The sequence below is a fragment of the Callospermophilus lateralis genome, chromosome 9, assembly GCF_048772815.1.
Source record: "Callospermophilus lateralis isolate mCalLat2 chromosome 9, mCalLat2.hap1, whole genome shotgun sequence".
In the NCBI taxonomy this organism is placed as follows: domain Eukaryota; kingdom Metazoa; phylum Chordata; class Mammalia; order Rodentia; family Sciuridae; genus Callospermophilus; species Callospermophilus lateralis.
The window spans coordinates 79,349,640-80,503,072 of record NC_135313.1 but is presented as its reverse complement, the minus strand read 5'-3'; the positions used below and the strand labels follow the sequence as shown (position 1 = coordinate 80,503,072).

At 35.6% G+C, this 1,153,433-nt stretch overlaps 4 protein-coding genes and 5 pseudogenes across 13 annotated transcripts; 6 read left to right on the top strand and 3 right to left on the bottom strand.

Moving 5' to 3' along the window:
- Positions 1-112,706: 112,706 nt before the first annotated feature.
- On the top strand, positions 112,707-118,817 carry LOC143407555 (small ribosomal subunit protein uS8 pseudogene; annotated as a pseudogene).
- A 166,347-nt stretch (positions 118,818-285,164) lies between these two features.
- Positions 285,165-362,127, top strand: Acvr2a (activin A receptor type 2A). Its single transcript, XM_076865938.2, has 11 exons — positions 285,165-285,887; positions 330,593-330,800; positions 333,323-333,432; positions 333,617-333,771; positions 348,456-348,599; positions 350,513-350,656; positions 351,588-351,733; positions 353,582-353,696; positions 356,936-357,074; positions 360,066-360,196; positions 361,256-362,127. The coding sequence occupies exons 1-11, from the start codon at positions 285,833-285,835 to the stop codon at positions 361,448-361,450; spliced, it is 1,542 nt and encodes a 513-aa protein (XP_076722053.1). The 5' UTR covers positions 285,165-285,832; the 3' UTR covers positions 361,451-362,127.
- LOC143407199 (small ribosomal subunit protein eS7 pseudogene) lies at positions 300,876-301,573 on the bottom strand (annotated as a pseudogene).
- LOC143407198 (small ribosomal subunit protein uS12 pseudogene) lies at positions 307,147-307,700 on the top strand (annotated as a pseudogene).
- A 5,158-nt stretch (positions 362,128-367,285) lies between the features above and the next one.
- Positions 367,286-433,760, bottom strand: Orc4 (origin recognition complex subunit 4). Of its 4 annotated transcripts, none has more exons than XM_076866541.2 (14): positions 433,653-433,760; positions 400,570-400,644; positions 397,588-397,664; positions 396,760-396,850; positions 393,112-393,187; positions 392,702-392,787; positions 383,807-383,855; positions 382,104-382,255; positions 380,062-380,235; positions 375,379-375,465; positions 370,893-371,001; positions 370,277-370,372; positions 370,124-370,191; positions 367,286-367,722 (listed from the first exon to the last, which is right to left on the bottom strand). In XM_076866541.2, the coding sequence occupies exons 2-14, from the start codon at positions 400,624-400,626 to the stop codon at positions 367,534-367,536; spliced, it is 1,311 nt and encodes a 436-aa protein (XP_076722656.1). In that variant the 5' UTR covers positions 400,627-400,644; positions 433,653-433,760; the 3' UTR covers positions 367,286-367,533. The 4 variants fall into 4 exon arrangements, with proteins under 4 accessions (XP_076722656.1, XP_076722654.1, XP_076722658.1 ...); XM_076866539.2 differs by lacking the exon at positions 433,653-433,760 and adding an exon at positions 432,799-432,981; XM_076866543.2 differs by lacking the exon at positions 433,653-433,760 and adding an exon at positions 432,563-432,757.
- Mbd5 (methyl-CpG binding domain protein 5) lies at positions 433,208-839,518 on the top strand. 6 transcript variants are annotated; one of them, XM_076866536.2, is made up of 16 exons: positions 433,208-433,240; positions 577,389-577,482; positions 604,273-604,418; positions 686,244-686,367; positions 734,482-734,541; positions 772,585-772,758; positions 783,229-783,895; positions 787,457-787,559; positions 788,594-788,774; positions 793,340-795,475; positions 807,562-808,587; positions 810,172-810,380; positions 814,118-815,326; positions 828,179-828,291; positions 835,824-835,899; positions 838,959-839,518. In XM_076866536.2, exons 7-16 carry the CDS (start codon positions 783,744-783,746, stop codon positions 839,028-839,030), a joined length of 5,277 nt encoding a protein of 1,758 aa, XP_076722651.1. In that variant the 5' UTR covers positions 433,208-433,240; positions 577,389-577,482; positions 604,273-604,418; positions 686,244-686,367; positions 734,482-734,541; positions 772,585-772,758; positions 783,229-783,743; the 3' UTR covers positions 839,031-839,518. The 6 variants fall into 6 exon arrangements, with proteins under 6 accessions (XP_076722651.1, XP_076722650.1, XP_076722652.1 ...); XM_076866535.2 differs by lacking the exons at positions 433,208-433,240; positions 734,482-734,541 and adding exons at positions 433,248-433,874; positions 766,251-766,340; XM_076866537.2 differs by lacking the exon at positions 433,208-433,240 and adding an exon at positions 433,248-433,874 and having other exon boundaries at positions 828,218-828,291.
- An 82,292-nt stretch (positions 839,519-921,810) lies between these two features.
- LOC143407157 (tubulin alpha-4A chain pseudogene) lies at positions 921,811-923,146 on the top strand (annotated as a pseudogene).
- A 35,496-nt stretch (positions 923,147-958,642) lies between these two features.
- On the top strand, positions 958,643-1,098,604 carry Epc2 (enhancer of polycomb 2). 2 transcript variants are annotated; one of them, XM_076865568.1, is made up of 14 exons: positions 958,643-959,069; positions 1,010,183-1,010,342; positions 1,059,197-1,059,342; positions 1,069,144-1,069,350; positions 1,073,644-1,073,792; positions 1,074,504-1,074,636; positions 1,076,754-1,076,945; positions 1,080,386-1,080,475; positions 1,081,287-1,081,432; positions 1,081,538-1,081,881; positions 1,092,467-1,092,597; positions 1,093,957-1,094,116; positions 1,094,949-1,095,282; positions 1,096,218-1,098,604. In XM_076865568.1, the coding sequence occupies exons 1-14, from the start codon at positions 958,917-958,919 to the stop codon at positions 1,096,288-1,096,290; spliced, it is 2,418 nt and encodes an 805-aa protein (XP_076721683.1). In that variant the 5' UTR covers positions 958,643-958,916; the 3' UTR covers positions 1,096,291-1,098,604. The 2 variants fall into 2 exon arrangements, with proteins under 2 accessions (XP_076721683.1, XP_076721682.1); XM_076865567.1 differs by having other exon boundaries at positions 1,092,461-1,092,597.
- LOC143407197 (translationally-controlled tumor protein-like) lies at positions 992,185-996,109 on the bottom strand (annotated as a pseudogene).
- Positions 1,098,605-1,153,433: the final 54,829 nt, after the last annotated feature.

Genomic DNA, 1,153,433 nt, shown 5'->3' with positions numbered 1-1,153,433 from the left:
ACAGCAGAAAGTAAGCCCCACAGAAACATGTCACATGAAAAGTCAACTTAATTTCATAAATAACACTTTTGTGTAAAACAGTGTCCAAATTAAATTAAAAGTCTACTCTCTTTTTAATTTTTTTTTTTTTTTTTAATTTTTAGGGCCTGGAAGACTGCCAGTTCCAAACCAAAGTAATTATCTTTCAAAAGAAGTAGGGAACTGAATTCACCTTTGGAGTAGACTTTCCTTTGATTTGGGATAATTGCTTCAAGTGGGCCCCTTTCGTGACACAAATGGAAAGGCAGGCCCCACCCATTATTGTTACTGGAAAAAAACTGTGAAGTAAACTGAGTGCAGGTGTTTTCAACTGAGAAAATGAGTGTTCTGTTTGGTAATGGAAACCAACAGAAACCCATGGGGTATGGGTTCTAGCCAGATAGCCAGATTCTTCAACTTTATTTCTTTCAGGGAAGTGTTGTGTTTCCTATTCTGTCTGACAGAGAACCTGAACTTGCTCTTATGGAGGTGTGTGTGTGTGTGTGTACCTCAGATCTGAACCAAGTTGAGGAGGAGGAGAGAAACGTCAGCCATTGGCCTGGCCTGACCTTGACCTCACAGTGGATGAGAGACCATAGAAAAGAATGGGACTGGAAAAATCTAAGAGAAAACTAGACTGAACCATTGAATTCTTATTATGTAGAACTCATGACTAAAATCTCAGAAGAATTGATATTCAGCCAACGTATAGTAATTTTTCTGCTGGTAATGGAGGACCCAGCCACACTTCTTTAAAAGCAGGGGTTTAGGGTTTTTGCCAAGGGAGCAGATATTTTCTTTGTCAGTTGTCCTGGGAAGGTTCCATTAGAGACTAGAAATGAGGCCACAGGAAGGGAATCTCAGTCTGGAAGGAAGAAGCACTATTTCCTTAGAGATGCCTATGCATGTGAACTCCAAGGCTAGAGAACACCAGGATTCCTGTGTTCTAGGAATGATGGGTGGGGGAAGAAGCTTCTGAGGGTAGTCCTGGAGCTGTGGGCTTTGAATGGCCATGCTATATAGTCATATTGTTGTATTAGAAGGTAACATCTAGAAATATTTCCATTCATTGCTTCATGGCTTTAGTAAAGTCTTCTGAAATTTCCTATTCCATTAGCCTCAGCTGTGCTTTTAGGAAATTTGAGGGATGATCCTAGGACATACTGAGGGAAGCAGTAACATCTTTTCCTTGAATCAGCGATCAGACAGCTCAGGGACACCACCCAAGAGAAATCAGTGGCACTAGTGCATTGTGGTATAACAAGATCAGAAGGGAAGGTGGCTGTGCACAGGAAGAAAATATCAGAAGACTCAGAAACGCTCAGAAAACTTTCCTCATAAGCAGGTGGGGGCAAAGTCATGTTAATTTTCATGTTAATAAAATGTGACCTAGTTTTGGCCATTCAGACCAATGAGGGCTGGGCATACAAGTGGATTAGAGGTTTTATTGTTATTTTGTCTAATAATAAGACTAATGCATGCTCATTGCTGAAAAATTAGAAAATAAAAGTACCAAAAAGAAAATTAAAACAACCCACAACTCCAACACTAAAAGAAAACCATGGTTACTGCTGAGAAATTTCATAATTTGCTTCTTTGATCATTTACCTCTGGGTTAAAAGAAGTCCCAAACTATTTTCCAAAGAGATTCTTGGCCCCACATATACACACTTTTGATACAACTCTAAGTCAAGCTAAGAGGGTCTTTTATTTAAGCATGTATCCAAGTAAGGCCCCTTAATTTTCCAATGAGAATGTCAACCAATCCTGCCTTGGCTCTAACTTGGAAAATAACACTTGACATCTAATCAGCACCATAGAAAAACTGCATTCCAGGTGTTGGTGGAAAAAGGTGTGAGCTTGGAATCCCTACCACCCAATATTTTTCAAAAATTCCACATAAAGAAAACATATTAACCCAGAAAGTTTGGAAGTATGCTCAGCCTGTGACTCCTCTTCATGCTCCAAGGCCTACTCTGACCTGCCCATAGACCACACACACAAGCTACTTCATAGTTTCTTATTTGACTTGATGACATTAACAACTTCATAGATTATTAAAAATTTTTTTTTAAATATCATCTACAACAGCTGCCTGATATCCTTTTTGGGAATATCTCATTTTCCTTGGATATGTACTTTTAATTCCAGTTTTTTATTATTATATCTAAAGCAGCAGTGAGCAGTTTGGGATGTAAGTCTGATACAAGGCAATTAGAGAGTGGACAGCAGAGATAAGTTGCTATAGTAAAGAACCTCTGTCACCCCAGGGCTATATGAAAAGTAAAATCCTCACCAAAACAGAGCTGCAGAAGGAGAAATAAGATTAATAAGAGATTTTGCAAACCACATATCTGATTATCGGTTAGTACCCAAAATGCGTGAGACACTCAAATAACTACTAACAAAAACACAAATAACCCAAAGCATGGGCAAAAAACAGGAAAAGAAGTTTCTCAAAAGAAAATACACAAATGTCCAACCCACACACAAAAAAATGTTTGGCATCACTAATCATTAGGGAAATGCAAATTGAAACCACAATGGGGTACCACCTTGTACCCATTAGAATGGACTTCAAAAAAAAAAAAAAGATGAAAGATAACAAGTGTTTTCAAGGATGGAAAGAAAAGACAATTTATGTCTACTGTTGGTGTGGATGAAAATTGATATAGTTATTATGAAATATGGTAAGAAGTTTTCTCAAAAAACTATCATCTGATCCAGTATTACCACTTCTGAGCATGTGTTCAAAGTCATTGAAATCAACACATTAAGGGACATCTGCTCTCCTGTGTTCAACACAGTTTTCATAATAGCCAATATAGGGAATTGACTGAAATGATCCCCAATGAACAAGTAGGCAACAAACTATTACTCATCCAAAATGGGGAAATCCCGTCTTTGAAAAAAAAATGAGTAAATATGAAGGGCTTTACACTAAGTGGAATAAGCCAGGCACAGTTAGACAAGTACTGCGTGATCTCACTTATGTGTGGAATCTTTCACAGGAGTAGAATAATGGCTGCTAGAAGCTGGAGAGGGTGAGGAGGAAAGAATGGGGTGTTGTTGGCCAAAAGGTACAAAGTTTCCAATATACAGGAGGAATAGATTTTAAGCTTTATTGCACCGCAGGGTGATCAATATATGATCAATAATCATGTGTTGTATTATTATAATTAATAAAGAGTAAATATCTCACCATAAAAAATGAAAGGTGAGTAAGCTGACGATATGTTAAATCATCCTATGTTGCATACATACATCCAAACATCTCATAATACCACACAAATGTATATAAGTATAATTTGTCTATCACAAATAATAATAATAATTCTTAAAAGAGGAAAATAAAGCTTTATTTCTCCATTCAATTTCATGTAAAGGCAATGCTGCCTTTACCTTATGAGGTATTGAGACACCTACAAACAATGTCACCTAATTCTACAAATTTTCTGCTACTCGGTGTGGTCAGGAAATGGAATATTTATTTTGATTAACCACATATTCTGCTAATGAAGAATTGACATATATTCCATACACTAACAACTAATCTTCTAAGGATGAGAATACAACATAGTTTACTAACACTTTTAAAGCAAAAGAGAATAAAATTTACATTTCTGTCTGTAATTCTAAATATTTGTCAGAACTTATTCCTGAATCCATTCATTCACAAATATTTCTTGAAGACATATAATGATTCAGGATGTTATATTAGATGTTATTATATCCATGATCCATGTCTGTTTGCTCACATCAACATGCATGTTATTCTAACTTCACACATGATTTGAAAAGGCCATGCCAGCTAAGAGGGTAAAAGTCATAAATTTATAGAGAGTCAAGGTGTCTTAGTCATATCAGGCTGCAATGAAAATACCATATCCTGGATGGGTTAAGTAGCAGAAATTCATTTCTCACAGTTATGGAGACTAGAAATCCAGGCAGGTCTGGTTCCTGGTGGGGCCCTCTTTCAATTTACAGAACTGTTATCCGCAGATGGTTCAGAGAGAGATCATCTCCCTCATTTCTCTTCTTACAACTGCACTGATATCACTCACGAAGGCTCCACCCTCATGACCTTATCTAAACTTAGTCACCTCCCATAGGCCTCACCTCCTAGTACCAATACATTAGGATTAGGACTTCAACATATGGGTTTTAGGGAAACACATTCAGTCCCTAGTACCTGGATATTAAAAATTTTTGTAAAAAAAAAAATTGAAGAAGGTACTTTATAAACTTTCCAAATCTGTAATCAGAAAGGATTTAACAATATATTATTTTTAAAAATTCACTCTTCCTCGAAGTCCTCAAATATTGTGAAATAAAGTCAACACCTCAGTGAAATTCTGTGGCAGACTTAATATTTTTAATGGTATAAATAGTAAGTATGTGAGAAATATCACATATCTTTATTTTCTGTAAAACAACTTAATTTTCACACCCCCAATCCTGGCTGGGTGGTAAGAAATAAAATTCAGCATTCTGAGGGCCCCCATGTTGAGCTGAAATCTGGGGTCTTTCAGAACTCCAAGGCACTCTGAGCCCTTAGGGTCAGTATCCAGTTAGGGCTGAGATGGTCTCTTTTCTACCCCCAAAAGTCTCTCCGGATTACCACTCTGGGTATCCTGAGATGCACTTGAGGTCTGGGAAAATTGGTCAAGGCCAGTATCCCAGGCCCATAATCTACCCCTCTAGCAACCATTGTCCATTTCCACTGAGATTGTGCTTTCCCCTGTGGATACAGACAGGGAACAAGATCTGTAGCCTCTTCTCCCAAGACCCAGATATCTGTTCCCCTCTCCACACCAGAGGATGTTTGTGTCTTGTTTGTTAAGTTTCAGTTCTCTACATGTTTTCTCAAAAGCAAGTCAATCCTCTTCAATGGAGTTTATTGGACACTATAAGCATAGTTTCAAAATCTATGTATGTTGAATGTCATCTATCTTCACTGCAACTCTGAAAATTAAGCCCTACCCCTAACTTACAGAGAAGGAAATTGATGCTCAGAGAGGTCAGGTAACTTGCCTAAAGTGAGTCAACACTATGTTAGAAAACAAAAGAACACTATATTAGTCATTCTCTATCATTCTCAATGGTTTGTTTTTATACCTCAGAATAACCCTTGCCCCTTTTAAAAGATAGAAAAATTGAAACACCAAAGTTTAAGTGATTTATTCAAGGGCATAAAATCCAATATTCCTCTGGTTGAATTATTTTTAAAAAAAAAATAGGATTTAGGCTTATAAGCACATAAAATTTAAGTGAGATGTCACATAGTAGTGACTAGAGTATAAATTTAGCCAGACTTGTCAAGAGAATAGAAACTTATCAAAAGGACGAAAATGTACTACCTTTAAAAAATTATTTAGCAAGTATCTATCTAGTGTTTTCTGTGTGCAAAATTCTGCGTTCAGTGCTCTGAGAAATAAAAGAACCTCTGTGCCTATTTTCCTAGAGTTTACCAGCCAGTGGAGGACTCACAGGTATACAAATAGATCAAGAAGGGCATAAAAACTGGGGAAGAGGAATACTGACAGTGCTGACGGTGGCAGATCGTAGGCTGCGCGTGGACACAGCCAACCTCGAGTTTCCAAACCAGAGCACTGGAGCGTGGGTTTCAAGGCAAACAGTGTGGGTGACCCTGCCTCCCTCCTTCTCCCAGGAGACCAGCATGCTAGAAGCTCAGCTGTTGCAGAATGTAAACCATAAGGATTGCCCAGAGTTACTGACTTGCCTAAAGCCTTAAGAAAAAAAAAAAAAAATTATGAGTTATTTTTCACTTCTTTTTCTGCCAGGATCAAGTATCAGCATTGTTATATTCAGAAACATGCCACTTTTAACATACTAAAGAAGAGCTGGCCCAACCCGGGTAAGGCATAAAACAGTTGTCAGAGGCAGGAAGTCTCCCAGACTCCAGCCTCGAGCTACAGCAGAGTAAATTTGAGACATTCAACAGATTTCTAATGCACTGAGATGCCTGAACTAGCCTTCATATTTACTAGTAAAGACACAAAGAATGTTGTTTTGACAGAGCCAAAAGGAGAATGCAGGCAGATTTTGAATACTCACATTGAGTTTTTAAAGTTACATATAAAAATTTGCAAAATCACTGCTCAGAACCTTTAAACTACTGCAAAGATCTCCTCTCCCCTCTGGCTTCCTGTGCTCCTTTAGGGTACAACTAACAGTACCAGGGGCTTTGTATTACTGTAACAAATAATTATGTTCCACATGTGCCCCCACGGTTTGTGGAATTCTTTACCAAAGAGAAAAATATCAGGAGACTCCAGTTGCTCCGGTTTTAGGTTTTGACTGACTCTTACCCCAAGAGGGGCCAGCATCTCCATTTTCTTTGTCTTTGAATTTTCAGGAGACCCAGAGACTGAAATCCAATACTTTTGTCTGCATCTGCTGCTAAAAGCCTTTTTTCCCTGGCCATGCCACAGCTCCCTTGAGGCTCATTAAGCACATTTACATTTGGCTCTTAAAATCCTAAATAGCCCATTTCACGCCTAGCAATGGTGTATTGATGAAAGAAGCACTCAGCGATGGCCGATGGCCGGTAGGATGAGAGCGAGGACTCCTCTGACTCCAGATATCTCCCACAAAGGTTTGTACCTGCTGCACAGGGCTTAAACAAAACCACGCAGCAGCAGACTATTGTTAGGAAGACGCATGCATGCAAACACCATCAGTATGCACATCAAATGCACCTGATTGTGCGCAGGAAAAAATGGCAATGGCAAGGGTCTGAAATTCAATGGAAATGCACAGAGATGCTGAGAGAGAGATTGAGAAAGAATACAGGGAGGAGCATGAGAAGAAAGGAGAGTTTGTACTGGATTTTAGTGTAAATCTTTCCCTTGAAGTTATATGGGGAAGTAAGGTTAGGAAGATCGATAAAAGTGTATAAATTATATTTAGTCTGGATAGTAATAACTGAGCTATACCTGGGTCATGGAAGTCTAATAAGAGGACCCAAGGGCAAAATCTCTATAATATTCAGGGGCAGACACTTGGAAAAGAAATAGGAGACCCGATGGTTAAGGTTTTCTTTTTGACTATCTCTCTTTCCACCTACACCCAACACTTTATGCATAGTATAAAGTGATACTGACAGTCCTCAGTTTACCATGTTTCAACTTCAGATTTTTCAACTCTACCATGGTACAAAAACAATACATATTCAATAGAAACTCTACTTCAAAATATGAATTTTGATCACTCTCTGACAATAACATGGTAGGATCCTGTCTTGTGATGCTGGGCCGTGGAAGTAAGCTGCTGCTCTCTGTCAGTCACTGTGTCAGCGGGAGGCGGGGCGGAATAATTCATATCCCACAATGTTCTTAAACTGTGATATAGGTCAGGTGCACGTGTTAGTCAGCTTACTGTCACTATAACAAATACCTAAGACAATGAATTTATAAAAAGAAAAGGTTTACAATTTCAGAAGTTCCAGTTTGTAGTTGATTGGCTCCATAGCTTTGGGTCTATGGTGAGACCACATATTATGGTGGAATAGGTAGTGAGTATACTTCTTACCTTGGCCTAGAAATGAAAGAGAGGAAGGGGCTGGGGTCCCACAATTCCCTTCAAAGGTATACCCCCAGTGACCTGAAGACCACCCACTAGATCCCATCTCTTAAAGATTCCACTGTCTCCCAATAGCCCAAGCTGGGACCAAGCCTTTAACACATGGTGCACATTCCAGATCCAAAGTAGAGCAGTGTACTAAATGCATTTTCAACTTAAGATATTTTCAACATAGGATGCGTTTATCAGGACATACCCCTTAAGTCAAGGTGCATCTGTACTATTTCTGTGACTCATACCCTCTGGGGGGGAGGCTCACCACATACTAGAGTGTCTTTGCATTCCTTCTAGCCTCTTCAAAAGACACCCAATTCCACATTGATTTACTCAAGGATACTCAAGATACTCTTACCAAAATTAAGGGGTGAGGTAGAAAATAGGCCCCTTATCTTTCATATTGTGCTGTTCTATATTTTTTAAAAGTAAAATAATAGATGCATATAATTTAAGTTCATAGTAATTATATGGGAAGATACTTTACATATTGGTAAAGAACAATTTCTTTATATTTTTCTATACTTTAAAAATGTATATTTTAAAATAAAATGTTTTCATGGACAGAGTATCACTCTTACTAAATGTAAGCTACTGAAAACTGTAAAGCCACCTAACCAGGGTATTTCTCATTACAAAGTAGACTTGTTTCTGTAGACAGAAGCATAAATCAACCTTTTGCCAATGGAGCCTTCCTTTGAATTCGTCAAGAGCATTTGTTTTTACAGAACCATTTCATGATATCCTCCATAAAAGTGAATAATGTAGCTTTATGTATATAAAGCTTCAATTGGTGATACTTCAGAATGAAGTTCCTGTACAGCTCAGGATTTTTTTTTGGGGGGGGTGGGGAATGTCAGGGGGTAGACCCCCTGGGGTGGGAGCAGAGTGCAGCCACTTCCTATTATATCCACAGACAAGTTATTTAACCTGGGTGCCTCTGTTTTCTCACCTATAAAGTGGATACAGCATTAGCACATCTTTTATCAGGTTCGTGTGAAGATTAAATAACATAAACTATTTAGAATGCTTAAGAGCTTGCACAAATAAAAACAATCGATTTTAGTTTTTATTATTATCACAGTTATGATCCGTGTTCGGATTACTAGTATCACAGCATTTGTGAAGGGTGTGAACCAGCCTCTCTATCCTTCTACTAGCTGACAAGCCCTTGGAGGGCAAGACTTGTCCCAGTCCACGCTCCATGTCAGCTCCAGTGCTAGGATCAATGCTGGCAATGGAATGAGACATAGCCACAATTAAACATGACCTCTGAAAATCTTAATCACTCACGGCTGCTCTGGAACTAACAACCCTGGGACTTGGCAGTGGGCCTGGGAAAAGAATAGGACCCAATGAAATTGTTGAGTCCGCGAATGAATCCACATAAATGCATGGCGTGTCCTAAAAGATAATATATGGAGTATATTCCTAATTTTATTTTTCTCAGCAAGGCCTTTAGGAAATTCAGGGCCCGTCAAAGCTTCAGCTAAGTGAGGAAAGGCAAAAGCGTAATTAGCAAGCCCAAACAGATGATGTTGTCGGAGGTTTCCATCTTGTTAAAAGGAAACAATTTGTACAGTCCTCACTATACACACCTCATGTATCACTCTCACAGCCCTGCCCTCCCCAGAGCTCCCAGCCCCGCTTTCCCTCCTCAGTTCTGCCTGTTGAGCCAACAGACTGTAAGTGTTTATCAACCTAGAGTGAAGCTAGACCTTTGAACTTGGCCTCCCTATGACAGCTGATTCTAGGGGACCTCTTCAATTCTTAGGCTGCCTAAATTTCTGCCTAAATTGGGATTGCCAAGGGTAGACCTAACCCTGAAGTCAGTTTGATGGAGGAGGATTGCTTTGCACACTTGCTAGAAGCTGTGTGTGTGTGTGTGTGTGCGCGCGTGCACACTAGCATGCATCAGGAAGGTTGTTAGTTGTAACACTTCTTAAAGTATATTCTTCATAATATACTTATATATTAGAATATATATTACACATATATATTCTTCATAATATACATAATATTCAATTTTTAACTGAAAATGATGCTACTACTTAGTGTCCAGGACTCAACAAAGGAGCAGAACTGGACAGGAACCAGGCCCAGTCAGCCCTTTCCACTGAGCATAGCGCTATAGAAGGCAAACTAAGGTTAGTGCATGTTTTAGTCAGTTTTTCGCTGCTGTGACTAAAAGATCTGACCAGAACAATTTTAGGGGAGGAAAAGTTTATTTGGGGGCTCACAGTTTCAGAGGTCCAGCCCATGGACAGCAGGCTTCATTACTCAGGGCTGGAGTTGAAGCTGAACATCATGTGCCAGAAGGAAGCAGGTCACATGATGATCAGGAAGCAGAGAGAGACTCCGCTCACCAGATATAAAACCCAAAGCCACACCCTAAGGCTGGACCTCCTCCAGCCAAGCCCCACCTGCCTCCAGTTACCACTTGGTTAATCTCATCAGGTATTAATTCACTGATTAGTTTAAGGCTCTCACAACCTAGTCATTTCCCTAGTTACCCTCTCACATTGTCACACATGAGGATTTGGGGGACACCTTATATACAAACCATATCAGTTCATTAGCCCTGCCTCCATTGCCATCTCCATTTTATAAAGAAGGAAACTGAAGCCCAGAGGGTGAAATAATCTCTCCAGGGACACACAAGCAGGAAGAGACAACCAGAGTTTCACCCTACCCCATGCTCTCTCTTACCTTCCACATTACAATGTACCACATCACAATGTACAACTTCTATGGAAAACACCTGAGGCTGGGCGAGATGGTATGAAACATGGCCCCTGTCTTTGAAGGCATTAAAGGGCAGCCTCTGGGTTAAGATGTAAAAACAGGTGATGATCCATCACAGTTAACACTTATCCCAATATCATGCTATCCCCTTTGATCTCATTTAGTCTTTACAACATTACTATGAGGTAGGAATAATTCTATTTCCATTTTACAGGAGAAGTCGTTGAGGTACAGAGAGCTTAAGCGACTTGCCCCCACACAGCTGGTAAGTCAAAAGACAAAAGACAGGGTTTTAACTCAAGGTCACTGACTTGGGAGCCTATTCTTTACCTGTGTTAGTTTTCCAGAGTACCACCGTCTAGTTGGCTTACAGCAACTAAAACTTTACTGTCTCATGGTTCTGGAGGTTAGAAGTTTGAAATCAAGGTATTGGCCCTCAAAGAGTTTGGAGGACAATCTTTTCATGCTTGTCTCCTAGCTTTTGGTGACAGTAGGCAACTCTTGGTGGGTTTTGGTTTGTCAATACGTCACTTCAGCCTGGGCTTCCATCTTCATGTGGCATTCTCCAGTGTGTCTGTGTCCCAATTTCCCTCCTCTTAATAGGATACCAGTCATCTTGAATTAAGGCCCACTTTAATGACTTCATCTAAATTGCTCAAAGCTGGCAAAGACCCCATTTCCATAAGGAAACATTCACAGGAGCTGGGGATTAACGACGACATCATTCTGCCTCCCATAATCCCAGTTCTGGAAACTATCCCCCAGAAACTCTCACAAAGAGATAATTTGCACTGTTTGCATATTCTTTTATGTTTCAACAAGCATGAGAGCACATCCAGAATCCATACCAGCAACTGAACAACTTCAGGCTGGAAAAAAAAAAAAAAACATACACACACAAAACAAATAAAAGCCTAAGGATCCTCTCTGACCCAGGCCACTAGGAACCAAAATCCTAACTCTGGTATGATTATTTGAAAATAAGTGTCTAAAGAACTCAGTCTCCTGACCCATAGCCCAAATCTGTTTGCAGAACCCATGGCTGCTGTTCTGTCTGTCTAGACCAGATATACAAATGTTTGTGGTGCTTTGCACTATCTTGAACCCCCAAGGGACACATGCATGCTCTAAGACAAGCGCTCCTAACTTACATGCTTCCCGAAATATCTCCTTTGATTGCAAAGCTGAGCTATATCAGTCTGGGTAGTTAGCTGGAAAGTTCCAAGTACCTGTGTTTTATCCTGGGTCCCAAGGGCTAAATTTTGCTCTAGAATCCTCAGCTATAAATGCTACCATAACAGCTCGTCCTTTCTTCATTCCTTTCAGTTTGACAAATCAGATATGAAAACATTTTCTAAAGATGTATGTAAAGTAAAAGACTCCAAAGAGAAAAAATGCCTAGGTCCACCTGAGAGAACAGACCTCTTTGGCACTATGTGATCCGGAGACTGAGTAGAAGATACACTCCATAGAGGTCACATGTGACATTCCTGGGCAGGGCAGCAGAAAGCAGAAGCCCTCTCAGTGATCATCCACACAAAGCAGGGTGCAGTTTATAGCAATTTCAGTGTCCGCCTTCACAAATAATTCTCTTACCCAAGTGGCTTTTCCATCAAGAATTGAGTCTGTTGAAATAAATCAATAATGGAAAGCCCTCGTGTGGCTCACAATGGAACTCTACTTAATAGTATTCAATAGGTTCATTTACATAAAAATGTTTATTCAGTTGACTTTTTAAATAAAATACTAAAATCATAATCTCCTCTCCGCCGCCCCCCCCCTTTTTTTCCCGAATTCTGTCCACCTGGGGCCAGGACAACAGGTTTATTTATACTCAGGTACTAAACTGGAGCATGGGCTATGGGAAGGGACAGGAAGCTGGGGACAGCACAAGTCTTGATTTTCTGATATTAAAATTTTTAAAACATTTTCCACTTTGCCCCTTGGGAGTGAGCAATTCATTCCTGGGTGGCCAGGATGGGTTACAATGTTCTCCCTGCCTAAAATGCCCTCTGAGTGAGTCCTGCTCAGCTCCCTGGGCAGTCTGCAGCTCCCAAGATCTCAAACCACTCTTCCAGCACTTTTCCCTTCCCAGTGAGGTGCTACTGGGGAACAGACCTAAGGGGAATCCCAGAACCCTTTGGGTTGGAGCAGTAACTGGGAGTAAATGAAGGAGGATGAATTGTGCCCAGAGACAGTTCCTAGATGTCCTAGAATGAAAAGCCAATCCTGCATCAGTTCACGGTGCTGACACAAGATTAAGAATGAAGTGGCAATCCAAGGTGGAGGGCCAGATCAATGGAGAGCAATATAAAGAGACAGAGCAAGTGGAAAGTGTGGTGGTGGTGGGGGGGGGGAAGCTGGGAGCTGGCCCCAGTGTCCACAACCAGCCGTGCAGGTGAAGCCTATTCTCACTGCAGCTGGGAGCGAGGGCTTCTTTGATGGATTGGGGTTGGATGGGGCTAAGAGTTTGTCTTAACTTCAAAGCACAGTAAGTGAGAGAACACTTTGCCCATTGGATCCTGTTTTCTCTGCCACTTGAAGTGAAGGAGTGCCTTTGTTCACCTCACCTTCAGGTGTTGCTGGCACCTGAACAAACAATACCTACCACAGAGTGGTGCTCCATAAATGGGGATTATTGTATACTGAACAACTTCCTAAATTCAAGTGCTCACGTCTGACAAGATAACCTTGAGCCATGTCCAGGGTCCTCCTCTTGACTCTTTCCCCTGAATTCAGATAAGGCACCTCCCTTCTCCACAGCAGGTCTTCCCAGCTCTGGACAGCCCTAGCTGTAGAAAGAACTCAAATACACCCTCACCCCTGTAACACATATGTGTCAGTCCCCACTTGGGTCCTGGAGCCACTCAAAATAAGTCAAATAATTCTCACCTCACCCCTTTTCCACATGCCACCCCAAGGATCCAGGCTTACAAAATGCCCCTAAAGACAAGCTCTGAAACTTATCTGGTCTTACAACCTCTTTTTTTCAGAGAGGTCAATTTGGAATAATATAAACTTGGAAACCCGTGATGGCGCCCTACTCTTTACCCAGACCCCGCTTTCCCATCGTGTCCCATCTCAGGTCCTCTGGCCAAGTAAATGTCTTCCAACAGCAGCACAAATGTCGTTTCCCCCGGAAAGTCTTCCCTGAACACCCCCCCAATACAATTGGTCACCCCAGTTTGTGTAGCATCACCCTACACTTCTGGTTTGTGACATGTCTCATAATTGCAATGTCAGTCATCAGTAGTGGAATCCGGTATTTGACATCTGTATCCTCTGCTAGAAGGTAAACTTCATGTTTGCCTTATTCTTCTTTGTTTACCCTTCTGATGCCTGGCTCAATTTATTAGCTACTTATTTTTTTTCAATTGATGTTTCTCCAATTTTTTTTTTCCAAGAGATGAGCATCAAGTCCATGGTTCTATAGTTTATGGCTTCTAATAAATGATATTGTTCCTGAGGCATGTATCAAACGCTCCACTTTCAGCAGAAGGAAAGGTCAAGCTGATCTCTGGGTGGTGGAATCCCCCGCAATGGGCCATTCCAGTTATCACATCAGCATTTGCATTTTTCACCTGACCAGTTAACATAGGATGCCTTTACTTCCTAACCCCATCCCGTTGTGTTTTCTCTCCTTTTATGTTCAGTAATGTTCTCCAGCGTGCATTCACGCTTCAATTATGTGAATGTCCATAAATAGCTGATGCTTTGGGGCATGCCCATTATTTCTATTTCATTGGTTTATTTCCTTTGAACAAGCCAAACTTTACGTCGTTCTAAATTCTAGCCCACAAAGTCCCAGTGTTTTCTATCTCGTTGAATTTAAGTTCCTAGTGGTAAAACTCCAGGTTGTTTTATTTATTACTTATAATCTGTACATAATCTGAGATCATAAATACAGTTCTCAAACATCTCCCCTGTTATTTTCCTCAGTAAATTACTGGGCACCTCGCTCATCACTGTTCTTTCTGTGCTGTACTGACTGTCTTCCGTAAGATCTAGTTTATAGATCTTTTTTTTTTTCCTCCTCCCCCTCAGATTTCTGTTTAAAGCGTTCTTAATTAGATTGGTGAGTCTTCTTGCTTTTTAACTTATTCTTTATTCTTCCCAGTGTTTTGCTGGGTATACTTTGCCTCTTGTCACTTTGCTTTCATGAACCATATTTTAAGAAAACTCAATCTTTGACTATCTCTGGAGCTAGATGACTCCTTTTCAAATCGCCCTTTCTCTTTCAGAATCCTGGATCATTATTATGAAAATAGGAAATTGAATATGGTATCTATATCTGGAATTCCTGAAATTCCTAGCTCTAATTCTCATAGGTAATAGAAAAACTTCTGCATGGAAAAGTGAAAGGATGTAGAAGTTCACCAGCGATCTGATAGTAGATTTGTTGACTCTGTCATGTTCTGCCTCACATCCTAGATGTCTGTGAAGAAAGAGTGAAAATTATGAAAATAGTAGACGTTTATCTAAGGTCTGTTATGTGCCAGATAGAGCTTTAAATACTGTCATTCATAACTTGTTCAACGCAAGTCATGGAAGATGGTGTGGCTCTTTATTAGCCCCTTTGGATCCTCTGTACAGCACATCCCACATCCATTTTGAGCCAGTATTGGCAGTGAGAAAACCTTCCCCTTACTGTTAATCCTCTCCATTAATATGTGAAGCATAGAGTGCTGTTTTTTAGAGGGTGTCCAGCTTTGCCCCCAAGGAGATAAGCCAATCTTTTCTTAGAACTTCAGGCATGGAGAGCTAATGTTTTTCTCTCTTTCCTTTTCATGTTATATTCTTCTAACTATCAATATGCTGTCTGTTTTTAATTTCCTCCTCTATCGTGCACTACAATTTTTTATGATGTCCTCCTTGGATAAAATTTCCTGCCTATCCAGAAAGTCTTCTTGAACCTTCCCAGAAGCCAGGTTTCTAAGCAGCTTTCTTCATATCATTTCATTTTACATCGAGGCAGGAGGTCAGCCTCCACTGTCAGCACAAGGATGTCCATCCCCTAAACCCGAAAAGATGCAAACAGTTGATATGAGTTATCATATTCAAGAGTGAGGTATATCATTCTTCAGTTTGACACTCTGGGAAAAGCTACATAGATGTTAAGACACATCTAAAAGACGGAAGGAGAGAAAGAGAAAAAGAAGGGATTCAAGATACCACATTTCTTCTACAAGAAAAATGTCTCAACTTAGGTCTCCTTCCAACAGTGTCATCAGTCTGAATACACGTACATTTCATTACTTCTTTCCTAAGCCACTCTTTAATTACTATTTAATTGCTAATGGTTGCCTCTTTTAAGCTTTATAATAACTTTACACACCTATATTCAAAGGTGTCCTAGAGCCCTGTTGACTTCCTCCTGCCATTCCTGTTGTCAAGGTTACTAGTTAAAGGGAGGAAGAGGCCACGTACATGCTTCCAAGAGAGGAAGTGGTGACAAGTTGCATGGGGGGCCCTGGTCTTTCCCAGTGCAGAGCAGGGCTATCTCTGTTCAATAGCCAATGCACCCTGCCAACATCTGTTATAATTCTCCTCCATGTGGGACTATACCTAGGTCCTGAATGCAGGAATGAGTATCACAGGGGAATAGGGTATCAGAAAATAGGCCATGAGTTTAAATAATTTAACTGAAAGAATAATACTATAAAATACAACATTTGTTTCAAGCATTGAAGGACCTGTTATGGCGCTTACCACATTGTAATTCCTCAATGAGTGTTTACTAAGTGAATAAATTAATAAATTGCTACTGTAGATGTTGAGGAATGTCTTTCTTCAACTTCTGGGAAAACATCGCAAACCTGATCATACAGTGGCAACATTACCCTAGGAGGGTTCAACCCGCTCTCACACTGAGGTGTTTCCAGATGTGCATTGCATTTTCAGATCTTCATCTCTGTCTGGGAAACATCTTTTCAAAACCATTAACATTTTTCCTATTTCAACCTGTACCATCATGACTTGGCCCTGATCCACACTCTGCTCACATCTGGTTATGTCATTTCCTATTCGAAATCCTTATTAATCTGCCTTACATCCCACCATTACCATCACACCAACCCCATAATGTTCAGGGTTGAGTCCAGGGCTTTAAAAAGCTCATAGAATACATTTTTGAGAGGGCTACTGGATATCTCTGGAGCCACTTTTCATACTATACTTTTTATCAATTAGTCCTGAAAGGGAGTGGGGGTGGGGGAAGCCTCTCACATTCTCTCACTTCTCTCAGTGTCTTTGCACAGGCTATTTCCTTTATTTCTTGAATAACACCCACTGGTCCTTGAAGATTCAACTCAAGCATCCTCCCACTCAGGCAGCTTTTCTAGAAAAACTCAGACTGACTTGGATTCCTCTTCTAAGGCTCCCAAAGCATTCTGCACACAAAGTGTGCTGAAATTGGCAGCTTTTTAAAATATATTTCTCATCAATTACACCAGCTGCCTGAGGGCGGGCACTGTGCCTTTATCCCTCACCATACCTCTAGTACCCATCCTTGCAGCTGGAACATAGCCGAAGTGTGTGTGTGTGTGCATGTGAGTGCATACCTGTGTGCGTCCACACACACTTATAGGGCAGAGAAAGATTCTGGAAAAGAAACATAAAAGAAAACCTAAAGAGCACCTGGCTCTGGAATCTTTGCCTCCCAGAGGTAGTTGGCAGGCAGGCAGGAAATTGCCAATGTTGACTGAGTTCTCTCTCTAAAGACTGGAGAGAAGCCAAAGGAACAGAATATTCTAGCACTTAGACATTGCATCCTAAGAAAGAAAAAAAAAATCAGGCATTTTAAAAAGGCATAATCCTTGGGAGAGTAATAGGGATGGTGATGTAAGAATTAACAGTGTGCAAAATTGCATTGTTATTATGTTACTGAGTTTTTAGAGGGTATTTGGTGATACCACCTTTTGGCATTGTTTCCAGGTTTGGGAAATGAAGATCTGTAAGAAAAAATGACAATCACTGGAATCCACCTGAAGCATCATTAAAAGATAAGCAAAGCCTCCTACATCCTCCTGGCTATATCTTTTCCCAGCACCCTACAGCTTGATTTGGGGTAACAGTTCAGAAACAACCAGATCATCTGCCCTGGTCACACACCATGGCCAAGGGTGCTCCACCTGGTGCTCCACTGGTAAAGAAGACTTCTTTGTGTCACTAGCTTCCTGATCCCCTGATTCTCTGCACCTATAAAATAACATACACCCCAAGGCTTACTCCTCATGAAACCTGCTTTTTGAAGAGAAAGAGAACATTTGCTAAGCACTTTCCATGTGTCATACATACCTAACTTAGTCTCTAAATACCTACAGATATGAAAGAATATGGCTATTTTATCATCATGAAATCAAGGCTCTGAATGACGAATAAACTGTTCACCATCCTAAAGTTAGTAAGTGGTAGAGCCAGGATTCAAACTCCAGACAGTTTGGTTCTGTGGACCAAGCTCTTTTCCTTATGATATTCTATATGTATTCCTGATATCTCTTTTTACCCCATCAAAATCTACACTTACACACCTTGGGGCTGCAAATGTAGCTCAGTGGTAGAGCACTTGTTTAGTATGCATGAGGCCCTGGGTTCCATACCCAGCACTGGGGGAAAAAAAAAGTTTGGATACCATGCACTCCTCCAGAAATGTACTAACAAACAGTGTACTTGGAAATTGCTCAGTATGTGTAATCAAAAGCAAAATTATATGGAAATTCAAAGTGAGGCAAAATAGAACATCTCATCCATCCACAAAACTGCCTTTGTATTTATAATTTCATCAGGAAGGGCAAACTTATAGAAAGATAATGGCACCATTTATTCTCAAAAGCAGGTTTATACCTGTGACTACATATGAGTTAAGGTTAGTTTAAACACTGTAATCTCTTTTCATGCATTTTTAAAATTTTAATTTGTGTTTAAAATATTTAGATGGCTTCTTTGTGCCCATGAATAAATAATTCTATATACGCTTTTTTTTTTTTTTTTGCCCACTTAGCAGAGATCTATATTTTAATTCTTTCCCATAGTATTGCTGAAATCACAGCTTTCGAAGGATCTCAGGAGGGGAAATGTGAGCTCTGCCCTCTGCACCCACTTCTCCCCTGCCCCATCTCCAGCCCTGAAAGAGGAAGGCAACTTGGCATTGTCAGCCTCCAGAAGCATCCCAAAGAATGATGTCATGTAGGGAGGAGTTGCTTTTAGGTCTCCCATCCACAATTGTCAGTTGCCATGGGTGGGGGGATCATCATGGGGCTCCCAAAGGAGTATTACATCACCTCTTTCTCCTAGGACTGGGGTCTACACTTCCATAAAAATTCTTCCAAGCTGTGCCTGTAGGAAACGTGCGGAGGGCCAACGTGACTCATTATGACTGAGTCCTCAGAATGAACATGAAAGACGAGTGAGATACAGAGAGAGGTGTTAATTTGAGGCCTGATGCTGGCATAGAATTATTGAGAAAAGCAGTCAGAGTTCAGTGTTCAAGCCAGATTTATTTTTGCACAGGATTATCTTAGTTACCAACACAGATATCCTGAAGCCAGCCTTCCCTAGCCTCATTACCCCATCTAAAACACAGAGTTTTGAGAATTAACAGTAGATTGCCTTGTGCACATGTTATCTGGACTTTCCCTTTCTTTGAGGTTCTCTAAATGTCCCATCAAAATGAATCTAATAGCCATTTGTATAGACTAAAGTGTACATTCAGAAAAACTGAGTTTATCAGAAGTATTCATGAGTGTAGACCCAATTATGTTCCCAATTTTCACTTCATACACAGATTCTCTAGCACTCTAGAGATGACTTAGGGTGGGTGGGGTGCATTGTTGGCACTAGGCAAATATCCTTCCATCAGAGGTAGTGCCTTTAAAAGAAGTTTATGGTCCAATAACAAAGCCTGAGATTCAGAAAATCAACTCTCCACTAGATACTTTTTATCAAAATAGATCTCTTTATTGAAAAAGGTAAGTCTAATGATAACAAAGAACACTTTACTTAAGAAAACAATACATAATTAGAGTAGGATAGAAAGAAGTATTTTAAACATTATAATAGCATATTACTTTTCTCACTAATGTGTCACTTTGTTAAACAGAAAGCTACAGAAATTTATGTAGAGATATAAAGTGGTTTCAATAAAGGCCTGTGACAAAGAAAACAAGTTAGAAAAGGTCCTGAGGGAACATGTTCTACCCAAGGAGGAATTAAAATTAAAATTGACAATAGGCTTGATGGCATTGATCTTAGGCTAATAGTGGCTGGTATTTAAATGAAATAAATATGTGAAAGCACACTGGCTTTGATGCACATATTTTTGTCTGTTATTTCTTTTTATCTTTACAGAATTTTTCACATGCTGTATTAGGAAAACATTATTTTTCTCAATTTTACAAATATGAGTTGAAAACTTGAAGTAATATTGCTAAAATGAAAATGACTGCATGATATTATATAGATAGAGATTACAGGAGCTGGGACAAGATTCCAGCTCTCCACATCCTTATTCTCTGCCCCTTCTACCTGACCAGTTCATCCAGTTCAGCTACTAATATCTCTGAAACCACCATCAGGAATTCTGGGGAAACACATGTAAGATGAGACTGAATAGTGTTAAAGTAGTGTTTGAAAATGTGTATAGATACTTGCACATTAAAATTGCATTTGACATGAGGCAAGCAGGGATAATTGAAAAATGGATAATAGAATCATGTTCAAAAAGATCTCCATAGGCCAGGAGGTGGACCAAGTTGAAAACACATGCCCTTTTGAAGGGGATCAGCTATCTTTGAAGAGTTTTGATTTTCCAGTTAGTGAGCCAAGGTCATAATTTTATATAAGACTTTATTAAAAATATATATAGTAGGTTTATTCTGTGACAAGTAGGTGTTTTTGCTAGGTCAGAATTTTGATGTGACATCAGTTAGCTATTGCTGTGTAATAAGCCACCACAGTGAATTAAAACAATAAGAATTTATTACTGATCACAAGTCCATAGGTCAGCTCATTTGATCTTCTGATCTGAGGCAGGTTCACTTACCGAGAGTCTGGTCAGCTAGTGATTTGGTTGGAGTCCTAATTCAAATGTCTGGCTTTTGGTGTACTGTTGCAAAGGGTGATTGGATCACATGTTTTTCCCTTCAGCAAGAAATTGCAGGGGACCTAGAGAGCAAGTCACCCCCACTGCATTCTATTAGCCAAAGCAAGGGTAAGACCAGCTCAGAAATAAGAGATGAGATAGTAGAATTTATGTCTCAATGGAGAAGCTGAAAAGCCACCTTGCAGGGCACGAGTACAGGAAGCCATGAACCACTGAAGCATTTTCGTAACCAATCTTTCACAAATGATGGGTCAGACATCACATTGACCCTACCCTCTCAGATCTTAAGAAGTCAGTTGCTCTAACTCCCATCTGTGAATTCTGGTTCACAGGAAAAATCTAAGTGCTTTCCACATGACCAGTTCTTCAAACATTAGAAGCCCTCTTTCATAGCTCATGTGAGTTGTCTTTTAACAACTGTTTTTTAACAGTGATTAAGTTTCTTCTACACTTCACGATGTACTGTGTAAGATGGAACTCTGCTATGCAAGAACGCTTCTCTCATATGGCTTTTGAAAGCAAAGAGGGAGAAATTATGGCAAGGATGTGTTGCAACTTGTTTCAGCTTCGAGTTATACTCTCAAAGTGACAGCTGCCTGGCAGAATAGCTCTGGTGCATGCACTTGCATGACTGTGCATTTTAAACTGAAAACTATTAATGTCAAATATGGGATAAAATTGAATAAACTGGAAACTAAGCCAGGGGAAATTATTTTTAAAAGTTGACATGATGATAAAGTAATAGCAAGAAAAAAAGATTTTTGTAGGCACAAAAGCAGGCAAGGTATGTATGATATTGATCTAAGTGATTCTCTATCAACAGAATTTATGAAAAATAACTAGAAGGTAAGAGGTTTGGTGCCATTCAAATAGAGGATTAGACATGAGAATTGGAGCCAAATAGCTAAAAGTAAATAAATAAATAGGGTCATTATGGAGGAAAACTGAGTCGAATTTCAGTAAAGATTATACCACTTCATAATAGGAATTGTCAGAAATAATTCCACTTGTTTTTATCAATTAGGAAATTAATATTACATATATGTCTATACATATAGTGAGAGATAGATAGATAGATAGACAGATAGATAGATACTGGGGATTGAACCCCCAGGGGTGCTCTACCACTAGGCTATATATTCAACCCTTCTTATTTTTTAACTTTGAGACAGAGTCTCACAAAGTCTCTGAGGCTGTCCTTGAACTTGCAATCCTCCAGCCTCAGCCTCTGAAGTTACTGGGATTACAGGCAGGCTCCACTACATAAAGCTAACACCATCCTATTTTTAAGCAATGGACAGTGATGAAATATTGAGTTTCCAGCATCACCAGAAAACAAATCACAAAAATCTTCAGTACAAAGCCCTAAGATCACCTCTAAATAAAATAAACAATAATAACAAAAAATCTATGTTCACATAACAAGTATGGATGGTATTAAGTTTGTTTATCCAATATCAGTGGCATTATTTGGAGGAAAATCCATCCCTAAAGCCAGATTGACTATCAGATTGAGCATGAAAATATTTGAAGGATTTACAAGTGTCTGTTGCATGGAGGGAAGTGAACGGTAGCCTATTCTGGGACTCTGGTTTACAATGAGCTCTCCCTGAGAATGTCTGATTAAAAACATCATCTCCCAATTTAATCATCCATTTTATTCATCAGCTTTTGGCTCTGAAAGACTAGCACCAGTATTTCCAAGACTCAAATTCAACTTAAAAAGGCACAGACCTGCTACCAGTGCCACCTCATCTCTGAAGGCAATTAAAAAAAAATATTTTCAAGGCAATCTGAATAATAAAGCAGACTTAGAATAAGTGGGTGGCCTCCTGTAGTAATTACTTTAAGGAAGTTTTGGAGATAGGCTGGGCTGCTTTTCATCCAGCACACCCTAGAAGACATGTCAGGCAGCTTTTCTGATTTGAAAATTTAGATGAGGGGTCAGAAAGCAGGACCCTTAGGTCAAATCCACTCCCCAGCTTGTTTTATAAATTGAGGTTGGAACACAGCCCTGCCCGTTTGTTTGTGTATTATCTATGGCTGCTTTGCCTACAATGGCTGAGTTGAGCAGTTGAGACAGAGCCCACACAGCCCACAAAGCCTGAAATGTGCATCATCTGGTGCTTTACAGAGAAAGTTTACCCCTCCTGATTCAGACTGTTACCCACATATTAACTTGCTGAAACCACCTCTTCTATTTTGCATTATAACTTTGTATTGTTGTGAATTGAATTATTTACTCATTTATTTTAAAATCATTTCATTGAAAAATAAAAGAAACACAAATGTATAGTGTAATGATTTTTCTTTTTTTGTATGGGGGATCAAATCCAGGGGCGCTTAACCACTGAGATTAAAGACTTAACCACTAAGTCCTTCTTAGTTTTTATTTTGAGATAGGTTCTCATTAAATTGCTTAGGACCTCACTAAATTTTCAAGGCTGGCTTTGAATTTACCATCTTCTTGCCTCAGCCTCTGAGTCTCTGGGATTATAGGCAAATATCATGCACCCAACTTGGAAAGAAATCTTATGAGATAAAAACTCTCACACCACCAGCCAGGCCAAGAAATAGAATGTTATCCGCCACCCCAAACACCTTTCCATGTGTCTCATCTCAATCATTGAGAATCCTCCTTCTCCCCCAAAGCATAACCAGTATTGCATGTCTAGAGGTTTGTCACCCAAGTGTATACTCCTGGATGCTAATCTTACCTTAGTCATTAAAAAAAATTTTTGATATGTCTTTTAAGTCACTGTTTCAGTCTGCCATGACCAAAAAACCAGACAAGAACAATTCTAAGGAGAGAAAGTTTATTTTGGGTCTCATGATTTCAGAGGTGTCAGTCCAAAGACAGCCAGATCCATTCCTTGGGGCTTGAGGTGAGGCAGAACATCATGCAAAAAGAGTGTGGTGGAGGAAATGGCTCAGGATTGATCAGGAAGCAGAGAGAGAGCTCCAATCATCAAAGACAAAATATATACCCCAAAAGTATGCCCCCAAGGACCCTCCTTCTTCAGCCACACACTACTAGTCTATAGTTCCCAGTTAATCTCTATCAGGGGATTAATTCATCAATTGGGTTAAGGGTCTCATAATCCAATCATTTTACCTCTAAATCTTCTTGTATTATCTTACACATGGGTGAAAGACCTAAGCAACCTCATTTTACTTGGGACCTCATTTTGTCTGAAACTTAACCCCTGACCTACTGCAGTCCTAAAGTCAGGAAATACCACAGAAAGCTCTGCGCAATGCAGAAGGTGATTGCCTAAGATGGGCCAAGATATCGAAATATCTGAAATTCCAGATGGCCCCCACCTAGGTGTGGTGACCAATATCTAAACCAGAAGCCCTGCAGCTTGGCACGTACCCCCCTTGCGACACCCTCACGGTTTAAACCGATCATTTTTAAGTACATCAACCCTTTGAACTAACCAATAATCCTTTCCAGACTCTTTCCCGCCACTTGAAACGCTAATCATGTTTTAGAGTTGTTTTATGATTTTCCTGTGGTGTGTGATGATTTGCTAAGAGATGCTATGATGTATGTGAAGTCCCTGCCTTCCCCAAAGAGTGTATAAAACTGCTGCAAACCCGGGGCTCAGGGCCTCTCAGCGTCACCAGTTGCTGTGTGTGTGGAGAACAGAGCTAGCTCCCAATAAACGCCTCTTTGCTGCTTACGTCGATCTTGACCTCTGGTGGTCTTTTGGGGGTCCTGAACTTGAGCACATCATGGGCTTTTTGGGAACACCTAATATCCAAGCCATAAATTACTTTAATCGATAGTCCCCCTATCCCACACCCACCACTTTTTTTTCCCTTATAATTTGTTGAACACTTCATGTCACTTCAGCCAGAGACTTGCCTACAGTCTAGATCTCTAGATCTTTCTCACTGGGTACTCATGGTAAGTTTCAACATGTTCCTTTGTCCTAGGTATTTCCTGAAAACTGGAAACTGGATCCAAAGATCTGCTCAAACATTTTTTTGTTGTTGTTTTGTTTTTGTTTTTGTTTTTATGTAAGTTTCATATGAAAAGACTTCAGCAAACAAATGGAGCTAAGCATGCCATTTTCATAAATGAGAAAAAAAATCATGACAGCCAATAAAGGGATAGGTCAGAATGGTAGTGCACCCCCATTCATCTGATACAAACAAATACCTTTTAGAATGGATGTGTAGCTGTTTGGGACCCCACTTTACAAATGAGGAGCCCACTATTGCTGAGCTGGTCAGGGAAGGAGGTGGGTCAAGCAGTGGGGCCTTCTGCCTTCCAGGCATCTGCATTCATCCCACTACTCCAGAGTCTCCCCATGTACCTGTTCCTAGTCTGACAGTTTGTTTAGCTTCTTGTGTGCAATATACATTAATTTAGCAGGGCATGTTGGGTGTTGTTCCAGGCACAGAGGACACAGATAGTCATGGTTCCTACCCTCAAGTCATATAACAATGTAATGGAAATGGAAAATATCTTTTGTTCAACTAATTCCTATTTACTGATATGTTATATGTGATAAGGAAAAACAATAAACAAGATGCCTTAGGAGTGAGTCATCTGGTCACTCTGAGGGAGATAGAGGAAATTCTTGTTCTTTTAAGCTGAATGCTAAAGGATGATGTAAGAAATAGGCGAATCAGGGAGAAAAAGGTAGAAGTAGAGGCAGATTGGGCTGGGCCTTGAATCCAGGCAGAAGGAATATACTTGTGAATTCCCTGAAATGAGTAAGGGGCTCTCAAAGTCCTGAAAGAAACAGTGTTCTTCAGAGGCTGAGCACTGACTCTAAAGCTAGACCAACTCAGAATCCAGGTTCTGCCTCCTACCAACTACCCGGCCTTGGACAAGTTATGTTAGCCATGTCACAGTTTCCCCATCTACAAAAAAGGAATGAAAGCAAACACTTAGCCCATTGGGGCTGCTATAACAAAATAATTTTGACTAGATGACCTGTAAGTAAGAAATATTTATTTCTCACAGTTCTGGAGATGGGGAATCCAAGATCAAGGTAGGTTCAGTGCCCAGCAAGAGCCTCATTTCTCATTCATGGGGATGCCTTCTCCCTGTGTCCTCACATGAATAAAAGGACTAGCCAACCCTTTGTATCTCTTCCATAAGGGACTAGTGTCCATTCTCAGGACCCTATTACCTACAAAATGCCCCACCTTGTAACACCATCGCATTGGTGATTAGGTTTCCACAAATGAATTTTAGGGACACACAAACATTCAAACCATACCAACAAAAGATTATTATGGGGTTTAAAGGAGTTAAGTGATATCAAACACTTAGAACAGGACCTGTCACATATTTCGCTAAATAAAAGAATGGGAACATACTGAGCAAACAGAGGAGTTGGTCATGGCTACATTGTCAATTTTGAACTTTATCCTGAAAATCATGGGAGATCTTGAAGGTGTTAGAAGAAGAGTGAAGGATCAAAAAAAAAAAAAAAAAAAAACTCAGGGAAACAAATGTCCAAATAGCAACAATGGATGATCAAGTGGGAAGACACTTGATCATCCAGCAACACTAATATTTCTACCTGCTACAAACTTCTCAGGAAAAGAACCACCGTCAATTAAATAAACAAATGACTGGGTTAAAATGAAAGTACTCACAAAAGCATCCTCTCTCCACAACTAATGAATCACCAGCTATGAATTTAACATTTAGAGAAAGATGATTTAGAGGTTGAACAAGCCCGATCACTGGAATGTGATATTTTTGTCCTCACAAAGCAGTTATTTGTACATGTATCCCAAGCCCAGACTAGATCATAACCTCCTTCCAGAGCAAGGATTAAGTCTTACTCCTCTTCGCATCCCCTGCCCTGCATCTTTGCTCTGAGTAGGCGCTGAGGAAATTCTTGTTGCAGTGGGTTGAACAATTCTGTGACATTTGATATCAGAACTGTCTCCATTCATGCTGCTCCAAGCTGGGAGAATAACCAACACAACACCCAGCTGGGAAATTCAACCACAGTACAGGGATATAATCAGGCTGGAAGCCTTGGTTATTAATTCTTGAATGATTACTCCAAATAACATGAATTTCCAATGGGGCTTGAGGAGGTACTAGGCTTGTCACATGCTGTCAGACCACCTCACTGACTTTACATTCTACCCAAGAGATAGAGAATCAGTCTTCCATTTGATCATGCCTTTATGTCCAGCATAACTGTAAAACAAACACATTCTCAATGAGTCTCCCCCAAAAAGTTAGTTTTAGTAACTACATTTGTTCTCAGCCACCCTAAGTCCTTAGAGGAGAGATCTATCCCTGCCTTTCTGTTATCTGGTAATCTCCCAAAGAGCTGTCATAAGAGACCGTGAAGATGATCTCTCTTGTGGGCCTCAAAACACAGAGACCACTTCCTTACCCAGGCTTTAGTCTTCCTAGGATCCAAGTTGACCTCCACCATTACTATCTGATGCATGACCTTGTCCCCAGGGGTCACCTTGCCTCTATCCACCTCAAGCTTATCATCTCTGACATACCAAGACCTATCATCTCTGACATAACAAGATCATGCAAGACCTACTCTGTAGGACTGAGGAGGAAATGTACTAAATCTCTTTGCTCAGTGCCAAACATTCAGGTAAGAATGCCATCAACGTAAACTGAAGTTACCTTCAGAATCTTTGGAGCAACAAATTCCAACCTCAGTTTTACACTGTCCCAAATTCTGAAAACAAGCAGTGTTAATTCACTTTAATTTTAAAAGTGCCACACAGCACTTTCAAGAGGAGTGGGAGGGTGCTGTGAAGTCTTTAAAAGATCTGGTGTTTGCAATTCCAAAAGAGGTCAGAATCATAGCCTAGGAGTAGATTATTTTGGTCTGACCCTGCTGCCCCAGCCAGACACTGTAGAAATTGTCCTGTTCCTCCTGGGTCACAGCAAACTTTGAGGGAAACCCAGAAAAAAGAGGCTCTCATGAGATACACAGCATAGGCTTTATAGGAAATGCAATTCAGAAAAGGACTAGAAGCTCTGCACCAGATTTTGCTCAACAAACTCCAAACTTGGTCTTTAGCCTGGTTTCTAGCATAAACTTAATATTCTGCGCATAGGAAGACAAACTTAACAAGTACATGTACTAGTGATGTAGTTCACTCCCCACTCCTAACAGTTCATATTTAAGAATAAAAGATCAATTATTACTGTGCATTGCAAAGAAATGTTAAGGCATTCAGCTTTGGGGGCCATGGGCAGCAGACAAGCCCTATAATGTACTTGATGTATTTGTACTGATTCTTTAATAAATTCAGTCTTCCTGTTTCTTGTTCCTAAAGTACACATGTGGCCACTAACATGGCACAATTATTGCCTTTCTATTACAGGTAAATTATCACCTTTGATGAGGCAAAGAACTCAGCCTAGAAACCCAGGATGTTTTATTTTTAATATTTTGCAGAAGCCTGCACAGATCCATTCTTAACGTTAAAACAGGCTGACCTGCTACATCAACCATCAGTGACTGTTCACATGGTCATATTGTTTTAAATCTCAAAACAGAAAGTCACCAGCCATCCTTTCTGTTAGTGCTTAGCAATCAGATGGGAGAAGAGTTAAATATAGAGGAGAAATTTGGGCATGGAATCTTCTTCCTTTGTCCCATTTATTTTCAAATTTCCTGAATATGCAAATATTGGCCCTGAGATTTCTGAAACATCCCTTAGGATTTTATACCATTTTACATCAACAAATCAGTATGTGCAAGTCCTCAAAACTCTTATCTGTATTTATCAAAGAGAGTTGAAAATAAACAAATGACGTTGAAGATTGAAACATGATTAGTGAAGGGGAAGGGCTAAATACTATTACAATTGTGTAGTGCTAAGCACAGTTTAATCCCTTTTCTAGATAGATGATGATAATGACAGATGACAGACAAAAGAATCATTATTGTTACTTAGCCAATGCAAAACATTGAGCCTGAAAATCCCTTTCCTATTCAAGGAAATAGGTTGTCTTAGCCAGGTCTTCAGTAAGACAAAGGCATCACTGTCCATGCAGGACCCAGAACAACCCTGAATCTAGCAGGAATCTGGTGAGTCTAGCAAACGTATTGGGTAGCAAGTCAGCACAAAGACCTCAGCCCCAGGAAGAAAAATGTGTTCCCAACATTCCAGTCACTGCCCTTTTGTGGCGCTCTCTTTCCAAGTGTGAGGAGTCACCTACTGGACAGGGCTGCCATTTTGCACACCTCCAAAGGTATCCCACATGTCATAGTATCTGTGCTGTGTCATGCTCCCGTAGTAGAACACAACGGCCCTGGCCAGCAGTTCTGTCCTCTGTCCAGGTAACATAGTGACCACAGTGAACCTTTACAAGGAGGAGAGAGACTCAAGAAAAAAGCAACATCTACTGCAAGGAAAGGGACAAGGGGTAGGGGAAACCAGAAAATGCTCACCACCATCCCCTCAAGGACAGTATTACCCTAAGCACATTTCTAGATTGAGTAGGAGCTGAGACAAGAAACTGCCAGGCAGGACTCTGATGACTTGGATGGTTAACATTCATATTATATGAGTAACATAAGAACTGAAGGACAATTCCCCCAAATATTCCCAAGGCCCTCAAGCCCTGGTTCTGATGGTGACCTCAACTATCTGTGTGCTTTTAAGCAAATGACTTGACTTCTCCATGTCCCATTTATTGCTATCTTGTTTAGGTGAGGAAATAAACATTAAGAGTTTTGAGTGTTGAAAGTGATAAGCATTTATTAACTATCATTTTGATTACAATGATATTATAATGGTGCAACGTTAGTGAGGACATAGAATTCAGATGATTTGCTTCAATTCAAATCTTCCCATTTGCTTCCTGGACAGTTTTAGTTAATTGCCCTTTGATTTAATCTCCCGATTATGTAAAATATGGATAAAAGGAAGCCTACCTCTATCTTATCCCATTCAATCATGTGCATACTAAATCCATAAGACATTAAATAGGTTCTTAACGAAGAAGAAGTTCACTCTCTTCCTATTGCCAGCAGTGTCCCAGTAAGGTCCTCTATCTAACAAGAGTGTTCATTCACCCTCCAGGATTCCTGTTCCAGGGAGCCCAGAGAAATCTCCATAAAGAGCTGGGTCCAGTTGCATGGGGAGGAATTTCCCAGATCTTGGCCTTTCTTCCACAGACTCCTAATTTGGTTGTGTTTTCCATCCTAGACATATTTCATGCAAGCTACTCAAGGGAATTGAATGATAACTCTAGCCTGGTCTGAGACCCGAAGCCATCTGGAGAACACAACTTCTAATACTTGCCCCTGGTTGCATCACACCTAACCACAAACCCCATTCAAGCTGAGTCTTTCTACCACTCTCCTTTCTCCATGGATTTAAATTCACAAGCCTGCAATGACCTTTTAAAGCCTACAAAAGGCAATCCATTCTCCCTTCACCTCCTCTGGGCTGTTTCCTTAATGAGGGAACAGAAATATGTAGAAGGCAACTCAGGAGTAAAGCCAAACCATCCAAAGTAAATCATTTCTGCATTGTTCTGGAATGTATGGCACATGTTTTCCTGGGAGCAAATTTATCTTCTTAATTGAGTTTTATTTAGGCAACTATTGAAATTAATTTCCATTCCCTGAGCACATTCCATTTGATAGCAATGGCAGGCAGCCTAAGATTAAATTTTCACTATGAATAAGCTACAGAAGAAATCGTTCGTGTGGCTAATCAATAACAACACATCTTTGGTAAAGACCTAAAGATCTCAAAGCTTTATCTCAGAAGTGGCACTCAGTGTCCTGCCAAACAATCAACAATCGATTAAACTTTGCCTTCCTGCTGCACATTTGGTCTTAATTCTCATCCTGGTACCATTCCCAAACTTTCCAACCCCATCGGGGGCTACAGTTGCTCTAGAAATCCTTCCATGGGAGATGCAGCCATTAGACTGCTCTCTGCCACCTTTACTCAAGCCAAGCCTCAAATGCCTCAAGGTGACTTATTATTACTAAGACACGTTTTCCAGCATAAAGAATGACTGAGTTTCCCGCAGGCCTTAGATTTGGCTCTATTTGGTGGATTGACTCTGTCTGTGACCAAGAAAACAGCAGAATCACAGAGCAGTGAGTGTTCTGAATCAACATAAGGCAACTAGACACTTAGAAAAAGGCAGCTATGAAATATATTCAATAAATATTCTCATCCAGTTGTGATCTTTCTTTAGCTTTGACAGAGGGAACCCAGACTAATCATCAGTACACAACTAGCTGTCTATCCAGGAGATGGGATTTTTCAAAATTTCCACTTGGGACCGAACTAAGACAGCCATGCAAACTAAGACACTGTAAGAATACTGCCTGAAACATAAAAAAGTTGCTTCTTTGGCTACAGACCCATTGTCTGTGATCAGAGTCTGAGTGAGCAGTCTCAAACTCTGAATCTGGTGAACCTCAGGAGTCCTGGTAGTTGACAAAGGCCAGATATGGGATTGGTCAGCTATTTTTTGAAATGAGTCTATCAGACTATCAGGGATGTTCTCCAAAAGCAGGAAGAAAGAATAAGCCCCAACTGTAATAGCATTTATCAAGAGATTCCCCCCACCCCCGAAAGCACATAATGATGAAGACCTAACGAGATAATGAATTCAGCAGTATAATTATCACCAAGACCCAATGTGAGCCAAGTGATTTTATTTGAGGAGTAAAAGTTGGCAATAACAAAAATATTAGGATTGCAGTGTGGGCAGAGATTAAGACATGGCGGTGGGGGTCAGACCTGAATTCAAGTGGTAGCTGTACTGTTTATCAGCTGTGTTGCACTGAGCAAGTAAATTAACCCCTAGCCTCAGTCTCCCCTTATTATGTGCTTGGTGAAATGTGACATAATATTAAGAACCAACAAAAGTGAAGAATGATAAAGCCCTAAATACAAAAATGTTGTGCAACTATTTTAGTTTTCACTTTAACTGAGTCCAAAAGTGTGGTGCCAATTGTTCCCAAATTTCAAAATAGGATACCAAAAAACCTGAGCAGAGTTTTTAAAGCAGGTGCTCTTAACCTGTTTTATACCAGTTTCCTCGCCTACTCATGGGTATCAAAGAATAATTTGGTAAAACTAGGAAAATTGGAGAGAATTCTTTTGGAAATGTCTATTTCTCCTTGGTACCAATGAGAGACTAAGGAGATCACTTAGTGACTTGTTACAGGGCTCCTGGGTGTTGAGTACCACAGCAGCTGGAAACTGTCATATCTGAGAAATATGAGGGGCAGGAGTGAGAGCTGGCTAAAGTGACATGTGGAAGTAGAATAGACAAGGGGTAGGAAGGTACATAGATCGGTGGGCAACCATTGCCACCCACCCCTGCATCACCTCCACCCCCTGCATTATCACCTCCATCAGGCAAGACCCGTGAGTAAGACAGGGCAACATTCCCATCACTAATCACTTGATTCTGAGTTGGCAAAGGGGAACTTTACTGAGCAGGCTTCACTTAATTAGATGAGTCTTTAAAAGAAGGCAAAGTGTCAGAGAGACGGTGTCCTGCTGTCCTGGAAACTGCAGCCTTCTCGACTTTCTGGAACAACAAGCAAATACATTTTGCCAAAAACTATGTGTGGTTGGAAGAAGACCCCAAACCACAGATGAAGTCCCAGCTCTGGCCAACACCTGAATTTCATCCAGATAAGAACCCTAAGCAGAGGTCCTGTTATCACTGACCTACAGAAACTGAGAGATTTACATGATTTTAAAGCTAGTGAGTTTATAGTAATTTATTTCACAGCAATAGAAAACTAACATGAGAACACTCTAGAGGAACAAGAAAACCTCAGCAGAAACATGCTAGAGATAAATCAGCAGATGGCCAGTGCGGAGGCAGTGACATAGGCAGCCGGCAGAGAATATTTCATTTGTGACAGCACCCAGCAGGTAATAGATCCTCAGACATAAGGTGTTGGAAGAAGAGCATCAAAACCTCAAAAGTGCTCCATAGGACAATCAGCTTCAGTCAGTCTGTCTGGCCTGCAGTGCTCCATCCAGCACCAACTCACAGTATGACCAGCCATGTTAGAACTTTTCTGTCTTCCTTCCTTCCTCTCCTACTTATCTCCCAGCTTGAACCCATCAATGGGGCTGAGAATTCATAGTCAGGAAGATGAGGGAAGATGGGTAGAAGTATAACACTGAAGAAGGTGGAAGTCCTTTAGCCCCACACCCACCTCACTGGGCAGTTTTAACTTTCAGTGGGATACCTAGTTTTGACCATTAAACTAAATTACACTTCATAAAGGAGCTGTCTAATTTTCATCTTTGCAGTTACAATGACTATAGAACATTTCATTATCTGAAAACCAGAAGATACATCCCAAACTTAGCCAAAATGTTTTCCAAAGATAGGGAAAGAATAGACTGGGTTGCCAAATACATCATCCAGAGGGAGAAAAAAAAGATATTGTTGCTTTAAAATGGCATTGGATTAGTCTATTCTATGAACAGAGCGTTACTAGGATTTTCATGAATGTTTCAATAAACCAAGAAAAATATTTCTTTTCTGCTTCTAGATAAAAATCATCAGTCTGAGAGAATAAGGTGTAGGTTAACTGAGGAGAGCCATGAAATTGAGATGGTGTAAAGACTGGTAACACTGATCAGGCCGTGAACAAAAATTTTGCCATCGCAGTATATTGAATTCAGATCCAGTGAGGATCTCAGATTCTTGCTTCCATCTTAAAGGGAAGGGAAAAAGGTTGGGACTTTCAATATAGTTTTCAGACTCAAGTTTAAAATGATGGTGACAGCCCTTCAGCAGCCCTGCTGCCCTACTGAAATGGAAAGGATTTCTTACACACTAGAAACTAAAAATTTGTCCAAGATAATTTATTTATTCAATGCAGATACATTTGAGAACTATCCTAGGCAAGATCTATAATTTACCTGAAAGTCATAAAAACCATGGTACTCATTCCTGAAAAGATTTCTGTCTAGTAGTGTTTTTAAGATAAATCCCTTCCTACAATAAAGGTAAGCAGGAATGGGAACTACATATAAACTACATATAAACACAGTGTCTCTTTAAAGTGGGAGAAACCAACAAAACTGCATTCTTATTTCTACTCCTGTAAAGGAGATTAAAGGAAAAAAAAATGTGCTATAGAGAGAGGGGGGAATCTCAAAGGGCAAGCAAAGGGAATGAAGATGAGACACATGGGGTAAAACAAAGGACAGAGGTGGGACAAGAAAGGGTGCAGAAAGAAAATGCACCAAGCCAGAAACAAAAGCACAGTGCAGGGTCTCCAGCATCCTTGCAATTTCTGTGGCTTACTCCTGGTGAGAGCTAAGCCTAGAGAAGGAGGCCCTGAAGGGAAGATCCACGTCACTACATTACAGTCAGCATAAAGGAGGTGGCCACTTTGGAATTCTCCTCCTTCTGAGCAGTTTTATCTGCTATTTCAAAGGGTCAGGGCTGACCACTGCATATTTTAATACTGAGTCATCTAAAGGCTCTCTCTAGGTCTCTGGCTATGACTATCCTGACTCCCCGTCTACATTCCCTGGCTGGAATGTCTTTCTTTGATACACTTTCATCTCCCTGTTGAAATCCTAGGCTACATTTAAGAGCTAGCTCAAAACATAACTACTCCATAAACTCTACAAACACATCTCTTGTCCTTGGTGGCCTATTAAGTCTAGAAGGGAAGGGGAAGGGGACTGGTATGCTGAGATCACATACTCTATACAAAGGACTGGGTTGGTAGGTTTCCATTCCAGTTGTCTCTCCACAAGTAACAAACCATCTCCCAAGCACAAGGACTTGAAACAGCCATTTTATTATGCTCATGAATTCCACACGTCAGGGATTTGGAAAGGGTATATGCAGATAATTCTCTGTTCAACCTATTGGGGGCCTGGACTGAGACAACTTTTCAGGCTGGAAGTGACTCAAATAATGGAGGCAGGTACACCTCTGTTTGAAAGATCCACATCAAATATGTCTTCTTCACTCATACGTCTGTTGCCCAAGTTGGGATGACTGTTCTTTAGCAGCTCAACCAGAGTGCTCAACTAGGACTCAACCAAAGGGCCTACATGTAGCCATTCCAATGTGATGGTTAAGGGTAAACCCTGACTGGCCATTTTTGACCTATCTTTGGAGGCCTCACAATATCACTCTACTATTTTCTCTAGGTCCAAGCAAACACAATCTGTCCAGATTAAAGGGCCAATGGAAAGAGTGGCAAAGATCTTGCAGTTGTGTTTTAAGCTCATCATGAATACAATCACATTTAATTCTCAAAAACAACAACAAAAATGCTTAGAGATATTGGCATTTCTCCTTCAGAGAGGAGGGGAATAAAAGGTTTACAGAAGTTAAGCAAGTTGATTAGTAGATCTTATATCTAGAGAAAGAAGTCCAAATTTGTCTCATTTTGTTGTCACCAATATTTTCATTGAAACTTTCTGTCACCCTTGACATCACACTGACGTTTTTCTGTAACCCAAACTCTTCGATAGCACAGATTGTATCTTTTGTTTTCTTATACATGCACATGACCTAAGTACCTAAACCAATAGTGGGGCTTCTCAGTATAGCAGAAAGTCAAATGCACAAAAACAGAAGCTGTGCTTCCCTGGTAGGGGAAAAAGATGTAAAAATCACCATTTATCAATTCAACCAATATTTATAGAGCACCTACTAAGAGTCCAACACCATTCTAAGCAATGGATATAAGTAATATCCCTATTCTAATGGATTCACTCTCTAGGGACTGAGATGGACTAATCAATAGATAAAAAATAATACAAAACAAAGCCTGGTAATGATAACTACTATAAAGAAAAATAACACAGAGCAAGGGTATAGAAAGTAACACTGCACTGCTTTAGACAGGGTATCAGAGAATATAATTGAAAGGGTGAGGAAGAAAATGAGGTTAGAAAACCAACGAAGGGTCTAATGTGTGGGATTTCACAGACTACAAAAGAGAGTCTCAACTTTATCCTAAGTGTGATGGGAGAGAGAGAGAGAGAGAGAGAGAGAGAGAGAGAGAGAGAGAGAGAGAGATTGATTTGATTTACATTTTCTAAAGTTAGTTTGTGATACTGTGAAAATAATTTACTATAGTGGAACACAGCAGATTAAAGACAGTTTCAGATTTTTTGACACTCATCTCATTGAGAAGTGGGTCTATTTTTATTCCTCTTGAATTTTGGCAGGATCTGTGATTGTTTTGACCAATAAAATATAGTAAAGTGATGTTTGCCAATTTTTCTGACCTTACCTTAAGAACTTGGCAGATTCTACTTCTGGTGTCTTGGAGCACTCATCTGTATACTGGACAGCAGGCTGTGGGGAACCCAGGTGGCCTCAAGAAAAGTCTCCTATGGAGAGGAATTGAGACTCCCAGATGACAGACTCAGCTACACTCATAGCCAAGAGCCAGCACCAACATGCCAGTCATGTGAGTGGACCGTCTCAGAAGTGAATCTTCCAGACTTAGGCAGTTCTATGTGATAAAACAAGGAGGAGAGACCAAAAAAAAAATCTTTCTGGGTTCTTTGAAATTCCTGGTCCACAGAATTGTGAGATTAAGTTTCCATATAGTTTATTTTGCAACAAGCAAAAACTAGATGAAACAGGAAGACACATGAGGAGGCCAATGTAGTAATCCAAGTGAGAGAGAACGAGATTTGAGGTGATTTCATCGAAAAAGATGAAAATTATTAAAATTCATGAAATGTGTTTTTATATAGAATTGGTGGCCATATGTAGTTGCCTAATATCTTATGCAGAAAAAAAAACAATGGTCTAGAATTAATGGCAAAAAACAATTATTGTTAAGTAGTCTTTTAAATATTAAGCATTATTTTAAGATCTCAAATGTTTTTCCTCATTTAAACCTCATAGCAATCTATGAAGTAGGTACTGTTGATACCCGTGGGTTGTATATTTGATAACTGAGGCACAGAGGAATTGAGTAATTTTCCTTAAGACTCTTGTTTGGGGGAAGTGCTTTTACAGGCTGTCTAACTCTAGAATCCATTTCCTAGCCAATCTTACCTAGTGTGTTATACAATGTACACTAGGATTTCAGTTATTCTAGTAATTAGTGATACAACCTTTGACAAGTTACTAGACTTTTCTGGGACTCAGTTTTGTAATGAGTAAACTGCAGAAGTTGGAGAAGATAACCCTTAAGGTCTCTGCAAACTATAACATCCTGAGAATCTGCATGCCAGAATCCCTAGAATTTGGTATGTTTATTTCTAGAATCCAGAATGGGTAACATCAAGTGAAGTTATGAGAAATAAGAGACAGAAAGTTTATTAGGCTCTAGAGAAACTCCAGGCCTGTGTAATACATCAAAGATTAGGTACTTTAAAAACAACTCTCTTAAGACAAGTTTCCATATCTGAGTCAGCCACAGCTTGTCTTCCTCTCTTCACCCCTCAAGTTCTGTGGCCCAATGTGACCAGAAACAGCACCCAGAAGTCTAGCCCCAGGTTCTCATCATGCTGAAAAACCTGAAACTGAAAATTTACTCCTGCACCTAAATACCCAACAATATCATCACATAGCACAGAAACAGAAGCACTTCTGGGTTCCAACCCTAGGTCTCCTAGACTATAACTCTTCTCATGACACACAAGCTTGTTTCCAAAGTAGCAAATTTTTGAGAACATGTACTAGGCTTAGTTTTGAGTTTCAATGTCTCCATTTATCTCAAATCATTTCAGATTCCCAAGATGCCATGAAGACCACTCTGTTAGCAACTGTGAAAACACTTTGATTTTCTTAGAGGAAAGTGGATGACACATACTTGAAGAAAGTGAAGAATCATTTTTTTATGAATATGATAGATTATCATACACTGGAGCACAGTTAACCCCCACACCATACTGTTCCTCTCCTGATCTCTATTGTGAATGTTACATGTTAATATAACATAAGAATGAAGTTTTCCCGACACCAAAGATCATAACCAGCATCCCGAATGTCAACTTTTCTGAATCTCTAAGGTGCTAAGAGTCCTTTTGGAAATTACCCCATGCCATTTAGCATGAATATTTTAGTATGAGATGGAGAGATTTCACGTTCTCCTTATACACCCACCCCTTCTCACACACCAAGAGGAAGGATTGCTAATACTGCATAGATTTCAGGATGCTGATAGGACCACAGTGGGCAGGGCCATTGTGCCTTAAGAGATCACACTCTGAGGGACTTACTTTTTTCTATTTCCAGCTTCCATACCTTTGGTTGGTTAAGACCTGAACTGATCTAGTCATCTTGCCTTGGCCTCTGCCATTATCGTGTTATATGGTCAGGCTGATGAGCTGCATCAGACTTCCCTAGGAACCTGGCTGTCTTTCTTTCTGAACTGCTTCGGTATGGCTAAGTGACCAGTTAAGCAAGCTAGGATCAGGCCTACCGAGTCTTTCTTTTTTGCCACACCCCTTTTGCAGTGGGTTTTGCTGGATGAGACTAAACCTGCTTGGGAACTGGTTACCTCAATGCTTTTTGTCCCTGTTCACTGAGTTGCAGCACTGTCACTTTTCTAGACAAGGCTGGCAATGGTGGGGCCATATTGGAAGGCCATATGGCCTTCCAATGGGAAGGATACTGGTGTGTTTAAAGGTTGCCTGTTTGCATGACTTCTTTCCTGTCTCTCAGTCTCTGTCCTCTTGGAAGAATCATGATTCCTCACCTAAGAAAGCCCTTCACCTTGATTTCCTGTGTGGATTTCTTTTTCTTCCCCATGGGTCACAGTGTAAGTTGCCCCAGGATCCCCAGGATCTAGATTGTCTCTTCTCAAACATGACCATAAGTGCCTGTAAAATTGCTTGTGTCTTTATATCTAGTTTGCTCCAAGGAGTTCAGATAAAGAATTCGAGAGCTCATGGAAGAACAAACCCCAGAGCTACATAAATTTGGGCCTTCTGTGCCAACGCACCTTTCACTGGAGAGTCACATTAGTAAAATGAACACTGATCTAGCCAGCAGTAAAGTATAACCTGATTTTGCCTTTGTCAATTTTGCTCACAGATTTCTATTTCCTGGGAAACTTTCTATAGTTTAGGTAACTGGAACAGAGCAAAATGTATGCATTCTTAGGTCCCTGACCATATCACCTCTTAATATCTAACCCCAAATTCCTACCAAAGTAACTCAGTTTTCATCAGAGAGCTCTACATTGATTTATCAGGCTTTGGCACCTAATTTCATCTGCTATTGTTCTTTGTGTGTATATCAGAAACTTTATTGAAGGCAAATGCTTAGACCAAAATGGTATCCAGAAATGCCTTTCTCTGTATAATACCATCAAATGTTTATCTGATTCTGAATAATTCTCTTGTCCCTCTTAGGAATGGAAACCAGGAAGAACACTCTCCCTCTGCTCCTGGGGAGGGGAAGCAAAGTGAAGATAACATTGCCCAGTTTCACTCAAGGGCTACCTACCAAATTCAGATGGGGAAAGATAGAGTTCTGTTTTAAGAAAGCCACTGTCTTTATAAGTTTGCCCTCATAAGCAGCATGTAAATTTAGTTTTAATAGCACTGTTTACATCAGATAGTTGAAAACACAGATGCCTATGGACCCCAAATGACCTGGCATATTTTCCATAGTATCAGCAGGAATAAAAGTGCCACAAAGCATCCTGTTAAGTCACCTAGCCACCAAACCCAATCATAGTCCCTTAACCCAATCACAGAATTGCTAAGTAAAGACCTTACAGGTCGTGTAATTTAGCTACCTCTTGGAAAAATATTGCTGACAACCACTTCAGGATCTGGTCACTAGTCTCTGCTCTTCCCGCAATTGAACATTTCTGAACATAGTAGCATCATTCACTCCAGTCTGTTTCCTAACAATGTCATCATCCTGCTCCCTAAGTCATTAAATAAATCTAAGTCTTCTTAAAATTTTTATCTCCTCTAGTATATTAAATTAATCATCATACTGCGATGGTGGGTCAAGAGATCCATCACCCTGGACTACCACCAAGTCTCTTCAGATACTTTAACTTCCCTCAGCAACTTAGCAAGGCCTTAAGCAATTTAGTGAGACCCTGTCTCAAAAATAAAAGAAAAGAAAAAGGTATATGGATGTGGTCTACTGTTAAAGTACCTCTGGGTTAAATTCCTGGTACCACAAACAACTTTTTTTTTTAACTTCCCAATTTGATAGAATGTTTCCCAATGGGACCCAGTTTCTAGACCATATTTCATTATGTCCACTTACCTTTGGATTGTCAAAGCTCTAGTTTAAGTGGGGTACCACAAAGGAGTAGTTATACCATGGCCACCATGGAGTAGAAGAGGACCTTCTCCTTTGTTGAGATAAATAGTAATATCTTTAGTAACATTCATGATTGTTATAGTGTTACAAGCTATATCACCCTAGTGCCTCCCTATGTGCAGGTAGTCAAGGTATTGGCTTTAAAAGGGAAAAGGTAAGAAAATGATTAGGATCCTTATTCCTTTCTTCACTGGGCCTAACTCTTTCTGATACTAAAAGCCAGTGATGGCAGTGATGGCATTGTCCTTTCCTAAGAAACACAATGCAGCTGGTGGTATAAGACTAATGAAGGTGGAGAGAAAGACATCCAGAAGAATAACTTCAATAGCATTTTATTGGCACTCATCCAGAGTTTAAAAATTGGCCAATGCAGAGTTATTAGGTTGTAGAGAGTAATAAATTTGTTCAAGCAGTGTTCTTATTCACCTCTTGATACTCTCTAACTGGCTAGGTAAGTATTTCTGAAATTGTAACCCACACCATGACATCAGAACCCTAGCAACATTCATTCTTGGATACCACATCAGTCTTACTGAATCAGATTCTCTGATGGGTCCCTGAAATTATCTTTCCCACAAACCCCAAAGGACTCCTTAAATACCTCAATGTTTAAAAACCAGTATTTTAGGTAGCTCAAGTTAAACCATTCTTCATCTTGGAGGATAAAGACCAGAGAATCCTTCAGGAAAGTAACAAATTCTCCCAGGTATATAAGTATAAATGAAGAAATGCCTTCTTGCCTAGTTTTTAAGCATTGCTATAATAGAAAAAAGAAAAATCCCACAGAACATCAAACAATGGTGAAGCAATAGTACTCACCATACCTGTCTTTTTTATTTGGTGGGAAAAGTGTTGATAAAAAGTGGTTGGTTTCATGAAACTGAAGATAAGAAGATCAAAAGATTTGAATAATTGCTACTCACTGTTCCACTGGCAAACAATATTATTACATGATCTCTCAACACCTTGGTCGCAGATTTCTCTATGATTTAGTGACCTGAAATGTAATAGAGGTCAAGAAAAAAGGTGAGGCTCTAGAGGTAAACAGAAGTCAATCATAAAGAACCTTGCAGTCCTTGATAAAGAGTGGGATTTCACCTCCCTTAAGATAAGGAATTGTGATAGACTGGTTAATTGTTTCTTAGCTCTCTTTCCTTTCTTGCTGGCTAAGAGAACGAAGCTGGACTACATTTCCCAGACTCCTGTTGGTTAGGTGTGGTCATGTGACCAAGGACTGATCCATGTGCTATGTGTGGAAGTTTGGTGCTCCACTTCCAGGCTTGGGCCATTAAAAACCTCTCACACCAGCCTCCAACTTCTTTCTCCCCATGCACCCAGCTAGAAATTAAATGTTACAGGAATCTAAAACTTGATAGAGTGAAAGAAGAAAGGGGCTTGGGTCCCTGACTCATCCCATGGAAAGCTGCCATTACACCCTCATATTTTATACTAGGATATAAGCAGAAATATAAATGGATATTCTGTCAAGACAGTGGAATTTTGGACTTATCCATTGGATATCTAGCATTACTTAACTACTATAGGAATTATTACAGAACTTAAGGCACACAAGTTTTTTGTATATCTATCTTGATATTACATTATCTGGTGAAAATTAGATATAAAAGGTAAGCAAGCACGTGAGTTGCTTACAAAGACTTTCTCTATGTAACATGAAAAGAACAAAGACCAAGGACACTAATTGTTTTTAGTTTTTCACCACTCTGATTAAAAGATCAGACCAGAACAATTGTAGAGGAGGAAAAGTTTATTTATTTAGGGGCTCATAGTTTCTCAATCCAAAGACAGCAGACTCCATTCCTCAGGGTTCAAGGTGAGGCTGAACATCATGGCAGAAGAGTGTGGCAGAGGGAAGTGGCTCACATGATGAGAGAAAGACTCCACTCTCCAGATACAAAATATATACCCCAAAGCCATGCCCCCAATGAACCACTTCCTCCAGCCACACCCCACCTGCCTCTAGTTACCACTCAATTAATCCCACCAGAGATTAATTCACTGATTAGGTTAAGGCTATGCTCCAATAATTTCTCTTCCAAACCTTCTTGCATTATCTCACATGTGAGTTTTCATGGGATACCACATCAAAACCATAACAGTAATGAACACATAGCTTAAAATGACTTCTGTGGGTCATTTGATACCATAACCTGCTTATAAACCATTGAACCTCCCATCAACTATTCAAATCAAAAGGCTATTTCTATATTTTTAAGGAACACCAATAACTTGTACTTCTTTCCATGGTAATTCAGACTTGTCCATTGATTCTAGACATTTTTCTTTAAGTATAAATATCATTTTGCTGCATTTGAAAAATATTCAAATATCCAGAAAGATATTCTGTCAACAGCTAGTATTAGTTTCCCCCTAAATCCACTCTTCCCTTCTTCCAAACTTTCATAGATTTTGCCGAATACATCCTCAACCGCTTAGAAACCATGTTTTTAGTCTCACTTGCAGCTAGGTATGACTAGATGACCAAGTTCTCTCGTATGGAATGTGAATGGAAGTGTTAAAGATAACCACCTCCAGCCAGATAGAACATTTGTTAATGTAATTGATAGCGCAATATTTTTCGGAGTTCCTGGAAGCCAGGTACACTCAATAAGTGTTAAATTTCTTTCTACCCACTTTTAATCTCAGTTGTGAACTCAAAACAATATGTTTAATATAGTACTATTTTTTTCTGAGCATAAGATAATGGAAGTAAAGGACAAGGGATTGACTTTTCTGGCCCACTGTGTCATAGTTCAAGATTCCCATTGAATGCTCACTTCTCAGGCCCACACTGTCCCCTTTAAGAAAAAGAGAAACTGTTTAACATATGTTTTAAACTGCTATCATTTAGTCCTCTCTTTCTTAAATTTAAAAATGACATTCATGTTCAAAGTCTTGCAAAATAAACCAGTATAATTTTTGTACTTAGAAAAAAAATGCAGATAAGCACAGAGAAGAAGATGCAAAATTCTCTTATTCCATCCATGGTAACTGTGTCATTCTAGTCCTTTTTTATTAACATATGCCTATACCTGTCTTGTTTTTATAAAAATAGTCATCATTAGCACATGATGTTAGATAAAGTTGCCTTTTTAAAATATTTCCTTTATATAAAAAGACTAAGGGAACTAAAAGGGAAGTAAAGTTAACTGACTTATACATAAATATATATATGTATATTTTACACATGTGGGTATATATACATTCATACAGCTTTATTGAGATTTAATTCATCTGATGTAAAACTTACCTTTTCAAAGTGCACAGTACAGTGGTTGCTATGGCTTGGACCTGGGATGTTCTCCAAATCTCACGAGTTAGGCAAGGCAGCAGTGTTCAGAGGTGAAATGATTGAGTCATGAGGGCTCTGACCCTCATGGTCAGATGAATCCATTGATTAATCTCTTTGATGGATTAATAATTTAAATGGACTTACTAGGAAGTGGTGAAAACTGTAGGCAGGTGGGGTATGGCTGGAGGGAGTAGGTCACTGAGGGTATGACTTAGGGACTGCATTTGCCCCTGGCCCCTTCCTGCCTCTCTGTGGGCTTTCTATCTGCCCTCCATGAATTGAGCAGTTTTCTTCCACCACACCCTTCTGCCATAGTCTTTCTGTTTTTGAGCCAGCTGACCATGGACTGAATTCTCTGAAACCAGGAGCCAAAATAAATCTTTCCTCCTTTAAGTTGTTCTTGTCAAGTATTTTGGTCACAGTGACGAAAAGCTGACTAACACAGTGGTTTTAATATATTCAGAGTTTGTAGCCATCTGATTCCAGAAAGTTTCTCCAGCTCAAGAGAAACTCAATATCCACTAGCAGTAACTCCTCATTCCCTTCTCTGCCCAGATCCAGCAGCCACTCATTTACTTTGTATTGCTCCAGTTGCCTACTCTAGACATTTCATACAGGTAGAATAATACAATATGTGGCCTTTTGTCTCTGTCTTCTTTTATTTAACATAATGATTCAAGATCATTCATACTAGGATATGTATCAGTACTTTATTTCTTTTAAGGCTGCATAATATTCCATTATATGTCTGTGTGTGTGTCTAATATATTCATGAGTTAAGTTGGCAACTTATTCTTTACTTATCAATTTTTTATTTCCAAAGAAGTGACCTTCCTTAAAACCTATTAATGCCTGAAAAGTATTGCATTGTATAAGTAGGATCATTCCCTTAAATGAGATACACCACTTCACTTAATCCAACCCTTTAATTACAAATGATCTTGTAATAAATACCCCATAGAAACACTTTAGCATATTTATCTCACTTTAAGCTAGAGTTGGGTACACAGAATGGGGTCAACCCTTTCCTAAATTGCATTCTGGGAGAGACAGAAGGAAGGAATTGCAAATATGGTATAGGAACAGAGTAGTTAGGTAAGAGGCAGAGTCCATTTTCTTAAACTATCTACTATCAAGTGAACCATGTTCAGGAATATATCTCTAAAAAGGTCTGTTATCCTTCAAATAAAATGATTTGCTTGACCAAGGGCAGATATAGGTCAAGACTGCCAAGATGTGATTTTTGTCTCTTTCAGACCTGAAGCAGCCTGAGGCAGTACCCTCCTAGCCCTAAAAGACTGAATGCATATGATGGTTGCTGGCAATTCCTGTTGACGTGCTGCCTGACACATGGCTAAAAGCCTGTCTCAGAGCTGAGAATAAATTCCAAGACAGCAATGACAGCTATAACAATGATGCCACATGTTAAAGCGTTTAAAAGCCCTCAACAGGAGTAGTTATTCAACACGACATCCTTTACTTAGATAGGTCCTGCACATTGCAACACAATGGGGATGGGGGTGTGCTATGCTAAAGAAGAACTGGAGAATAAAGATTGTTTTGCAAAAGACGACAGGGGTGAGGTTTATAAGCAATATTCAGATGAAGTGGCCCCTATTCCACCCTCACCTCTTCTAACCCAAAGGGATCAAGTTCTTCTAAGGCATTTCAGTCATGAGCAGATGTCTACCGTGCAACAAGAAAATGAGACAAAGGGGGATAGAGCATCGCTTGAAAGAGCATAATAAACACAAATTATGCTGCCTCCAATAGACTGAACAGCTTTCATTTGCAATCTGGCTTATTCCACGTGATTTGTTTCTAAAGGACTGAGGGTTGGTTTTTTTTTTTTTTTTTCTGGGATGGGGTGGTCAGGCCCACATTGGGTCCTGGGGGTCAGCTTCTGTGGAGTGTCCACTCAGGAACATGTGCTCCAATGGCATTTCTGAAGCTCAAGGGTTTTGCTCCAAAAGCAAAGTCACAAAAGGGAGAAGTCCTGCCAGCCTCTTGGAAGGGATTAAAACTATCCCTTTTTAGCAATTTGCCTTTGCAGAAATTTGCCAGAGACTGATTCTTTTAACCAAACAAACAAACAAACAAAAAATGTGTGTGTGTGTGTGTGTGTGTGCACATGTGTGCAAGTGCATGTTTCCAGAGAGAGCTGTTTGCAAAGAGAACATGCCTTGAGGTTTACCAGAAGACTTGGCAACATAAGAAAATCAAAGGACCTTCTTGAGTCAAAAGAAAAAATGAAATTCCCTGGTGATTGCTGGCTCTGCAAAATGTCCTGGGATGGGGACCATCTGGACAAAGACATTCCCACCCCACCAAACAAGATGTGACTTAGAAAACAGGAAAAGCACACCCCCCCACACACAAAGCCAGGCCAAGGGGCCAAATGGTGCAGGGCGGCAACTCACACAATGCCAGGAGGAAGAGAAGCTCCTGGAACCTCAGTTCGGGGCCCTCGGAGTTGGGGGAGGTCCCTGAGAATGTCCTGGGAGATGGAAAGAACACAGGGCCTGCGGGTCCATAGAAGACTGACCAAAGGAGAAGATGACAGGGAGAAAACAGAAATTTCCATTTTCATAACCGTTTTCCATGCTGTCTCCAAGTACTCAGAAGCTGTCCAAAGTAAAGGCTATTTTCTGTTTGGCTTTGAATGATAGAATGGCCATTTCCTTCCTGGGATTCATTTGTGTTTAAAACTTTATGAGGATGCAAGGGGTGGAAGATTTCATCTGTTGAATCAGATGGGCCTTTAATTTATCAAACATGTAAATGAGCATGATCGTCACAAACTGGCCAGGAATGTTTCACTGACATGACAGGCTATCAGCAAATTTAACTAATTTTTTTTAGTTGAGTATTGGTTCCTCTAACACTTTAAAAATTCCCCTATGGGGCTAGATTCTCTACATTTCTAGGTAAGCTTTTAACATCTTTCACTGGTGTCACTACTGAACCAGAGGAATAGAGCAAATATGTGTATTATGGTATCATTGTTGTTTTCATGGTCTTTTTTTTTTTTCCCCAAGTAAAGTAAGAGCTCTGTTTTAGTTAGCTTTTTCACTGCTGCAACCAAAAGACCTGACAAGAACAATTTTAGAGAGGGGGAAAGTTTATTTGGTGCTCACAGTTTCAAGAAGTCTCAGTCCAGGGATGGCCTACTCCATTGCTACTCCATGGTCTTAAGGACCAGTGTCCAAGGTAAAGCAGTACATCATGGCAAAGAGAGCGGAGGAGAAAAACAGATCAGGACATGGCCACCAAGAAGCAGAGAGAGAGAGAGCAAGTTCCCTTACCACAGACAAAAATGTAAACCTCAAAGGTACGCCTCCAGCAACCCACCTCCTCCAGCCACACCCTGCCTGCCCACAGTTACTTTCCAGTTAATCCCTATCAGAGGATTAACACACTGATTAAGTTAAGACTCTCCTAACTCCATCATTTTACCTCTAAGCTTTCTTGCATTGCCTCACACATGAACGTAGGGGGGAGGGGACACCTAATGTCTAACCTATAACAATGTCAGATTTTCTTTCTTTACCTAAAAAAGTTAGCAATGATTTCATTTGGGCTGGAGCCTGAAAACATTGTTTTCCCACCAGAGATGCCTTCCCCTTTCTCTCAGCACCAAATACCTCACTTCTCATAAATCACTTCAACATCTATTTTACTTCACTTTATCTTTGAACTATGTAATCAGAGCATCTTCTGCCAATCAACAGCTCATCCATCTCCATTTTAGAAGCCTATTGGTTTGGGCTTTTTTTTTTTTTTTTTCCCCTTCCAGAACAGCTGTCTACATCTTGTGGTCCACAGTTCTATGCTGGTCCAAGAAGACACTCAGAAAGTGGTCCAAAGTGCCCTCCTTAGATGAGGCAATGTAAAAGGAAAGTTGACTGCTGCCTGTCAAACAAATAACTACACAAAGACACATTGGGATCACTAACTCAGACCACAGGAGAGTCTTCAGCTATTATCAGAGCTTTAAAAAAATAAAATCAATCCATGTGGCCAGGCCAAAAACACTGTGGTCCTGGTTGCTAAGCATTCACTTCTACTCTGGAGTTTTTTTGGTTTTTTTTCCACCATCTAAACCTGGTGTGTGTGTGTGTGTGTGTGTGTGTCTGTAACAGTCTTCATCTAGAAATAAGAGATTAAAAAATACAGAGGCTTTATTTTTATGTCTATTTAGGACAAAGAAAATGGAGTAAAGAAAGAACTGTGATAGTAATTAATTCTTCCTTTGCTTTTTCTTTTCATTTCCTTCCTTTTTTCCTTTCTCCTTCTTCCCTTCCTTCCTTCCTTTTCCCCTCCTTCTCTTCCTTCCATCTCTTTTCCTTTTTGTCTGGTCAAAGATGGAGTAAAGGACCATCATGCTTGCTCCCATCTCCCTCTTCAATTGCTGCTTTCCTCTGATAACTATTGATGTGACAGAAAAACCATCAGCTGGGGGTATCAGAAGTCTCTGTCCCATTTAGAAATGGAGTTCAGGCCCTATTGTGACATCCAGGGAACCAGAAGGATCAAGATGGGCTAGGTGCTCAGGCAGTGTCTTGTAAAAATTAAGTCAACCTGGTAGGCACTGGGGGAACTTGCAATTATTTTGTAAATAATATTTTATAAATATTTTGAAAGCTTCTTTTAGTCTTTCATTCAAACTGGCAAAGGCTGCATAATATTTCACTATGTTGATACATCATAGTTGTTAATCGTTCTCTGTTAGTATGTTGATGACAGATCAAACAGCAAGAAAAACTCAGAATTGTGATGCCAGAGGTCACAGCCCTGCTTGGTAGAGGACTGTATCTGAACCGCCATAATACTCTTCTTGTATGTTACCCTGGGGTTAAGGACCAGCATATGATAGGGCCTCACCTGATGTACTCAAGGTTGGAAAATACATATGACAAGCGAGGTGCAAAATTTGTAGTATATAAATATAGTTATAGAAAAACCTTTCAGCTTACCCTGGCCTCCAAATATGGAGAAAATTGGATGTGCTCACCCACACAGTTCGATTGTTTGATTATTATATGATGGAGGCTCCTAGGTCTTAGCCATTGATGTATCCAAGTCATTCTTGGTTATCTCTAGGTCTTCTTTCTAGGAAAATCTAAGTCAGAAATTCCTCAATTAGAAAGTAATTTCTTCTCTTAAAAAGAATATAAATTGGAAATAAACTCTCAAGCTTTAGAACTGGAAATTTTTAAGGATCTAGAAAATATGTCCTCACCTGAAATAATACACCTCTTCTGCTTGGCGTTCTGAGAGCATTTGGATATTTACAACAAAGCTTTTTTTTTTTTTTTTTTTTTTTTAACCTTCCAAAACACCACAATACTGGGCCTTTGGTTGTATAATTTAGGTCACCTAGACTTTGACTATTTTTTCTTCAACCAGAATTTGGTTTTCAGATTCAGTGGTGGTTATTTTGATTTTGGTCCACATACATTCAGGAAGGTTTTGTCAACAGGAATCCAAAATATTCAATTCTTAGAAGCATTTCTTTTAGCACCCCCTCTTATTCCTTGTCATTCTTGCTCTAAAACATGCAAAATAATTCCAACTTTCCAAAGCCTTTTGCACCTTTCCAATGCTTGTAGCGGGTACATGGGTTGTATAAATACTAACAAGGAAATCAGTCTCTGAAAAGTGCTAAATAATCACATTGTTGGAGCTATAATAGCAATACAAAGCACTTTCATTTTCACAAGTACATTTTGAATGTAATAAAATAAAGAGTGTTAGTTAAACAGAGACATTTGCACCATAGGAGGTTGTAGAACTATTCAAAGGTAACATTGACAGAGGTTAATATATGAAAGGGGCTGTTGGGAACAGATTATTATTATTATTTTAAGTGGAAATATACTTATAGGGTTTTAAAGGAATAGGACTGCAATATTATTATGATAGGTTCTCAAGTTCCTGATTTTTTTAAAAATACAAATTTGCATCTGATTAGTATATATCATTCAGTGAAACCTGAAATACTTACAGCATTTCCCCCGCCGCCTTCTTTTTCCTCTTAAACCTTTCACACTCAGTACATCAAGTTGATATAATCCAACTGGGATAAACGACTGGCTTGAAATGACCCTCAATTCTCAGCCACACAATCATGCAAAGAATAATGACCACTTTCCTTGGCTGTCACCAGAGCTCATGTGTCATTAAGAAAATGGAATCTTAGCCTTTGCCTCTACATATGAAACCTTATTCTTGGAACTTTGAAGTTGGGAACTCCATTGCAATCTTCAACACCAACCACCAGGAAGCATTTTGTGCCCCAAATAAGTGCCCTATAGGCCTTCTCCCACACTCCTTCTGGCAAAATTCCACCATTATACTTTGACAATCACTAATTTTTTTGAAGAATTTTATTGATTCATGCAGTCACAGCAATACAGATACATGTTATCAAAGCATTACTTAACTTTGCACATCCTTTTTGTCTTCTCCTGACCTCCAATCTCATTTCTTATACAAAGAAAATTTGAAGGTACACTAGATCTCTTTGATACCTAGGACCATGATGCCCCATGAACCTTCAACAGTATTACACTCAGTATCTTTAAAAGTATTCTACTTGCCAAAGTCATTGCAGGAAATGTCTCTACCATTGTCTCTGCTCCTCCTTGCAGCCTTATAGCACCTCAGTCCATCAGTGATAACACTATTTGAGGACTCGAAGTTCTAAGCTACTAAAGAAAAAAAAAAAAAAAAAAGACCTTAAAAAATAGCCAGAGTTCTGGGCCTTATGGAACTTAGCAAACATCTATTTCTCTAACTCACAGGGTGGCACTGATGGGCAAGAATCCCTAATTTTCCTTCACTCTAATTGTAAAAATTCTGTCAAGCAAACATCTCACCAGACCTTAGGGAAACAGCAGAGTATACTGGTGTAAAATAGAATCAAATCAAATTATACCTCTGCAATGTGTTAGCTGTCTGATATGTCATGACTCCTTAATTTCTCTAAACCTCAGTGTCCACATCTATAAAATAGGATAATGGTGTGTATGAGATTACTGTATTGTAAAAATGTAATCAGATCCTTCTGGAGTAGCCAGATCAGAATTTAACACAAAATAAGTCCCGAAAAAAATATTGATTGTTTTTTCATTATCTTTGTTTTCACTTTGTGCCTTCTCATTTTGTTCAATAAATAGCCACTCACCCATGACCAAATGAATATACAATGTTCTGTAAGTTGAATGCTTCTGATGGTCTGCGGGTTTATAATTTAATCTTAAATTACATCTTGTTTGAACTTTTCACCTGGATTATAAATGATCTTAAGTAAAGGATTATATCATATGCTCTCCTTGTGCTTTGAGGAGGAAATCACTTATTGAACATCTATTAGGTGTAAAATGTTCCACACACTGTCAATCAACCAGCAAGCTTTATTGAGTACCTAATCTCTACATATAAATATCATCAAAGTGTTTATCTGAGTGGAATTATCCTTTCACAATTTGGTCCTTATTTTGGAGAAGGCTCATAAAACAATTTAAAGCACTCTGCTTGGCTCAGGTTTACAAATCCTTCTGTTTGAGTAAGTGTAAACATTTCAATGTGAACAGGAAGTTCAAGCTCTGCTAGGAAATGCTCATGCACAATAAACACAAAGCAATAAAGATATCACAATTTCAGTGCAAGTCTGCAGGGAGCCTGAGAATCCCACAATTGTATAATGTTACAATTTCAAAGTACGTTTAATGAGCATCTGTAGGAATTGAGTTATAATGCCTTTTTTCTAAAGATTTGTAACATGACATGAATTTCCCATCAAAGTGAACCTTGTGTTACATCCAATTTAAAATGTTACAAAAATGACATTATTGTCCAACATCTGTTTTATCAGCTGATGATTCTGTTGTAAGATTATGATGAGGAAGTTATTTCAACAGAAGTCAAGAACCCTTATGCTATCATTATCTTGAGATTACTTTCCTATTGCTTCCATATCAGGCTCATGGCAGGGAAGACAGAGTCTTCAGAGGAGATCATGGAACTTCACCTTGGCCCATTCTCAGATTCTATGTAGGGTCCTACCTTATCTACTATCCAAAGAAATGATTGTGTGGTTATCAAGCAATATAGTTTTCAATTCACAAATGCAATTTCTAGGAAACATTTTCTCATTTCACTTTCTATTTTAATTATTTCTTTCTTTGATCCCAACATGCAGCAAGTTGACAAACCCACAATGAAGGTAAAAATTTGCCTAGTGGTAGGATGTATTATAACTCATTTTATATTTATATTTTATATTTATAATCATAGGATATATTATAACTCAATTCCTATTATTTCAATATTATTTCATGGATAGATATTACCAATAAAATTCCTCATATTGCTCTTGACAAATGTAACCTATTATACATATGGTTAATTGAAAGGTTTTTTGTTTTTTGTTTGTGTGTGTGTGTATTTGTGTGTATGCCAGGTGCAGTGGAACATGCCTATAATCCCAATGGCTCTAGAGGTTGAGACAGGAGGATCACAAGTTCAAGACCAGCCTCAGTAGTTTAGTGAGGTCCTAAGCAAATTAGTGAGACTCTCTCTCAAAATAAAACAATAATAGATTAAAATTTTTCTTAAAAAGGCTGGAGATATGGCTCAGTGGTTAAGCGTCCCTGAGTTCAATTTCTGGCACACACACACACACACACACACACACACACAAAGAGTTATTTTTGCACTTTTTAGTTGCTAAAACAATCAACAATCTGCTCAAACTAAACTTATTATCAAAAGCCTCCAGTCCACATCCCACACACAGTAGACATTCTATTACATGCTAAAAAGTAAAATAAAGTCATTTACGCATATATATAAAATGTTACCATAACCTTGCTTTTGTCCAGAACCCAAAAAACTTTTTTAAGAAATAGAGTTTTAATTTTATATGAATGTTCCACAAAATGTATTCCTTGAGAAAAAGTAGAGCCCTTGAAATAGAGGGACCAATTTTTCACAACAGTTGTGTGTTTGTGTTTGCGTGTGCATACACACACACACACATACACACTATTGGGTACTAGCTCCAAGGTCTTTACATTTCTGGCAGCACAGTTGTAATTTTTAAAAGTTGAATGTATTGTAAGCTTCTTGCACAATTCATGACACAATAGGTATACAATGATGGTAATGATCATCTCCCCTCACTATTCAAAAGTTAAATAAGAACAGGAGCACCAAAATCTTTATGCTATTGACCTCCTACATTTTCCTCCCATTTCTGTGGTTAAGAAGAGCAGAATTCAGTTGCTTGGAGTCAGGGATTGTCTCTTTTATTCGCTGTTAAATCTCTAGGACTTAGAAGAGTACCTGACAAATAACAGGAAGTCAATTAATAATTGTTGGCCAACTGACTAGCTCTTCCCCTTTCTCCTTCACTCAATCCTGTCTCTACCTCTCCTCCTCTTATATCATATCCTAAACTCAAGAGCAGGGAAAGGAACAGAGAGGAAGATAGGCAGGGCCTGGGTATCCAGATAAAGGAGGCCTCCAGGCTTGGGACCATGCACTCAGGCTTGGATCATGTGGTCTTCTCCTCCTCCTCCTCCTTCTCCTCCTCCTCCTCCTCCTCCTCCTCCTCCTCCTCCTCCTCCTCCTCCTCCTCCTCCTCCTCCTTCTTCTTCTCTGACTAAATCATCTATAAAAGCATTAAAGATTAATGCACTAATGCACTATTAGGACTTGACTGTTCATTATGGTAAATGATGCTTTGTTTGAAATTTGTAAATAAAAAATAATTTCTTCAAACTTCACAGAGGTTTCCATCCAAATCAATAAGACCCTTGGAATCATTCAGAGTGGCAGGAGATTGAGATGGGAAAAACATTTTAAAATGCAAATCATTATAGGAATCCCATAAAAAGACTGAAAAACAGAATTGGTTAAAATGAACAACTAGGTTCTCACTTTATTTTCTGAAACAAAAATTGAACAAGGCATGGTGTATTGAATCCTTTTGAAGGGTCATCCATCTCCAGATTAGAAAAATATTGTATTCTGGGATGTCATGATATTGGAAGGTTTATAAATCAGTCTTGTTTTGCTCAATCATTTCAGAAAATATAAGATTTGATCCACTGATCTTCATAGGGAGAGGTGAGCTACACCAGAATAAAAAATAATATGTACCTACAGTGCTATTTATACAAACTTACAGAGTCATCTACACAATATGATAAAAAAGTTTAAATTTGATTCATATTTTTAAAGAAACCAGAAAACACAAGAAAAGACCAATGTGGAATTCTAGATTCTATCAAGTAGGGCTTTATCTTTCATTTTTCATTTTGGTCCCTAAATGAAGCATTGGTTTCCCCATAAATAATGCAGCAAAAATATTCTGTTGGCAGTGTGGGAATATGCTAAATATATTGTAAAGGGGTGTTAGGACTCTCTTAAAACACACACACACATACACACTTAAGTTTAAGCAACACACAGGCTAGAGATTTTTCTTTACTGATTGAATCAAGAATTTAACTTACTAGTTAAATATAGTGGCACAGCTATAATGCTAGCTACTTGGGAGGCTGAGACAGGAGGATGTCATATTCACAGCAAACCTTGACAACTTAGGGAGATCCTGTCCAAAAGAAAGGTAAAAAGGGCTGAGGATGTAGTTCAGTGATAGAGAACTTGCCTAGCATATGTGAGGCCCTGGGTTTAATTCCAGTAACACACACACACACACACATACACACACACACACACACACACACACACAGATAATTTAATTTTTTAAATTTATGTTAAATACAGGTAGGAGACCGTATACAAGAAATATACAAATTCTAGCCAGAAGAAAGTTTATATTTTAATAGTTATTGTTATGTTTTTAAAAAGTAACTTGAATAAGAAAGACATTTCTGGAAGCATTAGGTCCTTAACAGCCTAATGTTTGAGGAGGGGAAATGAGGAGAAGGGATAGGATGCTAGACTACTATAAATGTAGTGAACTCTAGGATTCTCCCTTGAATTGAAATTTCACTGCTATTAGCAAAATAGGATATAATTCTGAAAGAATATTAGGATACTATTGACTATATGGGCCAAATTTTAAATACAATATGAGGTGCCCTGTCATTATGTAGAAAGAATTTACTCACTTCAAGAAGTTTAATGCTCAAATTGAAGGCCAGAATCATTCTTCCCATATGTAAGCATGCTGACATGTTAGCTTAGGAATAAAGACAGAATGAATGGAATGAATGAATGAATGAATGAATCTCTACCTACTGAGAAACTGTGATTCATAAAACTTAAATATCCTAGTGAGATCACACTTTTAGAAAATCTAGCCTGAACCTAAGATCTGAATTCCCATGATCACTAGCACAGGTCCAAGAAATATAGACAGCTCAGGTCCATACCCAATTCTGTGATGAGAAGAGAAGAATGTTGTACAGAATGAGGAGAAGAAGGGAAAGACTGGTGGAATTCTGTAGTCAGAGAGGGGAGCAGTCAAAGTCCAAAACCACAGTTGACAGTATGAGATCCAGATTCAAGCCCATTTCAAGATGGGGTTGATTCCAGGCCAAAGACAGGCAGGAGAGAAGTGATGGAGGGCAGAGGGCAGTTAGGTGGGGGTGGGACAGGAAGACTGATACTATGTAGTTCTCTAGAATTTCTTCCCCACATTACATGATATCCAACATCTCCAATTCACAAAAACTGGCATAGCTGGGCCTGGTGGCTTGCTTCTGTAATACCATAGACTTGGAGGCTGAGGCAGGAGGATCACAAGTTCAAAGTCAGCCTCAGCAACTTAGGCTCTAAGCAATTTAGCAAGAACCTGCTCAAAAACTAAAAATAAAATGGGCTCGGAATGTAGCTCAGTATTTAAAGACTCCTGGGTTCAATTCCTGGAATAAAATTAAAAAAAGAAACTGGCATAAATGCAGGTTTGGTGATTTCAAGGTCATGTAAAAATTGGTGAGAATATACTGACACCAAAAAGAATGTCATAAAATTTTAGTCACATTAAAAAAACAACTAAAGGGGGCAAAATGATGGGCATGAAGCATGACATGAGAATAAAAATATTTAAAATGTTTATGCTTAGTCTGAATGATGTCAAATATCAAGATATCATTTTTATCAAAAATTGGTGAGGGACTTTTAATAATATTATATGCAGTGTGCAGTACTTTTATATATTGGTAATAAGTGTATAAATTGAGAACTGTAAGTTAGATATGAGTATAAAGTAAAAATGTACTCATACTCAGTAATTTTTACTTCTAAGTATCCATCCTGTGTAAAAAATTTGAAATTCAGATAAAGACTTTTAAGTCACAGTAGTACTCACCATAGTATTATCAACAATACAAAAAAATTGAATTTGCTAAATATTAAAAATAAGCAAATTACAGTATATATGTCTCATGGAACATTAAATAATAATTAAGCATATTGATTTTGAGGAACTTTTAATATCATGTTGTTAAATTAGATCATAAAATCATTATGTGCCCTGATTCTGATATATCCCTACAAATTTGGTTATATGTATATGTTCATGCATATCTAAATAGATGAGACTATAGGTAAAGATGAAAAACATACAGAGATAAGAATGAAAATATTAGAAGACTAAAAGAAATTGGGATAGAACATCAAAATGTATAGTATTAAGGTGATCTTTATTCTATCATTTACTGTGAACTTGGTACAAGACAATGATCTGGAGTCTCAATAAATGATAGCTACTGTAATACTATTTCCAGGAACTTTTGCCGCACCCCCAATTCATAACCCTGACCACATACACACCCCCACCCAATGCACACATCTAGTCTTTAGAGACTATGTTTATAATAATGTTAAATTAGCACCCTCTGCCAGGTGGTGCACTACCTCCAGGGTTAGAAGAGACTAAACTCTGGGATTAGAAGAGACAGCTATTTAGAATGACTCAGTTCATACAATTAAGTCCCAGCAGCTTCCCTGTCACTTCATTCCAGACCCACAATTTCTTCCTCCCAAAGGTTTAAAGCCACTGCTATTTATAAACCTAACTATTTTGTTGAATTGCACATTGCCTATGATTCCATGCTTTATAAGATTAATTTTATGTGTCATAATTTGGCCTCCATGCTAAAAATATTTTCCTCCTATTTATTTATTTATTTGGGGGGGGAATTCTGTTTATTTTTTCACACAATCCTGGGCATATAGTGAGTCAAACAATTTGCTGAATTTAGAGTACAATTGTACACTTTCCAAAGTAATATATTCAACCAATAATTCATGCAAAAAAAAACAGAATGTGTGTATACAGACAACTCAATAGCTTTCAATTAATATTCAGGCGAAAAGACTGAAGCAACACATAGTCTTTACTTTTTACTTGAGAAAGTAAAGACTAAGGCCTGTTAGTCCAAGAGATTTTGATAAACAGAGCTATTATTTACCCTGGTAACCACATGAAAGAAAGACATGAGAAACAGGACCCAGAATGGGGATGGGGAAGTTCTTAAAATAAAGTAAGATAAAACATTTCCATCAAAAAAAAAAAAAGAACAACAAAAAAAATATTTTTCAGGTGATAAGCCTCTTTAAATATTGACGTATATACTAGGGGAAAATGTAGATTCTTCTTGATTTAGGGTAGAAGAAGGAAATAGAAAGGAAATTTGGAAATAAATTTTCATCTGCCTAAATTGGTGGCTAAACGTGGGATCCATTTGATTTCACAGATGGCAATTATTTAATTATTCTACCTTAATTCTCTTCTTTGAAGACTGCACAAAATATAGCCCACGTGGTCGAGATATTTTCAGATTTATGTGATGCTTCTATGTGAGGTCAATATGGGAGAAAGAAAAGTGAAATTCTAGGCAATAAGTGCCACTTGCAAATCACTTATTGGATCATTCAATAAATATTTATTGAGAACATACTCAGCAGCATGCTCTGCACTAGAGGTGGGAATATAAGAGTGAACAAGACCTTCTAGTCCTTGATCTCATGACTGAATACTTTTACACAGACAGTCTGAAAACTGGAAGGATAACATGTTATATTCACAATGTAGGAATGTAGGTTACTTCAAATAAAGTAATCAGAAATTCTTGGTATGCTTCATGCCCTAAAAACAAACAGATGAATAGAAGAATGGGTGGGTAAGCAACAGAATGGACAGATGAATGGATTGATGGATAGATGGATGGATCGGTACAAATCAACCCTCATTATTTGTGAATTCTTTACTTCCAAATTCACCTGAGCACTAAAATTTATTTGTCAGCCCCAAATCAATACTGTGGTGCTCTCACAGTTACTCATGAATGTGCAGAAAGCAGAGAAGAACTTGAGTCACCAATTGGGATCTCTGCTAAAGTCAGACAAGATGACATTCTACCTTCTTATTCAACTTTCATATTATAAATAAGTGTCCTTTTTGCTGTCTACTCAGTGCCACATTTTTCACATTTTTGTGGTTTTGCTGTTGATTTTGTGCTGTTTAAGATGGTGCACTGGTATAGGACAGATGCACCGTCTAGGGTACCTGAGTGCTGGAAGGCCCCCATGTGCCTTATACAAAAGACACATGTCTGATAAGCTGCTCAGGCATGAGTTATGGGGTCATTAGTCCTGAGTTTGATTGTTAATGAATCAATAATATATATCAGTTTTTTTAAAATAGAAACTCACAGGAAACAAAGTTATATTGCTCAGATAATAAAAATGTTGTGGCCAGTGTGTTTTGAATGAACTTCTTCAAGTTTCTCTATTAACTTTGATGGTAAATACTCTGCCCAGCCACCCCTGGAGACCCAGACAGATCACATGAGGGCATCCCGTTTGGGTGTCCTAAAGTGAGGGAGACTCACCATTAGGGGTCAGCTTGCAGGTGTTACAGCTTCAATGACACAAGCATGCTGTGAAAGTTTAAGAGCATTAGTACTTCTAGACCTGGAGGCCACACACAGGGAGCACAGACAGGGAGAGGGAGAAGGCCAGTGGGCCAGGGCCTTTATTGGATCCACGGTGTTAACCCAACAGGTTTTGCCCAGGAGTGTTTTGATTGGTGCATTTAAAGTAAGCAGGGATGTGTTCCAGGAGGTCACACTGTGACTGAGAAGTAGTCATTTAATTTCTCCAGCACAATCCACTTCAAGGAAGTGGTGGGAAAACCAAGAGCCCAATCTGTTAGGTGGGAGCTATTTCTTTAAGATCTTATCTCTGGCTTGAGCCCTGTGGGTGTGGTGTAGAATTGTAAACTGGGTCGAAGGCAGCTGGGCCCTGCTTCTGCTTATGAGAACATTCAACCTACATTGAAATAAGCAGGTTGAGGCAACATAATATCATAAGCACTCACCACTTAGGGGCTCACAGGTATTCTCCATAAGATCAATGCTTCAGTGTTCCCTAATTCAGTGTTTACGACAACTTTGTAGAATATAATTACCACTAATAGTGAGAATTAATGATAGAGATGGCTCTGAGAGGGGTGGTAGAAGTCATCCTAAGCAGAGTAATGATGTGGCTTTTGTCTTGAGATGAAATGTCTTGCTTCTGGATATAGACAATTCATCACCTTGAATTGTTCTTGAGGGTTCTGCTTCAGGGATGAGGCTGAACTTCCTGAAGAAGCAAGTCCAAAAAAACAGGCGAAGCCTGAGAGGTCTCAATGTGTGCCAGCTGGTGGCCTTTCCTGCCAGTCCCATCAGAAAGGAACATTTTCCCAGGCTCGTATTTGATTTCAACACTCAATTATTTTCTTCAACCTCACCCACATGCTAGTACATGTCCAATAAAGTGTTGAATTTTTTTTTTCTCTTTAGCTGTAAACACAGAACAAATCCAACTCCCACATAAAGAGTATCTGCTGCAAAATCATGTAGCACCCACATATTTGTTTAATGAAACAAGGCCTAAGTGGAAAAGTTACAATCTCATTTAAAGTTGAGATGCCTGGAGACAATTCTGATAATGTTTAGAGGTAGATAATTGTGGGAAGCAGAAGAAATGAAAGATAAATATTGGCAGAGGCTGAAAGAAAACGAAAAGGCTATATTCAGATCCGTGAGCAACACCAATAAATGGTATGCCATAAAAGAGGAGCGATTTCATGGGTATTTGATGTCTAGGTATATTCTCCTCAAGTGCCAGGAGGCTTCTGACTTCCACAAGCACAACTGCTTATGAAAAGAAATAAGAAGCATTTATTATTACAAAGCATTCAACCATGCTTTTGCACTTACAATTTTTAACTAGAAGTCCTACTGTTTTCAGAGACCATGGACTTCTAGGTAGATAAATAATGCTCTAATAAATGTTGATCTTGGTAGCTGGATAATGCCACCAGATAAAAACAAGGGAAGAAAGAAAAGCTTTGGAAGACTGTGCATTCTCAGAGGGACAGGCACTATGTTCTACAAACATTCAAAGAACGACACCAAGGAGCCAACATTTTGGATAAAAATGGATGACCTACAACAAGTACTCACATGGATCTTTTTTTTTTTTTTTTTTTTGCTCTCTTTTGTTTTTTAAGAATAAAAACTTTGGAAATTATACAATTGGGCCTCAATGTTTGTGTAGCTTGTCTTATTGCAACATTTTGACTGGCGTTTACAAGAAATCTTCCAAGCTATTTATTTTCACTGAAGGAATCTGATGACCTCTTAGAAGGATCTGATCACTGGATCTGGCTTTAGCGAAGATTATTCACTTTCATGATTCTCACATCTGCATCTGGTGTGTGTGTGTATGTGACTGACATTGGTGTTCATCTCTCATTGGAAAAGGCCCTCTCAACATCTTCTCAGTTCCCCTTCTCAGTGGTCGGAAAGAACATCATAGGAAAAACCATCAGTGATAGGGGAGTGGGGAGTTGGGGGTCCAGAGGTGAGGCTGGAAAGGACAAATACTTGAGAGCAAATATTTCAACAGAGATTATGGGGGGCCAGGAAGTCGAGTTTCAGGGACATTGCCACCAGTGCTAACGTAAAGCTGGCATTGAACGGAGCAAGCATGTCCTGGTCTGTTCCTGACCATGGCTACATCAATGATCTCAACTCCTGTACCAGATCATTACTTCCACTCTGTTTCACAGCCAACGCCACTCTCTCTAGTATACCCCTGTCACTTACACACACACACACTCTTCATCATCAAAATACTTATCACCCTATAGTCTATTTATAAGATGTAGTGGCTGTGCATATGAGTTCCAGAGTCAGACTTCCTGGTTTCAGGTTCTTTACACCACTGTGGCCCTGGACGGGTGACTCTACCTCTCTGAGCTCCAATCTCTTCTTTCATAAAAGGTGATCTGGTGAGCATTTTGTTGTTGTTGTTGTTTATAGCTGACTGTTATTTTCATGTGTAGAGAATCTCTCACTCTATGAATCTCGGTGCAAGGCAGAACCAGCCTCCTGTTACGGAAACTGAAAAGGTGGTGGGGGGGGGTCATTCAGCATCCCAGGTTCCCTTGCAACTAGGGCATACCTCCTGCCCATCAGATTCACCTAGTTGGGATTCTGCCTCAAAGAAGAAGAAATGGTGGAGAATCATTTCAGGGTCAGCTGGCATGACCCTAGCAAAAAATCTGTTTTCCGGACAGCAGAAGAAGGAGGACCAGTGGGGATCACAGGGTTGGCAGCCTCTGCAGCGTCAGCTGAGGCATCTGCAGCTTAGTGGTGTCAACTTGGAGGAATAATTTTGGTTTATGGAGAAAACTAATTACTTAACAGAAACACACTAGGACCAGAAGGAGAACTGAAATGGGGCAAGAAAAATAGACCTGATCAAATCGGTCCCTTTCATATAAAACTTTTAATAGCTTTCTATCCAACAGAATAACATGCAGATCATAACTCTGGCCCATAAATCTCTTCAGAACTGAGCCAAGCTAAATTTTCCAAACTGAAACCTTGCCACAAGATCCACACAACTTAGTTTCCTAAACCACGCAAGATTTCTTTCAGGTGGCAAACATTATCATGTTCATTCATGCCTTTACAACCCACTCTATTCACCCGGAAGGGTTCTTCTCAAAAGTCCCTCCTTGAGTACAGCACTTTCTAATTCTTTTACTGAAGTAAAATGGATTAGTCTCTTCCCCTAGTCCACTCACCAAGAACTAGGGGAACTTTTGTTAGCATTCTCTATATGAAATTTGGAGTTGTATGCCTGCCTGGGAAAGATTAGTTTCCTCATTTCCTGATTTCTAATATCTAACACAGTGCCAGTCTATTGATGGGTACTCAACACATAATTAAGTGTAAGCATGGAGGTCAAGAACCTAGTTCCGACAGGAACCAACAACAATGAAAAAAAAAAAAAAAACAAAACAAAAAACCTTTAATAATTAAGGTACAGTTTGGTCCCAGTCAGGAAATACATTTGGGTCTAGCAGGTCTGTGTGGTGGAAGTATACAAATGTGATTTGCATACAGAGTTTGTTGGTGGGTAAACCATATAAATTCAAGTGCCTAACTAGAAGAGAAATGAAATGAACAAATCCTGACATTCCAAGAGACATTTTTGTCCAACGTCTTTTCACGTTGGTTTTGGATTGTTTGCAAAGCCTTCCATTAATGGAGACCCAACACGTTAATTCTGTAAATGACAAGGAACTTAGAGTACTTCTCTTGCTTCTCAAAGGACCTCAGTTCAGGTTTCTGGATCATAAAATCTAATGTTGACTTGGTCGGATCCCATCAAGCACTTGGTAAAGAAGCCATGTCAGTGCTCCTCAGGACAATGAGAAGCATAGTAAGAACACCAGGCAGCAAGAATCAGGGAATCTAAGAGAGGCTGCCTTGTTTCAGTCTTCTAGGTTACTTAGCTAGCATGAGCATTTTTATGGAGGAGTTCTATCTAGTTCTATCATTTTGTATCTATCTATACAAAATGCAGAAATAAATAAATAAGGAGATGGGGCATTTGGGGAAAAGCATCGTCCCCCATACCTGGCCCACGACTCTACCAGAGACTACTTTGCCCTCTGTTTTCCTTCACAGCCAATCTTTCCCTACACTGTTGTCTACACAGTCTGTCTCCACTTTCTCATTGCCATGTACAGTTCAGCCTATTAAAATTCTAATTTCTGCCTCTACCTCAAATGATGAGGTCCTCATCTTATTAAACTATCTCAGCACAAAGTCATGGGTGGAAGCTGACCTACCATAAGGGGGTTAGAGGCTTACAGAAGCAGAGAGGGGGAGGAATGTAAAGGTGTTTGTCGCCTGAATGTCTTCTTATCTTTCTTACTTGATTCTTAGACTCATTAACAGAACCACCTCTATGTGGTGTTTAAATTTTAGTTTTTACAGCTCAGTCTCTGGGTTTCTTCTTTTTCTACCAAATGCTATTTCTTAGTAAAATCTTTTTTTCCCTCATTAACCTCTTTTTTTCCAGTTTTTTTTTATTGGTTCTTTTTATTAAATATGACAGCAGAATCCATTCTGATATAATTATCCAAGCAAGGAATACATCTTATTCTAGTTAGAGTCCCATTCTTAGGGATGTCCATTGTGGTGGGATTCACTGTACTGTTTTCCTATATGCGCATAGGAAAACTATGTCAGATTTATTCCCCTGTCCTTCCTTTGCTTATCCCCTCTCCCTTCCCTCCATTCCCCATTGTCTGATTTACTGCACTTCTATTCTTCCTCTAACCCCACCCCCTTATGGTAGGTTAGCTTCCACCCATCAGAGATAACATTCAACCTTTGCTTTTGGGGGGCTGGTTTACTTGATTTAGCATGACAGTCTCCAGATCTATCCATTTGCTGGAAAATGTCATAAAGTTATTCTTCTTTATGGCTGAGTAATATTCCATTGTGTATGTATACATTTTCTTTATCCATTCTTCTATTGAAGGGCACCTAGGTTGGTTCCATAGTTTAGCTATTATGAATTAAGCTAGTATAAACATTGAGGTGGCTGCATCACTGTAGTATGCTGATTTTAACTCCTTTGGGTAAATAACTCAATAAACAGGCAAATGAACTGAACAGATGCTTCACAGAAGAAGAAATATAATCGGTCAATAAATATATGTAAATATGTTCAACATCTTTATCAATCACAGAAATGCAAATTAAAACTACACTGAGATTCTATCTCATTTGTCAGAATGGCAATTATCAAGAATATAAGTAACAACTAATGTTGCCAAATATGTGAGGAAAAAGATACATTCATACATTGCTGGTGGGACTACAAATTGATGGCAACCACTCTGAAAAGCAGTGTGGAGATTCCTCAGAAAATTTGGAATGGAACCACCATTTGACCCAGTTATCCCTCTTTTCAGTATATACCCTCACTGATACCTTGTACACTCACATGGCTTTATGTGGCATCTATGAACCAATAAATTTTCAACTCATATCAATAATCAGAGACCATTACATGTAAATAACCCTTTAACATCTCCACTCTAGTGCTTCAAAAACATTCAATCATAATATATACAAAATTAAATCTTGATTTTCCTCTCTAATTTGCTCCAACTCCAGCTCTCCCTATCTAAGTTAATGATATCTTCTTCATTCCACCAATTGTACTAGCCAAAAATCTAGTAATCAAACTCATTACTTCTTTCTCCCTCATCTTCTCATCCAAGCTATTTCCAAGTTTCATTCATTTTACCAACAAAATATATCTGCAACCTACTAACATCTGCTCTTCTTTGATCCTATGCCTGGAGTCCAAGCTACTGTGATCTTGTCCTGAACTAAAATAGTATTACTCCATCATCCATTTTTGCCTCCTTCTCCAATTGATTTTTCTCACAGATAAAGGTGGTCTTTGGCTACTTAAATCCAATTATGTTATTCTCTGCCTTAAAAGCTTTCAGTGGCTGTGGTTCAGCAGTGGAGTGCTTATCTAATATGCAGAATACCCTGGTACCACAAGAAAAGAATAAGAAGAAAAGAAAAAAGCATTCAGTGTCATGATGTATTGGTCAGGATTGTCTAGAAAAAAAGGACCAATCAGTTATGTGTGTTATGTGGTGTGTGTGTGTGTGTGTGCATGTAGAGTAGGATAAAACCTATAATTCTTCAAGTAAAGCATAGGTCTGGCACCCTGTTGACCCCTGCCCATACCTCCGAACTTGTCCCAATACACTTTCCTCCCAGACGACACAATGCTCCAACCATCACCACCTTTCCATTCCCTCAACTCTTGCAGGTCTTTCCCTCCTCAGAGACTTCCCGCTCTGTGGCTACATGCCTGGAACAACCACCTCTCCATTTCACTTTCCAACTCTTACTTATCCTTCAAGTCATTTTAGACCTTCTCAAAAAGATCTGTCCAAGACCAATATTAATTTTAAGCTTTGATATCTTTTGCTTTTCACCATTGCTCTTGAAACAATTTTAAATTTTATAAGTTTTCGTTGAGTTAGCATCTGCTTCCAAAGTAGAACATAAGTCCAACACAGACAGGAATTACACCCATTTTGTTCGCTACTACATCCCCAGGATGAAGATAAGCATTTGGCCCATTGGTAGGCATTTGGTAAATGAATGGGAAGTCAACTTTTTTATAAAACTTCATTTGGTTTTCTTCATTTGTTCATTGGATTTAAAGAGGGTAGGAAATCGTTGATTTCCAAAGGAGGCAAAAAGATGAGTAAGAACTTTAAGACACAGAAGGACAACCTAAAGAGCAAGGACATAGCCAGGATACTATGGAATAAAATCCTAGCTCAGTTTTCTGGATGACTGATGTAGAAAGCATAAGTCAGAATGTGTGATCAGATCTAATTGGAGTTCTAAAGTTTCAAGTGCAGTTGCAACAATTCATGTAATTTTTTACATCTTGTGCCTCTCTTCATATTGTTCATAAACTTCAAGTCTCTATTAAATCACCAAACTTAATGTTTCAAGGATGGTGTACATACTTTTGCAAGCATTTACAAATAAGCCCTTTTAGATATTTTGCAGAAAGGAATGAGGCTTATTACCTTCTATCACTGAGCTGCATACTGGTTTCTCTGTCTAGAGGTATAAACAAGAACATTTTGCATTTAATTTTATGATTCATCTTGTCACAGACATAAAATAATAAGTCTGAAATAGATGTTACATGGATGGAAAAAAGAAAGTCCAGAACTGTGAATAATATTCCTTCAGCCTCTCAAGTAAAATGAAATGATAAGTAAATCTCTTACCATTCCTGGTCCAGATTCAGTGATTAAAGTCCTATGTTCCAAAAATCCTACAATGTTCATTGGAATTACAGGTACTAACAGCCAAAAAAAGAAAGAAAGAGAAAAAAGAAAATCTCCCCTCATTGCTGCCTACCCTCCCCCCACACACACACTTCCAATAAAGGTCAGATCCTTAAAATCATATAACATTTGCTTCACTTTCAAGTTTCCTCTTCATAAACTTTTTCATTCTGAAGAAAAAAGAACTATGATAAAATTTCTTCCTTTTGCCAATTGGATATTACCTAAGTATAATTTTCTTGTCTTCTACAGAGTATTTAAATAAAATGCACTTAGAATAAGGTTGCCATCAATTCCTTAGCTACACTGGTAAATAAATCTAAATTTATTTTACAACCTGAAGAATATAATAAGGCTTAAACATAGTGTCTTAGTTGCTAAATAGGAGGTCAATGCCATTCCCCTCGAGTAGCTAACTCAGCAAAATTTGGCTCTCTTTCTAAGGGAGAGTAAAACTTCAATTACTCAACATGTTCAATATGATATTTGATAATGAGGGGTAAGCAAAAAAAAAAAAAAAAAAAAATGAGATCCAAACTTTGTTCTTCTCAAATTTTTTTGTTTCTTTTGTGATTTGAGGTTTTGTATGTCTTAGATCATTTCTGGATATTAATCATAGTCATAAACTGATAGCAGATATAGGAGAGTAGACAGATTTTCTACTAATCTCAAACCATTTCATGAAAGTTTGTTTCTTGAACAAATTCCCAATAGCTACCTCATTAGCATTTATCTTTTCCTTCTAAAAATATATTATACAAAACTTTCAACCAACAAAACATTCTGTTAAATGAAAGCCTTTGTACTGTAAGAACAAACATCTCTAGGTAGAGTCCCATGCAACTGGGGAAGTTTTAATAGAGTAAATTTGATTACACTTTTATTGGCACATGAGTTCACAAGCATTTCTCTCTCTTGGAATTCCAAATAATTCCAAGTTGTGGGAGAGAGGGTGGGCTTCAGATTCTGGAGAGCACTTAAGCCATTCACTCAAATCACTACAATTTATGCTGTATCAAGGGGTCTCTGTGAAGTAGGTTACTATAAGACAACTTGGAAAAAACTGATAAGCAGTTTGAGAAGCCACACATTTTCACAATTATTCCCAATAAACCAGGCACTTACACTTGAAATGCACATTTTTCCTTTGCACCTTTTCTACTTTCCCAACTTAGGCCACAAAAATCTTATCCATGAGCCTTATTTTCATTCTCAGAGCTCAGCGCATGGGAACAAGCAATGTTTTTAAAGTAAGCAAAAGTAATGTGAAAGATAAAAGTAAATAAAAAAGGATAAGGGCTATAGAAAGTGAAGTCAGCCTTTATGGAAGACAATGACCATTTGAACCAGACTTATTCTTGAGCCCAAATAACCTACTCCTACACTCTGACAGTTACAGTAACTACCCAAGAATGTGACCCTGAAAAGCTGGCTTCCAAAGCTCTCTGTGTAGCAGCATCTGCACTTCCTCACTGATGACACTGTTCAACTTCCACTTTTGATGATCCAAGAAAGCCAGTGCCCAAGAGAACCTCCTCTACTCTCCTTATGGCAGACACAGCCACACCGCAAATCTGCCTTCGAGAAGCCCCCAAGATGCTATATTCTACCCATTCTCTTCATTCCTCTTCTCACAGTCCTGGACTGTCAGAGCCACTAGAATAAAACTTGAACCCTCAGGAACTGCTCCACCTTTACTAACCTCAGGACATAATCAGGATCAGAACTGGCCTCATTTGAAAACTTGGGAACCCATAGTCAAGAGAGGATATATTACCCAAGATCACACTATCAAGCAGGGCTCAGGTTTGGAGGCGAAATGACCATTAGGAGTGACCGTGTTTTTTTTTTCCTTTTCTGTTCTGCTACCATCCCCTCCACCAAGCCAAATAATTGGAAGAAAAGCAGACTCATGCATCTCTGAGTTTTGTCAGTTTACTTTTTTTAATGTTGTTAATATTATGTAAGTGTCCAGGGGCAGCCTAACCAAGGACGCAGAGCAGCAGCCTACAGCAGAATACCACTTTGCAGAAGTCACCTCTCCTTATAGGGTGGTCCAGCCAGAGCTCACCACTTCTCCATGTTTCCCAATCATTCTGGCGGCGTGTCATCTCTCCAGCCTCGAGAGTTACATATGGTGAAGATCTCACTGTGTAAACTGACAGCAGAACCAGTCCAAGTTCTCCCCCATAGAAAGGGACTAGTGGGATCCCCTGTGTGAGAAAAAAAAATAGGAAGAATTTGTATTGCAAATAGCAACATTTCCATGGGGTGGGGAAGGCTCCAACTTCCTTATGCTAAGCAAGGGTCCCTAACCTTTTCATAAGCAGGTCCTTTTACAGTCAGGCAAAGTCTATGATGCTTTCTCATGGTCATATTTTCTAAAGTATAAAATTAAGATATATACAAAAGGAACAAATTATATTTAAATGCTAATACAAAAATATTTTTAAAACAATTTAATGATATAGTAATATAATTTTTCTTTTTTACTGCATCAAGTAACAAGATGTAGGCCTGATAAACACAAAAACATCTGTAATAGAAATTACAAAGAGAATACTGACCAAAGAGAATACTGCAAATGCTACTATAATTAGTGGCCTATATTCATAATGAGAAACTGCTAAATTTCATTAGAGATTGGTAAAAATAAAGGTGTACTGTCTTTTTAATTCAACTCCACAGAATTCCTAAACTCTATCATGGAACCCAAGTGAAAAGGCTCTTCTCTCAAGAATCACTATGACTTTATGATAATTGTCTATCCCGACTAGTGAGTACATACCATGTACACTTGAGTATATTTGGTTTAACATTTTGTAATGTCATTATATTTAAATTGAAGGTTATCCAGGAGCCAGTAGGAATTAGATTACTTTGCTATCACTTTCACTGAACCAATAGTTAATATATTCTCATTAGCTCAATTAACTCATAAACATTATTTCCCAGAGTAAGGTCATCATACCAGAAAATATTGATTATTCGCATGTATTACAGCAGGTCTGCCTGTCTCTGAGGTGGTCTATGCAGGTCAGAGCTCAGCTGAGAATATGGCGGGGAAGCACTGGTTAAATGAATTTAGGGATCTCCATTTATCATAGGAAAGTAAAAAAAAGATCCACTACACAGCAAGGGGGGACCAGCTGTTGCCTGCCTCCATTTTGCAGAGTTAAACAAAATCACAACTGTCAGAAATTCAATTTAGTTCATAAAATCGGCTTTGCCTTCTAGTGTGTTCACTAATGTTTCTCTCCTTTTTTCTTATTCCTTTTCCCTGAGCTTCAGTAGGTAGTAAATGCATTCTCGAATAAACATAACTCTATCATATTCTTTTTACTATTGGGTATCATTTTTTATTTCTCAACTAAAGTTTAAAATTTACTTGCCTGAGGCAGAATCTACAACTTAGTTGCCCCAGCAGCAAGCACAGAGCTGAGCATATTATAAGACATTTTGCAAATGGCTACAACATGGGCCAGAATAAATAAGAAACTTTATTTAAAAGATGAAACTAAATATATTAAGTCCTAAATATATTACCTTCTTTGCTGACCACTCTTTGTTTTCACGGGTGTTCTGCTTATGAAGAGAATGAACAAATCCATCAGACACATCAGAGGGAATTGGCGCATTGAGACTGGACAGTATTCTTCAGGGAGATTATATGAGCCAGGATGTTTGGAGTGGATGTGGTGTGGTGGTCTTTGGCAACAACAACAGTAGCAAAGCCTCATGTTCAATTACTCATTGTTTCATTAAACAAACACAGGTTGAGGGCTCCATAGGTGAGGAAGAGGAGGAAAACCTGGTGTAACTTTAAGAAAATCAAACCTTGGGAAAATAACAATAACCCAATGGATCTCCTTACCTTTTCTTCACCATTGTCCAGTTAGACCTTGAATCAGTACAGTTTCTTCCTGTCTTGGACTCTCACTTCCAACCATTTGCTATTTGTGCAACATAACCTCCTTCTCCAAATCATATTGTTGCCAAATGAATCTTAATAAAATAATTATAACACTACTTAATAATAGATAAATGGATAATAACCCAAATGTTCAGCAATAGAAAAATGATTCAGGAAATAATACTATTTCCATAATATTTTACAACAAATTGAAACTATGTTTATAAAGTGATTTTTAATGATATGAGATACTAATATTGTCATATTAAGTATAAAAACTGGCAAATTATATATACAGTGTAATCTCTACTATATAAACACATACACACACACAAAGAAATAGAAATTCATGGAAACAGACCAAAATACTAACCATAATAATGACCTATGAGTGATTATACAAATTTTTAAAAACGTAGAAATGTACAAAGAAAAATCATGCTGAAAGTGTCTAACCTTTATACATTTTTAAATCCACTATTTCTCTTTATTAACCAAAAAGGAATTTCAAAAATATAAATCTGATTATATAAATCATAATCCTGGCTCATAATCCCTAAGTGCCTTACTATGACTCACTAAACCGATGCCAGTTCTCTTAGATTAGCCTGCCGAGGCTCTCCAAGCGGATGCCTCTTCCTCTGCACCATTTCTCACACTTCTCTGCTGCAGATGGTGCTTCACATTCTGGGATGTCATCTTCAAGCTCTCCAGCCTCCAAACCTTTGCTCAGGATATTGCTATTTCCCAGAGCTAGATTAAGGAGAGGGCCAGATGGCAACTACCCTAGCTAGGCTCAAAAATATAATGAAATGGAGCAAACTGTGTTTACTAGGCCTCCATTCAGAAACCGCACTGTAGGTGTTAGGGAGGAATAATTTAATAAAGCCACTTAGGAGTGGGGAGGATTGGCAGAGGTAAGTGTGAATAACCACAGATGGTAGGTAGCTAGACTGCCTTCCAAGGAGAGTGGGTTCAGGTAAACTCAAGAGTTTTTACCTGCTAAATAGGGTATATAAGCCTGAGGCCAGAACCCAATGACATGGCCAATAAAGAGGAATATGTGGGGGTTATATTCTCTCCACCCAACAAATATTGAGCAATATTTAAAAACATCAATCTAAAGGAACACCAAACCATAAATCTGGTCAGAGTGCTCTACCTTTGTCCTGTGAGTATGGCTTCTGCTACAAAGTTTCCATACATCTCTCTTCCATGTCCTCCTTCTTCCCTCTTTCACATACTACTACCTGAGCATCACCCTTCAACCCACTCTTTGCTCTTGGCTAATGTGGCCTGTGTCATTTCATTCCATGTTAAGACAATTTAAGGGTGTGCGTTTTCTCCTTCACTAGATGTAAAGTTTTCTGAGGACAAGTTTTATTTTTAACCCCTCGTCTGCTACCCAGTACATATGAAACTGAATGAATGAACTAATTAGAGAACAAGTAAACCATGCTAATGCCAAGCCAAGAAGACAGAGATTAATCATGAATGAGAAAAGGTTCAACGGGGGCCTTACAGAAGCCAGTTCATTGAGGCCAGTTTGACCTGGGTCAGCGTGAGAAAAAGGCAGAGACCTACTAAAGAATCTACTTTGATCTGACCTAGAGAAATAAAACCCCAAAGCACCCGAGGCCTCCTCGGGCACATTTTAATGTCACTGTCTGTCTGACAGCTGGCTATAAGCAGTCCTACATTTTTCATGAGAAAATGTCATTGAATGTGAATAATTTGAACTTCCATTGGAATTCCCTAGTAATTTCACCTAGACAAGCAGCTCTTCAGCCTGATGTCACGTTGAGTTCTTTTGGTGGAGGTGGGAGTTTAGCAGAGGCTCAGCACGGCAGGCTATAAATAGAAGAAGACTGCCTCACACATTCTAATAACAATAACTATCCCTGAACTATTTAGCCACCGCCTGCTATATTTCACACTCCTCATATTTCCCGACTCATTTGCAAGAGTCAAGCCAGGGCCATGAATCACCCTCTGTTGCTAGCTCAATCCATTCTTCCAGAATTAACCTCCAGACTCAGCAGAAAATCACAAGTCCCAGAGGAAGCCATCCTTCACATGGGTAAATTGGATCATCTCCCTTTTCAGGCCTCTGGGGGACATGCCTCTCGGGAGAAGCCCTTCCCTGCCAAGTGCCTTGTACAATCTCTCCACGATGACTTTAGAGCTCTCTCCAGTCATCACTGTCAAGGCCCAAGTTTGTTGCTTCTGTGTTTTTTTTTTTTTTGGTGGGAGTTTCATGTGCTTGAGCTCTAACCACATAGATGAGATTTTTTTCAAGCATGTACAAATCATCTCTTCTTCCCTACACAACAGACCTCTGCAAATAATATCTGCTTACAAGACTAAAATGTTTACAGATAGTACCCTTCATTTTCTACCTTGTGAGGTTCCCACTAAAAATTCTACTTTGAAAGCAATTTAAAGCAGACAAAAACATGAATACAATTTAAAGATGATGCTTGTTATACATGAGGTTACGTGCTACCTTTTAACTACAATCCGTATATTTGAAGTTCATTCTATGTATGTTTAGTTGACCTTGCTAACTTTCACAGTGATTGGGAAAAATATCCAAAGGGATTCTATTGAGAGTAGCTGGATGGAGGTCAGTATTTTCAGCTCTGCTCAAAAAATTCTGTTTAAAAAAAAAAAAATCTTCCTTTACCAAGTACTAGAAGTCAGTCTATAATGGATCTGATTATGTACTGAGATTTATAGGGCTCTAAAAAAAATCCATGGTCCCCATGCCTTTTCTCCACCACAACAGGTTGCCACAAGATCTAAAGCTGCTGAAAGCACATTTACTCTTTTGGGTAAAGTCACTGGGTTCATGGAAGTCCCCCCATGGGAAATTTGAATGTCCCCTCCAACACCCTGGACATTGAAGTAATGGGAAGCATGCTGTCTTTGAGTCATTTCATCTTCTTTGGACAATTCCAAGTTTTATTCTTTTTTTTTAAGTCTTTAGTACATAATAATAGACATCCAAGTACCCACCATCAAGTATCCACCATTTAGAACTTACAACTTTGATATGTTTTCTTGTTCTTTCTTTTTTATTAAAAAAAGTTCATTATTGCAGATGAAGTTGAACCTTTCATCGGCTAGGCCCATCTCCTTCCCAAAAGGAATTCAGTGCAATCACTTCAAGGCTAATTCTTAAACTCCTTTGTATTTAGTTTGAATAATATGGATTTGCTGATATTTGACTGTTTTTTACCTAAATAATGCAATTTCGTGTGGTTCAACCTAACACATGTTTTTCATGTAAATAATATTGTGCCAAACATATAACTCTGTAATTTTCTGTTTTCACCAATATGATGCTTTAAAGGTCCATATCCATTTAGAGCTCTGGTGCATTTATTTTAACAGTTATACAGGGTCTCAATGTACATGAAGGTGCCACGTTGAATTTAGCCATCACTGAGGGCTTGATTGGTTGGTTTTCCTATCACAAAGAAGATAATAATAGACATCCTTGCCCATTTATCCATAAACACATGAGTGACAGATTCTCAAGAATATTAGGAGTAGATTTTTCTGGGCTATTGAATACATTTTCAATTAAACAAGAGATTGCCAATTGGCTGTTACCAGTGATCACACTCAAACTTCTACTAATGATTAATAAGAGTACTTAATTTTATTTACTGTCATCATTCTTGAAACTATCAGATTTTAAAATTTTTGCCAATATGAGCGGCAAGAAATTGTTTTTATCTGGTATTTTAACATTCATTTTTTCTAATTACTAGTGAGGTCATGACAGCTGCAATCTTCAAATAGTACTTTCCTGCCATAAGCCCAGGTCTGCAACTTCTGCCCATTTATCGCCTATGTCAACAGTTCTCAACCTTTTGTCCTCAGGAGATCTTTATAATCTTTAAAAATCATTGAATACCCCAAAGAGTTTTATGCATGTGAGTTTTATCTATTAATATTTTCTATATTCGAAATTTTAATTGATAATCATTTAAATATTTATTAATATAAAATTGATTGTATTTTAACCTATATAAAATACTTTTATTCAAAATAACAATGGTTTCACAAATAATTTAATAAGAAGATTGGTATTATTTTCTCTTTGCAATTTGCTTTAATGTCTGACTTCATGGAAGACAGCTGGATTCCCATACCTGTTTCTGCACTCAAGCTGTTGTGACATGTTGGCTGAAGTACATGAAGAAAATCCATCCTCACATAGGTAAGTCCTTGGAAAAAGAAAGAGATTAATAGCTCTTGCAAATAAGAGTAGAAATTCTTTGATACTACACAAAACTTCAGAAGTGGTAGTGCCTTAAAGGTTATCTGCAGTATGGAATCAGAAGTCATATCAATGAACATTAGGTCTTCTATTGCATTAAAATCTATTGGTCTATCTCATAGTCTAAATAGATCTTTGACCTGGGAATGATTTGGGACAGCTTACATTGGTCATTTAGAAAACATTAATTCACAGGGTTATCAGTTCTTCTAAATGCTGCCACATTTCATACAATATCAAAAAGTCATATTTGTAATACCACCATCAATTTCATTAGAAAAGTCTTTAAGGATAGGGAAGCTGTCAAGCTCAAAGTTTTCCAAAATTCTAATCTCTTCTTGAAAGCTTGAATTTTATCACTGGTAACAAATGTTCACTTTTTTCTCAGAGTGACAGGCTCATTTTGTTCTTAATTTTTAAGAAAATGTCTACCAAATACCTAAGTCTGCATAACCATAGTCTGTCAGTCATTCATACAATTTAAAATGCCATTCTATGAAAAAAGCAGCTACATCATCTTGCAATTCAAACAATTGCACACTTGCTTTTCCTCAGAACTATCATATTTGGATATGTGGCAGAATTAGTCTTTGCATTCCTCCCATTTTGTCCCTAGGGATTAATGAAGAGATATGTATTCAAGGCTTGAAATTTTATAAAATTAATAATGTCTACAACTTCATCAAATTCTTTGTTCTTGTTTATTGGGATGTGGAACTAAAGAATGTTATGATTAAGGTTAATAATTCTGTATGTTTGACTTTCTTGTTTGAATAACTGTGTTTTCTGTCTTCTGATTGGATCATGAATGATGCACATCATAAAAGTTAATTCTCTTCATTGAATAAAAGACTTTTTATCAGAGGTTTTTCCATCTGTAAGAAGAAGCCCTAAACAAGGAGACAAGGTAGTTTTGGAGAGGAAAATAGAAGATAGGAGAAATGAGAAGTCCATGGCATGGACTTAAAATGGTAGGGATATAAATGAGGACTTGGAATGAACAGAGTCTCAGTAAACTCAGAAAGACTATTTGAGGGGTCTGATCCACCAGAAAGGGAATTAATTGAGTAATCTATTAGGGTGATCTGTTCTGAGCTCCATTTGCATATTAGCTTCCTATTACTACTATAACATATTACCACAAACAGTGATTTAAAACAAAAAATATATGATCTTAAAATTCTGGAAGTCAGAAGTCCAAGATGAGTCTCAATGGGCTAAACCAAATGTTGGAAGCTGTAGGGGAGAATCCATTTCCTTGACCTTTTTACCTTCTAGATAGCTAAGCCTTTCTTGACTTGTGGTCCCTGCTTCCATATTCAAAGCCAGCAATGGAGTTAGATCTTTATGTCACATTCCTCCAGTCTCCTCTTCTTGCTTCTCTCTTCTGCTTTTGTGATTGCACTAGATGCTTGTGACTACATTGTGCCCATCCAGACAAAGCAGGATAATCTTCTATTATAAGGTCAGTCGATCAGCAACCTAAATTCCATCTGCAGCCTTCATATCCCTTTACCATATAAGGTAACACATTTATAGATTCCAAGGATTAGAATGTGGACATCTTTAAGGGATTATTATATTATTTACCACATCTTGGTATGATTTGTTTTGTGAATCTCACTCAGTTGGGCATAAAGGAAGAAATGCTAAAGGGAGATAATTAGTAATGCCAAAGAAAGTCATCAGTTTTCAAGACTAACAAGTTTTTTTTTTATGACATGTGTTATGTTTTGCTTTTCAGTATATGTATGCATTTAATACTATTTTTTACCCTTAAAAATGTTTAAACCTAATATAGACAAATAAAACAAACCAAATATTTAAGGGAAAAAAAGGATATTTAGTAAGTAGAGAATATTTTATTCTTTGTTCTTCTAAGCCCAAGCACAGTGCTTACAAATAGGAACAAATGTTTGTTTAATGGAGAGGAAGTAGAGAGAGAAAGAGAGAGAGAGAGAAAGAGAGAGAGATAATATAAAAGATAATCTGTTACACACACACACAACTGGAAGGCAAAGAAGAGGATGTAGGTGAAGACAATACTTTAAAATAAAAGAGAACTATGGAAACAGAAAAAGATTTAACTCCAAGCCCATATTATTTTATCTTATTTCAAAGGTCTCTCAAAAATAACCAAGTGAAGTAGGCTTTCTATGTTTGTCTTCTAATTTTAACACAGGAAGAAAATGCATCCTTTCCTCTCTTCAAAAAATGTAAAACATCAGCAAAGCAAATTGCAAGATGATAACTTTAAATTCAGAGGGTAAATTTTTATAGTTACATTAAATTACAGCCCCCTGAGGTTTCAGTAATGGAAATGCTAACAGACCCTGAAATACAGCAGCCATGCCCAGGGACTCCCACCCTTCCTTTCTCTCTCTCTCTCTTTCTTTCTCTCTCTTTCTCTCTCTCTCTCTCTCTCTCTCTCTCTCTCTCTCTCTCTCTCTCTCTCTCTCTTCCCCCCACCCCCACCTGCCCCATTGCTTCTCCTATGTCTACCACCACCCTTCCCTCCCCCACCTCTCCCAGCCCCCTCCTGCCCCATTGCCTCTCCTATGTCTACCACCAAAAGAAAACTGAACTATTTTTTGATCAGCTTTAGATTTCAGTACTCAAAGAAAATCCTGCCTTATATCAGAAAAGTTCATAAAATATTGTTATATATTTGCCAAAAGCCACGTTGTTCTTGACGTATCTGTCCTGAAACATGTTGTTGTCTAATAATACCTACTTTGTATGATTCTGGACACTTTAATTAAGATATTTTGAAGGATAAAAACAGAAGCAATAAATGTCAGTTCTTTATATCTGAGCCCCTTGCTAGCTTCGTAAGGGACTCTAAAAAAAATTGGCAGAGGGGATACAGTGGAAAGGTATCTTGGGTCACGTTGCCTCTGAGTGTATTGCCAGAGCTTCCTTCCTCTTTGGAGAGCCCTATGTTTGTTATGGTCCCTTGGGATCACCCTCCAAGTTGACATCCTGCCGAAGTCTTTTAGAGCATTTTAAGGGAAGTGAATGTTTTTGGAAATTCCTTGTATGTACAGAATGAAGAGCTGATGCTGACATAGAAGAGCATGAATACCCTCACAGGTTACCTCTCACCTGGCAAGACCACAGTTGTCTACAGCATAGCTGAGCCCAGGCATTGAGGTTGTGTACAGAAGTAGGTGAGCACTTAGGGGTCTAATTAGGTTTTGGCAGTTCTCAATATTTGCCTTAGATTGAACTGAAAAAACTGAACAGGCAAGATTTTCTAGTTGCCTGATGTTTTTAAAATCTCCATAGCTCATCTTGGGAACCTTAAAAAAGATGCAAAATAGACCTCTTTTGATAGTATCTTACTGCCTTTTGACAGCATCTTCCCCCAGGTACCCTCAGGGTAGGACTGTCCCTGCCAGCAGCATCCCAACTCCATATTCTTCCCACCAGCCTTCCCCATTCAAAATGCATCTGTCTGTGTCCCATGCCCTCCAGGCTCAATTCCCAGGTAAAACTTGGTTTTAGCAGATGCTTTCTGAATGTAAAAAAAAAAAAAAAAAAAAAAAAACTCTAAAATGATGAAGATGAAATGAAGAAATTTCAACTCAGAAAATATTTGAGGACAATGAGTTTGGTAGTCCTCAAATCAAACCACATAGGTAGCTCATTAGCAAAGTAGACATACATAATTATTCCTTTCCATGTGTTGAATTTATTAAAGAAACCTAATCACTGCTGGTAGCAAGGCATAGCTGGAGATGTTGAAAAAACAAAGAGCTAGAGCCATTGCCTTTAAGGAGTTTACAATATGGTTGATAAAAAATAGACATAAATAAATACAACATGAGGTGCAAATATGTAAACAAAGTATTACAGGATTTCCAAGAAGCAAACACCATTTCCTTCTAAGAAATAGGGTGTCTGCATACATGTGAGGTCAATTTCTGATACAAAATACATGCAGTTGTGATTATACTTTTTTCAACTATGCATACTAATCTTACTGAAACTCCAACTAGATTTAACCCCTTTCTTTAAATGGCATTAATAGCAAATGCAAGGGGAAAATAACTAATCTGATGAGGGAAGAAAAGCAATTACACAGCTTATAAAAATATCCAAGATGATTTTTTTCCCTCCTAGCTGTCACTGGTTTCAAAAACAAAAGAAAATCTGCAACCTGAAAGAAAAAGCATAGAACTGGGTGCTGATTCAATTTTGAAGATTAAGAATGCCGTTAAGTGCCTAGCAGACCCTTATCCTTCATGTACATGGGCACCTGAACAGGAAAGGGCATCAGATCACTTCCCTCATTCTGCTTATCTACATGTTGCTAGGATAAAATTTAAAATATTCATCAAAAGTGCATTTGGAATATTTACTGGCAGAGGAATAGCATCCCATGCTTTTGGATATTTCATTGTCACCATTTCAGAAATCTCACCTGCCTGGCAGATTGCTTTGCTTAAAGCGAAAAAAAAAAAATAGTGGTATCTATTTTAAGCATCATGATCCTTAATTTCTTAATCTTCTGTTCTTGAGTTCTATAATAAATCCATTCAAAGCTGTACATATGCAGTAAGAAGCACACAAAAGTCACCTTTTCTTTTCTCCCCCAAAACATGAAAGTCTTTTTATTTCTGTATTAAAAGACTCTTAAACAAGTTCTCTAAGTCAGCTTTCAGAAGCACATGTCATGGAAGAATATTGGATGAGTTATTGTATACAATAACTATCCTCATATCAAGCATAATTATTTTATCCCTCATCATCTCAGGAAGAGGTAGTGGTTCGATCTGAATGTTTGTGTCCCTCTAGAATTCACAGGTGGAAATCCTACCCACTTCAAGGTGATGAATCAGGAGAGGTACTTTTAGGTGGTAACTAGAGCCTTCTTGAATAGCATTAGTGCCCTTGTAGAAGAGGACCCAGAGAGACATCTTGTTGCTTCTACCTTGTGAGGACACAGTGAGATGGCACTATGAACCTTCTATGAACAAGAAAGCAGCCCTTCACCAGACACCAAATCATTGGGCACCTTGATCTTAGACTTCTCAGCCTCCAAAAGTATGATAAATAAAATAAATCTCTATTGTTTATAAGCCACCCAGTATATGGTATTTTGTTGTAAAAGTTGGGCTAGGCTAAGACAAGCGGTTTCTGAGCAGAACAGGGCCAACTCTAGGAACAGGCAGCAGCAGTGTGGCATTCAGGGGCTGGCTCTTTCTCATTTAACAGAGCTGGGCTGTCACCAAATCTCCAAAACAGTAGTTAACAGTAGCTGCTAAGGACTCATTAGGACATGCTTTAAGACTGACAAAAATTTCAAGATATACTCCAGGAAGACATCCCTAACCCTTATGCTGTTTCATATGCAAAAACCCAAGATCATGTCAACAATGGCTTCAAGTAGGTTCTTAGATGGCAGTGTTTGCCCACGATTATTGGTTAGGGCAGAAAAGCTAACCCTCTGGGTTACTAAACTTCAAAAAACATATTCCTTTTCCCTCTCTGAAAACAATAATAAATAATAAATATTTTGTTTAATATGATATAGAGAGAGACAAGAACGCATAAATGTATTTCTGTGTTTTCATACATTTGTCTATTTCAGAAATTCAGAGATGGGTTCCCCCCCAAATTGGTCTCTTCCTGTAAGTACAGTGTGTGTGCTAACATAACTCCTTCAAGAGTTCTTGGGGTCAAAGCCTGCATGCCATCAAAACAAGCCCCTAATGCCATGGATATTAATAATTACCATTCACATTCGCACAGTGGATCATCACAAAGAGCAGAACTTAGGTGGTGAGAGAAGTTCCCAGCAACCCTCTGTAGCTTGTCTGTGATTCTCCTTCCCTCTTTGTAGCCCCAGCCATCAAACAGGTCTCCTCCTTTCAGGCTCAGATCAAGTACCAAGCCAATAAATTCTTCCCTAACAGTGGGGGGCCTCTTTTGTCCATTGATCACAGCCTGCTCTGTGGGAGGTCTGGCGGATTTAGAACACCTCAGAGCACACTGCCCTCCAGCCACCAAGGCAACTCCTGGGAGGCATCACCCCAGGTTTCTCCACCTGCTCATATATGACATCCTCCATTACCTCCACATTGTCTTCTCACAGTTCCTCACTGATGAACTCCACCCATTTTCCTGGGCGACATTCAGTTATCCCCAACTCCCACTGTAGCCAGCACCACTCAGCTTCCAAACTCACCATTCTTACACCAACCCTGTCTGTTTCCCTGTCCCCTGGTTTATTAGTTTCATTGTTCTTCATATCTAGTCTTAAGGTCAGGCATTGCAACTTTATTGTTGCTGGCCCTCTGGGATTCCTCAAAATGTTTCCCTTTTCCACCTACATAATTCATATTGCCAGCCCTGGATCTTGAGTCAAGAGGGCCATTGCTGTCTCCTCCTGCCCTGAACTGCTGGCACTAGAGAGCAAACCTAACAGGGTGGGTGGGGGGTTGTTTATCTGGCCCTCATGCAAATGCATACCTGTGTCCCACCAAGAAAACAAAGGTTGCCTCTTGCCCCAGACAGAGATAAAATGCCCCAAGTTGTTCCACTGCCTCATTTTCCAGGAAGTTCCACAGCTCCTTTAGACTTTGTCTCACTTGCCTTTCTATGCTGGACTTCCTGAGGGTTATGGCTCTCACTTTCCCTCCTCCAAAGATCCCTCCAAAAGGATCCCTAAGCCAAACAGCAGAACTGCACAGAGCAAAAGTCCCAGAGGTTCAAATTCTGGGCCTACTGCTTATTTCCCACGTGACATTGGGTAGTTGACTTAGCTTTTCTTTTTTTCTTATTCTCTTGTCTGGAAAAAGAGAAAACTAACCTATCTGGTGGCTATGGGTATGATTGGATATAATACCTGGAAAATGTTAGACTGCAATGTGATCAATAATTATTAATTATTTTTAACTAATGAAGAGGACCATTCATTTCATTGCATGACAGTAAAAAAAAGTCATGTCCCTATCAGTAAGGATCTCCCTCCACTCACCTTCCTTTCTCTTCCAGGATTCTCAGTTGCACATTTTAACACCTCTGCATGTAAGATGGTGTTCCCCACACTCCCACTTCCCCAGGGGCAGACACTCTCTAAGGTTTACTTGCTCTATCCTTCATTCGGTAGGTTACATCAGTGAGTCTCACATCCTAAATGGAGGGCAAGAACTGGCCTTAGACTTCTCCTTCATGCCCCAAAAGGCCATGGATATCCTAGATGCTCAATAAATGTTTCTTAATCGGACTCAGACTTGATTTTGGTATTCAAATTTTTTAAATATCCCTAAGTGGCCTGAGGTGTTCATCCATTTCACCTAAAGGAGTTTAGTCAACCACTTATAAGCACCAGCATTCTAAAGTCAGAGTCTGTCCCTCTAGGTAGGTATCAAGAACCCATCAGCATTTGTTTACAGGCCAGAACACACAAGTGTCCCTCCACTTCCAATCAGAGCCACCCAAAGTTCACTCATTTGCCTTCCCTCAAGTGAGTGAAGGAGATTAATCCAGGAAATTTGCTTCAGTAGCAGATCCTTGACTCAACAGGTTGAAAGTTCAGCTCAGGTGTGACATCTCCCGATGATGCTGATGGTGTCTTTGGAAGACAAAGCAACGGGTCTTATCCTTAATTGTCTTTTCCAGGACCAAGCATAATGTCTGGTACATGTTTGCTGATCTGACTCTAAAGCAGCCAGTGCTATGTAGGGAAAAAAAAAAAAAAACAGTATGGAATTAAAGTGGGGGCGTAAGAGATAGGATGGAGATTCCACTGGTCCTGTGCTGTGTCTGCGCAGTTCATTTCCCTGCTCAGATCCTTTTACCGTCTCACTTCACACTTTGTTTACAAGTAGTTCTGGAAGTATCCAGCTCTCTTACGTCACCATCTTGGCCCCTGCAGTTCCACATGGCACTTGGTTCTGTGTTCCACCACCCTTACCAGCATCAAAAATAAGCTCAGGTTACTGCAGACTACAAGCAATCTGGAGGAAAGAGAGGAAGCTTGGGTCAGATTCCAAGAAGAAACTGTGCTGGGCCCTCCTTTCTGCTTCCCTTTGGCTGTACGGGAACTGGTGGCTTCGGGAAGATTGAGGCTATGGCTGCCCGCATTTGTAATGTTGTCTGATGGGGAATAAGATGATTACACGGGCAGGGAGTGAAGCCAATGCAAATGTTGTGGGATGAAAAAGATGCTTAAGGAGTTTTGAAATCTTTTACAAGGCTGACTCCCATTGTGTCCTGACTTCTGCTCACCCCTACTCAACCTCTATCCAGAAGGCAAAGCAAAGCAGGGAGAACAGCTTCCCAGATACTGCAGCCCTTGGGGTGGCTCAGTCTGAGGCACATTGGGGTTGAATGAAATTGAGCTTCAAGAAACAGACTGGCCAGGTCCTAGCCTCTGCTAATTCACCCACCACTGTTCTTTTAGACTCAATTTTCTCCTTCAAAAAATGAGGTGGTAGGAAGCAATGAACTAAGGGGGCTTTTATGTATTTGACACCAGAAATAAACCAAAGGTCCACTCCATCCTCAAAGTTTAACCTCACCCAAAACTCATCTCTGTGCACTGCAGAGTTCCCAAATTCATAAAATGAGAACAATTTTGGTAGTCTCCATTTAAAAAATATTGACGCATAAGAAAACTAATAAATGAGAGTAAGCACCTAGAAGTGATAAATTATTATAAATTGTACAATCATCTCAAGAATGATGGTGTTCTGCTGTCGTTTTCATTATTAATGAACAAGACAACCTTATTTAAAGTAGACAATGGTGAGCAGTGAGAAGATAAATATTTCACATTTGCATTCAAGACCTTCTCCCTATGAAGAGAAATTTCAACTTATAAATATCTCATGCTATTTATTCAATTACTTCATTGTATATTGTTCTTTTCCACTTGAATTTATATGGGAAGAAGAGCCCAGATAATTTTTTTCCCTTTGTACTTGAAACTCAGGGTCATTTTTGCATTTTTCACTAAATAATCATCCTAACACATTTTTCTTTGTCTCTCTTGGATTTTAATATTTGAAAATGGGCAACTGCTTATCTTCTAGAAAGGTGATGATTTACTACTCATACAGCTCAACTCCAAAAGTGCAGAGAGCACAGAACTCACACAGATAATGATACCTTTTTTGCCTTGCCAATTTCAGCAGCTCTTACACTCATTATGCTCCAATTCCCAAGAAATAACACAAGGGCACTAGGTAGAAATCCCATCATCATCTCAATTCGGCAAACATTCAGTCTTAGTGGAATGAACTGAACACAACCAGCACTCACCACATGTGCATTGGCTAATATAAACATTTGTCTTAGTCTATTTAGGATGCTATAACAAAATACCTTAGACTGTTGACTTAGAAACAACAGAAATTTCTTGCTCACAGTTCTGGTGGCTGGGTAGTCCAAGATTGAGGTGCCAGCACATACAGGGTCTCGTGAGGAATCGTTCTCTGTCTCATACTTGGTGCCTATTTGCTGCATGCTCGCATGGTAGAACGGGTAAAGAAGCTCCCTCTGCCTTCTTTATAAGGACACCAATCTCATCATAAAGACAGGGCCATAGCAAACATTCAGATCATAAAATCCCCTAGAAGCAAGTTCTAGCTGAGGCAAGAGCGTAATGCCTTGTATTTAAACTGCACATTCAGGTTAAAAAATGCTTTAACATTTCTCATTTGATCCCCACATTAATCCAGCCATCAAATCATTTTATAGATTAAGATGCTGAGCAAAGGCAAGAGGTCATTTTACTGCTTTTCAAAAAAGTACAAAACCATTCCAAATGAGAATTGGGAAACTTCTATAACAATCCTGCTGCAAGCAAGAGTTCCAGAGTAGATTAGACAGAGCACTAAAAGCTGGCCAACCCAAGTCCCCACTCTGGTTCTGCCAATTATTAGCTACGTGACCTTGGGAAATGTACCTAAGCCCCAAAACTCAAAATTTTCACCTGTAAAGACAGAGCTACGTCTCCAGATCACTATGATGGTTTAATGAAAGAATGGGAACAACAGGCTTTGATGTTTGTCATTCAAAACCACTCAGAAGAGAATGCTTTATAGCAGAAATGCACAGTGCCACCTGCGTTTCCTAATTATTGTCCCTCATAAACACACCCCAATAAAATAACAAACCAAGAAAATTCCGCCCATGTCCCTCAGAAGATGTAAAAACATGTCACTTTATCATTAGTGATACTCTTCCTATATGTCTTATAATAATTTGGGCTTTATTTCAAGGGGTTACAGAAGTAAATATTCCTTGGACAAGAAACAGAGTTTAGAAAATGACCCTCTTCCTGTGGCAATGTCCTCTACCATCTTTGACCTACACATAGCAGCTCTCTTCTCTTACCATTCATTAACTGCATTTTTCACAGGTACTTTACAAGTCTTTAATGCATAATGTCCTGAGAAGCCTGACAGAACCATGATCCTTGGTTTATTCATTGTCCCATTTCAGTAACCTCCCAGCCTGGGAAACAGACATCATTCTCTGCCAAAGGAGCTGCTTTGTGCACTTGGGCAGTACATGTCCCCGGCTTCCTTTCTCCCTTACTGTCCCTGCCCAGACGCTAAGCAAATGGGATTCCTTCAGGGAGAGTTTGCATGGAATCCAATTCAAAGACATATAATTGGCAGTTTTTTCATCTTTCAAAGGCCTTTTCAATAGTCATGATGCTGCTGTCAGACTTGCTTTGATTCTCCCAAAGCGTTGCCTCACCTCCAAGACTGTTGCTAGGATATGAGGGATATCACAACTCCTGAATACATAGGCGGAAGGAAAAGATTTTCCTCTTCCTTGCAAATGTCACTGCAATTCTTGCTCTGTTTTCTTCAGGGCAAACCTGAGGACAAAGAATGGGATAATCAAAATAAAAGTCAGAAACCAGAGGGACCAGTGCCTGACTGGGAATGGAGGTGGGGAAGGCTCTGTGGCAAGCTTTGTTTGTGACAGTGGTTAGGTGACTGCTTTATGGATCAGATCTAGAACCAGGAGATTGCACATGTGTGTGTGTGTGTGTGTGTGTGTGTGTGTGTGTGTGTGTGTTTATGCACACACAGGCATGTGCATCTCAGACAGGAGAGGGTATTCAAAACCAACCAGATACTGAAGTGTCTCTATTCTTTCCTGTCTAAAGTCAGTAAGTCAGAAAAGAGAGCTCTAGAATCTATTAAGCACTGAACATTAAACATTGAGGCTCTATTATATATAAATGTAGTACTGGAAAAGTACTATCCATAGTCCTTGATGCTCCTCCCTTCAAAGGTGAAGCCCAATTCCTGGACTTCCCTTAAGGTTGGAGTGTATCTAGTGATTCACTTACGACTAAAAAAAAATATGAGAGTGATTGCAACAATGTCATGAGAGTGGGACACACTCTCCTGGGTGGCCCTCTTCTACATTCTCTATAATATCACCCATTCTGGGGAAAGCCATGCCCTGAGGACACACAAGCAGTCCTGTGGGGAATCTTACAAGGAAAGAAACTGAGGGCCCCTGAGAACAACAGCACAGGGAGTCTGAGCCTCCAGCCAGCAGCCATGTGAACGAGCCACTTTATAACCTGACTTTACAGCTGCAGTGGAGCCTGTAGAATGATCAAAGCCCCAGCTGATATCATGAGAGCAATCTCATGAAAGACCCCAGCACAACCATCTGGCTACCCTCCTCCCAAACTCCTGACTGAATTAAACTATAGGGTAATAAATGTTTCTTGTTTTAAACCAGTAAGTATTAGGTTTTATTTATTTCGCAGTAAAAGATATCTAATATATGAACTTTCCTCTAGGAACATATTAGGTCAATTTGCTACCAAAGAAATTAGACATAGGACTAAAGCATTTTAGAGAGGGGAGGAGTCAGATATTACTGTTGTTTCATTGCTAATTCACATTGACAGAAGACAGAAAACCCAGTATGTATGCATGTGTGTGTGTGTGTGTGTGTGTGTATATATATATGTATATATGTATATATACGTGTATATACAACTATATATATTATATATATATACATGAATATATATATAATATATATAGTTTTATATACGTATATATACACATATATGTGCATATATATATATATATATATATATGTCATAGATGGACACAATACCTTTAATCTATTTATTTACTTATTCATTGGTACTGGGGATTGAACTTAGGGGCACTCAACCTCTCAGCCATATCCCCAGCCCAATTTTGTATTTTATTTAGAGACAGGGTCTCACTGAGTAGCTTAGCACCTCGCTTTTGCTGAGGCTGGCTTTGAACTGAGGATCAAACCAGTGCCTCACACATGCTAGAGAAGGGATCTACCATTGAGCTACAACCCCAGCCCCAATGATTCTTAAAACACTAGAGCCAGTGGTGCCCAACAGGGATAGGAGGGACTCAGGAACTTCCATCATTTTCCACTGTCATCTGCTACTTGTTTCTTGGTCATCACAGGTCTGGGCCACCTTCCACTTTCAAAACATGAGACTAGCCTGCACCCAGTGGGGCAGGTAACAAGCACAGAAAACCATGTATACAGACTATCTAAATCAGGAAGAAGAGCAATCATGGTCAAGAAAAGTCTAAATATCCCCAATTTGGGATACTCTGAGATTGAAGAACTAATAGTTCAAAGAATCCTAAAATGTCATGAAGATCAGCATATTGTGTGCACAAGTGTGCACACAATATGATTCCTCAGTGTGACTATAACTCGGCTCCTACAATAGCCTTTCAATAAACCTGGCTATATTCCTACACAGGAAGAGCTTTGGTAAAATGTAAATTACTGGTCCCATCCCAGAACCTATGGAATGAGAATCTCTGAACTTCCAAAAGGTATTGGATCACTGGTTTTGATCACATGGTTACCTTGATGGCCCCATCTATAAAGATGGGAATGAAAATAATTCCCCAAATCCTTACAAGGATGAATAAAAAATGAGTTAGTGCCAGAATACATTGATCTTATCAAAAGAAAGTGCCACATAAAAACAGGGTTTGCTATTACTGTTATTTTGCTTGAGGAATGTATTTGAAGGCCTCCTTGAGTTGCTTCAGAAGATTATTTCCCTTTTGGAGAGAAAAACCCTTTGAAGCTGGTCATTGTTTGCCTGTAGCAGACAATATGCAAAAAGATGCTTCTTCCAAAGCCATGTGCTCTGGAGGTGACCTTCATGTGTTAAGGGCTGAGCATGTTTGGTAGAAGGTGAAAAGCTTGTACCCATGGTTTGCTGTATCTTGACTTTGTGCTCTTTGTAGAAACTGGATGATATTGTAGTATGTGTTCTTTTATTACAGAAGCTCATGCACAAATTACAGCTCTGAGAAGCCACTAACGGCAACTAGTAGAAGTTCCCCCAAAGCATTCCCAGTTTATAATTATTTAGAGCAGAAACACAAAAAGGAAATATACTAATACATTGATTATGGTCATTGCTGTATAGTAGGATTTCACCACTTTCCTTTTGGCAGTTTTTTTTACAATGGTCTTCTGATATGCATAATCAGAAAATAATGTGTTAGAGTTTTTTTCTTTTTTATGACAAAATGGAGGGAGACTTTGGGAGTGGTGGCAGGGCATGCTTGGGAGCCAGAGGTGCTGCTAGAGATGTGATCTGAAGCAGAGAGACAGCATTAGCCAGGTCTCTCTCTTCTTTCCTGCCCCCAATTTCCTGCCCATGCATCTCTTTGACTGACCCTGACTATGCAGGGCAGACCCCAAGAAAGGCAAGAAATCAGTCTAAGAGCAAACAGGGAATTGACAATCATCCGCACATTTCAGAATTGTTTTCCATTTTATCTTTTGATATTTGGGGACACAGGGAGAGAGAGGAGCCCATACTCTCCAACAGAGCTCCTGGTACCACCACACCAAAAAAAAGTACATTTTCAAAGCAGTGTGCAAACAACCTAGCTAGATTGCCTAAGTTCATTTTTTTTTTTGGAAAGAACTTAAGGATTCAAACCCAGAAGTGGGAGGAAGGAATATAATTCACCAAATGAACAACATTGATCATTGGGAAAGTTTCACACACAGGTTCAATTTTTGTCAATTCATAAAATCTATAAACTGATAGTTCTTAATGAATAAGGTTTCATCACTCATTTGCAAGAAGCAGAAAGCAATTCATGAGGTTAGGTTTTCCAGGTTAGTTACTATTTTCTCCATTCCCTTTGCTCTTTGTATAATCAGGCAGAGCTCAGAAACATGGCGACTCCACTACAACAACAACAATAATCCACTTGAAAGAAGGAGACAATCAAATACTCACCAAACCAACTATGAATTTGCAGAGCTTTTGGAGTTGTGGCAGTTCTGAAAAAGAACCATTACCCCTTCACCTTCAAAAACAACATCAGACTCTATTGTGTTCTGTAAAATCATCTGTAAGTGTGAGCTAGCTAAGTTCCATTTTTAATTCTCTTTATACACATCTCCCATTCATTTATTAGAATGTTTAAAACTGCAGCCTTTGCTAAAAGCCAGTCCACAAACACAATAAAATTTTTCATTAAAATATTTAAAACCCAGAACGGCAGTAATAACATCAAAACTAAATGCTAGCAGCCTGCAGCAGCAAATCTCAAGTGGCCCTTCCACCATGCAGCCCTGTTCAAAGAGACAGCATTTCACACTTTGTCCAAAAAAGCAGAGCTAGCCAAAATCTTGAATTGTCCAAAGAAATGTATGAAAGCCTTCCAATCCTTACCCTCTAGTCCTTTCATAATGTAGAGCTGGATAGACAATAGATAGATAGATAGAATGAATTACCATATGGAGCTGAGCCTGCTGTGAGTGTGTTTTGCAAACTAGCACACCCTGCCATGGAGGCCTGGAGAGAATGGGGAGCAGATGCTAACCCCAGGAAGGATAGAGGGTTAGCTTAGCACCAACAGGTAGAGCCATTTGTGTGTACTGCCATCTATCAGATCTATTAAGATAAGAATGAAGTGCCCAATGCTCACCAGACATAATTGTGCTTCTCAAACCAAATACAGGAAGCAAAAAAAAAAAAAAAAAAAAGTGTGATACACAGAACAGAACATTGGAAATGAGAACTGCTGTCCAAGAAGTATCAGACTTGAGATCTGAAGACAGGCAGAGAGATCCTGTGGGGCCTAAGCATAGAGCTCACTTATTCTACAGTTTTCTGAAATACCTTTAACAGGGGCAGGGTTCCCCAACTGGCAATAAGAACCTCAAACTGCAAACACACCTGGGAAAAGTAGTAACACTAACTTGATTTAGCACAAGTTCTGCAGAGCTGCCTTTCTTGAGAAAGATTTCAATTTGAGGGTGAGGACTGAGCAATCATAGGGAGGAGATATAACATAAGGAAGAATTGTCCTGTGGAGAGAGCAAATAACTGCAAGAAGGCAGCTTAATCCAGCAAGAACTTACAACTCCAGGTCACTTTTTATCCCCCCACAAAAAAACAAATACATCACAGCAGCTGTTTAGGGAACCCCCTTCCAGCGTGACCTAGACCCATAGTCAACCTCAGGATGGTGAACAGAAGTAGATTCCAAATCCTGGTACCATGAGCTCATGCAGCAGCAGGCTTATGTTCTACAATCAAGGAGAAAGCATCAGCAATGTGAAATGCAGAGGGCTGCAGGGGAAAGTGGTCATGTTCCAAGGAAAGGAGTAGAGGAACCCATATTCCTTAAGAATGTATGTTGTTTTTTGTTTTTTTGTTTTGTTGTTTTTTTTTTAAGAGACCACTTCTCCTATTTTGTGTTGGGAATTCATAATCCCAGTTCTTCGATACTTATCAGTTTTATGCAATAGAGTTCCTATTTTTTCATAATAACCAAATATCATTTAATCTGAATGTTCTCAAAGCAGAGGTAAATTAAGCTAATTGAATTGACTTGACAAAAACAACTTCAGAAACCTTTTCGCAGTCAGGTTTCCTCATCTCAATCCAGAATAAAAGACTATTTTCCCAATCCTTCCAATAATGGTACACACAAATTAGATTAATCCAAACATGTAAGTGAAAAGTTAATTCATTATATAATGAACCTTTAACTCCACTGAAGAACCCTTATTGAGAAAATGTTTGTATTGGAAAGTCAGTAAGAAATTAGAAGAATAATGGTTTTTGCCATTCATAAATGACTTCTGATCCCTGGGAAGTGAGAAGACAAACTTATATGAAATAGGCAGTAGGCAACTTTTATCTATTAAAAATATAAGGAAGAGATAACAATAGCTAGATTTAGGAAGAAACCAGATAGTAAGAGAATTCAATCATTTTTACACATTCACACTGATATATTCAGTGCACTCTGATATTCTTCATTTTTTCCTATGAATATTTTCGTATTTTCCTATCCAAGTGTGTTTCAAAACAACCTCATATCCTTACCTAAGAACAGACAACCAGTATATTTACACCAAATACTAACCAGAAAAATGGCAAGTGAATTGGAAAAAGAATAAGATTCTATGTAATTCAGTTATCTGAACCATAGGGTTCCAATCCCTTCTAAAAGCATCTTGACCAACACCAAAGCTACTTTTCTCACTGTGGGACATCCTATATTTAAAAAAATCAATCAATCAATCAACCAACCAACATATGCTCAGTGAGCCCAGTTATTTTCATTGCATACATTTGGAATGACAAAGTATCTTTGAATGAAGAGGTGATATTCTAATTTTGGAAGGCTCACTCCACCACAGTGTGGCAGGTGCTCAAAGTCAACTCCATGTGCCTCTCTAGAGGATACATAGAACCTCGCTACACATAACACATTTCAAGTCCCTAAGACCCCAGAAAAAGAAAGTGGTTGCCTCCACAAAATTCCAGTTCCACAATAGCCAGCACTCTGCCAACCAAGTGTTAGAAAGAAGTTCTAAGCAAATGTAAAAATAACCAATAGTCACAGATTTGAAGATAATGTTCACAGGACTAATCAGTCTTTGATGGTATGAATTATTTGCATGATTCTCATTATTAACCCAATTTCTAAAATTCCATCACAGGGTGCATTTCTTGCTCATGTTTGAAGGCTCTTATTGTAAGAGCTCCTCTATGAAGTGATATCCTAATTGCTATGAAAATAATCAAGGTACCACTTAACACTCTTGTCTCAAGATATTTATTTTTAGCCTCTTACTCTTACCCTACTGTAGAACCCTTTACCTTCCCAGTCCCTTTTTATTACTCAAAGATTATACACATTCGAATAAAGAGAAGGAAGAAAATGTCAATAAACAAAACAAAGAAAAATTTACGATCCCTCTTTACAATTACTCTTATAATAATTAGAAGCACAAACATGGGGATCATTATATTTCAAATATTGTCATGGTGACAAAGTAATGCCAGGCAGCTGTGTACGATTTTTTTATACTGTTTTCATTTGTTAAAATACTTCCAACATTGTTTGGATCTTTTCACCAGCTGGCCAGAAATGGGTTTAAGTCCACTTTATGTTACAACGTCTCTAAGGCCAAAGAGCTTCAGACATTTTGAAGTCCCAGATTAACAGGGTGCACATGTGTAAATAAGGAAAGCCGGCTTTACAGCTTGGAGGTGTGTAGCCCTGGATCTCACTCCCACAATGCTTGAAAAATTCCCAACTTGATTAACTTTCAGAGCCTATAAAATGCTTTGAGCTCCTCCAAGAAAGACGCTATATAAATACAAAGTATTATTATTAGGTGGCACTGGAATTTATGAACAGTTTAGTTACTTCATCAGTTTCTTAGGATGTAATTTTTGTTCTGGCTCGCACAAATCCACCTGTAGGGCTAAAACAAAATTTGGTCCAATGATCCAAAAAACCACCCTCTCTCAAACAATAAAGCAAAGTTATTCTCATTAGCTAGAAATAGCTAATTAACTTTTCATGCTGTTGGAACCTCACATTACACCTGTAAGGAGTCACACTAAGCCACCCCTAGGGTCAGCCAAACCATGTAATTCTGTTCCTTTGGGGTGGCATCTCTGGAAAACCATCACAATTATCTTTCATAATATCTACTGCAAAAATAAATGCATTCAAAATTATATTTTTCTTAACTCAATAATTTAGCTAAATTTCCATGCACCCTCTTAATGCACATTTCTGGATATAATGATTTTCATAAGTTTAGTATCAACTACCAAAATCCACAATTTATTTGCCAATGAAGTAAGAAATATTTATTGATTTCTGATAATTATTTTTTAAAAAAACTCACACATGCACAAATATATGGTAAAGCAATATAGTGTATATCAGGGAGGAAGGAATACAGAATATAAAACAACCAAAGGATTTAGGATTCAACTGAAAAAGAAAATTGGAAATATGCACTTCTAAAGGTGATTAATAACATACAGCTGATGGTTGTTTTCCATTGACTGAATTAAATCAGATGTCGTATTAATTACAAGTGAATATTCCAGCAGGAGGTCAGAGGAGCAACTGAAAATTGAGAAGTGCATCACCAAAGTCGAGTTGGGACTAAACTGGTGGTCCAGGTTCATTAAAATCATCTGGAGAGCTTTAAAATAATACTGATACCTGGGTCCCACACCAGACCAATTAAATCAGAAGCTCGGGAAGTGGAGCCCAGGCATAGTATTTTAAAAGCTCCCGAGGTAATTCTAATATGCGCCAGGGTTGAAAAACACTAGTCGAGACTTAGAAGGAATCAGTCGGACAGAAAAGCAGTGGGGACAAGCATAAAAGTGAGGGAAAGATGCCTAGGTGAATATTAGGTGCACCTGGGGACCAGTGAGCCAGCCCAGAGTGGACAGGCAGGAGATTCTGAAAAGAGCAGAAGGGCTGGTTGCACATATAGAAGGCCTTGAAATCCAGAACCACAATTTGGCTGATCATCTCCTCCTCAGACCCAGCCATTCTGAGCCCCAATTCCTCCTCAAGATGTTAAGTTTTTTTTTTTAATATTTTAAGTTGTTAATATAAAATATTTTAAAACAACCATCAATTTTCCAGAATATTTAGTCTTCTAGGATAAACCTCTCACAGTTTAATCATTCCTCATAAGAGCCTGATACTTTCTCAAAAACTGGAACCCAGAAAATTTCAGTTCTTGGGATATGGTCTCCCCAGGCAGAAGAGCCCTACTGAGCCCTGGCACAGGACATTCACCAGGAGGAAGCACAGGAGCCTGAACACTTTGCCTTCAGGTCACATAACTGCATGCATGTTAAATTTTCAGTCCACAACAGCTTCTAAATTGGGGTGGATGCTGGTTTGTCTTGCTTTATTTTGATTTGTTTTGCTTTAATAAACTACATAGCTATTCTATGAGTGTGCAGTTGAATTTTTTTTTTTCCTTAACGGCAGGACTTCGCATTCATCCCTGTTCTATTTCAGCATATTTGTTTTGGCCCGCTCTCCCAGCCTCCTTCCTTGAAAGTTAATTATGTTTGATTAACATGATCTGAATGTGTCTGTTTCCAAGTGCCAAAGTGAAGTATTCATTAGCCCTTCGGTGTGATGCACAAATTACTCCACCAAACAGTAAGGAACCAATTTGGACCCTTGGGAACAATTTAACTCAATTCCAAGATACTTCAATGCCACTTCCCTGGTATTCTTCCCACCTAAACAATTTATATGAAGAAAAGGCAGCAAGGAATTGATGAGCTAAACAAAGAAGTAAGGAATCCTGAGCTGAGAGTTTCCTGTCTGACTTTCTGTGAGTTTGGATCCCTAAAACATCATCTGAACTTTCTTTGTAGAAGGCCATCAACAGATAGCAAAGCAGCCCCTCAGCTCTTTTTCTGCCCCTTTGTCTCTCCACCACCATAAACTGATTTATTTCATTCCAAGATTACAAAATTTAGCCTATTATTCATTATTAGCATCTTCAATCTAGAGGGATGTAATTTCTATTTGGAAGATGAGTGGGAGAAGACACTGATTTCAGTTAGCATTCTTTTCCAAAGAGCAACTTCACCCTCACATGGACTTAGCTCTGGCCAGGGCCCCCTTTCCTTCCCTATAAATCAGAAATTATACTGACCTACTTTTCTGAGCATAGCTAATAAAAAGTTGTGTGAAGCACCATCCAGATATAACGTGGCCTATAAATGCTTTATGTTCTGCAAGTGGCATGGGACAGCCATGCATTTCTAAAGCTAGGGGCCATATGCCTAAAGTTTGCGTCTTAATTACAACTAAGAGAATTCCACACGTGTTGGCAAGTAAGACATTCTATTTGTACTTGGCAGGTTCATTTTCTTTAATAAATTAGATAATCCAATTTGGGTTCTTTTCGCTGTGGTTAATTTTCTCCCCTTTTCTTCTGGACAGAAAAGATGAAAGAAAATATGAAGAGTAGGAGCCTGTGGAACATCTCAGAATTCAGAAAGAACCATGAATGTGACCTCATATCAAGGCTGATCTATCTGTGTGAACATATATACATGTGAATATGTGTTCTCTAATATGTGTATTGAGGGAGTATTTAAACTGAGATTCATGGGCTCACCTCTCTGAGCAGTGACAGCATCTGACAGGAAAGGAGGAAGGGAGCTCTGGACACCCAAACAATGAACACAAAAGGCTGTTTCACATTCTGTCAGGAAGAGTTGAGGTGGTGGAACTGATGAGTCACGTGGCACCAAGCACTGCATGTTCAAATTCTGCAGTTTCTAAAAGTATTCAGTATGCTTAATTTTCTCCCATTGCTGATATTAATGATAGCACTTAGCATTTCTAAAACATTTTTCATCTTCAAAGCACTATATGAACATTACCTAATTAACTAACATTAACTAATTATAATTAAACTTGCCCTGGGCTTACAAATCAGGAGAACTTGAGGAAGGGAGGGGAGAGGAAGGAGAGAAAAGAAGAAAAGCTTTCTAGACAGACAGGTTCCCCGAGTTTTCTCAGACTGAATTTCGACTCAAATTATCAAAGATTTTTTAAACAGTCCTTGAGATAACCTAATAGGCCTTCCCTGCTTCCCAGTGGTTAAATATTGATGAGAATGATGGTAAATGGTCTCCAGAAAAGAAAAATTATCATTCTTATACCAACTTATATTAATAGAAGAATTTAAATGCCACTTAAAGGTGTTTCTCTGAAGCAACATGTTCTAAAATATTGAGCCAAAGAAATCTCTTTTCCTAGAGCAACTTCCCTTCACACACACACACACACACACACACACACACACACACTCACTGCTCAGTGGCGTCAGAATTCCGACTTCCAGGCTTTAAGTGCAGTGAGCTCAGTGTTCTAACTCATAAGCCTATTTCAGACATTTTAATGTATCTATTGAATTTCCTTTTTATTAACCTTAGCAAAAACTTTCAGTAATATTATATCCCAAGATCAAATAAAACATCCTGTTTCCATAATTCCTAGACAGAAAAGCCATATAATCAAATGAGTCTATTTGGATGCTTACGTTCTGTACATTACACTTATCTAAATTTATATGCCAAGGAGCGAGTGGGGAGATAGGGTTTAAGGCCTCTTAAAAGTTCCCTCGCTTTCATTCTTGAAATGTCTAGATGAAATATGTTGCTATGCTTGACTGGAAACCGTTGCTAAGACTTTGTTCGAGTCAGAACTTGCTGAGACTCTGTCCTAAAGCATGCACTTTAGTAACCTGCAAATTCTGTATTGTATCAAAAAATAATGTTCCTCCTTTACGGTTCTTCAAAGGTCAGTGTTTAATAGGGCAGCTGTGCAAAACATGGCAAAAATAGTATAATTCATCTTGGCTTTTGTTTTTGTTTTATTTCACATACTTGCATTGGTAACATCATCCTATTTCTATCAATAAAGCAGACTTTTGTAATGTTATAGAAAAATCATTGCAACATGCCTGTATCCCTATAGGTTTGTGTACTTTAAAGGCCTCCAAGCTTGAAAGGGATATAATCTTCACTTCTCAGTAAGTCTCAGATAGGAACTGATACAGCTCAGTTAACAGTGGTTACACTCAGAAGCCGGTTATCGATCACCTATGATCACCTATGTGTGTGTCGTTTATCTCTGCTGAATTTGATCTTTTCATTGCACCCTTCTAACCTCCATGTAATGGGAGCCTACAGGCCCTGTTCTCCACGAAGTCACCTCCATCTTCTGAGTGCCCACCTACCTCCCTCTGAAGATACCCCTCATCTTTCTCCTCAAAAGCCTGAATCTCAGAGGTAATAGAGGTTTGAGCATAAATAAATGGATGGCTGCAAGCACCATCAAAACATCCAGTAGAGGCCAGAGTCTCTAATCTCCCACTATTTTTTTAGTTTTTCAAAGATGATCCTCAGCCTTTTGCTTTGCAAAGACACACAACTATATTTTAATTCTTAGCTCTCTTAAGAAAAGTTCTTTTTGATTTGGGATTTTTGTTTTATTTGTGCTCTGTGTGTGTGTGTGTGTGTGTGTTAACAGTGAAATTAATTCAACATTTGGAAAGTATCCAATGTCAAAGAAAAAGTGGATTATACAGAAATCAACATGTCACATTCTGGGAGGGATGATCCCTGGGGCACCCCATCACGGGACTCTTTCAGAAATAGACAAATAAAGGGACTACAAAATAAATCAAAAGAGAACATAATTTTTAAGATATTTAAAATCCTCTTGCTGTAAGGCTAATGGCATATGCCATTTTCATTTGATGGCCTGAGGCAAAGTCCCCTAACTACACATAATGCTCACAGAATCACATCTTTTATTTTTTGTCTTCTGCCAGGGAAGTTATATGACTCCTTATGGTGTCTTAGGAAAACTCAGTATACAATGTGTAAGCTTGCTCTGCTACCTGAATCCTTTAGAGAGATACATTTGCTAAAGGATGAAACCTAATTTCTGAGCTCCACCTAATTGTCGAATCCAAAATCTCTTACATTCTTGATAATTGTTCTATATAATTCCAATTTCAAGTGGCATCAAGTCTGCTCTAGCAACAGAGAATTTTATATGGAGACTTTTCTCAAACATTTTTCTAAGTTAGAAAAAAAGGGAAATATTTTATATGCCATGTGTTCTGAGCTTGACGATTCATAATAAATGACAAAATGTGTTGTATGAAGGTAACACAACCCCAATATTAATACTTGGAAGTCAAACCTTGCTGTGCATAGGTTCACTACACAGCCTATTACACAATGTTTTTACATTATTTAAATCCATTTGCTTAACACTCTGTGATTCCTGCTGTAAACTCATGAGGCTGTGATATGCAGAATCTCCACCCTCACGTCTTTGATCTGTTGTGCTTGAGAGAGGGTGAGGACTTTAATTAGAAGTTGAGTCTTGAATAACTTTTTCTGAATAAAGGTAAAAGAGTTTCAAAAGATGAAACCGTCATCTTCAAGATCAAGCTTGTTTGTTTGAGGATTTTGAAGTAAAGAAGGGTCCCACATGTGAGGGCTGGGAATAAAGGAAGGACCAATTTAGAAATGTGCTTTTTCAGAGATGCAGAATATGTGATTAACATACCCATGCCAGGACTGCACTCTCCCCTGAATAGAGGACTCATGCTGTGAGCCTTCTTCTCCCTGCAGTTTACATCAAGACAGGAAAAGAAACCAAGCTTCTGAGCAGAGAAACTGAGAACCTGGATTATGCCTAGTAAATGAACTAAAGCAATCTCTGTAATGGCTGTTACATGTTACATTTCTTTTATGTACCCCAAGCAAAATCTGTTTAAAATAAATTTTAGGTTTAAACTGGAAGAGCTTCTAGCATAATGGTATAAGGTACCCAGGACAAAATTGAAATGATCATTCTAGAGCTACAAAAATCTCAGGAACATAAATTTTAATTTCATGGTATGCCTTGAAGTGGTGGTTTTGCAATAAATTTAAAATATATGTAGTCTCAGTGTTTGCCTGGCAAATGCAAATACATGAAACAAACATGGTTAGTAAATGAATCGACAATTTGCTACACTTGAAGAAATCCGTTTTTATACTGAATATTTCAATTGGCAAAGATTTTTTAAAAAATTGTCTTTCTAAAGGAATTACCATGAGTACAATTCACATGATGGTCCCAAAGTGATCAGGGGTAGTAAAACCATGGGTTTGCTGGTCAAAAAACTAATAATAATAATTAAAAATTAAAAACCTTAAACAACTGAGGAAATGTTCTTGCTACAATAATTTTCTTTGTTATATGTACATAGACTCCAAAAACAAACAAATACAAACCAGTTCAAGTTCCCTTGCTGAAGGATCAAGAAGCAAAAAAAAAAAAAAAAAAACTAGTAGAAATAAAAAACAAAACAAAACCACCCATCAAAGGATATAACTGGGCATGGTGGCACACACTTGTGATCCTGGCAACTCAGGAGGCCAAGACAGGGTCACAAGTTGAAGGCCAACCTCAGCTACATAGGAAGACCCTGAGCAACTTAGTAAAACCCTATTTCAAAATTAAAAAATAATAATAATAACAACTGGGGGTGTAACTTGGTAATAATATGCCTGTGGGTTCAATCCCCAGTGAAAAATAAAGAAGAAGAAGGACACATTCCAGATGGACTTTAGTAGGTTCTTACCTGTGCAGTTTTCAAGTATAAAACAGCTCCGAGGCTAAGAAACCTTAAAGTGGAGCTGATAACATTTCAGCAGCTCACCCACTCAACAAACCTGTCACCAAAAGAGCTTATTGAATGAGGATTCTCATCAATTCTTGCCCACCCCCCCACCATATACACCCTTTTTAAAATGTAAATGATCATTCTTGATTTATCAATTTTTCAGACTAATGACACAAATTTCGCATTCCCCTTCAGTGGTACATTTGCTTATAAGTTGTTTCTTCCTTCTCTTTTTTTCAGAAGTGCGTTTTATAGCACCAGTCACTTTTCTGAAAAGAAATTCTTGCATTTTTTTTGTTTGTTTGTTTTGGTTTGGTTTTTGGTTTTTTGTCAAGCTGTACCATCTATCTCACTCCATCAATTCTTTTTATTTTTTTAAAGAGTTTGTTTGAAAGATGCCAGTTAGTCTTCAGTGTTGACATTGACTTCCTTACTACTTTCACCAACCAGCTACAGGAGCTGGAATCCAGGGACTCTAGAAATTTATACTATGGGATCACATTGTTCTCTATATTCACAAGAACAAAAAAAAGTTCCAAATTACCATCCCTATTTCATCCTTTCCTGAATCATCTTAAAAGTGTGTGATTAAAGCTCTTCAATTCTATCCACTGAAGCTCCATTGCCAGAGGCAATAATGCAGTGAAGATACCAGGAAGCTGCTAACTCCGAGTCCAGTGTTGTCCTGGGCCCACACTCCTGCTCCTCCCTAGTGGAGCTTTGGCCAAGAAGCATCCACCTTTTGGCCTCAGCACCCTCCTGTATAAAATGAGTAGGTTGGATAGTTATGAATACAGAAGACAATACCAGCATGTGATCACACAGTAAAGAAAGGCAAGCGACTCAATTGGTTCTTTTTTTTTAATATATATATTTTTTTTAGTTGTAGACAGACACAATACCTTTATTTTATTTGTTTATTTTTATGTGGTACTAAGGATCGAACCCAGTATTCTACATGTGCTGGGCGAGCACTCTACCACTGAGCCACAACCCCAGCCCCTCAATTGGTTCTTGATGTTGTGTAAACCTATTTGAGAAGGTTTGTTCATTCTTTCCAGAGGTCATTAAATATGAGAAGCACTGACGTAGGGATCTATGAAATTTCTTCCCCGATACAAACTTCCTTGTCTAGTACAGATGTCTAGTAGCCATAGGATAGTAGAAGATGATTCCTGATGATTTGCTTTTAGATCCCTTAGCACTAGAATGGTATCAGAAGGCCTTTTTACCTAGTTCCAGAAAGACTCCCTGCTTATTGATGCTTGAAATTCCTTCAACAAGGAAGTGGAACCTTTTACTTTTACAACCAGAAAAAAACAAACAACAAAAAAAAAGCCTAAAGTGCAAATACTCAGAAAAGGTAAAACCAAGAAATTTAATCATACCAAGGTGAAACTGAACACCAAGAATAAAAGGCAAAGATCGGATTTCTACAAGTTTTGCTAGGGAAGAAGGAGTAGAGAGAGGAAAAGGGTATTCAATGCTTATAGGTTATTCACTAGTGAAATAATATGATAGAAGGAGGGGAACAGGAACCAGAATATAAAATTTAAGGTCATGACAATTTTTGTTCAGCAAACCCTATCTGTTTTGAATTGAAAGAAAATAATCTATGAAGATTTTCAAATTCTAACTTTATTATCAAAGTATTTTGTTCCTGATTTAAATAATGCAAGTATTATCAAATAACCCCAAATAATTTATTGCCTAGTAAACTACATGTTCCCTTTAGCAATTCTGCAGCACACCAGAGGAAGTGATGGCCCCAGGATCTGTGCTGATGAGGAGCACCCCAGTACGTTAACCATTTGGAGAAATCAGGACAATGAAAGCACACTTTTTCTGGGAACTCAACCTGTTACCAGCTGATAGCCATCTTAAGAGGCACTTTTCTATAAATCACTGCAATTTAAAAACCAAATGCTTTGAAACTCCTTTTGCTAGATCAAATCAAAGTGACTCTCAGTTGGTGGAAGGCCCAGATGTGAGTTTCATAACACACATCAATTACTATCTAATCCATCACTTGTAATGACTGAATGTGCTCACTCTCATTCCCAGAACCAGTGTCATGGAAACAAATAACAGCATCAAGGTAGGAATGGAATGAAAAAAACCACTCTAGTCACTATCTGCAGAGCAAGAGTTGAACATGTGTCAGCATACACTCAGTTTGGCCTTTTAATCTCAAACCATATCATCTCTTGAACTATTTAAAGCCCAAACTGTAAGCAGCAAAAGATGTTGCTATGGCAAAGTGTCAATTTCTCTAATAGCTCCTAGGACACTTTCTCTGGTAACAGCTAAACGTTTCCAGATAATGGTATGTTCATCAAAATGTTCATTAACCTCAGTGATGGGCACATGAGAAGTGTTGGTTTATTTGTGTCCTTCACATTGTCACAGGCCACTTTCAACCAAAAATAACACTGCAAATTAACACAATGTGAATAAGATGACATAAACATGGACTAGTACATAGGCCATTGGAATAGCTAAACTATTCTCACAGCTGAATTTCTAGTCCATTGCCACACGAAAGGGGTGTGTCAGCTATCATCACTTCATTTCCTACTCGAACTGGTTGCTCAATTATTCTGGTGAGAGGTCATCATCACCATCACTAAAATTTATTTAGTGTTCACTATGTGCAGGGACTGCTCTGTATGTGTTATATGTATTCATTAATTTCTTCCTTATAAAATTCATAATGTGGTAAGTACTATTATTATTGTTTTATAAGTGAAGAACTAAAGCCGGAGTGGTTAAGGATTTGTGCAAGGTCACACAAGTAACTGTGTTCAATTCTTAACAGAGTATAGGCCTTGTCCTTCCTTGTCACATTTCTAACAGCTCCACAAACACATTACCTCCCATTCTCCCTGACCAGCTAGAATGTTATCTAAAAGAAAGTTGGATGAGTAAAGAGATGCAGGCAATGCACTAAGAAGACTTCTTTGCAACAATCACTTTAGCAATCAAAGACAGAGTCCACAAGGTTTGCATTTTACCTATACAGGTCTGTGGCCTTGGAGATGAAATGTGTAACTTCCTTGAATATATGTTGCTTATGGGGACAGCCCAGACAGCACAATCACCTGGAAACCATCCCAGCAAGAGCATCATCCCACCTCAGGTGTTATTTTTCTTGTGTGTTCACTCTAGGAACCAGAATCTTAACTGTGCCACTGAGAAGTTAAACATTTCATGGAGACTGCAGATGATTAACTACAGTGACAGATTCCTCTCTATGGAATAAGGACCATAAACAGTTTTTTATAATTTAACTTAAGCAAAAGACATATGTGTCTTTATGTGTGTGTATATACAAAATATAAATGTATACAAATATATTATCATTTATTTATATAATATACCTATATTCATTTATGTATATATATATTATATTGAGATATATGCTTATATACATTTATATATATCTCAAGCATTCATATTACCTTGGACTATACAACATACAATGTGGCCAATAGTACTAATCTGCCTAGGTCTCTCCTTACACTGTCCATCATATTCTGTACTCCACACTATCCTTGTCATACCTGTGTCCTATGTTTTGGCAAGTCATTTCCTTGGGTAAATTCCTGCATTGCTAAATCCAGGCAATTTTTAATCTCTATTTTATCCTTACATGGAACATGGTTTAAGTATAGAGTTTAAACAGTAGTATTTCTTTTTTTTCCATGATAATCACTTTATTTTTTAATGATATACATTTTATAATGTTAAATTATCTTTTTACATTTCTGGAATAAGCTCTACTCAGTCATCTTATACCATTTTTATTTTGAATAAGCAATTTCTCAAAATATGCATAAACATGCATAAATCACAAGTGTGTACTTTGAGGAATATGACAAAGTGAACCTGTCTTGTAACCACATCCAGATTTTAAAATACAACTTCTGAAACACCCCCAAGAATCACTTTTCCAATTCTTTTTCCCTCCCTCTTCTTCAAAAATAATCAATCCCTAACTCCTAATAGCAGTGAGAAGTTTGACCTAATTGTGAACTTGACATAAATGGACTTGGACAGAATGTATTACACTGTATGTGATTTCTTTAGGTCATAAACATATTCACATGTTTCATCTTGTTATGATGTAAATATTTAGCTTGTTTATTTTCATTGTTGTATAGTATTTTATTGTATAAATATATCAAAGTGGGATGGGGTGGAGGCTCAGGGCTGGGGTTGAGGCTCAGCAGTAGAGCGCTTGCCTAGCACATGCAAGGCCCTGGGTTCAATCCTCAGCACCACATAAAATAAATAAGTAAAATAAAGGTATTGTGTCCAACTACAATTGAAAAATAAATATTTTTTAAAAATTATATATATCAAAGTGTATCAGTAGTATTTTTAACAATGTTTGCTTTCTCCGGCACATTTTTTAGTTCTTAGGCTAGAAGAGGCTCTTCTTTCAAGGTGCATGATCCTCCTGTGCTATTCTTGTCTGTATGACCCTGCTTCACATGACTCCCATTCTTGTCCCATGAGTGGCTACCCTGAGGCCACTGGAGAAATACTTGTTTTTACTTTGCTTTGCTCCTTTTGTTCAAAAAAATAAATAAGTAACATTTTTCAGATAGTGATCTAAACAGAGGATGACGAACCCTCTCCCAACTCTGAGGGAAAATAGGCTGTCTTCCCCTATCCATCCTTATACTTAGTTTCTGAAACAAATAAACATTCTTACTGAGTCTTCTAAGAGAGTTAAAACATGATCTAACTCAGCTCAGAGGAATAAAATTAATTTTCAAAGTCCATGTTGGTTGCCTGGCCCAGGACAAAATAACAGTCAAGCTAAGAAATTATTTGTGAGTCACACAAATAGTTCCCCAAAGAAGGAACCTGGTTTTAGTGCTATTCGTAGTTTTTGCCTTATTCTTAGTCTCCAAAATAATATTAAATGTGCTGGGGTAATAAGCATTCATGTGCCATTATCTAAATAATCAAAAACATTTAGAAATCTCATAAGGTTGATAATGGTCACCAAGGAAGAAGGAAGCTCAAACACACACATTTGACCTAACAACATACCAAACAAACACTAGGAGAACTGTCAAACAGGAGCTGATTCCTCAGCTCTTATGGCTCTTCTTCATCTTCTTTTTAACCTAATCAATACTTTGCTTTAGAAATAGCCTTAAAATAACATTGGTTTATTCAGTGTAACACTTAAGTCATCCAGATAACAATGCAATAGAAAAATAAAAACAATTTTAAAACCTAAACTAGTTAGGATTCATTTGCAAGTAAAAGAGACACTATTCTGAGTTGGCGATGTTAAAAATCAGGAGAGGGAGGGAAATCAGTGGCTCAAAACACAGTTAAAATCCAGGACAGTCTGTACCAGAGGTGGAACTCCTGGACTCAGTTTCTCTCTACCTCTGGGTTGACTTCACTCTTGAGTTTGCTTATGGAGACCTTGTAGCTCAGGTTTACCCATAACCTAGAGCTAGTACTCATGGCAGAAAGGTATTATCTCTTCTCCATAATTCTAACAAATGTCCATGAATTGAGTGTCATTGTCCTAAACTAGGTTACATGACCATCCCTGAACCAACCGTATGTCAAGGAAATATGATACACTGGAAATGAGAGTAGAGGGAGATTCTATAATCTCCATCTAAACCTCATAGCCTGAAGAAGCTAGGGAGGGGCAGTTCCCCAAAATGAAATCAAGCAAATCAACTTCCCAAACTGAGTTAGTAAATTAATGACAAACATTTTTACAAAGAGAAATTAAGCCCAATGACACAATGTCACAATTCCAACATCTTAACTAAATGGCAAATTCAGGCATACACTGAAAATATATCAGCACAGAATCCTTCCATTTCTGACAAGAAAATATGTGGATCACTCAGCTAGAAATTAAAATCTGAATCCATTTAGAAACGATCAGGAACTCAGTTCTAAAGTCATGAGCATTCACATACATGATAATATACTCTCATGTCAAAGAGGTCTGTTTCCTTTTCACTTTCATTTTCATCTTGTCCTGACATTATACCATATGGCGTGGGCCAAGTGCTCTTGTATACAAAATGGGTTCAGAGTAAATGAGCTAAAAATGTCTGACATACATAATGGCTCTTGTTTCAACTTAGCTATGAATACTAGATTACTGCAAACACCAAAATAATAGTGCTGCTAATGAGGATATTTGTTCATAACTTACGATACTGTCAACTCTAATCCTGAACAACAATGGCTATTATTTATTGATATGTTGTGTGTATACAAAGCAGGGGCTGAGGCCAAAAGCAGCCTCTGAATAGAGCCCACGTCTATTAGATGGTGAAGAATCTCTTACAGGAACTATTTTAAGAGATTTTGCCCCAAATCTCTGTTGTTGGAGATACCTTGATTGAGAGGCCTAGATTTACAATTAGAATACTAGGATTCACTCTATAAGAGACTAAAACAAATGTACAAAAGACAACTTCCAGGGCTGGTGAGGAGGGAGACAAAAAGGTACTTTTAGATGTCATCAATGGGAATGCCTTTGATCCAGTCTTTTGGAAAGGAATCTGACATGATATATTAAAATTTTAAAAGCACATATCCTTTGACTCAGCAAATTTACTTCTGGGAATCAATCCTGTAAAAATTAAAGTACCAGTATATAAGGCATACATAACAAGAATGTTTATTGCAGTTGCATTTGTAATGGCAAAAACTTGAAACAACTTACATGTTTACAAAGGATGGAAAGGTTAAATAGCAGCACATACTGTGGTTCAGGTTATCATCTAGCTATTAAAAGAATGAGTCACATTTATACCCTGACTTTGGATGTATGTGACATAGCATTCAGTGGGGAAAGCAAGTTACAGGAGAGAAAGGTAGGTAAGGAGAAAAGCAACAGCTACATACATATACATAATTCTATCCATCTTTGAAAGAATAGAGCAGTGGGGCTTGAATTCTGCTTTTGCAATTTAAGAAATCTTTGAACTTCAATTTGTGCATCTGCAAAATAAACATAATCATTTAGTGAGGATCAAATGAGGGTGATAATAAAAATTATTTGTGAACTATAGATAGCAAACAAATTGTCATTCAGTTAATATATTATAAGATAGCTTCATGAAGTCTGAAGCATAGGCTCCACAAAGTCCTCCAAGGGGAATAGCAACTTGCAAAGTTTTCTGTCACTGCCAATATTTGGCATCTCTTCTGGTCTCCAACTGTGTGTATCCAGATTTACAAGAAAGAAACCAAATGGTGAAATATAGTTAATACCACTGCAGATTACCCATACTGTGCCAGGAAAACAACTACATGTATTCCCTAAAGGAGCCACACAATCCATTTGGTACTTTCAGGCATAACAAGACCAAGTTTATTTTGGTGGCTAGTTAAGTAGCTAGAACACAGAAGATAATAGCCTTGTAGAAATAGCGTTACACATAGGAAGAATCTTCAATTTTTGAAATCAATGTGTTCTCTTAATATATGCTTAATAGAGAGTTTTAATCGTACAGTTAATACAATTTTATATCTTACCTCAGATGGCCATTTCAACCCTAAGCTTTACTTCTTTGTGGATGTGTAACCTTGGAAAATGACTGTTCCATGTCTCAGTTCTTTCATTTGCAAAATTGGGTAGATAATGCCACTTACTATTATAACAACTAAATGAGTTAAAACATTTGAAGAAAATTATCTAATAGATAGTAAATAAAAGTTATTATCATCTTAATCTTTCCATTTAACATATGTTCATGTTTTTCATTATAAGACTGATCAATATGGAAATTGATTAATGATGCTTAATAGTATATGTCTATCAAATAAGTATACTTTAATTTATTTGGACATTATTCTAAGAAATAGAAAAATGCTTGCTTATGTTTCCAATTTTTCCTGATATTTCACAATTATGAATAATATCAATATGGTGATCTTTTTCTATTCATGATTATTCTCATAAAATAAACCCCTAGAAAGAGCTTAAAGGAAGAAAAGGTATACCAGTCTTTAGCTATTTTGATACATCTCGAAAGTAGGAGTTTAGGTTATGACTATATCGTTTCTTATTCCTTTGTGAACCTCCCTTAGAACTCGACAAAATGTTCTTCACCCAGCCATTCAACACCTGCTGATGTTTGTTCTCAAGGTTCATTCAAGAAAGGTCATTATAAGAAATTATCATGTTAAAATTCATCTAATAAAACTGTTAGAATTTCAAGAGCTTTGTTGCTAATAAGGCAATTTTGAACTCCTAAAAAACCAGGAAAACCTACTTACTCAATTGACATTTTTAGCACATAAAATTCCCCCTATGAATCATATGCTCACAAACCATGCACCACTGAACATTCAGCTCCTCTGACTCATTCTGAAACATTCTGACAACTTCTCCATTGATATTCAAAATTTCCCAATACTGTAAGATCCTCCTTTCCTCTAATTAATTAGTTCCCTTTCCCATTGGCAAAATGCAAGTGATCACCTCTTTGTTTACAGATTGCAGAATTCGACACACATCTGCAATCTTCCACCCGGTCAAAGTTTTCCCATCTACAGGTGTGCCTCTCTAGCCAAACACGGGACTTTCATTCTCCTCTTTTCTTGCCACTGCCTACCTCTGTCCAAAGGTGACATTTTATTCTTCAAATTTCTGGATGTTTAATAAAATTCTATTTCCATCTACATTAAACTTCTCTGGAGAAACAAAATCAGGGGTGAGTGGGAAGAAATTCACTATAAAAAATTAATTCAAGTGGTCACAAAGGCTGAGAAGTACAAGATGTGCAGTTGACCATCAGGAAACTGAAGAATCGGAAGAACCCATGGTGTAAATTCTAGTCCAGATGGTGGCAGGCTTTGAAACCCAGAAAGAGGCTGAAGGCAGGAAAAGGCCCATATTCCAGCTTAGTCGGGTGAAAAGCATTTCTTGTGACATGAGGGAGTGTCAGCCTTTTGGGTCTATTCAGGCCTTCAACTGATTGGATGAGGGCCACCCACATCAGGGACAGTAATCTACTTTACTCAAGACTGCCAATTCCAACTGCTAATCTCATCCAGAAACACCTTCAGAGATGCACCTGGAAATAATGTTTGAACAAACACATGGGTACTCCTTGACCTAGCCACATTGAAACAAAATTAACTATCAAGCCATCTGCAGACCTTTGTCTTCTGTGCCTTCTCTGCATAGTTCATTTAAGGAATTGCATGCCTCTCTTTGATTTCTGTGGATTGACTCAGTCTTCCAAAGCATAGCTAGCTCTCCCATTACTTTCTTTCTCTACCCTAACACCCCCAGGTCCATCAGGATCTAGGGATCACTCCACACAGAGTTCTTATCATGCAAAAGAAAAACTGAATCCATAATGTCTTCTTTCAATGTCCCTTTCCCTTCCTACCAATTACTACGGCAACCCCACCCCACTCCACCCAAAAAAAATCATGAAAGTCATTCCTCAGGTATTTGTCTATTCTGTTGCTACAAATCACACTTGGCTGTTGGTCTGGCAAGTTTTCAAGTTCCTTTGCCACCAATTATTGAATTAATTAATTTTCCAGCAAGCTTGCTCTTTGTGCTATATAGCACGTAAGTGGCACTCAGGGATGGGAAGTTTATATTAAAAAAAGCAAGACAAGTGCTAATTTAAGTCATCATAAGAAGCACTTAAAATTTCCATATCTTCCATGTGAATCCTTATTGACCATTATCTACCTCCCAGACAGGACGAGGCGAGTGACTTCAGAGAACTGGAAATGTCACCACTGTGGTCTTGCATGAACCCAGACCGAATTTGAAATGAAAGTCATTCTTTGAAACTTCACTGAAAATGCTAGCAATATGGCTGGGGCGATACTTCTGATTGGCAAAATGGCAAGTCATTTATCCTTTCTGCCCTTGTTTCCTCATATGTGAAATGAGGAACACTGACTCACTTCACAGGACGGCTGCATGTGTTTTCATTAATTAAAATATAAGCTGCACTTATATTTTGCTTTGCTCATTCCTCTAAGCTTAGTGAATCTGCCAGTGATATTCACTGCTTTGTCAATTCATGTATCTATCCTAGGTCTTTCCTAGAGTTGCGGCTCTTGTCTGGTCCATAAATGTATTTTTGTCTGCATATACAGATCCTTACAGACACATGTGTATATTTTAGTTTCCTATTTTAATGTTTTCTTTTCAATACTGCAATTGTTGGGGTCTCATATTTTCTTCATCAAATGCTCACTGAGATCCCTATTTACTACAGAAAACTTCAGACATCCATGCCAAAAAATTTCATGTCCGACTAGTACATATCTAGCCAAATGAGCCCACATCAAACTCAGTTTTACTTTTCTTACTCCAAAGCACCTTCTGTGATTAGACAAAAGATGATGGAAACTTCATCCTAGAACATCAAACCCTGCCAGGCACATTTCCATCTGTCCTATTGAAGATTGCCAAAACCTCTTTTACTTTTTTCCCCATAAAGTTAGTCAATCAAAAATTATTTCAAGCAGAAGTTATTTGAGGACTGAGAATGTGATGGTTCCTACCCTGACTGACCTCTTGGATGTGATGGGAGACATACCTGACCAGAATAGGAAGAAAACAATTGTATCTTCAGAATCTGTTTACTTCCTTTCTTTACACACACACACACACACACACACACACACAAAGACACACAAACTAAATGATAAAGAACCATGTCCTTAAGGAGAGAAAATCAGCCATCTTAATCCCTAAATGGAGCAGAAAACCTCACAGCTAATGTTGAGGCAAGATTAGAAAAGAAATCAAACTGATACCAAGGAGGGAAGGTCAGGACCGAGATCTTGGGCTTGAAAGGAACAGATCAAGTCAAAAAGCAGGCTGCCCTTATTGACAACAGCAAGAGCAGCAAATCTTGTGGATAAACAGGAAAGAATGGAAAGCATTTGCTTTAAATGTACTTGTTCTCTTCTATGGCCAAGAGCTTACAGTTAAGGAGAAAAGCTTCTTCAGATTTTTCTTTTTGAACTAAAACTGTGTTAATTCCCTAACCATTGCCAAATTAGCAATCATCCCACCATTTATCTCTTGTCGGTCTTACTTTTTAATGTTCCTCAAAGCTTCTAAGCACCATGAAAGAGTCCCATACCCAGTCCACACCCTTGTTTAGGCCCCAATTGCTCCAGTTTTTATTCCTGTCTTTCCTAAATAGCCATAGCAGGATCATGCCCGCATGTTACAGTCTAGAGGCATCAATATGTTAATGAGCCTTTACATAAAGAAACTGTGGAATGCTGATCACTACTATGTTAGGTACCATGAGAGTGCTTTTTTTAAAAAATGAAGTTCTTCCTTCTACTAATAAAATATGCTTTCTAATTAGAGAGTTAATATCGCCACCAATACAACAGCACTGAACAAATAATGCAGTAGCAAAATAATATATGGGTAAATGGAAAGCAAAATATTACTAAATTTTTAAAGAGAAATTTTAAAATCTATTACTAAATAAGCAGAATCCAGAGATCCTAAAGGAGTGTCCTCCAGCCACAACCCCAGGAAATGAGGTCAGAGCTATCTAGGGAAAGTGATCACTCCAGCTGCCTTTGTGTTTTACTTCCCATTCAGTCCTTAACCCTCTGGCATCTGGCTTCCTTCCCGAATAGGCTCTCTTTCTGGCAACTGGTGATTCTCAAATTTAGTGTGCATCAGATTCTCCTGGAAGCCTTGTTGGACAACAGGTTACCCGGGGCCCAGCCCCAGTGTGACTGATTGGGTTCTGAGATGGAGCCTAGGTATTAGCCAGCTCCCAGGTGCTGCTGGTCATGGAACCTCACTTAGAGATCTACCATTCTGTGGACCTGAAGCAAGTGTGACATTGAGCAATTCTCTTCTCTGAAAGTGAGAGTCCATAACCTGGCTACCTCAGAATTATGAAGTAGAACTAAAACGTAAATGAAGTGAAATCTGATGAAAGCCCTTTGTAAACTAAGCACATGTAGCTTTTCTGGTTATCTCAGCCTAATTGCCTCTCTTTGCCACATGTGACACCAAAGACCAAGTTTTGGGAACTCTGTTCTCTGATCCACTGCTCTCCTGTGTCTCCCTCACTCAACCATTTCTCTTCTGTGTCCAGCTTTTCTCTTTCCACATTTTCCTTTTATAGATTAATCTAGTATCCTGGCTCCAGAATCACTCATATGAAACATACTCCCAAAGTTCAAGTTCCTTAGCCCTCACTTACCCTATTCTGTTCACAGCTTCTCTGGTTTTGTTCAAACCACCATTGTCCTCCTAGGCTCAAAAATACGTCGTCACATTTTGTGTTCACCCTTCTTAAATCTCCTTCTGTTCAACATACTTCCTCGTGTGGCCTTTAATATCTCCTGCCACATTACCTCCCTCCCTCTCCAATCCCAATGGTGCCATCCTTATTGGCCTCTGTCCCACTAGCTTCCAGCCTGGCTTCTTGGCTTCCAGGACCTCCCTGCTCCAGTCTTCAATGTTACCTCCTGTGAAGCTGCTTAAAGTACTCTTTTATGAAGTTTCATTCTACTCTAAAATTTATCCTGATTTTCATGGCCTAATTTATGAATTCAATAGCCGATTCAGATACCAGGATCTCTGCAATCCACCATCCCCTTTGAATAGAGCCTAGATGGGCATCTATTGATCAGTGGTAGGAGGCACTTCTGCATGGAGCAAACTTCCCTTTCAACTCTCCAATTTCATCAAGTATTTTCACTCTTGAGTTCTAATATTTCTTTAATAAATCATGGCTTCAGTCCATTCTACTTTTTGCACCAAGACACCATCTTAACTATCATACGTACCTTTACTAATAATGTCCTTTCTGCCCTCACAACTTCTAACCATCCATCAAGATCAAAGCCAATGCCTTCTTTTCTGCTGATGCTCTTAATTCCATGGTTTCAAGTACTTTGCACTTAAAGATCTTCCCTTTCTCCCTCCTCCTCTTTTTCTCCTCCTCATTTTCTTCCTTCTCCCTCCCTTCCTCCCACTTCATTCTCTTTTCCCTGAATCATCCTTATGACCATATGACATACTTTAGAAACTTTTATCCTTACAAAGGACCCATCCGCCTACCATCTATCCATCAGTCTATTGCTTGTCTTTGCTTTTGCAACTTCTATACACATAGCTTCTGATATTTTTCCACTTCTCATTCATTCCTTCTTCTACCTTTTGCAATTTAGCTTCTAGATCCACTAATTTGTTCTTTTCAGTTCAACAATCTCCTCTGTGCCAAGTCAATGAAAACATTCATCTTCTAATCCCATCCTGCTTTCCATACTGTTCAGCATGTCTAACCATTCCTCCCTTCTCAATGCTCCTTCTCTTGATTCCAACACTGCACTCTTCTGCTGTTTTTCTTATCTCATTAGTCACTCATTCCCAGTCCTCTGTCATAACTTCTCTTCTCCTCAGCCTCCAAATTTTGGAGTTCCCAGGGGCTGAGTCCTGGACTCTCCTTCTATCTGCACACATTCCCCAGATATCAGCCACTTTCATGGCTTCAAGTGTCACCTATTTGCCGATGACTCCTTGTTTTATTTCAGCTTAACATCTATTTAGAGTCTCAGACAGTCTTGTTATCTTTGATATCTACTGTGAATATTAAATTTATCTAAACAGAATTCTTCATTTACCTACCAATCTCCCTCCTAATTCTACTTCTGTCCTCTTTCTCAGTGAATGACACTGCCCACTTAACTCAGGCCAAAAAATCCAGACATATTCAATCCATCAGCAAAATATGTCTCAAATATGTCCCATTTTCTCCATTTCTACTGCTTCTACACTAAACCAAGCCACCAAAATTTCTTTGCAGAAGGTTGTAGTTGTCTCTTAAGTGGTCTTTCTCAATTCACTCTTGACCTTCTCCTGTGAAGATCACACAGTGATCTTTTTAAAATATAAATAACATCATATGACTCCCCTGCTTAAAACATTTAAAAAAGGGGCTGGGGATGTGGCTCACGTGGTAGCGCGCTCGCCTAGCAGGCGTGGGGCACTGGGTTCAATTCTCGGCACCACATAAAACTAAAGTGAAGATTAAAAAAAACTAAATATTTAAATAAAATAAAATTCAAATTTTGTACTGTAGGCTTGAACATCAGTCTCTACCTCTCTGATACCTCAATTGATACCACATTCATCTCCTAAGAGGAATCTTATTTGGGCCACGTTGTTCTCTTTTTATTCCTCACACAAGTCAAGCTTTCTTGACCTCAGGGATTTTACTATTTCCTGTCTCAGTAACACTCTGCTGGGTTTTGATCTGGTTGATCCATAATCACTCACAAGGTTTCAGCTACAAATATCATCTTCTCAGAGAGGCCATTTGACCACCCTCTCTAAGTAGTCCCTATTAAAAAGGTACTCTCTTATCTCAATACCTGGATCAGAGTTATCATAATCTAAATTAATTATGTTTTTATTTGCTCTGTGTCTAGTTTCATCTCCTAACTTCCCCACAACTAAATCAGAAGCTCTAAAATAATAAGACTCTTACCTGTAGCTTTCTATGAATTTGTTCTTAGCCCTTAAAAATAAATTAAGTGGATTCATGAGTCAGAATGGGCTTTAAAAGCACAAAGTCTCCAAAATATCAGTGAGTCAAAAGCACAACAACGTAAATCTTCTAAATGCTAGGAAGTCAGTTCATTCTCATCCTCTGGGAACAATGACTGGCAAAGACTTCCTCTCAACATATGTGTCCACGAGGATCAGCCCAACAGTGGAAAGCCAAGGTATGGTTACTCTAATGTGCCTCAAGGTTTCTAGCAAGAAGAGATGCATATCAATGTTATTTGTGTTTTTCAAAACAAGTTATAGGGTCAAGCTTGAGTTCAAAGGGTGGGAACATATGATCCAACAGGAACCAGAAGGACAAAAGACTAAAATATTTGGTCAATAGAACTTAGGACTTCCACACTTGCCTTCTAGAACATTCCTTCCACCCAGAAGGAAGAACATGCTCACTCTTGACTTCCACATTCACATTGTACTTAGCACTTTCTTTCACCAAGCCAACCTAATGTAGCCTAAATTATCTCCAGCACTTACTCTCACGTAGTGTTAACTGTTTGATAGCCTGTCGCCACCATCTACATGTAAATAAGAAAAGCAAGGACCAGATCTCTTTTCTTTTTCATTGTAGTCTGAAAATCTAGCTCAGTGCCTTTCACAAAACAGTCTGAACAAATATCTGTTGGAGGCATTTCTCGTAACTTTTCATGTGTCTGTGTTTTTATCTGCCCAAAGAGACTGGCAACGCCTCGGTATGCAGTACATAAAGACAGGAATTTACATCCCATGTATCTTCCAGTGACTCATCATGGAGATATTCACAGACTGGCAAGAACATAGTAAGTAATTGTTGTAACCAAGCCAATTAGTTGTATCAGAGCTGTTCATCAGGGGCAGTGTGCAATATATCCCTATTAAGAAGGTACTTTCAGGGCTGATGTTATGGCTCAGTGGTAGAGCACTCGCCTAGTGCGTGCAAGGCCCTAGGTTCAATCCTCAGCACCACATAAAAATAAATAAATAAAACAAAGGTATTGGGTCCGACTACAGTTAAAAAATATTTTTAAAAAATTAAAAAAAGAAGGTACTTTCAGAGTCAGCACCATCTTCTGAACTCAAGTCCATAAGAGATACACAGTGCCATCCCTGGCTTTCTGTAAAAGTACATGACAGTTTGGGGGTTTTTTTGGGGGGGAGAGGGGAAGACCAACAGATGACTGCATAGGTCTTCTTGAACTGTTGGTGGTCAATCTGTGTCTGGAAGTGAAACTCCCCTTTCCACAGGATTTCAACATAGCAGTAACCACAGGGCATGAATTTTGGCCACTGTTAGTGTCTCAGCTTACCTTGAATCTTAATGTGAAAATAGTGTGTCCCACTCCCTTATGTTCCCTTTCCTCAGGTAGCCAAATCTTAAAATAATGCCGAGATTAAAATCCACTCCTTCTTAAGCAGGTCATCATCTGTGACGACATAACTGTCTCTATGACCTTCCCCGTGTCGGAGAGAGCTGCAAAATTGTTGAGGTTTTCACAGCAGAAAACATCCCTTGGTTACCAGGTGATTTGTGTTTCTACTGACAAGCTCAAATATAGATATTCAGACATTTTTCATGCTGTAATACCGCTGGACTTATAACCTTCTTCCTCAGAAAAATGCAGTTTCAGTTGACTGAGGACTTCCTTAATCTTCCAAATCACACAGGCAACATAGGAAGCCAATGTGGCATAGAGGAAAGAGCTCCAGAGGCCTTCTTTGATTTCATGGTATATCTTGGGCAAGTTACTTAACATGAATTTCAGTTTCCTCATCAAAAAAAAAATAGAGGAAAATAATGCTTACTTCCTAGGATTAACTGATACAGCATAGTAAGTGTTTATCTCTGTTTCTGACCTGCAGGAGATATTCAATAAATGTTTGTTCTTTTTTAATAGCTACATTAACTATTAAACAAGGTGCCAATTTAAAGTCCTTTCAATAAAATCACACAGAAATCTCAGAATTGTTTTGAGATGATGAATACAAGAGCTCACAACAGGGCCAAACACATGGTTAACTCTATGGGTGAACCTTGGCCATCAGCCACTACACTGGGACATGCTACTGTGCTGCAATCTAATTCATACACCTTCCCCCATGCTTTCATCTCATACATATAGCTTTCCTAAAATGTATCATGTTCTAGCTACACTGGAGATGTAGTTCAGGGGTAGAGTATTTGCCAAACATACATGAGGCCCTGGGCTTAATCTCCAGCACCACAAAAAAATTAATAAAATATCACTCTCTCTTACATTGTGATTGGGAATGTGCATTGGGACAACTTGTTTATATGGATAGCAATGTAGCAATGTCCATGAAAATTTTAAATGCAAAAATTATTTGAGCCAATAATTCTCCTAGGAATTTATTCTATAGATATCCTACCACATATGAAATGTGATATAAGTAGAAAATCATTCATCAGAACATTGCTTGAAACAACAAAATACTCTTCTCCATTAGTAGGAAGGTAAACAATGATATGTCCATACAGGACTTCTGTAAATGCGTCAGTCATAAATACAGACCTGGAACAATCCCCATTATGTCATTAAAAAAATAAAAAGAGTACAGAGAGGGGCTGGGGATGTGGCTCAAGCCGTAATGTGCTCGCCTGGCATGCGCGGGGTGCTGGGTTTGATCCTCAGCACCACATAAAAATAAAAATAAAATAAAGATGCTGTGTCCACCGAAAACTGAAAAATAAATATTAAAAAATTCTCTCTCTCTTCTCTCTCTCTCTCTCTCTTTTAAAAAAAAGAGTACAGAGAAATCTCTATAATATACTACTATTTAGAATAAAAATAATATGCACATGTATACTCATGGAAACATAGGACATATCTAAAAGGACACACAGGGGACTGTGAATGGCAATCACCTCTGCAGAGTTAAACCAGGTGGCCCTGGGGAAAAGCATAGTGATAAATTATTTTTCACAGAATATATTTCAAAACACCTTTTGAGTTTGTCACTATATACATGTAGTATTTGTAAAAATATATCATTAGCCAGATGTGGTGATATGTGACTATTGCCCCAGTCATTAGAAGACCAAGGCAGGAGGATGGGAAAGAAAATATATGACTATAATACTAAAAGCTCTCCCTAATCTGTTCATAAAGCAGTGATTAAGTCTAGGAGGAGAGTGATAGACAAAAGAAAGTCTACAATGATTTATTTATTTACAAAAGTACAGCATTCATATTACTTATAATTTTTTACAAACATAGTATAAAAAGAGAAAAATAACTAAAGAAAAAAAATTAAAGGACTGGAAGGGGAAATAAAGCTAGTTCGACCATTGTCATTTCCACACAACATTCACTGCCCATCAACGAATAATTATTTATTGAATATTTATTAAGTCCTAATTTCTGTTGAAAGGCTGCAGTGAGAGAAAGAGAAGTCAAGGAGATAGAGGGCCCAGGCTCTACCCTCAGGAAACTCTCATCTGATTGGCTGGATGAGACTGACAGGTGAAATGGTGAGCAGCATCTAGCAGCAAAGAAGAATCATGAAGCAGGAGGCTGGCTGGGGAGAGGCGACTTTCTAAAGGAGGGCTTTGCAGGTCCTTTGCAACAGAGATAATGATGACTTTAGGAACAAGTTATGTCTCCGCCTTTCTCCATTTCCTCTTCTTTAAAATGGAAAACCTTCCTTGGCTCTCTTCTCACAAGGATGCTGTTAGGATTAATGAGGTAAAGTTTGTGCTTATGTAGCGTCTTTCTTCTGAGAACTCAGAGTGCTTTGCCAAGTATTCTTATTAATATTCATAGGATAGTTTATATATTTTTCACCTTTTACTTTGGAAGTTGCACATCTATACATAAACACTCCGATTCTTCTCACACTCTTCCTCAACATCGTTTTCTCTTTTGCCTCAAAATAGTGCAGATCCAAACTTTAAAATCTTGGTGGTTTTATATAGCTCAAGGCTAATAACATCACACAGCTTGCCTGCAGGAGAACCCACCTGTACATTCTAAAATTTCCACAGTATCCATTGTATCCATATGCATGATACACCTGAGCACATGGTAAGATATCAAATATGCAGCAAAGGGAGAGAAAACTATCTATATCCAAACCTGTTTTCTAAGAAGAGTGAATTGCATTAGCAATAAAGGGCTTGTGGGTGGGCTTGCAAGTTTAGAGATAGTGGCTGAGCCCCACCTGCCTCCACTGCCCCCAGGAGCCAATTCATTCTGCATAATAGGGTGATCTGGGGTTAGGGAAGGTAGGGAGTATGAAAAGACAGAGAAGGAGGGAGCACACAGGGAGGAAGAAAACTGGAGCCAGGAAGTTGCAAGAGGCCATAGAACTTAGGGTGTGATTCTTCCCTGCAATCTTCCTTCCCAGATTTGAAAAACTTCCACTTAAGCTTATAAACTGTTGGAGTTTGTGGATTTTTATAATAACTAGGCTGAGTTTTCACCCAGAGAGATGGGAGTGGTGAAACGGATAAGGTGATAATCCTGGGAAATTACAGAAATCATGGAGAACTCTGGACTTCCTATGCCTTGAGACTGAATAGGATCCAAATTAATCAGACTGAACCTATAAAGGAGAAAGGGCACCATCAACTTTAGAATATAGATATGTAATGTCTACTGATGCATGTTATTTATACATACTTGCCAATATTAGGGTCTTTACGAAGTAAAATCTTATGTTTGAAACAGAAGATCCAGTTCAGCTCTCCTCTTGGACCAAGAGGCAGAATGGAGAATAGACATCACCTCCCCTAAGCCATAGCCAAAACTGAAGCTTAGCTCTTCCACCTTCTAGTCAGGCTCTGGCTGAACTTAACAAAACCATGCTACCTTCCAAACATGTCTTTCTTCAGGCTTGCTTCTGCCCTGTTTGCACATTTGAGAACAGCACTGGCGGAAGCCTTCCACTTGAGAAGGAGTAGGAGGGCTGCCTACTCATATCACGCTACCTGTTTGGCCCCACGCCAGTATCACCAAACAAAGCTTCTTGCAGCAACTGAGAAGAAGCCATTTGCATAACTTAAAGCTATGTTGGAATGTTGTGCTTCATGTCTGAGCAGCATAAGTCTTGAGCTTTAAATAGCCCAACCCTAACATATATTTAAGAGCAATGTTCTGAAGCCTGTGTTACATAAAGTGGAACACTTAGTGACACCACAGCAAGTGCAAGGTCCCCTTTCTTGAAAATTGACAGGAACCAACCTCAGCAAGACAGCTGGAAGGAAAACTTTCCTATGACCTGAAATTCAAAAGTGGTCATCCCTGCATAATTGGAAGAGTCCTACAATATTCTAGCAAGCCCAGATATTTCCTAACTTGGTCTGCCAGTGCCTTACGAGCCCTCTGACAGAGCCACAATGAGGTCACTCTTCTGGATTAGACAATGAAAAAGGAGTCAATTCCTGGATGGATACTTAGGAATGGGGAAAAATGCCTAGGTACAAAGAGAGAGCCTTAACTGGTGAACAAAAGTGGTAGAAAATTCTTTTTCTCCTTTTGGTCTTCTCCCACTTAACATATAGACCCATATAAATTTCCACTACTCTCTTTCATTTCCTAATAGTTGCTTCACATACTTAGAAAGAATGAAAAGTCAAATTGTGCTCCAGAATCATCTAGGGAATTTTAATAGAATATGCATGCCTAAGGTCTGCCCCAAACTTACTGAGTGACAATCTGGAAAGGGGTAGAGGCTTGAACAGGTGTGTTCAATGCAACAGATAATGGCAGGTTGAAATAGGGTGTTGACAGAGGGGACAGAAAGAGATGGAGGGATGAATAAATATTAAAAAAGGAGGAATCAAACTCTTTCCACATCTTTCCATGCCTCCATAATAGTGTGAGTGAATGTCTTGGTTGATGTTCTCAAGAGCAACAACAATGCCGAGAAGACAAGCAAATGTCAAGTCTTTATTAGGTTGTGCTCCAAAATCATCATCTGGTTTCTAACTGTGGGGATGAAGCATGGTTACATTGGCAAATTTGAAATCATTGATGATCACAGAGCTGGGAAAATTGTTGTGAACCTCACAGGCAGGTTGAACAAGTGTGGAGTGATCAGCCCCAGATTTGATGTACAGCTCAAAAACCTAGAAAAATGGCAGAATAATCTGCTCCCATCCCATCTGTTTGGTTTCATTATATTGACAATTTAAACTGGCATCATGGACTGTGAAGAAGCAAGGCGAAAACACCCAGGAGGAAAAATCCTGGGATTCTTTTTCTAGGAATGTAAAACATACATGCAAATAAAATCCCTTAATGGGCAGGAGGGGCATGGTGATTGATTGGATATGAGAGATGAGAGAGAATAAAGAGTCAAGGATGATTTCCAGATTTGCCCTTGAGCAACTAGATTGATTGCAATTTTATTTACCAAAATAGGGATCCATATTCCTTCAAAGACTACTCTCCTCTGGAGAGAGTGCACCTAAACTATCCCAAGCAGATGAGTATTCCAGTTGGATTTCACGAGATCCTAAGGAGGTCTTCCCTCTAAACACTTCCAAGCCAGCTCTAAATTAAGAAGGTCTGAGAATTAACAGATCATGTAACCAGGAAGCCAGATAGATAGAAGACAAGTGTACTTGGATTGGAGGGAAATTGATTCTAAATCTTTGTCTTTGGAAACACAAATTGCCTTTTTGTTTCTGATCATAGAACTGGGGATCTACATGGACCAAGCGGAAGAAATCTCAAACCACAGCCAGGTGTTAGTGACTATTGGATGCTTTCACCTAGAAGTGCTACTCTGGGAGATGCAGCCAGATGATTTACCTTCATATCACATCATCTAACATGGAGGTGTCAATCAGATGTCCCCCAAGCCCTCTGATCTACAGAATAACTCTCCTTAGATTCTCTACATCCCCTCCACCTTGACACAGAGTATGGAAGTATGGCAGCATGGAGATCAAAACCATACCCATTAGTTCCATGGTTCTTCTTCATTGGGACTGGTGAAGAGATCAGGACTGACACAGAGGAACTGGAGAACTGCACCATTGGGGAACATGGTGGATCCCATCTTAGCCATGGAAAACCCAGAAGCACCTGGCTCCCCCTTCCAAAACCCCTTTTATAGAAAGTTTTTATAAATCTCATTTCAATAGTGGTTTGAATGTCTAAGGTCAGTAAAATAATTGTGTTCGGCATGGTAAAGCACCTAAAGCTATGGTTATTAACTATTAGAATGAAATTGTTAAGCAACAACATTCCTTTCTAGAGCTGCCATAACAAAATACTACAAACTTGGTGGCTTAAGATAACATAAATTTATTTTCTCACAGTTCTGGAGGCCAGCAGTCCAAAATCATAATGTGATCCCATGACTGGTATAGATTCTTTCTGGAGACTCTAAGGGAAAATCTGGCCCCAGTCCTCTCCTAACTCCTGGCAGTTACCACAATCTTTCACCTTCCTTGGTTTGTAGACAGGCCTCACAATCTCTGTCTGTGTCTTCTGATAGCATTCTTCTCTGTGCCTCTGGGTCCTTTCCTCTTCTTAAAAGGGTTTTAATAATTGGACTTTGGGCCCATCCAACATATCACCTTGATCCTCAACTAATTACATCCAATTTCCAAACAAGGACACATTTTGAGACTCAGGTGGACATGAATTTTGAGAGAATGCTGTTTAATTCACTATGGCAACATATCAAATTTTGATGTTATTGAATACATGGCTAAAATCAGCTTCATATGCAAGGAAAACATTTTTGCAAATGCATGTCATTCCTTCTCATACTAGGAAACAAAGAGGGAATTTGCCCATAGTATTTATCTCTGGGACTAGGACAACATGCCCCCACCCTTAAATCACTACCCTTTAGCCAGTTAGTGCTTTTTTATGAACTAGAAACTGAACTCTTCTCTTCCCATCCATCAGCACCTTTTTTTCTCCTGCTAAATTCCAACCTCAAAGAAACAAAACACTGCTGAGATTAGGACCTCTTCTTTTCTGAACTCATCAAATGAAATGAATAGATCATCATAGTTTCCCATTTCTTGTTTTATTTAAAGTATCTTAATATCTTACTCTTTCTTAGAGCAAAAGAATTTGAAGATGGGTGGGGGTGGGGATGGTGGTCACATGACCTATTGGATGAAAGGAGTATTAATGGTAAAAATGAATCTGTCTTAAAAATTGTGACCCTCCTGTGGTAATAACTTCAAATGCAGACAGCAATATTATCTGAAACGATTCTGGTTTAAGATATTTAAATAACCTAATGTATCACAGTCTGTTTTAAATGTAATACATTAAAACACACCTCAACACAAGCCCATAAATGAAACAAAGATGTCTTAGAGGAATAGTTTAGCTATGCCTCTTGCAGTCTAAATGTAAACTCCTCTTTAGTCTAAAAGCATTAAGATCATAATAATGAAATTTGCCATTAAGAGTCAGAAAGCACTTTTCTCTTTAAAAAGACAGATGCATTAAAATTTAATTATTGTCTCCCCTACCTGATTATCAGACAAGGGAAAAAAGAAGGAAAAAAAAAAGCACATTTGGGGAGGAAAATACACATATGTTCACCCAGCACAGGAATATTTTTAAAGACTCTTCACAGAGATGTTCCCCAACACCCACCCCAAGTAGAAACAGCATAATTGACTAGATATGTATGTGTTGAAACAGAAGAGCCAATGTACCAACTGCACAAGCAAACAGATACAAATCAGGCGCCTAGGAAATGACTTGGTTCCTTAATCCTGTACATACTGCACTCTCTGAAGAGTGTTTGTGTTCTTGACTCTGTGTGGCACCCCATGGCTCCTAGCTCCACACTGCCTTCTCCAGGGTAGGTAAGTGGAGATTCCTTTCTGGAGTGTGGAAGCTCGCAGCAGCAGGAACACTGCATATCTCATCTCTAATTTATGACTGACTAACTGAAACTCCTCACTGTCAGCAAACTCTGCCGTGTTTACTGGTTTGACAGCATACACACATATGGCAGAAGCCAGATGGACCTTCTCCCCCAGCTTAGAGCTAAGGGTGCTTCATTAGGAAAGAGATGCAGCCAGGCTTTGAGATCTTTGAACAAGGCTTTCCAGCATCACAGGAAAGGAAGTCAGTCAGCAATCTGGAAAGAAAAGACCCTCCCCTAGGCGAGAGATCAGGTCAGAAGAGAATCTTTAGTTGCCCCGTTGAAGCCCATCAAGTTTGAAAAGAACAAATGCCCTGTCCTCCCATCCACAGAAGTTGGGCAACTGCTTCCAGAGAAATAAGTTGATGCAAAATTTGCATTTCATGTACCTAGGCAGGGGTAAATAGGACAATAAATCCTAAGCTCTGATTCATAGTTAACAGTGGCAAAAAGATCTGGGAAACTAAAAAAAAAAAAAAAAAGTGTCTTTGGCACTTGAAAAGATCGCAACAGAGAACCTTCTCACTACAATGAAATATTGTTCATAAGTTACAAAATAAAACACAACCCTCTGCACCCAACCATTTCACTCTAAAATTTCAAGGGAAACAAACATTTTCTTTAGTTTATCAAACATTACTGTGTTTTGCTTTTGTTTTCTTTCTTTCTTTCTTTCTTTTTTTTTTTTTTTTTCAGGCATGTTATATCCTCTCTATCTTTTCTGACTCCTTAGCTTGAGTCCTGATTTCCTTTATTTTCTGGCTTCCAAGTATGGAAATGTGTGTCTCAAGAGTAATGGGCTTAGTTTGTCTCAGAGTCCTTTTTATCCACATTTGAACCATCTAAAGTAGAGATCTCTGCAAAGTGTTCTGAGCTCTGCCCTCTCCCTAAACCCAGAAAGAAGAGTTTCTCAAGTGGTAAAGGGTGACAATAATTAGGGGAGAATGAATACATAGCAAGGGGAAAAAATGCCCTAGTCTCTGAACTGTCAAACCAACCCTCTGATTGAGTTAAATCCATTAAAAATTCCATATCTCAGGGCCTAGTTCCAAATCTAGAAAGGTCTCTTTTCATTGAGGAGGGAGAAGGAAGCTCATGGTTTAAGGGACTGGCCTTGTCTCTCAGACCCAATAGATTTTACTGGAAATCTCCAAGCCTCAGTACTGCCTCGAAAGCCCCTCTGGAGATAGAGCTCTAATGAATGGAAACCAAGAGGAGGCCATTGGACTTTGTTGAGAGCTATCCTACAGTTAGTTCACACTGACTTGAAATACTCCTCCCTCTCAGAGAGGCTAAAAATTACATATTGCTACAGAATGAGGATGGAAACAACTAACAATTTTCTCAACATTCTACAATGCAGTTTTAAAAAATCTATTTCTCAAGAACAGCTTTGTAATTGAATGTTAGAATATATAGGGCCACTTCTAGTTTCTACCATTCTAGGAAGAGTAATTAGATCTAATGCTTTTCATAGGAACATCAGGACTCTAGGTTCAGTGTAAGGCATTAACCTTCTGTTTAAATGTTATTTCACAGCACTAAAGAGAAGCCCCTAGTGGGAGGCTGTGGGTGGATATTAGCCTGGCCTTTTTTTGCCTTGCTAATGGGAAACTTTGATATGATTTGAAACACAGTGGTCATTGTTGGTGAAACTCCATGGAACCAAATCTCCACCAACAGCCAAGGAGAAGGTGAACAGAGTGCTTGCTACAGGACAGTACTGCCAGGCTCTTTAGTGCACTGAATTTTATATTGGTGCAGAATGAATCCACCCCCATCCTACTGTCTGTACCTCAGAAGGACAGTGAAATAGCCAGAAAAGTTATTTACAGATAAAGAAGCTGAGGACCCGAGCGTTATATGATATGCGCCCAAGTGGTTGGTGGCAGGCAAAAAATAAATCCTAAGCTTTCTATACCCCAGAATCTAACAATAGCTTCTTATATGGGGCTTCTTTGGATAAGTGAACATAACTGCTAAAGATCTAATATTCGGTTAATGGGAATACAGAACCAATGGATTGGAAAGTATAGACTGTGTTTGATTCTAGTTTAGAGCATCTGAATATAATAAGACAACCAGAGTAATGGGAGGAGAAAATAAAATCAAGCTAGTGCAGCCAAGTTTACGGCTCAGCAAACATACTCCTGAATCTCTCCATAGTTTACACCTCAGACAGCCCCAGTCCATGAGAATGGAAGTGAAAAGAAAATGCAAATTCAGCTGCATGTTACATCCACAGTAAATGCAAAGACAAATTAAGAATTAAAGACAAATGCAAATTACTGTGCTCATAAAAGAAACCTATACAAAAGACAGGGAATGAAAAGGCTCTGACAGTTATGGATGAATCTCTGAAGAGGCTCACAGCGACTGTATTTCCGAATTCAAGCCTTTTAAAAACCGGTTAGAAGAATGAGAACAGCTGCTGCAGAGAAGGGAGGGAAACTGCTGTGAACAGTAAACCAAGCCACAGAGTAAAACTGAGAATGGTGTCCTTATTGTCAAGGTGAGGATGAAAAGCAGCAAAGGGACGAAGCCAGAATACTCTCGCCAGAAACAGCTGACTTTAAAAGCCAAGCCCCTGGCAAGCCTTAGGCTGGGGGAGATGGAGGCAGAAGGAGAACAAAAGAAAGAAACAAGGTAGAGAAAGAGGCAAGTGTTAGAAGAGAGGGAAAACCCACAGGATATTAGAGCAGGAGAGAGCTGCAGAGGTGTAGAACCATTGGTGAACTTCCATGACTGACAGGTCAGGCAGGTAATGGAGACTGTGATTGATTAGGAGAGGCAGACACTATGGGAAACCATCTAAAGGCCTTCAAATTCACTCTTCCTACAAAAGATGTGGAACATCAACCGAGGACATGTCTACAGATTGGTTTGTGTCATTTTTAAATTGAGTCCTTTGGTGCATATTCAAATCTGTGGAATAGGGTAAGTGTGTCTTGAATCTTAGTTGAATGAATCAATGAATCAGTGAACCCCTCATAAAAAGATAAAGAAGAAGATACAGATAAAGAAGAAGACTCTGAAAGATTAACGACTCTGAATTCATTCCGTTAGATAAAAGAAGTTATCACTAGGCACTAGTCCCCGACCCTTAATTCAGGGCTCCTTCATCTAAGCTGCAATGCTTACACAAGAAGAAAAAGATAAATAATGTCTCCACCAAAGAATTAAAGGGAGAGATTTACAATGTCTTAGGGGATACCTATAGGCTACCATGCCACAAGGTGCTACAGGAGCCAATACCCTACAGGGATCAGGGAGGCAACAGAGATGAGCAAAGTGGTCCTCAGCCACTAGCAAACTGGAGAGAAAATATAGACCTACCCAGTCCCAACGCATCAAGACCAAATGGGAATATGAACCAAACCCTTTTAGAACCTACCCATTTTCTGAGAGAGTACAGGAATCTTTATCTTTATTTGAAACACATCATTTTAAAATATGGCAACCAATTCACTTTTAACCATAGTGAGAGCCAAACAAAACACTTCTGGGTCAAGGTACCCAAGACACTGCCAGCAGACAACCTCTGACTTTAGTTGTGGCACCCATTTTAAAACAAAATGGAGTGTGTTCATTCTAAAACACTCAAACACTTAAGTGTTTAGAAGCTCATGACCCCAAAATCTCTATTGAAGGATCAAATATATGAAAACTGCGTTACAGTTGAAACATGTGCTTTCAATGAGAGCACAACAGTTATATACTTGTCTGTCACATTTCCTGGAGGTACATGTTCCCTTTATCCTTCAGTGGCATTAACTTGTGTTTGCTTTTTTTTTTTTAATCTACCTGCAGTTAGGATGGTTGTCAAAATGAAACTCCATGGCTTCCTCCTAGCATTTATGAAATATTTAGCCTTCATATGACAACTCATTCAGTCAGGTTTAGGCCTCAAGTGATTACACAAGCAAAACAGAAGAAACCCTAGATTGAGTCCAGTCTTTGAAAAAGAATAATATTATGTAATAAGATTGGATTTGAAAATGAAAATTCGGTGCATTTTTTTTTTTTTTTTTTATGACCAGACGAAAAGAATTCCAAAGCTTCCAACCAACAGATAGTGACTTGTCTTTTAGGACAGTTGATTCATTTAATTTTGAGGGAAAATGTTTGTCTCCTGAAGCTATTAGAAAACCAGTTTTGTCAATTATTCAAGAAACAGAATTCAAGTTGTTGATGAGACAATCAGCCCCTGAGGAATGATGTCCATACAATGAGCTTAGGCAGAAAGGAGAGTGTGTAATTTAAAACCTGTAGGAATGTGGTTTAGTTGAAGGTGTCTGCCCCTTTCTCCTCACAAAATCCTGGGCTGTGAAAAATAAAAGTGGTAAATGTTATATAAATAGTGCGTGACATTTGCAAAGGTTAAGAAGAGTCTCTTTACTCCTTTTCTTCTTTTCCCAAGTATTATATTTGAGCAGTGAACCCCAAGGTTTCAGGATTCAGGTACAAGCCTGCAGGTCAGGTTACTGGTGACACAAAGGAAGATCAGGAATTTTACCCTGTTTGTTCCTTGGAATAAAGCAAGGCCTCACCAATAAGATTGTGCCCAAACATGGCCCAAGCAAGGGGTGATGTGGCATTCTGCCACAGGGTCCTAGTGGTACTGGATTTGAATGAAGCAAACGCAGCTTTGACCTCAGTTTTCATGAGGAATACAGCCAAAACGAGAGGCTCTGCTTCACAAAACAAGTTCCATTCCATCTAGTTGTAGCTAGTCTCTGATTTTTTTTTCTTTAATCCTTCTTTTCAAGTGGTTAAACAAAGAGGTTGGGTGTTCCTGCTACCAAATCTGTGAAAAACAGTCAGTGTCTAGGATACCCAAGCAGTGAAGGTGGTGGGTTTTCCAAATCATAAACACAGAACCAAATTTGGAAGATGATTCCAGGAGGTCATCCAAGTCCTTCCCTGCCTCCATACTAAGCAAGTTTAGACCCAAAAGAAAACTTTGAAATTTACAAAAAATCAGCTTTTAAAGTTCCATTCTAAGTCAACACACCAGTGGCTCCTCAAATTTGGGGAAAGAAAATTCTCCCTAAGGTTTAGTTTACTTAGATTTTCTCTGTGTGTTTCCTCGTAAAGGGGCAAATCTTCCTCTCATTGGTAATATGAATACCAAACATTCTATGTACTATATCCATATTCATGTAGCAGAGCAGATATGGAGTCCCAGTAGATTGTTCAACCAAAGCATCACAGTTGTCAGTCTATAAATTGCTCAAATGTCTTTGATGTGATGTGGTGCTGGGAGGTTTTCTGGGAACTGGATCTGATGGCAGTAGAACCTTTGCAAACAAGGTTTCTCATCTGATTCACAAACATTTACAGAACTCATTCATCCCTCACACACAACACAATAACAACCCAGGATTTGTAGGTAGGAGAGACAGTGAATAACTGCATATCTATTGGTTGATGATTGTTGACAACTTGACCTCATGGAAAGCCATTGTGGCTCATCCTAAGCCTCTGACTCAATTTTATTTAACAGTTTCCTCATCCATTGCCTCACCTGCATTTACCCCCATAACCCACCCCTTACTGACCTAGCCTGTAGATTCAACCAGCCAGGCACTTGAGCACTGAACAAAAACCAGAGTTCCCACACTTTCCATTGGGGTCCACTTTGGATTCCTGAGTGTTTAGGTTGGTATTACCTGCTTCCCTGATTGCCTGCCTAAGATCCTTTTCCAACTGTGCTCCTAGTTGAGTCTTCTACCTTGCTTCCTAACCTCTGAGAATTTATCAGAAGAACTGTAACTGCTAGGCACTCCTAACAATAAAGATGATGATGACTAGGGCCACCTGGGGCCAAAGACTACAGGTTCATAGAGACTGAATCAAAAAATCAAGGGAAGCAGAATTTGTGTAAGGAGAGGAGGTGATGTATCAATAAATACTTTGTTTAAGTAATTTAGATCTGATCATTCAGGCTACCGTCTGCTCCTCTCAAGACTGGACACTCCAAGAACAGTGTGAAGACTACCAGTGGCACCCCCACCTGAAAGCCTGTTAGCAATGCAGTATCTAGAGCCCCACTGCAAATCTACTGAATTGGAATCTTCGTTTAATGAGGTCTTTAGATGAGTTAAAAATGCATGTTAAGGTTTGAGAAATAGTGAGTTAAAGCATTGCTTCTTAATTCTGGCTGCACATTAGGATCCCCTGGAGATTTAAAAATATATATTAATGTCCAAGTACCACCCTACACAAATGATAGTAGAATATCTTGGCTTGGGAACTGCCCATGAGTATTTTATAAAGGTTTGGCAAGTGACACTAATGTGCAACCAGGGTGTGAGAACTACTTCCTTAGAGTTTAGTTTGCTACATAGATGGGAAACCTGACCTTAATTGGCTAAATTAACTGCTTTAGGTCACAAAGCTCATTAACAGCACACAAAGGTTGAGATTCACACGGTTTCTATCATTAAAGGAGCACAGGCTTATCGCCAGGTTCAAATCCTAGTTCTGCTACTTTCAGAAAGCATGGCTTTGAGCAAGATTTTTAGCTCTCTGAGTTACAGTTCCTCACATGGAAAATGAATGGATAATAAAAATCTCATGGAGCTATTGAGATTAAAGGAGATAATGTCTATAAGCCTCTATTATCATTTATCTTCTTCTTTCCCCTTTGACTTTATAATCCCCTGTACCTTCCAATACACAATATTTGCAGGAGTCCAAGTTGGAATTATTTATGTATTAAATATTTAAGAAATATTTACTGAGCATCTGTGAGCTGACAAAATCGAGAATCCAGAAACAGCAAAACGATTTCTTGCCCCCAAGAAGATAGTTCTTGTACTGTGGTCCTTGCCTCTTCTCTAGCAGAATAGATGGGCATAAACAAATTATTATGCAACTTTGTAAAGGAAGCAAAGCCAGGCATGTTATAAGGCACAAAGGTACACCAGAAGAAAGTTTTCTTTAAGATTTCAAGGAAATTTCCCCCAAACACGTGACATGTGAGCAGAAGAAAGGCTTCCAAGGGGACAAAGAAGGAGAAGAACATTCCCAAAGGAAGGAACAGCTAGTACCAATGCAAGGAGGTGTGAAATGCCATGTGTATTAAGAGAGCTACTGGCGATTTAGTGTGACTATAGTGCAAATGAAAAGGGGAGGGTGGAAAGGAATGAGATGGGGAGTAGATGTCAGCCAGGCATTAGGGCTTTCTCTGCTGTGCCAAGCCATGTGAACTTGGTCAGGGTAATGATAGGAGTCCGGGAAAGGCTCTAAGAACCAGCTTGTTCAGGTGGTGTCTTGTACAGGGAGAGGAACTGACAGGCTCCACTCTGATGTCTTCCAAATAGGCAAGTCAGGGAATAGATGTAATGCAGAGTTTCAACTTTAACACTTGGCTCTCACTGTGCCGTCAACCCTACAATACACAGGATATTCTAGGACTGATAGAGTCTGAGACAACGTATTTCACGGTTGCATGAGTAAACCAAGAAGGAAAAAAAGAGAGAAGATCCAGAGGTCTGGTAAGTGTGGTATCAGTGTTTACAAATTCTGTTCCTACCATGGTACTGACAACGATCGGAGGGTGATTTCTTGAAAACAATTGAATAAGCTTAGAAAGAAAGAGCCAGCCCGTCTGCCTGTGCAGTATTTCCTGCTCTCTTTCCCAGTATCCTTGGTCATCTCTTTCTTTACACCCTCCCTCCTGAACCTTTGATCTGGCACATAACTAATGGCTACATTCTTAGGTATAACTCGGGACCACTTGGATATCCTATATCTGTTTCATCTTAACTTTTTATCCAATAACTTTTTCACAGTTAAAAAAAAGTAGCAATTTCCATGCTAATTTAGAAAAGTATAAACACAAAAATAAATAAATAAATTTACCCATAATCCCACCATTCAGAGATAACTACAAAAAAAAAAACCACTTCAGTGCATTTCTTAGAGCTAAGCATACATACACATATGAAATTTGTTTATAGAATAGAATTACACTATGGATGTCTATTTATAACCTGCTTTTTACACATATTTATTCATTAGGTAGGGTTAGTTCTATTGAGTCTCTTTTTAAGAATGAACAAGAAAGTAGAGCAGCTGTATACTCAAAGAAACCTAGAAACACCTCCTTCAGAGAGACACAAAAGAGCAGATGAGCAACAAAGGCAAAGACAAGATGTCACAAGACTGCAGAAAGTTAGAGAAAGGACTCCCCTTTCTTCTGAGTTTCTAAAGTTCCAATATACTATGAGCCAAACTGGCTTCCTTCCCTTGGGTTCTAGGCTATTGCTTGTGTCTTCTTAAAAAATTTCTCCAGATTTTCTTAAGAATATTTGAATGGGTTGTTTCTTATAAACAAATGATTTCTAACAAGGCAAAAGTCCTAAATAGACTAAAGATTTGGGCATACAAAGGCAGATGGATAATGGCTTGCTTAAGTAAACAAGTGATTTTTGTCTTGAAGGTAAAACTTCCCCAAATAACCAGTTTTCTTCTTGCTGAAGTTTGTATGCCATGTTATTTCTCACCCTCAGATATTAGATTAGAAATTTTATTTAACACACCATGACAACCTGTCAAAAAGAATGACTACTGTGCATTGTATAGTCCAAGCATCTCGATTTGTCTTTGCCTAGAGTTGGATAATTGCCTTGCTTGTTTCTATTGTCATTGGGAAGAAACCAGGTAAAATGATAAACTAAGTCAGCATCCAAACTGGGGGTGTTCATTGGTCCTTACCGTCACAGATTCCTATTTTTAGCAGGGCTATAGAACGCTGCATTTTCAAGCCCAGGATGTGGGAACTTTCTGGCAATAATATCTGTGGGACCTAAGGTCCTTTCCTAAATATTAATTCAATAGTACAGCAAAGACATTATGGATTTCAAAAGGAATTCTGGTGATCTTTCTCTCTTAATCTCCCTGTGATATAGACTTACAAGTCCATTGTACTAGCTATTTTTTACTCCACTGAGTTTTAGTACAGACCAATTCTTTGTTCAAATACAGCAGAATGATCTCAGAGAGTCCTCCTAATCACTCTGAATAAGAGAACATCTCTTCCCTAGAAATATATCTCCCTTTATCCTGCTTCTTTTTAAATTGTACTTAGCATAAACTTACATAATACCACACTTATTTCTTCCCACCTTTTTCTATTGGTGCATTATGGTGGTACATATTAATGGGATTTGTTGTTACATATTTGTAGACACACAAAATATAACAATATAATTTGGTCAGTATCCCTCCCCAGCACTTCCCTCTCTCTCTCCCTCTCCCTCCTCCTGGTTCTTTTTCTTTACCGATCTTCCCTTTGATTTTCATGAGATCCCTCCTCCTCACCTTTCTTCTCCTTTTTCCTCTCTAGCTTATCCATATAAGAGAAAACATACCGCCCTTGCCATTTTGAGTTTGACTTATTTCTCTTAACATATAGTTTCTAGTTCCATCCATTGTCCTGCAGATGACATAATTTCATTTCTCAGATGACTGAATAAAACTCCATTGTGTAATATATAACATTTTCTTTATCCAGTCATTCATTGATGGACACCTAGGTTGGTTCCAGAGTTTGACTATCATGGACTTTGCTGCTACAAACATGGGTGTGTGTGCATCATTCTATTATGATGACTTTAATTTTTTGGATAAATACCAAGGAGCGGTATAGCTGGGTCATATGGTGGTTCCATGTCTGGTCTTTTGAGAACCCTCCATACTGATTTCCAACGTGGTTGTACTAATTTACAGTCCCATCAATAGTGTAAAATTGTTCCTTTTTCCCCACATCCTCTCCAACATTAATTATTATTTGTATTCTTGATTACTGTCATTCTGACTGGAGTGCCACACTTATTTCTTGATTGTCAGTCTAGCCCACAAGAAAATGTGACAATGGCCCAACTGGCTTCACTACTGAATACCCATGGTATGGCACAGAACCTGGCACATGATAGAGCCTTACTAAATATTTGTTGGATAAATAAACTTCTAGACATAAGATCCTAAGACTTGGGCGGTATATCCTTACAGAATATCTTTTCCTTTCCTGAAATGACGGGATTAGATTTAGGCAAGAAGGTCAAAGGTGGCTGGTCACCACTCTTTCACCTCTCCTTTCAGTCCAGGCTATTAGAACACTGAATTTCCTGTCTTTTTTGCCTTAGCTCTGAAACACTATATCCAGCTGTTCCTTCTAAATTACAAATGAAATAAGGTAGCATGTGGGTTTCATTTCTATAATACCATAATTCCCAGCCCTGGGACACTTACCACCAAAGTGCCTCTTACCACCTCAAGGGAACATCATTAAAACTTCAGCAAAAGAATAATTTTAATTCACTTGAAGTTTTAAATAAACATAGACCACATATGACAAAATCAAGCAAATAATGCAAGTAAAAATGTGAGGAAGTCGTACTTTAATGGATTTCATGGGTGGGATCCACAATTCTGAGATGCAGTTAGTGTGATATATGTCTACTATACATTTCAAAAATGACTCACCTTTGAATTTTCTCTAATTTACACACTTCACCTACTCTCCCTTCCAAATTACCAGGTCAAGAAATGCTTCTAGTTTTCCTCCCTTAATATGCTGCTTCGCCCATTAAGCTTCACATATTAAGTTTTAACTTATTGGCTTCAGTGACACTCAATGATCCCAAGGGGGGGTGCAATGAAAAATGTGTTTTTCCAAGGTGCCTTCATGCCTGGATTGCAATTTCTAATCTCTGAACTATTGCTTGCTCTGTATCTGTCCTGTGGAAAAGCTATTGATCTGTAATCTCACCAGTACATTTTCCTCTTCTCATAAAATCCCAGGGACATTCTAATTAAAGATAGACTCTGGCTACAAATTATAGAAAAAGAGGCACTCGGGCATTCAAATAGAATTCAGACCTTTGGCATTCACACCCTGGGCAATTGGGAAGCAGTCTGAAATTCTTAATCAGTCAGCTAGGTTCTGCTGTGTCCCAAAAGCAATAGTAGTAAATAAATAATAAACAACTAAATAAATGCAAATTAGACTCATGCTATTGCAGATAAAGCTATTGATCCCGTGGTTTACAATGTGTGCATTATTAGAGGCAGCGTGAGGTAGTAGAAAAGCACAGGCTCTGGTGTCCAAATGCCCTGGGAATCCAGGTTTCTCCTTTACCAGCTATATGTTAATTTTCTCTGTACACCTCAGTTTCCTAATCTGTATAATAAGACCAGAATCATATATCTCATAGATTGTAAAGTACCACGATGTGGGCTCAATAGATGATAATTACCACTCCCATTTCAGATTCCCATAGTCTAGACCATGAGTCAGAGGCTGTAGAGGTATTTATGCTTTTATCATTCAAAGGAATAGGAAAGAAAAATTCAACCAGTCAAGGTGCCTGAAATTGGCCATAGGAATGAGCTACTGTAAACACAGGCTGGAGATGAGGGCAGGAGTCTGTCCCTGGCCCCTCAGAGAGAGTGAGTAGATTATTGGAGAACAGGCTTAACAAAGGGTAAGAGGCTCTTCCTCCAGGACCACATTATCTGGGCAGCAGGGAAAGCCCTTCAGTAAATGAATAATCACAGCTCTCCAATGCCAAGCAATGAGGACTGATCCACTGGCTGTGGTCATCCCAGGCCACTGATGACCTGGACCAAGGTGGAGGTTGCAGGTCAGGCCACCTTAAGCTAAAAGAATAGGAGAGAAGAAAGTGAAGACCAGAAGTAGAGACTACCTTTTCCAATAGCTTAATTGTGAAAGGAAAGTAATTCTCACCTTCCTCGTTTTAAGGACTAGAAAATTCAATGCCAAAAATAGTGCAAATGGGAGCACTGAGCCACATAGAAGTCTCAATTATTAAGACAATTCTCTCCCCCCACCCTCCAGCAGATGTTCAGTTGTTCTTTGGATGCCATAAGTGTCTGCTTGAGTTGTCCCTCCCTGTCTAGAAATTTCTAGGCTTCTCTTGCCTGCCATTGGCTTCCACCTTGAGTCTTCCCAGGATGTAGTGAGGAAGCAGGATGCTTAGAGCTGGGAGGGAGACAAATCTGGCTGGCATCCTGGCTCATCACTTGTGAGTTGTGTGACCGTGGGCAAAGGGCTAACATCTCTTTGTGCCTCAGTTTCCCTGAGTATAAAACAGAAATAAGAATAATGCTGTGGGGTATTATGAGAATTGAATGAGTTAATACCTGAAAAGCAATTAGACTAGTGCTTATAAGTGCTCAATAAATGTTGACTATTACTGTTAGGACTAAAAGATGTGCTAACCTGTGTTCCTATAGCTACAAGAAGAGCCCCTAGACCATCTGACCTGAACCCTGTCTTGCCCTACTCCACTGTCTGATCCTAGGATAACTTCTATTTGCCAACCTGAACCAACCTCTTTCTTGCCCAGGCTTCCATTCTTGATCCTGGTCCAGACCCAATGCCACAACAACATCCTTTAATAACTTTAACAACTGCCTTTTACTACTGCTTAACCACATGCCAGGTACTGTACTAGGAGATTTACATACATATAATACTCCCAAGCCCATGAGATAGCCATTATAAATAAGGAATCTAGCCAAGCAACAACACAGTCAGGGCTTATCTCACTGCCACACTCCTAAGCCCTGGGTTATGTTTCCTACTGAGGGTATTCAGATATCTTACTTAAGCTAGGCCCTAGATTCTCCCATTTCTCCTTTGAAATTAGATATTTAGGTATTGGGGTAGTGGATTGCAAAAACAGTTACCAAAACTCCCACATTTTCTTTTCATCAAGAAATAAAATTTATTTTTTTCACCTCTTTAGTCTGAGCTGGGCTTCTGACTTCTTCTGGTCCATAGATGGATGCAGATGCACTTTTGTTTCTAGAAGCTGTGCACTCTTGCTCTCATATTGGGGGGACACTTACCCCTATCACCATGTGAATGAGTCCTAGAGAGTAAGAGGCTACCTAGAGGAAAAGCAACGCACTCAATCAAAGGTCAGTCAGCACAGCTGACCTGGTTCCCAATTACAGGTGCAAAGTTGAGCTCCAGCCAAGAGCAGGAAGCCTGGCCTGGATCAACAGAGCAGTCCAGCTGAACCCAGCCCAAATTATCAATCTGCAAAAGCATCATTTAAATAAATAGTTTGTGTTCCAAGTCACTGTTTTAGCTCAGGCAGCTAAAATCAAAAATTAAAATTAAATAAATGGATTGAGTGGCTAAAACAACAAACATTTATTTTCTCACAGTTCTGGAGGCTGGAAGTCCAAAACCAAGATTCTGGCAAATGCACGGTCTGATGAGGACCCCTTTCCTGATTTGCAGACAGTTGCCTGTTTGCTGTGTTCTCACGTGGCAGAGAGAAAGCTTCTTATATAGGGTATGAATCTCATCATGGGCGCTCCACCTCATAAATTTAACCTAATTACCACCCAAAGACCCCACCTCCAAATACTATCACATTAGGGATTAGAGCTTCAACATGAATTTGGGGGAGATGCAAATATTCATTCCATTGTTGTCACTAAGTGTTGGTTGGTTTGCTGTGGAACAAAAGCTTACTGATGCAACCATTAACTAATTCATTTCTTGTCCACTGGAGTTCCTATTTACTTTAATTCCACTTGCTCATCTTCCAGATCCCTTCTTTTACTCTGCTTTTGGTCAGACCTTGGGCAACAGTGTTAAACAAGATTCCACTAGCACTTTAGATGAGATCCAAACTTATTCTATTTATACCAAATTTCATGCCATAATAAGTCACATTATGATAAAGTATGCAGGTAATTGTCATGCATGGAGTAAAAGAATTCAATCAGTATCGATGGAGATCTAAACAAGTCTTAAATTCCCTTAGTTTCCTTTCCAGTCTACAGGTTAAAAAAAAAAAACAAAAAGACACTTTAATCAACATAAGTCTAATATTGGGACTCAATAAAGTCATCAAGAACCCAATGTTCCTTGTATATTTCTTTTCTGCCACACATGACTTCTATAGTCCAAAATTACAGCTTGTTTTCCAGCCATTACATCTGATCTCCAAGCAACAGAAAGGACATGAGCTTCTCCCCACCCCTGCCTCCTACCTGTTAATGATTCTCCCCATACAAAGCTACTCTTCACATCTTAGTGGCAGTCACTTCAGATACAGGGCAACAGGTCACTTTATAAAAGAGGCCAAGAAATGCAGTCCATGTTCTATTGCTAAGGAGGAAGAGCGAGTGAATACTGGGAGGTAATAAGTAATATCTGCAACAGACAATAATTCATTATTTTTAACTGTAACTAGACATCAGGCAGTTTGATTGACAGTATATACCAACATAGCATCCTGCATCTAAAAAGCCTGGGATGTAATATGGAGACATTGCCAAAGCCTAACAGTATTTCAAGTGGCAATGAAAATAATATTAATTAGAAGTTCCATTTCAGGGAGAAGACTGATAAGCTACTTTTGCCATCAGTATAGATATGAGGTTTTGGTTCCAGAACCTGAGTATTTACTCAACCATGAGTAAAACCGCTACTAGCAGCAATTCACAGCCTAAACCTTGCCTCTCACCTCCAAAGTTTATATGTAACTATCTGCTTAAAATATCTTCTTAGATATTTGTAAGGCAGTGCAAATCTAATGTGTTCAAAATTAAAATCATTTTGCCCAGAAAACATCTCCTCTGCCATTGTCTCCTCTCAGTGAACAATACCACTATACCCAGATGCTCAAGCTAGAATCCTGAATGCCAACTGCAAGGCTATGTGCTTCTGCAGCTCATCCTGTTCCCTAATTCCACTCACTCACTCACTCAGTTCCAGTCATACAGTCTTCAGTTCCTCCAATCCTCCAATGTACCAAGTTCTCTTTTGCCTTAGTACTTTTACACACACTGTTCCTCTGCCTAGAGTGTTCTGCTTCCTTCCCTTACCTGGTCGACACCACCCATGCTCTAAAACTCAGTTTGAATGTCACTTCCTCAAGGAGATAAGCTAATCAGGCTAGTCCAGCACCCTATGAGATACTCTGATAGTATCCCACACTTTTTCTCTGCTGTCCTCTTCATAATTATAATTGAGTGCTTAATTGGACCACTGCCTTCCCTGCAAGAAGAGGTGCTTCATGAAGACATCATTTTCTATCTCGTGAGGAGATAGTGTAAAATACAGTGCCTAGCATGGTACTCTCAGTAAATATTAGTTGAAGGAATGAGTGAATGAAAAATATTTATGAATGAATAAAGGAAAATCATGCAAGCAGAATGACTCCTATTCCCAGAAGTTTGACAGTAGGTTTGTCACTAGAGAAGACAGTATGAAGAGAGAACACCCATAAATAAAATGAATATGGAATACGTTTGCTCTTTGTAAGGTCATAGCTGGACAACAGCAGTTGTGACCAGCAAGCAATTCAAACAGGTTTTCATGCTCATCCACCTAGGACCAGCTGGAGATCTGTGTCTTTAGGCAGAACTGATGGATACTAATGAGTTCAAGCATAACCAGAAGATTAACTACTATGTCAGCTTGGGCTCCTTAAACTATAAACTGAATGAGGACAGAGGCCTTGTTCATACTTTGGTGCCTAGTACAGAGTTGGTGCCCAGTGCGTATTTACTGAATGCATCTCAACATGCATGGCCACAAATAAGAAAAAAGTGAATACTGGGAACCACAAATTCAGAACAAGCTCAAGAGGCAGGCAACAGTTTAATGTCATACAAGAGAACATTTAAAAACAAAACAAAACATGGTAAGAGGACACTGTGCAGTCTTTAGTTTTTGATCCAATCACAAAAGCTACAGAGCACTTCACTTCAATCACACTTGTGACATCTTTCATTTTTCCTTAAGAACTTTGCCAGCTTAGATTGCTTTAAATGTGGATTTTCAGTGCCAGTTAGTTCCTTTCATTTTAGAGCACATTTTTATGCCATTTGAACCACACTAGAAACCAATGAGTTCAGGTGTTTTCGGTCCCATTTGGCACATTAAAAAAAAAAAAAAAAGTATCACAAATAGTAAGACAATTGCCCAAGGCAGTACAGATCATTAAATGGTTTGGGGAGAGGATTTAAAAGAATAATGAATTTTTTTTCTCTCTATTCACTCAATTCAGAACACTTCTGTGATCAGAGGTGTAGAGGGTTTTTTTTTTTTTTTTTTTTTTTTTTTTTCCACAAACCAAGCAATGGAGTCAACAACTGGGTATCCTATAATTCCATTCAATTCTGATACTATCCAAATGCAGGTTGCTTCAGATTACACAGATTCAGGGTTCAGTCCCACAAGATTATCCCACTGACTTCAGAGGCCAATTAGAATAGGTAGCACCTTCAAATTCATTGGGTGTAAATCAGTATTCCTTTTGAAATTTGATTATAAATTATTAATAAACACCAATCAAAACAAAAAGCTTTTCTTAGAGAATTAAATCTTTTAAAAATATACAACTGTCTGTAATCTACAGGGAACTCTATATCTAAGCACATAAGTATACTGAAAGCAAAAGGACATAAAAATGTTATATACAAAGTGACCAAAAGAAAGCTGGAGTGGCAAAATTATAGTAGGCAAAACATAGTTTAAAACAAAAAGTTATATGAGATAAAATATATTTAAAATTTAAAAGAAATTTAAATGAAGCAAACTAGAATATCTAATAAAAATAAAAGGGACTTTCCCTAGGATACTGCAATAAGAATAGATACACTCACAACTCACATTGTACTTCCCAAATACAATAAGGTAAGATGGAGAGAATTAGAAATAGAAAGCATGACTATAGGACTAGGAGATATCAACCCCCACTTAGTAAAAAGGAAAAGAAAGTCAAATAAAATGATAATCACAAAACAGAAGACTTTGAAACATATTTTAAACCAATTATACTCATATATTTCATGTTCTCAATACCAAATGGAATATTAAACTGGATAGACCAACTCTTCAAGAATAAAAAAGTTAGTAGATATGAAAATATTAAAATTATTTTGTATATATTATAGGATAAATTTAGAAATCAAAAGTGGAAGGGATGTTCAAAAATCCATAAATATATGGCAATTAATTGAATACTCTTGAACATAGTCTTGTTCAAGAATTGAAAGATAAAACTAAAAGATGTTTGAACTATTCAAAATTATCTGGAGATGCTATGTAATAACTATCAAATTTCCAATGTTATTTTTTTGAGAAACAGAAAAAGCTACTTTAGAAATTGTATGGAATCTCAAACTTGTATGAATACCTCAAAACTATTCAGAATACAAATAACTTTGGAAGAATGCTGTTTCCTGACTTAAAAACATATTAAAAGCTATAGTATTCACTTGGTTTTCTTTTTTCTTTTTCATTGTTCTTTTTAGATATACATGACAGTAGAGTGTATTTTGACATATTATATATACATGGAATATAACTTATTCTAATTAGGTTTCTATTCTTGTGATTGTACATGAGTGGAGTTTCACTGGTTATGTATTCATATGTGGGGCTGGGGATGTGGCTCAAGTGGTAACGCGCTTGCCTGGCATGCGTGCGGCCCGGGTTCGATTCTCAGCACCACGTACAAACAAAAGATGTTGTGTCCGGCGATAACTAAAAAATAAATATCAAAAATTTCTCTCTCTCTCTCTCTCTCTCTCTCTCTCCTCTCTCACTCTCTCTTTAAAAAAAAAAATGTATTCATATGTGAACATAGGAAAGTTATGTCCGATTCATTCTACTGTCTTTCCTATTTCTATCCCACATTCCTTCCCTTCATTCCCTTTTGTCTAACCCACTGAACTTTTATTCTTCTCTACATGCCCCTCTTATTGTGTTCTAGCATCAGAATATCAGTGAGAGCATTTGGCCTTTGGTTTTGGGGTTGGCTTATTTCACTTAGCATGATATAGTCTCCAGATCCATCCAAAAGTCATAAAGTCATTCTTTTTATGGCTGAGTAATATTCCATTGTATATATATATGCCACACTTTCTTTATCCATTCATCTGTTGAAGGGCACCTCAGTTGGTTCTATAGCTCTGTGTGTGTATGTGTGTGTATTAGTGTGTGTGTGTGTGTGTGTGTGTGTGTATAATTATAGCTTAGTTTATATATATGTATACATATATTATAGCTTAGTTTATATATAATATATATTATTTGTTTTAATTAGTTATACATGATAGTAGAATGCATTTATGCACTTTGACATACATAGATGGGATATAATTTCTCATTTTTCTGAGTGTACATGTTGCAGATTCATACTGGTCATCCAGTCAATATATATACATACAGTAATAATGTCTGCTTCATTCTACTATCTTTTCTATCCGCATATCCCCTCCGCTCCCCTTCCATCACTTCCCTCTACCTAATCTAAGGTAACATTATTCTTCCCTAGTACCCCCTGCCTTATTGTGAATTAGCATCTGCATATTAGAGAAAACATTCAGCCTTTTGTTTTGTTGGATTGACTTATTTTGCTTAGCATGATATTCTCCAACTCCAACCATCTACTGGCAAATTCCATAATTTTACTCTTATTTAAAGCTGAGTAGCATTCCATTGAGTGTATATACCACATTTTCTTTATCCATTCATCTATTGAGGGACACCTAGGTTGGTTCCATAGTCTAGTTGTTGTGAATTGAGCTGCTATAAACATTGATGTGGCTGCATCACTATAGTATGCTGATTTTAAGTCCTTTGGGTATAAACCAAGGAATGGGATAGCTGGGTCAAATGCGGTTCCATTCCCAGTTTTCTGAGGAATCTCCATACTGCTTTCCATAGTGGTTGCACCAATTTGCAGTCCCACCAGGAATGCATGAGTGTGCCTTTTCCCCCACATCCTTACCAACACCATAGCTTAGTTTTAATGAACTGAGCTGCACTCACTACTCCTACTTGATAAGTTGTTTTCTATATTTCTATGATTTTTTCCTACTTTTCTTAATAGTTTAATTTGTGGTTTGCTGATTTAGTGACATGCTTTGTTTCCTCTCCTACTTCTCTTTATATATTCTATAGTTAGTTTGTCATTTACATTGAAATTTTATACAGATCACTTAAAGTTTACACTGCATTTTAAAATGGTAACAAATTAACTTAAATACATTGTAAACATTCAGTATATTTATATATCTTTTCAAAGTTATGTTATTGATGTTTCAGTTATTTTATACCACATACCCACTAACAGGTTTATAGTGATTTGTATGCATTTTTCTTTCAAATTCTATTACAAAATTAAGTGGTTTTGACCCATCATTAGCATAAAATAGAATTGTTTGTATGTGACTTTTCTTTGCCAAGCAAACTTTAAATTTTCATTTAAGAAATCAGTATTCCTACCACCCTTTCCTTTGGTTTGATTAATTTGCTAGAATGGTTCACAGAATTCAGGGAAACACTGATGTTTACTGGTTTATCATAAAGGATGTGGCTGAACACTCAGATGAAGGAAGACATGTCCTCAAAGTACGGGGGAAGGATGTGAAGAACACTCCTGTCACTCAAGAAATTCAAAGGTTTTAGGAGCTCTGTGACAGAAACTGGGGACAAAGACCAACTGCATTACATGCCCAGGGAACTTGACATGGATTTTTACTTTCAGATTCTATTTTTCTACTATACTCACTTCTCAGTGATGGACAAAGAAAAAGGAAGTGATCATTGAAAAATCAATGATTAGGTCTGGGGGTAAGGGATAGGGGGAAGTTTCAAACAGTTTAAAAAGATCATCACTAAAAACCTTCTTCTAACTTCTGCCTTGTCTTAGCTTCAAATGCCCATGTCTGTCTCCCTGATAGCTTCTTCCACTGTGGTTCACAACACAAAGTGTGTAAATTTACTGCTGTGGAAAGGATATGGAGCTGCAATGTGCTACATTGTGATACAAGATATGGTCACTTTGGGGAAAATATGTGCTTTCCCACAACATGCTTCAATGCATTTCAAAGACTCAGTCTTCTAGAGCTTGGCTTCCAGCTACCCCAAATAGCCATCAGAGAAGCAATTTTCTGGCGTTTTTAAGGGAATTATCCCAACAGTCACCCTAATCTCCTCTCTGACTTGTGTTAGCCAGAATCTGTCCTGCAGTGTTTGCTCAGGCAGGATCAAGAAGCAAGCTTTCCTCATTTGGATGGCGCTATGATTCAGGGATGCCACTGACTCTGTACAATCCCAATATGAGAGCTGGGAAGATTGCGCCATAGTAATCAAGCTGAAAGTAGATGCTATGTCATAGGATTGCTCCTCTGAGCTGAGGAGCTTGCTAAAATGCAAATTATGAATCCATTGTCACTGGGATCTGAGTTTTCCATTTTTAGCAAACTCCAGGGGTGGCAATGCTGTAGGTGAGTAGGTTTTCCTTGGATTAGCAAGACCTAGACTCCGGGTTATTTGCTTACATTGGACCTGAACTTCATAGTATATGAAGTCATTATAATAGTAGTCATTACATGTTTGTGGATCTATTTGAATGATGTCTGTTTCACACACATACACACACACCAAAAAAACTGTAATGTAAAGTTTTGAAATTGTATCACTCAAAGTCTAGAACAGGTAAAGAGACAATAACAGGTAGTTGAACAGAAGGAATTTAACTTAGGAAACTAGTTACAAAAGTTTTGGAGAAATTGAGAGTGAAATAACCTAGACAAAAGCAAATTAGACAAAAAACAAAATGCTGCTATCATCCCTTGAGCTATAAGAACAAAGAACTGTTACATGATCACAAGATCTGAATTATCTTGTGGGGGCTGGATTCATAGCAGAAGCTATGCCAAGAGATGGGACACAAAGAAGATAGTATAACTTCTCAAAGTGGGAAGTGGGGGTACAGTGAGAAATACTATTGCTTCTCATCTTCCTGCTCTACTATTTCTTTATAATGTATCCCACTGATCAAACCTCACAAGAAGCCACCTGGGAAAGGAAACTGGAAATAGTTTGCAGGAGAGATCAATAAATGAATCTGCTTGCAAACAGCTTGACAGTAAAGAAATGTCTAATTTACTTACACTGAGACCGTAACACCTAGCATATAATAAATATTTATGGAAAGATTCAATCACCAAAGAAGTAAAACCAGCTATCCTTTTTTATGAGTGTACACACACACGCACACACACAAACAAACACTATATAGACACATACTTTGCACTTACTAAAACCATAAAAGACATCTGTGGCCACAGGATTGTGGCAATGCTCTGTATCATCCAAAGTTACTGTCATGCCCAGACTCTAGCCAATTGGAGTGAATAGTTATCCCTGAGCTGTGAAAGTGACAAGTAGCTTCTATAGTTGAACAATGTCCTTTTACAGTAGACTACAGTCCATCCTGGAGAGAGTAAGAGTAGGTGAGCATAAAAGACCCTCAGGACAATTTGGTTTTGCTACAGCATTATCTATAGTCAGTGCAAGCATGATAGGGGAACAAGCAATACACTGTTCAGCTGAAGATTCACTTCCCCCTAAGATCCATCTCTTGCCAATAAAGCATTCAGCCAGCCAGCCCCTTATAGAAGATGCTGGATTATTATTCTTACTACCTGGTTCTTAAGAGTCAACACAGACTAAAGAAATCATTAATAAAAACGGCTACCTTTTTCTGGGAACTCATTCACTTTCATTCACTTTGTGAAGTACTTTCCATGCCCTTTTTGATTTAGTCCTCACCACAACTCAGCACAGGCACTACTATGACTATTTCCATCTTATGAGAGAGGAAAAAGTGAGCTCAGAGAATAATTTTTCCTGCTTGAGATAACATGATGTTAACAGAGCTGGATTCAACACCAGGCCATGTGGCCCCAAAGCCACTTTATATCTCTGACATACAAATGGAAGATTCCTATCATAAGGGTAGAAATTCCTTGATGTGGACTTTGGTACATGATTTCATGTGAATCCATTCTTCAGAGCAGAGGATTATACTGATCCATAAAGTGGACTGATTATCTTTATATATCTTCCTGGGCATGCCCATCTCAGTATCTGTTTATCAACCTGGCTTATTGTCTTTAGAAAGGACTTCAGATGTTCAATAAGTCCTGATAATCTCAGCAAGTTTTCCAAGACATCTGAAACAGAGACTAACAGCATTCTTAGGTTTTCGGTGTCATTCTGAAGTACAGCTACGTAAAACAGAGTGAAGTTGGAGCCTGAGAACAGCCCTTACTCCTTTGATGATGAAAAATGACTATGACACAATGCCATCAACTTTGACCCACCTGAGCAAGGTCCACAAAGCTCAGCGAACTTCTCGTCTTGTCTATTTAGCATCTGTCAGAGCCAAGCTTTCCTTGGAAGGGCAGGTGTTCTTGAAATACTGTCAATTTAGATTCCAGACGTTGTACTGGGTATTGCTCCTGTCAGCCTCTTTAAAAAATGTATGTGTACCAGGTAACGTATCCTAAAGTCCAAAGTTCCTCTGGTGGACGTAGGGGGTGATTGTCTTTGGTGCAGAAAACCCACAGAACCATCCACTCATCCTTCTCATCTTTGCCCTTCAGAGTCACCTATGGGGCCTTTTAAAAGAGTAAAGGGAGAGGGATAGGTGCTTTCTTCCCCCTTGCTGGAAAGGATTAGAAAAGTCATCAACATTTGCTCAAGAAAATTCCCATTTTTCATGACTACAACTATTTTCATTAAAATCTTTGACAATTCAAATCCATATCTGTCAATTACTAGTTATATATTGAGCATTGTTAAAAATTCAGAAAATATATCATCCCTCAAGGAGCATACAATTTACTGGCTAATAAGTTACATGGGTGTTGGTTATATATTCCCACCATAATGCTGCATGACAAATAACTACATGCAAAATAAGCACTTTGTGCTTGTGTATCTGGGGTTGTTAGGCAGATCTGCTGATCTTGGCTGGGTTCTCTCATGTCTGGGGCTTAGCTGGGCTATAGTCTGGCCTTGGTTAGATTGATCAGGATTACTGGGCTCCCTTCACATATCTTTCATTCTCTTTCAGGGACCAGCTTGGGCATGTCCCTCTCAGACAGCAGCAAAGTGCAAAATTATAGCCAAACTTCACAAATGTTCTTTAATAAGATCTGCTAGGATTTTTTATTCTTTTTTTTTTCTCCTTTTGGGGAGGGAAGCAGGATGTTGGGATGGTGATGGGACCTCATACATTCTAAGCACAAACTGTACCAATGAACTAAGCCCAAAGCCCAAGATCTGCTGACTTCTTAACCAAAACAAGTCACATAGCCAAATCCAGATTCAAGAGCGGAGAATAAAACACCCATCTATTTAATGAGAAAAACTTTATTGGCAAAGGACAAGCATATACAAAGGGGTAAGAAATGGATCTATGAATAGAATCAATCTACAGCATGTGGGTAAGAGAAAAAAAAATACAGCAAAGAATATATGGCCAAGCTCCTTAGGCATGACCTTCATGATCTGGACAGTTCTGACCTACAGCTTGAGCTTCCTGTCTCCTTCCCACTAGTATTACACTCTTCATCTCACTAGTTGACATAGGTGTTCTCTCACTTCCTGGCTTAGGTTCACATCTACCTTCCTAGAAGGCCCTTCCCTCGCCCATCTCACCTGACATTTTCCCAGTAAGTTCCTTAGGCCTCAACTTAGGTCTTCAACTCCTTTTTTCAAAATTAAAACCGGAGAGATGGGCCCAGCTGCATTCTTCCAGCACAGCCTCTTGCTCAGAACCCAAAAACAATAACTGTTTCATGGATGAAACTGCTCAGGGCCTTGGCACAGATGGGGCTGGGAAAAGGGTCCAGGGAAAGGCAGGAAATGATACCCTGAAGAAGAGAAGGGGCAGTTTCCTCCTAAAACGCTTACATAGAAATGATACAGATGGAAGGCCTTGAAAGCTAAAAAGAACCTGTAGGTCACATGGATGGGACGAGAGCACCACTGAAATTCTTGAGAAAGAGAACATAGGAAAGATTCATTTCCAGCAGATACTCAGGAACAGCATCACCCAACAGAAATACAATGGGAGCCACACATGGACCCACTTATGCAATTTTACATTTTCTGGAAGCCACGTTTTTAAAAAGTAACAATAAACAGGTGAAAATCATCAAAATAACATTTACTTATTCCAACTTATCCAAAATATTATCATTATAACATGTAATCAACATAAAAGTTAGTAATACGATATTTTACATTCCTTCTCTTCATGATATTTGCTCAGTAAGTTCCTTAGGTCTGAACTTGGCCTTCAACTCCTCTTTTCAAAACTGAAAGCAAGTGTATTTTACACTTGAAGCACATTTCATTTGAATTACCCACATTTCCAGGGCTCAATAATCCACAGTGGCTAGTGACTACCATACTGAACATTTTAGCTCTGGGAGCAAAGGAATCATCTGGGACTAATCTAGGATGATAATAGTGATGAAAATGATGACAGTATTGAGGATGGTGAGAAAGGCAAGTGCATGACACTCCACTGGCAGAATTAGTGTGTCAGCTTATCTGAGAGAGCCTCAGCACTGGAAATGTATATTTACACATTTGGCCTTCAGTCTGCATTGGAAAGGAGAATCGATTCACATACAAGCTGTGATTTTGTTCATATTTCTGTTCTCAAAGATAACTATTTGTTAGTGAAATCTACCACCTTTATCCAAGCCATGAAAATAGTGAAAGTACTTCTGAGGCTGATTCCCAGTGTTGAGTGCAAGATTTGTGAAATTTAAGCATACTTGGTAGAATTCAAACCCATTTTTATGTACTATGGGTCACAGTGAATTCAACAACCATTGAGTGAGTTCCTACTAATTGGAAGCTTGAGCCACTGAGAAATTATTCTTGGGAGAAGAATAAGCAAAAGCAAAATGTATTAATTTTCTAGTTATTCTCCTGGTTATATAATTAGCTGGTTCTTACAGATATATTTTGGCATGTCTATGTGTCATAAAAGTATGCAGATATATTTTATTACACTTTATGTTAAGTCACAGAGATTATCTAGTCTAAGGGTCCTTTCAGCTCCAACTTCTTCATTTTACAAGTGAATAACTGAATAAGAATAAAGACTTTCCTGAATATAGTCAATGAAAGATCTGAGAGAATCCTCATTTCATCCCCTTTGCAGGCAAATATTTCTTCTGGGGCTTGTTTATTTACACAATGTGCTGAGTTTTGCAGGATTTGCTTAATTCCATCCATTTGACATGAAAAAACAAACAAATGTTCACACACATTAAGTTATTTTTAAAGTTTTTTTTCTATGGCTGTGTGTGTGTGTAATAAATGACTAAAATATGTAAATATATTAAACGATTTCCTGTTTATCAGAATATTCTAAGTGTATATGTTTGTACTAAAATGGATTTCAAGCAAAGACCTTAAGGCTTTCTATCACCAAATTTGATTTATCCCAAACTGTATCTTCATATTAGCAGCTAACTCTCTTACTCTTATGAGCATCTTTAACATATCTTTTTAAATGATCTGGATTGACTGTCTAGACTGCTTCAAGTTCCCTGGATAATTTTGCAACTCCCTCTTTACTCTAACAATGTGCATGTGACCTTGAGTTAAATTAGAGAGCTTTCCTTTCTTCTAAATGCTTCATATGCACTACATACAGCACTTAATGTTAGAGATTTTTGCTCTAAATGTATATAGAAAAAAAAATTCCTGTTGAGAAATATTAAATACCACTTATCTGAGATTATCAGGTTACAGGACTGCACATTTCCAGCCTTTTCTTTCTGAAAATGAATCCAGTGTTACTGAAATTTAAAGAAATTAATGGATTTTAATCGAATCAATATACATTTACTATAATAAGTACACAATCCATTTTGAATTGTACACTATGTTTTTTGAGACTAATAAAATCACTACAGGTCAAGAAACAAGTATTGGAACATAACTAAAGATATATACACACATATAATCTTTGTCGCGAAGAATAAGGTGATCTCATCGGGAGCATCAGATAAATTCAAGGATTTGATAAAATCAGGAACACCTTGGAATGGGAGGCAGATATTCAGACAATCTCTTGCTCTGCTTTTTCACATGACAATATGGGCAATTAAGAATTCATAAATTCATTTAAAGGGGACTCACTTTCCCCTGGGATAAACTCATCTCATGAGAACTGAGGACCTTGAAGTTAAAACCCTTTGGATCCAATAGGCAGTCTCCAAATTTGACACTAGGGACTTTTTTTTTTCTCTTACAATATGTCAATCTCTGAAAAGTTGGGATATACCCCCAATAGCCCATAACTTTCCCTAATAATATACAGAGCCACAGAGCATCAAAGGCTCTTGGATATATTCTAATGCAAGTCTTTAATTCCAGATTCAATGAGGAATGTCAATCGCATGTCCAGCTGTGTATATCTCTTGAGGTAAATTTCTATGAATTTGTTGATCCGTCTCTTAGAGTGCTACAATATGCCCTTTATATCACTGAAAACTCATATTCATTAAGCTGCCCATAAGTGCAATGAGTTTAGTCCTTTAAACTTTAAGGCATTGACCATGGCTGTACAGCCTTCAGAGATTTGGTGATCAAGTCTGTATTCACTCTTCTCAGACCCTTCGTGACTTTGTAGACTTCAATCACACTCCCGCCAGCCTTCATCTCTCATATTATTCCATCCAAACTAAAGACATCTGAGGATTTGAAACATTTGGAAGCATTCCCTTTCATTTTCAGCCAAGACAAAAATAGAGGGCTCCATTGTGCTCTCAAGGAAAAAAAAAAAATCTATGTATTTGGTACTTGGGACTGTCTCAAAAAAAATGGGACCTTACAAAATACATCTCTGTGGAAGGCATACCAATGGGAGCCAGTAAAACCTAGGAGAGACGCACATACAGATATCTACATCCACTCTCACTGTGAAAAAAAAAAAACAAAAAAACACTCCTGCTGGCAGCCACCTTTCACAAGTGAGGATGCTGACTCATTTCCTTCTTGGTATGCACTGAGGGAAATGTGTTGCCAAAGGAGGAAAGGTACACTGTCCCAAAATATTTCTCCTACAAAATATTTCTTCATTATCTTCCACACAGATGTCACTGACTTCTTTAACAGACTCTGTGGGTACGAATATTTCTCTTAGCATGGATTGTAAAATGCAACAGCCTCCAAGTTGATATATCAATTATCTAGATCTCATTATGAATTGCTTTAATCCGATTGCTTTCCTTACTGATACCCAGAGAAGATGAACATGGAAAGAACCATGAGTTTTGACTGGGAGAATAAAACCTAGAGGCACAGGGCACTGACAAGAAAGTGAGGTTTGAATTGGTGAACCACTAAGAAGCATTGGATCTCCAGTGTAATATGAGGTGCATGATCTCTGAGTAGGGGTTGGGAAAAGAGAGGAATGTAGGGAAAAGGAGAAGGGGACAATGCATCCAGACAGATGTATTTCCAAAAGAAATGTTAATGAGAATTTTACATTCATTATCTCATTTAATTCTCAAAACTGTCTTTCACGTTACATATTATTATGCCAACTTATAAATATGAAAACTAAGGTTCAGAGAGTCTAATGAAGTTTTCAAAGGCCACACAGCTCATCTGCCATTAAGTATTAAATCCTCTATATAAATTTGTTTTTATTTGGTACTGAACAATAACTCTACAAGGTAGATATTACCTGTACTTTAAAGTTAAGGAAACAGAGATTTCAGGAGTTTAAGGTTTTCCAAGTGTTCAGAGCTCATAAGTGACAGAACTGAGATTAGAACTTCATAGTAAAGGCTTCAAACCACTAAAGCAATACTGTCCCTTTAACTCAAAGCCAAAGCTTTCCTGCTACCCCAACAGCAGCCCAGGGCCTTGATTACCAGTATCTTATTTTGTTGCTTGGGATCTTGAATCTATGTTCAGCTTGGTGTATAACCCCATTTACTTTTCTTTACTGATTAAGATTACCCAGCAAATTTTTACTCTTTCCTCAGTTATGCATGTTTGTTCAAACAAGCCTTTGCCAGAAAGTCATGTATCCTGGTAGTTATTTCAGACTTTCCTATGATTGGTTGAATGTCTCTTGATCAACAACAGAGCCACTAGGGACAAAGACACATCTATGAAATGAGAGATTGACGCCCTCCTAACAACAAATTCCACAATCCTATTAGAGTCTTGTATCAACCTGATAGTACCACAAATATTTTCTCAAATATTAAAACTTAGTAATGCCCAGGAGGTCCTGGAAGAGAGTAGAGATCTAAAGTAAAAGATATGCTGTTTAACTTCCATTGTTAACCCTGCCACATGCAAGGTAATATGGTTGGGGATAATATGTACCTGTTGTGGTCTTGGTGTGAATACTTGGTGTGTTTGTTTAGTTTGTTTTGAAACAATCCCACACTGTCACCAAAGCAAAGCATTTACTTATTCAATATCTATTGAGCACCAAATATATGCCAAGAAAGGAACAGACATGAACACTGACCTATCAATGGGATCTTGTAGGCTTCACACAAGGAGCCAAAAAATTAATTTTTGTAGCTAGCTGACTTTTAATGAGAAGCCAATATATGCCAGGCAGTACTTCAAGCACCTTATAATTATCATCTCATTGAATGTTCATGCTAGCTCAGTAAGTACTAGTGATGTCCTCATTTGACAAATTAAGAAACTGAGTCTAAGGGAGTTAATTCATTCTCTAAAGGCAATGCAGATGGTAAATGAAGGAATTGGGATTGGACTTCAGGCTCTCGGTTTCTAAATACTTGCTGTGCCACTTTCTCCTAATACTCACAGAGTTGTAAAACAGGTCTCTATGAGACATGGTAGGAGCAAAGAAAGGGAGCACAAGACCCAGTTAGGCTTCAGAAATTTCTGGGGGAAAAAAAAATGTAGTCTAAATTTGAGGTCACTGACTCTTCTTTGAAGAAAAAGAATAAAAAAGAGTTTTTCCCCTAGTATTGATTTATCTAATACATTTCAATTAAATACTATTATTTTTATATCATCAATATGAGCATTGAGAAAATTTTATTTCATTAAAGGCAAAAGGATTTGGGGAAACACATTCACTTCGGAAATTATTTATTCAAGTCATTTGTTTTAATTCAACAAACTCTAAAACTCTTAGGACAAGTTATCACAAGGATAAATTCTGAGTAAGTACCGAGCTATGAAGCTAAGGATAAACTTAATGACTTCACACATAAGTGTTTAACAAACCAGCAAAAAGGTGTTTCTTTTTAGGGCTCTCTTAATTGTGCTTCAATAATAAAAAAAAAAAATGTTTTCAGAGGAATGTGATTTTGCTTCATTAAAAGAGAGAGAGAGAAAAGACAGACAGAGAGAGAGAACAAGAAAGTGGTAAATGTTTTCTGAAAACACCAACCCAAGACTCTATCAACACTGATGTTTACTTCTGACATCCTGGGACAACCTTGCTGGAGTCTGTTATTTTTCCTGATCAGAGCTCCTAATTCCAACTCCAGACCAGACAGTTAAAACAGACTTACCCATGGGATAGGTTTTTGGAGGTCAGAAGGGCTGAAGAGAGAGAACCAAAACTGCATTCCCCCTGGCCATTGTGGACAGGACAGCCATTGTGGAAACTCTGGGAGAAGGTAAGATTCAGGAGAACATTCCCACTGAAAGATAGGTGGTCAGGAAGCCAGAATAAACAACACATCTTCTGGGGTCCTGCCCATGTAAACTTAGGACAAAAGGTATTGAGGAGCTCCACCAATACCTCACCCACCCCCACCACACCTAAGGCAAAGTTGTGAGCCACACCTGACCTTCAAAACAACTCTCAGTGCAATCTGTAGGCTGAAAGTCTAGACATAGACTAACTGGAGCCTTCAGTCAAGCACTGGGAGTTAAGAACTTTTATACTCATTTCCCACCCCTTCCCAACCCCACATAACCTGGGCCCCTGTCCACACCTGCACAAATCCCTAGGAGAGAGGTTACTTGCCCACCTTTTTGCCTACCTACTTGAAGTATTCCTCAAAGTGAATCCAGGGACCATCTCTTCAGAATTACTCAAGGTATTCCTAAACAGTAAGATTGCTGGGCCACATCTCAGAAGGCAAATTTTCAACAAGTTGACATTTATACATCCTAAAATGTAAGAACAACCTCTGGAACAGCTTCTGGAGAGACAATAATATATGTCCTCATTCACTTGTAGAAACTAAAAAGTCAATCTCTTAGAAGAACAAAATTATATAGTGGTCACTAGAGACTGAGAAGAGCCAAAAGTAGAAAGGATACAAAGAAGTTCAATAAGGGACACCAAAACCAAGGGGAAGAAAGAGTGCTGGCTTTTCACCAGCATAGTATGGTAGCTATTGACTAAAACAATCTATAACATATTTCAAGTGAATAGAGAAGAAGACTACTGAATTTTCAACATAAAAGTGATTAATGTTTGAAGAGGTAGAAGTGTTTATTACCCCACTAGATACTTATGAATTATATACCTGCATTGAATTACCATAACATTTTCCATAAAGGTGTACAAATATTATATCCCACTTAAGAGACCTCCAAACAACATTGCTAGGTCTTGCTAACAAGATGCAAATTAGATTTATATGTAAGAATTTTAGCTCCCACAGATTAGCCTCTTGTGTTAAAATCAAAATACAACACTGAAGACTCTGTAAAAAGAAAGTGATCTAATAAAATATTCTTTAATTTTTTAGTTCACTAAAGTACTAAGTTGATTTAAAAAAAAAAAACTTATCACAGAATTTTTAAACTAAAGAGCCTTAGAAATCAGTAGAAAAACAGAAAAGGGACCAAGGAGTGAAAGGTAGGGAAAGAGGGGGGAAAAGCTGGGAGTGATAGTGGCCAAATTATATTGTTATATCGTGTGCAAGTATGAATATATAATAAATAATCCCATCAATATGTATGGCTGTAATACGCCTATAAAAATGTGGGAAAAAAGATAAAGAGCCTCAGAGATTGCTCTGATCCTACCCTCTCACTTTACAGAAGAAAAAAGTGAGGGTAGAAGGGCTATATCTTTCCCAAGGTCAATCAACTTGAAGGTTCAACAGGGGGCTTGGAATGGCTCCCATTCTAGTGCTCTTTCTACCTCACATACTGAATTTCTATGTAGACCATTTCTAAAATATATGTGTTTAACAACTGCTCTTGAATTTATTCATTTCAATGACTGATCTAAATTTTATTTTAAACCCAAAGATGAGCAACTACAAAACAGACCACTCAGTATTATAACTCAAATACTTAAATATTTACAAAGGTCAGCCTTTAATACTCAGCTTGGGTGTAACTGTAAGTATTTATGAAAGTGGAAGGATACCTATATACATATGATAGCCAGGGAAATCCTCAAAGGCATTTTAGCAAAGCCATTGAATATTCTAGAAACAGGGTTCCCTACCACTCTGTTCAAATATTCACATATTCACTTATTTAACCAATATTTGTCTAGTGCCAACCATGGGCTGGGTATTCCAGTGAAGTTACGTCTTTTGTGGAAATTGAGTTCCAGGGTCAGCACTGGAGGCAAAAATCATACAAAGGCAAAATTACTCTTGGGGAAAAAAATCCATTAGGAAGGCTTATAATTCCATTTCCCCCAGTTCTTTTTCTGATTGAGCATCAGATGAAGTTGTCAGCTTGCTTTTAGTGGCCATGTCGTATGAAAATTGTCTCATTAAACATCTGAATCACCCATGCTGCAGAGAGATGCTCAGTATGGGAAGCACATAAGAACTGAGACCACCAGAGGATACCTGGGGTTTCCATCTCTCATCTCTTGCTCATTCAGCAGGTGCAAAGGCAAGTGGAATCATCTACCCCATTTACATTATGTTCTTCTCTCTCCTTTGCCCCCTAAGACATAGAATTGAGTCCAAGTCTTCATTTTGTCTTTTTGTTTTGTTTTTGTTTAAGAGACTGGGTCTCACTCTGTTGCCCAGGCTTGTCCCGAACTCCAGAACTCAAGAGCTCTCCTGCCTCAATTTCCCAAGTAGCTAGGATCACAGGTGTGCATCACCATGCCCTTCTTGAATCCAAGTCATGGAAATCCAAACACTTTGGCACCTCTTGTCATTTGTCGTAATCTGTCTTCAGTTTGCATTATCCTGCTTAATCTACATGGTATTTTTCTCAAATTCACTCACTTTGACCAACTAAAGAGAAAAATATAAGGGTCTTAATGACAAGAGGAGGACTTCCATTTCAAACTGTTACTATTATTTTAAGTTTGCTATTCAATCATATGTCCATTGTTTTTCCATCCTCCTGTCTTTGACCACCCCCTGGTCTTACTTCTGGTGGCTCAAACAGCTGCCAGTCTCTGGAATGAGTAGTGTGGTCCATAGTGTGGTGGCTACTGACTCTCATAGTTGTTGTTTCCCATTATGTTCTGTTCTCCATGTAGGCCCGCAATTCTGGAATGATTCCAAATAACATATTTCGATCAGCAATAAAGTTTGGTGACACTTCTTTCTTCAGCTTATCCTATCAAATTGCCTAAGCTCTTAGAAAGGAGGGAAAATTGGTATAAACTGTTTCCAGAAACCATTCCATTTACAGCCCATTCATCAACTATGTGGCATAGAGTTATCCCCATAACTTGTATATTAAAGGTAGGATTGACAGCAACAGCTTATTTCACAGCATCCTCTAACTGGAGGTCATTAGACTCAGTGACTTTTTGATTGACTCTGAATTGGGAACCAAAAAATAACAGACTCCACATTTCCCATCTATAATCTCATAAGTCACTCATCTAAGCCCAGGGCTCTATTGTCAAGGTTCGTAGTACATGCAGCTGCATAATGAACCTCCAACCAGATCAAGCTTACCCCAGTATAATAGCATCAGGATGGGTAACTTCCAGGCTGGTGACCACAAGCCATGAAGAGCTAACATTTTTCTAGCTTTGGGAAATCTGAAAACATCATGCCATCAAGGAAAATAGTAATGGGACAGCTGGCAAGCACTGAAATTTGGGACTCAGTTGTATTTTATTGGCTTTTATTTCCCAGTTCTTATTATGCATCCTGTCCCACTCCTTTTCAATAAATTTACATTAATGAAAGACCTTCAGAAAAAAAAAGTTACTAGAAACATTAAAGAAATATTCTTTAATACATAATTGGTAATTAAAATGTGAGCATGTCCCCAGGGCAGAAAATGGATACTTCTGTTAGGAATTTCAAAGCTAATAAATACAGCAATATAAACACACCATTAAATTGCATTGTAACCAACAAAAAGATATATGAATTATTGAGCCATACATAAGCTTTGGAACCTGACTGTAGAAAAGACCAAAAAGCAAATGAAAAAAAAAATTCCAAATTAATAGAACAAGTAATAGCATCCAGAGGGTAAAAGGTTTCAAAATGGAACAGCTGAAGCATTGAAGCATAGCTTCTCAAAAGAAGAATCCCAAGTGGAGAAGGACAGCAGAAGAGAATCAACATAGAAAGTTCAAAGGTTATTTTGGTAAATGCACACCTTGTGGTTTAGATGTCAGCACTAATGCCAATTTCATTCTGAAGACAGAACATGTTGCTAGAAGCACAGCTGTGGAAACAAAATGTGATTCCATTTTGAATCTCTGGCACTATGTACCTTTTTCTTAAAAGTCTATTATGGCCATGGTGGAATTTCAGGCTCCAGATTCACCCTCCCTCCTTAAACAACTTTAAAAACTAGACTGAAGATATGAAACAGCAGTATTCAGACATCAAGTCACAGGGATTCCAGGACAGTAATTCCCTAAATAAAGAGAAACAAACCAGGAGAGTTCTACTTTAATCACCCCTTTTACTGCTTGGAGAGTGTTTCTGGGCTGTACCAAAGGAAGGAAATTCAAACAGAGCCTGATGTCTCCCTGAACTGAGGAGAAGAGTTGAACATTCAGGGAGGGAGGCCACAGTGGCTAGAATTCAGAGCACACAGAAGCAGAGAGGAGAGAGCTGCCAACAGGACCTGCACATCTCAGAGAACTCCTCCATGTCCTCATCTGGGGTACTGCCCAGCACACACATGTGGGAAACTTCTCAACACTGAGGAGGACCCCTGAAATGGAACAATCCATGGAGCTCACACAGATCTGAAAATAATTCGTGTTCCCTGTCCACAGTGGGGAAGCCTCAACACCCAGAGGGCCATCCAGTGGTGAGCTGGGGAGCCTATTGCCTCAGTAGCGGACAACCCCCCAGGCTAAAAGTTGCTGCAGTTCTACCTAACAAAGTTTAAAAACAAGACTACAGATCACACTGTTTCCAAGTAATTTAAATATATCCAGAACAAAACTCAAGAATATCTAAAAGAAAACAAAAATATCCAGGATGCAACAAGATTCACAGTAACTGGCAGGCAGCAAAAAGGTACTAAGATGAAAAGAAGCATAATGAGGAGAAAAACCAATTAATAGAAACCAAATTAGAAATTATACAGATTTAGATGTGAGATAGCCCCCAAAAGATCATGAGTAAGACAATGCAAAAAGGTTTAGAAGAGAAATGATTGAGTTATAAGAATCTTAACACAATCAGTGGATTAATCCCCTGATGGGATTGACTGAGTGGTAACTGAGTGGTGTGTCTGGAGGAGGTGGGCATTGAGGGTGTGGCTTTGGGGTATATATTTTGTATCTAGCAAGTGGAGTTTCTCTCTGTGCTTTCTGATCATCATGTGAGCTGCTTCCCTCTGCCACACTCCTCTACCATGATGTTTTGCCTTACCTGGAGCCCCAAGAAATGGAGCCAGCTGTCTATGACTGAGACCTCTGAAACTGTGAGTCCCCAAATAATCTTTTCCTCCTCTAAATTATTCAGGTCAGGTCTTTCAGCCAGAGCAGCAAAAAAAAAAAAAAAAAAAAAAGCTGACTGAAACATAGGGCAAGTGGACATACACATTGAAACATTTACTCTTAACTTTATTCCATGGTTAGAAGGGTTTCTTGATCTTAGTAACATTGCTGATGTTTGGGGCCAGATACTTCTTTGGTACAGAAGTTATCCTATGCATTATAGGATGTTTAATAGCACCCCTGACTTCTGTTGGCTAGATGTCTGTACCATCTTCCCAACCCCTATTGTGACAATCCAAAATATCCCCAGACATTGCTTAACATCTCCTAAGGTGCAAAATCACCTGTGGATGAGAACTGCTAAGGTAGAGGCCAGCATAAGCAAGTTAAGGAGAGAGACATAGACAGTAGGAAAAACGCAATTCAAATCCTATAGATGAAAAATAGAATGTTTGAGGTGAAAAAAAATACACAGAATGAAGTAAATAGCATATTAGACACTGCAGAAGAAAAAAACAGTTAACCTGAATATATAGCAATAGAAACCATCTAAAATGAGTCACAGTCTATCATGCACTATAGTTACTAACTATATCAGATGATCAGAGAATAGTTAGTAATATCAGCTCTAGGGTCATCCTAGAAACCCAGGCTAATGAAAGCCAATGGCATCATGGTAGTTATGATAGTAAAATAATATGATGACCACTAATAATAGTAATATATAAGTAGAAGAACTATTGATATTAAGGGTTTTGTACCAGATACTTTTCCAAACATTTTATATGTATTTATCATACAATATTCACAACAATCCTGAGAGGTAGTTTCTCCTTTTTACAGATAAGAAACTGAATTTTAGACAGTTTAAATGTGAAATAAAGATTTCCCAGATGCTAATGGCAAGTGAACCCATATCTATTCTCCCCTCTGGCCTGTGCTTCCATCACTGTGTTTGCAGACACAAAACAACTAGTTGAAAGGAAGTGATTTGAGGGATATTTTGAAGAAAAATTAGAGTGGAATTTGATGACTGACTTGAATGTGGAAGAAAGAAAATACCGTTCAGCAAATGGAAAAATATATGATCCAAGACATAACAGAAGGATCAAAAATATAAATAAAACTGTATACACATACAGCCCATAGAACTTACACACACACACACACACACACACACACACACTGACACACACACACACTTTTAAACAGTAAAATAAACACAGCATTTGCTTTCCTTCTCTACATTTGTTGAGTGCTTTAAATGACTTGCTTAGGTCCCCCATTGCTAGTTAAGATACAATGTTAAGACTGAAGCTCTACTTGTTGCCCCTCTCTGCTCAACACCCTGCTTCTCCTGAGTAAATATGTAAACATTCCTACCCCATGCCTAGCACATGGCAGATTCTTAATAAATATTAGACAACCAATTAAGCCATTCGAAATGACTTACGCATATAGACACAGCATTACTGCATAGGCCAGACCCACACTAAAATTGACTCAGCCTTTTCTTCATGGAATAATCTTATTTACTATCAAATGATGTAGCCAAGTCACAGTGACTGGGGAAAAGAACAGATGTTCTTAGGATTATTTCCCCTCGTAGTGTATGTTCTTGAAACCCTCTCATGCTAAAGTGCCTAACACCCGAGCAGAACAGGACTACAGAGTAAACATTTCCCCACAAACAGGATTGCCTGCGTTTAGTCATTTTCACAGGAGGGATGAGCTAACGAAGGCAGCCAGTTTAAATGTACAATCTTATGAGCATGTCAGAAGCCAGGTGAGCCGTCTTCCACAGGGCTCTGTAACATTCAGGTTCCACTTGGGCCCCACACAAAGCCTGGCCTTAATCGCTTGATCCCCATATTCTGCTCACACAATTGACAAACCCACTTAGAGATGGCTTTCTCAGTATGATATTGCTGTCCTGAGCAACGTGTGAATCAGTTTGCCTTTAAAGAGCCTCTCCATCGCCCTTGGCACCAACGTTTCCTAATGTTTATGTTTTTGAGAGAAGAGTGTTGGTGATAAAGCTCTCTGTCACACAGAGGTGGCTTTTTGCTCCAGCAGTTCACAAGATCTCCAGTTTTATTTAATGGCTTAACTGCTTCATAATTGCTCATATTCAGCTGCTCCTAAGCCTGAATGATCTCAGCTTTTAATATGCCTTGTCTAATTTTTAGCCACATCAATCTATACAAGTAGCTCATCACTACTCTGAAATGCTAATGCTTGTCACATATTTCAGTCGCCTTTATAAGACCTTGTTCTTGTGTTCATAAATCTTGTTAACATCCTAGGACCTTTATTTTCTTGCCCAATGATTCAAATATATATATATATATATATATATATATATATATATATATATATATATATATATATATATATTTGAATATGTATATATACATACATACACATATCTCCTAATTTTCTCCAAGGACAGAATTCTTTTAAAATATGAACTAAATAGACAGGTAACATCTTTTTCCTATAACACTATGTGTTAAACGTTTATAGCATTTTATACCCTTTGCCTTCTTTCTATGTTTCTTTCCATATTTTTTTTCTCCTCTTGTTTATAAATACCTTAGGATAAGCCAAGAAGATAAATAAAAGAATAATAGGGTACTAGGGGAGACTGGGTAGTCAGAGACCCCTTCAAGACATGGTATCTAGACTAAGACCTAAAAAATAGGAAAGATGAGCTGCAGTGAAACTGCCTCAACGTTCTCTTCTCCTGGGAGAGAACAGCAAGCTGTTCAATCAATCACTATATGATGGAGATTTGTTTCTCAAAATGCTAATTTCTACAGTGAGGCAAGTGATGACATCATCAGAAATGGGTGAGATAACACGAAATTGTTGCCAGACACTCACAAGCCAACTTGAAGTCTAAGGACTCATTGCAAAATATCCCATAACAGAGCAAACAGTACCCCAAGTAGAGACTCATAAATGTGCCTTAAATTGATGATGCTCTATTTCTATGGTAAGTATAGTCAGCAATATTAGTCTCTTCAACTACATTGACAGGTTTCTATTCCAAGATAGAAACCATTTTTCAAATGCCACCTCTCCATCTTTGTTATTATTTATTATGTATCACCTCCACTAAAAGATAAACTCCAAGAGTGCAGACTATTGGTCTGGTTCACAACTAAGTTCCCAACCCTGAAAGAGAACATATAGTAGGTACTCAGTGTGCTAAAAAATGAATGGTGCCAATCTGGCATCAGAGCGATATGAGTTTTAATTGGTTGCAAATAAGACTGAATGGCCCTTGGACTTAGAGAGGAGCCTTTATAACTAACTAACTAATTAACTTTTACTATTAGGACATTAGAGTGTCCATAGTAGCTGGGTTCATTTTAACAAAATCATACATGCATGGAATTTTACTTACTTAATTTCAGTTCCCATTCCCTCCCCTTTCCCTCCTCATTTCCCTCCAGTTATTCTCCTTCCTCTACTCTACTGATCTTTATAACTAAATTTATAGTTAGTATCTTATTTTTTTTTTTTTTGAGACAGCGTCTCACTACATTGCTATGTTGCCCAGGCTGATCTCAGGTTTTACAATTCTCCTGCTTCTGCCTCCTGACTAGCTAGGACTACAGGCATATGCCAGCACATTCATTTTTAAAATGTTTTATTTCATTTTTATTTTTATAATAGGGGATCAAGCTAGGACCTTGCACGTGTTTGCAAATCCTCTACTACTAAGCTGCACCACCAGCAGTATTTTTAAAACCAAAGAAAGTCCCTACAGGAAATAACTATTACAATGGTCCTGGATTCTTTAAGTTACAAATTCTTTTTTTTTCTTTTTTTGTTGTTGATTTATTTAAAAAAATAAATGACAGCGGAATGCATTACAATTCTTATTACATGTATATAGCACAATTTTTCATATATCTGGTTGTATATAAAGTATGTTGACACCAATTCATGTCTTCATACACGTACTTTGGATGATGATGTCTATAACATTCTACTATCCTGGCTAATCCCCTGCCCCCTCCATTTCCCTCCCACATCTCTGCCCTATTAAGTTAAAAATTCCGACATGACAGATCCAGTCAGCACACTGTACCTTGCCCTCTTCCAATGCCATACATCCCATAGGCTGAGGGAGAAATCAAACAACAGTGGCCACAGAGACTGTTTATCTGGAACTGGTTCTCATCTGGGAGCACTGTCAGAATACCACCAGGGGTGTCAGGAGTGTGGCCATCTGGCCTCCCATGCCCAGTTTTCCTCCTTGTTATACCCTATGCTAAGCAAAGAACACACAGCCCTTCTCTTTCTCAATTGCCTACAGCACCATAGGTTAAATAAACATTCAGTGTTTGTTTCAATTCCTACACATAAATGTCCATTTTCCTTAAACCCAGTGAGAGCATAATCATTTAGTGGACTGTTTCCATTGTACCTACCTGCATCCATCATGACCAGGCACCATACAGTCATTTACAGATCATGGTCTTCACCCAAAACCAAAACATAAGGCACTCAACATAATTCTAAATTCCATGGACCAGACCTTCCAAAAATGTTCCAATAAAAGAATTTTTCTCTTTCTCCTCCAGTACTTATTACCTTTAATAACACCTGTTATGAATGAGGCCTTGAGCAAAAAGAATGTTAGCTTAAAATTGTATGTTGTTAGTTATAATTTGCCTGCTGGGAAAAATGTTGCTTAAGTAATAAATACATTTTATTAATAGCAATCTTGGTAAGAATTTTAAAGTGTCCACTTTCCACTTTCCAACTACCTTTCTCCTCTTTCCCTAATTTGTGCTACTTTCCAAAAGCTGCAGGTGCTCCTAGGAGTGATTATAGCAGCTAGGGCAGGTTCTCCTGACAAGGCCAATTCTAGAAAAAACACCTGCATCAGTCAAATTGGTCTCCTGGGTTCTGGTCTCCCTTACTGCAACAATTTACCTCCACTTAGCATCTCTCCCTTTTCATGAACGTCTTATGGCATCATTTATCTGATAAACACACTTACACTAAAGCATCAGAGGTGTTGCAAGCTTAGTGTGTCACCTCATTCAGGAGTACTTGTGTTTCAATGGGAAGTAAAAGAAGAAAAAGGCAGTGTTTAAAATGGAGAAATGAATTTCTAATTGTGTAATTTCAAATTACAGTAAAAGAGCTACAACTATCTTTTCCTTCTATCAACAAAAACCAACAATGTGCAATCTTAAAAATCATTCCGTTTATCATTCATTTATCCAGTAAGTCAGCAAATATTTATTGAAAGCTCGTTTATACCAGTCACTGAAATAGTTGCTTAAAATAGATTACATCACAGGCAGAGTTCTTGAGTTCACAGAACTTGCAACACGCAACTCCCTGGATCTTGATTCACAAAAACTAATATCAAAATCACTGAACACTAATTTAACATTTGGACCAACACACTTCAAATACTCTTTACTTATTAGTGTTCTCAAAACTCCCAGAAGTTTCTAACACTAATTTCAGCTAAAAAGCATTACCTAGCTCTGATTTCTTTTGCCTTTTCTTTCTCTTCAGTCTCTATGGGAGGGGAAAAAAAAAAAAAAAAGTATCTGCCAGAAGACTTCCAAAGCTTTTCTCTAAAAGGCTTTAGCTTCAGTTTCAAACTTACAACCCAGAGACCCCTTGAACAGTTTCTACATAAAGTGATCCTCAAGGGAGAAATAGCAGTTTTCTTCAAACAGCAAACTCACTCAGTACTCTAGAAAGCAGGACACTTCTCTTCCTGGCAGCCCATCACAGAAAAGAGCAGCAGACCAGCTGAGCCAGAGATTGAGAGAGTTCAGGCAACAGGAACAATCTAGAAACAGCAATTGGCAACAGCAAGCACTCAGACAGTTGCACCTGGAGTTTAAACATACCAGCCTCTGTTCTGATGGTCAGTGCCCAGGCCTTGCCCCCTAACATGCCCTTTCCCATCATTCTTCTGTAACTTTCATATAGATTCTTTTGGTTTTTACTCAGATATTTTCTACTTTGCTCAGTTTTGTTGATTTAAAGTGAATAGTATGTCTGATTCCATCCTGCAGAAGATTGGGACAAAAGACAATTTTGCTAATGAAACTCAAAAGTTTTCCACCAAAATTTGATAAAGGGTATTAAAGAAGCCGGTCATAGGCAGGAGGCTTGTCCCTATACGATCTGGAAGAACCAGGTAAAATTTTCTTTGTCTCTCAACAGGACCATTGTGGATGACAAAACAGTGGTCAAAAGCACACTGAACCAAAGTTGCAGTCACAGTGAAGCAAAAGGATGTCATTTTAGAGCAAACCACTTTCGCAAATTTGGGGACGGCTGACTTAAATTAGTAGGCTGAATAGAAACTTAATTATTTCTGGAGCCAATTTTCAGAGCTGCTCTAGCAGACTTTGAAGACCAGGAATTAGAGATACTTTTAGAAACTGTTTGATCTATATATAGGAGGAGAAAGCTATATAGAGGAAAAGGAAGTACTGGGCTGCTTCTATATGAGGCAGAGCAAAGTCTTCTCTAGCAATTTTTTGCACGTGGAGTCATGCTGCAGTTACTTTTAAATGATTAAAGTTAATAACTAGAGCATCCAAACAGTTACAGATATTCTGAATGCCATGAATCAGTAATTATTAGGATATCTGGGGAACAATTTAAGCAGGGTAAAATCTTAATGGTAACGAAAAGAAATGTTAGCAAACACAAACAAAACAAAATAAAAACCCCTAGATGATAATGATTGAGAACTTCATTCTTCTGTATTTGAACAACAAAAATCTGCATCTTAATTTGACCTATAACTTTGGTCTTCAAACACCTATTTTAAGTGAACATCATCAATCTATCTTATGTTTTTACAATTAAAACACTTAATCCTCTTACACTATCCCCACATCTTTCTTGAAAGAAGATAGACAGGCCATAATCCATGCATAAAGGAAGTTCCTCAGTGTCCCACCTCCCCCCGACACACACCAATGGATCTTTCTATACAGTCATCCTTCCCAGCCATGTTGAGAAGTCTGGGCTTTGGGAACAGTACCCTTGCACTACCTTGATCTCACATGTCCTCAGGAATCATAGTCCAAGCAAGTAAGGGGTCAAGTCATTAATTTTTTCCAAGCAGAACTATTGATTTGTAGTCTTTGCTCGTGAATTTCTCCCATTGCCATGATTGATCCAAACCATTCTACTTTATCCCCTCTGTCAAACCAAATCCTGCACACCTCATTCAAATTCCACTTCATCCACACACATTCCCCAATCCATCTAGACAACATGAACTTTTTCTTCTCTTTGAGCTATCTGATTCCCACAATAATGACAACATTGTACAATTTGGGGGCCATTCCAACCAGAATAAGTGCCCCTCAACCAGAGACTAAGCAGGATTGAATAAGGTTCACCCCAAAATTCACATCCATCTGGAACCTCAGAATATGCACTTATTTGGAAGTTGGGTTTTCCAGATATATTCAGTTAAAATGAGATCACATTGGATCAGGGTGGGCTCTATTCCCACGATTCCTCATAAGAAAGAGACACAGAGGAAAGACAACCATGTGACGACAGAGGCTGGATTATGTACAGTGCCACAAGCCAAGGACCACCATGGATTGCTAGTGACAATCAGAATCTAGTAAAGGTTGGGAACCATTTTTCCCTACAGCCTATGGAGTGAGTGTGGCCCTGCCCAGACCTTGATTTCTGACTTTCCCCTCCACAATTGTGAGAGATTTCTCTTGTTTTAAGCCACTCAGTTTGTGGGGATTTAGTACAGCAGCTCTAGGAAAATGTTATAAAAGTAATGTTTCATACAGGTTAAGCATTCCTAATCTAAAAATCTGAAATCCAAAATGCTCTAAAATCTGAAACTTTTTGAACACTGACATAATGTGACAAGTAGAAAATCAACTTCTGTTCTCCTGTTACGGGTCATAGTCAAAACCTGCACTAAAATATTGTATAAAACTGCCTTCAGGCTACATGTGTTAGGTATATGAAATTAAGTGATTTTTGTGTCAAAATTGTGTCCAATCCCTGAGATCTCATTATGTAAATGCAAATATTCCAAAATCCCCAAAGATATGAAATCCAACATATTTTTTATCATAAGCATTTCAGATAAGAGATACTCAACCTGTCCTTGAATTTCTTGTGATTTCACGTGAGCTCTGGTTCTTGATCAATAATCAATACTTGTTTACTAACAGGATGCTACTTTAGGATGTTTGTGAAAGTTAAGGCAGCTGGCCTATGCAGCCATAAATGAGAGCTGGTCTTTAAATAGAGCCATTGGGCCATTCTCAAGATATCTGGGAAGCAAGAGAGCCCTGCTAAGATATTTTCCAGTGTCAAGGATAGATTCAAGAAGTGGACAAAAATCTTAATTTTTAATGGATGTTTTTATTTGGGGTGGTGATTACTGCCTCAAATATCTTTTCTGTTCGAAAGCATATTCTCTCACCTGTATGTTATGTTTTTACACTCCTGACTTTAACAGGAGCTGTAGAATTATGAGCAGAGGCAAAAATCTGTTTTAAGAATCATTTTGCTCTGAGCCTTTGATATGCTAATTTGATCATTAACTTCCATGGCCATATATAGTTTTTAAATTTCCCATATTTATTTGATCATGGATTACTTTGGGTTGTGGAACATATTCAGGGAATACATTTTGGAAAGCCTACTTATTAGTATCCCTTGCCTCTTTCCATGAGAATCTTTATCAGAGTATAATAGGGAAAAAAAAAGTGATTCTGAACGGTCTAGATGGTAAGAATTATTTTCTCATCTACTAAGTTCTTTGTTAGATGTCTCCAAGGATGGTTAACTCAGCCAATCAGTGATGTCATGAAGCCCTATGGGTCTTGTCTCTCCTCTGCCTTTCTTGAGAACATTGTGAGTCCCTCCTCATGATTGCAACAGCACCAGCCATCACAACTGCACATGCCAATCTCTGCCAGAAAAATACTTTGTTTCCTCTCTTCTGCTTCCTTTAGTCGGAGGCAATCTTTCCCAAAAAGTTTCCTATCTGATTCCCCATATATCTCATTGGCCAAAATTGTGCCATGCTTCTAATGCTTAACCGAACCATTTGCAAGAAAAATTGGGCCACCATGATTGGCTTAGATCTTTCATCTTCATGATTTTTTTTTTTCCAGGACTGGGAAGGGAGCCCCTCATTGTGAATGAGTCACACTCCTTGACAGTGTGGAGGAAAAACCTACTCAATCCGTGCTTGGTCAGTGCACACACAGGCATGTGGCCTCAACTGTTATCCACTCCTTCTATACCAACAGAAGCACAGCTTTGTGCAGAACAGCCATGTACTGGTACCCCATGTGTTTGAATCAATGATTACCTAAGCCATTCCTAAAAATCCTGATCATGTTTTCCAGATAATGGATTGAGCATCTCTAATCTAAAAATCCAAAATCCAAAATGTTTCCAAAATTTGAAACTTTCGAAGTCCTGACAACACTACAAGTAAAAGAAAAAAAAAAAAAGAAAGAAAAAAAAAAAACTCCACATTGTGAAACTTTGTTTCATGCACAAAACTACCAAAATTATTGTATAAAATTAACTCCAAGCTATGTGTATGAGAGGTACATGAAATATAAATGAATTTTGTATTTAGACTTGGGTCTCATCCCCAAGAAAGCTCATTATGTATATGCAAATATTCTAAAATCAAAAAAAAAAAAATCTGCAATCCAAAACACTTCTTGTTCCAACATTTTGGATAAGGGTATTCAACTTTCAGTGGCTTTCCCAGACCCTGTATTGTGGGTGATCATAAAATATACTTCTAGTCAATGAAATAGGAATAAAAGTCTTCTGGGGCCTTCTATATATCCTGTGTCTGTCTGTGTGTCTATCAGTCTTTCTACACATATAAGAATGACAAAGAATTAATTCAAGGTACTTTATCTCCCATTTATCTGCACCCTCCTCCTTTCCACCTTTGAATTTGGCCATGCTGCCAGGAGCTATGACAGTCATCTTGTTACCCTGAAGTAACCAGCCAAGAGTCAAATACCAATACAATGAAAATGACTGACAGAAGATAATGCCTCGTTCATTGATGCAATCACTGAGTCACAGAATCCACCCTAGATGTTCACCCTCTGAACATTCTTTGCATTATATCTGTTCATATCAGGCAGAACACTCACAGAACACAGAGAGCAAGACTTAGGAACACCTAAATTCTGGAATGGAAATACTATTGTAGCTGAATAAGCCCTGTCCACCATTCCATCAAAAAAGAAAAAGAAAGAAAGAAAAGAAGAAGAAAACAAAATATTTCTTTGGGGAATAGTATGTCAAAGACAGTAAGAAAAGCACTTACAGTTGGCTGCAGTGGTGCACTCCCATAATCCCAGCAGCTCAGGAGGCTGAGCCAGGAGGATTGCAAGTTCAGAGCCAGCCTCAGGAAAAGTGAGGTCCCTAAACAACTCAGTGAGACCCTGAAACACAAAATAGAGGTGTGAATGTGGCTCAGTGGCCAAGTGCCCCTGAGTTCAATCCTCAGTCACCCTCCACCTCCACCCCCACCAAAAAAAAAAAAAAAAGCACTTACAAAGGCAGGTTTGCTGAGGAAAGCAGAGGTGCCAGGAACCTATGTTGTGAGGGAGGGGTGTGCACAGGATTTCACTGCTGTGAAGCAGCAGTTGGGGCCCCAAAAGGATAGGGATGGGGAGAAGGGGCAAGTGTTTTACTGCAAGGATTCTAGGATCATTTTAACCACATTTTATCTTCACAAAACTGGGGTGGAAAGAAATGGCCCACTCAGGGTCATCAGCACTGGTGCTGTCTGATCCACCTACTCAACAACAGGATGATCCGGGTAGAAAACCACTTTATTGGGATCTCCTTTCACTTCTCCCCAAGTTCCATCTCAATCTCCGGCTCATCTGTGACCTGTTTTATAATGTGCAGGCAAAGCGCTGAACTTTGCTTAGAAAAGGGGAACTGAAAAATATCAGTAATAAAATGAGATGAGTTGGCAGAGCAAGCACATGCTTAGCACATTACCACCAGCAAAGAGGAGCTTAGAGCACTGGATCAACTTGTTCACTTCCCTCAAATCATCACCACACCTTTATTGTAACCAGTTGTACATTGTAACAGTAAGCCTCTATCCAGCACTTTCAGCCTGTGTCCAGGAAGTTGAAAAGACTCTTTCATTTATTTGCGTATTATCTTGATCTAATAAATACACAAATTTATTCATGTTTCTGAAGTTTTAAACTCAAGAGTTCAGGTTAATTGAAGCAGGAAGAAGAGAAAAAAATTCAGAATAGAAGCTAAGGAGAAGAATGGCATGAATTTTCTAACTAGAGGTCTCCATAGAGGTTTTCTCATTCCACAACCTTCCCTATTTAGCCAAAGAACAGAGAAATCCGTTTTGTGCCAACGCTAAAATCTGTATTTCTACAATTCTTCTCCAGTGCTTTTCTCAAGGGACCCATCGTTTTAATTTCAACACAAATTTGTCAGGCTGGAGGGTGGGAGAATTTAAATCATACATTATTCACATAGAAGCACATTAAGAACTTGCCACAAAAATATACATGCCTTGAAATATACCTAAAGTATTGCTTTTCATACCTTCTAGCTCTTTTATTTGTAACATCAGTGATATGTATCAGCCTATCAGTTAGGTTCATAATAGATGTATGAACTCAAAAAGGTTTAAGAATGCTTCTCAAGCTTAACCAAGTCATCCCTCTTTGGGCTTTCCAACCAGGGAATTATCAAGACTGACAAATATTCACCAAAATACCATCCATAATTGCTGGGGGGTTTTTTTTGTTTGTTTGTTTGTTTTTTGATAGTTTCTGTTCCGTGTAATCACTGACGGTCTTACGGGTCCAAATCAATCCCCTCAACAATGGGCAGGGGCCAGGGTTGCAGGAAGAAAGGCCCTAAGGCTGCTTCAGAGGCACTTCCTCTGGCTCCGCCTTCCAGACTCCCCCCCACCAGGACCCCCGGCTCTCTCCGGTTTTCATCTTGCATCCCCATGGCCATCACATGGTTTCCATCTCTACAGAGCTCACAGACATAGATTTCAGTTTGTTCTGAACACTGGATTCTCGTCTGGACAGGCTTTCAGAGTTCCCATGGCTCTACTTTTCAGTCAGTCGTACTCACATCCCTTGACTCCTGGCGAGGTCAAGTCAAACCTTCTAACCTTGGGGGGGGGGGCGGGTTGAACATTGGCAAAAATGAGTTCTATCAGCTCTGTCTTAAAGGCAAGCAAAGGGAAATAAGTAGCAAATGAGCATGGGTTTGAATTTGATATATGCTCAAAAAAAAAAAAAAAAAAAAACCTAATTTAGAAAAGCACTGTCCCAGGAATTGGAAGATCTCTAAGCAGCTGGATGGACCCTCATCTAACTAGCTCAGTTTTCTAAAGTCTGTGATCAAAAGATCTGGATCACTCAAAGCTTGAAGTCCCTTCTAAATCTAAGATTCCATGGTTTGATGAAATGAGTGGATCAAAAAGAACTGGTACATAAACTTTCTAGTAATAAACATTTCTTAAATAACACAAAAAGCCTAAAAGTACTGACCCAGAAGACAGTACTAAGGAAATGAAAGTCAGGGTAACTGAATTTTCTTCTGTTCTCCCATCCCTCTTCAAGAGAAAGCAACCGAGATGCAGTTCCTGGTAGACTGGCAAACGATCCACAAGAAAGCAGAAGATATATTTCTAGAATTCCTAAACTCCAACCACCACCCCAGATCAGTGAAAGTTAAATCATGATAAGAAAGGTAGATCTACAGTATTGCTATCTGATTAAAATTTCAGAAGCTTTAGTTAAAAAAAAAAAGTGATCGTTAATGTCACTCCTCATTTTGACTGAGCCACAGGATACACAGATAGCTGGCAAACATCATTTGTAGGTGTGTCTTGAAAGCATATCTGGAGAAGATTAGCACTTTAATCGGTAGAATGAGTAAAGAAGATTGCCGTCACCAACATGAACAAGCATCATCCAATCTGGTGAAGGCCCAAACAAAACAAGAAAGTGGAGCAATGGTGAATTTGTCCACTCTGTTTTTGCCAGGATATCCACTTTGGCCGTGGGACATCAGTGTCCCTATTCCCAAGCCTTCAGACTCAGAATGAATTATGCAATCAGCAGGTCTGATTCTCCAGCCTGAGGTGGCTGATCATGGGACTCCTTTCTTGACCTTCATAATTTCATGAATCAAATCCCATTATGAATATCACCTCCCATATATTTATATATATGCTATCAGTTCTATTTTTAAGGAGAACACTAACATAGCGTATTACCAATTTGCATTCCATTTGAAATATGTGTGAATATTAAGTTTTTAAAGATTCTGGTTTATAGCAAATACAATAAAATAAATATTGTAAATGAAATAAATACAGCACAGTGTATATATGCTTTCCTCAATTTAATCCTGTCCTCGATAGGAACAATAAAAGTACAATAAACACACAAATATCCAGATTTATCCAGCTAAAGTAAGTGGGACTTCTAGAAAGCAAGACACCATTGAAAAAAAATCTTCCCACCATTTCCATGGTGATTGGTCCTTTTCAGTTGTTAAACCAAAGTACCTGAACCTGGGTACTTTGTGAGGTTTATTTAGCTCACCATTTTAGAAGTTGAAAGTCCAAGATCAGGTGATCCCATCTGTTTAGTCTCTGGTGAGGACTTTGTAGCAAATGGTACCACATGGCTGGACTATGCAGAAGAGATGGTACCATGAACAGGAACTAGGTTTGCTCTTTTTATAACAGCTGGCTGTCACAGAATCTAGCTGAGGTCCTATGAGGACTGTTAATCTCTTTCAAGGGAAGCACCATCTGCACTGACCTCATCACCTTCTACTTGCCCCACCTCTTAAAGGTTCCACAACACTCAACATCACCACCCTGAGGACCAAGCTTCCAACACATGAACCTTTGGAGGATGCACGTCATATTCGAATCTAGTTTACATCTCCAATTTATGCTGCTCATCAACCAGTTTTCACTTTCCAGAAGTCTTATTCTTAGCTTACTCTCAGCTGGTCTCTCTCAAATAAATGCTTTTATCTGATAGTGGTTTAAGGTATTTCTTTTTCCAGGTATATTTGCATGTACATATGTGAGAGTTTTAAACCATCAACCTTACATTTAAGGAATAATGATGTGAGGGGAGGGAGCAATATGGAAAATAGGAAAGTGTTGAGTGGAAATTTTTCAATTGGCCAGCTTACTTTGCCAAAGCCCAAGGGAAAGAGAGAGAGTTGCAAACAGATATCAAGAAATTTAAACCCAAAACTGCCAACTGCTGAACTTTTATATTTCTTTTAGGTGCAAGTGACAAAAACATAATTCAAATCAACTTGGGCAAATGTGAAATTTTACTGGCTCATAATATTCGAGAAAGAAAAGAACAATAAAGTATGGGAAGAGGAGGGACATTTCTAAACCTCAGAAATTACTAGAATGGGAACTAACATGCACCCTGGAGTTTCACAGTATTTTTCCTTCCTGCTTCACTGCCTATCAGTTTTATTTTCTCTCTCTGATGCTTGGCATTCTTCAAATGAGAAGACACACCATGCTTGACAGTTGCTCAATTAAGTTTATAAGATATCCTGCAGATTTAACCCCAAGAAAGATGTTGTCCTCCATCTCTCTCTGGCCTCCAGTCCACCCAAGGAGAGTAACATTATCTGAGTTTAAATCAGTCCTTGGACAAGTCAAATGGGCCCAAAGGGAGGGTTGCTGGGATCAGTCACTTCCAGGGAAACCTATCAGGTTGGGTCCAGGAACTGACACAGGAAAGGATCCACTCTGAGGGGAGGAGCTGGGAGAGGGAGTTCTTAGCAAAGGGTCCAAGTGACAGGTGTTAACATCTGGGCACCGCATGGTACTGCTTAGGCCTCAATGTCTCACATTAGCACAACATCCTCACTCCTTCAATATGGAGTGCCATGTGGCTTCACGCCATGGAGATTCCAAAGAACACAGCCTTCTTGGATAGAACTGCTATAATATAGGGGTAGCAGCAGGATAATATTGAGGAGACACACCGGGCAAAAGGATTTAGTAGATCCTACTAGATCCGTGGGTCCATACCTAGCTGATATTCTCTGGGAACTCCCAGAATTACTTAGAAAATGGGGACAGACGGGGTATTGCTAGAGTATGGAGTTTCTGTTAATACTATTTAGGTGCTGTGGCCAACAAAATAAAAATTATTGCTGTTAGTGTAGAATATAAGGAGCTAAGAGTTGGAGCTCTGGATCTGGACAAATCGGTTCAAATTTTTGACCTACTAATTCTGAGGTATGGGACCTTGGACTCTGACTAATGCCTCTGTCTCTCAGCTTTCTCTAAAATGGGAACAATAGTAGTATTTACCTCACTGGGTTGTTTTCAGGGGTTAAAGTATTTCCCAGACACATATAGATGGAAACCTGATGAAAACTAAAATGTCTCCAGATCCAAAGGAATGAATTTCTGGTAGTTAAACTGTAGACATAAATAAGATACTTCAGGGTAGAGAATTATGTCTATTACCCCTCAGTCTACACATCACAGATACCTGCCTCCCTGGCTTTGTGTTCACAGTGCCAAACAGGAAAGGACAATTTCCAATGTTTTTTCCTCCTTTCACCACATCTCTAAGGGTCAGGTGACACATATCTTTTTGATGGCTTAAAAATTATTTGATCTAGACCTTGAATCAGACCCCAACTTTGTGCCCCACCTCATTGTTCTAAATAATAAAACATGGAACCCATGTAGACTCTAAGAATTAGAGGATGAGTGAGGAAGATTGGAAGACAAATCCTGAAAGAACTGAAGAATACCTCACAATGGCCCATTGAAGGAGATAGGAAACAAATAGGAAGAGTGTGCATCTGGCAGACTAGTGAATCCTCTAGGCTATCTCAGAGAAAAGTGATAACATTCAGCTGCCCTCCAGACAAGGTAAAGGCCAACAAAGTAATCCTTGGGCACCTGCCATGGCTCTGAATTAAGAGGGAGGCAGAAGACGGTCAGATCACTCCAGGGCATCTTCAACCAAGGTGACAATATGTGGGTGGTTGCACTACCCCTACCCAACCCCAGAAAAATGTAGGCTCAATACAGAATGTAAAAGTGGACTCCTTTGAACTGCTGACTGATGATAACCCTTGTTTTGAATGGTTGTAAAAGCCGTGAGGGTCCTTTTTTTTATTCTTCTCTCTTTCCCCTGCCCCCTCCTTTAAAGGAAGTTGCTAAACTTGTTACTGGAAAGAGTCTGATTCCTTAGATTGTTCCATATGCCCAAATCTGACAGTTACACTGGCACACTTTGGTTCCCCATTTCAAAAACGTGTGTGGAGACGCAACTGAGCGACTTCCATGTCACATCCTGTTCTCTCAACCCAGCTTTGACATTTGCAGAGGACTCTTCCAAAGGAATAAACTAAGCGCAGATAGAACTCAGTCTTTTCCCTTTAAGCCATCTCTTGCTTTAACATATTCTTCATCAAAGATGCACTAGAAAACACTGTCTAGTGCGTAGAGAAGGTGTAATTTTTCAGTTTCTCACTGAGACGCAGGTTGGCAAATAGGTTAATTTTAACTTCACAGATTGCAAGGTGTGTGAACAGAACAGCTATATCAAGAACAAAATAGAGCTGAGAAGAAAGAGCTGCTCTGAACCACCAAGCTGTTTCATTCTAAGGTCATAGAGGGCATTGGGGGCTGCCACATTAACTACTGAGGAACCTCTACAATATATGTCCCTTTAATTCTTACCAGGAATAAAGAAGTGCACAGAACAGAGAAGGGAGATCAGGATATCCAAATTTTTCATAGATAATACTTTTAGCTAACATTTATTGAGTACTTACTATATGCCAGGCAATTGACTAAGAGTATGACATGCATGATCTCATTTAATCTTTACAGAAACTCTATGGGGGAGAAAAAAGACAGTTTCAGTCCCTTACAGATAGAGAATCTAGGGATCATAGAAATTAAATAGTTGTCTGAAACCACAAAACTGGTAGGTGACTTCAGAACCTATACGTCATTTCTCTATCCTGCCTTCTGCCAAAAAAAACCCAATGACAAGAAAAGATAGTCTACTGCTGACCCCCAGTTCCCAGCCTCTTTCTGCAGTTCACGAAGGATCCAGCATTCTCTACCAGAAAAGTAAGCAAGCAGGGGCTGAGAGCAAATGAAAGAAGAGAAAGCAATTGACTTGTCGCACACTACTGTAAACACAAGGAAGTAACTGAAACCAATTGACAGAGTGAGATTTAGGTATTAACTGTATGTTCAGTTATCAAAACTGTTCGCTGTTCCTCATGAACCTACATAATCAAGTTGACTCCAAAGCAGTTTTGTTTGCTTTGCCTTTTACCCACCTAATTAGCCTAGACAAAGAATTCACTTCTGATTTCAGATGAACAAAGTCATTCTATATGAAACATAACTGGTTCTACAAGTAATACTGCAGCAAGGTCCCACCCTTAGATTAAATATAATTTAAGGCCAGTAATGAACAAGAACATTAAGTCATTATAAGGCCTCTTATTACTCCTACTGACTACTAAACCAAGGTGTGTTTATTCATTCACAAATGCCAGAAAAGTCCAAAGAAGGATATGCTTACCTTAATAAAGAAAGGATACTAAAGAGGTTAACTTATGAGTGACTTAGATTCATAGTTACGTAATTCTCTGGATATTGACCCTAGTTCCAAGGTTAGAAAACACAAACAAATATACTCAAACAAATGTTTTCAATGATAATATATTGAATTAAGTAAAGTTATGTTAAACAGTTTAAAAACTGAGTAATAGTCTTGAGATGTTAATAATGCTTTGGGGAATGAAAACTGAATGCAATTCCTGTTTGATTTGGGGACAAAGCAGACAGACCTAGGGCAGCATGGTGTGCTGAAGTTTTACAACCTTGTACATTAAAATAAATATTTCTCCTTGGATAAAGTCAGAGTTATCCAAGTGCCTTGGAAAAAAAAGAGTTCCCTTTTAAATCTTTTTGACAAAATTCATCTCTTGAATGAAGTATGTCTATTTCTAAAGGTCACAACAGCCACTGATTGATAAATGGACACTGTGGCAGAAAGTGTTGACTAAAACCCATATTTTCCTCTTCTTCTGAGAAGCACAGGTAAACTGCATCTCCTACCTTCTCCACAGTTAGATGTAACCCTGTGGCCATTGGAATGGGAGCAAAAATGATGGGCACCATTTCTGGCTCATCAGACCTTTCCACATATGCCCCTCTATACCCTTTTCCTCAATCATGTATCCCTGGATTCCACATGTTGAAAACCGCACAGTCTCCATCAGTCTGAGCCCTTACATGGCTTCATAGGAGACAGCCACTCTGCTGACCTATTCGCTTGTTCCTATCATCCATCAAGTGAACAATAAATAAAACTTTGTGTGTGTTAGCCATAATGTATTTTGGGGTCTATTCTCATGATAGTTAGCCTGCCCTAACAAACACAGATGCATTTTTCAGCCAAAAATCAGCTACAAATTTATTAAAATCATTTTATCTTGACTGACCTCCTGGGCATTTCTCAGGAAAATCACCTATGATCCATAAACAAATCCTTGCTATTATTTATCTAGAAGCACAGTCACATAGAAATGCCCATGGAGAAGTAGCTTGACTGCAAATCAACATCTATAAAAACTGAGACTATTCGCTTCAGACTCATTTTGAAACAACTGTTGGTTTTCGCTAAGGAGCCTTGAAACATGCAGAGAATGCTTCCCAATTTACAGGCCATGAGTCCCTCCCTAACAATGTCTCCATTTCTGTCTCTAAAGAATGAGCACGTATCTCTTGGAAGTGACTCCCAAGAACCTCATGAGTGAATCTCTGATATGCCAGACCATCATTATTTAAGTAAGACTACATGAATCAGGCATCAATTCCTATCTCAACCCTAGCCCTAACCCTAACAGAAGAAATCTTCAGTGTCTTCAAAATGAGAGGAACAAACCAAAAAAAAAAGTACACAAAACCAGTGTGAGTAAATGCCATTTTCCTCAATATTTCCTATAATTATTCTGAAGCACTTTTTAAAAAAAAATGCTTCAAAACTATTTTAAAATTATTTTCAAATTTACCTAAATAACATTATAATTACCTGTTGATGATCCAAATTATTTTTAACCTACAAGAATACCAGCACCACGGTCGCTTCCCTCCTCATTATTGAAAAGCCAACATTTTAAGGAAGTTATTTAGTTCCTTAGCTTCTGATTCACAGATATCTAGAACAGGAAATCAGAACAGAGGCCACAGAAAAGTCCAGTCCTAGGAAGTGGGGAGCGAGATGAGGAGGAGAGTGGAAGAGAAGCTGAGAGGAAGCAGCTGATGTGAGCTTAGAAACAGGGAGATGTCTTTGAGAGGAGGAAAACAAGACCGGCCCAAGTGGAGTAGTTACTTATGCAGTGGTTGATGAGATGGTGAGTGTACAGTCACCTCCCAGACTGCTTGGAGCAGCTCAGTGATGTGATCAATGTATTAAAATTTCATTGTCCTATACATGATAAATTCAAAGTACCTTTACTTTTTATGCTCAAAGCACAAGGACACTTTCTACAAATCAAGATCTCAGTGTCCCTGTCCAGTACCCTACCCACAAAATCCTCCCCTCCACATTATTTGTAGGAGCCTCCAAAAGAGTCCTCAGTGCTTACAAAGAACTGCCCACTAATCATCAGATGCTGTCTTCTGTGGTCAGGGACCATTCTCCTACTGCAGGAGCCTCTTGGTTGCCACTGTTAGCCCACCCCCAACAAAATATGTGACTCCCTGGCTCACATGTGGAAGCTAGGATGCTGATGGCTGTAGTAACATGAAAAACCAAAATGGATGACCTGGATGTGGACCCCCACCTGTCCTCTCATTCAAATTCTGCTCATGTTAGACAATGAGCAAATTAAATAACTCTCTGGTGATAAGTTCTTTCCACACTTCAATTCTTCCTCTGTTTCCTCTAATCTTGATTTCTTCATAAACTTGTCTTGAAAGCAAAAGAAATCTGATCTCGAAATGGATTCCTGTTCTGGTTTTTGAGGTCTGCCAATAATTTGTACCATCTAAGGGCATCAGAAGCAGCTATTTTGACCATAACCAGATGGCTGCAGCTTCCCAAATTATCTGTATCTTCAGTGTAACATTTTTTTTTTCATTTGTTTTATGGAACTTTTTGTGAGTCTATTGGTATCTTTTATTTCAGCAACAAAAATTCCCCCAAGGAACATCTTTTCAGCCTCCCCCTCAGCTTTTTCCTAATAGTTAAAATTGTGAGGTTAAAATATGAATTGAATAATCTGTCCAACTTTATAATGCTGCAAAGAAACATCAGTAACTTTCCGGTAAGACATTTTAATTTATACAGATGAATTTAGTCTGGATCCAGTATCTACTTAGCTCAACATTTGCACTTACCCCCTCAAACACACACACACAAACAAGCAAATAAATTTTAATAATATATGCTTTGTGTGCATATATATACACATAATAACTTATGTAAGATTTTTGTCATTATTGTTTTTGTTTGTTTAGGCTTGGTTTCATTATTTTGTTGTTGAGTTTGTTTCTTTGTTTGTTTGTTTTGGTACCAGAGATTGAACTCAGGAGCATTTGACCACTGAGCCACATCCCCAGCCCTATTTTGTATTTTATTTAAAAACAGGGTCTCACTGAGTTGCTTAGCACCTCGCTTTTGCTGAGGCTGGCTTTGAAATCGAGTTCCTCCTGCCTCAGCCTCCTAAGCTGCTGGGATTACAGGCATGCACCACAGTTTGGTTATTTTTGAGACAGGATCTTGCTAAATTGCCCAGGCTAGCCTCAAACCCATGATCCTACTCTTGTCTTAACCTCTAGAAAACCTGAGATTACAGATGTGTGCTGCTGACTTGTAAGTTTTATATATGGCTAGAGAGAAGATTGATATAGATATATAGAAAGGTATAGATAGATACAGAACATTAGAGAAATAAGGTTATACTGATGCCTGAATTTCACCTAAAATTGAGAAGACAATCAACTTTGGGCTTATTACAATACACAAGTTAAAACTGCAGTTTTTTGTAAGAATTTGTGTGATTGGGAGGGGATTTAAGTGGGAATACCATAATTACTGCTTTTGGAATAAAATTCATGAGATTATTGTGTTTTCTCCCTCTCCCTCCCCCTCCCCCTCCTCCTCCCTTCTTACCCCCCCCTCACATGCCCTTCTTTAGAAATGACAACAACCTCTATATTCATCTCTTCTTCACCAAGGGCAGGGATAGAAGATGGTGACAGAAGTTTACACAAGACCAGTAGAACTATCTTTTGTGTCCGTGTCCGTCCCACCCCTTCAGCCAGATCTTTGTGCAGGCTGGTGTTTCTTTGGCAACACAGTGATAAATAATGGAGCCTGCCCTGGGAAAGGCTGTAACTGGCAGTTAGGGAGGAGGAAACTAGACAGAAAAGGGAAGATCACTGGCTGTCAGATGGGGTGGAGAACTTAGGGTGGAGAATGTTATTGTAGAAGCAAAGAGGTTAAATTATTAGTCTGCATTTTTCTACACCTGATATCACTTCTTATGTATGTATGTATGTATTATGTATTATGTATGTATCATGTATGCTTAAGTATGTGTGGGAAAGATCGCCCAACATAGAGGAGAGACTGATCTGGGGAGTAGCTCAAGATCATTCACTAAACTTCTTTGGGCCCTTATTTGCTCCAACTGTGAAATCAAGAACAATTCCTTATTATTTCTCTAAGGCAACTCTGAGAGTTTGAGATGCTAATGTGCTGGTCTTTAAACATTTCAATTTTGTATTGTCAAGACAGACTGGATTATGCTGAGGTTTAAAAAAAAAAAAAAAAAAAAAACTAAACTAAGATCTCTGTAACTGAACATGACACACATTGATTTTTCTCACAAGTCCATGCAGACAGGGCAACTCTCCAGAGCAGCTCTCTTCCAAGACTCAGAGTAGCAATACCTGCCCCTTAGATCTTGGGACCACCAGCTCAGTATCAGTACTCCTCCACAGCTTCAGTGTCAGGAGAAAAGAACTCAGAGAGACAGTCACCATCCTTCACAACCTTGGCCAAGATTGGCATGTGATGTCTCCCAAATGTGAGGAGAGCAAAGAAGGTACAGTTTTCACAGGCAACCTGGAGAACTGAGAACTAAAATTCTCTTCCGCACAGTTATGTCAGGAAGTACAGGACATACACTTTAAATGATATAAAATATTTAAAAGCATAAATAATAGTTGAGGAAATTACCAATATTCCTATAAGTCCCTAAGAAGTAAAATCTTTGTGTCCAAGACTCAACTACATGCTAAGGGGACTGAAGAGAACTCTTAAGTGATAGTTTCATCTCTCAAGGAGCTTTCAGTGTTGTCACAGAGACAAAAATCTGCCTCAAAGAGTAGAGGCAGCTAGAAATAGTGAAAAGAGCTCTGTCACTTAGCATAAGCAAGTGCCTTAGCCATTCTCGGGTTCCTCCTGTGAAAGCCAAGCATCTACTCCATCCACCCTACAGGCCTGTGATGAGGGTCAGGGGGGATGACACACTTGTCTGAGTATCATGGATGAGAAAGTGTTCTCCACACATGAGCTATAATCGCAGAACATTACAAGGCAGAACCATAATGGCACTAATGGGTCTATATAACCATTCATTTAGAAACTCTATGCTTTACGTTATATTACTCCTGGAGTATAGCTGTGGACTTAAACAGGAAGAGAGAAGGAAGAGACATTCAATTACATGTGTTGGGAGCAGTATGAAATGGAGGAACTGGATTCTTAAGCATGACAGATAAAAGGAAGGCAGGTCTGAGTAGCACAAATGGTTTCTGAGAAATAGTGTCAGAGAAATCTGAGTAGTTGTAAGGAAGGGTCCACTAATGGAGAAGTTTTGAAGGCAGGTTGACAAGAGTGGCCTAGATCTAGTTGTTAATAGGACACAGTAGGGTCTTTGATTGGAAAGTGACATGACAAAAAATGCTGTTTAATGAGATTAGACAAGATATTAAGGATGGTTTGGAGTAGAGAGGGGCTGGGAGCACATAACATCCTGTCTTGAATGGAGCCAGAGAATGGAAAGAAAACTTAGCTGTGAAGACAAAATCAACACATTTGTCACTGATTAGATAAGAAGGATAATGGAAAGAAGAGGGTCAAAGATGCCCCCAAGTTTGCTTCTAGAAGATAACAAAAACTACTTTGCACCTTTTATCATCAGATAAGGAAGCCCATCTTAAATATTTGACACGTGGAAATCCAGTAATTACTTAATAAAATGAGAGCTAAAGACAAATTGTTTGTTTTTATCTATTTAAAGTGACCACATGAATTCTCATTAGAAAAATGGAATGTAATTAAGATTTGAGAAGTATAGATTGCACCTCTGCTCCAGCACCTCCCCCTCAATGGCCAGTTACCTCTGTGCAAATCCAGTCGGGCATATCACTAAGGCCTTGGAGAGTCTGGCCATATCACATCTTTTTGAACCTGGAACTCACTGCATTTCCTCATAGACTTTCATGTTTCCCATACCCAACTGCATCAGGCTTTCACAAGCAGGCCTAATACTTTCTCACCTCCATATCTCTTGTTTCTCCAGACCCCCTACATGGAATGTTCCTTCCCTCTTTTCTGTGAAGAAATGTGGCCGCGTCTGGTCTTATGCCTCAATGTAATTTTATGCCTCTAGCATGCAGCTTGATTCACTTGGTCTGAGATTATGACTAACTGAATATAGTTTCCACTATCTCTAGGGGTAACGAACTCATCCAGATTTGACATGCACCATCCCCATTAACCAAAGAACCACATCCCAGAAAAAAACTATCCATCTCAGACAAATTGGGACAGATGGTTACCCAATATCTTGCTGCATCACAAGCCAAATGACCCACACACTGCTGAGCACAGTGAACTGCACACGATAGTAAGTGTATACTCACCCTGTGTTTAAGTGGTCTTTCTCTAGGCACTTTATTTGTATTTTTTATTTATCACAGCTGCCAACAAGAAAGATGTTACTATTACTCCATTTTGCAGATGAGGAAACTGAGAAATAATGAACTTAGTAGTACGCATATTTGGGAAATAACAAGGCTAAGATTGGAACCCAGGAAATCTGATTTTTGGCCCCATTTCAGTGTAGACTCAGATATCAGAGAAGTTGGAGCCAGGCTAATGTTTCTCCATGTTTGTCCTTAAGCCAAATCTTACTTTTCTTAATAAGAACCATATATTCATCATTCTAGAAATGGCAAGGACTAGTTCCTATGTGTTCAGTAATGTTCCTTGAATTGAGGTTAACTGGTTGATAACTACCTAATGTGAAAAAATAAGAGAAATACATCAAGGGTAAGGGAGCCATGAAAGAGAAATATTAACTAATTTTCAACACTACAAAGGAGAAAGGATGGCAATGATGCTTTTAGTTAGAGGTTAAGATAAAATTGCACCCAGTCTGACTCTCTCCTAAGTCTCACCTCCTTTCAGTCAGATGGAAACCAGGCCCTTTTTGCAACATTTTCTCAGAACATTTCCAAGTATTACTTCTCATTATTCTTATATTATTCCATTTGCATTTTAAGCATGCAGTGTAAAGACTTGAAAACAATGAAACATGCAAATAAGGAAGCTGAAAGTGTTCTTTGAAAAGTTAAGTGATGAAAAGTAATGGCATTCAAGTTCTTTAAATGCAATACATTATCTCTTAAATCGACTTTTCTACCTTCCCCCTGCTTTTGTTACGCTCTGTCTTCAAATAAAATATTCCACAATAGGTTTTTGTAGGGAAAATTAACTTTTAAAGTTTGAATTATTTATTTTTAATCTTATAAACATAATGTCTTTCTTGAAAGAAAAAAAGTTTAACCTGAGCAGACAATTGTATGACAATTCTCTATCATTGCTTTCTGAGGGATTACATAATTAAGAGATGCATATAATAGTGGATATTCTTAAGCTTTGGGCTATTATGAGGGTCAAAGTCTTTCTCACTTTCCAGGCCAGTGATAGTGTCTTGAATTCCACTAAGGTCATTTTTAACCAATTAGGTCATCACATAGCCATTCGGGTTTCATTGTGAAGAGGTACCATGTATATTTTCTGTTTACATAAAATTAGCTTTCAAATTATTATCTTTCATAATCTGCAAACTCTGAGAAGAAACCATTTCTGCTGTATTTGCCCGCTTTTTAAAAAGTGACTTCAATGGCCCTCCACAGGGATCAGTTCAGTATAAGTGTATCTTCATGACGACAATAGGGAAAGACTCAACAAAACATTCTTCAAGGGTGCTGAATGGTCAATAAAGTCTGGGTATCTACTGTTAGGTAAGTGAGCAGAACTGTGCAACCAGGGCATGTCTTATGTGAGCTGTGCCATAGTATTCTCTTAGCCTGGAGCTCCCTTCCTTGATCCTCACTTCTGAACCACAGCCAGACTCTTTCTAGATTCTGCTCATGAGTAGATTATTTTGGAGAGCATTAGTCCTCAGGTAACATGTTTTCTTGAGGAAGATGATATACCTCAGTTAGAAAATTCATAAATACAGACCTCATGTGAAACATGACATAGATTAAGCTTTTCTTCCCCTCTATCTTTGAGATTTTATAATCTCTCCATTCTGCAATTTTGCTTGCCCCTGGCCTTTCTCCCTGAAGGGTTTCTCTCCTTCTACTTTTCCTCCCCTGACAAACTAGTCTCACAGGTTTGTTCAATCTTTTCCTCCCAGAAGTATTTGAATTTTAAATACTGGAAAACAGGGCTCCCCCATGGAAACTTGATTATTTTTAATGATAAAATTAACATATACTTATTTCATAAAATTTAGAAAATTATAAGGAAGAAACATAAATTACTCATCATTCCACTACCCAAAAATGGGATATATCCTTCCAGATTATTCTGAAAGCTAACATGCATTTTATGAATGAGACCCTCCATATAGTACATTATAACCTGCTTTCCCACTGTACGATGGAGTGAACAAAAGCGTGCAAAGCTCTTTTTTAAAGTGCCTTAATAAATGCTAGCAGAATGTGAATCTAACATTTTGTTTTTTTCCTGATAGAAAAAGACCTGCTGCACATTCTCTCTTTGCACCTCGCCACCACCAACAACATTTGGTTAAGAAAGATGTGGAGAAAATTCTTTATTCATTTAGTAAATCAGTTCACTCCCCACATAAAAGTCAGAACAATTCCTCAGACATGAAAGGTCCAGTTTCCTTCACACCCTGGGCTTCCCCAGGGCAGATAGCAGACTTTTTGTTTTCTTCAGTGCTGGGAGAATGGTCATTATGGATTCACACAGTGGGCCCTGGCAAACTGATCACTCCTGTGTTTTGTCTCTAGAAAACTGTTCTTATTTCTTTGATTAGTTCCTCCCCTTTATTTTTGTTGTTTCTTTATTCAGAAGATGTTGGAACTTCCTGCTTGGTGCTCTTATCTCGGGTGTTGTTGTATATTTCCACTTCTTCTTCTTATGGCTTTACGTGCTGAGCAAGTTCTTCTACTTCCTTTTCCAATTCTTGCACTAAATTATCTGTATACAAGCAATAATATTTTCATTCTTTAGGAACTTTTAGTTTTTATGATTGCTCTTATTTTATGTAATATTTTCTGGACTTTCTCTGAGTCGTATGTTGTTGTTTGTTTTATTCTGTTTCCTAAATGATCTTGGTTTCCTTTGGGCTTAGTTTAGTTTAGGTTTGTTTTTGTTTTAGTTTTGTTGTTTGTTTTGTTTTTTTTTTTTTTTCTTTTCTGTTTCTCTTGATCCTTATTTTCATGGGATTAATTTCCTTCCTGCTTCTTGGCTGTGATATCATGGTTAAGAAAAGGGGAGTAAGTAGCTGCTGAGGGTTCTGCTGCTGCTACATAAATCAATCTGTTTCTTGAAAGATCTCTTACTTGAGTAGGAAACCTAATGGAGAAGAATGTATCCATGGGTAAAACATCAACTAGCAGGCCCTGTTTATGGGTGAGGGTTGGAAGGCAACTCAAGGCTAAGACCGTATTCATGACCCAGTCTCTAAACAAAGAAGGACTTCCACACCAAAAACCCTAGCTTTCTTTCAGTGGTGAGGTCAATCATTTAAGACATGAAGTCTCAGAATAATTTCTGGGAATAAATGACTCTTTAAGTATCTAGTAATAAAAACCACTGTGCCAGGTTTTTGGGGGAAGGCATACATTATTAGTACAGGTACACATCTCTTAGTTAAACTCTGAAATCCCAAAATCTAAAAACCAAATGTCATTCCTAAATTTGGACCTAACTGACTCTTCAGGTGGCAAACCTAAACTGAACTGAATGCAGCTATTTATTTATCTTCTTAGTGTGAATGGCTTAGTGTAAATCATGTAAAGAATAGGTCTTTATTTATCTACTTAGTGTAAATAGCCACAGGCATCACTAGAGAAATAGAAAAGGGTTTCATCAGGAGGTGCTGCCCCAGACCTTTCCCAAGTGTTATTTTAATATATGAAATATATATTCCTCTAAAACATCTTTCTTTCAAAGGGTCTTCTCAAAAGACTGTCACTCAAAAGGTAATCTGAAGATAAAACTGATTTCTACTTTTAAAACTGTTGTGTTTTAATATTTTCTCTGTTACCTTTGTTAGTTGGTTTTGATTTTTTTCAATTTATAGCTATGAAGTTTTCAAGACGGAGTTTTAGCCAGGATACTCCATTTGTATACAAATAGAAAAATTATTAACAATCAATTAAGTTTTTTGTTTTTTATCACTTAAAATTGATTACATTGAGTTTTTTGTTCCCTTCTTTGTTTCTTCTATGCCTATACCAGCTTTCCCCTTTTGTTTTTGTTTTATGTGCTGAGGATCAAACACAGGGCCTCATACTAGGAAAGTACATGCCACCCATGAGCTACATCTCCAGTCTGCCTGAACCAATGTTTTTTAAGGAACTAAATCTATTCCTCTTGTCATAATGTGTAATAGTAAGGCAACATGACTTAAAATCTGTAGCAAAATACCATGGTTGAAAAAAAAATGTGAAAATGAAACTTGCACTTAGAAATCGTTCCTCACCCAGAAATAGTCACATTAGCCACATATAATTCACCAGTTATCTCAGCTGGGCAGAATCATTTTTCCAGTTGCATGTGGAGACATAAGGAGGAACCCAATTAGCCTCCCTGTTAATAGAGCCCAAAGCTATTAATAATAAATCCAACAGACACGGTTTAATTTTTTAAAAAAATGAGAAACTATTGTCAGACAGAAATCACCTAATATAAAAGTAATTTATAATGCACACCCTAATTAATAATTTACCTTCTAAGAAAAATATTATCAAAAGTAATTATAATTAGAACATAGTATTTCTTTTTTAAGGATAATAAGATAATACTCAAAGCTAGGGTAATATTGAGTAACAATTCAACTAATATTATCATTTCTTTCTGTCAAAAATTATGATGAATGTTTAATGCTATTTTTTTTTCAAATATAGAGGTTCCTTTGCCTTAGCTGACAGTCAATTAAACTGGTAATTGTGACTTTGCAAATGGCAAAAACTTCTAAAAATGGTCTGATATAATTCTACCTAAGAAGGATATCCAAATGCTTAAAGCTTGGATGAGAGATGAAAATTGGTTTAAGTTTGGGCATATTGAGTTACTGACCTAGAACCAATTCTGCACTAAACAAGGGACTTCAAGAAAGGAGATTAAACACAAACAGCCTCCCAGAGGAAAGAGCATTATAAGAACAGGGACTCTGCACACTTTCATTATCATATCCCCAGTTTCTTGCACAGTACCAGGCAAAATTTCACACTTAAAGATTATATTTTGCTTGAGAAAATGAAAGAATAAAGAATTATAGAAAAATGTATGAATATAGACAGTTGTAGAAGGGGCCCACTACCTTAAGGAACCGGAAAGACTAAGTCTCCCCAACTGCAGCAAGTGCTGCAGGCTGTCAGCTCTCAGTGGGTGGCCTCCTCAGGGCTTGCAGAAGGTAGAAAGACCAACCTCACCCAAGATCACACCCTTTGCCCAGGGTGGCCCTTCTCCACAGATAGATCTGTGTGAGTATGAAGGGCACAGCCTCCTGTGTCCCAGGTCTGAAAAGGTTATCCATGATTTGCAAATTCTCTATAAGATTGTCTGAGAACTCAGCTGAAATTGATTCATAGTTCAATCTTCTCTCTGCCCAATCCTGCCTCCTTCCAGAGATATTAATCACAAAAGAACTCCCTAACAAATACCTTATTTGCTAATCCTCATTCAGAGTCATGTCCCAGGGAACCCAACCTGTGACCAGATGTACACTTTAGTTGAGAAAATTGAAAATTTGGAAAAATAAAATGTTTTTAAAGCACAATTTCCTGAATCCTCTATTCTATTATCCAATTTACAACTAAATTCAGTAAGTCAGTAAAGAAGGCTGGAGAAGGAAGAAGTCAGTTGACAGACAAGCATCACCAGGAGCAGATCATCAGGAAAGGCCATATTGCTAAAAGCCAGTCTTTCAAAGCAACTGTGGACTTAATTTGCTTGATGTCTGGGAGATAAGATGCCCCAAAAGAATATAATACGGTCCCTGACCACAGGGATTTAGGTATCCAACAGGCCTGGATTGGAATCTTCTCTCTACAATTTACTGGTTGAGTGAGTTTAGGCAAGTTTTTTGATTTCTCTAAGCTTTAATGTCAAAGATAATAGCCAGTGAAGTTATTGTGAAATATTTAAGAAAGTCCCTGGCACATAGTAGGCACTCACTAAATGGTAGACATACTTAATTTACCAAAAAAAAAAAAAAAAATGATTACTAAGAAAGCAGAAAGATAATGACCTTTGACAACCTGAAAACAATGACCATTATTGTTGCAAAGGAGAAAATAATCATCTGCACCTTGGTTTTCAGTGCTCAGAAATAAGAACCCTGTGTGTTCATAAGGAAACAGAGGAAGAAATATGAGAGAACCCCAAACCTGTTTGCTTCTGGAAAGATGATGAATGGATGGGGTATTCCCATTTCCAGAATGTTGTCAAGTATATGCATGACTTTTGGAATGTAAACTGAACTTTTATACCCACATGCAGAGAGCATGGACAGCTCATCTCCAGGGAAGATTATGTCCTTAAAACTAAGCATGGGTAACTTGCAACTTCCACCATGACAGAATAAGGAGATGGGAGAAATTTCTTTTTCCCAAAATCAATTATAAAGTTGGACAAAGCAGTCAAAAGCAGCCATTTCAACAGTCTGGAATTTTACTGAAGTCATACAACAAAATGCGAAGAATTTATTCACAAAATTTACCTAGCACTGGGTAAGAACAGCACATGTCTGGCATTTTGCCCAGAGCTGCTACCTCCCTCCTCCAATTCCCACTCCAGTAGTCCAACTAGAGTGGAGAAAGCCATGAAAATAATAAGCCTTGCTGTTGCTGCTGCTGCTGCTGCTGCTGCTGCTGCTGAGGGCTTCCCTGATTTCAAGCATTTTTAGTTGGAAAGAAGACCTTGGTGACAAGGGAGGGTTAGGGCTCCCTTGGCCTGAGGTTGCTAGCCCTTTGGAGGTAAGCTGTGAACTGGCAAACTAACCCAGAGTTTTAACAAGGGAGTTAGAAAAAATGAGACCTTCAGAGAGGGCAAAACAAACTCTTCAAATGCCCTAGTTAACTAGAGGTTATGTGCATGCACAGTCACCCATACATTCTTGGTTGACAAGACCTGCATGTTGGCACACAGAAAAGACTCAAAAGAACTGATGCAGTCTTGAAAATAACCTGAAATTTGAATGCACTCCCCATCCCACACCCAATCCATCAGCAGAGAATTTAAGGTACACTGGTTCAAGGTGTTCAAGCCTCTAAACAATAGTTGGCTAAACACTAAACCATTTAGACACAGAGATGATTCTAGAAAGTCAAGCTTCAAAATAAAAATGATAAAAACAAACTGAGTAGAGGCATCTGGAGCCATATATTGCAGGGGTGACAGACTTCCCAGACTTAATCTAGGCAAGTTATTATACAAACAAGTAAACAAATGAAAACAAATTCTTCGCATGAAAGAATCAGAATCCAGAGTTGCTATAAGAGATTACCTACAATGTCCAATATTCATCAATAATAACAAACAAAAACATTAAGACAAGCAAAGAAACAAGAAATTATTACCTATACTCAGGGGAGAAAACCACTTAATAGAAAATGTCTGAGAGATGTTGGGCTTAGCAGACAAACCCTTGAAAGTAGATGTCATAAATATATTTAAATAACTAGAAGAATCTATATTTAAAGAATTCAAGGAAAAATATGACAATGCTTTAGCAAACAGAGAATCTCAAAAAAAAAAAGAGATACAAATTATAAAAGAAGTAAAAGAGTATTCTGAAGTTGAAAAGTACCATAACTGAAGTAAAAAATTCATTACAGGGTTTCAGAAGATTTGATATGAATAAACATATGGAAACATGATCATAGATTACTAGAAATTATCCAACTAAAGAACAAGAGGAAAAAAGATTGATGGAAAATGAAGAGTCTCAGATTCCTATGGGGCCCTCTCAAGCATATCAAAATAGATGTAAAGTTTGTTTAAGAAGGAGAAAGACAAGGAGACTTACAAAACTTGAAGAAATAGTGGCCAAAACCTTCCCAAATTTAATAAAAAATGTTAATCTGCAGATCAGGAAGTTCAATTAACTTCAATTAGGATAAACACTGAAACATCTGCACCTAGAAATATCAGAGTCCAACTCTTAGATGGCAAACAGAAAATCTTGAAAGCATCAAGAAAGAAATGACTCATCTTGCATAGGTAAACATCAAGGCAGTTAATGACTACCTTCTCATCAGAAACAAAGAGGCCAAAAGAAAGTGGAATGACAACTCAAAATACTAAAATGACTGACGTGTACACTTGCAGTAGCTAAATTTTATGGTAGCTAAATTATAAGTTAATAAATCTGTTGAAACAAAATCAGTTTAAGGGTGAGACCACAGCATAGGCATACCTGAGACCATTCCTGGGAAGAGTCAGCCTCTCCGGTTCTCTCCTTCTACTTCCTCCTTTGACTTTTTCCGAGCCTCCCTGCTTTTTTATCCTCCCTCATCATCCCTCACTTCTTCTAGAACATGATTTCTGTGGCAGCTATAACCCATGGAAATTGCTCAAGACCAGAAATAATCCTCAAAGATAGAGAGGCTCCAACTCCTGTTTGTGAATTATAGAAATCCTCAGAGGGGCCTTCTCTGTATTCAGATCTTCCTCATTTCTTTTGTAATAAATTTCTATTTCCAATTATAAGTCTGATTTCATAAATCTTTAACAAAAGGAGGGGGAGAGAGATAACTATGACTAACTAATTTCAAAGTGCCTAGCATTCAAAGAGAGACAGTTTAAGAAATCTAAAGGGGAGTTTCCATTTACATGGTTGGCCATGGTTCAGCGATTTAGCATCACAGTTTTCATGCAAATCTAGATAATTTAGCATCATAGTGAAGTCATTAATGGTATACTTTTGTTATTTATGCCAATATTTTCTATGGAAAAAATAACTTCATTTACTTCTATGCATTCATTAGAAGTGGGTAAAGGGCAATGGTTCTTTGAAAATTGGCATACACTAAAAGCTGAATCTTTCTGTAAGAATAGTCAGATACGGGGGAATTTGGGCAGCCTTTCAAATCAAAACTGAACATGACAGATAGGGGCTAGCATCAGGTGGAAAAAGTTACGCAGTGTTCTTGGAGCCTGGTGCTGACACTGTACTGCGTAAGCTGGTACACTTGGTTGGTGCAGTATGCTACAGGGACATTCAAATTAAGCTCCTTTTTACAGTGCTGAAAGGACATAATGTGATACAGGCTTCACAAAACAAACTTTTATCAGAAATGAAATATCAATTATTACAATTCTACCCAAGCCAGCAGCTTGATCTGGTGGGAAAAATCTAAGGCAGCAGGTCCTAAAAGCAAAGCCTTGGGCTAAGAACCAAGAATTCATTCTGGTTTTACTGTTCAGATGTTATATAACCCCAAACACGGCTTTACTTTCATTGGGCCTCAGTTTTCTCATCTGTAAAATGAAGGCATTAGTCCATCTGTTCCTGTGTCCCCTTCATTAAAATAAATGAAGCTTATAAAATAGTCACCAAGCTCACCTCATTTTTGTTAATTTCTAGCTCATAAGTCATTTTTAAATGTTTGCTCAGGACTGGTTGTTACCCTTCCTGAACAATCTGGCAGGGAACAACTTGTTATAAAATTTACCAAATTATTTATATGGTTAAGGAACTTCCACATCATGACCGGATAGAAAAGAGCTTCAGACTAATATCCACATATCCACAGAATTGCCTTCTTTGAGATATTTTTCCCCTTCTTTTTTTTTTTTTAATTGTGGAATTGTGTCTGGGATTTCATCACAAAATATTCAAAGTATTCCGCTCACTTTTCATGCAATTGTGAAAAGGATTAATGAGATATAAACCGGGATCAATCCACCAGCCTTTCTACCGAGTTATTCACCAACTTTGTGCCTCATAAAATCTACCCCTTATGCTCCCGACATTCTTTTGGAAGGAATTTCTCTACCTCAGCAAGACATTTAAGGAAATGAATCTTGCAAAAGCAAAGAGGTAGAGGATCTACCCTAGGGTGTTCTGCTTTACTTTGAGCAGGTAGTCAATGTTGAGCAAAGAGAAACCAGATAAGAGGATAAAAAGAGAAAGAGAATAAATTTACAGATTGAGAATCCACTCAGTTTGCGCCCTATATTGAGTGATTACCCTACATTAAGGAACCCCATTGCCCCTACCTTCCCTGAGGAAAAGCTTCTATTTTTGTGTTTTTCTGCCAGACCTCATTGTTGAGAGGTTTATGTTTCAAGCTAGCTATTTCTCTGAATCAACTGGTGGAATTCTCTCATTTGCATTAGCTGTAGTCTTCTGGGAGCCTGTCCAGTAGAACAGGAACAGGGACATTTACTTGCATGCGGGCTTACTGATTTTGCACAACTTAATAAGCAGGTGAAAGAGAATCATCTTGCAAAATACACATTATCTTTAGATAGTCCTTAGCTGTCAATAGTCAGGCTTTTTAAGGATCACATTTGACAAAAAGCAACGTTTGCTTAACGTTATTGCTCCTTAGAGAAAGTCATGTTGTAATAACTTAATAAGAAACCAATGCTTTATTTCAGCAAATAGATTATACCCCCTCCTCTTAACTCTCTCTGTAATGTCACTACCAATATTTTTCTAAACAAATTCAGTTCTTAATAAATCAATGAGAACTAAATTCCAATAATTATTTTCCATCAAGATTCAAAGTTATTTTACTACACTGGATTTCTGTTAAGTGTATTGATTCTCTCCAAGATTCAGGAAAGGGAGTCAAGACGCACAGCAATTGGACATGATTTGAGGATGCTGTGCTTGAAGCAACTTCTCATGGCCACACATCTCCCCCTTCCCTGACCAAAACTTATACCAGTTCTGTGGTGGGAAGGTTAGACTACCATCTGTGATTTTTAATGAAAAATGATCCCAAGCCATAAGAAGAGGCTAACCCTTACCCCAGCAGCTGGGCTCTGTCTCCAAAGAGAGTTATAGGGGAATCATCGCATGCATAGCATTGCTTTGCAAGAATCTGATTAGATACAGCGTGGTAACCAAAAATGTGAACAAGCACAGTATAACTTTAGAAAGTGAGATTTACTATTCTATTCTCAGTTCCACATACTTTCTAGATTTCGTGAGTAGAAAGCCATTGTTTCTCTAACTTTTGTAGAAACAAATTATTTTACTTGATCCATTTAGAAACACAATTATGGAAGGAGGAAAATCAAATGGAGGTATGAAAATCAAAGTCAAGTTTCCTCCCTCACCAATGTGACTAAAGTGAAGCACCCGAGCAGGATGTACTCTACAAAGGTAGAATGCATAACCTTTGTAAGAGTGTGAGGTCAGAAAGGAATTGGAGGAAACTAAAATTGTGTGAGGCAGAGAAAGAAAAGTAGCATGTCTAATGAATTTAATGAACTTAAGAGTAACTAAACTTTTCCCACAATGTTTCTTGAAACAAAGCCCAAAAAGTCACACCATTTTAGAAGATCAAGGGAACAAAATCCCATCAAAAGCAAAGATGGGAAAACTAAGGAACCCACAGAGCCCAGGAATTTTGCCACTATTGCAGAATGCAGGCCCCACATTGCCAAATTTTCTCATTTGTTAAGAAATTCTTTCCTCTTTTCTGTGCATGCTTGGGAATCAAACCCAGGGCATGTTAATCATGTGCTCTACCACTGTGCTATACTCCCAGCCTTGAAGATGCTAGAAGTCTTATATAAAAGTGCACGACTTGTAAAAGCCTAAACAAAACACCTGTGCATACTAGATGTAAGCCAGAAACCACCTGTTTGCAACACTCTTATTTCACAAAAGGACACTGAAGCCCAAGGAGTTTAAATTCAAAATCAAATAGCTATCTTTGGACAAATATAATTTTCCTGATACTGATTCCGTGTTCTGTCCATGCCCTTCAGTAACTGGCTTACCCTAAATATGTCAACAATATAAAGATTATGGGAAAGAAAAATAAAACTACAGGAGATAAGACTCCGCCATTCTCATATTAGCCACCCAGTTTGCAATATGCTGCAAAACAAAAGAATCTAAGCCTTCCCATCAGGCATGCATATGCTAGAAGAAGCATGAAGCTTGTGATATGCAGCCATGGATCTTTTGATACACAGGACACTTCTCAGATTAGACTCTGACTCAAGGGGTGCAAATCATCTTCTTCTAGGATTGTGACACTTTCTCAAAATGACAAACGTGTTGACATAAGGCAATAAACACGACTGACCAGTATTTTCTAAGAAGATTTTACTCGTTAATGCCTTGAAATAACAAATGCTATTTTAAAACATTTAAAAATAACTTATACTGCAGTATTTACTTGTTCTTGTTGAGAACTGCAAACAAAAATAGCCACTCATGAAGACTTGCATAAGATTGTGCTATGATTTTCCAATGAAATCAGGACAGATTCTCTGAGGTCAGAGATTAAAATCCACAAAACAAGTAATGCAAACTAAGAGGGATATGTCATTACTTCAAAGAAAAAAATGTGATATTTTATGTAGCAACGTATTAGGGTCCAGTGACTTGCATCTTGTAATTGTATGGGATGAATTATGTATGCATGATAGATCTGCAAAACAGTTGAGGACTGGTGTTGAAGTTGTGTCTTAGAGGAAACTTCAGCAAGAGTTCTAAGATAAGAATTTAAGTAACTAATAATAGAAATATTAGCAGAACAAATAACAAATTTTAGTTTTAAAATGCAAATATTTCTTTTCAAAGAAGATCTGATACATGTAATTCAGACATTAATATGTTTTTATAATAAAGTTGATAATCAAAGCGTGGCTTGGCATATTCACTGACTAAATTTATCATGTATTTCATTTAGAATTGTTATAGTCAACAAATGAAGATAGTTGAAAGAAATTGCTTTAAGAAGGGTTGACTTCATTTCTTATCAAATGTCACTAATTGGTCTACTTTCTGCCATTGCATAGTCTCAGAAGACTCTGGGACTGTGAGATGAATTATACTTACTACAGACTATACAACTAAATGTCCTCTTATGTTATCAAAAGGAATCAAATTAGAGCAGCAGTGCATTGTAAATAGCTGGTCACATGATCAGACATTAAACTAGAAGGTCATTTTGTTAGGACGCAGACGCTTAAAAAAGATCTAGGAAGACAGGAAACGAACCAATAACTAAATACTACCATGATCTCATGCTTCATTTTGGGAAACAGTGTAGAGGCAATAAAGAGAATTTTAGGACTATTTTAGATACAAGTATGCAAGGATGGTGAGCTTGCTGTCTGCAAAGGAGCTAACTGCTCCCTTATAAATGTCAGAACCGACTGCAGAAGGATCCTATAACATCATCTCAAAAAATAACAGCTATTATTATAGATCATGCTGCAAATGGTATTTAGAATCATACCATCCATACCAATGTAAGTTTCCAAAAGGTAAGTCATGTCGTTCCATTACATTTCAATAGCATATCTCTAACCAGATTCTTAAGGTCCAACATTCAAATAGGAGAAAACCCTGGGACACTATTTTTTACTATATTTCCCATAATGATAAAAAAAAAATTTTATCTTCCAAACATGCCATATTTGTTTAAGAAACATGAAAATTCCAACCTCATATTATAGCATTTGTCACATCTCATGTACATATTCTTTAAAGTCAGAACCAGGTTTTATTTATTTTTACACTTCTTACCACCTAACAATGCTTTGAACAGTGTAGATGTTTAGTGTTTGTAAATTGATAGTCATCAAATCTCCTTTCATTCACCCATTCAATTAATCAACCTACTCATTCAGACAATTCAAATTTTTTATAAAGTAGGAAATGTAAAATGTGTGCTTTTGCCCCATATGCTTTATTTCATACATTTTTACCAATTAAGATTGCTGGTTTCTTAAACCAAGTGTTCTGCATTCTATGAAGCATGTTTTCTCCCTGAACCTTCTAGATTTAGTAATAATGGGAAAATAAAAGTAATAATTTCAAATTCTGTTTATAACAGAAATATGGCCCGTAAATCCCTTCCTTACATTTAATGGCATGTAAGAGCTCCATCTTCTCATGGAGAACTTACAAGGGTTGCAATACCAATCCCTTGTGTCATGAAACTTAATCCCCCAGCGTCTGGCCAAATTTAAATTGGAACACATCCACTGTGCTTTCATAATCCAGCAAGATGCTAGCAGGAGTTCTGGGACCATTTATCTCATCCTTCTCAGTTAAAGGGGGTCCCTTCTCCCTTTTACCCTGAGAAATATCCCTTGGCATGGTCCCTAAGCTACTGTTATTTTGGATTTTCAGTTAGCAGCTTGAGCTGACAGTGTCAAATTCCGGCTGTGTTAGGGCAGAGACTGTGACCACGCTCTGAGAATCACACCTCTGCTGACTACCCGCCTCATCCATCTCCAGACTAATTTTCTAAGCAGCATATGGCAATAAAGAGAGATTAGAGTTGGAAGGCAGAAGACCTGGCTTTTGCTCCTAGCTGTCACTACTTTTGGTCAGATAGAGTAACCCTTTAAATATGATTTCTCATGAGTAAAATGAAGAGCTTGAATAAAATGTTTCCGAAGGTAACTTTCAGAGTTGAAAACCTACAGTCTCAGTCTCTTAGAACCATGATTTTCTGGTCTATTAAATGAAGAGGCTGTCAAGATTAAACTAGAAAATAGAAATATTAGATCAGGGAATTTAACTCATTTGTCACTGCTACAGCTCATGTGGACCAGAACAGTGCCTACCACTTTGTAGGCACCCAATAAATATTTATTGGCCACACTGGTGCTGACCAAGGAGATGATCCAATATTTTGCTTATCTATGATCAGTACCAGCCATCACAGCTGTCCCACACTTTACATTTCACCTACTTTTCTTGGGTGTAATTTAACATCAAGCCTATATTGGAGAGATCCCATAGTTTCTGCTCTAAATCTCTTAAGTCCCTAGGCGGCCATGGTAGAATTGTAGGATTGGTCTGGGTCACCCCATTTTCAATATGGTATACCCAGTTTTTAAATAATGCTGCCAACTGCTGAGAACAACTTTGGCAACTGAAGAACAAAGGCACTTGTTTTCAGATGGCTGCTTGGCAAAGTTTATCAGGGAAAAGCTATCTCCAGTCACCCTCCTGGCCTGAGACACACATTGATCTAAAGTTCTGCATTACTTGAAATGTTTATTGTGAGAAAACATGTCCACTAATTATGCCAATTTTTGTTTTCAGGTATGTATATTCTACTTACTCTGTTTATACTTATTCTTTAGGAAATTTAGGACATTAATTTCCAAAACATTTCCCCCAAAACATGTAATCCTCAGAAACTAGATTTTTATTTCTGCGAAAGAGACCAGTGGGTGGGGGAGGAATATGTAGGAAAATACTTTTGGAAAAATATCACATGCATAACAAACATTGTAATGTTAAAAGTTCTAATAAGTCCTATAGAGAAGAAATGAACTTGTTTTTCTAGCATTTCTCCAATCTTTTGACAAGGAAATATTTTCATTTTCTACTAGAACGAAGGAACTTTTTTTGAGAAATGCTCATAAGTCTCTTCTAGTTAAATATAAAGAAGGAAATACAACAAAATTTACTAAGAAATGGAAACCTTTGAATTCATACTGATAAAAATAATTTCATCTTAAAATTAACCTATAAATAAACTGTCTAATGAGGAAGGAGGTAGTTCAAACTCTGATTGGTGCTGACATTGAACTGTCCAAAGGCAAGGTCCATTGAGGCACATTTTCTTCACAAGAGAACAGTCTGTCACCTCAGCTATTATAGCCAAGTTAGTGGGTAAGGATCGGGATGCATTTACAGACCAAAACACTAGACTGCCACAAAAGGGCTTCTGACCAATACAGGAAATTTTTCCTAGAGGAGTGCAGACAGGAGACCATCTTCTTCCTGCCAGATAACCCCTCACAGATTCATTTTCGACAAGGCAAAAAGTTTGGTTTTATTTTAAAACTGTTTTGAAACATATATCCACATTGGAGGAAAAACACACATCCTAAATTTATTCCATTTGATATATTTGCACAAGAGCAAGAGGAAAAGCTTGAGTCAAAGACCAATGCAATTGATGGAGATCACATGTGAACCAGAAGTACCTGTATTAGAGAATGATGTCCACACAAGACTGATTGAGTTAGTGGGTACACTGCCCCTAAGAGTCACACATCTAGCCCCATACCTATCAGGAAATGTTCACAGTTATCTTAGTTGCTTAACATAACTGTAGGTGGCCCTTGGCTTCTGATTTGACAAGAATACTATGGAGTGTTTGGTGTCAGGCACCTGGGCACCTGCACCTTATTAACAGCTCTTCCACAGACCCTCTGCTGCCAGCAATAGGAACAATGCTCTGTTCTCATCCAGAAGATGTTTAATCTCTCTAGTAGAAAGACCGATCAGATGTAGAAAAAACCAGGATCAAATTTCTTGCTTCTATCCTGGTGCAGTAGTGCTGAAACTTGGGGGCTGAAGCAGGAGGATTACAAGTAAGGGGCCAGTCTTGGAAACTTAGCAAGACTCTGTAACAAAATAAAACAAAATGGGCTGGGATATAGCTCAGAGGTACAGTGCATGCATGAGGTACATGCATGAGGCCCTGAGATCAATCCTTAATACTGGGGGGTAAAAAAGAGGCTTGCTTCTGTGGTAGAGTCTTCATCTGTATTGTGGGAACTCACCATGCAATTTGGTAATTGGTTGTAGGCAGGGAGAGATCAAAGCTAGAGACTGAAATTGACATTCATTGAGAGCAGTTCACAGAACAGTGTTGATCACAGCAACAAGGAGCAGAGGAAAAACAATATTTTTACAAGACACAAGAAAGCTTTTGTAGTAGATGGTTAGTCCTTGTACCAAATTCATTGTAACTAAATCCCCAAAGTCCAGACTCTTAATTTCAGGACATAAAACATCTTCATTTTACAGATCTCTTCATTGCATTGTCTACCCATGCATCTTCACATCGGATAGCCACTAATAATACCAGCTGACATTTACTGAGCTCCTATTATATACCCTGAAACATGCAAAGCACTATACCTACATAACTCAGTTACTCTTCACTGCAAACCAGTGAGGTAAATAATGTTACCCTCCATATATATAGAAAAGGGTCAGGCTTGAAGAAGTTAAATAACTTACCCAAAGTTATACTGCTAGGAAGCAAGTGATGGCGGCAGGCTGAAGCCAAACACTGACTGACCAATGGCCCTGCTCCTAATCACAAAGTCAGGCTGCTTCGATGAACAAAGTTTAATTTCCTGCAACACAACCTCCAAGGTATGCACCCATGTTTGAAAACCAAGCAGATCCCTCCATCTTTCCCGCTGTGAAAGGATGCTAGAGCTAACAGTTTCCTTATCTCACAGCTTTCCTGAAACAAGATACCATTGACTCTGTGGCTCAAGAATCTTCAGAACTTACACTTTCCCAGGTGATCCAACATTTACATTTTTTTTGTTTTTGTAAGCAAGACCCTGACACAGTTCATCTATGGTGGATTCAGGTGGTGTCTCCTTGACCTGTACTCTAGCCCTGTATAGTTACATTCATGGTCAGCTTTGCTGCTCCATTTTACAGGCCTGGGTGTTGTGCAATCTTTATGTTGCATTTAACTGACTGAAGGAAAAGTCTCTTGTCTAGGGACAGGGACCACAGACCTCAATCCTAGAATAAGAGGAATAGTATCTTCCTCTCCTCAGTTGCCTTTGGTCAAATAAGAGCGACAATTTTAAAAACAGCTTGTTAGCTTCATGACAAACAGGTAAACTATCATTTAATCAGTTCTGCTTAGTACAGCAGTTTCCAGGTCTCTAAGGATAGGCCATAGTAACAGTTCTTTGCTGATCTGCTTTACACACACACACACACACACACAAATCTATTAAAAGAAAATCCTTTAGAACAGATGTGTTGACAAATCCCTGTCCACAAAGCAGTTAAGCTATTTAACAAAAATGTTGGTTCAGTATTTGTTCTATCTGTTGTTGCTGTATGTGTTTGCAGAGTCTCAGTGGGGTGCACTGGAGGAGGTGGGGTGGGGAGAACAGAGAAAGAAGCATTAGCAAAACCAGGTGAGGATGAAAGAAAAAAGCAACAGGAAGCAGTGAGAGGAAGGGAGGGAGAGAGAGAAAGAGAACACCATGCAGGACAGTTAAAACAAAAGTCACAGAGGTAGTTGATAGCAGGAAAATGACACCATATTTGCCCATCAGATGATGTTAATCCCAACAGTTCTTCTCCAAATTTGGCAATCCTAAAATATCTTCCAGACCCATGCCAGAGCCCGGGCCTCAGCCTAAGGCTGCCCCCACCCACCCAGCCCCAAGACCGCCCCTACAGATCTGCACTGGAGCCCAGGTACAGGTCAGACCCAGGACCAACCCTACTGACCCACCCAGGAAGCCTAGCCTGCCTTCATATTGGGTCACTGCAGCCATCACCATAGCCCTCACCACATGGTAGCCTCCACCTTGGGACAACAGACAGGGCCTAGAAGCAGCTGCATCTCCAAACAGGCAGCCATTGTAAAACACACCCTTCCAGCCCCATCTCTGAAAGTGGTTGTATTAATCTTAGGCACCGCCACTGCTATCTTGAGTTACTTCCACTATTGCCACCACCACCTTAAGTTGCAGAAGCATCCATCTTGGGAAGCCAGCCAGGGACTGGAAGCCCAACACCAAGGTGAGGTACAGGTAATCTGCAGGGACGCTACAAGATTATAGGGTAGAAACTGTAATACCTTAGATCTGCACTGTAAGAAAGAAAGACGCGTAGACAACATGAAAAAAACAAAGGAAAAAAGTGCCCCAAACAAACCAAGATACTACAATAATAGAATCCATTGACAGCGCTTTTATGAAATGTCAGAGAAGGAGTTCAAAATGTACATAATTAAAATGATCTACAAATTAAAGAATGACATAAGAGAGCAAATACAGGCAAAAATTGATCACTCCAACAAAGAGATAAGGAAGCAAATACAGGCGACCATTGATCACACCAACAAAGAGATAAGGGAACAAATACAGGTAGCAAAAAGATTACTTCAAGAAAAAGACTCTGAAAAAAAAAAACCAGAAATCCTTGAAATGAAGGAAATAATAAACCAAATAAAAAAATCAATAAAAAGCATCATCAACAGACTAGATCACTTGAAAGACAGAACATCAGATAATGAAGACAAAGTATACAATCTTGAAAATAAAGTTGGCCACACAGTGAAGATGGTAAGAAACCATGAACAGAACATCCAAGAAATATGGGATAGCGTCAAAAGACCAAATCTAAGATTTATTGGGATAGAGGGAGGCACAGAGATTCAAACCAAAGGAATGTATAATCTTTTCAATGAAATAATATCACAAAATTTCCCAAACATGAAGAATGAATTGGAAAATCAAAAGAGGCTTACAGGACACAAAATGTACAAAATTACAACAGATCTACACCAAGGCACATTATAATAAAAATGCCTAGCATACAAAATAAGGATAGAATCTTAAAGGCTGCAAAAGAGAGGAAGCAAATCCCATGCAACGGGGAGACCAATTTGGATCTCAGCAGATTTTTCAACCCAGACCCTCAAAGCCAGGAGATCATGGAACAACATTTACCAAGCTCTGAAAGAAAATGAATGCCATTCAAGAATCTTATATCCAGCAAAATTAAGCTTCGGATTTGATGATGAAATAAAAACCTTTCATGTTGAACAAAAGTTAAAACAATTTACAGTGAGAAAGCCTGAACTGCCATTCTCAGCAAAATATTCCACAAGGAGGAAATGAAAAACAACAATGAAAATCAGAAAAGGGAGGAACTACACTAAAGGAAAGGCCAATCAAATGAGAAAACAATTCAAATTAAAAACAAAAATAAACAAAAAGGTCCAGGAATACAAATCATAAATAATAACCCTGAATGTGAAGGGCCTAAACTCATCAACTAAAATACATAGACTGACAAATTGGATTTTAAAAAGAGAGAGAGAGAGAGAGAGAGAGAGAGAGAGAGAGAGTCTGGGGCTGGGGCTCAGTGGTAGAGTACTTGTCTAGCATGTGTGAGGCACTGAGTTCAATTCTCAGCACCACACATAAATAAAAAAATAAAGATCCATCAACAACTAACTAAATAAATAAAAAGACCCAACAATATGCTGCCTTGAAGAGACTCATCTCACAGGAAAAGACATCCACAGACTGAAGGTGAATTGGTGGGAAAAAACATCACTCACATGTACTATGTAAACAAGCAGGGGTTTCCATATTCATATCAGATAAAGTGGATTTCAAAACAAAGCTATTGAAAAGGGATAAAAAAGGACATTTCCTACTGGTTAAGGGATTCATATATCAACAACACATAACAATCATAAATATCTATGCCCCAAATAATGGAGCAACTATGTATATTAAACAAACCCTTCTCAACTACAAAAATCAAATAGATTACAACACAATAATACTGGGTGACTTTAATATACCTCTCTCATCACTGGATAGATCTTCCAAAAAAAACTAAACAAAGAAACTATAGGACTCAATAAAGCATCAGACTTAACTGACATAAATACAATATTCCATCAATCAACGAGCAAATACACTTTCTTCTCAGCAGCACATGGATCTTTCTCCAAAATAGACCATATGTTATGCCACAAAGAAAGTCTTAGTAAATACAAAAGAATAGAGATGCTACCCTGCATTCTATCTGACCATAATGGAATAAAATTAGAAATCAATGATAAAATAAAAAATAGAAGCTACTCCAATACCTAATAATATGCCATTGAATGTTGCGTGGATAACATAAGACATCAAGGAGGAGATAAAAAAAATTCTTAGAGGTAAATGAAAACTTTGTACAACCTATCAAAATCTCTGGGACACTATGAAGGCAGTACTAAGAGAAAATTTCATTGCATTAAGCTCATTTACTAAAAGAAGAAAAAGTCAACAAATAAATAATCTGATATTACATCTCAAAGCCCTAGGAAAAGAAGAACAAACAAACACTAAAAGTAGTAGAAGACAGGAAATAATTAATATCAGGGTGGAAATCAATGAAATTGAAACAAAAGAAACAATTTTAAAAATTCACAAAACAAAAAGCTGGTTTTATAAAAAAATAAGTAAAATAAAACTGACATTTAGCCACCCTAATGAAAAGAAGGACAGAGAAAACTCAAATTACTAAAATTTGTGATGAAAAAGGAAATATGACAGATAGTACTGAAATACAGAAGACAATTCAAAACTATTTTAAAAATTTATACTCCAGTAAAATAGAAAACCTCTAAGACACCAACAAATTTCTAGAGGCATATGATCAACCCAAATTGAGTCAAGAGGACATGCACAATTTAAACAGATCAACTTTAAGCAAGTAAATAAAGATCTCATCAAAAGTCTACCAACCAAGAAAAGCCTGGGACCAGACAGACTCACAGCTGAGTTCTACAAGACCTACAAAGAAGAATTAATACCAATACTCCTCAAATTATTCCATAAAATAGAAAAGGAGGGAACCCTTCTAAACTCATCCTGATACCAAAACCAGGCAGAGACACATCAAGGAAAGAAAATTTCAAACCATTATCCCTGATTAACATGCATGCATACATTCTCAATAAAATTCTGAAAAATTCCATACCAAAACATATTTTAAAAACAGTGCACCATGATTAAGTAGGATTCATTCAAGGGATGCAAGGTTGGTTCAACATATGGAAATCAATAAACATAATTCATCACATCAATAGATTTAAAGATAAAAATCATATGATTATACCAATTGATGCAGAGAAAGCATTTGACAAAATACAGAAGGCTTTTATTTTCAAAACACTAGAAAATTTAGGGATATTAGGAATACATCTCAACTTTGTAAAAGCTACATATACTAAACTCAAGGCCAATATTATTCTAGATGGAGAAAAATTGGAAGCTTTCCCTCTAAAAACTGGAACAAGACAGGGATGCCCTCTTTCACCACTTCTATTCAACATAGTCCTTGAAACTCTAGTCAGAACAATTAGATAGATGAAAGAAATTAAAGGGATATGAATAGAAAAAGAAAAACTCAAACTATCATTATTTACTGATGACATGATTCTATACTTAGAGGATCCAAAACACTCCACTGTAAAATTTCTAGAATTAATAAATGAATTCAGCAAAATAGCAAGATATGAAACAATACCTATAAATCAAATGCATTTCTATACATCAGTGATGAATCCTCTGAAAGAGAAATTAGAGAAACTACCCATTCACAATAGCCTCAAAAAAATAAATACTTGGGAATCAATTTAACAAGAGGTGAAAGACCACTACAATAAAAACTACCGAACACTAAAGAAAGAAATTGAAGAAGACCTTAAAGATAGAAAGAACTCCCATGCTCTTGGATAGGCAAAATTAATATTGTCAAAATGACCATACTACCAAAAGCACTATACAGATTCAATATGATTCCTATTAAAATTCCAACATCATTCCTTATAGAAATAGAAAAAGCAATTATGAAATTTATTTGGAAAAATAAGAGACCCGAATAGCCAAAGCAATCCTTAGCCAGAAGAGTAAAGCAGATGTTATCACTATACCAGACCTTAAACTGTACTACAAAGCTATAGTAACAAAGCAGCACAGTATTGGCACCAAAATAGAGTTGTAGACCAATGGTCCAGAATAGAAGACACAGAAACAAACTCACATAAATACAGTATCTCATACTAGACAAAGGCACCAAAAAACATACATTGGAGAAAAGATAGCCTCTTCAACAAATGGTGCTGGGAAAACTGGAAATCCAAATGTAGTAAAATAAAATTAGGCCCCTATCTCTCACCATGCACAAAACTCAACTCAAAGTCAATCAAGGACCTAGGAATTAGACCAGAGATCCTGCACCTAATAGAAGAAAATGTAGGTCCAAATCTTCATCATGTCAGATTAGTCCCAAACTTCCTTAAGAAGAAATAAAATATATTAAAATATAAGAAATAAAATAAAATATATAGAGCAAGAAATAAAATCAAGAATCAATAAATGAGATGAATTTAAATTGAAAAGGTTCTTCTCAGCAAAAGAAACAATTAATAATGTGAAGAGAAAGCCGAAATTTTAGGAGCAAAAAAATGATAGATGGAGTTCTTCTTTTCCTATTCATATCCCTTTAATTTCTTTCATTTGTCTGAATAGAAGTGGTGAAAGAAGGCATACCTGTCCTGTTCTAGTTTTTAGAGGGAATTCTTCCAATTTTTCTCCATTTAGAATGATATTGGCCTTGAGTTTAGCATAGATAGCTTTTACAATGTTTTACATCACCTAACTGCATCTACAGTCTTTCTACTCCCATCTTTTTGCCCCCTTCTTCTGTGGGAAAGATGCTTAAAGTCTTTAACTGACACCCCCATGGCATTCTGAATAAACTTCTAACACTGAGAATGACAGACAAAACCCTTTGACACTGGTCTTTGCCCATCTTTCCAGTTTCATCTTTTCTCCCATCTCTCTTACCAGTTTCTATCTGTACTCCAGTCACTATTCTCAGCCCCTGAGTTTTTCCTGTCTCTGTAGCATTGCACACAGAGAGTCCTTTCTGATTGGCTCATCAAACTCACCAACTCCATCCCACCTCCCACCAGCCCTTCAATTCTTTTTTTTAAAAAAAACATATTTATTCAATTGTAGATGAACACACAGTATCTTTATTTGTTTTTAAAGTGGTGCTGAGGATTGAACCCAGTGCTTCACACATGCAAGGTAAGCACTTTACCACTGACCTACAGCCTCAGCAGCCAGCCCTTCAATTCTTTAGCTCTGGTTGTGGGTGAAATCAGGAACAAGGGAACTTTAGATCATTTTAATGCAGTTAATCTGGAAACTCATATGCAGCAAAATTAAATGAAACCCCTATCTCTCACCATGCACAGAACTCAAAGTGGATCAAGGACCTAGGAATTAGACTAGAGACCCTGCACCTTATAAATAGACAGTTGTCCTTCAACACCTACAAAAGATTTGTTCCTCTTGAGATACCAAAATCTGTGAATGCTCACATCCCCGATATAAAAATGGCATAGTATTGCATATAACCTACACACATCATGCCATATACTTTAAATCAACTCTAGATTACTTACACTTAAAACAATGCAAATGTTATGTAAATAGTTTGGGGAATGATGACATGCAAAATAGTCTGTACATATTCAATATAAATGCAACTTTTTAAAATATTTTTTATACATAGTTGATTGAATCCATGGATTCAGAGCCATGGATATAGAAGGAAACACTCACACACACACACACACACACACACACATACACACACACACACACACACACACACACACACACGGGAAGGTGGAGGGAGAAAGAGGTGGTGTGGGTAGAGAGCAGATACAAGACTAGGAGAAGGATTCAGCAGACTCTCCTAACTGCCCCTTCCCTGAGTTTGCCTCGCTCAGAGCCCTTGTCATTGTCACAGTCTTTTGTGGTATTGTTTGTTTTTTTGTTTGTTTGTTTGTTTGTTTGGTTGGTTGGTTGGTTGAGACAGGGTCTTGCTAAGTTGCCCAGGCTGGCCTGGAACTTGTGTCCACTTGCCTCAGAGTCCCAAGAAGCTGGGATTACAGGTGTGCACCACCATACCTGGCTACTACAGCCTTTCAATCACCAGAAGTTTTCACCTCTTTGAGAGCAAGAAGACTGTCAGGATATGCTCAACATAAGCCTGATGCTCTGGATGCAATAGCAATTGCTTCTTGAATAGAAAGAACCCGTGCTCATACCCAAACTTTCCTTATTGAGAAACTATTATTTGCAAAGACTACACACTAAAGGATGGGAGGTGGGAAGTAAAATTTCCACATCCTGCAGCACTAGATTTTTGCTTTAACATAATTTGGATTGAATAAAACCATCTGAATAACCCATCTGGGTGGTTAAAATGGAAGTTTTACCTGCAAATAGGAACAGGCGCTTTAAAAAAATATTTTGTATAGTATAAATTGTTCTCACTGATGGAATCCTATCTGCAGTTTAATCACAGTGTTTATTGATGTTTCCATAAATGTATCTGTACTGAAAGCACAGTTTATTTTCTGGACCAAAGAGTTCTAATTTCAACCACCCCAGAGAATACCCATCATTTTCATCCAATTCCTTGACTTCATAGGAGGTCTTCCTTTCTCCTCAATGGGACAAATGAACCATTTTTCCATCATTTAAGCTCACAGTAGCTGCTGTAGAGGAAGTCCTCTGCACAAGAGAGAGCAATTCATTAGGCACTCAACAATACTATACTAAGTACCAGGAGGAGAAATTAAGGACCTAAATAAAGACACTGCCATTGAGGAACATCCACTTTTTGATGCAAATAGTCAGCAGTCTTGAAGAAAACTGCTGTTAGTGCTACGTATCCTTCCCAGTTTATAAACCTCTTTTCCCTGTTTCTTTACCCTTTCTGATTTCCTGGCCTCTCTGGCCACTGACATTAACAATCAATCACAAGCTACTCAGATCTCTCAGAGTAAGACCAAACATTTCTCTTGTTCCTTCCCTCAATTTCTACTGCACTCCCTCCCCAAGGGGGAATTTCCAACACTCTCTCCTCACCAGTGTAGAATCCTTCTGCAAAGTATTTAACTTCTCTGCACTACAATTTCTGTGGATGGAAGTCACATCTGCATACTCTTTTATGTCAGTTTAATATATCAGTTGAGATAATGAATACAAAATATGCTAGCACCAAGAGTGCTACACAAATCTCATTGTCGTGATAACATTTCTGATACTTTAAAAAGATAAGAAATAAGCCTGCGATACCACCTGGACCAAAACAGTTCATTTGCTCTTGATTTTTAACTCTGCCCAAATATACAATCCTGACGTCAATCTCAAATTTGAAAATATATATGGTGGAAGGATGGGGATGCAGGGGAATTAAAGATGAAAGAAGAAGTAAATTAAGTGACAAAAGATAGGGATTTTCACACAATCCCTTTGGGAGGCATTGTTATGTTGGTCATAAGGATAATAGTGATAGTGGTGTTAATAATATATATGTAATATTTAGTGAGCAATTAACTATGTGCCAGGCATTCTTTTAAGTGCTTTATAGGTGCTAACCCTCTGTTCTTCCAACATCCTCATAACATAGGACTTATTATTACTTTTATTTTACAGAGAGAGAAATTGAGGCAAATAGTTACTAAATTCAGCAATCTGAGTTCAAGGCTCACACTCTTGACCACATTGTCTCTCAGAACAGTACTGCACTGATGTACACAGGTTACAGTGCCAAACTGCCTAGGATTGAAGCTACTCTATCACTTACAATTACTCTCAGATTAATGAGATAATAAATACCCGGCACATGGTAAGCATGCAGTAGATATTAGCTAGCAACACAGTGGCTCAATTTGCTTTTCTTTGCTTCTCAAACAATGAACTGGCTCTGTTGCTTATCCCAAAGCAAAGCGATTTTTGAAGGCAATACATTTAAAATCAAGTGCCAAGTGGAAGCCCTCACAGATGCTAGTAAACCAGCTGAAAGGAATCACTAAGTTCATTAGGTTCAGACCCTCTCAGGCTTTGCAGGGGATGGAGCATCAAGAAACCAGCAACATTCATTTTGCCGTTTACTAAGATGGTCCTCTGTGAATAAAATTAATTGAATTTTTTTCCCCAAATCAATCCATACAGGGTAAAACAGGCACAGCCTAAGGTCTGTCTCTCTAAACAGATAAGGTGAACCACGGAGCAAGGCAATTTTAGATCATTTTAATGTAGTCAGTCCAGTTGAATAATTTAAACTAAAAATCCCTGTTTAGTCGTAATGAAGATTTTTTTAATGAAATAATTTAGGCAATTGTCCCAGATTTCCATTTCACTTCATTGTATCTATGAAGCTTAAAGTTGCAATTGACAAACTCATTTATAAGGACCAGGAACTTGACTCTCAGCTCAGGTAAGAGGGAGAGTCTTCCGTAGTCTATTCTTTACCTGCTCAGGGCCATCCTTCGTGAGCTGTTTTGCAGAAGTCCTCAAACAGGACTTCTCCTCCAGTCCCTCTCTCTCTCTCTCTCTCTCTCTCTCTCTCTCTATATATATATATATATATATATATATATATATATATGATCAATTATCTCATAATAGAGTGTGACTCAATATAACATGCCTCCCTGGAGTATTTGCAATTTAGAAAAGAGCCACCATATGAGGGACAATCTTAACAGAAAGCAATGAATCACTGTCAGTGGCATTTCAAATATCCACAGTAGGCCTATATCTTTGAGCAGGGAAACTTCCTTGCTTCCTCTCAAATCCACAGGTATCTATTAACACTATATCACTAGAAATCATTTCAAATGTTTTTGTCATTTTAAGAATCAGCAACAGTGTATCATCATAATAAAAAACCCAAGCAATATAAACCTTCATTAATGGAAAATAATAGATGATGGAGTTATCTATTCAGTATCACAAATCTCTAAATAACAAAAGTCACTTTCCTAGAAGAAACACAGATTTTTCTGTTTTAATATACATACAAGGTAGAGGAAAGAGTCTTTTCAAATACAATGTCATATACACTAGCTTTCTTATCCAAGGGCAATATGTTCTAGGATCCTGAGTGCTTGTTTGAAATGTTAAATAGTACCAAACCCTATATATTGTAGGGGTTTCCTATATGTACAAACCTATGATATAGTTTAATTTGTATGTTAAAAACAATGCTAGATTAACAACAATAATCAAAGAGGACAATCTAATAGTACTTTAATAAAAGTTATGTGAATATGGAGTTTTCCACTTAATATTTTCAGATCATGGTGGACTAGGTAACTGAAACTGTGGGAAACGTAACTGTAAGTAAGGGAGGACTACTGTGTGCTTTTAAAAGCATTGCAGATAGGTCTGGCTGTGATTTTGGATATACGTAACTGTCTAGATACAAAGAGAGAAGTGTAGATAAGCTTATTCGTCACAGGGAGAAAGCACTGGCTCATTAAATAATAATGTTTTCAGAGGAAGGATCAGAATATGTGTGATATAACTGTGTGTCTGCATAAATGATGTATGTGTGTCCCCACAAGAAAATCCCTCCAAGTAAGTTTTAGAGATATAACATCTTGAATTTTTCACTAGTTTTGCTTAACAGTTATTCAATATCATGACAATCTTTGTAAAAATTGTTTCAATGTGTCCACATGTGTCTTTATATAGTATCATTTTAAACTCAGCATTTAGAACAATTGCTTTCTATAAGAATTGGACCACTCTCATTATCAGAACTACTACCTTTAATATACAGAATTTCAGTCTACCCTGTATGCAAAAGAAAAAAAATTTAAATTGTGGTAACATGTGCATAACAGAAAATTTACCATTTTAACTATTTTAAAGTACAATGTTAAGTATTGTTAAGTCGATTCACATCCAATCTTTTCATTTGTCAAAACAAACCCTAACCAGGCCCAGTGACACATGCCTGGAATCCCACATCCTTGGGACACTGAAGCAGGAGGATCCCAAGTTTGAGCCTGGCCAGTGCAACTTAGCAAGATCCTATTTCAAAATAAAAAGGGTTGGAGGTACAACTCAGTGGGAGAGCACACCTGGATTTAATCCTCAGTAATATGCACATGCACACACACACACACACACACACACACACACACATCCCTGAAACCTTGACCTCATGTAATATACAATGAGTTAGGAGAAATGAAAAATAATCACATGAAGATGTAATATAATTCAGGTCTTCACAGAATGTGGGCAAGACAGAATGTCCTACTTCAGGTCTTTCCACCTATTCTTACAAAATCATAATCCTATTGTATTAGAGTCACACCTTTATGGCCTCATTTAAGCTTAATTACTTCCCAGAGATCTCACTTCCAAATACCATAGTTGGAATAAGTTTGAACCCACTAAATATCAAACAGTGAGGATTCAAGTTCAACATGAGTTTTGGTGGCAACATTCCAGTGGTCTCTCTAAAAATGTGGAGTTTGAGACCAAAATGGAAGAAGAGGCAAGGCATGCAATAATTCTGGAGAAGAACACTGTAACCAAAGAAACAGCAAACGCTGAGGGGAGAATGAGCTGAGTGTATTCAAAGAATAGCAAGAATAGCAATTTGGAAATCACAGAAGAGTGAGTGAGGAGGAGAAGGCAAGAGATGAATCATAGAAGTGGGCAGAGGCCGGATCACCTAGACTGGGAAGAGGTTTGGAATTGCTATTATAGATAGTCACTGGAAAGCCAGTGATGTATCTCAGCAGGAGAACACCTGCCTCCCATGCGCAAGGCCCTGAATTTGATTCTCAGCACCCCCAAAATAATAATAATAATAATAATAATAATAATAATAATAATAATAATAATGTCAATGGATACTTTTTGATCAATAGTAACATTCTAAATTGTTAAAAGATAATCCTGATTGCTCTGTGGAAAAGAAACTGTAAGGAAACAAAATAGGGAATTGGATGTAGTTGCTTTCAACTAGGTAAGAAATGATGTGGTTGGGCTGGATTGATGCAGTGGAAGGAGCAACATAAATGAGCACGCAGCAGTAGTAATGAGAATTGGTAGATTTTCGGGATATATTCTAAAGGTAGAGCCGGCAGGCTTACAGACAAATTGGCTAATTGAGAGTGAGGCAGAGAAATCAGGAATGACTCCTTTGTTTTATTGTAATCAACTGATGGAATAACAGAGAGTGGATTGAGAAGGACTTGGAAAAGAAGTAGTTAACCAATAGTTACACTTTAAACCTGTTAAATTTGAGATGGCTATTAGACATCTATGTCAAATTGTTGAGCAAGCAGTTACACAAAAATCTGGGGAAGAGGACAGAGTTAGAGATACAAGTCTGGAAGGCCCTAATTCTTACGTGGGATGGAAGTCATTTGATAATGAGCAGAAAATAAAGGAAAGAAGGATAGAGACAGTGCTGGGCATTCCAGCATTTAGAGGTCTATGTAAGAGAAAGACCCAGGCAAGAAACTGGAAAGGAACAACCAGTCTGGTAGCAGAAAAATCAGGAGAATAAGAAATCAACATCCAGAAGAAAACAGAGAAGCAAAGGATTTGAAAATATACTTTATGGAAAATAAAATACAAGTGACTATTAGAAAAGATATTCAGCTTCCTTCAAAATCAAGGAAAATAAGATTCAACTTCATTGTGATACTGTTGTTCACCCACAGGATTAACAAAGATCAAAATGTTAATAATATTACATTAAAGAAGCCGAACAGTTTCAGTTATTATGGTGAGAGAGTGTTTAAACTGTCATATTTCCAGGCACGGTAGTGCACGCTTGTAATCCCAGGGGTATGGGAGGCTGAAACAGGAGAATCTCAGGTTCAAAGCCAGCCTCAGCAATGGTGAAGCGGTAAGCAACTCAGTGAAACCCTGTCTCTAAATAAAATACAAAAGGGGGCTGGGGATGTGGCTCAGTGGTTGAGTGCCCCTAAATTCAATCCCTGGTACAAAAAACAAAGAAACAAACAACAACAACAACAACAACAAAAAAAAAACCTGTCATATTATCTTTGGAGAGCAACTTGGCAATATTGAAATTTCAAGTGTGAATATACCCTTTGACAAAGCAATTCTACTTCTGGGAATTGTTCCTATAGTATATTTAGAAAAATGCAAAATGGCAAGTGTATTAGGATATACAGTACAGAGGGGGGTGACATTCAATAGCAAAAGGTTAGAAACAACTTTATGCATCATCAGGGAACTAGTTAAGTAAATTATGACTGATCTCCAAAATGGAATACTATTCAGCTATTAAAGAGAATGAGGCAGCTCTATAGGTGCCATATGGAAGAGTCCTGAAAATGCATGATTAATATGGATACATACATCATATATTCACATATGTACCAAGAATAGCTCTGAAAAGACACACAACATACACACACCTCTGGTTATGAGAATTGCATCTGATGGAAAAGAGACTTACTCTGACTTTATACCCTTCTGTGTCTTTATAATTTTATTTCATGCACATGTATTACCTATTCAAAGGTTGTTTATTGTTGTTAACATAAGGAAGGAGTACTGCCCACAGGTCAAGTAAAATAAGGACTGAAAATTGGCCATTTCTAAGACCAGATAGAGGTCCGTGGCAGCATTGATTAGAGTTAGTTCACTGGAGTGAGAGAAACGAAGAAACTTGGTGGGATATCCAAGAAAGAATGATTGGCATGTGCCAATGATAGTGAATGCAGAGCCTGCACTGGAAAGAATGTGACTTATTTCGGACCCAGCCATTTCTTATCCTTTCAACCTGAACAAGTCTCATAATTTTTGAAAGCCTCAGTTACTTCACGAGTAAGAGGAAGAAAGCCATATTTGACTTGCCTATTGGACAACATTCATGTTGAGCTCAAATGAGAAAGTGCCTTTAATGAGCTACAATACCCATTAATTAAATACATCATTATTGGTATTACTATTTACGCAGCCTTGTGCTATAGAAGAAACCTTTGAAAAAGTATTTTGAAGAGTTGGAGATTTAGCTTTTTCTCTGTGGGTCCATTTTTATAATGCAACCCATAATATATTTCAGGTATGTCAATATTGTTACTTTCTTAAATGCCTTGTTTTTACCCAATGAAATATTTTCTCCTTAAAATTCATCAGTTTTAAAACTGTAGCTTTAACTAAAAACTTAAAAGCCTCTTGCAAAAAAAAAAAAAAGCCTCTTGTTTATTTTTGCTTTAACAATACTGTGATAATATAGAAATGTGAAAAAATGTTTTAAAAATTGAAAATCACAACAGTCTTATTTCCCAGAAATAACCACTCTTAACTTGTACATTTTAAAAAATATTTCCAGACATTTTTGTATTTTGTGATCAACAATGCAATCCATATCCTTGTAGGAACTTACTTTGGATTTAAACAAAAACAAGTTGACTCCCGCTGACACTTCTTAATCAAAACCAAAACACTGAGCCACAGTATATCTCCCCCCACTACAAACATGAGTTGCCCCCATCCAGATCTGACTTACAATGGGAAAAGCCAGAGGTTTCCCCACTCTGCACTACTTTCTATGAAAAAAGTCCATATAAATGTCTGGACAGAAACAACAAACTTTAGCAACTGAGCAAGACCCTTTCTCAAAAAAAAAAAAAAAAAAAAAAAAAAGGGCTGGGGATGTAGCTCAGTGGTAAAGTGCCTCTGGGTTCAATCCCCCATTCGAAAGAAAGAAGGAACCGACCAGCTTTGATAATAGGTCCTTCTTAAATGTTGAGTTTCTGAGTTGAGAAGAAGTTATAGCAGTTAATTTGATTCTGCCAAATAACTCTTATCTCATTGGAAACTGGTAGAATTGTGTGGATGGATGCTTTGCAAAATAAGATATGGAAAACTCCCTCTGCTACTAACCCTTTGACCACGATAATTAGGAATCACCTAATTTAGCCCTGAACACTCAGTAGTGAATAACATATTCCCACTTGAAAGAGAAATTTTAAGATGTAATAAATATTCTTTTTAATCAAATTAATCTTTGTTTGCATAAGCAGACCCATCTCCAGGGCAAGCCCAAGAATAGAAATTGCACATAAATCATGCAATACACCTCTATCTGCAAATGTGAATTTGCAAGTTGCAGAAACCTAGAATGCATTGAAGGAATAAAGATGTTTCTGTTTTTCTTCTCACCTTCTAATTGTAATATCAATACTTGAAACACCACCAAAGTAATGGGGAAATAGCCAGATTTGGTGGTATGAAGAAAAAAAAAAGAGTATTTTTAGTGGCTGTACTAGCATATTGGTTGCCATAACTAAATACTAGACTGGATGAATTAAACAACATAAATATGTTCTCTCACAAATCTGAAAACCATAAATCTAAGTTCACGACACCAGCTTTGTCAGTTTTTAGTGAGAACTGTCTTCCTAGTTTGTAGGTGGACACCTTCTCGCCATGTCTTCACTTGGTAGATTAAAGGCCAGCAAACTCTCTGGTGACTCTTCTTATAAGGGACCATAATCCCATCACAAGGGGCCTTCCCTCATCACATTATCTAACCCAAATTTCTTCTGGAAGGGTCTTTTCTCCAAATATTATCTCATTGGAGGTTAGGGCTTCAACATGAATTTGGGGAAGATATTGAATCCATAACATTAGTGCTTTCTGAGGTAATTTTTATAATTAAAAGGATTATAGAAACAATGAGAAGTGAAAAGTACCCTGTGTTAGAAGCCAAGAGACTTGAACTATGTTACAACTCTCAGTGTGTCCTTGAGCTAGCCATTTGATCACTCTCCGTTTCTTCCATTTGTTAAAATGAAACAGGTGGACTGGAGACTCAACACTAGATCTAATATTCCACTTATTCAAAGCAAAAGGAATGCTGTAGAACTTAATTTTTCTAACACCAGATAAAATTAATTTCTATCCAGCTGTGAAAAGATGATTGAATTATAACCTTCCTTTTCCTTTCAAAAGTTATCTTTCCCAAACAAAAATCCAGTTTGGTTGCTAGAAATAAATTGCCGTATCTGTGGGAGAAGGAGGTTTTATTTTGCAAAACCATGTATAACACATATCATATGACTAATGAAGAATTAGTGAGACATTTGGAAAAAACCCACCAGAGAAAAAGTTTAAATGATTTCAAATTCCTTATTAATTTCCTTTCATCATTTTACCTTCATCTCTGAATTTACTCTTTTAAACTATGATAATGTTATTATGACCAGATTTAATACAATTAGTTAGCAATCTTTCCACTTTCCTGGTGATACATAATTGCCTAGGTCTCATTTGGTGAGGATGATATGTAGGTTACATGACTTTTACAAGGTACTTTCAGATCCTATAAACTATACAATTAGTACTTATGAATTTTGTTTTTCACAGGATTCAGACATTTTATAAACTTTAAGAATAAAAACAAACTGCAAGGTTAATCAATAAATGTTTATTGAGAGTTTTAAGAGTGTCACATAAGCTGCCCTCAAATTTTTTAAGTTAGGGGTAGGGATAGAAAGTGTTCCACAGTGACACCAGGAAGCCACAAAAATGATTTTGATGTAATGGAGGTTTTATTTTTCAGAAGAAATTCAATAAGTACCTGCTATCTTCATGTCAAAACAAATGGTATGTTAAGTGCATTATGAATTTGGCATAATGAATCCAATATTATGTATAATTATAACCTACCAACCAAAAAACAGTGGAAATAGATATGATTATTTCTGGCCCCTCGGATTAGTACAGTTCAAAAAACTCTCAGAGAAACAATATAGGGGAGGCATGAGAATCCTCCTTACATCTGATGCAACCATAAATTTGATATGGATTACATTTGATGCAATTACCTAAAGAAATGGTCCATAAAAACTAAAGCCTGTATAATTTTAAGAGTAGCAACCAGATATCCTACTCCAATTGTAATCCTGTTTATGAAGCAATGCACGTCCATCAATGGATATAGGGCATTCAGTAAGAGACTAGTGTCAAGTCAGATATTTCTCTGATCCACGTTCACCTAAAGTTTCAGCAGTTCCCTCATAAGAAGGAAGAAATCTCATTTCAGAATAACTTTCATTATTCATTGTATTTTGTTAAATATATATTAACTTAAGTATAATAGTACTAATTTCAGAACATAGGTTCAGTTATTCTCAATTACACATAATTCCTTTAGACCTTGACAAGAATATTGTCTGTACTGTGTGAACATCAAGACCCCAGATGATAACTGCAGTCAAGATTCAACTGCCAAAAGTTAATGGGCAAGGTTAGCTTTACTCCGAGTAGAAAGGGCACAAACAAGCCTTTTTCCTATTTGGATACATACACATTATGTCAGCCTTTGGCTAGACATTTAAGGGTTAACTAAAAAAGAGGTACACATGGCATTGTTCCTGACTTTTACAAACTTGTTATGTAGTTAGAGAGGCAATACTGATATACTTACACTCACAGATTTAGCAAAAAGAGGGGGAAAAAAAAAACGGCTTATGTGCAAGATGATGTGCTAAGCAGAATATAAAGATGAACAAGATATACATGGTCCTTGACTTAAAAATAATTGCAATCTTATATGTAGAGGAGGATATAATAATAGCAATAAAGTAATAATAACTTCAAACATGTAGGGCTTAAATAATGTACCAGGGACTACACTAAGAGATTTATAACACACACATGATCTCATTTAATCTTCACATTAACACTATGAAGTAGGCACAATTATTCTTATTTTCCAGACGAGGAAACTCAGTTTACAGAGTTTAAGTAAGTGGCTCAAGATCATAAATCTAGCAAGTAAGACTTGTGTGTCTTGACTCCAAAAAGCATTAGCTCTTTCTGTGATAGCTCACCTCCACAAACAAATCGGTGTGATACAGCAAATGTCACAAGACAAGACCAAAGAACTATAGGGCATTTTTGTCTTATGGCATTTATTTCTGGTCATAGAAAACCAAAGTAATGGGAAAATAGCCAGATTTGGTAAAGTAGATGTTGGACTTTGGTAAAATAGATGTTGGACTTTGGTAAAGTAGATGTTGGACTTTGGTAAAATAGATGTTGGACTTTGCCTGGCCCTTGAGCAATGGCAAAAATTCCAGCAAGAGTCAGGTAACTATAGGAAATTAGATTATTCCAGGAGGCAGAAGGCACATGAACAAAAGCAGGGAGCTCGGTGAACATACGTTTTGTAAAGGAGGGATGGTTAATGATCTTACGTGAGTGGTAGCCTAGCAAAAATATGGTGTTGTGATGGAAAAAGGGAGCTGGAACCTAGTTGAAGTCAAATGGTAACAGTAGGTCTTGAATGCTACTTTGAGTTTAGACTAATTGATTGCTATCATTGATTTATTGAAATGTGTTTGAAGAAGAAAGAGCTTAATCAGAACAGTGTGTTAGTGCAATTAAATAAGAACAACAATAATTAGGTGATGATATGTGACAATTATTATCAAATAGTATCTCAATGTGAGGAAATATTCCCATTGTGACATAAGGAAAAATAACCAGTAGACTGAAAAGCTGCTAAATGCTTATTGCATTTTAACCAGAATTATCACAGTCCAGTCTAGACCCAGAGGGCTTACAAACTCAACCTTGATCAGTCACCCCTAGCAATTTGACCTCCCTGGGAAAAATGACAAGAATAGCAAGGAAAATAAATGAACAAATTTTAATAACTTCTAAACTTTGTGGAGTTCATATGATGTACCAGGAAATAGCCCTAAGCTTTTTATAATAACAACCTGATGTCTGCTCCATGAATCCAGGTTCATTGCCAAGAAAGTTAAGTAGTCCTATGGACTATTTAAATCAAGCTATACAGATATCAGAGAATTTATTTCTTTTCAAGTGATCCGATTATTAATGACAACAAATATAGTCTCTCCCTCCTGTTGCACAGTTATGATTAAAACACTGAAAAATACACTCTCCGCCTTTCCCTTTCCTAACCCTCATAAGGACCATTTGTCACTAACACACTCCATTTCCAAGATTATAGTTTCTTTTACATTAGTTACATTTAATGGTGCTTGTTTCCCAGCACTTCTGTCTCTTCAGTAAACCTCTCTTCTCCAAATCAAAGTGTAGGATGAGTTATTTCTAGGAAAAGCTCCTCCAAATAAACTGATTCCACCCACTGTGTATTCATTCTGGTGTCTTGTTCCTGAATTTTGAAGCACTTTTGGAACCTGAAGCTCACAATCTATAATTGCTTAAAGTTTCTCAATGTAAAGGCAGACAGGATTTGTGAAATGAAAAGGAAGAGAAAGATTTTTGCGACCATTATCAATCTTGACTAGAGAAGGAGACAGAGTCGCCCATGTTTTCAGTCACAAAACACCTACTATAAGTAAGCTATAGGCTTAAAAATTAAGCTCCACTAGGATAGAATGTGGGGGAATAAACACTATCTTGAGCCAGATTATTACATATAAGTTTTTAAAAGATAGAAATTACTTCTTAATTATTTTTGTATCTTTGAATTGCCTAGCAGTAAGATATACAGTCAGAACACTGAATAAAATATTTGTTGAATAATGAATAAATAAATGCTTTCTTAGCAAACCATAGATTGGTAGAAAGAAAAGTAAAATTTAAACGTGAACAATTCACTTTTTTTAGCCATTTGAATTAAAGTATCTCATGATGAATGAAATTTGAGTTGAATTCATTTATTAGTTCTAGAAGTTTTCTGGTAGAATTTTTTTGGATCCTCTAGGTATAAATGAATTCAGCAAAGTAGGAGGATATAAAATCAACACCCATAAATCAAAGGCATTTCTGTATATCAGCGACAAATCCTCTGAAAGAGGAAAACTACCCCATTTACAATAACCTCCAAAAAAAAAAAAAATACTTGGGAATCAACAAAAGAGGTTAAAGATCTCTACAATGAAAACTACAGAAGCTAAAGAAAGAAATTAAAGAAGACCTTAGAAGATGGAAAGATCTACCTTATTCTTGGATAGGCAGAATTAATATTATCAAAATGACCATACTACCAAAAGCATATTTAATGCAATTCTAATCAAAATCCCAATGACATTTCTCATAGAAATAGAAAAAGTAATTATGGAATGCATCTGGAAAAATAAGAGACCCAGAATAGCCAAAGCAATTCTTAGCAAGAAGAGTAAAGCAGGTGGCATCACTATGCCAGACCTTAAACTATACTATAGAGATATAGCAACAAAAATGACATGGTATTGGCATCAAAATAGACTTGTAGACCAATGGTACTAAATAGAGGACACAGAGACTAACCCACATAATTACAGTTATCTTATATTAGAAAAAGGCACCAAAAACATACATTGGAGAAAAGATAGCCTCTTCAACAAATGGTTCTGGGAAAACTAGAAATCCATATAATGAAATTAAGCCCCTATCTCTCACCATGCATAAAACTCAAATCAAAGTCAATCAAGGGCCTAGGAATTAGACCAGAGATCCTGTACTTAATAGAAGAAAAAATGGGCCCAAATCTTCATCATGTCATATTAGGCACCAACTTTCTTAAGAAGACTCCTATAGAGCAAGAAATAAAATCAAGAATCAATTCTTCTCAGCAAAAGAAACAATCAGTGAGGTGAAAAGAGAGCCTACAAAATAGGAGCATATTTTTGCCACACACACATCAGATAGAGCACTAATCTCCAGGATACATAAAGAACTCAAAAAACTTAACACCAAAGCAAACAAACAAACGAACAACCCAACCAATAAATGGGCCAAGAAACTGAACAGACACTTCTCAGAAGAAGATATACAATCAATCAACAAATATATGAAAAAATGTTCAACATCTCTAGCAATTAGAGAAATGTAAATCAAAACTAAAGTTTCATCTCACTAAAATTTCATCTCTCTAAAATTTCATTTTACTCCAGTCAGAATGGCAGTTATTAAGAATACAAACAACAAGAAATATTGGCAAGGATTGGGGGGAAAGGCACCCTAATATATTTCTGTGGGATTGCAAATTGGTGCAATCAATCTGGAAAGCAGTATGGAGATTCCTTGGAAAACTTGAAATGGTACCACCATTTGACTCAACTATCCCACTCCTCTGTCTATGTCCAAAGGACTTAAAAATAGCATACTACAGGGACACAGCCACATCAATGTTTATAGCAGTATAATTCACAATAGTTAAACTGTAGAACCAACCTAGATGCCCATCGATAGATGAATGGATAAAGAAACTGTGACATATATACACAGTGTAATATTACTCAGCATTAAAAGAGAATAAAATAATAGCAAGTGCAGGTAAATGGATGGAGTTAGAGAATATCATGCTAAGTGAAGTAAGCCAATCCCAAACAACAAAGACTGAATATTTTCTCTGATATGTGAATGCTGATCCATAATGGAAGTAGGGAGAGTATGGGAAGAATGGAGGAACTTTAGATAGGGAAAAGGGGAGGGAAGAAAAGGGAGGGGGAATGGGGGTAGAAAAAATGGTGGAATGAGATGAACATCATTATCCTAAGTACATGTATGAAGACACGAATGGTGTGACTCTACTTTGTGTACAAATAGAGAAATGAAAATTATGCTCTACATGTATACTACGAATTGAAATGCATTCTACTGTCATGTATAACAAATTAGAAAAAAAAATTTAAAATAAGAAATTTGAGTTTAATATGTTGGGCTTTTATGAAGATTTAATAATCTTTTTTGACATAACCAATATTGAATACCTTTAATAATAAAATGTGGTCAGGCTGTTATAAGATATCTTCTTAGCCAAAGGAAAAAATCATACGCCCACTCCGCCTGCCTCAGCCATAGTCACCTCCACTTTAATGAATGGTGTAGTGGGTTAAATGATCAACCCAAAAAAGATATGTCCTGGTCCCTAGGAACTGTCAATATTATCTATTTGGAAAAAGGGTCTTTACAAATGTAATTAAGCCAAGGTTTTTGTGCCAAGATCACCTGGACCACCGAAGAGGGCCCTAAATCTAATGACTACTGTCCCAAGAGACAAAAAAGCAGGAGGCAACACAACCATGAGCACACATTGGAGCGACACCCCCAGGAAGACCAGTGATTGCTAACAGCCGCCAGAAGCTGAAAAAAATCAAAGAATGGATTGGATTTTCTCCTAGAACTTCCAAAGGGAGTGCAGACTTGACAGCACCTTGACTTTGGACTTCTGGCCTCCAAAACTGCAAAAGAAGACATTTCTGTAGTTGTATCCCATCCAGCTGGTGGTAATTTATTACAGTGGTGCTAAAAGTCTAATACAAAATAGATTTTCTTCCCCTTCCTTCCCCTGAGATCATCCTTAACTTGCATCTTTTTTTCATCAAAAATCCATCCTACAGCACTGATCTCCAAATCTCTCACCACTTCACCATTTGCCCTGCTCATTGATTCAAGCCACCACCCAGGATAGGACTGTTTATTCTCAACATCCAGGCAAACTGACCCTTTAAATACATCATATCATGCCAAAACACTTTAGGCACCCCCACAGTTTCAGAATAAAAGCCGAAATCCATGAAATGGCCCCCAAGACTTGAGTGACCTTTTGACTTCATCTCCTACTCCGCCCTACGTGTTGCTCATCTCCAGCCCTTGGCCTCTAAACCCCTCTTGGTTCCTCCTGTTACACTCCAAGCATGGTCCCACCTCAAGATCTTTGCACTGGCAGTCCCTCTGCTTGGAAAATTATTTTCTTAAGCATCTTCAAGGCTTACTCCAGCACCTCTTTTAAGTCTTTTGTTCAAATGTAACTTTCTCAGAGATGAATAAAAATTATTGAATTAAATAACTAACAGAATGTATTTCAAATCTATATATTTTATAACTATCAAGCACTTTTGCTTCACAATTATTCTGTTTTCCCTATGATTTTTTTTAACTATATATCCTTGTCTTAGTGTTCCATGCAAATTTTCTCAGCATATACAGAATTAGAGGCTTTTCTAATGTCTTATATGTTAGATCCATAATTATTTAATGACTTTGGATATCATGGAAACACACACTAATGCCTGATATTTTCTGAAGTGGTATGGCATGCATTGTCCTACTAATTAATTAATTGTGTTACATATGTAAGTGAAATAGTCTTTGCCTTATAAGCAGGGAGACAGCTGTGTATCTCTTCATTTTTTCCAAAGTTACAAACTACTGTCAAAACCATAAATGGTGATAAGTTAATGAATAATGTAAGAGAGTGGTTAGAATAACATAGAAAGTTAGCTTCAAAAATGAACAAACCTATCAAAGAAAAAAAACTATCACTCCAATATGGTCAGGATGGTAGCAGGTATATTATCACTACAGGAAGCAAATTTAACTGTCAAGTTGATGAAGAATAATTACAATTGTCAGGCAGAGAAATGATGAGATTGTGGGAAATTGAGCATTCTAAAATTCTCACACAAGTGTTGACTTCATGTTATAGTCCCAAAACTCATTTTAATGCTATAAGATCCAACTCACTTTTCCAGAAGTTATTGTTGCCAGTTTTTATCCTGCCAATTGTGAGAAGTTCCAATGTGATTTTGGTGTTTGTTTGTTTTATTTGTTTGAGATTTCATTATCACATTGTCAGATTTCTAGGTCATTGCTCAGAGAGGCAATTTTAGTAGTGTTTTAAATCACCCATGTGATAAACCTTTTCTTTGGAAAGACCTCTGTCCCAGTCATCCAAAATAATTTCATAATCTCTCTTGGTTTGAGAGTTTATGGATTTGAGGCCCACATAAATATCTCTTTGGCTAAGATGATAAATTTTCCCAAGCTAAACAGAACTTTCCCAAACCATGTTGAAAACAAAATTGTGATATTCTACTAAGTGTCAATTTCAACAGATCAAACATCCTTTCAAACTTTCAAACAGATCAAATACTTCTAGAAGTTAGGTACTGTGTGTTCCTTCTTGATTTGCTAGGTACTTGGCTCGTGGTAGTGGCATAATAGTGCAGCACTTCCTTTGAAGTCAGTATTCGTAAAGTCCCTAGAGGGACTGGGCTCAGGTAAGTTCCTCAGAGCTATGTAAGAGACAGACCTGGTCTGATATGTACAATAGCCCATGGCATTACCAGTTCACATTATAATTTTGCCAGATCTTATAAACTAAGCAGGTGTGGCCCTAGTCATTAGAGAGATGGGAAGCCCCCAGGGTAAACCAGATGTTGTAGAAACTATCATTACAACTATTATCAACATCTATCTGGTGCCACAAATATATCCAATTCATTGTTGTCTCTTAGATCCACAGCAAGACAATGATTCTGCACTTCACTGGGGACACATGAATGTCTTGGCAATTTTAACTTAGGGAAATGTTAAACCAGAAAAGCACTTGTTGCAGAGGTTCTCAGGCAACATTATCCTATCCCCTCTGACTCTGAACCATTTCCAGTTTCAGCATCCTTTATCATCTTCTTCTGTAGCCAAAACTCTGAAGGAGGCCCGGATATAATTTGATCATATTTGGACAATTTTCTCTCTAATACTTTTCAAATCTATCTCATCTTTGTTCATGCCAAATACCACTAGCTTGTTCAGTCCTTCTTATCACTGACCAGGACTAACACAAGAGATCCCTAACTGTTCATTCTAACTCCTGTTTATTCACTCCCCATTCATACCAAATCCATCCCCCTACATACATCCTCCACCTTGCAGAAGGATCTGCCAATCATGAGAAGTTCCAATGTGTGTTGTTTTTTAATTTTTAAAATATTTTTTTAGTTGTAGATGGACACAAAACCTTCATTTTATTTATTTATTTTTATGTGGTGCTGAGGATCAAACCCAGTGCCTCATAAGTATGAGCCAAGTGCTCTGCCACTGAGCACAATCCCAGCCCCCATTGTGATTTTTATATGTAGAAACCTCCTGGAACACATCTGAATCATTTCAATCTCAAGTTTTTCATGATTCTGAATTCATTAGTTGGTTCATTCACTTCATTCAACAAATCCAGAGTGTTTCAGAACTAAGGGATACAACAGTAAACAAAACATATCTTTACCTTCTTGAAGCTTATATTCCTGTGAGTAAAGCAGGTAATAAACAGACAAATATATAAAAACAACAACAACAACACACACACACACACACACACACACACACACACACACACGTGATGAAGGGGGAAATAAATTTTAGAAAGTCAGGGGAGTTCTGTCCAGCACAAACAGATGGGAGGAAAACCTTAGCCACAAGAGGGGATTAGGGTGCAGGGGCAAATTAAAGCCTTCCTTTCAGGCCTTCATAACTATTCTAGATATAAAGAAGCTATTGGAGGCTGAGCACTAGGAGATGTGATTACCTAAATTGTGTTTTAGAGGAGATGTTCTTACTTCTGTGCTCTGGGTAGACTTAGAGGGACAGAAATTGAAGCAAGGAGGAATATTCCCACACCAATTGTGGAGACACTGCTGTTATCCAGGTGGAAGTGCTGATAGCTTGGACTAGGTTAGTGATGGTGGTCAAGTTTGAGATGTCTGGCCAAAATGATTTGCTAAAGGATTGAATGTGGGTTAAAGAGAGAGAGAGAGAGAGAGAGAGAGAGAGAGAGAGAGAGAGAGAGAGAGAGGGAAAGAGAGAGAGAGAAATAAGAAGTAGAAAAGTAAAGAATGAAGAACTTAGCAATGCCTACAGAATCAAGCCCAAGTGTGACATATCCTTCCCATCCAACTCCTGCTTCTTCAGCTTCTTCTCCTTCCTTCATACGTAAAAGATTTCCCTCCAGCAATTCTGATCCTAAGAGTTTCTTTTCCCATGTTCCCAGTGGCATTTCATGTCCCTATGATATTTCTCAGGCTGTTCTTTTTGTGTGGATTTCTCTTCCCACATAAATAATACTTTCTCAACTTTTAGGACACAGCTCAGGTATCATCTCTTTGGGACACCTTTTCTGGACCCCATTTCTGACTATGTACCCTCCTTTTATGTGCCCTCTGCAATCTTGACATTAATCATGCTATATTGAAATTCTATTTTTGGTCAGTCTCTCCCACTAGGCTATCACCTCCACAAAGTAGGGATCTTGCATTATTTATCTTGGTATTTGTAGGGCTTCACCCAGGGCTTGCACACAGTAAAGGCTCAATAAATGCTTATTGATCTGAACTGAGCTTCCCAGGAACTCTCCACATCATCCAAGTCAGCCTGATGAGGAGCCACAGAGGATGCTATCATCGAATAAATGGAGAGGAAAGCTTTCCTGGATAAATCACATTACATGGGAGAGTGTGCTGACCACAGGAATCACATGCTTTTCTTATGGAGTGTGGTAAAGGCAGCCAGTCCCTTTATCTTACATCCCTGGGTAAGATAAAGTCAGGAATCAAGGATTAATGGCTTGAGTCAGGGAGAGAAAGAATAGACTTACCTACTCTCTTTTGCACATGGAGGTAACAGGCATCTAGAAAAATGAAACAATCAGGCACTAGCAGCCTGTTACCTTCACCTGTGTCCCCAACATCAGCCTGTGATGGTGATGCTTTTCTCAGTTATGTCTGGTAGACATCAAGAGAATCAGTCTGCAAACTTCAGGTACAGAGCCGTTTTCAGGGGATCTATAATCATGTTACATAAAGTGGGGTTTATATAAAGTTGACAGAATGTGCTGATGTGAGCCATTTACAGTTCAATTGTAACAGAGTAGTCTGGCAAGCAGCTAGCTTTATCTGGGATATGATGTACTTTGGATTCTGCTATCAAGTCAGATTTAGAATAACAATCTGAAAGGAACCAATCCCCCTTTTTTAAAGTCTGCTTTTTCTTCCTGGGATTCAGGAAAGAAAGCAAAAGAAGCTAGAAGAGTTTGCATAATCCCAGCAAACTTTGCATTACTCTTTACAGAAATGCAAATCACCTAAAAAGTTTTTTCCAAGGGTAATATTCATTACACAAACATTTATTTCATAGAGTAGATAACAAATTCTTTTTAAAAGAATTATATTTCCTTGAGTTAAATAATTTTCCAGGTGAATTAATCAAAGCTTTAATATTTTTCAGCATGTCTTTTTAAAAATATTTTTTTAGTTGTTGATAAACCTTTATTTTATTTTTGTATTCATATGTGGTGCTGAGAATTAAACCCAGTGCCTCATACATGCCAGGTAAGTGCACTACCGCTGAGCCACAGCCCTAGCAGCCCCCCGCCTTTTTTTTTTAACTATATATCACAAATCACAATAAAAATTCTATAAAGGGACTAAATTAGGGAAGAGACATGAGACACAGACTATCAGACTGTCAGTTTAAATGTCACATGGGTATGAAAAAACCAAGAAGTGTTTTGGTTTTCTTGTAGAATTTTTCTTCTTAATCCAGGACTATATTAACATTTCATTTATCTTCAGACATATTCTCAAATATTTGCAGCAAATATTTTTTCCCAATTTGATTTAGATTTTTCTTCTAAAGATTTTTTTTCTATGCTGGATTTTTTTATTTTTGTAAAAAATTAAATACTTCAATATCTTCCTTTAAGCCAGGGGGGAAGGATGGATATACATAATGAGGAAAGTCTTTCCTCCACATATACTATTACTATCAGCCACACTTGTTTTTTCTTATAATTCTATAATTTAGTTTTTACACTAAATATACGGTCCATTTGGAATTTATGTGAACATAGTGAAGTCAGTGTTTAGTTATTTTTTTTTTCCTGAATGGCTAATCAGTTTTCTTAACACTATTTATTAAATAAGCCATGTTTACACAGCCACCTTTACCATATTTTATACCCTTATTTACATGAGTTTCCCAAACTCATTGTTTTATCTCATTCTTCTGTCTATTCCTGTGCTAGAAGAACCACCTACCTCTATTCACCCACCATTGTTTTTCTTTCTCAAAAATTTATTGGTTATCCTTTTCATTGGCTGTTCACTTTTTCAGAATATCACTGGCTATATTTATGATCCAAAGTTATCTTGAGAATCATTTAGTCAAGCTCCTTCCAAAAAACTCACTTGGGATTTGACTAGTATCACCATTCACAAGTCAATCAACTTTGAGAACACTATCATCTTGACATGTACAAAGCGTTTCAAGCCAAGAAAAGATGCCTTTCCATTTCGTGTTTTTTTTTAGAAGCTCACTACATTTTTATTGTTTTCTTTATAGGTCATGTATATTCTATGTTAAGTTTATCTTTTGTATTTTGTATGTTGGAAACTTAGAAATTATAATTGGCCATATCTTACACTAAAATTAAGATTCAAAAAAGATCTTAGCTCTCAACTTTAAGTCAGCATACTTGTTAATGTATCATTAATGTTTAGTTCATCTCAAAATTTATGTGCCTTTACCAAGGTTCTTTAGTCATAGCCTTTGGAATATTATTGTAGCTGCCCACTATCTTTCAAGTATTCTCAATATTTTGATAGATTCTCACACTGGGAATCCAGCCTTGCCAGCATAGAATTAAACAAAAAAATACTACTCCTTCCAAACTCACTTGTAGCTACAGTGCAAGCAGCAGACCTAGGAAGCCCCAAGTTGATTACACACACCCATAGAAGACTCAAGAAATAAAAGATGTAGAAAGTACAAACAAGTAGCCACATGTAGGAGAATTCATCTTCTGGGAAATGTGGTGGCGAAGGTATTGATTCTTCAGGAGGTGTCTGTAACCAATTCTGCATGTGGCACCCAGCCCAATTAGTGAAAGGTAGTCGCAATGTTATCTTTGAAAATAGCCATCCTGCAGCACAGTGGGGAGGAGCTCTGAGCTATACTGATGGAGAGAACTTGTAGCATTCCAACCTGGTCAATGGCCTTGCAGAGACTCTGAGTCACCTAATAAGCCTTTCTCTCTCTCTAAACTATCCAGAGTAGATTTTGTGATTTTCAACTAAAATCTCCAGCCGATTCATAAATGAAACATGGAAACTCCTTTAACAAGCACTAAGAAGAAAGAACTAATATAAGTTAAAGTGAATGATTTTTTACACTTGTTTTCCTGTTTCCTGGGTGTTTATTTAATTATAGCCTTTACTCTGGCTGATAGACAAAGTTTCTACTTGAATTCCTTAAGCACTCATAAACTCGTTTTTTTTTTTTTCTTTTTTCTTTTTTCTTTGTACTGAGGATAGAACCCAGGGCCTCTCGCATGCTAGCCAAGTACATGTAACTGTCACAGAGCTACATATCCAGCTCTACATTTAACTTTCTCATATAAAAAGCAAACGTACTTTCATAGTACAGAACTTTGATCCCTGAGTTGCTTAATTTATCATACATTCTGGAGAAAAATTGTGAATTTGGTAATGTGTATTTTTTATCCTTGTTAATATTGGCCATCCTATGTCTAGAGACTTAAGAATAGGTATACTTGAAGACAAATTAAATATTCATATATAACTACTAAACCACAAATAAGACACTAAATACATATTATTTGTAAATTATTTACTAGTCTCAGCTATACTATTAGCCACCAACAACTCTTCATATTTTATTGGGTTTCTAAGCAATATTATTAATAAGCTAAAAGAAACCAAGTTTTCAGAATAAGATGGGACTGGGATTTACTGCTCTGGTTATTGGTTTCCCATGCCCAAACACCATCTAAAGATTTTTTTAAAAGAAACAAAAAACCCCTCAAGAGTATTGGGTATAGGGGGAGGGTTGTGGTTCAGTGGTAGAGTGCTTACCTGGCATTTATGAGGCACTGAGTTCAATCCTTAGAACCCCATAAAAATAAATAAAGGCATCTGTCTATTTACATCTAAATATATATACATATGTGTGTGTGTGTGTGTATATATATATATATATATATATATATATATATATATATATATATATTTTAAGATTGCTAGGTATAAAACTATGGAAAAGAGAAGTTGAATACGTATTCTATTTTCTTCTTTTTCTAATTCCATTTTTCTTTCTCCGCCTCATAACATGGTTGAGCTCCTTTCCTTTTCTGGTTTCCTATCCATTTTCTCAACTAGATAGTGAAATATCTCTTCTGCTCTTCCTTACTCAAAGTTCAAAGATACTTTGAGTTTCCTTAAACAAGACTCAGGCCATCCTTATTCATTCCTGGAAATATACTTCATGCTCTGTTCAAGGCATTTGTTGGCCCTTAGAAGAACAACCATTAGCAAAGGATGAAGTCCCAGAATGCTCACATCAACCTCAGGTGATGCCTTATTTCTCTAGCTTCAGGAACTATAACAAACATAAAGAAAAAACACTGTGTCTCCAGCACCTGGCACAGTCCCTGACATAATATGGGGTACACAAACAACATTTATTCAGTTATGCTTTGATGTTGAATTGTCGTTGGTCAGCTTCTTGGATGTACATGAAAATGTTCTATGACTGAATTTCTGATTAATTTGAAGTGGTCCAAATAACAAAAACTTCCTTCTGAAACTTATTTTTATAACTTACTTTGGCTCAAAGAAGGTAAAAAAAGTTATATCCATTACAAAATTGCCTTAACTGAAAACTTTGTTATGGTCCTATTTATATGAGCAACTATATGCACTATAAATAACTTATTCAAGTGAAGAAATAAATGGGGACTATTTAATAAAACATTAAACTAAAACATTTAGCCCATGAGAGTCAGTGGGATTATCTTCACTGTTTTATGGATTAGAGTAGATATTTATAGATTCTTTATTACAATATAATTATATGAGAAAATCTGTATAAAATTGAAAATTCTAACATTTTTTTCTGACCTAACAGACTACACTATCTAGACATTGCCTTCCTGTAAGGAATGGGTTTTCAAATACTATTCTCTAGATTTGACTCTGGATTTATCCATTTGCCCTTCTGAAAGGTAAGCCATACTTTAGGTAGCTGCTACAAATTTTCTTTTCTACAGTGATTTATTCTTCACCTATTGACTTCATTCTTCAGGGAAAAAATGCAATAAAAATTAATAGCAATTGGGAAACCAAAATTTTTAACCTTTTCCCCCCAAAAAAGGAAAGAAAAACTTGTGAAGAAGAGCTGCAATCTTGAAAGGTAGTGTGGCCTTTATAAGTACTGTCTTGAAATCATTTATTTATTTCCTCAGACTAAGCATGTTGCTTGGAATTATTGGCTTGCATATAAATACAATTAAGAAACATTTTCTTTCCATATAAAAAACAGATGGGTACTTGTTTTCTAATAAAGCAAAAATGATGACAGAATGAAAAAAAAAAAAAAAAAGGGAAGCTTTCCAAAATCTACAAAATTGAAATTGCTGCTGCTTCTTGGGGAATACAAAAAGGTGTCTTTTTTTTTTTTTTTTTTTTTTTTCCCTTTCATACACTGGGAATTTATCTCCTCAGCTTCATCCACATTGAACCAGAATCTATGGTTTAATGGCTGTGTATGACTTTGAAAAGCAAGGGCCAAACTCTAAATAAGCGTTTTTAAATGATGAGTTTGTTGCTAGAGGGCTTTCAAAGGCACTTTAAAGAAAATCAAGTGGATAATAGTTGGAAACAGAAAAATAAGTGATAGCTACTAATAGTAGGTGGTCACTTACAAAGCAGAGGCTTCTTTTACTCATACAGTCTTCACATTGTTGATTTCAGTCAGTGTGACCCATTTCCTAGCCATTTCAAATTTGTGTCAGCTCTCGTCATCTCTTTTCCTCATGTTCCTCACTACAGATTAAGGTCACCGATTTTTCACAGAACAATATGAAGGGGGAAAAAAAGAAAAAGAAAAACAGAACAAGAACCAATTTCAATCAGTAACTAGGAGGGAAAAGGTCAGTCTGTTAACAATTATCTACTAAACTGCCAATATATGTGAAGACCTGGAATAGATTCTGTATGGAGGGAAAAAAAAAAAAAAAAACAAGCAGAAAATACTAATCATACCTCTTGGAGAATTCAAAATCTAGTAGAACAAATATAAAAATAATGACATATAAAAATATAGGGGAATTATGAACAGCCTGAACACTTTATGTACAACCAAGATTCAAAATGTCTGATTGATGATCTTAACTTGTTTGGCACCGTTCTCCTTATGCAGCTATTGAGTCTTCACTGCTTAGCTGAACTTAACAAAAAAGATGGTAGGACAAGAAAGTAAGACCAAACAGATCCCACTCACTTGTGTCAATCTTTCATCATGCAGGTATCTGAACTATTCCAAGTTCACTCCAGATGCGTGAATTCAAAGTATTTAAAGAAACTTTCATATCCCAAACCTATATTCTAGAAAACTATTCACTTAAATCTACTTTAGAAAATGAATGTTTCCCACTATCCTCTAGTTTAACAAAAACAATTCAAGTTGATTAATATCTTTCACTGGATTCCTTAAAAAAAAAAAAAGAATTTGGGAAAGAAAAGTTTCTCCAATTGTGAATCTGGGCCAAGCAAGCAGAAGACGATGTGAAAAATGAAAGCTGGCTCTGGATACCCCACGGAGCATCAGGGAGAGCAGTGTGTGACTTCTCCTGCTTCTCCTCATAGGGAGCTGTCCAAACACAGGGCAATTTTTGAAAAATAGTAGGAGATGAACACAGAACAGCAACCTGGGAAATCTCACCAAGCATGCCAAACAACTAATGCTCTTAGCTTTTTCTTCCTTCTTTTCCTGTTATTTGTTGGCAACGAGAACCCACAAAACACAGGATCACATGCATTAAACTTTTTTTCATGATAAGTGCCTATCTCAAAAATAGTAAGTTCCTAGTGGGAGCAGAACAAGAGGTATGTTGATTCTTTTGCAGATAGATGGTTACTACTGTGGATGCCACTGTTTTTGTTTTTGTTTTAAGTGCTGAGGAGGGGGGTGGGGGAGATCCATCTGTCCTTAATCTGGAAAGGACCCAATGGTTCAGAAGCTTTTGTTTAAAGCTCACAGGATTGCTATACATTGACTTGTCTGCCTAAATGTAAGACTCAAGGCCTTCACTTAGACACCCAAGTGAGAAAATTATGAGACTAACAGAATTATGTTTTTTAATAACCATTTATTGTCATCCAGTGTATTTAACTTAATATCTTATGTCTTCTTTGACATCTAGTTAAAATGTTAGTCTCATCTCACTGAAATTGATGAAATCTAAAATGTATAATTAATGACCTCCTTTGCAGAAGAGTAGAAAATTAACTTTATTTCTTTTAAAAAAAAGGTGTTATTCTCATGAATAACCAAATTTCTCTAAGTTGTTGGAAGTAGTTTAGCTTAATAGTCTTGTAAAAAAAGATCACAGAATTTTTATTCTTCCTTTTGCAAAAGAAATAAAAGCTACATGTACTGTATCACTAATTCTCAAAATTGGAGATTTTATGTTGGCTACTTCCATCCTCTGCCCCACCCTCCATCACTTTGCCATGCCTTTTCTTTCATTCTTTTGTATAATTTCTGAATTTCTCTGTCTCCCCACCCCATAAGACAGTAAGCTCTTCAGAAAGCAAAAAAGAAGTCTGACTCTTTTTAGGCTTCAAAGCTCTCATCTCTCAACCATATGTACATAGTAGGTGCTCAATAGGTGTTTGGTCAAAAATATTTTAAACTAATAAATATACCAGAGACTGTTTCTGTTTCTATGTACAAAGATGGAATTGTTGACATCACAGCCCTGATGACAGCAAGACTTCCAAATAGGCAGATGGTGTGTTAGCAATGCCTTTGCCACCTCCACCTTCCCTCAACCTGGCCTGCAGCTGCTGTTGGAGTGAATAATGTAGCATTCCTTCTTATCCCCAGGCTGTACTTGATACCAACTAGATGTCATGTGCTCCAAGATTGAGAGCTCATATAAGAGCTTACCTGTGTGTAGCATCTTATTGGAAAGATATATATGGCCCTAGATAAACCCCTCTGGACTTTCCTGGTCCCCTAATCTGTAGGGGGAGTCAAATGCTGACCTTTACAGGAAAAAGAATTCCTGAGACAACATATATGATTTAGGAAGATGTTTCCAGAGCCTAGGTCCAAATGGAGAAGGGAAGATTTCTCAGCTGGTGAAAGTTGGTCTAGGACAAGGCACTCACAATGATTGTGAGTGTCATGAGTCTGCAAAGTGTTTGTCTCAATCTTCTTGATGTCAACTGTGTTCCTGCCATCAGCAGACCTAGTATCCTATGCACATGGGTTACGTTGTCTGGCTTCTCATTGCCCATTCCAACACTACCCTAGTTGATGCCACAGGTTCTAAGTAGAAACCGAAAAGATTGGAGAAAGGATCCTTTGAGTTCAACCTTCCTAGCTCCACAAGTAGTATCATCTAGAAGAGTGAGCAGGGCTTCATGTGCTAGTGGACAAAGAGAACTCAATTTCTACTCCTGCCCCAGTCAATCCAAAACATCAAGCCCAAGAATCAAGCACAGAACAGAAATAGTTTTAAGCACATGGTTTGCAATGGAAGGCAAAGATCCAGCACATTCAGAAACAGAATGGTAATGACCTGCGGAGACAAAAAAAAAAAAAAAAAAAAAAAAAAAACTTTGATGAGGTTCTATACACAAGCTCACCAGCATGCAAAGAACTGTTAGTAGCCCTGGGTAGTTTGGATTCCTTATTTTCTCAAGGATATCCGAAGGGGAGAGGGAGATTACAGGACCCAGGCACAAGCCTTCTAGGAACAGTTTTTAGTTTTTAGTTTGTTTCCCAAAATCAAAATCAAAAAAGTATCCACTGGTTTAGGAGCTAGTGGTAGCACTGAGGTGGAAGATGGTCAACAAGATGAAAGTTGCAAAACTGGTGAGGCAGAAGAAGAGCCCCCAGGAGAGTTAACAAAAGAGGAGACCCAGCTTTGATCCCAGGAGTGACACCTTCAACTGAGACCAATGAGGTGGAAGCCAGAATAACCTAAATGGTTGTACTAACATAATACCATCATCAAGTAACACAGGTATTGGAACAGCTGACAGGATCCTGAGACCAAGGTAACAGAGGAGGCAAAGCTTGCTAAAGGAAACAATCAGAGCTGTTACTCTGCAAAACTACAAAACCTCCCTAGGAAGAACACAATTGTCACATTTGCATTGGATGGCTGAAATCAGCCTTCAAGAAGCAGCTATCTACTGAGACTGGTGCTCACCTGGATGCTCTGTATGCAGGCAGAAGGGATCAGGGGAATCTTCATTTGTCATCTGCATCAACATTCCTCAAATATTCATTGAATGACCCCAACACAACAAAATAGTTTAAATCCCTGCCCTCATACAGCTTTCTTTCCATTTGAGAAGATCTATCAATAAGTGAAATATTAATTGTGGAACTAGTGCAAGCACAATGTAGAAAATGTATCAGGAAAGTCACATAAGTTGGTGGAGGCGAGGTGACAGTTATAAATGAGGCATCCAGAGATGATCTCATCAAGAAGGTGATGTTTGAAAATGCATATCTTGAAATATTTATTTTTTCTCACCATGCAAATGTATATTTTTTAAATGAATGGAGGGCAATCTAGAAAGACAAAAGAGGAAGAGCTGTCATAGGGATACAGGGTGTTTCCTGAGAAGCATATTTGAAAATGGGTGGGGGTGGGGGGTGGAACCGGCAGGAGGTCCAGTGTTGAAACATTTATAGGGAACTCCACAGTCCCCCGGAGCTTCTACAGGAAAACAGCAGAGCCTGTTCTTACTGCCATGTCCTCCCTAGAAGCTGCTCCCTTTCTGCTGGCTGCTCTGTGGGATGCACTCCAGCTCTGGACCCCCACTACAACTCAGAGAGGATCATATAATATGGGAGGGAAGGAGGAGATGTAATGGGCTTCCTTTTCTTTCTTTCTTTTCTTTTTTTTCTTTTTTGCACAAGAGCTTTTTAGTCTCCACCAGAATAACTCACTATGCTTCACAGGATTAGGCAAATTTCTTTTCTAAAGGAATAGTTGAATTTCAGAAGAGAATAAAAACAGAGGCAGAAGAAATGCTAAAATTCCAGCAATGTGGACTTTCTTCTTGAGTTTTAAGTGCACCTCACAGACATAAAGGAAGAGTAAAACCTCCAAGAAGGTGTACCTGCTCTCCCCAACTCCAACCTTGAGTCTCTTACACACACACACACACACACACACACACACACACACAACTGATCTCATGGATGGCTGTTGATGCTAGGAAAAAAAGATAAAACAATATAAACAAAGCTTCTCTACCTTCTAATTGGTTTCTACATGTTATTTGGCTACAATGTTTGTATGTGTACACACACACACTCCTACTTAATGGGTCTTCCAGATCCTCTTTTACTTTTTAGTCTTTTTTAGTACTAATAAACCATGTTATTTACAATTTCCAATCTATATCCAGATATTTAGTTCCAAAATTCTGTAGGTTCACCATGCATATTGACTACTAGTCAATATTTGAAGAACAACTCCAGCAAAAAAGCAGCATAACAATATAGCCACATAAAGACAATAATTGAAATAAGAAAATTAACATAAATTGTCCTCGGTACTTAGAAAATATAGTTTGAAATGGACCTCCAAAATTTCTTCCTTGAATAGTTATCCAGTTGGATAAAGAAATTAAAGTTACCAGTATATCATTTGTTGGACAGCTATAAATACTCATAAAAAGAGTCAACATTGCCTGACTTGGCATTTTTTACCTAATAAGCTAATACAGAGATAAAAGGCCAGTTTAAACCCAACCCTCAGTGAACCACACCCCAGCATAGGAAGACAGACCCATGTGGCCTCTTGGATTTGTCAAGGATCATTTCAATGTTTGGTAGAGGGAAATTTGAATATTCTTCCAATATTTAATTAGAATTTCATCTTTGAGAGCTCAGGGCACTCATGTTTTTAACTCAGTCTGATTTGATGAGCAATGTCCCTTCTTCTTTCTACAGATTATTTTCCTGTAAATTTTTCTTGACAAGATTGCATTTTCATCTAACTAATATTCTCTTTATGCAAATGGATGTTATTTACATATATAAAACTGGTTAAGAAATCAAAATGACACCCAATTGATATTTACAGGCAATTTCATCTGCTTATTTTTTGGTTTCATAGAATTTAAATTCAGCATTTTTTGACTTGAATTCCATTAGATTGGTACACTTAAGAGTAAAGTTGATTTCCTTTCATTAAAGTTTAGTTTCTGTGGCTTAATCAGTGAACTGTAATTGCTTAAAGTATTCATTTTTATAAGATTTTTCAATAAATTATCAAGGATGTTTAAATCTGAAAACTGATGCTATTTCTGTACTTGTGGTCATAGATACACAGCACAATCTTTGCAGCTAGTCAGCTTGCTCTACTTTAATCTAATAAACCAGCTGGGAAAAAAAAATGGTTCTGTTTTCTCTCTCCTGCATTTATTTATTTTTTTCTATATGAATATGATCCTTTAATACCTTATCATTCTGTCTCAAAGGACACAAGTTTTTATTCTGAATCATTTCTTGATTCCTCAGGCAATAATATTGATGGAGAATTTATCACATGCTAAGCACATAGCGATGGATTAACTCCTTATAACAATCCTAAGAAACCTCTACTATCAGTATCCTTATAAAGATAAGGACACTAATGCACATGAAGGTCAACCTTGGAAGATATTACTCACTTTGTAGGTATGTTGTATTCTCACTAAGTGCAGAACAGTGTATGTGGCTACACAGGGTCTTCCATGTTCTTATTAAATGCAGTGATACATGTAAAGCACAAAGCATAATGTCTAGCATACTCTTTGCACTATAAGTGTTCAACTAGAGTTAGTTCTGTTTTATTTTCTGTGTATATTGTTCTATTATAGCAAATGCTTCACCACATTCCAATTATGTATTTAGCTACATGACCTTGAGCAACATGTTTAAGAGCCAGTAAGCAGCACTGCAGGATTCTTACCCAGGCAATTCTTCTACAGTCCTCGCTTTTAATCAGTAAAATATCCTGATAGATAAACAATACAGCATTGATAATTTCATCAAATCAATACATGTTCCACTTTCTTATGATATTATGGTACACAGGGGATGCCTCTATTACCACACTGATTTGAGAATATTACCCACAGTTAAATCTAGATGACAATATCATGGGGTAAATACGGGGGAAAACATAAATATGGAACACGTTTACACAGTAAAGAGTGCTACATTTGAGACTGGTTAGGAAAAAGGCATGAATCACCTAACCCTGAAGAAAAGGGAAAGTGTATAATCCAAGGCTCAAAATAAGAAAGGAATAATAAAGCATTTTGTTCATGACCTTCATCCTGGAAATGCTTTTAAACCAATAAAGAAAATAGTATTCGTGGTTTTAATGTATAAAACTTTTAAGGTGGATTCATTCTTAAAACCTACCAGATTGCCCTTTCTGTAACGCAAATCTGATATTCCTCTACCACAATCTTGTGATGGCTTCTTACCACCCACGAGGTTCACTAGCTAGGACCTGACCCTGTTTTCTCTTGCATTTCTCTCTTCTTTCTTCACCACTCCAGATCACTTGATGTAGTGATGAAAACTTGGGTTTTGAAGTCAGAAAGGCACGGATTATAGTTCTTCACTCCACTACTGCAAAGTGAGTGATGTAAGGGAGAGTCCTAACTTCTCTGATCACTATATTCCTCCTCTGTGAACTGGGGATAATTATGAATGTTTGGGGGGTAGTATTATTTGGATTAAACACAGTATATAGTATGTGTATGCGTGTGTGTGCGTGTATTGTGTGTAAGCATATAACATAGTGCTCAGCATAATAGATATAATGCTCAGCATTATAGATTTCCAATTAGCTTTAATTTCATTATATTTTGTTTACATGTTTTTCCATTATGGCAAGACTCACAGTATATTCCAAGTATTTACAAGTTCCTGAATTTCTTTAGGTTCCATTTTCCTCATCTTGAAAATGGGCATTGGAATAAGTGTTTACCTAGAAGAGTTTCATGAGGATTAAAAAAAATAATGAAATTTTTATAGTATAGTAATCACTCACTGAATGTTAGCTGTATTGTCACTGCTTCTGAGGTCAATGCATGAGCTCCTTAAAGACAGAATTCTGCTTTATTCTACTTTTTATCTGAGATGTCTTACACAGTGTCTCCTTATGCAATAGGAATTCAACAAAATTTCAAAGGGTGAACAAAGAGTTTTATCCACTCTGCTTTTAAAGCAGGGCTTCTTGGGACTCTCCAACCACACCAGAATTTATAGTAGTTTCAAATCTCATTTCTTAGTTCCACTGGAGATTTCAGAAACCAACATCATTGGTAAAGGTAAATGATTATAGTTGCTATGGAAACAACCTACAAACCTCAACAGTTCGACACAAAGAGTTTATTTCTTACTCACAGAACAATCTAAAGCGTGTGGGGTTCTCATGGTTTGTGAAGGGGATAAAACTGCCAAAATCATCTAATTCCTGTAGAATAGGATCAGAGCTGTGTATTTATTTGTATTAATGGCTTCTTAATCATCACTACCCCATTGTTCACAGATATTAACAGTGTCTTTGTTTTCTGTAAGAATTCAGAAAACACTTACTGATGAAACTGCACAATAAAGTTAGGCTGTTATCCAAATATTTTAAGAAAAAAATCTTAATAAGAAAAGTTACACAGTGTGATGTTATAGCTCAGGGGCAGAGCATTTGCCTAGCATGTGTGAGGCATTGGTTCGATTCTCAGTACTACATATAAATAAATAAAATAAAGGTCCATCAACAGCTAAATATATACAATAATATATATAACAAAATATATTTTTTTAAAAAGTTGCATATAAAAGTCCTTATCTGTGAATTTTGTCTAAATAAATTCATTTTGGAAGAAAATTGCTTAGATAATAACCACATTGAAACCATTTTTTGTACTAATTTCTAGCACTGCTAAAATTTTAAAGAAAAAGCACTCAACTAGCTTAGTATGTATATTAACAGTAGTGATAAGTACTCTCTTTATAGACAGAGTCTGAGTCTTCCTGAGTGAATATTCAATGTACAGAATACATTAGAGTATAATGAATACTTACTGAATCCTTCTATCTATAGGCAATGACCTAAGTTTTCTAAATGTATGGACTTATTTAATCCTCTCAACAAACTTTATAAGAGAAATACTATCATTATAGGTCAAATATTCATTTTCTGAAAATGCTTGGGACTAGACGTATTTCAAATTTCTGTTTCTTCAGCTTTTGAAATATTTGCATATCCATAATGAGATATCTAGGGGATAAGACCCAAATCTAAACATAAAACTCATCCATGTTTCATATACGTCTTCTGTACATAGCCTGATGGTAATTTTTGACAATACTTTTAGTGTACCTGCATTTTGACTGAGATCTATCACATGAGATCAGGTTTGGTGCCATGTTACTACGCAAAAAATTCAGGTTTTGAGCATTCAGCCTTCGGATTTTCAGATTAGAGATACTCAATCTGTGTTCCCTTTCATAGAGACAGAATTGACACAGGAGTTTCAACTTGCCCAAGGACTTAACAGCTGGGGAGCACAGGAGTCAGACAACAAAATTCAGGCAGTTGAGCTAAGAGCCCATGCTCTTATCACCTCTACTATCTCTGTAATAAAGTATATATGGAAGAAAAATAATATATTTTTGTATTCCAACTTCTGTCTTGTTTTTATAAGGTGGAAAAGATGGTATAGAAAGCCACATGGGCAAACTGTCATTAGAAACAATATAGGCACATTGTCTTTTATCTTTTTAACTTTAAAAAAGCCAAAGCTTTAGTATAGCCTGAATTGACAGCACTGGCGTTATCAATTAGCTTGGTAGCTGCTTTCTTTGATGCCAAAAAGGCATTTCATTTCATGTGGCAAAATAATACAATCCAGTTTTAAAGGTAACATTTGAGCTGAACTCAAGATTTGCTTTTAAAAAAAAAAATCTGTAATCTTCAGTTACCAATGGCTGATTTCCAGATTCTATTTTGAAAGTGATAATTAGGCCTGGAAATTTTTTGCTAACTTTGTTATGTAAATCACACCTTGGGGGGCGGGGGTGGGGGGCGGAATTGGACAAAATAACATAATAGCAATAGAAAATCATCTACCCTGAATGATTTTTTTTCATCTACTCAATCAGATGATATATATTCTAGGCTTTTGATTTTTGGAGCCTAAAAAAGTTCAGTCCCTGATTCAAAAAAGAATGAACTTTGTATTTATTCCACTCTGAGAAATAATCTGGAATTCCTCAGGTCTTGAGTCTCCATCTCTCAACTAGTTAGTGGTTCATTATGGAGTCTTGAATCATTAGAATCTGAAATACTCTTCTCCTTTACGCCACATTCCCTTCCCCCATCCCATTTCCAACAATGCTTCTCTGACAGAATATAAATAAATCTCCTGTTCATGTTTTTATACGCTTATGTCTATACTCTTTTAAAACTTTGAGACCAAATTATACAATTTCCAAAACTTTTCTTAGTTCAAGACAATGCCCGAATAAAAACCGATAACCTTGCATGACACAACCAATGGGAAAGGGCTTGCTTGGGTCAGACAAAAGGAGAATAACTGTATCCGATCTTTTGTAGCAGGGCTGCTTCACTGTGGGAGGCAGAATGAAAATGGTCCTACTATTGAGCACCCTGTTCTGGCTCCTTGAGAAGCCGTGTCTGGTTTTGATGGGAAAGTCCAATTCCAATGACAGACTCAAGACATCTGCAGAACTAAATATATCTCTAAATACAGCACAGCTTGAAAAACAGACCAGATCTGGTTTCAAAACACTATGTTGTTAACCCTTTTCAAGATATGGAATCCCTTGAAACGATAATCCACATAGTTAAAGAGAAAAAAAATGTCATGGAAAATCATTTGGATCCAAACATTTGCTTACATCTCAAAATGACATTCCCATGGTGGCTGCATCCTACCATAAATTACTTACTGTATAACATCCAATGGATTCCCAGTTGCTGGAAATAAGAACAAAACAAAATGGATATAATTGTCCTATTCATACGTTGAGGTCAGAATGGAGAGGCTGATTCATCATGGAGTCCCTAGGAAGTCACAGTCCTTTCTATTGTTTGTTCACTTGTTATTATGAGCTATTCAATTGCTGTTTTTCTTTCTTTATGCAAAGCAGAAACATAAGGTCTAGGCGAGAGAGTGGCATCCTTAGTGACTCTTCTCTCTCACACCCCACTTGACAGGGTGGCCAGTTGGCTGTCCTAGCCAGTTAGACACACATGTCTTTGTCACCCTGCCTCCTCATGTCCTCCTGCTTTAATCACTTGCCAGCATGCTTTTGTCTCTTATCTGTTCAGAGGGTAGTTTTCCTGAGCACAGACACTCTCTTTGTTGCTGGATATTCCATTTATTATAGTTCAGTTTAAATTGTATGCATACTTTAATGATTTACCTAATTTCAGGAAGTCAATTTCTGTTTATTCCTATTTTTCCTAATGATGAAGATTCTACACAAATAAGGGAACTTCTCTTTTTAAAACTCAGATCCTGATATATCTAGTTTTTTGTAAATCTGCTGACTAAAAGAATCTTCCCAGATTTCACGGTGATAACTCCCTTTTCCTTCCCTTGGAAGTACATATTTAATACAGTCAGCCCTTCATATCTGTGGGTTCCCCATCCATGGAGTCAACAGTGGATTGAAAATATTCTAAAAAACAAAGAGAATTGCAGCCAGGTGCAGTGGCACACACCTATAATTCCTGAGGCAGGAGGAACACAAGTTCAAAGCCAGCCTCAGCAAAAGCAAGGCACTAAGCAACTCAGTGAGGCCCTGTCTCTAAATAAAATACAAAAAAGGGCTGAGATGTGGCTCAGTGGTCAAGTGCCCCTGAGTTTAATCCCCGGTACCAAAAAAAAAAAAAAAAGAGTTGCATTTGTACTGAACATGTATACTTTTCCACGTTATTATTCTCTAAACAATAGAGTACAACAATTATTTACATAGCATTTCTATTATATTAGGTATTTTAAGTAATCTAGAGATGAATTAAAGAATACATGAGGATTGCATAAGTTGTGTGTGTAAATTTTGTATCAGACACATTTTGTATCAGACACTTGATCATTCATTTTTTTCTCTTTAATTATGTGGAATATTGTTTCAAGGGGTCCTAGAACAAAATTCCCATGGATATGAGAGACTTGTTTACCTTATTCCATTCCCTTTCAGTCTGAGCTTGCCTAGCAGTTGTTCTATGGCATATCAGAAATACTTAGGAAAAACCCTACTCCTGCAGATTGTAATTCTTATACAGAATAAGAGGTCCAGGCACAATGGCCTACATCTATAATCCTAGCTACTCAGGAGGCTGAAGCAGGAGGATCTTGAGTTCAAAACCAGCCTGGGCAACTTAGCAAGATCCTGTCTCAAAATAGAAGTTTAAAAAAATAAAAAAGTAGATTAAGAGGGCTGCAATACCTATAAGGGTGCTGCCTAGAAATATAATTTCTTTTTTAAGTTTTCTTGTGACTCTTGAGGCAGATAGTCTATCGTCAATTAGCCAGTGTTTGAGGATCTTTATCAGAAATCTATAGTAGTATGGAGGTTGTAAAGTGGAAATAGTAACACAGAGAAGGCTAAGGGAGATGGAGAATACCGGAAGTGACTAAAATAATGGGGAGCTCATAAATAAAGATTAAGTTAAATTATGTGGATTTATTTTGTAGATAATAAAACGCTACCAGAACCTATTAGACAAGGAATGTCATGATCTAACCACAATTTTAAAAAAAAAAATGTAGTTCTGAAAGTCTATTGAGAAGGATGGAATTAAGTGAAAAAAAAAAAAAAAAAACAAGAGTCAAATGAAACCAATTACACAGCAGAAATGAAGTGAGGAGGTCCTGATTAATGAAGGAGGAGAAAGAAGGAACAGATGTGAGACATTCAAGATAAACTGTCAGGTTGGTGTTAGAGTGGGGGTGAAGAGTCAAGATGGCAGCAGGGGTTCAAAACACCTCTCAAATATCAAACTGGATTACAGGATGATACCATTGCCCCCAAAAGGAGGCACAGAATTTGCAGGAGAGATGATAAATACAGGGATGCATTTCTTCCTGTAAATCAGATTCAACTTGCTTTTGGAATTATACTCAGTAGGTGGTTGGAAATTTAGGTCTGGAATTGAGGAGAGAGGTCAAAACTGGAGAGGTATGTTTAGGATTATTTATATGGAGGTTCTAATCAGAATAGTACATGATCAGAATATAGACAGAGTGGGATTGGGACCTACGAGAGCCTAAACTTGAGAAGGAGTATTATAGTTTAGATCTGGAATGTCACCCAACAGCTCATGTATTGAAAGCATGGTCCCCAATGCAGCAAAGTTCAGAGGTAAGGCTTTTAGATAATGATTGGATCATGAGAGCTCTGACCTCCAAATGGATTGATCCATGGATAACTAGATGAACTACTGGGAAGCGGGACCTAGTTGGAGGAAGTAGGTCACTGGGAAAGCTCTGGAAGAGTTTATCTTCTCTCTGGCTCCCCAGCTGCCACAAACTGAGCAGTTTTCTCTGCCATGCCCTTCTGCCATGATGTTCCTGCCTTAGAACCAGCCAAACATGAGTGAAATACTCTGAAACCATGAGCCAAAATAAGTTGTTCTCATCAGGTATTTTGGTCACAGCACCAAAAAACTGACTGACATAGTGGGCTAGGGGCATCTTGGGTCCCTTCATCAAATCTGAGATCAATGAAAAGGCCCTTGTGGGAAACATGAGAAGAACCAAACTGGGGAGGAATGAAAGGATCATCTAACAGCAACAATGACTGTACCAGTCAAGTTATGCCAATTGCTGTAACAAATAAAGAGCCTCCAAATCTCAGTGCCTTACCACAAAAAATAGTCCTTGTATTATGGTCAGTGAGGGCTGGTGGGGGTAGGGAGAGCAAAGGTCTGTTAAGGGCTTGATTCCATGTACTTATTCAGGGACTTCATTCTCTTTACTTTACAACAGTGGTGTCAAGATCATCCTGGCACAATCCAACCAAAGGATGAGGAAAGAGGGACTGTGGTGGCGTGGAGGATTTACAAGATATTTTAGAGTTTAGGACCAGAAGAGGTATATATATTGCTTCTACTCACATTCCACTGATTAGAACTCAGTTATATGGCTTTGCCTATCTGCAAAAGATGCTGGAAAATAAAATTTTTTGTGTGTGCCAAGTTGGAAAAGAAAGCAGATTTGATGTGTACATGAAAATATCTCCACCATAGTCTACCTCCTGGCTACCACATATCTGTTTCACCCCCACTCCCCCAACATAGAACAAAAACAAAAAAAAAAAGTAAAAGTATGTGGAGACAGAATCTTCACAAAGATAAAGTTAAAATGTGGTCATTAGAGTAAGCCTTAATCCAATATGTCTGGTGTCATTATAAAAGGAGGAAATTTGGAAGCAGACACACACAGGGGATAATGATGACAGGAAGACACAGGGCAAAGATGGTCACCTACAAGACAAACAGAGAGACCTGGAGCAGACCTTCCCCTCAGAAGGAACCAACCTTGCTGACACTGAGATCTCTGACTTCTAACCTCCAGAACTATGAAAAAATAGACTCTGTTGTTTAATCCGTTCAGTCTGTGGTACTTTGTTATAGCCACCCTAGCAAACCACTGAAGCTCTCTAGTGTCCAGACATCAGCTAGCCAGCAGAAGGGAAAAGAGGGAACTTGGAGAATCTTGCAGAATTAAGAAATCACATCCTGTATATCACATCCACTTCATAGTAATAGCTAGAACTCAGTCAGATAGCCTCCCCTAATTGCAGGAGAGACAGGGGAATATTTGGTTGTTTGTAAAAAGGAAGTAGGTTTGGTGATCCCATGAAAATGTCCTTGTTGCAATGCCAAGCTTAAGTTGTCTAGCCTGAATTTATGGTAGATAACTCTCTACTCAGACCAGGAATTCCTGGTCATTTCAGCAGAGAATTGGAAGGAAGAAGAGGAAAGAGATTCTCTGCTGTTTACAAACACTGTTTCCAATTAGAACTCTATTCATTTGGTCCTAAAACAGCTCATTCAAGTTTCTGCTGCACAATTACTAGTTGAATTCTATTATGGATTGAGTGCTTGTGTTTTCCCAACTTATATACTGAAACCTAAACTCCAGTGATATGGAATTAGGAGGTAGGTGCTTTAGGAGATAAGTAGGTCTATATGAGATCATGAGGGTGAAGCCCTCAGGATGGAATTAGTGCCATAAGAAGAAGAAAAGAGACACCAGGGTCTCCTCTCTCCGGTATGTGATCATACATTGAGAAAGTAGCTATCTGTAAATCAGGAGGGCTGATGCCAAAATTACTATACTGGAACCTCATCTCAGACTTCCCATTAAGCTATCCAGTCTATGATATTTTGTTATAATAACTTTTTTTCTCTCTGCACACTTTGAATAAAATGTACTTTTTTATTTTTAAATTTCTTAGACTTTCAAAATTCATTTTGTGGTTAGAATAGTTTGCATAAGTTACCTATTTCATTTATTTCTTTCAAAGCTATAAGTTGACAGATCCTTTTTTACTGTGATATCTAGATATGGCCTTTCCTGGCCAAGAATTTGAAGTAGGTGAAAAATATGAAATAGATAATGTTGTAGCCTTTCAAATATTATTTTCTTCTGCATGTTCTTTTTCTTCCTTCCTTCCTTCCTTCCTTCCTTCCTTCCTTCCTTCCTTCCTTTCTTTCTTTCTTTCTCTTTTTTTTAATTGTACCAACTTCCAGTTACTGTCAGGTTCTCAGGGTTACCTTAATCTCATGGGTAACTAGGATAACTTCTATGGCCATAGACATTCCTAATTCTTCTCATTTCTTTCCCAATGAAATGTATTTGTCCTCTCTCACACTCCCAGATGTCCAAACTTAACCTGATAAGCAAATTTACAGTAAGGTGTAAATGCTGAACACAGCAGCAGTTTCATGGTTGGTTTCATGACACCCAGGGTTGTTTGCAGTGAGGTGACACACTCCAAGTAGGAAGGTAGAGTATGAAAACTTATTCATATCCCCCAAATAGAAAAACCATATATATGCACATGGGAAAAATTCTGTGGTCCAATGTTATCCAGTAAAATATCAATATAAGAGGGGAAGTCCTAATTTAAAATTGATTCAAGTAGGAAAACAAGTGAGTAAAAAAATACGGAATATTTTAGTGTTGGGTCGTATATCTATTCTGGCTGCCTACAGATATAAAATAATTACATTGGAGCTGGATAGCTACTTAATATAAAAATTTGTTCCTCTAAAAAATCGTCTGACTTACCAACATTTAATGAGAGAGATAATAAACACAGTCTAGAGGACAACTTTCTGTTGAATTGATCTAGTACCCAAATAATGACTAGATTTAAGTATAAAAATCATCTGCCTTCTCTATAAATTAGCTGGCTGGAAGGGCCACAAATACAGTGGTCCAAGCCCTCTGGGAGTAGTACAGCTGGGTTCAATGAAAAATGATTGAGAAGGGAGAGAGCGCTAGAAATGTACAGGCCATATTTTAAGATTATGAGCCTCATCCACATGGAGACAATATCTTCTTGATTCTCTTGAAACACTCTTGTACAGAGCCATGTGCATTTTTGATACTCAAATGTCCTTCAATACTAATATCAGAAAGCTTTCCACCCCTTCATAAGCTTCAAGAACAAGGAGGAGTTTTCACCTACATTCAATGTTATCATACCATTTGAGTCCCAGCAGCTGAGAAGTCTTCCCCTCGCTATCATAAAATGTTTTACTATGCTGATTATGGGAAACCCAATCAGTCAAATAATTCAGAGTGAGATGAAGCAAAGTACCTGGAGAACCATGGGAAATGATCATAAACCTGGCCATGGATGTGAGCACAATGATATAAATGTCTTTTTAATTTCAATGATTCCTGATTCCTGAAAATCAAGAAAATTAATCATTCGTTCCTACCCTTTTAACTATAAACCTACATACAAATGCATTTAAATAGAGGAGTTAGGTTGAGCATCATAATCACCAATTTTCACTGTGGATGAGGTCAATTAAAGAAAGAAGAAAAAGATAATAAAAAAAAAACTTACAGTATTCTCTGTCTCAATAAGTCGGAGGTAGGAAAGTAGATGATAGGTAGGTAGATTCATTAGCAAATGAAGCTTTTAAAATTTATTTAATTTTTAAATAAAAATAATTTAAGTATTTTCATTAAACAGAATCAAGATGAAAGAATTAGTAAGCCTCTTTCCTCCCTCTCTCTTATATACCTAGTCATTTATAGATATTTCAAGCACATCAAAGTGTAAATCATTAAGTATAAAACTAAGGTGGCATACTGATTATCTGCAAAGTCTCTTACCTCTCTTTCCCTCTATCACACAGAAGTGGAGAAAACTTCTTTTCTGGTTTTATTATTCCTTTTGTTTTTCATTTCAACAAATTTGCCACCAATTGGATTAATAGTAACATGTTGGTAAGCCTTACAGAGAGACAAACAAAACACTGTAGAGTTAAAAAGTCTGCTTAAATAGCCTTTTTGTTGTCATAAATTCTTTATTTCAACATATTTTCTGTATTATTTTGTAAAAAGCAGTCTCAAATTTTATACTAAAATGATAAATTTTTTAAAAATATGGTTTCAATGATTCTTTTTCAATTCATTACAAAATAACTTCTCTGATACACCAGTGGCAGGGCTTCTGGAGGATTCCTTAACAGTTTTTTTAGAACCATAAGTTTTATAATCTCCTTAACCCCTCGAGAAGGGGTAGCCAAATTTATTGTCCTTAACACTTTTATCTGTTGTATATAAAGCCTCTCTAATTTCACATATATGAAAGGAAGATGCAAAATAACAAAAATACTTCTTCGTTTTTCAGGACAGGAAGAAATCAAGTTCTTCAGCTACACCTCTGATTACGGGTGATTAGTTAGCTTTCCTTTCCTTGTGTTCATGCCTCTGCCCTGGAATGTGCACTCCTAAATGGAGATGGTGGGAAAAAGTAGGGATTTGTCACAGGTCCAACCAGCCCCATTCAAGTCTGAGTCAGTGGAATCTGTTGTGACCCCAAATATACATGCAATGACAGGAAAAAGGAGAAATACAGAGAAGGATCTTCTCCAGTCCTATGTGAATACTTAAAGACACCACGCATCTGCCTTCAACAGCCTACTTATTGTACATCACTGCAGATTTCTACTGAAATGAAAACACTGCCCCTAAAGAGTGGCCTTTCTAATGCTTAAAATAGATAACTTACATCCTCAAGAGGAAAACAAATCCTCATTTATTTTTAAAATGTCGTCCTTTGCTCAGAACCAAAACGTTCTTCTGAACAATATCATGTAGTAGAAAGCAAAAGGAACCAACGATGTTTTAGTAACTAGGTTTTCTTATGTTAAATAAATGTAGCATGAAGTTTGCATATTGAAGAGGGCATAACGATGTAACCCAATCTCAGAAAACTTATATTGACAAATTGCTATTCGGATATATGCATTCCAGAGCTCTGAGATTAATAGAATATTTTTTATTTGTCAACAAACCTTGACAAATAAAAAGTATTGTTGCCTTTATATAAAATAAGGCAAAAAAGCCATTAATATAAAGTTTCTTGATCAATTCTCTATTGCTTACAGAGAATTGAATTAACTGAGACTTTTCCTAGTTCAAGAAGAGTTCGACAAATTCGCTCTATCACCCTAACCCAAAGCAAATCTTCTTTTCTTAGTCTTATTTAATTTTAACCTCTATTTTTAGAATTTCCTCTTTTGTGTGTGTGTGTTAGTGCTTGTAAGCTACCATCAATCATTTTTGAACACTTGAAAACATGCCTATTCACCTTTCTTTCCCAAGTCCCAAGAAGCAGGTGGAATTGATTCTGCTTTATTCCAGAGATTCTGTGTCCAAATCTCACCCCCTTGTTGCCTTGGGAGAGTCACACAAGGCAGATGCATTCACATTGGTAAAGAGGATTTGGGGGGTAGAGGTATGTGTGTACAACAATAATATCACCACATTGAAAATCTGGCTTGAATTACATAAAGAACTAAGTACTCCATGTTGGAGTTGCTTCAGTTGAAACTATCTCAACTCTACCCGCTGTTCTAGGAAATTTTGGCAAACTGAATTGCCCCTTCCTACCTTGCCCCAATACTGTTCAAACTCTAAGTGACAGGATTATGGTTCCAACATTCTTTGCTTCTCTTTGCATCCCCAATGATTTCATCTAATGCTGTACACACAATAACTGATATTTATTAAGCATTTACTATATTCCAGCCAGTGTTCTACCCAGTTAACATACTATTGCATTTAGTTGCTTCAACAACACTAAGAAGTAGATATTAATTGTATCCCCATTTTACAGAGCATAGAATTAAGGTATGGACATATTTGGTAGCTTACCAAAGTACAAATTCACACTTGTAAGTAGCAGAGGCAGAATTAGAAATCAGAGCATTCACTCTTGAACACTAAGCAGATTTTTCTTCCACTAAAAACACCACAGATGCTCAATTGCTATTTTGTTCTTTACTTGTTTAATCAACTTTGATATGAGAATAGGTGATTTTGGCAAGCAAGGTCCCAAAAAGCAGTTGAAAGTCCAGTTGCTCAAGTAAACAGGTGAGTATCCTTGATAACTCAGAAAGTTCTACCTTTTACTACATATTCAGATGGAAGCAATGTAATTTCTTGAGCCAGACTGTGCTGTGAACATGCGCTGGCTTACGTGATAGCAATAACTTACTACAAAGCCTCCCCCTCTGCAGTTTCTCCCACTTTCAAACCATTTTCTTTGCTTTCCAAATTATTGATACTAAGGTTCTAATGTAAACTAGTTCACAATAATTTAGCAAGATAATTTATCTCCCTCATTTGTTTCAAAATTAAAGCTCATTGAGAAAGGGATTGTATATTGTCATTTTTATATCGTCTAGGTTGCCTTTCAAGTAGTAGGCTCTCAAAAAAATGTTGAAATTAGTTAAATGAGAGCCTTGTCAAGTTTGGCTACTTCTTAAGGCAAAAGTAGGGTGATCCTGACTGGCCGAACATTCTGAGAAGAGAAGTCAGGCAAAAATATGCATATAAATATTTGTAATTTTTTCTTTTATTCTATATTGTTATAAATGTGTTCAGTTACAAATAATCAGGTCTCACTTCCTGGCTCAAGTCAATAAAGTTTCTTTTTTTTACAGAGCAAGATCAAGGGTAGCAGCTGCCAAGATTAGTTCAGCTGTTCAAGTGTATTCTGAGACCCAAGCACTTTCTATTCACCCCCCTTTACCGTACTCCATGTTTTGGCTTTTCCTCTGCATGATTTTTATCTAGTATTTGAACAATGGCTCTGTACATCCCATCCTTAAGAGGACAGGAAGAAGGGAAAGTGTACCACCAACCATCCCTTTTATCAGGAAAGGAATACTTAACCAAAAGCGCCCTCTCTGCCCCAGCAAGCTTTTACCTAATATCACTGTCAGCATATGGTCACACATTCAAAAGAAAAGCTGACAAAATCAGCTTGTCCACCCTGTTTATAGAAGATAACAAAGGAAAAGTAGTTGGCAATGGCTGTGGGTCAGCCAACTAATAGTGTTTGTTATGGGGTTCTTCTCTTCCCATCTTCTCTGCCTTCCTGAGAACATCATCTCCAGAAAATTCATATATGTGTGCTCTTTCCTCCATCTCTTACCAGCCTAATATATCAAAACTATTTCTAAGGAAAGAATCTGAAACTTAAGTAAATTCTGAGTAACAATGACTACTCTGGTATTTACACATTAAAAGAAGCCAGTCTTAAGCTAGACTCTATCAATATCTCTCACCATTTGTACCACATGCATAGCCATTTGGGGTAGAATAAACCTTTGTTTTGCTTGACTGCTCATGTAAAATATTTATCATGATCCCTGTCCCCTTCCACAACTGATTACAATAATTTGAAATATCTCCTCTCATTTCCAAATGCCCCATAATAAAACTCCCTGCTGAAAACCATCGAGCTAAAAGAAGGGAGCTCCAGGGTGAAATGTCAGAAATCAAAGTTAGAGACTGAGTAAGAAATTAAGCTAGACAAGACTGTGGAAAGGAAAGTTGGATGGGTCAACATGACCTTCTCAGAGCCCTTGAAAAGTTAATACCATCTGAAGAAAGAAAAGACTAAACAACTTTTCTCCATTTTTTGCCATTTGCTCTTTACAAAGAAGGCTGAGCATGGTAGATGCACACCTGTAATTCCAGCACTTCAGGAGGTAGAGGCAAGAGGATCCCAAATTCTTAAGAAAGGAGAGATCATCTGGCATGCTTGTCTGACCAACATTACTGCATTCCACAATCCATGATAGACTACAAATGGAATCAGAACAGGATTGGTAAAGAAGACATACCACTCAATTTAGAGAACAGACAAAGCAGCAGACATTTCACACATGTGTGCACACACATTTGCACAAACTTAAAACAGCAATTCTATAGCAATATCGTCTACACACCATACAATTCATCCACTTAGCACTTTTACTTGTGTCAGAGGAATGAAGTTTTGGGCTAGGTAGTCTCTGAGGGTGTTTGCAGCTCAATGATTCTCCCACTCACTGTGTTTTTCTGCACTTTATTTTTGAGCAGGTGATGGGAGATGAAGAGAAGTTACCCAGCCTACAATCAGTGCTAGGAGCTGAGATGCTTTACCTGCTTCACCACCCTGTGTCTGCTGAGTACATGGGGAATGTGGTGCTGCTATGCAAAAATCATAGCAGTTATAAATAGTACTGTCCTCCAAAGAGCTCAAAGCCAGCATTACCTTACAGGAGTATTTATTTCCTGCATTAAGTAGGCAGGGGTTAAGTATGCTTATCTTCACTTCACTGATAATGAAAATGAAAGGCATTGGTTTTAGGTGGCTTAGTCAAAGTTCCACCATTTATCACTGGGTTAACTGAGCTGAGATTTCCAATGAGAGCACTCTGTTTTTATCTCTTAAAAGAATAAACTTTAATGGCAGTTTTCTACAAAGTTGAAGAGCAAAAATTACAATAAAATACAATTCCTTTGTACAATATGCTTGATGTGTTCTTTCAGTTTGATCTTTTGTTACTAACAATGAAGATTTAGCACTTATGTAGCACTTTTAATCCACAAAGCACTTTTCAAATGTTAACTAATTAAACATCACAAGCACCCTGGGAATAAGAAAGAAAGTTATTATATTAGAATTATATGCTTTCTGTAACAAGTATATTAAAAAGTTTATTTTGAGTTCCTCAGAATATTAGTGACATGGATGAAGAAATCTCATTTTCACTAATTAATTGTCATCTTCTTTACATAATGCAATAGAAAGTGTTATTAAAAGTATTGATTAGGTATTCTGGAATTTTAATTTTAGTGAAATAATATAGGGCTTGAAACTCAATGTATTTTTGGTGTGACAGTTTGTGCTTTTAAAGCATAATAAAATAATATCATTAACTGTTTTAAATCAACCATTAAGAGAGGGTAAAAACATCATCAACAATAACAAAAATTACTATCATTTATTAAGCCTCTCCTATGCCAGAGACAATTCTAAGTAGCTTACATTTATCGGCACATTTAATTCAGCCAATAGCTCTATAATGAAATACATATCCCCATTTCATAGATGAGAAAACAAGGGAAGAAGGTTTGGTTGCCTTGAATAGGTTTAGACAGCTGGTAGGGAATTTAGGCTCCCTGGCCCCAAAGTTCAGATTCTTAGACCTAATAGTGCAATATTAAATTTGCAACTGAGGGTAAATTTTTAAAAAGAAGATTTCAACTTAAACAGCCACAGGTAGTTATTAGGATACATACAACCTGTCCAGGCACATTGCAAGTCTTAAACATAAGTGTGAATTTAGAAAATGATTTAAAGTCTGAAACCATTTAAGATTTGCAAAAAATTATAGATTTCATAATTTTATGAAGATTTTAATGCTTGATATTTATCTTAAGTGCAGATATAATAAAAATATCTCTGACATCACAATTAAATTTTTGAATGTTTAATTTTCAATTTATCTGTTAATAACTTTTAAAACAATTATTAAACCTAACACCACATGGGAGGAAAATGCCACATGTTACATTTTTTCTGTAGATATGAAAGCTAAAGAGTGTGTGTGTGTGTGTGTGTGTGTGTACGTGTGTACTCAAGAGTGTTACATAATATAAGCTAAATAGAATAAAATTCATATCTGGAAGAAATCAAATTTAACTAACCTTTGTCAGCATATATTGTTTAAAATATACTAGTAAGTTCAGTGGATATTCAAAAAGCATTCTCCACACACAAAATATTTATTAAGCTTCTGCTGTGAATATTTGGAAAGGAAGAAGGAATAATTTTTAAAAAATTTATATAGCATCCTACTTATATTTGGGTATAGTACTACAAATATCTTAATAGAAAAGGAAATGCTCGTTTACTATGATTTAATATGCCAACATTCATAACTTAATACCTAGGATGAATCAAAATGTGATATCATCCTGCTACAAGTTGTTTAATTTCATTGTGAATTATATTTACACTTCAGTTCAAATAGTGACCTTGAATATCTCTTTGAACAAAATGCAGCAAAAACCGGAATGGCAACTATGAATTCCATCTCTGTCACCGAAACTACAATACAGACTCCACTGTATCATCAGGGTTTTAAAAGCCACCTTTGAGAAAACTACAAAATTTTCACCTCCTTGTTGAACCAAACCAGAGAAAATTCCCAAGGCTCTTTTCTATTTGTCCTCCTTCTCCTACTACAATGACCTCCCCTATCACAGGAAGAGGGGCATCCCTAAGAAGCCATGGTCAAAGACATTAGAAAATATGTCAGATTTAAAAACATTCTTGCTATTATGTCACTTCAACGGGAAGATATATATGCACCCTACTATTTTGTTACTTTCCCTCTCCCCATCCTATTAAAAATTCTATCACTTTTTCTGTGTCGCTGGGGTGTTAACATACTCTTATTACAGTTCAAAACAACACAATTAGACATGGGATTTACAAATCAGCCATGCCAATGATATTTTGAAATTCATATGAAATTAATATCTACCTTATTAGTCCTCCACTTGAAATAACTTTTTATTCACTTTGTTACAAAAACAACCATTTTTAAAATTAAAAAAAAATTTTTTTAATTGTCAATGGACCTTTATTTTATTTATTGATACATGGTGCTGAGAATCAAACCCAGTACCTCACACATGCTAGGCAAATACTCTGCCACTGAGCTACAACCCTAGTCCCCAAAAACAATCATTTTAAAGATACATGTTGATTGCTATGGTTAAAATTTCAAGTACTATGTTGAATAAGGAACAATAAAATTGCATAATGATTAGATGGTACATGGGAACTTATTGATACATTTTATACTTCCTTTCAAGAGTAGAATGTTTTCTTTCACTTCCCTTTGTTTCTTAGCTATACAGCCTTATGATAAGAAAACTTGTACCTAATACATGTGCTACATGAGGCTAGTGGAGATAATGCCACTCATAGGCACTTATAAATCTTCAGCAAAACTCTCTAATTCAAGATATGGAGCCTAACCATCAAACAAATCTTCCAATTTAGGAGTCAATCATTTTGATAAAAGCACCAAATTTGGTGATGTTAAAAGAACTTTACAATAAAAAGAGGGAAATGTGACAAAACAGCAAGGCACACTATATTCTAACTTGTCTCACTGGGGAATTAATGTGCTGTAATGTTTGATCACAATCTAGTTGTTAAGTGAAATGATTGTGTGACAAATGAGTGTAACATAAATGTCACAAGGACATGTAGGTAGTAAGTGTTTCATTTCTAAGAAGGACAACAGTTTATTTTAACAGCTCTGTGGTAGAAAGGGGTATGTTTAATAGTGTTTATTATTTTTGTTTTCAAGGTAATATTTTCCTCTGTCTACATAGCTGAGGTTGTACTATCTATAGAATATATATGGATTATATATGTGAGCGTGCATGTATATAGAAAGATTTTTTTTGTTCTGCTTTTATCATCCAGAATCCAACAATGCATTTTCTTAAGAAAGAGTTTGAAAGTGCAATTAAGGGATCCCTATTCTGCTATACAACCCCAGTCAAAAAGAAGGAAAAGGAATAGTAAAAACTGTGCAGACAGTGAACATGCCACAGTGCTAAAGCAGGACTCCATTGATCTGAGCTTCAGACATTTGATAAGGGTGTGGCATATAGGTACATTAGATCTTATGTTGCAGGTGACATAAACCCCCACTCAAATTGCCTTAAAATAAATTTATTAGGCTTAAGGAGTTAAATTACTTCAGGAAAGGTTGGATTTAGCAGCTTCATTGATTTTACAAATGAGTCAGTTTGTCTCTATTTTCCACATTTTATCTCCCTTTGTGTTGATTTTACCCTCCAATCCCGCATACTTGCCTCTACTGACCCTATCTCTAGTAACTGCAAACCTGACATCCTATCCACCAAGTCAAGAAAAAAGTTCCATAAGTCAAATATAAATTGCAGGCTAGGGTATCCTTGGTCCAGGTGGGATCATATGCCTCTGAACTAATTATGAGGGCCATAGAAATGAGATATTGATAAACTGTTTAAAGCCGAGGCCAGGGCTAAGAATAGGGTCAATACTAACCACAAAACCATTGGCTGAAAGTGGATGGAGATAGCATGGGAAATGAATATTTTGAGACAAAATAGGATTAAATGACAGAAGAATTAAATATGTTCTCTATATCAGTCTATACATCTTCTGCTATAGTTGGCTCTGATTAGGCCTTCCTTGAGTCACAGTCTTCACAAAATAAAATGATAAATGCAAAAACTGTATAGATGATTCACAAGTAAACAACAAAGAAAACTAGAAATATTTAAATTCCTTAGCCTAAGGAAGGGAAATTTGAAATCTTGTTCAACATATTCCATAGGAATAGTTCTAAAAAAAAAACCAACATTTTGATCTGAGAATAAAGATTTACTGGTCTTGGATTGTCTTGGATTGTCCCCATAATGAATTCTTCTTGCTATTAGACTCCCTATCCTATCACAGAACCATGCTGGAATTCTCTATCACTCCATTATGGTTTGGAGTGACAGAATTAGCCTGGCCTCTTGCCTAAGCATCTTGTCACTCACAAGCATAACAACCGCAACAAAGGCCAACTTCTATTGACTGCTTACTATGAGCCAGACAGTATGCTAAGAGCTTTATATGTATGCTTTCATTTAAGTTTCACAACTCCATTGGATGGTAACTATTATTATCCTCAGTTTACAGATGAGGAAATAAAATTGAGTTTCTTCTCTCCAAGGTCATAACTTTTAAGTAGTAGAGAATTCTTTTTCCATGTCCAAATGAGAAGCAACATAATGATTTTGTGGAAAGCCAGTTGCAAGGCTTTTCGATGAGGTAGTAGTTTTTTATAAGAAGACAGTCACTTTTCTTGAGGACATATAGCTACCAGAACTCTTTGAATATCTATTATAGCTATCCCAGGACAATATATTACCATAATTGGTGTTGTGGATCATATTAGTGGCTAGGTTAATCAGGTAAAAGATAGGCTTAACTATTGTTCAAATATCTCTAATTTATAATAACCACATAAAACCCAGTTGATTTTTAATATTTCTTTTACATTCTGTCTATAAAGATTTCATCTTTACAATTGAACTCTTCTGTATCAGTTAGCTATTCTCCATAATAAGTCAACCCAGTATTCAAGTCAGAGAAAGAAAAATATTTATTTTTCTTTTGTCATATTTTCATGTTTAGCTGGAGTGTTCTTATTTCAGACTGGACCAGACCTGCTCTGCTGACTGGTGGAGGCAGAAGAGCAAGAAAGAAAAATCCTTTCTACAGACGCACTCACCAGACCTTTGTTCACATCTTATTATCTAATGTCCCATTGGACAAAACAAGGAATATTGCTAAAATCAACATCAATGGGATAGGAAAATATACATCTCCTACAGAGGTTTTTGAAGGGGAAGAGACTCAATATTATCTGAACAATAAGTTACCACATTTCCTCAATAAGGGATGAGGAGAAAATTAACATGGATTAAGCACATACACATTTAGTCATCAATTTAGAAAATACTATAGACTAAGGTTCATTGTAGCAACTATGCTAATACAAAGATGGCATTAATGAACAATAGTCTAGTGGAAAAACAAATATTATTCCTTGTGAATCCTAATTGCAATCCCATTGGTAGATATGCTCTTCCTTATTTTTCAGCTAAAGAAACTAAGGCATGAAAAGATTCAACAACTTGGTCAAAAGCCAACTGACAAGTAGCAAAGGTAGAAAGGGAATATAAAGACTAATCATCCTGAGAATAAAGCCTAAACTCATTTGACCTCATTGATTTTGCTTCCCAATTTCTTATGACTTCAGAAATGCATAATAAAAAACAAATAGACCACAGGAGGATAAGTAAGGTTCAATCAGGCAAGCAGAACTAATAGGAGTGAAAGAGAATAAAGAATTCATTATGATAGGGATTAGCCCTTAGACAGTCATGTATGTTACCTCTATTTCTACTGCAAAAGCAGAAGGTGAGCAGTCAAGAAGAGAAGATGGTCGCTGTTTTAGTCAACTCTTTTGCTGCTGTGACTAAAAGATCTGACCAGAACAATTGTAGAGGAGGAAAAGTTTATTTGAGGGCTCACAGTTTCAGAGATCTTAGTCCGTAGAAGGTGGGCTCCATTTCTTGGTGAGGCTGAACATCATGGCAGGAGAGGTTGATAGAAAGAAACAGCTCACATCATGGTGATCAGGAAGCAGAGAGAAAAAGACTCCACTCCACAGATACAAATATATACTCTAAAGCCACGCCCCATTTCTCATCTCCTCCAGCCACACCCTACCACTTCAGTTACCATTCAGTTAATCCCTATCAGGGATTAAGTTCACTGATTAGATTGACTCTTATAACCTAATCATTTCTCCTTTGAACCTTCTTTCATTGTTTTACACTTGAGCTTTCAGGGGATACCATATCTAAACCATAACATTTGCAAAGTTGGGAAGAACAAGAGCAAACTGGAAGTTCAAGGAAAAAAATGAAATATCATCTAATCACTCATCACATCTAGTCCTAATGGTTTGGGTGGGATAAGCCAGCATCCTTACCACAGATCTGTATGTTCCACTGTCCCAACATTCTGAGAATCTGGAGGAGCCTAATTAGGAGCCAGAGGAGCTAGAGGCCCAGCAGCTGCCTCTTGTTGACAATAAATCCCTGGAACTGTGCAAACTGAAGCAGCATCTTCCCTGCCACCACCTTTCCCAAACATAGCTGCCCTTCATGTCCAAATCCCACACAGGGAATTCTAGCTGGTAGTAAGCTGGAACCAGATGGGAAGGGAACACTAGACAATCAACATGATACGAAGTCATCAGCCTCTGTTAGAACTCTTACTGTGAACATTTTAAAACATTTAAAATAGGAAGACATGACATAAAATGATTCTTTAAAACTTTCAAGTACCATAGAGTAGAAAATATTAAGATGTATCAGAAGACTCATGTTCAGAAGTTTCTTCCCCTGCTTCTTCTCTTCATTGTCACCTTATGAGGTTATTTCTTTCAGGATACAGTGACAATCATGAGTACCCTTCATCTATTTAATACTGACATTTCACATTTAAAGCACCTTAACAGTTTTTCTCAGTATAATTCCACTTTAATGAATACTTTTTTGACTAAAGTGATAGAAATCCAACTTAAGCTAGCTTAATGAGAAAAGAGGGAATTTATTGCCTAATATACCTGGAAATTCAAGGATGACTCTTGCTTTAAGTGTAGCTAAGTTTTGTGGTACAAATAATATCATTAAGATTGATTCAATATCTCTCAACTCTGCTTGTTCCTGTATCTGTTTGTAAGATTCATATTTTCTTACTCGAAATGGACTACCTCCACATATCAGAATACATAAGTGCCAATATTCCAAGTGTGCATCTCTATCTCTCCAGAAGCAAAAAAAAAAAAAAAAAAAATATATATATATATATATATATATATATATATATATATATATATACCCTTTCTAGCATGTGTCTACACATACACACACACACTTCATTGAAGAACTCTATGTTGTCCTGTCTAGATCATATGACCACCACGTGGATCAAAAACAACAAACAAAACGATAAGACACCATGACTGCACAAGCTTGGGTCTGTCTTCTGCCCACTCCTGAAGCCAGAAACTGATAGTTTACTGGGACTGAAATTTCACCAAAACCCCAGACACAAGAGAGGAACAACTTCTCAAAAATCATGGACATTCTGATCATATTAAAATGATTGGTGTCTAATTCAAAGGTACCCAAAAATCAAAGAATTTTAAGGTTTCCTTTGATTGAAAGAGAAAGGATGTTGAAGCATATGCTGTTATTCCCTTTTTCCCAAAAAGCACAAAGGTAACAGAAAGAAGCACTTTTATTAGTTCCCGTATAACATACAGACTATAGAGGGGAAACCAGCACATATTGGCAATAGAATCCAATGCAATTTTCTATACATAGCACTAGCCTGCTACAGTCAACAATTTAAAATACATTGAAAAAATTTCTACCAGAGAAATTTTATAACCAAACAAACTTTATAACCAAAACTTTAATTTTGAGTGAAATAAAAGAAATCTGACATCTAGCAGATATCCTATAATGTTTTGCTTTTGTTTGGGTGTTTTTTTATTGCCAAACAATCATTCATATAGCTGTTATGAATTAGCCATCCACAGCTCATATTTATATACCTCCCAATATGTATATATTGGGGTAAACACACACACACAAGAATAGAGAACTTTCCTGATAATGAAGAATGTCTTTTAATTATAAAGGATTTTTAAAAATTTTTTTTAGTTGTAGATAGACAAAATACCTTCGTTTTATTTCTTATGTGGTGCCTAGGATCGAACCCAGTGCCTCACAAATGTGAGGCAGGTGCTCCACCACCAAGCCAGCTCCCTTATAATGGATTTTTACTTTCAGGTAAATTGGTAAAAGCTAATCTTTAAAGCATGACTTAAAATTATTTTTCTTAAAGGCCTTGTTCCCAGACAGAATGTGAATCTGGAAGTAAAACATTGAAATTGGTTCAGAACTAAAAGTACTAAAGTACTTTTCACTCTGTATTGAAGGGCTACTTACTACATGAAACGCACTGAGCTAAGCATGAGGGATACCAAAGAGAACAAGATGCATCCTTCCCTTGCATAAGCTCACAGTGCAGTGGAGGAAAATTCAAGAAACACAGAAATTGCTATAAACCAGTTGAGTCCCAAATGCTATGACAGTATAGAGAAGCAAAAGTTTAATTTTTAGTTGGGTATCAGAGGAGAAGTCTTGTTACGCAGTTTGTAGTGAAGATGGAGGAATTTTCTAAATAGAGAAAAGGATATTCCAGTAAGAAAGAGTAGCTTCCACTATTACAGAACTTTGGGGTTAACAGGGTCACTGACAGGAAAGGGGACATTAATAGGGATGAGAGCAGATTGAACAGTATGGGAATGGTAGAGTATGCCAAAGGGTTTGAAAAGATAGTACTGGGGGCAGAAAAAAGGGTGGGTGACAAACAGGAGAGGGACTGATAACACCAAGATCTTACATAGGTTATGGAGAAGGCTAACAGGGGACCTAAACAAGGACCATGAAAGTCTCTAGAGACTTCCCAAAGTTAGAATAGAAATCAAGTAACTGAATGAAAGAAGGCTCTTGGGGAGAGGGGGAAATTAAAATACCTCTTATGTGTCCAGTTTAGGTGATTAGTTGGATGGTGTTAGCATTAAAGATATTAGAAGACAAAGACATAGAAGCAGAAGGCAAGTTAGGGATGCCCTAGGAAAGAGAACAGAGCTGTGATCACCTAACTACTGTGTGTTAATTTTGTGTTTTAGTGCAAATAGTTACATGAAATATTAGTTTTATCCATAGTACATTATTCTTTGATATATTTTGACTAATGTCACTTATAAATATGTTCATCATGTCAATGCACATGTTATTAAATAGCAATATGAAGCACACCATCTATTTCTATATTCTCAATACTATATGAGGAGTTGAGTAACAGTCATCTCATGCTCTATTCAGTATTCTGCCTTCATGAGTAGTATATTAATTACAGATGATTTGGTGGAAAATCTGTGTATAGAGCATGTAACTGCACAATATTTAGAGACAAATTTTTTTCTGACCTCAACTACTATTCTTGTTATAAAGTGAGAACTGATACAACTGATACATTCTAGCCTTCATTTTTCATGTGGAGATGTTTTCATCTGAATAAATATAAAAAAAATTTAAACCTTTTCAAATGGTGTCTTTTGGTTTAATTTGTAAAATTGAGGACTATAGATTCTGTTGGGTTAGGATTAAACTGTTATTCACCAGAAGTGGTAATAGCTACTAGTTATTGAAGATATGTAACATTTTTCAATGATCTGAGAAACTTGCTCACTACTATAACTTTCACAGTAATCTTTGATAAGGCATTAAAATGTATTACAAGAGAGGTAGATGAGTTTTTTTCTCACCAAATATGAGTGAAGTGGTTGGAGAGTCTAGTCTTATTTCACACTGAGTCTTTTTCATTTGCTTTTTCTTAATGCATTCAAGAGTTGTTAAAGTTTCTTATATAAAAATATGATTGATTGTTATAGTGACAGTAATTGCATTTTAGCAAAAGTAACCATTATAGTAATTTTCTTCAGGGAAGAGAAATCTAACTAGCTAGTTACTTCCTCACACATTAACTTTGAACATTTTTAACATAAAAATACTTGATAAGGGAAGTAGAGATTGAAGAACATAAAATGGCATGCAATATTTATAAAACTATTTTCATTAGGTGGCTCACCATTTTACATAGTTGTTAATCATAAATTACATGAAACAAAAGCAAGGAAAAAAACTAAAATTTCTATACTAGTGGATCAATTAAACTAAGTCCTCAATTGCAGTCTTTTAAACAAGACTCTCAGATACCTTTTTTCATTTCTGAATTACATAAGGCAATTATTTTTTAAAACCAAGAAGATTTATTCTTTTTATTTCCTTAGAAGATTGAATCAAATGAATACACAAAGATATTATGATCACAAATAAAAAGAACAAAATTAACATATATACATGTGCAAAGACAAGGAAATACTGGATATAGCAACAATTTGTATATGTTAAACCACAAACAAAGCAACACTGATATTTAATTTTACCTGTTCTTCTGCATACCTGAATATTAATTATCAACTAAAATGAGAAATGTGTATTACTACATGTATTGATAAAATTTCAGTTACTGATTGTTCAGAACCAGTGATTTAACATGAATTGTATACTGGAAAAAAATTAACTCATCATTTTTAGTTTTATTTCTAAAATTACTTTTCTTTCTTATTTAAGGCAATATGCTAATTTAAAAATTGATCAAAAACAATTTAAATGTTGGCTAAATTTGAAATTACATTTTAAAAAATATTTACTGTTAACAAAGTATAGATAGTAATTGCCAGGAGGAGTGTAAAGCAGAAAGTTCAAACTCAGTATACAAATACATGAATTCAGGGTAACCTAAATCAATTTATTCAACTCAAATTTTTCATTGTTAGTGAGGCACAAAGAATATTGTTACATTGTTTCTTCCTCCCTTTAACCCTGTTTTTGAAATGGCACCCAGAACTTCAAAAGACAAGTTCTATAAACTCAGACATAGGAAAAGTACTTTATTACCTTCATGATTTTCCCTGAGTTCCCTCTATTCAACTCTCTTCATCTCCATTCCTTGACTAGCCTCTGTATTTAAATTGGCCTTGCACTACAATTTGATTTATTTCTGTATTTATTCATAGAGATGAGAATTCCATCTACAAAACCATATTTCTTTGAATTAATACCTTCCTTCAGTGTTCTACTATCCCCCATAGATTACAGATCCTCTCTCATTTGTTTATATCATTCTTCCCATCCACTGCATCTGTAATACAAACTAGTTCTTATTACATGTGAGAGAAATTGCAGGAGCATATGTATGCAAGTGCACATGTTTGTTTGCTTGTAAGTTATAGTCTAAGAATTTAGTATAAAGATGGTCCATAGTAGTCTTTCAGCAAAGTCCTGTTTTCTTGGAGTCTAGCTGGTATCTCTTTTATTAACAGAATACAAAGGTAAAAAGGTAATTACAAAATAATGAACATTAGCAGACATCAAAATAAAATGTTTCAAAGAGAAGAACCAATAAAATCACAGAGATTGTATCAGTTAGGAGGCTTCTTGTTACAAAAAAAATAAAATATAAAACATAATTCAAACTTGCATAAACAATAAGGAGAATTTAGTGGCTCCTGTAATTAATAGTCCAGAGGATGGGAAAGACTCAGATACAATTAATCAGAGTTCTAGGTCCATTTGGCTGTGATTATTTGGTTCTTCCATTCTTTGATTAATAGCTCTACCTTTAAAATAGATTCTCTTCAGGTTGCAAAGTTTCATCCAGCAGCAACTGGGTCCACATTCTTTCTCATTTCCATGTCTCCTAAGATGGCATGTTATTCTCCAACCAAAGAATGGAAGTCCTGAGCTTCATTCTGATTGGCCCCGTTTGGGTCTCTTGAGTTGCTTATGGTGGCAAGAAGGAAAGAACAATGTAACATTTTAGACCATCCAGTAGACCACGCCTACTATACATTGATACAATCCCCTGGATGTTTAAAATATTGAAATGCTCCTAAACCCAGAGGATATGTAGCCAATGCTCTGAGTTACTTCTCCTGGCTCAAAGAATTCTCCAGAGCAGGACTTCTCCAAATTCCAGAAACTAAAACATTAATATCTGAAAATCAAGGATCCATTTGGACCCTGCTCTAGCAATGCATTGGACATCTCTTCTATTTGGATGGATCATGTACTTGTTATTAAAACATTTTGAATACAATGCCAACTGAGGGCAGCATTAATTTATACCATATTAATTCCCTAAGGCTTCCATAACAAATAACCACAAATTGGGGCCCTTAAACAAAGAGCTTTATTCTCTCATCATTCTGATGGCCAGAAGTCTAAAATCGAGGTATTGGCTGGGCCATGCGCTCTCCAAAGGCTCTAGGGAAGAATTCCCCCTTGCTGCTTAGCTTTTGATATTTACCAGTAATCTTCAGTGTTTCTTGGCTTATAATTTCAACCTCTGCGTATTCACATGGCTGTCTTCCTTCTCTGTGTGTGTGTCTAAATTTCCCAGTCATTGGATTGAGGCCCACTCTAATTTACCATATCTTAACTTGATGATATCAGCAAAGACTTCATTTACAAACAAGGTCATAATCACAGGTTTAGGCTGGTCGTGAATTTTGGGAGGGATGGGGCACTAGTTATCCCAGTGCACCCATCCAAGTGAAATGTTTGCTATGAAATGGGAAAATGGCAATGCAATGTTAGGTAAGTCACCACAAAATCCATTACAGATCCTGAACACGCTCGGCCTTAGCTCTCTTCACTTACCTGGTTACAGTCAATGGTTTTATAGTTAACAGGCATATCAGATTTTATTTTAATCTTCTAAGCAGATCCCATCTTGTCTAATTTCATGTTGAACTTCAAGGCCTAAATCCATAGACTTCAAAAAGCAGTTTGAGGGGTGGGGGATGTAACTCAGTGGCAGAGCCCTTGCCTGGCATGTGTGAGGCACTGGGTTCCATCCTTAGCACCGCGAAAGAGAGAAAGGAAGGAAGGAAGGAAGGAAGGAAGGAAGGAAGGAAGGAAGGAGAAAATGAAGGCATTCTGTCCATCTACAACTACAAATAAATTTTTTTTTAAAAAAGCGGTTTGGGCGAGGGGTCTGTCAAAGAGTCCTTATGTCCACATGCCAGTCCAAGCATTATCAATAAAGTAGGAAATATACTCCACCTACATTAATCCTATTATCATTTTTTCAAATGTATATAGTTGTGACTAATTAAATAAAAATTCACTGAAAACTTTCCTGCATTTACAATATCCCCTTTTTCATTAAGCATTTTTTTCTATCAACAGATGATATAATATGATAACTATTATACTTTAGCACACTAGCCTTTATTAAAAGGGCCATGAATATATTGGGATACAAGTCTAGCTGCTATCACAAAGGCTGAAAAAGCAATGGCTCAAACAAATAGACCCTGACTTCTTTCTTACCTAAGAACTGGAGCATAAACCATCCAAGGATCATGAGGCAGTCATTCTAAACTCTTGAGGACCTCTACTACATTTTCCAGCATTCCCAAGACATAGTTTCCATCCCATGGACTAAAATGGCTTTTGTAACTTTCATCAGTATCACTCTATTCTGCATATCATTGGGCAGATCCTAAAATACATGGTCAAACACAGCAGCAACAGAGACTGGGAAATATAGTCTTTATATTGGCCCCCAAGTGCCCAGCTAATTGTAAAGGGTTCTATTACTAAAGAAAGGAAGGAAGAAGCAATATGCTGCTAAACATGATCTTAGGAGAAAGTAATGGATATTTGCACATGGTTGTATATTTCTAAAAGATTATGACATTTGGTTTCAGGTAACTTTCAAGATAGTATTTCACATCTTGGTGAGAATGCATAGCTTAGTGGTAGCACACTTGCCTAGCATGCTTGAGTCCCTGGGATAGATCCCCAGCACTGGAACAACAACAAAAGTAAATATTTCACATCTTTGATATTGTAACTTTTTGATTTGTTTTATTTAGTCTCTACCTCATCTTACTAACTCTAATTATATAATTGGCCTAAATTTGCTCACTAGATGTCTATAATAAGAACACTCTAGAGTCAGAAGGAGAATGGTGACTACTGAAGTCAATAGGATACCTTAATACCATGTATAAGGCAATTTGGAGAGTGATTGTTTTGCAAGAATAAGATTTTAACTCCCTATTTTTGATGGCAAGTTATCTGATTGCAATGAACAAGTAGAAAACTCAAACTAGAGTCAGTATTACTAAGGCTTACAATATATCTGCACAGCAAAGAGACTGTATAGATTGAAAACCTGGCACCTGCTTAAAAGTAGATTATTCTCAAATAGGAAGAAGCATATCAACGTCTTTATAAATATTTAACAAAAATTCAAGCAGCCAAAGCAAAACAAAATAAATAAAAACAACACTGTCAAGAAGAAAAACAAAGGAGGAGAAAAAAGGTGAATTTTTTTTTTTTTTTTTTTTTTTTTTTTTTTTTTTTTAGGTATAAACACTGAAAGATTGGGAGAACACTATTCAATTTATGGTCATTCAGAGTTCATAATGGTAATTAACTTTTCATAATTCTATGACTTTCTACAGAAGCTAATTATAAATTTTTTTATGGAGATAAGGGGCTGAATAATCTCAATGTGTCCCTCAGAACCACTCGCCATCCTTCCTACCTGCTCTGTGCCTCAGGAGGCTACTAGACTTGCTTGTCCTCAGGCTTCCTGCAGGAACCTACTGAGGAGAAGCACCAATAGGATACTAGACAAAGGTTTAACCCTGCCTACACTTTTGTAAATAGTTCCTTCATCAAATTCTCCTCAATTGCTCCTTTTGATTGAGCCATCTGTTTCCTGCAGGGATCCTGAGTGATATTATAAGGAAGAAGTGAGTCACTCACCAAAAAGCTTGTCCTACTTGTTCAGTGGCTAATAGGCCATTCTCAGTTTTTAAATTCTCTTCTACCAATCCATGTTCTGTTCCTCATGAACTTGAATTGATGCTCATCTCTTTCATAAGCCATTTCTAAATCAGCCACATGGCTGTACTTACTAAAAACACTGACCATCACTTCCCAACCCAGTCCATTACCCCACTTTTCTACTTTTGATGTATTTATAAGCCATTTCTAAATTTACTGTTGCTTGCTACAGACTTTTTTTTAGACCTTTTAGTGTCTTCACTACAGAGATTTTTTTTTTTTTGGTCTACTTTCTATAGAAATTCCATGAATGTTTCTAGAATTCTATGCTTCTTAACCAATAGATGGGCTACATTTACTTCAAAGAAGCAAATATCTCACTTTTCTAGAGTTAAAATTGGGGAGTGTGGTAAATATAGATAAATTTCCTCACAATGTATTCCCCACACTGCACTTTCACTATAAACAACATATTTGTAGATCAGAGTTCCTCTTCATCTCTAGCTCTTCTTCATGCTAGTGGGCCCCAGAAAGCTTACTTTCTTGCCTATCAATACTTTTCCCCTGGTAGTCCTCATCCACTTTTATGGCTTAAAAGTCTAAGGAACATTTTCACTTCTATGTCTAATAGGCATTTTAATCTCAAACTTAACATATCTAAATCCAAACTGCTGATCTCCCCCTCACTCCTACTCCAAATATGTTAATGTTCCAGTCTTCCTCTTTCAGTTACCAGAAACTCCAGTTCCTTAGGCCAGCCAAAAACTTTGGAGTCATCCTTTACTTGCTCCCCATGATACCTTACAAAATTCCTATATGCAAAAATAGATTCAACCATGTCTCACTGCTTACTCTGCTACCTACCCCTTTGGTCAAGCCACCATTATTGCTTGCATGGGTCACGGCTACAGCCTCCTCACTGGTCTCCCCTGCCTCTGACCTCATACTTCTAATAATCTTTTCCCAACAAATCAGCCCAGATTGCTTTCTTTTTAAGCCATGGTCAGATCATGTCATTCCTCTCATCAAACCCCTCCATTGGCTCCCCTTTCACTCAGAGTTACAAAGTCCTTACATTACCTACAAGATCACACTTGATGTTGGCTCTGCTATCCGTCTGCATCTTCTACTCCATTCCAGAAAAAACAGCCTCTTTGCTTCTGGACAATGTACCTGTTGTTCTTTCTGCCCCCAGGATTCCAAATCATCCCCTCCCTCACCTTCAGGTCTCCACTCAAATGCGACCTGTTCCTTCTACAACTCATCTCCCTGCAGTGGTGATCATCATTGACATATGAGATATTTTGCATGCCTATTTTGTTTATTGTTTGGCTTCCCCATAAGAATACAAATTCTTGCCAGGTGCAGTGGCACACACCTATAATCCCAGTGGCTCAGGAGACTGAGGCAGGGGGATCATGAGTTCAAAGCTTAGCCTTAGCCATTTAGCAAGGCCCTAAGTAACTCAGCAAGATTCTGTCTCTAAATAAAATATAAAAAAGGGATGGGGATGTGGCTCAGTGATTAGGTGCCTCTGGGTTCAATCTCCAGTACCAAAACATATATATGGGTTGAAACCCTAATAAGTCTGACTACAGAGTCCATTCTCTTCCTAATGTAACTAAAAATGCTTCTTTGCACTTAAATAAAAATCAACAGTAAAAGAAAAAGATGAAATCAAATATTTGTTTAAAATAATATAGTTAAATGCTTGAGCAGGATTCCAAGGATATGAAAATTACAAATTTTAGCTTTCAGGGAAAAAAATATGAGAAGGCCTGGAAAAAGGCTGAGTACAAATTAGAACAATAGGTCTACAGATTTATTTCAGACTAAAGAATTAAAGCTAGAGAAACTTTAATGAAAATCCTATTTTCTCTTCTCTTTTATAGTCATCACTGAAGTGAAAGAGGCCAGAATGAAGCCCAGTCCCTCTGAGACTTTTGACCTGAGCAAGAACCATAAAAGCCATTTCAATGCACCTTCTCACATTCACAGGGAGATTATGTCTTCCCCATTTTCCAAATAACGGAGACAAAAATGCAATGTTCGATCCATGTCTATCCAAAAGGATAATAAAGTACAGGTTGTGTGAGGACACTACAAAGACCAGCAAGTTCAGGATTACAGAAAGAAATATGCCATCTACATTGAATGGATGCAGCAGGAGAAGGCTAATGGCACCATCGTCCATGTGGTCATTTACCCCAACAGGTTGGTTATCACTAGGCTAATACTGAACAAAGATTGCAAAGAAACCTTGAATATGAAGTCAAATCTCACCATGGAGGAAAATATAGGGAATATAGGAGCTATAAAAATAAATATTCGAGGGATATACATACCTTTCATTAAAAATTTAATGAAAAAACAAAACCAAGAAACATCTCCTCAGACCTACCCCTGTTGTCTACCTACTGCCTCACACTCCCATAATCCCAAAGGCTGAAAATTGTTCCAAGATTTTGCTTACTGATTTGTTATCAATTTGCACGAAAAGACTGATATAATCAACAACTTCCAGGAATAAAATTAGAGCCCTCTTAATTAAGAGGGTCTCCTGTCTCTGCACTTTTGTTGGCATACCAGGAAACCTAAGTTTGACTACTTCTGTTCTTCTCCAAATCTTCTTTCTTTTGAAATATGCACTATATTTTAAAACCACTATGTTTTTAAAACAGTCAAAAAAGAAAAAGAGAAAGGGTAAAAGTCATAGCTTCCCAGATACAAGGAAATGTTCTTGGGAAACATTTGCAAGTAGGTACCTGAAACTTTAAAAAACCACATCAATAAAATAAGAGATTATATGAATGACTTTTGAATATTAAAACTTAAAGTATGTTGCCAAAGAAGAAGGCCTATAAAACAAGACTACACCCTTTCTAACATCCCCTAAGGTCTCATTCCCATAAACAAAGATTCTAGAGGGAATTCCCATTTGGAGCCAACAGAAGCTTACCACTGATGATGATATTACAGTTGCCAGTATCCCCCCACCCCAATAATACACTTAAGAATAATAAGTGCCTTAAAATTTCAATTCTTTGTATGACTTGATTTGGTTTCAGAAGTACTACCTCAGAGAAAACTAAAATTTATATAAAACTTTGGGATTTTAAAAAGCATTTTATGTCTTGGCTTTCTTAACAGAATTTTGTAGAAAAGAGGTAAAATATTGAAATTCAATCATACCTGAAACAAGGCAATGAAGTTGAATTTACTACTGTAAAATCAGAATTTCAGTACCAAAAGGTACAAATGTTGATATTTACTACTTTTGGTTTCTCTATTTTATATTCATTGATACTACTGCCCAAGATGCATGTTTATATATTTTTAACAGTTGGGAACATGATACAACTTGTGATATACCTCAATTGAAAATATTCTTCATTATACCAAATTTTGTGTGATGATGGCTAACTCAGTACTAAGGCTTGGGTAACAGTTACAGGTCTCCAGAAAATAGACTAAAAGATTCTAACACACTAGGAAGCACTTAGAAAAGACAAGTTATCCCGTCTAGTTTAAGGTAGAGTCTTGTGTATTTAAAAACAACCAAACACCTGATGGAAATTCAGTAGCAATTAGACAAGTTTGCTAAAAGATAGCATGATATTACTCAAAAGTCAAACATTTTTTTCATTTGCTAGGAAAATATGAATTCTCTCACTAACATCATGTGTTGTTTATAAAAATTACATACCCATCACTAAGTGGTTGGATTCACCTACATAGTTGAACTAGCATATCAAACAAAGAAAACAGGCTTGGCCACAAAGTAAATGAAGGTCAAATAAAAGGCCAAACTAAACAGATGAGACATCATGCCCTGAAGATCAACAAAGGAGATCACTGTTAGGCGAAGAGGGTTCAGAAATTTCAGCAAGGTTGATTTGCTGTGCCATCACAAACCAAAGCAGCTCATTTAAGTTACTTAGTAAAACCCAATACAGCTGCAAGACTGATGAGAAGTTGGTTGTATACACCTGGGTTTTTTTCTTCACCATGCTATACTAAAGTTAAACTACATTGGGCTTTACATGGAAATATATTTTTTAAATTTTGGGTAAGAACAGTGGTAGTAACAAACAGGTAGTTTTGTATGAGTTCCTTTTTTTTAATACAGAGAACATTCTGTATAAATATGTGATGGCAAGTATGATGACTGAGATTAAGATAATAATGAAATGTTTATGCAACCCTTACTATGGTTTGGGTAAGTATGCCCTAAGGACCCGGTGTTAAAGGGCTGAACTTCAGCTCACGCCATTGTGGGGAGGTGGTGGAATCTTTAAGAGGTGGAGCCTAGTTGTAGGAAGTTAGGTCATTTGTGGTAGTAGGCCTTGAAGGGGATAGTGGGACCCAATTCCCTTTCTCTCTCTAGTTCTCCTTTCTCTGCTTCCCAGCTGCCAAGTGATGAGCAGCTTGCTCTACCACATGCTCCCTGCTGTGATGTACTGCCTCACCAGAGGCCCAGTGGCAATGAGGCCAAGAAACCATTGACTGAAACTTCTGAAACTGTGAGCCAAACTAAGCCAATCTTTTTTTTTTTTTTAATAATATTTGCTTTTTAGTTGTAGGTGGACACAATAACCTTTATTTTATTTTATATGTGCTGAGGATCGAACCCAGTGCCTCACACTTGCTAGGCAAGTGGTCTACTGCTGAGCCACAACCTCAGCCTGCCGATCCTTTTTATAAGTTATTATGTCAGTTGTTTTGTCACGGTTATGAGAAGCTAATTAACATAATCCTCAACCTGTAACATTCTTCCCAAAATGATACCACACTTTTTGAACAATGATATCATCTGATCTACTTGTCTACTTGAAGGTACCAAAGAGTCCATAATATAAAATATATAAAAGTACACAGAAATAAGCTTAATAGGAAATGTTAAAACACTACTGGAGAACAGATAAGAAATTGTGAACACAGAGAAGATTTATGTAGTCGATAGAGTTAACATCAAAAATATATCAATTCTTTCTCAGATAATTTATCACTAATATGAGCCCAATAAGAAAAATATTGAGTGAGTTTTGTGAAACTAGCAAACTGATCATAAAGCTTATAATGAAAAACAATTATCCAAAGTAGAAAAACTTGAAAAGGGGGGCAATGAGTGGAATGAATACTACCAGATATTATAACATATTATAAAACCATGAATATTTAAAGCAGTGTGAAATAGGTTTGTCAATAAACAAATTCATCAATGGAACATAATGTAAACTCCAGAATAATTGCAAAAGCATGCTACAATTCAATATATGATAAAGATAGCATTTCAATCAATGGAAAGAAGATAAACACTTCAATAAATGGTTATACAATATCTGAGGAAAAGCTGTCTTCTTTTTTTTCTATTTAAGTGAGCATTTTCTTCCATTATATGTTCATACTGTTTGTTGTTTGACTTTTGTATATTAATTAATATTGTGCCCCACTATTTTGCTAGATAGTTTTTAAGTCAAGTTTCTTGAGTTTTCCAGGTATATAATTATACTGGCTTCCAGGAAGAATTATAATGGATGCTATGGAAGATTATACTCCAATGAAACCAAGTTAAATTTTAAATGAATCTAAGATTTACATATAAAATCCTGAGACTATATAAATATGAGAAAAATGGGCTGGGGATGTGGCTCAAGCGGTAGCGCGCTCGCCTGGCATGCGTGCGGCCCGGGTTCGATTCTCAGCACCACATATCAACAAAAATGTTGTGTCCGCCGAGAACTAAAAAATAAATATTAAAAAATTCTCTCTCTCTCTCTCCCTCTTCTCTCACTCTCTCTTTAAAAAAAATAAATAAAATAAATAAATATGAGAAAAAAACACAGAATTTTTTAACATTGCAATGAAGAAGGCCTTCCTTCTTCTTTATGACTCAAAATCCAGTTTCCATAAAATAAAGTAATAAATTTAATGACATTAAACTATAAACAAAGTCAAAATTACAAACCGAGAAACTTATTTCCAGACAATTACCTGTCTCCCTAATATTTGAAGAGCTGCTAAAAATCAACAAAAGACCAACCACATAATAGAAAAATGGGCAAGAATATATACTTTGAAGTCATAAGAAGAAAATGCAACTGACTTATAAACATAAGTAAATGATCAAGTCCACTTAAAATAAAATAAGAGAAATATGTGTCAAAACTACATCGATGTCATTTTTCAAATTGGAAATGATCAAAGAGCTTGATAATACTTTTTATTATTTGTAGGAAAACAGGTCCTCTCATACATTAGGGATAGTTGTAATTTGTATGACTCTGATAGATGAAAATTTTGCAATATTTTTCAAAGCAAATTTGTCAAAGCATTTAACAGTTGACTCACAATTGGACTTCTAGGAATTTATCTATAGATATAGTTGTCCACATGTGAGAGGACATTGTATGTAACACTATCCATGCCATTGTTTGAAATTTAAAAACTGGATACAAATCAAGTTCCCATCAATATAAGAAAATTCTTGTATATTTACAGTACTACACAATGGGGGAAAAAAGGAATGAGGATGCTTGCTAGTACTGATCATAGAGGTATATTGTTAGCCGGGTACTATTATGCATGCCGGTAATCTCAGCAACTTAAGAGGCTGAGGCAGGAGGATCAAGAGTTCAAAGCCAGCCTCAGCAACTGATTGAGGCACTTAGAAACCCAGAGAGACCCTGTCTCTAAATAAAATACAAAGTAACTGGGGATGTGGCTCAATGGTTAAGCACCCTAGGGTTCAATCTACAGTATCAAAAAAAAAAAAAAAAGATATATTGTTAAATGCAAAAAAAAAAAAATCAACATATAAAATAGTGGATATTGATGATACTTAAGAGAAGGAATAAGACTATTTCTATTTCTCAGTGTTTGGATAAAGAAACTACAAGACCATGTGAGAAAACAATAATAATGATTATGGCTATACATGTATAAGAGAGCTATGCACATGGTGTACAGGGTAAGAGTAAAATGTTTCACTGTGCATTTTACATTTTTAAAAAATTTCAAAGTATGTCAGACTTTTTGAGGAAAGGAACAGGAATGCTGTTCTTGACAGAAGAGATATTCCTTTACAATCCTAATCATAAGCAAACCATTTGCTGTTAGGGAGAATGGTAAGTTAATTTAAAATCATCTTTTTCATTGAAGACTTCAGGACTCCTACTAAAATATAGACCATTAAAACCACAATTTGGAAAGAACGTAAGTAATAAAATACATTTTTTTACTTTTTTTTTGGTGCTTTTCCTAAATAAAGGAAATTATGCACAAATAAAATGTTATCCTCTAAGTCTTTTTAATCCTTCTTAAACATAGAAAAACAACCACTTAGTACCTTCTCCCACAACATACTTTCAGACATTTTTAATGTTATTTTGATTTTTCTTTTACTTTTGTTGATTTTGCCATTATTGTTGGAAACTCCTCCAATTTGTCTACAGAATTTTAAAGTTTTCTGACCAAGATTGATACATTGTTTTAGTACAAGTCTGACAAATAAAAAGTATAGTGGAAAGATTTCTCAAACTGAATTTGTGAGAATGTCTTTTTGGTTCAGCTTCATCTTCTATTTGTCTCCTATGATTTCATCATACATGGTTTTATCAACTTATCAAGGTCATTTGCCTCTCCACTAATATATTAGCAAACCATCTAATTCAGCTCCTACTGAGTCTAATAATATGGTCTGAATTATTTCATCATGATATCCATAAGGATATGAAGAAAACTGTGTTAATCAACTTTTTATCATTATAACAAATACTTGAGATTCTCAACTTACAAAGAGAAGAAAGTTCTTGTCCATGGTCAATTGTTCCCATTGTTTTTGAAATTGTAGTGAGGCAGCATATTGTGGGAGAAGAGCAAGGCAAAGCAAAACTGCTTACATAGTGGGTAGAAAGGAAAAGAGAGGAAATGGAAGAGGCTGGGGTCCCAGGATCCACTTCAAGGGCATACCCTCAATGACCTGATGACCTGTAGGCCCCACCTTTAGAAGGTTCCACAGCATCCCAATAGTACTATCTAGAAATTAAAACTTAACCACATGGACCTTTGGGGACCCCTCAAGATCCAAATTCTATAATCAGACATAACTTTCCTAGCCTTGTATTTGAATACACTATCAAGGTAACTCTGCATCATGTGCAACCACAAGAGTGGGATCCTAAATAGAATAAGTTACATTCTACATATGTATAATTTGCCAAAATACATTATACTATCATGTATAACTAAAAAGAACAAATAAAAAATTAAAGATCCAAATTCTAGTACTGTCCTCTGCATAGGCTTAAACTAATTGTCATTTGATTCATCTCCTCTAGAGGTATAGCCATAGCCAACTATTCTTTACCTAGAAGTGGGGCACACCACAGTAGACTATTTTACAGACTTTGAAAGCCTCTTTTCTCTTCTTTCAACTGCTGCAGTTGCTAATAATTCATCCCAAATAGATATCTCCAGACTTTAACCTGCCTAGATTGAAACTGATCCAATCTTTTGGTCAGAGGTTTCTCTGAAGAATACAATGTGGGGTAGCTATGACAACAGTAGTGTAATAAAAAAAAAATCCCTGTAAACTCCAATAATCTAGAATTCCCCTCAGCCATTGTTTCAAATGAGAATTTATAATGTACCTAGTGCTGTAACTTACATTATTCGGTAAAGATAATATGAAAGAGCTAGCCCTAGGATTAAAAGAACTATAATCCATTTGTTTTTCTTTATCGCCCTCCACTTTTTCCCCCTAGTATTTTAGTTTGGTTTCTGGACTAAATTTAGAATAAAAAGCAAATTGGGGTGGGTGTTGTGGCTCAGAGGTAGAGCACTCACCTACCATGTGTGAGGCACTGGGTTCGATCCTCAGCACCACATAAAAATAAAATAAAGATATTGTGTTTGCCTATAACTATAAAATAATTATTTAAAAAGTCAAATTGATCATGGGGGATAATAATTCTTGAGACAGCAATGTTAATACAATATAGTACTCAAAGATCGTTCTTTTAAAAATAAATATAAGCAGACTGCAATAATTGTAGAAGTTGGGTGATAAATGCCTAGGGGTTCCATATACCATGCCTCTACTTTTGTATATAACAAAATAATAACTAAGTAAACATCAATGTATGTTCTCAATTTCTTGTGGTGATGCATGTTATTGAATAGCCTCTGAATTACCCTGGGGTTCATTCCCTAAAATTGATCTAAATTCACAGAGATTAAAAGTATAATTCAGGTGAAATATGCTAATGCTTTATTATATTTGATAATACAATGGGAACAGTAGAGAAACAATAGCTAAGTGGTAGTAACCCCTGAATTCTAGAAGTTCTGGGCCACTCAGACAGGCTACTGATATCTGTGTAGGTTTAGAGTGCAGGGGAAAGGGAAAAGTGCTGTGTAGTTACATAAAGTTGCCATGAGAAAATAAGTTCTTCAAGAGATTTTGGGTTCAGATAGCAAAAAAAACAAAACAAAACAAAAGAAAAAACATAAGAGAGAATAAACTCAGGAAAAACTGGTCATTTAAGGCTGAGCTCAGAAGGCTTATGCATATTTTCATATATCCAATATAAAGTAAAGAAGACTGATCATGGAATTTCTGTGGGGTTAATCCCAATGACCCTGACAGACTGATGACTGCTCTGATGATTACAAGGACTGAAGTTTGCAGTTTTGACCCAAATCTTACCCAGACCGCTCCCACCCACCCCCTGCCACACACACATACACAAAATACTCTGCATCTTCAAAGTTTTTTTTTTTTTTTAAGAGTTTCATCTGCCCTTGAGTTAAGTATAGAAGAGGGTTGATTGTACTAGAAAGAAAAGGCAGTGCTTTCAGGGGTTTGGGTTCAAGGCGAGAGCAGCAAGTGAAAAAACTGAGAGATGGTTTGCTACTTCTAGGGTTTCTTGATCTAATGAAGCAATATACAACAATAACACACCATATCAGGTATAGTTTTTTTCCGCTAAAATTGTTGAAGAGAATGGTAGTATCAGGTGAGCGATTGGCCAAAGGGTGAACTGTCTTTTGGTGAGTGTAGTGGGAAAGGTTGTGTTCCAAGGAGAGAAAAATTCAGGCTATAGAGAGGTATCTGGAGAAAAAGCCCCTCATATCTTGAATCTTTAAGTAGCTGAGATTTTAAGTTTTTATTCAAGGTGAAGGGTAGAGAAAACCTTGCTAGAGTTACTCTCTGTATGAGTCCTGAGAGTGGAGTTTTATTATTTAGAACTTAATTGCAAAATCATAAATGAATTATCCAAGTTCCTTATTCTCTTCATAAATAGCACTTTCTCACTTTTGTGCTATTCAGTTGACTGAAAATAAAATAAAGGGTTTCTAGTAGCTATCCACAAATACATAACAGCTTTGTAGATTCTACTTTATTTATTATTCTAATCTGTGATTTCGGAATTTATGTTCAAAATATGCTTATTAAACTAGTCAAAGATGAAAAGTTAGCCCTTATCTGAAATACTTGAGACCACAAGTGTTTCAGGTTTGCATTTTTTCAGAATTTTGGAATATATAAAATAGAGAGGAAGACAGAGGGAAAGAGAGAGATGGGTTGGCTCAAGTCTAAACATGAAATTCATTTACATTTCATACATACCTATAACAAGAAGGTTATTTTAAACAATATTTTTAGTGTGCCTATGTTTTGACTATAATCTGTAACATAAAGTGTGGTATGGAAGTTTTTTGCTGGTGGCATCATATCAGTGCTTAATATGTTTTGGATTTTGAATTTTGGAATTAGGAATGCTTAATCTGTACCGTTTTCCAGGAAAAGCTTTGTAGCATAGAGAAATGCTCGGATAAGTTAAGGACATAGATACTAAGGTAAGGATAGGTTCCTAATATTCTTCAAATACCTAGAAAGGAATCACCGAGTTGTGACCAAGCGTTCTATGTTTTAGTAGAAATCAGGGAAAGAGTAAGTGGCAGAAGTACCTAATATAATCATGGGTGAATTCCTTATTCAAAGTATGTGATATTGTAATGAATGAGCATTGAGAAATCTCATCAAGGCGTATGTTTAAGTTGGATGACAAATACTCTTCTCACAGAGAGACTAAAAAGAGGAAGTTCTTATTGTTTTTCTTATTGACTTACTATGACCATTGCTATCATTTAATTGGAGTATTAATTCAACAAATCTAATGTGATTACTGATGTACTTGGATTCAAATTTATCTTTTTACTCTATTTTCTATTTTATCACCTATTCTCTGTTTTGCTGTCCTTTCTATTGGATTGTTTGTTATTTCATTTATCACATTATTAAATTGTTACTTATATATTTATTATTACCTTATTGTCTACTCTAAAATATTAGATTCTAATATTCTTATTGGAATTGCTTTTTACAATCTACCTTAAGTCAACTAATATAAGTCCTTAAGTTGACTGTTAGTGAGTACATTTAACATTTCTTGGATAAGTCAAGGACCTTACAACATTTTAACTTCATTTACTATTATGGACCAAACTAAGTCTCCCTGCCCCCTCAAATCCATATACTGAAACTCTAATTTTCAATGTGACAGTATTTAAAGGTGGTTTCTTTGAGTGGTAGTTAGGTTTAGATGAATTCATGAAGGAGACGCTCCTGATATAGGACTAGGGTCTTTATAAGAAAAGGAAAGAGACTGGAGCTCTCTCTTGCTCTCCATCATGTGAAGACAAAGCAAAAAAGTGTCTGCAAACCAGGAAGAGGGCAAGGAACTGAATTTTCTGACATTTTGATCTTCGACTTCTCAGCTTCTAATAATAAGAAATAAATATTTGTTAAGCCACTCAGTCTATATTGTTTTGTTATAGCAGCCTAAACTAAGACATGTACTTTTTTACTTTTTATATTATTATTGTCATGTATTAATACTCTATTTTAAAACCCTGTAATGTGTTACTACTATTGTTTGTGGTTAGATTTACTCCTATATTACCCTCCAAGTTTTCTTAATTTTTCTATAGTTCTGCATTTTAATCTGAAAAGATACCTATAGTCAAATTTAGTATAAGTCTGACAGCAAAAAAAATCTCTATCTGAAAAAGCATTTAATTAACATTCCTTTTTAATAGATATTTTTATGAGTATGAAGTTCTTGTTTAGCAGTTATATTCTTTCAGAAATTTAAAGATGTATTAACCTTGGCTGTATGGTTTGCCTAGGTTCTACTAAAAAGTCAGCATCAAGTCTCATTTTTGTACCTTTGAAAGTAATGTGTATTTTTTTCCTCTACATCCAGTATTTTTAATTGTTTTACAAATGTTTGAACTTAATCATCTGGGATACTTTTCATTAAATTTGTACTAAATGTGGTTTGTAGATTTTCTTTATGTATGACTTCTTTTCTTTCATTAGTTTTGTAAAACTAGCTACCAATATTTTTTCAAATATTGCTTTTGTTCTATTCATGTTTTCCTATCCTTCTAGGACTGCAATTATAGTTATACTAGAACTTTTAAACTCTGTTCCACTCTTATGTTCTTTTGCTCTTTTAGCTTTTATTATTCTGCCTTCTGTATTTTCCTTTTTTTGTTTTTGTTGTTGTTTTATTCTCTGTGCTTAAATCTGAATATTTTCCCACCCTTAATTTACTATTCTCTGTTGTGCCTAACCTATTATAAATCCATTTTTAAAATTCATTTTAGTTCTTATAATTTTGGGCTCTAGAAAATCCATTTGGTCCTGATTTTTATATGCTTTGTTAATTTTTAATTGAATGCTGGATGTTGTGAAAAATTGCAAAGATTATGCAGGAAGTTATCTTTCTTCCAAGAGAATTTAACTTGTTCCAGAAGTCATATAATGCATAGACTTAATCATATTACTCTACTCAGTATTAGATTTCAGATTTTTTTTTAGGTTCACAAACTTTCAGTTTGTCTTAAAGCTTAGCCTTTCCTTTTTAAGAAGTAGCCTTCTTGAAGAATTGACCTGGGCTCTTCCTCCTTCCCATCTCTGTCTCCAAAAGTTTCCAAGACTGCCAAAATCTTGGTTCAATTCTTTAACTACCAGACTGTTTCTTAACATTTAATTTCTCTGCATCTTACCTCACACAGTTAAAGAGTCAGCCTGTGATTTGAAGAGATTCAGCAGAATTTTGGGTTCACTCCTCTGTGCTTTTCTCAACTTCTAAACTCTAGTTCATCAAGTCACTTTAGCAGTCATAAACTACAACTTATCTCCCTAATCCAGTGAAAAAGCCACAGTCCTAACTGCCACTCTCTTGTTTTCATCTATTATCCATACCTTGAATGCAAAAACCAAAGTGAAAAGCATAGGTAAATATGGACCTCAATTCATTAAACTTATATCCTCTCTAGGATTTTTGTCCCTTTAATAATGGATTCTTTAATTACTTTTTAAGTAGTTTCAAATAGTTGTGACATATCTTATTTATGAATTGTTATTCTTAACAGGAGAATTAATGTAATATAAGTTTTTCTATCATATCCAGAAATGGAAGTAGAGTCATTTACTTTTTTAAAAAAACACATTTACTTTATTTATTTTTATGTGGTGCTTGTGTGAGGCAAGCGCTCTACTGCTAAGCTAAAACCCCAATCCTGAGCCATTTGCTTTTTTTTAATATTTAAAAAAATTTTTTAGTTGTAGTTGGACACAATATCTTTATTTTATTTACTTATTTATATGTGGTGCTGAGGATCAAATCTAGCGCCTCACACGTGCTAGGTGAGCACTCTACTGCTGAGCCACAACCCCAGCCCTGACCCATTTACTTTTAATTTGTAATTTTGAATCTACTCTTTCAATACAATCTCCTTCCCATTTATGGCTTTGAAAGTACAGGGTTAAAATTGAGTAAAAAATATTACATACCTGGGTGGACTTGAAATAAGAGCAATGAGTAAGGTAAACATTTATTCAAATATTAAGTAATATTTATACAATGTTTTCTATGGTTAGCCTAGATAACAAAGAGTACATGGATTGCTGAATTATGTGTCCATTTTATACAGCAAATTCATCATTCTGTGTATCCTAGGTCTGATGCTACCATTAAAAACAAAACATTCTATGGGTTGACAACTAGGAAACAGTATATTTTTGTAACCTATTTTGTATTACTTTTTGAATTTATAATATATACTTATTCTTTAACAAAAAAAGCAAGTTTGATAATTTTGTGCATAAGTTATTTTCTTTTTGCCTTAACTAAATGAAATAAATAGGTCTCTTTACTATTTTGCATAGGTCTTCTGGATGGGACATGCTCCATTTAGAGCTCTGTTTCCTGCTTGGAGGAACAATTAATATGCCTACTACTTGAGAAACAGCATGGCTCATTGGACTAAGCTTTGAGTCAGTAGTTTGGAGTTATAATCCTGCTACTGATTCAATTTATGCTTCTAGGAAAACCATTTAACCTTTGTATTTGTTCACCTGAAAAATGGGATAAAATTATCACTTATTTGCAAGAGCAGCTAGTAATAAATGATTTTGAATATAAAAAGGTACACAAAATGTATTTGGATTAGTTAAAATTACTAACATCCCTACAACTTAAGATTCCCCTAAAGCTTCAGTACAGCTTTGATTAAAATTCTTCTGATCTAAGTTAAAAAGAAGCCACAATAAAGTGCAGTTAAATGTTTTGTTTAATTTGCATGCTTAAACAGGTGGGAAAATCCAGTGTAGTTAAACCTAAGAAAACAAAAATTAAAAAAAAAAATCATATGGAAAAGAAAATTTTTTTTTCTTTTCCCACTGGCTTTATTTTACCACAAAATATTTTTATATATAAATATAAAATGTATAAATATTATCTATTATGAAAGTGCAAAAATAACTTTCACACAAAATAAAAACAATAAGCTCACCTTTTCATTTTTCTATTCATAATTCTTTAAGAATAGAGTTTTAAATCATAATTATTTCTAAAATAATAATTTTATCTTAGCATAGGTTAAAAATGCTCTTTCCATATTATAAAAGTAGCAAATATTCAGATAAGTCCTTTGTCATGTACTTTATCATTCTTTACACAAAATATGCATCTTTTTCTACTCCCTATTTATATGCTCTCATTCATTTCATGGCCTTAAATACCATTCATACACTGAAACTTCCATATTTATATTTGTAGCATTGCAAGCTCCTCCAAAATTTAGTCACATAATCTACTTGCTTTCTTTATATCTTCATTGAGGTGTCTCACAGGCACCTCAAATTTAACATTTTCAAAATTGAACCTTTTAATCTTGTATCTTGAATCTCATCAATTTGAGATAATATGTAGTGCTTCTTCCGTAAAGTTTTCCCCATCTCAATAAATGACACTACCTCAATTAATTTCCTTACGAAGTAAAATCAGGAGTCATTCAATCCATCAGCAAATTCTGTTGATTTCACTTCCAGAATATATCTTGAATCTTCTCACTCCTTTCTATATCAGTTCATAATACCATCATCTCTAGGCTGACTGGATGACTTTCTAACTAGTCTCTACTTTCTTTGAGAATATCCTGCAAACTCATTCTCCATATAACAGAGTAATATTTTAAGCATAAACCTGACCACCAATGGCTTGATGCTTCACCTTGAATTGAACCCAAGGACCTTACTTTTTTCTTTGAGATTTTGTGTATTCTGGGCCTTGTTTTTCTCTCACTTACTCATACCACTCTCCTCCTTGACATGAGAGCCTTGTTTCAGTGTCTTAAATACAATCTATGTTTTGTACTTTCTGTTTCTTCTTCACTAACTTCTTTCTTGGCTATCTCCTTTTCATTATTCAGCTTTGTCTTAAGTGCTACTTTCTTAGAAAGCCCTTCTTGAATCACTCTCTCTAACTAAGTCCCCTCTTTCTACCCCATCCTACTACTCTTATTCTTTATCTCAGCATTCTGCCCACTTATCAGAATAATTCCTCCCATTTTGACAGTTACTTGTTTACTGGCTATTTTTTCTGTCTCCTTCATGGTATTGTAAGTTCAGTGAGGGCAGAGACTATATTTATTTCATCCATTACTTGTATAACTAATACCTAGTACAAATCCTATACCTAAAAATTTATTTTGGAGTAAATGAATATCACAGGTAAAGATGGACTACATATTGAAAATGACTGACCCTTATGCAATCTTGCTTTCTGGAACTTCAGTACTAAAAGGTCAAAGTTTTAGTTAAGATTTTAATCATTTGTCAAAATGGATGGAAGTCACTGTTATTTTTTTTTTTAATATTGTTTAGTTGTATTTGGACACAAATTCTTTATTTTACTTATTTTTTATGTGGTGCTGAGGATTGAACCCAGGGCGTCGAATGTGCCATACTACTTGTTGGGTAGAACTAATCAACCTACTGAAGGGAATTTAACATCCTAATCCTGGTACCCTAAAAGCTAGTAGCACCACCCTTACCAGTTGTTGTCTAAACTAACACCTTGCCTGACTCCAACCTCCATCCCCATCCCCATTTCTAGCTGCTGAGGGAAGGGTTGGTGATGCCACAATTCAGAACCACTGAAGGAAGGGGGTTCTGCCAGCCACTCAGCAGTTTTAGAGTAGGCACTTTGGTTTTTCAGTCTGGGGAGGAGTTGAGTCTTAGTTCCTGAGGAAAACTGAGTACTGTGCTAATCAATATAAATTGGAGGGAGGGAAAAAAAAATCCTTTCAAATTAATTTTGTTATTTTTGTTTCTCATACTGGGTTTTGAAGGAGATGATAGTGGGGAGAAAAAGTAACATGTTGCTTATGCCATGTTACAGAGAAACCAATTGATTGTTGATATTTACATTTCTGGATGGATTACTATAGCCTTTTATCAAAGTGCTAAGTATGTTATTTCTGTCACAACTAGTTTCTCTTAACTGTACTTACATTCTTGCCCTAAAATATTTTATCTCACTGCTTTGCCTTTTATCTAATCCCACATCCTCATTCTCCTCAGTATGTTTTGTTGACCCCATTGGCATAGTGTTGCTATTGCTGGGCATAACAAAAGGGGAGGAATAAAGCAAAAGCTACTGTGTGGGGTTTCCTTTTTACCTTGGGCGCATAAAGAGAAGATATTCATAAAATATATGTTGATCATTATCTGTCTTCCTTTGACTTAAAAAGTTACCAAGTTTATTCCTTACGTATTATGCCTTAGAGCATTGGTATAGAAGAAATTTGTGTCACTTTCAGGAATGCTTGTGTTATGAGAACATAGCTGTAAACTTTTATAGTAGCTAGAAAGCAGCAGAAATACTTCCAAATCCTTCATTGAAGGGGAACTTAACCTTCTAACATACACCAAAGGTTTTCAGTTATGTATCTTCCTGAAGATGAATAGATTTGACATCTTGCTTCAGTGATATATTCAGATAAGTCCTTTGTCCCAAAACAAGTGAATTCTTAGGGTGAATTTCTCCAGAAATGGCATAATACTCAATCTCAGGGCAAATTCAATTCTAGCTCAGTTCAATTCGAGTGCTACTTCAGAATTGAAACTTTGCCCATCTTTTTGAGCCACATAAGTTATTAATTCAAAAACAAAATCACCTTTTACTCTTAAGCATTCTGTGTCACTATCTCATCCAACTAAAATATACTTTACTGTCTAGATTGAACCAACTTCTCAAGATTATTACAACACTAGCTTGTGGTTCAGTTGAACTTCTTAGCAGGACTCTAGAACTTGAAAGTCTAACACTGGGTTGGTAACAAGGTTAGATCTTGGGTGTGAGGATTAAGTGTCATTAACTGAATCTATTTATCTCATAACATCAAATGTTCTAGTACACTAAAATCCCTTGTTTCCTTTCCTTCCTTCCTTTTCTTCCCAAATCAGGTTGTACATCTTGCACAATGTTAGGAAAGTGCTCAATTTGTGGATTCCAAAAAGGGATTCTATGAATGGGCACAGTGGCAGGGGCCTGTAACCCCAGTTATGTGGGATGCAGAGCCAGGAGCATTGCAAGTTTGAGGCCAGCCTGGGCAATGCAGGGGACACCATGTCAAACATACATCTCACACACACACACACACACAATTTTTTCCTTAGAAAATAGGGAGGAAAGAAGGGCAGTATAATTAGCTGTAGCTACCTTTATCTTTTTTAAGCTTTGGAACTCCAGTGGGAATTAGTCACATAAGTCTGTGGTTTTGCTATTATTTTTGAAATTAAAAAAAAAAAAAAAAGCAGAGGGAGGAGTGAATATAGATGTAGGAGTAGATACATAGCTAATGTTACTGGATGTTAATAACTTCTCTCATGGGGTTACTTAACTCTGTTAGAATATTCTAATGAAGATTTAGATTTGTTGCTCCTCTTAAGTACTACAGAAAAATAATCTTCATATTATCTTATAATGACAAATTTGAGTGGTAAGAAGATAAGCAATATGTTTTCAAGTTTCAGTTCCATTTCTGGTTATTCCAGTTATTCCACTTGCTTTGGTTTCACAATACAAGAATATTGAAGTGATGCAGTGATAAGACAACAGTAGGGCCTGTATCCAGGGCATAACTGACATCAAATTCCTGAATGGACTGAAAGTGGTTCTAAATCAAAAAAGCATTTTCCCATATGGATAGTGGAAACTCTTAATTCAACCAAAGAATGGAAGTTTTATACATATTCTTCTGACCAGCTCATAAAAGCTGCAGAATTGCATGAGATCACGGACACCTTGAAGACTAACTTGGAACTTTGTTGCACAATATCAGGCAAATTCTGAACACCACAACTTGAGAACTGGAAATCTTGGAGAGAGTTTAAAGAGCCACAATGATTATTAATAAGCCTGACAAGAGGTAGAACTAGGCAGATAATTACAGGATGAACTTAATAGACAGAAATACAGAGTAATTTAAGGAAAGAGAAAAAGAAAACACTATAAATAAAAGTGAGAAGAGAAGGCTTGAGTTTTGTGGGAAATTGTGGGAATTGGTAAATCCTAAGTAAAATATCAATTAGCCTACGATACAGTTGTTGAAAAAAAGTAGATGTAAAGATATTTGTATTTAAGAGGTCAGTTACTTTTGAATCATTTATAATTTTCTTTAACTTATTAAGAACTTATGCCAGACACTTCTCCGTGCTGAGATAAAAATAGGGAAAAACACAAGATCTCTAACGTTAGCTCACTAACATGTGGCAAAAGACAGAGCTAGTTAACTTTAATAGCCTTTAATGTGTATTCTGTAGTCAACTTCCAATATAGTATATACCCTGAGCTCCATGTGGTAGAGATCCTATTTTCACATTTTGGATTCCATTATGTGCCTAACACAATACCTTGTAAGCAAACAACATGGATTATATGTCTTTTGGGGCCTAAAAGAGCTAAAAATTTAAAAAGTAAACACCTGTCTGACCATTGGGTATGTCGATCGAAACCTTCAGGTTTTTCTTCAAAGCGTAACCCACACATATTTGCGAATCTATTACGTACAGAACCGTTTTCAAAACAACTCTTTGAGTACAAAAGGTATGATGGAAAAGGATTCAAATTGTACATTGCGATAATTGGCGTGGATATCCCAACCCATCGGACAGGTCTTTCTTGATTAGTTTTTCAGATGCAAGACAAAACGCTGAGATAGAAGTCACAGCGGTAGGTCGCATCGCCTAGGCTGGGGGCACAGACGCCAGCTCGCGCGTCCCGAGCTCCCTCTGGCAGCTTCAAGGGCGCGGCAGACCGGTTCCCACCCGCGGATTCCACCCACTTGGTGCTGGCGACTAGGCGACCCCCAGAGGAAGGGCTGGGCGCCGCAGACGCCCTTTGGAGTCACTGTCCACCATCCTGGGTTCCTCCAGGACTGTCCCTGAACGATTGGGCGGGCACTCCAGAGAGTCCAGTTGGGCGCGATCTGGACAACAGCCGTGCATGGTACCCGGCCGCAACCACCCCGCCCACCTACAGCCCTGCGACGGCCCAGAGACTTTGAGGCACCCGCGCCCCTTTGTCGAGGGATCTTCTGACCAAGCAGGCCGGACGCCGAGGCCTCGCGTTATCGAGCCTCCGTCCGCCCCGCCTCCTCGCCCTCCAGTCAGCCCCGCCCTCGCTCTCCCCCCTCCCCCGCTCCCGCCTCGCTTCCCCGACAATCTCCTCGCGCTCCCGGGCCGGCACGCGCGCTGCGCCCGGCCGCCGCTGCCGCCGCCACCGCCGCCGCCGAGCGTTCTCCGCTGCGCCTAGTTTCCAGCTTCGGGCCGGAACCGGAAGTCTAGGGGGCGGGGCCCGGCGGAGGCCAGGAGACCGAAAACGCGGCCGAGCCCGGAGCCCGGAGCCGGAGCCAGAGCCTGGACCAGAACTTGGCCGCCGCCTGCGCTGCTGTCGCCACCGCCTCCCGCCGACCCTTCCCCGCGCCGCTGCCTCCTCGGCCGCCACAGTCGCGAGCTCGGTCGCCAGTGGTCCGCGGACTTTGGGTGTCCGGGTTGAAGGTCGGTCCGGACGTCGGACCCAGCTCGGTTCCCGGACTGTCCGGGCGGCAGTGGACGCCGCCGCCGCCGCCGCCTCCTCTTCGCCTCAGCCTGGCGTTTTGTTCCGAGAGACTCGAGAGGCGAGCGGAGCTGACAGTGATTTTGACAGTGATTTAAACCCGCTTTTGTTGTTGTTGGCTTTTCGTTGTTTGGTTTTGTGTGTTGTGCGTGTGTGTGGCGGTTTTTCCCCGTGGTGCATTTTTTTTTTATTGTGCTTTTTTCCCCCGTCTTTCTCTCTCTCTCTTTTTTTTTTTTTTTTTAAAGAACCCCCGTGAACGTTTTTTTACCCCCATCCTCGGGGGCTTCCGAATATGTTTTATGACGGTTGATTTTACACCAGGAGGTTTGTCTCCGAGGAAGACGCAGGAAACTGGATATCTAGCGAGAACTTCCTTCGGATTCCCCGGCGCCTCGGGAAAATGGGAGCTGCTGCAAAGTTGGCGTTTGCCGTCTTTCTTATCTCTTGTTCTTCAGGTAGGTGCAGGGAGCGCGGGGCTGCTACTGCGGCCACGGCTGCCGCCGCTGGTGGCCGCGGTTGTTGTTGGGTCGGTGAGCTCCAGTGGAGCCTGGGGAGGTTTCCCCACACCCTGAGCCCGTCTGCTGCTACCACCACCCCCTGGTCTGATTGTGATCTGGAAATCTCCATGAATTTTTCTTGTTTTGAGTTAGGTTGACGAACTGATAAGAGTGAGTGCTGTGTTGTTGTGGAAGTGAGAAAGTCATGGTTTGTGGCCATAACACTGGATGACAGCGCTGGTGGGGTTGCTGTTAAGCCACAAATACCACAAGTGACAATTTATGCAAAGGTTGAGACCCAAAAGGGGTATTCTGAAATGTCATTTAGTGTAAGCTCCTCTAAAACAAGTTTTTTTTTTTTCTCTTTCTTTTATGAATGTCATTTTCTAGTCTTCTAATTAGTGCTTCTCCGGTGAACATTACGACATAAATCAAGTCAGTTGATACTTAATTTTGACCGTGAGAAACAATGAATCCCATCAGCAATTCATCTGTCTCTTCTCACGTTTTCTTCAACTTCATTGTCCAGCAGTGTTAAAAATAGTTGTTGTTGTTGGAGTATTAACTATAACTCAGTGCAGGAGAGGTATGTCGCTGTCTGTTGGTAATGTGCTGGCTTTCAACCATCATTTATTTGTGTGCTCTTTTCAGGCATAGATTTTGCTTACCTACGGAATACTTATTTTAAACGCTTTGTGTGGAAGCATTGTTTTCGGTTAAGAACAGCCCATGTGAAATTGTTCGTACTGTTAAATATGGTATACTCATGAGATATATTTTAGCCTAAGGTTGGTAAGAGTGATCTGGCCATTTTATTTTTGAAATTTTGATTTTGTGAGGACGTTCTGTGTTGCAACCAGTGGTTGGAAAAACTAGTCTTTTGTATTTGAAATTCTGTAAGTGAATACAATATTTAGCAGCAAGGTGTGCAAATGTACATAACAGGAGAATTAGTAGCATAGATGAAACAGTTTAAAAATCATAATGGATCTACTTATCCTAAGTATTCACTATCCAGTTACTAGGTTGTGAGATAGAATTATAGGGGGAAGAACGAATTGACAGGTTTCATGGTCATGTCTTTATCTCCTTTGCCTCAGGGAAATTAGAGGGTGGTAGTCTTTTCTTTGTGTACCTCTGTGGTGTGTGTGTGTGTGTGTGTGTGTGTGTGTCCGTGTGTCCCTCTTCCCTACCCCCCTTTTAATAGAATCTTTTGTAATGTATAGAATTTTGCTGAATGGTACATTTCCTTGTGGTTAATAAATGGATAAAGTCTAGTCTTATGTCTGTAGTGGTATTGATCAGTTCCGGGTGGGCTGAATGTGTTGTGAAATGGCGATCATTGCCAGAGATTAACCAAAAGAATCATGTCTGTTTAAATGGAAGAAGAAACATGCTTAAGGCAAGCTGACAGTTCTTTTTGTGCACGGTTTAGGGAGGAAGCTAAACAATGGTGTGTCTGAAATGAATGAAGGCCTTGATAACATTAAACATCTTGCTTTTGTGAAATGACTTAACCATGTAGTTTTTATCTTTCCTGTAGTACTCTTTTTCCTCTGTCCCTATTATGTTCTGAATGGTGAACTCCTCTTATTCAAATCCCTTTTTCTGATCTCCTGCCCTTGAGAAGGAGGGGCATCATGGCCACTGACCAAAGGATCCTGGACATTATTCCCTCCCAAACCTACCTGAGACACATTAATTGGTGAAGGATGTTATTCTTGAGTGGTCTTAAGGTATTACTTCTAGAAAAGCAGGCTGTCGCTATAAATATTACAGCTTCCTCTGGTTTGGGAGTAAAAAGAATTGAGCATTAGTTTCTTGGAGGATAATTTTTCACTGGGCCAGAGGTTAATATTGAAAATTTTGATATAAAGTATTTTGTTGCTATGGAGCATAGAGATAGTTCATTTACATTAAATTAATATTAAGTATTGTTGCATAGATTGTTTTTTTTTAAATGAACATTCCTAGTTGAATTAAAATATGTGGTCCTATTGAATATAATTGAAGTAATCTTAAAAGCCTTAATCTATATTTACATGAAGGTTTTTAGTACTTAAAATGTCTGATTTTTAAAAAGGGCTTTGTTATGAATCAAATATACTTTAAAAAAGGATTATTGTGTTTCTCCTGCTAATTGATTTTTCTGTGTAATGTGTAATCTGGCATGCTGGAAGTATCAGAGTGGTTGTTTTTTATGAGAATTAAGAAATTTATCAAGTTGTCAGGTTCTTTTTTTTTTTTCCTTTGATATCTCATTTAAAAATTTTTAAGTGGGAAACAATAGTAAAGAACAGTCCTTCTGAGTGTTCAGGATGGAAATGTTTTCTTTAGTATTTTGTGGACTTCGATTTTTCAGTTTCTCATTCCATGGTTTGTATTCTGGAGACTAATTATGCAAGATATAGCCAAGTGTATAATTTCCTCCTATCTCTCATTCCAGGGGAAACATTTTGAGTTTTACCCTCATCCTGGAATGCTTTCAGATTCCCTTTGATTTTGAATTTTTTCATTCCTCTTATCTCTTAGTTTCAAAATACAAATCTGCTTCTCAATTTTTTCCTTTTTAAAGCTTCATGGTTAGTTTGTATCTTTTCTTATAATTTGTAAAGTATAAGGATGAATTTAATACTTGTCCTAGAACTTAGTTTATTCTACCTAGAATAATGAAGCTTTTGTGGTATTTGAGCTACATTACATTTTGTAAGAATTCCTTTGGATTCTGTGGAAGCTGGAAAGTGTGGTCAATATATTTGATGAATAAATGAAAGTATGGTAATTACGTTACATTTTCTTCAGTTCAGCTAGGCTATGTGTGTGTGTGTGTGTGTGCGTGTGTGTGTATGTGTATGTATGCGTATATGCTTGTGCGTCCTCGATACTGTGTGTGTGATTGGAGGGAGAGTTGGCACTGCAGAGAATCTTCTGAGATTCTTGTTAACTTTGGCTAACAAGTATAGATATTAAATACATTGTTTTCTAAGAGGGAGGATCTCTTAAACGTTGTCTGTGATCAAATATAACCTGTTGAAACATTCAGACTAGGAAAAAACCCCCGACACACCCCCCATTTTATTTAGATTTTTTTTCTATTTATGAGGTACATCAGTAGTTCTCAAGTTGGGGTGATTTTTTTTCTCCCCTCTACCCCAGGGTACATTTGGAGATATTTTTGATTGTCACAGCTTGGAGTGTATGTGCTACTGGCATCTAGTGGGTGGAGGGCAGTGATGCTGCTAACCATCCTATAATGCATAGGACTGTCTTCCATAACAAAGAATTATCTAACTCAGTGTTGAGATTGAAGACCTGTTCTAAACTCTTATTATTATTATTATTATTTTTTCTCTTTGCAGTACTGGGGATTGAACACAGGGGCGTTTTACTACTGAGTTACATCCCCAGTCTTTTTTATTTTGGGACAGGATCTTGCTAAGTTGCTCAGGCTAGTCTCAGATTTGCAGTGCTGCTTCATCATTCTGGAATTACAGGTGTGCACTGTGCTCAGTTTAAACACTTAATTTTTAAAAGCTTAGTATAGAAGTAAAAGTGCTGTGCTTCTTACTCCCCACAAAGTCGGTTATCTAAATTTTATCAGTATTTGGAATTGGTGATCTCCAGTTGACCTTGTATTTAAAATTTTTATCTTTTCTTTATCTTTTAAGATTAAAATATTAAATTATGGAAATAGGCTATATGTATAGGTTATATATATTATTGCATCCCATTAAATTTTAATAAAAATATTTTGCTGACTTTTATCAGTAAACTTACAATGGTCTATTTTGATAATGTTCATGAAAACTGCATATTCATGGATATGATGAACAATTAGTCAAGGTATCAAGCCTAATTATATTGCTTTGGATCTGGGATTCTCTGTGCTATACCAATCATCTTTAAGGATATTGCCTTTTATCTTTTTGAGATCACTGGGCTGCATGGCTATGGGGGTATGTGTGTACATGTGTCTGTACGTATTTAACATGGTGCCTAAAAGTTTTGTATGAATGGAAGAAATATGTTCACCATCACATGTGCTTTGAATAGTTTCAAGGTATAAATTCACCCTTTAAAAAGGATTGCTTTTGTCTAACTATAATTTCAAGAAACTTTCAAGTGAATTCTTAATTATATAATTTTCTTGAGAATCATTAGTTGGGTTTTGGTTACCATTAGACTTATTTAGGATACACTAAATGCTATTCTATGATCTTTTGCCGACCCTTGCCCTTTTTAAGATTAAATGTTGATCATAATTAATAAATGCATGCCTTATTTTGAATTCGGATTTATTAAAGTTAACTCAGCAAGCCAGGATGAGAATTATAGTGAAATTTGAGATAGATAGATTGATTAGATTTGATTATATGTTTGTTTATTTTAGTGACGGGGTCTGCCTATGTTGCACAGGTTGGCCTTGAACTTAACCATCCTTCTGCCTTAGCCTCTCAAGTGTTTGGAATTATAGGTATGTGCCACCATGCCTGAATTTATAGTGAAACTCTTTTAAGTAGTGCTATACCATTCAGAGGAAAAGTCTGAAGTCACTTCCACAAAAAGTATGCAGATCAGCCTCATATTAACAACTCTTCATGGCCCTCTGGTATGGTACTACTGATATTTTCACCTTTGGATCCACCAGAGTCTGTTCCAAAGAAATGAAGACTAATTAAACCAAATGAGATTTTAATACTCACTAATTTGTTCTTTTAGAGTCTAAGACATTTTTTTTTCATTTTTCTTTTATAAGTACTATTACTTCTCATCTTTGATATCAGATTTGTCTTTTCATGCTTTCTTATGTTGCCACTTGTCACAGTGTTCCTCAGATCATAGAGGAAGTTGGCAACCTTTAACACTGGGGTTACTGGTATACCTTCACTATTTTTGTTATAAAACTCATCATTTCCTTCTGTTATAGTTCCTTTTTCATATTCTTCCCTTTGTCTACTCCCCTGCCTCCTTTTCCTTCTGTACTTTCCTATACTGTAGGCTGTTTACTTGTGGAACCTATGCTAAGAATTCACCATGCCTTAATAGGGCTCACTCATTATTTTCAATGAAAACAGATTGAATTTAGAATGTTTGAGATTGACCAGATAGTTTTTTTCCTCTGGTTTCTGAACTACTGTACACACATTTGGGAGTAGTGTTATCTCTTGTAATCAAATAGCTTGAACTTTAGATTGCTCTTATTTTCCTTTTCATATTCAGGTTTTTCTTAACTCTTTTCTGCTGTCATATAGCCTCTTACTAATTCATCATCTCTGTTCATGCCAAAATTTGACCATACCTGAAAGTGTATTTCTTGCCACTGATGGGCCCACATTAGCTTTTCTTTGTGGTACATTTAATTCTGTTAAGTTATGACAGCCATGTCTAGACAGAACATTGATTTTAAATTAACTATTGAACATGAAAGTTCCAGGAATAGTGTATAGAGGAAGAAGGCAGGAAAACTATTTTAGATAGCAGTTGATTTTCCATCATTCTCCAACTAGATTTCATTTAGTCATTTTCATATATCCAATACATCTAGTGGTCAGGTTTTTTAAAATAAAAGTATTTAAAGGAAATATGTTGATCCTGAGGTTGAATTTCTAGAACTTTTAGAATGGTAGACCTAAGGGGGGAAATTTGGAGATTCTTATGGATAATACACAACAATGTTGGTTGTACTGTTGGTTGACTTGGGTTCTTGTGCCAGTACTATCACTATCTAGCTCATCTGTCATTTTCTCTTACCTGAATCATTGTTGGTCTTTTAGCTAAGTCCAGTTAGTTCCCTGTCACTACTTTTCTTTCCAGTTCATCCAGATAGCTGCCAGAGTGGCCTCATTAAAAAATAAATCTGACATCACTTTTGCTTAAAACCTTTCACATTGAGTCACCTTTATAGAATCTAAAGTATTAGAATGGTACACTGGGTCCTTTGATTTTTGGTTCTTGCCTATTTTCTCTAATCTCTTTGTATAGTAGTTAAGGGTATAGGCACTGACATTAGATTTCCATGGTTTAAATTTTTACTTCACAGCTTAACCTTGGCCAAACTCACTTTAAATTCATGTGCCTCATTTTCCTCATCTACAAAATGGGAATATTAACAGTGCCTGCCTAAGAGATTGGTTTGAGATTAAATGGCACATAAATGCTAAATATTTTGCTATTGCTTCTCTTTAGTGTGGATTCAATCAATACTTCATTCACATAAATTTGAATTACAGTTTTCTGGATGTCATCTTGTGTATCAGTAGGGTATCTTTGTATATGTTGTTTCTTCCTCCTTTACCTAGCTAACTCCTGTTGTTTTAAAAGACTAAGTATCACCTCTTTAGAATTACTTTCTCTCTATCACCCAACCTAGATTCAGTTAGTTGTTTTGTGTTCATCTAACATCTTGTAAGTCACCTTGATTTCAATAATTATTGCAAATGTTTACTTGCCTGCTTTTACTTTACACTAGTGCAGATGTTTACTTTGCACTCTTGAAAACATCTTCTCTTACTCTACAGACTCATTCCTATAACCTGGTACACAGTAGGCACTCAGCAAATGTTTATAGAATGAATGAAATGAAATTATTTCACTTTTCTGGGCCAGAGATTTCCTCTTATGTTAAGAGATGAACTTGGATTAGATGACTTGAATTAGATGATCTCTATTTTTTTTCCCTTCTTTAAAAGATATAAGATTCTATAATTTTAGGATTAGTGTTCAGTAGTGACATTTTGTTAAGAAAAATTATTTTGCTGGTAGTTGTTTTGATATCCTTAAGTTCTGATCATTTTTAAAGATGCTTTATCTTTTATCCTTAGACTAAATCTTTTAATATAATTTGAAATTTTATACTTAGAAGATATGTTAGATATCTTCAAGTTTCAGTAGCTTTCATGCTTTTTTGGCCATAATCCACAATAAGAATTATACATTGTGTCATGACTTAGTTCTCATGTATTTGTGTATGTGGTGTGTGTGTGTGTGTGTGTGTGTGTGTGTGTATGTGTATGTAGCAGAACAAAGTTTCATGAACTATATAATCTTAATGTGAGTAGGATACTTTTAAAAAAAATTTGATTTCATTTTTGAAATGTTGAATTTGACCCATCAATCAGTGACCAGCCAATGGATTGTAAACTTCTAAAACACACTGACCTAGCTCATCAACTTCTTATTCTAACCAGTACTTCAGAGAAGGAAATATGTTCAGTCAAAAATATATACACTGAACAAAACTGTGCACTGAAAAATATGGTCATCATTTAATCTGTAATGGAGAATGTGTGTCTAGGTGTTGGAATATAGGGAAAACTGGTCTCAAGGGACACTTTATTTCTGTTCTGGACTAGTTGCATAAATTAAAGTACATAGGAAGGTGTTGTAGATAATTTTGGGGAATTCAGACTTTTTTTTTCATTTAAGAAAATTAGAGGAATTATAGCCCAATACTAGAGAAAAATAGTATCTTTCCAGGAGTTTAGAAGAATATTCATCTTATATGAAGCAAAAAGTACAAAATAGCATCAGGAGCATAAGAGCAGTTGAGAGTAGACTTGACCATGGTTGGAAGGCAAGTTGGGATAGAGGAGTTTTGACCTAATCTGAAGAAAAGATTTATGTAATAAAGAGAGATTCATAATTGCTTAAAGAGGTGGGATATTCTTGGTCAAAGGGGTAAATGCAGATGAAAGTAATTAAAACTTAGAAAAGGTAGAAGTGATATAAATCCTGATGGATGTTCAAATATATGATGTGGAATATAGGATGGAAGAGCAACTTGAATATTAATGTAGATGGAGGTAGTACTAAATAAAATTGGTAAAGAAGTTATAAGCCAGAAAAAAATAGAAAGAGCTTTCATAACTGAATAAATACACAGATAGACATGAATTTAGTGATAACTATGAATGAAAATATGCACACAGATTTGGAAAAATGAAAGCGCACATAAAAAACTGGAGAGCCTATGATATTCTCTTGTGTGGTGAACACTGTTTGATGAATATGTCTTTATTGTGATACCTACTTAAAGAATTCTGAGCTTTAATGGCTCAATATGTTGTTTGTGCTTAAATAATGATCAGATTCTAGTAATTACAGTAATGAGTCTTAACTGGTCATCTAGATTATGTTTAAATAATGGTCAAATTCAAGTAATTACAATAATGACTCGTTATCTAGATTTTTATATTTTATATTTTTTTATATTTTTCTAAATCTATGTGAGGCATTTTCCTTGCAATAAATTATACTGTACTATAGAAATAGATTTAGATATTTTTCTGATCTTGGTATATGCTATTCATACCTGAAACCTAAACCTTTCATTGATCATTGTTTTGTACTTAATACAATTAGTTTTTCATTTTTTTGGGAGGGTCTGTTATCACACTGGGAATCAATTTATCCCCTAATGTTGCTGGAGTAACAATGTTAAGCAAGGAGATACTTACTAAATGTTAAGCAAGGAGATACTAAATTGGACTAGCTACACATTTGGGGGAGGGGCTGCCTTATGAAAGATTTTTAAATTACGTCTTTACATATTGTGATAGAAATAAGTCTGTCTAATTATAAAGCTTGAAGGGAAGATTTTTCCTAGTTGTTATTATTGACTTTAAAATTTAAATTTTATAGAAAGGCCATTATTAGGAAAAATCTGTTGTTCACATCTTTATGACTATATATTAAAAACCAAGCTTGTTCCTAGGCATTATTTCAAGAGGAAAGGGCATGGGTAAATTATGAGATCTTAGCAGGTTTCTAAAACTCTGAGATTAATTTTTTAGATGTGTAAACCAAGTTGTATTAAATAGAATACTATACCACATAACACAGTGGCAAATCTAGAGTAGCTCTCACATACATATGTTAATCATTAATCTGTCTTTGAGTCTAATTGAGAAGGATATAGTGTGTAAGACATTTAAAAGTATAAACAGTTTTTGGGAGTTTTTTTTTTTTTTATTGTGGTACTGGAATTGAATCCAGGGATGTTCTACCACTGAGTAACATCCCCAAGTCTTTTTATTTTATTTTATGTTGAAACAAGATTTCTCTAAATTGTCCAGGCTCACTTCAAAACTTGTGATCTTACTGTCTAAGCCTTCCAGATTGCTGGGATTACAAGGATGTGTCACCATGTTTGGCTTTCTTGGGAGATATTTTTAAATTTGCAGGTATATTACTTATAAACTAATGTGAAATCATATTCTAACTAAAAATGATACAGACAAAATATGAGTATAGAGTGCTAGATAGATGCCAGGAAATAAACATTCAGATATCATAGTTGTTTACAAAGAGTTCTTTAAGGTCTCATTGTTCTCACTCATTAAAAAGAAACATTGGCATAAATCTGCATCTGTATTTGTCAGAATTTAAAAAAATGATTATTTCATTTCAATTTTAGGTATTTTAAAACTTCTTTTTTGATATAGAATTTTTTGTGTTTGAAAGATTCTCAGGTCTTTTTTAGGTGCCAATAACTTAAGCTTTGAAAACACAATTAGTTGAATTTTAAAATCAGTATTTTGAATGTGGTATAATATTTTGGAGTAAAATTTAATAAGAATCTTTCACTCAAATTCCTACTTTCCTAGTGACTCTTCTTTGACCTTTGACAACCATTAAGACCTCACTATCCCCAAATTAAAGATGATAAAATAGGTGCTCATTCATTTAACAAATAAATTCTGGATGGTTTGCTAAGTGTTTGGGATTTGGCAGTGAACAAGACAGACATATTATGCTCTTATGGAGCTTATAGTCATGAAGTAAGCAGTCAAGAAGCAGTCAAGTGAACAACTAAATATAGAGGTCATATTTACTACTGTTGAAACTAGCAGGGTGCTGAGAGGATTGCTTTTTATTCACCTCACATCACACATCACAATCTCTAATTGTTTACCTTCCTATTTATTATTTATCATTTTCACTGCTAGAGTTTAGGTTCTAATAGTAGCTCCAACAGTGAAGCAGGGTATGTGTTCATCAGCATATCCCCAGGACATAGCACAGTTTCTGGCACAAAATAGAAACTCAAGAAATATTTAACTAGGGCTGGGGATGTGGCTCAAGCGGTAGCGCGCTCGCCAGGTATGCGTGCGGCCCAGGTTCGATCCTCAGCACCACATGCAAACAAAGATGTTGTGTCTGCCGAAAACTGGAAAATAAATATTAAAAAATTCTCTCTCTCTCTCTCTCTCTCTCTCTCTCTCTCTCACTCTCTCTTTAAAAAAAAAAAAAAAAGAAAAGAAAAGAAATATTTAACTGGCTGCCCAAAGAAGTAAATGTGGAGATCTGGAGAGAGAGGAACAAGATAATACAGGACTTTGATCTAATAGGGGAGGGGATTAGAATAAAAATGCAAAGAACAGTGGTAAGCAAAGAATTTTAAGGAGGAACTAGATCCCTTTTGCAACTATCTGAAAAATATATTGGGAGGGTATAGGAGTAAAGAGGTGAAGACTAGTTAGCAGTCTGTTGCATCAATGTGAGCTAGACTCTCCAAGATCTCTCCTAGCATTGAACGTTCTCTGTATTGTACAGCTTGCTTACACTTATCACTCTTCCTCTAGTATTATTTAGTTATCCGATATTTTCTACTAGAAAAAAGGTTTTTTTTGTGTGACATAAGAACTTTGAATATAGTGTCTCAAAAAAAGTAAAAAAAAGATAATAAAACTTGGACTTGGTTATTGAATTTTTGTAATAAATCTCTATATTTATATTTTGTGCATCTGCTAATTTATATTCTTATTTAAGCATTCCCACTTCTGAAACTTTGGCTTTCCTCTTCTTCAAATGCTTATTTTTAAATGTTTTTATTTGTGTATTATACTTATACATAATAGTGGGGTTCAGTTTGACATTCATAAATGCATATAACATAATTTGCTCCACTTCAATCCTTTGTACTATTTTTTCATAAGATCACTACCTCTTTATTGTTTGAAATATGTAATATACTGTATTTTGTATCTTAATTATTATGAATAGATCTTTTTCAGGTAATTAAGCTCTTACAATAAGTTCTGAAACATAAATAGTTAATACTTTGGGCTGTTAGTTTTACTTAGTGCTACAGCCTCTAATTATAGGTAGTCAGTTTCAGTATTCTTATCTGGAAGGATTTCAAGCTTCTACTCTTGTTTAGGGAAATAATGCTTTGGGCAGGGATATTGGCTTTTTTTATGGCACCAAGTTGAACAGCATCTTTGACTAGGAAATAACTGCATTATTACATAAAGGTGAAAGCAGAAGAGACATAAAATTTTACTGAATTTAAAAAATATAATGGTGGCTACCTTTTCATTTGATGTCTATCATTTGAAGTAGGAAAAACTAACTATATTTGAGTCACTTTGTGTAAAGAAGTATAGTTTCACACCCTGTAAATATTATAGGACATTCTGTTTGTTATTACCTTTAGTAAAGTAGTTCTAGGAAAACAAAACAAAACAAAAAACGGGTGGCTAGGCTTTGTGTTACCCTCTAGTGGAGTTTGATACTATAGGATTAGTGGAAAATTTTAAAAAAATTCTTTTTGTTGGTGAACTTTATTTTATTTATTTATATGTGGTGCTGGGAATCAAACCCAGTGCTTCACACATGCTAGGCAAGCACTCTATAAGCTACAAACCAAGCCCTAGTTAGTAGAATTTACTAATTATTTTTATAATGAACTTGAACTTGCACAAGTGTACTTTAAAATGATATGGGGAGAACTGAAAAGTTGAAAAGTATAAGAGAATGTTGATAAATAACCAATGAGGACAGACAGTTCCTAGATGGTAGTTTTATGCAAGATGGGCATAGTATTAGAAAAACAATTTGTTTAGCAGGTATTCAGAAACAGAATAAAATACCTTTCTAAAAGACCAGGAAATAAAAAGAAGTTGAATAGAAACTAACAATAGTTCTATTCGATATAAATATATGACAAATTTTATTTGGTATCCTTTTCTTATTTTCTTCTTTTGTTCTTTCTAGATATATAACTTGATTTGGGTGTTAATTAGGAAATTAGGAGGCTCTTACTACTGAGAGGGCCTAACAGCCTGTCAAGTACCATTTTCTCCAGTAACTACCTCTGATGATTTTTAAGAAGAATAAACTACTCAAGCTGATCCTTACTTCTGAAGTATGGGATAAAAGCAATAGGTTATTGTCAGAAGAGAATTAGTTGGACTGGTATTTTCTCTTTGGAGTCAGTGAAGCATAGTTGGGATCTTTTATCTTCAGGTCTTTTAGTATTGTATTCCCAAGAATATTACTATACCAAGAATTATAATTTCTAACTACTCTAACAGCATGTATTTAGCAGCCCTAATTTAAGTATTTTCATAGTTAATAACTACCCTTATTTCCATGATCTCACTAAGCCAGAGAACAGAAGAATAGCTGACCCAATATATTATAGATTATAGAATTTTCTGCTATTGGAGCATGTGATTTACCAATAAGGACTAGTTAACAGAAACAAAAACATATTGGTACAAGTAGTTGTTTGTTGGCAAAAATGGCTGTCTAAAACAAACAGCCATAAGAATTTCCTTTGTCTTCAAATTCAATGTAAGTCATATATTTTGCATTCTCGGAATCGTATATTAGAAAGAGCAGACATTTCTCAGGAAGAAACCTTGGGTGTTGGACCTTTCTCTACCATGGTGTGATTCTGTGTGAACTTGGGGAAATTCCATAACTCTGTGGACTTTTTACATTTTAGTGGAATTTATGTTGCTCACCTTATAAGATTACAATGAGGATTCAAGGTTACACACAAAAGCCCAAGCACACTCATATACATATATACATGAAACATTTAAAACTTTGAAATGTTATAGCAAATATTTTTAAGGAATACACCAATGTTTTCAAGGAGTATAGAATAATAGGAAGAGTTCAGGGGAACTATGATAATACTTCTAATTCAGAATTTGTGATTATTAATGAGTAGAAATTCATCTTTAAGCTGTCAGTGAATACAGGTAATAATTCCATAGGCAATTGAATATAAAACATTAGAAGAGTATTTACTCCTTACAGTGACCTTAAAGACACTGCATACTATGGCCCAAGTCCAACCACATTTGCCATATCTGTTGTCTGGTAGTTCCTACAAGAAATCAACTGCTTTTTATCTCTGTGAGCTTTTTTCCACTTGCCTTTCATTTCTATTCATAAGAGAGACCATAGCTGACTTATTTATTGTATTGTGCCCAGTATCTGGCAAATAGTAGATGCTTAACAAATATTTGTGAATGAATGTTGAATGCTTTCAAGTGCTTAGGACAGGAGTATGCAAACTTTTTTGTAAAGGACCAGATAGTAAATGTTTTAGGCAGTCTCTTTTGTAGTTATTTAACTCTGCCATTTTTAACACAGAATCAGTCATGTGCAATATGTAAATTAATCTAGTGTGACTGATTTTCACTGAAACTTTATTTGTGCATACATGAATTGGAGTTCATGTAATTTTTAAAATATTTACTTATTTCTAGTTGTAGATAGACACAATACCTTTATTTTTTTAATTTATTCATTTTTATGTGGCACTGAGGATCAAGCCCAGGGCCTTGCATGTGCTAGGTGAGCGCTCTACCATTGAGCCACAATCCCCAAGTTTATGTAATTTTAATGTGTCACAAATATTCTTTTGATTTTTCTCTATTATTTAAAAATAAAAACCATTGTTCAGGGGTTGTGTAAAAAACAGGTCACAGAGTAGATTTGACCTGTTGGCTGTAGTTTGCATTTGTTGGTTGTATGGATGGCATTACTCCCTCAATTTAGAAATATGTTTAAGAAACTTTCTTTGGAAACTAGTTAGCATTTTCTTATAAAATCATTAAAAATCGTTTTTTTATAAAATCATGTTTCTTATAAAAACATTAAGTTCCTAGACTAATATGCAAACCTACTTAACCATCTGTATTGTATTCCAGCAATCCTATAGACTCTACCGTCAGGAATAATGCTATCTCTGAGGGAAAGTGGGTTTAATAATCCTTCTTGGACCTTAATAAAGACTCTCCCCATTATTTTCAAAACTTCCTCTTTCCATGATCTCTCTTTTGCTTTCTGGGCTTTACATCTTAGGAAATACCCTGCTTCTGGTGCTCCTGTAGGGTGACATAGGAAGACTAAAAACACTTTGTGCATTTGATTAGAGTAGAAAAGATAGGAGGAGAAAATCAAGGAGAGAGAAGAGTACAAGGTAGTGTTTTTTTTTTTTTCCAAACTAGAAGTCACAAACCATTAGAGGTCACGAAATCATTGTAGAGTGTCAATTTGATGAAAAAATAGAAACTATTAAAATGTATCACACAAGTGATAGTATTGTTTTGTGAATCTTCAGTTGTGTGTGATTAATATATATGTATGTAATGGATCTCAATGAAAAATTTATTTCTTACTGTAGTTTGTGGTCAGAAAAGTTTTATTAAAAGCCTTTGTTCTGGGGCTGGGATTGTGTCTCAGCAGTAGACTGATCGCCTAGCACGGGCGGGACCCGGGTTCGATCCTCAGCACCACATAAAAATAAAAGGCATTGTGTTGTGTCCATCTACACCTAAAATAAATAAATAAATATTAAAAAAAGCCTATGTTCTAAGGGTTTGGGATATTGATCTTGAGATTCTTTTTTTTTTAAATTTTTTATTGTATGTGAGAGCCAAATGAAATACATAAAGGAAGCCTCTTGATTGCTTACTGCAGTGTGTTTCTGGTACTGAGCTACTTTATGAGGTAGTTACCTGTTTTACAGGAGAAAAAACAGAGTCATATAGCTAATACACTTTATAACTGAGATTCAAACAGACTCATTTCATTTTAGAGTAGAGTGTGTGCTTCATTCCTTATATCCTGGATGAAAGAAAGAAGGCATGTATGATTTTTTTTTTTTTTTTAACTGGGAATGATACTTTTAGGCATTTTTGTTTACATCTGAAACTCTGGGAATTCAGAATTAATATCCTTGTTTGTAAGCTTCTTACAGGCACCAGAAAAAGTTTTATCCTTGGGTTCCACATTGTTCTGTGCTTTGTCCAAATGAACCTTTATGAGCTGGCTGCCATCCAGCTTCATGGGATCCTCTTGCCCACAGTTTGATTTGAGAAGACCCAAGTTCTCAAGGATCGCATTGTACACAGCTGGTCAGAGTGCAGCTTTTGGGATGCTTTTGCCTGTTTTTCAGATGGCTTTTTTTTTTTTTTTTTTTTTTTTTTGAGTTGGCTTAGGCAGAATTATCTGAGCAGTAGAGACCATGTGCTTCCCACTGAACTTTTTTTCCAATTCATGCCAAGCCGAACTTTGATATTATGAGAAGATTTCAGTTGAGGAACTGGAACAAATATTATGATAGCTTTTTGACCACCACCAAATTCAATTCCCTTGACTGTTGTGCTGTTGAACTCCCACAGCTGGGCTTTGAGGTCCAAGTTTATCTCCAGCTTTAAGAGTTCTTGTTGCCCATTGGGCTTCTGAGCTGTGGGTTTCATAATTTTCATAACTTTATGTTTTGCAGGACAAAAAGTTGGTGGCAGCTCACTAGATTTCTTGAAGGCATTGGCTTCAGTGATAGAGCTTTTGAAAAGGTGTGAATAAATGTGTAGTAATCTATATGAGTAATGACACATGATACTTTTAGGCATTTTTGTTTACATCTGAAATTCTGGGAATTCAGAATTAATATTCTTGCTTGTAAGCTTCTTACAGGCACCAGAAAAAGTTTTATCCTTGGGTTCCACATTGTTCTGTGCTTTGTCCAAATGAATGTGTAAGAGGAGAGATTTTACTTTTAGTTTTTCTTCTCTCTATACTATACTCTTTGTTCCTTCATTTTTCATCAGCAGTTGGGCTCTTTACTCATACTAGAAATAGCAGGGAATTGAGGATGAGGTTTAGTGAGGAAGAGTAGTATAATCATGGCGTTAACTGAGAGGGGAAACCCAAGTAGCAGGGACACCTGGTCACCAAGATGGGTTTGCTGCTCCCATGTGGCAATTTACAAGTGGGTGTAGGTAAAACAGGACTTACTGTTAAATTGTATAAGCAGAAGTCTTGGCTTTGGAGATGGGTAGCTTTGATATGCTAATTGAAAAAAATTTTAAAGTTATATTAAGGGAAAAGTCTCTCTCAGGTAACTTGGTAGTCCGGACTTATTTACCCAGTTACCCATTTTAAATACTTAAAAATCATAATACTTGTCATTAAGACATTTCTGTCGCTGTTAAATATTGAGTGCAAATGTCGTGAAAACTAGTTCATGCTAATTCTGATCTCTACCTTGGTTTGTCATAGTTTTGGAAGAAATAGATGGAAAGACTATTGTTCTTCACTAGAAAAGTAACAAAACCATATTTAATCTGGTTAGAGAATGGAAATATGACAGAATCCTATTAAATATAATTAATTGTTAATGCTGCTTGTTGTTTTTTACTAAGCAGTGGCTGGCTATCTCTAAACCATTTATTGAATATGACAAGTTGGAGTGTAGTGAATTGACAACTAAAGCCACTCCAATATATTTAGTAAGAAACTACACTTTTACAGTTGGCCACACTATTGTGTTCAGGATGCAAATAATTTCTTATTAATATTATTTATATTTTTATAGTATTTATTTGATTTAAATCTAGAACATCATCAATTTAGTTGGTTTTCAGGGAAGAATACTGACATTTTCAGTTTCATAATTTAGTGGTATTGTTTATACAGAAGTTTTTAGGGAATCTTTTCAGAATATTATAGAATGAAATAGTATGTAATTTAGTAGTATATTCCCAAATGAGAGCACCTCAAAACTTTTTTTTCCCAAATGAGATAAAGCAGAATGGTTGTGTTAGGGGAATAACTTGAAATTTCCAAATTATATCTTGTTTTATTTTCTCAGTATTCAAATACCAACGTTTCTGGAAAAATAGCTTTCATTTATTAATGCTTTATAGTTTTGTAAGTGATTTCATGTTTGTTCTTGTTTGATTCTATTTGAACCTATTTGAAATAGGTTCTATGTTGTTATTTGCTTTAACTCAGACTCTGAGATAATACATTTTGCCTGAAGTCACTAATGAATGGAACTAGAACTAAAATCCTGACTTTTAAGTTCAGGGTTCTTTATGCTTACCAACTTTTAGAGAATACTCCACTGCCCTCTCTCACCCTTAGTGGGGGAAATGTTTGCAGTAATTTAGAGTGGTTGCTTTGCAGATAATCTTTTGTGCCAGACTTTAAGAAATCCATGTTTAGAGCCCAGAGAGCTGGAAACAGCAATGCAGCAATAGAAAGTACCAAAGTGAGCTTTAATTTTAGGACAGATATACTCTTGCTTGGCTAGCTTGATGGTGACTAAGAATCCACATGTGTTGATTATTGCTTGAAGGAAATTTGTAGATAAATCCTGTCCTTGATTGCTGAAGAAGTGCTTTTCTCAGTCACTTTTGTATTTTGATTGTGAATGTTTTAAATTGTTTTCCTAATGGTTCATAATCAAGTCAATCTCATTACACATGTGCCATAATTTTACTTTTACAATGTTATATTTCTTTGGTCAAATTTGAAACAGGCAAGTTATGTCACAGTCATTGTATATATCAATAATATTACTAGGATTATCATTTGTTAAAACCATCACTATTAGCATCCATCTTTTATAACATGCTTTGGGCTAAGTGCTTTGAAGTTTTAGTGATAATATGTGTGATTTGCAGTACAAGATAAATATTACCCCATTTTATAAATGAGGAAACCAAGAGTCAATGGCTTGTGGAAGGTCGTATAACTAAGTAGCAGAGTTAGAGTATCTAATCTAGATTTTTCAGGACTTAATTCTATTCTTTATATTGAATCAAATATTCAGATACTCTAAAACATTTATTAAAAGATGAGTTACCAATTCTTGGGCAGTATGATTTTCTTTGAACCCATTCTACCAAAGTTCCTTCCACTTCCCCCTATTCTAACAAAAACTGCTGTTGTTTACACCCCTTGAGATTTATGATGTCAGAAATGGTAGGTTATCCAGTTGAGGTGTTGATGGTTGGCGGTGACTGATAAAGCAGAGCTTTCTCCACCTCTTAAATAAAAGTAATTGTTTGTGCACAGCTGTTTAAAGACTGAGAAAAAGAAGTTGTTTCTTTTGGTTATACAATGAACCAGAATCAGAAGTAGGTCAGAATTCATTTGCTCTGATCACTACTTGAAGGAATTAGTGAATCAAATGTATAAAGTAATTGTGTCTATTTAAAATAATACACCTTGATTCAGAAAAGTTGAGTTAATTGAAATTTGCTCATGTAGAAGGAAACAAATTCATGTTCTTTTTGACTCATACATGGAAAATAATTTAATGATAGTGGTTATTAGTTACTCACTTGGTGCCTGTTACAAATTCTGGTTTCATGAGGAAGAATATGTTAGATAAGCATGAATAGTCTGGTTTCTTTCCCTTCATTTATATTAAGATGGCTTGATAAATAGATTAATTTATTTTTCTAAATCCAAGGACCTCAATTTTCTGTTACTATAATTTTTAAAGCATAGGTTAGCTTACAGAAATTGAAATGTGATGAAGAGAATAGGAAAAAAAGGAAATCCCTTATTTCTCTAGTTTTTAGACTGATAAGTATGAATAAAAGATGTTAAATGAGTAGTGAAGGCAATAATAAATCCATGGGGTTTTATTTGAACTTAAGCAACTGAATTTATAGAAAAACTAATATTGTCATATCCATGGTCCATTTAGTTATAATTGATATCAACCAACAATTAAGGATATTTACTATGGGCTTCCAAGTTTGGTAGATTCTGCAGAGCTTAACTAAAGAAGGATAGTCTTTGATTGTCTAAGAAATTAGTCACTTTGGAATGATACCCTTGCCTTCTAACACAGTACATACTCTGAACATGCAGTATAAAAAATTCAACACCTTCATTACTAATATTAATGCTGTCTAGCACCAAATTATTGACTGACCGTCCTTCTTTTTCTTTCCTTTTTTTCTTTCGTTTGGTTGCCTTTAGGACTAGGTGAGAGATGCATTTTAGATTTTCCTCCGTCTGGCCTTTTTGGATGTTTCTTTTTGTTGTTTCTTCCTGAATTTATTGCTGCTAAAAAAAGCACCATATAAGGATTGTGGTCCACCTGTGTATCATTGCATTTGTAGTGTTCAATACGTATTTGTCAAATAAATTAATGGGAAAGAGTCTTCCTTTTTTCTCTCATGGTCCAGTTTCTTCAGATGGCTCTTTATCTATACCTGGCTCCACATCTGTACCTTTTATTCTCTCTTCAGCTTACTGTTAACCTGAAATAAGTGAAATAATTACCTCAAAGATTGATTTTCTAATTGGTTAAAAAATTGTTAGGTGTATCTGGTTATGACTTAACTTTTCTGTAAGTTTGATGTTATTGTCTGCCTGTTCCTTCTTGAAATTCTTTTGTTCCTTAACTTCTTACTTTAGGCCCTCACCACCTTAATATTCATTCTTTTTGTGTTGCTGTTTGTTCAGAGTTTAATCCTTATGTAATTTTTACTCAGTATACCCTTCCTTGCTGAAGTAATCCCATCTCTTGTAATTTTTTTAAAGCTAAATGTAGATGTCCTGAGTTATGTCTCTGACTTTGATTTCCCTCTTGAGCTCCAGACTTCTTAGTTGTCTAGTAAGTATATTGACGTCTGCAACTATGAGGATAAATAAGACACTACCTTACTCTAGAGGATTCACAGCCTCATTGGAAGAGAATGATTGGTAAACTAGCGATTATACAGCACCTCATACATAGATTAGAATGCTTTGGGATTACAGAACAAGATGGCCCAGTTCAGTTTGGAGTGGATCAGGTTATGTTTTGTTGCAGTAATGCTTAGAGAAATCCTGAAGGATGACTAGGATTTCACCAGATGAATAAAGTAAGAAGAATAATTTTGTTTCTAACAAGTCTAGTGATTATGTTCCCTGGGGGTGAGACAGCTCAGTGTGGACAAGTTTCTTGATAACAGATGAAAGACAACCTCAGCAGGGACTGAGAATTGTAAGCCAATGTCATGTTTGCAAAATTGTATAAAGAGTTAAATCCATAGAGAGAGGAGTGACTGTGAAAACAAGAAAGTTAATAACATTTTCATTACTACTGATTCAAAGAGCCTATGTAAGGGAATGATTTAGATCAAAGCTCTCAAAGTTGTGTGTGCTGGATTTGCCTTTTACTGTGATACCTGTTGTGTATTGCAGTAGTGATCATGATAGATTAAAGTGATGCTTTTCAGGCTTTAATATGTACACAAGACACCTGGAGATATTGCTAAAATGCAGATTTTGATTTGATATGTCTGGAGTGGGGCCCAGGTTCTGCATTTCTAATAAGCTTGCAGTGTTGCTGTACTGTCTATTTAGGGACTGTATTTTGAATAAAAAGAGATTAAAGGAGCCAAGAATGTCCAGACTAAGGCCAAAGAAACAATTTACATGAGTACATGAATAATTGTTACATTTTTGAGGGACTGGAATTAGTTCAGGAAGCTTAGATCATAAGGGATAAGTGGGTCATGAAGCATGTTGGAGGATGAGTCTGCAGAGGTTAAGTAGGGCCAGATTATGAAGGGCATGATGATTTACTAAGGAATGTTAACTTCATGATGGAGGCTGTGGAGGGGCCATTTTCAGAAGTAGAATGTTTCATCAGATTAGTGCTTTAGAATAAAGAGATACGTTATATTTTTATCAAGTTAAGTACTTGTGGCTAATCCTGATAGGGATTTCATATGAGTAGACTTATAGAGCTAAGCTGGGGAGAGGCATTTGAATATCCAGCCAGTATATGTATAGGCATAGAATCCAAATAGGCAGAATGAAGAATGAAAAGAAAGTCAAAGTCCAAACTCAGGGGGATATGAACATTAACAGGGCAGAGGGGGAGGAGGACAAAGATGACGAAGATGTGTCCAGAAATATAGAAAGAAAACAAGCAGTTTCATTCCCTCCTAAGTAGAGAGACTATTAAACAGTGTCATAAGATAGAGTCTGAATACTCATCACTGGTTTGTCAGTTAGAGGTTAGTTATTTGTAACTTTAACAAGAAATATTTTCAGTGGAGTGCTGGAGACAAAAGCCATGTTGTAAAATGAGGAGTGAAATGTAGATGAGGAAGTGTATTCCGGTGTGATCCATTATTTTTAAGAAATATTGGTTGAGAAAGTTTGTGAAGAGATGGGGGGAACTCTTTCTTTCGCTCGGCCCCGTAGCGTCAACAAGGTGGGCAAGTGTCGCGGTCTTTGTACTGCCAGGAAGCTCTGTAGTCACTGACAGGACCAAAAGTGGCATGATAAACAATACAGGAAGGCCCATTTGGGCATAGCCCTGAAGGCCAACCCTTTTGGAGGTGTTTCCCATGCAAAGGGAATTGTGCTGGAAAAAGTAGGGGTTGAAGCCAAACAGCCAAATTCTGCCATCAGGAAGTGTGTCAGAGTCCAACTGATCAAGAATGGCAAGAAAATCACGGCTTTTGTACCCAATGATGGTTGGCTGAACTTTATTGAGGAAAATGATGAAGTTCTAGTTGCTGGATTTGGTCGAAAAGGTCATGTTGTTGGTGACATTCCTGGAGTCCGCTTCAAGGTTGTTAAAGTAGTCATGTCTCCCTTTTGGCCCTATACAAAGGCAAGAAGGAAAGACCAAGATCATAAATTTTGCTGATGAAAACATAGTAAGAAATTTTCATATTCCAGAAAAAAAAAAGATTGGAGAAGAGTTAGGGTAAAAATGTTTATTTGCTTGAAGTATTGGTTCAGGAGAGTGCTTACAGAAAAGGGAAAATCAAAATTGGAGTCAGAAACTTGGCTATCATCTTCACTGTGTTCTTTTTACTGTTCTTTCAAATCTGTATAATTATGAAATCCTGCCAACTTGACCTTGTGTTTCTTATTTCTGTTTACTACTTGCTTCTCCATTCCCATCATCAGTGTGTTAGTTTCACCCTTACCATCCCTTGTTTGAAGTCTTGAATAGACCTTTTTGATCTTTTCCTCTTCTACTCCATAAACAAAACAAAGTAAGCAAAAAAAAAAAAAAAAAAAAAAAAAAAAAAATCACCAGGGAAAAAGAAATCCTATCTTTCACAGTCTTTGATAGAAACCATGGAGATTATAGAAACTAAGGGATCTACAAATCTGACCCTGACACTCAGCTTTTTTTTTTTTTTTTTTTTTTTTTTTTTTACAGAGAGAGAGGGAGAATTTTTAAATATTTATTTATTTAGTTTTGTTTTCGGTGGACACAACATCTTTGTATGTGGTGCTGAGAATCGAACCCCAGCCGCACACGTGAGCACGCTACCGCTTGAGCCACATCCCCAGCCCAACACTCGGCTTCTTAAAACTCCTCACTGACTTCTTGTCACCAACAAATGATGAAGGTCAAGCTTTTTAATATGATGTACAGCAGTAACCTAGGGATTTTTTTCCACCTTCATTTCCTGCCACATACTGCCAATCACTTTGATCTTTTAACACTAATAAGACTTTATAATTTCTCTTCTCTCCCTTTCCTACATACTTGTTTTTGTTTTTTCCTCCACACTCCATTGTTTTGTACGTCTTGCAGTTTCCTTGGGGACCCTCTCCCCCGTTTCCTCTCTCCTGCACCCAGTTGTTAGGTGCTCCTTTCTGTGTTTCTATAATATCATATAATCACTTTCTATGTGATTGACATTTCTTCAGTTTTCACTGTTCATATTAGATCGATAGGAATTTTTCTAATTCATCTCTGTCCTTGTTGCCTGCCTTACTGATTGTGGAGTTGATGCTTAACTCATGTTCATTGAGATTTGAAGAGAGTAATGCATGTATGTTGTGGCTTGTCACTGCCTGAGAGGAATGGTTGAATTTCACCAAGTGGTGTTTGATGGGAAAAACATTCTATTTACTGTAGCTGGCAAATCACAAAGCATTGAGGCAGTAAGTTTGATAATATTTACAGTATGCTGAATACTCCCTTTAGACAGGAGAGAAGAGGTAGAAAATATAACAGAAGATACGGTTAGAAAAATAAGTTGAGTGAAGATGAAATGGAGTCTGGGATCTCATGCTTTAAGGTTTTTCTTCTTTCACCGTAACAATGGGCAAATCTTTTTATTATTAATCTGGGAAATAATACTAATTCTTGAATTTTGAGGAAAGGTTCTGTATCTTCTGGAATTATCAGATGTGGATAACCCTGTCTTGTTGTGCCACATTTTAATAATTTCTGTTTTTTATTAGGGTTTAATTACCTTCCTAAAATGGTACTGCCCTTTTTGAATATGCAAGTACTTTATATCATTGTGTTTTCATGTCCTCAGACCTTGATGACTTCTAGATTTTTTTTTACTCAGAGATAATCATTTAACAAGGCATTTTACATTATTTTTCTTTTAATATAGAAAATACTCTAATATTCACCTACTTTTATACCCCTTAAAGAACTTTATAACATTGCTTCCTTTTGGTTTGATAACTTGTTGCTCAGAATTGCTTGGGGAAATCTGTAAATCTGCAAATTTTGCTGTGCATATGCTTGCTTGTTCAGGTTATTTGTAAAAATGTTCAAAGATTGATTTTACATCATTCATGAGGGGGAGTAACTCTTCATCCTTGCCTTTTGCTTATTTCCTAAAGCCAGCATCTAATTTGTGGTTGTAAGATCCCCAGTTGTATTTCAATATATTTAAATGTGATATTTTGAAATCATGGAAGTATATCCAGGGACTGAATATATTTGAGAAATAGACAAGTTATGTCAAAGAGGGGAATAGTGTATAGAGTTAGCAGGCATACAAAAGGGATGTGTCTCTTATTGTGTTTCTGTAGAGAAAACAGAAAGCTGTGGCTTTGTTGTAGCTGAAGAGAGAATTCTATTAATAAATCAACAATAAATGTTACAATGTAGTTTATATAAAAATGCTAGGTTGCATGAAAAACCAGCTGAATACTAGTCAAGTAAGTAGGAAATCCAGGACAATGAAAAACATCAAGAGGCAAAATAACCTGGAAATTTCATGAAGAAAATGGGATTTCAGTGAACTTTGAAAGATGAGTTAAAATTCAGGTTGATGGAATGTGGTTGTGGGTGGTGTGTGGTGGGTTGCAGGTAGGGGCTTGAACTAAGATAGGGACAGCAAGAATGGTATACTTGCAGTGTAGGAATTAAAACTGGCACAGGAGATAAGGTTGAGAGGGTATGATTGAGAGGCTAAATTATTGCCACATTACTTATGTAGGGTCTTGAATGTCAGAGTAAATAGAGGGTAAGGGGTTTAGGGGTGTACAAGGTGGTATGTGGGGATAGATACGAGAAGAGGTGTATGTGTTACTATATTCTCTTTCAGGCAAAGACATATTTTAGTAGACTATAAAATATAAGAAAATCTTAGATACTTAGAAATGCCCATTGTCCTACTCTCATGTAGCATAGCATCAAATTAAGCCTAGGCTTATTTTTTCTCCCTTTAATATTCTACTTGGTCATCCTGCCTTGTTATTTATTTAATAAAATATGTTAGTTTCAATAACTCTGCCTGTCTGCCCCTTTTTTAAAAAAATTTTTATTGTTGGTTGTTCAAAACATTACATAGTTCTTGACATATTGTATTTCACACTTTGATTCGAGTGGATTATGAACTCCCATTTTTACCCCATATACAGATTGCAGCATCACATCGGTTATACATCCACTGTTTTACATATTGCTATACTAGTATCTGTTGTATTCTGCTGCCTTTCCTATCCTCTACTATCCCCCATCCCCTCCCCTCCCATCTTCTCTCTCTACCCCATCTACTGTGATTCATTTCCCCCCCCTTTTTTTTTCCTTTCCTCTCACTTCCTCTTGTATGTAATTTTGTATAACCCTGAGGGTCTTCTTCCATTTCCATGCAATTTCCCTTCTCTCTCCTTTTTCCTCCCACCTTTCGTCCCTGTTTAATGTTAATCTTCTTCTCATGCTCTTCCTCCCAACTCTGTTCTTAGTTACTCTCCTTATATCAAAGAAAACATTTGGCATTTGTTTTTTAGGGATTGGCTAGCTTCACTTAGCATAATCTGCTCTAATGCCATCCATTTCCCTGAAAATTCTATGATTTTATCATTTTTTAATGCAGAGTAATACTCCATTGTATAAATGCCACATCTTTTTTTTTATCCATTCGTCTATTGAAGGGCATCTAGGTTGGTTCCACAGTCTTGCTATTGTGAATTGTGCTGCTATGAACATTGATGTAGCAGTGTCCCTGTAGCATGCTCTTTTTAGGTCTTTAGGGAATAGACCGAGAAGGGGAATAGCTGGGTCAAATGGTGGTTCCATTCCCAGCTTTCCAAGAAATCTCCATACTTCTTTCCAAATTGGCTGCACCAATTTGCAGTCCCACCAGCAATGTACAAGTGTACCCTTTTCCCCACAACCTCGCCAGCACTTGTTGTTGTTTGACTTCATAATGGCTGCCAATCTTACTGGAGTGAGATGGTATCTTAGGGTGGTTTTGATTTGCATTTCTCTGACTGCTAGAGATGGTGAGCATTTTTTCATGTACTTGTTGATTGATTGTATGTCCTCCTTTGAGAAGTGTCTGTTCAGGTCCTTGGCCCATTTGTTGATTGGGTTATTTGTTTTCTTATTGTTTAATTTTTTGAGTTCTTTGTATACTCTGGATATTAGGGCTCTATCTGAAGTGTGAGGAGTAAAGATTTGTTCCCAGGATGTAGGCTCCCTATTTACCTCTCTTATTGTTTCTTTTGCTGAGAAAAAACTTTTTAGTTTGAGTAAGTCCCATTTGTTGATTCTGGTTATTAACTCTTGTGCTATGGGTGTCCTATTGAGGAATTTGGAGCCCAACCCCACTGTATGTAGATCGTAGCCAACTTTTTCTTCTATCAGATGCCATGTCTCTGATTTGATATCAAGCTCCTTGATCCATTTTGAGTTAACTTTTATGCATGGCGAGAGAAAGGGATTCAGTTTCATTTTGTTGCATATGGATTTCCAGTTTTCCCAGCACCATTTGTTGAAGATGCTATCCTTTCTTCATTTCATGCTTTTAGCCCCTTTATCAAATATAAGATAGTTGTAGTTTTGTGGATTGGATTCTGTGTCCTCTATTCTGTACCATTGGTCCACCCGCCTGTTTTGGTACCAGTACCATGCTGTTTTTGTTGCAATTGCTCTGTAGTATAGTTTGAGGTCTGGTATTGCTATACCGCCTGATTCACACTTCCTGCTTAGAGTTGTTTTTGCTATTCTGGGTCTTTTATTTTTCCATATGAATTTCATGATTTATCTGCCCTTTTTGAATTAGTTCTTGAGTAAAGTTATACCTTTGCCAGAATGCCTCATTTAACATGCCATTTCTGATTCTTCTTGTTAAAACATTTATGTCTTGAGAGCAGATGTCACAGTTTGTATAAATCTTTGGCTTATCTAGTCCCCTGTGGGCTATTCACAAGGGAGTTGGCTCTAATATTGGAGATTTATGCTTTAGCCATAACACCTGTAAGCCTGGTAACTGTACAGTGACTGTAAATACCATAATTATCATGACTCTGTTTTTAAATTGCAAGAGCTGTTTACCCTGACTTATTTCATTCTCTCCTATTTAATCCACTGACTGTATCATGAAGGAGACCCCATATTTCCTTTTTCTCTTTTAATGAGTTTTTTTTTAATTGCTTCTCATTGTGGGCTGCTTTCTCCATATGTGCTATACCCTTTTCCTTCTTTGTACTTTATACTTTCTTTTTCTGCTTTCTACGTATAGCTAGAATCTTTTCCATATACTGCGTCTTGTGTGAAATCTTTTCTAACTGGTTCTTTTTATCCTTTTTGGTCTTTCTTCACATTTCTTTTATACTTTGTTTGCCAGTAAGCACACAAATTATTTTAAATAATTCCTATACTTTTGATATGTTTGTTTTTCAAAATGGATTTCAGATTTCTCTTAGGCAGAAAAAGACTCTTTTCTTTTGGTGTGTTTCCCTAATGTTTTGCCAACTTTGAGCATTTAGATATGGTTAATGTCTGAAGCTCAGTCTCCTCTCCTGAGCCCAGAGTGCTCACACAGCTCATGTATGGAGAGGTGCCTCACCTATGTTGAAAGTCCTCTGGTTCCAATACTTGTTGATTTTAATGATATTAAACAGTACCTAGAAAGAAAGATATATATATATATATATATATATATATATATATATATATATATATATCTTTCCCTCTCTCTCTCTCTCTCTTTTTTTTTGTATTAGTTTTGAGTAAATAAAGTGTCATCAAGTTAATACAGCAAATTAATCAAATTGTTAAGTAATATTTATTCTGTATTTACCTGCTACTAATCATTTTCTTTGCATTTTAATTCCTAGATTCTAAGGACTTGAAGGGTCATCAAGAAATAATTTAACGTGCTGTGCATTTTAAGTCAGGGTTTTAGTCAAATAAGAAAATTTATAGAATGTCTAGCCTACATGCCTCTGCATTTATGTATATGTCATGTGTCTAATTACAAATACATTTTTACAACAGATATATCAATATTTTTGAAGGAAAAAAAAGCTGTGTTCTCTGTTGTGGGTAAGTTGTAGCAAGCAAAAGTATAGAACAGCTGCTCTTACATCTTCTGTCTTTTCAGTTTCAGTGGACTTGAGCAGATATGTATTTAAAAAAATTGTTATATAAATATTCTGAGGCCTAAGTCACATCCTTGGCCATCTGGTAAGATTTTGTTGTAAAGCTTGCTGCCTGCTTTTGGGGGTCACCCATAGAGCTGCTTATATTGCCAGCATCTTGCTTTTCTTCAGAGTGACTCCTTATTGATCTTTCTGCTCATTCTCTTCTCATTTCTTTTTTCCATTTGCATTCCTTATGAGATGATTTTGTTTTTTCATGGTCTTTGACATGAGTAGGAGAGAGAATGATTTGAGTGACTACTATAATAGGGACTTCTCTTTTTCCCCCTAAATATGATCCTAGGGATTGAACCCAGGGCCTTGTGCTTGCTAGGAAAGTGCTTTGCCACTGAGCTACATCCTCAGCCCTTTTAAAAATTTTGATTTTGATACAGGGTCTTTCTAAGTTGCTTCCCTTTCCCTAGACTTTTCAGCATCTGGGATTACAGGCATGTGCCACCACTCCTCAGCTGTATTATGGATTCTTACTTGTAAAGATTGTTTGCTCTCAGATACAGGTTATTTTTACCCAGCATAGCAGCAAACCTGCTTGTATACTTTCCATTTCCTCTTACAAATTAGCATTAAAAACATGAGTCCATGGTTTGGTATTTATGTATGCATTCTATTACAGTACAATTTTAAAGACTGATAACTGCCTTCTTACTAGCTCTCTACTTACTAGTTTTGTATCCATCAAATCAAATAATACATTATTTTTTCCATATTAAACATACAGGAGTGACTGGGGTTGTGGCTCAGTGGTAGAGTGCTCGCCTAGCATGTGTGAGGCCCTGGGTTTGATCCTCAGCACCACATAAAAATAAATAAATAAAATAAAGATGATATTGTGTCCTAAGAAAAACATTCAGAAGTCAAGTCTCATTAGAAGTAAAACATGCCTTTATGATAAAAGTTTCTTAGGTCCTTATAGAAAGTTGATTTCATGAGTATTTAGCATGTTATACAGTTGATTTAAAACCTTGGTAGCTTACATTGTATTATACTTTATATTATCAGAGTATTTCTGAACAGACATCTTTCTCTCTTGCTTCTTTTTCAGTCTGACAACAGCAGACTGCCATGATTTTTCATCTGATGATTTGGTAAAACTGCCACTTCTACAAATTCAGAAACATTGCAATTTTGGCTCATACAATTGAAGAAATATTGATTAGACCTCTTCCTTTGACAGGAATGCTACTGGATGACCATGGTAGGAGTCTGGGGTCATCCACCACTGTCCCTAGGTCATCTAGTAGAGCAAGGTTTGTGGCAGCTGCTGTTAAATGCATTCTTTCTGAAAATTATAATGATTTCCCTTATTACTAACATGTCTTCTAACTCCCAGTATCCTAGATATATTTGGTTTTATATATAAACATTTTAGTAATAGAAGTAATACTTACCTTTTAATAGTTCTTAGGATTTTCCTTTGTTAGAAATAACCATTGCCTTACCTTCTTGGAGGAACCTTTTTAAGTACATAGGAGAAAAAGCAATAATAAAAATTGCACAGAATAATTTCCAGGTACAGGACTATTTGTAGAGAAGGCAGAGTGGTTTATGTGCTTTGGAATAGCCCATTTGACACCTAACTTGTAGTTTCTCACTTTGGAGACATTCATAGTAGCTTCATTTCCAGATGTGTTCCTTCAAATGCACACATATATTATTTGTGATGAAACATTGTTTTTTTTATCAGATGAACTAATATGATTTTGAGGAGATGATTGAACATATAAGAGAGGGTATATTCTAAGAAGGCCTTATATTGCTATATGTATTATATTGATGGACTGCCAAGCTTGCAATGATGGAGTATCTAGAAAAGTGCTGCACAAAAAATATAGTGCAAGCCACAAGTGTGAGCCACAAAAGGAAATTTTAGATTTCTAGTAGCTACATCAAAATATTTGAACCTGTAATCAGTATGAAAATTATTAATGAGAATTTTTTTGTACCAAGTCTTTGAAATCCAGCATGTATTTTACATTTAAACACATTTCAGTCCAGATTAGGCACATTTCTAATGTGTGATAACTCCATATGGCTAGTGGCCATTGTATTAGATTGCTCAAATCTAAAGCATGCGGTGAGGTGAAACTATGGTAATTAGAAAATTGATGAAGGCCAAAGATGAACACACATGAAACTCTTAGGACCTACCTCATGAAGGGAATGTTGTATGAAATTGTTTTGTATGCATATTGTTTTGGGAGAGAATCAAAAATTGGTATGAAACAGAGTTTTGGTAAATGATGATGAAATTGTCTGGAAGTTAAGAATATTAGAAATTTAAAAGGTTTCAGGAAAATAGAAAATGGCAGAACTTGACAATTACCAGTTTATTTTAAGATGACCAGAGTAACTGATTATCATTTTAAGAAAAACATCTTTTCCTACTAAGGGCTTTTTATCCTAGGCTGTGTCATCATTACAAAGTTTGAAGGAGAAAGGTAGTCATTCATAATGACACCCCAGAGAAACTATTGAGATGAGCAGATAAAATTCATTGCAGAGGCATAATGTCGGTAGCAAGGAGGCAGAGAGGATGATTTACACTAATACAGTAGAGAGGAAGAGTCTGAGGTAAATGATTGATTTTTATGGAGTAAAAACCGGACAAAGTTCTTGGTGACCTAAGAGCAAATGAAAGCTCATGCAGAATATGGTATCAAAATTTATTGCTCAGGCAGTGACTAAGAGGGCCTTGTGTAGAGTCATTGGCCATAGAATATAAATGTAGTTAAGACCTGAGTGGGCCACTTTGTTTTCATTGGCAAGTTACAACCACCCAAGCCTCAATTTCTTCATCCAAAAAAATGGGCAGAAATAATATCTACTTCATGGAATTGGATGGATTAAATTCTATGAATTAAATACAGAATCTGCATGTAGTGACCTTGACTAGTATGACAGATTTCCTGTTATTATTTTTAGTTGGGGGACATCAGAGGGGAGAAAAGAGTGACTATCATGTATTTTTGGAATGTATGTTCACACTGTCTCTCCCCTTAAAGCAGTTTTTAAGAAGAGGAAGGCCCCCATCTACAGGAAAAAAAACCTGTTTCAGTAGTTAGGATAATCGTTTTGTTTCATAATTTCCTGATTTTTCTGTAGCACCTTTCAGATCACATTATATATTTTTCCTACAAGAAACCTTTGTCCTCCAGTATATTGGTATGATCATTGAGTATCTCAACAAGATCCAAGGAAACCATGTCATTGTTACTCAGGAAATACCATTGTACTTGAGTGTTTCTCTTGCAATTTTTTCTCTGTTGAATGGAGTAATAAACACTTTATTTAAGGGAGGAACAGTTTTCAAGATTTGGTGAAACCTCTTGATCAGTAATTGATGAACATTGTTTTACACATAAATTATATTAGGTGAAGAAAGTACTTTCTAAATCTCATTTTGTGAGTTGTGTTGATAATAAAAATGAGAAGTCTGGGATTGAGTATGTGGACCTAATCACCTTATCTCTTTAGGATGTAGTTGGGATTGTTTTTCAAACTGTGATTTGAGGACCTTTCATTATTAGAATTACTTTTGAGTAGTAGATAAAAATGCAGATTCTTAGGCTACATGTTTGACCTACTGAATCAATCTAATGGTAGAGCCAAGAATGTTTTATTTCACACTCAACTGTATCTGTTGTACATCATATGGATTTTGAGAACCACTGGAAAGGATGGCTCTTAAGATCTGGTTTGGTTCAAGCAAGCATCTACTCATATTATTATTGGATTAGGAGTTGTGTAGGAATGATGTTATCTATTTCTCTTAACACTGTAGGATTGTTAGAAGGATCAACTAAGATTTTTAAGTTTGTAAAAATAGGATTAAGTGAAAAGATATTTAAATTTTAGACTTCTGTAGATTAAAATTGAAGTGGTAGTGACTTATTAATAATGGTTTCTGTACTAGTTGAGTTTTGGTGAATCTTAGTTCTTATTAAATAGCTTTTGGTGCATGATTGCAGTCCACAAAATTATGTGTTTTTAAATATCCCTATCCCCTTTTAAAATTTTTTTTTGGTTTTATTAGTTGCATAGAATCTAAGTAGAATTATAGATATTCAAATTAGATGAATACTGTCTCCCTTTCTGTCCATGGGTTTTGCCTCTGTGGATTTAACCAAACACAGATTGAAATGTATGTTTTTTAAATTGCTTCTGTACTAAACATTTGCAGACTTTTTCCCTTTGTCATTTCCTAAACAGTCCAGTACAACGACTATTTAAATGGCATTTGCATTGTATTAGGTATGTTAAGTAACCTAGAGGTGATTTAAAGTATGCAGGAGAATATGTGTTGGTTATATGAAAATACTATATCACTTTAAATAAGGGAGTTGAGAATCTCTGGATTTTGGTATCTTCAGGGGGTTCTGAGTTTTGTTTTTTCTTTGGTACCAGGGATTGAACCCAGGGGTGCTTAACCACCAAGCAATACTCCTAGCCCTGTTTTATATTTTTATTAGAGACAGGGTCTTACTGAGTTGCTTAGGGTCTCGCTACATTGCTGAGGCTGGGTTTGAACTCATGATCCTCCTGCTTCAGCCTCTGGAGCCACTGGGATTACAGGCATTTGACACCGATCCCGGCTCTTTGTGACTCTTAATTGTTTAAAGGAGGTTATCCAGATTTAGGATTATTTATAATCTATGTTTAAGAACCCTTCTCTATCAATTAACCTCTTCTGCCCTCAACAAATAAACAAAAACACCAACACAGAACAAAAAGCCACTCCATCATGACTGTACTTTTTGGAGATAAAATATCCTCTATTTTCTCCATTTTCAGAGAGTACAGACTGTTATTGAGCATCTACCTTGTATTAGTTACAGTGTTTCATACTTATAAATTTTCTTATTTAATTCCTATACATAGTTAATAGAACCCTTTTTTATTTCTCTCTGGATATGAAAAAAGTAACTTATTAAATATGTAGAGCCTCAGCTAAACAGCATTATATTAGAGAATTGGATTTGTGGATCTGGAATGGGCTCAGAATTCAACTTTTTGGCTGAATATTTTTATGAAGGTTGTTCAGGGCCCACACATTGAGAAACATTGCTCTTGTTTCTTGATGCCTCCAGAGACACAGATTATAGGTACTGACTTCAATGTAAGTTGGAGATAATATAATTTTAACTTGAACATTTAAATGTTGGACATCACAACGCCATGTGTGTTCATGTGTATTTTCCATGGGAACTCAAGATGATATTTATAGAGATGTCAAATGAAGGGACAAACCCACTATCTGTAGGTCATACCTGATAAGAAATTGGTTTGATAAAACTCATTTTATTTGTTTATATCACTGTTCTTCCTTTCCTCAGTTAGGTATATACCATAAATTTCTTATGTGTCTTTGAAAAATTATAATATTAAAGACTGAGCTACTTAGACTGGCATTTAAGTATATAATTCTCATTAGCTTATCACTGTCCTTGTCTTTATCAGACTTAACAAGGTTTTAAATACCTGTAGGTATGTAAGTTCCTGTGGGCCTTTATTGCAGTTGTTCCCGCTTCTTAATTTTTCTTTAAAAAGTAAAAGTGTTCTTCCTTGGAAACTGGAGCAGGTGGATGGATGTAAGTGATAAATGGGAAGAGGGTGTGTGAATTCCACCAGGAATTGGTTTTCAGATTTAATAAAGACTGTGGATTAGAATTGTTGACCCTTGACGCATCCTCCACCCAGCTGCTTAACTGAGAACAATTCTGATGGATACAGTTGTTCTTTCAACTTCATTTTTGTTGGCTTCTGTCTTTTGCTCCTGTCCCTTTCCCATCTCCTCAGCACACACATGCATCCTTGAGTATGAAAAAAAAAAGTATTATTATTTAAAGCTGCTGTCCGTGTTTCAAAATTATTTTGTTTTCTCTAACATATATCTTTATCTCAGGCTTCCATTCTGAGGGCAGACCTGAACTAAAAAAATTGGCCAGCCATGGCCTTACTTAGTTTCTAGCATTCCAAAGTAGTTTTTGACTTCGAATAAAGTACATTATCACTTGAACTTATTTGAGTCTTATTTTAGTTTCTTTCAGTGGTCTAGAAATATGACTTTTTTTGCTTCGTTTAAATGTTTCCAAATAAAGATTGAGAACAGCCCCAATAATTATTAAAGTTTCTTTTTAAGATAATGATGGATATAAACATTTCTGTGTAGAAGAAATAGTGGAATGGCATTCAAGATAGGCTAACAAAAGTTACAGAATTCTTTTTAGGACATTTATTTAAAACATAAGGCACAAGTACTAAAATTGAAACAATATAGGAAAGATTAGCAAGACCTCTGGGCAAAGGTGACATGTAAATTCACAAGGAATATAGACAAGGATGTATTGGGTTTTTATTCACTGTGGGTTTAAGTGAATGGTTTAACTTTATTTGCCATTCTTCAGTTTACTTTAATACCATTGTCATTGGTTAATTGTAGTTTGTAATATTAAGTAAAAAGTTGTGTTTATTTTGTCCTTGCTACTTTTTGTTTATGATATCTAGACAAGATAGTAATCTAAAACAACTTTAGTAATTATTGAAAGGTCTTTAAAATGGGCACATATTACTTTTGTTAATATATTTTTTTACTTTTTTATTAAGCACGAATTCAGAACTGTGAACTAGATTCAGATATTCATTTGATGTAGAATGTAAATCTGAAGTTTCTGGTTGATTTTTCTCCAGATTTTCTGTGAAAGGGTGCATGTTCATGTTATTAAAGGAATAGTCTCGCTTTCTTTCTCTCTCTCTTGTTTTTCTTTAAGAGAAAGATTTAGATTTAAAGGCTTTCCCTTGTCTCTTATAAATTAAATAGCAAGTTAGTTAGCTTTCTTTTTTTAAGGGAGAGGTAATATTATACAACTATCAGAAATTTAACTGATTTTAAGTGTTTTAAAGATGTAAGTAATTTCATGGGAGTGGAGAAGATGATAATTTATGTATTTTGAAAACTTAAAATGCAATCAAATTGTGCTTTTAGTAGTTTAAGAAACTAAATTAGAGATGATGTTTTGCATTTTTTTTTGGTGAACTTTTTTCAAGTTTGACTTGGTTTCTTTTGTGCTGCTATAATAGAATACATGAGACAGAGTTATTTATAAATGATGTGATGTATTCCTTCATAGTTCTGGAGGCTGGGAAGCTCAAGCTCAAGGTCCCAACATCTGGTATAGGCCTTCTTACTGTATCCTTACATAGTATCAGGGCAAGAGGAAGCACCTACTTCTAAAAGCCATTTTTATAACAGCATTAAAACCATGGTCTAAACACCTCCCATTAGACCCATCTCCTAGTACCTTTTATTGGCAATTGTAAATTCAGACAGAAGTTTTAGAGTGATAAACATTCAAATCATAGCAAACTTTTTCAGCACTTACTCAATGTTTTTACTTCCTTCCATTATCTCACCCATTAAAAGGGATTCTACTGTCATGTATAACTAAAAAGAACCAATAAAAATAAATAAATAATTTTGGATTTGAAACACAAGGAGGGGGAGGAGATTTGGGGATGATGGAAGAGTGGTAGAATGTATCACCTGAGAGTTTGATATTTAAAGAAAGAAGTTCATTTGGTAGGAATTGAGGCTGAAGAGGAGCCAGATTTTTAAATTTCTTATATTTGCTAAAGATTTTTTATCTTGAGGCAACTGTGGCAGGCAGCCATTAAATGAATGGCTCTAAGTTGGGGGAGTGGCTTGATATTTTTTGTTTTAACCTTAATAAAGGAATTGTCTGGTTTATGCATGAAGTACTGATTGTATAGGACAAAGTAGAAGCTAGGAAATCAGGTAAAAAGAGTATTGCTTATAGCTCAGGCAGAGATAATGATGACTTGCAGTAATAACTTTCTTACTTCAGTGACACTCACTTCCTTTAAAAATCCTGGTTTAGATTTTCTAATTCTGTTGTTTATGATTTATATAGTTAACTTGAATTTATTTTATTTTTAGCTTCGTAATTTTTTAGAAAATTTGAGCTAGTTAATATTTCCTTCATCATATTTCAAACTTTTCGGTGTCTTTGTGGACAAATTAGACTTTAGGGCAAGTTTTGGATGGTGTTAAGTTTTTGTAAGGTTTAAAAACAGCCCAGAGCAGCCAAATAGGGAAGGTGATACCTCTAAGCTATGTGTTAACATAGAAAGAAAGGCACCAAAAGACCTAAAATGTATTTGTAATCATACAGAAACAAATTAATGAGTCTTCAATAGGAAAGAAATTATGTAGCACAAATGTAATAAACAAGAATTTTAGTTCTTTTTTGATATTAGAAATTCTATTCTTTGTAAGTTGAAGCAACACAGTTATACATATGAAAAAAGCTGGTGATTTAAAAAAAATAAGCTTAGCTAAGTGATTCGTATCCATCTGTTATTTAATGTCGTAGTGAGTTATCAGCTTAAGTCTTTTTAAAATAACTACTGTGTTGCTATTAAAAGCTACTTTTAACAAATATTATTATTATTATTTAAGCTCTCCTTTAAACTTCCAGATATTGCTTTGATGAGAGTGTTTATGGTGGCTGTCATGCTGTGTCCCCCCCCCCCCCCCCACTTTTCTCACTCTTGACACTGCTGATTAATTCTTCAAGGGTTATATTTCACATTACTTTTATAGTAAGCATAAATGATAGAAATATTATGTGTTTGGGTACTTCATCTGTCTACTAGGAGCTCTGTTGTGATTTTAACAATCTACCTTTCATCTTTTTTTCCCCCTAAATTTATGCTCAGTTTTGGCTTTTGTATATTTTTAAAAAATAACCTATTAATCTGATGGGATTATTGGCCTCCAGCTACAGTCTTCATGATTCCCTTTCCTTGCCTGCAAATGAATATCTAATATCAGAAATATCTTTTGTAAAATCTTAGTAAAACTTGTATTTACTTATTCCTGTTTTGGTGTAAAGCATCTTTTGAATGAATGCCAGAAGACTACATAGAACTATTTTAATCTTAAGACTTCGGCATTTATAAATATACCCCATGTTTTGTGGCTATAGGCAAAAAATACTTTATTTTGTGCTTTTTCTTTGAAGATATCTAACTTATCCTGGGCATTACATATCTTTTATGACAGTGTAAATATCAGGAAAAGAGTTAGCAACAGGGAAACATAGGATAAACATGTTTGGAAGCAAGCTTTGTTTTATTGGAAGTTGGATAAACATTTAGAAATGTAGCTACCTAATAAAGGAAAGGGACTAGGAGTTGTGAGAAAAGAAAGGAAAGGAGAAATACTGGGGAATGATATTGACCAAAGTGTATTGTTATGTTCATGTATAAATATATAATAATAAATCTCACAATTATATAATTATGCATTAATAAAAATATAGGAAAAAAAGAAATGCAGCCATCCAACTTAATAAGCCTTTTCATTTTTATATATTACTTTTGTATGCTCAGAGAGACTAAATATGGGACTGTGGTAAGCAAAAACTTGATCTCTGTACTCTAATTTGCTAATCCTTTTGATGATACCTATGACATGCATATTATAGACCATTGTTTTTTATTGATTGGTTAGTATGGCTTCATGAGTTTCATTCCATTTCCAACACAGTTTACTTATTGTTTTCTGATCAATCTTTAAAATGCAATTTTATGTTTTTGTTGTCTTCTAAGACGTTTTTTTCCTTTAGTGTACCATATCCAGTACTAAAGAATATGAAATGCTTCCATCCAATGAGGGCAAACACTGTTCACAACCTTGACTATAGTTTCATCTTCTCTGCCTATATTTACTTTAGTTTTGTCTCATACTCTAGTCCCATTTCCTCCATAAATCCTTTTAATTTTCATTCTCTCTCTTCTTTTTTTTTTTTTTTTTTGTTATGAGCAATTGAACTCAGGGATGCTTAACCACTTAGCTACACCTGTTTATTTTATTTTTTTAAATTTTGAGACAGTGTCTCCCTAAGTTGCTTAGGGCCTCATTAAGTTTCTGAGGCTGACTTTGAACTTGCAATCCTCCTGTCTTAGCCTCCTGAGCCACTGGGATTACAGGTGGGTGCCATCACACCTGGCCATACAGCCTTTTCTAAATCTTCTAGGTCTTTGTGAATTGATTTAGTGCACATTTATTGAGTGTCTATATGGTGTTAGCCACTGATGATACAGAGGTTGTGACTGTACTTGTTAAACTCTAATGGGGGTCCTAGGTTATCATTTCCAAATTCCTGCTACATTTATCTAGCCCTTATCTTGGTGATTTTATTTATGGAACAAGTGTATGATCAGTTCTTTTATCTGCATACATCCAATGTAAAGCAGTTTTCTCTAAAAATTTATTCCTTAAAATAAGGTGTTATATTTTAGTTTTTACAAGATTTTTCATATTTTGAAACTTCTGTTATTTTATTTTTAACAGAACTAAAGGATAAATAACCCTTATTCTAAATGCTTGGGACCCAGAATTGTGGAGTATTTTCTCATATATAATGAGATATTTTAGTGATAGGACCCAAAAATTCATTTTAGTTTTGTATACATCTTATATACATATCCTGAAGGTTTTTGTTTGTTTGTTTGTTTTAAACAGTATCTTTAATGCACCTTGTTTTGACTGTGAGATGTCAATGTGTGGCATCATGTTGCTGCTTAAAAAGTTTCAGATTTTGGAGCATTTTGTGTTTTAGATATTTGGATTAGGATGCTTAACACGTTACTAATGGAAATCACAGCATGTACGTATAGAACTATTAAAAAACTAACTGCCTTAGTATTATGTGAATGAATATTTTTGTCTGAAAAGATATTTTTATTGAGAGTATTATATATGACTTTTAAAATGTATTGCTTTTTAAAACAACTTAAATGGAAGTGAAGATTATGCCTTTTAGGATACTTTTGATGACTCAAAAAGAAAGTAATAAGACACTTGTTGAAGATACAGGTAAAGTTTGAAAGTAATTATTTTATTAAATTTGTGTTTGTGATTTAAAACATAAGGCTAAATTAACAAATTCAGTATACATTAAACTGTATCAAGTAAACATAAAAAATTTGTATATTTGAGGTTAGTCAAGATAAAAAAAAATCATCTTGGGGAAAATTAGGGATCCTTCATATTGAGGGCTGCCTGATTAGAAGATATTTTGGATTAAAAAACATCATTCACTGTGATCTGTCTTCCATAGTTGATTCTTTGAACATGTAGTCTGTCCATAAAGTGGCAAGAGTAATGATATGTGAAAGGGAAATAAGAATTGTTTTTTGAGTTGAATTTATTATATTTGAAATTTCATTAACCTTTCCTAGAAGACTTGAGTTGCTTATAGGAAGCACAAATTTAGGGTAGGTCTTCAGTGGCGTACCTCTTTATACATAGTAGTAGTTTCAGACAGTATTATATCATCACCTTGTATCTTCTGTCTAAAGAAAAGAAATGTCAGTATAACTCATATATTCCCCAGTTCTTAAACTGGACATATGTTTTTTTTTTATTGACTCATTTTAGTTGATAAACAAAATGATAAACATTTAGCATGTACAACATGTTTTGAAATATGTGTACATTATGAAATGGTTAAATGATGCTTATGTACATATGCATTGCCTTACATACTTACATTTTGTGGTGAGAATGCTTAAAATCTAACCCCCCAAAGCATTCTGATATGTAATAGTACATATATAAATAGCTGATTAAAAACATTGAATAAGTATAAAACAATTTATGTTGGATCAGTTAGTGAGCACTTTAGGAGAAGAAAGAGTCCTGATTAAAAGAGTTAGGATTTTGATATGTGTATCTTAAGAAAAGTTGAAAACTGTCACATACATGAGATTTTGCCTGGGTGGCTTTCTGAAAGAGCTGGACTTTCAGGAATTACTAGAATAATATTATATAGTGAGGGGGAGGGCATTCAAGATGTATTTGCTTCAGATCCAGTTGTTCCAGCACCCGTTTCTAAAAAGCTACCCTTCCTCCATTGAATTGCTTTGTCCATTTTGCAAAAATTAATTGAACATATTTGTGTGGATCTATTTCTGGTGTCTTATCTGCTCCAATGATCTATGTGTATTTTCCTCTTCCTATACTTCACTTGTCTTGATTTACTACAGTTAAGCCTTAAGGGGTGTTGTAAATCTTAACATTGTGAAAGTGGAGAGTGATTTCTCTCACTTTAGTCTTCTTTTCCAAAAAAATTTAAAGGAAGCTTGTTTAATGCAAAGAAATTTGCTGAATTTTGGTATGAATTGCACTAAAACTGTATGTAAGTTTAGGGAGAACTGACATCTTTATTAGTCTCAGTTCCATGACATGAACCTAGTATGTCTCCTCAACTGTTTAGGTCTTTGGTTCATCAGCATTTTATAATTTTCATCATAGGGATCTTATATATGATATGTTTGTTAGGTTATAGCTTCAAATTGTAACTGGTATTGCATTTTTAATTTCCACCTTGTTGTCAGCATATTGAAATGCAGTTGATTTTAGTTTACTGATCTTGTGTCCTATGACCTGACTGAACTCATTTATCCTAGGAGATTATTTTTTAAGGAATCTTGTGATTTTCTATATAAATAGTAACATCATCTGAAAATAGAGACAATTTTATTCTTCTTTCTCAGCCAGTATCCCCTTAATTTCCTTTTCTTACCTTATTGCATTAGCCAGAACTTTTGAGTACCATTTTAAATAAGAGGGATAAGAGTGGCTATTACTACTTTGTTTCCTAAGCATTTGGTCTTTCACCATTAAGTATGATGTCAACTGTAGGTTTTTTTAGTATAATATTCTTTTATGATACTGAGGCAGTTCCTCTCTATTCCTAGGGACTAAGTTTTGTTTTTTATAAGAAAAAAAAACTTGAATTGTCCTCAGATGCAGTTGCTTTAGGTGAAATTTTTTCTTTCTTTCTTTTTTTTTTTTTGCAAAGGAAAAACATTTTAGATTGAACATTAATTCTTTTTTTAATATTTACTTTTTAGTTTTAAGTGGACATAATATCTTTATTTTATTTTTATGTGGTGCTGAGGATCAAACCCAGTACCTCATGCGTGTTAGGTGAGCATTCTACCACTGAGCCACTACCCCAGCCCTGAACATTAATTCTTCAAGGTTATTTTATGGCCCAGTAATCTACCAAATATCAAATTCTGTGTGTTGACCCCACTGCCCCCATACCCCATACACACGCTCACATGTATGTATATTTTAATGGTAGGACGAATGCAACAGTTAGTACTAGATTTCAATGCATAACCATTATAAATATTATCTAAACCATAATTTAGATAATGTTTATATTATTTAGATAATATAAACATTATCTAAATTAAATCTGATGCTGGACCCACCTGGCTAAATTTTCTGTAATAAGATGGAGTGTGAATTATGGATCTGGAAAATAATTTGGAAATTGAATTGAGGGATTTGCTAGCATGTTCAAGGCAGCAGTTTGTGAACTAGTCTGCATGTACAGGCCAAAGCCTATTAAGCCAATAGTTCTTAACTTGGAATGAACATTAGAAAAAAAGAACACAAACCGAATACTATGTGTATGTGTGTGTGTGTGTGTGTGTGTGTGTGTGTGTGTGTGTGTGTATCCCCCAAATGTACTTTTCATCTACTGCATTTCCAGGACATAATAGCGCTTTAATATGTGAATGTGTGAAAATACAAAGGGAATTCTGATGTACATCATTGTTTAAGAATCACTGTACTAACTCTGAATGAGTACCTTTCATGTATGTTTATTTCTTTTAAAAATGACAACATTAAGCAGATGGAGTTATTTTTGATAGAATACACTTTTGTATAGGAACATGAAGTTTCAGGGGCTGGGGATATTAGCTCACTTGGTACAGTGCTTGCCTCGCATGTACAAGACCCTAGGTTTAATCCCCAGCACCACAAAGAGAGAGAGAGAGAGAGAGAGAGAGAGAGAGAGAGAGAGATATGAAGTTTCAGAGAGTTATGAAGTTTCAGAAAGTAGGACCTGCCATTAAAACCTAATACATGTAAATTATTTTGCCATCTTTTTAAAACCACACCTTTAAAGTTACAATGTGAGCTTAAGAATATAAAAATATATATAATTTGCTTTATTTTATAAGGACCTCTTTATGTTTAGTGTTTAGTTAGAGGTGTGATAGCATAGAAACTGATTACAGATAAGCCTGAGGAGTAGTAGAGAGATTGTCATAGTTTTTTCCATAAGACATTTTCTCTCTGCCTATATTTCATATCAATAAAATGATACTGCATCTAGAAAATCACTCAGAAATATTGTTTACCTTTAAAAAATAATTAGTATGAATACTTTTTAAATAAATAAAATGGCCATTAGCTTATCTTTTATCTAAATTTACTCTGTCTAAATTGATGTGACATTGGTGTTGCTCTCCTCCATTCTAAATGGTAAAATCCTTTCAGAAAAATCCTCAAAATCCCTTTTAGTACAGTGCTCCAGGCAGCCACTCCTTGATTGGAATTAACACCAGAGTTGCAAAGGGCAGGGTTCTTTGTTCTTCAGTTTTATTTAATTTAAGGGGTATTACTGTGCCTCAGTGGAAACTTCTTTCATAAATTGAAGGTAATTATACAGTGGTATTTTTACACAAATGAAATGATTAAAATTCACAGGATACCCATCCCTAACAAAATAAACACAAGGCAAGTTAGCTGTTCTGTTGTAATTAGGACATTGTTTTAAGACAGGGTAGCAGACCACACAATCTATGGGTCAAATGCAGCCTAAAGAAAGATTTTTACATTTTTAAATGATTGAAAAATTTTGAAAAAAAAATTTTAGATGCAAAAATTAGAAGAATTTTTATAGTGTTCATAAATAAAGTTTTATTGGAACACAACCACATTCATTCATTTACTGTCTGTGGATGCTCTTGTGCTTCACAAGCAGAGTTGAGTAGTTGCGACAGACCATATGGCCTGTAAAGCCTAAAATACTTACTGTCTGGACCTTTACAGAAAAAGTTTGCCATCTCTGTTTTAAGATAAAGTGTGGGCAGTAAACGATTGCTTTGGGGTTTTTTTGGTAAAGGAGGAAACTTAGTTTGCTCATATTTTGAACAAGTTTCTGAAAAGGAATAACTTAGAAAATGGCTGTGTACAAGATAAGTAGTAGTATCAGTCCTTCTTTTATAGACTGCAGTTGACAGTTACCAGCATAGTGTGCTGTCAGTTTATGCTATTATTTTTTCCATACTTGAGGGGAAAGTCCATGGCTCCATTACTACTCATAGATACTAGTGGCTTATAATTATATCTCTGTGATAGTACATTTGTAGAGCAGCTCTTCTTAGGACTTCTTTAGGCTCTCAAAAATCTCAAAGAACTTTTTAAAAATGTGGGTTGTATCTGTTAATATTAATCATATTTGAAATGAAGACAGAAAATTTTAAAATATTAATTTGTTTAAAAATAGTAATAAGTCTGTTCTGTTTGTAAAAGAACAGATCTTTATGAAAATATATTCCAAAACAAAGAGAAATTAGCAAGATATTTTTTCATGATTGTTTTAGTAGAAGACAACTGAACTCTTCTCTTTGTTAAGTTTGTTGTGATATTTTATTTTGAATGAAGTATATGAAGGAAATCTGGCCATACACAGATATATAGTTAGGGAAAGGAGTAATATTTTAATAATGTATTAGCTATTTGTGGATGCTTTTCTTTGATTCCATACCAAACTCAGGTAGTTTCTTTTCAATTTTATTTTCAAATCAGCTTTATTTAAATATTATGATAGAATAAAATATATAGTTTTAGATATACAGTTCTTTTTTGTTGTTGTTTTTAAATGTATGGACCTTTTTTATTTGTTTATTTATATGTGGTGTTGAGAATCGAATCCAGTGCCTCACACATGCTAGGCAAGTGCTTTACCACTGAGCCACAGCCTCAACCCCTAGATACACAGTTCTATAAGTATAGTGACCCTTAAAGTAAAAAAGTATGAGTTCACCTTTGTACTTCCCTCACAAATTATTTTGAGTATTTTAGTTACTTGCTTTCCCAGCTAAGATTAAACATAGTTTCTTAAAAGTTAGTTGGTTTGGTATCACTGATGAACTTTCCATCCCTTGATTTATCTTACACATTGGATTTACTTATAATTGCTTTTGTAACAGTACCCATAATTCATTTAGAAAATATTGAGTCTCAACTATATAGACCTTCTAGAGATTAGTGCATTTCATTATTCACTCTTTAAAGGAGACCTTTGGGGGCTGGGGTTGTAGCTCAGTGGTAAATTGCTCGCCTCGCACATGAGAGACCCTGGGTTTGATCCTCAGCACCACAAAAAAATAAATAAACAAAAGAAAGATATTGTGTCCATGTATAACTAGAAAATATTGATAATATCACCACTGATCTTTTCAGAAAAAGATTTTAAGTATTGGGAAGGTTTTAAAATTTTCAAAATTCTTATTTTTGCCTGAAAACTCAAATTTTAGCATTTTCAATATACCCTGTCCATTTTTTTTTCTTGAGGTAACAGTTTTACTTGGTTTACTTTTAAGAACTTATCTGCCAGATACCCAAGTATGAATTTGTATATTGTACAGTCATACAAGGACCTTTTCTTGAGGCAACCATTATGCTTTGCTGTGCAGCAGAATTGCGTTTGCCTAGTTCCTATTTTGTCACAGGTATTGAAAGGAAGTCTATTCAATGATTGAAAATTAATACAGTTAATAGTATATGCTGCTTTTCATCAAAGGTATTCTTAAATGAAATGAAAATGGCGTTGTCTTGAGAAATTTTGTGATGTCTGAGATTATTGTGGTTATTTTTATACTTAAAGTCCAGGGATTAACCTGGAAACATAAATCTAAAATTATAATACAGGGAAGACAGTAAATTGTTGACATTTTAGGAATACCTGAAGTTGCTATCTTGGGAGACAAACTCTTCTTTTATAATGATAATATAATATGTTATAGTAAGTTGTTGTTTTATTATCTTATAGGTGCTATACTTGGTAGATCAGAAACTCAGGAGTGTCTTTTCTTTAATGCTAATTGGGAAAGAGACAGAACCAATCAAACTGGTGTTGAACCCTGTTATGGTGACAAAGATAAACGGCGACATTGTTTTGCTACCTGGAAGAATATTTCTGGTTCCATTGAAATAGTGAAACAAGGTTGTTGGCTGGATGATATCAACTGCTATGACAGGTGAGAACATACTTTATTTTCTTTGAAAGTGTTGAGTAATTTTCCTGCACCTGTTCCCCCTTTTGAAATAAGATCAGTGTATAGATTGTCACATGAATTTTTCTTGCTTTTTAAATATGGAATTTTGAAGACCATTATAATATGCTCTAATGACAAGATACGTATTTTAAAGTAATAAACATGGTATCTTTATGATGTTTTATTCTTGATATATTTTGAATATTCTGTCCAGTAGTGAGACCTCTTAAGGAAAAATCATTTCATTGCCCACGTTGGAATTATGAACTTTTATGCCAATTTTAAGGAAAAAGGACTTTTAAAATTGCTTTATAAGAGTATATCTGTTGAAAAATCTATCCTCAAGGAGACTAAACCTTAATTGTGGTATTTAATTTCCTTTCAGTTTTCTTCTTTATGTATTTGGAAGAAATTGATCTTATTACATCCCACCCTACTTTTTTCTTGCTGCATAGGCCTTTGTTCTTTACCCCAAGAGACATTTTAAGTTGACATTCAGAATTACAGCAGAATTAACATAGTTCTCTTAGGAAGCTACATTTTATTTAAAAGATCTTTTATAAATTGTTCAGTACTGGAAGTAAAATATAGTGGTCATGTTATTGACTGCCTTTGATATTTCTCTAAGAAGTTGGGTAGATACTGAACCACAGAATTTCCATTACAGCAGAAAGTAAATGATGCCATTTATACTGAACCTGATATCTACTTTCAGGAGCATCAATTGATTACCTGTAGTCTCTGATCAGCTAGTCATATGTGACTAATAACAACTTACATTGAATAAACCCTGAAAATTGGACTAGTTTCACATTTCATGACAAATTAAAGTGCAGTTAGTTTGGTATATTTTTAGTGATTAAGGTATCCTTGTAAGTCTGAATTTTCCAAGGATTATTTTTTTACACTTAACATGTTTTAGCAGTATTTCTGATGATTAGTCTGTCTGCTACCAAAAGTAGTCAAGTGATATGACCTATTATGAAAGGTAAATAGGAGGGATTTGGGAAACTTTCTTTTAATTAGTTTAGATCAGAGATTTCTTTTGGGGGGGAGGTGGAGAGTAAAAACTGTTTCCTACCTAAAACCAGCATTTCAACATGTGAGACTCAATGTTGAAATGAGTTGTGAGCCATTCACTGAAAGTCTGTGGAGTGCTTCATTATTCAGTGCAGATAATGCTCTCTTAGAGTGATAATTACTATACTAGCTTTGTTTGGGGAGATTAAATGCTAATAGAGAAGTATGTGAGTTTTTTTATTGCTCTAAATCTGATTGAAAAAAATTTAGTAAGGATGGTAAGAGAAGTAAGAGAAAAGAAGAAAGATTCAAGCAGTGTCCAAATGTGGAAGAAAATAAAGAAAAATGAAATTGGATGGTGAAAAGTAATTTTCTTGAACTAATTCAGCTAGGTTTAATCATGTTAATCTCCTATAACTTGAGGTATGAATCTGAATATTAATTTTTAAACTTGTACATTTCTTCTTATACATTGTTAAAACTTAGATTTGTCTTTTTACTTTACTCAATAGGTATTAGTATAGATTATAATTTAAAATTTGATTTTGTTAAAACTATCTTCTTGAAATTTCTGGAACTTTTCCCTTAATAGTTAAATTTATTTTTCTTACAGCCATCACAAAGATTCAGTTTATTTAAAAGGGTGATTCATTTTTGCTTAAATATATATAGCTATTTCTTGGTAGTTGATTAGGGGTTGTTCTAGAGGATAAATCCACGTCTTTTCAGTGACTTAAGTTCCATTGACTGCCTCCCCCTTTTCTTCTTAATTCCATCTAATTCTTAGCAATTTGAGTTACTAGGTCCTATATGTTTGTTATGTATATTTGTTCACTACTTGATGCTTAACCCAGTCTTGCTCATTGTGTTCAGAAAACAAATCTATTACTATTAAAAATGACAATATTAATTCCCAAAGCTAGTTTGGATTTCTGATTTTGAAATATGCTTATAAATGAGATATGAGCTTGTATAAATAGGTATGTGTGTGTGTGTATACTTATTATTATTCCTTATTATACACATACATACACAGATTTATACGAAGTTTTTAGTTTTTAATATTCATAAAAATGGGAAGGCTATATTTCCAGTGAGCAAAAGCACTGCTAGCCTGAATTTTCTCATTGACTTATGTTGTTCATCAAGCTTTTCTAATAATTAACAAAAGAAAGAAAAAAGATGCTTGGCATAGATTATTTATTAAAAACTGTATTAAAGCACTGGTCTCAAGGAATTCATGTGAATGTCATAAATTCAGCTGTTTTTGTCGGTTTCCTGATGAGATTTAGTAATAGCAGTCTAGGATACTTTTGGCTTTTAGGAAATGATCATTAGTCTGTATAATAAATGTGTACCAATAAAAATTTTTTAAAAAATGTGATTCTCAAATATTAATAAAAATCTTGAAGTTGAGTATAAGTGACTCATTTATTATTTATCTCTGAGAATATTGATTTTGATTATTTCTCTTCTGTTTGTAGGACTGATTGTATAGAAAAAAAAGACAGTCCTGAAGTCTACTTTTGTTGCTGTGAGGGCAATATGTGTAATGAAAAATTTTCTTATTTTCCGGAGATGGAAGTCACACAGCGTAAGTTCATAGGGAAAATACATAAGATTGTTCAGCATGTAGACTGAAAACAAAGAATATTTGTGTTGATAGGATACTTCTATTTCCTCATATTCTATTTTTTTTCAAATATTTGACACTATGATAAATATTATAGAATTTTATAGACCAAATCTGAGTTGTTTTTTCCTTTCCCTTTCCACAGCCACTTCAAATCCAGTTGCACCTAAGCCACCCTATTACAACATTCTGCTCTATTCCTTGGTGCCACTTATGTTAATTGCGGGGATTGTCATATGTGCATTTTGGGTATACAGGCATCACAAGATGGCCTACCCTCCTGTACTTGTTCCAACTCAAGTAAGTTATTGCGCCATACTTTTTACTATTTAAAATTTTATATTTTAAAGAAATATTACTGTGGTAAAACTAAGCTAACAAATTATTTTCTTTTTGAGTTAATTTTTGAATGTTTATTGTCATGAGAACTACAGCTTATTTTACAAACATTAATTTGCTATATTCTAAACTTTTCTCAAAAGTTGAGGTAGAGTAGAATGGGGGGTATTCCTATTCCTGTTTTCTCTGTATAATTAATGTGTATGAATAACATTTTTTTAAAATTTGATTTTCAAATATTAATTTTGATTTTCAAATGTTCATTAATTAGAATGCAAGAATTTTGCTTTCATTCTAATATGTGTAAGTAGGAGGTACACCCTACTTTCTTCTTGAGGATTAATTAATGGTAGAGAAGAAGTGTCATCATAATCCTTTTTTTTCTTTTCCAACCTCTTCTCTATTCTTAAATTTCTGGCCTTTTTTCAATACTACTGTCCAAACATTAGGATGGACCCAGGAAGATAACCAAGAAAGTATGAAAAAGAAGTATCATAATTTAGGAACATATCTCCATAAAAAATGTTTTAGGGGGGAGGGGAGGAGCAGAAGAGCAACATTTCTCATCATGTGTTCATGTGTCACTGGTAGTTCAAAAAAAATTTTTTTTCCCCAACATACAAAGTACCTGTTGAAGACTAAAAACTTTTTTTTTTTTTTAACGCTCTTGTTTCTTAGTCACCTTACCCTAAATATTTCTTGAAATAGAGATGTGATTGGTAATCAGATTAAATGCATTACATTTTCCTCATTCTCTAACATGTAGGACAATTGACACTGGTCTAGTGCCTTACAAGAACTTTTTATGGAGGTAATTTAATGTTCTACAGGCCCAGGAAAGCTGAAAATTTTTGGTTATACTTGCTTGAGACATCCCTCTAAATTCTAGTTTTTATTGAATGTCTTTTAACTCTTAAGATCAGATTACTGTGGCCGTCTGGATCTCTTGGTTTAACTTTGTTTTTCTAATACCAGTAGGATTAATGGTTAAAACTTGATAGAAGAAAATGTAAAGTCCTATAATTTAATAACCATAACACCTTCTTCCCTTTAAGCTTTAATTACGTGACACACTTCTTTCTTAGTACTTGCAGCAATCTGTTAGTATTAGATCATTGATCTCCATAACCTTTGGAAGATATGTAAATGGAGAAGTAAACCCAAAGGTAAAATAAAATACATTGTTCAATAAATTGGATAAACAATATTTTATGTAATATTATGTAATAAAACATAAACAATGTTTTATGTATGTAAATAACTGAAACATTTTAACTTTTAAACAGTAGTGGCTACATTTGGATTTATTAAGAATCATTTGTAAAAAGTGTTTTAAAGTAAAAAATTTTAGTACCTAATGTATATAATTTACTCCAGATAACCATAGGGTGCACTTTGCCTTTGTCAGTAGAAACTTTAAACTTTTGTTTTAGTACCTAAATTTAGAAGAATATTCAATATTATAGTAGTTTTCTGAATTTACCATAGATTTGTGATGTGATATAAATAAACTAGAACCCACATTTAAATAAATTTGTTAAGGTTTTTATAGAAAGAATTTTAAAAAGATAATATAATCCTATATTAGTTTATATCCAATATAGATATAAAGTTGTAGTTAAGACATTTTTTATAAAGGACTTGCTAATCTATATCTCAGATCACTTTATTTAGAAATACTAATTAATTCAAGAGTTCCTTTTTTAAAAAGAAACAATGCATGGGGCATGGTGGAACAAGCCCATAACCCCGGCAGCTCAGGAGGCTGAGGCAGGAGGATTAAGATCTTAACACCAGCCTCAGCAAAAGCAAGGAGATCAGCAACTCAATGAGACCCCGTCTCTAAATAAAATACAGAGGGTTGGGGATGTGGCTTAGTGGTTGTGTGCTCCGGGATTCAAACCCAATATCTCCCCACCCCCCCAAAAAGGAAGATACCATAAGAACCTGGATCATATAAGAATATCTGTCTCTGAACCTTTTAGATATTTGTTGCAATTACTAATGTTTATCGTATACATTTATTTAGTACTTGCATTGCTGTTATAAATTTATATGAATTGCAGAAAAAAAAGTAGAAATACAGATTTAGTGATATAGTAGCCTGAAGAAAAATGCAAGAGGAGCCTGACTTTATGCTTTCTTGCTGCATAAACCATGGAAAAGAGGCATTGCCATTGATGTGGAATTTTGCTTTCATCACCTCTCACTGTCTCTGAAACAGTATGGTTTACACAAACTGTAGTTCTGTAAGAGTGTTCAGTAGCCATCCTGTGACAAAAGGCTTACCTTTTATTTAAAAATAATTAATGATAATTTGTACGTAAATGTGTGTTCTGGGGTGCCATTATATTATACATAAATTATAATATAAAAAGCATATAAAGAAAAAGTTTTTCAATAATTTCCAGATTGCAATACTAGTGTATAAGGATTATATTTGGGATTTGTTAGAAAATATAATTTCCTGGATGATACCCTGGAAAATACGGAATGTGGTCTGTGAAATTATTTTCTCAGTAAGTTTCCCAGGTGAATCTTGTGACCAGCCAGATATGGAAAGCACTTATTTAAACTTACTTCACAGGACCAAATATGTAGTGTAAGTTACAATTTTATAGAGAAATTGAGACAGCAAAACTCACAAGTGTTAGAGTTGGAATGTGAACCAAGAACCCTCTGACACTGAAGCTTTGTTTCTATTGTTGATTCAGTTCTGCCTGTCTTTAGAAAGCAGATGCTTCTGATATTTCACATACTTCAACATCTCCTGCCATCTCAGAATCATTCTATAGGATAAATTATTTTTCTACTTTTGGATATTGAATAGTTTGTCTAACTACCAAAACAAGCAGTAGCATTATCTCACATTAACATTATCTCAAAGGACAAAACAAGCAACCCCCCCCCCCCAGAGAGAGAGAGAGAGAGAGAGAGAGAGAGAGAGAGAGAGAAATGTGTTTTCCATTTAAAAAATTGTTTTAGGGCCTGGGGTTGTGGCTCACAGGGACTCAGAGTGCTTGTCTCGCATGCGTGAGGCACTGGGTTCGATCCTCAGCACCACATAAAAATAAAATATATTGTGTCTACCTATAATTAAAAAATATTAAAAAAATAAAATAAAAAATTGTTTTAGCATTGGACTTGGTAGCAGAGGCCTATAATCCCAGTGACTCAGGAGGCTGAGGCAGGAGGATTATGAGTTCAAAGCCAGCCTCAGCAATTTAGTGAGGGCCAAAGCAACTCAGCAAGACTCTGTCTCTAAATAAAATACAAAAAAGGATTGAGGATGTGGCTCAATGGTTAAGTGTCCTTGGGTTCAAAGTTCAAACCCTGTTGGAAAAATAGTCCCCAAAATGACTGTTTTGAAGGGTTAAGAGGTAGGTAGGAGAGGAATACTGAATGTATGGTATTAAGGTGTCTTTATGAATTTTACCCCACATTCATGTATATCCAGTGTAATTTTAAGACTAGTTGAGAAAAGATTTTAACATTTTTGCCGTGGATTATTGGAGTATTCTTCTTCCAAATTCTTTAAATGTTTTACCACAATGACCAAATTTGTTGTTACTTTCTTAGGGAAATTTCTCAAATCCTTGGTTAGCGAAATGAGATTGATCAAATTATGTGCATGTGTGAATATGACATAATGAATCCCACTATTACATATAATTATACCAATAAAAATATCTTGGCTAAAGACTATTTTGTGAATAAAGTAGTCTGTTGTTAGGAATTGGTGGCATCATAATTAATAAGACTGTTCTGATATTTAAATGGTAGGATTCTTTAAGACATCAGGTTGTTTAGATTTTTTTTTCTGGTTTCATTAGTATTTTTATCTTGAAGAAGTGATACAGGGATATAAATACTTTAAAACATGGTTCTTTTAATTATGATTTTTAGTAACCAACAAAAATCATTCTAAAACAAATCTAGCATAATTAAAAGAACAGAAAAAGCATTTTGTTATTTTTTAAAAAAATTGAAGCCATGCTTCTTTATGATGGATAACTACTGTTGTTTCTACCACTATTTAATTTCTTCCCAATTACACTGGATGAAAGCCCTGTAGACAACTATTTCTGACTTTGGCCTTGTCGTTTATTAAATTCTGTTCCTTCACCTTTTCTTCCTTACTGATCCTATTGTGGTTCAGGACATTTTTACATCTGTGGTTGTGATTAATTCTGTATCTTATAGTTGATTTTCTTGTTTTCATTTCTCTTCCTTCATCTGTACTATTGTTAGAATAGCATTTTACATGTTTGATTATGTTGTTTCTGTGTTTAAAAATATTTGATAACGCCCAGTGATCCACTATAAAGGATATAAAATTTGAGCATAACATGTGTCTTGTACTCTGCCTTGTGGTTCTTTCTTCCCACTATACCCTAGAACATTCATCATATGTATCTGAATTGTTTTGATTATTTACCATCCTTGAAAACATTGACAAAATAGTGGTCAAGTCATTTTCTGTTTTCTGCAATTCGGATGAATTATATTGGGAAGGGCTTATAGCAATTTGTGTTCATATTCCATTCTTCTGTTAGATTGTAAGCTCCTTAAAGACTGAGTATATATTGTAATTACTGCTATATTTTACACAGGTGTTTGTGTGTAATCACCATTCTGTAAGTGCTGAATTAGTGAATTGAATTTGTTGTTTGTAGAGTTAAACCAAGATGTTAATAAAATATTCCAGTTTTTTTTTTCTTCAATTGTACATTTTGTGCTTTAGGATTTTGCCTTGAGATAAATCTTGAGGTCATATTTTTGGAGGGATTTTAAAGAAGTTGAAATATTCCAGCTTTTATAAGAGAATGAGACTGAAACTTTCTGTGAATTTGTGTTATCCAGGTTACTTTTTTTTTTTTTTTGTCTGTGCCGAAACTATCTTTCCACATATAGGAAGCTGCTCTTATAAAATATAGTGAGTAAACTGAATGTAAAAATATAAAACTGTTTGCATTGCTTTCATGACTATATGTGAGTTTAAGTTTCCTGCTTATAAGATTTATATTTGTACTAATAAAAAACACCACTTGATGATGTTTGGGATCCCTGAGTTGGACTGGAAAATAATCCTGTTGACCTTAATATTAAAGTAATAATAGTTTGTCATTTTATGCCATGCCAAATTAGTACCCACTGAGAAACTAAGTCATCTGTGAAAGTACTTTGTAGAAGTTTTTCTCTTGATAATGGGTCTCTGTTTGGATCCATTTAGAATTAATAAGACATGGAATGGGTAGGATAACATTTTTTAAGTCAATTTGGAAAAATATGCTGTTTCCTTATTTGGGAGGATGCAGGGGAAATATATTAAATTTTATTTTATTACAAAATAATTATTATAGTATTCATAGAAGCACATCTTGAAGATATAAGTTGATGCTAAATGGTTGAAATTAATTAATACATATCTATTCTCTTGCTTTTTCTTTCTTTTGCCTTCTCCCTCTCTTTCAAAACTCTCTTTTACTTTAAATACTACTTATGAATACATGTTTGTTGTATCTAGATAAATTATTTAGAAAGAGGTGTGTAAAAAAAGAGAATGATTTGCTCCTCCTTTTTCCCCTTTCTCTCACTTTCCTGAAAATAATCAGTTTATAACAGTTTGGTGAATATCCTTCAGTACCTTTCTGTAACCTCACTTGAGAATATAGTTTATTCCTCTTTTATCAATTATAAAATATTTTTCTAAAATTGAATTATTTTAACACTATACAGAAGATATATTTTCAGTTTGTTATGTGTAATCTATCTCATTTGATTAAATGATGTATTTTTAAGTGAAATTTAGTGGAGTGTTTTGGTATGCTCAGGAAATACCAAAACTGTGTGTGTGTGTGTGTGTGTGTGTGAGAGAGAGAGAGAGAGAGAGAGAGAGAGAAACGGTGTGCATTTAAGGTGCACAGTGTGATATTTTTATCAGCTTGGAGTTTTTTTTTTTTTTTTTTTTTTTTTTGCCATATGCCTAAGAGATAGTACAGGGCTGCTGTACATATTTTTCCTTCTGTGTTCCACTATGGTATATGATTACTTTTGTATTGATAACCTAAATTATAGCTTTCTTTAAAATATACTTCGAATTCTGAGCAGTGTCATAAACTATTCATAAACATGTTTCTTGAGAAAATATTACTTTCATTGGGCATATATAATTTATTCCACTTAAAAATACTTAGAGGCTGAGTGTGGTGACACATACCCATAAAACCAGCAACTTGGGAGACTAAGGTAGGAGGGTTGCAAGTTTTGAGGCCAGCTACAGCAACTTAGGAAGGCCTTAAGCAACTTAGTGAGATTCTTACTCAAAATAAAAGGGCTGAGGATATGGCTCAGTAATAAAGTATCCCTGGGTTCAATTCTCAGTTATTCTACCCCCAACCCACAAGTGCTCAGACAGGGTCACTTGGAGATGGCTAAAATTCTATGTCCCAAAGGAAAAAGTTAGGAAGGGGGAGAAGGGAGAAAAATGTAGTTTTATTAATAGCTTAGAGCAGTTTAAAATTAACCAAAGCAACTTATTTCTAAAAGTGATTTTCATTCAATTTTTTTTTAACAATACCTTTAGTCTATTTATTTAATTTTATGTGGTGCTGAGGATTGAACCCAGGGCCTCACACATACTAGGCAAGCACTTTACCACTGAGCTATAGCCTCTGCCCTCCATTTAAATTTCAAAATCTTGAATTAATTTTTCCCTTTGGAAATGGGAACCATGTATGGGGACCAGAGTATATAATTTATCTTTATTCTTACCTGACAAAAAAGAGATGGTATTTAGGAGGAAGTGAGTTTGCTTTTTTTGCTGTAATCTTCATCTCCTAGACCTCATCTTAGACTTGTTTCTTCATGCTAGCTATTTCATTGTTGTCATTTTTTTTTTATTAATTTGAGAAAATAGAATTGAAAAACTCCATTTAGTAAAACAACTGTTATGGAAGCTTTGTGGATTAGTATCTAAGTAAACTAAAAACAGGTTGATTGGTTGATTACTTTGCAGCTCAGAAATGAAGGGCAAAGATTATGAAAGGAGTTGCATTAGTCATTTTATAAGAAAAGTATGAGGGAAGAAATGTCTGATTCCAGTTCTGTAGTGATTGGGAGGAAAATATTGGGGTGTTTTGCTAATGTTAAGTGCTCAAATAACTGTTAGCTGTTATTGCCAACAGAGTAGCAACTTCAGAATTGAACCCAAGCTGAGTGTTGTGGCTCATATCTATAATCCCATCTGCAAGAGGATCTCTAGTTCAAAGCCAGCCTTAACAATTTAGTGAGGTTCGAAAGCAACTCAGCAAGACTCAGACTCTAAATTAAAAAAAAAAAAATTTCTATATATATAAATAAAAGGGATGGGGATGTAGCTCCCTGTTTAAGCATCACTGGGTACAATTCCTGGTACCTAGTTAAAAAAAAATTGAACTCAAAAGGAATCATTTTTATTGAAACTATCATTGGTATATATCAAAGTTAATACTTGGAATTTTGTGTAATAAAATATTTCATTTTGAATTTTGTATAACACAGTACACAGAGCACTTTATACCTGTTAATTCATTTAATCTTTAAATACCCCATGAAATGGGTTCTGCTTAATCAAGTCCAGTTCATAAAGAAAATTAAGGCACATATAGATGAATTGTTTAGAGTCCCCAACCCTGTGGCAAAGCCTGGGCATTTAATTCCAAGTATTGAGGTTCATTGATTGAATTACTTATAAATGACTTATTTCAATAAATAATTTGATAGGGTCTATAAAAAATTCAAGTAGGATAAAGGGATAAGTTTATGTAATTTACATTTAAAACAGTTTCTGTTTCAAGTATATATAGCCTTGTAGATAAACAACCATTTTACCCACAACACAATTTATTTGTGTACAACATCATCCTTTTCCTTTCCTTCATCTTAATCTGCAGAATACAAATTCTAAAATAAATAAAATTTCTTTTGTAGTCAGTCAGAAACCTGATGCTTTTGACCGATAATCAAAAGGAGAAATGGACATGCCTTCGTTTCTTTCTGACTTTTCATCCCAGTTCTGTCTGCTCTGAAGTGCTAACTTTGTAGGGAACTTTTCCAGAATCCTTGTCTCATCCATGTTAATTTTTGCTTTGCTTTCAGGAGGAGCAAGGTGAAAGAAACTGTAGGAAGTAGGATACATTACAAAGGAATATGGAAGATCTAATTAGATAGAATCATGGCTGTGCATTTAACAATATCAATATTACTGAATCTGTAATTGTATATTTGCCTTTTCTAGCTCAGAAATGTTCGCCCTGATACACTGGGTTATTTTATTTCTATCTGCTTGACAATGGGCTTTTAAAAAATGAACAATTGTAGAATTTCTTAAAATGTAAAATAATTAGATAATAAAGAGGAGACATTCAAATCTTTTTTGATAGTCCCAACAGGTTATTGAGTGAGGTGTACAAAAAAAAAAAGGGAAAAATTTATATATGTATATAGATAGAGCTATAGATATCTTGGAATAGATTAAATAGTAAATAAAAGAATATTTATAGTACATAATCATGTAAATATATATATATATTTTAAACAAAAATCTTTGTTTCTGGAAAGATTTCTTTGTATTTCATACCTGCATATCTTAACTCCTAAATAACTCACTTCTATATCTTCAAATACTTACCACTCCGAAACTTGGTTTTCAATAAATGGAATAATTGCCCATTTGTTAGAATAAGTTGGATATCTAGTCCCAAAATTGTTTTCTGCATCCCTCTAGTTCTTACTCCATTACTTGAGAGTGTGCTCAGGGAAATCTTATTTCACCTGCCTGTGAAAGTCAGGTATCTTTTTATAGATGCTTAAGGTTCCTTTGTATTGCTATTAGTTTATAATTATGTATTCTTTAGTGTGAATCATTGGTAAGTCTCTCTACCCTGGACTACTGTAAGCTTCACGAGGGTTGGGGTAGTCAGTACCTGACACAGACAAGGTGCTCATTAAACAGTTTTTGAAATGATGAATGAAGAAATACTCTTTATTTTTTTCTGATGTTTGGCACTAATTTTTTTTCCCACTTAAGGGATGAGCAGCAAGTCTCTTTCTAATTCCCCAAACTAATTACTTGACATTAATGTGTTGATTTTATTTTTGCTGTTACCTAGAGTTGTAGAACATAATACTCAAAGCTATGTTTTTAAATTTGTGAATCCAGATCGTTTGTTTGGTTACTTTTTAATCTGTACACTTAAGTGATTTTTTTTGGATTTTAACTTGTTATTTTGTCACATAGGGTATATTTTAAGGACTGTTGTTGGTGGCTTTTGTTTAGTGTGGGTCATTTTTCTTATTTTGATGTTTATTTGGAAATATATTAAGCAAATATATATTTTTATAAAAAATCTCTTTGTGTATTTCAGTGAGTTTGTTGTTGTTTTTGGATTCTGTCATGATCCTTTTTGTCACGTTGAGCTCTGTTCTTGTTTTCACTCATTTAAGCTTTGGTCATTTTATAATTTTTTCTAATGTTTATTTATTAGGAATAATATAAGCAGAGATATCCTTTTTGGTAAGATGTAAGGATAGCACCTATTTGCACTGTGTTTGTACAGTGGTGTCTTTATTTCTGAAAGCACCTGTACTAAAGCAAGATCTGAGTGATCCTTGAACCTTGGGTATCTGTAGTTATCCAGATGGCATGGCTTTCACGGGATGAATTTTTAGAATCTCCTACTTCTACTGAGTGATTCATGGAAGACGCAGAATCACAGCAGTAAGAGAAAAATGTTTCTGGTCTATGACTATGTACAACAACTAGCAGCGGTAAAAATTGTGAAATAATAATACAGAAAACAAATCACCAGAATTAAGAAAACAGTGACAGAAGGCCTAATTTTAACCTACTTTCCAGACACATAAAGGCAAAGAATCAGAATTTAAATGGAGTGTAAGGCCACATTCAAAGGCTGATACTATATCAGCATTCAAATTTTGATTTAAATATAATACTAACTTTAAATGAAAATCTTGTTCTCTGTTAGAAGTCAACTGGCCTCAGACTGTGAGACGTGTGTGGAACATTCCCAAGGCCACTACTGCTTATCCAATTATTGAATGTTTCCAAATTTAAAGTTAGTATTATATTTAAATCAAAATTTGAACTGCTGATATATTATCAGTTTGAAATGTGGATTAACTCATTTAAATTCTACTTTAATTAGGACTCATTTTAATTTCTTTGCCTTTATGTGTCTGGAAAGTAGGTTAAAATTAGGCCTGGTCTGTCACTGTTTTACTTAATTCTGGTGATTTGTTTTTCCTGTATTATTATTATTATTATTATTATTATTATTATTATTATTATTATTATTATTTTTACCAGTGTAGTATGTTGTACATAGTCATAGACACCAGAAACATTTTTCTCTTACTGCTGTGATTCTGCCGTCTTCCATGAAAAAGGAGTGGGGCAATTCACTCAGTAGAAGTAGGAGATTCTAAAAATTCTTAAGACAACCCAGAAAATATAATCAGAGGGCAGATTCTAGCTCTATAGAAATTTCTTTAGGGCTGCTAGCTAGATTTTGTTAAAAGCAATACTGCCCTCTGGTGTCCAGAAGCCAGTTCTCTCCCATATCATTTTGAGTTAAAATGCTTGTTTTAGTCTTAATGTGTAGACTCTAGGTACTTTTCAAAAAATCATTAGTAATTATTTAAGACTTGGTTTAGTTTACTTGCTAGCTTGAACTATGTTGGGTCAGATAACTTTGTATTGTTCTAGAGTCAATAATTTGTTTACTACCTCTCATCTGATAGGTAAAATCCAAGTGGTCCTTTTGTTTTTGTTTTTGAATTTTTTTTTGATATTACTTTCCTCTGTTCATAAGGAAAGTAGTTCCCAAAATTCATTTAAAGATATAATACATTGGATCACTGCCAACTTTTTAAAAGCTAAATCATTATTCTCTTTCCTTTTGTAACTGATGTGTCATTTTTCATCTCATTCTGAATATGAATCGTAATTTCTTTTGCCTGTGTTTTTTTCTTCACAAGCACGCCTTTCATATAATGATAGAGGTAAGATGCATTGATGTTTGTTTTATGGTTGTGGAATTTTTTGTGGATGCATATTAAACATTTTGTCCTTAAGATTTTTGTTGTTATTGTTGCTTTACTGTGCATCCTTTAGTTTATATACATTTATGTTATAAGGATTTTCCCCTTCCTTTATTATAAAAATATGATTGATTTGACATAGTAATAGGTTTTGATTTTAAAGGAATGCTAACAGTATTTATACTTATTTAAAGTAGAATATAGAAATGACTGTTTTAGCTGATTAAAAGAACATCAAATGACTCTAATAGCCTTAAAAATTTTGTATCGTTTAATTTTTAGAGGATGTCATAAGTTTCAATGTTAGCATGTGTTCATTTTTAACAAGAGCTTTCTAGTCCAGCCCTTTATCTTTTAATGTGAAATCTGTATTTTCAGATAGTTTTATCTTTGGCATTTCTAGCAAATGAACTAACTGCAGAAATACAACTTTTGATGAATTTTTGCTGTCTGAATGTTTAAGGCTATATAACTGTATTAGAATTCACCCTTCAAATGGAGAATTCAGAAATAGTAAAATGATAACAGATGACTTCACAACTGTCCATCTCTATCTGTGTATTCTAGTGTTGGTTATAATAATGATATTGGGAAGGAGTCCTGGGGTAGAAGACTTTTTCTAATAACTGTAGTTTTAGCATGATATTTTCTGATGTCATGAGTATAATCAGAGCCATTTCTAATGTATATCTTTTTAGTTTTCCAAAATAGTATGTATATTGCAAGATAACTGGATACTTAGGAAAAGTTTTTATGAATTCTTAAAACCTTTTTAGATACTTTCCCAAAAGTAGTTTTTCAGTATAGCAGGGCAAAGCAGTATTTTGTGAATAACATCAGACAGAATGCTGCTGTCATTTCTGACATTTACATTTGCATTTGTCTTCCCAGGGTGTCATACATTTCAAAGGTTTAAGTCTTTATTTCTAGAATCAAATAAAGTTTTTTTTTTGTGTGTGTGTGTTTGTGTGGGTAAACTACTATAATGATATTAATAAGCTGAAAATTGTTTCTAATATTCTTAGATTATTGGATAAATAAAACATTAGAAATGCATTTAATATTTTATTCGAATAATTTCTGATTAAAAAAGCAAAACGTTTATATTGATGAGTGCTATAGATTTTATACAATTATCTTTGCTAAAAAGTTATTCAGTTTTAGACCTAATCTTTTAATTGTTAAAGAATATTATTTTAAATTACATTTAAAAACACATTTCTAAAAGTTTTAATACTACAAGAATATGCCTTTGTAGACCTTTTTCTCACTCTGAAAATAAAATAGGCCAGTTTTTCTCTCTTAATTTGAGGATTTTTACTTTTAAGTAATTTTGAAAGAAGTGTTATGGTTGTTACGATACAATATTGAATATAATTGTAATATTAAGAGGGTGACTTAAGTTATCTTTCTGAAATAGTGATAGCTTAGAAATTTGCTGAACAGAGCCTTAGAAACTTAAGGAAACTTTGAAATTTATCTGTGCATTTGGAAAACAAATAACTACTTTTTCCCTAAACATACACATTAAAAATTATTGTATACCTTCTGAATTTAAAGTTAATGTACTCAAATCATTGTTTGAACTACTGATATATTTTTTGAGATGTGAATTAAATCATCTAAATCTTGTTTTACAGATTGAATCATATCTCCGTGGTTGGTACCCTTTAGAACAGAGAGTATATAAATGTATATGTTATCTACAAACATTCTCAGTTTATTTATGTCACTAAAAATTTCAGTTTAGAGCTGTATTACTCTCTACCATATTACTTTCTTCACTTTCAGTTCTTATCTGCATACTTTAGTTTTTGGCATTTTTTGCTTTGAAAAATATACCTTTCTAGCCTTTTCTATTTAGCTTAATCATTCCTGTATGCAGTTATACAGTTATTCTTGGACCTTGAAGACTGGTTGGGTTTTCTTTGCCTCTGGAAAAGTAGTTTTCAGCATTTTCGCCTGTCTTCACATTTGTATAAGCAAACTACTCCTGTTGGTAGAATCTCTAGTTACAGGTAGAGATAGTTGAAGAATGAGATAGGGATGGTGTAGTTTCCATAGAAACTCCAGAGAGTCTTGTGTTCCCAAGAATCATTCTCAAGAGCCTGTCCTCTTGTAAGATTAATAGCTGACCTCCTTGCCCTATTGCTTTGCTAACAGAAACACTCTAGCTTACTAATCCTTCATATTTTGAACGTGGAAAGAAAAAGCAACTTCTGTAGACGTTTTAAAATAAATATCTGAGTTTAAAATGAGTTACAGTAATCTATTTTACAGTATGCTGTTTTAAACTAGGAGTTCTCAAGCCATTTTATAAAGATTGTGTAGTTGCATGTTTTTCCTATTTTATAACCTTGCAGTGTTTCTATTGTTAAGGGTCTTTCTAATGATAGATGTGAACTTTTAAACTCCTGAGTGGCACCAATAGGCTGAATGATGCCTAAGGAGCACTAGGAGTATTTGAGGCATTAGGAGAGGAGATAAAAAGAGAGGGAGAAGAAAGGCAGAGTAAGATATATTGATCTGGATAGCATAACATTTCCAAATGTCTGAGGAACCCAGTGCCATCATACTTTTCCCTCTTGCAACAAAAATTTTATGTCCTCCTCACAACATTTGTTATGTAGCCCTTGAAATGTTTCTATTGCTTTTCTCTGGAAGCTTTCTGGAATGGCAGATAACCAACCAATAAAATGTTTTCAGAGAAAAGTTGTCATCCTACTTTGTATAAGGAAGATTCCCTTGTACTCCTATTTATATACTATGTTTGTTCTGTTTTAAAAATTAATTATAGCAGTGTTCTTCTCTTTTATTTATTATACCTTGCTATCTAATATGATGACCACTTCTTTTTTGAATTTTGGTTTATATTTTCTTTGCTAGTCGGCCTCAGAACACAAATTTATTTTGGGAATAAACAAAGTGATGAATTGTTAATATGTTAAAAAATGAGGACAAAGTATAAACAATTTGGCTATAACATATTTCTTTTACATGCTTTTGTATTTCATACACCTAACTGCAATGTACTTAAGAATGACTGGTTATTTCTAAGATTAATGAAGAAAAAATTTTAATTAATGAAGAAAAAATTTTAAATTAAATAGCCATTAGAAAAAGTATATTTTGAGGTTTTCTTTAAGACATAGTCATGATCTGCTTTTTCTGGCACTTTTCAAATACTTGTTCTCTAAGGAAATATTTTTATGAGTGATCTAAAGCTCACAGAAAATCTTAGTGGGGAAAATTAGAGAGACTGGATCAAAAATGGTATTAGATTTTTTTCTACTGCTGTACCTGAGAAGCAATACTGCTGTTATTATGACAACTCTTAAATCAAGTTGCCTGCTTTGTAATCCCTACAGATTAGTGATGCTTGAGAAACTCAGTTCTAGCAAGATTGAAATTAATGTCATCCTTATGTGTTTACCATTTATTTCTGTCAGTTGATTCTTCAGTATACTCACTTATTTCTCATTTTTAGAATTGATATGTTCCAGGGTCTGCTTATTTACACTATTATTCTTGTTTATCTACAGGACCCAGGACCACCCCCACCTTCTCCATTACTAGGTTTGAAGCCACTGCAATTATTAGAAGTGAAAGCAAGGGGAAGATTTGGTTGTGTTTGGAAAGCCCAGTTGCTCAATGAATATGTTGCTGTTAAAATATTCCCAATACAGGTATGCTATTGCAGTTATAAAGTTACATATATATATATTAAAAGCTGAAACCAACTGGGACATTATAACTCAGAAGCAGTCTAAACACAGGCCATATATTCCAAAGTGATACTATGATACTGGGAAAAGCAGTTAGCCTTTTTATGTCTGCCTTCACATCTGAGAAATGGAATTATTAGTACAAAAACATGTTTGTTTGGAGTGGTAGAATTATATTAAATAAACATGGGTGATCTTTTGCCAATGAAAATTCTATAAAAATGCTAAGGATTTCAATTAAAAAACCTCATTGCTTAAATTTTAATATCCCTTACATTATCAAAAAAAGCAAACATAAAAGTGAAGAAGTAGCATGTTTTGTTTTAGAATTGCTGTTTGGAGGTATGTGAACAGACTGATTTATTTTCATTCTACTTTTGAGTGTTTATGTAATTATTTAAGTTTTTGTTTGGTGAATTTTCAGAAGCAGTGAATTAAGACTCCAAATAATTGGTTTACTATTGAGTTGTTTTTCTTTCAAAAATAGCTGGACTTTTCACAAAACCCTTATCAAGCTTTTACCCTTCTTTTGTTTTGTTGCATCAGTGGTGTAATTTGATGATGATTCCATTTTCCCTTGCTCTTGCTTTTGTACCCTTGTGGCTAATGCTATCCTTAGTACTTAAGCCCCAGGTTGGATTTGAGGATATAAGCTCTACTCCTACACTTAAGTTTTCCTTATTGCAAAGCTATCCTATAAGCAATTTGCCTTACTATAACTAGATTTTAGCCTTCTTACCTCTCCTAAAGCTTGTGTTGTAGAATCTATGAAGAAGATTATTACTTTCATTTGTTATTTTTGTTAGTAATGCAGATCCTGTAAATTATAATTTAGAACTCTAGAGTGTACAGTCTGTAATGCCAGGATTTATTTTTTAAAAAGTCAGAGAAGGGGCTAGGGTTGTGGTTCAGCAGTACAGTGTTCACCTGGCACATGCGAGGCCCTGGGTTCCATCCTTAGCACCACATAAGAATAAATAAATAAAATAAAGGTATTAAAAAAGTCAGGGAAAATTTATTTTAACATGTGAGGAATCTTAAAAATTACATGAATGTGTTTGGATATTAAGAGTAGCATTTTATTGAATGCTCTTATGTCAGGTGTTATATATTACATATATGTATGTATATTATTAGTATGTACATGTAATACCACAACACTATGAGACAGATACTGCAATCCCTGTTTTACTTAATGAGGAAATTGATTATATATATTGCCAAAGGTCAGTGGCAGATTCAGAATTTAAGTTCAGGTAGTTTGGAGCCAGAGGTTTCCTAATCCATATGCTTTGGTGCTTGCCTTTTCAGTGTCCTTTCATAGTGAAAAGAAACTAATCTATTATAAGTAAAAATGTAGTAGACATGAATCATTTGCAGGCACAAATGAGTATATGGTGACTTTAAAGAATGTTACATAATATGTTAGTCGTTGAAAACAAAAATGTTTTCTGTTTGGACAGAGTAATTCCACCTGAATTGCATCTTTCAGAGAGATTATTTTGATTACTGACAGAAACAGCTTCACACCATGATGAAATTACAGTGTAATATTTATAATAACTTGGAAGTAGAATGTGTTGCCATTGTAGTATGCAAAAGTGCAACATTTCTGATGAACTACTGTTCCTCTAGAAACACAGAAAAGGATGTTTTAAAGGATTAGGGTGGACAGGCGTTTAGTATGGAACTACCAGAACTCTGATAGTGTTAACTAATAGAACTTTCTTTCATTAAATGAAAGGTCAAAACAAAAGGTCTTTTCTACTTAAATACATTTTTTTTGTTTCTTTAGAACTTTTTAGATAATTTATTAGAAGTGATTTATTTAATATTTTGTTGTTGTTCTTACTATTCTTTCTTTTTAACCCTAGGATAAACAGTCATGGCAAAATGAATATGAAGTCTATAGTTTACCTGGAATGAAGCATGAAAACATATTACAGTTCATCGGTGCAGAAAAACGAGGCACCAGTGTTGATGTGGACCTTTGGCTAATAACAGCATTTCATGAAAAGGTAAAACTACCTACCACTTGAATTCGGTAAAATCAAGAGTTGGCTTACCTACCTGATGTTGACTACAAATCCCTCAGACCTATTTTTCAGTAGATAATATATTATATAGTTGATTATTATTTAACGTAAAGTGCAAATTGCTCTTAGATAAAAATCCATTTTAAAACATAACTTATTTTAACAAAAGAATGAAGTAGCTTTTTTTGTAGCCTCTCTGTTTGTAATACCAGTCTTTTGCCCCAGATTTCCTATGCTGTATGTAATTACCTCTCTTGCAAATACTTTAGTATAGGCAGTGCTTAGTAATTTTCATTTACTTGTTAATGACCTATTTTGATTTCATAAGCCATTTTCACTTTGAATTCTGTACCTTAAAACTCTTTAATAAATCTATAATGACAAACCCAGAATCAGAAAATTTATATAATCTTTTTGGGTAATTATCACCAAAACACGCTTGTGTTTTTGTTTTTTTTTTTTCCCTCAATTTTTCAACTTCCAGAGATGTTTAAAAGTACCCTTAATAAGGAAATTTCATTTTTGATACTTTTATCATTGTTAAGTATGTGGCTCTTATACCTTAATTCTTCACCATAAGAATGCCCATAATCTCTAGAGGAAGTTTTATTAGTGGTTGCTTGTATATTCTGATGTTTGTTATCCTAGTCCTTTGGTATAATATATTTAAAATTGCTATAATTTCACTTTAAAATTTTTTCTAGAACTTTAGATTTTCAGTATGTATTAAGAAAAACTTGGATTAATGTGAATTGGAAGGAAATTTGGACCATGTTTTTTGTATATTTTTATGTACTCAAAGGAAAGATACATTGTCTTACACTTATAGATAAAAAAATTCCCGTGTATGTATGGCTTTTGTCAAGAGCTTAAGTTTTTTTTTGTTTTTGTTTTTCTACCCTCCTTTCTTTAGGGCTCACTGTCAGACTTTCTTAAGGCTAATGTGGTCTCTTGGAATGAACTGTGTCATATTGCAGAAACCATGGCTAGAGGGTTGGCATATTTACATGAGGATATACCTGGCCTCAAAGATGGCCACAAACCCGCAATATCTCACAGGTAGAGCAAAATTTATTTTGTTTTTCCAGATGATTCAGAATATGTTTATGATTTAATAAGCTTTTAAATCCCTGAGTAAAATTAATTTTTCCCTTAGTTATCCAGTCATGCCCTAGGAGGCAGATGATTTTCATTTATTTTTTAAATTAGCTTTGATAATGGCCAGGAAGTATTTTGGAAAATGTATATGTTAACATCATTAGTTAAGTTTAATTATCTCCGTATTTCTTAATTTAGTCTCATTTCTAAAAGCATAGTTGAGAATGAAAGAATATTTTCTTAGCTCAAAGGAAAAATAAATTTATTTTAATTCAAGTCAAGATTTAAGGTGATTTTAAATAGATTCAAGGGGATGTAAATGAAGGAAAGTCTTTTCAGTGTATCTTTTTTGTTTTTCTTTTTTAATTAAAAATATGTTTTTTTATTGTAGTACTGGGGAGTGAAATCCAGGTTCCAGGGGTACTTTACCACTGAACTACATCCCCAACCCTTTTTATTTTTCATTTTGAGACAGGATCTTGCTAAGTTGCCCAGATTAGCTTTGAACTTTCAGTCGTCCTGCTTCAGCCTCCCAAGTCTTTGGTACTACCATGTCCAGCTCTTTGCTTGTTTTTTGAATTATCTTATATTCTTTTTTTTAGCTAAGGTCAAAGGAGACATCATGCAAACAATTGTCATTGAGGTGGTAATATCCAGACAGTTGTCATTTCTCAGAAGGCAAAATGTTTTTCCTTAAAACATTGATTCAGTTTGCTATGTATTTAACTTCCTTCAACATGGGATTCAGTTTGTCATCTTGTATTCAATTTAACAGTGGTTGTTTTAAAAGTAGGCACTGACTGATTCATATAACAAATATTTAGTTGATTATCACCAGGTGGTGTTTTAGGTTGCTGGGAGACATTATTTTAACCCTATCTCTTATATATAGATTCTAGTTTTGCAAACCTTAAATGACTTCTTCTTCTTCAGAAGAAGTCATTTAAGGTTTGGCTTAATGGCTTCCTTTTCTTCTCACCTTCCTACATGCACTCTGTCTTCCATACAGGTAATGATTTAATCCTTTGGAGTCCCAAAGGTTATTAGGAGTAGGGGCCCTGAAAATCCTGAATTTCAAGCTGTTTTTTGGAGCATCCATATATACCTGTCCCTTTGCTGTCTCCTGTGACTGTACACATGCCATTTGTCATGGCAAAGATGTATTTAATTAGAGTATAGTAATCTCTAGGATGATGAACAGGTTCCTATTTCAAAACTGTTAACCTTTTCAGAATACAGGATACAGCTAGGGTAGTATATGTTTATGATAAAATGTGTTATATATCCTAGAGATGTTAAGTATCCTAGAGATGTTTTTCTACAACTGGGTGAAAAAATATAAGAACCACTAACTACACTAAGGGAGTATTCTAAAATATAGGTCTATACAGTTGACAAAAGGACACAATTTAGCTATTTTTTAAAAAATTCTTTAGTTTTTAAAAATTTTAATTTTTTTGGAGTTTGTTACTGTAAACTTTGGAATATTCTTAACCTCTTAAATCATAGCAATTTTATCATTGATATGTGAGATTGACATAGATAAAGTGTTTTTGGAATGGCATTTCTTTATAAAATTGCTTTATGGAGAGGATTTCTTCTTCTCTCTGTGTTATGAATAGGAGTTTTGTTACTTTACTCTTGTGCTGTATGGGGTCTCTGCTTAAGGTTCTTCTTTTCTCTTTTCCTTGCATGTCATATTTTAACTACTATTTTATAGCATAGATATTCTCCTTCTTTCTGATTATGAGCAAAAAATTTAAGAGATAACTTGTTGAAACTTAATTGTACTATCTTTGTATTTGCAAGGGACATCAAAAGTAAAAATGTGCTGTTGAAAAACAATCTGACGGCTTGCATTGCTGACTTTGGGTTGGCATTAAAATTTGAGGCTGGCAAGTCTGCAGGTGACACCCATGGACAGGTAAGGAAGGGTGGTAATTATAACATGTAACAAAAATAAATATGTCTCATATTTTCTTAGACTGGCATATCAAGAGTGAATGGATATAAATTGTTGTGGAGATTAAATTAGCATCCAATCTAAAGTTATATGTTACATTTTCTGAGGAAAATGTCATTTTCATATTGTGGTGGAGGACTCAGGTGGTTTAGAGTACTACTTCATAAAATAACTCCTAGATGTTACAGGATTTTTTTTTTTAAAAGTGGATCATGGAAGAACCCACCTTTTTTGATGCCCGCATTCTTAGGGATATCTTCTTATTAACTCAGTAATTTTAATTCTTTTATTCTTTCACCGTCCTGTGGTATAGAAGAAAAAATCAGCCATTATTCTTGCTTCAGTGTATTAAGATCTCCTTCCCATTTTTGTATCCAACAATTTCTTGCTTTATTTTTTGTTTCTTGCTTTTCTTTATTGTTTCACTCACTCCTTAATCTACTTTCTGTGAATTCTCTCCAGAATACAAAGCCCTTGTATAGGCCTAAGTGAGGTATCTAATTAGTTAAAGTCTATACAACAAGAACTTGGCAGTGGAAACCTTATAGAAAGGCCTAAGAGAAAAGATTGTCTGTACATTTTATTCTCAGAAGCTGTGAGGCTAGGAAAGATGTTTTCACTCCTATAAGATAACCTTTTTTCAAGAAAACCAGTTTAACCTGATAGGTGACATTTCCTACGAAGCAAATGATTCATTGGCTTTGGTGTTAAATTTTGTTATACAATTATTTGGTCAGCTATTTATGAGCTTTATTTTTTTCAGCATATCCTCAAGTTTCTAAGAACATAGTTGTAAACAGTCATGGCACACAAATTTTACCAATGTTGACTAACAATTAAAAAATTTAGGGCAATGGTGAGCAGTCACAGAACTCTACAGAAGTTGACACCAAATCTCTTTAGAAATGGAGACACTTTTGTGGCAAATACTACCAAGATGGATGTTATGTAGAAAGCCTGGGGACAAACCTTTGTACTTCTGTACTTCTTATGACTCACTGTCATAAGATGAACTTTTGGAAAGTTTCATCCTTGGTACCTCATAAGCCCCTCTGGCATTTTTTTCTGAGAAAAACTGGGGGACTCACTCATGTCATCTTTTAATTCCTTTGCAGTTGGGTCATATGGTTAGATAAAAATAACCAATTACTTATACCAGTTGATTCTTGACTTTAGATTTTATGTACCAGAAAATTGGAACACTATTTGAAGGTACTTGCATGTTATTGTAAATTTTATATATTGCAAAGAAAGAACCTTGGGGAAAAATACAAATTTTCATCTATTATCAATTTATAAAAGAGAATATTTATCTAAATATTTAGATAAGCCATGATCTTATAGCAAAAGAGAACTTCACATGGCATACATTTATCTTTAAGAGAAAAAAGGAGGACAGAATGGGAGAAAATCTTTGCCAGCAACTTTTTAAAAAGAGGATTAATATCCAGAATACATGAAGAACTCAAAATACTTCTCCTCCTTCAAAAAGCCCCTACAACCCAATCAATAAATGAGCAAATGAACTAAATATACACTTCTCAAAATAAGAAATACAAATGGCCAAGAAATATGTGAATAAAGAGTCAATGTCTTTAGCAGTGGGAGAAATGTAAATAAAAACTATATTGAGATTTCATCTCCCTGTAGTTAGAATAGCAGTTGTCAAGAATACAGATGTTAATAAATGCTGGCAAGGATATGGAGGTATGAGGAGCCCTTATACACTGTTGGTAGGATTAGTGCAGCCACTATGGAAATCACTATGGAGGTTTCTCAAAAACTAGAAATGGAACCACCATATGACCCAACAATATCACTTCTTAAGTATTTGTCTAAGAGAATTAAATACTATAGTGATCTATGCATACTTATGTTTATAGCAGTACAATTCGCAATAGCCAAATTATAGAACCAGCCTATGTACCCGTCAGCAGATGAACATATAAAGAACATGTGGTGCGCGCGCACACACACACACACACACTCACACACACACAAAATAGAGTTTTAGTTAACTATAAAGAATGGAATTATGTCATTTTCAGGAAAATGGATAGAACTTGAGAACATGATGTTAAGCAAAATAAGCCAAACTAAGAAATGTGTTTTTTTTCTCTATGTGGAAGCTAGAGAGAAGAGAAAAAAAAAAAAAAAGAAAGTTGGGGGAGGATCTCATGAAAATAGAAAGGAGACTACAGGATAGAGAAAGGAGAGCAGGGGAGGGAGGAAGAGAGGGAAAGGGGAGGTACTGGGGAATGAAATTTATTATGTGTGCATATGTATGAAGATGTAATAGTGAATTCCACTGATATGTATAGTTATACTGCACCAATAATTTTTTTTTTTTAAAGTAGGCTTTTGGGAGGTGTTAATTTGTAGTATAGTTATTCAGAAGAGGAAAAAATTTAAAAGCTGCCTTTTCTTTCTTTAAAGTGTTCTCCTTATTAAATAAATTGAATATTCAACTTCAGAGTTAAGTGATTTGTCCTTATTTATTTATTTTTATTTTTAACATCTATGCTTTTTTGTGTGTGTTATTGCATGTAACTTCCCAACTTCTAGCGTGGAATAGGAATCACAGTCACCTAAAGATAGAGCTTTTTGAAAATAGCAATAGCTCAGCTGCTCAGTAGATCTACTAAAACTCAAGTATATTGTGGTCTACCTTATATGTCATAAAACTTTTTAAAATATCACATAAGAATGTTGTCAAGCATCAAATAGAGCTAGCTGTACTAGCTTAGTAACCATAGTGATAGCACTAAGAAATACCAAGTTGTTGGGCACAGGCTTGGTTAAGTATTTTTAAAACATTTTATAATATCTGTCATTGAAGCCCTCAGAAAAAAGGGTTTCTTAAAGATACTTTTCAAATAATTTACAAAGGTACAGTTGAAAATTATGCAGCTTTCTCTGTTCCATCCTTCTCCCATTGTTGTTCATTGTTCAATACCTTGTGATTACTTCTAGAAAGGGAAAAATTCTAAATCTTTACCAGAATAACATCTGTTGATATATATTTTTTAAGTATACTCACACATGATCTTACTATGTATATATGCTATAATTTGGTGTTCATAATTTAGTTGCTTTATCCTGATAATAGACCATATGTGGTTTTGATTCTTAAAAAAATGTAAAATGTTAGTTCATAAAGTTAATGAATGAGTACTGTTTGTTTTCAAAATATTTTTCAGGTTGGTACCCGAAGGTATATGGCTCCAGAGGTATTAGAAGGTGCTATAAACTTCCAAAGGGATGCATTTTTGAGGATAGATATGTACGCCATGGGATTAGTCCTGTGGGAACTGGCTTCTCGCTGTACTGCTGCAGATGGTAAGGGAAAAAAGTATTTTGTTTTAAAAAGTACATATGCCACATTTATGAAGTGGATGGTTACATTCAAAGGTAATAAAGTACATTTCTGTTTTAATAACCAAGAGATGGTAGAGAATTCAGGAGGCAGGGAAGCAGAAAGGATGGGACAGGGAAGAAGGGAACTGGTCAGTGTTTGCTTCTTTACTGCTGCTAGATGTTTTGTTGGATACTTCACATACTTTTAGCTTATTTCCTAAAACCACTTTGGAGGTAGTTTTTATCACAATTTTACAGGTGAGGAAATTGTTTCAAGGTAATTGATGAAACTTATATTTGTGATTCTGATCCAGTTGTAAAGAAAGAGCTGCTACTTCAGTTAGGTCATGTAGGTCCTGCTTGTCTGGTTCTCAAGTCAACTATTTTGGTAAGGGGACATGTATGTAAAGTGGGAGGGCCTTCTGACTGCCTTTCAAGACTCTGAGGCTGAGTCTGTTTAGCATTCAGGAAATGCCAGCATATCGTTAACCATATTAAATTTTAGTTTTATCCTAAGACAGAACTGTGATCATGCTTTCACATGTACCACAGATAAAATTCTGCCCCCTAAAACTTTGAAGGTTTGACCTGACATAGACATTAGTCATATTCTCTACCACAGCAGGGTGGCTCTAAAGGGTTTCTTATTCTTTGTTCTTGTTATTGAAAAGTTCTTCTTTAAATCTTATAAGCATTGGGTATTTATTCATTGGTTATAAATCTGCATACCATATTTGTAATGTAAAAACTATAAAGTTCTACATATTTGATCTTTAGTGCTCCTTCATAAGGTCTGTACTCCGTCTCAAATATGTGGTAGTACTTTTTTTGGATAAGACAAACTTCCTGTTAAACTTCCAGACAAATTTAAATGAGCTTGATCTTTTTTTCTTTTAATTACCTAAAAACTTCTTCCAGGTGTCAAAAACCATAGAAAAAATATGTTGAATATTTCAAAAGGTATAACCAACTAAAAATATTTTACTTTCTAAATATTGTTAAAGGCTATCGGTGTACAACAAACTTCCTCTGAAATGTGAAATTTGATTTAGGGGACTACACTTTTAAAAGGAACTGAAAAGTTCCCTTTAAACCAGCTAGCTCTGGTTGGTGCTTGACAACATTCTCATTTTGAAAAGTTTTGTGACATATAGGGGTAGACCACAAGATACTTTGAGTTTTAGTATATCTACTGAGCTGTTTTGAAATCTGTTCAGAAATGGACAGATCTATTTCTTTAGGATTGGGGTGGGTCCAGAACCTAAGAAAGGTTGAAGCAACTTGAGAATAATTCTTAGCTTTTAAGTGTATAAGAAAACGCATAAGCTGTTCGTTTTGACTCAAAAGTAGAAGTAGTATTACAATTATTACATGCATTTATGGAAATGGAAGTAGGTCAAGGAAAGATGTCATAGGAAAATACATTTTATAAGAACTTTAATATGAATTTTTCATAGTAAACCATTGGATTGGGTGTCATAGGAGACATAAAGCCCAGTCTTCAAGTAATATACAGTTAAGGTAATAATAAACATTCTGGACAATTAACTTTAAAGTAAGTGAATTATCTAGCCCAGTGCCTGGTACCTAGACATTCAGTAAATGTTTTGAGATGAATGTAACTACCATAACACAAGGCAGTGTTATGGTAGTTCATAGGAGAAATTGATGGTGAAGAAGAGTCATCAGGGAGTATTTTATGGAAAAAGAAAAGGATAAATGCCTTCTATTCTTAAATGCTTCATATGTGCAATGACACAATTAGAATCAGGTACTTCTGACTCTTAATAAGTCAGAAGTTGGGGCCAAAGGGACAGTGTGGGTGCTTTTAAATTTGTTGGTGACTAGTTGTTGATGGTTAAATTTGGTGATTTTTTTCCACATATAAATATGCGTACCAGACTCCTGGAAATCTTGTTAAAATTGAGATTCTGGCTCAGTGGTCTGGGTTGAGTGAGGCCAGAGCATCCACATTTCTGAAAAGGCATCACCTAAGGCCAGTGGTGCTGACCTGTAGATGCAAGGTTGAACAGACATACCTTAGAACATCAGTACTGTCACTGGAGGTGTTCAAGCAGAGACCAACTGTCCAGGCATCAAAGATTCTTGTTTGCGGAGACCTAATGACTTCTTGGTGATTCATTATATCTGCCCATCAGTAATTGTGCTTTTTAGACTGCACAAGACTTGTATCTGTCTGGTCAATGAAATAGCTCAGTATTGACTGTCAAGAGGAGCTAATGTAGTGATAAAAAAGTACACTTAGATGAATTCAAATTCCATGGGATAGCTGTGTGCCTTTGTGCAAATTTACATAAAAATTTCTGAACTTCCTATCTGTACAGATAGTACACCTTCACCTTGTGAAGGCAAAATGGTGATAAATTATATATGTAATACAAGTTTCTGGTCAGGATAGCTGCTCATTGAATCTTAGTTGTTATTAACTCTTATATTAGTTATTATTAACTCTTATATGAGTAGGTAAAAGAAAGAATTATTGCTGAATACATTTTATCTGTGAAGGTACATTGACTTGTTGGGAACCCTGGTTGGAGATAGTTGTGACTTAAAAAATTTAACATAAAATGAATATTAAAATATTAAAGTTGTTAAAAAATTAAAATTAAAGTTATTGTGAGGAAAGGTAGAGAAGAGGTGTGACTTTGACGTGTTTTAGTTCCTCAGAGGGGACATGTAGTGGGGGTTGAGTATGCCACAGAATAAAAGTGGTTATAACACATTTAACCGAAAATCTTCAGAGGTAGAAACATTACTGCTAACCTTTCACTCTGAATTGCAAGAAGGAGTGGGTCCCTTAAAGAAGAGTGTAAGTGTAGTTGCTCTCTTGTTCTTACGTGGTCATAACAGCAGGTAGAATTGGGAAAAGGTGACTCAGATTATATACCAGTTTGGAAGTCAGGAAGATTTTAATTAAAATGACCACCCCTGGTTTTTGGTTTTACATTTCAGGACCTGTAGATGAGTACATGTTGCCATTTGAGGAGGAAATTGGCCAGCATCCATCTCTTGAAGATATGCAGGAAGTTGTTGTACATAAAAAAAAGAGGCCTGTTTTAAGAGATTATTGGCAGAAACATGCTGTAAGTTACTCAGCTTTTCATTTGAAATTTGAATAAAACATTTTTCAGAGGCATGATTTATTCTCTGCACATTTCTTGGAGGACTTTCTGGGAAGGTGATCTTCACACAGGATATTCCATACTACAGTGCAAAAGGCACTTTATCAGGGCTTTGTGTACTAACCAGAGAGATGATAAAGTCACAGAACCTTAAAAGGCTCATCTCTATAATTGTGCATGTAACTTCTATTTGGAAACCTTCTTTAAAAAAAGAATGACTGATTCTGGGCCTGTGGACAGCTAAGTAACTTTGTTGATCACTACCTTTCATATGATGCCATTTTTAAATGTATTGAACAGCATCAATCCATCAAATCGCTATGGGAGTTTTTTCAAAAGCCTTTTGATTTAGGCTTAGATTTTGAAGTTCATAAGAATGCTTTAAAATTATAGATTAGGAGGCTGGGATTATAGCTCAGTGGTAGAGTGCATGCATGAGGCACTGGGTTCGATCCTCAGCACACACAAAAATAAGTAAATAAAATAAAAATATTTTGAAAAAGAAATAAACTCATCTGTCATTAAAAAAATTATAGATTAGGCAGAGGATGGTACAGTATATTATTGCCTTGATTGTTTTGGTCCAAGTATAATTAGAAATGTGGATAAAGCCAGGTAGAGATCCTGAAGGATCACCTTCTAATTTTGTATTAAATTTCAAGATGGAAATGCTGATATTAGCTAAGAAAAAGATGAAAAATAGTATAGCCTCCATTACCCTTGCTTTTGAGTGTAGTTCAAGGTTGCATTGAAATGATCTGGTTTATGAAAAATGGATAGGAATTTTTGGAATTAAAAAATATTCTTGTTGTAGTAGTGTCCAGTACTTAAATATTTTCTTCTTTGTGCTTCTCTTTCATGGACTTGCATATCATCAGTAAAAAAATGAATATTAAATAATAACATACTTTGGTAATCTTGAAACTTCCTTGACCTACAAAAAGCAGTTTATGAAAATTTTACTCTAATTTCTAATAGAAACAATTGTTGTGGTGTTTGACCATGTTTTTCTCCTCTTAGGGAATGGCGATGCTCTGTGAAACGATAGAAGAATGTTGGGATCATGATGCAGAAGCCAGGTTATCAGCAGGTTGTGTAGGTGAAAGAATTACCCAGATGCAGAGACTCACAAATATCATTACTACAGAGGACATTGTAACAGTGGTCACGATGGTGACAAATGTTGACTTTCCTCCCAAAGAATCTAGTCTATGATGGTTGCATCATCTGAACACACTGAGCAATGGGACTCTGAACTGGAGCTGCTAAGCTAATAAACTGCTTACAGTTTTATTTTCTGTGTGAAATGAGTAGGATGCCTCCTGGAAATATAAGAAAGCAGCCCCTTGTTGAAAAATGTGGCTCTGGGAGACTACTGCATTGCCTGCAGCACAGATGTGAAGGACATGAGGCTAAGAGAAAAATTGCAAACTCTATAAAGAAACTTTTGAGAAAATGTACATGAAGAATGTGGCCCTCTCCAAATCAAGGATCTTTTGGACCTGGCTAATCAAGTGTTGAAAACTGACATCAGATTTCTTAATGTCTGTCAGAAGACACTAATTCCTTAAATGAACTACTGCTATTTTTTTTAAATCAAAAACTTTTCATTTCAGATTTTAAAAAGGGTAACTTGTTTTTATTGCATTTGCTGTTGTTGTTTCTATAAATGACTATTGTAATGCCAATATGACACAGCTTGTGAATGTTTAGTGTGCTGCTGTTCTGTGTACATAAACAAAGTCATCAAAGTGGGGTACAGTAAAGAGGCTTCCAAGCATTACTTTAACCTCCCTTTCAACAAGGTATACCTCAGTTCCACGGTTGCTAAATTATAAAATTGAAAACACTAACAAAATTTGAATAATAAATTGATCCATGTTTTGTAACAAGGTATCACAAATTCACTGTGTTATTTAAGAAAAAAAAAAAAGTAAGTTGTGCTTAGTGCCAATAGTAAGTGGCCATTCGTAAAACAGTGTTTTAGCTTTTCTTGTGCTGGCTTGTAACTTAGGGAAAAGTGTTTTTTGAAATGAAAAAAATGATGTCATTTCCCCCTTACCGTATTTTAAAGCTTCATCTTATATCCATATCCCAAAATATTGCATTCGTACCTAAGTATTTTTTTTTTAAAGGTGTGCTGTGTTTGGGGAATGAGTATTTGAAAAATTTAAAGCATGATTTAAATTTTTTTAAATGAGCTGTGACACTGGAAAGCTCTTTTTATCTTTTAAAAGTCTTTTGTTTTTTCCTATTTATATATGTAAAACTGTAGTGTTTTTCTTTTCACCAAAACAGTGTGTGGGATATTCTTTATCACTGTCTTAGGACCACCTCAGGAAGTGTCATTACCCAGAATTCCTCACTCTCTGCTTTGAGACTTGTAACTTTTATCACTTCTGCTTGGTGCCATCTTGTCAGAGTAACATTTGATGTCTGTGATATGTAAGAATTATCTTAGGACAGAGATATTAATTAACTTTAAGCACAGATTTCAGATGTTACTGCTTTAAAACCAATCAGGGATAACAAAGTTATAACTTAAAAATATGCAATGACATTTAGAGGTAACCAGTGTTGATGTAGGTAACATAGCTTAGCCTCCTCCCCCAAATTGCTTTTACAACTAACTTGGATATTAATTTAGGATAGTTCATGCCTTATCCTTGCTAAGAAAATGGAATTGATGGTAGGTAGGTGCCAAAGTGCTTTTTCAAACAATACTGCATTGGAGTATAATTGGATGCTTCTTAAAACTTATATAGGCCAAAGTAAAACATTAATTTCCTGAATTTCTAGATTACTAGCCAAGAAATAGCCAGGATTATGCTATACTTTTTGTCAGATCATTTTGAAATCCATACATAAACTTTAAAAACAGATTTTTTTACTGTCACTATCAGGAGCTTACTGTGAATACATTATCTTCAAATGATTATTTAACCACACAGTACACTACATTTTACATGTAAAATGCACTTAATCTCTGGGAAGAATAAATAATAATTTATACACAAAACATAGGCCAACAGACTCTAAACAGGGAGGAAAAGGAGAGTAATAGCATTCTTGTCTGTGTGCCACATCCCATACAGATCTGTTTATGTTTTTATATCGTGTGTGTACCCAAGGTCTCACTGTATTCCTAAGAATTCCCATTTCAGTGTTTACCATTTCAAAAAGTACTTGGCCCCTCTCAAATTCTTGACTTGAGTTTTCTTCCATCTGGAAACTGAACAAGGAGAAAATATGGAAAATGTGCAATCAAGAAAACAGTTAAAGACAGATTTCTACCTGTTGTAAGCATTTAACCCTTTTAAAACTTTAAAAAAAGGGGATAATATGAATGTTTGGCTTATGAGAATACTAGAGATAAATTTTATAAGATCAGTTATTCACAATATAAAACATTTTGTCTTCATGTTACATTTTTTTTAAACAATTTCTGGGTATTGTACTTAAGTCTAACCAATTTTAAAACTTGTATCCTTCTGAAAATATATATTTAGAAAATCTTTTTATAAGCAGTAAAGAAAGAATGTTCCAGTGACTGCTTGTCCTGATACGTAATCTTACTAAAACTTTCTTTTTGCAGGGCATTGGTTTATAATCAGTGTAGAGGGGGCAAGTTAAAATTTAAGCTAGGGATACTGGAAAAAAGATCAAAGGATGAAAAAATGGTGATTTATTTGGGGGCAAACTAAGACCTCCCCCCACACCCCAATAACTTTTCCTCGTGTGTATGGTGCTCCTCATGATGTCTTGTTCTTTGCCTTTCTGATACCTATCAGAAGTGCTGCTCTCACTCACTTTTCACCTTACCCAGATTTCCTTTGTAAGAAATCCTTTATGATTAACTGCCATAGGACTGATGGATTAACCAGTGTTTGGCTTTATTTGAAGTCTATGCCCTGCAGAGATCTTGTATGTATTTTAGATGCTAGGAAGTTTTTAGCATGTGATGTGTGATTCTTGTTTGGATGTTTTTATTACAGGTACCTTGTGAATTCCAGAAAAGAGACTGTGCCTCACAAGTGTTGGTCCCATGACCTTGCACTATCTTTCATGGTGACCTTTTGAAAATACAATCAGGAAAAACATCAACACCTTTGGAATTTAGGAATAGAATCATAATCACGAAATTAAAGACTCTTTTTTGCCCCTTTCCTTGCCCCTGACCAACAACTACATTTAAGTAAAATGTAGATGGTTGGGAAAAACTGGTCAGATGGTAGTTTAGTGGAATAAACTGATTACTGTTTTTTAAAAAATGCTTCATCATAGATATTTTCCAGTTTGTCTTTTTTACTTTTTGAAAAATTACTTTTTAGGAACATTTGGTATAATGTGCATAAAATAATTTAAAATTTTTGGGCAAAATGATACAAGTAGCATCTTGATTGAACATCATTTACCTCAGATATTCAACCAGCAGTACGTTTTTTATGCAGTCTCAACCCATATCCCTATTTGTTACCTCTCAAAATATTGGTGAGCAATTATTTTAGCTTTACTCTGTATTTCTTGTCAGTGTTTTGGGCACAGGTTGTTGTACTACTGTCAAATCATACTTGCTGTTTTTTTCTGCAAGTATTTATTTAACAGAAAGTTAAAAACAACACACACGCAAACCCTCCTTCCCCAGTAAAACCCCATCTTGGTTAAGTGATTGTTAAATATTGTAAAAATAAAATGTATGCTATCCCCATTCAATCCCCAAGTTAAATAAAAAAGTGAATATGGTATGATTTGCATATGCAGTTTTTCTTTAGCTATGTTTTTAAAGAGGGGAATGGTAGCTTTGTAATTTATTGTGAGGCTTCTGCCTTAAGAATTGCAAGAATGGGGATAGTGGTGAAAGGAGGTTTGTAGCATTCTCCTCCTTTATCTAAAACAGACTGACTGTATTTGCACCCAAGTATATATGGCTGCCAGCATTAGGCAGCCAGAGGCCTGTTGGCATTGTATAACTGTTCATTCCAACAGATTATCAGTTTTTTTTAGGATAAAAAGGAAGGAAAGGGCAGCACTTAGGTAATGGTGGTTTGACAGAAATTGCAGTGCCTTCTAAACAATATGAAAATGCAAACCATGGTGGGATGTGCATGAATTCTCTTAAAAGACTGAACTTTCCAAAGCATGCTCTTCCAAAAACTGAATCTTCAGGAACCTGATATTATTATTTTGACACAAATGGCATTACAATAAAAATTTACATAACATGGGTTTTAATTTCTTACTAACCCAGGCATACATTTGAATCAGGTCTTTGAACAAGGTTTTTTGGTGGGCCACTTGGGAAGGAATATAATAAGTTAATATTGCTCTGAAATAAAACTCTTCATTTGCTTTTCAATCTGATGATTGAGGGAAGTATTGAGTTTTGTTTTTGCTATAATTCCTCCTAAGAAATAATGTAGGTATCTTTAAGCTATGCCTCTAAGTTTTACATTGTTTCAAAATTTTTTTGTTTTTTTTTTAAACTAGAGCTTTTCAGATTTGGTTTTTGTTTCATTTATATATAGTTAACCACTTTATGAAATCAAGTTTCCCCACAAAAATGCCTTTGAGATGTAGCCATATCACTTGTATAATATTTCTGCTAGTCCTCCTGACATTTGCTTTTAAATGTCATATTTTACTATAATCACTTATTGCCTCTTAGTTTTTAACTCCATGTACCTTGTTGTTGATGGATCTTCTATAGTTTTTATACAGCCAGGAAAGCACACGAGGGCTCTCAGCTTTCAAGTGGCATAAAAACCTAATAAAAATTAGGAATGCTCACATCGTTTCATTAGGCTCACTCTTCAAGGTGGACAACACTTTCTTCACATAGTTCAGAAAAATTTTCAAAGGGAAAAATAAAGCTTAAAATTCTTCCCTCTAGTAATAATAGTAATGCTACTGTTTTAAGTATTTTGGCAAATGAGCTAGAAATTCATGGACTATGGCACAGAACCAGTATGCATGCCTTAGTCTTAATGAGACATTGCTGAAAAGTAAATGAGAAATCTGAAGATTTAAAGGGCTTAATTTTTGGGGGGGAAGGAAAGTGTATGCAAAAGAATAGGTTGTAACTATTGGAAGTGATAACTTTTATCCACAAAAATTATATATTCCACTTTTGAGACTTCCTAAAATCCAGGGGAATTGTTCATTAGATCATACTTTTAACAACTGGTTAAGGAACCCACTGTAACATGGGCTCTGGTGTCAAATCAACATCTGAGTTGAACTCCAGGAGGGTCTGTTGGTCATTCCCAACCTGTATGATTCTGGACACTGCCACTATTCTGTCACTTTCCTTCTCTGTAAAAAACAGTACCTAAATCTCATAGGGCTTCTGACAGTTACATTGCACAAAGATAGGGAATGTCTTATAAACATTTTCCCATGACAAGATATGTAAGTAAATACTTTTTGAACAAAGGAAGTTACTATTCTTGAGTGCTTATTATATTTCATTTTAAACATAAATCTGTGTTAGTTCCTGGATTCTTGAATCTATAAGGCAATCCTTTAACTGACATTCTTACTTTTTGAAATAAATATTCAGCTAATGCTGTCCAACACTGTCCAATATCTGTGAGAATAATTTTCCAGGAATTTCTGACAATACTTATTCAACAGGCAAATTCTGATCCTCTTTGACTACAGCACATCCAAGAATGTACATCTAAAAAAAATCCTACAAGGGATTCTGATGTAGATGGTCAGAGTACCACATTTTTAGAAGTTGAGAAACGAAATAGTCAAGTTCCTTGGCTTTTTTCTTCCAAGTGAACCACCCTATGGCTAACCTTGTCAATTTCCTGAAGTAGAGGACCTGAGGTCTGGATAGAATCCAAAATTTACACATGTACAGAAATTTTAAAAAATATGCAATACCACTACTGGAACCAAAAGGTGACTTATTCACATCAATTCTTATGTTTCTTAACTGATTTTTAAGATTTGTAAAAATATCAGGCTGCTTGGCAGGAATGAAGTCTTCAAATGGACCACACAGACGCTTAACAAGTGTTAAATTACCACCTGATTCAATCCTTAGAGCAGTCACATTTTATTCTTTTTAACTGCTTATAGGACAATCTAAATTGATCACTGGAATTACAAATGACAAAAATACTCATGATTCAAAGGCAAGACACAGAGCTAAGACATCACACGTTCAACAGTTGTTCATAAATACAAAAATTTTTATAAATATAAAGGAATATAATAACATTTCTTGTTACAATGATAACAGTTTTTAGTTCTTTGGAGATGTATGCCTGAAATGCTGAAAGCCATGTTCACAACCAGCTTAATGAGGATGTTGCCCACTGCCTCACATCTGTAGGACAGTTGGGGTATTTCTGCAGAGCATTCATAATTTGAGTATTATCCAAAAGCAGTTTCATCAGCTGGTACTCTCTCTGTGAATTCACTGAAGTTCTTTCCATAGGCTTTATTAATTCTAATTGTTGTAAGTGTTCAAATGCCTGAAAGATGAAACAAATAGTTGAGGTTGAACAAGGGAAAAAAGTAGCAAAGTTAGCCCAGAAAATAGGGTTTAGTGGGTCATGGAATTGAGTGCCAAAAAAAAAAGCCCAACAACAAAAACAACAACAAAAACAACAACAAAAAACCCCCCAGCACAACAGGAATCAAAGGATTAACAAAAACAAAGCCATAAAAACTTCATATTATGTAAAAACAGTGCAGTTATCTGTTCCTAAAGTGTTGAATATAAACAAGGCAAATTTTAACTCAGTCTTTACAACAGGTCTTGTTCTTAACTTCATTCTACATCATAGTTCCTTCTGTACATCTTTTTTGGTGCTAGAGATTAAATACAGGGCCTCATGCATGCTAAGTACCCACTCTATCCTTGAGCTACATCCATGGCCCTTCCTGTGGCATTTTAATTAACAAGGGTTTCTAGTTTTCTTCTCTATAAAAGTGTAAGAATATGATAAGACTTGATTACCTGGTTACTCAAATTTGCATTTTTTTTTTTTAATTCTGCCATCTGTAAGACTTTGCTGTATAAAAGTTAAGCAAAGCTGTAATAAAGATGGAAGGAGGAAATTCCTGTGAGTATACTAAGACTATTTAGGTGATCCTTTAGTTTAGATTCTGCAGAATGGTGCAGACATGGACATTCTTTGAAAAGTGCCACTGACACTGTCAAACCGTCAACAAGTTCTGTTCCATGTTCATCTTCCTGACCCTTTTTTCAAAAAATTTTTTAGTTGTAGTTGAACACAATATCTTTATTTTTTATTTATTTATATGTGGTGCTGAGGCTCAAACCCAGGGTAGGTGAACACTCTACTGCTGAGCCACAACCCCAAACCCATCTTCCTGACCTTAATAGAGCCCTTCACTATCTGCTTCTTCTTGCTTCTAATATTCATATATTACTGTCTCTTCTAAACTTGATGTTTTAGATATCAGGGTATTAAAAAATCATTGAATTGGGCTGAGGATGTGGCTCAAGTGGTAGCGCGCTTGCCTGGCATGTGTACGGCCCGGGTTCGATCCTCAGCACCACATACAAACAAAAGATGTTGTGCCCGCAGAAAACTAAAAAATAAACATTAAAAAACAAAATTCTCTCTCTTAAAAAAAAAACAACAAAAACCATTGAATCATGTTGTACTAATCATTAAATACACTGAATTAGATTCTTGAGCTTTATATCTGTACAGTTCATTGTGAAAAAATCGGGAATATATTCTCTATCATAAAATTCTTCCGATGAAAAGAGAAAAAAGAGACCTTTTATTTCTGAAAATGAGAAAATACTGAATGTTGCAGATGTTGAGACTGAACAAAACTGAAATTTACCATATTTCTATGCAGTAAAATACAACCTTATTTAAAATATAGAACGGAACTGCTGGATATTATCCGTAAGAATTCAAATGCTCAGGTAACACTTCTACATTTCACAATTCTCATAACCATGACTATTAGATATGGAGTTAGGAGAAAAAAAATTTGGTCTTGCAGCATGCTAAATACTTTTCTTCTCTCAATGAAGAAATGACAAGGCTCTATATTCAATTTTTATTAGACAAAAAAATGTAGGGGTCCAGTGCTTAAAAAGAAAAAAAAATTCATTAAAATTTAAATTTGAAACTTGTTTAGACAAATGTTTCTAACAATCTCAAAGTATAAATCTACTTTTTAAAGCTATAATTTAATGAATTTAAACAAGTTTCTAATGAGTATTTAGTAAACTGTGAACTGATATAATTATGTGCAAAAACACACCAAATTCCAAAAAAATACTGCATTAAAAGTTTCCTATTTGATTAAAGAGTTTGAAATATTTTTAATATATGGGATAATTCTATTATTAAAGTTAGTTTCATCTTTTATTACCTGTGGCAACTAGAAAATCCTGGTCCACATCTTTCTAGTGGACATCATGAAGCCTTTGAGTTTTAAACTCATGCCTCACCTACTACCTAAATAAAACTTTGTATATGTGTCCACCAACTAACAGGATTTTGTCCATTAAGTTTCTTAATGGCATTAGTCTGCATTTTTGTCTCCTTATACTGCTGAAATTATAAAGCCAACTCAGGTTGGAAAAGGACAGGGTTACTATATTAGATATGTTTTGATAGACTATAATAAATAGCTCCTTGGTAGAATACAAATACTAACAACAGACAGCAGAGGGCAGCACAGTCCAACAAACTGTCAAACTGGCTGCCTTCAGAATGACTTGAACGTTCATTTCATTTCTGGATAATTTTTGTCTGAAAAAAATTCCTACAGTAAGTACCTAAAGTTTAAAACTCAAAAGTGAAACCTTGATCTATATAATCAAACTGTATCTAAAAAAGGTACCTGTCTGCCAGAAAACAACAGTAAACCAAATCTTACCTTCATGACAACAGGTTTCTCAAAATTATACACAGAATGGGCCTTTCTTTGAACAAACTTCTGAAATTCTAGAGAGAGCGCAAAGACAACATTAATATCTTCAAATAAGCATCAGGGGAAAATCAGAAAGAAACTACCAAAGTCTCATCTCACCATTATAGACCATTTGAAAATTAAAGGGCTCCTCATCATAGATATCATTTAAATGTTTCATTGCTATTATAAGACAGATTTCCAAGACTGATAGACCTGTAATAGGAAAAGAGAAACATACCAAAAAATGTAGTTCAATGATATATATCAAGCACTCACAGTGAAACAACCATGAGAAACTATGATTATTATGAGATTTCAAATCACAAAAGGACCTTGAATGAGATTTACTCAGAGAATCCCCAAACTCCTGGAAACTATTCAAAATTGTGTGTGTATCCTTCCCTCCCCCAGAGAGAGCTCACTGCATTTATAAAAGGGATAATAAACATAAATGACTTCAATGCTAATAAAGGGTCTTCAACAGCAATTAGTGAATTGAGAACCTCAGTAATACAGTATTATCTGGATTTTCAGTGGACAAGGGAGGCAGAGTCAAATTTCTTTCACTTTAAATAAAAGTGATAATAACCTTGTAAAGGATTGAGTTAAAGGCTGTCTGGATATTAAAGTATTTATAAATAAAGTGCTGTGAACAATGTTAATGATAATTTTGAAAAATACATGAACACACAAACTTCAAAAAACCCAAATGATTATAAAGCATGCTTCTCACCATGCACAATATTTGCTTTAGAATCCATGCTACAAAGCTGGTTTGCCTCCATTAAGTCTGCTGCAGTCAAAAATGGATGTGATACTGTTACTCGACTTAAAGCCAGCATCTAGGGAAATGTGAATCGGACAACCAATTACTTCAGCAGTTTGAGGATATCACTGAACAAGGCTGCTAAATGTGTAGTTTATTCTTATGGGCGAGTAGATATAAATACCTGGGACAAGTATACTCAAATTTAGCTCTATTAAAATATAGTATTTCAATTAATGACACACAACTTTATAAACAAAAAGCATAACAAATTGTTTGCTGCATTCTGTTATCACCTCCCACTTATCATAATGACTTACTCTTCAAAAGAAAACACTTAAAAAGCGGAGTCCAATTCTCATGTACTTTTTGTTTACTTTCCCAAAACCTAACACAAATCCTGAACTAACGATCCCCTTCAAACACCTACTTCTTTTTTTTACTTGTTTTTCTTATAAAAGTTTAGATATTTAGGGTTGCCAGACTTAGCAAATAAAAATCAACACACAATATAGTTGGGTACAGTGGCACCTGCCAGTAACCCCAATGACTCTGGAGGCTGAGGGCAGAAGGATTGCAAGTTTTAAGGCAGCTTGGGTAACAGAGACCATTTCTAAAAATAAAACATAAGAAGGATTAAGGATGCAGCTCAGTGCTTGAGCATCCTGCTTAATCTCTAATACTGCAAAAAGAAACAAAGAAAGAAAACAACTACCTAAAGTTAATAGTATGTACCATACAATATATCAGACACCTCCATTGTCAGCAGGGTACAAGTATTTTAGTTTAAACAGAGATCAGCAATCCTTGGAGTTCATTCTCCTACTGGGTACAGCCCAGGCCACCAATATCTCCCTCCTTTTCTCTCCCCACCCTCTTTTATATGAAATATTTATTTCATTTTAACAAAGGACTATACCCAAAGGACTTAAAAACAGCATACTACAGGGACACAGCCACATCAATGTTTATAACAGCATAATTCACAAGCTAAACTGTGGAACCAACCTAGATGCCCTTCAAAAGATGAGTGGATTAAAAAAATGTGGCATATATACACAATGGAATATTACTCAGCAATAAAAGAGAATAAAAGCATGGCATTTGCAGGTAAATGGATGGCATCAGAGAAGATAATGCTAAGTGAAATTAGCCAATCCCAAAAAACCAAATGCTGAATGTTTTCTCTGATATAAGGAGAATGATTCATAGTGGGGTAGGGAGGGGGAGCATGGGAGGAATAGATGAACTCTAGATAGGGCAGAGGGATGGGAAAGGAAGGGAGGGACCATGGGGTTAGAAATGATGGTGGAATGTAATGGACATTATTATCCAAAGTACATGTATGAAGACACGAATTGGTGTGAATATACTTTGTATACAACTAGAGATATGAAAAATTGTGCTCTATATAATAAAAATTGTAATGTATTCTGTTGTCATATATAATTAAAAAACAAATAAAAAATTTAAGAAATCATATTCAAAAAAAATAAAAAACAATACCATTACTTGCTTATTTTTATGTGGTGCTAAGGATTGAACCCACTGTCTTATACGTGCTAGGCAAGCACTCTACCCCTGAAATATGTTTTTAATATACAAAGAGACAAGAGAGAATAATGTAATACCTAAGACTACCCTGCCTCCTCCTGATTGGACTCTCTACTCTTCAACACATAAAATAACCATGCATATCTTTATATTCATACTCTATGTATATGTATTCCCTAGACAAGAGTAATTTTAAAATTTTATGTAAATACTATGTAGTCTCACAACTCATTTTTCAATGAACATTTAATTACGAAAATTTATCCATGTCGAGGTGTTAAGTCTAATCATTTTTCTGTGTATTCCATTGTATATACCCACAATTATTCATTTTCTATTGACGAAACTCACCAGATTGGCAAAAAAAAAAGTAAGTTTACTTGTAGCCTTTACCTGCATTTCCCTGGTTACTGGAGACATAAATCCATAATACAAAAAGAGCTTGCAGAGTTAAGACAGAGATAATCACTAAAAGGATGATCTAAGCATATCAGAAGCACCTCACTATTAATTATTATGAATGAAAAAGAGACAACAGGAAACTTGCAGAACAATGGTTGTTCATGTTGACAATATTGAGGCAGAAATCAATCTATATCTAATACCTACCTATCTACATGCCACACATTTCTTCATAATAGGCCTATTGCTAAAAATGACAGGGGGATAGAACAATGAGAGAGAAAGTTTATAGGAAAAAAGAGAAGTTTTATGAATAAAAACAGAAATGGGAAAAGAGAAATGATAAACAAACATGGCGGAACCATATAATAAAAAGCTTGTAGCCAGAGAGCCTTGGGTTAAGTTCTGGCTTTGCCATCTACTAGCTGTGGGCAAGTTATTTAAACTCTAGGAACCTCAATTTCTTTAAGACAAAAATAAACACCTAAGTATAAAAAAAGTGATTATTATAAAATTTAGAAATAATGTAGGAAAAGCAACAGTATTACTTGGTAGATGTGCTAACCAATAAATGATGGTTGCTATTATTATTACTATTCTACTACTATTAAAAGTGACCAAGAAAATAATTTTCTCCTTAAAAGGCATCTGCCACAGACAATTTTCTAAATAGCAGAGTAATAACAAATACTCTTAGTGAAAGAAGTTCTTTAACTTTCAGGACAATTAAGTACTTGTGCACTGATGTTAAAACACAATACATCTTAGTGAAAGATCATGACCAAATGGAACTTATTCCAGGCATGCAAACTGGTCCAACATAAAACAAATAAACAAACAAAAACAAAAAAAAACTGACCCCAAAACAAAAAAATAAAAAACACCACAATCGAATGTATCAACAGCTAAAGAGAAACTGCATGCTCATTCATTGTCACCCAATCCAGCATTTGACAAAAATCCAAGACCCAGTCATAATAAATTCTTAGCATAATTAATTTAGAATAATTAATTTGATAATAAGCATGTACTGAAAAACTATAGATAACATCACATGACTGGGAATATGGAAGGATGTCTAGTCTTAACACTCTTACTCAACATAGTGGTAGGAGTTCTAACAACAGCAATATGGCAAGAAAAGAAAAACCACACGGATTAAATAGGAAAATAAAACTGATTCTATTTATGGAAAGCTATTGTCTGCATAGGAAATCCCAAGAAATCATTTTTTAAAAACTCCTAAAATAAGCTAGGCTTAGTATGACCACATTGATATGTGTGTGTGTGTTTGTGTGTACACATACACACACACACATTTCACATTTTTGTATACTAATGGTAAACACACATGCTAAAACCAAAATTTATTTATTTATTTTATTTTATTTTATTTTATTTTTAAAGAGAGAGTGAGAGAGGGAGAGAGAGAGAGAATTTTTTAATATTTATTTTTTAGTATTCGGCGGACACAATATCTCTGTTTGTATGTGGTGCTGAGGATCGAACCCGGGCCGCACGCATGGCAGGCGAGCTCGCTACCGCTTGAGCCACATCCCCAGCCCCTAAAACCAAAATTTAAATCCATCATTTACAACTGCTCCAAAGAAAAGTACATACTTAGGCATTAAATGCTTTAAATATGTATAGGATTTGTTTTGTGCAATTAGAAAATGCTGATTTGAGTAATAAAAAAATACAATAAAATAAAAACCACATTTAGGGACTAGAATACTATAGTAAAAATGTCAATTGTCCAAAAATTTATAGATTTAACCACGCCCCATCTAAACTTAAATCACAATTCTCATACACTGCTGGTGGAATGTGAACTAAACAGCCTTTATGAAAACCAGTATGGAGGTACTTCATATCATTAAAAATACTATATGATCTAGCAATTCCACTACTAGGTATATGTTCAAAGGAAATGAACTCAGCATGGGACATCTGAATTTCTATCTTTATTTCAGCATGTTCACAATAGCCAAGAAATGCAAACAACCTAAAAGTGTCCACCAATTGTTGAATGTATACAGAAAATGTGTTGAATGCATACCTACACGTAGTGAAGATTATAATCAGTCATTAACAACATGGAAGGAACTGGAGTTGACTAGGTTAAATGAAATAAGACAGGAAGAATCTCACTCCTTTGGAATGTAATAAAGTTGATCTTACAGAAGTGTAGAGTAAAATGGTGGTTACCAAAGACAATGAAAAGTAGGGGGAGAGAAAGAGGGAAAAAAAGTTGTTTTTGGATACTAAGTTACAGTTAAATAAAAGCAAAAAGCTCTGGTGTGCCACTGCACTGTAGAGTGACTACAGATAACAATGGTTTGTACTTTCAAAAAGCTGGAAGATGGATTTTGAAAGTTTTTATCAAAATGATAACTGAGGAGATTAACAAGGATTGTAACATGACACAATTTATATATATGTCAAAACATTACAAGATAACTTATATATCAGTTAAAACAATAAAAAGCCCACAAACCAGTAGTATATGTAAGGACCGCAGATTTTTGCTGATATTAAAATGCTTTTGTAGAACTTCTCTCACACTTGTATCTTCTGAAAGACACTAAAGAAAAAAATATTAAAGTTAAGTAATGATGCAGTTTAAATCTAATATAATCATTTGCCTCATTTATTTATGTAACTTAGTACAATCTAAATCAAATTTCCATCCTACTGATATTCTTCCTCCTAGAAGTCAATATACAAAAGAAGAAAACAATCCTTCCTTTCCCCCACCCCCAAATTCTAATATAATAAGGGGAACTATACTAGGCATACTAGAGAATAACAGTTATTGTATTTGGGAAAACAAGGAAAAGTATTATAAGAATGCTTAAGTCCACACACAAGAACATAGAGGAAAGAGAAGTCCAGGGATAGCTTTAGTAATAGAGAAAGATTATTATTTGCAAACGGATAGTATGGAAAGACAAAGGAAGAAAATCTAATTAGAAGCAACTGCAACTGCTCATACCTGAGGTACAGATGGTGTGAAGAAAAGAGAGAATTAGGACATTGCCAGAAGAATACAAGATGGAGAATCAACTGATGAGAAGGAAAGGGTTGAAGGAGCTAAGAAAAAAAATCAAAGATGAACTATGGGGTACAGAATTGTCTGTGAATATAGTGGAATGTGCTCAAATTAAGTAGCAGATGGAAAAGAGAACACAAAAGTAAGATAGATTCTAAGAAGTGGAAGAGAATCCAAAAAACAGTGATCTGGAAAACATGGGAAGAAAACTTTAAGAGGGAAGTGGTGATTCACAATGTAAACAAACTGAGTTATATTTTGAGGGCAGGCTAATGGCTTTAGAAATGTGGAAACCAATAGTGCCCTTTGACAAGGCACTTAAAAGGAGCCAAGCAACTTCAGTAAAGTAGAATTTAGTGGAAGGTGTAGAACAGTTGGCACTGAAGAAAAAAGGAGATGAAGAGAGAGCAGCCTCAGAAGTGGAAAAGCCAAGAGGGTGTAGGGAAGAGAGGCAGAATTTTTAAAAAAATCATCAGCATGGAATAAGGATTCTTCTTCCTTATATTTAAAAAAAAAAAAAAAAAAAAAAGTCCAGAAAATTTGGCATTACTATTGTTTGTTAGTTTCTTTTTTTCCTTAAATGTTTTTAGTTGTAGTTGAACACAATACCTTTATTTTACTTATTTATTTTTATGTGGTGCTGAGGATCAAAACCAGCGCTTTGCATGTGCTAGGCAGATGATCTACCACTGAGCCACAATCCAGACCCTGTTTGAATTTCCTGCCTTTAGTGAAGGGTTTACGGTAAAGGTCCCACTCTCTCAGTTGTTTTTAATTTTGTTTTTATTTTTTAATGGGGTTCTTTTTCTTAATACATACCTCCTTTTTCCATACACAAGGCCAAATATCTTTTGGAAGTATAAAAGGATAAATACACACATACACACACACGCACACACACACACACACATTTATATGTTCATCACTGTATATATAATGTTAGAAATTTAAGAAATATGTGCTAATTAGAATAGGCAAAGTATAGTCTTGGCTTCTAGAATTTTTGACTCTATCAAATCTCTTGTAAAGTTTATGTGGTACAATCAGAGCACTTAGAAAAAATCATCTGGGACAAACATAATTGATGAAAGAAAACTTTCTCTAAAAATTCAATTTAAAAAAACAAAAAACACCTTCACCTTTTTTTGACATGTTTTTTTCCCAAAGGGTTAATCTGTACTTTGCCTCTTTAATTTTAGTGCTCTTATTCAAAACTTTCCTGTTTTGGAAAGCTATCATCTTTTTCTTTCCATAATTACTTATTCTGTTTTTAAAAGAAGTTTACATCATCTATATGTGAGCCATTACAAGGGAAAAAAAAAAAAGCCTAGCTTCTCATATTTTAATTTTTAAATTGCATCTTGATTCAAATAATATAAAGTATTTGAAAATAATGCTATCATCAACAACCACTTGAATGTAGCTATGGCATTTTGGGGAATTTTCCTTGAGAATAGTTATAATTCTATTAAATGCTCTTTCCTAGGAATTTCTAGGAATTTCTCTTACACTGCCATGCTGAGATTGAGTCTACTCTACTGACTTATTGATTCATTTGAAGTAGGGATACAACGAACTTTTAAATTAAGCAGGATACCTAGGTTCAATTTCACACTGAAATAAATATTTATTTCTTTTAATTTAACCTTGCAATTTAAAAAACTACTGGACAGAGAGGAAAGTACCCTGTAGCCTTCCTTACCCCATAACCCCGATGGGACTCGGCTATGGTGCTGAGAGATTTTTTTCAAAGGAAATTTATTAGTATATCAAAGGAAAGTGGCACAAGAGGATTGATGTATGCATGTATCCCTAAGTTTTGGGGATACAGGGTCTGCAAAAAAGGAATTAAAAAACTAGGATTGAGTCATCCTACTATCACATGGTTACTATTTTCAAAGACTTTCAGAGTTGGGCTTCACTAGTAATCCCCATCATCTTCCTTGTTTATATTCAGACTTCTCTTTATTCAGGAAACCATGTTAAGGACATCCCACAGACAACCAAAATATGAGGATGCTCAGGTTCCTCAGATAAAATGGTATAATACTTGTACACATTACAGAAATATGTCTGCTTATATAAGTAGACTTATATATAAGAAATATAAGCAAACTCCATTTGAGCATTGCAGTGTAAAAGAAATTCCTAGGTCTGTACATAGGTAATTCCTGTATACTTTAAATCCTCTCTAGATTACTTATAGTATTTAATACTATGTAAATATTTGTCATACTTCATTGTTTAGGTGAGAAAAATAAGAAATAAAGTTCTGTACATGTTCAGTACAGGTGTAGTTCCCCAACTGCAAACTTATCTGAGGACTCAGAAACCATAGACATAGGTCAGACTATAATCACTTTGAGACACTCAGAATGCAAATAACAAGGCAAGACAGAAAGATGGATGAGGGAACAGTGCAGCCTGGCTACGTGATCACCACAGGAAAACTTGGGAGACCACATACACATATTTAAATAGTATGAAAGAGTTTTCTTCTGAAAAACATACTGTTGGAATAAGGCATACAATTCAGAAGCTGTAGAAAATGAAAGTCTGTGAGGCACTGAGAAATGGCCCTAAAGGCTATAGATTCAAATGTCGGATTTATTCCAGACAAAGAAACAATGTGGGAGTACCTATAATAAAGGTTCCTATAGAACTGAATCCTACAATTAGAAATAGTATCAACATTGCTGACCTAACTTAATGAAATAGATAATCTGAGTCCCAGGCAAGATTAAACTGGAAGGGAAAGAGGACCCACCTAATTATATCAAGACACTATATTTGAATTTGAAGAATAAAATCAGCTATTTACAATTATGTATAGCTGTATCAGGAAAAAGAGTGAGAAATTATGAGAACAAAGTTAAAACACGTAAAATAAGGTTTGACCTTTTTAATAAGGTCTACAATGTTATAAATACACTGTAGTAAAAGAACAGACATGGATACAAGGGAAATTTCCACTTTTTACCATATATTCTACATGGATTAAATTTTGTTAGTGAATTTTTATGTTTAAAAAAAAAAAACCCGTGTCAAAATTAACAGTGCTTATTAATTGAAGTGCAGAGCATACTTCATAATAAAGACAAAAATCATCTTAAGAGAAAATAAAAGCAAAATTATTAATTGTGGCACTGATATTTAAGATTTTACTGAAAAAAGAATATATCTAAAATCATTGCATTAACATGAAACAATTTTTCAGAACTAAAAAATACAGAAAAGTATAATTCTATGCAGAAAATTAATTGTCATTATTCAGTTGAATTGAATATTATAGATCAGTTTTTCCCAATTCCTTTAGAACCAAAGATTCTAATATTTTCCACTCTTACTGGATCTGTACTTTGCTAACATTGTGTCATGAAGGAATTATTACAAATAACATTTTTTAATGGTTTCAAACAGCCATTTAACTGATTACCTTTTCTTCTAGTAATTGAAACTTCTTGTCAACATAAAATTAAACTGATGATAGTATTAAGATGATATAACAATGGTTTAAATAAATGAGGCTATTCAGCTTAAGCACACGTTAAATTTAGAGTTAATAAGGTTCAACAAGGTGTTAAAACAACACCTGGACCTTATATCTAAGATGCTCAAGGCTCCAAAGAATCTAGAATGAATATTACCAGTGTAGAAGAAAGGTGACTTAGCTTAGATTGGTTCTTAATAAATAACCCAATGAGACAAAAATTGAAGTTGTGTATGAAAATTTGAAATAAAAGCATTAGCATAGAATAGGAATGAACATGAACATAGTGTTTTGCTAAAGTTGTAAATATGGAAACTAAATTTTTAATTATGTAAATTCACTAATAAAATTGTTTAAAAAATACACCAGATACAGATAAAATAAAAACTTCAAAGTTAATTTGAAACTACTGACATTAAGTGCTAATGCTCATATGTGCAATTCTTTTGCAAAACAGAAAGACATTTCAAATGCTTTTCATGAGAAAAAAAGAATTCAAAAGAATGTATTCTTCCAGTCATCACAACAGCATTAGAAGCTCTGTGTTAATTTATAAATTCTTTAAATTTGTAATTTTAATTGCTTTAATCATATACCAAGACACACAAATTATTTTAACACTAGTGCTTTCAAGTTACCTGAACATTCTTATTCCACTTCTCAGCAAAATGCTTATCTGAAATTTCTTCAGGTAGTAATAACTCTTCTTTAAATATTTTTACATACTGTGGAAACCCAAATGAATTCATTAAGTGTATCTGCCGGTGAGAAAATCTTGACTTCACTCTTTTTTCTAAGAGTTCCAAGATGTCCTTAAAAACAAACAGAAATCCCTGTAAGATGCATGTTTATGAAAACATTACACCAATGTTAGAGGTACAAGTATACTATAATCTATACTTTAGCGACGCTTATTTTATATATATAAAATTAAACATTTGAAAAAATTTAATGGAAATTAAATAATTCCCTTGTAAGCATCAGTAGGCTTGGTGATACTGTGCCTTTTTCCTATGGTAATCCCTAACAAAATGGTTCAGTCTGAAAACTGCTGGACAATGTAACTACAGCCAGCTCCAGTGGTCCAGTTCTCAAAAGAACTCGATTTTCATGGGGAGGAGAGCAGATGCTTTAGAATCAATAAAAATTTATCAAATGTTTACCTGGTATATGTCTCTGTGTGGGGAATTTTGTAAGAATTGTTAAAGCTGAACTATAAGCAAAGAAGACTGGTTCTGATTATACTATTCTCTTCTACATAAAATGTTGAAATATTCTATAACATTTTTAAAAAGGTGTAATGAGGGCCATAACTATAAAATTATAAATCTAGACAGATGATTCTCATAACATCCAAGTTAATAAATCATGATACAAAGGAAATAATTTAAGTGATCAAAATGAGATTATGGATAGTATATGAAGGAGGACAGAAAAGATTAATAGCTTGAACTAGGAGGAAGAAAAGAGAACAAAATATCTGGAATTTATAATAAGAATTTTTTTTTTTTTTTAAAGAGAGAGTGAGAGAGGGAGGGAGAGAGAGAGAGAGAGAATTTTTAATATTTATTTTTTAGTTATCGGCGGACACAACATCTTTGTTTGTATGTGGTGCTGAGGATCGAACCTGGGCCACACGCATGCCAGGCGAACGCGCTACCACTTGAGCCACATCCCCAGCCCCAATAAGAATATTTTTATAAAAAGATTTTATAATAAGAATTAAAAGAGAAGGAGATTATATTCAGAAACAAGGGAATTCTACATTTTATTTTCTATAAATCTATGAAGGAGGAGTTCTAAGTCATTCATACAGGCAGGTACTGAAAGTAACTATGAAAGAATTAAGAGTCTACATTGGGAAGGAAAAAAGTTTCTCTCTTCTAAAAAAGAAAATGAGTTATAGGAAAGGAAAATAAATATATGGGTCTGACATAAAACTTCTAGAAATGGAGGGGGAAGGCTTGGAAAAAACTGTGGAGATATAAGGTGATTTTTAAAAACACATTTTATCTGAATTTAATAAGAAACTTCATACTATCAGAGTGTAAGGAGATAAATACCAAAAGATCTGTGCAGCTCTCCAAAGGTACAAAAGGGTTAACAGTTAACATGTATATAGCTTTCACAAAGTAAAGTGACGCACATACCAAGACTATGCTTAAAACCATTCTAAAACCCCCAAGGAATGAAGAAGCCACTTTACTATTAACTGTTTGATACATTTTATTTTTCTTTTAAAAAATATTTTATTTAGTTATAGATGGACATAATATCTTTATTTTTATGTGGTGCTGAGGATTGAACCCATGTGAAGCAAGTTCTGTACCACTGAGCTATAGCCCCAGCCCTCAAGAAATTTCAAAATACATGGTAGAAACTTAATAATTTTTATAAAACAGAGATTAGATTATTTAACTGTCTCTTTACTTGCTAAATGTAGAAATTATACTTATTAGTATTTTTTTTCTTTCAATAATTTCAGTGAAGGGACTAATATATTAGTTTATGGGCAAGTGTAGTAATTGTTTTCTTGTCTTCCTCAATTTGTAAAAAGCTGGATCTATATACATATTGGTGAAAAAAAAGGTTTTTTTATGCCTAATTTAATGACTTACTGTACCAGCAATTTAGCTTGAATTTTCTAAATACTATAATTAATTTTTTAAAATAGACTTACCAATCTACATGTAAGGCCAATAACTGCTACTGGAGTCTGTGCAGACTGAGAAATGTCAAAAAGATTATAGAGGAGTGTTTGGTTCTTATGATGAGCAAAAAGATCAAATTCATCTAATATGAAGATCACCGGGCAACTGCTAGTTCGGTCACCTAAAATAGAGAGCTTCTATATTAACAACATTTCTTAAATTTCCAATCTATTTACTACATTTCTATTATTGAAACTCATTCAACAAACACTAATAACCTACGTTGGGTAGGGCACTTAACAGTGCATGGATACTCACTGAATATGAAAAAATTATTCACAGACAAAGATATCCCCTATTGCTTTCAAATTGTTATTAGACTAGCAGATTGATAAAAAATTAAGAAAATCTTTTAAATAATCATTTAATTGAAGACTGCAGATTTTAGATCATAGAAATGTAATACTTCTTTAATAATTATAAAGTTAACAAAGATTTTTCAATACTCTACAGAATCAAAACACTTTGGGATTAAAGTATAAGATGTCACTAATTAATTAACAAATTACTTCTTTGAAAGAGAATTGTAAGCAAAAAGGCAAAATATATCTTCCTGTGGAAATAATTACTGTAAACACTGATTAGACAATGAAGTTTGATAAAAACAACTTAAATTCTTTTTAACCACAATTTAACATCTCCATAATGAGGGAAAGTTCAAAACAGACCTCTACAATAATATAGAAATTTAATATCTGATAAACTATGGTACTAAATATCAATGAGGAAATGATTTATTCAAAGATCCTTATTTTACAATGCATACAGAAATAAATTCCAACAAAATATTAATGATAATTATATTAAATGCAAACACTGATGTTTTCATAATCTGAAGGAGAGAAAAAAATCTACATAAATGTAACTATGCAAAAAATTTAATACTTTTGTTAAACTTAGGCACAAACCAAATTTAAGGGAAGAGGGTAGGGAGCACATGAATTTCCACAGGTAAGTATGAAATAACCACCACAAAAATAAGGTAAAGAACCAACAGGAAATACATAAACTAGGAAATTATCAGTTGTCAGTAAAAATTTGAAATGATGAGCCTCATCACTAACAGAATAATACAAATCAAAGAAATAAATTATGTTGATGATCAAGAGAATTTTTTTTATTATACAGGCAAACATGAAAATTGTTTCTATTATATAGGAAAAAACCAAAAATTGTTTTCAAATAAAATTAGAGAGTAATAGTTTGCAATGTTACTTCTTTTAAATTTGATGCCTTATAACCCAGAATTCTATTCATTAAAATTTATCCAAGAGAACATATGATCATATAAGCATGTCTTGCTAACTGTAAAAAAATCAGAAACAAAAGTTTTTAATTGGTGACTAATAAATTATAGCACCTTTAAAAAACAACATGGGAATCATAAAAATTATGCAGATAAAAATTTATAGATTATAAAACAATAAGGAAAATAATTTTATTTTGGAATAAAGTTATATTTATCTATGTAAATATACAAAGAATATGTGGCAGGTGAATAAAAATAAAAAACCAATTATTGATATAATCACTATTATAGTTGTAGGATTAGAGTGATTTTTTTTTTTCTATTTCCACTTCTTTATTTTCTGTTTGGTATTACCTTCATAATTAAGAGTAAAATAAAAGTTAAAAAGAATCTTTACATGCTGCTGTATGTGTTAGTATTTACCTTTTTTTAAAGCTTCCAGAAGGAATGAAAGGTTTTCAGCAAAGCTTCCCTGAAAAACAAAAAAAGAAAACAAGTAGTAAAATAATAAGAAGTTGATCCTTAGACTTACACAGAAACTACACATCTTTCTTTTCTAGTAAATTAAGAGTTACTGCCTAGATGTTCAGCCAAGTGTCAATATATTAACTATTTAAAACTTAAAAGAAAGGTAAAGATGATAAAGCAATGAAAATGGCAAAACTATGTAGTGTTTTAAATTTTATATGTTCTAAAATCTGTAAAAAATTTATAGATTTGCTATAATCTAAACACAATGGGAAACCCATTTGTTCAAATACATGGTGCTCCTAAAAGTCTCTAAATGGCGTTGCCAAAGAAATGAGTATGAATTTTAAAGAGAAATTTTTAAAGGGAAAGGTAGAAGAAATTTGCTCAAAAATATTAGATAATGGTGTTTTCTGCTGTGGCTGCCCACCCTACTGCCAGCTCTGAGACATCATGAGTTCAGAGCTCTGCCCACAACAGAGCTTACATTGGAAGCAGAGACATCTTTTATATGTGGGCTTAGGAGTGTCTGTAAAGTCTTGTATTTTGTGCACTTTGGACAGGTCGTCTGCTGAGAGGAACTGCATCTTATTTTAGCCATAAGCTAGTTACTGCTCAAACTTGGCTGGATATTTCAACATCAAAAAAAGTGGGGACAGAAATCCCTAGTCAAAGATCTGTCCCTAAGTGGGCATGGCTGGTGAGAATCAGATGGCCTGCTTCTGGATACCCACACTGAAAGCAACATCACACAAAAATAACACAACTGTTGTAGACACTGCATTTACAAAGCATCAGTTGCTCCCATATTCTGAACAAGACAAGACTGGAGGCGAGTGACACAGAAGATAAAATAGTGACCAGAGACCTTGTATCTCTTGGTAAAACACCAGGATTATACAAGTATCTAAAGGGAGGATAAAATTTCCAGGTCCTTGAAAACAATATTCCCAGTAAATGGAATATTCAAAAAAGTAGGGGAAGCTATACTTAGACATATAACAATAAGCATAATAGACAATGATTGAAATGACCAGTACCCCAACTTTTTTCAAGTAATAAAACCAATATCAATAGAACCCAAGGAAACCTACATCACCTGATAAAAACCTATATGCCCATTGTAGAAATAACCACAGAGAGTGCAACCCCATTTTCTTTGTTGTCTAGACCATCCATACCTGCCTGAACCACCAGAAAACCACACTCTTGTGAAACAACAGAGAAAGTAGGTCTCTCAGGCTCCTACATAGTACATACTGTCAGAATCCATTAATCATAGCCAAAAAAGCCACAAAAAGACTACACTATGAAGTCCAGATGGAATATACTCAACATTATACAACAAACCAATACCCCATGACACATCATTAGGAGAAAGAAAGCTGTTTACTAGGGACTTCACATAAAGGTGGAAGATACATTCATCCCAACAGATGAGCAGATCTCAACACAGAAACGAGAAATAAAAAAAAAAAAGAGACAATATTATACTTACACCACCTAAAGTTCAAAACTACATATAAACAGAACAGACCCCAAAGATATTGAAGTGGATGAAATGCTAAAAAAAGAATTCAAAGAATTACTTTTAAAAGGTTCAATGAAATCTAAGAGAATACAAATATTGAATGAATTAAAGAAGAAAATACAGTATATGGAATGAGCATTTCAATAAAGATTTTGAAAAGGAACGAAATAAGAAGTCTTGAAAATGATAAGTTTAGTAAGTCAAATAAAAACTTAGTTGAAAGCTCCAACAGACTAGGTAAAGCAGTAGAAACCTGACCAAGAAGTTTTAAGATAAGTGTCAAAATGTTACAATAAGAAATAAGAAAAAGAGACACCATTAAAATACTAAAACTCTGCATAATCAGCATAAAAGAGTAAGAAGAGCTACAAGATGTGGGAATAGATAACCTATTCAGTGAAATAATAACAAAAACTTTCCCAAATCTTGGAGAAGACCTGGACATCCAGGTACAAGAGGCATTTAGAACCCTAAATAAACATGATTAGAACCTCTCCAAGACATATTACAGTTATACTGTCAAAAGAATAGAAGAAATGCTGAGTCACATGTAAATGCAAACCTGTTGGCATCAACAAAAGATTTCTCAGCAGGAAATCTTAAGGCTAGGAGGGTATGGAATGATGTATTTCAAGGCCTAAAAATAACTACCAGGATTACTGTACAAAACCAAGGTTATGCTTTAGAATCAAAACAAAAATAAAGACCTTCTTAGATAAGCACAAAGTAAAGAAATTCATGATCATCACACCTGCATTATAGAAGATACTTAAAGAAACCCTTACACCCAAAGACAAAGACAAACATAATCATGAGAGCACAGGAAAGAATAAATGTGCCTAGAAAAGTAGTCACACAAATGAGAAATAGGCAAGAATCAAACATCAGTTTGGTAAATAGTCAAATGTCTAAATGAATGAGGAAGAAATTAACACAGACTATTCAGAACACCCAGAAGAAAATCAACAAAACGACAAGAACAACTGTGTATTTTTTGATAATAATCCTGAATGTAAATAGTTCACAAATTAAAAGGTACAAACTAACTGGCTGACAGGATTAAAAACCAAGATCCAACAGGATGGTAAAGAAACGCATCTCACTTGGAAAGACATACACAGAACAAAAGTGAACTATGGGAAACAATATTCTCAGTAAATGGAATATTCAAAGAAGTAGGAGAAGCTATACTTAAACTATTAGACATTAAAGGGAAAGACAGATCCCAACACAATAATAATGGGTGGCTTCAATATCCCCATTTACAAATAAATCATTCTGGCAAAAACAAAAACAAAAACAAAACAAACAAACAAACAAAAAAACAAGAAAACATCAGATTTAAATTATACCATAGATCAGTTCTTTAGAAGATATCAAAAGAACATTCTACATAAAAACTGCAGAATACCATTCATTTTATAATTACATGGAACATTCTCCAAAATAAATGTTAGGCCACTGCAATTCTTAACAAATTTGAAAATAAAATGAAATGATTTCTTTTAACTTATTAGGTCAAAATGGAATGAAATTAGAAATCAATAGCAAAACAAAACAAAACAAAAAACTACAGAAATTAAGGATATTGAACAAAACACTTTTAAATGATCAATGAGTCACTGTAGAAATTGGGAGAAATGAAGAATTTCCTAGAATAAAATGATCATGGAAACACAACATATTAGAATGTGTAGGATATAACAAAAGCAATATTAACAGCAATGTTTATATCAATGAATGTTTACATCAAAGAAACCAGAAATATCAGGGCTGGGTTGTGGCTCAGTGGTAGAGTGCTTGCCTGGCACACGTGGGGCCCTGGGTTCGATCCTCCTCAGCACCACATATAAATCAATAAAATAAAGGTTAAAAAAAAAAAAAAAAAGAAGAAAACCCAGAATATCACAAATGATGAGGCATCTCAAGGTCTTACAAACACAAGAATAAAACAACCCCCAAATCAAATGACAAGACATAATAACAATCAGTGCAGAAATAAATGAAATAGAAACATAAGACCTAACGAAACTGGACCAAGAGGATATTAAAAAAATAAAATAGATCAATATAGGCAATTAAAGTAGTAATAAATCTTTCAACAAAGAAAAGCACAGGACCAGACTTTTGAAGTACACCAATGCTCCTTTATTACATAAAACAGAAAGGGAAGGAACCCTTTCAAACTCCTTTACAAAGCCATTATCAACCTGATACCAAAACCTGATACCAAAACCTGATAAGAATATAATAAAGGGCTGAGGTTGCGGCTCAGTGGTAGAGTGCTCACCTAGCATGCATGAGGCACTGGGTTTGATCCTCAGCACCACATAAAAATAAAATATTGTGTCCACTTAAAAGTAAATAAATATATATATATATATATATAAAATAAATAGAAAGGATGCTAGAGACCAATATTCCTGAAGAACAACGGTGCAAAAGTCCTCAATAAATTACTTGCAAATCAAACTCAACAGCTATTAAAAATATACAAATTGGTTTCATTCTAGAGACGGCTCAACATATGCAAATCAATAAATACAGCAAATAAACTGAATAAAGGATAAAAAGTACATGATCATCTCAATATATACAGAAAAAGCCTTTGACAAAATTCAATGTCATAATAAATGCCCAGAATAAATTAGGTGTAGTAGAATCATAGTAATGGTTATGTATGATAAAGCCACAGTCCACATCATACCTAATGGAAAAAAACTGAAAGTGTTTCCAATAAGTTCAGGAATAAGACCAGAATGTCTACTTTCAGCACTCTTATTCAACACAGTACTAGAAATTTTGACCAGAGCAATTAGTCAGGAAAAAGAATAAAAGGAATATAAATAAAGAAGAAGATAGTCAAATTAAACCTGTTTGCTGGTGACATTCTATACTGGAAAACGCTAAGACTCCATCAAAAGGCTTTTATAACCGATAAAGAAATATAGTGGTCTGGGGCTGTAGCTCAGTGGCAAAGTGCTTGCCTAGCATGCATGAAGCACTGGGTTCAATCCTCAGCACCATATAACAATTAACAAATAAAATAAAGGCATTCTGTCCACTGTCCATCTACCAAAAAAAAAAAAAAAAAAAAAAAAAGAAAGAAAGAAAGAAAAGAAAAAGAAGGAAAGAAATATAGTAAAAGGTGCAGGATATAAAAATCAACATAAAAATCAGTAGCTTTTCTATATGCCAATAACAGACTTGCTTAGAAAGAAATCAGGAAAGCAATCCCATTAACAAAAGACTCAAAAAGTTAAAAACAATACCTAGGAGCAAACCTTGCTGAGAAGGTAAAAGACCTCTTAAACATTGAAGAAAGAAACTGAAGAGGATACTAGGAGGTGGAGAGAGCTCCCATATTCATGAAATGGAAGAATTAATACTGTTACAATAGTCCTACCACCCAAAGTGACCTACAGATTCACTGTAATCTTCATAAAAATTTCAATGGCTTTCTTTAAAGAATTAGAAAAAAACAATACTTAATTCATATGAAGTACAAACTACCACAAAGAGTCAAAGCAATCCCGAAAAATTAAGATGGTGGAAGCCATTAAAATACTTGACTTCAAAATATACTACAGAGATATCCTAACAAAACCGGCATGGTTTTGGCATAAAAACAGATAAATAACACTAATGAAAAGAAATAAAGGACCCAGAAATGAACTGACTCATTTGCTTCCCAACAAAGATGCAAAAATCATAAATTGGAGAAGAGAGTTCTTCAACAAACGAGGCTTGGAAAACTGGAGATCTTCAGAAGACAGAAAACTGAGCCATATCTCTCATCCTGCACAAAAAATCCCAAAAAACAAAACAAACAAAGAATCAACTCAAAATGAATCAAAGACCTGAAAATTTGAAACTGCGAAGAAAACCTATGGGAAATACTTAAAAATATTGGCATAGGCAATGATTTCCCGAATAGGACTCCAACAAGAAACAAAAGCACAATGAGAAATACATCAAATTAAAACATTTTTACATAGCAAAGGAAACAACACAGTGAAAAAGACAATCTATAGAATTGGCAAAAATCTCTGCTGGCTATTTATCTGATAGAAGATTAAAATCCAAAAATAAATAATTTTAAAAACAGTAAATGAACAAATGATTTGAAGACAGTTCTCAAAACAAGAAATATAACTGGCTACTAAATATATAAAAAATGCTCAAAATATTCATTACATTATGTAAATGTAAGTCAAAATTATATTCAGATCTCATGTCACCTTAATCAGAATGGCGATTATTAAAAAACAAAAAGAACTTGAAACACTGTGGGGGAAAAAAAAAACACTTATACACTATTAATGGGAATGGAAATTATCATAGCCACTGTGGAATCACAGCATATATTCTAAGGATATCTGAAAGAATGAAGCCAGTATACAAAAGAGATACTTGCATAACCCATATTTACTGCAACACTATTCATAGTAGCCTAGGTGCCAGTCAACACATGGATGAAGAAAATGTTGTATATATACAAAATGGAGGAAAACACCATAAAGATGAATGAACTCCTGCCATATGTAGCAAAATGAATGAATTGCAGGACATTATATTAAGTGAAATATGCCAGGGACAGAAAGACAGTACATACTTCTCTCATACATATAAGCTATAAAAAAGAAAAAAAAAAGAGTGACTATTAGGAAATGGGAAAGGGATTGTGGGGGGAGAGAGGAGAGCAACAGAGGGTAGACAGAAAGATGGATACAATCAATACACAATATATATACATGCATGGAAATGTCAAAGTAAAACTCAATAACTTGCACAATTATTATGTTAATAGAAAAAGTAAACTAGAGGGATGCCTCCAAGGGAAATATTAGATACAATTATAGTATTTGTCTATTCAAGAGCATATTGACAAATTTGTATTTATCACATCAAATTTGGCTATGTTTATACTTGGAACACAGCCAAAATATTTTTGGATGCAACTTAAATATTCTGGATAAATTCTAACAGAGTAGCAGATGTTCCAGGTTCAAATTTTTTATAATTAAAGTTATAATTTTTTTATTTCATTAGACTTTTTAAAAAAATAGTCAACTTCAAGTTTGAGGAGATATAATAAAGAGAAAAGAAACCTGCTTGTTAGTACCCCAATGGAAACATCTGATAAAAAACTCCATAACTGTTTTTTAAGAAATTCTACATATTGTGATGATCAAGGCTATTTTGCCAAAACTACTTCCATGGTAAAGCAGGAGATATTATCCATAATTTTCCATAATACAACAAAGGCTCAAAGAAATAATAATTTAGAAAATCGGTGGTCAAAGTTACAAAAAGATGGCTTATATTTTGGCTTTTCTATATAAAAATCCTGCTAAAGTATAAACATACACTTATATAAATATAAATATGTATACATATGTATATATGCTTATATACATATAAAATATTATATAAATGATACACGTATATAATATATAAATATGTTGTGCATATACTCATACATATTTTAAATACATTTTATATAGATATATGTATATGCATGACATTTATGTATACAAACATGTATAAATATATATACAACATATTTATGTTTGCTCTAAGTATGTCAAAACAGAACAGATCTGGGTTGAGTTAAATGACTTAGGAGCCTAATGTTCATACTCCCCAACATTTTTTGACCTTTTGTATGCTACATGTTCTCTGAGTGTCAAATACCTCATCTATATAATGAAGAAGCAAAACTAGTAATTTCTCTAAAGCTATCCCTGAAGGACTGGCTCTAGGACCCCACTATGAATACCAAAATCTATGGATTCTGAAGTCTCTTATATAAAGTGGCCTAGTATTTGCTTAACAATTATGTACATTCTTTCTTATACTTTAAATTTTCTTTGTTAGTTTTAATATCTAGTACAATGTAATGATAGTTGTTATACTGTATTATTAATGCCAAGGGGGAAAAATCTGTATTAAGTATAGACACATTATTTTCTTGAATATTTTAAATCTACAGTAGGTTGCAAATACATATGCAGAACCTTCAGATAACCAAGGGTTGACTATGTAATAAATAATAGTGATGATTAGGATAAAGTGACAAGACTGTGGCTTTTATTATTACTTCACATATGAATATCCAGTATGAATATGTCCATTTAGGAATGTTAGAAACACCTATTCAGATCAACTGGAAACCAAAAGTCAAAATGAGCCTACATAATAAGAACTCCCTTTGACCAATTAGTAGGTCACTAACTTAGGCATACATTCTAAAGAGGAGTTAGAACATTATATTTATAGAAGGAGCATTATGAACTTGCACTTCAAAGATCTGCAAAATATGAAAGGAAAGCATATGGTTGGCTCAGCTTTTTATACATAATAATTAAAGAAAAGAAATTCCTAAATGTCTACACAACTATGGTATGTCACTGAAGCAGGGAGTACATAGCTATGAGAGTACAGTGACAGCACTGCATGATCACTAGTCATCAGAAAATGAACTCGGAATGTAAGTATCCCATTTCAACTGCATAAGCAATATAAGGATAAGTAATTTCCTCATGAAAATTAGGTTGCAAATTAATCTTATTTTTTTAGGTCTCATAAAACAGTTGATAGGTAAAAAGTTTATAAATGTGAAAACATTTCAAATCAGTGACTTTAAATTAGTGATGTTCACTGTCCTGAGACTGCATGCAGTATGAAAATTGGTTTATGGATAAATTTCTGTAAATTTAATAGTAAGAGATAACTGACATTTGTATAGCATGTTAGCAACAAGAAAAGTAACATTTAATCTAAATTAAGTTTATTTCCTTTCATCTTTATTGTATATTCAATAAAATAAAGCCCAACTAACAAATGAAGTATCTGAAATTCAGAAACATTCATTAACCCAAGATCACTAGAAGTTTAAAAGATAGTAAAGCAAGTTTCAAAAATAGTTATTATAGCTTAAAATTCAGCAGTTTTCACTATGCCCATACCACAAGTCTCAGAAGACTACAAATAAACTACTATTTAATAGATAAATATTAATTTATCTCTAAGGACAGAAAGCATTTAGCTTCTTGGCAAAGTAATAAACTTAGAGAATAGCTACATAAACATAGATTTCTTAGCTATTTTAGAACTAGCACAATCTACTATAAAAATTCAAATATATAGGCTTGATAACTAAATGTATCCTAATACATTTTATATTTTTATGACCAGAGTATTCCATATTTTAACTCAAACCTGAAACCCTCTCTTTAACCTTCCAGAAATATAATACCTTTACTGGACACTATGCTTTGAAGATTATTTAATAAAATGTCTAAAACAATACTTACAAAAACTTTATCTCCAACTACATTTTCCAGACTTAACTGCCTTGTGATTTCCTTCAGAGCAATTTTATCATTGATCTGCAGCAGTCCTGAAATACATCCCATTTAAAAGCACTAAATCAAAATATGCATTTAACAGAAGATTATTATCCAAATAAATTTTCCAATGTTTTAAAAAATTTACTAGACAGGAAACAAAGTCTATTAGTTCGCATTATATCATTAAAAAAATGGCAAAAAAGACATTTGGTAGTGTCAATAAACAGATTTCCTTGAGGATATCATTGATTAGAAAAAGAAAGACAGAAACACTCCATGATGATCAATGTTTGATTCCTAAATATATTATGTATGGTTTGTTAGAGGCTATTATGTGGTTCATATCATCCCATGAAAACTGATGGCCTACTTACCATTTAGGTGAACTTGTAATACATTTTCATTCACCACTTGTATATCCATGAGTTCTTTCAAAGCATGATTTATTAACTAAATAAAAACGAAAAGTTAGAGATAAAAAGCAGTCTCTTTTAAAACTAAGATTGGGGGAGCAGAATATAAACAAATCGTTCATAATTACTAAATTTTCAAATATTTTAGATAAAAAGTCTAACCAGAACCTCATGTCTGACTTTTCTTAAGATACTAGAGCCAGAATTGACAGTACATTCTTAATCATCTACCCAAACTTCTACTAAAAGTTTAGAAACAAACCTAATATTAAAAAAATATATATATTTTATGTTTTTAGTACTGGGGATTAAACGCAAATGTTCAACCAACTAAGCTATATTCTACTGACAACTTAAAATTATTATTTTATAAAAAATTGTGCTCTATATGTGTAATATGAATTGAAGTGCATTCTGATGTCATATATAACAAATTAGAATAAATTAATTTAAAAAATAAACATTTCCATGTTACAGTAATCTATAGTTCTTTATGAACTTCATGTCATAGGTATATTTTATGTCTAACATTTACTATAAGAATAGCAAAAATTAATCAAAAGCTACTGAAAAATATTTATCAGAACAATGCTAAATTACTGTAAAAGAAGTGTTCATCCAATATATCGATTCCTGTGAAATATTGTAAACTACGTAGAATGATAAACATGAAATGAAAATGAGAAATATTAGTAAATTAAGTTGAAAGAAACATAAAGGTTGCAATGAAAAATTATTATGAATAATAATAACATCGCATGTGATAGTCATCATTACCATAAGTACATGTATGAAGACACAAAGGATGTGACTCTACTTTGTGTACAACCAGAGATATGAAAAATTGTGCTCTATATGTGTTATATAAATTGTAATAAATTCTGTTGTCATATATAACAAATTAGATTTAAAAAAATTAAATAATGCAAGTAAAAGTTACTACTAAATATATTTATAGTCAGTGTTTTATTGCCTTAAAACATACAATTATATAGCTTCATATTTTCATAATGAAAAGTTTCTATGCCATCTATTTAATGCTTTTCTTTATTAAATATTATTTTAGTTGTAGATGGACACAATACCTTTATTTTATGTATTTATTGTTATGTGGTGCTGAGGATTGAATCTAGTGCCTTATACATTCGAGGTAAGCGCTCTGCCACTGAGCCATGATCCCAGCCTCCTATTTATACATTTTTACTTGAGCCATAATATTACTCTTATAGTGCAATATCATAGACATCTCTTCATATTATCATTACATGTACTTATGAAAATTTGAAAATGAACAAAATTAAGAAAAATAAAACTTTCAAAAGGAAAAAGAATGATGAAATATTTCTTCTAATATCTCATTAGAGTACTATCAGAAAAAAAATGACCCAGGAAAATAAGAATATACAAAGAAATTATTACAGATGAAATAAAAATTTAGTGAGAAAAAAATTATTTAAGAAAGGCACTGGGGTAACTGGTAACTGTTTAAAAAATGAATTTATTAAAACTATTTGTACTGGCAACAGGATACAAGATGATAAACAATAGCCAATTATTTGCCAATATGTTAGCAACAAGAAATTTTGAATTTTATGGAAAAAGAAATTTAAAAACACAATTCACATTAGTATCAACAGACAGTACTGTGGTATAAGTCTAAAAATATATATATAAGATCAATATAATAAAAATTCTGATAAAATATCTAAATAAATAAAAACACACTTCATGTTCATGAATGGGAAGACAATATAGTTAAGGTCTCAATTATTACCAATGTGATCTATAGGTTGAACACAAAACCCCAGCAATTCAATACAGATTCCCAGGACTTTGTGGATACTGACAAATTGATTCTAAACTTAATATGGAAGTAAAAATAGTAAGAACAGCTGACCCAATACTGAAGATGAGCAAAATCTAATACTTAGAGTACTTAACTTCAAGGTTTACTATAAAAAACATGGTAATTAGAATAAGTTGTATTCCATGTATGTATAACATGTCAGAATACACTCTAGTGTAGTAAAAAAAAAAAAAAAAAAAAAAAAAAGAATTTTAAAAACCTATAGTAATAAAGACAATGGCAAAAACAACAAATCAAATACATCTAACAAATCAAGGGAATAGAAAGGAAGCCCCAGAAACAGATGTACACAAAGTCAGTTGATTTTTGTAAGAAGCAAAGGCATTTTGATGAAGAAAAGATACTTTTTTTCCCTCCAAATGAAAATCACAAATATAGAAAGAACTCTAACAATACCAAATGCTGTTTAGGATGTGGCACAATAAGAAATCTTATCCGTTGCTGATGAGAAAGCAATCTGGTATAGTCGCATTGATAGTTTGGCATTTCTTACAAAGCTAAATATAGCCTTACCATGTATACAATCTAGCAATTGTGCTCCTGAGTATTTTACACAATTGAGATGAAAAATTTCCTTCACATGAAAATCTGAACACTAATGTCTGTATTAACTTTATTTCTAACTGCTAAATTGGAAGCAACCAAGATGTCGTTCAATAAGTTAATGGATAAACAAACTGGTAGAAGCATGCATACAATGAAGCATTATTCAGCAATTAAAAAAAAAAAATGAACTAATAAACCACAAGGGGAAATACAGCATTTTAAATATATTTGGAAAAGGCAAGCTATAGATAAAGGGAAAACAACAGTAGTCCCCAAGAGTTCCAGGGAAAGGATGAATAGGTAAAGCATAGGAGATTTTATGGTGGCAAATTATTTTGTATGACTCTGTAAAGATGTGTATGTACATGACATTATTGATTTGTCATATTCCATAGAAATGTATAACAGAGAATCTGAAGCTATTATTAGTTAATAGTAATATTAATAATAATAATATATCAATATTAGCTTATTAACAAAGGTACCACACAAAGGCAATATGTTAAGTATGTGTGTATTTGCTGAGCAGAGAATTATATATGAATGCTATACAATCAGCTTAATTTTTCTATTAAAAAATTTAATATGCTTAATTTGTCTCCTTTATTGAATAAAGAATATGAAAGAAAAGATGGAAGGGGATAAAGCAAGAATATCTTTTTGAGGAACTAAGCAAATATGAAAAAAAGGGAAAGTAAAAGAAAATTATAGAAGACATAAACGAATTTGAAAAAACTGCTTAGAGTTTAACAATAAATGGTAAAAAGAAAAAAACAAAGGGCAAAAAAAGAACGCAGGATCTGAAAATTCCATAATCTATAAAAAAAAGAATAAAACTTACCTTGCAGGGTGGAAATAAAGAATAAATGGAAGAACATATGTTATAGGGGCACAAAATACATGCTCAATAAATGCTAGTTTATTTCTTCACAGGAAGTGTCTAATACTTTAAGCACAATGACCAGGATAGAACTAACATCAAGAGAAAATTTGTCACTGGGAAGAAATAGAAGGTAAAAAAAAAGGTATGCTCTACTCAATATCCCACCAACTTTGTAAGATTTTTGCATGCCTTCTCTATTTTTAAAAGGGAAAAAAATTGTAAAATAGTGAAATAAAACTCATTTTTAGTGCTACCTGAAATAAGAATCATCGCATGTTTATCCAAGCAAAGAAACACCAAAAATTGCTTTTACCGTGGTCTTTCCTGATCCTCGGGGTCCAATAATAAGTACAGAGTTACTTTCTCCATGGATAGCAGTTCTTTTTAGTAGCTCAATTAAATGTCTGAAATGATACAAATAGGCCAAAATTTAAAATAAAAAGCTGGAATTATTTGCTGGTAGTACATTTTAAAAGCTACTTATTAGTATGCACAGAAATTTCTCTTTTCTTTGGGGATCCTGACTTAGGCTCTAAATGGTCCTACCGGGAAGAACATAGGAGAAAAAGAGAGCAGGCCAGTGCTGATTCTCTGAAAACCCAAAGAGAAAACCTATTAAGTTTGGCAAACATTGAATTTTATGATGATAGGAACAATAGGCAATTCTTAAGAACCTTGCATTTAGAATCCCCTTTTCTACTAACACTGTAGCCTTTATCGCCAGAACTGGGTACCAATATTATGGGCAAGAAGGTCAGAATTCTCTCTATGATATCAGGTACTGGAAACAAAACAAAATTAATAAAGAGCTTTATCATTGTGGAAATATTTACATCTGCCCATATTTCATGATATTGTTCCTACAAACAAAGCAAAACTTTTTCTATAAAAGTATTCCTTATCCTAACAAGATCAAATTTGTGTATGATTAATTTTCAAAACCTGGTAGGCAGGGCTGGGGTTGTGACTCAGCAGTAGAGTGCTTGCCTAGCATGTGCACTCCTCGGCACCACATAAAAATAAATAAAATAAAGGTATTGAATCCAACTACAACTAAAAAATAAGTACATATTAAAAGAAAAGAAACCTGGTAGGCAAACATCAGTAGCTTCATATCTGACAAGGGAATAGGTACACTTACTTGTACTGTGCTTGAACTCCAAATAGGTTAGTATGTAGACTCTGATGACAAAATCTTTCACGTAATATTCTTTGTACCTGAATAAAATAAAGGGGATAAATGTAAAAGTATTACACATGCATTCAAAAATGAATGAAAAAGTGCACGTATAGCAGTTGAGAAGAGATATTAATAAACAAATTCAATCCTTAGTACATCCTTGTCCTTAAGAGCTCTGTTACATTTTCCTGAGTTATAAAACTAATGATTTTTTACCTATCAAATCACAAAGAAGTAATGAGAATTTAGTTGTGAAAGCTTCAAAAAAGGGGAGAATTACTTACTTACTTTAGCTACATCAGCAACTTGGGGACTATTCTAATCTTGTAAATGAATTAATACATCACTTTGTATAAAAATGTCAGCCAAGGCAAAAAGAAGCAAATCTAATAATGCAATGTAATCTAATAATGGTCATGTACCACACACTCAAACTCTAGAGATCAACACATATAAACTGGCTTAGCTCAAATACTATCAATCTGTACCTATCATAAAAGGCAGGATTCTAAATTGAACAAAAAATTTTAAAAGTTCATGTTGCTTTGAAAAACTACTAGATTCAGAACAGAGTAATACTAAAAGTATATGATCCATGCCATTTTTAAAAAATGCAAATAAATTGTCAAGAAATGACAAGTTCAAGAAACAAATGACAAAAAGATGGTAGTTCAGCTATAAAAGCAAATGTGTGGGTATGTAAAAGAAAACACATTTATTTAGGCTATAAAGTAAGGGTTAGATTAGGAACAGGGGTGTAACAGAGGTACAGTGCTTACCTAGCAGGAATGAGGCCCTGGGCTCCACCCCACTCCCAAAGAAAAATGAAAAAGTAAGGAATCATTGAAATCAGCTAAGAAAAAAATCCTGGTAGGTAGCTATTATATCAAATAATCTAATACAATCTTCTAAAACTGGAACATTAAAGTCACTCCTTTTATGGGTCTGATCTAATACAGAAGTCCATCAAAAACCTTAGGAGGCTGTCTCAGATTTGGCCCCATGGGCTTAAATAAGAAGTCTCAGATTATTGGCTTCTCTCAGACCGACAATATGGAATTCATCCTTTATGTACCAAAGAGAAAAATCTGAGTTCTCTTTACGTGTACCAGAGGCTAAGGAAAGACAATTACTCAGTAGTGATAAAACAATCCATAGTTATATTTCAGGAAAATAGAAAGAATAATGATATTGGTGCCAGACAGCCACTTATATGAATTTAAAAAGTTTAAGTCTTTCTAAATCTCAATTTCTTTATGTATAAAATGGAGATAATAATACCTTTATAACAGGTCTGATTTGAAGATTAAGGTAGTTAGTAATCTTGTTAGATTATATAGATATTATATACATAATAGCTGATACCTGAGTTGTAAAACACTCAAATGTGCTATATGTACAGATTCAGTGAATCACATGTATTCTCTACATAGAGGAGATCTATAGAAACAACACAAACCTCATTCTTTAAAAATAAAACACTAAAATCTACTAGACAAAAACTACATGTAAAATATAAGGATAAGAAAGTGAAGTTGTAGTGAATAATTAGAAGGGTCAAAATCCCAAAATATGGTGAATCCTAGCTACTCAAAAGGCTTTGACAGGAGGATCACAAGTTTGAGGACAGCCTGGACAACTTGACAAGATCTGCCTTAAAAAAAAAAAAAAATTCTTAACAATAACAAAAGTGGTAGATCTAAGGATATAGCTCAGTGGTAGAACACTTGCCTCACTAAGTGATTAATTCTAATAGTGTCAGTATTAATCACATCCAAAAAAAAAAAAAAAAAAACAAGAAAGAAAGAAAAGAAAAGTTAAGGTCTTGTAAAGGACTATAATCATATTTAGTTTTGTTTAAAAAAAAAAACTGATGTAGTTGAGGTCAAATTGAATAAATAGAAATATCAGGATGGAAATACCATGCCTATTCTCCCACCATATTATAAGCATCTTAAGAGAGAGACATATGTTTAATACTTAAAATACAGGATGCACTTAATATTAAACATTCCCTAAAAAAATCACTTAATAAACTAGAAAATATATGTACAAAAAATGTATACTTAACATCATATATTATGGTGAAAACTGAATGTTTTCCCCTTGAGATCAGATGTAAGATATCAATGACTGTTCTTAACATTCCTATTCAACATTTTACTGATGGTTCTCACCAGGGCAATTAATCAAGAAAAGAAATTGAAGGTATCCACATTGGAAAGGAAGAAGTAAAACTACCTGTATGTACAGATGACATGATTCTGAATAGAGAAAATCCTAAAGAATACATTAAAAAAAACTATTATAACGAGTTCAGCAACATTTCAAGATAAATCACCATCATATAAAAATCACTTGGTTAATACTAGCAATGAACTAAAGCAAGAAATAAAAATTAAGAAAGCAATTTCATGTACATCATCACTAAAATAAATAAGATACCAGGATAATTTCTTTCCAACGTGGTGCAAAACATATTTTGAAGATAACATTTTACTAAGTTGAATTTAGATCACTTTTAGGAAGACAAGAGTAAGAGGATTAAATTATCCAAAGACAAAAGACAAAATCAGGTAGTATCATGTGTTAATATAAAACAGATTAAAAATTTTTTTTTTAGCCAACAATAAAAATTAATTAAAAAAATTTTTTTTTAGTCGTTGATGGACCTTCACTTTATTCCTTTATTTATATACAGTGGTGAGAATCAAACCCAGTGCCTCACACATGCAAGGCAAGTGCTCTACCACTGAGCCACAACCCCAGCCATAAAACACATTATTAGTTGACATAAAAGGACTTAAGAACAAGCATAACAAGTTCTGTCATTGCACATTCTGGAAAGCTTTGCTTCCACATGATGTTCAGATGATCTTATACTGATCTCTAAGGGAAAGAGTTTGTCTTTGTAATAGCCTTGAGACTATGGAAAACACATACCTGAGAAAGGCACTCTGCATGTATTAAGTTGTTACTCTTTGATTTACGACTGCTCATTTCCAATAAAATTCAATCCTTAAAAAAATGAATACAATAAGCATTATTGGCTTAAATTTATTTAAGAGTTTACATTTCAAGAATCAAAATGAATGTTTTAAAATATGAAAATAACAAACCTTTTTCAAATTAAAAAAATCCCCAATGGCTCTCCTTTGTCCAAGTTCCAACTTATTTGACACCCTTCTACTTTACACAGTTCTTAAACCTACTCTTCCTTTGCCTTAAATCTACAATTCATATTCCTTTCTTATTATAAAGAGTGTTTCTCTTACCCATCCATCCAGTAGAATAATTCTCACAGAAAAACCATTCCTTTCTGTTCCATTCAACAATCATACACAATCTACAGACTAGGTTAAATGCCTCTTCTATGAATATATTTTTTCTTGTTGAGCAGAGTTCTTTCTCTGCTTCTGGATTGTCATGTCCTGAGCTTCTTTGCACTACCACACCCTTCTATCATGATGTTCTGCCTAATTCCGGGGCATGGAGCCGGCCATTTATGAACTAAGACATCTAAGACCATGAGCCCCAAATATAAACTTTTCCTCCTCTAAAATTGTTCTTGTCAGGTCTTTTGGTCACCGTGGTGAAAAAGCTGACCAAAAAAAGAAAAAAAAAAAAAAAATCTCCTTGAGACTACCTTTGGCTAAAAGATCTAATTTTCTTGGCATGGATTTCCTATAGGAGTACCTTAAAAGTCAAGTAATAATAATACCTTAAACAGTGTTTTACTTGGGTAGTAGAAGTTCTTACAAATACTCTGCTAATTTGACCCTCAAAATAATCCAAACAAGTAGTATTATAATGTCCCCTTAAGATTAGAAGACACAGGTTAAGTAACTTGACCAGAATTGAACAGTAAGTAGAAAAGCCAGAATTTAAACCCAATTAAGTCATACTTTTTTTTTTTTTTTAATGTATTCTGGACTGCCCTAGAGTCTACAGAAGGTATACAATCCTATTTAAGCCCATTTAAAGCTGTTTTGCAACTTCCAATCTCAAGTACTCATCAAACTCAAGACAGTCTAAATTACCTTCAAATTAATATTGTGATGTGACAGGGATAACAACAAAATTGAATAGGAAGCCACCTGCCTTAAATCTCCATGTAACAATAATAATTTTATAGCCTTCCATGAAATAAAAGTGCCGCAGTGGGAGCCTTAGTATTCTAACAGGAATCTGTGAAGTACCAGGGGAGCCCAAAACCTAGAAAGGTGGCTTTGAGAGGGCAAAAACTCATAAAGGTGACACATGTGCTAACTGTGGTCCCAGCTCCTGAATCGGAAGAAGGTCTGTTCCTCTGAGGGTTCAGGTATAGCCCCATGTTGCTTTGCTTTTCCTATAATGGGTCCAGGAGCAATTATTCCCACTAGTATTATAGAAGACAAGCCTATTCTCCTGAGTCTTGACTGGATAATGAAAAGTCCCTCAAATACAGTTCTTTGTTGTCTGGTTCTCCTCTGATATAATAGCATACGGGACACCCTACTTAGCCCTCTTGGTTCCTTCCCAGAACTGATTTTGTGGGGAGCTTCAAGGGTGCTGTTTGAATGAAGAGTCACAAAATCTATACTGGACCAAATTTAGTGAAGTAGAATCTAGGGCCTTGAAAACCATCAAAATATATGAAGCTCAAATAACTCTGTACAGATCAAAACATTCCCTACAGAGTGTTTCATCTTGGAATTCTAAGTAGTTCCAACCAAATACCTACCATGGTGATAGAAAACAAACAAAAAAAAAACCTCTCAATAGAAATTGTGGTAATTTTGGCCCCCACCATGTTTAGGTGTAATTAGAGAACAAATTTCCTGCCCAGGGTACTGGAGGGAGGCAGGTCAATGGCACCCACAGGTTATCCAATCAAAGCCCTACAGAAGGTCCTGAAAAGCAGCTCTAGACCCTCTCAACACAATGAGATCAGGCCTGCCCATCCAGGGACCTAGTGAGTGGCAAGCACGTCCATGTGACCAAAGGGATAGGCAAAAGACCTTGGCCTTAGCTATAGAGCCTAAGGCATTTTTGTGACTCTGTTTCAGCCTTACCAAGCCATGGACAGAAAACAGTAGTGTCTGACTACAATCTCATCTAGCAACCTTGGAAGATATCCAAGGGACCCAGAGAAGCTGTACCTATATGCATATCTTATAATAAAACTGCCATTTACAGGCTGTCATCCCAGAATTAGCCAAACATACTAAGGTACCGAAGGGAGTATAGCACAGCCAGAGACCAGAGCAGATTTGTGCTCACTAGATCCCTTGGGGTAAGAGACCAACTAACCACCAACCAAGGACTGCACTATGAACCCAGCAGAAGACAAATGACCTGGTTGTAGTCTCATTTGACTACAGTTACTAGGAAATCTCATCAGCCCAGGAACATCATAAGAAAAGGCTTTAACCTGCCCAAACCGGTCTGAAATGACTAAAAGTGCTCCCTCTTTCAAATGCACCAATATCAGTACAAGGCTACAAGGACAGCACAGAATCAGTAAAACATGACACAGCAAAGAAAAACTAATAAAGCTACAGAAACTGAATCCAGAAATAAGATCTACAAAAGTTTTTAGTTTAAACTAGTTTCAAGAAACTTAATGGACTGGAGGTGTAGCTGAGTTTGAGAGTACATGCTTAGGATGTGCAAACAGAAGGAAAAACAGAAGTTCACTGTGATGAAAGAAAACACAAACGAAGCAATGATTTGGAAATTAATACATGAACAAAATGAGAAGTTTAATAAAAGAAATACAAACAATAAAAACACATTAATTTTGAAGTTCCAGAATACACTGGTGGAATTAAAAAAAAAAATCAACAGACAGTTTCAATAGTAGATAAGATCACACAGAAGAATTAGGGAACTTGAAGGTACATAATTTGAAATGAGTCAAAGAGAAAACAAAATGAAAAATGACTTATGAGAGAACATCAGCATATAAATATTTTAGCTCACTTAGCAATAAGGATATGTTCTGAGAAATGCATTATTAGGCATTTTCCTTCCTGTGTGAACACCATAAAGTGTATTTACACAAGCCTAGACTATATAGATTACTACACATCAAAGCTACATGGTGAAGTCTATTATTCCTACACTACAAACTTGTACAGAATGTTACTGTACTAAATAGGCAATTTTAACACAATATAAAGTATTTGTGTAACTAAACAGAAAAGTCAGAGGAAAAAAAAACTAGGCAACAACAGAAAATTTTCAGCTCTGTTACAGTATCATGAGAACACTGTCATATGCAATTAATTATTGATTGAAATGTTGCCATATAGTGCATGACCGTATAAAAATTAGAGGAATTTCAGAAAGAAAATATGGAGAGGAAAAGAGACAGAAAACTTATCTAAAGAAATAATGTCTGAAAATTTCCCAAATCTTGGCAGGGATATGAAAACATAGGAAAGCAAGAAACTCAATGGTAAAGGTAAATACTAAGTCAAATTCCAAAAATCTCTAGTACAATAGCTAAAAAAGAAAACTATGAAAAAGAGTTAGGAACACTTTTCAGAAGTACAGTATTTGCTTAGCACGGGTTAAATCCCTAGAATTACCCATACACAGATAAACACATATATTCAATTTTATGAAGATCAAAGAGCCCTAAGTAAGATCACTCAAAAGAGAAATACTGCAAGATATATTGTAACCAAATTGTTAAATGTCAAATACAAGGAAAGTCTTTTAGAAGTAGCAAGAAATGAGACAATCATCACAGGCAAGGAAACTCCCATAAGGGAGTGGAATGAAATATTTAAAGTACTGGAAAACAAAACAAAACAAAACAAACAAAAACCCCTTGTAGAATACATTGCCTGGCAAAGTTACCCTTAAACAAATGGAAAAGACAATTCCAGAGAAACAGAAGCTGAGGAAGCTTATCATCACTAAACCTGGGTTATGAAAAATGCTATTACAATGTCTTCAAGTTGAAACCAAGAGTGATAATCAAAACCATGAAAACATATGAAAGTAAAAAACTTAATGGTAAAGGTAAATACAAAGTCAAATTTGGAATAGTATAACAGCTAAAGAAGAAAACTACGAAAAAGAGTTAGGAACATTAATCAGAAGTAGAGCATTTGCCTATCACATGAATGGTCCTGATTAAATCCCCAGAATTACTCACGCACGCTCGCACTGCTCGCACTCGCGCACGCGCGCACACATACACACATACACACACACACACACACACACACAAACTATTAAAAATAAACAAACCTACAGTAATCTCTTAAAACGTACACAATGTAAAAATATGTAAACTGTGGCATTAAAAACAAATCATGGAAAAAGTGTAGTTTCTGTATGTGATTGAAATTGTTATCAGCTTAAAATAACCGACCAGAAATATAAAATGTTTTATGTAGCCCTCATGATAACGACAAAGCAAAAACCTATAGGAGATTTATAAGAGATAAAGGAATCAAAATACACTCAATAGAAAATCATGAAATCAAAAAGGAAGACACCAAGAGAAAAGGAAAGGAACAAAAAGGTCCACAAAGCAAAGAGAAAACAACAATAGGTTAAGATTATCCTACTAAAATGGCTAGGACCAGAAGTATTTCATAAAGTTTTTTTTCTAATTTTGGAAGATTTGCAGACTTTATTGGTTAATGTGAAAATCTGAAATCCAAAATGTTGCCAAATCTGGAACTTTTTGAGCATTGTGTTAGGGTTCAAAAAGTTTTGGATTTTAGGACATTTCAAGATTTCACATTAAAAATGCTCAACTTGCAATACAATGGCAGTAGGAAGTTCTTTTTATAATTACATTAAATGTAAGTGAATTAAATTTTCCTATCCAAATGCAGAGTCGCTGGATGAATAAAAATAACAAGACCCAACTGTATGCTGTCTATAAAAAACTCATTTCACCTTGAAAGACACATATACTGAAAGTGAAAAAATGGGGAAAAAACATGCCATGTAAACAGAAATCAAAAGAAAGCAGTGATAGCTAAACTTAGAACAGACAAAATAAACATTAAATTGTCCAATATTTCAGTGCCTTAATGTGTAAATATAAAAGATCTATATGTACATCAATACAATAAATGATTTCAATTCTTCATTTTCAACAATGGACAGAAATCATCTAGTCCCCAATGCCCCCCCCCCCAAAAAAAAAATAAAAAATCAATGAAGAAACATTGAACTTGTACTATACATTAGGGCAAATGGACCTAACAGACATATTCAGAACATTTCATCCAATGAGAACAGAATGTATATTCCTCTCAAGCACAAGCAAACATTCTGAGGTACAGTTCATACATCAGGCTATAAAACAAGTTTTAACAAATAATTGATATTTCTTGTTATTGAAAAGCAGCTCTTCTAACCAGAATGGTATGACACTGAAATTAATAACAGGAAAACTGGAAAATTCTTAAGAATGTGGGAATTAAAGTACATGTTCCTGAATAATCAGATGTCAAAGAAAAAAAAAATCTCAAGACAACAGAAAATGAAACACAACTTACCAAAACTTACGTGATGCAGCAAAAGCAGTTCAAAAAGGCAAGTGTATAGTACTAAATGTCTGCATTCAAAAGAAAGATCAGAGCAGAAATAAATGAAACAGGAAGTACAGAAATGAAAAATGCAACAGAGTTAGTTCTTGAAAAGACAGAATACTGATAAACTTTTAACTAGATTGAGAAAAAGAGAAGCCTCAAATACAATCAAAATTAAAAAGTGGAGATTTTATAACTAATACCATAGATATATAAAGAATCTCAAGAGTTATTATGAACAAACATCAACAAATTCAATATTTGAGAAGATGTGGATAAATTCTTAGAAACATATAATCTACAAAAACTGAATTAAAAGGAAGAGAAATCATCCAGTAACTAGTAAAGAGAACTGGATCAGTAATTGAAAACCTCATGACAGAGAAAGGCCCAGGGCCAGTCACAGTGGTGCATGCCTGTAATCCCAGTGACTCAGGAGGCTGGGGCAGGAAAATCACAAATGCTAGCTTAGTGAGGTACTAAGCAACTAAGCAAGATCCTGCCTCAAAATTTTAAAAAATAAAAAGAGCTGGAGATGTGACTCAGTGGTTAAGTGCCCCGTATTCATCCACGGTGAGAGAAAGAGAAAGAGAGAGAGAGAAAGAGAGAGAGAGAGAGAGGGAGGGAGAGAGGGAGAGGGAGAGGGAGAGGGAGAGGGAGAGGGAGAGGGAGAGAGAAGAGAGAAGAGAGAAGAGAGACAGACAGAGAGAAACAGAGAGAAAAGAAAGAGAGAAAGGGAGGGAGGGAGGGAGGGAGGGAAAGAGGGGTAGGCCCAGGACCTGATGGTTCATAAATGAATTTGACCAGGAATTAAAGAACTAATACCAAATCTTCTCAAATGCTTTCTAGAAAATGGAAGAGGAAAGAATACATCCGAAATGATCTTACCCTGATATCACAGCCAAACAAGGATACTACAAGAAAACTAAATTCTGGGCCAATATCTTTGATGAATGTAGATCATCAACAAAATACCAGTAAATTGAAATCTACAGTGCATTATAAAGATAATTCACATCATTAAGTAGGATTTCTCCTTGGTATACAAAAATTTTCTCCTTGGTATACAATTTATGAAAACTATAAATAGACAGACATACTATGTAAAATGAATATAAAGTCAATGACAAAAATCATATGACCATCTCAACTGATGCAGAAAATCTCTTTTAGAAAATTCATTATCTTTTCATTATAAAATCTCTCGATAACTAGGTATAGAAGCAAGGTATCTCAACACAATTAAAAATATTTATGACAAGTCCATGATTAATTACATATTTAGTGGTGAAAAATTAAAAATGAGGTCTTTCCACCTAAGGTCAAGAACTAGAAATATATGTTGATTCTCACCAATTGTATTTTATCAAAGTACAGTACCTCTTACCTCAAGGAATTAGGAAAGAAAAAGAAAAAAAAAGGCATTCATATCATACTAAAGAAAGTTAAAAAATTGTCCATCTACAGACAAAGAGAAAAACCTAAACTCTACCAAAGAACTGTAAGAACCTAAAACTAACTAACTAAATACAATAAAGTTGCAGGATGCAAAAGCAACATAAAATACTCAGGAATAAATTTACCCAAAGAGATGAAAGCTCTGTATAATGAAAACTGTAAAACATTGATGACTGAAATCAAAGAAGGGTCAAATAATTGAAAAAGGTAGCACATACTCATGAATTAGGAGTGAATATTGTTAAAAATGTCCACACTGCCCAAAGTGACCTATAAATTCAAGGCAATCACTGTTCAAATTGCAATGACATTTTTTGCAGAAATGGGGAGAAAATTCCTGCAATACATAAGACCTTACAAAAAATATTGCACAGGCAAAACCTAAGCAAAAAGAATAAAACTGGAGGCATCAATGCTATCTGATCTCGAAATCTATCACAAAACTATCATAATCAAAACAGCATGGTACTAGTACAAAAACAGACCAACAGAACAGAATAAACAGCCCAGAAATAAATGCACACATTTACAAAGCCAAGTATAATAAAGGTGCCAAAAACACACAATGGAACAAGAATGATTTTTTTAAGACATGGGTGGTGGTGGGAAAATTGCACACGCAGAAGAATGAAACTGGATTCTTAATAATAACATACCATATGAAAAAAAAAATCAACTCAAATTAGATTAAAAAGATTTAAACCAGAGACCTAAAATTGCAGCTGTTAGAAGAAAAAAGAAGGAGACTCTTTGACATTGTTTTTGACAAAGTTCTGGATATGACAAAACAAGGGTAAGAAAAGCAAAAAATAGACAAATGGAATTATATTAAACTAAAAATCTTCCACACAGCAAAGGAAATAATCAACAAAGTGAAAAGACTACCTACGGAAGAGGAGAAAATATTTGTGAATCATATGATTACAGATTAGCAACTAACATACATAAGAAATTCATATAACTTAATAGCAAGAAAAATGACCCCATTAAAAACTTATCAAGGGACACGAAAAGACATTTCTCAAAGACAACATACAAATGACTAATAGGTAAATGAGAAAATGCTCAATATCACCAATCATCAGGGAAATGCAACTCAAAACTAGAGATGAGTAATCATACCATACCTATTAGGATGACAAATTTAACAAGGATGTGAAGAAAAGGGACTGCTTGTACACTGTTAGGAATATAAATCAGTACAGACAATATGGGTAACTGTATAGAAATTCCACATAGAGTTAAACACAGAATTATCATACTTACGATCCAGCAATACCTCTCCTGGCTATATATCAAAATGAATGAAAATCAGTATATCAGAGAGACATCCTCATTCCCATGTTTACTGAAGCATTATTTACCAAAGCCAACATATGGAATCAATACAACTGTGCATCAATGGATAAATGGAGAAAGAGAATGTGGTATATATATGTATTTATATATATCTATACACACACACAAACACAATGGAACAATATTTAGATTTAAATAAGAAATTGGAGTCATTTGCTACAACTTGGATTTATCTAGACATCACCAATGTTAAGACATGAGGCAGAAACGGAAGGACAAACGCTCCATAATTTAACTCATATGTGGTCTCTAAAAGAGAAGAGTCGCTTAAAGAAGCCTAAGAGTAGAATGTTATTTATTAGGCCCTCGGGGAAGGACTAGGGAAATCTTAGCCAAAAGACACAAAGTATTGACTAAAAAGACAAATAAAATTTCAGTTCGAGTTGAGAATAAATTTAAGAGGTCTATTGTACAATATGATGATTATAGTTAATAATAATATAATTAAAAATTGATGAGCAGATTGTAAATATTCTTACAAAAAATAGGTACATAAGGAAAATATTAGCTGATTTAGTCATTCTACAAAACAGCATGTTGTATATCATGAACACAATTTTTTATTTGTCTATTAAAAAATAGATCTATATGTCAGAAGCATGCAAGTGGCAGAGCCAGGATTTGAACCCAACCAAGTTATCATCTTCTTAACCAACTGTTACTTATTTAGCCAACTATTTTTAAAATGCAAACACATTTCAATAAATTGAAGAAAGATCAGCCATTGTGGCTTTGTTGTGTTTTATAGTAATATTTATTAACTTCATACAGTTAACAATTACAAAGCCATCTCTGGTAATACTGCTTCCATTTTCTCTGGAAATGACCATAGGTGTGCTGCTGAGCTATGCCTTGACAAATAAATAGAAAACAAATCTCCCAATTACTGTTCAAACCAGGTAGTGAAATTTTACTCACCAACAGGAGTTCTGGTTTCAATCTCCCAAATTGGAAACCAAAGAAAAAACTACTGAATCTATTCTTAGAAGAAAAATGGTCTTCTCAGTTATTTCCTAAGACAGCTGTTAGAAACCTTTTATGTGTACAGAAGACACCTTGCTTGAGAATCTTTACCTTAATGATTTTTTAAAGATTTGTTTTATCACATTTAAGTTTTCCTCCCATATGTATACAAGAGGAAAAAGGGTCTTTTGAGCAATATGAGATGATTATATGCCATGAACCTCAAAAAATATTTTTTTCAAAAAAATACAGAAATAAAGGGAGCTCTTTTATAACTTAAAATACATGTAGTTATGTCATTAATCATGAATGCCTCAAAGCAACAAAATTTCAAAATGGTTAAAACGTAGTTTACATGTTTAAAAAAATTATTTTTTAATAAATAATTTTTAAATGAACTCACAAACTTTATTAAGTTAATCAGTGTTCATGCAAGAAAAGGTAACAATTATTTTCAGAAAAACAGTATCAGTCAATTGCTCTATATTCTTATAATCCTGGATTGACAGCTCACTAGTAACAAATATTTAAAAGATTAATAATGTATTTTCCTTAGTAGAAATAGACCAACATGTTTCATATTAAAATTTAGAGAGGCAGAAGGATCACAAGATGGAGGCCAGCCTTGGCAATTTGTTGAAACCCTGTCTCAAAATAAAATATATAAAGTGCTAAGAATGTAGCTCAGTGGCAAAGTGCCCCTGTGTTCAATCCCTGCTAACACACACACACACTGGATCAGTAATCAAAAACCTCAAAACAGAAAAAGATCCAGGAACATGCATGGTGGTGCACACCTATAATCCCAGTGCCTCAGGAGGCTGAGGCAGTAGGATCCCATGTTCAAAGCGAGCCTTAGTAACTCAGTGAGTGCTTCACCAGTAATTTTAAAAACATGCTCTGTGACATTAATTCATTTCCAATTCTAACTGCAAAACTGAGTAATTACTCATAATGTTAAAAAAGGGCAAAAAGGAAGGGGAGTTTCTAACACATAGGTTCAGGTTTGTTGCCCTGGAAATGATATTTCTTATGAATATTCATCCATATTGCTCTTGTCTTCCTTCCTGAATACTATTTCCTCTTTGCCAGTGATCACCCACTTGTCATCACAGTAACAGACATAGCCTATTAGTGCTAGTGCATTAGTGCTTAATCATTCTCCATTCATTCTATAATTGGAACTATGAAACTATAACCTTCAAGTAGCTCCATTATTTGGTTGTCTTATCAGAACACATCTTGGTCTTTATCTTTTGAATCAAGAACATTTTTTTTAGACTTTTTATATTAGGAGCCTCTCAAGTTCTTTGGTACCACCTTAGACTGATAACTTGACGCTTTTAGTAAATATTCTATTTTTATGTACATCTTTTTACTTCTGTTAAGTTTTTCTTAGTGTAGATATTTTAATTTTCCCAAGAAAAGCTGATGAATCAAATTATTATAAAACTGTTTTATTCTTTACTATTAAAACATACATATCAAAATAGGAAATAATGTGTACATATAAATTATCCAATAAGTTGACAGTTTCTAGACTTCTACTATTTTCTTTATAAAAGTTTATATGAACATTCAGGTAGCCAAAGACTTCCAAGTAGATCACAGGACAACATGCACTTGGGGCATATCTTCAGCATTGTCCAGATTATCAAATGAAAGGTTAAAAAACATTTAACTCGGGGCTGGATTTGTGGTTCAGTGGTAGAACGCTTGCCTAGCATGTGTGAGACACTGGGTTCGATTCTCAGCACCACATGTAAGTAAATAAATAAAACAAAGGTCTATCAACAACTAATATAAAAAAAAACATTTTACTGTTTTTGGAGGAAAGAAACTTCTGCTTTTTATTTTCCTTTGTAGTTTATGACATGTGACCTCTTGCTTTGTCTAATTAGTATTCTAAGACTTCAAAGTCTGTTTACCATTATTAAAGTTCTTTGGTCTCCTGAAGCCTTTCCTATTTAAAATTTCTCCATCTACAGCCCCCAGCTACTTTTTTTTACCTCCAGCCTAGCTTGACTTGAGAAGTTGCTATTTCTATTCATGGATTTCTTTATCTTCTGTTATATATCTTTTTAGTTTTATCTGCTTTAGTGTGAGATGTCCAGTAATCAGACTCATTTTTTCCAGTTGCTCAGAAAGTATGATTCATGAACTGGCAGCAGAAGCATCATCTGGCAATTTAAAAAAATGCAAGTTCTATAAGCTCTGTTCCACATACCTAAATCAGAAAATTCTGGGGCTAGGGATGTAGCTCAGTAGTAAGGTACTTGCCTAGCATATTCAAGGCCCTGGATTCAATCCCTGATACCACAAAAAGAGAAAAAGAAACTGGGTATGGGACCCAGTAATTGGAATGACTTCTGAGGTTTGATTGGCTTTCTGTCCATGATTTGAGGGCCTATATAAGACCATAGTTGATGGATCTAACCACAATATCCTTATGACCAATATTTAAAAACTTTTATTATTTTAAATTGAAAAAAAGTCCACGAGTACATATCATAGAAGTATGCCCTGATAGTTTTGGAGTACCTTAAAGTTGCTTTCAAAGACCACTGATCCATTATTGACCTCTGCAAAAAGTACTGTAAAAGAAACTAGAACAAAAGTCTGTTTCTGTGTTTTGTTTTGCTTTGTTTTGTTCTGTTTTCTTTCTCTACTTTTGTGCTCCCTAATACAATATGATCATTCCTAAAGGGTTCTGTGTTACTACCATGCTTGGCAGTTAATGGAATTCCATGTCAGGTCAACCATTTAATTTAATCCCCATACTAACCCTATGGGTTAAATATCATGTAAAATTTACAAAGGAAAAAAACTGAGGTTTATTGAAATTTAATTTGCAAAAACGACATGACAGAACCAAAGACTCAAATCTAGGCTCAGTTGGTGACAAAGCTATTAAGGACACCAGTACTAATAGTGAAGTTTTCTACTTCTGCTTTTCTTCCATAGCTAAGTCTACGTTTCCATCTACGTTAAATTTTATATGCTAGTTATTTTTTTCTGGGAAAGTCTTTAATGCATAGAGTTCTGATCAAATATTACCTTCAAATATTTCTCTTTTTTAATTCCTTGTAATGTTAAAGAAAATTAATTTTTTTTACAGAAATCTAGTGTTTTCATTTTCATTTCTTTTACTTAATTTTTCTGGCTTCATTTCATAGATGAAATAGTTTGGTAATATATTTTAAATTCCCGTTGCCAATATATATATGTTTTAAATATATAAAATATATTTATTATGGAAACAATAAATGTAGTCTAACTAGTAGCCAGTTATGGCTAATGCAAAATTATCAGGAAAAGCATTCCAAATTAGGGCATAGTTAAAGTAAAGATATGAAGGATATTGGGAGTGCTTCTACATATTAACATAATAAATAAGTGTTTTGACTAGTAATTTTAATCTTCATTTGAAATAATTCTCTTCCAGTCGGCAAGAAATAATTCTCACACCATCTCCAGATGGAGTGTTTATAGTGAGGTAAAGATAAAATTAGATAAAAAGAAAGGTCGAAGGTGGGGAAGACAGAAGACAGCATAAGTATAAATTTCAAGTTAGTAGATTATTAGTACTTCCTAAAGGGATCAGTTCAAAAATACTGTATTAATCTGCAGTTTAGTGTCTAGTAATTCAAGCTAGGGCACAGCTTCTATTGAGATGTCTTCTTGATTTCTACATAGCTGAAGAGTATTTTCAAAGAAAATAAGTATTTTATGTAATTTCTAAAAAAATTTGCTCAAAATGGAAAACAGTGACGATCACTGCCAATTTTATAAAATCCTTCTTTCCTCTCATTTGCTCTGAATATTCATGGAAACCATTTACCAAGGACCACAAATTTACATCACATGAACCCAAGGTTTAAACATTTTTAATTAAGTCTTTTTGTGACCAAGTTATTTTCTTCACTGATATTAAAATGAAGAATTGTGATTTTCTAATGTCTGATTATGCAATATTGATCAAATAATTCAAACTGAAAGGCTGGTAATTCTCTAGAAAAGCAGAGTCTCCTGCAAATTTGAGTTTCCTGTAGTTTTCACTTCTGCCTAACAGTGTTTCTGGAGCCATACATAAATATACACACACATATATGTATAAAACACATGTATGAGTATATGTTTTTAATAAGTTATTTACTTTATAAAAAACCTACTGGAACCCTCATATTAATAAATATGCCAATATATTTCTTTTTAAGAACATGGTGGGTTGAGATTGATTAAAATAGTAAATATACCTTGGTGGGATGATCATATGGTTAATAATACAAAATTTTTCTTATTAACAAGGAACACATTTTGTACAAGATGGTAAATCATCAACTCCACTGTTAAAAAATGAAAAGAAAGAATACTGGAAGGACTACTTTAAAATACATGTCTAAAAATAAACTGTACTTGCTTCTAAATTACATAGGCTAATGAAAGAAGCAACATGATCTGCAACCAGTCTTGAAAAGCATTATACAATGTTTTGAGCACTGACTTATAAGTACAACTTTTTTTTTTAATTATTTGTTCTTTTTAGTTATACGTGACAGTAGGATACATCCTAACTATTAAACTCATCAATAGTAGTCTATATTCTCTGACCAAATTGACTATAAACATTCATTCTAAATAGAAGAAATTAAGTTAGTGAATCAAAGCTCATTTTTTTATAATAAATAAATAATAGTACAAAGACTATTAAATAATAATAAATTATTTACTATTATTTAATAGTAAATAATAGTACAAAGACAACAAAATAACAGTACAAAGACAACAAAAACCTCAATCACTGAAAACATCATTTTTTTTTTTTTTTTTGGAAGGATGAGGGTGTCAGATAGGACACAAGATTTAACACCAGGGTAAAGTGGTAAGTGGGTAAAGAGAAAGCATATGTGGGCAAATTTTCCTTGAAAAGCCTGGACCTATCCATAAAGTAAAGTGCTTTCTTTCTTTCATTAACAATGACTTCAGGTCTTATGTTCATTTAAGAATAACAAATAAAATACTCCTTACTATTTAATAACGTTTTTCTTTGCCATGCTCAGACAGCTGAATTATGTTATGTGGATCTGAATATGATGTTCCAACTCTCCGTGATTTAATTTGTAAATACTAATTAAACTACTTGAGGGAGAAAACTGAAAGTAACATTGTTCTAGAGAGAAACTATTAAAGGACTTCTAGAAACTACTGATGCAAACCCAAAATCTTATAATGCTCCCTAAAACCTTTTAAGGACAGACAGTATATTCACTGTTCCATTTATACAGGAAACAGGAGATAAAGTTCCTATAGCCTAAGTAATACAATCAATTAAAAGATGTTCCCCAATTATGTTCTCCATTCCACCTTCTATCACCATGCTTAAATAACCTCACCAGGACAAATGAAAATGTTAGTTACAACTATACTGTAATATGATATTGTAGCAGATAATTGTTTTAGGGAGGATTCTAACAAGTCTCCTCCCCCCCAATTTTGTTTTGTTTTAGAAAGATAGTACTACATGTCTCAGAACTTTGTCATATATAACATCATATAAGAGAGGAAAATCATTCCTTTTCAGACTCCAACAAAATAAATTCCACCTCTAAAATGGAATTTTTTGTAATGTTTAGCATGCAAAAATAAAACTATTTTATTTAGTTAATAAAGTTAGTAAGGTTGTAGTAAGTGGAACCAACTCATAACAAGAGTATAAGCATGTACTAGTAGAAGCCTCAATTTTGTGCCACCTTTCACTCAGTAATTCCACTTCTAAGCTTTTCATCTAATAAGAAATAATCAGATATACACAGAAATAATCACAGATACATGCCATAATGATGTTTAATATCTAGCATTGGTTATAATAAAGGAAAATACTCAGTAGGAGACGAACTAATATATACACGTACAATAAGGTACTGGTTCAACGACTATAGTCTTGAGTAATTTTTTTTTAAAAAAATAAAAAGGATATTTTTTGGTTTAAAAGGATGAGGAATTTCAATTCTGGAATGTAAGGTGGCTTGAAGCTGGCACTCATCACAAGAAATAAGCTGAACAAACTGAAAACAACTGAGATCCATGAGGTCACAGGGCAAAGTGTTTTTTCCCCAAATTGGAGAGGCATCAGCAGACACAAAGAATCATGGACTATTGAAAGAGGATCAAAAAACTGCACTGGAGCTTATTTCAGGGTACTGCTAAAAGTTCAATGTAGACAAGCTTCAGAGTTAAAGATTCTTAGGAAACCAGTCTAAGGGAGGTTCCATCACTTTTCCTGAGTTCCTCCAGGAATCCTAAATCCTGGCAATAAATAAATAAATAAATAAATAATAAAAAATCCTCTTCTGGGGGTGGGGATATAGGGCTAGGGGTGTTAAGAGGGGGAAGTAGCTATAATGAAATACACCTAAGCCTCAATGAGGCTTGCCCTCAAAGGAAACTATGTACCAGAACCTGACTGACTGGGCTTTTACCAGAGGCTAACAGACCCAGAGAAGGGAAATAACCAACTCCAGTTTCTTCTACCCTTCCTGACAAACCTAAAAGTAGGTGTTGATAGTGAAAGCCCAGGGACAAAGGCTCATACACACAAAAATTGAGACCTAATAATAGGTCTATAGAATGGTGCTCTTCTGCCACACTTTACTACCACATTAGTAAGAACTCTTATATACTTCACAGATGGTATCTAAGAAGTCCTTAGGAAAACCGAAAGAAATATTGGAAATATTTTAAATAGAAGACACAACAGGAAATTTTAGTCTGAACCTACAGCTATGGAAAACAATAAATTTAGTCTAACTATGAAGTAGACGAATGTACAATCTCACTAAAGATATAATTACCCCAGTTCTTATACCCACATCATATGTGGCTTTCACAATGAAAGAAAAAACAAATAAAAAACTCCTTGAAGCAGAACTAGATTCAGATATGGGAAAGATTATGGAACTATTACACTGGGAACTTAGAAATGACTAAGACTAGAATGGCAGGGCTATAATGGAAAAATAAAACACGGAACAGCTAATCTACAGTTTATGGATGGATATAATAAGCGAAGAGATGGAAACTCTAGAATCAAAAAGAAATGCTGGAAGTTAAAAAGACAATATATACTTCTTCTGATAGGCTCAGAAATGTAGACAGGAACCAGAAAAGGAACAGGTAGCTTGAAGTTATACCAACAGTAACTTCTTAACTAAAATGAGAAGAATGGAAAAGAATGTCTAAGAAGTGTGAGACTGAGACCAAAGAGGAGGGCCCAATCTTTCCCAAAAGGTTTTTGTTCTTTTGTTTTTTGTCTACAGATAGGTGTGTGTGTGTGTGTGTGTGTGTGTGTGTGTGTGTGTTTCTGCAGGCAGCCAACCTGCAGAGCACTGGCAGTCTGCTGTTCAACTGATAGTGAATATATCCTTCCCCCATGCCCAACTGCTTTTGGCTACAGCTGCCACTGCCCTGGGGCACAGCCAGATGACCTGCCAGCAAGATTTGAAGGATGGGGTGAAGGCCCTCAGCGCTCTTAGTTGGGCCTGCAGGACTTCTGATGCCAGTGACAGCTGTAGCTATTCCCAGGATAGTCAGAGAAAATGTCAATAGGGACCAGCACTTCCCCACAGCCTCTGCAGTTGCTATGCCAACCATTTTCCCTACTACTGCTTCTGTGGCTATCCAGGAACCATAGATTAGAAACCCTGCTGTTGATTTGACCATGGTTGCCTCTGTAGCCAGGTAGGGCTGTCACCATGACATCAGCAGCTGCTCCCCTTTCAGCCTCTACCCTCTTGCAGCTGCAGTGCCTGCTGCCATACTTTCCACAGAGATCTTCCCTTTAGCCTCAGTTGTCCGGCAACTGCTCTAGGAGACTTAACCTTAGCCAAAGCTATTTCAAACAACTGTCCAGCAGGTCCAGATAACTCTACCCAGGTACTCAGGTAGTCTCCATATACCCTGCAGCTGCTTCAGATATTTTCACACCAGTCCACTATAACAGTGCCTCCACCCATGACAGCCAGGGCAGGGTGTATAGACTGGCAGGACAGCACAGCAGCACAGAAAACCAGAAAGCAGGAGACTGTGTGAGTTAATTGGCCTGCCCCTTTTGTCTATATATGCAGCACTCCTCTAACTTTGAGGGGACAACCCAGAAACCCCCATTCCATGAATTGCTCCTCTTATGCTGAGTTTCTAGAAACCACTAGCTCATGGTGCTGAAAGCTGTTAGGAAAGCTACTAAGCACAGCTGGGAGACCTGCTCACATCAAGAGCTGAGAGCTACTGGCACTCAAAACTGAGAGCTGCACTTTGCTCTTTCATTATTTCTATATGAACTGAGTCAAAAAAAACCCAAAGCCATCTTGTGAGAATTAAAAAACGTATAACATGCACAATGAAAGAATACTGGAAGAGTACAGAAAAGAACAAAAGAAGCATTTGAATAATAACTGAGATTTTTTACCAAATTATTTAAGTACCAATTATTTAAGTACACTAAACCACAGATGCTAGAATCTCAGAGAAAATCAAGCAGAATAGATTCCAAAAAAATCTATACCTAAGCATATCTTATTCAAACTGCAGAAAATCAGAAAGCAAACCAAAAATCCTAAAAGAAACTAGAAGGAAAATAACATTTCATCAATAGAAAATCAATGATAATCCCATCAGACTTCTTTTCAGAAACCATGCTAGCAAGAAAGTACAGTGCAATACTTAGGGTGCTTTAAGATTTTAAAACTATAAACAAGAGCTGGGCACAGTGGTACATAACTATAATTCAAGAAACTCGGAGGCATAGGCAGGAGGATCACAAGTTCAAAGCCAGCCTCAGAACTTGGCTAGGCCCTGAGAAACTTAGTGAGACCCTCTCTTAAAATAAAAAATGTCTGGGACTGTGTCTCAGTGGTGCATTACATACCTTGGTTGCAATTCCTGATACCAAAACAAACAAGCAAACAACAACAACAAAACCCTAGAATTTATATCAAGTGAGATTATCCTTAAAGACAAAAAAAATTAGGGTATTTGTTACCAGTAAACCTGCCTTGAAACAAATGTTCAAAGAAGTTCTTTTGACAAGAGGCAAATTATGCGCAAGTCACAAATTCAAACCTACATAGAGAGGAATAGTGTTAGAGAAGGAATAAACAAAGATAAAGTATTATTTTTGTTATTCTTCATTGGTCTAAAAGCTTGTTCCAAATAATACAAGCAAAAATGTATTGCGTAAATATAACTTATGAATGAGTAAAATGAATAACTAATCTAATAAAAGATGAGACACAGAAATTGGGAATACTGTTACATGATACTTGCACCGGCCATTAAGTGATATAGTGAGTATTATTTGAAAGAGAAGCTGAATTGGTTGTAGATTTATACTGCAAACTCTATGGTAGCCACTAAAATAAGTCTAAAAAATTATAATCAATAGATTGAGTAAGAGAAAAAAAGCTGAATCAAATAAAAACAAGAGACAGAGAGCAAAGGACAGGAGAAAAAAAAAAAAGAACAAGGACAAAAGAGAAAATCAAGAGCAAATATGGTAATTATCCAATTCTACCAGCAGTGACCTTAAACGTGAATAACCTAAATAATTATACCAATTAAAAGAGCAGGTTACAAAACAAAAAACCAAGACTCAACTACATGTTCTAAGAAACACACTGTAAATATAAATACAGATTAAAAGAAGATAAAATTATACCATGTTAGTGGAAAGGAAGGTGGAGTTGCTAGGTTAATTTTAGACAGAACAAACTTCAAAGTAAAAGAAATTATAATACAGGGGTCAATTCTTCATTAAGACAGAGCCCTGATTCCAATTTACAGCACCAAAATTCTCCCAGCCCAACCAATCCAACAAACCAAATCAATCCAATCCAATCCAAACCAATCACCAAGCTAAAAAACAGAAACAAATAAGTCCACTAGCCTAGCAAGAGACATCAATAGATCTCCAAAAATAACTGATAAATCCAGCAAACAGAATGTCAGTACAGACATACTTGAACTGGACAGCATTAAGGGCCAACTGATTTGACATTAACAGAATATTGCATCCAAAAGGAACATCACCAAATAAATCACATCTGGAATGTAAAACATATCTTAACAAATTCATATGCTCATGGACCAAAATGAATTAACTAGAAACGAGTGACAGAGGTGGCTGGAATATCCCCCAAATATGTTAAATATATTGAGATAAATCAACACACCTCTAAATACCACATGGGTGAAGCAATTATGAGCAAATGAAAACAGAACTTACCAAATTTGTACAATGAATGCAATCCACAGATGAAGACTTATATTACTGAATACATATATTAGAACAACAACAACAACAATAACAACAAAAAAAAAAGACCAAAAAAATCAATAACCTACGTGTCTGGATTGGGAAATCAGAAAACAAATTAAAACCTAAGTAAAAAGAAAAATTAGAGCAGAGGGCTGGGGTTGTGGCTCAGTGGTAGAGCGCTTGCCTTGCATGTTTGAGGTTCAATCCTCAGCACGGCATAGAAATAAATAAAAAGGTATTGCGTCTATCTACAACTAAAAATGTTTTTAAAAAATTTTAAAAAATTAGAGCAGAAATCAATGAGATTGAAAATAGGAAATCAATCAAGAAAAACCAACAAAATAAAAAACTGTCTTTGAAAATAAAAAACTGTCTTTGAAAACGTCAATAACATTGATAAACCTTTAACCAGGTTAAGACAAAAAGAGCAAATATATAAAATTGCTAATCAGAAGTGGAAAAAGGAGCCATCAGTACTGATCCATAGACATTTAGATGTTATTATAAAACAATGTAATGAACTCCATGGCAAACCAAATTTGATAACTTAGACAATAAAGAACAGTTCTTTAAGACACAATCTACCAAATTTACATAAGAAATAGATGGCATGAATAGATCCAAATCTTCTAAAGAAATTGAATCAATAATTAATACCGTTCTATAACAGAAAACAAAAGGCTCAGAAGGGTTCTGGTTGGTAAATTCTACCAACATTTAAGGGATTTATTATATTAATTCTCTACAATCTATTCCAAAAAAAATAGAAGTTGAAGGAAGACATCTATTGTGGTTTGGATATAAGGTGTACCCTAAAAGTTCATGTGTGAGACAATGTAGGAAAATCAGAGGTGAAATAATTGAATTGGGAGAGTTGTAACCTAATAAGTGCATGAATCCACTGATATGGACTCACTGTATGATAACTGAAGGCAGGTAAGGTGTGGCTGGAAGAGACAGGGGGCTTGCATTTTTGGATATTCTGCTCCTTGTGAGTGGAGCTCTCTGTTTTTCTGGTGCTAGGTCCTGATATACTTTTTTCTGCCATGATATTCTTTGCTCATAACTATGTAGTTAGCTGTCTATGAACTGAGACCTTTAAAACCATGAGCCAAAATAAACTTTTCCTGCTCTGTGTTGATCTTGTCAGGTCTTTTGGACACAGTGACAGAAAAGCTGACCATAACAACTTCCGATTTCATTCTAGGAGACTAGCATTATCCTAATAAAAAAGCCAGACAGAGTTATTACAAAAAAGACCAATATTTTTCATGAATTTAGACACAAAACTTGCCAACAAAATACAGATTAGATCTAACAATAAACTAGACCATAAGGAAAAATGCAAGGATGTCATCTTTATTATTTCTATTTAACATGATATGGAATCCTTAGCTAATGCGACAAGAAAAGGAAAGAAAAGGTATCCAGATAGGAAAGAAGAAATAAAACTGTCTTTGTTCACTGATGCCATTATTGTGTAAGTAGAAAATTCCTAAACAGCAACAAAATAATGACTCAAACTAATGAACTATTGCAGTAAGATTAGAGGATATAAGTCAGGTTAATATACACATGCCCATTGCTTTCCAATACATTAGTAATGAATTTTTCAAATTTCAAATCAAAACAATACCATCTATATTAGCACACATGCATGCACACACATATATACACAAAATCAAAAGAATCTCATTATACATCTAACAAAATATGTATAAGACCTGAGGAAAACTATAAAGCTCTCTAAGAAATTATTGATAACCTAAACAAAGAGAGATATTTATGTACACAGGAAGATTATGTACTACTGAATATTAGCAGTTCTTCCAACTTTGATCTATAAGTTGAATGCAACCCCAATCCAAATACAATCAAGTTATTTTGTGAATATTACAAACTGATTTGAAAGTTTATATAGTAAGGCAGAAGTCTTAGAAGAGTCAACACAATATTGAAGGAACAAAGCTGAAGAACAAACACAAACCCATTTCAAACTTATAATGATGAATTAACACAGCCTTTGTAACTTCACAAAAATTAACTCAAAATGAATCAGACACCTAAATGTAAAATGCAAAACTGTAAAACTCCTAAAAGAAACAGGAAAATTATATAGGCTTCTGTTTGGCAATGATGTTTTAGATACAACACCAAAAACATGAAGAAAAATTGATAAGCTGGATTTTATGAAGATCAAAAATTCTGTCCTGCAAATGACACTATTAGGAAAATGAAAATACAGTCAAAAACTGGGGAAAATGCTTGAAGAATACATATCTAATTAATCACTGGTATCCCAAATAAATAGAGATCACCTGGTTTAAAAATGCCAAAGACCCAAACACCTCATCAGATAAAGTGACAAAAAAAGCACATGAAAGATGATCAACATCATGTTACTAGAAAAGGGGACAGTGAAACAATGAGATACCCACTTGATACCTATTACAATAGCTAAAATCCAAAGGAAAGATAATACCAAATGTTGGAGAAATGGGAACTTTTATGCATTACTGACAGAGATTGCAAAACGGTACATCCACTTTGGAAGACAAGTTCCTTCCCAACCTATTTATACTGTTCTCACACAATCCAGTAATCACATGCTTTGGTTTTTCAAGTGAGTTAAAGACATATCTGAAAAAAAAACTATATCTGTTAATAGTACCTTTATTAATTTGTTTTGTTTTTTGGGGGGATGTGGTTTTTCTGTGCTGCCCAGGTTGGTGTGGAACTCATGGACTCAAGTAATCATCTTATATAAACCTCTTGCCCAAATAGCTGGGACCACCATGTACAGCTAGTATCTTTATTTATAAATACCAAAAGTTGGAAGTAAGATGTCCTTCAGTAAGTAAATGGATTAACAAACTGGTATATCCACACAATGGAATATTTTTTTTAATTAATTTTTATTGTAGGTTGTTCAAAACATTACATAGTTCTTGATATATCATATTCACACTTTGATTCAAGTGGGATATGAGCTCCCATTTTTACCCCATATACAGATTGCAGAATCACATAAGTTGCACAACCATTGATTTACATATTGCCATACTAGTGTCTGTTGTATTCTGCTGCCTTTCCTATCCTCTACTATCCCCCCTCCCTCCTCCCCTCCCCTCTTTTCTCTCTACCCCCTCTACTGTAATTCATTTCTCCCCCTTATATTTTCCCTCCTTTCCCCTCACTTCCTCTTGTATGTAATTTTGTATACCCCTGAGGGTCTCCTTCCATTTACATGCAATTTCCCTTCTCTCTCCCTTTCCCTCCCACCTCTCATCCCTGTTTAATGTTAATCTTCTTCTCATGCTCTTCGTCCCTACTCTGTTCTTAGCTACTCTCCTTATATCAAAGAAGACATTTGGCATTTGTTTTTAAGGGATTAGCTAGCTTCACTTAGCATAATCTGCTCTAATGCCATCCATTTCCCTCCAAATTCTATGATTTTGTCATTTCTTAATGCAGAGTAATACTCCATTGTGTATAAATGCCACATTTTTTTTATCCATTCGTCTATTGAAGGGCATCTAGGTTGGTTCCACAGTCTTGCTATTGTGAATTGTGCTGCTATGAACATGGATGTAGCAGTGTCCCTATAGTGTGCTCTTTTTAGGTCTTTAGGGAATAGACCGAGTAGGGGAATAGCTGGATCAAATGGTGGTTCCATTCCGAGCTTTCCAAGAAATCTCCATACTGCTTTCCAAATTGGCCGCACCAATTTGCAGTCCCACCAGCAATGTACAAGAGTACCCTTTTCCCCACATCCTCGCCAGCACTTGTTGTTGTTTGACTTCCTAATGGCTGCCAATCTTACTGGAGTGAGATGGTATCTTAGGGTGGTTTTGATTTGCATTTCTCTGACTGCTAGAGATGGTGAGCATTTTTTCATATACTTGTTGATTGATTGTATGTCCTCCTCTGAGAAATTTCTGTTCAGGTCCTTGGCCCATTTGTTGATTGGGTTATTCGTTATTTCATTGTCTAATTTTTTTAGTTCTTTGTATATTCTGGATATTAGGGCTCTGTCTGAAGTGTGAGGAGTAAAGATTTGTTCCCAGGACGTAGGCTCCCTATTTACCTCTCTTATTGTTTCTTTTGCTGAGAAAAACCTTTTTAGTTTGAGTAAGTCCCATTTGTTGATTCTAGTTATTAACTCTTGTGCTATGGGTGTCCTATTGAGGAATTTGGAGCCCGACCCCACAGTATGTAGATCATAGCCAACTTTTTCTTCTATCAGACGCCATGACTCTGATTTGATATCAAGTTCCATGATCCACTTTTGAGTTAACTTTTGTGCATGGCGAGAGAAAGGGATTCAGTTTCATTTTGTTGCATATGGATTTCCAGTTTTCCCAACACCATTTGTTGAAGATGCTATCCTTCTTCCATTGCATGCTTTTAGCCCCTTTATCGAATATAAGATAGTTGTAGTTTTGTGGATTGGTTTCTGTGTCCTCTATTCTGTACCATTGGTCCACCCGCCTGTTTTGGTACCAGTACCATGCTGTTTTTGTTACTATTGCTCTGTAGTATAGGTTGAAGTCTGGTATAGCTATACCGCCTGATTCACACTTCCTGCTTAGCATTGTTTTTGCTATTCTGGGTCTTTTATTTTTCCATATGAATTTCATGATTGCTTTCTCTATTTCTACAAGAAATGCCGTTGGGATTTTGATTGGCATTGCATTAAATCTATAGAGAACTATTGGTAATATCGCCATTTTGATGATGTTAGTTCTACCTATCCATGAACAGGGTATATTTTTCCATCTTCTAAGATCTTCTTCTATTTCTCTCTTTAGGGTTCTGTAGTTTTCATTGTATAAGTCTTTCACCTCTTTTGTTAGGTTGATTCCCAAGTATTTTATTTTTTTTGAGGATATTGTGAATGGGGTGGTTGTCCTCATTTCCATTTCAGAGGATTTGTCGCTGATATACAGGAATGCCTTTGATTTATGTGTGTTGATTTTATATTCTGCCACTTTGCTGAATTCATTTATTAGCTCTAATAGTTTCTTTGTAGACCCTTTTGGGTCTGCTAGGTATAGAATCATGTCATCTGCAAATAGTGATAATTTGAGTTCTTCTTTTCCTATTTTTATGCCTTTAATTTCTTTCGTCTGTCTAATTGCTCTGGCCAGTGATTCGAGAAATATGTTGAACAGAAGTGGTGAGAGAGGGCATCCCTGTCTTGTTCCAGATTTTAGAGGAAATGCCTTCAGTTTTTCTCCATTCAGAATGATGCTAGCCTGAGGCTTAGCATAGATTGCTTTTACAATATTGAGGTATCACACAATGGAATATTATCCAGCTCTTAAAAAAAAAAAAAAAGAACCTATCCAGCCATGAAAAGACACAGAGAAGCAAAACACATCTTTTATTAAGTGAAAGAAGTCACAGAAGATTTTACAGATTGTATGAATATAATTTTATGGATTATTGAAAAGACAAAGCTACAGAAACAGTGAAAATATCGACAGTTCAAGGAGGCAGTTCAAGCAGATTTTAAGAGCACTGAACCTAAACTAGAGACCATAATGGTGGATACGTGTAAATTGTTAAAATCCATAGAATGTATAATACAAAGACTGATCTCTCCATACTAGGGAAGAGAGGTGGGAGGGAAAAAGAGGGAGAAGGCGAGTTGCTCGGAAGATGGAAGGAGAACCTCATTGTTATACAGAATACATACATGATGTTGTGATGAGAAAAAGAAAAAAAATGTGTCACTTTAGATTGGATAGAGAGAAAGGATGGGAGAGGAGGGGAGGAGTGGGAGGGATAGGAAGGGCAGCAGAATAGAACAGACATTACGACTGATGTATGTACATTCCATGTATGTATTATATGTCAAAATACATTCTGCTGTCATATATGACTAAAAAAAATAAATCGTATGATACTAAAAAACAAAAACAAACAAAAAACTATGGTAACAGAAATAGGATTAAATAATGTGATACAATGAGAAGTGAGTAGAAAATAAACCTAAAAACCATCTGGAAATGATCTTTAGCTTGAAATCAAATTTTGTTTTCTGATCTACATGTTATGTTATACCCTTATAACAAAGAATATAAACATTAATTGTTGAAATTAAAGGTATGATATCAAAAAAATTGTACAATAATATGCTTTATTAAAGGTGTCACGACAAGTGAAAAAAAAGGTATGAATTTACACTAATAATATTTTGACACTGGCTAATTAATTGTGACAAATGTATGATACTAAGGCAAAATCATACTATTTAATAACAGCAGGGAAGGTAGGGATTCACAGAAACTTGCTTCTAGACAAAATTCTGTGTTTTTACTTAACTCACAGATTATTTTTTATTTTTTAAAATCACATTTGCTTCTACAGTATAAGAAACCAAATAATGAAATGTAAAACATACTTCAAGCTATTTTTCTGTTTTTAAAGTTAACAGTTTCAAAAGTAAACAGAACTATTTTTACATGGTTCACTATTTAAAAACAGTTCATACCTATTTGTCATAGGTTTGACTCTCCAGAATATTTTGTTATATTTATACTATTATGGACTAAAAGAGTTGGGTTTTTGTTACCTTTTCTAGTACTAGGGATTTAACCCAGGAGTGCTTTATCACTGAGTCACATCCCCAGCCCTTTTTAGTTTTTATTTTGATATAGGGTCTCACACAGTGGCTTAGGGCCTTGCTAAGTTCCTGAGGATGGCCTCAAACTTGATATCTTCCTGCCTTAGCTTCAGGAGCCACTGAGGCCAGCATAGTTGGGACTTTATCCCTTACTTGCTTAGTCCAGGGAAGAATGTGATATCAGCTAAGGCAGTTGTCACAGCCCTTGGTTCCCCTCTCAAGAGGAAAAACTCTGAAAAGTCATTTTAGCTTATTATTTTGGTATTAAACTTTCTAGTTTTAAACATATCATACCGTTAACTTCATTCTTACTATACTTAATAATACTAGAAATACAACTATTCTGCAATGAAAATATATCAACTACAGCCAAATGTACTAACAGACTTAAATCTTAGCAACATGATACAGAAAAGATGAAAAATGATACATAATATACAATCTATTTACATGTAGTAAAAAAAAAAAAAGGAGATAAAACAAAACTGGTAGTTAAGAAATGCTAGATCCTCTCACTGATAACTTAGGGGTTTTTTGTTTTGTTTTGTTTTTTGGCTATATGACCATTCAGTATTTGTTTAGTTTCAAAACATTTAATATTATTTTTTACTACTAAACAATCTGCTGGTTGTCAATGTATCCTCTCAATATACTCACAAGTATCAAGTACTTACATCAGTTAAATTTTAAGAATACAGAAAAGAAAGTGAAAAGTGAATGAGGGTTCTACTTATGGTAATGTCTGACTGGACCAACTTTCCTGCTGAGGCCCACAAAATAACTTCATTATAAAATAAAATAAACAAAGCAGTGAGAAATTACATGCCAAAAATCAAGGAGAAGGTAAATTAGAAATAAAGCCCCTACTTAGTCACTTGTTCTGAGGACATTTGCCATTCAAAAGAAAAGGCTGGGAAGCAAAGCTGATTCACTTAAGGCTTTGTTAGACTATGTAAAAGAACAAGGCCCACCAAATTTGAATACTCAGATGAATCTTTATCCAGTTTAAGTGGAGACATTAAAAGGAGCATTGTCAAGATAAAGGCAAAATTTGAAATCCTAATATCAAATATATAACAGGAAGACTTTTAAGACTTGAATATGAAAAAAAAAAAAGATTTGTAACTGGTAGCAACACTGTGTATCTTTCCTAGAAAAATATGCTTTCTTCAGAAAGATACCATTATCTCAGAACTCATATACCTATAATTTTTCAAAAGTTACTAGCACAAAGGTATACAAGAAAAAAAAGGGGAGCCAGTAGAAACAAGAGTCATAAAAAAATTAAAAAGTAAAATTATCTGTCATAGAAAACAAATTAACTGTGAATACTATGCCAATAAAAGCCAAAATTCCAATTTTCAGCAGGTCTCCAGAAGTACTGAGAATGAACACAGGCCTATTTTTTAAAGACACTGATGCACTGATTCAAGAATCTCAATGAAACCAAAGCAGGACAAAGAATTCCACACAGAAATATCACAGTGAAATAGCAAAGAAACTCTGACAAAGAAAAGAATTTAAAAGAGAGATTCCCTTCAAAGCACTCACTGAGAATTAGGTTGACAGCTTACTTTTTAAAATTAATAATGGAAGAAAGAAACAGTGGAATGTTATCATCAACCTGATGAAAAACAACCACACATCAGACAATTTACTATTCCTCAAATATTCAAGATAATCAAGACAAAATGAAGACATTCTAAGGTAACCAAAAAATTAAGAGAAATGGTCAATAGGGTGTGTGCATTAAGGAATTTCTAAAGACTACTCAAACAAAAGTAGAAAGATCTCCAAAGAAGACTCAGAAATGCAGGAGTATATTAAGAAAAAAGAGAAGTGGGAAATACAGGAATATATAATTCAACATAGATGGTTGAGAGCATTGCTATCCAAAAGAAATACAATATCAATTATATAAATAATTGAAAGTTTTCTAGTACCAACATTTAAAAAAGCAAAACAAGGTAATACTGATCATAATTTCAACATAGAATCATAACCAAAAGTTGAGGTATAAACATTCTGTTTTCATACTGTTTTCCAAATCACTTGTTCATTTTAAATGTACAGAATACCACAATTTCATACGCTAAATTGTCATAATAAAAGTATTGACCCATATTTTTATAAAATTTTCATTTGAGAAGCAAATTTATGTATCCAAATTGTTCCAAACAGAGGTTTTATAATAACTCAGAAAAGTATCAATTTTCAAATATAATACTACATGAAAATAAAAATTCAGTATCTCAGTCACACCTGCCACATTTCAACTGCTCAAAAGTCATATTCACTACTAGCTGAATATGCAGAACGCAGGTAGAGAACTTGTTTGCAAGAGTTAAAGTAACATGTAAAATTCAAGTAACAACCATTATTCCATGTAAGTCAGTGAGGAATTAAATGTAGACAAAATTATCACCTAGAAAGAGCTAGGCTAAAAGTAGAGAACATATTTGCCACATTGCTACAAATTTTCAGTAAAACAAACAACCAAACAGAAAAACTGCACAAAAGAATTAGATGATTCAAAGACAATTCAGAAAGAAGAAATCCAAATACCTAATACATTTTTGAAAAAAAATGAAACTGAATCCCTATCTCTCACCATGCACAAAAGTTAACTCAAAATGGATCAAGGATCTAGGAATTAAACCAGAGACTCTGCGTCTATTAGAAGAAAAAGTAGGCCCTAATCTTTATCACGTGGGGCTAGGCCCCAACTTCCTTAATAAGATGCCTATAGCGCAAGAATTAAAACCAAGAATGAACAAATGGGATGGATTCAAACTAAAAAGTTTTTTCTCAGCAAAAGAAATAATCTGTGAGGTGAACAGGGAGCCTACATCTTGGGAACAAATTTCTACCCCTCACACATCAGATAGAGCTCTAATCTCTAGGATATATAAAGAGCAGTCAATTTGGAAAGCAGTATGGAGATTCCTTGGAAAGCTGGGAATGGAACCACCATTTGACCCAGCTATTCCTCTTCTCGGACTATACCCAAAGGACCTAAAAACAGCATCCTACAAGGACTCAGCCACATCTATGTTTATAGCAGCACAATTCACAACAGCTAAACTTTGGAGCCAACCTAGATGTCCTTCAGTGGATGAATGGATTAAAAAAATGTGGCATTTAACACAATGGAATATTTCTCAGCACTAAAAAAGAATAAGATCATGGCATTTGCAGGGAAATGGATGGCATTAGAGCAGATTACGCTAAGTGAAGTTAGCCAATCCCCAAAAAACAAATGCCAAATGTTTTCTCTGATATTAGGGGTTGACTCAAAGTGGGCTAGGGAGGGAGAGCATGAGTGGAAAATTATCTCTAGATAGGGAACAGGGATAGGGGGAAAGGGAGGGAGAAGGGGAATAGCAAGGACAGTGGAAGCAGACAGTCATCATTATACCAAATACATGTATGAAGATGTGAATTTGTGTAAACATACCTTTATATACAGAGATATAAAAATTGTGGTATAAAAATGTATTAAGAATTGTAATGCAAAAAAAATGAGAGCTCATGTATAATGGCATAATTTGTTGGAACATCCTCTATATACAGAGTTATGAAAAATTGTGCTGTGAATGGATAAGTATGAATGTAATGCACTCCACTATTGTTATGTATGTAAGAAAAAAAAAGGTTCAACCTCCTTAGTGATCAGGAGGTTATATTATAATATAATAAATACAAAGTAAATTAGAACAGAAACTAAAAGTACATTTATCAGCTTGATGAAATACAAAAATTACGAATAATACTGCAGAAATAAAAGATATATACCATACACTTCTGTGGAATTATAAATTGGTATATCCATTGTGGAAAAGACTAGCATAATCTAGAAGTTGATGATAAACATAAATAATCTACAAAAATACAGGGTTATGTGTATAAGAATACATGTATATGAATACACATTGTGACATTGCTCATGATTACTAACAACTGAGCACAATCCAAATGTCCTTAAACAATTAAATTATTTGTGGCTTATTTTTAAAAAATACTATAATATAACTATACCACAGTGAAAATATATGAACTACTGCTAAGCATACTATCAGGGTCAAATCTTAGCAACATGAACAAAAAAAAAAACAATAATAAAGATACATAATTTGCAATTCCTTTACAAGCTAATCTACAGTGTTTAGGAATGCTGACACAGGTAGTTTAAAAATATTAAAACCAGTACGTAATTACCATAAAAATCAGGATGTTAAAATCAAGGACTTGGACTTCTTTTTTTTACTTCATTCTCTTTTTGCATTTTACCCTAAGTTATCAGGAGGAAGCAAGGTGCCCTTTCAATACTTTGCATAGTAATCCCAGCTAACTATCCAATTTCATCCCTTGCAAGTTTTTTCAACCACAAATGCTAGAACACAAATACAATTCAACCAAGTCCTATGCCACTGTATGCCAAGGGTCACATTTCCTCTAGTTTCTAGCATTATGTTCTTCATTTCTGTCTGAGATCACTACAATAATTTTTAATGTCCATATTTCTCAGCTGTCCCTGAAAACTCTTCCAGCCTCTGTTGTAATCTGTTGCTGATGGTATAAAAACAATACCTGAGCTAAGTAAACTAATAAAGAGGTTTAAATGGCTCAAAAACAAAAATAAAAACAAAACAAAAAAAATCAGTGACGTGGGGGAATGGTCATGACTGTGCGCACTGGGGTACTTTCAGCTCCAAAGATGTTCCAGTTCTGAAACTGGGGAGTGGTTAGAGTTTACTTAATTATTCATTATACTACATATGATTTCTTTTCCAAAGATTTAGTTTCTACAAAAAAAAAGGCACATTAATTATCTTGCTATATAATCTTTCTATTACAACGTGGTAAACAATTAGGTTTTCCAGTAAAGGAACATCTTAGTTTTGATCCCATCTGACATAATTACTGAACACACAGAGAGTAATAAGCACTAGGCATGATGGATAAATAGGGTCCACTACCAAAACTTTTGGGAAGTATACCATAGAAAAACAGTAAGTTTAAACGATAGGTAAAGGAATCCGTACGATAGAATAAATAATATTAACACATTAAACATGAGGTTTATTTTCTGTTTAAAAAGGGAATACCTAAATAATGATCCTTCAAAATATCTTTACGAAAAATTATAGCTGGAAAATGAAAATGTTTTCAATAAAGATTGTATGAAATACACACACACACACACACACACACACACAAGGCTGTTTCTCTAGAAAAGACGAGGCACCTATTTGAAAAATACATCTACACTGGAAGGGAAAATTTTAATGATATCCCTTCTCTCTTTACCAGTTATAAAACTCAACATCAAGGAACACACAATCTCACACATAACTCTCTTAAGAATAGGCACAACGGGAGGAAGCAACAACGCTAAATATAGAGGGAAATTCCACTCAAGCATTCCCTGCCTGATCCTGTGTCAAAGTCACTCCAAAATTCCAGAGAAGGTTGCAAGGTAAGGAGCGAAGGGTACAACATCCAACATAAGTAATGCTACCGATGCAGCTGGTCAAAATTCACACACGTGGCTTCTAATTCCCCAAATAGGTCGCCAGCTCTGAGAAAAAAGTCTTTAAAGAGTTCGCAGCCAAGGTCCCACATCTCTCCCTGCTCTCTTAACATCCAACCCACGGTGCACCTCACCTACAATCCCCTGCAGAGGCAGTATCCTCAGCATTCCCTGCATTAGTCAGGATGCGTCGACAGGCTCATGGGGAGGCCAGGAGACAGACAGATCCCGCTTCGCTCTGGCCTGCCCGGCCTAGAAAAGCCTGCCCCTTCCCAATATTCGCTGCAGCTTTCCACCCTACCACTTTCGATTCTTCTTTGGCCGCTGGCGTGCCTGACCTTCATTGTGAGGCCAGTCTAATAGACATTACCTCTCGCTGCTAGCTTGGCTTTATCAGCGCAATGCCGGAATTCAGCGACTACTGAATTCGTTTCCCAAGCTCGTCCCGCCGCCACCTCGCCTTGACTTCACCTGCTGCTGCCAGCCGTACACAACCAACCACTACCAGCATGCCCTGCGCACACATCGCCTCTCGCTCCTCGACCCGCCTCCCACTCAAACACGTGACCTCCTTTCGCCTCCGTCCACGCCCACTTCCGTTCCTACACTCTCCCTTTGGAGGAAGGAGGGAGATGGGAATGTTAAAGAGTACCTACTTCCTCCTACTCCCCGCCCCCGCCCCTCTACCCCCCGCTACAATGTCTTCCGGGTCGCGACTGCCTCGGAGCCTTCTGGGAAAACATCTCATTTCCTCCCCTCCCCCTCCTCCTCCCGTCAACCAACCAGCCTCCCGTCAGAGAGGGGCATGCGCAGTGAGTGCCTCCCGTCTCTTCTACCCGAACCCCCCCTCCCCCCCAAAGCAGAGAGACCCCAGCAGCAGCAGCAGCTGATGATGAAGAGAGAGGCAGTGGCAGAGGGGGGGCACCTTTTATTTCTATTTTTAAAGGGACAGGACACTAATTTTACCCCACTTCAACCTTGAATTGAGGGGGGTGGGGGGAAGGCAGCTGAGTTCCTTCCCCCACCCTCCAGCCCGGAGCCCTGAGAGGGGGATTGAGCCTGAGAGAGAAGGAGAAGGAGTTTCTTCCTCTTCGAAAACCTCCATCCACGACTCCTACCCCCTCACCCCTCCACTCGCTTCCCTCCCGAGCCCCCTCCACCCTCCTTCTCTTTGGCCGTGAGAGGAGGAGAGAAAGAGACCAAAAGCCTCTTAGCAACACAGACCCTTTGCTGTTGCTGCTGCTGCTGCTGTGGCTGCTGCTGTTGCTACTGCTGCTACTGCTGCTTGGCCCTGGCTGGAGACATCTCACTACACCCAGGAGCAGCCACTTCCCCAGCTCTCCTCCTCTTCCTTCGCCTCCTCCTCCTCCACTCCCCCCCTTTATTACCCTTTGTGTCATCCTCCACAGCTCCAGGGAAGGCACTCAAAAGTGGGGGGCAGGAAAGGTAAGTGTGTTTGTGGGGGATTCATTGCCTTCCTCTGGCTCTGACTTTCACTCCGGGGCAACAGTAGCACAAACCACATACGCAGTGGAGCTCCGGGGTGAGGAGGGGGTGGTGCTCAGGGGGGGTGAGAGAAGGAGGGGTCGGAGTGAGGAGGGATGTGTGAGGTGGGGTGCCCATCCTGTCAGGGGAGGAAGGGCACTTTTATTTTTATTTGCTGTTGTCAAAAGTGGTTTCTCTTCTTCAGCTAACATCTGATTGTGCCTTGCTCTAGTGGGGGAGAATACAAAAACAACCCCCCTCCTTCTTCCAATGAGGCGCCAGGGAAAGAGACAGAAAGAGGCACACTTTCTAGATGTCACTTAAAAAAATTTCATTTGGAGAGCTTTTTCTCTTTGCCCAGGAAAAGCTCTACTGCATTTGTTTCTGAGTGGGAAAATGTCGGGATCTGGATTGTATTGGAACTGTCTATCCATTTGTAGACCTGAGTATTTTCCCCTTTTTGGTCCTGTATGTGATTTGGATATTGACTTTTGGGTTGGAAGATTTGACTGGTTTTTGCGTTATGGGTTTATTTTCTCCATTTCTCGTTTGATCAGAGTTGAATAGAAATTTTCAGATTTTTAGTTTAGAGGCCTTTGGTTAGATTTTGACTTGCATTATTGCTTTTTTTGGTTGTTAAATGTTTGTTTCATATATGAGTTTATAAAGTGCAGAGCTCAAAATGCTTAAAGTTTACATGCCACTGGTATTGTCTTACCCACATATGTTTCTGGAATTTATTTTCCATATAGGATGAGAATATTAGCTATTTCACAATTAACTGAGTATTTTTCTAATCCTTGTAACTTGTCTGAACAAGTAATCCCTATTGAAAACTTTATGTTGTTCTGACTACATGGAAGGCCAAACCTCTCCATCAATAGTTTGCCGGATTGGTACCACTTTCAGTTTTAACTGAATTATTTATTTACTGTTGTAAATTGAGATGAGTTTTTCATCTCTTGGGGTACTGAAACAAATTGTTCACTATATGTGAAAGAAAATAAATGTCTAAAATATGTTTTCATGGATCAAAGAAAACAAAGTTGTACTTAGTATATTATAGTTAGATATAAACTGAAAGGTAAATCCAGGTTTAGATTTATAGAGCAACAATCTTGATAAAAATCACTATTCTCCATTTTCACATGGTATGTTCATAGTGAATAGCTTTCATTCAGTACTTTATTTCACAAATGCTAGAAAGTATGTTTCTGATGTAGGCCTTACACTAGGTCTTACATTAGGAGTGGTATTTTGTTTTATATACATTCTTTATCCTTTCCTTGAAGATGGATGCACACATACATTCTCTCTTTCCCTCTTTCTCTTTCTCATTCTCTCCCCGACACACATACACATACACCCCCCCCCTTTTTTTTTAATCTGCATTGGTATCTCTGCCATAATTTATGTCAACAAAAAAATATTCTTCTGTAAAGCAGCAATTTTGTGATCATACTGGCAACATGAAAACAGCAATTGGATCAACTAGAAAGGATTGAAGAAATATCAACCTAGAAGGATATTTGCCATAAATATTATGAAGACATTATGATACTTTCTTATTTTCTGACTGGTAAAGCCAAGACATAATATACTTTTATTTTAGTGACTGAAAAGCATTACATATGTAGAAACTTGTTCTATAAAATTGTAATTACCAACTGGGTGCAAAAATAGACGTTTATATATAACAATAACAAAAAAATAATAAAAAAGAAAAAAGAGCTGTGTAGCAGTAAACAATATGGTCTTATTTCTCTCATTGCTATTATACATTTGAATAGTTTCCTAGCCTTTCTCTGAGGTATCATTGATGTACTGAAGCAGAAATTTGTGTCAAGTTCAAGTTTTTCCTCCACACATCTATACTGCTATTCCAGGTCCACCTGAGATTTTTTTGTCCTTACCTTAAAACCTCAGCAACCTTAACATAGGAGACAGACAGTAGAACATAGTGAAGAAATCAATTTTAATAAAGTGAATTATGTAGGTAATTGGGGTAGTCATCACACAGTGGGCAGCTGAGTAAAAATTGACAGTCCTTGATTAATACCTTTACTTTGTTTCTGTTTCCTTTGAAAGTATTTCTTATTTTATCACTGCCAGGTTAACCCTTTAAGGTTGGAAGACTCCAGATTTTCTCTACTTTTGATAATGATTTATGCTTAGAAATCTTTTATTGTTGTTTATTTTTTAAGTGTTAAGAATTACTGATATTTTAGGATGGTAAGGTTTCAACTAGAAGGTATCTTGGAGGTCATTTTATCCAGCTTCATTTTCCATACCTCTGAAGTTCAGAGAGCTTGAGGAACTTGCCCAAGGTTCTAATGCCTTGAGTGGACACAGTACAGGGAACAGAGAACTTTAACACTTACTGTACTAACTACTCATTGTTCTTTGTCAGAAATGAAACTGTCATGTACAAGACTACATACAGCACTTAAGAGTTTTATATTTTATGAGAATAGTAAATAGTGTTAAAACTTTGTCCTATTATAATTAATTATTTGTTGTTGATCTTTTTGAGAAATACTAACTTCACTTGTTGTGGATTGTTAATATTTTTGAGAATTATATTGGCTTTCTCTAATGCTGTTTTTTCTTAAACTTCCAATTAGGAAACATATTTACTACTCTTGTATTAAAGACTCATATGTATAAGAAGAAATAAAATTCACAGCGTATTGTAAATGTTTACATGGTAGTCTTACCTTAAAGAACTACTTAAATAAAAATATTTTTGTGTTATTTAAACTTAGTCCCTCACTTTCAGCACAATGCCTGGTGTACAGTAGGCCTTACTGCTTGTTTGTTATAAATCTTTTATGAAGTTTAGAATTAGACAAAGTTGAATTTCTTTACTTCCAACTGTGAGATTCCCTTTTCCTTCCTCCCTTTTCTCTTTCTCCCTCTAATTTTCACTACCATGAGAACTTTTTTCTTGAGAATTATTTTTTTTTTTTAAATCTCTGCTGCGGTTCTCACTTTTTAAAATCAACAGCCAAATTAAACACCAATGATGATGTAGTACTCCTAATAATAACTAAAATCCTATTCACTTCTAATCATTACACAGAATAGAATTTAACAAACGTGATTGGTTTTTGAATAAGCAATGATAAAAAATTTTACATAAAAATGTAAATGTTCAAGATGCATTTAAACTTCACTTCATTGAGTGAATGGTGCAAATAGATTGACGGAATTATTAGGCCGCTTTTACCAGCTCTATAAAGCAACTGTTACTTAGGTGACATGTTTCCCTGACTTTGTTTTTTTGGTCCTTACCCAGACAATTATCAACTTGCCAGTTTTCTATGGATATGAAGATTTACTCCTAGTCTTCAATGGGACCCCATGAAGTCAGCCAGAAAGCCTATGTCCAACATATGTACCTTTGCAAACTTGTCTGGATTTTGAATGTATGTGCAAAACAGATTGTACTTAGCTATTCATTAAACATCTATGGAGCATCTGCTGTCTGTCAGGCACTGTGCTAGGCATGTGAAAAAACAAGAATGGTCCCTGCAATTTAATGTAAAGAGATTTCTTAATTGTATTCCACAAGTGTATTGGTCATATATTTACTTTGGTTTACCTAAATGAATTTTATATTAACTAAATGAATACTGTTAGGTAGAATAATGCATGTTTAAGAAGGATATTGCTGTATTAATATAGAAAAGATAAATTTTTTTTCCACTTAATTCTGTATTCTACGGATTTCTATTCTGTTTATAGTTCATTCATTTAACACAATGAAAATAGTGTATGTGACAACCATTGCTGGATTTTTATTGCTAAGTATAATTATTTTTTTGAAGATGACCAACACTTCATTAATTTTCCTCTCCTTACCAAAAATAGAAAAAAAATTCAAATTCTCCAAACTTATTTTTTTTCCCAAAATACTTTTTTCTATCTACATCTCATATAATTGGATATCTTTCATGCTTATTAGGAAATCATTGTACAATATCATTCTGAGTTTTTAGACATTTCTACCAAATTTCAAGCAATCCTAACCATATGATTTCATTATTATCCAGTGATTAATATCTACTTTTTATTAGTTTTAGAATTTTAGCATATGCTAGATATATTATTTCAAGATCTTTGTGAGAAACCTCCCAGTTTTAATTCTAAAGCAGTTATTATATTTAATCTTGCTTCTATAGCTCTAGAAGAAAGTTGGAAGTTTCTGAAATATATGGGAGTTTCAAAACCCAAAACATCCTATCTCAGTATCTTTTGTAGCTTTCATATGTAATTGAAAAGTATTAGAGGTTAAAAAAATACTGCATTCACTTCACCTTCCTTAATGTAGTTTTAGAATGTTGTTGATTCAGTATTGGAAAAAAATCAAGGAACGTAACCCTGCTGGTACACATCTCAAGAAGATAAATAGACTCCTGAATGGTAAATTCTGGTATCTTCCACTAAGCCATGTATGCCCCCATCCCTTTTTAAAAAGAAAAAAAAATATTTAGAGACAGGGTCTCACTGAGTTGCTTAGGGCCTCACTAAGTTGCTGAGACTGGCTTTGAACTCCTGATGCTCCTGCCTCAGCCTCGCAAGCCGCTGGGATTACAGGCAGGCGCCACCGTATCCGGTTTACATTCATTCTTAAATTTCTATCTTAGTAATAATCATAACTATCATTTATTTTCACTGTGCAGCACTTTTATATCGACTTTTGTCATTCCTTATAGTTTTCCTTGTAAACTTTGATTTATTCTTGTTACAAATGAGGAAACTAATTACTAACCAAACATCATTTTATCATTTTGTAGCACCAAAATATTTATATTAGACTTCAGACACATTCTAATTCAAAACACAGGATAAAGAATTTTTGTCAATCTATACTTCAATAAAGCACTACTAAAATTATGGCTCTGATAGCTTTTTAATAAGTTTCTGAAAGTGTATATGGATAGAAAAACAAATAATTCCAGTTCTTTATAAGGAACATAAAATATACTTGAAGTCATTCTTTTCATTGCCTAGCAAAAATGACATTTGGACCCCCTTTTTTTTTTTTTTTTTTAATTTGTTTATCTTTATTTGGTGCTGAGGATCGAACCCAGTGCCTCACATTTGTGAGGCAAGTGCTCTGCCACTGAGCCACAACCCCAGCCCTGGACCTTCTTTATACTGAGCTTTAACTTGTGTGGTATTATCTTTTCATTTTGTTACATTAAGTTTGGAGTTTCCAACAATATGTGACACAATGAATATTTACTATAAAAATTACATAAATATGTTGATAGTGAAACATGTCTAAACAAAGGGGAGTTTTTGCTTTCTTGTGCTTTGGTGTGTATATACGCATTACCTTCTGGACTCTGTCATACAACATTTTTGTAATTACATTACACATGTAGGACTAAGTTTAATGTTCTCTTTTTAGTACTACTTAAAGTGAGAAGTATTTTTAGTATGAGAATGGACAACTTTTGAATTCTCTGAATGCCTAAATTATTTTATGCTTGTTCTATAAAAAAACTACTAAGGTAAAGTACTTTTTTATCCACCTAATCAGAATAGATTTTTACATCTTTTAATTAAGAGAAAAAGAGCAAAATTTTTTTTTTCTATTTTACTATTTAAGTGATTTTCACATCAATCCCAAGTAAATATACTTGCAAGCCATATACTTATATTTAGTCTTATCATCATATGGGATTTAGGCTAGTGCATTATGACCTGCAGAGTTTTGGAAACATTTTAAAATATTTTTTAAATGCCAAAGAAATACTCTGTATAGTATATTACAGCTCAGAAGGGAAAGTTTGTTAAAATGGTCTGGCTTATAAAAACAATCTAAATAATTAGTGAAATGGAATAAGTCTGTGGTCCTGAATAATTTTCTTAGATAAGATAAAAGTAATTCAGTTGAAAGTAAAGATTCTAACACCTGGATTTCTGTTTAAGTTATTCTATATTATGTAACAACTGAGAGATTGGAATAACTTAGTGTAATAACTTCAACGAGAAAAGGCAAGATCTAGGTTTAACATGCATTAAGGTATGCCTTCTTATGTAGATGGATATGATGGATAAATGATACTTTGTTATTGACCTGCTGTAAAGCTTATTCTTTTGCCAAAGCTGAATTTGACAAGTTTTGGGTTGAGTTCTTTCAGTTTATGTATATAGCCTTTTCTTAGAGAACTTGTAATTAAATTTCTGTATCATTTAGTAGATTGTTAGAATGTATTGTTTAAAGGAATGAAATGAATTATGTAACTCAATTGATTTTCTCACAATGGCAAAAAATATTTGTACTTTGATGCCTTACATTCTTTGGCCAAGCAACCAAAATTGCAGCAATGACATAGAATTTTTCAGTTTGGTGCTGCCGTTAAAGCTTACATTCTTTTGCTGCTTTTTTTTTTTTTTTAATAAATTCATGTATCTTAGTAGTTAGAGGTAAATGTAAAATGTTTCTTAAGAATGACTGCTAAATTTTATTTAGGTTTATTGTTGTAGTGACAGCTATTATTTCTTATACAACTTCAGTCCAGAAATCTCCACTAATGTGCCATTAATTAATCTCTGCATTATCATTCATATTAAATGACATCAAAATATTTAGAAAATCAAATACATATTTCTGTAATGACAGAAATTAGGAGCTTTTTCAAAAATGTTTTTATTAAGACATTATAGTTGTACATATAAGTGAGGTTCATTTTGACATAATTGTACAAGAATGGAATATTGTTTGCTCTAGTACTTCCTCTTTTCTCTCACCTCTTCCCTTTTCTCCTACCTCTTTTTTACTGGTTTTTATTTATTTTATTTATTTATTGTTATTTTAATTGGTACTTTATAGATATATAAAGGTGAAATTCACTGTGTTATATTCATGTGCTTACATAGCATCAATTTCATGTCATAGTTCTAGAGGGTTTTTTTCTAGTATTATTCTAAAATCATATTCCTTTTTCCACATTTATCACTGTAGAGTTTGTGCTGAAGGATTTCTTGGCCATTTTAGACTATAATCTAGTTAAAAGGTTTGTTTATGCTTCCCATCCCTGTTCTGCTGATGGTATTAGAATGCAGGCCAGAGCCAGACATCTAACTGTTTATAACATTCAAACTTCAATTAAAGCTACAGTGTTCACTTTATTATATATCAGAAAGCTCATACCAGCTAAAAATATCATATGTAATGATGGTAATGATCTTATGTGGCCATAAGATATCCTAAATCTTACTACTCTTTAAGAATATTTTTTTCATTTATGAAGTATTAATAATGTATTCTTTTAGGATTGTCAAGTGAAGGTTATTTTCCATTAGAAGTAATATAGATTTTCCTTTAAAATATTTTTCTTTTCATACAAATGAAGCCTAACAGCTTATATTAGTGCTTCAATTGTCTAGTTTACTTGTCTTAAAATTAATACATTGTCTAGACATTGCTTTCCTATTCAATTGATTTGAATCCCCTTTGAAAAATATAGCAATATGTTGCCAATTAGAAAATAAAACGAATAGTCATATTACTCCAGTTTCCTTGTATGTTTGAAAAGAGTGTGGGTACACATAACACAGATTTTAATTTAATATTATATTGCTTTTCTAAGCTGCTGCTCTTGACATTTTGGCTTTATGTTTTTAAATATGTTGATAAACTGTTTTAAAAGTCTTTTCTTTTTAAGTTATTAAGAATATTTTAAGTACATTTCTTCAGCTGCCTCTCTGCTTTTGTCGTTTTCCTAGGCTAATCTGAAAATGACTCAATTGTATGGGTGTTTAATTTTTCAATATAGTACACAAATTTGATATATACATTTGTTTCTTTTTCTTTCTTTCTTTTTTTTTTTTTTTTTGTGGTGCTAGGGATTGAACCCAGGGCCTTGTGCATGTGAGGGAAGCACTCTACCAACTGAGCTATATCCGAAGCCCCTACATTGGTTTCTTTTTTACAAAACTAAATTTTATTTTTTACTTACTTTACACCTTGATTGACTAAACAGATATATTAATATTATTTGTTATTTTTATTTTTAGTAATGGGGATTGAATCCAGGGTGTTTTGCCACTGAGCAACATTTCTAGTCCTTTTTATTTTTTTATTTGAGACACTTTCTCATCAAATTGCTTAGTGCCTCACTAAATTTCTGAGGCTGGCCCCAGCTTTGTGGTCCTCCTGTCCTAGCCTCCTGATTTCCTGGGATTACAGGCATGTGCAACCGCTATGGCTATGTAGACGTTTTATATATATATATATATATACACACACACACACACACACACACACACACACACACACATATACATATATAAACACTTTATTGATATCTATCTTTATGGCAGGTATATAAACAACATATCACTTAGGATGAAAAATGATATCAAATTGAATGAATAGTTGCTAAAATGTTTTAATTAACAGATACTACAATGGAAAGATCTACATGAGTCACTTTGCTGGGCACCAAAGGAAACAATCCATTTATTTTGAAATAATATAAGATAGAAAATTAGGAAATGCTAATTATGGTATCTAAAGATAAGAATTAAGACAACCATATAAATTTAGATTTATAGATTAAATACATGGGTGGTTTTCTTTTCTTTTTCTTTTTAGTACTATGGCTTGAACCCGGAGGTACTTTACCACTGAATTACATCCCCAGCCCTATTCATTTTTTAATTTTAAAGCAGGGTCTTACTATGTTACTTAGGGCCTTGCTAAGTTGCTGAGGCTGACCTCAAACTTCCGATGCTCTTGCCTTACTCTCCCTACAGAGTATGAGACCATTAATGTAAATAATAATAATAATAATAATTTACAAAGAGAATATTATGTTTGTAATACTTACAAATGTATGTTTGCACAGATATACAATACACATTTTATACTACATGCAGTATATTTGCATAAAGTATATGCCATGTAAATATATTAAATAAAGGTCTGAAAGACATATACCAAATTGTATCTTTTGTGTACATAAAATATATATGCCAGATGTTGGAAGGCTAAAAATCTCTAATGTATAATTCAGCATTACTTGGCTTTAATTTTTAACAATAAGTTTAAAGTCAGGTTGTGATTTTATAATGAAAACATATATATTAAAAGGTGTGGTAGAGGAAAACAACCCAGGAAAATTGCATTCCTAGCCAAATAATCATATGAATATATTCCTTGAATACCTTGAAAAAATTTGGTATTTGCTAATAACTGTCATAGCTTGATCCAGAATAAAGTCTGTCACACTGATCTAATCTTACCTAAAAGGGTAAAAAGCTTAGTCAATTGGAGAGAGAAAAATTGGATATAATAAATCTTGATTGTAAACACTTGGTTCTTACTAAAAAATCGGTTTCTCAGTATTTTCCTGGGAATATATAGATTGTGCTGCTGGGGGTTGGTGAATGATGTCAGTTATAATGTTATAGATAGTTTTGGCTGAGAGAAGAGAGAATACATTTAGTAGAGCATTGTGATGCACATCTTTAATCCCCCTGACTAAGGAGGGTGGGGCAGGAGGATCCCAAGTTTGAGGCCAGCCTCAGCACCTTATTAAGATCCTCAGTGATGTATCAAGACCCTGTCTCAAAATCTAAAAAGGACTAAGGATATAGCTCATTTGTAAAGCACCTCTGGATTCTATCCCCAGTACCAATGATAACAGCAACAAAAGAGAGTCCATGGGCCTAAGATAAACTTTCATTTTTTAAATCAGTGATCCAGGTTTTTATATGTTCACTCAAAAAATAAATGGCATAGTCACTTAACATTTCTGTACTATTTTCTATATTAGGTACTGAATTAAATATAGAACAAAACCCAGAAGGTTTTAGAACTAACTACTTTTATTTTTTTAAGTGACTGAAACATATCCTTGAAAAACACTTTAGTTACCTTTTGTAAAAATAACATCAAACTGAGTAGGTAAATATGCTTAGTAAAGAAGGAATTAGAATTCTGCAGAATTTATCACAGTGTGCATTTTGAGAAGACATGAGTTAGGTAGAGGAGAGATTCTAGGTTGCCACAAAAGAGGTTGTTTCAGATAAAGACAAAGCTTCCAATGGGATGAGGAGTTGAGGGATCTTGTTTTTACTATTAAAAGCTAATATTATAATTCAAAATAACCTGGTAAATTAGGGAAGTGGTTAGAAATAGTATATCTTTAAATACATGTTTTGAAGATTTTATTTGCCAGAATGTAGGTTAGAAAAGAAACAGTAAAATGGGGGTAGGAGGGAATCTCCTTGCAATTATAACTAGGAAGTCCTTTAGAATCTGAAGTAATAAAAGAATTTAACTTTTGCATTTACCTTTTATCCAAGTAGCCCTGTTAAATAAATTATCCCAGTCACTCTTACCACTAGCAATTGAACTGAAATTTTCCCTTCAGAAAATTGCATATTTAAATAGCTCTACCAAGTATCACGATTTCAGCTGAATACACATAATAGATTTTCCTTTAAAACTATATAGGATCATTGAGTGGTTTGCTCGTCCTTATCTTTCTTCAACAAATATGTATTGATACCTATTGTGTACTCAACTTGGATAGTAAGCAAAAATAGACGTGGGTCATTGTATTCTGGAACTTATACCATAGAAATAGGAAGGGATATTAATTAAGTAATCAAACAAATAAAAGCAAAATTGGAACTTTTCAATTGATGTAGAATGGTTCATGGTATTTAATATTTTGGCTTTAAGAAAGAATTTGCTCAATCAATAGGATCAAGAGAACTTTTGAGGGAGTGTTTGCTTAGCTGAGATCTCAAGAAGTATGAGTTAACTTGATCAAGATGGAGAAGAGAATTTCCTGAAGAGAAGCAACTTTACATACAAAGGTCCTGATGAGAGAGGAAGCTTGGAATCCAATATCAATCAGATAAGCATAGCTGACAGAATTTTATAACAAGAAAGGGTATATGGTAAGATATGATGCTGGGGAATTAAGTAGAAGCCAGACTGCAGGACCAAACTTTGCTGAATCCTTAGGGTTACCATTTAAACTTAGATTAATATTCTTAATGCTCAGGAAAAGCTTACTATTAATTATAGAAGGGTTGTATTATGAGAGATAATTTTTATTTCTTTCTTAAACCTGGTGAAGCTTTTTCCCATTTAAAAAAAAAATGATGTGACCAACATGATTACAGTGTCACGTCTCATAAAAACACCTTTGACACAAATAATGTTAGAAACTAGTTGAACATAACATTGTGTCCTGAATATAATCAGGTAGAAGCTAGAAAAGAAAGAAAAGGAATTTAAAAATGATGTCTGTCTATATTCAAAAGAGAATGTCTGGGTGTATTTGACTAAGATGTGAATAATGAAAAAAATGAAAAAGCCTACTTCAAGGGTACTAAGCTGATGTTGGAGGGATCATAACAAATGATGGTAAGGGACAGTCAGTTAGACAACTTGAGAGGACCCTCAACAAACTCCTGGATGTAGGAGAGTGTTATACCTGGAGCCAATCAAGTTAGAGGTACAGTAGAAGATATAATATAAATCTAGTATATTTTGTGTCAGTTATTACAATGTAAATATTGTATAAATTCTTCTATGTTTGTTAAGGAGAGTATAAAAATAATAACAATACAAGTATCACCTTTATTTTCATTAATATTTCAACTAATTCATAGAGTCAGAAGTTATAAATTGCTGTTCCATTAACTATTTCAGCCCATGATGTTAGCCTTGAACATATTGAAGTAATATTTTCAAAGATGAATAAATGTAATTTTTAATCATATTTTCATTTAACTTCTAAAGCTATCAGCAAATTATGATTTTAATTATTAAGCATCTATGGACATTAGTTTCTATCTTTATTAAGGAATTAACTAATCAATAACTAGAAATGAAGAAATGACCTGACTGGCATTATAAAAAATAATGAGTCGATTAAGTCACTTTTATTAAGGATTGAAGACCACAAAGTTATATTAAATTGTAAGAGGGAAAACATACAAGCATTCATTGAATAGAGGGGTACATCTTACTAGTGTTGGTTATGAATTCTGCCACTGCATCAATTTGAAGATTGAACATCCGTCAACATGCAATCTTGACCTTAACTTTCTGACCTTCTCAGATATGATAGACCACACTTTTAAAAACAGTTTAACATTTTAAAATAAGAACCACAGAATTGAATTTGGTGCTTATTTAGTTATTTATAAAACATTCTAAAGAAGAGAATATCACTATCACTGTCATTGATTCGTTTTTCATGCACTAACAGACTACTGAGGATTTTTAGACCATCAATATTTGAATTTTTTAGAATGTGTGAAAAAGAAGTTTATTAAATTTAATAATACTAAGGCATCAATGTTCCTCCTAAATAGAAGTGAAGATACACTTTGGCATTATTCTAGAATTGTTGTGATCATTAAGTTTTATAGCCTCTTACTGTCTTTCTAGCACAGTATATTCCAAAAGCCTCTAGTTCTGTGATAGTGAATAGGTATGATTCCCCATCCCCCCAAGGTCCCTTCATTTATTAAGATTTAGAAACCCTGGTTAAGTTAAAGAATAGTAAATAGGGTTCTTTAAAAAACATTGTATTTTAAGGGATACCAGCACTAACTCTGCTGAATATCAGATAGAAATCACTAACGCTCAGCATGCTAAGCAGTTTATATACGTTATCATATGTCTGATTCTTTTAACAAAAAAACAAACAAAAAACATTCTGAGGAACACACAGAAATTCATCTTCATATCATTTCACTGTTTACAAATACCATCCAAAAACGTCTGTGAAAAAAGGAAAAGTAAGATAAATATCAATTTCTGTTATTGCATTCTAATTACTTCAGGAAAGAAAGGTAATGAATTTTATCCTTAAAGTTAAATGCTGAACTTAGCAGTATATTTCTATATTGTTTTAACCGTAGTGCGCAAAGATAATAATCGACAATAACCTTTATACTCTTCTTATTACTGGGTGGCAACTTTTACAGTTTTCAGAGACATTCATTCCTTGGTTTGAACAATAGCTTCATTTCCTGAATACTGTAATACACAGCCTTTGGCGTACTGCTAAGGTTTTGAACTTTAGTTTTTTTTATCAGTAAAATTAGTATAGTGATGGATATCTCAGAGTTGTTTTGACTATTAAATGTTAGAACACATAGGAAGTCTCAGCAATGTTGTGGAGCCATTCACTACAAGTTGGTTTCCAAGTATAATCACATTTTAAACTCTTTATAAATTTATGCTATGCATTTGGATTATTGAAATTTCATTTATTTATTTATTTATTTTTGGTACTGGGAATGGAACCCAGAGTTGCTTTGCCTCTGAACTTTTTTTTTTTTTGAGAAAGGTTCTCACTAAGTTGCTTAGGGCCTCACTAAGTTGCTGAGGCTGGCCTTGAATTTATGATCCTCCTTCCTCAACCTCTTGTGTTGTGGGGATTACAGATTTGTGCCACCACACCCAGCAATAATTTTTTTCTCCCCCCACCTTTTCAAAATAAAATTACTTAATTTTAAAGCTATTTTAAAAGCTTCCTGAACTCCTGCACTTGAGGACCTGATCTTCATCTTAATGCTCTCCTACCTTTTGCTAATAAATGGGCATCTATAAATGTTATAGAACTCAGATTGTAGTGAAATTAGAATAAATGGCCCTACTTGGTTAATGCAAATATTCTAGACATAGCTTACAGCGTTGCTTTTGGTGATTATGATCAAATTATGATCAAAGTGAACAAATATGTAAATCTCTTTACTTTCCTGGTCTTGATTTCTTTATATTAAAATTGGCAATATTATACAAGAGTTGAGAGTTTGGACACCAGAGCCAATCTGGATTCAAATCCCTATTTCATTGCTTTCTAGCTATGTGATTTATTAGCAAAATCACCATGGCCATCTCAGGGTTAATTAATGAGTATGTACTGATGAATTAAAAGAAGGTCTTGCTATGTTGCTCAGATTGCCTTGGAATTTATGATCCTCCTTCTTCAACCCCCAGAGTAGCTGGGATTACAGGTGTGTAGTACTACACCTGGCTAATGAGTTTAAATGTGTATACTAACTTTAGAAATGCCTGGCACATGCTAAGTAGCATTAAAGTGTTAACTATTATAGTGCTTATGTATATTATTTATATGTTAGATGTAACGTAGAAAGAAAACAGTGATTAGAATATTTTGGTACATGTCTTAACTCATAATTTTACATTTGGTAGAATGAAACAAATTCAGTTTAATTTATAGTTCTAGAAAACAGTGATTAGAATATTTTGGTACATGTCTTAACTCAAATTTCTACATTTGGTAGAATGAAACAAATTTAGTTTAATTTATAGTTCTTCTAAAATGTGTCAGATTTTTACATAGCATTTTGTATTTGCCAAATTCTTTAATATTTTCAAATTTAATCTTATTGTTGTAGGAGCTAGTATGAAAAATGTTCCATTGTTTCATAAAGAAACTGAGGCATCCAGAAAGTTTAGGACCTTTAAAATATGACACTAGAAAAGTGAATAGAAAGTTTAAAATTAGAATATAAATATTACATTTAGCAGTGTGTTCAGCCAAACTGTTTCTACTCCTTATTGAAAATTCAAACAAACCTATTTGTGGGTAAAATAAATGTTCAAGATATATCATTCTGTTCTTCAACATTTCATTGTGTTGATGTGTTGTCTTAGTTAATTTGATTTACTCAGATTGCATGAAAAAATTGTTTTAAATGGGATTAGACTAATTAAAGTCAAGTGTTGAGCTAGCTATCCCTTAGAACATTTAAGGGTTGAATTTCTTTTTTTAGCTATAAACTGGCTTTTTCTCCCTCTTTGATGAACTAGGTCAAAAACTCCTTTCTATTTCTCATGCTATCAGTACTCTAGTACTATATATTATGGATTCAGTGTGTTTTTTAGCTAGCTAGAAAACGAAGCTTCCATTATTAATAGTTGTTTCTGTGAACAGTGATCCTAAGTTTTAAACAGTGAATTATTATAGAATGAAGTTCTGCAAAACACCAGGCTTATCGTAAACAGTATCAATATTTTTATTATTCATTAAAGAACATTTTTAATTGGTGCTTTTTTTTTCTTATATGCATGGCATCTATAATTCATCAGTTAAGAAAAGTGACTGTTGCCTTGGGATCCAGAAAAAAAATACTGACAGTTAAAAGACTCAAAGAGAACCATGTCTAACAGAGAATTGTAAATGATTGCTTAGACCAAAAGGTAATGGAAAAGTATCTAGTTTCAAATTATAATTAATGTTCATTGTTACTTTGGAATAGTTTTTGACATAAAGACAGCATGAATATTCTCTTTAACAACAACAAACAAGAACTTGGATGGAGCTCAGTGATAAAGAGCACTGGCCTGGCATGTGAGAAACCTCGGGTTCCATATTCAATATATGTGCACAATACATACTCACAATTAATAGTAATAAACAAAACTTAGTATTCCTCTCTGTCAGTTGCCAATATTCATGAAGATTTTCACATAAAGACCATTTTTTTTCAGATGCACAATGCTATTTTTCATATTACACGATGTTTAAATGTTGTAAATAGGTCTACAATATGTTATTTTTCACTTTTTTTGGTATTTTTGTGTATTCATTTTGCTGATTAGGTACACAGTTCACTATTAACCCAGTTTGTAAACTTAGATTACTCATATTAAGGCTAACATAAGCTAAGAAGCTATCAAATACTGACTCAAGGGAATAGTAAAAATTTCATAGGTAGGAATTTGTCTCAGGGGAAAAAAATGTTGTTTTACATGTATTCATTTTATATATCTATTAGAAAAGAAAGACCCAGGCCTTGGGTTTTTCATGATGGTGTAAATAAATGTAAATGTTTATTTAATTACTCTTTCTACAAATACTAAGTACTTGCTATAGGCTAGCAATACATAAGAAGGCAAGGACAATGGAGCTCACAGTTTTTTTCAGTAAAGATCAATACTAAACAAATATTTGTATGAGTGATGTATATTACAAACAGTTTATTAATGAACAGAAATATAAGAATTAAGAATAGAAATATAAGTTGTTACCACATATCTAGGTAATGATAATAAAGGAATGTAAATTTCCATTTGTGTGTGTGTGTGTGTGTGTGTGAGAGAGAGAGAGAGAGAGATAAAAAAAATAGAGACCCAGAAAGGGTTGGTGGCTTATCCAAGGTCATATAGCACATGGCATATCTGGATTGTAGGTTACCTGTTTTCTAGTATATTTAGACTTTCCATGTGAAATAAAGTAGGAATCTGAAGGAGAGACTAGATGTCTAGAAAGTTGGATCACTTTAATGTAATTAATATCATCCAAAGAATCATACCTGTAAACTTTTTTATGCTTTATTTTATTTAAATTTCTTTTGGGTTGCCTTTAGAATTTTGCTAAGTTCAAACTCAGAAAAAAAATTTAAAGACACCACTATGACCTTGCAAGCCAGTTTTGTTGGTGCCATAGTCCTAAATCTGATCTTTCTGGAAACTTTTGAGTGTTATCTATCTATCTATCTATCTATCTATTTATTTATTTATTTTATTAGTAAAGAAAGTTGGTTTCCTTTAATTATCTCAAATTTACTAAACTCTACTCTGCTTGTTTCTAGACCAAAGAAAAACAGAGGATGTTGGAAAGTTAAGGACACACTTTTTTCCTGGAATGGTTTTGATCTAACACTTAATTTGAAATACTGTTAGTATGGGTCAGTCTTGAATGTATCTGATTAGAAATGAGTTCATAGTAAATTAGAAAGGAACTCCAATCACAGTTAAGATCTTGGCAAAATAATACATAGAGAAAGTTAGATGATTGAAAGTTAGATGATTTTACCCTAGTTTCCATTATATTTTTTAATTTGAAGTTACCCTTTAAACACCAAGTTAAATGATTTGATTTTTATTTTTATAAAAAAGGATATTAAATAGAAAAACTAGATGAACATTCTAGTAACTGACTTGGGTACAGCGAAGCACAATTATAGGATCACACTTTGAGAAGTAAATAAACTGTTTGAAAGTTGAGTCTGCAAAGCTAGACATAGTAACAACAGGAAACATCCCACCTACAATACATATGGCAAAGGAGAAAGATAGTGCAGCAGACTACAGACAAAAATAATAGCCGTGAGTTAAAAATGAGTATTCTGCTTTACAACCTTAGTTCTGTTGTCTCAAAAATAAAGATAATCTTTCTTCTAGATATTCTATGGTGACATGAACATTTTTTAATTGATAATTTTTTCCTTGAGTATCCCACTTCATATTTTTATATTATTGTTAGGATATAACATTAGTGTACAGTATATTTTAAACTTTATTGTTATTCTAGTATGTATGTTTTTTGTCTCTTCAGAATTCGTGCTATTTTCAATTTAATGTTGGACTAATTTTAAGAAATTTGTGCATGTAATATTGAATATACCAAGTAAATGGTGAAAAGGTTTCACTGAAGAATTACTTTAAATATAAAGCTCTTCTGATACACTTAAGTGTTTGTAGAATCAGTTCCCAACCTGGACTAAAAGATATACAGTAGAACTCAATGCTAAAATGGCAGAAGTCACTGCAGCTGAATAGTAATTTAAAATGAGGATAAATCACTCCTGAAATTTTAACTATTAACTAATGAAAAAGTATTCTGTACATAGAATCTCCATTTGAATCTAACTTCTAAATGTATTTTATTGGTTTAATTTTGGTTCAGTTTTATTTGAGATTAGTTTGTAGAGTCTATCTGAAAATAGAAAATGGAGAAAGGAGTTAGAAGGAATGTTGTTATAAGAATTATATATTAAAATGACATTATTAATTGAGTATATTTAAGCACAGACAACTGACATGTCAGTTATGTTTCAAAACATCTTACCTAGTTTGAGAAAAAGTGACTTTGGACACATCTTCCTGTTCCATATTTAGTAAAAGAGAAAGCAGTGGTCTATAATACTGGACCATTGTGTAGTTTGAATTTTAATATTTAAAGCACCCAAATGATTAGTAAAATCTTTCTTTAAAATTATAATAAGATAAATTATAATTTTGTATCTCTGTTGAATTCAAGTATGTACAGAGTATCTAACCTTATAATTCTATTAACACTATATTTCCATGATCTAATTAAATAAAACTGACAATTTGATGTTTATTTAGTTTGATGTGCATTTAATGTATATTCATAATCATTGGTGAAATTCATGATAATTAGGTAAATATGTTAAGTGGTTACTGTAAATAACAGTGATAGCTTTTTAAAATATAGCCAAAACATTTTCCTCTTTGTTCTAACTCCAGCATTAGTTTTGATAGCATACACAATTTAATCTTTGTCATGAAATACATCCATTAAGTTATTGCTTACCCCTTCCATACCCTGTTAAAAGTATGTTAAAACAATACTTTTTCTTTTGCATACATCATCTTTCTTCTGGGTTTGGAATAGTCATTTTTTGACCCTGGATACATGTTGAAATCATGCATGACCTAAAGTTTTAAATCAGAATTTTTAAGCATGGAGGCTATGGTATTTTGTTGTTAAAAGCTCCTCAGTTGATGCTAGAACTCAGCCATTGTTGAGAATTACTGTTATAACGCTAAGATACTCTTTGTTAACATTCTCTACTTTGTCCTTGAAGGATCCTTAAACACCAGTCCACAGGTCCTTGGGAAGCTGAAGGCACACAGAATCTGGACTCTTTAACTTGTTTAGAGAATAACACTGGGATGTGGTGAGGAGTTCCTGTGAGGATGGTGTCAGGATGGTGTCTTTAATTTCTGAGGCTAGGGCAAGAAAAATGAGAGTACTGCATCTTGGCCCAGCCCTAGGAAGAATCAGGAAAGGGGCCTTCTGGCTGGCTAGGTGAAATTGAAGCAAGTTTGAAACTATCAGGAAAGTAATATTTAAAAAGTGGACTGTATAGCTTTCATGTCCTAAAGTCCCAAGAAATGGACTTGCAGAAGAGCCACCACCAGGCTATCATGTATGGGGAAAAGAAGAGTACCAGGTATTAACAGATCATCCTTACTTAGCTCCCCCTTGTACCTGCACACACATTGTACACTCAGTCATGCCAATGCACATGGTATATACTGCCACCTCGTTCTTCTAAAGCAAGTAAAGTTATACAGGTTTGTGGTAGAGATTGAATATTGGAACAAAAAGTTTGCTTATTCTCTATTGCCTTCATTTCCCACCTATCTTCCCTCCCTCCAAAAACAGAAAGACATTTAATACCTATGTGCTTGTACCAGAAAGCCATTAAAGAGAGCAAGCTTTTTGTGAGGTGGGATGGGTGCTGGGGATTGAAATCAGGGCTACATCCCCAAGTTCCCATTTTTGTTGTTGGGGTTCTTTACAGACAGAGGTTGCTGAGGGTCTTGGAAAGTGGCTGAGGCTGACCTTGAACCTGGAGCTCTTCCTGCTTCAGCCTCCCAGGTCACTGGAACAACAGGCCTTAGCCACCACACTTCGCCAGACTTTCTCCCTTAAATAGTTCATTAGAGATGAAAGGCTTAAAAAAATGTAAATATATACATTGCAATAGTGTCGAAACTTAGCATAGTCTTTTTAACAAGTTAAATGTTTATTTTGTCTCTGCTTTAATCTGAAGGAAAGGGACAAAGATAGAAAAGCTCTATTTTCCATTTTCTAGTTTGTCATTTACCTTTATTATAAACAGAAATGCAAGATATTTGCAAAAGTATTTTTAGCCTACCAAACGTCTGTTGAACAGTTCAGCTCCAGATAAATGATTAGCATATAGTACTTTTGCTATTAAAAAAATGTACTTTCCCTTTTATAAAAATCAGTGTGAATATAAGTAGTAAATATTATTATAATCAGAGTTTTAGGTGGATGTTACCGTGGTTCAAGAAAAAACAAGATTTTTCTTCCTTTCTTCCTTTTCTGCATAATAGCCATTAGAATAACTAAGCATGGTGGTGAATAAGGGAATTGCACTAAGAGTTCAGTGATAGTACATTTCTGTTCTTAGCAATATTTTCTACCATTTATTTTTAGTGCCTCTATAACATTTTAAAGTTGCATCCTTTTTATATTACTGATGAGAAGGTATGCCTTTGAAGAAGAAAAAGAGTTTAGGACTTATAGATAAAACTTTTCTCACATCAGTGAGTAAGCTATAGGGAACTTAAAGCAAAAGGCCAAAGGACCTTTTTTATTTTTTTATTAATGCCATTGGATACATAAAAATATTTAGATCAGCCTTGTAAAACAAGGACAGTTTTTAAAGTTTATATTATCAAGGCCCATTACATCATTTAGAAAAACAGCTATACAGTTATACAATCCACAATAAGTGAAGAATAAAATAAAATGTATTTTAACAAATTTGGCAAGATGAAGTAGAGGTATCCTTTTTTAAAGCCACAAAAAAATCGCAGATCTAAACTTACTTAGAAAACCGTGATGTAATCAATTTCCTTATTAATATTTGATACTTTTATAAAGACATCAAGGGGAATGCCCCTGCAAATGACAAGGAGGGGAAAAAAATGACAAGACAGTTAGTGCTTAAAGAAACCTTATAGTTCATGGATATCTGATTGATGATGGGTATTATTTTTACCTGGGATTTAATGCCTCCTAAGGCAAGGGGGCATTGACCCTTTGTTTTTCTTTCACTTCCTTTGAAAATCTGATGAACTTATTGACTCTTGATAGGGTCTCTGTATGGGTTTGTTTATGTGTTGCAGGGGTTTGTGAACTTTTTGAAAACCAGCAATCTCCTAGCTCACTTGTGTCAGAATCACCTGAGGTACCTATTAAAATGCAGATTATTGGGCTGCATCCCAAACTGCTGTATTAGGATTTTTTAATAATCTAGTTTTAGGAACCTGTATTTTAACAAGCATTCCCACATGATTCTTTCTGTTCACTACTAAAGTTTAAGAATTGCTTCTTTATAACTTCATGGAATACCCATTTTGCCCTTGGCCAAGATCAAGGTTTTCCAACTTCCACTATAGTGATATATGACTGAAACATATGTTACCTACCCAATTCTTACCTATCTACAAAATATCAAAGGGGTATCATTGGTGTTAATAAAGATCATAAATAAATGAAATGGTTTCTGCTGGACTCTTTATTTTATTTTATGGCCCTGGGGATTGAAACTCGGGGTGCACTACCACCAAGCCATATCCCCCAGCCTTTTTAAATTTTTTATTTCAAAACAATGTCTAAGTTTCCAAGGCTGGCCTAAAACTTGCAGTATTCCTGGTTTAGCTTCCTGAGTCTCTGGGGTTATAGGCATGTATTTCCATGCCTGGCTTGATTATCATTTTAATTGAAAGAAATGTTATGAAATATATATTAAATCCTGAGTCTTTCAGTACATATAATATGCAAGTGAAGTAAATTTAACTTATTTCTCATCGTATGTAAATATACTCACTTGCTTTCGAAATGCATCTGCAAGGGCTGGGGTTGTGGCTAGATAGCAGAATGCTTTCCTAGCATATGTGAGGCACTGGGTACAATCCTCAACACCACATAAAAACAAACAAAGAAACAAACAAAAAACAAAGGTATTTTGTTCATCTACAACTTAAAATATTTTTTAAAATGCACCTGCAATTGTTCAAGTATTTAATAGTATCATACTGGGATTTCCAATAATAAGTGCTTGAAGATCTGCTAACAGTAAATTAAGGCCAGATCTAGTGTGAAATTTAAAAAAGTAAAACTTATAGAATTGTTTTAAAATATGTACAGCTTAACTTCAAATGTATATGAAGATAGGAACTGTCTCTACAGAGTCATCTCCATATTTGAATGAAATAAGTTTTCGTTGTAATGCTTAAAGCAGGTGGTAGTATGTAAATCAAAGCTCTTAAAAGAGTTTAAAAACTCCTTAAAAATAGTTTATAAATTTGACCAAGCATTTCATTCCAAATCCTGATATGATCTTACTTTACTTTTGTTGGTTTATTTCTCAGATAAATTCAGGGATGAAATAGACTAATGGATACATGTGATTATCTCATTTCAAATTATTGGATCTGGATTAATGAACTAATATGCTCATGAAGCTAATTATTTAGTATTAAGGAAAAACAATGTTGCACCATAGCACTGAGTGGCTGTAAATCATGATTTGTTTTTTTAACACAGGAAAAAAAAATTCTCTAGTGAAGGATTCTACTATATATATTAGTTAACTTTCTTATTAAATATGTTGTTGAGGGTCAAGGGAGATCCGGTAATATGATGTGGATGACTTAATGAAGCATACTTATTGCTAAAAGAAAATTAATAATTATAATTGATCAATGGATAAGAAGAAATACCACTTTTGTTTGGGGAAAAATTCTTACTATTGTTATGTTTTTCATTTAATGTTCATCTAAGTATTTCTTCCTTAAAAGCAAATTAGATTAATACTAGTTTTATAAAGATTATCATGTAAAATCTATTATTCCTAACTTCCTGTTTTAGGAAATCACATGAAAATACTCAAAAAAATTTCCATTTCTCTTATACAGTGTCCATTTTTATAAAAGTAGGAATTTAGTTATTCTACAAAATAAAAATTTAGTTGATGATCTTCCCATTACATCATATTTCAGACTGAAAATTCATTAATGTTTTCATATAAGATAATACTACTATGTGGTATAATTTTTGATGAATCGTTGAATTCATTTTTTTGTTTCCCTTTGACTGATTTATGTGTTCCTCAAAGACACACAAATGCTTACACACATACAAATATGCTATTTATCTTTGCAATAAAAAGTGCACTATATTTTTAAAACAGTATAAAAATTATATTAACTTTTTATTCACATGTCACTTGTATCTACTAAATACATATTTTACAAATGTATTATATCATTTTAGTCTACACAGTTTTCAAATTCAGTGTAATTTTTATTTCCATTATTGAGATGAATAAATTCAATCAAGGTTACATGACAAATTTTTATCTAACTTCAGTACATCTTAAGCACTATACTTTCTATCTTTCAAAATAACTTTAAAATATGTCAAAAGGTTGTTATTAAAAACAATGTTAGGGATGGTGCTGTAGCTCAGTGGCATGTGTGAGGCACTGGGTTCAGTCCTTAGCATCACATTAAAAAAAAAAAAAAGACAAGTAAAATTAAGGCATTCTGCCCATCTATAACTACAAAAAAAAAAAAAAAACATGTTAAATATATAGAGAGATGCCTCTCCCTTGTGAACAAGAAGGAAGAAAGATTAGCTTAGCTTTTTATTATATTCTAGACATAGTTACATATTCTTGTGTACATAACATTTAATCCTTACCTGTGATATTGGCCTTGTTATTCTTTTCCACAGATTTAAATTAAGCGTCTCATTTAGTAACTTCCTCAAAGTTTTAGATAATTTGATAGAAACAATATCTGATAATGTAGTTGAATGATAAGTGATAAATAAAAAGTTGAATTAGGTTACTCTTTCAAGTAGAGTGAAGACTAATTGGTTCAGAATAAAAGCAGGTAGACGAAGAATTGAAGGGAAAATTTTCCTGTAGCTACTAGTAAATGCAAGTAGTAAGTGTCATATATCTTCTTTCACCGTTGCCTTCATGCTATTAAGTATATTAGGATTCATTTAATAAGGTAATCTACAAATTTTTTTGAAGACTTGTGCTGTAATCATAGGACATGATATTATGATAATAATATCATGTCCTAATTTATGTATGCAATCATAGTCCATACAAATCAAATCAGCTCACTAATACTTTGTTGTTATTGTTGTTTTAAATGAAGGCTTTCGATGGGTTCCTGACTTGAAGAAAATGAAATATAAAATCTTCAAAGATTTTGTTATAGGTTGAGAAGACCATATAAACATATCAAAAGAGTTCAATAATATATGATTAAATCCTAGACTGTGTGCTTACCAGTAAGTCCTAGAAGTCCTTCAAACTCTGAATTAATATAAGTAAACTTTCTAACATCTCTCACAAACCTCTTTTTTGTTCATACTTTCTTGGATAGTGTCTTTCTATTCACCCTGAGTCCCAAATTAGAAAATGTTATAGTTTTCTGCCACGTGTTTGTTTTCCTCACTGGTCAGGCTGTCACCAAATCCTGTATGTTTTTTCTCTTTCCTAACTGTTATATCTGCTCAGTTTTGTCTCCTTGTTGTGAATGAACTGCTTTAGTTCATTCCTTGACTAGAGAATGGCAGTAAGTAGTCTCCATAACTAACTAGTCTGCCTTTGGTTTTCTATCTAGCCTGTATTCTAAATTTTGCATAAATCTCATTATGTCACTACCCTGATTGAAAACATTAAGAAGTGTCCCTTCAGTTTGGTTTATATATATCCTAATTTCAGTCTGGCACACAAGGTCTTCATTTGACTATCTTCAAGTTAAACCTCTAACCTCATCTCCCTTTACTCTTTCCTTTCTGCCTTTTCTTGTATTTGACCTAACTGCTTCCTCTTCAGCATTATATTATGTCTCTTCAGGTCTTATTGTTGTATACACATACTGTCTTCTATACCATGTCTGTTGCCTTACCCAGCAAGTTGCCCCGGAATAGTTTTACTACAAGTCTGAAATCAGATATCACTTGTTATCCAATTATCCTAGTTCTCCTCAGGCTGAATTATTTTGCCTCTTCTTAGTGGCACAAAGAGTTAACTTTTATAATCATGTAAGATGATTATCTTTTTACTTTTAATACCTATCTACTCCCAGAATTATGAAGAGCTTGCTTTGTTTTTATTTAAATTTAGCCCAAGATATCACATATTCATATCCTATGTGTATTATAGTTAATAAGACCAAGGCCTTTGCAAAGACTCAGACAGTCCTTGATTGAAGTAAAGGCTCTGCAACCAAAGGGAATGGAATTAATTTTGTGTGGAGGAGGAGGAAAGGAAGGAAGATGGGCAATGGCAAGTCTGTATGTTTTTCATATTCTCCTGTCCAGGATTAGACAGGTAGTATTTCAAACCTACCAAAAGTCCAAATTGGGAGACAGAAGTTGTTAGCCAGTATTTTTAGCAAATGTCTTGTAGGTATATGGTTTTGTGCTATGCAGACCTTACGGATACAAAGATGAGTCAGAAATGTAGAGTGAATATGGGAAGCAGACTTGTAAATAAGTTATTTGAAGTAATTTTGAGGAATAACAATCTCTCATGATGATAATAACTCCCTTGGTAGAATGGCCTCAAGTCCAGAGCAGTGCCTCAGCAGAATTTTAAAGAGTGACTTGGAATTATACAGATGAATAAGTTGAAAGTGGTTTCTGAATAAGGCAACTGCATGTACAAAGACATAAGGCATAAAAGCAGTAAGACTTGTGGAGCCATTGTTTATAAGTGTAAGATCTTATGCATAGGGTTATTTTTAAAAGCCTTTCAAAGAAGCTTCTGGTTAGGTACCATAGATAATATCCATGTTAAGTTCCTAAGTATCCGTTTTGGATACAATCTTCCATTAATATATTTACTATCCCTTCCCTTTGAAGTATAATGTGGGTAGGAGTATGAACTGTAGAGATCAGAATTCATATTCAAATCCTGAAATCTTCTGTCTCTCTATAAAGCATCATTTTACCTACTGAAAAGTGTTTTTAACTGTACCCACTTCTCAGGGTTTCTAGAAAGTTTAAGCAAGATAATGCAAACAAAGCTGTTGAGAGTGCCTGGTCCACTAGAAGTCTTAAGTGAGACTAAAGGAATGTTAACCTATATTGTGGCTCCTGGTGGGCCTTTGTTTCCTTCTTTTCACTTGTTTATTTAAGAAAAGATTTATTGAACACTTAATATATATTAGATATTGGAATTTCAAAGATGACTAAGACATAACCTCTGTCCTTGGAGAAATCAAAATATAGTAGGATTTGAAAAACAACAATTATAATACAGCCTCTCTAATGTGTTAGTGGAGAGTTTTGTAAGAAAAGAACTGAGAGAAGGTGTCCCCTTAGGGAAGTCTTCCTCAAAGAAGACTAACCAGTAATCTAACTAGTCAGGAGTATCTTGTTTGGAGTTGAAGGGTAGAGAGGAATAATGCTTGGAGTTGAAGGGTAGAGTGGGATAATGCTTGGAGTTGAAGGGTAGAGTGGGATAATGCTTTTCAGGAAATAGGAAGAACATATTCAACAGGAAGATCAAGATAACATGACTTATTCAGAAGAATAAAATGATTCCTTAAACCATTTTTCTTAAATTATTTCTTAAATCATTTTAGAGATTTTCTTAAACCCCTAAAAGAGAAGAGGATGGGATGGAAAGCAGGCAGGAACTGAATGGGAGGGAGTGATGCTCTATGAAGTTGAAAAGTAGGATATTCTAGGAAGTTATCCTTTCTTCTTTTCTTTGAATAAAGGGAAGAATTTCGTTAGCCCTAGAAATCTGTGGAATTGTTTGGTAGAACCTAACCATAAAATGTTCATTGTGATATGATTTTACATTTCATCTGTATTTCTAATCTGATGAGGACTGTGGCAGTATCTTTTGGATGAAAAATCAAAGAGAAAAGGAACTGAAATTTTTTGAGCATTTACTCTATTCCTGAAGTATCAGGTTTGTGTTGAGGTGGTTATTTTTTACTGAGATAAAATTTACATAACACGAACTTCACAGTTTTCACCAGAGTATATAATAGTATATAATTCATTGATTTTTCAGTATATTCACAGTGTTGTGGAATTATCACCACCATTTAATCACAGAATATTTCCATCATTCTAAAAAGAAACACCATACCTGTTAACAGTAACTTCCAAGTTACCCCTCTCCCCATCCTCTGGAAATTCTAATCCACTTTCTATAGATTTGTTTATTCCAGACATTTCATATAATGGAATCATACAATGTGTGGCCTCTTGTGTCTGGCTTTTTTCATAAAGCATGTTTCATCCATATGCATATATCAATATTTAAACGCTTCATGACTGAATAATTTTTCATATAGGAATGTCTATGAAATTTTGTTTATCGATTTATCAATATTGAATCGAATTGATAAACATTTTGCTTGCTTTCACTTTTAGGATATTTTACTTTTTGGGTAGTACCTGTATAAACCTTCTTGGACAAGGTTTTGTGTAAATATATTTTTATTACTGTTGGATATATACCTAGGAGTTGGATTTCTGGATCACATGGTATCTCTATGTTTAATATTTGGGGAACTGGATTCTTGTTCACAGTGACCACACTATTGTAATTGCCACCAGCAGTGTAACAGGGACATGTGCTCTATTTTTTATTATAGGCATCTGGTTTTAATTGCCTTACCTGATGGCTAATTATGTTCTAATAATTTTCATATGCTAATAAGTCATTTGCATATCTTCTTTGGAGTAGTGTGTGTTAAAATCCATTCTCCTTTTTAAATGGTTATCTTTTTTACTGTGGAATTGTAAGAGTTCTTCATGTATTTTGTGCTAGATTAGAGCCTCAAATTATCCTTTACACATCCAAATTTCTTAGTACAATTTGTTGAAGAGACTATTCTCTCATACATTGAATGACCTTGTCACTCTTATCAAAAATCTATTTATGATACATATATTTGTATATTTCAGCCTTTCAGTTCTATTTCCTTGATCTATAACATCTCTCCATATGTCACTACCATACCTTAACTTTATGTAGTAAATTTTGAGATCAGAAATTGTACGTTCTCCAACTTTTTGTTTTGTTTTTTTTCTAAGATTATTTCAGCTATTCAGAGTCTCTTATGTTTCTATAAGAATTTTAGCATCAGTATATCACTTTTGGGGTGCAGAGGGTGACAAAAACAACAAGAGCAAGGCTGTTGAAATTTTGATAGGGATTACATTGAATCTGGGATTACCAACTGATGAAGATTGTCATAATAGAAACTCTTCCAATCCATGCACAAAGGATATCTTTTCATGTGTACATACTCTGTAATTTTCTTACACTGTCTTTTGTAGTTTTTAGTGCACAAATCTTATACCTCTTGGTTGAATTTATTCCTAAGTATTTAGTTCTTTTGATGCTGTTTTAAATGGAATTGTTAACTTCATTTTTTTGGTTGTTTTATTGCTAATATTTAGAAATGCAACTGCTTTTTTAAAACTGAATATGTATTTTGCAATTTTATTGGATTCATTAGCTTTAAAATTCTTTTAGTGGATTCTTCAGGTTTTTTAACACATAAAATCATATCATCTGCAAATGTAGTTTTACTTCTTCCCCTCTAATCTGGATTAATATTTTCTGCTTTTTTTACCTATTTGTCCAGCATAGAATATCATGTTGATTAGAAATGGTACTTATTTTGAAGATTTCACTTTCTGAGAACCAAGCATTAAGTTAGTATGGGATTTTCAGAAATGCTCCTTCAAGTTGAGGAAATTTCCCTCTAAGTTTGTTGTTTCTCTCTCTCTCTCTCTGGTTTTTTTTTTTTTTTTTTTTTTTTTGGTCCTAAGGGAGTGTTGTGTTCTAAATAAATAAATTATTTAGGTGGTTATATGGTTTTTCTTTTACCACTGTTCTATTAGTTTGGTGTATCACATTATATTGATTTTCATATGTTGAACCAGGCTCACATTCCTAAGGAAAATCCTACTTGTCTATCATATATAATCCTTTCAAATGCTTCTACATTCAGTTTTCCAGTGTATTGTTGAGGTTTGTTGGGTTTGTATTCATAATACATATTGTCCATAGTTTTCTTATGATTTCGTTTTTTATTTCAAGGTCTATTGTTCTCGTACAATGATTTAGAGATTGCTCCTTTTCCTTTCTGTTTTTTTTTTTTTTTTTTTTTTTTGGAAGACCTTGAGGATTGGTTTACATTTTTGCTTGAATGGTCAAATTCGACAGTGACCATCTAGTTATGAGCTTTTATGTTAGAATTTCCTTTATAATTGGTTCATTCACATTACTTATTGTGGGTATATTCTGTTTCTTCTTCAGTCAATTCTGGTAGTTTATGTTTGTAGAAATCTGTTATTTAAGTTGTTGACATAATTGTTTATACTATTCTCTTTTAATTTTTCTTATTTCTATAAAGTGTGTCCCTGGTTTCATTTATGATTTTAGTAACTTTAGTCTTGCTCGATCTTGAAAAGTTTTGTCAAATTTGTTAATCATCTCAACTAATAAACTTGTTTCATTTATTGTTCTCTTTTATTCTATTCTGAGTTTTTAAATCTCTGCTATAATTTTTCTTTTCTTCTTTTTTGAGTTTAGTTAAACCACTTTTTCTTAAGGTGGAAGATCATGCTATTGATTTGGGATCTTATTTGTTATTATGTATTATTTCATTCATTTCTTGATACTAGGGGTTGAACCTATCTAGAGGCATTAACACTTAATCCCTGAGCCACATCCCCCAGCCCTTTTAATTTTTTATTTTGAGACAGGATCTTGCTAAATTGTTTAGATCCTCATTAAATTGCTGATGTTGGCTTTGAACTTGTGATCCTCCTGTCTCAGCTTTCCAAATTTCCATCATGCCCAGCTGTGGGATCCTTTATATTGTGAGCATTTATAGCTATAAATTTCCCTCTGAGCACTGCTTTGGGGCACACCATAAATTTTCATATTTTTTTTTCATTCTCATTCATGTCAAGAAATGTCTAATTTTCTAAGTGATTTCTTCTTTGATCCATTGGTTATTTACCAGTGTGTTGTTCATTTCCACTCATCCTTGAAGTTTGCAAATTTTTTTCATCTATTATAATTTTCTTCTATAGTGGTCAGAGAAGCACTTTGTTTGATTTTAGTATTTTAAAAGTTTATTGAAACATAGGTGTCTTGGAATATACTTTGTGTTCACTTCACAAGAATGTGTATTCTTTTATTTTGGTTGTAGTCTTCTATAAACGTTTGTTAGGCCTTGTGTCATACAAACCTTCTGTTTCCTTGTTCATCTTCAGTTTAGTTATTATTGTTCTTCAATGAAAGTGAAATGTTGAAGTATTCAGCTATTATTGTTGAAGTTATTACTCTTTCAATTCTGTCATTTTTTGTTTTCACATATTTTGGAATGTTAAGTGAATGTATGTTTGTAATTGTATCTCTTTTGGGTTGATTGACCTATTTTTCATTATGTGATGTCTCATAATAATTTTGTTTTGCTACCACTGATTTTAAAAGATACTTTAGCATTTACATTTAAAAGTTTTCTAATCGAATATTTAATACACACAAAACATAATATGCAACCTGGTAAAAAAATGAGTCTACAATGTCACTACATAATGAGCATATAAATATTTTATTATCTCTATGTTCCTCTCTAAATCCCATCTGTTTACATCTTGGTAGAGCAAAGTACTAATGTAAATTTTGTTTAACCATTCTCTGCTTTTCTAAAAATAGTTTTATAATCTGTTTACCTATAACAATAAATTTACTTTTGCCCAGTTATCAGATTCACATAATGGGACCGCTCTGTATAGTCTTGCATCACTTCACAGTGAGCATATATTCTGAGAAATGGAAAATTAATCAATTTACCTTTGTCACATGTGAACATCATAGCATGTGCTTACGCAATATTAGGCAATATAATTGTACATGACCATCATCATATAGGCTTCTGTCCTTAACTGAAATGTTGTTATGTAGTGTACAAATTGTATGTATTCTCTGACTTATTTCAATTAGTATTACATTTCAAGATTCATACGTATGGTGGTATATTTAAATGTAGGTTGTTCATATTTGTTGATGTGAAGCATTCTACTCTTTAAATATATGTAATTTATTTACTTATTTACTAATGATGGATAATTGAGGGATTTCAGGTTGTTTTGTTGTTATTGTTTTGTTGTCAGGAATACTGTTCCATTGAAATTCTTTCCTTATGCATAAATGTCTCTGCAGTCCATGTGCAAGAGTTTCTCTGAAACTGCACTCTACAATACTAGCTAAACATAGCAACCTATGTTTAAATTTTATTTGATTTAAATTAAATTTGAAAAGTTAGTTCTGTTTTTCTCTGAATAGTCATATAAGATAGTGGCCATATTGGACCAGATGTTTCTATTATAACATTAAATTATATTGGATGCCTTTGCTCCACCAATGCATTTAAAATATGTTTCATGGACTAGTGCTGATCTTCAAAGTGACACTGGTCTGCAACAAAGTTAGTACAAAAATTGAGACAGCTTAGAAACTTTCATGGCAACTTGATATTACTGCAACATCCAAGCTCATGATCTTTTTGATAGTAATTCATTTTATTAATTTATTAACTTTAGAATTTAGTAATTTATTTTTGTATTTAATATAGGTATTGATCCATGGAATATTGGAAATAAAATATACAGTTTGTTCATAATGGATAGCTTGAGAAAGACTACTCCAGGGTATGTTTAGGTAGACTTGCAGTAACACAGTCTATACATTTCTGTTTTTCAGCATGAATGTAATCTGTTTTGCCAAACTTATTATTTTATCTATTTGTACTTCTAACAATCAGGATTTGAGTTTCTACTGCTCATTGTTTTTCTGACCCTTGTTATTGCATAACACACCCCCTTTTGTATTTAACTTTTTTATGTGGTAGGTGTGAAATGGCATCTTACAGTTTTAGGTTTTTATTTCCCAAATTATTAATGAAGATATGCATACTTTCATATGTATATACTACATGTTTGATCCTGCTTGGGATTCTTAGGTATTCTTTATATGTTCTGGATAGTGATTCTCTCTTGGCTGTGCATGTTATAAATATCTTCTCCTAGTTTGTTTTTGTTTTGTTTCATTTGCTTTGGTTTGGGTGTCTTAAATAGAAATTTTAAATTTCAAATTGGGAGAAATTATTTTATGGCTTCTTCTTTTTTTCATGTTTAAGAAACTTTCCTGTGCCTGGCACGATGGTGTAGGCCTGTAAACCCAGTGTCGAGGGAGGCTGAGGCAGGAGGATCACAGTTTCCAGGCCAGGGTCAGAAACTTAGTGAGACCCTAGGCTGGGAATATAGCTCAGTGGTAAAGCCCCGCTGGGTTCAATCCCCAATACAAAACAACAACAACAACCAAAAAAAAAAAAAAAAAAGGAAAGAAAGAAATTAATTTTATAAATTTTTGTATATTTAAGTTTTAAAGTTTTGTCTCTCATGTTTAGGTCTCTGAATCCACCTGTAGTTTGATTTTATTTTTCTATAGGCTTTTAGATAAGGACCTAATTTTCTTACCCTTCTGTGGTTAGCAATCACATCATTCTTTATTCATAGGTTCTCCTTTACCATCAAGGTCTATTTGATCTTAAGTTTTATTTTCAGATATGTTATGGGTAACCTTCTGGGCTCCATTTGTCAATCTGTATAACCATTGTCTCAATTGGTATAATTTTCAATTTAATCTTGATAACTGATAGTGTAAGTCTTATGATGCACTTGTTCCTTAAGAATTTAATAACCATTTTTTCATGGTCTATAAAGAAATTCATGGGGATTTTGATTAAAATTGATCTCTTTATCATAATTAGTTCTTTTGTTCAAAACCATGAAATACCTCTTATATTTTACTTTTGCTTAAAGTCTCTCAGAGTTTTCAAGTTTTTCATATATATATGAAATTTTTTCATATTTTCATATATATATTAGTCTTTAGTTTTCCATGTTATTTGTGTAGAGAAATATAGTTGTCTTTTTTATATTATTAGAAAGCTTACTAAGTACTCTTTAAATCTATTAATTTATTTGCACATTCTTTGAAGTATTTTTGAAATAGGAGGTCATTCTAAATAATGTTTTGTTTGTTTTCTTCCTTTTGGCTTTCTGTGAGTGCTAGACTCTCCAATTCTGATAATGAGCATTCTTGTACTATTGTTGATCTTAAAGAGAATACTTTTTGTGTGTTACCTTAAATATAACTTTTAAATTTTTCTTGTGAATACCTTTTAACAGATTTTAAAAGTTTTCTATTCCTAGTGTAAGCATTTACATCATGGACAAATGTTGAGTTGTATTAAATGCATTTATTGAGATGACTCTGTTTCTTTCTCGTTTTATCTGTAATGTAGTGAGCAATCTTTATGTAACTTTCTGAATTAAATAAAAACTGACTTAGTCTGGTTGTGTCTTTTTTATACATAGCAGCATTAAGTTTAAAAATGTTTAGTGTGGTAGAGAGGTGTTTTGCCTCTCTTGAAATTGGCCTTTAATTGCCTTTTTTGGTAAAGTGAGGGTTTTTTTCCATTTTCTGCAAGAGTTACAGTAAGATTGGAATTATATTTATTGAACATATAGAAGAATTCACTTATAATATAACAGAGCTGTGGTTTTTCTGTGAGAAGGTTTTTTAGCTTTTGATTTAATCACTTTGCTTATTATAGGAATATTTAAGAACTCAGTTCATTCTTTAAATAACAACATGCTATGGTTTTCTATGAATTCATCAGTTTTTCCATTTATGGCCATGTAGTTTTTCCTAATATCCTCTTATCTGTTTAAGGTGGAAATTGTTGTTAAATTCCTTTTTTTTTTTTGGGGGGGGGGTCTAGGGACACTTAAATATTGAGCCATATCCTCATCCCTTTTGATTTCTTATTTTGAGGTATGGTCTCACCAACTTGCTTAGGGCCTCACTAAACAGTTTGAGGCTGTCTTTGAACTTCTATCCTCCTGCAACAGCCTCCCCAGTTCCTGGGATTATACCATATCCCTCTCTAACGTTTTATTATGCTTCTCTTGTTCTTGATTAGCCTTGTATTTCTATAACTATATTATGTCCTTTTTTATTTTGCTTTATTCATTATATATTCTGATGTTTAAAACTTTTAAAACTTAGATGCTTTCTCATTAATATGCAGTCTTTTACCTCTTAAAATTTCAGCACTTAAGATCATTAAATATCCTCTAGGTATTCCTCAAGCTTTGATGGCTAGAGTTTTTTGTTGGTGGTGTTTTGCTTTCTCATAAACATTTTCTAATTCTATTGTGACTTCTTCAGTGGTTTTGGGGTTCTTCAGAACTGCTATTGACAGGCTGGGATTGTAGCTCAGTGGCAGAGCATTTGCCTAGCACATATAAGGCAATGAGTTCAATCCTTAGCACTGCATAAAAATAAACAAATAAAGGCATTCTGTCCATGTATAACTACAAAAAAATTTTTACAAAACCAAAAAGAACTGCTATTGGCCCCAGGTTTGTTAAAGTATCTTTTTATGTTATTGATTTTAATGTGGCTTTAAGGGCATTGTGGTCATGAAATGTGATCTGTATGGAGATCTTGTTACTGTATTAGTAGAAGGATCAAAATTTTTAGAATCACATACTGTAAAGATGGTATTAATTTTTCCACCTTTAAATTTAATGTGTGTATATATAGTCAGATGTATTTGCAGCACTGTCATTACGTACATGTCTGCTCTGGAATCCTAGAGATTAGTAGTTGCATGAAGAGAATATCTACGAAATTATTTTCATAGTTAAATAATAATATAGTTAGGCCGGGCATGGTGGCCACAAGCCTATAATCCCAGTGGCTCAGGAGGCTGATTCAGGAGAATTGTGAATTCAAAGTCAGCCTCAGCAATTTACAGAGCCCCTGGGGAATTTAGTGAGTCCCTTTCTCTAAATAAAATATTTTTTGAAATGGCTGGGGATTTGACTCCTTGGTTAAGTATCCCTGGGTTCAATCCTCATTACAAATAATAATTATTATATATATGGAGAAAGAGATTCTAAAGACTATTATTGAATTATTGTTGTTTCATTGCTGCTTTCTAATTTTCTGGGCACTCCAGTAAGCACTAATGCAAACCTGGCTCCAGTTTGATTTTTGAAAACAGACATTATAAACTTCAATGTGATTTATAGTTCATTCCAGAAGACTTTATATGCAAAATGATGTTCCTTAGCCAGTACTTGTAAATACTTTAAACTCCACACAGAGTATTGCTCTCAGTTTGCTGCTGATTTAAGAGTGGAAAGTATAACTCTCAACTCTCTGCCTTTACCTCTGTTTAAATTACCAGGTCCCCCCATCCAATACCCATACACAAACTTACACACTTTTCTCTTTACAGTAAGTTTACACTTATATAGCATTTAAGCATTTGATGAACTGTTTTGTCTGACATTATTTGTGGTATATTTATAGAAAAGCAAAACGTATGCTTAATTTATTAGTTTACACAGTTCCTTCCAGAATGCATTTTTTCTGTATTAAACAGCATTTCAGAAGAACATAGTGACCTTATATGAGTTTTAGTGAGAACTTTTTTTAGTTATTTCAGTCTGTAAACTAAGACAGTAAGACATAATGGAAGTGTTTTATGCAGTGTATTAGATTGAGTACAAAGATGGATAGATTAATAGATGAGTAAATGAGTAAATAAATGAAAAATTTGCATATGTTATTTACAATTTATACTTCTATATGTGCTTCTTTTTGATATTGTTTATGTTGGAGGAAATAAAGAAAGAAAGACTTCTGGATGAAGAACCGTGGCAAGAATTTTTATAAATAATTTTTTGTGATAGTATTTGATTCCAAGGTCAGATGAGATCAGGCAAGTTTAGGGTGGTATGGCTGTCAATATTGTGGTAGTATTTTCTTGTATAAAAAATTATATGTAGGGGCTGGGGCTCAGCGATAATGCACTTGCTGTGCATGTGTGAAGCACTGGGTTCAATTGTCAGCACTGCATATAAATAAGTAAAATAAAGGTCTACCAACAACAAAAAAAATTTAAAAATTATATATTTCTATAGTTTATTTGTGTTCATCCTAGTATCATTCATAAATACTTGGGTTGTCAGATATTTTTTAATGTGAAAATATTTTCACACACATAAAAACAGGTTTTGATAATTAAAGAAAAGTGTAGTTTACTACTTAGTTTCCCTATATACAATAAATGTATACATTTCACAATGGAATGATCAACAACTTTTCTTGCCTATCAGTGCCACTTTTATTACTAAGGTTGAACACAATAGGGTAAATTTATCTTCATGCATTAGATTAGCAGAAATTTAATTAATGTTAAATGAGTTAAGTAAATATTCTGGCATAATTAAGATGTTATTTAACAACCTGAATTTAAGTACATTTAAAATTACTTTTCAATTAAGAAATACCTAAGGAAATTCTTCCAATTCCTTAAAGGATTTCTCTAGCCACCTGACCATGAAGAATCTTGGTTCTTGGTAACTAGCAAGATGCTTTGAAGATCTGAAAATTGTCCCACTAGAAAGGAATACTTTTTGAATTTTTGAAATATATAGTTTATGCAGAGTCAAATTTTGTCATCCTTTCTTATGGACTTGTTAGTTTTTATCTTGTTTTCTTAGCATATTAGTCAGAGTTACTTTTATTAAAATATTTATTTGGTTTTTATTATCCTTCTTAATAATGCCCATAATTTTGTAGGAGGATTAAATGAAAGGCTTCAGGGAGAAAATAGAAAAATATTACTTCTAAGTGTCCATTTCTTATAACTGATGTGGTGTAATTATTTAGTTTTAAAAATATATTTTTCTCAATATTCCCTAAATATTTTGCCTTAGTCAAATCATATTTACCATTTTACCCACTCTTCACAGACGGACAGATAGTTCTACTATTATCTCATCATCTTTCCATTTTTACTGTCTGTTCATTAGTTAACCAAAGGGCCTTTATGTTTCCATGAAGACTGTAAAGAAGTCTGGACTAATTGTAATGCTGATACTCTTTCTTCTTGCTTTAATTCTTTGTGTTCATACATTTTTCACTCTATGACAAAAGGTTTCCCAATCCCAGAGTGACTTATGTTTAAAATGTTTTTTGAGGTTTACTTCTGTTGTGGTATTTAAAAAATCAAATATAAACAATTTCTTCCAATATTCACTTTTCCGATTTTATTTCCCACCCAAGTGAACTTTTATTTAGGATTTAGTCCTTTAGACAAATGTTTTTATCAGAATCCTACTTGTCTGTCAGATATTCAGGTTTTACTGATTTATTATTATAAAATTATTATAAGTAGCTGGTATTCATATTCAACTCATCAGTGATACACTGGCCATTTTTATTTTCTTTTTATTTTTTTCTTTTCTAAGTCTGCTTCTTGCTCACTGGGGCAAATTTGGAAAATAGAAAATAGAAAAAGCCACTGTTGTTACTTTGGCATGTTTCTTTTTTTGTTTGTTTACCTATCCTTTTCTACCTTCAAAATTGAGACCATCTAATTTATTCTGAAGAAAAAGAAAAATCTGTTATGATAAATATGTTACATGTTATTAAAAATTATCTGATATAAAGTTCCTTTGTTTGCATATATCAGAATTTACTTAGCCATTTCCTTAATTTTGTACTTTAGGTTATTTCTAATATTCATTATTATTAAAACAGTGCTTTTTTACATTACTTTATAATATCTGTATTTCTAAAGAAAATAATTATTGAAAATGATATTCCTGATTCAAACTTCATGTAAATTTTTATACTTACTGATTTATATCTCAGTTTACTTAAGAAAATTGAAACTGTTTTATATGTCACAGTTAGCAGTATGTCAGGATATCTAGCCTGTACCATTGAAATCTTTGGATTTTCTCTTTTTATAAAATCTTTAATTTTTATTTATTTTTGTTCTCAGGCTTTTAAATATTTTCCCAGTATTTTTTTTTCATTTGTATCTCTTTGTATTAAAATGTCTACTTATGTACTTTCTCTTTACTTCTACTGAAGGCTTCATATTTTTTTTTTCATTTAACATTTTAACTTTTTTCTTTTTTTGTTTCATTTTTGGTCAGAGCTAAGTTGCAACATGCTAAAATTTGGTAGTAACCCCTAGAATCTTAATTTGTAAAAAAGTAAAAAAATTGCATCATCCTTCATCGTACAGCAGTTATAGTTCTTCAAAAATTGCCTACATCAAATATGTGACAATCCCACCATTTTATGCAACTAAAATGCACCAATAAAATATATGAAAAAACCTCCAAAATTTATACACTTTCTAAACTTTAAAGCGTACACTAATCTGAGACACAACATGATTTCAAAATGTATCATTTAAAAATGATGGTATTTATCTTTATATTCCATAAGCTCAGGGTAATGTAAAAACATATCTTTAAACAATTTTGCTTTAATTTCAAACAGTATTTTGTTTTACAGAATTGTGATGCTTTTACAGATGATTACATATATAGTTTCAACTTTGGCTTAAGAAGTTTTAATATTTAATGGTATTACAATTTGAAATCATTCCTGAGCTTTGTTAAATGTGCTGTTATGATTCTTTTAATATTAGTTTTCTTTCCACCACTGACATACTCGATAAAGATTTCTCACATTTTACTACCATATTTATTACTCTGCAGTGAAAACGAAGTGCACTCTTTTCTTTTTCAAAATATAGTATTAAACATATTCAATATATACATTTTAATAATATTCAAAATTTCTCAGTGCATATTCATAGAGTTCTTGAGACCTGTGACCCAGTCCATTTAGCCTCTCAGTGTTTTCGTATTCTAATAAAAATGATTAAAATAGTTGGATGTAATCCCAGAGACTCCGGAAGCTGAGGCAGGATGAGCACATGTTCTAGGCCAATCTTGGTAATATTGCTAGACCCTGTCTCAAAAACTAAAATAGATTGGGGGTGTGGTTCAGTGTTAAATTACCCATTGAGTTCAATCCCTGGTACGGTACATGGGGGAAAAAAATAAGATGATGATAATAACGACATATGCTTTTAGTAAGGAGGATAACTATGAAGGTTTTTAAATTTGAGGTACATGTTACTTTTAGATTTTTTTTTAAGGATTGTTGATAGATTGAGGATGAAGTTCATTTCAAAATTTAACTAATTCTTCAAGAGTTTTTGTGAATTTGTATTTTTCCTGACGTTTTAAGATCTTTATTTTACTATATTTTCCCCATTTTAATATAAACTTAAGTGTAAAAAAAACCATATTTTCATTTACTTAGATAATAGAAATAAAATAAATGATATGTGCTTGCTTTAGTACTACATATCCTAATAGAAGACTAGCATGATCCCTGCAGAAGGACAACAGGCACATTTTATGAAGTGTTTTATGGTTTTTCAAAAAGCAGAGGCAAATATTAACCAACTATACAATCTTGTAAAATAAGCCAGAAACAAGGGAGCACATGCTGTTAAGTTTCAGAGTCATACAAATTTCAAGAAGGGTGGTGGGGAAACAAATCTTAAGATGTTTTAATTTAGGATACTTGTTCCTTGAAGAGCAGTATTCACCTAGAATGAGTGGGAGAGGAGATTCCCAGGTATTGCTGATAGTCTATTGTTGTTCACACAGTTTCATTAACTCTTTGAACATTCATTTGGTTCTGCACATTTGATCTGTGTGCTCTTCTGTAGTATGTTATACTTCAATAAAATGTTATTTTAAAGATTAATAAATAAATAAATGGCATGCATGGAAGTTGAGGATCCTTAGAATTCTTTCAATATTTTCCATTTTAGGGTCCAAATGCTTTGTTTTCTGGAGAGGGCCAGATACTAAACATTTAGGCTTTACTAGCCACACTCAGCTCTGCGTTTGTATGGCAAAAACAGCCATTAACAATACATAAATGAATGGGCATGCCTGTGTTTTTAGTAAGATTTTTTTCTTTTTTACAAAAAAAACCCCAAAAAAACCCAAAAACCTGACAACTGGATGAATTTGCTGACTCCTATTCTGATGCATGTTTTAGATGTTACTGCCTATATGAATGTGAGCCACCTTTTTTTTTTTTTTATCTTGATCATCTTGGTATGAACCTCCTGAATGATGATGATACATTCTCCCACTATACAATATACACATCCTGAAAAATCTATGAAAAATATCAATTATAACATTACTGCCTTCTTATTTGCCAGTATTTAAGACCTTTGACCCTCAGATTTTACCTAGCTTGTTCCTGGGCCAAGGTATTAATTTCTCATTCTGGCATAGGATCAATCTTTTTGTCTCTAACCCAGTGTTCAGATGCCTGCATTGAATCTATTAATGTACTAATATAAACAAGTTATAGCCTTCTCCCACCATTTCCAACCTGTTTGCCCAGATTAAGAGTTGATAGTCTGTCTAGGACTAGCAAACTTATTTTCCTGGGGTATTAACAGGTAACTTGCTGCTTTAGCCACCTGCCTTCAAATGCCACCACTACACAAAGATTCCTTTCTCTTCTCATCATTTCTTCTTTCTGGTGAGATCATTGAGAAATTGGCACTACCCTGCATCAAGTCTATATTCTTCATAACTACTTAAATACTCTTGCTTGACTGTTACTTTTCTCTGAGGCAAGCACTCCTCCGTCTGCAACCTCAGTCCTCCCCATGTGTTTTGCTTATGGCCCAGCAAATCTTACAGCTCAGCTCACTCTCTTTTTAACTATTTAACAAACAAAAGAGCAATAGCTCTGAAATCACCACTTGAAAAAATTGGAGGCCTTATATTGACTCATTTTTCCCTACCTTTCTTCTTTCCTTATTTCTTTGTTTCCTTTCTTTTTCCTTCCTTTCATTCCTTGAGTAAATGTTATTTAGAAAAACAGTTTATAATATTGACAGTTCTAGCTTGTACACACATAGCCTACTATTTTTATATCAAAAAAAATATATATATATATCTGAAAACATACTGGAGAGCTGAAATTATTTATTAGAGTCACTTTCTTATACCTAAAATAATGATTCCTGTTTGTCTTGCCTCTTTCAGGTCCTATGACCAAATAGGCAGGTGAGAATCTTTCCTGCTTTGGAGTCTGTTGGAGGTGGAAGTTGAACAGCCAGTATCTAGAGATAATATATTTTGGCATCATCACTTTCCAAAGGGAAGATTAGGGGTTATGTTGTTGCCAGCTTCATCCCTAGTCTTTACATAATCAAGCTCTGCATCCTACCCTGCCCCACCCTAATTGGACTAGTAGTGGGAGAAGGGTGAAACATTTTTGCCATTTTATGGAGCTTTCTCCAAAAAGAGCCTAACAGACCTCTTTTTAGTTTTCATGATAAGACTCTCCTTTCAAAGAGTCTAGCATTTCCCAGCAATGTTAAGGCACAAGCAGGAAGAAGGCAGTGTGAGAATAACTTAAACATTGAAGGAGTTGGGCCATATACCTTGTGTGTGAACCTCAATTGAAGCCATCAGTTGAGGCAGAAACCATGAGTATGTGAGATGCTTTGGGGATTCTCCTAGCTTGGGAGCCTTCTCTCTCCCATGGTAGAAATCAGACTGATTCTTTTAATAGTAACAACTCAGAGACATTGCCATGCGCATTTGAAATCATCATTCAACAATTATAACAAAATGTAGGAAAAATGAAACTCAAAGAATATAAATATATCACAATATGAATATACAGGTTTTCTCTATCGTTGTAAGAAAATGTGGATTTCTTCAAAGTTCAATGTGTTGAATGACTACCTACCTATAAGGTAAGCTGTAGATGTCATGGAAATTGGGGAATAGGAACACCACAACATAAAGTGCTGACTTTGGATATTTTGTGCATTATAGACTTTTTGATAGAAGACACTGAAGATCTGAGCCTTGGGTGAGCTTTCTTAAAGTTAAGAATACAGTATTCTTAACTTTAAAATAGGAACTTTCCGTTCCTTTGTATTTTATTGAAATACAAAGCAAAACTAAAATTGTGAACTTAGCACTTAAATGATTTGCAGTTAATAAGACATATCTGTTATTTGTATGTTCCAGAATTAAACATATGCTATGGTTAAAGTTTTGGAGGTAAGAAGGAAAAAAGAGATTTGCAGTATTACTTTCACTAGATAGATTTATAGCCATTAGTTTTAAATGCTATGGTGTTAATAGGTAAATATTTTATCTTTTTTTTTGAAGTCTCCTCTCTACTTCCTCACTTGTATATTTAGTATTTCCTTCTAAAATAATAAAAATTTTAGATTAAGCAAATACATTTTTTCCTCACCTTCAGGATCAAGCTATTCTCCAGATGTAGAATGAACTTTCACTTGTCTCATTCTTACTTAAGATTTGGTTTCAATATCCTATCAAAAAGACACTCTTTGTCTTCCTTCGGGGCACTATGTAACCCATCTGGTTTTGTACTATCTATCATTGTATTAGAATTTTGGGGGAAAACCTGGAAGAAAAAAAATGGTCTTCCTAGTACCTGCCATAGTACATGGCACATAGAAGTATTCTGTAAGTATTTGTTGAACTGATTGTAGATTTAACAGTCTATGTGCCTCTTCTGGTCAATCTCAGAAACAATAACTGATACTGACAGAAGTTTTACTGTTCACAATAACTGCAAAATAGATTGCAAAAGGTACACTTTCTGAATATTCATTAACTCAAAATGGTTATGGAGCACCCATTGAACCAAGTACTATGTTAGACATTTAAATATTAATGGGCTTTAAATGCATATACTTCAAAGAAATATTTTGGACTCCCATTAAGAACCACTCAGTAACATTTAGTGACAATAATAACTAAGGCATTTTTGTTGTATTTGATTTTTCTCTATAGATTATTATTAGATATAATAGCAAAATGAAAAATTTCAATGTTTCAGTAAACATTTAATTTGCCAAGGTATAAATAAAGTTAGCTTACGTTCTGATACATCTAAGACTTGAGATAAATCTGTATTTTATGAAATCATTTTAAAATTGTTATATCAGTAAATATAGTTTAGGATTTCTATCTACTTGCCTACAAAATAAAAAACATATTTAGATTCTATTTTTACTTAACTGTTAGCTGGAATTAAAACAAATACAAATCTAATGCTATTTAGATTTTCAAGAAAATTTTGTTCAATTCCTTTTCATTATCTTTACTACCCACTACATTCAAGTCTTCCTCATCCCAATTTCCCAGGTTGACTTCCAAAAATCTCATGGTAATTGAATGGGTATTCTAACTCTTATCTCCCACCAATGCTATAAGAAAGTGTGTTAACCTGTGTGTGCAAAGTTTAACAAAATTTTTCCCCTTCAATTTTAGAATCTGACTTTCTGTTAACTCTCTAACTCTGTTTCCATAGTAATCTGAGAGGGTAGTTCTCCCCTATGTTCTTAGGCAACATTGCTTATTGTAAAAATGACTCCCAGTTGATAAAGTTCATTTAGAAGTTTAAATACTTATAAATACCTGACATTAAGTCATATCTTTGGGCTTCTCTATATGTGGTGACTCTTAGAAATGGGCATTTACCATGGAGGGATTCTAGAAGATACACCAATGGTTTTGTTTCAGGAAATATTAGCTCTTGTGAAACATGGAGTCTCTAAGTCAGTACAGCTCCCTTCCCTGAATGTGAATCTAATCTTGCACCTAAGGACAATCTAGGTGAACAGAAAAGAAACCTGCTAGATAACTCTATGAATTACTATACTACATAAACTGCTGTCAAGACTGTTAACGGAAGAAAAATACCTGGCACTGCTCCAGAGCATAACCTCCTTGCTATTCCCAGAACTTGACTAGCCCTGTCCTGGTTTAGGAACTTTGTTCATGCTGTTTCTTCAGCTTTTCATGTCTTATTTCAAATATTTGTTTGCCTCATTGTCTCAGATCCTTTTGTATATGTACATACATATATGTATATATGTAATATATATTTCAGTGATTGGAGGTATGTTTGCTACTAGTAGGATAGAACTAATCCCAATTGCTTTATACAAAATATCAACAAAGCTTTTCAAATTAAATCAGTAGGAAAGCCTCTGTGAAAATAAACCAAAATGCCTCAAGCAAAATACCATTTTCTGTTTATCCTGGTAGAGCGAAATTTCCTTGATATAAAAATAGATAGGATACTAGGTATGAAAATTAGAGGACCATATCTCCGGTTCACATTTCACCAACTTCATGTTAGAAATTTTTAGTTCATTACTTTGTTAAAAATTGTGCCTTTCCTGTGATATTTCCTGGAACATTTTATATTGTTAGAAATATAGGAAAGTCAGCTTAGGTGGTATGAAAATTGGAAATGTAGAAATAACATTTAAAAAGATCTTAATACTATTTTTTGAAGAATAATTTTCTAATTGAAGCATAAAATTTGTAATAGTATCATTTCCAAGTAGAAATTTAGCAGTATATCAGATATATGTTAAAATGGTGAATTATTTTTTATATTTTTTATTAGTGCATTATAAGTATACCAGTTGCAGGATTCATTGTGCCATATTTATACATGCACATAATTTGATCAAAGGAAGATACTGGAAAATGAGAATCATTTTTGTTCAAAGTTAAAATTACTAATATTTCTTTCCATTTTGATAAATTAAAATTGTCTCATGTATGTATCAATATTCACAAATAGTGTATTTTTTCTGTGTGTATATACATGAATACATTTGATCTTTTGTTGTATGCATGTAAATATGTAAGTACTTGACAGGAAGTACAACTCCTGAGGCAGGTATTATTCTGTCACTTTATATTCTCATTTAAGTCTTCTGATACCCCAGTGAAATAAGTACTTTCTTATTCCCTTTTGATGAGTTGAGGAACTGACTTAGGCAAGGGAAAGTAATATCCAGGGTTATATAACAGACCTTGGGACTCAAATGAGGTCTCAGTACCTTATGGAATTACAGCTAATAGATATATTCTGTGTTTTTTTTTTTTATTCCTGTTTAGGAATCCAGATATTAAAGATGACATACTTTCTTGCTGAAAATTCAGCATTGTTCATTTGTTCATGGAGTTCTTTTAGACTTCCCTGTGGGTTTTTTTTTTTTAATATTTTTTAGTTGTCAATAGATCTTTATTTTGTTTATTTTTTATGTGTGGTGCTGAGAATCGAACCCAGTACCTAATACCTGCTAGGCAAGTGCTCTGCCACTGAGCTACAACTCCGGCCCTTCCCGGTGTTTTTGAATTTGTCTTAAATAATCAGGAATATTTCTAAAAGAATCTCGGCATACATATATATATTCTATATATATAATATTTGTTCCTTGTTTTAATCTTTGTTTCTTGTTTTAACCTTGAATGTAACAATTTTTATTCATGTAGAGAATTTAGTATGCTATTATTGAATTTATTTTATTATATAATAATATCAAGTTGAATAGATATAATGTCTTGAGACCTGCCAAAATTCAAATAAGAAAACACCTTTATGTAATGAACCTACATAAATATGTAAAATTACCTGAAATCTGCATAGTAAAAATGAAGTCATTTAGTTTAAAAGAAGTTTAATAAATTATATCATTACACATAATGTCACCGCTTAGGTTAACATAATTTTAGATGTTAGACAAATTCATGTTTCATCAAAAATTAGATAAAATGTCTGGACCAAAATGCAAACTTTAATGTTTACAGATAAAATTTCTATGGTAGGAATCATCAACATGGCTTATTCTGTGTCTGTTTTAATCTGCTTTTTCACTGCTGAAACCAAAAACCTAAAAAGAACAATTTTAGATGAGAAAAAGTTTACTTGGGGTCTCAAGGTTTCAGCAGTCTCAGTTCATAGATGGCTGATTACCTGAAGTGAGGTAGAACATCATGGCAGAAGGATGTGGTAGATTAAGGCAGCTGAAGACATTACTAGGAAGCAGAGAAGAGAGTTCCCTTCACCAAGGACAAAATATATACCCCAAAGGCATATTCCTAATGATCCACCTCATTCTTAGTTTAAAACTATCCTAACTCCATCATATCACCTCTAAAATGTTTTCCGTTGTGTCTCATGTGAGCTTTGGGGAGACACCTCACATACAAACCATAAGAGTATCTGTAAGTACTTCAGCCAGGTGTGGTGGCACACACCTCCCAGTGACTTGGGAGGCTGAGGCAGGAGAATTACAAATTTGAGGCCAGTTAAGTGAGACCATGTCAAAGAATAAAAACAAATAAAAAGTGCTAGGGATATAGCTCAGTACTGAGGAAAAAAATACTACTTGACATGTATATGCTATACTGCACAAAGAAAAATTGTATGTTCTTTTATTATAATTATTTAGGCTTAGAATTATTTTCATCTGGGAGTTGATACCTTTGGTATTAGCCAAAGATTTGATAGAGTGGTAAGTTGAATAAGTTTCAATTCAACATTTCATTTTCATTCTTTAGGAACATGTGCATTATTAGTTTTATGGAAACTGAATAAGTGGCACACAATTGCCACTGATAACAAGATCATTATTTTCATAGCAGGCTGTTCATTATGAATGCATCCTACTTATTTCACTCAAAAGTTTTATTCCAAATTTTCATGTCCCATGAAAGCTAAATCTTTTGGATCTGACTGGTTTGGAGTAGTACTATCCTTTTAACAATGCTAAATGTTTAGGAATCTTTTCTAAATACAAAAGTTTTCTAAAGGACCCTGATTTGAGTGAGAAATGCAGATTTCTAATTGTATTTTGTTAATGTTTAGGAATACACATAAGTAACTCTAATGGTCATCTTTTAAAAAAATTTTTTTAGTTGTAGATGGATACAATACCTTTATTTTATTTATTTATATGTGGTGCTGAGGATGGAATCCAGCGCCTTACATGTGCTAGATGAGCACTTTACTGCTGAGCCACAGCCCAGCCTTAATGTTCATCTTTTTTAACAAAACATGACTTAGAAGACGAAGTGATGGCTGGGCAAGGTGGCACACATCTGTTATACCAGGGGCTCAACGAAGCAGAGGCAGAAGGATCCTGAGTTCAAAGACAGGCACAGCAAAAGCGAGGTGTTAAACAACTCAGTGAGATCCTATCTCAAAATAAGATAGAAAACGGAGCTGGAGATGTGGCTCAGTGGTCGAGTGCCCTTGAGTTCAATCCCCAGTACCAAGAAAAAAGAAGATGAAGTGATGGACCACTGGAGTTAGTATCTAATCTAGTGTAAACCCACTTTACACTCCTTCCAAACTACTGGTTAAAAGTCCTCCTATAGAAACATTTGTTTCTTTGTATTTGATTAAGTTTACATACTCCACACTTCTTAGAATTGTGAGGTTCTCATTGTGATGATTTTCTTTTACTGTTTCCTAAAAAGATGGATCAGATGAAGACCCCTACTATGATGAGAAAGTTAGTGTAGATGACAGAAAGCCCATTGTTGTCTCAATTTTAGATTTATCATTTTTGGAAGATAAAAGCAAGTCATACTACCCATGTTCAAATAAAACTCTTGGAATTAAGGGGTAGGTACAATATTAAAAAGGGTGGTTTTGCAATCACTATTAAAATTGTCTCATAATTGTTCTTCATAAATCAAATTGAAACTATATAAATGATTTTATCATTTCTCCTTCCTTACTCTTGTATTTAAATGTGTATCAATAAGCCTTAATGTCCAACTTAAATTTTATATCAATAAGGGCTTATTTACTTGTTACATTCTTATAATTTCATACTTGATAGTATTGAAATTGCTTCTATAGACATGTAAGTAAAAAGTATCAATCTTTTTTGAACACTTTTGCTTAGTGTGTTTCTATTCTAAGAATGTAACATGGGGTATCTCATTATATCCCATAATAACTCCATGAGGTAGGTACTGTTTTTATCCCACTTTTAAAGATTATTTGTCTAAAATGAAGAAAAATAGCTGGCCTCTGTTCACACAGTTATCAGGAAGGAATGCTTTGTTATGCAGTCAAGAACAGTTTGATTCTAGAGATATTAGTATGTACTGCTGTGCTGTATAAACCTGTGGTACTAATATGAAAATGTACATTACTTATTAAACAACTGATGAAAATAGTTTATCACATATAGCATGATAACATTTCTGTATAATGGTGATCCTAGTTATTTTCTATTTCCAGGATATCAGATAATGTTTTTATACCTTTACAGTGAATATTTATGATTTTTCTAATAAGAAAGATAAATGAAGTTTTTGTATTTTGGAAACAGTAAATAAATCACTGTCCTAAACTATTCTCTTTTCTCTCTTCTTCCTTCCTTCCTTCCTTCCTTCCTTCTTTCCTTCTTTCCTTCTTTCCTTCTTTCCTTGTCTTGTTTTTGTACCAGGGATTGAACCCCCAGGGGTGCTTAACTACTGAGCCACATCTCCCTCCATGCCCTCTTTTATATCTTATTTAGAGACAGGGTCTCCCTGAGTTAATTAGGGATTTGCTAAGTTGCTGAGGCTTTTTGAACTTGTGATCCTCCTGCTTCTGCTCTGAAGCCCCTGGGATTACAGGTGTGCACCACCATGCCCTGCTCTCTTCTCTACTTTTTCCCTTTGCTTTTTGTTTCTTCCTTTTGCCATCAAACTTGTTGCCTTAACTTCTACAAAACAAGAATAATGCTACTGAATCCACTTAACCTTCAGTGGTTCTCTCAGCATTAGAACGACCTTTTGTACATTTGTATGGTATGTTATTTTTAATTCCTTTAGGTGCTTCCCCTATGTATAAAAAAGTACATAATAAAAAATAATAATGTAGATGTTGTAGAAAAGCATTGTGGAAGAAATTATTGGAAAGATGGCTTAAGGAAGAACTATCTGAGAGTAGAATGAAGCAACTAAAGAAGATGGTAGATGACTATAGAAAAAGGAATTTACATGTCATGGTATTACATGTAGGAAGGACCATAGGTATACTATATACCCCAGGATAAACTGGGAATTAAAGATTTATTCAGGGGTTTTTGTTTGTTGGTTGGCTTTTGTTTTATTAAGGACAAGAGTAAAATTTCATTGCTTCTTTCAACTAGAGCCCTGCTCATCCTATATTTCCCCTTTCCAATCCTCATTCTGTTGTCTACCCTTCCAAAGTATTACACTGGACTTAGAGAATTGGAAATAATTTTCTTAAAAGTGGTATAACATCAAGCTGTAGGAACTTTTTTCATTTGTATAATCTATCATATTTCTTATGAAATATATGTATTTATGATAAGATATACATGTTATATATTATGTGTATGTTTATGTACATAAATATGTAGTGTGTAACAAATTATATATAATATGTATACCTAAAAAATCAGCACTCAATTTAAAGACAACTGCAATACAATTATCACCCTTCTAAAAATTAGAAAATTTCAAAAAAATAAAAAAAAATGGAAATATTCTTTAGTTATTATTATCAGTCAGTTTTCATATTTTTCTAATTATAAGTTTGAGTTTTTGTAGGTTTTTGTTTTTGTGTGTGTGCATTTTTACAGTTACTTATTTATGCTAGGATCTAAATAAGAGCCATGCATTGCATATGAAATCTTTTATATTTTTTTTATTTAGTGCCCACAATATAACTGTATTAATGATCAAAATAATTACTTCTGAAGAAATGGGGAGCTACTAGTAATTAGCCAACTTATTCAGTTGTAAATAACATCTGCTATAATTTGGATTTGGAATATCCTTTAAAAAACCATTTTGTCAAAAGTTTAGTCCTTAGCTTGGCCATATTGGGAGGTGGTATTATCTTTAAATGGTGGAGCCCAGAGGGATTTTCAGGTCACTGGGGGCATGCCCTCAAAGGGGATTGAGGGACTCCATTCTCTTTATGTATCATTGCCATGAGGTGGATGTTTTTACTATCCATTGCTATCATGATATGCTGTGTCTAAAAGCAGTAGACCCAACCGTCATGGACTGAAACCTCTAAAATGGCCAACTTTTCCTTTTTATAAGTTGATTTCATGTAAGATATTTTATTATACTAACAGAAAACTGACAAACTTAACATTTATATATTATAAACTATAGTTCTTTTCCTATCTTCCCTGAAAGTGTGATCTTAGATAGTAAATACTATCCTTATTATCATACTATGGTTAAGAAAACAACCTAAAAACTAAATGATTGTTAATTTACTGTAGATCATCAGGACCCTTTTTTTTCAAGCAGACTGATTAAGATACTTTTGTCTTTCTGCTTTGTACTATAGCCAGGCATGAGTTTTCAAATAGTTTGAAAGTTTTCAAATCATTTAAAGAGTTTGCAAGTAGCCTGAAGATGTGATGATTGGTAGTATATTAGTAGTCAGCATAGTCTATATTATGAAGTCATGAGAAACAACCTCAAAACCTCAGTGGTTTGAAACAACAAAAGTTTATTTCTTGCTCTCCTTGCATGACCATCATGGTCAGCAGGATCTCTGCTCATAATAGTCTCACAGAGATCTTACAGAGCAACCATCATTTCAATCATTTTTGATTACCATGCTGGAAGGCAGGAAGGGAGGGAAGAAAAAGAGAGGAAAGAAAGGGAGCAAAGGCAGGCAGGAAGGAAGGAAGGAAGAAAGGAGAAGAGAAGGAAAAAAAATAGTCAGCCCTGGAAGATCTCTAATCTGCAATCAATGCTGGGAAGTTAATTTTCTGGATGCCTAAAATAAAAGGACCACTGTTGGTGAGCAGTACATTAACAATAGTTATAAATTGTAATAATACCTTCAGTAATAATTCTGTTGCTTACATATCTGTTTGCTCATTCATTTTCTCATTTATTCATTCATTTATCAAATGTTAACAATATTATATAGCTGCTATACGTGAATCACCGTGCTAGTCATTGGAAAAACTTAAGTGAATAATACACTTTGTCCCTCTTCAGTAGCTTCTCACAGTCTAGTAGTAGCAAAACACAAGTTTTTCTGTACTAAAGATCAGCAGAATGTTGCTTGCAGGACAACTCTGGCCTAGAACCTGTTTCTCTATATCCCTTAAGCTAAAAATGTTTTACGTTTTTAAACAGCCAAAAATATACATATATATATATATATGTGTGTGTGTGTGTGTGTGTATATATATATATATATATATATATATACACACACAACAGAAACTCTTAAGTGGCCTGGACAGTCTAAAAAATTTACTCTTTAAATCTTTACAGGAAAATGTTTGCAGAATCTATAACTAATTTAAATTTGAAGCTCCTCAAACTCATTTGTATCTAGCCTACTCTTGGATAAAAGTCACACAGTTTTCTTGTAAACTCTGGGTAATTCTTAATGGTATGCCTTTCATTTAATCAGATGTTATATTTCTAAAGAAGTAAATATCTGCGTTGTGAAATTTTTCTATTCTTATCTTTGATCATCTTGTTACAAGTAACTGGAGAAATGGGTTGCCTATTGGATATGATACATAGTCAAGTAGCTGTGAGATGGGCAAACCCATAAGATGTCTATGTACAGATACTAAGTAATAATGATTTGATTTGTGACAGGTAATAAAACAACCATAAGGATATTCACTTCTTCAGAGACATAAGAAAGAAAATCTTTTAGAAATCAAAGTCAGCAAGTAGAAGTTCACAGAAAATTAGAATTCTATTTTCTGTACTATGGGCTGGGATATTCTCTTGAGGATTATTATAAGACTGTGTTCAAAATGTATAGAATTCAAAGACAATTTATGAGGTACTTATTGTGCTACAAGGCAAGTCAAGAATCATTTGTGACACACAAATTCAAAATAAAGCATATTCTGATTGATATTGACAGGTATAGAATTATATAAATTTGACTTTTTCTAAAGCAAATTTGGAGTAGGGAAAAAGCCTGGAAAATATTTATTTATTTTATAATGAGGATAGAGAAAACAACATGAGAAAAAAAAAAAGAAGCCTTGAACTTATATTTAATGTAGTCTTGTTTTGGCCATCAGAACTCAGTTCTCTTATATCCCCACATTTTTGGGGAAATGTTAGATTATAGAACTCTGCCAGATTCCACACCAGTAATAGGTCTACTTAAAATGTTTTGCTTTGTGAAATGTAGACTGCCAATGCCAAAAAACACTTGTTCAACCACAGTGTATAAAATTCTTATCTTGGTCAAGGTCATCTTCTGTTGAGTTGCTGATAAGAACTAGATTTTTGTGGATTGGGGATAAATCCTCTTTTAGATCTGAACACTTAACTGTCACCTTTAACTACAATCATTAGACTTGTTTTCCTTAACACCCAGCAACCATAATTTTCTAAATGATTCCTAAAGTTCTTTGTAGTTTTTTTGACTATTTGTAACTGAATGACAGCTTTCAGTACTTCTAACCAGAGTCAGTCTTTATACTGAATATTCTAAGTATCCAGTGGGAGCCTGGTTTTTCCTATGTCAACTTGACATAGAATTTTACCAGCTTTCTATATGGAAACTAGCAAGTTATTATTTATACAATAAATTTGTATTTTAGTTAGCCTTTTTGTTGTTATGACTGGAAGACTTGAAAAGAAGAAGATTAGAGGAGTAAAAGTTTATTCGGGGCTCATGGTTTTAGAGATCTCAGTCAGTAGATTGCTGAATCTTATGCTCTAGGCCTGAGATGAAAGAGAACATCATGGCAGAAACAACTAGAGACGATAAAACTCTTAAAGTGACAATCAGGAAGCAGAGAGAACCTAAGCTAGACTCACCAGGGAAAAAATAATTATCCCAAAGACATGGCCCAGCAACCCACCTGCTCCAATCACAATGTTCCTGCCCACAATTACCACCCAGTTAAACCCTGTCAGTGGATTAATGCGCTGATTAGGTAAGGCTCTTATAACCCAAATGTTTCACCTCTAAACTTTTTTGAATTATCTTACATATGAGCTTTTGGGGGATATCTTGTACCTAAACATAAAAGTGTACCAGTGTTACCTATGGATTACGTACAATTTACTTCTCTTTGCTATTAACTACTATTTTATATAACTCTTAAGATTATAATTTATTATCTCCTTTTCCTTGTGTAGTCATTTTTTTGTTAATTTCCATAAAGCATGCTCCCCTACTGCATAGCCACTGCAAATATACTCTTATGAAACAATGTCATATCACTGATTGTCCTTTCTATAGAGGATAGGAAAGGCAGCAGAATACAACAGACTCCAGAATGGCAATATGTAAATCAATGGTTGTGCAACTGAAGTGATTCTGCAATCTGTATATGGGGTAAAAATGGGAGTTCATATCCCACTTGAATCAAAGTGTGAAATATGATATATCAAGAACTATGTAATGTTTTGAACAACCTACAATAAAAATTAATTAAAAAAAAAAGATTGTATTATACATTGATATTTCTTTTTAATACACATTTCTACCTTACAAATGTTGCCTTTTTGTTGGTAATCATAAACTTCTTTTGGATAATGCTAATTTCAAATGTAACTTTTATAACTTGGTATCATAGTCATTAAGTACTCTGGGTAGATAGTAATTTTGTCAGTTGGTTAATTTCCCGAGTAGTAAGGTATCCATATACTAAATTTAGGAGTGAATTTTCCAACAGAAACCTTTCTATTTTTTCAATGCAAAAGATTTATTATAATCATAATTGTTTCATTAAATCAGTGTATATGAAAGCAATGTAGTTTGTCATTAGTTTTACACATATCTCCGGCAGATGAATAGATGTCATTGACTTTAAAACAAAAAGTGATTTAAGGAGGGAGAAAAAGGGGAAATTCGAGGTATAGAATTAAAGCAAATTATATTCCATTATTTTATAACTATGTCAAAATGAATCCTTGTGTTATGTATGATTAAAAAGAACCCATAACAAAATAATAAATAAATAAATAAAAGATGGACAAAGAATGAAAAAAAAATCTAACAATATTGAATTTTAAGAGGAGAAGTTTAGTTTAGATAAATATTTTTTCCTTTAAAAAGTAAAATTCTTTTCTGAACATACAATTTATATGTTTGGAATCAGATACTTTACTAGTTGATGTTGTTGAAAAAATTATGTCATTAGTATTATCATTTTTATTTAGCTACAATTTAAAATAGAAATTGGTGCTAATGTAACAGTATTTTACTATATGGAATAATGCTCTTTTTAAAAAAATTTTTGGAATCAGATTTTAAACTTGGCATTGTTTAGGTTTAAATTGTTAGGCCTCAATTTAAAGACAATTTTAGGTTTACAATAAATTTTTTTCCCCTTCCATTCTTAAAGTTTTAGATGGACTAGGGGAAGGATAAATGTATACCTTGCTATTGGTCTTATTAGCAAGTATCCTAAATTTAAAAATAAACCAAATTATCAAAAATGTTTAAATTTGGGGCTGTGATTGTGGCTCAGTGGTAGAGCGCTCGCCTAGCATGGGCATAATCCGGGTTCGATCCTCAGCACCACATAAAAATAAAGGCATTGTGTTGTGTCCATCTACACCTAAAAAATAAATATTAAAAAAAGTGTTTAAATTAAAATTTGTGAAAAATATTCAAAATTATTGCATATCATGACAGCAACTATGTAAATATGCAACTATTTCAATATGTAAAAATATAGAAGAAAACGTATGAGAACAGTATTTTTCTTATGGTGTTAAGACTAGGGCGTTTGGGATAGGAAAGATGGTGAAATGAGATGGACATCATTACTCTAAGTACATGTATGATTGCATGAATTGTGTAACTCTATTTTGGGTACAACCAGAGAAGTAAAAAATGATGTTCCATTTGTATATATTGAATCAAAGAGCATTCTGCTGTCATGTATAACTGATTAGAACAAATAAATAAATTAAAGTAAAATAACAAACAAAAAATAATGATAGACTTTTTAAAATAAAAAATGTGAGCTAATCAAATCTTTAAAAAAAAAGATTAAGTCCTTTTTTTCCCTCTTAAGTTTTTATTTTTTCTGTAATACAACTGTTATTTTTATGATGAAAATATTTTTATAAAAATTTATTTGTCCAAAGACTATAGTTTCTTTTTTTAAATATATTTTTTAGTCATAGATGTTTATTTATGTGGTGCTAAGGTTCAAACCCAGTACTTCACATACGCTAAGCAAGCAGTCTACCACTGAGCCACAGCCCCAACCCCCATAATTTCTTTAGCATATATTTTCCATGAATGGCAGCTCAAAGCTGAGAGTGTCAAAGCACTAGGTAATTTTCAAAATTAATATGTTTGATTATAAAGGAAGTTAAATAAATGTTAACTTCTTTATTGTCTTCTCTGAACCTCATTCCCTCAAATATACACTTTGAGTAAAATCTCTATAAAGTGAGGGTTCCTGTCTATTTTTTTAAAATTGGTGTATCCCTAGCATTTAGAATACTTCCTGGAAGAAAGTTGTCACTTAATAAGTATTGACTAAATCAGTGAATAAAAAAATCAATGAGTGAAATATGTATTAAGTCTTTATTATATATTCTCCAATATTTCCAACATAAATTTATTTTATGTTTTATTTATGTTCCTTTACCATCTATCCTGGTTTCGCCTATAAAATCAGAGTAATACAAAAATTGTTATAATGATTAAAGATGCCGTGAACTCTCTGATAGAGAATTAGTAATTTAGAGTAAAGCTATACCAACCATGATAAGGTGTTAACATCCCCATGTCTCATTGAAATAAGGAATGAAAGTAAGTAGGACAGAGAGGTGGTAATAGAACCCTGGAAGTCCTGATCTCCTTTCCACAAGTGAACTCTGTATTGCATCACAACCCAAGTTGGCACCCTCTCATACTTCCTGAATGGTTCTGGGTATGCTTAGATGACCTGATGTGTCCTTCTATGGGCCTCCATCAGTATCAAGGCTTAAACCTTTGGTTTGTTCTGCATGGCCCTCACTGTATTGCATCTCATACTTTGTGGGAAAATCCTAGAAATGAAACTATACCAAATAGGAATAACTTCTCATCTTCAAAGTGCATTAATAGGTAAATAATTTAATGTTATCCATCGCCCATATAATCAGTGTTTCGTTTTACTCATTTCACTGTGAGTCTTTACAAATTATTCTTATATTTAGAATCATTCTGCTTTTGTTTATTCCACAGCCTCATTCCTTTTGCTTGCTGTGCCCTCTCATATTTCTTTCCTCTTTGAGGAAACATTTCATTCTTCATGTACAAAACCAGAGTCATTTCTCAAAGAGTCTTTGGACTACCAAAAAACAGAAAGAAAAAAAAAAAAGAAAGAAAGAAAAGCAGAATGGCCTTTCTCTAGCCCTAGACCTCTCTCTATTGTTTTAGGCTGATACCGCTCCCTGCAAAACTACCTGAATTTTTATAGAACAGGATCTCTGACTCTGAACCCTGAGTTTTCCAGTTCTTGTCATTCATTCAGAGTCTTCTGTGGTGTTTTCCTTTTTCTAAAGCACATATCATTCTCCCTGTCAAGCTTCCATCATTCCTTCGGCTCTGCTAAGTTCTCTGAACTCTACAGTTGTTTGTCACTTGCCCAGGAGTACCAGCTTCCCATTCTAAGTTATTCCTTATCTTAGATGGTCATATTTCCCCTTCATTTTTTGTTGTTGTTGTTTGTTTGGGGTTTTTTTTTTTTTTTTTTGGCCTTTGTATATCTTCTCTGATTTACATTAGCTTATTCATTCACTTTTTTAGTCATTCAGCAGGTATTTATTAAATCACTATCATGCACCTGAGTTAAGTGTTAGGATATATAGTAAGAGAAAACAACAGAATTGGTCCTAGTCCTTGCTTAGTTTGTTGTTTAGTTGAACCATGAGACAGTAACCTTATACCTCTATAACTCAATTATACTTTAGTTACTGAATTTACTTGTGATTTAAGGGAAAGAGTATTTATATTAATGAACTCTCTTGTGTGTTTGCAACCTAAAAAGAAGTTAGTGATCTTATCATTTTGCTGGTGGCCCTGCCACAATTTCATGACCATTTGGTGTGCTTCCAAAAAGACGAGTAGGTTATCCTCTATAAAAATATTCTTAATAATTATAACCAACATTTACTAGGTATTGTGTTTCTTGACCTTTAGAGACATGATCTTCTCTAATCCTCACAACAAACTCATGAGGAAGCTAGGGCACTTTGTTATTTTCCCAAAGTCATTCATATACTAAGAGAGAGTTAATATTTTAATCCAAGTCAGTTAGGTATCAGAAACTGAGCTCTGTTATGTTGTAAAATTAATCAAAATCTAATTGTCTAAAATTTGTGTACCCCTTTACTCTTATTAACAATCCAAGATTTCTAGTCTATAAAATATTAAACAATCTTAGTTTAAAAATCAAGGTATGGATATAACATAGTCACAAAGGTACTCTTTAGTTGGGTAGTTATTTTGCTTATTAATGTGATTATAACTTTTGAAAAACTGAGTACTATTTACTCTGAACTGAAAAATATTTTTATGAAAGGATTGATTGCATTTTAGTATTCTTATGATTTTAAATAATAGCTTCTTTATTGAGAGTCAGAAGACAGTGTCTTTGTTAAAAATTGTATTTTTAAAAATGAGAATATGTAAAGACATGGTTCTACCCCAAATATATTATGCATATTTTAAACTTTTTATTTAACATGTTTTATCCAAAAATAAAAAATGGACTATCCCAGACAAGATCTTGTATTCCACCCTGCCTTTATTCAAATAGTTCCTTTCTTTCCATTGTTTATATAGTTTATTAAATAATGTTTTTGAATCCTTTACATTTTCAGTACCAGAGACTGTTTTTCCTTCCATATAAAGAATGAAAACCTAGCACAGAAATACTTTATAAGTCTTTTGTTTTGCCTGTTTGCAATTTAAGATTTAATTTCATATTGTAGAACACAGATTTATGTAGTTCTTAAAAGCATTGAACTTCAAATCAAATACCAAGATCTTCCATCACTGTTAATATTGGGCAGATCACTTAACTTTTTCCACTTCTGTTCTCATGTAAACATGCTAGCAACTAATGTCTTACCACAGTATTCATCTTTTGTGAAAAAAAATTTTAAGAGAGAGAGAGAGAATTGTTTTTTTTAATATTTATTTTTTAGTTTTTGGCGGACACAACGTCTTTGTTTGTATGTGGTGCTGAGGATCGAACTGGGCCGCACGCATACCAGGCGAGCGCGCGACCGCTTGAGCCACATCCCCAGCCCACAGTATTCATCTTTTTTTTTTTTTTTTTTTTTAAAGAGAGAGTGAGAGAGAGAGGGCAAGAGAGAGAATTTCTTTTTTAATACTTATTTTTTAGTTATCGGCAGACACCCAACATCTTTGTTTGTATGTGGTGCTGAGGATCGAACCCAGGCCGCATGCATGCCAGGCAAGCGTGCTACCACCTGAGCCACATCCCCAGCCCCCACAATATTCATCTTTATATCAAAATTACAAAAGTCTGCCCAAACAGAAGTAAAATATTCTAAAAACAAGCATATATAAAAGATATTGTATAAGCATATATAAAAGATGTGATAATCATTTATGAATTAAAACAATTAGGACAGATATATCTACCCTAATTTTCTGCCTCTTGAAATATCAGTATAGTGTTGTTTATTAATTTATAAATCATTATTTCAAAATAGATTTTTTCAAAGGGGAGAGAGAGAGAGAGAGAGAGAGAGAGAGAACGAGAACCTTTTTTGTAGATGGACACAACACAATGCCTTTTTATTTATTTTTTTATCTGGTGCTGAGAATCGAACCTGGGTCCCGGACGACCATGGTAGGCGAGCACTCTACTGCTGAGCCACAATCCCAGCCCTAGATTTTTTTTTTTTCATCATTACTACATTGATCTTTTCATGGAAAACTTGGGCCTTTTAAGAACTTGTCTTAGAAACAAAACAACCTCTCTTGTAGGTTCTGCTCTTTTTTTTTTTTAAGAGCTAATTAATATTCTGTCTGTGGATATTATATACTTTTAAGAGATATTCAAGATTAGTGATTCTTGCCCTGTTTTTTTTTTTTTTTTTAACTTGTCTTTAAAAAGTACAACACCATTAAATCTTTGGGGAAAAAAGCCATTATATAAATACAAGTTATCTTGTTACTATTTATAAAATATTTTGCCACTTATTTACTGGTGGATGACTTTTTGCTTCACGCTTTTCTCCACATCTTTCGCCATCTACTCCACAATTATATACTTCCAACTATATTTCCTTCCTTACTACCATCATTTTGCCTTAATTTTTAAGAAAGTGGATTCTAATTTGAAGTCAGAGTATTCCACTGAAAACAGAAGTTGATTGTAACTACTGAGTAAGAAGCTGACACAAAGTAGTCAGTAAGAAAGAAGAAGGAAACACTCAGGATAACCCAGATATAGCATCCCTTGTGCCACATAAACGTGTTGGTCTTTGTAAATAATTCAGCAGGTAATGAACAGTGACATAGGACTGAAATGAACAACACTGCCCAGGTTCAGGGAATTTTTCTTGAGTGTGAGGAAATAAGGAATGATGGATATTGTTAGAAGCTGTGAATCATTTATGTTTGGCTGTTGAGAGAATAGGAAAACATTTTTAAGTACTGAAATAAGTGTCTGTTGTTTCTTTTCTTATCTAAATTTCTGAACTCCAAAAAAGTTCTGGGGGGAAGGATCTGCATTTTATTAATAAGAAAAAATTAAGTAAATTTTAGTTCAGCCATCAAATCCTAATTTGAACTAAATTCATTTTGTGGCAAATCTAAACATGACTTTATGTAAGGGTATTTATGGGCTTTGTATTTTTAATATGTGAATAGTCTTATATTACAATGGAGAATATTAATGTGATTACTTTTCTGGTGCTGCCCCCGTCATTTCTGTGAATGTTACATCACCCATATGTACTGTATTACTATTCTAAAACAAATATAACTTTTAAAAACTCAGCTACCCCAAAGGTTTCAGGTGAGAGTGATCGTGGACCATTGATAATATTATCATATGACTCTGGAATCACATATTTATTGTTAATCATGATAGACCCTATCACATAAAATAGATTGTTTATCAGTCTTGTCATTCTGAATCTATTTTCTCATAGAAATACTATTTCAGATAATGATATTATGTCCATTGAATAGATCTATAATGTATATAAAGCATAATATTAATTTCTATGTAACTAATGGAAAACAATTTTAAACTTTATTTATCATCTTTACCTAATCCTTGCATCTACGAACACAAATATAACCCTGCTGCAGCCTTCATATGGCTTCTGCAGTTCCTTCCCAATGCATGCAACAAGAGAAGGAATTCCAACAGGCCCAAGACACAGATAATGTCACCTTTATCCAATACGATTCAGAGTAGAGATGGTGAGTCTTTTTCCCTATTCTACTTTTGCTATTATTTTAATTATTTTCTTTAGATCCTAAGAACTGCCTTTTCTAAATTCCTTCCCATTTTTACCACCTGTAGTTCTGGTATCTAGAAATAAATGTTTGGGGCTGGGTTGATATCTTTCTTTATATACTACCTTACTTTTTGAATTTTGAATCACTCATTTAACCCTTCTCTGTTTCTTTTAGTCTTCCTTTCATAAGGAAGACTTATGTTTTTTGCTGATAGTAATAATAAACAAGAATAAATATACATGATAGGTGGTTAAAGCTATTTAAAATTTGAGACTGAGAAGAATGAATATTAGAAAATACTAGAAAAGCTAGCTTCTTGTCAATCATGACCTTTTATTTTTTTACAGATTATAAATTTACATATGACAATCAGTTGTCTAAGGAATATTCCTATTGAGTTCTTTTTCTGTAAGTGATATCTCCATGTCACTCATCTAATGTGCATTCACATAATGTATAAGTTAATAGACTGTTTTTAAACAAACATCCTAGAAGCTATCCATGAAACAATTGTCTTTTCTTAGAAACTAATCACATAGGATGATATGCATTTATTTCACTTCTATTACATAGTTTTGGAACTCCTTAGTTCTTTGCTTAAACATTTAGTTGCTTTATAAACACCTTGGGAACCACTTAGGTTATCTTCAGGATCTGTACTATTATTTTGACCTATCAGTCATTTGGGGAGGGTTAAGTTTAATTTGTACTGACAGTGATCTTTCTGAATAATGTCTGATGAATCGGGTCTTTGCTTTTTGTTATAGTTGTTGTTTTCTTTTACTTTTTGGTCAAAAGCAAGTAAAAATTTAAAAAAGTATAGACTTTTGTGAAGTTATAAATTGATGCTTGTAGTAGGGAGAGAAAAGAAAGTTCAGAACTCTTGAATAATTATAGTCCTGTGAATCTTACACTTCAAATGAAATAACATTTATTATTGTATATGTTTTTTCTGTAATGATTTAAAATACATAGCCATGACCTTTTGGGGTGCATTATTCTATATATGTATTAAATGTGTGAATATTGACACACATATAGGCTCATTGGGAAATTGAGGCCCTAGCAATTTATATGTAGAAGAAAGAGTATTCTTGAAAACCTAGCATATTTCACTACTTTCATTGTTGAGCTGAGAAATATATCTGGAAGAACAGAAGAGACTGATCTGGAATAACACACTTCTTAGTACTATTATTTATTAACCACCCATAAGTAACAAATAATGTACAGATATTGCATATACATTAGCTTATTTTATCCTCATAAGAATTCTTGGAGATACTTGCTTTGTTCATTTTTGTAAGTGAGGAAACTGTGGTCTAAAGAGCATGACTTCAGTCACATCTTATAAGCATCAGAACTTTCCAAGCCTCTGATTTTTTTTTTAAACCTCTGAATTTCTTAGATTATGTCTACTGCTACTGGCACCATCATTTGATGCATTGGAAGTCCATTCTATTATTTGTATGATGAAACCATTTTTATGAATATGATGCCACCAGAAACTGTAACATTCATTATCTATATGCTATGGCAGTGTATTTTAAAGTATGGCATATTGAGGCACTTCCACTGCATAAAACCTCCAAACTTTAACCTAGCCCAAAAGCAAGATTAATTTGGCTTCCTAATGTGAATCCAAATTGGCCTGTCAATTATTGATACACCAAGCTTTTTCCTGCTTTAGGACATTTACACAACTGTTTCCCTTTACCTAGAATATTCTTCCATCCAGCTTTCAGTGTTTTATCAGGCATGGCAAGAAAAGCTGCCTTTTTCTTTTTTTTTTTTTTTTTCCATCTGAATGAGACTATTATTTTTAAAAGTTTGATTTTCTGGAAGTCTACTTAAACATTTAGTAATTGGAATAAAAATAACTCGTGGCATACCAGCCATAAGTCAGTTCTTATAAACAGGTATTAGAGCAAATAGGTATAGAATCCACTGTTCAAAAAGAGTAAGACAATTGACTTGACCAAGATTCTATAGATACCACATTGCACAGACTGGATTCAAATTTTCATGTGTCTGATTCCCAGATGACTGTTTTTTCTACACTCATTGCTACCTCATATCTCCATTGCATAAAAGTCCAGGATCATCATCTTAAATTATTGGAAGTTAAAAGTATTGATGAATTAATGAACAAAATTATGGTGCTTGTTCTTTGCTCACTAAATATATTTATAAGTTGACATTCCTATCATTTCAAAGTGTTGCATCACCATTAAGAAATCTAGATTCGGCAACCCTTTTTAACAGGTGGGGAAATATGATTTATCATAGGAATGTTCATTTTGGAATTCCTAAAAGAACACAGTGAATATTAAGATAACATTTTTGAAAGTATTTAAAAGTGAACTATTTTAATTTTCCCTTACTAAAAACTACTTACTTGTGTTATTTCTGCATGAGATCTTAAAGAAAACACAAAATAAAATTCAAATATGACCACCTCATATTTTACATTACTGTGTTATTATTTAACCACCTTAATACAAATGTAATCTGTGTTTAAGTAAAAAATATACTCGATTTACATAGTTTTAAAGTGCTTTAGTTATAGGGCATATTTTGAAGACTTTGTTTTTAGATGCTTAAAACACATTTCTCTGTTATAAAAGATGGGAACATTTAATTATTACATTTAACACTTACAAAGTATTTTTAGAGTTATGATGGAGTATTTTAAATTACTTGCTATGAACATTACATGTTTCTATGTACAATACCCATTTCAAAATCAATTCCATTACTGTGCGTTAGTTTCTGTTGGAGTCTTGCTATCTTCAACAGACTTCAAAAAAATGTTCCAAATTAAGCAGCAGTTTGAAATGTTAAATGTTAATTGGGATCTCTGAACTACAATGCCAGCTTTAACCATTTTATGTGTTTTAAAGGGAAACTGAGGTTCCTTTTTCTTCTTTAAAGGGAAAAACTAGCTGTAATAGTTTAAAAAGTTAAAAGAGCAATATTGTCAATTTTTAGTTACTCATGGACAATTGATTAGCATTACATAATCAGTTTAACATTTACACTTTTTTCCATTTTTTTCTTACTTTAATATGCTTTTGACTATTTAAAAGCAAATTACAAGAGAACAGTGAAAGGGAAAAAAATGACACAAGCAGAGAATAAACATTTAACCTGGTAATTTATTAGACATTCTGGGGGAAAAAAATGGAAAATGCTTTGCTAACATGACAAAGCTATAAAATTATATAGGATTGCTCTTCTTAAAGTATCAGTTCCCAATGGGCATGATTGCCTTTATTTGGCAATGTTTATACATGGTTTCAGCTGTATGAACCTGAGAGGGTTGGGATATTGCTAGTAGCATGTAGTGTGGAGAGTTCAGGGGTGCTGCTCAATATCTTACAGTCTGTAGGCCAACCCCCAATAAAAAAATTATTATTTAGTCCAAAATATCAATAATGTGAGGTTAAAAACCCTGTCTTATAAAGTGATCCAGACCTGTAATTTCCAAAATAATAGAAATACCTGGAGATATGCTTAAAACCATGTAACTACTAAGTGAAATGGTCAAAACTCAAACCTGGGTCTCCTGACATTACCTTTGTGTTTTTCTTTGTTCTCATTGTTCTTATAATCCAAACCTCAGCTGTCTTTGGTTAATTTTGGGGAAAAGAGAGAAAGAATCATACAAGTTCAATGCTGTGTCTCCCTTTTTATGTTTCTTTTAATTGTACTATAATTTGTTTTATATATTGTTTGCTCAAATGTCTTGTTAATACAATAACTAGAAGAACCCTTTGTTTTGGAATTCGTACCTTTATTAAAAATTTAAGCAATACATATTACCAATGTTTATTCAGTGTAAGACATCTGTGAGGCATACCATGGGGTAGTAATAGTATTAAGACAAAATTCAAACTTTCAAGGAAAGTACAGTATAAAAAGAAAATGAAACTCTTAAAATATGGGGAAAATTATTAAAAATGTAAGTTGAATGGGAATACAAACAATGTTTTATCTAAAATGATGTCAGGAAACTACCAGAATATCCAAGAACAGGAAATATTTGGGTACGCGGCAGTACTTACATGTAAAATTATATTACATACTTACTCTAAATGACTTTTTGATGACTTTGTAGTAACAAAGGTACATGCTTATATTAAAAAAGAAATAGGATACAAAGCCTATGTAGCAGCTTTTAACTAAAATGAAAAGCAGATACTGGGTGTAGCTATAATCCCAGCTACTCAGGAGGCTGAAGCAGGAGGATCACAAATACTAGGCCAACATTGGGAAACACAGCAAGACTCCATCTCAAAATAAACATTTTTTAAAATGGGTGGCTGGGTTGTAAGTCAGTGGAAGAGTATTTTCCTAGTATGCGCATGGCCCTGGAATCAATTCTCAGTACCATGAAAGAAAAATTAACATATATGTATATATGCAGATGAAGTACAGTTATGAAGAATTACTTATTTTTTATAAAACATGACTTTATCCAGTTTAATTAATCAGTGATATAGACAGAGAATATGGCAGAAAATGAACAGAGCCCAGGCTTTGAGTCAGCAAACTGGCAGGAAAAATGAGTTCAGATGCCAATGCTGGTTAGTGTGGTAGTATAAGAAAGGAAGTGGATGTTGAATTAAACTGAATAGTATTCTATGTGTCTTATCAATTGTGTGACCTAGACTTGGTATTCATCATTTTGGACATTCCATTTTTCTTGTAAAATAGGAAGGATGATACAGATTTTTTTTTGTTGTTGTTTTTATTCACCATTTTATTTAGTATTTTTGCATAATTTTCACAATAGTGATTGATCCATAGTTTTCTAAAAATATTATCCTCATCATAATAAATGTCATACTTTTATGAAAAGAATTTGTAAGTTTCTTCTGCACATTTACATGTTCTAGAAGTTTATTATTATTTTTATGTTTTGCGGGCTTTTTTAGTTATACTTGACAGTAGACTATAATTTGACTTATTGATACAAACATGGAGCACATCTTATTCTAATTAGGATCCCAGTATTGTGGTTGTACATGATATAGAGATTCACTGTGGTGTATTGATATATGTACATAGGAAAATTATGTCTCAATCATGCCACTATCTTTCCTATTCCTATCCCTCCTCCCTTCCCTTCATTCCCCATTTATTGGTTCATGATTTTTCTTCTTGCACCTTAGGAGTCTTATTGAGGAATTTGGTTCCTAAGGTGACATATAAAAAGTTAGGCCAGTCTTTTCTTCTAGTGCATGTAGGGTTTCTTGTCTAATGTCTAGGTCTTTGATCTACTTTGAGTTGAGTTTTGTGCAGTGTGAGAGATACTTACCTAGTATGCTCCAGGCCCTAGGATCAATTCCCAGTACCCAAAATGAAAAAGAAATGTATATGTATATATGCAGATGAAGTACAGTTGCAGAATTACTTGTTAATTCTTTAGTACAACTCTATTGTATTAAACTATGGAGATTGTATTGATTCATACATCCATGTAGTACCTCTTTTCTCAACACAATCTCTTCCAAGCACTTTGCAAGATTGTAAAAATATGGAAGTGAGCTAGAGAGGTGTGCAAGTTTTTCTTAATACGCTCATAGTTTTATCAGGGAAGACAGATAAGCAATACCAAATTGTATTAAAAATACAGGATTACCGGGAGTAGATAACTGAAGCTCTGTATTGTTATTGGTAAGGCTAGGTTAGACTATGCTTTTGTAACCAGTTAACCCAGAAAACTTTATCATACAAGTAATTTATTTTTCACTTAAGTAATCCTGGTTTGTATTAGGCAGACCTCCATATTGTAGAAGCATATGGCTTCTTAAATTTGCCATGATAGGGGAAGGGATGGTTGGAGAAAACCATAGGATGTTTAAGGACCAGTCTCATAACTGGTTTTCTAATATTTTCCCCCGCATTTTACTGGCCTGAAATTAACTTTATTCCCCCAATCTAACTGCAGGCAGGCTGGGAAATGTTGGGAGCCACATCTGAATATGTAATGAATATAAGCTTTGCCTTTCCTCTTTACCACAGGTTGAAAACAGTTCAGGAAAGTTTTCCAGAAACTGTAGCACTTAAATTGCCCATGAAAAATTAGGAGTTAAATAGAACAGGGAGAGATGGAGAGATTATTTGGGGTAATAATAATTTTATGTCAATGGCTGGAGAAAGAGGAAAATGACTCCTAAGAACTGAAAGTTTAAGTACTTCAACATTGAATGTGGGGGCAGAGCAGACAGGGGCATAGTCATGAAACCCTTTATATGCAATGTTAAGGTATTTAAAAATGATTCTGAAGGCAGTAGGAAGCCACTTGAATGTTTAAAGTGTAACAAACTTTGAATAACATGAGGAGAGCAATGTGATAAAGTTTGCTTTTTAGGAAAATCATTCTAGTTGCTGTGAATATTATGGATTGGAAGAGAGAGAACAAGATTGCAGGTGGGAGGCCAGTTATGGAGCTCTAACAGCTCAATTGGGTAATTACAATGGTCTGCATTTAAAAAAATGGGAATAGAAAGAAATAGATTCGACAGATACTGAAGAGATATAATTATTGGAATTTAGTGGACTTTGGAGTGTCAATAATAAGGGGAATGGGCTCTGCATGGTATGAGAAGTGATTGATTCAGTTTGAGACATGAGTTTGAGAGATATATGAAAATGTTTATGTACTAACAAAATAGTTGAATACATGGTTCTTACAATGAGGAGAGATGTATGCTGAATATATATATTTAGGATTTATCAGCGTATAGATTATAAATGAGGCCACAAGACTAAGTGGTATGCACACAAGGAATGCATACTGTAGAAAAAGAAGAGGATCTATGACAGAGACCAGTGGACAGCATTTAATGTAGAGGTTCTTAACTTCCACAGTATCTCTAAACCACCTGATGAAATTTTTAAAAATATGCTACCTACGATTTCATACTCCAGGAATTGTGACCCACTTGTCTCAGGTATGTTTTACAATATCTTAAATTTCAAAATATCCCATAATGATTGTAATATGCAGCCTAGGTTGAGAACCATTGAGAAGAACAAAAGGAGAATATAAGAGAATCTAATAAGAAAGATCTAGTGGATAGGAGGAAATTATCTGGTGTCTCTATGCCAAAGAAAGAAAAGTTTTAAAGAATGAGAGTTTAGCTGAGTCAAAAGCTACTACTGAGAAGTAATGAAAAATAATGATCAACAAGTGACCACAGTATGTATAAATATGCATATGAATTGGTGACCTGTAGTAATGGTCATGGAAGACTAATTTATGTAATTTGAGAAGTAAGTGGGAGGAAAGAAAAGGAGACAGCCAATGTCATCACTCTTTTCATGGAATATGATTATAAAAGCAAAGAGAAAGAATGGTAATCACTAGAAAGATCTTCAGATTGAAGGATTATTCCTTGTATAATGGAAGAAACATCTATATGCTTAAAGAGAGAATAAACAAATTGTCAATAGAAAGGAAGATTAGGTAAGACATGAGACTAGAAACCAAAACACAGGAAGAGAAATATCTTTCAATTGTAAGAGGAGGGAGAAAGTAAATGCTGGAAAGTTTAGGAAAGTGGTAGAGCAATCACTGTGGAGTAAAGAAAGGAAAACTGATAGTATTTCCAGGTATATTGAGGCCCAAACTGAGGATGATGATCAGGGTTTATCCACTATCTACAGAGTTTTATATTTTTGATGTTTTTTGCTTGAAGCCCTTGGGAGCCTAGTACAAAGGAAAAACTTAGAGACTAGGGGTATTGATAATATTTTCAGGCAAATGGTAAAGTGAAGTACAATGGGATAAAAGCTCAGTAAGGAAGGCAGTGAGGATAAAAGATAATGGATGGAAAGTAGCCTATGAAGTGATCTTAAACATATATCACCAATGTATTTATGTATTTATAAATTACATTCATTTATCCATATGCTAATATGTTTTATATAATTTGTACTTTGTAAAGCTTTTGCAAAACCAGAAATTGTAAAAATTATGAAGTTAGGAAAGATAAAATTTAAAGATATGGAAGTGTTTAAGGGTTTCTTTGTGTTATTTACAAGATCATCTTCTACATCTTACTTTGGAAATGACTTACCTCAAAAACCTATATATTGGGGAAAAAAACACCTATATTGTATCCTAATTAAATGGTAAGTTAGGAGGTCATGACCACAGAGATGGATGTCTATATTTATTATTTTGAGGACATAGCAGTGATGACATCCATGGCATATCCATGGAAATCATTGATTGAATCTGACAGTGAATAAGATCACTGAGGAAATCAAGAATAGAAGGTAAGTATTGGGTCATTCATTAAGTATGTTGAAATTCTCTAGTTTATTGCAGTATTTGGATAGGAGGAAAGGAATATGAGCCTGGTGCTGAGTCTTCTGAGAATTAAAGATGAAAGGGTTTTTTTTGAAGAGGAAGTTAGTTACCTAATAGGTAACTACAATGAAGAGATATATGGGCTTATACGACATGAGATTTTGTTTAGACTAGTGAGAGTAAGTATAATGAATACTTAAAGACCTTTCTATCTTTCTTCTTCCCTTTCCATTGTAGGTCATCTATTTGAATAAATAAGTCCCTCATCTGTTGATAATCATCAATAGGGGAGGAATAATAATTCATATTTTAGAACTTAATAGTTATAATGAAATTAATACTTAGTTTAAATTAAGGAATAGGAGTAAGAATTGGAGAATATAATCTTGGAACATTTATTTAGATGTTCTTATTTTCTCCCCAAAGAAATTATGTTCCATCTTACCAAGGAAAACTCTTCATATGAATGTGTTTTTTAAAATAATTTTAATGATCTTATTAATTCATGTAGTTTGAAATTTAATGAAAAGAAAAAAATGCATGAAATATATACTGTCTTGAGACAAACGTGATGTATAATAATATAAATATGGGACATTTACACAGGCAGATCTGAACAAATTAGTAGATTTTGGACTTCTAAAGGTACTTATGAGCGTCTACAGACTTGGGTTATAAGACAAAGTGAGAGTGTCAGGAACAAAAGGTAAAGAAATTGAGGAAGAACTGTCTGGTTTATAAAATTGTCAAAACCCAATTGTTTTGTCATTGAAATAATCAGATCTAATGCCTGTTATCTATTATTATCAAAGGTATAATCATATATTCATATATATATATATGAATACTTATACCACTCAAAAAAAGTCTCAAACTTGCTTATGAAGAAATATTCTATTCCAGTTCTCAAAGTCTGCATATCAAGCTACCCCAAATTAGTAGAATACAACAACTGTTTATTATACTACATTTCTGGGTTAGCGATTCAGACAGGGCACAGTGGGGATGGTTTTTCTGTGGTCCATGATGTCTGGAGTCTTAGCCTGAGGACTAGAAGGCTGTGAAACTGCAGTATTGTTCATTCATATGTTCAGCAGGTGATTCTGACTGCTGGCTTGTTCACATGATGTCTCCTTGTAGGCTAGATGATTAGGATTAAACTTATAACTACTGCTTATATATTGTCACTTTAGACATATATATGCTACACACACACACACACACACACACACACGTATACATAATAACTAAGACATGCATATGCATTATATATGTATATAATAGCTACATGGGGTAGTTTTTTGTTTGTTTAAACTTCATTTTGTTGCAACATGCTACTTGGAATCCTCAGTTTTAATGTGGACAATGTTAAACCAGAAACATTACTGTGTTCTCTCAGCAAAAATAAGTATTAAAATTAAAACCACAACTTATTGCAATTTTGGTTTTCTTTGGTTTGCCCTGCTTGTCTTACACATGGAATTGTTTTTTACATGTGTCTCTATGGAGTCTTGTGTGTACCTGTGTGCATGCATATACATACATAAAGATAAATATGTTGACTAATTTCTATATACATGCATGTATACATACATACTTAGCCATGAATGTGAAATGAAGAACTTTCTTATTTCATTTAACTCCCTTAACCCATCCCCTGATTCCTCTGATTTAAAATGATCCAGAAAGGCCTGAATTAAATCAGAAAAATCAACTTAAGTCAGGTATTTATCCCTGATATCAAGTTTTCTATTCTATTCTGTCCTCCTTCTCCTGATTCAAAATTATTTTAGAAACAAGGTTGAAATGGATAGAAATGAAACATTATATTGTTTTCATCCACTTTGGCCCAATCTCTGAGTCACTGACCTAAAAATGGACCTCCAGTACTTTGATCGAAACCTCGATTGAGAAGATGGTAGTGCCTACTATTTTTGTCAAATGCTTAACATTTTTTACCTCATTGAGTCCTCACAAATTCATAGGAGTATGAATTATTGTTTCCATTTCAGAGAAAAAAGAGGAGAAAGCTAAGACTGGAATAAATGAATTGTCTGTTAAACAGCTGTGACATTGTGGTGACAGTAGAATTCTAGAATAGATCTGCTTAAGTCCAAGTACTGTGTTTCTTCAGTGATATCAGTATGTTTTATAGATTTTCTATAATAGTTATCATTTTGATTTAAATTTAATATTTATGAGTGATTAGAATCAATTTATTTGTTCTACTCAGCTAGATTTGTATAAATCTGGATCGTGTATAAGCATTTGAAGGACCAATTAAAGATTTATGAAAGCAGAGACTTGACATTGTTAGGAGCTCACATATTAAATATTTTTCCCTAGCTCTTTGTTATGACCAAAAAGAAAAAAGGAAACTATGGAAAACATAATTTATTATATGCTGTAGAAGACCAGAATATTCCCAATCACCCAAAAATAGATAAATGGAAAAATTTAATCAGAATATAAGTTGCTTATTTTATATATATATATATATATATATATATATATATATATATATATATATTCCTTTAAGAAAACAGATTTTTGACTTACAGTGAATTTCTTACATACCCAAGTTAGCATCATGAAGAAAATAAATCATGTTTTACTTTATTGTCCCCAAACCAAATACAATTCCAACTGTGTTGCTACATACTGCTTGATCTCTATTATTTTGCTTTACATCAGTGGCTTTTTTTCTTTTTCAGAGTAGCATATCTTTCTGTGATATTGCATTTTGTATAGAATCAAGATTATTGTGGGCTGGGGTTGTGGCTCAGTGGTAGAGCATTTGCCTAGCATGCATGAGGCACTGGGTTGGATTCTCTGCACCAAATACAAATAAATAAAATAAAGGTCCTTCAACAACTACAAAGATATTTTTTAAAAAAAGGTTAGTGTAATTGGAAACAATGAAACTTTGAAAATATTTTGTTATTAATGTAGTGAGTGGCTCACTGGTATTTCTGGTGCTAGAGAAAATTTAAGATAGAAGTAGTAGTTTAAGAAATTCCCCCTTCTGGGCCAATCACTAATATGGAAAGAGCCAGAAATTTACCTTAGGAAAGGGAATCTTTTTGGGAAGCCATACAACTTTATGATTTGCTGACATGTGCTTCATGCTAATGTGACGGGTTAGTACATGAAACCATACTTTTGGAGACTCAGCCTCAGAATTCATTGATGTATCCTTTTCTTTATTCTGGACCAGCAATAATTCTCAACTTTTCTATCCCATCAAATATCTGCTGGCTTGTTTCTTATATTTTTTTTTACCTGTGCCAGTACATGGGAAACTGAAACAAGATGGGCTTTTTAAAAATTTCATTGTATTTTTGTCAAACATAAATCTCTAAATTTTTATTTCAAAATAAAGGTATCTTTCCTAGAGTTAAGGAGGTAATTGGAAAATTTATTACTCACTTCATCAAATCTCATTTTTAGCATTATTCAGTAATAAATTTGAAATCCTGCCCCTTACACAATAATTTTTATGGCAGACACCAATAAAGCATATATATATATATCTGACATACTCGTGGGGAGTATGAGGACATTTGACAGGATTGACCTAAGTTCCCTATTCTGAAATGCTTCCTACCCCTGCCTTTCCCCTAAATATAATTTCTTTTTTAGAAGACAGTTTAGAAATTGTCACTTTGGGAGGCAGTTTCTGATGTCTTCATTTTGGATTATCTGTGTTTCCTCTGAACATCTACAGTACTCTGTGTATACTTCTGTCATGGTGTTTTCATTTATTTGTCTAACTCTCCCTTACTGAACTGAAAAATTATAAGTTTCATCCCTGTATCTCAGTATATAATTTTGTGCCTAATACTTGGTAGCACTAAAATCTTTATTGAGTGAATGCATACTTGAAAAAATGAGAGTGAATACATTTAAAGGTATTTTATGAAGCACACATTCCTAGAAGATTGTGTTTCAAGAGGAAAAAGGTCACTAGTTCATTACCCATGAAATATTGAACCAAGTGCCTTTCTTATACTTCTTCATCTCGTCCTGCAATATTACTTTTGTTCCTTTGAATCTTTAGCCCACTGGAATAGAAAACAATGCTTGTTATAAAAATGAGTTTTATGACTTTGTCATTGTTATTTTAACATACAGTATTGACTATTTATAAATAGGCATTTAAAATTCTTTCAGCATTCTTGATTTGAAGTAGCTTTATTATATGGCCAGTTTTCTTCCCAAAAAATGTGGCTTTAAGTATTTAGTGGATGCTAAGAGGTAAATAAGTTTTGCCTTATGGAGAAAACTTGACTTTTTGGTAGATTCTTTACTAGGTATCTGTGTTTAGATTTAGGGCTTTATGATTTAAATCTAAAATTATTCAATTTATATAGTTTTCATAACACTTTCACTTCACAAATTCCCTTCCTACTTTTTAAATGATTATGAGATACTGTAATGTTTGTGAGGTAATACAATGGGATATCATAATATCCCATTTTATCAGTAAATAAACTAAGAAGCATGGAGATTAAACAATATTCTAAATTGCGTAGCTATGCCTAGAATTTGATTTGTATCAAGAATTTTTACTATTGATTCATTTTCTTTAATAAAATTAATCAGAATTTTCTACTTCATCATGAGTAAGTTTCAGTAAGCTACATTTTTCTATGAATTTGTTCATTTCATCTATCTTCAGATATATTGGCAAGAAGTTGTTTTAATAATCTCTTATTTTTATAGCATTGCTAATTACATAGTTTCTGATGTTATCAGTTTTTCATGCATGCCTCCCTTTCTCCCTCTCCCTCCTTATTACTTTTTAGTAAATCTCTACAGAAGTTTCTAAATGTCTTTAGAATTTGGAGGGTATAATTTTAACATTATTGTTACTTCTATTTAGTTTTTCTCCATAATTCATCATCTTCTTAACTGTTTCCTTTCTTGTGGTTTTCAAAGTTTACTTTGTTTTTCCTTTAAATTATTCTACTGCATTTTCAGGGAATTAATTTTCATCCTTCTTTCCCATAGTAGATACTTAGGTTATAAAATTCTCATCGAAAGTTGTTTTTGCTATACACCACAGAGCATATTGAGATTACGATTATTATTTTGTTCTGAATATTTAGTTCCAATTCCCATTCTGAATTATTTTGAGCGATTCTTCTTATTTACAGATCAATTGGGTTATGTCCATTTACTGTTTTGTGTTGAATTTTAATTAAATCTCATTGTTAGTAAACATATTATTTCTAATATCAAATACAAATCGTTGAGCCTTATACTTCTTACCCTTGTATATGATCAGACTTAGCATGTGTTCCATTTTGGAAATGTACTTGAATGTAAACATTTTCCTATTGATGTTGCAGATACATTTTGATATTGTCTCTTTGCCTATCAATTACTACTGTGCTGTATAAAATGTCTCTCATCTTGGGGTATTTGTTACTTTAGTTCTACTTGTCTAGTTTTGTATGCATTTTGAGGATATTAGTTGTATACAAATGGGAAATTATAATATCCATTAGGTAAATTCAGCTTTTTATCCATTTTAATGATCATCTTCTAGTAATATTTATTTTGACTAATATTTATGTAATTTTGGGTTATATTTGCAATGAATATCTTTTTCTTTCTTGAACTTATATTCATGTTATATATGTGTCTTAAAACATAGCTAACTTTTAAAAATCAACTCCACAGTTTGTATCTTTTCACTGGATAATATAGTATATTTACATTTATTTTAATCACTGTTTATTTGCGTTTACATCTAACATTTTTTTTGTTTTTAAGTTTTCCCATTTCTTTTTCTTTCCTTTATTGCCTGACATTTATATTATTCCTTATTCTTTTTCCCCCCATTCACTTCTTTTCTTTTTACTAGTTTGGAATTTGTGCACTCTATTTTTAGGTGATTACACTAGAAATGTTTTCATGTGCACTTTTCAACTTACTTACTGTTTAACCAAACAAAACAAAGACCTTAGAATAAAACATTTTAACCTGACCATACTTTCCCAAATTTGTATTTCTCTATATTTAATTTTGTCATTTTTAATTATAGTTTCTTACATAATTATAATTGTAATTTTCATGTTGCTTATATTTACCCACATTTTCACCATCTTTTCTCCCTCATCATTCCACTTGCATTTCACATCTTCCACCTATTGTTATTTTCTTTTTTCCTAAAAGTATATTCAGTGAGGATATTAAAATAATAAAGCCTCTCAGTCTTTATTTATTTCTAAATAACCTTATTTTACTATTATTCCTAGAAGTTATTTGTTTCTGGGCATAGAATTCTAGTAGATGAGTGAATTTCTTTTAGTGCATTGAAGATATTAATTTCACTTTATTCTGGCTTTTGTTGTTTCCTTCAAGAATTCAGTTATTAGTCTCTTGGTCCTTTGAATGTAATTTTTCAGCTCTTGGAATATATGTTTTTTGAAAGATCGTGTTCTTTTCTTTCATTTTTCTCTACATTTCAGTATATTTATTTATTCTGGTGGGATTCATTGGAATTCTTGAATGTTTGGTTGAAGTTATTTTTTTAACCAGATATGGAAAATTTGCAGTATATCCTTCACTTTTGTTAGAATTCTAATTCAAGTATATGTAAGATCCTCTCATGTTACTTTACATGTCTATTTACCTCTCAGGATTCTATTTAGCAAGATTTATTAACTTCTCCATTTCAATTTAGAATTAAAATTCTCTTTTCAGCTACATTGAAGTTACTGTTCGCCCTATTCATTGTTTTGTTTTGCTTTGCTTTAATGATCACATCTTTCACAGTTTTAGAAATTTTCTTCTTTCTGAATTCATGTTCTTTTTATGTTGTTAAGCCTTTTATTTCTTAAACCATTAATCATATTTATACTGTATGTATAGTGTGTAGTGTACAATAATTCTAATACTTGCCAGTTTCTTAGTGATTTCTGCTGTTTATTTGTTTAACAGTATCATATTAATCAATTTAAATTAGTTTTTTTTTCTATCTTGAGCTTCTCACTTTTTTTAACTTTTCATGTGAACATATTCTGATACCTGTGATAAATGTGGAATTTTTAAGAGAATATTGTGTTTGTTTCTATCAGATACTTGAGAACAGTATTAATATAACTGTTAGTATAGTGCCACTTTGAATTCTTGGCTTAAGATTTTGTGGCCTGAACAAGTAGTACGGATTCAGACTACAAACTTCACTGCTATCTTGTGCTTATAAATTCTCAAGAGAGGATTTATTTTTCTCATCCGCTTTGTGCCAAAGTTCTGTGCAGGCAGTTTTCTTTGCATGTTCTGTAGGGAAAAGGCCAGGGAACAGGAGACAGGAAGTGGATTACAGGTAGTATTGCATTATCTTAAAAGACTAGTCTGTAAACACAGACTGTCAGAATTTGCATTTTGGACTAGAGTAAATTACTTAACCTTTCTGCACTTCACTGACTTGATTCCGAAGTCGAGAATTATAATGGTGCTTTTAAAATGCCTTTTTCTCAGGATTAAGTTGATATCTTTGAAGTATTTAGAATATAGTAACTTCTGTAAGTGTTTCCTATTGTCGTCATGGTCAGCATTGTTGTGCCAGCTTACTATTACCCTAAGTGGTAACATTTTCTGGTCCCACCTCTGTGGAAGACTTGGTTTTACATGTTCCACCTTTTGAGGCAAGAAAAATTAATACTCAAGTTTAACTGATTCAGCACATATCCTCAAGGTAATAACCAATTTATGATCTTCATGTAAGCATTTAAAAAACTAGTTTTTACTTAATTGTGTCCTTGGTATTCTTTACTTCTTTGATTAGCTCACAGGTATATTTAAGAGAGATTTTAATCTGGTATTTTAGTTAATTTTAATTAGTACTAAAGTTACAAGAAATAAAAGTTCATTGTACAGCTTGTAAATTCCAAAACCAAGATCAAAATTTGTTAGGGTATGTAAACAAGTCAAGATGGCACCTGGCATTTTGCCAGAGGAAGTGGTTTGTGAAGTAACGCCAACCAGCCATTAAGTGTGGAAATTCCTTATTGGTTGACTGCTGTATCTAGTTTATGTTAATTAAGATAAGCTGTGTGTAGTGTATATATACCCCTCCTGTCCTACAATAAACGGCTCCCACTCCTGCTGTATCAGTGTACACAAGTTGTTCATCACCCCCCGGTTAGTTTGCCCAGCCAGCCGGGATTTGGCAAAAATTCAAAATTGATTCTGACCATGTATCTAAAGAAGGAACTAGACAATAGATATAAGCAGACACTTCCAAATTTATATTTCTGCAGAAATTTATATTTCTCTTTATTTGAGCAACTCAATCAAAATATAAGTATGATTTTAGTGCTAATTCAATAGCATTTTTCTTATCAAATAGAAAAGAACAAAAGGAAAGAAACTATTTAAAAGCCAATGTTGAGAAACAATTAAGTATTCAGATGCATTCATATTTTTTACTGGCAAGAATGTTAATCGCCACAGCTTCTATGCAGAGCTATTTTTTATATATTTGTTTGTTTATATACATACATATATGTATATTTCCATATAAACCTAAATAATTTTCATGAGATGTAAATTTCAATTTTAATAATTTGTAAAAATAAAGATATACATTGAATTTTAATCATAAGAGTTGTCTTGTATTACTTTATAGAAAATTAGAGTTTTGGAAAGATGTTATTGTCTCACAATAAGAGAATGACTTGAGTTAAAAGTGACATATCCATGTAATGAAATGCTAGATAGAAATTGTAAAAGATGTGTTGGAATATAGTTATGACATAAAAATAGTTCATGTTAAAGCTGATTTAAACTAAAATATATAGTCAAACTTTTTAAAAAGCATTGATTATAACCTCAGATGCTAGCAAATTATATACATTAAAAACGTACTGTTTTCTGTGTATCAGTTATACTTAAATAAAGCTGTGCATTTTTTGAAAAGGTCAAAAGTAGTATCTCTTGGGAAAGAAGGTCATGTAATTTTTAAACATTTTTTTTTTCTTTTTTATATTTTCAACAAATAGCATGCTATTAAATTAGAAAAATAATAATTTACAATTGCTTACCACATTATATTTTACTTTCTTAAGTTACTGAAGATTAATATATATTTCCAGTAATTGTTTAAATGTTTATATTTTTAGCATAGAAAGCACACCAGTTAAATAATAAAAATGGTAATTCTGAAGGGTTTGTTGTTGTTGTTGTTGTTGGCGGCGGCACTGGGAATTGAACCCAGGAATGCTCAACCACAGAACCACATTCCCAGCCCTTTTTATTTGAGTCAGGGCCTCACTAAGTTCCTGAGGCTTGTCTGGAACTTGAGATTCTTTCTACTGCCTTATCCTCCCAAGTTACTGAGATTATAGGCGTGAACCACCATGTCTGGCATCTGAAGATAATTTTAACAGTTTTAATTTATCAGGTACTTTTCTGTTGCTTCACAAAAGTTAGCACATTTAATTCTTAGAATAACTTTATGAGTTACACATTATTAACCTCTAATTCATGGTGAGATGAACCCCACTCAGTGAATGTAACTGGATTTTAAAAAGCTAAGTGATTCATTGGTTACACAGCTAATGAGAGATTGAGCCAGAAATCAATCAAGTTTGCCTGATTGTTTTACAATTTATCTGTGTCTTTTCTACTAGCATTTCTAAAGCTATTCTGTAAATGTTAATAGCACATGTTAACAGGGATAGAAATTAATGTATATTAATTCTGTTTTCTGGTTTCCATACCCACTTTGGAATTTTTTAGACCCTTGGTTTTTACTTTACAGTATTGTTAAGAAGATCAGTCAGCACATTTCAGATTCTTTTCTTGTACATAAGAATTCCTCTATCCAATCTCTGGAAGTTTCTGGATCTCTGTTTTCCTTAGTGTGCTATACTTTCTAAATGATACACCTTACTGTTCAATTTTTATATTTTGGTCTGGGTACTATATAAATATTTTATGTGAAAATTATTCATGTTTTTTTGTTTGTTTGTTTGTTTTGTGGTGGTGCTGAGGATTGAACCCAGGGCCTTGTACATGCAAGGCAAGCACTCTACTAATTGAGCTATGTCCCCAGCCCTTTATTTATTTTTAATTGCTGTATTTGTCTTCTAATGTTAGTATTAGTGATGCAGCAGCATCCTTATGCACTTAATTGGATGTTGATCCTCCTAGACTGGTCCTCTAATTGTCTTTATCTATCATTCATTTCTCTGTCATTTTGTTCTACCTTGTGAGAGAGTTCTTCAGCATTATATTTTGACCCTCATTTTCTAAATGTATACTGTTTTTATAGATTCTGATAAATCTTTTTTGTACTCTGGGAGTTTCTTTTCATGCAGAATGGTGGTATCATAAACCTTACTTAATCCCACTTTTTATACAAGGTACCTTACCTTACTCTCAGCTGTTTTTGGCATCTAAGTCCAAGCCTGCTCTGATTCAGCTTCCTAGAGAATAAAAGTTCAGTCATCTAAAAAACCAGTTGCCTATCTCCAAAGAGTAGTTGAGACTAAATGTGTTCACTCCCATATCCCACTATCAAACCCTTCCATTTGAAGTCTTTCCCCACACCTCTCTATCCAGAAATACAATTCTTGAGTTTTACTGAGGTTTTGCTTCTTATTGGTTTCCCCTGCTCTCAGGTTTCTGTTTCTCTCTCTCTCTCTCCCTCCCTCCCTCTCTCTCTCTCTCTCTCTCTCTTCTCTCCCCCTCCCCTCCCTCCCTCCCTCCCCTCCCTTCCTCCCCCTCTTCTTTTTCCCTTTCCCTCTCCCCTGTCTGGCCTTCCCTTTCTTCTTCTTTCTTTCCTTCCCTTCCTTTACCTCCTTCTTTCTCTTACTTTCCTCCCTCCCACTTTCCATTCCTCTCTCCCTCTCTTTCCCTTATGTTTTCTCTCTACCTAACATCCTTCACTCTCATCTTTATCACCCCCCCCAGGTTATCTGTAATCTATCCAAATTCTAAAATTCTTAAATTGAAAAAAGAAAAAAAAATAGCAGAAATAGCCAAAGATTTTCTTGAGCACTTTAGAGACAAATGACAAAACATAAATATGTATTATAAGTTATATTAAATGTCAATGTTAATACCCTGAATGTGTAGGAGAATGTCATTGTTCTTAGGAGATCCAGTTTGTTCAACTTTCAAATGGTTTAGCCAAAAAAAATTGTATGTGTATGTATATATATATAAACACAAAAGAGAGAAAGAAAGGAGAAAAATCAATTTGGAAAGAAGGAAAGACTAATGTGGCAAGAAGGTGGAGATTGATTGAACTAAATGAAAGGTAGGCTGGGCCCTTTCGCATGAGCTATAATCCCAGCAACTCAGGAGATTGAGGAAGGAGGATGGCAAGTTTGAGGCCATCCTCAGCAACTTAATGATACCCTTTCTCAAAATAAAATACACCAGGTCAGGGGATGTGGCTCAATGGTAGAATAACCTGGCTTCCATCCTCAGTACCGCAAAAATAAATAAGTAGATAGACAGTAATTTGGCTCTTCTCTGGATATCCTGTAATTAGAACTTTCCTGAGAAATTTCTTTGAATAAGTTAGAAAATAGAAATATATTTTTGTAACTCTGATATGTAATGTCATAAAATTTAAATCTCACTTTCCTATACTAGAACTATACTCCTTAGTAGTAATTCTTTCTTGCTTTAGTTCATTGTTTTTTTTTTCTGCCAAAATATGTGTTTGTGTGTATGTGTTTCTAAAAACATACATGCATTTGTATAAACCTTTGAGTTTCTACTAAAATCTTCTTTGCATGTGTAGTTATTATTATTAGTTCTTCTCTGACATAAAATCCTAAGCTAGAATGTTCTTTCCTTCTTTAAAAAACTATATCACCTACTAACTTTCCTACATGACCATTTCCTAAAATGGTCTAACAAAACATTGTATCAAATACTTCCACTTGGTGAAAAATGAATGTTTATTCATTTTTAACATATTGCAAAGTAAACTAGAGGTGAAGAATTATCACATGAATCTCTTTGTAATTCATGGTTTCCAGTATGTAACAAAAAATAGACTTAAGTGCTAGTTCTCTTAACAAATTTGCAATTTTTAAATTTTATTGTTGAGTCATGTCTACTTTGTTGCCTACTTATGATTATTCAATCATATTTTGTTCATATGCTTATTCCAATTATATTGTTTATGGCTTAATCAGTCTCATTTGGTATACTATATTGATGAACTTGGTGCGGGCGATGGGGGAATAACTTTCAGTCTGGACTCAAAAATCCTAGGAAAACCAGTTCTTCTACTGACTAACTCTAAACTCAATCAAGTGTTTGGATATCTAAATGTCTAGTACTGTATTGTCTTCTAAAACTTCCAGTAGACAAGGTAACAATCACTAATATTAACTTCTATTTTAGCATACAGTGGGAAGGCCTTGTCTTCCATTATTATGTGGCTTCTGCAGGTATTTGCTGCCATAGTGTAGCTAGAAGTTGTTTCTCTGTCATGCCACTTCTAATGTTTGAAATGCAGTTGGAGATGAATTAAGAGATGTGACCTGCAACTTTTTTAAAAAAATAATATTCTGTGATTTAGTGTTTGATGCTTCCCTTTTGCTTAAATAGTGGCAGATACATTGTTATTTTATCTGCTAGGAATATTACCTTGTGAAAAATATTTGTATTGATAGTATATCTACTCTTAAATTTTGGTATTTCTGGCATTAACTATTAACAGCTTCTAATCACTCCAATTAAAAAGTTGTTGACATTCCCATTTAGTTGGAGAAATAAAGGATAGAGGAACTTAAAATGCCACATTAGAGCAACCATTTCATTGCTTCTTTTCCAGAGGAATGTAGTAGCCACAGTATACCTTATTCTGTTATGAACAACCCCATTTCAGCATGGAAGCAACTGCTAGGAAGTTAATCGATAGGACAGAATGGTGAAACTAGATTAATAACTGATATGCATATCACTTTGCTTTTGTACCCCATTTTCCTGTGAGTAATCTGAAGATAACTATGCATACCCATACCATATGATAAACATAGCGCAATACACACTTTAATTTGCCACTGTTTATCCTAGTAGTTATTACAAAGTAATATTGTTTTCTTTTAGAAAGTACCAAAAAAGAAAAAGAAGAAAATAAAAATTACATGTAATTGTACCATCAGAAATAAGCATTTTGACCCTATCCTCTCAGATTTTTCTTTTTGTAAGTTTTTATTTTTTAAATGACTTTGTATTGTGACTGCAATTTTGTTATTTGATTTTATTCATTAGCAATATATTGTAAACATCTTTCCATATTTTTCAACTTTCTTCTGTACCTTTTTTTTTTTTTTTTTGGTACCAGCAGTTGAACCAACGGGCGCTTAATCACTGAGCCACATCCCCAGCCCTTTTTCCATTTTTATTTAGAGAGTTGCTAAGTGCTTTGCTGAGTTCCCTACTGCCTCACTAAGTTCGGAAGCTGACTTTGAACTTGCAATCCTCCTACCTCAGCCTCCCAGCTGCTGGGATTACAGGCACACCCTACCACACTCGGCTGAACTATTATTTTTGATAACTGTATAATATTGTGTAGTGATTCTCACTTATTTAAATAGCTTCCATTGTTGATTTAAAATTTGACTTATTTAAACAGCTTTCATTGTTGCTTTAAAATTTTTATTAAACTAGTAATCTGATGACATTGACAAAATAAATTTTTAAATAAAAAAATGTAATTGTTATGTAAAGAGAATTTAAATTTTCTATTTTTACACTTATTGCCAAAGAACTTTTTCTTAAGTATTCTATACTTGGTTTATACTATAGTTTAATTTTTAGAGAAATCAGTAAGGAATGTAACTAGTTTAAATACTGTCTGAAAACTTGAAGCAAACTGAAAAAATTGTGGGCTAACGATATGAATATGAGATCAGGAAATGTCTGCTATCAGTAGAATTATATTAGGAATTACAAGAATAACTTCCAAGTAAAACCTTGTAACAGCACAGTGCAGTTTACGGATAAATAAAAGGTATGAGCTTCTTCAGTTTGAGTATCTCTTATCTAAAATGATTGAGATCAGACATGTTTCAGATTTCTAATTTTTTAAAATTTAATTTTATTTTTTTACACATGGAGTATGGGAAGGATACTTTAGATAGGGCAGAGGGGTTGGAGGGAAGGGAGGGGGCAGGGGGTTAGCAATGATGGTGGAATGTGATAGACATCATTATCCAAAGTATATATGAAGACATGAATTGGTGTGAACATACTTTATATACAGAGAGATGAAAAATTGTGTTCTATGTGTGTAATAAGAATTGTAATGCATTCTGCTGTCATGTATTTAAAAAATAAAATAAATAAAAATAATCTTAGCATATTATTAACATCTTCCCATAGTACTATATCTATTTACCTAACTTTTTAAGTTAAATGCAGTAAGTCTTGCATTTGAGTAAAACTACATTTGAATTGTGTGTTTTTAGTTAAATATATCAGTCTTTTATGTTTTATGGCTTTCCTTCATGTATGAAAGGAACCCTCTATTGCAGTAGTAGAAATATCTTTCTATATTCTGCCCCAGAGATTTTATCATCTCTTTTTTCTACCTTTAAATATATATCACTATGTTTTTTTTTTAATTTAGCTAATATTGCCTTCTCCATATACATAAACAAGGAGCATATTAGAAATACTAGTTTCCTTTTAGCTTATCACCATGATAGAAAAGGCACTACTGGTACTCAGTGGTCAAGACCAGTAATATCTGCTAGACTCATCCCTCAACAAAGAATTCCATAGGCCTACTTGGTTTTGGAATTTCCTGCCACATATCAGAAATCTTACTATTGCTTTCTGCCAACAACATAGCAAATCTATACTCTATCAATTATAAATAAAAACAGCAATGAAGTTCATCCATTGCTGCTTCAAAGAATAACTGATTTTTTTAAAAAAATAATACCTGAGTATGAGGAGAAATTTTGTATTTCATGTACCAAGGTAGATACGTAGATTAGTAAAACTCTTTTGTTATTGTTATTCATTATTGATTGCCCTTTTTCTTAATAGTATATGCCTATTTTATTGGTACAATACCTCTCAAATATAACTGAAACAAATTAGAATATTTTAAGCACTCTATTTTTTGCATTATTTCTCTTCATTGGATACTATTTCCACTGATTGCTCACATTGAACTTTTTCTTTTGAATTGCTGGTTCCACTTTTATGTCCATCAATTCTTTTTCATGTAGGTTTTCATTAATAATACTCTTGGCTCTCTTGGGCCTCTACTATACACATATAGATAGGCCTGACCACAGAGGCTCTACGGCAGGAGTGGGCTAAGAAGCAGTAAGTTTCAAATACTGAATATGATAAACTGGTCAAATAAAAAATTCAGTCTTTTTCCCTACAAGAGTTAAATGTTATTCCTTATTTTATCTTTTCATATACTATACATGAGATAATATAATTTGAGTGCTAAGTATCCAAAAGATTGATAAAGATACAGTATACAAATAATTTTTCATAAATATAGTTTTTCATAAAAAACAAAGCTGAAAGAGGCATTTCTATAATGTAAAAGCATCTTTAAAATTATGATGAAAAGGTAGATAATATAGCTTCTGCAGAATTTTAATAACATGCAGGAAAAAATCTCTTATGGCTGTTTCTTCTTTCCTTTGTGAATTTAAAAATGGAGTTCATGCAAAGGCTAAGATATACATAGCTCCAATTTGTATCCTTTTAGAAATTATATTTTATCTATGAATAGAACTTAAGCTATTTAGAATAATGGTCATATTACATTCCTTTAAGTAATTTCCCACTTACCATGTCTCTCAGCTAGACCTTGCATAGAGGATAGATAGAAATCAGTTGTACATAGTTGCCAGTTCAGAATATAGCCATATTTTTTAAAGCCAGATGAACAAAGTATAAAGTTAATATGCCTTTAAAATAGACCAAAGTACACACTTGGATGATGAAATAATTTCCCTCTACACATAAAAGAACACCTGTGTGTAAGCTAGTTGCTACCACTGCTGCCATTGCCAATCATCATCATCATCATCATCATCACCATCATCATTACCATCATCATCATCATGCTTATTGAGTGGTTGACTCTGGCAATCAATAGTCTGTATGCTTTAAATTAAATGAGATAATTTCATTTAATTCCCATAAGAATCTAATAAGATAAATATTATTGTCCTCATTTTGCAAATCTAGAAACTGAAGCAATGAAAATTTAAGTAACTTGCTCAAGGTGTCAGAATAAAAATCAAATTGACTGAATTAATATTTTATGCTTACAGCATACTGCATTCTCAGAGAGGAGAGAGAAAGAAAGAGAGATAAATTGATTTTGATCTGCTCTAGCACATAAGAAAAAAAGTACTAAGTCCTGAGAATTCTTCACCATATATTTTAAAAATATATATTTTAAAATATATATATTTTATATATATTTTAAAGTAGACATTTTTAAAATAGACATTACCAGTATTCCCCTATAGCCCCCAAGAGTGGTCACCACTATTTCCCAGCATTCATCACAGTGTCAAGCTCATAGATGACAAGGAGGAAATATTCACAGAAAATGAGTAAAACTCTGTAATAAAGTTCTCATGGATTGACTAAAATAATGACTGACGTAATTTCATTCTGCCAAAAAAAATAGTTTTAAAATATGCCCCTCAAATTCCAAAAAATATTAATTTGCCATTTGTTGCAATAAGTCAGTTATATTTTTAAAATAATGTTAATCATTTTAGATTCAGAATTATTCGCACTAAAACATTTCTGGTATTAGTTTAATGTTATAAATGTTCTTGCTTGGTGTTTGTCAAACTCTATAGAGTACACATGGAATAAAATTTAATATTTGTATTTTCTTTCTCAATTTGACATTTCCTCAGATCACCTAAGGGTTGGTTTCACCCCCAAGTAATTTATATAAGGTAAAAATATGATGTTCAAGTTATTTTCAACAAATTAATTTAAACTTAACACATACTGTGTAACGCACCAATTACAAGCATACAATTCAATGCTTTTTGATATATTCAAAGCATTGTACCACAATCAGGTATATCATGTTTACATTACAAAATGTAAAAAAAAAAAAAAAAAAAAAAAACAACCCTTGCACTCATTACTGATCGCTCCAAATTCTTCCCTGGCCTGCCTCTGAACCCTAAAGCTATCACCAATGTACTGGCTTTCCCTATAGACTTGCCTATCCTAAACATTTCATAAGAATGGAACATATGTGGTCTTTTATGACTGCCTTTTTTCACTTAGCATAATGTTTTCAAGAATCTTGTGTATTCTACTATATACCCTAACTTTATTACATTTTGTTAGTAAATAGTTTTACATTGTATATATACAGCATATTTTGTTCATCCATGGACATTTGGGTTGTTTCCACTATTCAGAGTAACATTTCTCTGAATATTCTGTACTGTTTTTTTTGTGATTGTTTATTTTATTTCTCTTGGGTATGTATCCACTAGAATTGCTAGGTAACTTTATATTTAACATTTTAAGGAACTTCCAAACTTTTCTGAAGGATCTGAATCATTTTACATGTCTAATAGTAACTTAGGAGGATCCCAGTTTCTCCCATGTACTTACTAATATTTGTTATTATCTGTCTTATTTTGGCCTTTCTGATGAATATGAAGTGGTATCTCATTGTTTTGATTTTCATTTCCCTACTGCATAATGATGTAGAATATCTTTTCCTGTACTTACAGTGAGTGGTTTTATAACTTCTTTGGGGAAATGTCTATTTAAATCCTTTGCCTGTTTTTCAATTGGGTTGTCTTGATTACATATTTTTTTAAGTTGGACACAATACCTTTATTTTATTTTTTTAATATTGTTCAGTTGTCAATGGATCTTTATTTTATTTATTTATATGTGGTGCTGAGGATGAAACGCAGCACCTCGTCTGTGCTAGGTGTGCACTCTACTGCTGAGCCACAACCCCAGCTTCTTGATTAATGAGTTTTAAGAAGTATTTATATATTCTGAATACAAGTTCTTTATCTATAAAATATATGATCTACAATTATTTTCTCCCATTATGTGGGTTATCTTTTTACTTTCATAATGGCATCCTGTTTATTGGTACAAAACTTCCTATTCTGATGAAGCTCAATTTATCATTTTTCTGTTGTTAATTGTGCTTTTTATGTTATATGTAAAACAGGCATTAGGTAACCCAAGCTTACGAAGATGCATTCTTATATTTTATTTAGCATTGTGTAGTTTTAGCTCTTACTTTAAGGTTTATGATCCACTTTGAGTTAATTTTTTGTGCTTTCTATAAGAAAGGGGTTCAGCTTCATTCTTTTTCATGTACTTTTCCAGTCAACCCAACAACATTGGTTGAAAAAAATATTTTTTACATTGAATGGTCTCAGTACCCTTATCAATAAGCAGTTGACTAACTGCTAGAGTTCTATTTTTGTCTCTTTGATCTGTCCATACATTTATGTCTTATACTTTAACCACTACCATCTTGTTTTTCCTGCATCCTTCTCGGTAAGTTTGAATGGTGAATTGTGAGTTTTCTAACTTTGTTCCTCTTTTTCTTATTTTGATTGTTCCTGCATTTCCATATGTGAAATTCTAATCTTCCTGTAAAATTGTATAAATTTTCTAGCTAGGGTTTTGATAAGGATTGCATTGAATCTGTAGAATAATTTCAGGAAATTGACTTCTTAATATAAATTCTTGTAATTCATACGTGTAATTTGTCTTTCCATTTTTTTAGGTTTTATTTATTGTCTTTCAGATTGCTTTATAGCACAAGTCTTACATTTTTTGATTAAATTTTATCCTATACATATTTTCTCTTTCAGACTATTATAAATGGAATTGCATTCTAAATGCCACTGTCATTTCTTTCTAGAGTATTAACACGTAGTTACTTTTTGTACCTTGTTCTTGTATCATGCTACCTTATGGAACTCATTTATTCATTCTAGTGATATTTTTGTGGATTCTTGAGGATTTTTTGCATATAAATCATGTCATCTGTAAATAAAGATTGATTTAATTATTCCTTCTAAATCTCTTTCTTGCCCAGTTACCCAATACACTGTTGAATACAAGTGGCAAAAGTTTATTTTAGGGAGAAGAATGCAATGTCTCACCAAGAAATACAATTTTTAAAAAATATTTGTTTTTTAGTTATAGTTGGACACAATACCTTTATTTATTTATTTTTATATGGGGCTGAGGATTGAATTGGGGCCTCGCACACGCTAGGTGAGCACTCTACAACTGAGCCACAACCCCAGCCCAAGAAATCCAATTTAAACTGTGACTTTTTTGTAGATGTCTTTTATCAGATTGAGAAAATTTCCTTAAATCTCAAGTATGTTTAGTATGAATATTAAGTCAGTTATTACTGAATTTTACACTGGATTCAAAATTTTTTATATTAGAATCCACATCACGTGAAGACTGACCAAAATGTCCTTCAATTATAGTAACAACATAGCCTGGTACTTTCACTTTCTAGTTCTTTTAACTTGGACAACTTTAATTTGTACCAGTTTTTTGAATTACAAAACTAGATTTGATATTAGTGCCTAACTGATAGGGCTTAAATTATTACAAGCAAACCTTACAAATAGCACTTGTCCCTTGTATGCACTTAGATATAATATAGTTGTTATTAAGAATATGTATCATTTATATATGAATTAGTCCTAGTATATTTTTTCACATTTATAGCTTATGTAGAAAATCACTTCTTTAAAAATTAACATGTCTTATTCAATACTTTATTTTAATACCCCCCCCTCTCTCTTTTTAACAATGAAGCATGTTTCTCTTGGTAGCATACTTATCTATGGCTACATATCTAGTCTCTACAAATTTTGGAAATGTATGACTTAAAAACACTTGTTCAATTTGGGAGTGGTTTGTAAGTAGGTCTGGTTTTTGGTTTTGCTCTACCTGATCTTACAGATGAATTTAGTTCTTCAGCGCATGCTCTATTTCAAAAGCCATGTACTATGTCTTGAAAAAGCTTGAGGAGAAGCATCTTCCCATGTTTGGTATATAGTTAACTAAGCTATCTCCTTAGACAGCATGACTGAGTAGCTATAGAAAGCAACACATCTTGCCACAAGGACTAAATTCATTAATTACATCTAAAATTTTAAAAACTACATTTCTAGGCTTTTTATATCAGAGTAGAAATAAACAAAACCACCATTTTGTGTTGCGAGAATTCCTTTGGCCAAAGAAAAGGGGGATAGATAGGTAGATGGTATGGGTTTTTTTAAGAAAATCCTATTATAACTTATATATGATAATAATTTTATTAATTAATTTATGTATTTATTTATTTTAGAAAAGGAAAATTTTAGGGCTCTGAGTAGAATTTTTAAAGTTAAAGTGCTTGGACTTCTTTGGAGTCTGAGAGCATCAGTTTCCACATATTAATTTCTTTACATTGTGGAAAACCATTGCATATAATTTACTGTCATCTAATAGGGATTTAATACTATTTTAAGTCATGTTTTTTAAACTCTAGATCTAACTGACATCCTCATTTTTATAGAAAATAATTTTATGGAGTCATTTTTAACAGAAATCCTAATTCACAAATAATACAAAGATGGAGAACACTGAAAATAGTAACTACAAAATTCTGGTGTTAATACAGTTTTCTCTTTAGTCCCTCACTAAATTTATTGACTGTTAACGTAGTTTTCTAATAGTTCAGCACACAAAACTTTAAAAGCAATACTTGATTATGGAAATTTTTCAAAGTATTTTGATAGAAAAGAGAAAAACTGCATTGAGGAATTTAAACATGAGAGATACAAATGATAAAATGACAGTAAATCATAATAGATGGACTGGATTTGTGAAGTAGAGTTAAAATTATTCTTTGCCTTCTTATGAAGTCAGGAGTGTATATGATATGTTAGAATGCTTTTTTTCAAAAGTGGGTAAATATATATATTAGAATGCTTTTATTTAAAAGTGGTTAAAGTTTTTCAACTTTTCACATTTGAAGAACTACAGTTACTTAGAAAATTAGTCATGTCAATCACTTCATTTCCTAAGAACTTCATAAATTAGGTATTTTGTTTTCTTAACTTTTTCCTCAGAATAACTTGATAAAACTAATATCTATCTTTACCCATTCATTAAGTTGACTATCTTTTGCCTGTATTTAGTAAAATATGCTGAGTTAGACTCAACTAGAGTCAATAATCATGTTAAACATAATATGAATGTGAAAGCAACATGTGTAAACTGTGAAGTGCTGTAGAGTTCTTCCTTGACAGTTTTCATCACTTTAAAGATATTCTTTATTTTACCTTTTAACTGTTGGCTTTCTTTCCTAAATGACATAGAGTAAGTAAATATCAGGGGAAACATGAGGCCAAATGATTTGTCCAAAGACAGGATGACTAACCATAGCCAGTAATTTTGTGATCTCACCAACTTTGTTCTTTTCCATTCTTCTATTTCTTCTATTCCTAATGGATTTTGCAGTTTTTCTTTGATTTATCACATTTGCAAATACATAATAAGTACTTATGAAATATTCTAGAATTATGAAGAATTTTTAGTTTTAAACTATTATAAGAAGCTTTTCAATTTTTTTAAATTACGAGTGTTAGCTGAAAAGACATATTTAAAGAAAATTACTATGATATGCATTAACATGAGAAGATTCAAAACTGGTAACTCAGTTCTACTATAATCCAAATGAGAAATGTACGCAACTTATGGAACCTTGAAAGTACGGAAAATGTTAGAAACAATATAGGTATAAATTCAGCACTGTTTGAATTCACTAGCTAAACTGGGAGTCTTGTAAAAGAGGATAGTTATCAAAGATGATTCTGAGGATTCTAGCCATGTACATTTTGATTTTATTAACCTAAGACATAGAACAAGGTCAAAGTAGGATTGAGCGTGAATAATACAATTGTGTTTTGATTATTTTCATTCTGCATTTTACTGCATGATGTCTAGTTAGAAATTTCCATAGGAAAATTGAAAATAGATCTCTACCTCTTCACACATAAGAAGTTATGCCTAGGAAACAGATTCTTAATAGATAGGCGTTTACTTCATTAAAAAGTGTAAGCCATACACAGTGGAGCATGACTGTAATCCAGGTGACTCAGTAGCCTGAGGCAGGAGAATCACAAGTTCAAAGTTAGCCTGAGCAACTTAACCAGACCCTGTCTCAAAATATAACAAAACATAAAGGTATGGGAATATAGCTCAGTGGCAAATACCCCTGGTTTCAGTCCCCAGTACTGTAAAATCAGTAAATAAAATAGATAAAGTTCCCAAGGGAAATATCTATGCAGGAAGAAGACTCCTGAGAACTAAAACTTATAGGAATATATGTAAAGTTGAGCAGTAGGAGAGAATCCAGTGAAGACAAAACTAATTCCAAAAATAATACATCTCTACTGTAAATTAAAGCAAATTACTGAAAGACTTTGAAAGAAAGAGTTCTTCCCTGGAGTGTTAATTTCTTCTGTATCTTTCCAATCATTTTTCTTCCACTTACAAGTATTACTGTATTCTATTTCAGTATAGATGCAATTTTTTTTACATTTTAATCTTTACAAAATCAGGAGTCATTTTGCAATCGATGTATGTGTTAAATTCATGGATTTTTTTTTATTAGCATTGGCATAGAATTAAAACCATTGGAAAAGAGATATAAGTCAATGAGGGGTATATGTGCATGTTTATGATATATCAAATAAAAAATGCAGTATATTCATTCCTTTGTATCTTTGTATTCCATATCCACAAATTTAGCCATGTGCAGATGAAAACTATTTCTGGGAAAATGTGTCTGTACTGAACATGTAAACACTTTTTTCTTGTCATTATCCACTGAATAATACAGTACAGCAACATTTTTTCAGAGCATTTATATTGTTATTAGGTGTTACAAGTAATGATGATTAAAAGAGATGATTTAAAGAATACACGATGATGTTCATAGGTTATATGCAAATTTTATATAAAATCTAGAATCCCTAGACTTTGATATCTGCAACGGTACCTGGAACTAATCCTTAGAGACTATTGTGGGATGTGTGTAAATAAAAGTTATATCATACACACACACACTATATATACATACATATATATATATATACATACATATATATATACATACATATACATACACACACAACACCTATTTTTTATACAAGTGTGGTCAGGATTTTATAAATATGTACTATTCAAAAACATGCTCTTTACACATTTTTAAATTATAGAAATTTAATTACATATAAAAGTATAAGTTTTATCAATTATAAGACATACTTTTTCATATTTTAACATCTCTGAATCCAGGTCGATCACTTCTAGCATCTCAGACTTCATGAAAAGTAATGAATTCTTTGTCTTTGCTATATATTATTCCTTATTTAAGTGCTGACAAGCTATATTGCTAATATACATACCTTATGAAAATAGAATAGTGATTAAGGTTATATTTGTCGCTTTAAATTTATTTTCCATATGATAAACTTAGACTTCTTTCTTAATGGAAAATGTGATCATGACAAACATAGTGTATATATTCTTTTTTTTTTTTTTTTCCTTTTTGCTGAAATACCCTTCTTGAGTTTTTACTTTCCCACTCAGACTTCAGGACTCAGCTTGGTATCATCTTGAAAGATTATTTTCAACCTCAAAGATGTGTCCTCTATATCCTGATGCTCTCATATGCTTAACCCCTTTTAGTATTTATCACTATGTATTGTAGATAACTTATTTATTATTCTGTCTCTCACACTAGGTTTCCTTGAGGTCTAGGACTGTGCAGCTAACACTGTGCTTATTGTAGCCAATAGATATTTACTTAATAGCTCAATAAGTATTGAGATAATGAATAAGGCTATAAAAGGTTTTGTTTCCCAATGTTTCTTTTAAAGATGGGCAATGAATAGTTCTTTGCTGTACTTAAAAAGAAAGTAGAATGAGAGACATATTTAGCTACATGACTAGCTTAGATGGATAGGAAAAATATAAGTACAGTAATAAATGTTTAAGAGATCTGTTAAGTAACCAAAGAAGGCATTGAGAACAGTAGGTCAAGAAGTAGGTAACTTTACAAAGGAAAAATTACTAAAGGTTTTGGATAAGGCAATATAATTTTAGTTTTCAATATTTAGTTTTCAATATTAACTTTTCATGCATGATAACCAGAGTGCTCATGCTAGGTCTCATCTTTAGTGCATGCTTTCTACCTGGTGCTTCCCTCCCATATTCTGCATGTACACCAAAAGGAAAAAAAAAAAGTAATTATCTGTACTTAAATTTCTCAGCATAAGGTAAATCAATTACAGTGTTAGGAGGAAGCCCCTAACCTAGTTTTAATAGGAACAGTGATAGTAATATCATCTCCGCCCCACACACATACTCCTTATACTTATATAGCAGTTAGCAGTCTCTTATCCAGCATGGTAACATGATGGTAGTGGTCACCTGTACAACACACTCCTTACTCAGGAAAGTATGTTGGAATTCACTTAATTGAAATAGGGAGGGAAGGACAGAGAGGGAGAAAATATAATTCACAGTGTAAGGATAACCTTGCATTCTCCTTAAATTAAAAATAAACAAAATTTACTCAGACTTTGGTACTTAATTATTAATAACAAATTACTGCAATACCCTGATTGAGAAACCCTATTTTTACAAAAATGTCCATATGTATTACTTAACATACGTACATGATATACACATACCATAAATAACACCGATCTTTACAATAGCCCTGCAGTTTTGGTAGAATAGATCCTGGTATCCTAAGGACCAATGACAAACACTAATCTAAAGTAACACATTAATTAGTTAGAGGCAAAGTGGAAACTAATTCCCAAGTTAACTTGATTTGTGGACCTTTCCTCTTCTTCACTCAGTATTTTCATGGCATTGCCTGAAGATGACATTCAGCATGAACTCGCAAAATTTTCATGTATACACACACATTCATGTGTGTGTGTGTGTGTGTATATATATATATATATATATATATATATATATATATATATCTATATATATATCTGCAATATATATATAGATATAGATATATATATATATATATATGTATTGCCAGTGAGCCCCTTTTTATGTATCTGAAGTCTACTCTGTCAGCAGATATCTAAAACTTCACTTTTACTCTGTCCTAGAAAAACTTAATTAATGGGTTTTATGTGCATAAAATGTTTGTTCTTTATTCCTACATCACAGCAATTCCTGTGTCTTTAAAGGAAATAATCTGGTATGTGAATGAATGTTCCTATTAGCACAACTGTAAGACTTTTTGCAAAAATTTTGATTCTAAGAGTTGAAGCTTTGGATCTATTTATTTTAGGCTAGCAATTTTAGATTTCTTTTTGTCATTTTTATCATGATCTTCAAAATGCTTTCATCCCGCCAGCCCCAGTTTTAAAGATTTTCACACTCCAAGAGAAATGAAAACACCAGAGAACTGTTAACAGTCTTAACCATGAAAATGGAACACAAAGATAGCTGAGGGAAACTTAAGAAACTTCTGAACCAAAATAGTGAGTCAGATCATAGTCGTAGGCCTTAAAAACATATGCTTGGTGAATATATCAGCCACATTGTACAAAAAAGGTTAAAATTTTTGGAGAGATCTCAGTTTATCTGACTTTTGTATGACTCTGTAATGAGTTTTTGATATCAGACATTACAAATATATTTCATGAAATAAGAATAGTCAAAGGTAGAATTTAGTACTGTTTTATTATTAAATAATATAGCCCTTTTTTTAACTTTCTTCCATCCACAGAATACTTTTTAACTTGTTATGGTTTAGATATGAGTTATCTCCAAAAAGTTCATGTGTGAGTCAATGTAAGAATATTCAGAGTTGAAATTATTAGATTATGAGAATTGTAATTCATTGGATTAACCCACTGATTTCGATTAACTGGGTGGTAACTATAGACAGATGTGGTGTGGCTGGAGGATATAAGTCACTGGTGACATGACTTTGGGATTTATGTATTCTCCCTGGTAAGCAGAGCTCTCTCCACTTCCTGATTGCCGTGCCATAGGCTGTTTTCCTGTGCCATGTTTTTCCACCATAATATTCTGTCTCAGGCACAGTACTATGAAGTCAGTTGATCACTGACTGAACTTCTGAAACCATGAGCCAAAATTAACTTTTCTTCCTCTAAGTTGTACTTTTCAGATCTTTTGATCACAGCAACCATTCTGAAATTTGGACTACCTCCCTCAATGACCCCTCCAAATTTTTTATTTAATAAAATTTTTCTATTGCTGAAATGTTTGTTGTTCCAATGCAGTTTTTAAATTTAAGAAATTTCATGGCATAGCAAACATTTTGCTCATATTATATAACCATAGGTTTAGGGCCATTCTGTACACATTTAGGGAAATAATAACTCAAGCCTATGCATTTTAACCTGGAACAGGACTGTTATCCTAAGGACCAATCACAAATATTAATCTAAGGTAACACATTGATTAGAGGCAAAGTGGAAGAAAAGTCCTAAGTTACTTGATTTATGGGCCTTTCCTTTTTCCTTCGTTCTACATTTCCATGGCATAGCCTTAAAATGACAGTCAGCATGAAAAAGAAATGTATAAGTTTTCATATATATACATATATTCATATATATATATATATATATATATATATATATATATATATATATATATATGAGAATGTATTGCCAGTGAGCCCTTTTTAAATATCTGAAATCTACTTTGTCAGCATCAGTCTGTTTTGGAAAAAATGTTAATATCAGTTTTAGTTTAGTTCATAGAATACACATCATCTTCTGCCTTTTTGTGATAGCTTTCAGTTTCCTCTACATTGGTAGTATAGAATCACTGTACTTCTGGCAGTTAACACTGTATAGACATAATCCTGTATGTCTGAGATGCCTCTAGAGTTTTGTTTGGTTTTATAAATTTGTTTGTTTGTGGTACTGGAGATTGAACCTAGAGCCTTGCAAATGCAAGGCAAGTGTTCTGCCACTGAACTATATCTGTATCCTTGGAGTATCATTCTTTTACAGGATCTTAGGGTAAGTGATGAACTAGGTCAGTGAAACCATGCAAAATAATTTGTTTGTTATTTACTATGGCAGGAATATTTCTCTTTATTACTATATAAATATCCACCAAAAAAAAAAAGCATGTGTGAAATTTTCACTGAATTTGAAGCTTTTGTTTCAGGTGTATTATATAAACAACTTACTCTGGGAACAGGAGAAACCTGTCTTGCAGGCAAGTGAAATCACTAGAGAGGGTGTTAAGACTTACTCAGGAGTTACATGCATGTATATTAAGACATTGTAGAGGAAGAAAATAAGTAGTGTTAATTTTGAGTTTCCAATCGAAAGTCCCAGGGATGGACCTTCCACATTACAGGATTTGATTTGCTCTCTAGCTCTTTCTCACGTAGCAGTCCATAGAGTGAGCAGCAGCAGAAATTTACTCACTTAATGTTGGTTAATGATTCTCCTGGGCAACATTGGAGAGACCAGCTTATATGTAATGTATTTTATAAAGTTTACCAAAGGTGATTAGAGTCAAAATAGTTTGGGTACTTAATAAATGAGGCTTCATTTACCTGAAAACTGCATTCATCCATAACATCTCATTTACAGATAATAAGAGATGAGATGAGGTCTAGTCATAAAATGCAGTATAGAGGTTATTCAAGAAGAATTACTTTGTTTTGCTGTTTTTATAAAACGGATTTATGGGTCAAGTTATATTAACAACTAATTACAATCATCACTTATTCATATTCTAAAATTGAATTTAATAAGTGCAGTAGTTTAAACAGACTGCCAATTTTAATATATTTACAAACATAAGACAAATTAGAATTTGTTTATTTTTGATGTCAGGGAATATCTCTTGGTCATCTTTATATTACCAATATCTACATACACTGTATCAAATAATGAATGTTCTTTAATTATTTTTGTTGTTAGTTTTGTTGTGTTTTATTTTGTTTTTGGTGCTGCATTTGGAACCCATGACTTCCCACATGCCAGGGAAAAGTTGTATCACTGAGCTGTTTGCCAAACTGTACTACAAATTGTTTACCAATGAAGCCTGGCCTTCCATCTTTTCTCATACTTCCATTTAGGGCTTCCCTGCTTATAATTCACCATATACCTTTTTCTTTTATAACATTACAATGTCATTCATTCTGGAAAGAATGTATCAACTTATTTACACTCAAAAAAGGTAAGACTTAAAGCTCATCCTGTGTAGAAGCTGCTGACACATTATAAAGGATGTATTTTGAGTGGTGTATCTTAATGGTAAGAGTTAGTATTTTAGAAAAATTGTTTTATCAGTCATTTCCATAATAATTACAACACAAAATCTAATTCTAACCACTGTGTAACATATTGCCTGGCACGTAATCTAGCCAGATAATATTTTTTTAATGAGTACACAGAAGAGAAGAAGGAAGATGAGAAGATTGAAAGATCAACTTGTTTTTCTTCTTCTACATCCTACAATTAGAGTTTTTGTTTATTTGTTTGTTTGTTTAAACTAATAAGAGTAAATAGGAAAGTTATTAGAAAATATTTAAGAAATCAAAAGCACAATCATCCAAACTTTATTATATTACACTCTGACAATGGTTATCAGTATAATTATAGCACATTGACTTGAATTTATTGACCAGAAGAGTTCCTGGTTTTCATAAAAACCAATTTTTTTTTTTAGAAAAGTTATATTATCATTATTTAGAAAATATGAAAATTAATAGTACATTTGGAAAAGTATCTTGAACAATCTTAAAGGGTGAATAAAAGCTGTACTTCAGTTATCTACAAAAAAAACCCTAAAGTTTCTGATCCTTAACGGTTCCATGTGAATGAGATGTGTCTATTCAGCATGATGGCCTCTTCGCCTAGGAAATGCGTGTGTGTGTGTGTGTTCCTTTTTGGATATATTCACTGATAATTACTTTTCACAAAGTCAGCTTAAACTTAAGTTATTTTGATAATTGACTTTTCCATTATTGGAGAGAACAGAAATTTCAAGTTAGACTTAAGCTACAATTTGCCCACATGAACTCTCCAAGTTTGTTTCCTCGATAGCAAAATGGAAAAAATTATGCTTGCTACATAGGTCTGTTACTAGAATTGAGATAATCTGTTGAGCACAATGCCTGGCTAATTGAAAGTGCTCAATAAATAGAACTATTATTAGAGGATTACAAAAAGAGAATTTAATTTAACTATGGTAGTATTTTAGGATTTGCTCCTCCATGTTTTTACTTTTCCAGAAATCTGAAGTCTCTTGTTCAAAAAACTGGAATTAAAATAAGATATTTAGAGATGATATATAAATTATCTTCCATTGCTTTCATCTTTTATTGTAAATAAAATTTCTCCAGGTTCTCTATAAGAATTAATCTTCAGTAAACTATATTCATATGGCAATATGAATATTACAAAAATGAACTGTTTTTTAATATTGAATAAGCATAAAAAATCAAATTATGTTGCTTAAAAAGGAATACTCATACATCTTTCTCATCTTGCTAAAAACAAAAATAGCTTACTGCTTTGCTCATAAAAATCATATTTGGAGAGTGACTAAGCATGAGACAGTTCTCAAACAAATCTTTGAGAAAGTTATACAGGAGTGAAAGTGACATTTCAGTCGTAATCAGTCTCCTAATCTAGGTTAGTTCTCTAAGGATAGGCTGGTAAATTTTTTAAATCATTAAGTAATCACACATTATTTTTCAAGCAACTTTTGCTTTGCACAAATATTAAAATTTGATATGATTCCATTTAAACCATGTCTTCATATTGTGGGTTATGACTACTATCTAATTCTTTCTTTATAGGCATAATATTTATTTGTTTACATAAAATACATGAAACATTGAAATCTTATCTGAAGGTTAGTCTAGTAATGTGTCATCTGTGTGTTTATATACTATCCTTGATACCTAAAAGTAATTGGTCTATGTTTAATAACAACACAGTTTTAATTAGAAAGTAAGGGTATTGGTAGTACTGTACCAGAATTGTTCTTTTTACAAAGTTTACAGCTCATTTCTCAGAATACGTAGAGGGATTATGAAATTACATATAAAGGAAACCAAAGAGTTTACCTCTCATATTTCTTAGGTTCAATATGATTTGATTTCTGAGTTTCTTAAAAGAATATACATATATTTTTGTATAATTTTTCCATGGGGTTACTTAAACCTATTTTAAGGATATTTTGTAACACTAATAGTGTTTACAGAGTATACCATGCCAAGTAAATTATTCTTAGTAAAATATTGCAGTTCATTTCCATTTCTATAAACTTTCCTAATTTGATGTTTGTTGTTTTCACTTTTTTTTTCTTTTTTTATTTTTCTTGTCATTTTGTTATCAAATATAGATAATAGTATGTTTAAATAAAGCCATACTATTTTCAGAAAAAATGCAGGTTAAACATATCATTTCAATGTATTTTCATTTTTACTTATTTATTTTTGTTACTGAGGATTGAATACAGGGGTACTTAACCACTGAATTACATCCTCATTCCTTTAATTTCTTATTTGGAGACAGGGTCTCACTAGTTGCTTTTCCTTGCTGAGTTGCTGAGGTTGGTCTCAACCTTGCAATTCTCCTGCCTCAGCCTCCTGAGTTGCTGGAATTATAACCATGCACTACCACACCTGGCTACGTGTATTTTAAAAGGAAAAAAATGCTGTCCAAAAACTAATATTACATTAGGAAGATGTATATGCAGAAGAGGGGTAAGGAGTATCTTTGCCATGAATTATTCATAGACATTCCTCAAATAAAATATTCCTCAATAATATTCTAGATAATGAAAAAATGTTTTTCTTTGAAAAGCCATGTTTCTACCAGTCTTCAGATTATACATGATCATGTTCATCTTTTATATTTTCTTAATTTTAGATAGACAAATAGTTTAGTAAATAGATGATAGGCAGATAAATGGAAAGATATAAATGGTGGTATACAAATACACTTACATATATACAAGTATGTTGAAACTCCTTACCCTAAAACAATGGAAATACTCATTACTTTCTTTTAAATGTTTGTTTTTAATAAAATATCATGTAGATAGTTGGGATTATAGGTTTAGCTTTTTTAGCCCAATCTAAAACTTCTAGTATTTTGAGTGCACTTAATTTCCCTAACTCCATAAAATGGAAATATTATGCTTTTTATTCTGATATTCATTGCCTAGTACATATTTCTCCACAATTATATGAAAACTACAAACCAAATAATTCCCCACCCCATCAATGCACTCTATTTCCCTCTTCTACATGAGACCTTGAAAATGTTTTAACTCCCCATTCCTTTTTCCTTCCAAATGAGACGTTCAGGATGTTTTTGCTTTTCCTTACCCTCTTTTAACTTCTTAGTTTTGCTAAGGAGTTCAATATTTTTGGCTCTAGATTTTTTATCATTTTTGCTTGCTGTATGTCAATTCTATTTTAAGAATCCTTACTTAGCTATTTTATTAAAATAGACAATTGTTATATCTGTAGTTTTACCATTATATTACAAGGCCTTTTACACTGTTTTCATCTTCCTTTATTTCATAATTTCTTTTCTGATTGATAATTTGTTTGGTTCAAATACTTGATTCAGTATTTTCTTCAGATAGGGTATAAGGGTGGTATTGTCTCTTTGTCTTTGAATTTTCAAACTATCTTCTGACCTGCAAAGCAAGTGATAACTTGATTGGGCATATAATTGTTTGTTCACAATCCTTTTTTTTTTTTTTTTTTTAAAGAGAGAGTGAGAGAGGGAGTAAGAGAGAGAGAGAATTTTTAATATTTATTAATTTTTTTTTTTTAGTTATCGGCGGACACAACATCTTTGCTTTGTATGTGGTACTGAGGATCGAATGCGGGCCACACACATGCCAGGCGAGCGCGCTACCACTTGAGCCACATCCCCAGCCCCCACAATCCCTTTCTTTCTGTCTGCAATATTCAATATCTTTCAACATGAAATATTGAAGATAGGAAGTAAAATATCAATGTGATATTTCTTTTGTACCTTGTGCTCTTTCTGGAAAACTTAAAATTTTCACTTAAGTATACAATACAGAAATTTCACCTTATTTTGATGAATCTATCTAGAACTTGGCTCTTTAATTTACAAACTTTATTCTTCTTCAAACCAAGAAACATTATTTGTATTATGTCTTTATTTCTAATCTCTGTTTTATTTCTGTTTTGTTGTTGTTCTTTTGAATATATATTTCTCACCTGAGATTTCTTTGGGAATAATTTTTAAGTCTGTTTTCCCTAAAGATGCCCCACTGTATTTTACTTAATATTTTGATTTATTCTTCCATTTGATTTTAAAATTCAGTAATTGTGAACTCAGCAAGAATATATTTCATTTAATTCTTTTTATTTTTAATTTTAAAATCATATTTTAAAATTCCAGATTTTGTTTTAAAGTTGATCACATGGGAATACTTAAACTTGCTGTGTAAATTTCTTATTAGAATTAAGTGAGGTAATCTATTGAGCACAATAAAAGTGCTTAATAAGAATTTTAGAGGACTGGGGATGTGGCTCAAGCGGTAGCGGCTTGCCTGGCATGCATGCAGACTGGGTTCAATCCTCAGCACCACATACAAACAAAGATGTTGTGTCCACCGAAAAACTAAAAAATAAATAAATATTAAAATTCATTCTCTCTCTCTCTCTCTCTCTCGCTTGCTCATTTAAAAAAAAAAGAATTTTACATAACTGTTGTAGTACCTTAGGATTTGCTCCTCCATGTTTTTCTTTTCTAGAAACTTAAAGACTACTGATTAATTGAGAGAGGAAAATTTATATTTATAAAGTCTCTATATTGCTTTTGTTAAAGTTGTTTCCTCTCCTCCCCAACAGTTCCATTTCACTAGAAGCACCCTAGGTTTTAGAGCACTCTGCTTATTTTTTTCTCTCTCAGATTACTGGTTCCCTGCAGTACATTGTCACTTCCTTGTGCCTAATTTTGGCTCTGTACAGCTTTTAAATAATGAGAGGCCCAGGATTCTCATTGCTAAGAGATTTAATTGTACCAATTGACACACTTATTCACAATTTCTTCAGGCAACACATTTAGGTTAAAATACTTCTTAAGATGTAGAGCCTCTGCCCATCTTCATGTCTGTTTAAAAGTCTTCCACAAACACCAGCTATATATACCTCCTAGGTCAGACGCTTCTTTGAAGCAAAGGCCAAGATCTCTCAGGACACTGGAGTTTTGATAATACTATCTGGTTCTGCTACCACATTCCCTCCAGCCTCTGCAGTCCCTGAAATGGACAAAATTGGGTGCCTGACACTTCCTTCTTGAATTCCAACACATCCCATGGCCTTGAACATTTTCTGAGCTATCTGGTCACCAATCTTGTGCTCATCAGAGGAAAGAGTATCAGAATTGGTATGTGAAGGAAGATGTCAGGAACATATTCTCAAGTGACCCTTTCTCAGACAGGTTAAATGGAAAAAATTTGCTTAATTTCAAAGTTTAGGTTCATCAGAGGACTACAGAATCATGGTGTTATGTATATTCTTTTTTTAATTTAATTGTTTTTATTTTTTAAATACATGACAGTGGAATGCATTTCAATTCTTATTACACATATAGAGCACATTTTTTCATATCCCTTTTGGTATATAAAGTATGTTCACACCAATTCATATCTTCTTGCATGTACTTTGGATAATGATGTCCGTTATATTCCACCATCATTGCTAATCCCCTGCTTCCTCCCTTTCCTTCCCACCCTCTGCCTTAATTGTGACATTTTGTTTTATAAATAAGGAACTGAGACAAGGAGCTATATTCTGTGTTTCTGCTTATTCAGACTGAATTTATATTCTGGGAGTTGAAGGGAGAAATGCTCATAGATAAGTTATAAATTGCAAAAAGAGAAATATAAATTTTGATTAAATAAGGGGAGTCTCAGGAGACTTGCTAGTGGGAAGGTATACAGATGAACCAATTAACAGGGTCTGATGAAGGTTTGGGCTGTGGCATGTTTTACGCACTGGGTTCGATTCTCAGCACCACATATAAATAAATAAAGGTCTATCAACAACTAAAAAAAATATTAAAAGAAAAAAAAAACGAGCCTCTGATGAGGTAGGAGTCTGTTACTGGGTACATTTGTTGTGGTCACTACCAAACCTTGAGCATCTCAAAAGAAAAATCTTTGACCTTGTAGCCCTGCAGCTTTTTCTTTTACTTTTTTCTTTACTGAAAAGAAGGTACTGATAGCAGTCATTAGGTCAAGCATGAGGTTTCATCATTTACCAGTCAAAGCAATAGCTAAATTATGGAGTAGCTGCCTTTCAGCAGAAATCTTACTTAGAAAATTCAAAATGCAAGTATTCTGTCCAGTTCATTAAATCCAACACCTTCTTATTTGAGACTATACATAATTATCAGAGACTTTGCCCATGTCCCATTCTTCTGATTTTCTTGCTTAACACACAGCATTTGTCGTAATGACTTTGTGTTACTGAAACTTTTGCATATTACTACTAACTTTTCCAATTGCTAAACATTCTTCCAACTAATTTTGAACCCATCCTTATCAACCATTATTTTCCTTTGGGGCTCTATCCTAATTGAGCCACCATACTGTTCTCCACAGGTTCTCTGTATAACCCATTATTCCCTGTGTGTGTATGTGTGCATGCATGTGTGTGTGTTTTCCTTCCTCTTTTAGTAGCCTCCTTTTCTATCCTTGCCTGTTGAAACTTAAGGGTCCATCATAGGATATGAGAGGTGATACATGTATGTATGTCCTTCTGAGCCTTGATTCCTGCTCTTCCCTGGTTTGTTGGGTCCCAACATATCCTTTCATATCCAACATAACACCATCAAGCCTTTGAGGTACAACTGCCGATCTAATGCTAAAGACTCAACAATTGTGATAAAAATCTAAGCACTGGAATTGTAAAACTAAGTCTACTACCTGAAATTATTGGTTAGTAAATACTTATTCTTGCTGTAAAAATAATTTCTTTGAAGTTATTGAACTTTCAGTGCAGGAGAAATTATAGAAATTATAAACTAAAATCTGTCTATCATCTCAATTGAGGTCCAAAGAGGTTAAAGGATTTTCCCAGATTTAAAGTATTGATAATGGACCAGAACCCAATTTCTTTATTTCCATTTCAGTGCTTTCTTTAAGCACATCATATTGGACCTGTGACTTAAATATTATCTAGTAGGCACTGTGTTGTCTATGTATACTAACAAGGGATTTTTGCTTAGACTTATAGAAAACAAACGTTTTTTTAACAAAACTGAATTGAAAGCACCAATTGCTAGTAATAATTTTAGTATTGATTAAATACCATAAGTATATGGGTTGATTGACATAAATACAGATCAAAGAATGTTGTACATTAAGTTTAGATATTTGACCACTTTTTTATCAATTTATATGCATTCTGGCATCCCAAATGAAGGTAATTAACTGGACAGATTACTCAAATGCTGCTTTAAGTTCTATAAAATAAGCTAATTGATTTGGAATTAGAGCTCCAAATCCTTTCTAGTTCTATGTTTATCTGAATCAGTGCTGTCTAAAACTTGAATTTTAAAATGCTGTGTCATCCAAAGCACTTTTTTCCTAAAGCACTTTGATGTAAGGTAGGATGTATAAAACATACCTAAAATAATGTGAAAATTTCTGGAAGTGTCTTCAATAACTCATACTTTGTGTTGGGTAATGCATTGACACATTTACAAGTATAATCATATTTAATTATAAAATAATTTGGGGTTTTTAAATTTTTTAATTGACAATTATGTACATTTATGATCGGGGTAGGATGTGACATTTTGATCTATATATATACCTTATAGAAAGATTAAGTCAACCGAGTTACCATAACCACCACCTCACCAGTGTATTGTTACACCAATGTACACACACCCATGTGTGTGGTGAGAAAATTAAAAATGGTCTTAACAATTTTAAAATATATAATCCATTAGTATCAATTGTGGTCACCATACAACTCACTAAAACCTAATCTTCCATTTTAACTAAGAGTTTGTATATGTTGACCAACATCTTATTCCTCATCTGCCTTGCTCCCCTGACCCACCCACCTAGCCTCTGATAACCATTTTTCTACTCTGTTTTTAGGAGATCAGCTCTTTTAGATTCCACATATAAGTGAGACTGAACAGTATTTATCTTTTCATGCCTGACTTATTTCACTTAGCATAATGTCCTCCAGTCCCATCCATGTTGTCACAAATAATAAAATTTTCTTCTATATTATTCCATCTTATGTGCATATCACATATTCTTGATCTGTTCATTGATGGACACTTAGATTGCTTCCAAATCTTGGTTATTGTAAATATTGCTAAAATGGACACATTAATAAAGATCTCTCCTGTACCTAGCAATTCTAATTCTTTTGGTTATGTATACCCTTTAGAGGATTGCTGGATTATATAGTATTTTTAGTTTTTAATACGAACCTACATATTTTTCAAAATGGTTGTATTAATTTATATTCCCAGCAAGAGTATGTAAGTGTTCCCTTTTCTCTGTGTCCATGCCAACACTTGATTTCTTTTGTCTTTGGCTGTTTTATAACTTTGACAATCTGAAATTAGTTATCATCCACATTGACTTCCTATATATTTTGAACATTGTAAAAGGGATATATGTAATTAAAATATAGAACTTTATTTGGTGAGTTTTCATTCTCATTGTATGTTTTTGGATAACCTTACACTGATATGATATTTGATGTTACTTATTTCTTTGGTCCAAACAGCTTTGTTGAGCCTGGTATTGATGCATTCATCTGATGTCCTCATCTCCTTCATGGCAAATTTCCAAATCTCTTAGAATACCCAAGAGCGTACTTCTTGAGATATAAGGGACTAGTATCCAAAATATATAAGAATTCAAACAGCTCAACAACAAGAATACAAATAAATAGATTTTAAAATGACTAAAGGATCTGAATAGTCAGTTCTGAAAAGAAGAGATATGAATGGCCAACAGAAATATAAAAAGGTGTTAAACATCTCTAATTAACCCACTTCATGGATATACTTGTATATGTTGATGGTGTCTTCTCATGTCACCACACCCTCGATGATAGAATGGCCCTTCTTGCTACCATTTGTGGGACCCATTCTTTCACACCTAGGTTGGAAAAGAAGAGCACAAGGGTCTCCTGAAACAGGGAAAACAGCTGATAGTAGGCAGCTTAATGGGCATAAGGTGATATTTTATTGTGCTTATAATTTGCATTTCCCTCATGATTAAAGATGTTAAACACCTGTTCATATATCTCTTGGCCATTCATCTCTCTTCTTTCCAGAATTGCCTATTCAGACCTTTCAGCCATTTTTAAATATTTTTTCCTTGTTGAGTTGTTTGAATTCCTTATATATTTTGGATACTAGTTCCTCATCACCAAATGCTTAGGAAATAATTTCTACCAGTCCATAGATTTTTTTTTCTTCAGTTGTTATTTCCTCTACCATACAGCTTCTGAGATTTCAATCCCATTTTGTCAATTTTTGCTTTTGTTGCACACACTTTTGTAAACCTACTCAAGATATCATTGCCCAGACTAGTGTTGTCGAGTATTCCACTCATGTTTTTATCTTTATAGCTTTATAGTTTCAGGTCTTATGTTTAAGTCTTTTACCCAGTTCACATTGATTTTTATAGATTTTGTGAGATAAGAACGCAATTTTATTCTTCTGTGTGTCTATATCCAGCATTATTGAAGAGACTGTCCATTTCCCATTGTACAGTTTTGGCACCTTTGTTTAAAAAAAAATCAATTGACCAGTATATATTCTTTTCTCTATTCTACTGGTCTACCTTCTAGAATGATGTTTACCAGATTATATTGTTATATATTTTATGCTTATATGAATATGTAGGAGTGAATCCCTCTATTATGTATAATTATAATGCAGCAATAAAAAAGATAGAAAAAATAAATTGACTATAACTCTTTGAGTTTATTTCTGGGCTTTTCACCTTATTTTGATGGTCAATGTATCTTTTCTTATGCCAGTAGAATTTTTTAATTACAATAGCTTTATGATATATTTTGAAATAAAAGAGTATGATGCCTCTATATTTATTCTTTTTTTTCCAAATTTGCTATTTGTAGTCTTCTTTGATTCTATACAGTTTTTAAATTTCTTTTTCTATTTCTGTGAAAATTAATGTAAGTATTTTAATAGGGATTACATTGAGTCTATAAACCACTTTGTGTAGATGGACATTTTAGCAGTATTAATTAATCTAATTCATGAACATGTGATATATTTCCATTTATTTGTGTTTTCTTTAATTTTTTTCACCTATGTTTTATAGTTTTCAGTGCACAGATTATTTTTTTTCCTTTTCACTTCCTTGGTTAAATTTACTTTCAGGTATTATATTTTATGCTCTGTAAATGAGTTTGTTTTCATAAGTTTTTTGATAGTTCACGTTAATGCAACTGATTCTTTATGTTGATTTTGTATGCCATTTCATTGTATGTATTTATTGATTATCTCAGTATTTTGGTAAACTCTTTAGATTTTTCTGTAGATAGAACATATTGGTCTGTAGTCTGAGACAATTTGACTTTTACCTTTCCAGTTTAGATGCCTTTTCTTTCTTTCACTTGCCTAATTTTTTTGGCTAGGACTTTATTAAATCTTTTTTTTTTTTAATAGAAATGGTGAGAGTAGTCATCCTTATCTTGTTCGTGGTATTAGAAGCAACTCTCGGCTTCTCAACATTGAATATGTTGCTACTAAGGTGGCTTTGTTAAATATTATTTTGTTGAGGTACATCCCTTCTATATTCTTTATGTGTGAGTGTGTGTTTAACATGAGAAGAACTGAAATTTTGTCGAATGTTTTTTTCTCCATCTGTTGAGGTGAGAAGATGCAAATGAACAAGATCAGGGATGAAAAAAGAGAGAACGCCACAGACCCTTTTGAAGTCTTTTGAATATAGACAGTATATTTATACAGTATATTAACAAAATATTTTAAATCATATTTTTATTATGGCTTAAACTTTAACTCACTCAACCTGTTAGTCCTCTAAACAGCTATGACCCGTGTAACTTCCCTGAAGTCCAGAGGACTATCAAAACCTATTTTGAAAATTTATACTCTGTCTGTAATTACTTATGCAGAATTAGTCCACAATGTGACTAAGAACCTTATTGGAAAAATCATTATGGAAAGCCACTTAGTTAGAATTAAGAATGAGAGCTTTGGAATTGGAGATCCAGAGGCCTTCAACTTCTAGAACTCTTCCTTATTAACAGTAGAATTCAAATCAGAAGGTTAAGGTGAATATTACCTGAGATAGTATATTTATAGCACTTAGTATGATTCTAGGCCATAGGCTGAAAACTTATTTTATAAAATGAGTCTCATGGATACTCAAAGGAGAAAAAGGCATCACAACAGGAGAAGGTCTAGATAACTCAGGAATTCCCAAAGACATAAGTACAAAAATTGATAAGTGATGATGATATTCTTGAGTTATAAAGTACAAGATTTAAAATTATTTTTCTTTTATAAATATTTAAAGCTTGCAAGTATAGGTACTTGAAGTTAATAATCTTTTTGTGCTTGGAAAATAAATTTACTTGGAATTTATATTAGGAATATCAAGTGAACAAAATATTTTAAATCATATTTTTATTATGGCTTAAACTTTAATTCATTCAGCCTTTTAATCCTCTAAACAGCTATGACCCGTGTAACGTCCCTGAACCTCATTTTTCCCAAAAATATACATGATAAAATAACTACATGTCAGTGTGGTTGGAAGTCTTAGAGACCTGGTAATTTTTTATTCTAATTTTTTATGTATGACAGCAGAATGCATTAAAATTCATATTACACATATACAGCACAATTTTTCATATCTCTTTTTATACACAAAGTAGAATCACACCATTCCTGTCTTCATACATGTACTTAGGGTAATGGTGTCCATCTCATTCCACTGTCTTTCCTACCCCCAGTCCCCTCTCTTCCTTTCCTTGCCCTTTGCTTTATCTACAGTTCATCTAATCTACCCATGCTCCCCTGCTCCCAACCCCATTATGAATCAACATTCTTATATCACAGAAAACATTTGGCATTGGGTTTTATATTCTCCAATGCCATCCATTACCAAATGTCATGATTTTATTCTCTTTTTATGCTGAATAGTATTCCATTATGTATATATAACACATTTTCATTATCGATTCATCAACTGAAGGGCATCTAGGTTGATTCCATAGTTTAGCTATTGTGAATTGTGCTGCTATAAACATTGATGTGGCTCTTTTCCCTGTAGTATGCTGTTTTTAAGTCCTTTGGGTATAGACCAAGGAGTGGTATAGCTCGGTCAAAAGGTGGTTCCATTCCCAGTTTTACAAGAAATCTCCATACTACTTTCATATTGACTGCACCAATTTGTAGTCCCATCAGCAATGTATGAGTGTGCCTTTTCCCCCCACATCCTCACCAACACATATTGAATTTGTTTGTATTCTTAATAGCTGCCATTGTGACTGGAGTGAGTAGTTTTTATTTGCATTTCTCTAATTGCTAGAGATGTTGAACATTTTTTCATATATTTATTGATTGATTGTATATCATCTTCTGAGAAGTATCTGTTTGGTTCCTTGGCCCATTTATTGATTGGGTCATTTTGTGTGTGTGTGTGTGTGTGTGTGTGTGTGTGTGTGTGTGTGAAAATTTTTGAGTTCTTTATATATACTACAGATTAGTGCTCTATCTCATGTTTGTGTGGTAAAATTTTTTTTCCCAAAATGTAGGCTATCTGTGCACCTCACAGGTTGTTTCTTTTGCTGAGAAGAAGCTTTTAAGTTTGAATCCATCCCATTTATTGATCACTGATTTTAATTCTTATACTACAAGAGTCATATTGAGGAAGCCTGGGCCTAATCCAACATGTTGGAGATTTGGGCCTATCTTTTCTTCTATTAGGAGTAGTATCTCTGCTTTAATTCCTAGGTCCTTGATCCACTTTGAGTTGAGTTTTGTGCATGGTGAGAGATAGGGCTTTAATCTCATTTTGTTGTATGTGGATTTCCAGTTTTTCTAGCACCATTTGTTAAAGAGGCTATCTTTTCTCCAATATATGTTTTTGACGTCTTTGTCTAATATAAGACAACTATAGTTATGTGGGTTTGTCTCTGTTTCTTCTATTCTGTACCATTGGTCTACAAGTCTATTTTGGTGCCAATACCATGTTGTTTTTTTTACTATTGCCCTGTAGTATAGTTTAAATTCTGGTCTATTGATGCCACCTACTTCACTCTTCTCGCTAAGAATTGCTTTATTATTCTGGGTCTCTTATTTTTCCAGATGAATTTCATGACTTCTTTTTCTATTTTGACTGGAATTGCATTTATTCTGTACAGTGCTTTTCATCATTTTGACAATATTAATTCTGCCTATCCAAGAACAAGGGAGATCTTTCCATCTTATAAGGTCTTCTTTAATTTCTTTATTTAGTGTTCTGTAGTTTTTGTTGTAGAGGTCTTTTACCTCTTTTGTTAAGTTGATTCCCAAGTATTTTATGTTTTTGAGGTTATTGTAAATGGGGTACTTTTCCTCGTTTCCCTTTCATTGTCACTGATATACAGAAATACCTTTGATTTATGGGTGTGGATTTTATATCCTACTACTTTGCTGAAATAATTTATTAGTTCTAGAAGTTTTCTGGTGGAATTTTTTTGGGTCTTCTAGGTATAGAATCATATCATCAGCAAGTAATGTTAATTTGAATTCTTCTTTTCCTATCCGTATCCCTTTAATTTCTTTCATCTAATTGCTCTGGCCAGTGTTTCAAGACTAAGTTAAATAGATGTGGTGAAAGAGGGCATCCCTGTCTTGTTTCAGTTTTTAGAGGGAATACTTTCACTTTTTCACTATTTAGAATGGTGCAGGCCTGGTGTTTAGCATAGGTAGCTTTTACGAGGTTGAGATATGTTCCTGTTATCCCTAGTTTTTCTAGTGTTTTGAACATGAAGGTGTGCTGTACTTTGTCAAATGCTTTTTCTGTATCTGTTGAAATAATCATATGATTCTTACCTTTCAGTTTATTGATGTGAAGAATTACATTTATTCATTTCCATATGTTGAACCAATTTTGCATCCCTATGATGAACCCCACTTGATCGTGGTGCACTATCTTTTTGATATATTTTTGTATTTGATTTGCTAGAATTTTATTGAGAATTTTTGCATCTGTGTTCATTAGAGATATTAGTCTAAAGTTTTCTTTCTCTGATGTGTCTTTGCCTGATTTTGGAAACTGGATGACACTGGCCTCATAGAATGAGTTGGGAAGTACTCCCTCTTTTTATATTTTATGAAATAATTTGAGGAGTATTGGTATTCCTTCTTCTTTAAAAGTCTTGTAGAACTCAGCTGTGTATCCATCAGGCCCTGGGCAATTCTTAGTTGGTAGGCTTCTGATGGTGTCCTCTGTTTCCTTGCTTGAAATTAATCTGTATCATTCAGATTTAGTTTGGGCACACCATATGCCTCTAGAAATTTTTCAATGCCTTCAATGTTTTCTATTTTATTGGAGTACAAGTTTTCAAAATAATTTGTAATTATCTTCTGTATTTCTGTAGTGTCTGTTGTGATATTTCCTTTTTCATCATGTTAGTAATTTGAGTTTTCCCTCTCCTTCTCTTCATTAGCCTGGCTAAGGGTTTGTCAATTTTATTTATTTTATCTAAGAACCAACTTTTAGTTTTGTCAATTGTATCTTTTGTTTCAATTTCATTGATTTCAGCTCTGATTTTAATTTTTTCCTATCTTCTACTGATTGGTGTTGGTTTTTTTCTTCTTTTTCTAGGGCTTTCAGATGTAATGTTAGGTCATTTATTTGTTGACTTTTTCTTCTTTTAAGGAATGAACTCTATACAAAGAACTTTCCTCTTAGTACTGCCTTCATAGAGTCCCAGAGGTTTTGATATGTTGTATCAGTGTTCTCATTTACCTCTAAGAAATTTTTAATCTCTTCCTTGACATCTTTTGTAACCCATTGTTCATTCAATAGCATATTATTTAATCTCCAGGTTTTGGAGTAGCTTTCATGTTTTTACTTTACCATTGTTTTCTAGTTTCATTCCATTATGTTATGATAGAATGAGAAGTAGTATCTCTACTTTTTTGTATTTACTAAGAGTTGCTTTGTGACATAATATATGGTCTATTTTAGAGACCATGTGCTGCTGAGAAGAATGTGTGTTTGCTCATTGAATGATGAAATAGTCGATATATGTCAGTTAAGTCTTAAGTTTGATTGTATTATTAAGTTCTGTAGTTTCTTTGTTCAGCTTTTGTTTGGAAGACCTATCCAGTGGTGAAAGAGGTGTGTTAAAGTCACCCAAAATTATTCTGTTGGGGTCTGTTTGACTCTTGAACTTGAGAAGAGCTTGAATAATAAACATAGATGCTCCATTGTTTGGGGCTTATTTTTTTTTCTTTTTCTTTTTTTTCTTTAATTTTTATTCTTGATTGTTCAAAACATTACATAGTTCTTGACATATCATATTTCACACTTTGATTCAAGTGGGTTATGAACTCCCATTTTTACCCCGTATACAGATTGCAGCATCACATCGGTTACACATCCACTGTTTTACATATTGCTATACTAGTGTCTGTTGTATTCTGCTGCCTTTCCTATCCTCTACTATCCCCCATCCCCTCCCCTCCCATCTTCTCTCTCTATCCCATCTACTATAATTCATTTCTCCCCTTTTTTTTCCCCTTTCCCCTCACTTCCTCTTGTATGTAATTTTGTATAACCATGAGGGTCTCCTTCCATTTCCATGCAATTTCCCTTCTCTCTCCTTTTCCTTCCCACCTCTCACCCCTGTTTAATGTTAATCTTCTTCTCATGCTCTTCCTCCCAACTCTGTTCTTAGTAACTCTCCTTATATCAAAGAAAACATTGGCATTTGTTTTTTAGGGATTGGCTAGCTTCACTTAGCATAATCTGTTCTAATGCCATCCATTTCCCTGCAAATTCTATGATTTTGTCATTTTATAATGCAGAGTAATACTCCATTGTGTATGAATGCCACATTTTTTTTATCCATTCATCTATTGAAGGGCATCTAGGTTGGTTCCACAGTCTTACTATTGTGAATTGTGCTGCTATGAACATCGATGTAGCCGTGTCCCTGTAGCATGCTCTTTTTAGGTCTTTAGGGAATAGACCGAGAAGGGGAATATCTGGGTCAAATGGTGGTTCCATTCCCAGCTTTCCAAGAAATCTCCACACTCCTTTCAAAATTGGCTGCACCAATTTGCAGTCCCACCAGCAATGTACAAGTGTACCCTTTTCCCCACAACCTCGCCAGCACTTGTTGTTGTTTGACTTCATAATGGCCAATCTTACTGGAGTGAGATGGTATCTTAGGGTGGTTTTGATTTGCATTTCTCTGACTGCTAGAGATGGTGAGCATTTTTTCATGTACTTATTGATTGATTGTATGTCCTCCTCTGAGAAGTGTCTGTTCAGGTCCTTGGCCCATTTGTTGATTGGGTTATTTGTTTTCTTATTTTTTAATTTTTTGAGTTCTTTATATACTCTGGATATTAGGGCTCTATCTGAAGTGTGAGGAGTAAAGATTTGTTCCCAGGATGTAGGCTCCCTATTTACCTCTCTTATTGTTTCTTTTGCTGAGAAAAACCTTTTTAGTTTGAGTAAGTCCCATTTGTTGATTCTAGTTATTAACTCTTGTGCTATGGGTGTCCTATTGAGGAATTTGGAGCCCGACCCCACAGTATGTAGATCAGATTGTAGCCAACTTGTCCTTGTATCAGATGCCGTGTCTCTGATTTGATATCAAGCTCCTTGATCCATTTTGAGTTAACTTTTGTGCATGGCGAGAGAAAGGGATTCAGTTTCATTTTGTTGCATATGGATTTCCAGTTTTCCCAACACCATTTGTTGAAGATGCCATCCTTCCTCCATTTCATGCTTTTAGACCCTTTTTCAAATATAAGATAGTTGTAGTTTTGTGGATTGGTTTCTGTGTCCTCTATTCTGTACCATTGGTCCACCCACCTGTTTTGGTACCAGTACCATGCTGTTTTTGTTACTATTGCTCTGTAGTATAGTTTGAGGTCTGGTATCGCTATACCGCCTGATTCACACTTCCTGCTTAGAGTTGTTTTTGCTATTCTGGGTCTTTTATTTTTCCATATGAATTTCATAATTGCTTTATCTATTTCTACAAGAAATGCCATTGGGATTTTGATTGGCATTGCATTAAACCTATAGAGAACTTTTGGTAATATCGCCATTTTGATGATGTTAGTTCTGCCTATTCATGAACAGGGTATATTTTTCCATCTTCTAAGATCTTCTTCTATTTCTCTCTTTAGGGTTCTGTAGTTTTCATTGTATAAGTCTTTCACCTCTTTTGTTAGGTTGATTCCCAAGCATTTTATTTATTTTTTTTTTTTTTGAGGATATTGTGAATGGAGTGGTTGTCATCATTTCCATTTCAGAGGATTTGTCGCTGATATACAGAAATGCCTTTGATTTATGCGTGTTGATTTTATATCCGCCACTTTGCTGAATTCATTTATTACCTCTAATAGTTTCTTTGTAGACCCTTTGGGTCTGCTATGTATAGAATCATGTCATCTGCAATTAGTGATAATTTAAGTTCTTCTTTTCCTATTTTTATGCCTTTAATGTCTTTTGTCTGTCTAATTGCTCTGGCCAGTGTTTCGAGAACTATGTTGAACAGAAGTGGTGAGAGAGCACATCCCTGTCTTGTTCCAGATTTTAGAGGGAATGCCTTCAATTTTTCTCCATTCAGAATGATGCTAGCCTGAGGCTTAGCATAGATTGCTTTTACAATATTGAGGTATATTTCTGTTATCCCTAGTTTTTCTAGAGTTTTGAATATAAAGGGATGCTGTACTTTGTCGAATGGTTTTTCTGCGTCTATCGAGATGATCATATGGTTCTTATTTTTAAGTCTATTGATGTGGTGAATAACATTTATTGATTTCCGTATATTGAACCAGCCTTACATCCCAGGGATGAATCCTACTTGGTCATGGTGCACAATTTTTTTGATATGTTTTTGTATCCGATTCGCCAGAATTTTATTGAGGATTTTTGCATCTAGGTTCATTAGAGATATTGGTCTGTAGTTTTCTTTCTTTGAAGTATCTTTGTCTTGTTTGGGGCTTATATATTTATAATTGTTATATCTTGTTGGTGTATGGTTCCCTTGAGCAGTATGTAGTATCCTTCTTTATCCCTTTTGATTAACTTTAGCTTGAAGACTACTTTATTTGATATGAGGATGGAAACCCCTGTTTGCTTCTGCAGCCCATGTGAGCAGTATAATTTTTCCTAACACTTCATTTTTAGTCTGTGGATGTCTTTTCTTATGAGATGAGTCTCTTGGAGGCAGCATATTGTTGGTCTTGCTTTTTTTTTTTTTTTTTTAATAGAATCTGCTAGTCTGTCTTTTATGCCATTAACATTCAGGTTTATTATTGAGACATGATTTGTATTCCCAGTCATTTTTATTTATTTTTGGTATTTAACTTGATTTTGTTTATCCTTCGATTAATTTTTTCCTTAGTCCAATACCTCGCTCTGCTGATTTTTAGCATTGTTTTATATTTCCTCTTCATGGAATATTTTACCAAGGATGTTCTGTAGCACAGGCTTTCTATTTATAAATTCTTTTAACTTTTGTTTATCATGGAAGGTTTTTATTTTGTCATCAAATCTGAAGCTTAATTTTGCTGAATATAAGAATCTTGGCTGGCATAACTATCTTTCAGAGATTGGTATATGTGGTTCTATGATCTCCTGGCTTTGAGGGTCTGGGTTGAAAACTGTCTTGAGATACAATTGGTTTCCCCCTCTGTGTGATCTGATTCCTCTCTCTTGTGGCCTTTAAGATTCTATTCTTATTCTGTATGCTAGGCTTTTTTATTATAATGTGTCTTGGTGTAGATCTGTTGTAATTTTGTACATTTGGTATCATGTAAGCCTCTTGTATTTGATTTTCCAATGCTTAGGAAATTTTCTGATATTATCTCATTGAAGAGATTGTGCGTTCCTTTGTTTTGAAACTCTGTGCCTTTCTCTATCCCAATAACTCTTAGACTTGGTCATTTGATGCTATCCCATAATTCTTGGATGTTCTGTTCATGGTTTAATATTATCTTCACTATGTGGCCAACTTTATTTTCCAGATGATATACTTTGACTTCATTATCTGTTATTCTTTCTTCCAAGTGATCTATTCTCTTGGTGATGCTTTCTATTGAGTTTTTTATTTGGCTTGTTATTTCCTTCATTTTAAGGATTTCTGATTTTTTTTTCTTTTAGAGTCTTTATTTCTTTCTTCAAGTAATCTTGCTATCTGTATTTGCTACCTGTATTTGCTCTCTGATCTCTTTGTTGGAGTGATCAATTTTTTGCCCTTATTTGCTCTTTTAGGTCATTCTTTAATTAACAGAGCTTTTTAACTATGGACATTCTGAACTACTTCTCTGACAGTTCATAAACTTTGCTGTCCATGGGTTCTGTTATTGTAGTATCCTGGTTTGTTTGGGTACTTTCCTCCCTTTTTCATGTTGTCTATGTGTCTTCCTTTCTTGCAGTGTGGATCTGAGATATTACAGTTTCTACCCTATAATCTTGTAGTGTCTGTGCCAATTATCTGAACCTCACCTTGATGTTGTGCTTTCAGACCCTGCAGGTCTCCCTTGATGTATGCTATTGCAACTAATGGGGGTGGCGGTAGTAGTGGACATAGCATTGGAGGGCTCCAAGATGGATGCAATGTCTTTCAGAGATGGGGCTGAAAGAGTGGGCCTTACCCTGTCTTTGGACAAGATGTCCAAGATGCAGCTTCTTCTATCCCTGTCTGTTGTTGAAAGGTAGAGGCTACTGTGTGGGGAAGGCTATGGCAATTTCTGCAGTGTCCCAAGATGGAAGTGGGTAACGCCTGGGCTCCCCAGTAGGGGTGGGGGGATGGCGGACTTGGACCTACGCTGGGCCTGGGTCCACTGCAGGTTGGCAGAGGCAGTTCTGTGCTGGAGCCGGAGCTCTGATGTGTGTGTGCTGGTGGCAGGATGGACTCAGACCTACCCTGAGTCTGTGTCCCCAACAGGTTGGTGTAGGCATATCTGGGCCGGGCCTGAGAGAGACCTGGTAAATTTTAAGCATCAAGCACCTTGCATAGCATGTAAGTGCTCAGTAAGTGGTGGTGATTCTTGTGTTTATTATACTGTGCTTCCCTAAACCTGTGTTGACTAAAGTCACCACTGACTTAATTATGAAATCCTCTCTGATCCCTTTTTTTCCTTTGTTTTAGTTCCTAACAAAGCAAAGAATGCTGTATTATATTATATTTGATTCTACTGACCATCTTGAAATTATCCATTTCTCTTGGTCTTGTGTTCTTCTTACCCCTTTGTTCAGTCCTCCTTGGAATTCTTTGCTGGGTTTTATGTTACCCACTCCTTAAATATTTTGTGTTTCCGAATTTCTGTGTGTTTTTAAAATTCTCTTTTTCTTCTACCCAACTGTCTGTGGGTTTGATATGTTTGAATGTATCAGTAAACCTTTCCATCAGCACCACTGGATGCCTCCTAATTGGGCATATTTAAAAGTGAGCTTGTGTGCTGGGGTTGTGCCTCAGTGGTAGAGGACTTGCCTAGTATGTGTGAGGCACTGGGTTCAATTCTCAGCACAACAAAAAATAAAGGTCCACCAAGAACTATTGAAATTTTTTTTTTTAAATGAGCTTGTAATCATCTTTTACATTTTGTTTTTCCTCTTTGGTCCTATATGGATAGGTAACATTGTTCATTCCTTCATTCAATCATTGTTCAACTTATTAATTAAACAAATATTTATTGAGTGTCTATATATTAATAAAGTAAGCATATTTTTACCTCTCCAGGTATTTCTATTTCTAGTGAAGGAGACAAAACAAATAAATATTAATAATACTGTGTTTATGATATTGCTAAGTTTTATAGAGAAAAATGAAGTAGGAAGATTGCTAAGGTGAGTAAAGATAAGAAATCAGTTGCATTTCCAAGAGGGATATTTGGGGAAGTCATCACTGGAAAAAATACATATATATATACTCTGAGCAAACACTGAGGTTAAGATGGAGTGAGTCTTGTGGATATCTGAAGGAAGGCTATTCTAGGATGAGGAATCAACAGCTACACCATGTGAGACTGGAATGTTCCTTGCATTTGGGGGAAATAATGAGGTAGGCATTGTACCTGGCTTAAGAGAAGAGCAGTAACTCAAAAGTGGCAACAGGTAACATAGTTGTGTTGGTTCTGCCTATACAGTTTTTAAATATTGGGAACTATCCTCCTTTACTTAAAACCTCTGTCAATCTCCTTCCTTCTTTTCTTCCTCGAACAATTAATAAGTTACCACATTCAATGCTTCTGTCACTCTCCCATGTATCCTCCACATCTTTAACACTTTCATCTCAATTCAGGCTTTTATCATTAATCACCAAGGTAGTCTGCTGCCAACCTCATACCTCATATTAGTATTCATTCAAGAGATACTTATTGAACACCTTCTGTGTTCCAGGTCCTTTGTTAAACATTGTGGATATAATGGTCATCAAACTAGAAATAATCATAGCCTTTCAAAATTCATAGTAACTGGGCAAATCATAGAGGCAGTTAGTGAGTGACATCACAGCATAATAAGCACCTGGAGAACAAGCAGTCTTAGTACACATGGGGCGACAGGTAGGTCTGATTTATGAGTAGTAATGCAAGCTTTCCAAAAGAAATTATATTCCTATTGATATTTGAAACATAAGTGGGAGTTAGGCCTTCAAAGAGCAAAGAAAGTGTGTCCAAGCAAAGCAACCACTTCTGGAAAGGCAAAAAAAAGGGTAAGGAGAGAGGGGGCTAACAGCTGTGTAGTGTTATCAGAAAAAGGACAGTGCTTTAGTTTTGGCTGGAGAGGTACAAAGGTGCAAGATTGTGCATACTATCTTCAGGTCCTATTAAACTATTTGATAATCCATTTGTCTCTGAAATTATCAGTATAAAATATGAATATAATCATTCATCTCCCAGAACTAAAACTTACCAATAATTCCTTGTCAACTTCTGAAAGTTAAATTCAAACTCTGAAACAGCACAGAAGTAAGAAGTATTTGCAAACTGGCTTTTACCTCTTCATCATCAATTCTGATAGGCCCTGCTTTTCTGTTTAAGCACTAACAATATAGGAATGCTTGTAATTACCCCCCAAAAAACAGACTTCAAGTCTCCAGGTCATACCATATTCTCAGAATGCTCTTTGGTCCTTACCTTTCATTACATTTATCATTATCTAGAACAGTTTATTGTTAAACTTCTCCAGTAGTGTGAGCTCTTTGAGGGTCTGTGGCGTTTTTGTGTTAGTTTTTATTCAGCACAATTATTAGCCCCTACCATAGTGCCTGTCAGTTTTCTGTACTTGATAAATAGTGAATTTAATAATATAAAGCAAGACTGTTTAATTTTGACTGAAAAACAATGAGAATTATTTATAGGAAATAACATTAAATCAGAAGATTGTGGGCGCACTATCAAAATTGTTGTCCAATAAATAATGGTCAGCTTTGTTAAAATATAAGCTTCATGAGGACAGAAAGTTAATCTAGCTTTTTAAGTTCTCTGTCTGCAGACCTATCACATGTTCTGGTACATGTAAAAGTACTCAATAAGTACTTATCCCTGTCATACTTGGTACATTATTATTAACCGTATAATACTTAGAATTCCTTTCCTTACAGTCTCTCAGGGCGATATGGTCGCAATGAAACACTCAAGTAACTTTGTAAGTTAATATTATTTGAATAAAAAATTTGTCTTTTACTATAATAATGCTTGAAAATGTCCTTTTCTGATTGTTATTTCTTAAAACTACAGTATTTTATCATGGACAATGGGGGTGGATTCAGCAAAATGGATACTTAAGTCCATAAAGTCACAAAACTAGCCTTTCTGCACTTTCACAGTGTGTTACCCAGAGCAAACTCAAGTATTCTTTATATAGAAGCCTTCAGACATGTACCATAAAAACTACGGCAGATGTCTCATAGAATAATAATAATTTCTCATGATTATCTCATTATTGTGGTCATTTCTTTTAAAAAAGAACTTTAGGTAGCAAGTAAATATTATAAAATGTTAAAAACTCTACTAATAAATAAAAGAAACATGACTTTTTAGACTTTTTCAGCTAGTCATAGTGGCACACACCTGAAATCCCAGCAACTCTGGAGACTAAGGCAGGAGAATCACAAGTTCCAGGCAGCCTCAGCAACTTAGCAAGATCCTGTCTCAAAATAAAAATTGTAAAAAGAGCTGGGCATGTGGCTCACGACTTAGTTGTTGGCACCCCCTGGGTTCAATTCCTGTTACAAAAAAGAAAGAAACTTTTTCACTATCAAAGTTTTATGCATGTATGTATACACACATACTAATAATACACATAGAAATAAATGTGCTAGGAAATGGACTGTATCAGATACCACTGGTGAGAAAATTGCTCTTTTTTTTAAAAAGCAGTTTAACAATATATATTGAAAACTTTTAAAATGTTCATACCCATAACTACTTCAAAAATATTCATGTTAACAGAAATGTTTTAGAACTCGATAGATGGTAATTATACAACTGAATTGTTTACCTTAAACTGATTAACTTTATGTTATATGAATTTTACCTTAATAAATTATTTCAAAATATTTATCCTAAGGAAATACTACATAAATATCATTTAATAAAGTTGTTTGGTTCAGCCTAATTTATAATAGCAAAAATTAAAAACAGCATAAATATAATATAGAGTAATTACGTATGGTCTGTCCACATACTAGAATACTATGCAGCCATTAAATAATTTTATAAGGAATATTTAATGATATGGAGAAATGCTTAAGAGAAAATTTTATATGAAAAATACTGAATACAAAATTATTGTTGGATGGTTTCTTAAAACAATCATACATAGAAAATGACTGAAAGAAAAGATTGGAAGAAAAATTTAATATTCCTTGAACTTATTTAAGCACTTTGAAGCCCTTGGCCCAGAAATTTATGGCAGGTTTTCCATTAGTTGTCTTCTTATCTCTATGGTAAGACCACAAGCCATTGTGGGCTCTAATTTTGTCAGTGGCCTGTTAGTTATACCCAGGGCCTTTACCCTCATGGTACAAGAGCCAAGACAGAAGAAAATGTTATTGGCATACCAAATTGGAAAGTTATACTTTAGTTTATACTGTTATTTGCCTGTAAATAGCATTTCAGGTCTAGCTTGGAGCATTAACATTATTGAATAATTACTGTGTCTAATCTTATACTACATACTTTCACATTACTTATCTCCTGTAATGTAATGCTTCACCTGAAACTTTGTGAAGTACAAACTATATTTATGCCTACTTTGCAGAGGGAGAAATTGTAGAAATCTGTGTTAGGATTATTCACGTGTGATTTTTGCTCTACTACATAAGGTAATTATGTAAAAGTACAGATGTACTCTGAAACTATAGTAAATGTGATATTATGCCATATAGAATAACTGTATGTCTTAGAATCCGGTGAGGGAGCCTCCTAGAATTGATTATATTTTCATATGTGATGTGAAATATGACAGGAAGCTGTTGATTAGGATCTTTACAAGGCAGAGGGTGTATCGTAGGAGAGATATTTGAGAATAATAAGCAAAGGGGTTTGTGAATTTTTTTAATTGAAAGTTATAATTAGGGATGAACTATATCTAAGCTCCTTAGAATTAGACTTTAATCTTAGTTCAAGAAAACTTAATTTTCTTTATATCAATTCTTTAAGAATTACAAAAAATATATTAATCTCTTTCCCTTTTGTTTGGAAGTTTATTTGAACCACTGTTTTATGGTAATTTCTGTGTATGCATTTTATACTAGAAACTCTTTGTTCTCCTTAAAACACCCAAGAGCATCTAAAAACTGCCTTGCACACTGTGGGGGTTCAGAATGTTATTAATTCAATAAGTATTAAATTAATTATCATCCTTAATGTTACACCTTAAAAGAGGAGCTATAATGTATATCTGTTGTTCACAATATTGAAGCCTAAATAACAAACTTAAATTCAATTATATATATGCATAATTATATACAATAGAGTTAATAGAATATATCTTTGAGAACCAGGTTATATTAACAATATAAGACAGTTTTTTGGTAGGTGAGCATTGTTATTTCTTCAGGTGATTAAACTAGTGATATCTATTTATTTCCTATAACCTGTTTGGAGACATAAGCAATGCCATATCAAATCTCTATCCTTGAAGAAAGAAAAGGAAGAAAGGTAGTTAAATAGGTGGACTGAGAGAATTAAAATGTGTGCCATGTGTGTTTTTGTCTTCCCACAAGATCTTATAGTGGCTGGTCTAGTAGAGGACCTGGAATATTAGGTTCCTAGTAAACCACCAACTTTATTCAAAAGGAAAAAAAAAGAGTATGTGCTAATTAAACGCATGCCATGCGGATGAGCTGGTGTGGAATTAAACTTGTTTCACTTTGCCCTTTTACCTTTCTTGCTACATCAGTCATTTTAGAGGCAGAGGAACACTTTTTTCTTTTATCTTTTCTGTATCTGTGTTTTATATTGAGTAGGAGTCTCTCTGTGTTGCCCAGACTGTCCTATCTTGAGCTCAAGTGATTTGCCTTAGTCTTCTGAGTAGCTAGAACTACAGGTGTGTGCCACTGCACCCTGCAAACATGAATTTAAGTATTGGTAGACACACTGGATACTTTTCCCTTTAGATCAGTGAGGGGTGTGTCAGCCTTCTTCACAGTAGTAAAAAATTTATATCACAAGACTGAAAGTCACTTATAGGCCAGGCATGGTGGTGCACACCTGTAATCCCAGCAGCCCGGGAGACTGAGGCAGGATTGGGAGTTCAAAGCCAGCCTCAGCAAAAGTAAGGCTCTAAGCAACTCAGTGAGACCCTGTCTCTAAATAAAATACAAAAATAGGTCTGGGGGCGTGGCTCTGTGGTTGAGTGCCCCTGAGTTCAATCCCTAGTACCAAAACAAAAAAAGAAAAGAACAAGAAAATCACTTATAGGATAAAAACTAGGCTTGTAGTAAATCTTGTTATACTTTGCACTATTTTTGTAATATGTTAAATGAATGCATTTTGCTTTTTCCCAGGAGGAAATTGTGTTTTGAATTCTAATTAATAAATATCTAATTGAAAAGATATGTTTGAGGTGGATTTTAAAAGTGTTATTTTATAAAGAGCTATTAGTTAGAAGTTTCACTTATTTCTTCCTTCCTTTTTCCATATATAATGTGATCAAAATAGGATATTAATATAATTTATTGAAGTGAGTTTGCTGTGATTTGAATTAAAATCTCTCTGGGACATAAACATATTAAGAACTAGATAAATATTTAAAAAAAATATTGGGGCTGTGGATGTGGCTCAAGTGGTAGCACGCTCACCTGACATGCGCGGGGCGCTGGGTTTGATCCTCATTCAACACTACATAAAAATGAAAGATATTGTGTCTACCTAAAACTAAAAAGTAAATATTAAAAAAAAAATAAAAGAACTAGAAACATCTGTGTAGGTGCTTTTGTCATTGCTATCATTCTCCCATAGACTTTCTCTCTTAATCCATTGAATAGAAAATAACTGTCCCTCAAGCTACATGCAGATTTTTTCTTTTGTGATTTGATCTTTTGAAGTTGGGGATATATTTCCACTTAAAAAAAAACATGTAGTAAATGAAACTAAGGTTCCTAGGAAAGTGTTCCTAGAGATCACATCAACCTAGTCATCTGTGAAAGGGGAAGTGTTGAAACATTTGGGGTCATTGTTGACAGCTATGTCACAAGAAACAAGAGGAGCCAGGAGCGAAGGGAATTCAGAAGGAATTCCTACTGAATAACTCAGCCTCTCATGATGTTTTTAATTTGGCAACAATGTTTTGAACAAAGTTCTATTTTGGAAAAGCAGGTCTTATAGATAATGTTATTGTATCATCATCACAAAAAATTATGTAAAGTATTTGGTTTTTACATCTCTTTCTTGATCTTTGACCTTTGCCGTTTCATTGTTTTCTCTAATAGGTGGAAGCTAACCCACAATAAAGGAAAGGATGAGAAGAAAAATAGAAGTGTAATGGATTAGATAGTGAGGAATAGAGGAAAGGGAGGGGGGAAAAGCAAAGGAAAGACAGTGGAATGAATCTGATATAGTTTTCCTGTGTACATATATGAAAACAACCCAATGAATCCCACCACCATATACATCTATGTAATGGAACTCATAACTACAATAAGATATATTCCATACTTGTATAATTATATCAAAAAGGATTCTGCTATAATATGTAACTGAAAAGAACTAATAAAAAATACCTCTCCCATTCATAACTTTCCTTTGTCTCAATTTTCACATTTTCGTATTAATATATAGTACTAGTTTTTTATATGCCACTCGATCACATTGAAACAAAATAGGGACAAATAAAAATTTTAAAGTGTTATAAATCTTAATTTTGACACAATTGTTAACCATTTTCTGAGGAAGTACAAAGCAACATGGAAAGGCAGAGTAGAAACCAGATGTGGTTGTGCACACCTTTAATCTCAGAGCTCCAGGGAAGCTGAGACAGGAGGATTACAGTTTCAGAGCCAGCCTCAGCAATTTAGCAGAGAGGGTCTAAGCAACTTGGTGAGAATCTGTCTCAAAACAAAAATTTTAAAAAGGGATGGGGATGTGACTCAATGGTTACGTGCCTAAGGGTTCAATCCCTGATACCAAAAAAGAAAAAAGCATAGCCTGGTAGACTTTACTTCAGTTTCATTTCTACCAGGACCAGAGTCTTGGCCTCTGTCTCAGTTTTGTTTGTTGTTATTATTGTTGTTCACTTATCTGCTAAATAAGGATAACATTGGGTCCTGAGATTTTAATAATGATTAAAGAATATTATTTGGGGGAACTATATGTCATAAATCAGAATCTTAATAAATATTAAGTGAATCTAGATCAAATTTTCATAGGTTGGAAACAGTTTTTTTTTTAACTTTTTTTCAGTTTTTTAACTGAAACTTTTTGTTTGTTTATTCGTTTGTTTAGTATGGGGATTGAACCAAGAGGTGCTTTACCACTAAACTGCATCCCCAGGCCATTTTTTATTTTGAGACAAGGTTTTCCTAAGTTTCTGAGGCTGGCCTTGAACTTGAGATCCTCCTGCCCTAGTCTCCTGATTCATTGTGATTAAATTTTTGTTCCTTCAAGATATGCAATTCCTGTAGCTAAGTTGTTATAGTTTTTCCTATTTGTTAGGAATATGATGCATGTTACTCTGAATTCAGACATCTGATTGGTAAAGGCCTAATGAATGCAACAAGTGCTCCCTCTGGAGATGAAGGCTTCAGAGGCCTCTGAGCCTCCAGGTTGCCTCTTCTCCAGTACACAGCATCCACATCAAGAGGAAGGTGTTTTCCCAGGCACCAAAGCAGAAACATAAAGCACATTTTCCTACAGAAACTGTGATATGAATAGGATCATTTTGTCATATTTTTTCTCCTAAAATTACCATAATTAAACAATTGCAAATTAATCAAGTATACTTTATATCATATAACAAAGGAACCTCATCTAGATCTTCCTAGTTTATGGATATCTGTCGTCTCCTTGCCCTTCATTCTGAGCCAGCAATTTGAAAAAGACAAACTTAATTCAACCTGTTTCATTTTCAAGCCAACAAACTAGATACCCAGGTGATCTGTTAATGAAGCAATATTGTTGCTTTAAATTTTTTACTGGATTAATGAAGAACCATAGAAGTTGTTTTTTTTTTTAATTTTTCATACTTGTATGTAGTTTTGGAGAATGAAAAACTTAAAAAACAATAGACAGTGGAGGGGAAAAGAAACTTTGGGCAGAGTGCTAGAGTAACTTATAAAAAAAGTATCATGTCCACTTTCCCTCTTTTTCTAAAGGTATGTCTTTTAGGACATAAGTTTTTAATCTGAGACTTTTTCTTGAGTCTCACTATAAATGTATTTAAATCCATTTTATATTAATGAAATTGCGAAGAATGCTGACAGCTAAGGCTTTCCAAACATTTTCTCTCAAGTATTCTCTTAGCAAGAAAATTATTTAAAAGTAGACATAAGTTTGATGTATGCTCATGTTGGGAGGTGCAATGCTAATACTTCCCAAAGGTATTATTTATGATGAAGATGTATTATGATGTGGCTCTGATCCGAAGCTCTGTAAATTATAAAAACATGTTATTATTTTTAAATTATTCATGGAAAGGACATTTGAGAGGAAATGAGGAAACCTGGATCTTGGGCAATCCTCTGTCACTGACTCTGACCTTCAGAAATCAACCTTTATGTTCTGTGTTCTCTACATCTTGAAAAGGAAGGCCACAGTTTCAAGGATTGATCTGGTTCCTTCTAGCTATAAATTTCTATCCTTGTTATTAAATTTGAGATAATATTAGTCATGCTCTATCTAAAATGATTGTTTATATTGCAAACTGTTGTTTTTAAAATATACAAAAAATACAGTCTTGTTTCTTTTTCCTGAAGTGTTTATGTTTAGTGAACTATATTTCTTTTCCAGACTTCATTTTGAGAAAGATAACCTTTTCTTATTTTAATCTTCCACCCTTCTCAATTTCTGCTATCTCTACTTCATTAGGCCTACCCTTTCCCCAAAACCCATTCCCAGTCCTACACCCACACTTCAACACTGATAATCAAAGAAATCCGTAGAGTATTAGAGGTACCCTGACAAATTTGCAGGTATTGCTTCCTCTCAGCAGTAGCAATAGACTTGATGCTTTGCAGCTATATTATGAAAATGTAAGTCAGGAGAAATAAATGCCTGCATAATTGACCCCAGAAGTATGATTTACAGCATAACAGTATACTGGGAAGTATCATTGGTTCATTTTTACACACTTACCTGGTTTCCACCTTTTCGTCCCTGTTTTGTTCAAAAATTAATCATATCCACAATTTAGTTTCATACCTACTACAAATATTGGTCTTAATACAGATATGTCACTTACATATACTTAACTTTTTTAAAAAAAAATATGTTTTAGTTGTAGTTGGACACAATACCTTTATTTTATTTTAATATGGTGCTGAGGCTTGAACCAAGGGCCTCACACGTGCTAGGCGAGCACTCTAGTGCTGAGCCACAACCCAGCCCTATAATTAACTTTTTTACTGATACATTTCATTTTCCAAACATTACTACTGTGTAATGAAAACACATTGTGGGCAGTATGTGAACAAAAACACACTATCTCACTGTTTTAGTCTGCATTTTCGCTATTGTGAATAAAAGATATGACCAGAACAATTTAAAAGGAGCAAAAGTTTATTTAGGGCTTACATTTCAGAGGTCTTAGTCCATAGAAGGCTGGCTCCATTCCTCTAGGCTTGAGATGAGGCTGAACATTATGGCAGGAGAGTGCAGCAGAGGGCAAGGAATCACAGCATGCCTGGAAAGCAGAGAGACTCCACCTCCAGATACAAAATATATGCCCTGTAGCCACGCCCCCAGTAAGCCACTTCCTTCAGCCACCCCAGCTGCCTCCAGTTACCACTCAGTTAATGGCATCAGGGATTGTATTAAGCTATAACCCAATCATTTCTCCTCCAAACATTGTTGCCTTGTCACATATGTGAGATTTTGGAGTGGTATGGAGCAGTCCCCAAAAAAGGAAGTTGTAAGATTCAAGTCACAAGAGTACTAAGAGGAGGGACCAAGAAAGGATTTAGACAGGTAAGGAAAAATTCAAAATTTTTTACTAAGTTTTACTTATATGAGGAATTGTCCATTCAAAGTATGTTTGAATCTTCCAAATGACTTTAAACCATACTTAAAAAGAAAAAGAAAAAAAAAGCACTACCTTCAAGTTAAAAATAGGAACGAACATATCTATTTGCTGAAGGAATAGCTAGGCTATTGGGGTGATGCTTCATATACTTGATCCTGGTTATTATCCTTCCTATAGTTTGGGCCATTGCAGGAATCTGTAAGGACATTTCTTCAAAGAGATCATAGACGGATATTGTTTGAACATATCTTTGTCCCTTGTATCCAAGAACCTGGCTCATTTTTTTTTTTTTTTAACATTCAATTTGAGAATTTGAAAACTGCCTTTCTACTGATAATACTTAGTTATTTTTAGCATACCTTCTGTTTGAAGATAAACTATTTTGCCAAAATTTTGCCAACATTCAGAGTGTCATAATCACCACTGTAATGATTATGTGTGCCTAATGATTTTGCTTTTATAGTAATGTGAATGCTCTGTCCACATGCTCGTGGAGCCCCTTTCTTTTTTGTGCACATCAGCCTTCCAAGGGCCAGTTCCTCCATCTAAGCTATAAGATTGCCTTTGAGTTCCTGGAAGCCACTGGAAAAAGACATTAAGCAGTGAATGATTGCCTTGTAAATACCCCAGCTTCCTTGGCTTAAGCAATTCTTAAGACATGTCTTGCAGCATGTGCCAAAATTTTCCCCCTGGGATTAAGCTTCAGTTGACCTTCATGGTAGCTAGCTTAATAATATGCCCTATATTAGCTGCTGGTGCTTCTCTTATCACATTTACACCCTCCTTCTGGTTTTTCTGAACTTCCCAAATAAATGTGTTGACTCATCCCTTGTGTCAGGGTCTGTTTCTGGAGAACCTAAAATAAGACAGCTGGGTGATTATTTATTTTATACTGTTATGATAAATTATTGAAAAAATTGACAGCTATTTGGTATAATAGATTACTTTCCACATTTTATAGCCCAAAAGGATTAAAATTACCAACCACTAAATACCAGTAAAAATTACCAAAAGTATGTGAATAAAAGGGTCTTACATGATCATCTTTTTAGTAAAATTCTAAACACAATTTTAAAATACTAAAATCAATATGAGTAGTAAAGTCCTGACACTGGAAGTAAGGAAAAATGTATGTTTACAAAAAAAAAAAAAAGCACGTCTTTCTCTATCAAAGTGTTTACCAAGATCTGTGTTCTAAAATAAAACCTTAATACCCTTAAAATACTCAAACATAAATGTTTAGGAGCAGTTAAAATTGAAAACAATAAAAATGGTAAAGAAGTAAGATCCTAAGACTAAAACCTAATATTCAGAGGTGTAAAGTACCAAATAAACTAATAAAATATGTAACAGCTACCTTGATACTAAAAGAAGATGTAATAAAATGGCCAAATGAAAGTATTAAGAGCAATCTAAATATACTAAGAGCATTATAATGGAAATCATTGTAGCACATCAAAAAATAAATTTTAAAAATAAGTCTTTCAAAGCCAGAAATGGTCAGGGCACTCAAAATCTTAGTGTAAAAGAAAAATCAGATGTAATCTTAAGAATAAGGGCATCCTGGAGAAGGCTGAGAGCTTAACCCCTTCGAAGCAAATAAGCCTGTTCTCTTCATCTCTGGGGAAGGTTCCAGGCAAGAGCATAGTTACTGGCAATAGATCAGTTTTAGAAGCCCAAGCCAGTACCAGACTAAGGTTGGTAGGCCAAAACCAATTTGAAACTATGTTTAAAAATAAAAAATAAAAAAGTTCTTCCTCTGAAAAAAACAGAGATCAAGCCAATGTCAGGGATCCTAGGTCCTGCTGCATTTTTCATCCTATACATAATAGTCTGTAAAAGCTGATGATATATATGTAGATTAGAAAAGGAAAGGTAACTTCTCAGGAACATTAACTGTGATGAAACTTAGCATTTTACCATTCACACAACTCCAATGCCAGTATCATATTGGGATTAGGAAGGGACTTACAACATAATTATCTGGGTCCCATCCTGGTTCTACCACTAAATGGTGGCGTGACCTATAGCATTTTAGTTGACCTCTTTCCCTTAATTCCCTCATCTGTTAAGTGAGGATGGTAAAAGCACATTACTATAAAACATTGTTTGAGGACTAAATAACTTAAATATGCAGTGTTTAGAATAGTGCCTGGTGAATAGAAATGTGCTCTCTCTATGTGTGTGTGTGTGTGTGTGTCTGTGTGTGTGTATACACACACATTTTTTATGTGGTACAGGGTGTTGAAACCAGGGTCTCAACCATCCCCAGCTTAATGTATGTTAATTTTTTCATGTCAAGAATAGTATATTCTGGGTAAAATTAGAAATTAGAATTTGTAAAATTATTATGATACAATAATAACATTTATGTAGTGATTATCATGGGGAAATGCATTCTAGTTATTAGACTTAAGTCTTCAAAAATCAACCTTTGAAACATCATGATTTTTCCATATTTTTATTGGCACATTATAGTTGTACATGACAGCGAGATTTGTTTTTATGTATTTGCACATGCATATGATATAACAATATAATGTGGCCAATATCATTCCTCAGTATTTCTCGTTTCCCTTCTCTCCTCCCTCCTTCTGATCCCCGATGATCTCCCTTTGATTTTCATGAGATTCCATCCACATTTGTTTCCCTTTTTCCCCTCTAGCTTCCACATAGGAGAGAAAATATACACAATCCTTGACTTTCTTAGTTTGGCTTATTTTGCTTAAAATGATGTTCTCACGTTCTATTCATTTTCCTATGAATGACATAATTTAATTCTTCTTCATGATGAATAAAATTTCATTATGTATGTATACCACATTTATCCATTCATCCATTGATGAACACCTAGGTTTATTCCACATTTTGTCTATTATGAATTGTACCATTTTAAATGTGGGTATGCCTGTATCCATACAGCATAATGACTTTAATTCTTTGGGATAAATACTGAAATATGATATAGTTGTCATATGGTGGTTCTTTTCCTAGTCTTTGAAGGAGTCTCTCATACTGATTTCCATAGTGGTTGTACTAAGTCACAACCCTGCCAACAATGTAAAAGTATCCCATTTTCTCTACATCCTCTCCAGCATTTACGTTTGTTCACATTCTTGATGACTGCCATTCTAACTGGATTGAAATGAAATCCCAGTGTGGTTTTGGTTTGCATTTTCCTAATTGCAAAATAATGTTGAACATTATTTTCATTTATTTGTTGATCATTTGTATTTCTTCTTTTGAGAAATGTCTGCTTAGTAGTTTATTTGCCCATGTGAGGGTTGTGTTTTATTTTGTTTTTGATGAAACAACACAATTTTTGCTTATTTTTTCATGTAGTAATTACTGTTTCTAGTAAGGAAACAAAAGTAAATGTTAGGCTACTATATGCTAATAAATATTTTACATCATTTTGTGTAATCCACAACATTCCTAGTAGATAGGTATAATAACTTCATTTCAAAGAAGGAAGTGGAAATTTCTAAAAAGGTCTTTTGGTTTACCTAGATAGCAGAGTTACTGTAATGTAGCCTGTCTAACTCTAAACTCAAATCTGCTATTACCTCTATTTTACTAACAGGAGACATTCAAAATACATAACTGGGGTCGCACAGGAACCACTCAATCAAAGTGGATGCCAGAGTCCTTGAGGACCCCTCCTGTACCAGGTGTTAGCCTTCTTAGGAAACACAAAGGAGTCTTCATGGAGGAGGGTTTCCTAGCGAAAGGGACTATGGAGAACTTAGAGTAGTGGCCATTATCCAACCAAAATGGTCATTTTGATATACTTAATATTATAACTCAGAATATGAGATTTTGTTTTTATATTAATTTTAAGCAACATTTTTAGGAATAGACATAATTAAGAATTCCTTCCTCATGAGCTTTGCAGCTAAACTACTAGTACAATAAGTATATCATCCTGTTTCATTTATATTGATTGATTAATGACCAGTTAACATAGATTGTCTTTATTTATATTTAACCATCTTTACAAATTATGAGGTACTAGGGAATGAACTTGACCAAATTATGTTACATGCATGTATAAGAAGCAACCGAAACCACTAATATTTATCAATTTTGTGTCTTTTTTTTTATTAAAAAAAATTGAATTACAGATTTTAGGTAATGAAAATATTGTTTCTTCACCCACTTGTAATACACTATATCAGAATTAAGCTGATTACACTGTTAATTCTAATTCTTTGCATTTGAATCATATGAAATTACCAATATTTGACATTTTTTACAATAAAAAGATAAGCCTCATCTGACACAACCCTGTATATAGGCATACATTGCCAAAATATTGGTTACTTTGAATGCAATTTGTTTTTATTATTTTCTCTAGGTATGAATTGAATATTTCATTTTATATTTGCCTCAATTGCTATGGTTAGGTGTTCTCTGTAGTAGCCAGCCAATGAATAGATATTTTACATATTTTATATTCAATGTTGACTGAAAATGAACCCACCATACTGTTTCACTTCCACATATTGTTTTGTAATTTCTTTGCCAAGTTAAAACTCTATTATATATATTTAAATAGGGTACATTTTATTATAGTATCTTTTATATCTGTCAACAGTATCTATAGCTATATGCTCAATAGTAAGAAGTCATTGGAAGACCATAACATTAAAAATGATAGCCTCATAGGGAACTTTTAGTTTTTGAATAATTTTAAGCAGTATTTAAAGCTATTTGTGAGAGATGGTATTGTGACTTAAGTCACTCATTTAGACCAAAATGGCTGACAACATATGGTTTAAACAGTTGAATAGTTACTTTTATGTATGTTGGTTCAGTTCTTTATAAACACAGAGAGATTGAGCAAGTATCTGGAAATACTTCACATTTTATTTCTATAGCTCTTGAAATTCTAAAGCTATAAAATTTAAAATAATATTCCTTTTTTGCATCTTAAAAAAATGTTAACAGGACAGTCCTGTCATAAAAAGTATGATAAACAAGAGTCATGCAGAAGTATTTAAGGTTACACTTACTCATATTCAGATTTCATTTTTATTTCTCAGTCATCTAACACCATCAGTAAGATCCTCATCTTTTTTTATTCCTGTAGATAATTAGTGTAATCCAGATACAATGGTTTACTCTTGCATTAGTGTGTTTTTTCTCTAGTAGGACTTCATTATTCAGAAGGTTAACATAATATTGAACTATTCTTGGTAGACTTTGAAATATTGGTCTCATTTGGTGAAAGATAGTTGTTTCCAGAAATGATAAAATCAGGCATTTTTGCTGGCTCACAGAATTCCTTACATAATATGATTTCTTTTACTGTTATAAGTGTTTGAACTAAAATTTTGCAGAAAGTCAGAGCCTGGTGTTTTCCCCCAAGTGCTATCTGTTTTGACACTCAAAGACATTAACTGACCTCCTTTTCCAACACCATTGAGGATAATCCCATACTCCATTTTTCTGTGTATTTGCATTTTTTCTGCTTCCCATTTTATTTTTTCAGTGTGTCGACGTGTCAGAACTTATATACACTTCTTGCATTTCTCCCTACTACTTTTTATGCCTATTAGAAATTACAGAAGATTTTGTGTGGATTATACAGGAACTTATCTACCTCCCTCCCTACCTTTCTTTCTTTCACATTCCTTTCTTTTATAACTTCATATTTTCCCAGCATGTAGCTACTTGGTTGTTTGGTTTTTGTTTTCTGTCAGTGTGATGGTTGGATATGTGGTGTCCCCCAAAAGTCCATGTGTGAGAATGCAAGAATGATCAGAGGCAAAATGATTATTAAGCAATGGCTTTAGCCCCTGATATGGATTAACTGGGTGATAATTATAGGCATTTGAGGTGTGGCTAGAGGAGGTAGGTCACTGGGGTTATGCCTTTAGGGTTTTTATTGTGTACCTGGTGAGAGGAGTTCTCTGTCTTCTTCCTGATGGCCATTAAATTTGTCATTATACTAGTATTTTGCCATATGGTACTAGTGTTTTATGGGTCTAAAAATACCATTACCATTAACATATAGAAGTACCTACTTGCCTCCACCACACTCTTCTACCATGATATTCTGCTTCATCTAGAACCAAAGCAATAGAGTTGGACATCTGTGGACTGAGCTCTCTTAAACTTTTCCTCCTCTAAAAATGTTTTTATCTGAGTCTTTTGGTTACAGCAACAAAAAATATTACTGAAATAGTCAGCCATGTTGGCAAATAAAACTTTTTAAAAATCATCTCTTGAAGATTTATTTCCAATAATAAGAGTTCTTCTTTTTCTGTGTATTGTTGGCTTAATATAGTCCAGATAAAATAGTTGAGGGGTAGTAACTTAAATAGTCACTTTTGCTAAAAGATGAGCCTCATCACCAGATGTCCTTTAGTGTAACATTCAACAATAGACGAGGGTGTGAAAAAAATGTAAAGGCTGAGTTTGGTGAACATTTGTAGCTGTAAGGCTGGTTGCACAGGGGTAACATCAAAATATACATTTAAGTGGCATACATACTGGAGCTACTAAGAATTTCACTATGACACTTGGTAACTTGGAGAAATCCTCAGAGAAGAACCTGCTCTATTTTAGAAAGAGATGTCCCAAAGAACATGTATCAGCAAGGAGAAGAATATGCTTGGTTTCAAATCCCTTCATTATCAGAAGCTTTCCAGGTAGATTAAGTAAATTAGGGATTTGTGGGATTCACTGAGGCATGTAAACAATGTAGTCTTAAACTAATTTCAGATAATCTTAAATTTATTTAACTGTTCTTATATATTATAAAAAGATTATTTTTATCTCATTTTCAATGTCATAAATACTGTAAGAAAGGGGTTAACATTTTTAGTATGATTTGACCTTTACATGTAAGCAATTTATATGCTACATTTTTTAATTTATATCTTTGTTTTATAAAGCTACTCCTTTTGATACTCCAAAAGAATAGTCTGTAGGTACATACTTTTTACAAAATGTATTATTTAAAATTTTCTATAAGCTAATTCGAATGTATCTTCCGTCTAGTTTTCCCTCAAATTAACAAATACTAATTAGTTAATATTATCAACTTCATTGATTTTGTTTTTATAATGGAAGCATCTTATAAAAAGACTTTCTGAGATATGATATTATCTGCTTTAATTTCTACAATATCCTAGTCATTTTTTTCATTTCCATACATTGCAATTACTTTTTGACCTCGTATCATTTTTGCTACCAAAATGTAAATAAGCATTATGCTTTATATTTTGAATCTGATATTGTTTTTTGTTGTTGTTGCTGTTGTTATTGTTGTTTTTAAGGATTTGAAGTATATTTAGAATAGCTCGATGAAATTCGTCATTATAATAGTGTTTTGCTTTACAGTACTAGTGTTTTATGGGTCTAAAAATACCATCACCATTAACATATTTGACACTATTGTGGCCCTTCCTTAGGACTTCCTAATTTTTGTCAGTCAAAACAAAAGTATCTCTCTCTCTCTCTCTCTCTCTCTCTCTCTCTCTCTCTCCTCTGTCTCTCTCATCTCAGTTCTTCATTTCTTTATCTTACTTTCTTAACTCAGCATCATAGTGTCATTTTCTCTTTCATCATCAACAAGAAATCTTCTTGTGCTTGAGCTAAAGAATTCTTTTGCGGTTTTTTAATTTGCTAACTTTTTTGTTTTGTCATGTTAGCCTCCCAACAATTTATAATACTTATTTTTAACTCTCTCTTTAGCTAAATATATTAGTTAATAGTATATTGATGCTTATATTTTGCCATGTTGCTTTAGAATTTTTTTTTACAGTTCATGATATCCTATTAAATGATTATAATTTTAGTTTTGTGCCTCTAAGAGGGGGCACTATAGCTTTGGTGTTTAATTTGTGTGCGCCTTTGATTTCTTGTTTGCTTATACAGTTTCTAGTGACTAAAATCTTGGAGTTGGAAGGGACCTTTAAGGTTATCATGTTTTAGGCAATTTAAGTATACCCTCTGATGTTTAAATTCCTTCTTTGATATCCTTGTCTCTTCTTTAGTAATTGTATTTATATTTTTAGCAAAATCCTAAATAGTATAATTAGCAGTGGTTGTCACTATTGAATTTCTTCTCTTCTTTTTCCTTTTATGTAGAACTTTCTAGCATAAAAAATATTTAATTTCTAGCATTCTGGAAATATAGATAATTCCCTTTGATGATCATGTGACAAGAAATGTGATGTTTGATTAAAAAATGAAGATGATGTCAATGATAGTAATTTTTTAAGGAAGCCATAAAGAAGAGCTTGCTGCTCATGGCATTTGCAGATAAATGGTTGGAGTTAGAGAAGATAATGCTAAGTGAAGTTAGCCAATCCCCCAAAAAAACAAATGCCAAATATTTCTCTGATATAAGAAGGCAGATTCATAGGGGGGTAGGGAGGGGGAGTATGGGAGAAATAGATGAACTCTAGATAAGGCAGAGAGGTGGGAGGGGAATGGAGGGGGTAGGAAGTTAGCAAGGATGGTGGAATGTGATGGACATCATTATCCAAAGTACACGTACAAAGACACGAATTGGTGTGAATATACTTTTTATAAAACTAGAGATATGAAAAATTGTGCTATATATGTGTAATAAGAATTGTAATGCATTCCGCTATCATTTATTTTTAAAACATCAATTTAAAATTTTTTTAAAAAGAGGTTGCTGCTGTAGGAAAAGGGAACCTGGAATTTCAAACTGTGTTCCATTGAAAAGAGATTTGCTGTTAAAAATGTATAAGTGAAACCACTGAGTCAGGACTTAAGAGTGACTAGAAAAGAACTTGAGAATATATGAAAAAGCATTTTCATAATCCTAATTATAGGCTTAAAAGGATGCAAACATTTGAATGGAAGAGATAGCAAGGTCACTGGCATATATATATATATATATTATATTATATTATTCCAAATAATTTTATAAGTATTTCTGTGAAACTGTCCTAGAAAAATTTCTGAAAAGTTCTAGTGAACAGGAAAGAATAAAGGGAAATGATTACTAAAGTTAAGATACATGAATTGTTATTGATCATGTCTCATTTGCTATCCCTTCTGAAATTTTTGTTTCAGTGACTCTAAACCTATTAACATGGACTTTCATGTTCATTCATCTCAATTCCCAATCCTTTTTAATTTGTAATATCTTCAGCTTTTCATTCTTAAGTTATGAATTAATAATTTTCGAAAATATTATTTTTGAAGTCAGGAAGAGTCTATATAGAATTAAAGAAAGAGTAACTAGCCCATTCACTGGGTCCCAACCTTATTAGATCATTAATTGTCTCTCATGTCAGCAAACCCAAGAAGATAACAAGGCTAAAAGTGAATTTATTATGGCCATAATGTTAGAATGTATTATCTTGCTAGTATATTTGGCAAAATACTGTACTTCTTTCTCTCTGAGAAAGCTCTGAAGGTATTTGCATATAATTACATACAGAAATCACAAGTATTCCCTAAGTAATTCAGAACCAAATTCATTATTTATTCCAGCTGAAGAGATACCCTCTACAGATTCAGTGAACACTTTTAGGAAATGCTAATAGGAAAAAAAAAAAAAGGAGAAAAATGCTTTTATTTTACTTTCTCCAATAAAAATATTTCATTTCCTATTACTACTTTAGTTAACCTGAGTGGTGTTAACTTTCATAGATAGAATTTCAGTTTCTCTGCACTTTAAATATATAAAAAGTTAGATCATCTGGACATGTTACTGAAGTTAGGTCATCTGGACATGTTGAAAGAAAGCTAAAGAAAAATCTTATGGTGGACAGGATTTAAAATTTCCTTTGAGGTTTTGTTCTTGAAAGTGATTTAGGGACACCTAATAAAGGACTCTTCTGTTCTTTACCACAAAAATATAAATATTGCATTAAAACCATAAAAAATAATTCAAGGTCCATTAGAAGAGTAATTTGGAATATAAATACTAATGCTCTTAATTGGTACTGAACAATGACTTGAATCTCTACAAACTAAAATTTATCTGATATAAAAACAGTTGAAAAAAGAAATCTTTCATGGATAGCATGATTAGAGGTCTTGTTATGCTGAAGAAATATGAAATCTTTTAAAAAACAAACATAGGCTAAAAATATTTTTAATTATTTGAATGTTTGATTTCTGTTGAAATAAAGAACCTGAGATTTTATTTTATCTTACAATTTTTTGCTATGAGCTGTTTCCATTCAACCAAGTCTGCAATCTTAGAATTAGAATTTTTTTTTTTTAAAGTAGCTCATTGGATCAAAATGAATGGAATCTTAAGAGATGTGGAAGTTGCATACTTAATAATGATATGAAAACAAATCACCAGGCTGGGGTTGTGGCTCAGTGGTAGAGTCCTTGCCTAACAGGTGTAAGGGAGGCACTGGGTTTGATCCTCAGCACCACATAAAAATAAATAAAGTATTGTATCCATAAAAAAAAAATTCATGTGTAAAAATTTGCTTAGATATAGACCAATAGCTAAGAGAAGTTTTAAAAAAGCATTATTTTTTTCTTATCCAAATAGCCATAATTTAAAATTGGGATTGTAATAGTATTTTAAGATAGCATACTTTCCTAAGGGAATTGATAACATGCTAAAACCCCAAATTTACATCTCAATGGCAAATAATTTTTAATGTGATTAGGCATATAAAACATTACATTCACAAGTTAGACTAAGGTTTTTAAGGTAAACCTTTAGTATCACAGAGGCTTTATTACATTATTTACATTGCACAGAAAAAACAGAATGTATATAGAACTAAATGGAGATGTCAAAGACTTTTTTTTTTTTGCCAAGAAGAAAAAGTTAGAAGTGAAGCATCTTGGCATTCCCTTTGCAGATGGGATAAACCTTGCAAAGAGTTAATGGGTGTAAACCAAAACTTGCTACAAAGATATGTTAATGAGGCTTCTAGAGCTGTGGGAGATTTTAATTTATTTAATGGGTCCTTCTGGAAATACCTTTGTTAATTTTACTGTGGAACCTTGGGCAAGTTACCTACCTCTCTCCAGTTTCTTTAAGCATAAAATTTAGATGAGAATAACACTTCTTAGGATTGTTCTCAATAAATGTAAGCTAGTAATGATGAATTGAAATGTAAGGAAGAAGTTTTAACAATTTATATGAAACTTTGGTGGTAATTAATCATAGTATACACAAACTTATATTTTTTAATTGTTAGAAAATAATGTAATAGATTGAATTTTTTCTGATGTAGAGCATTATGTGTAATTTACAAGCCATTGGTTCCTATTAAAATATATAGGGAAAAAAATTAGTTATAAAATACATTGATTTTAACTTGCCAGAAAACCAACGACCATTAGGAGTGCAGTCATGCAAAGAAATAATAATTTCCAAACTAGGTAAGGAAGATAAGTGGTAAAATTTAGTAGTCTTTTCAGATTTGGTAGTTATAGAGGTCACCATAATTGTTATGTATAGCAAAGTCTCAAGTAGCTTTGTTTATTAAAATTATCTTTATCTGAAGGGATCTTAAAAGGTATATATGTGAGAATATATCATATTTCTTACAAAGTATTTATGGACCTGTTTATAAGATTTTTCAAAACAAAATGTTAACAGCCTTTTTAATGTTAAGTGTACATGTGTTCTAGAGGGAAATGTTTCAAGAGTTTTTCTATAAAAATTTTGCCTTTGTATTTCAGTGGGAAAAAATGATGTTATAGAAGTGTATCCCAATTCCCCATGCCACCATGAATTTTAAAATTTAAATTCTGAAGCTTTGAGGTCATATCTCTAGTTATAAATGAGGTTTAAAATGAGTTATAAGTGAGGTTTTTAAGTATTTCATTATAGAATATAGCCTAGTTTTATATTTTCCCCATAAGTTTTTACTGATTATCTACTACACCATTTACTTACGAGGGTAGCAGGGCTTACAAAGTCTATAATTTGTAAACATTATTTTAGTTTTTCTACATTGAATTATTGCCAAAGTTATGTTTACTTTATGTTCAAAAATCAATGCTAAACCAGTAGTTTTGGTGATTATCTTTTAAGTTTAGAAATGTAACTTTTAGACATCAAGTAAAAAAAGTAGAGACCAATATCCTTGATATACATAGATGCAGCAATCCTTAATAAAATATTAGTAAATCACATTCAGTAGCACATTAAAAAGATAATACACCATGCTCAAGTGGGTTTTAGCCCAGAGATGCAAGTTTGCTTCAAGATATGCAAATCAATTAATATAATTCACCTCATAAGTATAATTCAGAACAATAATCATATGATCATCTCAATAGATGGAGAAATGGCCTCTAATAAAAGCCAGCAAACATTCATGTTTAAAATGTTGGAGAAACTAAGGATAGAAGGAACTCACCTCAACATTATGAAGGCTATACATGACAAACCCAAAGCGAACATAATACTGAATGGAGAAAGATTGAAAAAATTTCCTGTAAAATCAGTATTAAGGCAATGATTTCCACTCTCACCACTCCTTTTCAATATTTTTTTTAAACCTCTAGCCCTAAAAATCAGACAAGAAATTAAAGGGATATAAATGAAAAGAGGTCAAATTATCTGTTACTGCTAATGACATGTTCCAATATCTAGAAGACTCAGGAAACTACCTGAAGTTAAATGATTTCAGGAAAGTAGCAGAATACAAGCTCAATAGCATAGATCAATAACTTTCCTATCCCCCAACATCAGTTGTGCTGAGAAAGAAATCAAGAAAACTATTCCATTCACAATAACCTCAAAAGAAAGAAAGAAATCCAACAACAAAAACCTTGGGAATTAATCTAGCCATGGAACTAAAATCTCTTTACAATGAAAATTATAGAACACTGAAGTAAGAAATTGAAGAAAACCTTAAAGATGGAAATTTCTCCCATGTTCTAGAATAGGCAGAATTAATATTATCAAAATGGCCATATTATCCAAAGTAGTATATAGATTCAATGCAAACCCAATCAAAATATCCATGACATTCTTCACAGAACTAGAAAAAAAAATAGTACTGAAATTAATTTTGAAGAAAAAAAGCCCAGAATAGCCAAAGCAGTCTTAAGCAAGAAGAGTGATGCTAGAGAGATCACAATGCCTAATCTCATATTACAGAGCTATAGTAACAATAGACACAAAGAACAGTGGAATAGAAGATACAGAGACAAACCCACATACTTACAGGCATTTGATTCTTGAGAAAGGTGCCAAAAATATATATTGGAGAAAAGATATCTTTTTTAGCAAATGGTGCTGGCAAAACTGGATATCCATATATAGAAGAGTGAAACTAGATCCCTATCTTTCACCCTGCACCAAAGTAAAATCAAAATAATCAAAGACTTAGGAATTCGACCAGAAACTTTGCAGCCTCTAGAAGAAAGCATATATCAGTACTCCAACATATCGGTGCCAACATCAACTTTATTAACAAAATCTGTAGCTCAAGAAGTAAAACTGAGAATCAGTAAGTGGGATGGCTTCAAATTAAAAAGTTTCTGCACAGAAAAGGAAATGATTAAGAGCGTGAAGAGGGCCTACAGAAAGGGAGAAAATCTTTGCAGCTGCTCTTCTGATAGGGATTAATATCCAGGATATTATAAAGAACTCAAAAAGCTTAACACCAAAAACAAAAAATCAGTATATGAACAAAAGAACTAAACAAGCATTTCTCAAAACAAGAACAGATGGCCAACAAATTTATTTTAAAAATGTTCAACATCTCTAGAAATCAGGAAAATGCAAATCAAAACTGCATAAAATGTCATCACTTTAGTCAGAATGGCCATTATTAAGAATACAAATAATAATAAATGTTGGCAACAATTTGGGGAGAAGGTACACTCATACATTGTTGATATGACTGAAAATTTTTCCAGTTAGTCTATAAAACAGTATAGAAATTCCTTCAAAAACTGGGAATGACACCACCATATGACCATGCTATCCCATTACTTGGTCTTTGTACAAAAGAATTCAAATTGGCATACTCTAGTGATATAGCTACCTTAATGTTTATAGCAGAGCTATTCACAATGGTCAAATTATGAAACCAAACCAGATGCCTGTCAATATGATAGATTAAGAAAATGTGGTATATGTAATACATGGAGTTTTACTCAGCCATGAAGATCAAAATTATGGTATTTGCCAATAAATGAATAGAGAACATCTTGCTAAGTAAAATAAGCCAAACTAAGAAAATTAAGGGTTGAATGTTTTCTATAATATATAGAAACTAGAGCAAAATAAGGGGAAAGGGGATAGGGTCAGATATCATAAAGATATAGAGATCAGGGGAGTAGAAGGAGATCCAGAAATAGGAAAAGACGGACCAGAAAGAGGAGGAAATGTGGAATGGATTTGACAAGATTACACTATGTGCTTCTTTAAGTATACCACAGGGAGTTCCATCGTTATGTATATCTATAAACACCAATTGACAATAAATAAACAAATGAGTGAAAGGAAGACCAGTAGAGTAGAGGAAGTAGAATAGGGTGAAGGAGAAGGGGAGAAAAAGGAGGAATACTAGGAATTGAAGTGGAATAAATTAAATTCCATTCATGTATGATTTGGTCAAAATGAATCCAACTATTATGTATAACTCTAATTTACTAATGAAAGAAAGAAAACTAAAAGAAGAAATATAAAATTAAAAGTCAAAAACTGTTTTTATAAATGCAAATAATGAGTCTAGTAATAGCTTTCACAAATGCTTAATTAGAACACTGTTTTTATAAGGAGAATAGACCCAGGGTTTTTTGTTTTTGTTTTGGGGGTACTGGGGATTGAACTCAAGGGCATTCAACCAGTGAGCCACATCCCCAACCCTATTTTGTATTTTATTTAGAGACAGGGTCTCACTGAGTTGCTTAGCATCTTGCCTTTGCTGATGCTGGCTTTGAACTCGAAATCCTCCTGTCTCAGCTTCCCACTGGGATTACAGGTGTGTGTTACCATGCCTGGCTAGTAGACCTGTTTTATAAAAACCAAGGATACCTGTGAAAAAGAAATTATCTGTGACCTCAGACTATTTCTCACAAATCAGAATCTCTGGGTATGTCACGTGAAGGTCTATATTTTGAAGTACTACATTTAGTCCTTAAATGTCTTATAGTGAGATTTCCTGCAGCTACCAATTAGACCATGCTTGGATCCATGTACTGTCATGTATCACATGGTTGTTGGAGTATATTTGTGTGTGTTTGTGTGCGTGGTAAATTTTTTGAAGTCATTTTGTATACTTAATAGATTAACAAGTGTCAGTATCTCATAAACTTCTGTAGATGTTTTATAGAATTTTTGTCTTATTAATATGTAGAAACTAAGCCAATTTTTTTTGTGAGATTGTTTCTCAACCAGAAGAAAGGATAACTTTCCTTAATTAACTTAAAAAAAGAAAAACCTAGGTTGGTTAAAACATGCTTATAATTTCAGCGACTCTGGAGGCCACGGCAGGAGAATCTAAACTTGAGGCCAGTCTCAGCAACTTAATGGAGCCCTAAACAGCTTAAAGAGACTGTATCTCAAAATAAAAATGGCTAGAGATGGGGCTCAGTGTTTAAGAACCTCTAGGTTCTATCCCTGGTACCAAAAAAAAAAAAAGAAAACAAAAACTAGGACCTGGCCCCCACTCTGTAATAATTAAATCAGAATATCTAAGAATCAACTAACTTAATTTATTTTTCAAGTGCCTCAAGTGCTTTCAGTGTATAGCTGCAGCTAAGAAATAGAAATCTATACTAGTGACCAAAAAGAACAATGACAACACTAATTCAAAAATCATTTATGTTTGGCTTAAGAATCTGTAGTACTCAAAACCATATATTAAAGATATAACACAGTAGGGTCCCAATCCTTTTTCCTTAACTGCATTGTCAGGCAATCAAAATAGACTTTTCAGAGCAAAGAACATTCTCTCTGAAGAATTTTCTCTTAAAAAGACCTTTTCTGCTGTTTTCCTAAGTTGGTGTAATGTGCTGAATGAGAAGTTTAAGTGATAAGGATATTCATGAGAACAGAATATTGAACTTGTTCATTTCCGTTCTGATTTTGGTTCAAATGTAATCAAGAATATATTTCTGTAATAACTTTGAACAAGGAAAGTATTTTCTATGGTGGGACAACGTTTATATAGGAGATCAGAATCTATGTATTTATAATTACATTTATTTAAAATTTTTCAAAGATTTTCTCTTGTATTTAAAATAAATGAAGCTACTTATAATTATAATTCACATTTTCTTATGTTTTTTTTTTCTAGATGATCCTTGGAGATGTCATTTTCTGCATATATGAAATAGATCTTGAAGGGTTTATGGTTTACAGACAAAATCTTTAGAAGTTAGACACTCAAGGTGAGTAATAACTAAAACCTCATAAGTAATTTTATTAAAATTGTTAGGGTTATCTGATTATAATTTCAACTTGTAAATTTGCTTATTTTTTATAACTGGCCTTATCTAACTGACTCACATCTACATCCATTTTTATTCAGAAACAACTTTTATGCCTTAATACCATCTTAACAGGAAGTATCCTATTTTGTTTATAATAACCAATTGATTAAAAATGACATGTTGTTATGGAGGGAGAAAACCAACTATAAATAATAATTGAAGTCGCTTCAATGAAACCCATGAACACATTTTACAGAGTATAACTTGAAAAAATAAAACAAATCTACTGTCATCCACTGTTTTCTTTTTCTTTTAGATATATATATATGTTATTATAATATTAATTATTATATATGTGTGTGGACACAGTACCTTTATTTTATTTTTATGTGGTGCTGAGGATCGAACCAATTGCCTCATGCATGCCAGGCAAGTGAGTGCTCTACCACTGATCCACAATCCCAGCCCCTTGTTTTCCTTTTAATGTATTTAATCAGTTCCTTTTAACACATTAAGAGTTTGTTCTTTACCTACTCCAGAAAACCCTGTCATGGTTTCATGTACTCATGGTACCTCTGAATACCATACCCCTTTTCATTATTTCATGACTTTCCTCACCTGGCATATCCTGTCACTCTGTGTGTTCTGTCATGCCTTCTGTGACTGCTTATATGCTTTCATTACTACACATTTCAGACAACATTTTGATAACATTTCGAGTGTGATACAAGGGGTACAAACCTCATAAAAGGTACTTTAAATAATTGTTTGCCAGATGGGGACAATGAAAGTACAGAAAGTATGTGGCCTATAAATGGGACACTCCTATTCAGCTCTAGGATTCTTGCTGAGTGGAAATGAGAGGCTGCAAAATCAAACCTTATTTTCTTTTCCCAAAGAAACCAGAAGTTCAGATTTAAAAACCTTAATATTTCAATAACAGTGTAAGATTTTGTCTTTGAAAAAATCCAATTTTGCCCCTGTGTAAACCCAGTAAAACAGTTTATGGCCTCTGGTGCAGTTTCTTTTTTCCTTTGTTCTATTTTTCTTTATTCTTTTAGAGTACAAGTACTTCAAGTTTATTTTATTCCTTTTTAAATTATGCTTATCAGCTTAGTGATTTTGCTACTTTTCTGTGATGAATGTTAGTGTCAGAAATTATTTTATTTTAAAAAAATAAGTCATATTACTTATTTCTAATTCATTTCCATAGTTATATATTATAAATTGGTTACTTGGAACAGCTATTTAATTGTTTTTTGAATTATAATGATTAGATAAGTCTAAATCAGATCCTTCTGATTAAAAAAAAATGTAATGGACCTTTTTGTACAGAGAGGAAATATAGTTTATCACACTTCTCATTTCATGGAACACTGTTATTATTGGTCATGAAAATCGTCTCAGATTCTCTTACTCCCATCTCCAGTAGTTTCCTCTGACCATAGGAAACCATTTTCATATGATATTCTAAAATAATATCAATTGTAGCATTCTTTTTTCCTTATATTTTCATGTAAGTGTTATTGTATATTTTAGGATATCTTTTTTAATATTTATTTTTTAATTTTAGTTGTCAGTACCTTTATTTTTTTTTTATGTGCTGAGAATCGAACCTAGGGCCTCACATGCGCTAGGTGAGCTCTCTACCACTGCACCACGACCCTAGCCCCTATTTTACAATATCTTTATATGAAAAATGTCAAATTGATAAAAAGAAAATAGAATAATATTATGAAATGTCATGTGCCTATCTTTCAACTTCAACAGTTATCCTCTAGCAGTTGAGTATGTCTCACCCATCTGTCCCCTTTTCCCTCCCCAATTTTTATACCTAAAATGTAAATATGCATAAGTGGTGTTGTTCCTCCTCTGAAATTGCATATTCATATATTTTATTCATTTTTTTCTCTTGGGTCCCTGTATCTTGATTAATATGTTGTAGGCATTTGTTATATAAGCTAGATATTAATTTCCTGATATTTTTAGATATGAAAAAAGACTCCATGCTTCAACTTTTTAATTTTATGCATTATACTTTTTTAATAAAAAAAGTATAATTGTACTGTATCTCAGTCTGTTTTCTATTTAGCATTATGTTTAAACATTTATTTATGTTTCTGTGTTTACATTGCTTGTAATGGCTGCATAGTATTTTGTGGTTGATAGCTGTCCTGTTTTAACTGTCCATTTTCCCCAGTGAATATCACCCAAGTTGTTTTCAATTCCCTGTTGTCACAAACAATACCATTGAGGAACATGCTCATACTTATCCTATCATGGGACTTTGCAAGGATTTCTTTGGAATATATTCCCAGAAGCAGAATTGCTAGATGATGGGACATATGTTTATGCGTAAATTGACAAAATCCTATCAGATGTTCCCCCAGAGAAATGGTTCAGTCCGTACTCCTGGTAGCCTCTTCATTCCTGCAAACCATTAGCATTATCTAACTCTCTTTTGTTTTCAGTCTAATATGTGTAATTTTATAACTCATTGTTTTAATTTGAGTTCTTTTATCACTGTTGAGTTTGAGTCTCTCTTTATACATTTGTCTGCTTTTTTAAGGCTTCTTCTGAAATTGCTTATTTATATTCTTTATTCATTTTTTCATCTGGGTTCCTATATCTTGATTATTATGTTGTAGGAATTTGCTATATAAGTTAAATATTAATTTCCTGTTAGTTGAGATATAAAACAAATGTATTTCCATCCTTAAACTTTTAAATTTTATGCATCATGTTCTTTTTTTAAATATTAAGAACCACTTCAAAAAACTCAGTAGCAACCACTTCAAAAAACTCAGTACCGTTTCTGTGACAGCAATAGATATAAAAATATTTTAATTAAATATCTATATAAATATAAATATCTATAAATATTTTAATTAAATATCTCTATGTATATATATTTAATTAAATATTTTAATTAAAATATTTTAATATTTAAATATTTTAATTAAATAATTGAAAATTAAATATTTTAAATATTTTAATTAAATATTTTATTTATATATTTATATATTTTATTTGTATATATAATAAATATATATAAATATTTTATTTATATATATTTATATATAATTTTTATTTAATTAAATATTTTAATTAAAATATTTTTATATCTATTTCTGTCACAGAAATGCTACTGATTTTTTTGAAGTGGTTCTTAATTCCAACAACATTGCTGAACCCTAGTAGTAGTAGTAGTATAGTAATAATACCAGGGATTGAACCCAGGTATGTTTAACCACTGAGCCACATCACCAGCCCTTTTTATATTTTAAAATAGAGTCTCTTTAAGTTGCATAGGGCCTCACTAAGTAGTTGAGGCTGGCTTTGAACTCACAATCCTCCTGCCTCAACCTGCCAAGTTGCTGAGATTACAGGTCTGTACCACCACACCTAGCTGAAATCTTATTCTTAATGGATTATTCTTTTTTCCAAGAGAGATGAATTATATCACTTTGTAAATAATGACAGTTTTTTTTTCACCTTTCCCATCATAATACCCAAATTTTTTTTTCTTTTCTCTATTCTTTTGGTTAGTTTCTTTGGAACTATTTTGCAGTAGTAGTGTAATTGAAGCATCTTCATCTCATGGTTTCTCAGTTAATTATAATATTCAATGAAGGTTTTTATATGTAACTTTTACCTAATTAAGAAAGGTTCTTCTATTTCTAGTTCGTTAAACAGTCTTATTATAAATAGCTCTTGAATCTCATCAAATGTTTTATGATGCATACATTCAAATAAAATAATTATATGATATTTATCTTATGATGCATTAATGTTGTGAGTTGTGGATAGAACTTTTTTTAAAATTTTTTTTTTCTTAAAGAGAGAGTGAGATAAGGAGAGAGAGAGAGAATTTTTAATATTTATTTTTTAGTTTTCGGCGGACACAACATCTTTGTATGTGGTGTTGAGGATCGAACCTGGGCCACATGCATGCCAGCGTGCTACCGCTTGAGCCACATCCCCAGCCCTGGATAGAACTTATAATGTTAAATTATTTATACATTTTTTAGTTCACATCATGATGTATTACTTAATCATGATGTATTATTTTTATGCATTGTGTGCTTTGTTAAGAAATATTGAGAATTTTGAAATCTACATACTTAAGTGACATGCACTATAATTTTGTTTCTTGCGATATATAATAATTAAGATAACATTAACCTTATAAAATGAGATGGGCAGGTTTTGCTCTTTTTCTGTTCCTGGAATAAGTTTAAAAGGTAGGAATTTACAATTTATTTAATATGTCTTATAACTCAGAGATATAACTATCTGGCATTTTTGTGAAATAGATGTCTTTGACTACTATATTCATCTTTAGTGCTTATTGTTCTATTTACTTTTTTTTCTCAGCTTCTTTCACTCCCCTTTCATTGAGTATTGATGGCAGCTGATGTTCTTTCTTCAGGAGGGTACAGCTCAGAACCAATTCCCTTTGAAGGAAAAAATTACCTAGGTGATCTCAGTGCCCACATTCAACAAAATGATCACCACCTTATGGACTGACCAGGGAGTTAGTGTCCTAACTCTGACTAAGGGGCTCTGATTTACCCAGTCTTGTTTGACTTAAAACTCTTGGTGTCATATACCATAATTAATCTTGCACTACAATATTTTTCTGCATCTCTATAACAAGAAACAGGTTAATAATGCCCTGGATTTTCTTATATCTTTTACTGTTGTCTTGATTTGAGTTACAAGTAAAAGAAATATTTTTAATAATAATAAGTCGGGCATCATGTGCAAAGAAGTGTGTGTTCAAGGAAAATATTAGCAATTATCTTACCTACTCTCCTTTAGAATGTGTGCCAAATTGCAGTTAACTAGAGGATTTATACTTCATATTCTGAGTTTGAACCTGATAGCAACCATGTAACTTCAATACAAAAATTCAAGCTATTTCCACTTCAAAAAGACAAAAAAAGCAGCATTATAAGCAGGACATTCACAGACACTCTAATAAAAACAGAAGGAAATGAAGAGAGTCAATAAGCATAGTTATAATCTTATACATTTGAATGTGTTTCTGCCATCTTAAACGTTTCAATTTTCCCATACTTTTTTCATTACTTCTTTTTAATACTTTCTTATTAAATAACAAACCTTGATATTTATATATCTTCCCAAAAAAAATTCTTGTACATCTAACACGACTTTGTCTCTTTTTACTTTCTCTTACCCCTCATATTGCTGTTATCTACTTTAAATTTTTAACTGCTATGCTCATATTTTCTTCTCTCTTCATTTTGTTAGCTATTGTAAAAGACTGCTAAGATACTTTAGCAGCATTACTTAATACATTTTTAAGTATCTTATTTGTTTCTATTTGAGTGTTTCTGAGACTTTGTATGCTCAAAAATATATTATTATATCCTCACATTTGAATAAATGCATAGCAATATGTAAAATTCAGGGTTTTAAGATTTTTTCCCTGAATATTGAAAATCTATTCTCTCTTTGTCCTATTTATCCCCATTATTTCTTCAAATATGTTCTTCCTTATATTTTTATTTGTTTGAGTTTCTAGTTATTAAAATGTTAGTAAGCTTATCCATTAGCCTTATTTTACATTTTCCTTTGTCTTCTCTTTAGTCCTGAAGATTTTCTTAAACTAGTCTTCAAATTTGCTAATTTATTCCTCATTTTGATTCTACTTATCTAATCTGTATCCTTCAAGTGTATTTCTCAGAACTAATATTTCTGTTTCCCTATTTGTCCTCCTGTTCTTACTACATTTTGTTAATTTGTTAATTTTTCTCTTTTAGTATGTTTATTAAGCTAATTTTAAAATCTTGGACCATCAGATCTGTCTGCGTCTCGTAGAATTTGTAATTCCAATATGTTTTTATTCTTTGAAAATAGATGTGTTCCTTAAATGTTTTGATATTTCAACCTGTAAGATTATTTCACCCTGGGGATATTGGCTACTCTGGCAGCTCATATAGTTCAACTGCTCATTGTTTTTCTTAGAGATGTAAGATACTACGGAAAGACCAGCACCTAGACTGTGTCATTCTCAGTGAGCTCAACAAAATGATATCTCAGGTCTGTGGATATTGAGATATTGAGAATGGAATTATTTTTCTGACTTCTTTCTCAGCAGATTCATTGTTGGTACATAGGAAGGTATTGATTTCTGTATGTTGATTTTGTGACCTGCTACTTTGCCAGATTTGTTTATTAGCTCTAGCAGTTCTTCTTTCCTGTTTTTATCCTTTTATTTCCTTCTTTTGCCTAATTGCTTTAGGGACTTTTAGCACCATATTAACTAGAAGTGGTAAAAATGGACATCCTTGTCTTGTCCCAGATTTTAAAGGAAATGCTTTCATTTCTTCTCAATTTACTATGAGGTTAGTTTGAGGTTTTCATATATAAGGTAGATTCCCTGTATCCCTGGTTGTTCAATGTTCTTATCATGAATGGTTGCTAAATTTTGTCTAAGGCCTTCTCTGTGTCTATTGACATTATTAAGTAATTTTTGTCCTTATTTTTGTTTATGTGATAAATTACATTTATTAATTTGCATTTATTTAACCATCCTTGCCTCTGGAATAAAACCAAGTTGATCATGATGTACAATCTTCTTAATCTGTTGTTGAACATGATTCGCTATTATTTTATTAAGTATTTTTGCATCTATGTTCATCGGGGATATTGGTCTATAGTTTCCTTTCCTCTATGTGTCCTTATCTGGTTTTGGTATGAGTGTGATACTGGCTTCATAGAATGAATTTGGAAGCATTCCATTCCTTTCTATTATGTGGAATAATTCGAGGATTATTTGCATTAGTTCTTCCTTAAAGATTTGGTAGAATTCATCTGAGAAACTATCTAGTCCTGGGCTTTTCTTTGTTGAAAGGGTTTTGACTAGTGCGTCTATCTCATTACAAATTGTTGGTTTGTTTAGGTTTTCTATGTACTATGTACTCTTAATTCAGTTTTGGCAGATTGTATTGGTTTAGAAATGTTTCCATTTGTTCCAGGTTTTCCAGTTTATTAGAGTAAAAATTCTCAAAATAGTCCCTTATGATCTGCTGGGTTTCTGAGATGGCTGTAGTGATTTCTCCTTTTTCATCTCTAATTTTATTAATTTAGGTTTTCCCCCTTTTTCTTTGGTTAGTTTAATCAATCCTTTGTATTGTTTTTTTATTCTCAAGTTCATAGATTTCAGCTCTGAGCTTAAATATGTCCTTCCTTATACTGGTTTTGGAATTGGTTTTTTCTTCTCTTTCAAGAGGGTTGAGATGCATCATTAGGTTATTTGTTTGGGCTGATCAATCTATTTTAAAATGCAACCCTTCCCTTATCTTTCATTTCCCCCCCATAACTTAAATTTTTTATGCATTATGCCATCTACTATTTATTGACGGCCCATGCTAAAATAAAATAATACCAAGACACTGAAGCAGGATTTTTTAGACACTTTCTCAATTTTTATAAAAAATCTCAGTTTTTATAAAAATGTATCATTTCAAGTGAGTATTAATCAAACTAAAGTTGTTTTCAAACAAAAATGTGATCTCACTTTACTAGAGAAGAAATGACATATACATATACTGGTGAGTTCTAAAAATACTTACTAGCATATAATTAGGGAAAACTTTAAAAGCAAGAACTTCTCTAAAGAAGGGCTTCTATCTAAACAAAAGTATATTTGTGTACCAGCTATTGGCAAAAGATTCTTCTAGGAGCTGGCAGAAACAATAAAGTCCTCATAGAGCTTACTACTTTAATGGGAAAGATAAAACAGAATACAAATAATTACAGAATGTAATTTCAAAAAGTGACATGTTCTAAGTAGAAAAATATAGTAAGTAAATAAAGCGTGACAGAAAAGTAAGAATTCTATTTTAGATAAGGTGGTTAGAGAAGGTGTTCCTAAGGAAATAATATTTAAGGAGAAATCTCTTGAATGATGAAAAGTGATAAGCCATGTTGGATAGAAGAGTGGCAAGAAAATGAAGCCGCAGTTGAAAATCCTCTTGGGTCAGGAAAAGCTAATTGACATAGCTTAGAAATCTAGTATGCTGGTGTAGAGAAAGCAAGGGAAAGAATGGTCTGAAATGAGACTGCAGAGATTGGAAGGGTCAGACAAAAAAGGATCCTATAGATCATATTAAGGAATTTAAATTTTAAATTTAATTTTAACTGTGAATAGAAGCCATTGATGTGTTTTATTCATGAGACTGATGTGATTTGAAAAATTTTAAAACATCTATGGCACACTTAATTTGATTTTTTAAAATGACTAAACTGAATGATAATTTGTTTAAAAACCAACTTTTTAAAAGCTGTTATGGTTTGGATGTGAGGTGACCTCCAAAAGCTCATGTATGAGATAAAGCAGGAAGGTTCAGAAATGATTGGGTTGTGAGAGTCTTAGCCCAATCAGTGAATGAATCTCCTGATAGGGATTTACAGAGTGGTAACTGAAGTTGTGGGGTGTGGCTGGAGGAGGTGGGAATTGGGTATGTGGTTTGGGAGTTTATATTTTGTATCTGGAAAGTGGATTCTCCCCACCACTCCCACTTTCTGATCATCTTGTGAGCTGCTTCCTTCAGCCACACTCTTCTGCCATAATGTTCTAGAATCCTTACCTTGAACCTCAAGGAATGAAGCTAGCCTTCTATGGACTAAGACCCCTGAAACTGTGAGCCCTCAAATAAACTTTTTCTCCTCTACAATTATTCTGTTCAGTGGAGAAAAAGCTGCTTAAAACAAAAACCATAAAATAATAGATTGATAATTTTTAAAAAAATTTTAGTTGAAGTCAGGCACAATACCTTTATTTATTTATTTTTATGTGGTGCTGATGATCGAACCCAGGGTTCGATGTGCTAGGCGAGCACTCTACTGCTGAGCCACAATCCCAGCACCTAGATTGATAATTTTTTACTATAACAAATTTTTGGTAATTGAAAAATCCACAAATATAATTGAGACACTTCAAAACCAAAGAGTTAATATTTAGCAGATATGATAAGGACAATGCTGACTTACTTAAAATACAAAGAATATTAACAATTCAATATAGAAAAGACAACCCATTTGTATAAAAGAACTGAATATGCATTTCATCAAATAAAAAAAGCAAATGACTACCCAACATGAAAATATTCTGTTTTCCAACTCTTCAAATGTGGTAGCTTTTTTTTCCTCCTTGATTTTGGGGATTGAACCCAGAACCCCCCAGAGGCTGACGACACACTTCACCCCCATTTTTGTGACATTTTTCTTTTTTTCTTTTAAAGTTGTCAATGGACCTTTATTTATTTATATCCAGTGCTAAGAAGTGAACCCAGTGCCTCACACATGCTAAGCAAGTGCTCTCTCACTGAGCTACAACCCCAGACCTTGGTGACATTTTTCTAGTGATTAATTGTTGTCTATATATTTTCTTATTCTTTCCCTCCTCTTTTCCTACAGTATCTTCATTGTTACCACTATGCTTGTTTTTATTATTATTATTATTATTACTTATGGTGGAATGTAATAGCTTTACGAGGCTAGCTATTTTCAAAAGATGTGTGTGTGTTTGATGGGAAGGAGGGTCCAGAGAATTTATTCTAGTTTTACTAGTCTTCACCAGGAGGTAATTTCTGCTGCCACAGACACAAAACACTTTTATAAAAATGGCTTGTCTATATATTCTTTGTGTGGCCTTCTCTTTTCCATTACTCTAAACCTGAGTCTAGCAGGATTCTGTTGACAATTCTGCTGGCCTCTGTTGTGATTGTAAGCAAGGCCTATAGCAGTTTAAGGTTTGTTAAGTATCTTCATGATATACATTGTTTCCATCAATTCTTGGAATCTGTATTGCAAGGTCCTTTCACTAATAACATTTACCAAAAACTGCTTGTGTTCACTTACTCACATGTGGCTCCTGCTGGAGCTGCAACTGAGACCTGGTTTTACCTATTTTTGAGTGTGAGGATTAAACTTGAATCTTAATTTTGCTGAAAATATAGAAGGAGGAAGAGAGAGATACTTGGAGTAGGAGTTGGAGAAGAGAAGAGAAAAATAAATGAAAGAATTACCTCTATGATAAAAATTCACCAGCCAGAAGGCAAGAACTCTGGAAAAGACATTGAGAAATAAAAGGAAAAGATATGTTATGAGCTAGCCAAACTTAGAAGAATTTATTTCAAAGATGAAAATGGAATGAGCACAAGAGAGACTCAACATTGTAGAAAGCACTTGAAAGAATATAAAGGATTAAAATCAGAAGAATGATTTATTTAAAGATAAAATTCATGGGTGGGGTTATGGCTCAGTAGTAGAGCACTTACCTGACACATATGAGGCAGTGAGTTCGATTTTCAGCACCACATAAAAGAAATAAATAAAAGTGAAGGTATTGTGTCCATCTATAACTAAAAATATTTTTGATATTAAAAAATAAATATAAAATTCAGCAATACTTTTATAAAATAAGAAACAATTTAAACCATGGGCCAGGGAAAATTGCCCTAGAATTGTTGATACCAAGACACATTTTCATCACATTAGTGAACTTTCTTTAAACATGAAGAAAAAGCTGATAAAGCCATAAAACAGGAGGCTTATTTCTCATTTATCCATAACAATGTTTAGTGCCCATTGGCAGTGGAATAACACCTACAAAATTTTATAGAAAGGAAAATATTTTATATTTTAAATTCCAGAAAAAAAATTATATTTTTTAAATATAAAAACTACAGACAGTGTTGAACTCAGGGAGTATTGTTCAAATGTCCCCTTCAAAAAAAAAACAAAAAATCATAGATGAACCACTGTAAGTCAGATAGAAATGACCAGAAAATTTACCACAGAAGGACTGGCAATGAGCATTGAAAGTATTAACTGTAAAGTAAATACTAAATCGTGAATTCAAGCTAAAAAGAATAATAGAACACTATATTCCCTAAAAATAGAAAAAAAAAGATACTACCTCAATATTCTCCCTTTCACTGTTTACATAGTTTAAATTTTAAATATTTCAATTTTAATATTTAAAAGTCAAAAAATGTCAATTAAAGCTGACAAATAATAAACGATAAACATGAATACTTAATTTTTAAATTATAGCATCAAACTGATGATGTCAACATATGAGTAGTCCATATAGCCGATAATTCTACCTAACCATTTTATTACACACACACATACACAGACACACACACACACACACACACACAGAGTATTGTTTTAAGATTTTTAATTTTATGTATCATTAGTGCAATGATCTAAGTATTTGCGCCCACCCAAAATTTTTATGTTGAAATTTAATCCCCAATGCAGTAGTATTAAGAGGTGGGGCCATAAGGAAGTATTTAGATTATGAGGGTAAAGCCCTCATGATAAGATTAGTGTCCTTATAAAACAGGCCTAAAGCATTTGCAGGTAAATAGATGGCATTGGAGAAAATAATGCTAAGTGAAGTTAGCCAATCCCAAAAAAACAAATGCCAATCTTTTCTCTGATATAAGGGGGGTGACTCATAGTGGGGTAGGGAGGGAGAAAATGGGAGGATTAGATTAATTCTAGATAGAGAAGAGGTGTGGGAGGGAAAGGGAGGGGGCAGGGGAGTAGCAAGGATGGTGGAATGTGATGGTCATCATTATACAAAGTACATGTATTAAGACTTGAATTGGGTGTCAACATACCTTATATACAAACAGAAATATGAAAAATTATGGTATATATATGTATTAAGAATTGTAATGCAAAAAATATACATGTATAATGGCATAAATTGGCATAAACATACTTTATATACAGAGATACGAAAAATTATGCTCTATATGTGTAATAAGAATTGTAGTGCATTCCACTGTTGTTTTATATTTTTAAAAAATAATAATAAAATCAGTAAAAAAACAAAAAACAGGCCCAAGGGAACTTGTTCACCCTTTCTACCAAGTGAGTACACATACAAAGCACTATTTGAGGACCAGGATCTCACCAGTCATTTAATCTGGTAGTGCCTTGATCTTGGACTTCCTACCCTTGAGAATTGTGAACAATAAATTTCTGTTGTTATTAATTATATAGTCTAAGGTATTATATTAAAGCACCTCAAACAGACTAAGATAGTAACACAAATATGGAATAAAAACTGTCACCTAACGGAAGGAAGACATTCGTTTTTCATTTCTAACTAAAGTTCCAATGTAGACTTTAAGAACAAATGCTATTTATTCACAGTATATTATATATAAGATATTAGCTTCAATTTTATTTCAAAAAGAGAAGAAAAACTATAATACTACTTGTATCAAGCTCTATTAGCCAAATTTCTACTTCTAAACAAGGCCAACAGGCTGATTTTCATACAAATAATTGCTACTGTCACATTGATTTTACATATGTTTGCCCTACCCCTTTTCTATCTCCAGTGTTAAGAATGTACCATTTATGAAAGATTTCTGAATTCTTTTTTTCTAATACTCAAACATACTATATTATTTTACATAGGCTGTTAAAGACACAGTACTTATTCTCACACACACACAAATAGCCAAATCAGTGTAGAGCTAAAAGAACAAAAAAGACATTACACTACCTGACTTCAAAATACAGTACAAAGCTGTAGTAATCAAACCAACATTAAGGAGGGGGCAAAGACACTTAGACCAATGGAATAGAATGGATCTACAGCTAACTGATATTTGAGAATATTGCAATATCCAAACTGAGAACAATAAAACTAGACCACCCACCCCCCGTGTCTTGCCATATACAAAATCAACTCAAAACGGATTGAAGGTTTAAATTTAAAACTGAAACTATGAAACTACTACAAGAAAACATAGGGGAAATGTTTCTGGACATTGAAATGGGCATAAATTTTATGAGGAAACCCCAAAAGGACAGAAAAGCAAAAAAATTTATGTATGGGATTAAAATATTTCTACACAAAAAAGGAAATAACAAATGGGAGAAGATATTCATAAACTATACATTTAACAAGTGGTTAATGCCCAGAATACTTAAGAAGCTCAATAGCTCAACACAGAAAATAAACAATAAGTTTAGACAGTAAACCTAAGTAAACATTTCTCAAAAGAAGAAATATGAACAGGCATATTAAAGTTGCTTAACATCACTAATCATGTGGAAAATGCAAATCAAAATTATAATGAGAGATCATCTCATTTCAATTAGAATTGCTATTGTCAAGCAAGGAAACAAAGGGGGAGGAAGGAATCCTTGTGTACCATTAGTGGGAATGTAAATTAATAAAGTCATTATGGAGGGAAGTGTGGTGGCTCCTCAAAACATTAAAAACAGAACTAACGGGGCACTGGCCTGGCATGCGTGCGGCCTGGGTTCGAGCCTCAGCACCACATACAAAGATGTTGTGTCCGCCGAAAACTAAAAAATAAATATTAAAAAAAACATTCTCTCTCTCTCTCTCTCTCTCTCTCTCTCTCTCTCTCTCTCTCTCTCTCTCTCTCTCTCTCAAAAAAAAAAAAAAAAAAAAAAAAACAGAACTAACATGTGATCCTTCAATTCCACTACTGGATACAAATCCAGAAAAAAAATTGAAATCAGTGTATCAAAGAGACATCTGCACTCCAGTGTTTACTGTCACCATAGTTCAGAAATGTACACAACATAATGGTGCATTAATTGATGAATGTATGAAGAAAGATATATGCCAATGAATAAATACTATTCAGCTATTAAAATGGGATGAAGTTCTGTCATTCATGACAATGTGAATGGAACTGGAGGACATTAAGTGAACTAATCCAGATAAGAAAGAAAAGTACATAATCTCTTTCATATAGAATCTCAAAAAAATTGGTCTGACAAGTTAAGAGTAGAATGATAGTTTCCAGAGGCTGGGAAGAATGGAGGTGAGGGAAGAATGGGGAATGGTTGCTTAATGGGTAGTAAGTTACACTGAGAAGACATCAGGTTATGGTGTTCTATTGCATAGTAGAATGATTACACATAATGGTAATTACTACATATTTTAAAAATGCTACAAAAAGGGATTTTGAATGTTTTTACCTCAAATAAATGGCAAATGTTTGAGATGAATAGGCTTAACCTGATTTGAACACCACAAAGTATATGAATGTATTGAATTATTACATGGTACCCCAAAGAATGTATAATTTTTATGTGTCAATTAAAAAATAGAAAAAGGATAGGGTTTTTTTATTTTTATTATTGTTGAAAACATTACATAGCTCTTGACATATCATATTTCTTACATTTGATTCAAGTGGGTTATGAACTCCCATTTTTACCCCGTATACAGATTGCAGAATCACATTGGTTACACATCCACTGATTTACATATTGCCATACTAGTATCTTTTATATTCTGTTGCCTTCCCTATCCTCTACTATCCCCCTTCCCTCCCCTCCCCTCCCATCTTCTCTCTCTACCCCATCTACTGTAATTCATTTCTCTCCCTTGTTTTTTTCCCTTTCCCCTCACTTCCTCTTATATGTAATTTTGTATAACAATGAGGGTCTCCTTCCATTTCAATGCAATTTCCCTTCTCTCTCCCTTTCCCTCCTCTCCTCCCTGTTTAATGTTAATATTCTTCTCATGCTCTTCAGCCCTGCTCTGTTCTTAGTTGCTCTCCTTATATCAAGGAAGACATTTGGCATTTGTTTTTTAGGGATTGGCTAGCTTCACTTACCATAATCTGCTCTAATACCATCCATTTCCCTGCAAATGCCATGATTTTGTCATTTTTTAGTGCTGAGTAATACTCCATTGTGTATAAATGCCACATTTTTTTTATCCATTCATCTACTAAAGGGCATCTAGGTTGGTTCCACAGTCTTGCTATTGTGAATTGTGCTGCTATGAACATCGATGTAGCAGTATCCCTATAGTACGCTCTTTTAAGGTCTTTAGGGAATAGTCCGAGAAGGGGAATAGCTGGGTTGAATGGTGGTTCCATTCCCAGCTTTCCAAGGAATCTCCATACTGCTTTCCAAATTGGCCGCACCAATTTGCAGTCCCACCAGCAATGTACAAGTGTACCCTTCTCCCCACATCCTCACCAGCACTTGTTTGACTTCATAATGGCTGCCAATCTTACTGGAGTGAGATGGTATCTTAGGGTGGTTTTGATTTGCATTTCTCTGACTGCTAGAGATGGTGAGCATTTTTTCATGTACTTGTTGATTGATTGTATGTCCTCCTCTGAGAAGTGTCTGTTCAGGTCCTTGGCCCATTTATTGATTGGGTTATTTGTTTTCTTATTGTTTAATTTTTCGAGTTCTTTGTATACTCTGGGTATTAGGGCTGTATCTGAAGTGTGAGGAGTAAAAATTTGTTCCCAGAATGTAGGTTCCCTATTTACCTCTGATTGTTTCTCTTGCTGAGAAAAAACTTTTTCCTTTGGGTAAGTCCCATTTGTTGATTCTTGTTTTTAACTCTTGTGCTATGGGTATCCTATTAAGAAATTTGGAGTCCGAACCCACAGTATGTAGATTAGAGCCAACTTTTTCTTCTATCAGACGCAGAGTCTCTTTTGATATCAAGCTCCTTGATCCATTTTGAGTTAACTTTTGTGCATGGCGAGAGAAAGGGATTCAGATTCTTTTTGTTGCATATGGATTTCCAGTTCTCCCAGCACCATTTGTTGAAGATGCTATCCTTTCTCCATTGCATGCTTTTGGCACCTTTGTCTAATATAAGGTATTTTTAATTTTGTGGATTGTCTCTGTGTCCTCTATTCTGTACCATTGGCCTACCTGCCTGTTTTGGTACCAGTACCATGCGGTTTTTGTTACTATTGCTCTGTAGTATAGTTTAAAATCTGGTATTGCTATACCACCAGCTTCACTCTTCCTGTTTAGAATTGCTTTTACTATTCTGGGTCTTTAATTTTTCCAGATGAATTTCATGATTGCTTTTTCTATTTTTGCGAGGAATGCCGTTGGGATTTTGATTGGCATTGCATTAAACCTATAGAGTACTTTTGGTAATATGGCCATTTTAATGATATTAGTTCTGCCTATCCATGAACAAGGTATATCTTTCCAACTTCTAAGGTCTTCTTCTATTTCTCTCTTTAGAGTTCTGGAGTTTTCATTGTATACTTCTTTCACCTCTTTTGTTAGGTTGATTCCCAAGTTTTTTTAATTTTTTTTGAGGATATTGTGAAGGGGGTGGTTGTTCTCATTACCATTTCAGAGGATTTGTCACTGATATACAGGAATGCCTTTGATTTATGTGTGTTGATTTTATATCCTGTCACTTTGCTGAATTCATTTACTAGCCCTAGAAGTTTCTTGGTAGAACCTTTTGGTCTGTTAGGTATAGGTTCATGTCATCCGCAAATAGTAATAATATAAGTTCTTCTTTTCCTATTTTTATGCCTTTAATTTCTTTCGTCTGTCTAGTTTTGAGAAGTATGTTGAACAGAAGTGTGAGAGAGAGCATCCCTGTCTTGTTCCAGATTTCAGAGGGAATGCCTTTAATTTTTCTCCATTCAGAATGATGCTACCCTGGGGATTAGCATAGATAGCTTTTACAATATTGAGGTATGTTCCTGTTATCCCTAGTTTTTCTAGTGTTTTGAACATAAAGGGATGCTGTGCTTTGTCGAATGCTTTTTCTGCATCTATTGAGATGATCATATAGTTCTTATCTTTAAGTCTGTTGATGTGGTGAATAACATTTATTCATTTTCGTATATTGAACCAGCCTTGCATCCCAGGGATGAATCCTACTTGATCATGATGCACGATCTTTTTGATATGTTTCTGTATCTGATTTGCCAGAATTTTATTGAGGACTTTTGCATCTATGTTCATTAGAGATATTGGTCTGTAGTTTTCTTTCTTTGAAGTATCTTTGTCTGGTTTAGGAATCAGGGTGATGTTGGCCTCATAGAATGAGTTTGGAAGTTCTCCCTCTTTTTCTATTTCCTGAAATAGCTTGAAAAGTATTGGTATTAGTTCCTCTTTAAAGGTTTTGTAAAACTCTGTTGTATACCCATCCGGTCCTGGGCTTTTCTTAGTTGGTAGTCTTTTGATGGCTTCTTCTATTTCCTCAATTGATATTGGTCTGTTTAGGTTGTCTATATCCTCCTGACTCAATCTGGGCAGATCATATGACTCAAGAAATTTACCAATGCCTTCACTATCTTCTATTTTATTGGAGTATAAGGATTCAAAATAATTTCTAATTATCTTCTGTATTTCTGTAGTGTCTGTTGTGATATTGCCTTTTCATCCCATATGCTAGTAATTTGAGTTCTCTCTCTTCTTCTCTTCGTTAGTATGTCTGTTCTTATTTATATTTTCAAAGAACCAACTTTTAGTTTTGTCAATTTTTTCAATTGTTTCTTTTGTTTCAGTTTCATTGATTTCAGCTCTGATTTTAATTATTTCTTGCCTTCTACTACTTTTGCTGTTGTTTTGCCCTTCTTTTTCTAGGGTTTTGAGATGAAGTGTGAGATCATTTTTTTTGTTGGTTTTTTTTTTTTTCTTTTTTTAAGGAATGAACTCCAAGCAATGAATTTTCCTCTTAGAATTGCTTTCATTGTGTCCCATAGATTCCGATATGTTTTGTCTGTGTTTTCATTTATCTCTAAGAATTTTTTAATTTCCTCCTTGATGTCTTCTGTAACCCATTGATTTTGAATGTTTTTACCTCAAATAAATGGCAAATGTTTCTGATGAATAGGCTTAACCTGATTTGAACACCACAAAGTATATGGATGTATTGAATCTTTACATGGTACCCCAAAATATGTATAATTTTATGTGTCAATTAAAAAATAGAAAAAGGATAGGTTTTATTTTAATTTGTTCTTTTTAGTTATACATGACAGTCCAATGTATTTTGGCAAATTATACATACATAGAGTATAACTTATTCTATTTAGGATCATCCCATTCTTGTGGTTATACATGATGTGGAGTTACCCTGGTTGTATATTCAAATACAGGCTAGGAGAGTTATGTCCAATTAATTCTATTGTCCTTCCTATTCCCCTCCCTGCTCCCTTCCCTTTGTTTCTGTTTGTCTAATCCAGTGGATTTCTAGTTTTACTCTCCCCATCCTCCCTTTTTTTGGATTAGCATCGGCATACCAGAGAGAACATTTGGCTTTTGGTTTTTGGGCATTGACTTCTTTCACAAAGCATGATATTCTCCAGCTCCATCCATTTAACGGTAAATGCCATTATTTTATTCTCCTTTATGGCTGAGTAATATTTCATTGTGTATATATGCCACATTTTCTTTATCCATTCATCTGTTGAAGAACCTAGGTTGTTTCCATAGCTTGGCTATTCTGAGTTGAGCTGCTATAAAGATTGATGTGACTGCATCACTGTAGTATGCTGTTTTTAAGACATTTGGGTATAGACTAAGGAGTGGGATAACTGAATCAAAAGGTGGTTCCATTCCAAGTTTTGTGAGGAATCTCTATACTGCTTTCCATAGTGGTTGCACCAATTTTCAGTCCCACCAACAACGTATAAGAGTATCTTTCTCCCCACATCTTCACCAACATCTATTGTTACTTATATTCTTGATAATTGCCATTTGAACTGGAGTGAGATGGAATCTCAGTTGTAGTTTTAAATTTGCATTTCTCTAATTGCTAGAGGTGTTGAACATTTTTTCATGTATTTGTTGACCATTCATATTTCTTCTTCTGTGAAGTGTCTGTTGAGTTCCTTTGCCCATTTAGTCATTGGGTTATTTGAGGATTTTTGTTTTTTGTTTGTTTGTTTTGGTCTTGTTTGAGTTCTTTATATATCCCAAAGATTTATGCTCTATCTGAGGTGCTGGTGGCAAAGATTTTCTCCCGTGCTGTAGACTCTCTCTTCGTGTACTTGATTGTTTCATTTTCTATGAAGCTTTTCCGTTTGATACCATCCCATTAATTGATTCTCGATTTTACTTCTTGTGCTTTAGAAATCTTATTTAGGAATATGGTTCCTAAGCTGACATGATGGAGAGTTGGGCCTACTTTTTCTTCTAGTAAGTGCGGGTCTCTGGTTTAATGGCTAAGTCCTTGATCCACTGTGGAGTTTTGTGCAGGGTGAGATATAATGGTTTAATTTCACTTTGCTACATATGGATTTCCAGTTTTCCCTGCACCATTTGTTGAAGAAGAAATGTTGGAAATTATATCTTTTCTCCAATGTGTGTCTTTGGTGCATTTGTCTAGTATGGGATAACTGTATTTATGTGTGTGTGTCTTTGTTTTGGTGCCAATACCAGGCTGTTTTTGTTGCTATAGCTCTGTAGTATAGTTTAAGGTCTGGTTTGTCATGCCTTCTGCTTCACTTTTTTCACTAAAGATTGCTTTGTCTATTTTTAGCCTTTTATAAAAAAAAAAAAAAAAAAAAAAGATGTTTTCTAAAATGTTTATCAAGCTCACATTTTTTAAATTACCTGAACCAATTATATTTTGTACTTCATATTATAAGAATTTTTGATATTACTTTTCTGATCTTAAAAGTCCAAAACAACAATAACAGAATTCAAAATATCATTGGTTTTGTTTTACTACTTATTAAGGTAAATATTGGAAACTGCTTCAATATAGCTCAATGTCATATACTAGAATCCAGTAAACATATTATTATTTTACATTTATAAACCAAGTTTTACCTATTTGTTTTATGTATATTGTTCAGTGTAAAGAAAACACAAATTATTTTTTTAATCTCAGATAACTACATCATTGAAAATATAATATGAATTTTTATCGTGTTACAATTTATATTCAGTAAGTACTAAAATGTCTTGGTTCTTGCCACATGTACATTGTTTTTTTCTACAAAACTTCTTTCAGTTACATGTATTTCTTATCTTTCTTATATGTTTATATAAGAGAAGATTATGCAGTTATAAGTTCAGTATAAATTTTCCTAATCTATTGAAGTAAACTTGTTATTACCCCTTACTGACTACCTGTGCTCTGCCAGTAGAGGGGATCATTCAACACATACCTGAACCAGTCAACTTATGAATTCTAGTGAGAATATATTCCATTAAAGCCTTCTAGAACATTAATCTGGGACTCAAATGGATGAACATAGATTTTGGTGAACTTTAATGTCCCATTCTTCCTTGTTAGAAGAAAGGGACATTAAAGTTCACCAAAGCTTTAATGAAGTTAAAGTTCATTATAATTTATATTTTTAAATGTTTTGTAAGGCGATTGGTTAATTTTAAAAAATAAAATTTAAATACCCTTATTTTATTTGTTTTTATGTGGTGCTCAGGATCAAACCCAGTACCTCACACTTGTGAAATGAGCACTCTATTTCTGAGCTACAACCCCAGCCCCTATGATTCATCTTTTACATATTAAAACGTTCAAAATCAGACAGATTCTTATTTCTTATACTTTCCCTCTTCTGGTTGGATCTTCAATTTTAACTTTCCAGTTTTCAAACACCGTTGCTCACATTGATCCTATCATAGTGGCTTTAGATTAATTTACATGTTTCCTAACCTGATTTGGAATAAAAAGAATTTGGACTTTGGACTCAAGAATATTGCAAGACCATACTACCAAGATTATTTGCAGCACTTAATTGAGATTTTTAATTTTTGTTTTATTTTCAGAATAAGGATATACTTACTACTCTTTAGAATAGCCTTACTCTGTTATATTATTGTTTTTCTTGTGTTTCTTTACTTATCCATATTAATTACATGTTTTCAATGTTTAGATTTATTTTTCATGTTTATTTATATTGTTTACTTACATTTAAATATGAAGTGTCTGAAAAATTCTGTTATTTTCGTTTTAGTGAAACTTACAAGATCAATGTGGTTATTCAAAGTCTCAGACAAGTATTTTCCTACTATGATTCATCTTGGTAGCTTTTTAAAAATACTTTGAATTTGAAGGTTTTCTGATAAAAAAGTGCATCTATTTTTTTAAAAAAATTAATACAACTTTTTGATATGTAATTCATATGCCTTAAAATTAACAATTTTAACATGTACAATTTATTGCTTTTTAGGATAATGAATGAACAAGTGGCATGAATGAGTAACTTTTTTTCTCGTTTTTAGTATATTTCTCAACATTTCTTAAGATGCAAATACTAAGATTTTTAAAAAATGTTATTATTTATTGAGTAAATGTTGGAAATTATATCATTAAAATTATAGCATTTCTATAGACTAATATTTACTATACACAGTAAAGACATTTAAACTTTTGTCACCTTTAGTAAGTGGCCGTCTTTTTAAATTATGAAGAAAGAGTATGACTTGCTAACAAAAAATAGGAAAGTAGGATTTTTAAGCAGTATTTGAGGGCTCAGGATGTAGCTCCATGATACAATATGTGCTTAGTATGTATGAGGCTCTGAGTTCAATCCCCAGCACCAATACATAAATAATTTTCACATTCGTTACTATTATTTATTACTATTGATATTATTTATAATTTTATAATAATATAATAATTTTAATTGTTACTATTATTAAAATATTATTTGTTTTTATTACTTTTACTTTGTTATTTTTTATTTGTTCTAATTTGTTATAGTTGATAGCAGAATACATTTCAATTCATGATATACAAATGGAGCACAACTTTTCATTTCTCTGGTTTTACATGATGTAGTTGCACCACATGTGCAGTCATACCAGTACATCTCATTCCATCATCATTCCTGCCCCCATGCCTCCTCCCTTTCCCCCCCTTCTTCTTCGCCCAATCAAATTCTTCCATGCCCCCTATATGGATCAGCATCTACTTATCAGAGAGAACATTTGGCCTTTGGTTTGGGGGGATTGGCTCACTTCACTTAGCAGGACATTCTCCAGCTCCATTCGTTTTACTTGCAAATGACATAATTTTATTCTCTTTTAATGCTGAGTAATGTTCAATTGTGTATATGTATCACAGGTTCTTTATCTACTAAAGGGCATCTAGGTTGTTTCCACAGTTTAGCTATTGTGAATTGAGCAGCCATGAGCATTGATGTGGCTGTGTCACTATAGTAAGCCGATTTTAATAAAAAGTAAACAGTATTTGGCTTTGAGGAAAAATGAGTAGTTAAATGAATATTTAAATGAACATTGAAAAGCACATCTAAGTTACAAATAAAAATCCAGTACAAATCAGCTTTTTTCATGTGATCTTTTTGAGTTCTTTATTTTATGCTTTCTAAATCAACTGGTTTCAATTTTGAAATAAGAAAATTTTAGATATAATCATCATATTCTTTTCGGTTCACACTTTAAAAATATTTAATACTTATAGAATTAGGTAAGTGCATTTATACTTCTATAAATGTGGTGATAGTCATTTTGAGGTAAATTTAGAGATTTTTTAATAGACTTCATTAGTGTATGTCACCCACAGTTTTATGATGTGTATTCTAAGTAGCAACTTATTTGACAGTAAATTTTAAAATGTAGAACTGAGAGTTAATAACAACAATAAAAATACCATGACATCTAAGAGGACTTTCAAATGATCTGAGTAGCTAAGATATAAGCATGTTTCTCATGCCCCAAGGAGAGTTATTCACTCATATGCCTTATTCCTCCCAAATCATTCCATTTTCGGTGGAAGAGATATTTACATAACCATTTAGTTATTGATTTTTGTAAAGTATAAATATATGCAGATGTCATTATTAATTTCAACATGTGCCATTTGACCTTCTAGATCAGAGATCTGCAAACTTTTTGTATGAAAGGCCAAATATTAGATATATATGCTTTTAGGGCCAGAGGTCTCTGTGTAGCTACTCAACTCTGCTGTTGTGGTGTAAAAGCAGCCACAGGCAATACATAAACAAATAAGTGTGACTGTGTTCCAGCTTTATTTATGGATATTGAAATTTGAATTTCATATACTCTTAGGTGTCATGAAATATTTTTCTTCTTCTGACATTTTTTGAGCCATTTAAAGATGTAAAATCCATCTTGGCTCAAAAGTATACAAAAACAGGTGGCAGACTGGATTTAATTCTGTAGGCTGAAGTTTGCCAACTTTTTGCTCTAGGTGGTTAAATCCACTGGTTGGAAAAATATGTTTTAGCAATACATCTTAAATTCTTCCACTACCACGGGTGCCACACCATCCCAAAGTTCTTACCCATCTTAGCTTATGCCTGATAGCAAAGGATGTTCAATTTGTAGCTTCTGTGTGACTCTAGTAAAAAAAAATAATAACAATAATTTTAATAATAACTCACAAGTAGTTCACAGAAGTAAATAAAATTTCAGCACTTCCTATTGTGAAGCTCCTTGTGTCTGGTTGGGATGATGTGGCATGATACCACAGAAGTGAAACTGGGAAATGTGGAGACTGAGCTGTAGCTCTGGTTCTATCATTATCCAGTCAAAGTGGTCATGTTGCTCAAACTTCCAAAGCACCAATGCTTCACATACTGGTGGTGAACAAGTATTTGGAAGTTATATGGTTATTAAAATAGTAAATATGAAAACACTTCTTTATTGTCATTGTGGTTGGTGGTCATTGCAGTTTATTATCATGTGTTATATATCACTCTTGAAGACTAGATATAAATTGCACATAAATTTTGTCTATATTTCTGGCTTTGTTTCCCTCAGATTTTGAGCAACTCTTATCTTCTCACTGTGGATTATACCCAGTATATTACTAATAAAACTATGAAATTGCTAAATTACATCGTATATATTCTTTCTTATCACTGCTCGATGAAGGCAGTGACTTTGTTTTGTCCCTGCTATATCCCCACGTCCCAAAGCACTGTCTGGAATATGTTTGGGTCTCTTAAATCGTTTCTGAGTAAATGAGTGGCACAAATAATCTCATATGTTCCCTTACTTTGCATTATCAAATGGAGTATATAAAGCTCATTATAAATAAAATGACTTAAATGCGTAAAGCAAATACATAGGACTTCAAAGGAAATCTATTTTATCTAACTTTACTGAAATATAGTTCTACCCACAAATCCTTTAAAGGTCCATGGACACTTTTTTTAAAATAAAGACAATATAGGCAAAGGACACAGATAATTATAATTTGCAAAATTGTTTTGATAGGCTATATAATAAATGCAAGCTTTGTTTGATCTCTTAAAGTACTCCTTCCTCTGTATTTTTAAATAATATAAAAACAATGGATTTTCCCCCCTACTTTGGTAAAATTTCTTGTGGTTACAAGAAAAACAGATTTTAGTATACAAAAATAGTAGTTTCTGGGAAGACCACTGGAGATCTTATGTAATTCATAGGTGAGAATAAGAACAACAAAATCTACTCTGGGAACATCAGCTTTCTCCAGAGTAGAGCCTTAGATGGGAGTTTCCATCGTGCATACAAGTTTTAAAATACTAGGAGAAACCTGGCTAATGCAGCATGGATCACAGATGAATGCCTGTATTGGTTAGCCAGAGCCAAGAGTAGAATCATGTAATAGAGCTGTTAGCACTTTGGGCCACTGTTTGGTATAAGGGTGAGCTGGAATGACCCTAAGAGATGTCTATTATATAGATATATTAATATGACTGCAGAAAATGGTGTTTATTTTATACTTATTAACTTCTCAAGATAAAAAAAGTTTTACTCCAAACTGGAAGACAACTTGGTTCATTAATAATTACATCAACTATAATTATAATTTAAAATATCTACCAGACTACCAACTGGCATATTGTTAATTAGTTTAATATAATATAATGTAGCCAGTATAATGTAGTAGCAATATTGATAAGTGTTAGGAGAACAAGTTCTTGAGCTGGACTGATATAGCTCATTTCCCATTTCTACCATTTAACTATTTGTGGAAGTCTATTCAAATTACTCAATCTCTATCACTCATTTTTATTAACTATAAAAAGGAAGGGAACTGCTACAAAACAACAAGCCAGAATATCACTGGCATGCCACTATAAGCATTTAATCCTTGCTCAGGCATTTGGCTATAAGATGGAGTAGGTCTGATCCAGACTGATCTCAGCTGAACTTGGTTTCACATTGAATATGGGTCTAGATATGTACTACATTTCTCTCATCTTCCTTAGACCAGCAAATACTTGAGACATTTTTTTATCAAAATGAAAAGGTAGGATTACAAGGGAATGGGCTCAATGCTCAAGTATATTTCAGGACTCTTCTTTTGTGATGTCTGCTATTATTCTGTTTGCCAAAGAAGACACATTGCCAAGTCAAGTCAAAGCAGAAAGAGACATACACTTTCTCTGGAGGTATTATGAAGGAAGAGAAATCTAACATCACAAGCTAATTCCACTTAGAATGAAAATACCTGTTGCTGTGGGGATAGTAACATATTTGATTTCAGGGTGTTGTCCCAGACTTCTTGGATGATGGGACATGTTATGTAATTATATAGTTATAATTACATAATTATAATTATCTTTAAAAACTCCAAATATGCTTAATTCCAAAACACATCTGGCCTCCAGGAGACCATGGGACTGTAGACTATCCAGGAATTATAAATGCTATGAATGAAAATGAAGCATGTATAGATACAGAGATGAGGGCTGGTGGGGAAGAAGATAAGGGTTGAAGTGAGGGAGGGTAGGTAGCTAGAAGCCTCTCTGGGAGGCAACATTTGAGCTAATTTCAGAAGCTTGCCACAGATCTCTCAAAGAAAAGTAATGTTTTGGTCACTGGGAAAGATGTAACTTTCTGGGGAAGTGTTCAATTCTGAGAGAAGACAAAGTTCAAAGACCTAAACCAAGAGTGTGCTTAGCATGTTTAAGAAGAATATGAGGACTTCTAAGGCTGTGATTGGGAAGAGTGATTTAATAGGGAATGGGAAGAGTGATTTAATAGGTTGTCAGAGAGAAAACAAGAGTTCAGTCATCTCAGGCAAGGGTAAGGCCTTTGGATCTTATCATAAATGTTTAGGAAGTCTTTCAGGGAGTTGGAATAAGGGAGTGCCTTCAATATAATTTTCTTTTACAGACTATCTGTTGCTCCATAGATAATAATAACATATCATTCTTTGCTCTGTGTATAATGGATTATTGCAGTGGTATGAACTGGGAAAAATGAATGATCATTAGTCTGCATGAAATTCAAAAAGTTAATGGTGCTGTTCATAAGATACTTTTTATTAATGTCCTTAAATACAAATCTTAAAAAATACACAATAACAAGCTGTCTGTTCAACATTGGTAAATTTATGAGCAAGTGCTGTGCTATGAATTAGTAATCTAAATATTATTATACTATCATGTTTATTTTTTCTTGTTCTAAATTTTTATCCAAGCATTAGGGCTTAGAAATTAGTAGTCATGACAATGCTCTTTCCAATCTCCCTCATTCTTCCCAAAGATGCTTCTTTTTTCCTGCTGAGAGACAGCTAGGGGAAAGATCCCTTATCTTCGAATGGTAAGAAGTAGTTTCTCAGGCTGGCTCTGCCACTAACTCACTGTAACATTGGGTGAGTTATTTAACATCTCTGAATTTCAGTTTTCTTTAAGGGTAAAATATGAGAATTAAATCACCTGATTTATATAGCTCTTTTTTTTTTAACCTATAGTCATAGTTTAGTAAGTCATTTGTGTTGGAAACTAACATGATTCTAAGTGAGACTTTACAAAAATCTCAAATTTGGGGGCTGGTGATGTAGCTGAGTGGTAGAGCTCATGCCTAGCAGGCTCAAGACCCTGAGTTCAATCTCCAGACCAGGGACAATGGGGGAAGACCTCAGATTTTCCTTAAATATGAATCTTAAAAAATACACAATAACAAGCACTCTGTTCAACATTGGTAAATTTATGCTTGTTTCCTTTATAACAGGACCAAGAAAATAAATTCCAGAAACCAGGAGCACAGAATATTTTTCTTCATCAATCCATAGAACTCTGATACTTCTCTAATTCCATCAAACACAGGAATGACCACCTTGGCAGATGGCCGCAGAGGATGTCAACAATTTTTTGGAGGCAAGCAATGAACTATTTGTGCCATTGGTTTTCTGTTATTAATTATATGAGAACAAGTAGAATTACCTTGTGTTTTAATGGGGGAAAAAAGTTGTCTTTATCATAGAATTTTATATAAGCATAACTATTTCTTCTTTTTTTTCCTTTTTCTTTTTTTCTGTTTAGAACTGTTGCATGTCAAAAATTCTGTTAAGATGTGTTTTCCCTTACCTGCAGTATTATACAGAATAAGGCAACATTAAATTCCTAAGTACAAAATTCAGATTTAAATAACAGAAGTTATTTGAAAAGAGGGCTCTTTGTATCTACCTGGATACATATATCATGTAACTGCAAGCACTAAATATATTTGGAGATTAATTTCTACTTACTTTAGAATTATCCCAGTCGTTTGTGAATTTTTTTCTTTTTAGTTTAAATAATTCTGCATCTTTTCCTCCCTTATATTTATTCTAAAGTGATCCAAAATCTTGGGAAGCCATCCCTTTATGTCCCTCACAGATTTATATTTGTAAGAATTCTGCATTAAAAGATTTCACTGACCTTTTATTTAATTTCATGGCAGCCACTATTGCTTCTGGAAGAGTAGTTGGACAAGGATTATGGACCACAATGCCATCATCAAAATTGAAATTAATTACATTACCCTTTAAAGGAAAAATTTGCTTAGAAAGAAATTGACCATTCTTAAGAGGAAAAAAAAAAAATGTGTGTGTGTATGTGTGTGCGTGTGTGTGTGTGTGTGTGTGTGTGTAATCGGCAATCTCCATATTCATGAAAAATAGACATAAGTAGATGAAGATAAAATGAAATAAAAATAAATTCTAAAAATTTAACTATAAATACACTAAAATTGAATTTGTCAACAAATTTTATACAACCACAAAAACTAGATATACTCAGAACATTTTACATAGTGTTATTTCAACTTATAGGTCTAAAGTTATCCAGTAAATGTGTCTCTTTTTAAGTTGTACATAAAGGAATGCTTTCTGTAAGTAAAGGAGACCATAAATGTTTAAAAAGTCCAGAGAAAGCTTCAGAGTTTTCTTTCAGTAACTAGAATCAAAATTAATTCTTGCTTTTCTGTTGGGGGAAATTTCATCTAATTACATTCAATTTATTCTGCAACTTTTTGGACAGCAAATCCTGATTACCAGAGAAAAAACAGCTGTGTTGCCCTTGCCTCACAGTTATCACAATAGTATTATTAGGCAGTCACTGGGCCTTAAAAAACCATGAAGTGGTCATCCACTGGCTTCCTTCTGGCAGAGACACACCTGAGCCTTTCTGAACTACTGATGATATATGCCTTCCATTTGTAAGGATCTTCAAAAAAACAGATTCTACTGCTTCCTTCAGCAATCCAATTTAGTGTAACGACTCTCAAGAATAGGAGATTCTTTCTTTTAACCTTTTATCTACTTTCATTAAGTAACTATTTCTAAAACTTCTTTTCTCAGAATTATCCTAGTTTGATGTAACCACTTAAAAATTTTCACTTAAATATTTTTTTAAATACTAAAATTTGATCTTTTTTTTAGTTGTAGATGGACAGAATACCTTTATTTTATTTTTATGTGGTGCTGAGGATCCTTCCCAGTGCCTCACACATGCCAGGCGAGCATTCTTACCACTGAGCAATAGGCCCAACCCAACCATTCTTAATTAATAGAAATTATTCCTGTAAATCATGGTTCTCCACAAACAACCTACTATCAAATATCTTTCTCTAACATTTTCATATTTAATTCATCCACATATCATCTCATTTTCAGTTTTAGTTATTCTTTAGCCATTGCAGCTTATCTGTGTAAGATAGCTTTAAATTCTATTTCTTGCACATTATTAAGAATCCACCCCTTTGTTTATTAACTTCATTCTATTTATGACCATGTCATTAAAAAGCACAGATACTTATAATTCTGATCCAAAGTGCTATCTTATTTATTTCCCATAAATTCTAAAATTATTTTCAGGCTATAATAATAAAAACTTAGAAATTAGAAAGGAAATTAGAATATCACAGTTATGATTTATAAACCTGCAATCGAAGAACATGAATTTACAGAACAGATTAAGGCTGACTGACCAACTATGCGATTCACCAGCTGTATGACCTTGGTTAAATTATTGACTCTCTTTGACCCCCATTTTGTATATCTTTAAATATTGGATGCTAATAATAATGTAATGTTGAGTATTAAATAGGATAGTTAATATTCAGGTACCTAGCACTTGCCTAACATGTAATTCAATAAATAGGTGATATCATTATTCTACTTTTGAAAATGTTAAAAATAGGTTTCCTCATAGTAATCTCAACTCATAGTAATCTCAACTTTTATAAAAGAATAATGAATTTGTCCATTATTCATGTCAGATTCCTCTCTCTCTCTTTCTCTACACACACATACACACACACACACACACACACACACACACAGACAGACCTTTATTGTCCTGCTGCTAAATTTTATTCACATCAAAGTCTCCCAATAAGAACTTCATATTTAAAAATATGTAAGTGTGGGTCTGGGGATGTAGCTCAGTGGTAGAAAAGTTGCCTAAAACATGTGAGGGACTGGGTTTGATGCTCAGCACCACATAAAAATAAATAAATAAAATAAAAAAAGATATCATGTCTATGTACAACTAAAAAATTAAAAAAAAAAAATGTAAGTGTTCTGGGCACAGTATCACACTCCTATAATCCCAGCAACTCAGGAGGCTGAGGCAGGAGAATTACAATTTCAAGACCAGCCTCAGCAACTCAGCAAGACCCTGTCTCCAAATTAAAAAAAAAAAAAAAAATGGTCTGAGGATGTAGCTGATTTGTAAAGCATCCCTGGGTTCAGCCTCCAGTACTAAAAAAATTAAAATATAAGTGTACAAATGCATTTTATCCAGAAATCAGCATTAGAAAACATAACAGGCCTTATGGCACATGCCTCTAATTCCAGCTACTAGAGAAATTGAGGAAGGAGGATTACAAGTTAGAAGACAGCCTGGGCAATTTAGCAAGATTCTGTCTTGTCATAAAATTTTAACAAGGGCTGAAACAGAAGCTTACTGATATCGTATTTGCCTATTAAGGCCCTAAGTTGTGTCCCCAGCACCACACACGCACACACTGGTCATTCTTAAACTAAGCCTCATGAAAACTACATACATTTCAAATTTTGCAAGAAATTTTAGGTGTTTATGAGCTCACTGAAATTTTAACTTTATGTTGACCATAACTATTTGGAGAAATACTCTATTTATAGGGCAAAATGATTTGAAGAATCGTCTTCAGTAATTTGTTTTATATATACATACATATACATATATATATTAATCAGATGTTTATTTAATCTGAGTAACTGATTTGATTTGACAGTTTTGTTCTATTGATTTCTTTGGTCACTTTAGCAAATAACCACAAACTTGGTGACTTAAATTAACAAAAATTATTCTCTCATGGAGTCTACAAGTCCAAAATTAAGTTATCAATTAAACCATATTGTTTGAAACCAGGAGAGAAGAATTTTGTTCCATGTCTTTGGCTTGGCTTCTGGAGTTGGCAGGGCTTGGCGTTCCATTTCTGTTGTCTCTGCCTTCATCATCACATAGCTTCTCCCTGTGTATCTATGACTCTTTTCCTCTTCTTATAAGTACACAGTCACATTGAATTAAGGCTCACCCTTATTCAATATGACTTCATCATAACTTGATTACATTGGCATATATTGTTCAGTGTTTCCAAATAAGTTCACATTCATGGATACTGGGACTTAGGACTTGAACATACCTTTTGGGGTAACATAATTCAACTCATAACACTATCTTATATATATTTTCTCAATTTTAATTTCAAATAGGTTTAAGGAGGAAAATGAATTTTAAAAGAGAAATTTACTTCTGAATATTCAGTTTAGCCTCTAGAAGAAAGAGGCTGTTTCATTTATGAGACAACATGGTCCATGGGTAAATATACTTGTTTTGCTTATGAATATTTTTAGCACCATTTATTAAGCATGGTTTTTTAATAATTCCTATCTAAACACTATTAACTCTATTTTGTGTAATTATAAAGCCATAGTATCTTTTTTTTGTTTACCTGATAGAGTTCAAATAATAGACTTACAGAGATTTATGATCAAAGGCTAGCTATTACATATATAAAAAATGAGTTTCCTTAAAGACTTTAGAGAAAATACAGCATTTATATTTACAATTTTACTCATAGTTACATGTTGTAAGTAAACAAAGGTAACACTTCCTTTATTATAAACCAAGGCTACTTTTTGTTTTCATGAGTAAAAATTTCACTTTAACTTGAAATTGAGAAAAATTGTTGATGTTTCAAAATGAACAACTTTGTTAAGTAGATTCAACATTAATTCTACTGCATATTCTAGTAAAGATCATTCAACTGAAGTTTTTTTTCTAATATCTAACTCAATATGTGATATATAGGTCATTAGTACATTGTATCATTGTATATTATTTTTGGTCATATCTCATATAATTAGACAATTGTCACAGGTATTTAAGGCCATAAAACTTACACAGGGTGTGCACCCTTATTTCATCAATTTAAGAAAAGGATTTTATGTGCATTGTCTTTTCTTTGAGCTTCTGAAAGGAAAGGTATATAAAGCATTCTTGGATGAAATACATAAAATTTCTCAAACATACTTCTGTCACTAGGTAATACTTGTTTCAAAATACTCTTTGCATATAGTAAGTACTTAATAAATGCTTATGAATCAAAAGAAGGATATTATAATCAGCCCATTTGCTTGTAAATAGCATCCGAAAGGAGAACTCAAATAAGGCAATTCATTCATAAACCTTTCAGGTAAAATATTTTTCCTAAATTTGGTATAAAAAAACAGACAAGAACTAGAGAGCTTGCAGTTCTGGATAGTGGACATATCCTTTTTTATTTCCTAAAACTTTATTTCCTAAAACTTTCCTAAAGTACTAGTAACCTGTACGACTTTGCCGAGGGTTGAAATTTGCAGGGAGTGGGTAGGAGCCTATAGAATGCATCACTGAATGATTCGTTGACTGTGTATTTCAGGAATATATAGTCAATACATAAGAAATATGAACTTAAGGAATAGAACTGATTTTCTAAATATTTCATTAAAGTACTAGAGCAATGGTTCTCTAATAGGAGTATGGTTCAGCATAACCTACAGAGCTTTTTAAAACCGTAGATGTTTTGTCTCTATTTTTGGTGTTTAAATTCAATTCTCCCATTTATAGGCTATGTGACTTAGTATTATTTAATCAAAATAAAGGAATCAAAACCTTTGAAAAGTGGGGATGACACAATTTTGGACTTTTAGATGATAAAGTACGTTGCAAAAACTGGAAATAAAATATATACTTAGTGATTGACTAATCTAATTAGGAGAAATTAAAATTAACAGTGAGGAATTTAAGTTAGTAGAGACCATATATAGTATGAAGTGGAGTAAATACTCTGTGTTACCAACAAAATAATAATAATAATAATAATAATAATAATAGCAGCAACAACTGGGGAAAGTATTAGAATTTGTACTTTTACACTCAAATGTCTACATTCCAACGCCAAGAGTTTCTTTGAAACTGGAATGGATTGATTTGTTTGGTAGATTTTTCATCAGTAGTTTTCCCAGTGAGACGGACTGTTTGTTAGGAGTATGACAGTTTTGGGTGTTGACTAGGGATAGGATGGGGTGGTTTATGGAATTGTATGGATTAGGAAATCTCTGGTTCCTTTCAACTCTAATATGCTGTGTGTGTATATAATTGACAGTCTTTCCTTTGTGTGTATCATTCATCTATATATTTTGCCAACTTCTATGTACTACGTATTTATGGATTTCAAAAAAATACAGAATGCATCAGACTTAATAATCCCTACAATATTATATCATGGAGGTACTTAAATGAAATAATCATATTTCATTTGTATATGTTGTTTATTTCTATAACCATTTAGAAACTGACTGAAATGTGTGAAACAGGAATGCTGAAATATTTGTTCCTATTCAGAAAGAAACATCTTGTGATTGTCAAAAATAAAAAAAGTGTCTTCTTGACCCTGAGACTTTGGAGGAAAAAACTTCCCGAGAACTCTGTGCAATACACAACATATTGTATAATTACAAAAGAATAAGACTCAAGTCCTTATGTTAATTACTGTCATACCTTGCATGATGGCTCCTTTACCAAACAGAATTGCTTTTGAGGCAACCATTATTTATTAATTAGATAGAATCTTAGGCAAGAGAGCCATATTTACTGTAAGAAAATTGCTTGTGGGTAGAGGGGAAAATCTTCATAAGAGAGGTGTAAGAGTGATGTACCTTGAAGGATGGGAGTCATTTGATTCCAGAGTCCCAGAAAGAGTTGAAGGGAAAGGAATTCCTAAAGGAAACACTACTTCTGACTTAAAAATAGTAAAATGAAAACAGCAATACTGGTTTCCTTCTTCCCACACCCATCCACCCCCCAGTGTGCTTCAAAAGCAATTTAAGGACAGGAAAATATGTCTACAAGTAAAACTGAGCTACTTTTATTTGCTTAACTTCCCTTACTACACAATTTTACTGCTTTTTGTTTTACTGGATTTTTAGTGAGTTGCTGCCTCCTGAAAACTGTTTTACCTCTATAATAAAATTCAACATATAGTACTGTCAGTGAGAGAAGGAAGGTGGGGTCACAGAACTGAAGAGACTTTGGTTCAATCAGCATATTACTGGTAGGGTTATATTAAGTTTTGCTTTTGGATTACAAAAGCAATACATTCGCATAGATTTTTAAATAAACAAATAACATGGAAATGTTTGAATTAAAAAGTAAAATTTATTTATTAATTTGTTTTTAGTTCACACAGATAACCTGTATTAACTTTTATTGTATCATTTTGGAAATCTATTCACATGCAAATGCATGTGTGCATATGCATAACAAATACACACCTGTATATACTTTTATATCATTTTTTACATGAATGCAGATAATCCACTGTTTTTTGCCACTGGATTTCTGCTCTTTGTCTCTTTGTTATTGATTTCTAAAAGCTCATGTTATACTAATAAAAAATGCCATTTTTCGTGTGTTTCAAATATTTTTCTGTAGTTTAATTACCAGTCAACTCAGTTTATGTTAGATTTTTATTTTCCATACTAAAATTTTACATTTTGGTTTAGGCAAATTATCAGTGTTTCTTTTATGGTTTCTGAAGCTTATGTTCAATATTATAAAATATGTAACACCATTTTTATTCTACCCTTATGGCTTAATTTTTTATGTTTCAAATTTCAAATTATCTAAAATTCTTAGTGTCTCAGCAACTTTTATTGAATAATCTGTCTTCAACTGATTGAAAATGAAGGTTTATCATATTAAAATCCTATGTATATTCAAGTATATTTCAGAATCCTCCCAAGATACATTTTGTTTGTCTATTCCTTCCTGGGACTAAACTCTTTAATTTCTGTACCTTTGCAATATTTTTAATATCTGACAAGATTGATCTGTTCTTTCTTCTTTTTAGTCCTCCTGTAAAAAAAACATTTTAGATCATTGCATATTTCTTACCAGATTGAATTTAGAATCATCTTTCAAGTTCTTAAAAAAATTCTGTTGTCATTATGATTGGAATTTTATTAAAATAATAGATTAATTTCGGCAGAACCAACAATCGTAGAATACTGTTTTTATCTATCTTAAAACACTGTATATTTCCTATATATACATATATATATATGGTTTGCTAACTTAGAATTACATTATCTTTATGTTTTTTATTATAGTTTTTATTTTCTAACTTATTAATTGATATAAATGGCTTATATCAATTTCCATATACCAATTTTATAGTTTATCACCTTTCTAAATTCTTTTTTTTCTTAATTTCATTATAGATTTTCTTAGCTTTCTCGGATATACATTGATGTCATCATAGAAGTAAGAATAAAATTGCCTCTTTCTTGCTAATATCTATATCTTCAACTTTCTCTTACCTAAATAGCTAGTATATGTAGAATAATATTACATGTAATCATGTTTACTTTTTTACATAAATATATTTCCCACTGCAGCTAGAATATATCACATTACAGCTCTCTTGCTCCAAATGAGGGATACGTGGGTATTTATAAATGATAAAATTCTAAAAAAGTGGAATAAGGCTTTAAGGATAATATGAATTATAGAACCAATTGCATGATAACTGAATTATACTGATGAGTAATTATACTGTCTTTTTTCAGATTACTTTTTATCCTTGGTTTTCAGCAATTTGACATTATGTGCCTAGATAAAGCTTCCTTTGTATATTTCCTACATGAGGCCTACTGAGCTTTTGGATCTGCAAATTCAATTTTTTTTAACCCAAATGTGAGGAAATTTGCTAAAATTCCTTCAAATGTTTCTCTTTCCCTATTCTCTTTCTCTTCTAGGACTTCAAATACATATATGATTGACTACCCTATATTATCCAATGGTTGTATGGGTCACTTAAAACCCTTTTATTTTTTTAAATATTTTTATAAATGTTCTTGAAAATTATTATTAACCTGAAGTTCACTAGATGGTTTCTCTGCTATCTTCAATTTGCTGCTACAACCATTCAATTAATTTTCATTTTGATATTATACCTTTCTAACTCTTTGGTTTTCACTTTGAAAAAAAGATCATAAAATATACATAAAATAAAATTTGCCATATTAATCACTTTAAAATACACTCGATTTTTTGGTGGTTGTTTCTGTTTCTCTACTGAAATTTCCTGTATTCATTATGATGATCTTTGCCTTTATAGTGTTTATACTAACTGCTTTAAAGTACTTGTATTGAGTTATCTTAGTGTCTTCTGTAAGCTGCTTTTTCTATAGATTTTTGAGTCATATTTTATTATTTCTTCACATCTCTAAAAAGTTTTTCTCATACAATGGACATAGATGAAATACTTTAGAGATTCAAGATTTTTGTTATCTTGTGCTGAAGAATATTGTCTTTTTCCTAACAATTAAGTCACATTTCCCTTTCTCTAGTGAAGTTTTATCTTGGTGAAACAGTTATGTTTTGGTTTCATCCTTAATCCTAGAGTGTCTCCCCTGGTACAGAAGTATTATCTTTACTCTTAAAATGTAGCCCTCTGGGTATTTCCATGGAAAGCCTGAGGTTTTACTAAGCTAGTTTAATTTGGTGGGATTCAAACTCCTAACTGTCTCATGTAATGGGCTGCAGCAAAAATCCCTATTTCAGCCTTTCAGAAATTATTACTTTGTGCAAGGTTCCTTCCCTATGAACTTACAGTTTAGGATTCAGCCTCCTTGGAATTTTATATGAAAATTTTGGAACTCTTCCTGTATTATTCCCCTTTCTGAGATCCCTTTCTCCACCCTTAATTTTCCACTTTCTTTCACTCCTGACTTCTGGTTTCCATCCAGTACCCAAAGCCTGAAAACTGTGGCATTCTGCTTCAGTTATACCTGCTCTTTTTCTACCACAGGGTAAAACCATGTAAATGTAGATTTTTGGCTAGTGATGTTCCTTTCTTTCAATAGTCAAATCCTCTTCTGTTTCTGCTTATTTGGGGTCACTCTCTAATTTGTCTTCAAATAGTTCTTTCTTGCTTGTTCATTTGAGTAGTTTCCACAGTTTCCATTTTAGCAATGGGAGGGTTAGTGTGGTTCAAATTATTCCACCATTACCAGAATCAGAATTCCTAGGTTTTCTACTTTTATATTTACTTGTTCACTTCATTATTTTCATTCAAGTATATCATTTCACTTCTTTTCATCATAGCCACTTAAACCTTGGTTTGATTCCTGACTCTGCTGTTTATTACTGTATTGCTTCAAATTTCTGATCATTAATGTCAGCATATATAAAGTAAAAATGAAGGAATTGGTTTTATATGTTAAATATGAAAATATATGTAAAGCCTGGACATAGGGTCTGGAACATAGTTGACATAAATGTTACTTCCTTTTATTGCCATGATTATTTTATAAGGTTGGAAGGTTATATATTACTATATGAGACACCCAAAATCTTACTCCTGGGTGCCAGTAGGACAGACTAATTAAATTAATTCTGTGAAATAAGTTTATGTCTCCCAGGAGTTCCAGTTTCAATACTATCCTATGTAAATACAGAGAAACTGCTTGATTGTAATTCAAAGAAGAAACAGCAAAACAAAGATTAACCATAGTCAGACTGCATGTGTTCTGAGCAATGTCCTTTCCTCTTCTGGTGTGCTTAAAACCCAGCCAGAACAAACTGCTGTAGCCTTCCCCTATCCCACGTACCCCACCAAAGAACAATGAATCTAAGGAAGTTTCTGATTTTAAACCCAGATGAGAATATTTAGTGAGAATACTCAGGCACAGTAAAATAAATAGCATTTGTGTATATAGTTAGTATAAAATATTATAAAAAAAATTACCACTATATAATGACCTATTTTAGTCTCAGAGTTTCCTCATGCTTAAAAAATGAATGATTTGTAGACTGGGCAAACATGTAATTTCAAAAATTGGTTATTGAATGGGATTTTCTATGAATAGTTAACATCAATGTCTGACCTATCTGCTAAAATGATGTTATGGATCTGTGTGTCTGTGTTATTTTGTTTTATATTTAAGTAATATGTAGGATTTTGTGTGTGATTTCAAACATGTTATGCTTTAGTGAAAGCAATTTAATGCTGAAGATAAAGGGTAAACTGACTGATGTTGCATTAACTCTTTGTAAGCACTCTTACAATTGCTATTCACATTTATGGCTGTTTAAATAGAAACCCATTAATCATGTAAACTTAGGTCTAGATTCTGATTTCTAATGCATAGCATGAATTGCCACATATCCTTTTCCACCAAAAAGAAAAAAGAAACAAAAATGCTCGGTAGCATCTGAGATTAAAATCTGTCCTTTCAGATTGATTTTATTTTTACGTAAGAAAACTGCAGTGTCAGATGAGGAAATAAAATAATTTCTATCAGGATGAGGTTTCTTTTTTTATATATAATTTTAACAGAATCAAGTGTTCATATATTTCTGTAATATAATAGCATTTCTAGAATTATTATTTCACTTTTTGAAATGAAATATTTTTATCTTTGTGCAGTCACATACACTAACATAAATCTTCGGAGAAGGCCCCATTGTAAAAAGAACATTTCCTAAGTTATGATATATGAAAAGCAAGCGAAGCATATTTACAAGAAACATGAAACTGATCAGAATAGATTTTATATTTGTTTCCACAAAAATTTTAAAAATTTATTAAAATTTACCAATAAAATAAAATATTTAAAATAATAAAGCTATATCCTGCTTTTGGCATTTATGCAAGTCTTTTTCTTCATTATAATCAATAGTACTTGAGATAAAAAATTTTGTTTAAATTCTTTTCCAGCTAAGGAAAATGGGTTCAATTATGCATACTGTTAATTTTTACAGCAATTTTTATTAACCCGTTGTGTCCCATTTTCAAATTTTATAGGTTTTGATAGATGTCCTATATATGGGATGATGGAACGTCATGGATTAAGAATTTGTTATGAGCAAAGAACCAGTCTAGGCATTTTTAGGGATACAAAAAGATGTATCTTGTACCACCCTGCCTTAAAGATAGTTTAGTAGTTTAGATAAACAAAAGGCCATATACAGCCATGTGCAGGGTAGAGAGAAACTTTTCAGAGTAGTTCTCAACACTAAGATTACAGAGAAGAACATTTCTATGTGCCACTTTTAAATTTTATGTCAGAATTGCAGGTAACGTTTAAGAGAGCCTACCTTAGTGCCTGGAGCCTAATAGGTGCCCAATAAATGTTGAAATAATGGATATTCTCTCATGCCTGGCTTTGGAGGGAAGGTAAACGTACTGAGTTCATGTATATGTATTAACTCTCTGGGTATACCTATTATTTCAGAATTACACTGATTTTATCTGACCGTAGGCTAATTTTCTTTAAACTCTGATTTCTTCATCTGTTAAATGTGGTAATATTGCGTATCTCATTAGTTTCATGTGAAGAGTGAATGAGATAATGTATGTAAAACCTTATAATGTAGTGTCTATAATAGTTTAGGTCAGAAAACTTGGTTACAATTACTAATTTCTGTTACTATTGCTTTTATAAAGAAAGGATGGATGGAAATACTCATTATAAAACATTAGTAATTAAACAATAACATTAACTTTGTATGTATATAAACAGCAGAATTTTTACACGAAATGGATAGCACCTCATTCAATCTGTATTATTTGATTTTTTAAAAATTAAGGAAACAATGGGTCATGAGTTACGAATAAACTTTAATTCATTATTTAACTTTGTATTTGAGCATTTTGTCTTTGAAAATTGAAAGCTCAAACTGTTCAAAGTACTCAGGAATTATTATTTACTCTTTTATTCGTTTATTTATACATTGTACAAATACTTATTGAAATCTGCTATTTGCTAGGTATTGTGGTAGGCACTGATGATATAATGGTGAAAACTTTGCCATCGAGAAGTTTACATTTGGTTGGCATTATTTCATTATTAATAGTCCTGGATTTGCAGTTCCAGCCATTTAGAGGTAGCTCAGAGGTAGTTGACCAACAGTGACTTAAACACTGTGCTTGAGATTCAGGGAATAGATGTATTAACAAATGAAAGTTCCTTGGTATGACTCCATGAATCATAACCAGGCCATACAACAAGCTTAGAAAGCTACATAGCCCACATTCCTGAAAGTTGTAAGCACTCTTTTGTCATCTTCAAGGAAAATAAATGTTAGAACATGGTTTATCAAACTATGAGGGTCTAGGAATATGTGAATAACAAAAATTAGGTCAGGAAGGTACAAGGTCACAATTGAATCTAACTCACTTTTATTCCACTCTAAGTAAGAGTAATTAAATTTCTCCTAATCTTTTGGGTATTAGAAAACCTTGGGCTTTAGTCTGGCAACTAGGTTCTTTTCAGAACTTCTCTTTCCCCCTGTTAATCACCTAATATCTAATATTGGGAAAGAACTTTATTGGAGAACATTCCACTAAACCTCAGAAAAGGCCATATAGGTCCTTGTTTTCTCTACTTTTCAAATTATTGTTTGCATGAAAAAGAACAGTTATGTCTTTGTTTTCTAATTGACATGTAATACATGTATATAATAATGGAGTACTGTGTGATGTTTTAATACATGTGTACGTAATGTAATAATAAAATTAGGATAATTAAAATGCCTATCACCTCAAACATTTATTTCTTTATGGTAGGAACATTCAAAATCCTCTCTTCGAACTCTTTTGAAATACACTATACATAATTGTTAACTTTGTTACCCTTCTGTGTAAGGGAACACCAGAACTTACTCCTTCTATATGACCATAATTTTGTGATTATCTACTAATTTCTCTTCATCCCTCCATGCGCAGACTCTTGTAGCGACTGTTCAACTCTATATTTCTATGAATTTGACTTTTCAATGTTCCACCTGGAGAGACAATACACTATTTATCTTTCGTTTCTGATTTTTTTATTTAACATTTCTGTTTAATTCTAATTTAACATAATGTCCTCCAAGATCACCCATGCTGTCAAATGACAGGATTTCATCTTTTTATGACTGACTAGTGTTCCACTGTGTATATATAAAACATTTTTATCAGTTAATCACTAATGGACACTTGTCATTTCCATGCCCTGAATATTGTGACTAGTATTTCAATAAACATGGGAAATACAGATGTCTCTGACATAATGATATATTTTCTTTAATTTTGCACTTGGTATTAGGGTTGCTGGACCATAAGGTAGTTTTATTTTTAATGTTTTTGGAGAGATCTACATATTTTTTACTATAATGACTACACTGATTCACATTCCCAACAACAGCATATAGGGGAAGGTTTTCTTTTCTCCACATCCTTGCCAGTGCTTGTTATCTTTTGTCTTTTAGATAGCAGCCATTTTAACTTGTGTAAGGTGATATGTCACCGTGGTTTGATTATTTTTTGTTTTGTTTTGTTTTTTTTTTGATGATTAGTGATGTTGCGTATTTTTCATATACCTGTTGTGTATTTACAAATCTTCTTTTGAGAATTGTCTTTGCCATTTTAAAATCAGATGACGACGATGATGATGATGATGATGATGATTTTGCTGTTGTCTGAGTTTCTTATATATTCTAGATACTGACCCCATGTCAGATATATACTTTTAAAACATTTTCTCCCATTCAATAGATTGCCTCTTTATCCTACTGAATGCTTCATTTCCTGTATAAATATTTTTTTAGTTCAATATAATCCCATTTATCTATTTTTTGTTTTTGTTGCCTGTGATTTGAGGTCTTATTCAAAACAAGCCTTGCCCATTCCCATGTCATAAAGTGTTTTCTTTTAGTAGTTTTATTGTTTCAGACAAATTTTAAAGCCCTTTTGAATTGGTTTTTATATATGTTGAGAGAAAGAGATCTAGTTTTCATTCTTTTTCATGTGTATGTCCAGTTTTTACAGCACCATTTATGAAGAGGTTATCATTTCCCTATGTGTATTCTTCATGCCTGTGTCAAAAATCAGTTAGCTGTATATGCTTGGATTTTTTTCTGGTTTCTCTGTTCTGTCCTATTGGTCTATTTGTCTGTTTTTATGCCATTATCTCACTGTTTTAATTACTAAGTTTGTGCTATATTTTGACATCAATTAGTGTTATTACTTCAGCTTTGTTTTTGTGGTTAGAATTGCTTTGTCTGTTCAGTATTTTTTGTAGTTTGTAACAATTTTAGAATTGTCTTTTCTATTTTTGTGAAGACTGTCACCAGTCTTCTGCTGAATCTTCTGTTGAATCTATAGATCACTTTAAGTAGTATGAACATTTTTTTAAATTTTTCTAATTACTTATGACAGTTGAATGCATTCTGACACATCATACATAAATGGAGTATACCTTTTCATTCTTCTGGTCATGCATAATGTAAGATTATACTAGATGTGTGGTCATATATGCACATAGGGTATTAATGTCCAATTCATTCTAGTATCCTTCCCATCCCCTATGCCCTCCCCTCCCTTCACTCCTGTCTCTTCTCTAATTCAAAGTATCTGTATTCTTCCCTAGCCCCTCCCTTATTATGAATTAGCATCTGCATATCAAAGAAAACATTTGGTTTTGATTCTTTAAGATTGGTTTATTTCTCTTAGCATTGATATTCTCTAGCTCCATCCATTTAATGACAAATGCCATTATTTCATTGTCTTAAAGGCTGAGAAATATTCTATTGTGTATGTATACCACATTTTCTCTATCCATTCATCTGTTGAAAGGCACCTAGGTTGGTTCCATAGTTTTGCTATTGTGAATTGAGATATTTTAAACATTGATGTGGCTGTGTCACTGTAGTATGCTGACTTTAAGTCTTTTGGGTATAAACTGAGGAGTGGGATACCTGAGACAAATGGTGGTTTCACTCCAAGTTTTCTGAGGAATCTCCATACTGCTTTCTACAGTGGTTGCACCAATTTGCAGTCCCACCAGCAATATATGAGTGTACCTTTATCCCCACATCCTCACCAACATTTATTATTGCTTTACTCTTAATAATTGCCATTCTGACTGGAGTTAGATGAATTCTTAGAGTAGTTTTTATTTGCATTTCTCTAATTACTAGAGATGTTGAACATTTTTTCATATATTTGTTGATCGATTATATTTCTTCTTGTGCACAGTGCTGTTCCTTTCCATAACCCATTTATTGATTGGGTTATTTGTGAAACCGGAGGTATCACAATACCAGACCTTAAACTGTACTACAAACCTATAGTAACAAAATGGCATGATATTGGCACCAAAATAGAAATGTAGACCAATGGTACAGAATAGAAGACACAGAGACAAACCCCATACTAGACAAAGATGCCAAAGACACAAAATGGTGCTGGGACACACAAATTGTGTGCTGGGAAAACTGGAAATCCATGTGTAGCAAAATGAAATTAAACCCCTGTCTCTCACCCTCTATGAAGCTCAACTCAAAGTGTATCAAGGACCTAGCCATTAGATCAGAGACCCTATGCCAAATAGAAGAAAAAACAAGCCCAAATTGTCACCATTTAGGCTTAGGAATAAACTTCCTTAACAAGGCTTCTAAAGCTCAAGAAGTAAAATCAAGAGTCAATAAATGGGAAGGATTAAAACTAAAAGTTTCTTCTTAGCAAAAGAAACAATAATGTGAAGAGATAGCCTACAGAATGGGATAAAATCTTTACCACATACACCTCAGGTATAGTATTAATCTCCAGAATATATAAAGAACTCAAAAAAAACAACACCAAACACACACACACACACACACACACACACACACACAAAAAAAAAAAAACACATAATCCAATTAACAAATGGGCTAAGGAACTGAATAGATACTTCATAGAAGAAGGTATGGACATTTTAACAATATTAATTTTTTCAGTCCATGATCATGAATCAAACTTTACATTTATTTTGCCTTCTTCAATTTGTAGTTTTTCAGTGTTGTTTAAATTTATTTGTGTGTGCGCGTGCATACGCATATACACGCATTTTATAAATGGAATTCTTTTCTTGATTTCTTTTTCTGATAACTTATTATTAATATATAGAAATGCTACTAATTTTTGTATGTTGATTTTTTATTGTGCATTTTAATTGAATTTATTAGTTTTTAAAATTTTTTGCTGGATTCTTTATGATTTTCTGTATAAAAGTTCATATTGTTTTCAAACAGGAACGTTTGACTTCCTCTTCATTTGTCATCTTTTCAAAAATATAGCTCTTCATTTCATAGATATTTTATTTTCCTGATCTCCATCATTAATTTCTCCTTACATCTTTATTTGCTTCTTTGTATTAATTTTGAGGATAATTCTTACTTTTATAGAGTTCCTGAGGTACAATGTCAGGTTGCTTAACATCATTTTGATGTAGGTGTTTATTGCTGTGAATTTCCCACTTTGTGCTGTTTTGCCTGTGTTAAATAGGTTTTGTTGTATTGTGTTTCCATTTTTGTTCGCCTCAAGAAATTTTTCATTTCCCTTTTAATTTTGTCATATATCCATTGTTTATTCAGGAGTGTCTTGTTTAATTTCTATGTATTTTTAAAATTCCTGAAGTTCTTTTTTGTTATTGATTTCTAGTTTTATACTCTTGTGGTCACAAAAGATAATTGATATGACTTACATCTTCTTAAACTTATTAAGACTTGTTTTGGGGCCTAATCTACAATGTATCCCAGAGAATGAGTTGAGAAGAATATGTGATCTGCATTAGTTAGATGGAATATTCTGAGACAGAACTATTTTTAGAGAAAGAGCAAGCAAAACAAAAATGTGAAGTTTTGTTTCAAGTGTAAGTTCTTACCAATAGGGAATTTAGGCAAGTATACTTGACCCTTTTGCACAACTGTAAAATATAGATGATGAAATTCACATAATTATTAGGTGATTCAGATTTTAAAATAATAACAAAGCCTTAGAAAGTATGAGATTTGCTTTAGGTAGGTGTTGTTTTTATTGGGAAGAAGAGATAATATTTATTCCAACTGCTTTTCCTTTTAAAGTTTTGTTTTTGTTTAGCAACTACTTTTAATTAAGCATTTATAAGAAAACCTCTTTTAAATGGAGTTGTGGCTCAGTGGTAGAGCACTTGCCTAGCATGTATGAGGCACATACATGGGTTTAATTCTTAGCACCACGTATAAATAAATTAATAAAATAAAGGTCCACCAGTATCTAAAAAAAATTTAAAAAATAAAAACCTCTTGGGCTGGGATTGTGGCTCACAAGTAGAGTGCTTGCCTAGCGCGGGCAGGACCCAAGTTCGATCCTCAACACCACATAAAATTAAAAGGCATTGTGTTGTGTCCATCTACACCTAAAAATATAAATAAATATTTTTTAAAAAATAAAAACCTCTTAATAAGTTACTATATCTAATAAGCTAGAATAGAATGGTAAGTTTATTCAATTAAAATACTTCTTGGTTGTGATTCTTGGAGAGTTGTCAGGGATTAATGATTAAGGAATGTTGAGTGTGAAACATACAGGGAGCTCAGGGATCACTCCAAAGCTTTTTGTTTGACTGACTAAATGAGAAGTTGTTAGCTGACAAAAAAATACAAGCAGGAGGAAATATTTAGGGGAAACTGATGTGTTTTCTTTCTCTTAATTTTATGTTGAAATACACCCTGAAGGAATCCAAATGAAGATATCTAGAAGGCAGGGAAATTTTGAATGGAGCTCGGAAGAAAGATCTGAACTGGCAAATGGAGAGAAGAACTAAGCAGGGCAACATAGAATTACCAAGCATTTAGCCAATCCTTAAAAAACAAATGCCAAATGTCTTCTTTGATATAATGAGAGCAACTAAGAAGAGAGCTGGGAGGAAGAGCAGGAGGAAAAGATTAACATTAAACAGAGACATGAGGTGGGAGGGAAAGAGAGAGAAAAGGGAAATTGCATGGAAATGGAAGGAGACCCTCATTGTTATACAAAATTACATATAAGAGGTTGTGAGAGGAATGGGAAAAAAAAAAACAAGGAGAGAAATGAATTACAGTAGATGGGGTAGAGAGAGAAGATGGGAGGGGAGGGGAGGGGGGATAGTAGAGGATAGGAAAGGCAGCAGAATACAACAGTTACTAGTATGGCATTATGTAAAAATGTGGATGTGTAACCGATGTGATTCTGCAATCTGTGTTTGGGGTAAAAATGGGAGTTCATAACCCACTTGAATCTAATGTGTGAAATATGATATGTCAAGAGCTTTGTAATTTTTTTGAACAACCAATAAAAAATAATTAAATTTAAAAAAAATAAAGACATAATTGAAATTTTAGATTAAAATATATCATGGCGGCTGGGTACAGAGGCACACACCTGTAATCCCAGCATCTCTGCAGATTAAGACTGGAGGATCACAAGTTCAAAGCCAGCCTTAGCAAAAGCAAGGTACTAAGCAACTCAGTAAGACCCTGTCTCTAAATAAAATACAAAATAGGGCTAGGTGTGTGGCTCAGTGGTCAAGTGCACCTGAGTTCAAACCCTGGTACCAAAAAAATAATAATAATAAAACATGTATATATCATGCACAAATCCATACAATTGTGCATGGGGAGGGAATAGCAGGGAAGGGAAAGGGAGACAGAAAGGAGAAATCATCTTGGAAGGGCCAGAGGGTGGGGATGAACACTTAAAATAATAAATCTTTCCCCATTAGTCTATTAAGTTTTAGGGTCAAGTTTTGTGCTATTTTATATATTGGGAAAAGGAGAAATTGGAAAAGGCCAAAAAAGGTAGATTGACTCATATTGGGAGGTTATGGGCAAAAAATAATTCATAAAGATTGGAGAAGGAAATAAATTAATTAGAGAACAAAGTCATATTGGGTGAAATTTTGAGAGTTTGAGGAAGTTTTAGGTATGTGAGAAGAGATAGTGGACAGCTGCCCTGCTTTGTGATTTAGGGAGAGGACAAAGGGGATTTTATCTTTTAATATGTGTTAGCAATGAAATCCTATATGCTGCTACTATGTGAGAATTCAGTGGTAATTTAACGTGATTTTTAACTTTTCAGTTCTTCATGAATATAGGCTGCTGTTTGTTTTTATCTGAACACAGCATTACAAGTCTGGTAAAGAGGCAGCTTGGCTTTATATGGGTTACTTCTAATTTCTAAAGCAGTACTCCAGCAACCTATTTATTTTGTTGAAGAAAGCAAACATGTAGATTTAATCATAGGAATTTGGCAGCCTGATGAGATAAAAAGAGTTGATGGTATTTTCCATTAGTATTCAAGATAACAAAGGTACTTATGAGTTCAAAGTGAAGATGTAAGAGAATCACCAAATTGGGAAATAGACATTTAGGAATTTGAGATCAACAGGGAATGTGTGAAAGTTTAACATCATATTGAATGTTTGAAATAACTTATAGATGAAGAAATTAAGGCTAAGAGAGGTTAGGTCTATTGTCCAGAGCCACACAATTAGAAAATATGACAGCTTGTATTCAAACCTGATTAGTGTGGGTTTAAAGGTAATTCTTTTTGTTTTGTTTTTAATATTTTTTAGTTCTAAATGGATATTTTATTTTATTTATTTATTTATATGCAGTGCTGAGCATCGAACCCAGGGCCTCACACATGGCAGGGAAGTGCTCTACCACTGAGCCACAACTCCAGCTCAAGGTCATTCTTTTTATAGTAAACATTTGAACTACCTAGAAAAAAGGGTCTATTTCTGAAATGCAAGAGTGTTGGTGATAATTAGTAGGCATTGTAGCCAGTCAGAATTCTTGATTTTAAACAATAGGAGCCAGTTCTGTCTAAAAGGGAAAATGGAAACATCATAGACTCTATAGAAAGTATAAGGAAGGTAAAGAACCAGGCTTAACAATAGAAACCAAAAAAGGCATAAGGCTTATCATGTCATTGTGTTCTGCTGCCTTGGACCCTTGTAGTAGTTTGATGTCTCAGTTTAATTGCAGCTTTCATGAGTAATCTCTAATAGTTTCTGTATGTCTGCTTCACTATTGTGGAAATCACAGTCCTGGGTGGAGTACTAGTTTGAATGGACCCATGTCACATGAGTCATTATTAGTATTAAAGAACCAGGAAACAGATTATCCTGGACTATCCCAACTTGTTTGGATATTTCACACAGTAAGAAATATACTTAGATACTGGGCAACATCAATATGTCCCTTATATACAAATTGTACTATGCATGCCCAGGAGTACATATGTACACACATGTGCGCACACAGAAACATACACACACAAAAGAATCTTTGCTTACTTTCCAGTACCAGAGATTTTTCATTAAACTGATAATACCATGGTGTTAGAATTCTCTTTTTTTAAATTTGTTTTGCTACAGAAAACAACGTTGATGGTGGAAAGGTCAAAAAGTACAAGTAAAGAAAAAGAAAAAAAAAAGACCTTAAAATCCTAATACCTGAATGATAAATAATAGGAACTTTTTGTGGGTGTTCTTCTAAGCTCAAAGTGAAATGATACTAAAGAGATATTAAAAAGGTATTTTGACCATCTTTTTAAAATTCACAATCTATCCTAAACATCTTTCTAGAGCAATTTAAAAGTATATACTCTTTGATTGTCTGCATATGTCATAATTTGTATAAAAATCTCAGATGATTGAGCACTTAGGTTGTTATAGGTTTTCATTTTTCATCATACATAATGATTTGTAAAAAAAAAATTGTCATGCATTTTCATATTATTGAATTACTTCAGAAAAATAAATTGCTAGAAATGTGCTTGCTTCATCAAAAGCTACAACATTTTAAAGGCTTTTTAGTTATTTTTAAATCACTCTTTAGAAAAATTATATTAATATATGTGTGTGTATGTGTGTGTGTGTGTACATTTCTTTTCCAAAATCTTATTATGGACATTTCAAGCTCTTTTGTTGCTAATTTGATAAATGAAAAGTGGGTTTTACTTCTTTGATTTATTCTACAGATTTGTTTGAGCCCATTTTATGCTCAACACAATTCTAATTTCTGTGGAGAATCAAACTGCTTGCTTTTGAGGAATTTATGTTCCAGATAAACTGGATAAAGCAAAATGAAAAAAGTGAGAAAAAGAACAGATATCTAAATATATTTCAAAAGAAAGTGAGGATTAAGAAGGTTATTAGATTAGGGTGTAGGAAGAGTAAAAACTTTCAACAAAAGAGGGAAGCTTTTGTTTTTCTTGATTTTAGTTTCCAAATCGAGCAAAGATAAAACAAGAAACAGATATTACAGACCAGTCTTACATGACAACTAATGCCGAAATTCTAATAAAATATTTGTAAACTAAGGTGTGTGTGTGCATGCATATTCACACACTGTCTCCTGACCACATAGGCTTTATTCTAGGAACCAAAGAGCTGTTTTTGTTTTTGGTTTTGTCTTAATTCAGTGTAACCTACCACACTGAACCAATTAAAGAAGAAAAAAACATGGTCACCTAATAGTTGCATTAAAATCATTCTATGAAAATCCACAATAATTATGAGAAAAACTCTTAGCAAATTTGGAATGGATTGAAAATTTCTTAATATAAAAAGGGAACTGCAGTTCATCTATTCCTCTTCCTGTGCTCCCACTCCCTATCCCACTGTGAATCAGCCTCCTTATATCAGAGAAAACATTTGGCATTTGTTTTGGGGGGATTGGCTAACTTCACTTAGCATGACATTCTCCAACTCCATCCATTTACATGCAAATACCATGATTTTATTCTCTTTTATTGCTGAGTAATATTCCATTGTGTACATATGCCATATTTTTTAATCTATTTATGTATTGAAGGGCATCTAGGTTGGTTCCACAGTTTAGCTATTGTGAATTGTGCTGCTATAAACATTGATGTGGCTGTGTCCCTGTAGTATTCTGTTTTTAAGTCCTTTGAGTATAGACCGAGGAGAGGGATAACTGGGACAAATGGTGTTTCCATTTCCAATTTTCCAAGAAATCTCCATACTGTTTTCCATATTGGCTACACCAATTTGCAATCCCACCAGCAGTGTATAAGTGTACCTTTTTCCCCACATCCTCGCCAACACTTATTGTTGTTTGTCTTCATAATAGCTGCCATTCTGACTAGAGTGAGATGAAATCTTAGAGTAGTTTTGATTTGAATTTCTCTAATTGCTAGTGATGATGAACATTTTTTCTTGTATTTGTTGATTGATTGTACATCATCTTCTGAGAAATGTCTTTTCAGCTCCTTAGCCCATTTTTTGATTGGGTTATTTATTTTTTTGGTCTTTATCTTTTTGAGTTCTTTATATACTGTAGTGGTTAGTGCTCTATCTGTGTGAGGGATAAAGATTTGCTCCCAAGATGTAGGTTCTCTATTCACCTCACAGATTGTTTCTTTTGCTAAGAAGAAACTTTTTAGTTTGATTCCATCCCATTTATTGATTCTTCCTTTTAATTCTTGTGCTATAGGAGTCTTATTAAGGAAGTTGGGGCCTAATCCCACATGATGGAGATTAGGGCCTACTTTTTCTCTGGTTGTATTCCTAAGTCTGTGATCCATTTTGAGTTGAGTTTTGTGTATGGTGAGAGATGGGGGTTTAATTTCATTTAGTTGCATATGGATTTCTAGTTTTTCCCTTCCAAGCCACCTCTTGGAGAATTTCTCATTCAGATATGTATGTATACACATACCCACACACATATATATATACATATTTACATACACACACTTACATGAAACATGCATGTTAATAAACTTTTTTTTCTTGTAAGTCTTTCTTTGGTTATAGGATTCCCAGCTGAGAATTCAGAACTGTAAAGGAACATTATTTTTATCTCTCTCTCTAGTTTCTAGTACCCTACATTAGTTCTTTCTTGAGTGATCAATAGTTTTCATGCCTGGATAAGAATAGAACCATCTGGAGAAACACTCAGACATATCTAAGATTAAATAATTCAGAATTCAAGGCAGAACCAGCAAGCCACCAGAGGCTGGGAGACAGTCCTGGGACAGAATTTTTAAAAAATAAAATAAAATAACTGCAATAAATAAAAAATAAATTTTAAAGATGGCAAATATCCCATTTTAAAGTGAAAAAAAAGAAAAGGCTGCCTGTTATCATTCCAGCTTTCTAACATTATTCTAACATTATTCTTATATAAAATGTCTGACAAGATTCAGAATTGTCATTATTTGCAGGTGTTACTATTGTTTGTCAAATTAATAGAAGATAAAGCAAGTTTGCTAGATTGAAAATCAACTTGTAAAATCAATAACTCTGCTACCTGCCAATTTTTTCTTTTAATCAATTTTTTTTAAAAAAAAGAAAAGGTATCCCATTAATTATAACAGAAATTAAAGTTTCAAGGATAAACATAAAAGGAATTTATGAACAATTTATCCAACAAAAGTTGTAAAACTTGGCTGAGTAACATTTAAAAATATACTAGCAAATAGATAAGTCTTGGTAAGACATGCAAAGCATACAAAAATTTAAATTCTCTTCCACATTAGTCTATAAATATAATGTTATCCTACTTTTTCAGGGGTATCTTTGTTTTGTTTTGTTGATTACTTAAAAATAAACAGATGAACAGATTCTTATTTTGTATCTACTAAATGTCAGACTTTAGAAGCTATATGGGTACTACAAAGAATGAAATAAGTTTCTTCAGGAATCATTCAAGCTATTTTAATATTTCTTTTGATTGCATGAAGAAAAATAAACATACAGGAAGCATCAGGCTAATGCCAATTTGGGATGTGTTGAAGGGTAGGATTTTTCAGGGAGGAGAAATACAGGCTCTGATGTCTATCCATTTAAAAAATTATTATAAACTAAAATATGATGATGCAGAAACCAGAATGATAAAAAAAAAAGAACAGAATAGAAAAACAGAAGCAGACCAAGGTATAGAAAATTGACAATATATTACAGGTGTCTTTTTAAATTAAATAGATAAAGCATGGATTATTCCCTAGAGTTGTAACTATTGAAATATAATTGAAATATACTTAGTACTCACAACTTAGTGTCAACCAAAATAAAAAGATCAGATAAATTAAAGATGTTGACCTTTTTGTACTTTTATTTTAAATTATGAAATATTTCAAATATAATGAAAAGTGCAGAACATTAGACTGCTTAGAGTTAGTCTTCTGTAACTCTTCTTTCCCATAATTTACCAATCTTGTGCTTCTTTATTCTACTTTTCAAAGACTTCTGCAAATTGGGCTATCAGGGGATGGGGATATAGCTCAGTTGGTAGAGTGCTGTACCAGGGATTGAACTCAGGAGCATTCAACCACTGACCCACATCTGCAGCCAGTTTTTGCATTCTATTCAGAGACAGGGTCTCACTGAGTTGCTTAGGCTGTTGCTGAAGCTGGCTTTGAACTCATGATCCTCCTGAGTCACTTGGATTACAGGCATGCACCATGGCGCCTGGCAAGTTACTTTTTTTTTTTAGTTGGACACAATACCTTTATTTTATTTATTTATATTTTTATGTGGTGCTGAGGATGGAACCCAGTGCCTCACATGTGCTAGGTGAACGCTCTACCACTGAGCCATGACCCCAGCCCCAGCGGCAAGTTACTTTTATATTCTATAAACATTCTCCTTGTTCTCAATGGCTGGCTTTGTTCCTTTTTATTCTCTTTCTTTTTCTTTGTATTGTGACAGATGTAATTTAGTAATCTGGGGATTATTGGCTCCTGTGTGCTTTTTAGTAGAATAATAGGAAAGCTCTGGGTTCTGTATAACTGAACAGACTAGTGTACTGGCCAGCCTTCCTTGCATGAAGTCTGTGTGAAGATAGCCATTGTGCTGGAACACCTAATAGTCCATTGATGGGGCACATTGCCTCTTCTAGCCATCTTGGTTCCCACCAGAAAACTATGTTCAATTTCTTTAGAGAACAAACCTCTGTTTTCTACCTCTTCAAGTACATTGGAGGTTGCTTGTCTGCTCACCATTCTGCGGTAACAAGTATTTGGGAAATCCACAACTTTTCTTTCTGACTTTCAATTATTACCCACTTTACAGTCCCACATGTCTCTACTGATGTACATAATGTTTCGTGTTTCTGATTCCCTGCCTTTCTAGGGTTTTCCAACATACTGACCTCCTCTCATCTGCCATCCCTTCCTCTACTACTCAGCTTTATCACTCACTGCTACTTGTAATTTCCTTCTTTCTGAAATCCTTAAACCCCCTATTCTGCTGATAAATAATTCCCTCACCTTTTGTCTTATTGTTTGTTTTTCCTTTAAAAAATATTTCTTTATTGCTATTTTAATGAGATCTCAAGAGAAGGAGATAGGAATAAGCTCAACTTATCATCTTATAGTAGAAACCTACCTTAAGAATTTTGACTTCCTTTATTGTTATTGTCTAAATATGGAGTCTATAATTGATGTTTTGATTTCTCCTTTGGAGAATAATTTTTTTAATCTCTAGGTAGTTTTATTTTTTCTCTTATCTTTACTGTAGTTTCTATTCTTATTACCCTGTGATTAGTGACTGGTCTATAATTATTTTTAAATGTTTAGTTGTAGATGGACACAATACCTTTATTTTATTTATTTATATGGTGCTGAGGATGGAACCTAGTGCCCCACTCTTGTGAGGCAAGCACTCTACCACTGAGCCACAACCCCAGCCCTGGCCTATAAATTTTAATTTGAGGAGTTCATTGAACTCCTTATAGTATGGAATATAATCAATTTTAGTCAACATTCCATAGACATTTGAAGAGAATTATGTTCTGTTACATACAAAGTTTTGTACATCTATTATATTGGTAATGTTTACTTCAGAATTCTTAACTTGTAAATGACTATGTGAGAAAAGTTATTTTTCCAAAACAGTTATTTCCATCTTCTCATGCTCTCCTTGAATTTCAAATAGCTTTTGTTTTATATTTAAGTGCTGTTTAGTTATAGTATAAAAATTCACAAAACATGTATTTTTATTATATATTTATACTTTTTAATCAGCTTAAAGTAATTCACTTTGCTTATGGATTTTGCTTTCATTTTCTATAAGTATGCTATTAATGTTGCCACTCTTGCTTTATTTTATAATTATTTTTATTGATGAAGAAAAGTTGTGTATATTTATGTTGTGCATCGTAATGTTTTGGAATTTGTATGCTTTTTGAAATGGCTAAATAAAGTTTAATTACATATGTGTTACCTCACATAATTAACCTTTTGTGTGTGTGTGTGTGTGTGTGTGTGTGTGTGTTAAGAACACTTAAAAGTCTACTTTCCTACCAATTTTCAATCATTTTTTCCTCTTGCTATATTTGCTAAAACCATCAATTTTTTTATCTTTTTTATTGTTCTAATTCTCATTTGAAAGTTTTACATATTTTTATTCTATGAGTGCTAGTTCTTCTTTCAGTGTCATGAATATAACCATGTAATTGTTTCCCATATGTACAATGATTTTACATCTCCCCATGCCTTTTTTGTTGTTCTTGAAATAATTTTGACTTTTAACTTTAGATTATATTAGCTATTTTTTTACACTAGGTAATGTTTGTCAAATAATTATTTTAATATATGTATATTGCCTTAGATACATAATAATTTAGGCAAAACACAAAAATGTACTGTGACTGGCCTATAAATTTTATTGCTGGTGCTTGCTTATAGATATTTTGCATTTCTTTAATATTTTTAACAAATGATGGTAAAGTTTCTGGGTCCTTATGACTGTGAAATACTTTTGTGTCTTTGAAAATGAATGATAAAGCTCTGCTGGGTTTAGAATTCTTTTTTTAAAATTTTTTATTTGTTCTTTTTAATTATACATGACAGTAGAATGTATTTTAACATATCATATACATAGATACAACTTCCCATTCTTGTGGTTGTACATGATATGGAGTTACACTGGTTGTGTATTCATATATAAATACAGGAAAGTTATGTTCAATTCAGTCTACTGTCTTTCCCATTCCTCAATCTTTCTCCTCCTTTCCTTCCCCCACTCTTCCCTATTCAATCCAGTGAACCTCCACTTGTACAACCCTCACCTATTTTGTGTTAGCATCCTCAAATTAGAGAAAACATATAGCCTTTGTTTTTTTTGTTGTTGTTGTTTGTTTGTTTGTTTGTTTGGAATTGGCTTATTTCACTTAGCATGATAGTCTTCAGGTTCCATTCATTTGCTGGCAAATGCCATAATTTCATTCTATATCTTATCTTTATATAGTTGTATAAAACAAGTTTGAAGTCAACTTTTTTTTGTTTGTTTGTTTACATGATATTTTTTCTGCTGAGACCCATATTGGATTTTGTTTTTCCTTTATTCTTCAAGTGTCACTAGGCTAGTTTAGAGTTTTGTTTTGTTTTGTTTTGTTTCCTGGCTACATTTAAGTAAGCTCTTTCATCTGAAAATATATTTTTCCTTCATTTCAGGAAAATTCCCAGTATTATTTCTTTGATTATTGCCTTCCTTCCATCTATTATCTTTTCCCTTACTCAAATATTTATTTATTATACCTCCTGGATTTGACTTCAGTATTAAAGGTCCTCTATACCAACAGAAACCATGGGATGTATATAGAGAGACTTATTTTAAGAATTGTTTCAAATGATAGTGATGTTGAAAGTTCTGATAAGAGTGATGTTGTGTTCTTGCATCTGGAGGCAGTCTTCAGATAGAATTTCTTCTCCACAGGGGATTCAGTTTTTTCTCTATGGTTCTTCAAGTGATTGATTAGATGAAGCCTATACATATTAGGGGAGTAATATGCTTTACTCAAACTCTACTGATTTAAATGTTAATCATCTCTAAAAATTACTTTCACAGCAACATCTAGTCTAGTGTTTGACTAAAGAACTCTGTACCATAACCTAGGTAAACTGTCATCTGAAATTAACCGTTACAGACTATAAATAACTTTCTCTTTGCCCTTTATTTCTTCATTTTTTTAGTTTGAATTCCAGGAGAATTTCTCAAAACAGTCTTTATTAATGACTTATTTACGACCTGTAGCATTTGTTCCTATTTTAGATCTAGTAGTTGTATTTTTCATTTAAAATTAATATTTTCTGATTTCATGTTTTTTATATTTTTGAAGTATTTCATACGTTCTTAAAAATACATTTTAGTCTGAAATGTTTCTTGGATATTTATAATTTTTTATGAATAGTATAATTGGTATTATTATTCATCCTTCACCTAGGTTGATCACTTTTTAACATTTGCCACATTTGATTTATCTCTTGTCATACATATATGTGTGTGTGTGTGTGTGTGACCCTTATCATTACTTGACTACACCACTTGAGAGTTAATTGTAGACCTTAAGAACTTTTACTTAGGTACTTAAGCATGTTTCTCCTAAAAACAAAGAAATTGCTCTACATAATTTAAAATAGTTATCAAATTCAGATAATATAACATAATAAGGTCTTCAGTATACTGTCTGTATTTAAATATTACCAATTATTTGAATAATGTCTTTTTATAGCAACTTTTTCTCTTGTCTAGATTCCACTCAAGAACTGTGCAGTTTATCATGTCATATTTTTTAATGTAGTCTATTTTTCTGTGGTATTAGTGTTTCACAGAGAAGTATTTGATATTGTTCTACAGAATGGACCTCTTTTTAGACATGATGACTTTTCTTTATTTTCTCACCTTTAAAGAGTAGTTCTCTGTGTATCCAATATCTGGATTTAATAATTTTGGGTGAAGATTATATTATTTCTATAATTGAAAAAAAATGATACCCAGAAAAGAGAAAAAGAAATTGTCTTTTTCTGTATTTTTAATGTATTCGATTTAGGTACCTTTGGCTCTGTAACCTCAGAAAATAATTGTTTCTTCCTCTCTTCAACATTTTACTTAGAAAGTTTCAGTTGTCATTCACAGTATTTGTAGAGGATTATGTTAAGCACAGTTGAGAATACAAAGTAAGTGTAAGGTCAGGTTCAATGCACAATAATTATATTGGTAAATTAACTAAGGAACAATTATGAGAAATTTTAAGAGCTTATGGAAGTATTGGGTCCACAGTGGGAGGGTCTGCAGAGTCTCAGGACAAAGGGAAGGAGAGAACCATAATCCAAGATGCCACACATACTCATATACACAAGTAAATAATTCCTTTCCTCACCTCTAATCTTGTTCCCTCTCCAGAGGGAATCGCTGTGAATATTGTTTATAAGGACAAACATAAAAATAAACACTCAGGTTTCATGTGCAAAAACAACAACAAAACAAGCTTATGGACAGCCCAAAGCCCTAAGTCTAAAAAGAAGGATAAGATTTGGTAATGGAAAAAAACATGACTGATGAGAGTTCAAGATTTAAAATTTGGCATTTATATGACACTTTGATATATTTGTAGAAATTGTTCCTTTTCTTGAATTTTACCAAAGAAAGTCTTAAGCATAAACATAGTTAATACATCCTACATATAATACATCCATTCAGAATATCAGCTGTGTCCCAAAGTTTCTACTATTCTATGATTTTTATGTCTTCTTTAGCTATAATTGTATACCCTTTTTATTTGTAATATCTTTTGTTTGTACCTACTCCATTTAAGTTTTATATCATATGTGGCCTATTTGTCAGTCTTCTTATAACTGACATAATATATATGAGATTCATTCATCTCATTATGTGAATCAAAAGATCATTATAATCAGAAGTCTGGTTTATATGATTCTTATTCTTTGGTGCTTATCGGGATATTTGGAGGTTTACAAACGTGTATGATCAGTCACAGGAATGGTCCATGTAGGTGGTGCTTGAAAGGAATTCTCCAGTTTTTTATTATAGAAATCTAAATGTAGCTGATAGAAAATCTTATTGATTTTGTTGTTCAAAACAGTTGTTTTTACTAATTTATAACTGTATAATCTCTGTTTTTAATAAAGGTATATATGTGTGTATATTTGTGTAAATGTAAATCTCTTGCTGTATTTATGGATTTTTAAATTTATTTTGGTAATTTGTATGTTTTTCAGTGTACCAGTATTTTAAAATCTAGATCAACTGTTACTTGAAAATCTACTGTCGTCCCCACTTAAACTTATTTACCCTAAACTCTGTTGTTCTAATTTATTTTATTTGTTTGAAGCAGGGTTCTCCAGAGAGACAGAACAGAAAAAATAAATAGATATATGAAAAGATATTTATTTGGGGAATTGGCTCACTTGATTAAGGTGAATGGAGGCAGATTTATTTTTATGTATTTTTCTCTAGACTTGAAAATGGTGCTTTCAGTCTGCAGTATCACATTGATCTTTAGTACTGGACATATCTCAGATGTTATTTGTCCACACTGCTTATCTGATTCTCTCTTCTACATTCTACTTCTGAAATTTGTTTTGACATGAGCTGCTGATATTAACAGGGGTATGTCACTCTATCCTCAATTCCATTTAATTACTGTTTCAGTTTTCCTTTTTCTTTCTTTCTTTCTTTCTTTTTTTTTTTTTTTTGGTACCAGGAATTGAACCACAGCCCTTTATTATTTTTTAATTTTGAGTGTGTCTTCCTAAGTTGTTTAGAGCCTCCCTAAATTTCTGAGGCTGGCCTTGAACTTGCAATCCTATTGCCTCAGCATCATGAGCTGCTGATATTAACAGGCATATGTCGCTACCCTCAGTTCAGTCCTATTTTCTAGTTTACTGTCTTTTCTGCTATATCCCATTGGTGATTTATACTACTAGAGTTTTCTTTTTTAATTAATAGATTTTCATTTTCAAAAATGTGTGGTGTTTTTTTAAGTCTACATATCTTTCCAGTTGTTGTGGTTGTTGACTCTCTTGGTCTTACTTTTCTTCAAGTGCTCTTGAAATTCATTTATATTTTTTTTTCTGAAGGAAAATATTTGTTTCTCTGTCTTTGCTTATCCCAGTCATTGAGTCAGTGGGTAATGCACTGAGACCAGTTCAATTGTTTTGCCAGGTAGTTCTTTGTAGTCTGATGGCTAACAGATCTGGAGCATAGCAAGCTTACAGTGTAGCTTTGCTTACCACTTTGTGTTCTGTTATGTGGTGGTTTCTGTTTTTAGTACAGCTATATATTTTTCCTTTATTTCTTATTTTATTCTCTTACTTTATAATTCATCTTTTATTTTATCATATTGCTGAGTATTTGGAACAGAAGTCTCTAAAATATCTACTCCCTACAACATATTGATCAGAAGTTCTGTCGATATAGTTTTCACATAAAGATTTTGAAATTAAGATAGGAATCTTTTGTCAAACCATCATCTTTGACATATATAAGATTTGTATACTGCCTTATTTAATGCACAGATATGGTGCACCAAAACAAGAATATGAACACCAATTTATATTCTGGAGCATGACTTTGGGTCATATGGAATAAGTTCAAATCATGGCATTGACATTTGCTTCCTGTATGACTCAACCTTTCAAAGACTTCTCTTTACTAATCTGTGTTTATGATCTTGTCTCTACCTCAGAAATATTTAAAGGATTAAATTAGATAAAATATAAAGCATTAGCATAGTACCTGACTCAGTGAGCTTTCAAGGACTATCAGTCATAAATTGAACAGTTAATTTGCAGGATACACATAATTAGTATATGCCTATAATCATTGTTTTCTATAAAAATACATATAGTGTAAAGTTATAATTGTATTTTATGTGTGTACTCAACTATTGTGATACACTAATTTGTACTTTGAAGTAAAATATCATTGGGTTGTTAGCACATACACACTATATTCTATACATTATGTGTGATATCTTCAAAGGCAATTTTGACAAATATTTTTATTTTGCTGACTTCAAGGCTTAAACCCCTCATCAGATATAATGATCCCTAGTTATCTCTTTCTCAATCAGATATATGTCAGTCTTTGATTGTTATTGAAGCTATATAATAGCACAAAATCATTTGTGCCTAGAATCAGAACATTTGGTTTCCAGTCTGGCATTTGCCAATCTCTGGAAGTGGGATCTTATCCAATTACCTGATCTCTCTGAATGTCAGTTTCTTCATTTGTAAAAGAGATGATAATGCCCACATAGAGGAGCACAAAGATTCAATGAAACAAAGTATAAGAATGCAGTCAGAAAACTGCAACTCATTAACTGTATAAACTCTGATTGCCTGTCTTCATTACATCATCTTCACAGAGCTCATGTGAAAAAGCAGGCGACCCTGAGCCTTGGAAAGTTACTTTGCTCTCCAATCTATTTCACACTCTTTTTTTTAAATTGTAATTTGCTATAAATGACAACAGAATGCTTTACAATTCTTATTACACACATAGAGCACAATTTTTCATATCTCTGGTTGTATACAAAGTATATTCACACCATTCGTGTCTCTATACATGTACTTATATCCATCTCACTCTACCATCTTTTTTACCCCCAGGTCTCCTTCCTTTCCCTCCCACCCCTTTGCCCTATCTGGAGTTCGTCTATTCCTCCCATATTCCCACTCCCAACCCCACTATGAATCAGCCTCCTTATATCAGAGAAAACATTTAGCATTTGTTTTTTGGGGATTGGCTAACTTTATTTAGCCATCCATTTACCAGCAAATGCCATGATTTTATTCTCTTTTATTACTGAGTAATATTTCATTATGTATATATACCATATTTTCCTTATCCATTCATAAACTGAAGGGCATCTAGGTTGGTTCCACAGTTTAGCTATTGTGTACTGTGCTGCTATAAACACTGATGTGGCTATGTCCCTGAAGTATTCTGTTTTTAAGTCTTTTGGATATAGACTGAGGAGTGGGATAGCTGGGTCAAAAGGTGGTTTCATTCCCAGCTCTACATACTGCTTTCCATATTGGCTGCACAATTTGCAGTCCCATCAGCAGTGTATGAGTGTGCCTTTTTCCCCACATCCTCGCCAACACTTATTGTTGTTTGTATTCTTGATAGCTGCCATTCTGACTGGAGTGAGATGAAATCTTAGAGTAGTTTTGATTTGTATTTCTGTAATTGTTAGAGATGTTGAACATTTTTTCATATATTTGTTGGTTGATTCTTATATCATCTTCTGAGAGGTGTCTGTTCAGTTCCTTGGCTCATTTATTGATTGGGCTACTTATTCTGCACTTTTTGTAGTAAAGAGAAACTCTCAGTGAAAGTTTTATGGAGAATGTCTCTTAGGGGATGACAATGAAGTAGATATATATTATCTGTTATTTGTATCTGGTTCAAACACTGAGACCAAAGTATTAGAATCCTTTGTTCTGTGAGCCACATTATACAACATTTAATTTTTAGCAATTTGAAGCAGAAATATAAGAAACATCATTATAGTTCTGAAGTAAGCTGAGCAGGCATTTCTTTCCATTCAGATAAAATCATTCCATACCTTTAGTGGACTGGACTGAACAAATCTAAGGACTAAGCTGTTTATCTTTCGCTGGTGGCTGTATTTTAAGTCACAAGAAATGTGTGTACCCATTATAATTTTTCTCCATCTTCTCCATACTCAGATACAGCTGAAACTTCTCAAAGTGAAACACACTTTGTACTTGCTAGAGAACGACAGAATTTAAAGTAAAATTGCTGCTACTCTGAGCCAAGTAAAGAGTTAACACATAAATTTAGACACCTATTCAGGTCTTTTAACTCTTCTTAAATATTTTCTTACCTCTTATAATGGTTCAAAAATAAAAACAATATTAAGTGGTATATACTAACCGTTTTATTTCTACCCTTTTTCCATCTGTGCCAGTACCACCTCCTTTTCTAGTCATTGCTGTTTCAAGTCTTCCTGATGTTTGACAGACAGAAACAACAATATAAATACAAATACATTCTTTCCCCTTCTTACAAAACTGTGTTAGTCAGCTTTCTGTCACTGTGACAAAATACCTGAAAATATCAACTTAAAGGAGGAAGGACTATTTTGGCTCTTGGTTTCAATTCAAAGTCACTTTGACTCATTTTTTTGTGGTGAGGCATTCTCTCATGGCAGAGAGAATGTGGCAGAGCAGAGCTGCTCACCTCATGGTGGTCAAGAAATAGAGAAAGAGAGAGCTGCAGCCAGGAACAAAATACACGTCCAAAGCTATGCCCTCAGTGATCCCACTCTTTCAACTAGGCCCTACCTCTGAAGTTTCCATCACCTCCCAGTAATGTCCTCAGCTGGAGACCAAGCCTTCAAAACATGAGCCTTTGGGGGAATTCCACATCCAAACTACAACAATAAGAAGTGACACATACTATTTATATAATGCTTTGAATTTTTTTTTTTAACTGAACAGTTTGTATTAGAATTTGGGGTATTTTGTTGTGGTTTTAATTCTTTTTTTCAAGTTTTATTTTCTCTAATTAGTTATACATGAATATAGAAATTCATTTTGACACATCATACATAAACAGAGTATAACTTTTTATTCTTCTGATTGTACATGTTGTAAAATTACACCAGTCTTTTAGTCATTTATTCACATAGGGTAATAATGTCCAATTCATTCTACTATCCTTCCCCCATACTGCCTCCCCTCCCTTTACTCCCGTCTGTTTAATCCAAAGTACTGCTATTCTTCCTAAGACCTATCCCTTATTGTGAACTAGCTTCTGCATACCACAGAAAACATTTGGCCTTTGGTTTTTTAGGATGGGCTTATTTCATTTAGCATGATATTCTCAGCTCCATCCATTTACCAACAAATGACTTTATTTTATTTTTCATTAGGGCTAAATAATATTCCAATGTATATGTATACTACATTTTCTGTATCTATTCATCTGTTGAAGGACACTGGATTGGTTACAAAATTTAGCTGTCGTGAATTGAGCTGCTATAAATATTGATGTGAAAATCATAGCATTTTCAGGTAAATGGATGGAATTGGAGAATATAATGCTAAGTGATGTAAGCCAATCCCAAAAAACCAAAGGCCGAATGTTTTCTTCGATATGAGGATGCTGACTCATAATGGTGATGGAGGGGGAGCAAGGGAAGAGTGGAGGAACTTTAGATAGGGCAAAGGGGAGGGAGAGGAAGGTAGGGGGCAAAAGGGTAGGAATGATGGTGAAATGAGTTAGACATCATTATCCCCTAAGTACATGTATGAAGACACGAATGATGTGAAAATACTTTGTGTACAATCAGTGACTACAAAAATTGTTCTGTATATGTGTAATATGTAATGAATTGCATTCTGCCATTGTGTATAACAAATTAGACTAAATAAGTAATAATAGAAAATATTGATGTGGCTGTGTCACTGAAGTATGCTGACTTTAAGTCCTTTGGGTATAAACTGAGGAGTGGGATAACTGAGTCAAATGGTATTTCCGTTCCAAGTTTTCTGAGCAATCTTCATACTGCTTTCCAGAGTGGTTGCACCAATTTGCAGTTTCACCAGCAATGTATGAGTGTACCTTTTTCCCCACATGCTCACTGATGTTTATTGTTGCTTGTATTCTTGATAATTGTCATTCTGACTGGAATGAAATGAAATCTTAGTGTGGTTTTAATTTATGTTTTTCTAATTGCTAGAAGTGTTGAACATTTTTTCATATATTTGTTGATCAATTATATTTCTTCTTCTGCAAAGTGTCTATTCATTCCCTTAGCCCATTTATTGAGTTATTTGCTTTTTTGGTGTTCAGTTTTTTGAGTGTTTATACATCCTAGAGGTTAATTCTCTATCTGAGGTACACATTATAAAGATTTTCTACCATTCTGTAGGCTCTCCCTTCATGTTAATATTTCCTTTGTTGTTAAAAAAAATAGCTTTTTAATTTGATTCCAACCATTTATTGATTATTGATTTTGATTTTATTTCTTGTACACTTCCTTCTTAAGGAAGTCAGTTCCTAACCCAACACAATGGAGATTTGGGCCTATTTTTTTCTTCTATTTGGTGAAGGTCTATGTTCTAGTATGTACGTCTTTGATCCACTTTCAGTTGAGTTTTGTGCATGGTGAGAGAGATAGGGGCTTAATTTCATTTGTTAATTAATTAATTAATTTCATAAGCACCACTTATTTAAGAGGCTATCTTTTCTTCAATGTATGTTTATTGAAACTTTATCTAATATGGAATAACTGTATTTATGTGGGTTTATCTCTGGGTCTTCTATTCTGTACCATTGTTCTACATGTCTATTTTGGTGACAGTACCATGCTGTTTTTGTTACTACACCTCTGTAGTATAGTTTAAGGCCTGGTATTGTAATGCTTCCTGCTTTACTTTTCTTGCTAAGAATTGCTTTGGCTACTCTGGGTCTGTTATTTTTCCAAATGAATTTCATGATTGCTTTTTCTGTTTCAGTGAAGAATGTCATTGGGATTTTAAAAGGAATTGCAATAAATCCGTATAACACTTTTAGTAGTATGGCCATTTTGACAATGTTAATTCTGCCTATCCAAGAGCATAGAAGACCTGTCCACCTTCTGAGGTCTTCTTCAATTTCTTTTTTAGTATTTTTTAGTTTTCATTGTATAGCTCTTTCACCTTTTTTGTTAGATTGATTCCCAAGATTGTTTTTTTTTTTTTGTTTTTTGAGACTATTATGAATGGGGTAGGTTTCCTAATTTCTCGTTCAGTGGATTCATCACTGATGTATAGGAACATATATAATTTATGGGTGTTAATTTTATATCCTGCTACTTTGCTGAATTCATTTTTCAGTTCTATTTCTGGTGGAATTTTTTAGATCTTCTAAATATTAAATCATGTCGTTGGCAAATAATGATACTTTGAGTTCTTCTTTTCCTATATGTATTGCTTTAATTTCTTTCTTCTAATTGCTCTGGCTGGAGTTTCAAAGACGATGTTGAATAAAAGTGGTGGAAGAGCCAGGCATGATAGTACATGTCTGTAATCGCAGTGGCTGGGGCAGGGGAGGCTGAGGTAAGAGGATCGCAAGTTCAAAGCCAACCTCAGGAGTTTAGAGAGGCCTTAAGCAATTCAGTAAGACCCTGTCTCAAAGTAAAATACACAAAAGGGCTAGGTTATGACTCAGTGGTTGAGTGCCCAGGACCAAAAAAAAAAAAAGTGGTGGAAGAGGGCATCCTTGTGCTAATTCCAGTTCTTACAAGAAGTACTTTCACTTTTTCACCATGTAGAATGATGCTGGCCTTTAGTTTAGCATATATAGCTTTTACAATGTTTTGATATATTGCTGGTATCCCTAGTTTTTCTAATGATTTGAACATGAAGGGGTGCTGTATTTTGTCAAATGGTTTTTCTGCATCTACTGAGATGATTATATGCTTCTTGTCTTTAAGTCTATTGATGTGATGAATTATATTTATTGATTTACATATGTTGAACTAACTTTGAATCCCTGGGATGAACCCCACTTGATCATGGTGCATTATCTTTTTAATATGTTTTTGTATGTGATTTGCCAGAATTTTATTAAGAATTTTTGTGTCTGTGTTCGTCAGGGATAAAGTTTTCTTTCCTTGTTGTGTCTTTGCCTGGTTTTGGTATCAGGGTAATACTAGCTTCATAAAATGAGATTGGAAAGGTTCCCTCCTTTTCTGTATCATGGAAAAAATTGAAGAGTACTGATGTTAATTCTTCCTTGAAATTCTTATAGATCTCAGCTGAGAATCTGTCTGATCCCAGGCTTTTCTTAATTGTTAGGCTTTTGATGGCCTCTTCTATTTCATTTCTTGAAATTGATCTGTTTAAATTGTGCATGTCCTCCTGATTCAGTTTGGATAGGTCATATGTCTCTAGGAATTTGTTGATGTCTTCAAGATTTTCTATTTTTATTAGAGTATAAGTTTTTTTATACCTTTATTTTTGTTTATTTATTTTTATGTGGTGCTGAGGAATGAACCCAGGGCCTCACACGAGCTAGGCAAGCGTGCTACCGCTGAGTCACAACCCCAGCCCCTAGAGTATAAGTTTTCAAAGTAGTTTCTGATTATCTTCTATATTTCAGTAGTGTTCAACATAATATTTCCTTTTTCATCATAAATGTTAGTAGTTTCAGTTTTCTCTCTTGTTCTTTTCTTTCACATGGATAAGGTTTTACCAGTTTTATTTTTTCAAAGAACCAACTTTTTGTTTTGTCAATTTCTTGAATTGTTTCTTTTTAAATTTTGTCAATTTTTTGAATTTTTTTGTTTTGTCAGTTTTTTAATTCAATTTTATTGATTTCAGCTCTGATTTTAATTATTTCCTGTCTCCTACTGCTTTTGATGTTGATTTGTTCCTTTTCTCAGGCTTTGAGATGTTAGGTAATTTATTTGTTGATTTTCTATTCCTTTAATGAACAAGTTCAATGTAATGAACTTTCTTCTTAGTACTGCCTTCATAGTATCCCAGAGATTTTGATATGTTGTATTGCTATTCTCATTTACTTCCAAGTATTTTTTTATTTCATCCCTGATTTCTTCTGCTAAACATTCATCATTCAATAGTGTATTATTTAGTGTCCAGGTGTTAGAGTAGCTTCTGTTTTTTTATTTTAGCATTGATTTCCACTTTCATTCCATTATGGTCTGACAGAATACAGGATAGTATCTTTTTTCTTTTTGGTATCTGTTAAGAGTTCCTTTGTGGCATAAGATATGATCTGTTTTATTTTTTTAATTGCTTTTATTTTTTAAATACATGACAGTGGAATGCATCACAATTTTTATTACACATATAGAACGCAATTTTTCATATCTCTGTATATAAAGTATGTTCACACTAATTCATGTCTTTATACATGTACTTTGGATAATGATTTCCATCACATTCCACCATTATTGCTAATACTCTGCCCCTTCCTTTTCCCTCAAACCCCTCATATCAGAGAAAACATTCAGCATTTGTTTTTTTAGGATTGGCTAACTTCACTTAGCATTATCTTTTCCAAATGCATTTATTTACCTGCAAATGCCATGATTTTATTCTCTTTTATTGCTGAGTAATATTCCATTGTGTATATATGCCACATTTTTTTAATCCATTCATAAACTGAAGGGCATCTAGGTTGGTTCCACAGTTTAGCTATTGTGAACTGTGCTGCTATAAACATTTATGTGGTGCTGAGGATCATGTGTCCTTGTAGTATGTGTCCCTCTATGCCTTCTTCTATCTCAGTAACTCTTAAATTTGGTCCTTTTATGCTATCCCATATTTCTTGAATGTTCTGCTCATGGTTTCTTACCTTTTTCACTGTATATATTCTTTACAAAATTATTTATTTTGTCTGTATTGTCTGATGTCCTGTCTTCCAAGTGATCTACTCTGTTGGTGATGCTTTTATTGAGCTTTTAATTTGGTTTATTGTTTCTTTCATGTCAATGATTTCTGTGTAGTTTTTGTTGTTGTTGTTATTGTTTTAAGAACCTCTGCCTCCCTGTTGAGGTGATCTTTTGCTTCCCGTATTTGTTTATATAGCTCCTTATCAAAGTGATCTTTCACTACCTGTATTTGCTCTCTTATTCTTCCTTGAGTTCACAGATCATTTTAACCATGTATATCCTAAACTCTTTCTCTATGTTTTCTTCTGCTGTGGCTACTGATGATTCTAATGATGTGGTGTCTTCATTTGTTTGGGGCACTTTCTTCCCTTGTAAAGACATGTTGCTCATGTCCAGTACTGTGAGTCTAGATTGTCTGTTTTTACCCTGTAGGTTTGTAGTATTCTTATAGGGCTCAAAGACCTCTCCTTTGTGGGGAAGGACAATGTTAACAGATCCCAATATCAACAATATACCATCTATGAACTATTTGTGGTTATTAGGATGTTTACAGTTTAGTCTCAATGTACAGAAATGTTGGATTCAATTATTATCTAAAATATAATCAATAGTTTTATAAAAGGTTTACAGTTTCTAACGGTGGACAATAAACTGTGGTAGGGGCTTAGAACCATACGCTGAGAAGGTAGGTGTGAGGATATAGAGTTAATATAGCTTAGAAAGTGTGAAAGAGAAATCTAATGAAGAGGGTTAGTAGCAAGAGAATAACAGGAAGTAATTTAGGGTGGGCAAGTACATGGGATGACAGTAGAGTACATAGAACAAACACACATATGTATTTAGAAAAATACAGATGTTAAAACATTAAAATTTGGAGGGGGAAAGAAAAATGTAAGAAGAAAAAGGAAAAGAAAAAAGAAGGGTATATACAACACCTCTATATTATATTATTCAGATTACTCAATTCTCAAAGTTTTATTTCATGCAGAGTTCTTGGTTTCATATATGTTGGGGATGTGAGGGCCAGAGAATGGAGGGATAGAAGAGAAAAAAACAAACAAACAAAAACCTAAGAAACCAGGGTGTTAGCTACTTTTAGAGATCCATATCTTCCCTGCTTCTCTTCTCATCCAATAGGTGGGGTTGTCTGTTGTAAGCTGGTGTCTCTGCCCTCCAGATGATGGAAGTAATCAAAGTGGGAAGACTGGTCCTAGAGCAGGGCGCCTGGATGCGGGGATTGGCCTCCGCCAGTCCCTGCAGGGAGGCTGCACCTTGCGGGTCCCTTTTGGGGACTGCTCTATGATTTGAGTGTCTGGTACTATCTTCGTATCTTGCCTGGAGATTTTCCAGTTCCTGGTCTCTCTGTTAGGCTCCAAACTTTAGCCCCATCTCCCTTTCCTCTAGCAGTTCCCAACTGAGGAACCCCTCACCCCAGGGCTCCTGGTCGCACTGCACACCTGAGTTAGGCAGCTACTATGTTGGGTTACCGCTGCTGGGTCGGGGGGAAGGTTGGAAACCTGGTACCTGGTCACTGGAGATCTGATCTGGGAACTGCCCCCACCTAATATGGCGAGAATGTTGAGCAAGATGGAAGCAGTCTGCTTTCAATGCTGGGGTGTCTGGTGAGGTGGGGGGAGCCTGGTGAGGTGCGGGGATCTGGCAGTGGTGTTGTGCTGTGGGTTGGTAGCAGCTGAATGACCTGCATGGGAGCAGATCTAAGTCTTGGCAATCTGTAGATGTGTTGATACGTGATACTGCTTGTCACTCACCAAGCCTTGCGTGGGCTAGAACTTCGGGCTTCGGGTCCTGCTCCAATGCCAGGCATCCTACTCAAAAGCTGAGACCTGGAGCATTGCACTGGGTCACAGCACTGGTGATTTCTACAGAGAGCAGCTGTTTAGGGGTCCTCTAACACTGTCAGAGGTGTTGTATTGTGTCTAGGTGAAATCTGGATCACAGAGCAACACAGAATGCTGCCTCCCTCTGGCCTGCCATCTTGAGAAAAGCATGGTCTGTTTTAGAGAAGGATCCATATGCTACTGAGAAGAAAGTGCATTTGCTCATTTTGTTTTGTTTTGTTTTAATATTTTTAGACATTGATGGACCTTTTTTTATTCATTTATTTATATGTGGTGCTGAGAAATGAACCCAGTGCCTCACACATGCTAGGCAAATGCTCTACCACTGAGCCACCCCCCCAGCCCATTTGCTCATTTTGGATAAAATATTCTATATATGTCTGTTAAGTCTAAATTATTGATTGTATTATTTAGTTCTATAATTTTTTGTTTACTGGATAGATCCTTCAAACAAAAATTAAAGAGAGAGGCATGTTAATGTCACCCAGTATTATTGTGTTTGATTCTTAAAATTGAGAAGGGTTTGTTTGATGTACATAGAGGGTGCATTGTTTAGGGAATAAATATTTACAATTGTTTTTTCTTGTTGATGTATAATTCCTTCAAGCACTTGGAAATGTCCTTCTTTGTCCCTTCTGATTAACTTTGGCTTGAAGTCCACTTGATCTTATCTGAGGAAAGAAACGTCTGCTTGTTTGCAAGATCCATGTGAATGATGATTTTTTCCCATCCTTTTACCTTTGGTCTGTGGAAGTCTTGTCTATAAGAGTCTCTTGGAGACGGAATATTATTGGGTCTTATATTTCAATCCACTCTGCCAGTCTAATCCATTAATGTCCAAGGTTAATATGATTTGTATTTCCAGTCATTTGGGTTTATTTCTAGTTTTCAGTTTGAATTAGTTTCTCCTTTGAGTGACTATTCTTTTAGTGTAGTTCCTTCCTTTGCTGGTTTTCACTTTTTTTTAATTTTTTTTTCATCTTCATGGAATGTTTTGTTGAGAATGTTCTGTAGTGCAGGCTCTTCTAACTTGTTTATCATGGAAATTGTTTTATTTTATATTCTTATCTGAAGCTTAGTTTTGCTGGATATAGAATTCTTGGTTGGCATCTATTTTCTTTCAGAGCTTGTGTATATTATTCCAGGACCTCCTAGTCTGGGTTGAGAAATCAGCTGAGATCTAAACTGGTTTTCCCTATACATTATCTGATATTTTTCTCTCACAGCCTGTAAAATTCTATCCTTATTCTATATGTTAGGCATTTTCATAATAATGTGCTTTGCATGGGTCTGTTGTAAGTTTGTACGTTTGAGGTTGTGTAAGCCTCTTATATTTGATTTTCCATTTCATTTTTTAGGTTTGAGAAATTTTCTGATTTATTTTATTGAAAAGATTGTACTTTCCTTTGGTTTATATACTACTTTCATCTATTCCTATAAATCTTAAATTTGTTCTTTTCATGTTATCCCATAATTCTTGGAAGTTCTGTTCATGGTTTCTTAACATTGTCTCTCCATGGTCAACTTTATTTTCAAAATTTTGTATTTTGTCTTCATTGCCTGTGATTCTGTCTTCCAAGTGGTCTAGTCTGTTGGTAATACTTTCCATTAAATTTTTAATTTGGTTTATTCCTTCATTTCAAAGAGTTCTGCTTGATTTCTTGTCAGAATACCACTTTATTGAATTGATCTTTCACCTCCTGAAATTTGTCTCTGATTTCTTTCTTCACATTTTCCTTACGTCACAGATCTGATTAACTATGTATGTTGTAAACTTCTTTTCTGACATTTTCTTTTACTGTGTTGTCAGTGGAATATATTATTGGAGCATCTTGGTTTGTTTGGGGTACTTTGTTCCCTTGTTTGTTTCATGTTGTTTGTGTGTCTCCCCATCTAGCAGTGTGGATCTGAGGCTGTACAGATTCTACCCTGTACACTATAGTGTCCTTGAAGATTTCCAGTACTCACCTTTAAGGGGGAGACAAATAATAACAATACCCAATGCTAACAATATACAACCTTAAACCAAATAACTCCTATTAAGATGTCTACAGTTTTGTCACAATAAACAGAAATTATATGTTCATTTATTGTCTACAATATAAACAGTAAGATTGCGGAAGAGTTTACAGTGTCAAATGGTGGACAAAGACAGAACAGAAGTGATGTATAATGTGATGTTTATGAGAAAGGTAGAAGTCAAGAATTATAGGAAGAGTGAAAGAGGAATTAATAGCAATTGGCTGTTAGCAGAAGAAAAGAGAGAAAGAGAATCCAGGGATATAGATATATTGGATAAATAAGAAAAAAAGTAAAAATAAAAGAATACACAACAAAACTAATATACTATATTCAGACATCCCAGTCCTCAATAAACTGATGCATGTAAAATACTTGTTTCAGAAATGATAGAAATGTGAGTGGGGGAAAAAAAGGGAAAAATTGAACAATTGTTTCCATTGCAGTTCAGAAGTTTCTTAGCTTCCCTTCTCAGCAGTTAGTTGGGGCTGTCTGGAGTTTGATGCTAGCTCCATCCTCAGGATGGTTGGGGTTGCTAGAATGAAAGGGATAATCCTGGACACAACTTCTGGAGGTGTGCTGTAGGCTTAGGTATGCTCCAGTTCTCTTGGTCTGGAGATTGAAGTCAGCACATGGCCAAGGCCCAGCAATTGCCGGTCCACATTGGAAGACTACACCCTGGAATTTTCTTTGGGTTTCACTTGTGTGATATAGGAGCCTGTTCTTAACGCACTACTTCACTTTCAGACTCCACAATTCCTGGTCTCTGATTCAATCTCAAATTCCATCTCCTGACCTGGCTCTTTCGAATTCCTAGTCAGGTGCTTCTCTCCCCACTGATCCTGTAAGCAGCGAGATTGGAGCGGGAGGGGGAAGCCAGGTGGGTTTCCATGACTAGTATTCCCCAGTGTAAACCTCTGTCCATGCTTGATTTTTTCCTGATCACTTAGGACACTCTGTCACACAGCTTAGGTTTGCCCAGCTTATTTTTTGGGACAGACTCAGATCTGCCAGTAATTGACTACCCTAGCTGTTGGCCCCTACACCATGGCTGCAAAATTGTTCATTCTGCTGTCCTCTGCACACCGCCAAGACAGATGGTGGCTTCCCAGTCTTACATGGATACTGTAAATCACAGTGTTTTTTGAGCAGTGTCTCTCATCTCTAAGCTCTCTGTACCTCAATATGCCTCAGTCTTTCCAAGAATGGGGGTTCCTTAATTCCTTTATGCTTTACTACATTCACATAGGGACTATTGTGGCTTGTGCCTCCAGCTGCTGTCACAGCTATAGGGCTGGGGATCCCCCCTACCCCATTTTATTATACAGGATCTCCTGAGTCCCTTTTCTGTTTTGAGTGTCCTGTATTAAATTCCAACAATGTTCCCCCTAATTCTTGATCATTCACCCACAGAGCACCAGAGAAGCAACCCTTCTATTTTGCCATCTTCCTCCTTGCTCTGTTGTTTTAATTTCATTAAATAGTATCTTCATTCCTTTTGAGAGCTGAATTTCATTCTATTTGAAGTATATTCCATAATTTATTTAACCAGCTTCTCATGGAGTATTTGAGGTATTTTCAAACTCTTGCTGATATAAATAATGGGATAGCATGTATTCTCGAATATTGTCATTTTTAAAATGTGCTCAATAACTGTAAGATAAATTTTCAATAGTTGATTGCTGAATCAAAAAGTAAACTTTAAAAACTTTATTATTTCAATTACCTCAGAACAACAGAAAATGGGACCTTAGGGATCAAACCAGCAAGAGGTATGCAGTCAGGCCTGGGTTTAATCTGAACTTTAACACTCTCTTAGCACATGGCTTTAGGCAAGTCATTTCCCCTCTCACAGAGCCTCTGTGTCCTCTGTAAACATGAGACTAGTTACTATCTTAATTAAGTGATTATAAAATAATGTACGATAATGGATAGAAATTATCTCTACTGCTTACCTTTAAGGTACTGAGCTTATTAGCCTAAAAGTGTCCACAACTCTTATGCCTGCATGCTAGACTCATTTTCTCTTTTCTGCCTCTTTTTTTATCATACAGTAAAATTGGCTTTTTCTTTTAATGCATAATTCTATAAATTTTAATACATGCATTGATTTGTATCACTACCACCATTCTCAGGATATAAAATGGTTAATAAATGTATTTTGAATCTTGATAGGTATTGTCTAGTTAACTCTCCATAAACATTGTACTTGCACACTGCACTACCCGGAACAAAATATGAGTGACTTTTTCCTCACAGTCTTGGCAAAAGATAAGAGTTGATTATTTGTCTTCTATGTGTTTGTTGTTTTGCCATTCCCAGTGCAAAAACATGAGCAGTGGACTAGGGCTACAGCAGCTGTCTGGTCCTTCTTCTCTTGATTAAAGTTGCTTAAGCCTAAAATCTGAAGCTTAAAAAGAAAAATAAATTCTAAACGCAGGCTTCCTATTTTAATCACATTTTAAAGAAGCTACTTTCCCCATCTGCTCCTGGAAAAAATAAACAGCTTAACTTATAGCACTTTGTCATTCTGAATAACTAAAAGATAACTGAAGGAGAGCAGAAGTAGAGTCTCAATTGCAGTTGTGTACCTTTAAGATGATAACTGTTCTTTATTATGTTCACAAGTTCTTTTTATCATTTTTTTTATTATTATGTTAGTAATTTTCAAAAGCAGTATTTTATTTTTCCATATTTTATTATTTTTTCTAGATTATAGTTATACATATGGTGGTTTCATTGTTACATATTTGTGTATGCACACAATATAACTATATAATTTGGCCAACATCATTCCCCAATTAATTGTTCACAGATTCTGGTTTACATATATCTTTTTGTTTCTGTTCTGCTTATGCCTAATGTTAAAACATTTGGAAATAAAAGCTGATTACAAAGATCTTACAATTTTGAATTTCCATTTGTAAACTTACTGACAGAAAAGATAGTGGTAATGGGATTGATGTGAGAAAATTGGACTCAGATATTTGAAATATCTTCTGTCTGTACTATAAATGTAAATCATCTACACATAACCAAAACAACAGGCTTACAAACAAGTATCCTATGGGTCAGATTCAATTAACAGCCTGTTTATCATTGGCCTCACATATACTTCCAAAATTGGGAAGTATTACATTCAAATACAAATACCTGGCTTCTCTTGCATAAGAAGGATTCTGACCATAATTGCTTATATCATCACATCACAACTGTTGATTGAGGCATGTACTCTAATTTACTACATTTTTATACCTGACTACCACATTCATTTTTTTCTAGTTGTTCTTCAGAATATTATAAAATTTAGTTAAAGTTTTAATAAGTTTTAAGGTCAGCAAATACTTGTTTTTATTACCAGTATTTTCAGCTACACATATTATACTAAGCAATAATATTGACTAAATGTTTATTCTCACAATCATGAAATCTACCATTTGATTTAATGACTAGACTATTTAGCATAAAGCTTTTTTCCTCCTTTTTATGAACATAGGAGAAATGGGGTGAAGGGAATATATGAACATATATTTTCTCAATGATTCTTCTGCCTGATATATTGATTATTCCATATCTGTGTCATTTGACTTTATATATATATATATATATATTTAGTCACTAAAAACATTGCAGCAAATATAGTTATCATATTTCTTCTATATTTTGATCCTTGAGCTGATGAGCTAACTTAACATATAACTTCTCATTGATTTTAATCTTCTGGACTTTGTAGGCCCCTATTTACTTAGGTGAGTTTTAATCACTTAGTTGCCTACTCCCTACATTCTCTGCATTAAAATCTATCATGATATAAACAGAGATTGAAGATGAAGGACATTATTTACTTTTTTTTTAACACTCTAGAACAATGGAATTTATCTGGGTGATAAATTCTTTGCTTATGTGCACATTTAATTAAGATTTACATCTGAATTTTAAAAGAACTCACTGAATCTGGTTGTATTCATTGTTAAGACTCAAAATTTGTTTTATGACATTTCCTTTATCATTACTGTTACTATGTAAGAATAATTGGCTACCAGGACCAAGAATACACTAAATGAAACAGGAACCAAAGATTTATGGTATATAGTGAGGACATGAAAACAAGGAGGGAAGGTTTAGTGAGATTTTACTGTGAAAAGTATTGAGCCAATTGCTATATAAAAGCAAGTTATAATTTTAACTGAGGGACAAATGAAAATCAAAAAATAGCAATGACATTTTGATTTTCTCTTTTGTAATTTCTAACAAAGTTCTTCGTAACATAACATGACATCCTGCCCATAATGTTTAACTTTTAGCATGATTTTCAAGAGGTTCTTCATTTTGCAAGAATATTGAAAGTTTTTCAGTTTTCCTAAGGATCTCTCCAATCCTTTGATATTCACAATATTCTACATCATATATCCATTGAATTATAATTCTTGCTGATTTTTCTGTATTTCACTTTTTAGCTGGTCTTACTGGCTTTATGTGTGATTTAAGTAGTGTTCCACTAACACTTCCATTAATTCCATGAAATCCTGCATCCTTCCCCATATTGACTTAGGTTAACTTGTATTGTATTATTCAGAGCCATAAATACATCCGAAAAAAAGAGATACATTTATGCCCTTCAGAAATTGGGAAAACAGACCAACCAAATTTGTCATGAAGGGTAAGAACAGGCTTTTTAGTGCTGGGCAGAAAAGCATATACGAGTAGGGTCCAATTTGTGAGTGATCTGTACCTTAGTAGGTATTTTATACTGTGAGAACTTTTGACTGAGTACATTCAGACAACGAGACTCTCTGTCTTGTCTTTATAGTGTTCTGAGTATGAGAACTGTGACTTTCTGGGTGATAAATTCTGAAGATTTTCAAGTTTATTTTAATACCTTCCCCATCTTACATACACTCATCAACTATGACATTTATTTTAAAGTACTATAAAAGTGCATTTGTGTGGGAGAAAGAATGTATATAAACTTGACTCAATTGAAAAAAAGTGAAATGGTTTCTCAAAATAACAAGATAGAAATTCATAACATTAACTAAATTGAGCTGCCAGTATTGATAGTGATGTTTATTTAGCATGAATAATATTGTGCTATCCAAGAAAGATATTTTTCTATGCAATAAATATGAAACAAAAGAATCTAGTACCAGCTGACTCACCATTATGTTATAATAGATGCCATAGGCACAAGTATATACCAAGGAAAAGAAAGCCCTGGTGACAGGAGTAGGTGATCTTCAGGTGCAATTAACCACTCAATGCACAGATTAATTTAGTATAACCTATCACACAATAATTTGTTAGAAGTGAATCTTGAAGTAGAAATGATAAAAAAAAAAAAAGAACAGTAATCTTGCAGTGGGGGATACTGATGGTTTCTAAAGGTCAAATTTTATAAATACTAATTGAGTAACATAATTTTTAAAAGACTAATGTTATGCAAATGCTTTTTATAGACTTCCTATGTGTTTTTTAGGTTCTGAAATTAAAAAGGAACTCTCATCTTAATCTACAGTGATAGTGGGCGTGCGCTCATGCTCTCTCTCTCTCTCTCTCTCTCTCTCTCTCTCTCTCTCTCTCTTTCTTTGACTTCAATTGATACAAACTCATGCTTTTCCAGATTAAGAAAAATTAACTTGACTCCTATTTAATGTATAGTACATTTATCTCACAAAACTGTACAAAGCCTTCGTAGCAAATATTAATTATCGCCCCAAATTCTAAATGTATGAGTACTTCTTCCAACATAGGCTAAAAGTAAAATTTCAGGTTCATGTTTTAAAGGCTTTCTAAAACAATAATGCTTGTGAGAAAAATATTCATGAGGGCCTTAATGGACCTTCTTTCATTTTATCAGGACCAAGCCATTTGAATGACTGTTCATTTTCAGTATAGCAATCCTGACTCCTACCTCACCCATTATTCTTTTTTTTCTTTCTTATGAGACCAACCAGAATGGTCCCTCATCCATTTGACCTAATCACTGGTGCTGAGTCCTACCTTGTATTCTAAGTAGAGCACCAAAGTGAAGCTATATTTCTGTTTGAAATGATCTCTCATATGTTGTTTAATGTGACTGAAGTAGGTGGCTCAAACCCCTGTGGCACAAAACTTCAATTTCTTAAATCCAGTTTCCATCAGAGCCCTAATTAAGGCATTGTTGTTCATACTCTGCCCATACTAGTGTAGCTGGATCATGTCTTTTTCAAATATACATAACTACTTTATTCATATGGAATTCATATGTTGCATAATTTACTTTTTTCACACCTTTTGTAATTTAGACAGTCTTCATCACAATGTATTTTAGAATATTCTTCTCAGCCCGAAATATAACCTGGACTCATTAGCAATAATGGCTCATTTCCTTGCAAGTTTCATCCTATCTCTTCACCTCACCCTATGCAACTACTGGTATTTATATTTGAAGAGATTTGCCAATTCTGGATATTTCTTACAAATGGAATCATACAATTTGTGGTCTTTTGTGACTGGTTTCTTCCACTCAGTATAATATTTTTATTGTTCATACAATACTGTAGCGTTATCGGTATTTTATTCAATTTTATTGCCCAGTAATATCCTACATGTGTATACAACATTTGATCTACCCATTTCTTAACTAATGAACATTTCACTTTCTATATTTTAGCTATAGTGAATAATTATACTATGATTATTTGTGTACAGGTTTTTGTACAAAAATTTTTCATTGTTCTTTGTAACATAACTGGGCATGGTATTACTAAATGTTATATAAGGTTTGGATCTTAAATATCCCTCAGAGGCCTGTATGTTAAAATCTTGGTTGCCATCTTGTGGTGTTGTTGGGAGATTGTGGAACTGGAACCTTTAAGAGTAGGGCCTAGTGGAGGGAAGTTAGGTCATTAGAGACATGCCCTTGAAGAGCACATGGGGACCCGTTCCTTCCTGTCTCTTTGCTTCCAAGCTGCCATGGGGTACACAGACCTCCTACACCACACATGCCTTCCATGATGTATTATGCCACAACAGGCCCAAAATAAATGGGGCCAAATAATTGTGGACTTAAACCTCTGATACTATGAACCAAAATAAATCTTTTTTCCTTTATGTTGATGCTCTCAGGTATTTTGTCACAATGAAAGATAGCTGAATAGCATACTGAGTCATACAGTGACTCTGTATTTAACACCTGAGCAACTATTACACTATTTCCAAAAAGATTGTCCTGTTTTACAACCCTGTCAGGAGTGTATGAGGGTTTCAGTTTCTCCATCTTTGTCAATATTTGCCATTATATGTCTTAGTGAACTGGTACCAGGTTTCAAGAGTTCTTTATATTCTAAAAACAAGCTTATTTCAGGTATATGATTTGCAAATATTTTGTCCTATTCTGTGGAGTGTCTTTTCACTTTCTGTGTATTTCTTAAAACATAGTTTTTTATTTTGATGATGTAAAATTTATTGATTTTTTTTCCCTTTAAGATTTTCTCATTTCCATTGTGTGTATTTAGGACTATTATCTTTTTTGAGTATGTTAAGAGGAACAGGCTCAACTTCTTTTTTAAAAAACATGGGAATCCAGTTATCATACCACCGTTTGTTTAAAAGGTTTTTCTTTCTCCACTGAATTTTCTTGGCACCATTGTTGAAAATCAATTGACTATAAATATGAATGTTTCTTTTCAATTCTTTTGAATTCATCTACATATATATCTCTATGGCCTGTGACTAAGCACCTCTATATCTGTTGAAACATCATAATTTTTATTTAGCTTTGATAAGTTTGAAATAAAGAAATAGGAGTCTTCCAACATTTTTCTTGTTTTTCAACATTGTTTTGTCTACTTGGTTAGTTGGGATTTTGTTTGTTTGTTTGTTTGTTTGTTTGTTTTTGCTATTTTGAGTCCTTTCAATTTCCATGTGAACTTGAAGATCACTTGCCAATTTCAGCAAAGAAACAGGCCTGGATTTTGACCAAGACTGCATTGAATCTGTAGATCAATTCAGGGAATATTACCATCCTAACAATATTAAGGCTCAGGACCATGATCATGAGATGCCTTTATATTTGCTTAAATCTTTGATCTCTCTTAACATTGTTTTGTGGTTGTTAAAGTATAAGTTTATACTTCCTTTGTTATATTTATTACTGAATATTTTATTCCAATATGATTTTAAGTGGAATTATTTCTTCATTTCCTTTCAGATAATTCATTGCAAGTTTAAAGAAAATAACTTTTTTAAAATTAAAATCTTGTATCCTATAATCTTGCTGATAGTTTTTTACAAGATTCCATTGGCTTTTCTATGTACAGGATCATATCATATGAATTAGTTTTACTTTTTCCTTCTCAGTATGATTCACAGTCTTAACTATTTCCCTTGCCAGATCCTTCAGTAGAGTGGTGAATAGAGGTGGCAGGCAAGAGTAGACATCCTTTTTCTTATTCCTGATCTTGAAGGAAAGTACTCATTCATTCACATTTAAATATAATGTGAACTGTAGATTTTTTTTTCAGAGATAACCCTAATGATTGTGGAAATACCCTTGTATTTCCAGTTTATTGAGTATTTTTTACATGAAGAGGTATGGGACTTTGTCAAATGCTTTATTCTGTGCTCCTTTATGTTATTGTCAGATATATTACTATATCTCATATAATACTAGATGTCATATATATTATTATATGTCAAACTTTATTTACATTCTTGTTTTGTATATTTCCTTTTTAAGTCAGTTAAGAGAATAAAGGAGAAGAAATGTGCATACATACTGTCTATTATAATTACCTTTACTGGTGTTTTTTGTATTTAAAACATGGCTATTGTTTAAAGTTAAATTACCAACTGAGGCCCTGAAGAACTTTGTTAGTATTCTTTGTAATGTAGTTGTGTTTTTTCTTATTTGAGAACATACTTATTTCACCTTAATTTTTAAAAGATAGCTTTTGCTGGATGTAAGAGTCTAGGTTGACGAGTTTTGGGTGGTTTTTATTTTATTTTTCCTATTTTTCTTTCAGCACTTTGTATCATCTCACTGCCTTCTGAAGATAAGTCAGTTGCTGATCTCATTAGTATTGCTTTGTATGGGACAAATCCTTTTTCTCTTACTGCATTTAAGATTTTTTTTCTTAAACATTTTTATCATAATGTGTCTTAAGTAGGACCTCCTTGTATTTATCTTATTTGGAGTTTGTTGAGTTTCTTAGATATGTTCAATCTATAATTTCCATTATATGTGGAAAGTTTTCAGCTATTATGTCATTGAGTGTCTGTTTCTTTCTCTACTCTCCTTTTGCTACTCTCATTATGCATTTGTTTCTGTTTAGTGATTGCCAACATTTCTATTCATTCTGTTTTCTGTGTTCTTCCCTCATGTAATCTCTATTCATCTTTCTTCCATTTCACTGATTCTTCTGCCAGCTCAAATCTGTGACTAAGCTCCTCTATATCTGCTGAAACATCATAATTTTTATTTAGCTCTTTAAGCATAGTTTCTTTTAGTTATTTGAATATATTATGTTTAAATGACTTCTTTAAAGTCTTTGTTAAGTCTGACATTTGGGTCCTCTCATAGGCAGTTTCTGTTCACTGCTTTTCCCACCCCCACTCCTGTGTATAGGTAGTATTTTCTTGTTACTTTGCATGTCTTATAATATTTTGTTCAAAACTGGACTTTGGGGATAGCTACATAGTATCTGTTTGCTTCTTTATCTGTTTAGTGACTTGGCTGGATTATTTTAATCAAGCTAGTTCCACCAAATATGTAACACTTTTGGTGTTACTTCTTAGGAGGCACACCTTGTCTATGCATATATTCACCCTGGGATGCCAACTGTTATGACAGTTCTCTTCGACTGTCTTTTTCCCTGTTATGCCTTCTGCCTCTATTAATTGTGTCCATCTGTTAACTTTCACTACTTGCTGGTGGAATGCTCTGTTGTTTTCATTAATTCTCCCAGTCACAAATTACTTGAACAGTTTGTTCCAATTAAATTCTAATCTCTTTATTAGAGTAATTTTTCAGACCATTCTTTGAAGTTTATTCTGACCTCAAAAAGACTCTTCTTTCGTGTCACTTTTCTTGATTCTCTCTAATATTCTCATTTCTATAGGTATATTTTTCTTTCTTTTTTTTAATAACTAATATCCAGTCATTTTCTGCTATTCACTGGTGTGGCCTAACACTTGTCTCATTTCTTTTCCTGAAGATACTAGATACTAGCCTCCTCTTACTTTCTTACTACCAAAATCTCCATTGTTTAAAGAGCTCCTTGAGGCGTATGCTTTTTTATACTCTATTCTAAATAGTCATTTCTTTTGGGAAGAGCTTTGGAACTTTCTGATCTATGGCCTTTTTCTTCCCCTGGGTAAAATCTCTGAGCCAATTCTCTGAAGCTAAGGGCAGGAACAGTTTTATTAGAGTAACACCTCTGTTTTATGAACAGGGCAATGTGCAGAACAGTAGCCTCTAATCTTCTTGGTTTGCTTCTTCCAGCATAAGTAAAGGATGATGTGGGGCCCAGTATTTTCAGTTTTCAGTCTACTTACCTGAAGTAGAACTTCTGCTAACCAGGTAGAGCTCAGTGTAAGAAGGCAGTCCGTGACTTCTCAACTATGCTTGCTTAGAATTTGAACTCTGCAGCTTGTAGCTGGGATAATGATGACTGGCCCCTCCCTGAGAGATAAAGCCATTGGCTTGGAGCTTGGGAGTGAAGGACCCCTATATTTTTGGCCACACCTACATGGAGTGGAGTCCCTGTTTTACTGAGCTGGTGGGTGAGAGTGAGAAAGGAATGTGTTGTAATTCAAGTGCCACTTACTTTTGTTGTTCTTTCCAAGTGCTAACCAACTATCTTACATAAGTGTTTTTTGTATTAGTTGTGTGCAATTAAGATGATTTCCAATAATTTTAAATAATTTTGTTTTCATAATTTTTGCCAGTTGTGGTTATTTTACTGGGAGCTCTTCATTCCTCGTCCATTTCAGAAGGAGATATGAGCTACCTTTCTGTTCTTCTCAGAAGGATTTTTATTATTACATGATTTATACTTATCAATACATTACTTACAGCTCTAGAAATCACCATCATCATTCCATTAACCACTTTGTATACTACGTATTAATGACTAACAGCATTCTCAACTATCAATAATATATGCATGGTCTTAGAACCAACGTGTATGAAAAGGGATAACCTAACTTAAGTTCACCTGTTTATATACTTGATATTTTATAAGCCATAGCTCATTTTAGTTGTTGTCATGCTACCACCACCAATTCAATATGACATTAAAAGAATGAGGAAAATCTCCCCTTTCTCTGAGAGAAGATGAATTCTCAGTTAATCCATACTAAGATGGCATGACCAGGCCTTTCTTTCTTCTTCCAGAGTCATTTGCTTCCCAGACCTTTCCTGGCAAAAGGTGATCTTTGCTTTGTCCCTTAATGAACTTCTGTGAAAAATTATGCAGGGCCCTAAGAGTTCTACTGTACTACTACAACCCTTACTTCTCCCCTCCCAATCTCTGTTAACTATTAATCCTCCATCCTGATTTAACCAAGAAAAATGGAGAAACAGACATTCACCTCTCTTGCTTGATTAAGCCTAATATATTTTATATACAAAATATATTTAAAAGTTCTGTTTTATTCCATTTCCTTGGATTATTTTTCTGTTTTGTTTAATAACTAATATCCTGTCATTTTGTTGTTAGATCATACTTTACCCACATGCAGGGTTTATAGGCTTCCACAGTACATCATTCCCATTTTCAAAAATGTCTGGGAGCATGTAAAATAAACTTCAAACTCTTCAGGAATTCATTTGTAACCTTTTATATTTGTACAGTTTACTTCCTTGTTTCCTCTTCAGTCTTCTCCCTATGCTCCATTTATCCTGGGCCAACAATTTGCTACTTTCTCCAAACATAACATTCATTCCACATATCCATGCTTTTGCTTTCATAGATATTTAACCAAGCAATTGACAGACTATCCTAATAATAACATGAGATGCCAGAGATGCACATACTAAATCAATACCTTTATATTTGAAGATTTTTTAAAAGCTCTTCAATTGATTCTAAGACTACTTAAGAGCTTTAGCTATGTTGTTTTGTCTTCCTACAGTATCCTCCCTATCACTTGCTTTCACTTTGCCTGACAGAATCTTGCTTAACCAAAGCAAATAAAAGAAAAAGAAAAAAAAAACAACTAAAATATTATCTTTTCTGAAAAATTTCTCAACTCTGTCTTTATTCGTAATCTGATAAATATTTGTTGTAACTCTTGGCTAATTTGTATCAGAGCCCTCTTTCTGTGTTTAGGGAGTACTCTGCCTTCTGAGTCAGAAAAAATTCCTGGCCTGGAGGCTCAAAATGCCAACTACTCGGCCTCTCTTTACACACTGGGCATGAGCTCACAATCAAGACTTTGCCAATCAAACACACCCACCATGAATACTGAAGCAAAACTAGAGACATGAAAACACAGAGACTGCAGACTCCATTTCTGGAGATAGATAGATAGATTCAATCTCTGTTATGATTATTTCTTTGAAGTTTACATAAAATTGTCCAGCTTTAACTTACAGGACTTTGGGAAAATGGTAGCTTTAGTTCTCAGTTATGTCAGGTCAGGAGGATGGAAGAAAAATTAGAAATGCTAGTTTGGGGAGTTGTGGCTATATATTGGAAGCAACTAGAATAATTCAAGATTCATTCCAGTTTGCAGATAAATGACAAAAATCTCAGACAATGAACAGGGTAATACTCTACTAACAGGTGCAGTATAGTTTCCCACTGAAACAAAATTTCTTTTGATGGTCACCTCACTTTTGATTCTTGTTTACAAAATGAGTCTGCTTTCATTAGATTGGGCCTGGTTATTTACAGAAGTGTAGGAAAAATAGTAATTGACCACATGGCCATTTTAAAATTTGCTTTGGTGGAAATTTTCATAAGGAATCTTATATTAAGCTTTAAAAGCCTTTTGAGAGTAGGAAGCCAACTGTTGGCTTGGCCAAGATTTTGCCACTTGTACCGTTAGCCACTTGCCACTTGTGATAATTACAGAATTGAGTGAATTCCTCTAATCTCAAGGTCCTCAAGGTTTTCTAAATTCTCTGGGCTTGCCCAGAATCGATCATCTATACTCAGTTGTAAGAATAGGAAAGCTGTAAGCCAGGTATCAGACAGGTATCCCAAGAAAGCTGATAAGCATTGGCTTCACAAAGCCAACCACAATGCCTTAAATTACTAAATCTGGTTACATCTGATTCTGTGCACATAATTCTCAAATGTGCCATTCAGATTCAAGCTTTTGTAATATAATCAGTGTTTCTACTTGTGTCCTACTATAAGAAGAACAGATTCTTATTGCATTCACGCAATGAAGTTCTAAACTCAATAATAGTATACATATATTGGAGGAAAAATTAATTTTGCTTACAAAGTTATAATCTATCAACTTGCTGCAAATTATAGACAATTTAAGGGTAAAAAGAAAAAGGTTTCCTTAAATCTGAAAAACAAAACAATAAAAAAGCAATATTTCAAATAAAAACTCCATAAAAATCAATTAATTCAGTCCTATATACTTAATTCTAGCTCTGTTTGATCTTAGGTTAATAGTTTGTGCATTAGCTTCTGAAGATCTGATGTGAATTCATTTGTCAAGAAAATTTGAGTATTTCTGTGACATACCAAAAAAAGAAAAGAAAACAACCAACAATAACAACAGATAAGGTATTAACAGATTTTTAGTTTGAACTTCATACAATTTCTGGAACACTAACCTTAATAACATATGCACATACAAATGTAAAGTTAAATCATATACTTCCTCTGTAATTTAACATAGCAAATAAACCTAATTAGTGTCACATTTCACATTTTACAAGGTAAGAATATTTAAGATTTTATTTTTGGAAGTCTGGCAAAAAAAAGTTAAAAGTTAAACATTTGATTAAATGGCATCACAATGCTTGGTTATTCATTTAGTTGAAGACTAGAGTGACAAACGTTTTAAAGACAAATATGGAAGGATACATATGTGTGCACACGCACTCAGACACACATTTACTCTCACACATATACATAGAGATACACATATATCTGAGAATGAAATTAGTAAAGCAATTTCATTCACAGTGACCACAAAAAAATAAAATACCTAGGAATAAATTTACCAAGGAAGTAAATGAACCCAATAATGAAAATAACAAAATACTGATGAATGAAATTGAAGAGGACACAAATGGACACACACACACACACAAAAATGTTCCATGTTCATGGATAGGAAGAAGTAACATTGTTAAAATGCCCATACTACCCCCAAACAATCTACAGATTAAATGTAATTTCTATCAAAATACCAATGACATTCTCCACATAACAGAAAAAAAATTTTCAGTAATGTGTGTGGAACTATAGAAGACCCTGAATAGCCAAAGCAATCCTGAACAAAAATAGTGCTGGTGGTATTACAATAGCTGACCTCAAAACTCACTTTGGAGCTGTAGCAACCAAAGCAGAATAATACTGGTATAAAACAGACACATAGACAAATGAGACAAAATAAAGACCCAGATATCAATCTACATATATACAGCCAACTGATTTTCAACAAAGACACAAGAAGTTAACATTGAAGAAAGGAAGTGTCTTTAATAAATGGTGGTAAGTTGTACTGCAAAAGAAACAACTGGGAACGTGAAGAAAAACCCTACAGAATGAGAGAAAATCTTTGCTAGCTACTCTTCTGCCAGAGGATTATACCCAGAATACATAAAAAAAAAACTTTGCCCCCAAAAAATCAAATAACCCAACTAATAAATGGGCAAATAAATTAAATAGATACTTCTCAAAGGAGAAGAGTAAATGGCCAACAAATATATGAAAAAAATGTGCATCATCATTAATCATTAGGGAAATGCAGATCAGAACTACGCTGAGATTTCATCTCACACTAGTCAGAATGGCAGTCATCAAGAATAAAAATAATAATAAATGCTGGAAAGGATGTGGAAAAAACACTTTACATTGTTAGTGGGATTGTAATTCGTACCACCTCGATGGCAGTCAGTATGGAGATCCTCAAAAGACTAGGAATGGAACCATCATATGACTCACTTCCCAGAATTTATCCTGAAGAATTAAAGTCATCATATTACAGTGATACAGGCATGCATAAATATGTTTATAGCAGCACAATTCACCTTAGTCAGACTATGGAACTAACCTCAGTATCTGTCAATGTATGAATGGATAAAGAAAATGTGGTATATATAGACAGTAAACTTTTATTCAACCACAAAGAAAAATGAAATTCTGTCATTTGCAGGAAAATGGATGGAACTAGAAACCATCATGTTAAGGGAAATAAGTCATGTGTTAAAGGTCATATGTTTCCTCTCATATGTGGAAGCCAAAGGGAAAAGAAATAGAAAAATCAAAGGGAGATTGGTCAAGGAAAGGGATGAATGAGTGGGAGGCTGGTAGGGGAAAGAAGTGCTGAGGAGTGATATTGGACAAATTATATCATCATATTGTGTATTTTGTGTGTGTACAAATATGTGACAACAAATCCCATCAGTATGTACAACTGTAATGCACCAGTTTACAAAAGGTAGGAAAATAAATAAATAGATAAGTGATGTTAAGAAAACTGGATATTCATATGCAGAAGAAAGAAACTAGAACCCCATCTTTCACTATATAAAAAAATCAACTCAAAACAGATCAAAACCTTACATGTAAAACCAGAAGTTATGAAAATACCAGAAGAAAAAGGTTAAATGCTTCAAGATATTAAACTAGACAGGGCTTTTTTTTTAATATATAAGAATTCAAATGCACAGGCAAAAAAAAATGACAGAACTTACAAATGAAATTATATCAAACTACACAGCTTCTACATGACAAAAGAAACAACAGAGAAAAGAGACAGCCTATGGGAGAAAAACTTTTAAGCCGTTCATCTGAAAAGGAATTTATATCCAGTACATATTAAAACTCTACCAAATAGCAAACAAACAAATAATATTATCTTAAAATGAACAAATGACTTGAATAGATATTTATCAAAAGAAGATATACAAATGGACAGCATGACTAATTTTTTAGAAAATGTTCAACGTAACTAATCATCAGGGAAATCAAAACCACAAGGAGATATCACCTCACTCCAGTTAGAATGGCCATTGTCAAAAGGACAAAAGATCACAGTGCTGGCAAGGATGCACGGAAAAGGAAACCCTTTTACTCACTTTGGTTAAAGAAAAAAAAAAATGAAATTGAATCATGTGATTCTGCAATTCCACTACAATGGAATATTACTCAGCCATAAAAACAATGACATTCTGTTATTTGCAGCAACACAGATAGAACTGGAAGCTTAGGTTAAGTGACAAAAGTCAGGCACAGAAAGTAAAATACTTCATATTCTCACTTTTATGTGGAAGCTGAAAAGTTTACTAATTGAAGTAGCAAATAAAATCATGGTTACCAGAACATGGAAAGACTATACTGGAGGGGAAGATGAAAAGAGGATAGTTATTGGGTACAGGGGTGCATTCAAGTAGGAGGGAAAACTTTTTATATTCTGTAGCACAATAAAACTATTGTGGCTGACATGATGGCAATTAATTGAATATTTCAAAATAAATTTGTTTAGACTTTCTATTAAATGAATGGATGAATTTATAAAGAAACCTGAGACATTTTTTTAAAGAGATAGGAGAGAGAGAGAGAATTTTTAATATTTATTTTTCAGTTTTCAGTGAACACAACATCTTTATTTTATGTGGTGCTGAGGACCGAACCCAGCGCCCTGTGCATGCCAGGTGAGCGTGTTACCACTTGAGCCACATCCCCAGCCCAAGACCTTTTAAGTTACGCGTGTGTGTGCGCGCGCGCACATGCATATGATGCTGTAGATCAAACTTGGCCTTAAACATGTTAGGAAAGGACTCTACCAGTGAGCTACACCCACAGCAACTTACATCTTTCCATTTTGAAAAGGCTTCAGTTTTTTAAATACAGATGATCTCCCACTTTTGTAGTTGTGTGAAAGCATACTCAAATGATGATTCTGTTTTCCACTTTGGGAATGTATTCAGTAGATTAGATGAGATATTTAGCACTTTATTGTAAAAAAGGATTTGGTAGTTGTTTTGTACAACTGTAGGCTAATTAAGTGTTCTAAACACATGTAAGGTAGGCTAAACTATAACATTTAGTAGGTTAGCTATATTAAATGCATTTTAACTTGATATTTTCAACTTACAATGGGTTTATCTTAACATAACCCCATACACTTCATAAGTTGAGGTGTATCTGTAATCAAAAACATGATAAAGCCAAAAAAAGCTTTTCCTTTTAATACAGAGTAAACCATTCTAGAGTTTCTATCCATACATTATTGAGCCCTTTAAAAAATTATAAATATATCCATCCAATTTTAGTTTCTTGAGCATACCTAAAATTTATTTTCTATAAACTTTTTGCAACAGTTTTACACCCATTTGAGTTTTGGCCCTATTCTTTTCTTCTTTCTCATTCTGGAATAACCAGACATTTTACTTTCACACAAAATCACTCCCTTTTTCCCTTACCGAAAAGACATTCTCTGTATCATTAAACTCTTCCTCATTAAAAACACATATTACTTTCCTTGAATACTTTGAATATAAATTACTGTTTGCTTTTTATTTTTTTTTTTGTAGTTTTTAACTACATGTGTATATTTGTGATAGTTTTAAGCCATCAGTAACTTCTCTTCTTTTTCTTCCCCACATCCCACCCCCTGTTCCCTTTCCTTTATGGGTCTGCCTTTGATTTCTATGACATCCCCTTGCCCCCATCTTTCTTTTCCTTTTTCTTCTCTTAACTCCACCAAAAGATTACTAGAGGAAAGACAAAAAAATTGGCAAAATAGAGGTTAAAAAATCAACATACAAAAATCAATAGCCTCCCTCTATTCCAACAAATCTGCTGAGAAAGAAATCACCACAACAATTCCATTCCCAATAGCCAAAAAAAAAAAAAAAAACCTAGGAATAGAATAAATTTAAGGAAGAGGGTAAAAGACTTCTATAATGAAAACTATAGAACATTGAAGAAAGAAAATGAAGAAGATTATAGAAAATGGAGAGACCTCAAATGTTCATGAGTAGATACATTAATATTGTCAAATGGCCATATATAAAATCAGTATACAGATTCAGTACAATCCCCATCAAACTATCAATGACATTCTTCACAGAACTTAAAAAAAAAAAAACAAAACCTAAAATCCATTTGGAAAAATAAAAGACCAAAGCTGGAGGCAACACAATACCTACTTTTAAATTATACTATCACAATATAGTAGTAAAAACTTTATGGTACTGACCTAAAAATACATAGATCAGTAATACAGAGCAGAACATACAAAGACAAACCAACATGGATATAGTCGTCTGATCCTTGACAAAGTTGCCAAAAACTCAAAAAAAGACAGTCTTTTTAACAAATGATGCTGGGAAGACTGGTTATCCATATGTAGAAGAATGAAACTAGACCTGTGTCTCTTAGCCTGCACAAAAATTGACTCAAAATGGATCAAAGACCTAAGAATTGGACCAGAAACTGCAACTCCTGGAAGTAAACATAGGGTTAGCAGTACAGCATATAGGCACAGGCAATGACTTTTACAGTAGGATCCCTAAAGTTCAGAAAATAATGCCAGAAGTTGATAAATGGGATAGTATCAAATTATAAAGCTTCTGCACAGCAAAGGAAACAATTAGGAGTGTAAAGAGAGAACCTACAGAATGGGAGAAAATCTTTTCTAGCTAGTACTCTGACAGGGGATTAATATCCAGAATATATGAATAACTCAAAAAACTTTACACCAAAAACATCAAATGACCCAATTAATAAATGGGAAAACAAATGAAATAGACACTAATCAAAAGACGAAGTACAAATAGTCAACAAATATATGAAAAAATCTTCATCATCATTAGGCGTTAGGAAAATGCACATCAGAACTACACTAAGATTTCATCTCACACCAGTCAGAATGGCAGTTATCAAGAATAAAAATAAGGCCTGGGGATGTGGCTCAAGCGGTAGCGCGCTCGCCTGGCATGCGTGCGGCCCGGGTTCGATCCTCAGCACCACATACAAACAAAGATGTTGTGTCCGCCAAAAACTAAAAAAAAAAAAAATTAATATTACAATTCTCTCTCTCTCTCTCTCTCTCTCTCTCTCTCTCTCTCTCTCTCTCTCTCTCTCTCTCTCTCTCTTAAAAAAAAATAATAATAAATGCCGGAGAATTTGTATAGAAAAAGGAACACTTTTATGCTGTTGGTGGGAATGTAAATTAGTACAACCACTATGGAAGTCAGTATGGAGGTTCCTCAAAAGACTAGACAGGGAACAACTATATGAGATAGTTATACCACTCCTCAGTATTTATCCTCAAATTTAAAGTCATCAGAATATAGTGGTACATGCATACCCATATTTATAGAAGCTCAGTTTATACCAGTTAACTGTGGAACTAGCCTCAGTGTCTATCAGCAGATGAATGGATAAAGTAACTTTTCTTTTATAGAGAAAATTTGGAAGTAGAAAATTCAATTGTATATTACAATACCAGCATTCTTTAGGAGCAGACTAGCAAATTTTATGAATATACCATCTCACATTTTGTAGAGGCACATGCTTCCTCATAGTACAGTTCTTCAGATGGCAAAAAAAAAAAAAAAACATGTTTCTTAACAGAATCAAATATGTTTTGCCTCTCTATGCCATATGAAAACAACATACCTAAAGTATATAAACTTGAACTTACGTTTAGTTTCTAATGTTTCAGAAATTATCTTACTTAGAAATTCATATCTAACTCTAAGGTTTCAAGGTACCAAAACTATTTTCGAAAACTGTTTTAGATAGATTATTATGAAACATGATTATTGTTGAAAAGTTTATTCATAAACTTTTATCTGACTTATGTCTGTTGAATTCATTTATTTTTAGCAACTGTCTTTGAATTGCTCAGAAAATTTTCATGATACATTAAATAAAGCTAGACGTTATCTTGTTTTTTTTTTTTTATAAATCAGGCAAGTATGATTTATAATCACAGCAGCAAACAGCTTTTAAAAAATAAGCAAACAGTATTCTCTTCCTCCCCCTTTTTAAAAAAGTATTGCCATATGCTTGATGTATGTCAAGCAGTTCATTTTTATCATACATTTTATTCTTAGGTTGAATTTGTAATTGTGTAATCTTAAACATGTAGTAGAGATAAATGAATGTATTTGACTAATAAATATAGGTAGAATAAAATTATATGTAGGTATTATATCTAGTGCTGACAATTCTGAAGTTATACCTGGTTTTTTAAAATTAATCCAACAATATTAAATTAATCTTATTTATCAAGAAGTAGTAAACCCACACGAATTTGAAGAGCATTTAAATTGGATTCTATATTTTGGTGAGTTTAAACAATTTATTTATATAGTGCTTATTTTTATGAGAGTTGATTAAAATAGAACTCTTTTTAGGAATTATATAAATTAATTTGGTAATACCATCTAGAAGTGGGGAAATACATATAGCATGGATATACATACATATATAGACAAATGAAAATAAAAATCTTATGGTTTTCATTTTTAAAGCTCTAACCATGAGACAATAATATAAAATTGTATAATTTATAGATAACAGCTCTTACCTTCTCTCTGTATTTATCTGAATTGTGTTTCTATCAAAAATGGGCAAGTTGAACTTCTCTACTCAATGAAGGCTAAAGCTTCTTACCAATATTTGTAGAAAAGACTAGAACTTTCTTCACCCTGATAGGAAATCTTGTGGAGTCTGTGGACTGACTATGTTTTAGAAGGGAAACAGGAGGCATCTAGCAGTTGTTTAAAAGCCTCCAAAGGCCATGTAGCTATTCCTAGCTAGCCTTACTCTCTTTTAGCCTCTGTTGGCAGACACTGAATCCCTTGATCACTACTGATGGAGGTAGGGGCCAAAGTTCAAGTGACTTAGGGAGCTAAGGAGCTGGAATGGGAAGAGAAAGGGATAATGGGTAAACAAAGAGGTAGAACTTAAAGGGATAATAGCTTGAAAGGGGACCTACAAAAGGAGCTAAAAAGAAGACTGAAAGTGGTAGGAGGGAAGAATGGTACTAAGCAATGAGAAAGGAGAGGTCTTAGAGAATAGTTTGGATACATCTTATATTTTCTGAAGAGGTCATAGAGGCTCCATGTTATTTCAAGCAAAATTATGCTAACAAAAAGTAAACAGCAGAGCAAGGATTTAAGAAAAGGGGTTTCCATAGCCTGAGAATTTACCCTGGGAGCTGGATTAAAAGGTCTCACACAAAGGCAGGATGTGGTGGGGCGTGCCTATAATTTCAGCATCTTGGGAGGCTGAGGCAGGAGGATCGAAAGCTCAAAGCCAGCCTCAGCAATTTATCAAGGCCCTAGGCAACTTAATGAGACTCTGTCTCAAAATAAAAAGGACTGAGGAAGTTGCTCAGTGGTTAAGCACCCATGAGTTCAATTACTGGTACAAGAAAAAGTCTTACAGAGGGGCACAGGAGAAAACTTTTTTTTCTTTTCTTTTTCTTTTTTTTTTTTCTTTTTGGTCCAGGCTGTCATGGCATCATAAATATTAAAGAAAAATTATCCATGATATCTTAAAAGATAGTAAGGAAGACTTTCAAGGGGGCATTCATGAAAAGTATAGGTAGCCATTGTGATGAGGTTTTATAGTTAGAGGAGAGAGATTGGGCTGGATTCTGATGATAACAAAGTCAAGTGGGGATTTATAACCAAGGAGCAGGGTGAGGGTCAGCAGATAGAAATTTACTTCTAGAAAGTATCAGTGGTAAGGGGAATTCTGGATAAATCAAATTGATAAGACTATTGAAGAAGGCAGCCCAGGGTGATGCTACTCTGGGAAATAATCATATAGCAAGGATGAGAGATTTTCACTAAACTCATCCAACAGGATACTTGCTAAAAATGGATTCAACCTGCAGAGTCACTAGACTAAGGACAGTGACCAGGGTTGTTAGAGCTTAGTTACAAAGAAGATCAGAAGAGCCTGATAAAAACTTGTTCACAGAACTATTTCAGTAGTTCTTCAGCTATTATTCTCCCTATTCTAAACCAACCTGCATCCTGCTGCTAGATTAATGTAAGTAAGTGATCACTTTAATCCTGTTACTGCATTGCTCAAATCCCTTTCATAGCTATACATATCCACTTCCAGCAAACAATGTAAACAAGCACCTAGTAGGATCTGGTAGCATAGCTGACAGCTTCTTGCCACAGCTCAACATTTCTTTGAAGTCTTTCATTTTATCTTTGAAAATTCACAAAAGATTTACAGAACCATTCCAAAATACTTGTTTAACATAAGACTGATGTTTAAAAATTAGGTATCACTTTAATTACTGTATTTAATTTTTCATATTTTCAAATAAAATTTATTTAGGAAGATGCCTCATGTTTATCCTGACCTTTTTTTTTTTCTTTTTTTCAATGTCCCATTAGTATACTTAGTCCTGTTTGAAGAGTTTGCATATATAGAAGAGACTTCAGATATCTGGCCCTAATCCAAACTTTCCATCTTATAATTTACTGCTTGCCTACATTGATCCTCTGATAAATCCATCCATTTACCCATCTATAACCATTTACCACATACCCACTATGTACCAGGCACTCCCTTCTAAAGATGTTTTGCAGTATATGCAGCTTAGATATCTTTGCTTTTATCCTTTCTCCCTACATGGGAACCTTTCTCCTTGTATTGAAATGTAAATTCTTCAAGACTAATTTAAATACTAGCTTTTTCCTAATTATTACTGCATCCTGAATTCCTACAATACTTGATTTTATATATATGATATGTATAATATATATATATATATATACACACAAATATAAAAAGTTATTGTAAAAAAAGTTATATGTGTAAATACTTCATATTTGTAAGCATCTTGCACATAAAATTTTAATAAGAGTTCAACATGCAGAGAGGCATGTAGAGTTCATTTAGTTAAAATTTAACATGTGAATTATTATTTGACTTTCTCAGTAGCACTTTGGTAACTGTGAACTTATTCTATGGATACAGCCTTTGCACAAAGTATTTGTTGAATTGTTTTTGTTCCACCCTATTTTGAATACACATATTACTTTCATCATAATTCAATAGCCAACTAAATATCATCCAAAATGTAATACAGTGGGTCAAAAGTTATATATCTTTTTAGGTCAAAATAAGCAAAACTAGTAGGAAAGTCAAGTACAAGAGAATTTGAATTCCAAGATGATTTTTTTTTCAATGACCCATTAGTATACTTAGTCCTGTTTGAAGAGTTTGCATATACAGAAGAGATTTCATATTTAAGATCCTGTTATCTGGCCCTAATCCAGACTTACCATCTTATAATTTACTGCTTGCCTGCATTGATCCTCTGATAAATCTATCCATCTACCCATCCACAACCATTTACCACTTTTGAGAGACAAAACTCATTAAAGGTATATTTATTAAAATATCAGTCTCTTCAAATTCCCAGTTTATAACTCTTGCTTACTGAAAGAGTTGTTGATTTTATTTACCTGAAATTTAAACGTTATTTTTCTTAAGTGATAATCACTTTATTACTGTTTTAATTGGCATTAAACTTTTCCCGGTGACCCTGATATTATAATATTATAACTTATTTTTAAGCAGAGAATATCATTCTTATTCTGTTATTTTCTTCCTTTTAAAAAAATTGTAGCTTGATATTTTTATTTCTTTCTTTTATTAGATAACAGGTGTTGAACCCAGTGGCACTTAACCTTTGAGCCACATCCCCAGCCCTTTTAATTTTTACTTTGAGACAAAGTCTCACTAAGTTGCTAAGGCTAGCTTTGAACCTGAGATCCTCCTATCCTCAGCCTCCTAAGTCTCAAGGATTACAAGCATTTTCCACCATGCCTGGTGATTTTTTCATTTTCATTGGAATTTTTTTTATTGTGAAAAAATGTGGACATTCATGCTGGTAATTATTTTCACATAATTGTTTTCATTGCTGTCATAAGGTAATGGTAATGAAGATGAAATCAAATGGTAATCATAATGAAACCAAAAGTCAGCCTCATTACATAATTATCTGATCCTTTACCTAAAGGTACCTAATGTGGAGAACGGACATAACAGATGGAACACAAATACCATCTAATATTTATTTTAGCTACGCTTATTCAACTTCTGAGATCTGAAAAAGGAGTTAAACTGATATTTACCTCTTGTTTAGCCATGAAGAAAAGAATTGCCAGTCAAATGAATCCTGTAAACCTGAAGAAATCTTATATAAGAAAACAAAATCTTTTTTAAAGCCTGTGAGCTTATTCAGAGCATCCTTGTATTTCCAATTTTATTCTGACTTCAAAGTATTTTATTTTACAAAATTTATAAAATCAGCTTTTATGTGAACAAGATATTTTTTCAGTTTCCCTTTAAATGGTATTCTATTTATAAGTAATAAAATATTTGTATACTCTACACTTTACTAATTGAGCCTGATAAAATTCACTTGAAAGTATTACAAATTACATATTTTCAAAAGGTTTTAAAAATATTTATGAGCTTGATTTCAATGGGTAAGGTAGAGATTTGGGGGTTCTATCATTACTGACCTTTTTTATTTGATGGATAAGGGAGCCCAATGAGCTGTTGTCAGATTCACAACCTTAAACGGTTTGAACAATTATATGTTCTTATATTTCAATACAAAACTTTTTCACATATGATATCTAACATGTGCAAACTTTCTTAATAAGGCACTTTAATTTTTGTTCAAAAATAATTAGTCATAATTGTTACCAGACATTTTGCTTTGAGACATTGATCTTACATTATTAAAAGTTATTGTAATGTCAGTTAACATTTGTATACTGTTTTAAGTTTATCAGATGTTTTTATATTTATTAAATCTCTTGATCCTTGAAACATTAAAGATCAACATATATAAGGTAGGAAGAGCTAAGACTTTTCTTATTGTAAGGAAGAACTCTTTCCCAGTCCCAGCACTACCTGCTTCTCTCCTGCCACACACACCACACATACATTGGCATAGGCAAAAAAAAGCATACGTTGAGTTTTAGGATGGAGTAAAATCAGATAGGATAATTAGGCTTCCAACTCATTTGCTCTGGATTGGCTCTATCTTCATTCAGCTCAACACTTGGTGGCCCTTGGTGGCCCTGACAGTTTTGAGGATCATTGACCATAATTTGGTTAAGTGTCTTTCCCGGAACCTATCATTATGAACAAAAAGAGAAGGTTATCCTGATTGTCATTGGTATTTAGGCCCATCCAGCAGCTGGGGTGAGTTACCCAAAGGAAAATTTGTATGCAGTTAAAAAGTATTTCTATAGTTCCAGGGTTTATCTTATCTGTGATTACCATATGTTGAGAGATTTTTTGTGGAATATGCAAAAGCAAGCAACTTAAATAAATGGGTTAAATATGAAAAAAAGAAGCAATGATAACCTACTTTGTACTATATTAAATACTATCCCAAAACAATATATAAAGAGATTTCTTATGTTAAAAAAAAAAAGAAAGAAAACAAGAAAGAAAGAAATAGCAGCAAAGAATGGCGTGAAGGCAAAATAACAGTCCAGTCTAGCAGATACTATCATATCCATTTTACAGATGAGAAAATGGTTACTCAGAGGCTAAGTGACCAACCCAAACCTAGGTCTTATGATTACAAATTTTGCTTTACCCCATCTTAAAGATAAGAAAAGAGAGGTGGTTCCAGGTATTACATTTATTTCTTATCTGTGATTTGAAATAGAATCAGGCATCAGTGTTTTTAAGTGATATTTGAGTCTACCCTCTATAGAGTAATGGGTTGAACAAGATATTTTTGGAAAATAAAATGTCTCAAGATCTGTGTTATGCAGATGGGAAGAGGTATAGTAGTCTGAATTGTTACGACCCTAATAATCTGAAGCTAGGAATTTTGGAATAATAAATAAAAATAGCTAACCTTTGTTAATCACTTTCTATGCCTCAGGCATTTTTTTAAACACTGTTCATATGTCATTTAACACTCACAGGGTCCCTGTGAAATGATGATTTTTACAAATAAGGAAGCTTAAGCAAAAAAAAACAAACCAAAAAAAAAAAAAAACTTTGTCCAAGAAGTCTGGAACCCATGTTCTTCTTCCTATTGTGCCTATTTTTGCTTATCATTAATGCTTAAAGTAATGATGGTTAGATTCTGCTGGGTTCTGACTGACTTCCATAGCAAATGTTTTGTCTTCTACAATACCTGTTTTCTAAGAACTTACTCTATAAAGTTGTCTATTGCAGCAATTCATGTGAATTTATAAATGCCTACTCAATTTCCATAAACATTATGTTTAAAGTTACTTTTTATTTTTGTTTTATTTTTAATTCTTTTTAACCATTTTTTGGCATTTATGGAAACTAATATTTTAAAATGGCATGATGACATGGAATCTCAGTGTAGTTTTAATTTGCATTTCTCTAATTGCTAGAGATGTTGAACATTTTTTCATATATTTCTTGACCGTTCATATTTCTTCTGTGAAATGCCTGTTCAGTTTCTTTGCCCATTTGTTGATTGGGTTATTTGTATTTTGGTTTTTTGGTGTTAAGCTTTTTGAGTTCTTTGTATATCCTAAAGATTAATGCTCTATCTGAGGTGCAGATGGTAAAGATTTTCTCCCATTCTGTAGGATCTCTGTTCATATTCTTAATTGTTTTCTTTGCTATGAAGAAGCTTTTTAGTTTGATGCCATCCCATTTATTGATTCTTAATTTTACTTATTGAGCTTTAGGAATCTTGAGTAAGTCTGTTCCGTAGCCGATATGATGGAGAGTTGGGCCTACTTTTTCTTCTACTAAGCCCAGGGTCTCTGGTCTAATGCTAGGTCCTTGATCCACTTTGAGTTGAGTTTGTGGGTAGGGTGAGATAGGGATTTGATTTTAATTTACTACATATGGATTTCCAGTTTTCTGAGCACCATTTGTTGAAGAGGCTATCCTTTCTACAATGTATGTTTTGGTATGAGATAACTTTATTTATGTAAGTACGTACTGAGATTCCATCTCACTCCAGTTCGAATGGCAATTATCAAGAATAAAAGTAGCAATAAATGTTGGCAAGGATGTGGGGGAAAAGGTACACTCATACATTGCTGAAGGGACTCCAAACTGGTGCAACCACTCTGGAAAGCAGTAAAGAGATTCCTCAGAAAACTTGGAATGGAACCACCATTCAACCCAGCTATCCCAGTCCTCAGTTTATACCCAAAGAACTTAAAATCAGCATACTACAGTGATGCAGCCACATCAATGTTTATAGCAGGTCAACTCACAATAGCCATGCTATAGATCCAACATAGGTGCCCTTCAACAGATGAATAGATAAAGAAAATGTGGTTTATATACATGATGGAATATTACTCAGCTATAAAGAAGAATAAAATAATGGCCTTTGCTAATAAATGGATAGAATTGGATGATAATATGCTGAGTGAAATAAGCCAGTTTCATAAAAACCAAAGGTCAGATATTCTCTCTGATATGTGGATGCTGACCCATAACAAGGGAGGGTAGGTTGGGGAAGTATAGAAGTTCATTGGATTAGACAAATGGAAATGAAGGAAAGTGAAGTGGGATGGCAATAGAGAAGATGGTAGAATAAGTCAAGAATTTTTAAATTATAAGGGAGGTTACATACAATATTTGTATATAATATTTTGTGAGTTTGCTGTCTGCATGAACATTGGAACATTGTAACCATTCTCCTGTGTACATTGAATGGGACGGTAGTTATATCCTGATTGCAGTATTTTAATGTTTAGTTACACACAGTATCATAACTAAACTCATTTCTTGGCAGGTCCATATCATGTATCTAATTTTCTACTTTCTCTAAAATTAATTATTATTTTTCATTTGCTTGGTTGCCTATGTCCTTCACTATCAACTTGGGATTTCTTTTTGTTCCTGCTTTGATTTGAATCTCCTGTACTTAATGTCTTTTTCTTCTTGATTTACTCTCTCATTTTGATGGAGCATTTTCTATAGCTTTGACCTTGCCTGCTGAATATATCTTTATTATCTACTGACATTTGATTGATGTTATGGCTAAGTATAAAATTCTAGTTTGGAATGAATGTACTTTTAGTATTTTTATGATCTCCTTCCATTGTCTGTTGACTTCCACTGTTGAAAAGTTGAAAGATACTCTAATTTCTGTTTTATGTATTTTTCCTTTTTAAAGCTTTTAGGATTTTCTATTTGCCCTTGAGTTTTGAAATTTTATTAGGATATGCTTTGGTGGATATTTATTTTCACTCATTTGTCTGGGCACTCAAAGAGCCCTTTTAAAAAAGAAACTTGTGTTCTTTAGCTCAGGAAATTTTTCATGAATTATTTCTTTGAATATTATTTTCCTCTTCCTTTTATCTATTCTCTCTTTCTGTTGTTTAGATATTGGTCCTCCTAGTTTAATCTTCTCAGTTTCTTGTCCTTTTCCCCTTATGTTTGATCTCTTAGTCTCTACTTGCTGGGAGATCCAGTCTTTTTTATTTTATTATTATTTTTTTAACCAATCTTCTTCTGTTACTTGAATGAATAGATACAGTTCTTCTTTTATATCTTTGGAGATAATGTTTTTGAAATTGTATATCCTTCAATAATTCTATTTCTTGTGTGTAGCCTTATTGTTAGAGGTTTTCCTCAGCTGTATAGTGGACATGGCTATCAGCTTGTATTTAAGATAGTAGGGAAAGGGATGCCTAGATAACACGTGATTGGAGTTTAATAACTATGAATTCCCTGCTTTTTTGTCTAGGAACCAACATCATTCTATTGAACAACTTTCTTTTTTGGTCAGTTAGATTTACCAAATAAGAATCCTCCACTCTCCTACCTAGAGGCTATCAGATGGGCTAATACCAAAACAAGACTTGGAAATCTCAATATGTAATGTATAAAATTTCATTCAGTTCTTCTGTTTTCAGTACACTATCCTGCCTTCCAAAATTCTCCAAATTTTCCCAGTTCAAGAACTTTCTATTTTACCCTCTCCAAAGCATGCTAGAATGATTAAGGGAATTGTACTTGACCAATCATGAATGGTAATAACTAGTTATAAAGTAACTAATTCCTAAATACACTTCCAACCAGGCTTGCTCTTATTCCCACCTTTATCTCACTTTCAAAAGTACAGTTGTCCCTTGGTATCCACAAGGAATTTATGCCAGGATACTGTCAGACACCAAAGCCCACAGATTCTCAATCCCTTGTATCATGACATGCCACTTGCATGTAAGCTACACACATCCTTCCATATACTTTAAATCTTCTCTAGATTACTTACAATACCTAAGAGAGTGTAAATCCTATGTAAATAGTTGTTGTGTAGTATTGTTATGGAAATAGCGACAAGAAAAAATCTGTACATATTTAGTAAAGGTGCAGGGGTTTTTTGTTTTTGATTTCATTTATTTACTATATAGTTTCTTCTTTTTAACATTTGTTAGATTTGTGGTAAATAACTTTTTAAAAAAACAATTTCTATTTGGGAAAAATGAGAAATTACCAGATGCAACCCCTATTCTCAGTCTATACTCAGTCGCCCCTATAAGCTGGTTCTAAGTTTTATAGTTATTGATCTCAAGCATATAAAACATTTTTGTCCATATCTAAAATGAACTGATTATCCAAATTTTTCCTAGCATCCCACCACTTAAATTTCTACAAATAAAGTAAAATAATCTTGTCAGTTTGAAGTTTCTTGTTCATTCCTGAATTAAAATTGAGTCAATTTGAGCTTTATAATAAGGTTTTATACCTATCCATTCTCTGCTTCCTTTCTACTCTTCCTCAAGTTCCTAGGGAGACTCAAATATTGTCAGCCGTCCATGGGTAAGTATGGGTTTGTATACTCTTCTCTCTTGTTGTCAGCTTCCGCTAAGCCATTGCTTGGCCCTTGACTGCCAGAGTTCACCTAGATATAGCTCCATTTACTTGACCTCTAGATTTATATACTGGATCTACTTCTGTGGCTCCTTGCCATTGTGTCCAGTGGCAAGGACCATGTATTCTTCACTCTTTTTCTTCAAACCCCTGTTTCCTTTTTATTTTCCAATTCTGTCTCAGCCACTTTTGCACACTTTTCATGGCAGAATAACTTTTCAAATGCTCTGCCATAATAATCTGGGAAAATTAGGATCCAAAGATGTCTTTTGATGTATCTTTCCAGGTACCTTCCATGGCAATTCATTGCTTTTGGTACCCTACATTCAAAAACAGCTCCTTCAAGTTCTTTTTCTGCCTATGGCTCATATCTTATTTCTGCTGTGTGAAAAACATCTGTTACATTCTCTTATATTCTGTGTATTCTGTTTTTTTATTGTACAAGGTTTATGTAAATGAATATGGTAGTATTCTCTTGCAATCTTATCCACTCTGGATTTTATTTTTTAAGTTGTGTGGGGGTTTTTGTTTTGTTTTGTTTTGTTTTGTTTTTTATTGTTGTTTTTTGGTACCAGGGATTAAACCCAGGGACGCTCTACTACTGAGCCACATCTCCAACCTTTTTTGTATTTTATTTAGAGACAGGGTCTCACTAATTTGCTTAGCACCTTGTTTTTACTGAGGCTGACTTTGAACTCGAAATCCTCCTGCCTCAGCCTTCCAGAACTGCTGAGATTATAGGTGTGTGGCACCAGGCCCAGCAAGTTTTGTGGTTTTGTTGTTGGTTTTGTTTGTTTTGTACTGGGAATTGAACTCAGGGGTATTTTATCAATGAACTACATCCCTAGCCCTTTTATTTTTATTTCAAGACAGGGTCTCACTAAATGGCCTTGCTAAATTACTGAGGCTGCCCTCAAACTTGTCATCATCCTGCCTCAGGCTCCTGAGTCTCTGGGATACAGGTGTGTGCCATTATGCGCAGAACCATGTAAGTTTTATATAAATGAAGCTTTTAAAATCAGGTAGCTTTATATGTACTGATAAAATCAGTTGACAAAACTTAGGTGAAAAAAGCAAAGAAAAGTGTAAATAGCCTGCTCCATTTATGGATATATATGTAGATATGGCAACGCATTGAATATCTCTGAAAAGACACATGAAACTGATAATTGGGGTTGCATCTGAGACAGGAAAACAGATGACTGGTAATAAGGCTGGAAGAGAGATTTTTCACTACCTTTTTAGATCTTTGAAATTCCGTGGCATGTGCACAACCTGTAAATAAGTAAATAAATAAATAATCTGTAATTTGACTTCTTCGGTCCTGCTATGCTCCATCTTGCCTGAGTCTCAGCCATGACCAGAAAGTAGCTTTTTGGTCACAGCTATTTTTTTCCCCTCCTCTACTTTCTGACCTGCCAGTATGTCTTATAGAACTTTCTGAAAGGTATGTGGAGCAGCCAATGTGTTCTAACATTCTGTATTTGTTTTCTTCCATTAGAAGGAAAAATATTTTTTTAGACAGATTGTCTGAGTCCTAAAATATAGCAGATGTTACTTAAGCTATTTTGATGTCTTCCTGGATTGAGATGGAGGGATCTTTACTACCTTTCCCTTCACTCCTTTGACCAAGCCAACTCTATATTTTATGTTCTGTTACTAGCAAAACCTCTAGGACAGTATGAAAGTTATTTCTAAAATAGAAATTTATAGCATTGAGTTCATTCATTAAAAAAAAACAGAAAGATACCAAATAAATAATCTAACATTATAACTCAAGGCCCTAGAAAAAGAAGACCAAACTAACACCAAAATCAGTAGAAAGACAGGAAATTATTGAAATCAACTGAAATAAGTGAAATTGAAACTTAAAAAAAAAAAAACATACAAAGGATCAATGAAACAAAGAGTAGGTTTTTTGAGAGGATAAACGATTGACAAACCATTAGCCAAACTAACCAAAAGAGAGAGAAGACACATTTTAACACAATTTAGAGAAGAATAAGGAATTATCAACACAGACACAACTAAAATCCAGAAGATCATTAGAAATTATTTTGAAAATCTACACTCCAGTAAGCTAGAAACTCTTGAAGACTGTGACAAATTTAGAAACACAAGACCTATGCAAATTAAACCATGAGGATATAAAAAACTCAAACAGATCAATATCAGGTAATGAAATCGAAGCAGTTATCAAAGTTCTTCCAACAAACAAAAGCCCATAACAGCTGGGCAAGGTGGCACACACCTGTAATCCCGGTGACTCACAATGCTGAGGCAGGAGGATAGTGAGTTCAAAGCCAGCCTCAGCTACCATGAAGTGCTGAGTAACTCAGTGAGACCCTGTCTATAAAATACAAAATAAGGCTGGGGATGTAGCTTAGTAATTGAGTGCCCCTGAATTCAATCCCCACTACCCACTACCAAAAAAAAAAAAAAAAAAGAAAGAAAGAAAAGCCCATGACAGAACAGATTTTTTATTTTTTATGTGGTGCTGAGGATCTAACCCAGCGCCCCGCACATGCCAGGCAAGCACATTACCACTTGAGCCACATCCCCAGCCCCAAAAATTCTTAATGAAATATTAGCAAACCACTTACAAAAATATATTCAAAAGATAATGCATCATGATCAAGTGGGTTTTATCCCAGGAATTCAAGGTTTGTTCAACATGCAGAAATCAATAAATGTAATTCACCACATATATAGGGTTAAGGACAAGAATCACATGATTTTGTCAATAGATGCAGAAGCTTTTGTCAAAATATTTTTCTGCACCAATTCATGTTTAAAACACTAGACAATCTAGGAATAGAAAGAGCTTACTTCAACATTGTAAAGACCATATGTAACAAACCTGAGACCAACATCATACTGAATAGAATAAAAGGAACAGTATTTCCTCTAAAAAAACAAACAAGGTAACTTTAGGTAGGGTAAAGGGGAAGGAAGGGAAAGGAGGGAGCAAGAGGGTAGGAATGATTGTGGAATGAGCTAGACATTATTATCGGAAGTACATGTATGAAGACATGAATGGTGTGAAAATACTTTGTGAATAATCAGTGACTTGAAAAATTGTGCTCTATATGAGTAATATGAAATGAATTGCATTCTGCCATCATGTATAACAAATTCGAATAAATAAATAATTTAATAAAAAATACAAAAGGGGACTGGGGATATTGCTCAGTAGTTAAGTGCCCCTGGGTTCAAACCCTGGTATTACAAAAACAAAAAAACAAAAAAAAAAAAAAAAAAAAAACTTTACTTATTTAAAAGGAAAAGGCTTTAAGAAGCTTAGCCTTTGTGGAAGTACTGGAGATTAAAATGGAACAAATTATATTACATGCATGAGAGAATATGTCAAAATGAACCCTGCTATTATGTATAACTATAATGCACTAATAAAAACATTTTTTTAATTTCTAAGCAAAAAAATAAAGAGGTAAGGATGCCCTTTTTTTTGTTGTTGTTGTCGTCGTTGTTGTTGTTGTTGTTTAGTAATTATGTTTTTTGTTGTAGTTGGACACAATACCTTTATCTTATTTTATTTTATTTATTTTTACGTGGTGCTGAGGATAAAACCCAGGGTTTCACACATGCTAGGCAAGTGCTCTACTGCTAAGCCACAACCCAGCCCAAGGGTGCCCATTTTTACAACTTCTATTTGACATTGTCCTTGAGACTCTAGTTAGAGCAATCAGACAAGAGAAGGAAATTAAAAGGATATAAATGGGAAAAGAAGAAATCAAATTATCTCTGTTTGCTGATCATGTAATTTTATATTTTGAAGACCCAAGAAACTCCACCAGAAGACGCCTAGATCTGATAAACAAATTTAGTAAAGTGGCAGGATACAAGGTCAGCATACATTAAGCAATTGATTTCCTCTATTCCAATAATGAATCTGCTGAAAAAAAAAATTAGGCAAACTATCTCATTCACAATAACCTCAAACAAATAAAATACTTGGGAATTAATCTAATTAAGGGGTAAAGGATCTCTGCATTAAAAACTATAGAACTCTGAAGAAATTGACCTTAGAAAGACCTCCCATGTCTTAGATAGGCACAGTTAATATTGTCAAAATGGTGATACCACCAAAAGCATTATATTGATGCAAAGATATTCTTCACAGAACTAGAAAAATCAGTACTAAAATTCATTTTGAAAAATGAGAAATGCAGAATAGCCAAAGTAATCCTGAGCAAAAAGAGCATGATGGAGGGCTCACAATAACTGACTTCAAATTATACTACAATGCTACAGTAACAAAAACAGAAAAAAAAAAAAACAGGTATTAAGAGCAATGGAGTAGAATAAAAGACACAGAAACAAACCCACATAAATGTAGTTATCGAATATTAGACGAAGGCACCAGAGGAAAGAGAGCCTTTTTATCAAATGGTGCTGGAAAAACTGGATACCCATATGTGAAAGAATGTAACTAGACCCCTATCTCTCACCCTGTAAAAAGTCAATTCAGCGTGGATCAAAAACCTAGAAATTGGAACAAAAACTCTGCAACCACTAGAAGAAAATGTAAGCCTAACACTCCATCATGCCAGCTTAAGAACCAACTTCCTTAACAGGACCCCTAAAGCATAAAAAATAAAACCAAAAATCAATACGTGGGGTGGCATCAAATTAAAAAGTTTCTACACAGCAAAGGGAAGAAGAGCATGAAGAGAGAGCTGACAGAATGGGAGAAGATCTTTGCCACCCTTTCCTCAGAGAGAGCATTAATATCCAGAATATATAAGGAACTCAAAAAACTTAACACCAAAATACAAATAAAACAACTAATAAATAGGCAAAAGAACTAAACAGACACTTCTCAAAAGAAATACAAATGGCCAAAAAATATATGAAAATATTTTCAACCTCTCTAGCAATTAGGGAAATGTAAATCAAAACCACATTGAGATTTCATTTTACACCAATCAGAATGGCAGTTATCAAGAATGCAAATAATAATAAGTGTTGATGAGAATGAGAAGAAAAGGATACATCCATACATTTTTGGTGGGATTGCAGATAAGTGCAACCACTCTGTAAAACAATCTGGAGATTTCCCCAGAAAACTAGGAATAGAACCACCATATGATCCAGCTATCCCCCTCTGTGGCATGTATCTAACAGACCTAAAATCAGAGTACTATAAGGATGAAGCCACATCAGTGTTTATAGCTGCACAACTTATAATAGCCAAGCTGTGAAACCAATCAAGGTGCCTTTCAACAGATGAAGGGATAAAGAAAATGTGGCAAAGACATGCAATGAAATATTATTCAGCCATAAATAAGAATGAAATTTTGTCATTTTCTGGTAAATGGGTGGAACTGGAAACTATCATTCTAAGTGAAATAAGCCAGACCCAGAAAGTCAAATATCAAATGTTTTCTCTGATATGCAAAAGCTAGTCAAAAATAAAGAAGGGAGGGGCACAAAAGGGGATGTGGTAGGGATTCCATCAAAGTAGAGAAAAGATCAGTGAAGTAGAGGAAGGGGTTGGAGATAGGGGGAGAAACAGGATAAGGAAGATCAGTGGAATGCCTCTGACCTAACTTTCCTATGTACATATATGAATATACCACAGTGCATCTCACCATCATGTATATCCACAAGACATTAATTTAAATATATATATATATGTATGTATGTATACATATATATGTATATATGTGTGCATATATGTATACATGTGTATATGTATACATAATTAACAGAAAGATAAGTACAGTGGAGAAAATGGAACAGAAGGAGGAAGGAGAGGAAGGTAAGCTGAACTACCAGGGGTTGAATTAGAGCAAATTTTATTCCATGATTTTATAATTATATCATATTGAATCCTAATGCTATATATAACTAATAGGAATCAATTAAAAATTAAAAAATATTTTTATCTGCAAGTTTAGCACATTGAGTAAAGACTTAGTAAATAGCCATGACTATAAATAATACATGAATGAAAAATTTATGTATGGGAATAAATCACCTAATATGGTTTTAAATGTGTTGCTAATAAATATTCTTAAAGTCCATATTTAAAATAATCTCAGTTTTCCAGTAATTATAGTGGTCTTCCCCACCCCATCCAGTATCCAATCAAGTTTCATAAATTGTATTTAGTTGTCACATCTATTTACTCTTCATTAATCTAAAACACAAATCCCAGGCTTTTTGTATCATATTATCGACATTTTTAATGAAACCAATCCAATCATTAGCAACATGTCCCTTAATTTAGAATTTTCTGAATTTTTGTTATTAAATTCAGGTGAAACGTTGTTGGCAGGAATACTACATTAATGATACTGCACCTTCTCCAAGTATTATATCAAGGTAAAAAGAAACTCTTAATGCAGTAGAAAAGTAGAATATTATGATTCAATGCAAGGTGTAAGTTGAGTTTTCAACTCTACTTGCTTTAATTTTATACTAATCAGGCATTTTGTATGTGATTTGGTATTAAGGTAGATTTTATCAGTAAGTAGTGGTCCTTTTTAAATTGATTAACTTCTTGTAAATTTTTTTAACAATTCGGAGAGCAGATAAAATCAGGTTTCTGATTTTTGAAGCTAAGAGCCAGGTAGTAGTAATGTCTACATTATAGGACTGAGGTCAGGATTACTCAAGATGTTAATAGAAGTGAAATATGACTGATAGTAATATGCTCTGTGAAGGGACTATTAACATTATTAACCCCATCCAGGCATTTATTTAAAACACACACACACACACACACCATTTAGTATTGTACCTAGTACTGTAAGTGCTTTATGAATGTTAAGTGTTATAATAATACCAACCCCACCATTTACAGTTAGGAAACTGAGGCCCAGAGAAAATAAGTAATTTTCCAAAATCATATAGCAAGTAAATGGTAATGTTTCCCACTCTTTAGCTGTGAGACCCATCTTGGAAGCAGATAGGCAATACAGATACAATCTGTACTTGAGAATGATTTTCACTCAGCTGCTTCTTCCTACATAGTTGCCTCCTGCATCTCCCCCTGGCCTCCCTTGCCTGGTACTATTTTGCTATACTGTGGTAGGTACTCAACTATGACGACACTACAAGCCATGCAAGTGCATAACTCATTGTGTTTGTTTGCATACATGTATCAGAAAGCTTAAATTAGTGATTGTTCTTACTAGTACTTTATTGCTTTCTCCAACTTAATACTTTTTTTTTTAATTTTCCTTTAAGTTACATTTTAAGGCTTAGAATTAGGTAGATCTAGACTTAAACTTGGTAGGTCAACCATCCTTTCTAAGCTAATGTTCCTGTCTAAAAATGTTGGAATATTATTGGATTGTCTGAGGATTAAGTTACATCATATTATAGATAATGAAATCCATATAAAATGTTTCATACATATTTTATACTGTATTTAGCTATTATTCCTTTTTGTTGTTGTTGTTGTAATGAAGATTGAACCCAGGAATGCCCTACCACTGAGCTACATCCCTAGCCCTTTTTATTTTTTATTTTGAGACAGGATCTCACAAAGTTGCCAAGGCTGGCCTCAAACTTGTGATCTTTCTGCCTACATCAGATTACAGGCATATACCACTGCATCAGTTATTATTCTTTCTTTGATATTTTACCCATTTTAACTTTAAATGTTTGGAGCTTTTTTTCTTTTTCCCCATTGATGGTGGTGATAGTAAGACTGGCAACTAAGCAAACTCTTTAAAATGGATTTTAATTGAAAGAGTATCTTTGAAGTTAGGCTGTTTAGGATCAGATTCTAAAGGCTCAATGGCCTCATTTTAAAAAGGGGTGTTAATGGCTACCTGTGTCATACCTGTTATTACCATCATATCTCTAGTGCCTTACACGGTGCTTAGCATAAAGTAAGCACCTCATAAATATTGTTGACGAAAAATTGAATGACAAAGATGTTGGGAGGATTAAAAAAGATACAGAGGATCTAGCACACTGGCAGAAAAATAAAAATTATATTACTGTTTTTATCAATGATTTAAAAATTATTAAGTGTATTTCCCTTATATATATTAATAAACATGAAAATAAAGAGTATAATATTACTCTAGTAGTTAATCATAGTACTCTGAAGGATAAAGATACTAATATTCTAATTCTCTCTGGTTCTTTGCTACAAACTTAATGATATTTACAAATGAAAAAATTCCAACATATTAGTTTATTATGTTGTATAAAATATTTTTAAAATCTTCAAATAAATGTGTGTACCTGTGTTGTTTCTATTACAGAAAGAAGAGGAGGGACTCCTTCACTGAGACTCCTAAAGGCATAGAGCCTCTGGAGATCACTGCCTCTATTACACTACTGGATCTCATAGCACTTGTTATGTTTTCATCACTTTCTCTCCAAAAGGTAAGAATCTTGTTTTCTCTCCATTGGTTCTTCATACAATTATAATTTTCTTATCTAGGGACTTAACTTTTTAATAAACATGAAAAGTTTCTGGTACCTAGTGTTGAAAAATGCCACGACTCTGTTTAAACATGTTGTCTCTAATAAGTATTTTTTACAAAATTAATACATGTGCAAGGTAAAAAAAAAAAAGATAATACAGGAAAATATAGTAATCCTACCACCTTGGGATACTACTCTTCATATTTTCTGGTATACTTTTCTCAATATATTGATATTTGTATTCTGTATAACATGAATCTATATAATTATAATAATTATGACTGGAAACCATAGGATATAAATGCCCTTTGGATACCCTGCTTTTTTCACTTAAAATTTATTGTAGCATTTTTCATATCAATAAATGCCATGTATTTTTAACAACTGTATAATATTTCAGTTTAAGGATATAACGTAAATCAGGTAACCACTTTCCTATTATTAAATATTTGGAATGTTTCCAAGTTTTTCCAGTGGTAAATGTAAGTTCAGTGAACATTCTGTACATACATTTTTGTACTCAGCATGTCTGATGGTTTTTAAAAGACAATTTCTAAAAACAAGTGTTGCAGAAACTTAGTTCCTAGCATGCTCTCTGATGAAAGCATTCCATGTCATATAATAAAATGGAATATTATTATTCACAATCTTAGATATATGTATACCTGTGTATAGTAGTAGACCAAAATCAAACTCATTTGACTATAGAATCCTTTCTTAAAATAACAAATGTCTTCAGGATGTTGGAAATGGGAGAGACAGTTTGGGGGAAGTAGTATATGAAAAATTTTTGTGCTTTGCACTCAGTTTTTATCGTGAACCTAAAACTACCCTGAAAAATAAACTCTATTTTTTAAAGGGAAAATATTCTTTTAAATGTCACTGTATAAATTTGCATTTAAAATTAAACAAAGGCCTACACATCCAAACAAATATCTATCAACACCCTACTGAATTCTTGAAAATGTTAGCTTATGATATATTCAAATAATTGGATTGGTGCACCAAAGAGTAAATGAATTGAAAGGCTATAACAATTTACATTCCTGACAATAGCATGAAAGAGTTCGAGAGTACCACTTTCTCAACAGTTTGTCAACATTTAGTATTGGCTGGTTTTGTTTTAAAAATAAATCTCATAAAAGCTTTTGGCATTTAAATATTCATTTATGTGATTGCTAGTAAAATGGATATCTTTTTCTATTTTTATTTGAACTTTGAGTCCTTTTGTGAATATCTAAATCTTGCTCCATGCCCAGATCTTATTAGGGTCTTTGGGGTTTTTTATTGATATGAATCAGGAATCATATAAAAATATTAAATCAGTAAATCATGTGTTACAATTATGCTTTTCAATATTTTTCATTTTTATATTTTATTTTGATGGGGTTTTTCCCATATTTTTTATTTTTTTCATATAAGGTAATAATGAACCTCTTTTACCTCAACTTGGCATCAATAATTAAAACTCATAAATAATCTTGTTTTATTTATACTTCCAGTATTATTTTAAAGCAAATTCCAGACATTATAAAATTTCATTTGTTAATATTTCAGTGTATACAATGACTCTAAATGAAACTTTACTTAACCCATATTTTATATCTGCCATGGTATGTCCGGAGGAAATCAGTTACTTAGACTATAACATACTTATAATATTACATCAAACATCAGCATTAGTTAATATTAATATAACCTAATTTACTATTTTTAAGTGATTCCTATAAGAATTTAATCATACTAAATAACTTGTAACCAAAATAACGTGTTGCCTATCTCTCGCATATTATAAGCAGAAAGCTTAACCTATAGGAAAAGCTTCCATTTCCTTTTTTACTAACATTGTCTTATTAGAAGCTATAGCTCTTCTTTATAACGTTATATAAAATTTCAGTTTTCTAAGATCAGAAGGGACTATACTTAATTGTAAATTATACAGCTATATTACCATGGACTTTCCCTGGTCTCTTGAGTAATATGTTACTGAAGAAACATGCCTTCTCCAGAAACATAACAGTTGTTGTTTTTTTAAATCCTTCAATCAGATAGAATACTCTATGTGATTAACATCTGGTTTGGTTGGGTTTTTTAAAATATTTTTTTAGTTGTCAGTGGACCTTTTATTTTGTTTATTTATATGTGGTACTGAGAATCGAGCCTAGTGCCTCACACATGCTAGGCAAGCACTGTTACCACTGAACCACAACCCCAACCCCTCTGATTGGTTTTTAAGGTGTCAGTTCAGAAGATAGTACCTTCTCAGAGTCTTCTCTGGGGCTTGATAATATATGTAGTAGCTTGTCATAGGACATCAGGAAAATATCCCATGACAGCTAATTCCAGAAAAAGTACAAAATATCCTCAATGTAGTTCTTAAATTTAAAGAATATACAAAAATAAAGTTAGTCTCCACTAGAAGTACAATTGGCATTCCATTTAAAGAGCAAAGAGGGACAATAAGTCTAGAATCTTAGCCATAAATATGTAAAATCATGCATGTTTTTATAGTTAAGAGAAATCTTTGGGGTGATAAAGTCAAATCCTTTGGTTTTATGATCAAGAAAACAAAAGAGCAAATAACTGAATTCATATTTTTCCAAAACCACACAAAAGTTTTTTTTTAATATCCTTTGAAGAATTTGAGAAATAAATAAAAAATTCTAAAAAGTTATCCTTGAAAATGATAACAAAGTTACTTGTGCTTACTATATATGAGATGACCTATTTTTTAAGTCATTTGTCTTATTTAATCTTCATAATATGTACTTGAGATAGGAATTATTATTATCCCTTTACACACATAACAAATCTGGCTCTAACCCAGGTAATCTGAAACATACAGCTCTTACATTTAGTCACTGTTCTTGAAATAGGAAATTATTTTTGCTAGCTTTATTAATATATAGTTAACAAGTAAAAATTGTATATATTTTCTGTATACAACAGGATGTTTTGATATATGTATGTGCAAACATGGTATAAGCAAATCAAACAAATTACCATACCCATCACCTCACATAATTTTTTGTGCTTAGAATATTTTAGATCTAGTCTCTTAGCAATTTTTGTATACACAAAACAATTGTCATTAACTGTGTTCACTAGCTGTACAATAGAACTTCCACACTGTTTTCCCTAATGGATGCTAATTTACATTCATACTAGCAATGTGCAAGCATTTCCTGTTCTCCATACCATTACCAACCCTTATCTTTGTCTTTTTTTTTTTTTTTTTTTTTTTACTATGCATCCTAACAGTTTTGAGGTAATATTTTGGTGTGAAACAGGAAATTCTTAAATGTTATAATCAGTAGGAAATGGTGTTTCATTTTCAACTGAAGCAGATACAGTTTCCAGAAGAAAATGCAGAGGATTGCAATGGTCAATCCTAGAAATAAAGCAATAATGGAAAGTTTTAGCACGACAGATGGCAATAAATGATATTTTTTTTGAAAAAAATATTTTGAATTATTTCCCATATAAGAAAAAGTGAAAAAAATCTAATTGTGGCATGATTTGACTAATCTCTCCTTGTTTTCAGAGACCATTGCATCCCTAAATTCACTTTTGAATTTATCAAATTATTTTGGTTTTTGAAATAGAAACTGACTAATGAAAACTGTGTGACAATATTCTAAATTGATTGAAATCTTCTCCATTATCACAGTTTTTCATGTATTCTTTAAGGTGCTTATGTATCCAGATACATGTATTACTCAAAATAATCTTGAGGCATTTTGTTATTATAATACTTTTGTTATAAATGAGTAAAAAAAACTATTCAAAACAGATTTCTGCTCTAGGTTTTAATGCTTGCTATAATTTGTACCTAAAGGTACACATGAATTAAACAAAAAATGAAGTCATGAAACCAAAAGAAAGGATGTTTAAAATGAATTTACAAGTTTAGTTCTACTTAGCAATCACAACTTTAGGCTTGAGGCTTTTCCAAGGCATCATGAATAATGATTAGGTGAGATTATAGGCCCCAGGCAAAGCCTCAGGACAGTAGTGCTCCTACTCAGTCATTTATCCTCAAAAAGTAGTCTTTAGATTGTGGAGTATTGGTTGAAATACCAGGGGGAATCAAACCTGAGTCTGTCACTTTATCCCAAGAGTCATATCAGGAGTCAAGCTTTTAAAAGTAAGGTAAATATTGAAGAAAATGAAAAGGCTTCATAGGTTTTTCATTTACTGTTAGTTTATTTTTACTTTTTCTGTATATATATTTTTATTTACCTGCAGAAAGAATTTTGTAAAAAAATTGTAACCCCAAGAAAGTAATGGCTATTAAAAATTATCAAGAGAGGTACAGTAAAATTTTATCAAAACAAAAGAATAAATTTCATCTCTCATTTTTATTAGAATTTCATGGAAAATTTATAGTCAAATTCTGATTTTTTTTTATTCTTCTAGACTCATGTGGTAAAATAATGAACTGATTAGTGTGGATATTTTGAAGGCCCTGAAGTCATGAATTTATGGTTAATTATGTATTTTCAGTTATTCAAACCTCATTTTTCATTTTCTTGTTTTAACAACTTTCATTAGTGAACACTTTGTGTCTAAAAGTTATAGGAACTATACTCACTCCTTTTAAGGACATATTTACATAATAAATAGTAAAACATAGGGAATTAGCAAACTATGTACTTAACTCACAAGCAATCATCTAATAATATGATAAAGAACTACTAGGCTTTAAATAGTGTTTACCATTGCCAGCACTATTCTGACTCAAATTCTAAATCACAACTCTATTATTGTCCTCATTTTGCAAAAGAGGAAACTGAGTCAATAAGAGAATAAATAAGAGATTAAATAGTATATGATAAATCCAGGATCAAAAACTGAACTGAAAATGTATCCCACTTATAGAGAAACCTAGAATTAAGAATACAATTTTATTCTGCTAAGACTATTTTTCTTAATCCTTTGAAATCAATTCTCCTATTTTCCCTGATAAAGTATAAAGCCGTGTCATTTCTATTTCTACTTAATTTTTAGAATATATTAAATATAACTACTAAAAATTAAGCAGCAGTACAGTACACCAATGTTTTTAAACTACTCTTGTTTCCTCCTTTATTGAGGCTCACAATTTGAAATAATATTAGTTCCATATATCCCACAAATATTTATTGAGGTTCTACTATATATCAGTCATTATTCTTTGGGCTGTTAGAATGTCTATACCAGGATCTCCTTCCATTAGTTCACATGAAAACAATTGAATCTATTTAGATTTAAATCCTTTTTAGGATTATTTGCTACTCTCTTATTAGCTGTTGCTTAGTATGTTTAAATTTGCAAGACTATCCTGAAAAAAATTTTTTTTCTAATGCTGGGGACTGAACCCAATGTTTTGTATATGCTAGGAAAGTACTGGACCACTGCATATCACCCCTACCCCTCAAAATTTTCTTAATTCTTCAGAGCCACCACTAGTCCTGTAATTCATGAAGCATCCATTTATTCTGTTCTTTCATTGAATGCACACTGTGGAAGAAAATCAGCCAGAAGCAGAGCACATAAACCTTTATTCAAAAAATACCGAACATGAAAAGACTTTATAGGTGTACTCTGATTTGGAGGAAGATAGGATATCTTTTAACAGGAAGGTCAGCCAAAGTTCAGTTTGGGATAGAGTTTAGGAATGGTTTTTGCAAGAGAAGGAATTGTTCTTGCAGACTTGGAGCCATTGTGGGGGCAATGTGGATTTTGTCAAGAAAGAAGGAGAGAAAGTCATAGGAGTTAAAATCATGTACAAGAAGTGATGGGTAGGAACAAATACTGGAGACAGGACATGGGAGAACCACAGTGGAAAATTCTCAGTCTTTCAGAGTCTCACATCAGTCCATAGAAGGCATCGTGCTTTGTGCTAAAGATGTAGTGATAAATAAGGTAGATCTAGTTCCTAATTCATTAAAGACAAAGTTATACAATCACTTTTTCCACTGCTGTAGCACAAGATGATGCGAATGTATCTATTGGGGAACCAGTTAAATGATTTCTAAAGCAGACATTTTAGCTGAAAACTGAGGATTGAGTAGGATTTCACAAGGTACAGTGGCTCTGAGGAGTAAAACAGACTAGTGCTACATTGTGATTTTTCATAGGCTCCTTCCAACATATAAAAAATTCTAAGTATATTTTTCAACTACTGCAATATAAAGATGAATGTTAATATTACTATTAAACATTTTCTTTGACCTAAATGTCCTTTTTTCTTGTTATATTAAAAGAAATTAAAACATTTTCATAAGCTTCTAAATATATTGTGAGCCATAGGAACTTTGCCTTGTGGATGGGAAAAACTGGACCAAAAACATTTCCAATAAAGGGAACCTCCTATAGAGAAGCTTCCAGGAGTTGGCTTGCTCCTGGAATTAAAAGGAGGCCAATGTAGCTACATCAGAGAGTGTAGGGGAGAGCAGTCTGAAGTAAGGCTATTGAGATAAGCAGTGTCCCATAGACCCTGTTTAGTGTTCTGCCATTATCCCAAGATTAGTGGAAAACCGCTGAAAGGTGTGTGTTTGAGTAGATGTGAGTGTTTAAATCAAAGTAATACATGCACATGCTTAAAATCAATAATTATTTGCCTAGTTTTTTACATTTAAACCTCACTTCTCTTTTTTTAATTAAATTAATTAGTTTTTTAAATTTATATATGATAGCAGAATGCGTTACAATTCTTATTACACATATAGAGCACAAGTTTCATATCTCTGGTTGTATACAAAGTATATTCACACCAATTCGTGTCTTCATACATGTACTTTGGATAATAATGTCCATCACATTCCACCAACATTTCTAACCCCATGCCCCCTCCCTTCCCATCCCATCCCTCTGCCCCAGTTTAGAGTTTATCTAATCCTCCTGTGTTCCTCCTCCTTACACCACTATGAATCAGCCTCCTTATATCAGAGAAAACATTCAGCATTTGGTTTTTTGGGATTAGCTAACCTCACTTAGCAGGACATTCTTTAACTCCATCCATTTACCTGCAAATGCCATGATTTTATTCTCTTTTATTACTGATTAATATTCCATTGTGTAGATATGCCACATATTTTTTATCCATTCATCTATTGAAGGACATCTAGGTTGGTTCCACAGTTTAGCTATTGTGAATTGTGCTGCTATAAACACTGATGTGGCTGTGTCTCTGTAGAAAACTGTTTTTAAGTCCTTTGGGTATAGACTAAGGAGAGGGTCAAATGGTGGTTCCATTCCCAGTTTCCCAAGGAGTCTCCATACTGCATTCCATATTGGCTGCACCAATTTGCAGTCTCACTAGCAGTGTATGAGTGTGCCCTTTTACCCACATCCTCACCAACACTTACTGTTGTTTGTATTCATAATAGCTGCCATTCTAACTGGAAGCCTCACTTCTCTTTGCACTCTTCCTTCAATATATATCTCCACATAAAAGCAATTTGCTTCTCCTGTTTTGTTTTGTTTTGTTTTGGATATTGGAGATCAAACCCAGGGCCTGTGCATGGTAGGCAAGTATCCTACCACTGAGAGCATCCACCTTATATTTTTATTCATCACTTTTAGACATCATATATTAATATACACACACAACACACATAAATAAGGGAGGCATTACACATTTGCTCACCCCACTTTGCCTTTAACTTTGCTCTCCCTATCACTCTCCATTTAGTTTTATCTTCTTTTTTATTTTTCTGTTAGAACTGTAGAAAATAAATGAATACCATTATTTTTGTCCCATTAACTATAGGTGCTATTTGTGACTTTTCCCTTCTGTCAGATGAGGATATTAATATACCCACCTTCTCCTCTAGCTCTTCTCTCTCCATGATTCTGTCCCCAGTTTTTTTATTTTTATATGTCTAAAATTAATGCCATTTATATCTATTTTTGTAACCACAATTTAGTAAATAGATTCTACTTTGTTTTTGCTGATACCTTCAGCATAAATTCACCCAGATGGCCACGTCACTTAAGTTCTTCCTTTCTTCCATCCTTCCTTAAGTTCTTGACCCCTATGGCAGCTGCTCAGTACTACTTCCCTAGTCATCTTACTCTAGAGAGAAACTCCTCTACCTAGAAATCTCTCTGCTTCTTTCATTGTTTTTCTTCATCTTATTGTTCATACAAATTATATTTTATTTTACTTCACTTTTTAATTTATTGTCACTCTCTGTCTACTGGACTGTGATAATTAGAGGAATAAGAATAGTCTAACTAATTTGATTTTTTGTTGTTGTTTATTTTCCCCATTATTGTCATATTCGTAGTATCTTAAAGGGTGCCATTTTCCCAACTGGCATTAAATATTATTTTAATTGATAATTAATTACAGTTGCAAGTTATATTCCCTTACCTATGCAATTTTTTTAGTTTTCTTAAAATTCCTCATTGTCTTTTGTTGTTTGTGCAATATTTTTCTTTAACATACTCCTAGTTCTTTCCAACTCTCCATCATATGAAACATTCTGGTGCATATTTTTTTCCTTTCTTTTTCCTGAGAACTGGTCTTCAGTATGCTAATATCCTTGGACTTCACAAATTGTCATCCTGGGGCTTCCCTTTCCTGCTGTCCTGGTTAGCAAACTACTGCAGCCTACATTTCTTCTCTTTTACATTTACATCCTTTAATGAACCATATCTCTCAGCAACTTCCTACGAAAGACTATAGGGAAAATAAATTTTTTTAAAAATTTCAAAGGTTTGAAATGTATTTTATTCTCAGGAAAAATGTATCCAGGTCCTAACATCAGAAGGTACAAGCCTCAGGGCAGGGCCTGACTGGAGAAAGGGTAGAGGTAGTCTATGTGTAGAGACAGAGAAAACACATTTAAAAGGTGCTATGTTGGATGCCTGCTTTATGAGACACTGTGTAAAAACTAGCTTTTTATACTTTTTATACTTTATACTTTTTATACTCCTAATTTCTTCTTATAATAAACTAAACAATCATAACATTAGAAGTTGTAGAAAGAGCACTATCTTTAAAGAATATGCTGAGGAGAAGTAACTGATACCCATTTAACTGTCTGATTCTTAATTCTAGTTACTATGGGATTCTAGGTTACAAATCATTCACCCGCTTCTAAAATTCAAAGGCAGCTTTACTTGGGCTGGGAAACTAGCTATTTCAGTCCCCTCAACACTGTTCCTTGCTTTAGGTTTGATTTCTCCCAAGAAGAACTCTTTGATTAAGATGTGTGTGTGTGTGTGTGTGTGTGTGTGTATTTTGCTCAGCCCTGCCCCTCACTCCCATGCTCAGCCCTGCCCCTCACTCCCATGCTCACTTTCCTCTTACCTGCACCTCTGAGGCCCTGCCCATCTCTTGATTCTGTAGATTGATGGATCCTGGCTACTCTAGGGTGAGGCTTCCTTGGGCCCACTTCAGCAGTTCTTCTCACTCTGTTTTTTCCAGCTTACATTAATTTATTGAAATCTTTCATCTGTTGATGACCTGTCCTCCATCTGTTGTAGTCTTTCATTCCTGTACTATCATTTTAATGGGCCCTAAAAGAAACAAAAATGTGTTAAACCTGCCATCTTTAAGTAGAAGTCATTATAAGTTTGTAAGCAGAAAAATGACCATATGGAATGGCATTTTGCCAAGATCACTCTAAATACAGTGTGAGTCATGGTAACATAAACTAATATACTGGGTTTTCCTGCATTTAATTATGTAAACCTTATAAGACAGCATAAGGTACAAATAATGAAAGTATTTATTAGAATAATAACATGAATGTTATATCCTTCGATATAAAAATACATATTTAATATTTAAAGAAATACAATCATCTAGGAACAAGTTAAATACTTTCTCCTATTAAAATAAAATATAATTTTAGAGTTCCTAGGCCAAAGCTCAAGTGACTTTCTTTAGAAATAATCTGATCTCTATCTTTTGTAGCAGTTTTCCATCACTTAATTCCAACTCATCTCTTATTTTTGAACAGTTAGCTATTTAGGCAGTACTGCAGACCAAACTCAGGACCCCTCACATGCTAGGCAAGCACTCCACCACTGAGTTATACCCCCAGCCCTCTAGAAGCTTATAGTCTTTTATTTTGAATTAGTTAACAGAATTAGGGATCAAAATACAAAATACAAAGCACATAGGTTGGCAGTGATAACTAAAATGAAATAAAATATTTGATATTTATTTTTCCCTTCTTTTATTATCCCATGTTTTAAATCACCAGTGGAATATCTCTGTAACTATAGTAAATTCCCTAATCCAAGTCCTCCAATTTGTATCTGTATGAAAGTTTTGGTAATTTAAAAGGAAACTGTTCATGGAAAAATTATGTCCAATTTATTCTACTATCTTTCCTATTCCCATTCCCGCCTCCCTTCCCTTCACTCTCCTTTATCTAATCCGAAGTACTATTCTTCACTACTCACCCCTACCTTATTCTGAATTGGCATCCATATATCAGAGAAAACATTGAACGTTTGGTTTTAGGGGATTGGCTTATTTCACTTAGCATGACAGTCTACAGTTCCATCTACTTACCAGCAAATGCCATAATTTTATTTCTCTTTATAAGTCAGTAGTATTCCATTATATTTATGTACCACATTTTCTTTATACATTCATCTCATGAAGGGCACCTACACAACTAATGTAATTCTATATCATGCACAACCAGAAGAATGGGACATTGTACTCTATATGTATAATATGTCAAAATATATTCTACTGTTAAGTATAAGAACAAAAATTCTCTTTAATTTAAAAAAGGAACTGGGCTGGGATTGTGGCTTCGCATTGGAGCGCTCGCCTAGCATGGGCGGGACCCAGGTTAGATTCTCAGCACCACATAAAAATAAAGGCATTGGGTTGTGTCCATCTACACCTAAAAAATAAATATTTTTTTTAAAAAGGGAACTGATGCCAGTTGATGGAGCATACATTTTAAAAGTGTCATTCCTGTTTCTTGTGTCTTATGCAGCTCCTTTGTGTACTTGATTAAAGAATATGTGTTAAGTTTTAGTGCCATTACAGAAACATTCATTTATTCTCTTTAATTCTGTAAATCTTCTTGGTAACATGGATAATCTATTAGTGAAAGTTCTAACTCTACAAATTCTAGTCATTTAAATGTGGCTTTCAGTCTTGTCCCTCTTAAATGTTGTATTGGCATATCTGTGATGCCCTTTAGTGTTTTCAAGTGGATTAAGAAAACTGCACTTTGACAGTTGTTTTCATTTTTATTTTCCATGTGAAGTAGTATATGTATATAAAAATTATATACTAAAAGTTTTATAATAGCGTAGCTGGGTGCAGTGATGCATGCCTATATTCCCAGCATCTCAGGAGGCTGAGGCAAGAGGATCTCAAGTTAGAAGCCAGCCTTAGCAACTCAGTGAGACCCTAAGCAACTGAGCAAAAACCTGTCTCCAAATAAAATATTTAAAAGGGCTAGGAATGTGGCTTGGTGGTAAGCACCTCTGGGTTCAATCCCCAGTACCAAAAAAAAAAAAAAAAAAATTGTTTTTAGGAGAAATATTCTTATCCTTCACATGTAAATTTAGAGAAAGGATAAGGAGAAAATTTAAATCCATAGATTAAATATATTCAGTAGATTTCAGGGAAAATAACGAAACTATAAAAGACCATTTCAGCTTCCACATATCTGTAACTATATGATTACAATTAAAAGAAATTGCAAAAGTGGTATGCATTTTTCATAATTAAAATATATTGTAAATTCTCTGAGTTTCTTTCATGTAAACAAAAAGATTGTAATTTTAGATATTATTATTATCATATTTATTTACCTTTATTATAAATCAAAACTATAGTTTCTGATTATTGCTAACTACAGTGGAATTTTTCTCAAAATTGCATATACTTTTTTATTAGCAATACATTTATTTTCAGTACATATTATTTTTACCTGCTTCTGACGGTTCAGCATGCATACATATGCATATTGAAAAGAGCAATGAAAGCAAGACATTTTATTAAATAAATAATACTCCTCTAAATAACAGTTTACTTAGTAGATGATATGTTCATTTTCAGGGCACTGTCTTTTACTTAGTATAGGGTTTTTTTCATAACTTAAATGTTGTTATGATTTCTTAGTGGCTCCACTGCAATCTTTCTGCATTTTTTTCCTATTCACAGTATTCAAAGTAGTTCATATGACCTAGATATTGAGAATCAAGGTAGAATGTGCTGCATTGCTGATATTTACTATGAAACCTCAGAAACAGTCTGATTCTATATGCTAGAATTACAGGGTGCACCATGTTTATTGCTGTCATTTTGAAACCTCTCTGCCAGTCTATACAATCATTTTTAAAGTTAGAATGAAAATATTGTAAAACAATATTTTTAAATGAACAAAATTTTAAAGTAATGCTTTAATATTCCAGTTAAATGCAGCAATTGATGTTTTACTTTTTAATTATAGATCAAGCCAGATAAGAATCATGATAAATTTCCCACTCATTATTTATGAGGGAAATTAGATTATTTCCCTAAATATTTAAGATCATAGTAACTTATTAAATTTAGAAATCTAACCCCAATAAGGTGCAATTATTAATCAGTTGCTCTTTCCTAATTTAGAGAGAATGCTGTTAAAATTGTTAAAAAAAAAATAAAATATCATCTAGAGTCTACATTACAAAAGTCTGTTCATCAGGATAGGTTAATCATTGTCAGATTGAGGTAGAGATCTCTTCAAACAAAAACATCTTTTGCATTCAGGAAGCCATTTTCTCCCAGAAAGCTGTTTCTTTCTTTAATACTATTGTTTGAAAAACGAAACTCAAAAAATAAAAGCATTTGCACAGGTGACTGCTTTCAGGTAGAGAATCATATATGCACTTAAAGAATCTGATTTGCTTTGCTTTTCCCATTGCAGAAAATTATAAAATAGAAATGGCAGATTACGTCACAAGTCTCAGCTGAGAAAATTAAAGCAGATATGCTAAAGATCTGCTCTATAGTTTTGTCTATCTTCTTTTTTTTCTGTCTATGACTTCTGTGAATTTAACATTTCTTATATGAGGTATAGACATTTCCACATATTAGGAAGGATTTTTATAATTTTGGACCAGATGCATATAGAATATACTCTATAAAGGATTGGATAAATATTGAACTAATACAGAAAGTTGCCTGATCTTGTATTCAAGGTCTAACAGAATAATCACTTGGCAAGTTGGCAGGAGAGATCCGAGTATCACAAATCTGGCACGTAGAGATTTCCTTTAAGATATTGTCTACTTTTCAGATTTTTTTTTCACTTTTCAGATTTTTGTCCTCTTCTTGATAGGAAAAAAAAAAATAGCTTACCAAATGAATGTATAGGTTTGTATAGCTAGAAAGAACAACAGAGTTCCAGTCAGATGGCCAGAATCGTTATTGAGAAGGCTGTAAGCTGAACAAACATTCAGTGCCTATAATCAAAACTGAAATGCAAGGATAGACGAAAATGAGTATGGAATGCAACTGGGTAAGGCAGAAGCTGTACAGAATCAGATGTAAACAACAAATAAACAAATGCAAGGGAGTGGCCCATGACCAGGATTCAAATGTGGTGCAAGATTAATATCTTTTTGAAGAATGGGCCTGAGACACTTACTGGAACCCACTCCTATAATTGAACAGTAAATCTAGCTCTGATTTGTTTTGAGCTCCTGGTTGAATTTGTTCTTTCTTTCTTCCTAAAGTGTTTAAATTGGTAATTCATAGAACTGTCTTCTAAAAGCTGTATTATGAGACTAGGGAGAAAAATACCAGTTGCTAAGTAAATTTGGGGAATTAAAATATTCACATGCATGCACATCTATGCACACTCTTCTTATTTCTCTTTCTTGAAAACTCACCATGCCCTATGTAAAAAAAAAAAAAAAAAAACTTCTCAGAACTCCTGGGGAAAAGAATATGAACTCAACATTTCCAAAACTTGTTTGACCATCAAACATATACAACCCTATATTGTGGAGCAGAGTGTTCCATGACACCAGTTGGGAGGAACTGTCTTCTTTGATTTAAGTTTCAATGTAGAAAATTGTAGCAAAGCAAAGTAATTTTCAAGAGGTAGCTTATGTGTTGAATGACATGGATGAATTTGTCAAATATTTGTAGCTATTCCAATTTGCACAGAATCCTGACTGTGACACAAGAAAGGCTGACATTATATATAAAGTTAGACAAATAGGAACTTAACCATACTTACTTTTTGTGTGTTTTTTAATAGTTCTTTATTTAGTTTTTATTTTAATTAGAGCTTTATAGTTATACACAGTAGTTGAGTTCATCCTGACAAACTCATACATGCATAGAATTTGATTTCAGGTCATGATCACCTACTTTTACCTCCCCCTTTTCCTTCCCCTCTCCCATTCTCCTTCCTCTACTAGACTTCCTTTTGCTTGTACATTAATTTATACTTGATTGGTTCTTTGTGTTATCCTTTCCTTCCTTCCTCCTTTCCTTTATTTTACTCTATCTTCTTCATAGGAGAGAAACATTTGACTTTTGAGTTACTGAGTTTGGCATATCTCACTTAGCATGATATCTCCATTTCCATCCATTTACCAGCGAATGCCATAATTTCATCCTTTTGTATGGCTAAGTAGAACTTAATTTTATATATGTATACCACAGTTTCTTAATCCATTCATCTATTGACAGGGATTTGGGTTTACTCCATAATTTAGCTATTGTGATTGTGCTGCTGTAAACATTGAGATGTCTGTTTTACTATAGCATGATGATTTTAGATCTTTTGAAAAAATACCACAGAGTGGATAGCTGGGTCATATGGTGTTTCTATCCTGAGTTTTTTGAGTAATCTCTATACTACTTTTCAGAATGAAAATATGCAAGTGTACGTTTTCCCCCACATCCTTGCCAGCCTTTATTTTTCATATTCTTGATCATTGCAATTCTGACTGGAACAGGATAAAATCTTAGTATAGTTTTTATTTGCATTTCACTGATTGCTAGAGATGTTAAACGTTTTTTCATATGTTTGTTGGCCATTTGTGTTTCTTCTTTTGAGAATTTTCTGTTTAGTTCTTTCTCCCATTTATTGATTGGGTTATTGGTTTTGGGGTGTGTTAAGTTTTTTGAGCTTTTGCATATTCTGGATATTAATCCCCTGAGTAGACAGCCTTGTCAAGATTTTTTTCCCATTCTCTAAGCTCTCTCTTCATGCTCTTATTTCCTTTTCTGTGCAGAAGCTTTTTAATTTGATGGGATCTCACTTATTGATTCTTTGTTTTATTTCTTGTGCTTTGGGGATCTTGTTATAGAAGTGAGTGCCAGCACCAATATGATGGAATGCTGACCTACGGTTTCTTCTAGTAGTTGTAAAGTTTCTGTTCTAGTTCCTGAGTCTTTGATCCATTTCAATTTTAGTTTTGTGAGGGTGAAAATAGGGGACTAGTTTCATTTTTCTATATACAGCTATTCAATGTTCCCAGCATCGTTTGTTTAAAAGGCCATCCGTTCTCCAAGATATGTTTTTTTCATTTCTGTCAATTATCAGGTGGCGTTAAGTGTGTGGGTTTGTCTTTATGTCTTCTTTTCTGTTCCATTGGTCTTCATGTCTATTTTGATGCCAATACTTCATGTCTATTTTTATGCCAAAAACAATGCTGTTTTTGTTACTATGGCTGTGTAATATAATATCAGATGAGGTATTGAGATGCTTCCTGCATCACTTTTCTTGCTCAGTATGGCTTTGGCTATTCTCTTACTCTTCCAAATGAATTTTTTAAATGTTTTTTTCTGTTAATCCTGTGAAGAATGTCATTGGTATTTTGATGGGGATTACACTGAATCTTTATATTATTGTGATAGAAAGATAGCTAGATCATTTTTTAAATATTATATATAATATATACATATATAGCCATTTTGACAATATTGATTCTGCCTATTCGAGTATATGGAATGCATTTCCATTATCTCAGGTCGTCTTCAATTTTTTTCTTCAGTGTTCTATAATTTTCATGGTAGAGTTCTTTTACCTTCTTAGTTAGATTAATACTCAAGTTTATTTTGTTGTTGTTGTTGGTGGTGGTGATAGTTGTTTCGTTTTGAGATTATTTTGAATGGGATGGTTTTCTAATTTCTTCTTTGGCTGAGTCACTGTTGCAGTATAGAAAAGGTGTTGATTATGGGTGTTGATCTTTTATCCTGCCACTTTACTAAACTCCTTTATAAGCTTCAGAAATTCTCTGGTAGGGTTTTTTGAGTTTTCTAGATATAGGATCATATCATCTACAAACAGATAGTTTGACTTCTTTTCCAATTTGATCCCTTTGATTTCCTTTTCTAGCCGATTACTCTGGCTAGTGTTTCAGGATTATATTGAAGGAGTGGTGAGAGTAGATGGCCTTGTCTTGTTCCTGATTTTAAAGGAAATTTTTTAAGTTTTCTCCATTTAGTATGATTTTCTCTTTGGGTTTGTCATAAATGGTCTGTACACTGTTAAGTTCCTCAGTCCCTAGCTGCTTCATCATTTTTAGCATGAATGGTTGTTGGATTTTATCAAAGGTCTTTTCAGCATTTATTGAGATGATCATGTGATATTTGTCCTTAATTTAGTTTAAGTGATGAATTACATTTATTGATTTGTGTATATTGAACCAATCTTGCATCCCTGGAATGAAATCCACTTGATCATGGTGTATTATCTTCCTCTTGATATGGTTTTGAATGCTATTTGCTGATATTTTATTAAGGTTTTTTGTATTTGTGTTCTTCAGGGATATTGGTCTGTAGTTTTCTTTCCTGCATTTGTCTTTGTCTGGCTTTGGTATCAGGGTTATACTAGCTTCATAAAATGTATGTGGGAGTGTTGCCTCCCTTTCAATTTCATGGAATAATTTGGGAAAGACTGGTGTTAGTTCTTCTTTAAAGGTCTGGTAAAAAGGCAGAATGTTCTCTCTGATATGCAGATGCTAACACACAATAAGTGGGGGGATAGAAGCTCATTAGATTAGACAAAAGGGAATGAAGGGAAGGAAGGAGGGATGGGAATAGGAAAGACAATAGAATGAATTGGACATAATGTTCTTATGTTAATATAAATAAATGACCAGTGTAACTCTATACATGTTCAACCACAAGAATGGGATCCTAATTAGAATAAATTCTACTTCATGTTTGTATAATATGTCAAAATACATTCTACTATCATATATATCTAAAAAGATCAATTTTTTAAAATAAAAATAAAAATCTTATAGCACTCGGCTAAAAATCCATCAGGTCCTAGAAGGCTTTTAATTACTGCTTCAATGACATTACTTGATATTGGTCTGTTTAGGTTTTCAGTATCTTCCTGATTCAATTTGGGCAGGTCATATGTGTTTCAAACTTTGTCAATATCTTCCAGATTTTCCAGTTTTTTGGAGAATAAATGTTCAGAATAGGTTTTGATAATCCTCTGGGTTTCAGAAGTATCTGTGGGGATATCTCCTTTTTCATCTCTGATCTTGTTGATTTGTCTACTCACTCTTTCTTTTAGTTAATTTAACTAAAGCCTTGTCAATCTTGACTTTTTCAAAGAACTAACTTCATTGTATTGATCCTGGGTAGTGTTTTCTTATTCTCAATTTTATTTATTTATTTTTTAGTTCTGATCTTAGTTATTTCCTGTTATCCACAGGTTTTGGAGTGAGTTTATTTTTCTTTTTCCAAGGTCCTTGAGGTAGAGCATACTCTTATTTATTTGGTATCTATTTTTTTTAATGTAGGGACTCAGTGCTATAAATTTTCCTTTTAGAATTGCTTTCATATTGTTCCAGAGAACTTGTTATGTTATATTTCTGTTCTCTTTCATTTCTAGCAGTTTTTAGATTTCTATTCTCATTTCTTCTTTGACCCATTCTTCTTTTAAGAGAGTATTACTCAATCTCCTGTGTGTTAATGTGGTTTCTATTCTTTTTTCATGCTGTTGATTTCTTGCTTAATTCCATTATGATCTGATAGGATACATGAGATTATATCTATTTTTGTCTTTTGGGGGGTTTTTATTTGTTTGTTTTGTATTTGCTAAGATTTGCTTTTTGGTCTACCATACGATCTATTTGTTTAAAAACTTTCATGTGCAGCTATAAACAAGATAAATTCAGCTGTTTAAGGGTAGAATATTCTGTAGATATCCATTAGATTCATTTAATTTGTAGTGTTGCTTGTTGGAGATTTCTTTATTGATTTTATGTTTTGGTGACTTGTCTATTGGTGGTAAGAGTGTATTGAAATCACCCAGTATTATTGTGTTGGGGCCTTTGTAGGATTTAACGTCAGGAACTATTTTTCCATGTAATTGGGTATGTTTACATTTGGGTCATAAATGTATACTGTTTTATATCTTCTGTTGGGGTTTTCCCCTTTCCTAGGATGTGTAGTGGCTTTCTTTGTCTCTTCTGGCTAATTTTTGCTTAAAATCTGCTTTGTCAGATATTAGAATAGCTATTCCAGCTTGTTTTCTTGGCCCATATGCATGGAATATTTTTTTCCAACCTTTTACTTTCACCCTATGGATATTCTTGCTTATAAGATGAATCTCTTGTAAACAACATTTATAGTAGGATATTGTTTTTTGATCCATTCTGCTAATCTGTGTCTTTTAATTGGGAAGTTAGGACCATTAACATTCAGTATTGGTATGGATATGTGTTTGTGATTGCCTGCCATTTTGGTATTTTCCTATATTTTATCCTGTCGTGATAATCATTTAGTGGATTATTTTTCTATTGAACTTCCTCTTTTGGGGAGATTTGGAAATTGTTTTATAGTTATTTTATGTGCAGTTTATCTTTGAAAGTATTCTTTGTAGGTGCTGGATTTGTGGTCAAGAACTTTTAGTTTATTCTTGTCATGCAAAGTTTTTATTTCCTGCTCAAAATTGAAACTGAGCTTTGCTAGGTATAGTAGTAATCTTGGCTATCAGTCTTTTTCTTTTAGGGCTTGGTATATTTTATTCTGGGCCCTCCTTGATTTTGGTGTCTGAACTGAGAAATCAGCAGTGAGCTTATCAGTTGGCTGTAAATGTGACCTGATGTTTCTCTCTTGAAGCTTTTAATATTCTTTTCTTATTTTCTATGTTATGCATTTTGATTATGTCTTAGTGAAATTTTTATTTGATTAGATCTGTTGGTGTCCTGTTAGCCTCCTGTATGTAGTTGTCTACCTCATTTCTGATATGGGAAAAGTTTTTTCTAACTATCTCATTAAAAATGTTCTTAATGCCTTTAGCTTGCATCTCCATATTCTCTTCTATCTCAATGATACTCAGGTCTTTTAATGTTGTCCAGGAATACTTGTATATTCTGGTCATGTTCTGTAATTTTATTTTTCCTTTTATTGCATTCTGTGTACTGAATATCATATACCCTGGCCTGCCTTTATGGCCTGCCTTTATGTCTTCAAGGACTGAGGTTCTATTTTCTATGCATCTAATCTGTTAGTAATATCCTCAAGTGATCTTTTAATTTGATTATATCTCATTTCTTGGAGTTCTGCTTGATTTCTTTTCACTATTTTTATTTCTTTATTAAAATTGTCTTTCATCTCCTGTAATTGCTCTCTTAATTCATTTCTTAGATCTTCTTTTAGTTCATTGAGCATTTTAATAATCCATTTTTTATAATCTTTCTCTGGGCTTTCATCCACCTCACTATCAGTAGAATCCTTTGTTGGGGGATTGTGGATGTTGGGTGGAGATATATTTGCTTTTTTCCTCATGTTTTCAAGGTGTTGGACTTGTGCATCAATTGAGGTAGATACCCCTATCTCTTTTGTGTGTGTGTGTATGTGTGTGTGTGTGGACTAAAAGACCTGACAAGAGCAACTTTAGAGGAGGAGCAGTTTAGTTGGGGCTCACAGTTTCAGATGTCTCAATTTATTTCTCAGGGCTTGAGTTCTCAGAACATCAAGGAAGAAAAGTGTGGCTGAGAGCATCACATCAGGAAGCAGAGAGTGAGTCTCCATTTACCAAGTACAAAATTTATACCCTAAAGTCATGTCCCCAATGACCCACCTCCTCCAGCCACACTTATCTGCCTTCAGTTACCACTCAGTTAAACCCTATTAGGAAATTAATTCATTGATTATGTTAAGGCTCTTATAACCTAATCATTTCGCCTCTAACTATTCTTGAGTTTTTTGAGGCCACCTCATATCCAAACCATAAAAATGTATAATTATCTTATTTATTCCTGAACTTCCGTCTGCTTTTGATGTATGAGCAGATGCGAAGGGGTGGAACCTGAGTTCCCTCTTGGATTGTTCTTCCTTGTGTCCTTGTTGTTGGTTCCCCCGCCCCCTCACTTCATTGAGTTGGAGTAATGTCTGGGAATGTTTAGTTCAGCAGAAGAGTCTCTAACCTTTGAACATTTATTGTCCCTGTTGGTTCCCAGCACCTCACAGAATGAGTGAATTAATAGTAACAACTGTTGCAAACATACAAAACATTAAAGTAAATGCCCGGTTCTTAGTATGTCTTCAACATTAATTACCTTCAATAAACAGGAATGGTGGGTTCAGCAATTGTCAACAGTAAAAACAATGACCATGAACTAGAACTGGTTTTAAAGCAAACAGAAGGTGTCAACTATATCATCCACATCAGTAATGATTATATTAGCATTAAGGGTGGGAGCAGCAGTTATATAAACCAATTAATTCTGAAAGATGGTAAAAATGCACTTAGTTAATTAGGGGAAAAGAATTATGACAGTAAGAGAAGAGTTAATTTCTAAAAATGAACAGAGAATGCAGAAGAGATGTAGCAGGTGATGTTTATATGGAATGAAGGGGAAAAATGGAAGAAGCAAGGAATTGAGAGAGAGCAATAGAATGTGGCTGATAGCAGGAGAAGATTAGGACAAATAGAAATAAGAGAAATAAACAAATGAAAATAAAACAAAACAAAACAAAAATATACAATTCAAAAAGCCCAAACCCTCAAAAGACTGCTAGGAAAAATAATTACATTTCAAAAATGCTAAAAATAGGAGAAAAAGAAACAAATATATATACACACATATGTCCCCACCAATCAACGCAGCCAGAATTCACACATGTGCATACACACACACACACAGAATAAAAATATATAAAAAATTGTAGTGCGGTGGCAGAGCACTTGCCTAGCATGTGTGAGGTACTGGGTTCGATCATTAGTACCACATAAAAATAAAACAAAATAAAGGCATGCTAGTCCTAAATAAAAATAATTTTTTTAAAAAAAGAACCAAAATCTTAATGAAGAATGAAGGAACCATCTGCACTGAGGTCGTCAAAAAAGTTGACCAGATTAGATGGTCAGTATGTCCCATGTCCTTCTTTCTAATTCTTCTTCAGTTATGTCCTGATAGAGCAAGAGATGAGAGTCGTTAACCCCTTCCTGTTTTTGTGTTGTTCTCTGAGTTACCAGTCAGAGTGGCCTAGGATTGAAGCTGTTTGATAAAAGACTCTGCTTCCCTTCTCACCAGCATGAGGTGGGATGGGTCAGGAAGTACTGTCAGTTGGCATTTTGTCCATTTGAAGCAGTTTGGTGTATTCCCAGGGTACAATTTCTGCAGAGTTCTGTTAGGGAAGTTCAGGTAGGTGGGGCTTAGGTCTAATCAAGTCTCTGGGGCTTTGTTGGGTGGGGCCTGCTTTGGAGAGATTTGATTGACAGGCCCCTACGACTTGACAATTGCTGATCTCTGATGTAGGTCTGTTTCTCAGGAGCCTCCCAAGAAATCCATTTGTGGGGCTGGGGAACCAGTCCTCCACTCACTGCTACCCAAGAGCACACCTTGAATGTATTGACCCCCACTCCCTCAATCTCCCAGACTGCTTCATCTGGTCATGTGAACTGTCAGACACAAAGGAGAAGCTAGTAAGGCTCTCCTTAGCCCTTCTGACTCAAATCCCCGTGCATATACTCTTCACAGGGCCTGTTTTACTCACATTCCACAAGGCCTAGTCTAGGTCACACTAGGCGATGGACACCTACTAGGATATTGTGACTGTGTTGCCCTGATTTCCGGGTCCTGCATCATTGTAGCAGTGATCACCCCAAGATGGCTCTCACCTCACCACTCCATGGCTGATTGAGATACACAGTGCATTTTTTTTCAAGCAATAGCATGCAGTGCATACTCTGAGTCAGCTAAGATTAGGCTGCAATTTTGAGCTCAGGTTTTTTGGTACCAAAACTACATTCTCCCATTCTGGTGAATATCCGCGGGTCACTCACATGTATTTGTTCTCCTTTGTTTATTGTACCCAAATTTCTGAGTACTTGAGCAACTTTGAGTGTTCAACATTAACTTTCACCTACCCTGCCAAAAAGCTACACACCTGCTGCTTTGGTCCAAGCCATGATGCGGCTTGGGATACAGCTTTACTCAGTCATCTTTTGTCTCACATACTTATTTTTAAAAACATATTGCTGATCCCTTATTTTGGGCAGCAATCACTATATTAATAAGAGCATCAAGACTTGTTTCACATTAATTATCCAGGTGACATGCATTTTCTATTCTGGATCTGCCATCAGCTATCTGTAATACATTAAAATGCAAGTGTGGCTGGGCACATGGCTCACGCTGTAATCCCAGTGGCTCATGAAGCTGAGGTAGAAGGATTGTGAGTTCAAAGCCAGCCTCAGCAATTCAGTGAGGCCCTGAGCAACTCAGCAATATCCTGTCTCTAAATAAAATATTATAAAGGGCTGTGGAGCTGGCTCAGTGGTTAAGCATACCTGGATTCCATCCCTGGTACCAAAAAAAAAATTCGAATGTGGTGGTACACATGCTTTCAACACAGGAGACTTTGGGGGGCATTCCAGATCCAAACAATATCACCACTCTATAAAGATAATTGTTTATCTATTACATTTTGAAACATGTTTCCTTAAAATGAATTTCTTTGTTCAAGGAGTTGCCTAGTTTTTTATACTCGCTTTGTGTCATAAATTATGTTTGTTTTTATTTTTAAAATGTAATAATTAGGGCTGGGGATGTGGCTCAAGTGGTAGTGTGCTCGCCTGGCATGCGTGCAGCCCAGGTTCTATCCTCAGCACCACATACAAACAAAGATGTTATGTCCGCCGAAAACTAAAAAATAAATTTCAAAAAATTCTCGCTCTCTCTCTCTCTCTCTCTCTCTCTCTCAAAGTAAAATATGCTCAATTTTAAATATTTTACTGTGTCACATTTTTTAAACCTGGTACAAAATGTATATTTACATTGTTTTAATTTCCTTACTTTTCTCAAAGTATAAATTCTGCTTTCTTTGTGCTTATAAGCTATTGATCTTTATTCCCAGAAATGTAATGTTGTATTTTTCTGTTCAGCAGTGAAAATTACTTTTTGGTTGTTTCAACAATGAGAATTGGTAACTCCAACTAAAATCCAGAGACTAAATTATACTATGATATATTTTTTAAAGATATTTGCCATTAGACAGGAGGAAAAGACAGTTATACATTCAGGCATCATTATAATTTAGAGATGTGATAATATTTTAGTCTATGAATTTAAACAAAAGCAAAAAGTATAGGTAAAAGGAGTAAACTAAGGATCAAGTATTTATAAATATATGAGAATGTTTGAAGCAGGATTCCAAAATTGTTTGATGCTTCTGTGTAAGGAGGAGTATTATTGTTAACATTATAATTGTGAAAAAAAATAAAGAATTGTTTCCTCATGGAAAATTTAGTAGCTTTCTAAGAAAAGAGAATTTTAAGTATTTCAGAAAATGAATTATTTATCTGCTCTATCTTAGTTTTTTTAATTCCACCAAAAATTTTATAGTCTTCATTAAAAATGTATTGAGGAAAACATGTTAATACTATTGTTGTCCTTTAACATCCATATAATTTCTATGAGAAAATGATTACATGTTATGTAAAATCATTTTATAGAAATATAATGAACTTTGTTTAATTATTTTATAGAATTAAATCTCAGAGCCTTTATTTACAACAGAAAGGATTCAGCATCAGTATCAACCTACTCTTTTTTCTCTCATTGAGATTTTTTTTAGCAAGAGAATAACTGTCTCACACCAGGATATAAAGCTAGAATTCTTACTGTAACATATTAAAAAAGAAAAACTTATTTTTTGCTGTCTTTCTCTAATTTGAATATAAGGTTATGCCATATCAACAACTAACAGATGGAGAAAAATAATGCTCTAAGAAGCTAGACTGTACATACTAGATTAATTCCAGAAATTTGGAATTCTGAGTATTTTGCTAAGACTTCCCTAGACAATATGATTTTTTGTCTGAAATTTATAATTTAGAATATAAAAGAAGGGCACAGAATTTTACCTTAAGCTCTGTTTATTATGTCAGATGGTCCTTATTGTCTTACATTTAATGTGAAAATCATTTTTGTTTCTCTGTACTCTTAACTTGTAGGAATAACTTTATCAAGAGTATATAAGTGATTTTTTTCTCTACCTTTATTGAGTCACATATAGTGACCTGCCTATAAAATATCCACATATTAAATTCACCATTCATGATAGAATGAAATGCCCTTTTGAAAAGCTGCTTTAGCTTGTACTTATTCATTCATTCAGCTTAAATATTGTACATATATGTAGTAGATACTGTGGTTGATATAAACCAATAGACATAGATGACATAGTTTCCATTCTCAAGAGAAACCAGAGAACCATGACAATGCAATATAATATGATAAAGGTAAGCATAATGTGCTATGGAGGTGTACATAAAAAGAGCAATGAACCCATACTGTGTAGGCAGTTGTGGAAATCAATTAATTTGATTACATAAAATTGGACTAGAAAAATATAAAGTAAATTTTATGATCCAAGTCAGGGTTTTTTCCTGTGTATGTTTTTTTTGTTTGTTTGTTTTGTGGTGCTGGGAATCAAACCCAGGACTTCATGCCTGCTAGGCAACTGTTATACTACTGACTAAACTACATCCCCAGCCCAACCAAATTAAGCATAAGTCTTAATAAGTGAGACAATTTATTGAATGTCTATAATATGCTAAATGTTAACAAATTCAATCTTATTATCATTCATTAGGTGTCTAAAATAATAATAATAATAAGGGTTTTTTTCTTAAGAAATATTTGTCTTTTTTTTTTTCCATTTGTTCAGCTCTTTCCAATTCAAGCCACACTACTCACTCATACCATAGACTTTTAGAGGGACTTGGGGAAAAGAATATTAATGCAAATCAATCCTTTTCTACTGAAAATACAACTCAGAATCATGGTTTACTAATTAATGATTGTTGGATTATTAACTTACTCTTGTTTGTAGAGGAAATAAATCATGATCATGAATCCTTTCTAGTAGGAAAGTGTTATGATTTATTGTTTCTAAAAGGTATTAGAGTTGAATTGGAGAACCAGTCTTGAATAAAGAATGGAAATTGCCAAAATAAAAATAATAAAATAAAAAATAAAGAAAAATGGTAATACAGGTTTAAGATATAAGATAAGAGACTGGGAGAGAGATTACCAAAGTGAATATGAGTCTAACTGAAATAAGTGTAAGACAGTAGAGTGTGTTCACGAGTGGGTTCAAAAGTTTGAGGATTGTGATAGTTTAATATCATCATAAAAAGACAATGCAAAGTCACTTATACTTGAAGTTAGAGTGTTGAGCATTCACTGTTAATTTCTACAGTTCTTCCTCTGAATTTCCAGTGATTTATGCTATTAGTGAACTGATGAAAATAATTTAACCTTTAAGCAGTTGTAATTAACTCTCTGTAGTGTAATTAAAACTTGGCTCTTTTCTTTTAGTCACATATTTGAAAGAACAGACTTTAAACTGAAAAGTGAAAAATCAGTTTTGTAATACTACAGGAAAGCAAAATGTTCTATTTATATGGATGTGTACATATTTATATGTATGCATGTATATATGTGTATATATGTATGCATATGTATACACATATATCTCTAGTAATAGACCATAGACTTTCTTGAACACACTCTTAGGACCTGTAGGATTTTGAAAACTAACAGTACAGATATTGTATAAATATGGATCATGGTTTAAATTTTAAAATGGACAAGCTTCCGTCCATAAATTACCTTTTTTTTTTTTTTTTTTTGAGACTCTGGGATGAGTTAAGTATCAGAAAACTGTTAATGAAAATACAAACCAAAGAAACTACTCTTTAGTCATCAGGTGACTATATTCCTTATTTTAAAAAAAAAAATGTTTACTAGTTAGAATTACTCATAACATTTTAATTGACTTTGTGACTCTTCCCTGTAAATGCTCTCCTTGTTCAGTACATTTCTTTAAAGTGATGAATCTAGGCCTACCTGATTTCAATATTGACATAAAAACTGGAATGTTTAATTAGGTCGGAATGACTTACCAGATGTCAATTTGCCGAACTCAGAATGCTGCATACAGGCTCACATACTTGTTTCTAACAAAATAAGTACACACAAACATACATGGTTTCCATATTTTTTTACTACAAAGTCACATAGAGGGGGGAACAACTCTGAATGTACATGTCAGTGTTTAATAATCCTCAATTATATCATCTCTTACAATGTAAAAGACCCTTACGCAGTAAGAGACCCCATTCTGTTTTTCTTGTTATGTGTACTTGTTCATTTATTTGTAACTGCTATAAATTATAGTTAGTTAATAAGTGCTTCTTATAGTTAACTAATAAGTACATTTTCTAAGAATATCATAAAATGTAAAATGATAGTAAAAAAGAAGAAAATTAAGGTCCTGCAGACCTTCCAGTTAAATGTTTTCCAATAGTAGGAAAGCCTGAAGCATGGCTCATTTGCTCCCTTACCCTGAATTAAGTTTGGGAGGACAGACTACCTCCTCTCTGGACTCTGGGATACTAGAGAAGATGATCCCTCAGGCAGATGTGCAAATTGGTACAATGGATACAAAATAATGATAGTGCAGATTATGCTATCCTCTTGCCAAGATTGGTGGTCTACTCTATAGACCCAGCTGCTCAGGAGACTGAGGGAGGAAGATTGTTTGAGCCCAGGAGTTCTAGACCAGCTTGGACAACATAGCAAGACTTCATCTCAAAACACAAATAACGAAACACTGTTTTCTTGACTTGTCATGTCTAGCTTCCTTTCTGCTATACATACATATGATTATACTTGTATTTATTCTTTTACTCTTACATGTACTTTCTTCTTTTTAATATTTATTTTTTAGTTATAGGTGGATTTAATATCTTTATTTTATTTTTATGTGGTGCTGAGGATCGAACCCAGTGCCTCATGCATACTAGGTGAGAGCTCGACCTCTGAGTCACAACCCCAGCTCCATGTGCTTGCTTCTTTTTTTTTTTAAAGAGAGAGAGAGAGAGAGAGAGAGAGAGAGAGAGAGAATTTTTTTAATATTTATTTTTTAGTTTTCGGCAGACACAACATCTTTTGTTTGTATGTGGTGCTGAGGATTGAACCCAGGCCGCACGCATGCCAGGCGAGCGCGCTACCGCTTGAGCCACATCCCCAGCCCCATGTGCTGGCTTCTTAACATCAGAAAACACTGTTTTAAATAGTTGATAACTTGCCAACTTATTGGCAATTTGTTTAACTTTAAACTAACATTATTTAATACCTGCTATGTATAAATATTATGTTAAGTATTGATTTTGAATGCCATAACCTTGGACTTTTCAGAGTATAATACACATCAGTAATGAAAGTACTATAAGCACAAGATCCAAAACACTGATTTGACAATAAAATGACACAGACCTACTGCTGAATCTCTAGGCACTTTTTTCAAGAGTTTGGAGAGGATATATTTTTTTACATTATACCTTGTTCTCAGTCAAGATTCCTTATTACAAACAGCATAATCCTCCTGGACCAACTTTAAAAAGGAACATTTTAAAGAAGATAATAGACATCAGCAGAACCAGAGACAGTTCTGATGTTACCTAGTCAGTGCCATTGTGTAAACACACTCCAGGAGCTAATCTACCAAAAACACTATTTTCACTGGCACTCAGAACCTATGATGCATTGGTGTGAATACCACTATCATCCCCTCTTCCAAAAAAGCAAATCTCCAGAAGAGTTACATCATTAGGTTGTTGACTTCCAATTTAAAAATCACACTCTGGATTTGATTGATAGGGCCTGGGATACTTACCTAGCTTTGAGACATACTGGGAATGTTAGTTTTCTGATTTATGCTTTAAGAAGATTGGAGTCATGTTGTAGGAAATTACTAAAATACAAAGAAAAGGTTCAAAACCTTGGGTGACTGCATGTGACAGATGTCCACAGATACCAGTGAACTATATTAATTTTTATCTTAAATCTTCCTTGTATTATTTTAAATACCGGGAGTCAGATACAGGTCACTGTCATTTTCTGGAAAATATATCCCTATTTTTGTCTTCAGCAATCATTGAAATTATTTTCTTAGTGGATCACTTCCACCAACAGCTTCTTTAAACATCATCATTCACTGCTTAAACTGAAAGGGAGAAGCACATTTGGAATTGTAATAAAGGGTTTCTCAAACTTGGCATTGACATTTTGGAATGAAAAATAGTTATTGGATGTTTACTTTTTTGTTGCAGGATGTTCCTCTTTCTTCTACATGCCAATAGTGCACATGCATACTCACCCACAATGATATCAAAGTCGTCTTCCCTAGGGGAGTTCCAAGGAAAGTTTCTGGGGTGCTGGTTTTATTCTTTTATTTAGTCTGATTCTAGTTATCTGGATACGTTCACTTTGTAAAAATATATCAACTCTACGTGTTTGATTTATACTTTTTAACAGTTTATATTCCAATAAAATGAGTTTATCAAGGGAAAAAGTTGTCTTCAGATGTTGTCAAATGTCCTTTAGAGTATTAAATCATTACCAGTTGAGAAATACAAAGAAAACTATGGCCCTGCTTAGTGGGCAATTAAGCAAATTAATAGATTCTACTACTTTTGCTGTGCTTCTTATAGAGCCTAACCAGTAATATATTATCTCTTTGTTACTGCTTCTAGTCACTAACTTCTTTTCATCAGAACATAAAAAGTTATAAAACTTTGAAAGGAGACAAAAAATTATCACTTTTTAGCTCTCCATTGATTCAGTCTGCTTCCTCCAATATTCGCTTTTGCTTGTCCTCTGCCCCTTATGTACAGTATAAATACTCCATATCCTCTTCCTTCTTCATGGATAGACTTGACAATGGGAACCTATAGGAAAGAAAGGAGAAGGAAAGTTAGTTTATACTAGAAATTTGAACTTTGTACTAAAAGCTGGTGAATTAACCTTTCTTAAGGTTATCATGGGAGCAAACAAAAGTATCCATTTTGTTTTTACATTAACTGTACTTGAATGATCTTAGTATATAGAAATTAGCAATTATTTAGTCCAGATTTGGAACTGATCCTGGAAACCCTCTTTAAATAACATTCCTATATTTCCTTTTACAATTCAGAGCATTTGCAGGTAATTTTAAATGAGCCATTCGAATTGCATTTTTCTTTTAATACATTCTGAAGTGTTCATTAATTTATCCATATTTTTACTTTTTAAAAAAAATATACTTTTTTAGTGAAATAATTCTCTGGGGGTACCAAGGATTGAACTCAGGGGCACTCAAATCACTGAGCCACATACCCAGCTCTGTTTTGTATTTTATTTAGAAACAGGGTTTCACTAAGTTGCTTAGCGCCCCACTTTTGATGAGGCTGGCTTTGAACTTACGATCCTCCCATCTCAGCCTCCTGAGCTGCTGGGATTATAGGCATCCGCCACTGCACCAGCTATTAGTGAAATAATTTTATATACTAATCCTTAAATATTCTAAGCAAAGACAAAACAGTTTTAAAAAAAAGAAAAAACACTCAGTTTAATGACATTTGGATTTGTGATAAATTTCAGTTTCAAAGTTGACCTGAATTTTATTGCTACTTTTTCACATTAACCTCCAAAATTTCTAACCTATTCTAAAACTTTAGGAACATGCCTTTCCAAAATTGAACAGCAGCATCTCATTTCCTTATTTTAAGCATCCCTGTTAATACTTAAAAAGTTATAGTTTTGCAAGTCTGTGGGAATGATTAATTTTTTTCCTCTTGTTTTTAAGAAAAATAAATAATTCAATTTTTTTCCAGCATCATCTCACTTTTTATATCATATCATAACTATCTCATCAGCCGTGTTAGATCATATCTTTTTTTTCTTTTTTAAGTACTCAAGGTTTTTCTGTTCTTTTAAAAAAAAAATGGTAGTTGTAGATGGACAGAATGTCTTTATTTTATTTGTTTATTTTTATGTGGTGCTAAGGATCAAACCCAGTGCATCACACATGCTACAACCCCAGTTCTAGGTTTTTCTATTCTTAGACACAATGTTTATCTTCTTCTATCTTGAAATAAGTCACAAATTCCAATCTCTGTCCCTTTTGATATTATTCATCTGGGTTAGCTTTGTCTTAATATGTCTCTCAAGTCTCCATTATTCTAATGAAAATTCACTTAGAACCTGGAATAGTTTAGATATACTTTAATAACATGCATAGGAAAATATTTATAAATACGTGGCTAGTAAACATAATTATTGACTTTCCAGTGATCTGTTTGAAAAGTAACAAACTTTGTGTTGCTTGAACCTTCCTATCTGTAATAGTGGTACAATTGAATTACACATGTTATGCTGGGCATGGTGTGCACACCTGTAATCCTTGCAGCTCGGGAGGCTGAGGCAGGAGGAACTCGAGTTCAAAGCCAGCCTCAGCAAAAGCAAGGCTTTCTAAGCAACTCAGTGAAACTTCCCCCCCCAAAAAAATATTACACATATTATTGCAGCAGATGAAAAGAATTGGGAGAGATTGTTACATCATTTTTAAATATAATTAAACTTAGATTTTTATGCATATTGTATTCTTTATTAAAATTAAAGGAGAGTCTTTACTGAACAGAAGGGTAGGATATAATCTGGTTAAAATCCATATTACTATTACATTTTTTTGTAAAACATTTTTTTATTTTTATTAAAAAGTAGTATTCATTTTGAAAGTATCAAAGAGCAGAGACATGGAATAGAAAATCATTATCAAGATATCCATTTCCGTAATGTATCCGATTAGTTACTCTTGAGGCTTATCCTAATACAAAACAGCCAAATTCTGCATAAAACTTAATATTAGTTCATTCTATGTGGGTTCCTAAAGTAGAAGTGAAATTTCAAATGCAGGGGGAAGAAAACAACACCTTGGACTGAAACTAAAGCATGATCAGTAAATATGCAGGACAAGTGGGATTATCTTTATGACAAATGGAAATAATACTTCATCCAGAAAGAAAGCTGTAGCTAATAGCCAGGTAGTTCAACTAGAAGAAACAGAAGAAATAATCCTCACTTGAGATTTCCTTGTAGTGGTATTTTTTGTTGTTGTTGTTTTTACAGACTACATCCACCAAATGTGAGTTCACAAAGACCAACTAACATATGAGTGAGAGCAGGAAAACAAATGACAGATTTAGACCCTGCAAAGACTAAATATAGCAGAATTAGCTCATATGGAATACATAAAGCAAATCTGAGATGTTCAAAGATATAATCAAGCATATTTGAGTTTACAGAAGTGGAAAATATAGTTTTTGGAATGAAAAAGAACTCCTTTGATGGATAGATAAATTTATCAGTTTCTAGTTGGGAAAACAAATCATTCTGGTTTTTTTAAACAGAGAAATTCTAATACAAGGAATTGGTTACAAAGATTATTAGAAAGGAGTAGAAGAGTATAAGAAGAAAGAAGTGTTAGGGAAAATGAATAGAGAAAATATCCAGAGCTCAAAAGAAAGTAACATTCCTTAGTTGGAGCCCACAAGCCTACATCCACTGAGGTGCTGTCACAGTCAATTTGGGGACAAAGTGCTATCACCACAATTTGGACAGGAATTACCAAAAAGTCACTGCCTCTTTCCAAGTCGCTGAATTTCAAACTCACCTTATTCTTATTTCTAGACAAACAACTTTTTATTTATATTTTTATTTATAATCTTTCACTAGTGCCTCTTATTAGAAAATTTGAGTAGGAAATTTGTCAGGGGAGCCAGGCATTTGCAGACTGCTATCCCCACATATAGTGCACTCGAGTATAAAAGAGTGGGAATGGGGCTTGAAGAATAAACAGACAAATATTTGGCAGAACTGTTTAGACGCAGCTGAAAAGATAATTAGTGGATTCAAAGATGTTTCAAAATGACACAAAATAGGAAAAAAAGATAAATACATGAAAAAATGTGGATTTGTAGACTAAAATAGAAAATTATAAGGCTAGTCACAGACTTCCAAAGACCAAATAGAAGAAAATGAAGGATAGACATTATTTATAGAGATAATGGCTAAAAGAGCATGAAGATGCCCAACTGTAATCCCAGTGACTTGGGAGGCTGAGGCAGGAAGATCTCAAGTCCAAAACCATCCTGGGAAACTAGGTAGACCCTTTCTCAAAAAAAAAAAAAAAATACCCGGGGATGTAGCTCAGTAGTAGAGTGCCCCTGGGTTCCATCCCAGTACCACACAAAAAAAAAATAGTAATAATATTATTACTATTAATTAATAATTATTATTATTATTTTCCAGAAATAGTAAACAGAGGTCTAGAAATAATGGAAGCACAATGTATAGCAAGTAAGAGAAGGGAAAAGAAATCCATACTTTGTATTAGCGTGGTTAAAATGCAGCTCACCAAAGATGAGAAAAGATAATAAAAAACAACCTGGATACAAAAACACAGACCTCCTGAAGAGAAACTAGGAAATGAACAACAAACTTCTCAAAGACCATAAATGGAAGCTAGGGAAAAGAAAAAAAAAAAGAAGAAGAAGAAATATTTTCTTTTTAATTAACACATATTTGTATATTTACAAAATACATTATGATATTTCAATATATACATACAATATGTACTGATCAAATCAGGATGTTTAACGTTTCTGTCTCCTTGTCATTTCTTTATATTTGGATCCTTCAAGTTCTTCTAGTTCTTCATAAAATAGGTTATTGTGAACTATAGTTACCCTACTGAGCCATAGGTCCCTAGTATTTATTCCTCCTAGCTGTGTCTTGGTACCCATTATCCATCCTCCCCTATCCCTCTAATCCCCTGTCCTTCCCAGCCTCTATTAGTCTTCTACAGTCATCTAATTGGAAATCAGCACTTTTAACTTCTTTATATGAAAACATGCAGTATTTGTCTTTCTGTCTTTAACTAATTTCACTTAGCATAATGTCTTCTAGTGAAAGTTAGTTTGCCACAAATGACAGGATTCCATTCATTTTATGACCAAATAGTGTTTTGTTGTGTATATATACATTTTCCTAATCCATTCATCCATCGATGGACACCTATAATGATTCCATATCGTGTCTGTTGGGAATATGCTGGAGTAAGCCAGGAATTACAGGTATTCTTTGAAATGTTGGTTTCATTTCCTTTGGATACATACTCAGAAACAGTAGAACTGGTAATATGATAGATCTATTTTTAGTTTTCTGAAGAACTTTTATACTTTTCTTCACAATGCTATGATAATTTACATTCCCACCAATGATAGATTCCCTTTTCTGCCACATCCTTGCCATCATTATTTTTATTCTTTGATAATAGTCATTCTGACTGAGGTGAGGAGCTATCTCTTTGTGGTTTTAATTTGCATTTTTATGATTGCTAGTGTTGAGTATTTTTCATATATTTGTTGGTCATTTATGTTTCTCATTGTGGGAAATGTCTATTCATATCATTTGTCCATTTTTAATTGTATCATTTATTTTTTGTCTTTTTTCTAAGTTCCTGGTATATTAATTAATCCTTTGTCAGATGAATAGTTTGAAAATATTTTATGCCATTCTAGAGGTGACTACACTGTTGACTATTGTTTGGATATGCAGAAGCTTTCAAGTTTGATTTAATCACATTTCTCTATTGCTTTTGTTGATTGTGCTTTTGGGGTTTTATCAAAAAAAAATCATAGTGTATATATGTTGTAGAATTTCCCTTATTTTCTTCTAGTAGTTGCATAGTTTCAGGTCTTACATGTATAGATCTTTGATCCATTTTTAATCAGTTTTTTTTACATGGTGAGAGATACATGGTCAAGTTTCATTGTTCTGTATGTAGATATCCAGTTTTCCCAGCAACGTTTACTGAGAAGGCTGTCCTTTCTCCAATGTGTATTTTTGGCACCTTTGGTAAGAATCAGTTGGCTGCAGATTCATAGATATGTCCCTGGGTTCTCTGTTGTGTTCCATTGTTGGATGTGTCAATTTTGATGCCAGTACCATGCTGTCTTTGTTACTACAGCCCTGCAGTATGTCTTTTGTTCAGGTATTATGATGCCCTCAACTTTGTTCTTTTTTCCTCAAGATTGCTTTCAACTATTCAGGGTATTTTGTGCTTTAATAGGTATATTAGGACTATTTTTTTTCTATTTCTGTGAGGAATGTCATTGGTGTTTTGATAGGGATTGCATTGAGTTTGTAAACTGATTTGGGTAATATGGACATTTTAACACAATATTCATTCTTTCAATTTGTGAACATAGGAGTTCTTTCAATTTTTATGAGTCATCTTCAATTTCTTTCATCATTATTTTGTAATTTTCATTGTAGAGGCCATTTACTTCCTTGGTTAAATTTAAGTTTGATATTGCTGTTTATAAATGCTCCAAATTTTTATGTTGGTTTTGTAATCTGCAACTTTATTGAATTTGTTTATCAGTTCAAGCAGTCTTTTGATGAAATCTTTAAGGTTTTCTGTATATAGAATAACCGTATCTACAAATGGGAATAATTTAACTTCCTTCTTATTTGAATGCCTTTAGTTTTTGTCTTTTCTAATTGCTCTAAAACTTTAGTCCTATACTGGAGAATTATGATTAAAAAAAGAAAAAAGAAAAAGAAATGGTAAATGTCTTTCTCCAGATAGAGGCAATGCTTTCAGCTTTTCTTCATTCAGTATGATATTGACTATAAATTTTTCATACACTGGAAGTACTCTATAGAGATGTGTTTTTTCTATACTAATTAATTCAGAGTTTATATCATGAAGGGATATTGAATGTTATTAAGTGTTTTTTCTGTGTCTCATATTGTGCTGATATCCTGTATTATGTTTATTGATTTGTGTATATTGTACTATCCTTACATTACTGGGATAAATTCCACTTAATCATGGTCAATAGTATTTTACATATGCTGTTGAATTGAATTTGATAGTATTTTGTTGAGAATTTTTGCATCTGTTTTCATCAGGGATATTGTCCTATCTGGTTTAGGTATCAGGGTATTGCTGGCCTCATAGAATGAGTTTGAGAGAACTCCCTCTCTTCCAATTTTTTGGAATGGTTTAAAAAGAATTGGTGTTAGTTTTTCTTTAAGATTTCAATAGAATCCAACAGCGAAGTCATCATTCTTGGGCTTTTCTTTGTTGGAAGACTTTTTATTAAGGAATAAATCTCATCTCTTGTTATTGGTCCTTTCAGGTTTTCTTCCTGATTCAATTTCAGTAGGTTATATTTGTTTTGAAATTCATCCATTTCTCCTAGGTTTTCCAATTTGTTGACTTATAGTTGTTCTTACTAGTCTCTGATGATCCTTTGTATTTCTCCTTTTTTTAATGTCTCATTTTTCATTTCTGTTTTAGTTTATTTGGGTCTTCTCTTTCTTCTTTCCTACTCTCATTTTTTCTTGAGTCTAGCTCATGGTTTTCGAAGTTTAGTCTATAGCTTTGGTCCCGAGGTGAGGCACAACATCATGAATGAAGGGAATGGCAGAGCTCTGCTCACAAGGAACAAAATATAAATCAAAGGCATGCCCCTAGTGACTTACTTCCTCCAACTACACCCTACCTTTCAATAGTTACCACACAGTTAACCTATTCAGATGGATAATCCACTTATTTGGGTACAGCTCACATAACCTAATCATTTTATCTCTGAACATTCTTAAATTATCTCACATGAGCTTTTGTGTGATACTATATATCCAAAGCATGACACTGTATTTCCATTTTCATTTGTATCAAAAAACTTTGAAATTTTCCTTTTGACCTCTTTGATGACATTGCACATTCAGTAGCATGTTGTTTAATTTCCTTGCATTTGTACAGGTTTTGAATTTGTTTTTGAATTCTAGTTTTACTCCATTGTGGTCAGAGAACATATATGCTGTGATTTCAGGGTGTTTTTTTTTAATTGATTTCATTTTGGTTTTTGGCCTATCAAAGGTCTATCCTGGAGAATCTTCTGTGTATTAATGAGAAGAATGTGTATTCTGCAGCTTATAGAAGATTCTGGAAATACCTAAAAAGACCATTTGGTCTATACTATAGGTTAACTCCAGTATTCCTATGTTGATTTTTTTGGTCTGGATGGCCTGTCATTGACCACATTGGGGTGTTAAGGTCCCCAAGTATTATTTTATTGAGGCTTGTCCTTTTTAGATCTAATAATGCTTGCTTTATAAAACTGAGTGCTCTAGCATTAGGTGCATATACATTTGCAATTGTATTTTCTTGTTGAATTTATCCTGTGATAATTATATAGTGGCTTTCTTTGTCTCTTTTTACAGTTTTGACTTAAAGTATACTTTAAGTATGGCTACTCAAGCTCACATGCTTTTGGTTTCCTTTGCAGAGAATATTGTGTGTGTGTGTGTGTGTGTGTGTGTGTGTGTGTGTGTGTGTGTTGACAGCAACAGATTTCAAAGACAGATCAGGTTGATTGACCAAAGAAGTTACAAAGTTTAGGGCTTAGAGTTTTGAGTTTAGGGTTATAGATAAGTTACTGTAGACCTGTAAGTATTTATAATTTATTTCTTCATTTTGTATCTTCAAATCTAAGTACCACTAGCTGAACAGAACTGTTGTTTTATACACAACTATAACTTGAACTTAGAACTGTCCCTATGGGAGTAGGCACTGCACATGTAGAGTTACTACAAATGTCTGTTGCAGAGCCTTACACACAGGAAACACTCCACAAATGCAGAGGGAAGAAAAGGGTTCTTGGAGTGCTGAAGTCACCTGCCCAGATCACATGGAAAGTTCCAGACTTAAACTTAGTTCCCCAGTCCTCAGATGGATCTACTGTTCATTCACCCATTTATCTCACTTATTCAAGAAAGATTTATTAACATCCAATATGCATAATCTATTTTATTTCCACTGGTTTCCAAGATACAGCACAACACAAGGGATAAAGTCTATACTCCATCCCAATCCCAGGAGACACAGTCTCCCAGGTGATAGTGACTTGGCATTGGCTTCATCCTTCATAGAAGACCGGGGTTGATACATAGCTGCCAAACATGGGCATCTGTCATCAACCTCATCATCAACTTAACCAAACCACAGAATATCTTTTTCCATCCTTTTCTTTCAATCTGTATTTATCTTTCCTGGGGAAGTATTTCTTGTAGGCAGCACACTGTTGAGTCTTGTTTTGTAAGTCCACTTAGCAAGCCTATCTTTTAATTGGGGAGTTTGATCCATTTACACTCCAGGTTACTATAAATCTATGAAGACATATTATTGTCATTTTGTTAATTTTCTTCTGGTTGTTTGAATATCCTTTGTTCTTTTCTTCCTCTTTTCTTGTTTACCTTTGTGGTTTCATGGTTTTCTGTATTGATAAGATTTGAATATATTTGTTTCGTATATCTGCTTTAATATTGAGTTTTATATACTTTTGCATGTTTTCATGGTGCCAGTATTCTTTCACTCCTACATGAAGGACTCCCCTAAGAATCTCATGTAAGGTCGGTTTGGTGGTAATAAATTCCCTTGATTTTTTGCTTGTCTTGGAAAGTATTTATTTCTCCTTCAGTTCTGAAGAATTGTTTTGCTATTTATAGTGTTCTTGGCTGGCAAGTTATTGTTTTCTTTTAGAACTTTGACTATGTTATCCTATTTCCCACTCCTGAGCAATCTGCTATTAATCTAATGGGAGTGTCCCTTAAATATGACTTGGACCTTTTTTTTTTTTTTTCTGTTTTTACAATTAGTTCTTTGTTTTAGACTTGACAGTTTGAACATAATATGTTGAACTTTTTTGGTAGAATCTCTTTGGGACAATTTGTGCCTTCAGGGACCTGGATGTCCATTTCTTTCCTAAGGTTGAGAAAATTTTCAGTAATTATTTCATTGAATGGGAGTCTATGTATTTTCCCTTCTATTCAACTTCTGGACTCATCATAATTCAGAAATTGGTTCATTTAATGAGTATCTCATAAGACTCAGAAGTTTCTTCATACTTCTTTTTTTAAATATGTATTTTTTAGTTGTAGATTGATACAATACCCTTATTTTATTTTTATGTATGCCAGGCGAGCACTCTACCACTGAGCCCCAGCCCCAGCCCACTGAGCTATAACCCCAGCCCCACATTTTTTTTAAACTTTTTTTAATTTTTGTTTCAACTGGGTTATTTCAAAAGACTATTTTAAAGTTCAGAAATTCTTTCTTCTACTTGATCTAGTCTATTGTTCAGGCTCTCAACTATATTTATTAACCTTAGGAAATTCTTCATTTATAATATTTCTGTTTGGTTCTTTTTCATGACCCCTACCTCCTTGCCAAATTTCTCATTCATATCATGAATTGTTTCCTAATTTCATTGAATTACTTGTATACTCTTATATCTCATTACGTTACTTTTATTTTTTTAATATTTATTTTTTAGGTGTAGATGGACACAACACAATGCCTTTATTTTTATGTGGTGGTGAGGATGGAACCCGGGTCCCACCCGTGCTAGGCGAGCGCTCTACCGCTGAGCCACAATCCCAGCCCTCATTACATTACTTTCAAATAATTCCTTTGAATTCTTTTTCAGGCATTTCATCAATTATTTTTTCTTTGGGGTCTGTTACTAGAGTTACTATTTTTTTTTTTTGAGATATAGTATTACCTTGCTTTTTGGTACTTTCTATATCTCTGTGTTGATATTTATACAACTGCCAGATAAATTTTCTCTACCAATTTAGAAGTGTGGCTTTGAGTATAAAAGACTTCCTCTGAAATCAGTCTTACAGTGTTGGTTTGGTAGGCTATGTTGGCTTTGGTTCCAGTTGTGCTTTAGTATAGTCTATTTCATTTCTTCTAGTGGGTCCATTGCTTATGGGAAAGCCCATCTATTTCCTCAAAACTTGTAGTTCTGGGAACAGCAGCCCTGGTGGTTGTGGTGCACAGCAATGGGATGGGATAACAACTGTGTGGATATGCCAGTGGGCCTAGACAAGTAAGTGCAAATCATTGTGTATACATGGCAACGAGTTTCTGTGGACTTCAAAGGGGTAGAGACACACCAGCATGCCTGGCAGTATGGTTGGATGCATTTTTTAGCCATAATAGAGCATTATTCAGTATCAATAGGGCTACATAACAGCAAGGCTATTCCAATGGGCCCTAAGTGGGTGGAATACAGGTTGCACAGCAGCAGAGGCAGGGTTCCTATGCAGCATGGAGCACACTTGTCAGTATCTGAGGACTGAGCAGAGGTGGGGTCACCCTAGCATGCCTGGGTACAGTGCATCATAGTTCAGGTGTGTGTTTGGTCAATCTTCAGGTCTTGTAGAATTGGAACTGTTCCAGTGGCCTAGGAGGGTGAGTCACACAAAGTAACAGGGTCAGGGCACATTTGGTTTTTGTCTCAAAATGGTGTGATGCAACAGCAGCCTGGGTGGGAGAGGTCACTATGTGAACTGAGTTCCCCCTCTGGAGCAGTACAGTGGTGTGTACTCCCAGATAATTCTTCATCTAAACTCAAGGCATACAAGGTCTATAGAATTCCTAGTCAGACAAAACTTTAGATGTCCTTGGAGCCAGTGTGGACTCTTGGGCACCTGTTTGCTTTTCCTACAATAGGAGTTCTTACCTGGATTCAGAAGGATCTGAATAAGGGTAACAGGCAGGTGATGCAAGGCTCTTTGTTCCTTTCTTTACCAAACCATCCTGAATCTCTGCTTTAGAATTTCTCCATTTCTTCTGCACTATATCCCAGCATTCTTCCCCAAATTGGGTAGCCAAATAGTTGCTGTTTATTTTTCATTCTTGATCCTCCTTTGTGGGAGGAGAAGTGCAACTGGTGCTTCTCATCAGCCGTCTCCCCCCCTTTCCAGAATAATACTTGCAAAATGCTGAGGGAAAATATTTGTCAACATAAAATCGGATGCCTAGTAAAACTTTATTTTAGGCCAAAGTTTAAAAAACAGTCAATGGTAGATAGTTTACCACCAAGACATAATCTATAAAGGAACTTCTAAAAAGAAAAAAAAATGAAATTAGTCAACAGAATAAATGGAAACAATTTCAAAAGAAAAATCTGAGATACTGAAAGAATGGTAAGTGAAAAAAATATTGGCAAATGTGAGCAAATTCCATAAAATATATATAAAATACAATTACTCCTACTATCACTAATAATAATAATAGGTTTTATTACATCTAATTTTTGAGGTTGACAAAGGGACAAAAATAAATATTAGACCGCAAAACACTACAAGATTACTCAGAGGTGAAATTATTAGATTATGAAAGTTATGACCTAATCAGTGTATTAATCCACGATAGGGATTAACGGGGTGGTAAGTGCAGTCAGGTAGGGTATGGATGGAGAAAGTAGGTCACTGGGGGCATGCTTTGGGTTTTATATTTTGTTCCTGGTGAGCAGAGGTCTCTCTTGCTTTCTTGGAGCAAGAGAGAGCTACTTTCCATCCACCAGGATGTTCTGCCTCACCTCAGGCTCAGATCTGTGAAGTTGTTCAACCATGAACCAAAATAAACTTTTCCTCCTTTATGTAGTTGCTGTCAGGTCTTTTGGTCACAGCAACCAAAAAAAAAAAAAAAAAAACCGTCTAAAACATAAATCCACCAAAATATTATAAAAATAATGTATGATACTCAATCCAATACAAGGAGAAAAATGGAGTAAGTTTCAAATAAAAACTACCAATTTATTTTTAAAACAAAGGGGTTAAAGTATAGAAAACAATGGGACAAATAAAAAACAAGGTAAACTACACAGAACAAGTCTAAATACATTAACAATTACAACCCATAGCACTTTGAAAACATAAAGGTGTGAAAAGGTTGAAAATAAAAGAACAGTGAAATGTCATGCCAGGCAAATAACACACAAACAAAAGCTGAGGCAACGTTAATGTGACAGGAAGGTCAATGCATAATAAGGAAAGGTTCAGCTCACTAGAAAAATGTAAAAAAATGTTCAACCTCATTCCTTTCACAAATATATAAAGTTCAATAAAATTGAAGAAATTTAGAAATTCACTATCATAATAAATTTTAAAATGTGTTTGTCTATATCTGAATAACACAACAATTAGAGAATATGCATTTTTCTCAAATGATTGGTCTCAATAAATTTCAAAGAATTGACATCTTGGAGACTACATTCTCTGACAAATAAATAAATTCAGCAGCAGAAAGATCAATTTTGAAATTATGTTACATGTGGAAAAATATCTTTAAATAACTCATGAACCAGAAAAGAAGTACTTTTAGCTTTACAAATATGAACATAATAAACTTATAGGATATGTAATCTTAGATACTTGCATTGATAAGAACAGAAACTGAAAAGTAATGACCTAGGCTTTCAATATAATGAATTAGAGAATGAACAACAGCTTTTAAAAAAAGGAATAATGAGATAATAAAGATAGAAATTAATAAAATGAAAATGTCCATTCAGCAGGTAGTATGATCAGTAAAATCTGAAATTGTTTCTTTTAATAGACCTATAAAATAGAGAAACTCTGGAAGTTAAAATTTCAGTTAAAAATTAAAGAGAGAAAGCAGAAATTAAATGACATTATGAGTTAATAAGAAGGAGAGATTGGTGGTGCAGCTTGCATGTGTGAAGCCCTCAGTTCAATTCCTAGCACCATAAATGGATGGAGAAATGAGGTGGTACATGCCCACAAATCAAGTTTAGATTTAAAAGATTAGTGATACTATTAAAAGGTTTACACAATAAATTGTGAACTTTTTGATGAAATATATGAATTGCTAAGAATTACAGCTTACCATAAATGACTCAAGAAAACACTGAAATCCAAAATAGTCCTGTAACCATTAAAGAATAAAATATTTAATATTTTATATCTGAACTCTGTATTTGTGGGGCTGAGGATCGAACCCAGGGCCTCAAAAGTGCTAGGTAAGCACTCTAGCACTGAGTTACAACTCCAGCCCATAGATTTATTTTTTTATTCACTTGACTCATTCATGAGAAGAAAATAAAGAAGAAATACCTTTGTAAAATTGGAATAGAAGGGAAGTCCTTAATTTGACAGAGTATCCAAAGTTTGCAGCAAATATTCTTGCCAATGAAATACTAGAAGCACTTTCTTTAGAATTGGAACCAGACATTTTAACATTTTCATGACAGTCCCAGTCCCCACTCAAGAACAGGGGGAAAAAAATGTAAGCATTGAAAAAGAAGAAATAGAACTGCCTTTATTCATATATGACATATTGTTTACATAGAAAAACTCAAAATAGTTCTGAAGTAAATTATTAGAATAATAGGAAAGTTTAGCAAAGTCCCAACTATAAAGTCAATATACAAAAATAAGTTCAATTTTTAATGCAAAAAAAATTGCAAAAGTACTATTTACTACAGTAACATAGCATATATATTATATATATAGAAATAAATGTACCAACAATGTGTCAGGTGTCTATAAAATCTATAAACTTTATTGTGCAATATTAAAGATCTAAATGGAGATTGTACTAATATGTTAGATTCAGTATAATCAACATGTCAGATTTCTCCAGTTTGATTTATAGATCAAAGTGATTCCAGTGACAAACACTAACAACATTTTGAGTAAATTGACTTGGTTCTAAAGTTTATATGGAAAAGTGAAGGGCCTGAATAGCTAAGGCAATCCTAAAAGTGAATTTACTGTGTCAGATAAGATTTGTTATACAGCTGTAGGATTTAAGAAAATGTTATATTGGCAGAAGAATAAACAGCCAAAGGAATAAAATATATTGCTTCTAGATACTTAGATATGCGATAAAACTTTTATTTTTCCTAAAGCAAAGGATTGATGGATATAAACTTGAAGATAATGATTCTCTCTGGGACAGGAAGTTTGAAACTAAAGAGTTAGTATGGATTTGTATGCCTTTATTATGCTTAATAACTCACATGTATGTTATATACATATTATATGCATAATATAATTGTATTGTTGGCCTCCATATCCACACATTTTGTACCCATGGATTCAACTGCAAATTAAAAAATTTAAAAATTTTATTTGGACTTAACACATAGACTTTTTTCTTGTCATTATTCTCTAAACAAAGCAGCTATTTACATAGCATTATATTATGTTAGGTGGTATTAAAAATAATCTAGAGATGACTTATGGTATGCAGAAGGATATATTTAGGTTATGTGTAAATACCAAATAATCTCACATAACAAGACTTGAATATATGAAGATTTGGATAGCCACCAGTGGGCCTGGAACCAATCCCCCCATGGATACCAAGTGACGACTGTGTTAGTTTTCTAGAGTTGCCATAACAAAATACCACAGACTAGATTTGTTTTAACAACAGATATTTATGTCCTCGTGGTTCTGGAAAAGTAATTTCAATATTAAGGTCCTGGTGGATTTGGTTTCTCCCAAGGCTTTTCTCCTTATTGCATATGACCTCTTCTCTCTGTATGCCTATGTTGTCTTTTCCTATTCTTAAAAGGCACCAGTCTTATGAGATTAGGGCTCCACTCCTATGACCTTCTTTAACCTTAATTACCTCCTTAAAGTCTCTCTTCTAAAATAGTCATATTGAGGATTCGGGCTTCAACGTGTGAGCTTGGAGAGAAATCAGTCCAATTCATAACAATAATTTTTAATTAAGAACTTACAACTCACACATTTATCCTTTTTGTTGTCCAGAAGTTCTTAATAACCTGTTTTGGAATTTCTTTTTGTATTTCTATGAGAAGAGCATTTAATTAAAAGGACCTATACAATAGTATAGAAATAGTTACATAATTTAACAACATATTCATAGATCACTTATACATCTGAAAAGTATACATTTCAACCCAGTAGATTAAAACTCCCAAGACTCTTCAATACATCTAGTTGAGAAGAAAATGCTCTGAGGTTTCTGAATATTCTATTTAATCTTACATAGTCTCAAGTCTTTTCAAGATTTTTTTTCTTCTATAAAGGGCTAAAAGAAATGCTCATTATTTTTTGATGTTTTAGAAGAGAATGTTAAAGAACAGTACTTACTAGGAAAAAAATGTCTAAATATAGTTTTATCACAAGAGCTCAGATTTTAGCACACAAACAAAAAGCTACAGATTTAATTTGCAATGCAGTTATATTTTACAATTTCTTGCTTTGCTCAGACTGAATGGCTTAGTGGCTTAATATTTCTCTGTACTAAGGTTTTAGAAAATGCCAACATGATTTAATATAATTTACAATATTTAAACCTCTTTTTCTTGCCTGAAAATAATGCTTGACTTTAGAATGCTTTTCTTTTGACATCATATACTTCACAAATAATGTACTTTGGGAGCCACCTAAAACAACATCTTATTAGCACAAAGCATTCCTGTCTAGTATGTTCACCTTTTTTATTTTAAGAAGTATGTCAATAAGAATTAATGGAAGCTTTAAAATGTTTTGTACAATAGAAATATTTCATCAATTATTCTGTATCTTGTCAAAGCTTAATGGCCTGAAAGCTAATAAATATATTGATAATGTTGTCAGATAAAAGCTAATGTTTACAAATCCTGATTCTATAAAGAGACCAGGTAGTATTTATTTGCTTAGGTTTTGCATTTGTTCCTCAAGGGATATAGACATGTATGATGTATTCTATAAGAGGTTATTTCTATTACCTTCTTTTTCCCCCATTCTCTCTGACTTGGGTCAAATTATTGAAAAATGGAGGAAACTATATTTTTTTGCTGTAGTTTACCTCCGTCTGGTGTAGTATATTATATAAATTTGCTTATTTTCTCACAAACTAGAAACTGCTTTATTGGGTTTCTTTAATGGAAGAATGATGCTGTTTGGCCTCAGCAACTTAGCAAGGTCCTAAGCAATCAGTGAGACCCTGTCTCTATATAAAATACCAAAAAAGGCTAGGGATGTGGCTCAGTGGTTAAGTGGGTTCAATCTCTGGGTTCAATTCCTCGTACCAAAAAAAAAAAAGAAAGAAAGAAAGAATAGTGCTGTTTATTGCAAATGTTGATTTTTCTAAAAATGCAGACAAATTTCACATTACAAAAGGTTTTTTGGAATACTTGATATCACATTTTGCTATTGCCATGGATATTTCTGTAATAATAACAATGTACACAGCAACAAAGCATAAATTCAAATTTCAAATTTTGTTACAGGTTTTGATTGATTTTTATTAACATAATCAACTGGGGAACTGCCAAATACTCTTTTTTTAATATTATAGACCAATATTTTTTAATATGTTGTGTCTAGACCTGTACTTCTATAAAATTACCTGGAGGTATTTGTTAAAAATACAAGTACCTAAATGCTACCATCTTTCCCAATCAGAGTATCTTCAGTCTAGCCTGAAGTCTGCAATTTAATAAGCAATACTGGTAATTCTTAAGTACACTATTGTTTAAGAACAACTGATACACATCATAGCCCCAGTATTGTACAAGCTTTGTCCCTGCTTTTTTGGATGTGTTTTGTACTCCAAATTATTTCCTAATGTCCTCCAGTTCTTTCATGTCTTAAGTCAAACAGCAACTTAAACCAAGGAGAACTAGTCTCAGTTCTGGTTAAGTAGCCTTCCCTACTTTAGATTACCTGAAGAATTTCTGTTCAAATGTTATTGGTCCATTTTCTGTTGTCAATACCACACACAGCCAAGGTAAATTTTTGTTTGGATTTTTGGTTGTCTTTCTTTTTAGATATACATAACAGTAGAATGTATTTTGACTATTATACATACATGAAGTATAACTTCTCCTTCTGTGGTTGTACATGATGTGGAGTTATACTAGTTGGATATTCATATGTGAATTCATATGTGAACTAGGAAAGTTATGTCTGATTTATTCTACTGTCTTTCCTGGGTAAATTTTAATGTAAAGAAGTTTCTTTGGGCTTATGGTTCTGGAGGTTCAGGGTGGAGAGGCCACTTTTGCTGGCAGAGTTCCTAGGCAAAGCAAGACATCACATGGCAAGAAACAGAGAGCATATGTGTATGTCTCATCTAGTCTCTCTTCCTCTTCTTAAAAAGTCACCAGTATTTAATCATGAAAGCTCCACCCTGATGATTTTATCTAATCCTGATCACTTCCCAAGGCCCCAGTTTCTAAACACCATAGTCAAATTATTTCTACCCTCGTAATGCTTTGCAATGGGTACTAAGTTTCAACACATGAACCCTTGGGGGACACTGTCAAACTATCACCAGCCTTTATAGCTTGTGTTCATGTTTATTAGGCTTAGAATATAATTATCATTTGTAAAATAGGGCCACTCTTTGTTATTGTGAGCATTGGAATTATTATCTCTTGATTCATTTAAAGAATGTTAATTTAGGGGACAATGGTTAAAATGAAAGATTCACTTTAGTCTTGTATTCATTGGAAGTGCAATTTGGAGAAGTTTAAAAGAAATCGTTGTACTTCAGTCTCTTGAATATATAGCCTATAATTCTCTACGAGGAGGCTCAATTTATTTTCTGCATTTCTGGGATTGAATTAGTTCCAGAAATATTATAGGCCACAGGACTTTTGATCTTCTTTTTGTTATATAGAGACCAAGGGAGCTAAAGAAAGAAGCCTTCTAACAAATTGTTCAGCTTTCACTCCTGTAGGAGTTTCAGAATAAAAGAAAATAAGGAAATACCAGCATGTCTCAGAGAATTGAAAAGTTTGGCATTCCATTGCAAAAGTATTCATTCCAGTGTAACTTTTTAAATTTAAGTTCACTTAATCTGTTTTAAATAAGTTTCAGAATCTTCTTCTCTTTCAAGCACAAATCTCAGTGGTCCAGGAGGCTGAGGCAGGAGGATCGAAAGTTCAAAATCAGCATTAGCAATTTAGCAAAGCCCTAAGCAACTCACTGAGACCCTGTCTCAAAATAAAAAATAAAAAAGGGCTGGGAATGTAACTCAGTGGTTAAGTGTCCCTGAGTTCAATCCCCAGTACAAAAAAAAAAAAAATTAAAATTTTGAAAAATTAAATCTCCTCTCAACTCCTATGATACTAGTATTAAGAAATGTCACCTCCAAAGTCAAATAAAGGAAGTGAACAGTACCTTATCAGACTTCTTTGTTCCCTAACTAGTTAAAATAACAAAACTATAAAGCAATGCAACCTATGATCAATATCTCCCTTTCCCAGGCTACTTGGAGGCTGAAGATGTAGAATGCATAGTTCAAGCCGAGCCTGGGCAACATATTGAGATCCTATCTTTAAAATAAATAAAATAAAGGAGGGCTGTGGGTGTATAGCTCAGTTATAGCATGCTTATCTGGTATAAACACGGGAAGGAGAGAGGGAGGGATGGAGGAAGGGAGGGGAAAAGGTAGGAAGATCAGAAAGGGGAAATGAGTGAAATTTGGGTATTCTTATATGGTTACCATAGGTAGAATACATCTCTCTTTTTTTAAATATTTTTTTTGGAATACATCTCTTTACTGAAAGATACAATTCCGGTCAACACCCAGAAACTGCTCTGTCCTGGCGTAAGTGTGATAATGACTTTATAGCATTACCAGCCCTAAGGTCATACACTATCCCTAATTAGTTCCCCAAATCTTCCCATATCTTGTGAGTTTTCTAATAAGTACCTAGTTGCTATATATTTTCTTGTTTTCTGCCAGGACCCTAACTCATATAGCATATAAATTAAAACTTAGTTGCCATTCCTTTCCTAGATTCCTTATGTCATCCACTGACCCCACACATTAATATAATTACTAAAATGTGCTGGTTTCAGATCTCAAATGCAAATACAAGAGTATCTTTGTCCTTCCTTTATTCTCACTCTAAAAAATTCCTTTATTTTCAGGCCCTCAATATATATCTATGGAATGAAGAATGTGTGAAATCAAAAAAGATTGATATTAAGGTAAACTGTTTAGCAAAGGTTTACAACCCTTGGCAAACTGATTACCTGGTCTTCTTAATATAGTTGAACTTATTCTCTGAGTATATAATGAATGTGCATCTTGTGGGTCCTGTTTTTCTGTTTTCTATTTCTTATGTTTTAAAAGATCATTGTGGGCTTTTGTTTTGTTTATAAATGTAGAATTTCTTGTCTAACAGACTCTCAAATGGAATCCTAATATATAGAGTAAATCAAAGAGAGGAGCTAGTTCCAGTTAAAGCAGAGTTAGCACCTAGGACACATTAGGAAAATTACTTCTTAATATCTAATACCTGTACATACTAAATATTTGTTTCTGTCATCTATTCTCCAGCTCCAAACTTTACACCATCCCAGCCCTGTGCTGAACTAAATAATAAATAAACTTCTCCATTTAGCCATAAAACAGTAATAAATAAACAAAACGTCTCCATTTTGCTAACAAAGTTTGTCCTACCCATATTCACCAACATAATCAGAAACTGATTATAATGAAATCTTTGCTTGCATTTCATCTGGGCAGAAAGATTTTCAAGAAAAGTTCTTTTTTCAACAGCATTTGTAATTTCCATCTATCATGAAAACTGATTTATTTATCAAACTGATTTATCATTGAATTAAAGATATTTACCTTAAGAACTGTGGGAAAACTTCAGTTTAACAGAAGAATCTCCCATATTAATGTAGAGTAAATATCACCATTTGGTAAATATGATCTCCTTTTCTCTTTTACCAACTGTTTTGTAGGAACAAGCCTACTGAAACTTGGAAGTGTTTACATCATATACTATAAATTATATCTCTTTCACCTTCCATTTAATCTCATTTTAAGGCAAAAAAAGTATCCTTTTTATGATATTTGGACTATAATTCTGTTCTGCATCCATTCTTCTAACTCAGTGCAGATACTTTCTAGTTAATGGAAAACAATATTTATTTAACTAGATCTGCAGAGATCCACCAGTAGGGAGTTCTAATAGACTGGCCTTGTGAATTGAGTCATAACTCTGTGAATAGTTATTCAGTCAATAAAAATATATTTGGTTTTTCAGTTATCATTTAGGTTTTATATAGCCATCTGGTCCACAAGGAGATTTTGAACAATTTTGCAAAATGGCTTCTTGAAATCAAATTTATTATGTCTAGAGCACTTTTTAGAACTGTTAGCCAAGTAATACTGTGAAAAAATGATTAAGACTAGTCTGACAGTATGTATTCCTGGTGAAGCAAAACTAGTTCATAATTATCCTTACCTTCCTTTCTAAATACATGTAATACTCATCAATGTCTCTTAGAAACCTGCAAAGCTTAACAGCATGGTTTAAGACCTAGCTGCTTATAATCTGAGTCTCCATACTCTTTTCCTTTAAGGGGAAAAAAAAATAGATATAGTTTCTAGACTAGTTTCTTTAGTCCTCCAGCATTGCTTCTTTCTCTTCAAAGATTCTTCAAAGATTACAATCATCAATCCACTCATTTCAACTCCAGGTTCTCTCATTCATTTATTTCAGAAAATCTTGTGAGTCAAGATGCTTGACTTTAAAACTAATAAAAGATTTTTACTACTGTTTCTTCGCCAGTCTGAGCCTATGATTTATTCTTTATAAAAATTTTTACATTGTATTGATTTTAGGCTTACAGAAGGGTTGAAAGGGCATATTTCCATATGCCCTTTACCAATTTTCCCCTGAAGTTAAGATCTTGCATTAATTATTCTTATAACATTGAGAAAAAGTATTAGTACTAAAACTATAGTCTCGTTTTGCAGGGGAGGGATTAAACCCAGGGGTGCTTTACCACTGAGCAACATCCCCAGTCCTTTTTATTTTTTATTTTGAGACAGGGCCATGCTAAGTTGCTGAGGCTAACCTCAAACTTGTGATCCTCCTGCCTCAGCCTTCCTGAGTTACTGGTATTACAGATATATACTATCAGGCCCAGCTAATTATAGATTTTGTTAACTGAACTGTAGAATTTCTTCTGATTTTGTCAGATTTTTCATTAATGTACTTTTTCTTTTCAGGATTTAGTGCAGGATTCCCATTACATTTCTTTTGGAATTTCTTAGCCTCACCTTATCTTTCATGACCTTGATACTTTTACCACTATTAAAGCATTTGGTAAAACAACCCTCAATATGGGTTTATCTAATATTTTCTCCTGATTAAGTTGAGATTATATATCAAGGGGCAAATGCTTAGAAATGTTGTAGTCTTGTAAGTGCATTATAGCAGGGGCACATGATGTTGGTATTTCGTATTATAAATAATATTAATGTTGATCACTTTTTTTATTTGTTGGATTTCTGCTTTGTGACATTGCTGTTTTCCCTTTGTAATTATTTGGAAGGAGAAACTTTGAAACTATGCAGATATTTTCTTTTTAAACTTTCACTGACCATTTTTAGTATTAATTGATGAATCATGTTTGCTACAGTTATTGTGGAATTCTAAAAGTGATATTTCCCTCATTCCTTCTACATTTTATTAATTGGAATTATTCTCAAAGGAACAGTTCTTTCTTTATTCATTTTAACACCTTTATTAAGATATAATTGACATTGTACTGAATAGCACATTTGTAAAGAGTACATTTTGATATTTTGACATATTTGAAACCATTACTACAACCAAAATAATGAACAAACACATAACCATCAAAATTTTTTGCATTCCTTTCTAATTCTCTCCTTCCCCATTCTCCCTCTCTTTTTCTATCCCCAATTACTATATTATTAGTTATTATTTTATGGCATTCTATATAAATGAAATAATACAGTATATATTCTTTGTTTATTTGGCTTCTTTCAATCAGGGTAATTATTTTAAAATTTATTGTTGCTGTTTCATGGATCAGCAGTTCCTTTTTTTCATAGTTATGTTCTACTACACAGATATACCACAACTAGTTTATCTGTCTATTGATCTGTTTATGGATATTTAGATAGTTTCCATTTGGGCTGTTACAAATGACAATTCTAGCCAACCTTTGATTAATGTTAACAAAATTTATCTTTGTCCATAACTTTAGTTTTTGCATATTATGTCATATTTAAAATGTAATTTTTATAGGCAGCATATACTTAGATCTTGCTTTTTTAACATAATCTGACAACCTGTGCCTTTTAATTGAAGTGTTCACATCATTTACATTTATTATGATCACTGATATGATAAAGTTTAAAATGTTGTTTTTCTTATTTGTCCCATGTTTCCCATTTTACATTTGTTCCATTTTTTCTTTGTTTTTTTTTTCTCTTTCTGCCTTCTTTTGAATTGAGTAATTTTATGATTCCATTTTTATTTCTTTTTATTGACTCATTAGCAATTAACTGTTTTGAAACTTCAGTCATGTTTTAGGGTTTATAGTATACATTTTTAACTTTTCTTCATCTACCTTGAAGTGTTGTGATAGCGTTTTATTTATAAAATCAACACCTGAATGAATATACTTCTATTTTCTCTCATCTGGCTTTTGTGGTATAGTTGTTATATATTTTATTTTCTTATTTGCTATAAACCTCATGCATGTTTATTTTAAATAGTCAATTCTTTTTAAAATTTTTAAATAGAAGAAAAATCTCTTACATTTTTACCCATGAAATCACCTTCATTTTTTTTTTAGAGAGAGAGAATTATTTTTTAATATTTTTTAGTTTTCGGCGGACACAACATCTTTGTTTGTATGTGGTGCTGAGGATCGAACCTGGGCTGCAGCATGCCAGGCGAGCACGCTACCACTTGAGCCACATCCCCAGCCCCTCATCTTCATTTTTGAAATATATTTTTACTATATATTGAAAAGTTTCTGGATTTGATGAAAACTATAAACTCACAGACCCAAGAAGCACAATAAATCTCAATAACAAAAAGTATGATAAAAACAGAACTACCTAAGGCACATCATAATCAAATTGCTCAAACCAATGATAAAGAAAGAAGAGCCTTAAAAACAGCTGGCAGGGGCTGGAGTTGTAGCTCAGTGGCAGAATGCTTGCCTAGCCTGTGTGAGGCACTAGTTTGATCCTCTGTACCACATAAAAATAAACAAATAAAATAAAGGCATTCTGTACACCTACAATTACAAAAAATATTCCTTAAAAAAAAAAAACAGCTGGCAGTAGGGATGGGACATGTTATAGAAAAAGGAACAAAGTTAAGAATCAGTTTTCTCAATGAAGAATAATGTAGGTGGGGAAAGAGTGGACCCTCATCTCTAAAGTACAGAAAAACAAAACTTTTCATCCATTATTTCTTTTTTCTTTATTAACACATATTAATTGTCCATGTTAATGGGGTTCTGTGTGCTAGTTACATAAATGCATACAGAATTTATTGATCAAATCCAACCACTCTCTTTGCACCACCACCACTTGTTACCTTCCCAATCCCTTGTAGTCACTACTCTACTTTCAGATTGACTTTTATTTGAGTTTCTACATATAAGACAGAGCTTACAGTACTGGTCTTTCTGTGCTTGGCTCAATTTCACTTAACATAATGGCCTCTCTTCCATCCATTAGGCTGTAAAGGATTTTGTTTTTTCTATTTGTCTGAGTAATACTCCTCTGGGTATATATACCACATTTTCTTTTTATTCATTAATTTGTTCATGGGCATCTATCAGCCATTATTTCTTTTAAAAATCGTTTTTTGTTGTTTGCTATCTTCTTTAATTGGAGGATTTCAATTATATATATAGTAGGCTATTTGAATGGATCACTGATGCTTTGTTCATTTTTAGCCTTCTTTTTCCTTATTTTTTCCTGTTTATTTTAGGTTTTATCATTATATCTTCAGTGAGTTCATTAATCTTTTCTTCTATTTTATCTAATGTCTTCTAGTGTATTGCTCATCTCAAAGATTTTGGTTTTCATCTTTAGAAGCTCACTTTGGATCTCTGCAAATGTGTTTTGTATATCTATTTTTTGAACATATAGAATATAGTTAGCTATTAATGTTAATTTAGCTATTAGTGTTCTTACATGAAAATTCTTTAATCTGTATCAATTCTGTTCAATTGAAACTTTTTATGTATTTTTTTTTAGTTGTAGGTGGACACAATACCTTTATTTTATTTTTATGTGGTGCTAAGGATGGAACCCAGTGCCTCACATGTGCCAGGCGAATGCTCCACCACTGTGCCACAGCCACAGCCCTCAATTCTTTTTACTGAAATTGTTTGAGTTAATTGTAGATTTGTATGCAGGTTTTTTTAACACCCAGTATTGAATTCAGGGGCACTCAACCACTGAGCCACATCCCAAGCCCTATTTTATACTTTATTTAGAGACAAAGTCTCACTGAGTTGCTTAATGCCTCACCATTGCTAAGGCTGGCTTTGAACTCAAGATCCTCCTGACTCAGCCTCCTGAGCCACTGGGTTTACAGGCATGTGCCACTGTGCACAGCCTGCATGCAATTATAAGAAAGAATACAGGAAAACAAGGTTTGGTGGCATATGTTTGTAATTCCAGCTCCTTGGAGGCCGAAGCTGTAGAATGCATAGTTCAAGCCGAGCCTGGGCAACATATTGAGATCCTATCTTTAAAAATAAATAAAATAAAGGAGGGCTGTGGGTGTATAGCTCAGTTATAGCATGCTTACCTGATATAAACATGGGAAGGAGAGAGGGAGGGATGGAGGGAGGGAGGGAAAAAGGTAGGAAGGGAATGAAGGTGGGATTTTATGTACCCTTCATCAAGATTGAGTTTCCCTCAATGATAACATCTTATAAAACTGTAGTAAAACATCACAAGTACAATATATTGATAGCATACACAGATCTTGTTCTTATTTCTCCAAATTTATTTATATTCATTTGTGTGTAGGTATATATTTAGTTCAGTAAAATTCTATCCCATTTGTAGGTTTACATATCTAATTCCAGAACCAGGGTACAAATTAGATCCTCATATTGCCCTTTACAACCACATCCACCTCTATCTTGCCCCCACCCCTAATCCCTATAACAATTAATCTGTCCTCTACTTCTAAAGTTTTGTCATTTCAAAATTGTCATATAAATTAAATAATAGAACATGCAATCTTTTGAGATTGGATTTCCTTCACTCAACATAATTCCCTGGCTGTTCATCCAAGATTGGTCTTTCTCCTCATTATATGTTGTATTTTCCTTCATTTTTGCACATCTGATCATCTTTACTAGATGTTAAACACTGGGATTTTTATTGTTGTATTCTGAGTATTTGCTTATGCCTTTAAATATTCTTTAGTTTTCTTCTGGGGTACATTTCAACTACTTAGAAAAAATAATTTGATCCTTTCGGACCTTTTTTGAGACTCATTTGTTAGTACCAAAGCAGTGTTTATGTCTTTTTATTTCCCACTACTGAATAGGACACTGCCCTGTGTTCTACCCTGTACCTTGAATGAAGAAGTGTTTGAGTTCCCAGTTCTTTGTGACTACTATTCCCTTTTTCCTTTCAGGTGATTCTTTCCTCAGCCTTAGTTTTTTTCACATGCATGCAATTATGAATATTCTGCTTAATACTCAAAGGAAACTACTGCAGATTTCTGCAGTTCTTTCTGTGTGGCTCTCTCTTCTCCAGCACTCTCTATTATAAACTCATACTGCCTTGGTGTCTCCCATGACTCATGAGACACATTTCTTTAAAGGGTCTGCTAATTAAGCTCCAACTAGGTTCACCCTCTCTGCATGCAGCCTAGAAATTCATGTTCAGTAGTAAGCTAGGGAAGTTTGGGGACTCATCTCATTTATTTACTAAGACATCACTGTCTTTCAATAGCATGTTTCATATATTTTTCCTGCTCCTTGTCTTTTTGTTTGTTTGATTGGTTTGAGTTTGGGATTTTTTATTTGTTTTGGTTTTGGTTTTTTCTTTGTGTTTGTTTTAGATTTTTTTGTTGTTGTTGTCTGATTCAGTCTTCATCAAATATATTTTATTATCTAAGGTATATTTTCTTTGATCAAGTAGATGAAATCGAAAAGGAAATTGAATTTTCTTTTCTTTTTTTTTATTTTTTCTTTTGTGTGTGTGTGTGTGTGTGTGTTAGTGTTCACCCAAGTAAAAATCTTTTTCTTATTCTTCTTGTTGTTCCAATAATAACTATGAAGGTTCATAGCTTCAGGATTTTTTAAAACTGGACTTCATTAACTTTTTATTTATCTCACATGCTTTTTCATTTTCCCTTCCTTCTTTTCATCCTAACTTTCTTCCTTCTTTCCATCCAATAGATTTTTTTTGTTTAATTAGAGTATTATAGTTATAGGTAGTAGTTAAGTTCATTCCAACAAAATCATATATATATATGGAATTTGGTTTTTGTTCATTCTTCCCTCTTTTCCCTACTCCACTCCCATTCTCCTTCCTCAATTGTACTAGACTTCCTTTCACTCATCTACTGTTTATTTTTGATTGGTTCTTCTTACTCATACATAAAAACAAAATTGTCTGTGGTATATTTATAGATACCCTAAAATGATTTTTTTAAGAATCATTCTGCATTTCCTCCTCTTATCTATTACTCCACTATGCTCGCAATCTCCTTCTACACTACTGATCTTACCTATATCTTTATAATATTTTATCCATTCCTCCTTCTTTTCTTTATTTTACTCTAGCTTCCTCATATAAGAGAAAGCATTTGACCTTTGAGTTTCTGGGTCTGGTTTGTTTTACTTAGCAAGATCTTCCCCACTTCCATTCATTTGCCTGAAAATGCCATGATTTCATTCTTCTAGGGCATCTAGGTTGATTCCATAATTTAGCTATTGTGAACTGTGCTGCTGTAAACAATGAGGCACATGTATCACCATAGTATGCTGATTTTAGTTCTTTCCAAAAACTACTAAGGAGGGGGAAAGCTGGTGGTTCCATTCCTAGCATTTTGAGGAGTCTCCAAATTGCTTTCTAGAGTGGTTTTACTAGTCTGAAGTCCTACCAACAATGAACAAATGTACCTTTTCTCTCAAATTCTTGCCAGCCTTCATTATTGTTTTTATTTTTGATAATTGCTATTCTGGCTAGAATGTGGTGAAATCCTGCTAGTTTTTATTTGCATTTCCCTGATTGCAAGAGATGTTGAACATTTTTTATACATTTGTTGGCCATTTGTGTTCTTCTTTTGAGAAGTTTCTATTTAGTTCTTTCTCCCATTTATTGATTGCATTGTTGGTTGAGTATTAAGTTTTTTGAGTTCTTTATATATTCTGGATATTAATCCTCTGTCAGAAGAGTAACTGACAAAGATTTCTCCCCATTCAGTGAGCTTTCTCTTCATGCTCCTAATTGTTTCCTTTACCATGCAGAAGATTTTTAATTTGATGGCACCCCACTTACTGCTTCTTGGTTTTACTTCTTGCACTTTTAGGAGGTCTTATTAAGGAAGTTGGTTTCAGCACCAATATGATAGGATGCTGACCCTAGGTTGTCTTCTAGCAATTGCAAGATTTCTGACCAAAACCATTTTTATTTGACTTTTGTGCAGAGTAAGAGATATGAATCTAGTTTTATTTTTCTACATATAGCTATCCAATTTTCTCAGCAGCATTTGTTAAAAAGGCTTTCTTTTCTCTATAATATATTTTTCACACCTTTGTCAATTATCAGGTGGTTTTTGTAAATATGTGGCCTTTTTTTTCTGAGTCTTCTGTTCTGTTCCATTGATCTTCATGTTTATTTTGATGTCTATAGCATGCTGTTTTTATTAGTACAGCTCTGTAGTACAATTTCTGATTAAGTATTATGATGCTTCTTGTGTCACTTTTCTTGCTCAATATGGCTTTGGCTATTATGAGTCTTTTTTTGGGGGGGGGGGTGCTGGGGATAAAACCCAGGGCCTTATACATGCTAGGCAAGCACCCTACCAACTGAGCTATATCCTCATCCCCTATTTTGGGTCTCTTATACTTCCAGATGAATTTAAGAATTGTTTTTTTCTAATTCTGTGAAGAATGTCATTGTATATTGCTTTTGGTAGAATGGCCATTTTAACAATATTTACTCTGCCTATCTAAGAACATGGGAGTTCATTCTGTCTTCTAACGTCTTCTTCAATTTCTTTCTTCAGTGTTCTATAATTTTCATTGTAGAGGTTTTTTACCTCCTTAGTTAGATTAATTTCCAAGCTGGGTTTTGTTTTGTTTTGTTTTTAGGTTATTGTGAATGGGATGTTTTTCCTGATTTCTTCCTCAGTTAAATTACTGTTGAAGTATAGGAAAGCTATTGACTTATAGGTGTTGATTTTCTATCTTCCAACTTTGCTAAACTCATTTATAAGCTCTAGAAGTCTTCTGGTGAAGTTTTTGAATCGTACCCACAAACAAATAGTTTGATTTCTTTTTTCCTATTTGTATTCTTTTAATTTCCTATTTTTTGCCTGATTGCTCTGGCTAATGTTTCAAGAACAATATTGAATAGGAGTGGTGAGAGTAGACAACATTGTCTTGTTCCTGATTTTATAAGAATGCTTTTAATTTTTCTCCATTCACTGTGATGCTGGGCTTTGGGTTTGTTTTATGATGTTGAGATAAATTCCGTTCATTCCTAGTTTCTCCAGCATTTTTAACATGAATGGGTACTGCATTTTATCAAAGGGTTTTTTCTGCATTTATTGCAATAATAATATGATTCTTATCCCTAATTATATTTAAGTGGTAAGCTACATTTGTAATTATATTTAAGTGGTAAGCTACATTTCATCCCATCATCTCTGGGATGAAACCCACTTGATCATGGTGTATTATCTTTTTTGATGTGTTTTCCAATGCAGTTTGCTAATATTTTATTAAGGATTCTTGCATCGATGTTCTCCAGCCATATTGGTCTGTAGTTTTCTTTCCTTGATTTGTCTTTGTCTAGCTTTAGTATCAGGATTAGACAGGCTTCATAAAATGTATTTGAGAATGTGCCGTCCTTTTAAACTTCATGGAATAATTTGAGAAAGACTGGTGTTAGTTCTTCTTGAAAGGTCTGGTAGAACTCAACTGAGAATCTGTCAGGTCCTGGACTTTTCTTTTGTGGAAGGCTTTAATTGCTATTTCAGTATCAATACTTGATATTTATCTGTGTTTGTTTTCTACACCTTCCTAATTTCATATAAGCAGGTCATATATATGTGTCCTCGAATTTGTCAGTATCTTCTAGATTTTCCAGTTATTAGAGTATAAATTTTCAAAATAATATCTAGTGATCATCTGGATTTCAGATGTGTCTGTGATAATATCTTCCCCCGCCCTCCGGTTCCAGGGATTGAACTCAGGGGCACTCAACCACTGAGCTACATCCCAAGCCCTATTTTGTATTTTATTTAGAGATAGGGTCTCACTGAGTTGCTTACCACCTTGCCATTGCTGAGGATGGCTTTGAACTCCCGATCTTCCTGTCTCAGCCTCCAGAGCCACTGGGATTACAGGCATGCGTCACCACACCCAGCAATATCATCTTTTTCATCTCCAGTGTTGTTGATTGGTCTTCTCTCTCTCTCTCTCTCTCTCTCTCTCTCTCTCTCTCTTTGGTTAATTTGACTAAGGTTTTATCAATCTTTTTATTAAATCATTTATTTATTCTAACTTATTATATATGACAGCAGAATGTAATTCATTTCATTTTACACATATAGAGCACAATTTTTCAACTCACTGGTTGTACACAAAGTTTTCACACCATTCGTGTTTTCATACATGTACTTAGGGTAATGATGTCTAACTCATTCCACCATCTTTCCTACCCCATGCCTCTTCCCTTCCTTTCCCTCCCCTTTGTCCTAAGTAAAGTTCTTCCATTCCTCTCATGCTCCCCATTCCTATTGCCATTATGAGTCAGCATCCTCATATCAAAAAAAAACATTCGATCTTTGATTTGGAGGGATGGACTTACTTCACTTAGCATTATATTCTCTAACTCCATCCATTTACCTGCAAATGCCATGATTTTCTTCTCTTTTAATGCTCAGTAATATTCCATTGTATATATATACCAAAGTTTCCCTATCCATTCATCTACTGAGGGACATCTGGGTTGGTTCCACAATTTAGCTATTGTGAATTGAGCTGCTATAAATATTGATGCGGCTATGTTCCCGTAGTACGCTGTTTTTAAGTCCTTTGGGTCAAATGGTGCTTCCATTCCAAGTGATTCAAGGAATCTCCATACTGCTTTCCATATTGGCTACATTTCCACCAGCAATGTAAAGTGTGCCTTTTTCCCCACATCCTCGCCAGCACTTACTGTTGTTTGTATTCTTTATAACTGCCATTCTGACTGGGGTGAGATGAAATCTTAAGTAGTTTTGATTTGCATTTCTCTAATTGCTAGAGATGTTGAATATTTTTTCATATATTTGTTGATTGATCGTATATCATCTTCTGAGAGGTGTCTGTTCAGTTCCTTGGCCCATTTATTGATTGGGTTATTTGGTTTTTTACTATAAAGGTTTTTGAGTTTTTTATATACCATAGAGATTAGTGCTCTTTCTGATGTGTGAGGGGTAAAAATTTGCTCCCAGGATCTAGGCTCTCTGTTCACCTCATAGATTGTTTCTTTTGCTGAGAAGAAATTTTTTAGTTTGAATCTATCCCATTTATTGATTTTTGGTTTTAATTCTTGCACTATAGGAGTCTTATTAAGGAAGTTGGGAACTAACCTGAGATAATGGAGATTTGGGCCTACTTTTTCTTCTATTAGGCTCATGGTCTATGATTTAATTCCTAGGTCCTTGATCCACTTTGAGTTGAGTTTTGTGCCTGGTGAGAGATAGGGGTTTAATTTCATTTTATTGCATATGGATTTCCAGTTTTCCCAGCACCATTTGTTAAAGAGCCTATCTTTTCTCCAATATATGTTCTTGGTGCCTTTGTCTAATGTAAGATAACTGTAATTATGTGGGTTAGTCTCTGTGTCCTATTCTGTAACATTGGTCTACCAGTCTGTTTTGGTGCCAATACCATGCTGTTTTTGTTACTATTACTCTGTAGTATAGTTTAAGGTCTGGTATAGTGAGCCACCTGCCTCACTCTTCTTGCTAAGGATTGTTTTAGCTATTCTGGGTCTCTTATTTTTCCAGACAAATTTCATGACTGCTTTTCTATTTCTGTGAGGAATATCATTGGGATTTTGATTTGAATTGCATTAAATCTTAAATCTGTATAGTGATTTTGATAGTATGGTCATATTGATAATATAAATTCTGCCTATCCAAGAGCAAGGTAGATCTTTACATCTTCTAAGGTCTTCTTTGATTCTTGCTTTAGCATTTTGTAGTTTTCATTGTAGTGGTCTTTCACCTCTTTTATTAGGTTGATTCCAAGTTTGTTTTTGTTTTTGTTTGTTTGTTTTGTTTTGTTTTGTTTTGTTTATGTTTTTTGGAAACTATTGTAAATGGGGTAGTTTTCCTCATTTCACTTGGAGAAAATTTGTCACTGATATACAGAAATGCCTTTGATTTATGGGTGTTGATTTTATATCCTGTTACTTTGCTCAATTCATTTATTATTCTAGAAGATTTATGGTGGAATTTTTTTTGGGTCTTCTAGGTATAGAACCATGTTGTTGGCAAATAGTACTAATTTGAGTTCCCTTTCCTATCCGTATCCCATTAATTTCTTTCTTCTGCCTAATTGATCTGCCCAGTGTTTCAAGAACTATGTTAAATAAAACTGGTGAAAGAGGGCATCCATGTCTTGTTCTAGTTTTTAGAGGGAATGCTTTAAATTTTTTCTCCATTTAGAATGATATTGGCCTGGGGCTTAGCGTAGATAGCTTTTACAGTGTTGAGATATTCTCCTGTTATCCCTAGTTTTTCTAGTGTTTTGAACATGAACAAGTGCTGTATTTTGTCAAATGCTTTTTCTGCATCTATTGAGATGATCATATGATTCCTATCTTTAAGTCTATTGATGTGATGAATTACATTTATTGATTTCCAACCTTACATCTCTGGGATGATGGTGCCCCTATCTTTTTGATATGTTTTTGTATTTGATTCGCCAGAATTTTATTGAGAATTTTTGCATCTATGTTCATTAGAGATACTGGTCTGAAGTTTTCTTTCTTTGATGTGTCTTTGCCTGGTTTTGGAATCAGGGTAATAGTGGCCTCATAGAATGAGTTTGGAAGTGCTTCTTCTTTTTCTATTTCCTGAAATAAATTGGAGAGTATTGGTATTAGTTCTTCTTTAAAGGTCTTGTAGAACTTGGCTGTGTATCCATTAGGTCCTGGGCTTTTCTTGATTGGTAGGCTTCTGATTGGTTGTGGACTATTCTGATGGTGTCTTCTATTTCACTGTTTGAAATTTATCTGTATAAATTGTATATTTCATCCTTCAATTTGGGAAAATCATATGACTCTAGACATTTGCTGATGCCTTCAATATTTTTTATTTTATTAGAGTACAAGTTTTCAAAATAATTTCTAATTATCTTCTGTATTTCTGTGGTGTCCCTTATGATATTACCTTTTTCAGCACGTTAGTAATTTGAGTTTTCTCTCTCCTTCTCTTCGTTAGCATAGCTAAGTGTCTGTCAATTTTATTTATTATTTAAAAGAACCAACTTTTTGTTTTGTCAGTTTTTCAGTTGTTTCTTTTGTTTTAATTTTATTGATTTCAGCTCTGATTTTAATTATTTCCTGTCTTTTACTGCTTTTGGTGTTGGTTTGTTCTTCTTTTTCTAGGACTTTGAGATATAATGTTAGATCATTTATTTATTGACTTTTTTATCTTTTAAGGAATGAATTCCATGCAGTGAACTTTCCTCTTAGTATTTTGTAGTGTCCCAGAGCTTTTGATATGTTATATCAGTGTTCTCATTTACTTCTAAGAATTTTTTAACCTCCTCTTTGATGTCTTTTGCAACCCATTGTTCATTCAGTAGCATATTATTTAGTCTCCAGGTGTTGGAGTAGTTTTTATTTTTTATTTTGTAATTTATTTTTAATTTCATTGCTTTGTGGTCTGATAAAATACAGGTAGTATCTCTACTTTTTGTATTTAATAAGTGTTGCTCTGTGGAATAATATATAGTCTATTTTAGAGAAAGATCCTGCTACTGGGAAGAAAGTTTATTTGCTCGTTGAAGGATGAAATATTCTATATATGTCAGTTAAGTCTAAGTTATTGACTATATTATTGAGTTCTATAGTTTATTTGTTTAGCTTTTGTGTGGAAGATCTATCTAGTGATCAAAGAGGTGTGTTAAAGTCACCCAGAATTATTGTGTTGTGGTCTATTTGACTCTTGAACTTGAGAAGAGTTTGATTGATAAACGTAGATGCTCCATTGTTTATGTCTTGTTGATGTATGGTTCCCTTAAGGAATATGGAATGTCCATCTTTATCCCTTTTGATTAACTTTGGCTTGAATTCAACTTTATTTGATATGAGGATGGAAACCCTGCTTGTTTACACACACCATGTGAATGGTATATGTTATCCCAACATTTCACCTTCATTCTGTGGATATCTCTTCCTATGAGTCTCTTGAAAGCAGCATTTTGTTGGGTGTTTTTTTTTTTTTTTTTTTTTTAAATCCAATCTACCAGTCAATGTCTTTTGACTGTTAAGTTTAGGCCATTAACGTTTAGGTTTATTATTGAAACATGATTTGTATTTCCGATCATTTTTTGTTATTTAACTTGATTTTTTTTCTCCTTTGTTGGCTTTTCCTTTATTGTAGTTCTTCCCTTTGAAGATTTTCATTGTTTGTTTGTTTTTTTTTTTCATTTCCTCCTCATGGAATATTTTGCCAAGAATGTTCTGAAGTGCAGGCTTTCTTGCTGTAAATTCTTTTAGCTTTATCATGGAAGGTTTTTATTTTGTCATCAAATCTGAAGCTTAATTTTGCTGGATATAAGATTCTTGGTTGGCATACATTATCTTTCAGAGCTTGGTATATGTTGTTCCAGGATCTCCTTGCTTTAAGGGTCTGGGTTGAAAACTCTGCTGAGATCCAAATTGGTCTTCCCTTATATGTAATCTGATTTTTCTCTCTTGCAGCCTTTCAAATTCTATCCTTATTCTGTATGCTAGGCATTTTCATTATAATGTGTCTTGGTGTACATCTGTTGTAATTTCGTACATTTAGTGTCATATAGACCTCTTGTATTTTATTTTCCAATTCATTCTTCATGCTTGGGAAATTTTCTAATACTATTTCATTGAAGAGTTGTGCATTCCTTTGGTTTAAAACTCTGAACCTTCCTCTATCCCAGTAAATCTTAAATTTGGTCTTTTTATGGTGTCCCATAATTCTTGAATATTCATTCTGTTCATGGTTTTTTATCATCTTTACTGTGAAGTCAACATTATTTTCAAGATTGTATATTTTGTCTTCTTTGTCTAAGGTCCTGTCTTCCAAGTGATCTAGTCTGTTGGTAATGCTTTCTATTGAGTTTTTTATTTGGATTACTGTTTCTTTCATTTCAAGTATTTCTGTTGTTTGTTTGTTTTTCAGAATCTCTCTTTCATGAAGTAATCTCTTGCTACCTGTATTTGCTCTCTTATCCCTTTCTTGGTGTGATCCATGGTCACCTGGATTTGTTTTCTTATCTCTTGTTGGAGTGATCCATTTTTGCCTGTATCTGCTCACTTAGGTCATTCTTTAATCCCCAAATCATTTTAGTTATATATATTCTGAAGTCCTTCTCTGACATTTCATCTACTTCGTTATCTATGGATTCTATTGTTGTAGTATCTTAGTTTGTTCGGGGCACTTTCCTCCCTTGTTTTTTCATGATGTCCATGTGTCTTCCTCTCTTGTAGGATAGATCCAAGGTATTATAGCTTAGGCCCTGTTGTCTTATGGTGTCCCTGCAGGTTACCAATACCTTGCCTTTAAGGGGGAAATCAATATTACAGCATTCAATGTACCCAACGTGCAGCCATAGATCAGTTAGCTTCTATTTTTTCATTTACAGTTTGTCACTATAATCAGAAATGATGAGTTGAGTCATATAGTCAATAGGTTTGCCTAATGGTTTACAGTTTCTAATGGTAGAATGGGGGATTGGGGAGTTGGCTAAGATGTTTATGAGGTAGGATGTGAGAATATAGAGGTATTAGATTATATGACTAGTGAAAGGGTAATCATAAGAAGTTGGCTGTTAGTAAGAGAGACAAGAGATAGGCAACCAATCTTACTAGGTCCTTATTGTTGTCCCTTGATAGAAGCAGCGATATCCCAGTTTCATGGTGGCAGAAGCCTCATGTCTATTTGTATCCTGATGTTGGGCTGTAGAGCCACACTTTGGTGAATAAGAAATCCTAGTGCAAGGTGTGCCTCCCTGCAATGGCATAGAGGGCACCAGGTGTGAGGCTGTGGGGCAGGCCTTTCTCTGGGCTAGGGGGCTGTGTGACATGGGATGGCCTTTCTAAAAGGGCAGCCTTTCAATCTGGACTTATCATTTCAAAGAACAAACTCTTCATTGCATTTGTCTTGTGTATTGTCTTCTTATTGTCGATTTCATTGATTTCAGCTCTGATCTTAATTATTTCCTGTCTTCTACTGATTATGAAATTCATGTTACTCTTTTTCTAAGGACTTTAGGTGAAGCATAAGATCTATTCGGATCTATTTTTTAATATAGGCACTCAATGCTATAAATTTAATTCTTAGAACTGCTTTCATACTATCCCATACATTTCAATATGTTGTATCTCTGTTCTCCTTTGTTTCCAAGAATTTCTTGATTTCTACTAATCAGTCATTACTTCTTTGATCCATTCTTCATTTAAAAGAGTATTGTTCAATCTCCAAGTTTATGTGGTTTCTATTATTTTCTTTTTTTATTTTTTATTTGTCAATGGACCTTTATTTTATTTATTTTTATATGGTGCTGAGAATCGAACCCAGTGCCTTGCACATGCTAGGCGGGTGCTCTACCACTGAGCCACCACCCCAGCCCTCTATTGTTTTCTTGCTGTTGAATTCTAGTTTCATTTCATTATCATCTGATAGTATGTATTGGATCATAGATATTTTTTTAATTTGCTAAGATATACATTGTCACCTAAAATATGGTCTATTTTGGGAAATATTCCCTGAGCTACTGAGAAAAGATAAATTCAGCTGATTGGAAGTGAAAATTCTGTAGATACCTGTTAGGTCCATTAAACTGTCTATTGGTGATAAATGTGTGTTGAATCTCCCAGTATTACTGTATTGAGGTCTATAAAATATTTAATGGCAAGGAGTATTTCTTTATGAAATTGGATACACTGACATTTGGAACACAAATATTTGCTATCATTATATCTCAATGGATTTTCCTCTTTATCTCATCTGATTAATTTTTTCTTGAAAGGTGCTTTGTCAGAGATGAAAACAGCTACTCATGCTTGTTTTGGGGGTCCATTTCAGTGGGATTTTTTTTTCCCATCCTTTTACCTTCAGCCTGTGAGTCTTTGCCTATAAGTCTCTTGTAAGCAGCATATAGTTGTATCTTGTTCTTTTATCAATTCTGTTAACCCGTGTCTCTTAATTGGAGGTTGATATTATTAACATTCTGTACTAGTGTTGATATATGTTTGTGGTTTCCTATCATTTTACTTTTTTGCTGTACTCAATCCTGTCTTGATTCTCATTTAGTGGATCACTCTTCTATTGATCTTCCTCTACTTGGGAACTCTGTGGTTTGTTTTGAGGTGCCTATATGTGCACTTTATCTCTGAATATTCTTTGTAATGCTTGCTGGGTGGTCATGAATTCTTTTAAAAGTTTATTCCTGTCATACAAAGTTTTATTTTCCCTGAAATTTGAGACTGAGCTTTGTTGGATGTAGCAAGCTTGGCTTGCCAATTGTTTTCTTTTAGAGCTTGTAATATCTCATTCCAGGCCCTCCTTGATTTTAGCAGCTGAACTGAGAAATCAGAAGTGAGCCTTATTGATTTGCCCCTAAATGTGACCTGATGTTTTTCTCTTACAGCTTTCAATATTCTTTCCTTATTTTCTATTAGGCATTTTTAATGTGGTATGTCTTACAGAACTTCTTTGTGATCAGGTCTATTTGGGGTCCTATAAATTGCCTCTATGTGGTTGTCTGTCTCATTCTGATATAGGGAAAGTTTCTGTAACTTTCTCATTTAAAATGTTTTTAATGCCTTTAGCTTGCATCTCCATGTTCTCTTCTATCCCAGAGATTCTCAGGTTTGGTCTCTTGATGTTGTCCCAGAGTTCTTGTATATTCTGATTCATGGTTTATCATTTTTTCGCTTTATTGCATTTTGTGTATTCTAGTTCATGTACTCTGTCTTCAAGGTCTGGATTTCCATCTTCAAGGGCTGAAGTTCTATTTTTTATGCAATCTAATCTGTTAGTGATGGTTTTCAAGTGAATGGGGGCAGGATAGTACCACAGATTGTATCCAGGGGTGCTTAATTACTGAGTTATATCCCTAGTCCTTCTTATTTTTTATTTTGAGACAGGATCTGACTATGTTGCTTAGGGCCTTACTAAATTGCTGTGGCTGGCTTTGAACTTGTAATCCTCTTACCTCAGCCTCCTAGGTCCCTGGATTATGGGCATATGCCACCATGCCTGGCTCAGGTGAATTTTTAATTTGATTGATTGTGTCTTTCATTTCTAGTTCTCTTTTTTTTTTTCAATTTTTCTATTTCTTTGTTGAAGTGTTTTTTTATCTCCTATATTTGCTTTCTTAATTTCTTCCTTAGATCTTCTTTTAGTTCATTGAACATTTTAATAATCAGTTTTTTTATAGTCTTTTTCTGTGATTTTGTCTATATCTATATCAGTGGAATCCTTTGTTGGGGGATTGTGAATTTGAGAAGGTGTGATTTGTTTTCCTGTTTCCTCATGTTTTCAGAGGTCTTGGACTTGTGCATCAGTTGAGATGAATTCCCCTTCCTGTTTATTATGTATGTCCTTTTTTTGTGTAGTTAGCTTATTTGTCCTGGGACTTCTCTCTGTTTTTGATATATGAATAGATATCAAGTGGTGGGACCTGAGGTTCTAATTATTGGTTTGGGGGTTTTGACTCCTTGGTTCTTTGAGTTGGAGTAATGTTGAGGCTCAGGTGGGCCTACATCATGTAATAAATGAGATTTACTATTGTTTGACTGAGATGAGTATTTTTCAGCAGTAGGATTTCTGCTGTGTGATCTTGAAGTGTCCTAGTCTCTTTCCAGCACCTCTTAGAAGGGGAAGCCAGGAATTTTAGCAACAGATGTACAGCCTTAAGATGAATGTCCACTAACACTCATTGCCACCTATATAGGATTGGTAGGATCAGCATTTAACAACAATACCAACAACAAAAAAAAAAACCTGAACTAGATCAGACATTTGATAACAGGTGTCTACTATTTTGTCCATGTTTTAATAATCACAATAACAAATTGGGTAGGAATTACATAAATTATATAATTTCTATTATTTAGTGGGATTACAGTGTTTTAAATAAGAGAAAATAGGTGTTTGAAAAGTGATCATAGGAGAAGCAGTATATAGGTAGCAGGTATAAGCAATAAGAAGAAGGAATAGGGCTGGGATTGTGGCTCAGCGGTGGAGCACTCGCCTAGCATGGGCAGGACCCAGGTTTGATTCTCATCACCTCATAAAAATAAAGGCATTGTGTTGTGTCCATCTACACCTAAAAAATAAATATTAAAAAGTGAAGAAGGAATAAAAATTTAATTGAAAGTAATGAAAAAAAGAAACCCAGGAGGAACAAATAGGAAATTCATCCTGCAGGATGAAGATAGTGAAGAAGGGGAGATAGGAGGGCCCAGAATGTAGTTATGAATGAATCAGCAAATGTAAGATCAAAACAACTCAAACCCTCATGTAATTTTGCCCCACCTAAGTCTAATCTAGGCTAAATAATAAACATGTGCAGGAGAAAGATATTAATGTGTATGTAAAGTTATGTGAACATATATGTATATTTTTAAACCTATTCATGCAAAGAACATTCACAACCACATATGCACACTCATATATACACAAAATCATGCATGATGAAAATGAGTGAAGAATAAGACAATAACATGAATTGATGTTTCCAAAAAATTTTTTAAAAACATTAAAATTTAGAAAGACTAAAACAATGGAACAATGGAGGGGGAAAAAAGAAGAAGAAAGAAATAGAAAAAAATCTTTTTTTTTCCTTCTCCCCATCCCCTGCTCTTCTGTTCCCTCCCCTCCTGTCCCCTTCCTTCCTCTTCTTTTTTTTTTTAATTTTTTATTAGTTGCTCAAAACATTACAATGATCTTGACATATCATACATTTGACTCAAATGGGGTACATAATCTTAATCTTATTTTTCCACGTGTACAGATTGCAGGATCACATTGGTTATACAGCCACATTTATACATAGGGCCATACTAGTGTCTATTGTATTGTGCTGCCCTTCCTATCCCCTCCTCCCCTCCCCTCTTAATGAGTGATAGAGGACTTGTTTCCTCTGCAGTAGTCAAATCTATTGGCAGGGATGGATTTTCATTCTTTTTATTTATTTTCGGCTCTGTATTTTTGGCCACTGTTTTTGTGCTCCTCAGCTAAGTGCAGAGTATAGTAGCTCCCAGGTTCCAATCTCCCACTATTGATTGGGATAGACTGGTCAGTACTGATGAATTGTGTAATCCTATAGCAGGGGTAATGCAGAGTTCTAGATTGGAGTTTCCAATTGTTGGGAGTTTGGATTTTGGTGGGTTTTAGAACTTTCTTGGTAGGTATTCAAGATTTGGTCCATGCCTCTATTGTTGTGGAACTGCCAATCTCTGCTTGACTTCTGGATCTCTAGGGCTTCCAATAAAATCAGCTTTTAGGGTATAGGGACAAATCTTCCACAGTTTTCACATTCACCACTATGGATGTGAATTACCAGGTATTCACCCTGTTGTGCATATACATTTTTGTGGTCATAATGAGTATCTTCGCAATAACTTTTATGGGATGGGATGCTAGCTATTATGAAAATATTCTCCCTTGGGATCCAGAGACTGAATATCCAGGTAAAATATGGTGAATGAAGAAATTTTAAAATGTGCCTGTTTTGTGCCCATTTCAGTCTCTCTGGTTCAGGCACCCTCTGGGAATTTTTTAGCTGGCTTCTTGTAACTTTCTTTGAGAATTCCCAGTACCATATCTGTTCACAAATATGCATACTATGCAGGGACAGCTTTCAATGCCCAGGAACATTTTTCTCACACACTGGTGTGTTCTGTACCCCACAGAGGGCTTTCCACCCCTTTGTAATGATTTTGCCCCGCAAAACACTTTGCATTTGTTTTACTGCCATGTTTCCCCTAACCAACTCTGTGTTCATTAAAATCAGCCTTCTTCTATAAACCACTTACTTTGCCGAGTCAATTTTCTTTATTTTTTAATTTCGTCATCCACCAGCCACATATCTGTTTTTTCTGAGCTCCCCACTCCCTTCTTCTTCTTCTTCTTCTTCTTCTTCTTCTTCTTCTTCTTCTTCTTCTCCTGCTGCTGCTGCTGCTGCTGCTGGCAGCCAGAGTTGGCGCATCTCTAAGGTAGTTATCTCATATTTAAGTTACCAAATTTCTATAGCTCTATGAATTCTTTTTATAGTTCAGTATTGAGTGGAAATCCTTAGTTACCTCGCTGAAGAGCAGTCTTCCCTCTTTGTAGGTCTGGTGCTGAGGAAATGCTGGGACCTGCTTCTTTTCTCCAATCAGCCATCTTCTCTCTGCTCAATAGATACTTTTTTTAAGGTCATATAATATGCCAGATGCTGGGCTAGGCACTGGACATAATGTCATATAAAGGGCAGACAAAATTATTGATCCTTTATTAAATTCTAATGGAAAAATGGCAATAAATACATTAAATTATTTTAGTTAGGAATATCTGCAATGAAAGAAATAGCATTAATTTTAAGGTGACATTTGAGCTAAAAAGTTAGCATTGAGTATCAGAATAGTGTTTAGTCTAAGTCTACTTATCCCCTCTACTAAGCAAGGTACTTCTGAGTGTTCCACTCTAACTTGATGAGTTAATGAAGTAATGAGCAATAGCAGCCAAGAGAAGAGCTGAAGGAGTATTACAGAAGATAGAACAGCAACTTTGGAAATCCAAAATAAAGAGTAGTTTTGATGTATTCAAGGTTGGAAAGGACAGCATGACTGGAGAGTCATCTGTGAAGATGAGAGTAATACAAAATAAGGTCAAGGAAATATTCAGAGGTCAAATCAAATTGGCCTAAAGGGCCAATTCTTAGACTGTATGCCTTCCTTTTATTTTTGAAACATGTCCTTTTTATACCTGAGTCAGTCAGAAAACTCCCTTTGCAATCACTTGAGCCTATATAGATCATCTATATCTCTCTTTTTCATCTTTGTGCCTAGGCTTGTTGTATATTCAGAGTGTCCTCTTTCCCCCACCTTAATATCCTCTAGGTCCTTATTTGTTACCATTATGTAAGAATTTCAAAAACCCTTCTTTGTCATCTGTATAACAGATGATGGTCATGTACTTTGAGCTGGCTTTGAAAACTCTGAACTATGTTTTTTATCCAGTGTAAAATAACTGTGTGACCACTCCCAGTGTTCACTTCTTGGGCTTTTATAATCTCAAGAAAATATTCCCAGTATTCCAACAATGCCTGCTGTTAATGATCAAAATTAATACAAAGATGCTGTTTTAAGAGAGAGTTGTGAGCAATGCATCTAAAATCAGATGTCAGCTTTTAAAAGTCCCAAAGTCTTCTAATAGATTGCTTTACCCAATCTATTCTCAACACAGCAATAAAAGATACATTCCTAAAGTACAAATAAGGCTTTGTCCCTCCTCTGATTATACTTTTTTGATGGCTTCTCATTGCAGTTAAAATAAAAACCAAAACATAATGGTAACAAATAGGGCCCTACAGGATTCCTTCCCTTCCTATTTCTCCAACCTCATCTCATGCCATTCCCCTTTCTCTCATTACACTGCAGTTATACACCATAATGCTGCATCTCTTCCCTTGGTTTCCAGAACATACCCAAATTTTGTCTAACTCTTGAGTGTTTTGCAGGCAGTTTTCTTTGCCTGGAGTACTTTTCCCTAATTCTTCTCTCATGGTCAGCTTCTTTCTCACTATTTGGCTTGAATGTCACCTCCTCAGAGAGGACTTTCTACCCATCTAAAAGAGTTCTTTCCTACCCCTCACCTATATTCTTTCTGGGGCCTTATTTAATTCTTTCATCACACCTAACATGATCTTCAATTATTTTGTTTATATATTTATTTACTGGTTTTTGAACTATGTCTACTACTATGATGTAAGCTTCAGAAAAGCAGGATCTAGATCTCTATTGTTCTTTATAATATCCCCATAGTAGGCCCTAATGAAATATTTAAATAACTTTATTCAAGTTTATACTTAGCTCATATGTTGTTGAATGGATGAGTGAACAAACACAAATAAATTATGAAACTTATAGCAAAATTGAATTTTCAATTAATATTTTCTTTAATACTGAAGTATTAAAGTCCAGTGATGGGGAAAGGACATATACGTGATATAAAATCCTCATTATCTGAATTTCTGATTCAATGTTACCCTGTTAATCTTGTGAATCCATTGCTAAATAATATTAAAAAGATTAACATTAACATTATAATCTTATAGTATGCATTTTATTAAATATAATATCATTTTTAGTCATTTTCAGCAAGTCTTCCTCTTGTATTTGTTAGACTGATGCAGACTTAGTAATGTAAAATTTTTCATCAGCTCTCAAATATATACATAGATAATAGGTAGATATAAAAAGATTGAGGCTGCTAAGAATTTTTTAGAAAAATGGAGCCAGTCCCAAATAAACCAAAGGCTGAATGTAACAGTTTCAAAAATTTCATATGTGTATGCTAACCCATAACATAGAAGGGTGAGAGGAAAAGAATAGAAGTCCATTGGATTAGACAAAGAAGAACAAAGGGAAGGAAGGGAGAGAGGAATAGGAAAGACAGTAGAATTAATCAGACATAACTTTCCTATCCTTATATATGAATCCATAATCAGGGTAATTCAACATCAAGTACAACCACAAGAATAGGATCCTAATTAGAATAAGTTATACTCCACATATATACAATATGCCAAAATATATGCTACTGTCATATATATCTAAAAAGAACAAATAGTTTCTTAAAATGCAGTTTATATAGTATTGAAATCTTTAGCAATACATGGTATAAAACCATAATTGAAAATATGAATAGTATGGTATTTTATCTTTTTAAAATTCTGCATTAGTCACACAATACTGTTAAGTCACAGGCATGTATTATAATATCCTAACTTTTTTTCAAAAATGATATTGTGTATTGAACTGTTCATGCTTAAAATATGCAGATTATCACTATAGTTGTTTATTGAAGTGTTCATGCTTAAAACATTAGAATTATTGCAGACATGTCTTTAGATTTAATTGTTCATTATTAATAAGAACTTTAATATCTAAATTTGAAGCGTGAGGGTTTCAGGATTATTTTCTTATCAAATTGGTATGTTCCCTTCATTTGTCCCTCTTCTTTTTGAGTACAAAACTTTGGTAATATTCTATAGTTTCTAACAGTGCTTAATAGATTATTTATATGTCAACATCTGTTTCTGATTCCATTTTGTATTTTTTTGATAAAATGAACAAGTCAATATCTAGCAATATTGCTCAGCCATGAGCCAGAATTAATATATTCTTCCAAAATATTATGTAACCTATTTCAGAGACTTTGTATAGGTCATTAGAGACTGGTTTATCAGATGATTGGTTTCTCTGACTCACAAGTATCCATCTTAAGAACTATTAAAAAATATTAAAACATAACCTATTTGTGTTTAAAACAAAAAGCTGCAATTAAAAACACATTCTTCAAATGATACTATACTTAGAAAAAAAGAAATCCTTATCTTTTTATTCTATATCATTGCTTCTGTTTCAGGTTGCCATGGAAATTTTTTCATTAACATTAGATTGATTTACCCAGAGAAAAAAATTGTTTGCATCATTTCATCTCCTAATGTTCCTTAAGCCTCCTAAGCCAACTTAGCTTTTTAACCTCCAACTCATTCCAGATTCCCAGAGTTTCTTATGCTGAGTATTATTGAAACTCAGATATAACACATTGGTGTGCTCAATGTTAGCATCAAGGTCATTGTCATGTTTTCATTCTGTATTGGTGCAAAAAAAAATTTTTAAGTATTTTAAGTCATTAAGGAAAAACTCTGAATTTTAAGCTGAAGAATTCCAAGGACATTTATTTAATAAAATAAAGTCAAATGTCTCCATAACACCTTCAATGTCATGGTCTAGGATTTTTTTTTTTTTTTTTTTTTTGCTATGACATGTCAAAATCCATGTTAATAAGCATAGCAAAATGGTATTTAATTGAGTAATTAGACCTCATATACCTGTATATAATGTGTTAAAATTTGTTTTAAGTGAATATTCAACTTGCAGAGATTGCCTAAAATAATCATTATTTTGTCCTTTCTAAATACTTTGATTGCTTCATGTCACTCAAGTGAATCTCTCAAGTGTTGTCCAAGTTATTCCATACGCTTTAAGGGAACATGCCATATAATTATTTGGTTTTAGTATCTAATGACTAAAATACAAAGAATACTTTTACTAGGTCGCCCAAGATGTAAAGGTCAGAAATTAAAGGTATTTCTGTTCTTAGTTGCTCTCATTATATCAAAGAACAGAGCAGGGAGGAAGAGCAGGAGGAAAAGATTAACATTAAACAGAGACATGAGGTGGGAGGGAAAGGGAGAGAAAAGGGAAATTGCATGGAAATGGAAGGAGACCCTCATTGTTATACAAAATTACATATAAGAGGTCGTGAGGGGAAAGGGAAAAAAAAAGCAAGGGAGAGAATTAAATTACAGCAGATGGGGTAGAGAGAGAAGATGGGAGGAGAGGGGAGGGGGGATAGTAGAGGATAGGAAAGGTAGCAGAATACAACAGTTACTAATATGGCATTATATAAAAATGTGGATGTGTAACTGATGTGATTCTGCAATCTGTATTTGGGGTAAAAATAGGAGTTCATAACCCACTTGAATCTAATGTATGAAATATGATATGTCAAGAGCTTTGTAATGTTTTGAACAACCAATTTTTAAAAAAAAGAAATTAGGGGCTGGGGATGTGGCTCAAGCGGCAGCGCGCTCGCCTGGCATGCGTGTGGCCCGGGTTCGATTCTCAGCACCACATACAAACACAAATGTTGTGCCTGCCAATAACTAAAAAATAAATATTAAAAAAAAAATTCTCTCTCTCTCTCTCTCTCTCTCTCTCTCTCTCTCTCTCTCTCTCACACACACACACACACACACACACTCTCTCTCTTTAAAAAAAAAAAAAAAGAAAGAAAGAAATTAAAGGTATTTCATGTAAAAAAAAACCAATTTCACCATTTATCAATACTAAAGTACTACAACCTTGTGTGGGATATTTAAATGTCACTCAAATGTTTTTACATTAAAAAAATGTTCTTCAAGTCATTTCACTGGACAGTGAGCAAATCTAAGAAATCCTACCATACATCTACAAAACTACCTATTCTGGATGTGTGTTCTGTTCCATAGTGTGAATATACTATGATTTGTTTAGTCTCTAGTAGGAATTTAGGTTGTTTCATATTTTTCACTCTAATGACCAATGCTGTAGAAAATATCATTTTCATAACTCTTCTTTGTGCACATATTTGATTGTTTTTCACATATATTAAAGAAGGGGAATTGTTTCAAAGGATATATATTTCTTAAATTAATGTAGATACTGATCTTATGATTAAAAGGCACTACTTCTTTATTGCTTTATTTTGCATTTGCTGATTACTACTAAGATGGAGGGGGCAACATTTCTTATGTTTATTGGCCTTTTTGCATTTCTTCTCCGTCTGTTCATGCAGAAGGGAGGACATTTATCTTTTCTTATTGACTTACAGGTGTTTTTTGGACATTCCAATTAATATTTACACTTTGACTTTTATCTGTGTTGCAGAAAATTTTTCCCAAACCATCAGTTGACTTTTAGGAGTTTATTTGTTTCTTTGTTATGGTTGTTTTGCTGAACAGAAATTTTAAGTTTTTATGTAGTAAAATTTACCAGTCTTTTTCATTATGGCATTTTCTTTTTATATTTGTTTTAGTAAACCTTCATAAATTCAACAAAGTTAAATGTATTCTTTTATGTTTTCTTTTTTTAATTAATTTTTATTGTAGGTTGTTCAAAACATTACATAGTTCTTGATATATCATATTTCACACTTTGATTCAAGTGGGATATGAACTCCCATTTTTACCCGTATACAGATTGCAGAATCACATCAGTTGCACAACCATTATATTTTAGATTTACTTTTACTTTTGCTTTTGCTTTTTTTATTTTTGCTTTTTACTTAAGTCATGAATCATCTGGAATTCATTTTTGTGAATTACATCACTTACAGAACTCTTTTTTTTTCCCAAATGGATATACAGTCACTCCTAATACATGTATTAAATTTATCATTCCTTTTCCACTCCACTGATATGTACCATCCTTAAAATGCCATGCTATGGTGAAGTAAATTTGTTTATCTATGGGTTATTTGTGACCATGCTCTTCTTTTATTTGATTTCCCTATTTCTGCACCAATACTTCAACTTTTACCATATTTTGCTATTGGATAGGGCAATTTTCCTTCCTACTTTTGTATATTAATATTGTATCCAGTGACCCTCTAATACCTTTCTAAGTGGTTCTAATTTTTAGTTCAGGTTTTCTGAGTAAGTAGTAGTATTGACTTTAAGATTAACAGTCTTTATTCTTACTAATTATACCTCATATAAGAGTTATTTGTCCTACAAAATATTCAAGATCAATCCAATTCCACATAAACATCTGTGGAGGTACCCATTTCTATCAACCTTTCCAGAAGATCTTACCTTTTCCTATGCATGTCCCAGCGAAATTGGGCCTTCTCCATCCTAGGTAAGTTTGAGTTATTTCTCCTAATTTCTATCATGTACCTACATCTTTTAAATATAAATGTAAACATAAATGTATATGTATACATACACACACACATATACCATCCTTTACCTTAAAACTTGATTTATTCTAACTCTTATATGAGACTGGGGAAGATATTCAAAAGTACAATAGCTCATTATGATATCAGCAATTTCTGACCTGATATGAATTATTTTTCTTTTCCCTTTATTTACATGAGCATTTAATTGCTTTCTCATGAATTTGGTTTTTTAATATTTTTATTTGTTGTTGATGGATCTTTATTTTATTTATTTATGTATGTATTTATTTGTATCCAGTGCTGAGAATCAAGCCCAATGCCTCACATATGCCACGCATTTGCTGAGCCAAAACCCAGCCTTTCATGAGTTTGTTTTTGTTTTTCCAACATTTGACGTCTATCGGTCAAATTATTTCTCCTGCCTCTTATGTGCCCAGTTTCTTTCCTTCCTCCCCTTATATTTATATACTCTACACCTTTTAACTTCATAGAGACCTTTATTACAGATAAAATTCCATTTTCTGTATCTTAAATAATACAGCTCCAATATCCAAATATTGGTTGGGTTTTTTTATGTTTAAAAAATTTATAATTTGAAATAATGCCAGCCTTACATAGAAGTTGCAATGATGCAAATTACTCTCTTCATGCAAAGAATAGCTTATCTGAGGATAAGAAAACTAACACAGATAAGAAACTGAGGATCAGAAAACTAACATGGTCTAAGTCACACATCATGGAGCAGAGGTCGGATTTTAATCCCTATAAGTGTAAATCCAGAATTTATGCTATTAACCAACATACTGATCTTAATTTTTCTCCTCTCCCTTGTTGCTTTTTTAAAATATATATCTATAATTCTTACAGATTTTTATAGTTCTCTGTATATTTCCAGTAGACCAAACATGTTAGTTATATAGTTCAGACCTTGTGCATCTTTATTAATTTCTTACATAGAAGATGTCTCATTTTTTAAGAACTGCTTGTTTACTTATACCAAATAGAGAAATGTCCATTGTGAATTTATAAATTTCCTATTTTAATTCTATCATCTTATGGCAATTATTTTTATAATACTATGAGGCTATGTATTTTCAGAGTTTTTATTTCTTGATAATAGATTTTTCATTCAATACTTAACTCTTATGAAAATGTTTTTTTAGAATGAAAATAAAACTCATACTCCAAACAGCTTCATCTTTTCAACATGAAATTTTAGACTTTCAGTCACAAACAAGTATTACTTTTATGGAAGCAAGGGGAAATCTCTTATCCAACACAATCTGAACTTTAGTTGTTCCAATAATTTTAAAGATTTATTAAAACAGAATTATAAAAACTACTTGCAACCAAACATTTTTATTTTAACTTATAATAGAAAAAAAATGTATGTTCAACCAGTAGTCTTTTTGATCAAGACCTTTCTCTTTATTACTGTATAGATTGTAGTAAAGTCCAAAATTGGTATAAATTATCTTTACATCAGTAACATCATATATTCTGTCAATCTCTCTCTCCCCACACACACATCTTCACTTTAGAAAGTAATGGAAACTCAAAGACATTAGCAATAAACAAAATGCAAAATTATTAAAGATTTTTAGGGCCTAGCCCCCAATCTACAGGATTCTCCTTTTTTCTCATTCAGTCTTAGATGTTAAAACTTTGTTTATAATTGTATAATTATACAATTATTTTATAATTGTATTTCATCAACTTACAAAATATTTTATTAAATTTCTAAATCAGACCAACAAATATTTTCAGCTCAGATAACTTTGGAAATAACACAGGTGATTTGGGGAATCATATAACTAGTAAGAGCAGAGATAAGCATTCCATCTGTTTTCAAAAGGATATGCAGTTTTGATGAATTCTGTGCTTTTTTTAATTGATTTTTTAAAAAAATAAATGACAGTAGAATGCATTACAATTTTTATTACATATATACAGCACAATTTTTCATCTCTGGTTGTATATAAAGTATGTTGACACCAATTCATGTCTTTATACATGTACTTTGGATAATGATGTCTATGAATTCCACCATCCTTGCTAACCCCCTACCCCCTTTCTTTCCCTCCCACCCCTCTGCCCTATCTAGAGTTCTTCTACTCCTCCCATGCTCCCCCTCCCTACCCCACTATGAGTCAGCTTCCTTATATCAGAGAAAACATTTAGCATTTGTTTTTTGTTTTTTTTTTTTTGGGGGGGGGGGGGATGGCTAACTTCACTTAGCATTCTCCGGTGCCATCCATTTACCTGCAAATGCCATGATTTTATTCTCTTTTATTGTTGAGTAAAATTCTATTGTGTATATATGCCACATTTTTTTATCCATTCATCCACTGAAGGGTATCTAGGTTGGCTCCACAGTTTAGCTATTGTGAATTGTGCTGCTATAAACATTGATGTTGCGGTGTCCCTTTAGTATGCTGCTTTTAAGTCCTTTGGGTATAGACCAAGGAGAGGGATAGCTGGGTCAAATGGTGGTTCCATTCCCAGATTTCCAAGGAATCTCCATATTGCTTTCCATATTGGCTGCAGCAATTTGCAGTCCCACCAGCACCGTAGAGTGTACCTTTTTCTCCACATCCTTGCCAACACTTATTGTTGTTTGTCTTCATAATAGCTGCCATTCTGACAAGAGTGTGATGATATCTTTTAGAGTAGTTTTGATTTGCATTTCTCTAATTGCTAGAGATGATGAACTTTTTTATGTATTTGTTGATTTATTGAATATCCTCATATCCTCTTCTGAGAAGTTTCTGTTCATGTCCTTGGCCCCATTTGTTGATTGGGTTATTTGTTTTTTTGGTACTACATTTTTGAGTTTTTTATATACCCTAGAGATTAGTGCTCTATCTGATGTGTGAGGGATAAAATCTTGATCCCAGGATGTAGGCTCTCTGTTCACCTTACAGATTGTTTCTTTTGCTGAGAAGAAACTTTTAGTTTGAATCCATCCCATTTATTGATTCTTAATTTTAATTATTGCTCTATAGGAGTCTTATTAAGGAAGTTGGGGCCTAGTCCCACATGATGAAGATCAGGGCCTACTTTTTTTTCTATTAGACACAGTCTCTGGTTTATTTCCTAGGTCCTTGATCCACTTTGAGTTGAATTTTGTGCATGGTGAGAAATAGGGGTTTAATTTCATTTTGTTGCATATGGATTTCCAGTTTTCCCAGCATCATTTGTTGAAGAGGCTACCTTTTCTCCAATGCAAGTTTTTGGCACCTTTGTCTAATATAAGATAATTGTAATTTTGTGGGTTAGTCTCTGTATCCTCTATTCTGTAACATTGGTCTACCAGTCTGGTTTGGTGCTAATACCATGCTGTTTTTGTTACTATTGCTCTGTAGTATAGTTTAAGATCTGGTATAGTGATGCCACCTGCCTCACTCTTCTTGCTAAGGATTGCTTTAGCTATTCTGGGCCTCTTATTTTTCCAGATGAATTTCATGATTGCTTTTTCTATTTCTATGAGGAATGCCATTGGGATTTTGATCGGAATTGCATCAAATCTATATAGTACTTTTGGTAGTATGGTCATATTGATAATACAAATTCTGCCTATCAAAGAGCAAGGTAGATCTTTCCATCTTCTAAGGTCTTCTTTGATTTCTTTCCTTAGGATTCTGTAGTTTTCATTGTATATATCTTTCATCTCTTTTGTTAAGTTGATTCCCAAGTATCTTATTTTTTTTTTTTTAGATTATTTTAAATGGGATAGTTTTCTTCATTTCCTTCTCAGAGGATATGTCACTGATATACAGAAGAATTCTGTGATTTGTTTAAGTGAAGGTAAGGTAAGAGAGTTCAAATGAGAATATATTCTTCAAGCAAATAAAGGCAAAATTGCTGAAGTTATTTATATCTGACAGATGTCATTATCAGAGAATAACTGCAGAGGAATGAAATTACTTTTTATGAATTAAATTACCTACAGACCATCAATGTTTATTTTAGAGGTTTCAAGAATCTTTAATACTAGCTGTTTTTAGTTTATGTGATAGGGATTTTTCCTGTAATAGAAATATCAGCATGTTTTTTTAAAGTCATAGTTCTTGTTACTCCCTAATTCAAGTTTTCTACTTCTGTTGGATCCTATTCTTCTGTCTTTCTGTCTAATCTCTCTAAATGTGGACTGAAAAAACTGAAAATAATTTTTATAATCTTTCTGGTTTTTAAAACTTATGTAGAAATAATAGAATTAGAAGGAATTAAAAATGCACACTCAAATAATTAATCCAATTGTAACATTAGAGATCACACAAAATGAAATAAAATCATACAAAAATAAAGTGTGCTGCTAGTTTATGTTTATGGATTTCTGACTAAAGTTTCCCTACAAATTTTTATGTAAATGTTTGAACTTACAAGAATTTGTTTGTATTTTAAATTTTATAGTTGGCCTTTTTATTAGCGTGGGTTCAATATTATATATCCAAATCAAACTAAGCAAGCAAGAACACTGCTCCTGCCTCTTTGCCAGAATGATGAAGTACAAACAAGATACGTGGGCATCTTCCTACCGCATGTCCTTACCACTTCTCAACAATTTTGCAGTGGCTCCAGGTGCAGTGGTACACTCCTGTAATTCAGTATCTTGGAATGCTGAAGCCGGAGGATCATAAGTTCAGTCTAGACATTCTAGACAACTTAGCTAGACTGTGTTCCAAAACAAAATATTAAAAGGTATGGGACTGTAGTTCAGTGGTAAAGCACCCCTGGGTTCAATTTCTCATTTCCAAAAAATACATGTTTTTTGAACTGACAATTAATGTAATAATATTTTATATTAAAGAAAGTTTTTTTGCTTAATTTAATTTTAGGTAGTTCTTGCCCATTTTTTAGTATTCATGAACACAAACATGAATAATGATTATATATAGGAATTTTTGGAAACAAGATTTTTTTTAAAAAAAGAGAAAATTTTTTTAATATTTATTTTTTTTTTTTTAGTTTTCGGCAGACGAAACATCTTTGTTTGTATGTGGTGCTGAGGATCAAACCTGGGCCGCACGCATGCCAGGCAAGCGCGCTACTGCTTGAGCCACATCCCCAGCCCCTGAAAACATGATTTTTTTTAATTCTTCCTCTAAGCTTTTGGGCAATTTTAATTGTAGAATCTTTTAATATTGCCAAATTAGCTATTTTTTTTTAAATTGTTGCCATTTGTAGTAGCTTATCTGTGGTAATTAGAATGAGTCAATACTATAAAACCAAAACAAAATATAGAAACTGGTTTATTAATAAAGACAATTTAAAATTGCACTTTTCACCAGTATTCTTAATTTAATATTTTTATCAATCAAAACAGCCCATTCTTATTAATGGATTTTATGAATAATAACATAATTTGATCTTATAAAATGAACAAATATCTATTTGGTTATGTAATTGATGCTCTATTTAGATTTCATTTAACAGTAGAGGCTACTGATAAAGTGATCTGGCCCAATCTATTAATTTTACAAATTAAAAATTTTACCAGGGGCTGGAGTTGTAGCTCAGTGGTAGAGTGCTTGCCTAGCACATGTGAAGCACTGGGTTCAATCCTCAGCACTACATAAAAATAAATAAATAAAATAAAGGTATTGCATCCATCTACAACTAAAAATATATTTTTTAAAAAAAGAATGTAACCATTTGACCCAAAGGACTTAAAATCAGCATACTACAGTGATACAGCCACATCAATGTCTATAGCAACTCAATTCACAGTAGCTTAACTATGGAACCTAGATGCTGTTCAACAGACGAATGGATAAAGAAAATGTGATATATATACACAATGGAATATTACTCAGCCTTAAACAAAAATGAAATCATGGCATTTGCAGGTACATGGATGGCGTTGGAGAATATCTTGCTAAGCAAAATAAGCCAATCCCAAAAAAACCAAAGGCCAAATGTTTTCTCTGATATGTGGATAGTGATCCATATTGGGGATGGAGCAGCTGGCTAAGAATGGAGGCACTTTGGATTGGGCTATACGGAGGGGAGATGGTGGGGATGAGAAGGATGGTGGAATGAGACAGACATTATTACCCTATGTACATGTATGATTGCATAAACAGTGTGACTGCGTATTGGATATATATTTGGAAAAGAAATAAGAAGTTGTGCTCCATTTTTGTAGAATTGAAATGCATTATGCTGTCACATATAACTAATTAGAACAAAAAAAAACTTTAGAAATAAATTTTAAAAAAAATAATTTACAACTCAGTTTAAGTGTCTTGCTTAAAGTTATGTAACTAGAAAAACCCACAGATAAAATCTTTCTAACCCTGAGTTCACTGTTGTTTCTGTTTTGTTACATTATCTAGGTTCCTGTGATACATCTAGTTTTTGCCATGACATTTAGCATTTAATGACATGATTTGAATACAGGCATTTATTTATTTATTCAAAAAGTCATTTTGTGGGTACCAGGCACTCTTCTAGGCACAGGAGACATACTCTGAATCTGGAAATTGTGCTGAAAATAAAATAAGAAAAATAGTTTCTAGTCAAATCTCCACTCAATGTTGGGTAGATATATATTTGGAATTATCTACCTTGTGTGTGTTTGTATACCACTTGCTATTTTTTGACATATCATTAATAATAACTTTTCTATCTGTGGTTATATTTTAGAGAAGTAAAAAATGTTCTTTAGTATTTTGAAAGACAAGAAAAATGAATTCAACAGAAGGCATGTTATTTGTATGCCATATACCTAATAATATGTTTAGTAACCAAAAACACAAATGAAACAAGGAATGTGTATACATTAAAATGGAGTGTGGCAAGTATAAGCAGTGCTGTAGGCTGAAAGATGAATGTATGAGTAACTCAGCAGAACAAAAAGTTCATTATCCAAAGTACATATATGAAGACACAAATTGGTGTCAATATACTTTACATACAACCAGAGATATGAAAAATTGTGCTGTATATGTTCGGTAAGATTTGTAGTGAATTCCACTGTCAGTCATTTATTTTTTTAAAAAAAATCAATTAAAAAATGAAATTAAATTAAGTTTAAAAAAAAAAAGTTTCTCTGAGAAAGTGAAAAAAATCTATGTATGCCCAGGGAATAATACATGCATAAGCATAGCCTTGTGAGCAACAGAGACATTTCCAAGAAAGTTTAAAGGTTTAGTGCAGCAGAATGCTATGTGTTCTTGGGAGGAGTGATGTGTGAGAATTTCTAGGCATAGCAGCTAGTTAAAGAATCGGAGTAATTAAAGTGAGAACTTCTTATTTTATGCCTTAGGTAATCGTTATGCTTCTACCTTATTTCTATTCCTTAGTGCAAGTTCTTTTAGACAAGCACTTCATTTTGTATTTTTCTATATTATGGTGACTAGCTGAGTCAGACTTAGTATATACTTACTGATTAGCTGTGCTCTTTATCCACTCAACAAATGTATTTGACTCCAACATACATGAGATTCTATGTGCCATGGGAAGAAAAAACTTGTGATTCAAAACCAGCCTTTCAAAGAGCTATTGAACTCAGGTCAAGAAATACAAGGAGTTTTTGTTGTTGTTATTGTTTGTTGTTTGTTTGTTTGTTGTTGTTGTTGTTATATTGACTACTGTATCCATACTACATAGTAATAAATACTAAGGAGAAAAAAATGTAAGAGTAATATAAATTATCAGGCCTAGAAAGAGAAAGTAGTTACTTTATTTTGTCTTCCCTTAATTTCCTCAACACTAGAACAGAAAAAATAAAAGTTTCCTATCATATATTGTTGTAGTAAAGATTAAATAAGTTTACATATGTATGTATAGAGTGCTCAGTGCAGTTCCTAGGAGATGATAACTTGACTATCATCTACATATTTGGCTAAAATACCTTCAGCACCACAGTCTTCTTTTCATCATTTACAGACTTCTGTTAAATCATGTACTTTCCAGTAGTTTAAACTACTTCATCTAATATTCCCTTTACCCATGTATTGCTCCTTTTGGCTTTTGTCTCCAATATATACTCAAATCTGATATTCCTTTCTCACCAAAATTAACCAATCATTCTTTGATATTACTTTTTCTCAATGACAATATTTGCTTCTGTAGATATTAGGACATCATTTTTTATTTTAGGTATACAGCAGACATCCACATCTTCCTATGGAAAATATTCATTAATTAATGCCTCACCACTTATCACATCTCAAGGTTAAAAAGTCTAAAAAATGAGATCTTTATGTTTGCTTACCAACTAAAAATGAGTACGATATTGGAAGTGTTGTTAACAGACAGAAATGTAAAATCCGTAATATTAGTCTTTTAGAAGAGAGATTGTTTGCATAGATTAGGTGAAGTTTCAGGTCTCCTACTAACCTTTCTTTGTCTATTTAACCTCTGTGAATCCCTAGATATAGTCTTTCCTTACTGCTGCCCCCATCCATGAAAACCAGATTAACTGTGTTCATTTAGTATTCCATGCTTAACCTGTACCATAGCTGGGATCATTTGATATTACCTGACTACTACACTCCCCACTCTGTCAGGCAGTTGTCTGCATGAGACGGGGACCGTGTTGGCTTCATGTTTGAGTTCCCCATGTTTATCTTAGTGCTTCACATATAGATAAATATGTAATACATTAAATATAATTCCAGAATACCTTTTACTTCACAGGTCAGTGACTGGGGTTTTGGGGGAGGGTTTTTTTGTGTTTTTTTTTTTTGGGGGGGGGTTGGGTTTGGGTTTTTTTTTTTAATTTTTGTTGTTTGTTTTGTTGTTGTTTTGTTTGGTGTGTGTGTGTGTGTGCGTGTGTGTGTGTGTGTGTGTGTGCTGGGGATTGAACCCAGGGCCTTGTGCATGTGAGGCAAGAACTCTACCAACTGAGCTATATCCCCAACCTCCCAGCCCCAACCTAGAAACATGGTCATTTAGCCTTGGCTGCACGACCCTTAATTTGCTTCTTTGCCTCTCCTGACTGCTTTCTAAGGAACAGCACTGTCTAATCATATTCCCACATCCCATTCTACACATTACCTTGACCTGAGTGATAATGTTATCAGAGGAAGGTGGCCTTAAAGCAAACAAACACACTAAAAACTAAAACAAACAAACAAACCAAATAAAAAAAAAGGTAGTCTTGCCCTCAGGGAAAATCTCAAAGGTGGTAGGCACTGTGTGGAGTAACTGTGGTACAGGTTTTGATCCTAAACTCTTCCAAGTTAAAAACTTGATTTTGCTATTTACTCTCAAGAGTAGTGGGCCTCTGGGATGTAACAAAGACCATCTATATTTACAAAAGCTTTTTTAAAAATTAATTTCTATACCAGGTGACCTATTTATATATGTATGTTTGTTTTTAGTGACTAATACTTGTACCTGCTATCCAGGTTGTTAACTAAATTATATCACAGTGCCTATGAAATCTATCACATAATTAGAAGATTGTTCAGTAGCTATGGAAACAGAAAAATAAGTTAAATGATTATAAGGATTATTTTACCCAGGCTGCAGAAGACTTGTCGAACAGTATAGTGTATCAATGTTTCCCTGAAGGCTAGAAGAAAATAAAGCAAGCAGTTATGAGGTCTCAAGTACACCTTTGAAAGACCTTATGAAAAATGTTCTTAATTGCTAAAAGAAAACAATGTTGTAAATTCTGGGAGTGGTGAGTAGGAGAGGTAATCAGGGGCATTTTATATATCTTATTAAGAGTAAATTATATAGTTTGGTTCCAAAATTCTTTGATCTCAAGATCAGTTCCTAAGATAATGGTAATGTGATATTGTCAACAATGGTGCTAAGAAAGAAAGGTAGAGGACTAAAGTGAAATGGAAGGTCTCATATTATTTACAGTTTTGGGGCAAACTCACTTTTACTAGGAAAGTTGTCTGGATGCTTATGGTTTTAGCTGGCTTCCTGGTGTTTTTATATGTACTAATAATGCATGATAATCTACCAAGTATTCATTTACAAAAGAAACTGAGATGTAGGCTAAATGATCAGTAAAAATGAGTTGTACCTCTTGTCGAGAGCTGCAGTGAGTCCTTCAACCCTTATCTCAAGGTCCTTTCTATTCCAGAGGTTGAAAACCCAAATGCCTACAGAGGCCAGACTGGTGGGAATGAAGCAGGAAGCCACTGCACTGAACTGGAGAGCCAAGTCCTTTCTGGAGGAGCAGCCACTGCTCCGTTCCAGATAATTGTTGCAAGGCAGGAATGTTGACCTAGTGTTACCACATTGTCCAGTTTCTCAGGTAAAGCAGGAAATGCAAATTTTCATGTGAATCTTTTGATATAACTATTGTCAATTAATTATATTATTTATGAACCATGTAAAAGGAAAGCACTTCTTTATGTGGAATTTAGCCCAGCATTCTTTTTATAACTGATCTTATATTTTGCTTAATTATTTGTTAAATTAGAAATTTTATTTTTAATGGTTTTGCTTTTTTTAATATATCATCTCTAAAATATTCTATGCTTCATTTTGTCAGAGTGAAATTCCCTAGCTCTTGTATCTGTATTTATCAGTTTTCTTTCGCTGCTACATTTTTCCTGCCATTCTCAACATTCCAGCAAGCTGTCAGTTACATGATAAATGAAGTCCCTATGCAGCACTACATATGATGCTGTTAAACATCTGTGGGTATTACTGCCTACTCGTTTTGTTCCTGATGTGTGAGCTACAAATACACAATAAAAAATCATTTATTTCATGGAGCTTGTGAGCTCTGTGGGCCTCCCCCCTTTCTAAAAGCCACACAGAAATGGTCTTCCTCATCTTGTTTCTTGAGAGAACTTATCAGACATTTTATTTAGACTATAGTTATCTTTTACATTTAGTTGTTTTGGGGACATTGATTGGACTTGAGTATTCTTAGATACTTATATATATTCAGAGACAATGTTTTTGGATGAATTTCTTCAGTGGCTGAGTAATGTCATTTTCACTTTAAGAATAACCTAGTTGGGCATGATGGCATATGCCTGTAATCCTGGCTATTCAGAAGGATGATGCAGAATGATCCCAAGTTCAAGGTCAGCCTTGGCATTAGCAAGTATCTGTCTCAAAATAAAAAGGGTGTATAAAGTGCCTCGGCTCAATCCTCCCATACAGAGAGAGAGAGAATATATAACCTGATTTTCACTCAAAATGGATTCAAGGCTTGAAACTATGAAATACTAGAAGAAAACATAAGGGAGATGCTTTATAAATTGACCAGGGCAAGGTTGTTTTTTTTGTTTGTTTGTTTGTTTTTAAGATCTTAAAAGCACAGTCAGCAAAAGCAAAAAAGAACAATGCTCTGAGTTAATCTAAGAAGCTTCTACATAGCAAAGTAAACAACAGAGTGAAAAGACACCTACAGAAAAGAAGAAAATATTTTTAAACTATACATTTGACAAGGGGTTAATATGAAAAATGTATATAGACTTGACTCAATGGGAGAAAAAAGAAAAACAAATAACCCAAAAGGTCTGGAAAGACATACAAATGGACAACAAATATGTGAAAAGATATTAAACATCACTCTTCATCAGGAAAATGTAAATTAAAATAACAGAGACATCATCTCACTCCAGTTAAGGGTGTCGATTACCCAACAAAAAAAAAGTCACAAGTGCTGGTGCAGTCATGGAGAAGAGAAACTCACATACTGTTGCTAAAGTTAATACAACCATTTTGGAAACCAAGTATGGAGGTTCCTCAGAAAACTAGAAATAGAAACTTCCATAAGAACCAGTAGTGCTACTACTGGTAATGTATCCAAAGGAAATAAAATTAGTATGTTGAAGAGGCCTCTGCACTTCCGGATTTATTGCAGCACTATTCACAATAGCTAAGACATGGAATCAAAGTAAGTATCAACAGATGAATAAATAAGATAGATACATAGGTAGATAGATAGAGGAAAGATATAATGGAATACTATTTGGGCATTAAAAAGAATGAAATCCTGTCATTTACAACAACATGAATGAACATGCAGAGTATTATGTTAAGTGAAATGAGTTAGGCACAGAAAGACAATTAATGCATGATCTCACTCTTTTGTGGAATCTAAAAAAGTTGATTGATCTCATAAAAGTAAAAAGTGTAATGGTACTTACCAAAGACTGGGTGGCTAATGCTACAAGGAGCAGACATTGGCTTAGTATATGTAATTACAGTTACATAGGAGGAATAAATTTCAAGAGATCTTTTGTACAGAAAAGTGACGATAGTTAATGATTATATCTTGTATTTTTAACAATGTAAAGAGAGTAGATATTATATGCTCTCACCATTAAAATTATAGCTACATGAGGTGATACATTTGTTAATTAGCTAAATCTAATAATTCTGCAATTTATATGTACTTCAGAATATCATGTGGCACAAGATAAAAACATACAATGGTATACACAAGTTTTAAAATAAATAAAAATTTTGAAAGAGTTGCCTGAGTCTAGGAATAGGCTTAGTGTAAAGTACTTGCCTAGTGTTCATGAAAAACCCTGTGTTCTGTCTCCAACCTCACACACACAGAAAAGAGTAACCTTATTTTCAAGGTTATTGGGGGGCTCATTAACTCTGTTTGGTACTGTTTGCTCCAAGTAGGAACTTAATCCACTCTCAGATTAATTGAAAAATGCTAAATATTTCTATAGTAAAATAATATACATATCGGTTATTTTGGAATATTACAAATATAAGCATAATTTGTTGTTATTCTCACAGCACAGTTTTAGGAAAAATCGATATTGATGTACATCAGTTTTCAACAATGATTTGACCTGTGTATTTTAAGTTGCATCTTAAGTAACTAAAATACTACTAATGCAATAATAAATGGTGAAAATTACCATTTAAACCTGCTGAGTTTACTCTTAAATAGATTATGTAAATGCAGACAAGTTTTTTTAATCAATATTCTCCATGAGAAACCTAATATTATAGAAAAGCAAATAAATAACATTCTATGCTGAAAACTAATATGCAGAGATATATCATAATAATTTTTTCCTTCTGAATTATAGTAAGTTTGTCAATTATTTTATAAATATTCTAAGGCAACAGAATATTCTTTAAAATTACTCTCTAAATTTTTTTAATCATATGTATTTGAGAGCTGATGACTGCTCACCTTTTTATTTTTAAGAGAGAAAGTTTTCTACATATGCATTCATAACCTCCCTTTCCACATCTTTTCATATTTCAAAGGTAGAAAGGGAAGATTTAACTTGAAGCTCTCTGTCTCCATCACTTTTTCTTTGTAGTTATGAAGGATGCCAAGGGCAAAGAAAAGTTCAGTTATAAGGAGTAATTCATGAGGAGGAAAGAAGTGGGTATTTTAAGAGAATTACAAAGGGACCCTAAGTGGGACTTGGAAACTCAAATATATTTGAGTTTGGAGAAATTAAGGAAGACCTGTGAGTGACATTTAAACTAAAATAAATAGGAACTAGTTTAATGAAAAACAAGAAGATAGGAATAGAAGATGGTATTCTAAGCTGACAAATAGGAGTGAGCCTGGAGACATTTTAGAACCAAAGTGACAGCCTTAATTTTTCTTTGTAGTATTTAAGTTGTTCAGGTTAATGCAATGTCCTCTCTGATTCTCCGTATATTCTCTTCACTTGATTAAACATTATTCTCTTTTTTTTTTTTAGTTGTAGATGGACACAATACCTTTATTTTATTTATTTATTTTTATGTGGTGCTGAGGATCAAACCCAAAAATACTATAAAATAATTGTGGAATATTATTGTGGAACCTTAGAATATTTATAAAATAATTGATGAGCTTACTAATTCAGAAGGAAGAAATTATTTATGATAAATCTCTGTGTATTAGTCCTCAGCATAAGTATGTTATTTATTTGCTTTTGTATAATACTACTATGATTTTCTCATGGAGAATATCAATAAAAAATACTTGTCTGCATTTACATAATCTATTTAAGAGTAAACGAAGCAAGTTGAAAGGGTAATTTTTACCATTTATTCTTGCATTAGTAGTAGGCTAGTGCTCTACCACTGAGCTACGACCCCAGCCACACAAACATTCTTATTTCTAATAAAAGTTTTCCTTAATGCTCTTAAGGATTAAGAAAACAATCAGCTAATCTACAGATAACAACACTTAAATTTATGGAAATAACATTTTTCCTGATTGCAGACCTAATGCTTATTTACTGTAGAAAATTTTGCAAGTACAGAAAAGCAACAAAGAAAATATGTTTTTTCTAAAGAACTTAACAGTAGTAACTGGGCAAATAATGCTATTCTATTCCAATATTTACATATGGAGTAACATTTTGTAATTTAAGTTTTATCATTGTATATATGGCTTTGTAGTATGTTTTTTCCACCTAAAAATATCATGGTCCTTTCCCAGTGCTGCAAAATTTTCTATAACATGATTTTAATAGCTTATTCATAATAATTTGGATATTTACTATGTCTTAGGTACATATAATTAATTTATTTTTTCACAGAACAATCATATAACATTATATTCTCTTTTGCCCAAGATCACAAGCTCATAAAGGGTAGTGCCAGTGTTCACATACAGACTGTCTGAATCTGGAGCTTATACTCTTAACCAGTAATGCTACCAGCCTTTCAATACTATAATTAAAGTCTATTTTAGACTTTCATATTATTTCCAGTTTGGGTTTTGGCTATATGAAATAATACTTAACAATTCTGTGAGTTGGCAATTTAGTCTGGACTCATTTGGGCCAGCTCATCCTTATTCCACATGATAGTACCTAGGCTCATTTTCATGTCTTGGACCCCATTGCCCTGGATGGGCAGCTAGACTTCTGTCTATACAAGTAGTCTTTCATTCTCAAGTAAGCTAGTTTGGGTTGTTTACATGACAATGGCCTTCCAAGAAACCATTTTTGTGGAAGATGCAAAACACTCCTCCTTTTAAGTAAACTTCCTCCCTAGAGGGAGGAATGTAGGCCAAGGTGCTTCTTTTTTTTTTTATGATTTGCCTTTATTTATTTATTTTTATTATTGGTTGTTCAAAACATTACAGAGCTCTTGACATATCATATTTCATACATTAGATTCAAGTGGGTGGGCGCTTCCAAGGTGCTTCTTAACCTTGACTCTGAGGATTGGCCTAACTCTTGGGACCCTGTTCCTATACTTCAAAGTTTGTGAAAAATGTAGCTTTCCAACTTGAATTCAATCTCTTATTCACTGATTGTGAACTTTTATACCCTTCTATACTAAAAGTACAAGAACATCTGAAACTGAAATACTTTAGTTATTAGGGCAGGAAAGATATGCTTATTGGTTGCCCAGTGATAAGAGCCAAATGGAAATAATAATCAGAATAAAAATGGGGTTAATTTATTGCAAGATTTAAAAAGAATGAAAGAAGATATACTGTAAAGATAAATATACTCATATATTAAAATGCATAGCTTGAAAAACTAAATGAAGGGTTAAATAGATGAGGAAAGTTGGGGACTGGCTAGGTAATCCAATCACACATGTTGTATGTATACATTGTTTGAGATTTAAGTACAGAGTCAGAGGCAGGATTTGAGGGGTTTTTTTTGTTTTGTTGATATATCGGGAATTGAACCCAGGTCCATGCTCATGGTAGGCAAGTGCTCTTCCATTTAAGCTACATCTTCAGCCTTTTTTTTTTTTTTTTTTCAATTTGAGACAGGGTCTTGCTGCATTGACCAGACCATTCTCAAATTTGTAATCCTCCTTCCTAGACCTCCTGAATAGCTGGGTTGCAAGCATACACCACCACACCCAGTTCAGAGACAAACTGGGACTCAGTTTCAACTAGAGAACATGAGATGTTCACTCTTGGCAATGTAGGATTCTAAGTGGACTTATTTATTTTTAAATATTTCATGAGCTAAGTTTATAATCATGTTATAAAAAGTATGAATGATAATTTAGGCATATCAAATAATATCATGTTTTACTTAATTTACAGTCTCGTGATAAATTAATAATTCATTACATGTTAATTCTATACCACTGTGTATTCAAGTACACAAGACCAGTAAGCATAAGATCAATGTGTAATGACATTATAAACATTTTAATAGAATTTATTCATAATAATCACCACTCTAAAACCAATTCATTACTTTTACCATTAATTAAATTTGACTTGAAAATGTATGATGTTTGATGTTACTTAGAAGAATAGCTATTTACTTGTTTTTGTGATGTCAGATTCTCTGATACCCAGTCTTTGTGATATTTTGGGTATGATTTTTTGAAAGTACACACTTAACACTGTATAAAGTAATGAGTTTATTCTTAAGTTAACAAGATTGTCAGTAAAACAGAAAAAGTTCATTGCATTAATTAGCATCTTATTGAAATATAATTTTAATTTTATGTTGTTACATTTATTTACTTTACCATTTTTATTCAATTTAAATGTGTTCATAAATCACTCAATAAATAAAACTAATAGCTTACAAATAAATTTTAAAGTTAACATATTAATTTGATTTTTTTTTTTTTTTTTACTTTTACAGTACTTAGTATCAAACCCAGGGCTTTGTGCATACTAGGCAAGTACTCTACTACTGATATACATCCCCAGTGCAGCATATTACTTTTCTTAAAAGGCCTATCATATTCATGCACAGAAATTATCAATCAAAAATTATGAGATCATTAGGGGAAAATCTAGAGCTTTTTTATATTTTATCAACATGTATACTCATTAGCTTATTTTAAAAACTTCTCATGTATTGATAAAATTTTGTAAGTTTATATGGCAAAGTTCAGAACGTAAAATTACATTGATCAATTATAATATACACAATCTTGGGCTGGGGTTGTGGCTCAGTGGTAGAGCCCTTGCAGTTCGATCTTCAGCACCACATGAAAATAAATAAATAAAATCAAGGAATTGTGTCCAACTAAAAAATAAATATTAAAAAAAAGAATATACACAATCTTCAGGAACTAGCCAACACACCTACTCTGTGCCAGGAATTATATCAAGAACTAGGAACATAAGGACTTGGAGAGACAAGGTCCCTGCTGCTCTGAATGTGTTTATATTCCTAAAGGGAAAGATAGTTAATAAGCAGTAATAATCAGAAAATAAGAGGTATCAGTGAATTAACAAAGTCTAAGAGAGTGGCTGGGGTTTGCAATTTTCTTGTGGAGATGACATCTAATTTGAATTCTGGATGATCAGAAGAAGCCAATACAAAAAAAGAAAATCAAGTCACTCAAATTCAATTCACTGATAGCCAATTTTAAGAGACTTAATTTGCATATTGAAAGGAAAGAGGAAAATGAAAACATTAGTGGAATTGTGTGTTCTCAGAACACACACAAACACATAACATACTTTTTGAATATTATTGTTATTGCTACAAAATTGTTCGTCAAATACATATAAATTAAGTCATAATATATGATCTCTCTTGGATCCTGAGTGTTAGTGAAATGGAGGGTAGCTTTTATATTACAGTATCTTTTCTTTTTTAACATGTTTTTTTGGGGGCTTTAATGAAGCCACATTAAATAGGTCTTTAGGGAAGGAGAGGGAAACATGTGGAATTTGTAAGGTTTTTTTAAAAGCATAGTAATATTAATATGTTAAATTCAGAAAACAGGAGATACTGCAGTTTTTACAATGCAAACTATAGGAACAAAGACTGACTAATTTTGGACAATGGGTCTCTGTAGAACATAAAATTCCAAAGTCTTGGAAGCAAGTAGAACATACTTTCATATTTAACCAAAGAAATTATACATGGGTTTCAAAAGTTTAAGACACATGGCCTGAAGTGCTTTCCTAAAAAGTATCATCCTAATACTTAAAGAAATGAATCGAGAGCCCTAAAATTACACAATTCTATTTTAGCAAATAATTCTGAGTGAATTATCAAGGTGGGCATAGATTTACATGCAGGAATATTTCTCTTAGATTTATTTGTAATTATGAAAGTTTGGGAGAAATGCTATCTCCACAAAAGGAACATAAATAAACAAAATTTTAAATAAATAGCCAAAATTTTCCATCCAGTACTTAATGTTCATGTTTTAGAAAAATACTTAAAGCTTTACTTAATAGGAATTATATAGTAAAATTTCTAAGAAGAAAAAAATACAAAATGGGATGATTCAATATTTAAAAGAAAAAAATCACACTTATATAGAAAATATTTAGAATCAGTATAACTGCTTTGGAGAACAATTTGGCAGTGCCTATAAAGTTGAAAATGTACAAGCTCTACAACCCAACATTAATGTGCTTGACATAATGATAGATTAAAAGTTGTAAAATCTTAAGATAGAATATTACTCAGATGTTAAAAATTAATGCATTTGAACTGTATATCTACAACAAAGATAGGTCTATATATTTCAGCAGAGACAGTTTCCAAAACAATGTTAAATTTTAAAAAGAACGTTGCAGGATGGTATAATATGGTAGTGTTTATATAAAGTTTTAAAACACATATAACAATACAAATATTGTTTACAATACACATGTAGGAAATAAGCACATAAAATTATAACCAGAAATGATACAGGCCAGAATCATGATGGGATCTGCCTTTGGGTCAGAAGGAAGAGGAATGGGTCTGAAAAGAAAATCATGTGGGGCCTGATGATGGTATTTTACTTCATCTGAAGTATTTTCTATGTCCTTTATTTGAAAAAAAAAAAAACTGACAAAATGCTTATATTGCAAATTTTAGTGGTGATGATACATCCTTGTTTATTTTATGAAACTCATTTTTGTGTGTGCTTTAAAACTTTAAAAAACAAATGATTGAAAGAAAATATGTCAATGTTTGCAGTGATTATCAATCTTCAGGGAGATGACTTCAATTTTTATTTTCATATCCAGGCTTCCACATTGATGCTGAACATTACACTATGCTTAGGATAAAGTGGTACCTTACTGCTTGAGTTCATTCAGGCTACTATAACAATATTCCAAAAACTAGGTAGATTAGAAACAACAGCAATTTATTTCTCACAATTCTGTAAGCTGTAAAGTCCGAAATCAATGAATCAGCAGATTCAGTGTCTAGTTAGCTCACTTTGGGGTTCATAGATGATACTCATAGCAGCTAGCAGAGTGCCTACTACACAGTAACTGCTCTGTAATGTTGAAGGAAATATGAATAAACACATAGATGAACAGCAAAAGTCACAGTTAAAGTTACAGTAAGTAGAAGACAAAACATTAAGTGGGTCATTTCCATGAGAAGCAGAGCACAGTGGAATGGGCCCAGTGATGCAAATTACCACCTTGGGACAGTTATTATTTGGTATTTTTCTTTATATCCTGACTTTTCCCTCAATAAATTTTTGCTACCTTTCTCATTTCCTGCCAGTGCTGGCCACACCCATAAGCACAGTCCCTGATTTACAGCTAAATGAGTCTTTACTTTATTACATATCCTTAAACTGTCTCAGAGCCAAGACTATACATAAATACAAATAAGGCATATACCTGATGGGCTTTGCTATAAGATAATCTCTTGCTTTCCTAGTGAGGAGATCCAAAAAAGTGTTTCTGACCAACTCAGGTGTATAGAGTTTTAGGAATGCAGATTAAATAGTCATATTCATTCACATTTTTAATTTGTTAGTTTATACATGCATATTTAAAACATTATCTATAAAATGCATTAATTTTTTTCATTTAAACTTTATGAAATCAGTTTAAAGCTTCCATATGAATCTCAAGTCATTTAACATAGATTTCCAGAGCAGAGCATCTTCACTTCTATTTCAGTTCTTTAAGGTACAACATTTTTTGATTTTGTGGATGAAGCTATCACTGAAAACTTTTTATCACAAATCACAAGTCCCACCATATAACACTAGGATAATTTTTTACTCATCTTTTAGTGTAGTTTTATGAGGCCAACAATATGACTAAATACTGAATACTAAATTGATCATTAAAAGGCTTGTTTACAACAATAAATGGTGCTACCAACTGTGACATCATATTTTCCACAATATTAAGTACTAAATCTTTTCAAAATGTACTTGTCTTTTTTTATGCAACAGCCTCATCAAGATGAATTCTATAAGCATTCTACAGTTGCAGTGGTCACTACAGTTTCAAGTTAATGTGTTTTCTCCAAAAAAAAACCCTGTGACTTAATAAAGGAATTAAGAAAGTACACCATTATGTGAGGGATTTTGTAAAATCTTGACTATAAAGAAGCTCCCAATCTGAAGAGTCTATAACACTGGGGGGAAATCTTCTATTTGAAAATGTACTATAAATTTATTTTCTTTAACTTTTTTAAAAAGAGAAACCTTATCTTCTTTACGATAATGATTAGGAAAGAAAGCTGAAGCATAGCTGCATATAATATTAAGGAATAATCAAAATGTGAGTGTTATTAACATCATTTGGGGGTTTACAGGACATTCGAGGTTTGAATATATTTTGATTTCAAGTTAGAAGCAGGCTCTGTGTGCATGTATCTGTGTATGTACTTATAATGCCGTAATTATGGGTCTGTGTCTAGGAATTAGAAAGTTGCAAATGGTGAAGAGCAAGTAAATTGGTTTAACTAGAGTAAGTGGATCAATTTAAAAGAAGAAAACAAGTTCACTTTGATGTGTTATTGTGATGGCAGAGGACATCAAAATGATAGGGAACAGCTAATAGTTTATTCTATTTGAAAATTGTGCAACTTCTCATTTTTCAACATTAAATATACAGTTTACATATTTGCATATTTTTCAGGCTACATTATTGGAATTTTGAAGTCATGAAAGCATCAGATGAACCAGCCTGCAACACCTTGGATTCAGATTGGAAGATAAAGTTTAGAAAATGTGGCCTTTAAGGGCTGGTAGTACCTGAAAATATTAATCAACTCACATTGTAAAAATGACACCAATTTCTAAACAGTAGAAATTATTTTAGTTCAATCAAGGTTCAAGACAAAATGTACAACTAAAAACTTTACACTCCTCCCTCCCCCACTTCAGATAGGTGCCAGCATTGGTGAATAATGATTTTCCTTAGTTGTAAGCACTCATTTTTACCCATGTAAACCATCCCTAGGAATTAAGTATTGGTTATTTAATGTAGAGTATAATGGGAAACTGATTAATTTTACAATGGCAGAGTTCAAGGACTTGGTTCCAAACTGAGCCGAAGCTTCCCAATGCTTTTTGTACAGTCTGAGAAAAACTGTGCTGCATTGGCCCATTTTTGAAGGCCATCATGCTCTGTAATATGAAGATATCATCTTAATGCTGATATCTTTGGAGAGTCCCAAGCAGACACAGAAAATGAATGGAGGCAAGGAGTGTGACGGAGGGGACAAGGAAGGAGGTCTTCCAGCTATACAAGTTCCTGTGGGTTGGCAGCGTCGTGTGGATCAAAATGGAGTTCTTTATGTCAGGTGAGCCCTTATTTATTACCTATGTCACCTCCAAAGTCATAGTTCCAAAGTTAAGGAGGCAGAGTCTGTTCTTCTTTGAGGGAACAAAATATTGTGACTGACAGCACCTCAGATAAGTTTCAATAACTGACCTCTGTGCTAGAAATGCACAAGTATTTTTATTCTGTACTGTTTTGTAGTGTAAATTGACATAGATTATCAGAGAGAATTTTTATGCATTAATTGTGTTTACATGAGGTGTCATTCTGCTTCTCTGTAATAAAGATAAAAAAAATGAAGATTTCTAAAAAACTTAAAGCATCATTACTACCTTCACAGAAGAATGCAAAATACTGGAAATAGACCCAATACCATTTGGCAATATTACTCTGTTCTTAAAAGTACTTCAACTGACTTTTCTGATACTAAAGTTCTTTTTTAATCTATTAGCAGTCTTACTTATTAGATTTCTTAATGCTTGATATTAACCAAAAATAATTTGCTTATTTTTTTCTGCACAGTTTTTAATCTATTTCCTTGCATGTAATAATAAAAATAAAGTCATGATGGAGATAGCTCTTCATATTACAAGTAAAAATCATACAACTAAATGCAAATGCCTCCTCTTTAAAATTTTCATGTTATATCTCTTTTAGAATAAGTTGAATGGAATAACTGAACTGTTGGCAAGAAGTTTTAAGTCTTATTTAATAAATAATTGGCATCTAAGTTCCTTATTTATAATTTTCCAATAAATATATAGAAATTTAGGTTACCATAAGTCTTTCTTCATGATATAATAAAAAAATTTAGAAGTAGACTTCAGATTTTATTAATTCCACATTAAGCAGCATCATTAAATTGATGCTATTACTTTCAGTGTGGCTCTTTGCATCCCAGCTTCAATAGAATTTTCAGTTCCCTATAGATGTATTTGTATGAATGAGGTATTTTCTGTGGTACAAACAATTTCATGCTTTAACAACTCAAAAGTCAGTTCAGATGTGGGTTTATTGTTGTTTGGTTGGTTGATTTGTATGCTTGTAAAGTGCTTCTTGAGGTAAACTTAATTACCCACTGAAATTCTTTTGTCACATAAAATTCTTATATCTGTAATATTAATGATGTGCTCTGTATTTGAGGAGGTGAAGGAATAAAAACACAGGGAATATGGAGCTCATCCCATAATAGAAAAGATGGACAAAGACACAAGGAATAACTTTTTCCAAGTGTTTCTATTACCAATGTGGCTCATAAAGTGCCAGAAATACTTTGTTATAAATATAACAAATTATCAGTGATATATGTTTATATTTATGGTTATTCTAGTTTGTAAAGAGATGATGTATGTTCAACTTGAAGCAAATGACTTAAAAATCTTGATAATTTTTTTTACTCCATCTTATGAAAGATAAATCAACTTTTCATATTGCTCTGAGCAAACCATGTCTAGTCTGGGAATCAAAAACTAAGAAGTCTAAAAGTTAAAAAAAAAAAAAAAAGAAGTCTAATTAAAAGTTGATCAGTCACTTTCAGTTAATATCAGTTCATAATTTTCCAAGACTGACTTCTTCACTTTTCTGATAATCATGTTAGTATGAGTTCTCCAAATTTAAGTCTGTACACTTGAGAATTATTTTAAAAACTAAACTTTACAGGTAAGGTTAAATGTTTTCAAATTAAATCAAGCCACCTGGGTTTGATTTGTTTATATATAACCAATTAAAATACTACCTGAATATATGTATGAGGCTAGCCTACCTTCAATGGCTACCTTCTCAATGTATAGTTTACCTCTCATTTTTAGGTTAATCTTCAATTTCTCCTGCCTCCTGGTAGCATTTTGAGGTGACACATTAAATTTTCCACCTGTTTCCAATTTTCTAAACTGTATCCATGCTGTAAAACTTGTAACTATTTTTTACATTAATTATTGCCCCCAAAAGTTAATTATAAGAGCTATAACTAAAGGAAAGAATCCAATTGACTAAGAGGAAGAGTTTCAAGAGGTCTAGAATACTGTAAACGAATTTAGGAATTCTTGCCTTTGATTTTAATTTCACAATGAAATTCCTTTAGGATTCAGTGCACACACTTTCTCTTAAGCAAAATGTTGGCAATTTCTCTTCCCCCAATTCATCAATTCTTATTGTGAAAAATCAATAAGGTGGGGCTGGGATGTGTCTCAAGCTGTAGCGCAATCGCCTGGCATGCGTGTGGCCCGGGTTCGATCCTCAGCACCACATACAAACAAAGATGTTGTGTCCGCCAAAAACTAAAAAATAGATATTAAAAAAAAAATTTTTTTTTTTAAATCAGTAAGGTTAGTTATTGGTGACTTTGTTTTATTGAAATTATTATACCTCCAAAGCCTCTTGTTGCCTCTCCTTGCATATCATTTAAAAGTAGCCTAAATAAATATGACGGTTTTCATTTAAATTGTTCTTTGTGCCCAAGTCATTTGGACAGTTGTCCTTGAACAAAATATGAATTGCGTTTTAAGGCTAATTCATTTATGACTGCACAACTGCTTCTTGTGTTTTTTAGAGGCAAAAAGTCTATGGCCAGTAGTGTAATACTTTGTGTATGAGTTGGAGAGTATTGTTTCTGGATGAATTGGATCTACAGGCTTAAGTGAGGGTTTTACCTAATAGTCATAAATAAAAGAATTTCAAATGAAAAGTCCATAGGAATTTCAAAGCATAATACTGATTTAAGTTATAAAATCAACATATTCATAAAGCCCTAAAATGTAAATTACCCATTTTAAACTACTCCTCATTGTAAATAAAAAATAAAAAACTTATCCTATCATCTAAATTAGTATTTAATCTGTTTTACTAATCTTTGTGACCAGAAGAGGAGTAAGATGAAAAAACCTACCCACTTACCAGCCCAAAAAATGCAAGGCACCTTTTGTCCACCGTTTGTTTCCTCAAAAACTTCCCATCTTTTGTCAGCTCTGTTAGATTCCTCTCTGCACAATGTTTCTTCAGTACAATTTGAAGTAGGCCACAATGATCTATCTTCAAAGAAACACGCTGGTAAAGGAGAGAAAGAAATGTTTTTACATAGGGTCAACTTGGTTTTAGACTCCAAAATAAACAGGGAAGAATATATTAGCTCTGACTTTTGTAGACTTGCCAACTTTCTGGTTTGAACTTTAATATGTTCCTAAGTTTCAGTTTTTCCTCAACAAGCTTTGAAAGTAAATGTCGTAGTTTAAAATGATAGTGATTACTTTTATGTAGTTTTTTTCCCCTGTTCCTTTCTTGCCTGTTTCTGTCCTTTCTTGAGAGTAGTATTTTTCCTATCTTTAGTCCACTCTTGGTTTTCAAAATACTTTTGTTTAATTTTCTGTGAAGATCTGTATTTTTCTGAGAAATATTTTGGTATAAAAGAAAGAGTGATAGTGTTAAAGGCTATAATTTAGTAGCTAGCATAATATTGACAAAGAAAATGCTTTCCCTAGCAGGAAAATATTATCCTGTGAAGGACAGTAAGACTATAAATTATGCCTTTTTTCATATAATATGTGCAGTCAAAATTATTTCCTGATGTATTTTTAAACTATTTTTACAGTCCCAGTGGGTCTTTGTTATCTTGCTTGGAGCAGGTTAAAACATACCTGCTTACTGATGGAACATGCAAGTGTGGCTTGGAATGTCCTCTTATTCTTCCCAAGGTAACCATTTCACAATAGAGCTACAGCAGTTTTTTATTTTTAGGTATTTTATATATTTGCTTTTCTCATTTGGCATTTCATTTTTATATTAGTTCTCCAATCATGTATTTGTTTTAACTTTTTATCTAATTAGACATCTTTTACATGCATTTTGGAATGATTAAAGATTGTGGGAAATTTATTCAGGTCATTTTCAAAGGTGACAAACTATATTCATATTAAATATTTCTTTAAAACCACAATTACACCTTTTTATTAGAGCTGTACCTATGCTCAATATTTAGTAATGCAGTATTTTCTTTAACTACTCTAACTGCAGTATTACTTTTAGCATGGTTATTGATAAGTCTGTCAAAAATGTTTCAAAAATTGTAAAGCCAAACCCTCATAACCAAAATATGAAAATGTTTTACTCCTTTACAAGGTAAAAAGTAAAATTACTTAAAATAGTAAAATGTTATTTGCTATAGAAATAGATCATTCTCTGAATGTTTTATAGTATTAATTTTCAAACTAAAAATTAATAAACAACTTTTTTCTTTTTACTGTGTTACTGCATCATAAAAAAAATTTCTAATAAGTAAATTTTTAATAGAGCAGTAGATTTTCTAAGTCAGTTAAAAGGTAATATAAATACAGTAATAAAAGGAAACCAAAGGAAAGTTAGCATATAGAAATATCAGTTTTTTGTTTTGCTTTTGTATCTATATTTTATCTGTTTTTGTACTGGTATAATATCAGGAACTATCTAAAATTGGAAACATTATTAGATATTAAACTTTTCCATATATTTATCTTGGCTATCTTAGAATTACTGTAATTTTCATTATTTATTTTGCTACTAAAAACCGTAAGTTCACCAGAAGTATTTATTAAGTTATATAACATTGTTTTCCTGAAGTTTAAAAACTTAAGAAAGTTTTATTCAGATTTATGGCTTAATCTCAGTACAGTGTTTTTCTTTTTAAACAAGAGGATCTTTTTATTAAATGTTTTTGCAGACGTATTCTAAACAAAGACTGTGCTTTTTCCAGGTATTTAATTTTGATCCTGGAGCTGCTGTGAAACAGAGAACTGCAGAAGATGTTAAGGCAGATGAAGATGTCACAAAGCTATGCATACATAAAAGAAAAATCATTGCAGTGGCCACACTTCATAAAAGCATGGAAGCCCCACATCCTTCTCTGGTGCTCACCAGTCCCGGAGGAGGAACAAGTATGTAATATGGCTAAGGGGTTAGGAATTCTCCTCCCCCACTCCATTGCAAGAGAAGGAGATGCTGGAAATCACTTTGCCAAAGCATTTTCCCCTTTCACTTTTCAAACATGCACAGTGTTTTTAAGGTTTTATATGATCTATCATTTTAGTGCAAATAGCAAATTAATTCTGAAAAATTACCATGAGGTTATTTCCCAGAATTCCTTGTGCAGATCATCTAGTTACATAATCAGACTAAACACTAATTAGCACATCCTAATGCTATGCAGATGTGCAGAGCTGAGCTCACAGAAAAGAAAGTGCCATTGGTTTTTAGGAAACAAATGTAGCCATTTTCATAGGGCTGTACTGGAAGATGTGATGTTAAATCCCCAACAATTTAGCAGTTTTGTTAAAAACAAGCTTTTTCTTTTCTTTTTTCTTTTTTTTTTAGTCATTTGATAACTATTTGTTGAACACCTACTAAACAAAAATCATCTTGCCAAGAACTTTTTATGAGCCCCCACTCAACTCACTCTCAATTTCTCTCTCTCTAAATCAATCTCTTTCTCTCTCTCTCTCTCTTTCTCTCTCTCTCTCTCTCTCTCTCTCTCTCACACACACACACACACACACACACACACACACAATTTTTTTATATCTTTATTTTATTTATTTACTTTTATGTGGTGCTGAGGATCGAACCCAGGGCCTCGCGTGTAATAGGTGAGTGTTCTACCACTGAGCCACGACCCCAGCCCACACACACAATTTTTTTCAAGAATTAAAAGCTGCAGAAAAAGTGCAAGGATGGTTCATTAAGTAGCCATCTACCATTTGCTTAGAAAACCACTTATATTTTGTTATAGAAAGTTTCAGGTATTGTCACAATTTACCCCTCAAGGACATTCCCCTACGTAACAACAATCTAATGATCACATTTGGGAAATATAACAGTGATATAAAAATGTTGTCTAACATGAAGTTTGTATTTTAGTTTCTCCAGTTTTCCTAACAATATCTCTTTTTACTTTTTAAAAAATTGGCTTTAAAACCAGAATGCAATCAAAGATGGTGCACTGCAGTTAGTGTTACATTTCTTTAATCTATATCGAGTCCCCGGTGTTTTTAGTCATTCATGGGACTGAAATTTTTGAAGAGTTCAGGCCAACCAGATTTGCAGGCTGTTCCTCAATTTGGATTTGCCTGATGGTTTCTTCACACTCAGGTAATACACATTTGATAGGAATTCTGCATGGGTGAAGTTATAGCCTCATCAGGATAAACACCTTCACCCATATCTATGACACTGTTTGATTGCTTGGTTAAGTTTGTGTCCATCCAATTTTTCCATTGTAAAGTACCCTTTTTCCCTTTGTGATTAGTATGTGCTTTGTGTCATTATACTCTGAGACTGAGGAACCTCTTTTTGTAAAGGCAAGAATATGAATTCCCTCTAAAATATTACAATCTGCTTAAGACTTGATTAGTGGTTCAGAATAAAATATGGCAAGCACCAAAGCATGAGTTGATGAGGGGTAATTGATACTGTTCTGCAAAGTTCTGAAAAATAGGGACAATGAATGTGACCTGTAGAGCTCAGAGAACGCTTCATGGCAGAACCCTGATTTAGACAAGCTTTGGGAAAATAATAGGATTTAGGCATATGAAGGGAATAGGAAAATTATTCTTCATAATGAGTGTGACATAATTAAGATATAATGTGGAAACTAACCTAACTGGAATGGAAGATTAAAGAAGTATAATAAATTGCAGCCAAACTATTGAGAGCCTGGAATGTTAAAAAAAAAACTCACACACAATTGCTACATCATACAGGTAATTAAAATCTCTGACTTAGAACTCGGGTGAAGAGACAGATTTTGCATCAATAAACATAAAGCCTCTTTCCAACAACCCTCTAACCTTTAAATATAAATGGGACTAATTTTTACAAATTGCTCCACTTCTATATACTAAGATATATAAGGAAAAAAAACTTTTAGAGAATGTTATTCTTTTAATAAGGTACAATTTTTAAATTAAAAGAGTTGCAACAATTTAAACATAAGTTTAATAATAACAAATTATTTAAAATTTGCCTTTAACCTGCCACCTTGATGTTTTAATTTTTGCATATTATCCTGAATGTATTTTTGAACATACTTTTGTCTGCTGTTGATCTCACATCACATTATGTCATACAGTTTTACCTTTTTATACAGTCTGCCTTATTGCCTTTCTTAAGACCCAGAAGAATCTTAATCTAAGTCCTTTGTCATACCTATACATACAAATTTAATTATTGAAATTAAGGATAAATAGTTAATTAGTATAGGCAATAATTGGTGTATTTCTATCCCTTCTAAATGCTACACTTCATTGGATTGTTACTCTTACTCTCTTCAGCAATAGCATTTTTTCATAACTTTAAATTATTTCATGAAGTTGAGGTTTAATAATTAAAAATCAAAAGTCTCACATAGTAGCTTTTATCTCCTTTTAAATAAATATATAAACATTTACATTGTTACTGTTTATTCTTTAAAAGGTCTACTTGAATGTAAGTGGGTGCCTGGTATTTATACTTGCCAACTCTTGTATACCTTACTTCCTAAATGTCATATAGCCTCAGCCTGACTTTTGCTAGTTTGTTTAGTATTTCTGTTACTTTAAAGAGGATAACTATTTTGCCTTAAATATGGACAAAATTCCTTCTAAAACACAGCAATTGTCTAAATTCTTTTTGTTGAATATAAAAATGCCAATATTCATATTATTTTTAATCACTGAACTATAGATAATTATATGAATACATTTTTATCTGAGAAAAGATGCAAGTGATTATGATTAAAGAGAACACAGCCAGTCCCATTATAATTCTAGTGATATGATTACATGTAACTATTGTTACTATATTGCAAGCATAGTACCCTACATATTTTTAATGTTATTTCTTTAATTACAAACTTTAAAAATAGGCTTCAAATGACTTTATCTGCTGCCATTCTGTTATGTTATTGGTTCTCAACATTTTCTATATTATATCCCAAAATTACCTTATTAAATAACCTCTACCATGCTAGAATTAGAAAGTCTGCATTTTCCAAGAAAACTATATGTTCACTGCTTTCTCATACTACTTGAATGCACTCTACCTTGACTTCTGTATGTCCCAGGTTGTGACTGAGTACCTTAAAAATCTTTATTATATGATTTCATCTGTATACTGTCTAGCAAGTAGAAGTATTTATCTTAAATGTGCATTTCACCTTTTAGATAAGTATACCTCTGATTGCAAATGAATCTAAGTATATTTGCTATGTTTTGGGTCTATAAATAGTTATGGCAAATATATTGTAAGAAGGGTATGACTTTCATCTCCTGTGCCCTGACAGACTCATTGGCATTTTCTCACAGAGTCCATCTAGAGCTTAGCATCCTTTTCAATACAGCTCTGTAATCAGCCTCTATAAATTGATGGGAATTGGCATATGAAACAAATTTTATTTGCCATCTCTGTTTTAGAAGGCACAACTTCATGAAAGAGTTAAGCATCCGTAGGGGCTTAGAAACTGAAACCTAGAATTCTGACATGATAGAGTGAAAATTCTGTATGATGAACCAGCTTGCTTTTGTTGCCTCTATTCTGTCTGATCTCCAGAAGAACTGAAGGGATTCCAAAAAGCCGGAGAGGGAGAAATGCATTCATGTAAAAAGAGAATTCTCAATAGCAGCCCAGCACTGAAGGTTTTAATACTCCATTGAATTTTACATTAGAATTCTATCCTAATAAAAGATTTGTAATCTTTTACCGAAATTGGTTGATTAAAGCCATTTTGACAACAATGACAAAGGGCAAAGAAATTAATAGTGTTACAGTGTTGTAGACATCATGAAGCTAAGAATGATTGTAATATTACTGCATTTATTCTTGTTATCATTCCTATTTTAAAAGATGCAGAGTCCCATTCATGTAATTCACAAAAATAAAGAGTCTTACTCTCAGAGTGAAAATGTTGAGATAAGGAAATATTACTGTAGCTGTCCTGAGAAGGTTTCAGTAAGGTAATAGATGCATTTATAGAGTAACAAATTTTCTTATAGAAATGAAAAATCATTTAAGTCATACAAGAAAATAAATATGTCACACAGATTATGATTTCCAATTGTAATTATGCACTCAAAAATTTTAAATCCAATAAGATAGTAACATCACCACTTCCATCTGGGCTGTCAGTCTTGATTTTGCATATTCTAAATCTTATTAGAATGACTGATGTCAGTATGTACTGATTTAGATGCCTAGGCTTTCTCAACAGAAAAGAGGTAAACAAGACTAATGAATAATTACTGAGAATCTTTGGTCAACTAAGGAGAATAAAGTACATTTTTTAAATCAAAGTTTAAGGTAGCTGCTTGCAGAACCTTTTTTCATTGCATAGAATCATAATTTTTATTTGCAAATTTGTATTTCCTGATGACCTTTTTCCTATTTCTTCCTGATTTCCTCCTTCCTTTCCTCCCTGCCAACACAAAAGAAAGAAAACTATTAACAGAATCTTTTTTCTCTTTCACATCAGATGCAACTCCAGTAGTACCTTCACGGGCAGCAACTCCAAGATCAATAAGAAATAAGTCTCATGAAGGAATTACAAATTCTGTAATGCCTGAATGTAAGAATCCTTTCAAGTTGATGATTGGATCGTCAAATGCCATGGGAAGGCTATATGTACAAGAACTGCCTGGAAGCCAGCAACAAGAACTCCACCCTGTCTACCCCCGGCAGAGATTGGGCAGCAGTGAACACGGACAGAAATCTCCATTCCGTGGCAGCCATGGAGGCCTGCCAAGCCCAGCATCATCAGGTTCCCAGATATATGGAGATGGTTCAATCTCTCCACGGACTGACCCACTTGGAAGTCCTGATGTTTTCACAAGAAATAATCCTGGTTTTCATGGAGCTCCCAATTCTAGTCCTATTCACCTGAATAGGACTCCTCTTTCTCCACCTTCAGTAATGCTACATGGTTCTCCTGTACAGTCATCCTGTGCAATGGCTGGAAGGACTAATATACCTCTTTCCCCAACTTTGACTACAAAGAGTCCAGTAATGAAAAAACCAATGTGTAATTTTTCAACTAATATGGAAATACCACGAGCAATGTTTCACCACAAACCACCCCAAGGCCCACCACCCCCTCCTCCACCTTCTTGTGCTCTTCAGAAAAAGCCATTAACATCTGAGAAAGATCCACTTGGCATTCTTGACCCTATTCCTAGTAAACCAGTGAATCAGAACCCTGTTATCATTAATCCAACCAGTTTCCATTCAAATGTCCACTCTCAGGTACCTGTGATGAATGTAAGCATGCCTCCTGCTGTTGTTCCTTTGCCAAGTAATCTCCCTTTGCCAACTGTAAAACCTGGCCATATGAATCATGGGAGTCATGTACAAAGAGTTCCGCATTCAGCTTCAACCTCCCTGTCCCCTTCTCCAGTGACATCCCCAGTGCACATGATGGGGACTGGAATTGGAAGGATTGAGGCATCGCCCCAAAGATCACGCTCATCTTCCACATCATCAGATCATGGAAATTTCATGATACCACCTGTAGGACCCCAGGCCACTTGTAGTGGTATTAAGGTTCCACCCAGGTCACCAAGGTCAACTATAGGGTCCCCAAGGCCATCAATGCCATCAAGCCCTTCTACCAAGTCCGATGGACATCATCAGTACAAGGATATCCCTAACCCATTAATTGCTGGAATGAGTAATGTACTAAATACCCCAAGCAGTGCAGCTTTTCCTACTGCATCTGCCGGAAGTGGTTCTGTAAAGAGTCAGCCTGGTTTGCTGGGAATGCCTTTAAATCAGATCTTGAACCAGCACAATGCTGCCTCCTTTCCAGCAAGTAGTTTACTCTCAGCAGCAGCCAAAGCACAGCTAGCAAATCAAAACAAACTTGCTGGTAACAACAGTAGCAGCAGTAGCAATTCTGGAGCTGTTGCCGGCAGTGGCAACACTGAAGGACATAGCACTTTAAACACCATGTTCCCTCCTACTGCCAACATGCTTCTCCCAACAGGTGAAGGGCAAAGTGGTCGCGCAGCACTAAGAGATAAGCTGATGTCTCAGCAAAAAGACTCATTACGGAAAAGAAAACAGCCACCTACCACAGTGTTGAGTTTGCTAAGACAGTCTCAAATGGATAGTTCTGCGGTTCCTAAACCTGGACCCGACTTGCTGAGGAAGCAGGGTCAGGGTTCATTTCCCATCAGTTCAATGTCTCAGTTACTACAGTCTATGAGTTGTCAAAGCTCTCACTTGAGTAGCAATAGTACCCCGGGTTGTGGGGGCTCAAACACTGCTTTGCCTTGCTCTGCTAACCAGCTGCATTTTACAGATCCCAATATGAACTCCAGTGTTCTTCAGAATTCACTGACACAGAACATACCTTTAAGAGGGGATGCCGTGCACTGCCACAATGCAAACACTAACTTTGTTCACAGTAACAGTCCAGTCCCCAATCACCATCTTGCAGGTTTAATAAATCAGATTCAGGCTAGCGGGAACTGTGGGATGCTCAGTCAGTCGGGCATGGCTTTAGGAAATTCATTACATCCCAATCCACCTCAGTCAAGAATTTCAACGTCCTCCACTCCAGTGATACCAAACAGCATTGTTAGCAGCTATAATCAAACAAGTTCTGAAGCAGGTATGGTTTTATTAGAAAAAAGTACCCAAAGGTACTAAGTTTTTCTACGTTTTTTTTAAATTTGTACCAAAATATTTATTATAAGAAATGATCCTTTCCCCATTGTGAAATTTTCTTCATTTCTTTAGTATTTATAATTTTATTTACAGAATGGTAGGGATTTGTCTATTGGAAAGAATAAGGGGATTCCATATGTTTCTGTTATTTGTTATCAATCTGTGTCATTTTGAATATTGTTCAACTTTTAGTTGGTTTTATAACCAATGGACTATAAATTGCAAAAAAAAAAAAAAGCCATAGAAAGCAGGGTTTTCTGGTTATGAGACATGTCCTGGTCTATGCCAATATAGAAGCCGTTTCCCCTTGCTTTTGTTTGTATTCAGGTAAATGAAGCTCATCTTGGAAAATCCAAAAAGGCAAAAATAAATGGATATTATTTTTCTTGCTGCTGAACAGATATAGGTGAATGGATAGGAAAAAGTAACTAGAAGTTGTATGAAGTAGGAAGCTATCTTCTAATGTGTTTTCTTATCCTAGTTTGCTATCCTTTATTATAATTTGTTTGAAAAAATTCAAAAATGAATATTGGCTACTTCTTTTTTTAAAAAAAAAAGCTAATAATTTAAGTTTTCTAATAAAAAGGCTTGAAAACCTGATTTCCAGAATTTTTGATCTTGAAATTGCTTTAAATTTTCTCATAGAACTAAACCATTATTTTTACCATTGACACTAAGGTTTTGAACCCAAATTTAATGTAAATCTTCACCCACTGTTAGTGAAGGAGACAAGTTTATGTAAAAGTAGACACATTAGAAAAAGAACTATGTTTTGTGCAATAGAGTCCTCAGAAATCATTATAAAAACTGTATGGAAGCACTAAAGAGATGAATTCGTTGAGACTTCAGAAAATTTGACCATGAAAACATTAGAAAAACTACTAAGAGCCCAACACTAATGATTTCAGATTTGTGGGAAATGACAGGGAGGCAATAAAAGATGACTGCAGAGTTATTATAATTCTTATTTGAGAACAGCAAGCTTTAAAAACCAGATTGCTCCTGGAAATGAGAAAACTGCTAAGGCTTTTACTAATCAACTACCATTAGATTTTGTGGACTGTATCACACCACCATGCTGAAAATGGATACTCTACATGTCTATTGCTGTAGTAAAACCAAAAGTGTTTTCTTCCTGGTGTTGCCATCTTTCACAACCTGGTTATATGTTCTGTGTTGATGTCAGTATTTAATGAAGAACTGTCCAGTGACCTCTTGTGTTAAAAAGAATTCAAGATTTAGAAGATATTCAAAATTATTAGTGCCTTCTTGATATTCTTAGTTTAAGGAATCTTATGAACCTTTATTTTTTATGTGTTTAACAGAATTGTTATCCCATAAGGGGCTTCCAGCTGTTCACTGACTCCTTATTCATTAATTCTACACAAAAATTTAATCTTATACATATAGAAGATTAAAGTTACATGATTTCTATAACTATTTAACAATGTACCATATTCAATGAGCACACATTCAATCATTTTGATGAGACATTGGTAGTCTCATTATATTATGTAGTTTTGATAGTTTTGATACCCCTTACCTCAATTTACTTAATTTCAGGTCAAAATTCATATGTGCAAAGTATATGTATTTTATTAGTGATATATTTCGATTCATCCATAATGGAAAAGACCAATGTTTGTTAACATTCTTGTTTCTTCTGATGCCAACTTTAGGCTTATTTTATATAAGATAAAATAAGGTCACTTATTTTTCTGTCCCATGTATCTATGTAAAACATCTGACTTCAATTGCTAGTCCTGGTGGTATCAAAGTACATAGGTTAAAATGATATTAATATAAGAGAAGCTTTAGCATATATATAACTAAAAAAGAACTAGAATAAATGATTAGTAATGAAATGATGTGACCAATGATGCACAAGCTAACCTGAAAACATATGTTTAATTAAAATCTAAGTTAGTAAGAATTTTTAAACTATTTAACCTAATAAAATTAAATACTAAGTAATGTATTTAGGTCTGCTGTGCAGCTGGTTTTGAAAATGGGTTGACTTACTAATTATTGTAACTCTTTTGATGAGCTAAATATTGAAGAGATCTTTAGTGCATGTTTCTTTTTGCTATGAAGTAAATTGTGTCAATTGAATGTACTGTTCTTATAATCACCTGGCCTAAATATCTGTTCACACTGACATTTATTCATTCATCAAATAATCATTAAGCACCAAGGCTGGGCATCCAGAATGAGACAACAGGTGACAGTCACAGCTATCCCTGTAAGAGGTTTTCTAGGTATTCCTACTACAACAGTAATATATGAGAAGAAAAATGGCTATCATTAAGTATCTACTATGTGCCAAGTGGTTTACCTGTGTTATTTATAATCTGTGCAGTTTTCCAGAGTATAGAATTTTATTGTCCCTGTTTTCCAGAAAAGGAAACTGAGCCTTAGAAAATTTAACTGTCCAGGATCAAATGTAACTGAATCAGGACTTGAACTCAGGTTCATCTGATTCTAAAATCCATTTTTCCCCAGCTGTATTAAGTTCTTCATCTGAAATGTTTAGTGTACAAAATTCATTGTTTTCTACTTCCATTTCAAAATCTTTTAAAATGTTCAATAGAAGATGAATTGAAGCACATCAATACATGTTAGAAGCCACATTTATAAATTTATGATGTATTGTTAGACAATATCAATTTTTGAACTCTACTATCATAGCACAAAATGATTTAAATGTTTTTCTCAGTTACAGAAGAAATATCCAAAAATATCATGAGAACTGCCTTTATTCATGGATCATAGTTGGGGACCTTTCTGTCAATGAGTTATCACCTCACTCAGATAAGAATGGGTTTCCTACTGGGTGGCCTATCACTAGACCTTCGAAAGAGGTGACTGTACAGATACTAATCATGTTGTTCCAAGACTGGTAGCACAGTAAGTGTGAAAGAGACCCACAGGTAACACATCCAGCTGCACCCTGTGCTAACAGCCTAGACACAGCTCAGGTGACCTGCTCCATTCAGTGCCTTTATTCACTCTCCTAAGCAGCAATTCAGAAACATCACATTAAGACATTGAAACAAGAAATTACTTTCTCTGAAAATGCTTAATTTGATTGGTAACTTATTTTCAAAACTTCTTTTTAAAATGATTTTTCTATTGTTAAAACGCCAAATATTGAGTCTTAGGTCTATATATGAGTTCTGTATTATTTACATTTAAAACGTACAACTCAAACAGAGGAATTAGGGGCAAAGATTGTGACAAAATCAGATAAAAGATATGAAATATTTAGAAATCATTTCTAAAACTTAGGGGCTTTATTAATTCTATTTGGTGTTTCAGAATGGCTTTTCACTAGAGCTGCTCAATACTCTGGATTGTAATGTGTATAGGTTCCTATTAGCTTTTTGAATATAAAATTGCAAGTCAAGCTTAATACTTTCATGTAACAGATGTAGAACTAACAGGAGGATATTTGGTGACATGCCCCAAATTCTAATGCTCTGGTGAATATGGCAGCCAAACCCCAAAGTTCCTAAATCATAGTCCAAACAAACTGCTGAACACAGGCATATGCTCAAAATCCTTCAGCAGTAAACATTTCAAACAACTTTCAGTTTTTAAAGAGAAGCAAATTTCAGTACTTCAGTGGTTCCAGCTCATGTCCTGTGGGTTTTGATATACGGAGGGAACCAAAATCAAGTGCCCTTGACTGGCAGACTTCAAAAGGCCCATGCTTCCTAGGGCTTCTGGCTACAGCACACCTGCTAACCACGTCACTAAAACACCTATGCTGGGAACCCTGGCCTCTGTAGGGGACTTGGCTCTGTCAGCATCCATACAGCAATGTGTCCCTCCCATGACCCTGTGATGTTTCACAATTTTCAAAGAAGAAAGATTTAGATTATTCTAGTAACATTCTTTCTTAATAACAATCTTCCTCCTTCCAATATAATAAAGTCATTAAATATAACCTTTTCATTTAAAATGCTTTTATATCCTATTTTCCTTAATAAAAACATTTAATCAACTCTTCTCAGCACATGAAAATATAATCATGAGGGGACAGAGTATGGATATATGACAAATGAGGAAATAATTAAAACATTTATTTGCCTTAACTCTTAAATATATACATTGACTAATAAGAATATAAATAAACCTATCAATGAATATATTCATGAGTATTTATATAAATATATATGTATATTTTTAAACTCTGTAAAAGCAAGTGTTTTCTTTCAGCACAAAATACATTTGAAACTCAGGACAGCCATTGAAATGGTAGGTATAAGACAATGAAATAGTTGAGACCACAAAAAAAAAATGCTTTGGGTAAAAGACTACAAAGTAATGTGTTTAATTTTTTTGTTCTTGTGTTTATTTATTCTCAGAACATGCCAGTAGAGAAAATAAGGGAAGTTGTCATCCCCTACATTGTCTAGATGAGCCAACAAGTATAGAAATTTTAAGGGATGAAATGTCCAAGGGCAAATTATACTATATGTTAGCCTTCTCAAAGTATGGGAAGTTTGTGTGGAAATAATCATCTAGTCTCATACAGACTAATGTAGACTGAAGAAAGAGGCAGAGGCTCATAGAAGGTGGTTAACTAGATTAATAACAATAGTCACTATTGAAAGTATTTCCACCAAATTTTTGAATAACTAGATTTTATTCTTCTGAGGCACAAGGCTTATAGGTTAAAATTTGCTCTGTGCTCTTGTTATTTAACCAGACAACAAAACTGTATTAAATTCTGGGATGTGTGATAAAAACCTATGTCTATTCTTTTAGTTAAATTTTTGCAAAATGAGCCATTTCTTCTTTGCTGTAAGATATTTTTACTACAGGCAATGTCTTACTGTTTAAGAAGGTTTCCTAATATCAGAGTTAAACCATTTGTTTTGTTTACATGTTCCAGGTTAAATGTTTCCTTGTATACAAAGAAAAAGTTAAAATATGTTTGACTTTAGACATTGAGTCTATGTAATCAATGGTGATAATAGAACTCAGAGTGGTATGATATGTTTGTTGATTCAATTATCTATTTTGTACTTTTCAAGAAATAAATTGCCCCAGTGTGCAAATTGGGAGAATTTTATTCCACTGCCATACATTATGCTCACTTATAAAGCCAATAGAAGGCTTTAAGTTCTCTAGGTAATACCTAACCTGTTATTTCCTACAATCCAGTAGCCCAAAAACATTTAAGTAATTTCAAAAAATGCCTACATTCTAGAGAGTAATGTCAGCTCTACACAAATTTGACTCATAAATAATGCTCAAAAATACCCTATTGCATCATCAAAATGGATTTCATTTCCACATGCATGTTGTACTAAATAATTCAAATCATGAAGTTCTTACTTTCTAGGAACTTAAACATTATTGCCAGCCAACTAAAAAGTAGAGGAAGGATTATCTTTTTTTAATTACTATACTTATTGCAAATTCAAAGTAAAAACTTACCTTTTTATTAACTAGGAGTGGAACTAGATAGACAGAAGTCTGGAGGAATCTCTGAGGTATCTCTGGTGTTGGAACTAGCCCAGGGAAACTCAGTATCTATTCAAGATCCAGGGGCACAGGTACAAGAGAGAATATTCATCAGACATAGAGCAGGGCTCCTCTGCTGGACGACCCCCCAGGGACCCCTTTCAGATGCTTCCTGGAGCACAACTCCATTCCCCAAAGATTGAGAGGCCTGGTCCCAAAACAGTGTTTTTCAACTTTTTCTCACAGTAAGAAATTAACGTGTATTATAGTCCACTAGACATACATATTTAATGCATAACAAAATTTTCATGAAAAAATGCTTATTATGATGTACTTTGATACTTTCAGTCCCATTCTATCACATTCTTTTTCTGTGACAGTCAAGACATACTGGAATGATTTTAGCAACCCCTGACATATCATGTATTTAAACTATCAGAAACAGTTTCCACAAAGTAGCTATGCAATGTTCTCTCTATTTTATTTTCTTTTTTATTTCTCTTATCAAAAAATACTAGTTGGGGCATACTAAACTAATTTTGCATCCCACTACTATGTCTCAAAACTGTTTTAGAATATTTGTGAGATAATTTGTCATTTACTGAGCACCTAGGATGTGGTAGGCACTGTTGTAGCACTGCAGATAAAATGGGATATCATAGAAGGATACAAAGATGGCCATGTTAGAAACAGCATTCTCCACTCCTTAAACAAAATAAGGTAATATGTCCAGCTACCATTCATGAAGTATTTCAACTATTATTCATGCATAGTAAGAAAACAGAAATCCCACCAAGCTAGGGATTTAACCTCTTCTCTCAATTCTTATGACTTCATAATACATACTAAGAAAAATGGAATTAAAGAGGCATTTGGGGTTTTTTTTAAAACAAAAACTTCATTATTTGAGTAATCTGAAAAAAATTCAAGCATATTTAAATTACTTTCAGCAGTTTTCAGAGTTATTCTATGTTAGCAAAGTAAACAACATGATCAGTCACAGGATTTTTTTTTCTTTTTGTAACTTCATTATTACCACAAGACTGACCTCCTCCATGTCGTCATAACTATGGGGAGGTCATTCCCCAGATTTAAGCTGAATCCCATCTTTCCTTCCCCACCCCAGCAGCTGGTCCTATTGTGGGAGGACAGTGTCTCCTCAAACATTGCCATTGCTCCCTTCTGTCTTCCCTACCTTCTGTGTGCTTTAGTTTTGGGACCAGCTACTAGTCTAAGTCTTCCTTTTTATTGGAAAGAAGGAATGTTAGGGATTTATAGTGGAGTCCGAAGCACAAAGATGGAGGTTGATTTGTTTTTATAAATGCATATTACCATGCTCTGTTACTAAGACATGAGAATATTAATCATGTCTTATTGGAAGATCTAGACTTCTCTTAAGTTACCTTCTGATTTATTATTATTCAAAATCAGTCCTTTAAATATAGAGATCCCCATTTCAATGAGATTGAAAAACATTTATTAGACCACTAGACCATCCTAAGTTCTGTTATCTCTAGAGCATTTATTTTCTTGTTTTCAATTGTCTTATTTTTTACATTGCTGGGTATTGAACCCAGGGTGTAGTGTGCCAGACAAGTGCTCTAATACAGAGATATACCTATTAGAAGCACTTATTTCTATTAATGACTACCATTGACCATTGGTAAGTGTAAAGTACACTTACTAGAGCAAATGATAAAGGTCAAGTGTGAAAGAATACTTTGTATATGACTCAGTTCTTACATTCCTGGGTTATGGGTAAAAATAAAAATCAGCATTTGGGCATAAACCAATATGTATTCGAAGTTGAAGATATATAGATCAAATTAGTATAATAACATTTCTTAGATACTATATTGATCTGCTTGGTATGAACTTCATGCCCTTTTTTTTGCACACATACAAAGTCATGTGTAACAGTATTTAAGAGTAAGCCATATAACAGTTTAGCACAGTATAAATAATGACTTTCTCAAAGAATGATAATGCAGGAAGAAGAAATAAATTTAAAGAGGCACACACATTGCCTTAGTTTTGAAGAGCAAGTCTAAAACCAAAGCAAATAAAACATATTAGGTATTAATATTAGGAAAATTCCTTTAAAAGCTTCTGATGCTATTTCTGTAAAGACACACAAATACACATATATGTATAAAAACTGTAAATTTGTGTAGATTATTGTTTATATTCAGAAATCTACCCACACTGGGCAAACTACCACTGCTTCCTCATCAGACTAGACACCTCAATCACTGGGGGTCTAGGCATGTGACACCAATAACAACTAAGTTTATTTGGGTGACTTTCCATTCTTCTCTCCTACTATTTAAAAGCAACAGACTCCTTCCTTGAATCATAAATATGGCTACTTCTCTGTTGCAAATTAAGGATAATAAAGAATAGTAACTTCTAAGGAAAACTCATCTACAAAGCCTTGCCATGTATATGCTAGAGTATTTAGAAAATGAAAGTGCCATTTTATGGTGACTGGTGTGAAATATCATTATTTCTAATTAAAGGACTAAGTTGTTCCAGAATCCCAGCCACCTTTTGATTATTTAACTGCTAAACATTTAATGGATAATTTACTTTTTAGAAAATTCTTAGCCACCGTTTCTTTCATTAGATTAAGAACAAAACATGTTGGCTGGATGGAAAAAAAAAAAAACTGTCTTAACACAACACTTTCCCCATATGCTTCAACACACCATAAGGTTTTTATGCAGAACTATGAAATAGGTTCACCAGATAGTGCCTATTTAAGATTAAGTGGTTCAAGAGTAAACAATCTCCAACTTCCCCTCCAGCTATAAAAATTCATCCAAATTCTTGTTCCTTTTTGAATGACCTTGAGCAATAATGAATAACTAAGAATTCAGAGTATATTGGGGTCAACTTCTCCCACTGTAAGGGAATTTTTAAATCAGACTACCTGAGAGCTTTCTGAACTAATTTGTCATCTTCCACCCATGACCTTCCCATTGTGCCTTATCTCCTGAAATTGGACCAACACACTATAAAGTCAGTTTTCACTTTCTCCACATACCTACACACAGAGCATCAAATTATCTAATTTCCAGAAATTGAGTGCAGATTTTATGACCTTACTAGATATTCAACCAACAAATATTTTTTTGAATGTCAGCCATATGTCAGAGATTATGTGGAGGCTTGAAATTAAAAAGGAAAATAAGAAATGATGCTTCCCTTGAATGGTTTAGAAAATGGCCTCAGATTTCTTCACTGTTGTCACAAAGCAACAAGTTTAACTGTGGGCAGAGGGAGCTGGGATTTGGGGAGGCCACACACCTTCTCAGTCATATTTCTTTGTTTTGGGGAAACACAAGACTGACTCTTCATTACCTTCCTTCCACATTATCTATATTTTTTAAAGTTATTCTGCTTCTACTAAGAACCCCTTTTTAATCTCCTTTTCATTTCTCAAGTCCCTGATCAAATATTATCACTTATGTAGTTTTGAGACATCTTTAGTTTATAATGTCCCCTTGTTCTATACACCTGTTATAGCTCTTAGCATATTGCATTATAGTTACGCTAGCTAATATGTGGAAAGCACTTTCAAATTTCCTAATTTATAATAAAATGTTCAATATATATTAGGAAGGAAAAAGGAAATTTTCTATATTGCTTTGCCTAAACTGAGTTCCTGAAGGAAATGGCAAGATTTTTAAAATTCGTATCACCATTCTATCCTATTGTACAGCAGAGTGTAACTATTTGTTGAATTGATTTGTTGAAAATTAAAGAAAATAAAAAATACATCTTGATTCATATATTACCTTTAATACACTTGTTATCCACTACCATCTTGTTGATAAGACAAAAATATACTATACTTTTTAGTTGTAATTCCTCAAGAATATTCAGATGGAGAGATTTTAAAATAATGTTATCCCCAAATGACTCCTTCCTTGAATCATAAATATGGATACTTCTCTGTTGCAAATTAAGGATAATAAAGAATAGTAACCTCTAAGGAAAACTTTCATCTACAAAGCCTTGCAATGTGTATGCTACAGTATTTTGAAAATGAGCTCTGCCTATGGTGAGAGGAATGGTGATCTCTGCATTTAAGTATGCCATTATTATTTAGCAGGTAGGAAAAATTGTCACTGATAGTGATTACTAGTAAATAAGACTTTACTAGCTCATTTAAAAAGATGGTTTCCAAATGCAAATAATGCACAGTACTTGTACATGGAAATAACAGTAAGATTGAAAAAGCAATGAAATATTTAAGATGTTGATTGTTTTGTAAAAAATATGAATTAATATTTAAAGAATTGTATATCATATGCCAACTTCAGCATTTGGGATGTCCTCTTACCCTAATCTTTGTGAACATAGTCATTATTTCATGATAATATTTCATAAATATTTATACTTTTTCAAGGAGGTTTTTTTACCTCATTCTTCGAATAAAACACCGAGAGCTTAAAAAAAGAAAAAGTAGATTATGACAAATGAGGAAAATTACAAATCCTTGTTGTGGAGATACTCTGTGAAGTGACTCAGATATACTGACTTTTTACTTCTGTTAAACACAGCACCACTACTAAGGTCATCACTGCTAATGACTACCACTGTCAGCAATAATTAGAAGAATAACTCCTTGTATTTATATAGATTTTTACATCTTACAAACTTTTCACTTATTTTTGATTCTCACAACAATAATGCCAATGATGGAATATTTTCTAAGGAAAAAAAAATCCAGTGGTAGCAAAGAATATGTACATAGATGTTCATCCCCATGTTAAATATAATGATGCAAAGTTGAAATATAAATGCCAAGCTTTATCAGAATGTCTTAATAAATATAGTCAGTTAATTTACTACACAGTGAACAGTATAATTACAAAATTAATACATCAAAAAGAAAAATTGTGTTATTCTAGAGGGTAAAAAAATGAAGAATATAAAATTATATGGATACTAATATTACAACTAAGGAAATACTTCTGTGTATTTGGATCTGGCTTCGATGGTAATATGGTCAAATGTAAAAGTAAAATGTTCCAGTTATTTTAGTTTTTCAATGACACTGATATTGTTCATTATACCATATACGTGTTTATTACTATAAAATAAAATTAAAAGCATATACTTATAATAACAAAATATTTGTTAAACATATGATTACAGTTAATAATGCATCTTTTTAGGGGAGACTTTTTACCAAAAAATGATTGTAGGTTCCTTTTCAGTAGAATGTGGGCTTTTCTTTCCCAACTCCACCAACCCTTGAGCATTTGATCACTTGGGGTGATTTCAAAGAACACTGGTGCCTCGCTGTATCCTAAGAGATGAATTTTTCAGTGGATTTGGGTTTAAGCACAGGTATTGGATTGTTTAAGTGTGTTTTTTTTTTTAATTCTCTGTCTATAATTCTATTATGTAGCTTGGGTTGAAAATCACTAATACAATCTTAAGAAATTGTCTGAATTTTCATCTTTAGAATAAGACTTTCAAGAATAAGAATGCTATTTGGATGCTAATTAGACTGATCTAATTTAAGGAATTTTAAAAACAAAGTATCTTTATACTATCAGAATGGCAAGATCAGTAATCATCTTATTCGTTGTTAAAAATAATATAAAATAGAATATTGGTGAGAGATGAGCACTATCCTACACTGTTTGTAGGAATGTAAACTGAGTGTATATTGATCAATTTCACTGAAGGGCTTAACAATATGTCTTCAAAGCTTTTAAAATATGGAAATCTTTCTGTCCTTGCTATTCCACATTTAAGAATCTATCGTTAGAAAATAATAGGACAAAATGGCAAAGATACATTAATAAAAATGTTTATCATAATTTTGCCTATAATAGTAAAAAATGGAAGCAATCAAAACATGAGTGGGTTGATTAAATTGTGTATAGATCAATACATGGCACTAGTAAAATGATTCTGTAGCTCTATGTGAGTTAACATGGGAAGATGGTCACAGTATGTGGATAAACGAAAAAGTTATAGCATTATAGCATGATACAAATTTATTTAAATATATATATATACACACACACACACACAGAGGCAGGGAAAATCCTGAAAGCTATATAACTAAAATACTAATAGTCATTGTTTCCATAAGTGTTTTTATATTCTGCTTTATATTTTTTCATACATTCTAGGTTTGTAGAGGGTTTGGGTTTTTTTCATTAAAACTAAGTACTAGTTTTACAAATAAAAATGAAAATTTTAAAAAATGAAAAATATATATTTTCAAAAGTGAAGCTTTGCACTTTTATTTCCCCAGTTGAATAAACTACAAAAGACTCTCCCATCTTCACCCTGTATAATTGTGAAAAACAAGCTATTTGATATTCAACAAGTTATTTTTTAAAATGCCACACTTTTTTAACATGTTTATTTTTCCAAGTAGATTAAGTCCCAGTAAGAGATATAAAATCATCTCTGATACAATTAATCTAGTTAAAACCAATGAAGATGCCATGTAACAAATAAATTGAAATGTATCTTAATATCCATAATTACTAACAGGGTTTCTTTCTTTCTTTTGCATTTTAGGCAGTTCAGGCCCATCATCCTCCATAGCCATAGCTGGCACCAATCACCCCGCCATCACAAAGACAACATCTGTTCTTCAAGATGGCGTCATTGTCACCACCGCAGCTGGAAACCCACTGCAGAGTCAGCTGCCCATTGGGAGTGATTTTCCTTTTGTTGGCCAGGAGCACGCACTTCATTTTCCACCCAACAGCACTTCAAACAACCATCTTCCACACCCCTTGAACCCCAGCCTCCTCAGTTCTCTACCTATCTCTTTGCCAGTGAATCAACAGCATCTCCTAAACCAGAATCTATTAAATATCCTCCAGCCTTCAGCAGGAGAAGGCAAGTCTGAGATCAACCTCCACCCTTTAGGTTTTCTCAACCCGAATGTAAACGCTGCTTTAGCTTTTCTCTCCGGTGACATGGATGGGCAGGTATTACAGCCTGTTCACTTTCAGCTCTTAGCTGCTCTGCTTCAGAACCAAGCCCAAGCAGCTGCCATGCTTCCCCTGCCATCTCTCAATCTGACCATCTCAGATCTTTTGCAACAGCAAAATACCCCTTTACCCTCATTAACACAGATGACAGCCCCACCAGACCATTTGCCAAGCAATCAGTCAGACAACAGCCGAGCTGAGACCCTTTTAACCAGCCCCCTGGGGAACCCTTTACCAAGCTTTGCAGGCAGTGACACTACTTTTAACCCCCTGTTACTCCCAGCTGTCACTGGGGCCTCAGGATTAATGGCCTTGAATCCCCAGCTGTTGGGAGGTGTTCTGAACTCGGCATCGGCCAACACCGCTAATCATCCAGAGGTTTCCATAGCAACCTCCTCCCAGGCAACCACTACCACAACCACTACATCATCAGCAGTGGCAGCACTGACTGTCTCAACACTTGGTGGGACAGCAGTGGTGTCAATGGCCGAAACATTGCTGAATATATCTAATAATGCTGGGAATACACCTGGTCCAGCTAAACTCAACAGTAACTCTGTGGTGCCACAGCTACTTAACCCTCTACTGGGGACAGGTCTGCTTGGTAAGTTAAATTTTTTCACAAATTTTTTAAAAAGAAACGTTTTTCTAATTCTATTTTCTCCTTTTTAAAAACTCCATTTTGTCACACTATTTTTTAAAATGTTTTTGTTATGTCACAGCTTAAGGAACTAAATATAACAACACCCCACATGACCATAGTTATACAAACATGAGAATGACTTTTTCCTTTTCCCTTGTTCTAGCAATACTAAATATTATTTTAATCTGCTTTCTCTTCTAATTCTGATGCCACCTAAACCTAACCTACCCATCATTCTCTTAAGCGAAGTAGCATCTTATTTTTCAAATAATAAAGCACAGGTACATCTTAAAAATAATTTTTATTTCAATTTTAGTTGGTGTGGCATCACAGGGTTAGTATGAGCAGCTGCACGGTGGCTGGAAACAGCTTGAGGAAGCGTTTTCCAGGTGAACCCTAAATAAACAAATCTAAACACTTGTCCAGCAAAACATAAACAAGGCATAAAAACACTGAAAGCTAAAGTCTGTCCAAGTTCAAGGAACAATCCCTCTAGCTGTTGCTAGATTTCCTCAGAATTATTCTTTTTAGACATTTGTGGCTTAAAAACAAAGTCTTTCTTATGCATTGTCCTCTCTCAAAGAGTTAGAAAATGATGTTAAGCATATTTAACTCTTGAATGCAGGTAACTATAATGTAAAACATAGGGATAGTGTCCATAAAGTCCAGAAGCATATGCAAATACACATGATGTGGTCAAGGCCATGTTCAGTGTGTAAAAAAAAAATAAGTTATGTTTCTAGATATTACGGACATCTTTAATAATAATAATTAGTTTTATCTGGCATAAATCATTGTAATTAAAAAATCTAAGTAGCATCACAAATCTACATATTTCAAGTTATAGGGGAATTTCTATGAAATTGTCTCAAAATAATTTCAGTACTTTCAAAACAATTTTGAATATAAATTTAGTTATTAAATAATGCTAATAATTATATGATAGTTATTTTAAAGATTATGATAATGAATTATTTTGTTTTGTTAGTTTTCCTTACAATTTTAATTTTAGGTGACCTACCTTGTACTCCAAAACAAAATGCATTTATCTAAACTAAATCTCTAATTTTATTTGGTGGTACTTATTTATGATTATGGCTTAATAATGAAATTTTATAAACAAGGCCTGATCAGATCCACTCATTTAAGTTATCTGATCAAGTATGTATGATTACTAAAATATTTTAGGACTAATTTCTACCTTTAATTGTAGACATTCTCATAAAAAGAGAGCCAAAAAATCACATAACATTGACACTCAATATATAAGGATTAGTTAATAAATAGAGCAACTTCTAAGTAATCTTTGCATGATATAAAATCCAAAAACTAATTATGCAAGATAAAACTAAATAATAAAGCTACCCTTTCCTTACCACTTAGTAAGACTTTGAGAAGAAAAAAAAAGAAATGAAATGAAATGAATAAATGAATTACCCATTAAGTTCAGCTTCTAGTTTTGTTTTAGGAATTCTCAGTTACAAAGACAGGCATAGGATCTCTGAAGGATCACATTGACTTGTATTTATGTTTTTCAAACTGTAGGTGATATGTCATCAATAAACAATACTTTGAATAACCATCAACTGACTCATCTACAGTCGCTGTTAAACAACAATCAGATGTTTCCTCCAAATCAGCAACAACAGCAACTCCTCCAAGGGTACCAGAATCTCCAGGCCTTCCAAGGACAGTCCACTGTTCCTTGCCCAGCTAACAATAACCCCATGGCTTGTCTATTTCAGAACTTCCAGGTACTCACCTTCCATTTTTGTAGAAACCAATGTCTGGGTTTGTTTAAATATTTACTTTGGGGGAAAGAGTGAAAAAAGTAGATTTTATACCTTTTTATATCTATTTACTGTTATTTCTCAATATTGAGTATTATTCAATAGGCCAGTCCTTTGTACAACTGTAATTTTGTTTTATGTAGTAGTCTTTTTTGAAACTCCGAATGTTAACAAAAGTTAAACACTTTTGTCTTTCTCATTGCACTCTTGATTAGGACCCTCATCCTTATTAATATACCCACTGACCTCACTTCTCCAGGCTCAGCTTTCAGCCCTGATCCTGGGCTTCTGCCATATAGTCTTTTATTTCTACGAAGTAAATTAATCCCTGATAGATTAAGGGGTTTGATGGAAGAAGTACCACTAAATAAATATGAGAATAAAATATATAAGATTTTAAATATATATATATATATATATATATATATATATATATATATATATATATACATACACATTTGTGTGTGTGTGTGTGTGTGTGAGAGAGAGAGAGAGAGAGAGAAGGCTCTGTAAGCAAAACAAAAAACCAAAAGTCAAAAGAAAAAGAAGTAACAGAGCTGACTACATAAAACTTTTAAATCTCTGTATAATATCAAGGATATTCTGAAAATAATTAGACAACCAACTGGTAGAAAGATATTTATATAATATATACCAACTTATTGACACCTGTAATATAGAAAGAACTCCTATGAATCAAGAACAAAAAAGGATAATTAATTAGAAAAATGAATAATACATATAGATAATTCATAGAAAGTGAAATATAATTCATTAATAAAATACAAAAATAATAATCAAAGTTATACAAATTAAAATACTGTGTCCACCAAAATGATGTATCTATTTCTGACAAGAGTGTGACAAAATTGATTTTCTCACTCTTTTGTTAGTCTTTTTGAAAGCAGGAGGGTAATTTGGCAGTATATAAAGTTTTTAAATACACATATCTCTGTGCCCAGAAGTTCAACTTTTATGTTTCCATTTAAAAGAAATCTTCAAATGTGAACAAAATGATACATACCAGAATTTCATTGCATTAATTAAGTATCCATCAGCAGGAAAATAGTTAAATGTGTTATAGTATATCCATCTACCTAGTAACTTAAAAGATTAACTAGACTTAAACAATCCAATATGGAAAAAAATCTGTAAGACTAAAGACTTCAATACTGCTCTATTGCCAAAACAGTACTACAGTAAAATTACATTCATTTTGAAACAAAGAAAATGGAAGGAAGGAAGGGGGGAAAGAAACTAGGTTTCCTTTACAATTCACCTACACAATTTAACATATTAAAAAGTCTGCAAGGGCTGGGGATGTGACTCAGTGAATGAGTACTTGCTTAGCATGCATGAAGTCCTAGGTTCAATTCCCACCCCCCAAAAAATAAACAAAAAAAGTGTCTGCAAGGAGTGCTCCAGCACTGGTTACTTCTGAAAAAGGAATAGAATAGGAGTGGAGTAGGTGTTTGGGGGTGCAGAACAGTGGTATAGAAAGCTTTTATCTCTTTTGACAATAATAAAATATTCACATGTATCTTGTATAATAAAATAATTCAGAAAGGAGGAAGAAGTGTTCAACCATGTCACCAAAAAAAGCAAGCAAGATAAAGCCTGAAGAGAATTCACTAGACTTAGCTATTAGTACTTAACCAATGAGTTGGTAGAATGTAGTTTTGGTAGAGTAATGGGAGCAGAAACCAGATTGCCATAGATGGAATGGTGAATGGAATATTAGGTGTGTATTATGCCAGGCCCAGTGGCTTACACCTGTAATCCCAGGTTCTTGGGCGGCTGAGGCAGGAGGATCACAGGTTCAAAACAAGGGTGAAGTGCTAAGCAATTCAGTGAGACCCTGTTTAAATAAAACACAAAATAGAGTTGGTGATGTTGCTCAGTGGTTGAGTGCCCCTGAGTTCAATCCCTAGTACCAAAAAAAAAAAAAAAAAAGAGTGTAGATTACGTTTTCAAAACCTTAACTATGCAGAACACAAGAGAAATAGGGTAATACTCCATGGGGAAACTTCAAATAGAACACAATTTTAAAATATGGAAGCCATGCACATGATTATATGCCAGTGGAGAGAGCCACAAAAGTGAGAGACTGAGCATGAAGAGAAGGAATAACAAATGAGGCAAGATAGCTGAAGGAGAGGGCTTAATATCCAAAGCCTTAATGGAGAGCTTACCCACAGAACACAGAAGGAGTCCCTCCTATCCTGGGAAGTAGGACAAGACAGAGGACAGGTATAGTTGCTGAGAAATGTGTGCTGTCACAGAGCAGGGAGTATCAGAGGTATAAGAGAATATGAGAACTCTTATCTGGTGGGCTGCATGCTCTAAGTAAGGGTCATTCACTAAGAATAGTGCAGGAGATGGCATAGCCACCAGCCTGAAGAAGTAGAAGAAGATTTGAATAGTTGTGGAGAGTAAGAATGATATCTAATGAGAAGATCACAGGATTGAAGGGCAGCAATGGCCCACAGTAGAGGTTGAAAGCCATAAATTCCTATCCACAAGGTATCCAGCACCCTCAGTGTAGATATAAGTATAAGAGGTAGTTGAAATGATCCAAGATTGAGATTTTTATCTGGTAAGTATAGACAAGAGGATAATAGCAAGAGAATAGTTGATGTGTTGTTGGATCCAAGGTTGTAGTTTAGTTAGGAAGGGCATAGAAGCAGAAAGGGAGTGATCATTTCAGGGTAGGGGAGATCCAAAGTATCAAGGGTCTGGAGGAGCAATTTTCAGATAGATGTTAATGAGATTAAAATAACCTTGAGGACTTTGTCAAACTGTACTCGTCCTTCCTGTTCTAAAATTCTAATGTACTCCTCAATAGGCATTCTCTCCCTTCACTCTCCCCAATTCAGAATCATTTCTGCAGTAAGCCATGGACACATTGTCAGCGTGGGGCTATCTCTTAGCCAACAGCTTGATGAGGTTGAGGAATTAGCATTATTAGCCCATCTGAAATCTTCAAAATATAGTGTCATATCATCAAAATATTTTATCATTAAGAAAGGACTCTATTCATTTTCTTTATTTTATTATATATTGTATTTCACTTAGTTAAATAGAATCATCAGTGAGTTAAAAATCAGTGAGCTAAAATTTTCAAAATCTGGTTCTTTTGGTTTGGTTACCTGTGACTTGTTACCCAAGCTGCAAAGACCTTTAACCTCACAAAGTAAGTGGGTCCCATCATCTGAAAACATCTAGTGTCAACCACCTCAGGCTTAATTTTTCTAGAGAACATTAAAAAAGAAGGAAAATGTGTTAAGTGATTTTAACCAAAGAAACAGTACTCAAACATGAACAAGATGTAAGCTTTTCTATGTGGGGTGACTTTTTCTTTTAATTTTGAGTCTTGTTTATTATATTTCCTTTCTTGTTAGATCTGCTTATCTTTTTTATTTTTTATTTTTTAATTTATTTTTTAGTTGTAGGTAGACACAACATGTTTATTTACTTCTTTTTCATGTGATGCTGAGGATAGAACCCAGTGCCTCACACATGCTAGGCAGGCACTATACCATCTGAGCTACAACCCCAGCCCAAGATCTGCTCATCTTTTGATAAGCTTAAAATTATGGCCTTTCTCCTCAAGGCCTTTAATTTTTTTCCTCTCTCTCTCTCTCTCTCTCTCTCTCTCTCTCTCTCTCCACCTCTCACTGCTTCCTGTCCATTTCTTTAAGGTAAGAATGCAAGAAGATGCAGCTCTCCTAAACAAAAGAATAAGCACTCAGCCGGGGCTTACGGCACTTCCTGAGAATCCAAACACTACACTTCCACCTTTCCCAGATACACCTTGTGAGCTGCAACCAAGGATCGACCCAGCTCTTGGTCAGCAGGTGAAGGATGGACTCGTCATGGGTGGCCAAGGTGAAGCTTCTGTAGATGCCATTTACAAAGCAGTCGTTGATGCAGCCAGCAAAGGAATGCAAGTTGTCATCACCACTGCCGTCAACAGTACCACTCAGATCAGCCCTATTCCAGCTCTGAGTGCCATGAGTGCCTTCACTGCCTCAATTGGTGACCCACTAAACCTGTCCAGTGCTGTCAGTGCGGTCATTCATGGGCGGAACATGGGAGGTGTTGATCATGATGGCAGGCTGAGGAATGCAAGAGGGGCTCGGCTGCCCAAGAATCTAGACCATGGCAAAAACTCAAATGAAGGAGATGGGTTTGAGTATTTCAAGTCAGCTAGTTGTCACACATCCAAAAAACAGTGGGATGGGGAGCAAAGCCCCAGAGGAGACAGAAACAGGTGGAAATATGAGGAATTTTTAGATCATCCAGGCCATATCCATAGTAGTCCTTGTCATGAAAGGCCCAACAATGTCTCTACACTGCCATTTTTGCCTGGGGAGCAGCACCCAATACTGTTACCACCAAGAAACTGTCAAGGGGATAAAATTTTGGAGGAAAATTTCAGGTATAATAACTACAAAAGAACTATGATGAGTTTTAAGGAGAGACTAGAGAACACTGTGGAAAGATGTACGCACATTAATGGGAACAGACCTCGACAGAGTCGGGGATTTGGAGAGCTGCTAAACACTGCAAAGCAAGACCTAGTCCTAGAGGAGCAGTCTCCGAGTTCCTCAAATAGTTTAGAAAGTTCTCTAGTCAAAGACTACATCCATTACAATGGAGACTTTAATGCCAAAAGCATTAATGGGTGTGTGCCTAGCCCTTCAGACGCTAAAAGCATCAGTAGTGAAGATGACCTAAGGAATCCAGACTCCCCCTCTTCAAATGAGTTGATACATTATAGACCAAGGACGTTCAACGTTGGCGACTTGGTCTGGGGCCAATTCAAAGGACTGACTTCTTGGCCTGGAAAATTAGTAAGAGAAGACGACGTTCACAATTCATGTCAGCAAAGCCCCGAGGAAGGGAAGGTATACCAATCTTTATCCATTGTCAAATACTAACCTTTGTTCAGATATCAATTATTGTTTTTTGTTATCATCACTTTGGATTCTTTGGATTTGAATTTAAGATTCTTCATGACTCATTGAGGTCTCACAAGCTTCTGGAGCATAAAATGAAGAGGGGATGGTTATAGTCACCAAAATGTCATATCAACAAGGGGTGAGTTATGAAGTGTTTATAGATCCCCTTAGGCTTAGAGTGGATCTAGCCCAAGAATGAGATTTCCAGAATTTTGTCAACTCTGCCTTCCTTCCCTGCATTTACCTATTTATTTATTCTATAATCAGAGGAGGAAGGCAAGTGTCAATCACTGGGAAAAAAATGTGGTTAACTGGGGGAGGGTCTCTGAATATGGCAGAGGTAGGGATCCTACTAGGCAACAGGAAGGTGAGGGAACAATATCTCCTGCATGTGCTTACATGTGACACATAGGAATCAGCAAGGGTAAAAACTGGGTGGAGTTGAAGCAAGAAGCAGCAGGTAATGTCTGTGAGTTCAGAATGGTGTCTCCTTTCAGGAAAAGTTCTGGGCCTTTGTAACATATGGAAATGTTTAACCTCACAATCTGGTTCTACTTAACACAATCTGATCACATAAATTAAATGAAAATTCTCCATGAAACTACCATTCAATTTAGAAGAAATTAGTAGGAGTTTTCTGGTCTTTTCCCCTTTTACAAATGGTAAAATTGGCCCACTAGGCAAGAAATATGTGGAATGTTTAAAGCAGAAAAATTTATATTTGACCAGAAGGAAATAATTATACCCATTCTCCTCATATGATGAAAAAACATAATTTTTTTATCTTCTTAGGTAATAAAAATTACTCTTACAGGTATATATTATTCTGTTAAAGAGTATATTACATGAAGCTATTTTAATTCTGCCCGAACTTTCACTGGCACTTAGGTTTAATGGCAGGAAACCAAAAGCATTTCTGCCAGCACAATAAAGGATTGTCTTTCTCCAAAGAACCAGGAGGTCCTTAAACCCTTACTTGTAATGCCTAATATATACTTGTCAGGATACACTCTGGGAATAATGTTTCTAGGTTTGATAAGAAAATGAATTCCATACTGCTATTCTCAAAACATTTTATTCTCTGTACTTTCTGAGACCAGACAAGCATTCCTTGGGTTGATAAACCCAAATATTTTTGACAGTTTATTTAAGAAATAATTAGAAACAGCAAAAAATAGACTTTTATGATATAAATGGAACTGTTACAAATACAAGATGTAGTCAATGAACTGTTTTTCCATTTCTGTGCAAATGAACCAAGCCTCTTCATGTGCCATTTTATAAGAAGCTGAACTAGAAAAGAGATTATGGCCCTCCTTCCCAGAAAACATCCTTCCTGTCCTAAGTGCCTTGTCTAAAAATCTTTTTTTTTGTTGTTGTCCTGAATGGAACAAAGGCATGTATTTTTAATACATTTCACATTGAACAATGATCCAAAGTCATTTTTTTTGATTAATCTGTTCTAAAATCCTGAGGATGAGTTATTCACTGATGTTAAAATTTCTTTTTTTAAAAAAATCATGTTTTAAGAGTACAAGAAGTTATTTTGTCTCACCTAAATAAGCAACTAGTTTTTATTCACTATAAAGAAATAGTAACTCTGGAAACCCAGATTCTTCTTCTTTATTTTAGGCAATAAATTCTTAAGAGGAGCATGACATTGTTTTTGAAAATTCAAATATTCCTCCTCCCATTGACTAACATTGCAATTTTGCATTCTAAGGTTAAAACTTTGGTATCAAGATACATTAAAAGCATTTTAGTAATTCAGAAAACCTAATTTAAAGCACACATTTTAAGATGAAAAACTGAAAACATGTAATAAAATATTAGTGATAGCACATGAAATATTTATCATTAAAAAGCAAGATATAGCAGCCTTAAAAGCTCTCGGGCACTCAGCATTTTTAACAACCTCTAGTCTTTTCAGGATCCATCTCACTTTTGCACATAAAAAAGCAAACCACTACTTCACAACATTCTTTTTTATCCTTTGGTCCACAAAACAAAGGAAGGACTTCCTCGGGCTTTATTTAATGATGCCCAGGGAACACAATGGTGCTAGTTTATAATACCAGGAAAAAAAATAAAATTTCCACAGGCTTGTCTAACTGCAAGCCAGGTATCCTTTACTTGATGTATTAGTGACCCTGGTTCATCAAGAAAAGATTAAACTATTTCTGTGTAATACCAAAGCATGATCTATTTAAAAAAAGGTCTGTGGTAAAACATTATTTTTAATTTGCCCTATTATCCAAGTGAATCAATTATGATGGAAATTTTATTTGCATAGAATTCCTTAATGCTCAGCAATGTTAGATAAATAAAGCCTTGTATATTAATAACTAGGCTTCTGCTTTTTAAAAGGTAAGCAGTGCCCTTCTGTATACTAAGTAAATGCCTGACATTTTAATAAAGTCTACAGAGAATGAGAGAGACTAATTCCATAAACAATTTATTTATTATAGTAAAACCTTATTAATTCCATCTTGCTGATGTGAAAAGTTGGCTCATTTCCCCTAGTGTTTATCTTTGAAGTTTTGAAAAGAATAGGTTTGCCAAACATTTTAAATAAACCTTCTTAGCCTCTTAGCTTCATACTATCTCTGTATCCACCAAAGTAAATTAATCTAAGATCCTGTCAGATCCCACCAGATAAAAATCTATGTTAAGTTTTAAAATAGATTTATTATCCCTCCTTCCATTCCATAGCCTGTCATTTATATTTTCAGTTATACCCTTCTTCTCAGCAAACTACCTCAAATTCTTTCTGGAAGCAGGCAAAGAAGAAAAAAGAACAATTAATTAACATGATCACAGATCACTATTTCAAAGCGAGCTGGATCCCTCTCTAGTTTTCATGTTGCATGAGTGGTCTTTGGTCTAGGTGAGGCCAAGGGTATAGTTGAAGTACTGGTATCTTCCAAGACCTGAGATAGCAACCTTGTCTGAAGTTCATAGTTAGCAGACTCTTTGATCATTAGAAAAAATGGCTTAGTCAGTTTATGACTTTGGAAAGGCATTTTTAAGCTTTGGTGGGTTAGTATATATATAACAGAATGATAATGTATTAGAAATGTTCTGCGGATTCTGAGATGATTTCCTAAGCATCACACACTGCATGAACATAGTCTAGAGGGAACTTGTGTTGATAGAGCAGTGTGGTAGAAAGTGGCATGGACTTGGGCATTCTGAAGTGAGCTTAATCCAAACTCTGTCAGTTAAGTGACCCTGTGTAGAGTTATTACTCTCCCAAGGAGCTGCAACCTCCTTACCTCTCAAGTGGGAATATTAATTCTTACCCAGTATGCTATCTTTTAAGAATTAGATGAGATACCACAGCTAGATTGTCTAAGCAAACAAAAGTGGCTCAATAAAAATTAGACTCTTTATCCCTATTTTCTATGTCAGACAATATATTAATTTGGAAGCCACAGTGATGGGAATGAAGTAGTTGACCTCAGTTATTGTTGAAATTGTTCAAGACTATTTTATGAACTTTGGCATATCATGTACAAATTGGCATCTGATTGTAAGTTAGTAGTAGCTGTTAATTTCAAGCAAGAGTTCTACCTAGAAGCATTTTATTTTTTTTTATTTTTTAATATGAATCATGTGTTTATTAGAAGACAGCTACGTGAAGATGCAGGGTAAACATATGTGAAGAGGGTGGATTGAAGAGATTTGTCTCCAAGCTGAGAAACAACACAGATTGTCACCAAGCTAATAAGCTAATAATAATAATGTCACCGCATGCTAATAAGAGGCAAGGAAGGGTCCTTTACTTGCCCTGACATCTTTGGTCTTGGACTTCTAGCTTCCAGGGCTACCGATTATATTTTTGCTGTCTTAATCCACCTAGGTAGTGATGATTTGTTAAAACAACCCTAAGAAATGAATACATACCCCAATACCAGCTACACTTTCCCCCCCTGCTACTGCAGATGGAACCATGAATTATTTTAACCACTGAGTCATATCCCCATCCCTTTTTCTTTTCTTTTTTTTTTATTGGTTGTTCAAAACATTACAAAGCTCATGATATATCATCTTTCATACATTTGACTCAATTGGGTTATAAACTCCCATTTTTACCCCAAATACAAATTGCAGAATCACATCGGTTACACACTCACATTTTTACATAATGGCATATTAGTGACTGTTGTATTCTGCTACCTTTCCTATCCCCTACTATCCTCCCTCCCCTCCCCTCCCATCTTCCCTCTCTACCTCATCTGCTGTTGTTCAATTCTCTCCCTTGTTTCCCCGCCCTTTCCCCTCACAACCTCTTCTATGTAATTTTGTGTAACATTGAGGATCTCCTACCACTTCCGTATGCTTTCCCTTCTCTCTCCCTTTCTCTCCCCCCACTCGTCTTTGTTTAATGTTAATCTTTTCCTCATGCTCTTCCTCCCTGTTCTGTTCTTAGTTGCTCTCTTTATATCAAAGAAGACATTTGGCATTTGTTTTTTTAAGGATTGGCTAGCTTCGCTTAGCATAATCTTCTCTAATGCCATCCATTTCCCTGCAAATTCTATGATTTTTGTCATTTTTTAGTGCTGCATAGTACTCCAATGTGTATAGATGCCACATTTTTTTTATCCATTCATCTATTGAAGGGCATCTAGGTTGGTTCCACAGTCTAGCTATTGTGAATTGTGCCACTATGATCATTGATGTGGCAGTATCCCTATAGTACGCTCTTTTAAGATCCTCAGGAATAGTCCCAGGAGGGTGATAGCTGGGTCAAATGGTGGATCCATTCCCAGCTTTCCCAGGTATCTCCATACTGCTTTCCAAATTGGCCTTACCAATTTGCAGTCCCACCAGCAATGTACAAGTGTACCCTTTTCCCTACATCCTCGCCAACACTTATTGTTGTTTGACTTCATAATGGCTGCCAATCTTACTGGAGTGAGATGGTATCTTAGGGTGGTTTTGATTTGCATTTCTCTGACTACTAGAGATGGTGAGCATTTTTTCATGTACTTGTGGATTGATTGTATGTCCTCCTCTGTGAAGTGTCTGTTCAGGTCCTTGGCCCATTTGTTGATTGGGTTATTTGTTATCTTATTGTTTAATTTTTTGAGTTCTTTGTATATTCTGGATATTAGGGCTCTATCTGAAGTGTGAGGGGTAAAAATTTGTTCCCAGGATGTAGGCTCTCTATTTACCTCTCTTATTGTTTCTCTTGCTGAGAAAAAACTTTTTAGTTTAAGTAAGTCCCATTTATTTATTCTTGTTATTAACTCTTGGGCTATGGGCATCCTATTAAGGAATTTGGAGCCTGACCCCACAGTATGTAGATCGTAGCCAACTTTTTCTTCTATCAGATGCAGTGTCTCTGAATTGATATCTAGCTCCTTGATCCATTTTGAGTTAACTTTTGTGCATGGTGAGAGAAAGGGATTTAGTTTCATTTTGTTGCATATGGATTTCCAATTTTCCCAGCACCATTTGTTGAAGATGCTATCCTTCCTCCATTACATGCTTTTAGCCCCTTTATCAAATATAAGAAAGTTGTAATTTTGTGGATTGGTCCCAGAAGCATTTTAAAGTACTCAGTTTGTTGAGTGAACTTGAAAGTTCCTCTTCCCTCAATGTTTCCAAAAAATATCAACTCAGACTTTCTTTCCCTATCTTCCTACCTTCCCTGCATATACAGAAACCAATATCAATTAGTAGAGATGGTGGTTAACAGTCTATGAAAAGTTGGGCTGAATCACGTGTGTACTCCTGTTCTAATACTGAAGCTATGCAACAGCACTAGAGGGTGTTGGGTGCCTCGTATTGTACTGTTTAGGAAGTGGCATCTCCTTACTAATGTTTTTCCCTTGGTTATCAGTTTGTAATAAAGTGTGTTATAGGATATAGTTATATTTGTTCTAAGTACACCTGTGCAAGTTTCTCTCTGAACCATGAACCTTTATCATCTATGGTTTAGTCACCAAAAATAGGACCTCAGTGCTATGCTCTAATACACAGTCATGTCCAGAGAGCTCTGCTTCCAGATCTTGGCATGGTGTTAGGGAATTCTTGGAAAGGAAAGTGGATACCCTGGCATTTCACACATATGCCATGTTGGGTGAAGATTCTTAAGCCTATGCAACTATGGGAGGAGATGGAAATCTTTATGTACTTATTATTTCAGTAATTATTTTAAAATAAAAAATGCTCATTTTCTAAAACATATTTCATAACTGTCATCGGCCACTACATGAACTAGCCTGAAAGGGTTGCCTCTCATGTAATAATAATAAAAACATGAAATTCTTGGATATTTTTTCAACATAGATCATTGATTTCACTCTTTTTGAACATTTTCACATTGGTTTTCATGTTTCATTGTTCTTACAGCTGATGTGTATTCTGACCTGAGCCAAACTTAAGAAAGAATTTATTAACAGAGTGGTACCAAATTGTCTCTTTTCAATGGAATGTCTTTTCTTGGACATGTAGAGAGATACTTCTAATTTCCAGGAAAATGTCTATAAAAGGCATAGTGGGGCAGGCACCCCATTCTTAGAATCACACTTGGGCTTTTTTTTTTTTTTACATGGTTGTATTTGGCAGGTATCAATTAAAAGTAGCTCTCTGAATAGGCATTCAAAATTGACAAAATTCATTATTGTTAAAACTCATAATCAAATTTACTTGGGAGCAAGACCCTTTCAGTACGCAAATTCAGCATCATACCTTTGACAGTGTGGTGCATAAGAAAATATGGCTTCCCTCAGAGATTGGGCCTAGAGACCCACCTGGGGTTATGTGCCCTCTTTCAGAGTTTAAAAGTTTTACTTAGAAGAACATTCTTTCTGTGACTGATTCTCAGTGTTAACTATTTTTTTTCCCTTGGTAATATAATACTCTATTGAAAGTGTTCTTTGTTTATTCACTTTGCCTTATTCTTTAACTAAAACTGTTAGAAACTAGTCCTTTTTCTTTGAACCCAATCAAGGTCCATATTATGTAGGTTGCATTTCAGCTGCTAGTGTGACAGGGAAAATCAGTGCTCTGTCAGCACCAGAGTCTCCTTGGAAAGGAAACAAAATAGTTTTTGGAAAGTAATAAGGTGTAAAATTCAGGCCAACAAAGCCACTTCCTGATCAAAATTTGAAAGATAACAAGAATGAAGCACCAAGTAACATCAAGAAATGTGACTACTGGGGAAAAAAGACTGAAGTGAGCAAAAAGCTTGAGTAAGACTGTAAACCCTACTGTAGTGAATTGTAGAATATAGTGAACATTTTTCATCCTGAGCAAGATTAAACAGGAGTGGGAGGCCTGTCTCCCTTCACACAGGTAACTGAGATCTAGCGCAGGGTTCACAAGCCTGACAGCACAATTTTCACATAGATAGCAGTAAATGGAATCTGAAGTCGGAGGCAAACGCATGTGACATGAACTTTTAAACACTGTTTTCTTAGAAATGGAGTTTATCCAAAACACATAATTCTGTTTATGTATTGTGGATTGACATGAAATCTGCTATCACATTTAGAGCACTTACTTTCCTCCTGTAATATAGTTCTGTAGCATTAAAAACACTGTTATCAAATGCAAAAAGGAGCCGGAGTGGTGGCACACACCTATAATCCCAGTGGCTTGTGAGGCTGAGGCAAGAGGATCATGAGTTCAAAGACAGCCTCAAGAACTTAGCAAAGGCCAAGGCAACTCACCGAGACCCTATCTATAAATAAATTTTTTAAAAAAGGGCTGAGGATGTTGCTCAGTGCTTAAGAGCCCCTAGATTCGATCCCCAGTTCCCACCACCACCCCCCACAAAACACACACACACACACACACACACACACACACACACACACAGAGGAAAGGAAGTACTGGATGTCTCAGATAGTACCACTGCCCAAAATTGTCATAGTGTGGATCTGGTTAGTTCATTTAAAAATGAAAAATCCTAAAAATTAGGATTCATTTAAGGGGTTTCTCCATGAACACTATCACTATTCATTTTGCTGTAAGATGAGGTTTATCCTTTCTGTGGAATCAACTTTTTTACATAAGTTACATATTATTTATTATCAATTCACATTATTTAAAAAATGTTGAAATACTTCTTTGAAGTTAGCAGGATTTTTTTCAGTTTAAAGATGTTATTTTTGAGATACACACTATCATTTTAAATATTTACTATTAAATAAATGTTTGATAATAATGAACTTGATAAATGCTTCCTATTTGTTGATTCAGATCTTTGTTTCCCAGAATTCAGCTAAAGTTGCATTTTTTAAATTTATTTTTTAGTTGTAGTTGGACACAATACCTCTATTTTATTTGTTTATTTTTATGTGGTGCTGAGGATTGAACCCAGGGCCTCACATAAGGCAAGTGCTCTACTGCTGAGCCACAACCCCAGCCCTAACGTTGCATTTTGCCTATCCTATTGTTTACCTTAATTTTTTTTCTTTCAATTAATTTACTAATTTATTTATTCATTTAATAAATATTTGTTGGTTATCTATGTACTAAGCACTATTCAGACCACTTTTAAATTTAAATATCTACTTTTAACCTAAGTTATCATACATGTGAAATCATAGGCATGATGTTATTTGTATTTTTCTGACATAAATTTACATAAATATATAACTATTAAAATGTTTGAAGATTTGTTCATATTCCACCTAAAATAATTTCGTATGTCACCAAGGCGAAGTACTTAGGGAAAAGCTGCTTTGGTATTTATATATGTATGTATGTATGTATTAAATTTTCTTTTAGTTGTAGAAGGACACAATACCTTTATTTTGTTTATTTAGTTTGTTTACATGATGCTGGGGATCGAACCTAGTGCTTCACGTGTCCTAGGCAAGTGTTCTACCACTGAGTCACAACCCCAGCCCGTTGGTATTTATAAAGTACATCCATGTTCATAGTTTTAGATCTTCTCAATGACCCATAATGATGTGCATGATTATCCCCACTTGACCAAAGGAAGAACTGAAAACCAGAGAAGAGCATTCCTAAGACACAAATCACGGACAGTTAAGGCAGACTCCAAACTCTGGTCTTCTAACTCTGAGCTTGTACTTTTTTCATTATACCATTGCCCCAACATTTGTAGAGATAGAGTGGGGAATGAAGACCGAAGGGGGAGCTGGAGGTCAGCTGTCTGGCCTATTGTGAAATCTGTCATGCAGCTTGTGCTCCATCCACTGACCTTTATGTGATGGCTTTGCCCCAGCACTAAGTATTAGTAAAGAAATCACAGAGTGGTATTATCAGGATTAAAGCCTGCAGGGAATTTTGACCTCATCTCTAGTTAACTGGGTCTATTCAAAAGTGATCTAGGATCATTGATCTAAGCTTTTCTAATATGTACTTTATACTTCATTTTAGAGTCTTGGTGGGTCTTTCTGAAAGGTTCCTATTTCCTTTTGTCATAGACTTTAAGTTCTTCTGAGATATACTACATGCTACTGTGCTGACCCCAAACCAAAATTAAATTTCCAAATGTTATTAGTGTGTACCTTCTGAACTAAATAAGCAACAAGAGAGATACAGTCTTGTTCAGAAAAGCTCTCAATCTTCTACTAAACAATAGTGTCTAAGTATGACACTGTGTATTGTGTGTTTCTAACGCCTCTGCACACACTCCAAGACTATATATGGCAGAATTATTATATTTAAAGACTTAAAATGAGAGAAAGAAGAGTTTTTAAAAAATAGTCAACATGTATTTTAGACATGAGGTAGTATGTGACCTATAAATGCATCTAAATTACAAATATCTTTTTCTAATTCTTAAATAGCACATGTGTAAAGAGGTCTATCATTATGACCATTAATACTAGCATCATTATTGTTAGGATGAGATTGTGGGCAGATTATGACTAAAGAGAAATATAAAAAGTCCTCTCCCAATTTCTCACTAAAATAGGAATGAAATCATTTATGAAACTCTTCTAACTTATAAATGTATAAGAACCCAAGATTATAATTATAGGTAAAGGTATTACTTGCTTCTTCGATATAGGTTTTAGAAGAATACTTTTGTATGTTTAACCTTTTCTAATGTTATACCTATGTGTTTGATTTCCAGGTGTTTTTTTTTATTTACAAGTTAACTGAGTGATTAATAAGGGAATGTTCATTATATCATTAAACATGATTTCCATTTGATAAGAAATTGGATTTATTTTGTTCTCTGATGCCATTTTGGGGGGAGTATCTTCAAAGAATTTCTTAAATATTGTTCAAGCATATACATACTTCCCCCAGAAATCACACACAGTCTTCATATATATCTCATGATACAGATATATAATTCTGAAAGAAATAAAATAAACATTTTCTCTGGATATGTATGATCTTGTCATAGCAGAAATGCACAGTGGTGTGTATCTTATTTATATTTAGTTTAAGATAGCACTGCCATTACCTCTTTTGAGGTCATTTAATCCTTTATAAATAATATAGTTCATTATGACAGTGCCTTAGTGTCTTGAGGTAGATATAAATGGAGAAACTATAATAGAAATTAGTTTTGAAAAAAAATCACTGGAAAATTGTGCAAGCATAAAAAATATGAAGATTGAACCAAGTTATCACCTAAATTTCTGTAAAATTGTAACTTGATTCAAATAGTTATGCTTTTTTAGTGTACATGTATGTTTTTTGTGTGTAACTTTATATAATTTATATACATAAAATGGTTGTATATTTCAATATATATTAGAGTTAGTCTGATGGAAAGAGGTTGAACCCTTTGGAGTCAGCTGAGTTTTAACTCTGGTCATGCTACTTAAACTTATGGGTCTCATCTGCAAAATCAAAATAATATTAGTTTGCAGTATTATCATATTAAATGATAAAACAGTGCCTTTTACATAAAAATGCACAAGAAATGTTTTCACTATCCCTTATTTCTTTAATTAAAAATAAAAATTGACAACTTTACAAAAATAGTTTTACCTAACAGTTTTTTAAAATTCAGATCAATAGGACAAGTTTTCATTGCTGTGTCTTTGTTTCTGCGGCCTCAATCCATTTTTGAGATCTGTCATTACAATAGCTTGTATCTAATAGGACTTTTTGTTACAGGAGAGCTTTCTTTCACCTAAAAGAAGTTTATTTAAAACTAAGTAGAATGTGCACTTATAAATGTGATACATAAATGTAATGTGCACAGCATCTTTTATATTCCCTTCACGTGACTGAATATAGGATAGAAACTCATTTCTAATGTGAAGTGTAAAATATAAAAATGTAAAAATATATTGGGGAACTTTTATTTTATTTTGTTAAACAATAAATGGATACATTCAACTTACTTAAGCTTCTCTAGTCATCCAATAGGACATGTTTCTTTAAGCAAAGTGTAATGGGAATACAGTCCTGTCTTTTTCTAGCGCACAATGGATGGGTACCCCCAATGAACATGTATGTATAAGATATTTGTATTCATCAGGAAAAAGTACAAAAATATAAAAAGGAAACCATTCCCATTATTTGACTGTTTTTCTTTTCATTGACGAATTAGAAATGTTGGTACTCAGACACGATAATGGAAACATTTTGTTAATCTAATAATAATTTCCTTGCTTATTAGTGTTTATTTTCTTAACCACGAGGCATTTTAATGAACTCTGAATTTTCATGTAAAGTGGGTTGTGATGAGGAGGACAAACTGTTATAAGAGACTGCTTGAAGCTGTGTTTACACAGCAAGCAATAGTGTTTCCACAGAGGCTGATTTTTTTTATAGATCAATAAAAATAGCAAAGTTTTTAAAATGTATTTTTAAAAATTCATTAGTCACATACAGGTTTTCCTGTGTGTTTTTTTTTTTTTTTTTTTTTGAGGGAGGTATGGCTTCAAGAACCATGAACCAGCGGGGCCTGGTGGCATGCTCCTGTAATCCCAGGGGCTCAGGAGGCTGAGGCAGGAGGATTGCAAGTTCAAAGCCAGTCTCTACAAAAGCGAGGTGCTAAGCAACTCAGTGAGACCCTGTCTCTAAATAAAACACAAAATAGGGCTGGGGATGTGGCTCAATGGTCGAGTGCCCCTAAGTTCAATTTCCGAGACCAAAAAAGAACCATGATCCAGATCAATGGGGGCATATAGCAAAGGCTGCATACAAACCCCCAGCCACTTTCTGTTGACCACACTCTGCTGAGGTAGTAGACTTCACACGGACTGGCACTGATGCCACAGGACAGAAGAGGGGTCATGCCCATACAGTATTAGCAACACCCTCTTCCCACCTCAGCATGGACTGTGGGCTGCCTATAGCCCTGCTGGTTCTGTGGCTTCTCAGAGCCTAAGCAATCCAGATAATAGCTGCTCCATGCCAGAATGTGCTCAATATGATGTCACATTTTAATGCTCACTTCAAGTCTAGCAAGAAGGTAAGTGTTATTGTTCTCATCTTAAAGAGGAGGAAAAAAGACTCAAATTCCGACCTGTTGTCTCCAAAGGCCACCCTCTTCCCTAACCATAGCTCTTGTATTCCCTTTAGTGAATATTAATGCTCAGTGACTGAGCATCAGGAAGTGTGAAAGTGAATCAGAATTTTTTATTTGTATGATTTTGTGAATTGAAGGTTATTTAAATTCCAGGTTTGCTTCCCCAAACATTGTTTTCAAAATGTTGACAATTTCAAAGCCAAACAGTCTTTCATTTCCATTGAGACTGCAGCTTAGAGCCACAGAATCAATCTCGAGTTGAACAAGGACAAAAAAATTGACAGGGCAGTGAAGGTTAAGGCTCCCCTCCCCCAGTGCAGCACTTGCTTGTACAACAAGAAAATAAAAACTGTGTTGAATGATTGCAGGTCTGGGTAATGTGGTTTGGTGTTCATACCTTCACTCAGGTGGAGCCGGAGAAGTTGAAGACACTAACAGAAGGTTTAGAAGCCTACAGCCGAGCCCGGAAAAGAAACAGAAAGTAAGCACTTTTGTTTCCCCAATTTATTTTTCAAGGATATGATTTACTGATTTTTCTTCAAGGAAAAATGAAATCTCACTGATCCGGTTCATGTTGTAACCTGTGTAAGTGCAGTTTAATAGCTATCACCAAAGAGGACCATTTTAGACAGGCCAAATTAACCATTCCAAAAATTATATTGTTTCCTAACAATTTGTGTTTTCACTCTGTGTGGGATTTACTTCTTTATCAGCTCTTTCCCCACTCCCTCCATCTCCTTGCCTCTCATTTAGAGGGAAATAAAATATGATTGATGTTTCTTTAAACAGCAATTAAATATGCTCCAGAAGTTTAGTTAGCTTATCCATTTGCAATTCAAATGCTTTGGTGGGGAGAATACACCCATTTGTACACATATAAAATATTTTGGCAGATTAGCTATTAGTCATAAGGATCCTAACTAATGATTTTTTGTTGTGGCAGGGGTATGGACTTTAAAATAGGTTTTATTTGGAATTATAACAAGAAGTTGAGCTTGGGCCATTATTTAATCAAGTTTTCCTGGATTTTTTTCTTGAGGAAAATGTAGTACAGATGAGAAGAAAATATTAGAAACTGTTTTTACTACAATACAATGTTTTATGTATAATAATTATTATTTCATATGAACATAGAGAACTACAAATGCACTTCTGTTTATGTACATAAAGTTCTTATAATATATCATTGGCATACCTGTACAGTTGCGATAAATCCCACATTATCAAACAACCTTGAATCTCATATTAATTTTTATTCACTTATGAAATGATCCTTACATCCTTCCCCCAAACATTTACACCTAGGCTGTCTTTTTGTATTTTATCATAATCTTAAAAGCATCACTTTAACTTATGTGTATATCAAGATTTATAAAATGGAGATTAGACTGATTAGTAGTGTATCTTGCATAAAAGACTTAAATAATGATACCAATAATATCTACTAAAGGGCATGCTGTTGCCCTTTGTGGTGTTTTCAGTAATTCTTCTCAGCGGCACAGTTACAGAAGTCAATAAATCTTGGAGAGACTCCTCATCTCAATAGACTGTCTCATAAAAGACGACAACCACAGGGTAACTCCTGTGTTCTTGTGTGCATACTCTTTGGAAGGCAGCACTTGGGCACTGGTTATTGTGAGGGCTGAGTAAACTGTCAGATAAATGCCGTACATGTCCAATGAAGATCACAGAAATCCAGGTCCCCTTCTGCTCAAACAAAATGGTACATCTCTTCAGAGGTTAGGGTAAGTTAAGGCCAAAAAAAATTAATAGCAGGTCTGCATGAAAGGAAGGAAGTTGCAAAACAGCCACATCACAAATTTTTAGTGGGCCAGTTGCTATAGAATATTCAATAGTACATATTTTTTTTGGTGTAAAGATCCCCAAAATAATTCCACAGTGAAGAGCATGCCAGTTATTTTGGATTATAGGCAAAATAGAGTTTATAACACAGAAATGAAATAATGCCTCCAAATATTTAGATACACTGCCTTGAAATGAATTTCTTTTGCCCATAGATTTGCAGTTAATCAGTTTCTAAAATGTAATGAGTAACAAACAAAACACAACTTTAAAATCATTTCTTTACAACCAGTTTATTATGTGTGGTGAATTAATATGGGCACTATCTGAGGGAATTCTCCTGATCATAACCATAAACTTAGATTACATGTTGAAGAGGCAGAAAGAAAAAATATGAAGTAAATATTAGTAAAAAGCAGCTTTGTTGATCATACTATTATCTAACCCCTTACCTTGTAGATACCCAGTAGAATACATTTTGCACATATAATTTCAAATCCATTAAGTTTTTTTCCTCCCAGTCACAAGATAGAACAGAATTACTGAACCTATTTACAAATGAGGACACTCAGACCCAGATATCTTAAATAATTAGTTAAAAGTTACATAACTGATAAATGATACATTAAACTAAATAATTTATTTATTCCCGATTTAAGGAGACTAATTTAGAAAAAAAAAAAATATATCTGCCTGTGCCAGGCATACTGCTACTCCAGTCCCTGGAGCTCACTTCTAAGTAAAAGAACAGATACAGAAACAAATAAAATGTGAAAATAGCAACAATAGCAAGATATATAGTGTATTTGAGGATCATAGAGAAATGGCATTAAACCCAGGTAAAGAAAGGTTTCTAGAAATGATATCTGAAGCAAGCTTACACACCCACAGGTTTGTAATGATTTCAATAATATCTATTAAAGGAAATCAGACCAAGATGGGGGTGGAGTGGATAGTGTTTAGATAAGAACAGCACTTGGATTTGTAGGAAAGTATCAGATAGGAAGTTATAAAAGATGTGGCCTGGGGTATAAGCAGGAATCAGATCATGAAGGGCTTAGAAACAGCCAGTAAGATCTTTATCTTATTGGAAGTGCCTGAAGGGCTCAGATGGTTGGATTTTCACTTCAGATATGGATGTGGAAGAGAACAAATTTTAAGAAAACAGTATTGGAGACAGGGAAATCATCTAGGAGCTCATGCCAGAAGACAAGGGAGGAAGAGGACCCAAACCAAGAGGTGGGTAATGAGAATGGATGAGAATGAGGGTGGCCAAGAAATATTGAGGAGGTAAAATTGACAGAGCATGGTGATTGATCACAATGTGAAAGAGGCCAAACAATCAAGGACAGCTGTCAGGTTTTTAGCTTGGGTGACTTGATGGTGGTGGAAACACTGACTGGTGTGGGAAGTACAGGGGAAAACTGATGAGTGTAGTTTGGGGAGCCTGTGGACTGGACTCACAATCCTGAAACTGGGAGAAGTGGTACTTGACAATGTGAAATACTTTGATCACTTGACGAATGGTGGGCTAAGTATTGAATACTGGAAAAAACTGAACACTTAACAGAGAGAACAAAGAAGATGGGAGGAGGAGAGGAAAATCAGGGGAAGTGGGGAAGGTCATAGAAGACAAAGATTGAAAATTTCCTGGATGATGAAATGAACTGAAGATCTCCATTGTTGGGCAGTTTGGAGGCCACTTGTGGCCTTACAGAGCAGTTTCCAGTATAGTAATAGGGGAACAAAGTACTCCTGGTTGAGGAGAAAATAAGAATAAGAAAGTAGAGGAGCAGATAGAGGCTATTTGCACTCATTTCTACACATCTAAAAAATTTTTGGAAAAGAACAATGAAGAATCTTTCAGATGACAAAGATTTCACTGCTTTGGTAGAATGAGAAGAAAAGAGGAAACGTCTAAGAAAGGAAGGTGGTGTTTGGAACGAGAGGGTTAAGAGGTTGGTTTTGACCTGGGTTCAGGTCCTATTTCTGTGACCTCATAGCCGTGTGCCTTTGGGGATGTTGCTTGATCTCTTGAAGTCTAAATTCTTCATTTCTAAAACAGGACTATTACTTCCTATCTTGGGTTTGTTATAATATCCTCAACACAGTAGTTGGCTAATGGTATTTAATAAATGGCTATTTTTATTATAAAGAAACAAAAATATTTTTGCCAGTTGAAACATTCTAGCACTGTATTAGATATTTAGAACTTTATGTAGTTTTTGTTTTGTTGTTTTTTGTACTGGGGATTGAACCCATAGGCACTTAAACACTGAGCCGCATCCCAGCACCTCTCCCCCGCTCACCTTTTAAAAGATCACTTATCTTTTATTACCATAATTCCTTAACAATTTTGAAATTGGGCCTAGCCTGTTTTTATATTTTATTTAGAGACAGGAACTTGCTAGAATTCATAATCCTCCTGCCTCAACCTCCTGAGCAGCTGGGATTACAGGCTTACACCTGGCTCATGTAGTTGTTTGAATCCTTAACATCTATCTTAATCCAAACTATACAATAAATAAATATCTTCAAACAGATGTACTAATTGCATCCTAATCATATAATTAGTATAAAATGTTTGTATAAAACATTATTCTGGGAATTTTGTACTTAAAAACATATAGCTTTATAAAAGAAAATTTTCATATCTTTTAGCTATGTTATAGTTTTCATTTAAATGAGGATCAAATCTTCTCTCAATATGTACAATTTTTTGATAGCCTGATATTTTATGAAGCTGCAAAGTGCTGAAGTGATAAAATAAATCTTATTTTCATGCTAAACCAAGAAATGATACTTAGCTTCTTTAATTTCTTAAATCTGCCTGCTTTCTATATGTATTTGATTTTCAGACTATAGGGTTCTTGATTTTCAGGTCTCACTTAAATTTGTTCTGTTCTACCTGCAGTGAGTCACAGTCATTCTGAACTGTCACTGGAGTAACATGCCATTTCTCAATTCCCTCCTATTTCTTGTATCATTCACAGATCTGTACCTGGCCTTTTTCCCCTCTAATTAGCGAAGATAAGGATAATGTGTGACAATATAGGCAATGAAGTTGAGAAGTGGCAATTATCTCCATTAATAATTAGAAAGGTGATTATATGAACATCTATTACTTAATCAAGTAGGTTTTAGAGTGTCCATTAGTAAAAATGTTTATTATTAAATGTCAGCAGGGAATAGAAAATAGTAGAGGAGACTCCATGGGGAGGCCCTCTAGACTGGAAGACTAAATTTTGACTAATTGTTCATTTCATGAACTCATGGAGTTTTTTCTTCCTCTTTTAAATTAATTCTTCCCTGACCTAACCAGTTAGTGTGAAAATTGGTTTGCAGATTTGACATCTGGGAGAGTCTATCTTTACCTCTTGATTCTCATGATTTATTCAAATAATTTCATGCCCCACATCTATGCATTTATTTTTCTCTTCCAAAAGTAGTAATTTCTCCCTCTACTAATTGTTTTAATTTTATTACAGGCAAAACATTATACTAATTTCATTTAAGTTAATGCAAGGTTTTTACAAACATTTTAAATATTTTGCTGAAGAAAAAGATGTGCTGGGGATTGAACCCAAGGCCTCACTCATGTGGGTAAGCACTCCAGCAAGCCACATACAGGTTTATTTTAGATAATTATAACTTTTTAGATACTGTCAATTTTTTTTCAATAATAAGGATTATTAATTGTTTTGGTTTTTAACTTTTTTCATATTTTTAAAAATTTGTTCTTTTTAGATATACATGACAGTAGAGTGCATATTGACATTCTATACATACATTGAGTATAACTTATACTAATTAGCATCCCATTCTTGTGGTTGAACATGATGTGGAATTAACAGTGGTCATTTGTCATTACATGAACATAGAAAAGTTATGTCCAATTCATTCTACTGTCTTTCCCATTCTAAACCAGAAAGATTTTATAATCAAAAGATGCAACAACTAAATATCATTTAAAACTGATTTCCATACTTTCCAAAAACAACAACAAAAAAATATTAAGGATACATTTATTTAACACATTACACAAAGCACGATTTTTCTGGGACATTTGGTAGTGCATGATATTCTCAGAACCTTCAACAAACAGCCTCAAAAAGGTCCCAGCCTAACCTCAGCAAAACTCAGATGACCCTGCAGACACCTGAGATTGGGTTCCCTCTTATTCACTCAGGATCATGCTTCACAAACTCCTCAATGGAAAAACAACTCAGACTGACTCTCCAAGGTGGCCAGGACCCTTTAACACAGGAATGGGAATGTGAGTGAGAGACGATACCTATGTGAGGAAACACTGAGCACTGGTTAGGAGAAATGAGTGCATTCTATCAACTTGAACAGTGCTCATAAATAATGGTAAAGGGAAAATGGGCAAGTATGTATATCATGAAACCTGTGTGCATATAAAAAACATAGTATGATACTAACTCCTGTTCATGGATGTGTCATGTAAGATATGAAAACAGACCAGAAGCTGGGGAGGAACATAGGAAAGAATGTGACTGGAAATTGTGGAGAGATGGGAAGTCCATTTTTTTTTTCTTTTTTAAATAAAACTTAAAGAAAATATGTAGTTTATTGACAGTTCATTCTGGAGAGGGAATGTATTAGGGTCATTATTTTATTCTGTGCTCTTTTCTGTATTGTTTAAATTTCTAAAAATGAATAAGAAAAATATAAAAGCTAAAGGTTATCTAACAAGGCCAGCAAGCCAGAGAGGGTTGGTGCTATATTGCTCTTATAATTTGGTTAAAACAAGTACACTCAGTCTTTCCTTTTGGTTAGACTGACTTAAGTGAATACATGTCTTCCAAAACATAGAACCAACCATGTTCGTTTTGGACAAATGTTTTTATTTAGCAAACATATGCAGTTTTCATAGTGTGCCTAGAAATGTAACACTCAGGGGTAGAAAACTCAAGAGTTCTCTAAGGGGCAGAAATATGAAATGAAATATATAAATTGTCCGGTCATGATACGAGGGCAGTGGTGAACCGAAAGGCCTCATCTGAAGTTCAAAATGTTTCTGCGCATACTGCACTAGCCAAACTAAATGGGACTGTGAGGAAAATCCTCCCACAACTACAAATTTCCAATCTCCATGTGATGCTGAGATGGAACTTAACTCTTGGAAAACCATATGAATAGTATTACCTCTGCAGCTTTTCTAGTAATTGTCCTATCAAGATAAATGAAATGGGGCTGGGGTTGTGACTCAGAGGTAGAACGCTTGCCTGGTGTGTGTGAGGCACTGGGTTCTATTCTCAGCAGAACATATAAATAAGTAAATTAAATAAAGGTCCATCAACACCTAATTATATATATTTACAATATTTGAGTATTCACAATAATTGAGTAATTGTTTATATGCATAAAGAAAGAAAAACAAGTTAGCAGGATGAGCAAAGGGTGAAAAACCACAGGGAGGGATAACGTGGATTTGCCTGATTTTAGTAATCAGCTCAAGAGCTTCATAGGTAGTTTCAAAAATGACAGATGTACCATGTGTTATTCAGTCCAAATATACATGATAGAATGCTGAGAGGAGAGAAAGTCAAAGGAGTGATAGGTACCTTGAAAACCATTATTCGTTATCCATTCAAATAGTTATATTATTTTGGCTTTAGGGAAAATATGGTGAGGACCAGGCTCAGAGCCACAGGTGTGGCAAGTTAAAAAGAAATTTCTCACCTGATAAGAATTTTAGCCTTTACTTGCTCAATTCCAGAAGCCAGGATGCTCCAAAGAGGGCAGAGGGAGCTCCCTAGTGGCCAGAGCCTGTAGTTCAGCCCCTCCGCCCTTCAAGCCACAAATTGGCAGATGGCAGCCAGAGAAAAGGCAGTGCATAGCAGACTGGATTCAGGGAGTCTGAGTTGCATTGGTGGGTGGGAAAAGAGGCCCCCAGCCCAGTTTTTTCCCAAATCACCAGACTATGGAAGTAGCATGTAGAAGGGGAAAGAATTCATTTCTCCCCACTTCGTATGTTCAATTTTCTTAGTAGCTTTCTGGCTTTAGTCATTAGTATTCAGTGATAAGAAACATAAAGTAACGTTTTGTCATCTGAATTTTCCAAATGTGAATATAAATTGACTTTCTCTGGTGGAATTGGTACTTTTGTTTTCTACTCAGGGAATTAAATTGAAATTTTTGTTTCTTCAATTTATTAAACTGGTGTGTTGTTTTCATTAATTCCAGAAGTGGGAAGCTAAATAACCATTTAGAAGCTGCTATTCATGAGGCCATGAGTGAACTGGACAAAATGTCTGGGACTGTAAGTTAATTTGTTTTTCCATTATACTGTGTTTCTTTGAAAATAAATTGTATTACACTTTTTGGCAAAGTCTCTCAAATATTGTCAAGCAACCCATGCATCAATTCTAAATTACTAGACTAAGAAAGAAGACTGATATCAGGAAAGATTCAAAGTCATTTAAGAAAAAATAACCTAAAAATATTAACAACATCCTTTTTTTCTGAGATAAGTAACTTTTGTTTTTCTATATAACCTTCTTTAAAATGTGAACAGCAATATATTGAAGTTTAAACAACAGCTTTCTGCATTGACTTTATTAATGGCAGTAGCCATTAGTGCTACCTAACTATTCAGTAATGCAAATTTCACTTTGTCCATTGGACAAAAAAGTGAAATTGAAAAGTTGAGTCAAGATCAAGGGTATTTAGACCTTTCATTTTCCACCTACTATTACCTTACAAATATTTGGCACAAAATTAAATTGTTAAATTATAAACTATAAACTCAGGTTTTAAAGTAGTATCTACTTTTTTATAATTTTTATTGAACTGTGCATATAGTAGTGTTGAATGTGAGTTTAATTATTATCATTTCATTCACATATTGATTCATATAAGTACTCAAGATATAATTTTAATAGTCTCTAAAAAGTGTGACTTATCTACAGCTATATAGCAATGAAAGGTAACTTCTTTTATTTGCTGTTTGAGTTAGCAAGATTATCTGAATTTCAACAACCTATCTAATGGCTACTGAATGATAAATGGAAGTTACAGATTGAAAAAAAATGTTAGGATTCATATGGGCTTAAGAAATTTTGTGATCCAACTCATCATTTCATAAATAGGGAGATTGAGACACTGAGACATTAAATTTCCCTGTAGAATTATAGGAAAGGTCTAGATCAGGGATTTTAGAAGACTCAAAATAAGGTCAAGCAAATAATATTAGGCATGAGAACAACAGCAATTGGAATGGACTGAGAAAAGCCAGAAAAGTGCACTGGTTACAGTAGGCTACCTACAGGCTTCCAATCTTGGGAACCCCACCTGGCAAAGGCCATTGTTCACTTGAGTTTGGTCCTGGCGGAGGACACTGTTATTCTACACAGTCATTCAGGGACCCAGATCCTCTCTATATCAAGTATCTGCCATTCCTCAGGACATCAGAGTGATCCCTATATCCTTTGCATCCAGTCCAAGCAGGTGAAAGAATAATGTGTACAGAGGACTGTCAGCATGGTTCCCATGGGCCTGGCCCAATTATATGGCCACCTTAAGGAAGTGGACAAGGCACTGTGGTAGGCAATGTGCCTGCCCAGAAAAAAGATAAAATGGGTTTGGTCGTCATCTCATTGCTCTCTGCCTCAGGACATTTGACCTTTGTGGTCAATGGGCATCTCAGAGTGATGAGAACCATGCAGCTTGGGGCACATTCTCCTGGAGTTCCTTCTTCCACACTCCAGCAGATGTTAGCCATGTGGGAATCTATGCTAGTGTGGTAAGATCGCACCATTTTTCATGACAATTTTGAAAAAATCAAATGAAATACTTTTTAGGCCACATTTAGTTTACAGTCTTGAATAAAGATTTCTGTCTTCAATTATAGAGAGCCTTCAGTTAAGGTTTTCCACTATAGTTAATCTTTTTTTGTTTTGTTAGCTGTAGATGGACACAGTACCTTTATTTATCTTTATGTTGTGCTGAGGATTAAATCCAGAACTTCACCCATGCTAGGCAAGCATTCTACCACTGAGCCTCAATCCCAGCCCTATAGTTATTTTTTTTTAATGTATTTAGAGAGGATTAGGAGGAAGCAGCAGTTTGAAGAACTCATAAACATTATTTTAAATTTTTAAATATTATCTTCAGATAGCATTCTGCATTTGACTAGCATTAGCCTCTACTGTTAGCTAAACTCCACCCCTCCCCATGCCGGAGATGGAACCCAGGGCCTTGCCTCACATTCTAGGAAAGCACTCTACCACTGAGTTAAATACCCAGTCCCTAAATATTAATTTTAAAATGTATAATCGAGCCAATTTGTAGTGGACCTCAAGAGCCAATTGTGCGCATCTCTTCCCTAACTTAAGTTCTGTGACATCACATTGGTAGGTTGTATTTGCCATGGAGGAAATATTTACACCACAGAAATTGGCAAGTGCTACAGTGGACTTGTGTTCAAGTTAAGAATTTGCTGTGCCACTGCCTTGGGCCCATCCTGCCTTTCCTGGGTCTTGACCTTGCTCCCTCAGTAGACACATTACAACGTGAGGCACCTGATTACCTCATCACTACCCCTCAACATCATATCTGCTATCTAATGCTCTAGTGCTATTCAATCTCTGCTCAATGAGATGCACAGCCTCCAATGCTGCTAGTTCCTGCATTTCTGTAAAGATGAGCTCAATTGAATAAATGAAGCAAATTATGTTATATGCATTTTTAATATGTCACAATGAGCCCCACTATTATATATAACTATAATGCACTAATAAAAACATTAACATTCTTAAAAAGAATCAATTGCTCTTCCTAGACTACACAAGCTCAGACGTGCCAACAGATGGTAGTGATAGTCTATTTTCCATCTTGATTCTTCTCAGAAACAAACATCCTTGGGCTGAGCTATGTGTGTGTGTTCTTCTGATCTTTGACACTTCTTAGTAGTTGTAAAATAAGTAAGGTGATGAACATGACAGGTATGTATTTACACACTTTTCCAGGCTGTAGAGAAATTGGTGATCTAGGGCCCTCTGGCAGAACAGACTTCATTTTTTAATGTACAGGGGGGATAGCAACTGTGTGCTGACTTCCCCACACACTGGCTTTCTTCAGTTCTTCCTTGTGTTCCACTGTTTACTGGAGACCCCAGAGTGTTGCTCTGCTTATCAGTTTCTAGGATTCTCTAATCTTAGTTACTGACTGAGGTCTTGGGAAAGATTCTAAACACCTCAGGATATCAGTGAGTGAAAGTGAAAATCAGAGTCTGTTCCCTATCCTATTTCTTTGCCAGAAATCATATAGTGATTGTGATTTCAACCACTTTTGTTATTGTTTTCACCTTTTTATTTCCAGGTTCACCAAATCCCACAGGGAGACAGACAAATGAGACCCCCCAAGCCCAAGAGGAGGAAGATCTCCAGATAACAGAGACTACTCCACTAATGCCCAGTGTTTATCAAAGGAACATGCACAGATGTATCTGTATATAGTATTGATATGGCCACAGTTATATCAATATTTAAACTATGGCAGATAGTTACCACCACAGGGTGCTAAAAGAAGCAGTGATAAAAAAGTTGTTTGATCAGGAAGGATAATGAATGCTGGAAAAACTAATCACAGTCCCTCTATGATGAAAGTGATCAATGGTCAAGAGATTACTGAGAAACTCTTTTTCTATAATACTAAAATTGTGATTATAAGAAATAGTCCAAATGTTTCTGAAAAATTTTCAATGTTGTATATAGAAAGTACAGAATTTCATGGTGATATCAGAAATGTAAATGTTGTACAATATTGTCATGTACAAGCGTACCTAATGCACACTTTATCTTTTATTGTACAAAGAAATAGTGTACAAAATCCTTTTGGTTTCTATGGAGTACACCTACCAGAGACTACCAGTGTAAAGTGATAAATAAAAATACAACCTAAATGCTTTTCTATGATAATGTAAAAGATGCTGTTTTTGTATTTAACAGCAGAGAAAAGGCATGACGATGTAATATCTGAATTATGACATACACTGCACACCACTGAGTGTCCGTTTATATTGTCTATTTGGAATGAACCTTGCCTGGAAGCACTGAACTCAATTTTAGGTGTCTAGGAAATTTCAACCTTACAGATTTGTAAAGGGATGAGGGCTCACAGGTCTAAATTAAGAATTCAGAAACTGCAACCATTTGTTGCATATTTTTTTTACCTAAGTTTTAAAATAGAATAGGTTTTATAAAAAAAAATCTTAGATGGAATATTTTACTCAGCAGCCATTTCTGTAGTTCATATTTGATAGCCACCTGTTGAACTAGATAGATTACCACCATTGATGCTCAGAATTAAGGTTCTTTTGCAAATGATATCTGACAAGGTAAAAATTTCTATTTCCACACACACAGGCAAAATCCCCACTTTGAACCCATTTCAAAGGTAAGGGTGATTATAGTTCAGTTTTTCAATAATGGCAAAAGTAAATACAAATCATCAAAGCTAACTTCATATCCACTCGTCAGTATTACTTAACCCAGAAGTTAAGGTGGCTTACAAAATTATTAGCAATGGTAATTTTTTATCAGTATTATGTAACATATCAGATTTATTTTATTTAAAGAATTATTTATACCATTAACAGATTCTTATATATATATTAATGTGGCTGAAATGTGCAGGTTAAATCTATTAGCCAAATTATTTATATTATATGAAGTAAGAAAAAATGTGAAACAAATGTAGAGAGAAAATACCACATTACAGTGTACAAACCTAAAACTGTGAGCCATTGTAAAGTACAAGGTAATTAATAAGAAATGTAGCACAACATAACTTCCCATCTATTTTTTACAGTTTTTGTGGTGGTGGTACAACCCTGTCTCCTAGGCAGTTAAGCAAAGCTTCAGGCCACCAGGCTTCAGTTGAAGATTATCAAAAGAAGGGGTCCATTATTCCTTTTTCTTGGATCCACAAGCCCCCACCCCCAAACCACTCAGAGCACTGCCTATCCTCTAGTGGGGGCTCACCAATGGCCATTGTAATGCTCAGCTGCTGTATCCCCAAATGCTACCACCTCCCCATTCCTTTCCCATCCACCTGCAAATTCCACAGTCCTGTCATGTAGCAGAGTTCCAGTAACTCAGGAAAAAGGAGACCAAGGTCATTCCTCAAGTTGGTTTCTTGGGGCCACAGCACAGAGCATGCCACCTGGGCTTACTTTTCATAGCAACAATTATTAGCTCTTCCTCCAGGTCCCCTGTGTCTCTCTGTCCCTTCTATTCCCAACCTCACCCCTACCCTTGACCCTGATGAAATGCAACTGGCTACACTAGGCTTCATGGCCTGGAAGTAGGAACCCTTCCTTCATGGGGTAGCTTCATTTTGTCTTTTGTGTATTGATGGGATTGCCCGCCTAGTCCTTCCTGCAATCAGAGGAAGTAATCTTTGGATAGCTTAGATGACATATTTTTGTTATAAGTTGAAATATTTAAACCATTAATGTTCATTATTTTTGCACCAACCCGCTTTTCTACTGTTTTGTCTACACGGTTATGTTTATTCACAGATAGATGCATAAGTGTGTTTGTGTGTTGGGTGTGTCTGTATGTGTTATGTTGATATGTAGAAGACGTTATTAGTTTGCCTCTCTGTCTTCACGCTGAGTTTGTGTCAGTCAAGCCTGCCTTTGGGTATCTTGAGGGATTCAGTTCATGCTTCCCCATCACTGTATACTTTACATCAGTAGACCATGTAAAGTACATCTCCTCCCATGATTTCACTGGTTGCTTATGGCTTGATATGGGTGCTAGGTAGAGTTGTCTCAGTCCACTGGGGGGGTTTTTTCCTCTCTTACAGTTGAATGGTTTCATGTAAGCAGTTAATGTAAATATTGTTAGCATTTTAGGTCATGCAGTGCTGTAACATTTTTTTTTTAAATGTTGCACCTACTTTACAATTAAAAAATTGGTCACGCACACTTCAATTCTGCCCATAGAGCCATTTCTTTCTCTTTGTATTGAAGCCAATTCATTTTTTTTTTTCAAATGAAGGCTAGCCCTTCTATGTTAGTACATTTTTTTATTCCATAAAATCAACTTTTAAAAAAGAACAAATCTAAGAATGGGAACAGAGTGAAAAATTTTTGCTTCTTTAAAGAACATAATAGTTTCCACTGAAAAAGGAAATCAATTTTACTTTGTGTCCCTTAACAGTCCTAGGAAGCTCAAGGAGAATAAACTACATATCTAAGTAGTTTTTAAAGATTGTTTCAAATGAGTGAAAATTAACTGAGCAGCTCTTGTGTGGTTTGTCTTTGTTTGTAGCATTAAAAGCAATCCAGGATTTTTATTTATTTAAAGGAACATTTTTGGCTTGTACTCTTCAGTGACATTATGAATGAAAATTCTTTAAGAACAACATTCATTCCTCGTAATATCATGGGCCATATTTAGTCTTTTGTTTAGACGCTGACTTTGAGTTTTTGCTAAGTCTGTTTTTTAAGTAAACACAGTCTTCTCACTTGGACTTAACACTGCAGAATTGTGGGGAGAGCAGAGGGCCACTATTTTTTTTTTTTTTACTTCCTATAGTTTTATGAAGATTCTCATATCATATGAGTTGATGCCTTTTTCATTTCAGACCATGAGAGCAAGTTGTCATTGACTCTGGTGATCTTCCATGCAGTTTGCAGTATCCTCTTGCAAATCACAAGCAATTTTGTATTAGGATTTTAAAATCGGAGATGCATAAGATGTTGGTGGCATTGCTCTTTCTGAAAAGAAAGCCAAGATTCTAGACCTTCCTGAAAATCTGTCATCTTATTTTACTTTGCCCATTTATGCTCAAATGGCATAATGCAAGCAAGATTCAAGACTTTTCAATGTAGTGTATAAAATAAGTTATGCATTACTTGATTCATTTGGGGGATATGAACAAAAGATATCAACTAGCCATAACTGTAATATTGAATTAGTTTCTCTCTCTTCCATTCACTCTATCACATTTGCATTAGCCAAAGAGATAAGAACATTAGTAATTTATCTGTGTAAACAACCCAGAAGTGAATATGAAATCAGTGAGCCAAAAAGCAATAAACAACTCAAGCATGGGAAATCCTGCTGACAGTGGGAGTCTGATATAGAAAAAAAAATATATATATAAAGCATTATCTTCAAATATGAAAGATTAATTTATATCTATTGTAAATATGTATTATCAGCCTTATCTGCTTTTATACACACTGTGTGTGTACCTCAGTGACCTTTTATAAGCCGGAAAAAATGGTTGATTTAATCATTTGTTATGTAAATACAAAACTGTCTATAAATTGGAAAATTTGATGCCATATGGCTTCATAATATACAAATGTGTTTTGTAACATCATGCCTTTATGGGTTAAGTATAAATACACTGGATTGTCTGTGTAGAAGAGTAGCAGTTTACATTTCACCTGCATTTCAAGTGGATATTTTCATCCAAATGGTTATACAATTAGAAAAAGAGAACCACTGGAACATTTTCAATGTGAAAAACAAACATGGTTTTGATTTCATCGAGATTTCTTTTCCAATCAAGAATGTGTGCAATTTTATGTTAAATGCCTTGCATTATGAGATTTCCATAAGAGACTCATTCTCTGACAGGGATTTACCTAGGAAAACTCCCCAGTCATTCTTCTTAAGAGATAGGCTACATATCTCTTTTTCTATTATCAGGCAGGGAAGAACCCTGGCCTTCTTATTGCTTTTCAACCTACTCTTTGCTTTGATTCCATACATCTTGGAAAGAACCACACAGATAAATATGGCCTAGTGTCCAAGGTCCAAGGAATCTACAGAATGTCACCTGAGTGCAGGGCTTTCCAGTCTTGGGCCTATTGACATTATGGGCCAAGTTATGTTCTATATGGGGGAACTGCCCTGAGTATCTAGGAGGTTTGGCAGCATCCCTGGCCTCAACCCACTAGATGTCAGTAGTTCTTCCTCCCAAATTGTAACATTCAAAGATGACTCCAGACATTACCAAAATGTCTTCTAGGATGGGAAGGTGAGGGGTTCAAAAGTAGATTTGAACCACTGCCTTAATGGAACCATTTAGGGAGTAGTACATGTGTGAAATATGGGCCGATTTGCATGCTATCATCAATAGAAAACTGATTCCTAGAAGCACCCAAATCTTTGCCACATGGTTAAGAAAGTAAATATATTAGCATTAGCTTTACTTTGAACTTGATGTTTTAGATCATCACATAAGATAATCATGTTTTGAGAACTTCCAGGTAGTGGTTTAGGAGAGTTACGCAGACACTTGTAACTCAGTGTTTGCAAGAAGTGTGATAACCCTCTCAGGGCAATGCAAGGAGCTGCAGGTAGTGCAAGGCCTGCAGATGGAAGTGTGGCAGCCTCGCTTAGGTCAAGACAAGGAATTTGCTAAGGGAGCCATGTTATGTATGAGTTTTAACAGCTTTCTACAGCAGCCTGGTTCAGTTTTATTTTTAGTTATCTTCTCATCGGTTCTGACAGAAGCAATTCAGAAGATCTTGGAGGTATCATTGATATTTTTTCATACAATGAATATTTATCAAATGCCATCATGTACCACACCCTCTATGCAGCAATGGGGATACAATGGTGAGTAAGAAGGGCCCATTCTCTGCCCTCGTAGAGCTGACAGAGAAGACAGCAAATAAACATGTAAGTATAATAAATAATGCCCTTGTAATTTCCAGCTCCTCAGGAAGCTGAGGCAGGAGGATTGTAAGTTTGAGACTGGCCTGGGTAACTTAGTGAAACCCTGTCTTGATATAAATTTTTTTCAAAGGCTGGAATGTTGCTCAGTGGTAGAACACTTGCCTAGCATATACAAGGGCCTATACTGAAAAATAAAAATATGATAAATTATAAGGGCTAGGCTAGGGTAGCACATTGCAAAGCTGCTGACCTCGTTTAATGGGGATAGGGCTTTGTCAAGACTCTGCCCTTCAAATGCAGTGAGGTAGAGTTATAGGCTTCTAATAGGCGATATAATCAGGTCTCGGTTTAGAAAGATTATTCTGGCTGCAGTGTTAAGAACAAGCAGTTGGAGGGGGTAAGAGTGAAAAGCATATATCGCATTTGAACTGCAGCAGTTTTTAAAAGCTTCTTCAAATACTGAAAAAAAAAAATTCCAGATCCACCATTATTTTTCATGTTACATTTGTGGAGCAAGTTTCATTACAGTCTAGAGGTATGCATGTAAAGAATATATACGTGTGTGTGTGTGTGTGTGTGTGTGTGTGTAAATTCATTTGTAATATAGATTGAGCATTCTTTTTTTTAAAGCTTTATTTTTCGACTTCTTTTTAATTGTAGATGGACACAACACCTTTATGTTATTTATTTATTTTTATGTGGTACTGAGGATCGAACTCAGTGCCTTACACTTGCAAGTCAAGCACTCTACCACTGAGCCACAACCCCAGCCCAGACTGAGCATTCTTAATCTGAAAATCTGAAATCCAAAACACTCTAAAATCCAAACTTTTCTTTCTCAAAAAAAAAAAAAAAAAAAAAAAATGCCCACATGATGCCACAAGTGGAAAATTCCACATCTAATTTCATGTAATGAGTCACAGTTAAAATGAATGCACACTAAAAATTCTGTATTAAATTCAGGTTATGTGTATGTCTCAAGTTTACCTGAGACATAATGAATCCTGTGTTTAGACTTGGGTCCCATTCCCCAGATATCTTATTATGTATATACAAAATTCCAAGATCCAAAAATATTAAAAATCCAAAACACTTTTGACCCAAGCATTTCAGATAAGTGATACTCAGCCTATAGACATGAAGAAATGCTATTCAGTACACTTATACTTTCTTCGGTAACACATTACTTCCTATTTCTACACAAATTGGAAAACAGTAGTGTTTCTGCTTTCATCAATGGTTGGGAAGATTTAAAATCCCAAAGCATTTTGCTAAAGTAATAGGAAGCAAGACCTGCTAATCAAAATGCACAGGTAAGTGTTCAACAGGTGTGGGCCTTTAGGGTGATCTTCTTGTTCCATATACCTCCCTCCAAAAGAGAAACTGCAGTGGAAGAGTTAAGATGCATTAAGTACCAGGTGAGCACTGAGGATTATGGAAGCACAGGAAAGCAGGACCACAGGGGGTCAGGCCCAGAACAAGGCCATCTGGCTATGGGGATCTCTGCCCCACAGCAGGGGAGTCCACAGTGACCTTTCATCATCTCTTCCAGCCTGTGATTATGTGCATGCTCTCTAAAGTATCCTGGACCACAATCACCTTCCAGACTCAAGAACAGTGAATTTGAGGGCTTTTCAAAGCTAATTATTGGTTTATAAAACAGAGGCAATGCAATAACAGGCATCCAATCCTATGATCCAGAAGCCAGAAAATAGCCCTTCTCTCTAGCACAAACTCCTGTACACAGGAAATGGACCCTCAGCCCATTATAATGGATATAAACTGGGCCCTGGAGAGTCCCCGGCTAGATACATTCAAACCCAGACTGTGCCACTAACTAGTTGTTTGACTTTCAGTAAATTGCCTGACATATCTGTACTTAGCTCCCTAATCTATAAATAGCATATCTAATATCTAATAATACCCACAACAGTCTAGTAATAGCACTTCCTTCGTGGGGTTGATAAAGGATTGACTGGGATAATGCAGATAAAGTTCTTGGCACCTGGCATATGGCAGGAGCTCAGAAAATGTTGTTATTAAACTGCTGTGTGAAAGATTTTGATGAGCAAAGTGATCCCCCTCTGTCAGGGATGGGTGATGTCAAACACAGGAGCAGTCGTGTCCAGAGTTGCTATACCTCCCTGGGAAGCCTCTGTAGGTAGGTGAGTATTTGCAAGTCCAGGCAGTGCTGCCAAAAGGGGACCACTTTGTAGAGTCCCTTTCTGGTTCCCCCTTCCAGTTCCAAATTTCCAGATCTACTATCCAATGTGTCCTAGATGAATTCTACAACCTGTGGTGCCACATGCAAAAATGGACTAGCAAAATTATTTCACAATAAGTCTAGAAAATTATATCTCCAAGAAGCTAAGTGAGCTGACTGTAGTGACCAGGGTAGAATCAGAATCAGGTAGAATTTGAAAGCTTCTAACATTCAGCTTCTGGGTGAAGTTAGAACCAGTCAAATCTGGGAATGCAGATTTAGTACAGGGAAAAGTATATTTGCTTCAGAGATTGAAATTTGAGGTCTTAGTTCTTGATACCAACTGGCTCTGATTTAGAACAAATTACTTAAAAGACTCTATAGCCAGACTTGAGAGAGAGAGCCCAGTTATGCAGTAGCTGAGTAACCTCAGACAAATCCTCTCAGGCCTTAGTTTCATTGCCTAAAAAAATGGGGATAAAAATAGAATCTACCTCAAAAAACTGCTTGAGGATTACATAAATTAACCCATTTTCCCATCATCCCAGATATGGAACTCCTATAAAAACCTAGATATAACATAATACATAATATATATATTATATAGCAATAATATAATTATAATATTAATACTATATATGTCTTAATACTATACATGTATGTATTAATACTATACATATATGTATTAATACTATATATATATATACATATGTGTGTGTGTGTATATATATATATATATATATATTATGATATCCAACCTATTTTAATGGACGAATGTCAATTTCATTGAAATATTTACAGAATTGAAAACTTGGGACTTAATGACTAATACAGATGAGCACTTAGAAGAATGTCAGGCATATAGTAAGTGCCATGTAAGTTCAGTTCTTATTGTTAATAACTGTATCTAATATATGATTACATACATAATGACACACAATAGAGGAGTTCTTTCACATACTGGTGGGAATGACACAGTCCTCATGTAAAAGAACCATTCTTCTGTGGGGTAGTCATTTAGGAGGATCTTGCTGTTCATCTTTAACCATGATTCTTCTTTTTTTTTTTAATATTTATTTTTCAATTTTCAGTGGACACAGTGGTACTGAGGATCGAACCCAGCGCCCCGCGCATGCCAGGCAAGCGCGTTACCACTTGAGCCACATCCCTAGCCCCTGATCATGATTCTTCATCTCTGATTTCAGCATGGATACTCTTAAGAGGAGTAAGATTTTGAACCAAGCAAGAATCAGGAAGTTCCCAGAAGATTTGAGAGTATAAGGGGTTGAGGGATAGAGGGAGGTGTACCCAAAAGACTAACATGAAAACGAAGAGAGATAATACACTGAGAAGTGCATTTAAACAGAAGAAAGAACTAATATTCTAAAGTAGTAGTATTTTAAATCACTATTAAGGATTATTATTATTTCTCAATTGGAAGTATCGGTCCAGATACTATACCTAGACTTTTTCAGACTGTAAAGACCTAGGCACATCTTGCTGAGAGAGAAGGGGAAGAATGTGCTCAATACTGATGGAGGGATGGGTTTAGCTGAATGCTTAGCTCCTAGGGCAGGGCCTCCTTAAGGTTTCCTGTCCATCCTGCTCCCTGAGCCACCACAGAACACTGTGTATGGGAAACGTGGCCAGGAGGACTGGTGGCCTGAGGCTTTGGTCCCTGGACTGTCACCAAGTCCCTCCAGAACATAGCTGTCCCTGCCAAGTTAATCTTAAATAGCATTGATGATCAGGAGGTAGCCTTAGGAAATCTCCTGTGACCTTTTGCAAGCTTCATCCCACTTTTACAATCAAATAAGAGATTATTTGGAATCAGTAGATCCCCCGCCCCCCCCCCCCCCCCCGCTGCAATTTCAAAATAAACACAGAGGCCAGGAGCTTGTGATTTTAGCCTGATTCTCATTGTTCTGGTTTATTTGGCAAAGAATGGGAAGAGCAATTTCACAGGAGCTGGAAAAAAGCATGCAAGAATCGAATAGAAGAAATGCACAGGGCTCTCCGGACAAGCCATCTGCTGGGGCAGGAATCAGTAAAGGCAAGAAGAGACAGTTTATTCCCTTCTCTTTTGGCTTCCTGGCCTCCCAAATGTCCAAGGGATCACAAAGGGACCAACGATTCTAGGGAGGATGGGCAAGTGTCTGCCTTTTTTTAAAATTATTTTTTTTATTTACATATGACAGTGGAATGCATTACAATTCTTATTCCACATATAGAGCATAATTTTCATATCTCTGGTTGTATACAAAGTATACTCACACCAATTCATGTCTCTGTACATGTACTGTGGATAATAATGTCCATCACATTTCACCATCGTTTCTAACCCCATGCCCGCTCCCTTCCCTTTCCACCCCTGCCCTATCTAGAGTTCGTCTAATCCTCCCATGCTCCCTGTCCTATTCCAGTATGAATCAGCCTCCTTATATCAGAGAAAACATTCGGCATTTGGTCTTTTGGGGATTGGCTAACTTCACTTAGCATTATCTTCTCTAACTCCATCCATTTACCTGCAAATGCCATGATTTTATTCTCTCTTATTGTTGAGTAATATTCCATTGTGTATATATGCCACATTTTTTCTATCCATTCATCTATTGAAGGGCATCTAAATTGGTTCCACAGTTTAGCTATTGTCAAAAGAGTTCATGCCCAGTGATTGCCATCATGCAGAGCCATAGCTTTCTGAGTGGAGACCAAGATTAAAAAGATGTGTGGTTCCAACCTTTTACCAAGAATTCCTGTAAGTAAAATAAATTTAGGACATAATATATGTTATACATGTATATATATAATATATGTATACTACTTACTGAATTAATACATCATATATGTTATAAAACACACAATAGAAATTAGGAAACATGCCTGCAGTGGGTATATTCAACTGTGGAAATCCCTCGTCTAAGCAATGAAAACTAAAAGGTCATAGTATGTTGCTCCACTGACCGTAGGCGGGGATGGAACCATCAAAGAGAGCCATTCAAAGGGAACCCAGCTTTTCTTACTCAACTTTGCATGCTCAATCCTCAGAGAAAAAAAAGAATTCCTGAAAACCTGATAGCTAATAGAATATGTATTTTATATTAGGTCTGAGAATAACCTTGATCTCTCTATAAACTCAAAGTTTCTATGCAAAATATCTATCTGGATCTGAGATAAATTCACTGAAGTTCCTGTCTTGCTAAGAAGAGTCACCTACCCACTTTGCAAGGGAACAACCACAGGCAGATACTTTTGTGCTACAATTGATGGGCGTCAGAGGGCACAGCAAGGCCGCTGTAGGACTTCCAGTTTACAGGCTTGCTCAGTGCCCTAACTGTGCACATGCCTGTGTGCTCCAAGTACTCTTAGCTCAGGATAGTTCTGGAACTTTTGACAGGTACTCAATTCATTTGGTTCTAGGCAGTTCAATCATAAGGGCATTGTATTGTGGGAAAGGAGCTGAACTGGGTCCTAGTTGTGGTTCTGCTGTTAGTTGGATGAACTTGGGCAACTGCCTTAGCTTCTCTAAACCCAAGTTTTCTCTAGAGACACAGATATACTCTACCTACCTCTGCCACAGGGTTATCATGAAACCTGTATAAAATGAAGTCAGAATGTACCTATGCCCATGTATTAAGGTCTTTTCAAGGCACAAAGATAAATATGTCCTTGGAATCCTAGAGTTATTCACCCTCAGGAATTTTCTCTTGAGAAGCCCAGCCCAGAGGAAAACATAATAGATTTATCCTCTGAACCCACAACCTGAGGCTTTCTAAGCCTAAAAAATAAGCCAGGTGGACAAGAAAAACTTCCATAAAGCAATGAGATGTGTTTCCATATGTTCCTGTAATGCAAAGGTTTTAAAGGGATATTCTTGCTTAATCATTCATTCATTCATTCAAAAAATACTTATAAATCATCTTAGCTCTGAGATAAACTGAGACAGGCTCTTCAAGAGTTCACTCGATGAGAAAGACAGAAACAATCACTACACAACATCAGCAGGAGCCACAGCCAGGTGTGTATTACAAAGAGCTCTGGGACAGTGGGAGGCTTGAATACTGGGGAACAGAGTTAAAGGACTTAAGGAGGAGTAGGAATTCATGGGTTGCCCTCAGGCCAAAGGACATTCAAGAGATCAGGAACAAAGTGCAAAGGCCAAGGGTGTAGGTGAGAGGTAGGTTGGTGTAGAGATCAGCATGTTTTTCTGGGAACCATACTGGATCTCGGAAGTCCTCAATGTCATATAAGGAAACAGAGGGAGAGATAATAAGCTAAGAAAGCAAGCAGAAACCAGATCATGGTGGAAGTATAGTGCTTCTGGTCTTTCAGGTCAGCAAAAAACTATTTGAAGCGTTTTAAACCGGATGAGTGACAACCAGCCATACAGAAAAATATCAACATGTATTTATTGTGCACCAGCACATGGCAGCACTATTCTAAGATACAGTGGTGAATACCCTCATAGAATATATTGTTTAATGTTAAAGACCAATGCCGAATAAAGTGCAAAAAGTGTTATGACACCTATAGGGTTCTATGGCACCATATATTTTGTTTTAGAAAGGTCACTCTGATCATAGTTCCAGGGTGGAGAATTTCTCCTATCGTCCTAGGAAAATGTTGATAGGGCAAGTTTGCTCCACTGACCCCAAGGTAAAATTTAACTTCCTTCTGAGAGGTTCCACCAAGATATCATTGACCCTGAAATTAAGGAATGGGGAACAGCCTGGATAAAGTCAGCAATTTAATAGGGTTACATTTAGAACCCATGAGAGTTGAAGTCGGAGAACTGCAGTGTACTTTCAGTTCTGTTTGATTATTCATGTGACTTTGGACAAATTGCACCACTCACTGGTCTAGTGAATTTTTTTATTTGTTCTAAATAGTTATACATGACAGTAAAATGCATTTTGATGGCCTTATGATTTTAAGGAGACCATAGGGCTCCTTTCAAAGTGATACACGAAGATTCTATTGAAGAGGGCTACTACTTAGCATGTTCTAGCCAATTCTTGTTTACTAAGGAGACTTCTGCTGAGGTTGTCTGTGTGGACCTTTCTGGTATCTTCCTACTCACAGACTGACAATAAAAAGACAGTCTTCTGGGCGCTGGGGTTTTGGCTCAGTGGTAGAGTGCTTGCCTAGCACGAGGCCCTGAGTTCGATCCTCAGCACCACATAAAAATAAATAAATAAATAAATAAAGGTATAGTGTCCAACTACAACGGAAAAATAAATATTAGAAAGAAAAAAAAGACAATCTTCTGAAGCACCCTCTCCGTGCAACTATAGCCTCCCTGCTGGTCCCAGCACTTAACATTGTGCTTTGGGGGGGCTGAATTAAATAAAATAAATGGATAATAAGGAACGATTTATGCATACACTTCATCTATACCTTAAGTCAGAATGTATTTATATCTCCCTTGGAATGCATTTGCCATTTTCTTCTTCCTCCCTCCCTCCCTCCCTCCCTCCCTTCCTTCCTTCCTTCCTTCCTTCCTTTCTTTCTTTCTTTCTTTCTTTCTTTCTTTCACTACAAAAGATTAGATGAGGTAAAATGATAATAATGTATAGGATGAGCTTTGAGAGGCAGTGGAAACCCTCTCCAGTCCATCACAAAGTATATTCCTTGGTCAAGATTTCCAAATCCAGGTTGTGACTGGGGCTCAGTGGTAGAGCACTTGCCTTCCATGTGTGGGCACTGGGTTCGATCCTCAGCACCACATAAATGAATAAAATAAAGATATTGTGTACAGCTAAACATTAAAAAAAAAAAAAGATTTCCAAATCCCTGTGAGAACAAAGAAATTACCTAAAAACCTGACAGTGTGGTAAGGATGGCAGGGAAGATGGGGGTGAGATCTTCATCCCAGTTTCACATTCTGTCATACCAAGGGACAGAGAGGTGGAACACCTGCCAACATGTCTCATACAGAGGCCACAAAAGTGATGGCATGTAATTCTTGTGTTGTTCTACAACTATGTTCACCCATCTTTGAGATCAGAAATAAGCAACTCCCATCCAGATTCCACACGCCCAGGTGGCTGTGGTTTGGAATCTCAGGTGCAGCGTGACTGCCCAAGGAATCACAGTAAAGAATTTCTTCTTCTCATATTCAGTGTTTTTGGATGTGGACTATTAACTGGGATCCTGGCTGGCACTGGTGGCCAGAATATTTGCACAAGGCCTTTCTGTGTGGCCTGGGCTTCTCACAGCATGGTATCTGGAATCCAAAAACAAACATTCCAAAAGAAGAACCAGGTGGAAGAGGCCTTGCATTTTCTAGTCTAGCTTCAGAAGTCACACATCAATGCTTCTGCCAGATTCTATTGATTAGAAGCAAGATCTCACAATCAGCCCACATTTAAAAGGATTCAACTCCATCTCTTGATAAAGTGACAAAAAGTTTAAGTCACCCCACAAGTTTTTAACAAAATATGTGATTGTCATGCATTCTCTTTGCTATTGTGTAAGGATTGCTAATATAAAAATAATTACTCATATTTTTCAGCATTTATCATATGCCAGGAATACATTGTAAGAGTCAAATGGCACACTTCTCCATTTATAAGATATATGCTATTACTTTCCAATTTTTCAATTAATTTAATTATTTTGTAGTGCTGGTGATAGAACATGGGGCCTTGCACATGCCCTGTCACTGAGCTGCGTCCCCAGGCCTATTTCCCCATTTGGTTTCAGGAACCTAAATCTTAAAGATTTAAATAATTTGTCCATGTTACTGAGTATAGAAAGATACAGGCCCAGGAAGAAGCCCTCAGAGTTCAGCGTCCAAGTACCTATCCACTAAGCCATAACAGTCGCATTTCTCCAGGTTATTTTACACATATAAGATGAAGTTCAGGTATATAAAAGTGATTTCTCAAAGTCAGTAAGTGGATGCATAATAATATAATCAACCTCACAAAAAGTATTTGTTTAGCTCATGATATGGAAAATATTTTCTTGATAGCTATTATAATGAAGATTCCTGGAGGGAGGAGGTTGGATTTGAGGCAAAAATGCTATGGTAAAAAGGACCCTCCTTAGGGACTAGGGTTGTCGCTCAGTGGTAGATAACTTGCCTTGCATGCATGAGGCACTGGGTTTGAATCTCAGCACCAAATAAAAATAAAGTTATTGTGTCCATCTACAACTTATAAAAAAAAAAAAAAAGGAGCCTGTTTAGCCAGGTTTCATAGAAGGAAGGAACTTCTTGGAGGAAGAAGTAGTTACTGAGTATTGGAGAGGACGAATAAAAAAAAGAGGTAGTTTTTGGGTTCTCTAGGTACCTTGCTTCCATAAGAGGATAAGATTTGGAGAGGAGAGATTTATCTTTAAAAGATTTCTTTCTCATGAAGAGATTTATAAGAGAGATGCTACGTACAATGCAACATAAACTCTCCCTGTGCCTTTAAAAGTTTTTTTGTGAAATTACAAAAAAGAAAAGAAAGATATTATGATGATTTTGGTGTAATTGAATTTATTATGATAGCTAGTCTGGAGGCAGCCTGAGTTTTGTATCAAGATGGTTCAGAATCAGCCCATGCTGAAAAGTGGGGAGCTGAGCTCTGGATTTTAAATCATGCCCTATAATGAACTGTTCGTGTTCCTCACTAATAGTTTTAGTGCCAGTAGACACCTCTTCATCCTTCCCAGGAATTGATGTCAAACCTAATCCATTCTAGGAAGAATGAGTCTCCTCATGAAGCATGTGCTTACTGAGGCCAGCACCCTTATCACAGGTAGACACAGACAAACTCAGCAGGTCTAAATTCTGCTCTGAGGAACTCTTCACCTTGTTTTTCCCTCTCTGGATTCCAGGAACTTAATAGGAAGGTGGATCCACTTCAGTCCAAATATATAAGAATTTCTCAACCGAGTCTTTGAAATCAGCTCCAGGCACTTGTTGAACTAAGCCAACACTCTGTGCTGAGAACCAGATACATTTTATTCTCACTGCTTAATGGATTGTCTCTGGCTCCTCTTCATAAAGGAAGTGGCAGTAACTCTTCACCTGTTTAGCTGAAGGCACAGGTCTAGTCTAAGCTCGGTCAGTTTTGGGTTTCCTGTGTTATTCTTGACGGATGTCAACTGCTACCTCTTGCCACAGATTCCAAATGATGAGTCTTGGCTATTGCACAAAGCATAGTTATCTAACATTAAATATTGATTGTTTCCTGCCAAATGCTCTGAAAAATACCGCCCTTATACTGTGGTTTGTGTAGCTTCCTTTCTCTTCCACCTACACATTGTGAAGATGGTTGTGTTTTCCCCTTGGAGATGAATGAACATTCACAGCACCAAGAAGAGCAAAGTCTCTAGACCCCTTTTCATGGCAAGAATTGGTTTTGCTCTGAATGGAGTCATGACTTAAGGTTCCTCCCCATGTAGATGGACATCATGGAGCTTCCCAGTCAATGCTTTTAAGCTTCTCTCTCCAAGTCACCTTCAGAGTCCTGTCTTATCACTTTGTAGAATATTGTTTCTGTCTCCTGGAAGCTTCCATTATAAGACAGAAGATTAGCTACCCAATGGTCTGTTGAAGCAGCAGAAGTGGAAAAGCCAAAGAGTGTGGCAGTGTGGCAGGAGGAATGTGAGGATGGCTCATGGCACATGGACAAAAGAGGTTTTGTAGAGGAGGGCTCAGTGGTTTGAGCAGAAAAAGGACTGAGCAGAATGCCTGTGAATTTTGTTTCCAGGAGTTAAGTAGCAATTTCCAAGAAATACTACAGGGAAGTGACGAGAGGGGCAGGCAGGTGCAAGGGGCTAAGGAGGCAGAGAGGAAGCAAAGCCATCAAGAACTTACTCTTTCAACTTGTTGAGCACTGGAAGAAGCCATCATGATGGGATGTTCCAAGGACAGAGGTTATTTCCCAGGGTGATGCAGTGGCCATTGGACTTGTTGACCTCCCTGCGTTCCCTCTCAGAGTCTCCTACCCAAGCACCTGCTGAGTGAACAGGATGATGGTTCTCTCTATTCTTTATTCTCCCAGATTGGACTGAGATGGACACCTGATTCAAGAAAGACCAAAGAAAGTTTCTTTAACTGATTGGGCTTAAAAAAATGAATAGGAAACAATCAGATTCCTTCTTGTAGGAACCCCAAACCAAGAGGCACAAATAAAAGATGCCCTCCAGGAATAAAACCTTGAGCTGAAAATCAGGGTGACAAGAATAAAATGGCTTTGGGGAGGGGGGCATGTTCATGCCTAAGTCATAAGAATAATGGGAAGTAACTGGGAAAGAGCTCAAGAGAACAAAACCACCCTCCAGTGCTTACTATATTTTAGATGCTGTACTAAATCCTTTTTATTAATAAAAGACTCGCTTATTTCTCATAACAACCCTAGCAGATGGTGCTATGGTTATCCTCATCTCACATCAAGGATGCCAAGTTGTGCCCAGAATGTCTCATGATAAAGCCCTGGTATAAGCTATATGTTCTCATGAATCCTTGTGTTAGCCACCAGGTGACACTGCTTCTCATAAGGGAAGTGACAGAGAGGCGCTTCCTGAAGCACCTGGGGTCCGGCTCTTCCTAAACTCAGGCACTTGGGTTTTATTGGATTTTCCCTAGGTCATCTGGGCTTGTCAGAGCTCGTTCTCCTAAGGGGGTTTCAGTTCCTCGAAATCGAAAGAACCCTACCCAAATCAGGTGAGGAGAGTGAGCTTTCCAGGCAGGAGAAACTAAAGATGTTAGAAAAAGGATTGTTGATGATGCAGAGCTACATCTGGGGTTAAAGGAGAGAGAGGTTTTTCTTCTCCCACAGCTAAAACCACATGGCTTAATTTTACTCACAGTATTCCAAGAGAAGTCAACTAACTAGCCAAATTATCGGGGAGTTACAACACTCCATTGGCTGTGCCTTTGCAGTTGGCTCAGTCATAGTGGCTTAGGTGACATTGGGCCCGTCATGGCTCCTGGTTTCTGAGCCTTAGTTTCTCTGTTCATTACAATGGGAATGATGATAAAAGATGCACAGAACTGAACTTAGCAGAACTCTGAGAAGGCTGGGGAAATGCAGATAAGCAGAATGGGGCCGCCCCTGGTGGCAGTTAGACCTGGGATCTTGAGTCAGGTTTTCCAGAGTCATTTCTAGAGATGGTCTTTGAGGTGGCGATGAGTACAGAAGTTCTGTCAGGGAATATGTGCAGGGTCGGCACCTGTGGAGCGTGATGGCATCAGGACTGGCAGAAGAATGCCACAGGACTTCAGCTGGAGAACTGGGAACTGGAGCTGGGGTGGCCCTGTAGATTGTTCCAAATGAAGGCACAAAGGTACTTTGGAGATGCCACTAGGTCTAAGGTGCCCTGTTAGATGATGCAGCTTCCCATGGTCCAGGGCAGTTCCTGGAGAAGGACCCTGGTGAGAACATCAGGAGGCTACGTGCCAGGTAGACAGGGGAGGGCAGCCTTACTCTGAAAGGGAGAGGGTGGCATGTGAGAACATCCACTACCTACAGAAACTAGGCCACACTCCTCAGGAGCCAAATAAGTGAGGAATCCTAGGTATCAGGGAAGGTGGGAAGAGAGTCCAGGAGGAGATCACAGGAGGCCATTTGTACTGATAGGATCCTGCTCTGTTCCCATCTGAAATCATTGGGAAATTGAGTGACCCATTGAAATGCTGCACATGACTGAATGCATGTGGAAACTGAAGGGATGGATTCTGTAGCTAGTCTGAGGCCAAGAAGGACCCTATAGAGGGTCTACAGAGAAGCTGGAATAGTGAGGCAAGGAAACTGTAGGGAGGCCACAGAATTTGAGTATGGGTCAAAGTTAACCTAAATTTCCAAAAGACAGGGAGGTTCCAAGTCCCATGTTGGATAAGGGCACTTTTCTGGCATACATCGAGATTTGGGGATCCAGACCTCAAATTGCAAGATAGGAGGAAAGCTCTCTCTCAGCACATGCACTCCCAGTCACCTGGTGCTGTTGAGTCACTGAGAACTGTACTGGGCCTTATTTGGGGAACACACAATGAGATGTGCAGGAGAAGGACCTTCACCCAGAGCTCCTCCAGCATAAGTTAAGGGGTGCTACTGTCTGAACCAGTCCCCCCCCCAAAAAAAAAGTTGAAGTCCTAACCCCAACTGTGACCATATCTGGAAATAAGGCCTTTGGAGGTGATAAAGGTTAAGTAAATGATAAGAATGGGGCCCTAATCCTATAGGACTAGAATCCTTATAAGAAGAAGGGATACCAGGAATGCACCCACCAGGAAAGGCCACAGCAAGAAGGTAGCCATTTGCAAGCCAGGGACAGGCTTCAGGAGAAACAAACACCATCAACTTGGACTTTTGATCTCCGGAACTATGAGAAATAAATGTCAATTGCTTAAGCCACCCAGTTAGGGCAGCCCAGCCAACTAAGACAGGGAGACAGGCAAGGAGCAGACTGAGGAGCTTGGTGCCAGAAGCAAAATCCAACTGAATGTCCTCACCCTGAGTCTGGAGGGACTGGACTGTGGCCAGAGGGTGTTACACGTGACCCTGAACACACAGATGTAAGGTGCCAGAAATCAGGACCTCCCTGTGGCTTCACATCAGCAAACAGCAGCTTCCTGTTCACTGTCCCTGGCTGCAGGAGCTGAGGAAGTGAAGCAACTTCACAGGCACGCCTCCTCCTTCTGACACTGCCTGTGGGCCAGTGTCAATGTCATTGACCTGAATTCAGCTATGAAAGGGAAGCTTTTACTCGATCCTTTGTTTGTTTCATTTGTTTGTTAAAAGGAGGATCCAATTTAAGAAAACACCCAATGGCTCAAATCAAAACTCAAAAGGTGAGGAGTTAACTCTCTGGGTCTTCTTATCTGAAAAATGACACAGTTGCATGAGATTTGTGGCTTTTTCTGTTCTTTCTCTTTCTTTTTTAACCACAAAGAAACTTTCTTCAGAAGAAATCTTACCAAGAGGCAGAAAAAAAAAGAAGGGCAGCAGCATAGAACTGCTCCTTCCAAAAGGTGAGGGATGAGTTCCAGTTCCTGCCCTCCGAGGGGGCTTTGTAAAGCAGTCTGAAGACCATTCACTATCAGCTCCTAAGTTCTCCTCCAGCCTCCTCTCTGTGGAGAGTTGGTATCCTGCACACGTGGCTATGACCCCACCAATCACCTGAGCAAGGGCTGAGGACCATCCCTCTGCAACCCTATCAGGGAGCAGGAACAGGAATTCATCAGGGAGGTGACAGTCGGGCCCAGGGAGCTTTCTCACTCACCTCTCCCAAAGTCAACATCCATCTGCTAACACTCCCCACAGGGGAGGGAGGGCTGGTGAGAATCGAGGGGCCTAAAGAGTGGGTTTGCAGAGGTTTAATGCAGAGGTGGGCTCCTCTGCATTAAACAGGAGGAGTGGGTCAGTAGGGACACATCTGGTCACAGAGAAGGTGGAAGCAGCAGATAAGAATCCACTTGCCTCTGGAGACCTTCAGCTCTCACCTCAGGTCCCCTCTTCCAGGCACCTTCAGCTTCTTTTTCTCCTCCAGCCTTTTCCAATTGGCAGGAGCTGTGTCTCTCTCCTCATTAAATAGCAAACAAAACTCTGAAGACCTTCAACCCCTGTTCTCCTTGTTCACAACTTTTTGAAAGTGTGCCTACAAGTCTCATCTCCACTTTCTTATCTAGTAATCACATTCTAAATGTTCTTTTTGTATTTACATGTCTGATTCCTTGCTCTTTTTTTTTTTTTTTTTTTTTTTTTTTTGATTGCATTGCCAGTGCCCCGTTAAACATTTATTCTTGTGGTGAGCCACTGGTTGAGCACAGAGGTCTGGAACTTGCTCATGTCTTTTGCAGGGGGAGATTGAGCAGCACCCATCCCCATGAGGCTTGCATGGCAGCCCTCCACTGAAACCAGATATGACAAGTTCACAGCCAGAGTTCTTGCTCTTGGGTCCTTTGGTGCTTATCTCACTTCCCATATGTGCCACCAGCCCCTCAGCTCAGGAGCTCACCAGCTGCCCCTATCCCAGCTGCCCCTGCCATCTCCAGGACAGCTCCCTCCACCAGATCTCCCTCCCCACAAGCCAGTGGCCACCTAATACCTCTCCATTCTCATTGCCTTTGACTTTCATTCATTCCCTCATCATCTCCAACCTGCATTACTGCCACGACTTCCTAACTTAGCTCTGTTCCCACTCACTCCTTCCTAATTAAGAAGCCACATGCTACCAGAGTAGACTTTTAAAGACTGATCTGTTGCTCACCAGATAAAACCTTAGCTCCCGAATGTTACCTTAGAGGCTGGTACGAACTGAATTGTATCACCCACAAATTCATATGTTGAAGCCCTGATACCTACCTTGTCTATATTTGGAGATGGAGTCTTTAAGGATAGAGTTAAGATTAAATAAAGTCAGAATCCTATAGGACTTATTCCTTATAAGAAGAAGGAGAGATACCAGGAGTATGTGAAGCAGAGTTTTTTCAGACCGAAGAGAGGCCTCAGAGGCCAACCCTGACAGCACTTTGATCTGGGACTCCTAGTCTCCAGAACTGAGACTGAGTTTGAAAGGAAAAATATATATTTGTGAAAAAAATAGTTTGTGAAAAATAAATGTGTGTGAGCTGAGGATATAGTTCAGTGGTAGGGTATTTGCCTTGCATGTGTGAGACCCTAGGTTTAATTCACAGCACCTCCAAACACACACACACACACACACACACACACACACACACACACAAAATTAACCTCTAATTGGGAATATAAATGTGTATTATTATGCCCCCCATCTGGGGTAGTTTGTTATTGCATCCTGAGCCATCTAAGACAGGGCTGTTTATGGGCTCTGCCCAACCTTCCCTCCTCACCCATCTCTCCTGCCTGCCCCCTTTGGTATCTATGTTCCAACCAGATGGAACTACATGAATGGCCTTAAATGCACCACACTGTCCCTCAAATCATGTTCTTGCCATTTCTTCTGCATGGAAATGTCTTCCATCTTACCATGCCTACCAACTTGATGACTTCAATGCACACATTTCCAGCTGAATAAGTGGGATTCCTCAAGGAGTTGGCTACAATTATCATCTCCATTTTCTTGTCTCTCATTTACATGAAAATTTTCTGTTACAGGGATTCATTTCTTAATTTTTTTGTTGATGATGCTTTACATTTTTTTTCATTTGTTCTTGGGTATCCTCTGTGCTTTGTAGCCATCCTTTCAAACTCAGTCTCAAACTTGCCTATTCACTTCACACCATATGTAAAAATTAACTCCAACTGGATCAAAGACTAAGTGTAAGAAGTAAAACTATAAAGCTCTTAGAAGAAAAAAAAAATATATATATATAAAACCATGGATTGGGCAGTGGCTTTGTTTTTGTTTTTTAGATATGACACCAAAAGCAGGAGCAACAAGAGATAAACTGAACATAACAAATTGTTCTGTGTTTTAAAAGACACCTTCAAGAAAAAATAAAAAGACAACCAACAGAATGGAAGAAAATTTTTGCAAATTAGTATCTGATTTGGGACTTGTATCTAGAATGATTTACAACTCAACAATAAAAATACAAATAACTCACTAAAAAATGACCAAGCATTTTTGTGTAGAGACAAAAAATATACTAATGGCCAATAAGCATAAGAAAAGATGCTCAATATCACTAGTTATCAGGGAAAGCAAATCAAAACCAATGAGAAATTACTTCACACCCATTAAGACTGGCTCCAATAATAATGAAAACCACATGTGCAATGGCATGTGTTAGTGAGGATGTGCAGAAATTTGAAGACTTACATGTTACAAGTAAGAATGTAAAATGGAATGATGGTTTGAGTACTCATCAATGGTCAAACACAGAGTTTCCATATGATTCAGCAATTCCACTCTAGGTATGCACCCAGGGGAAAGAAAAGCATGTCTACAGAAAGACTTGCCCATGAATGTCCACAGCAGCATTGTTCCTAATAGCCAAAAAGTAGCCAAATGTTCATCCATTGGATAGACAAAATGGAATATATTCATACAATGGAATATTATCCAGCAATAAAAAGAAATGAAGGGCTGATATATGAAGCAACATGAAGGTAACACTAAAGACACTGTGGTAAGTGAAAAAAAAAAGCACAAAGGGCTATGTGTCATATGATTCCATTTACACAAAATGTCCAGACTAGGCACATTGTAGAGACAGAAGGAGGTTCTCTAGGGCATGGGGGTTAACGGAGAGAGACTGGGAGTGAAGGTTGAGGGGTGCAAGACTTCTTTTTAGGGTAATGAAAACATTCTAAAATTGACTGTGCTGCTGAATACATAACTCTGCATATATGCATATACTAAAAGCCATTGAAGTATACACTTCAAATGGGTGAACTATATGGTAAATATATATATATATATATATATATATATATATATATATATATATATATATATAATTTCAGTGAATCTGTTTTTGTTTTTTTTTTTTAAATCTTGCCTATCCCAAACCTCTAAGAACAGAGGCCTGGTCATGAGATAAGTTTAGTAACTGATTTAAAGGAAAATGTTAGTGACCTCACTGCATCTGCTCTTTTCCCTTTGAAGTTTTATTTGCAATTATTAGAACATGCCTTCACTAAAAGGAATAAATTTACAATTTAAACCTCACTATTAAAAATTTTCTTTTTAAAATTTCTTTTTCCTGGAATTTTTCAAAAATATAACTCTTTGGGCTGAGGTTGTGGCTCAGCGGTAGAGCACTCACCTAGCACATGTGAGGCTCTGGGTTCGATCTTCAGCACCACATAAAAATAAATAAATAAAATAAAGGTATTATGTCCAACTACAACTAAAAATAAATATTAAAAATAAATAAATATAACTTCAATTTTTTAAAAAAAAATTTTTTTAGCTGTAGATGCACACAGTATCTTTATTTTTACTTATTTATTTTTCTGTGGTACTGAGGATTGAACCCAGGGCCTCATGCATGTGAGGCAAGTACTCTACCACTGAGCCCAACTCTTCAATGTTTAATGTTATCCTCTGTTCAACAACTCTTCCCACCAGATTATAAACTTTTAGCAGAGCAGTGTTCAGGCATATCATGTTCTTCAATGGTGTCGCTAGCACCTAGGACAGTGCCTGGCTCAGAATAATCTCTTCCTAAATATTTGTTAAATAATGTTTTATGGTTAAACAAATGCCTGAGTGAGTGGGAGTAACTTCTGGTGTCCCTAAAATATCTCACATCAATGTACCCATTAGTAAGTCTGGTCCTGGGGAGAAGTTGAGGGTCAAAGAGTTCATAGTGTGGCAATGCAGCCCTGGTGCCTTTGGAATTGGCACCCTGCCTGTGCCAGTGAGGCTGTTCCTGCTCTAAGTATCTCTGGCAGGGATGGAGGAGTCAGTGGAGGAGCAAGGACTTTGTAGCTTTTACAGCCTCTCCCTGTTTGTCCTCAAGTGCTAATCCCTACCTAAACTACCCACTGCATTCACCAGACCTTTGGCTGCATGACTTCTAGTCACTCCTAAAACTAAATTGACCTCCTGAATGATAAAGTTCTACTACGATCAATATCATTCCAAAGATAGTTGAAGGGCTTCTGAAGGGAGTCCCAGGAGTCTGAGAGGCGGCTGTGGATTCAACACTACGAGAGAGAGGAAAAATCCTCTCCTAGGTATAAATTGGATGTGCGTATGAAAATATATGATCTCAGGTGACATCAGGTATATCCCTAAACAGACGGGGTCATCTCAGGAGGGACCCTGTGGTTCAGGTGGGAGGTGCCGGAGATGCTGAGATGCCCTCAAAGACAGAGAAAAGCTCACCATAAAAAAATGAAGAAAGAGGGCTGGGGATGTGGCTCAAGCGGTAGCGCGCTCGCCTGGCATGCGTGCGGCCCGGGTTCGATCCTCAGCACCACATACAAACAAAAATGTTGTGTCCGCCGATAACTAAAAAATAAATATTAAAAAAAAATGAAGAAAGAAATGAGAAATGATTCATCTCTACCAAAGAAAAGCATGAACACAGGTTGGAGGTGAGGGGGAGCCCTCACTGTGACGACCTCTGGAAGCTGGACCAGGAACACACAGTAGATAGAGTAAGAAATTCATCCAGTGACAGCATCTCCCCTACCAGACATCCCAGACTAGAATCACTGGATGGAAGCTCAGCCCATTTTTAAGGCTCTTGATTATACTGACTGCTTTTCCTGAAAGTTTGTCCCTGGCACCTCATTCTCAAAAATCCTTAAATTGATATTATATATCACCCCAATTTGCATTTCTGAAGGCAACAGAAGTCTGAGGTCATTGGAAATGGCATGAAAGGCTAGGGTTACAGCAGGTGTTTTACAAGCAAGAGGCCCTGTGCTCAATCCCCAAATAGATGTTCTTTTCTTTCTCTGGAATTGTTTGGACAACATCTCGCTCTTGCTGTATCCCTAGGCTTTCTTGCCCCATGTAGAGTAGACAATCCTTCATTCTTCCCCCCTCCCCAAATGGAAAGATTCTGAGCATTGGAAATGTACCCAGGTGAGCACCTAGAAGTGCACATGATCTAAGCTCACTGTCAGTTTCAGGATCAATGTTTTTCTCTTTAGTGAGAAAACAAAATCTGAAAGGAAAAATGAACCAAACTGGCTGTCATCTGTGGATGTCCATGCCTTGGACCTGTGCGGTTCCCTGGACTTCCAGGGCCCACACCCACTCCTCATCCCACTTTCTCGTCACACCCACACTGGTGAGGGGCAGGGACTTGTGTCCTCTTTTACAGATGAGGAGAAAAAGAGGTGACCTGCTTACCAGTGCCCTCGGAGGAGATGGGACCTGCACCGGCTGGTTGTCCTCCCTCTGTCCCCTCACTTGTGTTGGCTGATTTACTCCCTTCCACTGAGGACCTCCATTCACCAGGTACTGTGTGCCAAGCACCAAGGAGACACGATCACAGGCAACAACCCCTGTCCTCTGAAGGCCACGCCTCTCGACCCCTACCTCACACTCATTCACCTATCTACTTGATGTGTCCACTTGAGCCTCACAGACCCTTGTTATGGTTTGGATGTGAGATGACCCCAAAAGCTCACATGAGACAATGCAAGAAGGCTTAGAGGTGAAATGATTGGAGAGCCTTAACACAATCAGTGAAGTAATCCCCTACTAAGGATTAACTGAGTGGTAACTCAAGGCAGGTAGGATGTGGCTGGAGGAGGTGGGTCACCGGGGGCATCCCTTTTGGGTGTATATTTTGTATCTGGTGAGTGGAGTCTCTCTCTGCTTCCTGATCATCATGTGAGCTGCCTCCTTCAGCCACACTCTTCTACCATATTATTCTGCTCTACTTGAGCCCCAAGGAATGGAGCCAGCTGTCTATGGATGGAGACCTCTGAAACTGTGAGCCCCCAAATAAACTTTTCCTCCTCTAAAATTGTTCTTGTTAGGGTTTTTAGTCACATCAGCAAGAAAAAAAAACTGTCTAAAAATTCCATCCCCCTAGCTTGTACACCCCCTGCCTCCTGCCCAGCCACCAAAATCTCCCCACCCTCCTCTCCTCACCATCCACAAACCAGAGGGCCAGCGTTGTCCGGGACACCTCCACCTCCTCAGCTCACATCCAGCCCATCCTCCCTGCCAGTCCTACTGATGCCTCGGTATTTCCCTGAGAGTTTCCCAGCTGTCCCACACATTCATACAGACAAGTAGATGTCACTCTCACAAGCAAATTACTTCAGGGCTTGTCCAAAGTCATACAAACTCCCACATTCCCACCTAGCCAAAAAGTCCCAAGATACATATATGACAAACTAATCTGGAAGGTATAAACTGACTATGTAGCCTGGACTTGCAGAGTGACACCTGAAATAAGGGAAGAGCTGAGCCATGTTGCCAGTAAAGGCTGGGGATATGAGCCACAGAAAAGGCATCGCTGCAGAAAAGATGTGTGGACAGCCTGCCTGAATCCTCCAGGTCTGCTCTCCCCTCCCTGAACAGATGCCTCCTGGGAAAGCACATGGAGCCAGTGTTTGGTTGCCTGTCTGAACATCTGGAACCAAATACAGTCCTATCTGTGGGTTCCACATCCATAGATTTAACCAACTACCTCTATATTGGACCTGTTTTTTTCTTGCCATTATTCCCTAAGAAATACAGTATAAAAATATTTAGATAGCATATTTAGATAGTATTAGGTCTTATAAGTAATCTAGAGATGATTTAAAATATACAGGAGGATGTTCATGATTTATGTGCAAATTTTACACCATTTTATACAAGGGACTTGACTATCCACACGTGGGACAAACACACACACATCCTTGAGAAGCACTGGTGGTGTAGGAAAGGCTCTGTGGCTCCTCCTGCAACCCAGATGGGTGCAGCTTGGACTGTAGACTTGGGCCTCACTGTCCACCTGCAGGTCTGTTTTCCATAGGGCTAGTTTTGTTGTCCTCTTACTGTTTCAGGATGGGGGCCTGACTTTTCCACAGATCCAAGGCTGATTTTAGAAAACTCTTAATTGACAGGACAAAGGCTGAAAGGATCACCTTTGGGGTTTGTGTTGATTTTGAGCCTCGGCCTGGTTAAACAAAAAGAAGCTCCTGGAAGCAGAAGGAGGGGCAGGGATTCCTTACCATTCACTTATCAGAGAGATCAGTCCTGTTGTATCCAACCCCTCTCATGAGAGGCCACAGGATAGGAAAGGAGCCTAGAGCAATCCGTTTCATTTAGAAGAAGGGCATCTATACATCTGGCCATGCTGCGTCAGCCCCCTAACCAGCCCACTGGGGGTCGGCCCTCTGCTATCTTTAAGGAGCTCTGCAGCATCAGAGAGGCTGGAATGCAAGAGGGCCCCACCAGGTAGGATAGATAAGGATATCACTTGGCTCTGGATGTCCCCCTGCCGCCCCTCTGAAATCTCTGTCCGTAACAGTGTTTCACCTAAGACAGGATGTCTCAAAAAGTTAACTCTTAAAATGCAAATAGGCCGTAAATCTCAGATCACAAATCCAGGAATACTGCAAGTGGAGCATTCTTTCATTTTCTTAATAAATTAAAAATTTCATAATTTTGAATGCATCCCACTCCCCAAATCCTGCCGGACTGGTGGGAAATTCAACAGTCTTTCTCAGAGTTAGGAGGTCCCAGAGCCTCACTTGGCCCAGGGGCAGGTTGAGGCCTCCTGTGGGCCACAGGGTTCTCTTGTAAGCTAGAACATTCTGCCCAGGTGGGGCTGGCAGCCTCTGTGGGTCGTGTTCTCCCTATGGGGGCTGCAGGAGAAGCAGAGAGCAGGACTCACGGACCCCACAGACCCCTCTCCTCCCCCAGGTCAAAAGGAGGACTTGCTCCATACATATCTATTCCAGGAGAGGTTATGACCCAAAGGCTTGGGGTTTGAGATACCCCTGTGCAGCACAGGGCCCTTGCCACCACAAAGCTGAACTAGGTGGATTGTCAGCCCAACGCCACCAGCTGGCGAAGATGGAGCCAAAGGAGTCTCCTGCCCTCCCAACATGCCTTTCCCCGACATAGAGAGCAAGGTCAAAAAACATCCACTGGGCGCCCCTCCTGGGGAGAAGCAGGCAGGGGAGCAGGCCCTGTGGACTGAGATGAAGGGCCCAAACATCTGGGGGCTGTGCAGGAGTTGGTGGTCGGATGTGGCAAGTCAGGGGGAGGCAGGAGGGAGGCAGGGTGAGATCAGTCTGTTCTGTCCATGGGGCAGCTCACTGACTGATAGGTGCCCCCTCTGTTGCCCCACATGGGAGTTCAGGAAAGGAGAAGGGGACAGAGATAAAGGGGCAGGATTTCATGTCCTCAGCCACTCCTGCTAAACTAGGATCCTCATATTCATTCTTCATGCCACTCAGTCTTCTTAACCACACCCCCACCAGCATTCTAGAACAACTGGTGGGAACAGACCTTCCTCCATGACAAGTGAGACCCAAGTTCCCAAGTTTGTTTGGTTCCCTTGCTTCTTGATCCAAGATCATTATCATAATTCTGGGCATTAAAGAAATTTTTCTCAAAATGTGGCAAACAGATCACCCCTCAGCACTGCCTGAGAAATTCACATAAAATGAAGATTATCTGGAACTCCAGCTACCCGGTCACAGTCCCTACGTTGAGGCTTAAAAACCTGTGCCCAAAACAAGTTGCCAAGTCCAATTGATTCTGACGGACACTGACTCTAGAGGGCTGTAGGAAGCCCCTAGTTCTGGTCTTTGTGTGTCTGTGTGAGTATGACTCGGTGTGTGTGTCCATTTGTCTCTCTGTGTCCAGGTAAGTGGTTCTCTGTGTGCATATGTGTGTCTATGTGTGTGTCTGTGTGCATGTCTACAGGTACATGAGTGCACGTCTGTATCTGTCACTCTGTTGTGTGTCTGTGTGCGCAAGTGCATGTGTGTACACATGCTGTTCAATATCAGACCTCCTTCCTGTCGGTGCCCTCTCCCCCACAGCCCAGTGATTTGTCTGTACCCTGGAAACATTTCCACAGGGAATATTGTGCTCCAAGCTCTTGTCAATATGGAGGTAAAAATGCAACGGTTGATACACCTAATTTAAGACTCCTCCCACCCTTGTGTGCATCCTTACCAGTGCACTGCCACCTTTGGTGACCTTTGGATGTCATAAACAAATCAGGCTTATTAGCTGCTGGTGCTCTCAGAGAAGGATGCTCTTCCCAGTTACCCCTAGCCTGGAGGAGACAGAGTTAAGTGCAGATAAAAGAGGTGAACTAATGAATAGCTTCTGGAAGAGCCTCTGAGCACCAGGCAGCAGGCCTTGCTCTGCCCCAGCCCCTCCAGACCCAGGAGCCCTGTTTTTCTGGATATAAAATCAAGCCATAGCCAAGCTAGCTCTTCCTAAGAGGATCATGTCCTACCACCAACCAAGCTCTCATCAGAATACAATGAGGAAGGAATAATGAGGACCCTCCCCTACTTCTATAGGAGCAGAACTAGGGGTTCCAGGGAGCTTCTTGCAGTCAGTGCCCATCAGAATCACCTAGGCTAGGTAACTTGTTTTGGACACAGGTTTTCAAGTCTCACCCTCACACCTCCTCAGCTTCTCAGCCCCTAAAAGGAGCTGAAGACCAGTGTGAATTTGGTTCCTTGCAGCCTCATTCTCCAAGTCTGGTCTTATTGCCAAGAATAGGGTGACGCTGATGAGCAGCCTTAGAGCCAAGTGAGGGCTCCACCTTAGCATAGCTTACACGTTTGCTTAACCAATATTTGTTCAGTGTCAGCTGTGTGCCAGTTCTTTAGAGGCACTCTCAGTAGTCATAATCACAGCAAACATGTGAGGTCACAATGGCCAGGAGCTGAGCCAAATGCAGGGGATGCATCCTCTCATTCAAGCCTACAACCACCCAAGGCAGCAGGAGCCATTGCTACGGCAAGGGGCCTCTGCCGCTGCCTAATACCTGAGGTAATGAGTACTGGCCTGGAGCCCAGGCCCTGGGTCCAGGCCCCCTGCCTCACACCTGCTTCATTGGAAGCAACAAGGGTCACAGTGGCTCAGTGTCAGCAACTTGTCAAAGATTAACTGAGCTTTTACGTGTGGGAGTCAGGATTTAAACCTGGAACCGTCGGGCACCAAAGCCCACTCACTTCAAATTGTACCCCAGGTTGTGCCCTACCTAGAGGTGGGTGCTCCACTGGGAGCCTCAGAGGGACAAAGACAGTAGTGGGTCATACTGGCCTCAGGAGGTTGGAGGTCCGTGTCTGGGACTGCAGAAGGATGTGGGAGAGCCTGGGGTGAGAGAGGCCTTGTCCAGCTCTCCAGGAAACAGCAGCTGGCCACTCAGGTATAGCAGAAGGTGTAGGCCTAACTTCTGTGGAAGGCTGAAGAAACCTGCTCAGCCACCCAAAGGGAGCCTCTGTCCACTTCTTGGTTAACTGTACTGCAGAGGTGGGATCTGGCGTTGGGATTAGGAGGCCATAGCCCAGGCTTGCCGTAGGAGCTGTGTGGGATATTTTGAGAGCCTGTCTGAGGACTTTGCCTTCAGGGAAGAAGTAGCCTTTCCAGATTTCTTGGCCATAAAATGGTAACTTCCCTGTTCCTAAAAACTCTTCAAGCTCTTTTTCTGGATATAGGTACCGGATCCTAGGACCCAATCTAAAATTACCCTAAGTCCCAGGAATGTAGTTATTAGTAGCAGAGCATGTGCAAAGCCCTGGGTTCAGTTCCTAGAACACAATAGAGAGATGGTAGGTAGATAGGTAGAAAACAGATAGATGATAGTAGATTAAATTAAATGACCTTCAGAGCCTGGTAAAAACAAACATCTCCAATGAGCAGAACCCGAGGAATGAGAACAGGGCCTTGCAGATCTGGATTAGAAGGTAGGAATGCCATCAGTAGCTGCAGGACAGACCAGAATTATTCACAAGTTCCACTGGGAGCAGCATGTGTTGGGTGCAGATTGTTCCACCATGATTCCTGGTTACAGCCAGTCCAGCTCTGTATTTTTCCTACCCCAAGCAGCTTAAATTTCTTTGCTACACAATTCACAATAGCTAAACTGTGGAACCAACCGAAAGATGCCTGTCAGTAGATGACTAGATAAAGAAAATGCGGTATTTATACACAACGGAATATTACTCAGCAATAAAAGAGAATAAAATCATGACATTTGCAGGTAAATGGATGGAGTTGGAGAATATAATGCTAAGTGAAGTTAGCCAACCCCAGAAAACCAAATGCCAAATGTTTTCTCTGATATAAGGAGGCTGATTCATAGTGGGGAGGGGAAGTGTGAAGATGAGACAAATTCTAATTTAGAAGAGGGAGGGGAAAAGAGGGGGCAAGGGGTATAAAAAAGATGGAGGAATGAGATGGACATCATTACATGTATGAAGATATGAATGGTGTGAATATATACTTTGTATACAACCAGAGATATGAAAAATGTGCTCTATATGTGCAATATGAATTGTAATGCATTCTGCTGTCATATATAACAAATTAGAGTTAAAAAATAAAATTAAAAAGAAAATTCTAATGGGAAGACAAATTAGAGCTGATCTCCTGTCCCCTTGTGATTTGGTCTTTATTGAAACTCTTTTTACAAAACCCCAGTGATAGTACTGGTTTCTACGCATGTCAGACATGCTCTGTTTCAGATGAGTAGAGCAAGTCAGACAGATGCCCATGGACTCCCGGTACCTACTTGGCCTCTTCTCACCCAGCTTGTGCTACAACTGACAGAGGAAAAAGGAAGAGAGGGAGGCAGGGGAAGGGAGAGAATGAAAGGACTCTTCACGGGAGCGTGGGCAGCCCACACCCAAAGATGGCTGTTGGAACTTGGGCTAAAGAGCTGGCTCTCAGTCTAGGCTAATGTCTACAAATATTTCTGATAGTCCCAAAGGTCAATCAAAACTTTTGAACAGTCATCCAGAATATGTGAATATTTATTTATTTAGTGACATGTAAATATATGTCATGTACTACATGTACTACATTATACACTATAGCATATAAATAATATAAAATATACACTAAAATGGCAACATTAAAAATACATTCAAGAGGAGTTCTAAGTTTTCTTCCTGCACTCAGTGGACTGACTTAAGTGCCCCTGACTTAAGCCTGTTCTAATCCCAGGGGCATGTAGGTACCCCCCCCTCCAGCCGAAGGACGTCATCATGTGACAGAGGCATCGGAAACTGCAACAGATATGCTACATCTTCACAGAGCGTCAGTTTCACTCAGCTATGGGTAAGTCAAAATATTTTAATGTAGACCTGACTATATTATGAAGCAGAATTCACAACCCACATGAATTTTTAAGTTTGAAGAGGAGGCTTTGGGAAAAGTTCTGCTGCTATGGGACATGCTGGACTCTGAGATGGATGACCAAGATTATGACTTCTGAGGTTGGGACACTTGGTGAAAACATTTCCAATCAACATTCTAAGTGAAGGCAACTAAGCCCAAACATGAGAAACTTTGAGGTACTGAGTGGCTGAATGTTAAATAAGAACATCAATGCTTTGTTCTGAATAAGGGTTTCCTTATTCTTCATTCATTCAACAGATATTTACTGAAATGCCTGCTCCAGTCCAGCAACCATTAAAGAAGTTGTGTCGAATTATTTAAGAAGAGACTTGTCTTAATAGTATCAGACCCAGAGAGAAGGAAGGACAATTATGTTTGGAAAACTGCAGTAGCCATTCCTCTGAGTCCCATCTACTTTTTTGAGTCTGTTTTTCTAACTGGAATGAAAGTTACCATGAAGATGCAAAGGGAGAGGTATTTTGAAATTAAAGTTGATAAATAGGTGGAAATTCACCTAAATTATGCCTACAGTTTATTTCTTTGGGCAATATTGAACCAGAATGAATGCCCAGACTAGCACTGGTCATATTGGAGAAGAGCAAGCAATCCTGACATGAGTCCTGGCCACAAAGGGAAGGTTGACAAGGAGACAGGAGATCTCGAAATATGGTTGTCTAGGGAAGCATTTGGATGCATCAAACAATGGGTAGAACTACCAGACTGCTAAAAGGAAAGAGACGATCTGCCTCGTACACCATTAGTGCTGTGGTTACTTCTTATTCTCCTAAGATTTCACAATCCTTAAACATAATTACTATTACCAGAATAATGGCCACACCATGAAAGGACTGAAAGCAGGAAGATGGTATGTCAATCGTCATCAGTGATGACTAATCAGCTCAGGCTTAGGACAATACTGAACCCAGCCTTGCCTGTGTAAGACAAGGCTTAAACCTCATCTCAACCCAGGCATTATGTGTGTCTGAGTGCTGTCCTGAGTAGTTGGAAATAAACTCGGGAAGGCAAGGCCTGCTAGATTGAATCACTGATGCAGAGAAAAAAAAAAAATGAAGTCCTAATATTTGGTGAGCTGATTGGTTGGAATGGAGGGGACAAAAGAGGTGGATCATACATATGGGAGACCTCTCTTCCTCTAAGTTCCTGTCCATGGAATGATCCCCACGGAAGCAGCTGGAAAGCACTTGCCTATCCTTGGCCTTAGAAGAAGGACAGAGAGAGAGAGAAAGTGTGTGGGAAGGTGAGAGAGAGAGACAGAGAGATTAAGTGTGGATGACTCCAGGGTCGTTGGCAAATGACTCCAAGCATAACCCTCTGGTGAAAGCCTCATTGCCATCTCTGAATCCAGAGGACAAATCACCAGCAGCTCTGTTAAGGAAAGGGTCTAGGGAACAAAGGCAGGAAGTCAAACTTGCGTTGTCTGGAGGGCAGGTGTACTGTTCTGCTAGGACTGCCCCAACAAAGTACTACAGACTGGGTGGCTCAGATGACAAAAATGTATTTTCTCACAGTTCTGGATGCTGAGCATCTGAGATCAATGTGTCAGAGCATTAGTTTCTTCTGAGGCCTCTCTGCTAGGTTTGTAGATGGTTGTCTCCTCCCCGTGTCTCCCTGGGGTCTCCCTCTGTAATCTCTTCTTGTTTATAGCAGCCATATGTAGGGCCAACTCCAATGGCCTCATTTAACCTTACTTGCCTCTTTAAAGACCCTATCTCCAAATACGTTATGAGGTAAGTGGTTAGGACTTTAACATACGAATTCTGGGGGGCAGCAGACACATTTATCTCTTAACAGAAGTGTTTCCTTAACTTTGGTGAAAGGAAGCATTGGGAGAAAAGAGAACCAACAAGTTCACTGGGTCGAATGTGAAAGAGAGGGAGACTGACCAACTTGGCTCCTTGTGGGGGGACCTCAGGAGTGATGGGCTCCTCACAAAGTTCTTCTTTGTGATCCTCACCACGGCAGGGTGATGAGGATTCTAGGAGCATGTTGGCCCAACCACACACATGAAAAGAAAGGCCATCCTTGACCCCAAACAGCCTTGGCCTCATTGCCCTATGGGGTGGAGGCGTCTGCATGCAGCAGCTGTGAGGGACCCCCAGGGTCTGACCTCAAGACAGAACTCTCAGGGGCCAGATCTTGATTCTTCCTCTGCTCTCCTGAGAAAGTGCCCCCCAATTTACGACGGCTTGCTGGCTCTAGGACAAATCCCTTTGGTCAAGATATGGTGCTCTCAGGAGCCATTTTGTTCAGTTTTGAGATCTCTGTCACTGCAGCGGCCTGAGTCTCGGAGAGTGGAGGAGAGAAGCTCTCGCTTCCAGGGTGCTGGCACCAGGAGGCATTTGTAATGCTGCTAACAGCTCTGTGCAACTCCAATCTGGCTTATGCAAACCCAGTCATTTTGCAGCCCACAGGGAAGTCTAGGAGGAGGGATCTGCTTTGATGTATTATCAAAGAAGATTTTGCATTTACGTGGGAATAGCTAATGCTAAAAATATTGCTATTTGGGAGAAACACAGGCCCATCTATTCCCTAAATTTGGATATTTACAATGATGCTATGACGTCTTAGAACACTCGTCATAAAACAAACAAACAAACAAATGTGAAACTCCTTGTTTCCTTCTTCAAAAAAAGACCAAATGAATGGAGGGCAAAGCATCCATATGCTTGTGCATATTTCTTTTCTTTTTCTTTCTTTCTTTTTCATCATCTTCTTTTTTTAGCCTGCAATTGAACCCAGGGGTGCTTAACCACTGAGCTACATCCCCAGCCTCGCCCCACCCCTCCACTTTTTTTTTTTTTTTTTTTTGTATTTTGAGACAGAGTCTCACTAAGTTGCTTAGGGCCTTACTAAGTTGCTGAGGCTGACTCTGAACATGCAATCCCTCTGCCTCAGTGTTGTGGTTTGGATATGAGGTATCCCCCAAAAGCTCAGGTATGAGACCATGCAAGAAAGTTCAGAGGAGAAACGGTTGGGTTGTAGGAGTCTTAACCCAATCAGTGAATTAATTCATGATGGGATTAACTGAAGTGGTAGGGTGTAGGTGGAGGAGATAGGAATTGGGGTGTGGTTATGGGGTATTTATTTATATCTGGTGAGTGGAGTCTCTCTTTCAGCTTCTCGATCTGCTTCTTGATGTGAGCTGCTTCCCTCTGCCACACACTCCACCATGATGTTCAGCCTCCTCTTGAGCCCCAAGAAACGGAGCCAGCCTTTTATGGACTAAGACCTCTGAAACCATGACCTCTCAAATAACTTTTTCTCCTCTACAATTGAGCTGGTTGAGTCCTTTAGTCACAGCAGTGAAAAATCTGACCAAAACACTCAGCCTCCCAAGTTGCTTGGAGTAGAGGCCTGCGTCGCCATGCTGCTGGTGCATATTTCTTGCCCCCACTCTTCAGACAAGAGTCCTCCATGACCCCTCATGCTGGAGCATGAGTATGACTGTAGCTTCCCAGAAGTAAGAAAATGCTTTTCCATGGCACAAGGCTTTGCTCACAAGGACTGGGGCCTGGCACATTTTGTTCCATGAAAAAAAAAAATTTTTTTTTCTATAATCTGATCCAACCCAAGGAAATAGGAAGAGACTCAAGTCAGGATCTGACTGACTGAAAAGTTCTGTTGCTCACCAGTGATAAGGGATTCACTTGGGCCTCTCAACCTCTGAGTCTGGGCTTCATTTGTAAGATGGGAATAATATTATTTGACTTTCCCTCTTCATGAAAATCAAATGGTGTCGTGTAAGTGAATGTATTTGTAAGTGACAAGGCATAGGACATTCCTTGGTTTTATCACCCAGCATTTTTTACCTCTCCTTCCAGTAAAGGTTTAAAGACTAACTAGAACTTAAATCAACTCTGGATGACCAACCCTATCTCACCATTAGTCCCTGAGCTACAGGTGGACCTTGATCCTTTCTTAGTCCTGGGAGCAGAAAGCTGTCCAGACCTGGCCTAGGAAAACCGTGCGGCCTCCCAGGCTCCTCTGTGGTGAACTGGCCCTCCAAAGCCTTTCCACCCTCTCTCCCTGTCTTGCGATGTTTGCAAGGGCTGTACAACCAGAAACTACCCTTCTCTTGACTCTTCTGCAAGCAAGGATCTGAATGTAAACTGTTACCCACAATGTTCCACTCAAGGAAGATTTGGAAGGCAGATAGATGTGAGAGATGATGGTTTCCCCATGACTAATGAATTTCCAGTCACATACATGCTCACGAAGATACCAGCTCCCACAGCAAGTGGTCCAATATGGAATCAACGTTGTCTTGAATTTGAGAGACAGTTTGGTGGCAATGGCAATGCCTTAGCCCTGATCCCAGAATGAAATTCCTGAATTCAGTCATTTCATGGTAGCCTCCTAACCCCCCACCCCCTGCTTTGCCAACTATTTCAAGCTCTGCTGTATTCTGGGACTTATTACTGAAGATTCAACCTAGAACTGACTCCTTCAGGCCATGCAACAATTTTGCAAGCATCCAATTCTTGTGTCAAAGCCCTCTCTACCCTAAAGTATCTAAAGTGCTTTCTGTATTTTACAAATGAAATTGGCCTGGTCCCGGGAGGAGATGGACACTGGAACTAACCAGGACAAGGAGAGTCGGATCACAAAATTTCATTGCAACAAATGAAAAATGGAGTCTAACTTTCTAATGGACTTGGAGGTTATGAGGCCAGAGCAGCTGGCAGCCATCTCACCTTTGCCAGATAGCTTGTCTGAGAAAAAAAAAAAAAAAACAGCCCAAGAAGAGCCAGGCCAAAAGATGAGAGAGGGCAGAGCCTGACACCATTTGAGTAGCTAGATCAAGCAACATCCTTGCCAAACCTATCCCTGGATTTTCCAGTTACAGGAACCAATGACTTCCCCCTTCCATCTAAAGCAGTTGCAGTTGGTTATTCCATCATTTAAACAGAATATCACTTTTGAGGCCTAATGGTGACAACAGAGAGAAACCACACAGCAGCAGTGGTCAGATGATTACAGACCACATATTCTCAACTGGGAATTGAGAATCTCCTGGGTGCACTTCATAGTTTATAGGTAAGCAGGTCTGGGCTGGGCCTCCTGGATCATATGGGGGACACATGTACAATTGGAAAACTCCCTCAGGAAAGGATTTCTCACAAGTACCCTTGGAGTGGCTGCTGTGGGACAATCCACAGGAAGGGGAAGGAAGCAATGGGCATTCCTTGGTGACACTTGGATGTGTTGAATCACACATTCATCTTGAATCCCAGTTTCAGGCACTAATATTGTATTTTACTCAATTTTTATTTTATACTTTTAGGGTTAAAAAAAAAACCTTTGCATTAATTTACTCAGTATTGTAACCACCAGATGAGAACCCTATCAAGTGAAATATTTCAGCCCAGCTTGTGTAAGCCGAAGCAGCTGGGCCATTTTTTTAAAAAATTGTAATAAATAAGTGAATACATAATCAATCCCTTGAGTGCCAGCTCTCTGCTCTGTGTGCTCTGGGAGCTGTGCTTTTTTATCTTCTCTGCCCCAAAAAGAAAAGCAGTGTAGGGAAAAATGTTAACATACTGTTCTCTGTGACGTGAACCAACAGAAAAAAGCTAAATGGTTAAAGCTCATTCCAGAAGGCATATCTACCAAGGGTTTTTATGGGTACAGATTTAGAATAATCCTTCCTTTTCTGGAATAAATATTAACTGTTTAACACCCAAAGCCACCGAGAAGAGAAGGCAAACATTTTGATGCTGGTTTCTGCAAGGCCAATAAGACAGCATTATGAAGTGGAATGAATAACCACAGAAATAAATATTGATCAAGCATTTCTGAAGCACTTGGACAGGGCTTGGGTGGTCAAAGATGAAGCAGACATGCTTCATGGGTTCAAGAAATTTATAGTCGGCAGAAAAGCAGGCTTGGTGAAAGAGCACGCTTATTTGACAGAGGATTTTATCTTAGGAATCAAACAAAAATTATTCAAAGGCAAAGCTGAAGGATAAGTTGGTTGATCAAACCAGCTGACTCCCAAGTATGACTCATAGAATAGCTCTGAAGTCAGCTCCCAAAGACGATTTCTGAAAATATTGCAAGCATCTTGGAACTCATGTGTAACCAACCTCCTGAGATACCACTTTGAAGGGGCAAATTCATTTGATATACTGTGTAAGTTCCAGTTTGCTTGCTTTCATTTCTGTTTTTGGAACCATACATGAACAACAACAACAACAAAAAAAATCACATGATTAAATGCTTGGTTGATGGAATTTTCCTCTAAACTGAATTTCTCTAAGCCTTTCTGGGATGGAGACAGTCATTAGGGCACATAAAAATGAGCATTAAATTATACTGGCTCATCGCCTCTGCATTGGCATTGACTTCGAGCTCCCTTCCCCCCGTGTATTACCAGGGTCTCCTCTGTGTAAAAGAATACTCTCCTCTTCCAAGATTTTCTGCCTGGACCCCTCATTGCTGGTCACTGCCCACAAAACCAGTTGGGGCCATTTTGGCCAGGATCTCTGAGTATATGGACTTCCCCTTGGGACCCTATTTATTCTGCAAACATGGGGCAGGGACCTTCACCCCAACCCTGTATTGTATTTCATCCTCTGGACTTGGGTCTCCAAAGTCTCTGTTGAAAGAAGCTCACTGACCTGAACGCAGATTCTTTGTAACTCAACCTTGTCATCCCCAGCTGGGGAATGGACACCACAATGTCCAACTCCATCTTTCCTCCCACCAGGCTCTCAGTTGAAGTCCCCACAGCCTCCTGTGTGCATACAGTCCTGCTAGGAAAGAACCCCCTGTTAGATCCAGCAGGACCCCAGCTACTTAAATAAAGATCAGGCCAGGGCCATAAGAAGTTGTAGCCTCCTGTCATGCTCTTGGTTTCTCAGAAAGCTAACCTTGGGCCAAAACTTACAGAATGGGATCTGGGAAGGAGGCTGCAGCTCTCTGTGATCAGAATAGTGTCTGTAAGTGACCATACAGTGGAGACACACTTCACAGGCTCCGGGGGTGGGGTGGTCAGCAACTCTGGAGGCCAATAGAAGATAACATAGCTACTCCTCACCAGGGTTTCTTTCAGGGAATCAGATTGTAGGGGGTGTTCACATTCTACTTTGTGAAACCTGTAATGACTTAATTCTTTAATAAAAAAGATGTTTCCTCTAAAAAAAAAAAAAGTCTCTTCTTCAAAGATTGTGGGGAGAATGAACCAAGGCTTCAGATATGAGGGGCCAGGCTCCCTCCAACTTCCTCACCACCCAGCCCCCTTCTTCTTGCAACCGTAAATTTTATTTGAATATTTGAGGGAAAGGATATATTTATATTAAAACAAGCATGAATAGATTATGGAGTCAGATGCAAAATTCACATGAATTTTTAAGACATAACAGGAGACTTGAAAGAAATTTCATATCTGCTGCTTCAGGGCAGGCGTTCGCTCTGGTTAGGGATACTTCAGCAAAAAGTTTGAGAAGTTCTGATGTGGGTCCCAGGGGGCCTCCAGGAGCTTCCTCACTGGGTACTGATAGTGTGAGGAGCTACCGGAAGGCAGCTGGGGGGTGGGTGGGAGAAGGAAAAATGGCAGTTCTTGAGGTCAGCCTCTGTATAATCATTGTCCAAGTTGCCTCTTGGTCCTGACACCCTGTGAGTTGAGGAGTCCCCAGGTGTCTTCTTGAGGTCCACACCACCAGTCAGCATGGGACAGGCCCAGAGAAGAGAAGCGCTCGACATCACATGGCCTGAATTCAAGGCTGCCCTACTGATCCTGCTACCCGCTGCACCTTCTAACTGACAATCCCCATGCTTCCCACCTTCTGACCCAGCCTATCTCCAGGAGGGCAGGCCCAGAGTCCCTGAGCCAGGCCACCTAGAGGAGGCCATGAGGCTTCATTTCCCTGGACTGGGTCCAGGAACCTATCACTGTGCTCTCTTGACCCCAGGCTGCTCTGGGTCTGGTCAGTCACCCCCGTTAATGATCCCTTCCCTGATAGACTGGTCTCAACCATTCCACTTCTACGTCCAGGATAAAGTGATTCTGTGGTTCTTCCAGACACAGGGAAATGAGTTCCAGGTGGTTGTGGCCCACTTTGAGGACAAGGGCTGCTCTCTTGCCTGTTGTGGAGATGAGGCTGAGGTAGCCCTGAGAAGGAATGCCTGGCAGCCTTTGCAGAGGTGAAGGTATGGTTCCCGACTCCTACAGGCTGCAGTGCCCTTCAGGAACTTGAGCTGTTCTAAATATCTGTGTCCTTCCTGGGGAGGGAACCAGAGGTTCCCCCATCCTCGGGGGTCTTCATGTGGTTCTCAACCCCTGGACATCAGAGTCAGTGGCTTCTCCCACCAGGCCTCTCCCTGAAGCCTGGGGGACAGGGGGTGCTGACTTAGGGACTTTAAAGACTTCCACTTATCACAGAGGACAAAGGAAGAGGCCAAGGACAGCCTCTCCCCTGGAGTGGACTGCTGGTGAACAGGAAATGGCTCCAGCCTTTCTTCCTCCCAGCTTTGCTTTCTGTTTCAAGTCTATATCTTTGAGTCACATAAACATTTTAGAGCAAACAGTAAGAAACCAGTCGGGTATGAGGGGAATGTTCTGAATTCTAATAAGCCATTCTCTCTCTGGAAGGCAACAGCATTGCTTCCAGGTTCCAAATTGGACTTTGCTTTTATCTGCATTTGTTCTTTTCGTGTTCTGGCCCCTCCAGCGGGAGTTTGGTAGATGCTTATGTGGCCAAATAAGGTCTTGAGGCAGATGATTGAGGCCACAGTTGTGGGAGGCCTCAGCTGTGGCTACTCCAGAGGGGTAGCATCCTATATTTACTTATTAAATAATATTACTTATAATTTGGTTATGTGCTGGGCACTGTGATAGGTGCTTGGGATGGAGAGTGGAATTGTGTGAACAAAATCTCTACCCTCTTAATTTTAAAACCTAGTGGAGAAGAAAAGCAAAACGACAAAAGTTTCCCATTCTGTTGAATATTTAAAGAAGACAGGCAAAATGCCATGGTGCATAGACACACCTGAAGAGGATGTCACTTGGCTAGAAGTGAGAGAGAGTCAAAGAATGTCTCCCCCAGCAAGTGACATTTAAGATGAGATCGAAGGGCATCAGCAACACAGAAATCAAGAGGAAGGTTGTGTTAGTCAGCTTTTTGTCTCTGGGACAAAATACTTGACAAGAATAATTTAAAGGTTTAATTTTGACTCCAGTTTTAGAGATTTCAGTCCATGGTCAGCTGGCTCCATTGCTCTGGGTCCAAGGCAAGGGGACCAACATGGCGGAGAGGTGTGGTGGAAGAAATCTGCTCAACTCATGGCAGCTGGAAATCAGAGAAAGAGAAGGACGAAGGGGTCAGGGACAAATGTACCCTTCCAAGGCATGCCCTCCGTGACTACTCTAACTAGGCCCCACCTCCTACAGTTTCCACCAAATATAATGCCATCAACTATGAATTCTTCAATAGGTTAATCCACCAATGATGTCAGAGCCCCACCCAAGAGACCTGCCTCTGAATATTGCTGCACTGGGGACCAAGACTTCAGCACACGAGGAGCCTTCGGGAGACATTCCAGAACTAAACCATAACAAAGGTGAAGATCAAAACTCCAAACTGAGGAATCAGCTTGTGTGAAAAGCAGAAGGATGGGATGTGTTTAAGGAACTTAAAATGTGCCACATCTCAGGAGAGGACTGAAGGGAGGTAGGCAGAGGTGTGGAGAACGTCAGTTGGTGGGAAGCAATTGACAGGAAAAGCAAAGTCACGATTAGATTTGCATGTTTAAAGGGTCACTCTGACTGTGGTGAGCAGAATGGAGAGACCCAGGAGGGGATAGGATGGAAAGTTAGGGGTTGGCTGCATGCAGTGGGTGTGAGAGAGCTCTCAGGATGACCTCTGCTCTTGCCCTTTCCAATGTTACATCGTAATTGCTTCCTTCGACAACAGTACCCACCAGAATCCTAAACAGAAGATCTGTGCCTTATGAGAAATCCATCCTTCCCACCTCGGTTCATTCTGTGCTAGAATTATGGCTGAATGCCCTCAGAGCAGAGATCAGCAGGATCAGGTTGGGGGATTATATTTGGCTGCTACTGTTCTTTTCTGGGTCTGAGCAGGCTAGGAGCCGTGCCCTGCCTATGTGGGGGCTGGGTGGGCAGTATCTGGCCAGGCCCTGGGTTTATCTTCAATAGGAGGCCACTCAGCCCCTCCAGGAAGTTCTGCCAGTCCCCTGGGGTGTCTATCAACCTGGTCTTAGATGCATGGCTCAGGGGATTCAGGTCAAAATTGTATGACCCCGGGCTTCTCCCACATGCTCTTCCACTCTTTAAACGAAAATGAAGTAAGAGTATCAGTTACTAGGAAGAGCATCCACTCTCCTGTTAGCCTCATGCAGGAAGTTGCTTAATGAGCTCTAAGATGTGACCTGCATTGACCAAATTTCCTACATTGAGTCTTTCTGTCCTCCGTTCCCAGTCCTCTCCTTGCCTACACATCTCCGTGAACTCACGTGACACCCTCCTCTCCTCAACCTTCTCTCTCCTTGTTTTTGCCCTACTCCCCCCACCCAACTCTAGGCTCAGTAAGACTTATTTTTCCTGACGCATGCCATAATGCTTATTGTTCATCTGTTTTCTGAAAATGTCTCCACTTTTAAGAGATTTTGTGGCCTTGCCTGGCTCTCCTTCCTGCTAGACTGCCAACTCTGAGGACACACCCATCTCTGGCCCTCACTCCATCTCTCCCAGATCCAATAATGTGATGATTGGATTGCATCCCTTAAAAAAACAAAAAACACTATATTGAAGTCCTAATTCCCAGTGCCTTCAAGTATGATATTAATTGGAAATAAGGTCATTGTAGGTGTCATTTCTGAAGACAAAGTCGTACTGGAGTAGAGTAGGCTCCTCCTACAGTACAGCCGGTGTCCTTGTAAAAGGCAATCATGTGAATGCAAAGAGATTCCCAAGGAGAATGCCCCGTAACGATGAAGCCAGAGGTTGGAGCTATGCAGCTGCTGGCCACGCAGTGAGGTGAATGGCTGGGAACCACCAGAAGCTAACAAGAGGCAAGGAATGATTCTTCCCTATGAATTTCAGAGGGAGCATGGCCCTGCGACATCTTGAGTTGGGACTTCTGGCCTTTACAACTGTGAGACAGTTTCTGCTATTTTAAGCCATCCACTTTGTGATGGTTGTTATGGCAACCCTAGGAAACCAGTACAAAAGCCATTAAGAATGTCCCAGGACTTTCCTTCTGAGAGCCTCTCCAACCACTGCCGCAAGTTTTACCAAGCTTCCGGATCCTACCTGACTATCTCCTTCAACCTGAGAAGGGTGATGTTTCTGTAAGTGTGAGAGCTCTCTATTTAACTGAGTTTAACTGTGACTCACAAAGTTCAAGTAATTTGCTGACCTTTACGCTCTGTCATCTCTCCCCTGCTCCAGGTGCCTTTCCCCATAGCTCTCAATAGCCTCCCCACATGCTGAATAAACTATTATTGCTAATGTGTGTTCAGTATTGCCCATATTCCCCTCTTAGAATGTGAGCTCCATTGGAAGAGGAATCTGTTCTGCTCACTGGCATGTAATAGACAGTCAATAAAGAGGTGATCAGGCTGGAATTCAGTGATTAAGTGCTAGACAATCAAAAGTTAATTTTTCATTGGTCTGAGGAATCCAAATGAGACACACAGTGAAGGCAGGGCCTATCTTGGTTCTTGTCCATCTATAAGCTTAAATTCTCTTCTGCTTGAGGGCCCCACAACCTTGATTCTCACTGTGATCTCATCTGTAGTGATGAGTCCAGCCAGGTGCTTGCTATCTAGTACTCCAGCAAAGGGTCTCCAAAGACAATATTGGCTGGCACAACCAGGGGATCTAATTGTTCCAGACTGGGACAGTAAAACTGACCAGAGCTCTAGAGGGGCATGTTTAGAGGACCAAAGGGTACTTTTTCCTCTGAGCTATGTGCTGCCCATACAGTGAAGCTCTCTGATTGCAAGCTACAGCTACAACGTGTTCATAGAAACACATGAACAACTCTAAGGCAGAAATAAGCACCACAGAATTGGGCAAGTTTGGAAGATGTCAAGGGACCTAGAAGTAGCCCTTGAAGAAAGAGAAGATGTGAGAGGACATTTCATCAGGACGTAGTGAGAGCAAAATTGTGAACAAAGACTTGGGTATCAAAATACATTTAGAAGACAGTCCCTGGCCATGCACAAGTGGAGAGTGCACTGACCTGCTGATGATTCCAGGACAGAAAATGCCAAGGCAGATGGTACTTGGACCCTCTCACCTGGGAACATACGTGTCCTGGCGCCAGACACAGAAGGACTCGGTTCTGAGCTAAAGAGGGATACCTCAGTCTTTTTTCTACTTGGATAAATAACATCCTAATAGTTTGGTTATGGGCACTTTAAATAAAATATAGTGACAGAGGTAATATAGCATCAGTCAAGTTGTCATTAAAAATACTGGAAGGTGGTTGTTGGCAGCGTTGGACCAGAAATATGACTCCCCTGAGGAGGTGCCATCATCTGCGGGCTGGCAGGGGGTCCTTCTCTGGCTGGTTTTTCCTTGTTTCCTCTCTGGCACCAGCAGGGTGGTAGGCTCTTTAGGTGGACCAGAGGGACCCTACTGAGAGTTTGAGTGAGCACATCCCACCCTCCTGAGAGGCCTTTTGGAAATGGACAGTGAAATGTTCATGAAGAGAACGTGGTGGGAAAGAGAATCAGCACTGGGGGAATTCTCTGCAATGGTGCTGACATGGAATTGATTTCTGAGAAGAGGTGAGCATTAGCCACCAAAGATAATATGATGGAATAGTGGATACAAGTCTCAAAGACCACTAAACCACCCATGTCCATGGTGGGCAATTGTTTTTCATTATAATGACAATTACAGGAAAATTGAAAACACACTGTAGAAGTTATTAATTGATGTTTTTGGTGTCACTCCAAGGCATAAATTTCTTCTCCTTATTATTATCAAGATCTTATCAAATGAAGTACCTTCATTTTTCTAGATTTAACCCATTCATCTTTCTTTTCAATGAAACTTGTTTAGCTGCTGTGCCTCTGTGGGTCCATCCTTCCTTTTCTGCAAGACAAGATCCATGTAGACAGTCAATTATTCATTTTTTCCTCTGAGCTATGTGCTGCCCATACAGTGAAGCTCTCTGATTGCAAGCTACAGCTTACAACGTGTTCATAGAAACACATGAACAACTCTAAGGCAGAAATATGCACCACAGAATTGGGCAATTATTCATTAGGTGTCCAACTGCTGCCTCTTTTTCCACTTCCTGAAACCTAGGGCCTCGTGTGGGAGGAAGTTGGCCTCATGTATGTACTTCCTTTGTCATCTATATTTTTTATGACTCTCTGAAAATAGAAAGAGCTGTGGTTTTTTTTTAAAAACAGGGAGCGGGGTGAACTGGAAGGGCTTTGTGCTAACTCCTGGGTGAAAGATGCTTGTAGACTACTTAGCACAGTAGCTGTCCCAGAGCACCTGTCAATCAATACCTGTTACCTTTCTGAGATGACCAAAAAATAGTGAAGGAGTGGGTGAACACAGCTGAGACAGGGCACACACAGATGCCCATTCACATAACTCAACTACAATTGCAAGAAGAACAGAGGAAGAATATCAAACAGCAATGGAGATGCCCTCAGGACTTCTGCTCATCAGTACATACATGATCTTTTGGCCAAGTTGGAGGGAATTATATCAGATAGGGCTCTGCTCCATCCCCATGGTTTAGACCCCCTCCAGCCTTTCAATTTTACCAACCCACAAAACAAGTATGATTCTCAGGTTGAAATACATATATTTACAACATGTCTCTTAGACACAAGTCATCTGCACATCTATTACTTGGCCAAAGAAAGTGATTTTTTCCTTACTTAGGCAGAAAAGTGAACACTGGGTTAAGCGTTTTGGAAGATGGCTTATATCTAATGTAGCACATAAGCACTACCCCATGAGCCATTTTCAATGCCCAATCTCAAAAAGATTTTAAGAGAAAAAAAAAATCCTTGATGGCATCCAGGTTTCATCTTATGAGCAACCTCCCACGTCAAACCAAACAGCCCCATGTCAAAAGAGGACACTCTCATTAGCTCTTCTTTTCTTATGCTGCTGCCCACCATCTCTGCCTCTCTCAGCCACATTCCCTGTGTCCTTGTGAACAGTGATTCTCCTCCATTTTATATTCAACCTGAAGTCCCTGGGTGGAGGAGGAGGGGGTTTCCAGCAGAACCCACTGGTAAAAAGAAACTCATTCTCTCTTGGCTCCTTGTTCCCAAGAACAATCCCACAAGAAGGCTGCTCTGTGTTTGCCCCTTTGCACTCCGAATAGGCTGAAAAATTCCAGACAAGACAAGTTAGCCCCAGAAGGCAGGCCAGGGGCCTATGGCAGTGAAGCTGGCAGGGTCACTATGGCTCAGCGGACCAACTGCCTCTTCTTTCCTCTTCAGTAGGCTTCAGCTGAAGCCACGGCAACTGGCTACCCAGCCCAGCTTCCACCTTCCCATGGTGCTGCCGTCTGTCTGGGGTTCAAGTACAGCTGAGGGTGATAGACTTTTCAAGTGGGTAAATGTCTGTGAACAATTTGGAGAGGGAATCCACTTCCAGAGTCTTAACTTCTAAAGTCCTGATGTCTAAAATCGTCTCATAAAAGTTCCCATGCCCCCCTCACCCATTGTAATCTCACCACAGAGCCTTGCTCTGGGGTATAAAAATCTCCTCCAGTCAAAAGAAAGGAGATGGATATGAAGGTTTCTGGGGGCTCCTTTAATGATTCATCAAGGCATCTTTCCCCCTCAGGGCTTCCCATCTTTCCCTGGCTCAGGCATAGTTCTGTCAAGGGTGAAAAGCGTGGCCCACATTGAGATGCTCTAAATTTAGAACAACTAAGGCAGTATAGGTTAGTGATGATAGACTTTTTTTACATGATTTATTTCAGAGTCAGACTACATTATTCAGTAATTAAAACTTATTTTATCAAACCAGCTCATGAAATATTTATTCCAATTATAGCTAGTCCTCATCTTATTTCATCTTACGAAATGTTTAATCTTTTATAACTCCTAAAAAAACAAACTTTTATTCTAAGGATGAAGCATTTAGATGTCAACCTTAATTTGTGCAATGGGGTATATGGCTGTTAAAAATTGTTTTAGGAAGTACTCGAGTAAAATTGTTTGTAGTCCATGGCCCAAAGCAGCTCCTGTTCCCACTGTTGGATCTCATTTAGATAGGTTCCTCCCCTCTCCTACAGCTGTGCTATCCAATGCATAGACCCTAGTCACAGGTGGCTAGCAGTCATACTGGCCACATTTTAAGTGCCAAATAGCCACATGGAGGTGACTATTATATTGGACAATGCACATAAAGAATATTTCCATCACCACAGAAAATTTTATTGAACAGTGCTGGTCTGGAGCATCCTGGGAAATGACATAGCATTTGAGGGGCAGGCACAGCTCCAGGAAAAGATGTGATCTGGTTAAAAAAATGTAATCGTTCTATCTTTTTAAAAATGTAATTCGAGCACATGATGCAAAGTTCAAAAAACACAAAATAGTTGATAAGGTAAAGTAAGCCTCTTTCCGTCCTTATCTCCAATGACCCAGTTTCTCCTCCCACCAGTTTCTTGAGATTCCCTCCAAAGATATTCTGCAAGTAGGAATGTGGGCATCTAGGTGACATTTGTCTGGCACTTTTGCTATGGACGGGGCAAGTTTGTGTCTCTTTCTTCTGAATCTGGGTGGATTATTACTGTTTTGAGCATTACAATGTGGAAGAATTCTCATGTGATTCCCAGGTAAAGTCCTAGGGCTTCCCACTTGTTTGCTGAAACACTTACTCTTGCAAGAGCCATGAGCTGCCATGCGAGAAGTCTGACTACCCTGTCACTACCAAGCCAGAGAGACCACACATCAGCACTGGGTCAGCTGAGTCATTCTTTAACCAGAACAACGAAAGTGCCAGACTTGAGAATGAGAAGTCATCTTGACTGGTTACCCGTGACTCATGAGCGGAGTTTTACAGTTTGATTGGAAAGTTTTGAAAAACTTAGTAATAGATAGAAAACTGGGTAATGAGAAATATGAGGTAATGAGTAACCCCATGATAACCAAAATTGACTCATGAAAGCAGCCTATATGGGTCAGCTGTGAGAGCTTACGACTGTAGTAATGCTAACACAGAACACTGACTTAGCCAAAACTGGTGATAGAACTACATTAGCAGGATGGAAGGAGGGGAAATGTGCATGGGGAAGGTACATAGAGGCAATAGAAAGCTTCTAATATTGAAGAAGCTAAAAATAGCTGTATTATTTAGAAGTACAGATATAAGTTATAGAAGAAGCAGATGGGAAATACGGAAGCATGTGTGTGAGCCAGCAGGACCGATTCAATAGAGAGGGAGATACAGATGGGGGATAAGTGAATGAATGGGGGGCAGTCACTCAGAGCACCAGGAAAGATTCTGGCAAGTCATGCAATGCCATGTTGCGATGCAGTCAGAAGGCCCTCCCCAGATGCTAGGCTATGTCCTAGACTTCCATCCTCCAGAACCATGAACCAAATAACTCCTATTTTTTTAAAATAAATTACCTGAAATTTTATTACAGGGACATTATCTTCCCTGTTTACATGCCATAGGTTGGCAATTAGCTAGGAAGACAGCAAAAGAAAGAAAGAGTGGAACTATATTATCAAAACCCTCCTTAACGCTCATTAAAAACCATGAGCATCAGATAAGCACTTCTCCGTGTTAAGAGGTGATAAAAAGAGTTCTTTGATCAAAAAAAATTAGGAGATGCTGACTTACACAAACAGAAATTAGGATTTGTGTTTTGACAAGACCTCTTAGCAGCATTAACATGTTAACCTACTTGTGACTCTTGAAGGGCCTTCCGTACACAACATTTCCCAAGCCTACTGGAAGAATTTTCTGCAAGAACTTGCATTCCATGGACAAGCCTTGGCAAAACTCACTGAACAAGGTTGGCCTCTTACTGAAGCATTTCTTAAGAGAGGGAGGCTGAGATAGTAAATAGGACCTAGGAGAGGTGAAAGGAAGTGGTTTGTCTCCAGACCCCTCATTTAGCCTTCTGCCTGCCAGGGATTCCTCGACTTTAATATCTCACCCTTACAAACCTTCCCAAGCAACACTTTCTTATTTCCTCTCTTCTTTGTTCTCCTGTGCTTTCTTCTCTCAGAGCTCTCTGGAAAGAATAATGGAATTACCCATTATTATAAATTCATTTGATGTGCTTCCCCAAAGTATATTTTATAGAGAATTTATGGATTGGAACTACTTGGCTTAAGTAAATGATTCTCTATTGGAGATTCAGGCTGGTGGGAGGGATTTTTAACAGAAGGAACTTACTGAGGGATGCCCACTACCTGTTTTGGAATTAAGGGGCAGTTGGGAAGGACCAGGAAGCTATCATTGTTCCCCCAAGACTTCAATCAGTTCTACTTTGAGACATACTTACTGTAGTTCTGTGTAATACTTTAAAAGTCGGATTCAGTTTTTAGCATTTTGGGATAAAGATCAATTTTGTCCCCTACCGCTTATTTATGTGATATTTCTGAATCAAATTTCTACTTTTTTCTTCCTCTGAACTCTACTCACTTTGACCTTGTAACTGAGCATTTCTTATCAAATGTGTAGTCAACACATTAAAGTTTTACATTTATTTTTCCATGACTTGGATAAAATATAACTGGGGGAGGTCTTTTTGTTTGCGGTTTTTCCTCCCCATAATCTATGAGCTTCTCAAGTAAAATGCCCCATCTGATACCCCTGTGTCAAGGGCCTACATATAATAGTTTTAATAGTGCTTAGCTAATTTGAATCTCACAGTTGCATTTCAGACCAAGGATTTTAGACCCTTTCTCCATTTAACTTAATGGTTGACTGTAAATCTCTCTGCATTTTGCTTTGCCATTATTTTCCAATCAAGTATGAGCATATTCATCTCACAAAATTTTTTTAAACAAGATATTTTAAGTTTTGAAGTCTTTTTTAAGGTGCTGGGATATTTAACACTTTTACTATCTCTTCCTTACAGCAACATATAACCAATCGATGCCATCCAATAGGCTTCCAGCCACTGATGACAAAAGCCCAACTCAAAAGGAAGTCTGTGATACAGAAATGCATTATCTCATGGGACAGGAGGCCCAGAACGGGACCACCATCCGTACTGATAGAGTCATTGGCTCAACAATTGGTTCAAGTTGCTGGTGAGACAGCTATTGTACCCAGATGTGCTGGTGCTCAGGAAGAAGGAGAGAAAGGACCATCTTTCTGTCTGTGTCATATGGAATTGTTCCATCAACTCCTATATTTTCCTCTGATTTAGCCAGTTAGAACCAAACACTTGGTCCCAGAGGAACAGGATTGTTATGATTGCTTGGACAAATTGGGATCAACTTCTGGACATGGGCTGGGCCAGCTTACTCTAGGACAGATGCTTCACATGGGTGAGGGGGATGCCCACAGCAGACAACCTTCTGGCAGGAAATAGAAAGCTCATGACTCTGGGCAATGAACGGAGATACCAAATGTCTTCTTTGATATAATGAGAGCAACTAAGAACAGAGCAGGGAGGAAGAGCAGGAAGAAAAGATTAACATTAATCAGAGACATGAGGTGGGAGGGAAAGGGAGAGAAAAGGGAAATTGCATGGAAATGGGGGGAGACCCTCAATGTTATACAAAAGTACATATAAGAGGTTGCGAGGGGAAGGGGAAAATAAACAAGGAGGGAAATGAATTACAGTAGATGGGGTAGAGAGAGAAGATGAGATGGGAGGGGAGGGAAGGGGAGGGAGGACAGTAGAGAATAGGAAAGGTAGCAGAATACAACAGTTGCTAATAGGGCATTATGTAAAAATGTGGATGTGTAACCGATGTGATTCTGCAATCTGTATTTGGGGTAAAAATGGGAGTTCATAATCCACTTGAATCTAATATATGTAATATGAGATGTCAAGAGCTTTGTAATATTTTGAACAACCAATAAAAAAAAATAAAGCATAAGGTACAGATGCCTCAGTGCAATGAAAGAAAGTCAAAAAAAAAAAAAAAAAAAGACGATCCACAAAGGTAAGGGCAAGGTGCAGGAAAAACACAAAAAATACCCTGGCACCCACCAAGGGCTGGTAACAAGGAGGCATGCTAGGTTTCTATTCTCGCGACTAAAAGGCTCAGGGGTCACTCCAGTTGAACTGGGTAACTGGGCTGCACAAAATAACCACACAAGAGACACAAATACCTTTTTCATTGGGGTCGCTGTGACGGCTCCACTGACCTTAAGGGTCTGCAGGAAGAGAGAGACAGAGAGAGAGAGAGAGAGAGCGCGCACACACACACACACACACACACACACACACACACACGCTGACCCCTTTTATTGAGGAGAAGCTATTCAAAGGAGGCAAGGGGCCAGGTTTCAGGGGGCTGAGTCTATCTTCATGATGTCCACTGTCAGCAGGTTGACTGTCACCTGGGTAGGCCACACCCAAGGGCACAGTAAGAGAAGGGGACACACACAAGTCACTTCCATGGAAGATTCTATCCTAAACAGGGCAAGGGGTTATATTACATAGGAACAGGTGAGCATAGCTTCACCCATGGGACTTTAAGGAAGCAAGCCTGGGCAGGAAGACCCAAGTCACTTGAACCCTAGAACCCTAGAAGATCCGGGCAATCTAGCAGCATGGGGAGTTAAGTCAGTCACATGAGAGGCATGCTCTCCACCTGTATTAGTTTCCTGTGGCTGCTGTAACAAATCAACATAAATTAGGTAACTGTAAAAAATTCAGATTTATTCTTTTACAGTTATGGTGACCAGAAATCTGGAACTCCTCCTCGAGCCCCTAAAAGAGAATCTGTTCTTTGCCTTTTCCAGCTTCTGGAAAAAGAGGATATTGGCTTTCCTTGACCTATGGCTGCGTCGCCAGGATGTCTACCTCTATACTTACATTTTCTCCTCTTTAGTAGGTAAAACCTTCCTCTGCCCCTCTTATAAGGACACTTGTCATTGGGTTTAGGGCCCACCCAGATATTCCAGTATAATCTTCTCATCTTGAATTGCTCAATTACTACCTCAGAGACGCATTTTATAAATACAGTCACGTGCACAGGTTCCCAGATTAGGATGTCTTGTGGGGGTGGGGGTGGCACCATTCAGCCCACTCTACCACCCCAAGGCTGGCAGGAGTAGGGGAAGGAACCAAAACCACAGAGAGCTTTGTGCAGAGGGCCATCTGATGGGGCATGGCCTTCAGAAGGAGGCTCAGCAGGCCCACTGTGAGGGAGGCAGAGGGATCGATACCGCAGCCTTATGCTCCTGTCTCCCTTTGATCTCCTGCTGCTGTTCCCTATTAGCCAAACCCAACCAGAGCTTTTTGATGCAGTCCATAAAGGTCAGCCTCTCTCCAGGGCCACAAAGTGATGAAGAGAGAAATGGAGAAGGTCTACAGGGGCAAATGGAAGATCCAGAGCACAACGCTGAAGCAAAACCGAGGCTCTGGCAGGAATGAGGAAGGGGAAAGGATGCTGATAGGTAAGTAACAGCCACCGAGCCTGCTCACATCTGCCCACTGTTCCCTGACGCTTTAACAGAACTACCAGTTTAAGTTGAGCAACCAGCTTAAATGGACCTAGTGCTACAAGTTAAATAAGCTATTTGAGCTCTCTGTTTACAAAAGCAAGGCATGTTGGTTACAGAAAATTAGCAACATAAGTGAAAACACAAAGAAAATAAAGGTTACTACTATACAAAGACAACCCAGTGTCCATGTGTCCTTCCAACATACCACACCTCCAGCATGGATGTGTATGTTTAACAAGATAAATGGGCTCTGTATCCATTGCTCAGAATACTAGCATTTTTCTATCTACAAACATATCATGAAATTTTCCCATGTGTTTTTACACATTCTTAAAGAATAGTATATTTTTAAAGGCTGCGTAGTATTCTATTATGTGGCTGTACCATGCTTTCTGAGGTTTCAGGTTTGAAATCCCTAGGCTCCAATGTCAACTGATCCATGGAAAAATCATCCTGTCAGACCTCACAGGCCTTGTTGGATGCCTGGCTTGGTAGCTTGGAATTCAGGCCAGTTCAATAGGATTGGCTTCTTCTCCAAGGAACTGGATGGATAACTGGGCAAGGGCTGGGCTAACTGGTCAGCTTTGAGCTTCATTGTCTCCATGTCTGGATTCTACCCCTGCCTTCCACTGAAGTACTTACTCCCTGCCCCCACCAGAGATTTAGGTGAACTGCCTCCTGATTTATAAATAACCTCATCTGTGGGGGTGGAGCACCCTAGAAATGGATTTTGTAACAATGAACTTGGGGCCTCCCTATTTCTCTTCACATCTCCATCTACCATGACTACCTTCTCTCTCCCCACCTTGCTAGCAATGGCTTGCAGAATGTCCCAAATATGCTTTCTATGTTAAGATGTTCTCAGCCAGGTACAGTGGTGCACACCTATACTCCCAGTGACTCAGGAGGCTGAGACAGGAGGATTGAGAGTTCAAAGCCAGCCTCAGTAAAAAGTAAGGCTCTAAGCAACTCAGTGAGACCCTGTCTCTAAATAAAATAAAAAGAAAATAGGGCTGGGGATGTGGCTCAGTGGTTGAGTGCCCCTGAGTTCAATCCCTGGTACCTCTCCTCCCCGCAAAAATGTTCTGGCTTAATGTCACCCCCTCCCTGGGCTTTTGCAACTGTCAGAAACACTTTCATAATATCTTGGGAAAATAAGTTTCAGAAATTTAGGGGGAGGATGAGAAAGCTATGTCCCTCTGCTTGGGTAAAGTCCTAGACTCCCTATACGGACTCTGTTCCAAAGATCATTCCTTGAATTCAGGAGCAGGTCTCACACCTAGCCAGGAGGCCTGGGAGGACCAGCGAGTGGTAACTTGCCCCAAGAAAGCCCAACCTCCCTCTCTTGTCCTTTGTGAAGATGCCCCAGGCCACCGTGTAACCCAGACAAGGGACCAGCAGCACTCACTCTGTTCCCAAAGGTGTCCACAGCCACCTAGCAAAGGGCTCAGGTTTCAGAGTCTTGCCAAAATATTCCAACAAGCTCAGGACTCTGCACAGCTGGGAGTCATTAACCAGGAATCAAAGGGCAGCATCAAGGAGAAGCAGGGCCTCCGGCTTGCCCAGAACCCTCACTCTTGGCCTCCACAAGTGGAGGAATCAGCCTCAAGGCAGAGCTGGGGGGCCCATCTGGACCCTGATACCTGCTCTGACAGTGCCGGGCAGGGGAAGGCATCCCAGCCTCCAGGCATCTTCTCCAGGATGGGGTGGCTGAGGAGACCTTGAAGGGACAAAGCCGCTGGCCCTGACCCTTTCCTTTAATCCCTTGGGCACTTGTCCTACTGGAGTCAAGGCCAAGGCCTTGACTTAGACACCTCACTGGGCCTCTGAAGAGGTCGAGAGAAAGCGGACCCTAATGGAATTGGTGCTGGTCAGGAGGTTCCAGTCATGGCTGACCCTTTAGGATACCAGCTGCACTGCTTGCAGCCTGCTTTCCAGGGCTTTCGTGTGGGCCTGTAAAGAATTCAGCAGACATTATAAGTCTTTGGTTAGGTCCATTTGTGTTCTCAAGAAAATATATACACAATGGAATATTGCTCAGCAATAAAAGGAATAAAATTATGGCACTTGCAGGTCAATGGATGGAGTTAGAGAATATCATGGTAAGCAAAGTAAGCCGATTCCAAAATATCCAAAGGCCAAATGCTTTCTCTGATAAGTGGATGCTGATCCATAATGGGGGGACATGGGATGAGTGGAGGAACTTTGGATGGGGAAAAGGGGAGGGGGGAGGGGGCAAGAGGGTAGGAAAGATGGTGGAACGAGACAGACATCATTACCCTAGGTACCTGTATCATTGCATGAATGCTGTGACCCTACTTTGGGTACAACCCGAGAAGTCAAAAATTTTGCTCCATTCATGTACAATAAATCAAAGAGCATCCTGCTATCATGTGTAACTGCTTAGAATCAATAAAAAGAAAACTAGACAATCAGTTAACTCAGCTAAGGTTTTCTACTGTCTGAAAGTCCCAACCTGTCTCAGGGATAAAGAAGTCCTCAGTCAGGGGCCTTCCTTCTACTGCCTACCCTTCCCAGAATCCCCCTCCTCAGGTCTGCCCTATCCCAACAGTTCCCCAGCAAACCCTCTCAGTAGCCTGCCCGCTCCCTGGCTTGAGGTTAGTTAGAACCTTTCTTTTCTCAGAGCCTGGCCCGAGCAGAGATGCGAATAGCCTCTTTTCTCCCTGTCAGGGTTGCTGGAAGCCACATAAGCTCAGAAGAACTGTCTGCAGCTGAAATCAGCCCCTCCTCTTGGCAGCTCAGGAGGGAGACCCTGGGAGGGCCAAGAATGTGCTGTTACAGACCAGACTTCCTGCCTCAGGTGCCCTCTGACCTTCAGTAATTACAGCTTCGGAAGTGGTTGGCTCCCCATCTAGAAATTGGAGATAATGAGCCCCAACTTCTTGGGGCTATTGAGGGTTTAATTGATTCATGGTGGCTGAGTGGGGGGCCATCCAGGCCTGGAATTCAGGGAAGACGGCCTCTGTCAACAAGGTAAGAAGGCAGCGTGGCCTGCCTGAACTGGCCCCCAGAGAACAGCCCTGGCGTCTGGAGCTTGCTGGCTCCCTGCCCCAAGTTCCTCTCTTCCTCTAAATTCTTCAAAGTCTTCTGATGCTGTGCTTCTAGGACCCTCTAGGTAAGGCTCCATTTTCAGATTCTTTCGTATTGCCGCTTTTCTCACATGAGATGCCCACCCCATATTTCCTTGTCTAGTTCATTCAAATCATTTCCTGCATAAGTCCCACTTTGCCTGCAGTGCTTGCTGTTTACACAGGCCCAAATGGTCTCTCTCTGGGAAGTCCTATAGAATAGCCCTTCTCAAACTCCAATGGGAGTCCAATCTATTGAAATGCAGATCCCGATTCAGAAATTCTGGTCTGGAGCCTGAGACCCTGTATCTGTTATCAAGCTCCCAGATTGTGCTAATGCTGCTAATCTGAGTAGCACACTTTGGGGGCCAGGCCATGGGGCTTAAGCCTCCTAAAAAGGTACAGGCTTTTCTCCCCTCAAATGAAATCATGTTTTATTAGTTCAAGTGCATAGTTCAAACCTTTACTTATAAGTCAATTCATTAGACTGATAAGTATGAAAGTGTGAAATTGAGTGTTGTAGATGACTGTGGTCTTATGTCAGCTTGTTTCCAAATTTATTTCTGTATTTTACTGAGAAAACCTTGATGCATACAGACAATTAATTGGGAGTGATTAGTTTTTTTCAAGTAGTGATTCACCTGGAAATTTTCAGGTGTTCTTCACAGTGAGTGATCTTGTAAGAAAAAACCACTGTGCCAGGAAGAGTCCGTCCAAGGTCTCCACAAATTTATTTAATTTGGTAGCACAAAACAGGTTAATGTTTTGGTGAGCACAAAGTGTTAAAGTATGTAACAACTGTCAATGTATCGGCTGTTTTGCTACTATTCTTAAAGCGCAATTTTTAAAAATAAAATTCACACCAAGTCGTTGTATTACCACGGAGCAGCTTTCTCAGCCTCAATACAGTGACGACATTAGGCTGGATAACTTGCAAGGGTTTTGTCCTATACATTTTAGATCTTTTGCAGCTTCCCTGTCTCTAGATGCCAGCAATGTACACGCTTTATTCTCCTTGGCATGGTTGTGAGGGGGGTGTGAGAACCAAAAAAAATGTCTCTAGACATTACCAATGTCCCTTAGGGGGCAAAATCATTCCACATTTTCAGAATCATTACTCCCCACACACCAGGATCTGGGGTTTCCATGAAACCTTCCTTTAGCACTTGGCCAGCAACCTCTGAGGTTGTTCCATAGCCCACCGTAGGGACTCTTACTAGATTGCAAACTCCAGCGTGCAAAGCCATGTGGACAAGTTCATTGTGAACAGCGACTTGCTCGATGTGCTGCCCAGCAAATGTTCATTGATTGATCCATACACTAGCATCAGCCCTGGCTGCCTGATGTGGATAATTTGAGAGAAATCTGAGATAAGGAACACAACCTGTCTGGAAAGCATAAACATATCAGAAATATAAGGTGATAGTAAAACTGCCAAAGGGCATTTGTTCATCCACATTTCTTAGCCTGATTTCTCCCAGCCAGAAATAGAACAAGGAAAACTTCTTTCATCTTTGCAGAAATTTTCTTTATTCCCTAGTTCCCTGGGTTGGGGATATGGCTCAGTGGTAGAGTTCTTGCCTAGCATGAATGAGGCCCTGCGTTCAATCCCCAGCACTGCAAAAAACAAACAAACAAACAAAAATGAAGAAGAAGAAAGAAATTTTTTATTTATTCCCATAGAGTGGCATCAGTTCTACTGTGTATTAATGGTGAGGCTTTTGGCACTTAATCACTTTAAATCTCTATTTACTCATCTATAAACTAGAAATAATAATATTCATTTCATGAAACTGTTTTGAGGATCAAATGAGGTAATATAGGTAAAGTACTTATCCACCCAATGAAGTCACAAAGGAAACATTTAGTAAATATTAGTTGTTCTGCTTTTGAGGCATCTTTAAATATTCCCATTCTAAAGAAGAGAGGCTGGCCAAGATAATGCAAAACAGCATTAAAGCATGTACATTGCTGGCATCTAAATGTCTCTTCTGGTTAACTTGGGAAGGAGCCTTCTGCTAACTCCATTCCTCACACTCACATACACACTTTTTCCTCTACACTCAGCCCTCACCTGCATCCTGCATCCAAAAAGAAGAAGTTATTTTCCCCACCTGCATCACCTGCATCTCTTGGATCACCATCATCCACTCTACCCAAATCACAAACCAGAGAGCTGTCGCTTCTCCTATTGATAAGTCCTCCAACATCTAGTGATGTTGCTTCTAAAAGATGAATCACCTCCATAACTTGATTCCTTCGACTTTAGCTCAGTCCTTTGCCTGGCCTACTTGAACTATTACAGTAAGTCCCTAGTATTTCTCTCACTGTGTAATCATGATGTCCCCAAAACCATTCTCCACTGTGTTCAGAAGAGGCAGATTCAGTGATTTCTTACACTTAGATCAAGTTCAAGCATCAAGGCAAGACACACATGTGTTGACAGAGACCTAGCTCTGTGCTCAGGTGATGCCCGATGGCTGGTGCACTCTGTACTAACCATGCTGCTCCTCATATGTGGATGTTTAGAGATATTCTTCCCCTAGGTAGTATGTTTATCTCTTCCCTGTTTGTCTACCCAGAAACTCCTCTTTATCCCTTGGTGGCACCCCCACCAAAGCATGCCAGTAATCAATGGCATGGAATATAATTGAATGACAGCATTCCTTGTCCATTTCCCCAGCATTCCGGGAATATTGATGTACTGAGAAAATCATCTCTGCAGTCAATGGAAAGGTCTGCATAGCATATAACAACACACAGGACACACATAACCACAAACGTTGTGAGTGTGGACTGACTACCTCGCCAGGCACGTCTAGCCAGCTGGTGACAGTGCATTCTTTTCCGGGGTTGACATGTGAACCTTTGGGGTGTGTTTCCTCCACAGGGGCCAGTCTTTCTCAGAAACCCTGCAGATGTTCTCACTTTGGTTCCTGTGTGGCCCTGGGGAATGTATCACTTGAGAATATAGAATTCATTTCTTTGGCCCTTGGCACACAGAGGCTCAGAGGCATGTGAGTGATGGCCCCATTCACTTGGGATTCACCTTCCATTTCTCTCCTTCCCTTCACCCTTCCACCCCCAGATTTTTCTTCTTCTCTTCCCTCTCTCTCTTTCTCTCTCTCTTCTCTCTTCTCTCTCCTCTCCTCTCCTCTTCTCTCTCTCTCTCTCTCTCTCTCTCTCTCTCTCTCTCTTTATAACTGCTGGGTAAAATGAAAAGATTCTCATCACTGGAGGGCAGAAACCCATGTTCTAAAATGGCCCACAAGCTAAGGTTTACTGAGCACTTCACACACACCAGGAACTGTGCCAGGCGCTTCCTGGGGCTTATCTTACTTAGTCCTCACAGTGAGCCTGCAGGGCAGGAGCTTCTGCGTCTTCACTTCTATAGAGAGGAAACTATGACACGGAGAGGTCAAGTCACTTACTCAAAACCCCACAGCCAGCAAGGAGCAGAGGCAGAAGTTGACCTCCCTCGTGTGACTCCAGGGCCCACACTGCCATATTCCATTCCCACTGGGGAGTCCTTCAACAGTTTCATGGGTTGCATTTCACTCTTCAGCTCACGTATCCACTCTTTGGGGTTTCCTGATTACCTCTCCTTCAAAAGGGAGAAAATGATTTTAGACAATAGAGGGAGTAAGGAAGGAAAAGAATTGTTTCTTCCAGTATAGAATGCTGTTTCTATACACTTTTTTATTATTACAAGTGCCATATCTCAAAGGTAGTATATTGAACTCTACCTTCTCAACAGTCTTTCTACCCTAAAAGCCTAACAATGCACAGAAGTTTGTCTGAGGGGAGATATTTTTCTAGAAACAGCCTAATCACAGAGCCATAACCTTCAGCTCTTCCCACCCCAGCAGGGGTGGTGTTTGACTTCTTCTGGCCAGATGGCCCCCGCCATAGGCCCAAAGAGATTGCTGGACCTGCAGGTGGTGGAAGCTCCTGATGGAAGGACCTAGCCAATGACGTAAATGAATAGCAAAATGATCAGGAAAAAAATACCTGTGTCCTCCCCCTGCTGAACCAGAAGGCTCCCAGGCCTGAGCTTGGGCATGTTCACCTGACCACAGGCTGTTCTCATTAATTAAAACCGTTTCTAAACCAAAGAGAAATAAGAGCTCTCTCAACTATCATAAAAATCGTCTCCTCTAGGGCCATTATTGTTCAGACCTGGGAGTGAACTAGTGACAGCAGCAGTGTAAAGAGGTTGGTGGCCTTGACTGCATGTCACCCTGCACGCAGCCTGGGTGGGATTCTCTGCTTCACTATGTCCTGGCTCACTTGGCGCCACAAAGTGAAGAAGTGTTGCACCTTACACGGGGCAGGCTTGATCTAAGAAGGCTCTGGGACCTTCTGAAAACACCCTGATCCCAGCCCTCAGAGAATGAGGCCAGTGGGGTGGGGTGGGGTGGGGTGGGTAGAGAGCCCCCAGGAGGAGTGGAAGGGACCAGAGACAGTGCCTGGACCGCTTGTGCCTGCTCCTGCATGTTTCACCTGCCTGAGGACCAGCATGCAGGGTAGCTCAGCCCTTGCCAGCAGGAGGGAAGATTGGAAAAGAGTCTGTTTAGTAGGCAACTGCAGCCAAGCGGGCCACCATGTCATGGTAGCTCATGGTAAACCTAGCTTTTAGTGACCTGATGGTTTCCAGGTGACACTGACAGCTTCCATCCTATCAGTCAGACCTGCCTCTATAACAGGCAGCCAAGGAGAAGCCAAAGGAAATGCCTCCAGCCACCTCTTCCAAGCCCCACTTGATTCTTGCAAAGCCCTACTTTCTGCCTGGGAGATACCGGGCTGAAGAGGAAGGCAAGAGAGGGAGGGAGGGGAGAGATTATAATAGGAACCAAGTGGCAATCCCCTGCCATTGCTTCCCTCTGCCTGAGGGTGAGCGTGGAGAAGGCACTGGTTGGGGGAGGGGACAGGATGCTGGCAGCCCAGGGTCTTTGAACCTGCCTGAGAGATGGGTCTGTTCCCTCTACTTTCCCTGTGCGACCCTGCGAAGAGGAAGAAACCGCTGCCGTCCTTCTTTTGCATTTTTGTCATTCTCATTATTATTCTTGCTCGTGTCCCCCTCTCCAATTCTGACGTTGGGGACTGAGGAAAATCTGGCTAAAATGTACATGGCAAATTTTTACCGTGTGCTAGGAGTAAGAACTGTGAGGGAATATCATGATTCATTCATGGTCTCTCTAACTTGTCCCCCCGTCCACTCTCCATAACTCTCTGTTGACATTGACCATCTTTAGAAGAAAGATGGTAAGCCAGGTCCTGCCTGGAAATCTTCCTCAGTGTCTCTGAGGAGACATTTGGGAACAGGGTGGAAGAAGCACTTTAATTTTCATTCCTGGCAGGTCTTAGCTCTTTCTCTGGTTGTTTATAGGAACCCTCTCAAAGGAGCCATGACAAGAAGAATCAAAACCAGTGCAAAAGAGCAAAAAACGGGGTCCTCTGGCTCCAGGCTCTATGAAAATCCTTGAAAGAAGGGGAAAGTCCATAGAAACCCTGGCTCCGATACTGCTGCTGCTGCCACCATGAATGCCAGCCAATGTGGCCAAGGATGCAGAGTGACCATGTGTGCATGTGCCCAGTGCTGTATGTCCTTGCTTCAACCGTACCCATGACCATAAAGCAGGAATCCCTCCCTCACCAACAGGTGACTAGGAAGTGATTCAAAAACCAGCAGACAGCACAGCTGGGGTGAGGCGGAGTCTAGAGCCACACCCAGAAACAGAGACTCTCAAAGCTGGGGAAACTAGCTCTGTAAGTCAGGAAACAGACCTAGGGGCCAGGTTTTCTGATCATCTGTGCCTTTTCCACGTCTCACAGGAGAATTTGAGGGTCAGGGTGGGAGACACATGTAAAGTAAATACCACTGAATAATGGTATGAAAAATTATAGATGTTCTGGGTGCTCTCTCCCCCCAGAGTTGGTTGACTTTTGCTTCTGGAGGGCAGTTTGACTTGGGCTATTTGCAGTAATCTAACCTTGGACTGAGCTGCTCTGAAGTTGGGTTTCTGTCTTCCTGAGGTCAGAATTGTTTCTGGTTCTTCCTTATTCCTGCAGGGTTGCCCTTTGGGGATCTCGATGACTTCAAACACATAGATCTTCTTTAACCCAACTGTCCTAGTTGTTGTCAACAGAGAGTTGATCTACTACAATTTAGGCTAGCAGAGCCAGAGTAGAAATCTAGTTAATAAAGTATTTCTTTTTAATCTAAAGAGAACAAATAAAAATAAATAAACTTTGAAAAAAGAAAAAAGTATTTTTTGAACATCTATTATCTGCTCAGCATTGTAGAACTTCAGTGCATGTAAGAGAAAATACTTGTGTCCTGCCCTCCATTCATTTGAGGGGATGAGAAAATAGCTGGAATGGTTATAGCAGCCACAAGAAGAGGACATCATAGGAGAGAAGTGGTCATCAGAGAAAGCTGGGGTCATCATAGAAAGTTTCCTTTGTTCCTCAACTCCCATATCAGAAAAATAGTAAAGACTCCTTATCATGTTGTGAAGAGGTGTGTGCAGCTGGATGTGTTGTGTGCACAGAAATTAACACAGGAGAGAGTGGGCCTGGATTGGAGAGCAGAAGGGCAGGGCAGCCTTGGGTGGAGAGCATGCATGATATCCTGCCTCGCTTTGGCCAGTCCAGTGCAGCCACATAAGAGGCACCTCACAGTGAAGTCTTGCCTGAAGACAGATGCTCCCACTACAGAGGTTTCTTTTCCTCAACTTGGTTGTCTCTTTGCTGCCTGTTCCTTTCTTTTCTTAGTATCAAGCCGATATTGAGATATGTCTAATGAAATGGGCAGGACAACTTGCCTCCAAATGACCTGCAGGGTCAAAAACATCATAATTTTGCACATCTCATTTAATATTCACTCTGAGCAGGAATTGTTTTCCCTCTGTGATGAATTGGGAAAGTAATTGTTGGTGTTCATAGAAGCTACGTCACATAGTAAGAGATGCTTTTACTCCAAAATAGATGCCCTTAGGCTACACCCTTTAGGTTGTACCCTTCACCAGAACCTCCTCAAACAAACAAACAAACAAAACCACATGATTTCCCATTTAGATCTTGTCTTAGTTTCTCTGATTTCCCTTATAATGATGCTTTGGGGAAGTCATTGAGATATTTTGAGTGGGGCTTTTGGTAAACTTCCACCAATCTCTATTAAATTAGTTAGCTTATAAAGTTTCCCTGAGGCGAAATTACCTTTTGTTTTTGTTGATATCATAGCATCAGGAGAACACATGATTGTAAACAGTTTAGTTGTGAGAAAAACACTAGAGATTTGAAACACACACACATCAAAAGAACACATCATCAAAAGAACCACCTACACCACCACTCAGCTCCGCAGCTTTGTTCCCCCAGCCTGAGAAATGGGTGTGTTCTCTGTAGCCAGGAAGCCAACCAGAAACATGGGAGTGGGTTTGAGAAAAACCAGAACTTTAAGCAGTTTTCTGGATGGCTACCTTGACTCTGTCACTTATTTTCCTCCCCATTTCCACATCCCCCCACTCTGCAGGTGAGGCATTTCCAGCTTTGCCCCATTGACTTCTTCACTCTTGACCAGCTTACAACTCCCTCCCTGTGGTCAGAGATCCGTCTTCCTTAGGGGAGGCTGCTGAGAGGGACAAAGAGCTCGCAGCAAGGGCTCCTCAGCCCACTGTCTGAGAAAAAGACCTAGACCAACGGCTTCTTTGGCTTTCTGCAAAGTATCAGGTAAGCCAGAGCGACTTCTAAGGAGGGTCAGGAGAAAATGTCAGCGGGAGTGACAGCTTGGGAGAAAGCCTGGGGAGTAGAGAGTAGGGAAGGATGAGGAGAGATGGGAACAAAGACACAGAGAGACAGAGTGTTAGGGAGCTTAGTTTTCCCATAGGAATGGTGGGCACGTTCTGTGAAGCCAAGTCACTCTTTTCATTCTTCAGCAATGGGCTATTTCCTTTGTTGAATAATGAGACCAAGTAACACCAATGTCATGTGGTCAAAAGGCAGAAGGAGGGCTGGGGAGGTAGCTCAGTGGTGCAGTTCTCACCTAACATGTGCAACGATCTGGATTCAACCCCCAGCACCACGGGTCGGGGCAGGGGAGGGCAGAATGAATCTGGGAGGAACTGAAGATTGTCTAGTCTATCCAGCTGTTGAGAAAGCAAGACATAGCTCAGTCAGCATGGACTTCACAGAAAGAAAAGTCATGTTTCCCCCAAATTTGAAGTCCTAACCCTCAGAACCTCAGAATGTAATCTTTTGGTGGGGGAGGAGGGGTAGGGTCTTTACAGAGGTAAACAAGTTGAAATAAGGTTTTTAGGGTGGGTTGCAATTCAAGATCACTCTTGTTCATATAGAAAAAGGAAATTTGGAAACAGCACACGCACGGAAGAATGTCATGTCAAGGAAAGGATCAGGGCGAAGCTTCTACAAGCCAAGGAACACCAAAGACTGCCAAGCCACCACCAGAAGCCAGGGGAGAAGCAAGGAACAGGCTCTTCCTCAGAGGACTGAGAAGGAACCAACCTTGTCAGCATCTTGCTCTTGGACTTCTCACCTCCAGAACCGCAAGAGAACACATTTCTGTTGTTGAAGCCACCAGTTCATGGTACTTTGTTACAGCAGCCCTAGCAAACTCTTACCTTCCCCCATGTCCAGCTCTAATTCTCCAACATTTTCCCCAAAGTGATAGCAATTTTCTTCTTTCAGTAAATAAACTGAGATATTGAGGAAAGTGAAAGAAAAAAAATACACCAAACTACAGATGATGTAGTTAATCCTTTATAAACAAAGTCCCAGGAAAGTTTTATTTCAGGAACATGAAGGCAAAGTAGTTAGCACCTCACACAACTTTCTTCATCAAAATTACTCTCTAGGGCTGCAGTTATAACTCAGCGGTAGAACACTTGCCTAGCACATGGGAGGCAACACATGAAAAATAAATAAATAAAATAAAGGTATTGTGTCCATTTACAATTAAAAATATTTTTTAAAATTTATTCTCTAGGGGCTGGGGATATAGCTCAGTTGGCAGAGTGCTTGCCTTGCAGGCAAAAGACCCTGGGTTCAATCCCCAGCAACAACAACAACAACAAAAACGTTAAAAATTTATTCTCTAGTTATTGAATAATAATAGGAAGAGAGAACTGGTTTGGTAAATAAAAGATTGAAAGTTTTTTTGTATTTGTTGGTGTTTTATTTTGGCAGTGATTGAATCCAGGACCTTGTGCATGCTAGTTAGCTCTGTCACTGAGCTACACCCCCAGTCCTTTTTAAAAATTTTTAATTTTGAGACAGTGTCTCACTCATCAAGTTGCCCAGGATGGCCTCAAGTTTGAGATCCTCCTGCCTCAGCCTCCTGAGTATCTGGAATTACAGGTTTGTGCCACCATGCGTGGCAAATGGTTGAATGTTTTGGGGATGCTGAACCAGCAAGAGAAAGGCTATTGCAAAATTACAAAAGGAAGGAGCAAAGAAATAAGATGCATATCTATTACCTATCTCCCCATTTTGGAAATCAGGTGCACTTTCAAAATATAATTAAGATCACAAAGTAAAGAGCATTAGTGAGAGATGTACCAAGTGAGGAGAGGGTTAATTCATTTATAAAATCCTTCTCCTCCAAATATGCCATTATACAGAAGTGAAACCTCTTCCTGCCAGTGTCTAATATCCAAGTGGTATTATAAAACAGATCTGTGGGTATCCCAGGACCCCAAAATTTTGTGGGGCCCTTGTATGTACTGAGTTTGTTCTTTGCATAATCCCTTAAGAAACAGTGAATAATTCCATTTGACTTAGACTCCTTCCAGGTGAGACACCTAGAAGCTTTAATTACATTTGCAATGATTGGGGCTGCAGGGGGGGCAACCTCCTAGAATATCCTGCAGAGAGTCTTACCCACAGGAACCTAGAATCAAGTCAGATAGTTTAGATTTCTTTATCATGTTGATAATGGAGGAAGAGATTATCATCCATCAGAGACTGACCAAGTCAGAACATGTGTTTTGTAGTCTTCCAGGCTTTATGAAACAACTCCATTTCCAATATATCCAAATCTCTAATAATTAAAGATGATATTTAGTGGGATTTAGTGATAAGAACATGATATAATATATACCCTTTATTGTATATGCCACCACCTCAAGATATGCTGCATAGATTCTGATATCACAAATTGTTTAAAGGAACTCTTTCACAGAATGCAACATTTAAAAATGACTAGATTTACAGACACATACACATATGTATAATATTCCTCCATGATAAGAATTTCATTCAATGCCCAGAGTTCAGTCCCACTCTAGTATCAAAGAGGGTAGAATTTTTAAAGAGCAATTGTCTGACTCTAAGAAAAGAAAGGAATGTTACTTGCATAGTAGAATTCAGTCCCTGGAACCCTGCTTAAATCCATGGAACCCTTTCTTTTCCCATAATGTGGATGTCATATCTGATTTCCCCACTGGAGGCACTCCCTGCCTGATCCCCCAGTTACGTGACCCTGGCAATGAGGATCCTGGGAAGCAGGGATGCCCATGGAGGTGGACTCAGGGCTCTTAGGTGTGGCAAAGACCTCATGCTGGTCATTTGCTGCTGAGGGAAAGGCTAGTAAATGACTCACTGTAACCATAGCAACAGGAACAGTGGAGCTGGTGGGGATTCTATGCCTTCCTTGTTTCTAGGAAGTAATGTGGTATCATGGCACCACCTCATCATGCCTTCATTCATTATTTGAAGCTTTTTCTCCATTAAATAAATATGGGTTAAATGTCTGAGATGGGTCAGGCAGTGTGGGGACGACTTTGAGAAGCTTCCTATTGTCATCACTAAGGTCTTCGGCTCATGTTTACTGATTGCCACACTCAGACAGGTTCTGAAAATATAAGGTCCGTGTTCTCAAGAAACATCAGAAAAGATGTAATCTGTTATTACACTGAGCTTTTGATAACTTCACATCTCTCACTTACATATGAATGATTCTAATACAATAATGATTCTAATACAATACTTCCTAAAAAATATATGTTTCAAAGCAGAAATTCTTAACTTTGGCCCATGGACAGATCACTGAGGAAGCTTTTCAAAAACCCTGTTGTTTCAGCCCCACTTCAACCAATTGATTCAAAATCTCTGGAAATGAGGTTCAGTCATTAGGTTCCACTGTACAGGGCTCTTGGATGTCCTTAGAGCTCTTACATGCTCTTGGAGTCCTAAACACATGCAGAAGACTTAATCTCTAATATATTTTAACAGTCTTATCTGCCTTTAATTCTTAGCAAGCCCATAGCATATTCCTAGCACAGAATAGGGGCACAGAATGGAAAGTAAGACTGCTCCTTTCCATTCTTCCTCTTTGCTAGAAAGTATTGGAGAAAACGAAAACACATTAATTTAGGCCTTGAAATGCGCTTGTCAAAATGCATATGTTGAGGGACCTTTACATTCAAAGAAATGATGTTACTCTTATTCATATAGATTTGTCAAAGTGCTTTATTATATATAACTACATGAAATAATGTTCCAACAATAACGTTTCATCACCCTTGACAGCCAATGCTGAAAGGATAGTTGGAAAAAAATGTTTGAATCATCTGCTGTTGAAATATGACACGGAAATGAAATGCTGGCCACACTGGAGTCTGGAATGTTTTCAGATCAGAATGGAAACCTGGGACTAAGAAAAGAGTAACCTAAAGATATAGCAATTTTCTTTACATTCTCCATGTTTAGGAGGAGCCACTGTCTCTTTTGTCTGTCTGTGAGTTTGTGTTCTGATTGGTTCATTTCATTTGGGTCTTCTTAATAACCAACTTCTGCTTAATCATTGGAAACATTTTTTAAATGCTTTGGATTTTATTTGGTTGTTAGAATGACAGAAAATGGGAACTCACATAGCCCTTGACAAGAATCCAGAGTTTCCACAAGGACTGAAGGGAGAGAAGGCTTTCCCCAAGAGGGAAAATGATTCCATTCATTCATTCATTCATTCATTCACTCATTCATTCAATAAGTGTTTGTTGAATATTGACAAACAGAAGGAAGGAATGGAGGGAGAGAGGGAGGGAGGGAAGGAGGGAAGGAGGTCTACAAGAGAGTCCTTTGGACAATGTTTTCCAGGGAAAATATTTCCGTATAGAAATATAAAAGTGGACTGTTTTTCATGTGAATAAATTCACCCACACTGTTGTTACTTTATGTGGATTTTTGCACTTCCCTTTTTACTCAGAGTCTTGCAATTTTACTACGTGGGACAGGTATATTTCTAGGTTGGCAAGCATTGGGACTTAAGATAGTACTGAGATTTGGTGGGAGAAGGAAGAAAATTAGTGCTGTGTATTTTTATCTTATTCTGAGCCCCAGTACTTCTGTTTAGCTGAAGGACCACAAGTTATGGTTTTGAGTTTTGATTTGGATCTAAATTGACATTTATTCTTTTCCTCTAAATAAAATTTTACTTCCTAAGTTTTCTCTGCAATGTGGTATCCTTCAAAGACGGTAGACGGGAAACACATGAGAATCTAATGTTTTTAATCTATCAGGAACCTCTGTGCCCTGGGATATGTCTCTGAAGGATTAGTTTTAGACAAGCCACGGCCAAGTTCAGCTTCCATGTCTTCCAATGCTTCTCCAACTTTAATATGCATACAAATCACCTGAGACTAGGAAACATGAAGATTTCAACTCACCAGAATTGCCATTAGAGCCAGGCCTAGCCATCCATATTTTAAGTCCACTATCCATATTTTAAGTAAAAAGAGCTCAAAGGACTTCCCACTGGTGATAATAAAGGGAAAGCAGTGTGTAATCTCTAAAATCTTTTCTTTTCTAAGAGTCTTTCCCAGACTATTTGGAACAAATCTACTTTCCATAATCCCAAACAAAATTTTTAAAATATTTATTTTTTAAGAAAAGATCAAACCTGAAATCCCTCATATGTTTCCAGGAATAAAGAAATCTGATGTTTTTTGCCATAATAAATCTAATTAAACTTCAAGCTCAATACACTTAAAAGCTGTATATGGTTAGTATCTACTTTTGTTTATATATGTGTACTTACGCTATATACATATGTTTATTATATATACATATATGTGTATTGTATATACACATTGTATATATTGTGTATTGCATATACATATATTCATTATATATACAATATATATACATATATGTACATTTATATGTACATCTATTTGTTCACAGCAGCTTTGACTCTCAGACTTTAAACTCTGGGGAACAGATTTTGTGCTTCTGATGACTTAGAATCATGGAAACACCAAACACAGGAGCTAAGAAAGCACCTAGGGATCAGCTAGTTCCATGTTATCCAAGTACGGCATAGCTACCCCTGAGGCTAAGTGAGATGATTTTAAGTAAAATGTACACAAGCATTTTATAGTTTTTTATATTTCTATATGTACTTTAATACATAAAACATAGCTTATATATGAGGGAAAGGTATAATTAGGTATATATGGCCCAGGATTTCATAGATTTATTAAAATCCATATAAATAATCGAGGATCTATTTTTGTTTTTAAAAATATAATAATGTATATACTTCCGTTGTATTCTAATGTATAAAAATACATTATCTTAAATTTTAAAAGTAAATTGTTAAAGGCTGGAGTTGTGGCTCAGCGGTAGAGTGCTTGCCTAGCATGTGTGAGTCTCTGGCTTCAATCCTCAGCACCACATAAAAATCAATAAATAAAGTAAAGGTATTGTGTCCAACTGCAACTAAAAAATAAATATTTAAAAAAATTGTTAAAAGAACAAATATATTAATATCATCATCATAGCACATACATATAGCAAAAATTGCAAGAACTGTTTACAGATAACTGAGGTTTCCAGAACTAGAATTAGATTTTAGTTCTAGAACTCATAGTTGATGAAACTGAAATATCAGCATGTTTCAAAGAATTTAAGGTACCATGGCTCACAGGATGTGTCTTAATTTTTGAAGTGCTATTATATGAGGGAATCTAAGAAATAAATGAAATATGAAAGTAGGTTAACCAAAATCAGACATCTATAATTAAAAGTGGTTAAAGAGTAATTTCTTCTCTCAGGGCAGTTCTACTTCAATAGGTGATAAAGTGTTGATCTAAAGGAATATTATTCTCCTGATGGAACTTCAGGTACTACCTATGGCAGGTAGGTGGGTGGAATAGTTTCAGGCAGAAGACTTTCCCTGATAACACCCTTGTAGAGGACAACCTTTTCCCCTCTAAGATCTTCCCACCAGAGATCACCAGATCACTATCTGTAGGTGAGTGAGTTGGGTCTGTTACTTAGTGCAATGAGAGACTGAGAGTGGGATTTGGGTTTATGCTGTATGATTCTGAGGAGGGTTCAAAGAAGTTGGGCTGCATTCATTAGATGCTGTCATAAAGCAAAGGCAATTCAGTGGTTTGGTGTCTCTTACCTAGAAGGTGAAAGAAACAAAGGTGAGCTAATGCTGGGATTGTAAAGCAAGCAGCATTCACTGCGATCAACCAGGACAAGGGATGTTTGGTCATTTTTATGGTTTGGACAATGTTCATGTTTGGTCCGTGTTCACAGGGGAATGGTCTGGTCTTTGTCTTGATCCATCAGGATCAGAGAGTAAGTGGTCTGACCTGATGTTAGTGTTCTGTGAAACTGTGTCCAGCAGGAGAACAAGACCTGTGAGTTCAGGTCAACTCCTGGATGTTGGGGTTACTTTTCTTTCTTACGCCTCCTCTATGCAACCTTCTCCTGAACCATCTTGTTCCATTTTGAAGTAAATGCTGGTTGTTAGTAAAAGGACAGCAAGTTGAGTTTTGTACTACGCTAATGAATTTAAGGCCCACCTTAAGCTCTGTGATGGCAGATGCTTTTAACTCTGAAAGTAATTACCTTGCTATATTATCTCTATAAAAGAATACAATCTTCAGCCACCCTTAACAATCAATATTGTACTCAGTGAAGGGCATAATCCAGGTGCTCATTGGTTAATCCTACCCCAGCCATGTCATACATATGAATATTTGTCCTACTGGAACTTGCTTGGGGTTTCGGTGCTTGGTCATTTGTGTTTACTGATGGTGGCAGAGAGAGAAGAGCATCTTAGAACTCTCTCTAGGCCCAGGATGCTAGTAGCCAGTGCTTTCCCAAAGCTAAAGGCACTCTTAACTAGAGACAAGTAGCAGGGAATGAAGGTAGATTAGTGTTTCCCAAGAAGCTGAGGGCCAGGAGCTCCCTTTGGGGGTAGTGAAAACATTCTGGAATTAGATATTGGTCATAGTTGTGCAGTCTTGTGAGTATATTAAAATCCACTGAATTGGACACTCAAGAGGGCGATTTACAGTATGTGAATTTTATCTCAATTTTTAAAAATTTCTAGAGGGAGTTAATAAAGAGAGGGATCAGCTAATAATACTCCAGAAAGACACTCTGAGTGGCCATGGTTGGATTTTTGATTCCTAAATTGTGGAGTTTTCTAGTTCTTTGGCATTACAGTGGTATTATGGAGTTTGATGTGATTGACTGGCTTAGTAACAAAGGTGCTAATGACAATGAAAGCTTTCTTCTCTGGATGAAGATGACTAATGGAATTGGTAATATAAGCAGCATTTTTAAGTCAGTCGTTGTGTTTTCAGAAAGGATTTGTACTCTTCTTCTAAAATATTTTGTCACTAATTCTGGTGGAAGTCTAATCAGAAGCACTCATAGAATTCATTCCTAAAAGGGTTTCTCTACAGGCAAAAAGAAAGCATATGCACAGCTGTGTTGTGCATATAAGGATGCTACCTTCTGTCAGGCCCTGGGCACACAGGATGGACTGGACACAGCCTGCGGCCAAGATCTTCCAGCGTGGTGGCATCATGGAGATTTTTCCATCAGCTGGGTGAATGGGCTGGGCTGCATTTTTGTTGGTTGGCTTAAGCTAATACCCGTCTGATTCTACGATAGTGAAAATTAAGACTGCAACTTGGAATCAAAAAAAGAAAAGATACCTTTATTTCTTATTTAGGTAAAAACTCTCAGAGAGGGACTCGGTCTTTTCTTAGGGACTTGTTGAATCCAGGGATAATGACTAGGATGGCATTTGAGCCATTGAGACAGACAACTGGGGCAGCTACCAGAGCTGCCTGGGCCCAGGACCTGCTCTGCTGTGCCATTTTGGTTTTGTTTTGGTTCAGGGATTGAACCCAGGGGAACTTAACCACTGAGCGACACCCCCAGCCCTTTTTATTTTTTATGTTGAGACAGGGTGTTGCTAAGTAGCTTAAGGCCTCTTTAAGTTTTTGAGGCTGGCTTTGAACTTGAGATTCTCCTGCTCCAGCCTCCGCAGCTGCTAGCATTACACACAAGCATCTCCATGCCAGGCTCTGCCATTTTTTCTGGGTGGTATCACATCAGGTAGAATTTTCATGCAAAAAAGAGCTCCTCAGTAATTCTGGGCTTCCAAACATTTGAAAATGTGAGCACACCTTTTTTGAAAGAAACAAAAACACAAACCTCCGCATAACTATTGATTGATAAAATGCATAACCATAAATAGATCAAATAATTTAATAACACTTTAAAATGATTTTGTATTTCAACAACTACACCATTATCTATATCCACAGGAAACAAAATAATAGCATTTATTCCGTTTAGACACAATCCTCTCATCAGATTTTCAAAGATTTAAAACTCCTATCCTACTTTGTGTTGGTGAGAAGGTGAAAAACTCCCACAGTCTGGATAGGATAGGAATTTGGTGAGGTCTTTTTAGAAAGATATTTGGGAAATATCTATCAAAAATTTAAGCAAGAGATACTTCTTAGCCTTACACTAGGATTTCTCAAGTTTAAGTACTATATAGATCCTGTAAAGGCAAATAGTTCCTTGGTTACTCATTATGGTCTTAAAATTTTTTATCCTAAATTTTACTTATGGAGGTACAAATTTTAGAAATCAGTATGCCCTTTCTGCTTTTAGCACTAATAGAAATATAACTCCAGGTCTGGGGTTATGGCTCAGTGGTAGAGTGTTTGCCTAGCACATGTAAGGCCCTGGGTTCAATCCTCAGCACACATAAACACTGATAAATAAAATAAAAAAGGTATTGCATCCATCTACAACTAAAAATATACATATAAAAAAGAAACATAAATCCAAAGGCAATTTAATTTATAAATTAAAAGCTCCTAAAAATCTAGGAGTTTTGAGCCATGATGTGCAAAACTGAGATCTCTGAAGGAGTTAAAATTGCAAAAAGGTATCACCTCAGGTACACAGGCATATTAATTTTTTTTTGCTTTTGACCTTGAAAATACTTCATATTGCTATTGTGTTGTAAAATTGTAAACTTCAAGTCTATGTTTGGCATTTGAGATAATCAGACCACCTTAAACTAAAACTATGGACCAATTTTAATGATAAGGCACCTGAAAACTCTAAATTGGTTTTGTTTCCTTAAAATTAAGGTTCATGTTTGATGGGTTTTTTTTATAAGTATTAAATATTTTGGGGAATAGGAAATAATATATGAATCTGTTTGTTGAGAAAAGGCATAATTTCAACATAGAGTTCACAAAGTTTGTAAAGAAAATGATTCTATTTTGTCTATAAATGCAATGTTTAAACTACTCCCAGCACTATGTCCTGTGGCCTTCAGATGGCCCAAATGCATCATCTTATGTTGTCAGCTTCTGGTCTTTTCTCATTATCCCTCATTAATTAAACTAGTACATTACTCATTTTAATTATGTTAATGTTCAGGATGTCACCTTGAATTATCAATTTATTAAATAATTTTAAGAATTTTAAGTCTTTGTATATGAAATTGCCATTCAACTGCAAATTATCACAGCCAGCGAGAAGTTTTGTCATGATAACTAGAAAAAGTATTCAACCTAAGGGTGCCAATATCATTTTGACATTGGGACCTGCCAACTTTGTGGCTGTCAGATTTGCTTTGTGACTCTTTCAAGGTTAAAAATCATAGAATGGTCAAAATGATTATGGCATGAGTGGAAGGATTTTGAGTGATTTTTACATTTTCCTTGTCCTTTCGTGTATATCTGAAACATTTGAAATGATCGTGATTATTTACATAAACTTAAAATTAAACAATACAGCTAATTTTGTTATGGAAAAGAATTTTTTAAATGCTGTCAGTTATCTCTTGACTCTCAAAGATTATAAATGCAAGTGAAAATGAGAGTGACACAGATGTGACCTAGCATTGAATTAGATGCGGTCTCTTTTAGAATTTGGATGATGGAGTTTTCCTTATCCAGTCATCTAGAGGGCTATCCCTATGAACAGATAAAATTTAAAATAATTTTGTGTAAAATACCCTAGAGGTATTTAGACCTGGTTAAAGAAATACTTTATATCCTTTTATGTGTCTTAAAGTTTTCATAATAAGCAAGACAAAAACAAAATGGCACCATCTTCCAATATTCTAACTTTCCAATATCCCACCTTTCCAATATCCCCCACTCCTCCCACCTCCTTTCTAGGGTTTTCTGACCCTTCTGTGCTGATCAGAGCCTCTACTGGTTACCTTGAGATGATCTTGACTCCCAGGACCGTGCTCTGATCTTATACAACCAGTGAATGAACACCAACCCTGGAGCATTACCGAGACAGAAAAGAACAACAGACCAAAGATTGGATGCCAAACAGAAAGCTCAGTGCTTTTAGGATTAGGGGTGGGAGAGAGTTCGGAGTTTTAAAGCCTAAAACCGTATGCTCCATATTAAGAAAGCCAAATCTCTTAGTGTTGCTGATTGGTTCAGATAGCTGGTCTTGCAGTTGGTGGACACTGGGCCACCAGGACAACAGATAAACCACGTTTTTTGCATGGGTCATGTTCCTAAGTCCAAATTCTGGAACCCAGCCAGATTTACAGCAAGATGATCTAATCGAGTTTTGTCATCATCCACAGATGCCTTAAAACACCCACTACACAAGATAGAAGAGACCTTAAAATTTTGCTAGTTTAATTTTTTCAAATGAAGAGAAAAGGAGACTCATGGTGATCATTACTTGTCCAGTAGATTCGTTGAAACTAAAATCCAATTCTCTTGACTTAACTCTTTGAAATTACAGTGCATCACAAATGCATCTTAAATGAGGTAACTACAGAGCCTGAATGCAGCCAGATGTGGTAAGTAGCACCCACTGAGCCAGAGTTTTGTCAAAGAGTTGCCTTTTATTAATGTCTCCCTCTGTTTCCTCTTTCCTAGGCTGGGTTCCCAGAAGAAGACCCTGAGACCAGGATTCTTGTGCTACCCAAGTGTTAAGAAAGTGCTCTGAGAAACCCAAAAGGGAAATGAGGCAAGCAGGACCCAGAAGGAAGGTGTTTTAGTCAACTTTTTTGCTGCTGGGTCTAAAGGACCTGACCAGAACAAATCATACCCATCTGTGATTTCCTTCCTGTTAGGGTTTGGATGTGAAGTGTCCCCCAAAAGCTCATATGTGAGACAGTGTAAGAAGGTTCAGAGGGGAAATGATTAGGGGAAGAAAGTTAATATGAGGGCTCTTGGTTTCAGAGGTCTTAGTCCATAGAAGGCTGGCTCCATTGCTCGGGGCTGGAGGTGAGGCAAAACATCATGGTAGAAGAGTGTGGCAGAGGGAAACAGCTCACATGATGATACAAAAGCAGAAAGACTCCACTCTCCAGATACAAAATATATACCCCGTAGCCATCCCTCTAGTGGCCCACTTCCTCCAGCCACATCCCACCTGCTTCTAGTTACCACTCAGGTAATTCCTATCAGGGATTAAATCACTGATTGGGTTAAGACTCTTACAACCCAATCATTCTCCTCCAAAGCTTCTTGCACGGCCTCATACGGGAGCTTTTGGAGGACACCTGACATCCAAACCATAATAGGAGGGAAATCACAGGTGGGTGTGACTTGGACAAAGTCTAGAGGAAGGACCTTTGGAGTAGAAGTTATGCTTCAGAAATTTGTCCTCCTGATTTGAGGTAAGAAAACCAGCCCACATACCCCTGGGTCCTGACGGAGGACCTGCCTGCAGTAGCTTAAATTCCTGGCACTTATGGCCCTGCAGGGGCAACTCCAGGGAGAGAGCTCCAGGGGCCATAGGAGACACATGCCAGGGCAACAACACACAACATAGAACAGGGGACCACAGGGATGTGGGGAGCAACAGTAGTATCCACGACACCCCCAAATTTCATAGTCCAATCTTCTGTCAGATCATTTCCCTTTTCTTCATAAAAATGTGTTGCACACCTGTAATCCCAGCAGCTTTGGAGGCTGAGGCAGGAAGATCTTGAGTTCAAAGCCAGCCTCAGCAAAAGTGAAGTGCTAAGCAACTCAGTGAGACCCTGTCTCTAAATAAAGTAGGGCTGGGGATGTGGCTCAGTGGTCAAGTGCCCCTGAGTTCAATCCTCAGTGCACCTCCCCCCCAAAAAAAAGCATCATAAAAATGAATCTTCTAGATCAGGAGTTGGTAAACTTTTTCCGTAAAGACAAGTAAACATTTTAGATCTGTTTTAACTACTACACTCAACTCTGCCAAAGCAGCTGCAGACAACATATAGACAAATGGGTGTAGCTACATTCCAGGAATAGTTTGTAGACACTAAAATTTGAATATCACATAATTTTCACATCATGAAATGTTCTTATTTTAAAATTTTTTCAAACATTTAAAGATGTAAAAGCCACTCTCTGCTTGCAGGCCATACAGACAACAGGCATTGAGTTGAATTTGGCCTGTGGATTGAGTTTGCCAACCTTAGCTCTAGGTCAGTGGCTTTCAGACTCTTCTTGACCGTGAGTATAAGAAAGGCATTTGATTTTGTATTAAACCTAGAACATACCCGCACACATATACCCCATCTGCAATTAAAACTAAAATTGTTTAAAATAGTTCTTACCTGCTCTGTAAACAACAAACTCTGGTGTTTTTTGTTTTCTTTTCATTTCATTTTGTTTTATTTTTCAAAGCTGTTGTGACCCTCTGAATTGCTCTTCCAATTCTCCTCCCCACCACCATGGGTCATGTCATCTCCAGTTTGAAAGACCACTGGCAGTCAATTGAAGTCTATGTTCTGGGATGTGGTGGTATGCAGTCCCAGTGGCCGTTTTGTATTCATCTACGCTGACATTACTTGGAATTTGCCAGTAAATAACATGAAGACAAAAAAAGATCCTATCACAAACCTGTCAAGGGCAGCATGACAGGATCGCCTGCCTCAACCTGCCTAGCACCAAGTGTTTCAGCAAGTTTCAGATGGCTCCCTGTCTCTCTTGATGTGTGATGCAGAAATTTCATTTGAACTGAGCAGAATTCAGAGCAAACAGGAAATTTAAAGCAACTGCAGGCCCCAGCCCCAAACCTCAAGTTTGGCAGTTTCTGAAGAGGCTTTGGACCATTTGCAATATAGCCATGTTTGCCACCAGCTGAGGTATTTGAAAAGTGTGACAATTTCAAATATTAACCTCCTGGTGTAATTCAGCTTAATATTAAAGTAGACCAGGCCATGAATGCCTTTAAAAACAAAACAGAACAACAGTTCTCTGTGATTGGAAGACAAAATATAGAGTGTCTAAAGTATTTTCTTCTAATGGAGGCTGGCCTCAGACTCTTCATTTTGGATTCAAGGATCATGGGATCTGGGAAACAGGCATTAGGTGAAACTTGGCCTTCATCATTTCCCATTGTCCATTTCTCCCTTGTCATTTTCCTCTGGGCTCCTGGTCTTGCTTCCCTGCCTAGATTTTTTAATTGACACATAATAATGGTACTTTTTAATGGGATACAGTGTGATATTTCAATACGTGTAGCCCACGTGTGTGATCAGATCAGGATCTTATCTAGATTTTAAAGGTGGGAGGAGAAAGACAGGGAGGGATCAATTTGAAATCCTATTAAAAGAATTCATGCTCATCCCCATTTTCAACATCCTCCTCCCTAACCTCCCCCCGACCCCCACCCCATGCATGTGGACGCATGCTCCTTTCCCTCTCTAACTGCAGTTCAGTTCAGTTGAAAACTGCGATTGTAAGGGTTGCATGGCTAGTTCCCAGGGATACAGTAGTGAATGAGATAGGAACCTGTGGTTGACGAGCACAGAATATAGGCCCCCAGGAGAGTGAGATAACTTGTGCAGTTCTGTGTTAGCCATGAAGCCACCAGTAATCCTGGAGGTGTAGCCATTCATCATTCCTCACAGGCACAGCCATGGGCCGCCTTCCAGGGTTAGGCTCCACCAGCAGAAGCCTCTGACTTCTGCAGTCCCAGCTCTTCCTCTTTAGGTGCAAAAAGACATAAACTCTTAATAATTACAGGGGAGAGCATCTTCTAAAAAGTTCATCCATGATAGACACAAATAAAGCAATACTTGAAAAATATATTCCAGGATAACCTAGAAGGTGAATTCTCAGGAACTTTATTTTCTTCTCTAACATGTTACCTTTAAAGTACTTAAAAAATATGTCATAAATATAATAGCTGTAAAATTTATATATGTGTACATGAGCAATACATTATAGGCATTTCATTTATGTGTGATTGTAATAACCTTCTTAAACACTTATATTGTGCGTATCTTTGCTTGTTTTTGAAGTAGCTGGCTTTCCATTGTGTGACGATACAGTTAAATTGCTTTCAGTCTTTTAGTTCTGAACACAGCGCTACAGCCACCCATTTTAAACATTTGCTTTTATGTAGATGCACGAAATAAGCACCCAATCAAGATGTAAAATTTCTCTACAACCCTGATATGCTATAAGTTTTTAAATCTTTGCTAATCTAATGATGGAAAAATTAATCTTCATTATTTTTTTAATCTGCATGCTCAAGGGTGCTATTGAGTTTGGCCATATATTCCCATGAATATAACTCTACACATCCTCACGATACTTATTTTCCTCCTCATTTATTTTATAAAAAAAGTATAACCATCCTAGTACATAAAATGCTATCTCACTGTGGTTTTTATTTGCATTTCCCTAACAAGTAATGAGACAGAGCAGCCTTTTTGTGCTTATTGGTCATTGTATATTTTCTTTGAAGAATATCTATTCAAACCCAGTTTAAAATTGGCTTGTCTTTTATTGATGAGTTTTCAGCATGCTTTGTATATCCTGGATATTAGGCCCTTAGCAAGATACAAGATTTGCAAATAGTTTTCTTCCATTCAGAGCATTGTCTTTTCACCCCCTGCCCCAGTACTGGGGATTAAATCCAGGGCCTCATGCATGCTAGGCAAGCACTCTACCACTGAACTGCATCCCCAATCCTTTCTTTATGTTATTTTGAGAAAGAGTCTCACTAAGTTGCCCAGGGTGGCCTCAAACTTGTGATCCTCCTGCCTCAGTCACTTGAGCAGCTGGGATTACGGGTGTGTATGACTGTGTCTGGCTCTTTATTTTCTTAATAATGTCCTTTGAAATGTAACAATTTTTAAGTTTGATAAAATTCAATTACTCTGTTTTTCTGTTTGGTTGCCATACTTCTGGTGTCAGATCTAAAAAATCTTTGGCTATCCAAGGTCACAAATATTTACACTTCTGTTTTCTTCTAAGAATGTTATAGTTTTGTCTTTTACATTTAAATCTCCAATTTATTCTCATCTAACTTTTGTATGTGGTGTGAGGTAGGGGTACAAATTCATTTTTTTTTGCATGTCACTATCCAGTTGTCATTTACTGAGAGGGGAAAGAAGATTGCAGTAGAAACAAGTTTAGCAGGGAAAATCAAGTGATGGTTTTAGGTACGTTAAATCTGAGATGTCTAGTGAACTTCCAGTAGAAATTTCCAATGTACCATTAGATACAAAAACCTGAGTTCAATGAAAACATCTGGCGTAGATAATGGAATGTTGGAGTTTTCTGTGTATAGTTGATATTTAAAAATTAAAATTGGTATAAACTCGTCAGGGCAGTGAATGTACATAAAATGAAAAAAAGAGGCTCTCCAACACTTGGATGTCAAGAACATGAGGAGGTACCGGAAGAGAAATACATGGCATGGCTGAAAGGAATAAGAACCGTTCCATGCATGTTGGGGTGCAGTTCTATATATCTCAAGATGACTGATTTCTAATGTAATAAATCCTGCAGGAAACACAGTCTGCATGATTACAAATTTAAAAAGAATTAATGGAAATGCTTTTTATATTGATTGTATCGGTTACATACATGTCAAAACTGATCATACATGTCAAAACCGCATACTTCAAATAAGTGCATTTTATTGTAGTTTTATTTTACTTCAATTTTACCTCAGTAAAGCTATCGGGGGGGGGGGGGGAGAAGAATAGTTTCATGATGCCCAGGTCAAATCAATGCCCTTATGTTACACTCTAGAAGGCTTCCTGTAGTTTCTAATGTCATACTGCCATCAGTCCTGCACTGGCTGAGAAGTGTATAGACGGGTCTAACTTCTTCAAGAACCCAGTCTTACTCACAACTGGCCAGCAGCCAATGGCCAGAGGACTGTGCAACCTTCTCCTTGTGTGGACTTTCGGTTCTTGTCTGTGTCAGGTTCTTGCACAAACAACACAGGGCCTCTCATCTTAGTCTCGCCCTGCTTCCTTTTTCTCTGCCTTATCTCACCTCAACTCTTTTTGTTTGTGCCATTCTGTTTGCTCTCCATACTCATCACAGTGGAGTATGTAGGATCTTCTTCCAAGAATGTCACATTTTCACCTTTGTCACTGCAGTTGCCAGCATCAAGCAGACTCTACCTTCAAGGACATTACGTAGTAATCCCTGACAAAGCGTGTCCTCCAAGTCCCTTTGGAACAAGGTTACAGGCACCTCCTGACTTTTGGAAACCTCCAGTATGACAGAGAACGACATGACAGAAGATGAGGAGCAAGGCCTGGATGCTGCAGCTGCCAACCCTCATATCCAGAGCCATGTCCGTGGTCTGTCACCCCAGGGCCCACCTGCTGTGGGCCTACATCACCAATTAGCCTTTCAGCTATTTTGGAAGGAGCCAGATCAAGCAAAGGGGCCTGCTTGGGTTTGATCACCCTGACTGCCAAATTGTGCATCTCCTCCTTGTATCTTATCAAAAGTTGTATGACACCAACAAGGTACATAGGTATTGAGGCCTCTGTGGGGCTATTCAGATCAACATTCAAAGCAGATGGTTTGGGGCATGTGAACAGATGTGTGTGCTGGTCCATCTTAGCCCAGTGCTTCTCAGTGGAAGCTCTATGAGCAATTTGGGAAAGACAGCTCTTCATTGTATAGGATTGTTCCAAGCATTACAGGATGTTTCATATCCCTGTTTCATTCCACCAAAATTCCAGTAGCACCCAACAGTCACTGCAACAATGAAAGCTGCCCTGCCCTTCCCTACACAAGTCTGCCCCCAGTCGAGAGTCTACAGAGCTGACTTTTCTTTTGCTGCTATAGATCCCCTCTCCTCAGCAATATTTTAATCTCTGAGTATAAGAATTTACAGGGTATACAGAATTCTAAAGATCTCCCCCAAGATTCCCATCTCCATCTAAGTCAAATGAGAATCTAGGTACAGCTGTGAGAGGACTTTGCAGATGTAATTAAGGTGGCTAGCCAGCTGAATTGAAAATAGAAAGATTATTCTGGATTATCCAGGTGGGCCTAATGTGATCATCTGAGCCCTTTAAGGCAACAGCAGAAGGCAGAAGAGTCAGCCAGAAGGATGAGGCAGAAGAGGAAGTCAGGAATATTTCATTACTAAAGGGGGAAGTGCACATGAAAAGTCTGAGAAGAAATGCAACAGCCTCTAGGAGAAAAGAGTGGCAGCCAGTAGAGCAGCAGGGACATCAGTCCTACAACCACAAGGGACTGCACCTGAACGAGCTCAGAGGCAGATGCATCCAGAGACTCCAGAGGGGAACACAGCCCAGACAACACCTCGGTTTCAGCCTGTGAGAATCTGAGCAGAAGGAAGATCAAGCAGAACGCACATACCTGGACTTCTGACCTGCAGAACTGTGAGTTCGTAAATGGTTGCTGTTAGCTCAATTCACAATAACTACACTGTGGGAAGCAACCTAGAAGCCCTTCAATAGACGAATGGACAGAGAAACTGTGGTACATATACACAATGGAAATTACTCAGCAATAAAATTATGGCATTTGCAGGAAAATGGATAGAGTTAGAGAATATCATGCTAAGTGAAGTTAGCCAACACCAAAAAAACATAGGCCAAATGTTCTCTCTGATAAGTGGATGTCAATCTTTAATGTGTAGCAGAGGGGTGGGGCATGGAAAAAATGGAGGAACTTTGATTGGGCAAAGGGAAGGGAAGGGTAGAAGGGAGCATGGAGGCAGGAAAGATGGTGGAATGAGAATGGACACCATTACCCTAGATACACTTATGACTGTACATATGGTGCAACGCTACATCGTGTACAACCAGAGAAATGAACAGTTGTGCTGCAATTGTGTACAATGAATCAAAATGCATTCTGCTTTCATGTATACCTAATTAAAATTAATTAATTAATTTTAAAATGGCTGATGTTTAAGATGCTGAATTTGTGGCAATTTGTTATAGCAGCCATAGAACACTGATACACCCTCCCAAGAAACTGTTTCTATCTGTAAATAGCACTTATGGTGAGGAAATGTTTCCTAATTTTTTGCACTAGGATCTGTTACTCTATGCCTTGCACCATCAGATCAGATTTTATTTCTTTCAACCACATAGACAGCCATGCTATATATAGCAGCTCATTGAGCCTTCCTTTCTGTGGAACAAACAGTCCCTGTGCATTCTTCATCCTCGTTACTTTTCTCTAAATATACCATGTTTCATTGAGATCTCTGGATTTACATTCTAGGTAATTGGGAATTTACTGACAACAAAGTAAGGTTTTAAGAAGTCTTTCTGAAGTTCTTACTGAGACCCGTCACCCTGATTTTACGTGAGACGCACCACTCAGACTCATCATGCGTGAGTGTATCTCAGTCCATGTGGGGCAAGCAGGTGTCCAGATGGGCAATGCCTGCTGGGAGCTCTACTGCCTGGAACATGGGATTCAGACTGATGGCCAAATGCCCAGTGACAAGACTATTGGTGGAGGGGACGACTCCTTCACCACCTTCTTCTGTGAAACTGGTGCTGGAAAACATGTGCCCAGGGCCATCTTTGTGGACCTGGAGCCCACTGTAATTGATGAGATCCGAAATGGCCCATACCGAAAGCTCTTCTACCCAGAGCAGCTCATCCCTGGGAAAGAGGATGCTGCTAACAACTATGCCCGTGGTCATTACACCATTGGCAAGGAAATCATTGACCCTGTACTCAACCAGATTCTCAAGCTGTCTGACCAGTGCACAGGGACTTCAAGGCTTCCTGGTATTCCACAGGTTTGGAGGGGGCACTGGCTCTGGCTTCACCTCCCTCCTGATGGAGCAGCTCTCTGTGGACTATGGCAAGAAATTCAAGCTGGAGTTCTTCATCTACCCAGCCCCTCAGGTGTCCACAGCCATGGTGGAGCCCTACAACTCCATCCTGATCACCCACACCACCCTGGAGCACTCAGACTGTGCCTTCATAGTGGACAACGAGGCCATCTATGACATCTGCCGCCGCAACCTGGACATGGAGCGCCCAACCTACACCAACCTCAACCGCCTCATCAGCCAAATTGTGTTCTCCATCACCACTTCCCTGCGTTTCGATGGGGCCCTCAACGTGGACCTGACGGAGTTCCAGACCAACCTGGTGCCCTGCCTGTACATCCACTTCCCCCTGGCCACCTATACACTAGTCATCTCTGCAGAGAGGGCCTACCACGAGCAGCTGTCGGTGGCAGAAATTACCAATGCCTGCTTTGAGCCTACCAACCAGATGGTGAAGTGTGACCCCCGGCATGGCAAGTACATGGCCTGCTGCCTGCTGTACCGTGGAGACGTGGTGCCCAAAGATGTCAATGCCGCCATTGCTGCCATCAAGACCAAGCGCAGCATCCTGTTTGTGGATTGGTGCCCCACAGGCTTCAAGGTTGGCATCAACTATCAGCTTCCCACTGTAGTGCCTGGGGGTGACCTGGCCAAGGTGCATGCTGAGCAACACGACGGCCATAGCCAAGGCCTGGGCCCACCTGGACCACAAGTTTTACCTGATGTATCCCAAGAGGGCGTTTGTGCACTGGTATGTGGGTGAAGGCATGGAAGAGGGTGAGTGCTCTGAGGCTCGAGAGGATATGGCTGCCTTGGAGAAAGATTACGAGGAGGTGGGCATCAACTCCTATGAAGTGGAGGATGAAGGAGAAGAATAGAACAGCTGCCTGGAGCCTCCTTACTGTGTTTATTGCAAAATCCTTTCAAAATAAAGTTTCCTTGCACGGTTTCTTGTCCCCTCTGTGAACACTTGAGCTTCTGCCACCTTCCCTTTCGTGCTGCTACTGCTGCCACTGCTGCCCTCACTATTTGCCGCTCATGACACTTTTCCCTTCCATGGCTGAAGGTGAGACTTGCCAAGGGGCCCTTGCCAGGCCCAGGAATCATGACCCCAGGAACGTTGATATTAGGTCCTGGGGGGATCCAAAATAGGGAGGAAATGAGGACCAAATCCCCCTGGACCTGTCTATCCAGTCACAAACTATTGAAGGATACGAGTCTTCACTTCCTTTCCAAGTAGGAGTTTAAATCCAGTAATTTCTGTGTTGGAGAATGGACTGCCACTCGATTATTCCTGCTGCTTCTGCATCCACCAACTCTGGAAGCAAGACTTGGGCAAGGCTTTGCCGTGCATTATTAGAGTTTGGGAATGGGGCTGAGCTGGCCCCAAGTTCCCAGGCATGGAGCCACATCGTAAGCTTGGCGGGGTTGGGAGGGAACAAGGTTGATCCTGAGTTGTTTTTGCCATTGCACTTCTCAGCAGCTTTGCATAGTTTACTATCTGTCTTGCTTTGCTGAAGCTAGGGCTGTGCCATTAAAAGTCAGGTCGTCTCAAAAAAAAAGTCTTTCTGAGCTGGCATGTCTGACTCTTTCATTATAAAGAAGAAATTTTCATCTTTATCACCAAAGAGAAACATCATTTTCTGGACCATCAACCATGCTATTGTCTACTATAGAAGAGCATCATTCAGAATGACCTGAAATCAGGAAAAAGAAGTTGAAAATTGTTGGAAAAGTTTCAAGAGTATGGATCTGTGTGGATATTATAGGTTGGGATAATTAGGATTAAAAGTCAATGCTTGGGGGGCTGGGGGTGTGACTCAGTGGTAGAGTGCTTGCCTAGCATGTGTTCAATCCTAAGCACCAAATAAAAAATATAAATAAATAAAATAAAGGTATGGATCCATCTGCAACTAAAAAATATTTAAAAAAAAAAAAAGTCAATGATTGGGTAGCTAACAGAAATTTCCCAGAGTGAAATAAGCTCAACAGAAAGCAGCATCACTTGGGAATTAGAATGCTGTATTTCATCCATCCAGCTGGGCTTTTGATTAGAATAAGATTTCTTCATTTGTTCTTGGAGCATGGGGCAGTGGCTTTGTCCTGGCTTTTCCATGACATCAGGCAAGGCAGGTGGGACTATTATTGCCATGATTCTCAACTGACAGTGTTTGAAATCAGCCAGCAGTAGGATTCAGGACTAACTAGAACAAAAATGGATATCATGAAGAGGGAAGAAAAAACCTTTAAGATTGAAGAAAATCATCATTAAAAATATTAAATATTCCACAAAAATATCATTTGGAAGTATATACAGGTGTAAGGAACAAAAGCTATTGGGAATACTTTGGAAGTGACCAAGAAAAACTAGATTCAGTATCTAGAGACTACGCACTTACCCTGTTTGCTTTGTATCGTAAGTGAACAGTTTCCAGTCTTGTACACACATGGGCGTTTTCCTCAATTAAATGTTTAGCACTTTTGGAAGAGTGCACTTTATGATTTCTTTGAGTAAAATAGATATCAAATACTCAGAAAGTACTCAATTAATTGAAGTGAATGAAATTGCCTGTTGACTGGCCCAATAACAAATTAAGACACTGTTGTTCTAATTAGAATACATATCTCTTGGGAGGACTCTAAATTGAATAAGAAGAAACCATATGTTCACTATTCCTCTATCCTTCCTCCTTAAATGATCCACTGCTCTGTGGTGACTTCTGCATTAGAATTGTCTGGAGATGCTGATTAAGAATGAAGAATTCAGGGGCTGGGGATATAGCTCAGTTGGTAGAGTGCTTGCCTTGCATGCACACAGCCACGGGTTCAATCCTCAACAATACACACACACACACACACACACACACACACACACACACAAAGAATAATTCAGGGCTGGGTATATAGTTCAATATAAGAGTGCTTGCATAGCATGCATGAGGTCCTAGGCTTACTCACCAGTACTGGAGGGGGAAAAAAATGAAGATTCTATACACCACTGCTCTATATCCTACATCCAGTGAATCAGAAATGATACTTACATTTTAAAACAAAGTGTAAGTTATATATAATTAAATGTCCAATTTTATGTGAATTGTTCAATGAGATTATTTCAAAATATACACCCTATATAACCATCATCTCAACCAACTTCTATCATCCCAGAAATGTTCCTTAGGTCCTTTTCTAATCACCAACCTCCCAGAAGCACATGTACATGTGCTCGCGCACTCTCTCCCTCTCTCTCTCTCATAGACAAACACAATATTTATTTATTTATTTTTATGTGGTGCTGAGTATTGAAACCAGTGCCTCTCACATGCTAGGCAAGCACTCTACTACTGAGCTGCAACCCCAGCCCCTACATCCTCTTCTGAGTCATACTCAACATGCTTTTGAGATTCATCCATGTTGATATAAGTATTGACAGGTACTTCCTTTTATGGCTAAGTAATATTCCACTGTAGGAATATGCTATAAGTTGTTTACACATTCACCTGCTGATGGGCATTTGGGTTGTATTTATTTGTTATGCTGTGTAAAATATCAGCAATTTGAAATAAAACATAGCAGCTTGAAAACAAAACACATTTATTAATCTCACAGTGTCCAAGGGTCAGATGTCTGGACACAGCTGAGTTAGGTCCTCTACCCTAGGTCTTACAAAGTGGCAAGCCTGTTGTCAGTGAGGCTGCATTACTGTCTGGAGCTCAGGACTCTCTTCCAAGCTCACACATTCTTGGAAGAATTCAGATCCTTGTGGTTGTAGGACTGTGGATCCTGGTTCTGACTGGCTGTCAACTGGGGCCAGCCCTTGTAGTTCCCACCACATGGACCTCTCCATGGGCAGTTGGCAGCATGACTGTTTATATCTTCAAGGCCAGCAGGAAAGTCTTCAGTCTGCTAACATTGAGCTTTCCTTAATGTAACACAACCCAGGGAGAGACATCCCATCACCATCACGATCATTTGCTAATGGTTAGAAGCAAGTCACAAGTTTCACTCACACTTGAGAGGCATACACAAGTCTGTGGATTACCAGGGGCCGCCGTAGGGTGTATCCACCAGAAGTCAGCTCAAGCTTTCAGCTCTCACAAATGCCAGCACACAAGTCTCTGTGTGAACATGTGCTTTCACTTCACTTGAGTAAATGCCAAGGAGTGGAATTGCTCCATCCCAGAGTAGGTTTATATTTAAGTTGACATGAAAATGCCAAATAGTTTTTCAAAAGGTCATACAGCTTTACACTGTCCTCAGCAATATAACGAGAGTTCCAGCTGCTCCACATCTTAACCAATATTTGCTGTCGCCTGCTCTTATCATCTTAACCACTTTCTACTGGGTGTGAAATCTGCATTTTTATTGAGCAGTGTGGGTGATTCTTCCATAGGCTCAACCACCACTTTATAGAAATGAGTCACTCTGCTCTTATCACAGGTCCCTCAAAAGTCCCCAGATCTAACTGATCAACCCACCCACAGGGAGCATTTCTTAAAAACAGATTCCAGCCAGGTGTGGCAACGCACACCTGTCATCCCAGTGACTAGGGAGCTGAGGTAGGAGGATTGGAAGTGCAAAGCCAGCCTCAGCAACTTAGTGAGGCTCTAAGCAACTTGGCCAGACCCTGTCTCAAAATAAAAATTTAAAATGGCTGGGGATGTGGCTCAGTGGTTAAGCATGCCTGAGTTTAATCCCTAATCCCTAGAACAGAAAGAAAGGAAGAAGGAAGGAAAGAAGGAAAGAAAGAAAGGGCACACACTGTGTATCAGGCATCATGATATGGTATGAACACTAGCTGGGAGCCAGGGAGGAGGACAGCCCACTAACCAAGCAACTGCAACATGAGTGCTTAATGCAGAGCATTAAGCATAGCGGGGGCACCTAGTCTGATGGTGGGTGCTAGACTCCTCCAGGATGCTTCTTACCTAACAATCATTTTTATAAAGCCGTATTCGTATGAGTAGATGTGACTGAATTCTTCCATGACCAACAGTTGGACCCTCCAAGCCAGACCCAGGATAGTCAACTGTCTAGGACAAAAGCACAGAGGAGGACTGCTAGATACTTCAGCATATGAGCCAAGAGAGACAGGTGGGTGGAGTGATGAAAGGACAGGGGTGCATGGGCTGCTGCACCCTTGAATGCTGGTGAAGAAAACCAAGGACGTAAACCAAGAATTAGGAATCTCTGGCTGTGCTCTAGCTGACCTCTTTGGGATTCCAATACCTCTACTTCCACAAGAAGGAAAGAAAACAAACAGACAAATAATTAGAACAGTATCTCAACAACCTGTAGATAGAGGATGTCTGAAAAGTCTGAGAATAGGGTAAACCTATCTTTCAATAGTAGGCTACCGTGTTTTCAAATAATATGCTCATTATTCTCCTCCTTTTTTTTTTTTTGAGCCTCCAGACAGCTTTTCAAGTAAAATTCTTCCAAATTTTAGCATATTACAGAAGGTTCAAGAAAGTCTAGAAACAGAAAATAAGCTGTGTCCTCTATTAGCCAACTTTTCAAATACCCTGTATACTCTGTCCATTGAACCCTAAAAGTAAGTAAGGCCACTGAAGTCTGGGAAACCACACGACTTGCCCAAAGTCTCCCACTGACTCGATGGTAGAGCCAGGATTTAAATTCCACCTGCCTGAGGCCCAGACTCAGCCCTGAGCTCCTCCCACTACAAAGTGTTGTTGCAAGACCACTGCACCTCTCGACATCTTGATGCAGCCTGACTCTGTTAAGTAATGGGCCCATCTCTTTATTGCACACTTGGGGAAACTTTTTGAGATGTCAATAAGGTTATGGGCCCTTTCTGGAGACAACTGAAATTTTGCATTTCATGTTAAGTAATGCCCCCTAAAATTTGCCCCTGGAAATTCTTGGGGATTATGGACTCAAGTAAAGAATCATTCTTTTGGCTGCAAAATTCTTTTTCTCTTCTTCTTTTTTCTTTTTAGGCTGTAAAGTTCTTAAAGAAAAAGATTGAGAACTCTGTTTTCTTACCTCCACGTTTGTGGCTGGTATGATGGAGCTCTGGAAATGTCTGCCTTACATGCAAATGCTTCAGAAACTGTCAGAAAGGGCCTGAGGAGTCAGTGAAGCAAAGAAGGAAGAGAAAAATTCTTTCCATAACAATGATGGCGCAGGGCATAATAAGGTTTAAGAAATGATAGTTCTATAACTAAAAAGAGCAAATAAAAAAATTAATGACAGCTCCTTTTCCTTTCAGCAGAGACCACATGATTATAAAGGCACCATCACCAGGCAGTCCTCCACTTAACTGTCTCTGTTGCTACAACCCAGCCAACATGCACATGAATGTATGCCATGTGTGCACTCCAGCCCTCTGGGCACAACAGAGGACAGGGACATGTACACTTGGGTCTTTTCCATGAGATACACAGAGGCTTACAGACATTTTTTTAACTCCTTTTTTGAGACATTTTTAAAGTCCCTTTCTTTAATTGCTGAGAGTCAGAGTGATCTATTGTCATCTATAAAGTTACTAGGAAAAGGGTACAATGCGATAAAGTATGGGCCCTTTTTAATTTAATTTTAAAAGCCCTTTTTAATTTAATTTAATTTTTTTGATATCAGGGATTGAACCCAGGGGACCTTAATCACTAAGCCACATCCCCAGCTCTTTTTGAGACAGGGCTGGCTATATTGCTTAGGGCCTCACTAAGTTGCTGAGGCTGGCCTTGAACTTGTGATCCTCCAGCCTTAGCTTCCCTGGTTTTCTAGGCATGCACTATTGTGCCTGGCTCAAAGCACTTTTGAGTATAGAATGATCCCCCCTGCTGAGTCCAGGAAATTCATTAGAAATGAATTAGTATCTCTCAAATTTTCCTCCTGACTACTCCTTATCTGCACCTCTCTCCCATCACTGTCCCAGCATCCCATGCCATGTCACACACAATCCAGATGGCCCATTGTCCCTCTGGTGAGCATGTCTCACTCACAAAAAAGTAAGCAATGTACACAGCATGCACTGGCTGTGTTCTTCCTTGTGTTCATTTACTAATTAACAAGGAAGGCAAGCGCAGGCAGGGGGACCAAGTAGTGAATGATTGACTACTCGGGCACAAGCCTCTCAATGAGGTGATACCGAGCAATGAATGAGATCGACCCTTAGAAAGTCCCTCCCCAGCTGCGTGGTTTACATCTTTAGGAACTATGTTCTGCCTGTCTTCATACCAGGAAAAGTAGAGAGCTGCCCACATGGAGAGATTTCATAAGGCACAGAGCCCATTTATTCATTCATCCAATAGAAATGAATCCTTACTATGTAGGAGGTGCTGCATGAAGAGCAGTGGGGGCCTTGGGCTTGTCATCTCATGAGTATCTACACCAGAGGGAAACCCAGGAGTCTTGGAAGCTGGAAGGAGCAGTAGTTCTCCCAGGCAGAGTGGCAACAGTGGATTGAAGACCTGTTGGAATTAGCCTAAAGGCATTTGAGGAGAATGGGGAAACTTGGGGGAGAAAAAATGGGATGACCCCAGAGGCAGTGTTATGCTGGAGCCTGCTTGGACTGACTAAAGAGCTGACTGTGTGCCCCTGGTACTCTGATCTGCAGTTGCTGCCTCCCATCAAGAAACTGAAGGATCAAGGAGTTTCATGACGCAGTCACATAGAAGTGCCCCATACACGCTTGCAGAGCAGGGCAGCAACAGGCAGAGAATAGCAGGGAGGGTTGGAAATTAACCAGCACATTTCCTGAGGCCCTGAAAGGATCATAACTGCTCACCCAGGGGTTTTAAAACTAGAGTTACCTTATAAAAGTAGCAACTCTTGATTTTTCTCTGTGGCTAATAATTCAAGTATAATTTGTAAAGTGCTATGAGATTCAATTCAAGACTTGCTCCATCCCATAAAACTAAATTCTATTTCTTTAGAACTTCCTCAAATAAGAAAGAAACTATACCCAGAAGGAAAATCAGGGCAAAAGTTATTAGTTCAATGACAACATGGAAGAAAAGGAGCAGGCTTGGAACAGAGGGAAGGCTGCAAGGTAAAAGGAATAAATCTATTCACTTAACATATTTACATAGTGCCAACTATATCCTAAATATTCCAACTATCTTAATGAAAGTCATCAAAATGCACAGAAATAGTAATTCAAAGCAAAAAGGAAATCTGGTATTAAAAAAGGAACAAAATTAGAAAGGATTTGAAGAAGGTATTAGCAGCCTTTAAGTGCCAAAAACGGAAAACACAACCCTCCAGCTTAAACAAAAAGAGAATCATTGGCCTATGTATCTTGACAGTCCAGGTTATGGCTGAATTTAGGAAGTCACCAACACTCAACTCTGTCTTTTGCAGAAAGATAAATGTGCAGCCTCTAGAATCTGATAAATGGGCTCATCACCCAGCTCCATCATTTATTATCTGTATCACCTTTGGTAGGTTAGCTAACTTCTTTGTGCCTCAGGTTTTCAACCCATTAAGTGGGAGTAGTTAGAATAGCCTCATCCCGGGCCATTGTGAAGATTATCTACTACAGTGACTTTCTTTTTTTCTCTCTCACTTTTTAGTAAGTTATATTATTTTGCAAGTAGCTTAAAAATTACATGAGGACTTTAATAATGATGGAGGAAATTATATCCTACCATAAAGCCTTAAATTAGGTCTGTTGGTGAATACTGCTAGTTCAGAAGCTCTGAGAAATGTATCTTGCTTCGACTTGAAGATGGATTTTATACCTTTTTTTTTAAATCACTACTTTCTGATTTAATTGGGGGCAACTGACTAATTGTTGGGACATAAGTCATGATAGCCTTGGTGACAAATGGAACTAATCTTCCAAATGCTGACTCCCTGTGATCTCATGTTTGTTCTTGTATTGATTGGTGGAGAATTTCTAATTGAAGATCTTAGAAGTTCACCTATGTTTATCAAAATATTGCCAGTGGACCACACATATCAGAAAAACTCAGAGTACTTGTTTACAATGATGAATCCTTGGCTTTACCCTAGAAACTATGCTCAATTGAGTATTTGCAACAAATCTTCATTCTAACTAGTACCATGTGATACTGACATACATATCACCTGGTACTAGTTAAAATTATATATATATGTCTGTGTGTGTGTGTGTGTGTGTGTACGAAGCTATAAATACAAGATTTTTTTTCTCTTTTATATTCATCACCAACACCACTTATTTATTAATTCATTCAACAAATATTTATGTGTGTCAGTCACTATATAAGGTATTGGGGAATAAGATGGTAAATAAGATCAGCCAAGTCCTTCCCTTCTAGGGGCTTATAATCTGGTGGGGGTGGGAAGAGAGACAATAAATTATAAAACAAATAAAATACTTCAGGAAATATAGAGGAAGTAAAACGATGGAGATTTGGGGAGGGGCCAAGTGACTCAGTGGTTTCTTTAATGTGAATGGTCAAAAAAGACTCAAGGAAGAGGCAGCATTCCAGTTGGGATGCATGTTCTATGGTATTATTTTTCCCTAAAATTTTCAAGGATGAAACACATATGTATACACACACATGAAATTCAGCCTTATTAAACAAATGGGATGAGGAAATCCTTGAGATTAGTTTAACGAAGAGGGTTTTTTAGCTTAGCATGCACACTTAAATTAGATGTGTCAACCATGATGCCTACCAACTTGAAACAGTTGATCTGATGACCAAAATGACCATTAAGTGCTAATGGGCAGATAGTGTGCACAGCCTGGGAACATCAGGATAGTTCATGTCCTGGGTAAGATAGAACGGGATGGCAAGAGATTTCATCATGATACCCAGAATAGTTGGTAATTTAAAACCTATGCATTGTTTATTTCTGTAATTTTCTATTTAATATTTTCAGACTTACACGAGTAGCTGAAACTATAGGAAGTGAAGCCACAGAATAGGGGGACTGCTATGGGAAAAGATGAACTGGGCTTTCAGATCCACTCCCAGAAACTAGAATGAGGAAATAACGAACTAGGCCAGGAGAAGCAAGCTCTGAGGCTGACATAGTGCATTGAGAGAGACTGCAAGGAGCAGTTTTCTCCACGCATGACCAGAGAGCTTAAAGAGAAACAGAAACTGTAAGGCGAAGAAGCAAAAAAATAGGAAAGCAGAAATAATGAGATGAAGTTCACAGGGCATGAAGAGTAGCTCAATGTCACAGGAAAGGCAGGTCACGTGGCAAGGGGATGATTTCCCCTTTGACCTGCCACCTGATGCCACTCCAACTCCTATTCTTCTTCTGGCTAGAATATGTAGCTTCTCCTATGTCCCCACAATTTTTAAATCACCAGAAGGAGCAGGAGAAGCCAGAGCTCCCAACATGCATTTTTTTTTTTAGATAAATTGAATGTGTCTGTATCACCAAAATTATTTATAGTTTTATTTTGAATGATGTAATAATAGCACAATTATAGCTTAAACACACATGCACATCCTTTTTGTTTGTTGTTTGTTTGTTTTGCTTTTTCATGCTTCCTGGATGTGAGGGAAGTGAGGAGTTGTACTTATTCTTTTATGTATCACTTCTAGAAATTCCCTCAAATGCCCCACATGAAGGTCGTGACTCTAGAGTGGCCCCCCCCATCTTCTTGCTAACTTTTCTGCTTAGAAAGTGAACAGGGGAGTGGGCTTCATTTGTGGATCTAACAGAATTGGAGTTCATGGATCCCAAATAATAAGAACGCTATGAGTAACCCCTTTCCTCTCTGAAGCTGATTTTCTTCTGATGAACACATATCAGTGATTGGTGGTTCCTTAGAAATGGTTTCTGGAACAGCTTAAGCATCAGCTACCTCCCTAGGGAGAGAGAATGTATAAATGGAAAATGCATCTGAATGTCAGATCCCATTCCCAGTCCCTTTGAGTAATATGAAAAAGAAATGTTTTGGAGCAGTTGAGATATTTAGCTCTGAAAATTAGCCAGAAAGGAGCTAATTGGACAAAGTTCACTATTTTTTTTTTTTTTTTTTTTTTTTTACAAACCCCCTTTTGAAATAAACTAGACAGAGGTTCCTTTCACTTCCATGGGAGTTTTCAGCAAGAGGAGAAAGGAGGACTTTATAAGCTCTAAACAGCCTCGGAAGCCATTCACAGACTTCCTAGCATTCTCTGCCATTTCCCAGTGCTGAGGGCCCTGAATGTGGCTTCTCACTATCGTCATTGTCCCTCTCAGGCATTAGCCTAGCAGCTGAGCTCTCTGAAGCTTATAGCCTTTGGAGTATGAGAAGAAGTTACCATCAAAAGGGATTACAGGCTACACAGAGATGAGCCAGGAGCTGTGGTCACAGGGATATGAAGAACATAGGACTATTTTCACACCCTCCTGAATCCCATTTCCTGCCCCCTGTGCCCAGTCGCTCCTGCAGCAACTCTGGAAAAGCCTTGGTGGTAGGGGCACCAAGGGAGGCCTCTGGACCAGCAGAGAGTCTCTGACCTGTGCCAGAGAAGAAGACCTCCACTGCCTGCTTCTTCCAAGCCTCCTCCTCTTGCTCTGTTGTGGCTGGCCTTCCATTACTAGGCCATGAGGATCCTTAGCCCTTTGGGGGGCGGTCACAAGAGGTTCCAGCACCTGGCCAGTTCTCCACGTGTTAGTTTACATTTTCCTCTGCTAGGAAAGTCTCATCCACTTTATTTTTTTTCACACATATTGTGACATGTTCTTTTCAAATGTTGGTTCCCTCGGGAAAAGGGGAATTAGGCACCACTTTTAGAACATCGTCACCACTCATTTAAATACTCTTTCTTTCTTTCTTTTTTTTTTTGCCAACTGTGAGTGGATTTCTCATATGTCCTTTCTGGTTAAGTATTCAAAATCACTCAGGACAAAATGATCTTAAGAATAATCCTACAAAGATCCTAATGACATTATACTCAGAGGAATGTCCCAAGAAGAAAATTCCAAGATGTCAATGAATGAATCTCTTTAAGGATTTCAAAATGATGTCCCTCCGTGCTTGACTCAGTTATAACAGCTGAACAAATATACACAGATCCAGGAGGTCCCCAACCCTTCCTTGTCTTCTGAAGATGATCCCCTCTCATGCTGAGCACTGTACTTTTGAGATAAGAAACAAGATGGACTTTATAAGTAGGTATCAACTACAAATTATAATCTGGGGAACTTTGAAAAGACAGTTACACTTGCAATATTTTGCAAGCCCTATATTAAACAGGAATGCTTTGAGCTGCAAATAACAGGGAGATAGAATTGTGCTTTCAGCCATTTTTATTGGAGAGAGGCAGGTCCGGAATTCAATGACTCAATGATGTCATCATGGAATAGACACTCTCTACTTTTCTGCTCAGACATCACAGAGAGCTGACTTTTTTTCCTGTCTGCAGGTTACCTCATGGTCACAACCTCACACCAGAGTAAATGGACACAAAAACACTCAAGGGCTTTCTTCTAATGGGGATCTGTGTTTGTAGCTGAGAATGGAAGCTGGAACTCAGCCATACATCCACTGCGAACCCAGTCACTGACAAAGGAAAATCACAGTCCCATGACTGACTACAGCAATCGTGATCTATCCAGGGGGCTGAAAATCAGACTTAGGACTTACCTTCCCTAAAATCAGGATTCTTGTTCTATGAGAGGAAAGAAGGGCAAGGACAGGGGGTGTGGTTGTTGGGTAGCAGCCAAAAGCGACTTCCATAACCACTGGGCTTTCTAATGCCTGGAATCCAATCCCACAACTTGATCGTGGATGCTTTCTTCCAACATAGACTCTTCCCCTGTCAAAGAAAATTCCTAACATTTTCAAAACATTTTTACTCTCCCCAAACATTTAATTAATCATATTTTTAGGTATCAAATAGCAAGTTGAATGCCAAGAGAAAAACATATTAATTATGAGTTCTAGTGGTGTACTAGTAAATCTCTAGTTACTCACTGAGGAAGAGCCCTGATTTAAGGCTGATGGTGTCTGGGGTATGTATTTCCCACCATCGTAGGTTCCAGGCTATCTGTAGTTTAACAACTGGTCAACCAAACCCCTGAAAATGTAGCAATCCACTCTTGTGAGCTCACAGTAATCAACTCCAGCACAACCCTGAATGACTCTGTGCTACCCAGGAGCTAGGCAATTGTGTTGTACACTTTTATCTGTCTGATCACGCCTTTAATCTAGCACTTAAAACACCTTATGAAATAGGTATTATCATCGCATTTTACAAATGAGAAGCCTGGGCTCAAAGTAGTTTGATCTCATTGCTCATTATAGGTTACAACTACTCTTTGTGACTCTGGGTACAAACAGGAGACCTATGGCTCTCTCCAGTTGAGAAAGCCTCAAATGCTGGGAATTTTACCCAGGTACCAAACAAATACTTATTACTAGAATTGTGTGCACTGTCGACTCTTAATGCCCTTGGAGTAATAAAGACTAAGGCAAACTGAAAGTCACCAAAAGCCTTTATTCTTGTTTTGAAGAAAAGAAAAAAGAAAAATGTAAAGATCTCATCAGAAACATCCAAAACAGAATACCTTCTGTTCTCATTGTGAATGTCCCATATTGAAAGAAAGGTTAGGTCCTTCTTATTTTTTTTTATGGCATCAAAAGGAAAATGTTCTAAAAGCACTCATATTGGCATTCATTCCTACCTTTAGCTTTATACCAAGGAGGAGCCTTGTGGCTTGAATGTACAAACAGATTTTACAACTTATATATTTCCCTATTTTAGAAATATCCCCCAGCATTTCTAAAACTGTGGGGCTCAGCCTTGCTTTTACTTACCTCAATAGGAGGTAGAGAAGTGCAATGATGGAAGTATAAATATGAACATGTTCCATAATGGTCAAGTGCATTTTAAAATGTAAGGCACCACTGTTTCTCCATGATAAGCAACCTTGGCTCAGGCTGTATTTTCTTCCTTGAGCCTTTCCTCATGAGAGGAACAACATTCTGGCTCCCTTTCCTCTTCTAGTTTTATTCGTATTTCATAATTCCCTCCTGGAGTTTGACACTGCAGGTTGGGAACAGTTTTTTGATTCCAAAAAACTCCCTTGTTCTCACCAGTCCAGGTGACCAGCATGGTCCATGTCGTCCCATGTCAGGGACATGAGGTAGCTGCTGACCCATTTCTGGGATTTCGTCACTATGTCCAACCCAGTGCTCAATCTCAATGGTCTCATAGAAAGACCTGCTGGTCAGTGTTTCAGGCTCACGGGCCTGGTGTTAGAGTGAGGTTTTGGTGTAAACTCAGTTCTGGGGGTACAGGAAACTCTGCCCAGGAAACTCTGCTTGTACCTTTTAGAGTCAGAGATGATTCCAAAATTGACAAAAAAAAAAAAAAAAAAAAAAATTGGGTTTACCTGATAATAGTCTATCTGCAATGAATATGACCTGTTCTCCTTTAGAGAAAGGAGAATCTGCCACTTTCAGATTTCACCTTGATGGTCCTTTCTTTAAGGTCTTCTTCTCTAGGGCCAGTCAAGTAAACACTGTCAACTTTACACAAGGCCACTTAAACAAAGCATTCACCTAATTGTTGCTACTTGACACAATCCCTTTGCTCCACTCAAAGAGCAACTCTATGACTGTAACAATCTTTAAAGGAATGAGTATGTTCTTCATTTTCAAAATAAAGTCCATTCCCCAGAAATATAATTACTTTTATCATAAAGTTGTTTTTTTTCCCCATATCATTGGGCATTTATTAATCACTATGAAATACTACCATAAGCATCCTGGAGAGAGAGAAAAGATGCAATAAAGTTGGTAGAAAGCAAGAGTTCAAATCAGACTGGTAGGAAGCAACCAAATTTGTGCCAAAAGGAAAATTCTTGTTACGAAGTCCCACATATCTTCCCTGAATTCCTGTTGCCTTCCCCTCTCAAAAGTAAACTCACATTTCTGTGTATGCTGAGAAACAGGAATTCGTGGAAACCAGAAAGTCAATGGCCATTGAGATTATTCCAGAAGTATATTGTTCTTGAAGCATACTATAGGCAAAGAAAGATACAGTTTAGAGTCAATACCATTGTAATGCATTTTTCTCCAAAAACACTGTAACAGAAGTTATTCATCTTGTCTATAACCACGTCTCTGTTCTCCCTTGTTCTGTTTTCTCTCACCAATCTCGAACCATTGTCTAGTCTTGGTTTTCTACTGCTTAACAGGTGTATTGTCTGGTCACATGACTCCAGAAGAGAGTTCTGTAACTCTGCAGAAGACCCTAGGAAGATTTAATAGCAGCAGTTCTCAAAGAATGATCTCAGACTCCTGGGTGTCCACACAACCCTTTTAGGGGATTTAAAAAGTCAAAGTTATTTTAATTGTCATGCTTTGTTTTTAGAATGACTCAATACAGCAGTGATAAACAGTAGCCATTGGATTTTTTTTTTTTTTTTTTTTTTTAATGAGACAGGTCTCACTATGTTGCCCAAGCTGATCTCAAACTCTTGAGCTCAAGAGATCGTCCTGTCTCAACCTCCCAAGTAGCTGGGACTACAGACACTTGTCACCAGGTCCAATTGTCTAGATTCTTTACTACCATGAATTCACAAAAAAAAAAAAAAAGAAAGCCAGTTGCAGTTAAGAATTTCCTTGTGGGGCAGTACACATTATTAATGTCACTTATTGATCCTTGGGTATGAGTGTTCTTATTATTCTGACAAAATAGGAAATATGCACAAAGCACTTCTGTGTACCAAAGGACATGGTAGCTCAAAGAAAAGGATTTGTGTGATTATGTGAATTGCAAGTTAACCTACCACTTTGTTTATGATTCTTTGATAGACATTGCTTGAAAATGAACAAAACGGCTCTATCGCAATGAAGAAAAATAACTGACAGTATTTGTTGCCAGGGATAAAAATCCAAGCTTTCAAACAATAATTACTATAATTACTAATTTTGGAAAAGTTGTATCTGCCACTATGAACTTAATAGCTTCCCAATGCTTAAAAGACTTTTCTAAAAACACCTGTAGTGATGTTAATGATATTTTTTATATTATACAATTAAATGCATGAGCCTTTGGAAGATGTGCTTAATTGAGTAAATGACATTTTCTAAGTGACCAAATACAGGATATTATAAAATCATGCCAGACACCATTCAAAGTGCAACATAGGGGAATGGATTTTAATGTAATGGAATATAAAAACTCCACTGATATGGTTTTATATTTCCAGATTGAACTAACTTTTAAGGAACTACATTATGGTTTAGATCTGGAATGTTCCCTGGAGGCCCATGTATTGAAGCCTTGGTACTTAATATAGCAATGTTCAGAGGTGGGCCTCTTGACAAGTAATGCGGACTCTGACCTGATCAATGGATTAATCCGTTGATGAATTAATAATCTGATGGCATTATTGGGTAGTGGCAGAAACTGCAGATGGTGGAACCTAGATGAAGAAAGTAGGTCACTAGGGGCGTGCATGCCCTAGAATGATACATCTTGTTCCCAGCCCCTTCCTGCTCTCCCACCTCTCTCCCTCCCTTCAGGCTGCTGTGAGTTGAGCAGCTTTCTTCCACCATGCCCTTTCAGCATGGTGTTGTGCCTCATCTCAGGCCCAAAGCAATGGAATCTGACAACCATGACCTAGAATCTCTGAAACTGTGGGCCAAAGTCAATCTTTCCTCCTTTAGGTTGTATTTCTCAGGTATTTTAGTCACAGGAATGAAAGTTGACTAACACAGTAGTATCAAAGAATATTCAGTCATACGAAAAGGCTACTAAAAGCTTTTCCGTATATACCAATACTATAAGTATATGCAATATGACTCTGTGTATACATACTGTTTATGTGTATACTCTGTTTATAATATGTATCTATGCACTTATATATATATACACGTATGTATATATTCCATATACTTACAATAAAAACATATTTTAAAAAGAGATTATTTTAAATTGATTTCTCAGTTATAATTTTCAATATGGTAAATATCAATAGATATGACACTTATTTTGAAAATTCTTTGAGTTTCCTCAATACTTTTTAGGAATCTATAGGGATTCAAAGTCCAAAAGTTTGAGGACACAAGACGAAAGGAGGCACATTACAAAGCAATGAAGCTAATTTCAAATAGAGGTGCTAGAATTTATGGAACCAATAAGTTGTTCCCTGTAGGTTGTTCATTGCTTAGGACTGCTGCCATTAGGCAGCCCTAGAACCCTTCTGCAGCTTCTGGACAAAACACGCCCACGATCTTATCACCTTACCATTGCAAGACAGTTGAACCATAGTTAGGTTATCTACTTGTGACAAACCTACTCATTGCAAACTTGATCTAAATAGACTTTATTCTGTCTCTGAAAAAAATCTTTCTTTAAAGGAAGTAGGTTTGCTTTCTTAGCAGTAAAGAGCATTTTCCATAGACTCAACAATTGAAGTAGTGTACAGAAATTTGGAGGGCTCTGAGATGAGGATGCCAGAAGGGAGTCTATTCGTTTCTTTCCTCATTCAAAAGATATTGCCTGAGTGCTTGCTACGTTCCGTGGGGATGTGTGCTGAGCAAAACAGACCCAATCCCAGCTCTTCACAGAGCAAGGCAAGACGTTAGATAAGCAAGCCCACTAAGGAATGTTATGGAGATAAATGCAACAGAGGAGAAGAATGAGAAGAGGAGATGGTCCTTAGGGTGAACAGGGAGGCCTCTCTGAGGAGGAAACATGGAAACTGGACTTGAAGGGTAAGAAGGAACCACCATGTACAGAATAAGGGAGGGTTTCCCAGATCAGCGCACAGCTTATGTGAAAGTGTTGGATCATTCCCTCTGCAGGGTTTGGAACATTCTGGGCACATGTTTCCTTGTGGTTGAGCACACTGGCTCAGAAGTCTAATTTCTGATTTACCACCAGCTAGCTGCTTGACCCTATGGCATCCACTCAACATTTCTTGTCTTGGTATTGCCCTCTATAAAATATAAAAGGAGGTATTTCTTTATAGATAGGGATTTCCTATGGATTATGTCAGTTAACTTGTGTCCAGTGCTGGCGCTCATAGGAATAAATAAAAACAAATAATCGGCAATATAATACCCGTTTGCAGGAACATAGTTGAGGTAGTTGGCCTTGGCCAGGCTGAAATGTCCTAAGGAATCTTGAAGATAGTATATATAGCATCAAGCCTCAACTGTCCTGGTTATAATGTAGGAATCATATATTGATAGAGCCAAGACAGTTCCAGAATTCAAAGAGGATTGGATGAAATAAGTTGTTGCAAAAAGCAGTTATTAAAACTTAGGGTTCATGAGTTTTAGAACTAGACTTTTTGCAGAAGGGGATCATTAAATGCACACAGGTGGAGGCTGAGGTGATGAACAGAAGAGAGTGCCAAGCAGTGAGTAGGACAGATGGGAGCACTGGCCACAAGCCCAGACCAGGACTCGAAAGATGGGACAGGCAAAAGCCAGGGCCTGGTCTCAGAGAGCAATTAGGAAGCAATTTAAATCTTTCTTTAGGTATTTCAGAAAGTTCCAAAAGCAAGAGGTATAATATTGCATGGACACGCGGGCAAACATCTTGACATCGCCCAAGGTCCTTCTCGTTCCAAGAACCAGTGCTTCTTTTCCCCTTCCTCCTCCAAAACACTTCCCCTAATTCTTGCTCGCATTTCAAGCCATAATGGCTTTTCTCATTCTCCCTCTTCTCCATCCTTTGCAGCAAAAGTGAAAGAGAAAGTCCATAGTGGTGCCTAGAGATGCTAACACACCCCCTGCAGGAGAAAAGCAGAGGTAGAGTTTAGTTCTACTCCTTCCATCTCTTGCCAGCTCAGGAGTGCATCAGGTAACTTGGAAGCCTGTACTTCCTTAGGTTTCAGTCTGAGCCACTACAAGGACTATGAAAATGACCATGTTTCTGCAGGATTTGTCTGTGTTGTGTTTACTATCAAAGTACAAAACTTCTAGTAAAACACTTTGTTGCAAAATCAATGCTGTTATACAGATTGTTGGTGTTAAAGTCTAAACTATGGTAAAAGTCCACACTCTGGAAATAATGCTCAATGATACACTGTGCTGGATATTTTCTGCTGCCCCTTCCCATCCTGTTTGTACCCTTCTCCTTCCTGCCTTGAGTCCCAGGAGGCTCACCTTTGTGAGCTGAATCAGCAGGCAATTTGGCTGCTTCAGTGCTTGATTGTTATCAGTGAGGAACAACAGTGAATGTAAGAAGTGGGGAGATGTGAAGAAGTTGAGTATTGATTTATTTTCTGTGCTCCCTCCCCACCTGGTCACTGCAACCTTCTTCTGAAGGCCACAGCTCATTGCAGACAGCAATTGCATGTCTACTCCTCAGGCCTAGAGGTGACAAGAGTGCCTCTCTGTTACTAGTCCCCAGATACAGTCCTAATCTTGTGGTGTCCTAATACACCCTGTAAACCATCTCTTATCAGGTCCATCTTTCTCCTGCCTAGACCCTGACTCTAACACCTCTCAAATAAACAAACAATATCCAAACAAAATAGGATACCTTACTTGCTTACATCTCAATGAAGGAGAATGGTCTCTTAAGCAGGCATTAGAAGGAAGGAAGGAAGGAAGGAAGGAAGGAAGGAAGGAAGGAGTTGTTTTGAATTTAGTCATGGATGCTGAATGCATCAGAAGGTAGGAAGATTCCCTACCTGCTCCCCTAGCTTGTCCTTGGGTCCCTCCCTATGGTATTTTGCTGCTGCTGCTTTTCAAACAGGTGGAGGCTGCTGCTTTCTAAACATGGTACAGATTGTAAAGTCTTTTTTTTTTTTTTTTTTTTTTTTGGATATCGGGCATTGAACCCAGGGGTACTTAACCACTGAGCCACATCCCTAGCCATTTTTATATTTTATTTAGAGACAGAACTTGCTGAGTTGTTTAGGGCCTCACTAAGATGCTGAGGCTGGCTTTGAACTTATGATCCTCTTGCTTCGGCCTCCTGGGATGCTGGATTTAATGGCATGTTGTGATCTAGGGTGTTAGGTGAGTGTCAGCTCTTGCTAGGTGTCAGTATTGGTGAGTGTCTCATCACACTTTCCTGCCACGTTGGTTTCATGACTGTTGTCTACTGTCTCCCAATTATTCAGAGAGATTATTAAAAGCTCTCATTCTTTCTCACATTACATTGCTTCTTGGAAACCTTTGGCCACTGAATCATACCTGTGTTTTTTCTGAATTTTTAGAAAATTTGCTATTGAAGGCAGAGATTATATACTTTTTTTTTTTAAACAGGGTACCTAATATGATTCATATTCTGTGCTAGCTGGCAAGGCATACAACAGTAAGCAAACAGAACTCTTTCTACTTCCACGGATCTCAGGTAATATAGGAAACCATAAGCATGCTGGGATGGTTAGTTTTAGAGGTCGACTTGACTGAGTTAAGGAACACCTAGAGAACTGGTAAAACATTACTGCTGGGTGCGTCTGTGAGGATGCTTCCAAAGGAGTCTGACAGCATACTCAGTGGGAAAGATCTGCCATTGATATGGGTAGCCACCATCAAGTTGCCTGGGGGTCCAGACAGAACAACAAAGGAGAGAGAGAGATTTCCTTCTCTCTTCTGGAGCTGGGACACTCCTGCCCTTGGACAGCTCTACCCTCCCTGTCCCTGGGACTCCCTCAGCAGCCCTCAGGATTCTCAGGTCTTTGGCCTCAGACTGAGACTTACACATTGAGAATCGCTGGCTTTCAGTCATTCAGTCTTGAACTGAGCCACAGTCCCTGCACCCCAGGATCTCCAGTTTTTAGACAGCTTGTTATTGGACTTCTCAGACTCCATAATTTCATGAGATAATTCTCCTAATAAATCCATTCCCACCTATCTCTATCAGTATCTTATTGATTCTGTCTCTCTGGAGAACTCTAATGTACATGTTAATAAATGTAAAATTGCAAACCATGATGCATATTATTAATAGAAATGATATTATAACATATTATGGACCATCTGATCTACTCTGAGAGGCCAAGGAAGGCTTCCAGGAGGTGGTGACATATTAGCTAAAATCTGAAGAATGTGCAGGAATCAGTTGGATCAGTTACTCTCAACCATGGGTGATTTTGCCCCTCCAGGACATTTGGCAGTGTCTGGAGACATTCTTCATTGGTACAATTTATGGATGTTGCTGGCATCTAGTGGGTAGAGGCAAGGGATGCTGTTAAACATCCTAACATGCACTAGAAAGGCCTCTCCCCAAAAGAACTATCTGGCTCCACATGTCAATGGTACCAGGGTTGAGACGTGAACTTGTGGTTCCAGCCACAGAGAACAACAGGTGCACAGATTCAGCCTAACACCTAGCCTGGCACAGAGACAGCATCCAATATTAAACCAAAGTTTGGGTTTAAATTGGTTGAAATATCACCTCTGTTTTTCTTTTCTGTCATTACTTCTGTTAGGTAAAATTCTGTTTTACAAGGCTGGGGCAGGAATGAATATGACAGAAACATTTCTCTCCAAAACATACATGCAATCAGAAGCTTGAGTCAAGTAAGACAGTGATATATAGTTGATGGATGTGGGGATTTTTCTTTCAATCTAACATTGTTTGAAAATAGAAAATGTCCTCTTTATTTCATTTGGCAATGTGACTCCCTGAAAGTAGACATTTGGAGTTGTGGTCCTCAAATGGTGACCTGGGTTGAGCTAAAATGGAAATTATGGTTTCGGGAAACTATAGAGCTATCCACAGCAGAAATATAAAAAAGCAAATGGACATGGTATTTGGAGATAGGAGAAAAGAGTGAAAGGGAACTAAAGTTTATGGAGTATTTTCTGAAGTCAAGGCATGTGGGTGCATCACTGCTTCACTTAAAAACTACTTTTTAGGCTCAACAAGTATGTATTAGTTGCAAAGGCTTGGGAAAAATAAAAGACTCTGGATATAATGGAGAGACAGACGAGCAAATGATGATAAAAAAAATATGAATAATGCCCCCAACAAGTGAATTGGGTGATGTACTGAGTAGGCCTAAATCAAGGATGCAGAAGGGCAGAATGGGAGGGCATCACCATTTTCCATCATCTGCATGGAAAAGGGGCCAATAGATGTGTGACTCAATGGTGGACTATGAGGACCCTGAGCAGAAGTCCAAGGAAATACTATGTGCAAAGGGAAGGAAATTGGGAAAGAGCATGGCCTGCTTAGAGGGCAGTGGCTGCATGGTATGACATAAAGGATGTGGACACTGGGGCTTGGAGTGTGAGGGAGGGAGATGAGTGGCAGAGGGTGGGGACATGGAGATCTGTGTGCTCACTGAAGGAAGCAAAGGAGAGGCACAGATCTGTGTGTCCAGAACCACCGCTCTCACAGAGACAAACCCCCATGAATACAGTTATCTCATACTAGACAAAGGCGTCCAAAATATACATTGGAGAAAAGATAGACTTTTCAACAAATAGTGCTGGGAGAACTGGAAATCCAAATGCAGCAAAATGAAACTAAACCCCAATTTCTCACCATGCACAAAACTCAACTCAAAGTGAATCAAGGACCTAGAATTAGACCAGAGACCCTGCACCTAATAGAGGAAAAAATAGGCCCAAATCTCCATAATGTCAGATTACACCCGACTTCCTTAACAAGACTCCTAAAGTGCAAGAAATAAAATCAAGAATTAATAAATGGGATGGATTTAAATTAAAAAGCTTCTTCTCAGCAAAAGAAACAATCAGTGAGGTGAATAGAGAGCCTACAGAATGGGAGCAAATTTTCACATGAACACTAATCTCCAGGATAGATAAAGAACTCAAAAAACTTAACACCAAAAAAGCAAACAACCCAGTCAATAAATGGGCTAAGGAGCTGAACAGACACTTCTCAGAAGGAGATATATAATTGATCAACAAATATCTGAAAAAATGTTCAATATCTCTAGCAATTAGAGAAATGCAAATCAAAACTACTCTAAGATTTCATCTCACACCAGTCAGAATGGCAGCTATCAAGAATATAGACAACAGTAAATGTTGGCAAGGATGTGGGGGAGAAGACACACTCATACATTGCTGGTGGGACTGAAAATTGGTACAACCACTCTGGAAAGCAGAATGGAGATTCCTTATAAAACTTGAAATGACCCATCTATCCCACTCCTTGGTCTCTAAAAGGACTTAAAATCAGCATACTACAGTAATGCAGCCACATCAATGTTTATAGTAGCTCTTTTCACAATTGCTAAACTGTGGAAACAACCTAGATGCCCTTCAATAGATGAATGGATAAAGAAACTATGATATATATATTATATATAATATATTATATATATATATTTGTGTGTGTATATGTGTATGTGTGTGTGTGTGAGTGAGAGAGAGAGAGAGAGAGAGAGAGAGAGAGATAGATTCTCTTGAGGTACCATAGTTACTTCTGGGTGCACTTGTCTTGTCTGTGGGGCAGTAGGCACTATGTACAGATCTATTCTCATCTTCAAATTCTCATAGCACTTCATGGAAAGTAGGAAGCATGCTAGGTCATACTGAATACATGAGTGAATGTGTAAATGAATGAATAAAGTAAGAAAGATAAAATTCCCAGAGACATGGTATTTGGAAATGAAATGTTTCAACAGTCTTCTTCCTCCAAAATATCTCTATTACAGGGCTGAGAGTAGAAAGAAACAATAGAAAAGTTTAAAGATTCTCAGCCCACTAACTTCTGTTTAAATTTTATGAAGAGGTCACCTGATTTGTCATATGAAGTCAACCCAGAAATAGAGCACCAAACTTGGGTCAAGATATCTGGTAAGCCAGTGTTATACTTGGGATTAAACTTTTAACTTAGATCTTCTTTGATTAAAAACTAAGACCCTATGGCCATGATTGGGAAAGTCTTTAACTGCATGTCCCAGGGTTTCACCAAGAAGGCATATCTCAGAGCGTAGAAAAGAAAAATCCCCATTGATGATGGCTTCCTAGCCTTGAAGCCTGGAAAAAGAAAATGTGTGTAGTGCAGAGAGGCATGGAAATTGGAATTAGCTCCACAAGAGACACGAGGAAATGGGCAAAAAACTTGAAAAGATGTTTCTCCAAATGGCCAACAAGCATACAGAAAGATAAAGAATAAGAATTAAGGATATATTCTTGATGATAATAAAATTTAAGAACCAAGAGTTTAAAAGTTAACCTTTCTAAGTTTATATTCTACCATTCTGAATACCTTTGATTATAGTCTAATAAAAACAGTAGGAAGTTTGGTAGGTGTTTAATTCTGACTCTGGAAAAGATAATCCTACCTGTGTGCAGTAGTACATACCTGTAATCCCAGTGACTTGGGAGGCCGAGGCCAGAGGATCACAAGTTTGATGCCAGCCTGGGCAAATTAGTGAGATCCTGTCTCAAAATAAAATATAAAAAGGGCTGGGAATGTAGCTCAGTAGTAGAGTATACCTGGGTTCCTTCCTCAGTTCTGTCCCGCTTCCTGCAAAACAATACTCCAATTTTTATTTTTTAAGGACAAAAATAATTTATTCTGGGTGCTTAAAACTTTGTTATAATTCATACCTGACTCTGTTTATTATAAAGCATTATAGAAGAGTAATATGTCTATTTATTCAGTACAAAATTTGTACCAAAATGAGCATTGCAGAAAATAGACAATGAGACCAGAGAACTTACAACCATCTGCTGAAGATCAAGGTTAGCTAATGCTAGGACCAGGTGTAGATACAGGTCTCCTGACTCTTACACCAAGGTTCTTCAAACTATTTTGCTTCACCGGGTTCAAAAGAGCCATCCACAGCAGAAATAAACAAAAGCAAATGGTCAGTAAATGGATGGAGATCAGAGTGGAAGGCAGAGGGAAGAAATGGCAGCAAATAATGGAGCCTCAGCATTTACGAAAAGCAATGGTGAGAAATTAATACGACAGTGACTCCAATCCCAGGTTTGCTATAAGTATTTTCAATGCAGCATTTTTTAGTTTGAAGAACTAAATGTGGACAATTTCAGGCTCAATCCAAGATCTCTGCCCATCTTCTCTTGGCTCTGGTGACCTCCCTATATTAACCATGACTGTAGAAAATTAGGTGGCAAGATCTATGTGCTCCAATAAAAGGGGCACAGGGAATACAGTGAGACCTTGCACTGTTTGGGAGCACAGCTTGAAGCTTATGAAATTGGCAGGATTTTCTTTCTTTTCTTTTCTTCATGTCTCTCCAATCAACATTCCCATCCCTGACACCACCCTTCCCCCTATATCTTCTTGCCTTTGCCTATAGAAAAAAAATAAATAAATAAAAATAAGGAAACGGAAGGAAGCCAAAGTGGGGGAGGGAGAAGAGAGACAAGGGACATAGGGAAAGCAAGAGGAAGCTAAAATTGGAGACAAGAAAAGATGAGGAAGAAAAGAGGAACTGGTGGGATGAAGCGGTGTAAATTATTCTGATGCAGAATCACCTGGCATAATTGTTAAATGTGCATTTCTGGGCCACATTCCAGATCAACCAAATTGGCATCTATGGACGTAGCATCATTTAAAAGTAAATGGAAAGCTTTTTGATAAAATAATTACTCCCCTTTTTGTTAATTTGATTTCAAATTTTGTTATTTTGATTTCAAATTGGAAAATCCATTTGCTTCTTTAAAGCTGGCAAAAAAAAAAAAAAAGAATTATTCCATTTATTTGCCTAAAAGGCTTTTCTTTTTTATTCTGCAGAACGATAGATATCGTTACTTTACAGGAAGAAGTTGGCGTATTTTCACACACATCAAAGCAGCTCTGAGACATAGCACCTTTCATCAAAAGGATCTGCTCTAATGAGAGTAGCAGGATGATGTCAAATGGGTTTTCTTCTGCCACAGGCATTGATGCTGTGGATGCAGGAAAACCCGCACTCCACACATGACTGTGTTTCTTGTCTTTTCCTTCAGATGCAATTGTCGGAATGTTTTGTAAATTATGGGTCTTTTTTTCATCATTAGCTTGCCTAATTTTCTTTCTTTTCTTTCTTCCCTTTTTTCTTTCTTCCTTCCTTTCTCTCTTTTTTCCTTCCTTTTCTTTAATTGGTATTGGGTTAAGGTTGGCATATTGCCTGCCATGCTAGCAGTCCTATTGGGAGATCCTATCACATCTTGTCTGCAGGGCCAAATCTAAGGGTTGCCACTGTGCCTGTAGTCAAATTTCCCTATGGCAGAAACTGCTGGGCTAAAGGATCTTCTGCAGGGTGTTGGCGCCTGAGTGCACGTAGAATTAGGTAGTATGTGATATGTCCCCATCAAGCTATTTCTGTAGGGATGATTGTTGCAGCTGGATGCATGCAAGTCGCCTGGTGTATTAGCCATGGCTATGATAGGAATCCATATTGAAAAGACCTGCTGTGTAGTGATCATGTTGTCTAACCATATTGAGCAGTATTTACTGGGTAAGTGACCATGTTGTGTACCCATACCTAGCTGGGCCTGCTGGGATAGTGATCACATTGTGTGTAATTGTGTGGCCACCCTGGGAATTTATTGCTATAGATTAGGCCACAGGGCAGAAGAGAAGCCAATAATTGTACTTGTTCTGGGCTATTAGTTGTACTATTGAGAGCAAACATCAGCTTCTAGTATGGGAAACAAATCTTTGGTGTAGCGATAGAAATAAAATTGACATTCTCAATTCTAAGTTTTTTGTTTTTTGTTTTTGGCAATTCCCTCTCTTCTATTTTATGTAATGGCAAATTACTTGTAGTTAGGATAAGGTGGCTCTAAATGTAATGAAATCTGTACAGACTTAAAAGGCTATATTAAAATTAATGAATAAAATCAAACTTGATTCAAAGCTTATTCATATGGAATGCCTTCAGAGCTATTCATAAATTCATAAAAATAGTAAAGAATAAATGTCAGAGAACATAGCAACAAGCAGGATATTTGTTATTATTATTAGTATTAGTATTAGTATTTCCAGTACGGGTGATTGAACTCAAAGTATGCTTGACTATATCCCCAGCACCCTTTTATATCCTTTCTTCTTTTTTTTTATTTGTTCTTTTTTGATATACATGACAGTAGAGTGTATTTTGACATATTATACATACATGGAGTATAAGTTCCCATTCTTGAAGTTGTACATAATGTGGAGTTACACTGCTCATGTATTCATATATGAACACAGGAAAGTTATGACTGATTCATTCCACTGTCTTTCCTATTTCCATCCTCCCTCCCTTCCCTTCATTTTCCTTTGACTAATCCAGTGAACTTCTATTCTTCCCTCTCTTGTCCCCCTTATTGTGCATTAGTATCTGCATATCAGAGAGAACATTCAGCCTTTGGTTTGGGGGGATTGGCTTATTTTTTATTTTGAGACAGGGTCTTGTTAACTTGCCCAGGTTGACCTCAAATTTACCATCCTACTGCCTCAGTCTCCTGAGTCGCTGTTATTACAGATGTCCATCCCTGCTCCAGCTTTATTGTTCTCTTTTAGCTAAACTATTGGAAGAATTTTCTTACTTTTAAAGGAGCCAGGAAATGTTGATGAAACCAAGACTACCAGTCTTATGTTCGAATATGTCCTTGTAGTTAAATTATGTCAATACTTAATAAAGAGAGAGAAGGTCAATAAGTAATAAGCCTGGTTCAATAAGCACACAAACATTCACATTCTCAGCAGTGTGACCTCTCAAAGTGGAGATTTGGGTAAGCTTATTACATTCTGGAAACTTCTTCTGGAAAGGTCTAAAGTTTACAAACCAGGTAAGCAAACCAGTGTTATTATACCCTCCCTTTATGATGGGAAAACAAAATAAAAACCGAACTAAAAAAGTCCACTCAAATGTTTTTTTTTTTTTCCTTTAGTAACCAGGCTTGTCTATGAGGGCAATTCTGTTCTTTATAGAACCAAGGTAGATGTATAGAAGGGAACATATTAGGTTGAATATGGTCTAACAAATTTGTTAAAAAAAATCAAACATTTTCATTTGTAAATTCTTTCAGAAGTTCTTCCTGTATGTTACAGATGTTATATTATAATTCTTGCTAATGTGATTTTATGATATCACTTGTGAACATGATGACCTGTTTCTCTGGCAAACAGAAACCAAGATACAGTCAGCTGCCTTATGATGGGGTTATTCATGGGTTAGTAACCTACTCCTTTCTGATCTTGGATAGGAACTGCCATTTTGCTATTTTGACAGCAGCTTGAATTATTAAAATAAGCTTTATAATTTCCTAAAATAAGAGTATAATAGCAGGAGGAAAGAAAAATAGGGAAGAAGGGAGGAGGATAGAAGGAAAAAGGAAAGGAAAGTCAGGATTCTTCCCTCAAATCCTGTCTGAACCCATTTTGTCCAGATGTGGTATACCTATACAAATTTAAACTGAGCAATAAATATACAACTTATAATAACTTTGATTATTATGTTTTCAAAGATCTATTCTTTTAAGAAAAGCAGTAGGTAAATGGTTAGAACATTTAAAATATGTATGTATAAATATATACAAATGATATATAAGATCTAGATTAATTCCCAACCTATTTTAATGCACCTGTGTTAATTTTATTGAAATAGTCACAAAATTGAAAACTTGAAATTTATCAAGGCCAGGTGATTCACCTCATCATAGTTCTTGAAGCAAACTTTCGGAAAATGGGAAACAAATCTGGCTATTAGTCAGTCTGGTTCCATTTACACATAAATCGGTCACTAATAAAGATATAATCTTCTCATTCAGAAATATCTAATGCTATCTCTTTGACCAGGTTCTATGGCCAAGATGATTTGAATAATTGTTTCTTTCACTCCATGACTGGGTAATTGATGAGACTCAAACTTAAGTTTTTATTGTATATATGCCACAGTTCTACTTTTATGTAATTTTAATCACCTTACCATGTAAATAAAAAAGCAGAAGGAAGGGAAAAGAAACAGTAGTCTTGATGTTTATTGGGCTTTTACTATTTGCCATGTATTATGTTAGCCAATTTGTATAGTGTTATTTCATTTACTTCTTCCATGGGCACATTAGATACATTATATAAAGTCACAGAAGTTAAACAATATAACAAGGGTCACAGAATACCCAGGACCAGCTTTGTCTTTTTCCAAGCCCAAGGTTCATTACCAGGATTTAATTCTTCTTCCTTTTTTCTTTTAGTATTGGGGATTGAACATAGAAGTGCTTTACTGCAGAACAACATCCCTACACCTTTTTATTTTTAAATTTTGAGACAGGATCTTGATAAATTGTTCAGGCTGGACTTTAACTTAGATCTTCCTGCCTTAGCCTTCCAAGGAGCTGGGATTACAGGTGTGTACTACTGCTCCAGGCTCAGATTTTGATTTTTTTAAATGAGCTTTTGAAACCATCTACCTAGGATGATGATAATGACGACAAAGAAGAAGAATTACTATTATGTCAATAGAGAGAGGTTTATGAAGTGAAAAATAAGGATTTTTCCTTACCACTATCCTTTCATGCAATCCCATTTCTCTCACTAATATTTTGGTAAAATATTCCAAATTTATCTCTATGCCTAAAATAGTTTTCAAAAGTAGTTTGTTTTGACATCCCTGAGTGAGTGCAAACTCAGGTTCATACTGAAACCTGGATCTATTTCATATGTTGCTATATAAAATATGAATATATTACTTAGGCCATTTCATTCCTCATGAAATACTAGGAGAAAGACCACAATGTCAATAGAACCTTCAAGCAAAAAGCTCCAGACCAAGCTATTACTGTCTCCAAACTGAGTGGAAGACATCAATATGGTGGTAAAAATTGGTTCTTCAACTGACATTCACTTTTAGAGTTTCTTTGTGCAGATTTCTTTAAGTTATCTGAAAATAGTAGATCTGAGTCATCTGTAAGCACAGGGCTATGTACCAGCCCTAGGGGAGAATGCCCAGTACTGGGAGAACTGTCAAGAGAGGGGAAGTGTGGAAGATGGGGACTGGGTATGTAAGCGCCCCATCTATGGCTCTGAGTAGGAGGAACTGATGTCTTCCTTTAAACGTGTATATACTGTGCCAGGCACAATGGTACATGCCTGCAATCTTAGCAACTCTAGAGGCTGAGGCAGGAGAATGGCAATTTTAAGACCACACTGAGTAACTTAACTAGACCTTGTCTCTAAATAAATAAATAGGACAGTGAATGTAGCTTGGCTTTTAGAGCATTTAAAATTTGGGTTCAATTCCCCCATTACTTGGGGTTGGAGGAGTGGATTCTCCTCCTGATCCTTTGGATCAGCTGTGGCACAGCCTGCTAGGCTACAAAAGCTGCTCATAGCAAGGGACAGTTAGAGATGGGGCTTTCTAAGTAAAGGCACAACATAAACACTGGGAGAAGAGTCCAACTAAAAATAAAGCTGGCAGACAATAACTATTGCCACTTGGTAGAGAATGACCTTCATGTTGATGCAGTATGCACAAACTCTCCACCTTCCCCCGCCCCAATGCCATCAAACCTGAGAGAGCAATGCACATTTCCTTTATGTAAAGGTCAAATTAGCTTTTGGCTCTGCCAGTGACACACCCTTAGCTCACTGCAAGGGAGAAGGCATAGCTTTCTAGTCAGGCATTGGTCCTGGTAAAGCTCCTTTCATTCCAGAAAAACGAACAAACAAACAAACAAAAACAAAAAACATTAACCTTATCCTCTACAACATGGTCATTTAAGGCTTATGGTCATTTGAGCCATATGATTCTGCTTCAGGCAACTGTATAAAGCACAATTTTGAGCTCTCTCAGTCCAGTTTATCAGGAGACTACAGTAGAGAAAAACACTATTCAAGGAGGATTTCCTGGAACCCATGGTATCTATTAACACTCTCGGGATTTGCATTTGGTGGGATGCAAAAACTTCTGTTGGGGCTGCATGTATATGATGCTGTCAGCTTACATGGAGGATCACTACAAGAAACAGCCCCAAGTATACCTCTTTTGTGTCTATTTGTAAGAACACTGCTGAGATAAATATTATACTACCTAGTTGTTCTATTTATGAAGACTCTTGGACATTCCAATGAGGACAAGGAATAGCTGTCATATTATGGAATGGACATTGTGAACTGTGAAGCTGACGAGGTTTTCTAATTTCAAGTTACCAGGAAATTTAGAGCCCATATGCTATCTCAGTGTATTTTAGCTACTCTCAAAAGCCACCTGAAATTCTTTCTGAAACAAGATGAGGGGTTTGGATGAATCAATAATATTTAAGTAATTAGTGTGTTTTATTTAAATGGTTTCTATTTCTTGTCCTGCCAAATTTACCATTAATAACTGATGAAACACAGTGAACCTGTCTTCCTATGAGGAGAAACAAAGCTGGTTTCCTTTCTGCCTTCTAATGAGCCATTCTGGAATTTAGAGAGCTCCCAATACCTATTACCATAGGAAACAGGCTAATATGTTCAGGGGACAACAAAGATAAATCAATTCGCCATTTTAATTCAGAATTCCAGCTGCATACTCCATTCACAAATCCGTGCGATAAACATTAGTCCTTTGTTGATGGGAGAGACAAAAACAATACATGAGGGGAGCCACATTGGAATAGCAACCTAGGTTTCCTAGCAATAGACTCCTCTCAGATAACACTTTGAACCCCAGCAAGCTTAGTTCTCTGAGCCTGCTTGTTGTCTGAAAAGTGCCAGCAAGGATGCGAGACTAGACCACCTTCAAGCAGAGAGAAACAGCCTTCCCAGTTACCTTCCAAAGACACTGGGGGGGCGGGGGTTGGGGAGGATGAGTCATGGAGGATGTCAGTGAAGAAAGCTGAGTTGAATAGCAGGTATGCAGCTGTAGACCCCCAAAAGCCCCAGGATCTACAACCCATCTCCCTATGAAAAATAATATGAAAGTTCCAGATAGTTCCGTGAATGGGACAGTGGCTTCGGTTGAATGGCAGCTGTGCTGAAAGTAGAGTTAATTTCCTTCAAATGTGGAATTTCTCAAGGACAAGATAGGTGCTTTGAGCCGAATGTTTTATTTGATATAAGGAGGCTGATTCATAGTGGGAAAGGGAGAGGGAGCATGGGAGGAATAGGTGAACTCTAGATAGGGCAGAGGGGTTGGAGGGGAAGGGAGGGGTTATTAATGATGGTGGAATGTGATGATCATTATTATCCAAAGTACAGGTATGAAGACACAAACTGGTGTGAATCTACTTTGTATACAACCGGAAATATGAAAAATTGTGCTCTATATGTGTAATAAGAATTGTAATGCGTTCCACTGTCATATATAAATAAAAAAAAAAAGATAGGTGCATTGAAAAGGATTCTATTTTACCACCCATGGACTTGTTCCAACAATTGTATTTCCCAGTTTCAAATTCTTTTTTTCAAACATCACTATCATGTACTTTATTCAAATAAATAGGATCATATTTGTCATCTTGATAGAAACAAGTGCCTCTCGAAAATCCAAAGTCCTAAAATTAAATCTATGAGCTCAATTGCTGTTGGACACAGATAATTGTCCAAGTCAGATTAATTAGCTCCATCACAAGAGTTTTACTTATTTTGGGTATCTCCATTCAAAAGCCAGAATGTGCAGTGTCAATCTATTCCATGTGTGGGGCATCGGGTGTGTTTTCCGGTCAGGGGTGGGATGACGAATGACAGGCTATGGGTGGGATTCAAATCGAGTGTCATGGACTCTCTGGAGCTGTGTGTTTTGAAATCTGTTTCCTTCAATTACATCTGCCTTATTTTCCCTGGGTTAATAAAATACAGAGCTTTCAGGCTGGTTATTTTTGAGACTATTTGGATTCTTTCTGGAACTAGGAAGTAAATCGTCAGCTTATACACAAGGTGGCACCCTGTGATTCCAACCAGGCCTGAGAGAAGAGATTCTGCTAAGAGACTGAGCCGCAACTACAAAGTTTTTATTTATCATGTGGTATTTCTGCTGTGGTGAATAAAAAGGTGGAAGTAGGTGTTTGGCATATCACCTCTCAGTATAGCCTCCATCATCTCAAAGATTCAAGCTACCTCCATAAAGGGTGCTGGAACCATCAGACTAATTCCAGTCGACTGCAATAAATGCAGATCCCACATTCAGATTATATATGGAAAACAACGAAGCTTTATTGGTTCTAGGCTCATTCCTGGGAATGCAAGGGGGAGGGGTAGAGATGCAGTTCACATACCAACCCAATTTACTTTCAATTGGGTTTGCTGAAATAGGGAGCCAATTAAAAAGAACATGCCATTTACAAAACTCTGAAATAGTTGAATAGTAACTGTTTACTATTTTTAAGGTTCCTTTAAAAAAGTAATTTGTCCATTATTTGGAAGCTGCCTGTCCTGATTTTAGCAGTGGGAAATGAAAATTGGAATATAATCTCAATTTTTACAGTTCCTTACTATTTGTTCTAATTCAGACTATATTTATACAGGGGATTTATTTTTCAATATGACTTTAGAACTGGTTCTAATTGTTGGGTGTTTATACATTAAATTTGCTGGGCCACATGCATGTCACTTGGAAATAATATAGAGCATATTTGAAGTGAACTGATTTTAGAATGATCGTACTCAGTGCACTGTGTGTAGAAATTAAAATAGGCTCTTAGGCTGCATAACTCTTTGAAATAGGTATGATAAAGACATTTTATAAAGGATCTACTTCAAAAGTTGAAAGGTAATTTTCTGTCTTTAGCATTAACAAGTATATGGGTATACTATAAATTGACTAGAAATAAACTTTTCGAAAAATTGTATTTACATATAAATAAACACTACTTCCAATTGTGAAACAGAGACATTCTGGTTTGGGCACTGAATTGGAAGCCAAGAAAACACAGAATGTGTCTTCATTGAAAAATGTATTGTGTTATTTTCCTCAAACTGTTTTATTCTCAGCTCTATAATTATTGCCTTCAGGACAAGAAGAAAATGGAGATTTGGGGAAGAAATCTGTTGCATGGCCAAAGTAAAAGAATAACAGCAAAATAACTACTATAGCAAAAGCTGTTCTTATAGTTGAATTTCAGGTTTCAAAAAAGTTTGAGTTGCTTTGATTCAAAAATTCCTATGGCCAAAGTCAGAAAGATGGAGAACAGAGTAAGCTAAATTAAGCAAATATCGGCAGCAATGGCTAGGTCAGATGACAGGCCAGTAGGATGTATGAATTCCAAGCTGGAGTGGGCTGGGGTTGGTATCATTAAATTTCTTCATGGAGTAACAGTCTACAAACAGATAATAGATTTCTGCTATACATGAGGCAAGGAACTGGGGATAAACTGATTAATGGAGCAGATGTCATTTCTTGGGGTTATTGCATCCTTAAGCTCTGGGTTATGCACCGAACAGCCATTAGTTGGAAGTTGGATCAGCAACTTTAGAAAGTTGAATCATCAATGAACTGAAGTATTAGATAGGAGGGTAGCATTGTTGAGAATATAAGAATTTTGGAGCTAGGATATACCTGGATTTGAACCCAGTTCTATGAGTTATTTGTTTGAAATTTGGCAAATTATTTGACTGAGGCTGGCTTCTTTATTGTTAAAATTATAATAATTCTGCTTATAAATAAATATTATGAGTTACAGAGTTATAAGAATTAAGTGTAATTCAATTAATTGAGATTATATAAAGTATCACTATAATGGCTGGTATGCTATAGATACTTAATATTTATTTTCCTAAAGGAGTAACAATAAATACAGAGACTGGAAGAAAGCTATCATTTCTGAACCTGAGAAGAGCTGGGCATTCAGCTGGAAGCCCTGGATGACTCATTTTTTCAACCAATGCTTCCACTCCACTCTCTTCATACTTGAACCCAGCAATGACCCCCTCCCAAGAACTTCATGTTCTTCTTTGCAGAGGACTGGAGCTGCTCCAGAGGGTAGCACTCAGAGCAGGCCATGCCTATAAGCTTGAGGAAGGTACTGCTTACAAGAAGTGAGTCACAGCGTTTCCATTGTTTCCAATAACTGGATGTAAAACACTCAAGTCCACTAAACAATGCTCCTACTCTTGCGGGACAAACTGGTTAGATTATTTAAACTCTGAACTCCATATCATGAACTCCATATCCACCATTCTGCCTTCAAAGGAGGTGGAGAGAGAAGGGGAAAAGGGAGAGGAGGAAAAGGAGGGGAAAGAAGAGGAAGTACAGAAAGAGGTGCTGGTGAATAAAGATACAGTTTTGATGTCATGTAAACATGACTGTAGGAATTCATATTTTCGCTGTTGGACTTCAGCAAACCATCTATCAGTTATTAGAAAATGGTAAAATTGTTACATTCTTCGTGGGGATTTTGAGAGAAATCTGTAATACTTAAAGACTAATCAAGAACTCAGCAAAAAGACGGGGATATCAACAATAGTTGGTACTTATTCGAGCCAACTTGATTTTACCTCCTCTTTGGAGTTTCCTGTAACTAGTTCAGGCTAAAACTATTTTTCCTATCTCTGAAATCTCACAGCAATTGTTTTTAGATGCCATTTCATAATTAATCACGTACTACTGCCTCGTTTCATCTAGTTTTCTTCAAGTATTCATACCTGGGGGGGGGGCTGTCATTTATCTTTGCAGCTGCCCCTTTCTTCGAGTATTTATAACTCTCACTGTTATTCATGTTTCCCTCCGTCCTGTCATTCTATCCACACGAAGGCTACATAAGGACAAGAACTTTATCTCAGATTTCTTTTGTGTCTTCACAGCACACAGTATTTTACACACATCGGCCCCTTGGGAAATGCATGGTGTCTTGGTTAAACTTTTTAAATCGAACATGTAAGAACTCTTAACATTTTTGAAATCAGAGAAATATCTACGGTCCACTAAATAACTCTAGTTTGGGTGACATATTTGAAGTTCACTTGTTGCATGCGGCAGTCTCAAACCATTAACCCTGTGTCCATGAGCATCTTCCCAGTGAACGCGAGGCTGAGCAAGGATGCCTTACTTTGGAAAGCTCTTTCGGACAGGTACTTAACAGAGAATTCGGGGAAGAGAGCTGGGACTGCTGAACGTTTTCGCGGCAAGCAAGACCCGGCAGGGCTGCATCCCTGAGTGGACAGACGGAATGGACCTTTGGTATCTCCCCAGGATGCGCGAAATGGAGATGCTCAGGGAGCCCTGGAAATAAGCACTTTGGGACAGCTGTTGGTCTCCGGTGGATAGTGTCCTTTCCCGCTCACAGACTTAGGTACACAGGAGCGGCTCAGCGCTGCTGTCTCTTGCCCGGCGCCTTCCTCTGTGTCACCCATCGAGCGGAGTGACCCGGGCGCGAAGGCATAGGCACACGTTCTGGGACGCGGGGAACTTGCGCACCTGGCACCTGTCACACCGCGAGAAACCCGGCGGGCAAGCGGAGGGGCGCCACCCGCCACCCGGTCTTCCCCAAGAGTGCCGAGGCCGAGCACGCTCCCGCCGGCCGGCAGCGCAGCGGAGAGAGTGGGTGGGCAGGCGAGGGAGGGGAAGGGAGAGGAAGAAGGGAGGGAGGGAGAGGGCGAGGCGCGTCCCCGCGGCGGGGGCGCGCTCTCGCGCGGGCTGCCGGGATCGCTCGCCGCCGCTGTGGTAATGTCCGCCATGTTGGCCATGGCGCAGGGAGCGGATCGGGCGGGCGAGCGGCGGATCTAGTGTGTGGAAGCGGCCGCGGGCGGCGGGGGGCTGTTTTCGGGCGGGGTGGGCGCCCATGCTGTGGCCGGGGGCAGTGAGGAGGAGGAGGAGGAGCGGGCCGGCCGCGCTGCACTGAGGAAGGAGGTGGAGGAGGCGGCGGGAGTCCTCCCCCCCTCCCCGCCCGCCCCGCCGCCGCCGCCCGGGCTGTTCCTGTAAGGCGGGGAGACAATGAGTAAACTCTCCTTCCGAGCGCGGGCGCTGGACGCCGCCAAACCGCTGCCCATCTACCGCGGCAAGGACATGCCTGATCTCAACGACTGCGTCTCCATCAACCGGGCCGTGCCCCAGATGCCCACCGGGATGGAGAAGGAGGAGGAATCGGTAGGGACTCGAGTGTTTATTACCCCCCCTTCCCTCCTCCCCCCTCCCCTTTGTCAGTCGGGCCTTGCCATTCACAGAGCGCTTTACGCTCGCTGGAGGGCGCCGCTGCCGCTCCAACGCATGGGACCTTACGCTGGCGGAGTAGCGTAAACTCTCGGCCGGCGCAGCGCCCGCCCGCGGCCGCCATGTTGTTGCGTCCCAGTGTTGTGATTAGCTCGCAGCGCCGCTTACGCTGCCGTAAGGGGGCCTTGCCGTAAGCGGCGGCCGGGAATGGCGCAGGGGATGCGCTGGCCGCACTTGGCGTACAGCCTCTGTTTACCTTTTTTTTTTTTTTTTTTTTTAAATTTCCCCCGGCTCAAAGTTAATTAATGCTGAGCGAGCATTTGACTCGGAAATATTTCTCTTTCACTTGAAAATTTGGTTTTGCTTTGGGTTCTGTGTGCAGTGACTTAAGAAAGTAAGGCGTTTTCAAAACAAACATCTTTCAGCAAGGTAGCAATCCTTACTCCCCCGCCTGAGATGGTGCAGCGGCTTGGGGCCTTGCAGCACTGCGCTGGGGGCCTCAACTGCGGAGTGGGACGTAGCTAGAGAGCGGTCCGAGCCGTTCGAGAACTGCGAGGCACCGAACGGGCGGGCTCTGCCTGCTTTGCTGGGACGCCGGCTCTTAGTGCGCAGCGTTTTGAGGAAGCCGAGATGCCCGGACTAGCCAGCGCTTTTCTGGGCGGCGTCCCTGACAATTGCCATTGGAGGGTGGTCTTTTTAGAAGTGGAGGACCTAGTACATCCAAATTGACAGTTGTGTTTTCGATAACAGGACCTTTTGGCAAAAATGTTCCCCCTACCCCGGGTTAAATTTTGCACAAGATTGAATTTCATTTGACATAGCAGAGAGTGTTTATGACTCTGGAGTGGTGTTACTTGGATGCGAAGTTCATAGTAACGGCACCTTCAAGAATTTCTTCAATGAACCCACAGTCCCGCCTTATTGTCAACTTTGGGTGTGTGTGGATTGGTTCTTTTGCTTCTGTGACTGTCAAAAGAAAGCTCGAGGTTTCCGTGATTGGTTTTCTCTTTTGACTATTAATATTGCAGGAAATGCACTTACGCCTTTCATTGGCTGCTCGAGTTCTGACCTCATTGTGTTACCCTGTTATTACTACTTTCTGCTGTGATTTAATCACATTTCTCTTTGGTATTTGGTTACTTGAAAGACAACATTTTCAGAAAATGATATAGCCATAGCATCAGGATGAATATTCAGTTTAAAAAAGAAAAGATTCGTGCTTAAAGCTGACTCGTATGTGAGAATTTTTTATTTTGTTTTACAAAATTTGTTTTTAACTTTAGTTTTCCATGAAAAGCATAATTCAAAAACAATGTTAATAGTGTGTATGAAAATTAAACTTTAAGAAACAACTTTGGAAATTTCCTGTTATTTTATGGCTTTTTACACCCCCCCCCCCTGCAAAAAAAAAAAAAAAAGGACTTATAAGTCTTGAAGTCAATGTGTGTAATTACTTGAGGCCTATTATTTTAGAACTGAGTCAGGACCCCTGTTGTAGAATGAATCGTTAACCTCTTGAAGATACATTATTTTTATTTTTCGCACTCAGCTCTGTAACACTTGGTCCTTAGTTAACCACATGTTTAGGTATTTTATCTTGGTTTAGGGGAAAAGCTGAGATTAGTTTTATGTTGTTTTTTTAAAAAAATGCTCCTGTCATAATTTTAATTTTTGAGTACAGCTTGTGATTTTCCATTTGGAGCATTAGTGCTAAACTTAAATTCTATTCATTGGCTTGTTTCACCTGCCCAATTTTAAGGAAGAAGAAAAAATCCAATTTTGATAGAACTGAAGTCAGAACTCAGAACTGCTAACTCTTTATTCTATCCTTTCTGCCTATTTTTTATATTACAAATGAAGCCCTCTCTACTCCCTTTACAGGAGATGGAACCCAGGGGCACTCTACCTCTGAGTTAAATCCCAACCCTTCTAATTTTTAATTTTGAGGATGGATCTCTCTGAGTTGTCAAGGCTCGTCTGGAACTTGGGATTCTCCTGCCTTAGCCTTGTGAGTGGCTGGGTTAACAGGCTTGTGCCACCATGCTAGACACACATGAAGGTTGTTAAAATAAACCCTAATGGATAAAATGTACAGTCTAAAGTCTTGCTTACTGGATGTCCAGTTGGGGTATTAAGTTTTTCTTTTTCTTTGCTTTTTTTTTTTTTTAAATAGTATGTGTACTGTTAAAAAAAATAAGAATGTTTGGGCTTTCATCACGACAGCCAATTATGTTTTTAAGCAGAATGTAGTATTTTAAAAAAAAAGTTCTGCCTTAATAAAACAGTTCTAAGCAGTAGTAAAATATAAGTTCCACAGATGTTTTGTTTCATTTGAATTGTATTTCAGTTCAGCTTCCAGCATCTAGATGTCTTAAGTGGTTATCTTCATCTTCATTAGTATTTTTTTCTTAAATCATGATTTGTAAAAAAAGAAAAAAATCCTCCCTTGGCCTATAGATTTATAATTGTTGATTGGTATTTCTAAACTGTCCTTTACCGTGTGGCTGGCAAAATTTATAACTTCATTTTGAAGACTTCATGGTTGACTTCCCCCTCTTTACACCTCTTTCACTTCCCCTCCCCATAAAATTAAGGACTGTCTCCTCTTTGTAACTGTGAACTGTCATTGGACTTTGTTTATATAGTCATTGATCAATTTTGAGTTATATTCTAACAATGCCTAAATATGGTAATTTAGGTTTCTTTTAGCTTTGGTGACATTGCTACTATTATTGCTGACCACATCATTCTCTTAGTCCTTGCCTCACCTCCCCATGCTAGGGATGGAACCTACGAAATTGTGCTTTACCAACAAGACACATCTCCAGCCCCTTTTCATTGTCGTTTGCCTAGGATCTGCCAGTTGATAGCCTTCTATAATTTTGTAGTACTCCTCATGGTACTTGGTCTAGGTCAAATACAATAAATGTATGTTTGTTTATTTATTTTTATTTTTTAATATTTATTTTTTAGTTATAGATGGACACATATCTTTATTTTATTTTTATGTGGCACTGAGGCTTGAACCCACTGCCTCACGTGTGCTAGGCGAGTGCTCTACCTCTGAGCCACAAATGCGTGTTTATTTAAACTCTAAACCAGAAAAATCAGATGATAGGTAGTTCTTCTACCACCTCATGAGTGTTGTATGGTAATAGTTATTGTTTTAAATAATACCTACCATTTATTGAATACTTTGTATGGCCCAAATACTGTGCAGAGAGTTAACATATATTTCATTTAATCCTTTTTGAGGTATAACTTTACATAGAATGAGATGTAAATTTTGACAAATTTATACACTTATGGAAACAAAATATGGAACATTTCCAACACTGGTAAAATTTTTCTTATGCTTCTTTGTAGCTAGTCCTTCTGTATTGCTAGTTCCCAGCAGTCACTGATTTTGTTTTTCTTTCACTGTACATTAGTTTTGCCTTTTGTAGAACTTTATGTAAAGAGATGTGTACATATTTTGTTTGTATTAGGCTTCTTTTGCTCAGTGTGATGCATTTAATATCCTTGTGTGCATTTCTTTTTATTGCTGTATAGTATTCCAGTGAATTGATATACTATATCCATCCATCTGTTGGATATTTGAATTGTTTTTGGTTTTGGATATCATTTAATCCTAGTAACAACCCTTTGAGGTGCAGTAGTTTTCTATGTTATAGGTGAAGAAATTGGAAGGTCTTATTGCTAGTAATGGGCCAGGATAGAATTTAAGCCCTTGTCTTTGATTCACCATTCCTGGGCCTGGAGTTGTGGCTCAGTGGTAGAGCGCTTGCCTAGCATGTGTGAGGCACTGGGTTTGATCCTCAGCACCACATAAAAATACATAAATAAAGGTCCATAATCACCATTCCTCATATTCAGGATTCTTACAGAACCCAGGATTATCATCTGAGTAATTGTTCATTATGATTTTTTGTAAATAATATTTTATTTTGTATGATTCTGAGAACTTTAAAAATTGGTATTAATTGGCCAGATTATTACATTATAAAGTGTACATTTTCTTCACTTAACTCTGACTCTGTCTTGTTTTTCCTTTCTGGTATGGGAGAATCAAACCCTGGGCCTTGTGCTTGTGTGCACATTAAGCATGGTCTCTACCATTGGGCTATATCCCCTCTCTTAGCTTTGCTCCTTGCTTTTCAGATTTTTCTTTTTTTTTAAGTAGTTCATAAGCTTTGCTTCTCCCCATTTTCACTATTATCATCGAATGTTTAAGTTATCTTATGCATGTAAGAATTTTGCAGGAAGCCATACATTTTATTATTTAGATTTTTTCTCTTGTTACATGTAAAATACTGTTTACTCATAGGTATGGCTGCAGTATTGATCTTTATTGTATAATTAACTCTCACAGATATATGTAGACTTGAGATATTTCTTCATACCAGCATGAGCCAAAGTCTACATGAACCATTATAATTCTGCTTATTTTTAAGAAAAAGATCATGACTGATTGGAATTGTCATTTCAGTGACAACTTGGCACTAATGTATTTTATGTTTCATAATAGATTCTGCAAAAGATACAAAGTGCAGTTTTGCAAATTGACATTGTAAAAACATGAAACATTTCTTTCAGCAAAAGCAAATGACATGTCAGGTATTAACTAAATATCAGGCTTTATCTAAATAACATATTGAGTAACTATTTAAAGGGGTTCATATATCAAAAAGTTTGTGTGAGTTTGTATTGACATGTTGTTAGGACTAAAAGATAATGTACACCTTGATTTCATGGAACGTGAGACATTAAGAAACATATATAGTGTCTGGAAAATTAGAGAAGCTACTGGGTTAAATCATGATAGACATTAAAAGAACATTAGAAAAAGTTAAATGTCAGTGCAGTTGAATGAAGTGAGAGACATCTTACTGAATATATAACTCAGGCGTCAAGGAGAAAGAACCAATTCAGGTTTTTATTTGGTTATAGGGTATAGTTGAAACAAATATCTGAGTAAAGGAATATTTAAAACAAGTTCTCTGTGTGTTAGAAAACATGGAAGAACCTTTCTTTTAGTTTACTTATCTTTCCTTGCTTATCCTTCTACCCTACCCCTGCTGATCTAAACCTTAGAAGGGTTGTACTGTTAATCATTCTCTCAGCTGTTTTTTTTTAAACACTTGGACACTTGGATGTACATACATCTTTTTTTTTTTTCTTCCTTTTGTTACCTTCTACATCATCAGCACTAGAAACTATTTAAACTATAAGACAGCCCTCAGTATACTTGATGAATAAGTGAATAAAAATTGGTATGGAGATTAGGTTGAAAAAAATGTGAAATTAAACCAGCTTGTAGAGAGTTTTGAATGTTGGGTCCAGGAGTTGGTAGAGTGTTGTAGAAGAATAAAGATCTTTTGAGGTGCAAATCTGGAGTTACTGTTTCTAATTTTGGTTTTGTCATTAAGTAGCCATATCTTAACCTCAGGTTGTTCATCAGGATCATCATCACAGATAACATTTTTTGAGTGTGTTAGTGTGTTTGAGTCCTGTGCTTTGTTAAATTCAGGAGATGGTTGAGATGGTTTAGAGCTCTCATTACAATAATAAGATGTGTAAATGCTATTACCTCTTTTCCAGGAGACACTGAAGTTTTAGAAATTAAGTAAAGCATGTAAAATCACCTAGCTAAAGAGAACACAATAGAGTTGAGATTAGAACTCAGGCCCTATGGCTGATTGACTCCGTGGCCCTGAGCTTCATTGTTACACTGCTTCATTTGTGTAATGGGTGGCTTGAAAACTAAATTACATCTAAGATCCATTATACCTTCACTGTTCTACACTTTATTATCCAGTAGGCACAGTGGAGTCACTGAAAGTATTCTACTTAAGGGAATGATAGACTGAAAGAGGCTGATATATCCACATTTCTTTGAAAAATATAAAGGAATGATTTATCCATGGTGTAAGTTTAGATTTCATCTCTATCACTTTTCCCAAAATGAGGCCCTATAAATATTTGAAGGATGGGATGATTAGGATGCTTTCAAGTAACAGAAACCAAACCTGGTTATTTTAAGGAACTGGGAATTGTTACACTTGAATAATAAGTCAGAAGGCCAGGAAATAGGGCAGCTATAGGCTGATATTAATATTATTGAACTCTTAACAGTTCCCAATCTTTTGAGAAAAAAATGTAGGATATTTAACTGTGTGTGTTCTGGAGCCAGATTCAAGGTTTGAGTCCTTGAGCAGATTAATGTCATTTATAAAATCCCATGGGTTGTTGAGAATATGAATTATAGTGTGCTTGGAACAGTTTGTGGCCTGTAGTAAGCATTCAGTAAATATTAGATGTTACTACTGTCATTATTGTTATATTTCTTTTCATTTAGAATTCCAGATTCTTGAGATGGAGAGCATTATTGGTCTCTATTGCATCAGGTCTCTAGTTCTAATTAAGTCTGCTCCTCAGGGATCTGACATGAGAGGTCTGCTACTGATGGGTGTATAACATGGTCTCAGACTTAGGGAGTTTTCTAATCCATGGTTTGTCCCAAGGTGAATTTGTGTATTTACTTTGTTTTTAAAACTTTAAGTTGACCAGGTGCTTTAATTCAATTAGAATATTTTGTTAGTATTACATTTTTAAATAAATTTAAATTAAGAACTAGAAAATAAATCTTCAGAGTCCTTTTAAGAAAGCAAATCCTTCACAAGGGACAAGTTTTGTGTGGCCTTGAAGAAATTATTGAAACCTCTGGGCCCTTAGTTTCCTCATTGCTGAAATAGAACTGGATTGAATGATCTTTAAATTACCTTTGGTTTTAAAAATTACTTGCATCTATGAATTTGTATGTCTATCTCTGGGCATATTGTCCAGACTTAATTAGATGAAAAGAACTAACAAAAGTGCCACTAAGTGTTAAGAAAATATTAATATTAATGTGACACTAAATATTAGAAAAGTACTAATGCATAAGGTTTAACTCCTTAGTACCTTATTAGGATGCCATCATCTTGGCTTGAGGTTCTTTTTTTAATGAGAATCAATTGCATTTATTGACCATTTGATACTAAATTTTCCTAGAAATCAATAGAGCAATCCACTCTACATCTTTTGAATATGATCATTTCTGCAATTTTTATTTTCTTTCACTGTCTTTGCTTCTCTTATTCGTTGCTGTTAAGTGTTCAGAATTTTGGTAGTATTTTAAGTGTTTTTAAATAGCTTCTGTTTTTTACTTGAGGTTGTGTGTAAGAATGTGTGTGTGAAAGTTATGTATGTATGAGTGTGTGTGTGTATATGTATATGTGAGGGAGACAGAGAATATTGCACTTATTCTCCCAACTAGACTAAATATGTTAAGGACATTATTATTATTATTACTACTAGGGATTGAGCCAAGGAGCACTTTTACCACTGAACCACATCCTCAGTTCTTTATTTTTATTCTTTTTGGAGACAGGGTCTCACTAACTTGCTTAGAACCTTGTTAAGTTGCTGAGGCTGGCCTTGAACTTGTGATCCTCCTGCTCAGCCTCCTGAGCCATCGGAATTACAGGTGTGGGTCACCATGCCTGACTTATCATTTGTTTTTATTCTGTACCTAAGGCAAGCATGATAGCAATCCAGGCACTTCTGTCACTTTCTGATGTGTTGGAAAGTTTATAACATAGGCATTGACCATGATGCTAATCACTTGAATTGAGTTTGGTTGTATAATTAAACATAGCTTTGCATCTTCATTGAGTTTTTTGTTTGTTTGATTTTTTTAACCTTTATTTATTTTTATGTGGTGCTGAGGATTGAATCCAGGACTTTGCACATGGTATCCGAGCACTGTACCGCTGAGCCACAACCCCAGTCCTTCATTGAGTTTTAAGTAGAGTTGAACTGGAGAAATGGTAATAGAAGGAAAGGCAGATTGATAGAAATAAGCCATGAAAGAGACCAATATAGATAACAAAAAGTCTATCATGATTGATTTTATCTTAAAGCTAATCCTTTAAGATAAAAAGGATTATGTGCCTTGTCTATACTATATATATATTTTTTTAGAGAGAGTGAGAGAGGGAGAGAGAGAGAATTTTAATATTTATTTTTTAGTTATCGGCGGACACAACATCTTTGCTTTGTATGTGGTGCTGAGGATCGAACCCGGGCTGCACGCATGCCAGGCGAGCGCACTACCACTTGAGCCACATCCCCAGCCCTATACTATATTAATAGAATACAATATCATATTTGCCTACTTCATTGCTCAGGCCTGTTCCTTGTGAACTTAATTTTATGAAGGATAATGTCAGTCACTTCCAGATTCTCTTCACCCTTTTCTTTTTCTTTCTTTCTTTCTTTCTTTCCTTCCTTCCTTCGGATGGAACTCAGGGGCACTGAATCACTGAGCCACATCCTTAGTCCTCTTTTTGTATTTTATTTAGAGACAGGGTCTCACTGAGTTGCTTAGCACCTTGCCATTGCTGAGGCTGGCTTTGAAACTGTGATCTTTCTTCTGAGCTGCTGGGATTATAGGTGTGTGCCACCGCACCTGGCATCATTTTCTTTTATTTATCTGCTTTTTGGGTCTCTTTTTTTTCCCTGTCAGCTTGTATGTTGTGAAGTCAGTGGAATGTAGCAGAGTGGAAGAGTCTATTAGCTAGAGCTCTAATTCGTATCTTCACTTCCCAACTTTTTTTCCCCTTCCTTTTTCTTTTCCTTCCTTCCTTCTGTTTTTTTCTTCCTCCTTTTTTATTTTGGATGGGCAAAGGACTTGAGGCTGTTGATGGGGGAGATGACAGGCAAAGTTGACTATTTTAATGCTAATTTGATAAACTTGCCTGGACTCTGCCACTTTCCCTATGGGCAAGATAAAGAAGTATCTCAGTGGATAGTTTTTTTGAGACAAAAGATTAAAAAAAAAATTTTTTTTTTTTTAAAATAAGGGATTGGTTTCCTACATCCTGAATACATTTGGAACTTTTTTTTAAAAAAGATTTTTTTTTTAAATAGATGGACACAATATCTTTATCTTTTTTTTTTTTTTTAATGTGGTGCTGAGGATTGAATCTAGTGCCTCATGCATGCCAGGCAAGCTCTCTACCTCTGAGCCTCAACCCCAGTCTGAGATTTAAAGATTTTTTGTTAATAGTTTAGTGGACCTTGTATGCCACTTAGTGGTAACTGCTGTTTTCTCTTAACAATTTTCAGTTACACAGAATAACAAATATAAAGGAGTATGAAAGAGTAAAATATGTAGAGCACCTTGTACGTTATTCTTTGATATAGTTTCACACTTTTTCTCTTGCCAATTAAATATTATAGCTGTAAAACATTAGCAAATTAATATGTATATTATTCTCCTCCTTTTGTTGTTCTGTGGCAGAGCAGTTAATAATCAAGTTGGTTAGAAAAAAATTACCAACCTTGAAAATTAGTGGATGAGAGAATTGAGATCTTCAACTAATTTTTGTAATAATTGAGTCCTAAATAATTGATAGTTAAATATTACATTTTTCAGATTTGATTTTTTAAAAAAAAAATGTTAGATTACTTAGTCACAGAGAAAAAATCGATTTTATTGATGAAATTCTCTATAGTGGGTGGTATACACTAGAGAAGTGAGTAAAGAGAGAGATTCTAATACACCAGTGAACTTTGGGATGAATTATGTTTGGAGACTTTGGAAAGTATAATATTGAAGAGGAGAGTCATGCCACATATTGATTATTTTCATGTTTTTCAACTGGATTATTGTCAGCATTCAATTTTTAGTTGGTGATATTAGGACTGTTGCTGACAAAACTGGAAGTTTTTTTTCTTTTCATTTATCTATTGCTCATTAATTTCTGGTATTATTTCAGTTAAGATAATTAAAAACTGCATCCTCCCTCAATTTCCAAATGAAGGCATATTATACCTGATTTGAGAACCATTATCTAGGACTTCTTAACTTTTTTTGTTTATGTGCGTCATGGATTCTTGGCAGTCTGCTGACCTCAGAATAACAGCATAAAGTCAGATAGACCAATTATGTTTAGATATATGATACTATTAAAAACTAAATGGGGGTATTGTTTTTTATGGTACTGGGGTTTGAACCTAGGGACACTTTACCACTGATCTATGTTCTCAGCCCTTTTTACTTTTTATTTTTAGACAGGATCTCACTAAGTTGCCCAAGCTGGCCTTGAACTGGTGATCCTCCCACCTCAACCTCCTGAATAGTTGGGATGACAAGTTTATGCTACTATACCCTGCTAAAACAGGTTTTAATATTATTAACACATTAGAAACAAGTTGTAAAGTTGGATCTTAATTTTGAAATAGTGATGAGTATAAACAATACTTTGACAAATGGCAACCACGTAACCTGATGTGAAAAGATCTATGATTTTGCTTGATTATAGGTGGTGCACACCTATAATCCCAGTGATTCAGGAGGCTAAGGCAGGAGGATTGCAAATTCAAAGACAAGCCTCAGCAATTCAGTGAGGCCCTAAGCAATTTAGTGAGACTATGTCTAAAAATAAAAAAGGATTGGGGATGTGGCTTAGTGGTTAAGCATTCCTGGATCCAATCTCTAGTATGTCCCCCAATCTGTGATTTCTGTTGATATAGTCAAAGGTATAACTTATACTACAGATCTGTTGCCTACATTAGTAATCAAAGGAAATGTTAAGTTTGATTAGAGGTTAGGGGAATTAAAGAAATTTCTTTTGTTATGCAAGTTCACAGATCTCTCAGTTCTTTTTGTGGATATTTTGGATATGTAAGATCTGAGGTTAAGAACCCCTCAGGAGAATTTCCATGGCCCTTTGGGCAGTCTTATTCCTATGTTATCCTAGCTCCAAGTATATAGGTCGGCTGCAGATTTTATTATCATCACTAAACATTACAAAATTTTATTTTATTACCATCACTAATGTTACAAAGGATATATATATATATATATATATATATATATATATATATATATATATACATACATACATACATAAACAGTGTCCTTCAGATCCATGATTCTACAGAGGCAGCTAACTATTAGAATGTATGTGTGTTGTAGAATATTTTCTGGATGGATAATTTTTACTTGGTAAAATAACCAATTATTTTTCTTGTGCTCATTTTACATGCAAATAATATGCCACCTTCAAGTTAATTTCTCAAAGTAGAGTCATAAAACCAGATAATTTTGGTTTTAAAAATCTCTAAGGAGCCAGTTGTGGTGGTGTATGCCTGTAATCCCAGTGGCTCTGGAGGAGGCTGCCTTAGCAAAAGTGAGGTGTTAAGCAACTCAGTGAGACCCTGTCTCTAAATAAAAAAGACAAAATAGGGCTGGGGATATGGCTCAGTGGCTGAGTGCCCCTGAATCCAATCCCTGGTGCTAAAAAAAAAAAAAAAAAAAAAAAAAAGGAAAGAAAAGAATCTTTAAAGAATTGAGAATTGGCAAATTATTAGTTTTTTTGTTAGGTTGTTTGGAGTTTGGATAGCAAACCTTAACTTGTCATTTCCATGTGGGAATTTAGTTGTCAGTAAAACCTTGCATTATGCATAAAACTTTTGTTTATATTCCTATATTAAAAATTAAAATCAGATTAACTAAAGATTAAGTGATTTATCAGGATATTTTCTTTCTTTTTCTTCCCTGGTACTGGAGATTGAACCCAGAGGCACTCTGCCTCTGACATACACCCCTAGCCCTTTTTATTTTTTGATTTTGAGACAGGGTCTTGTTAAATTGTTAAGATTGACCTTGAAATTGCAATCCTCCTGCCTCAGCCTCCAGAATCCCTGGAATTACAGGTGTGTCCTACTGTGGCTTCTTATATTTATTAGTGGTTTCAAGTAGCAACTTGGATCAGAAGAGCAGCAGTAGGGAATACCCTACTGAAGGAAGCTGCCTTATTTTCAGGTATCATGTAGTCAAGCCAGGTATTTCATAGACATCCCTCTCACACCTGTAATCCCAGGGTCTCAGGAGGATCACATGTTCAGAGCCAGCCTCAGCAACTTAGTGAGGCCCCAGCAATTTGGCAAGACCCTGTCTCAAAAAATAAAAAAGGGGATGTGGCTCAGTGGTTAAGCACCCCTAGGTTCAATCACCCAGTACTCCTATTCCCCCAAATAGCATCCATACTGCCCTCTCAAACTTTCAGTGACATTGTTTTTGATATTTATTCGTTCAGTATATAGTCCCATGAACATTGGGGCTATGTTATCTTTGTGTCCACCTTCATCTGGTACAGGGACTTGGCATATGGTAAGTGCTCACTAAATTTTCATTGGCAAAATGAGCAATACCTGCTATCTGCTTTAAACTCGAGAAAGAATATGATGTGGTACCTGTTTTCTGGCTGCTGGAAGTCCTGTAGGGGAGAAAAGAGTCGCATACAGATAATTTCATATGGGTATATTGTGTTATCATGGCAGATAAAATTGATAGTATGGGATTTATATTAGGAGGGACATAATTGGAGTGGGAGTATTTATGAATTCAATTAATAACTAATTGACTATTATATATTACTGAATTGCATTTTACATGTTGTTATTGAAGTGATCTGTCAGAATTGCATGAGTTTTTTTTTTAAGACAGGTGTCATTACTTTCATATAGGGAATTATGTGATACCTAAGAGTAGTTAAAGGGTTGAAACAATTTTTGTGGTCTAATGTAGATTCACCCTTCAGGACAGGCACAGGTGTATTTATTAATGGTGTATTAAAAGAATTCTGAGGAAAAGAAACTGTAATGAAGGATTTCATAAAGAAATAGTGCTACTAGATTATTGTACAAGTAATGCATCAGTTTTATTTGTCTGCTTTTTTATAAAGTGCTTGGAAGAAGATTGCCTATCCATTGTAGGTGCTTGGTCAATAGGAGTTACATGTTGGCTTTATTAGCAGAATTCATCAGGGTTTTCAAATAACCCCAAAAGAAATATAAAAAGATTTAGGTCAGCAATTCTCAAAAGTTAGCATGCATCAGAATCCCTTGGAGGCTTTGTTAAAACAGATCTCTGGGTCTTACCCCATAGTATCTGATTTAGCAGGTCTAGTGTGGGCCCTGAGAGTTTGCATTTTAAAAATGTTCCCAGGTGATCCTGATGCCACTTATCTAGGGACCCAACTTTGAGAAACATCACCTTTGAGAAACAGATAGAATAGTGGTTCTCAGCCACACTTTAGAATATTTAGGATGTTTTTATAAAGTCCATGTGTAATTACCAATCAAGTCATAATTTAAGGGTGATTCTGATATAGTAGGATGATTTGTCTAGGTAGAAAAATGTGTGAACTTTTTTTAACTGACTTGTTGTTTGCTTATGTAAAACTGAAATAAAGTGTACTTCAACAGACACACATGTATATCTATGCATTAATACAATTCATTTTCACTGTTTAGGCATTTATGTTCTATAAAGTTACCATGGGCACAGAATTATTGAATACTGATCCTTATGGGACATACATGGTTATGTTCCTGTGAGCCACTGATTTGGTTCAGTTAATGAATACATAGCTTTTTGTTTTATGCGTTTTTCTATTTAAAACTGCCTTATTTAATATATGTCATTGATTCATTGACATTGAACTCACAGCAGCATTCTAACTTATCGACCTCTTGTGCTTGGGAACACTAGACTATTCTTACTGTTTGGGGGCCCCTTTAGACAGTAAAACCAATTACAAAAAGTACAAAAATAGGAAAAACCTGGCACTGAATAGAATGTGAGAAGGACATTTGTTTATAGTATGAGATTTGAAACACAAGTGTCACCCTGTTTGATCTTATTTGGGAATGTGTTGATGACTCAAATTTTTCACTGCTTTGCACATGTTTACAAATGACTTTGAAAGCGCTGTATTAATTTTGGTGTTACAAATAAAATTTAGTGAATAAGCAAATTTGCAGATATGGGAATTTGCAAGTAATAAGTATCAGCTAAACCTACATATTTTTTCCCTTTTCAGTCCTATTGTGTTAAAAATAATTTTGGTCATGAGCTATTAAATTGGTTTTCTTGATTACTGGTTCATTGGTTCATCCTACAGATTGAAAAACACTGCTGTAATTGATTCAACATTATGTGTTTATATTATTTCTTAAACTATAAATGGTGATGCCGAACATATATATACACACATGTGTATATGTGAGCATGCATTTCCCTTTCTATATTTGGGGAATACAGGGTTTAATTTTGATGATGGGGAGCTAGGTTTTGCTGGGTACATCATTATGTTTGCGTTTGTAGTAGGTTACTATGGTTGGATGTGGTCTACAGACAGTGTTACGGGTGGTGGTGGCAGTGGTAGACTAGAAATAAAGCTAGTTTGGAGTACACTGGAAATCTGATTTCTGGCTCTGGGATTTTAGAAAATTATGACAGAATAACAACAATTTGGATACCTTGTAGAAAAAGGAATTTCATTGAAGTCTTTATGTCGGGGATTCTTAACTGAGGTCCATGGCACCTAAACAGACTTCCTGAGGTCTGTGAACTTCCTGCACTTCTTTCTCTTTTCTTCTCTCCCTTTTTTCTTTCCCATAGTTTGTGTGTTTTCCTTTTGCCTCCCAAAGAGTCATCAGGCCTAGAGTAAGTGACCATAGAATTCATTTACCATGAAGTAACAGAGGAGGTTAAGAATCACATTTTAATTGATAATGTAGATTATTGTTTTTAATTGTAATTCTCATTGGGTATGAATCACAAAGTCCTAAATTTTTTGAGCAGTCTGAGGAGTTAGTTAAAGCTTCAGATTGAGTTACACTAATGTGAAATGAATAATCTATTAGTTTTTACATGGAAGCATGTCACTGAAGAATACAAATGTGTTCAATATAAGGAAGATTATTCCTTGTAAGCACTGAAGTAAACGTAGATATTGTCTTCCTGTATTTCTGTGGAAAGTGTTTATAAATGATGATATAATTAAAAGTTGCCTGACTATTGTTGGGACATTAACACAGCATGGGAAGTTGCTCATTCTTTTGGACAGCAAAGCAGTACTAGCCACCACAGCTTTTTTTTGTTTTTGTACGGGGGATTGAACTCAGGGGTACTTGACCACTGAGCCACATCCCCAACCTTATTTTGTATTTTATTTAGAGACAGGGTCTCATTGAGTTGCTTAGCACCTCATAGTTGCTGAGGCTGGCTTTGAACTCGCGATTCTCCTGTCTTAGCCTCCGGAGCCATTGGGGTTACACCCCAAGCCACTAGGATTACAGGCATGTGCCCCAGTGCCTGTCCCACAGTTTTTTTTTTTTCTTTTTTTTTTGAGATAATTAATTTCTCTATAAATTGGAGAAGCAAAACCCCAAATCATCTAACTTCTTTAATTGTTTATAAGATACAAATTGAATATACCTTATCCAACATGCTTGAGATCAGAAATGTTTTTAATTTTTTAAAAATACTTGCTGCATATATAATGAGATTACCTTGGGGATAAGACTTGGATTTAAACATGAAATTTATTTATGCTTAGTATATACAGCCTAAAGGTGACTTTTATACACTATTTTTTGATTGTGACTCATCACAAAAGATCAAATGTGAAATTTTCTTTTTTTAGACTATGCACAACTTAAATTTATTCCCTTTAACTTAGTTTTATTAACCTAATATGGTTTATTTAAATTGATACATAAAACATAAAAATTATACATATTAATGGGGGAATCACATTTTCATATGTTGTGTAATGTAAATTGTGTACACTGCGTAATGTTTAAATCAGGTCAGGGGCTAGAAATGTAGCTGAGTTGTAGAACATGTGCTTAGCTCATCCCCAGTTGAGAGTAGATGTGTAGTTTGTATTTTCTCCCCAGCACTTAGCTCAGTCCACAGCACAAATAATTAAATTATTAATCATGTCTATTCTCAAACATTTATTTTGTTAATTTATTGAATGTGAGAAAACATTCAGTATTCTTTCTTCTAGCATTTTTGAAAACTACACAGTATGTAATTGTTTTCTGTAAGCACCCTACTATGCAATAGCATACCCCAACTTCTTATTCCTGATTGTTAACTTAGAATGCATCAATCATCCTTTCCTCCTCTTCCTCTTCCCTACTTTTCCCAGCCTTGTAATCACATTCTACTCAACTTTGAGATCAATTTTTTTAGATAACACACTAGTAAGATCATGTGTTACTTGTCTTTTTGTGCCTGGTTTATTTCATTGAATATAATAATCACCTGTGCTGTGCATGCTGTTGTCAATGACAGGGTTTCTTTTTCTTCTCTTTTTTTTTTTTGTGACTCAACACTATTTCATTGTGCATGCGTACTACATTTCCCTTATCCATTCATCAGTTGATGGACATCTAGGTTGTTTCCTTTTCTTGGCTATTGTGAATAGTGTTGCAGTGAACATGGAGTGCAGATATCTTATTTACATACTGATTTTTTTCTTTTTAATATATACCCAGTAATGGGATTGCTGAATTATATGGTAGTTCTATTAAGTTTTTGAGCACACTCCATACTGTTTTCCAAAATGGCCGCATTAATTTACATTCTTACAGAGTGTGTGGGTTCCCTTTTCTCCCCATCCTTGCCAGCATTTTTGTCTTTTTAATAATAGCCATTGTAATTGGAGGTGATATCTCATTGTAGTTTGAACTTGGAATTTCCTGATGATTGGTATTTCCATATTGCTTTTCTTTATTTCTAGTACAGATAATACTCTTTTGATGTATATAACAACACTGCTGAATTTTGAGTCTTCTTTTTAGAAGTGTCTAGTTAGTCTATTGCCTATTTTAAAATCTGGGTTGGTTTTTTTTTTGTGGGGGGGGGTTGGTGTTATTGAGTTTTCTAGAGTTCTGTATATTTTCTGCATATTAACCCCTTGTTCTATGTACAGTTTGCAGGTATTTTCTCCCTTTCTGTAGGTTTTCTCTTCACTCTGTTGATTATGTCCTTTGCTGTGCAGAATCTTTTTAGTTTGATGCAATCCCTTTTGTCTTATTTTTGTTTTTGTTTCCTGTGCTTTGGGGATCTTATCCAAAAAATCCTTGTGTATTCCAATGTCTTGAAGCATTTTCCCCCCTATTTTCTTCTCGTGTTTTCCCATTTTGAAGTCAGTCTTTAATCCGTTTTGAGTTGATTTTTGTAACTGGTGAGAAAGAAGGGTCTACTTTTATTCTACTTTATGTGGATGCCCACTTTTTCCAGCACCATTCTTTGTAAAGGCTGTCCTTTCTCCAGTGCATATTCTTTACACCCTTGTTGAAAATCAGTTTACTTTGATTTGTTAGTTTACTTACAGGCTTGTTGTTCTGAAGCATTGGTGCATGTGTGTGCACACATACACAGGTGTGCACTCCAGTGTCTTGCCGTTTTGATTACTACAGCATTGTAGTATATTTTGAGATCTGTATGTAATACCTACTGCTGTTTTTTTCCCCCCTCTTCCTTAAAATTTCTTTGGCTATTTGGATTTCTTTTATGGTTTCGTTACAAATATAAGGGTTTTTCCCAAGTTCTGTGAAGAATGTCCTTGGTATTTTAAAATCTGGGTTTGTGTTATTAAGTTTTCTAGAGTTGTGTATATTTTCTGCGTATTAACCCTTTGTTCCATGTACAGTTTGCATCGACTACATTGACTCTTTTTTTTTTTTTTTTATTTCTTTGGGTAATACGGGCATTTTTAACATATTGCTTTGTCCAGTCTTGGATTGTTTTATTTTTTTGTGTCCTCTTCAATTTCTTCATCAAGGTTTTATAGTTTTCTTGTAGGTTAAGTTTATTCACCTCTTTGATTAAGTTTATTTCTAGGTATTTTTTTAGACTATTGTATTGCTTTTCTTTATATCTAGTATAGATAATACTCTCTTGATGTATATAACAACACTGCTGAATTTTGTATGCTGATTTTTTTCCCTACAACATTTCTGAAATCAGTTTATTTTAATAGTTTTTATGGTGAATTCTGTGGAGTTTTCTGTAAGATTTATCATTTGCAAACAGTCACATTTGACTTCCTCTTTTCCAGTTTGGATGCTCATTATTTCTTTCCCTTGCCTGATTGCTCTGGCTGGGACTTTGAATAAAAAGTGGTGAAAGGGGCATCTTTGTCTTGTTTCAGAGATCAGATAGAAAACTTTAGCTTTTCCTCACATAGTATAATATTAGCTGTTGATGAACATATGGCCTTTATTCTGTTCTTCTTATACCTAATTTGTTAACACAGATTTATCATGAAGGGATGTTGAATTTTATGAAAAACTTTTTTAGCTGTTGATGAACATATGGCCTTTATTCTGTTCTTCTTATACCTGATTTGTTAACACAGATTTATCATGAAGGGATGTTGAATTTTATGAAAAGCTTTTTCTGCATCTATTGAGATGATCATGTGGTTTTTGTCCATTCTGTTGATTGGTATATATATCACATTGATTGATGTGCACACAGAATGTGCAGGAAAAGTAGGAAGAAGAAAGCACAGATTCTCCTGTGGTCCTCCTATGCTTATCTTTGATTGACTTTTTTCTATGTACTTACATGAATAGGTGAGAGAGGAAGAAAGAGAAAGACAAACATTTGTTTTTAACCTGTTTATTTAGATTGGAAATTTTGAGGAAAGAATCTCTTGACTCAGTTTTTGTCATCTTATCAATTATTGGATTAGTCCTTGTCACTGTAGTCTGGGATGTAGGTAGTATTAGAGAATGGCAGCTTGCATTTAGATCATTTGTTTGAAGGGAGCTTGGCAGGAAGAAATATAGTGGCTTTTAAAAAGAAGGGTATTTGAAGCATAGATATGGTCACTAAAAGAAATTCTTGTGGACTGGGCATTGATTCTAATTTGTTACTACTATTAGTAGTAGTAGTAGGTAGTGGTCTAGCTTACAAATTTACTGTATAATGTGATCAGTTCTATATTGATGGATGTTGATGTATGGTTAAGAGTTTTTAGTCCTTAGTAAAAAATGCTTTTTCTTTTTTTTTGGGGGGGGGTCGATGTTGGGGATTGAACCCAGAGACTTGAACATGCTAGGCAAATATCCTGCCACTGAACTATATCTCCAGCTCTTTTTATTTATTTATTTATTTTTTAAATTTTGAGTCAGGGTTTCACTAAGTTGTCAAGACTGGCCTTGAATTTGGTAGTCCTCCTCCCTCAGCTTCCTAAGTTGCTGGGGTTATAGATGTGCACTACTGCACCCAGCTTTAACATGTTTTTCCATATGAACTTTATAATTATTTTGTCTAACTTCACAAGATAATTTGGTATTTTTATTGGGATTCATTATACATTTAACAGTCAGTTTATAGAGAATTGATGTCTTTATGATGTTGGTTTCCTATCCAAGAACATGGTTTGTTTCTTCATTTGAAGTGTACTTATATATCTTTCAGGAGTGTTTTTCTTGTATTGATTTTGTGTTTTATGTTAAGCTTATTTCAGGAATTTTCACCTGTTTGGTTACTGTTGTAAATGACACTTCCTCTCATTATTCTTTATAACTTGTTATTATATTTAAGAAAGCTTTTTAGTTCTATTTAATTTTGTTTCTTACAGCTTTACTAAGTTATCTAATTGTTAGTACAATTTTTTGCATTGATTTTCTTGGGTTAATGAGTTAGACACCATATCATCTGCAAATAGAGATAGTTTACTTCTGCTTTTCCAAATAGTGAGCCTCTAAGTGTGATTCCCTTTTTAATTCTTGGAATTCCATGTTAAAAAGTATTGGAGAAATGGATGTATTTGTTTTGTTTCTGACTTTAATGTAAATGCCTTTCATTACATAACATGTAGATTACTTTATAGATTAGAAAACAAGTAATATATATGTTTACAAAATATATATTCTATCTGTGTATATGTATTACATGTAATACATAAAATGGAAGTTAAAACGTGTCTAGTGTCGGGGTTTTTAGCTCCCATTCCCTCCTGACCTGCGGGAGAGATTGGGGGAGCACGCCCCGACCAGGACGAACCAAGAAAGGTAAAGGTTGACTGGTTGCCCGCATCCAGCCCTCCCGTGCAGGAGGGCAATCAGACGGGCCAGGGAGAACAGTCAAAGCAGGATCTCCTTTAATGAGAAAACACACAGAGCTAATATATTGTACAGGAGCCAATCAGGATAAAGATCAGCAGGGTGGGGAGAATTTACATCTACACCCATCCTATGGGCAGTAATGGGAGACAGGAGCTGTCCGAGAGGGCAGAAGGGTTCAGAGCCTATCCTAGAGGTGGTCGGATTCTTCATCACAACCCAGGGCAATGCCTTCTGGCTAATCTCTAGGTGCTCTCTTCACTATGTTTGGCCCCAGGACTGGAAGAGGTTAGCAGCCAGCAAGTTAAGTTTCCTCTTTTCTGATGCAACATGCCCTACCTTACATCATGCCCTACATCTAGTGTATCTGTCATGAATGAGTATTGAATATTCTCAACAAAGATGGTTTTTTTGCTCTTCTTGTATGATTTTCCCCCTTAGATCTAATCATTATATTGATGAATATTAAAATTGAACCATCTCAGCTTTCCTGAAAAAAACTATTTGTTGTTCTTTTTAAAAAATGCCTTCAGTTTTATTTGCTTTCATTTAGAAGGACTTCTAAGCTTTGACATCTTTTGGGTCAAATGTGGCTACATTTAATAATTCAGTCTCATTTCTAAATTTCTGGGAGATGAAATATGATTGGTATAGTTCAGGTCAGGTATTTAGCCTGGTCCAGTTAACTCTGGCTTCAGGTAAGGTGAGGTAATTTACTTACAGCACAACACTTATAGGAGAGGAATCAAGAGGTAGGACATTGTCATTGTTCTTGTCCATACGCTGTAAGAACTGCTCATTCACATAGCATCCTCGTCCTTTGGAGCGGGATCTGGAGATGGTCTAACACACCCCAGGAGATATGCCAATTTTGTATTTTGCAAAACAAAACTCACAGTTATAAAGAGTAAAATTCCAGTTTGTATAGATTTCATAGGTTGGTTTTTTTTTTTTTTTTTTGTAAGTGGCAGGCTATTACTTGGTCCTCCCCTGGCTATTTTACTCCGCAGTACACATTTTCAATGGTTACTTGGAACTAAGACATATCCTACAGGACCCTCCAAGTCACCACCCACCTTCAGCCCCTTAAAAGACCAGGGTCTTTTTCCTAGTGTAGGCATGCTATTCAATTTTTTAAAGAATTAGACCATAGATGTGGAATTTTTGAAGAATCATACCTTTTCTGTATTGTACATAGTGACATTGTTTTAGTCAGAATTTGGTATTTGAAAGATATATTTAAAAATAAATTTGAGATATACCCAACACATAAAGTATACCTGTTAACATATTCAGGTAAGTTTTGGCATATGAGTATTTGTATGAAATCCTTACACAATCAAGATAATATATTCAACCCTTCACCTCCTTACTTACCTCTTTAATCTTCAGGTGTCATTGTAAATTAGTGGCTTGCGTTTTCTAGAATTTCATATAAATGAAATCACATAGTGTAATAGTGTATACTGTTTTTTGCCCTGGTTTCTTTTCATGCTGCATTTGTTTTGGTATCCATACATATATATTCTAGTGTTATCAATAGTTCATTCCTTTTTATTGCTCAGTAGTATTTCTTTTTATGACTGTCACACAGTGTTCATTCATCTGTTAAGTGATTTTTGACTGTTACAAATCAAGCTACTGTGAGCATTTTTTTTTTTTTTGGTACCTGGGATTGAACCCAGGGGCACGTAACCACAAGCCACATCCCCAGCCCCTTTTTTGGTATTTATTTAGTGACAGGTTCTCACTAAGTTGCTTAGGGCCTTGCTAAATTGCTGAGACTGGCTTTGAACTGCCTCAGCCTCCTGAGCTCCTGGGATTACAGGCATGCGCCACCATACTCAGCACTGCTATGAGAATTTTTTTTTTTTAATCAGATTTACATTTATTTGTTTTGGTATATAAATACTTGATGGTGAAAAAGCTTGATCATATGATAGCTATACCAAAGAGATTTTAACTTTTTACAAAACTGTTAGACTGTTTTTATACAGTTGATGTATCATAAAGATAACATTTTTTATTTGAGATGTTTATATAGTTTAGGACCATGCTACTCAAAAGTTTGGCCTACAGATTTGGGTTCACCTGGGAGCTTATTAAAAATGCTGAACCTTGCCAAGGACAGTGGCACATACCTATAATCCTAGTAGTTTAGGAGGATGAGGCAGGAGGATTACAAGTTCAAAGCCACCTCAGCAATTTATCGAGACCCTGTCTCAAAATAAAAAAGGCCTGGGGATATGGCTCAGTGGTTAAGGTCCCTGGGTTCAATCTCTAGACCCCTTACTCTGTAAAAAAAAAAAAAAGAAAAAAAAAAAAGCTGAATCTCAAGTACCATCACATGCATTAAACATGCATTAAAAAAAAAAAAAGATTTGTGGATTGTTCAGATGATCATTAGAATTTAAGAATCTTCGTTGAGAAATGCAGTTCTTAAATTTTTTTCTCTGCTATACCACACCTGAGGGCTTTGACATATTTAATGTGGAAATTTCAAATGTGATTTGGGAGTTGCTGGATAGGTTTTAGAAATGTGACAGATAATAATGATAAATGTAGTGTGTCTTCCCCATGCACTCTTCATAGTGATTTATTTAAGGTATTAAAGTGTTTTGGCTATTGCCTATTTGAGATTTGGTAGTCAAGAGGAATTGCTTCAAAGTGTAGAGCTATCTTGCCTGACACAGTTTCTTATGGATAAGAGTTATCTGTTGTCTTTTTGTGTAATTTCCCTGGTGAATGAGTCTGTTTGCTAGCCACTTCCCGCCCCCACATTTTCCTTTCTTACTTTAAGTTCTTAATCTGTCTTTTTCACAACCAGTGGTCTATTTCTTGATTATTTTTGTATATAGGTCTGTATGGGTTTTCTCTCTACTTCTAGTACTTAAGAAATGCAAAAATACTTTCAAAAATGATTTTATAAACCAGTAGGTAAATAGACTGTCAAATGGTGCATTTTAAAACCTAGTATCAGTTGCTTGCTCATTGTTTTGGATTTCCTCTATTCATTTTCATTATTGAATGATATTTAAGAGCAACCTACATTGTTATTGGTGTCACTTTTCTAAATTCGTGGTGTTGTTGAAGATCATGTTATTAATCAGCATTAGGAAATTCTCACTTTAAATCAAGGTTCTAATCACACAATAGATAAGAGAACAAAAAGTAAATATTTATTATTTTATCAATCGAAACAAATTACAGTTAGGCAATTTATAATTTGAGTTTTCCAAAAATTGAATTGTAAGTCAAATATTCCAGAATTATAATTCTTTTGACAGCATATTTCTTCACAGTTTGAAATTACTTTTACTTTTACATTTCTGTTTAACTCAGTGCATTCAAGTCTTTCATCCCTAACTCTTTTCCATATACTTAACAGGCATTTAAGATAGAAAAACTATGAAAGATTTAGTTCTGGCTTATTTACAATTTAGCACAACTATCTTTAGGAAAGAAAAATCTTTACCCTGTTATTAAATTCAAAAAGGACTTTATTGCAAAAGGACATTTAATTCTTTAGATGATAAATGTCTTTAAATATAGCTTTACAGGAAAAACAGAACACTTAATGTTGTGACTGCTTATTTTATTGATTTTTAGCAAAAGCCTATGTTTCTTTTTTTAATATTTTTTTTAGTTGTAGGTGGACACAGTACCTTTATTTTATTTATTTATTTTTATGTGGTGCTGAGGATCGAACTCATTGCCTCTCTCATGTGAGGCGAGCGCTCTACTACTGAGCCACATCCCCAGCCCAAAAGCCTATGTTTCTTTGGGAGGCAAGGTTAATGAAATATATGTAATGTTATCTATAAAGGTAGTATGCATTTTAAATATTAGAAAAAATCAGCTATGGTGGTACATACCTTTAATTCCAGTGACTTGGGAGGCTGAGTCAGGAGGATGGTAAGTCCAAGGCCATCTGGGCCACTTATCAAGACTGTGTCTCAAGTTAAAAATCAAAAGAATGGGGATGTAGTTTAGTGGTAGAGGACCCCTGAGTTCAATTCCCAGTATCAAATAATAATATCAAATAATAATAATAATAATAGTAATAATAGTAGCAGTAGGAATAATAATAATAATAAAATAAAATACTGGAGAAATTAATGAAATATACCTTGTAGGCAAATTTTCCTCAAGTTTTATTAAAATCTCAGTTTTTAAAATACATTTGTCAAGTATAATAAAAATACATTTCCAGAAAAAATTAAAGATGTAGTAAATATAAGACCACAACTTTTTGTTTTGTTTTCGGGGTGTCAGGGATTGAACTCAGGGGCACTCAATGATTGAGCCACATCCCTAGCCCTATTTTGTATTATAATTAGACACAGTATCTCACTGAGTTTTTGGCTTTTTGCTGAGGCTGACTTTAAACTTGCGACCTTCCTGCCTCAGCCTCCCAATCTGCTGGGATTACAGGCATGTGTCACCACGCTCAGCACAAGACCACAGCTTTTTAAATCACCACTTTTATGGATAAAATTAATATCAGACTGTTTTGAAAATTTTAAATGCTTACTGTAAAGTTTTGTAATTCTAGAGGACCACAATGTGAGTCACATTGCCTTAAGCTAATGGTTTGTTAAGCTGGTGCTTCTCAATGTGTAGTTCCCAAACCCACAGCAGCTTTGGAAACTTTTAGAAATATGAATTGTCTGGTTCCATTTGAGAGCTGCTGAATCAGAAATTGTTGGTTTGTCTCAGCAATGTGTTGAAACAGGACCTACAGATGATTCTGAAGCCCACTAGTGTTGAGAACCACAGTTAAATTTTTATTCTAAAATGTTGATTATTGGAGCTCTTTTAGTCAGAACAGGACAGCACTTTTCTTGAGTCTGAATTCCGCCAGTTGTGTAAGTGAATGACTGAAAGACATGGTTGGTTATTAAGTTTAATCTGTCATAGATTCTTAGATGGAAGATAATGTGATTCAAGATCTGATCAAAATATATGTGCTAAATGAAAAGAGGATTCTGGTGTTCCGTATTGCCAGGAGCATGGATCACATAATTAAAATTCAGTTGATAGACTTGAGAAGCCGGACTTTGCTTTGCCAAATGAATAAGGACTGCTGCCCCAAATTCTTCATGGTTATAAGACCTCAGGGCTGTGAAACAATTGAATTAGACAGCTCTTAAGTTGGATGTGTGGCAGGTTGTTTCAGTACATATTAAAAGAAACTATTATCATTCTTATGTTTCAAACCACTGGAAATTGAAATGGGATCTTTTCAGAGATTTGTCTGGGTTATTCTTTTTTTTGCCTGCCCCCACTCCTTCTTTCCTCTTTCTATGCTGATTACACCAATAAGAACCTCTAGTGTGCTGTTGAATGTATTGATGATGGGTATCCCTGTCTTATTCCTAATTCTAGGATAAAAATATTCAGTATTTCATTTACATGTGATGTTATTGTGGTTTTCTTGTAGATGCCCCTTACTATGTTGAAAAAAATTGCCTTCTATTTCTAGGTTTCTCAGAATTTTTGGAATAGGTGTCAGCTTTGGTCAGATGCTTTTTCTTTGTATATAGGGATGATTATGTAGTTTTTAAAAATGTGTTAATGTGCTGAATTACATTGGTTTTTATTATAAGCCAATCCTGCATTCCTGAGATTAAATCCCCTTTGCAGTGCATTGTTGAATTCTGTTTACTAAACTTTTGTTTAGGTGATTGTATCTATGTTCACAGGAATTTTTATTTGTCTATAGTTTAGTGTCTCCCCTCCTACTCCCCAACCCAATGTAGTCTTCTGCTTTTTGGATCAGAATAATTCTGGCCTCAGAATGAGTTGGCAAGAAGTACTCTCTCCATTATTTTGGAAAAAATTGTGTAGGGTTGATATTGTTGCCTCTTTAAGTGTTTGGTGAAATTATTTACCAGTGAGATTTTTGTGTGTTTGTTTTTGTTTTTAGTGTGTGTGCATGAGGTGCATGAGGTTTTAAACTGCAGTTCAATTTATTTAATTAATACATGCAAAGCTATTCAGGTCACCTATTTCTTTCTGAGTAAACTTTGCTAATTTATTTCTTTCAAGAGATTTCTTTTTAGCTAATTGTCAAATTGATGAGCATGAAGTTGTTTATAATGTTCTGTCATCTCACTTGTTCATGATACTGGTAATTTGTGTCTTTTCACTTTTCCCCCTTAATTCATCTGACTAGAGGTTTGTCACTGTTATGGATTTTCTTAAAGAAACAGGCTTTTTGTTCCTCCTGTGGAATCTTTTATTTTCCATTTCATTGATTTCCACACTGTTCCTGATCATTTCTTTTCCTAGGCTTACTTTGGGTCTAATTTGTTCTTCTTCTAATTTCTTAAGGTAGATTCTGAGGTCACTGATTTTTTTTTTTCTCCCTGTTTTAATATAGGTGTATAGTGCTGTAAATTTCTTTCAAAGTGCTGCTTTGTTGGTAATTTTGAACCTGTTTTTTTTAATTTGTTTTGTTTTGGCTTTTTCATTTTTATTCAGTTCAGAATAGTTGTCAATTTCCCTTTTGATCCTTTTCTTTGATCCATAGGTCAAAATGAGTTAAATGATTCACAAATATTTAGTGATTTTTTTTTTTTACAGATATCTGTTATCAATTTCTAATTTAATTGGTGTCTGAGAGCATATGTTTTGTGTGACTTAATCCTCCTTATTTAAATTTGTAGTATGGTTCAGAATTCTGTCAGAGATGTGTGTTGGGCAGCGGCAGCCTGTTAGTGTGTTGTAGGAGGAGAGAAGGGCGGAGGGGCAGAGAGGACAGTTGCTGTGGCAGCTTCATTAGAAAGAGAAGGGAGGTGAAAGGTAAGAGGACTTGTGTGGGAGAGCAAGAGTTGCAGAGAGAGAGCTTAGAAAGAGGGAAATATCTGAATGTATGATATCTTTATTCCATTTTTCCAGAACACTCACAATAGTTGAAAACATCCCTGATAATATTGGGATCTAGAGTGCCGTTAAGCCTCCATTTAGTGTCTTTATCCAAATGATATTGAAGCCAGATCTGATTGCACAAAAGGATAAGTTTTTTGGAGGTGGGGTTAGGTCCAGGGTGAAAGAAAGAGTCCCTAGGATAGCCAGGAGGCAGCCTAAGAGATTCTGAGAGGGAATGGATGAGGAGATGCCCAAGGCGAGATAGAACCCATGGCCCAGAGGTTTCACCAGGAACAACTTCCCAATCACCCTTGGTGGTTTTGGTCAAAACCCAGGACCCAAATAAAAGACTACCTGTAGACCTAGTTAACAGTAGGGATCAGCTGTAGCTGTGAAAGCAGTGGCTGGGGGTGCCCCTAACCACATGGTAACTCTGGGAATGCTGGACGATCAATGGTCACTTCCTGAGAAAGGAACCTATAGTTCGTTTAAGTCTACCAGAGACAGGGGTCTTACCTGAAATGTCTGGTGGTGGGTGCAGAGAGGGTGTTTGGCAGAATAGAGGGCATGGTCCCATGATAGAGTTCAGATCAGGGCCTGGGGATGCTCAGTGACCCTCAAAGAGGGGAGCAGGCTCACCGGAGAACCTGATCCTGGGTTTTGGCACCAATGAAAGGAAAGCGAGGAACTGGGAGATGGGTGAATGAGAAATGAAAGACAAGAGACCAGGCACGAGAGAGTTTATTTGTCTGAGCTGACAAAGGCATATCCCTCCATAGTGGAGAGAGGCAATATAGACTTGGGGTTGGAGACTTTTATGGGGTTGGCTCAGGGATTAGAGCCGAGTGGGTCCTAATGTAGGTGATTAAGGGTGGGGTTGGTATGAAGGAGTGGGCAGGAAAATGGTGACTGTTACTTAGGATGGCCGCCCAGATGTTAAGCAAGGACCTTATAGTAAGTTTTCTATAGTTGGTTGTCCTTTATCAAGTTGTTTCTGTCTTTCTGGGAATTTATTACGAATGGGTATTAAAAGGTTTGCTTTTGATACTCAACATTTCTAAATTATTATAATCTTTTTCCTTTTTTTGTTTTAAAAAAATCTTACTATTTTGGTTACCTTTAGTAAAAATAATAAACGTTTATCCACTGTGCTGCAGACAATTCTCAACACTTTATTAAGTTATATAATAATCATACAATCCTTTGGAGTATATATTAGCATTAAAGTTGACATATAAACTTTCAGTGTGGTTACATGAATATTGATTTTTGAAATGGTAGAGTTTGTAATTTCTCTTTGTATTTCATGTTGGTTTATTCCAGTATTTGTTCATTTTGTTTTTTGAGCATCTTTAGAACTCTACAAGGAGTGCTGTACCCTTAGAGAATTTTCATTCTTATCTTTCTATTCCATTCTTTATATTATTGTAATTCCTAAATAATATGTGAACAGTTTTTATGACTGTCTCATGGGTACTTGAGAAGGATGGGTTGTTAGTTTTTTGTTGCTGTGACTAAAGTTCCTGACAGAAACAACATAGAGGAGGAGGTTTATTTTGACTCATGGTTTCAGGGGTTCAATTCATGGTCATCAGATTCCATTGCTCTGGGCCTAAGGAGAGGCAGAAGGCATGGAAGAGGAAAGCTGCTCAGCTCAAGGTCACCATGAAGCCGAGAGAGCTTGTGAAGAGCCAGGGATAAAACATAATCTCCCAGGTCATGCCCTCATTGACCGACTTCCTCCATCCATGCCCCACTTACCCCCAGTTACCACCCAGTAACTCATTCAGATTATTAAGCCATCAAGTGAATTAATCCACTGATTAGGTTATAGTTGTCATAATCTAATTGGTTCACTTCTGAACATTCTGCACCGTCATGTGAGTTTTCCACAGACATCTCATACTCAAACTCTAAAAGAGGGGCATTGAGTGTAAAGTTTGATACATAGCTATAAAATCTACCTTATCAATTAAGTTGCTTAAGTCTTTTTTGTTGTTGTTCACTTGATTTATTTTATGCTAAAATCGGTATATTAAATTTTTCTCTTATGGGTGTGCATATGGGTCCTTGCATATACTGTAGCTTTTGCATCATAAAATGGTGCTGTGTTACTTTATGTATATAGATACTAAATCTTGTGAATTATGGTTAAAAGTGCTCTTTTTTTGTTGTTTAATGCTCTTTTGTATTCTACTTGTTTGTTATTAGGATTACTTGTACTTCTATTTTCACTTACCCATTAAACTTTTGTTCATTTTCCTCATCTCTGGATCACCTTTGGAGGGTGGGGTATATTTCTTATATGCTGCATATTATTGAGTCTTGAATTCCAAGCATTGAGCATCATTTTTTTTTAAAGCAGTGAGTTAAGTTCATTCTCATTTATCAATATGACAGTATATTTGCGCTCAGCTCTTTCATATTTTATGTTGTGTATGATGTCACTGATTGTTTTATACATTACTGTTTAAAACAGTCATTATTTGGGAAGATTTGAATTTTTATTGAAGTAGTTATATTTGTGCTTATCATTATTAGTTTTCTCTTTTGTTAGCCTTTTTGTTTGGTACGATACAGATTGAATCCTAAACTTCTCTACCACTGAGCTATAGCCCCAGCCTTTTTTCTTCTTTCCTCTTTTTTTTGCCCAGGGTGGCCAAAAACTTGGGGTATTCTTGCCTCAGCCTCTGGAGTTGTTAGAATTACAGGTGTGCACCACCATACCTGGCTTTGTTTGATAGTTTTTAACAACATACTTTAATCGTCTGTACAATAGTGGCTGCTTCTAAACACCTTCCATGAAGATAGAATTTGTTCTATCTTCATTTTTTTACTCTTGCTCCTTTGCCTTTTAGTTCCATTGTTTTCACTTTAGTGCTCTAAATTTTTTCAGTCCTTTTGATAATGGAAGGACAATTTACCTGCATATAAATCTTTGGTTCACTTTGCTGTCATTAAAGTTTCTGGAAGCGCTGCTTCATTGATGCTTTTTTGCTTTCTAATTGTTTTGAAGTGTAGTTCATTAGACCTTATAAGTTACGTTATTTTTGACATAGTTATATCCAGATATGTTCTAGAATCAGTTCTTGGTAATTTTGTTAGATGTCTAGTGGACTTTAGTGTTTGTGTGTGTGTTGGGGGGAGATAGAGAAAGGGGGAATGTTTGTTTAAATAAATACATAACAATTTACTATCATAAAATTTTGTGGGCATTCTTTGTTAATTTTAATATATTTTCTTACAATTATCTTAAACAATAATGGATATTATTTATTAAGCACTTAATATATCACACTTTGTACATATCTTTCCTTAATCTTCATTTACTATGGGTTATTAGGAAAGAACCAAAGAAACATTACTAAGAAATATTAATATAAAAGTAACATATTCAAATGTGTTACAAACAAAAGTGATGTATTCAAAGTCACGAAATAGGACATAGGAGACCAGGACTTCAGAGGTGGCCCTGGCACCAAAACACACCTTTACACTATCTGAGCAATCGTTAGGTAGGATTCTGAATCAGAATATTAGATTAACATTAGAATTCATATCAGTATTAAAGAAAGAAAATAGTAGATTAATTAATATTTTCCAGATACAGAAAGAATGAATTGCTAGTTAAAAGGCTTTTTGGATTACTGGTGTGTTTTCTTATTTTCATTTTTCCCAATTCTTTCATGTTCTTATTGTTTCTTTACCTGTTGTTTTTCTTAGCTTCTTTGGTGAATTTAATTAATGAATATTAGACCACCATCTAGAATGAATTTCTATTGATGTTTAATATAAATTATAAAGGATAAAAAATCCAGCATATCTGGCAGATATTTTCACCTTGAATAAATGGCCTGTTTCAACTGAGTTTTAACAATTACACCATTCTAGAAGTATGGACTATACATTATAGTACAATCAGAAGACATATTAAAATATGTTTACTTTTTATTTATTTTTTCAGGACAGTGGCCTAAATCACAGATAATGTAGGTTTGTTCTGTTTTGACATCTAATGACTGTAATGGTACTTTATTAGGATGATTATGCTTTCCTCTTTTTTTTTTTTTTAATGCACTAACTAAAATTAAGGGTGGAACAAGGATGGGTAAAACTGTTCCCTATGCGTGCTATAAGAGAAAAGCAAGCTTCTTTAATTTTATGTGTGTTACCTTGAGTTTACTTGGTCATCAGCTTCTATTCTTTTCACTATTAAAATTTTGGCCAAGATATTAATTAGTATTTAGAATTAATTCATTTAAGCAGTTTATTGAGAGATAATTCAAATATCATATAATTAACCCATTTAAAATGTGCAGTCCAATGGTGTTTAGTATTCCAATGCTATGCAGTCATCACCACAATTTTAGATCATTTTCTTCACCCAAAAAAGAAACTTCAAAACCAGTAGCCATTGTTCCCAATTTCTCCTCTTCTCCATTCTCCCCAGGTCTCATGCCCCCAAATCACTTATCTACTTCCTACTTGCCTATTGTAGAATTTTATCCTCAATGTATATCTTTGACCAACATCTTCCCATCCCTTCTTCTCTCACCCATCCCAGACTCTGATAAAAACATTTCTACTCTCTTGAGGCCAGCTTTTTAAGATTCTACATGAATGAGATCATGCGGTATTTGTGTGTAGTTGCCTGCCTTATTTCATTTAACACAATGCCCTCCTAGTTCATTCATGTCACAAATGACAGAATTTTGTTTTTCAGTGAATAAACTAATTAGTATCCTTTTGTGTATATATGTCGAATTTTCTTTATTATTTATCCATTGATAGACACTCAGGTTGGTTCTATATCTTGCTGAATAAATAGTACTGCAATAAACATGGAAATGCAGACATCTCTTCAACATGCTGATTTTATTTCCTTTGGATTTACCCCTCAGTATTGGGAATTCTGGTTCATCTTGTTGTTTAATTTTTTTTTTTTTTTTTTTTTTTTTTTTTTTTTTTACCATTTTGAGATAACTCCACAGAGTTTTCTATAATGACTTTTAATTTATATTTCTACCAACAGTCTGTAAGGACTCCCTTTTCTCCACATTCTCAATAATGCTTACTTTTTTTCTTTTTTGATAAGAGACATTCTAACAGTTTTGACAGATCCATGTTAATATTAAAATTGGCTTTTCTGTCACTGCACAAAAAGGCCTCTGGTATTCTTTTTATAGGGGTCAGAAATTGAATCTGTGGAGCCCTTTGAGGAGCATTGTTATTACAAAAATATTAAGTGTTTTATTCCATGAACAAGAAATGGGTTTCCATTTATTTATCTTTTTTAAAATTTAATTTATACATATCAGTGGGTTTCATATAATAGTTCATTGCACATTTACATTAAGCAATACTTAAGTCAGGTTAAGCATAATTATCCCCTAAAACATTTACCATTTCTTACTTAGGTATTCTTTAGTGTCTTTCAATAAATTTTGATTGGTGCATGTGTTGTGTGAGAGAATGTGGAAAGTGTTAGTTTCTTAAGTTTATTTTTATTTTCAGTTTTGATATTTATGTAATCAATACAATCAATATAAAAAACATTTCCATTACTTTTTAAAAAATTTGAATCATGCAACTGTTTCCCGCCTGATTACATTAGAAATCAGTCACTTTAAAATATATAGAATGCCTCACCCCCACATCAACCTTTTCTTTTTTTTTTTTTTTTTTTTTAATTTTTTTTTTTTAGAAGTTGATGGATAATTATTTTATTCATTTATTTATATGTGGTCCTGGGACTTGAACCCAGTGCCTCACACGTGCTAGGCAAGCGCTCTACCACTGAGCCATAACCCCAGCCCCAAACACATCAACCTTTTCAAAACTAAATGGTGCACTTATAAATATCTCTGAGGTCAAGGAAGAAAGCACAAGTATATAAAAAGTGCTTTGAACTAAGTGATAATAAAAGCTTAAAATATCAGAATCTCTGTGATGAAATAGTACTGAGATGAACATTTATAACAAAGACTTGTATCAGAAAGAAGCTAGAATAATAATCAAAAAATTATTATTTTTTAGTTTAAATGAACTTTGTTTTCTTAAAAAACAATGCCTAAATGTGCTCAAGATGACATCAGTTCCATTTGTCATAAGTCCTGGTGTTGTGTGGATGACAAACAGCAGCCAGTTATGACGATAGATGATAGATCCAAAGTAACTGCCAAACTTATTAACATTTCTCCATTTCTAAACCATCCTTTAAAAAAAATCATATATGTGGTCACAGCATTCTCATGGTTGTGCAGGAGAGCGACCATGCTATCTGGATTTATGTTTTCACCAATAAAGAACTGGTAATTTTTGAAATTAGCAAGGATGTGCTTGATTTGTTCTGCAGTCTCTGCCATAAAAGGTTTTACTCTCTCTGGTCTCTGTTCTTCAAGTTTGCCTTTGATTGATTTCATGTATTTCTTGTATGCTGCTTTTGTGAAGCTGGTTTCCTGCAAGTGATGGTTCATGACAATACCAACACTGTGCTTTTGGTACCTTCGCCCTCCAGTCCTTCAGCAGAAGCATTTCTATCAAGGAGTGAGTCATCAGTGTTACTCTCTGTCTTACTGAACCTCCATACAGAGGCCATCCACAGTCTCCTGGATCTTGTAAATGTCAGAGAACTTCTCATTGTAGCTGATGACATCTGGGTAGATAATATGATGGCGATTGGAGGGAGACAACAGCAGCGCTAGATTAGCAGGAACCAGGAGTTTGCTGTGCAGAGCAGTGCTGGGGAGTGCAGGGGGAGTGGACAGAAAAGCTCAAATTATTTTCAAATTTAGTAGGAAGGAAAAAATAAGAGAGCAGAAATATTTGAAATAGAGAATAATACAGCTAAAAATTGATAAGAATTAAACAAGTCTAATCAAGAAAAAAAGCAAGAACACAAAAATTAATATCAATAGAAAGGGAGCTATCAAAATAACCTGACAGGTTCTAAAATATATTAAGGTAATATTACAATTGTATGACAACATATGTGGTAGCTTACATAATATGGTCTGTTTTAGAGAATGATCTGTGTGCTGCTGAGAAGAAAGTGTATTCAGTCATTGATGGGTGAAATATTCTGTATATATCTGTTAAATCTAAATTATTGATTTTATTAGTTAGTTCTGTAGTTTCTTTGTTTAGTTTTGTTTGGGAGATCTGTCCAGTAGTGAGAGAGATGTGTGTTAAAGTCACTAGTATTATTGTATTGTGATCTATTTGATTCTTGAAGTTGAGAAGATTTTGTTTGTATCGTAGATGCTCCATTGTTTGGAGCATAAATATTTATGATTGTTATGTCTTGTTGATGTATAATTCCCTTAAGCAGTATGAAACATCCTTTTTTTATCCTGATTAACTTTTGCTTGAAGTCCACTTTATCTGATATGATAGAAACCCCTTGTTTACATGGTCCACGTGAGTGATGTTTTTTCCCATCCTTTTCACCTTCAGTCTATAGATGTCTTTGCCTATTAAGTAAGTCTCTTGGAGACAGCATATTGTTGGCTCTTGTGTTTTAATCCAGTCTGCCAGTCTGTCTTTTGATTGATGAGTTTTGGCCATTAATGTTCAAGGTTATTATTGAGATATGATTTGTGTTCTCCATCATTTTGGCTCATCCTAATTTTTAATTTGAATTAGTTCTCCTTTGATTGACGGTTCCTTTAGTGTAGTTTCTTCCTTCACTGGTTTTCACATTTTTTCCCCCCAGTTCATCTTCATGGAATATTTTGTTGATAATGTTCTGAAGTGCAGGCTTTCTAGTTGCAAATTCTTTTATTTTTTTGTTAATCATGGAAGGTTTCTATTTCGTCTTCAAATCTGAAGCTTAATTTTGCTTATGTGTAGGATTCTTGGTTGGCATCCATTTTCTTCCAAAGCTTGTTATATGTTATTCCATGACCTCCTCACTTTGAAAATGTGGGTTGAGAAATGAGCTGAGATTCATATTGGTTTTCCTCTATGTGTAATTTGATATTCTTCTCTTGCATCCTTTAAAATTCTAGTCTTATTCTGTATGCTAGGCATTTTCATTATAATGTGCCTTGATGTGGGTCTGTTGTAATTTTGCACATTTGGAGTCCTGTAGTGAGCCTCTTGTATTTGATTGTCCATTTCATTCTTTAGATTTGGGAAATTTTCTGATATTATTTCATTGAAAAGATTTTGCATTCCTTTCGTTTGTATCTCTATGCCTTCATCTATCCTGATAAATCTTAAATTTGGTCTTTTCATGTTATCTCATAATTCTTGGAAGTTGTATTCATGGTTTCTTAACATCTTCTCTCCGTGGTCCATTTTATTTCAAGATTATATGTTGTGCCTTTATTGCCTGAGGTTCTGTCTTCTGAGTGGTCTAGTCTGTGGATGATGCTTTCTGTTGAATTTTTAATTTGGTTTATTGTTAACTTCAATTCAAGAATTTGTTTAGTTTTCTTTCAGAATTTCTATCTCTTTATTGAAGTGATCCTTTGTTACCTGTATTCTTCTCTTACATCATTCCTTACTTCACAGATCAGTTTTACTACATATATTCTAACTCCTTCTCTGATATTTTTTCCACTGTGATGTCGATGTATTCTGTTATTGGAGTACCTTGGTTTGCTTGGGGCAATTTGTTCCCTTGCCTTTTCATGTTTGTGTGTCTACCCAACTAACAGTATGGATCTGAGGGAGTAGACTTACAGTGTCCCTGAAGGTTTCCAGTATCTCACTGTTTAGGGAGAGACAAATAATAACAACCAATGGAAACAGTTTATACCACTAAACCAAATAGTTCCTAGTATGATTTCTGCAATGTTAATTATCACAATAAACAGAAATGACATGATGAGTTATTGCCTGTGATAAAAACAGCAAGTTTGCAAAAGGGTTTATGTTTTCAAATGGTGGACATGGATAAAACAGAAGTGATAGGATGATGATTATGAGGGAGGAGGAGAGAAGACAGGAGAAGAAGATTAAAGGTAGAGTGAAAGAGTAATACAGATTGGCTGTTTCCAGAAGAAAAGAAAATCAAGGGAAACAGGAGAAAAATATATAAAGCAATAATTTTTTAAAAAAATTAAAAGAATACAAAACTAAACAAACATCCTAATTCACAAAAAACTTATCCATGTAATAACTGGCTTCAAAAAATGCTAGAGATGAGTTGGGGATATAGCTCAGTTGGTAGAGTGCTTGCCTCGCATGCACAAGGCTCTGGGTTCAATCTCCAGCAACCCCCCCACCCCCCACCCCCACCCCAAAAAAGAAAAATACTAGAGATGAGAAGGAAAAAAAAATAGGAGACTATATAAAAGTCCATGTACCATTAAGGCCACAGTTAAACAGTTAAGAAGAATTTTAAAAAATCTTGATGAAAAGTTAAAGAATTCTTTACATTGGAGTTCAAAATATTCTCAGCTTCTCTTCTCAGCAGTTTTAGGTGGGGTCTTCTGGAGTGTGATGTTCCACCCTCTGGATTGCTGGAGTGAGAGAGGTAATCCAGTAGGCAGAGTTCCTGGAGGCAGGGTTTAGGTTTAAGAGGGCTGGAGGCTCTTTACTGAATGCTAATTTGCCTGGAGATTTTAAGTCAGTGTACCTCCAGCACCCAGTACTTGTTGGAAGACTTCACTCCAGAGATCTCCCCTAGTTTCTACTCTGTGGCCGGGGACCCAATTCCTAGTCCCCTATGTTACCTGCAGACTCCACGTTTCCTGGTCTCATATTCATTCTCCAAACAATTTATCCTGCCCTAGCCTTCCAAGTTCCTGGCTAGTTGCATCTCTCCCAGCCAGTCCTGCAAGTAGTTGGATTGGAGAGGGAGGGAAGGAGGAAGGGTTAGATCTGGGTGGGTTTCTTTGACCAGTTGTCCCTGTGTAAACCTCTCTCCATATTTGATTTTCTCTTGGTCACTTTAGCAAGTGCAGCATGTGTTTACTGGGCCTGTATTTCAGGTCAGACTTGCGTTTGCCAGGAATCAGCCCCCTCAGTTGCCAGGCACGCCCCCTCCCCAGCAGCTGCAAAATGATTCCTTCCTTAGTCCTCTACCAGGCTGCCTGTAGAGATGGTGGCTTCTTTTCCCACACATGGATATTGTGCAGCTTATCTTTCAGGTTTACCGCCATTGTGCTTGATCTCTAAATGCTCCATACCCAGACACACCTTGGACATCCCCAAAACATGGGTTCCTTTAATTTCCTTATCCCTCCACTATGCTCATGGAGGACTCTCTCTGGCTGGAGCTTCCAGCCCGGCTGTGGCAGTGGCTGTGCCTTTGGGGATTTCTTCCTTATTTTATTATATCCAAACTCCTGAGGACTGATCTGCTTTGAATGACCAGTTTTAAATTCTAGTAAAGTCCCCCTGCTTTTTTTTGTTGTTGTTGTTCACTCACCTTGCCTATCAGTTTTCTTGGTTTCACTTCATGAAGCAGCCAGAAACATTGTACCACCTCCTTATTCTGCCATCTTGAAAACCTCACCTTTTAAAGTATATAGTTCAGAAATATTAACTATATTACATTGTTAGACAAACATGCCTAGGACTTTTTCATCTTTTAAAACTGAAACTCAGTGGGGCATGTGGCACACACCTGTAATCCCAGCAGTTTGGGAAGCTGAGACAGGAGGATCACCAAGTTCAAAGCCAGCCTCAGCAATGGCGAGGTGCTATAAGCAACTCAATGAGACCCTGTCTCTAAATAAAATACAAAATAGGACTGAGGATGTGGCTCCGTGATTGAGTGCCTCTGAGTTGAATCCCTGGTACCAAAAACAAACAGACAAACAAACAAACAAAAACAAAACACAAAACAAAACAAAAAACCAACCCCCAAACAACAACAACAACCTGAAACTTTGTACCCATCGAATAGTAATCACATGTTATATACCACCCCCAGCTCCTAGCAACCACCATTCTGCTTTATGTTCCTTTATGTTCCCTTTGATTGCCTCATAAATGGAATCATGCAATACATATGTTTTGTGGATGACTTATTTCAGTTACATAATGCCCTGAAGATTCACTCTCGTTATAGTATATGACAGAAATCCTGCATTTTAGGGCTGAATAATATTCCATTGTATGTAAATACCACATTTAAAAAATCAATTCTGGAGGCTGGGCCTGTAGCTCAGTAGGAGAGTATTTGACTAGCTTGTGTGAGGCACTGGGTTCTATCCTCAGCACCACATAAAGAAAATACAGACATGCTGTCTGTCTACAAGTATTAAAAAAAAAAAAAAAATCTATTCTAGGGTCTGTGGACTTTTGGGGTGCTTCCACTTCTGGGCTATTAATGAACAATGCTGGAATGTAAACTTTTGTCAGTTGCTTTATCTCCATCAATTGAAATAGTTATGATTTTTGTTCTTCATTCTGGTATATTACAGTGATTGATTTTCATGTGTTGAACCAACCTTGCATCTTTTTAGTATGTTGTTGAATTTAGTTTTGGGTATTTTCTTGAGACTTTGTATCACTATTTACCAGGGACATTGGTCTATAGTTTTCTGGTAGTATCTCTTTCTGGTTTTGGTATAAGATTGGCCTCAAATAATAAGGTTGGAAGTATTCTTTCAATTTTTTGCAAGAATTCAGAAGGATGAGTATTTATTTTTTTTTCAATGTTGCTGGGTACAATTTTCTATTGAAGTCATCTGGTCCTGAACTTACTTTATTGAGAATTTTTGATTATTGGTGTGACTTTCTGACTAGTTAAAATTTTGTTTGTATTTTTTATTTCTTCATGATTCAGTTTTGGCAGATTGTTTCTTGAAACTTGCTCATTTCTTCTAATGTATCATAATTTGTTCGTAGTCTTTTATCCTTTTTATATCATGACATTGATGAACCCAGCCTAATTCCATCTTAAAATTGGGAGCCATCTTGTCACAAAGTCATGAAAAATTAATTTCTGTTTTACTATAAATTACTGCAATTTCTAAACTTGCTTGGAATGCCTGCCCGTGCCTTGAACTCACCCATACCTGGTTTTCCCTGGCCAGATAACAACCCTCTCTGAAACCCTAATGGCGCCTCAGAAATTCTGATGTTGGGATCTAAATTTACTCCCTAAGTGCTGAACCATTTAGACCATTAACCTACTACCTATCTGCCTTTGTATTATGCTTGTCAAAATTCTGTTATCTGTAAGTTCTCAAGATGCCCCCCTTTTGGAACTTTTTATGCTATAAATCTGTACTCCTAGAGAACTGTCCTCTAATCCATGGGTTTTGGGAGAGACAGTCCTGCCTAGTTGGAATTACAAGCTTACTTTAATTTGATTTAAAATTGGAGTCAGTGGTCTTTTCTTTGCGTCGTGGTTTAGCACCATCAGTGATAATGTCTCTTCTTTCTAATCTATTTTTTTAAAAATCAATCTTGCTCGAGTTATGTCAGTTTCATTGATCTTCAATAATAACACAACTTTTGGTGTTCTATCTTTGGGTTTGCTTCAGAGTTTTTCTAGCTCCTTGACATGTTATAGTTAGGTTGATGATTTGAGATTCCCTTTTTATGTAGCTATGTAGCACTATAAAGTTTCCTCTTCATACTATATTTCTTACATTTATAAATTTTTATGTGTTTTCATTTTCATTTGTCTCATGATATTTTACAGTTTTTCTTGCTATTTCTTCTTTAACCCATTGGTTGTTCAAGAATATGTTGTTTACTTTTCACATATTTGTGAATTTTCCGGTTTTCTTATTGATTTCTAGTTTTATTCCATTATTCATTGAAGATATGTACTATGACTTTGGTTGTTTTAAATTTGTTTTTTGATTTTTCTTGTGATGTAATATGTGATCTGGAGAACGTTCCATATATAGTTGGGAAGAAAATATTATTCTGTTGTTGGCTGAAGAGTTCTGTATGTGTCTCAGGTCCAATTAGTCTGTAGTGTTCTTCAAGTACTACTTAGTGATGTTCTTTCTGGTTGGTCATTATGTAACCTGGGGTGTTGAGATCTTTTACTTCTGTTGTTTAAGTATGCTTCCTCTTCAGTTTTCTCCATATTTGCTTCATAAAATTGTGTACTATTGTGCTAACATATTTATAATTGTCATTCTGATGGTGAATTAATTTGTAATGTCTTTCTTTACTCTGTTGACGAAAGTCTATTTTGTCTGATAAAAGTTTCACCTTCCCTGTTTTCTTTTGGTTATCATTTGCATGGAATTACTCTTTCATCCTTTTTACTGCCTCTTTTGTGTGTCCTTATGTCTAAAATGAATTTTTTATAGACAGCGTATAATTGGAATTTTTTTTAATCCATTCATCCTCTCTATCTTTTAATTAGGAAGTTTACTACGTGTACATTGGAAGTAACTACTGATAGGGAAGGAGTTAGTATAGTCATTTTGTTATTCTATATGTTTGGTTTTGTTCTTCTGCCTCCTTTTTGTGTTTTTGTTGATTTTTTTTTGTAGTGACATTTTCATTCTTTTTGAATTTTCTTTTCTGTATCTTTGAGATATTTTTATTTTTGAATACTATGAGGATTACATCTCTTAGAGTTGTAATAGTCTGAAAATGGATAATTTGCTTTTAGTCATATAGAAAAACTATGTAACACTTCCCCCCACTATTATTTTATGTTTCCGATGCACAAATTGCTTCTTTTTAAACAAAATCTGTATGCATTAACATAGTTTTATAATTATAGTTACATTTTATGCTTTTGTCTTTTAAATTGCATAACAGAATTAAAAGTGATGTACATGCCACCATTACAATATTATAGGATTCTGTGTATCAGAGAGTTTCACACTTTTGTATGCTTTTTGTTTTTTTTTTTTTTCAACTTGAAGTACTCCTTTAGCAGTTTGGTAAATAGCTGTAATAGTGATGAACTCTTTATCAAAGAAGATCTTTATTTATTCATTTTGGAAGGATATTTTGCTGGATATTTTATTCTAGTTTGGCATTTTTTTCTGTCAATGCTTTGTATATATTATCTGTCTTTAAGTGTATGATATTTTCGGTGAAATATTCACTGCTTTTTTTTTTTTTTTTTGGTGGGAGGTACTAAAGATTTAACACAGAAGTGCTTTACCACAGAGCCACATTTTCAGCCTTTTTTTGTTTTTGTTTTTGTTTTTCATTTTGAGATAGGGTTTTGCCAAGTTGCTTAGGGCCTCACTAAGTTGGTGAGGCTGGCTTTGAGCTTTCCATCCTCCTGTCTCATCCTCCCAAGTCACTAGGATTATAGGTGCCAGACTTTCCCTGTTAAATCTTATTGGAGATCCCATAAGTAATTTTTTTTCCCCTCTCAGGATTTTCTCTTCATAAAAAAATTTTTTTTAGTTGTTGTTGGATCTTATTTTATTCATTTATTTATATGTGGTGCTGAGACTCAAACCCAGGGCCTTGCACATGTGAGGCAAGTGGTCTGCCACTGAGCCCTAACTCCAACCCTTCTCTCTGACTTTTGATAGTTCGATTACAATGTATCTCAATATGGATGTCTTTGGGCTGTCCTAATTGTGGTACTTTGAACTTCTTTAATTTGTATGCTCATTTCCTTTATCAGATTTGGGAAGTTTTTTGACCATTATGTCTTCAAATAAGCTCTTGGCTCCTTTCCCTCTCCCTCTTCCTCCATAAACTCCCATTACCTGTGTATTGGTCTACTTAATAGGTTTCCACAATTCCCTTAGGCTTACTTTTCTTTGTTCTTTTTTGTTTTTCTTCCACTTACTCAATAATTCCATGTGACCACTGATTCTTTTTTTTTTTTGGTTAGGTTTGATCAAGTCTTCTGTTGAACACTTCTGGTGAAGTTTCCAATTCAATTATTTTTTTTTTTCCCTTTGGCTGCAGAAGTTCAATTGGATTCTTTAAAAAACAATTTTTATCTCTTTGTTGATACTGTCATTTTGTACATGAGTCACTTTTCTGATTTCATTTACTTGCGTTGGTGTTCTCTTGTAATAAATTGTTCAAAACAATTACTTTGAATTCTTATAATTCATAAGTTAATATTTAGGCTTTTTTTTAAAAAATTTATTTTTTGCTGTGATTTATGCATTGAAAAAACAGCTACCTCTCCTAGTCTTTAAAAACTGATATTGTATGAGGCTAAAACCTTGACAAATCAGCCCAGCTAGGGATTCTGAGAGCCTCTCAGATCTTATCTGGAGATGCATCTTCTTTGGCTTGTGTGTATAATTTCTCAATTAGAAAGGTTTGCTGTTGTCTTTTCAAGTTGCTTATAATATTTTGCACTTTGGTGTCTCACTGCACTACTCCTGATTCTCTGTCATAATAAGCTGCTGAACTCTTTTGAGGGAGAAGTTTTGAACTGAGTTCTTCCTCCTGATTGCACTAAGTTGTGCTGGCTTCTTTAGTGCCACAGGTTCTCTGATGCTGCAAGAAGCTACTGAGCTCTCTTGTTTTCTGTGACTCCCAGACATCTAAAGTATATCAGTCCCTCAGGCAGTAAGTGAGAATGTTGGGACATGTGTTCTGTTTACCTTTCTCAAGAGAGAAGCTATTAGCTGGCCTTTTTCTCCTAATTCACACTCATCTGTGCTAAATTGAGGGAAGGACAATCATGACTGAAATGGCTTTCTTGAAGAAACCATTTCAATATAGCTATTCTTGACTTTGAGCTTGCCTAGGGGACTACAAATTCTAAGCTGATTTTGGGGTTAAGGTTTTTTGAACTATATGTCACGAAGTCAGTATGTGTGTGGGAAAACAAGGTCTGGGACATATTATTTGTCCATATTGCTTCTTTGTGTCCTTTTTGCTTGGTAAGTTCATAGTTGTCTTTTCTTTGAATGTAATTCTAAATCCTAGTTCTCTTGCATTTCTTTGTTCTTCAAGGATGCCAATTATGTGAATGTCATTCCTTCCTTGCTTGATTTACATTCTCCCTACCATCTTTCTTACCCTATTTTACTTCTGTCTTTACCTTATTTTCAGTCACTTGATATTTGAGTAGTCTTTTGCAGAAGACATGTGGGTTTTATGTTTGTTTGTTTTGTTTTTAAGGATACATTTCATTTGGCTTCTAATAATTTTAGCCTTAATGTGAGATAATCTTTTCTTTGTTGAGTTCAAAGTCAACTCTTCACGTTTGTTTTTATTCTTTGTTCCTTCTCTGATCTTATTTTTAAATTTCTGATTCATTTTTTCATATCCCACATGCTTCTTCACATGCACTGTTTAATCCTAGGAAGATGTTTTGAGAAGTGCATTGTTTAGAGACTCTGTATGTGAACATCGTAGAGTGTACTCTAACAAACCAAGATGAAAACTATAATGTTATTAGGTGATAAAATCTTATATGTCATATATGCAGTCCATTGTTGAGACCAAATATCTTTATGTGGTATGTGATTGAATTTATATTTGGAGCATTTTTCTTAAAGTTTCCTTTTTTTTCTCTTCACCCCCCTCCCTCAGACTGAGAATTTATCAATAGAGATGGAACTAATTGTTGTCTTCTTTAAATAATTACATTTAGTTAAATTTTCTTTTCATTTTTGTAGATTTGGCACCTTAAGTTAGTGGTGCCCTCTTCTGTCTGTGTAGAATGACTTTCTTTTGAGGACAAGTTAAAGGAAGGCCTTTGTTCATTCTAGCTCTTTCTGACTAGTCTTTCAAAATCCCCATTGCCTCTGGATTTATATGAATTAGATGTGTCCAGGTTTATTGGGGATGAATGTACTGGGAAATTTAACCTAGGGCCTCACAGATGCTAGGCAAGCACTCTACTACTGAGCTACATCCCCACCATCTTTTAAATTTATTTTGAGAAGGGGTCTGAATAAGTTGCTCAGGCTGGCCTCAAACTTGTGAGTCTCCTGCCTCAACCTCTGGATAAGTGGACTCAGTTCTTAATTTTATGCTTTTCTGCAAAGATTTGAATCTGCTTGTAGCCTCCGAATCAGCACACTCTTGATTTTAATTTCTCTAATGTTTGCTGTACTTTCTTGTGCTGGCCCATCTCATTTTCTTTGTCATTGTGGTTTTATAAGTTTTTCAGTTCTTTAGTAATAAGTTTGCTTCTTTTGGGAGATCGAGTAGCTATCAGCTATATTTAATGAGGAATTTTGCATGTAAAGTCTTTTTTTTTTTTTTTTTTTAGAGAGAGAGAGAGAGAGAGAGAGAGAGAGAGAGAGAATTTTTAATATTTATTATTTTCCAGCGGATACAACATCTTTGTTTGTATGTGGTGCTGAGGATCGTACCCGGGTCGCACGCATGCCAGGCAAGCGCGCTACCGCTTGAGCCACATCCCAAGCCCTCATGTAAATTCTTAAATAATGACTTTGTATGCAGCCTAACTCATTGGATAAATCTGAAAGCTCAAAAATGGATGTAGGAGAGCCAGACAAGCTGGGATTCAAATTTTAGCCCTGTTCATTTCTACCAGGGTAGACATAGAACCTAGTTTGTCTCCAAAAGAAAACAAAAAATATCTTTTTCATACTTATAGAAATAGAAAAAGCAATCTTTTCATATAGAAAATTAAGAGACCCAGAATAGCCAAAACAGTTCTTAGCCAGAAGAAGGAAGCAGGAGGCATCACTATATCAGACCTCAAACATACTACATAGCAATAGTAACAAAAACAGCATGGTATTGGCACCAAAATAGACCTCTAGGCCAGTGGTGCAGAATAGAAGACACAGAGACAAACCCACATAGTTAAAGTTATCATATAGACAAAGGCATCAAAAACATATATTGAGGAAGAGAGCCTTTTCAACAAGTGGTATTGGGAAAACTGGAAATCCATATGCAACAAAATGAAATTAAACCCCTATGTTTCACATGCACAAAACTCAACTCAAAGTGGATCAAGGACCTAGGAATTAAACCTGAGACTCTGTGCCTAATAGAAGAAAAAGTAGGCCCAAACCTCCATCATGTCAGGTTAGGCCCGCGACTTCCTTATTAAGACTCCCTTAGTTCAAGAAATAAAATAAAAAACAAATGGGATGGATTCAAATTAAAAATCTTCTCAGCAAAAGAAACAATCAGTGAGGTGACTAGAGAGCTTACAGAATGGGAGCAAATTTTTATCACATGCACATCAGAAAGAGCACTAATCTCTAGGATATATAAAGAACTCAAAAATCTTCACACACACACACACACACACACACACACACACACACACACACACAAAAGATCCAATCAATAAATGGGCCAAGGAACTGAACAGATATTTTGCAGAATATGATATACAGTCCGTCAGCAAATATATGAAAAAATGTTCAACCTCTCTAGCAATTAGAGAAATGCAAATCAAAACTACTCTTAAGATTTCATCTCACACCAGTCAGAATGGCAGTTATCAAGAATACAAACAACAAGTGTTGGCACGGATGTGGGGAAAAAGGCACACATACATTGGTTGTAGGACTGCAAATTGGTGCAGTTTATATGGAAAGCAGTATGGAGATTCCTTGGAAAACTTGGAATAGAACCACCATTTGACCCAGCTATCCCACTCCTCGATTTATACCCAGAGGACCTCAAAACAGCATATACTACAGGGACACAGTCACATCATTGTGTATAGCAGCACAATTCACAATAGCTAAATTGTGGAACCAACCTTTCAGTAGATGAATGGATAAAAATAATGTGGTGTATCCACACAATGGAATATTACTCAGTATTAAAAGAGAATAAAATCATGGCATTTGCAGATAAATGGATGGAGCTGGAGAATATTATGCTAAGTGAAGTAACCCAGTCCTCAAAAACTAAATGCTGAATGTTTTCTTTGATATAAGGATGCTGATCCATAATGGGGAGCAGAGGGTACATGGGAAGAATGGAAGATAATTTAGATGGGGCAAAGGAGAGGCAAGGGAAGGTAGGAGATATGGGAGTAGTAAAGATGGTGGAATGAGATGGACATCATTACCCTAAGTACATGTATGAAGAAATGAATGGTGTAACTCTACTTTGTGTACAATCAGACACATGAAAAATTGTGCTCTGTATATGTAATATGAATTGAAATGCATTTTACTTTCATATATAACAAATTAGAATAAATTAATTTAAAAAATTTAACACTAAAAAAAACTCAATAAATGGGGTAAAAGGAACTGAACAGACACTTTTCAGAATAAGATATTTAATTGATCAACAAATATCTGAAAAAATGTTCAACATCTCTAGCAATTAGAGAAATGCAAAAGTACTCTAAGATTTCATCTCACACCAGTCAGAATGGCAGTTATCAAAAATACAAACAACAATTAGAGTTGACAAGGATGTGGTGGAAAAGGCACACTCATACATTGCTGGTGGGACTGCAAATTGGTACAGCCAGTTTGGATAGCATATGGAGATTGCTTATAATACTTGGAATGACCCATCTATCCCACTCCTTGGTCTATACCCAAAGGACCTAAAATCAGCTTACTATAGTAACATAGCCTAAGAGCTATATAGCAGCTCTTTTCACAATAGTTAAACTGTGGAAACAACCTAGATGCCCTTCAATAGATGAATGGATAAAGAAACTGTGATATATATACATGATGGAATAATTTTACTCAGCATTAAAAGAGAATAAAATTATGGCATTTGCAGGTAAATGAATGGAGTTGGAGACTATCATGCTAAGCGAACTAAGCCAATCCCAAAAACCAAAGACTGAGAATGTCCTCTCTGATAAGTGGATGCTGATCCACAGTGCGGGGCAGGGCATGGGAAAAATGGAAGCAAAGGGGAGGTGAGGGGATTTGGGGGCAGTTGTGTACAATGAATCAATATGCATTCTGCTGTCATGTATACCTAATTTAAAAAATACATTTATTTAAAAAAGTTTTTTTCTTAGACTTTGGTACCTTTTATATATGACTGAAGTCATGGATTATTTAGATTGTGGGGGCTATTTTTAATGATATAGAGAATGTATAATATCTCTATGAAAACACAACTGTTTAGGTATAATTACAGTAGATTTTAGAAGAATGTTTCAGAATATTAAAGTAGCCATATGAAGTGGGTTTGGTGTATTTGATCTGTAAGTAGAGAATTGATTTTTTAGGGAAGTATGGAGGTTACAAATCTTTTGAGGGCTACATTTATTTCATTCTGTGTATAAATTAACTAATAGTATTTATTGCCTCTTTTCACTTATTTATTAATTTGTGATTATTAGAATGCTTTGAGTGCATGAGTAAACAATCTGTGTTCAGTTTTTAAAGCTAAATGTGTTTTGTAAATTCTGTTGTACATAGTGTTATCATATAACAATGCTTTTGTTGTTTAAAGAGGAAACTTAGTTCTGAAAGTTAAATTATTCATATGCCTTAGATTATGGTGCATCATCATCAGTCTTTAGGGCCTTTCTCTTCCTCTCCTTCTCTTCTCTTACTCTGTATTTTAATTTTTAAAAATATTTTTTAGTTGTAAATGGACACAATACCTTTATTTATTTATCTTTATGTGCTGCTGAGGATTGAACCCAGGGCCTCACACATGCAAGGCGAGCGCTCTACCACTGAACCACAACCCCAGCCCATGTATTTTAATTTTTATTATGGAAATTGTCAAATAAACAAAAGCAGAAAAAAGAAAAGAAAAACAGTATAATGAATCCGCTAACACAAGGCCAATCTGTTTTCCTCTCTGACACTAATCACACACAGCCTGAATTTTAAAGAAATTGCAAGGCCCCTCTTTGATTTAACTTACTTATTCTGTTCTACCTCTCTTTCCCTTTTTCATTCTTTTCCCCTAACTCTCTGTCTAACGTTTAATGTGTCTCTTCTGGCAAATTTAATGTTATTTTATGTGCATTTATATAAACCACGTCATAACTCGTTCTATTAAGAATTTTCACTCAACTTTTTAAAAGATCTACCATATTAAATGTACATATGCACTGTTGGTACCAACTGCTATATAGTATTCATAGTGAGCATCTACCACATTTTATTTTTTTGTTCTCGTAGCCATAGATTCCCACATTGCCCCAAATTGCCTTCTACAATAGATACTGTTTTAGTGTATAGATCCATTTGTAAACCTGTGTGATATTTTCTTGGGGTTATATGTTCAAGACAGGAATTGCCAGGTCACAGAGAAGGCAGATTTAATTTGATCATGTATTGCCATTACTTTCTAGAATGGTAGCAGATCTGCAGGAATTTGTGTTTTCACACACTTGCTAACACTTGGCATTATCGTAATTTTTGTCTTGCTAATGGTTTTACCTTATCTGTTTAATTTGCATTTCTCTGATTACAAATGAATTTGAGCATCTCTTTGATGCTTTGTTAGCCTTTGGGGTTTTCTTACATGTAAATTGCCTGTTTATATATTTTATCCATTTTTCTTTTGGGACTGTTGTCCTTTTCTTGTGGATTTTCAGGAGTTTCTTACACATTGTAGTTATTTATTTATTTTTAGTTGTAGATGGACATAGTATCTTTATTTATTTATTTTTGTGTTGTGCTGAGGTTCGAACCCAATGCCTCCCATGTGCCAGGGAACACTGAGCTACAACCCCAGCCCCAAAATCTAGTTATTAACTACTTACAGGTTTTAGACATTGAAAATAACTTCTGTCATTTTGTCAGAAGTTTATGAACTACATCCATTGTGTCCTTTGCTTAATAGAAATTTTAAATTTTGATGTAATACATTTCATGAGATTTGTTGCCCTATTGTTTTGCTTATGAAACTCAAAGAATTTCTTTTCTGCTTCTGTAGCAGTAACAAATTTTCCTTTTTTGTTAGGTTCCTGATTTTACCTTACACACTTAGATACATAGTTTGTGTAGGTATTTCCTTTGGTATTTCTTTGTATCTTAAGCAGTTTGGCTGTTGCCCTTTAGTTATGTGGTGTGGTTTTATCCCAACCTTCTCTTTATACATGAGTCTGATCTGTCTTGGAGCTTTCTTATTACATTGATTTATATGAGAGGCTGCATAATTAGTGGTTATTAAGAACATCAACTCTGACTTTGCTACTTATTAACCCAGTGATCTTGGGCAAGTCTCCTAACCACTCTGTACCTCATTTCCTGTTCTATATAATAGAAATAATGCTACCTATTCCCCAAAGTGGAATTAAGTAAAGATTTTTAAAGTGCCTATTAGACAGCAGTAATTGTTATGTAGTTAAATACGTCTATTAAACTTTTTGATACATTTTATTGCTACATATATACATTGTATATATAAATGTAAGCTATTTATTCTTTTGGTATACTTTTTTTTATTACTATGCCTTTATGTATATTTTATAATTTATGAGAGGACAGTCCTCCAACTCTTGCACATTTTATGTTTCCCTTTAAAAGTTGACTTAGCTATTCCAGGACTTATGTTTTTCAGTTTAAATTTCACAATACTCTTCTTGAATGTGCATGTTTTTCTAGATTTAAATTAGTCTGACAAAATGCCAAAGAGATGTTGATTATAATATAGTATAGGTGATTATTTGGGGTAAGCCGATATGACTTGACCAGATCTGATGAAACTTAACTGCTTGTAAGAAACTTGGTAGCTGTCCTAGCTTACTGTTTACTTGTTTATACCATAAGTTTGTTTCCTCATTTACTCATTCCTGTTCTTTCTCTTTTGTTTTTGTATCCTTTGTTTCTTGCTCACTTTATTAATGACAAATGTCAGAAGATTATGAAATTAACATAATTTTTATGTCATTATTATTGATACCTATCTTCCTACCTTCATACCATCATCCTACCTTCCTTTTAATGTACTTCTTTTAATCTAATCTGTGTGAAGCTTTTTGCATATAATGGCCATTCTGTATAATTTTATTTATATCTTGCTACTTGAAAACTTTTTGGATCATTGCACTGATGCTTTTTGAATAATAACTTTTTACATAGCCAAAAGTCTTAAATGAAGTTTTCTTAATTTCCTTAGACTCCACAGAACTTCAAAATTTTTATCAATACAATAGGATAGAATCAATAATTTTACTTTGCATATGGATCACCTGGATTTATATCAATGTTTTGTCACGTAGGGTTATGTTACCTTGAACAAATTACTAAACATCTTTATTCCTTAGTTTATGTTTTAAAGTGCTTTGCATAGACTGATACATAGTAGGAATCCAGTAAAGATTTCATTTTATTTATTTGTTCATTTAATATGTATTGAGCAGGTTCTATGTGTTGTAACTGTCATATGAAAGTAAACAAAATAAGCAAAAATCATGGACTTCTTGGAAATTACTTTATATTTGGGAGGAGGGACTGGACAATAAATGAGATCTTGAGCATGTCAGATATAGCTAAATTGGCATGGAAAAAAATAAAGCAGGAAGGAGTGCTGGATAAGGAAGTCCTGAAAGACATGACATCTCTGATAGATGAGACTTTAAGGAATTTCCAAAGTTACCTATTTGGATATTTGGATATTTGCAAGGAGAAGCAGTATGGCTAGATTAAAAGGATGGAGAAGAGGGAGGAAATGCCAGATAGAGAGATTCTTATAGGTCATTGAGTAGCTTTTCACCTTTACACCTAATATGGTGGGGCTTCTTGGGGAGTGACATGACCTGATTTACCTTTTAAAAGGTAAAACTGCTTTATGGGGAATAAGCCATTGGGGCAAGGGAGGAAGTAGTGAAAGCATTTAGGAGACTACTGTAGTAAGTTGTGCAAGTGATGAAAAGCGATTAGAACCTAGATGTATTTTATAGGAACTTTTAGTTAAAAAATATTTTCTGCTTTACGATGGCAATACTATTTATTGAACATGCAAAACTTTATCTTTCTTTGAATTATTACAAATTTTGTGCTACTACAGTACTAGTAGTGTGGAAGATACTTAGAATCTGTAATAGAATCATTTAGTGTGACTCACATATTTTTCCTTATTCTGTCAGTAGTGACATGCACCTTAATTAATTTAGCAAACAAGTATCTATCTTCTGATAACTGAAAATTTAAACTCCCATTTGTAAGTATGCATGTATTTAAATTTTGAAAAATTCTTTTTAAAATTGTAATAGTCTAAGGTTTGTGGTACCAGTATAAGCCACAGTTATTAAGGGGAAGTGATGGCAGTGTTTTCTATAGGTCTGCAGTAAAGAAACTATTTATAATTGAATGTAAGAAATATTTATAATTGATGCTTGCAGTTATTAAACAACTTTTAAATAGAAGTTTTGAAATTTGAATTAATATTATCAAAGCAACTTACATTGCCTACTTTACATTTTCCAGGAACATCATTTACAGCGAGCTATTTCAGCACAGCAAGTGTTTAGAGAAAAAAAAGAGAGCATGGTCATTCCCGTTCCTGAGGCAGAAAGCAACGTCAACTATTACAATCGCTTGTACAAAGGAGAGTTTAAACAGCCCAAACAGTTCATCCATATTCAGCGTAAGTTTGTTAATTTATTGTTTTTTATTTGTAATTTAAATTTAACAATTAGTTAAAGTCTTTTGCCCAGAGATTTTAATTTTTCTGGTTATAAACACTTATTCATAGAAATGTTAAGCATTAGACATTAAAGTCCTTCTACTTACATTTGAACTTGGAGATCATTGTGAGTTTTAGTAGTATTTGGAACATTTGATGTTTATGCAATATAGGGTTCTATATTGAACTGACACTTACAGTTGAAAGGTGGTGGGTTACCATACCCAAATGAGATTTATTTTTAAAGTCCCCTTGGCCATAATTCACAAGGGTTAGAGCTGAATTTTCTGAAAATTTTCAGTATTACATTCTATATGTACCTTCATCTAGTTTTTATAAAATTCTATCTAATTCTGCCTACTAAATATTCCGTTTTCCTAAAATGATCACTATCTCTAGCTTTAAAGCCATTTCAGCAACCTCCTAACTATAAGATTTACTATTCTTTTTTTCCCTTCTTTATTCTCTTCACAAAGTCTGCCTGTGCCAGGGTGGTCTTCCTAAATTGTCAGTCTGAGCAAATTATGCTCTTGATTAAAATCCTACTGTTCTTCATTGTCAGTAGTAGGAGTGTTCAGCTGATTGTGCATACAGATGCTGGTGTCTTGATATCTTGTCAGATTTTTTTTTTTTTTTTTTTTTTAATTATTGAGTAGCCAGTTAAAATAGAGATTGCAGGGTCCTACTTGCCTACCTAAAGTACTTAGCTCTTTGAAAATCCCTGGTTATGCAGACTGGTGATATGTATTTTTAAGTTTCCAGGTAATTCTGAAATACCACCAGATTTAAGACTGATTTTTAAGATTAACTGTTTTCCATTATTTCTAAGATGCATGTTTTTTATTTTTTAAAGATGAAAAATGGGATTGCATCTTGAATTACTGTTGTTCAGGATTGGTCTTATTCTTCAGAAGAGAACTTGCATTGTTTCTGCTTGGAATTTAGGGACATTACCAACCTAAGACCATTTGAAAGTCTTTGTTTCATTCATTTATTTATTTTTGGACTATAATGTTGACTTTAATTCAGTCAACAGACCTGCTTGGAGTTCATTTCTCAGGGCAAGATTTTATTTCTCTCTCCTTCCACCTAAGGACAAGTTGGGAAATAAAAAGTTCTTCACTGTCCCATTTTGTATGGCTGGTTTATTACTTTATCTTACAAAGAGGGCATAGTTTCATGCAATAATATTCCATTCTATTAAGCTTCTTAATATTAAGATTCAAGCATAAAGCCCCCCCTCCCCGCCCTTATGGTACATACAAATGATACATTCTTGTAATTGATGGCGGTTTAGATTAATAGAATTCATTAGTAGTCAGATTCTTTAGTATGAATATAAGGTCCTTTTTGATTTGTTTCCCTCCTTCTTTATCTTTGGTTACTTTTCTCTTTCCTCTGTGCTATAGGGAGTTACTGAAAATTACTCCCATTTGCTTTATTTCACATTTCATACTTTCTTGCATGTGCTATTTAAGTCTTCGTTTCCTTCATATAACTCATTTAAGATTCAACTATCTTATGAAGCTTTTTTTTTTTTTTTATTCTACTGGTCATTGCTTATTACTGTATCTTATACATACCACTGTTACAGAATTCATCACACAAATTATTTGTAACCATTCTTTCTTTCCTTTAGATTGTAAGAAAGCAGGGATTATTATATACTATTTTCTCTTTAGAGTAAAGTGCTTGGCTTATAGATGCTCAATAAATAGTATGTTTGTTGATGACTGATTTGTTTTAAAAAAAAGCCTTTTGGTTGTAGAAAGATTTTTCAGAGACTTTTCTTCTAAGGATTCAGAAAAACACAAATGCAAAACTTATTTATGTGATTTGTTTCTTATGTATTCTTTGACTTGTGTTCCTTTGTCTTAGTGAATTGCCTTTACCTTTGACTCAGTTAAGAAGGAGACAGCTGTTCATAATGGGAATTTTAAGAAATTATCTTAAGCCAAAGTATTAGTTCTTTTGTATTTTACTAGTAATAAAGCTAGATAGCAGGACCATTTATAAAAATCCATTCTAGGAAATCAAGAGTCAAAAATTAGGTGTATCTCATCTGGTTCGGGCCCGTTGGATACAATAAGCAATAATTTTGTTGGTTTTTTTCATTTCATTTTATTCTATTATTGTAAAAAAAATGGAATAAAAATAATAGAAAATTATCTTATTTTTAAAAGTTTGTTATCATGTACTAAGCATTGTATACACAATATACTGTATATATGGTTTTTAAATTCTGCCTTTTCAATTTTGTTTTTCAAGTTTCTCAGGTTTTTATATGTGTTTTTACGTGTGTGTATATGCTTCCATCATATCCACAGTTTGCTTCTTATATGCCTATTATTAGACTTAAGGTTATGTGTACTAAATTTTAAGCTCACATTTTTATTGAGGTTTTTAAATGAAAGTTTAAATTTTTTTAACCTAAATTATTGCCAATTCTTTAAATATACAGTTTCAGGTTTTTTTTTTTTTTTTTTCTCCTTCTCTAGATTTTAAGCTTCTCAGGAGCAGGAGCTCTTATGTAGTTTAGTATTTTTATTACTCAATACAGTCTCACACTGTTCTCAGTACACTCCCCCCCCCCCCCCCCCCGATTTCTCTATCCCTTCCTGCTTTAAGCTACAACAATGATGAGCTTTTTGCAGCTCTTCAACTTACACTTAGTTTTTCATTTCTTCACAACCCCTTTACTTCTTACTTTTGCACAGGTTAAATGGAACCTGCTTCCAGAATAATCTTTAGAAACCTTGTTTTGACTCCTTTAAGCAGAATTCTTAGCACTGTTTGCCTCAAGGCCTTCTGTGTTATTTACACTTGTCATTGTGGCACTGACTATTTTCAGTTGTGATAGCCTTCTGTTGCATTATAAAGCCCTAGTAGAACTCACCAAGAGCTAGGACTTTTTTGGGGAAAAAAAAAATCTTTTCATTTCACTGCCTAGTATAGTACATGTGGTTATATATCCAATTAACTATTTACTGGATAAATAAAATGAATTAATGAATTGATTAAAGGTAAAACCATACACACCATGGTATTTTTTTAGATATAAATCTTGTAGCACTTAAAATTATATTGTCAAAAATAATTATTATTAGTGCATACAGTAAAATTGAAGGACCTAATGTGTTGCATCCAAGTTAGGAGAGGTGAATTCTCTTATTCATCACTCATTTTAGAGCAAATAGTTGGGAGCAAAATGATTTCAGTCTGGTATGGTTATGAGATAAATATTTTTGTTTTTTCATCTCCTTTTCAGTACCAGTTCTCATAATCCCTATACTGGTATTTGGGGGGAATTTATTTAATCACAGAACACTGGATTATTCTTATCAGGTTGGAAGCATCTTGAAGGCTTATAGTCTCTGATATCCCAAAATACTCATACTCTTCTAGACTTAGGCTGATTCTACATGCCCATCAGTTGTGCACCACGTGTTTTATATATCATTGAACACATCTACTGTACCTCAACCTAAATGTTACAATTCTTTTATTTCTTTTGGAGTTTAGTAATTACTTTAAATTCAGTATCCAACTTTTTCTTCTTGAGGAAAATGACTTACTTTCAGTAAACTATTTAACCTCCTATTAACCCCCTTTAAAAATGTTACAGTATCTTAAAGTTGGCATTAAGTATTAAAATTTTAGAACATGAAGGAACTTGAGATATTGGTTTACAAAATTTTTTCCAACTTTGGAAATAATTAAATGGTTTTTGGTAGTAGTGTTCTTGTTTCTTTTTTTAAAGTTAAGGTTTATTTCCTCTTCTAATTGCATCCCACCTACAAATACAAATGAGTATATTGCCTCACCTGCTGGACTGAAAGAAAGTAAAATTCAGGAGAAGGAGTGGGTTGGGTCGTTCCTTGTTATCCATCAGGAAGGAAAGGAACATTACTTTACACCTAGTATACTTCAGGTTGGCTCCTTTTCAGTCAGATAAAGCTGATCATTATCAAGTCTACAATGGAAAAAGAGGAAAATTCAATGTAGTGAATCTGTATATTCAACTATTTTCAGCAAGAGTGCAATACATGTCACCTTCACAGCTGACTTTCATGTCACTATCCTTGGAATTTCCTTTTATGTCCCCCCCCCCCCCCATCGTAGATCCTTTGCCCAGGGATGGGCAAATATGGTTTGATTAGAAAGAATGGGGAATGATCCAAATATTTGGTTAAAAAGAGATCAAAAGACAAAATATGAGTATTGTTTTGTTTATACAGTAAAACTTATTGGTGAAAAGAATGTATTCTGGGAACATCATTCTGTTTTAAAAATATCACTGAATGTATAGTAAGAAATCATTTTGGGCACAAATCTCATGAAATTATTTTAGACATTCAATACTAGAAAAAATGATGCTATGAATACAGAATAAGATTGTATCAATTTGTGGAAAACACATTCCAGGTGAAGCTGGATTGCAGGTTGAGGTTAGAGGACTGACTAGTAGTACAGTGAACAAGGCCAGACAGTGAGGGCAATCCACTTGCAGATCATCTGGCCCTAAGGATCTTCCTCACCTCTGGGGTTAAAACTGTTACCACTTACTATCTTTAGACAAAGCTCAGTATGGTGCTAAGACTGAAGTAGTAAAGCAGGATCTGGGTGGCTGATAATTTAGGAAGAAGAAGGGGCCTGCAGCCCCAAGAGATATTACATAATAAAATGATGCCCAGCACTTGGGGGGAAAGTAAAATAATCATTTAGTAGCCTGACTGAGATGGGGAAAAAAAAAATCTGAGTTCAAGCAGAGTTCTCCTTCAACCTGTGTGCAGTTTTGTGTGTCTAAAGTTAAAAAACGGTATCTGTAGTGACTTTGAGTAAAATGCAGCATAATAGATTAAGGACCATGGTCAAAGAAATCTGGGAGAAAGTAAACAGGTAAATTTGCTGCATAGTGGCTGTATATTTTAAAGATGGTAGAATTAATAGACAAAGCATGAAAGTAGGATCGGTAATAAGGTGCCTGTTTCTTGATATGGAAGGAAGCACTCAAAACCTTCCTCTTGCGACTTCCAAAGAAAATACTGTGATATAACTCAGCACATCTGGCTGTACTAGTAAAAGTTCCTAGAAATGGGGCTTTGGCATATTCACCTAGCAACTAGCATCTTCATGGAAGATTCTCCGATGACACCACACTGGCCTGAGAATTAACACCTTTAAACATTTTGTCTGTCTCCCATAAAAAAACTAAATGATATTTGTCTTCCCATCTTACCTGGTAATATAATTCTGTGGGTTGCCTACCTTATAAAAATGTTCTCTCATATGCTTGCTTCCTGAAAATGTTAATAGTTAAGACCAAATTTTTTTTTTGCCATAGCTGTGAGTAAAAAAAAAAAAAAATAGTGAAACTGGTATATACTTAACTTCCATGTCCAGTTCCTGTCAGTGTTTTATATAAATTTTGTATGTACTAGGCAGATAGTCCTCAAAGGAATGTTATGAGGCAACTAATATTTTAATCCCCATTTTGAACTTAAAATTACATAGAGTCAGGTTTAACCTGTCTTTGAAGAAAATCTCACAACCCTAATGAAGGAGGCTGAAATTGGGAAAGAACTGTGTGACAATTGATGATTTCTAAATCTCCATTTAAGCTATATGCTTGGCAAAAAAGATAAGGTTTACTTTGAATTAAATGAATTGGACTGCATAGGACCTTGTTTGGGTGGCTTTAATTTTTATCCATCTCTTTAAGAAAAAAAAATGCTGTTTACTATACCTCTCATGGTTTCAGACTAATATGGATAACAGAAGTGAGTCATGTAAAGGATGGGAGATTAAAAAGGAACTTTCCATAATGTTGCTTTTTAAACTCAAGGCAATATTTTTGTGATTAAAATAACTTTTCTCACTGACATTCTTCTTGTCAGTAATCAAAGTTATAAAGTTATACAGTCCCCTTTCCATGGAGTTGAAAAACCGTAAGAAAGGGGATCTCACCCCCAAATAGTTTTGGGCTTCGTTTTTGCGGGGCAGGGGATGGTTATTGGGGATTGAATCACGAGCCTTGCACCTGCTAATAAGCAAGTACTCCATGACTGAGCTACATTCTCCCAGGCCTAAAAGAGTTGATTTTTATTACTGACTTAAGCTTCTTCTTTGTTTCTCTCATTGAAGCCTAAGTATGTTTATTTGTATTTTGAGAAAGTGATTTTATTCTGATTATAAGGAAAAATAATTATTAATTATAGAAAAAACCCCTAATAATCCCATCTCCCAAAGATGCCCAACACAGATAAAAGTTGTGTTTTCCCCCTTCTTTACAAATATATATTACATTGTGTGTGTGTGTATGTTTAAGAGTGTATGTGTGTGCTTGTGACTTTTTTGATAGTAAAGAAAAGTAAGCATTTTTTTCTAGGTAATTAAATAATTTTCAAAGCTATAAAATATTGCAAGAAATTAGTTTCATGTTCTTCTTTATTTGGCATGAATCTATAAAAAGGCCAGTACTGAAGGTTTATTTATTTATTTTTTAAAACTCATCTGCATTTATTACTGTTTAAAGCAAAATGTTGACTTGGGCACTACATATTTCCATTCACAAGCCTTATTGAATTACTTTTTGAACAGCTTTGTAACACACCTAAGGTAGGAGGTTTAAGCTTTATTTTTTACAATAATTTTAGATTTACAAAGAAAAAAGGCAGTGTAGTTTCCATATGCTATCCACTACACATATACACACATTTTGCCTACTATTAATTAATGTCTTGCATTTAGTTGATACATTTGTAATAGTTAATGATATTGATACCTTATTATTAACTGAAGTCCATAGTTTATAGTGTGCTTTTGGTTATGCAGTTTTATGGATTTTGAAAAGCTCATAACATCATGGACCAGTCACTATTACAGTATCTTACATAATAGTTTTTACTATTATGAAAAATTTTGTCTTGCATTTCACCAATTTATCCTTTTGAATCCTTCACAACCACTAATATTTTTGCTCTCTTTAATTTTTCCTTTTCCAGAATGTTATATAGTTGGAATAGTATAAAGCATATCCTTTTCAATTGGCTTTTTATCAATGTGCATCTGAGGTGGTTCTGTATTTTTTTTATTGTTTAATAGCTCGTTTGTTTTTATCATTGAATAATGTTCCATTGTATGGATGTGCTACAACTTGTTTATCCCTTCATCTATTGAATGATATCTTGGTTCTGTTCTAAACATTTATGTATGGTTTTATATGATGAATATTCAACTCATTTAGGTATATACCTAGGACAACTGTGTTCCAAAGCTACTGTACTATTTTGTATTCCCACTGACCAAAGAAATGCTTTTGGCCGGCATCCTTACCCCAGGACTTGGCATCTCAATTTTTTGGTTTTGGCTGTTCTAATACATGTGAAGTGTTATCTCATTACTTTAATTTGCCATTCCCTAATGACTTAGGATGTTGAGCACTTTTTCATATGATCAGCTTTTATCTTCTTTAGTGAAGTGTCAATTTAACTCTTTTGTCCATTTCTTATTGAGTTGTATTTTTTTCTGTTTTAGATATAAGTTTTTTATAGATCTATGTTTTGCATGTTTTCTGCCTCTTCAAGGGTTGTCTTTTCAGTTCCTGTCTTACACAGAGTAGTTTTTAATTTTAATGAAGTATAGTTTTCCAATATTTTAAAATGAATTATGCTTTTGTTATTGTTTTTAAAAGCTCATCACAGACCCAAGATTACTGAGATTTTCTTGTGTGTTCTAAGTTTTATAAATTGCATTTTACTTTTATGTCTACAATCCATTTTAAGTCAAATTCTGTAGACGGTAAAAGATCTGGGTCTATAGATTTCATTTTTTTTCATATAGATGAATGTCCAAGTATTCTAGAATTTATTATTGCAGATTTTTTGTTTCATTGGATTCCCTTTGTTCTTTTGTAAAAGTTCAATTGATGGACTAGGGATCTAGCTCAGTGGTCAAGCATTTGCCTAGTATGCATGAGGCCCTGAGTTTAATCCTCAATACCACCCCCCACCCCACAAAAAAATCAGTTAACTATATTTATTTGGATCTCTTTCTGGGCTCTCTATTCTGTCCCATTCATCTTCTGTCTCTTTCATCAATATCAATCATGCTGTCTTGATTACTGTAGATTCACAGTAAATCTTGAAGTCAAATAATATATCTTTTGCCTTTGTTCTTCTTCACTTGTGTTGTCTTTTCTGGATCTCTTTCCATAGAAAATTTAGAATCAATTCATTTATATCTACAAAATAAACTTGCTGGAATTTTTTTATTGGTATTTTGTTGTATCTATAGATCATTTTGGAAAGAATTGACATTTTAATGGTATTAAGTCTCCTATCCATGAGAGTAAAATATCTCTGTATTTAGATCTTTTTTTTATCAATTTAAAAATTCCAGAATTTTTTTGTCAATTCTTTGGGATTTTTTACATTGTTCTGTTATCTGTGGACAAAGTAGTTTCATTTCTTTTTTACCAATCCGTATATTTTTTCTTTTTCTTGTCTTATTGCATTGGTAGCTAGGACTTACAGGATAGGATTTAGTAGAAGTTAATGAGAGGGAACTTTGCCTTGTTCCCAATCTTAGTGGGGAAACATCTAGTTTTTTAAAATTACAACCTTAGCTATAGGATTGATATGATCATATGATTTTTCTCATTGAGCCTCAGCAGTGGATTACATTGATTTTCAAATGTTAAACACACCTTGCATCCTTGGAATAAATATCATTTGGGCTTAGTTACACAATTTAGTTGCTAGTAATTTATTGAGAATTTTTGCATCTATGTTCACAAGAGGTATTATTCTGTGGTTTTCCTTTATTGTAGAGTCTTGCTGTAGCTTTGGTATTAGGGTAATGCTGTTCACATGGAATGAGTGAGGAACTGTTCTCTTTGCTTCTACTTTCTGGGAGCAGTTAGAGACATTCTTAAAACTTCTTCCTTAAACCCCCTCTCTTCTTTACCAGATATTGAACTCAGGGGCACTTAACCACCGAGCCACATCTCCCAAACTATTTTATGTTTTATTAGAGACAGGGTCTTGCTGAGTTGCTTAAGGCTTTGCTAAATTGCTGAGGCTGACTTTGAACTCACTGTGCTACTGCTTCAGCTTCCCAAGTCACTGGGATTAAATCTTTTAATCTCTTTATTTGTTATTAATTTATAAAGGTTTTCTATTTTTTCTTCAATCAGTTTTGGTAGTTTGTGTTTTGTTCGTTTCATGTAAATTATTAATTTGTGGACATAGAATTATTATCATAATACTTTTATCATTTTAATGTTCAGAGAACCAAAAGTGATGACTCTTTCACTTTTGAAGTAGTAATATGTCTTTTCTTGGTTAGCTGGGTTAGAGCTTTATCAGTAATATTGATCTTTTCAAGAGCTAGATGGCTGGTTTTTGTTAACTGTTTTCTTTAGAGGTAAAGAAAGTGGAAGGATTTATGTTCGAGTAATGAGAATGAACATGTTTAGCACATTTCAAAAATTGCTTCACTTTTGTAGTGTTAAAATTTTTTAACACTAGTTTAGCTTTTATCATTCTAACAACAAAGTAGAAATTTAAAAGTTCTGAATTTTGTGTTATTAAATTTATCTAATGTTAAAAATGGCTTTTGTTTGGGATTAGAAGATGAAAATTTGCCTTTCTTTTCCTGTTTCCTTTTCTCTCACAAATACTGATAGACTGAGGGAATTTCAAAGCTGATAGAAACCTTATAAATTGTTTAGCCGTTAGAATGAATTCCACACCCAGAGTTAAGGGACCTACGGGACCTCCTCAACTCCATCTGAGGGCTAATATGTGAGAACTGGGACCTAGGAATCTAAATTTTTAACAGGTTCTTTAGGTTATTTTAAAATAAGCTAGTCTCTGCAGTGGAACCCTATATAGAAGGCTCAATATGTTGATTTTACCAATCAGTAACAAAAGCTAGGAAAATTAAATGACTTGTATAGGGAACCACATCTGTTGGGTGAAAGTGGTAAGTCCTTTAAGTCTACCCACTATCCCACATTTTCTGTGACTTTAAACAGCTAATTGTGTAAGGAATTGTACATGTTACACAAATTAAACAGTTTCTCTTCATCTTAAGTCAGCCAAAAGTACCCCCAAATGAATTGCATGATTGGAGCACTCACCCCCCCCCCCGCTTTTGTTACCATTTTAGCATATTTCTTAAAGGTCTACTAAATGTGGCCCCTCAGTGACTCCTAGTTTAATTATTAACGATTAATCTTTATTCCTAAAAATCCTTCTGTTTTTTCTCAACTACATGTTTCTATTCCTTTTTTGTTAGTTTGTTAGATTATAGGGCCATGTTTTTTAAAATGTATTCTGCAAAGCTCAAGTCACCTTGATGCTTGGGATGGTAAGGGCAGTTTTTTCAAAGGTGTGTTTTTAGTTACATTTTATCAGAATCACTTTTTTTTTTTTTTTTTTTAAGGAAACAAACATGGGGGAAGAGGAACAGATTCCAGGACCCTTGTCTTTGAGGGTATGGCCTGAAAAATCAATATGAAAGCATGAATTATAACAACTGGGAATGTAAAACGGTATAGCTGCTGTGGAAAACAATATAATAGTTACTCAAAAAATTAAAAATAGAATTACCATGTGATCCAGCAATTCCACTTCTATGTATATACCCAAAAGAATGTGGTGTTAAATAGGTACTTGTGCACTCAGGTTCATAGTAGCATTATTTACAGTAGATAAAACTTAGAAACAAACCAGGTAGTCATTGATAGATTGGATAAGCAGAATGCAGCACATATTTCCAATGGAATGTTATTAGGTCTTAGGAAGGAAGGCAATTTTAAAATGTACTGTAACATAAATGATTCATGAAGACATTTGTTAAGTGAAATAAGTCATTCACAAAAAGACAAATATGGCTTGATTCCAATTATATGAGCTATTAAGAGTAGTCAGAATAATAGAAAACAAAACAGGAGAATGCTGATTGCCAGGGACTACCAACAGAAAATTGAGGAGTTATTGTCTAATGGATATAGAGTTTTTGTTTTACAAGAATTACTGAGATAGATGGTGTAATGGTCGTCCAACATTATGTTTATTTAATACCACTGAACAGTACACTTAAATGGTCAACAGGATAAATTTTATGTTTGTTTTAACACAATAAAGAAAATGAAAAGAAAAACATGCATTGAAAGAATACACTCAAATGTGAGAATCCATGTTCCTAATTAGTTACAGTGATTGACAGTGCAGATTGTCGTATAAAAGGGTTCCTAAACTCATTGATAAACTCAACATTTTTACTTATTTTTTTAACCTCTCAATCCTTCCCCCTTTCCTTTACTTCTTAATGAATGCCCCTTTTAGGAATTAAAACAACAACAGTGCTGTAAAATAAGCCCAGAAATGGGGTCAAATTAGCTTTACCTTTGTGGTCAGTGAAAGTCTTAAGCTTGGGCTGTAGATATGATGAGTGTTAGAATGCTTGCCTAGCAAACCTGAGGTTCTGGGTTCAATCCCCAGTAGCAAAACGAAAGAAAGCAAGCAAGCCTTAGACTTCTAAACTGGACAACAGACTACCAACTATGTCTTGGTGATCTTAGGGATTTTTTGTGATTCCCCCCCCCCCACCTTGTTCTTTTATTTAGTTTAGGTTGTTTTTTTTTTTTTTCCTTACCCAAAAGGTAAAAGAATAGTACAAGGAACCTCTTATACCCATCACCTCACCTTAAAACATTTATTTATTTTATTTATTTATTCCTCATTTTTTTGGTAGTATATTTTTTAGGCAAAAATTGTCTTGACATAATGACTTTTCTAAGCAGAGCCACAATACCATTATGATAGCAGAATTATTCTTTAATATCATCTAAGTTAGAAGGAACTTTGACCAAATAGAATATTCAGCATTAGAGCCTGTCTTTAGGTTCTAACCCTCAGATTAGATGTTTCACGCTATATATTTACCACTGTACAGTTATCATTTAAAAAAAAAAAAAAACTCTTAAAGAACTTTTCCTCCTAGCAATAAATTAGTGTTGATTAGTTTTAGATCCAGTATTCACACATCTTTTTGAAGGCATGTAGTAAAGGTGATTGATCGTTTTTAGAAGTTTTAACTTGTGAATATTTACTAAACTATACCCTTCTTGGCCCCTGAAAATATCTTCAGCTAGAAATAGTTTGTAAAAACTTTTTAAATCTAATTATATTGGACTATATTAATATTATATAAAGTTTTTGTTATGAAGTTTCATAAAAAGTAATCATTGGGTTACTCAACTGAATGGCATTGTAAAAGTAGGGTCTTGAGAAAGACAAATAATTAATCAAATGATAAAAAAATTTTCCCTTCTAGTTTTCATTCATCACGAATATTATTTTTAATTTAAAAGATTAGAGGCTTGAAGAATTTTGTTCTCTGAATTGAAAAAAATTCTACATTTTTGGCCCAAATACATGTTTGTTTGTGGTTATCATCAATGTGCATATATAATTTTTTCATTAGTAAGCTTTATTTTTTAGAGCAGTTTCAGGTTCACAGAAAAATTAAGTGGAAAATAATAGTTTTGAGTGCCTCTTTTTTATTCTCTTTTCTAAAGTGAAAGCTTAGATTGCTTTTAGATTTTTCTTCTTTTCCAGCATTTGCATTCAATGATATGGATTTTCCTTAATGCTGCTTTCTCTGCATCCCAGAAATTTTGACAGCTTATTTTCTGTTTCATTTAGTTTGGACAATTTTAAATTTTCTCTTTGAGATTTCTATTTGACCTATGTGTTATTTAGAAGTATGTTGTTTCGTATCCCAGTATTTGGGGATTGCCCAGCTATTTTTCCATTATTCATTTCTAACTTAATCCCATTCTGAGTTTAGAACATACTTTAAATGATTTTTGTTCTTTGTTAAGGTATGTTTTATGGCCCAGAATGTAGTTTATCTTGGTGAATGTGCTATGTGAGCTTGAGAAAATAATGTGTTTTGCTTTTGTTGTATGCAGCCTTTTATAAATGTCAATTAGATAATTTGACTGTTGGTGCTGTCCAGTTTAAGAGTATTTTCTTACTGATTTTCTGCCTTCCACATTTATCCATTTGTGATAGACGGTATTGAAGTCTCCAACTATGATAGTGGGTTCATCTGTTTCTCCTTGCAGTTCTGTCAATGTTTGCCTTACATGATTTGATGCATTGTTATTTACAGATTAAAGATTGTTATGTCTCTTGGAGTATAATGACATTATGTAATGTGCCTCTTTATCCCTGATAACATTCCTTACTGTGAAGTTTGCTTTGTCTGAAATGATTATAGCTAATTCCGGTTTTGTTTTGATTGATGTTAGTAGGGTATGTCTTTCACTATCCCTTTAATTTATATGTCTTTAAATATAAAAAGTAATTCTTGCAGACAAATAGTTGGGTCTTTTTTTTGACCCAGTCTCTTTTAATTGATATATTTTGACAATTAACACTTAAAGTGGTCGTTGAGATAGTTGTGTTAATATTTACCATAGCTGTTACTTACTGTTTTTTATTTGTTATCATTGTTCATTGTTCCTGTTTTTGTCTTATATTTTTTCTGCTTTTTGTGGTTTTAAGAATTTTATAATCTCATTTTCTTTCCTTTCTTAGCATATCAATTATTCTTCTTTATTACCTTTTTTAGTGGTTGCCCTAGAATTCTCACTGTACCTTTTCAGTTAGTCCAAGTTCACTTACAAATAACACTATACCACTTAACAGGTTGTATAGTACCTTCTTATAAGAAAATATTGTCAGTTCTTCCTTTCTGTTCTTTGTATGATTGTTGTCATTCATTACTTGTATACACACATATCATCCGTCAATTGACAGGGATACTTTACTGAGAAGTGCACCATTAAGTAATTTGTCATTTTGAAAACACCTTAAAGTCTATTTACATATGTTGAGTATATTTACACATACCTGTGTGAACTAGGTCAATTATTGTGCACTCTTTGTATAATCAAGAGACATTGAAAACATGAAATGTATAAAAGTTGCAACAGGCCTTGCCCAGCATACTTTTACAGTAAACTTTGTTTTGGCAGATATGGTAGGGCACACCTGTAATCCCAGCTACTAGGGAGGCTGAGGCAGGAGAATCACATATCAAAGCCAGCCTCAGCAGCTTAGTGAGGTCCTGTCTCAAATTAAAGGGGTATGGGTGTGGGGGCTGTTGATATATAGCTCTGTGTTATAGTACCCCAGGGTTCAGTCCACAGTAATCCCCCCCTAGACCCCATGATTTCTTTTTAGAAGTAGGAGAACATTTTTAAGAATGTATAGTGAATACATAAACCAGTAACAGTAATTTATTACCATTATTAAGTATTTATGTGCTGTATATAATTGTATGTGCTATCTTTATTTGTGTCTAGCAGTACAGTACATTTGTTTATACCAGTATCACCACAAACTCATGTGTTGCATTATGATGTTAATGACAGCTACACTCATTAAGTGATGGCTTTTTTGTTTTTAGCTGTTACTAATTTTATGGGACCACTGTTGGATATGCAGTGATACTGACTGAAACATTATGCAAGACATGACTGTGTGTATTTGTGTGTGTGCATGTTTGCATATTCATAAGTGAGATGCTCACATATGTAGGCATACATAATCAAATCCATTGTCAGTTGTTATTTTGAACAAATTATTTTCTCTCAGATAATTGAGAAAAATAAGAGTTTTATGTTGCCTCCACTTATTCTTTTAAAATTTCATGTAAAGAAGGTCTGCTGGCCATTACCTCAATTTTCATTTGTCTGAGAAAGTTTTTTGTTTCTTCTGCACTTTTGAAGGATAGTTTCAAAAGGTACAAAATTTTAAGGTGAAGAATTTTAGGTTGGTAAGTTTTCTTAATATTTGAAATATTTTACTTCACTCCCTTCTTGCTTCCATGATTATTAAAGAAAATTGGTTGTAATTCTTATCTTTGTTAATATTTTTTTCCTTTTAAGATTTATTTTTATCTCTTAAGGTTTAATCTTTGATTATTTTTATCATATCTTTGTTTTTGATATCCTGAGGATTGAGCCCAGGACCCCTCACACATGGTAGGCAATTGCTCTATCATGTATCCCAACTCTTTTATCATATCTTTGAGTATGTTATCCCTAGGTATAGTGTATTTTACCTTTATCCTGTTTTATATTTGAGCTTCCTGGATCTGTGGTTTGGTGCCTGATATTCATTTTGGGGAAATTCTCAGTCACTGTTACTTCAAATATTACTTCTCCTTCTGGTGAAATATTACTTCTTTTTCTAGTTTTCCCATATGCATTTTATACCTTTTGTAGTTGTTGCACAGTTCTTGGAATTCTGTTCTGGTTTTTCTGGATTTTTTTCTCTTTGTTTTTTAGTTTTGGAAGTTCCTATTTTTATATCCCCAAATTTAGAGATTCTTTCTTAACTGTGTCCATTCTACTAATGAGCCCATCAAGTTTGATCTCTTGAAATTTCTTAAAATCAGTTCTGTTTTTGCATATTATGTACTTTTTTCATGAAAGCTATAAGCATATTAGGTTTTTGTATTCCCTGGTCAGGAAAGTATAGCATTCTTATCATATCAGAACTGATATTCATATGTTTGTTTAGTTTCTCTGTAGAACTTTTTTTTTTAACTGTGCCTTATAATTTTCTCTTGAAAGGTGGACTTGATTTATTGGGGATAAGGAATCACTATAAATTGGACTTTGATGAGGGTAGTGATAAAGATGTGTGGGATAGAGACATTGTTTAGTCTTATAATTAGGTGTGTCTTTTGGTGACCCTGAATCTCTGGGTTATGAACTTTGACATTATTTCTCAGTGCCCCACTACTTCTGGGGTACAGGGTAGTTAGTGGGGCTCAAGTTGGCTCCCCTTACCCCTTCCCCAGGTTAGGTAGGCTCTGATAAAACACAAGCAGATTAGCTCTGGTGAAATACTTAGCTCTTGAGCACAGGCTTTGTTAAGATCAGAATGCTCTAGCATATTTCAGAATTCTTACCTTTCTTCTCCTGCCAGAAGCTCAAGGGGATTCCCCCACCCCTTAATATTCACTATGAGGACCTAGTCAAGTTCCTGAAGGTAAAACAAATGTATGAGCCCCTATCTGACCCTTAGTGCCTGTGATGCCTGGAATTTTTCTTTCTCATATGTGCCCATACCATGCTTCCAGTAATTCAGCAGTTACCTGGGTAGGTTTTCTATACACATCCCTCCCCATTGGTTCACATAGAGGTTTCTGCTCCTGTATGTTGTGATTTTCTATATTTCTTTGTATTCACTTATCTCTCCGATTATGGGAGCAGTGGTTTCACTTTGACTTCACTTCTCTCACAGATCTCACAGATCTAAAATTTTTGTTTTGTTCAGTTTTTACATTTTAAAGAACAAATGGCAGTTTCTAAGTTCTTTACCTGGAAATTGGTAATCCTACATATAATTTGGTATTTAGCTTTTTTCCCCCCACTTGATGTTTAGATTATTTTCATGTCTTCTTTATGATGTTTTACTGGTTTTGTGTTTTTTATTTTAGATTTCTTCTAATTAAAACAATTAGATTTTGATTTTTAACAAAACTTTAAAAAAATCTGTTGTGGAGTTTTTTAGTGTCTATTTCTAAAATATTTTCAGTAGGAATAAATATTTGCCTTTTGGGAGAATGAACTTCATTCAATTTTGAAAAACCCATTTAGAGCCAAGTATGGCCACTTAGATTTTATTTGAATTTAAAGAAATTTTTGACTATATAAATGTTACAGTGTTTTCTTATATGTGTTATAATTTATTCTAGAGAACAGTTTTAGAGGAAGGGTTCTCAAATGCTTTTAATTTTTTCCTTAATTTTTATTCAAATATATATGATTCTTGAGGATTTAGGTTATAGCTTATTTATTAAACTTATTTTTTAAAAGGTTCATTTTAACTTCACCTCAGTTAAATAAAGCAAAATGATCTGAGTAGGTTTTATATTATGCTCTGAAGTATAAAATTTAAGGCAATAGTTTGGAGATATTTTACTGCAGTTCATTTAGTGTTAGTTGGTCCATTATGTATAGGCTCAGTTTTGAAGATACAAAGAAAATAAGTCTTTTATTCAAGATTCAGTCAAAAATTCAACTTTCTATGTAGTAATTGGCAATTGTTTGGCTGCTTTTTCTAGAGAACTTTGTAGAGAATTATTATACATTTGCAGTATGGAAGCAGGGACTCTTGGCCAAGATATTATATTGGGACTGTAAAAATCTTGTTATTGATTGTGAGAACCATCTGAAGGATATTAGAATTATGACTTTCATATAGGTTGTTTTGAAGAGAACATGGATGACACTGGGGGAATAATAACATCACCTCTTTGTCCTGTGGTACTTAATCACTTTTTACAATTAGGGTATTACTTTATTAGACATTTGGGAGCAGAAAATATTTTTCATCTCTTTGATTACTTTGGCTTTTTTAGTTCAGTACTAGCAGTACTAGGTATTTCATGTTAAAAGAAACAAATTGAAATATTCGTGAATTTTCAAACCTTCTGGAATATAGAATTTAATCTCTGAGGATACTTCTATTAGTCATCTCTGTGTTAGAATTGCCTTGGTTTTTTTATTAAAGAGGTGAGTTCTGAGAAAGTTGTGCTTAAATATTTTTTTTAAATAGCTTTTGACATAATTTTATTTATTTTCCCCAGTGCTGGGGATCAAACCAAGGGTATTGTACATGTTAGGCAAATGCTCTAACAATGAGCTAAACCTCAGTACTCAAGTTTTTAAAATTTGGCCTGATTTTCAATTTATGGAAAAGTTTCCAGAATAGTTTAAAGAATTCTGTAGACCTTTCTCCATGATTCACTAAATGTTAACATTAAACAATATTTGCTTTCTCTCTTTACTTCTCCTTTCTTTCTCTATAATTCTCTTTCTTCCCCCATATAATTTCCATTCTGAACCCTTTTAGAGTAGGTTGTAGATGTCATGCTCCTTTACTTATGAATACTTCAGTGTTTTTTTTAAAACACAATTTTTCATATAACCACAGCATAGTTATCAAAATCAGTAGATCTTCTTTGACATAATAATTAGCTAATATATGTTGATTTCATGTATAATTTAATAATTGTTGCAATAATATCAATTATAGCAAAGAAAAATCCCAGAAAATGCTTTGTATTCATTTGTCATTTTTCTTCAGATAATTCCTAAGTCTCATGCCTCATGCTAATGACATTTTTTGGATATAGCCTAATTATTTTGTACCAAGTTCCTTAGATTGAATTTACCTGCTTCCTCATGACATGGCATGATTCAGGTTAAAATATGTGTTGGATTGTTTACTTTTTTATTGTGGTAAAAATATATGTAATATATATTTTAACCTTAAAAATTTTAAGTGTACATTGCAATATTATTAACTACATGGATATTGTTATAAACCAGCTTTCTAGAACTTTTTCATTTTGTAAAACTGAAACTCTATATCCATTGAATATCAGTTGCCCATCCTGCCTTACCTCCATCTCCTGACAGCCACCATTCTGTTTTGTTCCATGAGTTTGATTATTGTGGATGCCTTATAGATGGAAAGATGCAATATTGGTCTTTTGTGGTTGGCTAATTTTTCTTAGCAGGAAAGATTTGTTCATGGTATAACATGTCAGAAAAGCTGAATAGTAGCCTTCTGTGTGTATATTCGGGTTGCTTCCACCTCTTGGTTATTGTGAATAATGCTGCAGTGGATATAGGTACACACATCTCCTGTTTTCAATTCTTTTGGATATATACCTAGAAGTGATATTGCTGGATCATATGGTATTGCTATTTTTAATTTTTTAAGGAACTGCCCTACTATTTTCTATTGCAGCTGCATCATGTTACATTCCTACCAACAGTGTGCAATGATTTCACTTTTTCTACATCCCCACTAATATCTAATTTTCTGGGTTTCTTGGTAGTGTCTATCCTCATGGGTAGGAGGTGAAATCTCCTTGTGATTTTGATTTGTATTTTCTTGATGGTTACTGATGTTGAACATCTTTTTGTACATTTGTTGATCATTTATATATATTCTTTAGAGAAATACCTGTTTGAGACCTTTTTCCCATTTGTAAATTGAGTTATTTGGTTTTTGTGAGATGTAGTTTTTTAATATAAGCTAAATATTAACTTCATATCACAGATATAGTTGGCATTTTTTTTCCTGTTTCTTTTCATTTTGTTGATATTTCTTTTGCTGGGCAGAGGTTTTAAAGCTTGTTTCAGTGACATTTGCCTATTTTTGTTTTTGTTACCTGTGCTTTTGGTGTCATATAGCTAGGAAATCTTTGTCAAATCAAGTGTCAATAAAACTTTCTTCCTTCCTATGTTTTCTTCCAGGAGTTTTATAGTTTCAGTTCCTATTTTTTAGGTCTCTGATTCATTTTGTTAGTGCTTTTATACATTATAAAGTAATTCTTTTGCATATGAATGGTCAGTTTTCCAACATCATTTGTCAAAGAGACATCTTTTCCCCACTATGTAGACATGGCACTCTTATTAGTCATTGACCATATACAAGGGGGATTATTTCTGGGTAATCTTTTTTTTTGGGGGGTGGGTAATTGTAGGACAGCATACCTTTATTTTGTTTGTTTTTTTATGTGGTGCTGAGGCTCAAACCCAGTGCCTTACACATGCTAGGCAAGCACTCTGCCACTTAGTTACAGCCCCAGCTCCAGCCCCTATATGTATGTCTCTTTATGTTAGCACCACATTGTTTTTTCACTGTGGTTTTATAATAATTTTGTAATTTAAAATTTATTTTTAAGTTAGATACTTTAAATTCACAGCTGAGTTGGGTTTTTTTTTTTTTGTTTAAACCAGGGATTGAAACCAGGGGTATATAACCACTGAACTACATCCCCAGTCCATTTTTAATCTTTTTATTTATTTATTTGTTTGTTTGTTTGTTTGTTTGTTTATTTATTTATTATTTTTTGAGAAAGAGTCTTGCTAAGTTGTACAGGGCCTTGCTGAGTTGCTGAGACTGACTTTGAACTTGTGATTGATTCTCCTCCCTCAGCTAGCCTCCCAAGCCACTGGGATTACAGGTGCACACCACCCTGCCTGGCTGGAGCTGTTTTTTAAAAATGAACTTCTGGTGAAATCCTTACCAAAGGGCCTTTTTAGTAAATAAAATTATTAATTGCCCTCCAAATTTTGTCTTATAAGCTTGGTTTTTTAGATCTACTAAGACTACTGTTTCAGTTCTGGTATCATCTGTATACTGAGTTTATATCATTGTCCATTCATTATTTTGCTAACATTAAAATAACAAATCTGTTGGAGAAGAATATGTATTTAACTTACGTTCCCGACCATTTAGGGGCTTATGGAGATACATTCTTTTATATGATATTCATTATTTACACTATTAGATATTCTTAGTAAAATTTCTATTCTTACACATATATTGTTTTAAAGTTAATTTATACTGGTTAAGCTAAATTACTGCCTAAACCTAGATGTCTAAGTAAGACTTCTTGCCCTCATTTTGTAGTTGGTGAATGATGGGTTGAGAATGAATGGGAAGGATATTAAGTTTGAACAGAAAATGTGGGAAAATGTCAGATGTGAAATACAAGTAACTAATCCAGAATATTTTTTTAAGCACAGAATTATTTTTAGATACACAAAATAACATAATTTTATTTTAAAATAGGTAATGCATTCAGTGATTCCAAAAGAAAAAAATATATAAAAACAAACCTAATCCTGCCAGCCTCCATTGTGGCCCACTGTTATAATTAGTCATTTTTATCAGTTCATATATTCTCTTAGAATTTTCTTATCTAAATTTAAGCACATAGGAATTTATATTTTTATACCCAGTGCTACTCAAAACTTAGCACACTATTTATACTTTTCTGAACTTTTTTCCCCTTTCATCCTTAGGAATATTGTCTAGAAATTATCTCATATTAACATGTACAGTGTGTTCTCGGTTTTTCATATTCCTTCATAATAGAAGGAATAATAATAGTTTATCATCCAATTTCCTGTAAAAGTAAACTTGAGTTGTTTCCAGGCTTTTGTTATTACATATAGTGCTTAAGTAAATAACTGTGAGCATGTGGAATTGCATAAAGATATGCTTATATCTGTTAGAAGTTGCCAGATCACACTCTTGAGTTAATGCCTTTCTGGGCTTCTACTAGCAGTATATGAAAATATTTGTTCTCCCATATACTGATCTAAAGACTGATCTCAGTTTTGGAATTTTGCTAGTTTGATAGAAGTCATATATACCTCATTATGTTTTGTTTGTTTTTAAGTGCATGTGCTGCCAAAGTGTATTTGGCACTGTGTTATTTTTGTTTTTTTTGGGAAAATTTTCAAAATAAAAGCTTTTTATTTTGGAAAAGTTTCAGATTTACAGAAAAGTTACACAGGTAGTACAGACATTTTCTATATATCTCTCATTCAGTTTCCTCTGATGTTATCATCTGGCATTACTGTGGTACCTGTGTCAAAACTAATAAACCATGATAGTACATTATTAATAACTAAATTTTACCTTTTATTCTCAATTGCTTTCAGTGTCATTATAATATGGATTTCTGTTTTGAATAAGTTTGAGTGTCTTTTCAAGTGTTAAGGAACCATTTGTATTTTTGTCTTCTGAACTGTCAAGCTGCCCTTCGCTGAATTTTCTATTAGGTTGTTAGAAAGCAATGAGGGAAAATCTGAAGGAGGAGAGGAAAGAAATTAGAAAAAGCAAAGAGGGAAAGTAAATGGGTTATTATTCTTACATACTTTTTAAACCCAGGGCTTAGTACATGTTAGGCTAGTTCTCTACTGCTCAGCTATACCACAGCCCATTGACTTTTTAAATCATTCTTCAACTACTGTTACTATTATTACTATTGATATTATTTATCCCATGGGTCCTGACACATATTATTAGGCTTGGTCTCCTCTGTAATAATGAAAATCCCCACCTGAAAGATTAAAAGTGTCTACTTATCCATTCTTATGGTTCTCATAATTGCCATTGTTGCCACTCATTTTGGCCAATGTTATTTACATAAAGTGTAAATTTTTCAAAGTAGGAAAGGAATGTACTTACTTGGCTATCAAAAAGACCAAGAGTAATTCTGATTATGGTACAAACCTAGAGCTTTTTAAAAATCAGTCAAGTAGAGGTTGTTGGATCACATTACATGACATTGTAGAAAACAACTTTGAACTTTGCTGCAATTCACTTTCTTTATTTGTAAATTGGTGGCTAAGTCTCTGGCTAAGTCTTATGATTCTAGGAAATTTGGAAGTCAAAAGTCCTCGCTACTAACATTCAGAAATCTCTGTACATCTGTAACCTCAAGTTGGAGGCTGAATCAGAACCTTGGAGAGCTCCAAGCAAAGGAGGAGATGGTGCTTTTTTTGCTTCTGAATTCTGAGATGTACCAGCTTTTCAACAGCTTTGAAAGTTATTTGAAGCCTGAGTACCTTAAAGATTCACAGATTTTTCAAGTTTAATGCATTTTTCATTAGGCACAAGTAAAATAATGTTTTGGAAGACTGGAGCAGTGATTTTCAAAACATGGCCCAACATCACTTGAGTGTTTGTTAGAAATGCAAATTATAAACCCTGCCCCAGAGCTGCTAGACCACAAACTGATGATCAGGCCCAGTAATGCCCTCCATGTGATTCTGGTGAATACTAAGCAGGCTTTAATACTCATGCCAAGGAGCGACTTTTTTGAGTCTTTCTGTCAATTTTTTTAAGGTTAAGAAGTATGTGAGATCTTAGGAATATGTTATTATATTCAAACTATTTCCTGGTTCATAGTTTACTCAGATCCCACTTTAGTATACACTGGTTTCCATTGAATTGAAATTTAGATATGTAATAGCATTTATTCATGCTAGACTTATAAAACTATTCAAATTTGCCTTTTAAAAATAGGTATTTTTTATATGTGCATACAACTTCTTTGGACATACAATTCTGAATATTTGTTTTACTTTTGGAGGTGGTTTTGGATCATATAGACTCCTTTCTGGTCTCATTTTTGATAACTTATATCCTGTGGTTTAAGCATAGACCCTCTGCTTTTCTGTCTTTACTCCTGCTGCTCTGTCTAGAATGGCCTTGTATTCACTTTCTCTATGCTTCATATGATATTAGATAGCCTTATTTGAAAGTATTATGATTAATAGTCAAAGAAGAGCCTGTAGAAACAAGGCGTACTGTTGCTTCTGTCTTATTTTGTTGCCTACCGAGGTATTACATATTGGCAAATAGTTTCTGGAAGTAAATGTTTAATAAATTAAAAATGTATGACTATAGGGACTTTGTATGAAGATGTATGTTGCTTCTTTTATGTTTAAAAAACTACCATTGATAATTCATAGGTGAACACTGGAATTTTTTTTACATGAAATAGGTTTGAGAAGCATTAGAGATCCTTTTGTTTAATTTCAATTTTTAGTGATTAAAAAAAATTTTTTTGAGTGCCTCATACACCAAGTAGGCAATAGTTTGTTTTATATATGCATTTTAGTCAATTCATAGTTCTTGCTTATTTTCCTATATTAATCTGTTTTATTGGTTTTTTTGTTTTTGTTTTTTGCTACTAAATGTAGTTTGTAAGCTTAAACTCTTTTAAGTCCAAAGTCAAACAAAAACAATCTTGATCTATTGATATCTTTGCTTCCTTTGACAACCCAAAAAATTTTTCATTACTGCTGTTAAGTTTAAAAGGTTTTAATTTAGTTTTGAAGTGTTGTAGTAGGTAAAGTACTAAGTTTTATGAGTCAAAACTCTGAAATCTGTGCTTAAATTCACTAAGGTTCTTAATCTCTTCATTTTCTAACATGTGAGATAAAGTATTTCTGTCTTTGAATTATGCAATTTTAATGTATTTGTATTAACACAGTATGACCAATATTCAATTTCGCTTTTTGTTAATAAGATTCCAGGAGTGGTGATGCACATGGTGGTACACACCTGTAATTCCAGCGGCTCAAGAGTCTGAGGCAGGAGGATCACAAGTTCAAAGCTAGCCTCAGCAAAAGCAAGGCACTTAGCAACTCAGTGAGACCCTGTCTCTAAATAAAATACAAAATAGGGCTGGAGATGTGGCTCAGTGGTCAAGTGCCCCTGAATTCTATCCCCGGTACCCTGCCCCGCAAAAAAAAGATCCCAGTAGTAGTGTTGTAGCAAAACTGTACTATCTTAATATCTCTAGCTGGGCTTGAGGATTAAATCTGCATAAAACAGATTAACAAGAGAAAAGCATATGTATTTCTAATCTGCATGGGGGAGCCCTATAGGAAAATGAAGACCCCAAAAATGGAGGGGCCACATTGTTGATATACTAAATTGAACAAATTATGGCAATTATGGAAAAGTAATCAAAATACATGCAGAGACTAAAGGAAGATAAGAGCTATTTTAACACGGTATAATTGTACCAATTTCTCTTAACCGTGACTTTCCATCTCTGGCAAGAGGAATGTCTCCTTACTCCTTTTATGTGGAGGGCATCTTTCACGTAAAAGTTGTCGTCTTCTGCTTTTAGGAAGAAAAGGGGGAGGTCATAGTGCCCTTCCTGCGCCTGCTATTTTCCAAGTGTCTTTAGCTCAAAATAATCTTTATGCCAGAATGGCATATTTTATGGTGACATTCTGTTACTCTTCTGTATCTTAGAAAGAGCAAAAGGTGAGAGGAAGGAAAGAGGATTTGAAAGAGGGAGAAAATTCAAAGTGAATTCCAGGAATTAAAAAAACCCCAAACTCTAAGAAGTAAGAACTTTCCAAGTTTTATTTTATGACACTTGAGATCTTTACTTTATTAATAAATATTGCATGAGCAACCATATTTAATTATGTAGTTTCCCCCCACACCTGGTGTTTTTCCACCACACAAGGAGAGGGAATTATATGATTAATTGAACATCTGGGTTCTCATCTGTTACTCCCCTTAGGAACTATTAATTTTTAAGATTTTTAAAAAATTTCCTCCTGCTTCCCTTCCCATACCTTGTTTACTAGAGAAGGCTGCTATGTAATTTGAGTAAAGCTAATTTGAGCCTGGATCTCTCAGTATATCTTTGTTAATTCTAGTTTTTCTCTTCAAAAGTTACAAATAGTTTTTTAAAAATGTAAGACTCGGAAAGCATTTTTTTCTGGCATCCTCTTTCCTTCTTTTAATTGCTTGTATCTAGTACACTATAGACTCTCAATAATTTTCTTCAGGAAAAAAGCACATAAGGAAAGTGCTCTGAAAGCATAATATAGTAAATACTGGCTCTGTTCTTCCTGCCTGCAGCATCTGTAGCCTGCCTGCCTGTCTGTCTGTCTGTCTGTCTGTCTATCTATCTATCTATCTATCTGTTTTCCTGTCCAGAAAACAGAGTTTTAGGCAAAATACAAATTTTGGTAATTAAAATTTTAAAAAACAGGATTGCTGTTTTCTCATTTATATCATTTAATCCATTTGGTAGAGATATAAGAGAAAAAAGTAAAATTGGCCCTTCATACTTGGGTGTTCTGCATCTATGGGTTTAATCAACCGTGGATTGGATATTCAGGAAAAAGAATACATCTGTACATGCATATACAGATATTTTTCCTTATAATTACTTCCTAAATAATATAACAACCTTTCTGTAGCATTCACATTGTATTAGGGGTTATAAGTAATCTAGAGATGATTTAATGTATGGGAAGATATGCAGGCTGATGTGTGGAGGTTATGTGCAAATACTACACCATTATACATAAGGGACTTGAGCATCCACGGATTTTGGTATCCTTTGGAGGTCCTGGAACCAACGCTACATGGATATCAAGGTACAACTATATACATATACAATGAGTCAATGATTCATTGTAATTAAACTGCTGTTGAACAATAACATCTGTCTGCTCTCCTTACTAGAAATATTCAAGCTAGATTTGCCAGTCTTTTTTCCTCTTTGTTTTATAATGATTACAACTCTAAACAGCTGTAATCAACTTTAAACAGATTTTATCATGTTGACTGTTGGGTTTTCGTTTTGACAACTTTATTACATGAATTAAGATGGGAGTAGGGAGGGACTGCCTCTCTGGGTGTTGGTATTCTTTAAATGGATCTTGAGCTTCTTGCTCTCTAACACATGGCTATCTGCTTGGTCACTTGGTTGCACTGGCCAGACCTTGAAGTGATGGTCTTAAGCTTTCTGTGCTCTGGAAGAAGACCTTCTGCTCCACACATTTTTTTTTCCACATTGTTTTTCAGAAATTTTTATTCAGAGTCATATTCCTTTTTAAGTTTTTTTTAAAACTCCTTTTTGTTTAAAATATTTTCTTCCCCAGGAGTCAGCTTTGCCCCTTGTGACTTGGGTAATGCATAGTGCTGTTTGTATCATTGCTGGCTATCCTGTGCTACTGAGGAGCACAATGAAAATTTCTCTTTAGAGAAGGGCTCTTTAGTAGATGCATTGTAGACCACACTTATCACTCTAGTTTTATCCATTGTTTTGAAAGATGCTCATCTCTCCGAAGTGGGCTGGAAAGTGAAATACAGAATTCCATTTTTGATCTTTGGATTTGTGAAAGTGAGAATTTGTCTTCATATTACTTATATTTTTCTGAACAGACATACCCAGGCGAGGTTTTGTATGTTTCCTTTTCCTTTAGTTCTTACAGGTTTATTAATGCATGTGGTTTTTCTGTCTCCTTTGTGATGAATTTTTCATGTCTTGGTATGTAAGGACATGTTCTATGCATGTGTTTGTGAACATCTGTGGTATATTCTTTAGTTATAATCTTTTCCTTACTTTCTTTGCTTTAACTATTCTTCCTGAGATCTACTTGTAAAGGAAGAATGTGAGGGATTATTACTAAATGTTTTTAAAGAATTTGCTCCTGCCAGGCACAGTGGTACATCATGGAGGATCAAAGTTTGAGCCAGCTTCAGCAACCTAAAGAGACCCCTCTTAAAAATAAAAAAAGACTTAGGGTGTATCTTCAGTGGTAGAACACCCCTGGGCTAAATCCCCAGTTCCAGTAAAAAATAAAAGGTGGGGGGGGACTTGCTCCTTTAGAAGGGGAATTGTTACTCATCAATAGCATACAGTTCCCACCAATGGTGTAAATCCCTTGCAGAGAACTCAAGCTCAGATATATGTACTCAAGGTAACTTTTTTTTTTTTTTTAAACAAGTAACCAAAATGAAGGTGACTGATAGACTGCTCCTCTAGTTTGGGGGACAAGAGAAACAACACTGGGTATGACCAGGTCATTCATTTTGTGCTCAGATGCACAGAATATACTCTTAAGTCCAATAACTACAAGGTATAAGTGTTTTTGAGGAAAACCCTAAAGGACACAAAGTTAATTTCCTGTTCAGGTGTGTTTTTTTAAAGTAAAAGTCTATTTTTACTCAAAACAGTCAATCCTCTAAATGAAAACCTGTGAAACTTCTAGGACAAGGATTCATATTTTTATCTACTGTGTCTAGCGCACTTTCTCTCTCTCTCTCTCTCTCTCTCTCTCTCTCTCTCTCTCTGATCTGTTAAGGAAACACTTAAGAAATTGAATTTGCATGAAACCATACATTTAATATGTTTTGCAAACATCTTTTGGCACTCTCTAAACTGTTCCTGTGATACATGTAGAAGATAGGTATTTCTAGACAATACAAAGTATCTCTGTATATTTTGCAGCATAACAAGAAATGATAGAAGAAAATGATAGAATTCAAAAACTCTTAGGGGCTTCTGGAGATGGATGGTGGTGATGATTGCACAGCAATGGGAATGTACTTAGTCCCCCTGACCTGTACAATTAAAAAGGTTGAGGCACTAGCTCATGTATTGATTCTTAATTTTACTTCTTATAAATGGGATAGCATCAAACTAAAAAACTTCTTCACATCAAACAATGAAGAACATGAACTGAGAACCTACAGAATGGGAGAAAATCTTTACCACCTGCACCTCATATAGAGCATTAATCTCCAGTATATTCAAAGAACTAAAAAAACATTTAAAAAAAATCTAATCAGTAAATGGACAAAGGAACTGAATAGGCACTTCACAGAAGAAGAAATACAAATGGTCAAAAAATATATGAAAAAATGTTCAAAGTCCTTAGCAGTTAGAGAAATGCAAATTAAAACTAGAGTTATATTCCACCTCACTCCAGCCAGCATGGCAATTATCAATAATATAAGTAATGATAAGTGTTGATGAGGATGTGGGGGAAAAGATTTACTCATATATTGCTGTTACTCCAAATTGGTGCAAGAAAGTAGGAAGATGCCTTATTGGGAGCTATTAGGTTTAAGTATATATATTGTTTATACTGTTGGCAAGACTAATCTGCCTCACCATTAAAGGTGAGGTGCTAGAAACCTTCAGGGGCACTATAGTTCTACAGGGTAGAATTTGTGCTGCTTTAGATCCATACTTCTAGATGGGAAAACAGACGAACAACATGAATAAACAAGGGAATAAAGCGCCCCAAACAAACCAAGATGCTTCAACAACAGAAGCCACTGAGAACACAGTAGAAGAAATGTCCAAGATGGAGTTCAGAATGTACATAGTTCAACTGATCTGTGAAGTAAAGGAGAGTATAAGGAGTGAAATCAAAGAAAATATACAGTAAGTGAAAGACCACTTCTATAAAGAGAGATCGTGCAAAAAAAAAAAAAGCAGAAATCCTCAAAATGAAGGAATCAGTAAACCAAATTATAAATTCAATAGAAAACATTACCAACAGAATAGACCACTTGGAAGACAGAATCTCAGACAATGAAGACAAAATATGTAACCTTGAAAGTATTGTTGAACATGTGGAGAAGATGGTAAGAAACCATGAAGAGAACATCCAAAAATTATGAAATAACATGAACAGACCAAATTTAAAAGTTACTGGAATGGAGGAAGGAGCAGAGATACAAACCAAAGGAATGTACAATCTTTTCAATGATATAATAGCAGAAAATTTTCCAAAACTAAAGAATGGAATCAAGTACAAGAGGTGTACAGTACCCCAAATGTACAAAATTACAGCAGACCCATACCAACACACATTATAATGAGAATGACTAACGTAGAATAAAGATACTAGCTTAAAGTCCATGAGAGAAAAAAACTCAAATTACATATGGGGGAAACCAGTTCGAATCTCAAGTGATTCCTCAACCCAGACTCTCAAAGATAGGAGGTCCTGGAATAATATATTTCAAGCTCTGAAAGAAAATGGATGCCAACCAAGAATTTTATATCCAGCAAAATTAAATTTCAGATTTGAAGATGAAATTAAAACTTCCATGATAAACAAAAATTAAAAGAACTCACAAGTAGAAAGCCAGAACATTCTCAAATAATCCATGAGGATGAAGTGGGGGAAAAAAAATCAAAACTAGCAAAAGGGGATCTACACTAAAGAAATATTCAACCAAAGAAGAAACTAAGTTAAATCAAAAACAGAATAAATAGAAATGACAGGGAATACAAATCCTGCCTCAATAATAACTTTGAATGTTAGTGGCCTAAACTCATCAATCAAAAGGCATAGATTAGCAGATTGGATTAAAAGGCAAGACCCAACAATAAATGTCTTCAAGAGACCCACCTAGTGGCCAATGACAACCACAGGCTGAAGGCGAAAGCATGGGAAAAAACTTATCACTCATATGAATTGTGTAAACAAGCAGTGGTTTGCATTCTCAGATAAAGTAAACTTCAAACCAAAGTTAATCAGAAGAGACAAAGAAGGACATTTCATACTTGTTAAGATAAGAATATATCAGCAGGACATAACAATTTTAAATATTTATGTCCCAAACAAGAGAGCATTTATGTGCATCTAACAAACCCTTCTCAATTTCAAGGATCAAATAGACTACAACACTATAATACTTGGTGACTTTAACACACCTCTCTCACTACTGGATAGATCTTCCAAACAAAAACTAAATAAAGAAACTATAGAACTAAATAATATAATCAATAATTTAGACTTAACAGACAAATGGAATATTTCATCTATCAATGAACAAATATACTTTCTTTTCAGCAGCGCAAGGCTCCTTCTCTAAAATAGACTGTATCTTAAGCCACAAAGTAATTCTTAGTAAATACAAAATTAAAAAAAAAAACAGATAATTTCCTACATTTTATTAGATCACAATGGAATGAAATTAGAAATCAATGATAAAATATAGAAGATATTGTAACAAATGAAGACTAAGTAATACACTACTGAATGATGAGTGAATAGTAGAAGAAATCAAGGATGAAATTTTAAAAATTCTTAAAAGTAAATGAGAACACTGATACAGCATATCAGAATTTCTGGGACACTGTGAAGGCATTACTAAGGAAAGTTTATAATGATGTAACACAACATTTCCAAGTCCTAGAAAAAGAAGAACAAATCAACACCAAAAGCAGAAGACAGGAAATAATTAAAATCAGAGCTGAAATAAATGAAACTGAAACAATTGAAAAAATTGACAAAACAAAAAGTTGGTTCTTGGAAAAAAATAAATTAGATAAACCTCTGGCCATGCTAATGAAGAGAAAAAGAGAAACAACTCAAATTACTAAACTACAGGATGAAGAAGGAAATATCGTAACAGTCATGTCTGAAATACAGAAGATTATTAGGAACTATTTTGAAAATTTATACTCCAATAAAATAGAAAATGTCAAACATATCAATACATTTCTAGAGACATATGACCTACCCAGACTGACTGAAGAGATTATCCACAATTTAAACAGAACAATTTCAAGTAATGAAATAGAAAACACAATCAAAAGCCTACCAACCAGGGTTGGGGATGTGGCTCTGCCGCAGTCTGGCTGGGCACAATTCAGGAGCCACTTGTCAAAAGAAACGAACTTTATTTTTAGAACCACACACCAAATCACACAGCTCCTCAGGAAAAACCTTCAGAGCCCAACTGCCACCACCGGCTTCCCACAAGCCTCTCAACCTCCCCCTCTCTGTTTAAATAACAAGCATGTGGTTTAGGGACCATGCCTGCCTTAGGTTGTCCAACAGTACATATGGTTCTTACCCGTTATCAGATGAGCTGACCTCAAGGCGTCAGCCTCCTGTCTTAGGTTGGTACCATTGCAATTGGATGTTACCCGTCACTGACTACTGGTCCAGTATACAGCCACTGGACTTTGGGAGGCTTACCAACCAATAAAAGCCCAGGACCAGATGGATTTTCAGCCAAGTTCTACAAAGAAGAATTAACACCAGTACTCAAAGTATTCTATGAAATAGAAAAGGAGGGAGGGAACCCTTTCAAACTCATTCTGTGAAGCTAATATCAACCTACCAAAACCAGACAAAGACACATCAAGGAAAGAAAACTTCAGATTAATATTCCTAATGAACATAGATGGTAAAATTCTCAATAAAATTTTGGCAAATCAAATACAAAAATATATTTAAAAGATAGTGCACCACTATCAAGTGGGATTCATCCCAGGGATGCAGGGTTGGTTCAATATATGAAAATCAATATATTGACAACTTCATCATATTAATAGACTTAAAAACAAGAATCATATGATCATCTCAATAGATACAGAAAAACCATGACAAAATATAGCACACCTTCATGTTCAAAACACTAGAAAAACTAGGAATAGTAGGAACATACCTGAACATTGTAAAAGCTATATACTAAACCCAAGGCCAGCATCATTCTAAATATGGCGAAAAATTGAAAGCATTCCCTCTAAAAACTGGAACAAGAAAGGGATGACCTCTTTCACCACTTCTTTTCAACATCATCCTTGAAACTCTAGCCAGAACAATTCAAAAGAAAGAAATTAAAGGGATACAAATTAAGTGAAGAAGAACTCAAACTATCACCATTTGCTGGTGACATGATTCTTTATCTGGAAGATCCAAAAAATTCCAGAAAACTTTGAATTCAGCAAAGTAGCAGGATATAAAAACATCACCCATATATCAAACACATTGCTTTACATCAGATGAATCCACTATAGGAAAACTACTTCATTCACAGTAGCCTCAAAAAAAAAAATAATAGTATTCTACCTGGGATTCGATCTAACAAAACGGGTGAAAAACCTCTACAATGACAACTACAGAACACTAAAGAAAGAAACTGAAGAAAACCTCAGAAGAGGAAAGATCTCCCATGCTCCTAGATAGGCTGAATTAATTTAATATTGTCAAAATGACCATACTACCAAAAGCATTATGCAGATTTAATGAAATTCCTATTAAAATCCCAATGTCATTCTGCATAGGCAATCATAAAATTTATTTGGAAAGATAAGGGACCCAGAATAGCCAAAACAATCCTTAGCAAGAAAAATGAAGCAGGAGGCATCTCAATACCAGACCATAAACTATACCACAGAGGTATAGTAACAAAACCAGCATGATATTGGCACCAAAATAGACTTGTAAACCTATGGTACATTATAGGGTCTCACTGTCTCTATGGTGCATTATAGAAGACACAGAGACAAACCTACATAAATACAGTTATGTCATACTAGACAAACGTGCCAAAAACATTCACTGGAGAAAAGATAGACTATTCAACAAATGGTGCTGGCAAAACTAGAAATTCACATTTAGCAAAATGAAGTTAAACCTCTATCTCTCATCCTGCACAAAAATCAACTCAAAGTAGATCAAAGGCCTAGGCACTAGAACAGAGACCCTATGCCTAATAGAAGAACAAGTAGACCTAAATCTTTACCATGTTGGCCCAGGATCTGACTTTCTTAACACAAGACTCCTAAGCCCCAGAAGTAAAATCAAGAATCAGTGGGATGGATTTGAATTGAAAAGCTTCTTCTCGGCAAAGGAAACAATAAATAATGAGGAGAGAGCCTATAGATTGGGAGAGAATCTACCACATGCACCTCCAATAAAGCATTAATCTCTAGGATACATAAAGAATTCAAAAAACTTAACAGCAATAATAATAATAATAACAACCCAATCAATAAATGGGCTAAGGAACTGAAAAGACACTTCACAGAAGAAGAAATACATGAAAAAGTGTTCAATATCTCTAGCAGTTAGAGAAATGTAAATCAAAACTATACTAAGATTTTGTCTCATTACTGTCAGAATGACAGTCATCAAGAATGCAGGCAACAATAAATGTTGGTGAGGGTGTGGGGGGAAAGGTATACTCATACATTGCGGGTGGGACTGCAAATTATGGGAAACAGTATGGAGATTCCTCAGAAAACTTCAAATGGAACCACTATTTGACCCTGATATCCCACTCCTCAGTTTATACCCAAAGGACTTAAAATCAGCATACTACAGGTATTGCAGCCTTGTCAATGTTTATAGCAGCTCAATTCAAAATAGCTAAACTATGGAACCAACCTAGGTGTCCTTCATAGGTGAATGGATGAAGAAAATGTAGTATGTGTGTGTGTATATATTTTCAATGAAGTATTACCCAACTTTAAAGAAGAATGAAATTATGACATTTGCTGGTAAATGGATGGAGTTGGAGAATATTATGCCAAGTGAAATAAGCCAATCCTCAAAAAACAAAGGTCGAATACTTTCCCTAGTATGCAAATGCTAATTCACAATAAGGCAGGGGTCACAAGAGAAGAATAGCATTACCTTAGATTAGGTAGAGGGAAGTAAAGGGAAGAGAGAGGAAGGGAGGGGATGTAGGGATAGGAAGGATAGTAGAATGAAACAGACATGATTACTTTATATATGTGACTACATGACTAATGTGATTCTACAACATGTACATTTAGAAAAATAAGAAATTATATACCGTCATGTATGATATGTCAAAATACATAAATGCATTCTGCTATCATGTATAACTAATTAAAACAGAAAAATTAAAAGCATCCTTTGGAGATAGATTGAATGTGAATAATAATGTGATGTTTATAATTATTTAGATGATGAAATATTTTACGTACATGTCCCTTGCTTTATTATTTCACTTATTGGTAAAATTTTATGTGTAATATCTAATTTATTACAAAAGGAGTTATAGAAAAATTTGTGTCATTTAAATCTTATAAGAAAATTATCAGAACAGGTGATCCAGATAAAATTATTCCTTTTGTCCTAAGTAATACAGTTTGATGTATACCTGCTCATGCTGCCACATGTTTCTGTAATACCAATTAGCTGAGCAAAACTGATAAAAGGTTGAATGGTGATTGCTAATATGTGGAAGTTGTCCTGGTTCTTTTATAACTTTTCCCTACCTAGTCAGGAAGACAATTACAATCTTTAGTGGGAATGGGGCCAAAGCTTTATTTAGTTAACGGCTACACACTAAGGATCCGTTCAACATCAAGTTTCAGGTTTTCAGTTCTTCAGATATTTCAATGAAATTGATACAGGTGTATGTAAAGCCACTGGAAATCTTAATCTACAACTTATACATCCTTTATTATCAAAGCAGAAATACAGGTTCTGTAAGTAGGATGCTGGGACAGTATAGTATCTTTTACATAAATCATCCTATAAATAGGACATTGTATAAATATGATATCTGGGACAAAAAGAAGAAAATTAAAACCAAATTCCTGTATGAAGGATTCCTTTCCCAGAGAGGTGCCCCCTTAGACTTACACAGCACTCAGCTAGTGGTAGATTGTGTTTTGTCCAGGAACCCCAGCATAGCAGTCCTTTTATAATCTGTTCTGTCTCAGCATCTACAATCCAGCAATTTCATTTTATTGTGTGTGTGTGTGTGTGTGTGTGTGTGTGCAGCACACACGTGCACATTTTTAGTATCTCTTGAGGTAGCAACCAAGCACTTTGAGTTAACATGGTATTTGATACAGCATTTTCAGTTTGTTTAGACTCAGCAAAATTATGGATTTTTCAGAACCCTAGTATTTTTGTGTACTTTTTGGATATGAAGATTTTTTTTAAGGAACATGTATTATGGCAAAAAATCTGTATTTTTCATATTATTAATGTAAGCTAAATTATTACATTCAGTTTAAATATTGATGAATAATTCATTAATGCATGAAAACAAAAGGGTAACTTCGGAGACCCAGAAACAACTTTCTGGCCCAATTCAAACCTAAAGTTTTCAAAGCTAGACAATCATTAAGGATGATTTTGTCTCTCAACAGTAGATTTCTCGATGTTAGCTCACATCCCTAAGAGTATTTCAGACAATATCTTTTGATGAACTGCCATAAGATTATTTTCTTTGTTAGTGGATAATAAAGCCTGAGAGGTAGCCAGGAGAATAAACTTACCTCAAGAAGTGAATTTTGAAAATTGTACTTCCTTAGCAGCATTTGCTTATCTTTCATACTCCAGGGTTGGGATTGGGGACATTCATTCTGTGCCCATATTTATATACATATATTTTAATTTTCTTTTTTGGGGGGCTAATGGGAGTTAAATTCAGGCACTCAGCCACTGAGTCTCATCCCCAGCCCTATTTTGTATTTTCTTTAGAGACAGGATCTCACTGGATTGCTTGGTGACTCATTAAGTTTCTGAGGCTGGCTTTGAACTCTCGATCCTCCTGCCTCAGTTTCCAGAGTCGTTGGGATTACAGTCATGCACCATCGCACCTGGCTCGACATAAATTTTAATTTAAAGTAAAAAGATGTAATAAATGGCTCGGATGAGGGCTTGTTAAGTGACAGTTAGTGATGTCACAATTTCTTGGTCTTTTCTGGGAAAAGTGATTCTAAGTAAGTCAAGGGTAGATTCTAATTATTTCCTTAGTTAAAATAGACTAGATCAAGGAATGGCAAACTATGGCCTCTGGCTTGTTTTTGGTAAGACTGAAAATGTGAAAACTGTTTTTCACATTTTTAAAGGGTAATTTAAAAACAGTAATAAAGAGGAGGAAGAGAAAGTTAGAAGAAAAATATGTGGAAGAGAACAAGTGGATAAAGTTTCTCCAATTCTATGAATAATATTCAAAGATATAAGAAATTTCCAAGAGTTCTTTTAGTCTTACATTTAGGAGAAAACTTTTTCCTAACTGAATGTTGATAGATTGCTGACATGCTGAAACCAACCTCCGCAGTCACAGGAATGACCCTCTGATATTCTCATAATACAAATTTTAAAACAAGTCTGGATAAGACAATAACATTTAAATGAGTTGAAATGAAAAATATAAACCTTAAATTCAAATTTTTCAAATCAGACTAGACTTTCATTAAATCTACATAGCACAGTTATAACATACATGTACACACATACTACAATTTAATATGTAGTTTTGTTTTTTTTTTTTTTTTTTTTTTTTTTAGTATTTTTTAGTTTTTGGCGGACACAACATCTTTGTTTGTATGTGGTGCTGAGGATCGAACCCAGGCCACACGCATGCCAGGCGAGCGTGCTACCGCTTGAGCCACATCCCCAGCCCCTAATATGTAGGTTTTAAAACTGAATTATGTGACAGGATTCATTGTGACTGCTTCAAAAGATGTAGACCAAATTTCATTTTTAAAATATAAATATTTGCTAGGTGTGGTGGCTCAGGCCTGTAATCCCAGCAGCTGAGAGGCTGAGGAAGGAGGATTTAAGTTCAAGGCCACCCTCAGGAACTTAGGGAGACCCCAGACAACTCAGCAAGACTCTGTCTCAAAATAAAACACAAAAGGAGCTGGAATGTGATTCAGTGGTTAAGCGCCCCTGGGTTTAATCCCTGGTACCCCAAAACACAACAATGTCCCAAAATGTAAATGATTGAAAATTGTAGTAAAGAACAAGTCCCTTTAAAGACACTATATCCCAAATTAAAATACACACACACACACACACACACACACACACTACAAGAGAGACCCTCTCCCATATTAATAAAACTGCCTTATACTTATCAATCAGCTGACACCAGTGTTGGTCCTTTATGCTTATACCTTCTCCCATTCCCCATGCACATTCTTAAAATACACAAAAACCATATTTTCTTAACTGCCACATTAACTGGTTATATCTGCTTGGGGTCTGCCTCAAAGCGAGCATAATTAATAATGCAACCTCAAGTAAACACTTAAGATGCTGTATGATTTTTTTAAAAAAAAAAACCTGTTTGATTATTATATCGCATCTTGGATATCTTTACTTTGACCTTTATAAGTACAGTGAAAGTTGGAAACGTATCAGCCAAGATTTCTATCTGTAATCAAGAGAAAGAAATCTATTAGTAAGATACTAAATATTTCAACATCTTTGGAAGTGTTGGGAAATCAGGTTTAGAATCTGCAGTACCTAAAATCAACCATGACTAAATGTTTATCTTCTACCTTTTTCATGGATTTGAAATGTTTCCCTAATGAAGAAGATTAGGTGCCCAACACTGTGACAAACACCTGTATGTCAGTGGCTCAGGAGGTAGGGGCAGAAGAATCTCAAGGTTGAGGTCCCAAGCAATTTAGGAAGAGCCTGTCTCAAAATAAAAAGGGCTGAGGATGTTTTTCAGTAGTAAGGCACTCCTGGGTTCAGCCCCAAGTTTGCCCCAAAAGTGGGGGGGAGGCTGCACATTGGGTACAAATTAGTCTTAATAAGCCAAAGAACGTTTCAGCTTATCCAGGGGAGATCTTAGCCTTCAGAGACACAGAAGAAAGTATGATATTTGTAATATTTAAAGTATTAATAGTTCCTAGTTATTTGTAGTTGAGACATCTTTAAAATATTAGGCTAAAAACCATGATCTATATATCCCTTTTATTAGGAGCATTAATGCTAAAAAAATAAAATTATATTATACTTTTTCAATTCTGCTGAATTTGAATATACTCCCATCTGCTAATGGAATAATTTTGAGTAGTAATACCACTGTATCGTTTCTGAATGCTTTACTTAGTGCTGGGCTGTTTGATAGGCACAAATTATTTCATTTCATCCTTATAAGAGTCTTATGAAATAAGTACATTATATTGGCCGTGCTTTAAAGCTTAGCTACTAATGTCCTATCCATTTTTCTAGTCCTCTTAAGAATGTCATATAAATGAAATCTATAGTATGTGATCTTTGGCTTTTTTTTTTTTTTTTTTTTTTTTTTTTTTTGCTCAGCATAGCTCCCTTAAGATCAATCAAATTGTTGTATGTATCAACAGTTTGATCATAACTATGACTTTGTGTAAATATATCTTTTTCTGCTCCTTTTGATGACTATTTAGTTTTTTTCCCCCTAATTTATTTATTTTCATGAGTAATGATGTAGTGGCTGGCCTTGTACATGTCACCTTGTACATCCACCTATCCATTTATGAAAGCTTCTCTAAGATATAGGCTTAAAAGTGGAACAGCTGGGTCTTACAGAAAGTGCACATTTAATTTCACTCCAAATATTATAGAATTACTCCCCAAATTGGTTGGTCATACTGGTTTATATTTTCAGCATTTGTATATGAGAATTTTCATTTCTTATTTTTTTTGTCAATACTTGTACTTATCAAACTTTATCATTTTTTGCCATTTTGATGAAGTGGTATTGTTGATTTAAAAATAAGCCTTTCACCAATTACATTTGAGGTTTAACATCTTTTTATATGAATTATTCTTCCAGTTTTTTGGTCCACTTTTCACTGATTCATTTTCTTACTCTGTTTTAAGGGCTTTTTTATTCTCTATACATTTTTAGACATTCATTATGGAAATTTTTCAACCTATTGAAATGTAGAAAGAATAGTAATAATGAACTCCCTTATACTTATCAATCAGCTGACAGTATTGGTCTTTTATACTCACACCTTCTCCCATTCCCCAATGATTTGATAGCCATCCCAGCATTATTTCATCTGGGACTGTTGGAACATAATCACAGTACTCTACTCTAATAGTATTACACTGATGCTTTTAACATGTAATGATACTCATATCATACCACCTCTTAAAAGAAAAAACAATATTTTCTTAATATCAAACACTGAGTCAGTGTACACATTTCTTGACTGCCCTGTGTTATCAGTTTCTTCTATTTTCTTGTATTTCAAAAAATTGATTTGTTTGAATTGTGGTCTAGAAAATTTGGCATCTTTGGTATCTAAAAAAATTAGAATTTTTTTTGAACTGGAGTGCAGGAAACTTCCATGTGTTGTAATTGCTTATTGTCTTCAGATTTTTAATCAGGAACCAAGTATTTATTCTGACTTTTCTATGAATGATATCTCAGGATCTTTAAATAGTTAAGAAGGGCAAAGATCTCTTTATATGGAAGTGAAAAACAGTGAAAGCAGATCAAGAAGGAATGATACAATGTTACTATTTTGCAACTTCTAAATGAATTAATGGACCAAGGTAATAGCCATTAATGGTTGCTGACATCATATAAGTGAGGCATAACCAAAAATTAACGTATTTCTTGGTGGAGATTTGTTTCTTAGGAACCCCCAAAGGTGTTAGACTGTTTCTTTTATTTTATAATTATGATGGAGTATGGATTTATACATATTATGTTTAATTTCATTACATTGATTGTCCTTATCAGTACTCATAGTCACCTGTCTTTGGTTAGTAGGAGCCTATTCAGATAAGCTCCTAATCTTTTCAGTATGACTCTGGCATCCCAACATGCAAGAAAGCTAGAATGTGCCAGGTTCACGGTGTATTTCCTAGTCAATTTAAAAACAACCATTTCTGCAGGATTGTCTTGATCTGTAGTGAAAAATTGTATTTGGAATCTCCAAGCTGGGCAGTAGGCATGTTCATTGCTACTGGGTTGGCCATTGTCTCTAAGATGGCTTTTTTTTGTTGTTGTTGTTGTTGTTTTAAACAGAACTCAATGGGAAATACACATTTTTAAAAAGTTTAATACATTATGTGTTTATGCTACTGTTTCTTGCTCTAATAAAAGTACAAGGTTAGGCTGAATATATAGCCCAGCATGCCCTAGGTCCTGGATTCAGTCATCACAACTGCAGAAAGAAAATAAGACTACGCAGGTTTTAACAGTGTATATATCTTCATCACATGTATATAAAGAATATTCACTCAATTCCCATATTTTATCCTTCACACCAGCACGACAGTCTCAGAATAATAATCACTGAAAACATAGTTTTACAAAAATATAATCAATCCTGTACCAAAAATATAATCACTGAAAACATAGTTTTAGGATTTTTTGTTTGTTGGTTGATTTATTTTTTTTTATCTTAAAGATACTTTAATAGAATCCAAATGACAGTTGGCTTACTTGTCCCGCTTAATTTTTTGATTTTAGGGATTTTCCCCAAGATTTATCATTATGTAAAATATTTATGTGGTTCTAAAAGTAATATCTATAAAACAAGGTATATTCAAAAGAAATATTGTTATTTGAAAAACCCTCCCCGACATTATATTCCTTCCTGCTATAATTATCCTTTTCTTAAAATTTCATGGCATAAGTTACCATTCAGTGATTAATACATAGACCAATGGATATTTAAAAAATGTTAAAAATATACCCAAACAAATTTGATGTGTCACAAATAATAATAAAGGGGCATTACAGATCAATGGGGAAAGGATATAAGTATTTGGCGAATAGTGCTGGGACAAATTTTCCATATGGACAATATATAAACAAAGAATATGAACAGCAAAATTGACATTTTTTAGAAGAAAATATACATGTGGGATGTCTTTATGTCTTGAAGGTAAGGAAAGAATTCTTAAGGCAAAGAACAGAAACTATACAGGCAAAGATAGATAAAATGTCTGTATAACAAAAAAAATCATAAACAAAAATCAGACTGGGAGAAGATATAAATGAATGTAGTCCTTTTGGGCATGTGGGTGTGGAGGGAAAGCAAGCATGGGTTTCAGAATTCAGCAGACTTAGGTTCAAGTTCTATGTGACTTGGTGCAAAGTAATTGAAACACTTCTAAAGACTTGATTTCAGTAATACAAAACAAAGGTACAAATGCCTTTCAGGATTTTGTGAAGGTTAGAGAAAATTTATGTAAAAATATACATTTAGAAATAAGGAGTTGTTGGGCCTGGGGATGTGGCTCAAGCGGTAGCGCACTCGCCTGGCATGCTTGCGGCCCGGGTTCGATCCTCAGCACCACATACAAACAAAGATGTTGTATCCGCCGAAAGCTAAAATAAATAAATAAATGAATATTAAATTCTCTCTCTCTCTCTCTCTCTCTCTCTCTCTCTCTCTCTCTCTCTCTCTCTCTCTCTTAAAAAAAAAGAAAAGAAAAAAGGAGTTGCAAAAAAAAAAATTAGTTTCTATTATGTCCCTGTTCCTTCCCTATCATCATCATTACTCCATGAATAAAATGAAAGTGAGCTTAAAAAAAAAAGAAAAAGAAACAAAGAAAAGAAGAAGTTGCATCAGTGGTAAACTTTATTATGAATACTTGTAATTTACAGTACTTGAATTAAGTTTTATTGAGTTACTTAAAACTAACTGGAGACAGGCTTATAAAGAAATCAAAGAGTAAGTTCTGCCTTAGAATCTTGAGACTTACATTCAAGCATGAAGCATGGTTATATTTTGCAAAGGGTGAAGTATTTTTAAATAGGTGCTTTTGATCACAAGGTTATGAACAACTCAAATAATTAAAGCAGAAAATAAAGTGAAATAATTGCAAGGATTCTTAATGTCTATGATCTGAAAGTACAATTCTTAATATTTTACTTTTTCTCCTATTTTTTATTGCTTCACAACAGTGATCTTCCATGACCCATAAATGGCATCTTTTTACCTCTTTGTTCTTATCATTAATTATCATACCGTTGCTGTGGGTTTTTTTTCTTTTTAGAGTTTACTTTTAAATTTACATTTGATTTTCTTACCAAAGCAATACATACATCATTAGACAAGTTTTAAAAATATTTTTTCTGAAAAGTTGTCTTCCAGCTCTGATGCAATTGCCTTTTTCTTTAAGCACTTATGTTCAAAATTCTAAATAATGGTTTTATACTATCTTTTTAAACTACGTTTTAAAATATTATCTCTTGATTTCATTCCATGTAAAACAAGAATTTAGTTCTTTCACTTTTTTTTAATAGTACATTTCCCCCAATTTTTGGCTATAGTTTATTGAGCCAGATTCAATGTTTATAATATTATCATTATGCAGATATTAATAGCTGAGAGATAATTAAGACTGATTATATTTTCTTTCTTGTGTAAGTTGTATTCTTAAAGGAGAAAAGTTTCTTACCTTTGTATCTTTTTCTATGTGCCTTTTCTTAAATTTGTCCCCAACTCTTCAAACAGTAGGACCAACGGTCTGTTAGTTTTATTTCTTCTGTGGACATTTTTTCCTGGAGCCATTCTTTTTGTTGCTTTATTCTGGACAGGGTGCTCTGGGGCTTGCTGTATGGTTATCATCCAACATGTTGGGGATTTCCTTGCTCTCAACTGATAGTTTTCCATTCTTGGATTCCATGCTTTCTACTTGTAAAATTTATTTCATCCTAATGGAGTACTATTCCTGTAGCATCCCAAGGTGAAATTTTTTGAGGCCTTACATATCTGAAATTACTTGTGTTCTTAGCCTCATACTTGATCGGGTGAAGAGTTTTAGGCTGGAAACAGTCATTATCTTCAGAATTTTGATCACTGTGTCAATTGTTTTGCTTTTGTTTTGAAAGGAAGCTCCTGTGTGACCCAGACTAGTCCTGAACTTTTGGCCTTAAGTGACCTCCTAGACTCAGCCTCCGAAAGTAGCTGAGACTAACAAGATGTGCCACTGCACCCAGCTCAGTATCCTTGTCTTTTAACTTGCAGTATTGCTATTCTTTATTTTTGCTGTTATAGTTTTAAAGTTTAATTTTTAATGTTTTGATCTTCTATATAGTATCCTGTTCTTGTTATTTTATTTTACATAGTATCCTGTTCTTGTTATTTTTTTATGAATTTAATACTCTTTCAGGATATATGTTTTCTTCTTGCATTGTCTGTTTTTCCTGTGAAATCATTCTTGATGTTTTTTCTCTTTTCTTAAATATCTGAATTACTTGACTAACCATCATTTATCTGATGGTTCCCCCTCCACTCCCAGATCAGTTCACTTTCCCAGAGGAATGGGCTTCCATCTTATTCTTGAATGGCTGGTAGTGTTTCTGTTTCTGATTTTATAGTTGAGTTGGGGGATATAAATAGAGGAGTGGGATAGACTATAGGGTATTTCATGATTCAACATGTGAACTTTGACTTACTCTTCTTTGGTATAAAGTCTTAAACTTGTACTTGGTATAGTAGTATTTTACCATTGACAGGCTCTCTTGAGTAGTCTTGTAGATTAACCTTCAGGCTTATACCTAGCTACACTGGAGGAGGGGAAGTTCTAATTATCTATTTAAAATTTTTCAACTAGTCTCCCTATTTTCAGAACTACCCTAATCTTTCAAAGAGTAACTATTGATTTCATTTAGGACCTAGATGGGAAAAGGGGAGTTTCCTGCTATGTTTCCCTCTCCTGTTATTTTATATTTTAGTATTCTCTTACCTGCTCATTTATATACTTTATAATAATTTTGAAAAATTAGATTTATAATTTCTCATCTCATTCTCATCACTTCTGAATATGTATGCCATCTGGAAAAGAAAAATCCCTTTTCTTTTGTTTGAATGGGATTTTGAGATAAATATATCATCTTTCTGACTTATTTAGCCAGAAAACATTTCCATGTTCACATTTCTATTAAAGGAAATCTGGCCCAGGTCAACTTTAAACCCTGACTGTTTAAAGTTGAGTTGCTCATCTATGGTACAGTGAGTTCCCTATGGCATGGTATCCAACATTACTGAGGAGGGTCCAGAGCCAGGCAGACATATAAGAGTCCTGAATTCACAAAATTGAGGTAGAGAAGTCACCAGTGTGGGTTTTGATGTTATAGTAAAGCCTTGAATTTAAAGCACTTTTGATATGTTTGGTGTGTAAAAGAGTACTTATACAACATATGCTATTGCCTTCTAGTTGTATAAATAACCAGAGAAAAGAGGGTGAGTAAATAAACTTTTTGTGTTGACTATATATTGTCTAAAGGACATGTAATGAAGACCAAAGTAGGGGGAAACATTGAATATTCTGGAGTCAAAAAGAAAGAGAGGCCGGGTGTTCTGGTGCACATTTGTGATCCCAGCGGCTTAGGAGGCAGGAGGATCACAAGTTCAAAGCCAGCCTCAGCAATTTAGCGAGGTACTAAGCAACTCAGTGAGACCCTGTCTTTAATGAAATACACAACAGGGCTAGGGATGTGGCTCAGTGGTCAAGTACCCCTGAGTTCAATCCCTAGTACCAAAAGAAAAAAAAAAAAGAGAGAGAGAGAGAGAAAGAAAGAATAACCACTTATAAAATACTGAGTAGGGTCTGCTGTATCCTACTTATAGTTGGTTACTGACATCAGAACCTACCTATCATCCCAGACCTCCACCCTCACCCCATTGGAAATGCAACCTCTGTGAAGGGGAAAAAAAATTCACCCAGAAGGTATTGAGCTGATAAGGTCCTCTTCCCAAGTTCACTAATCAGGAGAGAATGAGGTACAAAGAAACTGAAAAGTATCCTTCTATACTCTCTTGAGGATTTAAGTTGAAAAGTAGTAACATATAGTATGTAATAACATACTATATGTTATTAACATATAGTATGTAATAGGCATAATACTAGGAAGTAATAGTAATTCATATTTATAATCATTATGAAGTAATGGACAGTAACTTGCTTATCATCATGCCTTCATTGTATTGCATGCTAGTCATTTTGTACTATGCTTAATAAGCATCATTTAATCTGAAAATATCTTGCCATATTTTGGCCCTGGGAAATTTTCTTGTTATTTCTTCTTCTGGGTTCATTCCATTAAACAGCTCTTCTTGTTACATATTTGCATAATAATATAGCCAATTACTAAAGGACTTTAAAAGACTCTTTTAACTAAAAGTAATCCTTTCTTTATCAGCTAATTCTAGATGGACAGTATATTCTCTAAGCTATGACCAGTCATCTTGTAGATGCTTTACATATTCCAATAGCAGGTTATATCCACTCCCTTACTTACACAGAAGTTGTTGGTCTCCTTCTAGAGAGCATACAAACTTTCCTGACAGTTACTGCAAGACACTTTTTGATTTGCTTTCCTTCCCACTTCCTTTTCCCTTCTCATAGTGATCATTCACAACTTAAATACCCTCATGTTTCTTAATTGTTTGTTAGTTAGTTAATGTTACCATAAGAAGTCTTCTCTATGCACACAGACACTTGCTGGTATTAACCTTGTTCATCATGTATAAATTCTGTCAATATACATCAAGAAATTTCTCATCCTTCCCCCCTCTTTGTGGGGGGTGGGTAGGTGTATAGAGGAGTATTTTGCTTGGTTGATTGGCTTGTGAAACTAATCCTCTATTTTTAAGATTTGTTTTTTTAATCAGGAAAAAGTTTTCTGGGTTTCATAAAATGAGGTATCTGTAAACTTAAAGAAAACATTTTGCTGGTAGTTTTAAAGAATCCCTTATATTTAAGAAATGCTATTTTTAATCATCAACTTTAGTGCTCACTTTTTTCTCTTTAAGTATTATGGAGAGGATATGCAAATATGACTAAAGTAATTACTGCTTTTAAAGAATTTCTTGTCTGGTAGAGAAGATGTTCAGTATGATATAAGGTAAAAAAGAGGTATAAATGAAACACCAGTACCTGGTTTAGAAGCAACAGAATACCTAAATCTATAATGGTCTTTGTGTAGTTTTTTTAATAAAAAAAGAAATGCTAGTACTAGAATACTTACAGAGCTAGTGCAAATCTTTGCCCTGGTTCTGATTTAACACATTGTCAGATCTCCTATCAATTCTCACTATTAATTTTTCTAAACTATTTCCCAGCTTTTCTTGTCCCTTCCCCTGCCTCACAAGCTGGGGTGCTGGCTTTTATAAGAATAGAATAAGAAGATAGAGCAGATAGGAGGTGGAGGAACAAGAGGTGAGTAAGATTAGGTAGGTGTGTAAAAGATGGTCATGCAAAAACCGTATATATAGCCTTGCCCTTGAACATTTGAAAATTTCTGTTTACCTTAGAAATTAATAATGTTGAGTTAACTCTGCTCAATACTTCCTAAAATTTTTCTCTAAAATGTCTTCCAGTTTTACCAACTACATGATTTTATTAACTTTTGTTGTTAGTCTATGGACTAAAGGCAGATCATTGCACATTTATTGTGTGCATTTACAAATATAATGTTCCTTTGTGGAAGGAAGAGTGATTTTTTTAGTAATATGTTTAGTTTGGAAGATCCACATCATCTATCACTGAGTTTGACATAAATTGGATTGACTTTATAAAAGTGTAGCTTTGAGTTATTGATAATCATGTAGTAAAACAATAGGAAAAGTACATCTTGTTTTCAAGAATATTTAAAATGAATCATACTTATGAAATAATCTGTATCATTAGTTTACCAGTAACTATAATTTCTCTGATTCATAAAACCCTTTTTGTACTTTATAATACAAGTTAAATACAGTAACATTTAACATTTTTAGAATATGATGCACATTGGGAGATAAAATATTATCTGCTACACAGTGAGGTTGTGACAGTTAATTTAGTATGCATAAAGTATGCTGAACAACAAAGCCTGGTCCATAGTGCAATAAAATTAACAAGTATTAGCTAACTTACTTTTTTCTTATTATCTAGTGGTGAAATTTTTTTAACAAGTGAACTAGAATTCAGATTTATGAGACGTAGTCACTTTTTTTTAGCACAAATGCTTTTAAATATTAAAGTTCCTCAGTATTGCCTGTAATAATGGGCTGATTTTACTGAAATTTTATAAATATGTGCACTGTTTAGATTACTCTGTTAAGAATGACCTTTCGAATATCATTCTGAATCTGAGAAGGCCGGGACATTTCATGTGATATAAATGGAAGATATTCACCTATACCTTGATATGCAGCAACCTTAAAATAACCAATCTATTGGTGATTGGTGTATCTATTGCCTTGCTCTAAATCTTGTCATGTAATTTCAGTACATAATTTGGCACTTGAGTCTTTTCCCCTTTTATATTTGAATAATTAGTACACATATATGCTTATATTTAAGCATATACAATACAAAAGGAAAAAATAAAATTTATTTCCCTTTACCATCCTATTCCCAGTGTCCCCTTACCCAAAAGTAGAGAACTATTGCCGGTTTCTTGTGTATCTTTTCAAAAATATTCTGTGCTTTACAAACACAGGCATATGTATCCATTCTTGTCCTTTCTAAAACGGTACATTGTATACACCACTATTCTGCACCTTACCTTTTTTTTCACATAATGGTCATAAAGTCAGCTTTATTTCATCTCATTTTACATGGGTCACTCATTCTTTTCTCAGCCTTTCAGTCTATACTTTAGTATATACATACTGTTATTTATCTAATCTGCAAATAATTGCTTATTTTCTTTTCTTTTTTTTTTTTTTTGCTTATTCCAGTATCAAAATTAAGGCCCTGTGTATATATGTTTGTATGTGCATAAATTTATTTGTAGGATAAATTCTTAGAAATAGAATTGCCAAATCCAAGAGGATGTATTTTTTTAAGTCTATTTAGTAAATAGACACAATATCTTTGTTTATTTTTTATGTGGTGCTGAGGTTCAAACCCAGTGCCTCACATATGCCAGGCAAGCACTCTACCACTGAGCCACAACCCCAGGATGTATTTTTAATTGAACTAAATATCAGTTTATAATTTCCTGCTCATATTCCAAAATAGCATATTAGATCTTACAGCATATTTAGATCTTAGTCTATGTGACGAATGAAAGATGTCTTCTTACTGTGTTTGCATCTATCTAATTATGAATAAGGAAAAGGCTTTTAAAGTTTAAAAGTCACATTTAGTCTCCATTAAAAATCTTTTGCCCAATTTTGTTAAGTTTCAGGCTTTTTTTCATGGTAATTTTAAGAAATTAGCCCTTTTATGTGTTACTCCCCCCCCTCCCCTGTTGGTTCTTTGTCTTTAGACTTTATTTGTTAAATTTTGTATGCAGAAATTTTTAATTTTATTAATACAATCATTTCTTATATCAGTTCTGTGGTTTCTGAATTTGTACTTTTTCATACATTTCCCCCTCGTTTCCTTATAGTATTTTTATGAATTTTATTTTTTACTATAAAATCGTGTTGAATATATTATTTATTGATATTAGAAGTGGTGTAGGAATTCAGATTAATTTTTTTAAAATAACTAGTCTGCCTATATCAACACCTTGGGTTTTTGTTTTGTTTTTTAATGGTACTAGGTAGGGATTGAACCCAGGGTTGCTCTACCACTGAGCGTTACACCTGCAACCCTTGAATTTTTTTATTTTGAGAAAGGGTCTCACTAAGTTGCCCAGTGTGGCCCTCAACTTCCAATCCTCCTGCCTCAGCCTCCTACTTCAGCCTTCTGTGTCATTGGGATGACAGGCACACATCAATGTGCCCTGCAGCTTTTTTTTTTTTTTAATAATGCTTTGCTTTTTATCTTCAGTGGTTCATATAAGCTATGTACATAGGTTTATTTCTGGATTCTTAATTTTGTTTCATAGCTTCTCATTATGCTACCAGAACTACCATGTTGATTATCTTTTTTGTAATTGCTATTATAAATTTTATCATGTGATCATTTTTTAAATAAGAAATAAATTTCTTAATGTTTTTACTCTTAAATTTTAAATCATATGTAAAGCAAACTATTTTTTCTTCCACTGTGCAGTTAGCCTCTGAAATGGATTTTTAGATATCTGCTCACAAACTCTTTGGTCAATGCATATAAATTTAGAAGTAATCTGTGGTCAAATGTGATAAAATAACTTCATTTTTTCTCCTGAGTTTGAATAATATTTTTTTTTCTTTCCTAGCTTTTAATCTAGACAACGAGCAACCAGATTATGATATGGATTCAGAAGATGAGACCTTATTAAATAGACTTAACAGAAAAATGGAAATTAAGCCTTTGCAATTTGAAATTATGATTGACAGACTTGAAAAAGCCAGTTCTAATCAGGTACTGTACCATGTAAAAATGTCTCTTTCTTTCATATATTTCAGTTAGCAGCTTTATTTTACATTTTCTTTAAATCTGAGTGTTTTGAATTTCATTGTCTCTTGAATCTCTTTCCTGGGCATCCTGGAATTTTTATTTACAATATTCCTTGGACAAAATATTTAAGCATAATTTTCTTGAATAGGAGCATTTAAGAGTAGTGTTCTAACTTTTTCCTGTATGGATAAAAAATATTCTCTTACAATGTCATAGTATCTTCTTGATCTTTCTAATAAGAGAGTATTTTTGATGCTTTAGCAACTGAATTTGCTTGGTTGTGTCTCTAAGGCAAGCATCAAATCTTGTTCAATTGCTCAGATTTATATTAAGGTATTCATTAAGGTATTTCATTAAATAGATTTTAGTTTTAATTACTTGTATATTACTTAAGTATTTAAATTAGGAAAAATTATTCACAAAGTAATAGAGAATTTTCATTACTGAGATGTTCCATATGTGGCACAGGGAATTTAAAGTGATATTGTCTGTCTAGAAAACAACCTCGAAGCACGTGTCAGGAACCTTAAAATGTTTACACCCTTTGCCATTTTTGGGAATCATTCTCAAATGTAATCAGAGGGCTGAGGATATAGCTCAGTGGTGGAGCACTTGACTGCCACAAGGACTTGGGTTCAGTCCCTAACACTTCAAAAAAAGAAAAAGATGTGACAGATTTTTGAACAGGAAGTTAAGAATGAATTTTTAGTTGACTCTAGAATAAAATACATAATGCTGCCATTAACAATCATGATTTTTGAAAGGTGACTAAGCTGTAGGAAATGGTTCTGTAATATAATACTATATTTCAAAAACAGGATATAAATTGTCTATGTGGAAAACACTGAGGTTTATTTAAAAGCATTTATATTTGTACATTTAAGGAAAAAAAGTAAGAAAATACAACTAAATGCCAACTATGTTTGAAAATATTGGTGATTTTTAATGTTTATTCTATTTTTGTTTTCTAAATTTACTATGATAAGCATGTATTATTGATATTGTAACTAAGATTCTTAAAATAAACTTTTTAAAAATAATCTTTGGTGTACCTGTGTGGTATATTGATATGCTAATTGTTAATTAAGAAGTTATGGATACAATGGAGTTTCAAATAAACTTTTTACTATAGACTGTAAGAACTTTTCATCAGCTTACTTATCAAATTCTCCTTGTTCTGCAACTTAAGGTCTTTAAATCCTTAAGGAGTTATCAACTCTTCAGAAGCATTTCCCAAACTTTTCCATTGGAAAATTAATTGGCTGCATATCTAGCCTTTCTGATAGGCTTCCCCCAGATCCCCATTTTGATGGAAAGTAATATCCATTGTACTATTCAAAGAAGTACACTTGGAAAATTAATTTTGTAAAATTCAGCTGATTTTTGAGGTAATATAACTTGTTTTTTTTAAAAAAAAATGGGAACTTTTTAAAAATTAACAAATTGATACTTATTGTAATTAGTGGTCATAGTTTTCCTGGGATTTGGTCACTGCCATCAAATGATAGTTTCTGGTTGTTCTAGATGGAATTTTCCTAGCAGATTAGGCCACAGCAGTCTTTTGGTATTTCTGTTATTTGCTCAGAAATTACTCATAATTGCTCAGAAATTATTCATGATGGCTGAGATTGTATCATCAAAAGCCTTCAACTTTCTGTTCTATAATTTGCTTTCTTAGTGCCTAGGTGAACAAGACAAGTGATAACATTGAATAGGAAGATGACAAAAAACCTGCCTTTATAGAGCTTATTATCTAAGTTGGGGCAGGATAAACAAAAAATGTAAACAGTACAGTTAACTGAATATATAATCAGCACCATTTTATTTTAGTCTTCTTTGTACGGTTACAGGTTTCTAGGCCTTGAGCATCTAGGTAGGTGCAGAGCATGAAGCATTTGTTTCAGGTAGTGGGAAATAAAGATGAAAGTTTTGTCAGAGGAACAGTCCTGTTATTAGAACCAAGAATTAAAGACACCAATGAGCTGTCTGTCTTCATTCCAAAATCCTGCTATAAGAATTCATTAATCACATTTTTTCCTTTTTTGCGGGGCTGTCCCTAGTACGAGATCCCAGGGCAAGGAATCAAGTTTATAGTTAAACTAATATTTATTAGGTTGGTAGAGAAAGACATCAAAGACAGACTGAGGCAAACCTTCTACCTCCATCATTCTGAGAGACTATTTCATTTAAGTCATTATTGAAAATTCCTGTTGCCAGATTTTATGATTGAGTTCAATCTTCATCTAAATATCTCACATGTTTTATATATAATATGTTTTTTTGTTTGCAGTGCTTGTAAGCATACTAAGCTAAATGCTTTACTGTTGGGCCCACCTTTATCTTGAACTACACCTTTCTTTTTGGTTTTGCTTCTGTTTTTTTTTTAAATGATTTAGTCCCTTGTTTTCTTATTTCTTTTTTAAAGACAGGAAAAGCACTGGATGGTTTTATGTATAATTTAAACTTAAATAGTTAGATATCTTATTTCTCATGACCATACTTTTTTGCTTCCTGACTCCTTTTCATTTAAGTCCTTTAAACATTGAAGTTTGAAATTTTGTTCTTATTGTTATTATTATTTGAGTTTTCCATGTACCCATGTCCTTGACCTCCTTTTCAAGCTCTGGGATTTTTTCTCCCTCTTTTGATGCTGTCTGTTGGTTATCTCCATCTGGATGGTTCACAGACCTCTCAAGTTAAACCTTTCCAAAACAGAATTTACTCTCCTATCCTAGATAGTCCTATATTATCTTGCCAATGACCCCCTAAACTCCTAATCATCTGGATTTTTTAATCCCTTTCCTTCAATCCCTAAATTTAAATAGTTATCAGATTCTTTTTAATATTAAAAATGATCTTTCAGTTATGACAACTAATTGTGATGTCTGACCTTAAGCTGAATCAGGAGTAAATGGTATAAAGATAACTTGTGACTCCATTTAACAAAATTGGCAAATGAATGGTAGATAAAAATAGATAACATTATCAATGTTAAACTTATTAAAGTTGATCATTGTGATTATGAAAGAATATATCTATCCTTAAGTACATGCTTTAGTATTTAGGGAAATGTATCAGGAAAAAAATGCTGTGTTTATGGAAAAGAGCACAGGAAGGAGCAGCAAGTATGCACACACAAATGGATATAAAAGCTCACAGTGACCAGGAATAATGGAGTACCTCGGTAATCTCAGCAGCTCAGGAGACTGAGGGAGGAGGATCACAAGTCTGATGCCCACCTAGGCAATTTAGCAAGACCATTTCAAAAAAACAGGGTGGGGCTGCGAATGTAGCTCAGTGGTAGGACACCCCTGAGTTTAATCCCCAGTACTGAGGGCAAAACAAAAAGAAAGCTAACAATAAATGAGCCTAGGTCTAAAGGATATTTGAAATAATTTCTAAATAAAACAATTACTTTTTTAAAACCACAAGCCCCTTTAAATGTCATTCTCTCATAAAATATTTTCTTACCAAAACATTGTTCAACAAATGGACACTTTTAAAAGGTTTCTTTCTAAAACCCTTGATTTAGAAACCCTTGCTATCACCGTTCTAAACTATGGAAAGCCCTATTTTTTAGGCATTTTCTACTGTTCTTTATTTATTACACATTCCCATAGAAAGACTTAGTCTTTACTCTCTATCTTCCATCCCCCATCCCCAAAACAGAATGCTCTGCTAACACCAATTAAGAAGACCACCAACCATGAGTTCCATAATTTTCCTTCCCTTCTACTTGCATACCACATTTATCCTCTTATAGAGGCATAATCCTAACCCTTTTCCAACTCTTAATTTTCTCTTCTCTCATTTCTTCAGTCTTTGTCTATACCCAGTAATGTGCCCAAGGATCTCTGTTTCTAAAAGAATCTTTCACTTATTCTCATTTTTGGATTAGCCACATTTGGTATTTCCTTTGTTTACCTTTCACGCATATCACAAGCCATTTCAGTTTACTGAATTGCACTCTTTTTAAAAAAAAAAAAAATGTTTATTTTTTAGTTTTAGGTAGACACAATATCTTTATTTTGTTTTTATGTGGTGCTGAGAATCAAACACAGTGCCTCACGCATGCTAGGCGAGCACGCTACCACTTGAGCCACATCCCCAGCCCTGAATTGCACTCTTTAAGGATACTAAAGGCCTCCTACTTGCATGTAGGAGCCTTTTTCAACCTGTATTCTAATTATGATCTCTGTAGTTGACCACCTCATTTTCCTGTTTTGTTTTTTTTTTCAATCTCCTCTTCTATTGCCCCTCTCTATCTTATATGTTGCTATTTCCTTTGGTATCTGTCTTCAGTTTTTATTCTTAAGCTACCAATAGCTTGTTGCTGGTTCCCAAGATTTGACTCTGCCTCTAAGCTCCATGCTATTTCTTATGGAAGCTTTCAACCTTAGCAAACATTTCAAATTCACATTCCCAACACCACCTGCCCCTCCCTCAGGTTTACTTTCTCTTTCTTAATGGCATCATCATCATCTTCTGTTCAGTTGACCAACCTTGCACTTCAATTATCAACTTTTCGATCCATTTCCTCCATTTTTATTATATCTTACCTGGACCACTGCAATTCTGCCACCAGCTATTTTATTAAAAACTAGCCTCCTTTTAAAAAAAAACAAACAAAACCTGTAATGGTTTCCACTATCTATAAAGTCCATATTCCACCTGACTCTAGGCACACTGAGCTTTTCACTGATACCTAATGTACCATGCTGCTTTATTGTCCCCTCTGCCTAGAAAGCCAAGTCCTACTTTTCTTTTTCCTTTTTTTTTTTTTTTTTTTTCACCCTGTTTTCTACAATGGGGATTAAACCCAGGGACACTTTACCACTGAGTCACATCCCCAGCCTTTTTAAATTTATTTATTTTGAGACAGGGTCTTGCTAAATTGCCAGGGCTGGCCTCAAATTTGCAATCTTTCCTCAGCCTCGTGAGTAGCTAAGAATTAAGGATGTGTGCTGCTGTTCCAGCTCAGATCCTACCTTTCTAATGCATGGTCTTAGTAAACAAGGAATTTACATCCCAAGATGATCATTTTACTAAATATTTACAGTCATTTGATAAGCTCCACCTTCACAAACCAAAAGAGGAATTTTATACTAACTTCTACTCTACTTCTTGGAGTAAGCCTGTAGCAGCCCTGTTTCTTGGTGTCATATTCATGGAGACTGGAAGTAGAAGGGAAACTGGAGTTCTGGATGGATTTTTCCCAGAAAGACTCACTCCTAAAGCATTCTGAGTAGTTAGATGTGTTGATCTTTTTGTTTTGTTTTGTTTTTGCTATTGAGTTAAATACTCCTTTACACTGCTTTTTGCAGCCTAGGACTTTATTCTGCATTTGGAGAATTCTCTGTGTGATGAATATTGGTGCAAAGCAAATTTCTGCTCTCTAGCCCATAGGAACTGAAGGTACAGGAACTAGGCACAGTGATTCATGCCTGAATCCCAGATCCTAAGGAGGGTGAGACCAGAGGATCCTTAAGTTCAAGGCTAGCCCAGGCAATTTGGTGAGACTTTGTTTCAAAGAAAGAAAACAAAACAAGGTAGAAATGCTGAATGCTCTTTCCTGACCCTTTTTGCATCCAAGGCACTGTTGCCTTGTGTTGAGGGTACTATTATATGACCTGGGCTTTGCCAATTAAAACCACTGAATTTGGATTTAGAGCCTCTATTACAAAAAAGTAAGGACAATAGAGAAGTCTCTGATAGTGGTTAAGAGATTGGCATTACCAAGGCAGCAGGAGCAGCTGTTCTAGTAAATCCCCATACTGTTTATGCAAAACCAGCAGTGGATTTCACCATTAGATCAGTCCCATGGCTTTAATTTTAGGTACTGCAGATTCTAAACCTGATTTTCCAACACTTCCAAAGATGTTGAAATATTTAGTATCTTACCAATAGATTTCTTTCTCTTGATTACAATTAGAAACCTTGGCTGATATGTTTCCAACTTTCACTGTACTTACAAAGGTTAAAGTAAAGATATCCAAGATTCGATATAATAATCAAGCAGTTTTTAAAAAAAAATCATACAGCATCTTAAGTGTTTACTTGAGATTGCATTATTAATTAAGCTTGCTTTTAGGCAGACCCCACACAGATATACCCAGTGTGGCAGTTAAGAAAATATGTTTTTTGTGTACTGTTAAGAATATGTGTGCTTTTTTATATGGGAGAGGGTCTGTCATGTGTGTGTGTGTGTTTCTTCGTTTGTTTTAATTTGGGATATAGTGTCTTTAAAGGGATTTGTTCTTTACTACAGTTTTCAATTATTTATATTTTGGGGCATTGTTGTTGTTTTGGGGGACCAGGGATTGAACCCAGGAGCACTTAACCACTGAACCACATTCCAGCCCCTTTTGTGTTTTATTTTGAGACAGAGCCTTGCTGAGTTGTCAGGTCTCCATAAGTTCCTGACGCTGGCCTTGTACTTAGATCCTCCTTCCTCAGCCTCTCAGCTGCTAGGTTACAGGCCTGAGCTACTACATCCAGCAAATATTTATATTTTAAAAATGAAATTTGGTCTACATCTTTTGAAGCAGTCACAATGGATCCTGCCACATAATTGAGTTTTAAAACCTACATATTAAATCGAATATGTGTGTACATGTATGTTATAATTGTGCTATGTAGATTTAATGAAAGTCTAGTCTGATTTGAAAAATAATTTGAATTTAAGGTTTATATTTTTCATTTCAACTCATTTAAATGTTATTGTCTTATCCAGACTTGTTTTAAAATTTGTATTATGAGAATATCAGAGGGTCATTCCTGTGACTGCAGAGGTTGGTTTCAGCATGTCAGCAATCTATCAACATTCAGTTAGGAAAAAGTTTTCTCCTAAATGTAAGACTAAAAGAACTCTTGGAAATTTCTTATATCTTTGAATATTATTCATAGAATTGGAGAAACTTTATCCTAACCATCTTATCATTATGATTTCATTATTCCATGGTCTCTTTGTTTCCATGGGCTGGCAGTATTAAGAATCAGAAAACTATAGTGGAACCTTTGAAGGAAAAAATGAATTAATAAATAGATCCTTCTAAAGTAGTCATCTCAAGCCTGGTGATAAGTGAAATAATTATGAATTTTAATGGATTAATGTCCCTCTCTATGAAAAAGAAAAGAATTTTTAAATTTTTTATTTTTTATTTTTATTTTTGGTACTGGGTATTTTACCCAGAGGCACTTTCCACTGAGCTATATCCTGAGCCCTTTTAATTTTTTATTTTAAGATGGGTTCTCACTAAGTTTCTGAGACTGGCCAAGAATTTGCAAGCCTCCTATATCAGTCTCTTGAATTGATGGGATTACGGGTGTGCACCACCGCACCTGGCAGGAAAAGGATTATTTAATTGTGGCATTTGTCTTAGAATTTAAACAGGTGTTTCCCTTTTTTGATTTGGGCATATGTGCCTGTAAAAAAAATAGGGCATGATTTATGTTTGAGTTCTTTCCCAAAGACAGGAAGACTATAATTCTACCAAATTTTTGTTGTTGAACACGTTTCCATTTTCTGGAACTTTGGTAAAGGAATTTTCTCCTTAAATATTCAAAATATATAAAAATATATATTTTTTATTTCATTGAATGCTGATGTTTTCTCCTCAGATGATAATTTCATTGCATTGTATTAATGTCATTTGAATATATCCAGTATTAACTTTTAAAGTCAATCACAACTTCACTTTGTCAATTTTGGACTGCAGTCATTCGTTCTTGAAGAACATAATGTGAAAAGTGATTATTGAACCCTTTTTTAATTTAATGTAAATCCTTATAGTTACATTACTTTTGTGCTTGGTAGTACTGTTTAGGCTATTGCACAAATAATAAGCCATCAAATTTGAAAGAAGTAAAATGGTAAAAAAGCAGTCATTTTCTAATACTGAAAAGAAATACATGCACTCCTGGTTGTTCTCTCTCTCCCACCTTGTAGCTTATTGCACTGAGTTCCAAAGTTCTTATGTTGTCTTATTGATTAATTTGATCTTATCCTACCATTATTGCCATATTATAAGTTTCTTTAGGTAGTAGATTTATCTTAAAGCTTTTTCCTTAGTTTTTCCATAACCTATAAATTAATACTTATTGATTATTAATTCTACTTTTTCTTAATTCACCATTTTATAAATTAGAAAACACCAATTTTCACCTGTGGTTTATTAATTTGTGTATTAAAAATGTGTGCATTGAAATTGCTAGGCAGTTCAGGGGTTTTATCTGTTAGCAAAATAAATAGTCCTTGTTTTCATGAAGCTAGTACAGTTTAGAAGAAAAGCCCAAAAAGTAGGATAGTGTTATCACCCCATATCCAAGCCTTCCTAAATAATCAACACCAGACTACTTTAGAAATATAAATTTACTTTAGATTCTTTTTGCCAGTTAGATGGTTTCTACGGCTTTCTAGTGGTTAAAGTAAGCATGCTAAGTGACAGAACTTATTATTATTATTATTATTATTTTGGTAACTTTTATCTGCAACTGGTTCTTAACCCACTCGAATTAATGTTGTTGTCATGATAGAGATGCAGTGATACTAGCAGGTTGTCTTAGCATAGCTAAAGACAAATTTTACAGAATATTTAAAACTAGATTTTCCCACAAAATAAAAAGTTGCTGTATAACAGCATAAAACAAGCAGTTAACTGAGAAAATACAGTTAACCCTGGACAGAAATAGTAGGATATTTAACTGCAAACTATATATTAAATTCTTACTAGTTGTGATGTAAGGAGGGTACTTAACAAAAGACATTGCAAGCTGGAGCAAGGACCACTAGTGAAGGAAAACTGAGCAGATATTTTAATCCCAGCATGCCATGCAGAAGCATAGGAAGTAGTGTTAGTTTGATAATACTGTTACCTAAGAAGCTCATTACTGTTCTCTGATTAGTGGCAAGATTTATCAGAAGCATAATGACCAAACAACTGAAACACATGCAGGATGTTTCCCTGGCCCTTCAGAGCACAGGAGAGCTTCTAGTGATGCTGTGATGCTTTCAGTTTGAGGTAGAATAGATCCAGAAAGCTCAACTCTGGGCTGGTGGTAGAGCACTCACCTACCTAGCATGCATGAGGCCCTTGGTTCAATCCTCAGGGATGCAAAGAAATCCTACATAAAGCCCAATTCTTAATCTACTCCTACCCTTGTAGATTTTGGGGTATATAGTACAGTTTCAGAGAACTTCAACAGTAGAAAGGCATCCCTTTAAAGGTAATGTATGGAATACTGGTTCATTGCATAGTGTTGAAATTTACAGAAATATGCTGTTTTTCCTTTATTCAGTTCCAAAATAGGCATAGTATAATAATATTTGTTGTTTTGACATTACGTAAAATGAAACCTTCTGTATCTTCTGGTTGCTATTGAGAACCAAATATAAGCTACTTAGTAGGCTTGAAAACTAGTAGACCTTAAAATATGTAGAATCATAGATTATCAAAATTTTGAAAGACCCCAGATGTCTTCTAGGCCAAGACTTACCTAAGGCATAAATTCAGTATAGTCTTCCTAACTATTACTTATACATATTTTTCTTAAATTGTGGAACTTCTACCTCTCGACAAAATAATTAGTTTTTAAATAAATCTCCTAACTATTGAGACTTTTGTTAGGTTGAATTGAATCATGTCTTTACCATCATATTATCTGATCATAACTGTTAGAATGGATCACATGTTTTTCTGATAACTGTAGTTCAATTTTGATTTTTTTTCAAACATTGTAGTTGGTAATGTCTTGTTTTTCATTTAGCTTGTAACACTTCAAGAAGCAAAACTGCTGCTAAACGAAGATGATTATCTTATTAAAGCTGTATATGACTACTGGGTGAGAAAACGTAAAAACTGCAGGGGGCCATCCCTCATTCCTCAGATAAAACAAGAGAAAAGAGATGGCTCTACCAACAATGACCCTTATGTTGCCTTCCGGAGGAGAACAGAGAAAATGCAAACTCGAAAGGTAATGTGCAAATTATATTTGATTGAATGTAGATCAGTAATAATTTAAGACCAGTAACTTTTTTTCCTAATAATTTGAATAAGTTTGAGTAATTTGAACATGAAAGCTAATAACATTGATAAACTTTATTTTAGAAATCCTACTCTTTAATCTCATCTATTGACCATTTGCTTTTTGGTGTTTATGTATTACCTACACCTTTCATAAGGTATTTTAGGCTTGTAGTTGAAGTAATATGAAGAATTTTGTGTCCTTATGTATCTTACAGATTTTGAGTTCTTCAGTAAATTTTTCTTTCTGTCATTTATCTGTTCTGTTTGGGAAGTTGAGAATTTGAAGTAATACTGCTTTTCCTTGTTGGTCACTTAAGAGCTTACAATTCCTTTAAAAACGATATTCTAGTTTTTACAAGTAAAAATGAACTTTGGTGCCTCTAGCTACTATGGGGTCATGGGAAGTAGGGAAATGTTCATTTTCAAACCAATCCTGGCAGCAGTGGGATCTTTTTCTCCTTTTCTTAGTTGACAGTTGTGTTAGATTTCAAATTGATGGACTTGTCCCATCTAGCTTTCAGTAGCAGTGTGAGCCAAAATTCTAAGTAAGAGAAATAGGATCTCACACTTTGGACTGATATAATACAGAACAAAACATTTCTTATAACTTATATTTCTTATAACTTAACAGTAAATACTACCTGGTAATACATTCTCTAACATCACAAAGAATTAGGAACATGTAAATGTAAAACCTTGAAGAATTATAATTGGAGGCAGGGCATTTTCTGTAGATTCTTGTTACTCCTAACATTGAAAGCTTGTCTTTGTCAGCTGTTAACCTAACAGCTGTGAAGCATAACAGCTGCCAGAGATGGTATATTTTAGGAGAAATTCTCCTACTGGTTAGTTACTAGTTTATAAAACTACAAATGTGAACTATTGGATGCAAGGAAGGAAAGGTTTATCTGAACTACCAGTTGCTTTTTAAAACAATATAATTGATTTAGATGCTTTGTAAACCATGAACTGTTAGCAGTGTCTTTTGAGGAAAATGTACTGTTGGACTTCTTTTAGTGAGTGAGGATGAAATATTTTAAATTAGCAGTATTTAAATAGTATTTTGAAGATTAAAATATGGTTTATTCTTTCTAATTATTGTATATTGAAAATTACTGGTAGCTGTTTCTTATGCTTAGGTACTCAACTGTTGTGTGATCACAAATTTCTCCTTACTCTAAATCCTACCCTTTCTCTTGTTTTCTTGTTGTTTGTTTTGTTTTGTTTTTATTTTCATATTCCTCTGAAGAGTGGTACATTTTCTTTTTAGTGTTCTTTGCTTTTTATTTCTCTGTTTTTACTCATAGGTCCAAAGACTATTACTCTGTCCTGCAGTGTTACTAGTTGAAAATGTTTATGTGTTTCAGAATGAAAAAGTGAGGAAAGCACTTAACAAATAATGCATATGCTCTACCTGTTCAGATGGTGGGCAGGCATTGGGATATGCAGTAAATGATTACTGCTAACCAAGGCTCTATACTTATTTCATGAACTTCAAAGCACTTATATAGTTGATACAAAAAAACTATTGAAATATTTTTTGGCTAATTTTAATTTTAATTCAGTAAACTAATATTTAATTCAGGAGTACATAGTCATTTTTAATGAGATAGTCTTAAGGAACTAGCATGTGTTAAAGTACTGATAAGTCCTGAATCAGCATATACATTTAATATGTTTAACTGCACAACTAAAACTTTTAGTGCCTATGCCTTCTCTTCTCCCTCTCCATGGCCCTGAAGTGGTTCCCAGTTCAGGCCTCAAAACAATCATCTATGAATCATCATCGCTGGTTATAAAAAGATCTGTAGTTAATTCTGAAATACAGTAGTTTGAGAATCACTTCTCTGGAGATTTGGCAGTAGGTACAGAACTATTAACTAGAATAGGGAGAAAAGAGTTGGCCCAAAGAAGAGACAGTTGTGAGAAGGGATTAAGCATTCAAATACAGAGAAAAGGGCCAATTTGAGAGAATAGAAAAGATGTCATTATGAATTCATGATTTTTAATATTGATAAATTCATGATTTTTAATATTGATAAAACTAGAAACAGATATGTATTTGGTTAGGTATGTACATACATATATTAGTACATTTATTTCCTAGGTCTGTTCACTGAGAGACTATAGAAGCAGTGATACCCAGTACAAAAATGGGTGTACCTAGCATGCGTAGGACATGATTTTTAATACTGAACCCCATTGAAAGGAACCAGGGCTCCTTATGAAAATTGGTTGATTCCATGTCTGGCGCTGGGAAAATAAAAAGATAAGCCTGAAAAAAATTTGCTGCTGTACCAGAAAATAAAAATGTGATTGAAGAATGTTGGAGCCCCATCAAAAGGACATAGGAGTCAGGTTGAAGGGGGACTGTACTGATCAGAGCTGGGAAAGTTTGAGCATCAAAATAATTAGCAATGAATTGTAACCCTTAGAGTAACCCCTGAGTCCTTAGAGATATACTATAACAAGTATAGCAGCTATACTTACTGCTGTAAAGGACAGTACTGGGACAAATATGAATAAAGCCTTGGAATTAAGATTTTTATAGTTAATTCCCAGTTCTTGATATTTATGCTGCAATGATATATGAGTATATCTTTGTTTTGAGAAAAAACATACAAATGGGGGCATTATATGTTCAACTTTTCTTGAAAATTTCAAATACACCACCAATTATATATGTATATGTTTATATATGTCCCCATAAATCAAATGTAAAACATTAACTTGGAGAATCTGAATAAAGATATATGGGAATTATGTGTTGTATCATTTCAAAATAAAAGTTCTTTTTTTTAAGGAGTAAAAAGTGCAGGACTGGGGAAAGGAAAAGTTAGGAAGGGTAGGTATTTGGACCTGAAGAGAACAGGAAATGAGTAAGCCTAGAGTCCAAGAATACTTTTTGAAGAGGAGGGCAGTATTTAAAGGTTCTAGTGTACTTTTGAATGTTATTCAGTTGCCAGTGGCATGTAGCCTTACACAATAATTCACTTTTGGATTCTGTATGTTTGTCATTAGTTAAAAACCAGGGTAGAGGGCATTTGCTATACTCTGCACAGAGTAGGCACTTTAATATTTGCTGTTGATAATGTTAATTTTTAATTCACTATATTGGAAGAAATTATTGACCCAATTTAGGTTATTTTCAATACATGATGGTTATTTTCTTTTCTTTCTTTTTTTTTTTTTTTTTTTTGCATTTCCTTGAATGCAAACTTTATTTCTTTAAAAATTTATTGGAGCATTATACAATTAATGGGATTCCTTACTGCATATTCATACATGTGCACAATACATGATGGTTATTTTCTAAATGCAAGATACTATACACAAAAGAAAAAGTAAAACTTCGAGTTTCTTTCAGTTCTTATTTTCTCTTTTATAATTCTGTTTTGAAACCTCTGGCATTCTTTCTTTAGGTTCTTTCTAATGTCATTCATATTAAATTACTAACTCAAAGATGAAGTGATTGCGTTAAATGTCTGGACACAGAGATTAAAGAGGGGTAGTGGTCTGTTTTAACAGTTCCATGCCCTATATAAAGTAAATACTTTGTGAATATTTGATTTAACAAAAATAGTTTACATGAATAGTAACTTTATATGCAAACAGATGATGCTAATTACAGCTGAACCTTCTGTAGTTATTAAACAAGGCTTTCATTTTGTAATTAAATTTAACATCTTATATTTGATGTTAACAATAATTAACAACTAATTAACAATATTCTACAGTTATGAACTTTTGCTAAATCTCTTTTCTACTGTGTGTTACTATGTTGAAACATGATAATACCATTTCTTGAGATGCATATTCTTCATACCTTGAATTATCTGAGTTTCTGAAGTTAAGCTTTGATTGTTGAGCATTGCTCATGTTTATATTGGCAGAACTATTTCTGTCATTGAAAAATACCTTGCTACAATACGAATGATCTGTATTTTTTTGATAAAACTCATTTTTGTTTCAAGTTTTATTATTGGAATTATTGCTTCTATGCCATTCAGTATTTTCAGTGGCTGCCAGCATTTTTCTCATGACTGTCTATTACACAATAATTGCTTATATTTTCAGAGTTAAATAATTGGGTTGTCTTATATAGTTGTTCTTTGGATGATTTTTAAACATTTTTACATTTAACATTTTTAAACATTTGCTTTGATAAGATTTTGTTGAATGAATCTAGAAATGTGGATAATTAGGTTAATTATTCTTCTAAACTTGTTACTTTTAATAGAATCGTAAGAATGATGAAGCCTCTTACGAAAAGATGTTGAAACTGAGACGAGAGTTTAGTAGAGCCATAACAATTTTGGAAATGATTAAGAGAAGAGAGAAAACAAAACGAGAATTATTGCACTTAACCTTAGAAGTTGTGGAAAAAAGGTAATATTGGGACTGTTACACCTTTAGCCAAATGTTAACAAAAAATGGAGAAGGGTGTTAAGCTTTTTGGTAATTCTTACCAAATTTCCTTTTTTTTTTTTAAAGACTTGTGGCTACTAGTTGTTTGTTTTTTTTAACTAAGTTATTGGCAATTTGAATTGCCGATATGAGGGATTTTGGTGTATAAAAAACTGATTCTCTAATAAGCTTAATTTTGGGCAGAATAATTGAATTTAAAAAAGAATCTAGAGATCATTTTATTCTCTATGTTCAAGTTTCTGTTAAACAAAATTTATTGGAAATGAATGTTTAATTTTATTTTCTAACTAGGGAGACAAAATTTTTTGGTTCTGCTCTTTTGGAAATGTGTTCTCTGATATATTTTCTTGTGTAAATAAGTGGACTAAACTGAGCAAAATTTTATGTGATTCTTAAAATAAGCATTCTAAACATTTCCTGGTTCTTTGATAATGCAGAGTGTTATGAGAAATTAATCACATGTGCACTTTAGGTATTTTTGTGTTTGTTTTTTGGTTTGTTGCATTTATTGAACCCCAATATGAGATCCTTTGTTTCTATAAGTTTTTTTTTTTTAAAAAGAATCTTATTGTTAGTTCTATTTTGTTAGTTAACTGAAATGTCATGTTTTTACTTTAATGTTTTTATCATTAAACTATGGAACATTTTCTAATATTTTGTTTCCTTTTCAAGATACCATTTGGGAGACTATGGAGGTGAGATCCTTAATGAAGTGAAAATCAGTAGATCAGAAAAAGAGTTGTATACCACTCCAGCAACTCTTCATAATGGAAATCATCACAAAGTCCAAGAATGTAAAACTAAGGTAAATATTCTCTGGGGAGAAATTATGTATGGAAATGATGATCAGATAACTATTCATTTCTGTAGTTGTCTACAGGATGTCTATAGGATGTCTACAGGATATCTATAGGATGGTTAAGGAAAGTCATTAACATCAATTTAGTTTTTACTCTTTGCCCAGCACTTTATACAAGTTTTTACATAATTTTTGGCCCATTAAACCTCACAACAATCCTTTGAAGTAGGGTTTACCTCTGCATGACTTGAGTTCAGGCCTCCCAAGTACATGGCTTTCCAACATACCGTCTTATTTCACTGGAGAATAAAGGTAATTATAGTCTAGTTATTGTCACTAGCCCCACCAAGTTCTGCATGATAGGGGCAGGCATTAAAATGTAAAATTGAAAGCTTTCTTCATTGAGATTATTGGGAGTTATTCTTGTCATCATTGCCAAAATCTGCACTTATCACTTTACCTACCTTGAATGACTTTAAAAAGTCCTCTAACATCTGGATCCAAATTTTCTCCTAATAAGAAAACTGTACTCAGTGATTATTTTATTCTTAAATTAAATAATTATATTTATGTAGTACTCATTGGTACATTAATTTTTTGATTGGGTTATATAAAAATTAATAAAACCTTCAATTTTAAGGAGTTTAAATTTAAATAAGGAGATCAACTTGACCTTATTCTAGCAAGATGTTAAAAGTGACTTAGAGTGTTTGTGGAAAATTCATCTTTTACAAATGTACACAGTCCTTGTTTTTCATGAGTTCATTCTTAAAGGTCAAGGAAGAATGTGGAGCATGAAGATTTCCTCCTTTATTCAACTCATGTCAATTCAAATACCAGGTTCTTATTAATCACAGGCATCTAGCCCATCTACAATTCCCTTTAAATTTTGCTTGTCTTACTAGCCGAAAAGTTATCAATGCCACAAATGTCATTTTGTAAGTTATTTTTCAAAATCCATTTTATATCAATCAGTGCTTTACCTAGGTATGCAACTGTTAAGCATTAGAATATGAAAACTCTACCCCACAATTACTGATAGAATCAACCTTTATTGTAAGCTGAATCTTATTTTAGATCTTCTCTAAGAATACTTGGCCCGTTTAAGTACTGATTTTACAGATATGGTTGCATCCATACTTTATCTTACCCCATTATACATAGTTAGATATATTTACTTTGTCACACATCCCATCTTAAAATATCAAGAGTTTCTAGGAAGTTGGTGTTTACTTTTTCTAAATAGTTATACCCTTTATATAAAATAGTTTATATCTGTCTAAATACATAATCTGCCACTCAAGCAACATTTTCATTGTGTGCAGTTTTTATCCTAAAGTAGTTTTGACATTTGAACTACATGAGGAAACATAGCTTTTTAAAAAATTTTACACTTTGATATTGTTTATAGTTTGGTGTCTGATAGTCATTTAAAATTTTTTAAAAATGTTACGTACATTATTTTTATTAAAATAAATGCCAGTATATTAAAATATATAGAAGCAGAGTTGCTCTGTAGAAGGGAGATGGGGGCTAGAAACTACCCCATCAATCAGTCCCTTTACCAGATGGCCTCTCAGGTACCTCCCCAGAACCCTGGTGTACTTGAGAACCATTTGATTTTTGTTCAGTTGAAGCAATAATTACATATTCTAAAAAGTGAAGTTTTTTTTCTAGTTAATAAGCTTGTTTTTCTCAAAAGATTACCATCTAAAGACATTTTTTAAATTAGAAATAATTGCATAAATAAATTAATGAACTCATAACCTCATTCAAATTATTTTTTAAATAAGTTGTTTTCCTCTTTAATATAGTGGATTTATATAAGAATTGCATTCAGATACCTTTTAAACATTGGATTGCATAATAGAGCAATATAAAATTACTAATAGCTTTACTAATACAAAAAGCAAACAAATATCATAATTAGTTTTCATTATAATTTGCAGAAAGTAAATCATGTTTCAATTCATGATCACAAAGTAATTTTTGCATACTAAAAACAGTAAAATTATCTCATGAATAAAAATGTATCTTTTTCAAAGAGCAATATAGTTTTTCATGATTTTATTCTAAAATGATTTTCATTTCTTCCTTTTGGGGGTAAATCATCATGTAAACAGCACCCTCATCATATATCTTTGAAAGAAGAGGCTTCTGATGTTGTTCGTCAAAAGAAGAAGTACCCAAAGAAGCCTAAAGCAGAGGCTTTGATAACGTCTCAGCAGCCCACTCCTGAGACATTGCCTGTGATCAATAAGAGTGACATTAAGCAATATGACTTTCACAGCTCAGATGAAGATGAATTTCCACAGGTGCTTGTTTTAAAACTATTTTAAAGACATTTCCTCTGACTCTTTTATATTGTTTTATATTTAAAATATAACTGACATTTTAAGATTTCTGATGCTTGCTTTGTTAACCTGTTACAGCATAAACATTTTCTTCATTGTGTGTTTGTGTGGCCACTAAAATAGTACTTACTTTTATTTTCCATAAGTTCAACAGGATTTCTGTTGTGGAACATCAAAGTGGTTTTTAGTTTTTCCTTTTGTAAAAATTAACAAACTTATTTTTTGTATTCAAAGTGAATTTTCAAAAATGGAATTACTGATCCAAAGTGTATCAGTATTTTAAGACATTTAAACATAATCATGAGCTAGGGATATAGCTTAGTGATAGAGCACTTGCCTTGGCATGTGTGAGGCTAGGCTGTGAGTTTCATCCCCAGTATCACAAAAACAAATAAACATGATTGTAAATATTCAACTATGATAATTCCCTTTTTACCATATTCTACTAGCATTATATTTTATGATATTTAAGTTTTGCTAATTGTTGGGTAATAGCTATTTGATTTTAAAGATTTAGAACTGATTAAAGTAGTAACTTATGAAAATATATGTTTGGATATTGCAACAGCTTTATAGTAAAATATTTGCAATTACAATTTTTAACTTTATTTTCACAAGTACTATTCTTAAAACAAGACATTTAGTTTACATATTAAAGGATTAGTTTTTTCAGAAAGTGAATTTGGTTTAGCACCTAATTTAGCAGTACCTTCTCTTTTCCTTTCCTTTTTTTTTTCCTATAGGTAGATATGGTATAAAAAACTTAAAGAGAATTCTGTAACAGATACCTTGAATTCACTATCAGTTTTATCATATTGTAATAGTTTTGCTTATTTTCTTTAAAGGCAGTTTTGTAACGTCACAAATATGTTTAGAAGCAAGACTATTTCTAAAACCCTTTATTACTGCAACCATTTAAAATTCAGATGTCTACATACAATGTAAAATGTGCTCCTTTGGCTGTTTTTATTTTTAGTCACTGCATAGTTCATATTTCATGTGATAGTAACAGATGCACATAGATGTGTTTAATTTTGTGTGTTCTTCAGAACCACTTAATAAAACGGGTCATACTTGTCAGAGGATAGTACAGTTAGGCTAAGGCAAAACTTTGAATAACCATGAGACATTGATTATATGACTATTTTGAAGGAGTGAAGGATTCAATATCCTATCAAATAGTGGTTTTTCCAGATCTAGAGAATAGTGAAAGACTGTAAGCAGAGAATACAGTTATTAAAGAGAACTGCTAGAAGTTTGGCATCACTAGAGCACAAAACAACAGAAGAGGAGGAAAGGGATTAGAGGAATGATGCCTGCAGTAGTAGCCAAATGGCAGATGGCCTCTATCTACTTTTATTATTGAGTATTTAAAAATTTAAGAAAATGACAAGGTTTTTTAAATATATGTAGAAGAGTATTATATCGATAGTGCAAATGAGAGCCTACAAATTTTTCTTTACATTCCTGTCCTATTAAGAAGGATGCCATAGGATAGTATGACCTTCTATAAGTTTTTTTCTCCTGTTGTGACACTCAGTCCATCCAGCCTAAGAGGTGGACTCAGTCAGAATAAGTGGTGGTCATAAATTTCTTGTCATAAATCCCTTACGGATTTTCATTTCAGCTTTATTTTTCTATAATGTTTATTCATATAATTGCCAAACAAATTGCATTTTGAAACCTTTAGACTTTTCTGAGTCCTAGTACTAGGTCTTAGACAACTCTCTGGTTTTTATTGGTATCCCTACATTTCTAAAGAATAGTTACCTATAGTTAGATATCATTCACTGAGGCAGGTATTTAGAATGTAGTTGTTCTAAATTCAGGACTTTTATTGCTAAAAATAGTGTTACGGTGATCTTTGTCCAATAAACAAGTAAAAGAGGAATAAGGAATGTGAAGAAAACAAACATTTTAACCAGACTTACCCAAATGATGTACAGAAGGGCAGAAGAAAAAAACCCAGTCTCTTCTGACTGTGCTTCTGGTTCTTTTAATATCAGCTCTTTCTTCCTATGTCATAGCTTTCCCACATATACTGGAATCTACTCTGGAGAATGATAGGAGAAAAGAGATAATATACTGTAGGCCTATAATTTCTAAGATTTTAATTGCAAACTTTCTGTGTGTATCTTAGATCAATGATTTGCAAAGAAACCAAACTGTAAAATTTATACTTTAAATTTCCTCTCAAATTTCACCTTTGGAACTTGGTTCCCTAGGAAAAAGAATCAGCTTCAGCTCACTGTTTTTGTATCTTCCCTGTAGGGTTATTGGAGGTATATTGGAACCTCAAACAAATACCTTTCTCCCCTGGATGACTCTGCTAAGTGGTAATTTGGTAATTACCACAGTTTGGAAATAATGTGGAAAGAATATTTTTCTTCCCAAAATAGGGAAAGAGGGATTTGTGAGGTTCAAAATGTGCAAGTAAATATGATTGAGCTAGCATTTGTCAGAAAAAGTGGGACCCTGCCAAGTGAAATTGTGAGACAACTGAAACTTAAGTATCAAAACTTTTGTTGTTTTTGTTGTTCTTATTGTTGTTGTTGTTTAACTATTATGGGGGAAATTTATCTAAAACATTTCTTTGATGTGTTTGAATATATTTATATATCATTTAATCTGTTTTTATGACATAAGTATGCTATAATGTATCTGTGCTGCCCTAGAGATCACACTGTTTGGCCTGATGTCACATGGCCCCAGACAGAATGCTTTTCAATGTGACAACCTTTTGAAAGACTATTATTTTCCTTTAGGGTTGACCATTTCTCTGCAACCAGTCTGCTTACCTTTAACAAATCTTCTTTCTTCTAATTTTCTGTTTCTGTACTGTTGAGTTTTAATTTTTTAAAAATGCGGGGGGATATTTTAAAAAAACAAACAGCAACAACAAAAAAACTCCTTTTGAGCAAAATCTGTTACCTTTATTGTGCTTTTTTGTTGTTGTTGTTGTTTGTTTTTGCCTGTTCATAAGTGTTTCTAGTTTTTGGCTTTATTACAGAGAGAAACTATTGGATAAAAAGAATACCTATTTATATGTGAAGCATAACTGTCATCATTAAGTATTTATGGCCACATATACTATTTGTAAAATATAAATGGGATACAGAAGAATTCTACTAATTGTTTTTAAGTTTATAACATAACACTTCATGCTAATAAGCAATTCAACAATATCATGTATACTTACTGCAAGAACTGATTTATTAAAAATTAGAATTTTTAATCATAGAACATATTTACTAATCATTAAATGTTTGGGGGAATTTATGGCCCACTAGATGTAATATAGGAGTGATTTGCTGTTGATGATCAGATTTTAATTTTAGGTCATTGCACTTATTGATTTATTGACTTTAAATAACTCCTAAATGGATACCTCTTTTGTTCAGGTACCATCCCCAGTATCAGAACCTGAAGAAGAAAATGATCCTGATGGTCCCTGTGCTTTCAGAAGACGGGCAGGATGCCAGTATTATGCTGTAAGAACTTTATTTTTTGTGATATTTTTACAAACTGGAATTAACAGATAACTCATGTCAGGGTGATTTAGGCTTGATCTAAAAATGGGAAGTGCATTAGTGGCTTTTATTTAACATTCCCTATATGAACACCAGTAAAAGATGTTAAAAGATATTGAGTCCTTTCAAAAGGTTTCAGAATTCTTTGCTTGGGAATTGAAAATTCCTCATATTTTAGAAATCTAGTTTTGCTCTGGTCTGTAACTATAGCTTTAGCATTTGTTAGCCCCAGAATCTCCTAAGTTGGTTCTGGAACCTTTGATGACTGCTGAGTATTTATGGAAATTTATTGTGCTGCAAGTCAATCTTGTGCATGCATAAACTTGGAATTCTCTTTGTGCTGTTGTCAAGTTTTGGTGCAGCATTACATCAAGGAGTGGCTCTGACTCCCTAGTGCTAAGGTTTTCTCATGAAGTATAACTATAGAGTTAAGAGGATGGTTTTGACTTTCTTACATGGATTGTAGAGACCATTTATCTAATTGCATTATGGTAAACACACACTGACAACTTTTCCAGGGTATGTGTATTTACAGGGTATGTGAAGATTTATTTACAGGTTAAAGTGATGAGAGAAGGGGGAAATATGAAAGGGGACAAAAGTGGTAAGACAGAAAAATAAAATATGAAGGTAATGAGAAAGCAAAGAAATGGGCTATATGTTTCTTCAAAGAGGAGGCTTAAGCTTGACCCGTGAATGCTTGAAATACAGTTTTAACTTTTTTACTTTTTGTAACTACTCCATGAGTTATCTTTTTTTTGTTTTCCTTCAGCCTCGTTTGGACCAAGCTGACCATACATGTGAGAATTCAGAATTGGCAGATTTGGATAAGTTGAGGTATAGGCATTGCCTTACAACACTTACAGTCCCAAGGAGATGTATAGGATTTGCAAGGAGGCGAATTGGCAGAGGTGGAAGGTAAACTGTTTGTTTTGATTGGTTTTTGTTTACCAGCTAGAAGAGAAGGTATAAAGAAACTGTTAAGTTCATCCAGTTAATACTTGGTTTTATGTTGCTTTTCAGAGTCATAATGGACCGAATATCCACAGAACATGACCCAGTCCTGAAACAGATAGACCCTGAAATGCTGAATAGTTTTTCAAGCTCTTCCCAGACTATAGACTTTTCTTCTAATTTCTCTCGGACCAATGCTTCCAGTAAACCTTGTGAAAATAGACTGTCCCTTTCTGAAATATTAAGCAATATCAGATCTTGTCGACTACAGTGTTTCCAGCCAAGGCTACTAAATTTACAGGACAGTGATAGTGAAGAATGTACCTCAAGAAAACCAGGGCAGACTGTGAACAATAAAAGAGTTTCTGCAGCATCTGTAGCTTTATTGAACACCAGCAAGAATGGCATATCAGGTAAGCTGTCACTGTGTTTAGAGTATATCCTGATGCTCTTTCTCCTTAATTTTCATTATCTACTAAATAGACTCAGTACCTTTTAGAGGTTTATTTTCCTAATACCATTCAGGAAAGGAATTTTATCTTAACCTACTAAATTTTTTTTTTCCCAACCTAAGTAACAAAATTCTACTTCAGGTGGTTCACATTTTAACCAAAATGTCCTAACTAGTATCTATAAAACCACTGACATGTGTTTGGAATATGAATGTCTGATATGATAAAAGTGTAGGTAGAATGTGTAGAGTTCTCTGTGGGCAGACTACTGTTTACAAATCATCATAGTACAATATTCTCTGGTTCTTGTGCTACAAAAAAATTTCATTTTTGTGTATTCTTTGCTGAAATGAAAGCATTGCTTCTTGAGAGTACCATTGAATTTTTTCTTTATGAAAAATGATGTTTTTTAGGAGATTCTCTATGAATAGTTTTAAATTTTGTCTGGTAGCTCACCCTCTCCCATTGAGATCAGAAAAAGTATTTTTTACTTTAAAAAGACATTAAAGTCAGTTTAGTATTTTTATGACATGTAAATTGTAAATAATGTATAATATTAGAAAAATCTAAGATGTAATTTTAATTTGTTCTGTGGATAGTCCTTATCACATTTATACAAATGTGTATAATTTATAAATATCCTTATAATGTATTCATTGTAAAGAAGAGAAAAATAGATGTGACTTGACTTATACTTTGGATAGCCTTTCTTTCTGTAAAGCATATGTATTTTTAAATTGTTTCCTGGATGGTGCATTTTAGGATTCAGAATTATTACATTAAATTTACTTAAAGTAATATGAAATCCTTTTAGCTTGAAATTTGGTCTCTATAGTAATCAGTCTTTTTAATTACTGAACTGCCTATTTTTCAAGTTGATGTAGGCCATTTATTTGTTTAAAAGTTGTAATAGAAAATTTGGTGCTTTGAATGATTGGAAATTGGCAAATAATTTTCCAAATGTTTTGGTTAATTTATCCTAAATGAACTTAAGTAAGGAAAATGGCATCCCATTATATAAATTTCATGAGTCTGTGAACTCTCTTGAGCTTTTGAAACAGAAGTGGATAAATACCTAATATGATTTGGGGTCACAGTATTCTTAAAAATCTAAAGATAGTAAGAAACTGACAAATAATTAGATTAAATCTTTTATTTATTTTTTTTTTAGCTGACTACCTTATTTAACTAAACAGAAATTTCTGTATTAAACATTATTCAGAATAATTTTGCCAAAGGGGAATTTAAAAATAGATATAGGCATTTATCATTACATTTGATCATAGAGTGAATTTTTTCTTTACCAATTTATACCATAAAAATTATTTGTGTGTATTTTTTCTCCAGCTAAGCAGGGCCAAATATTTATAGCTTTCTACTATATTTTCCAGATAAACTCTGGATTTAACTTGACTTTTTTTTGTAGAGAATGTATATATGTTGTATATGTTATTGTATCATCAATACATTTTTGTATACAATTGAAAAGCTGTAGTAAAAAATTTTAAGTTCCCATTTGTACCAGCTATATTCATTATATAGTTTTATCACTTCTGGTTAGATGGCCTTAAATGAATTTAAAGACTGATATAAATTCCCTCTCCTACCTGAAGAGATAGTAGAGTTTGGGGAAAGTTGCAATTTTACTTGATTATGTATTGATCTGAAATAGAACTTAATGTAACTTAAATGGTCCCAAATAATCAGCTCTATAATTCTATTACACTATCATATATCAGCATAAATAAAATCATTTAAAATACTATCTTTAACCATACATGCATGTCTCAGGGAATGTAAATCACAAGTGTACAATATTAACATCATAATCAATAAAGGGGTTTGTTTGTTTGGTCTGGTTTTGTTTTTTTGTTTGTTTGTTTGTTTTGGGTTTTGGGGGGGAGGTAGTTTCTTTGTTTTGTTTTGTATTTTTCTGCCTTTCCCTTACCATCAAGGGGGAAAAAGTAGTCTTTTTATTCTGTGTCATTTTTCCTGTATTTTTAATACCCCTGCCATAATACCGTTTCGTGCTTCCTTAAAAGACTTAAAGGCCTAAACAACAAGTTAGGTATATTAGAAGTCAATATTTTAAAATCAGATCTTTCATATTTAAACATTTGTAAGTAGAGCAAATTGATTGTTTGCCTCTCTACTGACTATTACTCATTAGTCCTTGAGGCCAGTAGGCATTTTGTTTTTAATGACTTTCTTTTGTTTAATATTAAAATATTATGGCCAGGTGCAGTGGCACACACCTGTCTGTAATCCCAGGGGCTCAGGAGGCTGAGACAGGAGGATCATGAGTTCAAAACCAGCCTCAGCAATGATGAGGCACTAAGCAACTCAGTGAGACCCTGTATCTAAATAAAATACAAAATAGGGCTGGGGATGTGGCTCAGTGGTTGAATGCCCCTGAGTTCAATTCCCAGTGCTCCCAAAATATATAATGTATGGGGACTTGGGATTATAGCTCCGTGTGTGAGGCAATTAGGCACAGGACTGTAAATACCTAATGCCAAAAGTCTCTCTATGCCATTTTTGTATATAATTAAAAAGCTGTAATAATTTTAAGTTCCCATTTGTAGCAGTTATATTTATTACATAGTTTTATCACTCTGTTTAGACGGTCTTAAATGAATTTAACTGTAGTTCAGTAAAGACTGATATAAATTTTCTCTCCTACCTGAAGAGATAGTAAGGGGACAGTTTGGGGAAAGTTGCATTTTTACTTTGATGGGCATGCACAAAAGAATGGACTCTCCATGAATTTTGGTTTCTTTTATTCTGTATGTCTTTTGCTCGTTCTTAGTGAGCATGGTGGTCATGAGAACATTTTTTTAAGAACAGTAAGATTGACATGGGACCATATTTTTACATTGGCAGAATATCAGTGAACTGAACAAATTATTCGTATTGAATTTTCTTTCACAGCTGGGAAATCTCAGCACCTAAAGAGCTTAATCAGAAATAGAAATCTAATGCCCGTAGAAAGTGTTTATTTATATCACAAGTTCCTCAGTTCTTAAGGAAACAGAGAGAAAAAAAAAAAAGAAAACTGTGTCTTACATGAACCAGAGGGTTATTGGCAAAATATGTTATTAATAACCATGGCAAATATGTTAATTTATAATTCCTGTATTCAGAATATATTGTTCATTAATTTTATATTCTTAAAACTAAATTTGTATTCTAGGGATATAAAGAACTAAAGACTTCATTTCAAATCAAAAGTGTGTGTTTTGTTAAGTATTAAGTAAAGCAAAGATGTGCTATCTTAATTGAAAAACTCTTCTCAATAAAAACAGGATAGCCAGGCATGGTGGCGCACACCTATAATCCCACCAACTCCAGAGGCTGAGGCAGAAGGATCACAAGTTCGAAGCCAGCCCCAGCAACTTAATGAGGCCCTTAAGCAACTAATGAGACTCTGTCTCAAAAGAAAAAAATAAAAAAGGGATTGTGGTGCACACCTGTAATCCCAGCGGCTCAGGAGGCTAAAGCAGGAGTATCACAAGTTCAAGACCAGCCTCAGCAAATTTAGTGAGGCCCTCAGCAACTTAGTGAGACCCTGTTTCAAAGTAAAACATAAAGATGTGTGGATATGTCTCTGTGGTAAAGTGATTTGGGGTTCAATTCCTCGGTACAAAAATAAAAATACATACACACATACACACACACAAACATATGGGCTAGGACTCAATAGTTTAGCACCCTTAGGTTCAAATTCTGGTACAAAAAGTAAAAATAAAATAGGATAGACAGAGAGAGAGATTGTGCTCAACATAGCAAGTGAATAGCCAAGGAAAATTATTTCTTATATAATATTTTAGGATCTTTTACATACAAAGCACTGTGTTAAGGTTTTAAAATTGCAGAGTTTAAAAAAAATATCAATACTTACCTCCAAGGACAGCACATGATAAATAATATATTCTTTATATAAATACAGAATAACATTTTTTGTCAGTTGAAAATGCAGCATTATTTGAGATGGTATTCTTAATTTGAAAACCCAAGAAAATTTATTTCATATCTAAAAGTGTTTTCCTTGTTCGGGCTTGAAAGACCACCTTAATTTACATTTAACCATGGTTTTCATAAATTCAGAGTTGCAAGTTACCACATCTTTCTCTTCCCACCTGTGTTAACACAGTAACCTTTTTGGCTAGTTCCTGATACCTTAATATTGCGAGTTTATAAATTCATTAATAGTTTGTACATTTCCAAGAAAAATTCCTGATTTTTAATTTAATTTTGTTTCTCATTTTTTTCTTAAATTGCCATGAAATATTTATAAGTGTAAAAGTTTTAGGATGAGTAAGACTGTTAGCACTACTAAGATACTCAGAAGGATTTATCATTTTTATTAAGCTTGCTTCTGAAAGTGAGAAAAGGATTTAAACGTAAGGGATTAAAGAGTTTGACCATTAAGTGAATAATGATGACATTTTAATTGTAACTATTTAGGTTGGGTATCAGCAGCTTAAATGGATCTTTAATCCATTTTCATTATCCTCACACCCATTTGTTCCTCATTCCCCTACCTCCCTTATGTTTTTACTCCCTGCCCTTAGAGTTTGTTAGTTTGCCTATAACTAAAAGAGTTTATAGAATATATGTAGTCTTGGAAAGCTCTCCTGGATTACATTTGTCCTTGGAGTAACACCAGTGGTTTATGTGAACCTGACTCCCTATTGTATCCTGGAAGATTTGAAATAGAATCTCCCTCTCTCCCCAACCCCCATCCAGTCCCATACCTGTCCTTCAAAACAAAAAAGCTTACATGCTGTTAACATTGCTTTAATAAAGCATGTGTTAAAACATATAGCAAAGATGTATGTAATAGATCTATGTGATAGATGAAAAATGCTGAATAATATATTCATTTTGACTTCTAGGGTAATGATGTCCATCTCATTCCACCATCCTTAAATGATTTTCACGACCATATTAGGTATTATTCATTAAGATGTGAAAACTTGGTGTAAGCCAGTATTTGAAAAATTCATAGCTTCCCAAGAATACATCATCTTAGCCCAGTTTGAGAAAAACTGTGTTGAAAGTTAAAAGGATTATGAAAAACAAAGGCAGGCATGCATTCTTGGGAAACACAAAAATCACAAGTTTGTACTCTGATGAGATGATCATCCAGGAGACCCAAAATGTGTTTCTGTTCAATTTTTCTTGTTAGTTTATCAGTGAAACAGTAATACAAAGTTAGCAACTACTGGTAAAGGTTTCACATAAACTCAGGAATATCTCTGTGATCCCAAGCTCAAGAAATAATGATCTAAAACTTTGTAATCATGTTAATGTGAAACCTGTGAAGGTACTCAAGAATGTTTTTTTCATGGATCACTGTCAGAAAATAGGAGGAAAAGGTGATAAAAGGTCAGCCTAAGCCAAGCACCATGTAAGAACCACAAACCTAAAAGGTAAAGGATAAAACGAACAATTCCTGGGACATTTGAAAACAATAAGCATCCCCAAAATAATACAGATATTCCAAGGAAAGGTACATGGAATAAAAGCAGACTGTTAAATCCAAGATAAGTAATGGTTCAGATTACATAGAAGATAGCCAGAAAGGTTATGGGCTTTCATGGAAGATAGATTGTAGGTTATATATAATGAGATCTGGACATGCAAGAATTTACTTACGTATGGAATGACATATTTGTGTATATAAAAGGTGAAATTCTGTAACAGGTATACTGATCTGCCAGAATGTGTTACCCAGGAAGATTTATAAAACTTCATACTTAAGGAAAGAATACTTCCTTACTGTCTGTCTAGAGTTGTGAGGTAATTGTCTCATTCACGAAATTTTTGGGTTACTTTTTTTTTTTTAAGTGTAGTTGGACACAATACCTTTATTTTGTTTATTTTTATGTGGTGCTGAGGATCGAACTCAGGGCCTTGTATGTGCTAGGCGAGCACTCTACCGCTGAGCCACAACCCCAACCCAGGTTTATGGTTACTTTTAAACTGATAGGATTTTGAAGTATGAAGTGAATTTCCTTTCAAGCTAGCAACTTTTTTTTTCATTACAGCTTTATACTTATTCATAGTAGTTGGTCCATTCTAACAAACTCATACATGCATGGAAATCTATTTCAGTTTATGATCCTCCTCTTTTCCTTCTCACGCCTTCTCTCCCATTCTCTTCCTCCTTCTAGACTTCCTCTCGATCATCTATTAATTTATATTTGATTGCTATCCTATTTTCCCTTTCCTTTATTTTACTCTTAACATTCGACCTTTGAGTTTCTGAGTTTTGCTAATTTCTCTTAGCATGATAATTAATCTTCCTTTCCATCCATTTACTGACAAATACATAACTTCATTCTTTTTTATAGCTGAGTAGAACAGTGTGTGTGTGCGTGTTTGTGTGTGTGTATCATAATTTCTTAATTAATTCATCTAGTGATGGGCATCTGGGTTGATTCCATAATTTAGGTATCATGAATTATGCTCTATAAACATTGAGGTGGCTGTATCACTTTAGTATGCTGATTTTAGATATTTGGGGAAAATGCCAAGGAGTGAAATAGCGGCGTCATATGGTGGTTTCATTCCTAGTATTTTGAGAAATCTTCCATACTGTTTTCCAGAGTGGTTTTAACTAGTCTGCAATCCCACCGATGTATAAGAAAACCTTTTCCCCCACAACCTCATCATATGCTAGCAACTTTAAAGATGAACTAGTGAGAGGAGACACCATAGCCCAGTCCAGTAATCCCAGCCACTTGAGCAGTTAAGGCAGGAGGACCTCAAGTTCAAGGCCAGCCTAAGCAACTTATCGAGACTCTATATCAAAATTTTTAAAAAGGGCTGGGGATATAGTTCAATGGTAGAACTACCCCTAGGTTTAATCCCCAGAATAGGGGAAAAACAAAAACAAAACATTCCTACTTCCACTTTGTGCCACCACTACCCCATCCCAAGCTGGCTGCCTACCATGTATTTCGGTCCTAAACAGATTTAGTCACTATAACTGTGACCTCTTCCTGATGTATTTTAATGTGTGCCTCTTGATGCCTTAAAGTCAGTTATGGAAGTGTTTATTTTAGTTTTGAAAGTGTTCTAATAACTTAAGAAAGGAAAAATAATAAGTAGAAAAAATGCTTTCAAATTTTTACCATTTACCTACCATGGTGTAAATGAACCCTGAGAGCCATGATTCAATATTGTGTCTGTGCCATTAAAACCATATATTTCTTAACTACTTCCGTTTACCCTCAAAATGATAAAGGAGTTAGAAAGGGTGTTTTGTCTGTGTTCCAGTTTTGTATCATGATTACTCTTTGCTGTTTTCACTATTTTGTCCAAGTACTACTTTGTTTGAATACTAAATTTTTGAGGTAATATAAAGAGAAAATTTTAGATGAAGACCATCAGCTTGTTTCAAATATAAAATACCTTAATAGTAAAGAACAATATCAAGAAAGGATATAACATACTGAGTTTGGGGGAAGGGGAGAAGAGGGAAAAAATTAATGTAACTTTAAAGCATATCCATATTATAGGATGATATTAAGTTTTTAATCAGTGATTCTCAACTTAAAAATGAGATCAGGAACAAGATTTTTGGTATCAGAGTCAGCCAAAATTTTAAAAAGCTGAGAAACACCATTAATTTGAATAATTTGGACTGAGACATGATTGGAATTTTATGAGTTCCTATAAGTAGAAAAAGAATGGAGTTTCTGAGCAAATGAATAGACTCAACAACACAAGACAATAAATGCAGGCGTCTAAAAAAGTAGGTAATTTTCTCAGCATCCTTTTTAATATATACATAATGATCATCTGTTTACAAAAGCAAGTAGGACACCTGTAGTTGGCAATGCTGTGTTAACTGTGGACTACCAACCCAAAAGTAATACTTTTTTAAAGTATATTTTTATTAGAGCTTTATAGTTATACGTAGTAGTTGGGATCATACAACAAACTTACACATGCATCTAAAAGTAATACCTTTCATTTTTTTAAATGGCAGTTTATTCTTTTCACTAATTTAGATATTTATGTATCTTATAAGAAACGCTTGGGACCAGAAGTATCTCAGATTTCTGAGTTTTTCAAATTTAAAATAGTTGTGTAGCCTTTACTATTTGAGCATCACAAACTCTGAAATCCAAAATTTTCCAAAATCCCCAATTCATTGAGTGTTGTACATTCAGAAAATTTTGGACTTGGTAGCAAGATTGGGAATAGTCAACCTATACTTTATTCTGAATTAGTTAAGATTTTACTAGCTCTCTTATAAGATTTTGGAAAAGAAGGAGTCTTATTTACATTTCTATTTTGAAATAGTCATAAAAAGTATTTTCTCCTTATTTGGTTTATTCCTCAGACTTAACCACTTTGAATCTCCTTTTCACCACACCACTAAGCTCAGCTCTGGACAATCAATACTGGATTTAAGGACTGCTAATACCAGATTCCAAGTTTACTTCTTTTGAAATGGTCCACTCTTATTGTACATATAAGACTTACAGATTTATTTGGGTTTGAGATTTTCCTCTCTGACTTTGTATCTAATAAGCTATTTTTCATCTCTCCAAGGTTTTCAAACAGCTGGAAATTCATGAATACTTCACATTTTCATTTGATTTTGAAGATTGTAACTTTAGAATTAAAATTTTTTTTTCATTTAAAAATAGAACACTTTCAGTGAATTTAACATATCCAAAGAAAGATATTTGATTTTGTTGGTAATTCGGTAAAATAATTAATATGTACTTCAAAAAATACAGGTAATGTTAAGATTTTCGAGTGAGCAGTAAATAGCTCCAGATTTTTTAATTGCTATCTGTTTTTCCCCCCTCATATGATTCAATACAAATTTTAATGATAATGTTGTAGAACAGAAATGAAAGTTTTTCTAAAGCTTTGTTTATCTCTGGGGCTTTTTGTAGGATTAGGCTTTAAATTTCTCATTTGTGATGCTCTTAAGCAGGAACATTGTGGGGGTAGAGTCAGGTAACCTGGGTTCAGGGTGGAATCCTAGTCATATTGATTAACTAACACAAAATGTGACTCATACAGTTGGCATTTCTTTATGTGTATCTTTTCTTTCCAACTACACTACAGAATTTTATAGTAATGACCCTCTTCTTAATTTGTTTTGCCCTGTATTCACTGTAACTCATAGTGCCGAACTCTCCAGCATAATAGATATATTTACTTATTGCTTCAGTGAAATAGGAGAGCAGAAAGAAAGCTATAATGAAAAGTAGAGTGTGTCTGTAATCCCAGCTTCTCAATAGTCTGAGGCATGAGGATCACAAATTTGAGGCTAACCTGGGCAATTTAGTAAGACCCAAAATGGACTGGGATGTAGCTCAGTGATAGAACACCCCTGGGTTCAATCTCTTGCCGCCCCCTCCCTAAAAGGGGGGGTGGGGTGAGTAGAGCAAAAATTGCCCTTAGATTATATGTATTCTGATGGGATTTAATGTTTCATTACTCTAAAAATTCAGTAACCTCTATGGAAAGTAGCTTTTGTGTCCTCTAAATCAGTTTATCAGTGATCTACTTAAATATCAGTGAATGAAATTTTGTTTACATTTCTTTGAGGAAAATGATTCCTAATTTAACTTAGTTGATTGATTGATTGATTGATTGATTGATTATTTGTTTGTTTGTTTGTTTGTTTATTGTGTTGGTGCCAGGGATTGAGTCCAGGGGCACTTAACCACCCCAGCACTTTTTAGTTTTGAGATAGGGTCTCAATAAGTTGCTAAGGGTCTAAGTTGCTTAGGCTGACTTTGAACTTATAGTCTTCTGCCTCGGCCTCCTGAGCTGCTGGGATTACAGGTGTGTGCCACTGTCCCCAGCTTAGTTGATCTTTTAATCAACTAAGAAAATAATATGTTTTTATATTAGACCCCATTTTAACACACTTGGCCGCAGTATGCTTGATTGTATCTGAGAATACAATTGTATCTTTAATTTTCTCGAAAACTCTTTTTATTTCTAGCTCCTATTTTTATAGGTAGGACTTATTTTAAGTATTGAACTGCTGGCTTAAATATAGCCAATAGTTGTGTTAGATGAACATCTATTTTTCTAATTTGTAACTAAAGAAAGGTATTTTCACTTCAGTGTCATATGACATTGAAGTAAAAATTAGTCTTGCAGGTGGTCTTGCTTTCTTACTATAAGGCTATAATTTAATCATCGTCATTATTTACATTAACAAATAGAAATTTTTCTCATTACATGGTCACCATAATAGGGAGAATTAAAATTAATAGTAAATGCCCTAAGTCTGAATAAATGGTAAAATCCTCATGTAAGAACTGTTATTCAACAAAAACTATGCCTAGAAATCTTTTTTAGCATTTTGATATTAGGAGATCATGGATTTAAGCATATGCCATACTTGATGAAAGATTTGTCATTTTTATTGGGTTCCTTGACTTATGTGTATTATGATTTGATTCCTCTTCATCTTAATTGTGGAATAAGTTTGCATTGTATTCTACTTGTATTAAGTATATATTTAAAACACATATTTATCCTTTATCAGTAACAGGGGGCATCACAGAAGAGCAGTTTCAGACACATCAACAGCAATTAGTTCAAATGCAAAGACAGCAACTTGCTCAGCTTCAGCAGAAACAGCAATCTCAGCATTCCTCGCAACAGACACATCCAAAAGCACAGGTAAGCCCGTCTTTTAATCACAGTTGTCCCTTTCTTTTTCTTTTGTGATTTTGTTGTTTTGTTTAGTTAGTCAGGTCACAGAAAATAACTGATTTTGCCACTCTTGAGTTTGAGAATTTCTTTTTAATTTACATAATATTAAGTGAGTAGTTATAAGCTAATCTCTGAATATTTTGAGAAAAGTACTGGAGCCCAAATATGGTATTTGTAATTTAGGAAACAAATAACTTTTTATTGGAAGGGTTATTGAGAATTTATAAAAGTAATTACGTGTTCTTAAAACTATCATCCCCATTCTTGATTTTATAACATTTTTGATCCTTTCTAAACTATGTGTTTAAGTGCTGTGTGGCTGTGCCTCACGAAGCTAGAGGTAATTCTCTTTGAAATGTGCAGTAAATCTAAGCAGCATAGCCCCTTGCCTCTGAATAATGTTTCTCTGTAGGAAAAAAATTGCTTCTAGGGAAAGTTGTTCATAAGACACTGTTAAATAAAGACAATAGGGATGAGAATAAAAATACTTTATGAAAAAGTAGGAACCAACCCTGTCAATACCTAGATATATGAGCCTTGTAAGATTTACTGTGGACTTCTGGCCTCCAGAGCTATGTGGGAATAAGTGTCTGTTGTTTAAGCTTTTAAAAACAAAACCAAGCCAGGCTGTAATCCCACTTATAATCCTACCTCTAATTCCAGCTACAGTGGAGGCTGCAGCAGGAGGATCACAAGTTCAAGGCCAGCCTCAACAGCTTAGCAATACCTTGTCTGAATCAATCAATCAGTCAATCATAAAATGGACTGGGGGTATGGCTCAGTGGTAAAACACTCAGGGATTAGTCCCCAATGCTGCCAAAAATATACACACACACATATTTATATCTCAAGTTGAGCCTCCTGAAAAGAATAAACCTTGCATTTTTTAGGTCTTAAATTGTATTGCTCCATAATTTTACAAGTACTCAATTTGGTTATGTTCTGCAAACTCTAAGGCCAGCATCTGCCCATAGTGGTTCAGCTTATTCTCAAACAGTCAGTACATTGTCCTTAAAGATCCTGAGTCAAACACCATGGAATTCTCAGTGTCCCTGGGCCCCATCAATGCTCTTGTGACATCTAGGTAGGTCTGGACGTGGCTTTACAGACTATTGCTATTGGCTTTAGTAACAGTTATAAGTTTTATACAGAATCAAGGAGTGGCCATTTAACTTCCCTTCAACTGTGAAGTCCTGGATCTGTTAATCTAAACAATTGTGACTATTGAAGATTAGAAAGGCACCAGTCTCTAGGGTTTACTCCATTCCTTAATGTTCATGAAATCACATCTAAGAAACTGAGAATTTGACTTTGTCTATTTTATAGGGCTCAAGCACCTCTGACTGCATGTCTAAAACACTCGACTCAGCCAGCGCCCACTTTGCTGCATCTGCAGTGGTCAGTGCACCTGTTCCAGGTCGCAGTGAGGTAGTCAAGGAACAGAACACAGGCCACAGCAACATAAATGGTGTCGTCCAGCCTTCAGGTACAGCTGGGGTTTCACTTGAAGTTATAGCTCATGAAAAACTTGAGTTTGGTTTCATTTCTTATCTCCGAAAGAAAAATGTATATAAGAAGTCAATCATTACTCTTCAGAATTTCTGTGGAAAGATATGGGGAATAGCTGGGTATTTTCTAGAATTCACATATTGTCACTCCCTGTTTCCTCCTATATGCTGGCTCCCTAGCTGTGTACACTATCCTTCCTGGTTTCATTCCTAGACTGTTAGTTGCTTCGTATTTTAGTATATCCATTGAGCTAATTACTAAGCATCACCATTGAGTCATCCACATGTAGATTAAAAAGTGAGATATAAGCAAGGCAGTCTGATAAATAAGCTTTAAATCAGATTTACCTTTCCATCCAGCATACTCATGGGAGATTTTCTTTGACATCTCCTCCTGAAATGCAGTACTGTGAAACCCTGTGTGCTTTTTACTGTCCTGAGTCCTCAAAGACAACCTTCACTTCTTTCTTAGACCTTTGGCTTTTCCATTTGTTTTACATATACCCATGATCCTGTTGACCATCTATCTTACTGTACTTGCCTTCAAAGTCACCACATATAGAGGCAGCAGAATGCAAAGCCTCTTTATGCAGACCAGTAAGCAAGAGGGTGTGCTTTGGTTATATCAGACGAGTATATTGTACTTAATGATAAGCAGCTCTCTTTGGAGAGTGTTATGTGAAAAGTTAACTTGGTATTTAATTAGATGTAAATGTTTGCATTAATTTTTACTATTAAACTTCTAATTTTTAAAGTGTTTTATTAATGTACGATTACACTAATTGAGTGGTTTTTCCTTTTATCTTTCAGGAACCTCTAAAACATTATACTCCACCAATATGGCTTTATCATCCAGCCCAGGGATTTCAGCTGTACAACTTGTAAGGACAGTTGGCCACACTACTACAAACCACTTAATCCCAGCATTGTGCACAAGCAGTCCTCAAACACTTCCCATGAACAATTCCTGCCTGACAAATGCAGTGCACCTCAATAATGTCAGTGTTGTTTCTCCAGTCAATGTGCATATCAATACACGGACTTCAGCACCATCGCCAACAGCCTTAAAACTTGCCACAGTTGCTGCCAGTATGGACAGAGTGCCAAAGGTTACTCCCAGTAGTGCCATCAGCAGCATAGCAAGGTGTGTGTGTATTCTCTCTCTGCTGGCTATTTGTGGGAGGAGAAAGACTTTTTTTTTTTTTTTTTTTTTTTCTTAACTGTTCTAGCAATGGGTGTCTAAGAGACTAGCTTTTCATCATCTTAAGGATCTGCTTAGCATAAGGCTCTGTGACTTAGGTTATTTGTTTGAGGTTTCTATTAGGATGCTTAAATGTCAACCAGAATTGTAAAAGGAAAAAAAGAAAAAGGAGAAAATGTCAAATTGGCAAATAACATCACTATTTTTTAGAAGCTTCATTTACTTTTGTTGTTTAGACAGTCTGGAAGATTAGAGTTGTTATTATTAATTCCATACCAGAATTTCAGTTTCAAATCACAATTTATGTGTTTTTAGCATTTTATAAAAAGAAATTTGATGTATATGTTAAAATTGAGACTATTCCAGGAGTAATTAAATCTGTAATAATGTATTTAGAGTAAGTTTTTATATTTTTTTAATCATACTAATGCAGAGAAGACAGTAAATCAGAAAAAAACTGATTTGCATGGATTAATAAGTACATGACCTTAAGCCTATAAAATTAAACTCTAAATGGAGGTGATTTAAATAATGTCGTACTCCCATTGATGATTCTCTTTGAGCATCATGTATTCCACCTATTGTAATGAACTGGGATTGTCCTGTGTTATATATTTCATCAGTAATTATCATTAGATTCTACTAAAAAACTGTGTTTAATTGTTATTTTTCCTTAAAAAAATTAGTTATAATCAAGAAACTAGAAATTATTGGAATTTCTGAGTTGAAAACATCTTCATTCCTTTCTGGAAGTAATAAAAGTGGAGAAGGTTCTTAGGAAGTCATGTTTAATTGTAGTTACATAAAATTGTAATCTATAAATGCTGAGTGTTAACAGATCCTAGAGATTAATGTTTATTTTACTTTTTGCCTCATAGAGAGAACCATGAACCAGAAAGATTGGGTTTAAATGGAATAGCAGAGACAACAGTAGCTATGGAAGTGACATAACCTAAAACATGTGGCTTTTCCTGTGTGGATGGTGTGCAGTCATTCATATTCCAGCTGAATGCAAAAGGCGACACTCTGTGGATCACAGAGCGTAACAATGGACCTAAATGGACTACAGTATATCGGATGTTAAGTCGATATATGATGTATATTTTGTAAAATTGGGAAAATCACTACCTTGTAAAATAGTTTATTTGTATCATCAATATTATTTCTGTTACTTGAATAGTAGATATTCATCATCATGCTTTTGCACTTGAATTTGCAACTGAATGGATTTTAAAAAATAATTCTTTAATGGGATCATGAGCATGAAATGGGATCCTGCATCACTTGTTTTAACTATTTATTTTGCCATGTTTACATTTTGTATCTTGTAAAAATAAATCCAACTTTGTGTCTAAAAAGTTAAAGATTCATAGCTAGGAAATGAAATTCTTGTAATTTTTTTCTAAAGGAACTGTAAAGTTTTCACTTGGTTCATTTTGTTTCACAATTTGACTAGATGGACTTTTTGGTAAATACTTTAGTGGCATTTCACTGTCAAATATGAAGTTCAAGGCAAAATAGTATTTTCTATTACTGTGCAGGGGAAAGGGATGGATCGATACATGCAAATTTAATGTAGTAACTCACTTTTCCATATATTTTGAATGTATATTTCTATTTATAATACCAGTTTATAAAAAATAATTACACAGACAAAACGGACTAGGAAAATTATGCATCTAGCACATTTAAACTGTGCAGACATGAAAATTTTTCAAGGATTACATTTTATCTGAAGACTGCATATTTTAACTGGCTTTAAAACTGTAACACACCACATAAAAGATATTTACCAGGTATGTATTGCATTATATCATTGCAATAAATATTGGAAGTCTAGATATCGAGCCATCCCAGGTGTTGGGAGGGGGGGAGGGTTGTGGCAAGATTGTCTTTTCAATTTTGGAGAGTTTTCCTGTGGCTACAAGGCAAGTAACGGGTTGGAAAAAGTCTGACTGTAAGCGTTGGACACCTTCATAGTGTAGTGTTTTAGTGACTTTTTTTATACGGTTCTTGTAAATTAGATACGTGTAGTGGTGTTTCAGAATGTTTGTTTATGCACTAGTTCAGACAACTTTCCCTGTTACTTGTTCTTGATAAGTGAAAACTGCAGGGAAATAAAAAATACATATCAAAACATGGACATGCTGCATATGTGTTTATTTCACAATGTGCACACAGTAAAAAAGAAAATTTAAGGGAGATGATAGCACTTAACAGCACTTTCCATTGTCACAGTGCTTTCCAAGCATTAATAAAAAGAATTATAAGAAGCTCATCTGTGGGCACTATTGGGTTTCAGATAATCCAATATAAACTACCTTTGATATGAAAAGTTCTTAAAATATTTTACAGAATGTAAGTAATTTTCAGTGTAGCAGTCATTGAAATCTCATAAATGAGCCTCATTTTATAAATAAAAGTTTAGAGTAGAATTATATTGCAGGGGAGTTTTGTCAAGTAAGTACTGGGAAATGTAAATATTTTTAATGAATACAATTAAAACCATTTCAAACTTAACATAATTTTATACTTTACATTTTTTATATCTGCAGTCCTGAAAGTTGTAAATTGATATGTCAGTTGAATTAATGGGCCAAGATTTCTGAGAGTGGTTTTTATTCAGGTCCTAACTGTGTAAAGCAATTTATGGTCAGAACCATAGGAAAAATAAATAAATTTAATTTCTTCATTGGTTGTGACCTGATAGGATCCATTATCGTTTCTGCCATACTACCTCTGGAGTTACTCATTGCTGATTATATAAAGGAAATAATTTTGATATGTATTATGACTGTGTTCATTCTGCTTATAGTTGATGTATCTTCTTGCTATTAAGATTTTAAAACAACTTTAGTGCCAATTTCAGAGAAAGCATTTTTCCCCCCATTTTACTGAAGTAAAGCATGAAGTCAATTTGCCTTATGTGATATATGTGTTATAAATAAGTAAAACAAAAGAACTATTTGTACAGTTTCTGGAGGTGGTGGCAAATCCAGAACTTACTGAAGACTGATGACCAATTTATTTGTTCCTTTTGAAGTAAAATAGAAAAAATAAGCCTTCCTTATTTTGGTGGTTGTAACTGTTTCGTGGATGGCATTTCAGTTACTTGCATACACATTTTTCCAGTGCTTTTCAAAAACAGAAGAAGTAACAGTACTTGTTCTCATTTTATTAAATTGGAGGATAGTTTATTTCTGCACTGGCAGTACTCTGGACAGCACCACCATCTTTCTGTTTTCTGAGGAAACTAGTATTGGTACCTGGAGCTTTTAGAATACTGGGAGAATGTTTCATTGCAGGGTGGTGGGAATCAAAGATGTTTTGTTTATTTTAAATTAACAAAGTAGTAACTCTCGTGTGCTAGGATATCCTTTAATTCAGTAAAAAAGAAAAGTATTTGTAAACTGCATTTTTCTATCTTCTTAAAGAGAGTGCCCTGCTTCCTTTCTCAGTAATTCAAAGTCTTTTTTATGATGTAGCTCTAAGTGTATTTGAGGAGGTGTTACATATGTTTCTTTTGCAAAAGACCAAGGAAAAGTAAAAGTATTTGGAGGCCACTTTAAAAAATAATACATAACACATACATACATTCTGGCTATTTTAAAAACAGGAAATACAGTATTTGTAACTGTGCTTAATAGTTTTTAAAAATTGTTTCTCAGGTAATTTGGGGTGGTGGTGTGGAGGAATAGTAAGGAAGAATGACATTTCAGAAAATTTGATTTTTCTGACTTGTAGTACCATGCTGTGCTTTTCAACAAATTTTGTTGATCATTAGTACATTTATGATGAAGTGTTTTCTTGTCCCTTAACTGACTTGACAAACTACTCAGTTAAAAGGTAAAGATAACTCTGAATATTATATCCTATAAGACTGGATGATTTCATCACTAACAGCAACATAACAGCTAGTTCATAGAGCTAGGCGGGTTCTCTCAGTGACTTTTCTTTAGTCCTATCAATAATTGTGTAATGTGTGTACTATTATTTTCCTATTTTACATATCAGAGAAAAAAATGTTTAGAGGAGTTTTTTGCTTTCCCTGTGCCACATAGTTAGTTACTGAGTTAAGAATTAAACTTGTAGTCACCACACTTCTACCCACTGTCTCCCATCTATAACATGAAGAAAGTACCCTTCCAAGAAGTTCTTCTTGTGCTTCTTAGTCCACTTCATAGCAACATCCAAAGCAGTTTTTGATCCCTGTAGGAGACAGCCTTGGGGGAGAGGTTGTGGCTCAGTGGTAGAGTGTTCAACTAGCATGTGTGAGACAATGTGTATGATTCTCAGCACCATATAAAAATAAATAAAAGTGAGCATCTATAAAACAATTATGTATTTTTTAAAAAGACAGCCTCCAGCACTCTTACAGCACCAGGCTGAGTACATTAGATGCCACTGTGGCTTTTGGCCATCCACCAAGCAAATCCAAACCAATCAGTGTATCCTCCTTTGTCTGCCAGATCTAACCAGTAAGTGCTATAAGGTTGTCAGCACACAGCAACTGAGCAGGGCTGTGTGCTGAATCATGGCTGAGATGAGCCCTTTCTGGACCTTAGCTGCCCCATCTGTAACATGAACAAGTTCCTGAAACTATGAAAGAGGTCATACCCAGAAACTTGGTGGAAGTGTGCATGTGGCCCATGTGTCACTGGTTGCTTTACCAAGGAAGCAAATGGTATCAGATCTAAGGCTGATCACAATTAGTCCAGAGTTCTTTTTTTTTTTTTTCCAAATCTATTATCATCTATTATAATCAAGGCTGAGTCTAGACAAATGTATTATATTGCAGCTGAGCTTGTATGGAACCAATAATTCTAACCAATTTCAGAGTCTCAGAAGGGCGTAAGAATTATATGTATGTATTTTTAGAAGCAAGGACAATGGAGAGACAATTGAGAGAATACAGAATACTCCCTTTGCTACTTATCACTGAACTTGTATCATAACAATGAATAGGTGGAATTAGATAACTTCTAACCTCTCTGCTAACTCCAACACTGTAGGAATTTAGTTCTCCCCGCACATACGTACATCTGTAACATGAACAAGTTCCTGAAACTTTCTCAAAAGCAAGTGGCTCCCGTGCTTTTGAGAAAAATTGCCTTCCCTGCCTTCATAAGTGTCCATTGGCCTACTAGCACCTTCAAAAGTCAGACCCTGTGTGCCTCCTCCAGATCCTTTTCCTTTTCCTGTTATTTAAAGGGAGAACTACTTGTTTCATGTATACAGGGGTGTTTTTGCTATTACTTGCCATAAAGCTTGAAATTTTAAGCCACATTCCTCCAGCAACAGTTTATTAGATTATGTTGTCTTTCCTATTCCTCCCCCAACCTCCAAGACTGGGGATTGAACGCCGGGGCACTCTACCACTGAGCTACATACACCTGCAAGCTCTTTTTAAATTTTTTTTTGGCGGGGGTGCAGATAAGATCTCACTAAATTGCAGCATCCCAAGTTGCCAGTATTACAGGCATGCCCTGCTAGACCCACCTAGTCTTTTATGCCATATCAGGAAAAAAATTCATCTCCAGTATACAAACTTGGTTTCATGAACAGCACATTCTAGAGCAAAAAAACATTTTCCATTTACCAGTGTTGAAACCATTTAGCCACTGGTATAGAGAAGAACACTGTTGGGCCACCAGAGTTTATGGGCACACACACAGCTACTATATTATAACACCCATTTCAGTTGCTTTCAATGCAATAAATAGATTTAGATCCTTGATCAAGTGTGCCTAGGTTAGAGTTTGCCAATATGAGGGGTATCAGCCTTCAGTATAGGACATCCATATGCCACACTACGGAGTAAAAAACTTGACAAATATCTTAGTATGTAAGGAATCTTAACAAGCTGAAATCAAGATGGTGACTGGGTTAAATTTTCATCTGGTGGATCCTGGGAAGTGTTCACTTCCATCTCCTCAGGTTGTGCACAATTCTTTTCCTTCTGGTTGTCAAAGTCATAGCAATTTGCTTTGAAGCCAGCAATGAAGAATGTTCCTACTGCTTAGCATCTCCTAATTTAGGAGCTCGCCTGATTAGACCAGGTCCGTGCAGGTGGTCTGATTAACTCACCGAAATGATTAAGGACTCTAATTAATTAATCTGCCAAAGTTCTTCATCTTTGCCATAGTGTGTTGGTTAGGAGAAGGTCACCAGCCTTATGTGCACGTGGGGAAAGGAATTAGAGGAGCAGACATTGGGAGACAGGAAACAGGGCCATTGTAGAATTTGTCTGCCACCACATCTTGGTAATTGGTTAACTCTAACCTGCTACCACACATCCCAATCTTCATTCACCTCAGGATCGTGTATTAATTCTGCACCTCCATCCAACTCACCTATTATTATAGAAACAGTTAAGATGCTGTATAGTTCAAATATTTTACTGCTTTGTGAATTATAAATCCCACAGTCCTGGATGTTCTTGGGCAGGAGATCAGGTTAGGACTAGAGATTAGATATATCAGCATCACCAAAGTCTTTGTGGAAATGAACTGAGGAGAAAGAGAAGTATGAGCAGCAGAATGTTCAGCATCTGAGTGGCCAGGTTAGTGGGTGGGGAAGAGGATGTGGTCATCCAGGAGATCTCCCTGGGAGATCATGCAGAGGCAGCATGCACAGATGAGTGGTGGGTAAAGTAATCCAGGCAATGGGAGTTAAGTCGGGAACATGGGTCAGAAAGCTTGAGGACATGTCTTACCAGCATGTCTGGCCATCAGAAGCACCTGGGAGAGCTTTTAAAAGATACAGATGTGAATCATGAATCCCACTATTACGTATAATTTTTATAATAATAATATAATAAAAATATGGAAAAAATAAAAATACTGGTGTGCGCCTCACTCTTCCCAGGTCAATTGAATCAGTCTCTCCAAAAATGAGTCTGGATGCTGGTATTTTGTGCTTGCTTTAGTTCTTTTGTTTGTTTGTGTAGTTGGTTGCCTTTTTTGTTGATAAGTTCCCCATGTGATTGCAGCTAAGGTTGGGAATTACTGGTCTAATTTTCCTATTTCACAGCTGTGACGGTGGACAAGTAACTTCACTGGGCAACTCGGATTTTCTCAGCTCTTAAATATAGAGAATTAAATTATTCCCCTAGTCTCATTAGCTCTACGAGAATACAGAGAATTCTCTCACTAAACAAGCTCCATGGCCACTAGAATCGTGTGAATTATGAAGAATTCCTTGCAACAATGTTTTCCCTTGCCCTTTAAGATTTTGCAAGTGTAGGCTTTAAAAAACTGGTTCTAAGCAGGGCAAAGTCGCACACACCTGTAATCCCAGCAGCTCGCGAGGGAGGCTGAGGCAGGAGGATTACAAGTTCAAAGACAGCCTCAGCAAAAGCGAGGCACTAAGCAACTCAGTGAGATCCTGTCTCTAAATAAAATACAAAATAGGGTTGGGGATGTGGCTCAGTGGTCAGGTGCTCCTGAGTTCAATCCCTGGTACCCAGAAAGTAAAATAAATTAGTTCTATTTCAGCAATTCAATGTAGATTTAAAATATGGTTACTTAAATTCTCTAGGGCAATTCCTAAATATACCCCATATCTTCCCATCTCAAATGATCTAAGTTCCTGTTATCGATCCCAGAACATCATGCTCAAAGACCTGTTCCTCTACAGAGTGTAATTAGCACTTTTCAGGCTCATTTATTGCCAATGCTGGAAGTTTCCAGCCTCTCTAGACCAACAGCTGTCAATACACCCCTTTTCAAGTGTATATTACTATAGCATAACAGTCCAAGATCCCAGCAGACGCCTGAAGTCAAGGATAGTATGGAATTCTAAATACAGGTCATCCCTCAGTGTCCACAGGGACTGGTTCCAGGATCCCTGTGGATACCAAAGTCTACTGATGCTCAAGTCCCTTGAATAAAATGGCATAGTATTTGCATATAACCTATGCATGTCTTCACATATTCTTTAAATCATCTCTATATTACTCATAATACCTATTGCCATGTAATGCAATGTAAGTTGTTATACTGTGTTGTTAGGGAATAAAGACAAGAAAATATCTATACATGTTCAGTAAAGATGTGATTTAAAATATATATATATATATATATATATATATATATATATATATATATATATATATATATTTTATTTGTGTTGGTAGAGCCATGGATATGGAGGCCCAACTATATACATACATACATACATACATACATACACACAACTATGATAGTTTGATTCATAAATCAGACACAATAAGAGATTAACAAATAATAAAATAGAACAATTAATGGGGCCATTATTATGTAAAATCAGAGTTATTTGAACACAAGTATGGTGACAATGTGACTGTTGGTCTGATAACCAAAATGGTTATTAATTAGCAAGCGGGTAGAATATACAGCATGGATACACTGGACAAAAGGATGATTCACACCCTGGGCAGATGAAGTGGTATGGTGTGAGATTTCATTATGCTACTCAGAACAGTGTGTATTTTAGAAGTTTTAAGTAGTTTATTTCTGGAGTTTTCATTTAATATTTTGAGACAGGCTGTCTGTGACAGGTAATTGAGAAGCTCAGCAAAAACTGTAGATAAGGTGGATTGCTATAGTTGACTACAAAGACAAAATAGTTGTCCTTTAAAAGCTGTTTTAGAGGAACTTTTTCTACCTAACATTTACACAGCATATTGGGACTTCTCTGGAGTTTTTCTTTGTAACTTTTTGCCTCTCTGTGCCATCTTTCTCCTGAAGACTTCAAATCGTTTATCTTTAGCCCAGAACTCTGCTCTAAATTCTATTCTCCTATATCTAATGCTTTGTTGACACCTCCATTTGGAAGTTTCAGCCATGCCCAAACTTACCATGTGTAAAATGGAAAAATTTTTCCTACAGTCTTCCTAACCATTTCCACCACCTCTCCATCCCACCACCAGCTAGGATTTCCCATCTCAGGATATGGCACCACCATGCACCTAGACATCATCTCCCTTCCCTTTCCTCACCAACATCCCACTCTTACATTCCACTGACAACTCTTTTATCTTCTTACTGTGTTTCCAAATATACAGAGAATCCATCCACTTTTCTCCCTGTCCAGACCACGGCCACTTCTCCCACTTTTCCCACTCCCATCATTGCTGGCTCCCAGGCAATCCAATGGGAGCATATGTCCTTAAGCAATGAGATTCTATCAATTCCTCCTAGAATCCCACTTGAAATTGCCATTCCTACCACGGCTGTAAGCTCCCCCAGGGCTCACCCTGCCTTCCTTTCCAGACACCCTATCTTACTTCCCACCCCACTCACCACTCTTGGGTCCTCTAGTCCTTGGCTTTAGCAATTTCCTGCCTTGGTGCCTTTGAACATGGAGTCCCTTCTGCCTAAAACACCCCTCTCTCTACCTCTCTCTGCCCTCTTGGGCTTTGAGCGTCCCCTCTTGGGCTTTGAGCGTCCCCTCTTGGAGAGCTGTTCCCTAGTCATCCTATCTAAAGAAGCTACTCTCTGGCCATCCTCATCTGGAGGATGGTTGTTTTCTGTCTCAGTTCTGTTCTTTGAGTTATAAAGGAAATAATCAGTTTGTCTGTTTCCTGCTCCTTTGTCTTGTGAGCCTTTGCAGTGGTAAGGACCTAGTCTCTGCTGTATCTCCTGCACTTGGCCCAGGGCCTGCCACAGAGTAGGTGTTTGTGTCCTTGGTGAATGAGTGAGTGCAATTAGTTCTATTAAGTAAGGTCAAGAGTTTCCTCTTTATTTCATTTTTTATTATTTTTATTTTTATTTATGTATTTATTTATTTGGCCCAGGGATTGAACCCAGGAGCACTTAACCCCTTAGCCACATCCTCAGATCTTTAAAAAAAATACTTTATTTAAATACAGGGTCTCACAAAGTCACTTAGGGCCTCGCTAAGTTGCTGAGGCTGGCTTTGAACTCACAATCCTCCTGCCTCAGCCTCCTAAGCAAGTGGGATTATAGGCATACACCCACCGTACCCAGCTTTTTATTGTTATTTTAAACCAAACACACTGACCACCAAACAGCTTCATTTTTTCTTGAACTTATTAGCCAAACAAAACAGTTTTTGTTTAAAATAACTGACCCTTGGCTTCACATCCTAAATTTCCTTGTGAAGCTTCCTTCTGAGATTGCTATCATTTTATCCAGCTTTCATTCCACCACCTAGCAGATGGCTGTGGGTGGAGAGTGGCAGAAAATAGGCTTTAAGAGTCCCAAAAGCTATTTTTCTGCTTACATTTATATGGACTTAGCAGTTGTACTCAAGTGTAAGAACATCCAGGAGCAGGTTGGATAGCTGCTGATTTTATCGTCGTGTTTGTAAGCTAGAAATCTTTCATTAATGTTGCTGTAAGACGTATCTGGGTCTATGTCTAATCATTGTTTCCTTCTACATAGTGATGTCAGGGTGCATTTTTGAGAAAGATTGAATTTCAACAGTTCTGGGGGATTGAATGAGTTATCAAAGCTTTCCACTTTAGCTATTCTGTAGGAATATGCTGACAACCACCAAAAGCCGTCTCAGCTATTTGCCAAAAAACATAAATTATACTTGTACCCAAACTGTTGGATGTTTGACACCAGGTCTCTCCCAGATATGGCTTGACTCCGGGTTAATTTTTCATCTAGAAACTGTTCTGTCCTGGCTGTTTTGGAGAAAACTCTTCTCCCCCACGTTCATCACTGAAGGTGAAATTCACTTCAGTGCTTATGTGAGGGGCAAACCTTTCCTCGAAGGCATTTGCCAAAAATTTTTAACAACCAAACAACTTCTCTGCAAATGACCTGGTCCATCTCTTCACCAGAGAGGGGAAGAAGCTCATTCAGAGTCACAGAGCTGGATGATGCCCAATCTCAGGCCCCTCCAAAAAGGTTGCCAATTCCCATATGCTTCCTGTGCATGACCTGGTACAACAAATGATGGTTGGACTTTTGGTTTAAAGTTCTGATTTTGAAAGTTTCAGATGGTGATATTACTCATGAACATTCAGAAAGTTATTACATATATTATATCAGGTAGGTACTCTTCCTAAATATCACCTGCCTTGAACTCCATATTTTAGATGATCATTTGCATTTAGGATATTTGATTATTGCATCTAAATAGAAGTTCATCATATAATTTGATGAAGAAGTTCATCAAATTACCCAATCTTTTGAACAAAAACTGCAAGCAACCATTTAGAACTTTTTCATAGATTCACTAATTTAGACTAATTTCATTGGATTGAAGATACTTTCTTGCATGTATTTATATTAGATGTATGTTTCAAATTAGCAACTCCACAAGAAAGTGGTACATCCCTGGAGTCATAAGCTTCTGCTAGTGACTTTCAAATCTTTACTTTAATATATTTATTTTTTAGTTATAGGTGGACACAACATCTTTATTTTATTTGTATGTGGTGCTGGGGATTGAACCCAGTGCCTCATGCATGGTAGGCGAGTGCTCTACCTCTGAACCACAGCCCCAACCCCGACTTTCAAATCTTTACAAAATAATATGGAAATCTGAATCAAATACCATCTTTTTCTAGTTTTTTAACTCATTTTTTCAGAAGAATTTGTTTTCCATTGTATTTAGTAATTGTTAAGCATTCACTGTATTGAAGACATCTGGGGCACAGTGCAAGATATAAGAATGCAAGAGGTGCTGAGTTGGTGGTGCTTACCTGTAATTCCAGGGGCTCGGGAGGCTGAGGCAGGAGATCACAAATTCAAGGCCAGCCTCAGCAACTTAGCAAGGCCCCAAGCAACTTAGTGAGACCCTGTCTCAAAATAAAAAGTAAAAAGGGCTGGAGTTGTGGCTCAGTGGTTCAGCACCCCAGTAACCCCAGTACCAAAAAAGAAAGGAAAAGAAAACAACCACAAAGAATGCAAGAGGCCGGACTCCTGGAAGAAAGACCTGTGAAAAGGAGGATGGGAACAGAGACATCAGCCAACAGCGGCCTTGGTCCTAACCTCTACTTCTGCCAAATATAGCATTTGAATTCCTCTAATAGGGCTCCCAACACTCAGCTTACAGCTTTTCAAAAACAGACTGTAAGTCAGGTTTGCCCAGTGCCCCATTGTTTGCCAAAAACATCTTGATGAACTTCCTATGTGTGTGCATATGTATGAAATTTCCAAAAATGGGATTACCAAGAGGATAAATGCACTTGCAATTTTTGTAGAAATTTACAAAATGGGGGTTATTTTGTATTGTGACCTGTAATATGTGAGTGTGTGTTCCTGCCCAGACTCATCAACAGTTATACAATAACGATATTTAATATATATTATATATAATACATAACAATATAATATAATAACAATAAATATATAAGAATATATAATATAATAACAATAAATATATAAAAATATATTTATTTTTAAACTTGGGTTTTTTGTTGGTCTGAGAGATGAAAGAAGTTGAGTCTCTTTTCACATATTTAAAGGTGATTTTTATATCCCTTCACCAATTTTGATATTTGGTCTTCTTTTTTTTTTTTTTGCCTGGCACTTAGCATACTGCTTTAAGCTTTATCCAAGCTATGGTATGAGTCAATGCTTCATCCCTTCATGTTTATCCAATTCATTTGTTGATGGACATTTGGGTTGTGTCCACCTTGGAGCTGTTGTGAATAATGGTACTGTGAGCATTGGTGTTATTGTTGTTTGTTTAAGAATCTATTTTTCAATGCTTTGGGATATAGGAGTAGGAGTAAACTTTGTATATTGTATTTTAAGTTTAATATTGTTCTTTGTTTCACTCATTGAGGAGACATCAAACTGTTTTCCACTGTGGACATACCATTTTACCAACCATCAGGAATACACAAAAGTACCAATTTCTCCACATCCTCACGGACACATCTAATTTTTAAAAAAACATTATGATCATTAATCGGGCATGGTGGCACAGGCCTGTAATCCCAGTGACTTGGGAGGCTGAGGCAAGAAGTTCTCGTGTTCCACGCCAGCCCCGGCAACCTTACAATGTCCTCTCAAAAATTTTTTAAAATGCCGGGCATGGTGGTAGCTGCTTGTAATCCCAGCAGCTAGAGGGGGGCTGAAGCAGGAGGGTCGTAAGTTCAAAGCCAGCCTTAAAAAAAGTGAGGTGCTCAGCTAAGCAACTCAGTGAGACCCTGTCTCTAAATAAAATACAAAAAAGGACTGAGAATGTGGCTCGGTTGAGTGCCTCTGAATTCAATCCCTGGTACCCCACCCCCAATTTTTTTTTTTAAATTTAACAGGGCTGGGGATATAACTCAGTGGTAGAGCACCCCTGGGTTCAGTCCCCGGTACCACACTTCACACACACTCACACACATAAGCACACAAAATTATGATCATTGTGGTTTTGATTTTTGTTTCTCTGATGACTAATGAAATTCAGTATATTTTAAATATACTAAGTAGCTAATTGACTATTTGTGTTTCTTCTCTAGAAAAATGTTTATTCAAGTTCTTTGCCCTTGTTTAAAATTAGGTTGTTTGTGCTTTTTAGGTTGAATTGTAAGAATTCCTCTTTGTGTTGTGCATATAGGATCTTTATACGCTCCAGGATTGAAGGATTTTCTCCCCTTCTATAGCTTGTTTCTTCATTTTCCCGATGACACCGATGCCCAAAAGTTTTTAATTTTGAAGTTTAATTTATCAATTTTGGGGCTGGGGTTGTGGCTCAGTGGTAGCGCACTTGCCTAGCATGTGTGACGCACTGGGTTCGATTCTCAGCACCACATAACAAATAAATAAAATAAAGGTCCATCAACAACTAAAAAAAATATTTTTTAAAAAATTTATCAGTTTTGGTTGTTTGTCGTTGATGCTCATGGTTCTGATGTCATATCTAAGAATCCATTACCAAATCCAAGGTCATGAAGATTCTATTGTATCTGGTAAGATTTCTATGGTATTTAGGTCAGCAATGCATTTTAAAAAAATTTTTTTATTAGTTATTGATGGACCTTTATTCATTTATTTGTTTATATGCGGTGCTGAGAATCCAACCAAGTGCCTCACACATACTAGGCAAGCACTCCACCACTGAGCCACAACCCCAGTCCCCGGTCATCCACGCATTTTAAGTTGGTTTTAGATAAGATTCGAACCAGGGGAACAGCTTCATTCTTTTGCAAATGATGTCCTGTTCTCCCAGCAAGGAGACCATAGCTTCTCGCACCCCTGACCAAAGCATGTGGGTGTGGATGATGGCAGGCTGTGGCCCCTCGGCTTCTGGTGTTCCACCACTTCTGCCTTCCATACTTGGCACCCTACTTCTGTCCCCTCAGCCTCAGGGTTTCCATCAGTGAGCCTGGTGACACTTTGCCCCTGTCTTTACTTCAGGAGTCTTGCCCCTGGTGCCCACAGTCTCCTGTCCACTCCCTCAATTAGTTGAGAAGCTTTCCTGCAGCTGACACAGGGCCAGGGCTCCTGAATCCCATGCCAAGGAACCTCTTGTACTAATTTACAACCACAGTGTCCCAAACATCTAGCCTCGAGGACATCTGTGAAGCACCTCCACTCCTCAGGCTGGCAGTCACATAGGAACCAGCAGCAGGCTCAAGGCCATCAGGACCCCCTGACCTGGTGCTCCTTGCTGGTCCTTGTCTCTGCTGGGGAGCAGGCAGTATGGGCCAGGGGAAAGGAGCTCAGGGTCTTGGGCAAGCTGGCAAATTGCTTCTGGTCCCCCTGGCTGTTGTTGGATTGTAGAAACTGAGATATATTTCTCTCCCCACAAATTACTGGATCAGGAATTTTTCATTTCAGCCTTGTGAACATCTCCTGCCTATCCTACCACAACCTAGAACCTTATGAGCATGTGCCAATCAATCCCCAGTAAGAAGGTCACCCTTGGTCAGGAATGGTGGTACATGCCTGTAATCCCAGAGGAAGAAAGATGGATAGTTCAGGGCCAGTCTCAGCAATTTAGTGAGGCCCTAATTGACTTGGTGAGACCCTGTCTCAAAGTAAAACAAATAAACAAAAATGTGGCTCAGTGATTCAGTACCCCTGGGTTCAATTCCCAGTACAAAAAAAAAAAAAAAAAAAAAAGGAAAGATAGCACCCTCCAACAAGAAGGCATGAGCTGGTTTGCTTTGTTAGCACCCAAATCTCAGAGCAGATTTTAAAGAACTTCTTATTTTTTTAATCACTATTCTATTATTGTTTTAGGATTTTATAGCCAATCTTATCTACTTGACAGTATATAGTTCAGCACAGTCCAATGAAGTGATAATGGAAGACACATATATAATGTAAAATTTTCTAGTAGCCATATTGAAAAATGTAAAAAGACACAGGTGAAATGTATTTATTATAGATTTTATTAAATTGTATAGCTCCAAAATATTATAGTTTAAATATGTCTTAAATATCTCATACTGTTATGAAATCTGTTTAATGGAAGACCATTTTACCCTGCTTCCATTTTTAAGTTTATGTTTAGCAAAGCTAAATAGTAATAAAATTCAGCTCCTCAGTTACACTGGTCCCATTTCAAGGGCTCGGTAGCCACAGGTAGTGGCAGGGGTGGGGGTGGGGGGGTGTCCTTTGGTGGAACAGTAGGGGCGATTTCCGAATCTTATTTCATTATCCCTGTGCATTACCATGTCTTTTGTTTTCTGTAGGGAAACAAAACCCAGAGGCTCTGTCCATGTGGGGTCAGTTCCCAAGGACAGTGAGGAAGGAGGGATCTGCCTCTTCCATGCAAGCCCACCAGGCCAGAGGTGGCACCCCCCACCCCCTGCTTACTGGGCTCTTACACTCCCTCCAGTTTCCACCATCCCTAATCATCCTAGGGCCAGGAACCAGACAACTAAGGATGCCCTGGTGCCCCAGAGCTGCTGGAAGTATTCAGACTAGCCAGCTCCACACCTGCGTACCTTGCCTCAGAGCTCCATCCTGCAAAAAACATAATAAAGGTTCTTATTCACGTTTTCTGTAGCTCTCTCTGTGTCCTGTACAAACCTATGCTTCTTCATGGGCCCCCTGTGGTATGTGTCATGCCTTCTGTTCTAGGGAACTGTGAGCATAATCAACTTCTCCCTTCAGCTGGGGATGTAGCTCCATGGTAGAGCACTTGCCTAGGATGTGCGTGGCCTGGATTTCATTCCAGCATCATCAAAACACACACACACACACACACACACACACACACCCCTCACTTCTTCCTTCATAACAAGTCATTTCTGTGTCCTTGTCTCACCATGCCCTATTAAAATAACTTGCAGGTATCCTTAAAACACCCTCATTTGGGGCTGATTTTGTTTTTCTTTCTTTTTTTTTTGGATCAGGGATTGAACTCAGGGGCACTTGACCACTGAGCCACTCCCCAGCCCTATTTTATATTTTATTTAGAGACAGGGTCTCACTGAATTGCTTGGCGCCTCACTTTTGCTGAGGCTGGCATTGAACTCTCGATCCTCCTGCCTCAGCCTCCTGAGCCGCTGGGATTACAGACGTGCACCACTGTGCCGGGCTAATTTTCCTTTTTATCTATCCATCCATACTAGCCCTGGAATCCTCCATATCTCTCTTTGCTCTGAGGATGAAGCTTTTTAAATTTAAGCTACTATTTTCAGAGCAGGGCTGCCATGCAGTTGTACAGGTTGTACACAGTAACCAGTTAGGGCTGGTATCAGCCTACAGCACTGGGCTGGCCAGAGAAGATCTCTATTTCCCACTCCCATTCCGAAGGATACTAGAGTACAGATGATTGAAAACATATTGCAGGGCCCTTTCCTTCCTGCCCTCTGCCTGTGATTCAGAAGGGCTCAAATTTTCCAAGAATGGTTCTGTAGAGTCAAGACTCAATCCATGGTTAACTTGAAGGTGCATCAGAATGGTCCAGAAGATGTGTTAAAATGCAGATCACTGGGCCCCACCCCCAGGGTTTCTGACTCAGTAGGTCTGGGACAGGACCTGTGAATCTGCATTTCTAACACTTACCAGGTGATATACTGGTGCTGTTGGCCTAGGGACCACACTTTGAGAACCATTTCTCTAGGTACAGCACTCATGTCTCCGCCAGCACCAGAGATGACCTTGGCCAGTCTCCACTCCTGAAATCCAAGCTTCACTGTTCTGCAAATCGTGTGCTTGAGCCTTCTGGGGAGAGATTGTCCTGATGTGGATCGTTTTGTTCCCCTGAAGCGATTCTTACATATTGCTCTGCCAAAGATTGTTGGCCAAGAGCAAATATCCAATATTATTTTGCACACTCTGTGTGTTTTTGACACTCAGTGATGATGGTAATTTCCAGAGCTCCTCAGAAGTATTCATTAAATCTCTCCTCTTCCCGCTCCCCCAAGTGAGGGAGACCAGCGTTCTGATTCTGGAACAAACAAGGCTCGTTGGGGCTTATTGCTAGGAGCTGCAGACATCACAGGAAGAAAAACCAGGAAAGGTCTTATTTTAGAGCAACCCATTTCTACCTGGTTCCCTCTCCTTTCCCAACTGATAGAGATGCTGGCTTTTCAAGAACCCAGCTCAGCTTCTGAAAGTGGAATAGGGAAAAGAAAAGCAGGGCCCCTCCCCCAGCAGCCACCAGCCTTCCTTGGAGAGCAGGGGAAACCTCATTAAATGACAGCAAGTTGAAAATTGTCAGCGAGAGAGCGATTTGCATGCAACATTGAACCCCCTCCGCAGTCGTCATTTCCGAGTTGTGACTGCCTGTCTGCAAGGACACCTTGGATGTTTCCCCAGATTGCTGCAGTCTCCAAAATTGGACCTGCTTTCCTGAGCTGCCTCCTGGGAAGGTGGGGGTGGAGGAGAGAGCAGATTTTAAAGAGCTCCTTAAATTAAAACCTAAAGCGTCTCCAGACTGCACAGTGAGAACTGCGTCAGCCAGGCGTGCTTTCCCTTGACACAGCCCATAAATGATGCAGAGATATGGCCTCTGGATGGCCTGTCATTTAACTCTTTCTGCACTATTGGGCAGGGCAATCTTTGGGAGCCAACACCCCCACCCCCACCCGCTTCACCAGCAGCTCATTAGAGGGCTCAGAGCATGTTTTTTTCTTTCTTTTCTATCTTTTGGTACTGCGGCTTGAACTCAGGGGCACTTTACTACTGAGTCATATCCCCAGCTTTTTTTAAATTTTTTTTTTAATGTTTTATTTTGAGACAGGGTCTCACTAAATTGCTTAGGGCCTTGCCAAGCTACTGAGGCTGTCCCTGAACTTGCAATCCTCCTGTCTCAGCCTCCTGAGTCGCTGGAAATTCAGGTGTGCACCACCAGGGCTGACTCAGAGCATATTTTGAATCAGGGTTTCTGCTAATCAGCATCAGTTGAAGAGTTATTGTCATTGCTGTTTTCCAAAAAAAATTATGTCTAGGTTCCTCCCCATATCAATAAAATCCAAATTTCTGAAGTCTGGGTCTGGGCATCAGTCATTTTCACCTCCTGCTCCTTGGGCAACTCAAATGTGCAGCCAGCACCATGCCTGTCTGCCACTCACTGGCTGGGTGATGCTAGGAGACTGTTCAGCTCCTGTTTCCCCCTTGATCCAATGTATTGTTTGCCTCCCAGGATTGTGGTGAGACGCACAGGACACCAATGAGCATAGAGAGCTTAGTAAGTAGAGGATTCACAACAAATCCTCAATATATAGCATATTTTGTTTGAATGTGGGTTAACAATTGAGGGAAGAGCCTGCAGTATAGAAATGAAGTGATAAAATTAAAAGCAGGGCCCCATGGTAGAGTGCTTGCCTCACATGTGTGAGGCCCTGAGTTGAATCCCCAGGACTGCAAAAAACAAAGGAAATGAAATGGTAAGCCACAGATTGGTAGGTAGTATTTATAATACATATATATCTGATAAAGGATTTGTACCAAATATTTTAGATGAATCCCTATAAATCAGTGGTTAAAAAAAAAATAACATGAGACCAAAGGGTTGAAAAACTTAGACATCTCTAAAAAGAAAATGTAAGATTTTCCAATAAGTCCATGAAAAGACAGATGTTCAACATCACTAGGCATTCAGAAAAGGTGTATTAAAATCACAATGAAAATCACTTCATGCCCATTAAAACAGCTGGAATTCGAAAGATGGATTATGCCAAGTGGTGGTGAAGATGTGGGGCAATCAGATCCCTCAGACATTGAGGGTAGAAGTATAAGTTGGCACAATGGGTTCTTACAACTGTGTGGTAATTTCTCATAAAGTTAAGCATGTAGTACTTGAAATACAATCGCACTCCTCTCCCAAGAGAAATGAAAACATGTCAACAAAAATACCTGTACTTGAATGCTTATAGCTGTTTCTTTTTTCTTTTTTAAAATTGTAGGCAAAAACTGGAAACAATCTGAATCAATTGGTGATTAACAAATTACAGTATGCAAATTAAGTTTTAACTCAGTGTTAAACATGAATGAGCCAGGTGAGTGCTGTAATCTCAGCAAGTCAGGAGGCCAGCCTCCGCAACTTAGCAAGACCCTGTATCAAAATAAAAAATAGAAAGACTGGGGCTGGGGCTCAGTGGTAGTGACTACTGATACATCGAGGAGGAATCTCAAAAACAGGTTGAAAGAAAAAAGCCAGACATTCAAGAGTTTGCTCTGTATGATTCCATTCATGTGAAGTCCAAAACAAAATTTCATCTATGGTGATACAAACAAATCAGTGGGTGGATTGCACTGAGTGGAAAGAGGCATGAGGAGACATTTTTTGTCGGTGGAGATGTTCTGCTTCTTGTTGTTGGCCATAGAGACATGAGAGGTGCATTTGTCAAAATCCACCAACCTATAAAATTACTCCTATGCATTTTATTACATGTAAATCATTCAACAATAAGAAAGAGTGTTAGAAGAAAATAAAATCTCACACCAAAGACTTTCAAGTGGTCAGGGGCAAAGAATGCACATGGGAACACAGATGGCAGCTTGGCTGTCACTACCAGCTGTTTTGCCTGAACCACTGGAGAGAGGCATGAAGTGGAATGTTGAGGATGTGTGTCTCCACACCAGGGCGTGAGCTCCTCTCTACTCATGCAATCCTCTTGACAGGTTAAAGAGTTTTCTATTCTCCAAGGTGTGTGCAAATAAAAACTTTTGACAAGATGAAAGCATCCCATGTGTCTTTTCAATATGTACATTTGCCAGAGACCAACCTGACAATGTGATGTTGTACTGTCTTAACATAGCCGGGACCCCTGAGTAAGGTAAGAGGTACCAACTGGCTAAACAGTCGAACAATTTGAATACCACTGAGGATGGTGACTACAGTGGATTGAAACACATCGAATATGTTTAAATGCAATGCATGAGTGCATGAGATTACTAAGATAGCAAGGACAATAAGAATAAACCTAATTGGACACCATTTGAGGATACTGGGGCATGATGCCCTTATTTTGAAAACTGGTGAAGAAGAGGAAAGAATTAGGCATATTTATCCTTTCTTCTCTTTACTGACTCTGCCACAAGGCGAAACAATAATAGATGGGAAGACATTACTTTTATCAAAGTATTCTAGCTATTAAATGGATAAAGAATAGTGGGTTTTGAATATCTCAGTCTTGGATCTAGGCAGGGAGCATAATGGGATATTTGCATCACAAAAATACAACCAGACAGTCCAGGCCTCCTGATGGAAACTCACACTGCCATTTACCAAGTATTTTTGCCAAACATACCTAAGTAGAGTCCAATCAAGTCTATAGATTTAATTGCCAATACAAGGACCAGAATACTTGTTAGATGACATCCATGTCCTAAATCAGCAAAGCTAGTTTTGAAAAACCATTGTACAAACGTGGTTATTTTTTTAACAAATTAATTATAAGGAAAAGATAAATAAAAAACAGAAAAAAAACTAAAAGTTAAAATAGATTTTGAAGATATATCACCCAGTCGTGATGTATAAACTTTATTTGTATCCCAATTCAAATAAGCTGTAGGAAAAAGAAAACATCAACAACATTTATGAGCCAATTAGAATTCTGAATATTTACTAGATATTAGATGGTGTTATTGATTCATAGGTGTGATACTGATATTGTAGTTATTTGTAAAAGGGAGTCATGCCTTTCTGAGACATATATTGAAAATTTTATAGGTAAAGTAATATGATATCTGGGATATGCTTCAAAATGATGTGGAGGAAATAAATGGATGGGGGAATTGATAAAATAAAACAGGCCCTGAGCTGGTATACATTCTTCATATTTAAGCTGATGAGAAATATAGAGGAATTCATTATACTCCATGGTAAACTCTTGTTTGTATTTAAAGCTTCCATAATGCACAATTTTAAAAAGAGGGAACAGATAAAATTTTGATTCCAATATCATCTTGTTGGAAGATAGAAATTGTGGATGCTGATTAAGCCTCAATATTGATAGAAAAAAATGCTCAATATCATTGCCAAATGTACGCATAGCATCATATAAATAGAAATAAAATACATCATTTTCAAGTAACTCAGGGAGGGAAAAGATCTAAGATACTTGAAATCGAGCAAAAGGCAAATACAGTAAGAAAGCTTTCTTGTGCTTCATTAATTCCAAGTGATTCCATCTGTGTTTATAAATACACAGAAGAAAAATGGAAGCCAGCGAGTGGACTCTCAGTGGAAATAAAGACATCTCTCCTCTTACTTGATTTACTTGGGTGATGGCTAATTTTAGGTGTCAACCTGACCAGGGAACCTTGATAGCTGGTAATGTATTATTTCTGGGTGTCTGTGAGGGTGTTTCCAGAGCAGATTCGTGGGTGAGTCAGTGGCTTGAGTGGGAAAGATCCATACTCAATATGGACAGGCACCACTCGGTTGGCTGTGGACTCAGAGCAAAAAGGGCAAGGCGGGTTTACTGACCCTCCTGGGCTGGAACAACATTTTCCTGCTCTTGGACATCAGAACTCCAGGCTCCCTGGCCTTTGAACTCCAGGACTTGTACCAGAAGTCCCTCCCACTGCTAGGTTCTCATGCTTTTGGCCTCACACTGAGAGTTATACCATAGGCTTCCCTGGTTCTGGAGGTGTTGAATCCGAACTGAGCCACACGACGAGCGTCCCAGGGTCTCCAGCTTGCGAATGGCCTAACAGGGAACTTTGCAGTCTCTATAATCTTGTGAGCCAATTTCCTTAATAAATGCCATTTTAATCTACCTACCTATGTACTTATCCATCCATTCAGCCACCTATCTTTATACCTATTATCTACCTTCCTATCCATCCACCTATCTCTGTATCTATTATCTGCATATCTATCCACTTACCTCTATGTCTATTATCTATCCATTCATCCACCTATCTCTCTATTATGTAGTTAGCCACTTATCTCTATTTCTCTATTATCTACCTACCCACCTATCCACTTTTCTCTATGTCTATTATCTATTCATCCATCTCTGTTATCTAACCACCTATCTCTGTTATCTATCCATCCATCCTTCTACCCACCAATTATCTATCTACTTACCTATCTATTCATCCATCCATCCATCCATCCTCTTATCCAGCTATTATCTATCATCTATCTCCTATTGGTTCTCTATGGAGAATCCTGACTTGGCATTATTTGAATTTTTTTAAATAAATGTATTAATTTGGGGAACTTTATTTAAATATCAATGAAAGATGACAAATCTTAGCTACTCTGGGGATTAGGTGGCCTTGAATTTCACAGTTTCCTGGAATCATGCCCATGTAAAACCATTTCACCTCCACCACAAAGATAGTATACAAAGTTCCCATTTCCCATGTACCCAACACCCAATTTCCCCTATTGTTAGAATCTTATGTTACCAACAATTAATGAGCCAGTGTTCAATATTGATGTTATTATTAACTAAAGTCAATATTGTATTCAGATTTCTCTCCTTTTTATTTTATGTCTATCCTTTTTCTGTCCTGCATGTTATTTAGCCAACATATTTTCTTAGACTTCTAGGCTATGACATTTCTCAGACTTTCCTGCTTTTGAATGACACTGACAGTTTTGAGCAATATTGATAAAATACTTTGTAAAATATCCCTCAGTTTGTGTGATGTTTCCCTTGTGTTTTAACCATGATTCTGTATTTCTGAGAAGGAGACCACAGCACTGAACTGCCTTTATCCACCTGTCCATCAAAGAGGTAAACCACCAATGTGACTTATCACTGTGACATTGAACTTGATCATTGGAAGTGTTCAATATCACATAAAATTGTCCAGACCATATTTCCAGGAGAGATTCTTAAATATGTTCATTAGTAGTGTGTATATCTCCCCCACCCCCATGTTCTGGAGATTGAACCCAGGGGTGTTTTATCACTGATCTTCATCCTCAGCCCTTTTGTTTTGAGACTGAGTCTTGCTAAGTTTCCCATTCTGGCCTCTAATTTGTGATCCTCCAACTTCAACCTCCCAGTTTGCTGGGATTGCAGGCATGTACCGCTGCACCCAACTTTTTAACAAGAAAAACATTTGACCAATATTCCATTAAGTCTGATGTAGTTACAGATGCTCTGTGGCTTCTCAGAGCCCACGAAAAAAGACTTAATGACCACAGCAGTGAAGGTGATCGGAATAGGAACTGTGCCTCTGAAATCACCTAGACTGACTCCAGCTGCTTCTGAACTTTATTAGGTCATAAAATCCTCTGGGGTGGGGCTCATGCCTGGGTTGATTACTCTGCCCCTCAGCAGCAACCCAAAGCTTCTCAGCACTGGATACACTTTAGGTGGCCAATATGTGCTTGTGAAATAGCTGAGCAGGTGCATGGCTAAGGGTCTGGATGAAGAAGTCCCTGTCTCCTGGCCTGGCTCCTCCCTGTGCTGTTAGGCTCATCTTTGTAGGCAAGGGTAAAACTGAGCCCTTGCTCAACAGGCCATAACCATCTGTTTAACATTTACCAAAAGAAGGATTTATCATTATAAATTTCTAACTTTTGCAGCTCAGAAGCATCTCTCAAGGACCCAAGAGCTACATTCTCAAGAATGTAGCCATGGAAAGCATAAGACCTCTGTCTCCAAGGCCCCAAGGAAGGACAGAATCCCAACCTTGATAATTACCAGGCAACAAACACAGCTGGCCTGGTCCTATTTGCACTGACCAACACTTTGTACTTTTTACTTCTGACTCAACTCTTCATCTCCCCCCGACCCATTTACTTGCTTTTAGTTGGCTTTAAAAATCACTGATTCTGGAGGTCTGTTATGGTTTGGATATGAGGTGTCCCCCAAAAGCTTACATGTGAGACAATGAAAGAAGGTTCAGAGAAGAAATGATTGGATTACATGAGCCTTAACCCAATCAGTGAATTGATCTCCTGATGGGATTCATTGAGTGGTAACCAAAGGTAGGAGGGGTGTGGCTAGAGGAGGTGGGACATTGGGGTGTGGTTTTGGGGTACATATTTTGTAGCTGGCGAATGAAGTCTCGCTCTCTCTCTCTCTCTCTGCTTCCTGATCATCATGTGAGCTGCCTCCCTCTGCCACACTCTTCTGCCATGATGTTCTAGTCTCATCTGGAGTCCTGAGCAATGGAGCCTGCTGACTATGGATTGAGACCTCTGAAATCATGAGCCCTCAAATAAAGTTTCCTCGTCTACAGTTGTTCTGGTTGTGTCCTTTAGTCATAACATCAAAAAAGCTGACTAAACCAAGGTCACACAGCGCAGCTATACATTATTAGTCTCCCACTAGCTTTACTGCAGATAACACCTCTTATGTATGGGATATGATGATAACAATGGCCTAGGTTACTTTTCAGGGACTTGAAGGCCATTTTATGGAAATTACTGACTCTTCACTTGGGCCTGTGCTGGTGTCTGATGGGTGGCCTTTTGATGTCAGGAGACTGAAGACTCCACCCTCAAATGCTACAAACACTGGCATTTTCTGAACATGCATCCCATGAACAGTCAAGAAGATGGATTACACATGTGCACACCACTGATTATTTCACCTCCAGTCCCCTTTCCCCAAGCTTTAAACCACAAGCTTCTTCACCCCAAACCTTATCTTCAGGAAGGCAGATTTGAGCTTTGGCTCTCCCACCTCCATGCTTGGCCACCTTGCAGATAAACTCTCTTGCAAAGCTTGTTGCATATTTCAGTGATCGGCATATGGTGTCACACAGGCAAGACAGGCCTGGTTTAGGAACAGGGAATCTCAGCAAGAAGGTGAGAAAGAAGTTGGGGTGGATACAGACTTTGCTTGTGTGGTTTGGGAAGGGTCAAGGATAAAGGGCTTTGCTGTGAATTGGATGCTGTCAGCGAGTGAGGCAATCTTTGGGAGTGTAAAAGGTCTTATTCATTGGAAGGACAGACTCTAGAGTGAGGCTAAAGCTGCCATTGGTAAAGAAGTAGGAGAGAAATAGTGAGAAGAGAGGCTTGGTGTTTTGTGGATTTCACAAAACCTTGCTGTTGTCTCACTGTGCCGTGGTATCCGAGTGTCTTGATGTTGGTGTTCCAAGAGATCATTAATGCTCAGCAGGAGAACAAAGTGGCCCAGCTGTGAGCATCAGACCAGCTCATGAGTGTTGGGGGCTGAGTTTTTTTTCTTTCTCAGTCACTTGATTTCACTTCTTCTCTTCCAACAGCTCTAAATGGATTAGTCTCCTTTAGGATTTTCAATCTCCTCAAATGGAAAGCGTTTGAGCCCCCGAAACCCAAAGCCTGAGACAAGGATGTGGCTGGAGCATTTTCTGTGGGAAAGCGAGCCTGCAGCAGGAAGGAGGGAGCAGAGAGAGCGAGAAAGAAGTGATGCTTAATTCAGATAGTGCAATGGAGGTTGCTGCTGCAGGTGAGAGATGCCTGATTCCCCAGGACTCTAAGGAGAGCACAGAGCATCCTCAGATTGTGTCCCAAGCCGGGGAGGTTAATTGTACCCCAGCTGACCCCACAGCTCCTGAGGGCCTCTGGTCTGGGCTGCCCATGGGACATTAACTTCCCTGCACTTCCAGAGCAGTCAGCTCTCTGCTTGAGAGAAGGTGCCAGCAGCACAAAGGCTGAGGCAGCTCCTGGCCTCCTTCTTCTGTGCAGAGCTGTTGGCAGGACTGTTAGACTGCAGAACAGAATCGGCTGCACCAGCTGCGGCTGAAACCAGGGGCGCTGCCTGGTGTGGGTAGGCATGGGAAGCACCTGATGGCTGTCCATAGCATTTGCAGACAGGGGAACTGAGGCTTGGAAAGGTCATGCAGCCAGTAAGATGCACGGCAAGGTCGTCACATAATTCATTCTTTCTTTTAACCATGATGCATCTCTGTCCACTGTTCTGGCTGCACTCGGAGCAGCAGGTTGCCTTGCTGCTGCCTTAGGGATCACATTCAATACCCTCCTCTTGATACACTTTCTCCTGCTACTGTACCCCCACCTTCTTTTCTTACTTGACATAGGCCCTACTTCATTCCTCTCCTTTCCCTCTTCCCTTTATTAGAAATTCTAGGGTGCCACAAGGAATCAAACACATGCTTGGAAGTAACTTGGCAAGGCAAACTAACTTCTGCAGAACAGTGTGCTACCAAAGAAAATACTGCATGCAGGCACACCTAGGTGGGCGGGGGCGGTCTGATTTTATTCTTAATGCAGTACTGCCCCTTGCTGATAGGAGGAGCTCAAGGTTACAATCTACATGATTGGCAAGGGGAAGGGCTATAGTTAAAATGGCTAGCATTGAATCTTATGTCCCAACTAAGGCTAAATAGTATATATTAAAATTGAGAGGCTGGGGTCATGGCTCAGTGGTAGAGCGCTTGCCTAGCACATGCGAGGCACAGGGTTTGATTTTCAGCACCACATATAAATAAATAAATAAATAAATGAAGGTCCATCAATAACTAATAAAATTATTTTTTAAAAAAATGAACCACTGAACTTTCTTCACACCTTTGAGCCTCATCGAGGTGGTAAGGCAGGCCTGAAGTATTCCTTTTCCACCCACTGCACCTGAGCCGTCCTGTCTTCTACCAAGGATGTGCTGTAGTTGGGGTCTTGAGTGTACCCCTAATGCCCATGTGTTAAAGGCTTGGACCCCAACCATTGGCACTACAAGGGGTTGGGGGAACCTTCAGGAGGTGGGGCTTTGTGGAAGGAAGTTAGGTCACTGGGGGTGTGGCCTTGAAGGGGATATTGGAATCAGTGCATTCCTGTCTCTTTTTCCTTCCTGGATGCCATGAGGTGAACAGTTTCCCCTACCACATGCTCTCACCATGAATTACTCTACCAGCACAGGCCCTAAAGCAGCACAGCCAACTGGCTATGGACTGAAGCCTCTCAAACTGTGAGCCAAAATAAATCTTTCTTCCTTTGTATGTTGATTTTTCTCAGGTATTTGTCACAGCAATGGAATCCTGACAGACAGGTGTTGTGGGCTGGGAGTTTGTGGTAAAAAAGAGGAGCTCACAAGTGTCCTGCACCTAGGTCAGGTTACACACTGAGTTCTCATGATCTCACTTGTCAATGGCCTGGTCACATTGTCCCTGCCTTCCACCTGCCAACCATCTGTGTTGTCAAACCTCACTTGCTCCTTGGTCTTGATCTCATGGTTTTTATTCATCTGGCCTTTATTGACCTTTCTATTGTAGACCTCAAACTCCTAGGACTCATGGACCATCTTTGTGCATCTGTCATGAAAGTCACGGTAAAAGAGTCTTGTAGACTGATCTGGCAGCTGGGTCGAGTTTCCTTGGACTAGGCCAAAACCCAATCGATAGAGGTGCAGTGCAGGGGGCTATTTTTATGCAACAAAGGTAACTAGTACTCATGACTGTGTCTGCTTAAGTTTTTACAGGCATGTCCACCCAATTAGCAGCTTCAGGTGAGTGACCACTTGTTTGTTCTTTCTTCCTGCCCAAATGTGACTTATAATGAGATGGGGTTATGTAGGGGTGAGAAGAGGTGTGGTAGCCTCCTTTGTCAAGGATGCTGGCCAAGATGTTGAACACACATGGATTATACCATGCACCAGACTTGGAATTGGGCAGTAATTGGTCAGGGAGAAGACCGATGGCCCAAGAAATAATGGGTTGCTCAGAGAATGAAGTATAGTGATCTCTCAGTATCCATGAGGGATTGGTTTCAGGATCCCTCATATACCAAAATCTGAAGAAACTCAAGTCCCTTATAAAAATGGCATAGTATTCGCATATAATGTATACATAGCCTTCTGAATGAAACGTAAATTGTCTCTGGATTAGTTATAATACCTAATGCAATGTCAGTGCTATGTAAATACTTATTATATTGTATTGTTTATGGCTACTATAAATAATCAGGAAAAAAGTCTCTGCATGTTCAATACAGGCATAATATTTTTTAAAAATTTTCTTTTAGATGTAGATGGACACAATACCTTTATTTTATTTATTTATTTATTTAGTTATATGTGGTGCTGAGACTCAAACCCAGGACCTCGTGCGTGCTGGGTGAGCACTCTGCCACTGAGCCACAACCCTAGCCCTTCAAGTATTTTTGATCTGCACAAGGCCCTGTGATGGATTCCCAGTACCATAAAAGAAAAGTTAGTGTATTTATACCTATGTGGAATCCACCGATACAGAACCTGGAGACAGGGAAAGCCAGCTGTACAAAGCTGGTAAGTCTAAGAGGCTGAGTTTAGATTCTGAGATCAAGAAGGAGGTAACAGGAAAATTTCAAGAGTTACATCCCAAACTGGATTCAGAATCGAGGGAGATTCCAGAGGTAGTCAAACCTGAGAAATAGAGAGGAATGGGGCTGTCTTCACAGGCTCCAGGCAGAGGTGCTTTGCATGATCAGGAACACAGGCAGGGTTCTGGGGACATTTCTCACTCTAGCAGTGAAGGCATGGGCTAAGCAAGAGGCTGTGTAGGTCTTTGGTGTTCTTGGCTCCTGTCTTGGTCTGGCCTTTATTCCATAGAGACCTCCCCAGGGTGGAAGCTTATTTTGGGGAGCTCACTGCCCACTGGCTGTGCCTCTGTCCAGAAGTGGGCAAAGTTCACAAGAGTACAGCTAGCAGGTGCATATAGCATGTGGAAACTGAGCTTGGGAGTTGAAAGCGGAGAGGTTGGGTGCTGGTGCCCAGCTGTGTTCCATAAAGCATTTGTGCTGATCCTCTAGGGCTCAGCTGCACAATGCCACTAGAGCTTAGAGGCAAAGTGCCTTGGTGACTTTAGCAGTAATCACAGTATTGAAGCAATGGACTCAGTGAGAGAAAGTGGATTGTTGGCATGCTTGCTAGCACTGCTGATAGAGAATTAGGAAAAGCCCAAGAGTTGCCAAAGCCATTAAGACTTCTTAATAAATTTTAAGGGATGGTGAGTTAAAGGGTACAGACTGGTGGGGCTGCTCCAGGCAAATGTGCAGATTTTCTTATTGGGCCTCATTCCTTGTGCAAGTCTCTCTCATCTACTCTCATTGGTGTTGTCAGCAAAAGTAGGCTGAGTGCCTACTGTGTGCAAGGCCTATTTGCAGGCACTGAATGTTCAAAGAAAGAAGTGAATATCTCATGTCCCTCAAGTGGCTCAATAGGAAAGGCATCAAGAGCCCTCTTAGAAAGGAGCCTGGACCAGGGCTAGGTGAGGGCCTGGGACACTGCTGCTGTCCTGTGTTGGCCTTGTGACAGATGGACAGTGTTTGTTCTTTAATTTCAATGCCACTCTTGATTGACAACTCCCATCAAGTGACTGCCTTTTCCAGCCCCAGCAGAACTTTGGGCCAGGATCCTCAGGGATGGTTTAGGATTTTCTTAGGAGCATTAAGTAAGGAACTTAGGGAAATTTACTCATCTTCTCTGGCCTTGAATTTCCCACTCTGCAAAACAAGGCTGTTGGACTTTTGAGTGAACCCTATCAAAGATAAACAGCTAGTAATAAATACTCAATGAGTTGACAGGCTTTGCCTGTTCCTACTTTTCAACCCCTCTATAACCACACCCCCCCCCCAAATCCATTTAACTTAATTAATTTCTCAGGCACCCCAGGAGAAATCACTGGGACTGGGTGCATGAGTGGTGGCTCTCAATCACAGGAATAGTGACTGCCTTGGACAACAACCACCTCTGCAGTTACACTCAGACCAATTACCTCCCAGTGTAATTGCTGGGTGCTCAGGACTTGGGCGTGCCTCCTGTAGTGATGCATCTGTGGCTAATGTGGCAATTTGTGTTAAATGTGTTCCAGCCTGACCCTGTTATTGCTGCCCCACAGAAACAGAGGCAAGATGCCTGTGACCTAAGTTACCTGTGCTTGTTTATTCTTGGCACATCCCCTACTTCCCCAGAACCTCAAGAGAGTCCCTTGATTGATCTCTTCCCTAGGACGTTCCAAATTTAAAGACTTCTTATTGGTCTTGGAGTTCCTTGCAAGGAACTTTGCCTCTGTCCCCCACCAACGCAATGAATCAGCAATTTCAAAATACACCAGGAACCAAGCCTCATCTTGCTGTGTCCCTGGCTGAGGACCTACTTCTCATTTGCCCCTTTGCAATAGCCTCTTTGCTCATTGCCCTGCACCTTGAAATAACCAAATGCTACAAACCAGGAGCCTTAAGCAACAGACATTTAATATTACCATTCTGGAAATTATAAGTCCAAAATTAAGGAGTCGTCAGAGCTGAGCTTCCTCTGAATTCTCTAGGAGAGGACTCCCCCTTGCCACCCTAGCTTCAGGTAGCCCCCGCACTCCTTGGTTTGTAGCTATGTGACTCCAGTCTGTGCCTCTGTCTTCACATGAACTTCTCTTCTCTCTGTATCTGTCTTTATATGATGTTTTCTCTATATGTCTCTCTGTGTACAATATTCCCTTTTTTTATAAGGACATTAAGTCGCATTGGTTTAGGGCTTGTCCTAAAGATCTTATTTTAGTATTTTTATTGATGCATTATAATTACACATAATAACACATTATAATTATACATGATGGTACATAATAGTGGGATTTGTTGTTATGTATTCGTACATGCACATCAAGTAATTTGATCAATTCCCTTCCCTTGCTTCCTCCCCTAATCCCCTTCCTTTATTTTATTAGTCTCTCTTCTATTATCATTCTCTTTCTTTTTTCTCTCTAGCATCCACAATGACAGAAAAAAAAAACTGAGAAAAGAGAGGAGAACAAGTATATTTTTACAAAGTTTCTTATTATTATTTCTGGTCTCTTTTTTCCCATGAGTTTAACTGTCATTTCTTCATTCTGATACAATTCTTCTTTCATCTCTCTCCTTTGTATTGTTATTGCCATTTCTATGTTTCATCATTCCAATAATACAATTATAAACATGTTGTTTTGTACAACCGATTTTGAATCAGTTAGAAAAAAAAATAAATCTATACTTTTTTAATATAATTATATGATTAATTACCTTTACTGATGCTCTTTGCTTTTCTTGTGGTTTCAAATTTCCATCTTGATTTGCTTGCTTTCAACCTGAGGCACTTCATTTACTATTTTTTTATATGGCAGATCTGCTATCAATAAAGTCTTTCAGTGTTTATTTATTTTGAATGTCATTATTTCCTCTCCACTTTTTAAAGGTAATTTTGTTGATATAGATTATTGGCTGATTTGTATTTGTTTTTGTTTTGGTACCGGGAATTGAACTCAGGGGCACTCCACCATTGAGCCACATCCCCAGCCCTATTTTGTATTTTATTTAGAGACAGGGTCTCACTGAGTTGCTTAGCGCCTTGTCCTTGCTGAGGCTGGCTTTGAACTTGCGATCTTCCTGCCTCCACCTCTCAAGCCCCTAGGATTATAGGTGTGCGCTACTGTGCCCATGAGCTTCCCTTCTTGTGAGTTGTTTTTCTTTTGCTACTTTGAAACTTTTTCTCTTTGATTTTCAGCATTTTTACTGAAGTGTGGATCTCTGCATTTATCCTGCTTGGAGTTTGCTGAGCTTCTTGAATGTGCACATTAATGTTTTCAGCAAACTTGGAAAGTTTTCAGTAATTTTTTGTTTTTTTTTGAAAAATTCCTCTGCTCCCTTCTCTTTCTCCTTCTTTTAGCATTTTTGTTATACTTATGTTAGTGTGTTTAAATGTGTCTTATATTTGTTTGAGGCTCTATTCATTTTTCTTCATTTATTTTCTCTCTGTCCTTTTGACTGTGTAATTTCTATCAGTCTATCCTAAGTTCACTGATCTTCTGGTTCCAGTACTATGTTGAACATAAAGGTGAAAGTGGGCATCCTTGCCTTGGTGTTGGTGTTAGAGTCTAGTCTCATCACTGAGTATATTTGCTCAATGATGATATATGAACATTTGATATATGTTTGTTTATAATGTCAAGGTTGTTACCTTCTATTTCTAGCTTGTTTAATTTTTTTTGTTACCATGAAAGTGTGTGTAGATTTTTATAAGATGCTTTTTTCTGCATCAATTCAGATGATTGTATGATTTTTGTCTGTCATTCTGTAATAACAGAATGTTGTTGCACTGATCAATTTTCATATGTTAAACCATCCTTGCAGTTCAGAAATAATACTACTTGGTCATTGTCTCTAAAACTTCTAATAGGCTACTGCATTCTGTGTGCTGATATTTTCTTGAAGATTTTGGCATCTATATTCATAAGAAACATTGGTTTATGGTTTTCTTATGGTATCTTTGTGTTGCTTTGGTATGTAGGTAATAGTGACCTTATAGAAAGAATTGCAAAATGCTTCCTTCTTTTTTTTGTAAAGTTTTGAGAAGGATTGGTATTAGTTCTTCATTAGAGGTTTGGCAGAATTTTCCAGAGAAACCTTCATATCCAGGGCTTTTCCTTGTCAGGAGACTTTTGATTAGTAATTCAATCTCCTTAGTAATTGTAAGTGTTCTCAGATTTTCTATTTCGTTTATGGCTTATTATGTATAGGCTTTGTGTTTCTGGGAATTTGTCCATCTCATTTAGGTTATCCAGTTTGTTGTCATACATTATTCATAGAACTCTGTTAAAATTCTTTATATTACAGAATTGATGTTAATGTTTCTACTCTCACTTCTGATTTTAGTAATTCATGCCTTTTCCTTTTTCCTTAGTCCATGTAGCTAAATTTTGTTAATCTTTTCAAATAATCAACTTTTGGTTTATTTATTTTAGCATTGTTTTTCAATTTGTTATGGTTTAGGTATGAGGTGTCCCCCAAAACCTCATGTGTGAGACAACGCAACAAGGTTCAGAGGTAAAATGATTAGATGACAACAGTTGTAACCCAGTCAATAAATTAATCCACCAATAGGGATCAACTAAGTGGTAACTGAAGGCAGGCAGAGTGTGGCTGGAGGAGGAAGGTCACCGGGCTTGTGCCTTAGAACATACATCTTGTTCCTTGTAAGTGGAGCTTTCTCTGACTCCTGGTCGCCATGTCCTGAGCTGCTTTCCTCCACTCTACCCTTCCACCAAGATGTTCTGCCTCACCTCCGGTCCAGAGGTGTCAGCCAAATATGGACGGAGACCTCTGAAATCGTGAGGGCCAAATAAACTTTCCCTCCTTCTCTAAAATTGTTCTTGTTAGGTCTTTTGGTCACAGTGATGAAAAAGATTACTAAAACACAAGTCTCTATTTTGTCTCTGTTCTAATCTCTATTATTTCCTTTCTTCTGCTAGCTGTTGGGTTAGCTTGTTTCTTTCCTTGTCTTTAAGATATAAAGTTAGACTGCTGATTTTTCTCTTAGAAAAAGAAAGACTTCCTTCAGTAGCCAAACTTCCTTGTTTTTAATGTAAATTTTTATAGCTCTAAATTTTTCTCTCAGTACTATTTTCACTGTGTCACATGTTTTGGTGCATTATGTTTTTGCTTTCATTCATCTCTAAGTATTTTCTAATTTCCATTTTTATTTTTCCTTTGATACATTTGTTGCTTAAAGAGTCCATTGTTCCATTTCTATGAGTTTATAAAATTTCCAGTTTTCTTTCTGTTATTAATTTCTAGCTTCAACTTGTAAAGAACATAATTTGCATGATAAATATCTTTATCCTCTATTGAAAATAAAAAAACTGAGGCTTAGCATATGGTCTATCCTGGAAAATGTCCCATATACATGTAAAAATTGTGTATTTTGTTGTTAAGTAGAATGTTTTGTATATGTCTTAGATTTAGTTGGTTTATTGTGATATTCAGGTCCCCCGTTGCCTTATGTGCCTGCTGTCTGCTTGTTATATAGATTAGAGTGGTGTGTCGATTTCTCCAACTATTATTAGAGAACTATTTCCCCTTTCAATTCTGTCAGTTTTTACTTCATATATTTTGATTGTCTGTTAAAATACATAAATGTTTATGGTTGTTATTTCTTCTTGCTGTATCAAAAATTTTGTTAGTATATGTCTTTGTCTCTTGTAACTTCATTTAATTTAAAACCGATTATGTCTGATATTAGTATAGCCAATCCCACTCTCTTTTGGTTACTATTTGCATGAAATATCTTTTCCCATCACTTTACTTTCATTCTATCTATGTCTTTAGAACTAAAGTGAGCCTGTTTTAGACAGCATGAAATAGTTGGGATAGTTTTTAATTCATCCTACCAATTTGTATCTTTTGATTAGAGAATTTAACATATTTACATTTAAAATACTTACTGGGGCCAGGCATGGTGGTACATGTCTGTAATACCAGAAACCTGGGAGGCAAAGGTAGGAGGATTTCAAGCTCCACGGCAATCTCAGCGATTTAGCAAGACCTTGTCTGAAAATAACAAATAAAAGTGTCTGGGGATATAAAGCACCCCTGGGGTCAATTCTCAGTATTGCAAAAAAATTTAAAAAAATAAATTAAAAACTGACAGAATTAAAAGGGGGAATAGTTCTCAAATAATAGTTGGAGAATTCAATACACCACTCTATATAATCTGTATAACTTATTGGGGCTGAGGATATATAGCTCAGTGGTAGTTCTTGGTTCACATGCATGAAGTCCTGGGGTCCTCAGTACAACAACATAACTAACTAACTAGATAAATAGATAGTACTTACATATAAGGAAGGATTTATTTCTCTCATTTACTATTAATTTTCTATATGCCTTACAGCTTTTTTTGGTCCCTCGTTTCTTCATTACTCTTTCCTTTGTTGAGCTGATTTTTGAAAAAAAAAATTGTTAATGGGCGTTTATTTTATTTATTTATAAGTGGTGCTGAGGATGGAACCCAGTGCCTCACACATGCTAGGCAAGTGCTCTACCACTGAGCCACAACCCCAGCCTTCTTTAGCTGAATTTTTGTAGTGAAGCATTCAAATTATTTTCTTTTGTATGTTTTTGTATGTGTGTGTATGTGTGTGTGTGTGCGCACGTGTGTGTGTATACCATGATGGTTATATTGCAATATCTGATTCAGTTTGAATGGGTCCCTTCTAAAACTCATGTTGAAATTTAATCCCTAAGTGGCAGCATGAAGAGGTGGGGCCTTTTAGGAAGTGTGGAAGTCATGAGGACTGCACCCTCATCAGTGGATTAATGCCTTTATAAAAGAGGCTTCTAAAGAGTTTTCCTCTCTTGCCTTTCCACCTTCTGCTATGTGAGGACACAATCACAAGATGCCAGCTTAGAAGCAGAGAAATGGGTTCATCACCAGATGCTGAACCTTCTGGCAGCTTGATTTGGGACTTCCAGGCTCCAGAACTATGAGAATTAAATATCTATTCTTTATAAATTACTCGGTCTGTGGCAGTTTCTTATATCAGCATCAATGGACTAAGTCAACATAGCTATAATAACCTAATTTGAATTTATACCAGTTTAACTTCAATAGCATGAAAACTCTGCTTTCAACAGGCCAGTCTCTACTCCTTTCAGTGATTGGTGTCACATATCTTTATATATTGTGTGCCCCAAAACAAACTAATATATATTTTATTTTATTGGGGTACCAGAGATTGACCTTAGGGGCACTCCACCACTGAGCCACATCTAAAGACCTATTTTGCGATTTATTTAGCAACTCACTGAGTTGCTTAGTGCCTCACTGTTGCTGAAGTTGGCTTTGAACTTGCCATCCTCCTGCCTCAGCCTCCTGAGCCTCTGAGATTACATAATATTTTTGATGCATTTTTTTTCTCTTAAATTATGTAGAAAACAAACTGTGGAGAAGCAAACCAAAGTTACAAAATGGTAGCTTTTAGACTGGTAATTGTCTTTTGAAACGCGTTAGTCTCTAATGTCATGTAGAAAATAAAAAGTCAGGTCACACACCCTTGTTACAATAAAACTAACCTTTATTGTTGTCCATGTGCTTACCCTTACTAAAATCTTTATTTCTTCACATAGTTTCAAGGTACTGTAGTTTGTAGTTTATAGTTTCAAACTGCCAAACTCCCTTTAGAGTTCCTTGCAGGGAAAGTCAAGCAATAATTAACTGCTCTAGTTTTTGTTGATCTGAGAGTGTCTTCATTTCCCCCCTCACTTTTAAAGGACAGTTTTGTCAAGCATAGGATTCTTAGTTGACAGGATTTTGTTTTGTTTGGGGTTTTTTTGCTTATTCATTTTTAGCACTTTGAATATATCAGCCCACTGCCTTCTGTCTTCCAAGGTTTCTGATGAGAAGTCTGTTAGTGATCTTCTTGAAGAGTCCTTATAGAAGTTGCTTCTCTCACGATGCTTTCCCTTTGTCTTTCAATGGTTTAATTATAATGTATCCTAGTATGGTTCTCCTTGAGCTCATTCTATTTGGAGTTTGTTGAGCTTCTTGGTTATTTATATTCATGTCTTTCATCAAGTTTGGGAAGTTTTTGGCTATGAGTTCTTCAAATATTCTCTCTGTCAATTTTTTCCCATCTGCTCTTCCTGGGACTCCCACAATCACATGTCAGTTGTCTTCCTGAGGGTGTCCCATAGGTTCTTAGGCTTTGTTCATTTTTCTTCAATTTTTTTTCTTTCTGTTCTTCTAATTCAATAATGTTTACTGTCCTATCTTCACATTCACTGGGTTTTTTCCTTCTGTCTGTCTAGTCTGCCTTTGAATTCCTTTAGTTATAATATCATTTCAGTTATTATAACTTCAGTCTCCAGAATTACTTTCTGGTTTCTTTTTAGGTTTTTCTATCTTCTTATATTGATATGTACTGGTATTGCTAATACATAATTTTCTGGGCTTTCTCCGTGTCATCCTTTAGTTCTTTGGGCATCTTAAAGACAGTTTGTTAATGTTTGACAAATAGATCCACCATCAGTTATTTTTTCAAGGACTGTTTTGTTGTCTTAATTTTTCCTTGAAATGGGCCATACTTTTCTGTTACTGTTGTTTGTTGGATTTCCTTGTGATGTTTCTGTTGAAAGCTAGACATTAGATTTTGTAAAGTAGTAATTCTTATGTTTTTTTAAGATAGAAGAGAGAGAGAGAATTTTTTAATATTTATTTTTCAGTTTTCGGTGGACACAACATCTTTGTTTTATTTTTATGTGGTGCTGAGGATCGAACCCAGTGCCCCGTGCATGCCAGGCAAGCACATTACCACTTGAGCCACATCCCCAGCCCAATAAAGTAGTAATTGTGAAAATGATTCTTTCCCTCCTCCAGGATTAACTGTTTTGTTTTTGTTGTTGTTTTGACTTGGTTTGGTTGTTTTATTTTTCCTTTTTGTTGTTGTTGTTGTTGTTGTTGTTATTGGCTGATTCTGTGCTGAGTATCAACCTGAACTCTTCTCAGTGTTTTCTGAGCCTGCCCCTTCCTGTGGGCATACATGGTGACTTTTTCTTTTTCCTCATATGTGTGGCTGCTTCTGAATGTCTTAGCAACTGACTCACAAAGGAGGACAAAAAAAAAAAGAAGGGTGTAGGCACTGGCCCTTTACTTCTAGAAGTCACTTCACCCATAGTGGGAGGGGCTTGCAACAAGCCAGATGTGCAACTTAGTCTGCATCTCTGTAATCAGAAGCAGTGACCAGTGATGGGAGCGCAGAGTCCTGATATTTGGAGAAGGGGACCCTTTTTGCCCACCCTGGATCTTCCAGACTGTAAATTGTTCCAGGAACACAGCATGGCTGCCTGCCAAAGGAATGGGAGTGGGGGATGGGTAACTGCTACTATGCTAACAGCCGAAATTGACCAAATCAGCTTCAGTTTAACTTTCAGGCCTCCTCCTGGAAGTAACAAGCCTTCAATAGACCCCAGAGTTCCAACATAGTATACCAGACAAACTCTGACAGGATAATTGTGGAGGTGCCAAAACAGATTTCTGGTGCTTCTTTCTCCACCCTCTTCCCAGAATCCTCACAGTCTTTGAGGTTCATTCTGACCCCAGGGGGCTCTTTCTGTCTCTTTCCCTTGTTCTTTCTGGTGAACTAGCTAGACTATAGTTTTGCTTATTGATCCTAATTAAAAGAGACTATTGTTTTCTAGAGCACTCTAAGGCTGTTTCAAATAAAGTCAATTCCTTTGGCCAGAGCTTTGGCATCTCTGCTGGATGGCTTTTCCACCTGAGCAGTATCTCTGAGCTAAAACTACTCTGACAGCTGGGCAGGTGGCAGGACAGCTCTAGTCTTCTTGCTTGCTTCTGTCCTACCAGTGAGCAAACTAGAGGAGAGGTGACTGAATGCCCTGGCATTCTTGGTTTTCCATGCCCGTGAGAGACTTTTCATCCTATGGAGTTGGAAGGGATGAGCCTGACTTTACCTGTAAAATATGGTAACTCTTGGTTGGGAGAGAGAGCTCTGTCTTCTTGGCCACCTTTATTTGGGATAGAACTTTCATCAACCTGAAATGGGAAAAAGAAGGAGTAGGTCATGGATTAAAACCATGCCACAGATGGTTGCTATTTTTATAGAGTTTAATAGATTTCCTTGAATAAATGTTTCTTTATTTGTTGTATATCTTAGGACAATTTCCAGAGATTAAAAGTGTTTTTTTTTACAAAAAAAAAAAAACAAAACAAAACAAAACAAAAACCCTCAAAACTCATTTCCATCAGTTCTGCTTGTTTTGATGGGGAATGGGAATGCAGGGCTCTATGGGCCACCAAACTGGAAGTGGAACTTCCATCCAATCCTTTCTGCCACCTGAGTATGAGGCAGTTTTCTTTGGGACATTTTGATTGATATTATTACTTTTTTAGGAACCTTCAGAATTCCTAGCCAGTGACCACTACTTGAGATTTTATACTTGATTTTATACTCAGTTCCCCCTTCCTCTTCCTCCTGAAGCACAGAATTTTAATGTTATCTGTGGCAGCAAAAGACCCAGCTAAAGACTAAAGCAGCTCAGTGTGGTTATCTGGATGAGTTCTAGTCATTGAGTTGCAAATGAAAGTGTTGCTGCATTTTGCAAGAGACTGCTTAATTTCAGCCAGAAATAGAAACCTTTGCTTTTCTTGTTGCCTAGTAAATAGCATTGATGGCTGGTGCTTTAGCAGTCATCTTTGACGATGAGGTAAACTTGAATGCAGAAACTACACACTGAGGATGGCAGAGGAGAAACATAGAAAACCTTTTTGCTCCACTACTGGGTGACCTGAAGCTCCTATAGCAGTGTTGGATTACCTTTTTATGAAGAATATAAATCTCTGCATGTTTTAGACACTATTTCTTTTCTCAAATGTCACCTCCCTTGTGAAGTCTTGCCTCATCCCTTGACAACTAGAAATGGTTTCTCTTTCCTTTGAATTTTCATAACATTTACCCCTAACTCCCTGTAGTATTGATTCATAACCATAATATTCTCCCTTATATTAATGGTCTTTGAGTTTATGTTGTAAGGGAACCAGATGGCTAGACTAATAAAAATCTAGCCCAGATCCTCTAAGGCTAGCTACGGGGGAGGAATCACCAAGTAGGGAGTGTTGGCTGGACCTCAAAGGCTAACTCCCACTTGTCTCCTGGATTCACTTGTCTCCTGGAACTCTCTCACTGATTGCTCCTACCACCTACAGGCTAGCCTTGGGGATCCCTGCTTTACTTTTAAGTGTTCAGCCCAAAGCATTAGGATATGCAACCTTTCACTTAATTTCACTTGGCACAACTGAGAACAGGCTGGAAGATTCTTTTTTAAAGGCTATTGAAAGCTTAGGATAACCAAGGGGAGATAAAGAAAAGTAGTGAAATAACATTAGGTCATCTATCTACTACCACCTTTGGCTTAGAAGTCCCTGCTACATTCTTTGCTATCTCCAGATAGCAGATACTCTCCATCCCATCTTTAGATTCCAGTTGCAAACTATGTAGATGAAGCCATTACACTATCTTAAAGTCTTTAGAAGATGAAGGTAGTGGACAGCTGTGTCCTGCATGCCCTGGACTCTTTATATCTTTGTCCTGCATGCCCTGGACTCTTTTATATCTTCTGACGATTCAGAAGATAAAGCAAATAGCTCCTATCATTTAAAATCTGCCTTGTAAAGGTCAATCTTTTGGTCCTGGAGTTACATCCAAGTGGACATTTTAGTTGAACATTCATAAAGCAAAGATCCCCTTCTCAATGAAACTGTCTGTGAGTAATTCCAAGGAGTTAAAATTAGAATTTAAGAAAGTAAAATGTTATCTTTGCTGGATGTTGAGTTGAACCTTTGCAGATATTAATTGTTTTGGAAAAAGTACCCTTAACTAAGGAGGGACCAATAATAATGGAGGAACTAGCATAGTACCTGGGCCTTGCACTGAACCTCTATATCAAAGGGGCAGAGTTAAGAGATAATGGGACTGTTTTCATGGAAGAATTTATGACACAGGGTCTAGGGCAAATTTTCAGGGCAGGTGAAAAGGTGTAGCTGAGAGATAAAAATACTAAACTAATAATAGCAAACACTTCCATAAGGTTTAGATTTTGCCAGACCTGACCAGCACTTTATGTGAGCTATATCATTAATCCTCATAGTAATTTTGAAGCAGCACATTCATCTCCATTTTACAGATGAGGAAATTCATGCACAGAGAGGTTAGGTAACTTGTCCAAAGTTCATCAGGTATAAAGCAGTGGAGTTGAAATTCAAACCCATGGAGTATAGTTCCGGAGGTTGGCCTCTTACTCCCTTACTATCTACTCCAAGTGTCCATTTCTCTGCATCTCTGTGTGAAACCTTGAGTGCTTTGGTTGGTACCAGTTGCTATAACAAAATATCCCAAACTGGGTTGCTTATAAACAACATGTTATGGTATAGAGATGAAGTGTCTCCCCAAAGCTCATGTATGAGGCAATGTAAGAAGGTTTGGAGATGAAATGATTGAATTATGAGCGGTGTGACCTAATCAGTGAACTAACTCACTGACCTGGATTAACTGGATGGTTACTGTAGGCAGGTTGGGTGTAGTTGGAGGAAGTAAAGTCACTGGGGTTTATATTTTGTCCTTGGTGAGTGGAGCACTCTCTCTGCTTCCTGGTTGCCATGTCCTGGACTGCTTTTCTCCACTCTGTCCTCCCGCCATGATGTTCTGGCTCACCTCAATCCCAGGGCTATGCAGTTGGTCAACCCCAGACTGATCTGCTGAAACCAGGAGCCTCCTCTATGTTGTTCTTTCAGTTCTTGGGGTTTCAGTGATTCAAAGCTAACTACAACATACAGCATTTCTCACAGTTCTAAAGCCTAGAAAGTCCAAGTTCAAGGCACCTCTTGTGTCTTCACTTAGAGGAAGGAGCAAATGGGCTCTCTTGGACTTATTTTATGAATACAATAATCCCAATGAGGACTCTATCCTCATGGCCTAATTTGTTCCCAGTGGCCCCGCCTCCTAACACCACCACATTGGGAGTTAGGTTGCAATATGAATTTGGGGGGACTCAACATTAGGACCATAGCACTGAGAGGATATTGACAGCGCTTGTCAATGGCTTTCCATCTCTCTTCTGAAGACGAATATTCCCAATGAATAGAAAAGTGACTGATTTCCACCCATTTATTTTTTTTTTCAACTGGTCACATTATTGAACTCTCCTATTAGTTCTATTTGCTTTTTAGCTAAGGCTCTTGTGATCTGTGGTGGTGGTAGAGGTAATCATCTTTCCTACAATTATGTATAATTTTGTTTCCATTTTTTTCTGTAGCTCTGCTTCCCAATTATGTTTGTTGTCTCACCGCATCAGCTCTAATTTATGGAATAATAAAAATGAAATTGAGTTTTCCTGTGGCTATTGGGAGAAAAAATATGAGATAAGAGAACACAGGGTCAGAGTGAGCTGAGAAGGTGCTATTGCGAGAATGTGGGAGTGATGTTGGAGGGGCTCAGTCTAGGAGGACTTCCACGGATATAAAAAGGCAGGGATGGATACATGGGAAAGATGTTTTAGATAAGGAACTTACTGAACTTGCCATGTGGGTGAGGAATAAGCTAAATATATCCTACCTGAGACGGAGTGATCTCTGTGATGGTGACAATTCATAACAGATGTTTGTATCCATCGAAACCATATGGCTGGTCATCTAAAAGGAGGTAAAAAAGTAAACAGTTTACATGCCTCCATTTATGACAGCATTAACATGTAATTTTTTAAATCAAATCTCCATGGTTAAATCTTCTATCTGTAAGCTATCCATCCCATTTGCCTGCTCCAGACCCACAGACTTAACTTCAAAACCACCCGTATGCTTCTGCCCTCAGGGCTTTCATGAGTTCTGTTATCTTTTCTTCGAACCATCTTGGCTTACCATCTCCTGCCCAGGAAGCCCTTCCCAACAAACACTTGGGCCAATTCCTCCATGCTGTCTCGTAGCATCCTGCACTTTTCTTTCCAAAGCACTCACCCTGGTTGCAGTTTGGTAGATAATTGATTGTGCAATGTCTGTTTCCTTCATTAAACTGTAGCTCCACGAGGGCTGTGTTTACTCCTGCTGTCTCGCACGGTGCTTGACCATCACACATAATCTGTAAATGCGTGGTTGACACATTCATGACTACCAAAACTATATCTTAAAGAATTAACACTTTTAGAGTGCTTTTCCAGTTTATACACACATTTTATGTCTCTTGTACCTCCTTTGGTCTTCACATCAGCCCTGTGAGAAATACAGATTCAGAACACTGGCTGGCACTTCACAGGTGGACCAGAGGCTTCCCTGGCATCATTTCACTTGGTGCCTATCTGTACCCAAGACGAGGGCTCTTCACATGTGCAGGTCCTTCTCTGTGCTCAGCAAGCCCCCCACCATGGACTCACTTCCTGTCTGTGCCTGCTTTCTCCAGCTGCTCATGGCTCCTAGCTGCTCTTTTCTCTAGAGAATTACCCCTTCCCAAGAACAAAGCATGGAATCTCTTCACCCAGATGTACGCACACAGCCACCAACTGGCTGGTCCTGGGGGTACAAAGGGCCACCACTCTCGGCCTCCAGGTGGTGCAATTTGTGCGTTAGAGTTCCTCAGGGCTCCGGCTGAAGCCAGTGTCCTGCAGAGCCCACACCCTTGCTTAACTCCTCCAGGTTCCATTCCTCCTGCTTCCCAGACTCACCACTAAATCTCTGCTTCAGGAATCCCCATCTCGGGCTTTGCTGTGGAGGAATCCAAGCTAAGATACAGTGCCTGTGGAGGCTCCACAGAGTGAGCACATGTGGAAGCCACATTCACAGCTCCCAGGGCTGAGGAAACCTGCAACGGAACTTCCCCAGGCATGAGGACACATGTCTTCACTCTCTGATGATCTGGCTACTCTGAGAACACAGCTGTACTCCATCCATCTACTTTTAATTCCTGAAAATAGAAGAGGGGAGTCTTGGAGTCAGACTGGGATTTCCAACAATGGAGCTTCATGATCTTAAATCCCTCTGTCACTAGACCCCTTGATATCCAGGCTTCTGGAGAGGCCTGGAGAGAATTGGAACCTTCTGTCTCTCCCTTCCAGGGTGCTGATGGTGGGCTTGTCAGTCCTCCTTCTCTAACAGACCTTGTCTCCTGCAAGGACATGGCTTTACACTGTGACTGCCAGAGGTCCACACCTCTGAATGAACACAGGAAAGCCCAAAATTCATCTCAGAGATGCATATATGCTATTCTTGTCCCCATCTCTGTTCCTCCCTAGATGGTAAAATTTAGGAAGACAGGAACCATGTGTTGCTTATCTTAGTATCTCCCATGGTAGCAAGAATATAACATCGTCTTCTGAGTTGGGGAGTCCTTAGAGATATCTGGTGTAGTTTCCTGAAGAGTCTGATGATCAATGAATACATGAATATTTTCTTTTGAATAGGATCTTGTAAGAACTTAAGCCATGTGTTCAGGTAGTTTGCTCACTAGAGCCAATTTATATTTATATTTTATGGCAGAGAGACCTACAGGTGACCTCAAACCCTATTAAATAGGAAGTTATCTTTCTGAAAAACATCTATTCCTAAAGCTTGACTGACATGTTGAAATAGGCAGCAGCTATGGTGAGGGTCCTCCAGGCAGAGTTAAAGATTTTCACACAATGTATTTGGTCCCAGGGTAGAAAATTCTCCAAGCCATCTCTATTTATTTTTTGGAATAAAATGAGCCGGTCCCAGGTGCTTTATCTCTTCTTGATCTCAATGCTCTTCTCCTTCTGACTGCCTTTGGTCACAGATGGAGGCTGCAGATAAATCACAAAGCAAAAGACCCACTTTCAGGGCTGGGGATGTGGCTCAAGTGGTGGCGCGCTCGCCTGGCATGCGTGCGGCCCGGGTTCGATCCTCAGCACCACATACAAACAAAGATGTTGTGTCCGCCAAAAAACTAAAAAATAAATATTAAAATTCCCTCTCTCTTCTCTCTCTCTCTCTTTAAAAAAAAAAAAAGACCCACTTTCAGATAAAGTGGAGCTTATCCCTATTTCCAATGGTTGAGATTTTTAAAAATGTGTAGACTTGCCCTGACTCACCCTCTCCTTCCCTCCTTCCTTCCTTCCTTTGGTGGATGGTTGCAAGAATGCCTCCAGGAAATGACCTCCATGTGTCCACACTTGTCTTGGTTTTCTCAGGCTGCTGAAACCAAATACCGTGGACTGGGTGGCTTAAACATTAGAATCTTATTTCTTAGAATTCTGGAGGCTGCAAGTCCAACATCAAGTTTAGTTCAATTTGAGTGAGGACTCTCTTCTTGAATTACAAATGGCACTTTCTCACAGTGACCTCAAATGGTGGAGAGAAAAGGATCTTACTTTCCCCTTCCCCTTCTTCTCCTTCTGTTTTTGGTATTGGGGATTGAACTCAAGGGTGCTTCACCACTGAGCTATATCCCAGTCATTTTAAATTTTCATTTTGAGATAGGATCTCGCTAAGTTGCTGAGGCTCTTCTCAAACTTGCAGTCCTCCTGCCTCGGCCTCCCACATTGCTAGGATCACAGGTGTGCACCACCAGACCTGGCTCTTTCTTCTTATAAAGCCACAGTCCTACTGGATTATGGACACAACCTTATGAACTCGTTTAATCTTAATTACCACTCAAGACCCTATCTCCAGATAAAGCACATCAAGGGTAAAGCCTTCAACATATGAACTTAAAGGGGAGGCATCTTCAGCCTCCAGTAACAAAGTTTGCCATATAAGTTAGTAGTCAGTCCTCTGTGACTCTCTGGTCTCAGCCATATGGCTTGATTTGGCCAATGTTAACAGGTGTGAGGCAAATAGATGCATGAAGGGTATGCACCCATTTCCCCCATCTCTTGCCTAACTGTTCCTGCCCACTCTCACGTCTCCGCCTCTCCATGAGGATGTGCTGGTGTCATCCTGGCAGGGTGATGTAAGGCATGTATGGAGAGGAGTCAAGACTACCTCAGAATCAGCCAACAACTGGGAGATCCCCTGAAATTTGAGTGAGTCCAGCCAGGATCAGTGGAACCAGCCTATTTCTGCAGGACAGCCCAGTTGAATCAGGGCAGGATGAGAAATAATAAAGAGTTGTCATTTTAGGCTATTACCTTTTCGGATGGTTTATTACACAGGGATACCTAACTCATATCCTCCTGTTTTCCCTCCCTCCTTCTATTATTTCTTTTTAAATTTTCTCATGTGCATGTATGCGTGTCTTTTTCCTACAATTCTTCTTCTGTTATCATGGGGACAGGAAAGATGGTGGCTGGATTAAGGCCCCAACCTTATGAACTCATTTAACCTTAATTACCCTAGGTACATGTATGATGGCACATGTGATGCAACTCTACATCATAGTACAGCCAGAGAAACGAAAAGTTGTGCTGCATTTGTGTATAATGAATCAAAATGCATTCTGCTATCATGTATAACTAATTAGAGCAAATTAAAAAATTGAAACATATCTCCAAATTGTTTTTTTTTAATTTGTTTTAATTAGTTACACATGACAGTATAATGATCTTGACATATACAGTTGAATCAGTTGGGATATCATATCTCATTTTTCTGAGTATACAAGTTGCAGAATCACATTGGTTCCAAATTGTTTTTAATTCCCTATTGTTTAAGAACAGTGCTCTCACAGCCCTTTCTCTCCTTTCACCCTTATTTACATCTTTGCTTTTCTTCATGGCTCTTGTTACTATTTTGACACATGGCTTCATGTAGGTATTTGCTTATTGTCTAGCTGCTCTAGTGAGCCGCGAGAGGGGTTGGACCACGTCTAATTCATCACTGTTGCATCCTCAGCACCTAGAACAGTGTCTGACATTTAGCAGTCACTGTGTAGATAGCTGTGGTACGAATGAATCAATACATTTTCAAGACACCAGAACAATGATCTCTGTCTTCTATGTACGTGTGCACGTGTGTGCATGTATGAACATATTCACGGATCTGTACAGAGAAACTGAGTGCTTGTGGCATGGAGTAAACAGAAAATAGAACCTGGGAGATCATTTTTGAGGCTGGAGACAGCATTTTGCTGAGGTGGCTAAATGAACACCAGTACAAGTGGACAGATAATAGCACAAACCATTAATTTTCATTAATCGGAATTAGGAGGATGAATGTTGGCAGTGTGTATATTGTAGGAGGAAGAAGTTCTTCAAATAGGGCTGGGAATTGTTTGCCAAATGGACTCAAGCTGCTGTCCTGCCCACAGCTATTTTACTAGCAGAGTCTGGAAGCTTCACTAGTGATGACAGGGTTGGTTTTTCCAAGTGCTGTACCAAATTCATCTTTTTTTTCTGGGTTAATTTAAAGTGTCTTATCCGGTTAATTCCTTGGTGATTCAATTGCTTGCTGGCTCTCTCTCTCTCTCCTCTAAGGAAACAATAAAGCCACATTGTATCGTGAGCCATTCTGAGCAGCTGGACCAAGTGAGGCAGCCAGTTTCTGAAGGGAGGCCAGCTGGCGGCAGCCTGGCCACCAGCCGTATCAGGCCCTTCTAGATCTGGGTGTTACTGTTATGACAGGCAGGAGGGGGGCACGGTTGGCAGGAAAGTGTGGGCATTGCCCTCTGGTAGGACTGAATGTGGAGTGAGTGGTACTGTGGAGAACACCGTGTGGCGGAATCAGCCTCTGTCTGAGGGAGAAAGAACAGGTCTCTCTCATGTCTGCTCCCTCCCCAGGTCTCATTGCTATCAAAGCCATGTTGTTTTCTCAGGGCTTCCCCTTTCCTGGGCCCTCCTGCCTGCCCACTCTTTCCCATCTCTGTCCAATTGGTTAAAGGGTTATTTCTGATGACCACGATGGTGGCCCTTGGTAGCATGAATTTATCCAACAAAGGTCACCTGTCCTGAGATGAGCCAGTGAGTCCTTCTCCTAGAAATGAAGACGGGGAGTGGAAGAGCTTTCCTTCTTCCTGTGGTTAGACAGACACACTCTTTTGAGTTAGCAGGTTGAACATTCTGTGTCAGCCTAGAAAGGCAACATGCGAGAAAAAGAGGAGAAGGCGAGCCCAGTGAGGTGCAAGATCAAGAGAGAGACTTCACCATGTGCCATCCGGATTCCAGTGCTTTCTCAGCTCAGCTGCAGCCAAGCCTTATTCCTTCAAGAATTAAAATTAACTCTCTCCTTCCTTGCTTCTCCCTTTAGCTATGGAAGCTGATTTCTGTTGTTTGGAATCCCCAAGAATCCTATCTAACTGCCCTGGAACATGCTCCTCCCTTGCTGCCATCTGGGTAACGTATTCGTATTCCTTGTCCTGGAGGAGATGATATCTGGCTCACTAACCCTTAAGCCTCAAATACTGAGACCAAAGGAGCCCAAAAGGTTGGAGCTATTCATCTTAGTCTCCACTGAGGAAGAAGGGCACTGGACAGTGAGTTCAAAGACAGAGAGAAAGTCAGAGCCCCAAAGGAAGAGCGATGAGTCTCTCCAATTCTACCCCTGCACTCTCAATATCTCATTGGTGGTTCTAAGTGTGCTTAGAGTTCTGCTTTTATCTGACTACTTGAATTACAAACCTCCAGGGCTTCCCACGGCCAGTTGAAAGCCACCCAGACACTCCAGCCTGCTGTTCAAGCTCTGAATGACTTGGCAAATTTTCCAACTTTATTTCCAATTTTATTTTACAGAGTCTCCACACAACTCTGCATTTTCTGTCCCCTGAAGTTAGGCATGCTTTCAAACCTCCGCCTCTTTGGGCAGGAAGTCTGTACCTGTACACCTTCAGGTTTAGATTTATGTTGCCCTCCCAGAAAAATGTTATAAACCTACCCTCTCAGCAGGAGGATAAGGAGAGGCTGCCTTCCTGGTATACTTTACAATATGGAGGGCTATTATTCTTTGTCATCTTTGTCAATTTAATAGGCATTTCCTTGGTTACCAATGAGGCTGAAGAGTTTTTCATGCATTTCAGGATAATTTGTAATTCTTTTGTGTATTGCATTTTAATGCTCTTGGTTGGTTTTTCTACTGTGCATTTACAACTGTCATATTGATTTGTAAGAATTCTTTATTAAAGATATTGACTCTTTTGTCATGTATGTTGCAAAAGCCTTCCTTAGCTGATTGTTTTATTATTACTGTGTGAGGATTTTGATGGAGAAGACTATATTTTTATACGGGATGATATATTGTTTTTTTCTTTGATGGTGGCTGTCTTGGGTTTTTGCTTAGAATGTTATTTCTCTTCATTTCCCTATAGCTTATTGCCCAGTTAGATTGGCATTCTTTAAGGGAGAGGTCTCCTTGGGTATCAAAGTTGTATTCCTTGGGCTGGAATTGGGACTCAGTGATACAACATTTGCCTAGTGTACCCAAGGACCTGGGTTTGATCCCAGCACCAACAACACAAAAAACAAAGTTGTATTTTTGGCCTCTATTCTATGCCTCATTTCAGTATAAATGGTCGGTAAGTAACTGGTTATTGCGGTGGGCAGCTTTCTAAATGGCCCCCAATGGCCCAGACCTCTTAGTAGTCACACATTTGTGTAATCTTTTCCCTTTGAATGTGCACCGAATGTGTTTGTTTCTGGTCAATGGAATCTGGCAACAGTAATGGATAAGATTAACTTATAAAAGACTGTGGTTTCTGTCTTGCTCCTTCTCTCTCCCTTGTTCTGCCTGCTTCTGTTTGAGGCCCACCATGATGGGGAATTGAGGCCAGCCTCTGGCCAACAACCATATGAGTGAGCTTGGAAGTTGTTCTCTCCCTGTTTGAGCCTTATGATAACCATAGCCCTGCATGAGAGAATCAAAGCCACTGGGCTATGGGGTGCCCAGTTTCCTGACCTACTATAAAATAACAAGTGATGTTGTAAGTGTTGGTGTCATTTGTTACAGAGCAATAGATAACAGATGTAAGTGTTGAACAAAGGCATCTAGGTCTTGGGTATTTTTACTTGACCTCTATGAAAGAAAACTCCATATCATTCACTGCTTCAAAAAGTAAAGGAGATTCTCCCTGGGGAGACCCCATCATCCCTCGAGGTCTCTAGTGTCTTTAACATATTTACAAGGAACTGATTTGTTGAGGGTGCTGCTGAAGAAGAGTGTTCATATTCATTCTTCTTTCCCACAGTCTCTCAGGAGGATGGAGTCCTGGAAGAGGAGTCTAGTTCTGTTTTGCTGAGCACAGTGATGGATTTGGAGCTGCAAGCTTGGGACAAAGCTGGACCACCATGGACTGGCTTTAAGAGAGAAGTCATGTGAGGTGTCAGAGGAGAAAGGGACCCTGTGTGGCTGTATGATGGAGACAGGACTTTAGAGACATGAAGTCTACTTAGTGATTTTTAGGTAGCTCACTGTGGACATGCAATAGAAGTTACTCATCTCTGTTTCCTGGCTCATGTTAGGAAAGATTATGTCCTTCTTAGTGCTTTCTTCTGAGTGGAGTTTTAGAAGAACTACCAATACCAAATTTTGTATCCAAATGGGGCCTGAAGGAATTCTCGAAGATGAGAGAATAGATGACATACAGGTCACCTGGGATTGTGCTGAGTCAGTCGTGAGAAGGGAAGGGGTCTTTGATGCCCCTCACTTCCTGCATCTCAGCTCCTAAATGGATCTGCAACTGGACCCCTGGCTGCCCTGGGATTGTGTGATTGCCAGTGCTCATTCACAGGTGTCCCTTCCCTATCTCCAGGTCATAAGGGTTTGACTTTTCTCTATTCTTTTCCTCTCCCTTTTTAGATTCAATTGTTCCCCCATCTTATTTTTCTAGAGCCCCTGACTCCCTCATTCCCCCACAATAATTAATACTAAAGTTTTAATCCAGGAAAACAAATCTGAGTCAATGTGTCAGCTCTCTGGAAGGAGGAAGGGCTTTCTCCTTCAGATCAGCTAATGTCATGCTAAAGGGCTGTGATAGTCTTTACTTCTTCCTCCCTGAGCTGAGTTATCTGGACATCTTAAGCTGATAGATTTTTTTTTTCTTTCCTTTTTTTTTTTTTTGTGGTGCTGGGTATTAGAACCGAGGGCTTTGTACTTACAAGGCAAATATTCTACTAACTGAACTATCTCCCCAGCCCAGAGGTGATCAATTTTAAAAGACATTCAGATTTTCTATTCCATGGCAACAGATTATTTTTGAAAGTTTTAAAAGAATCTTTCAACATCTTTTCAAAAACATTTCATCTGCTCATTTGGTTTTTAATCTTCACCATGGTCAGATCTTTTTTTTTTTTTTTTTTTCTTTCACTTACAAGAATGGAGCTGGGCCTGGGCAATCAGAAATGATTAGACCTGCTCAATAACCTGCAGACCCTGCGGTTTGAGTTAAATGGCTATCCTAGGGGCTGCCGAAGACGGGGAGCTGATGTGAAAATGGAAGCAATTACCTAGATCACTCAGACAGAAGAATTTCTGAAGCTTTTTTTTTCTTTCCCTTGAACAATCCAGATAATTGCTTCAATTTACACTTCTTACTGGCAGTAGAGACCTGGACAGAAACTATTCTGTAGGAGTGGGATGAATAAAAGGAAGCAGAGTGCCTGGAAAATGACTGATAACTCAGGGGAGAAAAGAGTGGAAGAAACTCACAGACTCTGGCCTTGATTTCTGACACCCTCCAGCAAGTCAAAGTGAGGCTGTGCATTGTTGCCCGAGGGATCCAGATAGTTCTTTGTTTTCTGTTTCAGCTCAACAATGAAACTTTAGAGCCATGCAAGTGTTACAGGTGGAGATGACAGAAGAGATGTGGACTGGGGAACTATGAGTGTGCTGGAGGCTCTTCCCTGTGCTAACTGGCCAGTTCCTCAGTTTGTTAACCCCTCACTGGGGACCTGCAAGTCCTTGCTGCCAGGAGGCCTTGCTGGGTCAGGAGGTAGAGAAAGTAGGTGCTTTCCTATTAGGGCACATCACACCTGTTCATTTCATTATAAGCAAAACTCAAGACAGTGGGACTTTGTCATTCCCTGAAGCAAATGTTTTATGTACTAGGAACCCCAGGGATTCCTTTCTGCAACTGAAAATCCACATTCATTGAAAGCATGGAATGATGAACAAATGCTTGAAAGCAACTTATTAAGCTACTACTTTGTGCCTGGTTATTACACAAGCCCTTGGAATAATAATGTAACTTTACATAAATATAGACCTTTTTTTTCAAAAAATTTTTAATATTTATTTTTTAGTTGTAGTTGGGCACAATAACTTTATTTTGTTTATTTATTTTTATGTGGTGCTGAGGATCAGTCCCAGGGCCTCGCACATGCTAGGTGAGCGCTCTAACACTGAGCCATAACCCCAGCCCTTTTCCCTTTTTTCACGTTGTCTTGGGAAGAGTAATTCTCCCAATTTCTTCACATCCTTTTTCAGAGTTTATTTCCAAAGCAGTATTTCTTTTTCACTTCTCACATATCTAGAATAGTTAATATTTTTAGCATAGCTTCAACAGATGGGGATAAAAAAATATTCAGAGAAGTTGGATACCTTTTCCAGGGTCACAGAATTTGTTCACAACTAATCTGGAATGAAAAATGAAGGATACTGATTGTAGATGGCCAAGACTCCATCTACAATACATTTTCATTATGTTCAGGTTTATATATTCCTTCATTTCTTGTTCTTATCATGATTATGATGGACATGGATTGGTCATTAAGAAAATATATATCAAGCATGTAAGTAATACATGATTCCCATAATTTAAAAAAAGGAGCATCATACACACAAAACATTTAACATGAAAAAAAAAAAAAACTACTGTGAAGTGGGAAGAGCCTGAGAACAAAAATAGACATTAATATGGAAGTTATTGTAAGCAGCAATCAGGTGCCAAATCAGAGGGACAAATGACTTGAGAAGGGGAAAAGCAGCTCACAGCATTCAGGGAGCCATGTTTATCAATTATTGCAGGCATTAAAAGGGCAAGGGCTTCATGGAGGGATTTCCCATTGGAATGAGGGTGTTCCACCCTCCTGGCACATGGATAAGTCCTTGTTCCTCTGGGCCTCCATGGGCTCCACTATCCCGAAGCTGCCTGAATCTCATTCTTTGGGGGTTTTATTTTATTTTATTTTTTAATACTGGGGATTGAACCCAGGGTGCTCTATCACTGAGCCGTATCTCCAGCCCTTTTATATTTTGTTTTGAGACAAGATCTTACTAAGTTCCTTAGGGCCTGTCTAAGCTGCTGAGGCTGGCTTCAAACTTGTGATTCTCTTGCCTCAGTCTCTCGAGTTGGTGGGATTACAGGCTTCACCACCATGCCCGGCTTGTCCTTTGGGTTTTAATGGAGACTTCTTCACTTAGGCATGATTGAAGCATCGACAAGCGTGTCGAAATGTGACTGGACAAAAAGGATGTGATCTATGCTGGTAGAGCCAGAGGGGGAGCCCAGCAAGGCCTGTCTGTTCAGATTCTTCTTGGCCTCTCTGTGCAGCATTCCTTCCTCCAGGGTATGGGGCAGAACCGCTTCTGAAACGGGAGTCTTATCATCACAGAACTTCTTTATGAGCAGGTACATGAGAGAAAGGCAGAAGATTAGAGTATACTTTTGGTTTCCATGACCTCCCTTGGAGAAAAGAAATAATAGCTTATGGCCAAACTTGGCAGAAATAGGAACAGGTGGGAGGAAGACAGGAGGTCAGCAAGAGAGATTTTAATTTCTGAAGACTTCTTCTGAGGCCCAATGTGCCTCAACATTATAACAAAAGACTGCCTTTCACTTCTGATGCTCTGAAGCTGTTTTGAAGCTGCTTTCAGAGCCAAGGATGGAAGGAAATAACAAGGGCTGTGGGAATTATGAGCCAGGAATTGTGAATAAAAAATAAAAGAATATATAGCATCACATCATGTGTACCTGTTAAATAATAACTTCCCATTTCTCCCCAACCCCCTGGCAACCAATATTCTACTTCCTGTGTCTATGAACACAGGGATCACATGGAATCATATAATACTGTAGGCCTTTGATTATTAGTAGTAGCACTAGTATCAGGGATTGAACCCAGGGGTGTTTTACCACGGAGCTACGTCGCCAGACTCTTTTATTTTTTATTTTGAGACAATATCTCACTAGATTGCTGAGGCTGGTCTCAACCTTGTGATTATTCTTCCTCAGCCTCCTCAATCCCTGGGATTACAGGCATGTACTGTCCCTCAATCCCGTTACTGGTGGCTCTTTGCCTCCATAGATTCCCCATTTGTAGATTCAACCAACTGCAGATGGAAAATTTTTGTAAAAAAGTATTGTGTGGATACTGAGCATGAACGGATATTTTTCTTGTCATTATCCCCTAAACAATACAGTATAAAAACTACTTATATAATATTTTTATTGTATTAGGCATTAGAAATAATTTAGAGGTTATTTAAAGTATATAGGAAGATGTGTGTAGGTTGTATACAAATACCATACCATTTTATATGAGGGTCTTGTGTAAAGTTGGTTATCTGTGGGGAGAGGGGGATCTAGAACCACTTACTCACAGGTGCCGAGGGACAAACATAACTGTTCTTTTGTGAATGGCTTGTTTTACTTAACATAAGGTCCTGGATTCACCCATGTTATACATGTGTCAGGCTTCCCTTCCCTTTTGAGGCTGAATGATATTCCATTGCATGCATAGGCTCCATTTAGTTCATTCATTCATCAGTTGATGGAAACTGGGGTGCTTTCACCTTTGATGGTTAGGAATAATAATATGGATGCACCTGTTTGAGTGCCTGATTTTAATTCTTTGGGAGAGTATACCTAGAAGTGGAATTATAGGATCACATGGTAATTTTATGTTTAACTTTTTGAGGAACTGATAGAATGTTTCCATAGCAGTTGTACCATTTTAAACTCCCACCAAGAGTGCACAAACAAGAATTTCAATTTATTCATATGTTTATTGAAGAGAGAGAGAGAGAGAGAGAGAGAGAGAGAGAGTGTGTGTGTGTTGACAGTAGCCATCCTAATGGGCATGAAGTGATAATTATAATTTCACTGTGCTTTTGATTTGCATTTCCCTAATAATTATTGATATTGAACTTTTTTTCTTTTCTTTTTTTGTGGTGCTGGAATCTGAACTCAGGGTCTTCTGCCTGCTGGGTAAACATTCTGCCACTGAGCTATTTCCCAGCTTGAGCATCTTTTCATGTGCTTATTGGAGATATATATATATATATATATATATATATATATATATATATATATATATACACACACACACACACACACACACACACACACACACATACCTTTTTTGTAGTACTGGGGATTGAATCATTTGTTTATCTTCTTTGGACAAATGTCTATTTAATTCCTTTGCTCTGTTTTATTTTAATTTAATTTTATTTATTGTTTGATGCTGGGGATTGAGCCCAGTGCTTAAGGCATGCTAGGCAAGCATTCTACCACTAAGCTATACCTTCAGCCCTCTTTGCTCATTTTAAAAATCAAATTGATTGTTTTTTGGTTGTCAAATTTCCTTACATTGTTTATAATAACCTCCTATCAGATATATGATTTGCAAAGATTTTCTTCCAACGCATGGGTGTTGTCTTTTCATTCTGTTGATAGTGTTCTTTGATGTGCAAAATTTAAACTTTTTTCTTTTTCTTTCTTTCTTTTTTTTTTTGGTAATAGTGATGATTGAACCCAGGGGCACTCCACCACTGAGCTACACCTCCAGCTCTTTTTATTTATTTATTTTTTTATTTTGATCCACGGTCCCACTGAAATTGCTGAAGCTGGCCTTGAATTTACAATTTTCCTGGTTCAACCTCCCGAGTCAATGGGATTACAGGTGTGAACCACTGTGCCTGGCTAAAGGTCTTGAATTTTGAGGTAGTTAGATTTATCCGTTTTTACCCTCTTGTTTCTTGTTTTTGTTTTTCTTCTGTTTTTGGTACCAGGGATTGAACCCAAAGGCACTTAACCAAGGAGCCATATCTCCAGTCCTATTTTATTTTATTTTTATTTTGAGACAGGGTCTTGCTAAATTGCTTAGGGCCTAAGTTGCTGAGTCTGGCTTTGAATTTGAGATCCACCTGAGCTGCTGGGATTAAAGATGAGTGCCACCATTTCTGGCTTGTTTCTTGTATTTTGGTGGCCCTTCAAAATTTTTAAAAAATTCTGTTTAAGGATGGGAGAGGAGGGGAGGAGTAGGGAGGATAGGAAGGGCAGTAGAATAGAATAGACAATATGATTGATGTATGTACATTCTATGTATGTATTATATATCAAAATGCATTCTACTGTCATGTATGACTAAAAAAATAAATAAAAATTAAAAAAATTCTATTTAGCCTGTTCCTCTATTAAGCTTTCTTGGACACCAATGAACTCTTTATCTTCTGTAATCTGGCTTATTTCTAAGTTGTCTGAGGGCAATGACTTGCAACCTCTCCTTACATAGGAATAACCCCTTTAAGGGTTCACTTAACAAATCTGAGTTTACAAAGTGGCAGCAAGTGTCATGTAAGCAGTTAATAGTTGACAATGGAGAGATGAAAGGGTGAATAAAGAGTGAGTCCAGTGATACACAGGGAGCCTAGGGACACCCAGGCAGATCCTTGTATACCCCAGGTCATCCATGATTCTGACCTCCTCAGATAAACCTGTATATGTGAGGTTCTTGTCCTCTGATAGGCCCAGACAAACTGTTATCCCCTCCAGTATTTAATGAAGTTGTTTTATTTTGCTATAGCAAAGTGCATGAAATTGGGTAATTCATACCAAAACAAATAAACAACAACAACAACAACAAAACAAGTTTTTTTGGCTCATAGTTCTGGAAGTCTACAGGCATGGTACAGGCATCTATTTGGCTTCTGGTAAAGACAACTTGCTGCTTCAAACATGGTGCAAAAGCAGAAGTAAGTGGGCATCTGTGAATAAGCTCACATGATAAGAGAGGAAGCAAGAAAGGGAGCCAAGGAAGCCAAACTTGCTTTATAATAAACAATTTTTGTGGTAACTAATCCACAGTCCCACAAGAGTAAGAACTTATCCTGGAACAAAGACATTTACACTAGTCATTGCTGTGACAAAATCCCTGAGAAAAGCAACCTAAAGGAGCAAGGATATATTTTGGCTCATGGTTTCAGAGGATTCAGTCCTTGTTCTGCTGGCTCCATGGTTTCTGGACCTGTGTTGAGGCAGATCATCATGGTGAAGGGCATGACAGAGAAAACCTGCTCACCTTCTAGTGGCGAGTGGGGGCGGGCGGAGAGAAGGAAGATGAGAGAAGAGGAGAGGCACAAGATATAGGTCCCAAGAGCATGCCTCCAAAGATCCACTTTTCAACTTGGTCTCACCTCCGACATTCCCATTACCTCCCAGTAGCTAATTCAGCTACAAATAATTCATCGGTGAGGACAGAACCCTCATAATCAAATCACTTTCCCCCAAACCCCACCTCTGAACATTCCTGCACTGGGGACCAACCCTTCAACACATGTCTTTGAGAGATATTCCAGATTCAAACTAAAACAGCATTAATCCCTCTTAATGACCTAATCACCTTTTAAAAGCCTCACAGCCTCTGAACACTGTTATAGTGGGGACCAAATTTTCAACATGGATTTTGAAGGCACCAGCAACACCCACTCCATAGCAGAAGCTAATTACCACAGATGGCAGGGCTCTGAGTCACAACCTAAGAACTACTTAATGTGAAAACGGACTGGAAAGTGGCACTTGGGATTTTTGTTTTGTTTTGTTTTGTTTGATAGTGGGGATTGAACCCAGAGGTACTTTAACCAATGAACTGCATTTCCAGCCCCTTTTGTTTTTCCCTTTGAGACAGGGTCTCACTAAGTTGCTTAGCTAGGTTGCTAAGGTTGGCCTTGAACTTGAGATCTGGTTTCTGGGATAATAGGCATGTACCATGGCATCCACTGGCCCTCTTTTTAAAACTACTTCTGCATCTGAGAAGAGGAAGCCAAATTGGTACTGTTTATAATGGTTCATAAAAGTTCAATTTAGTGGGTCCGTTGGACTTATTTTTTCCCCTAGGCAGAGCACTTGCATTCCCAGGTGTACCTGGATTTAAGCAACAGTTGGATTCCTGAAAATTAACTGAATAACCAATTGTTTTAAAATTACTTATTCAGCACCTGGTAATAATGATAATCGTAACTAAAAGTTAAGAGATTATGTCAAGTATATTCACACACTATGCTAGCCACTTTTGAAGTATCGTTTCTTTTCATTTTCTCCAATATTATGATGTTATTGCTATTTCAATGATGGAGACGAGGAAACTGGGTGCTAAGGAAATTGAATAACTTGCCATAGGATGCATCTTGTAAGTGTGGGATTCAAACTCAGATGTAGCCTCATCCTAGGATGGATTCCTTCTTCAGCATTCTGCCTGCCTCAGTATTAGAGGCAGATTGCACTGCTCAAGTGTAGTGATAGAGATAGATATAGGAAATTAAGAGGACGTAAGTGAGGACTGCCAATCTTGTGTGGCTGTTTAGATAGTCAGGGAAGCATTGAGCCCTCCTGAGAAAGGAGGGCTAAGCTGTGTCTTGGAGGGGAAGGGAGTGCTAGAAAGGTAAGAGTGAACACCCAATTGTTCTGCCAGCTGGGCTCCACCCTTTTCTGGGA

Bases quoted from the DNA above. Each gene is read 5' to 3' on its own strand.
- Acvr2a (XM_076865938.2), top strand. From the start codon at position 285,833: ATGGGAGCTGCTGCAAAGTTGGCGTTTGCCGTCTTTCTTATCTCTTGT. The intron at 285,888-330,592 runs GTAGGTGCAGGG...ATTATCTTATAG, and splicing joins TCTTATCTCTTGTTCTTCAG to GTGCTATACTTGGTAGATCA. The intron at 350,657-351,587 runs GTAAAACTACCT...TCCTTTCTTTAG, and splicing joins TAACAGCATTTCATGAAAAG to GGCTCACTGTCAGACTTTCT.
- Orc4 (XM_076866541.2), bottom strand. From the start codon at position 400,626: ATGAGCAGTCGTAAATCAAAGAGTAACAACTTAATACATGCAGAGTGC. The intron at 397,665-400,569 runs GTATGTGTTTTC...TATTTTATTCAG, and splicing joins ATGCAGAGTGCCTTTCTCAG to GTACAAAGAATATTACGTGA. The intron at 383,856-392,701 runs GTAAGTATTGTT...TTTGTTTTTCAG, and splicing joins TAGTTGGAGATAAAGTTTTT to GGAAGCTTTGCTGAAAACCT.
- Mbd5 (XM_076866536.2), top strand. From the start codon at position 783,744: ATGCTGATATCTTTGGAGAGTCCCAAGCAGACACAGAAAATGAATGGA. The intron at 810,381-814,117 runs GTACTCACCTTC...CATTTCTTTAAG, and splicing joins GTCTATTTCAGAACTTCCAG to GTAAGAATGCAAGAAGATGC. The intron at 815,327-828,178 runs GTATACCAATCT...GAATGATTGCAG, and splicing joins AAAGCCCCGAGGAAGGGAAG to GTCTGGGTAATGTGGTTTGG.
- Epc2 (XM_076865567.1), top strand. From the start codon at position 958,917: ATGAGTAAACTCTCCTTCCGAGCGCGGGCGCTGGACGCCGCCAAACCG. The intron at 1,010,343-1,059,196 runs GTAAGTTTGTTA...TTTCTTTCCTAG, and splicing joins ACAGTTCATCCATATTCAGC to CTTTTAATCTAGACAACGAG. The intron at 1,069,351-1,073,643 runs GTAATGTGCAAA...TACTTTTAATAG, and splicing joins AGAAAATGCAAACTCGAAAG to AATCGTAAGAATGATGAAGC.